The following is an 891,457-nucleotide window of genomic DNA, read 5'->3' on the forward strand; positions in this document are numbered from 1 at the left end:
TGTCCTTGGGTTCCATGTAAGCTTATTCAATGGTTACCATTAAAAACATCAATATAAACCCACAGATACTTCATAAGTAGTAACGGGGATTTGGGACTTCTGTCATAAGTCATATATAAAACAATATCTGAAATTCAGAGATAGCATTGTTTAACTGTTGGAAAAAGATAGATATATATTTTTTTCCTAATGGAAGTCACTGTGTAGGACATCCAAAAAGTTGTCTTCTTCTTATCCATATTTATGAAGGAAATTCTCCATTTTAAAGTTCCTGGTAGAATCCAACCATTTGAGCTAATTTTAATTTCAGAATGGATTAGGCCTGAAAACTCAGCTGGCTATACCAAGAGAACAGACTTCCTTGTATTTCCCCCATACCCCCCCAATTTTGGACGTACTGAACATAAAGCAAGACAGGCAGACAGTCATATTTACTTATAGCAGAGACATTGCCAAGTTTATAGAAACAACCTTTATCAAAAGTTTTTTTGTCCGTTATATTTCTCTTCCAGATACATTTTGAATTTTCATTTCTTTTCATATTCCCTTAGATACTTTGTTGATTTTTCTGTCTTGGCAACATAGTCTATCATTATATCTTGTTTTAAAATGTGTTGAGTGATTAGAGAGGAGTCAGCGCAAAAATAGCAACAGCCGTGACTGCCTGTGCCTGACCGAAAATACCCAACCCTGCGTGCTTTCAGACACATCAAGCTGGTGAGGCCACCCTATGGTAAAGTCCGTTCAAAATTACGCTCACCCAAAAGCTGTATAACAATGATAAGAGAGCATTAGCCAAATTAGGTTTTCTGTCTCTCGTTATTCATTTCTCTTGGGACAAAAAATGTCTATTTACTCACCCTAGGTAAACTACAGGTGACAAGTTCAGGTCTTTCTTCTTTTCTCTTCCTCTAAGCCTCTATTCCCAATTAAAAATAAAATAAAATAGAAAAGCTCTTGTAGCTAACTTTGTCTGTATCATATATATTTCCTTGTGGCATATGTACCTGCCACCCTTCTTCTGGTTTTGTTTTTGATTTTGTCTTTCAGAGCAGAGATGATGCATTTCAGTTTTTCGCAGAATGACCCATCATTTAGAGACTTACTCTCACTCTTAAACCCTCATCACAATAATGAATAAACAGGTAGCAATCTGCACTCCGATGATGCTTTCACAGTTTGAATTGGTTGAAGGCCTTTCCCTTAAAAAAAAAAAAAAAAAAATCACAATTGGGCTTTTCCCACCAAAGCCACTCTGAGGTACAGAGGGCATTATGCACTTCACATGTGCATAAGCTATCAGTCATAACTTTATTCCCATCCTCATGTCCCAAATCTACTACCTTTTCTGCCTTTAAATGTTTTTGCTGATTAAGTTTGGTTTATTCATCATTTTGTGTCCCTTTCTCATAATGAAATTCCTGTCATGGTCTTTCTACAGATTTTCAGGATAAAAGCAAACCAGCTACCATATTTTCTTGTGGATGAATCTTTGTGTCTTGGCCAAAAGCCATTTATAGAAGGAATACATCAGTTGGAGGCCTTCCTCTCCAGTCTAAATGAGAAATTGCTCCTTATGTTGTCTTTCATCTTTTAAATATGTTCCGATCTGATCTGAGCAGCTGTCTATGTTAGATTTATTCCTCTGCTTGTTCACTGATGTTCTCATCTATGCTAATCAGTCTTCCTTTGTACATCTTGAGCATTATCTTCTTAATCAAGTTTATTTTCAGACCCCATTTCTCGGCTTTCATGGTCCAGTTCCTCCATTAATTCTTGTAGATTGAGTTTTTAGACCAGCGTGATATCTGACAATCTGATTTACTTAATTTTTTTTTTAATGCTGGGTGTTCATTTCTCTCATTCTAGACATTCCTTTTACAAAATTGCTAAAGAATATCTGCAAACAGCTTTAAAACAGTAATATCACATCGTTTTATTTCTCTCTCTCTCTCCCTCCTTATAAATACACATACATGCACATATATAAATAATCCTACACAATTTAAACATGTGGTGGATGTTTCACATTACTGTGTGCTTCCTGGAGACACAAAACAGTGTAACATTTTTACGTGCTTAAGCTTTTCAAAGCTCTGACTTTTGAGTTTTTCTCCAGCCGAACAGCTATGTTCATGCAGTTCATGAATGCCATACAGAATAATACTTAGGTCTATACTTGTTCTCCAGTAACTCATTAATCATTTGAGTATTATCCATTACAAAGCACCCAGAACAAAAGCCCATCTGTTTTCATTGTTTAACCAGTCACTACAGCGTGGCAATTTCTGCAGGAATTATCTTTACACGTTTCATTTCTGAAAGGACCCAACCCCACCGAGCTTAACAGCTTCTGGTCGAAGGCATCATTGAAACGGTTTGGAGTCCACCACAACAACTTCCAGCATTAGCGTTTCTTTTTGCTACCTGATTCATTGCTGGTTCTGCTTCATCTTTAAGATTATAGAAAATGTAATGATCACACAAGGAAAGTCATTGACACCAAAAGGACTCCCCAAAGCAGCAGGCAACCACTTCATTCACTCAACTGCAAGGCTGAGGGTGGCTAAATAGCCATTTCTCTTTGAGTCTCATGCAAAGCTGAAAGGACTTCAACCAAAGAATCAAGATGTTGGCTTGTCTTGCTTCATCTTCCTTCCAGCATCATTTTTCCCAGGAGAAATACTCTTCCTCTCGTCTACCTGCTCTTTCTCAGGCAAAATTTCTGTAGGATTTTAGGCAGGGGAGAGGATGGGAAAGCACCAGGGCAGCTAACTCTGCCCTCCCCTCCGCCTCAGCTCCACACCCAGGTTACCTCTTCTTGCAGTGCGATCAAAGATTTTCCTACTAAGGGGATGAAGGTAGCATGGTAAGCTTACACCTTCTTCCTACACTGCTGAATCCCTGTTGCCAAAATTTCCAGTTTCTGAGGACAGGCTTTACCTGCGGAGCAGCTCTGTTGCAGTGCTCTGAGACAGTACAGGCTCACCGAGCAATTCCTCTCAGACCACCATTTACTGCTTTCTCCGTGCTTCTGTCTTCGTTCAGGCACTCTGCCTCTTTCCCCAGATGCTTTAATTCAATGGAAATTGTGAGGGAAATTTGTCTCCATGCCCAGGACCCGCAAAGGTCCCATAAACCATTTCAATTTTATTACCTAATCCTGATTATTGAGTGTTTTGCCACTTACCTATAGTTTGCCAGGGTTTTGGTCCAAACGCAAGGCTTAAATAGTGCATCAGGCCTTGGAATGGAAATGAGCTTCTCCCTTTCATTACTGAAAGGAAAGTCCTGACTGCTGCCACTAATGCCTGTCACTCCCCTGACATAAATGTGCATTTCATCAAAAATTCTCATCTTCTAGCAAAGCACATGCAAGTCACTGCTTTTATAAGAGTACTGAACTACACTGCACTATAACAGAGACCTCCAAAGTATCTTAAAAAAAAAAAAAAAAAAAAAGAACAGGCTTTGTAAAAACCACGTGGCAGCTACAAGCCAAACACAGTGGGTGGCTTTCACCTATCCTGCTCTAATGCCACCACAGGATTTATGGCAGATTCCCTTAGCGGTTGCAGCTCAAGGTGCTGTTCTTCGCTTTCACAGTCTGGGAGCTGCATGCTTTGACATTACCAGCCTGCATTTTCCTTTGATCTGCGATTCAAGATCAGAGAGGTATTCAAATCACGGGGGTGTCTGTCCGAGCAGATTAGCTGAAAGCACACCCAGCACCAGCACTCCGTTTCTTATCTGAACCAACAGCGCGATGCCCAAAGCCTGGTCCATGCCCAAAGCCTGGTCCATGCCCACTCGTTTCCCTCACGGGGAAAGAAGAGTGTAAGAGACATTGATTTAAAAAGGGACTTTGTTTGCCTCCATTGAACAGCATGGGGCAAACAGATGTTAATGCTGAAGTTCCATTGTATTTTATTGTAGGCTTGCCTTGATAGTGTTCAATTACACACACGTGAAAAATAAATAAAACCACATAAGCACATGTCTGTTACAGCTCAGGCCAGTTAGTGTCAGGTCCCTTGTTTATTTTTTTTAATTGAAGATGCTTAGGCATTTAATAGTTTGAGACAGAAAGAGGTCCCTCTGTTGGCTTGTGTTCAGGCTCATTTGTATTCAAATCCACATTTTGGAACAAAGAATCCAAAATGAGCACATATTGAAGTCAAATGATGCATCAGTCGCTGAGCATGGCTCTGGAACATATTGTGCATATAATCTCACAGAACTGGGTTTGTGAAGCACTGTGCTTCAAGGGGGTAAAGTCCCTTGCTAAGTTAGGCTCTGCTCCAGCAGCCGTTTATGCACGTGCTTAATTTTTAGCAAAAAAGCTGTTCTACCAAAGCTGATGGAGCTGTGCATGAATCTGAACAAACCTTCTAGTTTAGTGCATGTTGGATCAGGGCCACTGACTGTTATACTGCAATATGAAGGGGAAAACTTATTGAACAGTGTCTCATTCTTCATCTGCTTTTCCCAAAGTTAACAATCAGACAGATCTGAATTATATTTCCTTATTCAAACATGTTGTTATTTATATACACTTAAAATTTTATGTAGTTGTACAGCTCTCAAGTTGAAAAAAAAAGAACAGGTAGTCAACAAAAAAATAATGTTTGCCATTCTAATAAACATTTTGACATTAAATTAAAAATTACACACTTTTAGTGGAACAGAAACTGTTCATTTTGTTTCATAGTAAAATGTTCAAAGTAATGTTCAAAGTAAACATTTTTGGATTTTACCTTTTTTTTTTTTTTAAGAAAAAAATGTTGAGGTTTTTTTCCCCCAAGGAAAAAAAATTTTCTATGGAACGAAAAAGGTTACAACAAAACCATACTAAAACATTTTGTCCAAAAATGTTGACCACAACTTAATACAACTTAACAGCTACCTGTATTGTTGTACAACTGCCATCACTTATTTCTGTGGCATGCAGTCTTTTCTCAAAATCTATTGTGTCTTTTATCTGTAATGTGCATAAATTATTTTTTAAGAAGTAATGCATTGTGACAACTGCCAAAATATAAGCATGTTTAATATGCCGTGACATTTAAAAAGACTACCACCGTTTTTTAGAGAGGTACTGCAATTGTTTTTCAGAATTAAACAGGAAATAAAAAGCCAAAGTGTACAGTGTATTATACATAATTGGCCAATCATCAAAATGACCAAATAAGTTCAGGACTCAGCCTGTGTGTTAAACACAGCTAAGGAAGTGGCATAAATTAACTAAGCTTCTGTATTTTATTTTCATTTCAAACCATATTACTAGCACTGTAAGAGCTTGGGAAAAAACAGCCTGGCAGTACACACTTCTCTAAGAAGCTCTTCAAGCTGCAGAGCCTCGGGAGAACTTCATTAAAGCCACTCGCTATTGCTTTTACATATGCCTCCGACTTTGGTTCAAGAAATCCTGCCTCTCTGTGCCAAAAACTTAAGCAGGCATTTTAAAACGAACAGTTTAAAACATAATAATTGGAAGTTATATAGCACATCTCATCCCAAAGGATCCTGAAGCACTTTACAAAGCTATCAGACTAACTCCACGATTCTCTCACATCAGCCAAATTTCTCTTACCTTCGACTGCAGATTTCTCTGTGCAAAGGCAGTTAGAATTAGGCCCCACAATCCAGCGGGGAAACATGGAAGTATGAGAAAGTAACTAAACGTGTAGCTGGAGAATGAAACACAGTGCAGTGCTCCCTGCAGAACACCACTGCGTGTCACACACAATTCTGACAGCAGTGGAAAATTTCTCATTGTAGAAATGATACGCAGATACTGATCATCAGCTACCAGACATTTCTCATTTCAAGCGTTATTGAGAAAAGCAATAGAGAGTTGAATTAAAGCATTAGCACCAGTCTCTGTAATTCATCAGCTGGGCGCCTCTCCTCTCTGAATCAGCAGAAGATGTGCGCCTGATTTATCAGCTCTAGATTTTATCTACAAATGTTGCTACTGTTTTTATCCGATTTCCCCAATTCATTGCTTACTGTCTGCAGCACTAGCTGAAATGTGATTAGAAATCCTTCGCTTCTGAATGGGATCAACAATTTAGAGGATTTATTCACTTTTTTTGAGTCTCTTTTTTGGAGAGCTGCAAAGCTCTATTGATATTTTACACTATTTTCAGTGGCCAAAATCTAATATTAGAAAATCAGGGTTAGAGTTCCAAAAATATATAAGTCCTCTAGCAATTTTTCCATGCTTAGTACAATGTTTGTTCCCGAACACAGATTGATTTGTTACTATGAAAAAAATCAAAGGGTGTTTCCCGTAACAGCTAGCTCTCTAAGTGTATATAATTTCTATATACAGTTTATTAAACTATTCTACCTACAACTAAAATATAACCAATTCTGAGGTCAAAGGTTATCAGTGCATCTGACAGTGTATGTTTAAATATTTATAGAAATTGTCACAGAGAATAAGCAGTTACCCAAAATCTTTCTGTACCTTTTAAACTACCCAGACAAGATTTAAATATTCACATCCTTCCTTAACAACCATTAGGATTAAGCCTGTGCAGAACTCCCCCACCTTCTATCCCTTACAGAGCTCCAATATCCATCATAACACATAAGCTCCAAAATTCAATAGAGAAGGGTGTATTCTGCAAAATGCCCTGAAGATTGATCAGCACACTGAGGCTTTTCTAGTAAGAGATGACATTAACAAAAGATTTATAGACACCTGCCTCCTCTCTCTTCAGAGTGAAAAGCGATGCCTTTGCCCATTTTAACTATAAAAGTATGGTGCTGGAAAGTCATTCTCTCATGTGGGAAAGTCCAAAGCTGCTTGGAGCTTTCTAAATCTAAATTAGTGTCTTAAATTCAGTCTGGGAGCTAATACCTGTAGATGAGAAGGCAGCAGGACCTTGTGCTATTACAACATCATCTATTAAGTAGGTGACATCCTTTTTTATCAGTTTACTCTCCTGGAGTTATGGTCTAATCAGAGGTGCAGTGCAGCAGTCTCACCTGGAAGTGGCAAAGGCTCCTAGTCCACATCAGAAGGAAACAGTTGAGCTCTTTGCCAGGCACAAATCTGACCCAAAGAAGAATCCTGACCAAGCATCCTTAAAAAAGGTGGGAAACACCAGACTGGCCACATCATCTCTTTTTTCCCCCCGTTCTACAGCTATACTTTCAGTTATATTAGGAACAGGTTTCAGCCCGTAAAGGTCCCCCTCTGACCTCAGACTTACCCCACACTGAACTAGGCACAAAACGCTGCTGGCTGAATCGGACACGGTGTTGTTTTAAAGCTGGGTGGCATTAGCCAGCTGAAAACCTTTCAGACTATACCTCCTAATTAAGGGCTTCTCTACACTGGGAAATTTACCAGCATAGTTATAGTGGCTTAATTATAACTGTTATAATTGGGGTATAAATGTAACTCTCTATTTGGACATTCATATAAGGACTATGAGTGCTTATCTCTGGTTTAGCTTATGTCACTTTGAAAGCTGTTTAAGGAGAAAAAGATATCTTTATTCCATACTAAATATATCCAAAGGAGGAGTTATACTGGCCAGACTGGTGTAATTACAACTGGTATAATTATAGCAGCATAACCAAGCCAGCGAATGTTGCCCTGCAGACGGTCCTTCCTAGCAGGCTGAGAGAGCGGAAGGAAGCCTGCAGGGTCCCGCCTGACGGTCTCCTCGGGAAGGAAGTGCCCTTCAGCACTCACTGAGGTTGTGCAGCAGGGGATGAAGATTGACAACTGAGATAATATTTAAAATTACAGTGGGTGATGTAGGTAGCACCAGCTACAAATACTTTGACTGGGCAATTATACTTGTGCAAAGAGCCAGCATTCAATAATCAGAATTGATCAAGAACTCTACTCACTTCTTAGTGAAATAGTAGCACTTGTAAGAGCTGACCAACACTGGCCCAGAGCAGGGAAGCATGCCAGCTGCTCAGTGCTGCTTGAGAGACCCTCATGCAAAAATATAAGCTTATATGGTATACTGAGGAAGCAGCTCTAATATTCTAATTCCTCCAGTTGGGAAACATCTACAGTGTGAATCCGGCATCTCTATTATTTGTTTCTTTCACTAATAAGTTCCTGACATGTCAGATTCTTGTGTATAGACATGGCTCTCCATATGCGATTAATGTTGCTCTTTGTATTGACAGAGGTGCACAGAAACTGGAATCATTTTGCGTTCATGGAATATTGAAAAACTTACGAGAATATTCTTTCAAATTTTTAAAGAAATATGTTTAAACTAACATTTCACTGGGCATTATCGATTATTTTTCTCAACAGAAAAGCAATCAGAAATAATTGCAGTAATAGTTCTAAGTGAATTCTGAAGAATACACATTTGTCTTTATAACAAACTGATAAAAACTAGGAATATGCAATACCTTGTAAGCCTTTCACAAGAAAGAAAAAAAAATTAGGATATCATTTGCTGTCAATTAGTTAGACAGCTTTAGCTCTTTGAATGTTTCTTTTTATCCCATTGGACCAAATAGATCTCACCTGGTAGAGAGCTGTCTTCTACAGACAGAAAATTAACTGGACTATGTTTTCTCAGCAGTAGGCTTTCTGAATCACTTTAACAGTTTTGTTCAAAAGCCATTTGCTTATATTTGCATGGTCTCAGTTCCTTTTGATTGCTAAAATTTAAGAACTCCAACCTAAAGCAAATTAATTTCAACCAGGCAGAAACTAATTCCACCTGGAACAGGGATACAGAACCCATGGCATGGGTGAAGATAGAATGACATATTGCTAACTTTGGAAATCCAGGAAATCATCTCCTGAAAACTCAGGAAGATTTACGCCTTTCTAATCCAATCATAATTCACTTCCACAAAACATGGAATGAAATCCACAGAGAATCATCCAAGGAAATTCTTTGAGCAGACATATGGGGAAATTCCTTAGTAGAGGTAAAAGGTCATATATTAACCTGAGACAACCGAATAAAAAAAAGAATAATCATGGTCTCCAATCCTTATAAGAGACTTCTGAGATTTCTGAGTACTGTATAGGTGAAAGAAAAGGGAGAAAACATAGCAGCACCACAGATATAAATAGCATTTCTTCTTGCAATTGTGTTAACCAATAGGTTAAATTCACCACAGTTGAAGGAGTTTGCACAGGAGTGAGCATGAACCAGCAGATCTTAAGAAGAGCCAGGAGGCTAACACATGGTTTAAAACTCTGCTAAGAAAAACAAACTCTAAGTTGCAGAAGCCCAGAAAGAGCGAGGTTCCAGTCACCAGTGGCTACCTCAAACATCCATTGCTTGCAGTGGAATACAGAATAAGGCCCATATATACTTTTTTTTTCCTGCTGAAATTGCTCTAGGTAGATGTCATTGTTCCCTTCCGATACAGCTTCCAGCAAACTCAGTGGAAACAGAAGGAAAAATAGCATTTTGTTACAGTCAAGCCTCGAGACAAATCCAATGTCTTTTCTTTCCCTGAAACTAAAGGAAAGATGAATTGACAGGTAAATCTTAAAGCACTATATATTGCATTTAAGAACGTAATTTTAAAGTGCACCATGGAATTCAATTACCTTTGAACGGTCCTGTCAAGCCACTTCAAGTAGGGCACAAGTGCTAAAAAGCATATTATGTGAACATATAAATAGGGACTGAAGCTAATTCTCTCCAACAAATCCTTGAAAAATAACAAGTGAAAGCAAACAGAACTGAAAAAAATACTGTCATCTGAGGCTTCTCAATTAGATGTTCTTTCCTAATTCCCCTCCCCCAGCCCATACATTAGACACTTTAGAGGCAGTCCATGTAGGGAGGACAGATGGAATGAAGTGTAGGGAGCCTTGTTGTGCAGTGTATGGATAGAGGGAATGCTGCTGCACTCTTCAAATTCATCGGGGAAGGAAAGGAGACAAGGATTTACATTCCCTGTTGAAGACTGCACCAGGAGATTGTGAAAGAGTTATGCTGTCACTTGAGAAGCCAGCTTGAAATATACATGGCCCATAATATTCCATGAATTATTGCACTCCAGTGCATAGGTATAGACTAGGTTAAGAGGGTGTAATCAGAACCAGAAAGTAAGGATGTTCTAGGATGACACGTTGCTTATCAATAACTGCATAAGTAAAATAACGCTCTTTACAACATAACTTTTTTCCAGAACTATAATATATACAAATTTACATGCATATATAGGTATCTATACATGCATATATAGATACACACACAGAGACACATATCCCCTATAGTACTGTGAAACTGATCTTTCTGGTTCTAATGGTAGCAGACTACATGTAAAACTCCAAAAAGATTCATTGAGCTCTTTATCTTCTTCGATCTGATGCTAGGGTTTGGTGGTTTGTTGGGTGTGTTAGGATTTTTTTCAGAACTCATGGAAAAAAAGTAAGTAGGAATAGAAACACAAAATGGAAGAATTTAAAAGGACCTAGAGCCCTATAAGCTATAGCAGAAAAGATCCATCATGATAAAACTATGGAGAAGAAACAGATGTGGAGTACAGCACTCTCTAAAGACTGCAACAAAGAACGATAGGTCAATTTTATATCCATTTGCTTTCTCTTTTCTTCTTCATGAATGCTGTGATTGTGTTTCTTCAGTGATTATTAAAAAAATGCAAAACTTGATCTACTGATATGTTAAAGCGTTGTCTGCTTGATAAGCACCTGTTTTTTCATTTATATGAGATGAAAATACTTCCAGAAGACAGTGCAGGTAATAGAATTTCATGTTTCTAGAAGTTCAGTAACAAATGGGCCAAGCGGCTTGTTGGGAGTATTTTGCAATGCTACAGGGTTACTTAGCTATGTGAAGGTTTTAAGAGCAGTTTAACACACTCTTCTTCCACAAAGTAGAGTTTTTAGGATATTACACTTCAGGTCTTACAAGCACCATTCAAGATTTCTCTCTTTGAGAGAAAATGGGACTTCTAATAAGCATGATAAACATGACATACTTTAAGAACTATTTTTCAAATCAGCTTCTTTATTTATAGCACTGATCTTAAGATAACAGATATTTTAGATGAAGGACTTTATATGCTCCAAGCTAAAGTTCACTAAAGAACCTGCACCTATATCCCTGATATTTCTATTAAAAATGCATAAGACTCTAGTAGCATTTGCAACAGATATGAGATTTTTCTCTTGATTTCTTATTCTTTGTCCATTTAAATGATCAGCCTGCCTTGTCTCAGGACGCTGTAGTTTAATAGGCTGAACACGAAACTGATAGTAAAATTCTCTGGAGCCATATCTTTACATAGCTTGCGCACAACCGACTGAATGATTAGGCTCCTCAATTTTAATTCCTGATTTGATCAATGTAGCATTTCTGGGGCAAAGTATTTACAGCCCAGTCAAGTCAAGCACTAGACCACTTTTACCTCCTGATGGAAATACAAACGCAAAATCTCAAGGGATCCACATCCTGAGCTCTCTGCATTTCTATCTCCCCAACTATAAAATGAGGACAATACGGGAGAAGAATTCAAGAGGAACCCTCTACTGAACCAAGACCAAGCCTAGCTCAGTGGGTAGCTTGTCTTTTTGTTTTTCTATTTTTTAGAATTTACTTAGAGCCAACTTCCCTCCTCTGTTCCCTTGTCTTCAACTGCTTCAGCTTTGAGTCTCTGCTGTTCTTGCTTGTCCATTCTTGGATAGGAAATGAAGCTTCTTGTAAGATGCCTTGCTTGTCACAAATACAAGCATGCACCAAGTTGTCTTTTCTGCAGGTTGGCACTGAGGCACTACCTCTAATAGTATATGGTTGTGTCCTTCTGCATAAAAACTGCTTTATACTAAAGCCATGAAAATGCTGTCTAAATAAAATTTCATTTCGCTCTCTAACACCTAAAAAAGCTGAATCTTATATGCCCTACCTGTTCACAGGTAGTTTTACCAGCAGGTCTACATGAAAGCACGAACATTTCCAAGAACATGGCATGGATATTTCTACTGACTGTTACAACAGGACAGAAGGAAAAATGTGTCATTCTTTCCTTTCAAGAGGCCATAATCTGTCCTTTCTATGTCTGCCATGTTACAAGGGATTTTTCTTCTTGTGTAAGACTGAGGCAAAAGCTGGACAGGCAGGGAAAGCAGTATAAAGCATAGAGGGGGTTTTCCTGTTTGTTTTGCTTATAGAGTATTTCATTTTTTTGCATTGGGGTATCCTCCACTAATCTTAAATCTGTCAGATGCTAATGATGATAGGGTTGCTGTATTTGGAAAGGAATGGGCAGGACAAATTTCCAGGTTTTCTGCCATGAATATCAGAAGGATAAAGCCTTCTTCTCTCAAGTGAAACAGTTAAGAAATTCATGGTTTGTCCTAATCTGAAACAGCATTGCCTAGAGGTCCCAAATGCAGAGCTGAAAATATGTAACAATCTTTGGTGCGTTAGGAGTTGTAGATCATTTACATGCTTGGCAAGGCAGTTTAAGATCATTGTTTACTGTTAAGAAGTTCTCAAGTGTTTATTGAAAAATATGTTAAATGTGAAACTTCTAAGTATCTTCTATTAGAAAAAAATCTTTCAGGATAGACAGATGCAAATACATAATGACTGCCATATGTCAAAAGGATTTCATGGTTAAAAAATGGACTTAAACAATGCCTCTCTAAGTTCTCATAAACCCAAGTTTTTAAAGTTTTTTGCTTTTAAATAAAATCTGGAGGTTTTCTGCCAAGAAAAGTTTTATCAGTGGAAAATAACAATTCTTGACCTTCCTATATCTCACAGAATATTTATCTTCCTACAGAGATCTCTGCTTATATCATTACTAGTGGACCTAAAGCATATTAACTAGATATCCCTTATTGAGTCCATACTTGTATGAATTTAAGTGTATCACATTAACCTCAGGTTTTAAGCTGAATTCAAAATACTCTTTGTTCACCATTTCTCCAGAGGATAGATTTCCTGGGAGTTCTTGAAATTATCTGGCTTTGGACTTTGAAAGACTGAAGAAGAAAAAGTAGGAAGAATGTCTGCTTTAAAAAAAAACGCCTTTCTGAAACCCACAAAGATCTGATGGTGGGAAATCACAAGTCTCCATTAGAGTCTTTATCACTAGGTTTTGTGTCCTGCTTTTTAAAGTCTGGTAGAGATAATGAAATTATAAATTAATTGTGGCTCTGTTTTGGTTTTGATGCTTAGAAACTAGCAATATAAGTAGATTTTTTTTTTCCCTAAATATTTCATTCACATCTGTAGACATGAAACAGATGTACCTAAACAGCTTCATTAACTATAACGGATAATAAAATATTGACAGGAACTTGGGATTCTATCTTAACTATTGCACATATCACAGTAATGTCTCAGAGGCGGTATTAGAAAATCCAGGAATGCAGCTGGCTGCTTACAAATTAATTCTATCTATTTTTTTTCTCCACAAACAACATGGGCAAATGAAAAACAATCTTTCATTTTCCAGCTAAACCCAACTGACCAGTGCCAAAACACTAACAAAGAAATGAAACAAAACAATTCTTTGTTTCCTGTCTCAGGAGCCATCTGCACATTTGCATGTCTGCCAAAAGCATTCTCGATTAGTTCAGCTATCCCAACTAGTCCCAACTAGCTTTCTCTATTAAACATTTAGCACTCTTCCTAAGACAGTTAAATAGCTGATTCAAAACACTTCTTGCTATGAACTGAAATCTGATCTTCCCTTTCTCCTGGAAGTGAAATACCCAGTGTGTTAAAGCTGCAAACTAAATCCTAACATAGTCAAACAAACCCAGCATTAACCACTTGAACTTCTGGTGTTAAGGTTCAAATTTGACTCAGAATTGTCAAGTGTAACCTTTTGTTACAAGGCTGCTTTAAACACATATAAGTGCAGTTCAAGACTGCATCTGGAACAAAAAAGCCAGCTTTCAAGTTTGATCTTACAGAGGCCCTACTAGCTGTCACCTCCTTATAACCTTTTGATAAAAGAATTCAAGTAAGAGATAACCAAACTCTGCACTGCTTGAATGAACTAGAGCTCAACTCCTCAGCAAGCATCTTGGATTCTGCAGCACTCTGACACGACAGACTGGAAATTCAGCCTCAATTCCATTTAACGTAAAGATAACAAAGGACTTTCAATTAATAATGAAAATATCACAGGTAATACAGTAACTTTCACGCCACTTATCTTGATACTGCATTGATTTTTTTGCAATACTATTTTGTCAATTTTGGGCAAATTACCTACAAATCTCTGCATAGACAAGGTGCCCCATATGTTGCCAGAAACTGTTAGCAGCAGAGCAGAAAACAAATGTGGGCTTTTGACACCTGGTGAAGTGTTAGGGGGTAGCTTGACATAAACACAATTACCTGGTTATTTCTGCCGCAATGATGAGCAATCAAATCTGTTAAAACTGTTGAAATGGAAAATGTCGTCTTAAGTTTCAGCATCACATCACTTGGATGGCTGGATCAATTCACAGCTCTACTGGCTACTTTTAAGTAAGGCGACCTTCAGGCTTAGGAGAAAATCATAAAAAAATTTAGTTACCACCCTTTAATCATTTTTTTCTGTCTAATTAAGGGTGCCTTTTTTAAAATTACAGAACTAAAGGAAGCCTCAGTAACTAGATATTTAACATATCCATACATGGGAATGCAATGCTTTCACAGTGAAAGAGCATATCTTGTTTACACTTATTTCAGTTTCAGTTAGATCTAATTCTGCAAGTAAAGTTTCATATTCTTAAAACTGATCATTAAGCAGTCATCTGGCATTTAACAAATGTTATGTAAGGTATAATTTTTGTTTTAAAATGTATTGCATACATTTTGTTAATACTAGTTACTGAAGGGTAATATAGCTTTGTTTTACCATCTTCAACCTGGATCTAACTCAACCATAATGCAAAAGTGCCTCTTGTTCCAACTTTAATCCAATGAAAGTCAATGGGTTCTTCCTAGATTAACAATGTGCTTTGAAATGCTTCAAAGCATCTGCTACGCAGAACTGTGGACTTTTGAAATAATTTGTACTGGAATTGCAAACAATAAAATAACATTTGCTTAATTGACCACAGTTACTATGGGAAGAAGAAGGAGAGAAGGTCTGAAAGAACTGGAACCATATCCTTCCAGTCAGAGCATCACAAGAATACACTATGACTTGGTATATCCAAGTTATAACATCCAGCTCCAAAAGTATTCTTGGGAAGAAACATAGGACTGACTCTTGAAGATGAGATAAATCCTCCCAAGGAGCTATAGCAAGAATATTATTATATTGGAAGAAATATGATCTAAGCCTAATGGCCAAAGGCTAAAGACGAGAGAGAAGAAAATTGCTTTCAGACTGGATTGTGATATACTCCAGTGAGATCTTCTGAAGATGCTGTATATGGGAACCATATCTCTCTCAGTAGATACATGGGAGCTGGACCTGTCAGAGAGAGTACATTGTTGTAAAACACATAAATAGCAAGTCAGCTAAATACATACTTGAAACCTTCAGAACCATGGGGAAGAACTTGGACAAGAAGAAAAAAACATACTAATGGAAGTATCTTGGACAGCTCAGGGAAAAGAATAATCAAGTAGGAAAATTAAATAAACTTAATATTTTCCACAGTCGCAAGATTTTATGCACTTTTCTGCAGAAAACTTTCCAGTTGTGAATGCCTATTTACATTAATGTTGCACAAGTCAGAATTTCTGAGGCACAGAAAGTCCCAAGATGTAAAAGTCCTTGGAGGCCATAAAGGGCTCAGGAGACAAATGGAAATAACTGGTGTCTTCCAGCCGCAAACCTTCTGAGCCAAACTTTTATCTTTCCTTCTGAACCCAAAGGGCTAAACAGGCCAGTGCCTTGTTCTGGGGCTCTTGCTATCAGAAGAAAACTGAAACAGTCTCTTGGAGCCATTTAGGCAATGAAACAATCACTGCTGCTTTTAATATCTTCTTGCCCTAGGCAACCACCTGTTTCGCCTAGCATATATATTGCAGAATTGGCCCTGGCAGCAAAATGCAGTGGGTCAGGCAGTCTCGGAGTCACAAAAACAATGAGAGGAGATAGCACAGCTGCAGAAACCTGCCTGAGGCGCTCTGGCTTACAGGATTTTAAAGGAGTGTTTGCAGCACTGACAGTTATGGGCAGACAGTTTTCCCACACAAAGCCGTTAGAAAATGGTGTGTCTGTGGCCAGTCCTGAGCCCCCAAACAGCTTTTGCTGTATCAAGATTAAAGGAAGACAAGGCAGCTGGGGCTAATAAGTTGAAAATCAATGCCATTAACAAAGAGAGTAAAAAAGAAAAAAAATCCAAGCCCTGCAGAAGCTGAAACTTTCAGCTATGCCTCTTGCTCTGTAGAAACAGATTGTACAGTTGTCCTGGTTCTCCTTGGATTTGACCTCAGATTTAGGAAGATAAAAAATATAGATTATGTCTGAATTTCCTGTTTATTAAAAATGCGTATAGTTTACATATATGCGGCTCTATGTATACATCTGTATACATCTGTGTTTTTTTATTGACTACATTGGGCTTCGGATCAGACCTTGCATGATATTTTTGGGATTTGAGAGGAGTAGCACCTATGATTAGTGAGGTTATGAAATTTAATTACACCTTCTATGACCTGTCACAGGTTATGGTATGACAGCACAGACCTACTTCACGGTATCTTCACACCTTCTCAGTGTTTCAGAGCTAATGATGACATACAGACTGGTAAACTTAACAACAGTCAGGAACACTCCTATGCATTAGAATGAGATCAGCTTTTCTGTAAAACTGTTTCGAATAGCCCTTGGCATGCTTTCAGCCTGTGTCAGCTAGCTCTGTCCCATAAAACTCATAATCATCGTTTCTGTTTGGACACAGGCTGTTCGTATTGCGGCTACTCCGTTTTGGAGACCAAGAGATCTCACCAGCATATACACACGCCACTCTGAGCCAGGTGGCCTCAGCGCCAAGAAATGTTTCCAGACACACTCACTTTACTAGTATAGATGCAGCCAATTAGTTCAAATAAATAGAGATCTCACAGCACTGTCACTGGCCTACTGTTGATCTGTTTCATGCACTCATGATTGATGTTTGAAATTCAGAAAAAGCAACATGAATGTCAACGACTGAACATATGCAATTGCATATGAGAACCTGCATAGGCAAAGATCCAGAAATGTGAACCCAAGGCAATATCTGCACTTCTCCTAAACTACTGGCTTTATGAACCTGAATTCACACTGCATCAGAAAGTTGTAAAGGAATAAATACAAAATTAAAAAGACATCTTCATTAGCAAAGAAATGGCAACACATAAAAAATGTTTTTACACTTAGCAACTTATTTGGATTATTCTGTTTTACATAGTAACTTGTTTGTGCACATCAATACATTCTGCTTTATAATTTTGTCTTAATGTGTGAAAATGAACCATCACATTTCTCTGAGCAATATTAATTTACATACCCATATTTTAATCTTTTTCACAATATTAATTTAGACAGTCATATTTTAATCTCTCGTTACTCCCCAGCTCCTTTCTAATTACAAAACTGTCCACCTCTCTCCAAAATGAACAACAAATTATTATTAGACATTTTCATCTTCGTTCAGTAGAAATAAATTTTCTCCTTTAGTTGTGCTGGGTTTGGCTGGGATAAAGTTAATTTTCTTCACAGTAGCTAGTACGGGGCTGTGTTTTGGATTTGTGCTGGAAACAGCGTTGATAACACAGGGATGTTTCGTCACATGAGCAGTGCTGACACAGAGTCAAGGCCTTTTCTGCTCCTCACCCCACCCCACCAGCGAGCAGGCTGGGGGGCACAAGAAGCTGGGAGGGGACACAGCTGGAACAGCTGACCCCAACTGACCAATGGGATATCCCATACCATGTGACGTCATGTTCAGCATATAAAGCTGGGGGAAGAAGAAGGAAGGGGGGACGTTCAGAGTGATGGCGTTTGTCTTCCCAAGTCACCATTACGCGTGATGGAGCCCTGCTTTCCTGGAGATGGCTGAACACCTGCCTGCCGATGGGAAGCAGTGAATGAATTCCTTGTTTTGCTTTGCTTGTGTGCGTGGCTTTTGCTTTCCCGATGAAACTGCCTTTATCTCAGCCCACAAGTTTTCTCACTTTCACCCTTCTCTCCCCCATCCCACCGGGGGAGAGTGAGTGAGCGGCTGTGTGGGACTGAGTTGCTGGCTGGGGTTAAACCAGCATTTCTTTTCTTTGTAAGATCAATGATGATTTATATATCAGACAGGATAGGCATTTGTATGCAGAGCTTTTCAATGGCTCTAATGAGAAAGATTTTTCTTTTCACTTTCTATTAACAAGGAAAAATCATCCGGACTGTGTTGGTTTATAAACATTTCCCATTTAAGTTGCATTGAGAAAGAACAAGCATCAGACATACAAAAGCATCATGAGGCTGTAGTGTTGTACATTCTGGAAACTCATAAGGAAAATCAGAAACTAAAATACTTTATAAATAAAGTATTGAGATTAATTTTGGAGAGAATGATGGAGGGTAAGGGGGAATGGTGCTCAGAGAAAAACCAAGCAAAGAACTGCAGGATATCTGTGTCAGTCCAAGTGTAGAAAATGCCTTGAATTCCCAATTAGCTTAGTAAACAGAGCATGTCGCTAGGACAACAGATTGACTGAATGTCAGCTGGAAAATTATTCCCATAGTGAGTGATTTTGCGACCAACAAGGAAGGACAGAGAAGTCTGCAGGAAAACACTCCTAACCAAAAAAGGTGAGGAAAAGAAAACTGTGAGTCCAGACAAAGATCTGTATGGTTTCAGAACCAGAGGAAGTACCCGTGCATTTGAACCTGTTAAAGTATTGAAGTGGAAATTTTATTTTACTACTTCTTCCTCTTACAAGCTGGATAGTATTCCTTAAAACAAAGCCCCTCTCAGAGGCTTAGCTCCCTGCTCTCACCTAGGTTACATAGCAAATCTGTTTAGCGTTTATCTAATGCTAAAAGCATACTTTCTCCCAATCAGGAAAGTGCAATCTTCAAGCACCAGATTTAGAACAGTGGCATTTTATTTTGCATCTAATGTATTATATTGTTATAAGGTCACGTTATTCTCTTCACACATTCTGTTCATATAAAACTCCAAAGATAAACTGAGAGATTAACGTACTTCAGAGACCAAGATCTTCAGCAAACATATCCACAACAGGGACGTTACTACCAATTAAAAGAGGAATATACTCATTATACTAGAGGTAGGATAAATATCCCTCTTTGTATAGGGTTTTAAAAGATTAAAAGATCTTATTTTATCTTCTCATTTCCCTTACAAAGAAGCACGTAAGACCTAGAATAAAAAAGTATTGGTCTTGATCTTTGCCCACTGAGGGTAAGCCTCAATAAATTCTCAGTGTAAACCATAATGAGTTCTGTTGACGCAGATGTGTTGCAAGTGAAACTTTCTCTGCTTATGAATTTCCTCATAATGAGCTTCTCCTAGCTCACGTGACGTCTATAGGGCAGAACACTAACAGAACAGTATCATCCTTTTATATAGGTTATTTTACAAATCATCCTACAAATTGTAACAGATGAAAAGTATTTAATTTTGCCATCTGCAACCAAACCAACCAATTCAATCTAAAGCTTGCCCAAGTTAGGGAAAAGGCTTTAATCAGGCTTGGACTCACTTTCTAAATGTGGCTGAGATATTTTATAGCTACTTCCAGAAACTAAACCTTCACTATAAATCAGCACAGCATATTACCTGCTCAGCTTCATACATGCACATGTGTTTCCTTAACTTGTTAATAAAAACTATTCTGCCTTATCATAAAAGCTAACTCCACATTTTCTTCTCTGAATCTTTTCAGAAATAGGCTAAAAGCACAATAAAACATCTTTCACTTATTTTATTTTCTTCCCATCGTTAATTAATGGAACAAATATATTATCATACTTAAAATACAGTCTGAAACTGTGATTTTAATATACTTTATTGAAAAAGTACACAGTTTTAAATTGTTTTCAATGGGACAAAGCAATGGTCACCTCTATCTACCAAGTCCTTTTTTGATGAATCATGACTACCATATGCCAAATTCACATCTGCATGACTTGCAAAGTAAAAAGATAAATCTTTTTTCAACATATCTTTAAGAATTTATATCACCAACAGTTTAAAATCATGAAATGCTGATGCTCTGACTATATTTCATCTCCTCTGTGTTGCACCATTTCCCAAATCACAGTTTATCCATGTATTTGCATGCCAATTGAACACATCAGTCAATGTCACCTTGAGAAAATCGTCAATAGCAGAGGAAGAAGAACAAGAGGAGGTTTAGCACTAAGGCCTGAGACACCACCACATTCTCTTGCATTTTCCTAAAGAAAAAAAAAAACACAAAGGAAAATAAATACAAGCCATTACACTCAATTATGATACATGATTATTTACCAAACTACATATGCAGAAGAGGATTGGTGCAAACAACAAAACCCATGAACTAAATACATGCAGGAAGAAATGCAGGTACACATTTTCATTTGAACAAGTTCAGATTGTAGACTGAAAGTGAGCGTGATCAACAAGCGTTACACAGTCCTCTCATGCCATATTTTAGGTCTCATTCTACATTGCATTACATTATCGAAGGCATGTTACTCCAGAGGAAAACGGATGTCTATGAACATGTGCTGTACAAGCAGCTGTAATCACATCCCGTCTCTATCAGATCTCCTTGGCACTATACAAATAAAATTATTATGCAGAACAGAGAATAGTAAATATGTGTAGTGATCCCTCCCAAGCAATACTATGTGTAAACATAATGACTATAGCACAACAGTCGAGGTACTGAAGCTAGTTACTGAAAAAAACATTAAGAGCACAAAGTTCCCAGGCATCTCTAATGAGGAATCTTGTGGTCAGTGCTTAAGCCAGAGTAAGTTCTCAGATATTCCTGGCTGCCAGTCTGTGCTCACATCTACCACGTTCTCTTATATGATACAAAACAGTCTACAAAAACAGCAAGTCAAGACATTGTCTACAGGAGTACTAAAAAATTTGCAGCACTTACAATGTCACTCACTTCTACTACTGTGTTCCGAGCGTTCAGAATATTTCCTGATGTTCCATCTTAGAAGATAGTTTTCCTATTTATTTTTTTAAAGAAATAAAACACCTACCAGAGTCTAAAAGAAAGGAAAAGTAGGTAGAAACTTACTTCAGGGTGAAATCCATGACAAGATTCTGGGCGTCTTCTTATCTTCTGAGATTTTAAACGTTCACATTTAAGGGATTCATTATGTACAAGGTAGTTAAGGAAAGATCTTTTGAGCATTGCATTTTAATGTCCTGAGCTTACATGAGTGTTTTGAAATGAATATAGTGAAAATCTTTCAGCTCCTTCCTTCCTCTCCATCAGAAACCCAAGGTGATATGTGTGATCAACACAAGAAAAAGAAGGTAATTCTAGTGCTTTCTCCTCAGTGATCCGTGGTTTAGACAGTATCATTTGCACTTACACTGCTAACCTGTCTTTCCATAATAAGTCTGCAATAAAAGCACACTGCAGGCTACTTTTGATAAATTCCAACTTATGTGAGAAAACAAATAAAAAGCGGGGCAACTAAAAATCAAGTGATATATTTACTTTGCTACATTTTTGTATTTTTGGAAAGTAGGATTCTGAAATATTTTCAATACTCCAGTCCAACCCTAAAATAAAAAGATATCTATATTGTAAGGAGTTTTATAAGTTCCAATATCAGCAGCTCCATTCTCATAAGGAAATTACAGGGCCTAATTTGAAAGATGTTCAGCTATCTAAAGATTACCATGGCCTTATGATACTTAAAGATGCACATAAGTATGTTTGCTTAATTTGTATTGGCTGTTCAAGAGAGGGAAAAATAAAAGTGAATTCTCCTTGAAAATAAGTAAGAATGCATTCTCAGCTGGCTTAACTTCAAACAGCGCCAGCACTTTAAAATGGTTAGTGACGCTTTCTTAAGTCACGTAATGCAAGCTTTACATAATAAGAAATTTTTCAGTATTTGCATCCTGAATCTTTTTCTTTGCAAAACTTTGCAAATAAAAGGATATACCTTATTTCTATAGGTGCCATGGTAATTGGTGGGACAGAGTCACAGAAGCATTCGTTATCTACTACCACCATGAAGAGATTGCTGCTTGGGATTTGCTGGATAACAAAAGACCTGCAAATTAAAAAGAAATAACGGTACCTTACCTGTATTTCTGAGCAACAGGTTTTGTTAGGGATTTTTGAACTTGTCAATGACACCCGTATTATAGTCACAAATATCATTGACTTTATATACTTTATATACCGTACTATATCTCCACACCTTGTAAAGTAGAGGGCCTTGGGCAATGCTTCCCTCGGTTCACAGAATATGGTTGTCCATTTTGAGATGTACATGATGCTGAAAGGTACACAGGTGAAGCAGAACGGATAGGCTTATACTGCTGATATGTTAACGTGGAGACTGGGACACAAGTGAATTACCAAGGAGTTTATCATATTTTTCTTTTTCAGATTTCAATACTGAATCTCTGCTTTATTATGAATACCTAGCTATGTATTTATGATCTGGAATTTTTAAGTACACATGAAACCTATCTGCAAAAATAATGAAGATTCTTCTGCAGCCACATAGTGATAACTCACGGTCCCAAACTTTAGCCTCTACAATCTCATTATGGCCTTTATTCACTCTGGGTCTTGCTTGAAGCAACACGAACTGCCGAGAAAGATCTCGGCTTTCCTCTGTCCTCTTGAGAGTCATTTTATTATGGAGCCAACAAAACAGAGATTAAGCCTCAAAATCTTCCTAGGTGAGGAGATTTATTTTAGAAAAATGACCACTATATGGTACAAATATGGTGATAACTCAGCACCACATTCAAATTAAGACAAAGTAGGCAACTCAAAAGGAGAACGAGAAATAAAGACATTGCTTGTAAAAAGGAAAGCACCCAGGGGAGACCAGGGAAGGATCCTGTGGGCACTATTCAATGATCCACATAGTTACAATGAGCTGAACTCTTAAGCACATACCAAAGAGAAAAGGGAGAGGAGGCTCAGCCAAATAGGTGCTGTTTAGCCTTTTATTTGAAACTCAGAACACAATACAAAGAAAGGCTTTAAGGCTCAGACTCAATTCTTGATGAATTTTTAAAACAATCTGTCAGAATTTATATATCGTATCAACAGAATATCTGCTATAACGAATATCATTGAAATCTCGCAATTCCAGAAATAAGGTGTTTTTCAGTGTGGTATGCTGGTAAATGTACAGAATGTTAAGTGAGGGTTTGAGCACCAAGATGATGTGGAGAGAAACATATTTTTCTTCAGACATCTTTATTTAAAATACATATTGTCTTACTAAAATAACTCCCTGCTTTTTCCAAAGATCACAGAAGATGAAATAGCGGAGGGGGCAGGGAATATTCAAACCTAGCTTCAGAAAAAAAAATTTGGAAAACTTACTATAAAAATGTTGCCAACGGAAAGATTAAACACTTTTCAGTATTTTTTAAACTTACTGAACCTCCATTAAAATTACACTTAGAGTGATCTGCAATATGTTAGCTTTATGTTTATACATGAAATATACATTTATGGCATAATGTAAAAGGCTGAACTTTATAAATGTACCTACCAAACAGCTGGAGCATGTAGTGAGACTGACATCATTGTAATGGAGCATCTGTGGCTTTGTGGATTTGTGTGTGGGAGAAATGGGGCCAATAAAAGGAAAGGAGGGAAAATCTTTAACAGACAATAACACCAAAATTGTACTGCATGAATTTCTCAAAACAGTTATGAATAAATCAAACCCTAAAGGACAGAAAAAAAAAAAACTAATTTTATTCTCAGAAATTGGCACAATTTGGATTTTGTGCAGTCTGAAACTTATATTTATTGTACCTTTAAAACTAGCTCAGAAAAGGACCTGAAGGGCATAAAGTGTTGAAACAATTAACTGGACACTAAATGACTCATTCTCTTTTTGATGAGAAGGGAGGAATCATTCTTCTGTTGTACCTACTGTGTGCCTGACACCAAGTTCTTCTGTGATAGCCCCTTTTTGTGGTCCCCAGGTGAATACTGAAGTGTGTGAGAAAGCATGTGCCATGTAGTCAGGCTCAAAGGTGCCATTTCATGAAAGGTGGGCACATTTCCCATTTCATTTCTTCTTTCACCCACTTCTCTGTGGTGGCAAAAGGGCTGTACAGTATAGGCTACTGCTTCCTCAAAGAAGGGGGGGAGGGGGGAAGTAAAAAAAATTTGGGAGCTTTTCCTATCATTTCACCTAGCTAGAATGAAAAAAGAAAGCATTTTAACCCAGAAGAAAGCTTCCACTACAGAGCTATGATTACTATATGGCTTCTCTGACAAAATAGTCAAAAACTACAAAGGTTTGTAGGAATTAAGTGATACAGGCAATTTTGCTAGACCTGGTAATTTGGGGAATGCAGTATATGCATGGCTTGATGGAAATTATGAATTAAAGGAACTGCAAAGAGCAATGTATTAGGTTAACTAAAAAAAACTATTTTACTTTAGGAATTATATGATAGATATCGACTAATTACACTGGTTCAGTTTACCAAACAGTGAATACTCTTACAAATCTACAGTCTGTTTATCTATTACAGATGTTTGTGAAGTGTCTAACCTTATGGTGACTGCCACAGAAAATGTGACTGTCATCTAAAGAGCCATAAAAAGATGAAACTTTTGACTCACTGCAGCATTTTTTTCCATATTGCATAATAATATCTTAACTAATATCTTGCAAAGTGGAACAACTAGCTTCTCATCCACCATACAAGACGTAAATTAAAAAGAAAATGTTATCTTCCACAACCAGTAAATGAATGTTTTCCCTTTCACAATTCTCAAACATAATCTTGAAATGAAGTTGTAAAGCCAAGTGCGTGTCCTCACCAGTCATTGACTTGTGAGGTCACAGCCAAAGGATTAACATATCAACAAGTGAGGACAGAGGATTGAAGACAGAGATTGAGTTGAGCAAATAATTAAGGGCAAAAAAAAATTATGTCCAATTTAGCTTTCTTTTCTATTAATAGAATGTGCATAAGCAAACTATATTTCTTTCAGCTGCTGTAATTTAAGGTCATTTCGCAGTCACGAGTTATTCTTATCCTCACTAGATCAATGGCAAAGAAGTTTCTGCCAGTCATAACCACTGCAGTTGCTCTGTGACTATTCAGATAATTCACATGGCACTGCTTCCATGCCCAAACTGGATAAAGCACACAATCATCCCAGCAGCAGGTCTTCTGTTTGAGTTCAACTTCCAGTTTCCATGGTGACATGCACATGCATCTTTGAAATTCATTTTGAGTGAATGTTCATGCCAGTACATCTCAGGAACCGAACGCTCACAGAAAACAAAAGGTGCATAAACACAGTAGGAACAAAGTCTTTCAAATACTGAAATATTCCACCAACGTGTTTCATTGCGTACGCCAAGATTCAGTTGCAAGGGAGAAAAACCTCTAGCAAAACAGCTTCCATGAGTGCAGTGGGAAGTAAAGAAAGTTGCTGACAAAGTAATGCAAATGGTTTTGTCTTTCAAGTGAGCTCCACTGTGAGTCTCTAAAGTTTATATTACAGCAAGCATTTCTGAGCACCTGCTGGCTTAGGCTGTCATCTGTGTCACTGGCAATATAGGAGCCAACTCTCAGGGACAGAGTAAGGGGTTTTATTGAACTTCATTGCTGGTTTAACAATCAAAAGAAAGTCTATGTTTAATAGCCTGTGTTTAATACTTACGGAGAATGCTTCATGTTTAAAGGGTAAAGCTCTTTTTGTGTTAAGTAATGTAAATCTTTTGATTTGAACCTCTTTCCTTTACACCAGTATCATCACCATCATTTGATAGTGACAGCATGGAAAAAGCCTTGCATATGTCTCCATATATAAAATGGAATAAACTGTTGGGGTTCCTGTTATGTTGAAGCCACACTGAGTCGACAAGAACCTTATTAATGATTTCTCCTCCATCTTTCATCCACTGAGGAACTAGTTTGGTTTATTTGATGTGAAGGTTCAGAGGCTTAAAACAGACCTGAACACAAACTGCTTCTTGACTTTGCAGGGAAGGTGAGGAAGGAAGCAATTTAATACTTGAAAGGGGGAGAGAGAGAAGAAGGAAGAAAATCTAGTCATGCCAAACTATTTTGTTAATGAAGTAAAAATAAGAACAGAGAGTAAATCTGCAAGAAAGTCTGTATTTTGAGTCAGAGCATTACACAACACTTTTCTCATGTTGCACACACTTTATCTGTTTCTTTGTAACCTATTTCTGTATTGGCCCATATAAAAACATCTGCACAAATATCATACAAATTTATCTGGAAAAAAAAACCAGCTTCATGTTTTACTTGGAAATAGTAAATATTTGCTCAAAAATGCAAGTATTTATTAATCTGTTCCTTGAAAATTAATTTTTCATTGTGGAATGAAACAGGAAAAGACTTGGAATTCAAGTACTGCTGCATTCATAACTATATTTGCTGAAGTTGTGCTCATGAAGGCGTGATAAGAAAGCACACTTTTAATGTGTGTCTGGTGGCTAAATGACTCTTCCCAAAGAGAACTAGTTCCTTCTAATTTCTTAAGATAGTCTAGAATTTGGAAAGCATCATAGTAGGACTGTAATACAAATCTTGGAGGGCAGTCACACCAGCTGCCTTTATGCATGTAACTCAGGTTCCCCCATCAGAAGGGTAATCATCTCCAACTCTGAACAGAGTACATGCAGAGACGCAGACTACTCGAGGATAATTCAGAGCAGGAGCTTGGCTTCAGTGATCTGAATCATCCTCTGCAGGAGGGTCTTTCTCTCTCTTTAATGGCTAAATAGTGATCCTGCAGCGAAATGCATCCTGAAGGGGGTGAAATGTGATGCCTAAGGCTAAGTGCAGACTACAACACCTGCTCTAAAAGAGCCAGCACACTACATTCAAACCTGGTTTTTTTCCAATATGAATCTCTTTCTTTTGCTGTATATATAAAAGTTTTCATAAGTTATAGTTATTATTATATTGTTATCATAATAATTTCTTCTACAGACTATGTTTTAAAAAAAAACAACCTAATTTCAAAAATGTCAGCTCTTTTTCTTGTTATAAGAATTACTTTCTCCTGTAAAGAGGAATAATGAGAAGATATACTCAACGCAGTAGAGGAGTAGGGACTGAGCTGACACTACCCTTGCTGCACTGCCCGCTTTCCACACTGTGTGCTTCTTTCTCTTCCTTTCACCTTCCAGCCTCTGAACCTCTGGGGTGGCTAAGTATCGGTAAGGCAACTGGGAGAGGGACCAGACTCCCTGGAAAGGAGGCAGATGTTCCAAGACGGGGGGGAAAGGGCAGGGACGATAGGACAAGCAGTGTCAGTGCCCTGTGGGAACGGGACAGAGGAAAGAAGGTTATTAGTTGCTGCAGCAGGTGGCTTTGTTGTGGAGCCTCTGCAGTCTGTCCCCTTTGGGATTTCAGAGCATCTCCCACATTGATGAAAACAGGCACAGCACTAGCAAGGCAGAGCTAGACCCTTTTTTCCTCCTGGCAGCTGTAGTTATGAGGCTGCTATATCTCCTGAAGTAAGAAGACCAGTTTACTGGCCAACTTGAAGATCACACCCTTCTGTAAGTCACTTATTTCCTTGCTTAATGCAGGTCATTGCTTCACTACAACTACCTGAATCATAAGGTGCAAAATCTGTATGTGGTAGGCTTAACATCTTGTCTCTGAAATGCTGCCACCTTCAACTTTCCTTTCCTAACATAGCTGGCTCCATAACAGGCAAAGCTAAGGGAATTCAATTTCAAACATACAAGAGATGTGTCCTGTCCAGCTAAGCAAACTTAACCTTTAGGTTGTTTGCTCTCTACTATTTGACTATAACATCTGCTATTAAAGGAAATCGATATTACTGTTAAACAGTTTAGCCTCTGTATTTCCATGCAGGAGAGAGAATCCATTTCCTTGTCCACTGATGTTAAGTTTTGCACAGGACATAAACTGAACACAGACCTGAGGTTTCCCTACCAATAAGCAGCGACTTACGTAGCCCCAGACACCCCCAATCTTAAGGAGATGTGTTGAATGCAGCATATTTTGTAGGGGACTGAGGGCGGAGCAGACAGCTGTAGAGAGGACACAGTCATATTAGACTGTTCAGACTGAGGAGCCCAAATACCACCATTTATTGGTCACTTGGACTGAACTATTTTCCTTTTCCTGGCTTACAACCATGCTGCCATTAGCTGGTGGCCAGTGACACCACTACATGACTTGTTTAACAGCAAAGAATGGTAACAAACCTCCTAACAGCATTCAGAAATCTCTGATTTTCAGATCCATTTTCCCCTTCTTTCTTCAGACAGCTGCAAAGGTCGCAAAGTGTTTGAGGGAACAAAACAAATGACAAGCAGCACGGAACTCTGAAGATACTCACAGGATAAGACTACACTTGAGGAACCAAAAATTTAGAGAAAATATCTTCCCATTATCCTGCAGAATGGAAGATATTTCTTTGTAATTTGAGGATGATCTGAGCACAGCACCAACATTAAAAGCAATTCAACTTGTTTAAAAACAATGCTGCGTGTTTCTAGTTAAAACTTAATTCTTGTTTTCTCACAGAAATACTGCATTATTGTGCTTTGTTTTAAAACACACTTGTTCATAAATAAGAATTATTGATCTATATGGTGTATTTTACAAACAATATGCATTTTTTAAATTTTACTAAAACATGCTGCTATTATATCTGTACTCATGACAACAGATGCTATGCCATAGAATATGTGGTCATGATAAATACATGGCTTAGGCAGGATTTTAATCCTATAAACATTTAAATGGCTGTTCAGATCCATCTTTAATTTCATGTTCAAGAGCTTTAACAGCCTGATTCAAGGGGAAAAAAAAAATCCATATGTGTATTTTTCATTTGTTTCTGTAATGACCGTAGAAACACTTTAATACTATTGTTTAATGTTACAGTGATGACTATGGGATTTGCATTCAAATTATGACTAGAATAATATCTCATTCTTGTGTTAGCATATGTCACTCATGTACATACATAATCCTATCAATCATTTTTAGGAGGCAATAGAAAAGATCTTTCAGCTGCCAGTTGTTTTGCCCATGCAAATGAATCCTACAAAGCATGGAAGAATTTCACTGTGTGTAGTTTGAACTGAAATAAACTGAGGGCAATATTTTCAAATTGGCAACCTAAACACATGCACAAAGATGTGAAAAAGTAGTCTGAATTTCCATGGTACTCAACTCCGATAGCCCCTGCTGGGCACTCTGATGCTTGAGCATCTCTGTAAATTCAGCCATACCCCTCCAAGCCATTCAGTGTATTTTTTGAGTGCAAACCTGCATTAATGAAGTTTGAGTATTTTGGATTAAGATTAGTTGTTACTTTGGGATTACATTTCATAACTGTCAAATTTGATCTTTCCTATTTTTTAGAGAAAGAAAAAACATACCAGCACCAGGGTACAGTAAATGGAAAATATTGTGCACTCTGCACTCAAATATGTGTTACTCACATAACTGTTGGTTGCAAACGTTCAACCCTAATGGTCTGGAACAAACTTTAAGCATTCAACTGAAGTGCAGATATCCGCTGTGCTGTTTCCCAACTCCCATCATGTGCTTTCCAGGCTGCTGGCTACGTTTCCAACCCACATTTCTCTCACTTATCACATTTTTTTAAATGAATGAATGAAATGTTTATATCACAGTCAAATTGGGCTACTTGGGTTTTTTTCAAATAAATGATGATAGAGAATGGAATATCTTTAATGCAATTTATAAAAATAACATATATGCCAATAACAACATTTCTGAGAGCTGCAGCAGTTAAAGTATATAAAAAAAAGCAGCTAGTGGTTCCCTCATATAAAAAGAGACAGATAAACTCTCAGCCTCAGGCCTGCAACCTGACCCCATGCTAGCAAAATATTGCTACCACGTATAGCCTGCCTGACTTCAGCACAATTTGGTGTCAGTATAAACATACCTACTCCAAGCAAAGTTTAGAATCAAGGATTTAAACGAACAATATCATCCTCACCGTTCCTGTGTCTGCTGAAGGCTTGCAACCCCGGAGAGCTGTGGCATGGTTGGCAACCACCTTGTTTCAGATAAGAAACCCCAGAAGTGCCATTCCTCTTTCATTATCAATCCGGGGATGCTTTCTCAAATAACTGATGCTCAGATAAGAGTACCTTACCAACAGCGTATTAGAAATTTTACAAACATCGAAAAGCTTTGAGTATATAGAATTTAGTATGAAAAAAGTACTTGGTGTAATGAGGAATTTGACAATGCTCCTAAGCTTTCTAGTCCAGCCGCCCACCCTTATGAGGATGTAAGATAATGGAGAGTTTTAGATCACTAGGTTTAAAATGGACTGCAAAATTTTTGCAAAGAAACCAAGCTCAGAAATCCCACAAACTTTAAATATGAGTCAAGGTTCATACCCCTAAGCAAACCTGAGCTTTAAATAACTCAGGTTATTTAAACTTTAGCAACAATTGAGAAGACCACACCTGAAAGAATTAAGTACACTGTTAAAACTCTATAATATTTTAGGTAATATCTAGATGTTCCCTGCATGGCACTCAAATCTTAAGATTCATGTTGTTTTTCCAAGTTAAAGGCTATTAAATATCTATTAAGATCTCAAATCCTTTATAAAGAGAAGTGCTAAATTTACAGACGCTTAAGTCATGTTTGCATTGTTTTTCATCAGACTATAATATAATATGAATATATTATAAACTGAAATGAATTTCCTAGTGATAGCAACTCTTTACAAGTGTGCCTGGCTTTAAAAATTCACTGCAACGTTTTCCAATTTTAAGAAGTTTTCCTATTCCAAGCCATCTTTGAGATATAGATAGATATAGATATATATTTTACTACTCAGCTCAATACATTATGGCATTCATACAACTTTTTAAATCTCCTGTCATTACAAAGCATCCTTTCCTTGTGTCAGCTACTATCTATCATTTGGTTAATATTTATAACTGCTTGTTTAAAATGTAAAATTATGTTAACTTTTAAGGAGTGGTAATATTTACATTTTATAGCACTACCGAGCTTAACTATGAACAGTGAATGGGTGGAGATCAGCACCTTCCCACACAGTTGTTTTATTTATAAACTTCTCAAGCAATTCAGCTCTAGGCTGATTTGGAAGACATAAGCAGGGAAGTGGGGAGTTAAGAGAGAATGTACATCTCATCCTACTTCTAAGGAAAAAACCTACAGTGAAACTAATGACAACATTAATAGACTGAATTGTTAGGAAGCTGACCTATGTAGCTTCAAGATTTTACTTACAGATGGACCACATGGTCAGTGCTATGAAGTCTCCTAATGAAAAAGTTGCACACATTTGCAAGAAAAGACCACTGTACATTTCCTCATCTTTCTCTTCTTTCTATAGAGTCCCCCTCTTATTCAATATATATTCCTTGCCATTAAAAATGCCCTTTGAAGAAGATTACTATGGTCACAATTTTTTTTACATTAAATATACTATTTCTCCTTTGATCCACAGGGATTCTTTCATTTTTTTATGATGATTTTTTAGCTTTTTTATGACAATTACAATGCCAAGCAAATTGAGAGAGAGAATCTGAATACAGATTTGCATGGTTTTGTCAACTAAGTAAACAAACTCCAAGGTTTTGATTTTTTGGAGAACACTGACATAGAAACTGAGAATAATAAAGACAGACTATTTTCAATGTAAGGTGGCATTCTGTGTATAAGCAGCTACAATACTCCTGAATTCAACAACCACACTAAAAATGTTCTGAAACAAAAAAGTAATATTGAAAATCTTTGTCTATTTAAAAACAAAAAGAAACCAAGCAAACAAAAAAAAACCACCTTGAAAACTGTCCAAAGGATTGTTAAACTAATGACTGGAAGGCACAGACCTGCCTGGTAACTTATATATGTCTTGCCCTATTATTTCATATACCAATTTTCTTAAATGAAAATAGTAATTTACAGTGTTTCCTGAACTGGTCATTCAAAATATACATTATCAAAGGGTAGAGTTAACTTACCCATACAGTGACTTTAAATTGCACCTGCATGACAAACATTATAATCACTGTTGCCTTTGGAGTGAAGAGGAAGTTACTCAGCATACAATTGGAGATGTGTGGCTAACACACAGGATAGGATTTTAAACTAAGTATAAAGACCTTTAATAAACAATTCTAGCAGTTTAAATTGCATAATTTGATACTTTTTACAAGGAAAGAACGGGGGAAAAAAGTCTTTTGGGATCTTCTAGAATTTTGGGGTTTTGGCTACCATAAGTTTCTACCAATACTGCTGTTGCCGCAAATATAAAGACTTTTTGACACTCATAAGTATTCTGCAAGTTTGGAAGATTTGATTTTCAAAACAGAGGTGCAAGATGACTCTGTAGACTAAGATTTTGATTCTTGAGGCTTCAACAATTAACTACCAAGGTATGAAATACACTGAGCTTCCCTTGAAGATACTCCTTGAGTTCCACGCACATCTAAGCAAGCTCTCAGAGGTTAAGATCTTTCAACATTGCCCCGATCAGCAGTGAGCAGTTTGACTATAGCACACCTGTGACTCAACATGGGCATAGGTCAAAACCATTTGTGTGCATGGTATCACGTGTGTACTTGGCATGGTTGCTGAAAAAGCAAGCATGTAAAAACATACAGTCTGAACAAAGTATAGTGAAATATAGAGAACATTTGGTTTTCTTCAGGGTCCTATAAGATGGATACAGTAAAATGAATACAACCCAAAATGTCTTCTAGAAGGCTGACTATAATTTGCTGCCGAAACTACTCCAGGAAATCTACAGGGATATTCTGATGTATAGATAGAGCTCCAAATGAGAAGAAATTGGCCCTTGATGCTTTACTTTTATGTGGCAAGCTGATTTGTTTAGAAGTAAACTAACTACATCTGAAAAGGCAAACGATTATTTATTTCATGGGAAATTGAACTGCGTATTTATTTACACATTTTAAACACGATCAAGTACAGCAGTTTGGCAAGCTTCTACTGAGAAAGAAATGCAGAAATATTTTAGCAAATGGCGGTATGTCTCCAGATTAAGTGGTTTTTTAAAACCATTACCATTTTAATGTCTTCAGATTGCACTATTCCTGACACTAATAAACTCGTGCCTTGAACAATCTGAATCTAATTTGTATTGTTATTTATCTGTTACTGCCAAATAAGCGCGTTCAGTGGACAAGTCTGAAATTTGCCATTTTATATCCACATGAAGTGTTCAGTGTCATCCCGAACTATAATTCCACTGCCATACCTCTTTTTATTGACAATGAACAGCACTCAATGCCCACTCTATAAGAAAGCAAGAGAAGGCATTTGGTTTATTGATGATTTTCCCTGTTAAATAATTGTCTGCTTACTAACACTCCAATGGGCCAAATATATAATACATGGGACAGTGTTTAATCAAGTAAGTAGTTCCTATCAATTTTACAGGCAATTTACATGTGATATACAACAAAGCAAAGGGAACACTTACATTCACCTTGCGCGATTAAAACACACAAGTCTTTCCCAGGGTTAGGATGATTGTAGCTACATACTTCCTTGCTAGTGAAAATATGGCTTTCTCATATTTACTTTTCTCTTTATTTTGTGTCTTAAGACTGTGCACAAAGAATCAACTGGGAACAAAACAGTTTCTTTGGGTTTTTGGTATTGACCTTGTGGACCCACGAATGCTGCTATTAAAAGAGAAGGGGGCTTTGCTCCCTGGGTCACTGGAAGTAAGGCCAGATTTTTGATCTGCATCCAAGTCCAGCATGTCATCACACACAAACAGGAGAGGATAAAAGGGCAGATTTTTAAGCATTTGACTGTGCAACTGCTGCCTGATTTGTATACCCAGAGTTTCTACAGTTGAACATGCAAATTTGGCAACTATGTACTCAAATGGTTCCTTGCAACTTTGAAATTTTAAAATATATGTATATATATTTAATGTACACATAGTCAGATGAGTAAATTGCTGTGCCTACAGAAGATCTATACCCACACTCATATCAGCCTGAATTAATGCTGAAACTAATGGTATTTTCCTAAATGAAGCTAAATGAAAACATCTGAATTTTCATGCAACGAGATTTGCAATTAGAGAAAACTTTTTTTTCTTTGTTCTACAGAGAAATGAGTGGATATACTAAAAAGGTCAGGTAACTTTCTCTGGTCAAATATCATGACAGCCATCATCCTTTCTAATTTATAACAACAACTTTGGCTCTCTAAGGATGCTTTCCTTAGACATTTTTAGTGCTTTTTAAGTATCAGCAATTAAACTTTGCAATGCTGAGATCACCAGAAAGCAAAAACTGGTAATGTAACCAGTGAGAATTGCTGAAGAACTTTGGTTGACATGCTTACTTGTATTAAAAATTGGCTAACACGTTGGGGCAATACCTCATAAAACTGCAAGCAGCATTGAGATGCTTGTTTAGCCAAAGATTTCAAATTTAATGTCTAATCAAAAACACATCTCTGAGCAGCACAACGCCTTTAAAACCCATATCAAGTGCGTTTGGCATTAGTGTAGTTCTGACTCCACAGAAAGAGTGCTAGTCAACACTGATAAAGAAAAAACATTTCTCTTTAGCAATTAACTATTTCCAATACTGAAGCTGCCATAGAACATTCAACAGTCTATCATCTGAGTTTTCAGAAGTAATGCTTTTTTTTTTTTTTTTTTTAAGTTTTTTGCTATAAAAGGAAATAGCTTACTGGAAAATATGAATGCATTTCAGATTTTTTAAAAATCCCAGTTTTTCTGTCTTGTTGACAGTGCTTAGAAAATGTGGGTTGACTTGTTTTTGATTGCTGTTTAAATAACAGATTAATTTAATAATCGTTGGGATATTGAATAACAACAAATTATGGGGTGGGACAGCCAAACCCTGACCCTAATGACATTCTCATGTTAATTCTTATTTTCTCTTAGGCTCCTGCTTTCTTAATAAAACCTATATTTTTGAAAATTGTTTTTAAACATTGCAAATTATCCCAAAGTAGCATTTATTTTTTGCTAGTAAGAGATAAGTTTACATATAGAGAGTGTATTTTATAGGTCTGTATACATTTAGTGCCTGACTCAAAGTCTGCCTAAGTGTATACGTGCCCTTCCATTAATTGAATAAGTTTCAGAGATGGCTGAAAAGGTGAGCCGGCTATTTACAAAGTAATTAACATGTAGTCCTTTCTACTGTGTGATTTATTTGTGAGGATACTTTGATTTAAATCCAAGCACCCATGATTAAAAATTATGATTGAAAATGTTTATAAGAATAAGGCTTAGTTTTCATACCTACGGTTGGTAACTGTTCCCCTGGGTAACTGTGAAGTGCGGAGTATCTCTATAAGATCAGTAATAGCACACCCAGGATGGAATAAGACTGAGCCTCTGACTCTCACTATGTGACCATATTGACTGTGACTTTGTTAGCAATAACACAGTATTTGTGCTCCAAAATATCTTATCTAAGTAACATTATATGGTTTCAATTAACATCAGTCATCATTTTTACTTCTACTAAGAGACTGCTTTTAGTCTCCTTTTTCAGACAAGGGCTCTATAGTAGTGCCTGACACTGTAGGAACAAAAGACAGTGACTTGAATGAGTAACTTGTGACACAAACTTTCTTGCAGCAGAGTGTTTGCACAACTTTTGTTTCCAAACCTGTTCACAATATACTGGTTTTTCAATGTCTTTCAAATAGGTTTGCAATACTAGAGTGGATGTATATTCATCTAAATATTTACAAATATCATCTTCTATTTGTAATCAAGATTTGCAAGTATATATCACAAACAGATTAATCTATAACATGACCCAAGGAGGACACAGAAAATAATCCCACCGACTCAAAGGGATCTGAATCGAGATGCCATGCAGATTAACCATTGAACACAGTGTCCATTCAAGACTCACTGCATATAAGGCTGAACCCTAATTTTGACTGATTGAGCCCATCTTTCCTAAATTACAAGTATTAAGCAATAGCCTTGCTTGTAAAAATATTTATTGGTACTGAGGCCATGAAACAGAAAACTGGGTCAGAAGATGTAGGTCTACAAAGGACTTTGGGTCAAATTCCTTAGCTGTTCTGCGGGAAAGTGTCCTGGGTTATAACAAAAATATTTGGAATCCAATGCAGTCTGCAATCTTAGATGCAATTTGTAGATTGTTAATGACAGTGGGTAAATGGTACAACGAAGAACTTTCCCATGAGAATCTAACAATTCTTCTGGATTATTTCTTTAGGTTTTGCCATTGCTTGTGGAGAAAAATAATGGGTGCCTTGAGATCAGTTTGTAACTTACAGGGTTTTCTTTTATTTTTTTGTTCCACTGTGGAACACAAAATGTTTTTCTATGAAAAAGATCTTAGCGCATTATTTTTGAAATACTATAATTTTCACTAAATTCAGTTTCCAACTCAGTGGTGTCCAAGTATTGCAGAATTGTGTTATTTTTGAAAGTTATTTCCTTTGACCTGAAGTTACCTAGGAAGACAGACTGAAACCTGCATTCCTTTGAGAAAACCTGGTCCTGTTAAATTAATCTTCTTTTCACATAATCATGTCTGTTTGCAATATTTAAACATAAGAGGAGTATGATAACTTGTTGCACAAATTCTCAGTAATCTTCTGCTAAATGATCACAAAATAAGGCTGCTTGAATTCTACAATGCTGGCATGAAGCACTCATAGCATTGTAACATACATTGTGTTTGATATGTCAAGTGGAAAAGTCATGGCTTGATTTTGTTGAGTTTGTACTTTTCAGGCAGTGGGACCTATTGTTACACTTAAAGAGTTCCCTAGGATCGATTTACAAAGCACTTTCATACTTCTATCCCACACAGCCATATAAAAACACTTATTCATACTAGACATTAATAATTTCCTTATAATTAAAAGTTGGTCAGCAGCAAATTAAAAGTGAATATTAGCACTTAAAATATATCTCTATCTATAGTGTAATTACTCCTATTTCCTGTTTTAAAACAATGAAGATATTGAGGAGAAAATTTAGGAGCAAGTCCAGAAACACACCTATTGACTTCAAAGAGAGGAAGTTTTCACCTTTATTTGCTAATTGCATATTGGTTTATTCTGGAAAGGGAGAGTTGTAACAATTTTTGACTTATAAATTCTTCCTGACATTTATATGGATAGATAAATTATTGCTGTAAATACTACTCTCCTTTGTGATGATTACCTCTCAGCATAAAGGAAATCCAATTAAGAGACTTACTGAAGTACAGAAATTTGCATAAACAATACCTATGCAATTCTTCAATTACAATGTACCATAACTACAGTAAAAACGTCACTGCACATAGGCACTAAATGCAGAGAAAAGACATTTTTCAGTATGAAAGAGGAAAGCTAGACTGAAGTCTCTCTCTTTCAACCCTACAAGGGACAACTTTACAGTAGCAATGGTAGAACCCACAAGGTTGCAGCACTGACAGGTGAGATTTGTTACTATTAACTCAGCTTCCCCGCACTGACAGTTTGGAGGATAGATTTAATCCTCTCCCACTCTTTCAGCCTAACAATTCTAAGAAGGAAACACTGTTTGGCATTCAAGTAAAACAACCAGATCTCACTGTACCACAAGGGAACTTCTAACCTATCCAGCAGGGTTTCACTCCTGTATAGGAGAACTAACAGCACTAACCTTTTAGTATCTAAATCTTTACAGACTATGCCCTTAGAACGCTGCCTGTGTCGAGGAAAAGTCTTAAAACATTCGCTATTCTTTGAAATTAGCATAAGTCTCTACTGGTTTTACATTTTTTGGTAGAAAATAATAGGCACTGCTTTAATTTAAGAGTATCAAACTTTTAAATGACCCCTGTAATAAGAGAAATGACACCCTGACAGAGGCCATTATGTAAGATAAAACATAACAGACTTGTACGTTCTTCAACATAACCTTGAATAATTCAGTTTTACTGCTTTGTCACAAACAGTTGTATAAAAAAAAATTGAAAGGGCTTACTTGAAACAGTCATCGCAAGCAATATTCCCCGTGGTCTCCTTTATAGTGCGTTCGGAAACAAAAGCTGGATATTCAGTATCACAGGGCTCTAGGGTTTGTTTCAACCTCTGCGCTATAGGCACAGGAAAAAAGTATCTTGATGTTAACATGGGAAGAACAGCACACAAAATTCTGAACAACATGAGATGCTGCATTACAGAGCTCACAGAGAACGGAAATGTTACTCAGCTTCTGCCACCCTGTGAGATTTCCTAGGCAGTGCATAACGCTATTTTTTCAATTAAAAAAAAAAAAAGTTTACCCATGAAATGTAATTTTGTAAGACATAACTGTTAAAGTAGTTATTCATGGTTTAGCCATTGCCAATCTACTTTACATTTATGCACAAGCATTTATTCTTTTTCTGTAGATCCAAGATGGACTTACTGTCATTCTTATTTCAGTGATGCTGTACATCACTTAGCTATAATGTATGGGGGTTTACATTTATTTGATATCTAAATTGTGGTACATATTACTGAAACCAAAACGCTTTTTTGGGATTATAGCTCGGGAATCTTTGCAGAGTTTCATCAGTTAGGGGTGGGGGGGCAGAACTGATACTTTGCCCAGAACCAATGCTTGTTATCTGCTTCCCCAAATAGTAATAATTAAGACTCCTTAACACTTTTAATCTGAAGCCCTTGCAGTGCAAGGGAAAAGAAAGTGTCACTATTTACATCTTAAAGATCAGGAAATTGAGGTACCAGGAAGCAGTGAGACTGGTTCAAGGTCAAACTACAGGACAGCAGCAAAGTTGGGAACGGAAGGCAGCTCTTCTGACTCTCACACTGATGTATCTGTCAGACAATGTCTCTCCCTCATTCCCTTTCTTTTTCCTCCCCACCCCTTCATTCTTCCTTAACACAAAGATACACTTGCACATCAGCACAAATGTTAAGCCTATCTTAAACTAATTGCTAAGTGAGAAAACAAGACAAGGTATGACAAAAATAGATTACACTAAACAGGCTCTTGGACTCAACAGATCTTCCATTCAAGATAATCTGTTTCAGAGCCAGTGCTGTATCTACTGCACAGTGCCAGGGGAATGACCAAAACTGCACTAGGTCATGCATTTCTGAACTGTTCATAATTTTTGTATATAATAAAAAAAAATATTCCCCCAAATGCACGGATCTCAAGGCAGGTACTAAAGTTGGTCAGAAAAGTGTTGGTATTTCTGATGTTTTCACTATGGTCATGACATATTTAACAATTTAGCATTTTTTAAAAAATTGTCTGACTAGCTCTACTGCACCTTCTCTTCTGTTCTCCTTATCTGTTGCCAAGAATGATTGAAATTTATCACCTGTATTTCGGGTCTACCCTCACTTGTATCACCATATGGCTTATGTAACAAAGAGGCTGCCAAAGATCCATGAGTCTCAGATTTCCAGCACCTCGTTACAGTCCAGAAGATGCTGGGGTTGCCCAAGGTTTAGGGCATCAGTTTCTTCCCTCTCATTTTCAAATGTGATTGAGATTATAAGATCTTGTGCAGCAGTAGTTTTCGTACTAGGGTTTGGTAAATTGGCAGGTGTGTGTGGACCCTCTAGGATCTTCATCATATGTGATGTTCTATTAATGTCACAATTTGAGCAGGAAGCAATCTCCTCATTACAGGAACTGTTTTTTTTTCCCTGAGCTTTGTTAAGCATTGTTAAGTAAAAAAATGTGCAAGTTCATTAGTTTTAATTTCATGAAGTGCAGTCATAATTATTACAACTCTTAGTGATAACGTAGCGGCTACAGAACATACCTAAGCATGTGCTTTTCTCTCCTGTTGACTTCTCTCTTGTGAAATCTCTCTTGCTTTTGCTTTACTAACGTGTTGGTTTCCAAACAACTATCACTTGCTGCCTAACCAAATTCGAACTGGGCAAGCAATACCATAAAAATGATGACATTCCAATGAGCATGATGAGGGGGTATTTTCAATACTCTTACTCATCAAAGAAATGGAGCAAGTGAGCTGTGTAGTTAAAACTTCACTTTCAGCTAAAACATGAATGAAAATCCCTCAATCATGCTTGCCTGTCAAAGTGCTGTAATGATAGTTTTGTCTTTAAGGAAAGAAAGGTTGCAAGTTATTAATGCTTGTCTTCTGTGGTTAGTACATGCTTAAAATACAAAACAGACATTCACTTTCATGAGATGAAGAGGGATGTTGTCTTTAAAGGATATTTTCCCTAACATACAATGCAAGTGCCATTGGATGTTTCATGTCAGGATATATTAAGCCATATTTGTACAGTACACTTGAAAAAACATCCAAAAAAATTACCCGTTCCCTGCACTGGCTGCTTTGCGCTGTTCTGCAAACACCAAGGACTAAGACTGGCATACCTGCCATTCCTCTTCAGATATAAGGAACAGGTTTGCATTTTCTGGGTCTAGCCCTCACAGTCATCAGTGTAAGAATCACTTTTAATCATGGTTAGGGAAATCACTGGAAAGTTAGTCTTGGTTTTTAGAAGACCTGTCTAGGCACTGCTGATTAAAGAAGCAGCCCCAAAAGCAAATAGTGTCTGGCTGGTTCTCATGAAGCTCCATTTGTGTATGTGCATCCAATCTAAATCGGGCTCATTGTTCATGTAACAGAAGAATTGTCTTCAGCGTTGCAATTCAGTATACAGTTTACATCAGTATGGGAAGGGCTATACTAAGTTAATGCACCTGAATTTCCAGAAGGCGCTCATCAAATCTTCACCTCCAGCAGACACCCATCTCAGCCTCCCCTTCTCCCTACACAGCATTTATAACATGTTAGGCAGCAGCCTGACATGTGCTTTGCCATTTGCTGCCATACTTTCCAGTTGCTCCAGGATAGATTTTTCTGCTAGAAGAGCTCCAGCATCTTATTACTACAGGGGATACTGGAATATTCCAGGGCATCAGTATGTTCCATTTTCCCAATACCTTAACTTCAGAAAGGATTATTATTTTGGCATAAAGACAGCCTAGTATCCAGGCAATGCAAATATAAACTGAAGCTTAAAGTAGCAATTTTATCATTATACCAGTAAATGGCATGTAGCCTAATTTGCCTATGAAATAGCCAATTGAAGAGCACTGCGCTTGTAAATTAGCCCTTTACTTTTGAGCAACACGTCTGAAATGCCATAAAAAAGCTGCTAAAATGTAAGAGACAGTTGACATTGAAAAATTCCAATTCTTATGGGAACTGTAAAATTTCATTATTATTTCAAATGAAGCCTCCACATTTTTAAAAATAATTTTGAGTAAATTGAATTTTAATTAATCTAGATTTTATTACTTTAAAATGCCTATTTTGAATGGAATGATAAAACAAAATACAGTTTTAACCAGTCTTGTTTAAAAATAAAAGCATAAAATTTACTATCTTAAGCCTTAAAAGTTATTTTCATATGAAATTATATTGAGACGACCATGTTCGTTGAAATAGCATTTCCCAACACAATAACCCCCCTACATATTACAGCACCTCTAGAAAAAGTGTAGTACAAGCAGAAGGCAGCTAGCATAATTGCTTTATTCACAAAGACTCTTTTGGAATGAAGGAAAACATTTAAAAAAACATATTTAATAATTATCTACTATTTTAACTTTTCCATTATAGTAGTGTACTGTATTCCTAGAGTACACACAAGCACTTCGTGGTTATTCATAGAAGATCTTAATTATCTTGTGTTTTGGGAAACATTAACAAAGAAGAGGATGCTGACATGGGAGACAAACTATTGTTATTAGACATCTATTATTTAATCTAAAACATTTTACACACATCTGAATTTCAAAAATCCAATTTAATCTAGCCATTTCTGTCATTACGGACAGGAAAAAATTACACTTACCTTTTGCTGTTAGATCAGAGTGCCACCAACTGCATAAATTAAATTCCACAAGGAACCTAAAGAAATCATTAGAGTTTTCATATTATCCCACAGAATGTTTTCCAAACACTAAGCTGGCAGTAGTTTGATATCATTAATCCTATTTTAAATAAAAGCTAACACAGAACTGAAATTCATGTTACTAGCATAACTCTGAGATTATCAACTACTGCTAGTCTCATATTTTCACTGGGTTGTTTCTTCCACCGAGAATGTATTCTGAAATTAGCCCCATCAATAAATAATAGATTTACCTATTATTAATTTAAATTATTGATCTTATTTGAAATGTCCATTAAAATTCTCAATGTATGGCACCATACAGTGTTTTTACCGTTGAACATTATTGAACATTATTTCTTCGTTATGCAGGGTATTTTGACTCTCTAGTAAAATGCCATAGGATTACAACTGTCCTGGCTACAATACAGGAGTCACAGAAAATACTTTCTTATATTAATTCTGGAACTAAAATAATAAACCTAATTTATTCCTAGCAGCAGAAAAGGTTGATTAACCAGTGTCTAATCAACTCTAACTAGACGTGTAGAGAATGCATTTTCCCTCTAAAATATACCACAATTTACTTTGATAAATGGACTGAAATGTGTCAGTCTGTTGTAAGTGTAAAGAATGTGAAACCAACATCCAGTTTATCATATGGACATGAAACTACAATACTTATAAACACAGAAAGTTTCTAGAAATTTTTGAAGCTGTTATAGCTAGCATCAAAGTCTCATCTTAACATGACTTCTTTCCCTGATATTTACTTTGAAAGCTGCATTTAAGATCAACCTCTGCCCTCTGGCAACAGCCATTCGGTTAATTCTCCTTAACTCTTATTCCAAACTTTGATGAAAGCTCATATAATTTACAATTAAACCAAAATGACTACAAGAAAAAATTAGTTCTATTTCAATAAAGATAAAATTCACTCAAATCTGCAACTCTGCTCTCTGATAACAGTAATAAAACATATATATATTAATAATACAAGATTTTAAGGCTTCCTCTTCTCCATATGATATTTCTCTGTGATTTCTTAGGCAACCTCTCTTAAAGGCAATGCTCATTATGTATTAGCTTGAAATGTTAGAAGAATTAGGCCAGGTAAAAAAATTCAGCAACATCCAGAGTACAGCTTATCTGGCATATACTGTAAAAGGTCCATCTTACAGGAATTCATGTCATGACAAACAATACAGTGAATCACTATAACAGTTTGCTATATTGACAACAGCCCACCCAAGCAGCATTACAAACAGCCAGACATTTATGTAAAATTTAACAGAAACCACAATAATAAACTTGGGTTGTATATTGCGATCTGCTAGACTTACTAAGCAAAGACATACAGATATAAGTGAAGACCATGAATAATGTAAGAAGTGTAACTGTGTATTCATATAGCTAAAATTTTCTCAGATTTTAACAATGCAAAATTGGAAAGCAAAAAATTAACAAATATTACTATATTTAAAATCATATAATATAAGCAGCACAATGTATGTAAAAGGCAAAAAGTACAAATATTCATGAAGTATTCAAAAGTACAAATATTCATTAATTCATACAAATATTCATTAAGTTCTTGATAAAATTTACTTACAAGACAAGCTCAGTCATAATCCATTTTACTGCAGCAAAGAAGGCATTATAAGGCTGAAGAGAAGCAACTCATTTAATAAAAAGGCACAACATGCAGTATTTATATCTTAACTGAATTCTTCATGTAAAGGCAATGTTATGGATATTCAAATGCATGGGTAGCATGAGATAAAGAACAATAACTTTTTCTTATGAAGAAGCAAATATTATTATATTGAATATTAAAATATATAGTAATGAAATTTCCTTTTAATGTGGTTGGTCATATACATAGATTAGCAGTTGGAAAAGGAAAGTTTTGCAAATGATTCTTAAATATTTAACCTCTAGGGGTTCCTATTTCCCAGGCTATTGCTGGAGGAACAGCTCTGGTAGATAATATGAGCTTTTCTTAGCCTGCAATTCACAGACTTGCCTCTCTATAAGGTAAATCTCTATTCATCACCTTAGTCTAATTAGCCCAGGAAAAGCTTCTGAAGTTTGAATTTACCTAAATGAAGTTATCTGTGCCATATTGAAGGCCCAGTTGTAAGCACTTTAAGTAGCTTTTAAGATTCTTCCCTCCTCCCTCTTTTTTTCTGGATCATAACAAATACAGCAAATACTTTGAAAATCCTGTGTTTACAGTACTTCTACTACATTTTGAATATTTTATTTTTGAAAAGAATATCAATAGAATTATTCTTTTATGAGGGGATCTCAGGCAGAAAAGTCAGTTTCCCGAAATTTGGAAAGGAATCTATCCTTGTCTCACTCATTTGTGTTAGGGTCTCCTAGTTGCATAAAATTTTGCAGATTTGTTAGATTCCATATCAACAGAGTATTTTAGCACATGTAAGAAATCATATTGACTTTAAGAGAATTACTCAGATATCTAAAATCATGCTTAACCATCCTGAATCAGCACCTTACTGAAGCAGTGCCATTTTGCACAGCAGTAACTGGCCATTTAAAGTTTTCAGAGGCCACAAAGAGTATTTCTGCACAGGGCTGATAACTCACAGAGCCAATGAACTAGTGTCAGTCAGTGGCATGAAAGGCTGAGATAGCAAGCCAGCAGAATGCATAATGCCAAAGACAGTAAAGATTTTCACCTATTAAGGGCTGTCTTATAGGAAAAGATAAAAAGCTACAAGTCTTTCCTAGAGATGAAAAGAAAACAAAATTTCAGCCCTGTGGGACACCTTACTTATTTTCATTCCAAATCAGAAAACCTGAAATTTCATACCCAAGTAATTAACTTGGTTGCATACTTTTGTTTTCATAATGCCAAATGATTTAGTGTAAAATAATATATTTATTATTACTTATGAACAATACATATTTAATGTAAAATATACTATGTATTATAAACTATTTTAATATGAGAACTAAAAGAAAATTTAAAAACTCAATATATCTGAAAAACATTTTCAATAATATGAATAGAAAATGAGAACAATAATTTGTTTTGAAATTTTAGTGGAAAAAACATTTCATTACATTGATATAAATGCATTCTCATGAAATGTGATTTTACTAAGATAGCCTTTTCCACTCAAAGACTGTTCCTTCAAAAACTGCAGCAAAAACTGCAGGAGTTTTATTCTCTCTATGTATCCAAACCATCATTGAGAGTCAAAGGAACTGAGCTGGGTGACTCTGTGGCAACAAAGTGGTTCTGTGGAGAGTTATCTAGGACTTCAATAAATTAAAAAAAGAAAATATGCTAAATAACAAAGTATCTGGATATCTTTTAAGAAGTATACTGGTAAAGAAATGGACCAGATGATCTATAAATCTAGTCCATCCCTAATTTATCATTTTAGTCCCACAGTCTAAAAAGCTATGATAGAAAGAGGGGTCCAGCCCTGACACCTGTTTTCCACAATTTTGGCAGAATGTTGTGATAGATCCTTTAGTAGTCATACAGTCTTTGATGCCTATGCTCCACTCGTATGCTGTTTAAAAGATGAACTTTTTAAAGAGTCTCAGTCTTGTCCCTATATCTATTCCTGTATTTGTAAAATCATAATTCTCAAAAGGAAGGATAAACATTTGTGAACAAACACTTTGCTTATGTAGAAACTGTACTGAATACTGCTTAATAACCTGATCTATATGTACAAAACTGGGCATAAAACCAGGAAAAAAATACTTTTGAGGAACCTAGCCCTACCTGTTTTTAATGCAAGTTCTCTTTATATTTTCTCTGTAGCCATGGTTATTAGAAGTGACTAAATCAACAGGAAAATAATAAAATAACCAAAGCTCTGCCCGTCTTTCATGTTGAACATCACAAAAACTCACTTGAAGTTTAAAGAAGAGTTTGGCTATCTTTAAAAAAAAAAATAAAGAACATGCTCGTCATGTCTCAGGGTATCCCACAACAGTTGCAGAATTTTTTCTCCATAAACACAGCTTGGGCAAAAATTGGAATAGTGAGAATCTCTTGGATTAAAGCCCACTTGTAAGACAGAAATACTTCAGCTCTACATGTTGTATGCTTATGCAAACTGAGCTGAAGTCCCAAGCCTTGTTGCTAAGAGTTGTAATATACTTTAAAATTTTTCACAGCATCCCGTTTTATTTCACTGATAATTTAAGTCTCATTGCACAGTCTGGTACTTATTACAGGTACAGAACAGTCTTTTTTCAGGTTCAGGCTTTAGCAGACATCAGACTGATAAGTGCAGTAAATACAAACTTGCAGGTATTTGAAAAACATAGGGTCATGTAAATATGTAAATGGAAACATCCCAAAATGCATATGATTATTAAATGATAGAAGCTATCTATAGATATTTGGAAGTTGCCAGAACCTTGATATTCACTCAACAGTTTAACTATATGTAGGCTTATTTTTTCTAGCTAGATCCCTGTGCATTTAAAAATACTATCAGATAACTTTTGCAGACTGGTAAAATTGCTAGAGTGTTTTGCTGCTGTCCTTACATAAGAATTTTTCATGCTAATACTGTCATATATTTGTTAAAATGGTTCCTTTTTAATATGCAAAAACTATACTTTATGTAACACCTTATCAGTTCTGATAGATTATTAATCAGTAGAACATATACGTGATTATAAAATACCCTTGAGGTTATTACCTAGGTATATGATTTAGCAACAAGGAAGTGTTGCCCTTGCAAGACCCAGCTTGACTCTAATCAGGCCTTGCAGAGGGATCTGATTCCAAGACAAGGGTTTAAATGTGTAAATAATTGTGTAAGTATTTGAACTTGACAATGCTTAACACTTTGCATTTGTTTATAATGAACCATTCCTTGTATGCACTAGGATAAACGCAAAAGCTGTAAGCATTCCAAATCAAAATAACAGGCTTACAATGGCCATGAGATATTCGCAACAATTTTCTTTGATGATTGCATGGAAAGGTGCTCAGAAAATGTACTATACTTACGTCCAGTAAGCTATGGGCACTGTCGCTACTCTCTTTGTTTGTTCTACACATGGCCTGGTAGTCATAAAGTGTAATTCTACAGAGAAGAACAGAAAACTGCTTGACTAAAAGAAGAGAACAGTGGAATAAAAATGATGATATGGAACAGTCTGCCCACAAAGTAGACAGGAAAATAAAAATTGTAACAGCAGCAAGTAAGAGAGGGAAAGGGATCATTAAAATACAGGTCACACAAAGGAGAATAAAGGTAAGAAACACTCTGAAAACTTCGTAAGGATTTTATCAGACTACAGAACAAAGCAAAAGTGTAACTGGGAGAAACCAGGGAACATACACATACAGTGTAACACACAATGATATAAACAATGTGAGGAGGAGGAGAATACACATTCAACATGATGCTTAAACAATTGGTTCTGGACTAAGATCAGCACATTTAGCCCCAGAAAGTGAAAGAACCTATGCATTTGAGGGGCTTCTCACAACAGACCACTCCTGAACTCCAGTAAAGGCAAATAGACACTTCTACAGTTCTCAGTGCACAACTAATTTGTAAAAACATGGTGTTGCTTCCAAAGAAGAGAGAGGTGAAATTTCAGTGTATTCACAGTACAGATAAGTACAGAAGCAGGATGGGTTTACTTTTGCTTCTTTTCATGAGGGCAAAGTATTCCATGTCAAGTACCTGCTGTAATCAACATATGCTAGAAGCCTCCTCAGATGCATAGTAGACAGGGAGATTTCTTTCTGCTTGTGATTTTACTCATCATTGATACACTTCAGAGATCTAAATGTAAAATCCAGAACTCAGAGATAGTATATGGAATTGTGATTATTTCTCTAAATCTGTCTGTCCATAGAATAATTAATTAACTATATCCATTCACATAAAAAGCATTTAACATCTATAGCAGATGTAAAGAATCTTTAGCTGATAAGTTGCAGCAAGTGTAAATATATAAAAGTTACTAGTATTAATGTACATATCCATTTGACTTTTGCATCATCAGAGGGACAAAGAAACACAATTGGACATAGATGGTTTATAGACGTATGAGATGGGACTTCAACATTTTGCAATGTGTGCCTTGCTTCTAAGTGAAGAGGAAAGGAGAGCACACAAATTCAGCTACGGAAAGGATGTCCCAGAAGCTGCCAAAAACAGGTCATGAAATGCACTCAGCATCACCATGAGGCATTCTGCACTGCATGCCATGAAACGTTGCAACCTGTACCAATAAAATGTCATAATCCATTGTGGTAGAAACTGTATATAATTTTTCTTATCTAATTTTGTGACAGCAACCATCACTAAAAGCTTCTTTATTATGCCTATATTTTTTTTTTTCGCTTACAGGCAAAATATCTAATATATTGGATCTCGCAGCTTCAACTAAACATTTAGTACATGGTCATACTGCTTACATTAGCAATTTTGTCTTATATTCAGAATAGAAATGGCTAGGAAGCCATTGTTTTGTGGACTGGCAGAGAGAGGCACATGGTAGACAAACGCATAACTAGAGACCTAAACATGGGTGTAAGTTGAACACTGACCATATTTGGCAGAATCACGCCCACAGCCAGATCCGCGCACACAGATCTGCCAAGACAAACAGAGCAGTACATGGTGTAAGCTGTGCTGCCTGTGTGGCATGCAGTAATACACCACTCTCCCTAGCTTTTTTTTTTTTCCCCCCTTTATTTTTTTCCCCCCTTTAACCATGGTCAGAATCCAGCCCCTGCAAGGTAATCTCTACAGCTCAGCCCTTCCAGTCTTGGTTGGCTTGACTATTTTATTCCTCTAGATCCAAGGACCATGTTGCATGTCCACTTGGACCTCCTAGTGATGGTGGCAAGTGATAAGCGCAGACAAGGGCAGCTTACAGATGTTACTGTGCTCTCTGCAGAGTAGTCAAGGAATTCTATATGGATGAAATGGTCTCATCCTGCTTCATTCAATACCTAGTGTTACAAGTAGAATAGTATTCAGTTTTGTCTTTATTCTTTGTAAATGGTTTCTCAATATAAGAAGTTTGGTGACTGTTTGTTTGGTGTTTGAAAGTGCAATCAATTTCTCAACTTCCAATTTCATACACCAGAACTGCTTGGTCAATCTGTGGACTTCATTATTCTGCTAAGAAGTGTTAATCAAATACTACTATAGTGTGTCATGTGGAACATCTGTTATAATTTGAACTTCACTTTAAATATTGGAAAAAGCCTTTCCCCCCTCAATATTTGTACTCGTATTACATTTCTTACGTAATTATTACATGGTAATAGATGTAATAGTTTCTTTAAATGCTCAAAGATAAAAAGTCATTATAAAGTTTGAAATACGTACTCACACAAATAATCAGAAATATAATTCATATTGCACCCCAACATGTTAGATTATATATTTCATAGATTGTTTTATTTTATCATAGGGAGTACACAACAATCTAAGATTGTATTATAAGCAAGAAGAAAAAAAAATGTTAAAATGTATGTAGTTAAAAAAAAGTTCATTTAACAGGGAAAGAAATACTAAACTTCAGAGTGATGGCAGAGGGGAAGCGTTGTAATCAACAACCTTACTGTGGAACACTGCAACCTTATTGTGGAACACTGCAAAATTGTTGTTTGGAAATGTCTGAATATCATTTGTGGATGATATTATGATGAGTTTAGTTTTAGTAAATATATTTTAAGGTGTTTCCAGTGTGAAGATTCTGGTTTAGGAACAAACTAGAAAACAGATAGTGTATCCAGGTTAAAAAAAAAAAAAAGGAGCAAATCCTTAGAAAGGTACATGGCAGACAGATTTCTTAGCAAAAGCCTGGAATGAGTTCTGTTTTTTGAACAATGTATTCCCATCTCAGTAAATATCAAAGTGGGCAGGTTCAACACCTATCTGAAAGTTTCTAAAGATGATTCAAACAACTATAATGCAGGATGTGCAAAATATACCAGCGAAAGCATTCTTGCCAAACCAAACTATCTTAAAAGACCTGATTCTTCCGCACTAAAAACAAATAGGAATTTTGCAATACACTTCAAAGATCAGTGGATGAAGCCCATAACCATGTTGAAATCTGAACACTGCAACATATTGAATCAATTCTGGACTCTCTGTCTCTATGAATGGTATTAAAGCTCAGTATAAAGGGGTTCCAAGGCATTCACAAATTCAAATCCAGTTTTGTTTTGTTTCTATTCTTGTAAACATAATAGGAAGGTAAAAGCCTTCCAGCCCTATTCCTTATAAAGGGTACTATAGTATTGGTAGTCAAAACAGTGGCCTAAGACACTGTGGTGCTTCTGTGTTCAGGTGTCATTTCCAGAGTGTTTATTGCTAATGTCTTTCTGAGATTTTAGAAAATAAGCTTTCTTCTCACTCAGACAGACTTAACTCACTGTTGCAGAAAGAAAGGCTTCCAGATTACCCTTTTTGAAGTGATTGTATTTCAGTTTTAAATAACTGTTTGCAGCTAACCGTATCCTGTTCAACTGACTACAGTTAGTGAACATAATTGCCTGCTTCCCACGATCTAATTTTAAGTCCATCTAGATGCCCAAGTCCATGCTATGTATTACAGCATCTCACAGGAGAGCTTTGCAGTTACTACGGATAATGTGCTTGAGACTTTCTGACATCACCATGCTGTTAACTGCCCATGTTTCCACACCTGGTCACTGAAGTCTACAGAGCAATTGTTTTCAACATCAGTCGTAGGACAAACACGGACTACGTGCAATCATCTTTAACTAATGGGAAATAACTTACCAAAACCTAAATGTGCACCTCCATTGCATATAACTTCAGGGGCCAAACACATTTTAGTGAAAACCTTTTTATTGTCAATTTCCTGATATAGTAAATTCCAGTCTTGTACTTTGCAATGTACTTACAATTGAGTACGAATCTGGTTCAAGAAAATTAAACTTCTAAGACCTACCAGCAGCACAGGCTGTGTTAACAAATGTACTCTATTGCTTTCAGCTAGATTTTCAGCACACGTATGGTAGTGTAAAATACCATTACTGACAACTATAACAGCTGAAAGATCTTCAACACTTAAAATTTCAAATGTTTTGTCACCAGTTCAACATTTGGGGGTTTTCATATAATGTGTAGGAATAATAAGGTTCTTACCATGGAAGTAAATGTCAAGTCCATTTAAAAAAAAAAAAAAAAAAAAAAAAAAAAGGAAGAAGTGCTCCAAAAAACCAAGCACAGGAAGCCAATAATACAGGAAGCCCTAATTATTGACACTATGCTTTACTCAGTAGTCCACGTAAAAATTAATGGTGACTACAGCTCCCTTCTGGTGGAAAGGTGTTCATTAACTCAGACACAAGATATGCAGCCTGTCTGGCATTCTCACAAAGAGGGGAAGGAGGGACAGTGTTGAATGGTATGAAGAGTAAACTAGTTTCTAAAGTCTAGAGAGGGTCCTTGTGGGGAGGTAGCAGGACACTGAAAGAAATCCCGTACTGTTGCTGCTCTGGCTCTCCCACCTTCATTGACAGACAGATTGTTAGTGTCCAGAAGCTGTCAGACTAATACCTTTCACCACCAAGAAAATCAATGAAAAGCATAAAAATAAATTACAGCATTTTGACAAAACAAGCTTGTCATCACATATCTTTGCCTTTATTGTTCAGCTATTCCCAATTGCCAAGGTGCTCCAAAGCATAATATGCATAAAAAACTACAACTCAACCTGTATTTCCAGCAGACAGGATGACAACTCCTTTACATAGCACACATGCCTGGGTTTCTCCTTAAGTGGGTAAAACGATTCCCATATAGTAATACCCTGCATTAAATTAGTGCTAGTATTTACAGAGATATAAACTCTAACTATGCCCAAACTCAGTTTTAAGACATTAATTTTAGATATCACATGGACAAAATATGAGCAGAAAACATACCACACAGCAGTGCGGGAGTTTCAGAGCACAGGTACCAGATGCACATCTGGTAAATGCAAAAAAAAAAAAAAAAAGAAAAAAAATCAGAACAGGGCTCTTCTTGTTGGTAATGACAAGAGGGAAGTGGCAGATATTATTTGGTTCTTTTATACCTACTTGTAAACCTGTACTAAACAGTCTGCTATATCGTTGCCTTTCTGTCAGCTATTTCTTTGTTGAAAACGGATGTCGTTCTTCAGGGCAGTACAATTACATATTATTCATTTAGAAATTGAAGATTAAGGGTGCAGGCCTCATACATGCTCTGCAGTACACATGACAGCTGATATAGAAGATGATTATTGGAAATAGTCTGCTCATTTTCCTACCTTGAATGTCTTCTGCCTGCCCATACAAAAAATGCCTATTCATCTACCTCACTATTTTTTGTGGTATTTATGCCATAAACATAGGTATATTTTGAGTTTACTTTTTCTTTTACTAAATAAATCATCACTAAAGATAGGGAGATTTTTTTATACTGTAAGAACTGCTACATTGCAGAACTGCTATATCACAGTTGCATTTGTCCAATACCCAATCCACTATCTACAGTTTGAATTGTTCCTTCAGTCTGTCACTGATCTTCTCCAAAGTATACATCTACATTCAGAAACACTGCCAAATTAATAGAAGGTCAAATCAATGATTGTAAAAACCCACAAGAAAATAAACACAATTTTTAAATGTAAGTGTCCATTTAACACCTTCACCAAAAATCCAAGAATATCTTATTAAAATGAATGCTTAAATGAGTGGCCTAAACTAAACAGAAAAATATCCTTCATTTGGAGGCTGTGCTGCCTCAGTGGAAATTAGTATCCTGTTGGTAAGCAACTAGTTACTGTTTTCATTATTTGGCTTTAAGAATGTTCTGGTCTTTGCAAGTAGCTTAGTAAAGAGTTCTGAATTTTTTTATAATCTTATAAGCTGGAGGCAAAACACTTGTGAGGTTTTGCTCATAAAGCAAATCAAGACAGAGAGATGAAAGTCTGCCTTTATGTGCATGCATTTGGAGAACACAGGTGAAGGACTGGGATTCTACTGTGCCGTAAGGGCACAGACAGTATGCGTTATTCACTAAGAAGTATGTGAGTAAACATAAAGGAACAGAGCAAGAAAAATTGAGAAACAAGAGAAGCTCTCAAAGCTACAAGAACTTGTTAGAGTGAGCCTTAGGATCTGGGAAAGTTGGAATTCAGGGGTGCACCCTTTCAGTCATACATCCTGACAACATGATTAAATACCAAAGCATAGATTCTTCTTCAGAGACCGAGATGATGCCTGGTGGAAACAGAACTGTTAAGAGGAAATGATGCTGCTTCCACATTTGTCTTATAGAATTGCTTAGTTTTCCTCCGACTGGAAAGGATGAAAATGCTTTGAAGTCAAGAGATATTTAATTTTCTCTTACAGATTTATTAAGTTCATTTCTTTGGGGATCTCATTGCTCTGATAGCCCTTAATTTTTCTGATGTTAATGTGGTTTTTTTAGATTTTCATGCTTTGAGCAGTTGAATCTATTTTTTCACTGTTTTCATGTAAACAAAGTGCTGAGGAAACTATAAAGAAACTTTTTTTCTAACTTATGTGAAGCAGATACTTTTCCATAAGCACATCCTAATTTATTTAATAATAAATTTAAATTATATTTAAATTATTTAACCGTGTGCAATATTCAGGGTATAAGATAAACATCGTTTTGCTAAATGAAATCATAGAATGTATCACGTTGCTGTGGAGGCACTGATATAATTTTTCTCCCTAAATATAAAACCCATAAACTAGGAAAATATACATATGTACGTATGTACACATTATTCAAAAGAAGTACTGAGTTTAAAGAAATTGAGGAGGGAAGGAGGTATTTAAGTTCACTTTAAAAAATAAACAGCGAACACAAAAATTGAATTTCATCCTGCTTCAGGTTGAAAAGAAATATAGTCAGCAGCAAACAACCCCCTTTTGTTTAACACTTCCAGCTCAATCCTAAAAAGAACTTCTATATCCCTCCAAATTAGTGGTAGTTGAGAGAACACACAAAGGGTTATTTCATTCCTTTTGTGGATGGAGAGCCTGAAAGCTGGCATGAATCAGCGAGGTGGTAGCACATATCTGCACTGCCACTCAGATTATTGGTGCAAAAGGAAGAAAGGACTCCCAGCCCCACGGTTACTGGGGATGTTAGTAAACTCTTCTGCAGTGAAGAGGCACTGTAGAACCTTCTACTTCTAAACTAAATGAAAAAGGAGCAAGACCAAATCAAACAGGGCAAAGCTATAGAATTCACCTGCTGGACAGTAAATGCCATTGCAAATTGCAAGAAAGGATGGCTCTGGATATTATCAGAATAAAAGGCTAAAGAACAGAGCTTGCTCTCTGATTTTGTCTCCGTGGTAAGAGCAGCAATGACAAGTATAATGCATGCAATATCTATATTGTTGTGCTCTCAGGGAAATGATACTGGTAATAGATTTTGCCACTGTATTATTCAGTGCTTTTCTTCTTTACTTCTTATTCCATATAAAATAAATTTTGGAAGAGCAAAACACAACGCCACCCAAACAAATTAGTAATCTTAAAATATGGTAAATGTGTCTGACTATTTTTCATGAGAGCCAGCAAAGATTTCTTCTTCATATTGCTGGAATTAAAGGCCTCATCTAGCAAAGCTCAAAGACAGTTTTCGGGTTTTTTTGTTGCTGCACAGAGCTCTCTGCTGTACAGCAGGAAAAGCAGGTGGCTCATTTAGTGCAATTACACAACTTTGATTCTCTCCCATTTTTAATTGATTGGCAATGGCCAGTTTATTGTGTTTAAATAATCGGCTCATTGTATTTACATTTTCTTTAGCATGCAGGTCAGTTGCACCGAGCTGGTGGCTTCATTATCTGTAACTCCCTCGGAGCTCAAGACCAGGAAAATCATAAGCCAATGATCCATGCCAAATTGGCGCCTACCGTAGTTTAGATGGAATACTCAAGCCATGCAGTCTTTGTTTTCTCAATGGTGGTGCCTACTACCATCGATTTTTAAGTAGATATTCTGTTTGAAATGCTTTGCTAGGCAGGACAAAACAAATTGGGACAAATTAAAGCATTATCCCTTGATTTTGACTGTGTGTTTTTGTTTGCATTAAATAAAATGCCTCATCTCATGGACAAACAGATCGTTTCATTGTAGAACCCAGTCTATAAATATGTATTACTTCACTTCCTTTTACAGCATATGTTAAGAATGTAGTGCTAAACACAAAAAGGTTGCCACCCTTAGAAAACTAGGATTTGGGATGATTCAGTGAGTGCTAGATCTTTCCATTTCAGGTCAGTCATTTACTGGGAGTGGTATTCAGCTATAATGCTCAGAAGCATCACGGAAAGCTTTCTGCCTTTAAGAGAGCTGGTTTACCAAGGAAGCACACAAACCATCTGTTTTGAGAGCCTCTGTATACACCCTCACATGTAATAACTAAATTCAGTGGTTGATGGGATCAGTGATGTGTCTTTTTTTAATACTAAAAATGCACAGGAAAATAAAAGGGAAAAGTGTAATATATATGGTCAGCACTTCTCTCATGCTGTAAGAGGACAAAGGGGTAAGGAACAGTTCTTAGACCACGTGAAAGGCATGAAGACTCCAGTCTTGAGTTACAGGTTAAAGGGAAAAGTTCTTTCTTACTTCCCCAGGATGCATAATTTATTTCAGAGGACAACACATAAAATCACTATTAGCTTTTATTGTCATCATGATAGTAAGACCAGGTCAATAGTCACAACGATGTTCAAAGGTGAGTTAGCATGTGAATGAAAATGAATTACTGGCAGAACACTCCTTCCCTTTAACAGTAGGGCATTTGCACTGCCTAGTTTGAGCGATCTCCAACTTTTTACAGGTCAAAATGTTTAATGCTGCATCAATGGCTTGCTTTAGAGCCATTTAAAACTCTTCAGTAGTAGATATGGCCAAATCCCTTTTCCACTTGAGCACAGTGGGAATAGGAGAGGCACACAGTTTTAGCATCGTAGTCAAATAAACTGTTCTTTCAACAAGAAACTCACTATAGGCTGTCTCCAATACTCTTAATATTCAATGTGCATGGCATCGAGTTACACTCAGATCATATGGAAAAGAGGTATAAATGAGAATCCAGCCACACTGCCAGTCTTGGTCGTCTTTTATATGACTTTGGGTTTGGTTTCTTTCATTTTGTTGTTACAACATTTTTTAAGAGATAGAAAGTGGAGTTAATTCTTACCTCTTAAAGGAGCCCATTGTTAGTAACTTGTTCATCACAGCCCCTTCAACCTCCCCAAAAAAGTAACCAGTCTGTAAGGGGAAAATGCGAGAAATTACCGGCAGTATAGATAAATGCAAAACAACACTGGATGCAATTTAAACTGGCATATTCTAGGATCTGACAAGAGTGGCTTTGACAGTTACATAGATAGGTTTTCAGGACTACTGCTACATAAAAACTGAAGAGGACTTCACAGTCATGGCGAGTGATAGGGATTACGTTATTACCCCTGAGCAGATGTGAGCGCTTAAACAATATATTGAGGTACATTATATAACATCTAATATCAGAAATAAAAGCCATCCAAACCTAAAGCTTATAAAGAAAACACTAATCTGATCACAAACCCTTGTGATTAAAATGTTACTCAAAAAAGATATAAACAGGTTGTGAGAGGATTTCAGAAACAGTCATTAAAAAGCATTGTTTATAATTCCTGCATGACCTGTTTAAGGAGCTGGAACAGTACATTTCATCAATCCTATAAATTTTAACTCCATTCAGAGTCATTTCATACTTAAAACCACTCAGCCTGATGAATTACTCATTTTGTCCTTGTTCAGTAGATGTGGACTAATAAAAATAAATCTCTGTGGAGAAAACTAACATTCATGGTATGAATTTGGTATGTAATATGGAAGTGACTCCATCATCCGCAGCCATTCAGATGACAGTGGAAAATCTTGCATGTACAGCATTTTTCTAGTTTGGGAAGACATTTTTTATTTTAGAGCCTCAACTCCCAGAAGGATTGGGTATGTTCTCTGCATTGTTTAAAGGGAGAAATCCCACAATTTATGGGGGGGAAAGGGCACCACACTCTCAAATTGCATAGATTCCATAGGTTTTGTATGAACTAAACCCCAATTCCATTACAAGGAACTTAACTGACCTCAAGTATGCACCTGGGAGTTCGTAAGCAGAAAAGTTACAGCCCTAGCCAAAAAAAGGCATTCCTCCACCTAAAAAGCAAGTATTGCCTTTTTTTTTTTTAACTCAGGGGAAACTTGGAACATTTTCCAAAACATGCGGGTGTGTAAAGTCTCCTAGAAACAAGAGGAACATTTGTAGCTTATATGACTAAAAATACTAACTTCAATAGCCCTAGCTGACTGATGGAGAAAGATTATCCGAACTGTTGGAGAGGCAGTCAATGTCAAAAAGCCCAAACCATAAATGACTAGTATAACCTTAGATAGTAATAAACCTGATTTATCAAGTTGTGCTTCAGTCTTATAAAGACATTTCAGTGACAGTTCTTTCCACAAATGCTCCATTTGTGAATGCTAGTTCTCCCCTGAAGCAGTAACACCCAGATTATCATTATTTTTTAATAGATTAGTATTCAGTTGCAGTTCAGATGGAGAATTACACTGCCCCTGAACAAGATTCTTAGAGCAATTCAGGTCATTTTTGAAAAGTCCATAAAAAAACAGTGCTGAAGCAACCCCAGACAGGTGAGTAATTGATAATGCGTCATCCCACTTCCCTACCCCTTCTCTATCCACAATAAATATAGAGTGTATACATACATACACATATAAAAATAAACATATACTATTGTAATTATCATAATCTTACTACAGCGTTATGTAAACATAGAGACAACTTTACTGTCCTTCTTAGGCTTAGATCCGTCATAACTAAAAAACTAGGTCAGAACACATTTCTAGCCTAGTTCTGGTCCAACAGTTGCCCACGCTACATTCTTCACAGGAATATGTAATGGCCAGTATCAGGTAACCTACCAAAGGAAAAATCTCTTCCTAATCATATTTATTGGCTGTCGCCAACTATCAACTAGCAAATCAGTTACACAAGTCACAATTAAAAACCTGTGAATAATAACAACAGGGGAAATTATGAGACAAAAATGTTTAAAATGTATCAAGATTATTCTACAATAAGTGTTTTTCTTAGGTCATTGCTCAACTAAGTGAAAAATACAGATTTGATAGATGGATACAAAGGAAAAAACCCCAACAGCTGCTTCTAACATAATGCAGTTAATATTTAAGCAATGTTACATTTTTAGCCATATTATTTTTTGGGTACATGCTAGAATTGTATTCAGAACATGCTTGACATTCTAAATGGATGGAAGCAATAAATTTAATAAAGTAAAACAAAATAATCAATTTTGATGCTCGGTTTGACATAGAAGACATATCATGAGGAATGACTATTGCATGACACAGTACAGCATGCTTAACAGTTAATGCTCTAGTACACACTGGAAGGATAGTTTCAGAAAAATTGTATTTCCCGTGTTTATTATGTGCTAATAGACTTTTCTAAGTCTCAACCAAAATAGAGAAAGGGAGAGAGCGATCACAAGGAAACATGCAATTACTTTTGTGCTATGCGAAGGTGAAAAATATCTGTATCTTTACTTTCAAAAGGTCAGATTTAAGGTTGCAATAATTCAAGCTTTTCATTTAAAAGCAAAATGCTCAGTTTGGCTTCTTTTTTGCCACTCACTTCGAGTTTTTTATCTCCTCTCCAGTCACTCTTCCAATTCCTATTCACAATCCCAACACATAAAAGAAATTCAACTTCAGATAATTCTGGCATAATTGGGGCACCATCATAGCAGTTTTCAGGCAAAAGTTAATGAGAATGGTTGTGGTTCCTTCATAAGGTTTGCAGGATTGAGTGATTATACATTCATTTTTCAATAATTTTCCATGAAGACAAAGCAAATTAATGTTTTGAATGATCTTCTCATTAATCATGATCTCTGTTGCGATGCTGAGTGCTTAGTTTTAATCCTTCAATGACTGTAATCCACTTCAGAAAACAAACTCCTCAGCTAACAGCTCTGTAAAATTTCATTATCTCAAGTTTGAGTGTAAAAGCTCCTGTGTCCCAGCATCCTGCCTCTCTCCCCAACCTTTCCACGTGGCAAAAATGCCACAGAGAATCTTTTTTTCTTGGGATAAAAATGTCTTATGAAAGACAGACACTTCTGCAGCAAAACAGCCCTTTAAGGAAACTTTTATGAGTTTAAGAGCAGACCCTGCCTCAATGGGAGACAGAAACTGAGCTCCTGCGAGAAACAACTTACATTCTTTGTTGAAGGAATTTTTTAAATTTTATGTTACTAATTCCTTAACATTTTAAGATAGTGGCCCATTTAAAAAACAGGGAATTTTATATGAATGTGTTACATGAGCATATTGAATAAAAATCTTTCACTTACCTGTCTATAGTCTTCAGACACTAAAATAAAACCATTGTTATCTATTAGGTAACAGTTGATTGCCTGAAAAATAATAAAATACAATTTTAATTTTTGATTTTAGGATACAGCAATAAGTTAATTACTTTATTCTAATTCCAAGTGACTTCTAAATGGGTAAAGCCTTCAGGCTGTTATAATGGCTTACATAACTTCTAAGTGAATGTAGTCTCAACTTATGGATGTTATCTGATTTAATTTTTATGCATTTGTTTCATGCAAAACAAAACAAAGATGTGTACAGAAAGGGAGGATATAAGATAATTATAAACAAGCATAAAAAGAACAAGGTCAATGTTTTTATAACCTATTCTTAAAAGTTTTCCTTACAACTAATTTTGCAAAGGCATAGAACTTTGTTGCTCCTGATGGCTTCTCCTGTGTTTGGAGAAAAACATCAGCACAATGTCATTACCCTAATGATGTATTAATGAAAACACAGTGTCAGCCTGGAGGACCAACAGGGGACCAGGTAATATTTTTTAATTTGTTCATTGGGGGATGGGACCAGAAACTTCTGTAAAAGAGGCCCCACAGGTCTCCTAAAGCTTTTCAAATTGTGTTTTTAATTGGGAACTGGATTTAGAGGTAGGACTGTTAGCTTTTCGTAGGTCAGACATATAAACCGTATAAAACAAGGTAAATCAGTGCTTCCCTCCATACATACATGCACTATTTTAACCTCAAGTGAATTACTTGCTACAGGCAAAGTTTTAATTACTGTGCTTCAGAGTTTCAACATAAGGTTCAACTCAAACCTTGATATAACTCAGTTTCTCTTCAGTATTGCCAAATACCTACCTCAGCGTTAAATTTTTAATGTGTTTCTATTGTTGGTCTAAATCAGTAAACATTTTATCATTGTTTCTTGAATTTTCTGTGACATTTGTGTAAAAAAAATGTAGGAATTTTTCCAATATAGGAATCACCATGGCTTTGCTTTTAATTCAAAACCTTTCCTGCTGCAAATGGGCTGCACAGAGACATGACAAAATGTGCTTTCTGCTATACTCTGCACATCCAGCAAAATCGCTCTTCCGTTTTAGAGGGGAAAGCAGTTCCATGCAGTAGTAGTTTTGCAGGACATCGTGAAAATGTAGTCTGATTTTTCAAGAGATGCTTAGCTGTGTCTGATTCTCATACTGGCCACATATTAGTGTACTGTTCTGGGAGGCTGAAGAAGAGGAAAGATTTGCAGAAATGCTGGCTTGAAGTTTAGTTTTTAAAAAAGCAAAGAAGCTTTTCTTTTGCTTGCTTTTTAAAAAAGCAAATCAAGCAAAAGTTTGGAATGAACGTCATTCCCTAACGCAAATGCAGGATATTCATTCTAATAGGGGAACCTAAGCTACAGACACCCTCAGTGACAGAAAATCTGTCAAAAAGGAAGTTGAAACAACTCATTTCCAACCTTTGATCTGCTAGAAAGCCAAAAATTGGCAAATGCAATGTGAAAAGCTGATGATGCTGGCAAAGAATCGAGTAGAGCTAATGCATTTAGAAGAGGCAGCTACTTAACCTCAATGGTGTGTGAAGGGTGGAATTTCAGAAGTAGACTGTAACACCAGAACACTGCTCTCCCCAAAGTCAATCATAAACCTCCCACTAACTTTATTAGGAGAGGAGCTAAGTCAACAAAGAGTTCTTTTGAGGATACATATTTGCAGTCCTCATGCATGAAAGATTAATCTAAAGATTAATCTAAGTGCTTTAGAAACAATATTTCTCCACAGTATAGAAAATAAATAAAAGTAGTTATGCTGGACAAGAAAGAGCGTAGGCTTAATTTCATAGCCTATGGATTATACGCAGTTGGGAAAATACTGGCTCAATTCAAGAATTAGTGGCCATGTCTGAAATCTCTAAGCCACAGGCATTCACTAGCATTGTTCAGAATTTAAAAAGATACTAACGTTTTAACATTATTATTGGAAACAGGCATAATGCAGTAAGTGGAATCTGTATCTTTTTGGAAGAATGTGAAGATAACAGGGTTTCTATTTCAATCCATTTTAGAAACAGTAACAAGGGAAAAATATTCATTCAGGACCATTCATTCACCTGCTTGCTAGCAAGATAAATAACTTTCAATATTCAGCATTACATTAAAGAAACAGTTTGTAACTTAAATTTAGCACCGACAAAGGACAGTGGGGTGCATTTACTTGTCCAATACATTAGCAAATCTCAAAGAGAAGATTTCAGATACAAGATTAATGCATGGGATAATAGCATTTGCATAGACTAGAGCTGTATGAAAGAGGTTTAATTCACAATGTTTCACAAGTATTGGAAGTGAACTATGCACAGGTTTGCCCAAAGGTTCAAGTTCAGTGAACTTCAGATTTCAAGGGGAATGTTCCATAGGTGGAGAGTCCTTGAGCTTGTAAAATAGAGCAGGCATGAAGTCCAGAATAAACACAGCAAGAATGTTGACTGAGGTCTGAGAACACATTTGAATTACAGTAACTTTGATCAAGTTCAAGTCCTCGATGTATTTTTCACAGCTCCAATATACAATAACAGTAATGGAATGTAATATGGGTTAAGAAACCAAAAACGAAAAAGAAAGAAAACAGAACATTGAAGTAAAATGTGAGACATCAGGAAAACAAGAAGAAATGAGCAAATTCAAAGCTCTCAAAAAAAGAAAAAAAAAGAAAAAAAGGATTTCTAATTAATTGTGTGTCTGTATTTTAGAATCAAGAGTATCACACAAACTCATCAACTAATTCTCTGTATGACTATTGTGCCACTCTATTTGCATTAATGTCCTAATACTTTTAAATGCTTTAATTTATACCATAACTGTTCAGCAGATATTTTCTTGCCATTGAGAAAAGACAGCTGTGAAAGTTAACAGACTCAACAGAGGAGCTGTGATATTTGATTGAGTCCTATCAACAGTATACTTTGTCATTAAAAAAAAGTTTGGAATCTCTAAATCACCAAGGTTCACACTATTACTGAATTTCTCCATATGCTTACATGGCTCCTGCTGGTGTCAAGTGAAAGTAGCTGAAAAGACTTTAAACCGCTTGTGTTTTCTTTGCATATGGATGTAATAGCAAAAGAAGTTCTGCATGAATATTTAGCAAAGTATATGACTATTCTTATTAACTGCCAATGCGATAAAAAAGAAAAGAGTAGATTGTTTCTGGCTGTGCCCTCTTGGAATCTTTATCAGTGTGTACTTGCTTCTTAGCAAGGACCGAGCAAAAACATTTTTGCAGTACGATAACATGCTTGTTTTGAAGAAGTAGTTGGACACTTTGCAGCAGGAGCACGTTTTACACAAGAAATTATGTAATATTACTATTCTATCACAAAGGCTATCGCAAATGAAGGAAGTAAGCTCTGCCCAGTTTTTAATCCAAAAAGCATGGTGGTTTCGGCTAAACAAGGAGGAGATTTTATACAGCACTCTAACTTTACCCAAACTACCTGCAGTTGTACTTCTCAAGCTGGTTGGCTATGACTGGAAACCCATTGATGAAAATATTTAAAGCTGCTGGAAGCAATTCAAGGTAAAGCTTGCACATTAAGGCTATAGCAAGCTACAATAAAGCAAGGCCACAAAACTTAAGTAATTAACAGTTCTACAGACCTTCTTTTTCAATAGATTCTGGTCACTCAGGAAAATGGGGTAATAAACATTATGAGCTCACCTTAAAATTGGTTAATATTCAAATGATAGCCTGGAATTTGGACAAAGTAAGCACTTCACCCACACTTGGGTGGAACCTGCTTTGTTTTTCATTACTTCGTATTTGGAAAAGTTTACTTAATGATAAAAAAGATACAAGCTTTAAATGGAAGAGTCTGTAAGCTGTTATAGCTAGAAATGCAAAAGATGTGTTGACTCATACGGTCCATTTCATTGCCAAAGATGGCATGATCATCAGGCCTTTGTGTTTTGGCTCACTGCAAATTTTATTTTCTATTATTTATTGCTATCTCTGTCTTCCAACTGTTAGATCCCAGGGTCCTAATAGATGAATTATAGTTTGTTGTAAGTTTTGCTGATTTGGTATGCTGAAGAAGTTAGTGTTCCACTCTTATAACTGCTGATGTTTTAAGTTCTGCCTTTCTCCTTGGAATGTTTTTGTGATCTGAATCTCATATTAAGCAGACATGTATTTTAAAAAAATTTTATCACTGCACCTATGTCCTGGACTCAGTTTTCAATAAAACACATTTCAATGTCACAGTATATGAGGCTGTGAAGTAGTATCCTAGACATGAGATTGCTAGGATTGATGATGTACCTTTTAAACTTTTTATAAATTAATTTACACAAAAGTAATAAAAAAATTAAAATAACATTTTTTGCCTTAAACAGCTAAATATCCAATACAATAACGGCACATGTTAGAAAGCACTCCTCAAACACATTTGTGAACCTTCTTTTACCACGGTTATTTAAAGTTTTGAATTACCTATCCTCAGGAAAACCCAACTCTGCTAACTTTCACTACAGGAAACATCACACAGTACTCTATGTAACCGTTCTTGTTAATTTTTTTATGTCCTGAACAGCCCTGGACAAACGTAGTGCTACACAACACAGAGCACACTCCAAATTAATTAACTATTTTATAGGCAGGCATACAGTCAGGGCAGCAGTTCAGGTGGTGGAAGATGTGGAGATTTCATTGGAAATACATTAACACAGGGCAGGCAGCACCTCCGTGATAAGAAGTGGGAATCTATTTCAAATGCTGGGACAGTCAGAAAGAGACCTGTAAGGTGAGACTGCAAGAAAGATAAGAAGAGACAGCAGAGAAAGAGAAAATAAAGACTTGTGGAATACCACAAATAATATATGTGGCTTCCCATTGTAAAAAGTAGTGACACAAACTTGTGAAAAGTTGAAGATATTCAGAAGAAATGGCTTCAGAGAAAAGAGATGAGAAGGCATTGTTTAAACACCAGAGTTTGCAATGGTGGGGGTAACTGCTCAGTTTTTCACGGTTTGCTGTGAGTACTGTATGTTATCCTTTGTTGAAAAGGGTGTAAAAACTAATGCTGCGCTGACTGCTGACTCTTGACCATACAAACAGCAGCTTTCGTGAAAACAACTAAGCATATACAAAAAACTGAATAAAACCATATAAAAACTTTATAACTGTATTAAAAAATGTTACCCTACTTAAAAAAAGATTGCAAAAACATTGCATTAACATGAATTACAGAGCCAAACAGGCTCTTGCCTTTTATGTATGTTTTGCAATAGTTCTTTCGGCCACTGTAGGAAAAGTATCATACAAATACAGCCCCCAGTTTTTATTTCCAGATGTATGAATTTACATTTTATCATACTTAAATTCATCTAGTTTGTTCAAGCACAGTTTATCAGGTGATCCAGGTCTCCTCACGCCATTCACTCAGTTTAGAGATAACACACGGATGTTATCAGTAACTGCTTTGTTTTCTTCCAAATCACTAACTATACATGATACAATATCTTAAACCCAACTCTGATTTTCTAGAATCTTGTATGCCTAATTCCTCCCCATATATCAATACAGTCTGTGCTTTATTAACCACATTTTAATTCCTTTAACCTGTAATACATTGGTTGCTTAACTGAAACATTATATGGTATGATGTCAAATGCTTTGCAAAAATCTATGCATAAGATATTAAAAATACTATTTTCATCTAACAAATTAAACTACATAAAAAGCTACTTCGGTGAGTTCATTAAGCCAAACTGACTAAGGTTACTTCTTTTTTTATTTCTGAAGAGCTATTAATGTATTGGTTCTGCATAGATTCAGCTCTGAATTCATGTCTAATTCTAGTGTGAAGATCAGAGATTAACTTCTAAGATGAACAATGAAGTAGTAAAAAAAAAGCCTTAGAACAGCTTTAGATTATTTCCAAAACTGGATTCACAAAGAACAAGTTATTGCAATGCATATTTGAGGTATCGGTGTCAACCTTGTAATTAAATGGATGTTTGTAAGCCGTCATAAAAAAAAGTCTCACTATCTAAATAGTATAATATTTAAAAGGTGATTCCAAATTACACCAGGAGATTATAACGTACAGTGAGATGTTCAAACTAAATTAACCATTTTTTTTATGTTCTACTGCAGTAGAGGTATAAATGGAAAAAAAAAATCTGTTAAATACTTACTTCATCATCACAACTTATAGCACATCTGCCATCGAGAGATGCACACTAGAGATGATATGAAAAATCAATATAATATTTTCATTTCTCATTTGATGATTACAAAATATGACATTTTAAAAATCCATATGAGCACAATTATAAAGAAGTTGATATTGATTACATTTTTATCTGACAGCAATTGTTCTAAAAATGACTAGGAAAGTTTTAAATCTGTTCACCAATCCTGTTCTGTTCCTGTCTGCAGAGAAAAGGTGCATTCACACTGTAACAATTCTAACTGTTTTAAACACCATAATCCTCGCCATGTGTTAGAAGCTTGGAGACCATTCATAGACAAGAATACATGATTTTCCAATAGGCGTGGGGTAGGACCTGCATTTTAGGGGTTATTTTCTGAAATAGTAACGTTCCAATCTATTCTCAAAATAGGGATAGCATCTCCTAATCTTTAGAAAATACATGATTATCCTCTTTAATGAGTACAAATTCTATATCCTGAATATTTTAGGTATAGTTTATTAAAGACTATGAACGCCAACCATGTTTCAGTAATCTAGTTTAGTTAATTAATCTATGTGATACTCCAGTTACTGAATGTTAGAAGATAGGTCCTAAGTAAGTGAGAAGGCATAATTCTGCTGTCACTGAAAACAAATAAATATCACAGTTTGGCTTACTGTTCCCACTTTTTCTGAGCGAGAAAATCATCATATGTCAGGCCAACAAAGCAACTCTTTATGTATAGGGGCCTAAACATAATAATCTTTCTTCTTGCTTCCATAAATATGGGATCAAGCAATTGTTTTTGACCACTGAAATCTCTTTTTTGTAATGATGAACTGGAATGTAAATCAGAAGAGCTAGCCATTATATATTCCAAATACACTGTTTCTTTACAACAGTTTTTGCTTGTGACAAAAAAATTGCAGATCATCATCTGCACAGTTAGAAAGCTGTTGTGGATTCAATGACAAAGAAAATTTCAATTTAAAATATACCTGTCTGCTTGCAGTCCAAAATTTCCGCTGGAAAAACTCAAGTTTCATCTGGATACCTACAGCTGGGAAAGACATAAATAATAAATTAAATAAAATAAAACCAGCATGTTTAATTCTTCAAAATGATTATTTAAAATTAATCAGAAGGAAAAACAGTCTTATAATAAAATGGGAAAGTAAGCCCTAAAATAAAAAAACCACAACTAATTAAATTGAAGAGACCACACAGTCGTATTTTAAATCATTTACAGTTTGGTTAAACATGAAGACATTGCTAATATAATGTGAAGAATAGACAAGGCAAACATCATTCAAATTGCATATGTCTCCATAATTAACGTAAAAGAACCACAAGTTGAGCACATTTATGTTCACATCTATCGCAAATTTATATTTTACTGATACCAATGTAACAGCTGTAGGAACACACACTATGCGTTTTGTGCTGAAACACATGAAGACGTGCTGAAACAACATGAAAATGTTGGTTAACCTTTCAAGTGATCATTTGGTTTTGGGTAATTTAATCCACAAATTATCAGTGGAATACAAGAAGCCTATTTCAAACATTAAAAACTTCTTTAAAAAATTGGAATAAAGAGCATTATGTGCAATTCTGTCAAATGAAAGTAATGACAAACATTACTGGTCTTCAATTTTTTTTAAAAAAAGGATACTAACGATCATAGCTTGTAATTTTTTTCATAATGATTCAAGACACTATGGATTTAAATTATATATTTCTCATAACCTCAAGTGGGATTATGTTTTTCCTAATATCAGTGAATCTTTTCTTCCAGCCTAGTCTGATGTTCCTATCAGACCTAGCACTACATTGTTGCTGTTGAACAACAATATAATGCGTTGTGGTTTGCATAAGCTCCAAAGGCAGTTGATTCTTCTGGTTTCACCTGCCTAAACTAAGAGAATGATAACGTATCCATCTACCTGTGCTGAAAATTTCTGAATTAGCTTCCTTTTATTTAAAAAAGTTAATGTGATGAAGAATATGGCAGGAAGACAGGGATGGAGGTGCTAAAGACATCTGCTTTGATTGCTCTTTCCAGCTATTGCTGCATCCCTGGACCATATCTTTTATGCTCTCACTTACTCACAGAGCACACCTTGTGCTAGGCTTTTCTGCAAAAGTGTTTCAGTGCTGGCCCTGTACCAAGTGATATTCTAGTTGTTCAGCACAATTTATGAACAGGTTCTAGTTCAATGCCCTGCAGCTCTTTCATGTCAGCTTAGAGGATATATAATTGCTAGGATAAAAAGAATGAACTGGGCCCTAATGACTAATCTATAACCTTAGTATACTATTTTCTTCACAAAAGCTACGGTTTTTAAAGCCTTCAAAGTCTGAAGACCTAACTTCTAGCAAATTCGTTACTACAATGTTTTGTTTAAAAACAAAGAAAACTTCAAAAAAATTTAGTTGTTTTGGAAAATTGAAGAAAATTTTATTTATTCATTCCTCCTCTAGGATCCACAGCAGGGATCATTTAAAAACATATTTACATTTAGGTTATTGGTACTTGCTTTTGCAAATGCACACATGCTGATGTCATCCATATATTTTATTTTGTGTTAGCAGGTAGGAAAAAGTATGTGAAATGAAATCTGTAATGAGCTGATACAATGGGATGTGAAATTACATAAGGAATTTTCTTATTATAGCAGGTTATAAATAGTTTTCTGCTATCTGTAACTCATTGACATTTTTGCTTAAGAGAGTAAGTAGAGAAATCCAGTTCTCCTTTTGAATAAACTCCAGAGGAGACTCTCTCCAGCTACATTTTATTATCTAGTAATTTATTTTATGGTCAATGAGAAGATGCTATCAGACAGCCATGCAGCACATGTTTTCTTCATCTGTTGTTTGCCTTTAGGTTCATTCCTAGCATGCAGGTGATCTGCACATCCTACCCACTTTTTCTGAAATGGAGGCAAAACACACAGATTTTCAGGAACTTTCCACAAGGAAATCTTACTGCTTCTGGATGCTATATCAGTATTTGAAAAGTCAATCTCATACTACGTTTCTACCAATCCATTTAATCATGTAAGAATTAACGTAAAACCATTTATATGAGTAAAAGTTTCTTGATTTCAGCAATCAAAGTTTATGCCTTGTTTTTTGCATGTGAACATTCTCGTTGAATTCCCCGAAACAAGCCACATGACCAACATTAGATACACAAATAGGTACCTTGCTGAATCAAGGCCTAAATTTAACTCTAGCAAAATCATTTGCTGTGACAACAAAATTGCAGATCATCATCTGCAGTGAGAAAGCTGTTGTGGATTCAATGACAAAGAAAATTTCAATTTAAAATATACCTGTCTGGAGTTTAAGACTCCAACCTGCAAAGAATGTAATCTTTTGTAGACTTCAGGTGGAATCAATAGCTTTCTGATCATGGAGGATCAGACTTCTTTTCCAAAAGATACAGAATGAACAAGCTTTCTGAGCAATAAAACATATCTAAGAGGAAACGGAGTGACAAATGCTTGTTTTTATTATGCATTGGAAAAATGTAAATTCTTAAATCTGTGTTGCAAATCTTTAAATGTTTCTGAGCTCTCAGTTTAAAAGTAACCTGACAGGACCTAGTGGAGTCAACCTCACTTCTCAGCTGGGTCATAGCTGTAAGCCAATAGGCATTTTTCTCTGGGAAACAAACGAATTAAGATATATAGACCCATGGAGCTGCATCTTTCCCGAAGTGATTTTATAACAGCATCTTCTGGCTAATCTGTTTTGAATAGCTGAGTTCCTGAAAAAATGGTTTTTCAAAAGTATTTAGACTTTTAAAGATAGAGATTTTCAGAAGTGTTTACGCAGAGTTGCTATTAACTCCTACTGATTTCTATGGTTCCATAACCAAGCAGGTTCCTAATCTGTTTAACTATTTCTATAAACCCTCCAAAATGCTTGTCTCCACCTCTGGACTCGCAGGTACCTTACAAATTCTGTTCCTCACTCATTCATAATACTAACAACTTCAACCACCTATGCTTACTATAGAGTACCTCTCAACAAAGAATCTCAAAACACTCACTAAATGTGGTTAAGTTTTAATATTCTTATTTTATTGCTGGGAAAAAAATGCATAAAGGAAATGAGTACCAGAGTTCACACAAAGATCTGATACGGAGAGTCACAACAGCAGGGTTTAGGATAAAACACAGATCTGTGCTCTCCAAAGCCTTGTTCTATCAGCTTGAAATTCTGCTGCTCTTAACAGGCACAGATGAGTGGACTGTGGTTAGATATTGTTCATTTAAGGTCCTGATAAGGTCAACTCTTTGGAGCTCACACTCTTATTAGAGACACCACCACCCAGAGCAGAGAAGCAGTTGCCAAAATTAACAGAATTATCAAGTTCATTATCCTGATGATGTAAAAGAACAGAGTTGTTATCAAACATCAGTTTAAGGTTTAAACCTGTAAGAAACATTTATTAAGCTTTAAAGGACAAAGACAAAGATTATTCCACTACGTTAATGGAAGTTCATCTATTTGTGCTTATATATCCACCACATATAGCATTTATCCAAGACCTATAGTATATCTAAACTGCAAAATACCAGTACAGATCAATAACAGTGATATTAGAATACAAAATATTCCATTACATGTCAGTGGTAAGTCTCCGTAATTTAGAGATTATTTGATCTGCCGTGGCTGGCCTGTTTAAAATACCTGGCAAAGCAACTTTTGATTAAATGTCATTTTTGTTCTTGTAAACTACCAATGAAAGTGTAATAAACATTAAGGAACTATTTTTCTCCCATAATGAAGTTGTATGTACATACAAAGTTGAGCAGGACATTGGATTAGACGATCAGGAGATCCCTCCCAACCTAAATTATCTTATGATTCTAAGATTGAAGTGTGAATGTTTTGTAGAGAAGTGCTAAAGATATAGCCTAGAATCTTCCTTAAATAAAAAGAAAGTTAATACGTACTGAAGGTTTTCTAGTGTCCGGTATAAACTACTTACCACATGAGAGAGAATCTGAAACAGTAACAAGATAATTACGACAAAGCTCATCTGTAAAAGTTTCCATGTGCATTTTTTAAGGAGTTGCACAATGGAATGCTGTAGTATAAAGACAACTGAAATACTGGGACTAATTTCTATGAAATGTAGAGCATCCCTCTTCATGAAGATGAGAGGAGGCAGGCAGCTGCAGTTTTGTTTTCATAGTATTAGCTCTATGAATTTTGATGCTTTCTTGGATGGACTGTGAGGGGAAGTAAAAGATAGTGAGAAATACTGGGCTTGCTCCCACTCCAGCAGATTCCCATGATTTCAGCAGTAGTGTAGTTTGTGTAGAAACTGAAGGCCCTGGCATTACCAATTTAGTTACTGTCTTCCTTACTTTTTCAAAAAAGATTCAGTTTATTTCTCTACCTAACTTTTAAAAGAGCTGTATCACTAATCTCCGAGGTACAATACCATTGAAGGAGGTAAACCAGAAATGCATCTTAAACTTAGTCTACTCTGGTCAAGGTAACACAATGTTATAACGGCAACATTTTAAGTATAAAACACAACAGATTACGTATTTCCCTTGTGAAGTATTTCCTCAATTAGAGTTTTTTAATCCTTTTACTTGTTATTAAATAATGAAGTGCTACATGAGAGACTCAATCTACAGTTGGACTTGATGATGTTAAGGGTCTTCTCCAACCTAAATGATTCTATGATCTGGACCTATGTTGCAGGATAGGAGGAGAAAACACAGTTCCCATAAACATGGTGTGGTGAAAGCAGCAATAGACATTTTCTTTGAAGAGGTGTATCTTAATGTGAGATTTTAATCTCACCATTTTAGTTTCTTTACATTTTGTTCCTTGCACAATTCCACATAGGAACTTCCCTGTGACTGAATGAGTAACGTCTAAATATTCTATATCCTATGTAATATATAATAAATGACATTTATGAATGTTTCCTACTATTTAGCTAATAATTATTTGAATGCCTCTAATTCAAAAGAATTAACAGTGTTAGTGTATGGGAAAACAATTTTCTTTTCAACCCCTGAGGTGATACTAAAGCATTTTTGCAGGCTTTTTCTCCCTGAGCTTTTCGTTTCCCCGAGCTTTTTGAGAACATTGTAATAGCATAGGATGTTTTTTGGTCAGGTCATTTAGTGCCTTAAGAACTATTCAAATATACTTCGAAAGGTTTTAGAGCCAATACATTCTTCTGAGCCATCCCTAGTCCTTCAGCATTTCAGAACTTCAGAATGAAATATCTGTGCTCCAAGCTACTTTATATTTAAATCTATGTTTTACAAACTGTGGGGAAAAAGGGAAAAAGGGAAACTTCAGAATTATATCTCCCATGTAACCAATTCCTTGTTTAGCCTCCTGGGTGTAACACCTAGCACAGAGGTTAGAGAAAAAAAGTGTAATTGCACTGAAATTTTTCTAAATATTGTCAGCAAGGTATCCAGATAACACCCACATTTTTAATTAAAAAACAGAACACAAACAACAAAATTGATAATTGATCTTTACATGGAATATGCATTTTAAAGTATTCTTCAACATTTGTAGGCTTGGTTCAATCAAAATGGCCAAGGGATACAAATTATTTTTCTTCAGCCAGGAAAAAAATGAGTAAAGATGAGGAGGAAAGGTTTTGTCTTCACTGCTCTCTTTCCTTTGTAATGTCACTGGGGAGGGCTGGAGCTAGAGGTATACAGGAGATCAACTAATGTGAGCTGACGGAGGGGTATTAAGGCTCTTTCTCCACGTAACACAAAATGTGTAATTTCAAATGAATATTGCAAATCCAATTTTTTGTTTCATTCATATTAGCAAATTTACTTAGGTGATTCCAATAAATACCTTTAATGCTGCCTATGGAAAACAGTTATTAACTCCCTGAGATTTTTTTCCTTTGTTTAATAAAATGGCTGCTATTCTGTAGTGCATACCCTATGAAATAACAGATGGTTGAGAATTACAAAGTTAAATTCTTGGCTCAGTGATAATTATTGTTAAATAAGTAATTTCCTTATGCATTGATTCCATGGCTGAGGGTAATATTTCACCCTTTCAGTGGGATGCTTTAAGGATATAAATATTGGGAAATGCTCAACTGCTACAGAGCTCAGGGCTGCTTAGTATCAAGACAAACACGAAGGAAAACAAATAACTTCTCAGAATAGATCAGGATTGCTTGTGTTAGTTTCAAGATCTCAATGGTTAAGCAAATGGAAAGAAAGGAAAGGCATCTTCAACAAATTACTTCTGTGCACAGAATTACAAGAGGTCTTAGGCTCTAAGTAAAAAGAATCATCTCCTACTTAAAATAAAAGAGGAAAATAGATTAGACTGATTTATTTCAGGCAAGAGAGGAGCTGAATCTCCCTATAAACCTGGCAGAGGGATTCCAAATACATAATTAAGGAAAAAGTAGTAAAACCTAAAAGGATTTCCATTATATGAAATATCTATAGAATATTACACTATATAAAAGCACTAGATCAGTAAGGTTAGAAAAATATCTTAAGGTCTCTATTCCCTTTTCCCACAGAATACAGTATAGACTAAGATTCTTTCTCATACATAAGAGACACTCAACAATTTGAGGACATTTGGGCCTCCTATTTCTGATGGAATTATCTTAAAAGAGGTTTAACTTGGCTTCAAAATAAGAAATCTTGGAGACAGATTTGTAGCAGGATTATTTTTTTAATCTATATCGCCTTTGTGTATTAAGCTTAGACTCCTTAAGATTCCCTTCGTTCTGCCTACTCATATTACTTCTTATTACTATCTTTTAAAGTATCTAATAACTAAATGTGAAATATTCCAGAACACCTTTAACTACTTAAAAAAAGTTGATTGCGCTTCTTTTGTTTATACTCTAAATCTGTTTCAGTTCAAAATCTCTGTCTTCAGTTTTTAGCTCAGCCAAAGAATGAGATGCTGAATATTACACCCCAATGCATAATATTGAGAAATAAACACCATAACTGCCAAAAAGTACCTCTAGTACAGATTAATGGAAGATTCCCACCACCAAAGATGATGTCCATAAAAATACTTACAAAACGTGTGTTATGTATCGTAAGTAAAAAGAAAACATACAGATTTTTTCCCCCTCAATTCCAAGAAGTCTTAGCTAATAAATTAGAGGTATTCCAACAGGCACTCTCTTACAGTAATATAGTTATGCCCCGGTATCATCCAACATAGCTATATTCCCAGTGATAGTCATTCTTTCATCACATGCAGGATATATAAAAAATACGAATAAGCATTCATCAAATATGCACTTCCCAGACTGCTTCTAATCCCAGTTCCAGTTTAGTTGCACAGTAAAATGCAGTTTCACCCTTCCAAACTTCACACTTCATTCAGTTTCCTTATTGATCTCAGTGATCTTTTCCATTCTACCCATACCTTCCTCTTCTCACCCCAGCCCATTTTCTTCAGTTCCTCTCTTCAAACAGACGGTCCCCAGAATTTTCTTTTAACATGAAAAAATATTATTTTTATTATCCAGAATGACTGAACCTGATTCAGACACCCAACGATTTCACCCAAAAAAAATTCAGCCTAACAGTTTAAGTCTGGCTATTTTTTAATATACTGAGCTTATAATTGGAAGTGTTGGGCAACCTCAATACTTGGTGGTGATACCAGCCATCTTCAAAACGAACTGTTATAAGTAGCCTGTGATAAAAGATTAAAACTGATAAAAAGCGGGGCCAAACTATTGAGTATTTGTGCACTTTCTTCTCTTTTTCTTATAATAAAGCATAGCTCCTACCCCAGCAAAAATAAAATATCAGTTATGCATTTGGATAAGACACTACTATTATTCACTAACTGTCCGCTGCAACGTGTTTTGCTGGTTTGGTTTTTTTTTTAATATTACATTATTTAACTCAGTAAAGATTTCTAATGTTCTTTACAACTTTTTTTTGTAGCTTCTCCAACATGAAACCTTCTTTCCCAACCCCTCAATGTGTCTATTACATATTTAGACACCCTTAAATTATTTTAATATTTTACAATTATTTTAATATTAAATCCATTTGAAATCCATGTAAATGTGCACCCACCTTTTCCACCTAAATTTGAGCTACAGTGCCTCATTAACATGTACAGATTGATTTTTCCAAAAACGAGTCTTTCATTAACTAGATACAATGTAAAATATAAAAAATCTCAAAGTGCAAATTATCACATATTTTTGGATTCTAAACAATATTCAGGAAAAAATCCTGTATCATAACGGATATCTTTATCTTTTTTATCATCAAATAAGTGAAATGACATACATTTGTAAGTCCTATATAATTATCAGTTTGTTACAGGAGACCGTTTTCATATGTCGTAATATGTCATAAGATTTTAGCAACACAAAGGATACCTTCTTCATCAGAGCTATCGGGATGCAACATGTAAATGAATGAATTCTTCGTAAATGGACAATGGAAAGCTGAAGTTCTGCCTCTTTACTCATGGATCTCAAACCTGCTATTTTCTTCCAGAAGATTTTTAGAATTAGTGGTGGAAGCAGTTGACTGGATGGAAATTCCCAAGATACAGGGAAGGCAGTGGCAACTGATATTTCCTGGAGGCCAAGCTCAAGCAGAAAGAGAGGAGATATTGGGAACTTGATGTGAAGCCAAGCTGAGAGGGGAGCGGGATGATGATTGCTGGGAGGCCGAAGTTCATCCAAACTCAAACCACCAGGGAAAGCTGAAAGACTTGGTTTGCAGCCAACCCCCGACAAACCGAACTGCGGAGGGCAGTCTGTGAACATCATCATAAACCAGACTCCCTTTGACTCCCTGACACATATCTTCCTTCTGGAGGACTAATGAAGTAGCAGCAGGAGCAGGAGGAAACACAAAGAGGATATAAATTGAGTGAAAACATGAAAAAATATAGATGCTGTTGACTGAAAGTCCATTGCTTTTTCAGGAGGCTTCACTGAGTAACTTGGAGGGAAACAGGTTATCTGTAAATTATCATTCAGACAGTTTTGCTGTATTTCAAACTTTACAAGATAGTAGCTGATGTGCTGCCAACACTCTAACAAAGGGCTCCCACAGAAATCTACTCATTTACCCCGTGATAAACTTTGTGTACCAGGAGCACAGCTCAAGGGAGCTACTGGGGAATCCATTTGTAACTTAAAAAAACAAGACAAAACAAAACAAAACAAAAAACTAACCAAAAAAGAAGAAAAAACCCCCTCTCATAGGCCTGAAGGGAGGTAACCACTTGGCATGCAAAATTACACTAAGTGCACTTTGCTGGAAAGATATATACCTTGTTCCTGAGAAATACAAGGAGTACATTGATAGTATAAAATAGTGGTGTAGACTGCACAATTTGAAGGGGGTGAGGCCGGGCACGGTTAAGCCCTGTCTGGTGTCTGGAGTATCCTCCCTGTGACTTTTGGAAAATACCTGACACCTACTGACACCTGGTTCATTCCATTACCAAAAAAGAAAGACAGAAAGAAAAAAAAAAAAAGTGGGTTGGGTAGTATTATTACCCTCAGGAATGCTTCAGTAGCATGCAGAGAGAAGGCAAGCACCATCATAAAGAAAACTCTGCTGGTGACAGAATTTTTGTAAGGAGTTCCTATGAGTCTTCAGCTTTCTTCCAACATCCCCCTGCGTGGCCAGTAGTCTGACAAACATTTCTGAATTCTGGTGGTACAGGAAGCATGCGAAGACTGAAATCTGACCACAGTAACACTAAAATAATGAAGCGGTGATGGTATTTTAATAACTCCTTAACCATTTTTTAGTTTTATAGGGTTTTCTTGCTCATTTTTTGGAAATATTCAAGTACATCCCATGACTGAAATGAAAATTAAGAACAGTATATATTCGTAAGCTCATTTATAAATCTTAAGGGAGGATCCATGACTTGTCAAGTACTCAAAAAAAGCTTTACTTCTTACAGCTGAGGTCCTAGTTTAGAGTAGCTTAGCCAGCATACCTTTCGCATCTCAGCCAAAAGGCTGTGGTTTCAAGTTTGCAATTAATGAACTCTAAGAGGCTCAAAGTTCAGACAAACATCCAGAAATTAGGATACTGATCTGAACTCTTGGAGACTGTGACCAGATTCTCTTAGGAGATGTCAGGCTTTCTGCTTCCCCTTGTAACTAAAATACAACACGTTCAAACCTTGATAGTATTTTCTTTTTTTCAGACTCGATCCTGGCTACTACCTAATCATGTTGACAAAAAAAATCTGTATCTATGTATCTCAGCATTGTGAGAAAGGCTGATTTCAGAAATGGGCAAAGTTTCTATTGCTCTTATTTCTAAAGAGGTTTATGCCTCCCAAACTGAAATCCTATCATAGCAGAATGGCTACAAGTTGTCCTACTGCCAGGCACAGAATACTTTGGGTGAGACATTAAAGATAAATGTTATGGCATTGGCTGCAAAATGAACTCATGAGGTCTCTGCCCATTTTCTCCCATGTCAGTTCAATGCCTTCTATTCTGCCATGGACCTAGAAGCCAAGACATGGAGATTCTACTGCTACCAATCTTAGCACTGAGGGGAGAGACTTACAGAATTCAACTCTTCCCGCCTAACAACTGCTTGCTCTATCCAGTTATCATCGTGGGTACTTGCATGCATACAAGGTCTGTGAATATATGAAATCTCATTAGTCAAACCAGACCTAGGACACCAAGTGAGAAAACACCAACATTTTATCAAATCACATCATTTGGAAATAAGTCTTGGATCTCTTATTGACCGAGTTATAATAATAATAGTGACATTCTCTACAAACTGTTTGTGCTATACTGTGATTAGCAAATTACTTTGAATTACTAAAAATATGAGTGATGTTATTTGAAGTCAAATAATACATCAGAGATACCTCACCATGAATACAACTCCGCAGCCTTTCAACACCATACCTATTAGATGTTTTACAAGTCAAATACTTACTGTAATGTTCCAGAATAATTTCCATGTTTTTATTTTTCTAAGATCACTACTTTATTTAACCATGTTTTTGCTGTTTAACCATATGGTGGTAATCTATAGTTTTAGAAAGGTATCAAAAAATGTATGTGCCCAAAAGACTCAGTGCGCACATTGTTATGTGTTTGAAATAGACTTGAGTAGTTCCATAGTATTCTGTAGTTGCAAATACAAAGAAAATAGTGCTGGTGGATTTGCAACCCTCCCGATTTATGTTTGTGTCTTTTAGTGAACAATTTTAAAAGACAGTAATAGCAAAAGATACAAACATTATAGTTTTCCATTAACAGTATTAGCTGCAAAAGCAGCTTGCTTTGACTGTTTTTTCATTTTTGGATCAAGAATGCATTTTTATTAAATCTCTGTGTAGAAAAGAACACAGCTGCCTATTTGCTCAACAAAAATAGGAGCTAGTATTTGAGCTATAAATTAGCATTCTTGGAATATTCTGAACTAGAGATTCAAGCCATGTCAGGAACAGAAAGTAATCTTAGATTAATAACACTGAAAGATTTTCCAGTATACTGAAACGTAAATTTTCTTCTTTTTCATATTCTCTTACTTTGTAGTGTAAAAGAAAAGAAATACCATCTGAGGATGTATTCAGTATATTATATATAAACATCTCACTTGAAAGTTTATTCAGTTTCTAAAACCATGGATTAACATTGGCCATAATCTGAACATTTTCACATTTACTTAACTTTATTTCATGAGAACATTTTATTGCCATCATTTTGAAACCCTGTCAAGAAATGTTAATTATACCTTTTAGGAATAAACTATATTGGGGAAAATAATTTATCTTTTGCTTAATCTAACCTGAAGAAGTTCAAGTGTGTGAACTGGAAAGTAGCTAATGTGCATCCAACAGTCAGGCATTGAAGGACAGAATGACAGCTTTCTATTTTACTTGTCTACTTACCACATCTCAGGAAAAGTAACAAATTAACATCTTAAGAATTGCTACATAAGCCTACATACACTTCAGCAGAAATGTCTGCTTAGGTCTGATCTTGTGGATATTCATGAATTGAGAGAGGTCTTCATATTGCTGAAAATTAGCCAAGAGCTTATTTGCTTCATTAGACAAAGTTGAAATGACCTCCTTAATGCCACAAAATACAAAGAACAATCTATTGACTAATTTATGGCCAAATACATAATTAATAAATGTTTTGAATGGATACTCCAAGAAAAAAAAAACAAAGAAAGAAGGCTTTTTAAAAATGTTGAGACTGATAAAATTAAAAGGCACTGACAGATTTTTAAAAATTTCTTAATAAAATGTCATCATTGCCTGAGATCTGTGTGCCAAGTTATGATCATAAGTGAACTTCTCTGGGTGAGTTATTAACTTCTGGAAATAGTGCAAGTGCTGACATGACTTCCACAATAGAAGTACAAATGTACTATACTTACATCACATAAACCATTATCCAGATGCTTCAACAAGTAGTATATTACAACTTATATCCTAAAGATTAGTAGGATTTAGCTGTCAATACAGCAGTAAAGCATATTTTAGAAGTTTAAATTAATAATTTCTGAGGGAAATCAATATCATGGATACCAGGTGTAATCCTCTTTAATGGAATAGCTTTGAAATAAATCAGGAAGGTTTGCTGAAAGGTAGCTGTCTTTGATATTCCATTAAACTAAGGATTTATCATACTAAACAGCTTCTATTTCCACTAAGTTGCAAGGTAGGTGCAAATTCAGCTGGGGCTTCTGCCTGAAAGGTGTTGAGCACTGCTAGCGCTCACTGAAGTCTGTGAGAGTTAATGGAAGCCCAGCATATGATAAGAATACTTAGCACCTTCCAGAATGGAGCTCTGGAGAATGCAAAAAGCCCTCAAATCGCCACTCAAAAAAGGACTTTTGGCAAGAATTTTCAGAAATTATGTTGTCGTATAAAGGCAAACCTATTATTGACTTATAAAGAAAGTTAGCCTTCCAAAGGCCAGACTTTTATAGCTGTTAAGGCATATACCAAAGGTAGACTGATACTGATGGGATTTCCAGAAGCATTTATTTCACACTGCAATTGGTAAATATTAGATCGTTATTCTGAAGTCTCTACTGTATTCCTAGGCACCAAAATAACTTCGAAATACCACTTTCCAAAATGTAGACATTTCTAAATGACAAAGGTTCTCTTGGAAATGTTGCTATAACACATTTTATAAAACATATTTAATTTTCTAATAGGGTTAATTCAATCAACTCTGAGTTTTACTCCTATTTTACAAACAAGGATGACAAAATCTTTTTCAGAATTAATAAATCTTCTCAGCATGTCTATAAGGGAAGCAAAGATTATCTTCTCCATCCTTTCAGAGTACAGAACAGATATGCCCTACCCTAAGGGAAAAGCCCTTCTCCCTTTCATTAAAAAAAGGAAATCAAACACATTAGAGATGCAGTAAGCTATAACCAACTTCAATAAAGTATATTTAAACAGATTTGTTTTAAATTCCAATCTTGATTTTTGTATTAAAAATGGTACAACTGACCACAGAAGGAAAAAGAGAAGGGTACCACATGAATTTCCCTGCTTTATTCCCTGCTTTTACGTGCAGTTAGAAAGCATCTATAAGGATGGAAGACTATGACTGCTGCATGTGTAGAGATGCTTATATACTGTGCTGACTTCATAACTAAGACCTTTTTTCATTTAATTCAATCAGATTAGATTGTGGGTACTGATTATGATCATATCCACAAATCAGCATTTTAACCGAGTTTCCATGGAAACACTATATGCCCCTGTTTTCTTTTTAGACAAGGCTATGCCTGTTTAACAACTTTGCCGAGGACAACATGTTTTGTTTAAGTTACATTAACTGGAGCCAATACTTCCTAATTACATTACCAGAAGAAACATTTACAGCAGTACTTTTACCCTGGGAAACCCTCCACAGTTCAGCCCATCTTAATATCTGAAAAACAGGAAACATCAGCATCGCCATTGCTTAAAATGTGTTAACTGGTCTTATATCTATAAAACAATCTCTTTTATTAAATGACAACATTGGTCTTGTTTCACAATCTTCATGTATAAGGACATTATCCCACGCTATCTGGATTTCTGTGAAACTTCCATCAGAGAACATCTGCCTATGAAGACAGGGTGGTCCAGTGGCTAAAGCACTGAACTGGAGTTAGAAGGCTTAGGGTCTGTTCCTTGCTCTGCTGTTTACCTCTTGTGCAACCGTGACCAAACCACCTTACTTTTCTGTGCTCCATTTCCCCGTTTGTGAAATGGGAGGAAGGATACTTCACATTCTATGAAAAGCAATTTGAATTTTATGAATGAAAGCAATAATAGTTAAGTATTCTTACAATCATACGTTATAGATTAGGGTACAATCCGGAAACAGGCATGCCAACTTGCATGAAGCAATCTTGGGTGAGAAAAGCACGGCAGGACTTGACTTTTAAAACTGTAAGGCAGAATGGGAAACCTTTTATCCAGAAGCAAAGTCACTCTTCAAAAAATACTGGACCTACTGCTTTATAAAAAGTTAGAAAATAAGAATTTTTTCAAAGCATCATATCCTCATCAATTTTTAGTCTACAACTACAAACAGCAGAAATAGCCTGTAGCTTTTTTTTTTTATCTCCCAACTAGCATACTTTCTAAAATCACATGGTGGGTGTATACTAACTCTAATAGAAGGTGATCACAAACAAAAGATGGTGGTTTCTTATTTGTGGTTCCAGAGAAAAGCCTGAAAGTCTGAATCCTAAAAGTCTGAAAAAAGAGACAACACAGCAAATACTTTCTTTTCAGAACTTTATGACTTTAAGTTCCAATTTACAGACTTTACACCTTTGCTCACAACACTGGTAAAAATAAAGTAAGTCTACTCATAAATGTTTTCCTTTTCCTGAAGGCTAACATTGCCTACTTGAGTCTTCTCTCTTGTCTCTTACCTTCAGTAAGTGGAGAAGCAGCATATTGATTTTTTAATTTTTGCCCACCATAATTATTTTTTCATCCTAATTTACCCTAATTATCAATCTTAAAGATACTATATGAATAGCAATAAAAATCAAACAGTTACTCTCTTTTAGAAGTGATTTTTTCTTTTTTTCACGTTTAGCCTCACAAGAACTCTAGAAACGTAGGTCTGACAGGTGCCATCATCTGTCCAAAGAGGTCCAAAAAGTTTTGAATCTTCGAGTGGTCAATTTTGTTCATCCTTTCATACTATTCTTACTCAGAAAAACAGAAAGGTCGTACCATACTCACACTTGCAATTCAAATGGTATGTTGATGAAAGGGTACAAATTACACTTCATCTTATCTCTCCTGAGTTCAGTGAAGGATTTCCCTAAGATTTTAGGAGAAGAACCAGGCCCATGTTCCTAGTTAGGAGTATTTAAAGCTGCAAGACATGCCTTAGCAAAAGAACTGTGACACTACAATGAAGAGGATTGGAGATAAACAGTTTTTTTACTTTTGTAGTGTAAATCTGCACTGTACTATGATGCAACTGAAATATTGTTCTGTATGATTGATTTCAGCCAAGTTCCATTCAGCTGAAGTATTATAGTGAATCAAGCTTTATGCGACTCCTTCAGATAAATTGGCGTCTACTTCTTTCTCAAAACTGTTTTCACATTTTCAATTTTAAAAAGTCTGCAGAACTGTTCTTCTAAAATAGGTATCCCTTAACTCCAAAGCTAAGAAAGCAACAATATGTAAAAGTATGACCAGCTGATGGCATACATTAGAGTAGACAAAGCCTTTAGTTTCCATAGAAAAGCCTGTATTACAGTTCCTTTCAGTTGCACGAAATACAAATGTTCACTTAAGTGCCTATGTTTGGAACATGACATCTCCAAATCATCACAGACTGCAAATTACAGGAGAACTCTCTGCTCTTTCTTCTTTCTAAAGGGTTTATAGAAAGGAAGCTTGTAGCAGTAACTAATGAAAACCTATTTAAGATCTTACTGACACTAAAAACCAGAGGTATGGAAACTATTAGTTCACTAAACTGGGCACATGATGCATAACTTCAACCTCTAAAAGCAGTTAGCCTACTTCCCTCAATGAGTACTTTAAGAAGCAGAGAAGCCAGTAGTACTGTTCTTTGAACTTGTCTATTCTAACTCTGCTAAAACACAGAGATGGAGAGAAAATGGACACCAAGCAATGTACCATCATTTTGAAAAGGGAAAAGGATAAAAAGTCTCAGCCAAAACATAAGTAAGCAAGGTCAGCCCTGCCATTATGTTCCAAAATAACATACTGCAGAAGGGAATGAAAGCAAATAAAGATGATCAAAATACACCCTTTTTGACCAAGACAGCTATAGCTATATGGACAGAGGAAGCTCAACTAAGTTGGGAACTTTTGAGATCATGCCCTAAATTAAATAGTATTAAAATAGAAGTGTCTTTGGATAAAAAGGCATTGTATAAAAGATAATACATATTACCTGTATACTTTAGCATCACTCAGTGGTGATGAAGCAGAAGTCAGATATAAACATTGAAGACAAAAAGATGAGATCAACATTTAAATGTTGCCTGAACTTTAGGGCTCATAATCTACTTTTATACAGTATTTTTTCTTTATACTTGTCCACAGGCATTCCAACTGTTGTTATAAATTTGTTATCCTCTCAACTAATACATGTGCTTGACCCAAAAAGTTCATCCTTCAGCATCTTAGGGAACAGTAAAACAGAAACCACAGTTAAAAGCTTGCAGATAACTTTGGTTAGTACAAACGAAAACTAGGCATAGCTCGGTATTATGACTGTCAGGACTTCATCATTTATGTCAATCTTACTAAAACATTTTCCTTCTTACTTAGCAGACAGCATGTCAGCCATTTGGTATGATCCTCCTAACAGTTGTATTAAAACTCAGTAAACAATTTTCCTTTTTAGTAAGTCAAGAAAAGGCAAATATTATACACCGCAGATACTTTATAAAGTGTAATCAATATTGAAAAAAACGTATTCTATTAATGAGAAAAGAAACCATGGAATGAGGGCCTTTTGTGATTCTCAGCATAAAAATAGGAAATCAAAACACATAGAAGACACATAGTCAAAATAGACAAGGTAATAATGAACAGTTAAAAAAAGTGTAAGAATAGTGAAAACACGATGTTCCTTAAAGATTTCAATCTTTCGTGTCCTTTACTTGCCATTAGGTTATCCCAGTCAAGTTGCGTCATTACTGCTGGTCTAAATTGCACACCTGTATCAACAGGGTTTTATGAAAGCTTTTTTTTATATTTCGTAGCTACAGGTTTGGGGTTTGTTTTTTTGTTTTTGGTTGTTGTTTTTTTTTTTTGCTTTATTTAAATGCCTATTGTTTTTCTCCTGCATAAATTTCCTCCCAGGGTATGTCAAATCCTTAATCATCATCCCAATATTTCTCTCCCACATTACACTTCTAGAATCAAGTTCCATGACTTTTAAGAGTTATGCTTACGTCAGAGGGATCAAGAGGTTTAAATTTCAGTACCTATTAAAGGAATTTAATTATCCAACCAGTTCCATTTGGATACACTGTTACTGTTCTTTGCTAATCTATACCAGATTTTCCAGTATTGTAATTCTCATTAATAAAATGTTCTCTGAAAGAGTTTTTTCTTTTTCTTTTTTTTTTTCCCCAAAGAAAAAAGACCTCTCAGTGGCCTATTTTACAAATTCTGAACAGAAACATCATTATCCTTTATACTAGCTAAGTTTCCCAAGGATTTATCAAGTCTGAAAAGAGCACGACTAGCTAAACTTGAGGGATGAGAAGTCTATCTATATACCTGACATACCCCGTCACGTCATTTAAAACATTCTGTGGAGAATGTTTAAAAACACACTTGGTGTTTAAAACCTGCAGGTTAAAAGTAGGAGAGGGGGAAAAAAAAAAGGATAACAGCATACCATGTGATCTCTAGGATGTTGTCGTATACAGAGGACTTTTGGTGCCTGCTGCTGTAGCAGTTAAAGCAGTAGGGATGACACAGAAACCCAGACAGAACAAAGAAACAAGAAAAGCAGCAAACTGTGTACTGCCTTGTAAAACTTACCTGTTATTGAAATGAAAAACATCAGCAGCAAGTATAGGTACCTGGCTCATTCTTGTTCCTGGGAGTCATATGGAAAAAGTTTACAATATCCTTACTCCACTTGCAAAATGGTCCCGTAAGCAATGAACACTGACGTTCCAGGTTCTATTCACCTATCATATTAAGAGGCCTGCTAGTTACAACTGCTACATACCAGTACTGAAGAGGGTTATAAACTGGCATCATGCATGTTAGAAAGTAGCTGGCAGGTGGTACATCATACTTTACCTGCTGCAAGACAATTAAGATTCTTTCAGGAGTTACGGGCTTCAAGCTTTTCTCTTGTAGAGAAACTCATCAAAGGGAAATACTCCATTAAAGCGTGAATCCAAAGCTACGGTCTTGATCCGATATAATACTTAAGTATATGCCGACGTTTAAATCCACGAAAATTACGTATTTACCTTTTATCAGCTGCATAATTTTAATGTCAGGCTATTTAGTACCTTGCTTAAATTAATGAAAAAAATTCCCATGGCTATTTCCAAAGTGTTGCAAGAATTACAGAAGCTTAATTATTTGACTTTTTACTGCAGCAAATGTCATCCCTGCTTCTGCAAGTTCTCATGTTCAAGTGACTACTAGGGCAAAGAGAAAGAGAGTCCTTCTGAGCCCGTAAATATAGGAGTTCCCAACATTTAACAGTGAGCTTTACTTAACTACTACGATTTGCCTTAAAAGCACAAAAGGAATTAATGAAGTACGAGTTCTATTTTGTAACACAATTGGTGAGCAGCAGTTTAAGAAACATTTACCACACTTTACAATCTTTCTTCATACACTGAGAACATTTCAAACCCTTTTTACAGGAAGTTGTTCAAGAAAAATCCTTCCAATTCTTACAAGAACCAGCCTAGTAAATCAACCATTCAGAATGCACAGGAAATTTATATTTTGTTTGAGTCCAGGGCAAGCTATGACCATGGACAGAAATTCCTATTAAATATAAAAACAAGAAAATGAAAAAAACTAAGTAAAAGCTTAGAAAAGAACTTTGTCTTCAGTGTAGAATGACTAAGCTATCTATAACGACAGTGAGTGATCTCAATTTTAACATGTTTAAGAGAGGACAAAAAGCATCTAAAATGTTGAGATAAAACAAAATGTACACCTATCCTTATTTTTACATGTATTTTTCTAGCTCTTGTTTTTATTCCTTTCGTTCTTGTTAGCTTCATATCAAGAATATATTTTTCAATTTACAATAACAGCAAAATGAATTCATTAATTAACTCTAATCATACTGGAGATACATTTTATCTATCGATGCTCAGCATGTATAACAGCTGGTTGTCATTAGTCAGGAAATGATTGAAAATTGAATCTGCACCCCTCGCCCCGCCCCGCTGCTATTTGCGATGGAACAAATATTCTCCTGACGCATAATCTGCCCCTTGCTGCAACTTCATCTAACTTGCAATTAAGGTAAAGAAGCCCAGCATGTCTATTCCCTGTGCTTCTCCTCATTCTGAAGGCATCCCTTCTAGTACAATTTCTACCTACCGAAGCATACCGTAAGGCTGGTGCTTGAGCATTTTCCACGTAACCCCTTCTCACCTTCATATATTTCTGCTCATTTAGTTACGGGAAAAGGAGTACAAGCCAAACCAACTCCTAACTACATTATATTAGAGTTATGATATCACAACAAATTGCTGACTGATCTACCTAATGGATTGAAAGTCTTGCATCCCTTTAGTGGAGAAAAAAAACTGAAAAAAACTGCAAAGGACTGACCCAAACAGTTGTCTATAGATTACCAGCAAAGACCTGGATATGAATGTTAAAAGAATTTTCCAGTCCAAACTGGAAGAGTGGTCTGGAGATGAACAGAGTTCTGACCTAACCGGAGAAGGTGCTCAGACAGGCAGCCCCAATGATATCACCTGACACAGCAGCGCACACCTCACCAGTCTGCAGCTTGCTGCAACTAGCAGGCTGCAAGTTTGCCCAGCTATCCCTTCCCCCACTGTAAATTTCCGCCTGGAATGCAGTATGTTCCAGTTCATCTAGTCCACTATTACATCTCATACACTGGCCTCTTCTAGAGGTGTCAGAGGAAGGTGTAAAAATTCCCATAAATAATAATTATGGAAAAAAAACATGCCTACAGGGAACGGTTTTTCTCCATAACTTCTGTCATTAGTGGTTGATTAAAGCCCTTAAGAGTGAAAGTTTATATCCCTTCTAAATGATTTTTTGCCCCATGAGGTAACTACGGCTCCAGATTATATATGAATCCTACTAATCTTTTGGCCCAAGGATAACTTCCAACAATGCATTTCATAGATTAATTATGCATTGTATAAACAAGTACCAGATGTATCTAAGTAAGGCAAAACAAGCCACTGAAAAGAAGAAAACTGGGCTCTTCCTCTCCAAGTCAGTGATCCAAAATACAAAATCACAAGTGCTTATCTGTTTCCCCATTTCTAGAGTTATAAAATATTGTTTCTCACCTTAAAGGGATACCACTGAACAATTCATAACAACTGCCAGGGACAGACACAAACAACTTTTTAGACATCATGGTGTCTCCTTATGCTGTGTGATAACCAAGATTCGATGTTACTAAACTCTAGCTGGTATTACTCTCCCCTTATCCTAGGGGATGATGACAAGAAATGCATGCACCCACTCTTCTGGAAAATATGGCCAGCTTTTTAAGGTATAAATCTTCCTCAGGCCAAATTTGGTTTGATCCATTGGCTTATACTTCTCTTGTGAAAGGTAGGTAGAAGTAGGATCGAGGGCCTTCCTCTAATTTTTGTCAACATTTGAAAACCTAGTACCCTGCCAGGCAAAAGTTGAGAGGATCCTGAGCTCTTAGAGTACAAGGACTGCCTTTGTAGAAAGAAAAGCATTACGTCTTGTCATCTTTGTTTGCACAGCATTCTGACTCATAGCTGGGAAAAGATAAGATCTTTCTCCAAGATGCAGTGCTGTATTTTTTTAAGTGCCAGTTAAAGGGGGAGACTTTTAACACAGAGGTATGGGCTGTTTCACTTACAAATATGAATTATTTTTTGTCCTGAACCAAAATGCAGAGGAGTCTGCATTGCCCGGAGTTGCATTTGGGGTCTTCAGCAAGAGCTTAGCTGTTTTACCAATCCGGAGACACATAGTAATAAGGGGAAAGCGCATGCCATTTCCCTGTGAGTGTTGCAGTTTTAATACCTTCCCACTCAAAAGCATAAGGAAAATAAATCTAATAAAGAGAATATGTAGGAATTGTCTGCTGTGGTCTTAGGAAGAATTTTTATATAATCGTGTCTGCCTGGACTCGATATACAATGGAGTGGAATCTGAATGCTGTAGCTTTTAAATATTTGAAATATTTAAATTGTTTCCTTTCTGCTAGAGGTTAATTAACATAATGTTCTTCTGTAAAAGAGATGATTCTTACACATACTACTCCTTTAAAGCAGATGGCAGTAACTGCTGCAACACAGTGTTTGCTGGCAAAGCAAACACTGAACTGCCCCCACCAGTCAACAGGGATAGGGTATTAGTTCCTTGGGCTGTCTTGCTATTTGCAATGGGAAACATATCTTGTTACAACAAGGCACAAGTTAATTTAAGCAGTCACAATAACACAGTTGCTGCACCACATCAGACAACTGAAAAGAATCCTGTTGGTTGTTCAAAAGGCCAGAAGTAGAGTAGAATTCATGGTTATTCTGTTTCTGGCAAATCCCTACCTGTGTCACAACTATAATTTTCACCACATCAGACTTCTCTGTCATAACCAAAGTATTACTACTAATAAATGGGAACAGGACATGGATTATAGGTTGGGGAAACTTCTGTTTACAAAACATGTGCATTCAGAGTTCTCAATATAAGGAAAAAATAGCCACATCTACAGGAAAAGAAAATCGACAGATTTAATCATATGTTTCCAAATCTGAACTCGGCATGAAGATTTAAAAAAAAAAAAGTAGTAACTTCTCATACCACAATTCAGAGTACATAAAACAATCTCTGCATTATTGTTGGAACTGAACCTCCCACAGCGCTTAACTTTCAGTGACCTTGTCCTACGAACATCTCTTTAAAATGGCACGTGCTAAAAATAATACAATTATAGTAGCAAAGACTTACCTAAAATAAGAGAGGCAGTTAAGAGACATTCTTTAAGCCCTCTGTTAAATGACACAAACTGCTGTGGGAGCTTGTAAGCCCACCTGGTCAGCAAACATTAGTTAAGAAGGAAAAACAACTTAAAAAAGAAACACTTTGAATTCATGAGCCAAAATAAAATTTTAGATACCAAAGAGAATTTAGAAGTGTGAAAAGGTCTTACTATATCAGAAAACAATAACGTAATAGCTAGCACCTCCTGCAATATAATCAAAAGTCATGAAAAGGGCTATAATTGACACAAGGGATGATTTATTGCAAGGACAGAGGGATGTCATCTCAAGCAATAAGTACCTGACCTAAATTTATTCTTTGAAAGAGCAAAGCAGAGTACCTGCAGCTAGCAAGGCTACAACTTCTAAGGGCGACGCTATTTTATAATAGCCCTTTTTACATTTAGTTCTGTCTTCATTAAAATGATTCACTGGTACTATTTAAGATAGGTCTGTTTATATGTTTGTGTATGTGTGCACATACATGACTTGTGAAAGGAAATTTGTGCAACAAAGGTTAGAGAAGCTTTTCGCTTTAACCTGACATTCATTTAAAGTACATTACAGCTGATCTTTAAGCTTATCTCCCTCTCCTTTGTAAAGTTGGAGTTATTTAGTATGATTATGGTACCAGGTAATTTACATCTACAGTATTCCTCTAGACTAAATCGCAGACTGTCATCCTGCATCAGAATGATGTGTCATGCATCAAGAGTGTCAAGGACAGTATGGTCTGCCATTCGTAGCAATAATCTCAGTATCCTCGAAATGAACAGTCATGTTTACTTCACGGGATGTCATTTGTTCTACATTCTCCTTCACTGCTCAGCAGTATTCACTGTTCCTTTGGGTATCTTGACTGGTGTCACAAACAATTCAGCAAAGCATACAAAACCAGTTACAGCGCTCTCCTATGGGTGAGGGTGGCAGAGATCTAAACACAGACTTTCAGTAACCAAAAGGTAGCTATGGAGAAGCTGGGGTTACTTTCTTCACAAGGATGCATGGTGACAGGACAAGAGGTTATGGACACAAGTTGCTTCAAGGAAAACTCTGTCTGGATGCAAGACAAAATTATTAACACTGAGAACAGTTACACGTTGGAGTAGGTTGCCCAGAGAAGTGATGGAATCTCCCTTGCTGGAAATATTCAAGTCTCAGCTTGACAGGACCCTGGATAACCTCTTGTAAGATCCTGCTTTCAACACCAGTTTGGACCTGCTGATCTCACTTTCCTGTGATTCCTTTCATAGCATTGCCTATAGCACATAAATTTTGCCCTAGAAAGTGAGCTTTGTGTGATCTTTTCAAAAGCACCTAAAAGCAGAATTTGAACCCAAGAAAGCTATGTTACATATAAGAATAGGTCTGAAGGCTTTTGATTGCACAACTTCCCTCTCCATAGGACCGCTAACAGATGGAGTGATCATCTGGCCTTGAAAGACTCTATTATATACCTGATCTCTCATTCCTTTAAACACCTCTGAGTTCCTTCATAGTCACAAGTCATTAATCCTTTTATTGTTGTAGATGGTACAATATGAATGAGTTATACTGAAGAAGTAACAGAGACAAGTCAAGGCACCATACGAACACACATGAAGTACAATTTTAGTATCATCTGCCATTTCTTTCCAATATCTTTGAAAATAAATAAATTTGTTCAGTATTCTTGGTGAGCATAACAGTATGTATGCCATTTTTATGGAAGAAGCCACCAGTCCTGTGTTCCCATGCAAGAAAATCCTGTCAGCACAACTAATGGATGTCAGATGAATAAGCTTAGAAGAGCAAACAAGTGCACTGTCGAAACCATGTCATCAACCCACAGGCCTATTCGTAGTGATATTATACACTCCACTGCCTCCAGTGACAGCCCAGGATAATCAGAATCCACATTCAGAGTCATCTGATCTTGCAAAATTGACACAGCGTAGCTAATAATCCACCAGAATTCAGAAATTATACTGGATTTAAAAAGGCAGCTTTACTTTCATGCCTTGCATTTGAGGCAGATTAAATAAATCGAACAGGCAAGGCTATCAGGTCATTATTTGTATGTTACAGCTGTCCAGTTAGAGTTGACAGACACTCTTTGCGCGGCCTGTTGACTGATTAAGAGGCAGAGTAAGTCTCTGAGAGTCATAAATGGACAGAGGTGGGGGGAAGTTTGTGATAAAGAAAAAAAATCAAAGGCTGATGGAGTAACTCACGAGAAATAGTTGCACTTCTACACAGGCCACAGATACCATCGGGAAAAAAAAAACACCACAGAGAGGAAACTGGATGGGAGTTTGAAGTGGGAATCAGAACAAAGTGTTACTGTTCTACATCAGAAAACTGGACTGAATCTTCTGCAAGGTGAAGAACAAGCAAAGCAGAATGAAAGGTGAGATACTGAAGCATTCAGATTAATAATGAAATTTTTCTGTTCTCTGAGCATTTCCTTGCCAAGCAGTGTTTATTTTAACTCTATATTGGAAGCTGTGTCTCTGTTTCTGAAGCCAACTGTTGCAGAACAATGTAATGAACTGAAAGTATTATTTTACCTTGCTTGCAAGAATGCTGAATTCTTTCAAGTGAATTCTACAATGTAGTATTCAGTATTGCAGAAGATTATGTATAATTTTAATATAAATACAATTTCATTTTCGAGTGAAAATAAATGAGTAGTTTGTGACTTAAACTGTAGTCTCAAAATAAAACTTTCATTTATACATTTGTCATATTAAATGTTATAATTGTACACTTATTCCTTTAATATAGTATTCCCTGTACTAATTAATGTTTGATCTCTGTAAGTCAATAAACAGTCTGTCCTTTAATTTCCAAAGGTTTCAAGTAGTAACTAACCAAAATGTTTTTCATTTTGAAATACTAAATAGTAAAAAGAATTTGAGGCATCTTAAAAACAATGCTACAAAAGGATTTGTCATTCTGACTTTCTTTGGACAAAGAAAATCTAATTATTCAACAACATCTGATAATTTTTTTTTAATTTCATGCTGTGCATACGAACATAGCTTTAAGTGGCACCTTGTTTTCAAAGTAAGATCATTAGTAAGATATGAAAGGTAAAAACTATTACTTTTTCAGTTAAAACTGACCTGAACATCATAGAGCAGAAGATAATTATAAATACTAAATATTACTAACTACTCCTGTCAACTCATTTATCTTTTTAACAGCTTCCTGACAAATGTTTGCTGATTGTGTAGAAACTTGTATCTATGGGAAGTACAGCTGGTATTGAGATAAGAGAATTAAAGCAATAAGTATAAACATAGATATTTTAAAGAACAAACTTACAGAATCTGGATTGCTGAAAAAGTACTGTTAACTGTTTTTATAGCAATGCCTTTGAAGCTCGTTATTCTTTTGATGGCACGTTAACTTAATTCTTTTTAGGTAGTACAATTAGTAAAAACACAGAAAAATAAAAGTTCTACTTGCAATTCTTCTGACACAAGATGGTTCAAAGTTGTTACTACTACTGAAAGAGAAACATTCCAGTTTAATAATTTTAGAAACTCTGTCTCATTCCTTTCAAACATCACTGCTCTGCTGATGGCAAATCCTGCTGAAAACCATTTGTACTTAAGATAAAGCCATGGGAAGTACTTCATTTTAAGACCATGGAAGCACTAAATTGACTCTGCATTATAAAAGTACTTCAATACTATCCATAATTTAGTAATGTATTGTAAAAGAAAATAACTCTTTTCATGCTATCTACATTAACGTTTATTATGGGGCTGTATATCCTTTGCCCATGTTAATGACTTGTATATTGCCAAAAGACAAACATTTTAAACTAATTTGAAATCTTCTTTCACTTGTGATACAGGTAATTGGCTTTTGGTTTTGAGTGTCGTCTTGTTAATACATGCAGCTCATGGATGTCCCGACAAATGCCTATGCTATACAGCTTCAAAGACTGCAGACTGCAAGAATAGAGGATTCACTGAAATTCCTGCCCGTTTACCTCCTGAAATTCAGATTCTACAGTTGCAGAATAACCGTATTTGGAGAATCAACCAAAATGCATTCACTGGAACACCCTTGCTCAAAATCTTAGACTTGTCTAATAATTCTCTCTCGAGTTTGGCACCAGGTGCTTTCCAAAAATTACGGTATCTACAGGTTCTAAACCTAACCAGAAATTTGATTCATTTTATAGAAAACAAGACTTTCAGTTTCCTCCCACACCTAAAAGAACTGGACTTGTCATCCAACAGCATTATACGTTTGCCTGAGACTTTTGGAAACAGCACAGGGAATATAACGTTGCTGTCTGTGAAGCATAACAAACTTCAGAAAATGGAAAGAGTTCTGCTGGAGTCACTTCCAAACCTGAAGGTGGTTCTTTTCAAAGATAATCCCTGGCAATGTAATTGTAATGTCTTTGGCCTGAAACTGTGGCTGGAGAGCTTTTTATACAGAGGTAAGGAATTCTTCTCATTACATACAACGCACATGAGAACACTTAACCAGCATCCAACTGATCTTCACTACTATGGCTTAACAATTTACCCCACACCTTAGATCATCCCCTCAAATAAGCACACTAAAATATATTCTTATACATAGGTCAGAATATAGGTGCTTTCATAAATAGAGGTGGCAAACTAGAATCATAGAGAAACTTTATATTAGCACAAAGAGAAAGAGAGAAACTATACACACACAATCATATAGTATGTACAGATACATTCTGGAAATACAAGTGTAGTGTGTGTATGCATATATATCCAAATATATATACACACACACATAAACATAACAAGTATACTTGTGCATATACACTTGCTTTAATTCTACCAATATATTTTTGCTAGAAACCAACTTATTGTTTAAAAGGTTTTTACCTGATGCATGAAGGTAAATATCAAGACAGATGTCAATACAGATTTAACTTTAGAGAACTCAGGATTCTAATTCCTCTATAAATTATCACTTAGTAGCTCTTTAATATTTTAAGAATACTTTACCTAAAAATGTATGTTACACCTTGGACAAGTTTACTCCTGCCTAGTATTGCTTCCTAATTTGTTGCTAACCAGAAGAGGTACTAAATTAATTGACAATTTCCTGACAGAAATGTGTAATGCCATCACATGGGGAAAAGTGAATTTTATAAATAAAAGTAGCCTTATATTTTGGTCACACCTGCTTTTAAATATATTCATGAGTTATGCTGTAGAAAAGAGAATACGGTTTAATTTTAAAGGAATTAAGTATTAAAAGAAATTCATTTCTTTCTCCCAGGAGGTATGTTCGGATTCTGAGAATTCAGAACAGCACGGCAATTTGCTTTTCTCTAAATCAGGCTTTGATGCTTGCATGTGATCAAACTACTAATTACCTATCTGTATAAGGAAGTGACATGGAGCATGTTGCAACACAGGCACATGTGAATATGGTCCATGTTGCCTGTGATTGAATGGACTGCCATTTTCAGGCATCAGAACTTTACAGGCCAGCTGGAAAACTGTACTGGCTATGCAGGGACACAGTTAATATAGGAATAGTCTCTGGGTGAGGTAAAGCCACTGCCAGAAGCAACCTTTTAGAAAAGGCAAAAGGCTAAAGTCCTCTCAGGGTTAAAATCTTAATATTTTGGATTGGTAAAATACTACATTATCCCAGGGTTTTACTTGTATTATGCTGGAACCATTCCCCTCAACAAATTTCAATAGGGGTTCTGACTTCTCTGTGCAAAAGAATGTAATGATCCAAGATAAACATATCAGATTATCTTAATTACTCTGCCAGCAGGATAAGCATTGTAATTCATTTCAAAAACCAACGTTGTTTAGAAATTCAGTGATGCCCCTCCATCTTTCCGAACATTGCACAGATTACTTTAATGAAGTGATATGGAAGTTACAAATTCATTTTAGTAACAAGTTTTAAACTAAGCCCAAATACTCTGTTCTCTTCTACGTTTATATTTCCCTAAAATTACTTGTGTGAATCCATGAAGAAAAATTAGTTACATTGCACATTAATCTTTCCCATTACTTATATTGTATACTTATGATAAAATAGTACTGTGGCTCTAGAGATATTTCTTGCAAGTCCTAACAAAACATTGCTAGAGATGGAACATTGTCTGAATTTAAAAGTATTGCCTTTGTGTCCAATATAACTCTAAAAGATTTCAGTATTTTTAGCTGAATCCAGCTCAGGCAATTGACATTTGATGCATACTTGTAAACAATTATAGAGAATGCTTCAGTTCAGGTGGGACTCCAGTCTTCTATTCCAAGCACACATATTTAGTGACTTAAAACCATAGTAGGAACACAGTTGCAGGATTTGGAGTTTTACCTATACCCACATTCAAACTAACACATTGGAGGTGTACGGAACCACGCTTTGGGTTTGGCTATTAAAGACCAAGAGACAAGCTGCTATGTTCATATCTGTCTTGGAATACCGTCAATATTTGTGTAGTAGTCTCCAGATGTCAGTTTGGGTCCATCTGTATTCACTACTTTCTCAGACAAAGTCTTTTCAGGATGAAAATTTCTATGCCTGGTTTTACCTGAAAGGTGGATTATTTTGGATAAAGAAGAGGAAGAAAATTCAGCTGATTTGATTAGTTAATTTTTAAAAATATGTAAACATTGTTTTTGGCCTTATTGACTCCTTGACACACTACACCTCTAAAGCCGTGGTGTATGGACTAATTAGAAACCTGAAGGGTACGCTCGGTGTGTGTTCCTCTACATGCTGAGGAACAACTGCATGATGTACCAGGACTTGGGCTTCCTACTTCACTTCCTGTTATACTAAAAACATCCTTTGGGAAAGAGCAGAAGCTGGCTCTAAGCAATCATGAAATTTACCATTTGAGCAGGGTAATAGATTGATTAATCTTAACTCCTGTAGATCTCCCTATATTTTCTTACCATAAACCTTGCTTCAAAAAATTACTCATGTATACATAAAACTTACTGAACTTGCTCTTTGCTTCGTTACAGTTAGCATATGATGTCAGGACAATGACTATTTCATGGAATATTTCAACTGAGTGGAAAATCTTTATTAAGTATATTGTTTCAATTTCTTTTTATAAAAAGAAGTAATGGTATGAATTTGAATGGAATGAATTTGCTGTTAACAATACCTCTTTGTTTTCATCTGTGACTTAGTTCTTACTTTTATACCACTGTTGTTTTTTACTTTTACATCCATAAAATCATAGATAACTTAATTCCTGATGAATTGCTTCTTGCAAGTACTGTCTTATATGAGTGTTAAAGTGTAATAATCTCACCATTGATCTAACTGGAAAAAAATCTTAAAGATATAGTTAGAAATCTTTAAAAGTATAAAGTCAAAGCTGATGATAAATTTACTTCAGGTTTCTGTTAATTTTACATTAAGATAATTCGGAAACAACCAAATCTTAAGACCATAAATCTGTTTTTTTACAGGAGGAATAAGTGACGGCATTATCTGCTCAACACCAGGGATTCGGAAGGGAAAGGACCTCCTCAAAGTTCCCTACGAGCTGTTTGGGGCGTGCTCTCTAGCGACAGCTCACGTTCACCTGGCTAGCATTCACCACCATAGCTTTGAGCACAGAAGTTCCCTGAAGCATGCCCATTACAATGAACACGGGGAAAACAGCCGTTCAAACTGTGAACCCAAGCCAAAGCCAAGGCCTGTTAGTTTGCGTCATGCAATTGCCACTGTAGTAATAACTGGAGTTGTCTGTGGAATTGTGTGTCTAATGATGTTGGCAGCTGCTGTTTATGGTTGTGCCTATGCTGCAATTACTGCTAAATACCACAGAGAACATTTGGCCCCGGTCAGACAGCATGGGACTCCTGAGGAAAAAGAGCCATTTGATAGTTCCTTGGCTTGAGTTACCTCTGTCTTTGGTTTCTTGAAAATAAAGCCCTCACTTCAGTTAAAAAACCTGGAATCTAAATAGGATTGATTTAATAGTAATTACTACTTTTTTTTTTTTTTGCCTTTTCACATAATTTAAAAAAATGTAAATATATATATTCTTTGGAATATATATTAAGACTTTATGTAGAAGAATGTAAGTTATATTTTGTGTATGTCTATTCTGAAGTCACTATTTAAGGCTGAGTGTTTGAGATCATGAAATCTTGATGTAGCCACTTTAAAGTATTCCACACTCCATTACTAGCTCTTGATGTAATATTAGTACAACCTACAGTCAGTAGCCAACATGAGTGAGCTTTCTGCAAAGAAAAATACAAAATAGCTACAAATGACTGACTATATTTTAAGATCTTAGAGTACCTGGTATGTATACAGAAATACAATTCACAACCAGTTTTAGAACCGGCCAGTCTATACACTGCCACTGATAACTTAAACATGTGTTAAAAACATTTCCAAATACAATTTTTCTACCTTCCAATCTGCCCTAGAAGACAACAATTAAACATTACACCTGTTACCTAATTCAGAAAATAGGAAGTACCTTGTTAACTATCACATATCGTTTTAAAATTACTTAGTAGGGAAGAAGGAAGAGAACTAAGAAAATGCTGAGGAAAGAAGAAATGCTACACTGTTTCAGATACAAGAATGGAAATGAGCACATATTGCATATATGAAGAGACACTACCCGTTATCCTACTGGCATACATGCTTGCTACAGGCATTTCTGAAGCTTCTTATTCCCAAATCCACACACAAGTGTTCCATTTTGCAAATATCATGACTGCAGATGCAGGTCCCGTCACAGTGCTGCCCTTCAGTACAGAGGATAATATGGTTGCATGTTTACACGTTCTCTCTCACAGAGAGAACATTCAGCTGAATTCATTCAAGGGTCCACCCTAACTTTCTGCAGCGCAGTTTTGCCACCAGAGGAAATCAGAGCCAAAACCATTTGAGTAATACAAGTTTAGAACAGAAAGAATATTTTGAATGTGCAGAAGTATTTTTTAAATAATTCTTAGAAATTATTTTAAGGCAACCAACAGAGATCAGCAACTCCATCTACCTTTTCCAAGACCAGATAAAATACACCTAGGCTATTTGTGACAGATGTCTAATGTGTTTTCTGAATCTCTCCAGCGACAGGGTCAAAGACCTGTCTAAGTAGCTAATGCAGAAATCAACTATGCTTATAGTCTAATAGCTTTTCTTAGCATCTATCCTAAACCTTTGGCGAAAATCTTGCCAGTTGATTCCATTGGGCAGAAGACTTGAGGACAATGGCTGAGTAACAGTCTGCAATAAGGGCAAAAGGAAGCTGTGTCATGGCATTCAGAGACCTCCACTCTCCTTCCAACAGATGGATTCCAAGACCAAGTTCTGTAGCTGTTTTAATAACAGCCTCAAATGAATAATGGGCTATATGGCAGGAGTCATGTAGCCCTTGCTCTTATCTACTTAGTAATAATTGCAACCTAAATAGTAAAGTTCATTCCTGCATCTGCAGTTACTTTCATGTCCAGAGAAAATTAAGCATCTCAGTCTTAATCTAAATCTAGCAGACACTGAAAACAATCAATTACTGGCTGTCCTTTTTTTTTTTTTTTTTTTTTTTTTAAACTGCTAAGTACTTTATATTGTTATTAGGCTCTCTTCACTCTTCTCTGTCCTGAACTAAATAAACCAAGCTGTTTCAAAGTTTCCTGTAAGGCCACATTCTCCAAACTTTTTTTCCCCCTGCATTCCCTGGAACCTTTTCAGTTCTTCTACCTTTGTTTAAAGTTTGGTACCCTAGATTGGGCATATTACTTCAGCTGAGACATCATCGGCATAGAATTTTTAGAATATTTATATTCAGGCTCTTTAAATCTGATCTCTTGATGATGTATGTCAGAAGCAAGTTTGCTTTTTTTCCTTTTAAATATTCAGTAAAGCTTAATGAATAATCTATTTTCAGAGCTAAGTCATTTGAGTGTGTAGATCTACATTTTGTACTCTTTTATCCATTTATTGCAATAACATTTTACAAAGCAAGACAGTTTTTCAGATAGAGAAGACTGAAGTAATACAGGATAGGATCTTATTGCCCATGGGCCAAAAAATGAGTTCAGAGCCACGTCAAATCAGTGCTTTTCTACAGTGACAACCTAAAACAAGCACACTTGCACTCAAACTGCAGATCCTAAGATAAAAGCTAATAAACCTCTGACCTCCAGAGAGATTTCACCCACAGTGTTTCTAATAAACTCAGGTATAGCAATGCAGCTTTCATCACAAATAAATTCACACTTCTGATATCTTCAAGCAAAGGAAAAACAAGAACTGACTTGATATTTCCTAGTCAGGAATAACCAGAATATCTTCCTAGTCCTTATAAAACAGTCCTATCAACAAAAACCTTTCAGATTTTCCTTACTGTAAGACTTTTTTTTAAAAAAAAAAAAAAAAGAAAGAAAAGAGGAAAAAGGTGAGGAAGAGGCAATGAAGGGCACAACAACATTTAAAGAAACTCTTTCCAAGTCACATTTAAGATGCTTTGGGGATTTTTATGCACACATAAGGCTGTAAATTGATATGGAGTTCTGCCAGAAAGCAAAGTATTTCATATTTCCATTAGTTCACTCTGCTACGGGATTAGAACAAGCCAATCCATGCAAAATCTGATCTATACTTTCTAACTTGCTGTTTGCTAAAGAAAGAAAAAGAAAAACTACAACAAAAATCCTAACAAAAAATCCCAGAGAAATTTTTCGTTTAAGGTTTATAACACTATATATAATATTTATAAATATGTTTGCAATTAATGAATTCCAGTTATTTATGATGATAAGCTAATAGTAGACATTCAACAGACAAAAGCATTGATTCAATTGCTTAAATTAATAAATGAAAAATTATTTATTTTTCAGTAGAGGAAACAGAATGTTTGACTCCTGAAAAACAGAGATAAAAGGCACAATTTATTGTCCATAACAATTATTGACTACAACAAGTGGAAGACTGCATCTAGCGATTCCCCACAGAACTGCCCTTAATTTGTAAAGCTTAGCAATGGACATCTGCTGCTGAAATAAGTTGTCTGCACAGATTTATTTTTCAGATAGAGGTTCCTGAGAAAGCTTTATTGTTTTTCCAGCAATCTCGTGAGAGGTATTATAGTGAGCACAGTATTTTTTTCTAATCTCTGAAAAACACTCTTCCCCCCAAAGTCAACAAAATATCAGGACACACCACTCTGCAAGGTATTTGCAAAGTCAGAGAAAGTACACATATTGTTGTATTCCTGTCTTTCATATAGAGGCTCACCATATTACTTTGTTTTCAGAAAAAGAGGCTTTCTAAAATTTCAATTTAGAATGGAGATTAAAAACTACAATATGCCAATGTTCTTTAAATGAAAATGCCCTTAGTATCTATACTGAAAGAAACAAAGCTTAAACCGAAACATGTGTCTTTCTATCCAGAGCTTGCAAAAAGTCAATCAAAATTCAGCTTCATTATTTCCTAGTAATACAAAGTCCAAACAAAATCAGGATCCTCTTCTTGAATATCAAAGCAGAACGTTTAGTGACATTACACATAGCTTATCTATCATTAACAACATTAACAAAAAAAAAACTAACTGTTGCCTACTAATAACCATCTATCTTTGCTGGCCAGAAGACAAAGACACACAGGCTTTAGTTAAGCATACAGAAAGTATACCTACTTTTACAACTTTGATCTTTGAACTTGGCTGAAAGTGGCACAGTAATAACAATCATAAGAGTGTCTTGGTACTTCCTGGGTTTATATTACCTGAAATGTGACTGTATGCTCCCCAGAGGAGACAGGCAGCAACATCAATCATCTGGATGTGGCAGTAAGCCACAACAGGGGAGAAGAAGCAGGAATTAGAAAGCCATAAACAAACTAACAACTACATACTTCATAACTATCTCCAATGAAAGCTGCAGTTCCTCTCTCTTACTGATTACAGAGGGATCCCCAATGTTTTAGTGCTATGTACACTATATGTTGAACTTTTTGCATAAGGGTGCCATTCTCATTTCAAGACACAACAAATACATGAGAAAACACTGTTAATAAGTGGAAATGCAGTCTACTGGGGGGAAAATAAATTAGTTAACCCACAGTACCTAAACTGGTATTAATGTATTCATATACTACGTAATTGCAGCTTCATACTTGCGCACCATTATTTGAAGTTTTCAAAAGGACCTGACAGCTTATCTGCTGCCTTGTTCTGCAATCAGGGGTTTCTTTTGCTAGCAGCAGAATTATTTAGCAAAATGCCCCTAGAATCTGATTGCTATTAGATCACAAGGATCTTCCTCCTATCCAAATTACGTAGTACTAAAACCCAACCAACCGAACAAAACATTCCAACAGCAAAGCAGAAGTGCAGAGGCAAAGAGCAGAATGCTCTATGCAATTTACAACACATGTTAATACTATACATGTTGGGATACTGTTCTAATTCATCTGTCAGTGCCCCAGATTCTCTGAGAACAAGTGGTGAGGAAAGCCCAAGAATCAGATAAATAGGGGTTAAATTCTTAAGCCAACACTAGCAGAGAACTATCAAAACGTGTGAATGGTTGTGAATATGCCATCTAACTTCAGATTCCCTGTTCAGTAGTAGAGAGAGGTAGGATTTTACCACATGCTCTGAAGCATTCTGTGGAGGAACTTACCTCTCTCCATGCATTACCTACAAACCATGTTTCCTAAGTCATGGCTCCTAACCTGAGTTGTTTAATGTTAGACTGTACAAATACATATTTCAATTTTCCTGAAACTGAAAACATTTGTCTATAAACTAATATTAGATTTATGAATACAAAGATAATATTCAAAATGAACAAGAAACTCTGGAAAAACATAAACTAGTGGTTTTCCACCAAAGCATGAAAAGCATTTTGAGCGATTCACTAACCACTCCTGCTTAATATAATCTTCTGTGGCTTATAATGTGGAGTAAAGATTAAGCAAATCACTGTCTTGCCTGACAAGGAAAACATCTATTTTAGAATGTTTAAAAAATTTGGTTGATGTGTCATTATGATGACATATTCATTTTCCCTTAGGCCTTCATAATAAAACGCAATTTTATAGATATCATACATTTTAAGGACTATGTATGACAGTGACATTTGCTTGAATGTTTTTAATCATATAGTAATACCAAAACAATACATGTGAGAAAAAAGGAAAAAAAATAAAAGTATAAGCAGTACAGAGCAGATGTATTTACACTATGTGCTGTTGTAACAATAACAGATTTAACTATTTGTGAAACATTTACAGTATCTGCCACTCCTAGAAATATCAGTAGTTCAAACTACTTTTGACTAAATTACTGTGAGTCACTTTTTCAAAGCATGTTCTGGGATCTTCTTCAAACAGAGATGTGCACGCAAACTCCATTTGAATTCACTCAAACACCCCCTGAATGGAGTGTTGAGATTGTGTATATACAATTATTAACACACCAAAAAAAAAAAGGAAAAAAGGGGATGAAGAACAAATTTTTTGTGTTGTAAAGGCATTTATTTTCAGGTACAATATGCACATTTTCCTCCATGAAATTATAAAAGAATCTTCTTACTTAGAGTCTAGATCACCAGAAGCCTCAATTACTGGAAAACTGGTATATTCACAAATTTTCCTTTCAAATCGCTGTTCTGTAGAGGCTGATTCAAACCGGAAGATTAAAAAACTGAAGTGTGACCAGCCTCAATAAGACAGATTTGTATTTTAAAAGTAATATGAGATTTCGGATCTTTCCTGTTTTCAAGGCACAGTTTGAAATATCTTAAACAGCAGGATCATCAGGGTCACTTTCCTCTGGCCAGAATAGAGGCGTTCAAAATTGCATGCCATTTCTAACAAATTAGTGATGAAATGAAACCTTTATCATATCTTCTTCAGCTCATGGATGAGAAACAAAAAGGAGAACCCAAATCTTCAAATTGTGTCATTCAAAGTACCTGAGGGCTTTTAGCATTTTGACTAGGAATACTTAACATGAAATAACTGAATTTATTGTTATACTAATTTTGGTCTTAAAATGATATAAAAAGGAGAATAATGAAGGTGATGGATGAGGACACTTGTAAAAAAATCTCTCTTTAACCAGGGTTTACTGAAAAAAAACCTTGAACTTGTATACGGGCTAGTTACAAAAATAAAGGATCAGCTTTGAAAAGTTAAATACTGGAAAGGGAAAAGATCCTGACTTTACCTGGGACAATTTGTTTGCCAGTATAAAACATAATATTCTGTGTTTGCATAATAAGGATTTTTGGTAAAAGCATTTAAAATCAAACTGTCAATGAACAGAAGAGGGTTAGGCTGCCTTTTCTTCAGATTCAGTAACACCTCCTACATCTGACTACAAAGGCCTGCTTATTACATTTTAAATATGTATTTTAGTGTATATTTAAATATAAATAATATATACATAAACTAAACTTAAGCATGATCTACAATTTTAGCAGAAATCAGTAATACTATTTTAAAAGTGGTTTCTTTTATTCTGCTAAGCCATATGGACATGTTTCTTTCCAACAAATCTCTTACATGAGAAATTATTTCTATTAGTCTCACAGTATTACTGTGTGGCAGAGAACAGGGAGTAACCTAACACTTATCATGCCCTTGCGTTATGGCACCATCTACTATGGAATTAAATGCACCTGCCATGCATTTAAGGGCAGATTCCCTGGAACCTTCTGTGTCACATACCTATATAAAGAGAAGACACTTTAGAAAGATATGAATCATGGGTGGTAGAAAGTATTTCTCATTTTCTTTTCAGCTTTTACTGCTTGGCAGCAGAAAATAATGGCTATAAGAAAAATTTGGCCACCCTTAATCATTCTGAAATTAACAGTAAATCTATTCTCTTGAAAGGGCTACATACAAAGTATAACTATTATTCAACATGTTCATGAATGGCAGAATCTGACCCTTATGAGTCTAGTATTCTCACAAGAGCTATAGACTTTTTGGTAACCTTCGCCACAGGAGATTCTGAGAGTGGCTGATCTTCAGGCCATCTGTACGAGGAACACTTAATACACAGAAGGAAAACAAAAACACCAATCAAGAAGCTTGTAATTGTGAAGAAAAAACAGGGTTGCTTCTGCACTGATTTTTCTCTTCTGTCCAAACAGGAATTACTGCAATCGTTCCTTTTATGTAGCTTCAGCAGAAAAGAATGAGTCAGGGTAGATTCGCAGAGCTATGGCAACGTTTGAATGCACATCCCAGGCAATCATTCTTCTTTGATAGAAAATGACTGTAAAGATGCCTGTACATAAGAACAACATGGATTTCTTTTCTTTCCAGAATTACGCTGAATAAGAGAAATATTCAGATTACTGGACTACTTTTATCTCTCTCTAATTTAGCTACACTGAGCTTCCGTTAATCTACTATTCCAGTTAAGTTGACACAGAACAATGAGGGCTTACTTTCAGAAACTACAGGTCTGACTGTATTGGTAAAGCTTTTTATGTTTTTAAAATGAACAAATTAAAATATTACTTGATTTTGATTGAGAGACCACAGAAAAGTCTATGTGCAGGGAGGACTCATTTAGTGTTTTCTATATCCTCATTTCAACTTTGATAAATACAAAGTCCAATACAAAACTGATCATATATAAAATATTTTGACAGAAAATAAATATAAAACCACTTTAGATATTCCTTCCTTGTACTTTGGTACCATAGAAACAAAACTTCTTTGCAATTCTACATTTTTATCGATAGGTGGCGATAGTAATAAAAAACCACCTGTTTTTCCTATCTAGTTGTTGTATCTAGTTATATCTAATAATTTTAAACCATTTTCTATTGCAACCTTTCCATCATGGAAGAAACATGCTTGATGACATTCAAACTAGGTTTCAGAAGTAGTATCTGTATGCTTATTTTTCAAAGCATCTTTCTGTATGCTTATTTTTCAAATCGATGTACTTAGGTCCTTTGCCACAGACAGCATAGCCATTTGTTAAAATGAAAAGACTGTGATATATAGACACTCAGTAATCTTATTAATCTTTAAGATTACTCATGTTCACATGGTATCATACTGCTGTTCTATGTCCTGCAATACTAGAAATGCAGGCACATTTCATGGTCTTTCTGTGACAAATTTGCATACCTCTTTGCAACATAGACCTGATTTCAGAAGACAGAGAAGACACTTTTTTTTTTTTTTACTGTGAGGGTGGTCAAACCCTGGAAGAGGTTTCCCAGGGAGGGTGCAGCCCCTCCATCTATGGAGACATTCAAGACCTGACTGAACACAGTTCTGGGTAACTTGCTCTAGCTCAAGATTCTGCTCAAGATCTAATACACTGGGATTGGACTAGATGATTGCAAGAGGTCAATTCCAACCTTAACCATTCATGTATATAACTAGTCTGCACAAAAATAAGCACAGAAGACTGAAGGAAAATTTGTACTTAATTTCAGAATTTTTAAGCAGCCTTGTATTAAACAAAAATGGACTATTTCTCCTCATCTCCTTCAAACTCTAAATTTCAAATGACTATGAGACTAAAGACTGTGCCTGTGTATGATTTAATCCTTCATTCTTCCGACTAGGTGTCCAGAGCTTTTTACTAAGCACTGCTATGGACTTTTTCAATTCCAGGTTCTGCTTGTTCTAGGAAGAAAAGTTAAAAGCTCTTGACAATTTTCATCAGACATTTTCTTCAGTGTTCTTTAATAAATTTTTGCCCTAGCAAGATTATGTCAGTTCTGTTATCTTTAATTACACATCCCAAGGGGCTAATTTTCATGTTTTATGTGAAAAGCGATGGTCTCTTTCAACACAAAGGGCTTTTAAGGTCCTATATTGCACTGTAGCTTTTGAGATAAAATGCATCTATATGAAAGTACATATATGAAGGTTCATGCACTCTCTCAACTGTCTCAAAATCTCAAGAGAGAAACTTTTTTCATTTTTTAGAGCCTGCTTTACTCCGTAATGACTTTCATTTGCTTGCTTCTGTCCCCATTTCTTGTCCAGAACTGTCTAGGTAAGCAGTATCCTTAAAAATTTATTTTAAACAAAATCATAATGATGAAACCATCACCTTTCCCCAAAAAGCTGGAAATAAAAAGAAACATGTACATAACATATACAAATGCAACAAAAAATGCTTCTATAGGTACATCGGGGTAAAAGGAAGACTAGGGAAAGTGTGGGCCCTCTCTGGAAGGAAATGGGAGACCTGGTTACCCAGGATATGGAGAAGGCTGAGGTACTCGACAACTTTATTGCCTCAGTCTTCACCAGCAAGTGCTCAAGCCACACCGCCCAAGCCACAGAAGGCAACGGCCGGGACTGGGAGAATGAAGAACCGCCCACTGTAGGAGAAGATCAGGTTCAAGACCATCTAAGGAACCTGAAGGTGCACAAGTCCATGCGACCTGATGAGATGCATCCGTGAGCCCTGAGGGAGCTCAGGCGGATGAAGTTGCTAAGCCACTATCCATCATATTTGAGAAGTCGTGGCAGTCTGGTGAAGTTCCTACTGACTGGAAAAGGGGAAACATAACCCTTATTTTTAAAAAAGGAAAAAAGGAAGACCCAGGGAACTACAGGCAGTCAGTCTCACCTCTGCGCCCGGCAAGGTCATGGAGCAGATCCTCCTGGAAACTATGCTAAGGCACATGGAAAATAAGGAGGTGATTGGTGACAGCCAACATGGCTTTCTCAGGAGTCGGTATTGGGACCAGCGCTGTTTAACATCTTTGTTGGTGACATGGACAGTGGGATTGAGTGCACCCTCAGCAAGTTTACCAACGACACCAAGCTGTGTGGTACGGTCGACACGCTGGAGGGAAGGGATGCCCTCCAGAAGGACCTTGACAGGCTTGAGAGGTGGGCCCATGCAAACCTCATGAAGTTCAACAAGGCCAAGTATAAGGTCCTGCACATGGGTCGGGGCAACCACAAGCACAGATACAGGCTGGGCGGAGAATGGATTGAGAGCAGTCCTGAGGGGAAGGACTTGGAGGTATTGGTTGAGAGCTCAACGTGACCTGGCAATGTGCGCTTGCAGCCCAGAAAGCCAAACGTATCCTGGGCTGCATCAAAAGAAGCATGGCCAGCAGGTCAAGGGAGGTGATTCTCCCCTGTACTCCGCTCTTGTGAGATCCCATCTGAAGTACTGCATTCAGCTCTGGGGCCCTCAATGTAAGAAGGACATGGACCTGTTGGAGTGGGTCCAGAGGAGGGCCATGAAGATGATCAGAAGGCTGGAGCACCTCTCCTATGACGATGGGCTGAGAGAGTTGGGGTTGTTCAGCCTGGAGAAGAGAAGGCTCCGGGGAGACCTTATAGCAGCCTTCCAGTACCCGAAGGGGGCCTACAAGAAAGCTGGAGAGGGACTTTTTACAAGGGCATGTAGTGATAGGACAAGGGGTAATGGCTTTAAGCTGAAAGAGGATAGATATAGATTAGATATAAGGAGGAAATTCTTCTATGACAGTGGTGAGGCACTGGAACAGGTTGTCCAGAGAAGTTGTGGATGCCCCGTCCCTGGAAGCGTTCAAGGCCAGTTGGATGGGTCTTTGAGCAATGTGGTCTAGTGGAAGGTGTCCCTGCCCATGGCAGGGGGGTCGGAACTAAAGGATCTTTAAGGTCCCTTCCAACCCAAACCATTTTATGATTCTATGAAATCCTACGCTGTACTTATCTAGAAGCCCATATATTCACCATTTGGAAGTAGAGATTCAAATAAAGGACCTAAAATGAGTTCACTCATCATGCAGTATCAAGGAATACAAGACTGTAATGCTGAATTCTATCAACAGTTAGCGTGAAATGTACTGCTTTTCACATGAGTATCAGAAGAGATAATTCAGTCTTAATTTGCCTCATTTTTAATAGCTAGATTACTACCTAAATTCAAATATCCTATATTGACTGGCTTCATCTTGGTCACTGAAAGGAATACTGATCTTACATAAATCTCATGGAATTTCAAGACTAGGGTGATTCTACAATTTTTAGATCATGTTGAGAAGAATAAAAAATAAAATTCCACCATCTTTGGAATCCTTCACATTGTAATATGGACAGTCTGAAGAAACTTCAGTGTAAACCTGATATAGGAGACATGGTCATAGAGAACACTAAGACAAAGCAATTTTGAGCATAACTGTGTTTAAATCTAAAAAAAATCTGCATTCAGTACTATTGTCCCTTTCTCTCCTGCAAATAAATTGAACTCTGTATAAACAGTAATAAATATGATGCTACTACACTTATGTATTAAAGACTTACCTCCTTCTTCCACACTTTCTATAGAAATTTGCATTCATTTAAATAAAAAAAAAAAAATCACAATCTCAGTTGAAAGAGGCAGGAGGGATTTTAAAAAACAAATTATGTGTTTTTTGCCAATAAGCAAACACATTCTGACAGTGAACTGGTATTGGAAGGTACAGATGGTGAAACAGCAGCAGCGACACTCAAGTTCCCTGTAGTAACAGTCTGAAGACTCATTGATTTTAGGATTTTCTGCCTATATTAAAGAGCCGAGTCTTCCCTACTTGCAATAAGCCTTAGTGTAGATTTGCATATGAAGTCTGTCATAAGTGATGTTTTTCTACAAAAACAGGATAAAAAAAAAATTACAAAGAAAATAGAAGAGACTGCAGATTTTGTAGTAAGAGTTGGGTTTGTTCCTTTTTTTCCCCTTGTGGGCAGGTCTAACTCAGGTTTCCATTTTATAATAACGTTCTAGTTTCTCTCTGCCAGTTTTAAACTCTTCTAGTGATCTGTAATAAACAACATTCTGGCACAGCTTTATTTTCAGTCAAATCCCTCTAGGGAACAGAGTGATTTTACATGAAATGTGTATCCCATCCTGCTGCTTTCTGTAATCCACTCGACCAAATGGGGTTGAGGAATACTTACTTCACACAGATTAAAATGAGATGTTTTGGCCAAATTTGAACTTCGATGTAGGTATTTGAAAATGTTACCCATAATCCTACTTTAGTCTCCCAAGTCTGGCTAATAAAAACTTCAAACTTCTCTCATTTACCACTGCTCCAGTTTCTGCCTTCAAATCCATTTTGCTTAAAACAGAATATTGTCAACCTTATAATAAAACCTGAAAATTGAAATAGATGCTGGGTACTTTGTTGAAAGTTTTCTGATGGAAAAAGTAGGACTGACAAGTCACATCTATGATCTCTAACTTAAAGAGGACAAGAATAACGCATATACTTGTTCATCTCTGAATAGCTGTAGCTGGCTGAGTGATACTTTCACAGAAAATGGTTTGTACAGGTCCAAAGACCTGTACACCCACCCTCGCCCCCAAAAAACTGAAAGCATGCAACCATACAAGAGGGAAGGGAAAAATTACTCAAAGCAAATTCTTAAAAATGCTTCATGCTAAAACAAAAATTTATTGCACAGTTTCTAAAGTTTACAGAAATAAAAGTGAAAAACCACTGATGTGCTTCAGAATGTAAATACACTGCTCATATTTTTCATGGCATTAGGCATTTACAGATATTATGGAAATGCTTTGGTATTAAAAAGCTTTGAAGACCCTGTCTTTATTTTAGATAGAAAGTATAGGACCCAAGTAATTTTGAATGTTCAATATTAAACATAATTATTGGGGAAATGGAAGAAACATCTGCCTCTCTCTTTTACAATTACTACAAAAAAAAAAACCCAAAGCTTGTTGATATAGTATTGGAGTTGGTTATGTGCGCTACCTCCTCGAAGTCAACACTAATTTGCAAACATTACTGAGGAAAGAATAAATTTTAGGATGCCTGTTAACCCTACACATTTTACAGATGATGGTAAACTGCACGATGAGCCTTTTGCTAACTCCAAATGATGGAGCATTCTAGAAATAACATGTCAACCTTCTTCATTGTACAGTGAAAACTCTTAATTACATCTTCAGCAATTTGCAGATATCTGCATTGACATTAGTTTATAAATGCTGTTTTATGCTTTAACAGGAGTATGAAGTCATAATTATGATTTCCTGTTATATTATGGAAGAGTTCAATAAGTTGTGAAGAATGTATTCACACAAACTGGAGTCAGAAGGGTGCTTTCCTATTGACCTTATAAAATCTATTATTATCAGTGGAGATATTCTGTGTTTGAGGAAACGGATTAGAGATTTCCCAATTATTTAGCATATTCTGGCTCTTTCAGGATTGTATTCACTGTATCTTACTGCATTTTAAATCATATTTTAAATATGAGAAAAATAGGATGGTTCTTGCATTGTGTGGTAGGTACCTAATCTTCCCTGAAATAAGAGAGCTTGGTTTCTGGCATAATAAACCATAAGACTTCTCTAAAATAATTCCTTCTTCAAAGTCAGTAACCACTGGGAACTAGAGAAAACTGTTCAGAAAAGCATCTGAACTTGAGCGAGGAAGGTCCAACGATTTAAAAATTAATTACTCTCATTTTTAAATTTGTATGTTTTATCTCTAATCTGTAGTTGTCAAACTTCACCTTTTAGTCTTTAGGTACTGTTATACTCTTGGCTGATAGACTGTAAAGCTTTGTTATTCAATTTATATGCTCTGATCAAATCTCATCTCTGATAATCTAGATAAAATGACCACTTTGTATCATTTGTTATAGGATACAATAGGACAGGATTTTCAAACCTGAAGACTGGAACCTTTACACATCAGATAGTCCTTTCTATATTTCCTTTTCCTTAACATAATATATTCTGACTTATGATGATATAGAATTATGCCTACTAAAAATACTTCACTGATAGTGGTTATTTCCATTAAGTCAAACTCCATAGTTCGCAGGGAGCTTAGATAGTCAATTAATAAAGGATCAAGTTCTTAGGGAGAGGAGGCATTTTGTGTTCTCTACAGTAAGTCATTCAATTATATTTTATAGGTGCAACTGCATTTTTCCGTCTTCCTCTCTTCTTAAGAGATGATATTCCTACATTAAATTCCTGCTAACCCAAAAGAGAAAGTGAGGAACTTATAAACTGCTTTAAAAAAATGAACAAAACAAATAAATTACAACAACTTTACCTGCAACAACTGGAGATTTTCTGTCATCCAAAAGTTGAATAGCAGTACTGGCTGTCACTACATTGCTTTTGTTTGCGGTTTCTGCAGGGTGTATTAAGAAAAGAAAAAAAATCAAATTGAAACAACATATTGCAGAATGAGGAAATTGAGCTTTTTTCCCCTGGTTTGAAATAACAGTCCGTGTGGATTTAGTGCTCAGAAAATAAGCCAGCCAACATCATGTTCTATGTATATACAGAACATACAGGCACCACCATTTCAAAATTCCCCAGCATCTCAACAACAAGCTTAAAACACTGAAATGAATAATTGATTTTTGCCTTCTCTGATAAAAGTGGCAACAAAGGTGACAACTGATAGGGTTTCTCATTAATGTGGACACTTGCTCTGTTGGACTTGTCTTGCTTAAAATACTAGGCTGTAAGTTCAACCTGTGCAAATATTAAATGAAAACTGTTACACCACATCTTGGGGTTTCACTTGGAGCTCTGTAAAAGATGCATCTGGTCAAAGGACCAGTAAATTAGCTGGAAATTTCAATGCATATTTTAGATTAACATTTGAGATTAGCTACAGAGCCCACTCGATACTGACATACTTGGAATCCTTTCAGCATCATATATGGCTCAGCATTTAGAGAATGACAAAGTTATAGACCTGTACTAAATGGGATTGAATAGACAAAGCTCCCAGGTATTTGCTCAGCAGCTCTTCTGTACCAGAGTGGAAAATGGTCAGCATTAAAAATGTTCTCCTTATCTTCAGCTGTCAGGAAATCTCTTGAGAAAGAAGAGAGAAAGAAAAAACTTGGTTTTTGTTGCATGGCACATGATAGCTTCTAGCTTTGAAAGACAAGAAAAAACAAAATGCAATCTTTCGGGAAAGAAAATGGTTTTGGACAAACTTTCTAATACCATTTGTTCAACAAAAGGGTTAACTTTAGCCCCTAATAATTATTTGTGACACATTTGCAATTGCTTTTGTTGTGGAGGATGGAAAATGTACTAAAAACATAGTGCCTCTAAGTACCACTAAAAACATTTGTACTGATGTGTTCAAATAAAAATGCTTAGTCTAAAAAGCCTTTTTCTCTCAGCACAATGCAAGAACTGTGAACTGTACACAGTGGAAAAGGCACTGGAGATTTGGCAGTTTGTTGCCACTGGCATTCACTCTTAAGTAACGAAAAAAAGTAATTTAACAGCCTACTTTCCAAATAATATGTAAGGGGCAGTAGTGGACAACTACATACTTTATTCTTCAATAATCTCAGGGAATGTTGACAGAGGAAAGTTTGTGTCAGTGAAAAGGGCAAGTATGGTCTCCACGCATTTGTTCTGGTTTGCTGTTTGACAGTAACAAATTGCAGTGCTATTGATTTCACCTGTCAGGCTACTCACACTACAACAATATTTTGTGGTCAGATAAGCACCATATAATTTTATATTCAATAAACTTAGTTTATCATAAACATCAAGTGCAGATTTTCTTTTACATGCAAAATGCATATTGATTTGCCTGACACTATCAAACTGCTGCCTGAAAATGTCATTAATTATGGGACCTTATTTTATAGCTCTCCATTTTAAGAAACCTGTACCTCCACTAGATTACATCTTCTCCAAGCAAAATAAGAAACTCTTGAATGATGAGATCTCCTGATTACTCTTTCACCCAGTCCACTTCTGTCACTTGGCTTTATTTCAACACCAAAAAATTTTCCACAACATTGATGCAAAATCCCTGAAAAAGCCTACACATACTTGTTTTTAGATGGGAGAGTAAAAAAAACAATCATCATCTGCAGATGTAGCATATTCATAATTCTGCTGTGAAGAATAAAGATGTGAGGCTAACTCCAAGGGAGTGGAGGTAAAGTAAATGTATGGGCCACAGGTGTAAAATAGCTCATTGTTCCAAATGTTCCAGTTGAAGAAAGAATCTAAGGGATCCTATAAAATCTTTCTAACTTGTTCTATGTATTTCAGCGCACCAGCATAAAACCCTGGAAGTAACAGTAGATGAGCTTCCTAAAAATAAACATTTTGTTTCTTCTTTTCTCATACGGCTGCCAAGCATAGCTTTGTTACTTACTGATTAGTAAGCTGTTCCGGACCCACAAACAGGTTGATACGAGATAGTCCAGTCCGTGTTCCAAGGAAGGCAACTTCCACTCCCTTGTCAGAGTTTCTGAAATAGAGCAGAACACAAGCAAAGATAATGCTTCCAGACAGCAAACAGATAAAGCTATGTTACTGGTCACAGAAAGTACAAGTGTACACATTTTTGAGAAAGATTATTTTAAGTACAGTTCCCTTATTTATTTATTTTTTAAATGCTGTTTTTTAAGTTAAAGTCATGTGGGTTTTGGAAAACATACAATGTAGAAATGCTATTTAGACCAAGAGTCTCTAAAAAGTCAAAGACAGTAAATTTGGTAGGATTTGTGGGGAGGGATTATATGGAAGCCATAGAATAAAAAGGTGTGGCATAGCTATATACCAACTATTTAATAACCACTGGCACCCAGTGATTCAAGATAGGCAGGAATTCCAGATCTTGCTCCCAGTCCATTCAACACTTCTGCGGTACATCTATGCTTCAAGTCACAGGTGTGACTGTTGCTCAAGCAAGCAAAAACTAAGCTAGATTTGAAACAGCTAGCTCAGAGTCAAACGCAGCTGCCATCAGGATAGGCTTTAGCCTCTAGACCTTAGGAAAAAAATGTGGCAGGTAGCTCAGGCTGAACTCTGTTGCTGCATTATTATCAGTACCAAGCTAGCTACTTTAAAACTAGTTCTCGTATGGCTGCAAGAACTTCAGTCATATTACCACAAAACCAGGGACCACAGTCAGCCATCTTGCTGTCTCATACTTCATTCTTTAATAAATGGCCTGTCTCATTAGTCAGAATATGAAAGGGGATCAAAAGTCTCCTGCTAGTGTCTCTCCACAGCTGTCTTCCTTGTGTTTACTGGATCTGTTACTTCATTGTGTAGGAGGATTCCAAGAAAACTTATGCCTCTGTATAAATTCATCAATGTCTACAGTATATTAGTGTGCAACAATTTCTTATCTTTATCTTCTAAGAGGATACTGGATAATTCTTTAATGAATCAGATCTTATCACATTGATTTTACTCATTCAGTATGAGTATGTCCCTTACAGCATTTCCTCATTCAACTTTTAAAAAATGGCTCAAATTTAGCAATATCTAATCAGGATAATCTCCAGAATTGCCCTTCAAGCACAGTATTTAATGCAAACTGCTAATCTTAACACCTGTTTTCTCTAATATATATAACATCTTGTTACTTAACACTTTAGTACATCATAACATAAATGAATTAAATAAAACATATAAACTCTAAAAAGAACCAGATTCTCTATAACAGGAACCTAGACCCCAGTTAGTTCTGGAAAACAAACAAAACAAAAACAAACAAACAAAAAGAACTAAAGAAATTATTTATTTTACCAGTGCAAGTTTTTCTATTTATAATTTGTTCTGAGACAAATTACCAATTCCATCAACAATTTTGGTAAATTTAGAATTAAATTTTTCAAGTACTCTAAACCGTTTTTTAGAAATACTCAGAACTGTAAGTTGTAGTTAGTATACAATTTCATTAGTTATATTGTGAAAATTGGGTAACCTTACAATTAATCATCGTTATGTACACTGCAACATAAACACTTAACACTGAACTCAAAATTGGTGATATTTAGGATCAAATGGTTAATATAATATTTTCATACATATCAAGATTTGTTAGGTATTCCACCAGCATTCACCAATATAGCTATTAAAAATTCACCCATGACTGACACATAATGACTGACACAAAGCTTGCTTACTCTGATTTATTTAATGCTAGACTGGTCCAATAAGCTTCAATTGGTGCACTCACAACTGCATCAAACAGAACTTCCTGGATCAATTCTTTATCACCTATTACAATATATTAAAATCAGTAAACATATGTGCATACAGAGAGAATTTTTTTAGATGACTAAGCAATTTTTTACACTGTCCTATATTTTATCTATGATATGTGTTCAAACTTTCTGCACTATTAAGCATTCACTGTGCAATATTACATGGTATTTTACAACAATGCAGTTTTTCATATATCATTTCATTGCACTAACAACAATTTTAGATTCAAAACCAAAAAAATATTCTCCACTTCATGTAATACATTCATGTACATATTATCTAGTGCTCACATTTGCACATGACATAAGGTTGAAACGATTAGATCTACGAACAGTCACAAAAGCTCTGCATTTCTGCAAATAGACAAAATACGCACTTACCCGTCTGAATTTTTTTTATTCTGCTTTGCAGTTCAGAAATGCTAATTGCATACACATTCTCCCTAAAATACTCATTAAACATCCAGCATATTCTTTAGAGGTGTGATCCAAGGATTGATTCAGACCAATCCTGTTTAACTTATAAAACCAGATGGAGCAATAATATTGCATAGTATAGCTACACCATCTGAACAGAAGCTCGAATGTTTGGTTCAGGCATATTGTTTACCGTAAAAGTCAGAAATTTGTATTATCAATATCTTTACTGATACCCTGGAAAAAGCTCAAAACCAGATGAAATTCCAAAGTAACATCAGCCAATTCAATCTCAATTTATCACTGGTTAAACTAAGTAGCTTTGCATTTTGTAGAAGGTTCAGTACAACAGTTTTTAGCTGGGGGAAGGCCTACTACATGCATATTTAACGAAATACTTGCATTGGAGCAATGGCTCTTTTCCTGTGAGGTAGCGTTTAATTGCTTCTAACTGAGTCATTTGACGGTGTTCAGGATGTAAGTCAGTGTTGCAATAGGACCTGTGAACACGTTATCAAAACATTAAAAAGTTATGTATAAGCATGATCTCTCTTTACCTTTGAACACAAAGAATTGGGCTCAGCAAGCAGAAACAATATGAAACCAAGAAGGGTAACAGGCACCAATTTCATGCTTTGTTTAAGGCTTACCATTCATCTGCTAAAGATACATCAGGGTGTTCTAAATCATGTAAACCTGTAACAGGAATAATAATGGGTTATTTAGGGGGCAGTCTGGGTAACAGATGGTTATTTACATACACTCCATAACATAAACCCTTCCTTCTTGGAAAGTGCATTATTACTACAATGTAATAAATCACAGTAAACTATGTTCAAATACACTTTAGGGTCTAACAAACTGGCAAAAGCCAACTAAATCAGATCTAAAACTGAAAAGGTAGGAAAAACTTTTTTTGTGCTGATAAGTTGAACTCATACAAATTACTCATATGATATATTTGAAGCTTAGAAGAAAACTTGAGCAAAGAGAAATACAATGGTAAAAGACTCCTATTCGTACTCCCTTGTTCTGTTTGGCTAGCAAAGTTCTTTATGTTAAAATACATACTTCTCATTTCATGAGTTATTCTCTTTCTCTTTTAAGAAAAAAAATTCCTTTAAAAAGAACAACTCCCTCAAAATCGAAGCACACAGCCCATGAACACAAACAGCAATTTACAGGATCGTTCAGAATAGGTTTATTGTACTAACAGGTCACGCAAATGCTTGTAAATAAGAACTATATCATTAGTTATATAGCACAATAAAAATGTACTTTGGCAATTTTAAAAACTCTTAAAACACTTATCAATAGACAATAAGCAAACAGGGTTCAGAAGGCAGGGTCTGGGTTTAAACCCCCTGAGTACATAATAAACAATGACAGAGCTACAGTGATTAAGGAAAGCAGGGAAGTCAAAACTAGAACTATAATTATAGTCCTTGGGGAGGACAGTGAGGTGTCGGTGACAGAGAATCAGTGAAGGTAAGAGTGGGAGAAAAGGAACAGTCAGTTATGGCTATGTTAACAATTCTGGTGATGCATCCAGGAGGAAATATCAGACAGACTGGCTGAGATGTATGGCTGGCTTAAAGAAAATAGGTGAGAGGTATGTTGGGAACAGTTTGGAGAGTAAGCAGCTCCGAGTCTCCTGCTGTGCTCTCTATCTAGACACGTATTTGCTGGGCAAGAGACTCAAACTTTAAAGCATTTCTTTTTACATCTCTCCTGGGTGCAGGAACGTATTCACATCCCAAAATACAGCTGAGGCACAAAGACCTGAAGAAATTAACTATCTTGTTTAACATCACTGACAAAACAAGAAGCAGAATTGGAAATTGAGACTTAAGCATAAAATCAGAAAGCATTCCTTTATTGAAACATTTTTTGCTCAGCAACTGCTAAAACTTCTCAACCCTTTCTTCACTCTTCTGAAATGCTTCTGCTCTTCCTTCATCTTAAGGAACCTTTGTTTTTGATCTTGTTGCCAAACAACTTTATCACCACTCACAGTTGACTCCTCCACTCATTTTAACTGTGGACTTATCAAAAAGTAAAACCATAAGGAAAGAACAGTTCTTCCCCTGGTTATTTCTACTGTTGTTATAAAAATGCAAAATGTAATTCCTTGTAGACAATGCCCAAAGTAGTCACAGCTCTGAAAGATTTCATAATATATAGTCTGTGAATAAAAAAGCCATAGCTATGACAGTGGTCTCAGTGGTTACTTCATTCAGAAAACACCACGAATAATTAACACTGGACCCTGAGTGATTCTCTGGAACATTGAGAGAGGAAGATGGAAGATGATCCCCATCTAAAGAAGATTCACAAACAATCTGACTATGCTTAATATAAATGAGGAAAAAAAACCCATGAAGTAAAAAATCTTCAAAGAAAAAAAAAAAGAAAAAACCAAATCTAATTCCCTTATGGAATCTGCAGACAAACATACAAGCTTTAGGTCTACCAAATCAACAATAAAACTACTGTGTAAGCAACATGAGAAGGTAAGTATCTTACCTTCTTCTACAGTTACATTCCCTCTGAAGAAATATTTTCCATGTCCTCTAGAGAGAGCCACACCTAAACTGTGCAGAGAAATAAAGCAGACCTTGAAATCTGTGAGACAAACAATAACAGACATTCAGACCTATTTTCATTTCTAGCATTTCCAGCTAGTGTACTATGATTAACTTTAAAACTGTTTGTTTCCAAACCCTCACGGATCATATTTATTGTTCAAGTAGCTGCTTCAATGCTGTTTCACTTCCGATGTGCCTGCAACAATCAGCTGTATTTATGTGTGATTAGAGGTGCAGTAAACCATTATTCTCTGGCAAACTCATAAACGAGCCCCTCTAAGCTCACTGTTGTTCACCCAGCATGAGATTTCTTCAGCTGAGCCTTGAACATGCCCATGGCCTTACAATGAAGGAGAGATTTTTTTGTAAATCAGACTAAGCTGTTGAGAAACTACATAAGCGTGGGAATCAATGGAGCTACTGAGAGGAAAAGAATTTCATATGTGACAACACCATCATGACTCCTCTTGGACTAATTTTTCTGTGATTCATATTTTTAGCTAGTTTAGCTTTTTTGCATTGACTTCAGCTTCATAAACTCTGAACAGTAATGTACCCAGTTTTAGTTTGGTTTTTAGTCTACCATTTAAACTACTCAAGTTTAATGAACTGGCTGAAGGATCCCATGCCTCTTCCTATTGCACACATACACAGAATAGCTTCTGGCATTCATTCATTCAAGGGGATTATATCAGGCTAGGAACCTGCCAGTAATCAGTAAGACTGAAAATGCATGGGCTGATACTTTAAGTAGATGTAAAGGCACCAACTCCAAGAGCACACATGCTGCAATCAACAGCTCAATCTGGAAATGGGCTGAACAGTAAACATCTTTGACACTACAGCGTATATTTTAATAAATGTTGCCCCTGCTGTCTTCCTGAATCTATACTCCTACCCATCAAAACTAGATATAGACCATGCTGAAAAAGACAGGACAGTTTTCCTACTATATTTCTGTCCTAAGAATCAGAACTCACACTGCATGTGTATATGTAGCCCTGTATCTGTTTACTAAATAGGGTAAGAATGACAGTGCCACAGAAAAAAAAAAACAACAACAAAAAACCAAAACCCAAACAACAACAAAAACCCACAAGAAAAAAAAAAACCAAACAAACCAAAAAACCCACTGAGTTTTACCACCCATGTGTGAATTTTAACAAGAATAAACACATGCATTAGAGATCAGAGAAATGTGACTATATTTTCCCTATGTGGCAATGTAGCTCAGGTTCTGTGAAATGGTTCCATTGAAGAAAATTTCAGTTGAGTATTGCAACTATCAGCCTCCTGCTTTAAGCGTAAGGTACAGTTAGTATTCTTTTATTAATGGATTATTTCTAATTCAAATATGAGCATTTTTAAAGTGACTTCCTGTCTTTTTTTTTTTCTCCTCGTAAGATGCATGCCAAAATAACATGGCTGACTTACTCAGTTTTAGTTATACAAATACTCTGAAGGTAGTTCAGAGAAACAAAATATCCAAACCTCAAATTGGAAGTGAAATACTATCTCATTTTACATTACATTTTTGTTGTGGAAAAAAAAATCAAAATGGGGCTCAATATGTAGTTACTTAAATGGATTATAGTATTTATAGCTCTCCAAGTACTTGCGAAAGCCTTTCGTTCAATGTAAACCTCAACTGAATATTTTTTTAATGAAACGTAAGCCATGACAAACACCGTGAGTTTGCCTGTGTGAGCTTGCACAAACTTTCCATCCCTGGAAAAGCTGAAAGGAATGCTGGTAGGCTCCTTTTCCTTGCTATTTTCAGCATTGTCCAGGGATACTGAATTGTCAACTTTTGCTGATGAGCTTTTAATGAGTTCACAAGCTCTGTACAAATGCAAATTCAATGATTCTGATGAAATGTCCATTTATTATGGTCGGCTCTACCTGAATGGAGTACCCTTGATGTCTGTATAATAGTAGTCATTTGTCATCACCAATACCCGCTTCTAGATTCAGAACAAGAAAGTCAGAAGGGGAGGGGGAAAGAAGTTAGTTTGCTATAAGAAATGTATAAAAGATCAAGTGGTTAGTCACTGATAAAATTACAAGTAATGTTTACATTCAGTGAGTCAAAAAAAATATACTGCAGTGAATCATATTTATGGCAATCTTAAAAATTGTTAAAAAAATGAACTGTTTGCATTATACTCAGTTGGAATAATATTTTATACATTGTACCCCTTTATCCACTGTCTTCTTCACTTCCATGGAGAATTTCCCTGTTTTCCGATTCACCATTGCATTTCGGAGCTGAAATGAAGGAAATGTGTGTCAATTCCTTTATTTGCATTTTCTGTAATTCCTTCAACTCGGAGCTCTCTGGTACACTCATTTGGCCTAAGCAGTACTTAATTTTCTTCATTTCTTCATTTTTAGTAGTCCTACTACACACTGAATGAACAACCCCCCTACAGGTTTTATTATTAACAGTATAGGCCAAGACTCCCACCGCACAACTTTGGGCAAGTTGCTGAGGTACATAAGATAGGAGCTCTCAGCATCCTTCACAGTAGAACAGCTCTTTGTGTAGTAATCTGGATCTTATGTGGGATAAACAGTGTAACTGACTACTATCCTGCAGTTACTGCGCAGGAAGGTAAGGACTAGGTTCCCAGCTGGATTTAGCTGAAGTTAGACCAGGGCTCAGTGTTTAAATACATCAAAAATTATACATAAAATAACAAAGCAAAAAAGAGAAAACCCCACTTACCCTACATCATTCATTCTGCTTCTGCTTGATACTCTACACAGGGCTGCATCCTAAACTAGCACCAGAAACTGCATCCTAATTGCATCAAAAATTAGAACTAGCAAAAGAATGACAGCCCATTTGATCAGTTACCTGTTTCAATGGGAACACACAGCTGCAGTGCTCTGTGATTCCCTCTGGTTGTCCATTGGGGTCCAGGCGCCCCTTGCAAGGTAATAAATTTTATCTCTGTAATGGAAGCCCTAGGTCAGTCACAGCTTTAAGAATTGGCCTGGACCTCTCCCTCTCAAAGTTGTCCAAAAGACTTTTTAAATCCCCTTCAAAAACAGGTTTCATTACTATACAAACCAAAAACTCAACGCAGCAAGGGAAAACACAACATAAATGATAAAGTGTTTACACACAATGACTTACCTGCTGCTCTGCAAGTTAAATCTGTTACTTTTTAGATTACCACAAACACTGTTTTTCAGTAACTTTATTCTAGCCTCTACATGAGCTGCAGAATCCCAAATCTGTGCTGCAAAGTCCCTTTCCCATCATCTCTAAAAAGCCTTCCCTTAGCACACCTATTTGCTCCCTAGGAAAGAAAAGCCTTCCTCCCAGAGGACACCAGCTGATGCAGCCTCTCTCTTAGGTGAACATGCCATGATGATGAAAAGAAGAGTAAAAAAACCCAACAACTGTCCCCCCAGGTCCATAAGTCAAAATGACCTGTGTGTGCCTAACGATGAGTACACGGTACCCTGGCACAGCTGGTCTGAGAGCACGGTCTCTGGGCTGAAACTGAAGAATAACAAGAAATGGGTTTTGAGAAATCCTCAGCCTTCGTGTTTTGAATTTGCCTATTTATCAGTTCAGGACTTTAGGGAAGAAATAAGAAAGTTACTGTTTAGCAGTTACACCATCCATATATGGAAGTATTTTATTTGAATGCTCTTAGATTTATGAATGGAAGAAGCTATTTCTTTTGCTTATATTTTTAAATGGCACAGATGCAGAAAGTTTAAGGTGGTTGTTTCAGAATATCTTCAATTACAAAGTGAAATTGCTATACTTGTGGGATTTTTTGTGGTAAGAGGCACCTATAAATCTTTTGCAGCTGTAATTTTCATTACAATAGGAAAATTCCACTATCACTAATCAATTCACACTCCCTCTTCAGGGATATTCAAAATGCAGAATAATATTGACAAAATGAGCATTTTTATGTCTCTTCTATTGCTTATCTGTCTGAACACAATTTTGGACATTGTGTTCTTGCTGAATAAATATCTCCTGTTCTGCAGTACCTCATGTCTGACTGGGCAATTCAGTCAGATTTTAACAAAAAATTGTGAAGATAGTAATATCAATGCAGTCTGCAGGCTTTTTGAGTCAATATGGAGTGAAAAGAGAATGCCCAAACTTGCCAGTGAAATATCTGGTTTTATTCTCATGAACAAGTTGAGCATGGCTGACCTATCAAAAACTGCAAACTTTGCAGCTCTTTAAATTTAATTCTGGGGCATCTAGATCTGAATTAACAGTCTTACTCTTCTGTCAGTGAGTGTAAAAGAATAATTTTTAGCTGGAGGCATGTATAAAATAAAGCATATATTTTACTGTAGATTTTTTTTTTTAACAATACATAATAGGCAATTCTGGAAATATTTTCCCATTTTAAGTTTTGTGGTTTTGGACTTGGAGAGCTGGTCTTAATTAACCATCTACTTTCTAACATTTACAGAACAGTTCCATTTATCTTTAACATGGTTTTCATTTTTCTCTTATTGGTGCCTGCAGTTGTCTAAGACCCATTCCTCCCACAAGCCTCAGGCAAGTCATAGATTTACTAAAAGGGCCTCCAAACTCTCAGTAGTGTTTAAGATCAAGTCTGCATGTGGGATTTAGAGTTTTACTTTTCCTCTTTTTTTTTGCTTGCTGTGATTACATTTCTTGGCTTTGTAATCTGGTTTCTCAGCTCTTCTGCATTTTCATCTCCCTCCTCAAATGCATAAAATAAGTACTGCCTCAGCTGGCTTCAAGCCCCAAAACATTCATTCATGGTCTTTTTTTATTTGGAAAAAAGTATTTCATTCAGCTAGAAATTATAATAAAAGAATTTTAAGAAGTGATTTAATGAGAAAAAGGTTTCTGTCCAAATTGAAACTTCTTGTCTTTGGTACTGCGTATTCCCAAACTTTGCTGGAACACACTGTAAGTTTAATAAGCTGATGCTAAGAGTTCTATTTCTACTAAAATGCAGTAACAGCAGATAGCAGGTACTGTTAACCTGCAAAATGAACTGATGAATATATATTTACACCAACTCTATTTCATGTTGGAAAGAATTCTGACCTTAGTTCTGCCACCTTTTCCTTATTGGATGACTAGAGAAAATCTTTTTCTTCACCTCTTCAGAGTCATATGCACTATTAGTCCATCAACTAAATATCTTCCAATCAATTGCTAACAACCCAGTTTCACTGCTATAGTATGAGATCATTCTATATTCTTGGAAAACTATGTAACCATTAAATTAATGTGGTAAAAAGTAAGAAAATGTCTTAATCAGCTTCCACATAAGTGTTTCATGGGAGAAAAATATACCAGTAGTAGTCTATGTTATTAAAAGCAGCTATATGAATACATTAATTCTTTCCCTCTACAGTTGAATAAACAATGCTTTACTACCCAAGCTTGGAAAAAATCAAGAACATCAAATCCAAGGCGTTGGGTGAAGCAAAGCTTCATGTAGCTCTCAAGTCAATAAGTTACTTCACAAAGTTTTAAGTCTCCTACACAATATTTACCTTTTTTTCACTCAAAATTAACAATATTAAGGAATTGCCTATTACAAAAGATCAACGAAAATACACACACTTCTTGGACATTCATTTGGATCCTCACATCAGAAAAGCTGCATAGAGAGATGGATTTCATTACAATAATCTACAGAACTTCCTTCAAATTCCATTCTCATTCTAGCTCTAATGCTAATGATGACTCTGCCTGTCACTCCAGTATTACTTTATTTCATATGTCCTTCTCTTTTATTCTTCTATATGTATTTCTGACCATCAGCCCCTCCAAAAGTCTTAGTAACATGGCATAAACGACTTACATATTATTTCACACAAACACAAAAAACTTGTAATGATATATTTGTTTGACATTGCATTTTTTTCTATCTAGATATTTGCAAGAAGGTCTCCACTTGTGTGTGGCATTGCTGAAGTATTACGACAACATTTGGAATGTTAATACCTTTTTCTCCAATATTTAACCTGCTGTTTTTTCAGATAACACTTGGTCACTAATGATCAAACAGTAGATGTGTAGGCTGTTTTACAAAACCTATCTATTGGGGCATTATTTATCAAAGAATGCTTGCTTATTCAGGCATGCAGTAGTGAATTATTAGCATTGATAGATGGGGATCATTCAAGGAAGTCACTACAACACACCTGTATTATACATGAGTACTGAAAATTGTGTTTACTGCTGCTCCAAAGCTACAATAGAATATTTATTTTTTTTCTATTATGTATTAAATATTTATCAAAATTAATTTCACTTATGATTTATCTTTTTTTTTTACTCTTACATATTGGGCAATGGACCTAGATCTTTTTGCTCAATTTAGTCTATTTGTAATGAAGATTAACTTCTTTTCCCCTTCAAAAGATGAAACAATTGGAAAGGCTGCTTGTTTCTAAGTTACAATTAAAAAATACTTTTTAACAAACTTTTTGTTTAGGTGAAAGGGAAAGAGTCAGATAAAATGTATGTATGTATCTTTCATCAAAATGTGAAATAAAACTTTTTGCAGCCTACGGATAAACAAAATTCGATTTTTGCTAGAAAATTTCAGAAAAAGTGACAGAGCTTAGGGGTCTCAAACAAAGGAAATACTTAGAGTTGAATCTGGACTTTTTGCTTTCATGTGTATTAAGATAGAATCTCAATTATAAATAAAACTTAATTTGCAATGTCATAGAAATAGTTCAATGTTATATTAACAGAACTACTGAATTTCTACTAAGATATGATTAAAAACATGGGATTAAAACTGTAAAAATTAAGCAGAGAAAGTATTGGAAGAAATAAAAAGGAAGGGGAAAAAAAACCCAAACCAAAGAGAAATAATAAGAAAAAAAAATCATGAAGGTTTAAAAGCTTTACTTAACTACAGCAATAACATTTGAAAGGAGAGAGGCAATTTTAAAAGGTCATTTGCAGAGGAACTGGTTGAGTAATACATGATCAAAGATAAGAGAAAAGTCAAGGTATAAATATGAAGTCAATGCGATTGCCAAGATTGCAGAAGGCTGCTACAGTACATGAAAATCTAACGAGGAAACCTTAAATCGTGTATGCATAGAAAAATGCACAAAGCTATACAAGAAACATTAAAAAAAGCTTGAGTGTGCTCTCCAACACAAAACTTTAAATAAGGAAGTAAGATGGCCTCCTATGAGGACAATCTATCACCTGATGAAACAGACATTGCTTAAAACATAAATGAACTGTTTCACTATTCACAACGGGGTGGAGAGAGAGAGGAATGCAAGATACATATTTTGTAAGGGAGAAAGAAAATATAGACTTATGTCAGAACAGGGATCAAGAAATTAGTACATCTGAAGACTGACAAGACTCCAGGGGCAGTTGTACGTGATCTATCCCAGATTTCAGAAGGACGTGACAAAGTAAATATGGGAACCTTCAGTGGATATACTCAAAACCTCTCTGGAAAAGTAGAGGTATGAAGGACTTGAGAGAAGCTAACACAGTACTGATATTTGAGAAGGGATAGAGGAGACATCTATGAAAAATACAGACATGCAGGCGTGACTTTGGCAGTAGGGAACTTATGGGAAAAACTAAATTACAGGACAGAAAGGGGAACACCTGGAAAGTTACGATTTAATTAAGGACAGTCAGCACGGATTCACACAAAAGAATCATGCCTAACAAATCAGATTTATTGAGGAAGTAACAGAAAGACCAGGCAAAGGTTAAGCCATGGACATAAGGAAAGCTTTTGATACAGTACTGCAGAAAAGGCTAAGCCTGCAAGGTAAGAAAGAATAAGATAAAGAGTGAACTACAGAGTAGATGGAGCACTGAAAAATGAGTTTAACGGAAAGGATTGTGTGCATAACAGCTGATAGACATAGAACACATGCTTCTGCAGCTACCCATATGTCTGAAATTAAGTTTGGAGTGAATCTGTGCTCTGAACAGAGGTCAAAGAATCCAATTTTGTTTATTCGTCTGATGTTTTTTGATTTCGTACATTAAGGAAAACAGCTCTCATTACTTCCATTAAGGAAAGAGGGATCTCATGGAGAGAATTTAAACTCATTCCTTCATTTCTGAGTTTCAGCAGTTGTCTGGGCCAGCCCTAAAGAGATATTCTATTCCCTTCTCTAGCACTACATTTGCTATCCAGCAAAAATACACAATGGGATGCACGGAGAATGCAACGGTGAAGTTTTACCAAAGATACAAACAGTCTGTGTTTGTGGTATATGCATATGTAAGGAAGAATCAATACAAACCAGTTACAAAATTCTGAATGAAGTAAAAGGGGCTATTGTCCTTCCCTTCCTGAGAGCAGTCAGGTGGCCTCTCTGATGACTACTTGGAACAGTTTCCAGGTACAGTAGTGGGATGCAACAATGTCTTCTGACAGGGTTTTAAAACACATCACTTACCACATCATCTCTGTCTTCCCACTCGACCTCAGAAAGATCCACACTACTGTAGTTGGGCTTTCTTCGTTTCTTCCCCTCTTCATACTGGCATAAAAAAGATGAAATATTTGGCACATCCTGTTTTATTTGCACAAAGAATTTGTATCAGAAGATTTTAAAAATTTGCTGGATGCTTGCTGATTGTATGCAATACACATAACAGTTGGTAGCTTAATTCATACAAAGTGCACCATATTGCTGCATAAATGTTGTCTGTGAACTAAAAACCTACATCGCACGATTATTTGCATGATCTCTTGCCATGATACAAAGCTTTTGTTGGCGGACACACTGGGAAGTCAAACTCAGCAGTGTACCTTCTTCTCCCCATATGGAAAATACATGAGACCTTGATCTTGTAGTTTATGTTAAATGTCTCAAACTAGCTCTTTCAGCTGTACAGGAAGTTATATTTACTATAATCTTATCAACAAAATGTTTACCCATTTCTCTTTAAACAAGATAAGATGCAAGTCTTGGGAAGTATGGTGTTAACATTTGCTGATACTACATTTTATCTACAACTTCATGGGGGAAGAGTAATATACTAATAATGACAATTTATAGTTTTTTATCAGTCTTCACTGTTACACTGTAAATCGCACATTTAAAATAAACATTCTAGTGACAAATTGATTTGACACCGAGGTGTTTATAATGTAGGAAATTCTGCCCTCTGCTGAACATTCAAAATCAGAGAGCCTACTAGTGTAAGAACAAAAACCTTGCTCGGTGGAAGAAGAAAAAAGTATTTAGGAAGATATGTGAATAAAGAACCTAACTGGTTAAGAAAAATTATAAGAATATATTTGAAAAAAAATAAATTTGGGAGAGGATCAGCATAATGTGAAATCTGATCTCTTATCTTTTATGATGGATATAAGTGGGAAGGAAAACCACAAGCCTTTCTATGAAATATGACGGGAGACATCGGGATGCTGTGAAAAATCCCCAAATTGCTTTTGTGACTCCCCAACAATAGCATCATAGAAGGATAGGAAATATATCTGTAAGGCAGTATATATAGTTGATTCTCCTCCCTCAGGGCAGGACCAACTATACCATAAACCAAACCTGTCAGTGCTTGAGACAGCCAATTCATCACTGGGGTCAGTTTTGCAGGAACTTTCAATCACATTCTGCAGATTACAGAAAGACTAGAGAGGCCAAGGAAAAAAACTTGCTCTCTGAGCATTAAGAAGGTTATTTCCATCCTGACCTTTTCCTCTCTAAATTAAAAGATCCTCATTTGAATCCCTCAGTTGCTTTTGTAGACCACAGTATTTAAAAATAGGCATGACAAAATCTTACTGAAGAACAGCAAACTTTAAAAAATATTGACTACTGGATCATAATCCAAAGAGATTTAGAGATATTGGTAGTAAAGTTTCTTCTGTAAGAAGAAGTAAAGTTTCTTCTTGCACAGGCTTCACTGAGTCTCTTTAATTTTTGCTCAAAATAGTCCAATGGATAGTCCAATTATTTCTACAGATGATTCTTTTGGGAGACTATGTGGGATAAAATCCTGAATCAATTCTCATTCTTCTTTTGAATAACAAAAAATCCTAGCAACTCTGTTGGTGTAAATCTTAGACTAAGTTCTGAGAATTCATGCAGATAAAATTGAAGAGTACTTTCATGTGCTCTCTTGCCCCTCTGCTAGAAGACACCATTTCTTGTAACAACAAGGTTATCTACTTCTGGGCTAATGCTATTCAGATGGGTAGAGAGATGTAAAGAATTTCTGCTTTCAGCACATGCTTATACACTAGACTGTGAATTCACGCAGCTCAGTGCTATGATTAATTCTTGCTATGTGACAACTCTGATAGCAAAAGAGATAACTATACCCAAATACTGAAGTACAAAATTTGCAGCAAATAGAGTTAAATCTCACAAGAGTAAAATATGAGAGAATAACGTCCAGTTCATTAGCAGGGCTTGATTTTTGTAGCTATGTTTTGCAAGCCTTTCGTTATGGCTGCAGCTACATCAATATTATCTTTAATCTTTACAAGAAGTAACTATGTCTACTCTCTGTGGCTGCACCAATTAACCAAGCAAATCTTTGATCTGATTTAGTCATTCTAGTATAGAAATGGTTACAGTCAAGCTCTGAAATACTGAGAGCTGAAAAGTGTTACATAGAAGTTAGTGGGGGTCATTTGAGTAGAGCAAACAGCTCCTGTACTGGTTCCAATGTTTAATTACATCCTTACTCACAGATGTTGAAGAGCTTCTGGGCTATACTGCATTCTCAGACACATATGCAGATCCTTACTTATGACAATAGGAGTTGATCTTGTGCGTCTGACAGCAGAAGCAGGCTTCAAACATACGGCAAACCATTTGCATCATATTGATTATGGGTTTTGTATTTATTTTAATCATATTGATTCCACACCTTGCACTCAAAGAGCAAAAACAAAATCCAAAAGCAGTCAAATGAAGAGCTGCATAAAACATTCAAAGTTCTGCAGCAAAGCCAGAATTGGAAGCATTCATGTCTTAAAAATTCAGATAAGCAGAAACAAAGCCAAAATCCCAATGCTCAAGCAAGGGTTAGGCTCTATAAGCACTTGAAGGAAGTGGAAGTGCAGTTCTTAAACACATTTAGGACAGGAACTAATAAAGTATTGAGATGCCCAACCCCTCATTCAGCTCTTACATTTTAGGGGCTACTGTTTAATTGCCTATACAGGAATTCAATAAGTGAAGAGTAGATTTATGTTATAGTTCAGAAAAGGATGGCAGAGAAAACAAAAACCAACTTCCAGCAAGGACAGGATACCAAAAAATAACAAATATTTGTACATCTGTACAAATAATTAAAAATCTAATCTTCATGAAGATACTACCTTATTCCCAGCAGTAAATTTACATATCTTTATGCTTATGTAACTAGGGTCTAAAACATAAATGCAAGTAGATCAAATATAAAATACTTCACAACACTACTGTTCAATTGGCCATTCTTCTGTAGCTTCTTTCTAGTTTTATCGCTTAACTAATTTCTTAGTAAAAGTTATTCATGGACATAGAAGATATTCACCAGCTTTTAAAAAAGGCATTCATTTATGTATTTTTCTCTGGTAGCAAACCTAATCTAACTTTTTATCTCTGAGACTCCTGGGTGAAGTATAAAATACTGATTGAAGGCTGAAGCCAAACCCATCTGCAAGATTACTATAAAGCATTGAAACAGATTATTAAGGGACCCACTGGGAAAGATAGAAACTAGGAGCTCTACAAATTACTCTGATTTAAGTGCATGAGGAAAAGAGCTATATTTAAACTGTGTGCTGTTAATCTACTTTGGCCAGTATAAAATGTGTGGTGATATTATATAGTAGTTAACCCCTAGGAAAAAAAAAAAAAAGATACTGAAAATTTTTAAATATCTGGACTGCAATATAAGAATCTTTTAGTCTGCTCAAAACTACATGATAGCTCCAACATATTTTTGTTTGTGGAAAGAACACAGGAAATGATTTTGTTTGGTAATCAGAATGAGCTTTATCTTACTCAGTATCTTTTATTTGAGGCTTGGCCAAACTCTTATAGCACTGGATGATTCAAACAACATGTGACGTGTACTGTTTAAAGACTGAATCACATTTTTTCACCACCCCGTATACAACCATTTACATGTGCCATTATTAAACTCTTTGCTTTGATATTTTATTTATTTAATTTTTTTTTAACACGAGCAGTCCCAAACCATCTGCATTGAATATGACCTGCCACGTGTTTATAAAGTCAGAGTGTAGCAATCTGATCATGGAGGGAGCAAGCTACATTTTAACAGCTGCAAGCCTTGGGTCTAAGGTGATTGGAATTTCGCAGACATGCTCCATCTGGATAATGGGGAGGTAGAAGAGAGTAAGTTGTTGTGATAGCAGCCTCAGAAGTGTCAACAGATTTTAGCGAACTTGCTTAGCCACAGTTGTGGAATCATCTGTGAGAAAATATTATAGCAAGAAAGTATCTACTAAACACCAACCAAAAGCTGGAGAGGTAAAATAATTTCAAGGGAAAGCTCTTCCTTGCCAAACTACTATCCTATGTACAAAAGCTAGGAATCACAAACTAAATAAACTCCCCCAATTTTAAATTTAAAATGTAGCATCAATTGATTAAGTTTCATCTTTTTGGATTAGTACTTCAAAATTAGGATAATGTATTATTCTAAACAGGATTTGAGAATGATCCCAATTTTTTTGTTTAGAGGAGACAAACTTGAACATATGCAAATATGTTTTGCTGAGCTCGAATTCTACATAATTAAATACACAATACAATCGCATGTATAACTGTAACTAACATTAAGCCATCCTATAAAGGTATCTTGTCTACAAAGTTTGATAGGAAAGGCTGAATGAGCAAACATCAGAGGAAAAGCATCATTAACTAACATTACACACTTTTCCATATAGTTTTAAATAAACAGACACAGACTGGATACACTGTCATTATTGCAATTCCCTGGTCTATCCAGTTATTCAGCTACCTCCCTTCTCTAAGAGTCTGGACACTAATGTTACCACTTATTTATCGTCTAGCGTAGCTCTGATTGACATAATGCAAAGCCTGCAGCTGTTTGAATGGAAACTGCATTGAACCTGACTTTACATGGTCAATGCAACGGCTGATACCGAGACCTTTACAGCTATCCATCCGAGCATAAATGCTACCGAGTCACACTATTCCTCATTGAGGTGACTGTGCAAGGGGAAAGCTCGGTTTACACCAACTTTAGGAGCAGAATCATCTGTCACCAGTCCTTCAAATGTGTCGTCTTTGCTTTTTGCACAGAGTAAGGCAGGAGCATATTGCTGCTTCCTTTCCTGGCTGCAAAGGGGGTACGTCCCTGAGTGAGGCACTTCTCCAGAAAGAGCCATGTCACTCTGCTATGTAAATGTGCACAGAAAGGAAGGGCAGCGGGCCACTTCCTTACTATTTTTCAGCAAGGATTGTAATAATTCCAAATTGCAAATTCCTTTAAATATGGATTAAATCCTTCAACATTAGTCCATTAATAAAATAATACTTCTATCATAAAATGCTTGGAGTTTAAATACTATGGGACAAAGACAAGATGATGGAAAATACAGTGGAAGGTCGTGAGAAGACAGGGGAAGAGATCACTTCAATAGACTGATTCATACTCTGATATTTAAAAAAAAAAAAACCTACCAAAAAACCAAACAAAAAACCAGTAGTGAAAAATTCCGTTCACTGCTTCACCTCTTTACATAACATCACCCACAGTGACTGAGCCTTCATTCACCATGTGCTACATAGCTCCAGAACATTCTGCCTGGGGATACATGTGAAGCAGCATCCTATCTCAATGTAAATCACTACTGCTTGGCTTTTAAGCTCTTTACTTCGTTTGGATTTTTTTTTTTCTTGCACATATGATTTTGATTTGTCTTTTGTGATACTTTTATTTCATGATTTGCATCTAGCTTGCGGCCTCAAATGATCTTTTATTGATCTGCACTTAATCTTGAATTTGTAGAACACTCATAGGTGTCCACTCAAAACCAAAGTTGCTTTCTATACAAAGCTCCGTATTTTAATATTAAAAAGGTAACATATTGATTTTCTTAGGAAAACAGGAAGAACACTTCCCTTTCCAAAGAGAGACTTTCATGACAAGCCTATTATTTAAGATGTTAATCCAGAAGTTCCTAGGTTATGGTTGGCAGTAAAAACCAGTTGTTTTGGACTGATTTTTCATGCCAGATGGCAGTGAAAAACTGCCACACTATAAAATTTGTAGAAATACTGCAGAGAAAAGCTGACAACAGGAGCCATGTCATTTGCTAGGGAAAAGAGAATAGTGCAATTCTAAGTTTCCAAGCAAAGAAAAAGTAGGAACAATTAGATGTACCATGTACACAGAAGAACCCTCCACCAAAGTAATGGAAGAAAATTCTCATGCCACGTGTATTTAAATTACTCTGTCTACTTACACTTATAACATGTGTTTGCATTACAAATGGTGCAGTAATGTTTAAATTGATGAAACAAAATATGGAAATATACAGGGTAAGGTAAAAGCAAATACAAAAAACAGTTTTAAGTCACACACCTACACACTGGACAAAGAGTACCTCGGCTGAGCTCCCATTTTCAGGTGGATTGCAGTTGATTAGCAATGCGACATGTATGTGATTTACTCCACTGAAAAAAACAACCCCTCTATTTAGGATTTTATTTGCATTCTCAGGACCTTATCATTTGGGATTATGTAAAACTGGCAGCTGCTTGTAATTATTTGGGGTTTGAGTAGAAATAATTAAAAACATCTGCCTTTATCTTAATACTACCAGACTTAAACCCATGAGCTCAGTTATACCTAACTTCAAAGCTGAAAGCAAAGAATAAAAGAAAGCTTCACATATTGCTAACAAATTTTCAGTGATTCATTTATATGTACAACCAGCTATTCAACAGCCTTCAAACCTTTAATTATCTTTTAAATATATGTAATTTTGCACTTCTAATTAGATAGCAATTTAATGCTCTCACAGGGATTCAGATGGGCTGTCTTTTTTGAAATGTAAACTCCAATAGGAATAATCATTGGCATTCAAGTGATTGAATTCTTCAGTTATTTAAATGAACGTGATGCATTTACACTGTTCAAATCATTTAAATATTCTGCTGTCAGCTACAGCTGTAGAGTTTTATGGAGTCGCTGAATACAGCAAGGGTAAGTGTAGGTTATCTTACGTTCCAGGCGGGACTCCCCAGAGAGAAATGAGATTTGCTGCTTATGAAAGGCTAACACTGCTTAAGTGGGGCATTAATGTTTCCCCTGAGACCTGGATTTCTCTGTTTTTCTATATTAGGAGAAACAAATTTTCCCAGAATTTACAGCTACAAAAAACTTAATACCAATCTAGCAATCTTTAAATACTCCAGGTCCTTTAGCTTCCTACGATATATCGTGACAGTCAAGATTCTAAGCTTAAAAAGGTAACTTACTCAGGTAGCTAAACGACCAATATATTTCGGTGAGGGTATTGCGATATATACATGGGCTTTGATTTCTATGTGTAACTTTCCCTATTAAGACTGATCAAATTAAATAAAGATGTGCATCATTTTAAAGAAAGCAATGTATCAATTGAATTGATTTACAGTGATAAAAAGAGCATTCACATATAGCTATTCGAAAAAATCACCATTACTATCCTTCCAGAGCTTATACTGAAAGTATGAATATATGCCTCAATCTTCCCAGGGAGATAGAGGATTTTGATTTAAACTCAGAAATATGACAAAATCCTTAGTCATCATGGATGTTATTAGATTAATTCATAAGTCACATTCTTAATCTTACATTTATCAAAAAAATGGTAGAATCTGAACAAAAGATGCAATTTGATTCCATAACATATGCATTTGTCTTTAAATGCATATTTTATTTAATCAAGAAACTTGAGCTCCTTGTTCAGGAACTTCGAGTATTCTACCCTAAAAGAACCTAGTAACTACTGAAAACAAAATCCCTCTTCACTCCCTGAACAAAAATACAAATTCCATCGCCAACTATGAATCAAAAAATCCACAGACTTCACAAAACCTCCTAGCAATCTTGCTATTATTCGTTGAAAACCACACAAATATTAGGACTGAGAGACAACAGTGCAAACCCCTAACACCAGATAAGATTCACAAAGGTGTCAATCTGCGACTACGGCAGACGCTAATCTTTCAGTGGCATTCCTTAATTTCTCTGTAATCCCACTAAGAAAGCAGTTTTCTCCTGGCACCAACATTTAACAGACTACACAATGACAGAGTAACGAGCGATCAGCCACAATTAATATGGTGGTTGTTTTTAAGTGTATGTAAAAAGTATGTATCACTTCTTTATTACTCTTCCTTTACATTCAGTAAGCTCATTTATTTGGCAAACTGTAACATTATCATAACATATTTTGCATTTTAAAATTTAATGGAGTAACACCTAGTACACTGCCAGTGCTAACAGAATACTGAAAAGCAAGCAATTAAATCTGACATAACTGTTGCTGAGAAAAACTTTGTCCTCATGTACACATTTCAAGCATGTGTAAGGAGCCTCAGAAACCAAGTTACTGCCTTGAAAATCTCAAAACTCACTTTTGCACTCTCAAACAATTCATTTTTTTCTAAAGAGTAAGTCGTGGTTTTAAACTAAATATAAAATTCAAAATTACATCACACAATTTAAAATACTCTCTCGTGGGAAATAGAATATTACTCTGTAAAAATATAGGCTTTTAATCAAAATGCAGCATATAGGAGCATTGTGATACAGCAATGTTAAAAAAAATTGAAATATCATTACCATCAGCTATAGATTCTTGAGTTACCACTGCAGTATTTTTGATAGGAAATGCACCCTAAAAAGCTATAACGTGTAAAAACATTTAAACCGTACTCATCCGCTACGTAACTAAAAAAAAAAGGCTTTGAAATACAGCAGAAAGATGGCGAAGGCATTTTTTCATTTAAATTCCAGCTGAGGCGAGTTTCTGCCGCCGGACCCGCGGCCCGCCCCGCGCTCCCGCCGCCGCGCAGCAGCGCCCCTCCCTCCGGCGGCGCGGCGGGAGCCGCCCCCGCGCCCCGGCGCGCCCTCGGCGGTGCTGGGGCGCCACCGCATGGCGGCTGGCCCGCACCGCAGCCGCGGGCGGCTCCGCCCGCCCCGCCCTCCGCGCCGCCCGGGCCCGCGGGAGCCGGCGGGGGACGCTGCCTGTGCCGGGCCCCGCCGCGAGGGCCCGGCTTCGGGGCCCGCTCCGGGAGCGGTGTCGGCAGCGCCTGGGGAAGGTGACGGACAGGACAGCCGGTCAGCGCCGGGAGAAAGGGACGGCACGGCCGAAGGTGGATGGGGAAGAAAAGGGCAGCGAAAGGAAGGGAGATAAAACCAGAGTTTCTGTGTATGTGAAACATACGGGTAATTTACACTCAGTCATTTAATTGGCGCAGCCTCACAACCTATCCCTGTTTATTCTCCAAAAGGAATTTCCAAGGGGTTCCTTATTCCCCGATTATCCTGATTTGTTGTTTGTCAAGACTCAGGGCTCTAGTAACATCTTTTAAAGAAGAGTGTAACCAAAAGTTCTTTCCGGTCCCTCTATGGCAACAGTCACTCGTGAAAACTTCCAGCCAGCACCAAGCTGGAAGGCTGGGAGCTACTTCAGCAACTGTCATAAACCTCCACAAGTACCTTCGAAGTGTCTAGAAAGTACTTTCCTCCTCTTCCTTCAATTACTCCGACCAGCTGCCTATGAGCACGCAACCAGTCATCCCAACTGAGAGCCAAGTTTATTCAAAAAAAAGCAGAAGAAACAAGAGAGGAAATCTCCAAGAAAAACATTTTTAAACATAAACCCAATAGGATAATCAGCACAAAAATGTAGCCAGCTTAATGATTAAATATACCGGTCAGCATAAGATAAAAATCTGGTGCAACAGGAAGCACTCTTCCTCAGTGGCTGTTTGCTATCCTGCCTGTCTGCTCAGTGTCCCACAAGACAATTCCTTAAAAAGCAGTATGTCAGCTTCAGAACTAACAGATACGGCCGCTGGGGCTAGTAACTCAGGAGTCTAGTAATATTCTAGCTTTACATCACCACAGGAAAATATAATAACAATATAAACCAGCGTGGTTAATACAACCAGCAATTGATGTAACTTGAATGTAAACTCTAACCCATCCAAATAATTTTAGATAATATCTTCGGTGAACTATCTAATTCCAGTCCTACATGCCTATTTTCACATACTTATTGTCACAAATTTCATGGAATGTTTTGCCACTAGTTACAATGGTATCAGGATTCGGCCTGCAATATTAATCTAAGGGCCCAAGCCAGCAATCACTTCACTCTCAAAAACTCCACTGAAGTCAACAGAAGACTCCCATTACGCACTACTGACAGAACCCAGAGGTAAAAATGACTCTTCCAAAAAAATGAAATGAACAGACCATGAATATATCACAATGAGTTCCCTGTAGTTGACAGCTTATGGGCTACTGCCCAACATTTTGATTTTAAAAAGAGAGGCTGTTGTATAAGGTAATGAAGTAAGTGCCTTCAAGATGTACACTGGGACAAGGGATAGTAACAGAAAACCACCTTTTGTCTCATTAAAACATGCCACCACAACAGAAATAAGGAAAGAGGATAACACCCTTTGTCAGTCTAACTTAAAGCTATCCACTGATCCTGGATTTCATTACCTTCTGTTTATTAAAATATCTATTCTGTAATGAATAAATACTAATATTTTTGAAGGAAGTAATTTGCCAGAAGAAAAAGGGACAGTACAGCAAATGCATGTGTTGTCAAACTCTCGCAAAGTAGACAGGGAACTTTCAAATATATATTCCTATGCCTTGTCAGATGTAGCTGTGATACCTCAAGATTTCAAAAGCATTTTTAGGAATCAAGACCAAGTCATAATTTTAGTATTATGAAAATTGGGGAATGCTATAAAAACCAATGCATTTATACCCAATTTAGAATGGGATATTCAAAAAACCACATGGATTTTAACACATACAGAGATAAGAAAAAATATTCTGAAGGTAGTGGCCAATCATGAACTAAGAACAATCCCCTATTACATTTTCCATTGCAACAGCTAAAAATTCTGAAGACAACTTCTCTCCACACTGGCATTTCCCACCAAAAAAAAAAAGTTTAATATAAAAAGTTTACATTAAAGTACAACAGCATTTATTTCAGCATTTTAACCAGAGGTGAATTAACATAACTAGTCTAATATAAATTTTCAAATAGCAAATTGTAGGAAAAGATACAGAATGCTATGACAGTCAAATTGTAGATCTAGTCAGTGTGCTTGTAACTTTGGCTCTTTTAAGCAATTTTTAGGTTATGTCTATGGTGCAGCTGGATGTGAGATAAAAGCAGAATTACACAAATAGTCACTTGACATGGACAAGCTACCTGAGGTAACAAAGCAGTGAAGATGCAGCGGAAGAGACCTGCATTAAAAATCTTTGTATATAATCCAGGTGCTCTAAGGAGGTTTTGTACAGCCCCTATTGCTGCCTCTTCTCTGCTATGGTTACCAAATAAAGCTCAGCGACAACCTCAGTCAGAAAAGGAAAGAACATGGAAGAACGGATAAATAAGAGGTCAGAAAAATACAGAGAACATGAGAACAAAATGCCAAAATGCAGAAAAGTAAGAGTAGAAAAACATTACAGAAGACTGAAAATATTGGTTGTTTATTGTGATTGAGATATCAATGAGATAACACAATCACAAATTATTACACAAAGTAAGAAATGGAAAAGAAAAAAAATAGATCAGGAGCTTCTGCTTTCCATATTCATAATGTAAGACCTACTTCTAACAAAATTTAAAGATCAAATTCAAAATAAAAGCTGTGCATAAAATGGTTACAATATGAAAAATCACTACTATGAGAAGTCAAGCAGCCTGACAAAAATTAATATGTTAGTATGGATAACAGAAGTATCCACTCTAATAATGTTAAAATGTCAGAACCAAATGTTTACGAGCAGAAGCCTATCTGAAACTGTTAAAAGTTATACTGACTGCTGTGAGATTTTCCACATCCTTTTACTCAGTTCTCGCATCTTCCTCAGGAACAAGTGTCATGTTGGACACTGCTGGAAATGGGATTCTGGACTAGACAGGTCTAGGTGTGGTGAATCAATCTCATAAATCCTACACTTACATACTTCTCAAGTATGTAATATCTTGTAGAGACAAAACGCATTTTGACTGAGGGGTGAAATGCTTAGGTATCAATTTAGAGTTTTCTATCTTCCTTAAGATTAAACTGCTTCTACTGAGGCTGGACGTTTTTCACTTCCTAATATTTATATATTTGGGTAGCAGAGGTCCTAATCCCCATAAAACAAGATGATACAAATTCATCATTATGAGAAATCATCTGTGGGGAGTGTAGAGGTGAAAATAAAACGGTCACTGGAGCATGTTAATTTAACTGACTGGGGTCTGAGCTGTCTATACCTGGATATATAGCTTTAGTGACTCACCATTGGAATGGTAAAAAAGCCAATGGGATAATTTGCAAGAGCCATTTCTGAGAATTGTCTTGCTTATTGGTCAGTAATTTGCCAAATTCTCTGCAGGTGTTTTCTTTTCCACAGTTGTGAAAAATTCTACCATCCAGAATCATCGGTGATATTCTCAGAAGAAAAATGAAAACTAAACGATTTATTTTAAAATTCTTTCCAAGATACTATAATGTCTGCTTTGCCATTAGATTGTCTGTCATTTTACAGTGAAGTTACTGAGAATATGTTTTTCCATTCACCCATAGAAGTCCCCCTGTTGAACTTTTGATAAGCTCTACTCCAGTTAAAAAATAAATGGGGAAACAATAAGTGCAAATACAAATGCTAATTAAGTGTGTAATTCCTAGCCCAAATCTTAGAAAGATAAATTCTTCTGCTGAATGAAAACATCAGATATGCTAATGACTTAATAAATCATGCTTTTCAATAATTTTATTTTTATATGAAATTATCCATCCAATTAATATTTCTATTTTCTACTAAAATATTGTTGAAATCGGACATTACTTGAACTGCCTGCATGAGAAATACATATGGCATCCATGTGTATACAGCAATGGAATTATTAATACTAATGCTTTGCTAAGAGTTGATAGTGATGGAACACTTGCAAGTGCTGTTCTAAACAATGATGCAATCAAAAATATACCAGTTCTCTAGGGTGTTAAGTTGATAAACATTTGGGTAACAGGCACTTCTATTTTTCTTGCTGTGATTAATGCAAACAAGATGATACGGGAAACTAAAGGTAAAATTTGCTACTATTTCTCTTTTAGTACAAAAATCCCTTGTGCCCTTATTTTGCTTAAGAATATGCTTTGTTGAAATTTCTGCACATATATTAAATTAGCTTTAACACTTTAACATGACAGATAGGGTTATTACATAGCAATAGAGCATTCCAGCATTCCATTTCAATGTAAGATGAACATAATTATAGCAATTTTTGGCTTTGCCACTTTGCAGTAATGGAGGCGTGCATCTTTTGCAGAAACAACTTGTATATTTATTTTCCTTGATTTTTTTTCATGCTAACCTTTGTTTCCAGAGGTAAATTTACCAAGAATTATAATGTGTTATAAAGCAATATAAAATAACTGGTCTGTTGTATTTAATTTTTTAATGAATATTACATTATTCACACTAAAAAAAAAAACAACAAATGCAACACAGATGGCTAAATAAAATAGATCAGTAAATAGTATTCTTACCAAAGGCCTAAGTTCTGGATGAGTCAAAATATATCCATTGTTTGTAATTGCAAAAGCATATCCATGAATACCTAACTGTAAGAGTAAATGAGAAAGAAATACTAATTAGCATGGTCTCCAGTAAATTCTTAAACAAAAAAATCAGGCAAGAATTTATTTATCCAGGGCTTAAAGCTGGCATTCACAACCCTTATCCACATAGTATTTCATCGTAATATATGCAAAGCTCTGATCCTTGACATTTTGGGAAAATGAGAACCTGTCATCGTGATAAATTCAGCATATAGCACAATTTTAAAATGTCACACACACTTTGCTATCTAGGGCACTTATTTCTAGGTGCTTTAGAGTGAATTAGATATACACGTATATATGGGACACCGTGACATGTGGCATACACCATAGCATGTGCCAAAGCAAAGGGATACTGGAATTTAGTAAATTCACATATTGCCAGGAGTAGCTAGGTTCAGCTTACTTCACTTGTTCAAGAGGTGTTGTAAAAGAATCATTTAAATCAATGGTACTGAATGCACAGTTATAATGAGCAAGCAATGGCCTGTCATATGTGATATTTACATCTGCCAGTCTTAAAGGCAGTTTATCTCTCCGTTAATTCAAGTTCATCTGGAGCCACAGAAGGTGGCATCTTTCTACTAAAGAAACTCCTGTAAGTGTACATATTTGTACCGAGTGGAACTGTGGGAGATCATTTGAGAGCAATGGAATGCTTTATGAGGCCTAACGGTATATGTAATCAAATTTAGCACTGCACTTATTTAAATAACAATACTACTCTTTTAACAATATGCCTATTACACAGTTGATTGCACCCAGTGAATGCAATAAACGTACCTTCAAATCGTTCAGGTGGTCAATCAAACATCCCGTCTTAGCATAAAATTGCTGCTAATGTAGAATCTTTCTGCAGATTCAGTATGCAACTTTTACCATGCAAAGAGTACATCTCACTATACTTTCTCACCCATTTTTTTTCAATCCTGAAATAACGTAATATAACATCCCATTTCATCCCATAACATCCCATCATCTTGATGCACTGAGGTATTAAAAAACAAACAAACCAACCCAAAACTCCAGAACTACCTTGCTTTGGTATTTAATTTACATTTCTCGGTACTAACAACCTTTTTATTTTACTTCAGTACATTCTCAAGTGCTTTGCTGAAGTGGGTCCTTAGGAATTTGTCTGGCATAAAGCAACGTGAGCAAGGTTGACAAGTCAGAATCATTTCTAAGAGGGAAGTAGGACAGCGAGTCTGTTGGCTTCTGTAATTTTCTGGAAATATAAACCAGAGTATGATATTATGGCAAGGTCACAGAGAAAACATACTGGGTAGATTTATACCGTCTCTCTGTGAATGATTGTATATGGTCAACTGTATCTGCCATATAGAAGATTGTTTCATAAATTAGCGGTTTTCCTAAAGCAATAAACTTCAGTGAAAGTAATAGAAGGTGATATGTTCTTGGCATCTCTTCATAAAGGAGGGATAACCAAAATAATAACAGTGGACATATTTTACCTATTATAGTATGACAAGTGAACTAGCTGTTGGCTAAATATCAGATCTCAAGTATAATTTTCTGTGTTGATAACTGTAGAATGACATCCAAGCAATGGAAGTCAGGTAAGGAAACAAATGTGTGTGGTATACTTCACAGGAAAAAATATTTGCCGATTTAAAGCATACCCAGGCTCCGAGGGTAGTATTTTATTGTGTGTTGTGCAATATGTGAAACTGCACACTCTCTGCACTTAAAATGCTTACAGCAGTATTGCCATTTTAAACCTTGAACTCCGTCTCTAAATGACAGATTCAGAAACGAAAAAACTTTTTCTAACTGCTGTAAAATGCCACATGAAAACGAAGTATTACTAAATCCAACCCTACCTCATTCAGGAGAAACTGCCACTGACATCTGGGGAAGTTTAGTCTAGATAATGACTGCTGAAAATACCTTATTGTTATTATTCATCTTCCTCGGCATAAAATCCACCTCATCCAAGCTGAGAGAATTCCAGGTCAGCAGAATTCTATTTCCAACCAATCATTTTATATCCCTGTGTGAATTTTATTTCACATGCTGCCTCTACAGGAATAGGTCCCAGGGGTGATTATGCTCTTGCAATTGCATGGTCTTTTTACTGTTCAGAAATGTTTATGGTATGTGAGACTGGAAGTTATAACTCAAGTGATTTCACTAACCTAACTGTATTGCATGATATTGGTGTCTCCTGTAATAATCCTCTCTTGCATTACATCCTGCAATATAAAATGTACTTTCAAATAAAAAGTCTAATATTCAGAAAGAGGATCGTATTTTACTTCCACAGAAACTAAGTCTTAAAAAATATAATATCAGATGACAAAACCAGAAATTCTAATTTTCCTGCCTGTCTTCTCCCTTTCTGAATCACTCTAACGGTGCTGCAATACCTGTTATTCAGGCCCCACACTCTCTCTAGGTTCTTGTATTCAGTCCAAATCTTACAGATCACTTCTGAATAACATCACTGTGATACGTCCTTTTCTATCCAGCCATGCACAGCCAGGCTGTCATTTCTGCAGTCACCACAACATTGTTCCTCCTTCTCATTCATTACCTATGAAACTTGCTCTACGCATAGCTCCTTAGAAGGCTGCTCCAAAGATTGTTTCCATTGCTCCAAATTTTGCAAAGGAGCAAGTTTTGCTCCTTTCTTTTCTACCTTCTACTGATTCTGTATTTCTGCATACACAAAAGTATAATATAAGTTGCGGTTAACTAACTTTGGTGGTTAGTGTGGTGAGACTGTTCTCTGTTATTCATCCTGACCAGTCTCTGTTCACTATGTTGTGATATCAGTGTGTAGTCATTTGTTGCCTCTTCCCATAGTCTGCAAACTTTTTTCCAGCTGGGACAGCCTTTCTGTTCTGTGTTTGCATGGCATCTAGCCTAGTGGGATCCGGATCCCAGGAAATGACTCCAATACACCTTATCAACATTAGTGCCAGTATTTTATGCATTATTTTTACCAAATTCTCGTTTCATTTAAATGTTCCAGTTACTGCATGTCGATCTACAAAATCATTTGGTAATTGCTAATGTATTCAAATTAGAATTAAAATCAATGGGAGGATTTTTTTTCCTCCTAACTAGAATTATCTACAAAAACATGTAGGAATGTTCAAAGGCACTCACAAGTCAGCTTATTCCTGCACCCTTGAGAAATCGGTAAATGAGAGCATGGCAGCCAATTAAGAGGAAAGTATGACATACAAATTTACGCTCAGTACGGGTATGTGTCAAAATATAGCTTTTCCAATAGCTGGCCTCTAGTAAAGTCTGTCTATGATATTGTGTTATGTGCTTATTTGTCTTGCAAAAAAATTCTGCTAGGAATTAACTGGAAAACATTGATTCAATTTTCATTTGTGAATAAAACAGTATGATAGTAAAGCATTTCAGACATAGAGTAGTAGTGAAATACTAATGTATTGCATCAAATTTAAATGAAAGCCTATTTTTACTGAGTTACAAATGTTTCACAATGGATGAAGTACAACAAATTTTGAAAATTTTTATGATAATTATTTTTTAAGAATTTTATAATAGAGTTGTCTCTGACTTTGGAAAACTAAATAGAGGGAAATATCTAGCAAATACTAGGTAGGAGAGAAGGAACCACTAGTCTGGTTAGGCAGGAACTTGTCCAAGTTCCTGAAATGTGCCACTTGCTTTCATTCAAGGAGATGAATAATCTGGGACATGGAATTGGGACAGGAAGTGCTACACACACTAAAGCCAGGTTAAGGATAGATTTTCATACTGTTTTCATACAAAGTTATGCAAATTTTCATCATGACTTCCTGGTTATTTTGTGTGGTATTCTGGTTATATTGTGTGGTTGAATCATTCATTGATTTTATTACGGACAATACTTTATATTACCTTCTAGAGCACACTGTGATCTGCAAAAATGTGAAGATCAAGCCATATATTAATTTTGGTATTAAAAACTGCACTTGATCTCAGGACCAATGACGTTTAACCATCAGATACTACAGAGTTAAAATTCCTGAGGAAAATGAGGGAAATAATGGAGCTACATCAGTATAAACAATATTAACATGCTAAATAAATTACGTTATATTATAGATAATATATGAGTATAAAGGACATATTATCATTTGTGTATTACCTTGTATTTTGGAATAGTTTTTAAAAGCTCTTTAACTGGAACATCTGTGCCAACTACTCCCAGAAGAATCCCTTTAGATCTCTGAAAAGAACCATAGAAGATGCACTCGGAACCACAATAATAATGAATATTCTTACTACTCATTTCACATTGCAGCTACTCTGCAGAAGTGATAGATAGATAGATAGATAGATAACAGATAAATTATTTTAAAAGTGGGGAAAGCAGATGCAGGTACAACTCATCTGATCAAATAGTCATTTAATGAATAATATTGCTCTTTTCTACTTTATCTGCAATTCACACAGAAAAGGCATGCAAACTTTCGATAGCTATTGAGTCCCTTAACAGAAAACTTCCTCATGCAAAATAGTTTTTGAATTAAAAACTACTGTTAAAAATATATTACTCCCTTCTTTCCCAATTTCTCCTGCCATTTGATAAACAAAAGAGAAAGATTAAGCATTAAGGGGAAAGTACGTGTAATTTTCTTTAATAACCTATTAAATTAGTAAAGATAAACAGATATATACATAATATACCTATGAATAATTAAATTCTGAGTCTATGAAATAGAAGCATATCAGTGCAAAGAAGAAAAGGATATAGATTATTTGCTGTAAAAAGGTAATATAGAAGAAAACCCTAAGACCTAGCGTTATCTGAGATTTTCTCTTAGACGTAGGGTTTCATCATTTTACTGTGGTTTCTAGAGTGTAGTTATTTGAGATTATTTGTTCACATTTTTATGCTAACAAAGGGATACTAACTGCAGACAAAATATGAAGAAGAGAAGAAAAATTTGTAGAGTAGGCTAAAATCTTATTAGGTCCCTGAAAGCAACTTCACTGCAGTCACCCCATTATCACATGACAGAAATAGTCCGAGTACTTACAGTCTCATTTTGCTTACTAAATACTGGCATGGCAACAGTTGTCATCAACACCAATCCCTGATCATCAGCAAGCTATATTTGAAAAAGAAATATTATCTCTAAGAACCAAGGAACAATTACAGATAGGCGATTGTATTTTTCAATTACATTCTCTTCATTTTAAATGAGATAAAGCAATTTAACTAAATGACATTTATGTAGTTAGACTTGCAGTCAGTGCAGCCCAGCCCAGCCCAGCCCAGCCCAGCCCCGGCCCCATCTCAACTCTACCAGCTCTGCCCACCCCACCATCTGCATTGGCAGGGAAGATGCCTCATCTTCATTCCTATTGCAGTCTCCCATGAGAGATACGAAGGGGCTGAAATGTGGATTGTGGAAGCAGCATGTGCAGTAGCAAAGCAGCTGGAGCTCTGTTCTACATCTTTCCCAGTGTCAGCTCTGCCAGCATTGCCTCAGGCTGTTTTCTCCCAGCAAGGAACAAGAGGTCATGAGTTGCATGGACTTTGTTCTGGTCCAGACTGAGATCTCATCAGCTAACACAGCGGCAAAGGATGACAGCCAGTTAGAATCCCAGGAGCATCTTTGCTCCATCCGGTTTCAGTTTGCTGGACAAAGAGGTGGCATGATTCTGCACATCAGGTTTCAACATATTTCTTCAATTTAGGGAGAAAACAGATCTCCTGACCTTGGTTCCATTCAAGAGAAACATGTAGAATGCTTATCATTGGCCACAGGAGAGTGACATTGCTCAGACTATCGTCTCTTCACTCTTCACACCAGACTACATCTTTGCCATAAGGCAAAGGCTAATTGTGATGCTCAAGACAAGCACTGCTCTGTGCGCCTGCAGATCTTCACCACCTACACATGAAAGATAACTCAAGCAGGAAGTTGAGAGTTACTGTTAAACTCTTTCTGCCCCTATAATTTGGGAAGATGTTTAAAGTTGAAGAAGCTTATCCAACATTTAAAAGCATGACATATCCAGTTATAATCACAACTGGAGATTTTGTAGAACACAATTAAAGTCTGCTTTGTTACATCTGTGTTTAGCCAAATGGACAAGGCAATAGAGGCGATCTTCCTGAGAAATACTGCAGGTGACAGTCATGCCGAATTGCAACTATGATATTCTCCTACTACCCCTACATCAGTGTCACATTTTCTGTACTGAGGCAGTATTTCTAATACATTTTTTTGAGAATCGCTGCGATTTTGATTTTTTGTTAACAAAGCTTTTGTTATTAATGAAGCAATAGCTATCAACTCCCCAAATTTTCAGAACAAAAGTCATATATTATGACCAAGATATTTTATGAAGCATGTTTCACATTAACAAATCAGATAAATAAAGTCCAGAACATTACATGTCTTGCAGGTCCCAGTCTGCTTCAGGAGGGTTTCAGTTTCCCAAACAAGTGTATTTCCTGAAGCATGGCACTATCTCATGGTGAGGAGGAATGTTTGCAGACAGCAGACAGGAACACAAATGGGGTTTAGGATCAAGAAGGTTTACATCTGATAAGGAATCAATAGGGACATGAGGTGGAACCAACTTATGATCATGTTTGCTTTTTTTGTTTGTTTTCCTTTTTAATAAGACGAGATCTTTCCAGCCCTGATATAATCCTTGATCTATTAAGCAATAGTAAGTTATTAAACAAAACAAAACAACCAACAAAAAAAACCAAAAACAACAACTCGGCAAAACACTGGGAGTTCAGAGGTTGCACTTGAAAGTCAAATGCAGCTGAACTAATGTAAGAATTTACTCTCCTTGGCCAGAGTAGTACAGTCAAGCACGCTGACGTGATTTGTATGGAGAGGAGCCTTCTGTGGTATGACAGTCAATAGTCCCAAACACACGTACACCAGGAATTGAAAAAGCATTCTGCTGATTATGGGGTGACATCTTGGAGCGTTTAGAGATTTTATATGATTGCCCAGGGTTGTTGTTCTCTGACATTTCGTATTTGTCAAGTATCAGTACGGTATTATTTTACGAGTCCACTCACTCTTGAGAGATTACTAGAAACAATTTATTGGATGGGAAGCCAGCCAAGGGACTGTCAGTAAAGTTTTAGGGTGTTTGAAATCCTTTAAATGGAGAAAAAAAACAGTCTGGAGTTCCTGGGAAATTCTGAGAGAACAGGTCATTAACTCCCAAAACTAACTATGGAAGCATGCAGAGAGTGATTGCCCTGTAATTATGATATTTACAAGTACCACCAAAGGTTGGCTGCTGCAATCTTATAGTCCAGCCTGTTTGGTCTTTTGTTTGTTTGGCAGATGAACAGGTTGTTGGCCACTTCCATAAGTGGAGTCAGCAAATAACTGGATGACAGATGACTCGTATTTGCGATGTTTCACTGAGTTACCAACTCAAGCTGCAGTATTTGCCTCACAAAAATTGTTACACTGTGAGGAATGATCTACTGGGGAGGAGCTCAGCTTTATTCCCTGGGCAATGACATTTCGGCAGAAATACTTTGAAATAGTAGAATGTTAGCCACTGGGTATTTCTGCTAAGACAATTAATGCTAGAATCCATTAATAAATTGCAAAGGAAGCCATGATCTAGGTATTTTGCATTGTTGCTTTGCAAGTCTGACAATTTGTTACATATAGCAGAACTCTGTAACGGCTCATGCAAGTGTGTGAAAAATTTAGTGATTCTGAGGAAAAATAAGCAGTAATATGCTCTCTAATCACTGATAAAACTTCAGCTTATGTTAGTTACATTCAGAACAAAAATGTATCACTGATATCCTCAGGATTGGCTAGGATTTTTTTTTTTAATCATCAGCAAATAATTAGAAGTTAATGCTTAATGAAAAATGTTAAATATCACAAACTCAGAATAACAAAATCAGTATATAATGATAAAGTCTCTGAATGACTGTACTAAATTTAACAGTTCAGGTTATTGTGTAATTAGTAATAAACTCTTTGGTTACTCAATTATTATTTGTTTTTCCCCAAAAGAAAATGTAGACAATCCTTCTGATTCCCAGACTCATCAACTGGACATCACAAAGTCATAGGCTCAGAAAATAATTATGTAGGCATGTAAAAAAGAAAATAGTGTAGTCAAACATTTCTTACAGGAAACATCTTGAAGAATGTTTTTTTTTTTTAATAAGCACAAAATGCATGTTTCTAAGCAGGCAACAAATAACTTGGTTACACATAGAACCAGGGTTCTTTTTAGTGTTATTGGCAAATACAGAGTATGATAATTATCCTAATATAATGCAACAACATCACCAGATGGATGGTTAATAGTTACATACAGTGAAGGGTCCTTGGGAATGACCGAAATGTGAAGCACCATGAATTTAACCTCAATCTTTAAATAGGCTGTACCTTATCCAATTTTGTCCTTCCAGTCTCTTAGGAGTAACTAATATGAGTAACTAATACTAATAGTTACTGCCATTTTTACAAAGGTATGCTTTATGTGGCATAACAATTCCCTTCAGTCTGATGATTCAAAATTGTTTAAAGCTACATGATAAGCTTACTTGGTTCATCCTTACTAACCCCCACATATTCTGGGGGTTGGCAGGGTTCATGGGAAACAAAGAGTAAGGTTTGACAAAAATATATTCACACAATATTATGCTTATTAAATATATAGTTTCTCCTGAAACAAAATGTTGTTGGCAGACCAATTGTGTTCACAAATAAGGATTAATTTGGCATAGTTCACCCAAATGTTGGAACCTCATCTAAATATATATGCAGAGCCACTAATAACTTTCAATTCCTGCAACACTCTGTTTTGAATTCTTGTTCTGTTCTCAGAGAAAACCCTCTATTTCTTTTCTTCCCCTCTACTACTATATTGTTTTTTCCAATGCTTAATAACGTGCCTCTTTACACATCAGTCTAAGTATTAACAAATCAAGCTCCTTTCTATTTCTTCAATCTTTATATCCCTGATAAGTGTCTAAGCTTATTCTTTACCTGCGGCACCATATTAGTTAACACACATAGGCTCTGACTGACATTAAAGTCCTGTCTCTTACCTATTTTGCAGCATACCAATAACTGCATTTTTATTTCCTTCAAGTGGTTACATAATACCAAGAAAAAGGCAAGGAAACCAGAGCTGCTTCATCCCCAACCCTCCAGGAAAATAAAAATTCACTGGCAAGATCCAACACTTGAGGCGACCAACCAATGAGAACTAAGGAAGAGGCATGTGCTTTGAAGTGCCTTTCGAAACATTTTATTGCTCAGTATTTTTTGCTATAAAATTGAACAATATAAGAAGCAGCATTCAAATGCATCTAAACAGTTCCCAGATTCAGTACAACATCCTGCAGGGTATAAGATGGAAACAAATCAAAATTGGTGGAATAGTACAAAAATAGTCTCAAATAATGGTTTTGTTGGATATTGCTGCCATTTCCTAGGGATGAAATTTTCAAAGATGCTTCAGGAAGTTCAGTTTCCAAATACCACTGACCTCTGCCAGGACTTGAGCATCTAATTTCATTAGGCCTCTGAAAATTCTAAACAGCTATTAATTGTTGTTGCCTGTTTAGGAATATTGGCAAAATATAACCATAAAGTAAACACTGAAAAACAGTTTAACCGTTTTAGGCCAGTGATGGTATCTGTGCGCTAATTTAGAATTTTGTTCTATTTAAACGTATCTGCATAGACAAGCTTGTTAAGGTCCCTTGCAATTTTTGAAGAAAGTACTTCCGGGTTTCAGAAGTGGATGTGAATTCCAGTTTCTTCAAATTCTTGGTTTTGCATTACTGGGAACAGAAGGAAACTAAGACAAATAAAAGATAAGAATTCAAGAGCAATGCTTAAGGCATTGTCAGATGCTTCAGTCAGCAAATTAAAATTAGTCAAATGAAAATGAAATGAGAAAATAAATATAAGGATCCAAAAATTTTGGACAGAAAAATAAAAATGGAAAAACATACGATAAATTACTCATGGCTTTTTAAAAAGGTATTACAAGTATCAAAGTCACTTTCTTAGAGAGTAATTTCTTAAAAAATGGGGCCACACCTGTATTACTTATTTATATTTATAGAATAAAAATTTATTTATATTTACATATACTTTCCTATATTTATTTAGATCTGTATTTATAAAAGCACTAACCATCTTAAGTGGCTGACATCAGGAAGCCTCCACTCTTGCAGAGCAAGTAATCTTCATGCTAAACAATACAGAACTCTGATTCTATGCAGTGTGGCACTAAGTGCCTGTCCTTTCAGATTTTCCTTACTCTGTTAGACATTTATTTCCCATTGAATAGCAAGAAGATTCTGCTTTTTCCAAAAGTCAAATTAGCATGTTTACATGAGCTTTATGCATTTCAAAACAAAACCCTGAGTTTACCTTATCACCTTATCAGGAATTCTGCAAAGACGTTTTATTCAAGAAACTGTTTATCCATCTGAATATTGGAATGTTTTATTTCGCAAGCATAGAATGTAATAGGGGGAAATAGGCTGCCCCATAAAACACAGCAGTCACTGTTTAGGGAAAAAAAAAAAAAAAGAAGAAAAAAAAAGAAAAAAAGAAATTACCTAAAGTTTAGTTCAGTTTCTTCTGCTCCAATGCAATTAAGTTGTTCTCCAACTGATTCATTTTGATTAAGGACTGCAGTTGATGAGTGCTGTAATCAGCATCTCCCTTAATGAATCAGGAAGATACCTTCATGAGAGGAAACACAGATTGTCTCTGCCAGTTCACATACGAAGGCATCTTCCTTCATAAACACAATCAGTCTGTGCTTCCTCTCTAAATTCAGTTCTCTCAAACCTCTGTAGTCTTCACTGTTGTACTAGTCAGACTAATCCATTGACCAGTATTAGTCTGCCTATTTCCTCAGACAGGATAGAACCAGTGGATGTGTCTGGGAGTCCCCAACAATGTATGAGACTTGAGTGGCTTCTGCTCTCTACACCAGTGGTTTGATCCTGAATAAATTCTCCACAGTGACGTGAAAGCAATGTGAAGGCTCATTACAGTCCTTCTGGTGGCAAAGGCACACTACATACTGGAACCCCTGAACCCAGGCAAACGATGTATACACAGGCAGAGTTCCTTTGCAGTAAGGCATTTTTTCATATTCAAGTTTCTCGTCTGAAAACTAGAAAAAAGGACTCCTCCCTATGCTGAATGAGCATCTCTTTTTCAGTACTGGCAGTGTACAATTAAGTTTTCATATTGCAGCAGCTGTTGTTCCACCAGCCATTTCAAAAATTCTTCCATTTTCTACCTTTCTGCTGAGCTGTTTATTTCTGATTTAGTTCTACATTTGTATACATTACAAATTTCATCTTCTGCTAAGAATATCAACTCACAATAACATAATTCCCTCTAGGGTTTATTAATAAACCAAAAGCAACAAAACAAACCTCAGTTTAATCTCCTTCTGAGCTTAGCTTCCACTCAAGATCTTCATTAATTCATTTTCTTTCCTTCTTGCCCCTAGCAGAAGGTATTCCCATCTCTTTTACGTCATTAGTGAAACTAGTAGACCTCTTCTGTCTGGTGATTCTGGGAATATTTAAGCAGAACTCTGCCACCATTTAAGCAGAACCACCATCACAAGAAAAATACAAGGCAACTTTAGCTCAAAGAGCTATGAAATGCCAGTGATTTGACAGTGCTTGACTGGATAATGAACATACAAAAATGTCAAATTGGTGCAATAAGAATTCATAGGAATTCGGTTCAGTGAAATATTAAATGTGTGTGGATTCATGCATATGGGTATATCTGCTTATGGGAGACTACTGAACTGTACAGCCCCTCAGATGTTTCTTATTCCTTCAAGTCTGGAAAGATATCCTCACATAAACATAAGTAGTTTAACCGTTATTATTCCTATGGCTCTCTAAAACATGGAATTACAGTGGTAGAGTAAAAATATGTGTATTTCAATGCTTGAGTTCAGTTCATTTGAAGTTTTGATGAATTATGCTATGGAATATTCATTTTTCAACATGTTTATCTAATAGTATTGCAAAAAAAGTAAGTTCTTGTAGTTTCTCCAACTTGTACCAGGATGTTTGGTCTCAGAATTGCTAGGCTACTTTGGATGACATTGGCAAGAAAAACTAAAACTAGACCCCCAAAGAAAAACACAGAGTTTTTAACTAGATCCCAGGATTTTGTAAGTTATCATCTACAGTCTAAAATGATGAATGACAGAGACAGCATTAGTGGTTTGCCCCAGAAAGTTGTTCTATTGAAAAGACCTAGTGGTAACAGTTTTAGGCAGGAATCTATACAAGGGCCATGGACACTCAGTTTGATAAAATGCTTAGCAAACAATAACAAACCTTTACAAATCATCTCAAGAATGAGGAGAAACGCATTCCCAGGCTAAATGACTCTTGGCTGTTTAGAATAAAGAAACAGAACTTACTCTCTGAGAAAGTCACAGATCTGTAATGCCTAGCAGTAATGGTTTTATAATTGGAGAAAAACTCCTTTTAGAAATAGATTTAACTGCTGCAGTTTTCCCTTTAACTCCTTGCTGTACAGGGTTACCCCCTCAGAACAACCCCAAATAAATCTCCAGAAACAACAAATAAATAAGCATCCACTTATTCCTCACATGGAGAATATAAACCAAAGAGAGTTTAGCCTCACATCTAATGCTAACATCCATCTCCCAGGACAAAGATTAAGGCAGGCTCCAGAATTACTGCAGAAACACATATACAGGAAAGAATTTCCATTTCCTTAGGTGTTTCCATTACGGCAATAGGAATTTGAGAAGGATCCCTGAAACATTTTCCTTATGAGTGTATAAAAGAGTTACAGTAGATCGTCCAGAATTTCGGACACAGCAGCGTCCATATCTATTACTGTTCATAAAATGTTATTCTTGTCTACATATATTGTGCAATGATTATAATGAAGCCAGGCTGTGCCAGCAATGGACCAGTGGATGTCTTCTGAGATGGAAGAACAAGTAAGGACAGTAACAAAGTGCGTGTCCTATTCTAGATGCTATTCCTGATTTTTTTCAAAGGCAATATGCAATATTGTTTCACTTTAGCTGGCTATGAAGTGGTATTTTTATATTTTGTTAAATATACACATCCCCTAATTGTTACTGATGAATAAAAAAAACCAAAATAAACAATATACAAATTAATTTAAATAAAAGGCAAATTTGACGGGGCAATTCTACTTGTTGTTGCTAATTTTTGAACTATAATTAGTCACAGAAAGGAAACAAATTTTGAGTTCTAAAACTTGTAGTTTTTCCAGTGTCTTTCAGAGTTTAGACTTTGTATTTTAGACAATCACAACTTGTATCAGGGTTCTAGAATTTTTTCCACCAACTTTCACCACATGAAAAAGATATTAATCCAAGAAAATATTAGCTCTGAAACCTCAAAATATCTTTTTTTTTAATACAGATTTATTATGTCTATAATATATATCAGGAAATAGCAGGACTGTTTAGCTCAGCTCAGAAGTTAATTTCCATAGTGCTAATTCTATCCAGTCTTGATTTCCCAATTTAAACACTGCCTAGTAAAACAAAATAAGAATTTTTTTTTCACTAACTTTTTTGTTGCTTGACATATTCCTCATTTTTGCACTTACATTGGACCGTAATAACTGTATGCATTTCCACAAAACGGGATATCGGTTGCAGCAAACATGTCAAATAAAGTCAGATTCATCTCCCACCAATTCTGATTCATGGAAACTATCAAATAACCACAACAATGCCCAAATTTGCTCATAGACTAATCTCTAGCCCAATAATATACCTTTGATAATAATCTCTCTGGATCTATAGTGTTCCTAGTTGATTTTTCACCATCCCACAACAGGAGCTTTGATTTCCACAATATTTAATTAAATTACCGACAGGTTGAAATGCAGAAAAGGTCCATAGGCCATTATATCTAGAGGACAGAGCTTAAAATTGAAGCTGACATTCTGAATCAAAAAATGAAGGAAGGTTAGGAGATATGATGGGGCTAAACAGAGGGAACTGTTTGAGGAGGGCTGTGCAGCTATGCTGACATAGGAACCTTTGGTTTGTAGACCTGGAAGGAAATAGGACTTAAAGGACTTGAGTGAGGAAATAGGTCAAAGTGAAGGTCTGCTGGCATAGCCTATACAGCCTTGTGAAAAAACGATTGAAAAGTAGAGGAAACACATTGCTATATTCAGAGGGACTGAAAGTGGGGTGAAACTGTGGGACATGGGAACACTGCAAACCCTCTGACAAGGCACCAGAGTTGAAAGTGGTTGCCACAACGCTGCTGCTGAAACTTTACCCACAGCAGACAGCAGTTCTGTAGGAATGTGTTTGAAGTATGAGGTTCATGCTGAAGCTTTTGTTTTTTCTTCAGTACCTTGTTATAACTCTGCCACCTCCCCAAACCACCCCCCTTCTTCCTTTCCCCACTCCGCATAGGCTTGCTTCACGAGGTGGTGTCTTCTCCTGTGACTAATGTACTTTTATGTGCTGAGTAGAGTCATGAGGCAGGCTGGAAGCATCAGAGAATTGGAATTTGACCATTTAATCGTGTTTTATATAGACTACAAGAATAAGGAATAGTTATTATTTTGGCTTAGATTCAAATTATGGCCTGGGACAATATAGGAATCTGTGTGAGTGTATTAAGTTTGAGAGATATTTCCATGTTAGCACAGACAAATGAAACACCAAAAAAACCCTCATATTGTAAAATAGTTAGTTACTTAGAGTTTGCAAAATGCTGACTCAAAAATGTTATTAAAAGTCAACTTGCTTGTTGAGGAGTGAGAGAGAGAAATTTGGAAACTAAATTTAAGATTGCGATTAACATGTAAGTGAAAATTTTAATGCAGTTTTCTGAATGGATCACTCAACTTTATATACATTACGACACTGAAAGACAATAGTCTCTCATCAGCAGGAAACAGATCCAAAGGAATGCTAAATCAGGGCCAAAATGTTTACTTCATGATTATTTTGTACTTCATTAGATTCAATTTAACTCCTATAATTTTATAAAAATGCTAAAATCACTAGTCATGCACTTCAATGAAATAGCAGCTTTGCAAATTTTCTATTTTCTATTCCCAGTGACAGTTAATTCAACACTTCAAAGTATAAGAAGGTAAATGATGCAGGGAATGATAAATGATGCTCCCAAATGGTTGAAAGATGATAGCATCAAGGTAAAAGGAGTGCAAAGCACTACTTACAGAAGTTAAGGGATGACACAGAAAGAGAGAAGAAAGCTGTCAGGAACTTTTGGGCAAAAAATATCATCAAAACATTTCTATATGGAGAAAATATGATTCTGTTCATGAGAGAATCATTAAAAAAAAACTTTCCTAAATGATGTTCCTTAACACAACTACCTACTTCTGATTTGTGTGCCTAATTTATTCAGTTCTACCTCTTCACACAAGCTAAGTAGAACAAAACATCACAGCAGGAGTAGGACAACAGATTTTGAATCCTGCTGTGTTTGCTCAAGAAAGCAAGTAAAGCTTTCCTACTAGGAAACAAAACACCTTTTTGGGCTATTAAGGAAGAATAGCTTTTGCTCATCGATGAATACAAAAGCTGCTTTTCAGAAGTGTTTCAAAGATAAAGGTAATTTTGGAAGCCAAACTGAAAAAGTCTGAAAATTCGGTCTGAAAAAGTCTGGTAAATTTGAGTTATTAGTTTGTTTTATTACTATTTTCACAGCTTTGTGGGATGGTTACCTAAAAACATGCAGAAAAGCAACACAGAGGACATATAAAATTCACATGAATTTGTTCCATTTGTCTGTATAGTGGCTCTTTCTTTTAGATACATTAGCTCTTCCTAGACATATTTTCTTCTGAAAGCTACATAATCATATTAAATCAGCATCTCTGTCACCTGAAATTATGGCGGGATTTTTTTTTGGTTTTGTGGTATTTTCTATTTTAAGTACAGGGTATATCACAAAGATCTTTTCAAGACAAATATCATGGTACAACAGACATTCACCTTAAACTCCTCATACTTCATTTCACCTGCACTCCAATTCTGAATTTGCAATAATTTGATTTAGAGCAGATAGTGTAACAGTAACAGGTTTTAATTGTTATTTAACTGCCATAGACAGTTGAGAACCTATAGGTCTTCAAAGTCAATAGCTAATCACCAGAGAACATTGGCTAAACACTAAGAAGACTGTAGCCAGTGTGTTTCACATAAAAGACATAACGCATTTCATCAAGATGACCAAGTATTTGTAACGGATATAAAATAGTAAAGGTAAACTTGGAAGACCACATTTTTCTTTCAGATCACTCAAAGATTAAAGTGAACATGTTTAGAGAGACATGACTGTTTGAAATGTTTATAGAGAAAACATTTGCAAGACGATACATAGGTTCCAACAAAAATACAGTACAAGTTCAGACACCATATGGCAAAACATGTACACTAGTGACTAAGTAATTCATAAAGGCATCATCAGCCCTGTGCAGCTTCCCTTCACCTTGCAGATAGCAAGAGATTCTCTTGTTTTGTTCATAAGCTATCAGGCCATGCTTATGAAAAGGCTTATTTCTTACCTGAAGTTATCAAAAGCCCTTGTGGATTACTTGTATCTGTCTTCCCTCCCCATCCCATTCCTTCCTTCCCACCCCTCTCCTCTTTCTCTGCATGAAAGTAGTATACAGTCAACTAGACATTATGCATACATATACAAAATAGGTAGCTTAGTTCTGCATTAGTTTGCTCAAGGGGTAAATACACTGAAAATTGGCTTTTTTGACCTTCCATGAAAACTCTGTGCTTTTTCGCTAACCTCGAACTTGAGTAATTTGTACCAGAACATTATTTAATAGCTCAGAACTGCGGACATCAGAACGTATAATACAGCACCTACATGACACAATCTGGTAAACAGCCTGACTGGTTATATCTTTCTGCACCAGCATATTATAACCTCACTCTGTCTCTTCTTCGTGCAGACTGTTAAAAGAAGCATTTGGCATAAACTTTTAGACAAGCAAGTGAACATGAAAAAGCCAAAGTTAGCCAGTCTAGCCAGTCTTTTAGTCCTTCTACTTTTCCAGGAAGCTGTAAACAAAAGATTTCTTTAAACCATCTATTTCCAGAAAAAAAAAAAACCAAAAAACAACAATTTTTGTTACCATGCCACATTTGCTAGGCTCTGCAACTGTCAAAACACAAGAACATACTATGGACATAGTCCAGTGTCACAAAATAGCATATTATTGCAGATTTGAAATAGAATTTTCTGAACTCCACGAAAAAGAAAATTTCAAATATACATAGCATCATAAAAATAAAAGCTCCCATGCTCATATTTCTTGCTTTTTAAACTAAAAAGTGGATGAGATACATTAATTAACCATTTTAAAGTTTTGAGTTCCATGGATGCCCTCACCATTCTGCAAAAGCTATTCACTGAAGATCACTTAACCTACAGCTTTCATTAAAAATTGAACTTTGATCATCATACAAGACTGTTAATAGCAGTGATGTTTAACTGATTAATTGCTATGACATTTCTTATTCTAGCACAATAAGAACAACTTGGATGAGTGAGTATTGCAATTTCTCAGTATATTCCATTCATTTTTTCACTGTAATATTTTTCACCGCAAACCACAAAACAGCATCTAGATTTTCTATTTTCTGGAAGCTTTAATTATATTTGTGAAATATACAAGGATGATGCAACAGGCATCAAGCAATTCTTCGAGTTTGCCACAATCATTGTGCTATCACGATGTGCAGTGGTGACTCTGGTAACATACCATATCGATGCAGAAGTTGTTTAAAGGCAAAGATATATTATATGAAAATTGTATGCAACCTGTTAGAGAAGTCAAATGTTGGATGTATTCAAAGGTGTGTTGATAGATACAGTGGGGAGCAGTGAAAGGATACCAGCTATACCATGGGTTCTGCAGTCTCTACAATGGAGACAAAACGATCCAGAGATGTTTCACATGAAGTAATGGGTGATTTTTTTTAATCCTTACTATTATTTCAAGTTGTTGATAAAATAGCTTCCCTGTTGTTTTAAAGTTGTAGGCTACTATATGCCTATCATGTTAAAATAGCTCATATGTTTGAAGAGCTGCTCTCAGCAAGTACTTTAGCTGGCCTTGATGTCAGCTACCCTTCTTGCTGCTCAACTCCAGAGTCCCCATTACAGTGAACTGTTTCACTGATCGCTACTGTACCATACTCACAACACCATGGAAACATGGACTGGCGACTACTTTGAATGACTAAGATTTGATTAAAATATTTTACCTTTTGAGCCTGAGGGAGCTGGAAAACAATAAAACAGAACAAGCAATCATTATACATTAAATTAATTTGAACAGCTACTTTAGCTGTTGTATTCATAAAATCACAAACATAATACAAACAAAGTATAAAGGAAAGAAACTAGAGAAATTAGGTTTACATTGCCAATTGATTCAACTTATTGAGGGCTTATTAACTTAGTTTATTATTTGACAGCTTCTCTACTAGGTATCACAGAAGCACCATGCAATTTGTTAAATACCATGATACTAAGAGAGGGACTGTTTTCTCATCAGATATGGTATCACACTTGAACTGTGAAGTAGTTCCATCTTCCTGTACACAAATATAATTCAACATAAAGAGAGTTTCAGTTTTAAAACCAACTATTCTTGGTTTGTAAACATCTAAACCTACACTTACTATGAATGAAATTGACATTAAAAGCAGTTTATCATATTAAAGTAGAAGGTTGTATTCTCTATGACAGAGGAAAGAAAAACAAAATGGCAATAGAAAGTTACTGACTGCTTATGCAAACATATCATACATGCATAATACACAACAATACGCATAGAACAATACATTTCTGCACTGTAAACACAAGTATGATTATATGTACATATATGCAAATAAAATGTAAGTGTTTATGCATATATGCATATTTATATCACACAGATGTTCTTAGACAAGATTAGCCATACCTGGTTGTATGCACAGTATTTACTGTAAGCAACAACTCATGTAAAAAGGCGGTAGACTCCATTATATATGAAATACCTTATTTATCAAGAGTTGAAAAATGGGTTCTGTTTTCACTTTAGGAAAAAGAAAACCCATTGTAAGTATCGGAGAGGAACTCAGAAAAATAAACTATTATAGGCACAATACAGTTTTCCCTTTTTCTGAATTCTTCTCGTCTTACATTCATACTCGTAGAGAAATTCACCACACACAGCAGTTTACCCTTGTGCTAAATCCACCTTCTCAGAAAATTTCTTTTTCCAATATCAATTGGTTCTTTACAGGCATCAGCTGAACACAGAAACAGGCAGGTGAATCAATACCAAATGCAAAAAGACCTTCAAGATCTCTAGTGAGCTTCTGACTGACCTTTTGTCCTTGCTCTGAATTAAAACAGATAGAAAAAACAACTTCCATATAGTATGTCCACATTAGCATACGTCATGAAAGAGAATTGTCACATGATCTCTAATTCACAAATACTGAAAGCAACTAGCCACAATTTCTCTGTTTTCACAATATAAAACGCAACAAAATTCACGGCAGGGAGAATTGCTGCAAGTAAAATTCTTTCATCCTAAAACTTGAATAATCCAATAGCAAAATACAACCCATGATCACATTAAAGTATGACCTATATGTGTTTCCTTAAAAGCCTGTTGTTTAAATAATTGATTATATAGAACGATATACAAGGGTTGCTGCAGAAATTGCAGATACCTGATGAACTGTAAATACATGAGCTAAAGCCTGTATAACAGGTTAGATCATTACTTAGAGCAGTTTAAAACTTTTCTGAACGTTTATCTACTTATTAGTCTTCAACTTGGTTACTGGAAGCGTTTTCTTTTTTTCATTCAAACAAAAGGAGAAAGTTGCAATATGATTTTTTTAATTTCCTATTGTAGCACTGAAACTGTTTTTCTCTCTAACACTGTTTTTTTGCTGTTGTTTTTGTTGTTTCTTTTTTTTTTTTTAATGCCACCTTCTTACTAAATACAAGCATCCTTTCTTTGGTATCTTGGATAAAAACAGGTGCAGTAAAGAATGATGTCCAAATTTCCACCTTGGAATAAATACTAAAGAACTCTACAGTTTGGCCCAAGCCCACTACACATAGCAAACTCATATGTTTTTATAATGAGCTAATTTGTATGCCATATTCTACAGAACAGTACTTCAAGTACAGCCAAGGCATCCAAGGCAACATATGCAATGTTAGGTACAGTAGTATCTTTGCAGAAATATTTACTTCCAGATAACACTCAAACTAAATTGGAAAGCTTATAGTCCACATACGGTGGAGATAGGCTCAAGGAAAGGGGGCGGAGGGGTAGGGGAGAACATTAAAAACCTGAACAAACACAAAAACCCAAAACACAAATCCGTGCACACACACAATGCTCTATTGGGACTTCAAATTTAAGTTGAATCCTTATACAAATATTAATACTCTTTGATGTGATTTTTACTACTCATTTGCAGAACTTGAGTTTACTCCTATTTGAGCATATCCCTTCAGATACAAATGGTTTGGTCAAGCTTTGCCATGTGAGGGAATTACAGTCACAGGGAATGCAAGTGGGGACGAACTAGATGCTACACACTTTTGTATATGAAACTATCCCTAGTGCTTTTACTGAGATTATTTTCAAGAGCACATTAGTCAGAGTTCCATATTATCTGTTGCTGAATTCAGTTTGTCAATCCCATTTATAGCCTTTTATATAATCAAGAATATTTCCTTGCTCTCAAATATTAGTAGTCAAAGCCTTGATTAAGGATAATAGGGTCAGCAGATGAGATTTACATTCCGTTATGCTTTTTCCTGGGCTGGCATTCTTGTCACTTTTCACCTAAGCTTCAAAATCCAGGTTCACAGTCTTTTCCTTAAAAAAAAAAATATCTATCTGTCTTCATTACAGCCAGACAAATCTTCATTCTGTTGCCGATTTGAAACTTGGCTGTTACAAGATCCTATATATCAGTAATTCAGTTTAATAGCTGCTACAAATTCCTTTGAAATAAACTATGGAGGTTTGTCTGACATTACCCCTTCTGGGAAGGCCATAGGAAACAAATAATTTTCCTAACGATAACAGTAATAGTCCTCTGGTCTGACCCTTTATTGTATAGTCTAAAAACTGCCTGTCTCTGTGTAAAACCCAGCAGGTACCTCTGATTCCTGTGGTTTGCTTTATACACTGCCAAGAGGCAGTTTTGCAGTAAACTATGTGCTCCTTCCCTGGCCCTCAAAAAGCATTGCAGATCTTTCTATTCTACTTATACCTATGGTAAACTATGCCATTTTGCTGGTTTTATTCAGCTCCAACCATACCAAAGTACCTCCTGTTCCTGTTTGTTTTCCATTAGTGTTTCTTCCTCCCTCTGGTGATCGTCTCTAAAGAAGGTACATGATAGGGCATATATCTTTTTTACTTGCTCCTAGTTTACCATCTGGGTAATACATGTGTTGTTAAAATGACTGTGGCTGAGGTGCAGGGAGGAAGTCTGGCCATTTGCTGTCTCTGTGGTTGCAGGTTGGGTTAGGAGGAGCCCTCCAAAGGGAAGCGTACCTTCCTCCACACAACTGCTTAGTAAGAAGAGGCTGTTGCAGTACTGCCAGGTATAGCAGGGACAGCAGCCTGCAGACCTATAAGCACCAGGGAAAACCCGAGAGGATTTTCTGATGTAGAAAAGCAGACTTAGGGATCTTGATGGAACTCTGTAAATTTTGCTGCAACTGAAAAAATAAATGATAGATTCAAGAGCAAGATTAGAGCATAGGGCCTTGCAAGGACACAGTGAAGAAAAGGGAGGGGGATTTGTTTTCAAACTCTTTTCTTTTAATCTATCTTTCCCAGAAAACCCAAATTTTCTTTACCAAACAAATTTTCTTATTCTATTTTGTATTATAAAAAAATACCCTTCAGAGACTGCAAGCCCCCTGAGGTTCACAGTATGCTTGATTCCAGTAAGACACATTGAGAATTCCATCTCTAAATTCAGGTGAACTTGGGGTCCTGTCACACAATGTGACACAGAATAAATAACTTTAGGAGGTTTTTCAATACTGTTATTGAACACAGTGTCCACATTTGCAAATAATCTAGTATTGTTATGAGCCCTTCATGGAAATGTGTTTAGTATTATCAGAAAAAGAAAAATTACAGACTCTACTAACATGGTAAAACAAACTAAGACAGGCAAAAGAGTCCAACATCAAGGATGTTGCACTATTTCTTGGATTGGATAACTGTGAGGCCAACGTGAGTGAAACAAACAAAACCATAGATAGATCTGAAATACTGTCTTTAGAAGCAGAAGACACATGTTACAGGAGTAGTTCTGCTATGTACTCCATGCCAGACCTCATAAAAGTCTGTCTCCTTTCACCCTTAACAAAAGAAGTTCATAAAGACTGATTTTGTAAATGACTTCATGATAATTCCAAAACAAAAAGGCCATACACTTCTAAAATATTTTATAGCCATTCCAACAATTTATTCAAAACATTATGTAGCTGTATGTCCTAGATTTCCAAGAAACCAAGTCTAGAAGTCATAAAGGAAAACATGCTAGAATTGTTCTGTTGGATCAGAATTCAACCTTATGTTTGTTTGAAGCATAGCAAAAAAAAAAATTCTACGAGATTAAATTATACCCAAAAGTTTCTCGTTATACCAAAAACCTGATTTCTATTATTAGAGAAACAAAAATAATATAAATCACTATGAAATTAATTTTCTATTTTCTATTTTTCTAATAATGATTGCATGAAATTATCTTTCTAAAAAAAATTATACTGTTGCAATGTATTTATGTTAAAACATTCAAAAATACATAACTCTTATTTTACATTCACCGACCTCATTTCCGCAGTCCTATTCTCCTGCCAAGCATTTCAATGTCACCAGTCTCAGAAAAAGACTAACAATCTTACTGACTTGATTGTTCCATAATCAGATACAATACAAATCAATAGAAATTAAGTACAAACATGCCAGTAAATAATCAACAAGTATGAATACAGTTTTGATAGTACAGCCATTTCTGTAAACAGTTTCTGGGCTGCACCAAATTTAACATAGAATCATAGAATCATACAGGTTGGAAAAGACCTCTAAGATCATCGTGTCCAACCGTCAACCCAACACCACCATGCCCACTACACCATGTCTCTAAGGGCCTCATCTACACGTCTTTTAAATACCTCCAGGGATGGTGACTCCACCACTTCCCTGGGCAGCCTGTTCCAAGGCCTGACCACTCTTTCAGTAAAGAAATTTCTCCTAATGTTCAATCTAAACCTCCCTTGGTGCAACTTGAGGCCATTTCCTCTTGTCTTATCGCTAGTTACTTGGCAAAAGAGACCAACACCCACCTCGCTACAACCTCCTTTCAGGTAGTTGTAGAGCGCGATGAGGTCTCCCCTCAGCCTCCTCTTCTCCAGGCTAAACAACCCCAGTTCCCTCAGCCGCTCCTCACAAGACTTGTGCTCCAGGCCCTTCACCAGCTTCGTTGCCCTCCGCTGGACACGCTCCAGCACCTCCATGTCCTTCTTGTAGTGAGGGGCCCAAAACTGAACACAGTATTCGAGGTGCGGCCTCACCAGTGCCGAGTACAGGGGCACGATCACCTCCCTGCTCCTGCTGGCCACACTAGTTCTGATACAGGCCAGGATGCCGTTGGCCTTCTTGGCCACCTGGGCACACTGCCGGCTCATGTTCAGCCGGCTGTCAACCAGCACCCCCAGGTCCTTTTCCTCTGGGCAGCTTTCCAGCCACTCTTCCCCAAGCCTGTAGCGTTGCCTGGGGTTGTTGTGGCCGAAGTGCAGGACCCGGCACTTGGCCTTGTTGAACCTCATACAATTGGCCTCAGCCCATCGATCCAGCCTGTCCAGGTCCCTCTGCAGAGCCTTCCTACCCTCCAGCAGATCAACACTCCCGCCCAACTTGGTGTCGTCTGCAAACTTACTGAGGGAGCACTCGATCCCCTTGTCCAGATCGTTGATAAAGATATTGAACAGGACCGGCCCCAGCACTGAGCCCTGGGGAACACCGCTCGTGACTGGCCGCCAACTGGATTTAACTCCGTTGACCACAACTCTCTGGGCTCGGCCGTCCAGCCAGTTTTTTACCCAGCGAAGAGTGTACTTGTCTAGGCCGTGAGCCGCCAGCTTCTCTAGGAGAATGCTGTGGGAGACAGTGTCAAAGGCCTTACTGAAGTCCAAGTAGACCACATCCACTGCCTTTCCCTCATCCACTAGGCGGGTCACCTGGTCATAGAAGGAGATCAGGTTGGTCAAGCAGGAACATCTATGCATAGCGAAGTTTATGGTCGTTTGCAATGTTCAGACTCATCCTGTACATGTCACATACTGACTCTGAATTTGGCAGTGAATGTATGTATTAGAATTTTTACTTTTTGGAAATACACTTTCAGGAAAGATGTGAAATATTGTGGCAAGCACGTAGTTCCTGTACTTAACACCACAGCATGGAGGAAGATGTCACACATATCAGTGAAGCTCCTCAAAAAAGCATGAGACAAAAAAAGAATAGAATGGTTAGTGCATACATGTGCCAGGTACTTTATAATATAGGTTGTTTGTTTACAGCATCATATAATATAATTAAATGTAGGGGTAGATAATGGTTTATTTATGTGTATAAGGAAAATACCTGCCTGCTAGGCAGGCTTCCACAGCTCTTCCCAAAAATGGCAAAAACTTGGGAGACAATAAAAAGAACATTCAAACTCTCAATTTTTAGCAAAAAATGTAAATTTTCTGCTTTAAAATCTACTTACTCAGTTGCTATAAGATACAGAATTTAATTACAATTTTGCCAATTTTTCTTTCACAATCTATGCACTTATTCTCCACTTCCTAGAACCATGTAAGTACTAGAGGCATCATAGATAATTATATGCATACATGGAGGAAGAAATTAAATTCAGCCTCCTACTGGGATGTTCCTGATGTTAAGATTTCAGTATAAATATTAAAAGAGTGACATTAACCTACAGCTTACTGGGCCAACATCTGTAAGGAAAATGCACTTGATTTTTCAAGGGATTCAATACCAAATCCTTCTTTGTTCACATAATTGTTTTACTGTGCTACCACATATTTTGCAGTAACTACAGCATTTTAGTCAAGGATAGACTGTGCACTGCATGCAAAGTATACCAGTCAGAGGAAATGTAAATGATGCAATGGAGAAGAGTCATAAAATATAGATGAAAACTGCAATTCTAGTTCTCTCTTTAAAAAGAATTCTATAAAGATGACAGAAAGGAAAGAAGTTAGCTCTTGTGAAATATGCAAAAGAGAGGAGCTGCAAAGGTATCAGATTGGAATTAAGAAATAGCAGAGCACTCTAAAAAATTACATATACATTCCAAACATCTTTGTAATAAAATGGCTCCACCTTTGAAGATTTTACACATTTTCTAAATTACATAACTGTTTATTAATGTAAATAACTGAATAATTTCTAATGCACTGTCTAGCAATCTTGTTTTTAAAATGAGAATCATTATCACAGAAAAAAAATCTAAATATGTTCAACTTTTAAAACGGTTAATTAAGTCATGCATCTGCTCTCTGAACTTTGTGTTCAAGTTAACAGAAAAGAAATCCATACTCGTAGGAATATTCTTACATGTTCACTCTAAGAGTGATTGATTAAACGCTGGAGCACACTGCCCAGAGAGTTTGTGGTGGTGTTCAAAACCCAGTTGGATGCAGTCCTGGGCAACCTTGCTCCAGCTAATCCACTTGAGCACAGGGTTGGACTAGATGATCTACAGGAGGTTCCTTCCAGACTCAGTTATTCTGTGAGTCTGTGACTGTGATTCTTTTAATTGCATAAACTAACTGTTCTCTCTTTCTAATGAATACAAAATATTTACAGGAAAGATTGTATTTAAGTTACCCAGAGTGATTACTTTAACTGCAAAGCTTGGTTAGAAACTTAGGCATAAATAATTATTTTTTTAAAGAATTATGCTAATTTTGCAAATAAGCCATATGACTAAAGTTCAAAGTAGCAGAACTGATCCATGAAATCAGACACTCCATGAACATTCTACACACCATGAACAAAAATTTGGCCTCATGCATGTATGTTTAAAGGAAGTGAGTTCTATTTTCATTATTACATCAATAAAGAAAAACTTGTTAGTGCAAAATAGATGTCCATGGTTAATTCTGTTTATATATGCAAACATATATTATGTATAAACATTACTATATTTAGATTTCCCTACCGAAATTATTGATATAACTATTCTCTTATCTATTATATAGTAGGTATTTCCTTCCTAATCAAAAACTGTACAAACATTCATGCATGGAATAAATACAGACAACTCCAAATAAAATAATGGTCGTAAGATACACGTCATGTAATACTAAGTGACAAAATTTACATTATAATCTGCATATTTAGTCTTTTTAGCTCATACAGAAAACACAGAGAATAACAGTTTCTAAAAATGGGATCATCAGTATTAGAGTGCTACCAATAGAATAATTAAGAACAGTCTTTTCAAAATGTTACAGCTATTTGATTGTTGCATTATTAATTTTTGTGTTTTGAGGGTGACCACCTTCAAGTTATGGAGACAACTAGTTCAATTGCACTTCAACTGTAGACAACATGAGCAAGAGAACCAAATGTGCATAGCACATTTTCATTCCACCATAAAGAAATTTAATGCTGTTTTGTGAGACTGTAAATAATTTTTCTCTAAAACTTGTTCTATTGGGAACACATAGACTCACCTTGCATGAAATGGGATAATACTTATTTTAGGGGCTGGTGGTTTTGATAGTCCTTGTTGTGTCTCATGTAGGATCTGTGCACTGACTTCAAATTTCTACAAGTTCCAGCTCTCAAGTTGTTGAAAATATTCTGGGTTACAAACACACAAAGGGTCTAAAGCTAATTAATATCTTCTGTAATATCTCTAAACATGAGCTCTACAATTGACTCTAAGAGGATGGATAAACAGACAAGCACCAGCAGCGAAGAGCTATCCTTCAGCATGATTTCCTATGCTTACTTAGACCTAGTGCCTGTATTTTGCTGGTTACCAACACTTGGACTGCATAGTTATTCTGGCAGTGAATGACTTATTAGTAGGTTTTTTAAATTAATACAGTGCTTGAAATGTTCCCATCTCTGAGCAGAGCTTCAGAACTAATTGCTAGATCTAGAGTCACAGGTCCCTAAATGTTCCTGGCCCTGAAAATTATCAGAAACTTCTAAACTGCTTCAATACATAATACTATAAAATCTGAAGTTGTAATACAACTTAAATGACATGACTGGTGATAATTCCCATATTTCCATTAATATAGTTTATTTAAATTTTAGTGAGATAGTAGGTTTCAGGTTTGTTTTGTTTTGCTTTAATCAACGTTAGTGGTCAGTCAGTCTGTCTCTTTATATTACCAGTACAGAAGTGAACATAGCAATGTAAATCATTTGGAAGTATTATCCTAACTGTTGCTACTGAGAAATGTATAGATATGTGCAGACATGATGTGAAATTTCATTGATGATCATATTTCACACTGCACACTAAGTTAACCTGAAATTAAGAAGAAATGTATATCTTTATTATTGGGGTGTTTTTGTTTTGGTTTCAGGTTTTTTTATTGTTTTCTGGTATAGCAATCATATTTTTACATAGAAAACCATTATGTCTTCTGCTGCCTCCAAAATTATTTTATTTTTTTGATTGTTTGTTTTGAACTACTGTTTCGTTTTGCTTTCATATAAGTAATAGGGATGCAGTATGATTTTAATAAACTATAAAAATTGTCTGTGTCTTGAAGGTGTCCCCTTTTCTTTTACCAGTCTAAGATCAAGATCAATTTAAAACTTACGTTATACCACCAGATCAGAGTTTACTACAAAGGTAAGAATATAAGCTTACCTACAGTGAAGTATCTAATTTAAGTAAAATTTTGAGCATACAAGAAAACAGTATTTTAATATTTTTCTCTTAATTTTGTTAATTTATTTTAAAGTATTTACTATGCAACCTTTTTTACTGTGCTTGCTTTTAGCATTAGTTATTTTGCTAAAGCACCACAAACAGTTTAGAAAGCTCACAATTTAAATCACATGAATTTTTATTCAAAAGGTGAAAAATTATTGGAATCCCTGGATACCTACCTGCCTGTAGGTAAGTGGATTAAGAACTGGATATGGATTGTCAAATGGTAACAGTTCTTTATCCCTTTTGTAGGACCAGAATTTTTTAACTCCAATTTATAAGCAAATTTATCTTGAACATTTAAATAATAGCCCTTCAGAAAGCTTTTAGACATACAAAGAGAATAACCAGGGAAGCCAGAACAGGGTGCAGAAGTGAACTAAGGCAGAAACTGAGAAAGAGCTTCTGATCATACCTCTAAAGTCTGGTAAAAAAAAACCCCTCACGCTACACTCCAGTTAACCATGTACTATTCAACCTTAAGAGCACTGAAGAGGTTTCACATTGTATAAGACAATAATACAATGTCCATTTTGTCTACATACACAAGAGAAATAAAAACAATACACCTATATTCTAGACAACAAACATTTTTTTCAGCCTTGCTCTTACTCATAGTATCAAAAGGAAAATAAATTTCTAAAACTGAACATCAATACACATAACATGACATCCAACATATTTGTAAGATTCTGGTTCTCATCCATGTAAAATGGCATCAAATTATATGGTGAGGCTTTTTCTCCTTATATACCCTTAATACTCTTTAGTATTTATTACCATTTGTACCGCCTTTAGAAGAACAGATAGTGTCATTTTCATGGAAACATGGAATAATTTAGACTGGAAGGGACCTTTAAAGGTCATCTAGTCCAACCCCCCTGCCATGGCAGAGCCCCATCCAACCTGATACGGTTGGCCTTCTGGGCTGTGAGCGCACATTGTCGGCTCACATCCACCTTTTCATCCACCAGTACCCCGAGTGCTTCTCAGCAGGGCTGCTCGCAGTCCCTTCATCCCCCAGCCTGTATTGATACCAGGGGTTGCCCTGTCCCCAACCATTTTAATTACTAATAATTTTTTCTAAATGAAAGAAGGCAATAGATAATAGCATGAGAATCCTTCCCAGAGAAATAGTGAGAGAAAAATAACTCCATTGTAGTAAAACAAGAGCTGGAAAAAAAAAATCATACTTGTATTTCAAAGAAAAAAAAAAAGCAAGGTCTTTGTACTCTAAAGACTTGTTCTGAATTACCAGGAGAGAGACAGAGGGAAGGGAGGAAGAGAAAGAAGGAAAAATAGAATCAACCTCAGAAGATAGGTGCATATATATATACTCATTCATTAATTCATCTATTCTCACATAAATGCCCTTTCACATTTGGAAAAAGGGCCAATTCTTTGACAGTCCTTCTAGAAACAAAAAAATCATTTCTTAATCATAAATCCTCTTAGGACCTAGACACACATCCTCTTTCTCCCACGATAAAATCCACACTAGCCTCAAAGCAAAACCAAACACGAGCCTTACCCAATACCTATTAGAGTCAATGAGAATCTTTCAATGAGTTCAGTGGGGTTTTGATCTTGCTCTATACTAAATCTTATTTGCTCTACCTATCAATGTAAGACCAACAACTAAAGATAACCACTTTCTGAGGAGGGATGAAAGTGTATTTGACTTAATAAATGTGTAAAGCAAGCCAGAATTTCTTCTAAAACTTAGATCTACTAATTGTGTTTGTGAATTTTCAGCACGTTACTGATTGTATTAAATGGGACTTCTAAAACAGATGTGGTTTCTATAGTCTATTTCGTAATCATCCAACATACTCTAAAAAGGGAATGGCTGTAAGAACATGTGTAGTTGAATTATCCCAAACCACTCTTTTTTCCATCTTTTTTCACAGAGTACCATTTCTTCTGTGTGTCCAGAGAGAGCTGCTCTGCCAGAAGTAGAGGAGGGTGTAGCAAGACTCTGCTTCCATTCCCTTACTCTCTGTCCCGCTCCCTTACTCTCACAATCAATCCATGCATTTTAGGGGTACAACTTAGAAATCTGAAAATCCTTTTTCCCTTGCTGTAGTTAGTATTCACAACCTAACAGGAGTGAAGGAATCTACCACGATGAAAGGTTTTTAGGACCTAGCGTCAAAAATTTGTATTAAGCACAATTCACACCAGAGATTCAGTTTAACCTTGTGGAATGTGCATTTAATAAGGAAGAAGAATCTTTTGCTGACATTTACTCTATTACATGTAAACAGCATCATTTCAAGATCAGTACAGTTTGGACAGTGACCACAAAACATGCAATGGAGAAACAGATTGTAAATTACTTGAAGTTTAGCAGTTTCCTGTAGAAATAAACATTTTCTTATTTGCAGGGACACTATTTACAGGTATGAAAGCAAAACTGACCTATTAAAAGGTTTATACATCATTTTGTGTCAAGGACACAGGGTTAATAATAAAAAGATTTGTATTCTGTATAAAAACTGCCCTGACATCAGTGGACTGACAGAACCTATTTACAATATTTAATTCAATATGATTTTGCTTTCCATTACCTTTATTTAAGCTTCTTTTTGTTGCAGTTGTTGATTTTTTACTTTATGATGAAAACAATGAACCTGTAATTGAAAAAGGCAAGCTTTGGCTAATACCAGCACAAAGCAAGGCACTTGCAAAACTGCTGTGGAATGTTTAACACATAAACACAGGGGAAAAAATAGGGAAAGTATGGATTGACTTCAAATGACTGAAGTTCAGCATGCAAGAACAACACCAGAAGAACCAGGCATAGGGAAATCAGCACTGAGAAACGTATCAGTAAGATCGTTACACACAATAAAAATAATCTATCTGCTTTTGATAACTAGAGGACTGAACTGATTTTGTAAGAACATGAATCTGTGATACAAAAGATTCTAGGAATGTCAAAGCGAAGAAAAATGATGCTGGGTTTGGGGGAGGGGAGATTGTAATTAACTGGACTTACTCTTTCTCTTTCTTACTTGCTTAGAAACAAGTCCTTCTAAAAATATTTTGAAATCAACTAGTTGATTCTAGAAGTCTGATGCAAAGACTAGAACCAGTATAGGCCTCTAAGTGCTGGAACCAATTATCTTTTAGAATTAAAATATTGAATTTTTTTATAGAGGGAACAATCTGCTTTGTTAGTTACCTAACATTCACAATAATTATTATATTTTAGTCTTTTTTTCCCATTTATCACTTCTGAATGAGCAAAACTCTTGTACAAATTTTGTATTTAGCTAGCACAAAATACCTTAAAGGTTTTGTCAGTAACCAATGGCCCAGAACTGCTCTGAATGAAGCAGTATGCTGGAGGGCATAATGAGACAGATACCATATGCTCATAAGATGATTTGAGCTGATAAACAATAGGGGATGCATTTTAAAGGAGGAAAGAAGGCACAAAAGTGTTAGCACAATTTCATTCACTGAGAAGAAGAAATCCACAGTTATGATAATAGATCAAGGGCACTAGAAAGCAGTAGGAAGGGCAGCTTATGCACAACTACTAAATGAAAAGCTTCAAACAGTTTTTCAAAGGGAATCACCTTTTCTCTTGTTTATCAATTTGCCTCTGAAAGGGCAACACCGATGGATCCATATCAAGGCACATCTGCAAAAGTTCAGATGAAGCACAAAGAAAAAGAAGGAACAAATTGCATCTAAAAATACTGCATAAACGCTACAGTCAGAAACCCAGGAACTGAGCTCAGATAGATGTGTAAATGTACTATTTTGCTTTGTAAGGGAAGGAGGAATACTCCCTAAACCCAGAAAACAAATCTCTATAAAAATTGTGTCCAGGCTTTGTATAAACATTTGAGAATCAAATGTCCAATGTGTATTTGGAAATAAGCTAACAATATGCTAAAATATTATGCTCTAGTAGCAAGGTGGCCATCATGTGTCTCCAAATTAGAAACGTGTATTTCAGGTTCTCATGCATAAGCAAAGCAACTGACTTTATTAGGTAACAGAGATCATAGAATCATAGAATCATACAGGTTGGAAAAGACCTCTAAGACCATCGTGTCCAACCGTCAACCCAACACACCATGCCCACTAAACCATGTCCCTAAGGGCCTCATCTACACGTCTTTTAAATACCTCCAGGGATGGTGACTCCACCACTTCCCTGGGCAGCCTGTTCCAAGGCCTGACCACTCTTTCAGTAAAGAAATTTCTCCTAATGTCCAAAAATTTCTCCTAATGTCCAAAGATGTACAAGATCAGAGGGCAGGTTTGTCTCTAATTGTTACAAGCATTATTTTAAAAATATATCATAAAACAAAGAATTTAAAAAAAAAATTAGAAAATGCTCCATCATTTAACATTGTGAAATCTCTTAGTTGGATAAACTCCTAATCTACCAATACATTCTTTCTCTTTTCTATAATATTTTTATATCAGTTTGTGGATAGGTTGGTACTACAGATCTGGCTAGTGTCGCCATTATAAATGATAAAATGGCACAATCAATGCTGCTTCTTGTTCATTAGCTCTGTTTTGAGGAACAGGTTCCGTCTTCATACCCTTCTAATAAGTATGTAGCTAATATATCTCACCACTCTAATTTTACACTGAGATTTTATAACTACACTTTATTGAAAAAGCCATGGAGCATTTTATGGACTCTTCACACTGCAAGTTGAATTCATCAGGCTCTATAAAGATTCACTCACTCTGTAGAAAGAGCTACATTTCTCTTGCTTTTTTATTTTGCAAGAAGCTTTCTGTTGTTACTCTGCACAACTTGAAAGTTCAAAGCTTCCTAAAAGCCAATTTGACCTGACGGCAATAGGTAAGACTGTGATTTGTTAGAAGATCACGAATTTGAGAGCATTTTTAAATGATCTAAGTTAATTTCAAATATGCAGTTTCTCATTATTTAACACAATGCTTGTGAAATCTAGTTCAAGGAATGGTTTTGACCTGAGACAAACTTCTTCATCACCTTCTGCTCCTTCCCCTTATTGCATTATCCAGCAGGTCAAGAAAATTTTACACCTACTTCACCCCTTCACTGTAAGCACTCACAAGAAAAGGTCTCAAAATTCTTTCAGCTACCTCAGAGCTAGAACTGTTTGCAGACATTAAGGTCATTTTCAGGTATGCTAGGACCTAAAATGTAATAAATCCCATTATCTTCTAGTTGGCTACACAGCAAAAATTTCGTGAATGTAAAAAACCTGATTATTGGAAAATCAGCTTTCACTGTATCTCCATTTTCTTAAACTGAACTGTAACGCAAAAAGGACAAGGTGAAGGAGGGAAGAAAAATTAAACTTTTCTTTCCTATAAGGGCAACTTGCTGTTCACTGTAACTCCTGAATTTTTGAGGCTTTAAGGCTTTAATCCAAGAAAGAAAATGTTAGAATTGTTCCATCAGTCAATAGAAGTATAATCCAAGCCCCTTAAACTGAGATTTAATACAATGAATCTGTCTTCTGTTTACATCAGTGTAACTCCAGGTACATAAATGGAGATACTACTGATTTAATGCAGAGTAAATTAAAAAAGAATAATCAACAAATGTAACCCATATGGAATGCAAGCATATAGCTGACTTAGGTAGTTTACCTTTTTGTTTTTTTGACAGTTTTCTGGAATAAACCTAACAATAGTGAAAACCGAGGCCTTTATTATTATACAGAGGTCATTGGCTGCAATGGAACAAAAAGACATTATAAAGCTCTGTAAGTTGTATTGTTTCTTAGTATTAGTATACTGTTTCTAATGCGAATTCTCGTGTAGTATTTATGTGCTGCTAATAAACACTATTGTATTGAATGAAGTCCACAAATGGAATGGCCCTGTAGGCTCCTTGTGTCAGCCCTTAGTATAAAGTCCTTAGGGATTTTAATGGCTTACCTAGAACTAGGCAATGTAAACTAATATTTAGCGGGATTACATTTTCCTCCAAAAATCTGATATCAGTGCAGGTGAAAAGGCTCTTATGAATTCCAGAGAAAACACTTATAAGTGTTCTAAGCTTTCTCCTGCTGATACTGATGTTGCTGAAGATCACGCATTTACCAACTGGTTAGACCATCTTTCAACTAATCACTAAGGGAAATGCTTGTTTGGAAAGATCTGATCTGACAAAATACAATGATGTGGACAAAGGTCGAATGCCTTTGTGTCAAGCAGCAAGAACAGCAGTAGGAAACATCCCATTATTCCTTGTAGAATAAAGTGTATCTCTCAATAATTTCTCTAGAAATTACTAACTTCAGAGTAAATGTTAGTCATAATGATAAACATTAACTTTAATGTGTATACTGTATTGTGAATCTCCTGATTACACAAAAAGGAGAGCTATAAATAACTAACAACTTCAATATCTGCAGAACAATAGACAAAAGACAAGATTATTTCCTTTTATTCTCTCTTCTTTTCCTTTTTGCACTGAATTCTGCCACTGCAGCAAAGCTTGAATGGCACCAATAATTTAACAAGTCTGTCTGATTATTTCAGGTTTTTACTGCAGCAGTGCAGAAGAAGTATGTTTTATCTTCACTGCCCTCTTTCTTCCAGAAAGTCAAAGAATGACATATATGAGATCAAAGTATGGGATTTAGTACATTATACTTAATTCATTGCATTCCTACATTATCATTTACCCTAAAAAATCTGTTATGTGAAAACTAAAGACAAAAACAGAGAGAAAAAAGGTAATATATCTGACAAAATAGCTACAATTTCCTTATAATTAACTCAATTTCACTCAGAATGGAGGCAATAAGATCAAAGACAGACAAACAGTTATCAGCTGTGAATGTCTTTAAATAGTTATTTTCATAAGAATAATCATATCCTCCTAAATGTTGGATTCACCATAGCATATAGAGATCTAGAAACAAATTCTCCCTACAGATAGTGACTTGTCACCTTTTGATTTTATCTCTGTGTCACAACAAAACCAGAAAATTCCCCGTGAAACAAGCTGGAAATGAAAAGCATTTTCTGTCTTCTCACCTAAAGGCACTGTATGTCATTGGCAGACCGCAGCTGGAAATGGTCCCAAGCTGCTCTATCTCTAGTGTGCAGGTGTCTGCAAATGAGACCAGTACCCTTTTGGCTTGAATATGCCTGTTAATTAAATTCAACAGCAGAGCAATTCTCTGTAATTTGTGTATAGTAACTGGTGGGAGAACATCCAGCAGGTGAAACCTACAGACATTTGCAATTCTACGAATTCTTTTTCACATACATCCAATCAGTTTTCACGTAAGAAGAAACAGTAATTTGGTGCAAAACAATTGTGTCACAAGACACATCACGTTTACAGCAAAAGCAGCAAAGAAAAGCTTAACGATTCACAACAAAGCCCTAACACAATATCGTTGCGCTTGAGAGCTCTCAAAACAGCAGAACGTGTTCCTTTAACATTCAAACCTTACTGAATTTTCCGATTTCCAAAATTTAATCACAGAACGTATTTTGTGAATGTAACCGCTTTGAAACACTATTAGAGCTGTAAATACTGGATTGCCCGAATACTGCCATGAAATTACTTTTAACCAGAGACAAGCAAGGGCTCCATGATTCTTAAGACCTGGACATAGAACACTTGTGTGGGAACCCTGTAGAAATGGACAATACAATTTGAAAGATTTGAACATGCCTTTGTGCGTGTTTTCACATACTGCCCTTCATACTTGAGATCTCATAAACCGTTAATTGCTTATTGCGTTGATCCATAGTGTCTTACTGTGTCCTTATACTCTCTGCCCTTTCTAAGCAATTGGTGATTCTTACCTATTACTTTGAATGTAAATTATATGAGTAAGGTATCATTATTTAATCCTGTCATCATACATCATCTACGGTAGCAGCACTTTAGTGGTTTATTAAAATTTACAGATCTTGATAATAATATCAGCAATGGTCAGTGACAAAATTGGAGCTTAAGTCAGTGATCTGAAGAAGGGGAAAATCCACATTAAAATGGTCAGTACAACCTAAAAACAAAAGCGACCTTAGAAAACAGTAAAAGATAGTGTGGATAGTCACAGCATTTTGTAGGAAAGGAAATGGAAACAGAACAGCATTACTGAGAATTACATTTTACGAGAACGAGCTGATATAGTTATTGGGAAACTGGGATTATTTTTTGAAAAAAATCATGATCAAATATGACAAAGTCTGTAAAAAAGTAATTTAGTTTAAACATCAGAAGATGTAAGTGAAGAGGTGGGAGAATGTTAGACAGATGTCAAAGCACTTAAACATGGTAAAACTCCCCTGTTCTCATTTGAAACATCATTTAAAATCAAAAAGTAAATCACACTAAAATATTTCTTTATTTATCAAATTCTGAGAATATTTCAAAAAGACGTGAGTTTTTACTCTGTTTAAAGCAATGTTTCTGCAGGAACTACTCTGATTTGAAATTAGATATTTAATCTCTCTGTGCTCCAGTGATGAAAGATGAACAGAGACCAAGGTCAAACCGTAGTTACCCTATCATATAAAATACTAGAAAAGAGAATCAATATATAGCTAAAAGCCAAGATGTAACACTGCTCTGATTTCCCTTTTATGTTTTAACATAATGCTTGTCTTATTTGCACCACACTGGGAGCAGAACCGCTTAAGACCTAGCTTTGCTGTGGCATTACAGCTGCTTGCTGATGTCGCAGGAAGAAGATAAAAATAAGTTCTATATCAAAGCCTCCAAGTGCAAAGAACTGTAAAATGCATTTAAAGAAATCAACCACATAGCTCAAAGTTTGAAAAAGTACAAGTACAATTTGCATTCTGCATTTCTCATGTAAATGTACACTAGGAAAAATAATTATAATAGTAATCCGTTTCAATGGAAATAAAGTACTGTAATATTTATAGTCTGTGCCAGAGTTATAATGACTGTGGGGCGAGAAGTGAAGTGTCTCAGCATGTTCCACATGTTTTTAACACTGTTTCTAAAGGCTCTGGAGGCTATTAAATTTAATGAACCCATCTGCTATGAAATAGAGGTCCAAACATAATCAGTTTTCTCAGTGCCATATAATACAGATGGCATTCCATGTTCCACATCCCCAGCAGGAAATTTTATGTTCCCCTTTAAGTGCAGGACTTTTGTTTTTGTTTTTGTTTTTGATGTTTTAAACATCTTTTTGATGTATCGCATATAGCATTTTATAGTGTAAATACCATATACAGCGATACACGTGAAAAGTGTTAATTCATTAAAATAAATATTGCTATTTCCTTACAACATTTTTTCTAGTGACTCTGACAACTAGCAATTAGCTCTCTGTAGTAATATTCTTTGCTTAATGCAATCACTGAAAATTGCCCTAATAGCGTAAGTTCCAGCACTAGCAGTAGAGTAAAGCAAACATGTAATTTATCAAATGAAGTAGTTTACTTCAAAAGCTGAAAGGTACACATATAACATACATACATACGTGTGCATAGGTGCTATCTATGCTTATGCATGTCCTTATTTGTATATGCTGTGTTTGCACAGAACAATGCACAAATCATTCTTATTTAAAGTATCCATATTCAGTATCCATATTCCCACTAGGTCATTATGGAATTTATTTTCCTTTGCACGTCCCAATTTTCATTTCAGAGGTCTCAGTTTGTGTGTTTTATTGGGACACACTGCACCATGACTCTTGTACTGGTGTGTGAGCAGGGGCTCTAAGCTCAAATTTAAGTGGCACAGCATTCCTTGCACTGATTAGCACCCTGCTGCCTAACATAAGTAAATCAGATGTGCATTTTCTTGCAAAAAAGAACAACATCCATTGTTATTTTGAGCTGCATCTGAAAGATAACGCAAGTGCATTAATTCTATTCAGTTGAGAGATTTATTCATTTACTATCTTGAGCACTCATTATGTTTTGACAGTTGACACATCTTACTGAATTTGAAACAGTTAATGTTGTTAATGGCAATTCATTTATTCTAGATCCAGCAGTAAAACAGATTAGGACTGTTTAGGAGAAAACGAGAATACTTAATTGTGGCAACCGGAAATTTTGGGTCACAAAACTCATAAAAGTCATGGCTCAAAGGTTTTTTTTATTGGACTGTCAATGAAGATTTCCACAGACAGCCCGCTAATCATCAGCATAAAGGGATGTTGCACCTACATATAAATATGTGCATAATCTTTTTTTATTGTGTGTACGAGTAGCTGCATTGATCACCATTGTTAATGTTTCAAGCACTGTCCCAGATCTATAAGATCCCAGTGCAAATATAGCAGACCATAATTGCTGGACCAGATGGTCTGCAACTTCAAACTGCAATCATGCTCTTATAGAAGCTTCAAAAAAGATGAAATGGTCAGAGCTGTTATATTTTTCCAGGAAAATTAATCCAGACGAAGGCACTGATAACAAGGCATTCCCTGGGCTACTTTCTACTTTTTCTACAATATCAGAGTCTTCAAAAGACCACTGCAGATCTGTAGGAGACAAAGCAGAGCTTTGAAGAACCTTATTTTAAGAACAAACCTATCTGATGGAAGGCCTGATATCCACATATGGGATTTTCCTTCCCTAACCCAATTGACTCAAATGTCAAAGCAAAAAAAGGAAATTCTCATGGGAACCTCAGAGTCAGTCAGTGGTGATTGCATTCTCTGATAAAGAGCTGTAAATTATTAGAGATTAACAGATGCTGGACACAAAGGGCGGGTAAGAGCATGTAACCAAGTCCAAAGTGGGACTGGGAAAAAAAGCAACATTTTCTAGTTTTTAAAACATTAAAAAAAAAAAAAATTACTGCCTGTGTGTAAATTTTCTTTTCACTGCTGATTAATGACATTTCCTGACATTCAGTTCTGCAGTGATTACCAATATTTACTTGCTGTAGACATACATGAGCATTCTCAACACTCTCATGCATTTTAATGCATACCAGTACTACAATCTAGAAGCTAGTTTTGAAATAGAGGCCCAGGGAACCTTTTACTGTGATAAAAATGCTAATGACACCCACTTATTATAATAGCACAATTAACTTGTGCCACCAAAAGTATTTGAAGATATCTCTGGGAATAGAAGCTAATGGAAATGGGGTACTATTTTATTTTTACTTCATAAAAGTTCTTCTGTGCATTGAACACAAAGAAAACTGTGTGAATGGAAGAAGCACTAAACAGCATTTTTATACCACAGCAGAAACTCCTGGATGGAAAAAATGCCAGCATAATAGCTTTCAGTCTGTAGGACTTTCTGTTATATCTCTGTATATTATATACAGGACTTCACATATACAGCTTCCCTTGCTTCTCTGGAACTGGCTCAGAATTCATCCTTGGACAAAAAACTGTATCCCAGAATCTAAATTTCCATACTTAAAACATTGGGATTCTGACATGACAGCTATCTGAGAAGCGTGAACTTCCTATAATTCCGACCGAATTTCTGCAAAGAACCTGAACCAGAGTAAAAAGTATGCCTACATAGTACTTGATTTTTTTTTAAGGGTGAAGATGAATAAATTGAAATTGTTTGATCATATATGTAATAATGTAATTGTAACATCCATCAGAAGCATTTCAGAAATATTTAGTCTAGGCTTTAGCTCAGTGGATCTACCTCAGTTTACTGCCCCCATAAGGGGAAATAAGGTTCTTGGACAGGTTGCCTTTCTAGCGCAGTATCAACCTCTTGGTCAGAAAATATTTCCAAAAAAATCCCTACTTCAAAAAAACAAAGAAAAGAGGGATATAGGTTTTTTTTTTTTTACAGCAATGGTAGAATGGAACTAATATCCATAATTTAATGTATGTCTATGAGAAGGTGGGGATAATGAAAATGAAGAATCAACATATAGTACTTTAACACTGAAGAAAAGTATAAAGAGTAAAACCACTCACCATTCATATTATGACGAATCATGACCTGTAATGACTCAGAACTCTTTTTTTTAAATGAACTCTTAAATTTTGAAGCACCGGACACTCATCTCAAAATATTAAATGAAATAATAATTTGCTCCTTTTATGCAAAGGAATCCTCCAATTGGAAACTGAACAGAGCCAACGTGGTAACATATGCCTGAATCTGCTCACAGCTTGAAACTAATAGCCTGAAGGAGATGAACTCAGTGGTGCATTAGATCCAGAGAATATATTCAGGTACACTTATGAGAAACAAATTGCACCAGGAAGAGTCAAGAAAAGTCCAAGTAGGTCAAATTATATGCCCCAATAAACAAATTCTCAATCGCAAGCTTTTAAACAGTGGGAATTCAGGGGCCAGTCCAGTCTTTTTTTCTTTATTTCCTGCAGCAAAAAGTAATGTTTCTCCACATTCCAGATGTTACCATAAGAATGAGTTAAGGGCTTCTGTGCTTTATAGATGATTACCCATAATCCCAAGAGACTACCTCTATGCACTATTTCACTTGAATATCCTGATACCCAGGCAATTTTCCTTTTTCCCCCAATATATTCATTTGTATTAACTTGCTATAGATGCACATATCCTTAAAAGAAGTTATTGACTTCTTAAAAATTTTCCCTCCCTGAAATACTTTCATACCTTTAGAATTCTTTTGCACTCAGAAAGGAGTACCTTTGGAAGCTTTCAGTTAGAAATCCAATTCTGTTTTTAAGCGCCCATTAAGGTATTTTATTTTCTGAAGCATTTCTGAAGCCTACTTATAGGCCTTAGTGATGTTGAAGCAGCGATATAAGATCCAAATATGACCTACTTTTGAGGCAGAGAAGTTGTGTTGAGACTGGTTTGTTGGAGTGCTGTCCAGACCTCCCAGTCTAGGGCCTACTGTACACGTGTCCCATCTGCAGCCGTCCAAGCTAGCCCTTACAGCACCTCTAGGCTACACAGCTGAACACAACCATGTAGCAAGACAATCTCTTCTCCTATTAGACTCCACAATCAAAAACCATCTGCCTGTCCCCTGACTCTTGATAGCCCAGACACCCTTTCCCATAGAATTGCACAGATCCAACAAAGCTTATTCACTTCTTGTGCGTATCAAACTGCTGACTAGAGAAGTACAAATGGAAAAGAGACCAAGCCTAGGGAAAGGTGTGGAATTTGGGATCAGAGGACTCTGAATCAGAAGACTAGACACTGGCTGGCATATATCACATACTTCAATCCCAACATTTTAGCCTAAAGGTATTGGCAGCACTTAAGCTACTAGCCTATTACAGGACTAGCACTCCAACTATTGAGAAATTAACTTTAGAATTAGCCCAAGATAAGCCTGTAAAGACTATTTATCAAGTGAATGACTAAACCAAGTACAATGAGGAATCAGCCCAGTTCTCCACAGACCTAAGTTCAAATGATTTCAGAAATCTGTTAAGTTTCTCTGAGAGTCAGTGACACCGCTAAAGATTACATCACTCCTATGTCAAAAGACCTTTTTTTGAAAGAAATGAGGCTTTGAGTCACTGATAATAATGTTTCCAACATGAAATTCTGGGTTTAAGGGAAGAAACACAAAGAATTTTCTGATGGAGAGTAACTAAAACTGACCCTAGGAGCTGGCTGGTTACCTCTTCAAAAAGGCAGGAAACACTGGGGAGAGAACAAAGTCTAGGGGCAGAAAAAAGGAAGCCAGCTCAGCTGCCTGTGAAGCAAGGAATCACCCAGAGAGGCCTAGTCTCAGTTGCTTTATAATCCCTTCAACTATCAGAGATGTGATCCTGACAGTGTCAAAGGCAACACAGACCTCATATACGTACAGGTTCCTCCATGTTACATTTTCTGCATATGGTATCTTGCCAGGGATTTCCAGTGCTATAAATGCTGTATTTTTCTAACAGTAAGTGAAGCACCTCAGAATGTCAAAGCTAGGCTGAAGAGGCAGCTGTATGAACATTTTGCAGACATCCTCTTACAGGAAAGGTGAACAGACGCAGGAATTAGATGCCTTGTTTTAGTGGCAAAATTCTTCTGGGAATATTCCTAAATGGTATCAAACACTTAAGTGACCTAACTTCTGGTTTTCATAGATGACTTTGTCATGGACAAATATTGTATGAGAACAGGCTGGGGCATCAGGGGAAGTGTTTTGTATCCTAAGACTATTCCTGTCCAGCTTCTTTCTGTCTGGATCCTAGTATGTTCCAGCCTAATGTTACTTGCTCAGAAACAGCACGGCTGGCCAATTAGCTCTGATATTTGGTGAGAAGGGAATGAGGAAGTATACTCCATGCTGTTAGGGCACAGTGACACTGATTACAACCATGTATATATAACCCTGAGAATCTAGCCATGGCTGTCCTGACACAGCTGGATGATAAGAACATTTAAGGTGTCTGTAAATACACTACTATTTCTAACCTGGCAAGGTCCAAGCAGCAGCCATGGAGGAGCAGGGACACAAACTGTCTGTGAAAATCAACAAGTTATGGGATGGAGAAGATTATTTAGATGGCACTTCCAAAGCCAAGACACTAGAAATGGCCAGGGAATCTGTCTCTGAAAATAGCACTCAGGCAGCTTTAGCTGAGGCAGAAGCACATCTGGTTTGTTACAAGGTTCCCTTCATTGCTATTTCCAGAGTTTTGTATATGACTACCCTAATTTATCCTGTTCCTTTGTCTATGAGTTTTTTTGAGGGGAAGAGGATGGAGGAGGGAGGAGAAAGATAGTTTGCAACTAAGCAGATCACGGTATTCTATTTTTAAATCTTTTCTTACAGCATCCAACCCATTAGGCTCCTGAGTGGAGTTTTCAGACACTTAAAAATATGTGTGTGCATGTGAGTATGTATGTAAGTGCGTGTGTATATACATGCGTATACACACACACACATATATAAGTGTGTATAGTGACGTTAATTAGCCTTAGTAAAGAGAGTGAGAAAAGAAGAGAAAGAGAAGAACCTGGAAGTATTTTATTTTAATTGCAGCAAAACAGCTTTTCTTTGGATTTAAACGGTTCCTTTATTCAAGGAGCTCCATTGTTTTTTATTTTCCTGTTTTCTCAAGATTCCTTCTCTACGCTCCCTCTAGTGTTCTTAAATTCACTTGCATTTACTCACCCCTGCTGTATTCACTTACTATTTCACACAACGTTAAGTTGTTCATTTTCCTTAGCCTTTCCATAACCTACCGGAGAATCACTGAAAGTTAGACTAACTTTTCTGAATATTTTTCTCCCTGCAATGATCGCAGAAAAAGAGATTAACAGACAAAAGAGAAGGTAAAGTGTAAAATTAATTCTGAAACAGCATTTTGTACTTTGTTGGTAGGTAAAGAGGAGAACTTGGTGTTGAGAAGGGAGGAAGATTTTGTTTGCAACACTTTTAATGCAAGATTCATAGGCAAAGGACAAGGAGGAGAGTTACACTAAAACACCACTTACACCACTACCTGCTACTCTCTCTAGCAAATGCACAAAGTCCCTTCAACATATACGCACACTGATTACTTCAAGCATATAAAAGAAGGAAGTGAATAAGAACTAGGTTTTTCTAGTCATCTACCCATTTCATGGGATGCCCTGAAGGGACAGCGATAACAGGTAGTTTCTGTTCGTCTCATCCTTATGTTTCAATAAAAGAAAGAGAACAAAGGGGAGACTGGATTAATATGTTCTTTAAAAAAAGGAAACAGAGATAAGTAAATTCCCTCCAAAGCAATATTTCCAAGAATTTTTTTCTTTCTCCTTCATAACTGCAGTTTTAGTATTTATTCTACATTACTCTACCCATGGCCACAACTGAAGAATAGAGAAGACCTAAGCAAATGTGAAAATGAAGCAAAACTCTATATTACCAGGGTGGGTTTTTTTCCCTAGAGTATTTTTGTATTGATTTAAAACTAAACCTTCTAAAAGCATTACAGACTCAAAACAAAACAAACAAAAAAAAAAACCCAAATATCAAAGTGAAACTGATGAGATTCTCCCACCTTGCCCCATCTTAATGAAAGTAAAAATTTAAAACAAAAAGAAAGAAACAGCTTTGCCACTAGTCATCTGTGATCTTCTGTTCATTATTTTGAATACTTGGCATCACGTACTAAATGACAGATATTTGCTACAAACTCTTGTTCTACGGATAATACACAAACCAAAATATTTTAATTGGATCAAAAGAAACGAAATAAGAAAAAGAAAATAGATAAAAAGCTATTTCAGACCAACCCATGAAAATGAACAACCTTTATCTGCAAATCTGATGATTTACCACCAATGACACAGAAGTATCACGAGTGCTCAGTCACTGCATAACAGAAAGTTCTGCTTCGATTCTAATGTTTCACAAGGATGTCAAATTAAAATTGGACATCTATGACAATTTTGCTAGCATATCAGCCATTCAATCCACTTTAGAAGGCAGAATCTTATTATTCTTCTCCAAGACATCACAGTTCTCCCCTAGATGTTGACCCACCTGTATACACTAAAAATACTGATTCTTGTCAGTCTATATATGACTTTTATACTGACATATTCATTGACATGTTTTAAAACATATAGACAAAACGGTTACTCAATCTAATCAATTTCTGTTCAATGCCCATTTTTGATAGGCAAATGAAGGAATGTACATTTGGAGGTCATAAATTTTAAAACTATGCTGTTACTCATGTTTGTTTCATTATTTTCTATGTAATTTACAATGTATAAATATCTGCTAAAGTTCAGTAATCTTGAATTATTTACTTGTAACATAAAGATATCAAGTTCTGATTCTTACACTGCACTGGCACATTCCAGTAACAGAAATCAGATGACAACTAGTATTTCTACCACAACAGTTTTGCTCCTAATTCCTCATTAAATGCACTAACCCTATATTAAATGCTTTATCATGCAGACTTACAGTGCTGTCAACATATGCTTCGGTCCACACTACATCGTGCTCTTGGTCAATAACCTTTGGTCGGCTAAGAACATGGAGATATTCCATGACATTCTCTTGAACATCAGCTAAGGTAGAGATCTGAGTAAAAAACCCTGTGAAAACACACAATTCCAAGTTATAAATCAGACAGAACAAATTAAGGAAGATTGCCACAAGGAGTATGATGCATTTTATGTCTGTCATGTTTTCTGCTTATTTTCAAAGAAGAAATGCAAAAAAGGAGTATTTCCTAAGAAGCAGCCTCAAACAGTAATAATTGGTGAAAACAGAAGTCTGCGAAACCTTTGGCCAATCTTGAAGGACTGGGTTCCCAATATTGCTATGAACCACTGCACTGCCTGTCCTAAACTCTCTATTTCCAGAAAACTTTTTTTGTTTAATGGTAAAGAACTTTGGGTGGGGAGAGAAGGGCGGGGCTAAATGCTGCACACTTTAAAAGTTAGAACTGGTATTAACTTTGTCCAACAACATCTCATCCAGTTTGTCCAGTTTCAAGAAACACTACAGATTAGAACTACAATAACAAACAGTAGTTGCATATGCTCTAAAATCCTCATCCTTATAGAATATGACTAAACATCAGATAATAGCAATATGTTATTTACAAATGGCAGGTCACAGAAAATGTAGACTACAACTACAATTGCTTGGCTTAGCGATCACAGCTTTGTTAATCCTTTAAAACATCTCCTACAACCTGACAGCATTGAGAACAGCAGAGGCCACAGCGATTTGAGCTGTCACCACTTCCTTTTCAGTGCTTAGATGTCAAGTATCTTTATACATCACAAACTTGGCATCTGGAGTCCACATCATGCAAGGGTGACAAAGGACTGACAAATTTCAAGGCTATAGTTTCATCAGGCCTTATTTAAATGCATCACTTCCACTTCATATACTTTCCTTTTCTTTAATGAGAAAATAACAATATGGAATTTTCATGAAGGAGGCCTTGATACAATTTTAGTCTTTTGACAAGATCACAACTTCTGTGGTGCTGGAATATTAAGCTTCAGCAGAAAACATGGCAGCTGCAAATAACTTTTGAGCTGTGTTTATTGTAGACAGGGACAATTTTAGCAAGATTGCAAGGGTGCTCTGTAGTCTGAATGTTAAAACTTTCTGATTCAATACACCTGCCAGTAATTCACACAGTACAAAATTGACATTTCTACATACATTTCATCTATGTATGAATTAAGACACAGTGTAAGAACAGACTTTATGGCAGAGATATATAAAATGAAATGAGTCATAGTAGTAGCTTAATGCATGTTTTCAACTTGATAAGAGAAAGCAGAGGTGGTGGGGGTTTTTTTGCAAAACGAATTTGATTATACTATGATCTCAAATATTCCGAGTATAGTATTCATACTCATAGTATAGTACTCATAGCGTTCAAATGTTCAATAGTCTGCTTAAGGAATTTTATTTATTTGATATTTTATTTTTTTCTATTAAGTCCAGTATTGCGTGAGGATGTTAACTGACTACTACATACACTGTCAAGGTTTAACTCTTGCTTCAAAACAGGGCTATTTTTTGTCTAAGGTTCTGAAAGCTTTTTCAGCCATAGAGTAAAATGATTGACATAAGTTTAACTAGGAAATCTGTACTTGAGAAAGCGGAATTCTATGTATATGGTGAAAAAAAAAGAAGATTATAGTGTACTTTCATGAATTATTGGCTTAGAACGCTTATGGGAAAAAGCAATGTGTACATTACTCTTTCTGAAATGCTGCCTGGTCCAATTTTGGGACTGCTGAGTCTCCCAAGTCAAAGTATGGGTTTCTCCCTCCTGTGAGTAATAAGGGACACTTCCCTATCTGGTCCTTTTAATTTGGTGTAAATGTCAACACGTAGTCAAAATATGATTATTTGCCAATATGAGCTATTCACATAGAGAACTTCATAAATTATATATATACATGTATGTATGTATATATACACACTGTGGTTTATAATGCTTTTAATTAAGCATTCAAAATACTTCAGAACTGTGTGGATCACTCATTTTACAGGTGATGACCTACATTTTCCTAAAGCAGTTCAGAATGCCTGAATTTTGGTATGTCTCATTTCAGAAAGCTTAAAAGAGAACCAATATTCAGAGGCCAGATTCAGCACCGTTCACGTTTCAAGTTACATACTTAAAAGCACAGAAATTCAGATTCACCACTCAGAAATTCAGACAAATTAAACAGAAGCACAAATAGTCTAATCAGCCTTTTGCCTTTCTTCTTCCATCTTAGACTAGCGTACAATGGCTGTAAGTGAGGACTAAGACACTAAAAGCAAAGAGCACACAAAATCTGCTCATTTCTCTGTAGGAAATTTAAAGCAGGGGATGTCCACATATGTTTATCTCTCCTTTTCTCCTTTTACCAAACACATACTTTCAGTTCTCTCCATGGACAAATTTTTAGTTGTCCTTAAAGAGCAGGCTTAGTCACTGTTTTCTTTCAGTGTTTTCTATGTTGGAGCAGAGATCTGCTTGCACGGAGTAGTGTACAGTGAACAACAGGACAACACCTGCACTTAAACACTTAATATATACATGAGCATGTTAAATGATGCCTGAAAAGTCAGAGGAGATTAACTACTTGAAAAAATTTGTATTGTATCTAAGGTGATAGAAAGATCTTTTTTAATCAAGTGGTATTTTCTTACCCATATAGGTTGAAATCACAATTAGTTAACAGTTTTTAATGTCATACTTCATTAAAATCAAAACCTTAAAGACATTTAAAGACTCATTTAAGAAGCTCTTGGATGTCTATGCCTGGAAAATCCTTTAATCACAGCCTATAAATTACCTTAGAGATAAAGAATACCTTGCTGTAAAATGAGCATGCGTTCTGATTGTTTTTATGTCAGTTTTTCTGACATCCTGAAATGTTTTTATGTCAGTTTTTCAAATGAGAAAATTTAGCTGATTACTCAAACAAAAAGAAAGAAAAAAAAAAGAAACAAAAACCAAAACCCAATCTGAAACACTTCAGTGTTGTGCCATACAGGTTTATACGTGTTACAAGACACTGATAAAGCTGAATGTTTTTTTCTTTTCTTTTCTTCTTTTCCTTCATTTAGAAAAGATCCATCTGGACCAAGTACAGCCAACATAAGCAGAGACACCTACTTGAGCACTTATTTGTAACTATTCTTCATATGGATGTGTATTACATTAGGTATTTCTCTTTGTAGTATTTCTGAGAATGCATGCTGTCATATCACAACTTACAAAGAACTCTCCAGGCAGCATGCTACAGACAAAGTATTTATTTCTTGTTGTAGTCTTGCAAACCATATCTCGAAACTGCACAATAGAGAAAACAGTTTTTAGCCTAATTTCCTAAGACAGTGAGTAAGACTGAATCAATTTCATATAAACTTAGCGAAGAAATAAAGATCTCAAAGACAAGTGAAAATTTGAGACTACCCCGAGATTGAAAGAAGTGACATTGAGCATCCTATTTGGAAGCAGCCAGATGGTAAATCAGCACACGTATACTGGCATGCGTGTAGTTGCAGGCTAGCCGTGCGGTGCTTCTTGCCCAGTGAGTATGACAGCTAAAGAAGTCAAGGTTAGCAAGTGGAAGAAAAAGGGATTAGTGTGAAAAAATCCTATTTTTTTAATCATATCTGTGTCTTACAGTTTTATTCATATATCAAGCTGCAACAGATGAAAAGTTGAAAGAAAGTGTGTTAGAGACTTTATTCCTTTTAATCAGGTTGCTTCAAATAACTGAGTTTAGTGAAATGTAAAAATTGCTGCTAAAGATATGTAAAAGACAAGACTTACATGAAGATGGTGTCATAAGACACAACCATATGGATTCTCTCTAGGTTTTTAATAATGTGATCTCAGGGGTGAGTTTCATTTGTAATTTCTGTGAAGAGTTCCTTTCTTGCATTGAAGATTTTGTCTGTTTAATCTCCTTGTAAATATGGTTTGTGCTTTTGTAGCTCACATTAGAAAAATCTACGATGATTTTACAGTTTCCATAACTCATGTAATATGAACAATTACCTATCTTCTGTGAATTTATGGTTCATCTATTTACTTTGTTTCTACAAAAAGTTGTTTTCTTTGTTGTAAAGAAAGCTAAAACTTAAAGTGAAAGGAATTGCAAAAGCTATGTAAATTATATTTCCCATGTTTTTAATGCTTGTTCTAATATTTATTTTTCAATCTTCTCCTAATGGGAAAATTCTACCAAAAGTTACTATATTATAGCTAGGGACAGCATTAGGTAACGTTCTCTTAGTTCATTTTCACTGTATATTTAGACTTTTTGATGATTCATGTATTTGTAGCTATGTGTAATAAATGCCAAACCTCACAAGAATTAGCTTCCTACACTGCTAAATTTCTCTCTCTTATCTAGAGATCAGAGGTACCCCATGGATTTAAAAACCTTACTCTTCCTATACCAAGGTTTAATCATCAGATAAAGACATACTCTGAAGTTCTTGAGCACAGCTGCTGAGGCCTTGTAAGCAATAGCAGCAAACCTGTGCTTAAATTTTTGCATTCTAGCACCTGCTTCTCAGCTCCCTGCTGTGTGAATTATGCCACCTTAGAGCCCCTTACAGTCAGCACTACTTTTTTTTCCTCCCCAGCAGGAAAAAATTCATTAAGGAAATGGGTAAGATTTGGTAATGACAAGTGTGAGGTATGTATAATAATGTGGTTAAAAACAGACACATGCTCTGCAAGTGGGCTGCCTTTCCATATTACACAGTCCTTGCAATGTTTTTGGATGGCTTGTTTTTCTCTAGAATGTCCACTGTTAGACTCATAACTTTTCAATATGCCTCCAATGGATCTTTACATTGAGTGCAGTACTTTTCGTTTTCTGGACACTGTGCGAAATAGATGCAATATTCTTGCAACTAATAAAATACCAGAATTTAAAAATCCACTTTGGGTAGGGATTAAGGAGGGAATTCATTGTTTCACTGCAGCTGTAAAACTCCCATGGAGAATACCCCCCCTGCCCCCCACCTAAGAGGCCTCTCAAGCAGGTGAACAGTATCTGAACTGGCTGCCTGCCACCCCCCCCCAAGAGCCCGCAGTGCACGAGGTGCTGGGATCATGCTAATGACGGGAATGGATGTGACTGGGGCTTCCTGTACGCAACTTGCCTCTGCTAATACAACAGTCTATAAACGGCTACAGCTGGGGCACAATTTGCCTCAGGGCTGATCTGTCCTCTGCCGGCAGTTAGAGAGCAGCTATCAGACCTCTGATATGCAAAGCATTTTTCTCTCCATTGCTTTCTCAGCCTCTGCTCCTTTGTACGGATGAATCCTTTCCTTTGTCCATTTTACAATATGACAACCACAGTGATGATCCGTAATAAAAATTAAAACAAATAATAATAATTAAAACAGAGGCTGTCAAATTACTAATGCAATAGAGAATTTCACTATATGTTTAATCCTGGCTGTTTTGTTAGTAAGTAATGCATTAACTCCCATCTTTATCTTTACAGCTTTCTGCTGGAAGTGACTGCTGAGGGAAAGGTAGTGCCTGCTTACTTAAAAATCTGGCACATGCATGCTAAGCACTAGGTAACTTTTACCTTTGTTGACTTCAGAATCGTAGTAAATCTTTATTCTTTTCCTTTATGTGCACTTGCTTATGATACAGAAGAGTAAATCACTGCAAATTTCACAAACTGCTCTAGAGGGACTTCGGGGTTCTTGAATGTTTTAATGTATTTAAAATGGTTTGGTGTTTTGCTTCATTAAGCCAACTCCCTCTAGATATGCCCTACTTATACATAAAAATCTAACAGAAAAACATGCTTGGGGTTTTTCAAGGTTTCACCACTGGAATCTAGAAGCTGAAGAAGTTCTGCAAGGTGGTACGAATTTCCCTTGTGACCCATTTTGAAGGAAAGGACTGCTGTCCACAGTCCAGTCAACTGGAAACCCTGCAAACAGCCTTCATCTATGTTGTGCTTCCAAGGGGAAAATCACTGCAAGGAAAATTGATTTTAGGGTCATTGACCCTCAGTGACAACAACATATTTGGGCCCACCCATGCAAGTAGTGAACTGCAGTCCAGCCATTCAGCCAATCTTTAGACCAGCTTTACTACACTCATCTGTTGTGCTATAATCCTTCACTTCACTAAAAGAAAATGGACCAGCTGTAGCTGAAAACTGTAAGAAAAAGATCTAAATCCATACTGTCTGACATAATGACTTGTGCTGTTTCCAATTGTCATTTTCAAAGCTATAAAAAAGTATTTAATTACTGATTAGAGGTAGAAGATTTTTGCATTGTAAGCTATCAGAGAGCAGGTATTGTAACTATTAAACCAAGAGAAAAAAAATTATAGAAGAAACAGTCATTAAGCTGTTTAGTTGATTCATATGAGTAAGATCCTGACTCAAAGCAACGTGGCTCGGAAAAGAACAAAGTAGTCCTGAAGAATGACAAAGGTGACCACTTTTCCCCCTTTGGGAATAAGGAAGACGTGGACCAGATGATCTACTAAGGCAGTCTCTGTTGCCTGGTCCTAATTTCTGAGTTGCTGTACTTAGATCTTTATGAATCTGTAGAGCTTGGCTAAAAAGCTAAAAGATTTTGTTGATTAAATTGTCTTCAAAAAGATGCTTCAAAGGATTCTTATACTATTATTTAAACTAAATTATGGTGTAATATTAGCTGATTAAGACAAGACTTCAAACTGAGTAATTTCCATCAGCTGGACATAACAGTAGTTAAAGAAATAATGACTAAATGGATAGCACCTGATGCAATTCATCATAATGTAATGTGGCACAACGGAAAAAAAGAACTTTTTTTCCCAAGAGGAAAGAAAAACCTGAAGATTAATTAGGGCTTTTGTTTTTTTTTCTGAATCATTCTTACTTATATTAGTCAATCCTTCTACTGTAGCATCTCAGCATCTTACACGTTTTAATGCTCCTTCCTTAAAGAATATAAAACGGTTTTTTCAATTACACTGTCAGTTCCTCAAGGGACAGAATGTCTGGTGTTTTACATACCATGCCTAACTCAACAGGACTTATACCCAATGTTCTTAGGAACCAAACTAACTCTGACTGAGTAATAACAGCTACAATAGAACAAATGCTTTGAAATTGAAGTTTGTTCTCTAAACAAAAATTTAAGATCACATGGTTTAAAAGCTTCGTAGAAATTTTAAGAAAAAAATACATTTCAAATTGGTTTTTTTGCTTTTCAAATTGCATGCTACAAGATAAATAAGTCTTTTCCTTTCCTGGAAAAAAACAACCCTTCCTCTCTGATTAGCTGTCAGTGACACCGTATCTGTAGAAGGGTCAGATATGCAGGAAGGCTCAGTAATAGGGTTTTGAAAACAAGGCTTTCACAGTTGAAGGGTAACTAACCTTTGTTAGCACAGGCCATCCACTTCAGGTTATCAGCAAAAGCAGCTTCTCTTCCAATCAGATAGGTAAAAATACGAACCTGGAAGTACAATGCAAAAGATCAATTCAATTAATACTGCATGTAAAGCTTATGCAGTGGAACTTGAAGTATAGAAGTGTAATTCATATGGATAGACCCTTTTTAAGAAAGTATTACTGGTTAAACAGCACAGTAGGTTAAAAAAAAATTCTGCCAATAATGTCTTCATGACAAAATGTGGCTTTTGTTCTATGTAACAGAATGGCTGATCTCTTTGGATGTTTTTGATATCTGACACTTTACTAAAGTTATGGTTAAATGGTTAAAGTGTAAGTGAGAGTAAACTAAAACCATTGGGGCACAAGGCAAAACTGCGTGTTTCAGAAAATCTGTTCTGCACTTATGAATTCAGAAAATTGCTGTGGTGTGGAGGAAGAGGCACTTAATTAGCAAATACTTCTGTAGATAAAAGATCTGAAACACCAGGCAAGCAAATTCCCTTCAGATTTCAAGGTTCATATGACACAGTGTCTTTGTCAACTTAGAGACAGGTACCAACAGGTGGCACTTGTGCTATCAAGTTATAAACAGCAGAATCATGTGCAGAGTTGCCACATTTCCCAGACAGAAATATCTGTGCAAAAAGCTGTGCAGCTGGTCTATGCATGTGCCTGCACACAGTCATACACACAGAGACCTTCGTCCAGAAATCCTAGAAAATTGCCACTTTCCTTAAAATTCTTTCCAGATAAAATTTCTTGGCAGAGAAGAGGGCATACTTTGGAAATGTTGGATGCAGGGTAGGCCTTGATTGATGCTAAATGATAACGCTTGTTTGTGTGGACTTCACAGTTCCATCTTATAATATTTATATCCAAAACTGTGGTTTTAAGCAGCTTCAGGGAGCTGCCATTTAGAAAGCAAAGGAGAATTTCCAGTGAAATATTTCTTTCTTTACTATACCATTTTCTCAGTTCTTTCTTATCAAATAGAGATAGGTTTAGGGTTGCATTATTTTACAAGCCTTGAAAACAACTGCAAATTTGTCCTCACAGTAGACTGATGACAGCATTTTCTACTTCATACCTTCTGCTCTGAACGTATTCTATACATGGGAAACTACAACAAAGATAATTGAGTGGGTTTTAGCTAGATAAACAGGGAATGGGAAAGGACCATGTTGTCCAGAGCTTCCTACCTCACTAATACAAGTTTGCTTGGTATTCGCAGGTCCTCTGTTCAGGTTGGGTCTGTAACCACCCACGTGTGTGTCCTGAGCAAAGAAATCACTGTCTTGAGTCGCGGCACAGTTCCATACTTGGGGGTGTTGATTGACAGCCGGCTGAACATGAGCCAGCAGTGTACCCAGGTGGCCAACGGCATCCTGGCCTGTATCAGAAATAGTGTGGCCAGCAGAAGCAGGGAGGTGATCGTGCCCCTGTACTCGGCACTGGTGAGGCCGCACCTCGAATCCTGTGTTCAGTTTTGGGCCCCTCACTACAAGAAGGACATGGAGGTGCTGGAGCGTGTCCAGAGAAGGGCAACGAAGCTGCTGAAAGGCCTGGAGCACAAGTCTGATGGGGAGCAGCTGAGGGAACTGGGGTTGTTTAGCCTGGAGAAGAGGAGGCTGAGGGGAGACCTCATCGCGCTCTACAACTGCCTGAAAGGAGGTTGTAGCGAGGTGGGTGTTGGTCTTCTGCCAAGTAACAAGCGATAGGACGAGAAGAAATGGCCTCAAGTTGCGCCAGGGGAGGTTTAGATTGGACATTAGGAAAAATTTCTTTACTGAAAGAGTGGTCAGGCCTTGGAACAGGCTGCCCAGGGAAGTGGTTGAGTCACCATCCCTGGAAGCATTGAAAAGACGTGGAAATGAGGCGCTTAGGGACATGGTGTAGTGGGCATGGTGGTGTTGGGTTGACGGTTGGACTCAATGATCTTAGAGGTCTTTTCCAACCTTAATGATTCTATAATTCTATACCATCTTCATCTACCATCTGATATAGATGGGTAAGATGGAGCCTCACTTGGTCTGACCAAGCTCCCAGCAAGAGATTTGGGAATAGCACCTGACAGCTACAGCTAAAGCCCATATTCTGCCCACTGTAGCCCTTGCCATGCTAAGGCTTATACCTCTCATTCCATGTGCCTAAAATTCCACAACCATTTTGCCATTCCCTAATGATTTGTTCAGGCTAAAGAGGCCAAGTGCATAGTAGGCCATATTAGCAAGATGAATACAAGGTGATTATTCCCCTCTATTCCATTGCAAGACCACATCTGGAGTACTGAGCTCAGTTTTGCATTCCCCCATACAAGACAGACACTGACGTACTGCAAAAGACAGACTCTTCTTGAAGGTGGACTCCAAGAGGACAATACAGCAAGGGACAAAAGTCAGAAGAAGGTCCTAAACAATTCTGATTCGATATAAAGAAAAACATTTTTATCATGAGGGTGATAAAATATTAGGAAACATTGCCGAGAGATGCTGCAGAACCTGCATCCTGGGAGATACTCAAAATCTGACCAGACAAGTTCCTGAGTAGCCTGATCTAGCTTCACCTGCTCTGAGCAGGGGGTTGGACAAGATGATCTTCAGAGGTCCATTCCAATCTAAATGATTCTATGAAATTAGCAATACTTTACACAAGAGATTAAAAGTTTGACTGATTTTCTGATGAAATAACTTGTTCTACATTTTGTGGATTTTGAAGATAAAACAAATAGACTAAGTTAGGACTGGAAATTGACAATTTGTAGCTGCAAACATGGTGCTATCATTATGTATGACAAGAAAGAAAATTATGAACTCCATATTGTAACACTAAAAATTGTAATTAAACCCCACATCAGATCCTTTTATCTTTTTATCAGTATGCTTAATAGAATCATCATTATCCAAACCTTTTTACAGAAACTCCGTTATTACCATTAAAAAGCAGTACACAACAAAATATGCTCCAGAACATTTTATTCAATAGCTAATTGGGTCTCACATTCACAAAACAGACATGCTTAAATTATACAGAAAGCTAATTACACAGAAAGAAATGTCATGATGTGAGAAGTTTATGAAGACCTCTAATTTAACTCATTTGCAATTAAAAAAAAAAATTCTTACAGTTTTTTGCAATTAGCACTTTTTTCTCACTCACAGTAAGACAAAAGAAATTATTTGTAGAATATACAAATTTATATTAAGTTCCCATAGGTTTTTTTCACAGAAGAAGTTTTAAAATGTCTTTGAAAGTTTCCCTCTTAACTGTCAGTTGTGATACTATATTCCCTCACTGCCCTTTCGTCCATCTTCTTAATGGCCACATCCTGTTTCTAGGCATACATGGTGTTTTACATTATTATCATGCCTAGAGACCAGATTTCAATCACAAAACTTTTCCTAGTCTTTCAAACAGAAAATGTACATAGAACTCTATCATTATTTATATAGTTTAAAAAATATACATACCGATTGTGTAGTGTTGTTAATTAGTTTGAATCAAACAGTATGCATAATCCCACTCTAGGACTCTAAAGAACACAGCATTAAACAAAAGAATGGTACTTTTATGCTTTGTTAGTGGCTACAAAAAGCATTAATAAAGAAAATCTTTATTCTCTAAACATATGTGAAAGGGCATAGTGAGATTTATACCCTCAAAATACAGCATAAATCACTGTCACAGTTTATCTTCCTGAAAATGATGCTCAAATATAGCCTATGATGAGACTGGATACGTTTGAGAGATTTATATTTAATGATCTGCTTTAATCTATAAAGAATCAAACTACACCGTGTTCCTAATAAAAGGAGACCAGCCTTATCTAAAAGGATGAGCAGTAAGGACGATAATAGGCGTAGCTGCATTAAACCTATAAAAAATAAAACCTCAACAAATCAGTATCATAGATCATCATGAGGAATGGGCTGCCTCTGCGATACCGTTGCAAGGATTTTAATGATTTTTCTCTGAGTACATTTTATACATATAGTTTACATGGTATCTGCAATTTTGCTAGAAAATATTTGAAGCATCATAAAGAGTACTGCTAATTGTTTGGCATCACTTGAAAAAATAAAAATAAAATCTATAAAGTAGAGAGCTAGCACTGAAGATGAGTGATCAGATATTAAGTGCTGCTTTCCTTGCCTATCCCAATGAGTTGTATATTTTTCTCTATGCACTTTTCACTGTGCATGTTATATAAATGATGTTTACCAGTGTCAATATGAGGTATAAAATCTTTTATAAAATGAAATATAAGGTAAATTATAATTTTAAAATACTGCTCATTACTTAATAGAATAACTTATTATTCATTGTAGCTTCATAAGAAAATAACCATGTAAGGTCACAGGAAAGTATTTTACTTAACAATAATGCTGCTGATACATTAAAGTTTTTCTTTTACATTGACCTTAAAGGTACATTAATAGGTATTACGAATATTGTTTAATACTCTGTTCACAATAGTGAGAAAAATCTTCAAAATCAGCTCTGATAGCAAATAATTCTGATTATAGCTCTACTTCTAAAAGTTTCATTTCATCAGTTCATTGAACCCGCCATTGTGAGCTGCAGTGGGAAACACTCATGAGTGCCTAACCATTCACGGTAGGAGTAATTTTACAGAACAAAAGCTTGCCACATTATTTTTTGTTTTCAGAGATCACAGCAATGACTTAGGTAATAAATGATTAGAACTGAAACTTGCCTGAATAAGTCTACATTCTAAATCCCATTTTTCAAAGCAAACTTGGATCTACATACCTTTTATACTAGTTTTACTCTTCTGGATAGGTATTTTATGTAATAATTCTAGATGTGCTGGTACCATCCATGGAATAATACCAATAAACAGGGACAAAGTTACTGTGGTCATATACCTGTTTTCTGCATCTACATAAAAATATAACTGAGTCAATATTATAGAAGTACTACATTAATTTAGCAGGATAAGTTCAAATTACTTCAACTTCTGCACGTAGACAAGACCTATGCAGTGTCCTGCAAAACAGGACACACTGCGCCATAGTTACCACTGAAATTGTCATTGTAAATTGACTAGATATTAGGTTCCAGATTTAATATCCATCCATATTCTTAGATACCATGTAAGATAAATGTTGTTAGGTAAAAACTGTTAATAGTGACCACCAAATTTTCTTCTTTGTCTCTCTGAAGTAACTGAATGGAAAGTGTGTAAGAGCAGTTCTGCTCTGCAAAATGATTGCATGTCTACTTTATTCAAACAATCCAAATATAGTATTGTATAGTCTACTGATAAATATATATAGTACTGAGGCATATGATTGAAATCTCTATAATTTATAATAGATGAGGAAGTATAGTGTGTCTCATTCTGTGGTTTGTATTGGACCTTAAAGAAAATAACACAATAGAAACTATGAGCTTTTATAAGTATACACACTGTATACATACTTATTCACTGATACACCTATATCAGTATCTTACAGTGCAACACTTAATGTTAGGACACTAAAAATTCTTTCGAATCCATATGAAGAGAACATTTCAGTCAAGGCAGATTGAATAAATTCAAAGTTGTTATGGGCCAGTCCCAAAAGATCCAGTAACAACATTTACATAGTCTACATATGCTCTGGCTAACTGAGTATAAAGCCAAATGAGAAAAACACCTTTCAATATCCAAGCACTATGACTGAATCAAGAGACCATTTTCATCTGAGAAGGAATCTGCATCAGAGGGTGTAAGTACCTCTCTGGCAAAAAGCATATGACAGAAAGAGAACCCTTCAGTTCTGGATAATTTTGAAAGCTTTGTAAGATATTTGAGAGAGATACCTGAATCAAAATATTTTCAATGTCTGACCTGTAAAATATGATATCAACTATATTAAGGCTTAACGTGAACTGTTAGCTGTGGAGAAAGGAAGTATTCTCAGGCAGAAGCACTAGTTTTGAATTGTTATATCCTTTCTACAAAACTGAAAATTGTAGATGTTATCAGATTCACTGAATGCAAAGCAAAGCTTACTCCAAAAGCAAAAACTTTAATCTTTGGAACTATACTTGCTATTCTTGCACAGTATGTAGCTCCTACAGATGTCCATAGACTACTATTTTTTTAAGCCAATGTTCACAGAAAATGGAGTGAGAGCTCCACAATAACTTTACAGAAATTGAAAGGACAGTGGAACTAGAATCTTTAATAGAGTTTGTGACTTTCTCACTTCATATTTTTCTACATTTTTCTAAAACAGGTGTTGAATGGCAAAGAATACCATTTGAGATTGATGTATTTTAATTATCTTTAAAACAGCAGCTGTAGAAATCTCCCTTGTTGTTATGTCTCGTTCCTGACCTAGAAGGATCACCTCTGGGAAAGAGCACTCCATTCAGTTACTATTCTTACTAAAAGATTGCTGCATAAGCTCAAATGATTCTGAACTGTAGAATCATATTCATATTAAGCAACAGACTAATTTCAACAGTGCATTTTATGACGGTCAGCTTCTATGTGCAAGATCGTGGATTCTGGTCCAAACCACTAGTCCATAGTGAGCTAGTGAGAAGAAGCACATGTCAACAGTTGTCACAAGTTGTGTTGGTAACTACTGCCATGTACATAGCAGAATTAAATAATATTAAGGCATTGAACCACCAAGCTCAGTAGTTCAGACAAAACTGAACACAAATCTTACACTGAGTAAAATACTTATATCAACAGTAGATATTTAACTGCATATATTATCATTGTTTTTAACTTGCTTTCTCTCTGCTTTTCCAGTCTCTTTGTTTTACACTCTTGTTGCCTTACCTAGGCACAGATCATGGTTTGGATTACACAGGTGGTTTGCTCCCTAGTCTTTGTTGCATCCCCTCAAATTTTGAAAAATAAGAAAGTACTGTTAATAAGTTTCTTGCTTTTACAGCTAGGGAATATTCTGAAGTTTGAACCTTTAAACTGTGGACAGACGGCTTATATAAAATCTCAGAGATGCGTACACTCAACCATTAGTGAGGAAACCTAAGAATGATGATTTAAATGACAGCTATTTCAGTGCTAACCGCTTCATCTGAAATAGCCACTTAACAGTTTCATCCATTATGCATGGACTAATCTGCAGTCCCTGAACTGTCCTCACCTCTGAAACTTCATTTAACTAGCAACATAGAAAAGAGAATAGGGACCTTCTTCTATCTATGTTAAGCAAGATGAGTCAATCTGCAAGATTCTACACACTGGAACTGTGAAGTCATATCTTCATGCCAAACAGCTGGTAAAATAGTATTTCCAGAAACTTAAAATACAGTGTGGGAGGGGAAATGGGACTTCTGCTTGCAGCTGACAGTGCAGACCTCTGTTTGCAGCTGCAAACTATTTCATGGACACTTTCAGCAAAACAGTCTTTCCCTTCTGGCTCAGCAAGAAATAAAAATAGTCCTGTGGCAAGAGCTATGGAATTTAAGTCATAAGTGGGATATAGGGATGAAATTCAAGTTCCCATAGTTATAAGTTATGGCGGTCCAGGAACACCCCAGCTAGTCTCTGCATAGATGAGCAAATGGACTGATTGGGAACAATGGATCAACGTGAGACTAAGTGATTACCTGAACTCCTAAGTAGCATCTCCGCAAAGAATTGGCTTAATTGTTACAGGAGCTCTCAAGGTGGGAATCTGGGACAGTCCTGGAGGTTTTCCCAGGCAACTCATGCTATGGCTAGACCACCTGATAGACACTATTTATATACTTCAAAGTGCTAATTAGCTATTTGGTTGGAGAATCTGGCCATCCCAGAGACTTCTTCAGGCAATTCCTGCTGTAGAATTGACCAAACTGTATAGAGAAAAGATACTTGCATAGTATCATAGTAGAAAGCCTGAGGAACAGTCACATAGGAGAGTCTTTTGAACATACTTTTAAGAGAGTTAGGAAGTGTTTTGTACATAATTTAAGATAATAAATAGCAATGAATCATTCCTGTGCTGGAGTAGTGATATAGAACCACAGGCCAGCTGGAAATAAGGATTCAGCAGAACAGCAATTCAGCGCATCTCACCCAATACAGCTGAAGACACTGTTGCAAGGACCCTTAACATCTAGACAGCATGTGACCATCCTATTGAAGATGCTTGATTCTCCACTTGAGTATTACCCTATCCAACCCCCCCCCCCAAATGGTTTAACATTCTGGTCTTTGCAACAGTCTCAATGGTGCACTGATCAAAGCACTTCGATTTTAATTTTATCAACAGTTAAGAAAATGACAGTAGGAGCAGATGAGACCAGATCTGGTCTGGATTTGATTTACATGCTGTAATTCAAGATTCACAAAAACAATTCTCTAATTGCCTGAATTTTGTAAACCTAATAATGAAAAAGGCTGCCATTTAATTAGGTGTCTTGCACTTGTTAATAGAACTTTTCAAAAAGAAAAAATCACTGGTCTCTCTTACTGTATTTTAACCTGTGCTGCATACTGTCTCTGAAAAGTGAGGATGGGCATTCAGGAAAAAGACAACTCCTTTTTGTAGTGATATTTCTTTGCCTACTCTGCCTAAACATATGCATGTGTTACCTAAAAGGCACTGAACATTTACATAGGTTAGTATATAAAAAAATATTGAAGTGTTTATCTTTGATTAAAAGCAGAGCAGAATGATTAATAATTTTCATTAAGAGCTGGTGCCGCTCCCCTAAAAACAACTCAAGAGCTACATTCTCAAAGTCTGTTGCTGACAAAAACCAAAGTTCTGGTTCACTCTCTTTGAATATGACTAAGAGAGCACATAGGAAGAATACAGGGAAACAGAGCTTAAGGTGAAAAGAAAAATGTTCATTTTGAAATTCTCATGTGCATCCCTTCCAGGCAGATCCATTTTTCTATTCAGAAAAATAGCATTAGGGAGGTTCCCCATTCTTTGACAGTCTACCAAGAGATAAAAAAATAAAATGAAAAAAAAAAAAAGGGCAAAAGTTAACTTTACAAACTGTAATTTTTGGTGGCAGAATTGACAATTACATCACATTCTAATTTGCCAGGGTTAATTTCTGATTCTATTCTTTTGCTATTTCAGTTTTATGGTGTAAATTACTTGTCTCTTCAAACCAGCTTCTCTTTCTGTTGATTATGATTTTTTCATGCTCCATTTCTTCTTACCCTTTATTATAGTGGAAATATTCTTAAAATTAATTACCCAGGACAAACTTATAAACTCTTCATCCTTTAAGCTTCAATAACCGGCTTTTCTTCTTTGGAATCCTGGCTGCTTTATAATTTTCTGATGTCTTTTTTAGGTTCAAACTCTGAAAGTACTTAACCTAAATTTACTTCCAAATTGAGAAAAAGCTTGAGGTTTTATTTACACTTCCACTGCTTCCCTCCCAACATTACACTGTGCCTGTTGCCACTTCAAGATTGGTCTTCAGTATCACTCCTCCTTACATAATCTCATGCTCCTATTCCTCTCTCTCCAGCATCCTATTGTACAGCTCTACCTCAGAAGATACCAATGGGAAAAGGGGAAATTGATGCTGCAGTTGGTTCCTGTGTTAAGGAGATGGCATTACCCCACCACACTTTCCTGTGAGGAACAGTCTGGATGCAGTCATTAAGGTTTTTGAGAGTCATACCGGATCCATTCAAGATCAGTAAGATTCAAAAAATCTGAACAGGTCACAGGTCTTTGCACAAATAATCTTTCCAAATCTGGAAAGGGAAAAATGTTGAGTTTGTAAAATTTATCGATTTTTGAGATGTGTTATAGCTTCTAACTCTAACCTACACACACACAAAGCAATCTGAAAATAATACAAGAATTCCAAGTGTACTCCAGTGTATCTGGTCATTGCAAAGGGCATAACATACAGGGCAATGAACAGGCATGGGAAGAGAGCAGTAGAAATACAAGGTCACTCTAGAAACTTCACCTTATCTCTAAATGTCTTCGTAGATTTTTTAATTTTAGGGTTTTTTTTATTATGAAGTGGTGAAAAAAATGAGTTAAGTATCTATTTGCATTGATAAGTTAGCAGGAAATTCCTTGAAGACAATGCTTTAAATGAGCACACAAAATTCTACTGATGAGGGCTACAAAGCCCTGTGACACAATGCAAGATAGCACTACTGCAATATCTTCTACCCTGTTAGAGACCTTTACCCTGTAAGGTGCTGAAAGACTTAACTTACACTGCACTCAGTGCAAGGAAGCCATGAAATTGAAGCCATTACCTCATGAAATTGAATCCTTAAACATTAAGTTACTCAGTAAAAGGTTCTTCATTGTTAATTTTTATCCTGCAGTATTTAAAATACCTCTTTTGGAAAAGTTTGCATTTATACATTTCCTCATGTTTTCTCCTTCCTGCAATTGCACACTGTACCCAGGCAATTTTATAACAGTGTTTTCTATTATAGTGATATCTGAAACACTGTGCATTGTACCCTAAATTCTGATGGGACAGTTAACGGAAACACACCCCAAATAATTAATAGGTCTATTTAACTGGAAAACAAGATGTTGTAAGCAAAAACAGTAACAAAGAAAAATGCTTAATCTGTCTGGGGATTATCAAGCAGCTGAGCCCTGCTTTCCCAAACATCCGCATCCCCAACAGTTCTTTGTATAGACCTACCTCAGAAAATACGTGCAGGAAAAAAGGAAATTGATGCTGCAGTTAATCCCCTGTGGTCAGGGGACAACATTACTATGTCACACTCGCCTGCAAGGAGCATTTCTAGATCCACCCTTTAGGTCTAGGGCTGCTGAGGGTCACTTTTAGAAAATTCAAACAAGCTACATGTTTTACATGAGCCATCGAGTGAGGATATTTCTTCTAGCACTGCAAATGTGTTGACGTCTTTTGTTGATTTACAGAAAATTATAATGTAACTCAAGATTTATGAAGAATAATTTCCCACTGTCAAAATTCACCCAATACATTAGGAATGTTGTTAGCAGAGGAAGATGAGATTATGCTATTTTACACTGTGAAAGGATAGAGCAGGTGACGAGAAAGTGTCCAACGCCGTATTAGCACAAGGCTATTACTTCCCTAAAAGAGTTTGATGGTTGACATAGTTCTGAAAGGAACAAGACATCTCAGGCCTTTTATATGGGATGCAAGTTCCAGCCGCTTTATACAACCTGAATTATTGGTCACAGAGAACTGAGCAAGATCAGTTCCCTTGCAGGCAGATGAACTTGAAATGGCACAGCAAGAGCTTATCACTAAAGAATTATATGTAAAGATTTGGCAGAGCAAACATGTTGTAAATAACCATTTAAGATTTGACATTAAACAGCAAAACAAAAAAACACAAAATAGCTCTAAGAAGCAACTAATGCTTTCTAGCTTATCTCTCCTGCTTATTGTGCAGCATGTATTAATGATGTTAAATAAGCAACCAATAATGTACAAAGTAATACAACAGTATATATCATGAGTGTACTAAATTCTTCTTAGCAGTTTAACAGTTAATTCAGCAAAGAAAATTTTCACAGATTTTGAGAATATTAAACTTTTGGGCTGAGACCATATCTAGAAAAGGACATCCCAGAGACTCTTTTTCAAAAAGTTATGATTACTTGAAAAAAAACCCATGAGATTACCAAAACCCAACTTGCTACCTTCACTGTAACTTTTACTTTCAGCACAAGCTATAACATTTCTCCCACTTTTACAAATTACTTTGAGACCAATTGGTTAAGTGTATCATAAATATTTCAGCTATATCTATAGAGTGCCAATAAAATCTTTATACAGCACCTTCAAATTTTGTGTATATTCTACACATTTTTACTGAAGAACTATTTTAGAAATATTTTACTGAGTTTTAGAAAATTGTATTCATTCTACTTTTTTTATCCTTCCACTGGTAAAGCCAGCCATGGTACAATGACTTCAACTATATGGGGTATAGAGGGAGAGGAAAATTTTAACTCACACTTCTATAACTTTCAAAAACTACCTGACATCAGTTTTCTATCATAACAATGTTACTATTTCAAAGTAAAATATGATACTATTTATTGGAGCTAGGAACAAGTTCTGTGCTCTCATCTGAAAAGCTAAAGAAAATTTTGTTTCCAGTCCCGATATGCAAGATTCCAGATCAGTCATTACAAACCATTAACAGTCAAGCCTAGATGAACTACTTAAGGATAATTCAACTATACCTTTTATTGTCATTCTTTAAAATGCTGGTGGATTTGCTGAAATGTAGAACAGGTATTTTCTTCCTTAAATGCAAAATAGCAGCCTAAACAAATTAATTTGTCTGAATGGAGAGGAGGGGAAGGGATTAGAGCAGAAACCATGACATAACCAACTTTCTTGGATCTAACTGAAGCTTCTGTGGAAAAAGCAGGCTCATACAATTTCTGCTACCACACTACTTAGCTTTCTTGTATATCAACTAATATTTTTTGCAAGAATCCATGAGAAAAGATCAAAATCAGACTAAATTTTAAGTAACCAAATACTGCCAACGTCTCCACTTCTGTTATTACATAGTTCCAGGATGTAACATAGAACAATGGTAACTCATTTGCAGTATACTTCACTGTGCATGGTGCAGACACAGATTAGAGAATGACATAATGGATAAAGCACTGGCCTTTCACCCTTGGGATTTTGTCCAGCCTGCAGTCCTATCAGATAATGGGTTTGGCAATCTCCACGAGTCTCTTTTGGACACTAATCCCCACTACAGAATCTCTATAATTCATCATATAATTTAATACACCTGGCAACCTTACCACCAGTTCATTCTTTTGTTACGTAATGGCCCAAAGTGAAGTCAAGGGTGGTTAATGCTCTGACAACCAGCTATTATCTCCCATAACAGCTGATTTTGAGGGGATTATTGCAGTCATAAACCATTTTATAAAAATTGGCAACTGGGAAAGCAGTGTAACAAAATAAGGTGATATTTAGAAGTTTTATCACTGATTTTCTACCAATCTGTAATGGAGTTCCTAGCATCCAAAAAATGCTGGAGAGGAAACTTGAGATTAAAGGTACATGTCACGAGCCAAGAATCTGAGGCCTGAACAAGCATATAGCCAGAAAAGTTTGACTATTTTGAGGTTACAGATGCTTTTTTGTCTTTCTTTTTTTTGTCAAATATACAGTATATTTTTCTTCATTTTGTCTCCATTATTAGTTCACCTCTTCCCTTTATCAGCATTCTTCCCTTTTCACTTTGAAGTATTTCACCATTGTTATTACTCCAGTTTTAGATCCACAGCCTTTTTCACAAATGAACAAGGGACTTCATTGCTATCAGGACCAATTGCTGAGGATGTAAGTGAGCCTTCAAGGCAAGACAAAGGGGAGCTGTACTCAGTTTATCATAAGAAATCAGCTCCGTGACACTATGGGAAAGGTTAGGAAGAAGATGAGCAGTTGAGACTCCAGTCTCAATGGCATTAACGAGCAAACAGACAATAGTACCAAGGTAGTCATAGTCGAACAAATTAGCGTGCACAATTCTCACTAGAAATAAGAATCAGTTCTACAAATTTGTAACAAGGCTTTAAAAATTTCACTAGCTAAAATCTAACAGAACGTAATTGTTGTCTGAGTGCTAAATTCTGTTACCAAAGGCAAAACGATTTGGTAGACATCAAACCGTAGAAGGATGATTGAAAAAGATATTAGATGCAAGGTCCTTCTGGGTTCTCTGGTAGGTCCACCCAGCTACATCTCTGCAATATCATTTTATATAATATAGGGTAGTAGCATTAGTTGGATGCTATATATTTAATCAACAAAATTGTTTCATAGAATAAATTTCACACAATGAAAAAAAATTAAAAATCAGTAAAACAAAACCAGAAAAATTTGAACCATAGTCACTCCTGCTCTGACTGAGAGGCATTACTAAAAATGTCCAGTTGAATAAAATGTGATCTGTTTCACGGAAGCTTTACAGAATTGTGTTGAAGTGAGCTTCTGTATTTCATAACTCAGGATATCATCTACTTGTCTTTTTTCATGCAGACTTGAGCAAGCTTTCCTTCACTACAAGGAGGTGTAAATCCCTGCCTGTGCTTTGAACCAACCGTTTTAGGTAAAAGTCAATGTGGTGCTGAGCTCAACTTTGTAAGCCTATGTTTGATTCTGTACAACTGAATTTTATGTTAGTTTTTATACTAACTTCAGTGGCAAAAGGTTCAAGTTCTAGAAATCCAAACAGCAACAGGAAGAGTTTTATAATGTAGCACAGAAAACTGTAGTGAGGTCTACTCACAGAATGCAAAGAATTTTGCAAATTACAAGCATAATAGAAAAAAACTGAAGGCTTTATTTACAAGAACAGGAAAAAAGTTTGCGCATGGAATTTTAAGATTACCTTACTAATTCATTGAACCCAAAAATCAGCAAATGCAAAAGCTGCAAATGCAGATACTGCTTTCATGGAACAGCAGACCCACTGTTTGGCAAACTCCGATAGGAATGTGTGTTTATTGTTGGATTTCCTGTGAATAGAAGCACTGCAATTTCTTTAAGAAAATCTTTCTGAAAATGCTGAGTTAATGGATAGAAAAATAAATGAGATTTTACATAAAAACTGTCTGCTATGCTGAAAAACATTTAATCCTTCAGACACTGTGCACATACACCATGAATTGTTTGAACCATCAAAGTGTTACAGCGAGGACATTAAATAGACATCATATTCCTCTATCTTGACATTTCAACCAACTGAAGGCAATTGCTGCTCAGACTGTCATAGTATAGCAGGCAGTATTAAAATTACTATACAACCTTAAAGTTTATCTTTGATTAAAAATTAAATTTAGCTCTACTTTATCATTTTTGTAGCCCTACAGCATTCATGTGTTCTCACAGTTAAGTCAAGTCAAACTAAATATTTAATACACTGTTCTAATTAGCTACAAACTATTACCTGATTTAAGTCTGTAAATGAATGTGAAAAGACTCTGGAGGCCTAACGTTAACCTTCATCCACTCCAGTTATATGAAAGAAATTACAGGCTCTAATTAGACTCTTTAAATTGCAAAGAAATAGAATTTTCATAACCAGCTTATTAAAAAACGAAGGCCCCCTTGGGACAGGGCAAATTGCTTCTACCCTGATCCGCTTATCCTTGTACAACACCATACAGAAGACTCATGTTGTCTGACTTACACAGCTCATATTTCTCCCAAATTAATGAGCACTCAAATTATTCCAGCTGCCCCCTTGGCACGGGGAAATATTGAAAATCCATGGCTGCCAAGTGACATGTATAACCCAGCTGCTAAATAAAATGTGCTTAAGGGGACACAGCTGTTGAGGTGCCTATTTACATTAAAATAAGTCCATGGATACAGAACAAATGCCTAAAGACAGCAAACAGTGTATAACACTTTGTTTAACCCTTTCATTAAACTAGGTCACAAAAATTTGCAGCATCATTTACAGGCTAGACATAAAAGCATAGCCTTTTCACCTTATGATTTATTTCTTAGAATTTGTCTAATCTTGGAAACTTTCTGATTTTCTTTTGCAGAACTGATAAATTCAGAGGAATCACATTAAATAGTACAGTTCACATGTCAGAAAGGGCAGTTGATTTTTCAAAACAACTCTATTTGGGAAAAATACAGAAAATTTAACTCCATTCCCTGCTCTCCAAACGTGTGCAGTGTGATGATAAGCATTATCTTTGAGAAAGCAGAACTACTGAAAATGATACTTGCAGAAGATTCACACAAACTTGTAAAGTCAGACCAAAAGGAGACTATTACATTTTTGTGCCTTAACCCACACACGCTACCAACACATTTCCACATGAAATTGAGGATACCAGGTATTATCCTTAAAATGCTAAATAGTATAGAACTCTGTTCCATAAGAGTTAACTGTCTTCTAAACAAATTCATGATGCTGTGATTCACAGACCACATTTTTAAAATGTTTTATAAAACATGAAAACATGATTGCAATCCAACTGACTTGAAAATTACCGTGCCAGTTGTGGACCCATTGGAATAATAGGGGCCAATACAATGTTTCTCTTTACTAATCAGGAATACTTGGCCAAAGGACATCTTAGATCTAGCACCAAAATCCAGTTTCAAATTCTCACAGTTGAAAATGTTTGCTTTATTCAGTAAGTATGTATGAGGTCCAAGCCATAAGAAAGTGCGTATGCAAGCTAACTCTTAACAAGAAGTGTACAAAAACCAGCAGATAATAATGTAGAGAAGGTTCAAGTAGTCAATGGTTTATTTGTTTTAGCCTTCACCAGAAAATTTAACTTGAACAGTCACTATGACACAAGTATTTTTAACCATGGGATTAGGAGCTGAGGTCATATTTGGAAAAGAATGGTAGATAAATAAGATCTGTTTAAATCAATGAAGCCTGACAAAATTTCCCATAGAGTATTCAAGGAACTAATCAAATGAATCTTTAAAGCGTTAGTGAATATTTTTGAAGATCTGTGGGCAAAGGAAGTGCCAAGGACAAGAAAAGGGAAACTTATTTTAAAATATTTTTTAATTTTATTTTGAAAACCAAGAAAAAGGAAAAAACCTAGAATTACTTCCTAGATTTTACTACCCAGAAAGACGCTAGCAAAAGGGATTAAACAATCAATTCACAAGCATATACAACATAATAACGTGGAAAGAAATAGCCAACATCAATCTAAGAGCCATTCTGTCAAACCAATCTGATTTCCTTATATGACAAGTATCTTTTGTACTACACAGGAGAAAAGAGGAGGAGAAAGATATCTTCGTTAAATTCTGTAAGTATTTTTAGGAGAAGTATGGCCATCCACACCAATCTAGGGCTCATGGGCAGCATATCATCCATGAGAGCCTCCAATTGGGACTAACAGAAAAATAAGCCACAGCATGTAATCTGCTCAGTGATGTTGTCTACCTCTAAGGACTACTAGCCTAATGAAATGAACATAAGGTGAATGCACTTTTCAGACAGCTGTGCTCTCAAAGTGTATTTATTATTGTCATATTAGGAAAAGAATTTGGTGGAGAGGCAAATGGTCTGGCCTGGACGGAGTGCAATTTAATAATTTGATTCAGGATTTAGATGACTGACTAAAGAGAACACTTAAAAATTTGCAAATTACGTGAAGCTGGAAGTCATTCCAAGCACTTTGGAATACAGAATTAGAATTCAAAACGGTATTTTTGAGCAAGAGAAACAGTCTGAAATGAACAGGATTAAATTCAGTTCAAATGAGTACATAACTAGGAGGGAAAGTTCTAATGCATTGACAAAAGATGAGGAAAATGTTAGTAGAGAACCAGAAAAAGATATAGATTTTAGAAAGAACCACAAATTCATTGTGGATCAACAATGGCAAACTAGTGAAATAAAAGCAAATATCAAACACTTGCCTGTAGCTGAAAGAAATGGCAATACATACTTGACATAAATGCAAGATAAAGGAGGTGGTTATTCAGCTCTGCCTGTGAAAAACGGAAAAAAGCTTTAGCTAGACTTCGTGTTCACTGTTGGGCCTGAGACTGTTAGAAAGGTCTGTGATAAAGTAGGAACCCTGCATGTCCACAACATTTTTTTTTTTTAACTTCTCATTAGCTATCCTAGCTAATTTTATAAGCACTGTAAATTGGAATGTCATCCAACAGTAAGACATATTTCACATAATGGTCTTCCTAGTTAATTAAACATTAAATACAAAACCAGGTTTGCTTCATCATAATTGTTAGTTCTTTTCTGATGGCATCCTGAACAAGTCATTTAATGATTTTACCTGTGGCTGACTCCAGGTACTGTGGTTACTGAGCTAGATATATATGTCTTCCTAGTAACCTTTTTATAATGTTGACAAAACATTGGAGGTTTTTACCTGTCAGTTTGAATTCATTCATGTTCCAACACTTGTTAAATATCAACAACAGCAGTTGAGGTGTTTGGAAAGAACTATTTTGACTATTTTAAACCTGGTACTAGAAAGAATGAAGAATGAGGAGCAGAACTTCTTTGGACACTAAATATGAAAAACAGATTAGGGAGGTCCATCCTTTGTGTTCAGAACTGCAGTGAGGTTTTGGGGGGTTTTTTGGTTGTTTTTTTTTTTTTTTTTTTAACGTGACTCACAAGCTATGCTCTAAGTTCTGTAGTTAATTATAAAAACATGCTCTGTTTGCTCTCTCCATTTTCACTGCTGGTTTTGCATTGTCCAAACCATATAAAAGTATGCAGTGATGTCACCATGTGTATCATGGACAAGAAAAACAGATGACTACTCTATAAACACTCTTCGTTCTTAGAACATGTAGCCTAAACAAAGGGCTTCCTCGTCCTCTTAGAGCAACATCGAAAGAATGAGAACTGGGAAACGAAATGAGGACATCGAGCATCGGCACGCTTACATTTGACTTACATTTGACATTAAGAAATACAGGAAAGTTGTGTTAGTGGTGAAAAATGGGGAACTCCAAAGTTAAGAGATAAAAAGAATTCATTTGCTGAAGGAGTTTTGATACTGAGCAACTGATTTCTTAAAAAACTTCCTGACATGCTACATCACTGTAGGCATTTTTCCTTGTGGCAATCTTTTTCAGAAAATAATTGAACATATTAAAAGAGCACCTTTTCTGGCTTTTTACTGCCTCCATCACTACGCCAATTACAAGATCTAAAATCAGATCAGCAATTCAGAACGCTAGGACATTTTTAATACATAGAGTTGTTTTAAAAATCTAAAAACCTAAACCTTCAGTAATTTTTAATACAGTTGCTTGATGCTGCCTTTGGGGCCCAAACACAAATAAAAAACATTTTACCCACAAGTAGAATGATAATGGCCTGTACAGAGAAAATATTTTCAGAAAGTGACTGTCCCTTCATCACGTAACAATACCCACTACACGAGTAGTAATAAATCTGTATATGAGGGGTGATTTCATAACCCAGCTAGACCAAAAGACAGCCTGAATTCAGGTCTGTGTTTCAAAGAGAGATCAGATGCAGAGGAGGCATGGTACTTTCACGCAATAGCTTCCCTATATGGCTATACATTGCAGGAAATGGCATCCTCTTCGCCAGAGTGCAGAAGGGAAGTAAAATATTACAATTCTCAGGAAACAGTGAGTTGCCATGTATGCTAATATCACTTCTACATTGCAGGGTAACATCAGCTAATGATGGAGGAAATACTACTGAATTTCAAATAAGCTTTCAATACATGAAATGAAAACCCAGGCATATCACATCTTGCACAATTTCCATAATTAAGTGAATTTCAGCTGATCATTACAGATGAGCCAGAACAAACCACCTACAATTCTGTTGTCTCCAGCAAAATCATGAGTGCCTTTTTGGAGAGACAGCTTGTAGATCACAAATTTGTCCCTAGGATCAATTATCTTGAGTTAAGGATAAAATAAGGGCTTAGCATTTAGTATCACTGCAATCATATAAAAAGGATACTTTAGAAATAAAAAAGGAGATAAAAAAATAGAAAAAGAAGAGACTATTAGAGTAGGGAAGTAAAGACAAAAGAACAAAGTAAATGCCCTCAGCGTCAAATAGAAGACAGGAGAAACAAAAATGAAAGACAGTTGGAAGAAAAGACAAAGACAGCATTAAAGAAGAAAATAGCTTACAACAGGAGGAAGACAGCACTTTTGAGAACTGTAAAGGGCAGAGTTTGCTCAGCAGAGCAAAATGAGGAGTTTTCAGAAAACAGGGAGTTTAACAAAGTAACAAACTGCACTGAAAACTAGACACTGAGAGCTCTTAGTATCATGAAATAGAATAAACATCCTTAATGCAATGTCAGGCGACACAGGGAAAAAGTGCCCAAGTAAGACTCAAAGGGAATGTAATAATAATAACGAACATTAGGAAGTCAAGATATGAGCCTAACATTATATCTTATGATCTAGGAAAAGGAAATATACGACTGCATATAAAACGAGAGCAAGACGACAGTAGAAAACACAAAAATACAGAAGAGAGAAGAGAACACGTGCGGGTGCAAGTTCTCTCTGTAAAAAGTATGCCTCAGGAAAGGGAAATCTAATGTGCAACAAATTAAGACAGAGATTTTATTCAACCTTTTAATGAGACAGCCAAAAGAGAAAAAGGGGTTATTCAATTAAAGGTAGAAGTAGGTTAATTAAGCCAGACAACATTTGACACATGGAATTAAATCCGTGCTCCGCTGCGCCTGAGGGCTCAGCAGTCCCACAGGCCCTGCAGTAGGGACAGTTGTCACAGAGGGAGGGTACAGTCCCCAGGACTGATCCTTCACTGTGACCGGGGGAGGCAAGAAATGCAGGTGGGTACCAGAGGAAAAGGAATGGCCAGCTGGGGGCAATGAAACTCCAGGAATCCTGGCTGATGCCAGAGAGCAAGAAAACAAGTGTAGCTCCACTGAAATTGCTTGCCTATCTGTCCATCATCCCCTTCCTATTCTTGTGTCCAACTCCACAATTCCTTTGGGTTAGCCACTGCCTTCTCCTCCACAGGAAAAACATTTGGTGTCTGTACTATTTCCTCTCATCATCATGCACAGCATTTAAGGACTGCTATATTTAAACACTGATCTGAAATAAAGATATGCATGAACTGAAACACAACATCTATTCCTGAATAAATCCATGAGTGGACACTTAATTCAGAGTACAAATGCTGATGTTCTTATCGGTTTAATCTGTTTGGAAGATATGAGGATAAGAATACCTGCATGTGGAGTTCAGAAATACTCATCCAAATTCTTAATAGATATTTCTCAATATTGCCATGCATTGGTTATAATATATGGTGCTCTCTGTGCTACATAGATATGAGATATATTTGTATAATCCCAGATATGTCCACTGGAAGGAAGAGAAGAGGAAGGAAGAGGAGGCCCTGGTCAGAGAAGAACCTTTATTATTTAGCCTTTCCCTTTGTTACATATACTCTGACATCAGCCATATTGTTGAAGTGAAGCACACAATTATGTTACTATTAGAGTCACTGAAATTAGAAAATTAGAATTTGGTTTCCCAGATTTTTCTAGAAAATTCATTTTCATTTACTCAAAGTAAAAAAAAAAAAGTTTTACTTGAAGATTATCCACTTTAATAAAACTTTATATTTCTTTAAACTACATACAAGAGCTCCACCATGCTGAAATCCAATAAATGAGATGCAGATAGGATGCTTTTCTGAATCGTAATACGTATACAGCTAGCTCTCGTTCAGAAATCTCACAGAAGAATAAACACAACTTTCAAATAACATTTGAAGCAAATAGCACAGAGACACTATCATGTCTCGGTTTATAGCTGTCAACTTTGACACTTCAGATTTCATTCTTGGATCAAACCAATGGCCCTATAGATAGCCCTTTAGAATGGACATGAACTAGCCCCCTCCCTATTCATGCAACACCTACTGCAAATACAATCTACACACCAATCTGCAAGCATGTTCCATAACCTTTTTTTCCTGGAAAGCTATTTATGAGCTTTTACTCCCAAATGCCTTCTCCTACAGTGTTCCTGTTCCTACCTCTGAACTTCATCTTTCAAAGATATTTGGTGTATCTTTTATTCTCTGCCAGACATTTTATTTTTTTAAGCTGAGGTATGTTCTTAGAATTATGTAATTTCCCATAATAGCATACTGCCTTAAGTAACCTTTTTCTGAAAGCAGAGTGATAAATTGTACTAGGGTTTTATTTTAAAGCATCACTAGAAATAGATAACATATATAAATATAAAACACAATTCAATACATTCCTTAGACAAGGAGATGTACAGAAGGTCTCTGAACATCCAGAAAAAGTACTTCAGATGTGGGGAGCTGCATATGGACTTCTAAACTGCTCTTTCTTTCATTTGTTCTCACTTATTGTGCATATGGAGCCATTAGTCTCAGACAGCTGTCTCAGTCTCTCTTCATCCAGCCAGTGCTATTTATTATCTGGGCCACTGTCAGAGGGAAATTAGGATAAGGCTGACAGTTAGCTGGCTGATATTGAATCAGGAGAAAACTCAAATGATGCCAGTATACCTGAAGGAAGAAGTCAGCTTATACACTGAAAAGGATATCTTCCCTTTTTATGCAGCATGTATTCCTACCATTTGTTATGCACATTACTAACACAGGAGCTGCACCAGATCCCCCCAGCTGCTCTGGAACCAGCAGCTGAGCCCAAGAAAGCTTTCTACATGGGCAACTAGCCAGGGAATTGCAATCATTTATTTCAGATGTCATCCTTTCTATGATCACTCTTTTTCTCAAAATCAGGTTATGGCAACATATTCCACACAGAAATGTGTCTTGAGTCAATTCAGAAATACAAGACAATACAGAATATAATTTCTATATTAACTTCAAGATGAAGGTTGAATCTATCAATCCCAAATAATTTGAACAATGTCTATTTGAGAGCCTCATCTGGATTACTCTACTTGTACAAGAATTGAAGCTGCCTTGTCCTTAATTTAAAAGAGGATGGCATTAGAGCATTTTCCATTAGAAACTCTTCATTTGGGAACAGGTTCCACCATCTGCCTGAAATCAATGACCTTCATAAAAACATAATACAAGAGCCATCTTTTTACAGAGACTGGAGCAAAGCAAGTCCCTCAACAAACACACATAGACAGGAAAAGAGTTTGTTGTTCTGCTGGTAACTTAATATTGGTTTAGCTATTTTATGCAAGGATGCCCAAGGCATTTTACTATTACCTTTATAATAAAAAAGTAATAACAAATTTATAGAATGCCCAATAATTGGATAGGTGAATTCATTAATATTTTGCCTCAGGAGATACTGGCTGAACTTTTACATCACTCAGGAAACTGACTGTGGCTGCCACGCAGACAATAAGGAATAATGCAGGGATCCAGGATTCAAAGACCTGAAATCTGTTCCTTTCTCTGCCAGTAATGTACATAAAGTGTCTTTACATGCCTGCCTAATATCCTGCAGTCTGATTGCAGTAATTGAAGAGCAAATTTTCCAGTTCAGGACTGTCTTTTCATATGCATACACATCATTACTAACACCACAGAAAAAACAATAATATGAAAAAACAGAATTGGCTTATGTCTACCAGGAAGGTTTGTGACCATCAGAGCAGCGTGTTAGTATCAAAACGAATATACACCAGTTTGACGTTACAAGAGAGAGATGTATGACAAGAAGTAGTTGGTTATTTCTGGCTTATTCCATGCTATCATTGTTCCACTTTCATGCACATTAAATAAAACCAAAATAATAACTAATGAAATTTTTAAATAACTGTTATTTTAAAATTAAGATGTTAAAGTTCTTCATGGAACAATTAAAGAACACAATTTCACTTGAAAGGATTTAAGCAAATGATAATACCCAAGGACAAAAGCACTTCAGAGTTTGAATTTTAGTCTGACAATTTATGTCTAGATACTGTTACAGAATTCAGTACTGACCAGTAGACATATGTGTGAATTTGCTATACAAAAATTCAAATTCTTCTGTATTGTATTACTTTGCCAGCTATTTTAAGTAAACAGTCATGGATTTATGTTACTTTCTTACTGAAATTTGTTACAGTACCAATAATTTATCTCCATAATTATTTCCATTGAATTTAATAGAGCTACTGTAGACTTTAAGCTATCTAATAAAGCAGATTTGAGTCTGATTGTATGCATCTTTGGTATTTTTATTCCAGAGTCTTAAAAAGAAATCCTTAATTCACTCTATTTGTCCCACATTCTTCAACCTTTTGTTTATTTCCGGAATCTCAAAGCAGACTTTTTAATCTCATCCTGCTTATCTCTTTACAACTTTGCCTCTGTCCAGTCCATTCTACATAAACTATTACCTCTAATTTTACCAACAAAGAAGGACTTTACAATTACTGTACTCCTTGATTTGGTTGCTGTTTTTATCAGGACAGACCATTTTCTTCATCTTTCTTTTTGCACTAACTCTATTGTTTCACCTTGCTAAAGCCTTTTTTTTTCACTGAGGTAATTCTTCTCTGTTGGCATTCATGATATTTACATCAATGAGCACTCAGTAGGACTACTTATCTGCTTAAGTGCTTGCAGTGGTGGCCTGGATGGCACAATATAGTACTTCACAAAAATCAGGTTCTAAATAGGAAAATCACAACAGTACAATATGTCTCACACTAGAAAACTGGTCAAATATCCTAAGGTCTTTTAGGAATAAAATTCACAGTCAAAATTACAATTCTCAAAAAATATTTTAGATTCCAAAAGATAACTCAAAGCAAGATTATCAAAAGTTAAACAGTGCTGATAGCATAAAGCAAAACAAGCAATAATTTTTCAAGGGTACATTTTCATGTCAAATTTTACTTTATATCTTCTGGATTAAAAGCATTACTACTATTCCAGACAACCAACTTCTTCCATCTGGTGAACCATGCATTATTTCCATGCTAAAAATATCCCTTGGTCAAAACTTTAACTTACCAACATGCTTTAATTTACTAAGTCCAGAGCCACTTTACAAACAAAATGTGTAACCATTGATTTTTACTCCAGGTTTTACTGTTGATAAAACTACCAAAACATGGGAATTGTTTATCTGTAAGGGCTAGAGAAAATAATGGTAACTACTCTTGTTTTTTCCTTTGTAAGAGTCTTGTCTCTTTCTTTAAATAATAAGCCCTTTTTAACCTTTAATTTTGTTTAGGAGTTTGGGAATCAGAAAGGTAAAATTGTATTTCTAGTTAAGATTACAGTTCAGCCATGACATTTTGGCAGGATTTATTTATTATATTAAAAGGATTCAAAATGTGTTTAAATAAATCAAACTTAAACTGTGTCTGATCTGAAACTGAAAGAAAAGCTACATCACCACATCTCCTTACAGTCTGTAATTAGCAGGGGAGAATGAATTTTAAGTGCTCAACTAATTCAAAAGCTACATGGTTGAAAAGAAATTAATTGCTGAAGACCTAGGAGAGTGTGTTTCAATGTTGACTCCCCATCAATAACTCACTGGGTGGATAAAACTTCAGAATCTCTTGTGATTAAAATGTTTAGGTTATGTCTTAACTTACAAACATGCATTTTAAAGCATCCTGTCCTAAAAGATTTAATTGATCTGTCCCCTGTCCAAACAGCAGTCCCCACTTTCTTGCATACTTTGGCATAGGTTGGGGGTGCTAAAACTGTACCTTTCATGCTCCTCTCCTCAATCAACACATAACCTATTATAAACATCTCAAAGTCCAGCCTGGCAGTTATCCCAAATGCTCCAATCAAAGAGATTTTGTTCAGGTTTATCCATTCAGTGTCAGGTTTATTTTGGGGGTTTTTTTGGTCATTTTTGTCTTTAGTAGCTGTAGAGACCCCAGAATCAAATGGCTCACTAATCTAAACTTTACAGCCAACTATTTATGAATTTCCATATTATATTAAAACTTGTCTGCAAAACTTTGGCTACACCGAAAGAGACTGCATATACCATTTCATTTATAACAGGACAGACCCTCCAGATATTTCCCATTCAAGTGGGTATAAAGCAGTTAAGTAAAACGAACTTATGCAGGCAGAATTGCAAAAAATGTGGAAATTTGGTGGGTTTATTCATCCTCCCATTTAAAAAACCCAAGATATGCAAAAGCTCCAGGGGTCTAAGCAAACTGTTGACCTTAAAACAAGGCAGGAATAGAATTCAGAAGATCTCATTTTTAAGCCATGATCTTCAATGCCTTTTATTTCTTCAAATATACTGTGTTTTAAGCATAGAGCAGTTTTTGTGCATACAGTGTTCGCAAACAGAGATTCACATGTGAAAATCTAGGCTACAATAGACAACACCTGAGTCAAGCCAGAGAGCAGAACACATACAAGTGAATGGTGTTAAGTTTTTAATGAAAAAAGTTCCTCAAAAACTCTCCTGGCAACTTTTACTTGACTTTACAAGGCAGATTACAGTAATGATATATCACAGAGGAACTTTAATGAGAATTCTCTCTAAAAATCTGTGGTTCCTGGGTCCTGAATAAAGTTTATAAAACTAAGTAGATAAATCTCCACAGAATCTTTTGCAGGAAACACAGATTATTAAAACACAAGGTAAGTTGGTAAACTTTCTGAAAAGTAGAAACTCATTTTCTAGTTGGCAACTACATATATTATGTCAAATAATTATTACAAACAACGACCAACAGCACTGCTTGCTTTGGAGACAGTAGGACAACATCTTTATACCTGAATTCATAAACTCAGATCCTGAGGTCTTGCACAGGTACAGGCAAATACTTCATTTTATCTCCTGGAATTTTTCCACTGCCTACAAATACACTATACAAACCCAAATTTGCTACCCAGTCTTCCTACCTGACCATCCAGGAAGTTTTTCAGGCACAGTCTAAGGCCATTGAGTTACCACTTTTTGCAGCAAAAATTCGGGGTGCCCCATGAACTTTTAATGCCAAATGGGTGTTTTCTAGCACTCACTGCCTGATTTGACAATTCTGATCTGTCCTCATGGTCACATTGTGCAGATATCATTAGGCAGACAAGAGTATGGGGTGCCTCATGGACTCTAATACAGATATGGTTGTAAAACCACAATATCAAATTATATCAGAATTATTAGGTACCACCATTGTCACGGTACATGAAATATCAGTTTAGTGCCCTACTATATATGCCTGCTATATACCTGGTTTTTGACCCTCTTTCTAAAAGTTAGACAGAAATATTACATGTTCTTTCTTCCAAAAAGCTGCTATTCTTTAATGATTCCCAGTGAAGAACAAGCAAAAAAAGGACTTAAGCTGGCCTCAGATATTCATAAAATCATAGAAAGGTTTGGGTTGGAAGTTAAAGATGTTAAAGATCCTCTAGTTCCGACCCCCCTGCCATGGGCAGGGACACCTTCCACTAGACCGCATTGCTCAAAGCCCCATCCAACCTGGCCTTGAACGCTTCCAGGGACGGGGCATCCACAACTTCTCTGGGCAACCTGTTCCAGTGTCTCACCACCGTCATAGTGAAGAATCTCCTCTTTATATCTAATCTATATCTACCCTCTTTCAGCTTAAAGCCATTATCCCTTGTCCTATCACTACACGCCCTTGTAAAAAGTCCCTCTCCAGCTTTCTTGTAGGCCCCCTTCGGGTACTGGAAGGCTGCTATAAGGTCTCCCCAGAGCCTTCTCTTTTCCAGGCTGAACAACCCCAACTCCCCCAGCCTGTCTTCATAGGAGAGGTGCTCCATATGCCATATCTGGGCAGCTAGTGAAGCAGAAAAAGATCCCAGATCCTGCATCAATTTCTGATGCAATCCCCATCCTGAGGGGAATACTCTGGAAACAGTTCCCAGTGCCTTCATCCCATCATGAGATCAAAATGCTAGTGAGGGATGGGCTAATGAGAAATTCTTAGTCTCCTGACACACAACTCTTTGTCCAAAAGGTTCATTAATGTCACAATATTATTTTTAAAAATTTATTTAATGTGGAAGATTCAAATGGTTTCACCTACCACTATCCTCCAGTCATGAATATGTGATGCCAGATTTGATTGCTAGGCATTCTGAGCTCATAAAATTTAGGCTGTTCATGAGGGCAGTAAGGTTATAAGGTGTCAGGTCTTAGGGAGATCTGCTTACAGAAGTGGCAAACTCAAATAAAAGTATACAGACAAGGTCACAAATTAAAATGCTTTTCACAGAAGACTCTCTCAGAATATTCCCAGCGCATAAAGATAAGCACATACTTAAGCCTTTTCAGGATCACAGCTGCATCTTGACATAAAACAGAAAGCAATGTCAAAAGATAAGAGAATTAAAAAGAAAGGTGAAACTACAGCAATTGTACTTGGTTTTGCATTTAATATGTGCCTCATAGTGGTTGTTAATAATCATGAGTAATTAACGAACAGTAATTGCATTTCTCTCCAAATTACTTGCTAATTAATTGAATTTACAGTGGACATTAATACCTGAACATTGGGTAATCTTCCACTGACTGCAGCAATGTAGTAGTATCTTTTAAGATATATCTTCACCTCATTTTGGATTATTGAACCGTGATTTTTTTAATAACATCCACTGTAAAGAGTTCTTGACTAATATATTTCTGAATAATGCCTTTAAAGCAAAACACATATGTAAATATTTAATAATTACTTAAGTACAACCAGTAACTAATATGAAGAAAAAAATTTTAAAGACCAAATATGTAAAAGTCACACGAAAGGTAAAGAGCCACCAACTATTTTTACTTTTTTCTTTTTCTGGTAACTCTAGAGAAGAAAGATTTTCAAGTAAGCGATAAAAAAGAAAATTAATTTGGAGGTTGAGAAAAGACTTAGTACCTACCAGCATGAATCCAATCCACAAATGTCCTGCCTTTAAAGTCTACAACTCTTTTCACTACTCTGCAAATCCCCTTCACTTCTTCCTCCCACATTCACAATGTGACAAAATACTATCTGTTCCATAGGCAGATTTACCTGATGACCAATTTACAGACTAAAGAATTAGCAAAACCACTTTGTATCCAATCACAAGAACATTATTTTTTAGAAAATCTCCTGCTAACTGTGTTTTTTATTATCACACAAATCTTCTGTAATTAAAGCTTTTAGACAGAAAGGCTCCTGTTCATTTATTTTAGGGAGCCACTAGAAAAATGCAGTTCTCCCTCCACCCTTTATGAACAAAGTTCCTCTAGGATAAAGCCTCCCATCAATGACTGCTAAGAACTAAACCAGGCACTTCCTTCTGCCCTCTTACTCCTTCAAAATGCCAAACATGTAATCTAAAGCTTGAGCTCTACATTAGTAGTACACCAGTGAAAAATGTTTGAATTTATTATATGTGGTTGGGGGTATTTGCTTTTCCTCTGCCCTGTGTAAGTCTGCATTATTCTCATTCATTATCAAGGGAGCAATGACCCCTATCGATTTTTCACTTATTGTGATAGCATCATTGCCATACACCGTATAAATACTTTCTAGACTACAGACATTTTCAAAGGTTTTCTCCACCGAAAAAGAATAATAAACTGTCCAATGGGGCAGTAGACCATAAAAACCCAATCTGGACTATATACAGTTTTCTAAATGATGACAGAAAAAGAGAAACTGAAAATTATATGGTGCAATATCATAGCACTTACAGTAGCTAGTGGAAACTATCCAATCAATATCTTGACAGTTGGCATGCTCACGGCTGCTCAGGGAACACAGTGTGCTGACTAGAGAGCATTAAAAGGTATTCCTTCATTGATCATCAAATGCATGACAGTCTCCTCTCAAGTCTTGCTTGTTAGAGTTTACACTGTTCACTGACATCAACTCAAATTGGACTGAGGCAATGCATAGGAATGGACTGTAAATCAGTTAGAGAGAACAGTAACAGTAACACCTGGCTGCGGCAGAGAAAACTTTAGGCCTCAGTTTAAATCACTGCCACACTGCATGCAAAAGTAGTGAGACATATGCCCGCGCTGGGATCCCCCACTACTGCTATAAATAAATAAAATACATCAACCCTCAAAACTTAAAAATGAAATAAAAATAAATCAAACTTTGCAGAAAATTCAAATACTGAAAACTGACAGAAATACACTCTTAAAGCCTTTGGGCTCAACCAGATTTACATCTATAGCTGCCCTATGTGTTTTTAACAGAAGTAAACAGAAAATCACCTGCCCCTCTGTCATCTACGTACTATAGCTACCTTCTTCTAAAGTAAAAAGTCAACCTAACAATCAAGAAAGGAAGTAAAACTTTCCCAGAGTATATTTATGCTTCAGGCAGAGTAGAAGGAGTCGCACATTAACATAAATACTCAAGTACTTTTTAATCTAGCAAGGTCAAGGCACAATAATAGCAAAGACACTGGTAGAAGCATGAATGCAGACCAGCTGTGTGAGTCAACCCCAGACTCCCCAAGGGATTTGTACCACCCCACTTAGCTCAACTCTTCAACACCTGCTGCAACACACATGCAGATCTGCCAGGGAAAGGAGGCTTTTAACCTGCCTTTCACTGCCTGTCTGCAGCGTTGCCATTGCTTGCATCCTCACAAAGCACCGCAAGTTCTCTCCTAAACGTCAAAAAAGTCACGGCATGACACAAGGATTTTAAGTGGCATCATTGCCACAACAGGGAAGCAACTGATAAAGTTAAAGCCCCGCCTTGTAGCTGCAGCAGGCAGTGCCACATTCTCTCGGGGGTTAGAGGAGTACTTGGCTTGCTCAGGTAGGACAGCAATTACTTAAGCAGGATTCCTCCATAACCGCAGCTATTACAAGGGAATGGCATACCTCGTGATTATTCTCTCTCCTCTCTATTTTTGTTGTAGCCACCACAGAAACATCTTTGTGCATATATATGCTTAATCACTTAGTACATAAGAGAGATTGCCAGCGTTAATGGGATTTCCATTAGGCTGCAGGGTTCAGCAAGCTGTAAGACGGAAACCACATAAGTACACATAGTTGCAAGATTGCAAGAAGTTACTTATAAGTAATGTGTTTAATTAAACAGCTATACTGTCTTCTGGACAGTTTTCTGTTGTGTATTTACCTGTATTATTCTTGTATAGTCATTACAAATGGAATGTGATCCTGGCTATATTACCAGTTCATGAATTTTGAACAAATTATTCTACCTCTCTGCGATGCAATTTCCCTATCCATAAACCAGGAATAATAAAGTATTTTGAGGACTTCATATACAAAGCATTCCATAAAAGTGAACTGTTATTCATTATCATCACTATCATCTGGTCAACTGTGAAAATTTCAAAAGCAATCAAAACATTTAGAAGATGTATTAGAACACTTAGAAGATGTATTTTATGAAGTTTATCATAAAAGCCTAGAGTGAAAAATGTTTCTAATAACAATGTATAATATGCACAAAACTTCAGTTGTACTCTGAATATAATTTTAATTGATCCATTCCAGTGCTCTTTTAAAAAAGACAATTTTCTATGTGACATTCAGAACTAAAGAATTTCATTTTAGTTTTAATTTTGACATCCCTATTAAACTTTGAAGCATTTGACTTTTACCATTGATATGCCTCTTACAATATGTTTCTCTTTTAATGACTGTATATATGTCAAACAGACAAAATCAGAAACATGACAAAGAATGATGGTGAGCCAAATAAAACATGTGTTGGTCCTGAATATAATTGTAACATTATGAACTAATGAAGAACAAATATGAATTGAAAAATTCTTTGACAGTGAGCAATATTCCAACTGTTGTACAGAAAAGTGGATTATGCATCCAGAGGCAATGAGGAGCCTGTCCCTACAACTTTGAGCACTTACCTCATGAATCTAAACAAATTTAGGCTAATACAGAAACAGCTCCAACGTGAAACTTCAAACCAGGCTACTGACAAGGATATGCTTCTTTTGGCTAGTTGTAAGCCTTGTACCCTTTTGCTGTATACGACAATAAAACAAAATCTACTGCAAGAATTAAAAACATTATTTTAATTTAGGAACACAAAGGTATCAGAGAAACAAGTCAATGCTTTCAGCTACTGTGGAGAGAACTAGAAAAGGTTTGCTTTTACTAAATAAAACATATTTTTAGTATATATATTCAAATTTTTATAAATATAAAAATTACAAGAGTAAAATATACCATTCAGTCTTGTAAATTACAGGATATTATAGAGTTGCAGCCTGATTTACCAGAACAGTATTCCAGTTAAATGCTTGTGTAACGTTGGTGATTTCTAGCCAGTTCCTACTCAGAAAGAATGGACAAGAAATTTTGACAAGCTATGATTTGTCACCTCTCTTGACCATACATGTATTCACTACAGTCTGTTCATTTTAAGTAGGATTTCTAAATTACAAAAAATAAAAAAGTGAATTATTGACTTTATTATTACAACTCTGCATCTGCACTGGTGTAGAAAGATGTCTCTCAATATTCCTTGGTATTTCTCTTTCTGTCAACTACCTCATCTTTTCCCCTCCTTTTCATTCTAAATAATAGGAATTTCCTGTAACTAACATGTTTTCTTTTCTTTAAAAATGTTTCTCATGAGAAGATGCATTGTATTTTTAAATCATGAATTTCCTACAGCTAGTTTAACTTTTGTTTGTGCATGTTCAAAATCTAGGAGAGTGGGGAACATTATCACACTGAACATCAGATTCTTCTAAGCGGAATCCTCAACCTATTACTAGAAGGGTTGGGGATTCTTAACCAACTTTTTACCAGCAAACATAGCAACAAAGTGAGTAGAAAGATTATGACAACAGATACATTTTTCTGCATTCTATTCTTTTTGTACGATAGCCATTCCCTTCAATATCTTCGAAGGCAAGCTGAGTTGTGACTCATCCTTAAATCTACCCCAACCCTCCAGAACTCCTGTGTGTCAAAATTTAAAGTCTCCCTTCATGAATTTGTAATATAAGCTATTGAAAATAATTTAGATATTCCCTCTGGTGCTCCATTTGTTGAGTTTCTGGTACCTTATTGTTTATTTAGCTTATACCTACCCCAGTCTCCAGTGAGGCTAGAATGAACAGATTGATAAATTCTCATTTTCAGTAGATGGCAGATCAAAGTTATAGTAATACATTACGGATGTAACTGTTTCTATAGAAATTAAGCAATGAAACATGACAATGTCAAAGTAAATGTAATACTATAGGTTATAGAATTCTGATTCATTGCTGTAGTAGAGCGTTGCATGGAAAACTATGCTATTAAATCTACAGTATTACATAAATGTTTGCTTACTTTATCAATGAAGAAATATGATTTGCCAACATAGGAAAATGTTTTTCCCCTATTCACTTAAGCTCAATTTTGCCCTACTAAGAAAAATTGCAGTTAAGAATATGAAAATATGCGAATCTACAAGTTTGCTGCTACAGCTTCAGAGCATTTAAGAAAATACCACCCCCACTCCCCTTCTTGTCCTCCAGTGGTAGTTCTGGTATCTTTTAAAACATGTCACTTGAACAAGCTGAGAATAGCTCTCATATATTCAAAATTAATTGGCCCGAACATCTTTGCTCTTAGGAATGCATGAAAAATCAGTAAAGTCTGTGCTATTTCTGTTCTTGAAATCAAGAGTAAACACATGCACGCACACACAAACTATTTTAGGAGGTACTCAAGACAATAGGTCAAAGGCATCTTTTGTGCTGCAAAGCTAGCCATTTTAATTCTATGCCAGGTGACTGTTACTCATCAGTGAAAGCTGGTAATGACAAATGTTCACTCTGATCCTCTACAAAACTTATTTTGCTAATGGACTGAAAATTCTTATTAAATTTTACATGTGGTCACAAAAATAACATCAGAAAAATTCCCCCTTCAACAAAATATATCTAATTGTTTCAAGTCAGCAAATCTGGGAATTTTAAAAAAGTTTTCTATTTTCCTTGGCTTTTCAAATATCAATTTAAATTAGCAGCATAAGATAAGGTACATAGATCTTCAGATGCTGCTGACACACAAACAATGGTGCTTAGGTATGGTTGTGCAAAGGTAGAATTAATCCTTGCTGTTTCTAAAATAAGTCCCGAGACTCAAATCAGTGCCATAAAGGAATAATGTAGACTAGATACGTTCATAAATATATATATATATATGTGTATATGGAAGTAAAAACTTTGCCACTGATGGTTGCAACATAGGATTGTACTGCCTGTATCTTTCCCACATCAACTAAGGTCAGTTTTCTCTGCTATTGCCAAAAAGAAAAAGAAAGCTGTAAGAAAATTTCTTTCAACTCTATGACACACTGACACTCCGGCTAACCATGAGACAAAGGTAGATATGCAAGTAGATTTTCCTAGAAGAACTACAAATTTGTGCTGCTCCATAGAATAAGTCCTTTACACATTATCAATCCTTTACCTGCTCAGAGTTCTTTAAAAATAGCAACTAATTATTAACAAATACTAACGATTACTAACTAGCAATTTCTAACAAATTCCTACACATAGTACCTTGGCAATAGCCAGCTAATGCCATTTTCTTTAAATAATTCTCTAGTTTACAGATAAGAAAAATAGATACTGATGGCTTGCTTTTCTATCAGGACTAAATGAAGTCTGGCCATAGTAAAATGGAGAATAGGCAGAAGGGAGCTATTTTAAGCTGCTGGCACTGATATTACTGTTGCAAAACCTCATGCTTGTTAAGAAGTGTATGAAAAGGAGCTGTACTCTGTCACATCCCTCTCGCCAAACTCTCAAAACTTTACATGGTCTCCTATTTTTTCCGCTCATGCTTTGTTTCACGTGGAAAGTGACAAAAAAGTTATTTTCAAGAACCACTTTTGCACTCCTGGACTCAGTGAAGTGGCAGTCCACAGAGCCCAACCCAGGGGGATACAGTGCACTGATTTTCAGAGACACACGCACATGTCTAAGTAAAAATAAAAGTCCCTTTCTTAATGTATCTTCCTCTAGGTTTCTTGCTTTTTCACTTGTTAATACTGCACAGATGTGACAGCTTGAGTGGAATTCCTTCCTGGATTTCTTGTCGTCAACAAAGCAATGGCTATGTGTTCAATCCTTCTTCCCTTATAGTCATGATGACTCTCTTATTGCCTTTTTTGGATTCTGCACTCCTCTTTTCCCATTTCAACACTTCTCTTTCAACTTTTGTATAGCCACTCCAGTCAAGTTCTAGCATGTCTTATGGCATGCATATATTTACTATTAATTTTAATACCTAGCTTCCTACACAGTAGATTGAGATAAACCCCAAGCCAGACCACAAGTCAAAAAAACTTTGAATATTCAAACACATGTATATAATTAAAACAGCATGTGATGAGGTACAGGATTTTTCTCTATAGTATGATGCTTTTGCAAAAGGAATAGAAATACACTGCTGTCAATTAATACACTATGTTCTAAAAAAATCTAAAGTATGCAGAAATTCTAAAGTTGCAGAAACTCAAAACATTTACAGCTAAAAAAAAAAGTCAGTGTTTTAATCCTATGGTATGAAAAGAAAAATTTTTTTCATTTGACTTACAAGAGAAAGATGCAACAGTGTTAAGACTTTCCACTCTAAATTGAGAACTACTTTTTAAAGGTACCTAGAGGTACACATAGGTGACATTGTGAGTCTCAAAAACAACATCCTGTGTAAAATTCCTGGGAGCTTTTGAAAATGTCACTAAATGCACATTAAAAGACTAATTAGTCACTGTACAGAACTGTGAACATGTTAAGCATCCATAATTCCTAAAGACTGTATTCTCTGCACCAGCATAACTGTTCTGCATAGTACTGCTGGGAAAGACTGTCCACAGGTTAACTAGTCCAGGCAGGTTAGCCCACAGTTCCGACAGGTCAGTGAGGAATACTTCTGTCACTATCACTCTTTTCTGATGCACGAGAGGGAAGTGAACTTAATTAGGAAAAAGGAATAGGGGTAAGTCAACACTGTGTCACAGCCTTAGGTATCAGGCTTCTGATACCTAAATGGACACTGAGATGCCTGAACCGTGTTAAAAATCTGATCGAAACTTAAAGTGGTAAGATGCAGCTGTTAACATCTCCATTATATCACAGTGATATCACAAAGCATTACAGCTTGGAGTGAAGCTTCGTGTACTCAACAAAAAATACACAAAAATTCTATTATTCACTTTCCTTCAAGGCCCTTCTTTGCACATTGGGAACACACTTTATGATTAATTCTCTGCTCTATATTCAAACGCAAAGCACTTGCCAAGCACAACAGAAATCAGTTCAAAATGTAAGATATTGTACACACCAGTGTAAGATACGTACTGACAACCAGCAACCTGTCATCTAATTTCCTAGACTTCCAGATATGTACTGCATAGCAGTGCTCTTACAGAAGTGTGCTCAACAGCCATATTTAAGATTCTCATACTGCACAGTGGCGCTTTAGCATGCTGACATCTATGCGTCTGTTCCCACTTCTGTGTGCATCCTCAGTTCCAAAAATTGAGGAAAATGGAAAGAGTTCGAGGACTTCCCTATTTAGGCAATTCTTCATAAGCCTTACAGATGGAAGATAAAAGATAATGCTCTTATGTGAAGAGATCTAATGTAACTATGATGCTGTATTCATGTGTATTATTTCACAGCCAGTGTACTATATTTGAAACCCCTGGCACTGGTTCCCACTCTGTTTTGGTTTATGACTGCGGCTAGTCCCAATGTTGAATTAAATGTCTGTTTCTCACAGAGGATGTAATCCAAAAGAAATCAGAGCCAAATCACTGATTTATAACAAAAACTGACTAAAGTGCAAGACTTTTTGTGCATAAAACTTTCCCCAAACTTGTATAATATGAGAGGGTACCACTTAAAAAGAGAAGTATCAACAGAATGCTTTGAGGATTGCTCTCTACAATGTGCAATGACTTTACAAACGCTTACCTGAGCTAACAAGAAAAGGAGATGGCAAGTATCCCCCTTCATTTAATATGAAGTAATCCAAAAACGTTTCCAACATATTCTGACGTGGGAGGAGAAATCACAGAACTTGTATATCTGTTGTGACAGATACTTTTACATTCTTGAGAGGACCTGCCTTGGCTCCATCCCTGAGTATTTGCACTTCTGTCCCAAGGGAAACATTACCCATTTAAAGGTCACAAAAAAGAAAAGTTTATACACTAGCATGATGTTTTCATGTACATACTGCCTTATTTATTGCTCAATTTAATTTTTCACTTTAGCATGCATCACTCATGATGATAACAAAGGTCTATAAATGAAAAGCAAACTAAATTCATCTAGAAAAAGAAGTCTGGAACAAAAATGTTGGCTCTGAAAAAACATGCAAGAGAACAGATGTACAAAGGCACACTTTAAAGTATGCACAGTAACACAAAAGTAATTGTACTTCTATTAAATAAAGTTAAACCAATGCTTTAATTAAATAATGGTGAGATGCAGACACAGTCATCTCCTCCAATCAATTAAAAAAAAAAAAGCTTTGTAAGGGTTACCCAATAGAAAATCAAATCAAATATGAACATTAACATCTTAATGTGCATGCTAAGTAATTTATGAAGAGATTAAAATTTTAAAAAGCTGTTCTAATTAGATGCAGCAGTAAGCCCTCTGATATGCTAGCAGTGCATCTGCCTTAGTGTATTAACTACTTCTATTATTGTAATTTGAATATATGCTTTGAACTGGAGATTACCAGCATTGATTCTGCAGAAAGCTTTCTTTCAGGAATATGTTCCTAGCTTCCTATTTTTGTATAATGGTAATTGCCAAATAAGTTTTTCTAGCTGAATACTACAGTACAAGACATGCACCTTCTTCCTTTTTATTCCAGGTGGTTTTGTAGAATTGCTCTGCTGATCAGATAACTTATCCAAGACACTCTTCACCTACCTGAGGTCATATTCAAATGACAACTCAGAGAATATGTGGCTAGTCAGAAACTGGAAATAAAGGACTTGGATGCTTTCAGAAATTTGGTAAAGTAGGGCTGTAGGATCAAAACCTAAAATAGCAGGCCATGCAGAGTATCAAATCTGCTATAACTAGCAAGCATAACACCTAAAACACCTACAGACTGCAGGTGGACCTAATGATGTAAACTTGTCTTAATCACAGGTAAAGATGACTCTTATACCTCTTACCGTTTTGATACCTCATCATGTAGAAACGGTTTTCAGTACTAAGAAGCACTCTGAACAAGATCCTGTAGGGTTGCTTCCCCGAGCTGGAAGTCAGCTTCCATCTGCCGCCCACATCCACTAGCATCTTCACATTGTTTCGGCTGCCAGTCACAGCCCATTTTTTTTTAAAAAACTAAATCAAAGCACACTGCAATTCATTTCAATTCTGCCCCCATCCACACAATTCCATCATCAGTACTTCAAAGAAGGGATAAGAGAGGGGACACACATTGTCTTTGCAATAGGGCACAATCTTTCACCGCAAAAGGGATTCTGCTTTTTTGCCCCATTTTGGAGCCTTTTCTGTCTCCAGTCTGGCATAAAGAAAGCAAAAGGCTCCTACCTGTAATATCTTACTCAGTTGTTGACAAATTATATTACCAAGGGATTTATTTAATCTTCCATGTATTTAGAAATGTTTTCAGCATTTTTTAAAGATTTGTCTTGGGATAAAAGGATTTTTAAAAGTCATAAAACTTCTCTCAAACTCGACAATATATATAAAAGAAATCCAGAAAAATCATGCAGTAAAAAGAGAAAAAAAAATCTAAAACAATCTAAATCACACTTAAGAGAAATGTATAGTAGTAGCATCATATACTAATACCTAATGATTCGGACAGTATTTCCAAAGCCCAAAATTCAATTTACAAATTTAATGGAACATCTATGCATTAAAAGGCTGCCAAATCTACACACATCTCAAGGATTCTGAATGCTTTCAATCAGAGAGCATGTATTAAGAAAAATGAAAGAAACTTTGTATTTGTTCTACCCTAGAAAAAGTAGAGGCAAACAAGTTTAGCTTTTTTGCAAGCAGATACAAGTTATTGAACTGTAAGCGTAGCAAACAATGTAGTTATCATGAGAATTAAACAGGGAAAGGGAGAAATATTTTTACGTTGCCAATATTTCAAATTAATCATCATTTGATCTTAGCTTTATTGCAATTACTGCTTTACTTACTACTAATTTTCCTGCCAGCTAGAAAATACAACTGATTGAAGCTACTGGGTTTTTTTAGATTTCTTAAGTATACCATAATATAAAGGACATCACAAACATATATGAAAAAGAGCTCTTGCCAAGTGTCTGAACACAGAAGGTTCTCCATGATCTAGCATGATTAACCTAATGCCTATAAACCGCATTTAGAACTTGTGTTATACCAATGCATGTTTTAATTGCAATTTTTGACAGGGTATTTGTTGCTAAGTGAATATTGACATTCTGATCTGCTGAAGATGAGTGGAACGGTTTTCCTGCCAGGAGGCACTTTAAATAGGGTATACAAAAATACACTGCTGTTGTCAAAATCTTTGCATACATTTCCAAACATTCTTACAGTGAGAGTTTTGTTAGACATCCACTTTCTAATTTGGAATAAATATCTCTAATAAAGACACATTTAAACCAATGCATATTTGAAACAACTAAAATATTATGACTAACATTTAATAACAGAGATTAGTACAATATAAACCTCTTTCAGAAGGTCATATTGTATAAATCCTACTAATTTAAATGGAAATGTTATCTTTGAACTGAGAAACAATTTGGCTTGTGAAACCAGTATACACTCCAGTTAGTATGTAAATTTAGTATAGCATTTACTACTAATGCTCAGCATATGTTTTGAGGCACGTTACCATATAGATACAGCACAGAAAAATCAGGTTTGAGTGCCTCATTAGCCTAATGTCTGAGAGCACCATACTTGCACACTGACAGTTGTTTCTGAACTCACCTGGGTATGCCTAGGGATATACCACATGTATCTCTTCTAAGGAATACAGATGACTCCTAGTCAGCTGTGGAAAAGCTTGCTTGTCTGCCAGTAGGAATTTTGTAAAGTCACTATATCTGTGGATGATTTAGTATCTAACTTCCCTGAGAAGTTGGCTACCTTCAACCCAGGCTGAATTCACATCCTAAACCAGAAGGTTCTGCATCTCAGTCTAGGAAGAGGGCATGGCCCTGGAACCCAAATGTGCTAAAATCATGATCAATTATATTTGATGTTAATAGGATGGAAATCAGGAATGAAAAGTAGCTAAGGAAGTTACCTGGATGACTATCCTTAGACAAAGACCACTCAGAGGGTAGAAACAGTCAGAGCTGTGGAACTCTACTGGGTTAATATTAAAGGATCATGCTTTCATTTTAATTTTAAAAATATATTTTTTATGACACTGCAAGCTCTGTTCTACTTTTAAGGAAGTAACTTTTAAGTTAAAATAATTTTTACAGGGTATGCGTAAACAGGAGTTAATCAAGATATACGAAGTGCAAGTGCACAATCTGTGGTTAAAACACTTAGGAATGGAACACAAATGGGATTCAAATAAAGCTTTAATGCTTTATAGCATTCTATAGTTTCATGTTTCTATTCCACTCAATTTAGACCAGAGAAATGCAGCTATTCACACGCAAAGTGCACTAATTGATAGACAACTGCAACCTGAGGAGGATGCCTTACTCATTCCTATCAGTACTGTTTCTTCACTTTCTACAAATGATGAAAATATTTCTCGGAGAGCATACATCTTGGTCTCCCACTTTCCAGGTATATGTCATATCATTAAAGTATATCCATGTTCCTTATGTTCCCTCTCTTTTTCTTGCTGTAAACTAATGAATTATTAATTGTATAAAACCAAAACAGCTCTAGCAGGGAAGATTTAGCAAACACTATACTTGTGGGGTGTCTAGTCCGTACTATACCTGGTTTAAATCAGAGACTTTCAGTTTAAAACACCCAGGATAAAAACCAGTCACAAGAATAGTAAATCATCTAAATTAAGTGAGTTTCTCTCCCACACATCACTTTCATGTATTCCTGCAAATAGTTTCAGCTTTGACTGATTTTACTTTAACATTTCTTAATTACTTCATTAGGTAATTCCCAAACAGGTCTTTTAAGGTAGCTGAAAATATATCTCTTGGTATCAAAAAAATGTAAGGATTCTATTTTTACTTTCAGGTCTTACAGCATAAAACATCTTAATGCAACAGACGCACATAACATTTTCTTAAGTGAACATGGACATTATTAACCTTATCAGCAGACAATTTTTCTTTTCAAAACTGTAGACTGCCATGAGTAACAACACATTTAAGCTAAAAAGCATCCCTTATACCTTAAACAGACTCCCAAATTATTATGCATTATTCATACGTGAGACTAAAATGCTCTTCAGCTGCTATTCTTTCTTCAAACTTTTATACCATGTTTTATTTTAAAAATGTGCTCCTTCTTAAAATGCAAGTGTACTAATTAATCCAAGTTTATGAATGCGTAAATTTAGGTCCCAAATGTGACTGCAAAGAAATGTGACTAAAGTCAAGTGAGAGCAAGATCAAGTTAGAATCAATATCACTTCCACTAGAAGAATCTTCACCCAACTAATAGCACCATACAATGACATGGCTTTAATTTTCTTGTTTCAGTGTTGCCAAGCTGTATATTTCCTCACACATGTACTTTATTCAAGAAACTAAAAATAATATAAGTAATCAACACAGAAAGAAGAAAACATGAAAAATACGTGGTAATGAATTAAGTTATTTATACTAAAAGCATTTTGTTTTTTTATTACACAACCTAAAACATGCTGCCCCACCCTCTTTCCTTTTTTTTTTTTTGCTGCTATTCTTTTTCTAAATTAATATCCTTCCTCCTTTAAGTATTATTTTAAAGCAAAAAATCTCAGAAAGTTTCCCCTAAACACTTTTTGGTAATACTGAGTGGAATATATATATTTATCTCTGCATTAGAAAGGGGCTTGCCTATATATCAACAAACACTTTCCAGTGAGCACTACGGCTTTTAACGAGGAAGAATATTACTGTTACTGGTAAAACACACAGCAATAGTTCTACCAGAATGTACAGTAGTTTTTGCTACTGAACAAGAAAACTTTACAATGACCAGGGCTCCCCCCACCTTTTTTTTCCCCGTTTCAGTAGCATCTACCCTAGAAATTCTGCTGACCTGAATCCATTAGTTCAGCTTAGTTTCTCAACAAGGTCTAAGCCAGTGCAACAACTTGGCTGCTACCTTCTGTCTACCTTATACTGACTCTCATTCTCCTCTGACCCCCTCAGTAAGACAAGTTCAGCTCTCTGCAGTACTCGCTTCTTTTTGGTGGATTAATTAGCAGCCTGCTCAGTCATCTGAAGTTGCTCTCTGAGCTGCCAGAGCCAGCTCAGGAGCATGCACTTAAAGGGGGAGCAGGAGGAAGACAAAGGAGGGGATGTCCCTTCAGCAGCAGCAGAAATATCTGCATTAGGACGCACAGGCACCTCTTGTTTGTCATATCACCACTCCCTGCTGATGGTGTCACTGCTTGCCCTGGTCCAGGGACACCTGCAGTTGGTCACAGCTTCACCTGCACTGCTAGAGCAGGACAGAATATGCAAACAAGACAGGGGTGGGAACAGGGATCGAGCCCACTTCCTTTCATTGGCCCTGGCCCCCTCTGCTCCTTCCTGATCCCAAACTCTTTTGGGGTGGAGAATGCTGGGGCTTGAACAGGTGACCACGGGGCTGCAGTGCCACCAATCTGCTCTGGCTGCTAGCATACAGTTCCCCACACTTGCCAACAGGCTGCTTTCTCCTTCCCCAGCACCACCTTGCTCCTTCCCTGCTCTCTGAAGCCCCAGACATCATCAACAGTGTTAAATTTGCTCAGCCAGAAGATTATCACAATAAGCTTAACGCAACTTTAAACCATGGTGCTATGCTCTTATGTTCTTGCCATCAACCATGTGGTTTCATTCACCTTTTGCTTCATCTTTCATCTGATTGATCTGAGTACACATTTTTTTTAGGTAGGTTTTTTTACTGTAGCAGGCACACAAAACACTAGTGACAGTAAAATGGAGATGATATGACCATACAATGGTACTGACCACATTACAGTGAATGTGACTGCAGGTGGTACCACATATTATAGTGGCACCATAGTCTTAGATTGGTTTAAACTGCTAACGAAATAGTAGCTAAAGAGATCTTTCTTTATTACATCTGAGAGAGACATAGGCATATTGGCAAAACTTCTAGCATAGAAACTGCAGAACTCAAATTTATTCTTGCTACGTCATACCAGAGAAAGCAAAATATGTTCACCTCTGATCCAAGAGCAGTGACTTCTAGGAGGAAGATCAGCTGAGTTAAACTATGCTGACTATAAGATACAATATGTGACAAGGAAAAGGATAAAAAGGAGAACTGCTTTGATTTAAAATACTTTTTGGGACACTAACATTTAAAAGCTGTAATTAACAATATGCTCTTTTGCTAAGGCACCAGTGCATAATTTTTCAAAATAAAAGAAACACATTCCTCACTCAGAATTGGAGTCAACAAATGGCAATACTTTGGTGAAAGCCAGAAAAGAGATAAATCAAAGGAATTGACATGATACCAATTTTACTTACTTTCTTTGATCCTTCCTTTCAACTTTGTAACTGAAAGAACTAAGAAGAATAACTGAATTTACATAGAAACTCCATAACCAGCTTATTTCACAGCTGATGAAATAAGCACCACCAATTCTATACATTTCACAAAGGCCAGCACATTATCACTCAACATATAAAAACACGTGAATGTAAGAAAAAGCAGATTCAAGTGATACTGCACTATGAAAGGTAGCTTCTATATCAGCAATCAAAATTGTTGCTGTGACACAAAAACTGTAAAAGGATTTTTCCTTCCCTGCATTTCATGGATGCTGGCACAAAGCTAGTGAAAGTTTGTAGTGACTCCCATCACAAGACAGACAAAATAAAACCCACAGATAAATATCTGTCAAGAGAGCAGTTGAAAAGTATAATCTTTCAACTTGTCAGTGTTCATGTATGGAAAGGAAAAAAAAGGGTAAAACACAAAAAGCATACAAACAGCCTAGAATTTGTACATTTGATTCTTGTTCTTAAAGAGCAAGAAGGTTGCCTGAAGCTTTTCACTGCTTGTATAAATTGGGAAAATTTGTATGCTGCTACTAAAGGAGAACTTCAGCTTAATTTTCCTTCTGTCCTGCAAAAAATTACTTTGCTTTGGAATAAATGTGAATAAATCTGAATACAAATATGATTGTTGGAGGTCTTTGAAAAGGCAAAACAGAAAGAAGAGAGTATTTTGGTGTTGAACTGAATCAGAAAGGACTTCCCAAATAGAGACAGTAGCAAGGGAGACAGGAAAAAAAACATGTAAGAGATTAGGAATCACTGTGCAGTTGTGCTAGGTAGAAACAAGATTCCAACAGAAAGCAGCAAAAAGAGAAGAAATGTAAGCATTGGGGAGTTCAGTGCAGGGGCAGAATGTGATGAGAGGGCAATCAATGAACTGAGCGCAGGACAGAGATGATGAAGGCACAGAAAAGTCTGCAACCAAAGGTGGAAAGGAGCAAGCTCTCCAACACTATTACTGGTGCAGCACCTTATTCAGTGTATAACACTAACTATGCCACCTCTATTATTTTCTTGGAACAGTAGCTCATCTTTTACAAAAGAGATTACTTATTTCACCATCTAGATCAGGAGTTTTACCACATGTAACAAAAGTATTACAGTACTTGCTGTACATAACACTTTCACTCATCAAGTTCATTCACATCTACCTTTACTCTCAATTGAATAAACATATTTTTTCTTTTAAAGTTTCATTTTCTTCTGTAATGAATTTATCACTTCCTCTCTGAACTGTAAATATACACTTAACCTCCTCATTCTTAGATATTACTTTGCATAGATGTTATCCACCTCAATCTCATTGAAATGTACTTCTTCCTTCAACTTCATTATCAATATTCTTCAGCATTAACATTTCCTGGGTTACATTTTCTGTTCAATAGTTTAATTTTTTCTTTTCTTCATCAAAATAGCTCACTGGAATAGCATTTTTTCAAAAAAACAATCAGTAAGAGACTTGCAGTAGCATATAAGTAATCTCCAGGGGCGTTTTACAGCCAAATTTTACAATTTTCTGCTTTAAACTATTTTGTGATAAGCTTTCTACACTGAGCAATTAGCTAGTACTCAGGGTCTTCTCAGTCTCTTTTTCTCATATCTGTTGGTACTGTGATGGATTTGATTTATTTTCTTTTTAGTTTTCTCATCTTTCCACATAGCATAATTCTCTAAGGAACATGGCCTTTTGGTGGCATTTAGTTTCCTCAGCCTGTCTGGTTCAACTACTGCTGAGCTGGCCTATGATTTTGTTGCTGACTAGGCTATTGATCAGAGTGAGGACTAGGCTGAGAGATACCCTCAGCAAAAGCGCTCATAGAAGTAATGAACTTCCTTGTTCCAGCCTGCATTTTAACTATTATATTTTGCTTCCTTATTCAGTAAAATTCATGTGTGCACATTATTGCCTCAACCCCATTACAACTTCTTCATTGTTTTTGGTAAGGCATAAAACTGTGACCTATTAACAATACAATTAATATTAACAGCCAGATGAGTGATAATTTAGTTTTAAAAAAGGAGAGATATCCCAACACTAGCCAAATGAAAAACAAGCTATAAGTGTTTCTTTTAATAGGAAAAAATGACAGTTAATGTCACATTCGGGACTTCTGCTGGTCACTTACTGAGAAAGAAAGGATAACGCATACTCTATCGCTTTTCTTTCAAGCTTTAGTGGCAGCCCATGGGTATCAGTGAGAGACTGGAATGGAGTACAGCAGTACTCCTGACAGGACAAAAAAAAAAACACACTAGAAGGTCTGGCTAGTAGTTTTACTCTTAACCAAACATTAGATTTTCCTCACATCAGATTTATCAGGACCAGCAGGGAATCACTGCTCTCTGCAGCACACCACACTGTCTGTTTCCTAGGATCATTACACACTTTCACCTAACAGTCCTGTGCTACAGCTAAGACTCTAGAATAAAGCTGTCTTCTCTCTCTCTTGCCCTCTTCCTGTGACACACAAGCATTTCAAAGCATTCTGGTATTTCATAGCAAAACTTTGCATTTGTCACAGGATTACGTAGACTGCAAATGTGTGTGGAGGCAGTATCAAAGTACGTGTTGTTGTCAATTCTTCTGACCATCTTTTTGCAGCCAGACCCTCACTGATTGCTCCTTCTCACCATTCCCACACGTCATCTACTCAAAACTGCTCCTTCTGGCTCCTTTCCCTTCCCTATAGCTACCCTTGCCTTTATTGACCAAATCACTCTTTGTACCTTTTCCCTTCCCTTCAGTGGCTCCAGCAGGGTACTCAGTCCAGTAAGCCCAGAAGAATTTTTTCATTTGAGCAGCATTTGACCCAAGCTGTTTCTTCTAGACCTACATTCCTATTTTAGGATCAAATATAGTTTTCATTATGTACTTTTCCATGCTTGCAATTTTGGAAAAAAAAAGGGAATACCACAGATAATAAAAGATACAAAAAACTTTTGTAAGGGTAAAAAAATATAATTTATGAGTACAAATTTGATAGTGTTAGCATGGAGCTTTCCGGTTGTTAATAATACAACAATTATGTAAAATTGTAAAGGTTAGAAAAATAAAACTGAGTCCCTACTTACCTGTGGTTATTACAGAATGCTTGGTACTTCCCACAAGCATGTTACTGTGTCCGTATTCTGGACAAATTTGTACTCTGGCAATCGCATTTTCACTGTGCGACATAACCCTTGTAAAATATCAACTGGAAAAAATAGTTTTTAGACTTTCCCTCTAAAAAACCTGTTGTGTTGTTGACGCAGAATGAATACCTGCATTCCTGAGATGGACAAGTGATCCCTAAATATACAGCCTGCAAAGTACACCTGTACTTTACAGTACAAACTTGTACTGTAGGTGAAGGGAGAATTAGTACAAAGCTTGGCACATATAAATTAACATTAACTTACTTCTTTTCTCCTCTGACAGCTTTTCAATTTCCTGCCGAGTTATGCCTACAGAAACGATAGCATTTCAGAATTAGAAAAAAAAGTCAAGGCAGAATAGTGAATGTATGCACCTACAGACATTTAAAATACGTTGTGCGCAAAACAAAACGCATAGAGCAACGAGTCATGAGGGAGATTTAGGTGACATCTACTTGATGTCACTTGGTGGCGCTGTTAGGAACTTTAGCCAGCCAGGTTTTCTATGCTGTAACAACCTTTTCTTACCATACCATTTTTGCAGGACTAGCATAGTACTGAAAAGGAAGGAAGAGGGCACGAAATAGATGAAAAAAATATAAAATAAAATCAATAAATTAAAGCAGCCCTGAACTCCTCCCCAACAGAAGAAAACCTCTTTTCAATTCTATTGTTTGATGCAGTGTAGAAACCCCAAACTAAGCCAGGAGAAAGTACTTCATCTTACAAAATGAAGAAATCAGACATAATAGTGATATCAAGCAGGAAAAAATCAGAACGGAAGAAATATGAATTAAAATACAGATGCTGTGGTACTGTTGAATGTGGAGCTGCGGAAGTCCAGAATGTGGAAGGTGCTCTGCGAAGGGCCCTGGAAAAAAAATCTTCAAGGATACTTGGTGTGTATCCAAGTTCTGTGCTGCAAGGACTTTATTAACAAGTGAATAGTATAACAACAAAGTCAGACCTAAGAACTGAGGATTTTAGAACAGGTGGAAGGATCACCTGCTCACATACTGCCAAAGGCTAGACAGCAGGCTCAACGGACTCACTGGCCAACCTGAGATGACATATCCTGCATTTCTGCCGTATGTTCCTAAAGCAGAGTGAACTTGTTTTATTTATTTGCTTATAATTAGTGTATAGCATCTTTTGCTAGTTTTTGCTCTTTCAAGGCAGCAAATTTGCAGAAATTTTTTTTTTTAAAAACTACTGTGAGAGACCTTGATAATACTACTTCAATGGCTGATTGAGCTGATTAAATCAATTTCTGTGCAATAACTAACCAACAGCTCTCCAAATAATCTGCAGAAATCAGTTAAGGTAGCTTTTGATGAAAGAGCACAGAGACTTGGTAGAAGGGCGGGGAGAACCTTGGCAGCATAGCTAATAAATGTAATTATAATGATAAAAGTTCACAAATGGCTTCATTCTACACTGTCACTCACAGCACAACCTGCTATCGCTCATTCCTGCTGCACACAATGACCTTTGTCATGCTTGAGAAAACAGCTTCCCACTGTGATTTGACTCTTACTGAGTGGCCAGATGGGGCAGTTTTGCTTCATTATTTGTGTCTGTGAAGTGGAAATGCCAACAGAAAGATTCATTACTGTCAAGATCATCTCTCCAAAGCTCCTCTGATTTATTAGGGCATAAACTGCTGTACTGGCTGTAATGAGACATAAATGTTCTGTAAGGCCTATGAACTCAAGAAGGAAATACACTGCCATCAAGAGGCTATGGGCCTAATTTATTAACAGCTTGTGCCAGTACCATCACAGAAAATCATACAAGCAGCACGGACTGCAGCAGTTGTAGGAAAAAATGTAACAGATTAGCCAATGACATGTTTACATAAAATAATTTCTTTCATTCTTCTGAAATTTGTACAGTGCAGACTGGTGAAATGCAATGGAATTGCTAAATACATTAAAATATTAGTGTCTCTCAGATTCTATTTAATTAATGTTGAGATTATGATCCAGACTGATAAATCATCGGATAAGAAAAATCAAGTCTCAAGTTATCTTGCAGGGAGACAATTCCCTGTCCAATTTCAGAATATTCTAGATTACTTTAAGCCCTACATTTTGTTAGGCAGTCCAGATTTTCTTACATTTTTATCTGTATCATGGGTCTTGCCTACTTTTGTAATTAATGCAGTATAACGCTCCTAAAATATTACAACTGTTCATGATGACAAACAAGTGTCAAAGAATTACTAAAACTGCTTATTTATGTCTGTCATGAAGTATATGCATTATTCAAACATTATACTACATTGACAAAGGGCTTCTAGTGTGGCCACAAAGATGCTAGCAGGCTGCACGTACAGTTTTGATAGCACTGTTCACAGCTTTGGTTGCTAGCATTCAAAATGGTTCAGAGGCTGTGGTTAAGGTTGGACTACAGTCAATAGAGGTGCTGCTTCTGGCATTGTCACTGAGTGACCTTATGCAAAAGTTGCTGGATAACTACTAGAAATGGTATGGCTTTCTTTGGGCAAGTAAGTGCTACAGTCAGGAACATGGTGGCAGTTGCATCAAGCAACAAGATCACACAGACAGTTCCAGTGCAAGATCCACTCCTGACCGTGACTGAAACTATCCCTTACAGCCCAGCCCTTCGGATTCTACATTTCTATCAATCGCTGGTTCCTCAGATAGTTAAAAAAACAACCAACAACAAAAAAAAACCAAACAGCAACAGCAAAAAACCAAAACAACACAAATGAAAATAAAAAAAACCCCCAAAGTTTGCACAGAACAATTTAAAATTGAGTCCAAATCTGCAACCATAGTCAAGTCTCTTCTGCTCTTTCAGAAAGAATGTAACAAATTATGTTTACATTCATTTAACACATTATAAGATAAATGTAAACATCTAACTATAAATTTACACAGTTTACAGAAAGAATTGTACAAAAGTTCCTTACTGAAATCTCATTAATTTTTCATATACCTCTTCCAAAATTTAGAGACATACACACAGAGTATAGGTCAATTTTTTAAAAACTCGTTTCAAAATGTTGTTTCAGAAAAATTCTTACAAGAAGTTATGCCTTGAAAGAAACTTCCCTAGTGGGAAATATATCACAATCTGAGTAGTCATACACAGAAATTAAACCCGCATAGCACTTTTTATTCTTAAAATATCAGCAAATTAATTAAGCAAATTAAAAGTACAAAGATATCTGCTTATGATGGCATGGTAATCTTGCCTATGCTTCTAATTTAATAATCCAGTCTCACTCAGAGGGCAAGTACAGTTTGTACTGACACAGCTCCTGTAAGTAGTTCTGGGTCTTGTAGATACTGTAGTACAAACGAGGCATTTACTCATCTATTTCTCACTAAATGATGGAAAGTTATCTAGATTGTTTTCTGCAAATCTGTATGTTATTTCACAGTTTACTACCTTTTTAAATATGTATCCTATAAAAAAATGATCTTAATATAAAAAATACAGAACATAGTAACATTGAATGCTGAAATAGTTATTAAATTTCCAACTCAACTTTCTGTTCATTTCTAGTGATTTAACAGAGAATATACCTTTTCAAAATGCTTTTTCACTGATACACTGCAACATACATGTTTCTTGGAGAGATAATATGGCATCAACAGTTCAGTGCAAATGCGAGAAAATTACCAATTCATCTTATAAGTAAAAAGAAATGGTTTGTTTTTAAAAGCTAAAAATAACCTTAATCGAGTCTCTTCTCCACAAGGTGAAGTGAAAATTTAGGAATTATCCTTTTAGTTTTTAACTCAGTTTTACATTGCAGTTCAGCCCTATTTTAGTGCCATGGCTTCCCAGAGGGAACACTAGTGAGCCATTTAGCTTCAGATACACCAAAGCTTTCCAGGGCCCCTTGCAGCAGAGAAGGAACAATTGCCATGAAACTCCTCCAAAATTTATAGTCAACTACTCTCCTTCCCAGGATATTCTGGAGTACTGTGCACCTGTATAATTAGAGGTGGAGCAGTTGCTGTATCAATCTTGTGCAGAATTTATACAAAAAGGGCCAATAATACTAGGCTTGTATGAACAGAGTAAAAGATCTCAACCTCACCAGGATGTGAAGCCCATCTGCCATTTTCCTCCTCCTGTCTCCACACAAATATAGTTCAAGCAAGACCATATTGCCACCTTCCACCGTTAACATCTACCAGGCAAACCCCCTCAGAAATAAAACAAACCAACAACAAAACAAAACTTTAAAAATTCATGAAAGATGGCAACATTACCATCCCTTAGAGTTTGAAATCAAGTTCTACTTTTTTCCCCCCCGCCTCCTTGGCAAAAGCAGCTGTGGTTATTTACACAATATGAGCACTTGCCTGCTGTATTCCTCTCCTTTTCCTGAGAGTTGCTCTGGTGCAGAGTGGCACAATACTTAACAGAGTTCCCTAGATGGATTGAGGAGACTGATGGAGGGATTCACATTTTTAAGAAAGGAATTTGCTAATTCCCTTAAAGGTTCAGTATTTGTCAACTGAGAAGTTTGTTCTGGCTGGCAATGATTAATGACTGTCATCTCCTTGCCTGGGAGAAAGGACACCATTCTGAGCAACCTTTGTGAAGGCTGTGAAGGGGCAGGGGGGGAGAAAAGACATTCCCTACATCCTTGCTGCTATGTGACCAAAAATGGACTGACCTCAGTCTAATCGTGTCTACTAACGTGGAGGAAGTATGTGAGGATTTTATTATGAACCAAACTAAGATTTTGAAAATTATGTTTATTATTTCCTATTGCTAATGCAAGCAGAGCACAGTCAAAGACTTCGTTTTGAGTTTCACCTTTGAATACAACTTAGTATTGTATATAACACTATTATAACCATAGGGAAAAACCCACCAATTACATTGATCTAATAGCTTGTTAGATGTCACTCTTGCTGCACACAAATGCCAAGTGCATTTTTCTGGCTGAAATTGCACAAACATGACGTATCACAAAGGCATCCTCAGATGTCTGGCTCATCGCTAGTTTCCATACATGACCTTTTAAGGAGAATTTAGGTCAGCTTAAATAAAACAGTTTGTTTCAAAATGTGGTGCCATATGTCAAAATGTACTTAGTCAGCCAGTATAATTTTTAGCCAAATATTCGGTATTATCAGATACGGTGCTAAAATCTCTGTACTCACAATTTTCTCATGCTGTTTGTGTACACATTTGAATATTTTGCACAAATTTGGTTTTGGTTTGAGTAAATGAATCAAAATATTTAAAAAATACTATCATGGTTATTAGAATCATACTGATATCATTGTTTGTTAAAATCATTAGTAAGTAATATTGCTAAGTTTCCATTATGCTTTTTATGGACTAAGTTCTGTCAACCCTTTTTTTTAAATTCTAAACAGTTCCATAGATATTGTGGGTACTACTCATCATGAAACCGATGATAAGTCAGGGAGATAGTCCCAGAATAGGAGATAACTCCTATTTTGACAGGATTGTACTGAATAACAGACAAGAAGGTGCCATAAACTACCTCTAGCTAAGAAAAGGAAAACTTATTTCAAAAGGCAGCTAACAGGTCCCTTTGTCTTGGCAAATACTCTCCCCTGTGTAGGAGACAGAGAAGGAAACACCTATTGGTCTCTTAAGTAGAGCTATTTTCTAAAGAAATTCTTCTAGCAGAGAGGAACAGACAGTATTGTTATACGGATCAAATCTCAGGCAGCGTGTGCTGCCCACATGCCAGACTTCCAGGGACAGCACGGCTGAGAGCACAGATTTTCTGGTAAAACAAGGTGAACCCAGCTAGGATACTGGATGTTCCAAATATAGACCCAGCAGAGACAGAAACACTGTACTAAAAAAGTCTGAACTCCTCTGATGAGTACTCCCCATCAAAGCTATGAAGAGAGATTTTTAGATCCTCATTAATCCCTACCTGCCACACAATGGCATGATGCTGCCACTGGCTGTGTTCCCAGCACTGCACGGAACAAATGCAAGTAGTACTGACACTATAGCATAGGAACAGGACAAGCGGGTTAATGAGGGGAAAATAACTTGGTCTCATTAAAAATCCATATTAATGTCTGAATGGTGGGCTGATTATGCCTTTTCAACACAATATAAACCATAGGATTGGACTCAAATGCTACGCAAGAAAACAACCAGAATCTCAGACTATCCATACTCCCTAGCCACATTCTGTGGTCCCCACTCAAAATTGCCAGCAATATAACTGCAAAAATGCTACATTGATGGTGCTCCCACAAATTGGTGACTGATGAGGGACTCTTTTTCAATTGCAAGTGACAAGAAATGGGTGGATAGAAAGACAATTAACCATAGCCATTTTTGCACACAGGATGAAATTCATCTTTCATGAATTTTTGTGCCTATAAAACTTGATAGCGTGAATATTTGATGAAAGCTCGCCCCCTAAATGTGATGTAAACTTAGCCAAAGCAAATGTTTACAGTTTTCACCCATTTCTACCACAGATGTTTCAGTATTTAGACAAAACTCTTATTTAATGGAAAATGCAGACATTTCTTTTTGACAGTGAGAACAAAACTAATAAATGTATACTCAGTTAATTTCACTCTTGGAGATTAAGTTAACAGAGTAGATGAACTGCCTAGGGATTTTTCCCTTCATTTGTAAAAGAATTGAAGACAACTGCACACCTGCTGCAGGGCAACTGCAACAGTAATTTCAGGCTGGTAGACGTTTGTAGATACTGCAAAATCTGGGGAAAGTGGGCACCTCAAAAGAGGCAGATTGGAATCTTGAATAAGTGACATGCTGCAACTAACCTATAATCCAGCATTATATGATGAGTACTTCATGTACCTGGGAGCATAAGGCACATTGGAAGGGGAGGTCAGCTGCAGCCCCAAATTTTATAATCCTCTGTTGGAAACCATATTCAGTGGCAACACCAGTCCACAGCTTGGCAACACTCTTCTTCCAGGCTTGCACATACTGGTAATTCACCACTCTCTTTAGCCAATCTTCCATGCAATACCACAGAAGACTTTTTCCCAGAAGGAAAGAAATCTGTGTAAGACAGTCTAAGAAATCCCCTTTTGATACCCATTTCATTTACTTCCTTCCTTCCTTCCCTCTCCTATTCTTTCCATTATCCCTTTTCCTTGTAATTTTGCACATCTTGGAAAGTCTACTAGGCAGATGGATCTAGAAAATAACAGAAGTTAATTTTCAGATGGTCTTCCATAATTTACAATATGTTGCACCTATTCCTTTTTTTGCATGAGTGTGTTTATTATTTGGGGAAGAAAAAGTCTACGAGAACAGGAGTTGAAAACCTGCTCACAGCTTTCTACCTCACATACTGAATATATATTTCAGTTTACTTATTGGAAATGCATATTTATTTAGTAAGAGTTAAAGATTTAGACTGATCCAAAGTGACTGAAATATAAATGATTAATTGAAAGACCAGTATTATTCTATCTTTTGTCTTTACATTTAGAAACATTCTTCATGGGTTTACTAGTATCTTGTATTATTAAATCAAAACCACAGACAGACCATAACTTGTACTACCTTGGACATTATTAAAAACCGAGAAATTCTCGTTCATCAGAGGCTGAAAAACAGAGCCATGTGATAGAAAATTCTTGGAATAACTACTGTATTTCACAATTCCATCATATTTTGTTCTTGCCAAGAGGAATGCCCAGGAGCTTGGATATGTCTGTTGTCTCCATTCATGCACACTTCCAAATTTTCCTTTAGGCTTCTTGACAACAGAGAGCAGACATCTTTCTGAGGGTGTTTGTGGCAATGATTTTCCTCAAAAAAGGATAACCTGTTTCTATTTATTTTTAGAATAGGTGAACATAAAAATGTTACCAGAAGTTGCTGAATATTTCCAGATCCTATTGAAGCATAAGAGATATGGAAGTTGACTGGACAATTTGCAAGACACACAATTTTCCACAAAAACAAACCCTAAATGGCTTATGTCTTGAATTGTCCAGAAAAGCCAGAATTAAAAAACAAATTCCTATTTTGTATCCAGTAGACTTCTCTTTCTCTCTCTCGTTATCTCTCTTTATATACATACATAAAAATACACAAAATTATTGGGTTAAAGAAAGGTATGCTTCTGATATCTCTTCCTCAAAAAAAAAGCCTGTTCCAAGTGTTATTGGCTCTGTAGGTGTTCTATTTTATGAACCCCAATATAACACAAATTTCAAAATGTTTTTTGAGTAAGTATTTATAGCTGCTTCTGTTTTCATAATGACATGCTGAATAGCAGCCATTTGGATATACACCTTACTACTACAATGGATTTTTAAAGCCTTCTTCAATAACAAGTCCAGGATCATTCAAAATCTTACATGTTTTTTCAGGATATGAATGTCTAATGACATAAGATGGCAGAATAAGGACTTCTGTTTTCTGACAGTGCACTAAACTCAGCTTCAATGCTAAAATCCAGCAAAAAGGTTTCAAGAACTCATAAGGGGAAACCTCTGTGACTGAGCTTAAATCTTAACAGAAGTCAGTGCACAAGTGTTATTCCACAGAAACAGAACATATTTATTCAGATGTGCAAATCTCATTCTGTCAGTTTTGCACAGAGACAATTACGGTAGGGATAGTAGAGAGGATTATGAGATGATAGCATTTAGAACCTCATAGAGAATAATAGGTTTTTATCAGTTTTGCAGCAGATGTCTGCACGTGGGAACAGAACACAAAAGTTAAGTCTACAGAGAATGCCATGTTTTTCAGAAGTCTTAGAATGTAGTTAATGCTGTTATGCCAGTTTAGAAAAAGTAGGTATAAATATAGTGAAATAAACAAATAGTGCGCTCTAAATGGGTATTCTATAAAACGTAGAACCACTAACACAGTTAAAGATTCAACCACTCAGAAAGAATCAGCAGACCCACAACAGAGTTCTAAAGATGGGATTGTTTGGATAACTTGTTTAGTTCTTAATTCAGTAAAGCACTTTAATGTATGCCTGAATCCATTGCTTTGGTTAGCAGAGATGTAATAATTCACATATGTAAGCGCTTTGCTGAAATGAATACTAAACTACACATATATGATCCCCTGCATGTAATGAATCTTCCGTACTGTCTTGATATATATGCATGTATTGCGTGATTGTTCTATAGCCAGACACTACGAAGGATAACAGAAGTACTCTGGGAAAATGGTATATATGAATAATAATTTCATATAAACAATGTCTGTTATACTTCCAAACCAGCAGAATTTGGCCTCTCAGAGCAAAATGAGCAAGAAATACCATTTACTATATGTAATGGGATGCCAGCAAGAGAATACTATACCAAACATTTAACTTCCTCCCTTTGTAACATTCCCTTTCCAAACATCTCTTGAGATTTGATATTTAAACATGCAATTTACCAACCTTCTCAACTTAATGTAAATATCCAACAGAAGTTAACTTAAAGCCTCAGTATGTAACAAAACAACACACTATGGCTTATTTTAATTCAGTGAGAGTTATATAAAATACAAGTATATGAAGATGTCATTAAAGGAAAAGTGATACAGGAATGAACTAAGAATAGATCATGCAAACTAGGTAAAAATATAATTCAGTACTCAGATGAAAATGTCTGAAAACAGTTATTCTTTGTGCTGGTCTATAGTTTTCCAGGGTACTTACCAATTACTTACAGGCCACTGGAATTGCCATACCTCATCGGACTAGCAATGAATCTGACCTATTGGTTAGGAAAAGACGCAATAATCCATTTTCCTATTTAAGCCTTACCATTGCACTGTCTCCTCTACTAGTATTATGGCATGTAACTGTGAACATTCTTGTTAGTCATAAAAATATCTTTAATCCTTTTAATGCTTGTCCACTACATAATACTGTGTTTGATTAAAGCTTAACCTTGCATTTAAAAAAAAAATTAGAAAACTGAAATTTTATTGCAGTATATTCTAAAAGCTATAACAGAGGCCTAGAACATCACAAGGACAGCTTTTAAAAACTTACTCCAAAATACATATGAAGTTTTCACTCTTCCCTGTCTGTAGAATCAGTGAAAAGTTTTCTCTTAGTATCTTGTGCGCTACAGAACAGAAAGTACCTATAAAGCAAGCAGGCTTATAGATCTGTTATATCCTTCTTATTTCAGGCTATAGGTAAAGGAAGCAGAGATGACTGAGCACAACCCTAGGTTTGCCTCTTTCACCAATTTATTTTTCACCAAGGCTCTCCTCTGTAATGTAACCTTTAATATAGATTCAGATAATTTCAACTGCTTCCAGAACCCAAACTTCAAACGGGTAATTTTAGGAAGACGTTCAGTCCAACATAATCTTCAGGTTTTTTCCTATCTGTATTTTTTTTTTCATTATTAATCCAAATTAATTGATTGGAATACTGTGTTATCTCTTTATTGTCAAATGCAACCAAATGGGTTTCATATATGCACCTTTTTTTGTTGGTTACTCACAATTAACAATATACATTCTGGATATCTTACAGAGACTGTAGATACTCATCTAAAATAGAATAGCTCTGACAGCCTTCAACATCTCTTTTCTGGCTGTCGTGTTTAAGTAAGAAGATGCATACGTTATAAAGAGAAGTAATTAAAAACAAGCAGACTATGAACTGTACCCTGGCTTTTAGTATAATTGCAGTATTGTTCAGTTTAAACCACACAAACTAAAATACAGTTTTTATCATGCTGTTGAAGAACTTCAAGAAAGAAACGATCTCACTATTTCCTTAAGTGGATGACATAATTCTTCACAAAAAACACTACCTCAAGAATAGACACAGTTCATGGAATGAAATGGGCATATTTGTGCAATTACTATGTCTACTTTAAATGTCTTGCTTCTGGCATAATAACTCCACAGAAATATTTTTTTAAAAAATTAAGATCTTACAGCACTTAAAATATCAGGCCAGGTTTTATTATATTCATTTTGTGGATTAGTAAACAGAATCCATGAGATATCAGGTTCTTATTATGATATTTACTTACCATACTTTGGTCTCTCTCGTTAATAATGGCTTTCAGCCACATATTTCAGTTATATGGAGCTTATGCTAGATACAAATACTGATTACTTGTAGTCATCTAAGCACATTTTATGTACGGATATTTTATTGTAAATTTTTGAACTCTTTATGTCTACATACACTACATAAAAATTAACTTCTTTTTTACAAGCAAAAGTAATGATTTTTGTATTATTGATATTCACGAGTTCCCAAAAAGTACTTTGGACAATCTATTTCAGATTTTGGATTATTCTCCATTTTGACTGTCCATTGTTTATAAGGTACTCTGTATGACTCATAGTTAATTTACTTTTGTATCTATTTCTGATTATATGACAAACATTAACAGGGTAATGGCACTTTGGATATACATTTACATTGTGTATAAATGATCACCCCAACTAAAATTCTTGAAACATTCAGAAAGCATTAGCCACTGTATGATTCTAGCCAACCATATAACTCTGTATATGAGAGGCAGTAATCCTTCCTCTGGCAATCCACATACACGCCGAGGATAAGATTCAATTACCCTTATCTTCACAGAAAACATCTCCCCACTTTTTGGTTTTAAGCCCTGCAGAAAAAGTTTCTTCATGGCAAATTAATTTGGCATTGGCCTAGAAAAGAATTCTTAACTACTTTGAGTGTCATATTAAAGAATAAAAGTAGAAATATTAGTGACCTATTCGTAGACAGCATTCTGGTAGTTCTAATAATTAAAAAAAAAAAAAAAAGAAAAAAAAAAAAGAAAAAAAAAAAAGAAAAAAAAAAAAGAGGCATTCACTGAAACAGAAACCTACCTGCCTCTTTTTCTCTTTAAAAGGGAGAAGTAATAATGCAGAAGAAAAGAATCTTTTTTTAAACTTTTTTTTTTCCTCCAAAAAAAATTGCAGATGGGGCAGGAAACTAGGACTATAGCATTTCTGTGAGGAGTTGTTTCTCTTTATCCCCAAATCAGAACTTTTGTTTGATCTCATACTCCATCTTTCATCATACTGCAGGGGTGCCTAAAAAGATAGCTAATTAACGTAAGTTATGTCATAGCTTGAAAGGCCTATAAAGTGTCTAGACCTTCTTTTGTTCTTGAGATAACAAGTAATAAAGCATATGGTTTGTGTAGCACTAATAACATCCACCTCTAATGTACTTCAGTCTTTTTAGAAAAAAATCAATTTAATAACATCCAGACAACATTGTACACGAGATATTCAATTTGCTGTACTAATGTTCCATGTTGCCAACATCCGCAGGTTCCTAAGCTACAGAGACTTAGTTAAAAATCTACAGAAGGGCTTGTAACCTTGTGGACAGCAGACATGAACAAAAAGATGTTTTGTCACCAATGCAATGCCACAACTCAGCTACCCATTTTCTTGTAGCCTGTTTTCACAGCATCCACTTGATTTCATGTTTGCCTTTAGGATAGTTTTCAGACAAAGGAAACAAAAACGTACCGTGTTTTCATCTTCCTTTGTTAAAGGAGGGTAAGGAAAGCATTTTTTTCCTGTCCTATGGCAGAATCTAGATGTTTGGGGAATTTCACATATACCCAAAGCTCAGACTTTCATATGCAGCAGTTGAAGCCAATAGATTGTTGGCCGTCTTTAAACTCACTAAATAGATTTTTAGTAAAAAAAATAAAATGCAGAATTATTAAAGTTAAATATTTATTTCACAGATCTCTAATATAAATGAGCGGATTGAAATAAAGGTATTTGGTGAGCAAGTGACCATAGTCACCAGTAATGACTAAGTATTTAAGAAAGCATAACACCATAAATTGCTAAATGTACTATAAATATTGATCTGGTAAAAGTATGCATTAAAGTACCACATACCTAAGGAGTTATCAACTGATTGTTATTGTCTGCAAATATCATATATTATTATGAAATCAAATCTAAATCCAGCAAATTTTGAGGTGCTGATCTCTGGATTCAATTATAATTTTAAGTATTGTATATAGAACCAAAGACCTTTGAGACTGTGAAATTTTTCATATAAAGCAGATGCAAAAGCAGGTATAAATACTTAAAAGTCATGGAACTATTTATCTTGTAATTTCAACTGTTCTGTTCAGACATAGGTAGCATTAGCTGTTAGGTCTTTCTGCATCATAATTATTTAGCAGTAGGAATAAAGATCTTATTGCAGTTATTCTTTATATTCATCCTACTTGAAGTCTTAGCATGACAGAAACCATCTTAAATCTCTGCCTTGTTGTAATGGTTCATAAGCAGAAAGAAAATTTTTCTCTCCCATACAAAATGAACTCTCTCCAGAGCCCTCAGAATAATAGGAGACAGACAGATGAAGTTCTATTCCTTGTTACTTGCCCAGTAAGTGAAAGGCTGCAGAATAATGACTAAGGTAACTAAATGCGGGGGTAATTTTAACTCAGATTTTTTAGAAAAAGAAAAAAGAAAAAAAAAAAAGCATGAATTCTAGAGTACATTCATCCTTCCTTCTTATCAACAGAGACAAAATTCAGGAGAGACTTCCAGCCTGTCTAGCTGGATTTGATTCTAGAAAATGAGGAAATTTTAGGTGGGATTTTAGTTTCCATTTCATTTTACTAAGTAGAGAGGGATTATTGCTTCTGTTTTTGCATACATCTACCATAGCATGTAGCTATTTCAGATAATTATGAAAGCAAATGCTTTTCAGGACCAAAGGACAAACCCAAAGGGAAAGATATTGTTCAATTGATTCAATGATTCTTTTGCTTTCTTTTCCAGATTTTGTATGTGGTACAGTATCACCAAGTGAAGAGCTCTCAGGCTGAGGGAGCAGAACATGCATTTCTGGACGTTGCAAGTCACAAATATGGTATCTTCCTTGATCACTTGTAAGTGCTCCATCAACCCATATGAAAAAGGAATACTAGAAGACTGTATCCAAACTGAAATTTCACAAAAATATTTGCTTATATACTTCAATTATGTACCTATTTCCCCTTGATCTCAATGGGATTTTAGACTCCACCCTGAATCATGGTCATGGAAGAAATGCTTTTGGGCTTCTCCAAAACAATGAGGAGATGGGCTTTACAGAAGTATAGAACTTGATAGCCATGTAAAGACAATGGGGAAAAGGAGGAGAGAAAAAGACGCATGCTGCAAAATATGCAGGCACTTGGTCATTTTAGCAAACCTGAAGGGCTATCTTCTCCTGTAGTCATGTCCGTTTGCCCGTCCCACCGCCCCACAACAACAATGTCTTTTCATGATTTTAAATTAGAATAAAGTTTCTAGTGAAATAGGCAAGTGCAGTATCTTGCTTGGTTTCTAATAGTGCATTTGGACATAATAGTAGAAGCATGACTCTCTCTGTTCGAACTTACATCAAAAAGATATTTTGAGACTTAAAGGCTTTCTCCTGAAATAGGACATCTTAAAAAAGAAAAAAGTATTGCAACTATATCATAGTTGTAATTGTAAACAAACACTTTCTTGGTACTATTCTTTTTAAAAAATTATTTCTGCTATGTGGTGAAAACCTGGGCTTTTATATGACAGTGTAGGTGGATTTATTCTTGCAGATTAATTGTTCTTCTTTTGGTACTTCATGTGGCAGAGCTGTCATGAATGAATTACAGAAACTTGAAAATACTGAATGTAAGTTTCATGAATGAGAAAAATTATGTACATAGCACAAACTCATAATGTGTGGGAATCTAGCTCCTTAAGGTGCAAGATTGCATGTATGCACTCATAAAAAAAAAAGGAAATAGACATTAACAACTTAGAGCCTTAGTCATATAAATAAAACATAGTGTACTATAAAAACAGCATCTACTGGATTTACATTTTAAGTAGCGGAAGATATTAGGAAAACATGGGGAAGTGGTTTCTTTGGTGAGCGAGATAGGGACTTACAAAATAAACAGTAAAATGAAAGCGTTCCTTCTTTCAAGGAAACAGTCCGGAAGATAATTTTAAATAGTCTTTTGATGGTCATAATTCTCTAGCTCATACACAAAATCAGCCTGATGTCCCCCAAAAAAACTCAATTACTTAATTTAAGCTACTTTGGGGATTTAATTGGAGCCACGTTATTCCATTTCAAAATTATTGCAACACAATTTTTATTTAATACATTATCAGAAAGAAGCAGCTTTTTAATCAGTTGTCAGGCAGAATACACCTACAACAATACGTAATAAAGTGCTCTTATCCCTGCTTAGTATCTTTTTTTTAAAGAAAACCTCTCTTTTGCAAAGATATAGATGGCTTGGAAAAAAGAAGAAAATATGAGTTGTTATTTACATGGTGACAGTCTGTTTTCACTCTCCATTTTTAGAGATTGTCACCAACAAACTGGCAAAGCCTTCACAGTTATATGAAGAATTTGTTCCTTTCTGTAAGAGAACAAGATGCTTCTGCTGCAACTTGTGGTAGGTTGACCCTGGCTGGATGCCAGGTGCCCACCAAAGCTGCTCTATCACTCCCCTCCTCAGCTGGACAGGAGAGAGAAAATATAACGAAAGGCTCATGGGTCGAGATAAGGACAGGGAGATCACTCAGCAATTACCGTCACAGGCAAAACAGACTCAACTTGGGGAAAATTAATTTAATTTATTACCAACCAAATCAGAGTAGGATAATGAGAAATAAAAACCAAATCTTAAAACACCTTCCCCCCACCCCTCCCTTCTTCCTGCGCTCAACTTTACTCCCTAGTTCTCTATGTCCTCCCCCGCCAGCCACACAGGGGGACGGGTAATGGGGGTTGTGGTCAGTTCATCACACATTGTCTCTGCTGCTCCTTCCTCCTCAGGCGGAGGACTCCTCACACTCTTCCCCTGCTCCAATGTGGGCTTCCTCCCATGGGAGACAGTCCTCCACTAACTTCTCCAACGTGAGTCCTTCCCACAGGCTACAGTTCTTCATGAACTACTCCAGCATGGGTTCCTTCCACAGGGTACAGTCCTTCAGGAACAGACTACTTCAGCGTGGGTCCCTCACAGGGTCACAAGTCCTGCCAGCAAATCTGCTCCAGCATGGGCTCCTCTCTCCACAGATCCACAGGTCCTGCCAGGAGCCTGCTCCAGCATGGGGGTCACAGCCTCCTTCGGGCATCCACCTGCTCCAGTGTGGGGTCCTCTGCAGGCTGCAGGTGGATATCTGCTCCACCGTTAACCTCCATGGGCTGCAGGGGGACAGCCTGCCTCACTATGGTCTGCAGGGGAATCTCTGCTTCGGCACCTGGAGCACCTCTTCGCCCGCCTTCTTCACTGATCCTAGTGTCTGCAGAGTTGTTTCTCTGCGGCTGCAGTTGCTGTTGCGCAGCAACTTTTTCCCCTTCTTAAATATGTTATCACAGAGACTCTACCACCGATGCTGATGGGCTCAGCCTTGGCCAGCGGTGGGTCCGTCTTGGAACCAGCTGGCATTGGCTCTATCAGACATACGGGAAACTTCTAGTAGCTTCTCACAGAAGCCACACCTGGAGCCCCCCTACTACCAAAACTTTGCCACGCAAACTCAATACATGATGACATATTTAATATTATCTAACATTAGATAAAACATAACTGAAACAGGTACTTTGCTGACAGGGTAACTGAAGTAAACAGAAACTTAAGAACTTATCTCAATTAGAGCTATACTTTGTCCATCATTGTCCACCACAGTATCAAAATGGCAGGAAAAACATAAATGATAAGAAAGACAAGGCAACGTAGAGATGAATAGAGAACAAAAAACTCAAGGAAAAAACCTACTAAGCAGTTCAAAGGTGTGATTTATAAATATAAAAAATGGCTTTGAAGAGAACAAAGATCATGTAATGCAAAAGCAGGGGATCTTGAAGTGCAATGCATGCATAAATTTTAGGCACACTGACATTGCAAATATGTAGGATATTGCGTTTTCAATAATTCTTCCTTTCTAGAACAAAAATCCAACAAAGAACATTGAAAGCTCTAATGCATTAAAGCATACATATGGAAATCTTTTACATTTTTCATACTGAAACATTTCAGGCTTAAAAGAGGACAAACTGATTTGATTTTTTTCCTACATATTTTCTAATATACAATTTAGAAGACTGTATAATACATTAAATATTTTATAAGATTTGGGTAGAATATTGCATATTAAGTAAAAGCTACTCACTAAACACCGTGTCCTGGCTAAACAAGGTAGGATTCTTTGTGCTAGGCCTTTGCAGAAGTATAAATAAGGGAAACCTGTCCTGCTGCTTATTGCAACAGCTGTGCTAAGTATTGTTATCTCAGATAAAGCTGTTGATTTGCACATGAAAGATATATAGCACACGGTTTTGTGAAAATACTTAGCTGACTGTTTCAGAGAATTCTTTCCTTACTGATTTCACATGATAGAGAGAGTTTCCCCATGGTCTCTTCCCATTCTTAAGACAGGAACTAACTTCATAGTATAAGAAAATACAAGACATGAGAGGCACATCCTTCTGAGAGATTCTTTAAATCTCCTTAGTCATCATTGTTTGCTAGGTAAAGCAAAATGTTCTCATGGAACACCTGAGGACTTAACAACTTAATTCAGATAATATCCTATTGAATAAGAGAGGAAAGATTGGCCACAAAACTTTTTTTTTTTAAAATTTTTAAGCCTCCTTTCCAGTGGAACAAAATGAGTTATGTTTTCATAAAACAGAGCTAATACCCTACAAAGTCACTCAAACATATCAAAATATAAAATTAGTGAGAGGGGAAATCAGAAATACTGATTAAAATTACAAAGATAATTTAGATTCAGTCATACTCCTCATATCCTCTATTTCATTTGTTTAAATTTAATTTGTTTCAATTTATATATTGCTTAATGAAAATTATTCATACATCATCTGATCATGGAAATTTTGAACCATTACAAGATTTAATTGACTAAAGCATTAAGAGTAAATATTGCAGCCTATAGCTGAAATTAACACTTCTCAGACCATTTTTATAGGGATAAAAGTGTATGCAAACATCTGGGAGTTACTCAAAAAAAGAAGAAAATTTTGTCTGTTGTTTATAAACACTTGTGATCTGAAGAAGCAGCTATTAAAATAATAATTTCACAATCAGATTATAGTTGTCTTGTTTCTCTCAGAAAACATTCGGAAATAAGTGTGAATAGAAAGAAGGATTTAAGTGATATATTGAGACTATATTACTACCAGGCATTTATATGAGCACAACCAGCTGATAAAAGACTTAAGCCATATAATATTAAAGTGTTACACTCATTTACTTAGGAAGACAGACATAACATATGACCTGTCTGATAAAAACAGATTCAATTTTGAATATTTAAATATCTGAAAAACAAGTTCAAGCTACAGTTCAAGTATGTTACTGTTTCCAGAATTATTCAATAATTTCAACAGCCTTATATATTTTATAAAGCCATAACTTTCCAAATGTCTAATTAATCAACAGAAAAAAAATCAATAAAAGCTTTACCCCTGAAGAATCACCCATCTCCAACAGTAAATACAGAATAAGAAAAGGCAGGAGATATTTTCATATAAATAGCAACCACAAATAATCTCAGTGAAAAGCAATGAAGAAAAGTAGGGAGACAAAGATCAAAGGTCACGTATTCTCCTCTGACTTGTAAATAGTTAATCACCACATTTCAAGGAGGTACTTCTTGTATGTCAGAGAGTAGAAACAACTATTTCTATTATATTTCAGCAATATTGCCATTGCCAGTTGAGATGTGACCCAACGAAGTACAATAAATACCAAACTGGACAAATGCTGACATCCAATGGAACTTCTTTCATAATATCTAGTTCTACATCTTAATGTATAAATTAAATATTGAACTTCCTCATCCTTTCCACTACACAAAGGCTAGCACCAATTCACATGAAAAGTATTACAGGTCTCCTCAGAATATGTGCAAATACCCATGCATCCTTGCATTCTTTTAAAGATGACAGACTTCCTGGCATGTCCTGGTAAAATCACAAAAAGTATGAACTTTCTTCTTTTAGAGAATGAAGTTACAGAAAAGGAGTAAGCAAGGTATCTGAAGAGAAAAATAGATCTTCAGATTGCAGTTAGTTATTACCCTACATTCTCTGAATAAAAATCTCTTAACCAACAAAAAGCAGGATAGTTGTATGTCATTTTTACTACATGAAATGACAGTAACTGACATAACATTTTCAGAAGATCAGTAAAAAATCACCAATTTCCCATTTTTTCTTGCTCACTGATGGCTAATACATGAGGTTTAGTTCAAGTAAACAAGAAAAGGGAGACCAGAAAACAAATGTAATTTTATAAATGAGAGAAACATGACTAAAAACTACAAATCCAAACTACTACTTTTTTCTACAGGATACTGAAACCCGACGCAGCACACTCATATTAATCAATTGCTTGCTCAAATTACACTTCGAAGAGTGAGGTTGTTGCTTCCACAGGCATGTAACATGGCAGGTATCTCAGACTACAAAAACTTCCTAAAACAGTACCAAAACTTGCTTTAGCAGAAGATAAAAAGCGTATAAGGCAATTATTTCACATCCAAACACGAGGCCTACTAGAGCCTACTTTCTTATCAGGAAAATACAAGGCATTTCTGCACTACCATATGACATCCATGTGTTATATAACAAGGTAATTTAATTCTGGGCAAATTTCTTTACACAGATCAATAGAACCAAATTAATTTTTAATAAAATCTCACCAATTGCCAACTCCACCCCTCACTTTGCCAAATAACGAAATTAAAAATACTGAGTACTACATCTGTTCCTTCTCCAGTCATAGTAAACTGTACACTGTCCATAGTACATACCCCTCTTTAGCTTCAAAAAGCATCGAATTATTAATGAGTATTTTGGGAGAAAGGAGAGAAAAGCTTTTTCATGTTTAATGATGTCTCACAGGGAAAGCATTACATAATGGTGAAAAATGTACCTTGGGGGGAAATGTTTCCTTAATATCTTATTATCCTAATTTCATTACTACAGTAAAGGCCATCTCTATCCTCCAGCAATATCACATAAGCATCATTTTTGTCGTTACTGAAACATCCAGTTATTCAAAATCATTTTTAGATTATTAGAAAGATTGTTACTGACTTTTCAATAGGCATACACTTTATATTGGATATGAAGCTTTGGGTTTTCCATCAAATAAAGGTGATAACATACTTACTTTTCTGTCTGGCCAATTATATTTTGCAAATATTGTATCGTATGTGTCCACAGCTCCATCAGTAATCAACATTATGGCTTGGCTGCAAATACTTCCTTGTCCTGTGTGATTGAACTGTGAAAGGAAACAATCATTTAGTTACAGCACATTCCTGTTAAATGAAGATAGATAGGATCGCACTGGATAAACATGGATCTTGTCAAATCTCTAGCATGCTTAGAAGTAGGTGAAAAATTCTCAGGTTGAAAACATTTTATCATAGATATTATGTTCTTACTGAATTGTAACTTCAAATTGTGTAACAGAATTGGGATTCATTATATATCCCCATTTTATCAGCTTGAAAAATAAAAAACATACATAAATATAGCACTTCCCCAAATTAAAGCTGTGTTCCCCTGTTTTAGATAGATGATATGTATTGATACATCTACATAGGGTTTCCTTAGATTTAAATATAATTTTAAAAGAACAAGCTACACAAAAAAAAAGGAGAAATGAATGACTGATAATTTTACTGCGAAGTACAGAAGATACACCACTTATAGAGAGACATATGATTATTCATATGGCATTCATATTCACTCAGGATTACATTCCATATGCTATTTTTCATAAAATGTTTATCTGGGAGAACCAAGTTAATATTTATATATTCTCAGATTCTCCTATTACTCAAAATGAATACATATAAGTAATTCAAGCTGCTGAACAGCAGTACTTGAGCACAGGTACTTAGACAGCAATCAACATATCCTTTGGAGTATGCAAAGAAAGTTTAAGCGTTCCACAAACGGGATTTTCTCCTGGTCAAAGAGCAAGTAAATTGGATGGAGTCATAACATAAGCTTTGATCTCTTGATTCTAGAGTTGGTGCCTTAATTTTGAATCCATGTGTCTCCATTTGATCTTATTGCAGAATAGGTTATTATTTGTAGGTGTATTATTTTATATATTCAAGGAACTTAGGTGAAATATCCAGCTTTTAGCAAAAAAATGCAAAGTTGGAAAATTATTTGATTTTTAATTACTCTGTACGAACACTAAAAAAATCTGTGAAAAGATCAATAAACTGGGGCATTACACACAACTCTATAGATTGGGCTAACATTTGAATACATGCTAATAAATGAACAATCTCCTTTTGTTCTCTTCCTATGTAGTTTTCAGGTACATTACCAACTTTGAGGTCAGACAAGGCCTCATCCTACCACCTTTCTCTTGGTACTGAGAAAGCCAAGAAATAATTACCGTGTACCACCTCACCAGCCTATCTGTGATGAAGAGTGCCCAAAAAAGAGTGGTCCCATTTGAGAAGTAGTATTTAAATTTAAAGGTGAATTACCTTGCAGGGACTCTGGCTGCTTCTAGATTCAACAAAATTTGTTCGGAGTATTCTAGTTTGATTTGCGCTAGCAACTACTCTGTCTTTAAGCTTTCTGCAGTCTACTCGCCCTTATATATTTGCTGTTCTTCCCAAAACTCTAAAAACCTTTTCTCTAGAAAAAGTTCTTAACTTCTAAAAATGTTATCTTTGTAGACATGCCTGCAGTAAGAAAGGGAGTAGATGGTGGGTTCCAACAGTGCTCTGTGTTCTTTTCTTCTGCCTTCACATTTCTATATCTGAGTAATCACATCCACAAACATCATTCAACATTTACATCATCTGTAGCTCTCCTCCAGCTCAGTTTCCTTTTGATCGAACAGGAACCTCAGTGAACCATAACAGAAACATGTTACTTAAAGGGAAACTAATGTGGGTTTAGAGAGCTAGCTATTCTGGTCACGGCCTGTGTGAAAACTCTTATCTGTGATACCTGCAAGGCAGTCTATCCTTAAAATTCTTCAGTCATGACAGTCTTAACCAGAACCAGAATTATTAACGTGGGATTCCTTCATTGGTATGATTTTTAGATCCAATATTTTTCAGAAAGATGAAGTTACTTTGTCAAGGGATATATTCTTCATATGGACAACATATTTTGAAAGAGACAAGGTATACTAAAAGGGGAATTAATGAGGGGGGGAATGCCTTCATATATTTATTTTAAAACATCACTCTGTATGCATCTGCATTATTCTACGTAGTTATCTGTTTGAATATTTTGAAGAATGAGATTAAATTCAAATGCTTTGATGAGTAATATCTTCTCATATTTGTCTAGAACTTTAATTCTATTGAATAGCAAGAGTGATGAAAGTGTTTTCCATAATAATAACAATGACAAGGGCCTTATGATGAACTACAATTAACTCAGTGATTCATCAGTTAGGAGCAAAAATTTCAATGCATCCTGACATTTACAGCATTTGGTTGTGATTAACAGTCTTTGAAATGTCACAGAATTTTATTTAATTTGCTATGATTTTTTTAAAGGTAATCACTGCAAAGACCACATTTATCACCAGAAGAGATAATTGCAGTTGTCACATGACATAGTAGGTGCCTAAGTACCGTACCAAGCACTTCTGTATTCTTACACTATATAATGAACACTGCATAAATTGATGATTGGAAAGAATTTGGAAATGGATTTTTAAATGTGCTTTTCAAAGACATCAGTATCAACCATCTTCAAGTCTTAACAACCTAGGCAAATACTGAGAGGTAATTGCAAGGCAAAATTAACTGAGTGTAATTAGTGTAACCCCTGAACCATCCTAAAATCCAACCAGAATCTTAATAGACTATTTGTGTAAAACCAAGCTTTTTCTATTTTTCCTTTGCTTTTCCTCCACCCCCTACTTTTTTTTTTCCTGCCCTGCCATCCTTTTTTTTTTAAATGAAGATGAGACATCCTTAGCTAACCTATAATTCACAAGAATAGATTTCTGGCATATAGAGGTCACATCCTGTAGACAAAGTGGAAAATGGTTAGCTGTACTCTTTTAAGGGGAGATTTAAGTAACTTTTTCTCTGGCCTAGGCTGCTTAGTAGAAGCTCCCAGAGACTTTGCCAATATGCCTGTATATAATGGAAAAGATTTTTATGCTGTCAGTTCTGAAGTATACATGCAAGAAGGCTTGAAGCTATTATACTCCCTTTTATAGTATAAATAGAAACAGTCATTACTCCGCCTTGAATAGATCTGAACATACATGTAGCATGATCCATCATGACCTTACAGATCAAAAGTCTCACTCATTATAGGTACAATTCAGTACATTGGATGTCAGTTCCTTATATTCTCAAAACTATCAGTTTATCTAATTAGATTTTTATACCACATTCATCATTATAACTTCAGTTGCCTCACAGATTTTAAAACAAAACAAACAAATCTCATCTCGGGTCTTTTTGATCACTGTCTGTAATGATTTTTTTCAGTTTACACAAATTTAGAAGACTAGTATAGAACATCTATTGAGGCTGGTTGCTATTTACTGTTGTGTATCTGTTTTCTAAGACTATATTCAATGCCCATAATGGGATTCTTAGTAAACCCTCTACAAACAACCTAGAGTGTTCTTTACTTCATGCAGCTTTTCCCATTGTCATTTTTGGCATGGACCACATGAAGGAATTAGTTCCACACTGTCTGGGTGAACACGGGAGTAGTGGGTGGAGGAAGATCCTCATCTTTTCACCTTAGGATTTTATGCCCAGAAAAGAACTGATCAATATTGTATTTCAAAATTAATACAAAGGAATTGGAAATATTAGTTAATCTACGATCCTACAGTTGGAAGGCAGGCACACTTGTCAAGTCAAACCCTTTGGAGAATATTTTGTTTTGAGGTCTCATTTGCAAGGTACATCCTTCAATCAAAAGACAGTTTGCTACTTATTTTTTTTCCCCAAAAGAAATGACTACACTTAAGGAAAACTTTCAAACATTTTCATTAATATAAGCTTAGTTGAAAAAAGGGAAAACAAGAAGGAGGTGGAAAAGGAAAAGGATCAGAAGGGAAAAAAAAAAAAAGAAAGAAAGAAAAAGAAAAAAATAGGAAAAAAGGAATATGCTGCTTGTATTTGTGACTGAAATATTTCTTTCCAAAACAACCCTGGTAAATGTGAGTGACAATAATGAAGTTTCTAAAAACATCAGTTGGCATAGCTCAATCTTTATTCTATCATCTGTTAATTCATGAGTTGTGACTAGTTTGTATTCTTAAAATCCAATTGACGTTAGTTAGGATGCATATTCATTCTAAAGGTACATGATATTTAAGACATGGGATCTACTAAGGCTAGATGAGCTGAAAAATAGATGGCCTGGGAAACGTTAGGCAAAAAGAGAAACAAAACTGTTTTCATGACATGAAGAAAACTCAAGTCAGAATATGCCTAAATTGCATCTTTATTAAAAGTAAAAATGTACGATAAAAATGTTTTTCCAGCTTTCTTTAGTGATCCTTACTAAGTTTCATTGTAGTATAGCCAGTTTTACTGAATTTAATTTGTGCAACAGGAATTAAGTCCCTGTAACTTTTACACTGAAAGAAATGTATCTTAGTTTAAAGAAGAGAGACTGTAGTTTTTAAAACGGTGCCTCTTTTCAGAGCCATACTTTGACTAGAAAGGAAGGGTGAATTGATTTCTAAGGAATGTATCCCAGTCAACACTCCAAGGCATTGTTCAAACTGAGAATGATAAAGCAAACTAGTTCTGGATCTGAACTACCAAGTAGCGTGATAGGGGGTCTAAATTGTCAGCCCTAAACTTAGGCTCTTCTGTAATACACACCTACAGAACATACTCATAGCAGTTATTTGGAGCCTATAGGCACAGAGTCTATAGATTTCTTGGAAACAGGCTATCATGGAAGGATGTCAGGAGGCCAGTTTGGCTCACTGAGAAGAGATACCCTGAATATGTTACAGGGGTTCAAGTAGTATGAACAAGGCATTGATTTGTTTTATTTTTGAAAGCTTGTCTCTAAACATTGTAAATTTCTTTTTATATTTAAAGCTGATATATATATATACATGCACATAAATATAATTTTACTTTTCTGGATATGAAGTGTGATTCTCTTTCAAGGACAAGCTGTTCTTCGAAAGAAACACAGAGTAGATTTACTTGGAAGTATCCATCACTAACATTAACGTTATACAATATTAACTATCACCAGCTGGACTGCCACCATGATAACCACATCAGAAGAGATTAATTTCTATCTGTAGACAAACTAGAATGCCCAAATACACAAGGAACTACATTCTCATCGTAACAGCATCAGACATTTAGTAGAAGAAGGTGTCAGCAGCATAAATCTGAAAAGCATTAACTTACTTCATTGAGCATGTTGAAAGCTTCATTTAAAGCAATGTCCAGCATTCCAATTCCTTTTGCAAAAAGTTTATCAAGGTGTTCCCTGAAGTGCTGAAACATGAACAAGAAGGTTTTATTTGTCAGTATATTGTTACAACATACATGTTGATATCAATGATTAAGAATTTCTGAATTCTTCTTTAGACCTACTCCTTAAGCTTAAATGACTGCATACACTAATTCATAAACCAAAGTAATTCCTGGTTAATCCTTTTGACTCTTGAAGTCACACTAAACTAAAGATGTGTTAGAACAATAATAATGCGAAGGTATCACAAGATATGTTTTTGGCTAGTTATTCCATCAAATTGTTTTCCTTTGTGGTGGTGTGGGTTTTTTTGTTTTGGTTTCTATTTAGGGTTATCCATATCTTCTTTTCACTTCATACAGTAATTTTTGTATTATTTCTAACTATTCGGCTTCTAGGTTTTCGAGATCTGCTACTTAATAAAAATAATTTTTTCTGAAATTTAGCTTTGAGATTCTATTTTTTGTTATTATCCCTCCCTAAAGGATGGTAGACCCTAATCATTAGGCCATTGCAGTTTAAATGCAGTTTATCAATGTCAATATAACATTTAGATTGATAAAGAACTACTCTACGCAAGAAGAAAGACAGGGCTAACCGCTTGTTAGCTATGTGTAACTATCTTTAGTATTATGTTGCATAGTCACATTTAAATCCAATTTTTGCAGTCTTAAATGTCTCATCAATTATGCACTGCCAAACATGCTGGCCATGAGCTTGGATAAAATTTTATAACAAGCAGTTCTTAGAGGTTAACCGGCCTGAATTCATCCTATATTTTCCTCTTTCTAAACATATGTTACTTCTCCAGATATGTCAGAAGTTTGACAAATTTCAGATTTTGCACTCAACAAAAATACAGGACTACCATATAATATGTACATTAAATTGCAATTTCTTAGAGAAAATGTAAGCTATGAAGTACTAAGTAGCACATTTTCAAAACAATGTTAGCACTACTTTCTGAAAATAAAATGTTCAGAGGAGAAACAAATTCTCTTAGGTTTATAAAAAGGGGCAATATATCATTAAAAACCATGAACCATGCTGTCACATAAAGGGACACTGTATGCAACATCAACAAACAAGTACTTCACTCCCCTGATTTTCTATGATGGAAACTTTTTTTTTTTTAATTTTGTAAAATAAAAAGATACTACAGCAGTATATTGGAAGGCAGAGAACTTCCTATTTCATTATTAAATTTCAGTAAGTTGAAACAGGAAAATTTACATCCTAGCCTCTAGGCAATTCTGAAGCCACAAAAAAGGGCTGCTTTTTCAAAACCCTTAGTTCATAGTGACCTAGTAGACATGGTTCATTGCAGCTCAATACTTTGAACAGCCGAAAGGCACAGTCTTGTTCGTCTAAATGAGCAGGGATAGTATAAATGCCCATACAGCTACACTGCAAAATGGTTCTTTTTTTCCCCTACTTAAGCATAACTAACTAAAGTAAATACTAGTCAGTATCTCCATAGTACTAGTAATTACTGTTTTAACTACATTTTAAAATATAATAATTAATTTGTAAGAAGAAAATGAAGACAGATGTGGTGGGAAATAGCAGGGGAGGCAATGCTTTTGTGAAGCATTATTTCAGTCTCCATAACTAGATAAAAAAAGTTAGTATGAGGAAATCAGTTAGTAAGAGGAAAATTTTTGTTTATCAGTCCATTGGTCTTAAAGCATTCTTATAGGCAAGAAAACCAAATCAAACTAATTATCTTTGTAGAATTAAAATACTACTGTCCCTTGAATTGTGCCTTTCATATTTTTTACAAGTAATAATGAAAATAAGAATGAATACAAAATACCTAAATATTCAATAAATGCATCAACCTCTTGTTATTCTGTATCCAACTTGTCATTTCAAAGTATCTCTCAAATTAAGTCCAAATTGATCAAAAGCCACATCGGCATATTCTTGACTTCAACTAACGTGGCCTGGAAATTGAGAGCGGCAATGCAAAGATGGCAGCTTCCCAGACAAGGGCTACTTCAGCTGTCAGCAGCACAACGCAGTGTGTTTTCCATAGCTATTTCAAAACACAATAATTGACCAGCAGTCAGATTCGGAGACTACTCACTTCAGTACTCAGGGTGACTTTAATACATATGGTCATCAGTCCATATACAAAAGGATTAACTACAGCACAGGACTCTTACAGTCATTAAAGCTTTTCAGAAACTCAGAAAATACAACTGTTTTTCATTAAATATATAAAGTTCATACAAATTTAAAATTGTTCCTTGGAATTCTTCAAAAACTAAAATATATCATGTTTATAAAATTCTCCAGGAAACATCCTAGCAAAACCAGCTTTACATAGAGCCGATATTTTTAAACAGAAAGTGTTATTAACAGTTAAAAAATATGGAAAACAAGCAGTTTATTATTGTTTCATCAATGCCAAAAACAATTTCATGACATCAAAGTTATGTGTTGACCAGATGTTTTCAAGCTGCTGAAGCAGCCCTATGCTCACAGCCTGTCTCTCCCAGATACATGAAACTAAGGTTAGTTTACAGTTACCATAGATGCTTCCCTACTAACACAGGGATTCACCCTGAAACAGAGGAGTTCTCTGAAAATCAATAAAGCCAAATTTTTGTATTGGAAATAAGTTTCTAATCTTACCTTTTCATAAATCTGATATGTTAAAATAAATATTTATTACAAATCATGTTTCTCTTTGGAATACATTACTGCTTCATAATTAAACTAGAATTATTTTGGTATTAAAAACCACAATAGTTTATAAAATCTCTGAACATTTCAGAGACAAGTACTGTGGAATGTTTATTACAATGCATATACATTATCAAGTATGGACATACAGCATAAACAGATTACCAAAAATTACTAGTAAATGGTATAATCTCTAGTGTATAATTCAGTTCACGTGATCTGTCAGGAGAACAAATATTTTCTCTTGCCATAGCTCTCTCTCTCTATATATATACAGGTTCTGAAAAATACACTGTTGATATATGAAGAAATATAATAGTGACATTTGTTTGATACAAAATAGTAAAAATATTAAAAATCAATTTCATGCACTATGAATTTTAACAAATCAACATTTTCTGCCTCCAGGCTTCAGAGTGAACAGATGCTACAAGGTGATTCTGCAAAAGGATTAAATAACTAAAATGCATGTGTCGTTTGGTCTTTGTTTGTCTGGAGGGTTTTTATGGGGTTTTCTGATTTGTGTTTTAAACCAACTCCACTCTCTGTCTTGTCTTTGGCTTTTTGAGAATTTCAGCACTTTGTATGTCCACTGGAAAAATCACACAACAACATGCAAATTAATATTTCTTTGTTTCCCTTTTTATCATACCAGATGCCCTGGATGTGTGGCATTAATTGGATCCATGCCAAAAGAAATCATGTTCCATTTTAAAGGCAGCACAAAGAATAGCTTCCTCAGATTGTTCACTCTACATCTAGCTGAAGCTGTTTATTATTAAACAATCAAAATGTACTGTTGTACTTTCATAGGGACTGGGGTTTTTATCGTCTTAGAGAGTAGTACCTTATTCTGACTTCAAAGGGCATACTATTGACACAACTATTATCTGTCGGGCTGTTGTTTTAAGGAAAATTTATAAGAAAAAAATCCAAATCTCCAAACACTCATTTCTTCCTATTTCACATGTCCAGTCAATACAGCAATGTCCTGCCAGTCATGCTATAGTGCCCCCTTTGTTACTGGAAAAGGCATTTTAAAAAACATTGTATTCTTTGTGTATGAGAAAAACAAAGTTTCAAACTAGTACGCCTCTCAAAATTTCTCTACAACTTGCCCACACATGTCTCCAACTGCCACTCAATAATTTTGTCCCTTACAAAAACACTGCAAAACAGAAAAGTATATTTCAACTCTACTGGTAGTGAAAAAAAGGGCAGGACATTAACCACTGAAACATCAATTTAAAGAAAAAGTGATTTTGGAATGAGGTAACAAACACTTCAATTCCACTTTCAATAACTTTCAGAAATCAAACAGATCCCAAAAAGCAGAAGTCCCCTGCTGTTAATGAGTCAAAAAGCATCTTTTAATCTTTACGTCTTAAATAGCTCTTTTCAGTAATAAACTGCACAAGAAATAATATTGGTTCATCTCAGCTTCTCTTTACTGTCCTGTTGGAGCCCTTCTAGATTAATATCTGAATTTCCTAGAGTTTGAACTGGATTATCTGTCCGTGTGCACATTCACATGCAACTGCATGCCTAATTTCCACGTGCAATTACCAGAATGTGCAATATCTAATTGTGAACTCAAATACCTAATTGACATGGATAATCTTGGTAATTCTGAATGCAAATTAGGCACACAATTATGACAATCAGACTGTGATATCTGATTACACAATCATAGGGCCAGAACTCAACAGGAGAAGTTGTGTCTTATTACAGTGAGGAAGCATAGATATGTTCAGCTGTGGAGGCATCTGTGAACCATTTAGAAATGGCTGAAAAACATGAGCTGAAGAGAGTGAGGATACAAATCCACTTGTGCATGTCAGCCAGGGCAAGGTCTTTGCATATATCTACAAGGGTTCAAACCAGAACATCAGCGATGCATACACTTGGTCTTGTACCCTTACATGTTGCTGATTTTATCTGTTTATAAACACTACCCACTGTCAAAACCAGAAAGTCCCTGTGATCCTAACATCTGATGATAATCCATGTATGCAAATCAAAAAGTTTCTCTCCTTTTCTTTTTAAACTGTGTAAAGTTTGTTAGGACCCTCTAAGTCAGAAACAAACCAACAAATACATTGGATGGACCTAGAATCAGGAAATGGGTTCTTGTCCTAGGTATAGTTACAAATATGCCTATCTGAAGAACAGCGGGGTATGGGGTATGCTGAACAGGATATACTGACACTGTTTTTCCAAAGATGAAAAATAATATTCACATGCCTATTTCTGCTTAAAAATCAGGTGGCCCAACTTGCCTTTGATTATTTCAGAACTTAAATGAGGAGGAACATAGAAAGATTTTAATGGTCTTCATATTCTATGCTTCAAGGTATACAGAATATTAAAATCATACCACTGTTGCATATGCCTTTGGCATAACTGAACAAGAGGATAAATTTATCATGATTGAACTTGGAGTTTCTCTTATAATGAGATTATTGAAAGCATTTTTTTGGTACACTCAGGTGTATTCACCTTTTTTAGCCTCAGAGCTTAATCAACAGTTGTAGGGATTTTGGACCATACTTGGTTAGATGATTACATTAAATTTTCAGACTTCAGGGATTAGGGTAAAATTGTCTGGCAAAATATGATAGCAAGTCGTATTTCTGTTACTTCTTTTTTCAATTTCCTACTTTTTATTTATTAGGGTTTAACAGTTAATATATTTACATAATTCAAGTTAAGTAATTTATTTCAACAAATCTGTGCTTGGGAGATGACACGTATGATTTTGCAAAGATTCAGAGCACTTTTTCATTATTCGGAATATAGAAGAATTTAGGGAGGTAGAGGGGGCTATCTGAATACAGGTGAGAATCTGATGTTCCTTTCCTAATTTCAGGTCATTGAAGGCAATTAAAAAACTCTTCTGAGATGAAGGCCAGAAAACTGTGAAAACTGAATTTTTCCTTCATAGCAGAAGCTCCCAACTTTGTAGCCAAAACGACACACTGGTTTATCTAGCCCATAGTAAAGCTGAAGAATAATTTACTGATCTGGAGGCAATCCTGAAGAAATTCTGAAGCGTCTCTTTTTATTGGTCTCTTATCTTACAGGCTGTTCTAATGGCTTCACAAGGTTTACTCTCTGATATTTTAAAAGCTGACTGGTATCTATAATCACAACAAGATGACAGATTTTTACATTCTGGAAGTGAACAGAACCTGGTCACACACCTAACAAACAAGAAAGAGTCACGTGTCTGCGCAACAGTCAGAGAAATTTTTTGGCCTCCATTACAATAATTTGAGGATATTCCATAACCTTCAAGGTTTTACCCTTTTTAAACAAGAAAAAGAAAAGAGAAGAAAAAAGTACAGCCATCTTCATTCGACATCTGAGGAAACAAACACATCTGACAGCAAGTAATGATACATTAAAGCAGAGAACTGAGTTCCAATTCTCAAACGCCAGGTAAGTGCCGTAACAACCATGCCATCTCAGACACATACAGAAAAGAGCAGACAAGTTGTCAGCTAACACAAGCCCTAATGTTTGGCATTCATGTTTTGATATAGCTTCTTTTTACCGTAGCAAACATTTGCAGAATTTCACTGATGGATTTTTTCCCTTGCATCATGACAAAGCTAGTCACAATAGTGGCGTGCTTGGCTCAAGTTTTAATTGGCACACAGTCTACAAGACTTCACAGGCTGTTTTAATGCATCTTAACATGAGGACACCACCTAAAGCCTTACAAATAGAGATACATCACCCAATAAGTTCAGCTTCCTATGGCTTATAGCAGATCCTTTTTCTGGAAGACTTGAAAACCTGTTTGCCTTTATGTTATATTTCTCTGCCACTGACAAGATGGAAGTGCACTGGTAGCGAGTTTACTGTTGTAAACTTCCAACCAAATCAAGTCCCCATCTCTTATCTTCCTACTTACCTAGCTAAACCAGCCTCTTTTTAGGGCTTCTGAATTAGTTAATTGAGTTATGCCCAACTTCCCATTTATACAGTTTTCAGCATTTTTATTACAACCAGCGAAGTTTTGTTTTCCTTCTTGTTAAGGCAATCTGCTACACAGTAGTCCCAGTACCCTGTACAGATATATTTTATTATAGCTTGCTTGTGATTACCAAAAATAAGGTACCATTTGTGATGAGTAGGAATACCCAAATGAGATGGAGTTACAGGACCATGGATTCCAGTCTAAGCATACACGAATAAAGCATTTTCCACTGATTCCAAAGAGGGAAGTAACAGTTCACAACTGATATATGCAGCAGAGTTTATACAGTTACACTGGAAAACTATGTTATTTGCTATTAATTGTCTGGCAAGGGTGATCTTCCTACAGAAAAGCATTGTTAATGGGGTTCAACATTCCTCCAGATTCCTCTGTCAGTTTTAGCGCAAGTCTTTGCTACTTCTAGTATTAGTTCCCATACTCATCCACGCATGCTGTAACTCCAAATGTTCCTGAGACATACTCGGCAAAGATTTATCAGATTTGTGAAGATGAACTACATCAGCGTATAAACCAGTAAAAAAAAAATCAAAAAACTATCAAGAGGCATATATGTGAGGTGGGAGAGTGACGTTTACTGATACGTTACAGGGAAGTTTACCCACATGTACTAACCAGTTGATAAGTGTGCATTCACATCTGTAAAATGCATTTAAGCATCATCCCATTTAAAATCCATTGCCAGGGCAATTACAGGTTAGCTTGCAGGTGATGATTATCCAACCACTTGTGTTCCCTAGCACATAGTGTTGGTAGACTGGATTTTTTTTAGGAAAACAATCCTGAAAACAATGCTGAACAGAGCTCAAGATTCAAGATACTCAGATTAAAAACAAATTCTTGTTAAGTAAATTAGTTGCCTGGGGCTGCAACAGAAAACTTCAGACCAAATTTCAGTGGTCTGGGGCTAGCTGAAAGTTTTGGAGGTCTATAATTGTTAGCCAGTTTTTAAAAAAAAGTAGATTTCAGTGAAACTTTACTTTTTTTTTTTTTTTTTTTTTTTTAAACAGCTAAGCAATGCAGTCAACAATCTTTTTTGGAGATCTGACAGAGATGGATAGATAAATATACACCTAAATAATTTGCTTAAATAAAATTCAATATGCAAAATTTGTATTTACCAACCTCTTATTGGCAATTTCACTCAGCTTCATTGCTGAATCAGTCTTCTGGTTATTTAATTTCTGGTAATTGCATACAAAAATAAAAGCTCATTGGAAGTTATACACTACATCTGTCTATTTTTGTCATTCTAATTTACGCAGGAGTAAGTTCTTGATTTAGTTTGGAATTACTGTGCCTATCTGTGCATCTAGAAGATGATATATTTCATCTGGAAACGTTTACAGAGAAATGTCCTCAACCCATATATAGTACATTAAAACAACATATAAAAGAGGAATGTATATTGTAATATTGTTACTTTAAATCTGGAGTTACATTAAATCAGATTGTCATCCGATTCCTTTGGGGTAGGTAAATTGTAACATGGAGTTTTTCAAAGATGAAAACCTCTTGGCCCAAGAAAACTAGTATTAAAATAGGCAGTTCCACATGTTTGTAATTTGTGGAGAAAGTGCAGACGGTGACAGAATAGCGTCTGAACTATTTCCCACTCTTTTTTAAATTTGTGTATAGCAAATTGATACACTTCAAGGTAGCAGCTGTTTAATGCTAATGCCAAATTATAAGTTAGTCTGGTAAAATTCAAATATATGTTACATATTTTATATTACTAAACCACATTTAGGATCACAGATTAATTTCAACCTCATTTATGCTACCCAATGTAATTATAGATTTAATCTTTGTGATAAACGAAACTTGAAGAAAGTTTTGCAAATTAGGGATAGCTTACAACTTTCTGAGAATATGTCTCCACATATCTAAACTGAACCTTCAATGTCATTATGTGCCAACACAAAAATTTTATGACAAATGCTAGGCTATGAAAAATTTTAGAAATAAATGGATGCAACTTGATGCTTGCCACATCACCTGAAATTATAATTATTCTTAAAACAAATTACTATAATCTCCTATTGTAAAAATGAAAGCAGAAACACTATATGTTGGAAGAAATCTAGTACTAGGATGGCTACTTTGTATCTTAGTAAAATTGGTGGCACATATATTAACACCCACTCTCTCATATTTGAAGTGGTAAGTTCATCTTTTATAAATACATAAACCAGACTTGGGGTTTCTCAAAAGAAGTAGTTTTCTGAAGTTGTATCTGACAGAAATTCAAGGTGCAATTAGATCCTCACTGCTCTGAAAGCTACACATAACACAAACTTTTGCAGAACCAACAATTTTGCAGAAAAAAAAAATCTGTTTAAATTTCTAAACATATTATACTAGCATCTCTTCCTTGTACGTTGTTGCTAGCAGTAAAAAAAATAAAGTTAAATGAAGATTTACAACTCAAGACTGCATTACTTTGCTGTTCTTGAAGCCAGTAGGGAACAGGTTAGATGCTTAGAATCATCACTTCTTTCAATGTATCATCACTCTTTCTTAAAGAAAAAACATTACTTGATCAACATGCTGGAGATTCAGGGCTGAAAACCTGTTTTCTCCAACCTTCATTCCTTTCCCATAACAAAAATGCGTGAATATGTTAAATGTTTAAATGCTTAATTATATTAAGTTTATTTGATGTCCTTTAAAAACTGTAATGCACCGGACAGATAGTGGTTTAATCAAGGAGTGATCTTGCTCACCCCTACAGGTATGATAAGGCTTGTTCAAAAAAAAAAAAAATTATTGTCTTCACTATGCCAATCACTATGAAATCTGTACCAATCTTCAAAACATGCATTTGTCTAAGTTAAAAGTTGTAAAGGTAAAAGTGCTCATGCTATGTTTTCTTTTCTAACTGTTCTCTTTACTTAACAAAACAATGCAGGATCAAGAATCTTCAGCTAACATGGGCTCCTGTATTAAATAAATTAACAACTAAATCTAACTTGTCACCCCTTACTAATATGGCTGTGAGAAGAGAGACCTAAAATGTTAACTACAGGGGTAGGGAAGTAATAATTTAAGTAAAGATGCAACGAGAACAGAGATTGCACTTTGTAGAGGAAACAAATGCAACTTCATCAATAATAACTGGGTTGTTATTCAAAGAGAAATGCAACTTCCTTGCTCCGTACGCACTTTGTACAGATTTACTCTAGTGTGAGGCCCGCTTTCCTACCTGAAAGGCAAAGAGAGAAAAATGGCGGGGGGGAGAGGGAAATGTGGGCTTTATAATATCTTTCCTGACATTTGGAAGAGAAAGGGAGAGCGTCACCATAGAGTGGATATAAAAGGGTTACAATGCTTTAAATGCTTTTTCATACTTTAATGAGAGTGGATTTTTTCTTTTTTAGGTAAGTAGTTCCCACACTGTGGTCCAGAAAATAATAGTAAGAGGTTTAGAGCCAATGTGTGGAACTAACATTGTGTTTACAATACTGTTTCCCTCCCAAAAAAAGAAGAGACCTTCTGGAGGGGTGGGGGGACGGCGGGGGGGGAGAAGCAAGAGTCACACTGTTTCACTGAGAAAATGTATAAACCAGATGCCAGATAGCCTATTTTTTTTTTCCCCAAGACTAACTGGATTTTCTGAAAGTCTGGTTCTTTGGAAGCCTGTTACATTCCCTGCTCATTATGGAGAAGAATTTCTGCAACCCATCCCTGAATGTGAAAGAGCATGTTCATTTGTTACTCGTAATCCTATTGAATATTCAGCACCAACACCATTAAGAAGCACTCATTTCCCAGGCTGCTATAAGCCCTAAGGCTGAAGCAGTTTCCTGTAGCTTACTAAAAAAAATCCTTATGCTCCATTCCCTGAAGATGCTCCCAGGTTTCCTCTTACCTAGACAGGCTGTGCATGGGAACAGAATAGGCTCTGGCTGTAGCCCAACTGCCTGAGGCAGCAGACCGCTGTGGGTGGCAAACCAAACTTAGACTTATGCCTACACCTTGGAAAGCCAGGCTGGCTGCTACTGCAGCTGTGCAAGAGGTCAGGATGAGCCGGGCAGTGTCCGCGCTGGCAGAAGGGAACCCTCTCAGCAGAAGCAAACACCACGCTCAGCTCTCCCCAAAAAAGAGGACCTGACCTCTCCCTAAGTCCAGCCCTCAGTGTGCAGGTTGGTGGGAGGCAAAGTTAGTATAATTTAACCCTATTTATCTGCTGAGAAGCTGGTTTGCCCTTCAGCTGACTACAAATGAAGTGCAAGTGATAAGGATAGCCTAATCTTCTAGATTTTCTTTTTCTATTTCTTTGTTTTGTTAAAGTTTAGAGATTAAAGAAAACTCGATTCAAAGACAGACATTCAGCATGTTTAAGTGACATCCTCAGGGTAGAAAGATTCCATTTGAAAACATCTGAGCCTTATATAAAGACAGCAAAGTAGTTCTTCAATAAATACTTTAAAGACAAATGTAGACTAGGGTACTGATCCTATGAAATTTTTATTTGGAGTTATTGAAACAGCTGCTTTCCTCATGAGATAAAAAGCTCCAGTCAAACATCTCAAAGTAATTTCTTATCTCTGCTTCTAAGAACTGTGTTTATTTGCTACATGTGATGTCAGATGAACCTAGCAAGATGCAGTTAGCAAGAACTGGGATGTGCGTCTTTGTAAATTGGGGGAGGATTTTTTTTTTAAAGGGTCATTTAATGGGAATTTTTCCTATTGGCACTTGTCTATTATGGTTTGTGTAAAAAAAAAAAAAAAGATGATGATGATGATGAAGAAGAGAAATATACTGCCAAAATGGTAGAAATTAAAATTTACTCAGCATAAATTAATAGCTTGGTAAAACTGGTTTTATGCATGCTTCCAGCAACGAATGCTTCATTAAGAAATACCTGTCCTTAGTAAGGTCAGGTATATATATAGCAATATAAAAGAGTGGTAGAGTGAACTGTTAAAAATTCAGTCCCTGCAATCATCAGCAACATACATCTCCTCTTTCCACATAAGGGAAAACTATAGCAATATGAAATACCATTACAGCAATTTCTAATTGTTTCTGTTTAAAGTTAGCATATGGGAATAGATATTTGCTAGCTAAAGAAAAAATGTTCTAATGTTTTTTAAAATGCTTGTATTTATTTTGATGCTAATGGAGCTTATACTGGTAGTAACAGATGTGGTCATCCTTGCTCCCATTCAATTGAGGAGAATATTTGACATTAAAAGATAAAGAATAGAAATTTCTGGAAGGAATATATAGTTACCTCTTCAGACCTATGTTGGACTTCCAAAAAATCAGGCATATGTATACACATATAAACTGAAACAATAGCATATGTTTTAAAACATTGCCTGTCAATCACCTGCTCTACTTTGCCAATACAGAAACTTATTGTATTATGTTAATAATGGCTGTTTGAAAAAATACATATTACAGTGTTTGTCGTGATATTTTTCTTGTTTCTGTTTTATCATTTAAGAAACAAAAGAAAGAGCTATTCTTACCAGTGAACGTGCAAAGGAGTTTTTACCTTGTAAGACTGATTGAGAAGGTGTAATTTCATCTATTTTCATCTGATATTACAATGGACACTTGGCAATTACATAGAAAAAACTACAGGAGAAGCCTAGTATATCTGTCAGACTCACAGACATGAAAGTAAGAGCCCAAATGATTGAATTCTTATGATGAGTTCCAAAACACAGTTAAATACTCTGATAACTCTTGACCAGTTTTGGAATGTGCATAGTAACAACATTTTAAGACATCTTTTTTCTATGGACCTTACCAAAAGACTATGAATTCAAGAGAAACTTTTCCAGGAAATTCAGTGTGGTTTTGATGAGCCTCCCAGGTAATTTTGTTGTGTCGGTATATTCAAATCGCACAGTATCAGATCTTACAACAATATCAGACAATTCAGAAAGCTGTATGTAACTATGAATTCAGGAGCATGATAACTGAATTACTTGTTTAGGATCAAGTGGTTGTCCATTTCCTTGACAATCTTTACTTTACACTCTGAGCTATACTTGGGACAATGGCACTTCTGTGCCTTCCAGTCTTTAGGCAAATAAATTGTTAACTTCATTACACAAACTAGAAAAATAATAAGAACATATAAATTCACAGAAGTTAAGAAGCAAATGAAGATTGACAAAGCCATAGTATATAAAAATACATGGAACTATTACATGCTACCTATCTCAAAGTTTATTCTCTAGTTCTGGCCTTTCAAGGAAAAAACAATAACGAGCTCACTAATATAAATAACTGCAAAAAAGGTCATATTTAGTTATTCTCCAAAACCTTGGCTGTATTATTCAATTTATAGGCAAAATAAAGGACAAAGTAATTCCAGAAATTTTAAAAAAAAAAAAAAAAATCTAGCTAACTAGAAATTATATTGAAGCTTACTCTGAAGAACAAAACATGAAATTGTACTTAGCTATTTTGAATAATTGAGCACTGTTCATAAAATCTGAGCATCATCTGGGTGGCATAAAAACTTTTTGATCAATTAAATTAAAACAAATCTGACATTAAGTAACATATGGTTGTATGGTAATCTGCATTTTGATCAGTTGCAGAGTGATGGAAAGGTTAACAGTAGGATTAATTCCAGACAGTACATCTGGGCAATATTTGAATCTTTAGTTTTAAGTCTAGTACTTGCACAGCTTTCATGTGACTCATTAGATGCACCCACAATAAAGTGTTCATTTGGAAAACTGCATCATAGTTCACAAATAAGGGTCTTCAACGCTAAATGATTAGAAACAATTTATGTCATTCCACGTAGTAACCAAATGATATTTACATAATGTAAAAATGAACAATGGAGAACATGAACTATATTAAGGAAGCAGCCTATGAAGAATAATTCCTGTAGAATGTAGGTGTATTTGTAGGTAAAATGCAAAGAACTTGTGAATAATACAATGGAGTAAAGTTCAGCATAACGAGATCAAATTCATTTTGTCTTGGTATACGTAAAAAGACCTAACATTGACGCACTTAGAAGTGTGTTTTCAGAGCTATGTTTTCTACTTCCTGTAACATCTCATTGACTTCTTCAGCAAAAATGAACTACCACACTGAATGTTAAGCACAATTCAGTGCTGAGCTGAAACTCTTCTGATTTGCCTTTAGGAAAAAAAGAGAGAGAAGTATTTAAAAAAAGATGCAAGACTGCTGCCCTCTCTAGCCATAAGCAAGTCTCAGTATAGGTAGACAAGTCACTTTAAGAAGAGAGGAAGCTTTAGCAGGGAAGAACACAAGTGGCTTATTTTAACAGTCCTTTCCCTCTACAAGAAACACAGGACTTTTCAACTATATTATTCCATAATTTTACATGGCATAAACAATCTTGTGTTACCCTTCTAAGAAGTGTCATGGAGTCATGCTTGCACAGAGCAACTGCATTTGGATGGCAGGCAATAAACCAAACTTCAAGCTGCAGATTCATACTGCAAACTCCCTTCAAATAAAACTTTCACTGAAATCACTGTAATTTTTTTTTCTGAAAATTGCCAGCAGGATATAATTAATTTGAACACTTTCACAGAACTTTCTTGAATGAATGCATTATTATTTTGACAGAGGTTTGGAATGCTAATGCTTTTTTGTTCACATAGTATTATATTTGGTTTTATTTGTTTTGAGATTTTGTTTCAACTTTAGTGTTAGCTTGACTTAAGAATGCAATCTCTTCCTCAGTAATTTTTGGTAACAGAATGATAGTTCAATTTAAAGCAACTGAAGTATTTTACTTAAAATAATTACTAAACTTTATTAACAGTATATTTTCACTGATTTCTGTATTTTTCCATTAAGTTTATTCAATCAAATTGACTAGGAGGTTATTTCTTTTTCTTCCTACCGAGTCACATAAAACCCCTTTGAAATGGCATAAGGAGAATAATTAATAAATTCTAATAATGGAATGCATTGTACAAGGAAAAGATCATTACAGCACATTGTTAAGCACTGCATCCTATCTCTCTGCTGTTTTGTTACTTTCATTCCTTACCTCTTTGTTGGCTCTATCTGCTTGAACTAATGTTCCGTTCAGACACGGCTCTACATAGTGAAGTTCTTCATTATACTATAGAGAGAAATAAAAAGTATGACGAAAAATTTAATTAAAAGCTTTGAAAGATACAATTTAATTTAATGATTTAGAACTACAGTGAAACATGCACATAAAGCAAGAACAAAAGGATTTGGTTCATTTTTAAAAACTGGTTGTGGTATTTTTTTTCCTTTTACATGATTCTTAATGTTTCAGAGGTTTATACTTTTAAAAAGAAGCATTTAATTGAATGGATGCCAGCACTCAGGTGGAGTTAATGGGTACTATATACAGTAGCTGGCATAAATATCCTTCAAGTTGAAATCTGGATAGTATTAAAAGGTCATGTTTGATACATCACACTCACAACTCCCTATTCTTTGCTACATATAAAAAAAGTCCTGACAAATATTTGAGGCACTGGCTAACATTTTGGAAGGTTAATAGCGGAACAACTACGCAAAAAAGTCTGTAAGCTTGAATCAATCCTGGACATGTCTGACAATAGTCAGAATTTCAATCAAGTAGAGTAGCTTATTATACACTAAGTCACGAAGCTGTGACAGACCTTTAAGGAGTTATCTCCTTATCTTGCAAGGTCTAAGTAAGTTAGATAGCCTAGTCCTATTTTCAGAAGCATCTTAAGCATTAAAGAATCTAAGTCTCATCTGCAGTCAGTAGTTCTTGCAGACTCATGGATGCTTAAGTCACTTGATTGAAAATTGGACTTGATTGTTTAAATCTTTTAAACCTTTCAACACAGGTCAAATTAATACAGAAGTGACTTCAAAAAATCTACCTTATTTATATAGGTAGAGTTTTAAGTTAATTCCTCCTCTCATTAATTTAATCTACTCTAGAAGTTATCACAGATCAAACTATAAGGCCTTTGCATTTATGCTTTAAGCAGTTTCACCCTTTCATAGACATTAATTGAATCAGAACATCCATAGTAAACAACAAAAGACAACACGTTAAGTCAAAAATAATCAGGAAAAACATTTCATTAGATTAATATATGCATTTATTCCCTTCTTCTTCCGCCCCAGTGGGAATAAAAAAAGCCTTACAATGACTCATTACAGAATGCTGCTTAGACAAGGTTCTCTGTCACTGCAAGTTCTCACTGTTTCTGTTTTCCTGTAGCTCTGAATTTGTTCTACGCTCTTCAATTTAACACCACTCCTTTCTCTACACGTATGTCTAATTATAGACCCCTGCAACCTGTTCCACTTTGGACACCTGTCATCATCATTCATTTTAACAGTGCACTAATCACCACACTCATAATTATATAATTACTGTTGCATAGGGAGGAGTGTTTAATTTGAACTGCATCAAGTTATTCTTGAGACATTGTGCTAGACTCGGTCCTCAGCTATAAGTAAATACAAACCCAGAGTAACTCCATTTACTATTGCTGATTATACAGACTATTTACATCAGCATCAACATAGTCATTTATTGATTGTATAGAAACAAACAAAAATGCTCGAAAGATATTTACACAGAATTTCTACAGCAGATTTTGCATGCTTCCCTAACTATTTTATTCCCATCAATGTTATTCCAATATATGAGAGCCTGTGGACATGTCTATTGCTCCAAAGGTAATATGAAAAACAAGGCAAAGACTTCTAGAACACTTTAGAGTCACTGGGAGTGTCCCATGAGCATCTCAGTGTCATAACAGTTTATTGATCTGATAAATGATGTACTTTCCCCTGTAGTTTCTCTCTTCAGGCTGCTTTCCAATCTATCTCCTGACAGTCATTGCAAAATAATAATGCCAAATCTCATATTATAGGCCAAAGTCAAGACCATATTCCATTCTATTGTAAAAAAATATTGAAAATCTGTAACAGACACCAGTACACCAGTCCCTACTCCCAAGTTTTTTCCTGTCTTCACACAGTTTTTTTCAGCATGTTCTTTAATCGGTATACTTTCTGGTTAAGCCTGTTAGCTTGATTTCTGTAGCTGTCATTGGAAACTATATTAACATACATACTTTCCTTTATATGATACCAAGCACAGTGTCTGTAATTGGCCAACATGCAATAAAATACTAAAGTCTACCTGTCTCTCAGTCATGGTCTCAGTTTCAAACATCTGCATGCAAGCAAACTCAGAATTTCCTAATGCTGTAGTGGTACCACAATTTTTTTCCCAGGTTTATCACCACCAGCAAATATATGAAACAACTTCCTACTCTATCAGACCTTGCATCTAAGTAGCATAATTTCAGTCCATTAGATTTCTATAAGATTTATTTTAACTACTATTTTGACTTGTATCATCAGGCTATTCCCACAGACATGTAGCTTGCATGTCTGCTAGCTGCACCATAACCTAGATAGATTCCCAGTAGCTTCCCACTACGCCTTTACTCAGTTGCATAGTATAAAGGATGCCCACACTTTCACAAAGACTATGCTTTAAGCCCCCTAGCAGCCCCATTTTACAGAATCAACCTACTTAAAAAAAGGATGAATAAAAATGTTCATTCTCACATAAACAGCACAATTACATAGATGGCATGTGGACAAAGCACTTTCATTGTCACTATGAACATAAAATGTAGATATTCATCCTTCTGAAACCCAGCCAAATTGTGACACTATTTGCATTTGTGGCATCTAATTCACCCTGAGATTACTATCAAAAATATTTTAAGTAATCTGCTACGTATGGCAGAAGAAACTGGATTATGCCAAGGTGTGTAAATGAGTATTTTATGTAATGGTGTTCTATGGATAACAAACATAACCTGGAAGTGTTCTGTTTGTTAGCAGTTCTTCCTCTACTGTACAGGTACAAATGAAAGCATAGTAAGAAAAACCTTTATATAAAAAGGTACAGCAGCTTCCGATGGTTTGAATTCTTGCATCGGTGCATTTTTATGATCTATTTTATTTTTTATACTCCCTGCTAATTGTATACACTTTCTTTTCCTTTTTAAAAAACTCAAATATGAAGAGATGGAAAAAAATCACTAAACAAAATTATTTCAGTTCCAAAAGAAATTCCCAAAACGGCAAACATCTGCCTCTCCAAGTCCGTGAAAACTGTAGAATTCTGATGCAACATGTGAAAGCATTCAAGCAGTGTTTGCTGCTTAAACTAGCATATCCATCTAATAAGATCTTTAGTACAACTGTCAGCTTCTAGTAAATACCCAGCTTGTGCTATATAGCATATATTCGATTTCTTTGTCCTTGTCATAGGGTGTTTTGCAGTATTATTGGTGATGCTTTTCTTTTCACTGTGCCAAACCTTTAAAGTGCAAAAGGGAAAAAATTTCCCCGCCTTCTCCACCACTTTTATCAGCAATTTGAACTCAGTTCTGCAGCTTTTCTATGACATTTTAAATTTTGTATTTAGTGAAATACCTTCCTGATCTTGAATCAAAAGGCTGATTAGTAACTGCTGACTTTCCCAGCAAAACCCAGTATAGATCTCTTATTAATTTACCTCAGGAAAGCCTGCATTTTGCTTTTCAAGAGTCTTGCATTACACTTTTTCTTATATTTCCTAGTGTTGCATAGTCCTATACCCCTATACTCTGGCATATGACATCTTTGCATGTTATAGCCATGATAGCTGTGATGCAATAGCCGAGAGAGCTAATACCTGTGCAATAGCTGTGAATAGCCCGTGTTTTGCTGAAGGAGGGAGGGAGAGAAGTAAAAACCAATTACCATCCTTTCTGAGTTCCTCTTCTAAAACCTCGGTCTACTTTCATGTCTCTTGTAATTTAAACATTTGATGACTTGATTATTACTATTATTTTATTTACTTAGTTACATTTATCTTAGTTCACATTATTATTAGTTCACATTATTTTGTCACTCTAGTTATTTCTTTGCACAACATAAAATAAAGTGAATGGGCTAAAATCTGAACTAAGAGGAACCATATAGCTAGTTAGAAGCTGCTGACCTACATTGTATAATCGGATACTATTCGTATTCTGAAAATGTGAGACATATATGGTTCTAGCACACTTACATAAGTAGTTTACATTTACCTTAGCATTTTTCACATTCTGTATAACTACAAGGACTCCAAAGAAGTCTACTCCGAAGAAGAGACTACACCGAAACCATTTATAATGGAAAATGCTACAAATTAAAAACAGGGAACTATACTACTGTGCTTTGAATTAACAAATACTTTTATTCTAATCAATTGTGCTAAAATGGTGTGACTAAAGCATTAAAATTAATTTAACATTCTTGACTCAGTTCATATTTTGTTAATTTAATGTAGAGTTTACATTTTTATAAAAGCATTTTAAAAATTTCAGCATTCGGCAAAATTAGTACTCGTTTTATGATAATATTGTTAATTTAATGCATGACTTGGAATTATACTTCAAAGTGAATTGGAAAAATATGCCTTTCTCCTTCTTGTTGCAGGCATCTCTGTTCATGCATCAGTGAACTGACCTTAAATTTTAACATAGGCAGCACAAAATCACTCATGTACTTCAACAATTTTTTCCAATTCAATCATCTAGTCCATCAATTTCAGATAGATTTTGCAACAACCTACCCATAAAAGCTAAAACGATTTTTAACATTATCCTTTTATGTTTATTCTCTGGAAAGACCTGCACTGCATTCTGCTTTCTGCTATACATACACATGAAGTTAAAAGTATATTTAGTGAAAAATCATGGATATGAAACAACCCAGCTAATGTACTGCTAGGTTTTGGGTTTTGTTCTTGGTTGCCTTTTTTTTTTTTTTTTTTGCTATCCTACTGCATATTTAGAAGTGTTAATTGAGTTTTTAACGATGTTAGTATGTAGTGACCATAACTCCCATTACAGTTAATGAGAATCCTAAATGTCTTTTTGTGTATGGAATACTGAAACGTATAACAACAACCTGAAAAGCAAATTGAAAAGCTTTTAAAACTTTTTGTACAGTGAAATATTGTAAAGGAAGAATAAAAAACTACCAGAGTTTATGACCACAAATTTTGCACAAATGCTTTTCAGACTTCACTTTTTCATCTGCTAAGTTCTGTTTCCTCTTCTTTCACTGACATAGATACTGATTTTCTCAGTGCTCAATTCCTTTCCACCCTTGACCCCCACTGTCAACAGTGCCCTGTCTTACGCTAGTCCGGCTTCTCTAACATCATGTTCTCTTTTGGCTAACTTTAAAGCGCTCTTCCTTCTTACTGTATAAAACACAAAAGTTTCTCATCTGCTTGTGTAACCCTTCCATTTGCTTCATTCTGACTGTTGCTCATCTGTAAGTCTCTCATCTTTTATCACTATTTTCCATGCATTTCCTTATTTTGCTTCAAAATGCAGGCATGCTTTAGGGTTCTCCTGTCTTGTGAGAATGAGAGAGAGAGAGAGCGCACACAAGAAAGCGCAAGAGCTCCTCAACCTGTTTGACTCCTAATTCCTGACCCAGTTCTTCACAGAAGTCTTCTGTTACAAGTATTTTTTCCATTAATCACTGTGCATAATAAAGCCATCCTGACAATCACTCAGGCTCAAACCCTTTGCTTCATCTAATAAGTGTATTTTTTGTCCAGCTTTCCCACACATAAAGCTCTTATTCCACCTCAAATTTTGGTCTGGGAAGAGAAAGAGGTACTTGGTCATTTGTCTCGGACTTCCAGGTGTCCAGCAGTCCTCACAGAGCAACAATTTGGACAGACCTTTCAGAAGAACAATTGGTGTGAGCAAGTATCAGCTGTGTGCTATGTGAAGAGTAAGTCTTCAACATTTAGGCACAGCGGATCTATTTTCGCACACACTGAACAGCTGGCCAGTTCTAGATACAGACTTGCTACATATGCATAGATCTATGTTACAAAGGGCATTTCTCATAAGGACATATGTGTATCCTACCTTCAAATGAAACCACTTTCACATCACCAGGTTATGTCTAAATTACAGAGAGTAAAATATAATCTCACTCAAACATTTGTCTATAGATAAAAGCTATACAGGATTTTCAGTGTTTTCACACCAAGAAGCCTCTTGCATGGGCTTTGCTGTCTCATGTTTTGATCACTGAAACATCCTCTCTGGTCTTGACAAAGATTTACCCTGCTGGCACTTATTCAGAGCAGTGCTTCAGAAGTAATTTTTGCTGATCATATAGATCACAGTAACCTGGCTTTGCTGTGTACCCTTGCCATGTCTTCCTCTAACACACCAAATTTTAAAAGGAGTTCATAATCCAGCCCCAGCCTACCTGTGCCATTCCTCATTGAAACATCCACTCCCTTCTCCACCACACTAGTCTCTGTTATTAGTTTGTTACATTTTCAAGCAAAGAAATTTTGTGTTTTCTTTACATTATTTTTTTTTTTGCCTTGTGAGACAGCAAAGATTATATTGTGACACTTAGTCTAAAACAACTCCTTAAGAACTATTCTTCCAAGATACCTTCAACGTGGCAGGACAGCACTTGACCCACTCATTGTCACTCCTGCCATGGTCTCCTTGTTTTCCCCTCCATTTCTGCAGTAGCCCTTTCAATGCAGTGAATAATTTCAGGTTCATATTTGCACAGTAACTAAACCATCAGTGTTCTAATAAAATTAAACAGCTGAGCTGGTAAGAATAAAATCGTATTCTCAGTTCCTATTTCTACTTATTTCAACAAATAAACACATATTCATCCTAAAAGAGGTTATAGAGAGGAAAGAACCTTCAGATGAAAAAATTACCTCAGACGAATGCTATAACTACCACAGTAATTACATATCTTTCTAAATATTAAGAATTTCTTATACTAACCAAACTACGTATTAGGTGTAAGCAGGAGAGGGCTGCAGTGGCAGCCTGTGTGGGAGAGGGCCATGAACTGCCCTGTGCCGGTCACAGCCGGTTCCAGCTGGCACCAACACCGGTTTGAGCAACCTGTGAGGCGCCAAAACTGCAGAGCAAGCCTGAGGAGGCGGCAGCTTCCTCACGCAGGCAGGTGTAAGGAAGAAGCCATCAGGGGCTGGAAACATTTGGAAACACAACTAGAAAAGTGTCATGCTGAAAGGAGTGCAGTTCTGGACACCATGGTCTGCAGGTGACCCACACTGGGGCAGGGACACCCCTGAGGGACTGCGGCCATGGGCGACCCAGGCTGAGGTGGGGACACCCCTGAGGGACTGCGGCCCATGGGTGACCCACACTGAAGGGAAAAGCAAAGGGCAGCAGAGGAAAACCAGTAAGCAGCGAAGAGCGGCAGTAAGAAACTAATAAGCACAGAGCTGCTGACAGAAACCTACACAGGACCTCCACCTCCCGCACCGCCCAGCACCTCACCCAGGAGAGGGGAGGGACTGAAACCGGCAGCGAAGGTAAGGGGTGCTGAGACCAGGGCGCGGGGAGGGGAGGCGTTGGACAGAAGTTGAGCCTGGGCAAGGGGGAGGAAAGGCTCAACTGGGTGCTTCTTTACTTTTCTCAATACCCGAATCAGTGATCAGAAGTTTGTGTTAATTGGCAATAAATTACATAAAAATTCTGTGACTCCATGCTGTTTTACGCACAGCTTAGCTCCTTTTCAATTAAAGTTTAAATTGAAAAATATGACATTTAGGGGTTTTTTTTGAATTATTTACACAGTATTTCTGCTGTATTACTTAGGCAAAATCATTACTTTGGATTCTAGCTACATACATTTTTACATTTTTTTTGTTATAGATGAGCCTTTTGGTTTTCCCAGAGTAAAAAACTTCACTTAAAAAAACACTTCTTTTTTATTTCTACATTATTTACACAGTAACTGTCACAACTACTGATAAACACAGAGATTATACACCGAAAAATAGCTGGTCAAGTATCTTAATGACGACTTAGTTGAAACATTCTTTCAACTTACAAAAGTTATTTAGATTACAGTTAATCACAATTTTTTTGAAGGACAGTAAACCTTTTTTTGATACAGTATGTAATTATGTCTTTCTACTACATAAGTTTCTGCTAATTATGCAATTATCATGCAAGGAGATTAATATGAAAGATATTCTGAACTAACTGCTTGCTGTTAAAAATACAGTAAATGCACATATACTTCAGGCATATATACATCATTCTCCATACAATCTCAATGATTTGCCCTGGTGTCACTGGGGTCATTTATTTTAGTACACAAAGGCCACTTCCCTTGTAGCAAAATAAGGTCAAAATCCTCCTTAACATTCAAAAGTTTGAAGACATTTTTATTGTTTATGCATATGATAAAACCACATATTTGTAAAGTATTAGCAAGGAATATCAGCAAAGGAGAATTTATAAAACCACCAATTCCTCCTCCCTCTCGCCCTCCCCGATCCCCCATAGTTTTGATGTCAGTTTTGGACTTTCTAAAACCATCCTTACCTACATGATTAATCCCATTACTCTTAAACACTGTAAAACTATCCTCTTGTCATAAATTTAAAACATGTACCTGTACCATGGAAGACTAACTACCACACACAAATTACAGGAACTACTGATGATCTAACTTATCACTGTTAGAAAGCACCAGTAATACCTCTGCACGACTTGCACATACATACGTACATTTCAGATTTGCGCTGAGGAAAGCATGAACAATGAGGATCTATGTTGGCATTTTATCATGCCATACAAAAAAAAAAGCAAAAGCTAAGATCTGGTTTTATTAATTCTTACTTATTAACCATTTTGCAATTTGCACTGTACTGAAGAAGTTGTGAGGGGGAAAAAAAGGCAGAGGGAGGGGCGGGGGAGAGGGACACACCCCAAAGTTAAAAATTGAGGTAATGTAGAAAGTTCAGGCAAACTACAAAACAGATTACTATTATTTGCAACTCCCAAACTCAAGACAACTTGTTTAAGGGGTTTCAGATTGCAACTCATAGAAAAACAGTTTGAAAACACTGTCACCTGAAGAAGCTTGCATTAGAAAATTAGTGTCTGTCCAGTTGGTTCAGATGTCATCTTATATCCGTCACCTGCCTGCAACATTTTTCAAGTGTATTGTGTGATGTAAAACATGATAGATAGCAAAAAATGATGGAGGAAAAAAAAAGGAAGAAAAAAACCGAGACACTCACAGCAATTATATTGAAGAAGTCGTCATCTCCAAGGGTATCCAAAATAGATGAAACTGTCTGTTTCGCAATAGTCAAGCGAAGCCCTTTCATACTGCCACTGACATCTACTAAAATTACCACATCTTTTGGAGAAGTTGCTGCCTGGATGTACCTAAGACAAAAGAAAAAACATCTTGTTCTTTTAAATACTGAACTTTTCTTCCTTTCAAATTTCTTAAACACTGGTAGTCATCCATTGCCTACCATTTTCTATTTCTGCAGTCAAATGCAATGACTCCATTCTCATCAGGTTCCCATTTAATTCCTGTTTAAAGAAAGAGATAAAAAGATTAAATTACAACATTTTCATAGTACCTGTTCAAAATGTATCTGTGGTATTGGGGCAAAGTAGCACTCAATGAAGTTTCATACTTTATTCTAATAAGCAATGGTGTTATAACATAGGAAATGCTGGAAAAATAATTTAATAAAATAGGACCACCAGAAACAATATTTGTTTTCTCACTCCTTTTTAGCTTACTGTAAGGTGAAAACCTCTTCAAGCCTACTATGTTCATCATACTATTGTCACTAAAGTATTGTCATACTTGGGTATTGGTGCTGGCAAGCTTTATCACATGCTTGCCAAGTCCCTTTCAAACCTTGAGTGCTTACTACCCATGACTGATCTCAACCAGGTCCTGTTATACTAACTGCTTCACTCGTAGGTCATACACCTGATGTTTTGCTCACAGGAAAGGTAATATGTCCCGGTTGTGGGTCAAAAGAAATATAATAAAAACATCCCCAAGCAAAAAAAATTGACAGGGCAAACCTTCCTGCTTTTTACACTCGTTTTCTAGCACAAAACAACAAACAGCCTTTAAAATAAGGACTAACATTTTTTCTACCTTTGAAATATCACGCAGTTTGAGAACTGAACTATAATCTAAAACTAACACAGATGTAGTAGCCATTACTTTCAGTCACTTTCAGACATACAGGCTTATAGTAAATTTGCTCACATTAAACTCAAGACTTCAGACTTAAAAAAACATGGGTTGCTAAACCATGTCAGCTAAAAGAACAGATCCCACTATGGGCCTGATCCAAAGTTACAAAAACTGAGGATCAGTTTATTTAACTTTTCAGTTTATTTAATATATAGTAACTTTGGTATGTGATTAAGCATAAAACTTAATAGGTAACAATATATATTTTAACCTATTTCTGTAGAAATAATATAAGGGATCTCATTGCATTTTATTACAACTGGTGTGGAAGTAAAACAAGTTTTTGAAATCTTTAAATGTAAAGATGTCAGGTTAAGTGGAAGTCTAAAAACTGAACAATAAATTACAATTAAGTCTTACTGTATGTATTGATAGAGCACACTATTTAAGTTCAGTACTATATGAAGAGTTTAATCCTTTTGCCCTCCTTCTCCACAGTCTGTTTAGAAGTTATTTTTCATATATGTATATCTGAACAGGAATATACATGAGTACATGAGTTATCTTGAGGGCTTCACCTCCAGATGAAAATTGGTAGAAAAAACTCAGAGCATTGTAAATTTTGATTAGAAATATCTTTCTGAAAGCTAGATAAAGTAAAATCAAACATGCAAGTATCTCTGAAAGTCATGATTTGTGACAATACTAGTGGAAATTTGCAGCCATAGCATTCTTTATTCTATTTTAAGTAAGAACTTGTATTCTTCTTACCTGGATATTGTCTGAAAAATCCTTTTGCACTTCCAAAGTACTGCCAGATGAGAGAAGGGTCACGATCAAAATTATCAACAAACACCTTATTTAAAGATTCTGACCAATAAACTCCATTTACAATGGCTGGATCTGGGGGAGGGGGGGGGGAGGAGGAGGAAACAGAGAAAAGTGATTTTCTCTAAATAGAATCTCTTGAACTCTATCATCTTCCACTACCTAAAAATCTAGTGACTGCAAACTACTGCAGAACATCTTTTGGTTTCTTTTGTCAATTAAGTGATTCAAAATAAATGATACACTTAAATAACAAAAGTGTGGTTAAAATACAGAGGAGACACCAGGCACAATTTTTAGATAAGTTAAAATTGCTCGTTAGACCATCTATTTGGAACTACTGTATCACTTGTTCTGGAGAACATGAGTCAATCTAATAATAGATTATTTACTCAATTTACTTTCCTTAAATGCATGGAATGTCTTATGGAAACACTTTATACTTTTTTTTTTTTTTAATCTTCAACTTGGTAATACCATTCTCTCTATATCTAAAAGTTTACATGTGGGAACAGAAAGTGAAATATCTTTTATTTCACACTTGAATGAATTATGATTACATACAAACACAAAACCTCATGACAAATAACACTAATTGTTATTTGGAAAACACTGGACCCAGATTTCACAATTACCTCATTATTTTTTATTCCCATAGAAAGAGAAATTCAAAGCAAATCCTTGATGTTGAAAATAAACTATTTCTGTTTGAAACATCCCCATCTATCAATTCCTAAAAACCCAGGCTGTCCAAGTGTGTTTTTAAGCTGCAGATTTGGTTAGATAGTGGGAAATCAGAAATAAATGAACATATCTTTAAAAGTTACTCATTTCAAACTGTGAATTTTGAAAGATGAGAAACAATAATATATATATATACTATATTCCCAATTCAATCTGTATGTGAAGTCAGCAGTTTAGAAAGGAAAAAATGGAATTAATGTCACAGATGTATTATTCCATTTGTAAAAGTGTGCATACATGAATACACAGTAACATTTGCTCAAGCATTTGAATAATGCTTCCATTAGCTTGCAAAATAATGTCGCTGTACTGATTTCAGAAGACTGCTTAGAATGTGATTTTAATGGAGTGGAAAAAAGGTGAATTGTTATCTTTCCTTACATTCATCAGGAAAAACAGCAGAAAAAGGGAAATGTTTCAGCTACAAATCTTTGAATGTTGCTTTCATCTAAATATTTAGGTTTACATAGATGGACTGCTGAAAAAGCAAGGTCAACAAAACAGGTGTTTTTAAAACACGTCTAGTATAGTTACTTGTTTCACTAAAAGATGAAATAGACATTTAAAATCTGTCCAACCAAACACATATCAAGCAAACCAATGTCACTAGTCCAAAAGTACTACTTCAGTTTTGCCTAGCTAGCAAAATCCATTGTCCGGTTGTTTCTAAGTCTGCAGCTACTCCAATAACAAGCTGTGATTAAGACATCACTAATTAACTGTCAAGACTGCCTATCCTGGGATTTATCATCAGTTTGTAAAAATATCCTCCTATTTCAGCGCCCCAAAATTTTAATCCATTGTTCAGCATTTAGACATTACGTGAGAAATGAAGCACTAAAATGAGAATCCAATTCTCAGTCCACTGGAACTTCCCAGTACTACTTCAAATATTGTTATTCTGGTTCTGCTCCTATACACAAGTTCTGGTGAAGTATCTGAATCACTAAAAAGCACTATTGACTCAGCATTACAATATTGAGATAAGGTGATAAGTTTAAGTCATCTTTGAAAAGAGCAACATAGTTCAGAGGGTTGGTTTTGGATGTGTTTTTTTTTTCTTTTCCCTTGGAATTGTTGCTAGAAAAGCCTCTTTAGAGGAAAAACAAGGAACCTTTCCTCAGCCTCTAGAGAACAATAAGCCCTTCATATATGCTTCAATCATCAGGATTTGTGAAAAGCCAAACCAATCAAACAGAATAATTCTATCTTAATTTATATTTAAAATAAACTGTAGTTTATTTTAGTAGTGGTAGTGGTTCTTAGCAACTCACATTCGGATCTCATTCCAAGACTGCACATTGCACCTTCGTATTGTACAATATCATCAGTTTATCAGATGTCTTCTATCCTAGATTCTTTCAGAGGCTAATTTTTAATGCCCTTTCCTAATTAATCTGTGCTATAGTGCCACTCATCTAAGTAGAACCTTCACTCTGCCTCCCAACCCAATGATAATTTCCTTTAATTTCTATATACACTCCAGCTCCATGAGGTCACGGGACAACTTTAGTCCACCTATTAAGCTCTAAACTGAATGTGCAATCCTTCCAGTGACATTTGAAAAAAATATATTTATATTAAAAAATACATATATAAAGCTACTTTAAAAAAATTCATATTAAAATATCCATGCCACCACAGTAGTGGATTACTTTTTTTAGCCCATCTATGAAAAGCCACTTAACATGTTTATATATCGGTACTACAGATTAGAGAACTCCATGGAAATAGAATCAGGATTTTTTCCTTGAGCCTGATTGGTTGAGTCTATATTCTGCATCAGGTTGACAACACTAATCACTAATCATCCAAATGCTGATCACCATAAACATTAATCCACTCTGAAACTAATAGGAATTTTTTAGCTGAAAGGAGCATTAAGCAGGCATTTTAAATAAGAGGGCACAATTAAAATGTGATCTATGATGACTGGGTTCCTTCAAAATGAAACCCAGTGACAATTCATTCTGTTATGCTGGCTGTTCTTTTTACAATATACCAAGTTACATTTTATGCATCAACCATTTTTATAAAAAAGCAAATAAGGTCACACTCAGTTTAATCCTTAGAATACAAAGAAAAGCGAAGTGGGGAAAAAATGTATTTACAGTTCAAAACTGCAGACCTACAGACTTCATATGGAAATCACGGTTCTTTACTGGCTACTGTATCTTCAGGCAGAAAGATTTCAAACCCAAGCTTCTTGTTCCGAATTTGATAATGACTGTTATGTGGATGCATCTCTGTCCACATGCACCATCCTAAATACAACTGAGTTCCTGACCATATATCCTCATTAAAATTTTACAGCCTCATCTTCTAATAACCTATATTGTTAAGTTTGTAGTTCTGGGCAACTTCCAATTTTAGTAATTACACTAAATTGCTTAAAATGCCTCCACTACTTCATTTAGAAACAGTATTCTTAAGTTTTTGTATTACTGGTGAATGTGATCTTCATGCCCAAAATAGTTATATGTCAGTAGTGGTAAATTAATGCTTGTGAATATTCAGAAATTTGGGGAGGGAGAAAAGGAATAAAAGATAAAGCCTAATATAAACGCAAAAGCATTAACATGATGTTATGGGGCTCAAAGACAATAAGTGTAAATAGCTTCTGCCACAATTCTTGAAACATAATTTCTGCTTTTGCTTCCCAGCAGCAACAGCTAAAATATAATTTAAAAATTCCCTTTCCCTTGCCTTTTAGATGGGCTGGCTTGCAATTATGTGGGATTTTGCTCTACTGCTGTTTGTGTAGCTGTTACCTGTTTTTTAATGATATTTAATATAAAACCAACCCCTAGGCAAACAGGTACACCAACACAAATCTGAAACATAATTGCCAAAGAACAGTACAAACCCATGTAGCAATTAAGTTGCTGTCATAGATACTGCTGACCTGAAGAAATAGGTCTGAAGTCTCAACAAAGGCAACCAAGGTGTGCAGACTGAAAGATGTGCAACAGCATGCCAAAGGTTAGCACTATAATGAAATGTGTTTTAATTCACAGAATCCATTAAAATATCTAGAGTAGAATAAGTCTATGGAACAAAACTAATACTTATACAACACATTTTGCTTTCTAATTATTCCAGCAAGCTTTATAGAAAATAAGGAGACCACTGAGGAATTCAGTGACTATGAAGAAAATGCAGAACACACATCTTTCTTGCCATAATTTCCTTTATTACCAAGAAAAAATGTTACCAATGATCCTTAGTTTTTTTTCCCCTATTATATTACCATTGTAATATAATCATTAATTTCTCCTGGAAAGCTGACAAAGATGCTGGCATCCAAAATGGTGTTCCTTCTTGTAATATCTGACGATCTCGGGGGCAGCCCCTAACATTGCAGAGCAGTACTGTCATGCAACAAAGGAGTACAAACACAGCCTACAGGACCAAGCACTGGAAAAGGAATGCAAAATCCAGCACCCTTTTGGCTCAAAGATAGCAACAATATTAGCTTAGTTTTGATGACACTGACAACATATTTAGTCTGGTCATATTTTAAAGAATAACAAAATCACATACTTTGCTGGGACATACACCAACAATCTAATAATTATACTACTCAACACTAATATGAATGCTTTTCAGGGTGGTCCAACGTATTCAAGAGCTGGGGCTGGATGCCAATTTTGGCAACTGCCTTTGCTTTTATTCTCTCTCTTCCCCTCCCTCTGCCTCCACTGGGTAATGTGGATGCATCAGCTCACAGATCAAAGCATCTGGCCATCTGTAGACACACAAGAAGGTGTTTGTCCATTTTGCTTCATATGCTGAGAACCATTCACCAATGTCAGAAATCACATTCCCTCCTCATAAGTATGTCAGGTGGTAAAGACTTCAAGTGCGTGACTCTATAGAGGCATAGTAGTAGGTATTTAGTTGTTTCAGCTTCCAATGTTGCCCTAATAACATTCGTCTTCTCCTTTGAAGTGGCAGCAGAAGAATTGGAGTATGGCCAGATATGTTTATTTTTATGCTGAGTTTCATGAGTGGGTTTGGGGGTTTTGGGTTGGGTTTTTTTTTTGTGAACAAGGTAGTCTAAGATTCAACTTTAGTTCATTTGAAAGCCAGAATTACAGCTGCGAACTCCTCACTGACACCATTCTGGGATAGAGATTCAGTTCTGACTCTGCTAAGAGCTTGCCATCTAATGAATTATAAAAAATGTCCTGCAGCAAATCAGTGTACCTTTGAGATCACCCATTCATCTACTGACCCGCTTTGACCCTGCTTAACTTATCAGATGTAACAGCTAAAAGCAACCAGTATGTGGGCAGACCTGTGAATCAGTTAGAGCAAAGCTCTGGAAACAGCATAGAAGCAGGATCTATGAACACAGAGCATTACTTTTTTTAAAAATTAAAGGAGGAACTCGGAGCAAAAGTCAAAGGCTTCACTTAATGTCTATCCCAGGAAGAACTAGAAAGATGCTGCCTTAATAGAGCTGTTGTCACAGGAGCCAGGCACATAGGGCAGTTACACCTATCACTACACAGCACAGTCTAACGAAATAGGATTGCCTACCCAGCAATTGTTAAGAGGTCTTCAGCTGAGGAGAACTAAAGTCAAAACCCAATACTCCTGACAGATGATCACTCCATAAATTAATGTGACCGCAGATACCAGGATATTTCTGTATTTTCAGAAAAACACACTCATTTCCACATTTTTGCAGGATATGAATTGAAGACTATGAAACCTGAAAGACTGGTAAGAAAATACCACACCACAGAACTCTAGGATGCCAGGGTGTGACTGAGAGCCAGGGCAAGCAACATGAAAAACCACTGCTAGAAAGAGTTTTCCAAGTAGGAAAGAGAAAACAAATGCTCAGAATATAGGAAGTAACCAAATTGAATAGAGACCCTATATGCACTGCAATTTCATCACAGAAGCAAAATTAGTCTTGAATACTGAAAAAAGAGCCAGTTCTGACACATGGCAAGAAGAAATTTCTGCACAGGCTGATAGAACAGTGACTATCAGCAACCAGGAAATCTAAACCTCTGCAAGTGGCAGGGCAGGTAAAAGTGTCATAACAAACAATACAAGAAGCCAGTGGAACACACAGCGAATTAGAGGAAAAGAAAGCAAACGTGACTGCTGCTAAATGAAGCCAACTGTGCTGTAAAATATTTAACTCACAACATACTAAAAGGGACAATTTATTGCCAAAGCGATATATGAAAAAGGCAAGGCACAGCCTTGGAAATAAAAGTCATCCTTATGGAAATATCTCAAGGACAGACCAGTTCACAAATCTTTACAAAAGCCATTTAAAACACAAGATCATGTCAACCTGTAAACTAACATTTCATGATAAATCTCTAATTCCTATTGCTCAGATATTCAGAGAGAGACATGGAGTTATAAAACAGGCCAACTTAGTTACACGACACAGTCCAGTGAAGACCAACAAACAATGCTTTGAACAGGAGATGTTAAAGACCTAGTTTTATCAACATATCGTGCCTCTTGCATACAACAAATGGAGGCATGAGAACCTTTAGAGAGAAATGTTTTAGCTTGTAAAATGCATTACAGTCGTACTGAGCTATAATAAACTAAACTTTGACTGCTACATTCCTGGGAGTATCAACACAGTATGAATGTGCAAGTATCAGATATGACAGCACACTTATCTATTAGCATGACAAGTCACTGTCTCTCATCCTCTCAAATCAACAGTCTTTTACCGCTGTAGTGCTTTGTAATCCTTGTGTAGCACTTCTTCCTTGCACAAAAGATCGCTTGCACAATTTGAGTAGAATGGAAGTTTTACTCAAACAAAAAATAGTTGGAAAAAGCCTCACAGATATGAAAATGTTCAGCTGGTTCAAAACCTCTGAAGCTAGTATTAAAACATACTGAAAAATTGAGCAGATGCACAAATGCATGTTGGGATGAATACATTACAAAATCAGTTATGAATTCTTAAACACTATTTGCTCCTTCAGGAATGTGCCAAATAAAAGCTGCAAGAAAGACACCTAGATAAACAAAGTACAGTGTAAAAACATCTTTGTAAGTTTTTAGGCAAACAATATTTTGAAACAGTTTATATTCTAGCCAAGCATATTAATACTTGACCAGAAGAGCAAGCCTTCTTTTCTCTTCACACAACACAAATCCAAGAAAAATCACAGAAGGGTCTGTGTTATGTAGCAGGATGGAGAGACAAATTATTACTGTATTCTAAAATAGTAGACAAAATTAATAAAATGTATCTTTAGATAAACTTCTATGATTCTTTGTCAAATGTCAATCTTCTCTGCTCCATACTAAACAAAAGCTAGAATTTTTACATCTGCCATACAACCATTTAATCAAATGTTTTTGCATACTTAGTTCTAAAGGTTTTCAGAAACCCAGAACTATTACGTCGATTACCACTAAGTTTACAGATTAAGAATGCTTTTCCAACATAGTTCATAGAGAACATAAAGTCTTGAAAAATCTTTAAATAAAGCAAAATAAACTGATAAACAAATACAACTCCCCAATGCATTCCTAGCATATAAACCCAGTCCATTAAAAATAATCTTGTATTGAATCGTGAGATTTTTTTCATTAATATATTCCACGCTAAAAGATACCCTGGGTACTTTTCCCTGTTTGTTATTTCAAGAAAATAACCGAACATACCCTGATTCCCCGATTGATTTTTCTCATTAAAATAATGAAATAAACACAACTAATGAAAGTTAGCACTTTAAAAGAGAACAAACCAATTACAATTCATTTTCATTATTTTTTTAAAGGTATAGGACTATGGGAAAAAGAGGGAAACAGTTTGCACACCAGAGGCTAATGATGAGCAAAAGCCTACAAGAAATTCTCCACAGGCACAGATAGAAAATCGAAATAACTTCTCTCAAAGAATAATTAGGCATATAATACTAATAACATGTTTAGTGTATAATACATATATTTACACAGACACCTCCTGTATACAGCTGTAACAATAGAGGTACAGTGGGTTTTTTGTTTGTTGTTGGCTTGGGTTTTTTTAATAGGCTCAAACCTTTCTTCGGGTTACACAGTGATTACACAAAAAGGGAAGAGAGCACCAAGAAAACCTCAAGAAGAATGTTTTTCCAGACTCAAAATGCAGAGAATAAAAGTAAAGAGGAGGACACTTTGTATGTGTAAAGCGACTAAATTTCTTTGCACTTGGTGCAAGACAAAGGCAACTGCTTTTGGGACAGGACAATGATGCCCTAATTGATGTTTTTTAAACCTGCTTGGGTGGAATTTATTCCTATTGCTGCTGAAGGAAGAAGAACCATGAATCTTTTTGCAGACACACACATTAAATAAATAATACCTGGCTTTGGGCACTAACTTCTGTTCCAGGTAGGAAACTGATCCACAAGGTAACAAAAAACCACTTCAGTCTCACAAAAAGAAGGAATTATGTTTATAAATTATTTTTGGAGAAAGTGAATTTCAAACTTTTATTAAATTTTAAAAATGTATGCCTAAATGATAATTCATACCATTCCCTTTTTATCCCGCAATATAACATGTATTTCATCTAAGAACTTTTCACCGTTGCATTCTGGACTGACCTTTCAAACAAGCAACATGTCACCAACACATCTTTAAAAGCCAAATGCAGCTGGATGAGGCTACACTAATTAAGCCAGCCCAACATGTTTAACTGTTTCCTTACTGGTTCTGCAGTTGTGACTGTCTGGGGACAGATTCCATAATGTCAGTGCTGACATGCTTACAGTTTCTTTTTCATTCAGTGATGCTAATTGTAAACAGGTGAGAAGAGAACTTATTTCACCTTAAGGGATGGTTGGGTAAAGTAGGTAATCCCCAGAATAACAAAAAATGAAGCTGAAATAACTTAATCGTACTTCTATTCAGGTAAGCACCCCAAACACAACATGTCTCCAAATCAGAGATGTTGAGAGTATGGACAGTAATCGTTCTTGGGTTAAAACCAGTTAAAAAGTCTCAGTTAACTGTAGATTAAAATGTTCTCTCTTCAAGTTCAGTAAGTTCACTCGGATTCAAAGAAAAGTTGCCATTGCCTTGCTTCTTATTCATATTCTCAGTCTAGCAATACTTTTGCTTTTGTGTTTCATTTACTTCATTCTTGAAAATTTTGTCTTTGTAGTCCACACTCTTCCCCTACTGTTCAAAGGGTTGACATGCCATTTCTCTCATTGGCCATTCCAATATAACATCCCTCAAAGTAATACAGGTGAGTTGCAGCAAGTGGGGACAAAATTCAGTTTGAACATATAAACCTGAGACATTTTCTAGAGAGGTAGTCAGTGGGACCCAATATGAACTTATGCTCATGGAACTTGAGGCAACAAATCTCCCTGTGTTCACACTGAGCCCACTTACACATACACCCAGGTAAGTGCAGTGCAGAACCATACTAAGATACCAAGTCCAGTGCTGGAAGTCACAGAGCTGAACTAGCATGGCAGCAAGCATGAGCTAATGAGGAGCCTTATAGCAGGATTCATTATCTGCAACTCCACATTCTGCAGTAGCCTTTTAACACTCTCAGTTGAGCTCCAATGTGTACTGTGGATATGCCTTTATACAATCCTATATGGGTTACCTAGTACCCAGGCCCAAGTGGACAGCAATAACAGCATTAAAGAGCTGCTGCTTCCAACCCTTCACAATGGGAGCTAAAACGGTGGCTCCACAGCTTCTAATCAGTCATCAGAGAAGTTAATACTCATCAGAGACAATAATACAAAAAAAAAAGGAAAGATAAAAGAGGAGACACAGTAATTTTCTACCATTATAGGCCAATGGTAAATTATTGTCACTTTCTTGCCCCTGGAAGCAACAAGGAAGTAGGGGAGACATCATGATCAACAGAGGTGTCTCAGGTCAAAAAGCCTCTTAATATTATACCTGGAATAGTGTGCATTAACAAACCTTCACTATCTCACATTTGTCAAAAGGCAAAGCCCAACCCCGAGTAACTAAGCAACAGCTGCTGAATAAGGAGTGGTAGAGAATAGGGCTTTTTAGAAGAAAAACTTAAAATGTTACCGTGTAGCCTGTATCTGACATCTAGTTGCCATGGTGATGTGGATGTATTAGAAACATACAGATTAAATCCACAGCCAGAGACAGACAGACTAGGCTACAAGAAAGATAAAGCACAGTACACATCTTGCGTGGTGATGCCAAGATTTCCAAAAGGCTTGCTGTTAAAGACAGAGAATTGAAGGGGGGGGGGAGTAAAAAAAAAAAAAAAAAGAAAAAGAAAAGAAAAAAAAATCTGTGAAGCTAAAGCCCTTTGCAAGAACAAAGCAGCAGCCTGAGTAGACTCTGGGAATCAGATCTGAGGCAGAATTTGAGCAAAACCAGATGGAACAAGTGGAGAAGTCTGTGCATCTTTGTCCAATAGCCAGTAAGAGTTAAAACAAAGAAATATGGGAAGATAGGAAATTCTCTGCAACCTTGACTAAATCAGTTAGACTAAGAAAGTTCCTTTTAAATTAAACAATGACCAAAGTTAGGAAGACAGTGCAAACACTGTCCTAGAGAACTTAAAATGCAAAGACAAACAATTCAGGGGAAGGATTTCAAAATATAAATACAGCAGTCCAGGACAGTATATGGCCATGTCTATATAAATAACAACTCCAGAATGTTGAATTTTCAGAAGCATAGTCCATAAAATCATATACGACAGACAATCATACAGACAAGATTTTATTTCTTAATGTCACACCTTGCAGGGAAAGGGTTTTACATATCTGCTAGCTGTAGATTATAATCTTTCTGCATCACTTGAGAAATGAATTTTTTTGGTTCTAATATTCTAGAAAATAGGTAATCGATTTTGACAGCCACTTGAAAGGCGTTGATAGGAAAGTATGACTGAACGATATTCATAGCTCTTTTTAAGCACCAAATTGAAAAAACCTCACTTAATCAAAAAATGGTTGTGGTTCATCACGTTTCAATATCTTTTAGAGAAGGCTCTATTACATGCAGCAGATTTTTTTTCCCATGCAAGCAAAACTTTTGATTAGAGTCTGCATTTATTGACCTGTAGTGCATAAACACATCTTTTAACATGCAGCGAAAATCATGCAATGGAGATACCATTTGACACAGGTGATATTCTTTACCAGGCTCTAAATTGTTCAAGCAAAACTTAAAGATAATTTGTAAGTCTAAGTCTTCTTTTGCAATGTTCCCAGCATTCAAGAAGTAAACATGGTAAGCAGAAAAGCACAGACTAAACCTGATGCTTTTGTTACTAAAGATACCGAGTTCAGAATTATTCAAAGCTGTAATTGCATTCATACTGTTTGTAAATAATTTCTTAAAACATTAGTAATTATAAAGATAGAAAGATAGGAAGGAAGGAAATAACTACAAGAAAAGAAAGAAAACATCTTGCGATAGGACAAGGGGTAATGGTTTTAAACTAAAAGAGGGTAGATTCAGACTAGATATAAGGAAGAAATTTTTTACAATGAGGGTGGTGAAACACTGGAACAGGTTGCCAAGATTGGTGGTAGATGCCCCATCTCTGGAAACATTCAAGGTCAGGTTGGACGGGGCTCTGAGCAACCTGATCTAGTTGAAGATCTTTCTAATCTTCTAATGAAGATGACCTCTAAGGGTCCCTTCCAACCCAAACTATTCTATGATTCTATGATCTACAATCCAGAAAATAATATGAGAGCACACAAATAATTGATTGCCAACTTTCCATAGTAATAACAGGAATAATCAAAACACAAAGCCTTTAAAAAAAGGTTTAAGTCATATGATAAAATCTGTACTTTCAACAGCCAGTAAAAGATAGGTGACAAGAGAGACAAAGAGAAGCACAAATGCAGTACACATGTGCTACAAATAATCGTGTCATGAGCAAAGCCATAAGGGAAAGAGATAAAGCCTATTTCTGCTGAAGAGTATTGCAAGCTTGTAAAAAAAGACCAAATCTAATATGCTAAGCCATGGAAGAATGCTAAATATGGGCTCTCCACATGGAAAGCAACTGAATTGTGAAAATAATAAGAGCAATAATAAAAAATTGAATTGAAATCCATAGGAAAATATAGGATATTTATAGTCATCTTGTCTCTGAAATGAGTGAAGTCCAAATATACTTCAAGACTTGTAAGATACTTTTTAATCACTTCTTTTATAAATCCGTATTTACTCAGAGCAATCACTGTTACGGAGTCAAAACGGTTGCTAATACTTGAATGTATTTCAAATCCAATGGCGTGGAATTAGTCTCAGTGTGGTATTAATTTAAGGAAAAATGAATTTAGACTATTATTAATAAAGACTTCTTATCTTTTTACAGATTATTGAACTTTTAATTGTATTTTACATTCATGAACCATTTTTTAAAAATGCTGATGACACAGCTTGAGACTCTCAGCAACATATTGTGTGCCTTATGTTTGTTAGTTCAGTTGACATAAACCATATCTCCTGTTGACAGAAATGCTTGAAAATATTCATGGACTTCAGCATTTATCACAGAAAAACTGCAGTTATGGAAAGCACTGATAAAATCCCTTCTTCTATTTCAAAAACATCAGAACAGCAACTATACCACAGTGTGAGGATGGAAAGAACAGACGGAAGACAGTCAGACAGACTTCTCTAAGTTAAAATTGATATTATTGCTTTTATTTTTCAAAGCAGCAGATTAACTCTTGGACTGTATAACACTGATCATCAAATTTTATTTTCTATCTTGGTTCTTCTGCTCTGTCAGTAAAGACACAGCAACGACTTGTGGTCTTGTGCTAAGGCTACTAGTTCATTATCTAAATATACCTGGATAGATATCTGACAATCTGCAATCCAATGTCATCTTTTTCTTTTTTTCCTCTTTCTTTTTTTTTTTTAACACCTCAATCAAAAAAGATTTGGAGAAATTAATTTTTCATCTGCCCACGCCCACACTATTCTCCAGCTTCCTTAAAAAAGATCTTCCCCATAACATACCTATATTTCCTAATTTAACAGAGAATCAGGCTCAATTATGTAAAAAATGTAAAAGTAACTTACTAAGGCACCTGCCAATTTATGATAACAGAGATTTTATAAGCTAACCAGTCTCTGGGCTGCTGATAGGTATTTGCCAAAGACCAGCCAATCTGATAATAAGAAAAAATCCTTCCTAGTGCCAAAACAGCGATTAGCAGAATGCACGTATCACAGTCTAATGTCAGGGGTAGGAAAGAGGGAACTGTTATTAAGAAGAGATTTTTAAAAGTCAATTATGATTATTTGATTTAAACCATATTTTTCATCTGCTCCCCTCTCAAATACATTACAGTAGGGAATGAAGACTTAATTACAAAATTCAGAAAAACATGACTGTGACCCCAAAATGTACTTCCAAATCATGTGGCAGTACTATGAAATATAACTTGCTTGATGTAACAAAGAATGGGAAAATTCAGTCTTTTATACTGGTAGACATTATGAAACGTCAGACAAAGTTGTACGAAAATACTACGAGAAATGTATTCAGTAAAATAATGTCAACATTAGAAAGAAATCCGTGTAAGCACTGTGCTAAAACATCATGTAACTTCCTTATTTAAAACGTAATCATATAAGGAAAACATTGAAACATAGTTCAATAGTATAAGCCCCATTCTCCATTATAAATGAAAGCTGGAAAGTAACTTTCCAGACCCAACATTTTTGAGGAAATTTTATGCTCTATTTTGACATATCATTATCAAAATCAGTAATTGACTCTAACATATTTTCTTCTCCCTGCACAGAGCACACTTCCTCCCTGAAGCAGAGTCCATCACCTTTTAGATGGAGCAGTTATTGATATCAAGTTTCTAAAAAAGGAAAATGCCTTTGAATAGCTATCTGCACATGCCCAGACACTAGTATTTTAATTCAGCTTAAGCAACAAGTAAGAAAGCAGGAAGGTGCTTCAAAATGCCTTCCTGAATCAGAAAGCCACTTATGAAAGATAGTTATTATTGTAGACTTTACTGTATGTAGTCACGTTAATATGCTCCTTTTGTGCATTACCCACTACATCCTGCTTTTCCACATACAAATCATCATTTCACCTTGGGCACTTCAAAGACAGTAATCAATTCTTTTCACAGAGTCTAAGAATTCTTCCAAGCTAGGAGTAGACATTTCCCTGTTTAAACTAATTTGAACAGACATAATTGTAAATCAAACTAGGAAGAAAAATTTCCAAAATTGAGAACAGAACAAGCCTATTCATTTGTACCAGCATGGTGCTTCTGCTTGTGTGCACCTAGAATGATGGGCATTTAAGTATTTATGCTATATTCCCCCCAGGACTTTACTAGGAGTAAAATGCAAAATCCCAAGTTAAAAGATGTAGATGTCAGTTCCACAGAACTTTGAAGCATAGGCTTCAATCTCCCCACACAGAGCAGAGTAGTTCAGCAAGCGTTAAATTTTGAGACAATGAAAATCAGTGGAACATAACTGTTTGTGGGCAGGTGGCATGCACTTGGTGCGGTGCTGAAGAGCACCAGATTGCTGAGCCAGGTCTAAAACTCTCCAATAATCACAGAGTTTAAAGTGAGAAACTGTGCCTTGGAAACAAACTATGGGAAAACAAGCAAGCACTAAGATACTGGCATACAAAAATATCATGTCTCTCAAAAGCTGCTATGTCGTATGCTGTACAAATGGAAGACAGTGCAGAGCTGTGATCTATCTGTCTCTGGATGGGAAGCAAAATAGAGACATTAACCTTGTGCTGCACCTTAATAAATTAAAATTCTTCTGATCTAGGACTTGACAACTTAGTTTCAGAACCATGGCCACAAAACTATCTTGCATCCGTAATATTTCCATGCAATACTCCAATGAATCACGCATATATGCCAACATCCTTTGTGGTAAGAACAGGCTGCACAACTCTCCACCATGTAGCACAGATGTGCCTATATGTCTTTTCCTCCGACATTCACTAGTGATGAAAACAAAAATACATTTAAAATAATCAAAAGCATTTAGAATTTGAAAATCTATTGTTTATCTGGTAGTAAGTTTGGACTCTTTCCTCAATGACTTTTAATAAATACAAAAACCTCAATGGATAACTAAGTCTTGCAAAGCTGTAGAATGTGTTTAATTCCACTGTCAGCTATATTAATAGGATGAAGTTTTATCCTGTAGGAAATATTCCTCCATTATAAAATTCAGCAAGTAAAACAAGATTATATATATAGTAAACTAGAAACGACAACAAAGGAAAAAACTCCCATTAGTTTAAATCAACTTATGTAAGCCTACTTCACTTCTATTGCCAAGAGAAATTATTTTTCTTCTCTCTCCCTCTTTCTTTTTTTTAAGGCAAAATCAGACATGTTGCTCAAACTGCAACTGATCTGATTCCAGTAAAGAGATTATCCTCTTTCCCCAATCTACCTCTATCGACACATGTCTACCTCCTCCACCATCTCTCAGAGACTACTGTCCAGAGCTGGTAGATAAATTCACATACAGTCACGCCCACCCTAGTTCTGTCAAAATGATTCTATTTTCAAACACTCTGCTAGGAAAAAATGCTGATCTGATTCCTTTTACCAAACCAGTTTCAGGAAGAGCTTACAGAACAGCTTATGACAGCTGGTTTGAATGGGACAGTAATACCCAGCAAGTACAAGTGGCAGAGAGCAGTCATTTCTTATCCCCCAACAACCTGCAGCTGACATCATACATCCAAATTGTGCTTTGAGATACTTCACAACTTCTTTATAGGTAATTCATCTCCAAAAAAAGGTACAGAAAGCCTTGTCATAATCATAAGCACAAAGGAGATAAAGCAAGAAGTAGCTTATACAGAAAATGGAGATATAAGTTTAGGATTGAAAGTAGGAGAAAATGTTTTTTTGGTAAGCAGGAAAAAAAATGTAATGACAAAAGGAATACAATGTGCAGTAGTCAAAATGTTAGTACAGGCCTAAATGAGAAATAGTTGGTGCGAGGATAAAACTATGCAAGTTCACCTAAGAGTGAGTTCAAAACTAGGCCTGAATAACCACATTCATTCTTTGTGTCTTCTTGGGGAGACAAAGAAAGGAGATGGAAGTAGCAGATACCCAACTAGGAAAGTAAAACTGACCTCATTCTAAAAGGCATTTTTATTTTTTAAGAGTATTTAGAAAGGTTTTCTTTGTGTGTGTAATATTAATATTAAATAGTCATATTAAATAGTCATATTAATTACTCCAGACCAAATCTGGAGGCAGAGCTACAGTGAAGATGAGACATAAGGTTTTTAGAAATAATTATTTTTACTTGAAAAAGCGCTCAGGCACAGAAGTCTCTCTTTAGATCTAAATTTCTTACAGTGAAGAAATTATTACACTGAGCACTTCTACTCTAAACAAAGATTCAGTAAAGACAGTGTTTTTTTGTATCCAGCTGTTATTAGAACCCATTTAGTTTCGTTATTCTCTTTCTACTGTAAAAGACCTGCATCACTTCACTTTTCATTGTATTAATTTGTATCTAAAGGTCTGAGTGAGATCTTGTTTACCCATGTAAAAAATAAATTATTCAAGGCAATCAAATTATAGAGGTATGTACCTAAGAATCTTACTATCTACCCTTGATTCCCAAACAGAGGCTGTAGACATTAAACTTCTTAAAATCCAAAATTCTAACTACTTATTTGTAACAACAAAAGGCAGTTAAACAAAAGACACTTTTTGAGAAAACATATAGTGCATCAACTGTCCCTATAAATCACTACAATTCTTACACTTTACAGTTATTCTGGAAATGTTCAAGTCCCAGAAATATTCAAGAAATGCTGGAGTAATTCCCCAGAAATGGAAAAGGATTAGAAAATCTTCCAGATGGGCAGATGCCTGCTCTGATGTATCTAAGTAGCTGCCTGTTTGCATTCCTAGGGACGGAAGAGGCAACTACAGTCTAATACTGATTTTGCAACGGTAATGTCATTGGTCTCAAGGAGTCCAACCCTCTAGTTTGCACCAGTACTTGATAAAGGAGAATTTAGTGCCAGCTAAATTAGTTAGTCAATTATGTTAGTTAGTGAATTAGTCTAACTCTTTTTAACAACTAAGAACACTAGGAGAATGAGAGTGTAAAATTTGCAAAGTACAAAAGCCCACAATTCTGAGGACCTAAGGGAAAAACAGAAAGGTACAATAAAAAGATAGTTTAAAAGGCAAGGAGAAGTGCTTGCATCTAGAGATTTCTGAAGTATTGAAAAGAGAACCTGGGCTTTTCCCCTTTCTACAAACTACAAATGTAAAGTTTACCGTATCATATAAACAAAGACTGACTGCAAAAGCTCAAAAACAGGAGTTGTTTTCTGTTGATATTGAGATAATGTATTTATCAGCACCCTCTTGAATTTCCTAGGTTTTATGCCACATTAAATAAGCAGATGAGATCCTGCTGTGTGTCACTTCTGGTACCGTACTGTGCTATACTTCACTTTTCAATGGGTGCCATATTTTAGAACTGTCTGAGTGTATGTCACCAAGACACATTCACCCTCACCCTGACTTTGGTTTTCATCTACATTCTTCTGAAATCCACATTTAGCCAAGCATTCATAAACCTCTTCCAAGAACTTGAAAAAATGTTGAGTGTAAACTCAATAGCAGAAAACATGTCATTACTGTCCACAACTACAGATAAATATGAAGTGTCATAGCCTTAGAAAAATAAAACCGGAAGAGGCTCTTCAGCTCAGATACAGCACATATCTTCTTTGGACAAAGAATGTAGGATTTTAAGTTAAGACTACCTACATTCTCATACTAACGAAACGTAAAATGCTACTCTATTTTTCTTTTACTTTTGTATGCTGTCAACATCTGCTAGACCAGATCTGAGTGTTTTGAAGCCTTCTTTTATCTCCTCATGTAGATAAATCCATTATAGAATCCTACTTTTTCCCAGTAGCAACTGCCAGAAACCATGTTCTCCATGGATGGTTGCCAGAAAGCCTAGCTCACATTCCAACTGCCTACTTTTTAATTATATGTCGCATTCCTAGATTCTTCTAAATAGCATCTCAGAAAGTAATAAAGCAAACGTTGAAACTATGTAAACTTTAAATCACTAATCATTTTTCATTATTATTAATCTCTTCCACAATAGCTGTTTAAAATAGAACAATTGATATGTAGAAAGGAATATCTGAATATCTTTGGAAGGTATACCTATGGAAGTATATATGCAAGATATGTCTGAGACAGAAGCATGTCCCAAATCACTTACATTCTAAAATAATAGGAGAGAGATAAAAAAGAAGAGACATGAAAACTCACTTTGGGGCTGATATATAACCCATAATAAACTTTATTAAAAAGACAACAGCAGCTGCATTAGACAGTGCCTTATACACACTTGTTCTCATACCTGGACTTCTGCCTTGGTACTGCATTGTCCAAACTGGATTCAGATTGCTTCTGTACTTTCCAAAACTAAACTTTGCTTCTAATATGAAAAAAGTAACCTTCTTCCTCCCTTCCGTTTTCAACTATGAATGTACCTATACAATTAATTCACTAAGATCCCTTTTCCCTACTTTCTGTCAGAAATCTGTACACAGTTCATAATTGCCAGGTACCAAATTTGTGGACAGAAGAAAGAGCTATCACTTGCTAACACAGTTATCACTTAGAACTTCTTACTTTACTTTAATTATTTATTCATTGTTTAAAAGGATACTGCTTTGCAAATCTTTGGCTATACGCAATGAATACACTTTGTGCTTAAATAGAGGAAACAGAATGTACTGACAGATTTAGAATCCCAATGTGTGCTTAAACATTTCAAAAGCAAAACATTATCATAAGCAGTCATTTTCAGGAAAAATGAAGGAGGCCAATTCCATCAGAATGTTTTGCAGTTTAAATGGACCGCCAGCCTTGCTGTGAAACAGCCTAGAGCTGAGAGTTCTCTCTGTATTGACAGATAAGCACATTTATCTGTAAAGCACAACCATCCCACTTTTTTTTTCCCTGAATTCCTTCAGCATATGACCATTATAGGAATGCCAAAATAGTGTTTTCTGAGCTTTATATTGCAAAGATCAGTAACTTTTCTATTTTTAACATTAATTGATGTGCACTGTAAGATATGGAGAAACCGAGGGACGAGGGTGTGCAGAAGAGGAGGATGAAAATCATAAAAGCTCATCAATAACCAGACCACCTCTTTATATTTTACAATGATGATCAACAGTACAGTAAATGCAAAACTGTGATTCTTTATTAAATTCACTAATTTACTTTTTCTTCTACATTTATAGTATGCAGTCTGTACTCAAAGATGGCACTAGCATTACACGTATGCTTACAAATTAGGTTGGCAGCCTTTTTTATTGGCTCTCGTTTTCCTTTTCAAAATGTTCCATGTTAAATTTTAATACCATAGTTTTGATATTTATGGTACTTCAGGTTTCTTGATTTCATCATAAATGTAATGAAATTTCCTTTTACTTTTTGTTTTCAGATTCTAAACTTGATGGTTTCCTTAGAATGGGAATTATTTAGTCCTGTTGTTACCATCAATATTTTTAAGCTTTTCTATGCAGAGGCTGAAAGAGCCAGAAGATATATAAAGAATAGCAATGTATTTATGTCCCATGATTTTTAAGCCAATCTCTTTAAAGCCTAGTTAGGGACTGTGAACATTCACTTTAGCAATTCTACAGCTGGGAGGGATCACTATGATCATGCAAGCTGACCAGGCCAAAGTTTCTCCCCAAACTAATTCTAAACTACATATTATTTCAAAAACAAACAGAAAACAATCTGGTCTTGATTAAGGGCTTGGAGGGATAGACATAGGACAACACCCTTCTAATAGACGACTAACATTAAAAAAAAAAACAAAACAAAACAAAACAACAACACCAACACCACAAACAACTCCCCATGTCTTAACTGAGCCCATACTTGTGCAAATTGCAAAATAACAGAACCCTATCTCAGCCATTGGATCTTTTTAAACCTTTGACAACCAGATTATAGAGCCTGGTATTAGTAACTAACTAGAGATCAACTAATTAATCCTTTAGTCATGTCTTGAATAAGCTAAATGGACTGAGCTCCCAGAGTCTTTCAGTCTAAGCACATTTTTCAACCCTTCGATGAGTCCTGTAGCTCTCCTCTGAACCCACTGCAAATTATCAATATCTCTACAACAAAAAAGCCCAAAATAAAAGAAAAACCTTAGAATTAGTTTACAAATAAAAAGTTCATTTTTCTATGCTGACTTGAGAGTCCTGTGTTTAAATATTCAATGATCACACTTGTCTGTTTTCAACTGTGAGTTTGGGCTGTGGTTTTGCCTAGTAATTCAATAAAATAAAACATAACCTGGAAACGAATAACAGGCATTTTCTAGAGAAATGGTGTTGTGCAGACATTTGGTTATAACCTATCAATATCTACTGCCTGTACCCTCAGGTTAGGATTTAATTAACTTGTTATCACCCCTCCGCATTATAGAACTGAAGAAATGGGCAACAAAAAATATAAGTATACAGGCCTCTTCTTGGTAAGAGTAACATTTCCAGACATTGTCAGTCTCCAAGCTGAGACTATTATGTCCATGTGTAAGGAAAATGTCAGCAACAAACCAGATTTCAGCAGTTGGAATACATTTAAATGGTAAAAAAATGTTTTTCTGCAGCTGCATAAAGTGATGATTTTGGCTGGTTTGAATTAGACAAAGTGGAAACAGGAATCATCACAGAGCTCTATCCTCCCCATCTCTACAGGCAGTGCCTGTATTAGCAGCCAAAACAAGATGCAACAAGCCCTTTGACTTTGGCCTTTAACTGTAATTAATCAGCATATAAAAATGTATTCTATACATAGCAGTACTACAGATCATGTAACCGAAGGTCCTTTAGTTCTACTACTCTCACTAACTACTCAGGTTAGTTTGCTTCTCGGGAAAAACATGATTGCTTGACCTCTATATCCCTTTGCAACCATACTTTTTTGTTCCTTTTTTTTTTTCCCCCTTAGCAATTCTGGAATGAATTAATTTATAGACAGGTTCAGTTAAAAAAATATTAGCATTTGCACAACAAAAATGGTTTGCTAATTTTAGAAACTTTAAGGATTTTCTAAATTTTTTCAAAATATCCCGTATTAATAATTTCACAACCTTTCAAATACTCTCTCGGAAGCTTTGTTATTTTGTAATCTCTAATTTAAGACATTACTGTACGATTTTTGGCTTCTCAAGTCTGAATCATAACTTCGAAGAGAAGCTGTCATATCAATTGCTTCTCTTACCAGCCCAACCTATCCAACTTAATTCTCCTTTCATTTGTGATTACACAATATCCTTGCATGAATTACCACAATTGCTAGCCTGGAATGTATTACGAGGAAAGCATTTAATGTATTTTCAGCTGACGTTTAGTATAGTTAAAACAAGGAAGAGGAACCAGATAATGAGATTAGGCAGCTCTCTACAGACCAATGACAAATATACTGTAGACATTGTTCGGAAACTTTGGCGCTTTCTTTAATTCTTCTTTTATTACTGGCTTGAGAAAAATAAATAGATGACTGCTGCACAAGCACAGTAAAATTACAGAATTCTGCTGTCTGATCAAAGGGAAGTGGCAAAAGGAAAATGAGTGTGTACCTGAGTTGTTTGCATTCCCAATTTTTAGACCTAAGTCCATCACTCCTAATGTCTAATGTAGCTATTTGTTAGTGCTATGTGCTATCCAGCACCTATGACAAATAGTCAGGGGAGTAGAAATTTTCATGTAGTTTATTCTTCCTAAATATTATCTGAAAACTCGCAGCAGCTGTGTATACAGTCATATACAGCTAGAATTATTCCCAGAAGCTTGAGAGCATAAATCTAATAAAATATTCCCCTCCCATCTACCCTGTATCTTGCAAAGACAGAATGTGACTTGAAAGTCACAATGTAAGATCTGTTCAACTGATTTGGAGATTCCGGAAAATAATTCACAAGAATAAACATATTCTGCCATATTCTACAGCAGAATTCATGCAAGTCTAATATGCAAATCATTGACCATATTAAATTGATATTTAATATCAATTAGATATTACAAAACTGTCATACGTTAAGCATTCTTCCGCTGAAATTTCAGTTTAATTGCAAACTGGAAAACACACACAATATATAATTAATCAACAGCTTCATTTTAAAAGCAAGGAAGTTCCTATGTTCAGCCAGTGGAATGATGAAATAAAACAGCTCTTTTCTTACCCTTATTGTACATATTGGTTGGTACTTGGACATCACTCAGACTGATGTTCACAGGCAAGTTATTGAAGTGGTCATTTGGCACTAGAATGAACTCCTTCCCCAGCTCCAGATAGTTTCCTTCTTCATCTCGTTCATTTATGAGCACAGCATTGAAGTATTCATACTGCAACAGAAACCCACATTCAGTATTCAGAATTCACATTCAGCATAAAAATATGAGGTTTGAATATTTTAACATATCTATCAATCCATTGATTAACATTTACATGTATCTCCATCTAGAATAGAAGAACAAGATATTTTTATCATCTCTCAGATTCCCTCTATACTCCTAGTACAGGTACATCTCTGAAACCTGATTTATCAATACATCTCAAGAAAACCCCATATTACCTCAGAACTCTGGCTGTACTGAAAATGTTATGGGGAGCCCAACAAACACCCTGAACATAAACAGTGTATGCACTACACTATTTCTAACACAAAGCTCTAGATTTAAATAACTCCCTGGATAATTATTTAACAATGATCTCTGTTTAGCTTATTTCCATCAGTTCAAGAACTGGTATCAGTGCTGAACTTAGGCCTTGACAAACTAAAAATGTTTTTACTTCACAGGAATATCAACAGCTGTTGTTGCTTACCCAACATGTACTGACTGACATTTCCTAAAGAACAATATTTGCTTTACGCTGAATTTTACAAATGCATATCATAGTAGGTTTTGTAAAATTATGCATATTTTAATATGGACATATAAACTTAGCAGTGACCTATTTTGAACAAGAAATAATTGTCTGTCTCTTACAGATTCCTGAAGAGTACTTGGCCTATTTTGTACAGAACTATAACCAGATAAGCAAAAGCAATTTAGATAAAAATATTGATTTCTTTACAACTTAGTTTAACCAGAAATTCTATCAAGCTTTGAAGGCAAGAAACAGTGAAGACTACTTTTTAACGTCTTAAACAACCAAACAACCTTAACCCTCAGCAACAGTTTCCGATGCGTTTCTTAACTGAAAGAGACCAAATTTTAGTGTCTTTGAAGAATCTCATTAATTTAAATGAGTCTCTGTCCTAACTATCCATTTGAGAGTAAATCAATATAAATAATATTTAGACATAAATCTATGCATTCATAGATCATATATATCTATACAAGGATATCCTTGTATATTTATCCTATACAAGGATAAATATATTATACCATTTACAAAGCTAAAACAGACCAGTAAGTACAAAAACTTAAAAGGCTGTTCACAAGCACTCTTTCTCAGCGTGATATGCAACTCGTTCTACTAAACAAGAATTAGTTAAAATCTTACAATCTATACACTTCCATTAAAAGACACGATAATTTAACCAATATCTTAAATGGAGGCTTACTTGGAAAGCAGCTTTCCATATCCTGCTCTTTTAGCTTTTAGTTTTTCAAAATGGCCAACCTGTAGTTTGGATTTTAGATGAAAACAGAATACAAAAGGAGTCACTGTATATTAGCTAGATTTTGAGGACCTTCTGTGTATGACAGAAATATTCAGACAAACTCAGTGTTCCGCATACCATTAATCACATATAACAAAGACTGAGACACATCAGTATTTGAAAATCAATTTAATGGAAATTAATCTGACATAATTAAACATTTGACCTTAATGTTATTTTACTTTAATTGGTTTATACTGAAATGAGCCAAATAATCTGCTGCATACATACCTCATGAATATATATAGCTATTGAATCCTAAAGTTCTGGAAAAAACCATAGTCGTCTTTTTTTTTTTTTTTTTTTTTTACCCTCCAGGAGCCACAGGTAAAGAACAGAGTAGAGATATAATTTGTCTAAAGCTGTAGTTTCATTAATTAATTAATTCCAAAAGTTAATAGAATTATCCAACACCCCCAGAGATGCTACCCTTCTCTATACCATTTGGGGGATTGTCACTGTTATAGATTTGATTCTTCTCATACCAAAACCAAAAGGATGAAGAAACGTGATCATTTCCAAGAAACACCAGTTCTCATTCTATTTGGGAGAAACCTTCTCCATCTCTGCTTATTATCCAGGTTTATCACGGATCATTAACTGCACTGCATGCCTGCCGCCCACATGTGACAGCAGCTTTTTCAGTTTACCCTTTCTGCAAAGGCCAGAGACAGTTGGCAGAAGACTTGAAAGCCCAACTCGTATTTCCCATCTTAGTAAGAAATAGAATATTTCTTCCAACATTAAGCCATGCACTAATGAATGTTGTAAAATGCAATTCTACTCCAATTCCAAGCAAGGAAGAAGTAAGCTTTGTAGCTTTTCCATGATATATTAGAGAGTATCTAAGTCTGGAAGAAAGGCTGATATTCTATCCCCTGGGAGCACAGTGATAAATAAAACTCTATATTTCTCCTCTTGCCAACCACCTCTCTCTTCACACTCCCTGGACAGCTAAGTCCCAGCAGGGTGAGGATGATTGTTTCATCTTGTTTCCAAACCACTTGTTTTCTTGTCCTTAAAGACATGGTTTTGTTTTCGTTTTTCTCTGTTGAACATGACATTGTCTCCACAACTGCTGGAGCTACAGATAAGCCATTATGTTGTTTTCATAATGCTTCTTGGCTTTGTAAGTCTTATCAGGATTGTCACAGAGAAATCAAAGGGGTTTTGGTTTTTTGTTTTCTTATTGAAGACCACCATTGAAAGCATTCACAACACTTAACTCCAAATTTTAACATAAAAGTTGTATTTAAATATTACACTTTAAGCGAAAGGTGAATACATGTGGCGATAAAAGATTCTGTACTAAAATATGTAGCAATATAGTTTTCCTTTAACTGAATTTAAGTTATGTTTCATGGAATAATTTCTACAGTAATTCATATACAGACTTAGTGATTTCAAGGCTGTAAATTTACCTTGCCCATGGGTTTTATAATACTTTGGAAATGGTAGGAAAAATGGACAAATTTCAAACAAGAATGACAGAATATACATGGAAATCACCTCTAAAAGAATATTATTTCCTTTCATTCAGTGGGTTATTTCCTTTTCCAAAGGAGTTAATTAGTAGACATCCTCCTTCATCATGTTCTGTAAGTGGCAAAGCTAGCCAAGTATTAAAATCTGCTATATTCTAAATAAATGAAACCACTCATTTCACAATTAAGGGTATTTAGGACTGATTGTTTCTTTGGCTGATTTAGTATTCACTGATTTATTGGTCTGAGTCTGTATTTTCTCTTTTCAATTCTACAAGTGTATACACAATAATATGATTTATGTAGGGTTTTTTTAAAGCAAATTGTAGCATAAAATAGTCCTTACGGTATTACAGATAATTAATATTTTCCTGGGTTTTTTTTCTGTTTGATTTAGGGGGTTGGGGGATTTGGTTTGTTTGGGGTTTTTTTGCTAGTGAAAAACCTACAAAAATAACATATTTAAGACAGTCCTGCAAGTTCTAAGGATTAAACATCAGGTAATATATACAGGTCAAAAATACCACTGAAAAAGATCAGCATTTAAGCAGAGCTGTTATACAGTGGCTTCTTTTGGGCACTTTTCTTCCAAGGAAATTATTGAGTGTGACAGCTGAAAGGTGATAGAAGGAAAATTAAAAATAAAAATTGGAGGAAAAAAAAATTAAAGTAAATCCATCTGGCATTCTGACACTGCATTTGAGATAATGCCCAAGGGAAAGAGGATAAAGTCCTGTTTGCTGACAACACAAATACTCTACCTGCTGAGCTCTAAGAGAAAATTACTTCAATTTAATCTTGTCAATGGAGGTCAATCTTTGATGTAACCTTAACTAGATGAGTTCTGAGTGCGCACAATATAACATGCCAAAAAGTTATTAGTCTAATAAATAACAAAATAATTATCCAGGTTGGGAGCATAGCCAGGCTTTACCATGACTTGGCCAATGGATGAGTTTACACTAACCTTACATATAGACTTGCATGGTGAGCAATGAACTGGAGAAAAAGCATTCAAAGGAAATCTCAATCATGTAATCTGTTATATGCATCTCAAGAACTAAACATGAACTTTTATACTTTTGTGCATTTAAATTTGCTTAAGTAAACACATTGGGGTTTTTTCTTTGTACATTCCTTAACAGCATCTGCATAATTCAATCATTTCAAAAGCACCCATTGTATCATAATGAAGATGACTTAGAGCAAGGCCATAAAATTTGGGGACAAAGAGGAATCTCAGCTTTCACGTGATATTTTACTCTTGTGAAGAAAGCCTTCCCAATGCAAGCCAATATAAACTGATCAGTAGTGCTCAGTAGAACAAGCACTGGACCATTCTGCCTCAGCAAGAAGCTGACCATATTTGAGACATCCCAAGGAATCATATTGCTAATAATCTGCAGAACCCTGGGCTGCTCTAACATACTGGTATAATCATAGTAGACAGAGACTTATGGGGCTGTTAGGAGACTGATCACAAAATTGTTTTACAGGTTCATTCAGGCTGACTAGCAAAGGCAAGCTTTAACATAGCCTCAGCCACAATACAAAAGTGCGTGTTGTATGATCTCTTACGATGGCTGCCACAGACATATGTTAATGATGATAACAGTTAATTAATTCAAAAAGTATCATAGAAAAATTGTGTGGAAGTGCAAGGTTTGTGGCATGCAAAGACAATCACAGGGGTATGTTACAGGGGCGAACTGATCTGCAAGGCAAGAAGGAAACTTGGAAGCTATCTGTTCCAGTTTAGCCACTTATCTTGGCATAATGTCTCAACTAAACAAGCACCTTGATTACAATAGATACTTTGCTGAGACAAGACATGAGTAATTTAGATATAATACTGAGAAATATTGCGCATGTCTTGCATAATTGTAGTATTGTGCAAACTGTGGTAGATGAGTGGCATTCTCTATTTCCATTTACATTTATCTTATTGTAAACAGATATCTTGTGATGCTTAAATTATTTATCACATATTTGTTAACATTGTAAGCAATATATTTATTTAAATATAAATATTTACATTCTAATGCAAATTGCCTTTATAACTTAAAGAGTACTTGGCACAAAGAGTAAACGTATCAGTTGGTTTCATTGTATTTTAAAATTAAGTATTTTGTTTTAATGGTATGAAACAATGCAAGACAATTTTAGTTTGATTTTTTCTATAGTACAGAAATTAATTTTAGCAAGACAGCATTAAAAAAGTCCCATTTATAGAGCTATGAGGATTGGGAAGGTGTAAGAACACAACTAGGAATTATTTGCACTAATGGGTCAGCACTATAGCAGTATTGGGGTTACACTGGTAATTCTTAACTATGCAAGAACCATTTTCACAGTGTTTCTGCAGCCGTACAGCTTGTCTAAAGACAAAGCTGGATGTCCCTGGAAGACACTAAATCAAGGAAAGTTTATGGCATTTTCATTGAGCCTCAAAATGCCAGAGCATCAGAGAGAAAATGAAAAAGTAGCAAACATAGAAAATGAAGGGGAAAGCAAAACCTAGCATTAAATAGCACAGACAGCTAGAAATGAACAATAATTTGAATATCTATGACAGTTTCAGTAAAATAGCTATTACCATCAGTGAGTTTAAAAAAAAAAAAAAGAGGAAAAGTTTCTTGTCTCTGACAAGTAGGACACATCTCTGAGAGGGCAGAAATGTTCATGATACGTAAAAAACAAAATGAGAAAAGTTATCCACTCTGAGGGAGACTCTCCTATTGCAAAACACATTGACAACAGTCTCCACGCTGGTATTCATGTGTTAACAAAGAGGCAAATGTCTGAATGCATATCAGTTTCTAAGGCCCAAAAAAATCTCTTCTGACAGTTGTCCAGTAAGGAGAATTTCTGTTTTGAAGCATATGATTAAAGCTCTTGTATTCAAGAACTTAGTCTGATGTTTAGCGAGCATATAAAAGGTCATAAAAGCAAACTGCCTCATTCAATAAAAACTGTTCTGAATTTTAAAAAGTTTTTAAATTTGAGAAAACTGGCATGTCATCGTAAGATACGACCTTTATAATTTCTGATTATTCTTTGAAAGTTCTTACTTGCTCCTCTGTAGGAACTTCCAACGCTTTCCTCCCCCTTTTTTCATGTCTCTATTCAACAGCAAGGCTCAGAACACACCTGGGATCTGAAATGTTGTGATCAGTTCCTCCAATTATGGAAGTAGTACAGAAATGTTACTTGCATCCTTGCAAAAACAACTGATCTGTTTTCTACACAATCAGATTAAGATGACCTTTCCCCAGGCTATCCATTCCCTCCCAATATGATTACCCTATTAAAATTGTCTTAAAACAGGATAAATAAATAATACTTTATTATAGTATAAAATCAATTATACCAGCATGTAAATTGATAACACATCAAGGTCTCAGAGGTCTAGGTCTTGTACAGATTAACTGATTCAGTGAAAGTGGCAAGTAGTAAATAATTATGATGGCTATTTTAAATCATCCACTAACTTTAAAAAGAGTCACTTTAGGTTACAAGTTTCAGATGAAGCCTCCTTTTTCTTTACAGATAAGTAACTTCAAAAATATCTGGTTTTACATATCAAAGCTCTCAAGATTCTTTTCTTTGTCACAAGGCTGAACAAAAACTCTTTGGTCACTCAAATTTAGTAAACACAACAAAGAAGGGGAACAGGCTTCCATAACAGGCTTTCAGTTTGACATTTCGGACACCTGTGTGACAAGCCTTACTGGAGATCTAATGTTTTTGCTGGGTCTAGAAATGCAAGTGTTCAGTGTGTTCATTTTCATACACATAAAAGCCACCAGGGAATACTTTCTGCTAAAGAGCGAAACAAATCCCTACTCCACTGGCACCATAATTTCTCCCTTCTCCCAATGGACATATGTTAAAAAGATACCAGTTACATAGACGAGTAAGTTCAGAGCCAGTTATCATACTCCTACAGCGCTGGAGTAAACCATGGAGACAATTTAGTGAAAATTTCTAGAGCAACTTTAATCAAGAATTTCATGACTTAAGTGAATCATCATGTAACCAGAATACAATAATGGTAGAGTCTGTGCGTTTGTGAAGGTTGAGCGTTTCAAAACCACATAATTACTACAAATTCCAGAAAGCTTGCATCTCAGTCAATGAGCTTACACTCTAATACTGTGAAACAATAAAAAGGCAAAAATTCCCCAACCTGGAAAATCTACCAATACAGTAATATGGCCCTTTGATAAGACTTATCATCTCTTGCACATATTGCTGAGCGAGCATGACAGGAATACTTCTGGGGCTGGGGCAGCCCCTTCTCAGCTGCACCCAAAATGCTCCCTCCTGCACTTCCACTCTGACCTTAGCACAGGCAGAGCTCCCATGGCTCTGCGCTTCTGCTGAGGACGCATCTTCCCAACTCGCTCCTGATGGACTCAGTAAAGAACTTTACACTTAACGCTTCCAGTTCAGAAATATACTAATAGAAGAGGCTCGTTCTTCTTGCTAATAAACATGAGAGGTCTGTTGGGCTTTATTTAAACCACACTTTGGAAGAAAAAGCAATTAGCCTAAAACTTTTCACTCCAAAAGCTCAAGCTCTGTGCAAGAGCAAAGAAAACAAGGGAAGACTAATAAGCACTTCTGAACACTTGAGGACGTTAAAACATTTTTGAACACATTTGTATCAAGCTTGCCATTACTTCCATGTTACAGTAGTGTTGATCCTCCCTTTTCAGACTAGGAAAACCGAGATACAACATTGCACAGTAAGCCTTGACTAGATTATATTATTTTCAGAGCATTAAAAACCCTCACTATGCCTCATTTTATTTTTAGATTAGAAGTAGTATCCCACTGATGTGGGTGTGGCCAAAACACAGATGCAAAATACTTATAGCAAAACACATGCCGAAAGGTTGTTAGGATGCCTGGGATGGGAGGGCTATAAAATCTCTGCAGCTTTGTTGGGCAGTTAAGACGCACAGACACACACTGGAGAAGGCTTTCAGCTACTCTTCTCTTTTAAAGTCTAAAGACAGAAACAGAAATGCAGTTTGATACATAACAGAAATAGCACCCTGATTTTAAAACAGCTACTTTTTTTTAAAAAAAACATTTATTTAAAAAAGTGGGGGGCATCATTCTCTTTCAGCAACTGGGAAAAGAAGCAAAAATCAAGCGTGTGATGCTTACGGGATTAATTACTGACTTCTACTGGCCACGCTCTAGGCATAAGATTAGGGACATTTTAAACTTGAAGAGTATTGTGAAGATACTTGTCACATTTAAAAGGTGCACCAAGTGCAATTTAAAGTTTGCTGTATTTAGTCTCACAATCCACTTCTGAAAAAAGTTGTGTGCCTCAAGCCAACAATCAATGGATTTCTTCCCTCAAAAGTCCACTAACTCAAATATTCCCAAAACCAGTTTTATGGGGTTGACCTTTTTAAACAAATTATATCATTTGTGTATCCTTATAAATGCAAAAAAACTGCAAGACTTTGCCTTGTATTTAATAGCATTTTCATTACTAGCTAGAACCACAGGTCTCCTTCATTTCTCTTTAAACCCCTGTAGATCAAATCAAGCTAGCGAACAGGCAGAAACAACAACTTTCATAAAATAATTCTCTACAAGAATATTCTGTAAAAGAAAATAGCAAAATTACAGACTTGCTTCAAAATCAATGCAGCAATATTTTCTACAGTTTTCCATCTTACCAAAAGGTAACCAATGAATGGCGTTCAGTATAGAACATTGAAAAAACTCTCCATACAGTTTAAAATGTGCTATAGAAATAGAAAAGCAAACTATTTCACAAACAGATAAGCTGAAAAGTTTTAAAGTGAAATCAGCGTAGTTCCATGCATGTTCAGCTCATCTGACACATTCAGGTCGATGACAACCTCAAGGCTGCTTCTAATTATCAGTGGAGACATATCTGACTTCTTTGTACCTTTTTACAATCATATGCCCTAAGTGCCTCATTCCTACTTCCAAGCAGGAAGAAAAAAAATATTTTTCAAGCTCTGCATCTTCTCTGTCTCCCATGAGAAGCAACTTTAACCCAGACTCTTCATAGTCTAAGGCATGCATATAATGCTGCTCTGTACTCAGCAAGAGCTGTACTGTCTCCTCAACAAGATATGCTCAGGGACAGTAGACAACCTATATATAGTGTTTTGCTGGGTTGGGGGTTAATAACTATCCCTAATAAAACAGAAAGTAACAGGCAGTTCATATCCAGCAGTCAACAACATTTGAACACTAACTGTGGCTCTGAATGATGAATTAAACATGTACTTTACCAGATTTTTTTTCTTCATACCAATGGGGGATAATCAAAATAATTAAATACTGAAGAACTAGAACAGAACAAAATTTCATGGTGCTCACTGCAATCCAAGGTTTGTTTTGTTACTCCCAACCACCCACCATACACACAGGAGGTTAAATTAATATTATTGACTACACAAAGGAAAGCAAAAGAACACGTGCAGCATTATTGAATTTATTTGGGAGTAAAGTGAGAGATGAGATGTTGAGCAACTGAATGTATACAAATCCTCTCTAAATGATTAATGACTCTCTCATGCAATATAGAAATTTGGTCAGCTAAGCCCACAGTTGAAATAACAAGACCACGATGATGAGTTAATTTAATAAAAGAAACACATGTCTCCAGAGTCACACAGTTCTGGGGGGAAAAAAAAGGACAACAGCATCTATTTTATTCATAAAAGGAATTTGAAGTGTTTAAAAAAATCTCACAAAGAAAAAAATTGGTCATGAGAATAATTATTCTACAAAAAGGGAAAAAAACTTAAGATGATATTTTGCAAACTGTAGTTACGTGCTAATATATTGGAGTATTCTAACTTCCAAGTCACACTATGAGAGAATTCTTCTAACCTGTAGATCATGCTAAGAACAGCATGCCTTCTGATGGGATTATTGCTGAAATGCAAGTATCGTTTCTCTGATTCTTTACAGTGGTGCTTTGCATTGATTGTATGAATAAAGTTTTAAAAAATACACAAAGAAAATACTTTTACATGTCAAAATCTAAGTCTTTTCTTGACTTCATTCAACAAGCATGAGTCCTAGATATAGAAACTCAGAATACGCATAAACCAGCTGAGGCAGATTTGCCTCAAATGCTAGTTTATATTTGGCCTGAGAGCTAGGCTGGGGGCAGGGGTGGAGGGTGGAAAGAGGGGTAGGTTAAGAACTTGGATATTGAAAATATCTACATAGGTAAAATGAACACCTGTATGCTATTCGCTTCCTGAACTTATGTGAATAAGTCAGTGGTACAGTCCAAGAGTTAAGATTATGAAATATAAAAATGGTTTCTTTAAGTTTTCAACTTTTAACCATTTTTCACATCAAGCAAGGACAGACTAACAATGATAAATGTAACAGCAGCAATAAAGGAACATTATATAAACTGAACTTGCCAGAGCAACATCATGAAACTATCTGGAGCCTGTACAATTATTTCTTCACTATATTAAAGTCTTAGATACTCATGCAACAATTTACTAGTATGCTTACTGAGCTGTAGACTGTGTTGCTATTGTACTCCTATACATAACTTCAGAGTTATGGTCAAACCACAGCGTAGTGTAAGGCTCTGTGAAAGCAACTGAAGAAATTATTTAGATTTTCAGAAACATTACCATTTTCCATGTTTCAGCTGTAATTTGTGTGGCACTTTTATCTATTCTGAATTAAAATAGACAAACACTTTCAGAAAAGATGAATAGGCAAATCAAGGCAACCAAAGACATAAAATTCTAGTTTGAAACCCATCTGCGTGATGGGATAATGGGTAGTCTTATCAATCATCTACCCCACAATCCAGCTTGCTTCCCAGCCTTGTTTACAAGCATTAGAAGTGTAGCCTAAAGAGGTGGGAGAGATAACATCTTCCAAAGACTCTGAAGAATCCAAGAAACATTTCTAGGAAAGGCCTTGCGTGAAGCGTCTGCTGAGAATTGAGGAAGTCACCAGCGGACAATGGCAGTCCAGACTGGGTACAGGGTGTCTTTTTGTGTTTCCCTCAGCTCAGCAGGAAAGATCACACACATAGAGGCCTCTCAGCCATCTAAACAAAATAAAAACCATTTTGCAGCTCTCTTTAGTTACTCTCTCTAAACATCCTAATTTCCTATTTCACTGCTCCCTTCCTGTCTCTGGTAAGGAATAAATTGAAAACAACAAGACATGAGAGGGAATACAGTATCATTCAGTCACAAATGAGTCTGAAATGCTCATCTAGTAAAAAACATGAAGAACCTTTCATTCCTACCAGATGTTTATCAAAGATTCTGCTTCTTTTGTTACCAGAACATCATATGAAGAATGACATTTTTAAGGACACACACATAGGGGGTTTTTCCTTAATTGTTATTATCTTCTTAATGGAAAACATGATATACAGATCTATAAATTCCCCTGCATGTGTCTACATTGAAGGAGAAGAGCTGAACATAAAAAGATTGTATAAGGTGTTAATTACGATTTTCAGGAAAACCCTACATTGCCTTTAACCATTTATTGTAGAAACAAAGATTAGTGCAAATATAATGTACTCCCTTATAGAAAAGATTTATCAGTTTTGAATATGTTGGCTCTGAGTTTATTGCCACAGCTAAAAATGCATAAAAATATAATCATACTTAATGTTTTTAAATGGTTATTTTAATGGATATTTACTATATTTAATGTAGCTTACTTCCGTGCTTTCTTCATTTCAAGTCTGTGACAAAAATGACATATAGTGCCAAAAGCCTTTCCTGAAAAATACAGGTCATAAGCCATCTAACCACTGCAATTCAATGTCGTCTTGAACAAAAGGCTTAACCAACAGGAGAAAGTATTTGAAATAATGAAAAATTTGTGAGGCTGTCCCAGAGGTTATTAATTCAGACTTCTTGGACATAAGTTTACGACACAGATGACTTACTATATGTAGATTCCAAGGGAGAAATTACACTAGATACTGTTACACTAGCCTTCAACTGCCAGAAAAAGATTCTCCCTCCTAAATAAGGTGCCATGAAAGCACTTCATTAAGCAACCAGCTTGTCATTAGCTATTTCGCTGAAATAATATATAGAGTGACTAGACCACACAGGGATCTGAACAACAATACATACAACATATCATGAAGAAACCCTGAAATGTAATACACATCTCAGCCATTTACTGATCTGTAGTTTAAACAAACAGAGAGACCTAAACCAGACATAAACTTTAGTGACAAAAAATATTTTCAAAGACAGAAGGGCTTATGCTAATGGATACCATTCAAATGCCTAACGTAACACACATCATCTTAAAACAGAAATATGCCATGAATAATTCCTCAGCAAACATTCAGGTACTTAGCGTACAAATATGAGCTTAGGTTTACCTGAGCTGTATGCTGATGCTGACAATTTGCAGAGTTTGTTTATAGTAAAGCTGATTGGGAATAATGAAATGGCATCCACAAAATCTCTCCAATTCTGAATATTACTGTATTTAGAAAGAGTTTTACAACAGGAAGACTTATTATTAATACAAGATTATTTTCTAATCAGAAGAATGTTTCTACTTATATATATTCTGTACTTTAACTGCTTTACAAGTGACTTGCATATTTGTCAGCATCTTGGGTTCAGTTAGACAGTGACAAGCCCTAAATACTTCAAGGAAATGAGACATATTCACTTAATAAAAGCTTCTCATCTCTGTTACAGCTACGCAGAGACTTTGAACTCAACGTGAATGGTGGTTGCTGCAGCTGAAAACAATAGTTGTCCCTTTATCTTGAAATGTATACATGACTAAGGAGCTAATCCGATATGATACCACCTTTATGTACAGAAAAATTAAGAGGGTTTCCAACTGCACATTTTAATACCCACTCCCCAAATCCTCTCTATAAGTGTGCCCAAGAAGGTGAAATGATTTTGACTTTTACTGCTTCTTTGCAGCAGTAGTTCTTAACAGCTCCCAGGCATTCATACAGTCAGCAGTGGCCAAAGAGCAAATCGCCTTCCTGGACTTCACTAAGGACATTTAGAAAGAGATCAGCAGTGCTGATAGTTCAAGACCCACACATTCAATACATTTTCCTGTGCTCTCAGCTCAAAGTATTAAAGCACAACACTGGCATCTTTCAGACAAAGTTCAAGTGTTAAGTTGGGTTTTCTCCTAGCTGAGCCTCACAGTAATTACTGAAGGCCAGGACTTTGCAGGCAAATATTAACGAATGGGAAAAGAAAAGACAGCCCTCAAAATACAGCCAGCCCTCTACAGTTCTCCATGGAAAGCAGCAAGATTAGCTCACCAACATTTTTCCTGGTTAGCTCCAATATTCATGTTTCTCAAACCTTCAGAGTATTTCCAATGGCAGCATTTGTACATCCCATCATACTTCTGCCCAATGTTTCGGCAGACCTGCTGAAGAACTCTAAGATGATAACAGGTGAAGAGCTTCACCCTTTGTTTTTTTCTTATTCTATTCATTCTTTGTTTCTTTCTATTCTTCCTAAATCTAGTTTATATGAAATGCAGATGAAACTGAAGCAGCAAACATATCTATCACTAGGCTGCTAGAAGTAAAAACTTAAGCAAATCAGATAAAATTAGAAACAACTTACTTTACACCAGCCTCGCTGGAGTCTTACTATTTGAGGCTCTGCTATTAACTACAAATTAGCAGGTTAGTGAAGTTCAAGCAAGAATTGTGAAATTCTAAATGTTGCTTCTGAAACTCAAAAGTTTTCTGTCCCACTTCAGGAAGACAGCAATTTCTTTTACTTCAAATTAGAGAAGTCAAGCATATTGATATATTTCCACAATGATATCTTGCTGAAAATTATTTGATTTTTCAATAGATACTGATCTTTAACTGCTTTGTTAAAAAATGCAGAAAAAAAAACTCAAAACCAACATTTTGTATCTCTCAGGGGAGAGATCAATCTTGATTCCCTAGTTGTAAGACAGGAATTACCACATGTGTCATTCTTGCAGGACTGAAACTGCCTGATGAAAAATGCTTCATAGCATTACTAGCCCTCCAAAGCATTACTGGTACTTCCGTATCAACAGATCCTCTACCCAGTATCTACCACCAACAATAGTACAGAGTGGTACTCCAGATTCCCTACCTGAGCACTTAACAGACCATACTGAAAAAGTCTTGTTCAAACTTGCCATTTCTGAATGCAGCACCTGCACTTTGTGATCACGCTAATTCAACTTCTTAACAAGTTCCCTTTGGACGAAATCTTCACACAGTAATTTGCATAACACTGTCTAATTCTGGGCAAGAGCAACACTAGCAACAGGAAGAATTTAGCTCTCTCAGACTTACCTGCTGAAATAATTTCACCACTGTAGTCAGGCCATGGTTCTATTTTTAGCAGCAACAAAATAACTACCTGCCTGTATCTCAAAGCCTGGAAAAAACTCTTCATTTGACCTAATGTTTACAAGCAAGCTAATCAGGGCATCATTGATTCAGAATGATAAGTAGTAAGACAGCTTCCTAATACGTTGTTAGTATCTATGAATCTGTCTCACTTGTCTGGATGCAGGCCAGAAGACATCCTAGAATAGCTAAAAAAAAAAAAACAACCCCAAAACCAACAAACAAAAACCCAAAAAAAACCCAAAAAACCACCAAACTTACTTTTTACATTTTCTACCAAGCCAATAGCTTAAGCATCACTATGAGTCACAGAGGTTGACTAGCTGGTGACAATCATGTGTTGAAATTATAAACGTCAAAAGGCTGTGATTCACTTCAATCAAGCGCCTGTGTTTAATTTACTTATATTAAGCTTCCACATTTCTGAGACATGGTTTCACCCAACTGCTTCCCTAGGAGTGTAAATCACCATCAAAGTACAGAAGAGTAAATCTGCAGAACATAACTGGGTTTGAATATGACGCACAGCAAACAATTGCAAAAGCACATATACGGATTCATTGTTAAAGCTGATCCAGCCTTGGAAATGTCTTCACATTTTTCCACAGTTTATGCAGGAATTTAGAATGTTGCAAGTATATAATTAGTATTAGATGTGATTAATTCATAGTGTGGGAAAATACAGAAAGAACTGAAATAGAGCTCTGTGGATCTCCTTTCTCTCCACCCAAACTGCAATCAAGCATATGCCTATTTGACTCTCTGAACATACTGCCAGAACTCAATTTTGGGAGCTGGCTTTTTTCTCCTCTGGCTGTAATATTGAATGTTTCATTTTTCAATGTCACACTATTTACCATGCACATATTTTAGTCATATCATTTCACAGTGTGGTTCTGGGGCTGGTTGGCTCACGGCTTCTTTGTACCTATTTTCCTTCATTCTCTTTTTCATTTCTTTCTTACAAGGCTGTTTGCCAAGTCTTATTTGCCTATATTTGTAAAATAAGAACAAACTATTATCAGTCCTTTGAAAGGCACATAAAAAATAGTTCTAGGAAAAAAGCTGCAGGTTTCATCTGCATGGTTTGAGAAGAATCAGTTTTGATTTCTACTCTGGTTTACTCTGGATTTTGCTCTGAGCTGTGTGTCAGGATCAGATCTAAAAATCTTCAAAGTTTACTTGTTGTAATGCTGAAAACGTGAAACCCAAACCTTTTTAGAGTTTGATACAGAACAATAAAGCAGTCCTCAGATTGCTGCAACAGGGCTCAAATTTGCTTGAAGAGTTCTCCGAACCTGAGCACAAATCTCATGGAAATTTAGCTTTTAATGATAGCTGAAGTCCATCAATGCTTGGCATGGTTCCACAAGTTTTAACATAAGGTTTGCAAAGCTTTGGCAAGCACATGCTTTCACTGGTGTTTACTTACCTGCAATAAGCAAGAGTAATACATTCCTATGTATACTCAGTTTCTGAATTTGGTGTGTATTTCACCATGTTAAAATTAAGTGAAAGGAAGACAACAGAGAAAAAAGTGATATAGGGAATAAAGCATGGGAAAAGAAATTAAGACTTTGGTCCTACTCTGCCCAAAATTGCACGTGCCTCCTGAAAAGCTGAGAAATGAAATGGAAAAAAAAATGCCTGAGTGACTTAAATATTTAAGTTTCATTCTCAAATCTTGCGTTTGGCTTAAATTTGGTGCGACCTCTGCTGTGTTTAAGGATAACTATGCTGTACAACACAGCCCAGGGCAGAAACTCCCTTCATAAAAAGTGAGCTGGAAGCTGTATTACCTTGCCTACACAGTACCATGCCCGAGTTAATTAGCATTATTAAGAGAAGACCCTATGACATCAGAGGTAGCCTCATACTACACAGACATTCTGGTTTCAAGACCACAGCTCACGGCTGTGTCATAGCACTGCGTTTGGCCATGTGGATCAACCAGCATCTTACATTGCGTGCATCACAAAGGATGTTGCAGAAAAACTGGACTCAGGTGTTTCTAATCATTTTACCCAACAGCTGGTTTTAAGGCTACCTGTAAACTGCCCTGAGCTGCCATTTTCTTCTGCAGTCTATTGCTGTATGATTCCCTAAAAAGAAGCATTCTGTACATTGGAAACAGAAAACAAAATCAACAAACAAATTATAATATTATAAATGGCATATCATAATGCTAAAAGTTGTTTTATAACGCTAATTCTAATCACAACTTCCTACTCTGATAATAATTGTGTTGATTTTAATATAAAATAATCCCTAATATTTACTATCTAAGTTATTGCTTGTGTTAGCTAAAAAGCGTATAGATCATTGATTATATTCATAAGCTCAAAAATTACCACATTGCTGTCATTCTGTAGTAACCATTTTTAACCAGGTTCAACATATTAAGGGGTGTAAAATCTCTGAAAATAAAATCTGGCAATTAATCATCTTAGTTTGTATTTTGAGCCCATGCTTATCTGGCACTTACTGGCCTCTGAGCTGTATACCTGCACTAACGGGGGAATAAACCTCCTTGACCAAATGTTTTTTTGAGTAAATACTGGGACAAGTACTCTCCCGTCTTCTCTTAAATTCAGTATATTGTACTGTATTTAGCTTTATTTATAAAAGGTTATGCTTATTGCAAATTCTAAGTCTTGGAACAGACTTTATTAGATTAAAATTAATTTCCTTCAAAATGTCTGCCCTTTTACATCTGAGGAGAACATTCTGACTTAATTTGGGGGGGGGGGGGGGGGGCAACTAGTTAATTAGGGCGGAAAACAGGCACACACACACCCCACTTTGACAACAGACATACTTTCACCCTTGTACAGCACAGTCTCCTCCCACCCCAGTGCTCCCTACAAGCTCTGCCCGCGGTTTCCCACGAGGAGCACGCCAGCGCGGGCCCGGCCCCGGCTGCCTCTGCAGGTCCAGGTGCAACACCGCCGAGCAAGCCCTGTGCTGCGAGCACCTCGCTACCTCATTCTGCCTACCAGCCACAGTCTTTACCTTTGCACTTCTCCAGACTGCAAGAAATATCGCAGGGGTTCGTATGCAAGTATAGGATGGAAAACCCCTGTACCAAGGTCTGTCCCCTCTTCCTTTTAGTTGCTACAAAGGTGGCATCAACTAGGTAGTTTGTTGCCAGACTAGAAGTTTCCTGACATGGGCAACTTGCCTATGGTTCAAGATGGGGAGACATTACTCAGAAGATCTCCTTCACCACAGAGAGGAAAACTGTACTGGATGCTCAGATTTCTTTTTTTCTTTTAGTGACAACAGCAGACATAAGAGGTTTTCAAACCGTAGTACACAAACCATTTTGGAGCTGTAAGGAGTTGTTGCAAGCAGAGCAGCAGCGCTCAGTCAGCTGGATGAGGAGCCAAGGCTTCGGCCATCCCTGCCGCACTGTCCGCAGGGACAGCTGGAACCGCTTTACCGCTCCCCAGCACCACCCCACACCCACATGTGCTGCACTTGTGCTCTGGCAGCTGGGAGAGGCGAGGAAGGGTACAGGGGGAGCAGGGCTCAGCTGGGGGACGGATGCTTCTCGGGGAGCATAAGGGGTGAGCTGCTCCTTGCCAGAGCTGGATGGGGTTGTGGTGCGTATGGGATGAGGGTCCTGATGTGGGAAAAGAGAGGGGGTGTGTGCACTGCCCAGGAGTTGCTGCTCCTTCTGCAGATGGTGGCTCTTGAGCAGAACTGGCATCTGCAAACCCTTGACACGCAGCTCTCCAGCCGAGGGCACAGAATTACTCTTGACAAAGAGAACTGCCAGCCATTGCCCCTTGGGGAGAAGCAAACTAAAAGCTTCCTCACATTTGTGTGAGCCAATATAGCTTTGTAAGAGATGTATTTTCACCAGGTACACTACATGAAGACATGCTTTAGAGAAGCTGGTACAAAGACTCTCTTTTCACCACCAGCACTTAAATATTCATCGAAAAGGGAAGTAATGGGGAGATTACTGGGAAGAAATTACTGGGAAGATCTGACAGTCGGGGAGAACAGATCTACAGAGTGACCTTTAATAAATAACTGCTATGGTCCCAAGTGAATTAATAAAATTGCAGACTAATTTAACCACATCCCCTTAACTTGCCCTTCAACAACTGCATGGTCAAGACAATGTATACAAACAGAGAGGTCAGCATTTGCTAATGACCACAAAAAGCTTCCTTGCTGCAATATTGCAGACAGACTGTAGTTACAAGACTTGAGAGCTGAGTCACGGACTATACCCTTCCCTACATGTGTAAGACATTAAGTGTTCATCACAGAAACTTAAATAAATTAAATCATTCCATTGCAAATGACAAAAAGGGAACTTTCAAGTTGCGCAGTTGTTATTCAGAGATATGGAAGCAATAAAGTTAAGGTTCCACATGCATCCTCAGTTCTGCGCTTTGGTCTACATGTAGTGTGGTTGTTAATTCCATAAACCATTAATAGATTTTCTTCCCTAAAAAGAACAGAGTAATACTGTATCGGCATACAGCCTATAAACTCTCTAGAAAGACAGCTCTACTTTTATTTAAATAATCCAATCTCCTCTTTACTGACACATTTTTATGCAGTAAGATATTTTTGCTGTATTTACACATTTTGACGTTCCAACCACATTTCTCTACAGAGCCCCACCGACGATCCTCGCCTCTAAGAATCTAACCAGGGTACAAAGGTCTTTCTCAATGGATGTATCCCTCTGTGTTTCTCTATCAATTCACAGCATTTCACATACGCCAGAAAGTACTCAGATAAATCTAAATCTAACTTAATTGAATGTGCAGGAGGTCTTTATATGCCTATAATTTTTCATCATTACTCAGTCTTGTTATTCACAGGCTGTTGCAGGTTACTTAAAAAATATTCACTGTGTATTTTTCAAGCAAGTGACTTCCATTGACTCTAGCTGGCATACAAGTAGTTTACAGTATGTAGAAGGTATCTTACATATACATTTAAAGCTGCAATAAAAATATTAGATGCTATATGGAAAACAATTAAAATCATATAATTAAAGGCTATATCAAATTCACACAAACAAAAGAGAACAGATTCAGTCTCACCAACAAAAGAGGATATCTTTATCTCTATCGTTGATGTTTTCAACATCTGAGGGCTTATTTGTCCAATGTTACTGACATCATAACAAATTTCTTTTGGTCTTCCTTTTCTTGCGAGACAGGCAAGTTTGTGAGACATTTTCTTATTGAATTTTGAGTGATCATTTTAAAAGAAGTTCCAGAACATTTCTCTGGAAACAAGTGGCCACTACATTCCACATAGTTTGCAAGATGCAGAAAGGATTCTTATACAAATATTCAGAACTCCACTGTATTTTCTTTAGAAGATGTACATGACTTTGGAAGAAAAGCTTAATACTTTAACTGTGTGCCCATTTGGGCTGCAACGCTTCCTTTTATGAGATTAAACAAAGAAATTCAAATGTGCTATATTGAGGCCCAGGTCTACATTATGCCTTGTGCAGATGAAATATTACAATTTTGTTATGTTGAAGATTGCAGGGATTACTTTTTTTTTTTTAAACTTTTCCTGTATTGTCTCAAATAACTTGAGCATTTTTACACTTATTCTTCACCAACTACCTGGCTAAGAAAATCCTGAAAGATGCAAATTGGGGGATAGGCATCTACAGACAGGCAACTCTCATGGAAACATCATGACAACTGTAGTAGAGAGGTTGCCAATGGTAAAATCTGAATATACAAGAACTTCAAGAGCTTTCCACTGTATCTAGTACAGAAAAAATGCAAAGGTTAAGTTCTTTATAGAATTTTAAAAAATAGATTTAGAGCTTCTTGCACCATAAGTGGCTGTGAAATCAATCAGAAACACAGATGAATACACATGCCAGAAGTTTGTGAATTCCACCCAAAGAGAAAAATGAGACATAGCACAACATAGCTATGCAAGAGGCCCGTGACAAAAAAATTGTCTAGGGATAGCTTTGAAATATTTATAAACGAGTGTAACATTACTGAGAGGGAAGGAATACTATAAACAATAGGGTCATATTGTAACTTTAATTAAAAAAAAAAAAAGCAAAATAGCTGAAATACCAAAGGAACATCTTTAAAGGGGCTTTGGGGGTGGGAGGGCATAGTTGGGTTTTTTAAACAATCATAAATACTCTCAGTCTTGTACTGGGATGAGACAAGAGTGGCATCTAGTGGCTCGCAATGTTATGGTACTTATTCCCATTGAACAGCTGGGATATGTTCCAGACCTGCTTTTCTACAGTATTCATTACAGTCGTCTGGGCCGTAATTGAGTATCTGGCGAGTATCTTGCTAGCAAAACTTGGGGCGGGGCGGGGAAGAAAGGTTAACATATCAAGGAATAAGTAAAGAGGTATTATTCTCTGTTTATCTGCGCTTTGTTAGCGACTTAGCTTAGAAGCAAGTAGATGAGAAATTTTTTTTAAATCTGGCAAGAAGAAATTGCACAGGCTTTAAGAAAATATTTAGTATAGCTATAGGAGTAATAGCGATCTATTCTTTATGTATGCACGTTCGGTTACCACTGACTTCCAACTATAAACAATATTAACAGAGCACTTCCATACATCATACACATTTGGTGACATTTTCCAAAATTTACTTAATACTCTTTTATGAGTTGCATATTTTTACTGTGCAAATATTGGAAAGAAGTTCCCCAATTAGGAATTTTGGAAATTCCTTATGAGAGAAGACAGTGCATTTGCAGGAACAGATTTCCTGAGAGTCATTCACATCCCCTGGGGCAAGATCACTTTGTTTGCCGAGGAAAGGGTACGGTATTGTGGTATTAGGGAGACTTGATGAGTTCTTGATCCAGGTTCCATTTTAATTACGTATTATTAATCATTTTGCAGTTGGAAAAATCTAATATTGTCTATGTGTAACTAATTAGGAACTCATGTTTTTTAAATTAAAGAAACATGTAGAGGTTTCTTTTGAAATGTGGGGTTGAGCTGAGAATACATAGCACTAGAGCATAAATCTTACTTCTCAGTTCAAAAATTGTTCTTCTAGAACAGCAAATAAACAGGAAATTAAATTGTGTATTATATTCCAAAATTAGTGTGAGATACTACAGACATTCCTGATTCCTCAAATATCACCACTGAAAAGGCCATTTAAGTAATCTAATCTGCTTTGTTATTTGCATTTCTTATCTTTTTGAAACTGTTCTCTGATAGTAAAAATAATTTCTCTAATAACCCCTGCACACAGTAACCACACAAGCATAAGTACATATTAATTGATATTACTGTTTATGACTAGGATGGCAATGAAAGTGAATGCTACAAATGCTGCTTTTACTTCAGCATGTTCAGAACAGCGTGCAAGGAAGATTTGAATTGCAATCAGTATCACACACAAAGCCATTAAACTAATATTTATATTTAACCTATATTTAACAGAATTGAAGTGTGGAATGTTAATACAGATATAAACAATGAAGTCATTTAAAACATTGAAAAATTTGTGTAACATGGAATAAAATACAAAATCTCTGTGTGTGGTGGTAATTCATTGCTTTACAGTTCAATTTACAAAAGTGTTTATATACTTCAGAAGTGATTCTTTTTATTTTCAGTTTTCAGATTTTAAACTGAAATTTAAAGGTATTTTCAATTTTAAAACTGAAATACAACATTATTGCAGATTTTTAGAAAGTACTTTGATTCTGCCAAACATTTACATTCAGCAAGTCCAAACACCAGGTTTGGGGTTTTTTCCCCCCCCCTAAACTTTTGTTTAAGAAAGCTCACACTGGCTTAATATGGCTGATAATGTGAAAGCTTGAATTTAAGTCCCTGGAAAATAAAGGATTTTGAAAGTGAGGAGAGTGTAGCCCTCACCGATTTTCTATCATTTCAATAATATAGCTGCTGACTTACAATACAACAAATAAGATTTGTTGGCACAATTTGCCAGAATTGTAAGCTTTAAGTACAATCCTATTCTCAGTAAAGAAAGTTTAAAATACAGGCAAACGCAAAGCCTTAGTCAGTACATTATCTGACTATATTGTATACTTCTATCTAGTATTTCTAACATACGTCACCAATTTTATATCACTGTAATGTTCTAGTATTAAAGTTTCCTGTATCTCTCTGTTGAGTATTTAGAAGGCAATAGCTGTATGCCTTTTTGAAACACCCGCAAAACTCAAAATTTAAATTAGCTTTTTAAAATTTATTTCTTTTTCCCACGTAGGCAAGCTACACATACCAGATCACTCATCAGACCTTCCCTGTACCCTTTTGGTTAGGACAGATCATATGTCCAAGAGTTAAAGTACAGCTAAGTGGCAACTGAATTGCACTATTTATTTGTGTAAGTAAAGAGCACGCAGGAGTTTGAGTCACGGAAGAGGACTCGGATGTGCTAACTGCTGTTAGAAATGCACATGCGATCACATGCATGCTTGCAAAGTAATCCCTGCTGTAGAGTTTTCCATCTAAACACAAGCGAAGAGATTTATACAGATAGCAGGGGACATCAGTAAATAATTAGGTAATACCAATCACGAAGATATGCAACACTTTCAGATCATCAACCACCTTATTCGCCATCAATGATTTGGGGGGTGGGGGTAGGAAGGAGAAGCAGAGGATCATTTGTTGAAAAAGCACGATCAAAAAGAAAGAAAAAATGTAATTAAAGTGAAACATTTGAAATGTAAAAACAGCCAACTCCTGCCTGTAATCACCCGTGAAACCCAGAAACAACGATTGCACCGATCTCCAGCTGCGTTGTCTTTTGCCAGCTCCAATAAGCTGAAGGAACTGACCATCTGCAGAGACATGTATGATACCTGCCCCGAATGTGTGAATGACCGCTTTTGTTGAAGACGTGGAGACATGTTTTTAGTTAATGCAAGACAGTTCAACTGGTAAAATGTTACTAAATCAATTGTATATCAATATACATTCTGGTATCGCGGCAGTTACAGTTCAGTGTGTAGGGTAACAATAATGGAAAACAGAACTTGCCATTATGTATCATTAAAGTATAATCAATTACAGGAATCTGTTAGTGCTTTCCTTCAGAGAATCAATCACGAGGAAACACAATCTACTTAAATGTGCAGATAACAAACGGAAATGATTTTTAAAACAAGGTGATTGGGTTGAAAACATTTTTTAAAGATAAACTTTAACAGATTTCCTGACCTCATTTTATTAATGCAAAAGTCAAAATAGACAAAAATGCTGGCTTTATATTCCAAGAATGGAATATGAAAGTTCCTATTAAATCTGGGCCTGGAGCGTGCATTTTCCAGCCAACATCCAAGATTGCATTTGCTGTATTCATCATTATATATATTTGTCTGTATATACAATGATGTCACTGTTTATGGCACTATAAAGTCCAATTCAAAAACCACATTTTTCATACTGTCCTTTTGGAGTTCACTCACACACAGGCTGAGGGGCAACTCACCAAATTCAGAAGTTAATGTCAGGGCTTATCTGGAAACAAGAGCAGAGAGGTGCCTGCACAGGGGTGAGCACGCTCCTGCACGCCAGGAGCTAGGCAAGCAGGGTAAAAGCTCATGAAGCCATCAGACACATCCTCGGTTGTGCCCTGGAGGACTTGTCACTGCAGAAATGCTTTGTCAAAAGTACAGCTGAACTGCAGTCTGAAGAGAAAGGGCAAGACAACAAGCAAAACAGTTTTGTATCCTGTAAATTCTCTCCTTGTGCCTCTGTCCAGATTTACCCTGGCACACCGGGATCACTCGTGGTTTACCCTAGTGCCGTGGGAGTGAGTCACCCGTGTAAGACAAAACTGAATCAGCTGAAACGCTTTGGACTTGACAACAGTCCCGCTTCCCAGTTCTATCTTCTCACACGCAAAGGGAAAACAGGAAGACGAGGTGAAAACCTGCGTTGGGATAGGATGAAGGGAAGGAACAACTCTTGAACCATTAGGGGTGGGAGGGAAAAAAGCTCACCAATGGGTGGAAAAAAAAGTTGCCAAGGCTGAATAGCTTTCACTCCAACCAGTCCCAAGTGCTACTGAAAAGTATTACCTTTTGATTAAAGTGAAAGCAAGCAACATGTAAAACCTGTGTTACCAGGATTGCAAGGGGTCCTTGTTTAAAAGTGCTCTGTCTCCACCTTGCATTGTTCACTGCCTTCTTTCGGCAGAATCTCCCTAAATCGCCATTTCGTTTCTTCAGAAGCCTACCAACCCACTCAAGAGGAACGCTGGTGCTGCCAGTATGGAGAAAGGTCAAAGACTGGGACATTATTTGGAGGAAATATATAGCAAGGTATTTACCAGGAGACCACAAGGAATTAAAAAGAAAAAAAAAAAAATTGTTTATCTACAGGGATAATTGTGGATGCTAATTGGGCTGCTATTTTATGGAATTCAGTGCAGAAGTTGGATCAAAAATGACAAACATTTTGGGATTCAAGTATTTTTATAGTATATACTACACATTCTTATTTTCTGAATTTCAATTGATCTTTAAGAGATTTCCCATTCTATGACCTGTAATAGATCCCAATGAATATAGATCCCATAAAATCTGAAGAAAATTGCAATTCTGAGAGATGGAATGCAGTAGGGAAAGGGAGCAGGTACAGAAATTGAGTAATTTTCCATAACACCACCATCTTATATTTCACCTCCTTACTATGCCTTTTCATATCATTGACATTTTACAGGTAGTTCAAGCCTGGAAATTTGGGTCTTTCTAGGAGAATAATCACTTGACCTCCAGAGAGCTACTTCAATAGCCATTTACCTGTACGGGAATTTCAGTAAAAATGGGGACAATTTTCAAAAGGCAACATAGGATTTACCCCTTCACTGAGAGGTGTGCGCTTAACTTTGAACATCCCTACCTCCATCATTAATCAGTGACACTAACGCAGTGATACTTCCTGGGACTACTAATTTCTTAAGCGTTTTTAGGACACAGCTGGGTCCCCAGCTATTCCACAAATGCACTAGAAGACACGACGCTTGTGTCATGGAAAGATTTATAGGGATCTAAAGAGGTACATGGTCTCATGAAAAATAGCACACAGCTTGCTATGAAAGATCCTCGTGTAAGATATGATCAAGCAACAGCCAGGCACTGTGCCGAATACAGGCAAAAATGTCCAGGGCAGCAGACTGTCTATGTTGCCAATGGCAAGAGAGTGAAGATGAGTTAGGGTAGCACACACTTCCACAGAGCAGATCCCCAACCTGCCTCCACAGCCCTCTGCTGCTGCTGCTGCTTCCATGGGGGCAGAATTTGAAGCAGGAGAGAAGGGAACTGAGGTAGGCACCCTGGTGAAAAATGAAGTGTGACAGAAAGGAGAGGAGACCATGCAGAACAGTTCAGAACTGCGCTAGGACAGCAAGGTCTACTGGTGGGCTGGGGAGAAAGTCTCAGAAAGCCCTTGAAGCCTCCAAGACGTCCCACAGTCTTTCGCAACCTCAGGTGACCTCCTTCCAGACCATTTTACCTCATCACAATTCCATACACCCATTCAAAAAAAAAAAAAAAAAAAAAAAAACAAAAACAAAAAAACCCCACCAAACTAAAACCAAAAAAGCTACCACCAAAAAAACCCAAAAGAAACCACAAACCCAGCATAAGCTCCCACAAGCTCTACAAATTGTACCAGATCTCCTCACCTTGCTGCCAACCAGCTGGCCTTCACCAGCTCTTACCCAAAACCTCCACTGTCCCTTCCAACATAACACACCTCCCCCAGCTCAACCCTTCTTTGCTGCAAAATTCAGTTTTGCGTATGATGCTGAAAGCTCTTGAGCTGACCGTGTCAGCAGGAGCTTCACACAGGCACAGAATATCCATTAAACCTTCCACCAATATCATTGATAGGCACATTTTGGACCTACAGTAGTATTTCTCTGAACACATGCTCCTCATTTCAAAAAGCTAACTGGACGCAGAATAAGATTTCAAGTTCTTTTTTTACATCTAAATTTAATAGTCCGAAAGCTTTAGCTATACAGCTGTTAGTTTAAAACTGAAATATGAAACACATACAATGTAACATTAAATCAAATTACTGTTATTGTAATGTTGCTTTTTTTTTAATGAACCACAAACAAAACACTTATTTAAACTTGGCCTCTAAGATTTTTCAAGAACATACCATCACTTTTTCCAAGCTTTTCCCATAGGCAAGAACATCCTCTATTTTTTATTTCATCTGTTTATCTATTTATCCATTGCATTTTGTTGCAACACCCCTGGGCCTGACCTTAGACACGGGTCACCTCTTTCACCAGAGGAGGTTTTTTGGTTTTTCATTTTTTTTATTGTTTTTTAAGCAGAACATCTCCCATAGCATGACCCACAAAACCAGTGATAAAAATGTGCACAACATGCAATATACATAAGGTTGAAATGCAGAGCTTTGAACAAAATTATTAAAACATAAATACTAAACTATATACGCATATAAATATGCATAATTATTTCATACTATCAGTCATGGTTAAAACTCTACTAGATGTAGAGTACACCTTAGCAGGCTGTACTTCTAAGTCTAAAGCTTTTACACATCATCATAGAATTGTCATATTTTGAAATTTTCAATTTTTATATTAGAAAGACCTGAAAGCCATTAACTGTGGTTCTTGACATTGATCTATCTTTTGTGTTTTGTGCTATTACCTATTATTCATGGAAACATAATTGCTTTCTTTTTCCAAATAATTTTCAAAAAAACTGAGTTTAAAAGTCACCAGTGCCTATTTCACAAGCAGGAGCTTTCAACTAACCATTAAACAAATATGCAAGTGTATTTCTATGATAAAAAATCCAACCCCATAGCTCACTGAATTCAGACAAATCCTGTATATTATGAATCGACCAACCACATGATTGATGAAATGATGCGTGAAAATAGAGGCAGAGGCAAAATAACCTACTTGAACCCAGAAAATTTTCAGATAATAATGATTACCAGCTTTAATTAACTTCAACACAAAAGCAGGGGCTCCTTCTGTTTCAAGTTAATGAAGCTTAACACACAGACACTACAATTAGAGACAAAGCATAAGTCTAAAGCAAGTTTTATCTTAGGATTGAAATAACGAGCTTGGTATTTTATTTTTGTAGTCAGCAATTATGTGAGATTCAAAAACAAAGAAAAAATACATGCAGTTGAAATGTTAAGGTACGAATGTAGCTGGTTTTCACTCAATATCTTTCTTACAAGCCAAAGGCAAGAAAGTAACTTTTTTCCTACAATAAGCAGTATGTACGATACCCTGGAAATATTTCGACTATGATCTTCTAAGATTTACTCACTTTCATACTACACAAGTCAGAACTGTGATCTCATCTAAAGCTATGAACTGCTTAGTGACTTCTATCTTGCCTTTCTCATATATATTCATTAAATCTTTATCTATAATACTGTTATTTCCATTTAAAATTATTGTTGTGTAGCAAAAAAGCTGCTGTCCCACAAAAATGAATAAACCTAGATTACTTCCACCCTTTTCAATAATTTGCCTATTGCTAAATACCAGGATGGAAGAATATATGACCTTTAATTTAATCTCATCACCAAGCACCTCCAAAAAAAAAAAGCACAAAAAGAGAAAAGATGGTCTGCCATTTATTTCTCCCATTTATAGTTTATTAAACCTAAAGATAATAGGAAAAAGGTGGAAAAAAGCAGAGAATGTCTGGGCTGTAGTATCAGATATCACTGCTTATTACTGGCTATCTGCCTAGTAATCATAAATCCATAGGGTAATATTCTAAAATCTTTTGCTTTTCAGGTAGGTGTGAGCCAAAAAGAAAAAAAAGTTTAATTTTCTACGAAGAGCAGAAAACAGCAAGCACAGCACAATTGGGTACCAGGATGCATAAATATTCCTGATTACAAACCCTTTCACATAAAGCAAACAGGAAGAGTTTGAAGCTAACAGTGTGTACATCATGCAAAAGGTATCTCTGTCCCAAAAGATAGATATCACATAGACTATGAATGAACTGCTCCAATAAATTATATTATTCCTCAGAGGGGAAAGGAGAGCAATGTTATAAACAGTGACTTCAGAAAAGTGAGAACAATAGGGCATTGAATTTTGCAAGAGTGAATTAAGGATCTTTTTTTCCTGGAGGAGAGCTCAGTATCATTGACCAATGAGCCTTATAAATGCAAACATTAACTCCAGCACTGCCTGCTCCTAAAAGCACCTTAGCATCTCGTCCTTTCAACATATCAGAAACTAAATGTAGATACAAAATATGTACAAGTACACACAGAATTAAATAGGTGTTTCAAATAGATTCTTTAAAATATACTTTCCAGGCAATTCAGAAAGGATGTGATTCTGGCAAAACGCATATCTCAAACACGCAGCTTTGATGATAGACTGTGCTGTGTATCTTTGGTGTAGAAGTCTTAACAAATGAGAAAACAACAATGTCTGTACATCACCTCTTCCTTGCGCTGTCTGATACGTACTGAATATCCATGGATAAAGGAAAGCTAAGCCAGAGCAGCGTATTTCAAAATGAATCTTGATAGGATCAAAATCCTCAGGACTGTCACTTTCCTTCAGCGTCGCTTAAATCAAGGAGAGTCGTTTTGTTAGAACATTCAACCGAGATCGTGACAGGACTAAAGGAGCGTACATCTGATACCAGTAGGTACTGATTCCCAGTAGGAAGGTGCTCAGTGCTGAGGGTAGGGCTGCTGCTAGCCAGCGAAAAGGCACCGGGCTCAGAGTTCAAGCCGCTGAGTAGCTGGCCTTCTCTGCAGCAGAAAGTTAAAAGCTAACTGGCGTTTTCCAAAGGTGACAAGCCCTCTTTTTTCCTGAGGGAGGGAAGATCACTAATTGCTAGGCCACAAGTCTCAACAAGCAATTCAGCTGCCCACTGTGAAGTGATTTTTAATCCCAAGTTCCTGTTTGCTATCACCAATACAACAAACATTAAGCATTGGCAACTCTAACTTCATCTTGCATGGTCATTTCTCCTTTTTTCTTCAGCTGCTTTCTTGGTTAGTTAGAATTGGAAATTGATAGTCCCAAAAACATCTACTAGAGACAGGTTTTTAAACACATCATCTCTGTCCGCTCTGACAATGATAAGACAAGTTTCTCTGAGGTTTATGGCTATCTCAAGAAGCAAATGTTTTTCAATAACATTGTGATATTTTTCCTCATCTCCTATGCAGCATTCCTCCCTCACTCCCTGCACGTACTTGTTTTGCCAAACTTCTCTGAAACCCATTTTTAAATAGTATTTGAATGTTACCTACTCTTATTCTCTCTGAAGGTTTCTTTTGTTTTATAATGAAGCTTATGTCAGGCAGCTTCTTACTGTTTATATAATTGCCTAACCTGACACAGAAGAGGATGGAAGAAAGAGGTTTTTGCTTTTTTTCTTTTTTTTTTTTTTGGTTTTTTTTTTTTTTTTTTAAGTAGCTGAAAATGGTTTCTCCATTTTAGCCTCACTATAAGCAAAGGTAATGGCTTTAGAGAGACTTGCAAAAAGATTACTGTCAGTACTCTTGAAACACAAAGATATTAACACTTAACTGCTTTGCTTTTACACATTATTTAGTTATTTCTCCTTCTCCAGCCTTCTTTCCTTCACTTTATAGTCTTCTGACACCTAACCTTTTACTGCACTGTTTCTGCTTTCTTCTGCATCCTCCACAGCCTTCCTCTTGCAAACCTCAGTTTCCCCTTGCTTTGTTTGACTTGTGCTGCCTACTCTTCCATCCCTGCCCAGGATCAGCCGATGTGGCATCGAGGAGGCGCTCATCTTCCTAAACAACAGTCTGCTCGGAAATGCAGGGAAAGTCACCAACTTCTCAGTTACAAACTGTGGCATGCCTGGATCACACACCATTTTGGCTGTGTGCAAAGGCAATCACGTTGGCAGAAGCTATTCTGGTTTGGGCATTTTTAGAAGGCATGCTAGGCAGTTTGAGAGGAAATTCTTTTGAAGCCTTAAGTGAAGTTCTTGCAAGTTTACACTAACTCCCAGCTTGATATGACAAATTTCAATATAATTTTAAGGCTGCAGCATTAGGTATTGTTATTGATTTTCTGCTAAAAGTTCATTTCATAGTGTCTCTTTTTTTTTTTCTTCCCCCTCCCGCTTGAAAGTGAACATATATGTTTTCATTTGACTGGTTCCTTCTGGTACATCATTATCCCTTTATCTGAACAATACTAGCTTATTCCTTTATCCGTTCTGTTGGAATAAGTTGAAGAATTGCCTTGCAAAAACAATAAAAGAAAGAACTCTATGTTGCAAACACCGAGTTTTATCACTATTTTAATGAGAACTTCTGTTTTGCTTATAACCTTAACCCGTGAATTTATGTGAATATGCAAGAATCTCAGCTTTTATTTCTTTCAAACATGTCTCTAATTCTTATAAGATGCTTACGAAGAACATAAAAAAGCAACCTGGAAATACTTAATGATTTGAGCATGGGAAAGGAAAAACTGTATATATGTATTATACGTATGTAAATACTTTCTGTTCCATCTTGTTATTGCTGTTAGACCTGACCTGTGACTCTTCTTAGTTTTGGAAAATACATTTCTTTTTTGCAGAATTGCGCCAGAGAGGAAAAGCCTTATACTGCAGTTCAAATCCATCCTCTGAATCAAGCAGAACAGAAACTCAGACTAGGGCTTCTGAGATCCAAAGTGACTGCCCCATCCATCAGGCTTTTCTGAGCTGAGTGTCTCACAAACTCTTCCGCTGCAGTTGTTTCAAATCATATAAATAATTTAATATTCACTAGAGAAGCAACTTGAACAGGCTTCTCATATCCTAACTGAGAGCCCCACCTATTTGATTATGAGTTGTTCTGAAGCAGAGGTTTCTCTTGCTCAGGAAAAGCTTTGGGGTATCTCAATGTTTAATTGAAGAACTTGAAATTTTGAAAACACTCATGGGATGAGAAAGCTATTTCCTTCTCGTTTCTGGTAGCAAGCAAACACAATAGAGGGACAAATAAATACAAAAGGAAAAATCTCAGGAAAACAAAATCATCTGCTCAGTCATACAGTTCTTTGACAATTCTAGGTTTCAGATTTCTGTAATTATTTACAGCAGATATCACCAGGCAAAAAGCAATGTGTCCATATTCGATGGGTAGAACTGAATTTATAGTGTGTTCTTCAGCACACCCTTCACACACTTCAGATAGTGATTGCTATCATAAGAGAGGTAGGCAGGAATAAATCCAGAACTGTCTGAAAGCTACTTCTGGTAGCTCTGTAAGGAGTCTAACCTGTTAAGGGTTCCAAAAGGCTGAGTCCTATAACCGCAGTCAGAAGAACGAATCTTTGGAACTCCATGCCAAACCTTCTCAGAAGCAGAGCACGTTATTTGCAATAGCAAATTCAGACCATAGCTGCCGGTTCCTTTGCTGTCAAGCCCCATGTATTTAGAATAGACAGTCAACTAAGCAGGCAGAGAATTACTGTTCTTTTTTGGTGGCTCCCTTCTATATGGCAAAATGGCACTAAAATGCCAATTATTTACAGCAGAGAAATTACAAATTAGTTGAAAAATCAACTCCTGCATCTCTGCTTCTGAGACAGTTAATCTCCATGCATTTCTGCGCTTAGCTATCAACCTCACTCCTTATCAACAGAAGTTATGAACACACATAAAAATAAAATAGTTCTAGTAATTTACGTTTGATTTGTATGTAGTAAGAGAGCTTACAAATTCTTAGAAAGATACATGTGTGGAAGGGGGAAAAATAAAGAAAGTTAACCACTTCTTATAATTGTTTTAAAAAGCCAAAAATTTCCCTCAATTCTCAAAAAAATTCTACAAAACTCCAAAGTGAAAAAAACTAATGAAGAAGTTAACCTTCATCACTACAAGATGAACTAAAATACTGCTAGCCATTTTTTTTTCTGGCTTCATAAAACCTTGCTCTCTTTTTCTGTTCACTTACCACGGAGGCAGAAAACAGATAATAGCTCAGAGAGTCAAATAACCCAAGAGGCGCACGGCCCCTCTTTCTCTATACACTCTCTTTCTGATACTTAATCCCTGCCATGCATGCAGAGTGAAAGCGATGTGAAAGTCTTCCTCTGAAGGTTACCTTACATGTGCATCAATTCTAGAGAATTCTTAACCAGTAACATCTGAATTCACTGATGTCTCAATAGTTCCACAGTCATTTCAGTTTTCCTCTTCCCGGCCTCAGCAAATAAATAGGAAAGAGAAGACAAGCTGTCCTGGTTAAACCACGACACAAGCTAAAGCGCTCTCCGCTGAAAGGGCTTATCCTCAGAGCTAAAAATCTGGAAGCCAATTTGTCGCAGTCCTGGTATTAGAGCAGTTGAGAAGTCCTTAATTTGGGCTCACAGAAATCAACAAGAATAATACTAAACTGAGAACTGCAAAGCTGAAGCATTTTTTTCTTTCAGAAAAAAGTATGGAAGTATTTTCTGAAAGAAAAAGAAAATTAACAAAGGAAAAACTAAACGAATAAAGACTCTGATGCTTTTATAATTTAAATGTGTCCTGTTGTGCCTTGTAGTTCACTAACTCACTAGACACTCACACTTTTATTCCCTTTTTCCTTCCTCTTAGCCCTCAAACTACAGTGTAAGTTTTAAGAGTTTGGGGCTTTGTTGTTGCTGTTGGTTTTTAATGACATTCCGAATTCTATGCTTACATTCTTTCCTTGATCTCCCTTATCTTTTGATCAGTATTGAAAACTTCGAACTGTTCAGAAAACTCAGTAACAACAAGACTTCTGCAGGTCCTGGCAGCATTTCTACATCATAGCTGCATCCAAATTATGCCTTCAGTTGGAGGCACATCACCATATAGAAGAATCTGTTGCAGTATCACAAGTGTTAGAGGAACACAAAGATGAACCCCTTGAGAGGAGGCCCGGTGTGAGGCACCTCAGGAAAGAGCTCCAGAGGCAGATTTTACAACTGAATAAACTATAGTGTTTCCAGAGTTTCTAGCTACGTCTGCAAGAGTTGCACAGGGCCATGAAAAGTTAACAATTTAGATTGGTGCTAGTTAAGGATCTCTTCCTCATGCCTTCTTACAAGCTACAGGTACATAGTCCATATCCCATTTAAATACAGCTGAGAGCACTTTGGTCTGCAAAATATTTCAAAGTCTAAAAAGGAATTTAGGCTGTCAGATCTCATATTAGACTTCCAGGCTTGGAGTTTAGAAAGATGATTTCTGATTTAGAACGTAAGCAGCTTGGATAAATAACCCACGAAGCACATCAAACTTCAGACGCTCCACTGCTATTTTAAATGCACTTCTCAAAAAGTCATTTCAATGATTGGTTCTGAGTGCTTGAAGTCCAACAGACTTCCCTTGCCGTTGTGGATGTTCAGGACCCTTCAAGAGCTGACTTCAGTCTTGTGGCCATTATTCTAACAGCCAGAAAAATATTAATACTAATAGATTGTAAATCTAGTTATCATGTGCCTCATTCAAAATTAGTGAGAAAATAAATATGCAAACAGACTTTTCTGAAATACTAACATGAAAGTAATGCACGTGTTATAATAAGAGTTTAACAAGATTAGGTAGAATAGCTATTCTCAATTATCTTTTATCCTTGTATTTTCCAGTAACTGATATCAATGTAATTACCATCTATTTGATTAAATTTTAATTAAATACCTAAGCATTTAACAATCCATCATTATAAATTTTTGCACGGTATCATTATACTAAATAAACATTTAGGTCAGAATTTTAAAAAAAGTAGCAGCAATTTAAGTTACGCTTTTATATCTATATTTAAGCTGTATATCTAGCAATTGAATTTCAAAATTACTAAAAGTCACATAGCTCCCCTTGAAAGACAACAATAAACTATCTAATAATATTAACAGTTGAAGGATTAGACCCAGAAGCTATAGAGTTTATGAACAGGACTAATTCTGTTCCCCAGCCTTCTTTTGCTATTTGTGCTTTCTCCTTAAACATTTGAAGTGTCAGCTTTCATAGACTTTTAAAAATGATTAAATGTGTATAAAAAAGTACATCTTTCACCCGTGTAAACCACTGGAAAATCCTTAACTATCCGCCTGCTGATTTCACAAGACTTTTTCTATAGCCAACATATATACTCTAAGAGTAAGGATAAGATTGTCAAGGACATGAAATGCAACTAGGAGCTAACAGCCAGCAAAATCTGGCAGACAGGTACCTAACTCTGGTATAGTTTTGAAAACTTCTTCCTTAAGACTCAGCCATATGTTATAGATCTAACAAAAAATGAATAATGAAAAGCAGCCTTATACCATTATTCCTTTTTTATCCCACTAAATTAACTTTAAGAGTATTCTTAAAAGAAAGTAATCCTTTCCTAAAAACTATTTGATTAATCCTCTTCTAGTCTTGTGACATAAAACTGGAATAAGGTCAACTATCTGAAAGTATTGGCACTTGAACCGCTCCTATCTTACACAGGAAGTGAAACTACAACAATCCAACAAGAAAACATCTAGTAATTCAGGTGACATCAACTAAGCACTAGCCTTGATTCTATTAAAAAGAAATAACCTTTCTTTTTTATTACCACATCATACACACGCAGAGAAAACTCAGCTGGAATATAAGGCGAGTGAACTAATGAACTTAATTAACACACAGAAAATAAAAGAACTACCCTGCAAATGTGTGTGTATAATGAAACCGCTCAGCAAATGAACCACTAGTCATAACGAAGTTTTGTATGACTTCTTCCTGTCACTGGGGTCAGAGGTATGAAAACTGGGTAGGAACCAAGCATTATAAATCTTTCTTGATCCTAAAATTAATTTTTTCTTAAAGTTTGTAAGAAACAAAATGCAAGTTACTTTTACTGCTCCATTGAGAACTCCAGCATCAGTTCCACTGCTGAGCATCCACCTCCTGAGATTATTGAAAACCAGAAATAATACAACACTGTAATAGATCTTACCCTCTGATCTTACTCTGTTCAGATGGTAACAATACTCTATGCATTTCTATCCTAAGAGCTCAGATACAATCACATAAATAGTACGATTTTGTAGAGAACTCAGGTGCCAACAGAGACCACATGATTGCAGTTTAAGCGTGCTTTACCACCTCACTGGTAACTGCCTAAGAAGAGCAGCTGGGTATCACATTGGTGTATTTTTACACAACAAAATCTGTCCAGTTTCTAGTGGTTTGAGGCAATGTGGTGAGAGGAGAAAGCCTCTAAACCTATGTGGTTGTATCGGCTGCATATGCCGATATACGAATTCTCAGGTACACGACAGCTCCAGGGAAGAGTTTTCCACTTCAGAGCCTCTTCCAGGGGTCTGAGCACGAACTCCACCACAGTGGTTCTGCAATTCATGACAAGGCAGTTTATATCTTAGGAAACACATACCCAAGCACAAAGGAAGTAAATGATCAGGAGGTCAAATTTCAGTTAACAACGATTACAAATTATTTGAAATTTCTTTTTAATAGATTGCCCCCTAACAGAAGATGTTACCCTCTTTTTAATCTTTTCCCAAAAATTTTTCTCTGGCAAACAATTAAGTCAAGAAAATTAAAAGATGGTTGTAGAATCACTTCAAAACCTGTAACATCCAATACTCTTGCTGGGTCTGTGCTTGGCAGTTGGACCCTATATTGTTTTTTTTCATCGTGTTAAAGCCACCAAATAAGGAGGAATTACTTCAATTTAAACAGAGGCAAGCACAGCGAGAGTGTCCTGTATAAAGCAAGATGAGCGATCCTTCAAGGCTATAGAAATATTGTGACAAGGCAACTTGCTGTAGCAATACAAATGGTAATTTATCTTATCTCCTCAAATACATTATTAGGCATGATTAAAGATAGTAATTTCACTTAGCAACAATTTGAAAAGAGTCTTTAATAACACAGAATAACTTGAAACCATACCCACCAGGTGAGAATTGGGTTAAAGGTTCAAGTATAAGTAACATTTAGGGGGTCATTTCCTCTAACTTGCTAAAACTGCAGCTCTTGGTTCACATCCTTGACAGAAGAAAGAATCTCCCAAAACCCAAATATTGCAGGGTAAATCTTTAAAGTCAGCTCTCACCGATTCTTAGTTTGGCCATTACTCAAACATGCAATATATAATGCTGATGAGTTAAACATCAAACATTTCACCCATTTTGATTTATTTCTTTCAATTCACTGGGAATTTTATTTATGTTTATAACTACAAGGGCTTTATTGGTGGTGCCAATAGATTCAGTCCAGGGATAGATAGTTTAATGCTTAGACCATTATACAGCATTACAGTATATTGATTAGAATACCTATGGAATTACTAAGGACGAAACTAATAATGTTACTAAGAAAAATGCCCAGAAGGGATCAGGTCTAGCCTAACCAAATAATATAGTTTCAGCATTGCTGAAGAGAATACCAGCAGTCTAGAAGATGAACTCTTCCAGTTATTATTTTCTTTAAATTGGTGTTTTTTCACAGTCAATAAAAATATTAATATAATTTTATTTCTCCCCTATATCATTTTTATGTACTGACACAATATTATCTATACTGTCCTCAAGACATAGAAGGTGACATTGGACCAATAAAAAGCACAAAAGCACTTTCTTTATGTGCTTTCTGAATTTCCAGAATATCTGAGCACAAAGAGCGCAGGCTGGTGCTGTATCACATACCACTAATTCAAAGCATTTAATCCTGTCTTCCACACGTCAGCCAAGGCAATACAAATGCCAAAAAATTCCTCTTTGATAGCAGAATTATATACACTGTATATTATATAAGCCTTCTGTCCCCCTCCACTTGAATGTACACTATCAAATCATTCTGGCCATTATTTTATATTGAGCAGATGGTATTATGAGATTTTTGATAAAGAACAACAATCACCCAGCAAGGGTTGCAAGGAGGTCGCTGAAACCAAGATTAACAATTGATTAGCTTTAATGGACCGTGATAGTAATAAACAACAGAGCTCTGACAAACAAAGATTTGATTGTCCTGTTAATGCTGCTGACATAAATGGCTTTTAACTGGCTTCCTGAAAGTGTTAATATCTTCAAAGCCTCAGCAAAGGAAGGACTTTGTCAAAGTGAGAACTATCCTGCAGTGAAAAAGCACTTATTGTAGACCTCTAAAAAATCTTCTATAAAGTGTGTTTCTGATTTATTCAGACAATAGGTCCTATTTCTCCAAGGCTTACAGTTAAAAAAAAAATAAAATGCAGCACACCTCTGCAAGGCTGGAATGCAACAGAACTCTAAAGCATTTGAATACAGAAGCCAGCATTCACTGAATACAATGATAATATGAATTATCACTTTCAAGGAGCTCATTTTATCCTTACTCCAACATGGGCTGACAGATCTCAGGATCACAGCCTTCTAAACTCAATTTTTTATCCTTTTTATCCTTTATCCTGAAAAGTTCACTCTGTTTCTTTTTTCCTTTCTGCCCAGAAAACAGCAATTTGCATCATATTTTCATTAAAATAAAATGTTTTGTGATTACTGGAAGTAACCATGGTAAAATCTGAAAACAGAACTTATGGATCTGTGTATGTCTTAGATACATGTATGGGAAAAAGTCTACAGAAAGTCTCTGTTTCCCTTAATGCTTAAGCTCACAATTTAAATGGACGTATGGCAAATATTCATAGAAGGTTTTAAAATTAAATCTAGATAGCTAGAGACAAAGTAAACAAAACTCCACCTTACATGACATTCAAGAAACCAAGGATATAGGAATTAATTAAAGGTAAGGAGGTATTTACGCATTTAAGTATTGAGTAACACTTTCTATTAAACTTTCCATTTTAGCTTAGATTACTTGGTTTCTAAATTAACCTGTTTTTTTAATTATGTGTCTTATTTAAGCAAAGGTTTTTCTTTCAAACATTTTTATCTGTGAGCTGCCACAGTGCTTCTCCCTCCCGTGTCTTTCCTAAAGGCAACATTTTGAGACAATAATGGTATGGCTCTAAGGGCTTCTAGGTAGGAGAAAAAATGGTGTCTGCTCTAGAGTCAGATCCAAACGCAAACCATTTGCACAAATCAAGGTCATACTAATCCCATCCCTGTGGGTCCCACCCCTGCTGCAAATTGAACTCCCTACAGAACAATTCCTTGCCAGTACACTGCAACGATGAAACATGCTGCTAATTACTGTGTTTAAAAATCTTGACCTAAGCAGACATGCAGGGAATTTAAATGAAATCTCTAAAAGAGTAAAATCCACCTGCTTGGTCCCCCAACACACAAACAGTAAATGCGTAACCTGCCAAATACTGAGCCACCCTTCATTAATTCTGTTTTCTGTAATCAGCATCCTTCTATTACTCACATGCTTGGCTTTCTACAGCAGTTCTTCAAGCACGCTATTGTATAAACTGTTATAGTATACTCTGATGATAAATATTTAAGAAAATAATTATTAATTACCTGTAAATCAGCATCAAACTCGTGTTTCAGGTAAGCATCTTCTGCAGCTTCAACAAGACGCTGAAAAAAGAAAACAACATGTATTTTTGAAATAATAGATAACAACTTTAAATCCAAGTGTTTCTTCCAGTATAACAACAGGGATTGTTTGAGAATTGTGTAATTCATTGTCACCACAAGATACCTGCTATGATACTTCATAGAACAGAAATAAATGATCCAAATTTAAAAAAAAAAAGACCAAGTTTTTTAAACCCTCAGCATCCATGATTGTTGATACAAAACTCTCAACACAGCTCAACTACTAATAAACAAATTAAAAAAAAAGAAAAAAATTTCACTAGTGCTCAACACCCTGCAGCTCCCATTCCAATACTGATTTTCAAAAGAACACAAAAGTTGCTTTCACACTGGGCCTTATTTTGCACATAGGAGCCTTTTTAAAATCTTTCTTAAAATTAAAATAGGAGGTATTTCCTAATAACGCGCTTGATTACAAGCAACTCAAATAAAAAGGAATTTCTAAATAACACATCAAATAGAAAAGATTAGAAAAATAGAGATTAGGTTTGTTTACTTAGCAGATTTGAAGTGTTGTGCATACTACCTTAACATGGCACATAATCACAAGAAGATTTTTCCGCTATTACAGAAGTAATATTTACTGAATGACAGCAATTCAGTAGTATTTTTTCCTCTTAATAATATTCAGAACTCCCTGTAGTAGTTATTGTTCCTTACAACTATCATCTAAAGGAAAAAAGGAGTTGCACTAAAGCACAGCTACCTGAAAAATTTAATTCATATAGGGGTTTGCTGCAGACATTCTCTTGTGGAAAGACATTATATCCTTTCTAAGGTTTTATTCAGGGTTGTTTATCGTTCTGAATATTTTAACTACAGAAGTAACTCTTTCTAGTTTTTATTTAATCTACCTGAACATTCATATATGTACAACCCAAAATTAATCAAAGAATGTTCTGTCACAGAATATTCAATTTATTACTTTTATTTTCTTTGATCTATCAGACAGTGGTACACATGTATATTTTCAAGTATTTTGTACCATGAAGCAAGTGAGCTACAGGCTCTTATTAACGATACACAGAGTGGACAGCCGTGCACAATTCTGCTTCCCTTTTCAGAACTGTGTGCACTTCCGTATCCAAGTCTTTGGGTATAAATCAAAATGGAAACAGAATTCATATCGATTGCTATACAATTTGAACTATAATGGAAATTGAACCAAGAAAAATATTTCTGGTTGCCAATTCAGAGTAAATGGCTCAACAAAAGCTGACAGTTTAAGGCAGAGCCTCGTTGGTTACAGGGAGCATTTGTGTTCACCGAGCATGTCACAGCCTTTCCTTCCACATCTCTGTCTCGTCGCATCGCTTACCCACGGGTGAGCACAAGCCTCACTAAATCCTCCATCCTCTGCTGGGCTTCTGCATCTTCCCTGCAGACCCCAGTGGGAAGGTTTCTCATACCTTTTTCCTTAGTGCAGCATTACAGATCTCAAAGATTTGATGAAAAACTGGAAACGCTACTGATGCCTAGGATGATACAGAAGACCAAGAGATAGCAGATGAAGTCCACCTTCCCAGAGCCCTGTGCTGTGTGTACAGCCCCGTCATTTGACTGTTTCCATCTTTAAAAATATTGTCCCATGTAAACCCAGCTGGTCTTAGCAAACTCTTTTGACCTAAACTGGAATTGAAATTCCAACCCTGGGCAAGTCAAACCAGAACTGAACTGAAAAATGTACCGGCTCACCTTCCCCCATACACATACGTGGTAAAAGAAGCCAACAACTAACGATGCATCGCAACAGGCTACGTGAGGAGAAGCCATGAAAAATATTTCGCATAAAACAGTGAAGTTCTATGGAATTGTTCCTACTGTTCCTGTACTGTATGAATAGTAGTAAAAACAGACCTTGTGATTTGAAAGGTTGTCAAACATTAATTTGACCTACGATTTTTTTTGCATTTAGAATTTAAAAAGAGAAGTAGCACAAACTAACTATTCTGAGGGGGAAGCCTCACAGCAACTGAAATAGATTCTTAAACACCTGAACGGTCTCAGAAGTCCAGCATGTTAGTGACCTGCTGAAGGTATTTTACAAATCTAGCCCTCATTTTTTAAGTATGGAAAAGACATTTTATATAAAATAACTACTCTAATTCAATGTATTTCTACAGGTGTGTACTCCTTTATATCGAAACCATACTTGCACTACTACTCTGTGCACATCTAATATAAAAGATCATGACTCTGATGAGTCTGAGAGGAAAAAAAGTGAAAGAAGGGTCAAAAAAACTCTTCATGCAGAAATGAATACAGGGAAAAGAGAAACATGTTTTTCTTTCTGTGCAGAAATATTTACTTACTCACCAAAAGAAAAATTATTCTAGTAGTTCATGAGATACCAGTGCCTAGATATTAGCACCTAGTGGGCTAGAAAAATAATTCATGGCTTCTTATATAGTTTGTATTGATCCCAATGTGTTTCAATTACATTTTTGTCTCGGTGAAATAAATTTAAACTAAGATTTATCCCCCCATGTAAGAAATAGTTAGAGAAGCATAAGATGGGTAATAGTAGAAACATCTGGTAAGGAGGGCAGCTCAGAAATTAAAAGTACTGATGGATACTTTATTGATTTATTCATTAAGATTTCAGTTGTTACATTTGTTCTTTAAAAAAAAAAGTTACATACATTTCAGCAACATTCTCTACAGGAAACAGAACAACAAAAAAGCAAACAATTTACCAACACGTATTTTTCCCTGAAGATGTAGACACAAATACGCACGCACACTACGCGCTTCACGCTCATAAATCTAAAAAGAAAATTTAAATTTTGGTATATTGAATGTAGACAACACAAGCATATGCTGCATTTTCTAGGTAATAGTCCTTAACCACAGTTTGCTTTAAATATCTCAATAACATTATGATGGAGACTGTGAGAAATCTGGGAGAGCTACAGAAAAGGTAAGCTAGTAATAAGCCTAAATCCACAAAATGACATATTAGTGGATATATACAGACAACATCAGCATGAAAAAATTGTCTACAAGTGTTTAGGGCTTTTTTTGTTGGGTTTTTTGGGTGGTTTTTTGGTGTTTTTTTTGGTTTGGTTTGGTTTTGGTTTTGTTTTTTTTTTTTTTTTTTTTTTGAAAGAAGTCCCCAAAGGGATGAAGCATGATGGAAGAAATTCCTTAACACTCTGGAGGCAAAAATATAAAAACCACATGTAACACTGCAACATTTTTATATTGAGGTCAAAAATACCTTTTAAAATATTTTAATGACTGAACAGTTATTTAGCAATGATTCTCAATGTTAGCACGATTAGCAATTTTAACTTAATAGTTTATAATGACACTCTTAATATAAATGCCAATATATTTTCGTTTGAGTAAACATGATCTAAATCATTGCTGTAGCAAGTAAATGCTTACCAAGATGTGGTTATCCTGAAGGGAATTGTGAGTTATCTATATGCACTTACATGGAATGAATTATGAACACTGAGTGAGCACTGTTACACTTACACCGTTTAAGGGTCTATATTTTAGCTCTACATATGGAAAGGTGTTTGCATGTGCATGCACAGAGAAGTCAAGGGCAGCATATAATCTTTAGATAAAGAACAATTTTCAGTTCTATGGCACAGTTCAATTGAGGTTCCCCCGGTTAAGGAACTAATCCTTATAACTTTCCCAATACGTGTAAATATGAGAAAGATTAACTGACTTATCCAGCATATCACAATGCAGCATGGATAAAAACAGGGCATGAACCAGGAGAAGGAACAAATATCACACCCCAACCCCAATATAGTCACCAAAACACAATGTCAATGTTTGGTGTTTTTAGTAGTAGTAGTATCACAAATAATGTAGAGAAGGCTGAGAGAAGAAAAAGAAATGTTTACTTCCTCTTAGTAACATTAAAAAAAAAAAACTGAGCTATCTCTCAATAGGATAATTTTCTTGACAAATGGTATTTTAATTTCCGTGAGTTGATATTCCCAGATAAATTCTCATTCAAGTTAGGTTGTTATAGAGACAGCAAAGGAAAGGTGAATGAAACAGAATGGATGAGGGAAAAATAGAATTTAACAGAAAGTAAGGGGAAAATGGAACAGATGGGCAGAAAGGTGAAAATAAATGAAGACGAAAATAACAATTTCAAGGAAAAGCATCATGCAAACATCCAGACCATAGGGTACCCATTTTAGCTTCTGAGATCATCTTTACTCTTTCCATGTGCCTTGTAAGGGTTTCAGTTTACTTTTCAATGATTCTTCTCCATTAGAATCCCATTTTGAAGTTAGATTAAATAAATTCATAAGCATAACAAAGTTTTAAACAGTTTCTGAACTCCTGCACTGCAGAGGGTCACTAACCTTTATCCATAAATGCTGACTGAAGTTATGTTCCTCTCTCCCTTCAGCTATCAAATCTCAGAGAAGCACATTTATATTTCATTGTTTTCTTTCTATTTTTCTTAAGATAAACCAACTGCTACACATAAAACCAGAAATGCTGCTAGAAATTGCTCTTCTCCAAACCAAACTGCTACAAATTTCAAAAAAGGATAGAAGACTGCTCTACCTTAATTATAATAGTATCACCAACTAGGTACTGATATTATCTCAGTCCATAATATTAATAGTTTATATTCCATAAGATCAAGATGATAAAATTTAATTACAAAATAAAAAAAAACCACACAACTATATTGTGATGTACTTAAACAGAAAATGGAAGATCTACCCTCTCAATTGTAGATGCTCCTTTACTCAGTTCCAGGCTCATGCCTCACTGCTACAAAAATAACCAAGCATAGCTTCAGTTCTGTCAGTTAAAAAGTGTGAGCTTGTCAGCAGCCCTTCTACTAATATATTCTTATCAAACTCACGAGACTGCCTTAACATCTCTTTCAGTACATTATGTGAATCTTGCCAGTTTGAGCTGTTACCTCTGTATTGTCCTGCGCAATGCAGAATTATCATTTTAGGCCTATAAGAATTTCATCCAGAGTACGCCCGACAAGGGCCACCAATTCTGACCCTGCTCTGAGCAGTGGGATATCACAGTCATTAAAAATAAATGTAGATAAAACTGTAGGAGGCTCTTATATCCTAGCATCTGAATGCATTCAACCAACAGCAAAAAACAGCCCTGAATCCTAACACAATTTCTCATCGTTCTCCCATGGCATTAGATCTGTTTGAGGTTCACCTCCTATACAAACTTTGTATATGTCTTCATGGTTGATTTGAGATGTGTTTTGGAAATAAAAAATAATTAAAAGCCATTCTTATTAAAAAATGGCAAAAAGTCTAAACCCAAGAAAATCCTATGAACATGCTGCACTGAACATTTGTCAATAAAAACAACAATATGTAGGGAAAAAAAACCAGGAATTTATGTAATTTTGAAAGCCTGTCTCCTGGACTCCTACGTATAGAATTGTAACAGGGATTTCTATCTTAATCAAATATAAACAAACTTTGTCAATAAAGACAGCAGCTAGCAAAACAAAGGAAAACTAATGCCTGTTTTTAAGAGCTTATTTCTTTCATATTTTGTAGCAATTTTTCTGGTACATTACCAAGCAAAAACCAGCAGTATTCTGTATATGGAAAATACTACCAACAGTTACCCTTCTTCAGGTGAAATACTCGGTGAAATTTTAATAACCTTACTATTGATTTGAACATCTAATTTCCAATCAAAATTTATAGTAATTGAGCTGTGAACGTGCCAAAAATATTTCCTAAAGTGCAGCCAGATAACTATTTAAAACATAGTTCAGCAGTTGAGTATATTCCTGGGAGAGAAACCAGAACTTGTGTTTCAATCATCAGAGCAATTTTCTTCACTGGCTTCTTCGTGAGAAGCTTATGCTGTGCATGTGGGAGCACTCAGTAATAGATTACCAAACTTTAAAAACATTGCCCAGGTACCTTCCTATGACTTCCCCATTTTGGGGTTCATTTCAGAAGTGAAAAAGGGATTTCCTTTCCAGGAAACCTCTAAGGCTGCAGGTGCTTTGAAAACTTCTGAAAAGGTTGGGCTGTTTTGGGAAAGAACAAAATTTATTAGCTAATTTATTAGGTAATATCCTGGCATGGGTGGTAATTCTGCTGCAAGTCCCCCTTACTTCCATCAGAGTTCTGGGGTTTGCTTCTTTCACAGTTCATTTAGTGGAGAAGGTAAAGAAGCCAACAGAGAATATTTGTTGTTGTTCATCATTATCCCTATTACTTTCTGTGCTTGAAAACAGTATCACATAACAGGGCAACAAACGCACCGATGTGCAAACAGGCCTCTCAGTCTCACTATTTTATTGCAAATAGATTTGCACGTTTGCCGTAACCAAGGGAGCAGCAGTGTAGATATGGGAGACTGATGCTGACCTTGGAGGAGTATTTGCTACCATCAGAAACACATGAGTTTTTAGACAGGCCAATGACAACAGACTTGCAGTTTGGCTGGTTTTATCCTTGAGATTGGGGGGGGAGAATGGGCAGGGGACATGGACAGTTTTTTCAGAAAGCACAGCAGCATATTTTATTTCCCCCTCTGTTCTCCTCAGCTACGAGATATTTTCTAGGAAATTCTATCACTAAAATTGCTGTTGCTGTGGCTAAGACGCACTGAAAATGATTTAGCTCCTGTTATCTTGATATTAGAGTTCCTAGTGCTTGTAGCGTAAGACAGATATCAATCTTGCAACTAATGCCATACAAAAAAATGACTGCTCTATGACTACTATCAAATTCCACTACAACAACTCACTAGACGATGCTCAGTCACAGTAAGTGCTGCATCAAAGCACAAGTTATAAATAAAAGATAAAAATAAATTAAAAGCCTAGCAATTATTGTAAATAATTCAATTATCCACTTATATTCATTCAAGACTGATAGATTTTCAGGTTGATCGTTATTACAGTGCTAGCTGGTTTTTTTGAAGCAACATAAAGAGTTCAGCTTGGCAAAGGGCTGGACAAACAGAAATGAAACTGTAAATGGATTAAAGTACACAAAACTCGCACGTTGCGTAACAGTGGCTAAGACAATCCTGGAGTAATTAGATGCGTTTCTAACTTAAGTAGGTCAACACTACGTTTAGTTATGGCATCTGGAGATTGCTGTGGAATGGAAAGAAGACTGCAGATGAAGAAGGTAACACGTTTGTCTTGTACTGACTTCTGCTGTGCTCGAGGCTGTGCAAAGCCAATATATCGCATATAAAATATGCAGATTATCAAATCCGCTCCTACCATGTTATTATGTCTACCACAGAGCAGAAAGGAATGATCTGCTAAATAAGGTTTTATACCATACTTTTAATTCCATATGTCCCAGCCATCAAGGAATCGGTTCAACTGCAGACACAACTTAAAGCTCTTTCTATTTAAAATGTGATTTGCCTGCCCGGGGTACAGCAACAACCAGCTCCTCCAGCCACCTCTCCTACCTCAGGGCCAAAGGGAAAGTTCTTCAGCACTTCACACCAATCATGTATTCATCCAAAGCTGGGTAATTCTCTGGAAATACCTTTATCTATCTTTTTAATTCCACTTGCAACATGGCAACACAATTTCTAAAGTTTTGCTTTCGATGAATAATTCACAACTGGTAGGTTGCTCTCTTCCACATAAATTTAAAAATCTGTTTACAATGTTACTTTGTAAAACACCTTCCAAAATCAAGGGAAGCTGGCTTATGTATGCGTCTAAATATCCACCTGTGTACACATACATTTATATATATTTATTCAATACTAACCTGTAAGTATCATTATAATCCTTATTCCTGGCTCCTGTACTGAAATCACTAGATTAAAACATCTGATTTATTAATTTTTTTCACACATTTAAGCTACCACAGGTCACAGTCTTTACCTGGCTGTCACAATGACTGACCTGTTTGGATAATGCCAGACTGTCTTTCTGCATTTGAGTATAGTGAGGACTTACACAATGTCTGAGCAAAAATAGTTTGCCCTCAGCTCTGACAGCTCTCAACATCATTGCTGGATGCTTGGCAGATATTACTGAAGAAAGATTTGGGATAACTGTTTTCATGCAAGTTCATTTAATGCAAAGTTCTCCATTAGTAGGATTTATCTCACCTAACCTCAGCTATTTCAAAAGTTAATCATCTCTCTACACAAGTTAACTAAACATCCTTCATATGTAGAGACAGAAAACTCCAAAGGTGCTGCTTGTCCCATTCTAAAATAGCTCATAAGATATTGGGAAGAACTTTGGAGCTTTTCCTTCACTTTTTTATTCATTAGATGTTTAACTTTGTATGAATGAAGTTAAGGGAGATTAATCCCACGCCATATGTGCAACATAAATGAGCTAGAGAGAAATGGAAATATTCCCATGCTCACTCAATAGGGAAAAGGAGTCTTGAGGCAACACTTTGTCCTGACAGCAGTCCTGGGACTAGTCGAGGTGTTTCTGTTCTGTTTACATTTAGAAGCACCAAGTGAAACCAATCGTCTTTGCTTTGCTCCCTCCCTCAGCTTTTTCCTCACCTCTGCACTAAGGCTCAGTCTCCCAAGTTAATTCAAATTCAGTTTGCAATTTGTGGTCGAGTTCAACAAAATCAGCTATGATATACTGTTCTTCTTCCAGTTTCCAACCAGATTACTATCACACAACAACAGCAAAAAAACCTCAAGATTTATTACTCAAAACAAAGGTCAGTTCCAGAGTTTGCAGGGACTTATTTCCGTTGCCTAGCCCAGCACTCAATCACAAGACACTGAGCCTTGTCTTTGCCTTCAAACCAAGCCATGAAAACTGTAGTATTACTCTTTCTCAAGCAAAGTCAACTGGACTGTTGTTTTTTTACTTCCCATAGAGTCGGGATTTCAATTGCCGATAGACTAAATTAAAGGGAAATTTAAAAAAAAAAAAAAAAAAAAAAAGGAAAATAAAACTCTGAGTTTTCCACTAAAACCTTCCCAACTCCCTATTGCAAGTGGAATTCTCTAAGCTAGATATTGAGGCAAGTAGAGTATTATTGCAAATATGTGAAGACAGACATACTTCATGAAGTAAGGGGGTGGTGTCTCTTCAATACATGGAGCCAGTTTAAAATGGGGATACAGTGAAGATACTGTAGCAACTATTCCATCTCTCACAATAACTGTCCTGAGAATTTAATCAAATCCGTATTAGCATTGTTACATTTCTACAATTTTATAACAAAAATATTGTGCTAAAATGTTCAAACACTGTTATGGATGCAAAGCCAAACTAAGCTAGGAAATGCCAGGATGAAGTTGCCTATAACTTCATAGAATCATAGAATAGTTTGGGTTGGAAGGGACCTTTAAAGGTCATCTATCCAACCCCCCTGCCATGGGCAGGGACATCTTCAACTAGGTCAGGTTGCTCAGAGCCCCGTCCAACCTGACCTTGAATGTTTCCAGGGATGGGGCATCTACCACCTCCCTGGGCAACCTGTTCCAGTGTTTCACCACCCTCATTGTAAAACACTTCTTCCTTATATCTAGTCTGAATCTACCCTCTTTAAGTTTAAAACCATTCCCCCTTGTCCTGTCGCAGCAGGCCCTGCTAAAAAGTTTGCCGCCATCTTTCTATAAGCCCCCTTTAAGTACTGATAGGCTGCAATAAGGTCTCCCTGAAGCCTTCTCTTCTCCACGCTGAATAACCCCAACTCTCTCAGCCTTTCTTCATAAGAGAGGCGTTCCACCCCCTGATCATTTTCATGGCCTCCTCTGGACCTGCTCCAACAGGTCCATGTTTTTCTTGTGCTGAGGGCTCCAGAGCTGGACCAGTACTGCAGGTGGGGCTTCCCCAGTATTATCGTATCATTCTGTCCATACGATTTTGCTTGGTTAGGACACTGAAAAATACCATCTAAGACCTTTGCAGTCCTCACTAACAGAGTGTTGGCAGTTGGTATCCATTTCTATATGTATCGGTAACGGATTTTGCAAGCACTCACCTGAGTCCTAGAAAGCCAGTGTTACATCTCATGTTATACAGGTACAGATTCTTTGGCCCACTTCAATGCTGCAATGTACCAATGCCTTCAAACATAAGCATGGCTTACTCCTGTTCCTTTCCTATCTGACCACAGCCCTAGACCTACTCCTATTTCTTTCCTATCCCTCTCTCCACATCCTGAGATCATTAAACTCATATTGCCTGTCCCAAATTGCAATGCTAAGGTTTTTCATACTACTCTCCACCTATTCTCTAGCATCTACCAATTATTCTTCCTCCTTCGTCACATCAGCCCTGGCACCCACACTGCCAAGCATGTTCATGACCAGTCTTTTCCAGGCCCCTTCCAATACCTCATTCCTCACCCTGCCAACCTATATTTCCAATTTTCCCTATTCCCTGTACAATCTCATTGACCCCACCTAGAATATCTTTTACCATTTATATTTCTAAATCCCAGAACAGTCCAATCCTGTTCCCTTTGTCTCCTTAAACCATTTCATTATTCTCCATTCTCTGTTCTCCTTGTGCCAGTACCTTCCTCAGCCTCCCCGAAACCCACCAACAGACTCCCTTAGCTGCTGACCATTCAATTTTCCAGTGCCCTAACATGAACACAGAGAGAGACGAGACAAGAAATCTCTCTCCTTAAGTCTCTTTAATCTCTCTCCTGGGTCTAGAAGGCACATGGATGCACTGACGGTGCCTCAGGAGAGAAAAACTTTGCTTCCCCTGCCCGCTGCTGGCTTGAGCCATAAGAAACTAATGGTGCAATTGCAGGAAAGTCTTGTTCAACCCTGTACTGAAAAATCACAGTGCAAAGAATTTTCAAAGATTTCACTTACAGACGTGCTCTGATACGTTTCTAGTGGCCATATGCCTCTATGTGCAGAGCTTCCAAATGATAACAACCTGATCCAGCTGGAACAGATTTTCAAAGAAAACCTTGTGTCAAAGCCACATCCCTGCCAATTTCAAGAGTTGGTTCCCAAGCAGAGGAGTGCTATAAAGTCTTAATGAAAAGAACACCAGTATTATTTTTAAGAGTAAATCAATGCATTTTCCCCTAGTTTCTTTCTTGGAAACAGCTGAAGTTCAAAGACAAAATTCCAAGTTTTTTTGGTCTCCTGGACCGTACTTTATCATTCTGAAGACTTGATTACTGTTGAAGATGCTGGAATTAATTACAAAAGCAACTTTCAGACTAAGTGATAATTTAGTCTTTTCATAATTTTGTATATTCTGGCAGGTCTGGTAAGAAGAAAAAAAGGCTTCATTGAAACTCTCTGGTCACATTTATCTAGCTGATTAATCCTGGGATCTTACGTCCACACTTCGTAACTAGACATTGGTTTCATGTGCCTAGAAGGATTTTCTGGTACACTATAAATTAACGCTGAAGTCACAGAATAATATAGGGGCATCACTTTTCCAAAATCATGCTTATATACAGACTTACAAGCCTATCTATAGGTACAGACTCCATCCCATCTATTAATTTATTATTTTTTTAAATAATTTTTTTTGTAATAATAGAGCAAAAAATACTGACTATCTCAAGAACAATATTAAACTGTCCTTGTAATTAAAGGAACATTTGCAAATTCCCAAACCCAAAGGAAAGGCTGCATTGCATAGTCAAAATCTTATCTGCTTTACTTCGTAAAGGTAATGAGTTCAAATCCAGCGGGTGTTTTGGTTTTTTTATTAAGAAAAGCCTTGTAACTTGTATTCTCCTAATAAGTAAAAGATTGCTGTACTTTCACCTCTTAATTAGTTTTTATCAACTGAAATGTTCAGCATTTAATTATCGTATGTAGGTTTATTTGGAAAACGAAGTAAAATATGCAGCACAGCACCTCATTTCCATTAAGTTTGACACACCTCTAGAATTTGCTATGACCTAGGGAACTCATTTCATAGAATACTCCCATTTTTCCTAATAATTTTTCCTTTTGACTCTCAAAGTACTTCTAAAATGCACTTGGGGAGCAGTATCAGTCTTCACATAGCTAACTAACACCTGCAGGTTCAAAAAGTGACAACCGAAGACTGCAACCAAGCTGACAAAAACGAACACCTTGTGTTTGCAGAGGCGGTGAGTAAATTATAACAATAGTTTTCCACTTATTTTGGATTATAGGAGAACAGCGAAGCACCCCATGCTGCTGGCAAGGCTTCCTCTATTGGCTGAACAACTCCCTCGCCCACCATCACAGTCTCTTCAGCCATACATTCATCTACAACCAGCAAGTGTGCTCCAACCTTCAAAGTCCTAAGAAGGACAAAACCACCAAGGTCATTAATGTTGCTACAGGCAGTTTTAACTCCCAGTCAATTCTGAGCCTGAGAAACACATGCAAAACACTTTTTTTCCTAACAAATCATGAAGCCCTAAAGACCTGTAACTGCTGATGCTCTTTACCTTCTCTGTTTTTCCAATCTAAAACCCGCACACTTGTGCACGAGAATCACAAAAATGAGACATGCAAAGGGGAAAGGAAAGATCTAAGCTATCTCTCTGGTTCCATATGGATGTAGATTTTCCTTTGTTAAATCCTTATTGCGTGAAGCTGCCGATTCTTTGCAGGCTGAAGCCTCTGTGAACACCTTGACTTTGTACACTCTAATAAATCTATGGCCAATTTGGCCATAGCATGGCCAAAGCCACATATGAGAATGGGTGACAGCTCCTCCAGCTCAGGGTTTGTGAGGTGACAGCAGGAGACTGCCTTAAGCAAACATGTAGGGCCAGCTTTAGACGTTACCTTTGTGAAACCCCACTGACGCCAGTGAAAGGGGTTTATAATAGACCTGGTGTATTTGTGCAATGTTAGATTCTGAAATTTCTCATCCATTGGTTATTAAATCTGTCGGGTAATCTCTCTCAAAGACTTGGCTTTTAAATAGTGTCTTTCATGCCCTTTTAGCAGTTACAACCCATTCCAGAGGAATAAACTGAATAAAGTAATTTGCAGTATCTGCCATAAAAAATATGTAATATTGAAATGAAGATTAAATGAAATATATTTTCTACAACAAAAACATTATAATTATTGTTTTTACTACACCAGGATACAGGGATGAGTATCAAACATGCTCAGTACTTAGGCTTTCATCATAGACCCTTGAAAAAATAAACACTGAATTAAAATGAAGAACACTTCTGTGTAACACTAAAATGGTTCAGAATGAGTTCTCACCAAACGGATTTTTTCTATTTCTGATACCTGGCACAGTCCATATAAACTATATAAGACCTCAATTATATAAGTAGCAATAAACAGAGCAATGACTTCTTACATCAGAAAATTCCCCAGTGGTCTACTGTACCTATTGGAAGATCTGAAATAAGAATTGACTGAAAAGCCTTAGGAGAAAGATTCAGTGTAATTATAGAAAACGTATACAGAGATAGTGCATATATAATAAACACAAATATTTATAAAAGAAATTACAGCTCAGTTTACACTCTTCTTTCCATGGTTCTGTACAACCTTCAATTGCTTACAAGCAATTTGCCTACCACACTTTTCAATTCAAAGTATTACACTGGTAAGTTCTCCTAAAATTTCTGAGTTAAAAGCGAGGAGAACTAAATAACATAAGGTCATTACCAAATGTTGGCATGTTACTAACTTACCCAAGCTTTCTAGACTACTCAGATATTTCCTGAACTAACTAGAAGAAACCCTTGCTTTAGTACAGGTCTGACAGAGCCCTACCAAAAAGCCCATCCTCTCCGCACAACCTGCTTGCCCAGAGAGCAACCAGGCATCTTTTCAGTATTTCAGTCTCTGTGAGGACGTTCCAGCACAATGTTACCTGAGGATTTTTCCAAGAGTTGCTCTTCTTTGATCAGTTCTTAAAGACACAGGTTTTTTGCATTCAAAGCCCAGCCGTGGTCACTGCGTCACAGCAGGGCTGCTGCAAGTGGCCTGGAAGGAGCAGGGTTTGATGCAGACACTGTGCCACTGGGTGAGGGACAACAGAGCTGACTGGGGCCTCGGTGAGGCACCAAGTGACATAGATACGTGCCCTCAGCTGGGACCGCTACACCAATGCGTACACAGTTGTTTATGATATCACTGCCCTGAACTCTCCCCAAAAATATTCTGCAAGTTTTACCTGTAACCATAAAGACAAAAATAGATTCATATCAAATTTTGGTTACTTTCTAGTCAATGGTTTAATATAGTATTTTAGCCTTTTAAGTGTCTGTATAGATATGAATTAAGGTAGTTAAATATAACTGCAAGGTTGAAGTCTTTCTAAAATTAATAAAATATCTTTGCTTGATACCCTCTCCAATCATTAAAAAAAAAACCTCAAAAGAACTACTATTTAAAATACAAAATATATAGCAAAATTTTTTGCAGGTCTTTAGCAAAGGCTACCATTTATCAGATACTTTTGTTACGCTAATTTGTAAGGAAACAAGCTGTGCTTTGCTGGGATCTACCTGAACACTTGGAAAGGAAAAATCAACTACTATACCATGAATTTTTACGTAAGTGGATTGTTTCTACGCATTTCATCGTGTTGGTTGATGAACACAGCAACCTACTGATCTAATGTGTCAGATCCTAATAACACCTCCAAAACCTGAAATACTTAAAGCACCAACTGAATCTGAAATGTAAGTAGTTCTTGCTCATTAGCAGTCTACTTGTGAAGTGCTCTTTCCCCATCACTGCTTTCGTCCAAGCCTTGTTATTTAAATTCTACTGTCAAAATAAAATATAACTATAGCTATGTCACCCTTAAACTCTCAAATATAGGGGCTTTTCCTTCTATGTCTACTTAACAAGTAATTTTTGTTATCCAGTGTAGCTAGGAATAAATTATGGTTACCGTACATAACATTTTCTAGACAGCACAGAATTTTGGGGACAAAGACTGCCACCTTTTGGCAATAGTCTATAACAGAAAAATGCCTGTTTTCTTATGCTAATTAATACTGTTCTCGTAAACATTTTTATTGCATTATTTTAGCAACTTATATCCAGCAAACAAACTGAAAACAAAAGATAGGGTTCAACTGAAACCAATCTGGAAAAAACCCTACCTTTAGGACTGCTATATACAAGGTTTCTTAGCATAAATCAGAGGAATCAGAGCTAGGGTTTTTTCCTGGAGGACACTATGAGTAGATATCCCTGGCACACAACGTTGACTATTACACAGGAAAACTAATCTGTTTAAAAATAAAAAGATGAAGGCAGGCACATATGAATTCTTTTATGCACAATTTTCTTTTCCAAGCAGCACTAATTTAACCCTTGAGTAGGTCTGCTCTATGCATTAGGTCAGAAGACCTGAAGAAAAAGTTATTAAATAATTAACAATTGTATCGTAATACAAATAATATTTTGCCAACCCTAACTTAGATATTTCCTACATTTTCTGTGCTTGACCTTGGAAACAATTATTTTCATTTGGGTTTTTGAGTGTGTTTTTTTTTTTTTTTTTTTTAATAGGTGAGATTAAAAGGGGTAAAAACAAATTCCATCATACAGCACGACAGTTACACTGCCATGGTTTCAACAGAAAGACCTTTACATCTGGTAATGTATCTGATGGAAAAAATCATCAGGGATGGTTGAGTCACCAATCCCTGGAGATATTTAAAAGACATGTAGACGTGGTGCTTAGGGGCATGGTTTAGAGGTGGACTTGGTAGTGTTAACAGTTGGACTCAATGATCTTAAGGGTTTTTTCCAACCTAAATGATTCTATGATTCTACATCGGTATTTTGCCATAGGAGCAAAGTAACTGTAAGAGCAAAAGACTGGGCCAGCATCAGAAAAGGAAAGGACAAAATGGATTTCTTAGTTTATGGATTTCCTAGTCATTTGCTCATGGCAGAGGAACGATCAGGAGTTACACTGCATTCTCACTAGAATTGTTTCATCATACTTAAAGATGTGCACATGAATGTACAGATGTACCCTGAAATGACATTAGTACCTAGAGGTGCAAAAGAGAGAAGAAATACAGAGGACAAAGGAAGGGCCAAAACAAAACAAGAGAGGGCCTGAGGAAACTTTTAGAAGTTTAAGTCAGCAGAGTGAAAAAAAGAAAATTAACTTTGTTGTTATTTTTATTTTCACAAGATAATGTAAAAGCCAGAACTTGCAGAGAAGGTGAACTAAGATAGTACTAATAAAGCAAGACTAATTTGTAAGGATATCAATATGTGAAGAAATCATACTAATAAGTTAAAGAATGAACACAGAAAAGCAGAAATATTTTTGTTAAAACAAATGCAATTATAGGAAGATCAAAAGAGTATTTTACTGAGCTCCTCAACGCTGAAATTCACAAAAGCAAACAACAATCGGCCTTTTTCCAGACAGCTGAGCCATTTGTAGAAGAATGAAATTGTGAAGAGCTTCAAGAGGCAATTGGAATACTGAGGAGTAACAAAAGCACCAGGTGTGAGTAATCTTGCCACTGCATTATCACGAACAAGAGGGGAAAAAGGGAAAAGGAAGTCAAACACTTTACAGGGCTATTTGGTTGGTTTGAGTTTGGGGAAAATTTTCAAGCATAAAAAAAAAGAGATATATGCTGTATTCCAGTTTTAAAACTTAAAAAAAAATTCTACTCATTTTACATAAAACTAATCTGATATTGGAGAATAGCATTTGGAACCTTTAGCTTAAAATGTTATTTTGAAAATCAGTTACATTATACCAGCATATTAAATATGTATGTATCTTCTACAAATGTGGGAAGATTTTTTGGTTGGTTTTTGTTGTTGGCTGTTGTTTTTAATTGTATTAAACACACATAATCTATTAAAACTGGGAAATTAAATAGAACTCTACTTCTGATTTTAAGAACCTAAATATCTCCACAATTAATAGCTCACCCCCTTTAAAGGCTAGCTGTATTGAAAACAAGTGACGAACCTCATGCCATATGGAATTTCATTGATTTAACAGAATTTTAGCAGTATAATTCTGCTTTTACTAGTGGGAGTTATGAAAGCAGATGAAGGGTAGCAGAGCACAGCTGAGTCTACTACCTGTCTGGCACCATAACCATCCTGTACAGATGGAAGAGGGATATGGTACAGGCTTCCACATCACACAATTCACAGCTCTTCGGAGCAGTATGACAGTACATACTGCTTAAAAAGTATTTTGCTACTGTCAGCAGGACTTCCATATGGGGACTGCTGTGTTCCCAATGCATATATTACACCGCTTGCTGAAGGAATGTGCCATTCACAGTATTTTCAAAATCATGCCCTGGTGGTCAGGCTTAATGTCTTTAATATCCTTCCCTTGATAGTTTTCAGCTGACTGAGGAAGCAAAGAAAAACATCTTTTAGGACTCTCAGATATAAAGGCCAGGCATAGGGGTGTAGAACAGTATCATTATCTTGGCAGCCTCTGAATTTCTATTGGTGTTGAGTTTTTGGGTTTGTTTTTTTTTGGGGGGGGAGGGTTGTTTGGGAGGGTTGTTGTGTTGGGGGTTTGGGGTTTTTTTTGCACATGTTGCTTAGTCTGATTCTCATGAATTATTTAAGCCTCTTTTTTTTCAATGGGTTTTTGGACTGTTTGGAAGATGATATTCAAATAAAAAATATGTATGTAAGATGTTTCCCACGAATCTTTAAGAAGTATGAATGATGGCTAAATCCTAAGCCAATAAAACTTGCAAGGTCAATTTTATTACACAAATGCGTAACAGACCATGTAAATGGTAATTAAATCCTCAATTTTTGGAAGTTGTGATATTGCTTTCTTCTTCAGACATTCAGTAGGGATTTCCAAAAGCAGACATTGAAACCTAGAGATCTCCACTGATATATCTAGGAAAATATTTCAGTTCCTCATTAACACAGTCAAACAGCAAAACAACAAAGGATAAGCCCTTATACAGTAGTATAATAGTACAGTACAAGTACAGTAATGCAACAGTCCCATGTATAAACATGAACATTGATATATTAATTCAGATCACATTTTGAAACAAAGGTTGCACTGATCACCATCACGCTTAACTATCTGATGAGATAAAGTACATGGAAGAATAGCACAATGTCTTAATTATACTTTACATACGTGCGTTGTATATATTAACTTTTAACATCTGCAAAAAACACAGTCACAGGAAATTGCAACTCCAGCCTGTTTGGTCCCTACCCTTGGTTTATGCAGGCATCATACAGAGATCTGCTTGATGGCCTTCAAAGTAAGAGAGTTATTGTCCCATCATATTTTACCAGGCAGGTACTTTATCTTTAATTCTACTTTCTTGTTCTGATAAAGTGAATCAATGCAACAAAACCATCTTAAAGGAATGATTTTGAGGAAGGATAGCTAGGATAGAACCTAATAGAAAGTCCCAATATGATAATTTTGAACATTTTCATTCCCATTCTTATAAGCAGTTTCACAGATACTACTTCCATTTATGCAGACTATACTGGTTTGGGCTAGTTTCCCAAATCATTTACATTGTGAGACAGGTTTGTACTGTTTTTAAAATAATTTTATCTCCATTTTAAAAGACTGCAGAAAAATTAGAGAAAAATTTACCACACTAAGTCAGCCAAAATAGTAACAGTATTGTTTTGTTTATGACTCCTGTATCTATTTTTCTTTATGTTTATGTTTTTTCTGATGCCATGGAAGTATCAAAGAATATGCTAATGATAAGCCATAGTGGCAGTGACAGATAACACCTTAAAGGTGAAATGCATAATTCTCTAATAACCTTGGTAGCATAGTCACCTTCCCTGAAACACACAGTGCAAAGCCAGTCTTTTGCATCACATCACTCAGCCTCAGAAATTAAGAAATAGACCTCAGGTTTTGGTCTTTTTTCTGTTTTAGTTTTAATACATCTAGAGCTAAAACTTATTTAGAAGTGTTGCTGCTTCAAAATGGATGATATTTTGTTCCAGGTTGAACCGTTAAAAGGATAAAAAAGATACCTGCAGCACTGTGAGACAGCTAATTCTTTTCTGCAGGTATGCTGGTAAAGCTGCACAAAAATATCTGTTCAGCCGCCTTAAATTGCAGTATTAAATTCTTGAGTTTTGTGTGGCAATTGTTATATTCAAATATTGTTTATGCATAAAGATCAAACCTTGAAAAATTATGTGGTTTGCTCTACTGAGATGTCTAACTATTTACATCCCCAAAGTAGTTTGGAGTCATTCACTTCTCAGCTCATTGAACAGATTTTACACAGATTTCTTCCACCTCAATTAATATTGCCTAAAACATTACAATTTGTGAAATTCTTTCACATTAAAGAGAAAACAAATATAAGAAACATTTCCAACCAACCTGCATCTAACAACTATCACCTTTACGTTACAACATGAAACACTACAATCTCTTCACATCACTTCACATTTTGCAGCCAGAAAGCATACTTCAGTCTATTTTGTCTCTGCACATTACTGTAGGCAAATGTTTTAAAAAGCTTTTCTCTAAAAATTCAAATGTAGAGGAGCCCTGTGTTTTCAAGACATATATTAATATTATTACAGCACAGATTTTTGAACGACTGCAAGAATGAGAAGTTTACATATACTGACCAATTTGTGTTTAAAAAAAACACTACAAGAGATGTTAATAGGTAAGAAAATAGCTTAATTTCAAATACGAATAGGTTCAAATTGCACTTTTCAAACCTGAATCAGGATATTATACCACCTCTGACACCCTACAGGAGTGTCAGCACGTTGAGTTCCAGCAGTACACTAGCCTCCCCTCCCACTTGTCACAAACACGTCCTTTCCCTCTTCCCAAAAGATGATACATAGGCAACAGTTTCTTTTTAATTTTAGTAATGTTGCTTGGGTTGGTGTTGCCTTTTAGCCGTTAGTTTTCAGCCATTCGTATGCTTTTCTTAACCCGCGCATTAACATTGCGTACAGTGGAGAGAGCAAGGACAAAGGAACATGCTTTGTACTTGGAGTGGACAGAAGGAAAATTTGAGGCTATTTGCCATGCATTCCTGTTAGGGTTCATGCTACTCTTGTGGAACGTAAACCTACCTCCCACCAGCTTTTATTGCGGAAAGTTGCACTGCACCACAGAAATGAAGCTGTTAACGATTCTTTTCATACTGGAATTGCATATTCATTCACATCCATTTGCAAATCTCCAAGAGCAATTTGAAAGCTATTTTTCCAGAGTCCCCCAGTGTGGAATGGTATCTGGCAGAACCCAGATTTCTCCATCCCAGGAGTTTAGAAGGCAAGTAGTAAGCGGTCACTATCAGCTACAATACACGTTCATTCAAAAAGTTCTAATTCGTCAGTTTGGGAACACCAGACAAAACCACCAAGAACCCCACTAGCTCTGAGTTCAAGAGAATGAGTTTTGTTCTCTGAAAATTCAATGTTTCAGTCAAGTTCCCAGAATAAACTCCTTCACATCGTTCACATTGCCTACCAATCAAAAGTCCACTCACGAAAGCCAAACATAAAATCACTTTCTCAAAAATGATTGTGAATCTTTTATTTTTTAAAAGCTCCAAACTTATGTAGGGTTACAGCAAGGGAATTTGCCTGACTCATTAGCAGACAGCTCTCCATCACCAGGGTTGTGCAGCTCCTGGACACAAGGGAGTCAGTCTGAGGATACAGACTGCTGCTAAGTTTTTTGGAGAATTCTGTGTTGTTGGGGTTTTTTTACTTCATTCATTTTGGTTCCCTAAGGAGGTAACAAGTAAATAAATACATAAAGATTTCAGAGTATTTTCTATGAACTACCAGGATAAAATAATCATCTGCACAGATGCTTTAATGGCACTGAGAGGAGCCAGTTCTGTCAGAGACGTGGAAATCATTCCAATTTCAATTTCATGTCAAGTGCTAACGAAGGACTTCAGAGCAGGCATCTGTGACCCAGCCAGCACTGCTCTGGTTTCAGAGCGATTTGCCTTCCCTGGAGGCTCCCTTTCACAGTCACTCGTAGTAAATCTCTTACTCAGAATACAGGTTTGGGGACTTCAAAGCCAATTAATTGTGTCCTTTAGTCTGAAAGAAAAATCACAAAACTTTCTCTACAGCCTGACTATGGATATAGGCAAACAAATCAAAATCAAACAAGCTGTCCCTTCAGGTAGCAGAGAAGATGCACTGTGGAGGGGGAGAGCTATAGGAATACTATGCTTTGCTCATTAAAAAATGTAGGAAGACTAATATCCCAAGTACATCTTCTGTAGCTGTATTCATGGAATTACCAGCAACAGCTAAAGAGCGGGTACAGAGATCTGTAGATCCTTCCCTGGGTACAAGAGGACTAATATCAGCCAGAGGAGAGCTACAGAGATGAACGAGACCACTGCTCACAAGCCTCTCTTCACAGAAGGCAGCTACCTAAAGAAAGCAGCATGGCTATGGGAGGGAATGCTAATTCTGGGCTGGTTTATTATCTCCTTGAAGTAATGAAATGAGCCAAGGTGGCATTTCATCCTTGAAGTTTAAGATTTATTTTCAAATCCAAAGAAAATGAAGCTCAGGGATACTATGAACTCAGACTGACAGATTTCACATAGCTTACCCCAAAATTAATAAATGCCTTAGTGGTATTCCTTCCTTTCTTTTTTAATTAAGTGATTTCCAGATAGAGTAGATTGGAGTATTAAAATTAAAGGATACACCAAATCTCATTACTAGTTTTGCTGTGCTGCAACTCCAGTGAGAATTTTACCATTTCTAGAAGCTCTCTATATTTCTACTTAGTTTTTGTCTTGTTCTGAGGCGAATTTGATGCCAATTCCAGAAGATGGGGAAAGTGCTATACAGAATTAATTTCAGCTGCAATTCCTATTTCAATGTCTTTGAAGGTAGTACATGCAGCAGATTTGATATTCTCAGAACATATGCATCACTGCATATCTACTTTGCCTGACAGTTTAAGTGAGACATTTAAATATTCTCTCGATTGCAGTATTCCACATTTCACCTAAGTCCCACAAAATCTTTTCCTGTCAACATTTCCCTGCTATATCACACGGTACCTATCATGACACATTCTGAATTGTAAGGAACATCCACAGAGCATAAATACTAGGTATGTCCTACGGTGAAAGTCTGATTAATTGCCAAAATGAGAAAAAGATCCAAAACACTGCCTGGGGATCACTTTGCAACAGTATTTCTTGCAATCGCCAAAGACAGGTTTCTGGGGAAAAAACGTCCTTTATGAACCCTTAAAACCATGAGTACAAGAGATGCACATACATCAAAACTACAGAAAAGGAAATAGCCCTCAGGTTTAAAAATAGAACTTGATTTAAAATAAAAAAAAGGCAGAAAGACGACTTTTGTCAAAAATTAAACTTGATTAAAAACTTGTCAGGTTTTTTTGCATGTGCAAGAAGAGAAGGGCATTTCTAGCAAAAATGAGAGAGACATCTGAATACATGACAGCCAGCCAGCGGGGGCTCTCATCCAAAGATCTGTGAAACTGCATTCATATACTTATATTTGGGCATTATGCATTCTAGATTGGAGCTGACCTTAGAAACCACCCTTCCTGCAACAGAAATTGATGAGCTTTGAATTTTTCTTACTTCCTTTTAGTTTAATTAGCATTCTGCATAGAAATCTATCTCCTTGCTAGCAAGCTGCTAGTCTGGGCCGTTCAGGCTGTAACTACTCCAGAGCTAGACTATCCACTCCCCCTCCTACACCTGAGAGCAGGTATGTGCACTCAGATCAGGGAGTCCATCTAGACCAGCATTCAGTCTCAGAAGTGGCCAAAAGAAGAAATTCAAGGAAGCACAAAATGACAATGTAACCATATATGATAATGATCCAGAGTACCCTGCCAAGCAGGGTCCCACGTCTACAGCGCTGGGACTTCACGAGAATTGAGCCCCCCCAAGGCATTGCACTGGAAAACAGAGCAGCTGCTTGCTCTCCAATTCTCCCTACCATTTATGATGCTACTGACTCCTTTTATATACTCCATCCCTCAGTTCTCTTTTTTCCAGAGTGAGGAATCCACATGTATGTAATCCACTTGCAATAGCCATTCAAACCTGCGACTGTCTTTGCTTCCCTTCTCTGAGCTTTTTAAATTCATTATTGCCTTCCTAAGACAGAAAGACCCGAACCACGCACTGCTGGAGGTGCAGCTGTGCTGTAAATTATGGTTTTCCTTAGCAGAGAGCTTACCCAGAAATTAGGGAGTTCAGGCTGGCCTTTATCACACCTGAAAGCATAACGTGAAAAGCCTCAGCATAAACCAGAACATAAACCAGAACACAGCTATCAAATCGCTAGTGAGGCTTTGAGGTCTAAAACATGGTCACATAGACTGATCTGAAGGTTGAAGACTTGAGCCAGCTGGCTGCCCATGCTACATCTCTTGCTAGGACCATAAGACCTTGGCCACCACTAAGTGAAAGCATATGATCTTTTCTGTTACATCACTCTTGCATCCTGATGCCATTCACTACATCACAATACCATTTGCACTCACCTACAAGAAACATATATATATGTTTATATTTAAAAAAAAATAATAAACTGTATTCTAGGATTCCAAATATCTTCCCTGAGTTTCTACTTAAGTGAGAAATTTAAAAACTAAAGTCTGTATACAAATGATTTTTTTTTATTTCATTCCCCCTCCCTGTGAATAAATGTCAAGGCAAAATGAGTTCCTTGTTACTTTGAAGGTGGGATTTTCCCAGTATTTTTAAAAACATATCTAGCTTTCTATTGTCTAACATCTCAGAATCCCACCATTTTTTAAATAAAATAGTTGTTTTCTCTTCTGTGCTACCTATTTTGACATCAATAGGAATTAGATAGAACAGAAATACTGAAAGTGCTGTTTAGCATTAATGGGCAAGGAGGAGAAGCAGCAATGGGGGACAGCACTGTTTAAAACAACTGAAGCACAGAAAAGGAATGGGGAGCGCTCCAGCTCTGCATTAAGATACTGAAAGTTAAGACATAGAATTAAGTTCCTTTTCAGTTGTCACACATTTACTGTGTGATATGGGACATTTTAACTTATTCCAGCTTACAAAAATAAAAATATCATTTCTCTATTCTTTTCTCCTAAAAAATTGAATAGATTGAAAACTCTGAGGTTCACAAGCCTTGAGATCTTTAGTGATGAAGAGATAGAGAACCATGATTTTAGCAGAATGACTGAGGACATTACAAAAGCTGAGAACATCACTTTTATTAACAATGGGATTGTATTACATTTATAAAGTTTAAATCTAACATAACTTTTATTTGACATTTATAGAGCTTTTCCTCAAGACCATAAACATTGGCCACTGCCTGTGGTATGAGGTCTTAGTGAAGCAGAGATTTTTTTGGTTTTGCTTTTGTTTTGTGTTTTTTTAAGAACCACTACATCTTAAGAAAACTGCATCTTATTATGAAATTGCCAATACCTGGGAAAGACCAAGTTTATTTACGCTGGAATTTGACAGGACAATGGAGCACCTACTCAGAGACTGCCAAGTTATGATTCACTAAGCAGAGTCAAGGTTAGACCCAGATGCCAATAAAGATTCATTAAATATGAAATACAATATCAGCAGTGTCTTTGTAACGACCTGAACACTAATTTTGGCTCAGAGTACTCCAATTCCCCAATGAAAGAAAGGCAAAGGGGAACAATTTAACAGCTTTTAACCACAAATGTGATAACATGTAAAACATTTTAAAGATATTGAGACCTATATAAAAGCGAGAGTAGGCAAGTCATATAAAACGTTGCAAGTTAATAGTGTTTACTTAGATTTTTCTTCATTTATTATAGTGCAAATAATGATTCATTTTCCTAATTTTTTAATGTTATTATGATTACTGCACTAAAACAATACATTAAAATTATTTGTATCACTTAATTCATATACGATGCCATACCAGAAAACTAAAACAGTTAGCTAATACAACAGTACCTACAGAAAGGAATAAAATTCATGTATAATTTGTCTATTCTCAACTCTTCATAAATAAATACCATGAGAAATAATTAACTAGTAGAAAAAGAAGGTTGGATTTTCAAAAGAAGAAGAATTGTGTGGGAAGAAATACTGAGGTTGATATGCCTTTTTTAAAGGAAAATGGAAATAAAATAAATAAAACAACAAAAAGAAAGCTTACAAAGTTGGTAGATTAATAGCTTTGTGTTTTTATTAAATTTTATAGTCTGTTTTCATGTCAGTAGGTTATACTTGCTTGTCTCCCAAGAAGCATTATAAGCAACCAATAGTGAAATCAGACTGAATTAAATTTCATCCTGGATAAAATTTTATGTTCTTTTAGTTTAGACTTAAATTAAATTTTCAGCCCACTTTAATTGCTTGTGCAATTAATTTCTGGAGTAACAATCACCATACCACTTTCTCATTTCACTTTTTAAAGCATTAGTGCTTTGTAACACAAATAAGGGAAGCTGAATAACAGACATTTACAATAGATAATGAAGCCTTTTCTCCTCCAAAACACTTTCTTAAATTCAGTCCCATTAGCAATAATTCCAAGTTACCATTGCAGACTGGTCAAAATCCTCTGTGAAATGAGTTGCTGGTCCTAATAATTTCTGACTGGACAAACATCCACATCACAATCAGTATGATCTGGTAAATATTTTAGCTTTGACAGACTGAATGCAGAGGATTAACTAGGCTTTGATACTAAGTTATTCTTGTCACCATACATAAAGATCATAACTAAATCCACTCACGTTTACAGTCTGACAAGATATTTTCCTTGATACTGGCATTAAGGAAAACATGCAAAATATTTTACATGATTTAAAGAAGAAACACTTAAAATCTTTTTTTTTTTTTTTTTAGGGGGCAGATGTTAATACTAATGAGGCCATCTGAATGATAAGTTTTATATATGGCATTACAGGTTTTTCTACACTGGACCTTTAAACCAGCTTTTGCAGGATCGCAATCAATTAATGTCTATGAGTTTATCTTACCTTTTAACTGCCTTGGAAGACTCCAACAAATTAAAATTAACCTGAAGCTTAGAGCTTATGATTTTCATTATCCCATGTACTTTTCACACTGGACATTTATATGCCACGCAAGAAGAAATAAAGTATATTATCTACATCGGTACCCGCAAGGATTCCAGTCTTGTAAGATTTTCATGAACAGCATGGATTTGCCTTGTATGGGAGCAAAACAAACGCAGGGGCATGCTGCACGGAGCTCCTATCACAGGACTGGCACTAAATTCCCCTTAAGAAATGCACAATGTTTATGGCTACTTATAAATTGCATGTCTTTATCTGAATTCTGGAACAACATTGCAGAGTTTATGTTTACACCTGGAATGTTGTGCATCCTCCTGACTCTGTGCTCTACAACATAATCAGAATAATGTAAGATCAACTGTCTTTATGACATGAAGCACTACATTATACCATGATTCTCAACTTTTCTGCTGTGGAATGAAGCTACTTAAGACTGCATTTAATCATGCATAATACATGAAAGGCTTCTAATTCTGACTTAGCTCTGTTATTTTAGATGTAATATTTCACTTATGTCATGCAGAAAACCTAAATCTTGTGTTCACTACATCCTATATCCCTTTAATATAGGGAATCCTCAGCAGGAGCAGCTGGACTTTTATGATTTTGCAACTATGTAAGATAATGTTTCTCCTATACCTGCCACGCATTCTAATGAGATCCTAGCAGTAAAAATGTATATTCCTACAGATTTACACAATAATATGTTACATTAAAATGTTTTAAGAACATGTAATATAGAAGCCATTTTTTATTACTTTACTTTTTAAGCGTTTTAAAAATATGCTCTATTTCTTTGTTGATTTTTTAGTAAAATCATATTCTTTTCTGTGCATTCATCTGATTGTATCATCAGGGATCATGCTGACACAACTACATTTTTTCACCTGTTCCACTCTAGTACTCCCATACATATGCAGAAAGAAGTCTTGCAAGTCAGTCTGCGTTATACCTGCATGATAAATACTGACTTTCAAATCTAGTCATTAGCAAATTAATCTTTAAAAATATTCTAATAAACTCCTCTACTCCTCCTTCAGTTCCTAGGCCATAATAATCCTTAATCTTTTTTTCATAAAAAGCTACTTGTTTCACTAAGACTTTTTAGACATGTGGCAGCACAACTGTTAAGTAATTGATGTTTAAAAACGTGTATCAAATACTCAGAGTACAAAACCAAATTGAGATAACCCAGTTCTAGACACAGGGAGTGGCTGGAACCATTCCCAAATTCATTATGGCTTTCTTAGGGCATAGGCTACTTATAAAAGCTAATTCTACCAGACTAAACCAAACCACTATGCCTTAGTCTTGAGCATTTTGTATAAGAAATACTGAAAATCCAAGTATCTTCAGCTACAATCTATTAGCTTAACTGGTTTCATTTCAATCATCATTTCTAGCATTCTGAAAGGGTAGAAGCCTTCTTTTCAAACCCTTCCGTTCAAAATAAATAGTTCATTTAAACAGAAACATGTCTAATGACTTTTTCGTCTCTTTCATTGTTATTGACAGTTGTAAAGTTCCAGTTGTCTTTATTTCTTCATAGGAAAAGCACCTGTCCTGCAAACTCATGCACTGAAAGCAATGCGCACCATAAGGGCTTACAGCCGTTGCTTCTTTAGCAAACAGTACACTCAGACAAGAAGTATCAAAAGAGAAATGAAATTTATTCCTGGAATTTCACCTCGGGATAATCACAAAATAATCACTTTGTGTTTTCCTTATCTGTTCACAATGAACATAGAATTCTAATAAAATATGTTATAGTCATAAATATAATGTACATCTGAAAGATGAAATAAGAAAAGCAATGCTGATTTCATTAGATTTACAATGGCAAGATAAATAACTGGTTTAATTATGGGAGAAAGGAAAATGTACACCATCAAAGTTTTAAAATATCTAAGGAGCAAGGCAATGGGTAAACAGATTAGAATGTAAGATGAAGCATCACATGATGAGTAACCCAGCAGTGCAAACACTTAAGCACAATTAAGAAAAAATAGTTTAGAGGATTGAAGATGAACAGGGAAGAAAATCAACAAGTAGTCCAAAATTAAAACATCCAATAAAATATTAGAAAAGCAAGAGAAGTTCATTAAAAAGTAGGAAGCATGTTGGCAGGGAAGCAGCCAGACCACAAAGGATCTGAGAAGAAAGTGGCAGACAGCATTGATATAGCATGGAACAAGTGAATTAATTGCCTCAGAGTTCAGTACAAAAGCCACAAAACAGTGATCAGGAATTTGTTTTTTCTTTTTTAATGAGAATCATAGAATCATAGAATCATTAAGGTTGGAAAAGACCTCTAAGATCATCGAGTCCAACCGTCAACCCAACACCACCATGCCCACTACACCATGTCCCTAAGCACCTCATCTACACATCTTTTAAATACTTCCAGGGATGGTGACTCAACCACTTCCCTGGGCAGCCTGTTCCAAGGCCTGACCACTCTTTCAGTAAAGAAATTTCTCCTAATGTCCAAAGAACATACGCTTAAAAAAAGCGAGGGAAGAATCCAGGTAATTAAATCATTTCTATGAAACTCCAAAACCAAGAGTTACAATAGCTGCTGGCTTAAGGAAGTCTATCAAGGCACTGATAAACTCCTTTCGTGCAGGTTGTCACTTGGAATAGCCTAAAATAATTAACTAATCTCCATTCCTACAGCTTCCCAACAACACACACCATCTCCTTAGTCATAAAAACGGCAAGCAATTCTGTGAAGTATTTATGTGATGTATTGCGTTATAGTAATCAGGAGAGAAATGGAGTAATAAAATTATTTCTACCAATTAATTGGGTCCTCAATGGAGAACAGGGTACTGGGGAAAAGTTCAAAAACTGTCACCTGCAGCCAGGAACAGAATGTAAGATACTGCCCGTATTTTCACAGAGATGTAGACCTGGTTGAAAGAAGTGAACAATATTTTATTATAATTACAGTAAAAATATACCTCTTTTTCATCTGCTCATGTCCATCAATATTCATGGTACTATATGTAACAAAGCTGAGTTTCAACGTCCAAAGAAAAGACGGGGAAAAAAAACCCAAAGACCTCAGACTATTTTAAACCATAGGCAGCTCTCTGTTTTTATGTTTGTGTTTTAAACTTTGGGGTTGTGTTGATCTAGTTCTGAGGAACTTCTGCTTCACTCTTATCACGCAATACTCTGAGTTTCTCCTGAACATTGCTTTAGGTTTGCACAAAGAGGCCAGACCAGTGTCATCTGCGTGGTTCACTTCTCTCTCTGGGCAGAAACGTAAAAGCTGAAGAACGAGCACGTGGTTGCGTCTGACACCATATCACACCGATTTGAGCTCAGAAAACAAGACAATGAACGAGAAGACAAAAGCCCGAAACATGCAGCATTTTGTAAAATAAAATATATTTTTTTAGTTAAAGATTATACCAGCTCCCAAAGAACTGTAATGTAAGCTCAGCAACATACTTAGTCTTTCAAAAGCATAGCATTCATCTAATAACTTTTTAAGTTCAGCTCTTCAAGATGTTTACAGAATCACCGCAATGAGTCTATGTTATCACACCATACAACGTCAGCACATAAGAGACATAAGAAAGACAGCTCCAGACCTCTCTCCAGCAGCAGTCAGCAGTGCATGCTGAAGGAAAAAAACTTAAGAAACAGGACAAAAAATTATTTTTTTTTTTAGTAAACCATTCCAGCTTATGGCAATCAGTATTTTACGGGCTTCTTGAGTTAAAGGTTGTCCATCAGTATATTAGCTAGCCACCTATGGACTCATCTTTTATGAATTCATCCAATGCCTTACTGAACTTCAGACAAAAATAAAGATCAAGCGGTTAGTGATTTAATTTATAGATCATGAGCATGGAATTATCTAAAAGCAAAAGGAAAATAACTATTCCCATTTCTGTAATGATTCATAGTGACATTTAAAAGAAATTAAATGAAAATTGCTTAATTCACAAATCAAGGCAGTATTTCCATTTTCATATGTCAAAAATATTTGCATTAAAATAAGATAATTTATTCTTCTTAGACCCATCTCAAAAATAACACTGCAGTAATATTTTTCAAGTGTAAAAAAGTAAAACTACATAAATATCCATAAATGTAACACAATTAAGATAAATGCAAAATTAATGACTCTAGAACTACTAATTTACTGGCACATTTACGAAGTGCTAAATTACCATCTCACCACAAGGTATGGGAAATGAGTGATAAAAATATGGATTTTCCTGACAAAACTCAGTTTTTTTCAATATAATGAAAAATTACAATATAAGCCAATCTATTTTAATTACAGATTTTATTCTAGTCTGCTCAGTGTGTTAAGGAGGACAAAATCCCCTCATTGTGCTAGCCCCAAAGGGTACCAAAACCAAAAACCCCACTGTGAAAGAAAGCGAGGTATAAACTAGCAAATAAAAATGTTTACCAGTGTTCTCCCTTAAAGTGTCCCCTGCTCGTGCCGAAGATTTACCAGTTAAAGTGATTTTAAATACTGTCTTATCCTTACATGTAAGAATTAAAGAATTAACCTCAGATATCCCGCAAATTTTTTCTGACATTTATAGAAAGTTGTCCTGTAATCCTTTTGGGGAGGTTGTAGTGTATAGCCCATGCTATGATAAATCTGGGAAGCGTGATGTGAAGATACATGAAATCTCTAAGTGCAGTCTAAGTGCATCTTTTCTGCAGCATAGCTTGCTTCTCCAATTCCAGCTTGTTTTTAAAACAAGGACAGGTACAGAGCAGTTATTTCCTTTTTTCTTGCATATAATGTTTTTGTTGCATTTTTTGATTGTACTGAAATGACCCATCAGAAATACAGGGCACAAGATTCTTCTATAATGTAGTATTTCTGTAGTGCTTTGTGCCACAATGATTGCTGTAATTTAATGTTTATAATAAAAAACAGATTGATCAATAAAACTTCAATTTATAATATTAGTTTGGAACTGTTTATTTCTTCCACGAAATACCTTTTTTCTTATGATTTACTCAAACTGTTTGTCCTCCTGGAGTACTTGCACAGCACTGCCAGAAGCAATCATCCAAGATATGCTGTGCCAGCTTAAAGGACAGAAATGCGTTTGATCCAAGAATACATAGCTATATCTATTTATAGGGACAGTAAAATAAGTTATAAAGTGTTCTCTATAATTTATTGTTTGTTCCCTTCAGTGTAATTAATTTTAAAACACATACCAAAGTTAACATGGCATAATTACATGATATTGAAGTCAAGATGCTACCTGAAATAAATGACTACACGGTTGTTCTTACTATCGCTACAGCACCAAAGACAAAGCACCAAATGACACAACGCTTAAGAAAGAGACCGAGAAGTTTGAACATGAGCTACACAATATTCTTCCTTCCAAACTTAAAATACCACAAAAACAAAAATCACACTTCTGCTTCCCCGCCCCCAGGGATTTTTAACTTCGTGTCATCTCAAAATAGAAAAGCAATCTCAAGCACACGTGTCACGCTCTGTACCTGCTCTTACACAAGTGCACTGCAGCACTGCTTTACACAGCTGTGGTCCTCAGCTGTTCTTTCCACAAATCCTAATACTGCAACGTAAATGTTTTAAGATCCTTTTGTCTGTGTACATTGAAAGAAGTACCTGGACATTTTCATGAAACCCCACATTCAGAGTCTGTCTTCAGAAGTGATTTGAAATCTGTTACCCTGTTATTTTTAAGCACATTTTAATCAATCAGTAAAATTGATCAACAGCAAGGCTATGTTTTTAGTAGGGTTCTTTCCACCCCTCTTATCACCCCTCAAGCTGGTTGATCTCTAGTGTCGAAGACTGAAGTACCATCAGAATTGGAGCACTACAAGAGTCAGGCTTCAGCGGGTTTATGTAGTTCCTGGGATGTTGCCCTTCTGCCTAGCAAAAGCCTCAAGTCTAACGATTGATACATGCTGTGTGCGAGCCAGTTTGCTTATTCCCTCAAAAAGTGAAAGTTCCAAATCTTGTTTCTTTTTTTCTGAAACTCTAGAGATTCAGGTTGCTAATTTGAAACATTTTTGATCAGACATCTACAGCTTAAGCTAAAGAGCCCAGCTTTCTGCAGCTAACATACATGCGAAATCGATTATCTACAAATGGGTTGGAGGAGGAGGTGCTCACCTGCAACAGTATGGAATGCAACAACAAAAAACATTTAGCACAGTAACACATACAACATCAGACCTGAAGCATCTCATTTACACACAAGTGCTTAGACAATTTCCCTAAACAGCTCAGTCACCACAAAGCTTAAAAAACATCCAAACAAATGGGAAGATGGTTCAATGTGGTTTTAAAGCCATCACTGCCACCTCCACGAGAAAAAATAAAGAAAAAAAAAGGCAAAAAAAAAAAAAGCAGAGTCCATCATATGATCCAACCCATTCCTGTCTCCCATCTCCTTCCTGTGTTTTGCTGTTACAAGTATTTTTCATCTGACGCAGTGAACAAAATCTTAATTAATCTAAGGGAAAGAAAGCCTCTCTTAGGTTTCTGTTTGGGGTTTCTGGCCTGGATAATTCTTCAGTCTTACAATTCTCAGACTTTACCCTGCAGCCACACAAACATTTCCCACAGCACAATGGAGGGAAAGGAAAGGCAATGGAGAAAGGAGAGAGGAGCAAGCACCTGTGCAAGCTGATGGGGAGATTTCTTTTTGAAGAGCCAGTGCCAACTTGCAAGCACATCGAAGTACAGGCTAACAAACAAAACTTGAGCCTTTTTCTTGGTATTCATCAAAATTAAGATTAATTTTAAACATTTGAAGTTCTAGTTACAGCTACATCAAGTCTCATGTTTTATTACAGTTGCATTTCACACTTAAAAAACAGTTCAAAACAAGAACGTTAACTAAATGCTTCAGTCAACTCACTCTCAAAATAACCTCTGCTTTTCCAGGGGAAAAAAGCAGCATCTCACCTCACTTGCAATCTGCTTTTGTCTCCCGAGAGTGTTTAACATAGCACTAGGCCAGTCGTGATAATCCTGTACTCCTGATTTGCTCAAGCAGGAATTGTGACCACCTGAAATTCAATGCTGTTGCAAGAGCTTCTTTACCCCACCCTCACTGGAAGCTGCCTAGAAAGATCAGGGAGCCTGTGCACGTAAGCAGCACTGCTACAGCCCATTTGGTTTTCCAGTCTTAAAGAAACTGTTCAGCTGGGGGAAGGAGCATGATGGGATTATTGTATAAATCTATAAAGGATAAATCTATTCATATAAGGAGATAAAAGTAACTATAGTGTTCAGGGAAAATGAGATGAGGCAGAATAACTTTTGAACCAGTAAGTGTTAAAAATCCAAAAGGTGAAAGAGCAAGTAATTGTGCTGACCAGTGCTGCGTACATTTGGAATACATAATCATCTGTTAGAGATGATATAACAAACGAACTAAGCTGAAAGTATTTTAGATTAAGCAGGCATCTCCCTATCTAATGACACGAAGTCAAACAAACTCAAGAAAGGTGGAAGTGAAGAGGATAAATGGGGTATTTGCCCTCTGTGTAGGAGGCTCTTCTCCCACAACAGTGCTCCAGTGGCAGTTCAGGCTAAGCTAACATTCCTGACCTAACACAATACCTGCTGGAAGCTCTATCACAAATAAAGAGCAGAGTGAAGAGTTAAAGCTCTTAAAAAATATTAATGAATTCTCTTTACAGCTCTTTTCATTGAAATGCTTCTGAGTGCTTTAAGAGCTACTATGGAGGAAGATTTGCAGCAGTTTTAGGTGGACGCAAGACTTAAACTGCAAACAACCGCCAAACTGTTTTTCCACCAGTTTATTTCTAGCTCACCACAGTCACCTTTTGTGCAAATAGTTTGAAATCCAGCGCTTGGGACCTGTTGGAACTCCTGACCCAACTATGGGGTGAGGCAGAACAATTGGCTAGAGAGGCCTGTGCAGGAGGCAAGCAACAAACTGCAAGTGTCTGTAGAAAGTAGTAGCCACCCAGGGCACCCCACAACAAGGCAAGAAGCACACTTCAAAAAATTTGCAGAGTCAGGCCTATACCATTTTGTTCATTTCTCAAAATGAAGAATCACACAGAGACTATAGTCTCTCTCTTACTCAAAATACTGATAAATGACCATTCATCATATCCCTCCAGGAAAGCTATTAACAGGCTCCTCCTTACTACCGCTCCTAGCGTTCCCTCCTGCAACAGAGGAGTTCGGCATCTTTCACGCAATGAGAAACAGCGGCAGCAGCTTGAAACCCGCTCTGTACGAATGCAGGTTATGCCAAATTGAGCATTCTCTTTAAGAAGAGGCCTTTTTTCATTATCTAAGCATTAAACTGAATGTATGCAAGGTTTCAGAAAACAGGCTAATGTTACGTGGACAGCAAGCAAGCTATAGTGCATCTTCTCAAAAGAATATTTAAAGCAGTCAATTAATAATAAGTACCAGTAAACACCCTAAAAGTGAGCTGACTCTGAACTTTTTTCATTAATTTTTCAGTGACATAAAAGTACCATTATTTATAAAATTTGAGAATCATTTTTATCATTCCAAAAATAGATTTAATAATATGTAATTTACAATATGAAATCAGAATTATAATTGAAAAATCAAACAGGTGACAGTTGTGCAAGCCAAATTAAATTTTAATTATAATACATTACTATTTGAAGTGACTAGTTTAAATCACACATTGAACAGCAAATTGGACAATAACTATTTTTGCTAAAATAATTAAAGTTAATGTAAAATATTAAGATATGCTAATACCCTAAAACAGTGATAAGAAAGAAGCATGCATGAGGCTAATTTATCCTATTTCATTCTTCCAAAACGACTTTACTGTTTTCTTCCTGCTGTGTGGAAAGCTATTTCATGTGGTTGATGGCAAAGACTGAATGTTATGTACTTTTGCAATGAAGTCTAATACAAGAATTATTCTGTGAAGGGGCTGGTTTGATTTTTCTCTCTGCCTGTATTTTCAGATAAGTGTTCTATATTTGAATGTGCTATCTTTAAATACTTTTCACTTCTTTTCTGGGCATTGAAGATGAAACCGTCATAATCATCTCCAGCAGCAAATGCTTTTAGGTTTTCTTTACAAGTCTTTATTTTTCCCCTTTTTTTTCTTAAGAGTATTTTTTCTTTTTTCTAAATTTGAACTTCCAAAAGAAATTCACTAAATTTCCTAACACTGGCTAGAATGTGTGGACCTTTTTTTTTAAAAAAAAACATACCAGAGTTTTAAAGACAGAATTCAAAGCATAGTTCAAGTTGCTTATTTTTTGTAGATACTAATTTCAAGCTGTACCCAAGACACTGAAATCTCCAAATTTGCAGAGCCTTAAAAGCGTGCATTTAGGAAGCAGTAGTTCCTAGGTACCGCACGTACCAGGTTATGTATGAAACTCCCTGGAAATCTTGACATACCCCTGAATCTCCTAAACACGATCAATATGAACTACTGCTCCTTCCTCAAAAAATGTACCTAGCAAGTTCATTTTCTGTATTAAAGTTTTCTTTAATACATATTAGTACTCAGAGACCAAAAACAGAAAATTCATTCTAAGCAGAGGAAAGAAAAGGTTGATTTACAAAATTCTTGTGATCAAATTAAAGTCTTTGCAATGTAGGCATTCCTGAACTGTTAAAAAATAGATGATTAAGCAGCACATGAAGAATCTCCCTGAAGTTTTTGCTGTTTTTCTTGTCATTCTGGGGAAGTTAAACACTGAGAAACTCAATGCATGAGAAAAAGCAACTGAGTTTTTCAGGTTTTGCCTCCCCCCTCCTATTTAAAGGATAGCTTTCTGTAGAACTCAGCTAACCTAGCTATTAGGACATAAAAGAGTTAGATAAAGATTTTATCAACGCACATGGGCTCTCTGCTATGGTTCAAAGAGGTCTACAGACAAACCCCTTAACGTCCGTTAAACCTATAAATTCCACTACACAGGTAGTACAGGTATTGTACAGTACACAGGTAGTACAGCGATTGTAGCTTTTCCCTTCATTTCTTTTGTTCACCAGCAAGGTGCCTGAGGACAGTCTGAGCACTCATATTGCAGCTATGTGATGGGAATGAAGGATAAGGATAAGAGAAGCCTACCTACGCCCCAATAAACTTTTTTTTTTTCCCCTTTCAGAATTCATAGCAGTATCTGTTTACAAATATATACATTTCTTGGGAAACTCAAAGAAGTGAAAAGCAAAGAAGCAATATGTGATCTAGCTGACCTGCACTAGAACAGGTTTGGCTAATGCTTCATTTGTCAAAGATCCTAACTTCTACACATTTGGCAAAAGCAACCCTTAAGTCCAATGGCAATAAACAAGAAAAATATTTGCTGTGCCTTTAAATATTCTTCAAACTATGACTATCAACGTTATGTATTACGGTACTGAATACTCCACTGACTGTCAGGGGATTACTAACCATCTTTTCATTTTCCAGTGTAGTCTAATTTGGCAAAAAGTAAATAAAGCTCTTAATACTTTCAGAACAGAAATTCATCACTTACATATGAAGGAGACTAGTAGAACTGTGAGCAAAATTCAAATGATACCAAAAGTAACTAGCAACAATTACAGTTAAAATACTAAATGTGAATACAAAAATATTGCTGAAAACCTTTAATTTGTTGGCAGTAATTAATACAACTGTAGCCATCTCTCCTTTATTCATTATGTCTTTATTCTCTCATTTAAAACTATTTATATGGTTCACCATAATTTCCTTCCACCCACAACCATTTATAATTTTTTCCTCCAGTGATTTTATGAACTTAATGGTATTTTTTTCATTTCCATTTGCTGACAAAAAACAACCTGTCTTACTATTAAAAAAAAAAAAAACACAAAACAAAACCAGGGGTCAGAATAGCATCCATTGAGCAGCACAATTTTAAAGAGTGCATGTTGATATTCGTTTTCCTTCCTTCTAATTCTGCAGATGCAAATTAGCTCAATGAGGGAACAATGTGGATAGTGAAAACGTGTTTATTATACATTTAGAAATTGTGAGCCTAGCAAAGTAATAAGTTTTGACATTGTAGACCTTTCTATCTTCTATTATATTATATGAATATGAACTGTGAATGATTATTTGCTTCTCTTCTCAAGAATACCATTCCCAATCTAGCCTTGATCAAAGTGATAGAAAATCAGAATAAAAATACAGTGTAATAAAATACCCAGTGGGCATTGAAGACAGTGTACATTTAAAACAGTCTCAAAAAAAATCAGTTCAAAATTCACCTGGAATGTTCCTCACTGGTGCCTCAATTTTTCTTTAGGCACTGTGGGAAGCCACTATTTTTCAACTTCCATGTTAACAAAGTACAATCTAAATACGAAACCCCACCATGCAAAAATGTTCTGTCCTCAGTAAATGCTCTTCATTGTCATAATGACACAGCAGTGACAATCTCAACTTCCCTGATTTAATCGGTTTTACAAAAATTCTCCACTATGAAGGAATGTAAACTGGAGATTACGTTCCAACAATTCTTAATTCACATACTATATGAAGAAATAAAAGGTAGAAAATTATGCAGATGGCTGTTATTTTAAAATCCCATTTAAAACCATAGTGGAAGGAATATCAAACAGATTATTTTATACGTTATGATGTCTGCACCAGAGACACCTAGCTGTAAGAAAACATAATACAAAATGGACCTAGGACACTGGCAATATCTTGTACTATGTTACATTTTGATATATTTGATCTTTGATATAAAAGTAAGATAATAATACTGCTGGGAAGTGTACAAAAGATCCAAAGCTTTGCAGATCCTATGAATAATATGGTTACCCTTGATCAGGTAATAACCTACTTAGATAACCCTGCAGATTAGTACTTCCAGTTAAATGCTCCTTCAATGTAATATGTGTTAAATGTACTTCCAGTACAACACATTCATTCAAGCCACATTTCTTTTAAATTTAACAGAGTAAAAATGTTATTTTATCTCATTCAACATATATACTCCCCCTATACTCAGAACTATATCTCCTTTGGTCACAGACACGCACACACAAAACCAAAAAACAGCTCAATGGTAGTAAGAACACAGATCCAAGACTACTGAACAGAAAGGTGCATTTCTTGTTTTTTTCATTGTTTTGTTTTTAATCCTTCATCAGGTTCCCATTTTCCATATAACATTTTATCACAATATTTTTTTGTCTCTATCCCTCATCCATTAAATAAACCTCCCATAATTTATTCAGGTCCCTTCTATACCGCCCCTCATGCCCTTTCACTGCACTATGTTCTCCAGTCCTTTCTTATGACTGCATTTTCTCTGCCTTTCCTCAGTGAGGATACAGACTCTTCCCTGTAACCGTTCCCTGATTCTGATGGCACTTGTAGAGATTTAACTACTGGCAAAAGTGACAATAGGTTCAAATGTAAATAGGGGGGAAAGAAAGCAGTCAATAACCTCAGCTGAAGAACATGACAAAAATTATCCACTCTAAAAAGAAAAGAAGTCCCCAAAATATTATATAAAAACTTCCTTATCAGTGAGAACACATGAAATAATGACACCTTTCTAAAACTTGAGTTTTACTTAGTTTGTTTGCTGTGATTACACTTTTGTATGAGTTCAGTGACACCAACTGGAAGCAGCAATCTTAAAAGTGAATGACTGAAATAACTCCTGGAATGGAAAGGTATTCAACAGTGGGTAAGAAATCAGTCTACTTAAGTGCCTACTTTCAAAATCCAGTTCTAAATGCCACCCTCAACCAATCAGAAAACAAAAACTACTTTCTGTACCAATGTGTCTGATCAAATGGGGAAGAACTTACCGTTCAGTTACACACCAGAAATTAGGTAAATGCCAAATACATCCAAGAAAACAGTAAAGTACTTGTTTGTAAATAAAAGCTACATTCATTGACTACAATATTCAGTATGAATTCTTTACTGAGCTTTCATAAATAAGTCTATTCAGAGCACTGTAAAATATTCCTATGGGGAAAGAAACTTCCTCTGTTTAGGACCTTTCACTCGCTCAATATGCACATGTGTAAAGATATGTACCTGTGCTGGTTTTGGCGGGATAGAGTTAATTTTCTTCACAGTAGCTAGCACGGGGCTGTGTTTTGGATTTGTGCTGGAAACAGCGTTGATAACACAGGGATGTTTTCGTCACTGCTGAGCAGTGCTGACACAGAGTCAAGGCCTTTTCTGCTCCTCACCCCACCCCACCAGCAAGCAGACTGGGGGGGCACAAGAAGCTGGGAGGGGACACAGCTGGGACAGCTGACCCCAACTGACCAAGGGATATCCCATATCATATGACATCATGCTCAGCATATAAAGCTGGGGGAAGAAGAAGGAAGGGGGGCACGTTTGGAGTGATGGCATTTTGTCTTCCCAAGTAACCGTTACGTGTGATGGAGCCCTGCTTTCCTGGAGATGGCTGAACACCTGCCTGCCGATGGGAAGTGGTGAATGAATTCTTTGTTTTCTTTGCTTGTGTGCGCGGCTTTTGCTTTCCCTATTAAACTGTCTTTAACTCAACTCACAAATTTTCTCACTTTCACCCTTCCAATTCTCTCCCCCATCCCACCACGGGGGAGTGAGCGAGTGGCTGTGTGGGGCTGAGTTGCTGGCTGGGGTTAAACCACAACAGTACCCATACGCATATACATCCACACGCTAAAATGTGCAAACACAAACATGTATATGAATAAGGACAAACATTTCAAACACATACATTACACTTTTTTAACTGTGCATAAACAGTATCATCCTATAGTATCTGAAAGCCATTTGAAGACTGGTGTAGAAATCATGGGTGAAATAAAATCCCTTCCTCTTCATTGCAAATGTTTGTTAAATGTAAATGCTGATATTCTACTCCTTGGAAGAACGTTTGTCTGCATGTGGAACTTCATGATAAAAAGCTTTAAAATCCCAGGTTTCTCTAGATAAACCCCACCGGCTTACTGATGCATGAATGCACTGAAATTGAATTACTGTACAACAGCAATTACTTTTCACAGTACAGTTATTATGAGAATCAGCTTCACAATGAACGCCAGGTAGCTACAGTAGGAAAAGTTAATAAAAAGAAATATCTTTTATTTGCATTTTCCGCTGCAGCAATGGTAGTTGCCTTAAAGAAAAATAATCCTTAACACTTGATTTGCCATCTTATAAGTACATCAACAATAATTTTTACAGGATTCTCTTTACTTTCAAAGAAACGCTAATGAAAATAGAAATTTAACTGCATAGCTAAAGTTTTAATAATAGCTTTTTGAATATTCCCTAATAACTTATTTATCTTTCATTTTGCTTTCTTTTTCACTTCCCTCTATCTTCCTTTGATTTTTTTTTTCCTATTACACCATTAACTAGGAAAAGTAAAAGCACCAAATGAATAGTTTTAATTCCACCTCTTTTTCACTATCAAGTTTGTTGCAGTAGACATTTGTTACTGAGCATTATGTCTTCGTGTTCTAGTCTCTTCAGTTTCAAATGAGTGGAGTCACTAAAGTATCACAAAACCTCCTAAAAAAAATTAAAAAAAAAATCACAGCTAACTTTAAATTAAGACTGATCAAGCACATTTCCTATGAGTGAAATCACTAAAAGTCCAGGAAAAGCAACCAAAGCAATACCACAAGTGACAGTGGACTACACAAGGCTCTCAAAGGGATTATTTGGGTTTGGCCCACTGCTGAACAACGCAGGAAACATTTCCACTTATCCCACCTTACGGGCAGTAAGATTTTTCCCAGCTTGGATGTCATGTCTTAAAAATAAATGTATACATCTACATTTGTCACAGCTAGAAAGCAAGCATCAGCGACACTGAATCAAAACCACTCTTCAGTGGTTTTAACTTAAATCATGTCACAAATATTTAAAAATAAAATTTGAAGTTGGCTCTCTGAAATTCAATCAAGTAGGGCAGTATTAGGAAGGAAATGGTTAACAGGAATATCCCAAACTGACATAAATCTAAGATAAATAGTGAAGACTGGGGTGGGGGGGGGGAGTTGCTTGCAAGAGTTTCCATCAGTAAGTAGATGACAAAAGGTTATATAATTGGTTTAGCACTTTCAGTTTTCCATTTATTTTATGTATCTGACAGCACAAAAATAGGACATTCTGTGATAGGATAATTGCATACTGAAGGGTAATTCAAACAGGGGATGAATATGATAAAAATCACACCGAACCAACTAATCACTATGAAAAGCGATGAGACAGAATGATAAAAATTCAACCAGAATATAAAGGGGGAGGAGGGAGGAGAGAGATCAAATGTGATTAGTAGCTTTGAACAAGTTAATGTATTTGAAAGCATAAAGCAAAACAAAAAAACTGAAGGCCTTTCCAAGCCATACTATTTCTATATTTCCAGGTCTTTCTTCTTAGCCTGTTCTACAAATTAAACATTTTATATACTGTGGCTTTCTGAATAGTCATCACAGCTTGCTACATCTGCTAGAACCTGGAAAAGTATGTTGATTTAAATGTTTTATTTAAAAAATATTTTAAATTAAACCATGGATTTTGATGTCTACTTGAAGATAATTCAGTGAGCAGTGTAGGGTAACAATTTGGGGCAATATTGGAACATGTTTTCTGAGCACTTGGATTTGAACCCTTGCAATGGTCGCTCCATTATTTCTAGGGCTGAGAGATATTTTATAAGGTACTCTTCATTTAGTACTTACCCCAATATTACCGCCAGCATATCTAAAATATTACTCCGAATTCTGGGTTTCAGTGCTCTTCGTACAAGCTTCCATCAAAAGCTTATGTCAAAATTTTAGAGGCAAGGTGATGCAGTATTACTTTGTCTCAGCATGGAGCAGAGGTCTTAGGTCCATATGAGCTTTGTAACTCCTATCTCACCTCTCCACTTATGAGGGGAAATGTAGCTATGATGTACCAAAGATGGAACTCGTGCAAAACCTGCACTATACTAAAGGATTTTGTGCTTATGAGGACATAAAAAACTAAGCACTACCTACTACCAGAACATAAAAGGTCACTCACTACACCTCTAGCAACCAAGATGGACCACTTTATGTAATTATGCAAAAAAAGAATAACTTTATTGGAAGGTACACTAAACATATCATTTTTTAAAAGAAGTGACCCTATCCAAACCAAGCTTCTAGCTTCCTTTCCAAAGATGGAAACCTTCCAAAGAAGCCTCTGGATTTCAGCCAGTTTTTCCAGCACTAAAATGCTTTCACACAATACTATATGCATAGTTTAACTTCACAGAATTTGGGCTTATTTTCACTCAGAGCATTGGTGGCCTATATTGGTCCTATATTTTTTTCCTCCTTAGGCAAAAACACCATCTGTATGAAGAGGCCAAACTAGCTCTAAACACTCACAAATGTTAGAAAACATTCAACTACAGAGCTCTAATTGAGAGACAAACTGTTCTTCCCCAAGAGCACTCCACACCGATGGAATAGATCTACACTTTCCTTGTGTATAGCTTGCTGGTCACCTCTCGCTCTAAACCAGTGCTGCTCCAAGAATGTTTTTTTCACATTGTTATGATCTCAGAGCAGCAGTTTTCTCTGCTAAGGAAGAAGGAAAACAATCCCCCCCGAGTCAATATTCTGCAGGCTTCTGGAAGCTGTTGCACACATCTTAAAGTGCAGTTTTTCTCTGAAAAACAGACTGTAAAAATAGCATTGCGGGGTTCCATGTTTATTGTCTTTCTCTGCTTCCCCGCCAAGTGTGCTCAGTTTACAAGCTGAAATATGTTTTACTTTGCTGCCAGCCCAGAAAATTCAATCTTTAAAACATAGCCAAATTCTTTCCTCCCTTTTGCACCATAACAAAAAATAAAAGGCTGAAGGTGAAATTGTATCTACAGTTACACAAATGGAATCCCTGTTCTTGGGTGATGCTTTAAGCTCCACAGTTGACACACAAAGACCTTCAGCTCAATTGAGCAGACAAATCTGGCTGAAAGAGTGGCTGGTGGTAAATGGCATCACCATAATGTCCTGTTAGTCTGTTGATATAGGGGATGTAAGAGGAACTACTGTTACAGACAGTCACCTAAATTTCTAGCAAAGAATAATGCAAAATGAAAACTACAAAAGGAAGACCTGTTATTCTTTAGGACATGCATGTTACATTGAACTCCTATTTGATATAGTAAAACACAGAAGTCAGAACTTTTTCTTTTTTTATGGTAAATCTAATCTAATAGGATGCCAAAGCTACTACAGAAGAAGGATCAAAATGGAGATTAAAAAAATCCACAAACCCCAAAACCTACAGATGCACAGAAAGCTCAATGTAGCTACTTAATGATCATTAATAAGTTGCCTTTAGAGTGATGTAGTACTTACCACAATTAGAGGAATTTTTTATTTAGTCCCCTGTGAGGCATCTGCATCTTCTAGATTTAAACTAAAGGACCATTATTTAACTCAGAAGATTCCCTGCAATACTATTTTTATAATAGTGAGCACTGAAATTAAGTTGCTTTGATTTGATATTTTGAAATCTATCATTTTAATGCACAACCATACATAGTTATATTTTACTGAACACAAGCGATACCTTACAAACTCATAAGGGAAACTGGTAGTCCAAACCTAGTTACACTCTCTTGCATTTATCTATTGATGGTATAAATAATTTATATCTATTCTCCTGAACACTGATCTTAAAATACTTCTGAATGCTTTAGCATTTCCACTTCAGCACCTTCAATAGCATAGCCTTCAGAGCAGAGCCTAAATTATATACTTAGTTTTACATCATAGAATGAAATAGCAGATTGATCTGCTGCTTACCCGTACAGCTTCAGACTTCTTATGAAACATTTCTTCCATATTCTTTGCTAACTTTTTCACAAGCTGAAGGCCATCAATTTCTTCTATTGCAACATCCTTCTCATATTCTTTGTATTTCTGGAAGAAAAAAAAAAAAAAAAGGAAAAATAATTAAGGAAAAGTTATTCACAGTGAACCAGCTGATATTTTGACAACTAATTATTAGTTTCATATTACATTTTGATGACATTCTTCATTTATTTGATGTTTATTTGTGTGACAGAAGTCTGCTTTGTGCCAAGATGCTGTCACAGGGATGGAACAACTGGGTTAGAACCAGAACTCTGTTAAGAAAATATAACACAAATATTTACCTTGTGCACTGTAGGAAAACAATAATTCCCCTTCACAATGTTTAAATTACCTCTCCCTGCAACTGAACAACAGCCAAAAAAAGTAGTAAAAAATCCTCATATCGCATCCAAAAATCATTTCAAACCAGTGATATGCTTGGCAATCCTCTGTGCCTTAGCAACCTAGAATCCTCCTCCTCCTCCTCAGCTGAACTTGTAGACGTCTACTTCACTTACATTACTTGCATTATCAATTCTTATACTACAAGCTTATCTAGATATTCTTAACTTTCCATCCAAAGAAAACCCTAAATAAACCACATAAACATGAGTCTTTATCCAAATGCAAGCCTAAAAGTATCCTTTATACAATATGGATGAGCATTATTTTATGGTCTCTTTTCACAGGGTGAATAACTCTCAGACTGGCTAAGCACTAAAAATACATTCAAAATAATTTTTATCCTCTGTTTTCTGCATATCAACATTTTTTCTTTATCAGTGTTTACAATGAAGCTAGTAAAAAGATATTATACAAAAGGCATAATATTCTTTGAAGTCAATGTTCAAACCATTTAGTACTGAGAACATTCCTCTTTCCTATGTCATTCCATCATAGCCTGTACTCTAAGAAGTGATGGCTTTCAGTCTAGTTACTTGCTTATCTCTATTTAAAACATGTATGAGTTGCGAGGAACTAATCATCACCCATTACCGAACCCTTTACTCGTTCACATAATTGTACCTCCATGTTACTGTGAGGAAGATGAAAAGCATACCTGGCTTCTGCCAGCTTTAGCCCTATGTGCAAAAAATATCTTCCAAACCTCTAAAGCAGACTCTTAGTGCAACCCACAGCACAATATTTGAGTCAATAAAGTGAGCTGGTATTATTAAAAAGATTTATCAATAAAACTTGCCTATAGAATTACAATTATCTCCAAACCTTATTAACTCCAGAGAGAGAAGAAAGAATAACAACATCAAAAACAGTGGCTCAAAGCACCTGCATGAACATTAAAATGATCAAAAAGGTGAATAAATCAGGACCAGTCATGTCCTGGTTAGTGATGGAAGGACGGACTCTATTGTAAGCGAATGCCTGCACATATTGTACCCATTTCTTCTGACAAAACTAATTTTCAAGGCAAAGTGACACTTCGGACTTGCTTTAAATCTTTACACTTCTCTGTAATAACTTGTGTGAATGTTTTGATAGGCAAATAATATTTGATAAAACATCATTTGCAGACAATTTCATAAGTTAAAATATACAAAATTGCCAGTAAATATGTAGGCCACTAAATTTTTTATATACCATAATTTCCCCATTTCAGTAATAATTTCATTTTTTTCCACACTATTTCCAGTTACGAGGCTGTATTCTAGCTGAGATTTTAATATTAATCCAAGTAATCTATGAAACTCAAGCAGACCACCTGCATTTTGCTCCCTGGAGGCAGGAGGGGAGATTTGTTTTTTCCCCTTCTTGGTCTGTATTTAAATGCCATAAGCAGAGTTCTGATTTCAACTCTGCAAGTCCATTTATGCCATTACTAAACTCACTACTCTCCACTCTGAAAAAATTAATTTAGGATAGCACAGTGATTTGTCTAAAATAGAAAAATATTGGGTTTTTTATTTACTGGAGAAAATACAAGAACACAGTAGACACCAGAGAGGTAAATGTTATTGTAACAAATACTAGCTGTGATAAAATGTAGTAAATTAAAAGTAAATTGAAAACATTGACATCATTAATTAACTGGGAAAGTCTGCTCACATCCCACAGGATTTGAAGCTTTGGAGAATTTAAAACAAATGAAACAAAATGCAGTGTCATGAACAACTATCATATTCATTATGTCAATAGATCAAGTACAAATTTGAATCACTTATTTCAAGCGGCACAGATCATGTTCAACATACCAAGTTCTGATAAAAATGGTTTCCTTCAGACTTGACCTTTGAGTTCTTCAAAAGTATTCTAAAATGCATCACTTCAAGAAACTGTTTTCAGGTCATCAGTGAAGTGATGAAAACAAGGAGTTTATTCACTGCCTTTGTCTGAAAACTGAATGGTACAGTTGAAGTCGTCAAATTTTCTAGGCACAGAGAATCATACCATATAGTCCATTAGGCTATTGTGAGAACATATTGAAAAGCCACCCTTCTCAATTTTGAGTAACTGGTGGTTTTGAAAATTAACAATAACTTGCACTCAAAATAGGTGGGAATGATTTATTAACTGATAACTTATTATTTTATAATTATGTTAGTTCATAATACTTAAATTCATTTTTTCCTAATTTAAATGTCGAAGTTCCAACATAAAAAAAATTGGAGGAAATAGAACATATTATTTAAGTTCTGTTTGAAAAGATCACACATCTTGCATGGTGCATCTCTAGTCAATTCTTGGAAACCTTCAAGAACATTTGCAACAAACTTGGAGCATTTACTTGATCTGCAAGACCTTGGCAACCAAGAGATTTACATAATGAGAGGTTTACATAATATGTATTTTACATTCATACATTTCATTGCCATAAAAATACTTCTATTATTTTTTCAGCCATCAGTGGAAGATTACAAAACAGGAAAAATTATGTGGTTGGAAAAAACACCAGCTATTTTTAGTATCCTTGTGCTCTAGTGATTGTGTCTGGAGGGAAGAGGTGCCAGCTTAATCTGTGCGTGTCTGTGCACTTCCTCTTAGTACTCAATGTGCGTGAGGCTGGGAATTTAGATTCACTCTAGAAAGCATTTGATTTTATAATAACTATCAATGCAAGAAACCTGAATCACAGCTGATAGTGAGAAAACAAAACCACACCAAAACTGTAACAAAGGACGTCATTAATAATGGATTGTCCTCCTTTCACTGCAGAGGCTGTCTGACCTCCAGGCTCTCATCATTTCCCTATCACTAGATTTCACATATTAAATTTGTTTTTAATTTAAATAAATTAGCTAAAACTGCAGAGACATAGTTCCTTTAAATTTGAAACAGTTTTAAATGAAATTATTTGTTTTCGTTTAATGTAATCTTGAGAAAACAGCAGTGTGCCACTAGAGTTGCAATTAAGCAAAATGCTATCACAGACAGTGGTGAAAAAAACCTGGCTTCTGGGCCAGGCTGTGTTTTATATTCCAGACGTGCAAACTACCTTATAGTACTGCTACTCTGAATGGCTCTTCCAAGCAATGCCTTAAATAGCCATTGCAATCCACTGTAAAAAATATGAAGTTGATGATAAAGTTTTTGGGGGTTTTTTGTTTGTTTGGTGGTTGTTTTTTTTTTTTTTTAAAAAAAAAAAAAAAAGATGGAACCCTTGATTTTTTTCAATATTCCATAATTTTATTCCAGTAAGAGATACTGAAAAATTCTCATCAACGTTTATAACATACCCAGTAATACATTTGTACTGTTATTAAAAGGAGAGAAAACAGCCTTAACTTTGCTATAAATAATTGACTTGCATAACAAAATGGTATGAAAAGTTAGTCACAGTTGGACATTTTTTTAGATAAGTGGATTTCTAATTGTCTAGAAGATCAAGCAGATAGAAATTCTGATTTGCTGCATTATAAAAAAAAACTTGCAACGCTGATTCTTTCTGCTTACAAAAATCAGCATTTGGTAAGAAATTCTCCAGAGAGACAAGACCATTTATCATTTGAGAAAGCACACAAAAAATACATTATTTCTTCAGTATCTCTTTTGCCAGATCATTTCACATAAGCGCCAGGGAAAGACAGACAGTACTTCACTGTCAGAACTTTAACCTGTTCGTGGATTTAGGCGTGGGGCTTTTTTCTTGCATGGTAAATGATCGTCTAGAAATAACATACCAGAAAGCAATCTATACAAAACTCAGGTCTGAAGCATTTAATGCAATCCAAGTATTTGGCACAAAACACCAACACACACACACAAAAAAAAGACAAGACAAATAAAAATCAAAACCAACAAAAACAAAAAGAAAAAAATTAAAACAAACAAACAAATAAAACCACCACACCAAAAACCATGCAACTTGAGTGACCAAGGCACGAAAAGAAATACCCTCTTGAAGCAAGACAATTTCAGAAAGATGCCATACGTCAGCTACAGTTTCAGTTTTTACTCCTTGTTTTTTCTCCAGAGAAATATCATTTTTGTGTTCCTATTTGTATCTACTTCTATTAATTCTTCTCAAAATCAAGATAATTGCCTTTATGCCTTATGTAAAAGTATTTCAAGTTACGTACAAGTGTGTAAACGGTCCTTAGTATCAGTCTTTCGACAAGTCTGTGGGTGCTTTGTACAAGCACACAACACCACAATCATTTATGATGAAAATTCTTCCCACTCCCCAGGATTTTCAGAGCCAGTAAATACCACTACCATCCTGATCAAAGAAATTTATTTACTCAACAGGAATATTGTAATAAACCTTTAAAAGTAATCTGTCAGTTTGTACTGCATATTAGGAACCATATACGCCTCTGAGGTGTGTTCATAGCTATCGCTTGCATAGTTGTACGTACTTTACAAATGTTGCTATTTGAGAGTGTTTTTGTCACATACATGTTAAATATATATGTGCAGGTATATATTTTTCGTTTTATAATGAAAAAGCAGAACCAGCAGGCAAATGAAAGATCAAATATCCATTCAATCTATCCATTGTTTCCATGAAAAAAAAATGTTTACTCCATGCCATTTGCAAACAAAAAAAAAAAACCACCAAAAAACCCAACACCAAAAACACTTTCAGATGTTCAAGACTCAACATTGCAAATGTAAAGTGAGATTACAGAAACATATACATTTGATTAAATCACCAACTTTTGATTTCAATTAATATCTATTGCCCAGTAGAAAGGCTGTGCTGTGCGTTGCTTGAACTGTTTAAACTTGCTTCAGACCCTCTGCCATGTAAGTCCTAACAGTGACTCCCTTTGGCACAGCACAGAACTGCTGGTTCGAAGTGCCACATGAGTTATTGGCTTATTGGAACTATTTTAATTCTATATTCGAGATGTCCCGACAATCAAATGTAATCAATTAATGAGTCTGCAAGGCTGCAAAAAACTTACAGCTAATACAATTGCTGCTCTTAACGTGGTTTCTCTAGTTATAGAGTCAAAAGCTATATCAGTCCTAAACAGAGTTTTGTCTCAGTTAATTCTTAGGGCTCTAATTAAGCCCTAAACTCGTGGATTTCTTCACTAATGTTGACTTTCCTACTGAAAGTAACCTTAGATTTTTAGGTCAAGTTCTTCTAGAGTGTAGGGATCAGAAGGTTGATAATATACTACATTTTTATGCATCAAGAAAAACTTTTTTTTTCACTAATCTCAATCCTCATCACAATCAAAAAATAAAGTTCACATTGATTTTTTTATGCTCTTCTCATTGTATAATAATTTTTATTTATATGTTATTAACACTACTGCACAAAATTTAAAACAAATGGCATTTATTCAGGGTGCTTTTAAAACACCTACTTTTTACACTTTATGGGGTTTGTTTTTGTTTTCTTTTGGTTTTGTTTTTTGTTTTTGTTTGTTTTTGTTTTGTTTTTTTTTTTTAATTATTAAACCCTAAACCTACAATTTATGTGGAGCAAACTGACAATGTAGTCACATTAGGTGCTGACTTACACCATTAACAGTTCTGCTGAAATTAAAGGAACTATGCACAGTGCAAGGCTTTCCACTATTATCAAAATATGGCTCTGAGCTTTTGAATCAAAACTAAGAATATAAATTACTCTTGATGGGGAAAATCTATCACAGCATTTTATAAGACAATATCACTTTAAAACAATGTCCATGTGCAAATTGATGGGGCACAAACTGTGAAAGTTCAAACCTTATGTGGCTCGAGCTGTTGCAGTGCTCTACCACACCAGCACACATCCCTTCTGCATGTGAGAGATGGTAGAGCAATTCCCAGCAGAAGATTTAGTAATATACAGCACGGCCCCTAAATGCTTCATCAGAAATGAGGGGTCGCTAAGAATATGTGCACTGTTGGAATAAACCTGAATTCGAAGCCAAATAAAAAGCAGTCTCCAGAATTACATGTGCATGTGAGTGGAAATCTGAGCTTTTGCATTGAGCAGAAGGGTACTCAGATGGCGCTACCACAGCAGAGATATCAAATACAGATGGTGCACTACTCTGATAGACTCATCTGTGAATGTCTCCTTAGTGAAAGATTTTGTATTTTCCCATTATTACATTGACCCTATGGTGATGTGGGTTTTTTTAACTAGAGCGCCAGTGTTATGTTGTTATTATCTGGTCCTCCTTACTCTAAAATGCATTCAGTGGAGCAACTTTAAAGCCCTTAACAAAACAAGCAATATTAAGAGTTGTTTTTATTTTGTTGATGATGGCTGGTGAGCATTTACAAACAAAATTATTTTAGTTCAGAGCTGGTATAGAATTTTTCATCCACAGAGCTCCAAAGACTTTATATAAAGAGTATCTATGATAATTTCCATTCTGTACATGAGGATACTGAGATACAGATAAATTCAGCGACATGCCCAGTGTCACAAAACAGTTCATAACTACAAAGAGAACAAGCTCTCTTGGTTACTCTTCCACTGCCCTGCCCAATAGACCACAGATAACTTTGTTAAGTTCAGCTTGATCTGTATGGAAAGATGAGCCACAACGGCATGTTTCTCCTCACCTTGGCATTAGAGAACTCCTTGATAATTGGGAGTTTGTGTTACACCACATTACACACTCCTATTAACCTTTACTGAACCTCTTTGTGGTGATGAAATCCATCAGCAATGACCAGTGTGATGGCACACACATTTTCTTTTCTGCAGAGAAATTTTTATTCACTTCATCAAATGACTCCAAGGAGCTCTACGTTAGCCTGTCACATTTGACTCTTGCCACACACTGGTGTCCGAGGAACTCCTGTTGCCTCAAACTCTCATTTAGTTATTTCATAAAATACACTTTGAAATGCAAAATATTGAAATATTTGTTGCATACTATTTTACTATGATTAGCTACTCAAAGTTGTACCTGGTATATTGTAGCTAAAGATCAGCTATCCTGGGAAATTTGTTATCATCAGCAGACTTGACAAGGATAGTTACTGCTTTCCTTGCAAAATAATTTACACACAATGTAAGTATCTTACAGTCATTGCAGGGGCACTATATCCCCAGCATATTCAATCTTTACAAAGATATTTACTTCTGACCTATTTTTACCTCATTGCTACATGCAAGTGCTACAAAACCAAATCAATTAAAGCGTTAAGCTGAATGGTAATCAAAAACAAACCAACCAACCCAATTCCTGATTTAGCAATATTCCTCTGCCCTGTCTGTGAAAGGTGTCCACACAAGATATTTCCTCAAACCTTTGCACAACTAGCTACGTATAGGTATACCATGTAAACAGCAATAACAGGAAGAGTCTTGAATATATACCTGGTTAAAATAGCTGAGCTAGTGTGGAAAGATACAAGCTACTCTGCAATACAATGAGTATTTCTCATCACAAATAAAATTTAAAAGCATCAGTCACATTGGTGATGCATAAATTATAATATTCTCTAATAAATAAAAAGATAAGGAAACACACTCCAGGAGTTTCAAAGGCTTGCTTTCTCAGACTAATTCAGTATTGCAATTTTTACTTGAAGTAGTTAATAAGCCTCCACCTAAACAACCATCACCAAAAATGGGTGATCCAAATAACAATCTAGTTAGAAGATCTAGTTCTAAGCAGTTACAGGTCAGGAATACACTCCCATCTTTTACAGAGTTGCTTTGGGTCAGGGCTAGCCAGAGTAACAAAACACGTTTGAGAAGGTTTGCCTTGCTGCTGCCTCCCGCGTCCAGTGGCAGAGGCCAAGGCGACTTCAGTCTCTTTTGCAAAAGAGTGCCAGCTCGCCATCTTTCCTGACTATAAACTCAATCATATCGAAATTCATTGAAAAAGCAAATTACTGTCTTGTAAATTCTTTTAGACATCTGAAACACCTTCACAGGCCAGCATGGGTGTTTTAAGAGCCAGTTGACCAAGACTATTAAAAACTGCTTTAGAAATATATTTTACAGAAGCTATCTATGCAATTATACCTACCTTTGCTTCTGTTTTAGAAGAGAACATAAAGAGAACATTTAATCCAAAAAGGAACATTCTGGAACCACCCTGGAGACTCCTTTTTCCATAAGGACGTACTTGATACTCTTGAAAATTCACTACAGTATTTCACATGAACTGCTTTAAACAATGAACAAAAAACCCATAGGTATAAATCTGCAGAATCACAGTATGACCCAGAGGGCAGGTTCATCCAAGGCAAAGCCATCACTATATTTTCAGGTGAAAGCAAGTACCTTACAAGCATACACATCTAATTTGCTCCTCTCAAAAGACTGAAGAAATGTGAGAATGCAGTCCTTTCATTCTGGATAGTTATTCTGAGTCACTGAAGATTCAGAAGTAGGGAACCTGACAACTTACTATTTTCACCAATTTCTCAGCTGGGATGAGATACTACAACATTTTCTTTTGTACACCAAACTGCATTGGTCTTCTCTGAAAGCTGTTATGGTTACTGGAAACAAGGACAACCAAAAGAGACAGCTTGCTTTGTGCTGTAAGGTCACAGGATACATCCATAAACTAATTCTTTCAATTAGATTTTCTTTATAATGCTTTTTTTTCTCATTACACTTCCTGTTATCACTCTGTGTGTGTCTCTGCTCTCCCTTCAATTTCTGCAGACCTATGTCTGCATTCCACCCAGCTGTTGTTCTGGGTTTCAGAATTTCTATATACTTTCATTAGACGATACTTATTTTCCATCTCAGAAAAACTAGACAATTGTCTCCCCAACTTCTATGATTGCCCCTAAATAAGCAATAAAATAAAATGAGCAACAAAGAAAGCTAGAGACAAAGTGGAGGACAGGCACAAAAACTGAAGTACATTCTGAAGACAAACCGTTGCTTAGCAATGCCCATGTCTTGTGACAAGATTTAAAAGCACTGCTCATTTAGAATCGCTAATGGTTATTGTTCCTCAGAAAAAGAAACATGTAAACTCATCTCCTTGGGACACAAACTCTGTTCACAATTTAGTGTTCTCTACAACTAACATTCATCTGCTTGGATAACACTTCCAAACCTTTCTGTATCCACCTGATGAAAGTATTTATATTGATTTAGGGTTTTAGGCAGGTATCAGAACATTATGTATCAAAGTGGACTTGTAATAACAAGAAAAAACATAACATCTGAATATCTGAAATCAGGCACCTAAATTTAAGCTTCCAATTCTTCATTTCATCACTGAATGTGAAAAATGATTTTATTTTCAAAAATCTAAACTCCCCTCAGTCACATCAAAGCCAGCAATGTCGGTATGTTCTCAGCATCTCTGAAAATCAGAGCACCTGCACGTGGTCTGTGTGCAGATGTCTCAAGAAGAATTCAGCAGGCTAACCATAAGAAAAAAAAAAGTTTTGGAAACCAAACTATAGTATTTGGCACTCCTGCAAGTGTGAAAACACATTTGTGTTTTTGCCACACAAGCTAATGCTTTTCACTTTCATGCGTGATTCTCAGTCACTTATAAAACTTCACAAGAAACAGTATAGAATGACTAGTACATGTCATTTCTGTACATGTAGGTAGAGTGGTACATTCACCATGATGTCCTTCAAAGCCTCATAAAACAAACTGGTAAACGCACAAGGAAAAACAAAGGGTTAAAATTTAATTACCAAACCACGTTCAATCCAATATTTAATAACTGCGTTTGAAAGACTGTAATATGATATAAACTAATGCCCTGTACAACAGAACTTGCCCAGATCTTTTTCTCTCTGGATCATTTAGCTATAATGCATATAATCTTAGATGAGGATCTGAAATACTGGCACACTGCTAGCTCCAAATATGTTTTTCCCCCACAACAGAGTTTTTTTCTCTCTCGCACTTTTAAAAATGAAGCTTGAACCCTAGTTAAGAAAAAGCCCTGTGCGTAGAACAACGAACACATCAAAACCACAGCCAGAGCTCTTTGTAGCTCTTGCTTTGTTTTTTTTCTTGGTTTTGGGTTTGGTTTTTTTGGGGAGTTTGGTTGTGGGTTTTTTTTTTTTTTTATGAAAATTGGGTGAATAATCTACAGAATAATAGCTTTTGTATCATATCACACCCATGCTATACCATAAGCAGGGATTCCAAAACATCACTGCAAAGAGTAAATAAACACACTGAGCAATTAAAAATTTTGCAGAGAGGAGGGTGAAGAATATCAGCCTCAATCTCAGTCCATATTTTCCCCTGAAACTGAAAACACAAGACATTTTATTAAAGTGTACATAGCTCCCTAATGATATCACCTTCATCAAAACACATGTCAAAAACTAACCAGATTCGGACCCTCTACTTAGAAATTCCTATAGTCTTGTGCCTGTATAACAGTCTTGTCTTTTTTCCCATCTCACAAAAAAAAAAAAAAAAAAAAGACCAAATAAGAAAATAAGTTAACTACCAAGCTAGGGTAGATTTATTTTCCGTGTACTTACATGTCAGTATTTGATCAGATTGGACACATCTCAACACATCATCAGTTTAGTGCTATTTTTGTAAAATTAAAAAACTTTTGCCCAAATTTAACCAAATTAAATCTGAACCAAAGCTATCTCAAGGTAAAGTGTAGGGTACATTCTTTTTCTGTTATTTACATAGGTTTCTATATGCAGTGAGTTGTACCACACATACACAAACACAGATATGCTTATTAAGCTTTTGTCTGATTCTCAAAGGACTAGAAAGTTTTTGTAATTTAGGAATTCATTACATTACCGACAGAGTTTGTCTCACCAAAAAAAATAAAGCATATTACATATAGCACCACAATAGGTCATCGCCATAGTGTATATGAAAAAGAAGAAACCACTTAACTCAAGAGTCTATAATAGAATGCATAAACTAATACATTTATCAGAAAAAGTACAGAGCTTTTGCGCTAGAAAGGACCCAGCAACAGCTTTGTTTTGCTTCATCAATAAACCACTATTAATGATAATGTATCTATGAATTAAAGATGCATCAATCTGCATAGCAGAGCATAGAAGCCATGAATAATAGCCAAATCAATACTATGAAGTCGTAAAGAATACAGTGTACTCTCCTTCAGGCTGATGGTAATTAATTTACTTTTGCTTTATTCACACATGAGAGGAAGCTAGTAGAAGAACACTTTAATCACATAAAAGTTGTTAATTAGAAAAAGAACACACACTGTTGTCTCCTTACTGTATCTTTTCTGTTCATATGCTTATAGCACTTAAAAAAAATATTACTTCATTTGCACACATCTAGAGAAAATAGCTTGTGTTTTAGGAGTATATCCATATACTGGCTGATATTTTCAAGCACTACAGTTTGAAAGTTTGCTTCTTAAAAGATCTTGTTCTAGTTGGGATGTTTGTTAGTATAAACAGCCGATGTCTAAAATCACATTTCTGCAACACAAATACTCTACTAGGGAATGTATGTATAGAAATATTTTAAGCCTTATGTGGTTCATTATACCATAATGGAAAGCCTTAGCACTTATGTTTGCTTATGTTGAGGCTTAGTTTATTTGATTCAACTCCACTAGTTAATTAAATAATGCCTTTTTTGCAATTAAAAAAAGACCAAGTTTAAGTGATCAGCATCTAATGGAGGCATCCCCTTCTTAGGAAGTAAAAAAGATTTGGTGGTCCTGTTACTTTGAGGGAATGGCCCTAGACCAGCAAGCCTCTAGAAGAAGAAACGAGAGAAAGCTACTGTTCTCTGGTTTTAAAAAGAGTGCCTTTCTGAAGAACAGAATTTTAATATTCATTGTGTTTGAATTCTTTTAAGTACTATTTTTGCACAAAGTAAACTTTAAATTGCTACAATTAACACTACATTTTCACAAAGACATCAACTTTAAGGTTTCCATTTTTAAAATATATTCTTCCTGATAATGTTCAGCAAATTGCCATCAACCGACTGCTACTATTTCATTGCTTAATAAAAGTACACAATTAAGCTAAACCTCAGAACATCAAACAAAGCCGCCTGAATCACAGGTTACCGCTAGTCAATCTATTGATAAATTCCTCTCCACAAAGCAATAACCGTCTTGGTGAACTGCATTCAAGCCTCTAAGAACAGCAGAGTAATTAACATATACTTAAGTTAAAAACGCAAGTGGCTTGAAGCAGGCAGAACAAGTCAGCACTTAAAGCTATCTATGTGTGAATTAGGGTTCCAGTGACCATTTCTGACTCTCAACACATCCTTATGCAGTTTTGCTAAACTCAGTCATCAAGCTCAAAAAAGCCAACTTCCGAGACTGAGCTTGACCTTTGGTTGTTTACCAGCAACTGTGTAAAAGATTCATAATGTAGGGTTGCATCTCCATCTTGTGAGCCTTCTAAAAAAGTTTTGCTGTGAAAGAACATAATGCACATAACCAAGGGCAGAATACTGTCTTAATTTCAAACACCAGATTTTGTCATGTTAACCTACTGAAAAATTATAATAATTATTTAGATTCTTGTCAAACTCTACCCTGCAATATAAACACCCTGAATCTACTTGCATGTTTCCTCCTTTCACAAAATTACAATTTGTCCTTTATTATTACGAATGTACAAAGAACAGTGTACATCAACAAAATATAATTGTGGCAACTGGACATTCTGTTTGCATTTGGAGGTACGGCAGAGCCTGTGCTGCATGCGCAGGACTGCCAGAGGCATACATCTGTTTGTGCAGTTCTAGTTCAGTAGTTTAAGGAATGAAGTATCACCTCATTACAGAGCTGCCATGTATGAGTGAATTTGTGGAGCTTGCCCTCCTCACAGTCAGACAGTTCTAATCTCCTTGCAAACCACAGCGGCAGCACAGAGATGAAGTGTTAAGCTTATCAGGCCTCATCTGTACCATCACCTACTTAGTTAAGCCCAGGCCATCCATTTCTCTGTCATTTCTTTGTTCCTGAGGTGCCTGAATGCATAATAGCCACTAGCGAAAGATACAAGATATCTTTAAGACTTCACAAGAACACCACCTACATTTTTTTTTAAAACGCAAACTGAAAACAATTCACAAGCACCGTTTTAATCATAGGTTGCACTACCTGCATTTTTTCTTACACTAGAATTCTACCTTGTACTAGCACAGCATAACCTTTTACAATAAAACTATTCATTTATTTTAAATTAACTTTCAATGTTTGCATAGAAATTCCCAACTCCGAAAAAGCCTGTATTCTTATTACGGTATAACAGCTGGGAAGGGTTCTGGTAATTGAAAATCTCATGGCGTAATAAAAACAACTTTGCACTCAACCATTCTTTTGGGGCATCACCAAGCTCTCATGCCACACTTCACTAATTCATATCTACAGAACCTGTAAGGCTTCCTGAGCATTATTTATGCTTTAAAAGTACTGATGGTGCCATCTTACATCTCTAGACGTCTCTAGAACACCCTAATCGGGCCTACGTTGAAGGATGCCTTAGTTGAAATGGGAATGTTTTCCAGCCTTTAAAACAAACAAAAAACCACACTGTTCATAATCAGCAATTTGCTTTTGGCTCAATTCTTCAAAATTTTCCTGTTCCAATTGGAGATTAAAAGTCAAACCACAAGAATACTGCCAATCACTTCATCATTAGCTCCTTGCAAGTCAGAAAAATAAAATTATACATTTATAAGAGAGATAGAAAGAGGGAACATTTATTGCAGTAAATTAGATAATTTTACAATAACAGCTTACATTAAAGAATGTTAATTTGATTCCTGTCAGTTTTACAGTTTTCTGTCAATACTGCATTTGAAAATAAGTCAAGGAATGCAAATATTCCAATCACACTCCAGCCCATTTATATCCTTGCTTCAAACGAAGAGTTTTGGTGATAGCTTTAGAAGAGATGTGGGGTTGATGGAAGCTCATTCCCAAAACAATGAATAGAAAATTGCATGAACCCACTTGCTTAAGTGCCACAAGGTGTGAAATAGCATACACTACACAAAAATAGCATACACTACACAAAACGCCACTAGGAGCCCCGACCAGACGACTTTACTAAATAAAACAGTGGAGCAGCAATTGAAGAGGATGCCGGATATCTAAACGTGCTCTTTCTAATCTCTGGTACTCAGTACCAGAAGTGAAAACATGCTTCTAGCAAACTAACCTTTTATCATATGTTCATGCTTTCCAGTAAAAAGTAATGATCGGTTACCAGATTTAGAACTCTTTGATGACCCTGATAGCTGGGAAAATATCCTCCACTATACATCAGGATCTCCTGCCAAAACAGGCTGAGGATACCCAAGTTACCACTAGGCATTTTTGAAGAGTGACTCACTTCACCGTAAACTGTTTAATTTCACAATTAGTGGTTAAAGAAATCACCCATCCTCTATCACTTTTGGTGAACCATTAACATCCCACTAAGAATACCAGCACTAGATTATTTTCTTGTCCCCATCTGGTTCTGCTGACCCAGTGTGTAAGATTACTCCTTGGAAAAGAAAAGCCACAGGGACAGAATGAGGCATGTTTCCGTGAGGCCCTCATAAAAGTCTCTGGTTACTGTGGGATGACAAGAGGAGAAGTGCCAAAGCACACAACCGCACAGCTGACAGGAAAATAATGTCCCAATGCAACTGTTCCTGGATATTTTACTGTTATTGCTTCTGTAATCCTCATCTCTTTGTTCTGTTAATTAGCATGCAGCGGCTATAATCCTGCCCAGCAAAAGTCTTTGTTCCTAGATAATAATTTCACTAACAAGCAGAAACATTTTACAAATTTTATAACAACAAATGAGTCAAGGTCATAATCAGCTGGTCATCTTTGGTTTTCCTTGGAATTCTTTAGTAATCCAATTTCTAAATAATATCAGTTACCTACTAACTATATGAAAGGATCAATAATTCTAGAAAAAATATCCAATTCCATGACTCTTAGAGCTTAACTTCCATATATTCCACAAAAATGTAGTGGTTCCCTTCTCTTCTGGTTTAAGAAGTTGGAGGTGGATTTAAGTGTCATATACGGACAAAAAGAAAGGATAGATAGGTCCTCTTTTTTGCACAGTACACTAAGAGTCAAAACAAAGTTCTTGCTAAATGCCAATTGGGAAGAGAACACAAATCTCCTAAGCACTGCAGCTGTCTTCTGAAGGAATTATTTTAACTTTTCTGTGTCTTCATTTCCTCATTCGTAAAACAAATTAAACTTGTCTTCAGGAAAGTTTGATGCTGAAATTGCTATCATTCTTCAATATCTTTGTATAGAAAGGATGTATAAACATTTCAAATATATTATTCATTCATTCACTAAAATATTTACAAAGATCTTCTGAAGGTGTTTGAACTTAAGATCTTCTGAAATAGATTTAAGAGGACCAGGTATTAGCATATATCACAGAGCAAACCGAGTAAGAATGAATAAATAACCAGAAGTACCATTAAATTTATTTCTACCCCAGTAGGATATCATAACAAACCAGATCTTTGAAGCTGTATCTGAAAATTGAGTTCCCTTGAAAATATTTTGGTAAATAAAAGACTAGCTTTTTTCCTAAAACAGCATACTCACATTAGATATACAATATTTAAGACTTACTTAATATTTTTATTTCTTTCCCAATAATTTGTAGTAAGCATGTTTATACTCCTAATTATTTTTTGTTCTTCTAGTTACTAGTCCTGGCTTGTCACCCTTTATCAGTGCTGAATCGCCGAAAAAAAAAAATCCCACATTAATCCAGGTTTAGTTTCACAAGTTGCATTTGAAGAAATCATCATTTTACTCTATAATAAAATATCTTCTAGACAGGCAGCATATACTCATGCTTCATTTATTTTGTCTTGAGTATGAGAGTTTTAATTCTTCAAAATGAGAGCTACAATAGAAATCAAGTCTGATGTCAACTGTCCCTCTAAAGAGGCTTTAAATTTTAAAAAGCTGAACTGTCACATTATTAGTAATTTCTTCAGAATTCAGCTTTCATTTTACATATAAATATATATTGAGAGAGAGAATAAATATCTCAAAACGATGCTTTGTAGTTCAAATATTGCTAAGATAAACATGATCTGTCTAGTTTCAGGCAATGGCTACAGTAAGTAATAAAATTACTGTAATATTATGGAACAGAGGAAGGGAAATCTTACAGACAGCATAAAAAGTCTTACAATTTAAGCTTAAAAACATTTTGAAAAATCAGTTATTTTACCAATAAATACATCTTAATAATAGTCAAACAGATTTTGCAGAAGCAGTTTGAAACTCCCTTGTTATTTGAGGGCAACTATGGAAAATTTAAATCAAAAGGATTTTGGTTTTGCAGTAAAATTAGCATAAGGGAAATTTGGGGCTATAATGAAGGCTGTATTCTTAGAGGAAGAATGGTCTGGTGGTTGAGATATTAACCTTGGACTTGAAAGAATTGGGCTCAGGTCCCAGCTCTGCCACAGAGTTTTGCATAACCTTGAATTAGTCACTAATTCCTCAATGCTTCTCTTCTCAAGGTATTAAAGAAGGATAATAATATTTCCATAGTCAGCTTCACCTTGCTCTTGGGCTTAGTCTTGCAAATTAGGCAGAAAACAAAATCTGTAAAAGCCCCCAGTAGTCTAGCCCCAAGAACAATTTGTTTCAGGACTGAGAATTAGTTTCTGTTCTGAAGGTTTGACATCAGTCTCAGTTCGCCTGGTGCAATCCCAAACACCATCAAAAATCCTAGGTACTACAGTAATAAAACAGTCAATAATAATAGCATTCCACCAATAATATTTGGATCACATATACTGTATCTGCATAAAAGGCAAAGGCTTATTACATTGATTGCTAAAAAAAAAACCACAGTTAGCTAACTTCAAACCTAATATAAAAAGTCAAAAGACAAATAATTATTTGGTTTTTTAATATATTACTGTATTTTCAGTACACACACTCTGTGTGTGTATGTGTTTAAAAAGGTAAAGAATACAGAATTTTGAGTAAAACTTGAATCTGATGGAATAAAATGTACTTTGCATAATTCATATGCAAGGAAGATATACACAGACTAAGAAGCAACACTCCTTATGTAGCAAGAGTACAAAGTACCTGTCATTCTAAGTACTATGATACATTCAAACAAACATAAAAAATTATCTGTGTGTTTATCTACCATGAAATATTTATGCACATAATCTGTTACTCAGTTTATAAAAATAGTTATCCACTTCTTGAGTAAGTGGATGGTAAATATCTATCACAAAGCATCACAAGGACTTTGTATCACTTAAAAATGAAAACAATTGTTTTCAATATAAATGTCCTATTTTTATTTCCCCCCATTAACAAAGAACTCTTGCAAAATGCATTGCATAAAAATATTTTCCAGCCACTACTTAACTGAAAACTACACAACTCCACAAGAAATAGAGGCTCAAATAATTGCAGTTAGAATACAAAACACTTATTCTCTATTTAGATTCCGTAAAATCATGCACATATCAAGCTAAAAGCTTTTATCAAACACAATGTCAAAGAATTTAAGCTGACTGATGAGCAATCAAACTTTGGATATTTAAAGACAATACTAAAAACATTCCAACTATAGCTGAGATGTTAGTTTGCAGTAGTTTGAAAACTAAAGCTATTACTTTTCCTATCCATAAGCTTGCAGGAAAAAAAACGTGCATGAGAGCACTCACACTGTCATAAGATAGAAAGATGCAGAGAAACACTATTTATAATGGGAAAGGAGGTGAGGTTCATGTGTTGAGCAACAAAAGAAAAATCGCATGAATTTGGAATTATCGATCTTGAACTGGAATTAATTCCTCTTCTGGGCTCCAGTGATGGAGCATCACAAACCACCCGAGCTTCGCATTTTAAGTTTATGTCATCAGCAGAACTCCTCAGTGGAATTATGGGTCTGTAATTCACAGTTGTCACTATTTATTCTATACACTATGGTTGCCTGAATTTCATTTGCACAAAGCATGCACTCACGCACTCATTACCCCTGGACCATCATGTACTTGCATAAATCATCATCTCTTTTCTTCTAAAACATAGTGTGCAATCCATCCCAATGGAGAAACAACAAAACCTAACTGCATAAGCAATTTTCTTGTATGACAGATTTCTCTAGTCCAAAAATAATACAGAGAGAGTTCTACACAAACTATTTGCTTCTCCTACAAGTTCCCACTCAGAAATACAAAATGTCTAGCTATACTCAGTTTCTTGGAAATGATAATAAACAAACCAAATGGGGATAAAAGATTCACATATTCTCCCAAAACAAACCACAATGTTAACAGCTCAAACTTTTTTATTAACAGGTAAAAACAAGGTACAAAGATAAATCTGTTATTAAAACAGCTTCAAAGAAACCATGACTCTACTAACCTGTTTCATAATGCTAACGTGGGGGGAGAGGGGAAGGAACAAGAAAAAATTATATTTAATTAGCCTAAAAAAATTTCTCAGGTAGGAGTAGATTAATCTTTTTTTAGGTTTGTTTTTTTTTTCATAAAGCTGGAGGGAATTGCTTAATGCATTAGATGCAAGTGTTTTAAATCATTTTAAACTCAAAGAAATTTGCATACAGCATATCATACACTTCTGCAAACCCTCCTTCACCTACTTGATCAAACTGACATCAGCGCAGCTCCTACTTGTGCGAATAGTACTCACAGGAGTAGGAACTGCCAGACTGACATCTTAAATTTAACAGCATATATAGACAGCATGAAATAGAGTCCAAAACACTGTAAAAGTAGTATGAAGTATAAGAATCTAGAACTCAAGCAGCAGCAAGAATCAGACTTATATACAATACAAATGCAATATAATATAAAGAGCAAAATACTGCTACAACTAAATAAATTCTGTGAGTGGTCTAACATGAAGTCCCAAAACCTGCAGAGGTACTGCAGCAAAACAGTACTTTATAGCACTTCACAGAGGAATAACAGGAGTATTTGATATTGTTTTTATTTGATAAAAAATATTTATATTTTATATACCCCACTTGAAGTTTTTACTTACTGCAGCTTATGGAAAAGGTGAGAGGTTTCAAAATACAGTTATCCTATAATACCCTATAACCAAGGACAATTCAATATTTCTGCTAAGACAGAAGGTGTACTGAACAGTGCCTTGACATGATTGCTATCATCAATTTCTATTAATCTAAAAATATAGAATTGTAAGAATCCCTCATTGCATTACGTATTTTACATTTGTGTTCTATTTAATCAAAACATTAAAATCAGTTTTATCACTATTTTAAGAGCTCATCCAACAATTACAAATCGCTAGTGAAGAACGTATTCTTTTTCAGGAACTGATACTGTACTTCCCATTCTTACTGTGGCTCCAATACTCTCACCGGCAATTTTGTTTGAGGACTGCAGGTCTGAATGTGTACCAAATCAGTCCTCTCCTTGAAAAACCACTGAAAATACAGATTCATAAAATTCTAGCTTGAAAATTCAGTCATCTGTATACAGACACTCATCTGTATTTACTATATGGAGTATTGATCCAGATCCAAAGCAGTGACTACATTTTACCATGACAATTTGGCAACCATGCCTGCTCAATAAATCTGCCACCAAAATTTTTTTGTTGGAAACAATTTCATGCACAGGCATGATGGCTGCTTTTCAAAACATAACAACCAGGTTCATTTCCACATATAGTTTGTTTATATATTTCCTCAAATTTCCAGCGTAAATTGTCCATATCATGCACTAAGTCGTCTTGTTTTCCACTCCAAAAAAGGAGAAAGAGTGAAGTCTCGGTTTTGAACCATTTCTAAAACTACAGATACAAAATATGTTACTATATTAGAACCTGCTGCACTATTATTTTCAGTTCTGATACCAAGTACATGAAAGAATTAAAAATTTTCAACTTATGTAGCGCAGAACACTAGGCTATACACATTACCTTCAGCTATACACATACAAATCAATTAATCCAGGAATAGTAAACTGGATTAGGAGGGGGGAAAAAAAAAAACCCTCAAGATTTTCTGTGGCACAGAGCTTTTTCATTCTGTCCAGACTCCCACAGCTGCTGACTGGGCTCCACCGTAACTGCATCTGTGCCTGCCTCACAGTAGCTGTTCCACCTGTATGGGTCCATCTCGCACCCAAAGAAAGCGCTGACGGTGCCCCAAGCAGGTCTGCTGGTAAGAACTCGTGGTAGCAGGACAGCTAGGTCCCTCACCCAGACCAAGGTGAGGAGCCCTCACCCCTGGATGGATGTGTGGGGAGCAGTGCACAGTCAGACTGTTCATGCCTGGCCGTTCTGCCCCAGCAGGTGCTAAGTCCCTCCAGCATTTGTGCTACATCTGCTCTCGGCTCCTTTGCTCCTGACACGTTATTACTATCTATTAGCTCTAACTCGGGAAAACAAAACAGGAATTTTCTAGCATAAAGCTGAGGGTGTGTCCTGAATGCCTTTGAGCATTTAGGAAGATGTGAGCACACACAACCTTTGCTGTGACACCTTTGAGGACCTCCTAAGCCAAGGGACTCAGTGTCAGCACAGTACACACAGTATACAGTGCTCCTGGATGGGATCCTACAGCAAACTAGTGCCCACAATTCATCCGGCAGAGAACAAGTTGGTTGCTCTCAAAGACAGCCCCAAAATAAAGTCCTGGAACAAAACAGGGAGCAAAACAATTTCCTAGTGTAGACAGACCAGTGTCCATTAGATTTTATAGTGCTAACATGTTGTGCTGGTTTTGGCTGGGGTAGAGTTAATTTTCTTCACAGTAGCTAGTACAGGGCTGTGTTTTGGATTTGTGCTGGAAACAGCGTTGATAACACAGGGATGTTTCGTCACATGAGCAGTGCTGACACAGAGTCAAGGCCTTTTCTGCTCCTCACCCCACCCCACCAGCGAGCAGGCTGGGGGGGCACAAGAAGCTGGGAGGGGACACAGCTGGAACAGCTGACCCCAACTGACCAAGGGATATCCCATACCATATGACATCATGCTCAGCATATAAAGCTGAGGGAAGAGGAAGGAAGGGGGGACGTTCAGAGTGATGGCATTTGTCTTCCCAAGCCACCGTTACGTGTGATGGAGCCCTGCTTTCCTGGAGGTGGCTGAACACCTGCCTGCCGATGGGAAGCAGTGAATGAATTCCTTGTTTTGCTTTGCTTGTGTGCGCGGCTTTTGCTTTACCTGTTAAACTGTCTTTAACTCAACTCACGAGTTTTCTCACTTTTACCCTTCTTTTACTAGGGGGGAGTGAGCGAGCAGCTATGCGGGGCTTAGTTGCCGACTGGAGTTAAACCACAACACATGTTCAATTACTTCAGCAAGCACTCCAGCTTGTCTGTTTTTCAAAATTAAGTCACTTTAGCTTTACTCCCAAAATGCTCTGAGAATAGAGGTATAGAGAAAGGAAAAAAGTAATTCCTACTTATACACTAAGCTTTAGGCAGACAGGCAATTCTCAGCTGACAGTGAGTATTCTGTGGCCATGTCAGATGAATAACCAGTACCTGTGTGAGACAGATTTATGATGGTTGACTGAAGTGAAAGAAAGCAGAATTTTGATCTATTTTCCTAACAAGTTTTAATCATACAAAGCATTACATGTGCCTATATATATATTATCCAGGATTAAAGCACAAATAGGGAAAGAAACTATTTCTGAAAACTAGCATACATGCACAGGCATGCAAGTTTTTTAGAAAAAGTGTTTGCCAATTCCAAAATAGATAAATATAATCCTCAAATCTGTTAATCCGATCAAAGCAGTTATATACTGAACACTTGCTACTTCAAATATGGCTATTGGGAACGGAAACAAATTTCTGGTTTTAAAGGCAGCATTAAGTTCAGTTTCAGTAACACACTCAAGTTTCATAACTGTACCAGATCCAGAGTGTCAATAGCCACAAAACCCCCTCTGTCCAAGTATTTCCCACCCAGTAGCATTCAGCTGTGCATTTTTCTTTATAGCTGCCTGCCTTCCTTTATTTTTTTAAAGCATCTTGCTCCAAGTAGGCAGTCTGTTACACAAGAAGAGTGAATTTCCACTATGTATCAAAGTGCAAAATGGACATCAGATGTAGTATTACCATATAAGAGAAAAAGAAGCCCAGGTACACCTGGGCAAAGCTCTGGGACAGAGAGACTCTTTTTCCTCCTTTGATTTATCAATTTGCTCTGGACAGTACAGAAATAAAACAAACAACATATCTCACAATTTCCATTTCATGTAATATTTTCATTATGATCATATTTTAAACAGATAAATATGTAGCATTCACTACAGAAGAGTGAATGAAAAGTTAGTAAGTAAAAGCAAGAAATCAATGACTATTTAAGCCTACAAAACATTAGCAGATTTATCACATGAAAATTTACATAAATATTTTCCTGATAGTAATTGCATTAACACTAGCTACAAATGATAACAGAATTTTTACATAGCAAACAGCCAACAAATAAATGGAAGATTTAGTGCTGATTTCAAGCAAAAAAAAAAAATAACCTATGAAGGTAAATAGATTAGCCTGTTGAGGCCCAGAAACTAGCAAGCTCTGTTTTTATCATGTCTAAATTTGTTTGGATTTTCAGTTCTTAAAAAGTCATAGCCAGTTTTTGTTAAAACAATAAATATCAACATTTAGTAGTGAACTAATACAATTTTTTTGTTTTTAAAACAATACTGAAAAACACCAGATGCATACTGCTACACACATGAACAGGCACAAAGCCCTATGTAAAAGAGAAACTTGAAGTAGTAAATTAGCTGTGTGACACTGTTCAAATACAAGACCCACCCAAATGTGAGCATCTCAGAGAATTCCAACAAGAAAACTTATTTGTGCCATTCAGAAATGGAAAGCATTACTTGAAATTCAAGCAGGGTGATGTGTTCTCTGCCCAGAAAATTTTTGTCTCGGGTGAAGCTGTCCAGACAAATAGCTATTATCTATATCTTTGGGGCAACAACAATATACTTCAACATGCTTGGTCCTAGATACCTATTATCCTGCTCTGCAACCCTCCTTCCTTTGATCTCTAAAGGCAAACCATGTACTTTGATTTTCTTTTTCTACTTCGTGTAGCTGATATTTCTTTCCTACAAGAAACTAGAGTTGTAAGACATTTATCAAGCAAGCAAGCTTTTGAATTTCTTCTCCTTACAATTTAATAAAATAAGCTAAAAATCAATACATGTAGAAACAATCTTAGAACTATAAGTGACTGAGGGTGTATTGTATTTGATACCATAGATAAAATAAAACTTGAGTGATCACAGATCACATACCATAATAGCAACAAAGCAGACAGGATTATGGTAATTAAGAAGTAGACAGATCAATAGCATATCTGTTACATTTTAGGAAGTCAGCAAGTAGCAGTTCTTTGAGTTTCTGACCTAGAGAACAGCCTGATACATTTTTTATTGCCCCGGCACAATCTATCTTCAGGAAAGAGCTTTGTTGTGTATTTAGCCTACGGATGAATTAAAGATAAATGTTAGATTTCAGTGAGTTCATTGCAAAACAACAATTTCAAGGAACCAGTCAAAGGTCAACAAAAAATAATGAACTTCAAAAAAAGAAAGAGTTGGGTGTTTGGTGGGGAGGGTGTGTTTTTTTTCTTTTGGGGTTTTTTTTGTTGTTGTTGGTTGGTTTTTTTGTTTATTTGGGGTTTTTCTTCTTTTTAATTCATGGAAGCACACAGAAGTTCATTAATATTTGTGTGTGCTTCTTTAGGAGAAAGCGTGATTTTTGATAGATATATACACCTGAAATTGTATCGCAAAACACAAAAATCAATTTAATTTCAAAAGCTTTGTCTCAAGATATAATTGAAAGAATAAGATCCCTGCTGACTGCTGCAGCACAAGTTCGGGAGAAAAGAGAGCGCAAAGCAAAATATCCCTGACTTTTTTTTAATGTTTGCTAGAGTTGAGCCACAACTGGCCCTGGGCTTACTTTATTTGGTTTTGATTCATGCCTACATCCTGGAAATCCAATTTAAATTTCAGATGGCAGTATAAACTTAAACTGGTTCAGGCAGAAAGCAACCAAAAATCCGAAGAAGTAAAAAAAAAAAAAAATCTTCTCAATTAACACAGAACAAATTTTGAGCCAAATGTTTCATAAAAGATTTGGATTTTGTTTCAGTTATTTCATACAACTCAAAATATTTTTTTCTTTCCACATAGGGAAGTTGATTTAACCAAACCACTTTCTCCAGGGTGTAACACTTCTTAATTCTACTTGATCCTCTGGGCCTGCCAATGCACACTACTAACCTCAGACCTTAGAAGGTGCCTCTAGGCTCACTCACAGCAGTATTATGTTCTATAAATAGTCCCTGAACACTTGTAAAACATTTTTTAAAAATTTTTAGTGAATTTAAAACTAAATGTGGAATAAAGTTTTTAATTAAAAGTACTTTCAATTATTTGCTTTACTTACACATTATTTCAATATTGTATATAATATCCTTGTTATAAAATCATTCTAAAGAAGCTCTTCTGTTAAAAGTGATAAACAGTCAAAAGACAGTGGCAGGAAAATGATGCAAATGAACTCTGTTCACAGATCAGTTAGAAGTTCTGAATTTTTTTTTCCAGATAATCAGTCTTCTGCAAACAAAAGTTCACTCAGTTATACCTATGTAGCAAATTCAATATTTGGCATTAAATTATTTGCCTTTTATTAATTACAAAGATAAAAAAATGTTCAGTAAGACAATGCATGTAATGCAATGCAGCTACGCACAGTGTAAGTCAAGCGGAAGCCTACCCCATATTTGATAGGATAGCTATGCATCCTCAGCCTATTTTTTATTCCTTTCATATTTTCTAACATGAAGTACTATTAATGACTACAAATACCAGCTTTGTCGTTAGACAAGTGTTCCATCAATATTTCGTAAACACTTACTCAGGAAACGCCTTTTCAGCAAAAGCAGAGATTTTCAGTCACAAGCAATACCCATCTTTCCCAGTCATTTTACACTGGATCATTTTCCTTTAATGAATCCTTGTTAACAGAGATGTCTTTAACATCAATGGGAATAGTTGAGAAATGCTAATTTAGAGCATCAGAGGAATAAAAGGCTCCAGATATTACCTAGAAGGTAGGTTTAGACAAGGATCAGAACTACTAGATATGATTTCCTATTATTGAATTTTCCTGAATATTATACAATATTCACAATTATTTCCTCTTTCATTACTTTCAGGCATATACAGTTAAGTTAAAAAAAAAATTCGAAATTCAGCAACATAGCACTACCAATACCACTACATCACCCACTCTTTGCTTAGGGACAGACTCTTTGCTCTTATTTTCATTAGGGGTCCTTCCATTGACATTACAGTCCAAATCTGGAGGCCAGGCCTGAAAACCATCCATAAGCAAACTTCGACCAGTCTCAGTCCAGCAGTTATCTCACAGTGCTCCCAGGAGCACACCGGCTGCAATCTTACCGGTGTCCACCACTGCCTTTCTCCCACTACGCAGCACTGCCCAGCCTAACCTGAGCTACGGGTTTCAAACAGGCAGCAACTCTAACCTCAGCCACTACGAAAGCAACAGAGGCATGCGCACACATGAATGCTTACTGTGAAAGACAAAGAGCAGAGTTGAATGGTACAAGGTGAGGCCAGACTGGATGACATGGTTCAGTGAGATATAGTATCTGTGATATTTGTTGATAGATACTATTGAGACTATCAGTGCCTAATAATTTTGGTACTTAATACGTGTTACTATGCTACTGCTCATACTAAAGCATAAGGCGTGACACAAATGTGGAACACGTGGCACAGGGCATAGAAGAGAAAGAAGAGGACTTACGGGATCGATAAAAGCTGTCAGAGTACAGGTCAAGTCCTTGAAGAGTTTTGTTGGGCAAGAAGCAAAGGTTTGTCTGTTAAGTGATATTCTTGAAAAATAAACTATCTGTGCATCTGCTTAGGGTACACTAAAAACTTGTTGGTAGTTTTCCATCACTGGAATATTCCCTTCGAAGACCAGTATAACCTCCCCACCAGCACCATTTTACACGTGTCTTTAAAGCACTGAAATTACCATCACAAAAAACCCATTGAGGTCAACTAGATAAACAGTATTTTAAAAGATTGACCGTCTCCTGTGCTGATGAGAGAATAGTGGCTTTAAGACAGGACTTCTTTTTCTTTCAATAAGCAGAAGAAACATGAATCTTTATATTTATGAAAATAAATCAGGGACTCTGCTGGGCTCTTTGCATCTGCAAGAAGATTGTTCCCAGCTGTTCACAACAGAAACATTAACATCATCCTCATAAACATTTATGTCCGACACTGGGAGACAGGATGGTAGATTGAGAAATGACCAGTGATTTCCACAGCTATTTCTATATTTTCCATATTCAAACCAGTTTACTCATACCCAGTTATGACTTTATTTTGTTAGATTTTAAACAGATGCAGTAAACTTACACACACAGGCACATGCACACCATGCCAGTTTATAATAAACAAGCCTTGCCTTTCCATCAAGAGAGAAAAGCTCATATAAAAGAGAAGAAAATGACAAAACAGAGTAGGATAAAGTTGAAAACCTTTAAGTTCAAATATTTTAATAGCATGAATATTCTTTAACTAAACCTAAAGCTGAAACACAACATCCTTAAAGTAGAAGCACACAAAGTATTAAGGGGGAAACAATTTTGTGAACTATACTAATAACCATCACTACATTATCACAATAAATGTTGTATTACTTAGCTTCCATTACTCAATAAGCCATTTGTCCAACCAACCATCAACAGACTATAGTGGTATGGCACAGTACATCAATAGTTATGTTTCTAAATATATTCTTTCACTGAATGTAGTCCCTATTTTTCCATGAAGGCAATTTGAAGATAACATTTTCAGTATAAAACATCCATTAAAAAAACAAACTAGCAATGATGCAACATTTCAGATGAAAAAAAAAAAAAAAATCAGCTTCCAAACATTATTACACTATGTATAGTGAATATATATAGAGAGAGTGCGTGTGTGTATATATATATGTGTATATATATAGGGTATACTTTCATATACAAGGATTTGGAATTTTCTTGCCTTAGTGTTGCTCGTATATTTTAAAACCTTTCAATAGCTTAGATTATAAAGCCTATTTTTCTCTGACCAAGATACGCAATTCCTTCCTCAAAAACCTGAAAGGATATGTATTTTGTCAGAGCCCTCGAGTCATTAATTCCTTTGCTTATGCTTAGAAGGGTGAAAGAACTGATCTTGTGGGGAAAAGACAAAGACCAAAAAAGCCACACCTAACATGGCACCGAAGCTGTACTGTTCCCAGGCTACACACAGCAACAAATTACTCTCCCAAAAGAAGAATGCAGGTCTTACATGAAGTGGAACAATTAATTTCACGCTTGTCAGCCCAGTCTCAATAGTGTGTTGATTTGAATCAGATATTTGTGGCGCATTACTGCATGCAGCGGACAGTCTTGATGCCTCCTGAGCAGACATATTGCAATGACGACTATCATTGTAAAACAATCCATCAATAAGAGTAATTACAGTATTGATCAAAAAGGCTCCTTGTTTCGTATCAGAATCAATTCTCAGGAGTTGCCAGAAACAGAAATATCTAATGGACTATTCCATCACTGCAGCAACTGAAACAGCTAATATTCTGGAAAGCTCTTAATAATTACTCATTGACTCTAGATTTCTGCTTCAGTGGTTAACTATACCCTGCTTACTGTTGCTTGAAAGTCAGTCTTTGTGGTTGAAATAAGATTCCAATTCAAATTTATAAAGTGCTAACATCTGCAAAAAAATTCAAAAACACCTTATATAATTTCACTGTGTTCTGCTAATCAGAGAATCTAATTATATTTCTTATTACATTGTTTCTGGGTGAGAAACTGCATTCTGGATGCCAACAGCTCATTTTACAGTGGCTGCTCTTACAGTACTCTACAATAGGCAGGGTGGAATGCATTATGGCTCAGATTGTAAACAATAGAAAGCAGAATACTATTAATGGGATATTTTTGTGTAAGTGTCACTCACTGAATTACAGATGGTGTTGAGATAGCATCAGCTCTTAATGCTGCCCTATAAACCCTAGAAGATATCTTCATAACATGTTCCCGTTTCATTTCAGATTTGTCTGTCCTCACACCTAAACTGTCCTACTAGTGAACTGCACATAATTAAGACTATATTAAAATACATTTGCATGCTGATAGAATCTTAAATTGCCAATAAAAACATATTTAAATTAATAAACTGGCACATTACACAGGCACTGCAAGAGACAGTATTAGAGCATCTCTAATAAAATACTTTCATATAAGACATTAACATTATCATCAATTGGAAATCACTAATATTTTCTCTGATGTTTGCTGAAGTAGCATTAATTATGCTCACTTTCTTTTGGTATTCATGTACCATCAATGTAATTAATTTGGAGTTTACTGAAGTGTGAAATGTTCTGCCTGATAATAGATTTCCCAGAACCTCATACAGCAGTCGACCTTAAGCATTCCAGTTTTGCTATGGCTAAACATAGAGGTTGAGTTCAATACTACAGTATCCTCAATGGTAAAGCAGCAGCATAGGAAATAACAGCCATCTGGCAGCCTTTTTCAAAAATATTTTGCTGATAAGGTTAGCATAAATATTTGGGTATCTCAGCAGACGAGAAGGTAAGATGAAATGTGGAAAGGCACCAATGCTAACAGCATGGTTGGTTCTGACTGCAGGGTGAAAAGAACTAGGATTGCTTCAATTCAGTTTTAATTGCTAAGCATATCTTTTGCAAGTCATTGAAGGTCTTAGGACTGGACTTAATAACATGGAACATTTTGAAGCAAGGATGCTTAGGGCAAAATAAATGAAATTTTGCAAAGTAAGAACAGCAAGGAACAATTATTATATTAAATAACAGCCCCCATTTAGTCTGTCATTGATGGTAATGAGGAAACTCCATAAGCTTATATAGGACCTGTTTCACACCCCACTGAAGTCGAGTGGAATGTTCTTTTTTACCCCCGTGTGTTTAGCATCAGGCCTTATAATATAGAGCTCTCCATAAATACCAACACAGTGAGTACATCAAATATTTAAAGTATTTAGATATCTAAACATTTTTCTCCATATTGTTCTATTTATACCCTCTAAGTTGTGCTCCACTTAATTCTATGTTACTAACATTGCCTTGGTTTTTTTTCCTCAAGGGGATTACATTTCCTCACCAGAAAGTTAATCTACGCTCATCCAAGATGCTTTAATCATTTGCTGCATCTAACAGCTGGCAAAGTCTGTCAAATGCAATATTAAAAAGCCTGGGCATCTTAGTGCATGAGCCACCTGACACTACTACTGTCACAGTTTTGTAAAGTTTAATCAGGAAAGAACTACAATAGTTCAGACACTACCAAACAACTTCTGATAAATACTGACCTTTTAATAAGCACCAATATATTTTTTTAACCCTACAATCGCAAGGATGAATGACCAGTAGTTTGTACTGTTCCCATTCATCTTGCTTCCTTCAGAAAAGGAAAGCTGAGGAAAAGCTTCTCCAAACGGAATGCCTAAAATTTACGAAATTAAGCTTAAAAAAATCTCTCTCAGAAACCCAGAATACAAAACCAGAGAAAACAGATGGCACCTCTTCTTTAAAGAAAAGGTATTTTTCTTCTGTGGTCCCCGTACACACATATTTATTCTGCGCTAAGGGTGCAGACTGTGGCTTAGTGTAGCAGGGCTAGCTTGTACAAGCCCAGACTCTAGATATAGGAATAAAAGCAGCCTAAACAAAAATGTTTATTCTGTAAATGCAAGTAAAATTTTATGACAGTATGCTTTCAAAATAAGACAATAAAGAGTGTTTGTGAGATAGCTATAAATTATAGGACACTTAAAACCTACAGGGAAACTCCCGCAGAGGCAGGTCGTCTCTAAACCGAATGCATGCACCGCACTCAGGATATACATCCTTATGTCTTCATAATTTATATTTTTAATTCATCATAATATTATCTTTTTAAAAACCTTCCTTGAGCAAAAGCTATGCACAGCTGGTGAATGTCATAAAATCCTTGCCCTCTAAAAATAGCTGACAGAGAAAAACAGCTAATGATGCCTGAGGTGTCTGTGTGCTACCGTTAACACAGAATTAGTCCATTCTGTTTCAACAAATCATGCTTTAAAAAAAGTAATTTTAAAATGCCAGTGAGACATTGTTTGCTTGCTGTGCTGTAGGAAAAAAAAGAAAGTACAACTTCCTTCCCTGCGTTGTTTATATCACCATCATTTAAAACTACATATTAAAAAACATAATAAAAATGCTGACAGTGGCATTTATTATTGATAAAGACAGATAATGTTATCAGGCAAGGAGATGTACTTTTAATAATTTGCAATTACCGTAAGATTTCACTATGATCATAAGCCACCTTCACTAAAAAGCAGCAAAGGAATTCAGTTTGTTTCAATAGATTTGAAGCAACTCTTTCTGCCACAGTGTTTCCAGTTTCTGCTCATTTTAAAGGGCCAGAATTCTTTGTAGGTAATTAATGCTTAGAGACAATTTCATAATGTTATTACCTTCCACTAGACTGCATTTTACAAGAGCCAGCTTAGACCAAGGTTTGGTCTTAGACTAAGCAGGTTATAAGCCACCTATTTACATTTTTCTGAACATTTTACCAACAGGTAGCAATCCAAAGCAGCAGAGGCTACAGAGCCCCTTGAAGTCTCCTTTAACACATCAAAGTATATGCTCTGAGAAGCTCCCACCTACAGTCTATGCACAACTATGCAGCATTTGTGACAAGTTATCAGAAAAACATTTAAGAATTATTAGAATTTTTGGACAGATTATGATTCCAATTAATTGTCTTGGTTCTACAGATTTCATATTATAGATTCGGATTCATATTATTGCTTCGGACAAAACAGACATGGTTTAATAACTACAATTTTATCTTCCCACAACATTTTGTTGATTTAACCTTTGTTTAATGACACAGTTCCAGTAGAGACATGCACACTTACGCTGACTGCTGATTTGGATTTAATGCTGACTGAACAGCACCTTACTACATACAGAAGAAAATCCACATCACTGCATGAAAGAAGTTGGTAGAAACTGCTTGCTTCCTTGAGGCTTGAGTCATACAACAAAATTCTGTCTTGTAATAAACTCATCATGTTCTTATAGCGAGACAGCATGTTTGACACGTCTCTGCTCAGCCACGGCGTAAGCAACCTTCAACACTGAGAAACTTCCTGGCACTATAGCTGCGAGCACTGAGACCTGACTGTCCTCTTTGAAAACAACAAGAGCAAAACTAATCTGTTGTAAAATGGGCATAAAATACCACTTATACAAGAACTAAGCTGTGGTAAAAAGTTAAACACTTGGCACAGCGGGTATGACACCATATATCTGAGTAAGAATATCTTCCCTGGCCTTGTTTCATATGTCCACGTATACCGGACAATGACTAGGACGCAAGAGAGAGAAAGTGGATGACCAATACTTCCAAGAAAACAGGAAAGAAAAAAAATTTAATAGTAAAAAAAGAACTTATTATTCAAATATACCCAAATGCTAAAATGCAAAGCCATCATTAAAGTCAGCAAAATATACTGTATATGAACAACAAGATACATGTTTTTACATAAACATTAATTATTGCAACTAGCTTTCTCTCCATCAAAAAGGGTGAGATCAAAGGCATAGCAGTAAACTTATACCAGATTATGGGTACATGCATAGAAACCTACGTATAGTTGCATTTGAAATACAAACCATTGTTTTAGCTCTCTTAACTACTTGCAAGAGCTGAGGTTGCACACCCAATTAGTCAACTATTGGAACTAATGTCAAGTTCTGCAGCATCTTATCATGTTCCTTCCGGTCTGGCTAACACATTTTTGGCAGACTTACCATAGATATTAAAATGAGCATATATTTTTTAAAAGTATATTTATACTAACAAGTGCAAAGCAAGTAATGATGTTAAGAAATACTTGTTCTTGCAGGATTCTTGCTTCATACACATGGAGCAAGACTTGTTGAAAAAATATGCTGAATGTAGGAGATACACAGATTTTATCCCCTCCCCCATATGAAAATTAACTAGAAGCAGGTGCAGTAAATACAGTTGTCAGATATTGCTCAGAGCTACAAAAGACTAAAACCTATTAAAAGTTTTTATGCAGAAAAGTGATTGACTTGTACCATATTTCATCATGCCCTGAAATTTGTTAAATACCATCTTCTAGATTTCCCTGTTTCACTTTATCCTTATAGAATCCCCTACCTTTTTAAAGGATGGCATATAAAACTACAAGAGGAATCTTTTTCTGAAGCAAGAAAGAGTTCCAAGAATTACTTTCATTTTTTTAATACAAGGATCACTATAAAACACATATTTTTCTTTTTCTTCAACTGCCTGCTGGGATGATTTTTTTTCTCATCAGTCAAGCATCTAGTAAAGATGATAGGTTCAAATCATACAATTTCACTAGAACTACTGAAGTATGCATAACGTTTGGGCAGATCTGCCCATTCTATTAATTACTCTCCAGTTATTAAGGCAGCTGTTTGTTTATGAATAAGGGGGTTATAAAATTCAGTCTAAGCAGAAAGATTCTGAAAAATAACTTAAAGTTAGCTCATCTAAGAACAACACGATGCAAACCCATTGCTCCATTTCTAAACGGCAATACAATTTCAATTTGGAACTTTCAGCTCTTCAGTGTACTTGCTATTTCAAAGCTATTTCTACCTTTTCTTCCCAAGGTATATAACCTTTCACTGCTTTTTACAGTGCAATAGCAGTTTCAGAATGAATCAGCTTTTAATGCAAGCATTAAAATTTCTTTTAATGCAAATATAAACCTGTGAATCTAAGCAAAAGTGCAGAATTACTGTTTTGCACTAAAGGGCAACATACTTTTCTCCTCCAATTGTTCTCAAATGCCTCAGCATTTTGAAATTCTTTAAAAATACACAATAGCAAACCCATTGAAGCTAAAATTGAAAATGCCTAAAAGTTTACAGTGCAAGATTTTCATAATCTTCACTCATTTTCTTACCACAATCAGTACAAAAATTTTAGAATTCAGGTTAGTGGTAATTTCTACTCAACCAGTCATAGCCTCATGTTCCATATTTACATTAATGGCTTTTTTATGAAACTTGTGAAAATTGTTTGGAACAAAACAGGTTACTCTCCAAAGCTCCACAACAACATAAGAAATCTCTGTTCATCAAGACCTTGTCCTTTACCATGGTGTACCCAGTTTCCTCCTTTTGGGAAAAAAAAAAGAGACAGATAAGGAACCTGTAGTTTCCTGGAATTCAAACTTCACTGATATCTGCAGTCCCGCTTGCTTTGTGTTACAATGGGTAAAATTACAGTCTTCAGTAGAAATCGTTTGTAGCATTTAATTGCTCTGCTTTTTATCCCTACAGCCACATGAAGTCTTTACAACTTTTAGTCTGAGAGAAGCAAAAATTTTAATTTAAAATACATGTTGTGAATACTTATGTTAATGTCTTACACTTTTCCCTATATGACATTGCAATAAACAAATAATCTACTCATTTTTGTAAAATACTTTTCAATGCTCATTTTCAGGGCACCATAACCTATCTGAACAAATTCAAGGGTTAGTTTGAGGCTGATATATGTTGTGTTAAACTGCTGTAAAAGGGAAGAAATTTAAAAAAAATAATAAAGAATATTCCATTTGTCTTGCTAGTATGCATTTGCCACACAAAATACTTCTTCCTATGTGTATGTTGAATCAAAGAATTTTGAAAGGAAAGAAATTATTATTTCTTAAGTAAGATCGTGTATGCAATTTGCAGACGCATGAGATGGAAGATTTCATGCTTCCAGAAAACTACAAGACTAGCTTATCTAAATGCGTAATCAGACATGCAAGCATACTATTTAAGACATTTTAGTTGGTAAACTACTAAACTAATAGTAATTAAAATAATGTGCTTAAAGTAAAAACTAACAGGAATAGTTAGCAAGTGGCATTTATGTACCTGGTGCTATACTGTGGAAGGACAAGTCTCATTCATCTTCTATACAAAAATTGCCTATGTGGAAGAGAAAACTAATAATTGCTCACAGTGACACATAAGACATGGCTCCTACAATGCATTTAATTGTGATTACATACGGATGTTTGCAGATCGGACAGGGGAAAGACAGAATTAGACTAATTCAGGACTAAATTTAGCCTTCATCTGACACAGACAAATATACTTTTTTCCAAATCAATAGTATAGGACATGGCCAACCTAGGCACCTATAAGCATTGCGCTGCAAACTGTGGCATACCATGCATGACAGCAAAGCTTTGCTTGCAAATATTTTTTCACCTTCCACACCCAGAGCATTACGTTAAATAAGCTGTTCCATTACATTTAAGCCTACCCTTATATAAGAAGTCTCTCCAATTCCAGTTTTTACCATGTGTGTTACTATGAAGCACACATAAATGCAGATTAACTCAGCTAGTTCAAAGAATCTCTCTTCTTCCAAAGACACATAAACAGTTTTGTTTATTGTCATCCTCTTATCTTCGAACTCTCTCAACCACGTTGCCAAGATACATTCTCATGTTATTTCAGCCACTAATAATTTCTCATTTACCTATCTGACAAGTAATCAATTCACTTGTAAGCTTTAGGACAGTAAACCAGAGAAGCTAAACTCATGAATATCTTATCTACTTTAAACTTTGCTTCACGTTGGTGAGACAGCTGGTGTGCTGTGACCACCGCTTATTACACTAATCACAATTATTTCCCTCTTTCCTAGAGCGGCTGTGCTGCTGCAGTGTCCAGCTGTTCTCTCTCACGTTATATGTAGACTGCAGACTTCTGGGGCTAGAATTGTCATTTCATTGCTCATATGTAACTACACACAACTGAACTCCGAGATGCTCCAAAACAAACATCTTAAAATAATTCAATAAAACATACACAGTATGAAAAGTTTATAATTTTCATTCTACCTCAGATTTGTTGCCAGTATTGTTATCCATATTGCAGAAGTTACACAAACAATAGACTTCTCAGTTCAGTGGCTAAATAAATTACTTCAGCTTGGATTAAGATGAGTTATCCCCTTGTTGTCCTTTCATTTTGAAAAGGAAATACAGAAATTTTGAATTTTCAATTTTGAAACAGAAGTGGAGACACAGTTCGAAGGTTGAATTTTTACTTTTCCAAAACATTCCGAAAATGCAAGAATTAAATGCTTTGCATTTTTAAGGACACCATCCCACTACTGAATTAATAATCTTCTGGGTTCAAAGAGGAAACAAAATCCAACTCTGTGTAAGAGGAAAAGACAGCAACCCCTATGTTTAGTTTGCCTAAATAAAAAACTCTTGTGATCTTTCCTATTAGAACTGGTACTGTTTGCTGCAATAGCTGTTGATATTCTCCAAGGATGAGAAAACAAGCTACAGTGTTGTGCTAATTTTCGTTGAGATACTACGTGTTAGTAATATGGGAAGAGCTTCTCCTTTCTCTTGCTTGGATTTGTCAGAAGCATTTTACTTTGTCACCTTGTCAAAGTTAACACTGGAAAATGGAAACTTTAGATTTCTTAGGTAGTGGCTACTAAGATCACTACCAACAGCACTACCACAAAGGGGTTGGAAACACTTGGAAGCAACCAGCTGCAAGAAGGGCAGAGACCCAGTAGAAGCAGCACAGGACCACAGTAGCTTAATGCCCCAGGTGGCATCCCCGTCCATCTGTTTTTCTAGGCTAATCATCTTCTCAAGCCACGGGCCACCACTATCAGTCCTAAAGATTAAGTACTCGCAACCGAAGCAGCCGTTTACATCCACCCATCACAAAGGATGTTTACAACTGGAAACACAAGAATCTGTTTGAGGCTTTATCTTTAACAATGAGCAAACAAAAACCCTCAGGGAAATAACAAATGAACAAGCTACACCAAAAAACAATTTAGCTGACAAACTCAAGCACTTGTAAGCTCACTTTACAGTTGCAAAAGCAAAAGCGTTTGAGCTTGCGTATACAAACACTTTGTGATGTAAGCTTAACTCTGCTTGTCTAACTGTTTCTTCATGACATCACAGTGACTTTCAGTGCACTTTCAGGATGGTCTCACAATCTCACAAACTAAGGTTTCAAATGTGCAATTTTGCAATTGTAATAATGTTTTTTATGCAAAATTATTGTATTTAATTACTATTTTATTTCTATTCAGTTCTAATGTTTTGCATCAAGGAAACATTTCTATGGATGCAGCAACATTTTATAATTCCAGATGTAGATCTGAATCATTAACAGAACCTCTGAAAACCAGACACAGCTGAAAATTACTGTGAATAAAAGCGAAAGCTGCGTCCTATGTACTCCTATAAACCTCAAGAAAATACACCCCTAAAAAGACTTGCCTTTGCATCTTTGATTTGAAAAAGAAATGCTTAGTGTTCTATTTCTACCCACTGAGATCATCTTCCACAATGGAACGTGACATTCACAGAAAGAACCTTCTACAACCTGTATCAAGGTAAATAAGTTGAATCTTCGATTTCAAAAGACAACATGCACAACTAATCTGAGAACATAAAGATGACCAAAAAGCAGCTTTGTGCTCTTCAAATCCAATGCTTAAAGTGCAAACTGATGGTGACCTAGTTTCTGGATGCTGTCTCCCAGTTCTGTGAAATAGCTCTGGTATTGGTAGAACTGCAGAAAATGCAACTTTAAAATTTTGTACTTGTACAGTACCACAGGAAATGTCAACAAAGTTACTTTGGAAAGTATTGATGCTCTCAGGGTACTTTTGTAAAAAAACTAGGGGTTTACAGATTTCCATCCCACTGACAAACTGACAGACAATCAGCTACAGCGATTTTATTATTTAAACTAAAGCAAAAATCTCTGTGTTAATGAGATACATTTGGGAACTTAGGGTCAAACCCTATGATGGTTAACACAGTGAAAAGATATGAAACATCACAAAGCACTTGAGGGGAGTTCCTCACAACATTAATTTTTAGCCTGGCAGAATAATACTCATTATAAGATCCCACAGATGAAAACTAATGTACTGTGAATTTTATACCACTTCATTATAATTCAAATGACTTTTTCTTCCTTCTTACATTTTCATTGTTTGGTATCCTAAAATACCTCTGCTCCTTTTATAAAGCATAGGAATAGTGTCAATATTCATCAAATAACATATTAAATAAGTAATTTTCAACAACTACATATGGCTGAATATTATTGAACTATGTTATGCTACAAAATTGTCATTTCATATCAAAATATGACTTATATAGCAAGGCAAAGAAACACTAAAGAGGCAAGTGTTCTTTTAAGGGGAAGAAAAATCAAACCTTTTATTAGTCATGCACTGTTTTAAAAATTTTTTATGAAAAGAGTTTCAAAGACACCTTCCAACTTTTAGCATTTATTTTCAAACCCTCAAGTTTTACCTACGAAATAAGCACATTCAGTACATTAAGTGACAGCCCAGCTTTTTGTAAGCCACTGGTAAAAATTAGCCTGCTACTCACTACATCTTACACAAATTCACAGACCATCGTACTGGACCAAACACTTCTGGATACCAAATAGTTACTCAGCACCTAGCTTATTTTCATGGTAAAAACTCAGTTTTGCTGCTGTTCAGAAACCACAGAGACACTTTAAGTATTGGTGTCTTTTCTCTCTTGAGACCTTAGTCTTCAGTGTAGGCTGCAGTCTATCACAAAAATATTAACCTAATTACTATAACCATAAAATTAGGTTGACAAACTATTTTCCTATGCTAATTTGCACAATCTCAACAGTTCACTCCCAGTCTTTTGACATTTTATGTGAATAATGTAAAAGGTACTGAGTTTCTTCCACTGCTACTGAAAGAAAAGTGTTTCATTGTGGGCGAAACAATTTCTGTATCATACCACGGAATGGCTATTTTCTTTAATCTCTTAACTTAAAATCCTTCATACTCTATGGCTCCCCACTTTACCATGCTTACTGGAAGCTCCAGGATTTTCTGTACAGAAGCAATGTCTTTCATACCTCTTCAACTGTATACAGCAAATTTTTCCCCTTGCTTTTCAGGAAGTGTTTTTGAGCCATAAATATAAAACAAATTTACAAAGGAAACAAAGTATAATTTATCCCACAACTATGTGTTTGCTTTCACATATATTTTTTAAAGTAGGTCAAAACCTTTTAAATGAGTACTGACAACTCAGACAATTTTCTTCCATCCTTGGAATCCCTCTGTGTGCTTATTCATCGAAGTCCCAGTCTACCCATGAAAATTTGTCTGGGCAAGACAGGATCTGGCCTCACTCTTGGTCAGTAGTACAAGATCCAGCACTTTAAAATAATTTTCAATGTTTCCTCAAAGAGTCTGCAGAGGACAAGAGATTTGCAGTTTAGCACTCCCCTTGCACACTCCGAGTTTGCCTCTAAATTCCAGACTCTCCGACCAACACCCTCCACCCAGCAGTGCATATCAGCATCATTTCCTCGTCAAGGGCCAGTGTTTACCGCTGCGACAGGCAGCGCTGCTTTGAGTAGCCTGGCTCGCAGGCTGTGTCCAATGTTCATTTACAAAAAGAACAGCTGAGTCTGGTGTAACCTGCTAACAGCTGGAAAAGAGTCTGGGGAGGTGAAGGGAGATTGCTCCTTTTCAGAGAGCTGTGGGGTAAGCAGCTCAAGAGATAGCGAGTGGTTGAGTGGAGGCGTGAGATAGTCTCGGCAAAGAGCTGGTGGTCTCCAGCTTAACCAGAGACACTGCTGAGAGGAGGCCACACTTCTTTTGTTCACAAATCCTTTAGCAAAACTCATAAGGGGAAGATTAAGCCATCAGAACACGTCAGAGTCCCATCATAATAATCTAGATAAAAGTATTAAGAATGTCTTGGTGATTTCGGAGCATATCTGACAGACTTGGGAATGTCAGTGTTATAGGGAGCTGGAGGGTCAAAGATTCTTTAGAAGCAGTTGATGCCCCTGTTCTGGCTCACATCTTTGTTTGGGGGAGGAGGGGTTTTTACCTCAGATCACTGGATCAAAATAAGGGGCACGACATGCAATGCAGAGGAAAGGCACTCTGCCAAGGAGCCACTGGGAGTGGAGTAGCAAAGGCAGCTAAAGAGTGGGTGGCTGGGGCAGGAATCATCCAGAAGAAGGAGCTAAAGAAGCCCAGGGCAGAGGAACACACAGAGAGGACAGAGGAAAGCAGAGGGACGAGGCAGTACCAATGCCAGCCAAAACCCTCAGCAGCTGCCTGCCCTGTCTGCCTGCACAGCCTCTCCCACGGACTGCATATACCTTGACCACCTCCACCCAGATGTATCTGTACACCTGAAATGCACTAGCACTTAAAAAAAGTGCATGGTCTGTGCCTTTTACTTAATGGTTCTCTGGCTGTGCAGGATAGAGAAATGACATGTGGAGAAAAAGTTTAAGATTCAATGCCTTGGTGCCAAAATGTCCAGGGGAACAAGTTATATCAGTCTGACAGCACTCGCGCAGACTGCTTTAATGCTTACATTGCTGCAGCTTACAGCCTGAAACAAGCAGTGAATGGGCACTTTTGAAAGTATCATCTTCTACTTAATAAAACTCCTTTTCTCAGAACTTCATTTTCCTGCAAATTCTTGAAAATTGCTTTGTTCCAATGGAAATGTCTGCTAGTGACACACAACCCTTTAAAATACGCTGACCATGTCATGAGCTTCATTTGCATATTAATAGATATCTCTCTCTCTCTTAAGGGATTAATTGCCTTCCCAATAGAATCACACAAGCCCATTTATGGAGGTTTATTCTGGCTCTGGGATGGGGGTGGGGCTGGGCAGTTCGTTGACTGCAATTCTATTGTTTCAGAATTTGGGATTTCTCAGGACTTACCTTTTTACGTTCTTAAACACTGTTCAGTAATCATGGGTAGTATGAAATAGAGATAGACCTTTTAAACCAAGTTTATCCAATTCAACACTGGTTTATATTCTGCAATTATTCAATTTATGATTTTTAAAGAGGATGGCAAATTAAATTATTTGATTATAGAATTCTACAGAGTGGATAAATTGCACATTAAAAAGTAATTGATATACATTATTATAAATGTAAAAAATGAGAAATTTGAGTACAGCAATAATCTAGAACTTCCTTTGCAAAAAGAGAAGTCTATTGAGACAATATGATGCCAGGTTATTCTCTCACACAGGCTATTCTCAACTAACACATGCTTAATGAGGCCACGTTTGTAGTCTCTCCTACAGTCAGTTAGGAGGACATTTTAAAGCACCCTCACAATGTATTGTGACTGAAATTATCTAAATATGCAATAAAATTCATTTGTACCAGAATCCTGGCAACACAATCCTGGAATTCACAGCTTAAACTAAGAAAATATCTAGCATACACAGTGTTCATGTGACAAGAGCTCATTAGTGAACATGACAGAGGCTACAGTGAATTTTTAAGTTATTGCAGTGACCTGCAATACAAGAATCTGCTTGGCGGATTTCAGATTCCAAAAAACCTCTCCCGGCGATAACCTATTTACGTTTCCCCTAAAAGGGATAAATAACGTGAGGGGGATAGACTAGAGCCTTATTTCAGATTAGACACTAAAACCTTTTCTATTTCAATTATAATAACCTTGTATTTATTACAAAATTCTTGGGAAAATATGTATTTGTCTCTCAATCTTTTTTTCAAAGTGTTTTCCCCACTCACGCCTCTGGTTGATCCTTTTTGTAAATTGATTCAATACCAGTTGAAACACTTTTCCAAATGCACAGGAAGAATTTCTAGAATATTGTGCTTGGCACAACTGGGAATACACTGTCTTTAATGACATTCATCCTAGTGCTTTTTGGGCCCAAGGATATGCAGATAATAATAGCAGAAAGTAGTTTTTAAAAAAAACACCACCACTGTAATTACCATACCCTTTTCTCGCATTACTGATGTTTTAAGACCTCTGTCTCTGCTACTTAGGGCACTTCAGAGGAAGCAGAGTCTTAATAAATTCCTCTGCTTTTGCTGTTCTGAAGTCAATGAGCAACTTTGATAGAGTTCATAACAAAACCCTAAGATTTTAATCAGCTAATAATGAAAGTTTGGTTGCGGTGCACTTTATCTCAGAACAGGGTAAAAATATTTAAGGGGATGAGGAGAAATAAGCATACAAAGAGAATGTTATTCAAGATTATAAACGTAACTCGAGCATCCCCCAACACAAAGCTCTACAGAACTTACCATTTAGCTCAAGGGTGTCCTATATGGATGAAGGGCCAAATACACACTCCCAGCATTTCAGGAAAAGAATGCTTATTTTTTCCACATGGGAAAATCGGGTCAAGTCAGGTATCTTAAATATAATCCTCTTTGTGAGCAAAGTAGGTGCAAAATCCTTTCTTTGAACACAGAAAGAGTCAACCAACAATTCAACTCTGGAGTTCAGGGACCACGTGCTTCAGTATCTTGCCTCCAACTACTTCTTACCGTTAGCCTAAATCATCTCAATGAGACTTACGGCAATGGATAGGCTTACAAACTAAGCCATGCTCAGTGTAACTACAGCAACTTGAAATAGGTGAGATGTTGCTAACACCATCTGATAGAATATAGACATTTAGACTTGAAAACTGGACATTCTCAGGGCATCCGCACCACCCTAGGCCTGACTCTTATACATTAACTGGGATCTGTGATTGCCTTAGAAAGATACAAGGCTCATTTTCTCACCAAGCATCTGCAGAGGACTGATCCAAGATTCCAGAAGGATTTTTTTCCCCCCTCCATATTCAGAGAAGCAGAGCATTTGATAGACTATTTTTCCTGCCCATTGCACTCTGTATCAATTGGCACTGCTTCCATGCTTTGTAGGATGTCTCAGGGAAAGAACATAGAAGTAATATTACACTTTAGAAGTAACTTTTAAAATTTACTTGAAATAAAAGAAAAAGCAGAATTTATGTGGTCAAAAGGTATGAAATTTCACGCAATGCTAATATCATGACCTCTAGACTTTCCATGCACTAATTATCTGATTTCTCTTCATGATTGTAATAGGAAGCTTTTCAATCTGATTCTGGTTGAATTTTTCAAATATGTGTTTTAAGAAAAGTTTTAAAAAGCTACTTTCTACCCCAATAAACTTTGTAAAAAGGAGTGCACTGAGGACAAATTATACAACCGGGTGGTTAGGGTACTTTTACCTCATATTGAGAGCACGTTTTTGCTAATACATCTATATTGCTATTGAAAGTTTATGACTGTGATCGAACCTGATGATTAGGACAGATGCATCTATGCCTTCTTTCTAAATTGGTCCAATTGCATCTGCTTTCACTGATAGGAGGAGCCTGGATGCGGTCCAGTCAGCCTGCTTGAAAGGGGACTGTGTGCTCACACCTGATTATGAAGATTAAAATGGAGCTAATTATTAAAGAAAATATTTGGCAAAAGCAGCATATCCTGTTGTGAGGCACCTCTTCATTATGTGTGACACTAATGTAAAATGCTCTGAACAGGACTCAGTTTTGATGTTTTAGCCCTGGAAATGAATTTTAATATACTTATGAATCTCAAAAATGTTATCTTAATCAAAAAACTCTCTAATGAAATAAGACATAAATATATAGAAAATTAGTTAACTATAAACCATTACAAAAGACCACTTCTTTACAAAAAGCATGATCCATACTAGAAGTATTGTGTTGAGATATTTCCCTTGGTAGGAATGTACATAAATTGCATCAAGAGACCGCGAGCCAAATTCATATAACCCTTTTTGGCTTTACTACAACTATAGCTTCAGTGAAGATTCCGAAAGGCTTGAAGCTTCTGATCAAAAAAAGGATTGTAAATCCTATTAAAATGGATTAAGGGAAACACTGCACATTGCTAAAAATATCAAGCATAGTTTAAAAATTCTTCAAATGTTACCATTCCATTACACTGGTAATATTTTAGTAAAAAAAAAAGTTAAAAAAAAATTAAAGAGTTGTTTCAATTTGAACATATATTTTACATGGACTTTATAGCATATCTCATCCATCCTACTGTCTTCCATGCCTCCATGCAGTTAATGTTTTATCACTAGCAGCTTCTTTCTGCAGGTTTCAAACTGTTCTGCAATTACACATCAAAGAGTTGTCTAAGGTTAAAGATACAGGACTACCTACTGGCACAGGCACTGGGATCGGGTTCCGTCTGGCATTACACTGTAACTTCAGGTAGAGCAAATTTCACTCAGGGGGCACTGATCAGTTAGTAAAAGCTGAGCACCCTGGGGAACGCTAGGAAGTCTGAGATAGATCTTTCTAACAAGATCCAGTTTATATACTGGTTTTTCTTTTTCTACATATTTACATAGGAAATACAACACACAATAAAGACTAAAGGCAATTCTGTAATAGGTTCATTTTGTTGAAATCAATTCAAGTAGGAAAAATCTTGTCTCTTGTTATTTTATGTTGCTATTCCTCACGATAGCGCCTGCTATATATGTTTTCCACATATATTCTCATCCATATTGAACTACAGAGCATTTGATGTGTCTTTTCAGAGTGAGCCCTATGTCTATAGTACAATTATTTTTTCGGAGATCTTAGATTTTCGGGTTTAGGTTTTTTCAGGACTTATATTGTAATTGGTTAGGATTCACAGAATACAGATACTTTTATAAGAGCTGACAATGCTTGCCACTAGCTTTTCTGGGACCAAAACCAAAGCTTTATGGTGACTGTAGCCTTACAATTACATAAGTCAGCTCTTAATCAATTTAGTCACTAACCCTTTCAAACATTTCTGCTGGGGCCAATGGGACTGTTTATGTTCAGAAAATTGTGCATTTCCATGACTGTTTAGGGAACAGAATTTAATACATAGCAGTCCCAATTCTCCTCTCATTTAAAGCAGTAATGATTCAGAATATGTCTAAAGATTTGCTTAAACTAGAACTCTAGACACACTAAATGTAGTTAATCAAGATATAGGCAATTATTTCATTGACATACACTTTATATTCTGATATAGCCAAAAACAAGTCAGCCCTTAAAAATAGCCAAAGCCAACCTTTGTTACCCTTCAAAATATACTGAAAGCAGCTAAAAGACAACAGTCATGAAACACTGACTTAGTACAGTTAAAGCCAGGCTACCCTTCAGTTCTGCTGGGTTCTCAGGTTTCTGCAACAGAACAACCTTAAACAGACAGTGCCTCCACACTGTCATCCAAACACAACATTCACTTAGATTGGCGCTACAAATGACTTTAAAGAAGAGAGGATTGAAGTGATTCTTGCTTCCAGCTGTCCACTCAGTACCACCTAAAGGGATGCTGGACAAGACATTTAAATACTCTTCAATGCCACTACTTACAGCTCAGGATTTTAATACAGGCTGTAATTCATCAAGCTGCACAGAGGATATTAGGTGTTACTCCATTTCCTTTCTACCATCTTGCAAAAGCTGCAAATTCTAAGAAAAGCTAAGGGCAGGGGAGCAATGAACATTTAGCAATCTCAGTTTAACCTAGCACTGCATGCAAGGTAACCCTCATAGTCATTAGGAATAGTCTTTCAATTTAATGATAATATTCCAGTGTCTATAATTGCAATTATTTATCTCCTTTAGAATTTCTCCATTATCTATACATTTACTCAGATGAAGAATTAAAGGTAATTTTGGAAAAGAAGATTATAGTCTGCACTCTGTGGGAGAAAGCAGAAGTCTGTTATGTTTTTAACTTACTCATCAGAAAGGGTTATTTGTCCACATTCTTTCAAATATTTCACTACAATCAGAACAGCATGTAACAGGAAAAATATAGCCCCAAATCTTAAAAATCTACATTTTAAAAATGTAAAATATTGGAATTATTTTAATACATAATTGCCAAAAGTAATTACAAAATATTGTTGGTCTCCACTATATTCTCCGCTATAATAATGTTTCAAATTAAAATCCACCAACTAATTGAACAGATGCAAGTTAGAAAAGGATTGAAAATTATGTAAAGATTTTAAGTTTCCTATTTTTCTAACAGTACTGGAATCGTTGCTGAACATAAGTTTCCTCACTGTATATAAAATGCAGGAGAATTAACGTGTTTTTCTTTATAAAGAAACTATTGAAATCAAGAAACTTTGTTACTGAATGTGGCAAGAGCAACTTTATGTGCAATATCAGCATTCAAACCACATGGGGAAGAGATACTTGCCTTTATAAAGCTATCCAATATCTGAGCTTTGGTCACCTGCATAAAACATAGTGAAGATGACTTTGCAGAAAGTGTTAGGTTATGCTACTTGATGCTAGTTACAAACTTTTGCTTGAATACTACTACATCGATATTAGATCTGGAAAATTCAGTACTTGTCAGTATTAAACACACAGTGTCAACTAACCAGTAACACTTGTTTAAAAAGTTGAGGCATGAAGGATTCAAAGTAATAAATAAAAAAATTCAGAACAATTTTTTTCCTGCAACAGATAGCAGAAGCAAATGCCCAGCCAGTATTCAGAAGCAGAACTAGGTGTCTAACTCATCTCCTGCTTAAATACCTTTTCTACTAAATACAGCAAAGGCAGAAGCAGGTCATTTGTTTCCCAAGGAAGGATCCGATCCACCAAAGAAAGGGTTTAGCCGCATGGACTTCAAGTGAAGTAAGAAGTTCATTCCTTTCTTTGGAAATGATGAATGGAGCACCAGGGAAACAAAGAGCCACTGCTGCCTGCCCTTCCAGCAGCCCTCACCATTCTGCCTTTACAGCGGCAGTGGCAACCCCCGCCCGGAGACAGCGGAAAGATACTTGGCATTTTGGTGGCACTGTAGGATATCTGCCTGAGGCAGTCTCCCACCAAGGGTGGAAATCACAATGTTAGAAAAAAATTAAATATATAGTGAAATAATGTAGCTTCTTTCCTAATGTTAGCTTTATGCTGCTCTATAGGCAATATACCCTTGGAAAAGTTTTTTTTTTTTTAAATTAAAAACTTAGTCCTATTCATCTCCTAATCATTTCTGTTCATTGTTACAATAGGATGCCTCTAAAGCCATTGTTTTTCCTGGGATCTGAGGAACACTGAGAACTTAGTCTTATTTCCTACAGTCACCAAGACATAGGGAATATGGGAGTTGGTTAAATTGCGGCTATATTTGGGATGCGGGTGAGACCCACCCCTTGGCTGCAGGAGCACATCACAGCCATCCCCTTAATTCAGCTAAGATTCCTTGAGCAATACGAGTAAACAAACACATCCATGATTATGGCCATGGGAACAAAAAAGGAAAGAGGCTGTTATCGTCTCCAGACAGACTCTTATCAACACTTCCATTAAAGCACAGTAAACTGCTACCAATGATAAAATTACCAGTAAGGAATTTTAAATGCATTATTGATGTACTCTTGGGGGGTGGAAAGAAGTTAACCCTTTGTGGCAAGCATAAGTGTAATACCAAGTGAATAGTATACCACTAAGCTATGGTGATTTTTTCCATTTAAAATACTTTTATTTTCATTGCTAGCCATTAACATGCATGTTTCCAAACACACATCATGCTGGGTGCCTTCAAAATCTTTTTAAGTAAATGAAAGTTGAGTGTAATCAGCATCTCATAATTCATCTTCAGTATCTCACTAACTGCAATTCCTGGGTTTTGGAGGTTTAGGGTGGTTGTTTTTTTGGTTGATTGCTTGGCTTTTGTTTTGTTGTATTTTTTGTTTTCTGGTGTGTGGTTTTGTTTTGGGTTTTTTGTTTTGTTTTGCTTGTTTGTTTTTTGGTGTTTTTTTTAAAAAAAACAGAAAAGCAAGAGACTGAACATATCTCGTGCAGACATTTCTGTTATTTTCAGCCACAAAAATCTCATTTGTCCTATTTCAAACAAACAGCGCATGCATTTATTTTTTGTCTTTGCAACTGGGCTTCTGTTAAAGCACAAATTAACCATGCATGATAAATCACCATTTGTCTGAACCTGTAAATATTGATGGTCGTTTAGTTTACAAACCTTACTGTAATTATTACTTGGTACTGTTTAAATCACCATGCCCCCTGGGACCATTACTTCACCATTTAGTTTTAAAATAATTTTCCAGATAAGGTACCTTCTAAACATTTTAGTTTTCCCCCTAGATAAATCATTACACTAATTGTTTATCAGAAAACTGCAGGCTGCCACTAGATTAGGAGAAAACAGAGGGGCCATATTTAATTCTATTTGATAGAACTCAAAAGGGGAAAAAAAAATTCAAGGTACCTTTTCTTCACAGGATCAAAATTTAAACAGAATAAAATAGGGACACTTTCATTTTCTTGACAAAATACAAATTCTAATACGCAAAGTATGAAATATAACTAATTCCCTTAAATACACTATGGATACAAAACTGACTTATGCTCAGAATATTTAATTTACAACAGAATTTTCCCCCTCCCCCCCCCTGCAGCTAACTGCAGGGTGAAGATCTGGAAATCATTTGAATTCATAGCTTTTATGAAACTATTAATGAAATTATAACCAGAGTGACTTCTACTGATGAGGATGCACAAAACTGTTTTACTTGATTGTTATGATTTCCAAAGGAGAAAGAAAGGCCACAAAATGAGAAAAGTAAACACCCCCAGCCCTTTGTTTTTCTTTTTCCCAGTAAATTAAGGACATCTGACATGAAATTCAGAGGAACTTGTGGCAATGGTATTCTACAGCACTTTTTATACTATAGCAACGTTTTAATACACCTACTTCAAAGGTCATCATTGAAAATTTATAAAGCTAACACCTACTTCACCACTGCCCCCCCGCCAATTACATGTACTTTGAAAAAAGAACTTAACAAATTGCATGATCAGAATGACTGACTAGTTAGGAAAAAGATAACTAGTGTCCTCTAAAGCACTGCTCCGCTTTCCTCTATAATCAAGCTCCAAAAATGGGCTTAAATACAATGCTGTAAAAACTAATGACTGGCACAAAATCTTTATACTTTCATACCTAAACAAGTAGTATAAGTGATGATAAATAGGCCATCACACCATTTGAAACTGAAATCCAGCATATTTTCCGTTACAGTGTATTCATTTTTATGCTAACACTGATTACCACCTCACTACCACCAACTTTTAACCCCGGCTTCCTGAATTTGCTTTTCAGGATTGATACGAAATTTTTTCTATAGTCTAGCAGGTATTTTGTTCTCTATTGTATATTAGTTAAGGTTTCATAACTATTCTTTTTAATCACATCTGAAATTCAAGCCAGCCAAGTTCCCACATTTATGAAAAGTTCACAGGGAATGAAAAAATTTGAATAGGCCAAGTGATGTGAATATGCATGGACAAATCATTATCTGTTCTTCTCTTATTCTCTCGGTAAATGGGTAGAGGAGAAACATAAATCATTGCTCAGCATGTATTCAACTAGCTCCTCTTGACTCAGGGTAATAGAACCCCACTGTCTGAACAAGTCTGCATACAGGAATTAGACTATTACACACCAAACCATACTATAGCTGCTTCATTTAATTTGTCAGTTTCACGGGTAAGAAAACCAGACTTTGGACCTATGCAGAAATTTATCTTAAAATTTAATTAATTTAAATTAAGGCCGTTCTTCTCCATTTTTCCTCGCAGATTTAAGTGCTAAGCAGTTAGTCCTCTATCACTTTAATTGAATAAAATGCATATATTAACATTACTTACAAAAGCTCTCCTGAAATAAATACATAGCTTGGATCTGGACCTGAATTGTGTATCCATCTTTTACAGAACTGAAGAAAAAACTTTCCAGAAAAAACACCAGTTTTCATAATGCTTTATAAATACAGAAAAATAAAACCCTTCCAAAAATACTTGTCAGAGAAAAGATACACAAAAGGGTTTTCAAACATTTGCTTTTTCTTGCTGAATTCAGGAAAGGGAAGGGGGGAAAACAAAGTTAATCAACTGAAAAAAGAAACAGTAACAGCCTTCCAAAATAGCCTAACTGATAAGAAAGTTGTCTTATTCTTAATTTGGCAGGAAAGACTGATCATAAGTATCTGGTGGCAGATGTGTATTATCCCTAAAATTTTCTAACTAAACTTTTTCCACCTTCCACCAATTCTTTTTTTTTCTTCTAGATATCACTTAGAAACATGGTGAATGTGAGCTGGGTGAATATTATGAAATAGTCTTGAATACACGTACAGCATTTCTCCATGCACACCTCTTTTTGCATGCTTTATGAAATACCTTGTTCAACTAAGTGTGGAGAGAATTTTCCTGGAATTAATTCTCCCAAAGCCACATGTCATGTCTGCATCTCAGCTCTGCAATGTTTTACAGCAGATTCAAATGTGATGCCCAAACAACTACAGACAGGTGAACTTTGCTATCCCAACTGAGTGAAAAAAGTAATACAGAAAAAGTATCAAAACAAATGTGAATGGTTACGCGGAGCTTTAAAGATGCTTCAATTTGAATAAATAAGTGAGCATGCTCTTTGTGAAAAATGCAGAATGAGACTTTAACACATAATTGCTAGCACAGCTTTAAAACTGGTGCAGAAGAACTGTCACAGGGAAATATATTTTGCATGCTAAATAAAAACTGACAAAAGATGTATATGCCCACATTGTCAGCATGTTCCTTGCTGCCAAAAGCCAGTCTGCCGTCAAATAGATTATGTTCATTTGGCCTTTGGGAATGGTGGCATCTTAGAATTTCAATTTCAAAATATAATTAGAAAAAGAAAAAAAACCCAAACATTAAAATGGCTGGAGGAGGAATACCTTGTATACAATATTTAATTCAGGATCGGAATTTTTATCTGCTATTTTACTGGAAACCAGTGAGGCAGTTAGAGACTGGAACATACAAAATATTACGCCAGTACTGCACAGACCTGTTTTCCTCAAAAACTGAAGTATTTCAATGGAAATCAGGGCAATCATTGTGCAAGTCAGGGCACAAGCTAAAGTACCAAACTTTAGCCACAAACCCACTCAATGAAGAATAACCATGCATACATGGAAAATATTTCCACTCATATATTATGGAAATATTAGAAAGAAAGTGTGATGATTAAAAAAGAGGAAAAAAAAAAGGTTTTCCCATACAGCACTCTGCTTTTCAGTTTCTCCAGCTAGGTGATAACAGGACTACGAGGAATGTTATCTAATAATGCACTAATTTTTTACCTCAGAAAGCAGAGATAAACGTTGAAATACGTTTTTAAAAACCCAGATGGCTCTAAGTGAATAACAGATTCACTTAACCAAACATTTTATTTCCTGTATCTTGAATAATTAACAAAAAAAGTGTTTACCAACAATTATATAACAGCTTTTATAGTAACACAAGTAGGAGAAAAACGTTTAGCACTGACTCTCATAAATAATTCAAAAGGTCTAATTTACCATAATCATGCCTGGCATTTATCTTCAGTAAATAATGTATTAGGCATATACTGTGCACTATTTCCTACAGTAACTACTAGAGAGCATTAGGAACAAACCCATCTGTGTTTAGCATTCTGTAAATCAGGCCAGCTCTTGCATGCATAAAATGATTACTGATGAAGCCATTTACCTATGCAATGGATAGAAATGACATCTTTTAATGTAAAATTAAATAAAAAATTATAGAAACTGCAACACAAATGAGGTTTTTTGTATACCATAAATATTCATAGCTTCCAAACTGACAAAGCATACCTCAGAAACCATAGGAACCACTCTAGGAAAAGAGTTGGGTCTTCCATATTCACTGTGCCACTGACAGGTTAATTTGCATAAGAGCAAATTAACATCTCAAAAGCCTTGTCTTTGCTAGCATTTTCAAGAAATCACCCACCATTACACTAAAACCTCTGCAGCTACCTTGGCACAACAGAAATGTGAGTTCTAGTGTTGTCCAGACTCAGGGTGCTTTTGTTCATTTGTTTGCTTAAAGCACCACTGTCCCAGCTCCTTCCTTCTACGTTGGCAGTTGCTAATTCCTAATAAATGGAAATAAACCACAACCAGGTTTTAAGGCTTTCCTCTTAGTTTTCGATTATTTCCTATCTTTGCCTGTTAAGTCTGCAACTTACTTAATCCCTTCTGGAACTTACACATTTTCAAATATCAGAGAATTTGAATTTATCACATATACATCTCCCCAGAATTAAGGAATACTCTAATGCAACTACATTCAAACCGATCAGCCACATCTTTAGTTTGTGCCTTACCTATCAGTAAGTATACAGAACACAGTATACAATCTGCACATAAAACAAGGATTACCATTCTGTTAAAAGCTCACTTCCCTGTTTTATTAATTTTTTTTCAACTTTTTGCAATGTGTTTAACAGATATTCAAAATAACATAAGCAGAATCTTCCAAAACTCTTCATATGATTTTGTGCCATACATACCCAGGACTTTGTAATACAATTCTCACATTCCGGAAAATAGGTGCCTAAGTTTTATATTAATGACTCAAGTGAAATCAAGAGCATACTTTCTTACATAAATCGAGGACACGAAGCAGCTAAATTAAGTGGTCTAATGAAATTTCACAGACCTTAACAAGCGCTATCCTTGAGATCTCTGAGAAGCCCACATTAAGCATACATTCAGCAGGATTTTCTGTATTTTTCAAGCACATTTATGTTATTTTTTTTTTAGATTACCTTTATTCCTTATGCATGTATAATAAACATCAATACACACCACAGCCATCTATTTGTCCACTCATCTCCTAGGCTTTTTTTGTCATTAAAAGAAAGATTTTAATTTTAAGAACTAGTTAGAATGTTTCACTTTAATTACAGCATATATTCTTGCATGATCCTTTTGTTGAGACTCATTTTCTGAATAGTAGCACTTTACATATCTCCTATGAAATGAATGAGCGTATGATCATGAATTACATAAAAGGCGTTCCAGAAGATAGAAAATGTAGAACTGTTGTTTCTTTCTCATTATTTTACATGACTAGACCACTGAAATTAGTTTAAAAAGCAAGTACAAGTTGGCAGAATAACTTTTTCTTTTATTTTTATATGTATATTGTGAGACCAGTAAAAAGTGTAATACCTGTGGTTTCCAACCATCTCTTAGTTTCTTCAAAGCTTAGGTGGAAACAGGTCATGTTAACATGACTCAGACTGCAAAGAATAGAGCGCCAGAGTATTGCTCAGCTCACTGCTAATAAAACATACCAGTGACTCAATCGAAGGCAAAGCCTCAATGACAGCTCAGCAGGATGGAGAAGGCCTTCATTACTCAGCCTGTTTGAATTACAAAAAGGATGCATGAAGGAAGATGGCCTGCTAGTTATCCTTACAATCCCACCCTATTTTTTCTGCTGCTCAACATTACTATCTAAATTGTCTTTTTGACTTCAAGGTAGTAAAGTTTTGCAGAACCAAAGCCAGTGTCTCCAGTGGGCTAACACACCAGATCAATGAGAACTGAATTCAAACTAGGTTAAATAAAAACATCAGAATGTTGGCATGTAATAACCACTAAACAGACCTGTGTTGAATGAAGCCTCCCACCTAGAGGGAAACCACTGTTTTAATTGGAAAGAAATTCTAATTACACTTGCTTACTGAAATCTTTAGGTCTCCATAAAGAAATCACAGAAGGATATTTTAAAAAAATGGAAGTAAGTAAGTATCTTCAGCAGTAGAATAAATAGAGCAAATTAGACAAACCTTTTGCCTCTTGTCTGGAATCACACCTGCATTAAATACCACATGGAGAGAGATGCACCCTCATTATGAAAGAAGGGTCCTTGAGAACAGACAGAAACACATAAATACACATGCTCCAAAGACTCAGTCAAAAAGCAAAAAGCATAAAGGTAATTTACAGAGATATTATCAAAGGCAATACAGTTTGGATGACACTATATAATTTAATCACACATAATGCCATAACAAGGCTTCTATCAAAATATTTTTCAGTCATGAATCTGAATCAGCACAAAAATCCCAGTTAGTTCCAAGCAGTTTCTTAACCCTTACTTGTTTAATTTCCCTTTAATTGTCCATGCTGATTGAGAAGCTCCATAGGGAACTCAACTACTAAATATTAACAGTGCAGAAAATACTTCCTGTAATACACATATTTCATCTGAAACTACTATGTATGAACCAAATAAAACCACAAACACATAAATTAATACATGTCAAATAGAATACAAATTGCATTTGTTCATCATGGTGTTTTATAAAGTCAAACTAAGATTTTAAAATATACTAATCAAACTATCTCCAGCTTCAGCCTCCTGATCAAAAAAGGAATCACTTTCACAGTAGAAATGCCTACTGTCAATTTGTCAAGTCCAGATAAAACCTAGTTTCATAAACCATGAAGAAAAGGAAAAACATAGTAGGAATCTAACAACAGAAAATTATACTATCAGGATAAATGTCAGGCACTAAATAAGCGTGTCCATGAAAACTTTATGCTGTAGACTGCTGGTATCTCTGAGCTATTGCCATATTCTCAAACAGAAAGACAGAAGCCAACTATTCTGATGTTTAAACAGACCATAAAGGAATTAGTGATTAAAGGGTCCTTTCACTAATAGGCTTTCCACCACTATGGCATTCTGTCAGTAAGACCCAGCTAGTAAATAAATGGATGCTGAAGCCTCTGAAAACCAGAAACAGTAGGATGTGGCATTGATCATTAATAGCACCATTTAGTGGACAAAAAAATAAAATAAAAGTCAGGCAAGAAATCCACTTGAATAGTCAGTTGTCATCTTTATAGTTGTCTTTAAAATACTTTACTTTTGGACAACAGATGCATGGTAAACAACTCATTTTGTAGTTTTATAATTACAGATTATTTTTAGATTCTTATCGTGGTATTACAACCGACCTTTATCCCTTATCACACAAAGAACATACCTATTCATGCAACACTAAGACACCTCTAAAATATCTTTTGTACCCTCACACTCATAGAAACAGAGCAAATCTAAGATAACCCTCTATATGCCTGCACGAAGAGGCATAAAGACTTGAAGGAGCTCTGATCCCTCCTTCAAATCCTTACAAGGGCAGATCAGTAGAACACTTAGAACTGGAGTCTTCAAAGAGTTTGGGATTTTTTTTCTCCACAACATATAAACCATCAAATTACTTAATAGCTCATCGACACACAGCAGCTGCTTCCTCCAAGTTCCAGATACTTGCTACCTATTTGTCAAATGTATTTGCATCTTCTCTTAGATAGGAACATGGCTCCTGAAATTGTCTCTGCCAGGGTGGTCACCAATACTTATATGGAAGTTACTGGACAGTGAAAATTTATTTTAAAAGAAAATCCAAAACAAAGAAATGCAGGGGTGCCCCCCCAATTCACCTATAATAATATGGTCCATGTCAGGATTAAACCATACAGCTATTATAAAATACAAGTCCACCTATATCATAAAAGACTAAACTCAAACCCAAAATTCCTCATTGTATTTCTTAAACCTTTTTTCCTTTTTAGGGAAAATACTTGTTTGTCTGAATTAAATTTTTAGGAAAAAATTTTTATTTTTAAAATAATTGCAACTCTAATGCAGACTCTTGAGTGAACTCACATAATTTTAAAAAAATATTCCTATTTTACTATTCTGAAAGCTTTTATGTTTAAATATTATTTATAATAAAAAGTACAGTGCAAGAAAAACAAATATATTTCAAAATATAAAAACCAAACAATATCCATTTATGCAAACTACATTAAAGAGAGATGAAGTCACTAATTCAAAAGCTGTGAACACAGTTACAGACATAAGGCAATAGCAACAGAAAACATTTTAAAAAAAAAAAAAATAGCATCCTAAAATCTGTGAGTTGTAAGTTGTATATGTCTGGAAGACTGAAAAAAACCTTCACCTTTCGTTTAATCCTCCTAACTCTCCAAGACATGGATAGCACTGCTGCTTTTCAGCATCATACACATGCCACACATTGCCAAAATGTATTTCACAGCTGTTAACCTCCTTCATCAAGAAACATGCATCTTGAAAACTGAAGTGACATTCAAACAATATTCATATCATCTCTGGACTTCCTTTTCCTAAACTAAGTTCTCCTGCAGCACCATAACTAACTCCTTTATTGTCCCCTGCATATCCTGGGCACCAAGCCACACTTGCCAATCTGTCTTCAGCCACCTTAAAACAAATATTAATATCAGAATTAGAATTGAGACCAAAAAAATGTTCTGTCTGCCAAAATATCAGAGTAATTTGAGTATTCCACTGTAAATAATTACAGCTGGAAAGTAGGAAGTATATTTCATTTTATTAATCCAGAATTGCAAAGCGCTGTACAACTGGATTGAAGCATGAGCTGAAGATTTCTCTCATGGAACATGTACGTGACAAATTACACACACAGATACATACAAACACTTTGAAGAAAATGGAAATGCCCTAAAGGTTTAATCTCAAGTCTATCACATATTCGCCTTCACCTTTTATCAGTTCTCGGTGAGCTACTCACGAAGTTCTGTCTTAGATTACGATCTTGCAATACAAACAGTAAGTGCCAGATAGGAGTAGAAAGAAAATAGTGAGACCATGTGGTCTTTTGCCCCACAATGAATATACTGAGTTTTTAAAACACAAAGTAAACTATAAGAAGTAGGTAGATACTTTTAACTAATAGACTGATAACCTCTCATTTTACCCCTCACATGCAAACCATGCGCACGTATACTTGTGAGGACATGCGAGGAGGGAAATCTGTAGAAATATTATTACTATATTAAACTATTGTTTATTCTTCATCATAATTACCGTTTTCTGACTTCAGCTTAAATTGTGTTAACCATTATATAACAACAGCAGGTCGTAAATAAATGTGGTCTTACACAACTTAGTGTGGAGAGAGAAGTTAACACTTGAATACAAAATGAGTTTTGGAACAAGAAATTATGTTAAAATGTAATTTTAGCAGCTATCATAAATGTATAAGATCACAGCTATAACCCACAATATGCCTCCATGCATCTGCAAAGGTTGCTGAAAATTAAGCGCATTAACAATTCAGTCAGTAAAACACCTTGTTCATGTAACCAGAACTCATCACCATTCAAACAGCTCTGCAGATTGGCACTGCAAAAAAGACTATACATTCTAAATGAGATTGTTTGAGTGCTCTTTTCATTATGAAATCCAATTTTATCTCTTTGTCCTATTTAATAACAAGGTTTTGACAAATATTGTCAACATTTATTGTATGTGTGACATATAAAAAACTGCCTTCTTAGCAAGACAGAGCAGTAAATGAAATTACATAACTGATGCTGCAATTCTTAGTTGATATTTTGAATTAAACGAGAGCCTCACACATTCTGCCTAGTTGTTTTAGGAAAGACAGCATTTAAATCAGACTGTATTAACAAATCTAATAGGTGCAAAAAACCATGCTCAAAATTAATTATGTTAACATAACAAGGGGAGCAAGAAGGATTCAGTAGTGACGTGCTACTAGACATCTTAAAGAGGACAGGTTTTCAAGGAACACAATTTATGAATTAAATGTTTGTGAAATATGCAGACAGATACTTTTTAGTTTGGAACATAACTCTCATTCATTATAAGTTTGATATAGCTAAGTTTTCTGAAATGTTTGATAGTAAATTAGCTTTAATAAATGCTGTGTTGTAACACTGAACTCCTAGAGTTTCCACAGCAGAACAGTATCTGCCAAATTTTCTTATTCATCATCGCAAATCTTAAGCTGTGTGATGTCTTTTTAAGGGGACTGTCTCACAATTTTTGATTGCTTAGGACTGGTAACATTAGGCAAGAAGGACATATTTCCTTATTGCTTGCTTGATAGCCTAGAAATAGATCCAATGGATAGGACAGCAAGACTGGTCACACAAGCAAGGAACTCAAATGCGGCTTTTGCCTTTCTCAGTGTGTATTTTGAAGCTTCAATTCCTCTTGCTGCTTTTTCAAAAACAGTAAATCTTTCTGTCCTGAGTATGTGATCCATGGCAGTTTTCAGAGAGTGCCAATTCTGCCACAACTAGGTTCCAGACAAGCAAAGCCATTAGATAACTGATGAGCAGAGCACATCAGCATCTTCAGTTTGGCATTTACATTCCAGAAGAGAGGGCTCAGCCTACTTACGTACCAATGTTTATGTTATAACTATAAACTGCCCTTCATACACTTTAATTGAATGAAAATAATCCAAATGTAGATTATGAGAATGCAGCAACTGAGAAAATTAGATTTTTGCTATTGGTAGTATTAGTTGTTTCTTCATGCTCTCTTTGTAGATTCAAAAACATTCTACTCCGTTCTATTTCACTTGCTATTTGGAGGTAAACTTACTGTTTCTCATGCATGCATAAAAACAATATTAATTTGTTTGGACTCAGGATGCAGGGAACTTTCATTTTTAAGTTACTGCTTTCTTTTATGATGATTACATAAAAGTAATCTCAATCTTCAGATAACTTATGGTAACACAAGAAAAGAAACCAAACCTAAACACTCCTCAGAATTTAAGTAATAATTCTTCTCCTCCTTTGGCAACTTTAACATCATATGGTGTTTTTAAAATATCTATTTCACTTGAGAATATCCCATTAAATAAACCACTATTTCATTTAGCAATTCATAAAATGGCACAGAAAAGAATATATCCTAGTTTGCACTTTTCCCCCAAAAGCAAGAATAAATGCAGTTGAGGCTGGAACAGATGCTGTGGTCTAGTCTCATTCAGTGCAGCTGTAATTATATAATTTTAGCAATTAATTCTGACTGGGGCTTTGCTCAGCTCTGACTGAATGTTTCGTGGTTGATTGTTCAGCAAGTGGCCTCGTGTGATTCGTTTCCTCTCTACAGCGAAACATTCAGATGGCAACGTTTGCTTTCAGCAGCCTGAAAAAAGGACAAGAAATCCTGAAAACTCTTTAGGATTCAAGTGATAATTTGAAAAGCACAAGCAAAGCAGCAGACAGGGTTCCTACTCAAATCCTGTTAAAAAAAGAGGATGGCAAGTTCAGTTCTGTATATCTCAGGGTAAAATTGATCTTTAGATTTCTGCCACAGCTCAGAGAGTTATCCATGAAAATACTAGAGAAGGATGAAGCAACCAAACTGGAGAAAGTTTAAATCTCACTATTTGGTTTATGGCGTTGGTCATCCAAATAACTATATTTGTGCAATATTCAAAATATCTGAAATTAATGAGAATTAATTCAGAGAGAGAAATTAACACAAGAGAATGGCTTTCAAAAGCTAACGTTGGAGTAAAAGGCATAGGGATAAAATGCATATTATTTTGGAGATAAAATAATTCCATGCAGATCTTTCAAATGGGAATAAGATCTAAACCATTTTGTACAGTTCCTACTCAAGAGGAAAGTCTTTCTTTTCCACAAACATTAATGATCTCACAGCATTTTCTGACAAATCTGCAATTTGCCTGTGAATTATTTTTTGCAAGTCTCAAGTGGAAAGTACACTTTTTATGTTGCACATCATTGCAGTGGTGCTACACAGCAATTAATACTCTGAGATCCATTGCCTCTACTTTTTTTTTTCTTTTGCTTAAAACAAGAGAATCATTTTAAGAATGAATACTAGAAATCTCTTTTTAAAATATAACATTAGAACTCACAGGGAAAACAGCAAGAGACAGTGAATGTCAGTGTGATGCATGTGTTCCCAGAGCATGCATGGCAAGAAAATTTCTCATCTATCATACTTTCCGTTATAAGTGTTTCTAAGTTAACTTGGCAACATTTGCTTCTAGTTGTGATCTCATCAAATGAATGTTTAAGATCACAAAATCGTATATATGAATGTGAACATATGCGCATTTCTTCCGCACAGAAGTTTAAGTTCACAGTCTATGTTAACCGTTGTTATAATGATTAATAGCATCACAATAATTGGTGTCCAGTGTCTATTCATCATAGGGGTTCCATTTCTTCATGGAGTTCCTCTTTATGCAATAAATATGGGACTTTCACATTGTACCTGACAGCTTGATTAACGATGCTACACTTAGCTTCTCACACAATAAGCATGGTGTAAGTATTGTAAGTGTCAGTTGTTCTGCCCAGTTTCAAGTCAATTTACTGCTCTTCACCATTAACAAAGGGTAAAAGAGGGGAAAAACAGGTGTACATATTATAAAGCGTTCTTTTAAAATTAATTTTAGCTGTACCCAGTTCTGCTATTTTAGCTCTAAAGAAAAAACATAAAGTTACTGATATCTAACAGTAAAATGATATGACTTTAAATAGTCTATTTAGAGAAACAGACTACAAACTACATTGACTTTGTATCAAAGATTTACCATGTCAGCTTATATTTCCGATTTTCGTTTTTGTTGTTTTACAAACAAAAAATAATTGCAAGCAATAAATAGTAAGGAACTGGTGGGAAATGACACAAGAAGAAACATTCAGACATGGAACTCAACTCATGATACCTTTCACAGTGCTTCAGCATACATAACTGACAAGTGCAGGTTTCCCATGCAAGTTCATTGTAGATGGAGGCTCTTGCAGATGGAGTTCCAAATCTAACTGCGTAACCAGTTTTGTCAGTGATCAGGCACTTAATGCTGTCTTCAGACAGTTTTTCAGAAGTCAGTTGATTTCTCCGTGGCTAAGTAATTTTATATCAAGAAATTTAAAAGTAATTGAAATAATAAATATAATCCACAATGACAAGGCAAATTACTTGAAGTAGCAGCGGTAAGAAATAGTTTGGTGCAGTTGATAATTGACAGCAAAAAGGCAATAACCTGTATTATTTTCTTCCTTTTATGTGTGTTACAGATGCCACATACAGTTGAAGAGGTAAGCAACACAATAAATCATTCCTCTAGCCAAGCGTGCAGCGGTCAAAGACTACTTACACTAGAAAGTTACCAAAACTTACAATACAACGCTTAAGTCATACACTCAACAAGCTAACACACACACGCAAAACACACTTATGAAAAACAAAACAGTCAAGTTATAAATAAGAGATACACAGATGCACTGTGCATTTGCTTCTGTTCGGACAGGAAGTTAAGCCTAGACTCCTGTATTGCTCATTGCCCTGAAGCAACCACGATTTATGCTGTTACCCATAATTAGCATAAACGAACAAGGTATTCTTTATGTAGGCTATGAATAATCATTATGAACACAAGAATAGTCATACTGGATGAACACAGTATTCACCAATACAGCGTCCAGCAGCAGATACTTAAATAACATGCTACGAAGATGAAAGAAGTATGTGTTAATATTCTGCCATTATATTCTCCTAGGCATCAATAATCTGTGATTTAAGAACTTCAATACAAAACTAGCACCTGCATCCATTTAATTTTTAATGCTCTTTGGTAAACCTTTCCTTTGCGCACTTGTCTAATTGCTTTTTGAACTTACTTATACTTTGGCACTGGTAATATTCCATGACAATGAATTACATAGATTAATTATGTCTAATGGAAACAGCATCTCCTTTACATCAAAACTTTTAACTGAATTTCATATGATGCTCTTCAATGCTTCTGTTAAGAGAAGCTATGAATAATTTCTTCATCACTTCTTTCCTGTCACCAGTGATTTTACACAGCTTTGAAACTATCCTTTCCTTCCATTTCTTTTGCATGCTAGTCTTAATTTCACCCCGCAAAGGTCTCCTGTTCATCTCATCATATTAAAGATTTGCCTCTACCTTTTCTCATTCTACTGTAGCCTTACTGAGATCGAAAATTAGCACTGCATATTTTATTCAAGATTTGAGTCCAACATCGATTAATAGCATAGCATAATAATTTGTTTCGTTCTCTGTTCCATTCCCAGCAATTCTTACTGTCCTCTTTACCACTTTTGATTTCTACTTTGCATAAAGCATGATTCTATAGATCTCAGTTGCACCACCAAACTTGCTCTTTTGCTGCAAGTTCATAGGTAGTTAAGGGAATCAAAGGGACCAAAGAGAGATGAGAAGATAGCACATTCTCCCTTTGTGACATTAGTAGTAGTGTATCCCCTTAAAAGATATAATTTCCCCAGAGACAGAAGTTTTCCTCACCTGAGAGCTAACCGCGTGGAATTTTTATAAAAAGTCAGAGATCAAGACTGACCACGTCATTTGCTGAACTGACCGGTGCTTGTATTACAAAGCCTGCAAGCATCAACTCAATGTTATAAAGCAAACGCTACGATTTAGCAAAACATAACTGTAATGTAGCACGTCACTATTCCGTTTTTTCGTCAAACTCCTAGACTCTGTAAGTCTAAAGAAGTAGTAGATACATGAACTAGGTCATACTGAATATATTAGGATATACTGGTGGATTGCACAATTTCTGTATTATGCTGCGTTCCAACTGTAAGGCATATAACCAACTGCACATTTAAAATTGCTCTTGGTCACATGAATATTATCCTACTTAACCATATTCCTTGAAGGAGTTAGTGCTTTCAGTAATAATCTTAAGCTCATGGAAGAAAACCATCTGCTTTTTAAATCTTTCAAATTTAAGAATATACTAAAATATGCCATCCTAAGGAAGAGTACTGTTTCAATTTAATTTTTAAATATAAAATATGACATATTTCAAAAATTAGAAGGGCCAAAGTAAGATGAAGAGATATTTTTAAGCTTATTTGAAATTCTTTCATCTTTTCATTCACTAACTCGTGCAGCTGATGGAACTCAGTACGCAATAAAACTGAGTATCTAGGACTTATTTCCATTTCTATAGAGGCATATCTTGAATCCAGAAACAAATAGCAAAGGATTTAAAATAGTACATAAAATAAGCATAATTCTTTTTCTGCACATGGTCAACATCTGAATGGATCTCACTTCTAGAACAGACAGTAAAGAAGAAATAAGGACAACAGAAGATAGTAACCCAAGACTGGAACAGGACAAAAGCACTATGATTATGACCAAATATATAATGTCTGATGTGTGCAAGCAGTACTGTATCTCCATGCTACAACTCAGATTCAAGGGCTGATACAAGTCTGAAAACAGACAGCAGTTCTTGGTAAGTGCTGCTTTAAGCTGTATTGGTGTTCCAGGAGCATGTACACTTCCTTGCCTTTTTCCAGAGATTACATGTTAAAATTTAAGAAGCAACCACAGCAACATTAAGTCAAACAATATATACATTTTCTTTTTTAAAGGAAAACAGTTTGGTTTGAGTTTTAAGAAGGGCAAGAACAATGTAACCAGTGATTGTCCTAGGAACTACTGAAATTGTGCTAGACTTCTAAAAGAAGTCTCAAACTGATGACCTAGTAAGAGTCATCAGATTTTCTAGCTGCAACATTTTCCACACATTTAGCATTAAATCTTTAAAAAGCTTTTGCCCTAGCAAAGATTTGTTAATTTTAATCAAGCACTGCAAGCTTTATCAGTTTCTGATACACAAGATGGAGAACAAAAATAGGATAAAATGGCATAAATACATTTTGGAGATGAATGATATTTAGGGGGAAATTACTAATTGATTCAAGATAAGTTTTAGAAAGTCCTACTAAAGAAGAGCCTTAGAAGCTCTTTGAATCATCCTAGAACCATGGAAACGTCATTTTGAGAACTGTTACCCCTGGCAGAGCTATCTGTACCTTACAAAAGGTTATTTCCATTGAAGTTTGCTCAACACGATCTCCAATTATTACAATGCTATCCTCAGATGTCTGAGCTATTTCAGTTGCTATAAAAACTTAGCTCAACTACTGTATCACAGACATTTCTTAGAAATATACAACTATGTATTTTCAGAAAGAATAAAATTCCATTAACAAATGAACACAGACAAATTAAATAATCCAAATGAAAAGTCTGTATTCTGCCCTGCAATTTCAAGTTACATTTCCTATGTTCTGCAACTACCCATCTTCAATGCCAACAGCACAGTCATGTTTCCTTGGGTTCTCCAATACCTGTTAAATGAAAACTGCTTTTCATCCTGTAGCATCTGGGCTCTGATTTCACAGCGAGTACAAATTCTGAAGGGTAAAGTTTTTCTGAGCATTAGTAGTCCCCTCCTTACAATGGAAGCCACCTTACAGCAGACGCATATGCTCACCTGAATGGGGGCAATTATTTTAGAAATCCCAACACTGTGCTGCAAAATCAGTTTTCTTCCCATAATATTCTATATAAGATGTTCTCTAAATTTAGTCCCACTATGTTTCTTGAAAAAACCTCAAAACAGTACCTTAATAGTATTGTACACAACACTAGGCTTGGAGCACACCAAAGTCACTGCCCGTCTCTAATAACCACTAACTTCTTCCTAAAGAGGGCAAAACAGCAATAACTCCCACACAAATTGGGGTGCTTCTCATCCCCCATGCCAGTCAGGCTTTTCAGTGGGGAAAGGTCAGACTGTATTGAGTATCATAAAGAGGAAAAAAAAACCAAACAAACCACCAACCTTTACAGAAATTGAATGGTATCCATTAGAGACAACAGCTTTTCAGAAGAATAACATGTTGTGAGAAGTTGGGTTTTAGTTATTAGTGATAACGGACCCTTCTGTACACTCCAAAATACAAAATACTGTGTCAACTATCTATGGTGAAAGAAAACTTTATGACCTAGTACAAAAGACAGCAAACATATTGCTAAGTCTAGCTTTGCAAATACAATTGATTTGAAAAGCCTCTTCCAAATTTTGAGCCATGTGAAACGAGCTGAAACCCTTTGCTACTTTCTCAGAACTGATCCTAAGAGACTGCTTTTAAGTTTAATCCCTTTCTAAGACTATGGCAGAGAATGTGAGAGGCAGAGGCTGTGCTTTATACTTTTCAAACACCTTCCCTCAATTTTCAGAAAGTACTTTAAAAATATTAATGTGCCCATATCCACAAGACAGATAAGGCAAAAAATTAATAACCCAAAATAAGTAAATTTTGCAAAATCCTTCTAGCTGAAGCTAGTATCCTCTAATTGCAATCATTGCCATAACACCAACCAAGAGATTTTGTTTTTCTGTATCAAGACAGAATACTTCATGACAAGAAGTAGTCAAGATAGTTCATGCCTATGAGGGGATGGAGAAATAGTGGAGGGGGGTAGCACCAGACTATACCTCTTTTGTATGTACCACCTTTCCTCCTCAAAAAAAAAAAAAAAAAAAAAAAGAAAAGAAAACCAAAACAAAAACCCAACCCTTCAAAGCAAACATTACTTTTCTCTCTCATATTGAAAAAATGACTGTAAACTCAGAATTAGAATTTCATTATGCAGTTATTCCAGTACAATAAAACATACCCTACATGTACACAAAAGACATTGTACAATCATGAGTAGCAGAACTCATCAATTGAAATTATGTGAAAGACACTAGTTTGACAGAAATTAAACTGCAAAAAGAGAAAAAGCAAGACCCATTAACTCAAGATTTTCATTTAGAACCAAAAGAATTAAAACTCCAAATTTAATTCTCTTTAAAAAAGCAACTTCTAGATCTAAATAAAAACCTCCAAAAAAAAAGATTTAACTGTAAAATAATTAAAAATATAGTTTGTAAAATACTTTTTTTAATACAAAGCCCATCTTTTTTCAGAAGAGTTCCCTTTTTTAATTATCAGCCATATTAACAAATCAATAATTTTATCAGAATGCCCTCTTCATGTTTTGAATCCATAGGCATATCAGCTGTACATAATCCTAATTTATTCTTTCCTAAGAAAATTTTGAAGGTTGATAATGATGATGCTAAATTCTTCCAGTACCCACAACAAAGCAATACACATAAGAATCAATAATCCTTTTCCTAGTAGCCTGATTAATTCAGTAAGCATTTTAGTTTCTAGAATCCAACATGCAGTACTATGATAAACTAAAGTGAATGGAGGATGCAGGCATGCTGCCCACGTGCTAAACAAACCCTAAAATGTCTTGGTGTGTGTGGTGAACAGGAAAAAAAAGTGGGGAAGACACTCCTTCAAGCTACCAAAGTGTATGATTTTATGATTTACGTCAGTTACTACGTAACAGCTAATCTAAAACAATACTTCAACTGGCATTGTTTACTGAATTTAGCCACTGCATTTTTAATACCTAATTGCTAGACATTCATTTTTATTCACAGGTTTTCAATGTGAACAGCTAGTAACCTACAGTAAGTTAAATTACTTACTTAAGTTTAATAGTATTGAGTGTAGAGTGTAATGACTTAGAGCTGTAATCCTTCGTAGGATATATGGTTGAATGAACAAGGTAAAAGAAACCTGCCAATGGTCCTTGGGACACACAGACACACATGGCACCAAGAAGTGACTTTTTCAACCTTAGGCATAAAAGATGGTCAGTACAGAATATATTCATGCACTTTAGATCACACTAAGTGCACTCTAAGTGCACTCTAGTGCACTTCTGCACTTTAGATCACCTATCTAGTAGTTAACAGCTGTGGACCTTATCCATCCAGAGATGGCAATTCAGTGCTATTACCCTAAACATCACCATTCTTTTTTTTTCTTTTTTTTTTATGACTAGCTGAGCATGCTATTTCAGTAATTCAAATCAAATTACATTTTGATCAAGCAAATTTTGAACTTGACAGAAAATTTAAGAATCTGATGTAAAGTCCAGTGAAGTCACGTGATTTTTACTGACTTCAGTATCCTTGGATTAAGTCCATGAATGATTTAATGGCATCATTAGTATTCTACATCCTCTAAAATCTCATTTGCAAAAAATTTACTATTCACGGAAGTCATTGGTGTGTCTGGATCCTGGTGTAGAAGGAACAGCAAGCGCTAGAACTTGTGCAAAGTATCTCATGTCATGTAACCTACACTACTGCACAGTAATAGCCCACTTTACAGCAGTTCTAATATTGAAAGAAAAAGTAGTGAAACGCATATTCTTTTTCACCTTCTATAAGCATTCTCATACATCAAGTCATATACAACAAAAATTACCAAATGCTGTGTTTGACTGTGAAAGGTTAAACAAAGCTGTACACAAATTACAGACAAAATAAACATAACGTACTTGTATCTAAAACCTGCAGAATGTTAATCCTTCTTTTGATGTTCAGCAATAAAATCCAGCAAGTTTAAACACTTGCTTTGCTTTCAGCTACTCCAGTATATAGAGAACTAGAATTTTATCCTTTTAAAATATTCTTCAAATTTAAATCAAGAATATTTGAATTCCGTATTTCTAAATTTATGAATGTAGTTTCTCTCTTCAATAAGATTACAGAAAAAGAAATCTGGTAAAATAAGGAGATAATCTCAGGTAAACAAAAAGCCAGTCACCAATAAATATCATCATAGATATTATTAAAAACGGAACTCCATTTAAGAATATAAGTATTAGAAGGATCATTCATAGTTCTCAGATCACTTTGTACCAAAGATTTAAATTGCTACTATACATTTCAACACAATATTTTTTGTAGAAATTTGCAAAGCAATTTTGCAGTTTTCACTGTGTGATTTTTCACCTCCAATATTTTTCAATATGAAAAAAATTGGCATAATGATACATTAAATCTGTTTTGCATAAGTTTTTCACACTGTTTCACTAATAATTCTCTTTGAACAGATGATCCCATTTTCTAGTTTGTAACCAGATGTGAATACTCTCTAACATGAAATAATTTTTCATATATTTCAGAAAGAATGTTCAGGACATCCTTAACCGTAGTGCAGAAATCAATGCAACCCTGGAAGACAGATACATACATATCAAAAGAGAATCTCTTATTTGTAGCAGCTAACTGCCCCTGAAAAGACGTGATAGAACTTCTAAGGTATTTCATTTACTTTTTAAGGTTCACCTGAACATAAATTCCACTAGGTATGGAGCTTCATTTTCCCCTGTTCTCCAGGGAGTCAATTTTCATTTTTTTCTTTTAAAAACTAAAAATAAGGGGTAATAGGTAACAAGTACTTTTTACTCATTTCAGCTTTAGGGCTTGTAAAACTATTTGGAGATCACTTAAAGAGCATTCACCAGCTGGTCACAATCTCACCTGTGAACAAGGTGCAATGCCCACCCTCCTCTGCTTTGTCATTTATTCACACTGATAAATTCTCAGCTAATGGTACTGGACTGTTTCTCAGGTTAGGAAACTGCAGGAAGAAATGTATACTCATTTTCATACAGAACTTAGTTTGCAGAGGAAGGAGAGCAGCGGAGACTTTCGGGACTTAAAGGTCAGGGGATCAAAGAACTGGCCTCCCAAACAAGATCTGATCTTACGCACACACACTTTTGCCATCCAACAAACACTACCATGGATTTTAGTCCATGTATATGTCCTCTCTGCATTTGACTTTCTCATTTCTTCCTTCTGAGCCCCCTTTTCCGTGTTGTTTTTTTTTTCATAACTTCCTGCATAAGTCTCTTGCAACTTGCCACTTTATGTCCTTTGTTTGCTTCCTTTTCAGGTTCATAATGAAATATCAGTTCTTAAATCAGCAACAGTAATTTACCTTCATTGGACTGTAGACCAGAAAGAGTCCACTTTTTCTCTCTGAACGAGGCAAAGGAACTCTTTCTCACCTTTTCTATAAGTTAACCTGACTGTAAAATTGTCTGCCTCTGATTTTCTGCTGGAATACTAAATGTCTCCTTATCCTCTAATAACTGTCCCCAAGTAAGCCTTGCTTCTCAATCCTAAGTCTCAAAGCAGAGGAGACACTGTTGTGGTTTCCATACCCCAGTAGCCTAAGCATTTTTAAAAATACATTTGTCCTGGTTTCGGCTGGGATAGGGTTAAATTTCTTTCTAGTGCTGTGTTTTGGATTTAGTATGAGGAGAATGTTGATAACACATCGATGTTTTCAGTTGTTGCTAAGTGCCCTCCTAGTCCAAGGACAGCTCCCATGCCTACTGACTGAGCTAGGTACACGAGATGGGAGGAAACGTAATCAGGACAGCCAGCCCAGCTGGCTAATGGGGTATTCCATACCATGTGATGTCATGCTCAGTATATGAACAGTCGGCGTGATCCAGGAAGTACCGATTGTTACTTGGTTATTGGTCAGCGCAGGTGGTGAGCAATTGCATTGTGCATTACTCATTTTGTATATTCTATCATTATTTATTATTATTATTTTCCCTATTCTGTTCTATTAAACTGTCTTTATCTCAACCCACGAGTTTTTCTCACTCCTACCCTTCCGATTCTCTCCCCGTCCCACTGGGGGGGCGGGGGGAGTGAGTGAGCAGCTGCGTGGTATTTGGTTGCCTGACAGGTTAAACCACAACAACATTCTTTTCCTTTCCATCCCCTTCCCCATCCAGTTCCCACTACTGCAAAATGCTGAATTACTCACACAAATACTTTCCACTGGGGAAAGGGGTATGAAAATTATTTCAAACGTTTTAAGTGACTTTCTTACAGAGGGATCTATTTCTAAAGAGAGCATAGGGTACCTGTTATCTGGGTATTCAGTACACAAGGACATCAGAAAAACAAAACCTCAACATGCCAATGGAGGCAAGTAAAGAAGCAAAGAGCTATAGGCCAAAGCAAGGATAAACCTGGTAGTTACGTCAAAGTTAGAATATTAATTGTTAACCTGGAATAAAGCCTTGTTCTCTATATGTACCAACTAGCAACAGTATGTGTCTTAGACACCACCAACTATAGAGCAGGTATTACAGAATTCATCTCCATTAATTGAAATAAAAATGCTGCACTCCAAGTTCAAAGTCAGTAATTTTCTTCGGAATCATATGGAATGTTTAGAATTACCTATTCTAGTCAAAGTACTTGTGGATGGAAGCTGCCTGGAGCAGACTGTTGAAGACAACATTTGGTAGCTATTTGTTGAAAAGACAAATGCTGTCACAGTTCTATTGCTCTCCCTCACAGTCCACTTTACAGCTCAACATCCCACTTTAAGGAAAAGAACTAAGCAATTCAAGCACTGAGTTTTATAGTTCTCAGCTGATGTGAAAAAAGCAATATTCAGGTGTTTTGCAATACTAATTTGAATTTTTATTTGTAGTCAAAATAGCGAGAAGAAGTTCAATATTCAGCCACCCATAAGTTTATCTTCTCTATTTAATGTATTACTATTTTTAACCTTGTAAATTTAAAGTGCCTTCACGAGTTTGTGCAATAACTAAATTGACTTCACTGAGCCAGAATCACATCAAGGCAAACATTTCCAAAACTCTGCATCATGAATTTCCCCAGTTATCTCTGAAGAGTGAAAAGCTACACAAGCCTAAAGAAGATGCCCGATTAATATTCCACTTAAGTTGATCCTGCTCCATTTTGTAACTGTGATGTATTTAAACTATTCATATCAAGTAGCTCATTCACTAGCATATACATTACCAGCAGATACTTGTTTTCCTTCTTGTTTCATTACTATTTTTTAGTGAGATTACTGGTAGCAGCACACTGATCCTGCCGAGGACTCCCACATGCTCACTGTTCCATACAGTTGCTTCTGTAAAAGACGCAGACTTGCCTAAAATTCAGCTCAGAAAATAAATGTTAACAAGTTGTCATTCTTAGTTCTTGCCTTCAAAGGGGCTCTTAGAACGTGGACTTTGCAGCTCTCTAGTTATGCTCCGTTGAGATCCCTTTATGTAATATCGCTTATTACTGTTAGAACCTTTAACCAAAAATGACAAAATAAGAATAATTTCTCTTTCTTGGGATATTGAAAGAAAATCTTATGCTCATACTTCTTACCAAATATGCAGAAATAACTCTGTAAAAAAAAGAGGCCAATAAGAAGATTTGTGTATGTATTTTTATCATTGCGTAATAAGTTGCACTGTACAAAGCCGTTTTTAGTGAAGGAGCTGGTATAGAATAACTACAGATTCTATAACTCACTCTCTGGTTGATTCCACATTTCTTCACGTAGAAAAGTCTGGAGAATGGCCAAATACTTTTCACTCTATTTCTGCTCATGACAGATTTCACCATCACGGGAAAAGGGACAGCTCCCCAACATAGCCTGTTGAACTGCAATGGTACGATTTGCTAATGGCTGTGATCTACAAGTAAAACTAATGAATGTAATGAAACCACACACATTCTCTACTATTCACCGCATAAGTAATGGAAGTAATTACTTTCAATTTCTGTTCACTGCTAGCACAACATACAGGTCCTTGAAGATTGCAGACTCATTGTTATGCTGCATCAGCCTCACAGAGGAACGTGGCCACATTATCATTTGAAGAGGCCTAACAATGGTTGGGGGATATATTCAACTGCTACTTGTATATCTAATAGGCACATTGTACGGCATCAATAGATGAAATTGTTCACATGTTTTTCTGTGAATACAAATATACTACTAGCAAGAATGTCAAACAAATTAGAGCTGAAATAACGCTCGATACACAGAAAATGAATAGGAAGGACATGAACCACTCACAGAATAAAATGGACAAAGTAATAGAGTTTGTAAATGTAAATCTGCATAGTGAGCAATATAGTTAAAGCCTCTAAAAATTACTGGCAGCTGGGAGCACTACAGAGCAAGTTTGCTTAGATCCCTAGCAGCAGCAGAAAAGCACTATACTGCTGTTTGATGAACTCTCCAATAGACTCAGGACCAGCACCGATGGCATCTAGAGGGATAATGCAGAGCCCTCTTCAGCTGAAGGGGTGTCTTGGTTTGATGCAGGATTGGAGATTATTGTAGAATTCTTTGATGCTTTCAAAAAGGCCCAGCAATTCGCAGAAGGAAAGTAACTAATAAACACCACAGAATTGATCAAAGACATTGTTAGCTTTGTGGTTGATGTAGCTTTATGTGAGAGGATATGACAACTCTAAGTGGTTTATATCAGAATTATCTGCAGGGGCAAATGAAGATCTGATATGAAAGAAGTCTGCAAGGAAAGAGAAATTACATAGTCAAAATCACACTAAGTGATACATTAGCACATGAATCACCCAAAACTCATGGGAAGTCTACACCTTCTATTGACAATGGCCCATAATGACAATTCTTGTTCCTATGAAAAAGAAAAGAAATAGATCTCCATCTATTGCATCACACCATTCTGCTTTTACTGCTAATAGCTATCTGGGAAAACAGTTATTTTGCATAAATAAATAAATACTAGGAACTACACAGAGTTGATTCTTCATATCATGCACCAAAATTCTGCATAATTTTTTTTTTCTTTTTTTTTTTGCTTACAGTAACCCCATTCCAAAGTTATAACAACAGTTTTTGCCCCCAACCCAAAGCAGAAAGGAATAAAAGAAAAAAGTTGGGGTTTTTTGTTTTGTTTTGTTTTTGTTTTTTAAAAGATGCCTCCAAGCTTCTCAGAAAAAGAGGTGGGGAGATCTGCTTCATTCATCTCTGATTAAAAACATCAAGGGAAGGGAAAAGATTGCACAATAAGACAAGTCTGTTTTTCCTATTTGTGGACGTAACACTGAAAATGCTCACTTGCTTAATTGGTAACTGCCACAGCTATTCTGAAAGTTGTATAACTATGATGGCAAATGGTGTTTTTATTTCAGACTGAAATTGCTTCCTGCAGGCACAGATGAACCCAGACCGCACTCTATACCCAAGCCATAAACCTCTATAAGGCATAGCACTGTTCCATGAAGATGCACCCTAGGATCTTTGTATTGAATTTATCTATGGAAGAAGGGAGCAGAATTCAGTCCACAGTGCAGAGAGTTTTCAGGAGGCAGAAGGAAAAGATTTTTCTTCATATCTCTCAAAGTTGGAACAAGTATTGAGAGTCTGAATCTTCAGTTATAAAGCTCCTAAATGTAATGGTCAAGCAGGACACAAAAACAGCAGAGAATATAATTCAGAGGAAACTAAGGCTGTTAAACTTGGACAGTTTAGATTTAAGTAACAGAAGTAAAATCTAGAATTATTAGGTCATGAAGAGAAGGCGGCTTCCCTCCATTTGTATTCTACCTTCTTAAGCCAACAGTTGCAAGAATTAAGGCAATGGGTGGCAAGAAAAGCCGATCCATAATTTTGTATAAATCAGAACATATATGTACATGTTCAAGAACCACTTAATCTAAAAAACAGGTGCTTTTTCAGCTCAGAAGATTTACAGGCTCATGTATATTTTTAGAAATATGGTATATTTTTGAGATACAATCACTGCACCTAACATGGGGAGGTCTAGCAGTAGTAGCTGTCCTGCGCAAACGTGATTTTGTGAGAGCTCTTCCCCAGGACCTGGTTAAACCAATGATCAAATAACTCATTTAAAAAAAGGGTTTGGCCTACAAAGTTCTAAGAGCAGCTAAGCTTCCCCAGAGTCTAGGGATCCAGGCATTTGGTCCAGGTTCAGGTGTATGTTTTATGAAATATGCTCACAAGCCAGAAGTTTGTAAGCCAATAACAAAAGAAAGATTCCCAAATCATATACAAGTGTGGATTCTAATCTGGAAAATAAAAGGCCAATATATAAAAATTAATTACTATTTTAAAAGCCTGAACTGAATGGAAACCTCATATTTCAAATTACTTCATCCCTTCATAATTTACTATTCAGATTATACAACGATGTACAAGCATTAGAAAGTTAGATATTCACAAGTCTTTAGGATGCAAAATTATATCTGACCCCTCCCCTTGAAGAGCAACAAAGCTAACCCTGTACAAATCTTTAAAACATGTCAAAAAGGACTCATCTCTATACCTTCTTAGGGTCTTACTCATGCTGCCATCCTGTGACAAAAAACAGTAAATGCAAGAAAAAAGTTCCACCGAAAAAACCCAGACCACTATCAAAATACTTTTGAAATTCCTTCCTGTTTTTTAAGCTTAGAAGAAAGTCTTGCATTAAACATAAAACTTCATAATACAATGCCTTAAAGGGCTGTGTAATTGCGTTATCATTTTCACAGTGATAAACTGACACTTCTCCTAATCTCTATTACAGAAATTGTCACAAAAGGAAGAAAAACTACTAAATAGATCAAGCTAATAAAAGCGTATTATGGATCCAATGTGATTTTTTTTTGTCTGCTGTAACAGTATAACAGGTAACATTTTCTTGAAATACCTTGCCTTGTGGCAGAGTGTCAGAAGATTAAAATGTTTCTCCTGACTTGGTGAAATAAAGTACCCATAACACATGAAATGAGATGGAACTGGGCTCTAAGGAAAATCTACACATTAGGCTGAGCATTCCTGAGAAGAGAAGCATACAAGCAATTTCTTCAAGTCAAAGTTTAACTGAGTATTCTTAAGGTGTTTTAATTATTCCTAATGGTAATAAATCCTAGAAAGGTAGGAGTTTCATGGGATTTGGATTTTTTTTCTTGTGTTGACAAAGTACCAAGTTTATTATGTGAAACAGGACTTGACAGCAATGCAGGTTACGTTCAAGTATCAGCACTGATACTAACACAGAAGGAAAGGGACAAGTGGCGTAAGAGACTCAAACTGTATATCAGGTTTTGTCTGTACCTACAAAGTCATCAGAATCTTCAATGATTGAAAGGGGATCTGGGCTTGGAGGAAAAAAAAAAAAAAAGATACAGGCAACAATTTTTTGGGGAACATCAGGACAAACTTAATGACAAGCACCTACCTTGTCTTACAGAGGTCACGATGCCAGACACTCACTGAGCATGTTCTCTTGAGAGCTGACAAGCCCTCACACCAGATCTCTAGACAGGCAACCTGAAAACACAGCTGGAGAATGCCTTTGGGACCACAGAGGATGTCACCTGCCTGAGCGTGCCTGGCAGTTCCACGTACAATACAGTTCAGTAGTTTAATATGCTGCCCAGGATTTTCAAACCAGCAGGCTGCAGGCAGTCTGCTTTCCAAAGCAGCCACATGAATGGAAAACAAACAGATCGCAGACCATGCTGTTCTCACAGCCGCTCCTATGGCTGCCTGTCATAAGGCTGTATGGACACAGTCATTGAGTCTATACCTTATCTGAGGAGAAAGATTGGCAGTTAGCCTAGTGGAGTCAAAGCAGACTGAAACTGTAGGTATTTTCACTTCTACTGAAGATAGAAATTGTCAAATTCCACAGCCACTAGCCAGGACTAAAAAAAGAAAGGAAAAAAAAAAAAGCACAGATCATAGATGGAAGATACTCAGGCAACTGCAGAAATGCTGAAGGGTTTATTTTTAAAAGTTGAGACAAGATAAATTAGCTAAAAAGTCTGGCTTGCACATGGCACTGGTTAAGGAGAACCTCTCCTGAAAGGCGGAATCATTTGCCTGAAAATTTGCATCCCCTTAGTAAAAGGAGAAGGACGAGTTATCTTGAGTAATCAAAATAAATTAATAAAATGTTAGAAAATGAAATATTGATCAGTTTGCACAAAAAGATATTTTGCATGTTCGCAAATGTTGTAATTTGCATGTTCATAACTATCTATTGCTTATTACTCCACCCAGGTGAGAAAGGCTCAGTATAGAAACACTTAAGACAATGGAATCTGAATACAGGAACTTTTCAAGCACCTCACCCAGAAAGAAACAGGGCTGAAGTTTTTTTTGTCATGAATTTGATTCCAGGTATGAAGGCTTAGTCTTAATGATGTTCAGGTAAGAATCTGCTCATAGACAAAGTGTGGGCTGGATTGAGAGCTGTACACCAATGATCCATTGCTGAGGCTATTAGTCTTACTGCAGTCAGTGCAACTATGATTCCCAGTGTGGCTTAATACCTTCTGGCACTTCCACAGTTTATCTTTTAGTATCAACTCATTAATGAAAGCCAACTGTTTACAAGAGGAATACCTTTTCCTTTGGAGAGAGGGAAAAGAAGGGACAGAACAATGCCTAGACAAAGAGACAAATGCCTCTTGTTAGAGAAAATTCTCCACACTCCCCACAAAGTTCAAAATTAAAGCCTTAAATTCCTAATGAAAAAAAGCAATTAGAGAGGGGAAAAAAAAACCCTGACAAGTAAAAAGGTGTTTCATACAAAATATACTACTTTTTTATTGAGATGCCTGTATATAAGTAGGTATGGACAAGTATCATTGAGTGGATGGGCTAGCCACAGAAAAGTGTGATTTTCATTTTTAGCAGCAAAAGATCCCTAAATTTCTAAGCCATATATTAGTACAGTATTTTATATTAATCCAGTTTCTCTGAAACTTACATTTACCTGGTTTCACCAGGAACAAAAATGTTTGAAGGCTAAAGATATTATTAATTTTTATTTCTTTTATCTATTCCTCTTGTGGCCATTTCTCTTCAGAATATTTTGATACTGAAAATAAACCTTAGAAGAGGCCTACTGAGATAGGCATGAACAGTCCAGCTACTAACTGATGATTATAATACACACAGGGTCCCTCTTATAGAGATGTAATGTGATGTGAAAGTGAGGGTAGGGGAAAGAAAAACAAAACAAAAAACACACACAAAAAAAGAAGTGACTCTGTGATACAGTTTTTCAGGGTAGGAACAAAATTAACAAGGATGACAAAATTACCTACAACTAGGTCAACTTCAAGAGCTCAGAGTCAAGAACATAAAGTGTCCAAAGGTTTCAGTTTATCTGAAATAATAACCCAAAATAACCCAACACATTGTAGCCTTCAACTAGTCTGGCACTTCCACGAGACAGTCTTTTCCCACAAGGTTTCACTCCAGACTTGTACAGAAATGTGGTAACACCACAGCCTAAAGTCTTACCGTGCTGCCATTCCCAGTTTCAGAACAGGAAAGCTGAGGGAATGAGAAATGAGTACTTAAGCAACACTCTGATCTTTAGAAACACATTTGTCTACACGTCTGACACACAATGGGCAGAATACATAAAAAATATGTGATAAGTCATTAATAATCAGCCTTTGATTAAAACTTTAATCTTAATTTGATCAAAGTTTTAATAAAAAAAAATCGCTTCCCTTTGAGCATTTGCATACATTCTGATTCAACAGCATTTGGGGCAAAAAGACTCCTCAGAAGCAATCTCAGCAGACTTGCTGAGAGAGAGAGACGTGGCCACCCATGATATGCCTGCCTCTACACTTGGCTACAATGCCAGCCTTACAAACTGAAAACTCCTTAGTTTGTAACTGTTTCCTTTTCCAGTACTTTCTCCCTGAGGTCAGCTACACACCAAACCTTAGTAAGAAGACAATTCCACAAGTCAAGTTTTCTTTACAATTTTCTGTTTTAGTTTGAATTTGTTTAAACTGTGTACCAAGCAAAATGAGAACTTTATATACCTATACCCTACAAAAATATACTGGTGAGGGGTAGACAAAGGGAGCACTCTTGCCTGCCTCACATTTTTTAGTATTTTTAGCAATTAGGTTTTTTAGTACTATTTACTCCTGAACATGTGACATAGTAGCAGCTCTAGGCTATGCAGTTCCCTAAACAGTAGCCAAGCACTACTAAAATACCACTTCTACATGGTACTTGATGTACGTGGTTTAAGTACCTAGTTGCTACTATGTTCAATAGCTTAAAAAACTTTGGGGAAAAAACAAACAACAAAAACAACTAAGTGAAGCTAAGATCTCTTTCACAGCATGCTCTGGGGAAATAAATTATCCCAGGTTTTTTGTTTGTTTGTTTCTTTTTTAACTTTTATGATTTAGTATGGTTCATTTTAGTTTTAATTTTCACTAAGTATTTTATACATGACCCACAGCAACTCAGCAGAGAATACAGAATCACATAAATTGGAATGGAACTCTAGAGGTAACCTAGACTACAGCAAGCCCACCATGAAGCTAAACCGTGCTCCAGGCTTATCCCCAAACTGGTCAAGTCATCATTCTGGCTAGGGAGTCAGCACCAGCCAAACGTGGCACTGATCACACTGTTCCTTTACCTACTGTTATCTACATACTGTCAAGAATGCTGGTGTGACAAATCATGCAGGCTTGAGACCTTTCATCAGAAAGCATACAGATTAGAAAAGCATATATAAAGCGTTATAATATTCTTCCACTGTCTCAAGGCAAGAAAAAAGATCAGATGACACTGTATTGATAGCACTACCTCTACAAACCACTGTAAGTCTATCAAACCTCAAAACGCTTCTTTGAGCAACTTTGCTTAGAGAAGTCAGACATTATGGATTTTGTCTTCCCTTCAGCTCAACAAATTTCAAATTCTAGTTTTGAAACCATATTAATGTTGGGTATTTACATTTAAAAAAATGGAAGCCTGGCTCAACACATTTTAAACTAATAGGGCCATTCAAGAAAATAAGGCTAGCTAGCCATTGTTATTAGTTTAAAATAATACATATTAAAACAAATTAACTTTATATCCCAAAAGGAACACCTTGAATGAGCTAAAGGGTAGACTGAGTTCTACATAATGGATTCAATATTTGTCTTTTAAGAGGAAGTCAAAATACTAATATGCAGTTGATTAAAACCTTTTCAGTCTATTTTATTACCTAGAATGTTTCTTGGTTTATGATTTTTTTGGTATCATTCTAGTTTTGCTGAAAAACCTTACAAAATTTCAGTGTCAAGAAACAGACGAAAAAAGAAAATTTTTCCAGATGTATGGAAAACAACTTTTCAAACAGCTTAACTCAAGAATTTTTTTTTTTTTTTTTTTTTAAGATATCTTATAAAAAACAAAAATAAATCCTGCTCTGAGAAGGTCAGACAAGAAGAGTCTTGGCTTGTCTAGTACAATGAACCATGGTATCCAATTTCACTTACTGCCTTTTTCTTTTTCCTTTACTTCTGTGTTTCATAATGGACTACCATTAATACTTCTATAGCACAACAGAGCAATCTTTCTTCAGAATTTCTCCACATTCCAGAAAGCCCAGAGTAAGGGAGATTTTTTTCATGCCTGGATGAACACCACCTGCAATACAACATCTTGCTGCAGTACTTGGGTATTTTTATCCCTGCACAGGTAGAGCAATCTTTGAATGTATAATGGATACATGGGAGAGTGGGGAATCTGTACAAAGGCATTTTTATCAGCTTTTTACTTGTTCTCCAATAACATGGTTATCCAGGCTACAAAAATAAATAAAAATTTGTCCTGTAATCCTTATCCGAAGTTAGAATCATATCACAGTTCTATTATTTGATTTTAAAGGACTATTTAGATGAGGAAACAAAGTATAGACAACACGGTAGACAACACTCATTATTGATAAATTTCATAATCTCAGACAATAAGGTGTTTTAAAAAGGCTCTATAACTTTTTATATCTTCTTTTATCTAACCTCATAATGCTTTATACAGTTACATAATACAGACAATAATACAGTTTGGTTTTATCTTTTTAAGGATGGCATAAGACCACCATATGACATATCCTGTAAAATCTTTCAGTCAGTATAAATGAGAGAAAATTTAAGATGTACACAGGGCAGGTAAATAGTTTTTAAAATGGAATTTTAAACATAGAATGAAAAAGAGAGGCATTAAACTATACAAAAGCTATTCTTAACCCTTTTTAGTACAGTAGTTAGCTCAAGGTCATATAATTTGTTACAGTTGCACAAAGAAACCGATCCAATTACCTGTTTTTTAATGGCAACCATGTTCAATTTAAAGAAAAAGACACTTTTTATAGGGCTTTACAATTGCATGCATCCTCTATTCCCTTTTCCGTGGAATTCTGTGTGTTTCTTACTCTTCCTCAAACACAATAATACTATTTCAAAGCCCAGAAAACTCTTCCAAAAGCACAGCCTAGGTTCTTAACTGATCCTGGAAACCGATATTGTAATGTGACAATCCTATTCTGCTTTTGTTGCATAAGGGTATTTTAATTGTTTTTAACACTCATCCTGAATAAACAATGATGGTTACCCTTTTTCACTTCAAAATTTTATCCAAACACAAGCATAACTATTGCAGATGAGATCCAGAAAAAGAGGTCCGGGGGGGGGGGGGGGGGGGGGGGAGGGGGGGGAGCGGTTTAAAAAAAAAAAAGACATTATAAAATGGGAGCAAAAAAAAAATTTTTTACTAAGAAACCCATCTTTCCTACATACAATGAATTGCTTTATTTAAATCTCCAAAGTCTCACTACTATACATTCAAATACTTCTAAACTTAACCAAGTGTGTGGTCACACAATATGACCTATATGCAGAGAGGGGAGTAAGAATAAAACAAAGCAAGGCCTATAAAGAACTCTTGAGAAAAGAAATTAAATTAGAAAAAGAAAATATATTTTGACCTGGTCTCTGAACTACCTGGAGTAACCTGAAACTAGTGCAGTGTAATTGTGGGTTTTGCAGCAAGTGGCAACAGGTGACAGGAATATTCTGAATGAACCATGCTGGAGGACTGGGCTGCAATCCTCCTGGTAACAGAGCTGTAGCTACAACGGCAAGTCAAGAACAAATTTCAGGTAGCACCTTTGCAATTGTTCAGTAGATGTAGAGTACCAGATAGCTATTAAAACATAAAACTGAGCTAGACTGTCTCAAAGACATTGCTACTAGCCAGAATGTACGAAGGACAGAATCATTTGCTCAAGATCACCCAGCAGCCCTGGTGACACACAGTAACAGAACTTGGGTCTCCAGAGTCCCATTTCCTTATCATCAGATTAAGGAAGCCACCACTAAGAAGTTGGTAGTTAGAGAAACAGTATGAGAAATAAAGAATGTTATGAAAGTTTTCAGAGTTTTCCTTTAATTAATGTTTCTTCTCTTCCTGCTCCCCTCTGCCCACCCTCCTTTGTATCCTGAACAATTCTTCCAGCTTTGGAAAGCTTAGAGAGTGGTAAATGAAAAATGTATTTTCATGTTTTACTACTTTTTCCACAATTTCCTTTGTCTGTACGTATCAGTGGGGCACTAAAGATTACAGAATGAATTTAGGGCAGCAGCACGGAAAAAGATTCACTATGAACAAACAGAGAATCATTCATACTTTGCAAAAGAGATAGCATTCTACAAGGAGTTCTAGATTAAATGTAGTCAAAAGCAAGAGGCATTTAAGAGGTAGAATAAGACTGGTAGAGATAGAGAGGTCTCTGTACATCAAGGTTAGATATTATATTTCTTAAGAGATAGGTATTGGGATATTTCAAAGAGCTGAGACGGTACTAATGGAACAGAACTCATCAATATGGCTTTACCACACATATGTACATCTACATAATTTTTTTTAAGTTAATACATAGGAGTAAACCTGAAAACAGGATTAAGAAAAGCTGTATTCTGAAAAAGCCAATTATCAAATAACACTGGAAATTTGAAGTGAGGACAGAGGATTGGGGGGCAGAGGGGGAGAGGGAAGGAAATGAAAAAGTATCAGAAAGGAGAAGAAAAATAAATTCTTAAGGCAGAAGATATGTTGTATATCAACCCACTCATATTAAAAAGGAAAAAAGCAATTCCTCATGCATGACATAACGAACGAGAAGAGCTAGTGCCGCAGAAGGATTGCCAGCTCCTCCAGAAGGGAATGAACAGAAGAATTAGGGAGTGCGTATGTTGAAATCACTAGGTGAGAGAATCTTATTTTATTGTTCACCTACAGGAAATGGAATTCTATGCCAGCTACTTTTCTTTTTAGGCAATTAAATAAGGAAACAAAAGCCATCTTTCACTTCTAACCTCTACCCACCAAGGAGAAAAAGTAAAAATCAGCAAAGTACATATACTTTTGCAGTTAAAATAAATTACAGCTTGACTTAATGTGGAGCCATCAAGGAGATTTATAGTTACTCTTCGTATTTAAACAGTAACGTTTTTCCAGTCTAAAGAACATTGCACCCTCAAACATTCTACACCTCTTTTCCAATAGAATACAGTCTCATTACAGATAACAGTCTCATTACTGTGTATGATTATTGTGAATATAAAAGAAGACTTCCAGATTGCAGATACAATCCTTTTGCAATTTATACAATAGTCAGCATTCTAAGTACTGGTTTGAAGGCTTGCAAGGCAGCATACAATCGTAGTAGACACAGACCTACTCAGATATCCTAGATATATGGGTAAATTTTTTTTTTTACTTGCATGTACCTTAAGTAGCTGCCAGTCCAGCAGCAATTCTTTTCCTCAGTTTTCTTCTTTATATCATTTCTCATCAGCAGTCATGACTTTAGCCCTAGACAGTCAACACAGAATCAGCTATTCTTTTACAATAGCTAATCAATACTTTATGCAAGTACTTTTCATTAAAAGCATTCATACTGTTACCAAAAATTACCGTATTTCAGGCACAAGATTACTACAAAGGTACGATTCATATCAACAAGCAAAGTAACTCCAATCTGCGTTTGCTTTAATTGCTCCTGAACTGATGTGAATTCGAATGTTGTGGTAATTAGTTTACTCTTAAATAAGATGGAAATAATAATGTTAATCCTGCATGCACCTTCTTTTCATTCAAGTTCCTAAGCCTTTGGAAACAGATGCTATATTATCCAGACTCTAAGACTGTTCTTTTTTGACAGCACTGCTACTATATGGGAAGTTACAGAAAATTGATCTGGTCAGTCACTAGATCAATCATTCATCAATACATACTAATAAGCGATATTTGATGTAATTTTATTAAAACAAAACAATAATTTAAAAAAAAAAAAACCACAAAACCACCCACAACAACAAAACCACAAAACCAAAAACACCACACCAAAAAAACCAACCCCACAAAAGCAACTTTTACACACAAGCTATCATCAAAACTTCTTTTTTAAACTACAGACAGTAAGCAGTAAGCACAACTTTCCACATGTCTCTAAATATGGAATCAGACATATCAGAATTGATTTGCACAAGGTCAATCAACAGGTCAGGGGCAAAACCAGGACTATAGGTTTTTTTGGTGGCTTCTAAAGCAGAAGGAGCATTATTTAATATGATGTAATGATTGCACCACTAGACAACAAACATACTGACATTTCAATCAGTAACTAAGATGTTAAAGGATCATCTCTGCTGAATTACAGAGCTGTCCTATAATATCGAAAACTTTGTTTTAAGTGAGTGAAGTTCAAGCAATACAAGCCACAGTACAGTCTGCCTGGATTTGTTGTCCTTCTAGTCACACCAGAAAGCCATAGGTTTTTATTGGGCTCTTAAGAGGAAGATACCCGATAGGCACAGAGGATTTCTGTGAAGAATGGGAATTTTGTACTTTTCAAGACACTATTTATTAGGTTGTGCATTTTACTGAAGATTTTTGAGAAGAGCTGAGTTAGCAGCTGGTTTTGTCTGACAAATTATGTTCAGAATAATTAGAGTTTTCAATTACACGATTCCTGTATATTTATAAACCAAGATAAATAAACAGCATGTAATCAGATAAATATGGCCATACTTGAATAATTCTATACACTAACATTTGAATTATTCCAACACATAAGTATAGGTCCCAATCCTACATATAATGCCATTTTCTACCACCCTTTTTCAGACAAAATTCCCCAGACATCTTGTAATGGTGAGGAAGTTCTACTGAACAAATATATATTTACATTAATAACATGCTTAAGGTGGACTGGACAGGATTAGTGCCAAGTTATGAATGTAGTTGAACTCTATTCCTATTGCACTGGGGCTGTACAGAATAAAGGACTTCAGCACAGCAAATGTCAAATTTTTAAAAAATGTTAAAGCATTCAAATTTTAAACATCTAGGAAGCCAAATACAAAACTCAGAATTATGTCATTACTAATACTCAGTTTAATTTCAGATGCCTTTCCTGAACTGAAATTTACATTTCTTAGCATATAATTTTCTCTTAATTTTAGTTCTAGGCAAGAGTTTTGAAATCACGTGGTACTCATACATTTCAAAAATAGCAAATTACTTTGACTGTGGCTTATATATTTTTAATACAAAAATTATTCATTTAATAGATTTTTCAAAAATAATCACCAGAATACAGATATTGATGGAATTTCATACAAATGTACTCTCCAATTGTATTAAACTTAAAAAAAAAAAAAAAGAAAAACCACAACACTTTCTTCAGTCATTCTGCTTCTTTGCTCCCAATGCATTCCATTCCTCTTCATCTCTCTACCTCTACACGTCCCTGTTCTTACCCTCAGCTTTTTTTAGACAGACTGCAGTAGCTTCCTGATACTGACTCCTCCCCACAATTTATATTGTCAGAAAGATGCTGTAAACTTGCCTCCCCTGCTATGACAGAAGATTTCCATTTAATTTTGGAGGGAATCCTGTCTCCCTTGCCCCCCCCCTCCCCGAACACGCCATCCAAGGTACAACTAAGTGTATTGGCTGTTACTGGGGAAATAACCTTCTCTTTCCAATAATGTTCACAATGTGTAAGGTGCACCAGTAGATCCTAATGTATTTATTCTTCCTTTTAAAGGTTCAACCATCATAACTTAATGAAAAGATAATTTAAAGATAATAAGAAATTATCTTTAAATAAAGATATTTTATTATCTAATTTAAAATATCTTTTAAATAAAGATATTTAATTAAATAAATTTAATTTACAGTTTAACACTATAACACATTCTTATGTGTTATAGTGTTATTAAGCCATTACTCATTTTACTTCTGCATATTTTTCTCCAGCTGACCAAATCCTCACTGCAGCATTATGATTACATCTGCTCAAGGCAATGAAAAAATACATTAATGTTAAAATTTTCCAGAGGAAAAAAGCAATGGCTACAAACAAATGGGAGCACAGAGAAGGACAGAGTGAGAAAGTACACATAGAAAGTAAATTTCTATGGTAATTGAAATACAGATAGAAATAATCAGCTACCCACAAAAGGATAAAGAAAATTGTTTGATTCCCAATTTAACTGCATTTGACATTTGTGAATTTGACTACGTAACGAGTCTTATTGGCTGGATCTCACTTGGAAGAAAATCAGAAAAGGTCAGTCTGAAGGATCTAGATGAAAAAAATAGTGCAGAACTGTACTTATGTGGGAAATGGATAATAAGAAAGAAGTACTAAGGTGGGGAAAAAAATGTATAAGGGAAAAAAGAAAATGTTTGCAAAATTGAAAATTACTTTCCAATGTCAGCATAGCATATCACTTAGTATTCAAAGCATAGGAAGAATTAATTCTCTGACAAGAAAGGGTTCAATTTCACTTGCCAGCACAATGCCATATGGAGATTTATTGGCAACTACAGATACCAAATATCAACAGCAGAATTAAGAGGATTTCTATCAATTTTGGAGTTATTCAGGACTGTTACAGGAAACCATTTATCTTTTCAGTAGTGAAAGAAGTTTTATATTAAAAGTGTGTTAAAATTAACGCTTTGTAGCTCTCAGAGCTGATGCATTCCATGTACTTTACTTCCATATCCATATGCTAGTGCTGTTCTTCACCACCTGATCCCCTCCATATGCTAAAACACTCTACAAAAAGTGTTGCTCCTGATCCAAACAATTTCAAAGTTTAGAAATTTAAGGAAAAAGGCAGTATTGCTAGGCCCATTTTACATGGAAAAGTTAGGCAAAGATGCCTCCGTTTGGGGGGTTGGGAGCCGGAGGCGAAATCCTGCCTGCAGTTTTAACTTTCAGTTCAAGGCTTCTGGCATTCTGGATGAAATTCTACCACCACCACAACTGCCGGATTTGTATGTGTGACATTACAGGTTAAGTTAATATCATGCTTAAGGGCTTCACCGAATTTTGGCCACCAAGGTTACGTGGTCTGACCATCAAGAAAGTTATCACAGACCTAGGATAAGAAGCCAGATATATCTGAATCTCAGTCTGCTGTCTTGATTTTAATAGGAAAATTAAAATCTGAGTTGGCCAACAGAAATTCTCCAGTTTTCTTTCATATTCCCCCCTTTCCTCCCCCACAATGTTTTTCATTGAAAGTTCCAGGGGATGTCAGAACTCATCTCTACTTTTACTGCAACATTGCATTGCAGTTGGTAATGACAGGTGGAAGTCTGAAGTGTGAAGTGAGTACTCAGATTTTTTTTTGTATCGTGCCATCTATAATATCACCTTTCTTGTTGTACTTTGTTGAAGAAATGGCAGAAGACATTGTAAAAGGCACGATGTGCGTAGGGGGTAATAAATCTGTTGGATGCAGATAGTCAATGGCTGCAAGTCATAACATAAAGCTTTACTCTTAGCCTCCTACCAGTTTTCATTATCAGTGAAAATTTCTATTAATGTAATACGATAGCATCATGTACAAACAGCTCGACAGTCATACATTTTGCACAGCTGTCATAAAGTGATAGTCATTTAGCTTCAAGGTAAAGCTGAAGTTTGAATATTCCTGCTTTTCATCTTTGAAGCTTTCTCACTTTAGAAGATAATTATCTAATTTTGTGACCAATGATGTGTTCCCAACACATCAAATTTTAATATCCATAGTATGTAGATCCTTTTTTTGTGTCTTGAAAATTAGCAAATTAGATAGCTTGACACAAAATCTTGGGAGTATATTGAACAGCCAAACATTAAAATATGACCTAGAGGAACGATAGGAACACTATATGCTATGGCCCTGACCAACGTTTTCATAACGTCTTCCAAATAGCATTTTCACAGTGCTTTTATCTAACAGGCTAGAGATACTATGACTGCATAATTTTGATTCCTGCTTTTTAGGAAAGCAAGTCAAATCCTTGTTTGTGTATAAAAGCATGAAGAAGCTCCTTGCCAGCTACTGTAGAATAATTTGAAGTAAAAACAGATGATAAGACATAAAACCTTCTACCAGCTGACAAATTATTTCTGTACAACACTAAGTTCACTAAAGATACTGTGGCTGATAAAGGTAGTAAAAGAAAATGGCTAGTGAAGCAACTGGGAGCTAAAGCATTTTGGTTTAGCCCTAGATTAGAAGGAAAATTCCTGTGTTACCATGATAAATTAAAAAAAAAAACCAACCTTCTCTAACTCACGCAATCACCTTAGTGGAAATTACTCTTGAGACTTCATAATTAGGAGAATAGTTACACATTCCTATTGTGAGAACAGAAGCGTCTGTGGAAAAAAGCCCACCTGAATATTAAACAGCAGAGAGTTCAGTTTAAGAGCCTGCAATTTTAATGCAAACTATTTTAAAAGAATGGGTCAGAAAAGAAAGCGTTGAAACCCGATGAAGCAACTAAGAGATAGTATAATATTGTCTATGACTGGGGCCAAAGAGAGGCCTGCCATGACAAAGTGTCATGCCTTTCAATACCTACGAGGAGGTTACGAAGAAGATAAACCAAGGCTATTTATGGAGGTGCACAATAGGAAAAATGACAGACAGCAGTCATAAATTGAAATGGGAAGTTCCAGCTTAAGTAAGTAACTTTTCATCCAGAGTAGAGTCAAGCACTGGAACAAAAGAGGTTGTGGTATCCCTGTCCTTGAAGGTTCTGAAGATCAGATTCAACAAAGCCCCAAGAAATCTGCACTGATTTCAACACTGACCTCGCTTTGGTCAGGAAGTTGAGTTAAAAGACCTTCTAAATCTTCTTCCAGAATGAATTATTCTACGACTCCGGAAGTTATTAAAAACAGAGTTCCATAGTGGAAAAGAGTAAGACAGTTGTGCAAAGGGGGAAGATGCAGGTTTTTTTCCAGAACCAGTTTTGCTGAGTCATTAATGCCAAACACAAAAGTCTCAGTTATAAAAGTACAATCAGAATTTTTAAATTCAGTATCACTGTATTCAGAAGAACATTAATCAGCTTGCACATTACAGAGGAGCAATGTTAACATTATATATAATCTGCCACCTGCACAAAATTCAGGGAAGCCTGTCAAGTCCACATTTTGAGTACACCAAACGAAAACATTTCATGAGGCTATTAGAAGCTCAAAAGTAATTTCCACCCTTTCCTAAAAACTAAGAGCAAAGCTTCAATAAGAAAGCTACTAACAGTCATACATATAAGCAAGCTAACTAATGAGCAATCAACAGGATCCACATGTTAAGCCCTGATACACTGAATGAATTATACATATTTACTTCTCAGTTATGAATCTTATGAACTAGATTAGGTCCCCATGTGATTTGTTTTGTTAATGGAGCTGGGAACAACTTCTTCTTGCATCAGTCTTCAGCAGAAAACATTTCTCTCTAGAACATCTGCCCATTTTAAAACAGAAAGATTCAAATACAAGATAAATAAGGTGGTTCAGAAAGAAGAGGGCAGGGGGAGAGAGACAAAGGCAACAATAAAACAAATGTCAAATTAAGGAAGGCAAAAGCAAAACACAGGAGAAGGAACAAGTGCTCTGACAAAGAGAATGCCTTCTAATGTTTCAGAAATTGTTTTGGTCACCATAATGAAATGTATTGGTTTAACTCTTTACGGTTCTTTCAGGAATCTTGACAGATAGAACAAAAGGCTAGAAACAACCACCTGTGAAACACTTTTCTGATTAAGAGTCATTGCCAGAACCTATATGCCTTGATGACTCTATCAAACCAACCAAACAGGCTCTACCTAAAAAAGCAAAAATTCAGCATAAGTAGTGCTTAGGAAAAACTCTTCTCAAGAGTAAGAAGAGTTAAGAACAAACTTTACTAAACACCAACAATTGCTCATAGCAAAGCACTAGAAATGAGGCAGGTACATAAGGAATAAACCAGGAGGTTACACCTAATCAACCATTTCCTTCTCTCTCATTGGAACATCACACTGTCTTACAAGCCCTAGTGAAGCTCTATTACCTCCATAATTCGTAGTTACACCTAACATAAGAACATGTTGAGACATCTTAAGCTAATCCTGCTGAAGTCTTACCATGTGGTTGTTGGACTTCAAGTCAAATAGATGAAGACTCCTCACAAGTTTAAGCTGTTATATTTAATATATTTATCCTTTTACGGGAAAAGGGGGGGAGGGGAAAGGGGGGGGAGGGGAAAGGGGGGGGAGGGGAAAGGGGGGGGAGGGGAAAGGGGGGGGAGGGGAAGCAAGCATTTGGCCAACCTGGCCAACCTGTACAGCAATAATGATCTGCTTCTGCTCTGAAAGTTGAAGGACTCCCCAACTGTGTCTTAAGGAGATAAAGGCATAAAGCTTAAGAGTGCAGGTATAGACATCAAAGAAGAAATACAGTTACTTTCATTGCTTATAGTCCTAAAAAAAAAAAAAAAAAAAAAAAGACTCCAAAAGAAAGGATTATGTAGCTCATCTTCCTAACATAAGGCAGTTCAATGAGATCTACATAATGGCAGGTAACCTGTTCTGAAAAGCCACCCTGCAAGAGTTCCACACTATTCCAATGTTTTCTCTCACAAAAAAAAAAAAGAAAAAAGTTTTTGATATTAGGAAAAACTAATTCTTGTGTTTAAAGTCCAGTTCTTGTTCATCTACCATGGATATAGAGAACACATTTCTTATTCTTCCTGGTTTTCCTCCTGTGAAGGATGTTGCCATATTTCCTTTCAAGTTTTTACTAGTTTTGCTCAGGCACAGTTTGGCCCATGGCACTAAATCACTGTCTAGTGAAACAGACCTAATTATTCTTCCTCTCTTCCCTCTCCCCTGTCCCATTTACATTTCTCCACATTTTCTTCCTCAATACAAAAGGAAATACACATTTTTTTTTAATTTGGGTTTTTTTCCCCCTTCCAGTTTTCTAGCTTATTTGAAGGTTATTGTCTCCTTCACACCGCGTACCTGTCTGCATCGGACATTGAAAGGTTTTTTGGAATTCAGGACTGTTTGTCCCCCCCCATTCATGCGACATAAGTATCTTACCTTTAAGAGTTTCTACAGTTTAGAACAATTCTAGTCTCATAAATATGGATTTGACATATGCTTTATCACACGTGAGGTTCTCAGTCAATTCTCAGCTCTCTACAGAGATTAAAGATAGCCACATCAGCCATCTACCAGAAAATATGGCAGAAATGGGGAGCAGGTAAAATATATCAGATGAATCTTTGAGGGTAAAACATTCCTCATCCCCTCAGTATATTCACAATAGCCACAGATACCAAAAGCAGCAAGAACACCTGGAGTCTGTGATTTCCTTTGCTCACGACTTCTGTAAATCAGTGTCTTGGCACATCCATAATGGGTTGTGATGGGTGAAGTTGACAGGGGAAAAAAGAGTCAACAGAGAGAGGAAAGAGAATAACCCTTGCTTGTAACAAGTGCAAAAGGAATCAGTGTGAAAAGCAATACAAGAGAAAACTAATTTGCACTCCTAGCAAACAGGAAATCTCAAATACAACAGGAAGCTAGTGCAAGAGGTTCAGTCTCTCTAAGGGCATCTATACAAGATTACAAATGTCTACTTACATAAATTAGCCTAGGAGCAGAAGCAACAATTCTGCCCATCTCTGCCTCCAAAACTCTTGTTAAGGTAATCTGCTTGCTCATAGGGTTTTGAAAGAGTCTTCTGGAAGAAAATGCATTTTTCCTGTGTTAGGCATCTTCCAGGAAATGAACTTGAACTTCATGTGCATGAAATGAAAATCATATTCCTATACAAAGCATCCAGCAAAGCATATTAAGTATTTCTGTCTTTCACTACAGCAATCATCTTCGCCTCCTCAACTGCCATCTCCGTCTTGAAAATTGCCTGGTACTGGGTGTTGCTCAGGCATTCCTATTTTGAAGATACATTTAAAATACACACACCCCACCTATAGGCTTGTCCAACATTTGAATCCAGATCATTTCAAATATACAGTTATGCACCTAACACTAATTTAAATTCAAATCTGTTTCTCCTTTCATTCTTAAACAGCACCATTGATGAAACAACTTTATTTTACCTTTGTCTAGCTAAACAAATTCTTTTCTTCTAAACTTGACTTCTGTCAACTCAAGGCTAGCTCGTTAAAGCAATACAAGATGTTCTAGCTACTGCTAAGACCCTGCTAAAGACTGCATGAAGCCAACTCTCTTATGCAGGAGGGATTTATGGCAGCTTAATTCCTGTGCTCTGCATTCTACTGTCTACTATTTTATTTCCAGATTCCCACATTCGATACACTGGTTGTAACATCTGTACACTCCTATGTGAACAAGTCTGCCTCTCTTGACCAATCACGATCTCCTCACATCTTAGATCATCATCCTCAGAAACAGTGTAGTAGTTATCAACTACAAGATGGATAACTCCATCTGTAAAGTCTTAGGAGATCCAACTATGATTAAAAAAAAAAAAAGAGCATTTTTGCACAGGCTTCCTTTTTAAATACAAATCTTGCAATGATTTTTCATTCACTCTAAAAAAGTACTTAAGCTTTACAAAAACTGGGCAGATGCTAAATAGGCTTACAAAAACATCCATGCAATTTTGCAAAAACATTATACATAGAAAAAGCAAAATGGAACCTCATGAGAACAACATACTAACCAAAGTATTTCACGAAGACCTTTTGTTGAAGCTTCAACAGCAACCTAAAATACAGTCTATCCTATCAATATATAATTTGTGTTGTACAATGTGTAACCACTTATTATCAGCAACAAAAAATTGTACCCTACAGAACAGTAATGACATTTGAAAGTGTAGAGTATTGATTAGCAGTTGCTTAAAAGTGAATCACCACTACAATGCGGCATCTATTCATGGCTCTACATACCTTCACTGTCAAGACAATTTGCATGGAGACTGGCTCTTTTAACCTTGAAATGTAAGCATTTTCCAATACAGGATGTGAAAGCGAACAACCATAAATGCATTAAGCAAGGGAATTAGCATCCATTTCCTTTCAAGATCTGATGTTTTCCAGTTGGATTGTCCACTCAATAATTTCCATATTAAAAGACATTATTGAAAGTGTAATGCATGTATCATAAACTTACTGAAGCCATCTCCTATTTCTGTTATGTATTAACAATATATTTACTTTCAATAACACAAGTAAGAGGATCATGCTGTGTTTGCAAAACCCAGAAAGACACAGAAAATACTGCAAAATATAAAGTGCTGATGGCAGAAGAGCATGAATTCACCGTGGCTTAAAACAGGGCTTTCCTTTTAGTTAAAGAGATATATAAAACATAATGATTGATATTCAGGCTGATTTAGACTACATTTTAAAAACATTACCAACACAAAAGAATTATTACTCCTGCCATAACACTCAAACAGGAGATGAGAGTAAGACCATAGATCATTCAAGATGCAGTTCTAACTTCACTGAAGGCAAAGAAAATTTTCCAGTACCTTCCGAGAGGGCAGAACTTCATTACAAGAAAGAAGGAAAGATTATTCTCTGTTATTGAGAAAAAGAGACCACAGTATTGGAAGTTTGATAGCACTGTGATATTTTCCTCTACAGATCAATATGGTACCTGAAAATTAGTATTAGACCCAGCAGGTTTTTCCACCTAATACATTAGTAGCATGTGAATGTGTTTGATTATTATTTTTCTTGAACAAAGAAAAATTGAAATATCTATCCAAAAGAATTTACCTTTATGTCTGCAGACAATAACATTAAATACTTCACCAAACACACTGAAATGCTCCGTAACTAGTTTGGCGCAGAGAATAACCTTGTGATTTATGTAGCCCAAAGATCTGTAAGAATTAAAGGGGATGGAAATTCAAGCGCTGCAAACTCCAAAACATCATTTGAGTTAATCGTCAGAATTAAAGTGATTTAAGATTCCCAGATGCATATTTCTTTTATTTTCTCATGCTTGATTTTAATTCAGTGCTAGGAGACACATTTTACATAACCCAGACTTCAGGAGTTTGAATTATAATGAATTATCTCCGAATAGAGCTTTTAGTAAGCTCTATACCATTTACCTGGCTGGTGTTTTTTTGGAGTTTGGGTTTTGGGTTTTTCAGGGTTTTTTTTTTTTGGTTGGTTGGGGGGAGGAGGGAGGCGGTGTTATTGGTTTGGGGTTTTTGCAGTGGGGGGTGGTGGTGGTATTGGGTTTTTTTTAAATCATAGTCATATGTCTACAGTTTTTTTGATCATTTTTCTCCTATTTTTAATAGGGGAAAAAACAGTATTATTTTTGCAGTTTTAAAATTGCTCAGCTGACAAAAGTTTTAACTGATATCCAAGAAGCCAATCCATGTCTATACCTTAAACTGCACGTCTCAATCTTACTGACCCTTCCTTCAAAGCAGGAGTTGCAGTGTCACGAGCAAAGAAGAAACAGCCTACAAAGACCAAAACCAACATAAGGCCGAATAAAAGAAAAGCAATTAATGTCAAGATGATTGGACTAAACTTCTCTAAGAACTTAAATCACTATTATACGATTTAAAAGTAAAGATAGATGTACTGCATGAATCAGATACACCAGCTGAATGCTAATTGATCTAAATCACCCCATTATATTAGTTTTGCATTTCCATAGTTGTAGGAAACAAACAAGATACAGCACCAAATCTAGTCAGTAAATGCAATTCTGAACCTTTAAAAATAGGAATGCTATACTGATTGAAAAACCTGCTTTGAGAAAACACAGTATTTTGAAAACTCCTAACAAATGAAGAATTTGTTGAAAGGAGTAGGCAGATGCAGACTACAGACTGCTTGAGACCATGGCAGTCAGTGCTTACATAACAGTGAAGACTCAATTAGACAACTTACATAAGAAAAATCTGAGATAGCCTTAAACAAGCTTATTTTCAGTAAGAAACCTTTATGGCAGAACCAATAAAAAAAAGTTTATTTTCAGTTAGAAACCGTTCCTACATTTGCAATAAAATAATATCAACTATTCAGGACCAAAACAAGAATTACCAAAGCTCAGAATATTAAAAAAAAAAAAAAACCAAAAACAAACAACAACAACAACAAACCTCCAAAAGAAATCTGAGAAAGCATAGACCACTAGACCATACTGCATTTTTAGAGAAATCAGACACTTCACTGATATTAGAAAAGCTTTACTGTGTAACAACAATTATTTTTAACATTAACAGAAGACACATTACCTGCATTTTTTGCTTCCATTTTATTACTACTATTATTTTGCAACAGCGTAGAACTGAAAACACATTATTATCACAGACACTGTAATGTGAACAGTAGCATTCCCCAAAGTCTCTTCCTCCAAAATTCTAATCGTAGCAGCTGAAGTGAATATCTTTCTGGTACCTAACCCTTGCTTTGCATCCCATTCTTAAAGTCTGGCTTTGCCAGTGGGCTACACTCTCGCATTTACTACAGTACTCACTAAATGTAATCAGAGTGTTAAAAAAAAAGTTTGAAGCAGCGTCAAGATTCAAATAAGGCAGATGTCTCTTGAAAGTCTAAGGAAAAAAAAATATAAGCACCTAAGAGGCAATTAAAATTTCAATCAATTCTTAGGCCCCAGCAGTATTTGCTAACTAGGTGAAGAGTATGCATGTCTCTACAGCACCAAACCGCTTCTTGTACGCTGCCAAATCTATATGACAACTGTAAAACCTCCATAATTCAGACAGCTTTGGAGTAATATTGTCCTATTTTCTTCTGTACGGTTTTTTTGAACACTGAATGGTCTTCCTTCACTTTGAAAGCAAATAGTAGAACATTAAAATGATACATTTTTAAGTGCTGATTTTGCTTAAAAGCTCATCATAATTTCTGAAATTATTTACTGAACTATTATTATTATTTTCTGAGCTATTTACAGTGTCTGGATTTCATCTAAAGTCAGTTTCAGGAAAACTCATATATCCCATATACTCTTAGGAGGCATAACAACATACTTGGATAAGATTTTCATAATGCAATAAAATAATAACACATTCAATTAAGATAAAGAAAGCAGTGGGGTTTTTAAAAAAATAAGTAGTTTCAAAAATGACAAAAATATTCTTATGCATCTTTTTGAAACTCAAGAGACCAGCAATGCTGGTTACTCATTTGATGTTCACAGTACAGCAAGACTTAAGAATTGTAATAACTAAAGCAATATTCACAGCTATGACCTGGCAAAATTTTGCCAGGATAACTTCATTTGCTCAATGAAATTTTAGTATGGGTCAAATGACTCCTAATGTGTAAAACATTTGGGCAGTAGAGTGTGTCAATCATGCCTTGATTTCCAACACATTCCTTTCAAAGTAGTGCTCACTATATATGCTAACAAAATTAATCAAGTAACCTTTACATTAATTTTTCATTTAGCAAGCCTTTATTAAACTAAATGGCACTACAAAGCAGTTGGTAATTGAGAAATCTATACCGCCCAGATATATAATTATACGCACATTTTATATCTTTATTTTTTAACGATGCTTAATTCATAATCAGAAAATGTGGATTCCTCCAGCAATATTAGAAGTTGCACTGCTTCTAAAAGTGGAATCTCAACTTTAAAAAAACATGGACTCTGATCACCCAGAGCTCACTGTAAACACCAAATGGATTCTTGATGCCTGGCTAGTGGGGAGGGGAGAGGGGCAGGGAAAGGCATTTGCATTTACAGCTCTACTGTGCTATCACTTCCTTAATTGTTACGACAACTTCTGCCACTGACTTTGCATGTTGAAAATACTTGCAAATCTTGAAGTTTTTATTCACAGAAGCTTACAGAATAAATATACTTTTTAAAAATACAAAAACATATATGTTAAAGTTACCTGTCAGCCAGGCTCATTTGCCACCATCAACAGCAAGAAATAGCAAGCTTAAAAGGACAGAGACACTTGGAATTTTAAATAAAAATAAAAAGCATCAGAGGTTTCCTAAAACTACTGTAACCAGAAGGTAAAAAGAAAAAAAGAATAGGGGATGTGACAGAGAAATAAAAATGCTCTGAAATACCTGTCAAATCTGCGTTTTGTGTTTCCTCTTTCATTCTATAATGAAATAGCATAACAAAAGCAAGACACAAAACCAAAATAGCTTGCAAAGAACATATACTGTCCACCTTCAAAAACAGGAGCACAGATTTGTTAGTGAAATAGAAAGGATGCTGATGAAAAGGTAGAATGAATAGCTTCCAATTACCTACAATTATAACAACCAATAGGAATAAATCTTGCTACTTCAGAGGGAAAAAATACATTACAGAAGGGATGACAGCAGTATCTACTACGAGGAAGAGCAGACTGATTAAGGAACTCATACTGATTCTTTGTGGATTTTAGCACGATTGCAAAACACAGTACGTTCCATATTTTTCTAGTAAATGTTGGACTATCTGTATTTGGTAGATTTAATTTTTAAAGCCATCTTAGTGCAAAAATGGCTGCGCATGGAACAGTTCCATGTTTGTTATGGCCCAATAAAAAATTGAAGTCTTTTAATAATACTTGATTAGATACTAATCACAACTGAAAGGTCCATCTGCTTTATAAATTTAAGGAGTTCATACAAAAACATGATTATATAAGACTACACAGACTTTAAAGAATGTGAGCTAGAAGTATAATAAATACCAAATGTCCAGATTTCCAGATTAAAATAAAAGTTTGCCCAATATATTGAAGTGAAGCCATTTAATGGCCTTGAAAAGTAGTAAGAGACCTCAAATATTTTTGTTCTTAATAGCTCTGTATTTTAGCTTAGTGAAGTTCATGTTTTGCAGTCCTGGGTATACAACACTGAAAAGACAGATGCTGCTAGGGAACTCCTATGCCTTTGGTAATCATGAAGTCAGTTGCTTTCATTTTACATGGATAACATAAGCTTTTTATTTGAACTGCTACATGTACTGTCGGTTACATAACTTCACACATATACAACCCTTTCAAAATAAGTACTACAAGCTAAAGTAATAATTTCCTTCATAATCGGACCAAAAAAAAAAATTTAATGTGTTACTTGGAACTAAAAATCACGTCTAAAAAAACAGCAGAAATTTAACATATGGGTTGAATGAGTGTCTCTGTAGTCAGTGAATGTCTCAATGTTTTTCCATTTCCATATTGCATTCTGAAGATCACATATTAAACGCCGCAAAATCGCAGTCTTATAATCTTTAACATATTCCTCTTAATCTCTCATTATATTTTTTCAGCAACTGCTGTAAAAATAAATTGTCTACAATACAGAACTTTACTATAGGTTGCATATTTAAATTAGAGTAGACACAGACCTTGATATATACCTAATACTCAAATCCGCTTTCTCATTACCCTCTGTCCCAATTATGTAGACTTATACCAATTTCTCAAGTTTTTGCAATACTTCACTAGCTTATTACCCAGCTGTGCAGCTGAGCAAGAAGATAACCACATTCATTCCTCTTATCTGTAATGATGTAATACATCCCAGCACTGGGTTGAGATGATTGGGGGAATAATGGGATTGTAAAAACTGCAGAGATGACAAACAACAGTGCAGCCGCCTTCTCCTGATACAGTAAATTGCGTACATACAGCACAGGGTGAAAATAATACAATATGCACTAATTCTGCTCCTTGAATGAAGTTAACATTTTTCATAAGCAGCAGCTGTTTCTACACAGAAACATCATCATCACAATGCAGCAGCCAGATTAAATACCCGCAATCTAGGCTGAAGCCTAGACTTCAAGAAATAGAAGTATTGGGGTTTACTTTCTAATGATAACAAAAAATCATCCAAAAAGAAAAATATCAGTTTAATCAAGGACTCTCCAGATAGTGCAGTGCAATGCAAAAAGTCATCAGGGACTGCTATGCAATACAAAAATAGATCTTGGACCAAAGCACGTACAGCACTGCTTTCCTATTCAATTAAAAAATTAAATCTGCCTCCATTTTCTCTGTTAAAACCTTCCTTATTACAACTGAAGAGATCCTTACCTTCTGCAGGAGCTGGGAACCTGAGTACTTGGCTGCAATAGATTTGATCTCCCCACCAAATGCTGAGGCCCAGAGCTTAACACTGTGAAGAAAAAAAATGAGAGACAGGAAGAAATGTAATACACATGTCATAGCAAGCAACACAGACTGTAACAGCTTCAGCTGCACTCAGAAGGATCCTAGCAATTTTGCATTAAAGCGCTCACTAAGGAACCTAAGCACAGAAAAAGATTAGCAAAGCTGTTCAAGTATAAGCACAAACTAGATGCTATGCTAAGGTAAGGCCTCCGATATGAAACTACCCAACCTGCACTGTTTAAATTTAAAGAATCAACTTGTACAGAAACATGTTTTGGCACAATATAACATACATCCATTGAAAGGAAAGAAGCAGATAAAATGGCAGAATAGTTCCGAAGCATAAATTCTCACATGAGGAGTGAACATAACAGCATCAACTTCAACAAATACAAGCACTTAAGACTCTGTGGCCACATACTCCACCAACATATGCTCCTACAATAAAATTAAAGTAGTGCTGAGCGCGTTAGAGACTACCACTTTAAACACAGCTGACAGAGGAGCAAAGGTGCCTTGAACAGTCAAATCTCTGCAATATAAAAAGATAAGGACTTGAGCAGTCAAGTTCTCATCCTTGAACATTGTCCTGAGAGCAATAGCATGAAAGCACTTACACAGACAAGGGGATCTGCTGCTCCGATCCAACCACATCCACTAAGGCTGTGTTAAAAGCTGTCCAGAAGATAAAGAAAAACCCCCCAAAAGCCCGAAGAAGATTCAGATTCTCTGGCATTGTGCCTTTCTGTGCCTGGAAAGATTTGGGGAAATTCAAGTAAAGCTGAATTCAGCAGCAGTGGGGTTTTTGCTTCTGAAGCCTCTTTCCCCACTCTTACCCCCTCCACTAGAACAACACTGGAAGAAATCACAGCTCCATCCTCATGCCTCCAAAGAATGACCCTTCTCTGTGTAATGGAAGGAGAGGACGAGAAGCGAAGCTCTAATGACTTGAAAACTATTGTGTCCCTGGTAATAGCAAAGCGTTTTCCAGCACTACTGCAGCCACTTGCATGTAGTTCTTTACAACTCCGCAGTCAGCAGTGTGCTGGAGTTACTTCAGTGACCTACTGCTGCTCCAAAGTGCCCTTAGCAGCAAGAAAGCAGACTATTGATTCCAACTGGGGAGGCTGTCTTCTTGCAATTACTGCTCACTTTGCAAAAGGAAAGCTGCCTAGAGTTCTCCTTTCCCTCGCCGGTAACCTCCAGCCTTCATCCCAGATCAAGTCAGCCAGTGCATTGGTTCAGCGGAGCAGGAGCAGCAGCCTTTTAACGGGATAGCGCGGAGACAGAGAGGCAGGCACAGGAGGAGCTGGACCAGAGGGAGGGTGCCTCTGTATGGCAAAAGCAGAGAAAGTCTGGAGGAGCTGAAAGTGTAGTTGAGCCCTTTCAGGAAGGCGAGAAGAGAGCGCTGCACATTGCCGGGGGCTGAGCTAGGGAGGGCTCGGCGGGTCTGGCAGGGGCGGGGGGGTGGGGGGGCCACGCACACCCACCGGAGACCCGGCCAATTCAGGCAGGGCACCGCTGCGTGACAAGCATCTGTCACACAGCCCGGAGAGGCGATGGATGGACGGAGCTCAGCCCTTCGCGCCGAGAGTGCCCAGCATCCCGGCCGCGGAGCCGCACCGAGGAGGGCACCGACAGACGGAGGGAGGAGAGGAGCGATTCCCGCCGAGGTAGCATCGCCGACGAGCGGGAGCAGAGGGTTCCCGGAGCGAGCCCCGGGTTTAGGTCAGGCTCGCACATTTAATTGAGTCATATATAGCACATCCTTGTGCATAAAGGCACATTTGCTGCTTCCTCCCACGCCTGAGCGCTGCAGCGAGTCACTATACGAGAGATCGGGACTAGCAAAGGCTTATGAATGAAAAGAAATGCAGCATAACTAAATCAATGCAGGCTAACTGACTCGAGCCTATGAATAAATTATTAATTTGTGCTCGTACAAGAATCCCCTTGATATAACAAACATAGGATTACAAGCTCCTCCATAGAGAGAGCAGCTGGGGAGCAGGAGGGATTGGTCCAGGTATTTTTGTTGTTGTTCCATTTTAAAATCTACCCTCCCTCCTTTTGCTTTTATTCCTCTCCCTCTGCTTGTTTCTCACCTTCTTCTCCACTAAATGCACAGACTTAAAATAGCAATTGAACTTTGATGTAAATAAGCATGGCAAGACCTGAGCATGGGCTGAGTCATCCTTGCATCATACAATATAGCTCCAGCATCCGCTCCAGAATTCTAGTTTCTTCCCTCTGGAGTTAGAATTAACACCCCAAAATATTCACTCTGTCTTTGTATACTGTTCTTGTCTTGTTTAACATTTTCTGTCTTGAAGCTAGATATGTAGTACCTGTATTTTTTTTCCCTGCATTAACATTTCTAAGAGCACTGAACAGTTTGCTTTAAATATCAAAACCTCTATTCAACACCTGGCTGATAAAAGCTTTCTGCTTTCTCAGAAGAAACTAGAAGTTTAAAGATAGAAAGACTACCTTAGGGAAACTGTATAGAACAGAGTAGCATGGTACACTGCAACTTTCACCACCCACTGGCCATCGCCACCAGGAGCAGTAAATAAATCATATTTCTGTCTGTACTATTACCTTCATATGAAGGCAATAATGGAAGTTTTGTTAAAAGGGACACTTATTTTTGTGTATTAATCAATGATTTTGAAAGTCTTACTATCTGTGCTGTTACTGTGGATTTTCTAAGCAGTGTTTTAAATATGCTGCCATGTCACCAAGTGTTCAGCCTACCTACAGGCAGAATTATAAAAATGCACATGGCTGACTAACCATATATAATTATGTGCCCCTTTGAACATATTATATAAACAATAGTATCTTTTCAAAACTAGGAATGAAACAGGAATGGTGGACTGCCTCACTACTTGTCCTGCTTAGCTTTTTTACATGCTAAACAATGTCAGGATGGAAATTCATAAGGCTAATTTGTGGCACTCAAACTTTGTTTTCACATTATCACAGATCCTTATCTGCTTCAAGTCAACACAGTGCACTGGTGACAAGTAACAGCTAGCTTCATTCTTCAAAGGATTACTGGAAGCCCTAGAAACTTTTTGAAAGCACATACAATGTGCCTGTGTTCAATAGGCCTGAGAAATTTAACATGTATTAAAATCATCACTAATTATTGGCAAGAAAACATGATAAAGTCACTTGTCTAACCTTGACTTTATTTACATTCATTATACATTCAATACGATATCAGATCTACAATTTATGCATTTAGCATGTATAACTGGACACTCACATTTGTTTAATATAGAAATCCTATTTCTACTATCACTAGTCTCAGGGAAAAAAAAAAAATCACTTGAAAAAGAAATATATACTCGACAGCACAAGCATGCCCACCTCCTTTTGTGTTAACAAACATTTGTATACATTTACCATAGAGCGCTTTCAGCATCTTTCATTAATGCACACTGGTTATGTTCATGCAAGTATTTAGTTCCTCTCGATAATTCAGTGAATGGAAAGCAAACCTATACTGTAACAGTGGTTTGACACATACAAGCCATACATATAAACCACTAGAAGTGACAACACTTTCTGTCAAGCTATTGCATCCTGGCCTGACCACTGCTGACTATTCCTGGTATGCAGATCACTGCAGTAAAGACACCAGGTTCAAAATTAATGTTACCATTTCCTCCATGTTGTCCTCATGAGGAGGATACAGAAACTTTCCCTAAGTGGGTTTGCATAAGGACCAAGGAAAATAAATAGAAAAAAGAAGTGGTAAGTTCTGCCAAAAGGTTTGAGTCCTTTATACTGGGGATACAGCAGTGTGCTTCATTATTTGGTACAGCCTTGTGGTGTCCCGGAGCAAAGTCAGAAGAAAGCTAAGTTTCAAAGAAGCATAGTAATGAATTTATATTTTGGAAGTAAGCATTTTTATCATGTCCTTATGCTGTTATAGATAAAGATTCTTCCAGATTTGGCAGTTAAGTGCTGGTCCCACTAGAAAAATGTATCTACAGATACCTGATCAGAGAAGGAAAGTGTTTATGCGCTTAGCAAATTTACATTCTAAAAGCAAAGTGCATCTTAGCAGTAAGTGCAGGTAAGTTACTTATGTGCCAGTGGTCTCAGAAGCAGAGCTCCCCACATAAGTGTATTAAGTTGGATCACTGTGCCCCCAGCCCCCCACTTTTAAGGGATAAAAATGGCATCTAATCTCCTGCTGTGTCTTTGATGATCAAGTAAAATGGCGCATTTTAGCATCTCACAGAAAATGAAAGAAGCTGTTTTCCCCATGAAAGCAGAAATAAAATTTGGACACGTGAATCATCAAGTATTGTAATAGAAAGTCACAGGCACAGTCAGAGAAAGCTGATGAATCCCCAAAGCTTTTGCAGTGGACTACATTCAGGAAAACAACTGAGGGATGGGGGGGGGGGAAACAAAATCAACAAACAAAAAAAACCCAAAAACCCAAACAAACAAAAACAACCCCACAGATCAAGGGCAAAGGGTAATTATGAGATTAGACACAGGGGCTGAAGTAGAGAACACAGACTAAGGGAAAGTCCTGTACATAAAAACATATAGTAACTTTAACTGACAAATTAATCCCATTGTTCTTTCCTCTTGTCTACCTCCAGATATATTTACACTTATAAAAGGGTGCAGAAAGAGGGTCACATTTGCATCAGAGTATACTTTGAGGTCTTTCGTATCTTTCACGTATCAACCCCTAATAAAAATCAAATCGAGAGGCATAGAGAGAAGAGAACATATGGTGCAGGGGAGAAGAGTAGGAGGAAATGATATAATTAACACAAATGTTTATTGTATTTCTTTTTTCAGATGCTTATCTACAATGAGTTCTAAACAGAGAGGAATAAATGCAGAAGGCTAAAGTGCTAAAAGCCTTGCTGAAGATGCAAGCCACCACCACTTGAAATTAAAGGAAATACATCAGTTTATCTATATTCCACATATATTAGAAGGTTCAGATACTGAAAAAATAGACAAGTTCTAACTACACTGTATGATGTGGTGTTAATACTTGCTTTGTAGGATATTCCTCAGCAGTTCTAAATACTAAGATTATAATCCTCAGATGTGTTCTCTACAGTGCATTTTTTTTGTTTGATTTAAGAGATTAAAATATCCCTTCCTTCCCTTTTCCCTTCTCTGAAATACTTCTCTTAAAAAGTAATTCATTAAATAGAGGCAGTGGTAGGGGGAAAAAAGGGAGGAAGTGGAGGGATATAGCCACCTCATGCAATAAACAATTTAATATAACTTCCTGTACTGAAGATCCTTCCAGTCTTTAACAACTGTATGCAACTTTTCCCTTACTTCTCTGCAAGTATAATGTTTCACATACACTTACACATAGAAAATGAAAACAGGAGAAGTAAAGGGATAACAAAAGTCGTCTCAGCTTCACAAAACACTGAGATTGTCAGATGAAAAGCAAAATCTGAACGTTCAGGATTTATTATTTGGAAACAACCCAATGGTGGAAGGATTCATCAAGTAGCGTCTGCATGCTGTGAGAACACAGGCTTACTTGTTTCAAGTGAGCCGTACATCTGAGAAAGAGCAAGAGACTGCACATTAGACTTATTCTTTAGAGACTTAACATATGTACATGTATTCTTCGAATTTTATGAAGGTCCCATGTGTATAAATCTAAGTGTTTCATTGGTACGGGAATACCTAGTTATTGACCGATTCCAACCCATTTACAACAAAGATTGAGGTCAAGTAACATTACTCACTGGATTAAATGAACACAATTGCACATAATGGGCATGAGCTAGTGACTTCTAGAAATAAAAATACTGCAAAAATTCTAAACCATGTCACTATTTTTTATGCAACTTCATAATATTATCATCTTGTTTATGCATACTGTTCAGGTCAAATCAAACGCTAATATTTCAGTTCACGAGAATATTAAGGGTATATGCAATCTATGTTTACATATACTTAAAATCAGTTACACGAGAATAAATACAATCTCTAAAGATTTAAAAAAAATACTAATATACACTCACAATTAATATGTTGCGAGTACAGCATTTTAGGTTACTGTCACGTTATCTTTAGCACAGTCCAACACCAAATAAACCTCACAGTTTGCCATAAACCCCTAAGGAACGCATGGTTAATTTAGCTTCTACAAAGCCTATGTTCAGCTGGCTTTAGCATCTCCACAAGGAGTTAAAATGTAAAAGAGCAAAGCATTATCACATCCCAGCCTATGAGAGCTCATTCTGCATGGTAAGCTAGAATGCTTTAAGCTAATGATGTTTATAGCTAACCAAATCCAATTTCAGCAGTCCACCGTAGCTCTAGTCTCTTAGTGCCATTTTACATAAGCTTCATTTATTTTGAATTTTCAACTATTAAGACAAAGTCCGCATTTGGTTTCTTTCAAGTGTCATGCTAGGAAATGAACTCTTCTCTAAGCAAATAAATTACCTTTTTACTCCCAAGGCTAGTGCTAGGTTGTAAACATTAATGCTTTCAATGCATTCAAAATACTTGAAAACCGAAGATAGGACTTAAAAATGAGAAACTTCAATTGGACAGAATACTATGGAAACAAACCTAGCATTCTTTCTCTGATGATACAAATGAAGACTAAAGGTCACAACATATTTAAGTGCTCATCTATTACTGTCTACACACTAGAATGAAACCCCTAGTCATATCTATAATGGCCTGTGAATGTTCACCCAAACCTTGGCAAATTCCTCAGGGCCACTTTAAGGGACCCTTATCAAAGCCCAAAATACAGACTTCAAAGGTTAGGAAAAGCATTCCTTTTACTTCAGATCTTGGCAGGATTAGTGACACATAACCACTGGGTACCAAAAATTCAAGGGAGGAGAAAGAGGGGAAGTGGTACTGAGCAGACCCTTTCAAAAGAGAGCTCCTTTTGCATCGATAGATGAAGTGTCATCTATTGACCCATTGTCATCAGTGAGGTTAAGTTTCCAACTACTCAGCTGGAAGCAACCTGCAAACTTTAGACTAACATTTAATTATTTTCAAAATACTGTCCTTATCGCAAAGTTGAAAATACAACATAATTTTGATCCAAAAAACAGTGCTATGTCAAGTAATTATGTAAAGCCATTAGGTACTTCAGAGGCCTATAATTCTGTCACTCTCCAATTAATTCCTGCATCACAAGTATGAATTTTGAGGTAGAAATGTGACTTTTCTGAAGTCTTGAGTATCAGATCAAGAAATCGGTAGTTTACTCAACACAGCGCTGCTTATATTCACAGAAAATGAATTTTGTATAATTCTATGGCAGCAGTTGCTAACCTGTGATCTATTTCTGCTCTATCACTTTGGTGAGTCTTGTTCATTTATCGTGAACATTGACTGATCCTGAAAATCAAAGTTATCTCAAAAGGCTATTGGAAATAGCATATATTAAAAAGTAAGCACATTATGGTAATGAATTCCAGTAACTTGTTACATTAAAACAAAACAAAAAAACTCAAAAAACATCAACATAAGAAAAAGTCCTGAAGAGTAAGGATATTAGACTGTCTTAAATATCCGATCACAATTGCAGAGTAAGACCACCAAGGATTACCAAGGCAAATAGGTTTCAAGACGACTAAAACACTAGGAAGCACTAAATACATTCTAAATACATTTCTTAACTTTTCAGAGTTTAAAATTGACTTAACTTCAAAAAGAGTGTAGGCAATTCATTAATTGTCTTAAGGTCACAATAGCAACTTGATAAAACCTATTTAAGACTTGCTGCTTTATGCAAATCAAGTTTTGCTTCTTCAGCAGTGACTGTTACTTTGGGTAAGAACCAAATTTAAGATTGCATTTTTTTCCACCAATGCAAGTGGCTACTTGTTCCAGTGAACATTAGTTCAAATGTTGCTGCCGCTAAGCAGATGAAACAATCTATTATTAGGGCTCTCCCACAATACCCTAAGTCAGTGGAAAAAGTGGATTTGGGCATAATGAATAATTCTGGCATCCCACAGAATGATACCCTATCACAGAAAAAAATACAAGATAGTCTCTCACTCTGGAGTTTCAAATTCTGACTTGTTTATAGTGGTCCGATTTTACTTCTATTTTAATAATACAGCTTGACATCACATACCATGGAAATCTCAGGCTTCACCTGCTGAAGAACAGCCAATTTATCAGGTTGTTGTGGGTTTTTTTAAGTACATTAAAGCACAATTATGCTTAAAAGATGGAAAGTAAAAGCAAAATTGATACCCATAAATATACTAATAAGTGTTAGGTAAAATATTTGCCAGAGCATGCATTTCTATTTTACAGGCTGTTAATCCAGCATAGTGTCACTAACATTGCAAGAGACACACACAGACTGCTATGCTCATTACTTTTTAATGTATCACTCCATTTTAAACAATAAGACTAACAAGTTCAGGCCATAATATAGCCATCCTTCCAATGACTGTTAAAAAAAAAAAACAACAAAACACATCAAAAACAACAAACCACCACAAAAACAACACACACACACACACCCAAATACCAGTTTACACTATGATTCTACTTATAAGCAACCAATATTAGTAGAAAATATAGAAAAAGAAGCAAAGTTCTGAGCCAAACTTCTTGTTATTGGGTGTTATCCCACCCCAATGTTTTCGGTTACTTTTTTTTGTTTGGTTGGTTTTTTGTGTCATGAAAACACTTTTGCTTAATCTTCAATTTGTTAATAAAATGGGGACTAATACACTATATTTAGCTAATGGATTCAATACAATATTTCATCAAAGGCCAGTGACACCACCCCTTAACCCAAAGGTGATGTTTTATTAATAAATAATATATGCCATTTATCAAGGACCTCTCAAATAAGCATAAAAAAAAGGTTTGTGCATTTCTCAGCCCTCCATCTCTCAGACATTACTAGAAATAACTGTCTCCATTTTAATGGAGGATGAACTACTTAACTTTCCCCAAACTGGTATTTTTGGAATTAGCTCAGGGCTGCTGGAAAAAAGCAACAGGACATCTTGTCAATGTTTCACAGAAAAGCTTAAGAACGGTATCAGACCCCAAGAGCTTCTCCTGAGCATTACACAACCTGATACATAATTTGGTCCTTGAAAACTAAGGCTCCCTATTTTTCCTCCAATACATTTATCCTCCCACCATCTTTTTTTTCCTGCAAACCCATTGCTATGTGTCTCTACTTTCAGTTCTCACCTTTGTCTATTGCAAGTCCCACTTTTCCAAGCAACAGAATGGTACTGCCCATTTTCTCACAAAAGCATGCAAAATTCCCTAAACAGTTTTCTGACTTCTTTGATCCCTAAATTCAATACTCCCATCCTTCTTTATAAGTGTAGTAAAGGCTATTTCATCCTACATACCCTTCCGACTCATACAGAGTGCTGCCCATAGTCTTACTGCTGGAGAAGAGAAAGCCATCTAAATCACAGCCTATGCTCAATTCTATCTAAAATTACCATAAATCCAAATTGCAGAAGCTGCTCAGCCTCCAGAACAGGAGGTGTCAGAAATTCATGAAGAGCCTTCCTTATAAGATGCACTGTGCTCATGTGACGCTTGCCTAGTAATCAAGTGTTAAAGCTGCAAGCTCATAAGAACACCTATTATCATCCATCATCCGAGACCACTGACCCACTCATCAGTGCACTGCTAATTCACCTTGGTTTTATTTCTCATCAGGGAATCTCCACCCGAGGTGTCATCTACTTACACTGTTTAAAATTCTCCTCCCAAGCAGCTGTTCTAGGAAACTCCTTACTTTGTTTCAAGCTTTAAGATCTAAAGTCAGGTCTTTTTAGCTGCCAAAGAAAAGCAATACTGTGAGCTTTTTGTTGTTAAAGAAAAGAATTAATAATTATCACTGCAAGACTTCAACAGCACTTCTTGTTAACAGGTTTGTGGTAGCAATCAGACATAGAAGATGGCTACATTTCTGGAGATGCTTCATATTTTCACTTAATGTGTTAACCAATACACATACTTCAGTGCATTTATATTGCAGATACTTTTGGAATCACAGTAATGATTCGATTGTTTATTGCTTCCTAGATTCAGAAAAAAAAAACCTACAAGGAGATTAAAGAAGCACAAGACATCCATGTTCTATACAAGTTTATATAATGGTTGAACATTATAAATCATTGATAAGTCAGCATTCTTGCTGGTGTCTTTTATCAGGATGCTGCATCATGCCCTACAAAGCTGGTGCCATTCTCTCACTTCCAGATAACAAGTTACCAAACTACTCGGTCCCAGTGCAAACACTGCACTCCTAAGACAGCTTCCCCCATCCAAATCGTGCTTCCTACATGTCAGAAAGGGAGTAATAGTTGGAATTACTAGCTCTCCTATTCTTGCACCTACCCTGCCAAGAAGTGACTAAAACTAAGTTTTAGGAAAGGATAGAAATACAGAGAGAGAAAGAGAGCGCGCGAAAGGGAGCGCGAGAGCGAGCTGTCTGTCTATGTATCTGTGTACATACACACAGCACTGAGCGTAAGAGGTTGGGGAGAATAAAGTTATGACTAAATGCCTTTTCTGGACATTTACTTTAGTCCAACACAAGTTATTCACATCAATAAAATCATAACTGGAAATTATGGTATTGCATTTGTTATAAAGCTAGTGGACCTACTCTGGTCTCTATTGCTTAAACAAACTAATTACTCCTAATCAAAGAAAGGTAGCCATAACACACAGCTGAGAAGCTGCAGATCTCTGAAGAGATAAGTTCTCCAAAAATTAAGTAAACAAAAAGCTTCTAAAAGTTTCCTAAGAAAACATTTAAAGTTATTCTGCATATAATTAGTACATGCCCAGCCTTTAACTTACTGATGCATACAGTCAATACAATCCTTTAGCAAAGCTGAACAACTCTTTCATACTACCCTGGGTAACATCTGAGAACACAGTCCTGTTGTCAGGGAAAGGCAGCACTCCACAACAGCAGACACTTCAAGCAGCACTTCTTAGAGCAGCAGTTGCTGCTTCAAGAAATATGTAAGACCAGGGAACTGCAGTAGTTGAAGACAACACATGTCATCTTTCTGGGCATCTTGCCTTAACTGTATTACCAAGAGAACTAGCATTTTATATTTTTAAGAATTGTAGATGAAGTGACTAGGGATTTATTTAGAAAATCTAGTGTCCTAACTGACCTTACTTAGCACAATTGGCACCACCCAGCATACTGCCACCCCCATCCCGAGACTGAAATACAGTAGTGCACGCACGCTTCAAGAATACAAATTGCCAACGGGGAAAAGTAATAATCTCAAGGCTTGCATCATTTCACAGCCGAGTCGTTTGAAGACAGGCTAGCCGTTACATAAAGCAGCTGTGTTATCTGGCTTTTCCTTTCATTCATTTATAGACTTGAGCTGTTTTTCTAAGTCAGTTAGAACTATTTTCCTCATTACAGGTTTTTGTTCAATATGCAAGGAACTTAGCTGTAGCAAAAAGCCACAAAGACTTCCATTCTGTATATGTCAATATTTTAGAGACATTGTTAAATTGGAAGCCTGTTAGGGTTCTCCAGATAGGTTACAGTATTGGCTGGAATTCACCACGACACAACAGAAAGATCTGTCTTTGCAAACTTGTGCAACCTTCCTTTTCACAGAGCTGACTAACATTACTTTGTTGTGCATCTTAGTGTTATCGGACAATGTAAGGAGCAAACACACTATCCTCTATTTGCAAGACAGAATAATCCAACAGTAATGAAAAAGTAAGTTTTCACACATGTAGTTTTTAGTGCCCAGAAACAAGGGGCATGCTACATTATCCAAGTAGAAAAGCTTCATGAAAGCACTGCAATCTGAGGAGTAAGTGTTGCCAGGTTTTTTCATTTGGCTGGGGTTTTTCTGCATGCCAGCATGCAAAATTTAGGCAGAAAGCTGCAGTTAAATATGAGAAGATGGGATTTAAAACCATATTGTCAGACAAAAAAAAAAAATTTTAAAAAAATCTCAGGTTAACAGGGATATCTTTAGTTCTTTAATACTTCATTCTTAATGGTCCTTCACCAACAAAAGACCTGCTCATATTTTTCAAACTGGAATGCACTTCTATTATTATATTGAAATATTTGTTGTTATCTCTGTACCAGTACTAACATATCTACAGATAGGGAAAAGAAATACTTGAAATAAACCCTATAAAGTTTAGGATTTAGGAGGAGGCTTCCTATGTTTTAGACATTTTTCTGGTACTACCACAAACAATTGTGCCTTTAGACCTTAATTTCTCCTCTTCTCCATCACATCCTCTTAACCCTCCTTTCTCTTTCCTTTGTTTAGGGGAGGTACGTTTCTCTTCTTTTTTGAAATGTTTGAATAGTCGGGATTGTTCTCTCCAATTCAAATCAAGCTTGACCAAGTTATAATAAAATGTTCTAAGTTGCAGGGTTAGAAGCCCTCCTTCTGATGGACACCGTTACATTGCTTTAAAAAACAGTATTCTAGTAGGAGAAAAATATTCTGCAAAATCCATTACTACTCCATAAAAGTCTCATACAGAATTATTTACATAATGAACTGCAATTACTTACATTATATTTATCTAGTGAAGAATGAACCTATTGTGTGCAGTGAAACGTATCTGTTCTGCACTAATACGCACACATAGTAAGTTACCTAGTGAAATAACACATCAATCACAGGTTAACACTAAGCCTGCACCCGTATAATGCCATTTCCAGTTCATTAAAGAAAAACAGCTGCAGAATCTGCAGTTGTGCCAGACTGTCAAAGCTCACCAAGAGGTTAGGAAGAGATGTGCAGCGAGCTTGTGAGTTGTTTGTTGTGGGCAGGGAAACTCTTTCTCTTGAAAATGCTGTGACAATGATCATCATAAACTGTAAAGATTATGCACGCATTGTAAATATGCCTCTACTGGAGCAGAGCCCTCAGTTCCTTGCTAATAGGTATTACGATATATAAATAGCATCACAGTGATAGTTAGAGTAGTGATCCACCAATGCAGATATTAAAGTCCTGAATCTGAACCCTGCCAGGAGAAATTATTTTCTTTGCTCACACCACAAACCTGCATATGTGTTTTACAATTTTATGAAAACTTGACAGTGAAAAAGTCTGCTGTTCTTACTCTGTTCACAGTTCACAGGCTAAGTAAGGTTGGGTGAACCTTTTGTTAGTGTGCATGCAACATTCAAAAACCCATACAAAATCTGCCAGCAAGCTGGACCTTTGATTTCTGGATTAGAAGGAATTTGATTAATTTTTGCATACATCTGAACATTGTCAGAGTTAGGTATGCACATTTTTACTCTACTTTGGACTTCTACTAGTACATTCATAAATAAAGTATCATTCACTAGGGAGTGAATTCACATGCAGATCAGATGCAGTTTCCTCTGTACTGCACCTCTGAGTCTTTCTCCTCAAAAGAAAATATTGGAAGACTACGAACCCCCTTCATTTTACTTGTCAGAACGAGACTGCACTTAAGTACTCTGATACAACAATAATCAAGCCACTGTTAGACTGAAAAGCAAGAACCAGGTATGTTTAGACCTTTTGTAGCATTTCTTAATTCTATTCTTTAGTATTAACAAAGTCCATCATTTAGCACTGATTTTCTTCTATGACGGTGTTTTAAAATGACATGATCTTTGCATGGTACCTGTGTGGGTGCAGCAGGTCTCCACACATATAAAGACTTTCACTTGTTAAAGTGAGAGTTTCTCTCCTCACATTTCCTTTAACAACTGTATTCAACTGCTGTTACAGCATTTCACAGCATTAAGGCACAGTCCACTTCCAGAGAGGCATGCTGTGGGATGGAGGAGGGGAGAAGAGGCAGATACAGAAGTTAACCGCATGTTCTAGTCCAAAGCAAAGTGGATTTCAAGCAGTTGTAACCAGGGATCTTTAAACTGAAAAACTTATGCTGTTATTTCTATGCACACATATATCAGCCAAAACCAAAACTAAAATAGAAAAATATTACTAAAACAACCACCTTTCCCCCTTTTGGTGGTCTTTAGTTTCCCTTTCCATGCTCCCCACCACAGCTGAGAAGATTCAGTGGGTTGGGTCTCCTCAGCACGTCCATGTTGAGCAGGTCCTTTCCCCAACAATAGGGGTCTCTGATACCTTCTCATCAGCAAGGGGAGGAACTTTACTTTTAGCTATGCTTTACCCATCTCTTTTTCCTCTGGTTCTGTATCCTCAGCTATCCCAATTTGAGAATTTAAGAGACTGATTAAAATATATTGAAATTACCTTCATAACATCCACTTGAGATTAATAGGAATGTCAGTTTACTGTACCACAGAGCCCATATTGAACTACAATATAAGATTTCAAATCAGTGACATATTTCCTTCCCCAAGAGTCCTAAATTTTCAGTGTGAGAGTTTATCTTCACAGTAAATTTCTGCATTCTGTAAGTATTGTCCAGCAGCAGACATTTAGACAGCAGAGAAGTGGTCAAGCAGAAAAGAGGACGACAATTGGGAACTGGCAAGCAAAAGTCATTCTAATTTTACCTATGGCTTTAAAAAATTAACACGCAGCAGAATCACCTTCTCAAATCCAGGATCTGCAAACACAACAGAAACAGCTTCAAGGTGCTTAAAGGAAATCAAACTAATCAAGTCTTCTCTTCCTTCCCTCAGCCACTCCTCTTTAACGGATTAAGAGATGGTTTTAAAATTTAATTTATAGATAAGTAATTATCTATCGAAATAAAAGTTAATTTTTCATCTTAATACCTTCAGTTTAAAAAAATCCATTTTCCTCAAAAAACAAAGGTAAATTGCAATTCTATCTTGGGGGGAAAAAAAAGTCAAGCTCATGTTGCATTTTTTGTCAACAATATTTTTCACTTTCATAATAAGTACTCAAAGAATACTCTAAAGCAAGTTCAACATCCCTATTAAATAAACTCATCTTCCCATAGGAAGACCAACACAGTGAGAGACTACTGCATTTGACAAAGGGGTTTGTACTGTGCCAGTCAACAAGAGGCTCTAACTCAGTTTTGTACTTTAAACCACAAGATGAGTATTTCTGAGATAAAGCATAAGAAAAGTCAGGAGTCCAAATATTTTTTCTCTTACTGTAAATCAGTGAAAAACCTAACATAGAGCAAGAACAATGAAGGATAATAGAAAAGAATTATATTCTACAAGAACAGAATTTTGTCACAGTTGTAGGAAATAAGAGCTAGGATGCTAAAACAACAAATGCACTGCCACGCAAGAACGAAGCACAATGCCTAAGGGCAGACAAAAGATAACTGTCCCAACATCCACAAGAAGAACCGAGAGAGATGCCAGTTCTTCCCTTATGAGTAAAGGGAAATATGGTTACTTTGGGACATTTGCAACTAAGTCAGAGTGAAAACACAATGAAAAAGAAATAAAATGGATTTGAATAAGGTATATAAACATTAAACTTCTGAAGTATTTTGACAACAGCTATTCGAATCAGATGAGCTAAAGAACAGGGGTCCTATGAGAGGAACAGCAACATACAAATTTAAGAACTACCAATTAAAAGCTTAGTCATAAATAGTAATTACTTAAAAAACCCCACCAAATCCAAGAAGCAGGTCTTGTTTCAGCTACTATGTCCTTAACTATAAAGGTGAAGGATATGATCCTGGCTGAGACAAGCAGATGTGAAAGACAAACAGAATCCCCACCCCTTAAGGGGACAGGTCTGTCAAGCATGAGGATGCGACTGTAGGAGTAAATTAATGGTGCTAATAGCTCAGCTTTTTTTTTTCCCTCCCCTAAAATGGTATTAGTTCCTTTCAGCAGTTTAAGCTCATGCCTGACATGTTCTAGTCTATCACTATTCTCCCTTCCCACCCCCAAAACTACGCCTTTAGTGGAGGCTAATGTGAAAGGCAGGCTTTCAGTAACTTAAAACTTTCAAAGTGTTCCCATTATTCTGTACAGTCTCATTCAGACCCACTTAATTACTGTTTGTCTACAGGTTGATACAATGTAATACGAGGACTTGACTATTTTGGTTGTTTACATCACATCGAACTGTGCAAGCAGAGAAACTCAAACACAAGGTTTAAAACAAAAACGATCCACTGCTAAAACGATCCACTGCTAAATACATCCTAAAAAACAGAAAGGGGAAAAAAGGGTGCAACTGCACTATGTCTTACAATGCTGATGGCAGCCTGCCATCAATCGGTAAAGTTAGGACTACTCCCAGTAAAAAAATTATTTTATTACCCCTGTGATCCCGATTACCAGGGACGTGTTGTACATGAGTCCTCTGCAACAGAGAAAGAAAATGAAATGTTGGGTCCCAAAAATGAAACCGAGTTTAACTGCACTGTGTCACATACAAGTCCAAGAGTTTACATACAAGTTTTCACGCTTACAGACAAAGTAAGTTTTTATGAGACAGTAAGATACAATAAAAAATTCCTTACAGTTTTATGAAGTCTGCAAGTCTTCTGGTTAAGAATGCATGGAACTAGTACACAACAGCGAGAACAAGGACTACGTTGGTTTTTGTTGGGTTTGTTTGTTTTTGACAACTAGAATTACACTTCAAGAATTGGACTACAGCTAGAATGAAGTTACTGCACACTGGAATAAGAGCTGGAACTAATTCATTACTACAGATCTAAAATGACACTAGGACAAAGCATGTGAAATGTTATTCATTGAATGGATACAGGATTGCATATAAAAACTTTGCATAAAACGAAACTGCAGGCAGATATGTACTCTCAGCATCAGCAGGTGGCATTAGCAGAGCATATTTAACATGTTTCTTCTTAACTGAAGCCTTAGGCTACTTTAAAAAAAACTTGGCAACTTTGCGTTAATTAAATTGTAAAATGGCAAACAGTGATACTAGTAATAGTTATATGCCTGCAGGAGGCGAATCAAATGTGTCAGTCTCTAAGGAACAGGCTGGTAAACCCTCAGATTGAGAAAAGCTTATTACTTATTAGTGGGAAATACACAGTACTTTCTAGTTCTGACAGCTGAGTCCCTTCAGGAGGGAATTACTCTAGAATGAGACTATAGCAAACACAGAGTAACCTACTAGTTAAGTGTTACATATGTGAACCAGGATGCTAGAAGGAGTAACAGTGCCAGATCAATACAGAGATAGTTAGGGTAAACGTATTATTGCTTAAGCAGGAGTTCACAGTATCAAGGAAATATTAGTTAAAACTTGCAAGGCTTTGAACCCACCAACTGAAAAGATCTTCACTCTGAAAAACTTGTCATTAGAAGGTACCAAACCAAGCAAAACAGCACATTAAAGAAGTTATCTGATTCTTTTCACTGATTTCAGCTTTTATTTTGTGCCCCATCACTATGTTTGTTCTGTAATGATTACTGAGATATTAGTACAGCCACTCTGGACTTGCCTAGAAAGACAACTTGTTCTTTCCTCACATTATCTGTCTTTTATTTCAAATTCTTTTGAGACTGAAGACTCAAAAGAGAAAGAAAATGCATGCTTTGTAGTAGATGTTTTCACACCTATTCTGGGAGTGGATTAGAAAAAGGAAATGTATATGCAATAGGACAATCCTGTTAAAGAAACAGTGCAATCGCATCTATGTACATAGATCTTCAAGAAAGCACCCATCCTACTGCACAGTAGATCTAGTAATGCATCAAGAGGAACAGCAGCATGCACTCCCTCAGGGAGTCACCACAGCCTAGTCCCTGACCACTGCCCACCCATTGGGGTAGGGGGGAAGAAGAAAAAAAAAAAAAAAAAGAAAAGAAAAGAAAAGAAAGTTATACCTTATGGACCTTTTGAAAGAGGGCATTCAGGCCTCCAGGATATGAATTCACTCTTTAAACCATTTTGCCATTAAACATCATTGCCTCCATGCCAAGTGTCCATCCGTGCTATAGGCTGGTTTGTTTATTTTAAAGCAGGTAGGTGTGGCCTATTTTCGTGGAAGTCTTTCCTGCTGGTGTATACTGGGCAGGTTAAGAAACACTCACTAGACTGGTTCCCCAAACAAAATTCCCACCATTGGGCATGGAAGAGATTCATAGCTCAACCCTTCCACAGCACAATTCCTAGTGTGCAGAGAACAAAACTCTCAATATCAAGGGAATTTTATCGAGACCCAGAACGACAGCAGTTCTGAAGAGTATCAGTATCGAGTATCAACAGCTAAACTTCACTTAAATGTTTTCTGTCAAGTTAAGCCCGTATCTTCTGGCCCAGCGTACTACGCAAGACATGCTCAAAGCCTTGTTTTTAACTAAACCAACTACATGTTCCTATCCCACTTCCCACTTTACAGAACCAGAGTTTTTTTTAACCCCTGGATCCGTCATTGATCTTTTGGCCCAAGATTCTTCTGCACCCTTCCTTCGTGCTACTTAACTTCTTCATCAAATATTCTTTCCCTTACCTCCACCTCTGTTCACCTTTTCTGCTGTACTTACTCCATACCTTTTTCCTTTTTCTGCTTAGATGATGTATGCAGAGAATCCATTTGGAAAATAAAACAGTATTTTGCAAAAGCTTTGATCTATTGTCATTTGCATGCTCCTACCCATTTCAATCTGTTTCAGATCTTTTTTGTTTACTATAGGTACAAAAAAAAACCCCACAAAACACTACACACAGCACACACTGAGTTCCTTACAGAATTTTAAGCTAACAAGCTGTTAGTTTCACATGCCATATTGGGAAAATTCCTCCTAAAATATAAAACACTTACAAAACCTATTACATACTTTTAACATCCGGTAAAGATTATCTCACTCACTATAAGTTTGGACATTCTTGCAAACAGTCTCAATCACAAGCATAAGTCATTACACTTAAAAAAAGACCTTTACAGATCAGCTACATGTAAGCGTAGCTTGTTCATCACATTCTTCCTACATAATGAGCAAGCCAAAGCGGGCAGGGAGGGAGAATACAAGACTGTTCAGAATCAGCTTGTTTTGCTTTTAAGGATATATAGCCAGTTGGGTGTTAAGGGGTTATATACATACATTTTTACATATAGTGTTCATTCCAAAACTTATCATTTTGTGGACTCTAATTTAGCTTCATTAAACTCTTTCATGATGGAAGTTCTACTAAAACCCCGAAGCCAAAACTATAAACTATGTTCTCCATGTTATTACAAGGTGCTGACCAAAGGATACTTGAAAGGACCTGCATCTACTGTATCACATAATCCATTTGTATTTATGAAGCCTGCCTCAACATTCCCCTTGCTTTATTAGTAATAAAGGAAGAAGAAAGCCTTAGTCTCATACTAGATGAGGTAAGCTTTTGTACAAGAAGGTACATATTTATTGAAAACACACTTTTAACAGGACTAAATGACTTTTCCTTTCCCCAGCCTCCCACATTTTCACAGAACCGAAATACAATTTAATCATTAAACTGTCTCCACAGTCAAGTACTCAAGCAAGGCAATGCTTCAAACACCACATAGAAACCCAGAAGAAATTGAAAACAAAAAACAACAAGAATCTGTGCTACTTTTAATAAAGAATCTTTTACAGTTAAGGAAATATCTTCCTAACAGAGTTCTAGATTTATCTTTAAGTCTTGATGGCACAGACCTGTGTGTAATGCAGTCAACTCACCACTTCTGCTAAAGAACAACAGGCTGGCATCTGTCAGCAGTTCAACATTGAAATAAATATCAGCTAAGTAATTTGCCTTATTTTTGCCTACATCTTTTCCACACCACACAAATAACTCTGCTCTAGAGGAAGGCATCAAACTTAGGGCCATGCAATTGTGCATCAGTTTTGCAGGAGTCTTAGGGGAAATAGCAGCTAGGCATACCACTAGAAGTGTGGTTTGATGGTGATGTGGCAAGAGCAGCATAGTGGCAACCAGCTCTTACCAGTCCTGCACTCTCAAGACAAGTTGCACTAATTCAAATCCTGTTCATCTGGAAAAAATAACTTTGAGATTTCTCTGTTCTAGAATCAGTATCAAAAGGTGACTGGTTAGCCTGTACTTGCTAGTCAGAAATCCATTTCATCTGGCTAGCATTGCTGCTAGGCAAGCATGATGCTGTATCAAATTTTGTATTATCATAAAAAAACCCTACTTACCAGGCAGCAAAAATGATGGCTTTTATGTGCAGCATAGTTATAATATATGGGTGGGGAAAAAAAAAGTAGTTGGAGCCATTAAAGTGGCTAAATGAGTTAGAAGGCTGGATTTATGACTAGTCAGACAAAGCATACAATAAGATTTAGCTACAGTGCACATATATGCACCTGGTGACATAACCCAGAATATTTAATTAGCCAAATGTCATCCCTTAGAAGTGAGAGAAATTTAAAACAAACAAACAAAAAAATCACACCCTCCCACAAGCTAACAAGCTATTCTACCAAACGACAGAGAAAATTGAATATTGGGGAGACAGATGGGGAATCTTCAGCTTTGGAGAAAAGAAGCCCATAGACAGAACTGCAGAGCTAGGACTATCCCTGCCTGTTACAGTCCTAGAGGGGATCTAGGGGTATTTGGTATCCTCCAGCAGCAGCAGAGGAAGCTCGGTGCCATGCTAAACCAGGAACCATCCTTTGAGATTGAGATCTTTCACACATATATGTATTTCTGAAGAAAATTGTAGCCTTTTTATATACATTGCAGCATCCATAACAATGTAAATCTGGCTGTTCCGGTTCAGGCTGAGTTGCTGTAATCCCATGGTCTATGTCCAACAGTAGCTACAAACAGACGGTTAGTGAAAAACGATGCCATCCTTTCACTTAACATCAGTTACAGCTTTCAACTCTGAATATGGCATGTTTCATTTAGATTTAGACTTTACAGACTCTTAGACTGATCAAATTCTGTAAAATTTCCTCAATGGAAAACTGTTCAAGTGCTGATGAGAAGCAGCACTACTGTCATGTGACTAGTAGCTTGCAGTATAATCTTCAAAAGTACTCTCTGGTAATATACTTTTCATAGACAATACAATAAACTTATTAAAAAATCTTATTTTATTTAGTACACACAGAAAAACAGGCTAACTGGACAACTCTCTCACCTAGTCACTTCATACATTGCTCCACAATTTCTATTTTCTCCTCACTGTGCTATTTGAAGACTGAGACCTCTCATGTACTGCTCCACACAAGAAACAGACTCTGTCTTTATCAAAAATTTTTCAAAAAAGGGAGAAACATGTAGCAGATAAAGACAATTCTAAGTTATAAAATAAAATAATAGATCTGTGAAAAATCGTAATTATATCACTTCTTTTCTGCTACCATGAACATAATTGTAATTAAGAAGAGTTTCCTTCTTGAAGGCCCAATATGTAAAATAATTATACTTCAAAGCTTGCAAATCCATGCAAGTTTAAAACATTTATTTCTTCAGTCCATCATATCATGGCCTGTGGTGCTAGCAACAGCACATCATAACACTGCAAGTTTTAAGTACATTCTGAGAGACAAGTTAAGGGATATTTCCATGCTCCTATGCCACATTTAAACAAAAAACATACACATAATTATTCTGGATGCCTGCTGCCATGTAAAAATGAGATATGAGAAAGATTTCTCTGTAGTAATTCACCTTGCAAAGTAGATCTTGAATACATTAATAGTACCCTTTAAAGCCTTCAAGGTTGGCTAATTTTTACCACTTTCATGGTAATTTTTAATGACTTCTTTCTCACTTCTATCAGTTTTGTTTCACTGTTAAGCCACTGTTGCCTCCCACCCATTCATAGCCATTAAGAATAAAATTATCAGATGGACTTTATTCCCCATGGGTAAACCACTTACTCTACTAAGAACAAGCAGGCCAGGTGGCAGTACAGTGTCTGAATGGCTAAATTCTATCCCACCATTTCTGTTAAACAGCTTAACAAGTGAATGGTGTAGGGCCAATAAGATGGCAACAGATGCTTAACAGCAGCTCACTTAAAGGCATCAGCCCCCAAAGGATGCCCAATTTATCTGTCTAGTTACATAGATGATTATTTTGTTATTCTCTCAGCAAAAGAGCTTAAAATAAAGAATACTTATTCTAGTACAGACATCACTGAGATCCCAAAGCTTTGAGCCCCCAATGGTCAAGCAAGCAGTAGCTTCAGGATTTTCTCTTAGGTTAGCAAGCTTGCTGCTTCAACCCCACCCCCATGCTTTTTTTAATTTTTTTTTCTGGGGAACAATGGCCAAGGTTGCTTGGCAGGGAGTTCTGGACAGTGTCATCCAGAACATCAATCAACGTCATCATAAAGGTCAGAGTCACCACATGCCAAAGCCCAGAAATTTTCCATTTCACTGATGAGCCTTCTTTCACATCCCAAAAAGGAGTTTGATCCAAAGGAGGCAAAGAGAAGGCATCTGCCAAACCACCATCTCAAATTATGATTTAAGTATCCCCCAGCTATATCCCTTACCACTCTGTGTGTATTTAGAGAAAAAAAACATCCCAGCACCAGAACAACAGAATCTCACAGCAGCCACCTAACCAACTCTTAGTCCTCATCAAATATATCTGATGTCATCTATGGGAATATCAAGTACAGAAGTCATTTTGAGAAACCCTCAACAGGAGAAAGGAGAATAGAGTTAAGTGAAAATGTTTAGGAGGTACATCTTCATCAGCTACAGTTTGAAATACTTATTACTTTATATTTAGATTACATTCTGGATGCTTGATGCTTCTACCCTCATTCCAGAATTTCTATTCCAATCTCTGCAAACCAAAATACAGAGAGTGGACATACCCACTGAAAAAGCCCATCTGATCATGCCCTTTCTGGTACTGGACAAAGAGGACTGGATGATCTATCTGAAGTTTCCAGCAAATTAAGGAAACCTAGATTTAAATGTGTTTTTAAAAATAGGGTATATTCAGAAAGATTTATCTAATTCTTTTTCTTGAAGAAACAAGAATGCAAATAGCCTCACAGAAAGAAGGCTTCTGGAAAGCAATGACAATGGAACAAAATAGCCTGAGGCTTTAAGGTATGTACTCCTACCATGACCAAAACAAAGATCTACTCCTCACTCAAAGAAGGTACACATAGCCTAGACAGGTAATATACAGAAGGAGCAAGAGCTTGTTGATAGTGGTACCAAAGGTAAAAATAAAAGTAAAATCAGAAATCACTTTTACAAGTGTTTGTATCCAAATAATACCATGAAGAAGCACTTTTGTTACTATTTCAGTGAACAGTAAGTTTCTGGTGACATTGCATTGTTTGAAAGTAACATATCCTGCAAGTCTTACAAAACATTCACAGAAAACAAGTTAATAAAACAGGTAATCTATGTACCTGCATTAATTTACCATGAAAATTCTAATGGTATCTTCAGGGGGTTTTTAGCTTTTTCAGACCAGATTCTGAAATGTTGTTCAAGCACCTAAAAATAGAGTTAGACATCTGCTAGAATTTTCAAAAGCATCTAGCACTTCAGATGCCTTACTTGGTGAGAATTGACTACAATTGCTTTCCACTCAAAAACAGCAGCCAGCGTTTCCCACCCGAGTAATAATTCTTATTCAATTCATCTTAAGTCTTACACAAAAACAATAACAGGCTGTAAAGTCAATATCCATTTCCAAAACAATACAAACCACTTTCGTTAATACCAGTGTATATTCAAAACACATTTGAATCGCACTAACCACAAACTGTACTAGCCAACACTAACAGGCATGCATGTCCTGCACATCCTGTACCCACATAACCCAGAAAAATACATTTATTCAGTCTTATGTCTTTTAGACAAGTAACTTTGAGTTAGTGAGCTATCTCCAGAGCACGTAATGACAGAACTATCAGCTTACTTTATGGTAAGTCAAATTCGTACATTAACAGGACCTACCTCTGAGAAAGTGCTGAAGATTTGGTTCTTGATTTTATACTCCAATTTTGTCTGGAAGTTTTACCTATTACAGAATTAGTTAAAATGGTTAAAGTTAGCTGGTTTGTAAAAAGATTATTATAATCCAAGAAGCGTATCTTTTACAAATTCTATTATTTTAATTTTTTAATCAATGTTTTATTGTTTGGCAAGAGAACACATCTTTGCTACTGAACCCTCTAGGGTCTTCATTTGTTTCTTACCACACCATCATATATACTAGAAACGGCCCCCAAATGTGAGAGTTATTCTATATATATTCCCAGTATAGTCTTTTTTTTATCCTGCCTTTTTTTTTTTTTCAAAACAGCTGCCACTGATCACCGTCAGATGCATGTAGTGGAGCAGAAGAACCACTGCTCCGGTCAGAGATGACAGTTTCTAGGTCAGCATTTTCACTAAAGGGAGTAAGTCAAATGAGATCCAAATTCCAGACAGCAGCTGTTTATACATTACATCAACCTGTACAGAAGTAGTGTATCCAAGTTAATTATTTATTACAGGCTTACAATAAAGATGACAAGAAAGCAATTGCGACTAGAGTTGACTAAACATTAAAAGTAGTTTTGCATCTCTGTTTATTTGGATCTTTAAAAGCATTTGCTGCTATTCTATTTTTCCTCCTTTTCTATCCTCTTTACGGAAGACTAAAAGAAGGTTAGAAAAATGAAGTCTCAAAATAGAAAAAGCAGACCTTGAATGCACTAGTATTACTTGGAAAATGGAGTGTTGTATTCTGCTACATGAAGATAGCACTTCAAATTTGAAAGGTCAGCTGCAAAACTTGGCTTCAAAAGCAGCTCACAATCACAACACCAGAGAACAGAAATAACTCTTCCTGGGCCAGAGAACAAGTACAGGATCCTGGAGATGATGGTTTTTAGGCAAAACTGATGACAGAGCCAAATATTTCTTGATGCAATCCTGCCCATCTTTAGTAAGACAGTATAAAGTGCCATTTCCCTGCACACAGCAAGAACTAAGCAACAGGAAGCAGCTTCCCTGCTCATTGCCCATGCTTCTCTCCCGACAGCTCTGTGCATTTGCGCACTCTGCACTGACTCCCCTAACAGTTGCAGGCTTCTAATGCTACCCATCAGAAATGGCTTCCTCTACCAACCAATATATATTGCTGTTCTTTCTACACCCTGTCCTTCCTCAAAGTCCTCAGTTATTTTTATGCACATCATGAATGATAAGTAGAAGATCTAAATCATCAGTCTGAGATGCTTGAGTCCAACCCCTTCCCCTCCATTTGTTCGCAATAAAGCAAAGTTCAAATGTGGAGACAGATATGGCAACGGTAGCTTTTTTTTTTAAAAAAAAGTTCACAGACTGTAGGTCTGTTAAGTTGATTCTTCTCCCTCCCCAGTAAGAGCTACACATAAGAAATTCACAGCATATTTAGGCAAATATGTTTATATTTACCTAATATAATGTTTGTTTATACTGGGAATAAGAATTGCACAGTTGACAGACCTCATTCTTTGCAAAGTAATGCTGAATCCATTGCCACTCACCTAGTAAGTGTTGGTTAGATAACTACTACTGATTTATTAACATTCTACCATGAAAAATTTAATACTAAAAGAATGGGTAGCCCTACAGTGACTGAAAATTCTTGTGTGTTATGATACAGGCTGCTGAAGCCAATAACATCTTCAGTGGTACTTGCACACAGTGTAATATTACTCTGCAAAGCCACACATTTTTCCCCCCTTTTCATGTTGTTCCATTTGATGGAAGGATCAAAGCATCAAGTCATTTTTTCACCCCAATTCAATCAGGCAAGGAACTCTTTGAAGTGATTTTTTTTTTTCTTTCTCTTATTTTTCTTTTTTTTTTCCTCTTCATTAGGAAGAATCTTTCCAAAAACAGTCTGACATTCTGAAGTTTCATAATGCTAATTTTACAACAGGTGTGACACGTCTCTGAAAGCAATGCTCTGATGGTTTATTTATGGGCTTTACTCTTTCTTTCCACTTAAGAAGAGACCTTGAATGTTTTCATATGTCCAACATATATTTAGAAACTCTAAAGGTAGCATCCATTCATCAAAAACATGAAAACTAAAGACAAGAGTTCAAATAAAAAATTTGAAAAGCCATTTGTGGCTACAGCTTAAGGCTGTCATATCAAAATACCTCCATTAATGATTGCCTCGCAAGCACTGCAAAGTTGAAAGCCTGTTACTAAGGTTCTTATCTCTAATGGGAATTCAAACTACTGTGTAAAACAAGGTGAATAAGAAGAGATGCAAAAAATCAAATTCAAAATTATTTAATTTCAGAAGTCAAGAAACATGGCACTTTGTTCAGCAACGCAAAAGAAAAGACACCATAATTTTCTGCTGACCCTTGATAACACAGAGAAAACAAGAATCATCCAAAGCAGCAGGAGCCAGAAAATTCAGTCATTCACTGACAATCTGTACCATTAGAAAAACCTTAGTGAATCGCTATATTGTTAACATGTGCTTGTCACTGAAGATTTTTTAAACATATTTCAACACCCTCATTACAAAGAGCATTGAGAAGAGAGATAAACAAAAATCACTACTTCCCATTTGTATTCTGACCATATTTTGAAACTTTATTTCTTAATTTTAAATAGGTCTATTAAAACAAAAAGCTACTAGAGGACACTAAACTGAGAACTAGTGCATACTGGCCAGGTGACATTCCCATAACAGCCAAGAGCAAATCAAAAGAAGTGAGCAGGGAAAGGCACAGACAGGCAGCAGAAGTCAGAGCCCTTCACACCTAAATAATACCTGAAGTAGCACATGCTTCTAGTTGTTACAGAGAAACTACATAACTGAACAGCCTTCATTTCTCCATCCAAATGGTGGCTTAGTGCCCCTTTCTAGATCAAGGAGAGTTGGTTGAGATTTATCTTGAATTGTTCCCCACAGCTGATACCACTGAAGAAATATCTGAATGAAGAACCACACATTTTGGAACATCAAAATACGCAGCTTCTGCAATCATTCAAAAGGACATTGGACCTGTTGAGTATATAGGTTTTTGAAATAGAAACATTAATCAAAAATACAATCTAATTTATTTTAATAGCACTAATTTACATTCATATAGCACTCGGGGGGGGGGGAAATCTTTAAAATATCATGATTCCCTTAATAGGGCAGAAATTTTTATCATCAGCTTGTAGACCTCCAAACTGAGGTACAGCAATTTCGCACAAAATCAGAAATATAGGTTTTAAGAGGAAGGAACTGAAAACCTCGGAGTGCAAGAAATACAACTAGTGCTGCTCTCTGAAAAAACAAACCCATGCTTGATTTCCTCCCATTTTCACTTATTCACATCTTCAAAAAGACTCTTCAAGTTTGCAGTGGAATGACTAATTTAAGTGCAGTATTACAGAGCAATTACCTTTGAGTTCAAATTAAAGAAAGCCCTGATAAAAATTACCATGTGCGTTCACTTCTGAACAGTACTCATTTTGGAAAGAAGAAAAAGCAAGACCTATTCAAAACTCAGACCCATTTCATCTGGGAAGAATCTCTACAGAGTACAAGACAAAGGCAGGGATAAGAGGAACTAGAACTAGAAACTGCTATTGGAAGAGAAAAACGAGGCAAGCATCCAATTCCCTTGGCTTCATTTTCTGTGTAAGTAATGGACAAAATATATCACTTCAGTAATCTTGGCCCCATAGCTCTTGTACTGTGTTTGGTTATTTTAGATTTCTTTTTAGATTGCCTCCATCAAGATGCAGGAATTTAAAAGCAGTTCTTCAATATCAATGTTTTTCCTCTCTCTCTTTCTTCAGGGCAGATACAGTGCCTCCAAGCTCACAAAGACTGATGCTAATGGTAAATCTATTTCATTTAAACTGTTAATTCAGCTGCATAAGGGAGGTCAGAAGGTCACGGCTCTTGTTTTAATATTGCCTGCACATTTAAGATAATGCATTTCGAGATGTCATCCAGTTTCCCTTAAAGCTCCACTGTATACCTCAAATAAACTGGCAAAGTTTGGAACTGTACCTATTCCAGTCAAAGAACAAACACCTATTTCTAGAACAACAGAAAATTTATATATAACATTTATATATAGAATAGAATATAATAGTACATGCAAAACAGAACATTTATAGATGACATTTGTTCTGTTGTTATTTTTGTGAGTTACAGCAAGTCAAGGACTTGAAAACACAGGCAAGCTTCAAGAAGTCAAATGTGAGCAAGGGATAGCTCCAGAAGATGTTATATCTTATATCAGGCAGTTAAACAAAAAAGCCACCAAACAGAAGACCTGCATGACGCTACTGAAATAAAACACATGAAAATACTTAATGCGAGTCAAGGATTTTCTCATCCCCAGTCACTTAAACACAAATTATACTGTTTAACTGCATTAAAAACAAAAAATAAGAAAAAAAAAATGGTTGGCTGAAAGGACATTCCATCATTTCTTTGTCTTTGTGGTTTTGAGGAACACAAGTTCAAAATACTGACAAATAACATGTGGAACCAAAGGACGGAGTATGTGCAAATTAGAATCTTCTTTCAGAATGACAGTAAGGGGTTTATTGCTCTGTGAAAAAGTTCAAGCAGTATTAATACACTGATATCAATGAAACTGAAAACTTGCACGTACTGCAAGAACTTGAGGACTGTGTATTGTGATACCTCACCATGATACAAATTATGGTTATAATAATTTTTAAAATGCAAGTCAGTTGCACATACCAAGAATAAAAATATGTGTTCATTGTGATAATGCCATAATAGAGAGACATTTTCAGCATCTGCTATTGCATTTGTGTCAAATGAACAGTCCACTTCACACACAGTACTTATGAACTAAAACCTCCTCATGTGTCACTGCATTGCTCAATATTTGTTCTTTCTATTTCAGCACCATCTGCAAACTCTGTTTTCACTGTCATCATTTCCAAGGAGTTGACACAGAATACTACTACATTTGTTGTTTGGAGTTTTTTGTTTATTTGTTTTTTTTTTTTTTTTTATACTGGCCATTTGAAGTTTAGATCTTCTGACTCTATCTTCTTTAATTATCACAGGTCTTGCATAATTCAACTTATTCCAAGTTGGTATAAGATTGTAGTTACCATACATTAACCAATCACATAAATTATGTGGAACTCCAAAAAAAAAAAACAACACCCCCCACAGTTTCTTTTGTGAGGAGACACAGGCCTGTTATTACCTATCACACCATATAGTATGCAAATTATAAATAGGAATATTGAGTAGACTTGATGTTAATAATTTAATGTTGTATACATAACAGAATTTTTGAAAGTTATCAATATCAGCAGCTGTGGGACCTTTGAAATAATGTATTACAATTATTGGTCATTGCTCCCTTCCTTACATTAAAAGTGGCTTCAAGTACACACGTTGCTTAACTAAATGGAAAACATGGCCATGCTGACACTTGCAGGTCCAAGAGCATACAGCTTTACAAAACTACTATTTATTGTATTTGATCTTCACATACCAGTCTTGAGAAATCCCAAGAATGTATTTGAAGGCATACCTTAATCTTTATTCCAACCTTCTTTGTCTTAATTCTTTTTTATGTATCCTTGCTAAGGAATTAAACCCCAATTTTTATTCACAGAATTCTAACAAGCCAAGATTTCTCATGAGTACTGTAGAGCAAAGATGTCTAACCACCAACAAAGCATGTGAATGTGTGTGTATCTCTCCCAGGTCTATTAAAGCTATGCAGGCTACTAGCATTGCAGAGGACTTTCAGGTTTTTTAAAAAATACGCATGTAAATAAAAATCAAGTTATCTATGTGCAGGGTCTCCAAGATGTTAATTATGATACAGGAAAAAAAACCTGCAATACCTAGGCAAATTGATAATGCTGTTTGCCAAACTAAAACATGATTTTCCACATAACTCCCAGTAACAGCTTAGCTTTTATGAGTGACAATAAAAGAGCACATTGTAACCTTTTTAACCTACTTTCTTTTCAAAGAAAATTACAGCCCATAACACTTTTTCCTTCTTGCACTTTAAGGGCGGGGGGGGGGGAACACTCTTATTTTTTCAGGTCTGCTTAGTGTTGGTCCATAGACTTTCACTTATTAAAAAAAGAAAAAAGATTGAAGTGTGTTTTATAGGTAGCACAAAATTGGAAGCAATGGAATAAAACTAGCAAGTCATTTCTGCACCTGGGAAAGCATTATCCTTCTCCACGATATGTGAGGTTTCATGAAAAGGCTAGCTAATGGTTCCACTACTACAGGATTTGCTGTGTTATTTTTAACTACAAAAGGTTCAGCCTGTCAAGTTACAACTCATCATTGATATTTCCTGTTTTCTTTTCAAACAAACAAGCTTTCCTTCAACAAGACAGCTCACCATACTTTCAGCACACATACTATTCAAGCCCTGAAGTAGAACAAAAGTATCTTACTACTTCGTAATTGAAAAGTCAGTGATAACTGTGGTTTACAGATTTCCAGAATCACAAGCACTGGACATCATCCTTAGAAAAAGGGGACTTGATAAATTCACCATTACAATCATCCAAGAAAATCCATAGGTTTGAAGCATATTATTAAATCTAATTCTTGGAATGGCTGGTTGTGCTCCAGATGGGCTTTTATCTACTATTTTAGATATGTACAATGTCACAGTTGATTTCTGGCTAAGCATTTGAACTTTCTTTCCTGAGTAGTGTTTATAAAAAAGGAGATGATATTTCAAAAAAGCATGAAAGATCCTGAAAGCTGATGAGTACTACACATGCATCTGCTGCTCCTACAGACAAGCATCAATCTTTGTGCTTTACTGATCACTGTGAAGAATGTTTTTCTTTTATCAAACTCAATTCTTTTATACTTTATGTTCTTCTGTACTCAATTGGAACCGAGTACAGAATTCCAGTGTAATAGAAATATATCAACAAGTTACATAGAGAATCTAGAAAAACCCAAACACAGCAATAGACAGGAAATCACTTATTTTTAAATGAAGATTGAAACCATTCATCAGTATATTTTCCCAATAGGGAAAAGGAGAATCTACAAGCAGGACAGGAGTCAGTGCACCAAAGAAGAGTTAGTATCATTCAAAATGCATACAGCTTTCAAAGTTAGAACAGAGTCAAAAACAGACTCTAGATTGAAATTAATAGACGTTTTACTACAAGCTATGCTAAACAAAGAAATAACACACTACTGAGTCATTTAAAAGAATAATGAACAAAGCTTTGAGGAATATACAGCCAGATTCGCCAAAGATAAAACTAAGTATTTGAACAGGTATTCTTCTTATCTCATATACACAAAGCTATCAAATCAAGAGAGACACATCCATTTCTCATTTTAGGTGAAAATACTACAGCGATGAAGAAGGGTAGAAATAAAAATGAATAAGCCTTGACTTTCACTATTTAAATATAGTTTATGCATATTTTGACACCACTGAAAGGCTTCTTTAAACAATCCTGTTTTTAAAGGGATCTTTCATTTCTAAGAAATGAAATTTCATCTACACATATTCACTTAAACTATCTTCAATCATTTTGTCTCTACAGTTCGCATAGAAAGCAAAAAAATTAAGGTAAATCAGAAAGGAAACACCAGTGATGTTTCACATAAAAGAAAGCAACCAGATTTGAAGTATACGTATTAAAAGGAGAGGTAAGTAGATACAGAAGCACATTAACTGCAAGGTTTGTTAAGTGTTGGTTTCTAAGTCATGTGGAAATCAGCTTTTCCTTGCTCCGTAAAGCAGTAGATATTCTCTGATTCCAGAAACTTGCACACAATCCTTCAACAACCTTCTACATGGGCATACAGAGTATTGTTATTGCCCCAGAGGTGGTGTCTCAATATTGCTATTATATCAACTGCTTAATGAAGTAGCTATTGAAGCTAGGAAATGACAACACAGTTGCAGAAAATGACCTACTGCTGCTACTATTGTTCTTCATAGAGAGAGTAACTACACCATAGTGTTCCAGGTAGCAGAATATGAATTTGTTACCCCTGCTACATTTAAGGGAGTAAACCTACAGGCTTTAGAGAGAGAGAATCTTAACTGGAATGTTCAAAGTTATCAAAGCAAATCCACAAGTTGTATACATCAAATAACTTGCTCATTTTTGTTTCTATAAATTCTTCATGTACCAGTTTCCTTCTCAGTTTTAGCCAGAACTGGAAGCAACTAAATAAATGGATTAGATAACCTTTAAAGGTCCCTTCCAACCCAAACTATTCTATGATAAATACATACTAGAGTCCCACTGGTAGTTTCACCTTACCACATCTTAGACTAAAGCTTTTTTCCCCAAATTGCTAGCGATATGAAATGATGACATTATGAAAAAGAACAAATTATATGAAATTATATTTTTACTAGCACAGATGTTTATAAGCACTTGTACATAGTAGCTATGAAGTAAAGTTATGTACTTAAGAAGTCTTAAAGATGATTTTTCATCATTAACTTCCTAATTGTTGAACAGAACTGGACAGTTTCATTAGTGAATTAAAAATAGTCATACTTTTAATTCTATTCTTACAGTTTAGTGTATGGTACAGTCTTCCCTGTACCATGCATTACTGCCCTGGCAGAAATGCCAGTACATGGCATTTCCTTTGTTGATGTTAAGACAGTGACATATGTTGGCAACTCCTAAAGTCATTTTCACAACTTAAGAAATCATGATTTTCCTGTTTGCCTCCCCCCCAGCACCCCCCAAGTCATTCTTTCATTTAATAGAAAATAAAGAGATGACAATGCAAGGGAAAACAAGAAAAAAACAGTATCAGTTTGGTTTTTTTTTTTTTTAAATAGACGAATAAAATGCATACATATGCATGTTATCTGACATACTAAAAGCAGATATATGTAAACTCGGTCACCATCAGTATCATCTGCCCACGAATTTTTATTTTAAGATTGCATAAGACATATAGAGCATTAGCATGTCTGCAAACTCACTGCTGTTGGCTTGATGGCCAGTCCCGAGTGCTGCAGGTGACAGCTGCAGCAATCTAACAGTCAGAGTCTGCAGCAAGCAGATTGTGATTTGGTCCCCAAGAGAACTGGGCAAGGGATGCCAAAGGTAAGTCATATTTATCTAAGGACTGGAGTGAAATGCCAAGCATAAGCAAGGTATTATTAGATCATCTTTGTTTTCAAGTCCTTGTCTTTGTCCAGTCTGTATGGCTCAGTAAGCAAATTACAGCTTTGTTCTAAAGAAGCTTTAACTTCTGTTTAATTTCATATTTCCTACATCAACCCAAAGTAAAATTCTTGCAGGTACCAAGGTCACTGGACCACCTGATCACAAGCAAAGACACTAGCAGATGAGACAGGATGATTCAGCAGTACAAGGAGTTAGAGGACAATAATTGAATATAACAATAATGCAGCAATCCAGGCTGAATCGCCACCTCAGTAGGACCCAAACTAGAATAGATCTTTCTAGGAAGAGACATAATTAGCACAGGGGAGGCGGAGAAGAAAGCAGCTTACTGCACCAACTAAATTGGATAGCTTGTGACAAACTGGAAATTAACATTATACCATTGAAATTTTCTGATGCGTGGAATTCAGATAGCCCAGCGGTTACTTCAGTATTTCACAAGCTCATTGTTTCTCGCCCTGCAAGGGGTTCGATCTCACGGGCACCTCTGGACCATTTTTGGCACCCAGTGTGGGGCTCGAAGAGTTCGAGATAGTGACAGATTTGATTAGAATGTGCTAGATCAAATTTATAGCTGTTATTGCTGTTTAGCTATTAATTGGCAGGCTCCTATGCTTGCCATAGGGCTTGCTTGCCTTACTGTATATTAGAGTCTAGTGCTTGTTGGTGGCTGCTTTTTGCTTTCACTGCTTGCTGTACTGCTGATCATCTCACTGTGTTGTGCCTGGGAACATGTTGATAACAGCAATGGCCATGCGCCTGGGCTGGCAGATGGCCAGGGCCTCGCTGCTGTACTGGACTGGCCGGAACTCCAGTGTGAACTTGAGTTGAAGGGACTGTGACCTGTGGATGAGTCCACATGGGCACAGGACACCCCAAAGCATCTGTGGCCGTGGATAAGCCCATGCCAGAGCAGGTACATCTCAAAGCATCTGTGGCTGCGGTTATGTCTGTGCCGCAGCAGATATATCTCTGAAGGGTTTGTGGCCCAAGCAGAAGTCCACACTGGGGAAGGGACACCTCGAAGCATCTGTGGCTCTGGATAAGTCCATGCTGCAGCACCCTTGAAGCATCAGGGTGCGTATGAGGCCATGTTGGAGCAGGTTCACTCCTGAAGGAACTGTGGCTGTGGGTAAGGCCATGTTGGGGCAGGTACATCTCTGAAGGCATTGTGGCCCATGGAGAAGGTCACACTAGAACAGGTACATCTCAAAGCAACTGTGGCTGTGGATAAGTCTATGCTGCAGCAGGTATACCCCTGAAGAGATTGTGGCTCATAGATAAGGCTCCACTTGGAGCAGGTACACCCCTAAGGGACTGCAGTCTACGGATAAGTCCAAGCCCAAGCAGGGGCAATGTTAAACCCTATGGTCTGGTCCAAAGGGACCAGTGGTGGAGACTGCAATGGAAATACCTTTAAATTGGGATCTGAGTTGCGTGTTACGGGAATTACTATAGCAGGAACCCTTTCTTGCTAGCCAGGCTAGAAGCAAGGGGAGGAGTTCATTGCAATGTTAAATTCTATAACCTGGCCCAAAGGGACCAGGGGTGGAGATTGTGATGGGTATACCTTTAAATTGTTGTAACCCATGATTTGAATTGCATGTTATAGGAATTACTATAGCAGGAACCACCTGAACCAATGGAGGAAAAGCCTTACAAGAAGCAGTGCAAGTGCAGCAGTGACCCAACCTGAGCTGGCTTTGGTGCCCAGTAACTCCACACAACACATCACCTCTCCTCACCTCAGTGACCACCATAGCAGATGGAGCCCAAAGTCATGGACTAAATGAACTCAATGGGCATTTTGTGGACATCTGCGGACATTTTAAAAACATTTTATAGGGACGGTCCATAGACTAAGGGAATGATATCTGCGTATTATATCAAAGGATGGGAAGGGGGTGGTGGTTAATGAGAATGTACTGGATAGCATGGGATCTGAGCATGACGTAAATGGTATGGAATAAGTGGTAGAGAATGTGCTCGTTTTGGCTGGGATAGAGTTAATTTTCTTCACAGTAGCTAGTATGGAGCTATGTTTTGGATTTGTGCTGGAAATAGTGTTGATAACACAGGGATGTTTTCATCACTGCTGAGCAGTGCTTACACAGAGTCAAGGTCTTTTCTGCTCCTCACCCCACCCCACCAGCGAGCATGACCAAAGGGATATCCCATACCATATGATGTCATGCTCAGCATATAAAGCTGGGGGAAGAAGAAGGAAGGGGAGGACATTCGGAGCGACGGCGTTCTGTTTTCCCAAGTAACCGTTAAGTGTGATGGAGCCCTGCTTTCCTGGAGATGGCTGAACACCTGCCTGCCGATGGGAAGTGGAGAATGAATTCCTTGGTTTTCTTTGCTTGTGTGCGTGGCTTTTGATTTCCCTATTAAACTGTCTTTATCTCAACCCACGAGTTTTCTCACTTTTACCCTTCTGATTCTCTCCCCCATCCCACCACGGGGGAGTGAGCGAGTGGCTGCGTGGGGCTTGGTTGCTGGCTGGGGTTAAATCACAACACAGACTGTAAACTTAAGAAACATCAACAAAAGTGAGTGAAAAACATTTATCTCCATACTGACACAAGAGAGATTCCTGTAAACAACAGAAGATTTAAGAACTGCAGTTAGACTTAACAGTTATGCATTCCAACAAGATGCCACTGTGCAAAAGTAATTACTACTAATTGCAAGATAAGCTTTTCATAACAGAACTCCAAGCAAGTAACTACATAACCACCTGGATGGGAACTTAGACCTTCAGAGCAAACATACCATATGAAAGCTTTGGAAAGGAAGAAAAAAAGGTCTCACGAGTCATTTTAGAGACCAGAAGGGCATTGACTGCTAAGTCAGAGAATAAGTACTTACATGATTCAGCAGGAAAGTTATAGGCAGGAGAGGAAGGACAAGATAACCCCTAGGGGATTCTGATCTAAGTCAAACAGCTTTTGAGGAATTACAAAGAAACTGTAACAAGGAAGTTCATCCAGGTGCATTATTGTCTAGATCAGTCATTTTCAACTAGACTCCCCATAAGGTAAATACAAGTCTACTGACAGTAGCTACTTTTTCCTCAGTTACCTTTCAATCGCCCTTTAAAGGTAGCCCACAGATTCCCAACATCACTACTCTATACATAATTCTAGTGCTTTATGACATGAGGTATAAGGGGAAACCAGGCAATTAGGTCCAGTTCCCATGCAGTGCCGGTAGACAGAGATATGTGATGTAGATAGGAAATCTAGTACGGTTGATAAAAGATGCAAAAAGTGAGAAGGAGGGTTGTATCACCAGCCTTAATGCTCTTCTAATAACCTTTGAGAAATTCTGATGTGAAGCATATGACCACAGTTAAAGAATAATAAGGCATTGAGTGTAACGTAGAAACTTCTAAGATAGCCCATCCAGACAGGCACAGCATTTATACCAGCATGAGCAACATCTCAACACCAGCCCAAGAGCTAAGAACTGGTTAGCTAAGACCTAGCTCAGCACCAATATGCCTATATTGCTCCCTATAAAAATTTGAATAACAGCAGATTGAGACACTCAGCACCGTACTTCATTCATGCAGCATAGTCCTACTCAGACTGATGGTTTGGAATGAGTGCTTTTCAAATTACAGTTCTCTGCAGGACAAGCACAGGAAAAGTTGAACATGATATCTAGCCACAACCAAAAAATATCTGGGGGAGGGGTGGGAAGAGGAAAAGAAGTCTATGGGGTAACATCTGACTTGTGGCTAAAGTGACAGGTCTCTGTTTCTATGTACTTATGAAATCTCAGAATGTTTTCCCATGCCTGATCTTGTCACCAATTTTACACTTCTCTTCTGCATAAATGCAAAGCATTAGCATTATAAGCAGCACTTAGAAAGGCAATGATGCGTTACCGGAGATTTCTCATAGCACACAATAACATCCAGTCTGCTCAACTTAGAAAGAAGAATTCCTGTACCAGAACAGAAATATTAGGGGACAAAGATTATTAACCTCTCTTCTAACTTGCTCACACTACATTACAACCTTCCTCTACCGTGAGATCACAGGGTTTTTTTGGTTGGGGGAGGGGGGTTGTTGCATGTGGGGGGTTTTTTTGTCAGTTTTTTGTTTGTTTTTTTTTTTTCTTTTGTTTTTTTGGTTTTTTTTGTTTGTTTTTTTTTTTTTTTTTTTTTTTTAAACACTGTTGTGCTTCGACTTTATAGGAACACAAAAAACCCACAGAAAGCATATTTGCTTTTCATAGTATCATACTTATGGGCTAGAAGCAGCACATCTTGAAACATTAGCACTCAATGCCTTAATTACTAAGGCAGTGTTAAGCAGACCCTTAAAACTCAGAGCAATATGAACAGCAGGTGATACTACCATGTGCACCATTATGAGCAGAAACTACTGAGGGCTGCGTGATAACTCAGACAAGTTTTATGAGGCAAATGGACCTCAGACATTTCTGTTATGCATGATAATGGTGTAAGCAAGAAACACTATTTTTTGTACAACTTTGTGGGGAAATGACGGATACGACACATATCTATGCTGTTCCAAAATATATTAGAGATAGTACATCAGGGCACATGTAAGAAAGACAAATAAACCCTAAGAAAAGTTGTTTTACTAGAAAAACTGGTACAGTAGTAGCTACTTCAGAAAAGTATTTTATTTTAAAGAATTATGCTAATAATCCAAATAGCTTTCAGTTCTTGGTAGTATGTCCAAACATGAAAACACAAGCTGGCTACCCAGTTATGCTTATACTGCCAGGATACTGAAGGTTGAGATATGATGTACTAAAAACTTGCCTCCTGACACTGTGGACAGAAGATGATGCAATGGCTTTAAGACCCATAGCACTCAAGTGAAAACATTTGGAAGTCAGCTATATACAATCTTCAACATTCAGTTTAAGCATACCTTGCCCAACAATAACTTAAAGCAACAGTTTAATATACCAAGTTCATCTGAAGCGGCAACTGGAGACTTTATGCAAATATGAAGAAAAGACATACTGTTGTGTTTTTCACTAGTTACCATATGAAAATTTCTTATTTTTACAGCAAAGTTCATTCACTGATTATTGATGTTTAATGAAGCAAAATCAAGATCCCTTGAAGAATGACCAATGGGTCTACCCATTTAGAGTTTAAAATCATAGAATCATTAAGGTTGGAAAAAACCTCTAAGATCATGAGTCCAACCGTCAACCCAACGCCACCATGCGCACTAAACCACGTGCCTAACCGCCCCATCTACACGTCTTTTAAATACTTCCAGGGATAGTCACTCAACCACTCCCCTGGGCAACCTATTAATTATGAGCCCAAAAGATTTGGGAGTTTAAAAAAAAAAAAAGGGGGGAGAGGGGATTAAGGTTATGAAAGCCTGTAGCAGGAGCTTTAAAGGTCTTTTAAGTATTAGAAGAAGAACGCAAGAGAAGTTAGATAATCCAGAGTGAGAACAGAGAAGGAGAGCTTACTGTGAACACTTACAGTTTGTCAGAGAACTCTCTCACAGTATCATCACACATTGTTGTTTCCCCCCCATCCAAGACAGAAAAGTCATAACCACTTATCCTATTGTTTGTTGCAAAACTAGGAGTTCTACATCACCTTACTGCATTTTATTTTTAAATAAAAATAAGTTTTCCAACAAGCAGGCCTAATACTAGAAATACTGCTAACTACATACACACATATTGCAAAGACTACTAAAAGACTGCAAACCACACATACTTAACTTCACATAGTTAGACCCACCAAAACCAGGATGAATAGAACCTGTACTCACCCACGTGCAGGCTCCACATACATCCTCTCCCAAATCACAAGAATACATTCTTCTTAGAGTAAGAAGACTCAACAGGATGAACTTCAACCACCCCTTACTATTACATTCTCTACTCTCTAGCTTTTTCCTCCACTACACCTCTTCCTACAACCAACATCATTTCTTATTGCTTGGGCTGTTGTTTCTAAAGCACCTGAATCTAATGTGTTGATTGGTCCCAACTGGGGAAGATAATGAGGCACTCAATGAGGTCCACATGTGTGTGGTGATGTTTTTTAAAGCAACCACATAGAATTTGTTAAAAGATCTTTACTAGTTTGTGCCTTTCTAGAGTTATTAACTACAAATTTCACCTCTGCAATTCATTCTGTAAGGTGAACTTGAACTTAAATTTAAGTTTCTCCTTATCAAGTGCTATTGTGAATGCTTTAGAAATAACCCATTAACCTTCAGGAATTACTGGATCCATGATCTACAACAATGAAGAATTTTTATTATTGAAAAAACTTTTTATTATGATGTTTTCTTTAGGTGAATATTTTGTTTGTAATAGTAATTTATTTTACTACTCTAGAGAGGTGCAATTTGACTGTCCTGAAGAATTAGAGGATTCCTATTTCTTTACAGGCACAAAAATCTTTACCTCTAACAGAAGAGCCAGGTGAGGTGCTTTGGAGGCAGAGACAGACAAGTGTTACGTGTGATAAAATATCAAAATACATTATCTCTGTCACTATCACTGATTTGTGTTGGAATGTACTGTAACGAACATAAGTAATCTGAGCTCAAGAATGTGGATTACCTCAACATGTGCTGCTGATAATAGGATGTGCTAAAAATGCATAATAGATATAATTTGGGGCCAAATAACTTGAATAAATTAAAAATATTTTTCACCTGCAGGTGTTCTAATTAAAATATCTGAAGCCATTATTTCTGTATGCCAGCATTGAACCCCATGTCTAAACACCTAATACACATATTTTAATATTTCAGCAGTGTTCAGGTCTCTTGACTTGAATAAAAAACCTTGGTGTGCCACATATGCAAATTAAGCAACTTTACAAGTTGCTTAAGTACAAGCTTACACGGGTGTGTGACCCTAAATCTTCCATAAGTCTATTCTTAGTATTACTGCATTAAAACAAGCTTTCCTTATTGTATTAATGAATGCTGGTCTCCTTACAGCACAATGTTTTATTTTGTTCTGAGGCTTACTGTAAAAGAAATGCAGGAGTTAACTAGTTTTAGACCTAGCAAGATGCAGGAAAAAGTCAGAGAACAAGCACCTAACCAAAGCCACTGCTATGACCCTTAAGAAAACAAGGCTCAGCCTCCCATATGCAACTGCCAGAATCATTAAAGCAAGACCCTAAACATCAAAAAGTATTTGCATCGATCAACCTTATGTACTGAAAGATGTCCTTGCCCATGGCAGGCGTCTTGGACTAGATGATCTTTAAAGGTCCCTTCCAACCCAAACCATTCTATGATTCTATTATATACTTGAATATCTCAGCTGGCATCCCCAAGAGGTATTTGGAGTTATTCAAGCCTGAGATTCTTTGCTGCTTCTTCCTTGTTCTCCTTTCATTCCCCCAATCAAGCAAATAAAATTCAAAATTATGTCAACTTTCATAGGAGTAATGGCCATCTTAAAATGAGTATATATTATTGTCTACAGTTTAGTCCTTGGTAAGACCCAGAGTAAAAAGAAATCATATATGTACTCAATACAGTCCCAGAACAAAGATCTCTTTAGTTGTTTTTTAGTTTCACATCACTTAAAATAAGTCCAGAAAAATAATTCCATGGGGCAAACTAAGGAGATAAGGTGGGTTAGTGAGGTTACATGGATATGTAGTCTGAAACCTACCCTTGGAATCTGATCCACATAAGCAGACAATTCTATCTAGAAAAGCCTTAATTGAAGCTATGAAGCTGCTTGGGGAAAAAGGCTGGCATTGCAGTTCAAATGCAGCTAAAGCAAGCCGAGACTCAATGCAGTTGTTATCCCTGGCTATTGTTCATTGCTCTGTGTAATGTGACCGTTTATCCCAATCCGAGTCCTATAGGATGAGTTTTCACATCAAAATCACTATTCCTATCTTTACATTCTCAGTAGAAATCTAATCTAAACTCTAATACCAACTCAGTGTTTCTCCAGGCAGAGACATTTCAAAGAAGAATTTATAGGAAGCTTGCATGAGTATTGGTTATGCATTATCTGCTGGAAGGATTAAAAAAGCTAATGGTCAGTTCAGAACTTTTCAACAAAGCTAAAGTAGCATAAATAAGAAATTAAATAATTCAGCAAACAAATAATTAAACATGCAAAAACAGTAAAAGAGGCTAGAGGAACTTTTATTAATGAAAAGTCAGTTAACCAGAAATGGAACATATCTCTGGATGTCTGGTTTTAGAACAACATATATTTGCTCTAAATATTCTTTGGGGTTTTTTTCAACAATTTTGCTGTGGACTTTACAACAGACCCAAATTTGCACTGAAGTACTTCCAATGCAGTCTAAATATTAAAAATGACTGTGCAAAAATACTGTTAATTTATTGAACAGATCTATAGATGAGACTTTTTGTAAGGTTCTGACTCAAAAAATGAGTTTGTCTACACAATGAAGAGGTTCAATCCAGTCTCTATTTGAATTCAGGACTACTTGTTCTAGCAGCTGCCTTGCTGTCTGCCCAATGCTGTCTAGTCTCCTTCACAGATTAACTTACATCTTCTATTTCTTATTAAGCATTAAAATACTTACCATATATGACACAAATAATTGTAACATATATTTGAGGTAATGGATATTTTTCCATCTTTTTTTAATGTAATTAAAGTAAGAAGTTACTTTCTAAGAGCCTAATCAGCCTTCAGCAATTGAAAAACACCTTTGGAATTTCAGGGATTTAATACCCTTGCAAATTCCTCATTAATCGAGATATTCAGAGGAAAAATTGTAAAACTGTGTCCAATACAAGTGAGTAGATTGGAAGCCACATTGTACCGGTAAAAAGTACATAGTATTGGAAATACAGGAATGAGTTTCATATCTGGAGCAGGATATGAAAGACACAAAGGAATTTGAGGTTACAGTGGCTTTCATGTTTCTCTCAAGATATTCAGGTATGGACACTTTAGCCATTTAGCTGGCTGGGTCCATGATAGCATAAGGAGTCTTTGCTGTAAAGTTTACCACCTTTGACTTACCTTCCTCTTTGCTCAAGTCATGGAACCACTGCTAACATGTTTGACATAAAAACAATACTACCCGTAAACAAACCCACTGAAAACAAATTTTAAATTCATTATTGACACCCTCACCTTTCAAAGGTATTTAGACTTTCATTGTTCTGCTCTTTGATTCTGGCTCTTTTTATGAACAAAGCGTTTGTCTTTTCTAAATGTGTTCATGCATTTAATTCTGCTTTGGTGTTTCAGTTTACGGCTTCTCTATGTGCTTGCAAGGCACAGAGGTGAGAGAGAAAATTAATTTACATCTATAAGATCCAGAAAAGGAAATGGCTATTCAATGCAAAGAAATATTAGTGTTCATTATTATAAGTCAGATAGTTTTAGAAATCTCGCTCTCCCACGTGGTTATAGCTAATGGCAAAATTTTAAGAATCAGAAGGAACTACAAGTATGCTGGTTTAATAGTACTTTAGTGATCCCAAATCAACTCCACTCAACACACTTGTGTGTATTTTTCCCAAATACCTTTACTATATATTGGAACAAGCATTCAGAGGATTATTTATGACATGACCAGAATACAAATCACTAAACTATTCAGCTCCAGTACTGTTTGAATGTGTTCTAGGTTTCCTGCTAAATTCCTCAAGGCAAAAAGAAAAGATGCACAGATGGGAACTATCTCTGTGAAAACTGATGCATTAGGAAAGGAAAATCTGATTAAATCACAGTCAGTCTCACTCACTTCATGAAACACAGGAGACCTATAATATCAGTGGTTGTAACTTAAGCCTATCCTTGGAAAATATTTGTAAAAAGATTATGATATTCAGGTACTTAGATATAAACACTGATAAAAGATTTGACCAAGGCAGAGATAGACACACTCTGAGATGAGTGAGGGATTGATCTGAGCCAGATGAAAGGGGTGCACACGCTACACTAGGTCACTCTCAGTTTCTTACACAAGGTTATGTAGTGTTTGGTTCCTCAAGAGATAACACAGACTGTAGTGTTAGAAGCCTACACCTACCAAATGCCATAGGAGAGAAGGCAGAGACAGAAGCTAATGAAGAAGTAAATGTCCCATGTTGCTTCTCCTCCTTCTCTCCAGTAAATCCTTTTTTTGGGAAGATCCTGGAAATCCTTCATTCTTTTTAAATGAGTTTTAATTCTAGTTTGCCTTCTGCATCTGGCAAGGCATAGCAGCAAGGGCATTTTATTTGTATCCAAAACCTAACTCCTTGAGGAATAAATGATAACATAAATGGGAATGATGTCAACCAGATCTTAAGAGTAATTTCAGCTTTCATTTCATAATTTCTACAAACTCTAGACTCTGAAACTAAGATATGCCAAAGGTACTCCAGATGAGTGACACAGTACAACTGTTAATGTTTGTTAAATATATAATAGAAGTATATTTTATACTCATTTCACTTTTCTTTTTTCACACTTATAACTAAAACCCTGTACTAAAACACAGCTAAATGGACATTGGTATGTTTTACTACTAATCTCCCATGCTGTTGCAAACCAAGATTACATTAGCAAAGTTATAGCGCATTGCCTTCACTGAAGTAATGAATCAAAATAAAATTGCTTAGATGCTCTTGAAGGACCTGGGGACTAGGATGCATTTAGCACAGATGTCTTCAGCTTTTGTAAACATTGTATTGGTAATAGGTGCCAGCTTGGGGAAAGTTTTTTGTACTGTGAGCAAACTAGCATCTCTCTGGCCAGGAGCAAGTGGCAGAGAAATTTCCCTTGGCTCTTGATGACCACAAGTATCATTGTTGTGAGATCCCTAAACTAAAGGAATCCATATGAGGTTTCGGCACTGAGGTATCCAAAGACAAACACCTTCCTCCACCTAGGATACAAAGCCACAAAACCTCTGTTCCGTTACACAGCTTACCTCTGCACAGAAATCCTGAGAGAAAATGCATACACTGCAATTTACCTTTTCTGTACTGTGGTGTCAAGACCTCATTTCAATTTCTTGTCATCAAATTAGGCAAACTAGGGATTTGTATCTACTTACTCACATCACAACTATGCTTTAATCACTGGACTGTTCAAGAGAGACACACATATCCAAAGCATACTCAGAGTAAGCCTATAGGACTGATCCTCAGTGCCAGACAGACAGAGAAACAACTCACAGTCAAAAGTACCATCTAAGGCCTTCTCTCCTAGGTTTTTCAAGCAGCACAGCTCTATTGACATCCTGCAAGTTTATGGGTCTTGATGAAGAGTTCAGATTATTACCTTATTAATGGAAGCTAAACCTTGACTCTGTCCTGCTCTATGAAGAGTTATCAGCCTGTTTGGGGTTCCCTGCATTATACTCCACTGCTCAGTGTAGGCATACCTTTATGTGGATATTAATACATTATTATGAAGTTTCTTGGGAGCAAGATCCTACGACAGTGCAAAATATGTACTATTTTGTGTTTATATTACAGTAAACATACATGCAATAAACAGCATTAAGCTTTTTTTGTACAAGCACAAAGAGAGCAAGAGAATGTCTGACTCAGGAGTGAATACAGGTGGAAGCTATTTGGTAAAAATCTGCATTTAAATGCATGAACACCTGTGACAGAATTCAGTTAAGTGCTGCATCAGTGTATTTCAGGTTCAGTCCAAAACATTTGAAATCATTTGAAAGCATCATTGGAGCTAATCATGCAAAACCAGCTTGGAAACTGCGGACATTTATTGACAAGGTTCCTTTTTATCAAGTCCTTCTAGTACTTACTAGATGTTCCAGCCTTAAAAAGCCATTACTAGGATCTATAGATACTCTTTGAGATGTGCTTTCTCCCACTGATTTATCATCTTCTATTTCACTGTAAAACTTTCACTATAGGACTGAAGTGATTTCAGATTTGCACACAGCTTCACTAAAGTACTTTAGAGATATTTCAAGTAGCATTAAATCCAGGCATTTGACCTTGGCAAATCATTTTATTATAGTTTTGTTAGATGTCTCAGAAAGATTGCCCACCTTTCTTACTGCTAATTTCTCATTTCTAATTTTAGACTTACAAAGCTATTGGACTTCCCCTGGAAACAAAGTATCTGAAGTACTTCCAACACCCAGTCTCTCTCTCCTTTCCCCTTCTTCTCCACTGTCCCTGAGCATTTTGACTAGCATAAGAAAAATATTCCTTATTCAGATTGACCTTCTTCTATTTCATTGAAAATAGCCAAGTTTTATCAGTGTCATTCATTGCTTAGCAGCAGCCAAAAAGATTTCCATCCCTCAAAAGAAAGAAGAGAGGAAAAAAAAGCAAGAAAAGAACACAGGAAACAGCTCCATTGCCATTTTAGGTTTGAACAAAACAGTAAATTAGTTTCTAACCTGTGTAGAACTAAGCTATTTGAAGAGAATTAGACAAAATTCTCTGCCATCTTAAACAGAAGAATGCACTTCAGCTCAAGAGAGCCTTCTAAATTTTTCACTAAAATAAAATACTTAACTTTGCCTAGATCCTTCAATCCCATCTTACTTGAGTCTAATCACATTTTTTTAAGTAACTGATATTACTACTAAAAAAGTGAGCTTGGGTCTATAGCTCCAATGCAATATTGTTGCATCACAGTGAAAGGTAATGAGAACACATAGTCACTCACATGTACTCTCATTAGTATAAAGCTATGTGATATATATTTAGGTAATGGTTCTGCAAAAATATTTTGTGTTAAAACCACAAAAAAATTAAGGCAAATGTTTATATTATATTACATATGACTTTTTGTAACTTGAATTTTCACTACTATGGAACAATTTTTGTGATGATATGTCATAAAATTTAACTTTAAAATTGCTAGGTCTATGTTTTTTAGATTGAAAGTGTGAGTGCAGTTATGCCTGCTGTCTTGCTTCGTATGTCCATATGTAAATGTTGCAAGGCTAATCTTTATATGGTTTTGGGAAACAAAATATTTTGAAATCTGGAAAGTCTCATCATCTCTGTGGAATTAAGTATCTTAGTAAGATCTGCTGCAGCAGCTGAGCTTATATTTATTGGTAGCAGCTAGTCCTTGAATTCATAAACATGTTTGCATAGCAACAGCTTTCCCATTAACTCCCAGTCAAGGGGAGTTGTGAGACTGACTTACTACTCCCATGACAAGACACATTTAAGATTCACAATTTCCGGCTTTCAATCTTCACCACCTAGGCACCTTTATTATTGTCTTTTTGCCTAGAAGCAATAGAATACTACAGTATATGCAAGTGGTTTCCATGTGTATAATACAAGCTTGCAAAAGAAATCACAAGGTGCTCATCGCGGCAAGTCTGCACTCTTGCAAAGCACCATAGCAATTCTTGCGGCTGCTCTACCTTGCAAAGGTGACCGCATTTGTCCTGGCTGCAGTAGAATGAAGTAGGAGCAAATTAGGTTAGTCAAGGGAAAGCAAATCCAGGCAGACTCCATCAAATGACTACGTTAAAGCACTTTCCCAGTAACACCTTCACCTGTCTGACAAGAGATCCTATGAGCTAGTCAGTATATATCTAGTTACAGGCTTCCATGGGATACTGGATGCCATTTATCCTGGACTTTGTCAAAACAGCCATAGACAGAATCCTTTTCACCCCATACAGAACCATATATCTATTGAACTGTAGGTATTTAATCATCCTAGGACTTCAGGAAAATTCATGGTTACCCTGGCAACTTCATGTATTTGCCTATGGATACAAAACACCCACTTAAAATGAAAATGGCTTTATCAATATGACAAATTCATCAGTTGTTTCTAAATCAAATATTCAAGCTAGTCAGAATAAAGTAGCTATACTGTTTGAAAGACCTAATATCTTATTCAGACACATTTCAGATGCCGCCTTGGATGTCTCAGTGTGTACTGTGTGCAGGTGTACATAAACACACACACACTTACTTATATCAATTGCACCTCCAGGAATTCAGAATTCCACGAGTTATTTAAACAATATAGTCTTATGGTAGCTTGAGAAATAATACTAACAGAATATAAGCAACATTGTGATAGCAATTTTCTTTCTTCATTTGGAGTCTTTTGAAAAACTGTGAAATCAATATGAATAAATTATCATGCAAAGAATATCAATGTGAATTGTTTTTAAGCTAGATTTACAATTGATTAGAGGATGAAACTATTAAGCAAAAGTACTTCTTTGAAGTATCTAAGTTTTATTTTCTAAGGTTTCTTATAGTCATCTTTGTATTCCTTGTGTATTAAATAATTACAAAATCAAAAATCCACACCCCTCAAAAAAAAAAAAGTTAAGGGGAAAATTATTTAATCTTCATGATCAGAACATAAATATATTCAGCAGAACCTGCTTCCTTCAGTAGACCATTCAAGTGTGACATTTTGGTTATTTGCATGCAGCCATTCTGTCATTCCTCACTTGTAACTCTAATTCTACATAAGCAGATGTCAGAACTGTAACAAGATTTAACATAACTTATATGTAAGCTTAGAAGTGACCATAAACGCCAAGTAACTGAATGCAAGCCAAAATCCAGCATACATAATCACATTCTGATTCAACTTCCAATACTCTCAACTTTTTACTTTTATGAGGTATTTTGGGAAATCAATAGCTATGTTGATTTCTTCTGTAAATTGTTTCCAATGATTTTGACATACGAGTTAAGTCGATTTGCTTTTCCCAAACTTTTTAATGTTATATGTAAATCCCAGTAGCACTTACATACCAATTAATGTCTTTCCCTACTGTCAATCACTGTATTTCAAACTCGTATTTTGCTTCAGTCTGATATCCACTGCTATCTATTTCCACTCTCAGTATTTATTCTCTGCTTTTGAGTGTATTTCAAATTGTTTGCTTTGCAGACATATTACCTTCCAGAGGCAGAAAGTGCATTATCACTAATGTCAGTTCTCTTTTTAGTTTTCCAGAGTTATTATTCACCACAGCTGCTTCCTGTAATGCTCTTCCCTTAATGCATAAGGGAACAAGGGGCTTCATTTAATTGTTCCAAACTTTCTTCTCTTCTCATTACCTGCCTCTTCACTAGCATGTAGTAAAAGCAAGTGCACTTCATAGGAATAGGCCTCCAAGCACCTTTCACACACTGAAAAATAGTATTGTAGATGAGTCTATGAATGGGTGAATATGAAATGCTTCCTTTTCCTGAGATATCATACATGATAATTTTTATTTCCTTCCTTTTACTTTTTGTTGCTAAGCAAGGGGGACAGAGTACCTCAAATGCCCTATCAACATTTGCTGTTTCTCATCTAGTTTTTAATTAAATCTCTTATGCTGGAAGACATTCAGGCTTCTCATGCCTGAATGAGAAGAAATTCCATTTTGGAAGTCCATCTGATTTTAAAATAAGTCAAAAGGTCTGTGGGTCTTATGTCTGAACTATACTCCTCATATATCCATTTAAGGCAAAACTGGTATCGAGTAGCTACATTTCTCTTCTAGGAAAAAGGATGTTCACAGATATTAAGAAGAAATAACCTGGCTTCCATGGTCAAAATCAGTCAAATTGATTAGGTCAATGAGAGACACAGGATAGACATATTCTGATGAATTTGGATACAAACTAGTGCCACAGAGACCAGAAGCAGTGAAGATAGGAGTTCTGTCATGATCATCAAACAGTGCAGCAAGATGATATTGCAAAAGATTCCATGACCAAAATATTTATAATTACACAGGGACAGAGATTTTATTAACAATGATTTGAATAACAATCCTGAGTTGCACTAAGGCCAAAAATTCATGTAATGCACGCTACTGAAAATTTACCACTGTGGATTCCCGCTGAAACATAGACAGATGAAGAGCTTCATGAATTTACCTTGAGCTGTCTGATACCATTTTTTGCATTTTTTTCTACAGATTGACTTGCTCGTACCAAATACCTTCTCTAAATTATTTCTAATGTTGACTACACAAGATTTACCAAGGAAGTACCACTGAAACTACCAGGGAATTCAATCTCTGAAACTAAATAAATTGTTCTAACATTTTAGTCACCACACAGGGGAATTTAAAAAATCTATCACTTTGCAATTTTCATTGAAGTGTTTGATCTTCGAATGATTGATATAAAGACAAATCAGAGAGGCATTTTCACTGTTTGCATTCATTACTTACACTTTTATATAGCATTTGTGTCTGCAGGCCAACAGACTGGGAGCTACTGTGGCAAGACATATGGGAAGTGTCTTGCCCTGTTGTTAAGACTAGATGCAATGGAAGCTGCAATCAGAACTTGTTATCTGCTGATCTTCACAGAGAAACTTGAAAAAGGACAAGTATCTTATTTTTGGCTGAACATAAAAGCTAGCACAAACAAACATGATGAAAGTATTAATCTCAGAGTTAGGCAATTAGCTTGCTGATGGCACCCTTGATAGAAGAAGACCAGAGGTTGGCCATGCTTCTTCCTCTGTAGGGAAACTGTGGCCTGTTGGATATGAGAGAGTTGTAAATGTGATAGATCTTCATTTATCTAAGATTTTGACACAGTCTCACATAACATTTCATTAGTAAATGAGGGACTTCGATAAAATCCCCTCCCACAGGGCAAACGGTTGAAAAACCAATCTTAAAGAATATTTCTGGAGGCTACACCTAATGTGAGTCCTGCCAGTCTTTCCTTTGTCTGAAGCTTCAGCAATAGAAAAGAATGTTTGGATGACACCCCGCTCACCAGGATTACTCATCATGCATAAAGATATCACTCTGTATGGTTCAAAATAATTTCCTTCTAATATTTCTGTTGTCACAAGTCCTCCAGGTGTTTGCAAATGATGGTGGGAATATTGCAAAGTTGACCTCTCAAGCTAGGGCTCAGACTCACACGTACCAGTCTCTGAAGCCATTAACACAAAAGACTGATATACAGTCTTCAGTCCCTTGTTATAATTAGTTTGACTGTATTTGCTTTTTCACCTCTAAATCCATTCTGGGATGTCATAATTATTTTAGCTGGTGGTTGAGGGCACAAAATTATACTATTACAAAGAAATTTGAGAAGAAAATGCAGAGCACACTTTGCATTCACCTAGGTTTCATTCTTAACATTCTGATAATACATAAACTCTCATGTCTAAGAACATCAGACAACTTTTTGGCTGAAAACTCTGGAATGACTGATTGGCAGACCCTAAGAGTAGTCTTTATGTGACTTACGAATATTATTTGTTGATGATGTGCATACAGTTATCATTAGAGATCTTACATCCCAATTATTTTAAAAATAATCTAATGCTGTTTATTCACTTCAGAAAGCATTTATACATTATACTGAATTAATTAGCTGAGGATTTTATGTCCTCTGAAAATGGTGACTATCTATCACAAGTATAAGATGAACATAAAGAACAAATAGGAAAAGGTCACTCATCTCCCCCTCTCCTGACTCACCACTCCTTTTCTCATGCAGTCAGCCTGTTCTTCCCTAATGTATAAAATGCTGCATCTGCAAATTTTCACCAAGGTATATCAGGTTGCATCACCACAAAAGAATTCATCTTAGATGATCTGAGTATTTTAGGGGAGTGCATTATTTTAAGAGCAATTATTTCTGATCAAAAAAGCTTGCCACAAAAGATGAGTGATAATTACAATAATAGGTTAACTACTGAAAAGGCAAAGAAACATGAATAATACATTGTACGTTTACAGAGGATGTACCCACCAAAAGGAAATTGCCTCTCATACAATTATAATTAATTATATATTCATCTACATATGTTACTTATGTAAAGAACCTCCATTTTCTAACAACTTCCCTATGCTGTTTGGCAAGGTTTCAGTATATGTGGCTGTTTCACAACTGCAAGGATAAAAATGCAGCCATATGCTGAAGAGACGATTAACAGAATATGCATTCAAGTATTTTAAAACTTGTACAGGAAAACATATTTTGGGAAAAAAAAAAGGGGGGGGGAATCTCCATGTGTTGTGCTCACAATATTTTTAAATCTCTTTTTTCCATTATTTCTATTTTCCCATAACCTCCCAAACTTACACAGAGCTGCCTGCATATGCCAAAAAGATACGTCAAATTAGTATACTCCCAGCTCGCACAAATTGCTGAAGAAACTATCAAAGACTAAAACAATAATATCTTTTTCCATTGCTGTGCAGTTACTCATTGAAAAATGTAAGCATTGAAGACAATAAAACTAAACAGTCAACAACAAGAGTAAGGCATTCACAATCTGGTCCTACATAATGGGTCCTCGGTTTCTAAAACTTCCTTGAGTTGTGGCTCAGAAACTCACTATGAATTCTGTAATGATCAGAAACGCAGAGAGAATCTTTCCATAAAAAGATATAATTACCACATCAGTTGTCATCTTTTTAATGGCCATCGTTTTGTGAATACTCACAGAACCTTCAATAACCTCTCAAAGCTTTCTTTCAAGAGCCATTAAACTAACTTAAAATTCAGAGAGTATTTTCTGTGTATCAGTTTTTCTTTGATTCCAAAATGTTGGTTAAAAAATCTAGAAAAGAGTCTAGATGCAAATAGATGGATACAAACTAGTATAACATTATTGTGTTTAATGTTCTGTTACTAAAATATGGAACCACAACAATGATTAACATTTTAACTCTTTGCACAATTACAATAACAATATTAAAGCAGTAAATTATGGAGCCTGAACTATCATTTCACTATTAGATTAAGCACATTACAGCCAAAAGGGCAAGTCCAGTCCTTACTACTATTCACCGCCACATGATTCTACCTCCTTACCTAGTGCAGACATTCGATATTATATGGCCCATGTGACATGTCAGGTCAACTTTCCATTTTCACAAATGCTACCCCTGTGGCAACATGATCATCAGTGCTGATGCAAGGGAGACAGTGGGAACATATAGATCAGGACAAGTCTTGGATCCACTCAGTCTCCACCTCTGTGACAAATCTGACCGATCAGAGGAAAATGGACAACAGCAAAAGCTTTCATTAAACATTCAGACTTAACATGTAGCATTTTCCAACAGAACAGTGTTTTATGAGACAATTCCTGTCCAGGTCTACATCTGTGTTAACTCAAAGTGACATTTATTTCATTTAGTTCAGTTTACATCTGAGATGATCATAAAAAGGGGCACTTACAGAGCACCTGGATTTAAACACCTAGTCATCTGAGTACAAGAATTACAGTTACAAAATTCAAAAATGCATAAGAAGTTCATTAACAACTTTTCATTCACAACATTTTACAAAGCTCAGCAGAAAAATGTAGATGTGCCAAAAAGAAAAAACAGTTATTGTATATATTATAGAATTTAAAGCCAAAAGTCCAAGTGTTCCAAACTCTGACACCTAAAGCCAATCTCTGGTGTCTATACTGTGGGAATAGCTTCCATTGCTTCAGTATGACTGACTGATATCCAGCCTTCTGAAAATCAGACCAGTTATATTTAGGCACCAATCTATGAACTTGGAATCTGATTTCAGACTTCTGAATTGAAAATTTACCTCAATATTCACAGAAATCCACGCAATATTCTTGGCAACTAATAAAATGACTAGAGAAATTTGAAATTTTAGTCTACATATACTTTCAATATCCTAAGGACATATTTTCAACCAAAGGTATAACAAACATGTAGATGCAGATAATAGGACTTTGGCTTCTCTTTTAACATTGACCATACGGATATTTTATTCATTTTTCCACGTTCTTTGAAATATATAGGTTTAGTAATTTTGAAAATAAAGATTATGGTAAGAGATAAAAAATGGGTACAACAAAAGCAAAAGAAAACTAAGCAATAAAGAATGTGTTCTGTCTTCACAGAAACATGCACCTCCACTGAATCATCAAATCATGTTCACGTCACTATAGCTCAAATATGTCTTTCAGAATACAGAATGATAAGAATATTAACGTGGCACAGCTTCCTCAGCAGATTCTGTAAACCTAATAAATCCAAAAATGAAGTTGCACAGAAAGCCAACAGTTCTGTTTTCCACAAGTACACTATTATAAACACAGTAGACTTAGTATAAATGGACTATATGCTTATACATTAATATGTTTAAATATATGATTTTATTACAGTTAGGACCAATCAAATTAAAAGCTAGTCCTGCTGTGCTAGTAATGGTATGTGTCTGGCAATGTATATATGGCATATTGTTGTCAGCATGCAAAAACTATATATGGGGAGTTAATATAACTATCATTCTCTGTACTAACCAGTTCTCCAAAATTGAAGTACCACAGTCTATGAGTATTTGCAGAGAAGGCAGTCATAACTCCCTGGCAGAGACTGAGAACATCATTGAACATACAATTGCTGAGAGTGGTCCACAATTAACTTCCCACAGGTCTGGTCATGGCTTGTAGTTTTTTGCTGTCAGAAAGCTTTGTCAAACCCAAATGAGAGCACAGGTCAAAAAAAAAAAAAACCAATCAAAAAAAAAACTTACAGCACTCTGGATTGTCCTGAGATGCTTCTAAGCAGTGAACACCAAAAGACGCTTGTCTTACAACATACTCTATTTTCTCAGAGGCTCCTGTCTCTTCCTGCTCTGTCTGTGATAGGTGAACTCACCTACACCTCCTCCTGATTTCCATGCATGCTTTTATCCATTTCACTAAATAAGAAGTATCAGGTAGCTAACCTGATAAATTTCTTACAGCAGGGAGGACTTCTCGAAGCAAGGGTTTAGGCATGGGGAGTAATTTGCAGGGGACAGCAAGGCGGACATACTTGCTATCAATTTCACAGTGGGAAAAATCTCTGCTCGCTTCACGGTCATCTGTGCAAAGCAGGTACAAGTCTTCATTAAATATATTATTGGGTCTGAGATATACAAGTCAAGGCAAGAGCTAAAAATTCTCCATGCTCTATTATCTCTTAAAGATTTCAGGTAGACTTCTTTTTTAAATCTACACCATCAACAAGAAAAAGTTATGCTACTTCTGTCCACCTCATGTTAGTCTAGAGAAAGGCTGGTTATACTTCATCTATAAATAAGAAAAGGAGGTAAGAATATATTTGGACTGGAGAGCAGCTGAACTTCCAAGAGAGCTTTTTTCCAAAATAAACTCTTTTATACCAAATATTTTTTATATTATGGGCAGAAGCATTGAAAGAAATTGTAGTGTCATCTCTGATGGCAACCCTGCTTCTCTTGTAAAGAACTCTCCATCTTTAATAGAAGAGTAGTGGAATCATCCACTACATGAAGGAAAATAGCTTAAAAGCTGGAAGAGGAGCAAGAAGAAAGAAAAAAAATGCTACACACTCATGTAGTGATATAAAGCTGTAATAAAGGCTGTCAATAACTTGAGTGAAACAGAAAACCCCCTTCATCATCAGTTCTTCCACTATATCACATTTGCTTTATGTTTCTGATGTGGGAAGGAAGAAAATACTGTTTAAGAAAAATCTTTGCAAATTCTTTGGTATTACTGCAAATCTTTTATTTTTCAAAAAATTTTCCATCCATATAGTTTCATCCAAGACCAATGCAGCATATTATACATACTTACTCCTTTATGATTCATTTCTCTTGAATGTCAAATTCATTTTAGAAGTGACATGCAATGCCTCATCCTGCCATAAAATCCAGATGAAGGATTATATGTATTTTCAAGTCTGGGTTAATTTGGAATTAATTGTAATTACTTGGAATTCACAGCAATACATAATGGACTTGCCCTTAGACATGTCCAGTACAAAGGGCACTAGAAAATATAGGGAACCTGTAATTGCCTGATATTTTGGATGATATAATGATGCTCAGAATTTTACTGATTTTTTATCTCCTTTTTTCAAATTCTAGACTAAAAAAATAAGCTGACATACAGGAAAGTGAATACAAACAAAACTATATGTGGTAAATACATTTTATTAAATAAAAAGGCTCAGTCATAAAGCTTGATAATAAAGCCTAGTGTATTATTCAGCACTGAAATTTCTAAAATTATAATGAGATGGTTCATGAACATTCTCATTATGTTAATCAAGATTCCTTCAGGAACATCCAAGATAAAAGCTGAATCTGACAGAAACCATTTGTGGCTAAGCAACAGTTTCTGCACTCACATATCTGAAGTGCATGTTAGTTCTACAAAAATGCTTTGTTCCTAATCTTTTGAGCTGTTCTTCATTAGACATGCAAAGCTCACTCTTGTATAATTTGACTGAGTTAAAAAGGCAAAACAGAAAAAGTTTATATCCTATACAGGATATACGTAACAGGAAATACGTAACTGAAATTCTATTCAGATGGCCAAGCAAGTGAAGCAATCATTTATTTTTTTGCAAAAATTCTGATACAGTTTTAAATGCACTGTGGTTAGCACATAATGGTTAAACCATCAGCAATAGTAACTTTATTACATGACTTCATGGATGAGGGAATCGAGTGCACCCTCAGTAAATTTGCAGACGACACCAAGTTGGGTGGGTGTGTTGATCAGCTTGAGGGAAGGAAGGCTCTACAGAGGGATTTGGACAGGCTGGATCGATGGGCTGAGGCCAATTCCATGAAGTTCAACAAGGCCAAGTTCTGGGTCCTGCACTTGGGTCACAACCCCATGCAACGCTACAGGAAGAGTGGCTGGAAAGCTGCCCAGAGGAAAAGGACCTGGGGGTGCTGGTTGACAGCCAGCTGAACATGAGCCGGCAGTGTGCCCAGGTGGCCAAGAAGGCCAACGGCATCCTGACCTGTATCAGAACTAGTGTGGCCAGCAGGAGCAGGGAGGTGATCGTGCCCCTGTACTCGGCACTAGTGAGGCCGCACCTCAAATCCTGTGTTCAGTTTTGGGCCCCCTCAGTACAAGAAGGACATGGAGGTGCTGGAGCGTGTCCAGAGAAGGGCAACGAAGCTGGTGAAGGGCCTGGAGCACAAGTCTGATGAGGAGCGGCTGAGGGAACTGGGGTTGTTTAGCCTGGAGAAGAGGAGGCTCAGGGGAGACCTCATCGCTCTCTACAACTGCCTGAAAGGAGGTTGCAGCGAGATGGGGGCCGGTCTCTTCTCCCAAGTAACGAGCGATAGGACAAGAGGAAATGGCCTCAAGTTGCGCCAAGGGAGGTTTAGATTGGACATTAGGAAAAATTTCTTCACCAAGAGGGTTGTCAAGCATTGGAACAGGCTGCCCAGGGAAGTGGTTGAGTCACCATCCCTGGAGGTATTTAGAAGACGTGGCACTTCAGGACATGGTTTAGTGGTAGTGCTAGGTTAACGGTTGGGCTCGATGATCTTCAGGGCCTTTTCCAACCTAAATGATTCTATGATTCTATGATTCTTAGACAAAGTCAACACACATGTATTTTGTCATCCATAGAAACGTGTTTTACTTCAGCAGGAATTTGAAGACATTTCTTTTTGCGATTTTCAAAGGAACAACACTGATACTTATTTTGTAACATATGTTTTACTAATTATTCGAATACTGAGCAAAGAGTTTAAAGAATAATTCTAGTATTACAAAAATTTTCCTTCTTATTGGAACCTCATGGTCCCTAGGCTTGTAGCAAGATTTGCAAACCTTAATTAAAGTTGGCATTAAAAATACCTCTTGTAAGCTGGAAGCAGAGTCTTTCCTTGTGCAGTTAGCAACATTCCAACTTACATACGTAAATATTTCTTAAAACTCTAGCCAACTTTTCTCCCCTCCAGTAAACCCACAAAAGAATGAAAATTTCATGGAACAGTGTATATATACATTTTTAATATCCTGACTAGAAATACAGTGCTTAGCAAACTAAAACACACTTTCATGAAAAAAAAAAATTCCAAGAAAGAATCCATCTTCTGCTCACAGTCAGTGGTATGACACCCTCACTAAAATCGCCACAACCATCAAAAGCTGAACACATATCATACTTTAACTTGACCTCTGATCAATATCATAGTGAAGAGTTTTTAGGAAAAAAGCAGTTACAAAAATAGTAACGGTGTGCAAACCAATGCTGACTCCTCCCCCTACTATTTTTAATTCAGCTACAGTAGTTTATATTAAAATAATTGTAAACATATCAATAGTTACAAGACTACAAATGTTTTCCAATTACTATGTTTATACGGAAAGAATTAGCTATTTTGATGCTTAATATTTGAAATTTCTATGGAATTCTCCATGTATGAAAGTGTTTCAAAGTGTTTATTATTTCTTTTAAATTAATCAGTGCCTTGGGAATATAATTATAAGATATAATCCACTACTTTACTTTTTCAAAAACTGAGAAATATATCATCACCATCATCTATTAAAAAAAGGCATTAACTTCAGATTGAATAACTAATAAAACTAAGTGATAGAGATGAGCCCGGTATGTCTAGGTATTGAAACTATGCAAAATATATCACAGGTTTATGACCAAAATAATTTAGACCAAATTTTTAATAGGCCGTGGCTTTAAATTCAATAAACATTATATTTCATGATAATGATGTAAGTACCTTTCTCAAGAATCATCAATAGATTAGGATCTTATCCTAAAAGATGCTGGGAGAAGATACCAAAGAATGGCTGCAGGTAATGAAAGTAGCTCTTTCCCTAAGAAGGTGCTGAAGGCAGTGCAATCATGAATGTAAAGCATTTTTCAAGATCTGATCCTTTACTTAGGCTGGACTAAAGAATGCAGTTGGGCAAAAATGCTGGATCTTCTGTTGTTCTAGTGAAAAAGAAAGCTCTTCAGTACTTTTACTTAAACTATCCATACCATGTAGAGAGTAAGGAGAAAGCAAACCAGCATGGAAGAGTAGTAAGTGCTAAAGTGAACATAAAGCTGTTTGACTTTCTGTTGTAACAGCCATGTTACTCTCCCTAATTTTCTTACATCTTACATACATTTTCAAGCACTAATGGTTTAGAAATTATGCAATTCTCATAACACATTTTTTACTAATAAGTACACAAAACAGGCATAGTATAAGGTAGGATCAATGCCTGACTATAAAATTATTTTAAGAATATGTAGCTTAGTGACAAGATCTTCTATCATCATCTGGCTCAGGCTCTACATATCTACAGTTTTTTTGCTCTTGCCATACACAGTTCTGCAAACCTGTATTTATTTTGCTGTGCCACACTACCTCTGTGTTTCCTTTGGGTTTAGCTACCACAGTAATCTATCATCTACAATCTGAAGAGCTTAACAGAGCCCTCAGGCATTTATAAATTTAGCCTCATAGTGCCTAAGGAAAGCTAAGTATCAGTATCCCTGTCGGTAGGAGCATACCTGAAGACAGAGAGCAATTGAAGATGAAATGTTCAAATAATAGTGGAAGCTATTATGGCACAAATATGCAAATAATTGAAGTGAAAGGAGATATTACATATATACAAATATATAGGTAAATCTGAAAAATCAGGATCATTGATATGTGAAGAACTTCCTGTTTTTCTTGAAGTGTGCCTGACACGTACCTTACTCAAAACTATTGCATATAAATGATGGGCCACGGCAATTAATATAATGCCAAACTGCCAAATCTGGAGCACAGTTCTCTCAAACCCATTTTGCCTTCTGTTAGAAACTTACATAACTTAGTATTCCCCAGCTATCCAAATAGCACTAGAAATGAAGAATATTTGTCTACCCACCCTGATTATTATTATTTTTTGTCTTACACTAAAGTTGGAACACTGCAACAGTACTCATTATCACATCATGAATAGTGCTTGGACTTAAAAGTAAACATTCTTGCAGAATTGTATCTAACTATGGCTACTCAGTGTAGGTTTGCAAGTAAATGCTTGCAGAAATTCCAGTGCAGAAATAGTACAGTATGCAGCAGCTTATCTTCTAGACAACATTTGGTCATTTCTTATGTTATACTAGCTCCTGATTCAATCCTCAAGTCCTATTCTCCAAAATATGATATAGTCAAAAATTCATAAACACAATTTCAGAAGCATTTGTTCTCATCAACAGCTTCTCAGAGATTATGAAAAAAAAAAAAAAGAAAACCAGCAAAGACCAACATTTACTTTCGCAACTTACTAGCAGTCACAAATAAGAATGCCAACTAAAGATTAAGAGTATCATTTTAGAATCCTGCTAGTATTCAGATTCAGTGACACACATACCTGATCAGTTACAGAGAAAAGCTTCCCTACACAGCTTTGCTGGAAGGGAAGACATAACATGTCTTATCCTTTTCCACAAAAGAACATTCCTGGATCAAGGTAGACATAAATCTTTATTGTTCATGCTAAGCCTTACACTTTTCGATGAGTCACCAGCGAGGGCTCTAAAACTTAAATGTGGAAGCTATTATGACACAAAGCACGGAACATAGGCATCATTTTGCACTGAATAGCTCAAAATTTGTCAAATGTCAATAAGCTTCTGTTTCTGGAATATATTTGAACCAGTGAACTACAAAATTAAGTATAATAAATAATAAATTAATATTAAATAAAGGGTATGAGTTCTTCTCCTTGGAAACAGATAGTTTCCTTTATCTCGTGTTATTCATGACCACTTCATTTTCTTTGCATCCTTTGGTCAACTTTCACTTTGTGTGAGCCAACCCCTTTATCCAAACCAATTTAACTGAATCCATTCAGTAAGTTCTTTAGTATATAGCCGCATGCTTTAAAAACAACTCCTTGTTGTGGCATTTGCAATAGCCTGCAGTTATCAACTATTCACAGTTACAAAGACTGACAGTGCTATTAATTGCAATGTAGTTTTTTTGGTGAAAAATTTCACTTGCCAATTTATGTGGTCAACTAATTCTTTTGAACAGGAAAATAAAATACATTTTGTTATAAACATGATTTACAGTAATGGGATGGATGAGTCCAAATAAAGAATGGATGGGTACATTTGGAACAACTGTAACAAACTGCAGAGGTATGTCTTCAGCCACTGTGATAATTTTTTAAACCAGTCTTAGAACCAAACAATGTTATATCTAGTTCATAGCTCTTAAGATATGGAAAATTAAGACTGTGACAGTAGCTAGCAGTCCTTATTTTTAAATTACAATAACAATATATCATGACATCTTTAAGAAAGTACGAGTCTTCACATCCTTTGTATTTTAATACGCGGGTTTTAAAAGTGAGCATAGTGGGACAGTAAATTAATGTTAACAAAATGCTTAGTCATTTGCTATCTCTGAAGGCAAGTGACATTTCTGATAGTATTTGGTGAGCGTAAATTGAACTGACCTTGGAAGAAACCTTAATGTCCTCATGTGCATAAAACAGTGAGGAGCTATCTATATGCAGTTTCACACCTCATGAACTTTTACACATTATTCATCTAAATCAGAGATCCAAATACAAAATCTGGCACTGGGGACATCGTGGATTTCTGATATTCCTTGGCAAATGTAGGGTCCTGAAATAAATGGCTAGATTTAAATGATTTACAGATGTAGGGGTAGGATAGTGGGGAAGAGGGTTATTTTCATTTTTTATTCCAGATACATACCTAAAGTGTAGATAATCATTGTTCTGCCTAAATGGTGTTTCAAAACACAACATTTGAGAGAGCACTGATGGAAACTGATTATACAAAACGTGAGTGGAGACTGCAGAATTTCCTAGCATCTGGCACACTCGGTTAAATGAAGAGCTTGTCATATGCTGGCTTTTCAACTGTGGCATGTCACCTAAAGTCTGCAATGCTACAGCGTGGGTGAAATGACACAGCTGATGTGCCAGTATGTGACATACCTTTAATTTCACATGCCATGCATAGCTGCATCCCCCACTGTGGAATGTTGCAGGGGCATATTTTTCAGGTGATGTTACATTGTTTTGCTGGACTATTCGCTCCAATTTAAAGTCACAATTAGCATTTGAGATTAGAGGAAAAATGTTAGCCAAGCTGTTACACTTTAACTGGAGACTGTTTTTTATCCTCTCATAATGCTAAACGCCATTGCTACCGTCATTTATTTTATGTCCAGGAGATAAATGTATTTTCTGAATTAGACTATCAAAGGTGGCACGTGGTAAATGCATGATAGAAACCTCTACATAACTATTTTTGACAGAAGTCAAAACCAAAATAAAATGGCAAAATATGCTATATATTCAATATACAGAAATCAACAAAATGTGTTTTAACACATATTATCAAAATTTCCAGTAGTATGTTATGTTTTCATACACAAATGAAAAAACATGCAGAAAAGATTGCTTTAAAAAGCTACAGCAACAGCAGAAATACCAAAGTGATGTAGTGCCATGAATGCAATTACAGAAATAATCTTTCATGTTGTGTCATTCAAATTGTAAAATTGCAAAATATAGTCACAAACACATAGTTGAAACATAGAGTTCTGAAACGAAGTTTTTGATAGGGCTCTTCATAAAATGACAAAGCAAAGATCTACATCACTTTGCTCTGAAACTTTAGATATCATGTTATGCAAATAAAATAGGCTATTCTCAGTCCCCTCTTTATGAACTTGCTTTTTAAAATATGACCTGCATCTCCACTCGTGTCTGCCTTTGCATCGCTTGTTGGAAGAGTACTTCACATCTTTATTTGTGTCGTGGTTTAACCTGGCAGGCAGCCAAATACCACGCAGCCGCTCACTCACTCCCCCCGCCCCCCCAGTGGGACGGGGAGAGAATCGGAAGGGTAGAAGTGAGAAAAACTCATGGGTTGAGATAAAGACAGTTTAATAGAACAGAAGAGGGAAAATAATAATAATAATAATGATAGAATATACAAAATGAGTGATACACAATGCAATTGCTCACCACCCGCGCTGACCGATAACCAAGTAGCGATCGGTACTTCCTGGATCACGCCTACCCTTCATATACTGAGCATGACATCACATGGTATGGAATACCCCATTAGCCAGCTGGGCTGGCTGTCCTGATTATGTTCCCTCCCATCTCGTGTACCTAGCTCAGTCAGTAGGCATGGGAGCTGTCCTTGGACTAGGAGGGCACTTAGCAACAACTGAAAACATCGGTGTGTTATCAACATTCTCCTCATACTAAATCCAAAACACAGCACTAGGAAGAAATTTAACCCTATCCCAGCCGAAACCAGGACAATTTGAGAAGGAATGTAAAATGTAGGGATGTGATCGTGCCCCTGTACTCAGCACTGGTGAGGCCGCACCTCGAATACTGTGTTTGGTTTTGGGCCCCTCACTACAAGAAGGACATGGAGGTGCTGGAGCGTGTCCAGAGGAGGGCAATGAAGCTGGTGGAGGGCCTGGAGCACAAGTCTGATGAGGAGCGGCTGAGGGAACTGGGGTTGTTTAGCCTGGAGGAGGCTCAGGGGAGACCTTATCGCTCTCTACAACTACCTGAGGGGAGGTTGTAGTGAGGTGGGTGTTGGTCTCTTCTCCCAAGTAACAAGCGATAGGACAAGAGGAAATGGCCTCAAGTTGCACCAGGGGAGGTTTAGATTGGACACTAGGAAAAATTTCTTTACTGAAAGAGTGGTCAGGCCTTGGAACAGGCTGCCTGGGGAAGTGGTTGAGTCACGAACCCTGGAAGTATTTAAAAGATGTGTGGATGAGGCGCTTAGGGACATGGTTTAGTGGGCATGGTGGTGTTGGGATGACGGTTGGACTCGATGATCTTAGAGGTCTTTTCCAGTCTTAATGATTCTATGATTCTATGCTGACCACTTGATAATTAGCAAACATTCCAGCTAGGTTATGGCTTTATTTTTATAAACATGCAATATGTAACAATTTTCTTTTTCTCAATAATAAATATGTTTTTTTAAAATATAAACATAATTTAAGTGCTACTAGAAGTACTTTTTGGGTAGCAATGGAAATTTAAAGTTATGTTTGAGAGGATAGGTCCAACATAAGGAAATAGCCATAGAGGCTTTAACACTGACCTGCCAATATGCCTCAGTTATTGTCTGGATGTACCTATCCTAGGGTAACTGTCTCCATGCCTATTTAGTCCTTAGTCTTTTTGTTAAAACGAACATTTTATTGGCCTATTCGAAGAGGGTTTTGGTAATCCAAAGGATTTGATATCTTTGCCACAGTGTGGATCAATACCACCAACTCAGTTATTATGTGACAGTCTGGTGAACCAGTGTCCAACTCAGGCCAAAGTAAAAGCAGTTGAATTAGTGGCAAGCTCTGTATCCTATTGCCACTCCAACAATTCAATTGTCACCATTTTGACACAGTAGTGGGGAAGCTAACAATCCATTCAGTTCTGATACTCCATCTATTCAAACTCTAGGACACATAAAAAGCATGTACATAGCCTTTTCCACATATATGTAGCCCTATTGTTTTTGTACACTTCTAATATAAAACTCACAAAGGGATTCTAAACTACAGTTCCCTTATGATAATGAATATTTTTCAAAATCTAGTGGAGGAATGAGTCAATTATTGCCAGGATCTGAGTCTTAAAAAAGGAAAGAAAGAAAAACAGAAAAAAAAATCATTACTACCTTCTCAGAGAAGAACAAATGGTATTGAATCATCAATAAATGCAGTGTGAGCAGTCTGTAAAATATACACTCAGAACTATCAGAGAAAGTAATTTTGAAATACAGAAAGAGCTTCAAAAACTAGATAAAAGAATGTAAACAAAAGCTATTCTTTTTATTCTGAATTACCCACCTGACTCAGTACCATAATTTCTTAGGTAGGAGGAGGAGAAAGAAAAGAGAAAAGCTTGAATATCCTTTCCCTTTACTCTCTTTCTCAGTGAAGAAATGGCTGAAGAAAACATAAGAATCTGGAAGGGCACATTTTCCATTGTGATTGCAAAAGCTGTGATATACTGTAAAGCCTAGTACCTTTTAGCTGTGTTCAAATTTGTGATGTTATTTTAAAAATGAATAATTTATGAAAAATTATAAAATTAAAATGCTTCCCACAACTCCCCTAACAATTTCATGCAAATATCTTAACTGTTCTTCATCTCCTATTAACCCTTTCCAGTGGAATGAGGAGCTCTCTACACTGGGTTGTATATAACCCTAGGCATGAATAGCCCTGAAGTTAAATTCACAGACTGGGACATTTCTATCACAATGGTAATTATACAGCAAAAAAAACCCAGAAATACATTGAGTAAATTATTTTTCCTAGAATTTTAACTAAAACTATCATGCATTTAACATAGTATAGATTACATATACAATAAAAATGTGAAGCAATCTGTGTACCATGCGTACACTGTAAATACTTCTCCACAAAACTGGCTGAGGAGTGGGCTGGCTGCACATTCATTGGTCTAGTCTTTTCAGATAAATCATAGCTGTCCAAAGTCTAATCGGATTTACACTGGCTGCCAATGTTCCCACAGGCTTCTGCACTAGCCAGCTTGGCAGTTCTATAAGGAAGGCCCAACCACACACTGTACAGCCTCCAGGGAGAATCCTTATGTTAAGCACATCCCTCCATGGCCAATTAAACTGGCTTTAGAGTCACCTTGCACTGTTGGCATGGTGCAAAGAGCCTGCAGTGCAGCTGAGGACTAGGGCCAAGGTGTTGTCAGTTCTGATCCTAAGGTTGGGGAATGCCCTATTAGAGAAATTTTAGAGTTACTTTCACAGCTCATTGCAAAAGAACCACACACATAACCTTCTCATAAAATAAAACCCTTCCCCATGATGAAAGCTGCAAATGAAAGCATTCTCACCTCAACGGAGAGCAGCTCCCATACCCAGCAAAGCAGGACTGGAAAACATTATGGTTATGGCTGTTGACTATGGAAATTTCTCAAAGAAGCCTCAGAAAATATTATGTATATCTTTTGTAGGTATAACAGATGAAAAGATATTTAGAAAGCTCTTTATTTTAGGAAGCATTTTAAGGTTTATGTTGCTTGCAAAAGTTCTACGTTTATTAAATATATATGACATTATTCAGTACAGCATTTTTACTGCCATACTATACAATGACAATCATCTATAAAATGCTGACTAACCAGCAGCAGTTGTTGAAGAACTTGCTGGAGTTGCAAACCAACCTTTCTCAGAAGTTTGAACTACAAGCTAAGGAAGTTGAAATATTAAGGAAAGAGTAAATGGAAACAATGAATAAAAACTGGCAGCTGACTTCACAGTGCTTTCAGAAATTGAAGATTCAAAATCTAACACCACAGTCACCTGTAACCTCAAGAACCTTATAAGAACATTATAAAAATTTGGAAGTACACTAAAAAGACTCAAGGAAGCAGCTGTTTAAAAAGTAGCACAAGCATTTCACATTAATTAATAGTGAAATACAAGCAAGAATTATTTTATGTAGAATTCTTTTTTATTAATATATATGTATATATCCATCTATGTGTATGCAATGTATATATATATTTAAATGCAAAGCCTTTTTGGTAAGGTCATTTTTTGAGCTGAAGCAAAGCTATTTGCACCACAGAGTATAGATGGTTGTATTACATATTTCCTCTGTATGTGCATATATATGGCACTCTCCTTGGCTTTAGTAAGAATGTGCTTGGGCTCTGTGTCGGCTAATCAGCTACAATCAGGAAGTTGTGTGAATGTCTATTATGAATTTAATTAAATCAAATTGCAGAGATTTTCTTTGAAGCATATTTTTAACACATGTTGCACAGCAATGTTTCATGTTGTGGTACACATCTTAATACCAACACATTCCTGTGGACACCAGTCCTTTGAAATGCTAGAACTATACTTTACCAGACATACTCATTTCACAACTGAAGGATCTTTCCTTGCCTCTTATTTTATACTTTCTTTGCATCAAATCATGGCCTGGCTTATATTAAAAATGATTGGTTGTATTTATTAAAACTAAAATTAATTTCTTTAACACACTACATGTTGGTGACATTTTTCTATGCATAATATATATTCATTTTTGGTCATGTACTTACGATAAGAAAAGGCAAAGTCAAAAGCAGAGAATATCAGAAGTGGCCTAATTCAAGAAGCTTAATAGCATCAGGACTGTGGAATTCAAACCCAGATCACCTATTTGCCTTGAGAAGAGAGCAAACACTGAAAGGTAGACAAGTCTGTGTGTGTCCACATTTACTTCTGACAGTGTCCTTTCTTGAATGGAAATGGACAGTATTTCTTTATATAAGTGGACTCCTAGGGATAAATGTCTCAAATCTTAATAACCCAGGCAAGGGGTATATTGACAGAATGATTTATGATTGCATAATACATCTTTCTCGTCGTAATTTCGTGGCACAAAAAAATTAGCAATTTATTCCAAACAAGGAGAGAACTCAATCTTCATATTGTGGATTCAGTAACTTAAACTCATTTGTATTTAGCACAGGGTCCTCTATTAGCAGGAACATTTTCTATTTAAACAAATGTAGGGGAAAATAAAATCTTGATTCCCTTATATTTCAAATAGGGAATGATATGGATCAGTTATGAATACTAAAGTAGGAGCATAAGAGTCCAGACTTCAGGTTATTTCTAGCTATACTCAGCCTTTTTGTGGACTCTGAGTGAACCTTTCTGGTTTTATGCTTCAGCTTTCCTATCTGCAAAGTGGGAATAAAAAATGTTCTTCAGATGTATTTCCACATTTTTAGAAAATACCAGGTATATGAAATACCATAACACACTGTTGGTGAGATAACAAAATTATACACTAAGTTTAATAAATACAGCCTGATTAAAACTCTTAAGTATAACCACTGTAAGAAGGTAGGTTACAACTGACACTTTTTGCATTCAATGTGTCTCGTGGGATACCCAACTGAATATGGGCAGAAAAGCATTTGCAAAAAAATATGCTTCAGTTAATTCCGGTGTAGTTGAATACAAGGGCCAGAAACCATAAGCCAATGATGGTACTAATGGTAAGATTTTGTTTCCTTATTCATGCATTCAGAAGACCACAAATGACAGTCCATCATCTGTAAAAATAAAGTTAGAAGCATGCACCTGTAGAACTGTGTAGAAGCAGGCATGGCGTATCCACTAAATGTTATGCCTTGTAGACCACAACTCACTATAAATCCATCTATCTAGCAATTAGACACTGCAGCCTGAACTTTCTGTTAAAAAGGGCACTGGTACAGATTGTACTGAAACTAGTAATTATCCTCACACATACCAATTCACAGCACGTAGAGAAAAGAATGTCTCAGAACCAATCATTAAAGGCTTCCCAATGGTACACGACAGTACCACCAGTTGTATCTGTCTGTATATTTTTAATGAATGTATTCCATGCTCTCCTGGGGAAAATGAATAACCATGCTTAGTTGAAAACTGCTTTTTCTTACAGGAATATTCATGAAACACAAGAGTAATTGTTTTGGTATGAACACTGCTGAAACACATGGAGAAATGTTTTGATATAAACAAGCATATTTTCTTCCATGTTCTCTCTCTCCTAATCGATAAAGTTTACGAAAGAAAACAACACTGCTTGCTGGCCTGCATGGCAAAAGCAGCAAGAAGGTAACCAAATCAATAGGGAAGTGACTTTGAACTGAGCAAGTGATTTATAAGCTGTATTTTACTATCCCTGCAAAAATATATAATTAAAAACATATGATGTACACTGTTAAAAGACAGAGTTCCACATTTCTTAACACTAACTCTGTTGCAACTTCCATTGACCTGCAGCAATACCTCTATACATTAGGTTTGTACTTGCAATAGAGAGTGGAAAAAGATGGCAGACCCTGAAGGGAAGTTAATAGGCAGTACATTGTCTTTTCATTAGAAAAGAAACTGATGAAAACCGGTCAATGAGGGATGAGGAAAATGCCTACATCAGCAATCCAGTGTTCTTCCTATGTGGGTTCATGTTAGAATCTAGAAATAACATCCGTTTCATTGTAGATTTTTTTTTTTAAATATGAAATTCCAGAGAAAAACTATGAATGAAGAAGCTAATGGTTCCTGCTGAACTGAGAGATTCCTTTGCTCAGCATTAGACGTTCAAAATGTTCAATATTCATTCAAGGGTTTACTAGTTTACCAGCCCTAAGACACACTTCCCTCAGACGTAAAACCAACAGTGCTACCCAACTGTGCCCCTACATCTATGAGCTGCTTAACAGCTAGTTAAATGTATAAAACAAAATTGAAAGATCTACAGAGGCAGTTCAAAAATGTTTCAGTTTACATTAAAAAAAAATGCGAGATTTAATAATTGTTTTAATCTAAAAGATTTTACGGTTTTTTTTTTCTTTACACTGGTCTCATTTGGTTGACCTGTCATGATGTACAATATCACTATCACAGCAATTTATCATTAATATTACTATGAGGTAATAAGATTATGGAACAGCAGATCCCATTCTATATGCTCACCCATGACCCACTTTGGCACATTCAGCTCATCGCAGCAGCGGCCTAGGAAACACTTTGGAATTTTTAACACTTAGGTTTTTCCGTTGTATATTTATAGCAAGTGGGAGTGAAAGCACAGAAACTGTCAGGAACCTGCGTTGTCAAGGACTGAATACGGATTCTTAGACTACCACAAAAATGGTCTTTTACTGTATCACATATCATAGATTTTCATCCAGTTAGCGCTTTAATGAGCTCTAAGTCAAGTATAGCTCAGGCTAAAAAGAAATCCAAAAAAAGCATCCACTACTAACATGAAGACATCAAGACATGGAAAGCTTTACTTCCCTTGGAGATGTTTGTCATAATCTTCTTAGCCGTACTGGTGTCTTGCGTGGGCTCTTTTGCCCAGAAATCATACACAGGTGAGGTTCTCAAGGTGCACTTAGGATTGACATTGCATTAAGAAGCCTTCCAGGATACAGCTTTCCCCTTTAGTCACATGGTTGGAGGGACTCCCAGGTGTAAAGTATTTCACTAACTGTGAAATGCATTATATCAACAGTAAACTAAACGGTATGGCTGATGCTGGAATCAAACCTACCTCAAAGGTAGGTTAGCACAAGAATAGCACAGTGTTTGGCAGCTATGATGAATCATAGAATCATAGAATCATAGAATCATACAGGTTGGAAAAGACCTCTAAGATCATCGTGTCCAACCGTCAACCCAACACCACCATGCCCACATAGAATCATAGAATCATACAGGTTGGAAAAGACCTCTAACAGGTTGGAAAAGACCTCTAAAATGATGGAGAGCGGCTCGGCAAGCTCCTCCGCCAGCTCCCTCAGAACCCTCGGGTGGATCCCATCCGGCCCCATAGACTTGTGAACATCCAGGTGGCATAGCAGGTCATGAACTTCATCCTCTTGAATTATGGGGGGTTTATCCTGCTTGTCGTCCCTGTCTTCCAGCTCAGGGGGCTGAGTACCCTGAGGATAACCATTCTGACTACTAAAGACTGAGGCAAAGAAGGCGTTGAGTACCTCAGCCTTTTCCTCATCCTTGGTGGCAACGTTCCCCCCCGCATCCAATAGAGGATGGAGATTCTCCTTGGCTCTCCTTTTGTCATTAACATACTTATAAAAGCATTTTTTGTTGTCTCTCACGACAGTGGCCAGGTGGAGTTCTAGCTGGGCTTTTGCCTTTCTAATTTCCTCTCTGCACGACCTAACGCGATCCCTGTACTCTTCCTGAGTTGCCTGACCCTTCCTCCACAAGTGATAAACTCTCCTTTTTTCCCTGAGTCCCAGCCAGAGCTCCCCGTTCAGCCAGGCCGGTCGCCTTCCCCGCCCGCACTTCTTGCGGCACATGGGGACAGCCCGCTCCTGCGCCTTTAAGACTTCCTTAATGAAATTATACCTCTTCTGATTGTCAGAATTCTTGATCACCCCAAACATAAACTGGATTACAATGTGTATCCTCTCTGCCATGCAGACACACTTTGTTTCATCACATCTCCAGAAAATGGCAATGCCAACTTTTTGTAATCCCAAACAAAAAGCAAAAGTGGATGGATAACCTGGTAGGTGCTTTTGCACATCTCTGTAGCCAGCACAAGGATGCTGCAAGCCCTGACATGGATGTGGATGCTGAGAGAAAAAAATCAGCACAGAAGAGTCTCTCTGTCATGTGCTCTGGAGAATACTAAAGAGCAATGCGGATACGGCCATTATGACTGCAGTTAAGAGTGTGGCTGAGAACCCACACCTAGGAGAAATGGGCTCCAGGGATTACGTGGTGGTTAGTTAATTTCAAAGCTATCAGTCATTGTCATTACAGTGTGAAACAGGAATGACTGTCTGTAGCCAAAGGTGAAACAAATTTAGAAAGCACTAGCAAATATCTATTTCAAAAGAAAGGTCTGGATCAGAGTTCTGTAACTTATGTACAGAGGATAAAAAAAAAGGAAGACAGCAGGATTTTGGAATTTCTCTTTCCATTGGACACCCATTTCCACTTTAATACTACACTGGGACAGGAATTCCTCAAAGTTAGATCAACATAGAAAGAATAACTTTATCAGCATGCGTTTCTAAACTCTTTGATGAATGGAAGAAAAGTCAGCTGCCACTCAAAGCTTCAGATCTGGAAGATAGGGCATTTAGATATGCCCATTTTCTATAATTTACTGTTGAACTGCATTTCAAAACATGCTTTTTAGTATTCACACATTCCCTCTGCTTTCATGTATTTGCATTAAAAAGAAAGACTGACTGTCCTTCCTATGTAGTGTGGAGACACCCAGTGGAAAAAACAAAGTAGCAAGGATTTAAATGACACTATGGTAACACAAGCTGCTAAGAAAAATCATCTGTATTTCTTATTTATGCTGCGATTCCCAACAATTCGAGTGTTGCCTCTTGGCTATTAACTGTGAGACTAAGAAGTTCTCATTTAAAAATCTTCACAATCAATACCTGAAATAAATGATACTTTTCAATCTTCCCAATAGCAATTTCTTCTTTGAGAATTCTCTTTCTTCTGTGATTTGGAAGAAATAGAAGATTATATAAAACTACAGATGAATTAAACCTCATACTTTTTCTTTTTTAACAATCATAAAAATCTCCACAAAATGTTTTAGTTTTATATTTTGAATAAAGATTTCATTTTTCATTCTATTTTCTGATCCGATTTTATCTTCCTTTCCTTGAAATGTACTGTAATGCTGAAATAGGAAAACAATTTAACAGAAAACATATGCATGCAACTTACTTGGGTGACCCAGAAAGGGCAACTTACTAGCTGCTCTTCTGTGTAGAAATCAATAAATTTCCTATTTTAAAGAAACATTTTGCTTAAAGTAAGAACTCCTTTATTGTACGTCTTGTGACTAATGAGATCCTCACAAATCTTTGTAGATGTAGCAGAAGAAATAGTTTAAAAGACTTAGTTCACATCTCCCTAATACTTTTTAGAATTTTTTTTTTTAATTGGACAATCATTACTCAGAAAAATGGTAGAGTCCAAATTCTTCTTGCATTATGTTATCTCCTACACTCTTCATCTGACCAGTGCAGCAGATGAAAAACAAGGAAATAATTACAGCTCCACAATTCTGCAGGCAAGCCAACACCAACCTAATGTCCTAGCAACACATGTTTTTCATAAGACATTACACATCAGCTGGATTAATGGATCAAAATTTTGTCCCTCTTCTGATGTGAGAGAGGCAGAAGTGTTTCGAGCAGAAGCCAGCTCTGTGTGCTTTATTCCAGCTGAGAGCTTTCTATCAACAGAACAATTCTCTACTGATTAATTACAGCCAGCATCTGGCTCCTTTATATCACCTGAACACTAAAAGATGTCAGATCAGTGTGGAGATATCTGTCCTTTCATGTAGCAGTTAGTGAAACCAATACTACAGGATGTAGTAGTTAATTATTACATACTATCTATGTAATTCTTTGAATAAATTAATGGTATGAATCATAGCATTAAGTGCCACTAGAAATGATTGATAGAAAGGAATAGCAGATTAATATAAAACAAAACAAACAAACAAAAAAGACAATAGAGCTTCACATTTTACTTGCTATTTCCTGTTAATTTTGGATATTTAAGTATCTTAACGTTCTTTGACTAATTTACTTTAAAGGAACAAGACCTTTAAAGGTCAAGGTCAGGTTGGACAGGGCTCTGAGCAACCTGATCTAGTTGAAGATGTTGATGAGGAAATGGCCTCAAGTTGCGCCAAGGGAGGTTTAGACTGGACATTAGGAGAAATTTCTTTACTGAAAGAGTGGTCAGGCCTTGGAACAGGCTGCCCAGGGAAGGGGTTGAGTCACCATCCTTGAAAGTATTTAAAAGACGTGTAGATGAGGCGCTTAGGGACATGGTGTAGTGGGCATGGTGTGTTGGGTTGACAGTTGGACTCGATGATCTTAGAGGTCTTTTGCAACCTTAATGATTCTATGATTCTATGATTGTATGTCCCTGCCCACAGCAGAGGGGTTGGAATAGATGACCTTTAAAAGGTCCCTTCCAATCCAAACTATTCTATGATTCTAAGATGGACATGGGAACACTTTTAATAAAGTCTTTTTCCAAAATGGATTTGTTAAAAAAGCATACATGTTTCATCAAAATTAGTATTTTCTAAAGCCACTTGGAATAATCCAGTGTAAACCTTCAGCTGACATTTTTGGAGAACCATTCAGAATAGTTCAGAGATCTTTTTTTTTCCTGAATAACAATAGCCAGTTTAGAGATTGTTGTGTAGAATTATATTTGGTTTTCTTCTTCATATTACCTGGCACTTTTTGAAAATTTGTTATTATACTACTGCATCATACAGTACTAACAGATCCTTCTCAAACTCTGCAGTCAAATTAAGTTTTCGCTGTTTAAAATAATTGAGGAAACAAAATTTGTTGTTAATACATATTATTTACCCTTTTTGTTAATAATTTATGAATGTATAGAATTATACAGAACAGCACAAGTCTATGGACAGATCCTTGTGGGACTTCCTGAGTAACTTCATCATGAACATGTGTAATTTCTTCCTTATACCTCTTTTCAAAAAAATAGTATTTCAAATACTCTTCTAACCATCATTAAACAGCAGCAATAATTCTTTTTCAATGATCCTTCAAATGTATGTACATTTGGAAAAAGCAGATCTAAATCTTAATGCATATGGTTTTCTCTCTGACAACTTGATAGGGGAAAACACAAAGGTAAGAGTATTATTTAACTACAATTCCATTAAATATAGGTCTTGTCTCTTTCAATAAGCACAGGTAATCACATATTCAGTAAACTTTTTAAATTGCCATTCAATATAAAATCATTTTAAGAGAGATATGCAAAACCTTACTCTATATGACTAAAACTCAACAGATTACACTAGCACTGCAGCTTTACAGCTGGATCTCTAGACACCCATTACATTTTGTGAGCTGTTTGTACTGTAGCTTTTGATATTCTTAAAGGATTGACGGCATCCATTTCCTTTCAAATAAGGTCGTTTTCAATTTAGCAGCATTCAGCAACCTGCAAATCTGAGTCTGCAAGGCACTCTTAAGAATATCACTTTCAGACGATGGATGTTTTCCAGGTGGTTTTGCAGAGAACCATGAAATGCAGCTGCTACAAAACCTTTGATGAGACGTAAGTAGAACAACATCAAAAGTGCACTTCTTTCTGAGCAAATACATGAAAGCGTAAAACTAGCTGACAGTGTCACAACATGGAATTCATTTTAACTTGCAGACAGAAACCAAGAGGAAAGATTATTTCTATGGCCATTGCTTGGAGCATGGCCTACACAGTATAAAAACACAGAAACAGATTTTTAACTCCATCATTATATAATTAGACACAAAGCAAAAATTTAGCCTTTCAAATAGAAATATATACACACACACACATATATATATACGTATGGTATCATAAATCATGATACTAACTTCTCTAAAATTTCTTTTCACTGCAACTAGCAAGGTGCATAAACAAAATTCACAATGCCAACTCTCCTCGCAGCCTCACCCAGCCTCCTAAAAGGTACAGCAGCTGGTATGGACAACAATGCTCAGTAAGCCTAAGGCAAGTACAGTATACTTATACTCATTTATTTAGTTTGTTAAAAACCACATCAGTCTAAGTGTTTCATCAAACATTTATAAAAAACACTGGCTGCTATATAAAAGGTCACTTCTCTAGGCAGAAATAATTGATTCCAACTTTATTATATGTTTAAGTTCCTAGCATATATTTCTTTATATCCTTTATAATTTTGTTCGGAAGATGGAAAGTTTAGATGACAAAGCCACCTTTCTGAATTCCCTATGCACATTTGGACCTGGTAGAGTTGTCTCAGTGATGTATAGAGATGGACCAGATAATCTTATCTGTAATTAAAAATAATTTTTAAAACGTCTGTTCCCAAAGAAAACATAATATAGTAATTATCATTGGAGGTATACTATTGAGAACACATTTCTTCAACTCACAGGACAAGACTCTGTGGGGGAACATATATTTAAAAATGAATGCCTTGACACAGTAAACTTGCCAGTGAATATTTCACCAAATTTGAATGCATCAGGCTTTATTTTGATCAGCATTTGGGACCATTCTGATGTATGAGAGGAATCTGAAACATGTTTACCTGAATTCTTACAGAAATTGATTCCTAATTACAGAAAAACAAAAGAATTTCACTTTTTAATGTATGTGTGGTTTATTGCAAGGAGAAAATTGTTGCTAGTGCAGCCACAAGTGTATGTTCCACACCAAAGACCAGTAAGTTTTAGTTATTTTTTCAATATCTGGGTATTTTGTATATTTTGTTTATTTTCACTTTAACACATATCTTCATTCATATTTGCTCTTCACTATCACTGCAGTTGTAAGTACTTTATTCTATTTTGGTCCACTAAACTCCATCAGTATTTTGCAGTGAAAAAAAACAATTTTATTGGGCTTAGAAAACCAAAAAAAGTTTCATTTCAGTGCCATTATAAAGACATTTCAGATCTGTTATCTTGCAAGAATTTCTTCCAATAAAAACAGAAACTGAACATACTCAGTCATCTACTAAATCACAAAGTCTTGGCAGAGTTTCACGAGCTCTCTCCCTTCTATTGCCACTATCCTCGGGTACTGTTAGATCTCCTGGCAACATCCTTGCCAACACACAGTGGTCTCACAGCCATTCATGAGTTTCTCTTTCTGGTCAAACTCATTCATTTCAGCTTTTTCCTTTCATGGTTCTTACAGAACAGCCACAAGAGCAAAAGAGTCCTCGTCCTAGGCTTGGCACGCATATCCCTTTACTCTCGTCTATATGAACTGGTTTTACTCCTTGTTATCCTACTACCCTATCTGGAATTTCTAAAATATTTTTTGGGTTTGGGCTCTGTTTTTTGTTTTGTCTTATTTTTTAAGAACCTCCATCATAGTGATACTTTAGTTCACAAGACATGTAACCAATTATTGGTATGGTTTAATTGAGTCTTGTATCTGTGACAACTTTTCCATCTGATTAACTTTTCCAAGCTGACCCCACTCACGCGCATATATACAGGGAAATTTGGCTGACACAACAGGATTTCCACCTGCATATCTGCTATCATAACTGTCATTCACAAGGCGCTTGTGAATTTTTGTGCATTTTACACAAACTTTTTTGCAAGCTGAAAAATAAGCGTCCCATTTACAGTGCTAAGCAATGACAAAAGGCAGTGAAGAGGATATAACCTTTAGACCAAAGCTGCAAAGTAGCATAGAAGCACAGCAATGTATTTCAGAATGCTATCCAGAAGGATGACTTTAATATTGTTATTCTATGTCTGTTCGTTATCAGAAAAATGTCTATTGTCAGTATCATAAATGTTCAGCCTGCCTCCGGAAAACTATATACAAAGCACTTCTTGATGAGCACAGAGGGAATTTTTTCCTTGTTGCTATAGGATATTTACACTTTCAAGGATGCCCGGATTGGAAGCAGCACTTAAAATATATCAGCAATATTTCTTTGACATCTGTCACACACATTTCAGCACAGTTCTTTCCAACAACACATTCTCATGAATCATCTACTTAAAATCTACCTCATGTGCCAAAGAGATGGTGATAATGGAAACCTGACAGTTTTTTGGATTTGTTACACTGATGAAACCAGGCGATATGCTGAGACAAGTCCAAGCACCTATAGTGAAGGAGATGGAATGATACAGTTGAATTCCATCTGTGCTACAATTTGGCTTTTCCACATGATAAACTAAATTATTCACATTACTTTCCATTCCACACCAGGTTAGCCACTCAATCACCACTGACCATGTTAAAAAGTGGGGAATGTCAGTTCTAATCAGGTAGACTAAGCTTGTTGGTAGAACCCCAGCAGGTCCAGCAATCAAGGAGAGAGCAACAAAGACATTTAGATTCAAGAAGATACAAACACATTTACCCTCAGTTCAGAGGCTATCACCAACCTCACCTTATCTGCTAAGAAGCACCCAAAACACATTTGAAAAAGACTTTGTTACTAAGTAATTTTAAATTTTCTAGTGAAAATCCTTAAAGTGTTATAAGAACTTAGCATAAGAATCGCTGCATTAAGCCAGCCAGCCAACTCAGTATCCTGCCTCCAAGAGATACCAAGAGTGGATGTAAAGGAAAAAAATTGAAAAATAACTTGGAATGGTAATTCCAAAGTATACTCTCCCAACCTCCACCAGTTTGCAGCTCAGACTTCTTGACCCAGAGGCAATATCTTTGTGCTTCCCCATCCTTTAAGAATTCTTCTTTCACAAATTTGCATAGCCACTTTTTGAATTCACATAAAATCTACAGTATGATAGAAGAGTTCCACAGCCTAACCGTATGGTGAAAACCACACACAGTTTTTTGTAAACCTGCCACTTGCAACTCTTTTGTGCCAAAATGGATGAAACTGACTGGAGTGACTTCGGCAGTGCATGCTGTAATGGAACTATTACAGCATGTAATACACACAAATTATCTATCAGTAATTTAGAGATGATTCTTGCAATGAAAACCTTTTGAACATAACCTTCCAGGATACAGTTAGATAAATGATGCCACAGACGATCTGCACATTTAGTGAATAACTGGATCACTATCCTTGAGATTATGAAATTAACCGCATCTGCACCTGCCAAATCAGTGAATGCATATGCATTAACCACAGACTGAAATAAATAGAGACGTGCAAGCTGCAAATTCTTTTAGCAAAGAGACTGATGAGAGAAGGATAGTGTGAAAGGTCACTTTAGTGAAGATAAAAAAGAGGATATTCATGTTTGAAATGTATATCTAATGAGTCCCTCACATTACATCTAAAATGCTTTCATGAAAGAGCATCATTACAATGGGCGTCTTCAAATAACACTAAGGGCTGACATTTTTACCTTACCTTATTGACTATTCATTCTATAATTTTCTCCGTAATTGTTATTTTACAATACAGCCCACAAGTAGCAAGGTCTTTCATAGATGTACTCTTGAAGTTCAGTATCACTTACATGAATATATGCTCTGCCTTTTAACAGTTGTTGCCAGGTTTTGTTTGCTTGGGTCTTTTGACAATTTTGATATTGCTTCTGCCATTGAGTTTGCAATGATGCAGTGAGAGCATGACAATCAAATTTTGTTGCTCTATAAAATTCTGAAATCCCAAGATGCAAACTGAAGTCCATTATCTGTAATGATACCCTCTGGAAACATATGCTGGGCAAGCCATGCCATGGGAGAAGTTTCCATGACTGCATGAAAAAGATCTATTTATTAATTGGAAAAGCAACAAACTATCACAAGGTATACTTGATTTGTTTCATGCCACCCCACTCTTGCTAATTTGCTGGAAACCTATTGCAGATACTGCATTGGCTTTATTGTTTTTAATGCCTAAAACTATCTGATCTGTAATGAATTTGCTTTGCAAATGAGATTAACTTGCTGGAGAAGGTCAAATATAGATTGTCCATGAGGGCCTGAAAAGTCTCCATTTTTCAGACTTTTTTCCCAAGTTTTTCACAGAAAGGAACAGCACATGCAAAAGTGACCTGGAAAAGAACTTGTGGTTTTCAGATAAGAATAAGTACTAGCATTAAAAAGAGAGGCAGAAACGTAGTTATTTTCTGTACCCAGAACCACCATAATTTTGTATGCATGATGACAGCTATTGATAATTATCTGTTAGTTATCTATACATATACACTGATATTTATACTGTTCTTGCATGTCATTTATCAAATGTAGGTTTTACACAACATGGCCACTAAGCTCCAAACATTCCAATACATTTAGAACCAAAGTCAAAACGCAGTTTAAAGTGCTAGCATTAGCTGTGAACTAAGCAAATTCCCTAAGAAGAGATGGTCTTCACAACCAAGGGGCAATGCACACAATGTAGATTTTATATTTCTTTCATTCATTTTTATGGTACAGTTATTTTATTTTACTTGTTGTTAATTTGAAACATTATGACCACTGTATTCTACTTATAAATTACTCCACCTTAATTTAAATACAGCTGCTTCAAGTCATTCTTTCCAAGAAGCCAATAAAAGCAATTTATAGAAACAAGAACGAAAGCACTATCTGTCACTTAATTTATAAAACTTAGGTTTTCCTTTAGTGTCATATTTTTAATTGGATACATCTGTAATTTATTTATTTTTACCCCAAGAGAAAATGTATCATAAAATGGCTACATATTAATGATGAATACATCATTCAATGCAGAACAGTCTCTTTGACATATGACGCTGATCATAGAGGTTCTTGAAGTTGGTGCAGTGAGTGAAACTAGTGCACCAGTAATGAATTAGCACCAGGATATCAGCCAAGAGATGCCCACAAACTCTTTGCTATGCCATGCTGACCTTAATATTATTAAAACAGTGTTTGTCTGTGAATAAAGTTAACTGTTTTTCCAAATGTCTAGGTTAACAACAGACAGAACTCCCTAGATTCTGTATTATAAACACTGAATGCAACACTAGTAAGAATAATAGTTTAAAAGGCTTCGTCTAGAAAACATAATTTATGCATTTTTTGTATACTCATCTCATTATAATAACCTCTTCTAACCTTGAAATGCACATTTTTTTCAGTTTGCATTATTTCCATCTGAAAGATTTGAAAAATTGATCCTGGGGATAATTTTTCACTAGTCTGGGACCTAAAGTTTCTTATCCTCAGATAGCTCTGTGTGTTCTGAGAAACTAAAGAGTTCATCATATACGAAAAAAAATATATACACAAAATTGGGATACTTTTTTCCTGAACTACAGAAAATAACATCTAAAGGTCTTGGGGTCACTGCATAATCCTTCTTACCTCCCTGAATTTGTTTTATGTGCCACAGATCCTTTGGAATGAAATCAAAGCAGGCTGCTACCACTTTATCTTGGAGGGATACGTCATAAAATCATTCCTCTCTTTTTATCCATAAATTAAGCCCATGGTATCTTCACACAAGTCTGTCTCTTCTTGTCTCAGGTGAGGACTGCATAGGGTCCCTTATTTAGACAAGTATCATCTTCTCACTTCCCACCTGCCCTCTACATTATTCATGACAGACACACGCCATAAAGAAAATTTCAGGGTCCAGCTCATTTTCACAGAAAACACAAGTCCTCTCGGGAACTGTGAGGCATTTCTAACTCCTTTCAGTTCACTGCTACACGGGAAAGCTTTTGCTTCCTTAAGAGACATCATATTGCTTCAGAAAGACTAAAATACTAATTGTCTGAATCAACCAGTTTGCTATGCACCTGAGTCAGTTTTAACACATAAGGTGTCATTTTGACAGTCACCAATGTTGATTGCCCAGCCTGTTATACGGTCAACACTACAGTGAAAGGGGCCAAACATCTGCAGTTCTCATTAAGTTTTGCAGGAGCGATGGACAATTAGAATTTCTGATAAACAAGTGCATATTTTCCCAAGTACCTGGAAAAGGGAATCTCCAAAGAACATTCACTATGTGTTTTCATTTTAAATATAGAAAAATTTGTTAGTATTTGAGGAAGATGCAAAATATAGAAGATCAGATATACCTCCTCTGCCCAAAAATGTATTTTGTGGAGGATTTTGCCCAGAAGAGATCCAATTTTCTCACACGGAAGTAGATTAGCTCATTAAAAGGAAATTTTCTTAAGCATTATATATTCTTGATCCCAATTTTGTAAAGGTTTGGAAATGTCCAAGAAGTAAGAAATTCTCCTCCTTCCCATCCTCCCTCCAAAAACATAAAACACTAAGAGAATCTATTGGGAAGCAATGTCTAGAACTATATGGCTTCTGGATCAAACAAACAGTTGATGGATTGCACACTTTAAAATCACTAACTAATGAAGTGAAGGTCATCACAAATTAAAAACTGAAGCTAAGCTGTACATTAGAAACTAACTATTGCCAAGACTATAGATCAGACTGTGCAATATGGAATCTGTGGAATCCATCTGGCTAGTGCACAAGAAAAACTCCATCTTCTTTGGTACTTATCAAGTCAGATGATTCTACAGAACTGTGAAAGTTCTCTCAGGTTTTTTTCAAGATACAAAGTACTGGAGACATATGCTTTCAAAGGCTGCCTAGACAAAACCCACAATTTTAGAACAGAAGGGCTATTGGAGGTAATTCAGTTTATGGTATGCACCAGGGCTGAAAGTGAAAAAGCTAACCTCTATCCAGAACTACAACCATTTCTCCAGAATGTATTTTAAGGAATGATGCAGCTATGAAAAAGTTAATTAACACAACATGTCTCCTGCTCTACACCAAGGACATAGAATCCGCTATATTTATAACCAGCTCTATAGGAACAGTTTTGTATACATTTCATTCTGACCCTCCAGGTCAAATTGCAAAACATAAGGAATTTTTTTTTGAAAACTATGAGAACTTGAAAAAAAAAGAAAAAACCAAGGAAGAGGTTGAAAGCAAGCATAATTATTGACACGTAGATTTTCATATAGACTAGTACATAAAAACATAACACTGCCTGTTCCAGAAAGAGATCCAATTGTTTAATGCACTTTATAGAAGGTTACACATTTTTTTAAAAAGTATCAAAAATAAAAATAAATGTTTTCACAATCACTTTACACTTCTATGAGAGCCCCTCTCATTGTCTTTAATGTGGTACAAATCTCACCTATTGAGGTCTTACCTTTCTTTAGTAAAACTACCTTAACTACAGTGGCTGTTCCTATGAACACAAGCCCTTAGACATCTATATGCTTTTCTACACATGGAAGAGTACACTATAAGCTAGGGACGACTTTACAGTGCACTCACCAGTCCATCCTACTTACATATTTCCTTTTTCCCTCACAAAGTCGCTATGCATAAATCTCCCTAGGCTGGAAACAATCTGTGCCCCCATATGCTACAAGCTTTGTGTGTCCTTTCCCATATTCCTGTTGACTTCTACTACTCTCTTTTCCTCTCCTCTTCACATTGCAAGAGCGCCCTATAATCTGCATTATAACCTTCTGCGTATCTACTAGACACTATTCTTAATTTCTCTATCTCTTTCAGATGAGACTGGGTTGTTTTTTTTGGTTTTTTTTTTTGAGCTTGCATTCTTGCATCATTTGGTCAAGAACTCCCACCACCTATCTCAGAGCTGTGAATGTATTCTAATCATAGGGGAAATGAGTTCACAGATTAATCTCCACACTAGTTCCTAACAGACTTTTTCACACATCATGGTGGGTAGACCCAACATCCTTGAGATTTTAGTATCTGTCTTTACTTGGGAGAGTTTTAAAAGTAAAGTAACACGAACATTTGAAGATCACATCTGAAATCCACTAGCAGATATATGTGCTTACTCAATGCTTTTCTAGGAATTTCTTCAGATTTGGAGCCACATGAGTATATTTCCTCTTCATCTTAAGTTCAAGTCCAAGGACTTGCTCCTCTAAGATCAAATATATGCAAATTATAACTTTTTTAGACATTTTTCTTGCTCTTGTTCCCACATGTGAAAAATGAGAGCGGTGCCAGACTGATGTTTGTAGTAATGAAAATCAATGCATTCTTTTTTCGTCTTTTCTTACAGTAAGTTTCTAGCACACAGATATTTTTATATGTGATATTAGTTCACTTCCTTGTTTCAAATGTATGAGGTATATTTGATAAAGACTAGAAGCCACCTGCATCAACTGCTACCTGAATAACTGTTTTGGTAGGTTCATAGCTGTGTAACTGACATCAGAGCCTTTCCCCAAGTCTCTGTAGAATGAACTTCAGCTACATGGATCATAAGGATGCTTCTAAACCAGAGTCACTTTTCAAAAAGCAACCAATTTTCTATGCAGTTTTTGCCACTTTTTAAGTTATTTCTAAAAAACATTTCACCCATGTCTAGACCTACTACCCACTGCTGACTCATCTTCAGGTGCCCCTTATAGCTGCCTCCAGCCAGTCCCAATAGTTCTCACTAGAAAATCCAGCATGCCTTGACGTATCTTTTGAATAAAAAGAACTGCTTGAGAATTATCTGATGATTTCTTCTGAACTACCTTGCATCACATCCTCTACAGGACCTACGAACAGCTCTACTAGGCAACTTTGAAGGTAATCTAACAGAACATCCATCGAGATAAAAACCACACACACAGCTGGCTAAACACCAATAGGTTTGCAAATTATGGATCTAGAGACACTTGCTATTATTTCAGTAGGAGTTTCAAGTGGCTAAGGGATATAGGGCTGAATTTTTTTCCCCTATTGGTCCAATACAATTCCTAATACATGAACAGCTTGAGTAATATCTTGAGAACTAGAGAAGCATTAATATATTCTTGATCCAAGTGGATGCTAAGCATTAGTATCTTCCCTAAATAAGGTAAATGCAGTAGGGAGAACATGATGACAGTGTTAAAGTTAACGACCCAGTGCAATAGTATTTAAAATAGATTTGGCGCTAGCTTAATGACATTAATTGCTACATTGGACAAACTGAAGAACAATGAATACATTGTCCCTGAAAGTCCTGAAGCAGCATCTTTTCCATTATCTTAAGGATGCAGTGACATTGATGATCTTCAGGTAACTGGAACTTTGAGTGTACTTTGTTTGTCCTGCTACATCAGCTAACTATGAATTATTAATCTAAGCAGTCCTCAAATTATTTTTTCCATATTCTGTGAAGTATCTTTAACAAGGCAATCTGTCTCTTTCCTTAATCATAGCAATATTGGACAAAGACTATTACTATTTTGGGATAAGATGGTAAGACAGGAGAGAGAGAGAGAGATGTCATCTAGCACTACTGCCCTAAGATGACTGGCATTCAGCTTAAAATATATGTACTCTTCCCTTTTTTAAAAAAATTCATCATGAAGGAACTAGCTTTGTCAGAAAGCACCAGTAGCCATTCCCCCAAAAGTAACCACACATACCTCAGTTCCGCCATGGTCAAGACAGTCTGGGAAGTGTACGGTCTTTTTTAATGTGACGTTTCAAGATGATTTAGAGTAGTTGCACTGTGGTCCTCAAGCACCTATCACTGAGTACCACTGCAGTCTCATGCTACCCATAGCCATCTGAAAAGCCTGTGGTGAGCTGGTTTTGGGTTTTTTTTTCCTTGGTTCTTTTTTTTTTTCCCTACAGTCTCAGGCTAAGTATATCAATAAATACATTGACCCTCAGACATTCCTCCCTCAAGACTATCTAGCTCTCCTGGAAGCTCAAGCAATGCATGAGAGTTCCCGTAATTCCTCCAGAGGCCCAGAAAAAAAGAATGAGTAGACTAAAGAAAAAAAATTATAAATAGCACTGTCTTGCTAACCTCCGTGCAATCACAGGAAAAGACAGACATGGTAGCACTGAACTAAGTCAGAATTCTATAAAACAAAAACGCATCATGGCTGATGGCATATAGATCCGATTTGGTTAACAATAATAAAAAAAGATATGTAAAACAGGATATATGCTAGGAGAGTATGAATCAGACTTCACATAACCTGACTGCTATCACAGCCATCAGATATTTAAAATAGAATCCTTGACAAAAGGAAAAAAGGAAATTATTAGAATAGGATTTCCCATGATACAATTAACATGGTCAGATTAAAATGTCCTATTTTCATTTAAGAGGGTCTAAGGACACATACTCACTAATGAAATAGATAATATAATAAATCAGATAACTTTGTAGAATAAAGACAATACTCATGCCTTTTTAATTAGATAAAGATTTGCATGAAAAATAAAAATAAAACCAAAAACCTTATTTTATTTTCTTCGCTGCATTAGATGGAACAAACAGATATAAAAAAGTAGAAAAATCTGTATTTGCTCAGATCTCAGAAAGCACAATTTTTAATAAAAATTTCTTAGAAAAAAAATCAATATAGTTACCTTTCATGTCAAGTTCCTAGACTCTAGCTCATTTTTCCACTTTCTTCATAAAATCAGTCAAGTTTGTATATAGGACTATCTACACATTGTTTGAGCGACAGAGATAGGAAGTCTTTTAATCACATCCAAGGTCATAGAACTGAAGTGGGGAACAAGTCTTCCAGATTTTTTCTGCTTACACTATCATATTATGTTCTCTTTTTGCAAGCATTATCTCTTAAGGGAAAGAATCTGCTGTCAGCAACTGCAGTATTTTCTGCTAAGTCATTTCACCACCTTGCAAAGACATTTGAAAACATAAAAGTGATTTACAACAACATTTTACAACAAAATGCTGCACTAGTTATATGAGAGATGAGCACAATATATCAATATGCGAAGAGTAGAAAAGCTCCTGCAACAATATTAGCAACAAACTATAGGAGCTCCACAGAGTCACAGCAGGCCTAGGAGCTCAAAGACCTTATGATTCCAAATAGTAATACATTCAGATGAAGCAGTGATCAAGCTTAAGAACTCTGTAAAGACCCTGTGAAGACCCTATCTGAAGAATTACAAATTAGAAAAATTAAACTGCCTTCACAATATAGTTGTGAAAATTGTCTCTATAACACACATGTAGTAACCTCTTCAGCCAATAGAGATTGTCTTGGTTTCAGCTGGGATAGAGTTAATTTTCTTCTTAGTAGTTGGTATAGTGCTGTGTTTTGGATTTAGTATGAGAACAATGTTGATAACACACTGATGTTTTAGTTGTTGCTAAGTAGGGCTTACATAGCCAAGGACTTTTCAGCTTCCCATGCTCTGCCAGGTGCACAAGAAGCTGGGAGGGAGCATAGCCAGGACTGCTAACCCAAACTGGCCAACGGGGTATTCCTCACCATATGACGTCATGCTCAGTATATAAAGCTGGGGAAAGAAGGAAAGGGGGGGACGTTCAGAGTTATGGCGTTTCTCTTCCCAAGTAACCATTACACATGATGGAGCCCTGCTTTCCTGGAGATGGCTGAACACCTGCCTGCCGATGGGAAGTAGTAAATTAATTCCTTGGTTTGCTTTGCTTGCATGCGCAGCTTTTGCTTTCCCTATTAAACTGTCTTTATCTCATCCCATGAGTTTTCTCACTTTTACCCTTCTGATTCTCTCCCCCATCCCACCACGGGGGAGTGAGCAAGCGGCTGCGTGGGGCCGGCTGGGGTTAAACCACAACATAGATATACTTTTTCCTTGTACTAGCCGGTAGAAGCCACAACATAGTCTTAAAGAAACAAATTAGTTACTGATGAAGGCTCAAAGACCCACAAAGACATTTACTTCAAAGGGAGTGTCTGCAGACTTCAGAGGAATAACTCTGAAGATGGCTTGAGTTTTCAGTGCCATCCACACCAGCAAGGAGACATAAGTAGCTGCAGCACACACATAAACAACCACTTGCACAGAAAACACTTTCCTTCTCCCTTGTTTCTATATTTTATTTCTTATTGATATGCTTCCTCTAGTTTCTGCTTGTCCTAACTATTTTGTACTTGCCAGTGGCTAGACACACAGATGCCATAAAATACTGAAGGAATTAACTGCTGAGGTGAGGATAAGTGCATAATTTGCACGGTATCTATTACTACAGATGACATATTGCAAAGGAGATCTACATTTCAGGGGACAGAAGTTTTAGGAAGCTCAGCAAGAGGAGGCGGGAAAAAAAAAAAACAACACAACACCAAAAACAACACCCCCAAAATTACAGAAAGACATAAGGAAGCTCATTTTATGATGAAGTACTGAGGTGATTATGGATCCCCACAATATCATTAATACAAATTCTCTGGGACAAAAATCACACAATAGAAGTAAAGTTCTTTTGTTCTCACAGTTAATACCTATTGAGTCTATTCTGAAGCAGTTACATTTTCAGTGTACCAGCTGCACAGAGGGAAAGTTTATGTGATGAAATGGAAAGGGCTGCAATCCCTGTTCTGTCCCTTTTAATTCTGGATTTTCAAATGACATGAGGAACCCAGGTGGAAAGATATGCTCTGCATGTCTGGCCATGTGGCAGAGAGGAAAATGTAATTGATTATTCTTATTAAGGAAACTGGTTTTGCCAGAAGTATCAAGTTTATTCAGTTTCATCCTTAAAATGAAATATGCAGTGTAGTTAAATATTCTATCTTTATTTTATACACAGCTTGAGCTGAATATAAGTATTTCAATGATAGTAATAATGAAAAATGCAATATTAACTTAATTAGAAAATCAATGGAAAGAGAGGGAAGGATGCTGCGGTCAAAAACTCAGATCTTTAAATGCTGATAATCCATACACTTTCACTGCTTCTGTCTATAAAAATGTTAAGAGTTGCCTCGAGACCATCAAAAAGGAACAATGGCTACAGAAAGACAAATATATTCAACATTAAGAGATTCAAATAATGGCTTCAGAGAGCGAAAGGAACAAGATGTCTTCCAGTTTTTCTTTTGTATCAGTCTAATAATAAATTACACTTCTGTGCTTAATCACTCTTTGCAGAAACATTACTTTGTGGGTACCCAAATACTGTATATATTCAGACACTGGATATGTTATCATTGTAGTATTTGTAAATGTATCAGAATCTGCTGAAGCTAAGGTTCAAGAAAGATACGTAACCATAAGAGCAATTTACCCAATGAAAGAAACCCTCAGATTTTATATTGTTGGTAAGAAAACACTCAGAAGAGACCTCTACATTTGTGTCCCCAAAGGACACATGCTTTTCATTAGTATATCAGGAATCTACTATTTTGCTATGCAAAATAGGTAATTTACTATCAAATTATGCAATTTCCATGCAAAATCATAGATTGCATAAGCTACTATTAAATTTTTTTTTAAAAAAATTTATTAGTGACGTCAGGAGTCATCTGAAAAACTGCTTTAGAAAATAAGCCTTAGGTAAAAAAATGCAAAATCAACACATGATGCTGTCAAGCGATGAAACATATCTGAAATTTGAAGGCAACAGTGTCACTTTTCTATGCACTTTTCTGCTAACCCAAAGTAACAGAAGGAACTTTAAGAAGCTATTAGTGAAGTTTCTGTCTCTTCAGAACAGTGGTAATTGACAAAAGAAAGCAACCTGACAAAATACAGCTCACTGGTTCCAGAACTTAGATTCTGCCTCTCAGCATTAAACAAGTGAAGTCTGATGGGACCAGTCACATTGCAGCAGAAGAGCAAGTGATGGCCAAAACTACTCTCTCTATTGATTTTTTTTTTTTTTTTAAAAACCTGCTCTCAGGAGCATGTTTTGAACAGCTTCAAGAGGAGAATCTGTAAACAAGCACTTTCTAAATTCTATTAGCCTAATAAAGCACTGTAATCTATTGTGAGTTCAATTATTTGGAAGCTTCCCTCATACCATTTTAATTTTCATTTCTCTGATCAGAGATTCAGTGATTCATGTACCTGGCTACCAGGAAAGAAAATGGAAGAGAATCTTGTAACATAAAGGATGGAGAAGACTCTGTGAATGAGTCTTTTTTGAAATTGAGAAACAGGGAGAATAGAGAGCCAAAATGTTCAGGGTGGAAGTATAAGCCCAAAGGACCAATTCTCTTTACCCTTTCTCTCTCCTTTGTAATGACTTAAAATTATGAAAGGTTTAAAGGCTGCAGAAAGGATCTTCAAGTTAAGGAAATACCCAAGAAAATACAGAACTTCATCACTAACTCTCTCCTGCTTACCTTGCTGCCACGCATCTGGAAACTTTCTGCACAGTGAACAAAAGCAGCTGTCTCAAGCCTGGTATCTTTGTCCTTCTTGTTCTCTGGTGGCTATATGAACAGCCAAATACTGATCTCTTCTCCTTTTTTACGTATCAGGGAATGCGAGTGGTGTGTTGGGTCAATAGTAAAGGCTAGCCTACAGGGTCACGTTGTAGGTGGGAAACATTCAGGAGCACCTTCTCCATGTATCATTTAGATAACTTTAATAGATAATGTAGCCTTGCTGCTTTGGCAGCATTTGAAGTTCGACTGAAGTATACGCTTAAAAAGAAAGTTAGCCATGGGAGGACCTTTTTGTTTAAAATGCTTGCATTTTCACGCTGGTGCCTGACTTCACTCTCACAATTAACTTGAACTGATGCTTACTGGTTCTCGGCAAGACCATGTCACACAATGGGACCATGCAGTACATTATTATCTCGCCTTAGAAACAAGTTAGACAAACTCTGCCAAGGCAGCATGTGGAAACTTCTGTTAATGATGAAAAAACTGAAGCTGTAACACAAACAGAACGAGAGAAGCAAATATTCCAGAAGCCTAATGACTGCTTCTAAGATCTACAAGAAAGGCTGCAGATCTGCAGCAGCAAGGTAAGCAGGAGGCAGCAATGATGACTGGAAAGTCTCTAAAAGGAGTTCCAGGCATCATATGCTTTGCTAGAGCTCTTTCCAGTACCTGATGTCAAACACTTCAAAGAGAAGTATGAGAGATACCATATGAGATAAATATGGGAATAAGCTACTTCAGTCAAACATCTCAGTTTAATTCCTACTGCTTGGAGACTCAGACATGATCGTTTATATCCCTGACTTTTTTTTAAAGCATAAATTAAAACTCTTTTCTTAGTCGAAAGCATCCAATTCCTTTTGATTCTCACCAATTATTTTTTTTTGTCCCAGGCCAACAAGAATGAAGGAATCCAATGCCTACAGAAAAAATGTCTTTCTTTAAACTCACCTCTACTTCTTCCAAAAAGAAATTTAACTTTGACAGTAGCCTAGAATGTGAAAATCCTACTATGAAAGCATAAAACCTAAAATGCTTGATTTCCAAAGCCTTTTTAAAGAAAAATAGTCTTACAATGCAGGTTTTGGTGCGTTTTTTGTTTGAAGAAGCACAACCTCCTTCTGCATGGAAATGTCTTTCTCTCAAGAGAGCATAAAGGGCTTCCTGATACCTGTTATCACTCACGAATTTTCATTGACATCAAATGTTTTTGTTACCAAGGAAAATGTAAAACTTTGCACTGCTTAATCCATTTACATTTTTATATATTTCAACTCTTTTATTATTCATCTTCTCAGATACTTAGGTATTACTACATATCTGGTTTTATACCTGACTTTGCTTCTAAAAGAAATCAGCTTTTACTACCATCCTCTGTACTGCTATGTCTTTTTTTTATGATGCAGTAATTAGAACTCAACATACTACTCTATGGAAGAATTTAGCAAGAAATTTTATTGTCTCATTATTTAGTCTGACTTGCATTCTTTTTCTCTACTGTTGAAGCTCAGCTTCATGCTGCCTGGATTGCTGGAGAACCTTAATTTTTACCATAGCTATTGGTGAATTAAATTAGCACTTATGAATTCTTTACAGGCTAGGTTTTTTTCTTCCTTGAGCATGAAACATATGACAATTCAATTGCAATTAACTGTCAAAATAAAGAAGTTACTGGGGATTCTTCCCAATGTCCTGAATTTGTTCCTTCTGAATTTAAAAACTACTTATTTAAGCCAGGCAGAAAAGGCAGAATTTTTAAGGTCATGACAATATGAATGTAGAGAACTGAAAGCATGGTTTTGTCATCCAGGCTGATAGAGATGGACAAAAATATTACAGAAGTTTATATGCAATTATTTCTTAGTAGGTGCTAGCTCTGCTTCTGATAGCACTGAGCCAGTGTATGTTATTTTCTAGATAACACAGTGGATTATCTTAAATGAGAAAAAATGGAAAATGCAATAAATAGGATAATAAAGAATTTCAGCTGCATTTTAAAATCAGATTCTTTGGGTTCCTCTATAATGTGATAATGACAGAAGTAAACGTGATATTCACATAAAAGCTAAACCGGGGATGAGGTATCTGTTCCCAAATCAGATATTACAAAATACTTCTCACATGCACCTAAATTGATTTCATATGGTAACCCAAAACCATTTTTGCAACCCATGAGACACTGTACAGCATGGCATACTAACCTCCTGAAAAATGTGGAATTTTTCTGGGGGTGTGTTGTCCCAGATTACTTCTACAGCTTGTAGGGGATTTTTCCCTACCAAAAGACCACTGTTTTAAATATATCTTTCAGAGGAGGCAATTTGTTTTTGCAATGAATCTTTTGTCATGGCGGTAGCTTCCCTTTTATGTTCAGTAAAACCAAGAATGGCAATATTGCATAGAGAGAAACATCAAAATCAGGAGCAGTAAGAATGGTGTAAGAACGCTGCAACCTGAATGCAATGTGCTTTTAAAACCTCTACAGAATTATCATGTCAGCACCCATTCCAGGCTTCACAGCATCCACATCTTCCCAAACACCCCCTAACAAATCATAACTACGTGCTTTTTAAATATCTACACTGCTTGCACCCATTTAAAGGTTTTTCGATTGCATTAACATATTCCATTAAAGTAATAACTTTTCAGAAGACAAAAATTCATATTAATACTCCAACACAACCATAAGAGCTCTTCAGAACAATGTGTCAATTATCACATCACTGTTTTATTCACCAAATAGATTATGGAATTGGCTTCATCCACCTACTCTGACAAGTACCTTAACTGCTATTTTTATCTTGGCTGTTAAGTCTGAAACAACTAGATCAAGTATCAGAGATACTTCTAGCAACAGTTAGAGCCTTGTTTAATTTGTTACCTTACTTGCATTGCCCTTTCAAATGCAGTAACAAACATTCTCAAAATTTATGTTAATCTTGTCATATACAATTTCCATTGACAGGTCTACCTTGCTGGCCATTATGCTGCAAAGAGGGAAAAAACAAGGTTTCATTTGCTGAAATCTGGTATGATTCCAGGGCTGCATATCCACATTACATCCTTACCAGCAGCAGTCCTCAGTGTGCACAGCATATGAACAGCTGGAGTGCTCCAGCTGCTGTGCAATCTCAGCCTTGGTTCACCAGGAGGGAATCCACTCACAGTACAACAGTAGTATGTTCAAGTGCACACCACAAGACTCCAAATGCAGACACAAAACTCCAAACATACAGTAAAGCAAATATGCATCAAGAAGAAACTTTCCTGCTCACTCACTCATCAGTGTAGACGCATATCCAGCAGAAAACAGCACTGTCTATGTCCTAGCTGCATATATTTTCGGGGACAAGTGCCATTTCTGTTGAGTGTATGAGAAGTAAGAAACAATTAGGTGAGTCTGTCTTTATTCTTTAACAATATTTAACAATTTAGCAATAAAAGTGCTGATTATATTAAAAGGACTAACATAACCGAGAAATATAATTCATGTCTAAACATCTCAGTCCATAAATATTCAGCAAGTCTCCCAAGAGCTACAGCTGGAGATAGTACTGATGTTCAGTAGAACTGGATTAGGCTGTGGGACAGACACTTTCTGATAAAACCAACCACACTAATCCAAGTGTAGGAGCACAACAGAGAGCAGCCTGCTCTCTAACAAAAACAACATGCACACAAATGAGAAAATAAGAACTTGAAAAATATTCGGAGTGATTCATGTTTCTTTTTTTCAGAACCATGTATCCTTCAGCACAGACATTCCCAAAACTCACTCCTACTAAATTAGGATTTAAATAGGATTTAAAAATTAAGAACAGTAATGAAAAAGGATAATCCCTAACTTGAACATTTATTCTTCAAATTTCATTGCATTAAATTTTACTTTTCACTAAACAGAAAACCCATTTTTTTAAATGCGTTCAGAAAAAGAGGAGGAAGAAAAACGTGCAAAAGCAGGCATTGTGTGTGTGCATACATAATCCAGTCTCATCAGGTACACGACAAATCAAATTCTCATGCATTAGCAGAAAGCATAACAAGGCAAAGGATGCTTGCCTTAAACCAAAATACTGAAAGAGTCTAAGATTGCTTTTGTTTCCTCTACTTGACAGATGCAAGCATATCCTCCAGAAATTAACACAAGTATGAGAATAAACAAGTCCGTTCTATTTCAGGCTTTGCCATTAACTTGCTGCAGAGGTTTGAGGATGCAATTTTTATTTTCAGTTGACCTATCTGATCATCATTATTTTTCCTACCTACTATACTTCAGAATGTAATTATTACACTTATTTATGTTCACCTTTTTTCATTTTTACCAAAAAATTGCCAACAGTACCTCTAACAAAATTGGAAGTCTGCTATTCCACAACAGAGTTCTCAGCTTCTCCCCAGACTAACTAACTGTGGCCAAAAAAAAAAAACAAAAAACCAAACACCAACAAAAACCAACCCACAACAACCCCCCCCCCCAATCTTTCCCATTATATAATAATCGTATGTGAACATACAAGCATTTCTCCAACTTTACCCAAGACCCTACCAATATGAGACTTCTAATAAATTCCCAAAACAGTATACCTCTGTGTATTCAACACTGGTCCTTAATCCAGTAAGAACTGCCACTTATGCATTACATAAGTGTCTAGTGGCACTGGACTAAGGATTTTATATAAAGGAGAATCCAAACGTGTTATGACTAACTGGGTAGAAAGTTTGCAGTGTAATTAAACAAAGCAGATAGCGTTATTTCACACTTATGCTGCCACCTGATGGATATTCAAAGTATCACCACTACTCAATAACCACACATGAAACACGGGTATTTCTTCACTGTGATCAGGTAGTCCCACCAATTACTGAACATGCTCTTTTTCTGCCTGAGCAGAAAATTTAGCACACTATTCATCCTGCATAGAAAAGAGTGTGGAAGTCTCCTTCTAGGCTCTCATACAACTTTAAACTGAGGACCAACAATTTCATTCTACTGAGGGCTGAAGTCTTTGTTATTAAGAAGAATACATAACATTTACAGACAGTTATGGCTTTCTGTATATAAAGAATCTTCCTGTTATCTAAAGAAATCTAAAAGCACAAGACAGTCCTTTGGCATTCCTCCAGCATATATTTGCTTTCAAACTGTTAACTGTAGTAATTTTGCACTAAAGCCTCATCATGTTTGTTATTCAGATATCAACAAATGGTATTTAAAAAAAAAAAAACAAAAACAAACTACTTGCAGACAAATTCTGTTACTAGAACATCCATTCTCTGTCCCAGCTAGGGGGAAAAAATAGTTCACAGAATTACGGGCTTATTTTCTTGACCTGATTTCATGCTGAGATCAGAGCTGATGATTTTGCAAAATGTATCTTCCAATTGAAATCTTCAACTCAAACCCCACAGTACATGAGTACATCCTTCTCTGGGGCACCAAAGAATAAAAAAAATTTGGTCTTCAATCAATTATTCAGAAGTGAAGCTTACTTAAACAGGTAAGTTCTGCTTAAAATTCTGACATTCAATCAACATAATTTAGTTCCAAGAATTGAGTTTCAGCTCTTCCAAAAACAGCAAATTATTTTAATTTTTCTTATAAAAGCTGTTAAAAAATAGAATCCTGTGAAATATCCTCTGAATTTTATGTTTATGTTGCAATGAACATTCTACATTTGTAATTTGGAGTTTAGAAGAACTTCTCACTCTAATACATACAGTATTACTTGTGTGTGCGTAAGACAAATACTATATAACAATCAGCTCTTCTATGAATAATTCAAGTCCAAATTAAGTTTTGAATTTAAATTATGTGATAATGCAATATGATAATCACTATGAGAAAAAAACTACAGGCCAGCAAAAAAAAGATGCCTTTTCTCTCTCTGCTGTTCAAATGTGGTCAACAGTTTGCAATTCCTCTTCAGGGCAGGGTCAAGTTTCTCCAGTTTAGCTTTTAATTCAAAATTATTTTCTTTTAAAAAGTTTACCTTCATATTAAAAATGTAGCATAAATTTTAGAGTACAAGCCCTATTCAAGCTGTATCATCACTTCTGTATGCACACAATTTTCTAATTCTCTTGCATCACAACTAAAAGGTCGTCCCTTAGTATATAAAATGCTATAGAAATAGTTGACCTATGGTTTTTCTACTTTTGATGAAAAAATAGAAAAAGTTACTAAAGCACAGTAATATGTTGCTTGGACACCAGTACTTTGGTATTGATATGCATATACACAATTCACAAGGAATAAAACTATACAGATCTACACTTGGAATAGAGCCTAGAAAAACAAGCTACCTAAAAACAGAAGGTATCCCATTGAGAGTTCAGATTGCTTTAAAAAAAATGAAAAGCCCATTTAGTATTGGTCTTTTTCAATTACTTACCTTAATATATGGCCTACACTACTCTTCATGGCACTGTATAAATATTTACTTTGCCTACCATCAAAACAATCACATCTCCCCAGTTTCCAAATGGCATGTACATTAACTTTTAGCTCTTACGCACCAATGACTGCCCGGCTCTATTCCTCATGGTACCCACCTTCAGAAGGGCAACCCAGCTGTTTAGTATTTCTGTTGCTGACTTTCAAAACGCCGCCTTCTACTGGTTTTCACTAAGCACAGCTGCTGTGGTCCCCTGAACTTCCCAGCATCAGGCACACAGACTGAAAGCAAAGGTGTGGGTCACTGAAGGACTCCAGCTAGCAACAGCTAGAGACACCCGCCCAGCCCTTTGTGAAGGAGTAGCTGCTCAGAGTGGGATGCCAGGACTGCGTCGCTGACAGAAATGAGCTCCCACCTGTACCTATGTCCACACCTGCTGTCCCAACTGTACCATAAACTGCAAATGCATGTGAATAACTGTTTTCCTATTCCTCTTCTCTACTCCATTCCAGACCCAAGGACAGGCCGATGGATAACAAGCTTGATAATATAATGCTACCATTGATTTTTAACCACAACTTTTAAATCTCACATTTTCATATCTAAAACTTAAATATGGAAATAAATAAATAAATAATGCATATGTAAGTACTTAAAAAATAGTTATAAATACTAAAATTTTCATGTATCATTTTATGCAATGCTTGGTTTTTTGCCATTGTTAAGTACCTGGACATGCTTTCTTGGAAAAATATAACTATGTTAGGAATACACACACACACGCGCGCGCGCGCGCGTAATCTCAATTTTAAAAGTGTATTTCTTTAATTTCATTCACCAAAAATATATTTCACAGAGAAAGTTTGCACAGTAATTATATAATTTGAGAGCACTGAGACAATACTTACTATTACTTTATTATTAAACGAACGAAGACTATCTCACATATGATTTTACTTTTTCTTGTTGTTTGGTTTTGGGGTTTTTTTTGTCATTTGAAAAACAAAAAATACATTGTTCCTTTCTGCACGATTAACACATTCCCTCTGAAAGAAAATACATTAAAAAAGGAAATTAATTGTTCAAACTCTTATTACATTAATTCATGCAGGACAACATCAACTGCATACAGAGCACGAGTTCAGGTGGAATAATTACCTGCTCGTATTCAGGTTTCCTATTATGTTTCTGTCTAAACTACAGTGAAAAGTTTGGACTACGATGTTTGTTCTTATACTAGCAAGAGTCAGTTTGCTTGTGTTCCCAATACATCACAAAATTTACAATACCTCCTTTATCTCTACTTACAGCCATTATCTTCCCATTGCCATCCTCCCTCTTTTTGTTTTCTTCTTGGTATATGTTGTCTCTGCAACTTGTGTGATAGCTCTTTAAACATAAGATAATTTGCTGTTTTGTCTCAAAGCTCAGTGAAAACAAAGTATATTTATGAAAATTATTTTAAAACAAGACTGTATCATTTTTACGTTAGCATACTAATACAAAGGTATGCATTTGTCATATACTTTCCTTGAGTACTGTTATTTTCCTATTGACAATACCTTTTTTAAAGTAATGTTTTCACTTTCCATATAAAGTTAGTATTTATGTAACAGTATCACCTAACACACGATATCAGATCTACTATGCACTCCACAAATTAAACAGTACACCAATACATCTTTCTTCTAGTTCATTGTTCCATTTATCTGGTTTCACTGAGAATCTAAAAACAATGTTCAAATGACTTATTGACTGAATCTCTGCTTTTCTTCTATACCTATGTAGGCTGTGTTTTGCAATTTGTAAACTGAAACCGATCTGACTACACTTGACTATTATTTGAGAAAATCATCATAAACATAGCTAATTAAGAAAAAGGATAGATGTTGTCCCTGAATAATCTTAACTTACTGCCTTATTTATGCCCCTATGCAATGTGTAGCACCCACTATTTTCTAAACACTTTTGTATTTCCCCATTTATTGAGTGGTAGATTACCTAGCTCTTATATCAATGATAAATATTTATTTTATGTATGTTGTTACAGATACTTTTCTTTCACAATTGCTTTCAGTTGTTAGCAAGAGTTTGTTTCTGGAACATTGAACATTTATAAACATCTGTCAGTTGCAAACAATTTCTTTACTAGGGGACAACTACGTTGTCAGAGACATATTATATTACAGTTTCAACTTGAGACAACACTCTTGTGTTAAGAGGTTTAATAAAAGACTTTACCTCATAGTTACTAGGAAAAGACAGGTCTTGCAAAGGAAGTATTAAAATACTTCTATATTCATTTTTCTTACTGCTGTTTCCCAGCATAATTACACATCCCTTCTCTACTAGTTTAGTTTAAAAAAGAGAGAAGGCATTATATTAAATTTGCCTATATAGCTATAGAGTTACCTCCAATTTTACATGCATGGATTCTCCATGAGAAGAAATGCTAGCCACTATTTGCAGGACAAAGTTTTTATAAAAATAAATGCTCAACTTTGGGCTGAACGTTCCCACCAACATAATGGGAATATGCATAGCCACATATCTGTCATTACATAACAGAAACAAAAGCTCCCTTTGGAGAGAAGTTTTAAATAAATATCTGCATTTGGTCATATTTGTAACATTAGTACAGTGAGCTATCACTTTTCATATTCCATTAGAGAAAACCACAGGGATGCACGGGGCTGTCTTCAACAACTAGAGAATACTGAGGCCGTGATAAAGGACAAAAGCGCTAGCTTTTACTTAAGATCCAGCAGAAGTTAACTACGGAAGACTGCTAAGAACATCCATTTTTATGAAAGCTACCCCAGCATACTACCAACTACGGTTACTGTTTCCCGTTACTGTTGGTAAAACCATACGCTTATCGTGGCCGGCACGGAAGCTCCAGCGGTGTAACTACTAAAATAAATACATTTTAGGAGTGAACGAGAACAGCCCGCTCTGAGGGAGGAGGCCAGGCCGGCCGGCCCCGCAGCAGGGCTGCTGAGGGGGACCCCTCGTTAAGAGGGAGCTGCTGCATGCCGCCACGATTACTGTGGCGAGGGAAGCAGGAAAACAAGCGCCTATCCCTATACCGCCACCGCCACGCCGGCACCGCCCCGCCCCGCCCCACCCAGCGCCGCCGCCGCCGCCACCGCCCCTTCCCTCAACCCCGTCAGCCGGAAGCGCGGAGCCGGCACCACAGCAGGGCACCGCCTTCAGCGGCCGCTTCTGGGCATGCGCCTCCCGCCCGCGCACGCGCAGTGGGGCGGAGGGCAGGTGACGGGGCAGCGCCCGCGGCCCGCCGCCATGGTGTACATCTCCAACGGTGAGGGGCAGCGGTGGCAGGGGGTCGCGCCTTTTCCCCTCAGCGGGTCGGCGGGGGACAGGCTGAGTCTGGGCAGCGAGCGGGGGGCGGCGGGAGGGTATCGGGCCTGCGCTGGGCAGAGCGCTGCCCCCGCGGCCCGGCAGAGCCCGGCGCGCCGCCCTCAGCGAGCGGCACGTCTCGCCCGCTGCCGCTACCAGATCGGCCGCTTCTCTGCGGCCTGGATGTGAGCCCCCCGCGCTTCTAAACGGTTTTTAAGGACTTTGAAAAGTCGAAGCGTGTTCTGCGTACATCGGCAGCGTAACGGAGAAGCAGCTTAACCGCGTACAGGGAAAGGGACTGTGCTGGTGTTTCTGGTAGGTTTACCTGGACCCAGCGTGTGTCTGGTGGTGGTGACCCCATTAGTTCAAGTACTTGGACAGTACCCTGTGGGGAGTGGAACTTGCTGCCGTGGCCCACGAAGTGTAGTTTCTCCATCCTGTTCGCAAATTCTGGACTCAGCAGATGTGTTTTTATGTGATACACTGTACAGTGTCACACACAACGTCACTAGGTGTTTTGTATCTTGATACCTTACAGGACAGGTTTTGGATAACCAGAGTCGGGCACCTTGGCGTTTGTCATCTATAACAGATTTCTTCTGGTCGATAGCAGATTTTGTGGTTCTGTTGTAAGTAGAAATTAATTCTTTTGATGAGCTTTATTTTATATTTGCAATCGGTAGAAGCTACTCAGTGCTGTCAGTCACACAACAATAAAAATACTAGATTTACTCTTTAGCATTCCATATCTACTGTCCCCAAAACGTGTATGAATGCTTTACTATGACTACGTGGCTTTGGTTATTAAGCACTATAATATATTTAATAAAAAGAAAAGTGTGTGAAAAGTGATGATAACTTACTAGCAGTTCAAATGAGTTTTCTTACATTTCTCGCATTTTAATACTGCAAAAAGAAAAAGCATATACTTTTGTTAAACAGCTAATTTCTAATACCTGATAAAATAATTAAGATGATATTTGGAGAATTTCTGCTGGTGACAGTAGATTCTGGCTATGTAAAAATAATCACACAGCAGTAATCACAAATTTATGGCCCCAGATCGAAGCCAGTTAAGAAACAAAAATTTCTTTAGATGCATTCAGCAGTCCTTCATTATTTCAACAAGTTTGTACGTTATGCATTTCTTGCACTTTATTTAGCAGAAAAAATAGATTTTATGATTTGAGCCTTACTGTAATTTGAAATACTTCAGATTTATCTTCATATGTAGGAGAAAAATTACAAAGACTTATTAAACAACAGTAACCTTGAGAAGATACACTGTTCATTCCTGAACACTACTTATTTTCAGCCCATTCCTTATCTTGCAATCCAAAAATTCAGAAACTATATCTAGCAATCAATTCACCTAACTCCTGTTTTATTTTTCAGTTTCCAGAGCATTATTCAACCAGATTTGAGAAGAAGAGGTTACACATCTTCCTCCTATTCAGGATACAATGACGGAAGAGGGTATTTTTTCATATTCTGATCTTTTTTTTTCCCTATCTTAGCAAAATTACATAATATATTCAGACTACAGTTGTGATTTGCATTGAATCGGATCATGTAAGATGACCAAAATGTTGTATATCTGTCTGCGGTATTTTGTCTGAAACTCTTTGATAACAATACATAGCTTTGGATAGCTGTAATCACAGTATAGTCTAACGCTCACTGAAACAATTTTTCAAACCTGCCTAATAGACAATATGCATCTTAGTTGAAATTCTTTTTTTGTTAGACTTGCTTATACTCAGCATTTGATTTACATTAAATCAGTCATTTAATGTATTAGATTACCTACAGAAAAACACTTTGTTACAGGGATACAATTTCTATAAACACCATAGCTACTGTGTTTGTTTGTTCTTAATAGTTTGCCTAACTTTTTTGTAGGACTGCATAAAAGCCTCAGTTAGCTGTAGCTTTCTCTTGTGAGACAGGAGTAATTAGAACAGTTTGCCTAAGAGAATTTTTGTGAAAGTGGGGTTGTATTTGGTTTTTTTTCTTTTAAAAAGCTTTTCACATGAAACCCAAACAACTTTTCCAGAGGTTCTAACTTTCTAATTACTATCATTTAGAGACAGTGTTCTTACATTTCTAGTTTAACAATTTAATGCCGATTGAATAGATGTTGTTTTCCTTGCTTTCTTTTCAGGCCTCCAGCGCATCCTCGCCGAAGGATGGGTCGAATAAATCACTGGGGTGGAGGCCCCAGTCCACCACCAATGGCTGGAGGTGGATGAGGAAGGTAATTTCAAATCTGCTGTATCTTGCTTTGAACTTTTTTTTTTTAAATAACAATGATAATTGAAGGTTAAGGTAGAATGGAGTGTTTTGTCCTCCGTTTGCAAAAGTTACCAACACAGGAAGAGAATCAAAGTTAGATACTTTCAGTAAAGGGGGAAAAAAGGGAGGGGGAGTGTTAAAAGGTTTTGGCTCAGAAATGGTGAGCTTCTACCTTTAATTGCATAGAAGTGGATATACAAAGTATAGCAAAGATTTCTGAACACAGCTGATAAAAAAAACTATTTAGAACTTTTCATCTTTTTTGGCTGCTAATTTAAAGTCCTGTCCAGATCAGTAGTGACTGAAACTTTGCATTTCTAATAGTTATCTTGGGACATGTGAGTTTTTTTTGTTTAAAGTACATACTTGTCAATAGAAAAAAAAGGAAAATTAATAAAGTTGTTGAATGACTATTAGTAAAAATATTTTTTTCTGTTACAGTGATATAGCTATGCAAATCTTGAATTCTAGTACAGCATAAAAATCAGAATTGCTTGGGGGGGGGGAGGGGGGGCAAAAACCATTACAAAAGCCTTTGAATTTCTTACAGCTGCCTGAAGTTTAATTCTGTTTTATTAATTAGTTTGGCTGGTGGGAGTTTCATCTAACACTGAATGTATATATAGTATGGTTTAATTTACTTTAAGACTTAAATAAACAATCTTTTTTCTTTCTCATGAGTCACTCCCCATCGTTACCATAACAAAAGTTACAAGAAAAAAAAACACATGCAGGTGATTAATACCTGTAAATCTTGTAGGAAAAAGTTCATATTCCAAAAAGCACATACACCAGTATTTCAGTTCCCTGGAAAAAGGATAAGCTTCTTCCCATGATTTTTTTCTTCATTTGGATGTTTTTTTCTTTTCAACTAGACATGAGGCCAGCAAAGGCTGTGGGGAGCCTTTTGGGTACTAATGGCAATGTGTAATCTGCTTAGAAATAGAAGTTTGTGAGCCTTTAGCATGTCTCATTTAGCTAAATTAAAAACAATTTTATTTAAAATTGTTACTTACATAATTTTATCTCTGAAAGAAATGCCCTCTTGTCTTCCAGTGTACTTAATTACTTTATTTTTTAGGTAAACGCCTGCTGAAGAGGCAGGCAAAAGAGCATGCACATTTGCAAGAGGAAAGGGAAGAGGAGTTTATTGGCGGACCAAATGAGTTTGAATGTTGTGAATGTGTATGTCTAACTGGAAGCTGTTCTGTGATACAAGCAGATTAATGAAGTTGTACTGGGAACTCCTTCTTCAAGGATCCGGTGTAACTGAACCGCAGTTTTATTAAATACATGTTTACTGTCTAAAGTCTTTGTATAGTTCCTGAACATTTTACTGTAGTTGCAAAGTAATGAGTAAATTATATTTGGCTTGTCAGAAGGTTGACTTTCTCATCATTTTTAGAAAAAAAATTGTCTGAAGTACAGTAAGCCCTTTTCTGTTCAAAAGAGGAAGAATACATATTTTATTTGATACAGAAGGTCCCTCAAGAGTCAAACTTAAAGCAGTGCTTCCTAATAGGTTTTGTATTTACTGTTATTTTTGTCAGTACTAACATTCTGTACCTTGCTGTATTTTTATGATGATACTCTAAAAACACTTTTAAAATGCAAGTTACAAATTACTTTGTTTTATAATCCTTGCCTTTTACAAACTTGCTTCCTTAAGGCCCATAATAGGTTTTATAACATGCCTGTTTTATAAGTACCTCTTGAAACAACTTCCTTCCTCATTATAAACTTACTCAAATGTGTAAGGCTATTTGCTGTACAAATTTTGGTAAGACTTTTCCAATAAAATTAGGCTTTGTTTTTATTACAGGAAGAAAAGGTAGTGAACTCAAATAGAGTGTTAATACAGAAGAGTTATTTTCTGCCAAACAGTAACTACCTTTTAAACTAATTTACTCCATTTCAGGATGGGGGTTTCTTATTGTTGTTCTTGGGTTTTGTGGGGGGTTTGGGTTTTTTTGTTCAGTTGGAGAGGGCTGTGTCTATTTGAGAAAAGATTAGCTGCCAAGAATCCAGATTGAATTATCGTTTACAAGGTGCCACTGCAAATTTTTTACTTGAACCTCTCTAATAGTCTCCTGAGCAGGAAATTATAACATCCAACAATGCCCCTTGGTTAACATAAGCATCCACTAATTAGCTGGCTTTTGGCAGCTAGTTATGGTGAAATCGCCCCCTCCGGTGGCTCCCACTCTTGCTACACGTACTCGGCACAAAGTTTCTGTCTTCTCAACTCGCTGTGTAACAGCAGCCTCCGGTCTAACACACGTACCTTCCTCAGCTCCACTCAAACGTCGCATCTTCATGAAGGAGCTTCCCGCTCACAGATCAGGTGCGTACAGGTAGGCCGGTCATCGTTAGTTCTTCACAGGTGTATCACGCCTGTATCAGCTGTGCTATGATATTTTTACAGACAGTATTTTTAAGTTGATCGGAGGACCGTATTGCCCTTCCTCCAGCCCCACCAGCAGTAACAGCCCAGCTGACAGGGTTTGGCTGCCGCTAGGTCAGACTTCCCGCCGCGGCGGCGGTCTCTCCGTTCTAGTACAGCATAAAAATCAGAATTGCTTAAAAGGGGGGGGGGGGGGGGCGGGGGCAAAAACCATTACAAAAGCCTTTGAATTTCTCCCCAGGCTCTCCGCTCACCGCCTCGCGTCCCCTCAGCGCAGAGGCCGGGCCAGTCCCTCGGCGCAGCCGCTGCCTTCCCGCACCCCGCTGCCAAGCCGAGGCGGCCTCCGCTGAGGGGACGGCCGGGCCGCTGAGCGCCCCCGCGGTACCTGCCTGAGGGGCGGCGCCGGGCGCGGGCCCGCCGCTTCCGCCCCGCGCGAACGCTGGGCTCGGCGCCGCTCGGCCCTCGCAAGAGCGGCTTCCGCCTGGCGGCCGGGCGCCGCTCGCCCGGCGGGGAGCATGACCCAGGCGGAGAAGAGCGAGGCGGAGAACGGGAAGGACAAGGAGCGCGACCGGGAGCGTGAGCAGCGCGGCGTCAAGCGGCCCATCGTCCCCGCCGCCGTGCCCGAGTCCCTGCAGGAGGTGAGGCCCGGCCGGCCGGCGGTCAGGGGCCGCCGCGGCGGCGGCTCCTCAGGGCAGCGCTCCCTTCCTGCTGGCCGAGCGGCTGCGCTGGGCGGTGGGGGCGGGCTCGGCCTTTTAAAGGCCTGGGCGCGGGGAGACGCCGGGGCGGCTCCGGGTGGGCGCGGGGACGCCTGCCCACCCCGTGCGCGTTGTGGTGCTTTCAGCAAATACAGAGCAACTTCATCGTGGTGATCCACCCTGGCTCGACGACCCTGCGGCTCGGGAGGGCCACGGACACGCTGCCCGTGGGCATTCCCCATGTCATCGCGCGGCGGCACAAGCAGCAAGGACAGGCGGCCTACAGAGACAGCTGGCTCCTGAGGGACGGGCTCAATGTAAGCCGGGCCTCGCACTGGTGGCGCGTCCTCCGAACTTGCTAAAATGGATGTTTTAACGATGTATTTCTATTGCATTTTTCAGTTGTGTAATACGTATCTTCTCCTCATGCGTTATGTTTTTCCAGAGAGGAATACGTCTCGAGACAAACTTTTTTTCCCTTTTAATGTGCTGTAGATGCCACCTTACTGAAGTCAGTAGATTTGCACCAGTCTGTGCTAGGGCTTCATTTCATTTGTTCGCAATGAACTAAATCTAGTTTAACCCTATGAACTAATTCATAGGGTGAGGGTTTGTACTCATATTGATTTCTCTGCTGTGTGGTCTGATATCACACACAGTATTTCTGTTTATAGAATGACAACTGTAGAAGTAGAATTGAACTGCTCCATTTGTGAATGCATGGTTACAAGTTGGCTTGTAACTTGGATAATGTAGCCAGTAATTTTAGTCTACCCTGCTCAAAAAAATATATGTAGTGATCTTATTCATACTTTGAATCTGTACAAAAAAATCATTAATCATATTAATCTCTCTAATATTAAACCTCACCTTTACATAAGTGAGATCTATTAAGACATTTTTGCTCCTACTTAATATTTCTGTAGTTAAATAGATAATGTCCTGAGCTCATCACTCTGGAGGTGAAGACCAGCAGCCATTGCAATCAGTTAAAAGATTCAAGTTGACTTAGACAGATAGGTGTTGGGAACTCTAATATAAAAAAGGGCTTCTTTAAAAATAAGTGTATGTATGTTCATTGTAAAATGTGCAAACCTTCTGTCCTTTCTACAGTCTATCAACTACAGTAATGATTTCATTGTTTAGTAATAGCTTCAGTATTACCAGCATACAGACATCTAGTCAGAAAGTAAGTATTTACGTTGCATATTTTTGGGTTTTGTTTAGAAACCTGAAAGTACTGAGCAGAGACAAAATGGCCTTAAAATGGTGGACCAAGCAATATGGTCCAAAAAGATGTCAAATGGTGCAAGGCGTATACCAGTGTCACCTGATCAGGTAACTGATTCTTAAGATCTTGTTAAATTGTTCATTCATGTAGTCATTTGGTGGGATGCTGTATTTTAGTGGAGAAGAATAGATATCCTTTTTACAGCAAATACAGATAATGCTATTGTGTGACCTAACTCTAAGATCTGAGAAAAAGAAGATTTAAAATGGTTCTTCGAGGGGTAGGGTGTTTCTTTTTTCTTCCATGCATAAAAAGTGACTGGTAAAATATTTATCAACTGTATTTGTTTTGATTACATTTCAGGCCAGGTCATACAACAGACAGATGCGGCCAGCTATTTTAGATCACAGCTCTGGGGCCAAGTGGACAAACACATCAAATCATCCTGAATTTTTGGTAGGAGAAGAGGTAAGATTCATTTTCCTGCTGAAATGAGGCTTAGTATTATGTTTTAATGCGGCAATGTAATCAGTAGCAGTTTGCTGTATGTTAGTATGTATTGAAAGGCATATAAATTTAGTCAAGCAATACAAGGAGAAGCTTTACTATGGACTAACTGAATATTTATTATCATTCAGCAAGACCAGACAGTTTCCCCCATTTGCCTAGCAAGTACCTTGATCCTTTGCTGCTATAAATCAGTGTTTCTGCAGGGACGAGGTGAGAACTTTGCCCATGTGGTATAATTCAGAGAAAAGGCAAGAAACTGACAAAAGGATCAGTACATGGAATCACTGCTGAGTAATTAGGTATTCATGAGCTTCAAAGAGTCTTTACATTATTTTAGTTACTAATTTGAGATAATGGAAAAATATACTGTTATGTTCATAGTAGATGACCATGGAGATGAAAACTCAAACAAGTTAAACCATGTACTTAATGTCTTTTTTATTTTCATGCTTTATAATCAAGCCCTGTTAAAAAGAAATCCACTGTATTGCTGTCACATCGGTCTGAGTGCTGCTGTATGTCTTGTATCTGCTTCTGAAATATTTTTCTAGTATTTGTTACTAATCTTTTGGGAAAAACAATGCGTAGAACATTGTCTGTTATTTTTAGGCACTGTATGTTAATCCACTAGATTCTTATAATATACATTGGCCTATTAGAAGAGGGCAGTTGAATCTCCACACAGGACCTGGTGGCTCCCTCACTGCAGTATTAGCAGACCTTGAAGTTATATGGTCACATGCAATACAAAAATATCTGGAAATACCATTGAAAGACTTAAAGGTGAGCTGTGAACACATTAATGTGGGCTGTATCACTTCTGTAAACGTTACTATAAAAGAGAAGCAACCTGCCTCTTACGGGTGGTTTTCTTAAAGAATACATTCTTTCTGCTGATAAGCATGGTTCCTAAGACTTCATTTGGAACTTTGTGCATGTCTTTAATAAAAAAATTGTTAATAGAACTTCTACTAAGGAGGTTTGGAAATCCCGTTGTGGAAAATTCATTCTTAATCTGTTTGGGATTTTTTTGTTGACTCAAAATGAGGCAACTGAGGAATGGGTGCCTAATACTTGCATAATTTAATCTTCTTGCCTAGTAGGTGTTTTTCTCATATCTGATGTACTTTTAAACATTTTAGCAACCTATAAACTTGTAACTTCGTACTTACTCTGAACTCATTTTTTAAATTATTAAAACCCTTCCCCCTTTCCATAATTTTGCCTCTTTTAGTAACTCATATATTACGCTTTCTTCCTTAGCATCAGGTATTCAAGAATGTAAAGAGAAACTTAGTTTGAGAGCTGGCTTTAATTTACTGTTCTTCTCTTCAGTACTACAGATGCATTTTACTAATTCCAGACATCTATAATAAACAACATGTGAAAGAACTGGTAAATATGATCCTAATGAAGATGGGCTTCTCAGGTAAAACCATACATAAGCAAGCACTTAATGATTAATAGTATAAAGATTTTTTTTTTTTCCGTTTAAGGCACATTTTTGCACATCAATCCCAGTTTGGCTGGGACTAGCACCTTTCATCTTTTGCTATTCCCATAACTGTTGTCTGTTTTAATGGGCAAAATGGTTGGCTGGCATTGAAACAAGTTACTTGGTTTGCTATTAGGTATTCCAACCGTGGGCTTCTCACTTCAGCTGAGATAAAAGTAGCAACAGTCTGATTTCTCAAGTATTTCTAAAATGCACAATGTTAACTCCACAGAGTATCAAGACTTCAGAACAAAAGTATATAATGTAAGATGCTGCTACTGTCCTCTCTACAGAATGACATAATAGGAGGTTTCAGAGTTGCTTAAGTGCGTACACTAAATATAGGAAAGCAGTAAGATTTTTAAAAAATAACCAAGTAATTGTTAGCTTCTTCTACATATTTATTTTTAGACTGGAAAGCCCTCTGATGAAAAGGAGTAATGCAGTTTCCTTTCAGTTAAACTGCTGGAAGTTTCTGGCTAGTCTTCTGGAAAGAACTGCTGTAGTCTTAGCCAACCTTCTCTGATTTCCCATTTAGAGAAAACATGGCAAATCGTTACGGAAGGCACAGTAACCCAACCATATGGAGCGTATTTAATTTGAAATAATCAGAGTATTAGTACCTTTGGTGCTGCAAAGTCCTTTATTGTATTAGGTATGCAAGGAAAGAGATTTAAAAAGTGGACAAGAATAGTAAGTTAAATGATAGAGACTAGTCAAACAATAAGTTAATTGTAAGATGTTGGAGATTAATACTGCTGTTGTTTAATTATTAATCAGTACGAAGTGCAAACAGTTCCCAAGTATTTGTCTCAGCAGAATATGTGCTTAGATATTATTGCTTCCCATCCGAAAGAATTAAGTAGGTGGTAAATAAACAGTGCAAAAAGAGAGACTGATCTCCTGAGATCTAAATTTTGCTCACATGTATATATATATTTGATTTGTTTCATTATGTTAAAATGAACAAGCCATATTGGCTGTTAGTTTTAGTTTTTGATCAGAATCATTCTAAATCTTTGTTTGATTCCTCCTCAGTTTTTACGTAGAAGTAATGTGAACAGTACCTAATAATACTACTATGTAAAAATGTACTGGCACTAGGATAGAAGAATTTGCAGTTGAAATGTGTTAGCTTCAGAGGAACAGGAAGAATACGAAGAAAAAAATACAAATCTTCATATTCATCAGATACATGAAAGTGAAAATCAGAAAGTATCATTAATAACTCTTCAGAGTGCCATTTCCTAAATAATAATTTGATGAAGAGCTGAACTAATTATACAGCATAACTAAATTCTCTTAATCTATTTAAAAACATTTGCCTTTAAAACAGTAATTCTACTTAGTTTTTGTCTACAAAGCACAACTCAATTGAGCTATTCTTTTTTGTCAGTGGCTAGAAGGATAGACTGAAGCCTCCAGTGCTTCTTGGGTTTAAGTATGGGCTTGTGATACAAATACAAAGGTACGCTTTTACAGAATTAAAGATGGATTGAAAGGAAAGCAAACAGTGAAATTGGACCTTGTTTTATAACTATTTAAAGAACATATCTAAAATGCTAATGGTAATGGTACTTGATTAAAACTAGAAAAAATTAGGAAAATGCTTCATGTGCATCTTATAACCAAGACCCTGCAATACTGGTTACAAAAACAAGTCTGGAGGCAGTATCTTTAAACTTGCAAAAAATAAGAACATTTGAATATAGGCATCCACCCTGCTCTTAGCTTTAAGGGGATACCCAAGATTTGTAAGTCCCCCCTACCCCATCTTCACTAAATATACAGACTTTCGGTGCAGAGTCAGGCTATTAGTAGATTTTAAAAGACATTAAGATGTCCTTTAAATGTCAGCAATATGGCTCTGGAGCTTGGCATAAATTGAATATAACTTTTTCTCATATTGCTAGGAATTGTTGTACACCAGGAGTCTGTCTGTGCTACTTTTGGAAGCGGTTTAGGCAGCGCATGTATAGTAGATGTGGGAGATCAGAAGACAAGCGTTTGCTGTGTAGAAGATGGTGTTTCCCATCGCAACACCAGGTATCTTTTAATATGCAGATAAGCATGTACTTAGCTGCTTACCAAAGACTTGACTTTGGTAAGAAAACAAATTTCTTTTACAAATAAAAGATTTTTTTACTGTGAGTGTGTGACAGGGTCATCATGTTTCGGTATGAACCTTAAAGAATTCTGACATCTTTAAAAGAAGAAAACAGGCAGAACTGGTACTGTGCTCTGCAAACTACATGGAGGTCATGATCACAGCATGTCTAAAATGTTGCTTGTATTCCTATGTATGCTACTGTAGAAGCCAGTATTTCAGCAAATTCATAAAATAATCTTTTTCTTCTCTGTGCTTTAGGCTGTGTCTTGCATATGGAGGATCTGATGTGTCAAGGTGTTTTTATTGGCTTATGCAACGAGCAGGATTCCCATATAGAGACTGTCAGTTAACTAATAAGTTGGATTGCCTGCTGCTTCAGCATTTAAAGGAGACATTTTGTCATCTAGACCAGGTGAGAAGGGAAAATGGTATATTCTCCAAGTAATTTTTTTTTTTTTCCTTTATAGAATGCTACTCTGGGGAACCCTTTTGCAAGTCTACAATTGCTTGTAAATGGAATAAAATGTAATATTTTACTCAGTAGAATACTGGCAAAAGCTGTAGAAGCTTTAGACTTGAAGTATTTGTAACTTGTTTTATTTTTCTTCTAGTTGAAAGAATCCCAACTCTTGGAAAGGTAGTTTCTTTGTTCTTATTACTGAAAGAAGCTGATAGTAGCTGCAGATTTGCTGTTTTTCAAATTTAGTTTTGAAAGATTTGCCAGCAGGTCTCTTCTTTCTGCACAAACCCTAGAGGCTTAGGCATGTAGAAAGCTGTTTTGGCAGATTGTGCTACAAGGAAAAGACTTTAAAAGGAGTTCAAGAATAGGTAAATGAAATTCACAGTCTGAAGAGTTTTGTTACTTTTTGTTGTTTCCTACAGTTTAAATAGATTATGCAGCTTGATAGAGAGATATAAAAGATACATTGTTTTTGACCTTAGGATATTTCTGGATTGCAAGACCATGAGTTCCAGATTCGTCATCCAGATTCTCCAGCTTTATTATACCAGTTCCGATTAGGAGATGAAAAATTACAGGTGATTTTTTTTTTTTTTTTAAATTACAAGAATTATATTCAGCATTCGGGCTCAGAGCCTCACTTTGTATTGGTCCAGTGCTACTAGCCCACATGATTTATGGATTGTTCTTAACATATGCTTGTTGATAGTTTTAAAATTAATTTCTATATGTATGAATGGGCGTAATGCAGCACTAGTGGATGCACAAGACTTCCTAACTAGCTTTAGCCAGAATGGTTGTAGCTTCAACTAAATATGATGATTTTTATCTTTCAAGGACAAGGAATGAATGTTAATTTTGCACATTTTTCACCTCACCATTGAATTTTCTAATTTTGTAACAAACTGCATTTGAATACTTATTTATCGTACAATGCCAGAATCTGTAAAGAAACCTATATACATGTACAATTGTATGTTTGGGGGTTTTTTTAATTATACAAAGCTGAAGACACTTTAGCCTTTTACAAAACTATTTGAAAAAAATGTGTATTTAATTTTCAATTGTGAGAAAAATAGACAAGCTTTTTCTTTTTTTATAGTAAATACGAAAAAAAAACCACAACTATGTAGTAAAACCATGTCAAATTTCTCATTCTTCAGGCTCCAATGGCTCTGTTTTATCCAGCAACTTTTGGAATTGTTGGACAAAAAATGACAACTTTGCAACACAGGTCACAAGGTGACCCTGAGGATCCTCATGATGAGCATTACCTGCTAGCCACACAAAGTAAGCAGGAGCAGGTGTGTGAATGCTTTTATTTTTCATTAAGCATTATTTAATTGGGGAACAAAATCAGGACTCATTAGCTCATCTCAGAAATCAAAGTTTGTTATCTGGGCCAGAAGCATTAAAAAATAAATTTAGAGTAAGGAATTACAGGTGTCTAGACAAGTCCTTAATTAGAACTGTTTATTTTCAGAGTCTAAGAGGGCTTCATGTTATGGCATTGATATATCTGATAGAGTTCAAAATAAAACCCTTACTTTGAAAGTGAGGATTAAAATGAAATAATACAATGCTTAACCTTTCTGTGCAAAAAGGTGACGAGAAGTACAGTGGTGTTTAGTTAAGTCTTTGTATTGTTCTGTAACCTGCTAAAGATCCTTTTGCATTTTTCATAGTTCAACTTGTTTTCTCATTTTTAAGTCTGCAAAAGCTACAGCTGATAGAAAATCTATGTCGAAGCCTGGTGCATTTGAGGGAGACTTGAGAGGCCAAGCCTCAGACGTTTCAGAGAGGATCTACCCACAAGAAGTGGAACTGGGATCTTCCCAGAGTGATTGTATGATATCTGGAAATGATTCAGAGGAACCTTTAACTGCACACATGTCCAGGAAAACAGCTATTTCTCAGTTTGAAGGCAAAGCCTTAGGCCTTGACAAAGCCATTCTTCATAGTATTGACTGCTGTGGTAAGAATTACACTTGTACAATTCTGTAAAATACGCATGTCAGTTAGTGTGGATTTATGGTAACTCCTATATTTTACCAAAGTAACACGTATGTCCCTAAGTTTTCATCATCTCTAGAGTAGCTACAGTGTTCCTTATACTTGCATCTTTGTTGAGGTTTCTTGAGCTAGACATTTTGAATCTCCAAGGAATAGAAAAAGAATTTTAGAAGCAAACACTTGCTAGTTTCTATCTGGTTTGACTTGCACTAAATTCTTTATGATACAAATACAGGCCGTATTAACTTTAAAAAGCAGATATATTTCTATATATCCATTCATTCCAGCATCTGATGATACAAAAAAGAAGATGTACAGCTCCATATTAGTAGTGGGAGGAGGCCTTATGTTTCATAAAGCTCAAGAGTTTCTTCAACACCGAATTCTCAACAAAATGCCACCTTCTTTTAGAAGAGTCGTTGAAAATGTTGAAGTCATCACAAGACCTAAGGTATACTGTTAACTGATAGCTAAATGGTTAATAAACTATGATTGGTTGAAATCTTCAAAAGATTAAAAAAATTATATATTCTTTCAAAACCACAGATTAGTTGCATATCTGAGGAGATTTAGAAGAGCTTTCAGCTCATGACATAGCACTCTCCAATTATAGGCAGGAAGTTAGAAGTATAGCAAGAGTGTTACTAGTATTGATCACTGAAGTGTTTATTAGCTAAAGGCCATATTCTTAAAAAAGCAGTTAGTACTGGCCCGTGAAGTTAACCTGTCTGCTCAGCAAGAAATTGTATTAGGGTTTTTTATTACTATTAAAGTAAAAGAAAGTATGGCCTTAAAAGGGCAATTTTCATTTGGCATTAATCAGGCAAAATTTGTAAAATCAAAACTTGAGTATTTTTCAGAGCCTCCATTGCTGAGGGCAGAATTTCCATGACATGCCTAGAACGCATCTTAAAAAAAACCAAGTGACTTCTCTAAACACCTTAAATATTCTTTCCATATTTTTATCTCACTAATTTTTCCTGAATAATTTTGGAAAACTTTTCTCCTCCCCTCACCCCCGAGATTCTAAGTGGTGAATACTGTTGGAAAAATTAGGATACAAGTTTTGAGAACTATGCAGATTTACACCAGTGATTGTGTACAATCTGTGTTTTCAATTTAGGATATGGATCCCCGCTTGATCGCATGGAAAGGAGGTGCAGTTTTAGCCTGTCTTGATACAACTCAGGAGCTATGGATCTATCAGCGAGAATGGCAGCGTTTTGGTGTCAGAATGTTACGAGAGCGAGCTGCATTTGTATGGTAATGGGTATGTTTACAGTGGAACATGAATAATTGAGGATTCCTTTCCCCAAATGCCCCCTTTTTCCAGTGGAGATGTACTGATCTTCTGCTGATAGATATTTTTGTATTTTATTGAAACTAACTTCAACTGAGATTTTTCCAAAAGTGGTGCAAAAGTCTTCAGCATTGCTATACTTCATCTTTTGAACTGTAGGCATTGAAGTCTGTGTACAGACTATCACAGTCATTTCCAAATTCACTACATTTATATAGGTTATGTATATTAAAATTGCACAGTGTGGGAATTTGAAGTATAAAATATTGGCGTGGCAGATGTTAAGCCAAGATTCATTCCAGATACAGGTACACAGAAGCAATAGCTGAAGAGTGCAGGCTGTGGGTTTAATGCCTTATTCTGATTCATACTCTAATCAGGAGATAAAGTTGTTAGATAAGCAATTATCATAGAAAAAGTGAAATGGAGAACCCAAACTACAGTTGCTGTTGGTATTTTGCTTATATAATAAATTATATTATTCAGTGGAAAGACTTACGAATTTGAAAGTGGAGTATTTTTTCTTGCCTGTTCTCATTCATCAAAAGCTCTTGCTAGCTTTTCATTATCCATGGTAGTTGTCCACTCTTCTCCCTATTTAAAAAATCCAATATACTACACCTAAAAGAACTAGATGGACTTTTATATAGCCAGCACCAACCTCAATCCTGTGGTACAGGCACATGGGCTTTTTCTCCCGACAAATAATCCTTAGTTACAGAAGTACTATTTGTTGTTTTTTTTCCTTCTGTAATGAAGGCTCCTGCCACCCTCAGATCACACCTCAAATCCATATCTGCAATTATAATCCAGATTAAAACTATTAAAACACTTCTAACAATATAATAAATATCAAAGATCAACGAATGTAGTTTCTACAAAGCACACGAGAAAGAACTGACTTCCTTTTAATCTGCTTTCATTAAAAGTTCTAAAGAGAAAAGATATTTCCACCCAAATTATGCTGTAATCTTACCTGAAAGTATTTTGCTGCTGTGATTACATTCTTGTATTTTATTTAAGATGAGGACCTTTGAGCTCTCTTTTATTGAAGGTAGCATACAATACTTCAAATTTTACTCTGGCAAGATTAGACGTCATTGCTGGATTTGTTTTTTTGAGGGAGAAGGGGGCATTCCCTTCAAGAAGAGAGTCCAGAATTCCTGTTATAGAAGAAATGTATTTTTTTAAGTCGCGTGATTGTGATACAGAAGAGAAAGAACGTATGTACAAAGATCTTGTTTAGATTTGTTGATATACGAACGGTTCTCCACGGCAAACATTTCACAACTTCGTGTCAGTGGGTGCTGACACTTGGAAACACTGAAGGATGAGGTAAATTACTCCACTTTAAAAGCTACATTATTCTTACAACAGCATATCAAACATGCTGTAAATGCACACTGTAACTCAACAAAGTAACAGAATCACAAAACCAGCCTTTAAGTCATGTTGGAAAACCTCTGCTGCTTAACTGCACTTGAGGCTCCCATCAGTTAACTTCACAAACTCTACACAGAGGAGAGCAGTGCTTCTAAATTACTTGATGGTCCATGTTCTGGTATTTACACATCCAATTACTTCTGACTGACAGTTTTATTTGAGCACAAATTTCTTATTTCTTTTCTTATTATGGAAGTCCCTTCTTAGTTTGCTACAACTTAGAAATGTTTTGTTCAGGATTTATTTCAAGTAACTAAGCTTGTATTATGACCCGGTAGCTACAGTGCCCTACTGTTTGTCCAGCTATTGATGCTTTTGTCCCCAGTTTTGTAAGACTAGAGCTCAATATCCAGACACGTGTTAATTTCCTATTTCTTGGCATGCACCTCATTGCATGAAACAGAAAGGTCTCTGCAGGAGTTCTCAATGTCCTTCATAAGACAGTATTTTGGACAGAAGTTCAGAGCACTTGGTAAAGTGTCTTGTGAACTCACCTCATTGAAAGAAACAACCATATATTTTTGTACAGAAGACTGATTTGTCATGTCACTGCAGCAGAGGTTAACTGCAAGAGTGAATATATTTTCCATGTTATTGTTTCTCATGCTTTTACAAGAAACATCACATGCAGCAGTGGTAGGGTTTGAACTGAGGAAAATCACCCCATCTGCTGCTGCTTTTTGAGCAGCAAGCCATTGTACAGGATCTTTTTCAGCAATTCTCCTTTTCTCCACATGTCTAGAATAACATCATTCTGGCAGCCCTCATGCAGGAGTTCAGCAAAAGAAAGGACAGTGTGATGAAAACCCTTCTAGATATATACTTGTCGTTGTACTGGATAAGTACTTGTAGTTGTAGCTGCATCCGTGGAAGAATTGCCTCCTAAATTAATCTGTTAATTAATCTGTAAACAAAAAAGACACCATATGCTCTCTTAAAATGTCAGTATTTCTAGAAACAATGTAAACAAAATTTGAATGGCATTCTAAATTGGTATGGAGGGGTTGATTCTGTGCCTTTTTTTTTTCTAGAAAAAATGAGATACCTTTGTAAGTATGAAAAGCAAAAATAGTGAACTAAAATTAGAATTTAGAGCTCAGATTCCCATCTTCATGACAAAATAGATCCAACTTAGACAACTTATCTGCACTTCATCTCTCCAAGAATGTTGAAAATAATTTAGCAAAACAGTGTTCAGTAGCTAGAGCAGTTTAAGGTCTACTACACCAAGGAAGCAGCCTTGCATTACAGACTGATGAGAAGAGGGTAGCAGAGGCATGGTACTTAATCTGTTAGTCATTCTGCAAAACTAATACTGTGAAAAAAAGTGCTAAGTAAACAAAAATTAAACATCAAAATGCTCACATGACCCCAGGTGCTGTTTGCTAAAGAGGAAAGGGCTAACCAAAAATTGTCCACACTGTAAATAATTCACTGGTTTTACAGGTGTTTGAGAGATTAAATATTTACTCTCCATTTAGGAAAAAAAAACAACGGAAGAAAAAAGACTAGGCCTACATTAGCAGGTAGTGCAGTAGAATGGCAGAGACCACAGAGCGAAACAATTAGGGCTGAGGAACAGATTTTTGCACCGAGTATTTCAGGGTAGTTACTGCAGCCTAGCCCTAGTCCAGTCCTGTGGCCTGCATACCCATTAGTGGTTGGACTATGTTAGATTCATTAGAGCACCTCTTCCAGTTTAATTTCATCTGAGAGGATCAAGGCTGCACTCCACAACCACCCTGCAATATGAACCAACCGTAGTGAAGCCGGTGGGCAATTCCCTTCAAAAGTGCAATACTGATTTAAACTAAAACATTAATGCAGCTACATCTGGAGTTTCCTGAGCAAACTTGAGAGAGTTTCTATTACAATGATACCTAAAAGGTAGTCTCTTTCATATGATCTTATCTCATTTAAAAGGATGCTTGCAGCAAAACTCAAAGAACAGGAATTACAGAAATAATAAAGTTCAAAAATTGAGAACCCTTACCTTGGTCTGTAATAACGCAAGCTACCACAGCAATAATACACACTACTGCAAGTAGAGCAGCGAGGAGAAAACACACAAATCTTCCAACTGGATTGATTGTGAGGGTCTCCTTAAAAGAGAAAGAACAATCACTTTCAGACAAGTCTTGCACAGCTGAAAAAGCTGTCTTCAGTTAATGAATTATTGAAATGAGCATTTCCAACGTCCATACATGGAAGAGAAATTATGCTAAAAGTTAATGCAAAATGGTTAATAATCACATTGAGAACTACAGAGCTGTTGACTAAGTTGTTACTTTATTTTCTTCCCTACTTTGAAAGAAACAAGACACATCAGTCTGAATCTGCTCCCTCCAAGTTCCTCCCATGTTTCTGGAATGTACCTCTGCCTGCAGCCTGACATCTCATCAGTTGTTCTCCTCTCTTCCCTTTTGTTTAGAGTTTTACCAAGAGCAATAGTTACAAAATAACTAATTCCTTAACTGCGACATTACTGTATTAAGCACAAAACCAACTTTTAAGAGGAGGAAGATGAAAGGCAAAATTTGCCAAGGCCAGTGTACATAAAGTCATCTAAGACCAAAGTCATCTGCTTTTTAACAGGATTTTGACATTCAGATATCTGTATAGCAAAAAATTTATTTTCCCAGATTTTTGCAAACATACAGGGGAAAATCTGCGGAATATACATGATACATAATGCAACAGAAAACATTGAGCAGTTTCTGTTTAGTTTGCATTGAATATTGACTCAAGAATGATAAATACTCAACTAGCCATTGGCCTTCATCTGCATGCAGTTTGTTAGGTTTTCTGCAGGCCCTGGGCAGTCGCATCCACACTTAGCAAAGTAAGGAATTATCTGGGGAAAAAAAAAAAGTAGAATCATTCCAATACACAGTTAAATGGGATTTCTGCACAGATTAACTCCTTGCTTATATTTCCTTCTGTACTGTGGTTTGGGCTCCTGACAGGACTACTGTTTTTCCTAAAACTGTTACAGATTTTCTTGAAAGATAGTTTCCTTACAACTGATACAAATAACAAAAATGAAGAGAGATTCATGAGATGAGTAAGAATCTAAGAAAATGCAGTGTAAACATATCAGGTATGTTTGCTGTAAGCTTTATAGCACAGGGACACTCTACAGAACAATATAGACTCAAATTACCACCATGAGAAGAGGCTTGATATCTACCAATTCTTAAGTAAAAAAAAATTTAATAAGAAAAAAAATACAGTGCTATGCTTCTGTCTTGTTTGTTAGTCAGATTTAGTACAACTCTTCACATCAATTAACTATATAAAAGCAAATACTCTTTTCACTGAAAATAAATAAAAAATGTTACTTACCTCTACAAAAATATCATTGCTTTCATCACTCACCGGTATCCTCACAGAAATTCTAGTTTCATTTATCCAATAATGAAATGAAATCACAAAGAAGAGTGTGGGAGGGAGGAAAAATAGTCAAAGACATTTATCACAGAAGGAGTCATTACTAAGTTAAATCACATTTAATATTTAAGTGCATTTCAAATTGCATTTAATAGGCTTTAAAACTATTATATTCTTAACATCAGAATTATAGATAGTGCATATATTTATCTTTAAATCTACTAGTCTAATATAACAAAACAGGGTGAATATCTTAGTAGAAATTACAAGCAAGGTGCATTTCATGTTAGTGAAGACTAACTAGTTACTATATATTTTCTTATGTTTTCATGTTTGTTGATTAATCTTATTCTGAATAAAATAATACTGTTTAAAAACATTCTTAAAAATAAAGAACATCATCTCAAAAAGTAAAATAACATATTGTAACAGTGGAGCAGAGCTCTTCTGGAAGCAACCACAGTTCGTTTAGACCATCTCCTCAGTGTTTTCTGGCCAGCTCTCCTGATTTGACTTCATTGGAAGCATATGCCTCCTGCTCTGCTAATACAGAAGGAGAAATTAGAGAACTATGCTTTCAATTTATTATGGTTTAACAGAAAATTACCTTTGCTTCCATGTTTTTTTCAAGAAGTACTTCATACTTTTGACTCTCATAAAGCAGTATTAAATATTCAAGCCCAAGACCGCTTGTTGTAAAATTCACTTCTAATTCTGTCTCTGTTTTACAAACAGTTATATTTGGATTCTACAAACTTCCTGAGAGTTGAAAAGATTTCAGTTTAAAATTGTTTATAACTATGTAAGTGACGAAATGGATTTCTGCTATAACTGTGCTTGTGATAGGTGCCATACACCCTGCAGATGGCACCTTATGACCTAACAGAGTGTTTGTGCTTTTTAAGGGGCAAGTCAGAAGTGTTAGTTACAACAGGGACCCCCTGCAGTTGTTTGAATTCAGGCACTGTTGCTTCAAAACGTATGTGGTAAAAATATCTAGCCCATTAAACCTCCAAAAGATTTAGAAACAGTACTACTTAGTTTTAAGTAGTAATACTGCATGCTCAAACCTGCATGCTCAAACCTGCAAGGAATTTTAGTCTGCTAAAGGTACTTTTTTTCGTGTTGTAGTGTACCAACCAGTAACTAGACTAAATTCATCATCTCAGAGAAACCAAGAAAACTTCTCAATCCCATATTCACAGATTAAAATATGGCATTGTTATCTAAATTAACCTGTACAGAATTCTTAAAATTCCCATTTTAAGGCCATGAGTATGATACAGGGAAAGATTCAGAAGTAGGTCTTAGACCCTATTCAATATTCAGGCAAAGATGATCATAGAATCATAGAATCATTAAGGTTGGAAAAGACCTCTAAGATCATCGAGTCCAACCGTCAACCCAACACCACCATGTCCACTTAACCATGTCCCTAAGCACCTCATCTCCACGTCTTTTAAATACCTCCAGGGATGGTGACTCTACCACTTCCCTGGGCAGCCTGTTCCAAGGCCTGACCACTCTTTCAGTAAAGAAATTTTTCCTAATGTCCAATCTAAACCTCTCTTGGCGCAACTTGAGGCCATTTCCTCTCGTCCTATCGCTGGTTATGAGCGAGAAGAGACCAACCGCCACCTCGCTACAACCTCCTTTCAGGTAGTTGTAGAGCACAATGATATTGTGAAACACTTTTGAAGAGTCATTTTTCCCCCTTCAGCATGATGTCTATATGTGTACATAGCACTTACCCATTTCAATACAACTTTTGCTGTATTTCATTACATTATCTTTACAGCCTGTGAATTTAAATAGATACTTAAAATTTTATCCAGTTCATGCCATGTTGATCACTCTAAAGCAAAAAACATCCAAGTTATTAAAGCACAAAACATCTAAGTAATACTCTCTGCTTTTCCACTCTCCACTCAGTCACAGATATACTTCCATTGTGTCTTTGTACCCATGTCTGTCCTTGCAGCTCTAATAAAGTGATTTTCTGTCTTCTCATTGCAGACCTGAAAACATCCCACTAAAGGCAGAAAATCCTATATAAAATATCTTATATTCTAACAAGTGTGGTCCCAGATCTGGAACCAGAATTCATAATTCTGCTGGGGAAAAGTGGACTCTGAAGTTTTATAGGATATTATAATTTCTCACCCTCTCCATGTCCACAGGCTACCTTTATGTCCCCTGCACTCCACAAATAACACTTACCTTATCTTTTGTGAGAATATCAGCAAGATACTCTCCTCCCTAGACTCCAAACATTTTTTCCCAGCTTGTATTTAGCTTTGACATCCACTGCTTTTATTTTTAACATAAAGACAGGTTTGATGCCCAAAAGCTTGGCTATTTTTTCTCAACCTTGTACTTTTGCCTACAAGACAAATGTCCTGTCCTGTCCATGGTTCCCAATGGCATAGTATCCTGTGTATTTATGACTGCAACCATGTCATCAGCAAATCAAAAGCTTTACTGAACATGTATTCGCTCCTTAGAGGGGCTGGCTGCATTCACTGCAACGATGCAGCCAGAGCCACAAAGTCAGTTAATATATTGATCAATCCAGGAGAAAATACCTCTATTGATTTGGAAGCATGTAGGCTTATACAAATCAATCCCTTCAGAACAATTATCTATCTTAAGTCTTGATGGTTAAACTGAAAGGCAGTAGGATACCTTTTATTTGCGCATGCCGCATTTCTGGCATTACCTTCTGCAGTTTGTTTTCTTATTCTCCTTAGGATCCCCACAAGCCGCGGTGGCAACAAACTTACCATCTGTGTTGAGGCTCCAACTTATATTCATGAAATAGGACTGAAATAGTGTTTCAACTTCTTTTTCAACCAATACAGCACTGAGATTATGAAGATCTGCCGGTGCAATGCTGTACCACCTTCTCAGCTCAGGAGCAGAACCTTGTGAAGAAATATAGCCAGGAATTAAAATAGGCTGATCATAGCTAACATATCCCCATCTGTCCATCAGTCTCTGGATTGCATGGAGGGGGAGAGGGAATAGGGACGGGGAGGGAAGCGGTAATCACACTTTGAATTTTGAATTTCAGTATCAGTTTATGAATAACAGAGCCATTCTTCTCCCATGCACCCCCAAAAATCTCTCTCTAGAAACCACAGAATGAAGAAACTGATGTTTACTCCCTTTCTTGTTTAGCTAGATGAAAACTATTTGTCTCAAGCTGCAGTGACTGATAAAAATCAAAAGAGATGATATAAGCAGGTAAAGTCATAATACTAGCATAAGTTTGTAGATCACATGTTTGTGGGATAGTTTCTGTACTGGTATATACATATCTCTCTCATTATATGTAAGGTGAAAACATTTTTTGTAAAGGAAACTAAGCCATGCTTTTTAAAAGTATGCAAAATGCATACTTTGCAAAATGCAATAGCCCTGGGTCTCATGAACCAATCCTGTGTCTCTGGCAACATGAGGAGCTGAAACAAACTGTCAGAACTCCAGCGTTCCTTTGGATGAACCAGGAGTTATGCAACGAACGTGGAACTCCTCCTCTCCTGCAGAACTGAGCAATGCCCCTTATCCTAAGAGTTTGTCAGGGAGAGGTTGGGAGGCAACTAGAAATCCACCTGAGAAGGGAGGTAAGTTCCTGGGAGCATTGAGATGCAGAAAGCAAATTTACCTGGAATCTGTTTTATCAGGGAGGCAGCAAGAAAGAGAGAAAATTTAAAGAAGGACGGTGCAACACAAGTTCTAGGTATGTAAAGAAAGTATGCTACTTTAAGTTTATTTCAGCAATCACAGATCGGAAATTGGATTTTTAAAAAACTCTCTATTTGTACGTACCTTTTCCTAAGCCACACATAACAGACTGTAAGAAAGAAAAGTGTTATTTTTTTTAAATTGAGAAGTCATGTCTACATAAAGCTAGTATTCTCTGTGATCTTTAGTATTTTCAAAAACACAAATTTAAAGAAATAACATCCATTTGAAGACAGAAATCACACTTTCCGTTTCCTCCAGTTACAGGTATACTCTTGAGCTATTAAAACATACACGAGAAAATAAATTCTCTTTGTTTTGCACATCTGGTGGGATTTTGTGTTTAATTATCTTTACTATCTTCTTGTATGGCCATTTCCTTCTTGCAGCAAACATGCACATACTAACAGAAAAGAAAAATCCATATTGTTTGATGTTTGGGTTGTTTTGTTGGGGGGAGAAGGGGCTGTTTATGGTGGGGTTTTTTTGCTAAAGGCACAATAACTTAGTTTTCTCTCAGAAAATGGCATTAAGTTATTGTTAAATTAATTTCCAGCAAATTTCTGAGCCAGAAATATATGAGTGTGCTCACAGATTACAAATTACAAATGAACAAGGGGAGAACAAAGTAACAAGATGGCTACAAACAGCGTGACAAGCCATAGTCAGGAGTTACATAGCTTGTGGATAACTTTTTTTTTTTTTTAAATGGTGCTTAGGAGCTTCAGCACAGAACTTCAAAGAAAAAAGGTAGATCTAGCTTCTTATTCAAACCCTTGGGACTGCAAATAAGGTGAACATCTTGGAAAATAGACCATTAATTTATTTTATATTTGTATAGTACTTATCAAAAAACATATCTGCACCATAAGGACAGATCATAAGAAAGGATGAATATATCAAAACTTTTGGACATTTTATGTACTAAGGGATCTTTTCCTGTAATAGGTAGGAGTTATTGCTTTGGCTCTACACTACCATCCTACTCTCCAGAAAAGAGCTGATACCCGTCCTTTCAGAAGATGGATTATCATATTTAAAACACTGATTACTATCAACATTTGAGACTTGTTTATCTTGGAGTCAAACACCATTGAGCGAGAGGCTATCTTGATAATACCAAGTACCGACTTTAAACTCAGCAAGTTTCCTTCTTCACCATAAATCCTTTAGGACAAACGTATTCTTTCTAAGGTGAGTGGCTTCTCCTCACAACAATTTTAATGGAAAGAAAACTGATTAGTAAAGCTCAGCATAGCAGCTATGGATTCAAGCCATTATCCCATACAGGAATAGAAGTCACCCAACTGTAGCCACCATCTATGGCCACATAGCACCCATTTTCCTTCTAGTGCATGAAGAATCAGTTTCCCTTGATGTCTTCAAGTCAGTGTAAGAAAGTGTTCATTTGCTTTTGATGCAGAATAGACAGGAAAAAGAGGAAGGTGGATGATTTCCCCTTCTTATATCTTACCGGTTTAGCTTGTCCCCCGCCACTACAGCTGCTCCGTACCAAATTCGGCAGGGCACAAGCCACCAGACTCATCTCAGTTGATAAAAATGATACAATCTCTTCAGTCTGGGTAGAATTACTTTTTCTTCCCAAAACCAACTTCACTACGAATCATTCATAGCCTAAGCTGTGTGCCAAGACCTTTAATGATCCTTTTTTTTCCTCCCAGGCAATTTATATCTCAGTGCTTCCCCCCACCCACACACCATGCCATCACTCCTGACAGCAAATTTTCAAAGCACCACAAGAAAAACCTAATGCATTTAGGCTGAATGTCAGTAAATATGGAAAGAAATAACTTAAAATATGGAGAGAAACGTACAGTTGACAGCACAACACTGAACCAGACGTCCACTCCCTGATATGCTTAACACCGCTATAACACTCTTTAAACCTTGGTCAACAGGAGATTGGATAGACAAAACGGAATAATTTTTAATTTTTATCCTTTTGCTGCCTTCTCTGAAAGCTGATAGTGCTGATGCAGAAAGCAGTGGAGCACAGCAGGGAATGACAAGTACTCATTTTTAATCCTGACATTTTTTTCAACCTTAATCTATCCCTGTATTAGATGAAAATGATGGGCTGATAATCAGCCTTACTTCCCGGAAGGTCTGATCTTTTATATATATTTCCCTCCCTTTCACAAATGCAGATGTGGAGTTTTTTGTAACTTTGATCTTTAGAATATAGAATCTTTGATTTTTAGAATAGAAGTTAGAATATTGGGTCTGTATACCAGGCAGATGGAGCAATGACAAAACCTTAACAGACAAAATTTAACATCGAGTGGTTGAAAGTCATAGAATCATAGAATCATAGAATTATTAAAGTTGGAAAAGACCTCTAAGATCATCGAGTCCAACCGTCAACGCAACACCACCATGCCCACTAAACCATGTCCCTAAGCGCCTCATCTACACGTCTTTTAAATACTTCCAGGGATGGTGACTCAACCACTTCCCTAAGTCGTCTTAGCCTGATTATGAAAACCTCTGTATTTACCAATATTTTTAACAATGACAACAAATTAATGTTTTGGAGCTAATATTGTTACAGTTTTAGCCCTCTTATTCACTATTTCTTTTTGAACATGTAGATCTTGCATTTAGTCATACCAAAGACTTGCAAAAGATAAGACTTGATATTCCTTACATTTCTTACATAAAGGAAAGAAGAAAAAAAAGAAGAAAAAAATTAAACTGAAGAAAATTCCATCACCAACAAAACAAGCTTTCATGTTAAACTGAAAGGTGACAAGGTCAAGCTGCTGAGCACCATTTCAGAAATGACTGCAAAAAACCTGTAGGTTTAGATATTTACATAAGCTGTAGAACTATGGAACTATATTTTAACTTACTGGTAGTTCCAAAAAAGGAAAAACATACTTTCATTTTGAGCAAGAAATTTTATTCAATTAGAGAATGAATTTAAATGTTGTGTTTAGTTATTTATATTGGTAATTATTATTGTGGTAAGTAACAAAATTGTAAAAACATTTGATAAATGTAAAACAAGGATTCTTTTTAATTTATTATATTGCTTACAATTTCATGAGGCTAACTTTAATTGTAAAGTTTCAGAGGTTTGAATCTGCACTTTTCATTGAAAGACAAACAAAAATTACTCAGCTCCATGGACTACAAAGATATATTATTCAACTTTTGAATAAGTGTACCTTATCTGCACATGAATCTCAACTCTGCAGATGCTGGCTGTCTGAACAGAACGGAAAAACTGCTGCATGATTGTAAGACATTTGGACCAAGAACACATACCGACAAGTTACTGGAAAATAAAAAACTTGAAGAAAACTGAAACCTTGTCCTGGTGACAACTGCTATTCTGTGGCTTTTGGGGATTAGGAAAACTAGCCTAAGGCCATTCTTTGTTAGGTCTTCAAGGACTTCCTTGCTGAATTATGCAAACATTAAAAACCTGCAAAACAATTCCTTAGTCTGACTGTGTATTCAAATTAAAATGAAAGAAGTTTTGCTGTGAGCAAAATTATGTGCAACTAAAACATCAGTCCTCCCTAAATCTCAGGGAATGTTCTCTACTTCTATAAATCCACACAGGAGCCTTATCTGCAGTGAGACTGCTTGACTTGATTTTACTCCACATCAAAAAATTCTGTTGAAGGAGACTTGGGAAGGAAAATGGTGAGATCTGTTTCTTTATGAGGTATTAAAACCCCTTACGGTTTGTTCTTTTCCCGCCCATATTTTTGTTAGATTAACAAGTCTAAACTCTTCCCCCCATTCTCAATGAATTTCTTAGTGAATTAGGAAGCTGTAAAGAAAACATTCTCAGTCCTCATCTGAAGGCATTAGACTCCTTGAATCTTTATCATAGCTTTTACTTCAAGTTTTTTGGTTTGCTCTCTAGGTTTTTGAGCAGAATACAATGTACAATGCAACAAATGCTTCTTTCACCTCACCACTGCTTATACGCTTGGCTTCTGCAACAGTCTTTTTGTCAATGACTCTCTAAAGCAAAACTAGGCCACACATCTATTTGACTAAAACTGAGCAGAAAGACCATCACATCAGCACATCTTATCCTAAATGGTTAGCTTTATTCAATTTTCACGCGCTATTTTTAACATTTTTCTTTTAAGGATTGTTCACCTCACAGTGATCAGATATATTTCTATTAATACAGTTATGGGAACTAAGCACATTTTATATTGTTTTTTTCTGTCACTGACCATAAATAAAGCTTTCCGTTAAGGCTTTCTATTATATCCATCAATATTTTGATTATCATGTTGTTGAAATTAAGTGTTGATTCCACTGAAGTAAACTAAGTTATTCCAGTGTGAAAAAAGATGTAACAGAAAAATCCACACCCTGTCTCCAAAAATGAGAAACATTTATATCTTTCACATGACAGCCCATTGGTTGAATAAGGACAACTCACACAGTTTAATTTACTTTGATGTTGCTTTCAGTTTTACAGCCAGATATTGTGCTAACTCCAAAACCTCTATCTTCCGCTACAACAGTGTAATAAAGTATCCTTCAGAATTCTGAATCTAGCCATTAAAGCAGGAATATGAATGGCTTCCCAGAGAACTAATAGTGCCACTTGTTCAACTCGCTTGATCAGGATATAAACATAAGTAAGTTTATTAACACTTTCTAAACATACCTTTCTGCGTCTAAGTCCCACTCTCTAATAGTTAGGACTAATATTAGCAGGGGCAGCAGCCAGTATTATTGCTTACAAAAATCACCCATCTCTATTACAAAGCATATCTTGAACTGCATGGTGACTGCCAGTGACGCTTGCTTTTACATGCAGCTATTCCTACAAATATTTAGCAAAAATGTGAAACATCAACTTCTGTTCTCAATTGAAATACAAATCCAAGGATGAAAACATACTCCTAAGGGCAAAAGTTATCCATAACACATTTAATGAAATGTGCTAACATGAAATTTTGAGTGTCTCTTTAAAAAGAGATCACATTACAAAATTAAGGTAAGAATACTATTATATTTTATGTCTATATGTACTTTTCATCATAAAGGATTTTAAAGGGCTTTAAAGAAATATTTAGGTACTACAGCCACTTTTGAGGTTTAATAGATGACAAAACCACCCGTTAACAGTACTTTGTGAAAGTGATTATTATCCATTTTGTAAGAATAATAGAGAAAAAAACAGTATTAACTACCGCAGAAATAAAAGGATGTTATTTATTTTGAAGAATCGTTAATTCTATGATTCTAAGTTTACATGGTTACTGCAAAGGTATTGGAGCAGTTTACTAAGAACAGCTTAGGGAACATATTCATTAATATTAAAGTCCCACATACAAACGAAGAACTGAGGGAGAGACATTGAGCAACTTTCTCAAAGGGAGACTTGCTCAAGGTCAAAGAGCTCAAACATATGTAGAAACAAACCCTAAAGCTCAAGTTTTCCACTGTAACCCTATTTGTGCCATTGAGTAGTAGGATATCTATAAACGACAAGTAACATATAGGTCCATGTTATACATGGTCAGTGTACCAAGTGACAAGATTCAAATAATTAGGCACAGAAGCTTAAATTTTGTATGATCAGGTCAACAACACAACACAACAACCACATATAGGCCTTGCATGTACACACATATATCTAATATTTATTTGTAGCTTTCATCATTATACTCATTCCAGTCATGCAAGGGCATTTTTTTTAGCGTGTCTCATGGAAATTTCTTCCAGAATGCCTTATTAAAAATGGATATATTTTTCCTCTACTGTCAATACAGCTGAAGAGAGATGGGTGCCTTTTTGTTGTACACTTACAAGTAGGATTGACTCAACAAGACAGAAGTCCTGCCTCCATGCTAGTTTGGAAGATCCAAACAGGGCAGTTCTAGAAAATGGAAAGTGAAAGGAATAATGAAGACCCTGTTAAAAAAAAATAAAATAAGTCAGTGTGCAGCAGGGCACTGCATGACACAAAATGAGTGATGACAGTACTGGAGAAAAGCAACAGAAGACGACTAAAAAAATTCAGATGATAATGATGGGACAAAGTGATAGAAAAGGTCAGACGTTAGTTCCCTGAGCCAAGGACAGAAGGGGCAATCCTCTGAGTAGCCAAGAATAAGGTAGCATCGCCGATTTGTACAATTGGCAACAAACCCATGAAATACTGGACATCTGCAGGAGGAGCCCTTGCAATGAAATGGGAAACTCCTCCATTTTTTCATGTTCAAAACAGCGAACACAGCCAGAATTTTGTGCTACAGGTCTGTATCTGCTTAACTGCTGAAATTACTTTGCTGCTTCATAAAACTTCTTTTTTTTAAGTTAACATCTCATCAAAAGAGAATTCATTGGGCACCAGGAAGAAGGAACACTGAAGAGCTGGGGGGAAACTCCCAGAGTCCCAGCAGACAATTCCTTCATGAGGGAATGGCTATTTGAGCAGCTGTTTCTAATAACTATTTCTAACTACCCTTACCATAACTGCTGGATACTTCTAATTATATGGTTGGTAGACTGTATAGTGAAACTAAAATAATTTAAACTTTTAAAGTGTTTTGAACACTATAACTGATTTTTAATACTTCTAAATATGATTACTGTGCTACGCTACACAAAAGTTCACCTCAAAGGCTTTTTTTCCTTGCTGTTATCAAGGTGCTGCAAAAATACTCATAACTGTGACAATCACTGTAGTTCACAAACATTTATTGAAAAGACATGAGAAAACACTACACATAGAAAGAATGCATTGCACTTCTAGAATATTCCCTGTTTTCTCTCCAGTTAGGTTTTATAACCTCGGTTATAAAACAGGAAACATGGGATTCAAGTGGAAAAATTAAGATGGGGGGGGGGGTAAAAGACTACCATGAAATCTTGATGTTCACTTCTAAGAGTGCATTGAGGAATTTTCATCTTCATTTGAACAGCCAGGCATCAACAGGCACAACTTTGTGGACTGAAGTTTGGCTTTCCTGACTGAAGTTTTCCCTTGCATACAATAAGAAAAGTTTCAATAAAAAGACAGGCTAGAAAAAAGTGACAGAATTTTTATTACCATTTGCTTAACGTGAGAAGGGAAGAATAAACATTATTATCATGACTTTCAAAAGTGGCTCATGATTTTTTAATTTTTTTTGCTTAAGGTGACAGATTCTGAATTAATCTCTAGAAAACATTCTACTCAGACTGACCTTCCACTAGCTAAACTTAAAAACACAGCGACTGAGAAGCATCAGCCTGAATTCTAACACTTCATTAAGGACTTACATACAACTGCTGCTTTGCACGTTTAAACAGTAACAGATGCTCGTGACACTTGGTGCTCTGCTAAACAGAACAGTAATATTTAAAAATCAATTCTGTTTTCTTTTATAGTCCTCTCAAGTTTTTCGTAGCTGAAGACACTTTCTTGGAGAAGCTAGAGCAGAAATTAGTACAAGTTGTTAGTATTAGCTGCAAAAAAAGAACACGTAGCAAAACTGGAGCAGGTTAAATTATAGAAAATTCTGAATAGTCACTAAGCCTAGTGTATCCATAAAGATAATATAGCAAACTCACTTTTAATTTTTCTTGTCTACTTCAGTCAGAGCTTTTGTAGCTTGTAGCTTAAAAAAGACAATGCCCTGCTTTTGTCTAAGTTTCTGACACTGAAGATAATCCTGATTTATACTAATCTATTTTCAGGAATTAGGATCACAGAATTTTAGCATGTGGACCCATCCATTCCTCTTTAGATGTTTTGGTTCTTTTCTGTTTTTCTATATTGTTTTATTCCTGAGAAATGTGTACTTACTAATTCACTTTTTCCTGTTGTGACTGTATTTACAGTGTCTCTAATAATTAACTTATTGTTTCTATGGCAAAACACAAATGAGAGTTACGCCCTTTATGCAATAATTCATTTTTTCTTTTGTCTTTGAACTATAATCTCAAGCATAGATGTTTCTATGCTTTTTTCCTAGTAAAATATTTCAAATTTCACTGTAGAACATCTTGTCATCAACCTCTAAAAAACAGGTTAATAGAAAGTATGCACCACTGACTGCCCAAACGAGAAGATAAATCTGTAGGGAAGAAACTCTATAATGACACAAAGTTGTTTAATACATCTCCTCTTTCACAATTATTTCAAACTTTGATGAAGATTTTAAAAATTAAGCTGAAAAGAGCTTTTAGAAAATAAATCTTCTACCCATCACATAAGTGGAGTCCTGAGCTGATAGTTCATTTCTATGTGAACGTAACATTATACATACAATACAAGTTAGTACCTTTGATATTCCTGTAATTGATCTACCCAAGCAGTACTGTGTAAACAAATTATGGTCATCCATCCAAACTTAAGGGCTCTGCTTTCCCAAAAACATAACTTAAACATACTGTGACACAAATGATATCGATACTGAAGTTTCCCTAACCTTTGTGTTAATTCATGTATTGGTTTATTGTCTTCCCAAGAGTTTTGATGTGGCATGAATCAACTGTAGTAACGCATATAGCAGAATCCATCCTGCCCTCGCACTTCTCCCTAACAGAAAAACAAAACGCCAGTTGCCATAAGATCCTCATCGTCAGCTCTAGAGACTGGTGCTTGGGAGTCTGTCCCACGCGAGGGTCAGGGTTGCGCACAAGTAATTCAGCCTGCACTTTTAGGTCTTGCTTCAGCCACATCTTATGGGCAGAACAGAATGAAATTGGAAGAATCAACAAAGTAATTTTTTTTTTCTGTAGGAAACAAAAAATAATTATTGATTCTTATATAGTGTCATCAGAGTGCTTAAGAGCTCTAGCAAGGGACCAGGACAAGGAGTCCACTGCAGCTGGTACTGTACAATCAGAGATCAAAACCCCACTATTCACTGAAAAGAAATAGAATAGTTCTTAAATGTATATATTTCATGCATATTTGTATATATTTTTTGTATATTCTTATACACATTGAATGCATATTTTCTACATTTTTTGTTTGCTTGCATTGAACGGGTACGAAATTATTCAAACACTGCAAACACCCATCAGCTTGGTTTCAAGCACTCTTAATCACTACGAAGATTAAAGACCACTTACATCAACTGCACATTTTACTCATAGTTCCACAGAGGACAATTACTCTTTTCCCTTACTGAATAATTATTCAGAGGTTCACGGTTTGGTGCCTAAGAAGGAATAACCAACCACCCAGAGACTGTCCATTATTTTCTGCTTATCTAACTAAGAGCAAAAACATTACAAGCAATTATCCCAGAAAATTATTAATCATCCAATACATTCCAAGCAGAGCTATAAGGAAGGACTTAGGAAAATAATCAGCATCTACAAGCAATATCGAAGATACTGTAGCAGAGACTATTGTCATTACAAAATGTCTGGAGAAAGTGTAAGTCCTCACAACAATTATCTTGATTAGTCTTCATTACATCATCGTTATTCTACCATGAGCATTCTGAATGGGAAAACAAGACTCTTGGGTTCATCCTCCAGCAGCCCAGCAGAGCAGCGGCACTGACTCTTCACGCAATACCCATCCTCGGCCATTTCCCGAGGAATTTTATGGGACCTTCTCCCCACCACTACCTTTTAATGCAGTTCAGCCTCCACTGAACACGCACGGGAACAGGATGTACTGAAGATACTTAGAGGGCCAACAGAAAAGTAAGTTACGTGAGAGTTAAAAAGGCCCTGTAGTATTTTTAGTACTTTTGGCTACCCAATGGGATACTGTTGAGAATTATTGTTGAATGCGTTCTTATCCATGATGACTACTAAAACCAATTAGTCGTCATTGCTGAGGTAATGAGTTAGTTAACGCAGACTGCCGCGGTGGGACAACTCGTTTTACTCTTTGCTCACTTCCAAACCAACGTGTTCTCTTCGAGATACGCGTTACACAGGTAAGGATCACGATTAAAGACTTAATTGCAGATGCCAGCTCGACTTACAAAGGCAGCCCCCGAGCACCGCGCCCACCAGCTGACGCAGCCACCGCCGCCGTGACGGACCGGGGGGCGCGGCGGGGGCAGGGGCGCGGCAGGCGCGGCGCTGCCCGCGCGCGCACAAGGCGGGCGCCCCCTCACGACGCGAGGCTTCCCGCCGCGCCTCGAGCCGCGTTACAGCTCCCAACGCTTCCGTTGGAAAACCGTTTGGCAGCCGAGGCGGCGGCACTGCCGAATACGTTTGCCTCAAGGAAGAAAAATGTTTACCCCGCTTCAGGGCTGGGTGAAAAAGTTAAAGCGCTCCTGGGAAGGGACGGGGAGGTCGCCTCAGCGCCGGGGCTGGGCCTGCCCCGCCGCTTGCCCCCGCCCCGGCCACTGCCGGAGGCCCGCGGGCGGAGCTCGCGGCCGTGTTTCGGCTGGCGCGCGGGAGCGGGGCGCCCAGCCGCCCGGGGACTCCAGCGGAGTGGGAGAGGCGGCGGACTTCGGCCCGCTGCCGCTCTGGCCCGTTTCGAAACAGCACGAAGTGGCTCTGAGACCTTCCACGGCGGCCAAAGGTGCATTCCCGTGCGAAGTTCCACCCGCTCTCCTGCCCTTCGTCCCCCACGGACCTCTCCCCCTTGCCGGGGCCAGTCCCGAGCGCGGGAGCCCCGTCCCCGCCGCCGCGCAGCGCAGCCCGCCCTCCGCTCCGCGCCCTCCCGCCGGCGGCCCCAGCGCCTCGCAGGGACCAGCCCGCCCTCCGCGTCGGGGAGCTGCCTCGGTGAGCGCTGCTGGGGCGTCCCGCGCAGGGCGTGCGAGCCGGTGGGCTGAGGAGGCTCTGAGGGGGAACTCCTGGGAGACGTTAAGGGGAAGGGCCGGGAGAGGGGAGTGAGGCCGCGGCGGGACAGGAGCGAGCGGTGGCTGCTGGCGCTCGGTAGCGCGGCCATCTCTGCTCCACCGCCGGTGGCAGCCCCCCACACAGCGGCTCTGAGGGAGGCACAGGTCTCCCCGGCCGGGAAGGAGAGGGATGCAGCCCGTAGGTGCCCCGTCCGGCGGAAGGACCGGGACCGGCCCGCGGTCGCCCTCCTTCTCGGGGCGGCTGGGCGGGAGCCCGATCCGGCCCTGGGCCTTTGTGAGGAGCCAGAGCCGTTGTAGGCGCCCCAGAGCTGGGTCGCGGGCTGCTGCCCGCAGAGCCGCGGGAGCTTACGGCAGCCTGACGCCCTAGGCCGGCAGATACGTTTGTTCATAAAGGAGGAAATGGTGAGGTAAGTAGGCTTGAACAGTTTCAGGCGCAGAAAACTTACCACAAGGTTTCTGTAAGTGAATGAATTTTTTTACTAGCAGGACTGAAGGGAAAGTTAGTCCAAAACACTCCCACAGCAGCTGAACTTGAACTGCGTACACAGTCTGCAGGGGGGCGGGGGGGAAGCAAGAGCTGCTTTTACCTGAGGAGCTGTTCCTCTTGCGTCTTACACAGACAGGCCTGACAGGATTTGGCAGTGCAGTGCCGTGAAGAGTAAGTGTCCAGCAAAGGTCCCGTTGCTTTGCTGCACTATGTATTGTCCATGCTGTTGGACATCTCTGGGAGAGGGTTGTATTCCGCATCTGCCAGAGAGAATATTATTGTTTTGTCCCTGGCAAAATAGGACAGGGCGTAAAGTTTCAGCCACAGGAACCATCCCCGCTTTGTTTCAGGATCAGTTGAGGAACTGGGGTGGGATAGTGCTTGTGCAGGAGGACCATGCGTAGATGAGAGCGGGTATGGATCAATATGACAAAAAGAATTGTGCATTGAAACTAGTGTTTTCATCCATTCAATCCAACTATGTATATTGGATTTAATTTAAATCAGAATGGCTTGATTTTTGACCTCTGCACTTAAGAACTTAAAAGCACAGAAATTTGTGAATCACCTACACACTGATTCTCAAAGTCACTTGAATATTCATGACCAGGACACGGTTGACTGACTTCACTCCCAACTCACCCTTTGCAAGATAAAAAATTCTCTCAAATGTTACTCTGCTAGTCCTGTTCCATTTGATGTAAAACAACAACAGAAAAAAAAGCAAAGAAAAACATGAAATAACATCTAAGTATAAATCTGGCAAACATATGTGATGGAGTAGATTAAAAAATACTACTTCAGTTACTTAAAAGGAACACTAGATTTAGCTTTCTTGGCTGGTAATTCAGCCTATTCAGCCTTCTAGCCCACACAGTGAGTACCCTAACTGTCTCAGTACATATTTTTGATCACTCTTATTTCAAGTCTTATCAAAGAACGGGACAGCTCTGATTGGTTAGCAGTAATGATGCCCAGTGCCCTGTAACTTTTTTAGATTAACCACTTCATCCACCTACAGAACCATTTAATTACTGTCCATTTTTCAATATATCCCCCCCTACACGTGCAAGATACCTACCCTGTTCTCTTTGTTGTGGACTGTGAGCCCTTTAAATCTGGAGATCTAGGAGTAAGGTCCCTGGGCTGAATTTTAGCACTTTTGCTTAGCTTTCTTATAGAAAGAGCAAGCCAATTTAGTCCTTAGATGCCCTACGCAGCCTCTTGCATATCTTTTCCTCGCCTTTTTGTCTCACCCTTCCTTTTTTAAAAAAAAAAAAAAAAGTAACACATTTTTCACTTTTCACAGCTTCACTGCCCCGTAGAGAAGTCTGTTTTCACATGTGACCCCAAATCAACATCTGTACAGTCGCAATGGTAGGCACCCATGGGTTACATCAGGGTTTATTTCTCATGCAAGCCTGATGCTGCATTCAGAAATGTGTTACAATGATGCAAGGAGCCCCAAACACCTAACTTCAGAACTCCACTACCCACTTCTAGCTACCTGGTGTGCTATTAGATATATTACTAAATTGTAGCAACAGAATTTTCCTGCTGAGATGCTCCTGCTCTCCTCACTCTTGTAAGACCACTGTCTATAGGCCCTGCTCAATAGTAATAATATCTGTAAATACATACTTTTTTAAAATGAGCTCCAGATTTTTGAAGCTCTAGTGCAATACAGTGAATGTATTTTATGTTGCTGCCGAATGCATTTCTGCAGGTCTGTTCACTGATTCCTGAGGAACATCTTACTACCCGTTCATAAAGAGGTCACAGTATGTGAGAATCCAGATAAAGACATGCAGTAATATCCAGTAAGGCCCAAAAGACAACTTTTTGTTGGTGGTAAGTACAGAGCATTCCAGTAGAACCATGTTGTGTAGACCTCCCTATTTCTACATGTTTTGTTTTGACATAGCCACTACAATATTTAATAGAGCTGGCCATAAAACTATAGTTCCCTGCTGGGTAAATTGGGTCAGATTCCCCAGCACATCTCAGAGCCTTGGGTTACTCTACCTGTTAGGATAACAACTTGATTTTTTCCAGTTACTGGAAGCAGCACATTCTTGCTGAAATACAGCTCTTCAGAACACTGCACAGGTTGTAAATGCTCCCTGGCAAAAAAGCCAGATAAAACTAACGGAAAGTTGAGTGCAAAGATGCATTAGGTTACTTTTTGACTGATGTTCTCTTGTTCAAAGAGGGACTCCTGCAAAATTCCACAAGACTTATCTTCTGTAGAACTTGAACTGTGATAAGCCCATGTGTGCTCATAGAACTACATAGATTATTTCAGGGAGAAGTATCATCATGTTCTAATTTCAGGACTTCATGATCTCAGTCCTAGATACCAACCCCTTCAATACAAGGTTGAATTGTTCTATAAGTTTCAAAGCCTGCACATGTGAGAGGCTCTTAACACATCAGCTTTTAAAAGGGTCTAGACTTCAGTATCAGGGTTCTGGCATAAGGCAAGACACAAACACTTAGTCCTGTAAAATCAATGCTGCCTTTGGAGTATCACTTGAGATAATATTTTTGGGAGCTCAGTAGCCACTGCTTATGCTGTAGCAAGCTGTAGAACTACAGCCTCCAGCACTACCAGAATAAGTCAGTCCCTGACTGAACATGATTCCAGGGATCCTGCAGAATCTACCCTCTTTACAACCAACAGCTAGGTAGGTTGTAGGCTTAACAGCCAGCATTGTGGTTAGGAGGCACAGTAATATTTGATGGCATTATAATTGGCATTTGATGCCAAAATAAGCCAGCCAGTACTTGTTCCAGAGTCTGTGAGCCATACCCATCTAAATAATAAGTGTTAACCATCTGTAGGACCAAAACCTGAGGGTTTACTCCCTCAGGAGTAAGGTTGATCACTTCACCTCATCATGGTGAATCTCCACCAGAAAAAAAGAAACAACTCACATTATAAAGGACAAAGTATCTTTCCCAGATTATCAGGGCTCAGGCCCCTATTCTGCCAACCCCATCAGACATCTGCTGTTCCTGTGACCCACCAGTTCTGCAGGTTAAACACAAGTGCTTCAGAATTGTAGCCCTCTTCACCACAAACAAATCAAAGCAAAACAAGTAAAAACCTCTCTACCTTTGCATCCTCCTCTGCTGCATCACAGGAAATTACCAAACCTTGCCAAGACAGAATCCTTTAATATTCCCCACCTGTAAAAGTCAACCCCCACCTTCAGCTGGGATAAATTTTGAATTAGCCATGTGAGAATCAGCTGTGTGAACTCTGAGCTCAGACCTACCCCCTGCATCCCTTTTTTTTTTTTTTTTTTAACAGAGCAAACTGTTCTCCATGGTTGGTTGTTCATTTTCCGGAAGTTTGAGGGTTTATACAGCCTATTACAAGTTTTCCTAGAGAAGAGTAAGAGATGTATGTTTATTCCCATTCTTTCCCCGAGAGGAAAAAAAAATACTTTTGCATATGAGATTGTACATCAAATTGTAAATAAATAAAGATGTATGTTGAAAACTTTTAACATTTATCAGGAACCTGCACCTCATTTTGTTACAGAGTTGGGCCTTAAGAGGTCATGTGTGCTCTCACAAATTGTACATTGTAGAGTTTCACCCAAGAAAATTAGTACAATTTTGTTCCACCTTTTAGTAAGAAAAAGCTGATTATTTCAACGATTCATTAAGATGTGTTTTCTTTTAGTGAAAAAATCCAGACATTTTACAGAAATACAGGGCTTATATTACAAAATATTGGATAACTGTGAAACTTGAATGTATGAAAATCAACGTTAACAACTTAATTAATTTCTGAAAAATTAGATTTCACAAACATAATACAGTATTCAGTGTATTTCCAGGAGGAAGCTCGCTTATCTCTTTCAGATGGGCAGTGCATTACAGTGTAACAGCCTCTGGATACGTTGTTGTCTCTAGAATCCAACGCAACCACTTAGACAGAAGCCATGGGCCAAGGAGAAATAGTTTTTACAGCCCAAGGATATCCATTTTCACAAATTGTTTATACCAAGGGAAATGGTTTCAAGGAGAGAGAGCAAGAGAAACACACTTCAGACTGGCCAGCAGCATCGGTACCTATGACACTTAGACGGGCTGTGAAAATTTTGCATTTAGTCCCTGTACCTGAACCTGTGCAACACAGAGCTAAACCTGTGTTGCTTGCAAGGCTCACAGGCTTCTCTGAAGGTAAAAAAATTGCCATTCCTCCTCAGCCTAAGGATCTGGTGGTATTAGATTGTAACTGTCCTCAGAGCACTCCTGCAGGATCTGGTTTTAGTAATAAGGTAGAAAGCCACAGATGAATAGATTTTGCCTTTGCCTATATTAGGAGACATACCTCAAAACCCAGCAGTTTTTCACCTTAGGGATAGCTGAAAATGAGTTTCGCTGTTACACGTGTTTTGCAGAGACGTTGTCCTAGATTTGGTCTGGCAGAAGCTACAGTGGGCATACTCATCATTTCCGTTGTTGTGACTTGGCTATGACTATGCCAATATCATTGACTGCCACAAACTTACAGAGAAGTTTATGAAATTGTTGTTTTCCTTAAATTCTTACCTACTAGAGGCAGATGAAGAGACACTACAAGGTAAGCAAAGGTTTCCATCCTTCATGGTTGTGGCAAATACTTGAAAATCTGCTTCATGTATCTATCTCAGGAACCAGAAGCAAATCAAAATCAGACTGCATATAATACAAAATTACATATGCCATTTGACTGGTGCATAGACTGCATTAAAATAAGACAGCAAGTTTCAGAGTAAATGTTTATTGTTTTATTGGCATTGTTGCTAACCTTTCAGATAGTGAGAATGGGTAAAGTATACCAGTTTTACCTGAAAATGACTGACATTTTAAAGGTCATACATTGTATTAATGCTTACATCTTAATTAGGATTTTTGTTTGTTTGTTTTTCTAGGGTAATACACTGGATTTTTGTTAGAAATTCTGCAGGAGTTCTACAATCAGTCAAGATGTCATACTTAATGACAAGAGTTAAATGTTGCAGTCCTGTGAACCAGATGCACAAAGTAACAGGAACTCTGTTTAAAGCACACGTATTAAAGAACATATTGGGCATCAATGAACAACAATTCAAAATCTCACGTACATCATCTCAACTTAGTTCTGAAAAGGCAAACTCTTATAATTATGTCATTGTTGGAGCTGGATCAGCAGGGTGTGTATTAGCCAACAGGTTGACTGAAGACCCTCTCAGTACTGTACTACTTTTGGAAGCAGGCCCCAAAGATACCCTTCTAGGTAGTAAAAGACTGATGTGGAAGATTCATATGCCTGCTGCATTAACATACAACCTCTGTGATGAGAAATATAACTGGTATTACCACACAACATCACAAAAGCATATGGATAACCGAATTATGTACTGGCCCCGTGGAAGAGTGTGGGGTGGCTCCTCTTCTCTCAATGCTATGGTATACATTCGTGGGCATGCAGAAGATTATAATCGATGGAGCAGGGAAGGGGCTATAGGATGGGACTATGAACATTGCTTGCCCTATTTTAAGAAGGCACAGACACATGAACTGGGGCCAGATCAGTACAGAGGTGGAAATGGACCCCTGTATGTGTCAAGAGGGAAAACAAATCATCCTCTCCATCATGCATTCCTGGAGGCAACCCAGCAAGCTGGGTACCCCTTCACAGATGATATGAATGGCTATCAGCAAGAAGGATTTGGCTGGATGGACATGACTATACACCAAGGTAAATCATAAAGGGGTCCTTAAGTAACTTGTATTTCTGACCCACCAGTAGTACTTCTGAAACCATTTTGGAATATGGACATATAATCTGCACTGAATGCCATTTGGTTGTTTAGATTACTGAACAGCTATGGCACTCTGTATTTACACCCTGTTCATTTTACAGCAGCTTGCTATCAGTCTAGGGTGTATTTCATTGAAATTGCATTGGCATACAAGTCGATTCATAGTCAAATTTGGGAAGGAGAGTAGGTTTTCAGAATGTCATTGTGAAATTTGTTATGTTAAATGAAATCTTTAGTTATTATATCAAGTCACATTTGCTTTGAACTCTATAAACTCTATGAAGGCTTTCCCTCTGTAAACATCCTGATGGTAATTGGCCAAAATCTTGAAGAATACTGAGCATGACTATTTTGATGTTTAATGTAAATATATATTGTAGGTCAAAGGTGGAGCACAGCTAGTGCTTATCTTCACCCAGCCATATCACGCCCAAATTTGTCAGTTGCAGTGAAGACACTTGTAACAAAAATCTTGTTTCAAGGAACAAAATCCATTGGTGTTGAGTATGTGAAAAATGGGCAAAGGAAAAAGGTAAGAGATTTTTATTTTCCTGTATGAAAGGTATGAGTCAAAGTAAAAATAAAAAATTTTTTTAAAACAAACTGTTATTAAAAGTGGGACCTTACTACGCAAAATGTCTGCTTTTCAGGTGCTATGTTATCTCTTCCAGTATATGATTCCTTGTCAGTTATTTTACAGTAGGTAATATTTCAGCTGTATCGATTTAGAGATTAACATCTCCGTTATACTTCCATCTCTCAGTACAGAGGGGACAAGCCATGACTTGACGTTACGCAAGACTGTTGTGTAAGGTTTCTGGCTGGAACCTATGGTGCAATCATGCACTGTCTCAGCGTATTGACTAGTGTGCTGAAATGCTGATGTTTCTGCAAAACAATTCTGAAAATGCTGTTCTGGCATAGGAAGATCTGTAAAAGCTAGATGCTGAAATCTGAATGGCTCAAGGGATAAATAATGAGTCATTCACTTCTACTTTGCCATTATGTATTAAGTTTTGGGATAGTAATGATGAAACATAATGATGAAGCGTGCCTTATGGTTGTTTATGGAATGAATATTTTTCAGTCTCAGTCCAACTTCCACTGAACATGTGATCATGTGGAAGGAAGCTTGAACTGCCATTACAACTTAACTCTGTGGATAAACAGTTCATTTTATGCAGCTTTCAATTCATTGGCTTCTATAAGACCTAAAACATTCTCATTCCCCTTAACTCATTACTATTACAGCTGATTATGGAGTATGTAACTAGGAAATTGCCTAAAAGGGATTTGTATGTTAATAACTTAAGATATTTAGTCACAAACAAGTATAAAACAATTTAAAAGTGTAATAGTAATATCCTAAAGAGAAGAGAGTACAAATTTTGATGGTTTGAGTTCAGTAAGGCTTACAAGACTCAACAGACAAGTGTTCTGTGACTTAACACCTGCTAAAAGTTAAAATGCAATATAAATAAACAGTTCTTTCATTTTCTAATGCACAGAACAAATCTGTTGTTTTCTAAATGGATTGGTAATGATAATCATTTTAACAATGTAAAACAAAAGTTGCAGAAAATGTAATTGATTTCATGAGCTATTAAGTGTCTGCAAAAACAGTGTCTCTACTTGCTGTTCTTGTGCCATTATCAAGATTAATTTTGTTGAAGAAAGTCTTGGAAAGCTAATTACGTGTGATCAAAGACTTTCTGAATACTGGACCACTTTAATTGCAAAATTCTTTAATTGCTATGAATTTTCATACATATTAATACATCTATGAATTATACATAATGAATGATACATATTTGTAGCATCTATCATAAAAAGTACACCCTCAAAATATTTCCCTTCCTTTCCCCCCCCCCCAACATCAAAATTGCAGGACTTGTCTGCTTTTCCTTTCTGGAAAATTTTATACCTGTCAGGATAGAAGAGCTAATAATTTTATTACATTATGAACATCAAGATGAAACACTTGATTACATTAAAGCGTTTTTGTTTTTACAGTCTATTTTAGGTAGGATCTCTTTTACGTCAGTCATCAGTAAAGTTAAAAGATCATCAAAATCTGATTCAAGCATGATTCAAAACCTATTCATCAAGCCAGTGACTTAACTGTTATTTCAGTAGACATTGGGGTCCCGGAGAGCTCCCAGGACTCCGGTAAGCCCTCTGACAAAAGTAGGGAAGGTAGACTGAACATTCCTGGAGCTTCCGAGTTCAGAATCAAGCAGAAAAGTGTATTTAAAGGGGAAAAATGTTTTTAATGTATCATAGATTAAATAACCCATACAAAAATGTTTCAGAGTCAGTTTTTCCTCTTTGCATGTTAGCTTTAATGACAATGAAAGACTGTATATGAGCTAGGAGTAACTACAGTGCTGACTTTGCAGTGAACGTAGACCGAATGAGCATCATTTGAACACTACCTGGAACAAACTGGCGCCAGTTCTGTGTGTACCAGAAAAAATATAAATAAGTCACATTTGAATAAGATGCAAAATAGGTATTGATTCAGCAGTCACTGATACGCTGTGTATTAGTCTTAACATACTAATGATTGCCCGGAGCAAAACAACAATGAACAAAAAATATCAGCACTGGCTATCTGTTGGCAATATCAGATAAATAGTGTGGAAACAATTTATCAAAATTTATCTTCTTACTACACTTTGATCTTATTACTAGCAACAACCTCATTCACCATCGTTCTGTATAGCTGAGGTGTCATTCAAAAAGGACAGGATTACTACAAGTTAATACGCACTCCATGCTAATCTGTTAGCAGTTCACCATACTACAGAAAAAAATAGCACTTTTTAATGTTGCTTTAGAAGCTAAATGTCTCATCTAAAATAAAAACAAGCAGTTACTCATGATAGCACCTTACATTCTACGAAAGTGGAGAATGCAGATGAGCAATACCAGATATGTTTTCTTGAACGCTTGTGGGGTTTGCTTGCTAATGAGAGGAATTTCAGGGGTATAGTTGTGTGCCTCATCTATTTTTTCCTCATTGTGGCCACACTGATATATTAGAATTCACAGATAAATATTATGGTATTACTTTTCCAAACGTGTATTTCTTTAAAACACTGGACTAGCTTAGGTAGCATTAGAATTTGCATTAAATGTAAATTGTTGCTTACTTTTTGTTTCTTCTGTGGTGCAGTTGTTCTTTCGTAAGGACAGGTGTGCCTTGAATCTTTTTTTTCTAACATGCAAGAGTTACTATTCAGTTTGTACTCAACTACTTAACTCAGTGTGCATATAAAGGATATCTTATATTTCAATAGGCAACATACATGCAACTAGGGAGGATGGAGTGCATCCAATGTGTGTGTGTTCATGAGCCATCTCATTGGAATAGAATGGGATAGTTTGAACAAGGTTGGGTTCACCCACACCATCCTCTTTCAAACAGTAAAGGGAAAAGAAGGAGGGTATCAATATTTTCTTACTCCACACAGTTTTCCCTTTTAACGGTGAAAAGCACTAAGGGGAGTAGTTCTGATCCTAAATTTAAGAGATGTAGCAACAGGGAAGAGGTAGCTCCCTGACACAAATGACAGAGAAGGATTTTGGTATTGCTAAATGAGAATATTTTGGGGCAGAATTCCTTGCAAAGAAGATTGCCAAAAATACTTGCAGAGAAGGTTCTAGAAAAAAGAACCATCCAGCACAGAAAACCGAGTCAAAGGCAGAGGAATAGTTTAGCAGCTTATATGATGACCAGCTCAGGGCTCAGACTCAAACTGTTTGATGAAGTCTGTCAGCAAAACAGAATTATATATATGCTTGCAGTCAGAGTTTTCTCAGTAGTGCTGTAGTGGTTGAGGGGCTTCTGAGGACTACAATGAGCTAGGAAACCAAACATTAGTCTTGGTTGAATTAAGAAAATAAGCTCTTCAGTATTTTTGAGCTAGCATGTCTCTGAATTCAAAATCTTCCTTAGGAGTTTCAGTTTTAATTTACCAACTATTACTGAAAATGGAAGGGACGCTTAGCTGACTGCGAGTGTCATCCAAGTGCTTTTCCTGGCAAGTAGCACAGGAGTTTATTGGCAGCCATGGTACTGGCTGAGCTGAATGTTTGTGTGCCGTACAGTTTGAACGGATTGTAAACATGGGAATAAATACAGAAATTATCAAAGTAAAAGCTTGATCATTTCTCCCTGCAGAAACTTCTGGCAAGATAGGAATACATTTGGAATGGGAAAAATGTGAGGGAAGGATCAGAATAGCATATCTGAACAGAAGCTCTTGACATGCTGTTTGCATTCAGATCAGGCTTAATAATGTTAGGACTTTTGTGCTCATTTCCTTTTAGGCTTTTGCCAGTAAAGAAGTTATTTTAAGTGGAGGTGCCATAAATTCTCCACAGCTGCTTATGTTGTCTGGGATTGGCAATGCGGATGATCTAAAAAAATTGGGGATCCCTGTTGTTTGCCATCTTCCTGGTAATTTTATTATTTCTTTTAACCTTACATCTTCCTATGGATGCAATTCAAAGACCATTAAATTAAATGAATCCATGAAATTCAGTTATCTTTATGTCAGGTTGTGTGGACTGAAATGTAAGTGTTACAAATCAGTGGAAACATGCATTGATTTTAGAACTGAGCAATAAACTCCTACACTTTCTTCACTACATTTGATAGTGGAAAATGCCTTTCTGAAAAATGCCACTGAGTACTTTTAAAGTAAAGCAGCATACTTATCATTTAGAATTTTGAATGAGTTTTGATCCACAGCAGATTGTATAAACTCCCACTGTCAAGTATATTCAAAGATAGAAGGAATAACACAAACTTTTCCTTAAACTAGAAAAGCTAGTACTGTATTTAGAAGTCATATCTGGCAATTTTAGAACAAGTGATATATCTGCCATTTAACTTTATTTTCATTCTAGTTATGCTATGTTTATGTAAAACCTTATTCTGACATGAGCAGAAGTCTGATAGGACTCATGGTCTTGGTCTTAGTCATCACTGCTCTTGTAAGAGGTTAGTTTAGTTCCCATTTATGCTGTTTTCTGGTTGCAAATGTGCATAATTGTTCTGTGTGAAATAACTTTTTTTTTCCCTTTCTTCTCCCTCCTCCCCCTTTCCACTCCCCCCAGGAGTAGGTCAGAACCTTCAAGATCATTTAGAAGTGTATGTCCAGCAAAAGTGCATCAAACCTATTACTCTATATAACGCACAAAAGCCAGTTAACATGGTGAGGATTGGTCTAGAATGGCTTTGGAAGTTTACAGGTATGAAACAAAGTATGCAATCACTCTACCATTGATTGATTTAGAATTATTACCACCTTTTATCCATGAATTTAAAAGTCTGTGAGCCTTCACATGTGATTTTTTTCATGTTCTGGGAAATAACTCGAGTTTGCAAATGGACTTGAACTATTCCTTTTTTTTCTAAATCAGAATATTTTAAAACAGTTATTATACCTTAGGTAACAAGGGAGGGTTTTTTACACTGTTTTTTAACATTTTTATATCTCTCTCATTTTTAAGAAAAATTCTGCATTTAAAAATCTTGGTGCTACTGCAAACAGTTGTAAAAAATGAAGAAAAAATTCTATTTGAAATAGATATCGTGTCAATAAAAATATATTGTTGAACTGAATTAAGTTGCCCCAAAAGAATTAGTTTATTGCTCTGATCAGAACCCTTTAGACTTGCATGTAAATCAGAAGTGACTTTCGTTAAAATGACACACTCATTTTACAGTAACCCAACTGTAAGTTGTACCTTAAAAAGAATCTGTTAAAGTAATCCTTGAAATCAGTAAAATAGTTTGGCCAAAGTTGAGGTCTTCATCGCTTGCTGAATTATTATGTTAGTATTTGACAACTTACGCTGGGTATATGTGGCTTTTTATCATGCAAGTAAATATTGAGGGCTAACTCATGGTTTTAAATGGATGTGAAAATAACATCATATGGGGAGCATTGCAGGCCCTTCATCTTTCCCCTTCAGGGTAGGTACTGTGGACGGCTCTGCCTGTTACATGTGACTGATGGGATAACTATACCTCGTGTCATGGAGCGTGCAGCGCAGTAATATCAGGATGCTGCAGTCGGTTCTCTCCACACCGGTTAGAATCCTGGGACCAAATCTGCCTCTGGAGTTAGACCCTAGGCCTGACAGTTACAGTGAGATAACTGCAACATCCCACTCTCGAATAAGTGGGATTTCCAAAGTTAGGCATATTTACATTTATCTAGTGATTAAAAAGCAGATGAAAGTGATGCATATTGCTTAAATTACAAGCTGTTCATAATGGATTTGCGTTCCTTGCAATTGCCACTGTATATATAAATTATTCATAGTAGTGAAACCAAGGGTTAAGAGGAAGTGGATTTCTTGCTTTTCTGAGGTCTTTTAATGGCATTTTCTCTCTCATTTATACTCTCTAGGTGAGGGAGCGACTGCCCACTTAGAATCTGGTGGTTTTATCCGAAGTGAACCAGGGGTTCCTCACCCCGATATTCAGTTCCACTTTCTTCCTTCTCAGGTGATTGATCATGGTCGGGTTGCTTCCACAATGGAAGCTTACCAGGTGAGTTGTTGAAGAACATATTCCACATTCTGTAGTAATTAGCAAGGAGGCTTACACTCTGTTGTAAATATTGATAATTCGGCTATATACTGAAAAATACTTTGTTCAGTATAATACAAAAGAGCTGGCTTAACCTCCTACATTGGGGAAAAAACATGAGCTTGTTATTTGCTATTGCTACCAAAATTATGTTACTTTTTCCCTCTGGGAAACTAGGCAAGTATTGAACTGCTGTTTAAGTATTTGCACTACTGAAGTGACATAGCACTATTGATTAGGATACCACTGTGCTAGATGCTGTATAAAACTGAAACAAGATGTTCCCTGTTCCACAGCAGTTCAGACAGAGGTTTAAGCGAGAATGTATGAGGCCACGCATTTATTCATTGGCACAGATCCAAGCCCCATTTTAGACTATGATCTTGATCCAAAAGCCTGTGCTAATGCTGGGGAACTGTCACTGAATATACATGTTTCTTCTTACTAATCTCTTTTCTTCAGTGATGATAGTAATTTGGTCTGATTGCTGATTGTATTAGAATGCTCTGCTACTGCTAAATTGGAATGGTTGTATTTTAAATTAAAAGAACAGCTGTGAGTTGATAAAACAGGTATATTCCCTTCCCTATGGAATATCATATTTACAACAAACGTATATAAAATGGAAAAATGTTCAATGACATTTTCCATTCTCTTCCCTTAACGTTTACATTTGCTTAATTTGTAAAGACTGTCCAAATTGCAAAAAAAACTTCATACTTGAATTTGGAACTACGTCTGGTGGGATTGTGTCGTGAGTATAGCGTGGGTGTTGCAGGTCCATGTGGGACCCATGAGGAGCAGGAGTGTGGGCTGGCTAAAGCTGAAGAGTACAGACCCAAATGACCACCCTATCATTGAGCCTAACTACTTGTCAACAGGTAAATGCAGCCTTTCCTTGCTCTGCTGTCAACTTACTTCCTGCCTGTTTCAGTAGCAGATTTTCGTATCTACTCAACACCAGTTCAGAAGTGCTGGTTGGTGCACTGCTATTTATTTCTCATTTATAAAAGTCAGTTAGTATCAAAAGAGGCCATTGTGCAAAGCACTGTATAAACCAAAAAGAATTCCCTGTTGGGGACGCAGCTAGGGTTCTTGGTGTTTGCTGCATCATGCTGTTCATTTCATCCCCTCCTCTGCTTGTAAAGGAATGGATCGCGCTTGCTTCTTTGAGCTGAGACTAGTGTCCTTGGCTAGACAGTGGGTATAGCGAAATAAAAAGCAATTCTTCATAGCTCACCTATTCCCTTTTAGGATTGTGCAATATAAGTGACAGTTTTGTTCACAGTGAATGTAAATATCTGTGACTTTGAAAAATATCTTACTTTATTTTGGCTTTCAGCAATAAGTGAGAGACTTTCCCTCCAGTTTTTTTATTTGATGCTTTTTTTTTCTGTTATGCTTTCTGTATGCATTACTAAATTAAAGGTGTGCTTACAGTTTTCTTATTTTCTCTCCATACAGAAAGAGATATTTGGGAATTCCGCCAGTGTGTCAAGTTGACCAGAGAGATCTTTGCTCAGAAAGCTTTTGAAAAATTTTGCGGGCCTGAAATTCAACCAGGAAACCATGTTCAGTCTGACAAAGAAATAGATGCTTTCATAAGGCAGAAGGCTGATAGTGCTTATCATCCTTCCTGCACCTGTAAAATGGGTCAGCTTTCAGATAGCACTGCTGTAGTTGATCCCCAAACAAAAGTAATTGGTGTTGAAAACTTGAGAGTAGTAGATGCTTCAATAATGCCCAGCGTCGTCAGTGGAAATTTGAATGCCCCAACTATTATGATAGCAGAGAAAGCTGCAGATATAATTAAGGGCCTCCCATCACTTCAGGAGAAAAATGTTCCTATATATAAGCCCAAGACCTTGGAAACACAGAGATGAACAAATGTTCTCATCCTTTCACATCTTTTGCTACTTAGGCTTTCATCAGCATGTTGGTATCTCATACTGAACATGCCAACAAAATAAATACCATGCAAAACAACATATCCTATTAAAATAACGATTAATTTGAATCATTCTCTTATATTAGACTACCTATTCATTTTTTTAATCAGTTGGCTTAAGCTGCTTATTTTAGTCAAACATGACCTTTTGTGATACAATTCAAATTTTTTCTTGAAGAGAAGCTATTTCTAAATGACTACAGTTGTGCACATCAGCCAGAAATACTGTGCAATTGCATGAAGAATGGAAGAGATTAATGTGTGCTATTTTGAAAATCATTATGGTATGCCGTGTTATTTAAAGGATTTCAACTGCTGTGAGAGTGTTACCCGGGATAACAGCTAGTCAGTATCCCAACATCCTGCAAAGAATGGTTAAGTAAATGTAAGCATTTATGCAGTTTCGAATTCACAGGCCAAAGTAGTTCGTATCAGAATTCATAGGACAGAGAGGAACCTGCATTCAGAAAGAAGACATATGTTGTATTTATCAGAAACTTGTTTTTCTAAAAAAATGCAGAACAGGAGCTGATATTTATAAAAATATACTGGAAAATTGGAATTTCTCCTTGCTTTTTTCGCAAGAGCTTAGTAGAATTCCGTTCACAATTTAAGCTGATTTATTTGTACCACTTTATCATTTAGCACAGTAAGAGGGCTGCACTTCCTATAACATTCTTAAAGTTACTGGCCTTTGCTCAAAAATGAGTGTTTGCAAAAGATATTTCTCAGCAAATATTCTGAATGGTGCCTTACTATCACACAAATTTTATTAAAAAAATTACAGCCAAGCTAGATTTAAAATGAAAGGTTACTCAAAATAACTGCATAAGGTCAGATATTGATGATATGGGATTAGAATTTTTAAAATTAGAAGGCAAGGAACTTAGTGAACCAATGCTATATTTTAGTTAGGACTTAAATCTTTGTTTTACTATTTTCAAATGTGTAAAGCGACATACATGATCTTTCATGGCTGTTTTCTGTGTCAATCTAACTTTAAGGTATTGATTTTTAAAAAAAGAAACAAACCTAAAGAAACTGTACTCGTTGAATGAAATTGAATCCATTGAATTGTTTGAATTTATTAGGTATTCCAAAATAACTTCTGACTAAGCAGCTATCAAATTATAAAGTAAAAGCTTCTGTAGCCTAAGATTGCTCAGGACTTGTGGTAAACAGAATAAACTTTTTTTGCAGAAAAAAATGGAATTTTACACCATTTGAGCAGATTGTAAAAAAACTTGCTGACTCAGATGTTGGCTAGAGGGACAACTGCAGATGTTTAAGGCAGATACTTCTACCTGGTGCTGCTTGCGGTAAGGCAGTGGTTGGAAGCCCTGCTGCTAACTAAGGGAAAGGACTTAATTCATTAGAGTATCTGCACAAAGACAAACAAAAATACTGAAGATGGAAGATGATAGCAGTGAACTCTGCTCCAAAAGGAGACAGGTAAACCCTTTCTGTGTGTGATGCATTCTTTTGGAATGAGGGGAAGAGCAGGAATATTCTAAGTCATAGGTGATTGATTAGCTGTGTTAATAAGACAATTCATCTGATGCAACTGTGCGTTTGAGGAAAGCACGAACGTGCATGGTGTACGTTTTTATGGCAAATAATTTGTATTCAGCACCTGTGCTTTTGAGATTTTAATTTAAAGGTATTCAGTAGGTATCTTGGTGTCATTTGGAATACAAAGTATTAGGATACTCAGAGTAATATATACTGGTGAGACTTACCACAGTCCTGTGCAGTTGAGAAGGGAAGCAATTTGGAAGGACGGAATACTGAAGTTCCTGCATCTGCAGATTTACAACATGGGTTTCCACGGTAGGCATGCAAGATGGGAATTGTTATTATGCAACTGCAGAGGATTAACTTGCCACCGTCTTACATAACTTATTACTGAACGTGCACAGAGCTATCCTCTGCCATTATGTCAAGCTCTAAAAAGATAAGGAAATAGCAAGGTTAGATATACATGACAAACTGCATGTGTGTCTTATGTTCAGGTACACATTGCTGCACCGTGCAATCAGGTAATCGGGCATTTCTTCTGAATCATCATCATCTTGCAGTTCTAAACATACATAGGCACCTTGCAGATTCTTCCCCTTCTAAACACTTAAATATTTTTATTGCTGTGAACCGCAGTTGCTTTATTAATTTAGGTCTCACTGCTATAGCATGTTGAGGCTCTTTCATGACATTCCTTTGATGTGATGCTAAAGAAATGGCTCAGGTATTTGAAAGTTTTGTTGCCCTGGGGAAATCTTTAGGTAGCATCAAGTTTTTTCTGCATTGTATCTGGTTGCTGATACTGAATTCCTGTTAAAATCGTTCTTACTTCTAGCAGAGTCAAGTCTGCTCAGAAATACTTAGAACAGGTACAAGATATTCTAACATACTCTGTGGAGCACTGGCAGTCTGATAGCTGCAATTAACCATCTTTTACACCTTACTGGATTGCAGAACACAGGCTGATAATTCCAGACTTTTACTTATTTAACAAAATAATACAGTGTATAATTGAACATTATTCCCAGTTCTACCCAGATGCATTTCCGTGGTAATAGCTTGCTGCAGATGCTTCAGATGCAGTTGGAGATCTCTGGCTGGGGACAATGAGATTAAGAAAGAAAAATGACCAAAAATGTTTCTTTTGTACACATAGTTCAGTTCAAGTTGCTTTAGTAGGAGAAGTACTTTTAAAAGCAGCAGAAAAAAATGGAAAAAAAATTGAAGAAAATGTGAAGAAAATTGGTAAAACTGCATTATATTTATGTAAGGCCACTCAAGGTTTTGTACACCAGAACTTTTGATGTTTCTGCAGCTTAAAATCCTTTCCAAGTGTTGATTTCAATTAGCCTGCAACCAAATGAGACAGCTATATAAACACTGGAAAACTGAAAAGTGGGCTTGGAATGTGCATTTTCTATAGAATAAACATAGAAACATATTTTGAGGAATAATAAAAGCATTATGCATTTTTTTTAAACTATAGTTAAAATGAAGAGTTATTGTAGGGAGAACACAAGCATATCTTATTACAGTATTATAATTTTTAGTCTCTATTCTTCTGTCATCCAAGCTCCAAAAAAAGACACTGTTCAAATATGAATAGATTTTCTATATTAACTTTTTCAGTGAATTTACTTCACTGTAAAAGTCTTAGCAATGTTTAATTCTTTACTAATGTTTTCTATCATTATATACATATATAAACAAATCTGGGAAGTCATGAAATATGCTTTAATTGTTGAGATAACTTCTAGTTTTTCTGTATTGAGTAATTACTATGATTGGCAGTATTTTAAGTGTGCCAATTACCATGTAATTGTGCATATACTGATTACTTTTTCCATATACTTCTGTAATGAAATTGAACAGGTATTCTATGTACCCATACATATATGTTCTCCCTTAAGCCATTAACTATATAGAACATGGTTTGTAACTAAATTTCCTTCATTATTTTTGTAAGGACTGCTTTCTCATAAAATAGCATATCTGCCCTAAAAAGTCTGTCATCAGACTATTGAGAGCTAAGGACTAACCATACTAGCAAGAAAATACAGTGAAGTCAGCATATTGTTTCCTGTCTCCTTAGACAAATGATTAATTAAAAAAATTGTCATTCAGCTCAATCTGCCAAATTTGATGTGCTATCAAAAGTCCATGCAGTTAAGTAACCTGTCTGGGATTTTTCCTCCTTTTTTTTTTGATGTTCAATTTCAGTTGCCTTAAAGGCAGTTTTCAGAAGCAGGCATACCACAGTGGGTGGAACTTTGAAGATTACTTACACACTGGTATCACAGTGATACCAGATCCAGAAGCTCCATTTTGGTCTCCTAAAGTTTTTTCCTGTAAGCTGGGAAAGTGTAACAAAGTGACTACTGCTGGGTAACGTAAGTACCCGAGTGTTTCCTGGCAGACAGCATGGAAGATTTGTTTTGACGTTTTAGGGGATTTTAGTAATTAGATTCAGATTTTCCTAATTGTTTCCATAGATCTGTATCTAGGGAAGTAATAATCCCCTAGATAGTAGGGGAGTAATAGTACACTTTTTCATATGAATACTCTAATCACTTTATTTCTTTCTGGTTAACAGCAATCATTCATAAAAGATTTAGCAATCATTCATAAAAGACTTGCATACTATGATAGTGTAGACTGATGACTATATTCCACACACATTCCCTTCCATTCTTCAAACAGTACAAACAGAATTTACTTTTTGGAGCTTCTTGGCGAAAAACTGTTAGTAAAAGGACTCCCAAGTATAATAAAATTATTACACAGTTTTATTTTGAAGAACATTTTGCATTTGTTTTAATACAAAATGATGTAGGTCAAGAAATAATTTACAAACCTTTAAGTTCTTATCCTGGCATTTGAAATAAGAATGATTTCAGAGGAAGTCTGTAAGCTATTCATAGGAAACTGTCATTATGTACAAAATGTTTATTGACATGTTTTAAACATCACATTTGTAAAAATGTGAACTGGATTGCTATCTAGCATATGAACTACAGGTAAAACCTGATAAGATAACTTGTTAGACAAGTCATTGTTATCCATTGCTAACAAAATAGACAGTAGCTTTTCAGTGTTTTTTGATTTTCCTCCAAGGTTGTATTAGCCTCAAAGTCATTTCAGGATTTTACTGCATTGTGAACAATATCTAAGCCCTCTCTTGATTGCATAAAAATAAATCTTTGAAATAGTACACACAGAACAACAGAAGGGTAGAGGCAATAAAATAGTATACTTCTTATATGAAAGTTTTTGGTTCTGTGAAGAATCGTTTTATCATATTTCTTTTCTTTCCAAGCAGAGTAAGTAGTACTGAAGTAAAGCATTTTCATTTACCTGTGAAATATTTTCTGCCCAAGATGCTTCCTATCGAAGTAGGGTATGTAGGTAATATGCGTTGTCAAAACTAATTGTCTCATGACCAGTAATACCTTGGCATGAACTTGCCAATTTTTAAATTCTTTTAATATTTATTTTTAGCATGGGATTAATACAAAAATAAAATTAGAGCTTATTTTTCAATCAAAAAAGTTAAAATAACTTTAAATCTTTTACCTTTCCAAGTATAAGACTGTAAATAGTCAACTGTGCATCCCTTATGCAGAGAGATTCATTTGACTCAATTATTTTAAAAAAAAAAACCAACCTGTTCTGTTGCCAAGTTCAAACTTGACACTTTATCCCAGAAGAGGTTTACACTGAGAGGTGGCTCTATTTAAATATTTATGCTATAGATCTATATATTCCAAGTAAAAATACTTCTATCTAGAATTCTGTGGAGAGTTACAATAATTAGGGTCCATAAATATTGCTGCAGTTCAATTACGGTACAATAATTACAAAATATAGAACATCTCTTTACAAATACAAATCATTGTATATTACAATTCATTTACAATAATTTCTACTATATAATTTTTAGCAAACTATCTTATCTAATTCTACTATAACCTGGTTGCAAGTGCATTAGTAAGAATGCAATTATTCCAGTATATTTTGCCCTTAATGTGATAGTCATAAAACAGACTATCTGAATGATATTTTCCTATGTAAACTGGTGTTACATATGACAGATTATTCTTTATATAACTTCTTTTTCCAGGTAGAGCATAACAAACTGTATTTTAGAAGAGCATTAAGAAAAGAAATCAGGAGGCAAGTTTGAAAACAATGTTAGAATGGATATGCAATGGGCAGCTGATATGCAATTGAGTACTGAGGTAATGACATTATTGGTTGTCATCACTCATCTCATGTTGCTATTTCCCACACAATTTTGTGCCAGACTTATACCGACATTTTCACTGACAAAATCCTGCTCTACTATGAAGGACAGCAGCACAAGGTTGAAAGACAGGCAAGATATTACACCTCAGAATCCCGCTCTAGCCCTCAAAAAACTGATTGTCACAGTCTGCTTGGTTTCAAAATAACCTTATTCCTACAGAGGAACTGAAGATTCTGTGGGAGGAGACTTGACGTACTCTGATCACATTTCGGCAACCTGGAGATAATCAATTTATTAGTTATGGCTTCCTTGAGGTGTGACATCACTCGTACAAAACTTGATAGTTGTTCACTCCAGCTAGTGCCTAGCATCTTTAAACTATGAGGCACTTTTTCTGTTATTAGAATCATTTTCCTTGCTAAATACTATAAGCTTGTAATGCATATCATTTCATCAGCTAAGTCTTCTTCATATCGTCCCGTTTCCGGTTCTTCATCACTGTAGCCAGGACCAAAATCTTGAAGTTCATAATCTTGTCTGCTTAAAATTGGAAACATATCCCCATTAGTCCCATTGCTGATATTTCCATTGAGAAGGTTACTTGCTGCACTTTCCATCTCATCAATAGTCATGTCACATGCATCAGCAATCTCATGTTTTGTAGCTGAAACAAATTTAGGGTCCTTTGCATACCTTCCTAGGCCTTCAGATATAAGTACCTGGCAGATGGAGGGGAGAGAATGAGATATACAGTGGAAATACAGAAGAACAGACAGGTCATAACAACATTTCTCATTTGTGGAAAATACTAGAAACCCCATGCTACAGCAACCCACAGCAAAACTGTATGTGTAAAGAACAATCAAATCAACAATCAAATGGCTCCAAACCACACTGTATCAGTTATGTGGTAATGTAACTGATGATGCCATACATCTGACTTTTCTCTTTAGAAATTTGGGAGTAGTCTTTGAGAAACATCAATCATCAGGCCGATATACTAAAGACAACAGTTAATATATTGCAGATGGTGCAATTAGAACAACTGCCTGAAACATAGAATTCTAGATACGGTCTCGGTACTTTAGAGTACATGAAAGATGCTGAAGTCCCATTTGCAAATAAAATTTAACAAAGTATATTGTTTAGCTCATAGCAATGGAAAGGAAGTGATAGATGGAAGCAAGAACAGTAATTATGATTCAGAAATACTATACATACTCTCTATCTTCGAATCTTTTTTTAATATAAAAGGGAATTCTTAACATTCCACTTTTGGGCTTTGAAACTGAAAATACCACATTTTCAGAGAGATAATGTAGACTGAATGATATGCTTTTTAAAGTTAACACAAAAACTGGACAGGACAGACACTCTTGGCTACTTCAGAGGTTTCTGTAATACTTACCGCTTCTACCAAACTGTCTGCACTCCTCTGTTTGTCACTATGTTTATACCTAAAGTCATTAGGTACAGTTAAATTGGCTGGTGTAAATGTTTGGTAGGAAGTATCAGTGTCATCTGTGTACCAGGAGCTCCTATGCAAGGAAGGCAGGCTACCATTCATATGTTCTGTAGATTCAGCCCTATCAACCTGGATTAGAGGTGTGTAATAGGGAGTGCGGTCCCTGTTGGGAGGGGTTGCAGGTGGGGTAGCCCAGGAACGCGTTGAACGAGTTGGTGAATGTTTATGAGCTTTGCTGGAATCCAGACCCGCAACAGCCATGACCTGGTAAGGGGAAGAATTTTAGAAGTTAGTGATTTCAAATGCTCAGCCATACTCATTTCTCATTTCAGTAGTTAGTTCAAACCAATTGTTCAGGCAGCAACTACGCAAAGTTAACATTTTCTGGCATTTAGTAGTCATGTAAAGGAGGAACAGGACTGAAATTGGTAAATTCACAGGATAAAATGGTATTTTTCCTATATTATTACTTGGATCAAGATTACTAAATCTTGGTATTAGCATTAATAAAGGAAAATAATTGCCTATACAATATATTAAACAAAAAAAGCAAAGTGTAAAAACATTCCTTCTGTCCTGCAGGGATAGGGTAGGAAGCTGTCAGCATTTTCCAAGCATTCTGGATGGTGTCTCTAGGCAAGGGAAATTACCACCTTCTCAGGGCCACGTCAGAGCTGGGCATTGAGCCTCAGAAGATGTGTATGTTGTACGTGCAAGCTCTCACAAATGGAGCTGGGTAACTGCCTAGGCAAAGATTAACAGCCAGCTGCCGTATTATGTAGTCCTGGTCAAAATTCCTTAGGGCATCCTGACTCTTTGTGGACACTTAAAGAGTCATAGGGGCAAACTACTCATCTTCAACGTTTTGTAAGGTTGATGTTTGAGAAGCCTCGTGTCTAGCAACTACAAGCCTACACTTGGCCTAGAAGTCGTGCGCAGGCAAACTACATAATACACTAGTACTGTTTCAAACAACAATGAAAGTCAGAGGTACAATATAGAAGCTGGAGAAATGTAATTTATTATTAGTTAAATAAGATTTTGTGTTTACCTGCTGTTGCATTAAGTGAAGTGGTAAAGCAGTGCGATGGTGGAAATTAGGAGAGAGTGGTATGTCATCTTGACTACTTTGTCGGCGGAGGCATTCGAAGTTGAAGGAAGATCGTCTATTTGCTACAGGCAAACCATAATTCATTAGGAAAATAAAGTACTTTTCCTCAAAGTCTATTATTTCCAGAATTCCAGTGAATGATTATTCCAGAATCCTCCAACAAGAAATAAGTTGTGCTACCAGAAGTAAGCAGCTGGTTATAAGATAAAGGATAGATTCATCATATGAGCAAATGCAGTCCTAGGCAGAAATCATACGAGCAGCCTAACATGACAGAATTTGAAGCAGCTGTGTTTCACAAAGCAAGCTTGTGTTAGGCAGCAGACTGGTTCAGACACTTAACTTCAGTTTTGCTGTAAACTGCTGTGAATAGTTCCAAAGAGGAGTTTCTTTTCCTCTTCCCCATGGTTTTACACTCCTCATTCTAATCAACCAGACTTCCCAAAGGAAATACCAAATCCCAAGTTCCTTGGAAGCAATGTGTAATGTGAAAAACCATATGCAAGTCAAAGTTGACTCATGTTATTAATTCCTGATATTTATTCTGTTACTTATGACATGATAAGCCATGGTCTCTGCTGTTAGGTATGCTGTTATTATTCATGTAAGTGCTAGAAAGGAAAAAAATCTAAACTGGATCAAGATGTTTGGCTGATGTGGAAATGTTTCAGCTGGTCTTGGTGAAATGGAATGATGGGAATGCAGCACATGGGTACCATTCCTCTGTGTTAGCTTCAGGGTGAAGAAAACCTGGGTGCTGAACAGCAGCTGGAATCCAGATATGTCCTCACAGTTGTGAGTGTCGTAGTAGAGAACTGGAAGGAGCCTGCCTGTACAAAGCACTGATACAAAACTGTGCTCTCTTGCAACTTACTGAAACTATTCTTGGTATCTTTTTTTTCCAACACCAAGATTTTTGTGAACAGTATTGAAGAGTTAAGTGCTCTTAGACTTAGGATTCCTCATAGTTATCACCAGGCACTTAGCACTCAGTACTAACAATCGAGGTTTCTTAAAGAGCCATTGGACTAAAATAGGCACCTCCAGGAGGTGATTTGATTCAGTCCACTTAATGAAAACTTGTGTCTCTTCCCGCTGTCTCTATTGTAAATCCAAATACAGGAACGTAAGCCTTAGCTCCTGATCCTAACGAATGCTAAATGTCCCAATACCAAAATTAATAAAAAACAAACCAAAAAGTCCCCTCATCCAAAACAAGACACTGCTTTGCACATGCTTCTCCCCAGGAGTCTGAAAGAACATTTTAATAATTTCCCAGTACACTTCTGGAAGTTGCTCAAATACTGTGGTGATGGGTTTAGTATAAAAACCTCTAGAAAGCTTGACACAGAGGTCAATTTACTAACTACAGTACTCAGCCAAGGCACTATATGTTACCTTAACTGGGACTGAATCCAGATGCTAGCAGAAACTGTTTAGTGCAAGGTTGCAGGTTCTTTTTATTTTTTTCTTTCTCTTTTTTCTTTCTTTACATGAGAACATCAAGGCTTCCTCCCCAGGCCAAGCAACCATACACTAGTTACAAACAATAGGTTTGAGCTTCTTTTAAAATCTGCTGAGATACCGAGCCTCTAAAATTTCTCAACTAGGTTCTTGAACATTAAGTATATGGTTATGGCAGGAGACCTGACTATGCTCTTGTGACATTATACTGTCAAAGGACTTTACTTCCTACATTACCCTTATGCAACTTCGATCAGAACTAGGTCCTCTTATCCTAGGATGTCAACTACCCTCTTATCTATTACATTTCCTCTAAAGAAATGTCTGCTTAATACTGTCATCAAAACTTTATCAGAAAACTTAAATGAAGCCCAAAGGCTGCAGTCACAGGAAGCCTTCAACCCTCCCCTCTCAACACTTCCATGGGAAGACCCCAGAGGAATTTTATAAGAAGGTGGTTCTCCTGCAATATATGGAAAGGATATATAAAGCATCCATTTCTTTCTTTGGCTTAAGATTCCTCTGCTATCAGAAAAGCTTGTAGAAAGATGTACAGGAGTCTGATGTCTTTTCCTTCTGCTACTGGAAGAGAGCTAGCAGCTTTCTGTACACTTTGAATTGAAGAAGAGGATGATAAAAAGTTAATGTGATCTATTTGTAGCTTGGCAACCTGGGTAAGATAAATGCTGTGGTAAGCACGCTGAACAGTAGGGCAGGACGTTGCAACCTTGGTGCAAGCGAGAATTGTATAGATAACAGAAACTTTTGGTACAGAAACCAGGAACTCTGTTGTCAACAAGAAAGTCATCTGGCTGGGACCGGTTTTGCGGTTTGGAACTCAGCCAACTCAGCATTCTAGGCCAAAGGTGGAAAGTACATGGTGAAGACGACTGTGAGCCTTCATCCAAAAGACCACAACAGATGACCACCCGATGGCAGTACGCAGGCGCCAGAAGGAGGAGATTTATGATAATGAGTTCCTGAGGATGACATAATGGTTACGCCCAGTAATTGTAATAACCCAACCTATAGTAATGAATATGCATGTCTTTGTGTAATAAATGGACGCTTGTTTTATAACCTGGTGTGCAAGTTAGGAGGAGCGATCCCCCTTGCACCCGGCGCCGTAATAAACATACCTGCTTTATAACTCTTCGTGAGTTGTAAGGTTTGTTTCCGCGCATCACACTTCACTATCATTTATTCATCTGAGTTATTTACCCTCTATAGTGCAAGACTTGTATTCTTTCTGCTTTTCCATCTGTGCCCCTTAAGGTCAGAAAGCCAAACAGCAGAGAGCATTACAAGACTGGTCGTAAGGAGCTGAGTGCCAAAAGTGAGGATCCAGCACTGACAGTATTGCTGAAGAATGTTTCCTTTATTATATAATAATATATTTTGCTGCTGCCCTTTACTACAGCTTTCTGTAGCTTTAAACAGTCTGAGACTGTACTTCAGGCACTGTATAATGATCCCATAACGCCTGTCTCTGAAACACTTTTATTTTTTAAATCTATGCCTGCATTTGCTTTAGGGTGCCTGAGACAGGAAAGGTCTGAAACGCATTTTCCTACCCACAGGGTCCTTACAGTCATACTTCTGCAGATAAATGGACTGTGGCTCTGGCTGCTATCATCAGCATGAATGAAAGACAACTCTGGTTTTGCTAGAAAGCCAATCCACCTTAGAGCAGACAAAACGTGGAGACTCTTCTAGAAACGATCCTGTATTGTCTTGTCTGGACGGCAGTGGTTAGGTGGCATCATCCAAAGGCATATGCAACAGACCTGGCTGTGCTGACCACACCACGCGTAAGAGCACCCTTAGGGACACTATGGGGTTGCATGGAGCCGAGTGTTTTTTCTTGTGCACCAACCCAGTCTCTTTATTTTAGCCTTGGAAAGCGGTTTATTTTACACTGCACAACCCCAAGCGCTTCCTCTCTGTGAAGTGTCAGAGGTCAAAGACCAAAACCAAGAGCTTTGAGTCTGTGCCTAGTTTCACCAGAGGATTAGCACTGCTAATCTCTGCAGTATGGCCTGGAACAAAATTACAAGATAAGAAGCATGAGAGCTTTTAGAAATGCAGATAAAGCAATATTGTGCTTGAGATAAGGGGAAACCAAGGGAAAGATCTAAGGAGGAAAATAAATAAAAATTAAAGAAACAGGTAAAAAAATCAGTTGACAATACTAATTCTCCCTCAGAAGAAACACAGAATATTAAGCATTTGTTCCTGAGATGGCAGAATAAAGTACCAATGTGAATCTGAAATAAGATGCTTAGCCCAGGATAACACTTCTATTTTTCACAGGGATTTGAGAAACTCACGTTAAAAAGCTAAAGGCACTTCAAAAGTAAGGGAAAAAACCAAACCCAAAGCAGCATTAAGCTCGTTCTTGGTTCTCTCAGACTCTAGTGTTTACTAAAACAGTTCAAGGTAAAGAAGTAAATGGAACTGATTACAATGTCATTAAAGCGGCATGTCTTGAGAGACAGGGGAAGTGCCAGCAGGTGAGTCACTAGGGAGACAAGGGCACTGACTGATGGCAACATCGCACATCTGCGGGTGTGAATAAAGGGCACACAGATTGAAACCCTCTGATCAAAGTTTCAGAGCAAACTACTGCTGCGTTCTACCTTGCATTTCTTAATTTATCAAATCAAGTTAAAACTGGCAATTAAATTGGTTATTTTTATATTATTGGATGAGTGAGGCAAGAGAGACTAGAAAGACTGACTTGTAAGCTAGGATCCATAGATTCTCTGAGCCATCTCTCAGATGGATAGATATTTCTGCCATATGCAATAATCCACTAGCAACAGTAATCAAGAAATGTCATGTTTGAAATCCAAGTTAAAAAGAAGCCTTTTTAAACTGGAACATGTCTGAATGCATTTAAATAATTCTGGATTTGCAAACAAATTGTTCTTAATGTACTTACGTGTTGGTGTTGGAGGTAGCAGGCGTCTCCTAGGAGATCTTTTTGTATCATAACAGATCTGTGAATCATCTTCCTCAAAAAAACCATGTGGGTGATGGTAGCCTTTCGGTCTCTCAAAATCTGAGTCATGGCAGTGATATCTACAGTGGTAATCATATATATGCCTGCGTTTAAAATACAATAAAGAAAATGTTATTTCAGTCAGTTTCTGTAAATTGACATATTAGATTTTTTCTAGAAGATTTTCAAATCTACTCTTTCTCCAGCAAGAAAACCAAACAGTACATTATATAATTACACGACTCAATTTTAAAATCCAGTTTCTGTATGCAAACCAATCTTGAGCTAGTGAGCATACACTTTTGTACTAGTATAGTTACATAGTAAGTTTTCAGGTAAAATTTTTACCAAATTATATTTTCAATGAAGTTATTCTTACCAGTACAGGCTAAAATGTAGGACCTCAGTTGTACAATGCTTAAAAAAAAACAAAACAAAAACCCAACTCTGTTCTACTCCTGCCATGCTCTCTTGTGAATCCTGGTTAACGTGTGGAGCACACAAACTCAGAGAATGGAATTAAGCCTTTTACATTCTGGATACTTCTCTGTCGAAAATCAAATCTTGTAAGGGTGTTATTTGACTGTAATTATCATATAAAAAAATTAGTGACCTGAAAATTCTGTAAAATTTAGCTTTCATGCAAATCTTAGCTTTTATGCAAACCAACAAGATGCAGATTAGGGTGCCAATCATGCCAGAATTCAGATGGCAAAGAAAGGCAGTACAGGAGGAGGAGAAGGAGGCAGAGAATTAAGCATGTCTGGCACGTCTGCATATGCACTTATGGATCTAAGATAAAATGGCAATAAATTCCTCTACTTCTGGGCTGGACTTCAAAATAAAAATTTATTGACAGAAGTGGAGGATATTTTTGAGAAGTTACTGAATTTATTCAGCAGAAGGGAAACGTAGCTATCGTAAGGAAGATGAACACACTCTACTCAAGATCTTGTACATGCATATGTCTTTCTACATCATAATGAGAAGGTGAATATTACGGAATTAAAAAAATCACAAGATATTTGGGAAAAAGGTGCATTTAATTTTTTTTAAATAGGAAGCTTTTCAGAATTACCAAATACAGGTTCTGTTCCATGGCAGGTTGATACTCAGAAAACACTGGAACAATCTCATGTTTTAAAGACTAAATCAGGAATATCAGGACTTCCTCCTAAAGTAGCACCCAATCATTGCCTAAACAACTCGAAACCTATTATTTATGTACAGGAGTGGTCCCAATGCAAAGTTAGGACCTGCCCTGTTGCTGAAGCCATCACTGCCTGAAGCCAACGGCATGGTGCTCAAATCAAACTAATTTGGTAATGCTCAAAGCTGAACTAACTTGGGAGCCACTGTTCTAAAGTTAGAAAAACCCACCCCAGTCCATTCCTGAAGAAATTGTGAAATAAAGTTTCAGAGAAAAGCTTAAATTGACCAAAATTAAATGACAGTGTTTTCTTCTCAAATCTGAAATTAAGATATTGAATGCAAAGATCACGGGTGTTAAATACACAGGATCAGGCAAGAGTTGTTAAAAAACACTACTGGACCTTGGAAAAACCCTACTGGACAGAAATACTATAATTAACTAGGATACTACTCCAAGTTTTGGCCAGAGAAAACAGAAATGAGTTAGAAAACTGAGAGGTAACAGGTTACAAAACTAGAACTCTGCAGTTACAGTAAGAAGCCTTAGATTAATACAAATTTGGACATATGCAGTTACACAAATTTGTGAGAAATGCTAGTTGTTCACTAAAATTCAATTGATGGCATTTCCATAAAGCTTATGAATAAAACTTTAAAAACATCTATTCCAAACATATAAAGGCCAGGACAACTATGACAATGTTAAGTGTTTGTACTAAGGAGACAAAAGTGGTGCCAAGAGGAGGATTATTAATAAAGAAGTATAATGAGAATTTTCAAAAGGAAGTCATCCAATTCTTCATTGGTCCAGCTTATGGTACTACCTTATGATCTCAGTCCCTAGTTTACCAGTTTCACCTTTCTTTTTAAGTTAAATTAAAAAAAGAAAACCATTTCTAAAAGTTCCTCTATCTGAGCTTGATCCTTCTCCCATTGAACATGAACTTTTATTTAAAATGAAACGTTTCTTTCGTTGTGCACTATCTAGTTTATACTCAGTTCAAAGGAACTTTGTGCTTTCCTTTGAATTTGGAACAGAAGTTTTGCTGGAGTCAGCACATGATGCCAAATACAAAAGATCTTTGGTACACACACTATTCCTATTCACCATTTCCCTTGCCAGCCGTTGTGGAGTATTAACTTCATTAGAGAATTTTCAGTGTAAGTGTGCTTAGTGAAGCCTTTACAGATACGTACCTAATTTATTGAAATATTTTTCCCAGTTTAACGAATATCCTCACCTGCTTCCTGACAACATACTGGCTTCCTCATAATATTCTTCTCCACTAAAATATTCCTGCTCTCCCAAATAATGATCATCATTGCAATAGTCTTGAACTTCACATTCTTCGCGGCGAATAGTAGGTCGACGCTCATCACCAGAGTCAGATCTGTAAGTAGCAAACAAATACTTTTTTTTTTATATATATTTTATTTATATAAATTATCTATTGTGTATTTTATACACAGGTCTTCTAATGTGCTTCCAAGAAAAAAAAAAAAAAGACAAGCATTAACAACTCTCTGGTTGTCAGAATGTGGTGTTACAGTAAATTGCGTAGAGCTGCAGTTCAGAACATGACTATTTTATCTGTTTCTTAAAGATGACCTCTCTTTTTTTCCTTATGGTACAAATAGGAAAATAATTAATATGGGGATGCTCAGTGAAGTCAAATACATTTAAGACATTTTTACAAAACATAAATTCAGAGTACTTTGAAGAAACACAGCCTCTCTCAAATGTCTGAAGTTTGCCAAATGGCTCAAATATTAAGGAGCATTCACTGAGGTATTCCAAGAAAAACCTGAAACGGATGTGCAAATCTAGACATTAAAAACTAGCACTGAATGTACATCTAGCAATGCACTTCAAATAACACAATATATCCTATTTTTAAAAGTTGTCTTAGAAAATGTTCAGACATAAGACCAGGAAAGATTTTAGGTCCCCTATAAATGGAACTGTACACATTAATATTTATCAAAGCTAAATCCAGTGGTTTTTCCAGTCTTTGCAAGTTAATTTTAAACAAGGGCTACCATCAGATGTGATCTTCTGCCTGTTGAAAACTGCACAAACCTGCCTGGACTTTTAAAAGGGCTTGAATAATTTTGAACTTTACCAGAAGTTTATCCTTTTAGAACAGGCAGTGGAAAATTTGACATAGAAATCATCACTTAAGTTATTCAGCATATGCATTATCATACAGTCAATTTTGAAAATTTTACTGAAGGAAAAGGAAAAGGAAAACTAATTTGTCCTCTTCAGTTATTCAGAACATATCGACTCACCTAATACATGTTTCATAGTAACGGGTTCTATCCAGTTAAGCCATGAAAACAAGGAGAAAAATATTTTAAAATCAGGTAGTTTAGACAAATTCATTGGTGATTATAACGTCTGTGCAATCAGGTACTTTAGAGAAATTCATTGGTGATTACAATGTCTGTGCTGTAACTAATAATTTCACTTTAAAGAAAACTACTACTTTCAAACCTTATTAAAGTTATATACATTTCCCATACATCAGAGCTATATTTTAAATGTTTCATACATCACTAGGCAACAGAAATGAAGCTAAATATAGAAATTAGTTTCACGTAGCATAAGTTTTCTTATAGTGTATTTATAATATATAAATTTATTTAAAAGCAAATACATATTTGTAAGATTACCTCCTACTGCTTGGCCTTCTACGCTTCTCACGATCAGTTCTGGAGTACGAATGGTAACCGTTTTCAGATCTATGCTCATAATTTCCAAAATTTGTGTGTTTTCCATGAACAACTTTGGACACGTTGGCATTATTGAGATTGGCATTTGTTGAGTTTGGAACTTGCTTTCCTACTGAGTTGTGATTATGATGATTGTGGTATACAGAATTTCCCGCCTGAGGATACATATTTTTCTCGGTATCACTTGCAGATGGAATTGAAGGCCGCTGAACATGTAAGGGACGGTGTGTGGTGTTGATCTGTTGAAATGAATCTCGTCTGTCACTGCTAATATGGTTTATATGGTTGCCAAAAAGGGCACCATTCCTCTGTGTTTTAGGGGAAGAGAAAGAAAAAATTACATCAGACACCTTAACAGAACATATTTTTGACAGTGATAACTTACTTTTCTCTCCTACATGCATACAAAAAGTAGCAATTCAAATAATCTGTGATTTTTCTTTCTAATTTTATGATGCTTCAGATGGGATCTCCTGAAGTGCTAGAGATGTGATTGTGATAATGACAATATTTGTATTTCAGAGTCAAATCAACATTATGCTGTGATCATTATTCTTTTTTCATACAACTAAATGTGACATCCAGATTTCTCCACATTTTATTACACAGGAGAAACCTAGATTCCCGTACATGAACATGCACCAACTTCCTCAGAAAGGGACGCGTCTGCTTAATTTTTGAGAACGCTTTGGTGGAATTCTCTCCTATTCTCCCAGAGCATCAGTTTGCAACAGGCGTCACTCAGACAGGATGGAGTGCCATGCAACAGCTTGCAAGCATATCTCAAGTAGGTAACATGAAGCTTCAGTGCTTCCATTCTTTCTTCTTGCAGAGGTACAAGAAAGAGTAGCAACTCTTTATCAGCTCTGAAGAGTGTAATGGATGGTGAAAGAGAGAATGAAGTGCTAAGTTATGACTATGACATGCAGCTCTCTTTTACATCTGACCCAGATTATGTGGCCTCCCTGTCTAGCCAGGTGTGGGTCTTGGATGACAGCAGTCTGTCTTGAAGCTCAATCTAGGGAAGACAGGAGGTAATGATGGTTGGCAGAGAAATGCATCTACTGATGGTAGCCGCGGCACTGTCTCCAGTGCCACATCCTCCTTTTTTGCAAAGGTCAACAGCAAGCTATGGGGCTTCTGACATAGTTACTGCAGAGGCATGCTTTTACACCTGCTGCTTCTGAAATGCTTGTGAAAAATTAAGTTTTCTTGCTGGCTGACAAATGGTTTGCAGATCGCTTCTAATTATAACAACAACTTTATGTGTTCACCATTAGACTGACTATCTATAGCGTAAAAGAGGAAAATTAATCTTTTCTTCTGATTGGTTCTTACTGATATCCCTCACAGGAAATTGGAAATGGCATTTATATTTAGTTGACTTCTGTGTAATTCCAGGCATTCATTTTAAAATATGCAGCTCTGTGTCTGTTGTGGTTTGGCTGCATAGAATTTCATTCTCTTCTTCCTCTCTACCACTGCAGAAGTTAAGACACTTCCAGTTTAACCTCGCCACTATCAAAATTTGAAATGACAAGGTTCATACCTTCTCTTAGAGTTTGCTTAAGAAAAAAATAAGAATTAATGAGAAGGAATTAGAGGCAGGAAAATCAGCCTGCAGGAACTGCTTCCTAAATTTATGATGAGATGTAAGTGTCCTGGTAATACCATTTTGATATATATAAAAAATACACTTATTTATAGAATATTTATATTGTTCTGGTTTGAGGGGGGGTTTAATTATCATTATTATTATTCCGTATAAAGGGATAAGCTCATTCTTTAATCTCATATTGTATGATAAAACAATTCACGTAGCTGTGTTCTGACATTACTTTATAAACATCTTCCTCCTCCTCTGGATTGTTTTCCTCTGGTTCATCATCTTGCAAGTCACAGGATATAGCTCGGCGTATTTCAGGGCCAATATCATGAAGTGTCCTTAGTCCTGCCTAAATCAATGACAATATCATAATGCATTAGGAAAGCAAATTCTGTTTCGTTATTTAATTACAGGTGTGTAAATTTATTTTAAAGGACAATTAACAAGTTTTTTTATCCTGACATCCATAGAGGATGCATCCTACTATACCTCTCTTTACTGTTATTAATAAAAGACTTGTATTCCAGTACAAGCCTGCCGAGGTGATCATGTCTTTATTATCACAGTGTAGATCCTGACTAAAAGACCACTGATGTTTATGGAACCCTATGGAAATAAAATTCATCTTATAATAAAGTATAAGTAATCAGCAAGAACTATAATAAAATGCATTTCAATGAGATGTATATTTAATGTTAAAAACATGTTTGCAGTCTGTGTCCACAAAGGAAACACAAGGAAATCTTTGCTATAGCAACAGCAGTTTTAGCAGAGCTCAGATGGAAAAGAAAGCAGTGAAATAATTCCAGCTCATCTGCACTGCACTGTAATACACAGATATTTGATTTAAAGCTTTAGTTCAGGATAGAAAAGCATCTAGCTACAGTAGTATGGACCTCAGTGTGGATCGGTTCATATTCCTCTTAAGCCTGCTACCACAAGCAACCTTTAGGAAAAGGGATAATGCTGAAACTGCCAAGGACAGATGTGAACATTAGAGAGGAAACAGACATCATACTCAAGGCCAAAAATTCAGTGCCTTTGTATAGGTCTTACTTACTTCAAAAAGGAGATATTTTTCCTGTTTTAACTCTGGCTGTCATGGTCCAAAGCAAAAAACACAATCTTGTTCTTCCCAACGCTCTTTCTAATCTCCTCAGGTTCAGAAGAAATCAAAGATTTGTTTGTTTAGCCCTTTACTAACACTACACTTACACTACTAATAATCAAGCACAGCACTTGGCTCAATTCTTGGTTATGATCTAAAGCCTGATTTATTACTTTTCTGCATTTTTTGATGCAGTTGAGGGCTGTCCCAGCCCATCAGAGCTGTACTTCTATGGCATGACATTACATGTTACTCGCCCTGGGATGGCGTGAAGATGTGTAGAGAATTTTGCATATTTCACAGCTCCAGAAGGAGTTGAAGGACCTTGGAGGGCACCAAACATGGCCTGGTCCCATTCTCGCTGCCTATCACGCAAGTTCCCTGGAGTACACCGCAGCGTCGCAGTCAGGTTTCAGCTCAAGACGGAAATAGTTGGTTTGCTGGGGAGCAAAATGGCATTTATGCAGTGTGGGCATAACCAGAACCCGGAAAGGGATGAACCAAAAAGCTTTGTAACTAACAGCGTAGATTTACTATAGGCTCCTCTTCAGGTTTCACTCATAGCAGTATTTGGCTTCCTGAAAACAGCGCTTGACTAATCATATTAGTTACATGTATTTGGCAATTATATTTTCTTCCTCAGGGATGAACTTTGAAAGTCATGCTATAGTTGAACAAGGCTCTAAAAATAATTTACTAGAGAGTTAATATACAATATACATTTTATGAATACATTGTGCTTTCTCCCACTTCTTATGCTAATTGCATAGTCAAGACCTTAGCAAGGTTGCTAATGTCATCATTTTGCAAGGTGCTAAAGGGAAATAAAATTAACACTTCAAGGTACAGATGTTGAAGTAGAAGACCAAAGGCTTCTACCTATTTAGCAAAGGCAAAGGCAGTATTTATTTAGCAGAGGATTACTATTATATTTTGGTTATTCAATCATCAGCAAGAACAGTCACTTGCATTGCACGCTCACTACCTGCTTATTTAATAGCAAAGAAAACGAAAAAGAACAAAAAACTCCAAAGCTACACTGACACTTTAACATAAAAATAAACTGAGGTTAGTATGAACAGAATACAATGCAAGAACTACTAAAATAAGAAAATAAGCATGCAGAAAAATTGCTGAATAGACCTACGCTATAGCAGTGAACGTAAGAGACATAGTAGTCAAGTCTTGTTTCCCCAGTGTTATTCATCTTCATAGAGCCCATCTTCTAACGCTGAAGCTGAGTGCACTGCTCTACAACTACACAAAAGCTCCATGCTTTCAGTCAAACCCAGACTCCCTTCAGGCTAAGCCCTTCTGTGAACACAACATTCTCAGATAGCAGTATTATAAATTTTAACACCGGCAAAAACTACTAGCTTATATTCCTGTCTTCCAAATTGTGACAAAGTCCCACAAATATATGCCTAAAAGCTGAGAAAAGCCATGCATTTGGCAGCAACATATTCAATAGTAATTTCATTTTGATTACATTTCCAACTGCCTTCTGGTTTACTTCTTGGTCAATTACTCCTTCTTTACTCAAAAGAAAGCAGGCAGCTTTTATCATCTCATCTCTCTTCAAAATACTCATTTTCATGTAACAATGCAAGGTAACTCTTGCAATGACACAGTCAACAATGGAAGACTAAAACCTGGATCACCATATGTAAAAGTATATGTTAGTTTCACTCACAGTCAGTATAGAAACCATAGGTTCTAGAAGGAACATCTGCCTGCAGAATTAAAATATTCCTCAGTTTATTTGCTCTAACAGAAATACCTACCACAATTTTGTGAACTCCATCATTAAAATGACTACTCCCACGTACTGCCTCATTTTACCTGGTGTAATTTAAAAGTATTCTAAGAACAATTTTTATGACAGGAGAGCGCTGCACAGGGAGACAAATTCTCATGCTGAGCTCTTACTGATAAGACAACCCTTCATTGGATCAGTCAGCTACCACTGGGGCTGAAAATGCAGGAATCAGTACTTATATGTCAGTAGGAAAATCTCTCCTCTGAACCACATTTAATGTCTTCCATGAAGATCGTAGAGGTAGCACGGACTGATAAAACATTTGACTTTACCTTCAAGCACTTCAGAACCTAATCAAAGATCTCTTAAATAAAAGAACACACACAAAAATCAAACCAACCTTCCCCACATCTCTCCAATAGTTTACAGGGAAGAAGGGTCCTTCTGATACACATTTCCCTATATAACATTGCCCATTTTAGTCTACCCAGCAAGAACCCTAGAGACACTTTAATGCACAAGAGGGCAATGGGAGTATACGTTGTTTTCCATTTGTGAAGTTCTAAAAACTGCTACATTTAAATTTGAGATAATTTCTTTTCTTAGAAAAAAAACTGAGTAGATCATAGAATCATTAAGGTCGGAAAAGACCTCTAAGATCATCGAGTCCAATCGTCAACCCAACACCACCATGCCCACTACACCATGTCCCTAAGCGCCTCATCTCCACGTCTTTTAAATACTTCCAGGGATGGTGACTCAACCACTTCCCTGGGCAGCCTGTTCCAAGGCCTGACCACTCTTTCGGTGAAGAAATTTTTCCTAATGTCCAATCTAAACCTCCCTTGGCGCAACTTGAGGCCATTTCCTCTCGTCCTATCGCTAGTTACTTGGGAGAAGAGTCTTCTCTAGTCCTATTGCTAGTTACTGGGCAGATGGGTCTTCAAAAAGAGAGCCTGGATAGTGATTTGTCTACCTCTGCCAGAAGTGTGCTTGTTTCTTTCTCACTATGACTGCTTAAGTTCTTAGGACGCAATTATTTCCCTAAGTAGAACTTTATAAGACTTTTTGTTGTTATTACATATAATGATTCAAGACTAGCCACATTCCTGAAGCATCATGCTATAATGACTTTAAAAAAAAAAAAGGTCAAATTTGAGTGTTATACAGAAATTACTTCCTCACAGGCTTTGAGCATGGCTTATCAGAGCTGCAGAGGAAAGGAAATCACAGCTAAGTCCTCTTTACTTTCCCCAAATGGAACAAGTAGACACTAAAGACCGACATAAGAACTTTCATAACATTTCCTTTGGTTGGTGAAGATTACTGGAAGGGTCACACTCTCTCTAGTCTCCCTTATATCCTTGTTTTTTATGGCAGATTCTCAATTCCTGAAGATTTTCTCATGTCCAGAGAAGTCTCACCTTTCCTTAAAGGAAACTTCAAGATTATTTTATGCCATTTCAGCAGTAAAAACCACCTTTAAAATTTTTCCCTAAATAAGTGGAAATGTAAATAATAAATATTGATTTATTTCCTATTTTTTGAGGACCAAAATAAGAGGCAAGGAGCCAGTTCTGCCACCATATATACACCTAATATCCATCTCAGCTCACCAGATTGAAAACTTGCCTGGTTTGCAAGGCTGTTAAATCAGTCAGGTGGATCACATTTCTAAGAAAATGTGTTTAATAATCCCAGTATATTGCAGAACATAAAATTGTTCAGTTCTGTTCATCTCTAACGTTCCAACACAGAGTATTATTATTTGCTATACACAAATGTCTTTGCCTAATGTACCTGTAAAAAAATACATATTTTTTTCTCACATGGGTGTTAATATTTGTGTGCATTTACCCTATACCTTTTAGCAAATTTTGTTTTCATCAAAGACATTGGAAGATGAAAGGGTCTGACAGAACAGATAAAACATGCAAGAGATGTTTAGGCACCAGTTATATACGGACAACATTGATCAAAACTGCATCATTGAATTATTCATGCTGTTCTGCAGGAGAACATCTGTTGTTTCCACTCAGGTTTTTCTATTTTGTTGTTGTTTGTTTGAAGCAGAGGAAGAAAAGAGATTAATGCTACTGTGTGTGTTTGCCTCTAATTCTATTCTAGAGATTTCACTAGAAGTTTGCAAAAGAAGTTATTTCTTATTCAGTCACTTTCTTGCCAAAATTTAATTTTTAATGCCTTCCTTGCTTAGTTTTTTCCTTGTAGGAAAGATGAGACGTATCAATAGTTAGTTAGCAAACCAATGACACACAGTGCGCTGAACAACATAATTACATAATAAACCCAAGCATGTCTTTAAATAGGCTTTCCTGTAAATGCACAAAATGACTTTGAATTAACACGATAATTCTGTGCAGCTGTGCTTTATGAGGCATAATAGCACCTGCAATGTTTTCAAGATGGCATGAAGCACTAATACCCCAGTGCTGTGTCCTAAATAGCATCTCAAGAGACAATTAATGATGCCCCTGTCTCTGACACAGCATTGAGATGACACACATGTGCTTTCAAATGCTGAAATAATAGAGCTGTAGGAGTCCCTCAGTGAGAAAAAATGTCATATGACTAATAACTGTATTTCTGAATTAGTCATTTAGAGAGAGATAAGCTTAAAGATGCTTGAAAAACACCTCATGCCAAAACATCAAAACATTTAAAAGTTAAGTTAAACATTAAAACATTAAACAGTTAAACATTTTAAAAAGACTACTTTTAACAAATGCCAAGTAGATTTAAAATCAATTTTCCACATCTATAGTATGCATAAAACAGTAACCATTTAGATATATGTCTCATATTAAGAAATTTGTGTATAATGCAAGACTCCAGAGTCATGACTTTATGAAAACATTTAAATGCTTATAAATACTGGAACTACAAAAAGATAATTTTCCCTTTATCTAAACTCAGCCCACATCCATTTTAAGGTATGGTGCAACCTACATATAGATGCAGCTTAAGCTTGGTTTAAGAAGTGCAAGCACAATACCCTTATTTAAATAATAAGAAATACTATCACCTACGCTATTTCTAGTCACATAAAATACACAATGCTCCCTCTTTTGAGGCATCGTATAGTGATACGAGGAAATGGAAGAGACATTTGTAAGCTTTGCTTCATGGATTTTAGAAGAATGATGGATATTTAAGTATATTGCTATATAAACACACTGGGTCTGAAATAAAGCATAAAACATAAATTCTAAATACCTAGGTCTTCCAAGCTTCAGAATACGGAAAGCCTATGGCTCTGAAAATGTTCACATAAACCATTACATTTGTAGATGATGAATGTTTTTACTACCTGCTTATTTTAGAGCAAAGAAAACGAAAAAGAACAAAAAACTCCAAAGCTACACTGACACTTTAACATAAAAATAAACTGAGGTTAGTATGAACAGAATACAATGCAAGAACTACTAAAATAAGAAAATAAGCATGCAGAAAAATTGCTGAATAGACCTACGCTATAGCAGTGAACGTAAGAGACATAGTAGTCAAGTCTTGTTTCCCCAGTGTTATTCATCTTCATAGAGCCCATCTTCTAACGCTGAAGCTGAGTGCACTGCTCTACAACTACACAAAAGCTCCGTGCTTTCAGTCAAACCCAGACTCCCTTCAAGCTAAGCCTTTCTGTGAACACAACATGAACATGGAAGCACAATTAAATTGAACTTGAGCAACATATTAACCCCTCAGCTGATGCCTACTAGAGGGTTTTTTCTTTTTTCTTTTACTGTTTACTGCAGGGTTGATATTACTTATAAAATTTGCAGGCAGAAAAAAGCATAATTAGTTTAATCTGAAACACATTCCCAAAATCATGTTCAGCTCAATAAATCAGTGCTTTTGTGTACCTGTGATGTGAAGGGAAATATCCCTTATCTTTTATTTGTATGTATTAACAAAGAAGGTTACATGTAAAGAAATGTGAAATATAGATGCAAACTTTACATAGTTTACAGTAAGTATTTTCCCTAGGAAAAATAGCGTAGAATTAATTCATTCACTCTAAGTACTAGATGAAAGTAATTAAACTTGTTCATGCATCACTTAACATTTATTTTACTAGAATGTGACTACTGTTTGGCTCAATACAAATTTCCATCACTACAAAAATACATCTCCTAAACTACTGCTGCAAGTATAATTTTGTTCTGATTTTACCCAGAAAATATATTTCTTTTCACTGCTTAGGTATCCGTCAATAGCATAAGAAAGGCTATTGTGAACCCTAAGGAATTTTTCTTCTCGTGTCCTAGGAGCACATCTAACACCACAAAAACAATGGTGGGTAGCTAAGATGAACTGATCACCTATCATTTCAGAACCACTTGCTTTTCTTCCCTTCATAAGGAGTGAAAGCCCCTGGGTCTGCAGAAGACAGACTGTTGTCATTCCAAGGAATTGTTATTTCATTTCTGAAGATGTTTTTGGTGACGTTTAGACAAACTGCTGTTGGTTATAATTTGAAGTGTCCTTTTCTGAGTGAGGAGGAATTTGAAACTTCATGGCAAAAAGTCTTTACTGAATAGCCGAGCAGATAATCTCCTGAGACCCACTGCACTTTCTAGAATGCTTCCTCTTCTCTACATGTACCCAAACAGCAGCCTGTGTTAGGCTAACAGCAAATGCTGCATACTTGAAGAAAAACTGAGCCATACAGAATAAAAATCACCCTGAATGCAATTATTGTGGCGTAAGAAGGGGCATTCCTGCCTGCTGCATGCTCTGGCATTCACAAAGCAAATCTAGTTTTGCAGGGAGCTCTGTTCTAATCTCCTAACTCAGCCCAAATTTTTACTGTTTCTTCCCCCCCCCCCCCCCCCCCCCCCCCGCAACATTTCTCAACCCCAATATCAGAAGAAGTTGTTTTCTTTATTCCAGTTGGGTCAAGGTTCTGGCCCCAAAATGGTGAGAATGCCAGTGACATTCTCTTGACACAGTACGCAAGTTTTGGTCTCATGCAACCAAATAAAATTCAGGCAAAGGATGAGATTTTCACAGTTTCATGTGTTAAAACTCCTAAAGTCATAATGACGAAAAAAAGTATTCTGTACTTATTCTAGTGTTAATTCAGAAGCTGCTGATTTTACAGCTTCTACACTGTTCCCTGGGAGGCAGACACAGCCACTCCTCACACTACAGTGCCTGGAAGAGTCTGATCAAATGCTGGTCATGGTTGAATAAAATCTCTTACAAAAGTAAATGTCTACCCACCCAACACTATCAGTTTTCCTTTTCTTTCTCTAGTTTAGCTTGTTACACTACCATTACCACTGCGAAAGAGTCACCTACATAGTGAAGAGGCATTTCTAAGAAATATTTTATCAAATTAAGGACCAAGTATCACTACCTTGCAGTGAGAGAAATTCAAGTGGGCTAAAGAGAAATGGAAGGGGAAGAAAAAAATAATCTTTACAACAGGTGTTTTTAAAGCTCTGTTAGTTTTCCTATTAGAGAATTCAATATCAATTTCAAATGTGTTCAGTCTTGTTAAATACTGAACAAGTACTGATCAAGATCAACTATAACATCCTCTTACTTAACAGTTTCAAAAGGACAGAGGCAGCAGTTTTAACAGCGCTGCATGAAAAGTGCAGTTCATTTCAAAGTGAAAGCAGAATCAAGTGCAACCCCTCTGATTTTGTTGGCAGAAAGGCAGGGTAACTCTCCATTACCTATAAAACTCTCAGAACCTTGGAGGGGAAAAAACGCACCTTATTTTCTCATTTCTTTTTCTTGATGTTTTGCATCTCTTGACGTCTTTGACATCAGAGAAACAGCAGCCAAGAGGATACCCTTAGTGTGATTCCCTGTTTGTGCACATCTTTATCACTGATGTCAGATACATAAATATCATCAGGGCTAGGTAGTTAATTCACACTGCAAGTTATGAATATTTTTGTTTTGTTTTATAAAGCTATATAGTAAAGGAAGAACCTAAAGCAACAGAAAACCTTTTTCACTAGTTTGAATTTTTCAAACATTATCTGAAATTAAATTTGAGAGTGTTAGCATTGTAACTTTAACTAGAAGTAATTAAGGATGCAAGAGGTGTGTATGTAAGAAAGCAGGGTTAAGTAAAACAGTTCATTCAGAAAGCCTAAGAACTCTATCAATTATTTCCTTAAGCCATTGAATCTCCTGTAACTCAAAACTGCTTTTCAATAACCATGTGACTATACATAACAAAACATTCTTTAGAAGTAAGAAAAAAGTACATCCCTTGCATTCTTCAAAAGTCAAAGGATGATAAATGTTTCTTGAAATGTAAGAGTATTTTACTGACAAATATACACTAATAACTGGTTCAAGTGGGATAAGAGGCTTGATAAAGTAAATTTTGCTGTAATAATTTGGCTGTGAAGTGCTGGAAAAACATTTTGATGCCAATATAACTGCACACATAGAATGTTTTTATCTAGTGAATTGCGAATGACAGAAAAGACATTTGGGAGAAGGGTAAAATTAAGGTGCCATTGATTTTAGTTATTACATCTACTGCCAAAACTTCTTGATCTAACAAAAAAAAAAAGTATCTTTTTACTTAACCTTGAAATTAAATCCTTTTTGTATTTCTCTAAAGATAACACCGTATAAGAACAGTATTTTTACACACGCTCCTTCGTCAGTCTGCCTTCCTGGGTCCACAGATTGAATCTTCAGCTGAATAATATGGCTTCCAAGGGAAGATTTATTCCCACACTTGCTGAAACAGGACTTATTAACATGACTAATGTAGACTACCAGAAAACCTCATTGGACTTTCCTGAGCTCCCAGAATTTTGTCCTGTGTTATGCAATTCTCTTCAACTAACTAAAGATGGTGTAGATGATGCCTTATCTTTTATACTAGATTTTTTTAAAATGCTTTTCTTGCTGAAAACATTACTTTTTATAACCTTGAATTCTAGTTGTAATACTGTGAAGATTTTGCTTTGCAGTTCTACAAAACTTTTTATCTTGCATGTCAAAGTTATTAAATTATTGCGCATCATTTTTCTGCCTACGTTAACATAAGTCATTCCATCAGAAACAGCAGCATGAGAAGTAAATGTTTTAAACAGTTTTAGCTAAAAGCAAGGCATCCAACTTAATATCCTAGAATATAACTAAAGGACTAGTTACAAAAAAAAAAAGTAGGCATAGCTCTCTTGGAAAAAGCAGTGCCTTAGGCCTTTTGACAGTTACATGGTTTTCCCTTCAGTATTTTCAAATGTACTAAATAAATCTATCATAAAAACAAACAAAAAAACCCCAAAACCCCAACAAAATACCACTGAGAACATGAGGAATAAAGAAAGGCAAAGAAGAGTGATCTATGTTAAAAAAAAACTGTTACATTCTCATAAAACAGGGAAAATGGCAACATCCATTAATTTCTTGCCTCAACAGTTGTCCTGAGAATTAAAACACAGAATGGGTTTCGTCACAAGGAACATACATCTTCTCTCTCAAAGTGGATGTTTACTCCCTGAAGCCAGGAAGAGAGTGACATGGCCAACTACAGGAATCAGCAGGATTATAAAACTGTAACTCACCTCTTGCTTCATTCAACAGTTAAGAATGGATTCTAAAGTTTGATAACATGTTGTTTTGTCCCTTTCTTGCAGGAGAAAGCAGATAAGGAAGGCCAGGCTAGATAATACAGCAATTGCAGGGTTTATGAGATCCTTAGGAAGCATGTTCTTAACTAATTCACTAGTTCTGCAGGTAATTCCAACTACCGCAAGAGAAAGTTACAGATGTCAGCAAAAGTACAAGAGCATTTATTGCTCATATAGCTTTTGACACAAACTGGAACAGGTGACATTGCTTTTTATCTGCTGGATTGCTTAAGGATTTTGCAACATGACAACTGATCTGCAGTAGGGTGAGATGTTGACAAGAATATGAAAATATGGTTGGTCTTGTTCTTTACAAATAGAAGAATCGGATGGCTGGAAAGCCTTTTCTTATTGTAGCCTGATAAAAGTATTTTCCTCATTTAAAGCTTTAAGAAAACAATTCCTAGTATAGGAAGGTTTTGGATGACAGAGCTTGAAAAACTAAAGACAGACTTAGCCCAGCTTCTGCTGCTCTCATCTCTTCTAGCAGTCCAGAAAGCAGAAGCTGTTTGCACTGATATTATCATGAGTACTAGACACTGTGAAATCTTAGCTAGTTTAAAGGAGAAACTAAAGAAAAGCTACTGCTGAAGTCACATCCCTGCCCTGGTTACAGGAAGTTTCTAACTTCAAAAAGAAAATCCTCAAACAATGAAAAGATAAGATACATACAGCCAAGTATAAAAATAAAGGTCCCATATTTACTGGCAGATTTCAGTGACAGGAACTCAGGTGTAGCTGAGGATATTTTTCCCCTCCAGAGAGGAGAGAAGGCTGACTAACTTAGTACTTTTTTTTGTTCACAATCTGTTCCACCCATACCTTAGCAAGCAAAGTCAGGTGCTGCAATAATGTATGTGCAGTTTGTATGATTAGTTTACGTGGAGATATATAAATAAACAGTAAATTTATCTGGATGAACTGGGTAATAAAGACTTAAGTCCACTGTGATTGCTATATGAAGTTCCTTCAGTGTCTACAATGGAAGTGTGGCGTGTATTGACATAATAGTCATCACAATTTCCCTAAGAAACTGGAAGAGAGACAGAGTGATATTGAATGTTTCTGCTTTTCTTAGTCTATTGTTTACCAGACAGAACTGCAAACACTAGTTTACTTAGAGTACTTGAGAGAATAAGTGGGAAAAAAGCTACTATTAGCTCTCCAAGAACTGAAGTAACATCTTCATAGTCACAAGCCTTTCATAGATCATTCAACAAAACTTCTGTAGTTGAAAAACAAGTTTGATCGTATACCCATAAATTATGCTACCAAAAATAGTTGTTAAGAACATAGGTTTTTGAAAACCTATAAATTTTTTTTTTTTTAAAAAACCTTATGAGTTTTATAAGCATTTAAGCTTTGGACAAAGCAAGTCTGGAATGAAGAGGCTGAAAATGGAGAGACATCAGATTTTTATACATTATAAAGCCAAAAGGATCCTCTGTGATCATTTATACTAACTTCCCTATAATGCATCCCACAGGACTGTTCTCAGGGGCATTGATCAGAAGAAATCAATTCCTTGTTGAAGTAGAATATCTCTTTTAGAAAGATATCCAGGTCTGTTTTAAATCTGTATCCTCATATAATTAATTATTCTAACAAATATGGCATTTTGACTTTGAATTTGACTTGCTGTAGCTTTCAGTATTGAATTATATTATTCCTTTATATGCTGGACTGAAAACCCCGTAAGTCTGCGCTTTTTCCCAACCATAGGTTTCAGGTTTCTTTGAAACAGCATTTCCACTTTTATTTGGTAAATCGAGTTGCTATTGGTTTGTTAGAAAGACAAAAGCAGAAGAGAGGAAAATGGGGAGAAAGAAAGAAATAACCTTCCCATCTACCAGCCTGGCTCATTTTATTACCATAGGAGCATTGTTTTAATCAGCAAAAAACTAAGTGCCGTGCCTCAAATCCCATAAGCCTTTGCAAATTCCTAGAAGAGATTCATGGTCTTTTTTTTTAGCTCTTCTGAATTGAAAAATATTTGTCTAAAGACAGAGGAAGAGCTAATTCTTTCTGGTTTCATCTTGCCCTCCGTCTTTGTTATTTAACAGGAAGCGTGATCTGATAATAAACAACAGAGCACACTCACATTTGGAAACTCAGTGTTTGTTTCTATATTGTTATGTGTGCAACTTCAAAAACACAAGTGCAAAACCATAATACTGTGGCTTAAAACTAACTTTGAGCTCCTTATGCTCAAATACTTCTGAAATGAAAAAGTCTGCAAAGTCCTTCCTAAAAATCCGGTGTCTTTCACTTCCCTCTCAACTGTTTCCAGTCTTTTTCTTTTTATCTCTTCCATTCCCCGTAATTTTCTCTTCTCTCATGATATGCAAATATAGTTCATACTGTCCTGGCAAGCCATGTGCTCACATATCAATAGCAAGAATCGTGTTGAATCTTTCTCTGCCTGTTGCATCTCATGCTTACAGTGACTTGGAACAGAATGTGTGTCAGAGCTGCCAGCAAAGACATTCTTAGGAAATAGGAATGTAACAAATTACCCACTTCAGACAGCAAAGATCATTCTGCTAGATTAAAGTACAAACCAGCAGGATTTTTAACAAAGAAAACAGTATCTGAATCAGGTTAACACATTCCTCCCCTTTTAGAAAGGGATTTTCACAACATATTCCTAAATTTTGGCATCAAAATAAAAAAAGCTATCAGAAACGTTAAGTATCTTCATAGTTTGTAGGAATCTACTCAGCATTAACTGAAATTCAGAAAGTCCCAATCCAATAAAAAAGGTGCAGTGTATGATGTCTGGAATTATTTGAGGACAGCCTTCCATTTGCCTGTTTCAAAGTTCATAATACAAAGGGTATCACTGGACAGAAATGTTCAGAATATACTCTTTAGTTAACATATACTCTGTGGACTGCTTGCTGCAGGCCTGTTGAGAGACAGATGGCCAAATCTATTGTCCTGGTTTCCATTTGATAGCTTGTTTTAAGAGACAGACAGAAGTACATGACATTAATGTAGTATGGTAATATTACTTCCTATAAAAGAAATTGATTAATGTGAAGTTCAAAATTTGCAAATATTAAAAAATACTGAGAAGAAGGTATTTCACCAGTAATCATAAATGGAAAAGAAAAAGAACAATGAGAATTAAGAAGAAAAATGATACCATATAAAAACCTCTTTATTATAAGGTAATGCATATTTGGACGTTTTCCAAGAACTGGCTTATTGCATTATAGGAACACAAGAAATTAAAGAGTTAAAGCAAAACAAAGAATGGAAATGATAGCTCAGACTTCATTTATCTGATTTTACATCAGCAACTTCAGACTGATGTATCAACTAGACTTGCTAAGAAATTTTATAACTGTTGCTACTGTTTGAGTAATCCACAGAGAATAACTTTTAGCACTTACCTTGTTATAGACAGAATAGCAGGATTATGTTTTACTTTTCTGACGAATAAGGGCCAAAAGTGTCCCAGCTAAATAAAATCCTTGCAGCACTGCACAATCATCAATATTCATCTACCTGCTATTTCAAGTAAGCTCACAAAATGGTTAGTTAAAAATGTAAAAACAAAATCACCTGCAGAGCAATCGTGGTATTCTTCGCAGGATATTTCCCCACCAGTCCTTGTTCTTTGCGTTTCTTGAATTTCCTAAAGTAGTCCTGTATCAGGAAGGTGGCATAGAACTTCCCCACGGTTACCTCATCATCTAAATGAACAGACCAGACAGATCTCTCCCAAGTCAGCACATTTATCAATAGCCTGTACACTCATATCTGATTTGGGGGGAAAAATGTGATGGGTGCAATAGGTACTATGCTTTCAGCTTACAACAATGGAACCTGTAACTAACTTAAAAGCAATGTTTTAGCAAGCAGTCTAGGCTCAGTCAGTTAAGTGAACTCATCCTTTATCAAGAAGAAAATACAATACTTTACCAAGTCTCACGTACTTCTAAGTAAGTTCATGTAAGTTTCTAGCAAAACCATAAACACGTTTGTGTATGCGTAGAAGCTGAAAGACTGGCTTTAGTTACTTGGAATAAATGGATGAAAATAAAAGCTACTATGACTTACATACACATAGGTTTATGAAAGGCAGGTCCTGCTTGACTAACCTGATCTCCTTCTATGACAAGATGACCCACTCAATGGATGAGGGAAAGGCTGTGGATGTGGTCTACCTAGACTTTAGTAAAGCCTTTGACATGGTTTCCCACAGCATTCTCTTGGAGAAACCGGCTGCTTATGGCTTGGACAGGTGTACTCTTTGCTGGGTAAAAACTGGCTGGATGTCCAGGCCCAAAATGTTGTGGTGAATGGAGTTAAACCCAGTTCACGGCCAGTCACAATTGGTGTTCCCCAGGGTTCAGTACTGGGGCCAGTTCTGTTCAATATCTTCATCAACGATCTGGATGAGGGGATCAAGTGCTCCCTCAGTAAGGCAGCAGACAACACCAAGCTGGGCGGCAGTGTTGATCTGCTCGAGGGTAGGAAGGCTCTGCAGAGGGACCTGGACAGGCTGGATCGATGGGCCGAGGCCAACTCCATGAGGTTCAACAAGGCCAAGTGCCGGGTCCTGCACTTGGGTCACAACAACCCCAGGCAACGCTACAGGCTTGGGGAAGAGTGGCTGGAAAGCTGCCCAGAGGAAAAGGACCTGGGGGTGCTGGTCGACAGTCGGCTGAACATGAGCCGGCAGTGTGCCCAGGTGGCCAAGAAGGCCAACGGCATCCTGGCCTGCATCAGAACTAGTGTGGCCAGCAGGAGCAGGGAGGTGATCGTGCCCCTGTACTCGGCACTGGTGAGGCCGCACCTCGAATCCTGTGTTCGGTTTTGGGCCCCTCAGTACAAGAAGGACATGGAGGTGCTGGAGCGTGTCCAGGGAGGGCAACGAAGCTGGTGAAGGGCCTGGAGCACAAGTCTGATGGGGAGCGGCTGAGGGAACTGGGGTTGTTTAGCCTGGAGAAGAGGAGGCTGAGGGGAGACCTCATCGCGCTCTACAACTGCCTGAAAGGAGGTTGGAGCGAGGTGGGGGTTGGTCTCTTCTCCCAAGTAAATGGCCTCAAGTTGTGCCAGGGGAGGTTTAGATTGGACATTAGGAAAAATTTCTTTACTGAAAGGGTTGTCAGGCCTTGGAACAGGCTGCCCAGGGAAGTGGTTGAGTCACGAACCCTGGAAGTAGTTAAAAAATGTGTAGATGTGGCGCTTAGGGACATGGTTTAGTGGTGGACTTGGCAGTGCTAGGTTAACGGTTGGACTTGATGATCTTAAAGGTCTTTTCCAACCTAAACGATTCTATGATTCTATGTTCATAAGAGTGACTCTATAAAAAAAAAAAAGTCCTGCTTACAATATCTTTTTTTTTTTCACTGCTGAACCAAATTTGCTTAGTCAGTGTATCTATATAGCATTGTTCTGATTGCATAAGGCCTTAGACATCTTTACAGCCTGCTTTGCTATGCACATTTTTTTACTGGTGTCATGCCCTCACTGTAATACCCGGGCATCTTCCAGTTTGAATTTTATTTGTGTCCCAGATGCTCATGTTGGGCTGTATCTTCTGCTATCTTACTGTCACCCAATAAGACAGATTCTAGACTCTGAGGAAATCCCACAGAGGTTACAATTTCACATATTTTCTACGAGGCTCTTGCTTAAGTGAAGATGTGGTTCTTAGCCATCTTCTAGATAGGTGATGATGATAATAGTAAATATGAAACAACATGACACTTTCCCACATTATTGTATTGTGTCAGCTCTGCAATGCTGATAGAAATGAAAATAACTTCCATCAGTTAATTTAGTACAATTCAAAAGATACGCAAACAGCAAGTGCAGTAAAACCTAGCATTTTTACAGAGTCACTGTTGTGAACAAAATCCAAATTTCAAAGTTTTCAAAGTTCAAAGGCAGGTACCTTATAAGGATATCGAAATCATCTGGTTCATAGCATGTTAAGAATGTATGTGCCTGTTTTATGAGTCCCATTGAATCATTTAGCTGTGCAGGTTTGGTCTCTTGATGAGTAATGCTTGCCAGCAAACTAGGAATAGTTTTCTATTCAAAAACATTGCTTTTGTTTTCACACACTTTTTTCTCCTAGAGTTATCTGGCACGAAGTTAGCTATTCCCTTTCTGCTGTGCTGCCTCATCTCCTGATTTTTTTCAGTATCTTGAGATAGCTATTTGCAACACGGTTGCTAGTTGGCTACTGCCATACATAAAGGAGGGCTGGTGTGTTTTAGGCATCAAATTTCTCTCCAGTGTTAGGACCCACATCCTGATGGGCAGTGAGCTCCTCTCATTCCACTTGCCCTTGCTGGGACAGACAGGTGCTTAACACATCTCAGGATCTGGGTTACTCTGTACAGTTGTGACATGACTAAACACGGAAAATCTAACATGCCCAGGCACATTTTAACACCTTTGTTAGAAAGTATAGGGTTTTTTTAGTTTTATGTCATTTGTTTTCTCCATATTTTAACTCTCTAATGGAGCTTTAGGATAGACTTGAGTTTAGTTTTTCATTTTGTTTTGTGGGTTTTTTTTTTTACATACGAACATATTCTGTTAAGCAAGCCTTTTTCTCTAATTGTCAAGCAAATCCAATCATCATATGCTGTAATGTCATACATTAACATTTGATTAAAACAGAGTCTCCTTGTGTCTTAGTTTTATCAATAATAATATGTCCCGATGTATCTCACTAATGATAGTATTTCTAATAGTATTTTTACCTGTAATATGACAGCTTTTGCTAATTTAAATTTAATTAACTTTCTTCTTTTCATGACTTGCTTTCACATCAATAAAAAGGATGAGAAATCCAATCCATGTACAATACTGTTTAAACTCATTTTTATCTCTGTGACAAAATTTGTCTCAAAATGAATCCCCTACCATTCAAAATAAGCTCATCTCATTATAATGCCTGAAATGGGCTGTATGCATGTGAGAAAGTATGACAGGCTTTAACTTCAGTAAAAATGTACCAGGGATGTATTCTCCCAGCATTTTATTTGTCTTTAAAGGTATCAAAGCAAAAATGATTATAATAATTGCTTTAAAATATCAGTCTGTTGCAGGAAAAATCTTAGCTCATTCAAGAGCCTGCTCTGCCAAATACTGACATCTCTTCAAAGGTCTGAGTCCCCCCAGCTCCCACTAGGAAATAGCAGGAACTCCATAGCTCACAAGAAAAGCTCACCAGTCTACAGATTCAGTCTCAGCAGTAAAAAGCCTTTTAATTGACTCCTCAAATGTAATTTCTAAACTTTTTGTGAGTATTTGCTTTGATGTTCATCTGTAATCTCTCTTGGCAGCTCCTCAGGAGACTAACAGTGTTTTGTATTAGGAAGAGATCCCTCATAAAGCATCTAATCTAAACTTGCCTTCCTTAGTTTAGCTGAATCCATTGATCTGCAACGTAGCCTTGGTCAAACTCCCCAGATAAGTCTTTCCCCTCCTTTATACTATTTTGTTTCAAATATTTGAACAGAACTTTTAAGGAAGTGATCTAGCAAATGGCTCCTAGAAAGAACAAGCACATAGAAGTGACAGACTTGATATAACATATACTACTATGGGTTGCACTTAGAGCATGTCTCAAGTCAGGCTATGACATTGCACGACTACTGACTGTACCTGAGATGACAATACCTGCAAAGTCTCAGTATGCAGAAATGAAGGGCCCTTACTGATCACTCTGGACATGCACCAACTTTTTATAAGCGTATTAGGTGAATGCATTACCAGTTTGCTGAATTGTGCATGCCACAGTCTGTATGTACAAACAAGATGCATGTGTACTTCACAGGCACAGTCAGTTGTACTGCAGACACGTGCACACAAGAACTGAAGCCTGGCCAAGGGGAGCCATCCTTGACTTTGTTTTTTGAGTAACACACATATAGCCAGATATGGACAGGTATAGGGAAGCAGCTAAGCGTAACTGACCACAGAATAGACACCTCTATAATTACAATTAGTGACAGCAAAAGGAATCATTTCAGTAGGAAGTTTTTGGAAGAGGGCAAAAAGTATTAGGCAGGATTAAATGGGTTTGCAGGTGGAGACTGGGGAGTTTAGAGAATACAGGTGAATCTTTAGTGAGTTGTGTGTATTTCTCTTACTCTCTAGTCTCCTAAGAATGTTAACTCATTCATACATTCAGGCATTTGACAGACATTCTATGTTTTTGCAAAGCAGTTTCATTTTTCTGCATTGAAAATGTGTTGTTAACTATTAACAGTTTACTTAAGTTATAGTAATGAGTTATTTAACCAGTACTAATAATTAACTAACTGTTCATTTCTAGTGCACCTATTTATAATTCAGGAAAAAAATGCTACACTGATTATTTTCATTCTGCTCTGCAAATAGTTGTTCTGTTTGTGTTACAGAGGCATGGTCACGAGCACACGAAGGATCTAGCATTCAGTAATACCAGCAAAAGTAATATTGGAGAAAAACATTATAAACTAGACCGCTCAATACTTTTAAGTGCAAGTGATTTTAGCATATTGAATTTGGATGCTTTGTTGATTTATATTGAAGAGAATTTTCTGTCTCCTAGCAGATTGTTATTATCAGCTGTCACTGGTGTTATTGTCATATACAATTTTCTACTGAATATTAAGCATCAATAGAAACTAATTTCTACTGTACACTAAGCTATTTTACACTCCTATGGCAAATGAATGTAAAATAGCTATATTCCTCTTTTTTTCTAGGTGGGTTACAATAGTTTCAATTTTCAGGTAAGTCACAAAGGTCCACAGAGAAACAAACCAAACTGAAACAAAAAAATTCATAAATCTTAAGGACTTCCCAACATGTTCTTATTTATACTGGGTTGTAGAAGCCATACTGTTTCCTATCAATTGAGCAGTGATCCAGGTTTTCAGCTTTCTAGCTACACTCAAAAGCTACATTTGCAGAATAAATATTAGCAATGAATTTTAGTACAGCTGAAAATAAATATACAGCTTATATTCAGCAATGAAATGAAGCTGAAGTTAACAGTGAGTTACTATGTAAGATTAGTTCTAGGAATGTAATCTTTACAGATTCTTTGTCAGATTGATTTAAGCAGGCACAGCTCGCTATTCTGAAGCATGCATCTCTATTTCAATAAAAAAAAGTAGGGGAATAAAGTTGGCAAGAGGCAACACTAATTCCATGCCACCACCCTAAAACAGAATTGCTTCAGAATATTCGGAAAGACTCATAGTTGAAAGGAACAGAGGCTGCAGAAAAAGCTCAAGCACATAGTTACAACAATAACAAAGCAATTCATCTATGCCATGCAAGCACTTAGGTGTAAGGCTAAAAACAACAGAGTAGAACACAAAAAGTTGTTTTAAATGTGCAGTATCAGTTCCCCTTTGGATAGTCAAATTTGCTAGATTTTTGCCTTCATCCCCACTATTATCTGGCAGCCACCACACCGATAGCAAGTGGCTCCCTCCAGCGACAAAGCTAATGCTGCTTCTTGGGTCATGCTGAACAGCAGTGCAGCCAGCATGCTCTTCCTCCCCTAGAGACTGGGAGCATCACCTTCAGAAAGGGATCAGCCTCCACCACCACCGGGCCTGGGATCTTGAGTCTGCTTCCAAACCTGAGTCTGATCAGTCTTGAAAGCTGCCGTAACGCTATAAAAGTACAATAAACTACAAGAAATACCAGATGATTACAACGGATCTGTGTATTGGATGTCTAGAAAAATACATCCTGGGTGTGCGTGACAGTGCAACAGATCCTGCACCTTTAAAACTCGAAAAAGCAGGTAAAAAACAGTCACCTGAACCTACACTACAGCATATTAATAAAAATGTATATATTGAAAAACGCTAAATATATATATTAAAATATATATATTTAAAGAGAGAGATATAACAAATATTTGACATTTTACAGCACATAGGAACACCTAATATACGTGCCTTGTAGTTCTTGCAAACGTATTGTTGTCATTAGAATTTAGATATCTCTTTACATGGGCCATATTCATATCTCAGTCATACTGGCATAAATCTGAACCGTTTCCATTATCTGTTGACTATGGAACTGCTCTGGTTTAAACTAGCGTAACTGAGATAATTTAGCCTCTTGCTTTATCAGTTTAGCAACAAAATTATTTTTAAGCTGGCAATTAAAAATTTTCAGTTTTCTCCCAAAAGTATTCAACATATACAAGGATATAAGCTATAATGTAGTGTACATTGTCAAGCTTAATTAGCACAACACATGTTATTTTGCTCAATGCATTGCAATCAAACTAAGTTTCGTTTATTTTCCTGAATGACTTGAAATCAAGACTAGATTTAGGTCTAATAAGGTATTTTTTTCAAGCAAGAAAATAAGCATAAGATTTTCCTCTCTTTCTTTTTGATCTAAGGAAGTTGTACTTATCAGTCCTATATGTATTATCTAGTGTAACAGGATATAATTCTCTCTATATTTATTTAGTTATTATTGTTTGTTGTCCTTTAATGACATTATAATTGCAAAACTTAGTAATTTTATTTCTTTGGTTCCTAACAATCTAGAAAGACCAAAATACACAGAGAATAGCATATTGCAAAGTTTATCAGACTGACCGCCAGCTGGAGGGACAACTTGGTCAAGTAATTTCATGCTCGTTTTCTTCCATATTTTCTTTATAACTGCTCTAAGTTCTTCATTTGCTTGTTCTAGGTTACCTGTGGCAATGAAATAGAAAAATGGAGGATGCCAATTATGTTTCAACTAGCTGCAATGAATGATCCTTTGGCTATTAATTAGCTGTATACACATAAAGACTGTGATAAGGAGGCTTTGCAGCAAGCCTAAGCTACCAGAAGCAGCAGATAACAATACTACAACAACTAAAGAGAAGAAAGGGTATAAGACAGCGAGCTCCTGGGGCTTTCAAATCAGTCTCTGGAGTACTGCAGAGGTCAACCACAATTTCCAGATCTTGGCTTTACTCTGTCACTGCTTAATGCCTTCCGCTTAAATTGTGCAGAAAGTGATGTCTTGCTCTTTACAAGCCACTTCTGTCTTGATCCAAAGCTGATCCTTTATTTGTTTAATCATACTAATTAGTCAGTTGTACAGGCTTGAAAGTTCAGGCAACTGACTACTGAGCAGTTTTTCATCTCTTGCAGTGCTCACCTAAACCACAGCGATGCTGGAGGGGGCTTAATCTAATCAGTTTGTTATTGGCAGTGGAACTCAAATTCTGCTGAGAATAGCAGAAGACACAGAACAGAAACTAGTAAAAGATGGTAAAATAATGAAAAAATGTATGAAAATAGAAAGAAAATTCTTTGAAACATGCCACTATTTTTTAAAACTTTTCCCTCTTTGATGCAAATGACAGAAATCCATTCAACCCAGTCACAACTGGCCTCAACCAAACTGGGGATGTTGCTTTCAAGTGTGCAAAAGTTGAAGTTGCACCAATGCGGCATCCAAGGCACCATGTTAAAGATGAGTGAGAACGGAGCATCTTGGTTGGACAGAAAGGGGAACTCATTCATTCCTTGCAGTAGAACTCCTGTTATGCCTCTGCTACATGTTTTTATCTGACCAGATAAAAGCATATAATAACTTCTGAGATTTCTGAGACCTCTGGCCTCACTATCCCTTTCCTTTCATTTTCTAAGAAATCATTCCTAGCAACAGTGAATACAACCCATGATCCAAAAGCAAACCAAATCCAGTGAGACGAAGGCAGCCTTACTCATGTCCATCAAAATGAATAAAGTAAATTGTAACTTTTCCTCATTGTACCTTCTGACAAGTGCAGTAAAGGCTTTACAGCTAAGAACCTTACCTTCTGTTTTTATCTTTAGAGCAGTCCTAACCAAAGCAAACAAAGTAGCATTGAACATGACGGTTCCATCACTGTTTAGTGGCATATTCATGGCTACTAACCTCTGTAAATGAGAAAAGGAAAACAAATTTTGATGCGGCTTTTTTTGAAAAAAACCTCCTGTAATGTTCACTTCTGAAAAGCTGATGCATTCAAAGAATAATATTCACTGAGAGACATAAAAATTATATGTGTTCAAAAAAAAAAAAAGTTGTCTTCCATCCTAGCTGCGTATAATAACCACGCAATATCGCCTCTTTCTGATATTAATCATATGCATGCTTATACAAAAGCTAAAACTGTCCAGTAGTTTTCATGAGCTATTTATTGAGTTAATTTGCAAACATTGAAGCCCAGCCCTTGGCCATGACTATAAGTCACACTATGCAAGTATTAAGGACAAATGCAGTTATATAAGAGCATGCACTCCAGTTGCAGTCATGTTCCAGGTTTCCCATGGGTTTCTCCAGCCTCATGCTCCATGAAGAACCACAGCAGCAGGTCTGTCTTGTATAAGCTGATTCATCTCTCAGGTAACTCTCCAGTGATTCTGTGCATCTCTTATGGTATCTATACTGAATTAGTGTGAAAGGGGCCTTCCTCTTTGGATTAGTCCCTCTCTGCATTGGTGTTCATCTTTTAGAGCAGTATCGCTGTGACCCTGTCTGTCAGAAGAACACTATTTAATCTATCAAAATCTTTTCCTAATATCTGACTCGGATTTTCTTCTATTGTAGTTTAAAACCATGAGTCAATTGGATAATTTATCTTAACATATAGATATAGGTTTGCTTTAAGTATGCCTTGTGGCATTCCATTTGAATGCAGTGTTTTATAAGTCAATGTACCTATTTATAAAACAGATATAAAAGAAATCCAAATGACAGTGGTGTTGTAACAATCCTTTAATTAAAAGGCTTGATGTTATTCCTACTGAAATTGCTAAAAACACAATATCCATAGTTATGAATTCCTCAAATAACATAATAATTATTCATCTCTTTTGTGTTGCTTTTCAACTTTTATATTAAAATTGAATTAATCCTCATCTAAATTACACATCGTGCCTGACATTCTACATCATTTTAAATTCCCTTTAATTTTCAGTCTTCTCACTCACTGCTACATATTGTATTGCACACCATTATTCACTTCAGCTTGGTTTATCATCTTGCAGTCCCCACCCTTCAATCTCATTTCACAGAATCATAGAACAGTTTGGATTGGAAGGGACCTTTAAAGGTCATCTAGTCCAACCCCCCTGCCGTGGGCAGGGACATCTTCAACTAGGCCAGGTTGCTCAGAGCAACATTTCTATGTTTCATGTGCAGCAAACTTCTCATGAATGCGACTGTAAAAGTACTGTATCAAAACTTAATTGTCAGTTAAAGTAAACTACTACCCTCTTTTCCCTGGGACTGAAGAGAAATCAGAAATGTCACTGGCTTGAAGTAGTCTTATATGTGACACTGGGTCACCAAAATGCTGGGATGAGGTAGTTCATATACGTGACAATAATAGGCTAATGATAGATTTACAGACTGACTCCTTTCATTTTCATGCTCTGTGAAGAATTTTACATTGGTGGTAACTATTCAAATGAGTAGACTGAAAGAAATTACACTAATTTTGATGGTTTAAGTTAAGCCTCCCAAAAAAATGGGAAAACTTGAGAGTGAAGGAAACCTTGTGAACAGACAGGATTACTGTGCATACATGACATATATTGGGCAGAACTGAATGACTGAATGAACTGTGAGAGAAACCCTGAAAGAAATTAGGGTAAAACCTACCTTGCAGGCCACTCGGTGAGGGCATAGTTTGCCAAAACCAAGTGGTGGCTGAATGCGTCTCAGTAATGTAACCACATCAAGATGCTTTATCCTTCCCCTAGAATCAACACACATCAGTTACTAAACATACACCCATTCCCAAAGAATATACTATGCTCTGATTTTATTGTTTTTACCAGATAAATCTTATCAGAGAAATGATCTAACTTACTTTGCTTCAGGGTCATATTCTGACCATATCCTTTTGAACTCATCCAAATGATGGGGACCCAGAATAGACCAGTCACGTGTCAAATAATCAAAATTATCCATAATGACAGCCACAAATAAGTTTATAATCTAAAAAAGTAATTAAGAACAATCTGCCTTAATTATTTTGAAATTTATAAAAACAATCAATAAATAAAATAATTTTATAAGGTATCAGGTTAAGAATTCAAACAAATAGATTGATCTCATAAACAATTATTTTTGGCAAGTATCATCAAATACCGCAGAAAATACTGGCTAACCATTTAACTGACTAACTGGAACTCTATCAAGTAATGATATGACAAGAGTGTGATTCTATCTTAGAGTATTCAGTCTTTGACATAGGCTGTAACATGGTTTTGTTTCTCTTCCTTGATTTGCCAGATCCCACTACATCAAATTAATGAATGGATCCAATACATGTCTTTGACACAGTGTAGATCTTGGGAAACAGCTTTTGTATTAATAGGATTCAATGTCATGACAATAAGACTTCTGCATACGTTTTGTTAACACAGAAGATGATACAGAACAGCAGAACGTATATGTTTACATTAGTTCACAGAATTCTGTTCAACCACCTTCCTTTTGCAAGGAACAGTAGTGTGATTAGAACAAATCAACCAGCTTAGAACAGACACCTGCAACGGGGAAAAACATATTTCAAAGATTATTTTAGAGCAAATAATCCATTATGCCATGGATTAGGAAGAAAAGTTACTGTTCACATCTCATGTGCCATGGTTTGAGCACACTTGCAGAGACATGAATCCAAATTCTGCTAAGTTTAAATAATAAAAATAGCATTACTAATACATCAAAGGAATTGCAGCTTTATTATTAATAAATATTTAATGATACTATTGAGAAATGCATGAAATAATAGCCGATTAAAAGATTGTTAACTTAGCTTTCAAACGTGCAACCACCCACTCCTGCACATGTGTAGTCAGAAGAACACCTTGCACATGGGTATTTAGAATCATAGAATCATAACTAGGTTAGAAGGGACCTTCAAAGATCATCCAGTCAAACCCCTCTGCAGCGAGCAGGGACATCTTCAAATAGATCAGGTTGCTCAGAGCCCCGTCCCACCTGACCTTGAATGTTTCCAGGGATAAGGAATCTACCACCTCTCTGGGCAACTTGTGCCAGTGTTTCACCACCCTCACTGTAAAAATCAGTATAAAATACAGGATTTAGGATTGTGTATGGAAAAATGTAACCTTGCAAAAATATTTTAGATATGGGATTTTCAATCATTCTCTGAACCCACTACTCCCTTAGTTCAGAAGAAAGTCAAAATGCCAAAGCTCATTTTTGTTAATAAGCACAAGCTAGACTCACCAAAAATGCACACAGCATGTAAAAACTGATAAAATAAATGATGGCAAAATTGCTTCCACATGTGTATTCTTCCCCTGGATTATAATCGGATTCTGGGTCACAGCGTTTTCCAGGCAAACATGCCAGCATGATTTCCTGCCAGGCTTCTCCAGTTGCACACCTTTATAAGGTCACAAAGATAAATTAAGCATTATTTGATCAAATTGGATTAAAGATGTATTAATTTATTAAGTTCTGACAAAATGCTTGGAGCTGTATAAGCACAAATGTGAAGACAGATCGTGAACTTTTCAGAGCAGGAACTAATTAAAAAAATACAGATCATGTTTCAAAAATGACAAGCATGGATCTGACATTGCAGACATGTTTTATAAGGTTTATAATGCATCATAAAGGCTTGCATGTAAAAATTTAAACCCCAAACTCTGATGTACAAGTTAAATACTTATTGCAGTAGACCTGCTGTGTATGAAAGCAGTGTTGTGTATGAAAACCTATCACAAAAGTTGAAAGTATCTACTTGTAAAATATTAATTGCCTTTTCCTCAGCATGGTTGAAGAAATGCTTGTCTCTAACTTCTGTTATTGCATTTTTTGCATAGATGTGTAATGCCTGTGTACAGACCCATGATTTCAAATATTTAAGAGACAACTACATATTTATGACATTTTTGGCTGTGTTCAGTACCTAGTTTCAAAGACGAAAGTCTTTACATGCTTAAAGTGACTTAGATCTCATTGAGTGATGCCCTTGGTCTCAAATAAGGAATGACCTGCCAGTTTTGCCAACCACGTTAGTAACAATGCATAGGAGCCAAGTGGAGTTACAGGATCACAGGAGAGAGAGCTCTCAAGGTTGTCACATTTAGAGGCAGTCCTGTTCCATGTCATTCCCTCTCCTTGCTCCAGGAGATTTTGAAGCACTCCTGGCAATTGTTTACCCTCTTCTTAAGCTCTCTAATGATGGGAGATCCTATAATTCCCCTACATCAAGATTTAGCTACCTTTGCCATCAGAAAGTTTTGCCTACTGCTTATCTGATATTTCCCTTCTGCAAGTTAGACCCTCTATTTCTTGTCATCTCTTCAGCAAATGTAAAGAAGAGTTTATTTCTTTATGTTTGCAACAACCTTTCATTTTTTCAAACTGTCATGCTAGCTGTGCTTCTAAAGCATACAGTAAGGGCACAGTCTTTTTCATCTTTCCCAACACCCACACAGTGATATCAGGGCTGACTACGTTTGGGCTCTACCTGAAGACAATTACTCCATAAATGAGATGTTTCACAATAGCTGTAATGAACTTAGGTCTGTATCACTTGATTAGAACCCTGCTGTGCCAATGGACACTCAGCATACAGCCACAGAGAGTATGTGCTTGTTATGCTAAATTGGTTCTCACTTGCAAACACATTTTGAACAAATCCATGGCACAAGAGCTACAGATGTTTTTCATAGATCAATGAAATGGGATGCATTAAGTAAGAGTCAAGGTTTACTCACCTGAAGAGAAGAAGCACAGCTTGGGGGAAAGTCTGAAAATTGTTGTTTCTGTTTATTTGATTGTTGTCCCTCATGGCCACTTTTCCAAACACCTACAATAAAACAGGATTTTGACTTTCATCCTAGTGACCTGTACTGTCAGAAGCTGTAGGCCTTGCAGTCTAAACTTGCTTCAGTATGTATGAAAAACACTTTCACAAATACACTTTCTTTACTCTCCTTAGTTTTTCCTGATAATGATATAAATGCAGTAAATTTAACACATGTACAAGATAATTCTTAATCATTTAATTTAGCATCAATAAACCATTATAATACTAATACATGTTCCTGTATTTCAGGTGAGAAAATATTATTTGTTTCAAACCAGCACCTAGAGTCCTTTATTGATATTAAAGCTCTACTGCGCTAAATATTGTACATACTTGTAGTAAGAAATAATTGCTGTCCTGAAAACCTCGAATCTAAATAGAGAGAGAGATGCAAAGATGGAAACCAAAGCACAGAGAGTCTGAGCATCCTGTCTCAGCCAGAGATGGAAATGAGTTCTGTTCCTCGAAATTAAACTGCAATTCCTTGGCCACAAGACCATTCTTTTTCCCCAATATAACACATTTACATCCTCTTACAATTCACAGTGAAGGCTGTTACTTAATTTAGAGAGATTAACACTATTATGCTCTGTATACATGCTGCTGGACTGTAAGGACATTAAGTTGCTTTTGGATAAGTGATGACGAGGAAGAATCTGGAAACAAAACCACTCTCCATAGCATATTTCTTCTATTCATCTCATTTAATTAGGACCTCCCTTTGTGTTGACTTGAAGAACCTTACAACTTTAAAAACAAAAGAAAACATCTGTAAAGTTTTACGGAATGCAGGGCTATCTCCTAAGGCCTTATGACGGGGCTGGGGGGAAGAAAACTGTAGCCCCAATTCAGGATACCTAACAGGAACTTCTGCCGAAGTGTTGATGGCCACCCAGCCATGCTCCTCAGGCACCTCCTTAGGCAAGCACCAGATCTCACGTCTGGCACAGAGACTGCCATGCAGCTCAAACTGCAATTCTGATCACAGCTCCACGCTCAGTGCCTTTATCTGCTGCTTTCCTGCAGTCCCCTCTCAAACGGCTATCCCATCCTCACGCTAGTAACAGCCCAGTAGTAGGAATTTTAGGAACAGTTTCCTGACAGGTTTCTCCTATCTAGCTATCTCCGGTTACTAAGACTGGAGAACCTGTTCTGCCCTCACAGCACTGCTGCTGGTGTGAGGAATGGTACCTTCATCCCAACAGCACATTTTTACATTTTAAGTTACCAAAATCCTTTCTGTGCTTGTACATCTTGTACATATATCCTACTCTTGATTAACCACAGGCTCAGCTGTGCCTACATCTTTAGCCAGATTCTTTTCCTAGTTCTATTCTTTTCATATGGGAAAGATTTTTTTTTTTAAAAAAAAGCTGGAGTTTTAATGCCTGATTCCCAAAATAAGTCTATAGTAAAAAAAAGCCATGCATTCTTTCATATATTCATGCATAGGAATAAACTTCACAGTACATGGAAGAGGAGTGGCTCCTTTCAGCAAACCAAGATACTATAAGCTCACACCAGGCTCTTATCTTGCATCTTTTTGGATTTTCTGACTACCAAAATCAGAGCCAAAAAAAGATTTTTACGTTACTCTGAAAGCTCTGCCTTATATATAGCACCACTATCAAAGGAATGTTTCAATAAGCACCTTAGTAAACAAGTCTCAGAGTAGCCAACGCTGTACTTTTGTTCAATGCTAAAAAAATTCTATAATTACCTGCATTCCAATGACAGCATAGATGAAGAACAGCATGGCTATCAGAAGGGCAACGTAAGGCAGAGCCTAGAAACGGGACAGGTGCATTGTTTTTTAATAATTTCACACCATAATTTCAATTTCCATTTACAAAAATAAATTCTCTGTACCACACAGGCTTTTCCAAGGTTTTTCATCCTATGCAAGTGCTTAAAATGTTATTACCTGTCACTCTTAATATTCTGCCGCATACAATGAACACAAGCTTCATTATTTTTTAAATTATTTCTCCCAGCAGTTCAGGGGGAAGAATCATCTTTAGCAGTTTTTAATTTTATTTTCATTACTGATTCTGACAGCACAAAGATACTTCCTGCTATACAGTTAAGAGAGTTCCATTAACTTCACATTCATCAGAGTTTTCAGTAGCAAGGATTCAAATATCTATTTTTTACACTTATGAAATCAGTTTTATATAAAAAAATAGATTAAATTCCTCTTTTGTAGTCATCTAATAAAATGTGTGGAAGTATGAGACCTGAGTGTGTCAAACCTATCCTATCCCTTTTAGATATAACAAATATTTTTTTATGAAGCATCATAGAAATCTCATGGTAACGATAAAGAATGACCCTTGGACTCAAAGTAACTGGTGAAGTTTATTTTGGCATTAGTATGCAAATATATTTAAATATGTCATTATTGATAGCATGAATTTGAAAAGAAATGTTTTTTGCACACTACAGGGTATTGCTTCATAAAATTTGGTGTATAAATGGTTGTAATTATAAAGCAAATGCAAATAAATTTTGCTAACCTGAAATGACTTAATAAATGTCCACAGTAAAGTTCTGATTCCTTCTCCTCTGCTAAGCAGCTTCACCAACCTCATCACCCGGAAGAGACGGAAAAAAGTGATGGAGATTCTAGCGCTGTCTTCAGAATTCTGAAGAGCATCATGGAGAAGTCAAACCAAATACAAACTCAAACATGCAACACTTCCAGAAAAACAACATCAAATGCAAAGGTGGAAGAGGTAAGATTTGAAAATGTATCTTGAGGGTCTTTTCACCTTGATAAGCATGATATGAAAGGAAAAATTACATGCTAAAAACACAGGACCTGTAGAAATGCTTCACACATCACATGCATTTCCAAATTTTCTTGTTTGTTAATAAGGATCATATTGGGTTTGTTTGTAGTAGACTTCCATAGTACATTGACAATGAATGCAAACCACTGCATAACATCTTTGTAGTAAGACAGTTATGAAAAATACAGAAAAAATCGGTGGAAAATAGACATGGTAAAAAAAATAAACTCAAGTAGAGGTAAAACCACTGGGGTCAGTTTACTAATCTTACCCCAGACTCATCAGTTGTGACTGTTTCAGTTGGCTTTGGCTTTAAGAAATTAAGAACATTAAATATTAAAATCAAATAAAAGATCAAAAAAATCATCTTAACCATAAGCAGAAGGAAGGACATTTTTCATTTTTAAATGTAAATTAACATCTTTCAACTCAATATACTTCCTGAACAAAACATTAATATCCTTATTAAAACCTTCCTTTTAGCATTCCATGTTGGCTGACTCATATTAAAACATCGTTGGCTGACTCATACTAAAATGTGCTAGTATAAAACATGCTTAAAAGACTCAATGGAAAGTAAATACAAAATAAAATATCTGCTCCTATGTAAGCCAAACAAGATTAGCCATCGACTTCCACAGATTGTATGAAATTGTAGCAGTAAGCCTAAGTAAAACTCAAGAACAAAGCTTTGGGGTCAAACTAGCCTTTCAAGGTCCCTTTTCTGTTGTGCTCTTCTTGAAGATTAATTACTCCATCACTGGAATCTAACCATATTCAAGTAATTGTGTTTTACATCACATCAGGAGCTCCCTTAAAGCAAAGTAATTCACTTGAGTTAACTCACTCAGTGATGAACGTTGGGTTTTGCAGTGCTTAACAAGGACAGATTTTCGCTCTGCCAAAGTGACAAACAAACATTTTTAGCACAATGACACAACGGCTAACCCTCCCATAGAGGTGCAAGTGAGAAGGCAACACTTGTACTCTCTCACCATCCACAAAGTACTCATATACCTGAGCTGACGTAACAGCATCAGGCATGGAGAAAGGGCTTCAGGATTTGACTGACCCTTTTGGAACAGATCTGTACAACCCTCAGGAGCTACAGGGAGGAGAGGGGCACGCACCAACTTCTGGTTCACAGAGCCAAACCCTATGTTCTGTGAAGAAGAAACTCACTTCTCTCTTTACAATGTCTCTGTCTGTCTGTCTTTGGAGAAACTGTCTTGACATCCTAAATGGTCAGACACTTATCAAAAGCAGTTAGCAAAGCTTAAAGGATCAACTGTCTATGCTTGCCTGTGCGCTGACAGATTCACAGCAGCTTCTTCCAAAATGGAATGGAAACGTCTTTAAAAACTTTATAGCACTAGAACAAATGGGATTCTGGATGTTAGATCCTAGTGATGGGTCTTACTCTCTTACCTAAAATATCCTCCTTTTAAAGGGGCACCTTTCAACAATTATTGTCACATACAGGGGCAATAACCATGATGCCTCCTTAGTGCTGCTTCCAACATATTGTGGATGCATCAGACACACTCTCAATACCATGCTTCACTGAGTAAAATCTCAAGTATTGCTGTTACCTAAGATAAAACTTGGGGAGAAGGAAAGGAAAAGAGAGGAGCTGATTCGGCTGAAAATAGTGGCAGTGTATTATACAAACATACTACGGTAAAAAAAAACAAAAATAGGTAGCCCTTTGTTAAAGTTAGATTATTAGCAGTATTTATTAAAATACTAATTGTTTTGTCTATTATTTTTTTGCAAAACATACATAATATAAAGGTATCACAAGGGGAAAATGAGGTAAAAATAACTGTTTGTTCAACTACATGCTATCTACATATGTATACATTACTGCCCTGCCAGGATATCACTACTTTCTGAAACAAAGAGTTTTAAAACTGTTTAAGGGATTATTACTAAATTGATGCATTAATATTAACCAAAAAGCAGATCTCCTCATTAGACTTCAGTAAGCACAGTATTTGTAAAATCAGCTGTAACATCTAAGCTTTGTAAGCACCTACATAAAATACAAAAAAAATATGCTGCCAATGACAGACAGTCGCTGCATTAGAAATTCCCTGTGTATTTCAAAAATTTAAAGTAAAACCACCAAAATATAGATTAAGGAGAAATTCATAATCACAAACATCATAAATGCCAAAATATCACAAAACATGGAAACAATCTTGCAAAGCTGTCTGCCTACATCAATGACAAACCTGTACCAGTGTACACAGACCCACATTGCTACTGACTTTTTGGTGCAGAAAAAAAAATGCCTTTTTAGCTGAAACTTTTAAAGAAATTGCAGATGAAGCCTGAAATTTCGTATTAATCTCTGGTGACTGACTCATGCTGAGCTTGATACTGTCTTAATCAGTAAGCGAACTACTTAATTATTATTCAATATTTTGTATCATCAAAAATAAAATGAAGTATTTGACAGATACAGAAGAGATTAAATTACAGTATCATCACAAATTGACACTAAAAAAAAAAAAAAGAAGTAAAAAGCTGGCTTTTGCATTTGGGAGTTTTTCCCATCAACTTTTATAAGAGAAGGACTGGGCCCCAAATAAGCCAGGAACAGTATTAGGATAGCAATATGTAATGGGATAGATAAGAACAGAACAAGGATACTTTAGTCCTACACATTTTTATTTAATTACCTTCCAAAAGAAAAAATAATGAGTATGCATTATGATTTGGTTACGAAAAAACCCTAACAAAAGGAAAAGTCAGTAAAAACCCCCTTTTTCTACATATAACTACCTTAATGATTACTTAATTCTCACTCTTGAAAATGCAGCCAGAGATCAGATTACCAAAACTATGTGAACAGTTCTACTGCAGTAGAACAGTTCCTGCTCAGGAACGATGAGTGCAAAATCCCTCGACTTTTTTTTTTGTCTGAAGGGCACGGAATGTATTTGTATATGCACATTTGTGTATGCCCAGGACTGTGTAACGCACACTCCTCTCATAAATCACTCTTTCTCAGCTGCTTTGTACTAAAGAGTCCCTAATTGCCTGTTTGTGATGGCTGATCTGCTGCTGTTGGGAAGTATTAGGATGTCATATGCAAGATACCATAAATTATGGACACTGGAAAGAGCAGGCCAGGAACAAAAAAGGAAAGCACCCTGTTCACAAAAAGTAAATTGTACAAAAATACCAGGGTGGAGATTGATGCTAGAAACAAACAACGAAAATGAACTCCTGATACCAAAGGATTTTTTTTCTACTGGAGCTGAAAATATCCGATTTCTGCCCATCATTGGCCAAGTGTTTTGGGTACGGACATTTTAAAGTGAGTGTATCTAATTTTTTACTCTTTCTGGCATTTCTCTCTGATAATACAGCAGCTTGGTTTATATTATGCATAATAATTGTAATGAAGCTAATATACTGATATACCACAAAGAAACCATTATTTATACTTTTTTATAAAGGAAATGCTCATCTAAGAGACAAAGTTAGTTAACATTTATATGTGTCCATCCAGCATGAAGTAATACAAAGATATGGGAAACTAAGATGAAGGTAGCACGATCTTCAGTAACAAGAACAGACAGACTGACAATAACAGAGAACATTTGCTTCCTACAGATAAGGAAAAAACGTACACTACCCAAACATATAATCTTATTTGCAACTTCAGTAATATTACTTGACACGTACACACATAAGTGGGTGGCACATTATGTGTATGTAGGGAAAGTATTAGAATAGACTTGAGACTGAGAAGGGGGCAGGTTGAGCAGAGAGTGTCTCTTTGGATGATAGTTGTTGACAAGAATGCAAATAAAAATATTTCCTGTGGTCAGGCAATCTACCTACAACCTCCTCTTTCCCCTCATCTTCCACCAATCATTCCAATACTACTTGTGTCCCAAACGTTGGGGACTGGCTGGTCATTATTATGATTTTTTGTCCCCCGTGGGACTACGTGATTCCTAAGACGACAGATGTGCTTTCTGGGATCACTGCTAGAAGTCTGGTAACAGCACAGCTAGAATAAATGAACAGCTGCTGCTTTCACTGCTGGGCTAACAGATGCACTGCAATGAGGGAAATGAGGACAGAGACTGGCTTAATTGCTCTACCTTTTCTGTCAGCCACGTGCCAGCTACACTGAGAGCCTAGTTCAGCAAAGCACTTCATAACTACATAATTATAAGCCAATTCTTAAATACTTCAAATAGGCAGTAACATAAGATTTTTTTTTTCCTTAATCAAAGTTCAACACAGCAGCTTTCTTCCCCAAACAATCCCAACCCTCAAAAAAGATTAGTCAACGACCAACCTAAATTTCTGACTCACTGATTAAAATGTTTGCAACCTGCTACCAATTTCGGTCAAGTATTTATTGCTGCTTATGAAAAATTTAGCACATTTCCTAAACAGTAACTCCTCATTACACTCTTCATATTGCAACAAAAGTTCCAAATAAACATCCTAACTGAAAAAAGCTTCAATGTCAAAACCGTGAACAGTGTGAAACAGATTGCATCATGCATTGGAAGCAAACTGTAGCTCTGTGTTTAAGAAAAAATAAACATGGTAAAAACCAGTGGATATTAGTATACGGTGTTGGTCAAATGCTTCTTTTTTACAGATTGTGCCAAAGGGTATGAGAGCATGCCAAAACAAATGAACACATAATGATGACGTAATCATCATTACAAATATAGAAGGAAACATCTGAATGACAAATACATACGATGACAATAACATATATAGGAAAGCATTCAGGTTGCCAAAATATCTTCCGAAATGTGTAGTGTATGTGTGTCTGTGTGCATGTATGTGTATATATATATGACTTGTTCAGAGAATAATTACTGGAATTCAGATGTGCTAGCAAGTAATAATTTTCATAGTCTTATCAGTGCTCTCTATATTCCCTGTTCAACATGAACCAAAAGCCCATATACATAATTTAGTAAAAATTTTGACTCAATGTGAAGAACCCCAGAGTAGATAAAAAAAAGTATCATTTCCCTTGTAAAAGATGTATTTAAAACTCTAAGTTCATAACTAACGTGTTGATGGCATAGGGTATTATTATGATCACTAATAAATATTCAGTTGTGCAATACAGTAATTAAACTATTAGTATTAACACCTTCATGAAAGCAGCTCAGAAATTTACTTCTATTTCCAAATTAAATATTGCAAGACAGTATAGATTTCATATTGCAGTAAGACTTCATACTACCAAAAGCAAAGCCATATAAGAATGCATGTTTCTGACCTATCCTTACGCCTAAAGAGACACATTTGCAAAAGTATTAACAGTATTCAAAAATATCAATTATTGGCAACAAAACATGAGTTCTAACATGAGATACTGATGCATAAAGTGGGATTTAAACTGAATTGCAGTGGTTTGTTCAAAATTGGAATCCAGAATCTCTTACAGGAGGTAGATACGAGGTTTTTAATCCACTCCTCCGCACAAGCAAGATCAGCTGTCCCACCAGTTACTAGGTGAGTGGGCAGCTATACCAGCCCCCCAGCACACGCTCCACTAGCAGTCTAGCAAACGAAAAGAGCATCCCACTGCTCTCAAGTCAACATTAGGCACTGCATAGTGCTGAAATGGTAATGGTGGTGCTCCTTCTTGCCAAATGGCAGAATATCTAATTCTGGTTTTGCGAGAGACTTTTCTGATGTATGGCATTGCTACTAACCACTGTTAGTTGCCACAGTAGTGTTAAGCACTGAATAAGCCTCATGTGTTTACAGTGGTGATTCAAAACCACTGCAATAGGTTTTCCTGAGGGGCTCAGGAGGAAGATATCAATGCTGGTCCTTTAAGCCCTATTTCAGCAAAGAACTTGAATTTTACTTAACTTCAAGCATAAAATTAGTCCCATATTTGTACAAAAGAAGAGGAAAGTGAACTCTCCATTATTTTCTTGACATTTTGGCAGCACATGAATGGTAAAAGAAACTTAAATTAAAAATGTGAATTAAAACCTTTGTAACTACTACTGTGACAATGTGAGATCATGCCTGTAAGTCATCCAGTGCTGGTCATCCAAATGGTTTCTGAGCTGACAAATAAGATAATTTCTATACAGTCAGGCCAGATTGAAACTTGTCTGTTATTTCCATTTAAGAACATACTCATTTATTCAGAATTTATTTCCAATTTATTTACCTCTCATTTTCTTAAGTTATATATGTCCATCTCCCAGAATGGACTGACCACATTGTGTGTCTCACAATCACTACTCTGCTTTATTAATTGAAAAAGAACCATTTTTATGACCACACAAGATCTTGCATGTCATGTGAAACTTTTTGAAAACAAGAGGTTACAAAATCCAAAAGTAATTATATAGGTTTTAGTAGTGTTTTTAAATTTTTTTATTGCTATACCATATATATATTTATTTGTATATACTTGCCTCTAAAAATTTCTAAAAATAAAATGAACATGAAAACCAATTAGGTTCATAAAGGAAGAACTGGTTAAAGGAAGGGATATTAAATGACAGAGTAAATTAAAAAAACAATCATAGAAAATAGTGTATTGCCAAAATATATGTTGCTCTGAGGTGGTTCATTTCCGGAGTTGGTCACTGACCCAGTCCTTGAGGATGCTGAGCAGCCCTGTAAATTGCTGAACACATTAAACACTGATTTCCACGGGCACCAAAAATATTCAAAACACACTAATGTGAACGGGAGGTTACTGGATCAGAAGAATCAGCCTCAGGGCACCATATACATTATTACAAAACATTAAAAAAATAAGAAAAGGAACAACAAAATAAAGAGATGACATTCAATTTCCAGAATTTAATACTGAAATCAAGGTGATATGTAACTAGAAAGTCCAACCCACTCTCTTGAAAAAAATGGGTCAGATACAAACATGTTATATACTAGAAGAACTTTCTGGCCTTTGGAATTATTCTAAATGTACACAGCTAGACTATCAGAATGATGCTGAGTTGTTTCCAGCATGAGGCAATTATATATGCAAATGTATAAGAATGTTTAGTTCATCTTCAGTACATTATTTTAGGTATTCACATTCTTTCAAGTTGTCTTTTACATTGATCAATTAAGATGGCTGTACTCGTGCAGTTACAACTGCAACAAGACCTGATTTTACATCAATGCTAGCAATTTACACTGTTTCAGATCACCCCTCAAACAAGGCTGAGCTTCCTCAGTTTAAGAAGTTTCTATAGTGGGAATTTTCACAGGTGCCATTTCAATCGTGCTTGAAATCCCATTGAAAACAGTCTTGTTAGCAACTTAGCAGAGCTGTAGATTTCCCAGGATCACTGTCAGTGTTAGATAAGAAGTACAGGTTGGAATGGCACAATTCAGAATGCCGAAAAAATATTAAGAAAAAGATTCTAAAATACTGAATTTGGATTATAGAAATTTACACGAAACTAATAAAGTAGGAATAATTCAGTAGAATCAAAAGAATAAAAGTAATAAAAATTTAAGAAATTTCCCTGGACAGTCTGCAGTATTCACTGTTTCATGTTGAAAATGGGAAATCAAGCCCAGAAATATATTGCAACTGTAATACATTAATGACTTGCACAAACAAAGCACAAACAAGTGGAAAAGACCAGAAACAGACAATGCTTAGTACACAAACAGTCTGCTGTGCAGTACTAGAAGACATCAAAGATGAGCCTTTTTTCGCTAGTGAGTATAGCATGAAAAACTAAGAAATGACAGTGGTGCATACTTTTCCTGAAGATCTCTACTTGATCTCCAGAATATTTTCAAGACAACTGTGTGAATTACTAAAATGACAGTGTTCTTCACAGCTGAAAGCTCAGCAGTGATCAGTTACAAGTAATGCTGTCAAATTAACACTGTCCATACAGTGTTAAATACAGGGTTAAATACAGGGACATCTTCTATGGACACGGAAGTACATTTGAGCTATTTTTCAACCTCTTCACAATCAAGTACATTTTACAGTTATTAGGGAAAACTATTCTAAATGATTGGTCTTTTTACGCTTCTCAGATACTATGCTCATCTACACCAGTACTATTGTGAATGGAAATAGTGGGTAAATTGTAAATACTTGAACTGAAAGTCTAAATCCAAACTTTTCTGGAAAAAAAACCCAAACAAAACCAAACAAACATAAAATTAGAGGCAGCTTTTAAAAATCTGCTCCATGAACTGTAATTATACTTTGAGAAATGTCTCAATTGGACAATGCTCTTCTGTGCTGACTGACCCTCCCTGTCAGCTCAGGTTCCTTCAGTTCACAGACAGAAAGATCCATTGCCTGCTGAGAACTGAGCAAAATCAGTCTGAAATCTAAGGGTCAGGCTAAGGTCCTTCTGCTCCCACGTTATCACATCACTCCTCTATTGTTCTTTCCAGTAATGCAGTCAGTCGTGAGATTCTCATAGTTTAACATAAAATCAGGAATGAATTTTAAGGTGAATCAGCCTTAAAATTATTTGGATTGTGTTTACTCTTTGAGATGGCAGTGTAGAATTTGCAGCTTTGTAAAGAAATTTGCAGTCTTTAATGAGGGCTAATAGACTCTGTATGCTTGAAGATATTCTGCCATCTTAAAAAAAAAAAGATAAAAGAATACATTTGTTTTCTATATTTGGTTGAAATGCATTTATAATAGGTATTTCTATGCTTACCAAATAGACTAGAATCAAAGAAAATTAAAAACCATGTACATCACTGTTTCTCAACAGCAGCTACTGCCACTAATTGATGTTGTCTGTGCCAATGCTAATATGCTCTGAAGGGAGACCTGTACGGGCACAGTGTGAGAAGTATTTCCTTTGGCAGCAGCCTTATCCACTCATTTCTGCCCTACCATGGCCCACACTTTTGCCAATACTTGCCTCATCCAGCCAACTGTGAAGTCCTCAAACTCTTGTGGAAGCACAGCTCACATAGCTATGGGGGTAAGAAGGGCTGTGGGCGAAGGCTGCTTAAGCTCATGGAGAAATCCTTATCAAACCATGGCCTCAATCAAGACCAGCCTGACAAATCCAAGCTCCTAGTAGATGGTCTGCTGATCTGAACAATGCACTGAAAGCCAAAAACTGTCTGCTAGACAGATCTTACTTGAGAATTACGCATTTTCCTTTTTTTTTTTTTAGCTCATCCTGGAATGCCTGGAACAAATCACAGGTTTTTTTCAAATACAATTTCTATTCCATTTTCCTGGGCAACTTTAATTATTGTGGTATTCACAGTTCCAAAATCAAGGTACTGTCTAAACAGAGTAAAGGTTATCATTTCTGCTATTGATTGGAGGAATATGATCCTAAGAATTGGGTTCCTGACATGAACCACTTTGGAAAATAAGTTTTAAAATGTGTTTTCTCTGAAAAACTGTTTCAATTAAATGGCAACGATTGCCACAGGATGGATTTGCTTCCCCAAAATATGATAGAGATATTGCAATTTAAATATTCAGCATTGAAGAGTATTTATTCAAATTTAGAAGTATTTTGAAAGATGATGCATATTAAATATCCCTACTGAAAAGAAACCATTTGGGTAAGTAATAAAATCCACTGGGGTAAAAAAAGATGTCTAGCAAGTAGCTTACTAAAACAAATTTAAAAGAAAAGGAACATTATTAGCCAGCTCATAAACTGTGACTACTGTAGAAAAACATGCATGCTAAAGAATAACAAGCAACTGTTTATATCTACAGCTTTCTCCGATTAATCTGTTCTTTGATACAGGGAAAATACGTGAATGCTGAGGATCTCCTGCATCATGGGTATTTCTGAGTAACTTAGTTCTCAGGATGATAAACAGGTAAGATCTTCAGCGAGTGGAATATGCTAACCTCCCCTACTGAGCCTGTGTACTCCCTGAGCAGTTTCAGTGGCTGGGTTGGATCCAAGTCTCACCTTCTTCAGTCTCCCTTTTTGAGGTCTCAAGAAGCACTAGCGGGAAGAGGCACTTTCCTCTGAAATTTTATTTTGACTAGTTAAACAAAGAAACATGTAAGTATGGGAAGTACTTGCACATCTACAAGATGCTACAGAACTGGTATGTATTTTGTTATCCTTCATTTATCATTTTTGTGATACAGCTTTCCTTGCTAAAACCAGCAAGTCAGATAGAAAACAGGCAAAAATCAGTATTTCCCTATTTTTTTCTTGGAAAGGAATCTTTCTGTTGTCCAAACACCTATATGTGTAATGGCCATCAGTCAAAATTTCAGTGAAAAGATGGAGTTTCCCAAGTACTTTAAGAGTAATTCAAATTTCAAAACATTTACTGCAGGATGGGAAAAGCAAAAGGAATAGGAAAAAATAAACGTTCTATTTTCCACAGCATGGAAAGCCTTACTTTCTCTATGTACCCTTCTTCTGCTACCTCATGAGATATGAATGCTAACATCACTCTCAAAACCAAACCTCCCACAGGAAAAAAAAATCATTATTTGTTAAACTGAGCTACTGAAACACCTTACAGAATCTTGAATTATCTTGGTCAAGCTATCTACAAAAATCACTGGGCTTCAAGTAAAATAGTAACAGAGCCTTAATTCCTTTTTTTATACATAAAATGTCTTAAATATTTTCTGTACATATATAGAAAAATAAAATTCTCATTGTCTCACTACACTGTGTGCATGTGCAACTATACGGGTATATAGATTTATAATAACAGCTTGTACAAACATCTATATCAATGTTTTGGTCTTTGATTCCAGGATAAAACATACTTTTCTAAAAAAGGATTTTGGGGGATAAAGTTTACATTTTCTGTATTTCTTGATGACAGCAATTACTTTTTAGTGCATGAACAGTTGCTACTTACATTAACTTCTGTTATAGCAATATCAACGACGCTACCAACAACAATTAAGGCATCAAAAGTGTTCCATGCATCAGTGAAATAGTGCTGTTAGGACAAGCATTCAGCAGAAAGAGAGCAAGAGAAAAACACAAACAGAAAAAGAGAAGAAAAGGACAGTGTTATAACACAGAAACACTCTAGGCTTCCCTGATGTACCACTATACAATCTAATCTTTCCCTTTCATAGCTAAAAAAAATTGGTAGAAAAAAAAGGCTATTTATTTCCCATATCAACATAATTGACCTATGACTGGTCTGTACTCAAACTTTAGAAACATCAGATCAAAATCTGTGACTTGTCCAGATGATGGAAATAGTGGGGAGACAGAGAAAGAGAAGTAGGGACTGGGGAAAGTAAGCTGGGGTATACTCACATCAGCTTCACTGAGAACGACGTCTACTATGCTGCCAATAACGATGAGGGAGTCAAACGTATTCCAGGCATCACTAAAATAGCCCTGAACAGAGCAGGCAGGGTGCAAACGTTTGTGATTACACATGAAATGTCAAATATTTGCATACTTCTGTTTAGTTTTGCATAAACAGAAATTAGTTAAACAAAACCTGTGGTCTAATGAGAAAACAAAACAAAACAAACAATATTGCCTACTGAAGGAAAAGCAACATATATGTGCGTGTGTGTATATATATACTTTATATATATACATGTACAGACACACACACAGACACACACACGCGCACACACACACGCAGCACACATGCATAATACACCATCGTATAAGCACAATGTTGACAAGCAAGCCATCATCCAAAACTGGTTTTGGACTTCTAGCAAGGCTGAAAAATTCTAACATATATACCCTAACAAGCATGACAAAAGCCCGTTATAATATTTCTACAAGACCAAGCCAATTGAAACCTCCTTAACGTTAATGGCTTTCTGATAGTCCTATCTAAGTGACTGGTAAAAATATTCAAAGGGTCAAAGCTCATCACTAGTTAATCACGCACAATTACTAATGTGCAACTGTGCATAAATATTAGAGAACTGACTTAAACTGCTATTCATAAACTAGGTTTAATATAGGAACTCCCACTACATTTGCAGTCAGGGCCTGATTCTGACCACTGAAGTGAGTGCTAGGAACCATAGCAACTTAAACAATTTCTTAATGTTTTTAATGCAGCCAGTCCAATGCCTGAAAATTCATTTTAATGAATTGCTTAGTCTGACATTTTATGGCTTTAAATATATTCCCTACGTGTATGTTACTGGCACGCTGCTGCAAATGGTTATAAAGTGCTATCATGCAATTAGCTGTCTATTGGCATCAAAACCGCCTGTTTGAGCAAAAAGATATTTCAGAAGAAACCCTGAGGTAGGTTCCAGAATCAATTTGTCACTGGGAACAAATCAAGATGTATTACTCTGTTGAAGGCAACTCTACAGAGACAAGATATGTAGGTTTTCTGCAATATGTGGATTTTGCCTAGTTATTACAGAAATTCAGAATTGCAAAAATTACTGAACTTGCCCTTTTTCTCATTCAGATACATTAATTTATCAGCCAGCCATGACTAAGGAATGTGCATTACATGACAAAGGCTGAAATGTACATTTTGTACGTGTACATTCTGCTTTCCTGGTAATTAATTAAAAAAACCCCTAACTTGTCAGCCACTACTGAAGCTCTAAAAAATAAATTTAGCAAAAAGTTTAAAATTACAAGTGTGCTAATCTAATGTCTAGTTACACTTATTATTACACTGTTTACTATAAGAATGTTTTAGCCGAGTAGTTTAAGTCGTTACATCTGTTGTTAGCACAGAAAAGCAAAATCAGCTACAAAATTTTTTAGAATTGGACAATATTTTTCTCAAGATTTTAAACTGTTAGAATTACTATTTGAAAAAAAGCTAATTTCATGTGGAAATTTGCTCTTGGAGACTACGAGAGAGCTGCTACAGAAGAAGACAGCTCCACAGCATATTCTAGGAGAGTAAGCACTGAGGAGAGTCAGGAAAGCCTCGTTATGTTTCTAATGCTACTCTCTTTTAAAACACAAATTACTATAATCATTCCCTCATTCAAGGAAGGGGCTCTAAGGGGAAAATAAATCAGAGTATGATTATCACTACAGCACTTTGTGCCACATGCTTTGGTTCTCTGGGATTAATCATCAATCCCAGTCTCGGGGCAAAAGCCAATGTTCATGGATTTGGCCTCCTGAACAAACGCACCCACTTCTGAGAGCTCCTGCACAATTCCCTATTACTCCTTCCTTACTCATCCCGCTTCACAAGAACAAGCCATTCCCAAAGTTTCTACTGAACCACCTCAATGACACTGAAATTTATAATCCTAAAGAGATTAGCAGCTGCCAACTAAAGAAGGGGAGCTACTGTCATAATATTCTTCCTGATCATTCATATTCCTTATTTCTCTTATTTAAAAGAAGTATCTTTCTTGATTTTAAAATAGCGATATTTTTATATATACATAAAATAAGAGACTATTGGCAAACAGATAATCAGCACAATCCCGAGGAGTGCTATCCATCTTCCTCTACAACAATGGGAACCAAAAAAGGTCCTCCAAATAAAGGTTAATTTCAGCTATAGAAAAAGTGACTTTACTAGACATGCTACAATATAAGGCACTGAAATAACAAATCCACATTTTGATTCAATACAACTAAAATACTTTACACATTTATTTATTTTATGAAACCTTTTCCATCAGTATAGACAAATATTGTTCAAAGTAATATGTAAAGCAAAAGCATACAAATAAACAAAAAAACTAAGAGAAAATAAAGATGGTTTTGGAAAAGGGAGGAATGGACAAGTCACAGCAAATAAACATCATGCAAATAAGTTGTTTTCACCACTGCAATGACCCAAGATCAATTCACTTACTAGCCATCTTTCCTTTTTTCTTACAAAAATCTGATGTAAAACGACATGGAAAATCATTACAAGTTTAAGTAATAGCTAGCTATCATGAAGCTGTACATACGGCATGTGTTGATGTATTATTTTAGATTCCACTGCTGTATTTTTTTTGTACTGTACTAAAGCACGCTAAGTAACAGATTTTAGCAAATGTGAAGAACAATGTGAAGAAAAAATGCCTGCTCTTTTAACTTACATTATGAAAAATTTGCTCAATAAGAAATGCTGAAGGATAAAATCACAGATCCTGGGGAATATGTAGGCATAGAGAATTAACACCAAAATATGTTTCTATAGGTCTACCACATAAATATTTTAGTCCATTTAGTACCCTGTTGAAAAGTTTAGGGCCTCATTCTGCAAAATACTGTGTGTTCCAATCTCCCAGTCAAGAAGTGTGCCAGATACTCAGCATCACCTTAAATATCTATCATTTATCCAAGTTTTATATATTTCAGAGCTGGAAGGCAGTCTGCAAGTACCTTAGTTTTAAACAACACATATCACAGTAAAAGTATTGATAATTTATAGTTGCCTTAAGTTTGCGTGACCAGCGAAACCAAAAGATCACCGTTTTCACAGGACTTTTGTCAACGTATTAAGGGGACACTGTCAAGCAGATGAGATAAAAACTAACATGTTTTTATCTATTCTTATTTTTACAGAGTGAGTAATGGAGTTTTATTTGACGCTTTGAGCATCTTTGAAATAATTTTTTAAATGCACAAAATTAATAAATAAAACTGTCCATTCTGCCAGACTAGACTAAGAAACCCACCAGTGACGCAAACATAGAGGAAATGAATCAGTCTTTCCTCACGGACCCTAAAGCAAAACATTAAGTTGGGTTTCAGATTGTTCCTACTATTATTAAATCTTAATATGAGCTAAAGCAATTCATTGTGGTTTTAAGCATGTATCTAGTTTAAAATTTAGATTACTAAAAGACATTCACGGACTGCTTAAGACCACTAGCTGATTTGCAATTATTAATGAACTACGTAATATATGTTGCCAATAGGTGTATCTGACAATTTAAAAAGTTACAGTCTTCAAAGAAAAACAGGAACAACCTTAGAGATATTGAACTCCCTTCCCTTCCTGCTAATTAATCTCTGCCAAAAGTCTGATTAATATCATGGCCTTTTAACCTTGTCCTGCTAATTAACAAGTTTAAGGTGTTCTGCATCTATGAGGGAATGAAATTCAGGAAATAAGGACCTTTCACTGACAGTGTCTGTCCTTCAAACTCTCAGGGTTCAGATCCAGGGATCTCTCACAGTAAAAGCATCCAATCAGATAGAAAGCATGTTGCAATAGAGTTAAAACCCAAATTGTACAAAGTCTTAGAGACCAGTATTAAGACATTGCATTTGGTAATGAGTAGAAAGTCCATAATACAAATGGAGCACTGTGATTTATACACTCATGATCAGACCACTATATTTTGCATTTGCTGCTATTTCTGACTACAGTCACAAGTGCATGGAGAACCATACAAGGATTCACAATCTTCTTTCAAAGAGCAGATGATAAAATGCATCAAAGTCTTCTGAAACTTCAGTGTGAAACACAGATATAGAACAGGAAATACAAATCAGGAAACACAATCAGCATACTCATGACACCGCGGTCCACATATCTGAGCTATCTCCTCTGGGGCCTCATATTGTGTTATTTTTAATGTGAAATCCTTAGCATTTAAATAAGATAGGTGACACAAAAATACAAATAAATTCATTAGAAATGTACAATGGACTGGACAGCGCAGAGCGAGACTACGGGAGAGTGGGTAAGCATTCACCCAGAACTCCACACTTGACATCTCAACACCAGATCTCAAGTGATGTATAATTTGTTTACTTCTGCAGGCAAATACCAGCTAGCTTTAAAACAAGTAGCTCAGGCTCCACAGCTGAGCTCATAACTAAATGCAAGCTGAATAAATAGTTTTGAAAAGGTGGAAAGTACATCTACTCCATGCTGAGCTCTGGGCAGCCATGGCTATGTTACTGTAATATCAGAGCTAGCTTGTTTAAAGGAAGATTGCCCACACAGCCTACAGTCATCCAGTTGGCTTCTTAACAGCAAGAAAGGGCACAGTTCACAGCCAATTACAGATGAAGATATCCTGACTACTTTAAAAGAAGGGCAATGGAAAATGAAAAATACCAGCCTTAGATGGTGAGATCAGTAAACTTCAAATGGCGTGACTGGCTTTTTCAAATTCCATGTAGAGCGCGTGACCACACTTTACTTATTTACATAGATATAAGCCCAGAACAAACATTGATTTCATTGTACTGAAAACAAAATTTAGTTTAGTTTTTCGTTATTAACTTTTGCACTATCATAAATGCAGTATGAGAACTGAATAAAAAGACTGCATTAACTGTCACAGTCTGATTTTCATCTTTTTCTACAATTAGTAAATTATAGTTATCAGTTTCTCTTGCAAATCTACTTTTGAAAATGTGTCTGCATTATTCATTTTGACAGTGTCCCTTTAAGGCACAGAATCAACTCTCACTGTGGGGCCCTCTACCAAATATTGTGTATGTATAACTGAAAACATAAAAATCTAAAAAGGCTATTGAATATGCAAATTATTTATGTGTATGTTTGTAGTACTTGATTATATTTTATAAAGTAAAGAAATAATTTTGCATTTTAGAATAGGAAATATAACATAACATACATGTAGATTAACTTAGTATAAAGTTATGAATGTAGTACCATGAATAGAAGAAGCGGTAATGCTTGTAACAGGAAATGATTTATCTGATTTACAAAGGGACATTTTCATTACCTCAAAATATTCCAGATCTCATCAACCACCTTGTAATATTTTTTCTGATATTTGCATTTCATTTCCTGGAGTTACGTATACACATATTATCAGATTAACATTTCTGTTATGATTTCACTAACATATAAAGGTGGGAAACATAGATTCTTTTTGTTTGAATAATAGCTAGTGTGAAACTTACGTTATACTTAATTCCTGTGGTGATGACCTAATTAAATCATATCTAAAACTTACCTTGGGTTTGAATGCAATCAGTTTCAAAACCATTTCAACAGTGAACACTCCTGTGAAAACCATATTCATAATGTCCATTGCATCATTAAAGAGCTTAGACTGTCCATAGTGCTGTGAATGAAAAATACAATACTTTTAAAAGTAAAGGCTTTAAAATATTAAGTGAAAGCAAGGCAGCCCAAGACAAAGTTGGCAAAAATGCAGCACAGGAAAGTATTTTCTAGTAGTATTTATAATGCACACCTATATACATACAAGACTAGTTGAATACCTCTGGTCAAGAATGGAGTTGTTTAAATCTATTCTGTTTAGGCACTAAGTGGAACAAAACTGTCATTCCTCTACATCCTAAGAGAATCTCCAGAGAGATGGTTTTGAAAAGAAAACTGTTCCCTCAAAAAAGAAGTATTAAACAACAGCAATTTCCCAAGTTTTATATGCTAGGTTTTAAAATTACATAACCTTGTGTCACACCTGCTTAGAAAGCCTGCAGTATGTTAGTCACAGAATAACATATATTGTGTAGGAGTGATATTTTTAAGAGGAAACAGTGCATGCAAGTTTACTGAAAAAGTAGAATGGTGTTGTAAACTGAATTCGAACCATTCTTTTTCTTATCAAAATCTGAAGTACTAGGGAAAAGAAAAAGACAGCTCAGAAAAGCAGATAAGAGAAGTAGGTGTCAAAGAACTGCATGCATAATGTAGAAAAATACACACAGGTATATATAGATACACAGCTAATATATGAAAACATGTTTGTGTGAGGTTTGGATTAACACACAAAACTAGAGTTGCTCCATATATTAAGTTTTTAAACTTCTGAAAAAGATACAGACACAGATGATAGAAATATCATAGAATGGTTTGGGTTTGAAGGGACCTTTAAAAGTCCAACCCAACCAAATATGGAGTAGTACATACACAAAATGAACACAGAACAAATACAGAAACTACACAGAGGTGAAGTAATGCTTAAAGGCACTGCATAAAAGAATATACTAGATAAAAGAATCTAAGGTGTTGAGAGAAACGTTCGCTAACAAAATTAGACTTTTCTCTTCAGATTTTCTTGCACATGGATAATCTTGGGAATACACACATATAATATAAATTAAATTACACTGCAGGTACAAAATAAAGCTCAAAGAGCTTGATTAGGTTAGGAAGACCTTTATCAACATCAAGCTGTTTTAAACAATTTTACTACAGAGAACTGATGAACAGACTAGAACATGTCACAGAAGAGTACTATGATCAGAGGTGCTTTTTTTTAAATTTCACTTCATAAAAAAATACAGGTTGCCATAAATTAAAGGCATTATATCACCCATATCCTTCCCTTCAATCCATGCCAACAACGTCAAAAGAGCTTCTGGTTTTCGTACCTGCATAGCCAAGCAAAGTGTGTTCAGCATGATGAGGACAAACATGATGTATTCAAATCCAGTAGAATTCACCACATACCAGAACTTGTACTGGTAAGGATTTTTTGGAATATATCTACGAAGAGGACGTGCCTTCAAGGCATATTCTACACACTGACGCTGTAAAAGCAAATACATAAAAAACTGTCAGACTATACCTAACAGTTAATCAACTGATAATATAATTAATAAGTGCAAATTGTTAAATATAAGTCTTAAAACAGGTAGTCTATCTATTTGATGTACGGGTTTTTATTATTAAGTGTTAATGAAGTAATCAAGTAGCTTACCAATCCTCACTTGGTTATTTACAACTGTATCTAATCATATACACTACTCAGCCACATACAAAGAATCAAATAAAGATCATGGAAATTCTGCAGTGTTTCATCTTTATACAGTATAGTATAGTATAGTAGTATACAGCAGTATACCTTAGACTATATGTATATGTACGGTATATAGCATGACTATTAATAGCATGACTATTAATTCATCTGTAAGTCATGCTTTGTCTTTACTAAGTTTTCAACCACCAATGTAACTGCATAGCATAAAACCCTAGAGTCAGCAAAATAAATACCGAGGAAGTGTTATTCCTAATAATTCAGTTAAATTGCCCAGCAAAATCATGTTACATACATAGGAACATCATGGATTCATCTCCTACTCTATTAGTGCCTGAAATCTTCATGTAGGCTGGGCTTTCCACTTGGCTTTTGAAGGATGCTTATAAAAGCTGACTGATGGGGCACAAAATGCTGAATGAATGCTGGCTAAAGTTCCATGCTTAACTTTGTTCAAATGAAGTGTGTTACAGTCGGAAAAGAGTACCTGAAAAATCATGACTGGTGACTGATGAGATTCTCAGTCAAAGGTTCAAACACTAAAAGGGGACAGACTTTTTTTATTTGAATCTGAATATTCCCTGTGAATTTCTAAATAAATGGGGAGGGGGAGAGAAAGAGCAGAACATTTTGAACACCTTCAGCCTATTCAGAACACAAAATTTATTTTCCTGTTCTTATTGAAAAACCTACCTCTGCTGGCAAGTGCTGTTCTTATTGAAAAACCTACCTCAAGCTGGCAAGTGCTGTATTCTTCTTAATGTGACACCAGTAAGTGAGACACTAAGAAGCTAACAAGCTTAATGTAACACCTTTCATAACAAAAAGACTGGTATCTTGAGCTTACAGAAAGAGGAACATACAATGACCTGAATAGCAGTTGATAGTATGTACTAATTCCGTTTTTTTTTACTAAGATATGTGTTTGGTGCCCTCTTCTGACCCAAAGCAGAAAGGAAGCTCTTCATGCATAAATAAAAAATAATACTTCCAAAAGTTAAGAGTTCATTATTTATTTTAACCTGATTTTTGTCCAGCTCACAGTTCTTATACTCTTGTTCTCCCTGTTCTTGGAATGTAACAATCACAAAACCAACAAATATGTTCATCATAAAGAAAGCAATAATGATGATATAGATGATGAAAAAAATTGAGATCTCCACTCTATAGTTGTATACAGGTCCTACATTCTCGCCATTTGAATCAATGGCTTTGTATAGCAGCCTGAAAAACAAAAAAAATTTTATCTTTATTAGCATTAAAATGACAAAAGAGAGTAAAATACGCAGACTCAGAGGACAGATTTCAGAAATGGTCTGCTGTTTACTGTTATCTTTTTCTAGTTACTGATAGCACTTACAAGCATATCGAAACCAGAAGCATCACACCACACAATGTTATATGCTTTTTTCCAAAAGAATCAAGGTAATGACCAGATGGTTGCATTTTTTTTTCCCCCCAATGTAAAGCTGACCTCTAGACTTTTCTCATTTAGGGAAATAGTGAGTGGTAGTTTGCTCTTCCTGGGCCTCTCTATGTAGTGTACTAATTTCTGATTTTGTAGTAGAAGTTTTACTCAAAGGCCTAAAATTTTCATATGGCATTGATGGATAAACATCTAAAAGGATTACTTCCATTAGAGCTAAAGAATAGCTCATTATAGCAAAAGTAGCTGAAAGATTAGGAATCAAACAATATAGAAAAAGTTTGCCCTTTATAGATAAAGATGAATGAAGAAATACAGGAAAAGTGCAGAGAGAGTAGGTTTTTTCCTTCTTCCATTAATAAGTTTTTTTTAAAAAAACATCACTTAAGACTGCTTTTTTGCCCAAAAATGCCTGGTAAATGATAAAGAACTATTCTGGAAAATGTAACCATCTTAACAATGCTGTGAAAACATGGAGAATTCACTCACGCTGGCCAGCCTTCAAAAGTGGATACGGTAAAAAGGGCCATCATAGCAGACAGAACGTTATCAAAGTTGAAATCGCTATTTTGCCAGACCCTCTCTTTGACCATTGGATTATCAACATCTCCATCTTTATAAACAATGTATATCCCTCTGTGGGAAAGAAACAAACTGTCATTACTGAAATATTAAATTAGCCTCAGAGTTACTCAATGCTCTATTCAAAACAGTTTATTTTACTCCCTCCCTAAGCTTGTTTTATTTCCTCGCTAAGCTGGTGTTTTCTGGTGGATTTAAAATGATAATTCCAATTTACAAAAACCTAAATGGCCTGACAGGTGCCTGCCACAGTTTAAATTATTCAAAATATAATGTGTCATTCTTAGATAAAAGGTGTTCTCACCGGCATTCCTCGGGATTCTGTTTTGCCTCATCGGTGCACCTGTAGAACTTTCCCTACATATAAAACAAAAAGCAAAGACAAAATGTAGAATATGCAAAACAAACACATTTATACTATGATTGGTTCAAAATGGGACCAACCCAGTTCCAGCAGCAAGCCACCAAGAATTCAACTCAGCTTTGCTTTTCTTGAAGCAGTGTAAATTTTGAGCGTGTCTACGTACCTTGAACAGCTGCACTCCAATACAAGCAAACATGAACTGCAGCAGCGTTGTAACAATCATGATATTACCAATAGTTCTAATAGCCACAAAGACACATTGAACAACATGCTGGAAAGAAAGAAAAAAAAGAAATTTTAATACAACTTGTTACCTCGTATGACAGAAAACAAACCGTAAAAGTCTATTTTATCACATTCAGATTTTTTTTTAAAACTACTGTTTTTGTGTTGTCATTATTATACCTACTACCATAATTAAACTTGTTTCCTAAATTTGTCTGTAAGTCTGTTGACATAGACCCATCAACATTAACTGACTAAAAATTACATAAGCATTATGGAAAAACAATTAAAATATTGCTCTGGCATGTTGGTTCACAGCAAATATTATGGTCAAAATCTGCTCTCCATGGCACTGGTGTTCCTCCACATATAAACTGCTGTAACCGTGGGCAGAACCTGGCCTCATATGTTTAAGAATCAGGAACCGATTTATGTCCTAGCCCTGTGAACTCCTCTAAGCAATTTTTCTTGCGCAAGAATTTTTAACCTGAGGCAGGACTGAAGAATCAGGCCAACAGAAATACAACTTAAAAATAAAAATAAACACCTTAAGTCCTTTTGCTCTGTTTATTGCCCTTAGAGGCCTCAAGACTCTTAAAACTCTGAGGATCTTCACAACTGAGATAGCACTTGATCTAGGGGGAAAAAAAAAGTTATTCTGTTACTTTTAAGGTAAGTGATTTTATTATTAAGAATAACAATCTTCTTGCAACTTCCTTATACATGAAATTTCAAAAAAGTCTCAAGATATATACACAAGATTTTTTAAAGTATTTCTTTATTGATCCTTTATTAATACTAGAAAATAGTATCAATCTCATAAATACCATAAGAATTATTTTGATTTCTGGAGCAACTTGGGAATTAACAGCTCAGCAGCTTGTCTGACACTGTAATGTGGTTAAGTTTGGTCAGCAGCGTAATAGTCCCCAAAGTATTCTTCAGTTTTTACAAGCTCTTTTGAGACTGTGTAAGTCCTGTAAATCAATGAATACCTTAATTTCCAACCAGCTGGAGATGAAAAGATCTCAAATGACTCACATTCTCTTTGTTTAAGTAGCTAGGAACTGCATTTTGAGGAAATAACAGCGGACAGCCTTTCAAAGAACATATTGTGAAACTGAAAGCTTGTGTAACAGGTATTCTAGTACAAGCAGAATACAAAGTGGGAAGCAGTTGACTGACACCCAGCACTTGCCCTTTTCTAAGTCACTAAGGGTTTCACAGATAACTTTAAATGAGGCACAACTGCTCAGTGAATGAATAAGCACCTTCAGACTCTTTTATTATGTTTAGCCTGATCCAAACAAAGCACAAAAATCTCTTCACTACCACTTACAGTCCTGATTAAGGTACAACTCTCCCCTTCAAATACTGCTGAGTTACATACTCCAGTAGGTCAATGCTGAAAGAGCAAGCTCACAGAACTAGATTGTAGATGTGGCAATAGCACAAAAGAGGGTATATAAACCTCCTGAAGCTCCAGGAATTACTTGCTATACAATACAGTGTCATGGTGCTCTTTCTTGTTCTCTTGGTAATAGCGGGAAGTAGTAATTTGTTTCCAACCCGTATTAGTCATGAGTTACAACCATATAAAGCACTACACCTCTTGCCAGTCCCAACCCTGAACACTGATACATGCCCACACACATGGGGGAACAAAAGGAGCTGAAACACTGATTTCAGTATAAAACCCCAAAGCAAAAATAAATCATCACATTATAAGTATAGTACTTACTGAATACCAAATGATACCAGAGAAACACCCACAACCAGCAAATCCAGCAAATTAAAATAATTCCTGCAGAAGGACCCTTTATGAAGGAATGCTCCAAAAGCTGTCATCTAAAAGTAGAATTGTCACATGTTTAGTCTATATTTCAGTTTATTCAAATTCACATTTAGGCTGTTTACAAGACACTTGCCTAGAGTGTGAATGCATACAATACTATCTCACTTTCTAAAAGCAATTGAGATATAAACCAATCCCAGTATGTACATTAAATCCTTCATTTAAATCATAAAAATTCTGCTCAAGCAACACCAGCACGTGTTAATTGTTTCTGATGTCAACAAATGTTATATTTTGTGTAAGAACTGATTAGGCTGAGGTGATTACACTGAATTGATTTGGCCTTTGTTAGAAAAATGACTACAAGAACCATAAAATTTCCATGCTTAATAAACTGTAAGGTCCAGATTCTGACTCCTAATCATTCATACTAACTTGAGAATTGAAGGAGCTGAAAATGTATTGTAAAAACCTGAGAGTCAAATCTGGTACAGAACTAGCACAAGGCTGTCATAAGGCAGCATTACACTGCTATTTGCCTTTAGCTCACAGGAGACATGTTAAGATCATGAGTGGGTATCTTGGAATAACCTGGAACAACGCATAGATTGTTTTGTATTATATGTGGACAAGGGTCCCCAAGTTTTGCTGGTCTGTGGGGAAAAATCAAACATTGCTCTCCCTATTGGAGTTTCTCTTCATTTTTTTTTCTCTGCCTAGATTAAGATGAAAGAAGCACATAATGGGTATCTTCTGAAGGAACCTGCATGCATCATTTGCAGGTTTCATTAGGAGCCAGTGATAGAGGCTCTACTAATTATAGCTGCAGACAGAATCTGGGCAGATGTTCTCAGGTACCGCGAAGCTGAATTTGGCTCCTAAATCTATGAATTAGACCCTTACCACAACTGTGAGTAAGTACCAGTTAAAAAATGCACAGAGGAATCCAGTTAAGTCATTAGAAGCACAGAATCTGCACTTGAGTAGAATTTTGCATGGGTTTTTCCACAGTTATGGATTAAGACTGAAACACTGAAACTAAAAACTTGAAATTAAAATAATACCTTTGAAAAATACCTAGTAGTCAGTTCAGGCACAGGGATTCTAATTTCTTCAGCCTTAAGGTCCTCTTAAAAAGATCTGAGTACTCTCAGCTACTCATTGTTTTCCACAGGTAAGAAAACTCAGTGCCAGCCAGAGAACATCTGATATTGACTGTGCATTTTAAACCCATTACTTTCTATTCTGTTCTGTTCCTTAAGATGGAGCAAAAAGATTTTATTTGCTTTCCTCTTGCAGCAGACTATGACAGCTTTCAAGAGTGTTCCACAATGTAGAACAGAGCTACCATCAATGGGCATCTCAGTCTACTGTGTCACTACTCGTGTGCACAAACTTGCAGGCCTTTTGTATGAAAAACCACTAGCGTCAGTGAAAGCTATGTATCTGCAAAGGAATACAAACTACAAAAGATGGATTTTTCTTGGAAGTCCTTCTCTCCTTATTCTCATGTTAAATTTGCTTTTGTTGTGATCAAAATACTAAATGTTCCTCAAAACTAGAAGAATAAAAATCCTAAAGCCTTAACCTCTGCCATGACATGAGAGAGGTAATATAATTATATTATAAAATTTCCAATAAAGTCCTAGCTCTTTTCACTTACAACAGTACAGAGTATGGCTAAACTCATTAAAATCAGTGGGAGTTGAACACTAAAATAACGTTGAATATCAAACCTACATCTATCTACAAATACTCATTTACACTGTAGTATGTTACCAGTTAGCAGCACACAAAGTTTCATGTAAAGACTCCCACAAAAGTAAAGCTATATTGACCTAAAAATACAGGTGGAGTACGTATCTCCCCATCTTTATATGGAGATTCATATTCCAATCGCTACAAGTCCCAACAGATGCATTTGACTAAAACTCTCTATAGCAAATCATTCTATCCTTCACACAGACCAAGACCCACAAAGCCCACAGCGGATTTGAGGTGGTGAACACTGTCACACAGCCTGCGGCAGAGCAGACGCTGCAGGACACTCACTGAGCTGAGCGCCTGGGGCACCGCTCCTGCTGCTCTTCTCCTCCTGCCTGTAATTCCAGTGGGGAATGGTTTAAATGGTGTGGGATTAGCACAGCTGGGGTAAGGTTAAAAGCACAAGGCCCTAACCTGACCTTTGCTGTGATGTTTTCATGTTTCCCAAGTACTGCAAACAGGATGGCCAGCTGGATTTCAACGCCATGTGGGGATTACATAAGAGAATGATTAAATGCTTTAAACTGATGTTGCAGCTTTTCTGTTATTCATATCCTCATTCATATACTCAATATCATATAATGTGGAAATTCTCATGTCTGCATAGCAGTCAGTAAGATAGAGCACAGGGAGACTCTCCACATGCTGAGAGTTATTCTGTTTTAATGCTTGTTTTTTGGACATTTACAAGTTTCTTCGCTACATCTGATGATATTGCGTCTGGTTATCTTAATTTTTTTTTTTGCCTGGAAATTAAAGAATGCTATTGTTACTGCAGGTCTAGCCTTGAATTTACTCCTTGCAGAACACGCGCAGCTTCTGCACGACTTAGATACTGTGGAAAGCACAGCGCAAAACCCAGCACGGAAGACATGGAGGACTCCAGCCACAAGCAAGCAAAGCCAGTGTCTGAGACATGTTAGCAAAGCAGGCACTGTATATGTATGTGTGTCATGTTCTGGTTGTCCATTATATTTTTTATGGTACAATTTATTTTCCTTTATAAATACATGTGACTGCACTGCAGGGCAGAGCTTCCTGGAGAAAGTGAAGTGAGGAGCACCAACATTTTTGGCTATGATGGGGTTTCTTTGTAATATTTTACAATGCCAGATTTCAGCAGCCCAAACTCTAGAGCTTCCTACTTCCCTTGGATAACTCCTGAGTCGCTCAGTGTCAGAATCTTTTACCATTAGTAGGAACGTTGCTTTTCTTAACACATCCAGTTATGTGTTTTTATGCCATGCTTTATAACTCCGTCTCCTAGAGAAACACAATTGGAACTACAGGAGCTGTACAGCCTGCTGCTCAGAGCATGTGGAAGTTTACTGACTCTCTTCTGCCACAGAAATGGTGGTAACATTTTGTATGGCTTCTCAAATTCAGAGTTGGGAACTAGTTTGATCTAATGATACAGTTCTTATCAGTGCTTCGTTCTTTCCTTTAGTTTGGCCTTTCTCTAGCAGCAAAAAAAATGGATATTTATTTTAGAATGTGTCCTGGTTTCAGCTGGGTTCATTTTCTTCCGAGTAGCTGGTATAGTGCTGTGTTTTGGATTTAGTATGAGAATAATGTTGAAAACACACTGATGTTTCAGTTGTTGCTAAGTAGGGCTTACACTAAGTCGAGGACTTTTCAGCTTCTCGCACTCTATCGACTGAGAAGGCTGGAGATACAGAAGAAGCTGGGAGGGGGCACAGCCAAACTGGCCAAAAGGGATATTCCATACTACATGACATCACGCTCAGTGTATAAACTAGGGAAAAGCTGGCCGGGGGGCTGCTGCTTGGGAACTGGCCGGGCATCGGTCAGCGGGTGGTGAGCAATTGAATTGTGCATCGTTTATTTTGTATATTCTTTTATCTTTATTATGATTATCTTCCCTTCCTTTTCTGTCCTGTTAAACTCTCTTTATCCTAACCCAGGACTCTTACTCCCCCATTCTCTCCCCCATCCCACTGTGAGGGGGAGTGAGTGAACGGCTGTGTGGTGTTTACCTGCCTGCCAGGTTAAACCACAACAGAATGCTACAAATTTTATAGGATTAATCGGTTTTATAGCAAGCTCCTCACTGCTGAAAATGAGAAATAAGGGGATAAATGTAAGTCTGGGAGAATATTCGCAAGCATAAAAATAGTCTACTACTTACAGTACAGCTTATCTTGTAAACAGCCCAAATATTGCATCAATTAGTATTAATCAAATCACATTGTGAAGAGTACGCACAGCAATATGAGCAAAAGCTGGGAGAAGAGATTTTGTTAAGCTTAGTCCTCAACTGGAAATGCAAAGTTTATGTACAGATTCTTAGTGTACCAGAAATTTTTAAGTGTATAGATCAGGGTTACTCAACCAAAAACTCATGGTGAATATGCACAGCATGAAACTTGTAGGAATCATGCGTAAATCTCTGAAAAAATATTTCGCAAAAATTTTTTTTGTTCAACATTTTTTTACATGTGAACCTAATCCTCAGTTATATGGCTTCTTTGCCAGAGTAAGCCTCATACATCTAAAAAATGAGTAAGCCCAATGGATGTTCTTAATAATCAGTACACAAACTATACATTAAAATGCCAATTTTTGACTCATGCATGGGTAATACATTTAAGCAAGCATATTTATGCCTTTCTGTGTATTTAAATGTATGCCCAAGATAAATGCAAAGTCTCTTAGTATATAGAGAGATAAGTACAAGATATCTTGCAAGTCCTATTGCAAGAAAATAGTTATCTACTATTTTAGCTCTGAGAATATAGTTCAGCAAAAGAAATGAGAAATTACATGCTCTCTCCTTAAAAGACTGATTATCTCTTTTGGAAATGCCAGAGCAAGGAGAAGGAAAAGCTCATGCGCAGTGAATTATTTTTCCTTTTTCTGACAACTGTAAGTTTAAAAAGGGTAAAAAATGAATTATTAAATTGATGTAATGATAAAAAATCAGCTTCTTCATGCACCCAATGGTAAAAAATAACCAATCAAAACTATGAGGAACTGTCAAATAAAAAAAAATCCTCTGGTTTAAAAAAAGTTTAGCTTTGATCGCTTAGAGAAAAGGCGAAGAACACTTCAAGTGCCTTTTCTTGGCAGATGACACACAAGGAAAATCCTTTTAAACAAACTTCCTTTAAAAACCTGTTACCTTCAAAATGATCTCAAATGTAAACATACTAGTGAAGACATAATCTGCATACCCTAGGATCTGGAAGGTAAACAAAAAGTTACAAACATTATTGCTAAAGCTGCATTTGAGCTAACAAGGATCAGTTAACAATGCATTACCTTTAACAGGATTTCAACAGTAAAGATGGCTGTGAAAGCATAGTCAAAGTAACCAAGTATCTGCAAGGTATAATATGTGCCACAGTAAGAAATCCATCTATTAATAAATTTTTACAATTTAGACCACATGCACAACAACACCTGAATTAATCTAAGTAGGTAGATGGGGAATTTAGACAAAGTAGTTTAAAATTCCAGCTATTGAGCAACCATTTTTATTTACTTAAAAATTTAACAGATGCCACTGTGCTTAGATATTAGGTTTCACCCCTAAAGAGTTACCAGGACCCAATAAGCAACACTTTCTTTCAATTCAGACTTTTCTCTATCAGCTTTCACAGGTACTTTCTTCAGCCTTTAGCAGAGATACAGAATCTTATGCAAAGAATAAATACTTATTATTAATAACTTTTTTTTTTACTGAAGTATTGCATCAAAAAATAAAACTTCAAAGGATGCTTCTAGATTGCACATCATTCTACATTCTGCCACATTATATTGTTCCTGTATAGGCTGGGCTAGAGCGTCACAAAGCAAATTAACCAGTAACTAATTTACTTAAAATCAGCACTACAACTCTTTTTTCTTGAACTTGGAAGATACAGCAGTGATTTATCTATAGGAAATTTAAAAGAACTCACAACAGTTGCACAGTGATATGCAAACTTTCAAAAAGATTGTGGATGCGATATTGACCTCACTGCTGTCGACAGGAACACTGCCATATATTTCACTACAACCAAGTTTTCACCCTTTCAAGGTGGCCATATCACTAGCACCTAATTTAGCGATTGGCGTGCACTGCAGTAGGGTACTAGTTTAGTTTCAAGGATTCAGCAATCCAACTAGCAAACAGTTGTGCACAGAAACATGTTGCCTGTGGCTCAGCAACTAATAACATGGGAAGGAGAAATAAAGAGACAACACACAAAGACAGTATTCCTATTAGATCATATAAAAGGAAATAATTTTTTTGCTCATGTTCAGTTGAAGATCATATCCTTCTGTCCCTTGCTGTGGCTGAAAAAATAGGCAAATATTAAAGCCATTCAACAAAGATTAATCAGTAAGGAATTCATTCTAGAGTTAAAAGAAAATATTTAAAGGCATTTCAGTTTGTAAGCTTTCATTCCCTTGCCGAGCTGGCTTGTTGAAGGAACATGATCATTCAAGGTAGTAACAAGAAAAATATGCAGGTCTGGTGCATTTGTGAATATTTACAAGAGGGCAATGCCATCTTGAAATCACTCACACGTTTTAACTGTGTCCCAAATAGGAATAATCCTTTCAGTTACCACCACTCTGCAGTTACATTTTCCTAGTACTCCTCTAGTTACAAAAACAGCCCTTCAAGCCATTTCTACAATAACAAGTTCAGTATTGCCCACCAGTTCTCTTCTTCTTATCCATTAGTGTGATTTATTCGTAAGATTGCACTTGTCCAGTTTTATAGATATGGGAAGCACACAGTTCTACTGAATAGTACATGAAGAGTGTCTTTGTGCTTTGACCTCTTTTTACCTTTGAAGAAAGTTTTAACTTTTTGGTTTTTACTAATGTTACTGAAAAAACGTTCAGAGAATGTCAACAGCCAAAAGAGGACTTTCAAAAGCTGCATCTACACTAGCAAGAACTAGAGGTTTACAACATTTACTGACCTTGCTGTAAGAGGTGGAAGAGTTTCTCTAACTCCATGGGAATCTCTACAGATCAATTTATACCTAAGACAGGAGAGGCCTGGAAGTTCTGTCAAAGTAACCCAAAAGTCCCCACAGAAACCCTATTTCATACCTAATCTAAGTGTGCACAACTCACAATAACATGAGAGGCTTGCTTCACCACTAATACAAGCGCAACAAGTGTAAGACAAACATTAGTGGTCACGAGAGTGAATTTATTTTTGTCTAATAATTGTGCATTTGAGTAACAGGCAAGTCTTCTACTATATTAAGAACTTAAAATGCGGGATTCAGGCATTTCTTTTAGAAGAACACAGATGTTTACTTACCACATAAACTACACTTTTATTGAATAGTAGAGACATTTCTGAAATTAATATTCTTACAAATATTTTGTTTCTACAAGTATATATAAAAAAGGATGCAGGAAAGGAAAACACTTCCAAAAAGGAAACACTTCCAAATTTTCAGGTTTGTATATAGGCTGAAATGGCATTTGACTCTGAATCAAGGCAAGAGCTGGGCATGCTCTGATCCTCGTCTTACATGTGAGTTTAGAAAAAAGTAAAACCTGTTTAGTTGCTGATTTGGCCACTCAGGAATCCAAGGATCTTCAGGTCCGATGTGGTGTGGCCACACAAAATCATTAGTGCGGCCACATTATCTTCTTTGAAAGAAGAGGTAATATCCTTACGAATGCATACACTCACTAACAGAGTGATGATCTGAGTTCCCCAAGACCATATAATAGAGCCAATGAAGGAGAAGAGAGGACAGGTCAGAGTTTATTCCCAACATGTTATAAACAATGATAATTTTAACTGCCATTTTTAAATCAGTGTCAAACACTGAGAGGCACTAAGAATGATTCAAGAAATGCACATCAGGTACACCAGCTGAAAATTATGAAAAAATATGAAAATTATAAAGATTATGCTCAGCTTGAGTATATTTTAGTCTGATATATTAATAGCCAACAAAGGAAAAACATTATGTACATAATAAATGGTTCTAATACCTATCATGTTCCTTCAGTAAAGTTACTTGTCTTTAAAGATTCATGTTTTTTAATGCCAAAAAAAAAAAAAGCATGACTTGAAAAAGCAAAAAGAAAGGTACTTAACCTGAAAATTAAAAACCAGGCACTAGTCCCAAAGGATTGTTATCCCGTGAGGATATATTTATCTTCAGACATAAAAATTGAGGGCTTACATTATTTCGAAAAGAGTGGCTGCGAATTGGATCTTCTGCTGCTAGGGAAACACTGCTCAGCATGATGAAGACAAGGATGAGATTGGTAAAGATGTGGTGATTGATGAGTCTGTGGCATCCCACTCGAATTCTGAAGAAGAGATACAAAAATATACCATGTGCGCAAATAGAATTCAGCAGATGGCTAACTACAACATGTTTAATGACTGACAACAATGACAGAACACAGCAACCATCAGCAGCTAAAAGCAGTGCAAATGCTGAAGTTATAGCTCTGATTTCTAAAAGTGTAAATAAATTTAAAATCCAATCCACCTGTAGTGAAGATGCACTTATCAAAGGAATCTGAGAGAGGATTTCCCAGCTCCTGTTGGTTTTCAATGGGTTATGAATGCCACTACTAGTTGCAGTGTTTGTACCACTGTGTACATACAGAGGCCAATGTCAAAAGGACCAACACCAGATAAGTCATTTCAGATCCCCAGTTTGATTTGATTCCTATTAAAGCTGTCAAAAATACTCATCAGGTGAGATGTGGCTTAGGCTGCAGATCTCATTGTGCTACTTAGAGACTCAACCCAAATCAGAATCTCCTGTGAAGATTTTCTTGCAGAATTATAGGACAAGTGGGTGTTGAAGATAACAGAGCCGCTAAGTTTCAGCCACATAACATAAAGTGAAACTGTACATATGCTTAGAGTCACTGAGCCCAAGGTTATTACAGATGCTGTTGAGCACCTTGGTAGAGTAGGTCCGGGATTAAATTGTCAAAAATGCAGGATCAGGTTCGTAACTGACCAACACTGAAGTTGTCTAAATTCTGCTGATGAAACAGAAAGTTCTTGGGGAAAATTTGTTCTTCTGTTACTAAGTAGATGATTTGAGTATAGCATATCTTAGCGTCCTGGTTTTGGCTGGGATAGAGTTAATTTTCTTCACAGTAGCTAGCATGGGGCTGTGTTTTGGATTTGTGCTGGAAACAGTGTTGATAACACAGGGATGTTTTCGTCACTGCTGAGCAGTGCTGACACAGAGTCAAGGCCTTTTCTGCTCCTCACCCCACCCCACCAGCGAGCAGGCGGGGGGGCACAAGAAGTTGGGAGGGGACACAGCTGGGACAGCTGACCCCAACTGACCAAAGGGATATCCCATACCATAAGACGCCACGCTCAGCATATAAAGCTGGGGGAAGAAGAAGGAAGGGGGGCACATTTCGCAGTGATGGCGTTTGTCTTCCCAAGTAACCGTTACGTGTGATGGTTTTCCTGGAGATGGCTGAACACCTGCCTGCCGATGAGAAGGAGTGAATGAATTCCTTGGTTTGTTTTGCTTGTGTGTGTGGCTTTTGCTTTCCCTATTAAACTGTCTTTATCTCAACCCACGAGTTTTCTCACTTTCACTCTTCTGATTCTCTCCCCCATCCCACCAGGTGTGAGTGAGCGAACGGCAGTGTGGTGCTTAGCTGCCTGCCAGGTTAAACCACAACACGTAGTCAAGTAAGATGACCATTTTGGCCTGAAAATATGTAGCATTAGTTGAGGCCAAAAGCAATTTGACGTGTTCAACAAATCTAATGTTTTTGCATTTAGCATACGTGTTCTTAAAATTAGTAGTTTAAATAGCTGTCTTTCCAGTTTGTTTGAAAATTCTGAAGAGTTTTTAGACAACCCATGCAATGAATAAGATACAAGCCCAAAACATTGTATCTTGACACCATCTTCTAAACTTAATTGTGATGAGCTCTACCACTGAGAAGACAGCATTCTCCTGTGCCAAATAACTCTTAAGCTCCCTTCTAAGACCGCTCATGAAATTGCTATATATAAATGTAACAGCTATGTTCAGTCTGTAGAAACTGAATTTAGTTCACTTGTTCACTTCCATCCAACGATCAGTAACGACATTTACTGACTACTGAAGCTTGCTTTCTTCATCAGTGTAGAACTTCAAATGCTCTGGGGCTAGACTGAGCGATGAAAGATTCCAATTCCCCCCAAAATCCAACTACTATTGCTCTTGATTTTTGAAATCATTTGTCTTTATCTTCAGTGTTTGCTGGAATGTGGGAAAATGCTGTTATCCCAGGAGGAATATATACATCCTTTCTTCTTCTTTTCTCTTTTTCGCTCTTATTTTCTCTTCTCCTTCCTCACCTGTATTGCTCCGCAAAGGTTCCTAGGGTTCTAGGAATCCTATCTCATGTAGAAGATGCTCAGATCTTACGTCACACCTTTTATATCCAGTGACTAACATATTAAATACCTAACATACATTAAAGGGTACTGTTCAGACATGTAGTACAGCTATTATCTTCAACAGTGGGAAGCAAATTAATATATTTGTCAAATCCTTTCCATTTACCAAGTCATTCAGAAAATTTTAGGAGAGAAGCCAATCTCTCTCTTGTTGAAGATATTGGAGTTCTATTCCTAACTTCACTGGAAGGAGGCCTGTTCCTTCTCTGCTAAACCTTGATGGACTAAACCAGTATTTTTCAAAATTATATTTACGGATTGGTGCTGCTGAAGATGAAGAAGGCGCTCCCTTCAGGGATTGGTGTAATCTTCTCCTTCATATTTAGTTCCGATATTCTACGGGGACGTGGGCCTGCTGGTACCTCTGGTTCATCCTCCTCATCTTCTTCATCTTCACCTACTTTAAATTAAACACTTTTTTACTATAAAATAAAAAACATTGCGGTTTTGTTCATAACAATATAAAAGCATGGCTTGTATTAAAATATAATATGGCTTATAGGAAATATATATTCACAGCATGGCTTTAAAAATCTATGAATCAATATATGAACATCCATATAGTTGTCATGAGGTTATATACATATTTATGTACATGTATGGGTGTGTGCATAAGTGCCCTGAGTGCACTAATAGGCTTTACTGGCCCTGACCAGCCTCATCTGGGGTCCCCACTCACACTCCCTGCATATGGGCTCTGGAGCCCCACTTAAGCTCAGCGCCTGACGGTCAGCCCATGCTTGAGCTATGTTGCAGGGGTGCTGAGCTCTGTGCTCTGGCTGGGCACTGAGTGCTCAAAAGGCAGGGCAGATTTCTGTAATAGGCATCCAGACAGAACTGATTTCTAGATAAGTACGTTCACTGGACTGGAAGAAGCTAAGACAAAAGTGATTGAACATCATCAGCCCTGGAATGTCCTTTTTTGCCAAACATTTCAGAAAAGTTTAGAATTTGCTCTCACATCCAGATAGTATTACCACAGGAGTCTTCAGGCTCACAGTATTAACTCTCGTATGCTGTTTGTACTGTCTAGGAAGCTGCAGAAAAAGATAATACTTAGCAGCTTACAGGCCCATTTATCCACTGATAACAGAGCACAACTTCACTGAGTTCAAAGGAATTGATTCAGTCTTCAGCAAGAGCAAGTTTAGGATATTTTAGCAAACAAACTTAAATGTGTTTGTCTTCTGGCTGATATTCACATACCTGGTACATCACAGGGTGGATAGGGATCTTTATCCTCATCCTCTCCTTCTCCATATTCAGCAATTGTCACCTACAGCAATGAAAGGGATGCACAAGAAGAAAAATAAATTTAAATATAGTGTGAAGTATAAAGTTCAACAGAAAGCAAACCAAATAAGCCTCTGAAGTAAGGGAAGTGATCTCTATGCTTAGTCTGAGTTTTCTGAAACAGGGTAACTCTGAGAACAGAGGAGAGCTAACAGTTTAATACATATTTTTAAAATATTATTTTTCTATAGTACCCGCATTCTTCTGGCTGTGTAGATCACAATGAGAATATAACCAACAGACTTTGGTAAAAATTAGCAAGGATGTTTGAACATTCTACTAAGAGTTTATTATTCACTAATCTCTTCCACCGGATTTATCAGGCAAAATACCTATAGGGATCCTAAAATAACATCAAATTTTTCTAACGTTAACTATTTCATGCTCTAAGAGCTTCCCTTCTCAGGATATCCTGAAACCAAAAGGATTTTCTGGATTAAGAGATTCTGCGAGGATGCAAAGCATCAGAACTAAGTTTCCTTTGCCTGGAAAAAACGTAGGGATGATGGGTTCATAAAAGAAATTGTACAATGCAGAGTAGTCTTGAAAAGTACTCCCTAGCAAAATTAGTAAAACTGCTTCTTAGAAAAGACACAATTTTTAGAATAAACACCTTACTATCCTTGGGCTTCTTTTGGTCACCTTCTGACTTCTCACTTTTTTTATTTTCCAGACTCTCTTTTCTACAAAACAATACAATGACAATTACAAAGCACATAATGTAAAGACAGAAGATTTTAAGTGAACTATACCCATCCTATGAAAAGTTAAGAGAGCATACCTAAAAACCATAGTAAAATATTTAAAATTATTTGCACAGCTGCAGGTGTCAGAGCAATAAAATCTATTGCATTTGAATGCAATGATCCATTTAAAAGTTTATCATTTTGAATACAATTCCAGAAGCTAATCCCCAAAAAATTAAATGCATGATCATTACTCCTTTCTAGAGGGATAAACTGTGCCCTTGGACTCATACAAACAACTTGCATTGACTTCAATAGGCCTGCACTGATTTCAAAGGAAGGTTTTCTTCTTGTCTATATAAGGCTTAGAGAACTGATTCCACAGGGAGTTGTGCACTGGCAACAACAGATACATTCTTGTTCTAGTTGTGCAATAAATCCTACCGTTGCAATGTTTAATATCAGTTGGCTTATCATTATGTCCCTAATTCACCCCATTTTCCCAATTACTACCCAACTTTTATCTAAAATCATACTAATTGGGTCTTATTTTACTGTGTAGGTAAACTCTTTCATTTTTTTCCTGACTCCAATAAATTTTGAAGATGGTAAAGACATGTATATAAAGCAAAGAAAATCCTTATGAAAGAATTCAGTACCCTCCTCCTTCCCTCTCCTGCTTGTTCAACGTGCCCATACTATTTTACCTTGCATTCTTTTTCCTTTCCTTTTCTTCAGCTTCTTCTTTCTGAGCTGTATTTAGACTTTCAGCATCTGCCAAGTTATCCACAGCAATGGCCAAGAAGACATTTAGCAAGATATCTATTTCAAATCATTTTAAGGACATTATGCGTTACTATACTTGTTTGGTTTATTATCAGCATAAACACTGACAATGTGAGAGATATAAAACACATGTTCCCAACTACAGCATAGAGGTTTGGGATGCTGGAGTGTAGTGCAAATAACACTCATTTAATGGAGTAGATTAATATTGGGTGTAAAATGAGCAGAGATCCATTAGGGTCACTGATTTTAAAATAGCAGAACACTTGATGTATTTTTTAAATAAATGACATTCAACTTTATGCTAGCCTGAGCAAGTTTCAAATATGAAACATGGTCTATTAAAAGTGAAGACTGTTCAGGCATTTTGAAAAATTCATTTTTATAATGCATTATCTTCTGCGTCTACAACAACCTGTATCAAATTCTGTACTTCCGTCCATATCAGTTAAGTACAAATACTGATACAAGTGCCTTATAGCACAGAAGATAGAATGTTTTTGCCCTTTTATCACCTCCTGATCTTTTAAGAACTTCTGAGAATGACACTAGTTTCTGTTTCTATGTGGGGCCAAGGAAGTATTTCCAGTACACTGAAGGCAGGGAAGGGGAATGCTTCAGCAGACTTAATCCTAACTAACTCAACACTTCCCCACGCAGATTTCTCTCATCTGGCCCCTGCGCTATACGGTGGTTCACTGGCTCCACTGTCAGTGTGTGTCAGAATTAACAGGGCTATACCAAGCGTCAAAAGGATGAACGGGAAATTACTGCCATAGAGATCAGACTACATCCATGCATTTTCAGACGGAGAGTTGTCAAATAGAGACAAGCAGGTAGAATACGGCTGTTTTCCCACTGAAGGAAGAAAGAAAAAATACTCTGGTTTCTGCCACTGTGGTGGCAGGAGATAGACTTGGAGATCACTGGAGTCTCATTCATTAGGGAACAGGTATACAAAAAAATGTCTATTTAAAGGACTTAACACATGCAGAAAGCATTTGCATGTCCATTACAATTTACTCCCTCCTAGAGAAATTTTGCATATGTCCCTGGCACACAGCCCCATTTGGAGATGCTTCCAGTGAGTGCAAAGGATACAGTTACCACAGATGAAGAGGATAATGAAATATATACAGACTATCATGCCTGACGATGATGGGCCACCGTATGCCATTATGCCATCATACATAACAGCATTCCAGTCTTCACCTGTTAGAATCTAAGAAGCAGATATATTATTAGTAACTCAACATCAAAAAGAGCAATAGAGAAACACGTTTCCTCTGACCACAATACACAAGGCTAACCTTCATATACATAAAGCAATACCATAATCTTTTCATGCATTGTTTTAAAATTTCCATTTAAATAAGCATCTCCTGAAAGCTTGGGTTTAACTCTACTAACTTTTATTTTATGCTATGCATTTACATCACTGAACTTCAAAGGCAAAAATAATAAAAATAGAAGCCTATAATTTTATTGATTTTGGCATGCAAAAGTTAAGAGCTCTGATTTTCAGTAATGCCACATATGTAGTAATGCCCGCACATGTTCATCACTCTTGAAAATCAAGCTAGTATATGTTTTAAGGGTCTCTTTTTTTGAAATAGTGGCCACAAATCTTTTCTAGTGTATGCCATTTGTTAGTCCTGCAAATTGGTCTACCCAATTTCAGTTTTAACGGGGATGGGCCACCTTATCATAAATTACATAATACACCTACCACACACATACACTACTGCTATACTGCTTTGGAAATGGTAGCTATTTTAAACTGAATGGAGCTCAATGGTGTGGGAGAATTACATGATTTTCTTATTGGCTATTGTTTCACATAATTTCACAAAATTCTAAAAGAATTTTACAGAAATCTGTTGATTAGTTAAAAGGATCGTTTACAATGAGGCAACTCCACTTTTTCTGTACTACGACAAAAATTCTGAGTATTACAATGCAGGTTATAGGGGCACTTTATATATTTCTAAGTAACTTCTTAAAAATTATCAGTTCTATCCTGAGAAAACATGCAATACTGACTCTTCTTCCAAGTAATTAAGTGGTTGTTCAAGAAAATTATATGCATGACAATTTCTGAAATTCATTTTTGGAGAGCTAAACTTATCAAGCTGATTTTCATAGTTGTTGAGCACCCAACAGGTTGGTTGCTCGTGAGTGTATTCTGAAACTGAAGGAAGCCTCATTCCTTTGAAAATGAGGCAGCCTAAAATCTGAATAAAATCCAACTCAGCTGAGTTTGAAAGTACAGCCTTAATTTTTTTTAAAGGGGCAATGTCAGGTCAAATGCGAATACTTTTCCTCTAAAGGAAATTTCTCATTAAGATTTCCTTACGTTAAAATTACACAGAAAGATTTTTTGCTTGCTCTGGGCAGCCACCAGATGAAAATTCTACCAAAGAGATAGGAAGTTGACACAAAGTTGAGTCTTGCAGGGTCAGCTTTAAACACTCACCTACAATGTCTGAAACCAAACATTGTGATGATGTGCAAAGCTGAATGTGAAAATGGCTAGAAAGATGAAACCAATTAGCCTGATTCCAGTATCCAAATTGGGAAAAATAAAAAAAAGGATCATAAAATAGCGAAAAGTAGACTGTAAGTATGGCCCTATCTTTTCACAGGTAACAAACAAGTTGCTTTAAAATTTTAATAAACCTGACAGTGTCTCTTTAAAGAATTTCATATTTATTTTTATATTATGGTAAGTGATATGACCCATATGCAAATATGCACTCTTACAATGCTTATCATTTTTTCCTGCTTGGGAATAGCTGAACTTTTACATAGCTAATGAAGTTAAGAAAACAATCTGATTAAAATAAAAATAACATTCCACCTCTTTTACTAGTCATGTATTTGATGGACAAAGGAGATTTAATTTTGTGAAGTAATATGACAGTTATGTTGCAGAGATAGATCAAATAAGACATGAAACAAATGGTACAAATGGTGCAGTTACTAGAGTACTGAATTTAATGAGCAGAATGCTACTTAAAGTAAATTGAATAAATAGTATTTGTGATTTTATTTTCAGGCAACATGATCGATTAAACAGTTTTGTTGATCATCAAAGGTAAATGTTTCATACAGGATGAAAGAAAGTTACCTGGAATACAGTTAAAAGAGCTTGTGGAAAATTATCGAAGGTGCTCCGTTTTGTTTGAGTTTCATCAAAATTAAATTTGCCTCCGAACAGCTGCATTCCAAGCAACGAGAAGATTATGATGAAGAGGAAAAGCAGAAGCAACAGTGAAGCAATGGACTTCATTGAGTTTAACAAGGATGCTACCAAGTTGCTCAGGGATGCCCAGTGCCTATAAATTAAAATGCGTGTGTTAACACACACCAAAAAAAACCCAAACAAAACAGTAAAAGAGCAGCGCATGATGAAGTATTACAAAAGAATTGCTGATCACCCTTCAGCTATCCCTAAAGTTAGCAGCATTAGTTAATCTTACCTTGTTACTTTAAAAATACGCAGGAGACGAACACAGCGAAACACTGAAATTCCAAGGGGTGACATAATTTCCAACTCCACCAAAATGGTTTCAACAATGCCACCACAAACAACGAAGCAATCAAAGCGGTTAAAAAGAGAAACAAAATAAGCCTGTAGACCCAAGCTGTACATCTTTACTAACATTTCACAGGTGAATAATGCCAGAAGAACTTTATTTGCGATATCTGGAAAAAAAAATTAAAAAAAAAAAAAAAAAGACATTCCTGAATTGTCTTATATGATTCCATTTTTATTTTAACATATTAGTACTATACTTTCTATACTAGTTCACAGCCTTTTACTTAAGAAGGAAGGAAGTACTGGTTTTTTTATGTTGGACTGTATTTGATGCCTAAGTGGCAAAAGTTACACAAGGATGTAAAGCTTCCTGTGACTTATGAACTATTCATCTTTCCAATCCAGGGCGCAGTTCATGGCTGCTCAACTCATAGCTTGAGTCCACACTGTAACTGAAGCAACACAGCCCACGGCATGTTCTGCTGTGCCAGTTACCATTTTCTTTCTCATCTTTCAAGCATGGTTTAACAATAAAAGTACAGGTATTTACAATTTAGTGTTGTCAGGTTTTTGCTGGTATGCCATTAAGCTGTGTTACAGCTGTGGAAATCAAACACATTCAGTCATTTCTTGTATCTCCCTTTGGCTGGGCTGAATGTCCTACAGGACAACAAACAACAACAAAATGCCAAAGTACAAAAGTAGGCACTTGATAGAATGCAAGTATCCATAGTCAAAAACAGGATAAATAATTTCTGATTGTACCTTGGATCTGGGTCAGCCAGTCAGGTTGATTATAATGCTCTGATGAGATAGTTAATGTGTTCAGAAAGACCAAGACAATAACAAGCCAATAAAATGTGACAGATTTTACTGCAGCTCTACATTTTCTTCGATTAAATCGATTCCAACGACGCCAGCGTCGACTGAAAGTTCAAATAAAAACAAATTTATTATTATACAGAAAACACATATGAACTTAAGGAGGGTTTCTTCTGTATAGAAAACATAGTGCAAGTATGTATGTGTGAGCAGGTGTATTTACATAAATACGTGCACAACACTTCAGATAGTTGTGTAAGTTATTACCAGTTGCAGATTAGGGAGTGCTAATTTGTTATTCCTTTTTTAGATTTCATTATAGATTTTTAAATGTAGACCACAACTTTTGGAGACTCTAATTGCCTGTAACATAATCAGATTAAGCTGTATTTAACATTTCATTGAGTAACAAGATATATCTGTCTTTCCAGGACCCAGACACTTAATAGCAGTAAAGAAAAGCCAATAAAGCAACTTAGAATTCAGATTACATTTAGTCTAAAAATGTAGCCTTTGAGTTAAACCACGGGCACAATTCTGGCAGGATTAAACAAGGCAGGAATGTTGAGGTCAACTTTTAGAAATCTACCTTATAATGTTAGAAATCTCAGTCAGCGACTCCTAGAGATTTCCACTGATGTGCCTTGAAATTGTGTCAGTGGGCAAATGTTTGTGAAATGAATAAGAGTGACAATCAAGGACAAGTAAACAGGCCCTACTTAGATATGAGCTGGACTCACAAGTGAGGGTATTAGCTCAGCTTTGGACTCATAAAACGAGATTTAATTTCTCCGCTTCACTTCTGGGAACTTTAGTAAACCAATTAGTCTTCTTGAGTTGCATTTCCATTTGTGAAACAGGAAGAAAATATATTGCTGGGTCATAGGAAAAGAAGGATTAAGAAGCACTTGATATTACCTAAAAAGGAGGCATATAAAATTCACACAGCCAGAACTACAGCCGTGGGCTCAGATAATAAATTTTAGGTACTGACAACTGCTTCATCCAAAATTCAAGGGACAGAGCAGGCACAGACTCCAATGGAAGCTTGACCTAGCCTTAAAACAGCAAAGAACTGAGAAGAGTGTGCCTGTATAAGATTCTTCTTCTATAGCTTCACTATCAGGCCAGTCTAGCGTAAATCCGTTGTGATGGGAAGGGGTGGTCTGCTCTCCTTGTTCTGCCCTCTCCTTTCCCTTTTGCCAAAACTAGCCCTAGTGAAGTGAGCCAGACCCGAGAACTGACTGGTGGAAACCAATTTCTTTTTTTCTGGGTTGGTTTTAGCTGGTCAGTTGTCTGATCCAATTCATTGGATTGCCACATCACAGAAAGAGCAGGAAGAATGAGTGGCTGAGACAGGGGAAAGGCACTGCAGCCCTTTTGGCAGTACCAAAACATGGAACTATGGTTGTTGAAAATTGTTACAATAACTAGGTGAATTTCTTAATACTTTTAGTGTCTGAATTAGCAGGTATTGTATTTAGTATGCATAAAATCAAAAATGCTTTAAATCTGCCTCAGAAAATAGAACCAATATGCAATAACACCACCATAAAAATAACTGAGTTTGGCATTGCATTCAAGCATTAACTGAGTTTTCCTTACGCACCTTAAATTTGTACTTGTGGTAATGGAAATTAATACTGGTTTCAGATATCAGTACAAAGATGTTTCAAGTCTTTGCAGTATTCTAACCATATAAAGGAAAAATATCCTGACCTAAAGCAACATGGTATTCAAGAACATTCTTATCTTGCCAGTCCCCTGCTAAACAGCACTATGTCCATGGCCATCATCAGGATGGCTCACTCCCTGGGTAGGTAAAACAGCCTTTTTTGATGCTTACACAACATCCTATCATTGAAGTCAATGAGACAAGGATAATGTTGTTTGGATATCTCTACTCATAGGAGACAAAAGCAGTCTCAAAGCGTGTAACTCATAGCTCTCTGAAGCCAATGGGGCTTTTTTTTCCCCAAAAGGTCTGTGGAATCAGTGACAAAACAGTATAGCTAAGTGGTGCACATATGAAAATGCTGCCAAAGGGTGTGCAATGGCACTCACATGTAGAAGTGTGTCAACGATACAAGCATATGTAAAAAGCCTTCAGAAATAAAGCAAAAATTCAGAAAGGAGTGCAGGAGTAATTTTCTACCTTCATTATATTGGTAGAAGTAAAGAAATAAACAGTAAATAGAAGACTGAAGTAGATGGCCTGTTGTACCAGGAAAACCTGTGGCTATATAAAATAGGAAAACAAATTACACTATTTTCACTCAACAGTTTTCTATTTTTTAGTAACCGCCCCTCCTAGTTTTAACCAAATAGCATTTTTTTTTCCTAGAAGAATGAAATGTCCCCTTATATTTTGAAGAGAAATTCCATTTTCATAAATTTGCAATTATATAATATTGCTTTCATGAAATTATCAAGCACTTTTCACAAAATATAGCAGTTTAATAAATATTAAAATCATAGAGGATGCTTATAGTTGACATAGTTTGTTACAACAAACCAAATTATTCACTGCTTTTGTTCTCGTTAAATACTTTCTGATTTTTTCTTCATAACTATTTATGAGCAAATCATTATTATTACAAATGTGTTCCCAATTTCACTTTCATTCACTCAGGTATTCATGTTTAGGTGGTCGTTTAGGCCCTGGTCTTAAATTTTAATCCAGAGATGGGAAATCCAGCCTTGCATTGAGTCTGAGTGAACTCAGTGTCAGTCAGTCATGCAGAATCTATGAAGTTTAGTTTGTTTACTTGCTATTCATGTGTGTTTGTGTATTGCTACTAGACCTATGCAAAGGTAGGAACATTCATTTTCAGATTATTTTGTATCAGCAGCCTTTCATTACAACATGGTATTTTTCTAAGCTGGACTTTCTGTTTAGAACCACATGCATAATCCCTGTACCTGCGAAACTGGTGTGCCTCATATTTTCGCTAGTAAGCTCACAGAGTAGTAAATATTAATGCCCAAGATGAATTCTTCTGTAATTGTGGGTGCTAACATCTGTGCAGAGATTAGACTCCACTACTCTTATTTATAAAATATGGGACAGAAGAATTGCACCAGAGTGCTCACTCATGAAAAAATAGAAACCTTTGAGATTATTTTTCTGTTCCTCATTTTTGTAGTTACGAGATTCAGGGCATACTACCAGCTTTTTAGCATGATTTGAAGGTTAATGTGATCATATAATCATACTGACAAATGAGGAAGCAAATTCTTAAAAAGAGGGATCTTCACAGACAACAATGTGCACAAATCTCTTCAACTAGGAGATCCCCATCTTCCTCTAATCATTGTTCTAGTATCAAAACATTTCAAATTCCACCTGAAAGATTACAAACATGCAGCACAGATCATATTTACCCATGTATATCCTAGCATAATATGTGGCTGATATACACTTTCACTTAATAAACTGGCAGATAATTGCTATCTCTTGACCAAGTAGCCATCTGACTGTATAGAAACATATTTCGAAGGATTAACTTCTATTTTTGCTTTTGGTACAGCAGGTAGGCTCGCTTGCAAAAAAAACCATTTTCTATTTTGATCCAAAGGCAAAGACATTTATGGTCAAACCAATATCCTTGATAAGCTATGTCCTGATTTACTTTGCCCTGAAACACAGGGTACTGCCGTTGCAGAATAACATTCCTGAAGCTGGAGCGAGGATCAGGCCAGAAGAGTGAGAATTAGACCAAGATTTAGCATTTGGTTTAGTATGTGCTAGGACATCCCTGACAGCTGAACACATAATCTAGGGCTTTGCTGCAGAACTGAGAGTTTCTGTATTTGAAGTAAACAGAGCTTTTTAGAAACTAGTGATTCCAGTGAAAACTGCCAAAATTACATTCTTCCGATATATCAGAAAAATGGATTTGGCAAATATGAGATGTTAGGTATCCAGAAGCAATGGGATGAGAACCATGAGTCTGCAGATCCTTGTAGAGGTAGAAGAGCAGACATACTCTGTTCTTAGTGGCATTGCAAAGCCAGCAGCTCTTCAAAGTGCTTTTTCTCTCTGATAACAGATGTTGTCATCTGGGATCTGGGACATGGTGCAAGCCACATCTGTTTTGAAGACAAACTACAATTTTGAGCTCTGTTGCCTCAAAACTACTCCTCACACGGATTCATTAAATTAAAAGGGATAGATCTTTCTCCAATACAAGTAAAGACCCATTACCAAATTCAGCTTAAAAAGTTTAAGTATGGTTGAAGACCTCAAGCAGCTGCAGACCCCTGCAGCACTTCCAAATGAAAAACACCAACATCCCTTTGCCGATTGCCACAACAACAGATGCAGCAATACATGTATGAATGAACTTCTGTGTGACTTGTGTTTTTTAATGCCACAAGAACAGATTCTAATCAAAGAGCTCATGCAAAAGACATTTAGGACAGTGGCAGAATCCAGACAGCTGGAGATACTTCGGTGACTTTCTGGCTTACAAGTAAGTTTTCTTTCAAGTTGATTATGAACAATGATTTAGAGATGGATAGCACTGACTGCTTCTTACTCACTGCTTGGACTATTAAAAACATCAGGTTTGGGTAGAAATTTTCCTTTCTCAAAGATGACGTAGCAGCTTTCATTTAACAGAGCTTCTGGAGTTCTCTTTTTCCTTAAAATATGAATAATGGGCATGGTTCAGAATGTAGGCATTACTTTGCTTTCTCTGTAATGCTTCTATGAGTCCCCACTATGCAAATAGACCAAACTTGAAGAAGGTAGTGTAACGGCAGTCTATTGCACTGCCTGGTATTTGAAGTTTCATGCGACCACTTCATATTCGCGTTTCTTCTTTAAAACCAGCATGAGTAGGCTTCATAGCAATAAATAGTATGCTATAAGGTTGATTGGAGACAATCTCATGATTCAAAATAATCATGCTTGTTTGGGATTCTCAGCTAATGAAATACTAAAGAAATTGTTCCACTTGTTCTACTGTTATGGTAACTGGAAGCAATGGCAAGAGAAATTTCAGACCATTAGCACACTGAATCGCTTCTCTTTATTAAGCTAAAAGCAGTCTCATCTCTCATAATTCTCATGAAGGGTTAAGCTCAAAGGTCCACATGGACATAACTGGTCCATTCAGCTGGTGTAGCTAAGGCCAGTTTCTGTAGCAGAAGGCATACAAGAAATTATACAGCTTTTATAACTAACGATGAAACTTCTAAAAAGTTAGTTGTGTGTTCACTACCGTCCTAAATGGCCAGATCTCCATTGGGCACAGTCTTCAGCAGAGTGAGGCACATTTATACACTGTCACCAGTTTGCTGGCTGAAAGGGATGACAAAATAAAGCTTGATCACAGCGTCACATGAAAAACCTCTCAGTGTAGAAAAGCACCAGTTAACTGTTGCCTGCGAGCTCTTCTTCAAAAAAATAAAAGAAGACTATTCAGAAGGAACACAAGTCCACTCCAACTGCTTGCAACTGGTCAGCGCTGGTAGGTCATTAGAGCTAGTAAGGCTAGTAGAATAAACCTGGGTATGCTATTCCTCTTCATTGCTGCAAGGAGAATACACTGCTGTTACCAATGAATTACTTGCTATACATCCAACACTGAAATCAGTTTTACTAGGGTTAAAAAATTGGAATGATTCCAGATGTTGTCAAAACTGCTGATGCCAGATGTTGCCAAATCTTCTTGATTGTCCCTTTTTTTCACTGAAAATTTCTGTGAAAAATATTTATTCTGTGGGTTGCCTGCAACTGTAGGAGTGTCTTTGTCCTTCGTGATTCCCTAAGTCTACCACTTGATTACTTACCTGAAATCACATAGCTTTTTTTTTTTTGTTCCTTCATGGAGTAACCTAACCGTTTTAAACAGAAAGAGGTATCTCTTCTGCGTTTGCAATTATCCTTTTTAATTACTAAATATATGTCCTATAAGACTGGATAATAAAATCAAAATAAAGAAACCTATTGGTTTTGTACTGGCACATCCAGTGTCTGCAATATCAGGACTATTAATTCTTTATTTTGCTTATATCACTTCCCTTCTGCAATCATACTTCAAAATAGAAGCTCATATTTCCAAATGCTCCTGGTAAGTGAAAAGAGAGCCACAAATATCAGCAAAGCAAATCAGAGAGTTTGATTTCCAAGAGTATTCATGGATACTTTACTTTTGTATTCACCAGAAACTGTTACGAAGACTTTTCACACAGTAAAATTTAAAGTATAGTAAATAAAGAATAATTATATGAGATCATCATGATGTGTAAATAGTCACAAGGAAAAAAGGTGATGAAGAGAGAGGAAAATACTGACCTGAACTTGGATTTTGAGATGGTTTGACTACAAGAAAAGGAAAACACATTTTTAAGAATGTGGAAAAAATAATTAACACGAATTCGTTCTCTTTAGAATTTTGCAAATCAATATTACATATACATAAAAACAAGCTTTTAACAAAATGCATCATGAATGCTGAAATTCTATTGTATGTTATTTATTTTCTAAAATACCATTCCTAAAGCTTTACAAATTTTCTAAGTGAAAGAAAGGAAATGTCCTTTAAAACTAAGTAAACAAACTGCTCATGTAGAAGGTGCCTGGAAGTCATGAAAATCTGAGCAAATTACTAGTGAACACCATGGGATACAGAAATACTCCCATACGTTAAGTTATTGCCTAAAAAATATATATTCTCCAGATCATGCACAATTTAACAGAAAACATTTCTTTGTACATGTCACAGGGGACTTCCATTCTTTTCTTATTATTTTGGACAATAATTATATTTTATAAAAGCTTTCAGGAAAACATGACTGCACTGGAAGTTTAGTTGAATTGTTTTGTATCTTCTTAACTGCGGAATTTTAGGGGTGCTTTAACGCTGTAATAATTGGTCTAATATTAAACTACTGAAAGGCAAAAAAACCATCAAGTGCCATATGAAGCTTGACTATTTCAAAGCAGTTTTGGCTAAATAAACAACAGGGAACTAATGATTCCTTTAAATTTTGAGATGATGAGGGTGGGTACTTGAAAACAGTCCGTGTACTCACCATAAACTCCCACAGCATGCTAGGTTCTCTCCTTCTCCACTCACATTCTCTGTGTTCACTGATTCAGTTTCACTGGTGGGCATGCTTGCTGTTAGGAAACAGAAATTGCTTTAGATTGAAAGCCAAGCAAGGCATTACACAGAATGTGATCTCCTGTTCTATTGCAAGAATGCCTCCACTTGTTGCAGGTCTAATGAGAGCTTGGAAGATCTGAGGAATAGCAGATGAAGTTAGATACTTCATCAGTCCTCTTATAACAAAAGAAAGCACATTGGAATTCCAGAGTGTATCGTAGCTTTTTTTGTTTCTTTTCAATGATTCAACATAACTGTTGAAAATGCACTACAGAATACAACATAGAGGAGTTTTGTAACAAAGAGCATGCTACCCCTAGTAATGAAATCAACCTGAGCTAGATTTTGTGACCTTTCATTTTAAGAAGTGTTCTGTTAACACTTTGGAGGTTCTTATCAGTTTAAGTGTTGCTACCATGCTCACTAATTCCAAGAAACGTCACCGAAGTTCTTCTGAAAATAGGAACTATCACACTCTGATCATACCGATCACTCTATGCTTTTACTTCCATTATGAATTATCAAGGCAAGATGCTAGAAAGTAATTGTGCCTGCAAACACTACATGAGCAGACAGGAAGGAGCACTGGGAATGGCAGAATGGGTACTACAAAGGATGATGAGAATTACTCCTAATAAAAAGGGAACTATTGCATTTGTTACACAGTGAATCACTGTACATATATAGCAGATCATTAGTAAACAGTTAGCAATTGTAGCTAATGGTTTTTTAGACAAAACTCATTTGCAAATTGGTCATCACCATTTATCTTCAAAACAACTGAAATATAGAGGGAGGAAAACATACGTCAAAAGGTATTAGGAAATGATGAACAGCCAAAGTTCTCAGTACTTCCTAGGGGAGAACACTACTTCCATGTCTGCAAAGCAAGCATGAAAGGAAAACTTCAGGAACAAGAAAAGTGTAAAATTTATGTTGCTGTTTTATACAGTAGAAATACCATATAAAGTAGGAAAAAATGAGAGGTGGAAGATGCACTGAAATTACTGTAGAACAGCAAGAACAAAAGAAAAACAGACTATCTTAAGGGTATTCTGTTTTTCTTTTTTTCTTGCTGTTCTACAGTAATTTCAGTACCTTCTGCTGTTTTGATGGTTTGCTTGTTTGGTTTTTTGTTCATTTGTTTTGTTGGGGAGGTTTTAAGCCAATGTCTGTGGACTGAGAGTACTGAAGATAGAAGGGCTACAGTGCCTATTTCTGTTAGGGATGTCTCACTATTTTGGTAGCTTAAAGGAGGTTTAAAGCAGGCTGAATTACACACATCTTAATATAAGTGAGACTCGAGAATCAGGCCCTGAATTTTCCGATTTGTCTACAGATCAGGTACAAAATGAGAACTGTTAGTAACAGTTTCTCTGCACAGCACTCTACGCTGCTTCAACACTGACATAGAGATACATGGAAGTGGTAAAGGGTAGTTTGGTTTCAATCAATTCCATCCAAGTAGAATGTGACAGGTCTATGCAGACTAGATGCTCAGCTACTATTTGCAACAGCTGAGAATCTGTCCCCATAAATTTAAGTCACCACTACATGAAATGTTAAACACAGAGTTGGCATAACAAAGAAAGATCCAAAATGTCCATGCAGGTGTTTGAACAAAACTTCAGGCACTTCAGGCAGTAAGCACAGCAAAACCTTCTTTCACACGGTTCTTCTGTTTCGATGATTCTTTTAAAATATTACTGTAATTGCTTTATATATGAAAAATCCCTGGTTAGCACCTGCAAGTACCTCAATTCTAATATCATGCTTTGCTTTATAAATCAGTTTTAAAAAATGAATATTGCTAGTCTTGTGTGAACTTCACAGCTTACAGTCAGAGTTCAAAACGAATTTCATTCAAAAGTAAAGCAAACAAACTTTGATGATATCCAAAAGTATTAAAATTTTAAACGTTTTAAGAGAAAAAAGAATTACAAAACTATTTCAGACACTGTCTCAGATCTTCAGAACAGTTTTTATTTAAAAATGCCAGGGTCTTTTGCAATAAATGCAAGGAGTTTCCCTGTCTGGTTAATAACTGAAATGGTTGTCTTGTGCTGGGTGACTTGCATGCTGTTTGGAAACACAACGTTATAGCCACCTAATGATGAACATTTGAGCACTTGGGATGGGCAACTGCAAAATATGAGTGCAGAAGTCTTGTTTCATACACTGTTACTAAGAGCTGCCATGAAAACAGAGCTGGGCCCACTTTTGCAAGTATTACGTGTGCAAAGTGTCTCTCACACTTGTGTTTCAAATTTATTAACCCTTCCCTCTTCTAAAAGCAGTACCTAGAATCCAATTCCTCATAAAGGCTCACTCAGTGTCATACAAATGCTGTTTGTTTTAATACATGCCAAATAATTTTTAAAATAGTAAGTGTAAAGTAATATAATTTTAATTCAAGTCTACCCAGACTTATGCGTTAACCCACAGTAAGAAATACCAGGCCTTTTTCAACACGATTGCATGAAGAAAAACAAAATACCAAAGAAAAAAAAATCTTTGTCCCTATTGAAGCCAATGTCAGTTCTGCTAATAACTAAAACCAGCCAGAATGTTACTCTCTATTTTAGACAGGGCTATTGCTCTAGCTCTATTAGTGACTTGCAGGTGCTGTGTTACAAAAATGGAAGAGGAAAAAAAGAACCATAGATAGTTCAGTTTACATTAGGAACTCAGCTATCATTATACTGTAATTTATACGCCAAAAGAAAAACTTGACAAAAGTACTGAGAAAGGCACCATGTCGAAGTCCAGCTCCAGCAATGCTAGCAAGTCATTACATCTTTAGCCAGAAGAAAACAGCAACAGCACTGCATGACCACATCCACTCTCACTAATGCAAGCAACCTGGCAAGTTTTGAAAAGATTCAACTTCATGACCACAGCCTCTTCCAGGGCGGTATTCATTGGACAAAGCACAGCACACAGAATGAACTTTTGAAAGACCGTCTGATCTCAGTGAGGCCAGCTTTGAGATCTTTAAACTGGTACTCCAGTATTCAAAGGAAGATACCAAATTTTCTCTATTGTTTATTCACCTTTTGCCCTTATTTTACTGGCATTCTTCTGGAAAGATTATCTAGATTTCTAGATAGTATCAGCTCTCTTCAATTATGGTAACTGGTTTCAAATGAAAGAATCTTGCATTAGGCAATATAAACAACCCATATAGCATGTAGCTTAATACTTTCCTGAGTATACAGAAAATAGGTCAAATATATCAACTACTACATTTTATTTCTGTGGATAAGAAAATAGATTGGTTTTCTCATGTTGTATTTACCCTAAACAGTTTTCAGATTTTGGAGCAGGGATTTCAAATTTCACTGCAGGACATAACATAACTAATGCATAGCTAAGAGCAAGTCAATGCCCATCAGCATTGATATGTCCTAGCCAGCTGGAGTCGGAAGAAATAACTTCCATAATCCTGCTCTATGACAATTTTGTGTCACTGTAGAATCCAGAAGCAGGCTAAATTACACCCTGAATTATTGAACTGTGGTGGCAAGTATTATTGTTGGAAATATTTTGCTCTAGAAAGTATATCATTAACATTTTAATCTGGTTCAACTTCAGCTATGCATTTTTGATCCATAGGCTGATCTCATTTCCACACTGATGCACCTTGGGTAGCTTTCTGGTTACACATGCTGAAAGAGCTGCAGAAGTGCATTGATCTGCAGAGCTAGTCAGATAATCAGTAATAGCTACTGGAGAGAACCTTAGAATTATTAAAAAAGGTACTATACTGGCAAAATTTTAGATCAACCTTGCAAAATGGTCATCTTCTGTCTGCTACTAACATCCAACCAATCCCATGAGCTCCAAAATTATCCTAATTCTTTCTCAAATCAGTACATGGATTTTCTGAATCCTTTACACCAAATCTTTGAGGTAGTCCAACAGGAGAACAGAACAAAACAAACAAACAAACAAAAAAAATCACAGAAGAGGCAACATTATCATTGCAAATTCATCACAAGTTTTCCTAAGTCTGCTGCATGCCCAGAAAACACATCAGAAAGAAGTGGTACTATCCACTCTGACTGTGAAGCTCTTCAGGGTAAATTCAGTTTAAGGAAGGACTGCCTTCCTGTTATACTGTAGCAAGGTATCTGTTTTCATAGTGCAGATTTAATGTCAATATTATCAACAATCATTCTTATAGGCTCTCTCTTTTTATAGGCAGCCCATGGAAACTCAAGATAAGGTTGAATGGCTGCATAGCAGTGGAAGGAGAGCAAAATAATCAGTCTTCATTACAAAAGCATCACTGAACCCACCACTTCGAGCCTGAAGGATGATACTATGAATCTTGGGAATGTTGTATACTCTCACAGATTCAGTGCTTTTAATAGAAATAGAGGTACAGGTAATACAAAGAAAAATATTTAGGGTGGGATTTCTAATCCAGTGGTAGTCTAAGTTTGAGCTGTTCAGATCAGCATAATGGTTTCACAAATACAGAAAGAAATAGACTTAGTCCACCAATTTGTACTTTGGAAAAATCCTACTCATAAAAGGTATGCCTGCCCTGCAAGACACAGATGAAACTGTAAGTCAGTGCACACACGCTTCAGAATGCTTTTGACTAGCAAGGTCAGGTACTAGTACCAAGACAGCATTTTGTCTGGTAGACGACAGCAAGTTTTCAGCCGGTTCCATGCTGCTTCATGTCTGACATCAGAACCTGAACCTGCTAGTTTAAAGGCTATGTTGAAACACATATCCAAAGTAAGATTGCAACCACTGCCTTTTAGCAATTTTTATGGAAAAATTATTCCAGCCTGTAAGGCTGTGCGAGCTATTAGACAATATATGTAACAGTTACACAAATAACTTAAAGCAAACTCAGTATTTGTAGAAAATGAGTCTATCAGGTCCTAGCAATTTCTGACTTAATATTCTGCATTCTCTAAAGTAACTGGGTCAGACTTGTCAGCCTCGGTCTGAGCCACAATAGTGATTCTTAGGACAGCAAGGAAGTCAGTTGCTCCGAAGACTTTGTTGTAATTAGGATTAAAACTACATCTCCTAATTACTACAATTGTGATTATGTCAAATGAATACATTTGCCATTATTAAAAGAGTGCAGATCTGAAAATAATTATCATACTGTAAAACCCCTGTCCATCTCCATTGTGGGTGGGAAAGAAATTGAATAAAACACAAATTACAGAAACAAAACTATTGATAACAAGAGGAGATACAGTAAAAGTTTGTTATGTTTTATTAGATTCTAAATTAATAGTATTATAAATAAATAGTCAATATTATCATCATACTGTTCTAAGCTTACACTATGATCCATTATAAAGCTTGCAAAATACTTCGATTAATTTCTTCACACCTGAATTTAAAATACATTTTTTATCTGGTTTACCTGACTTTTGAAAAAGAAAACCTGTGCTTCAATAAGAACATAAGTCATAGACAAAGACACTTCAGTGGAAATCTAAATGGATTAAAGACTATGCTTTAGGAAGGTAGAGCACTGCAGCACCAGTCTATTTCAGACATGCACTTAAAACAGCAGAACTCCATGCATGAGTGTCTACATGCTAAAGATGTATATGCCTTTGTTATATAGAAACAGCATACAATATGAGCTTTCAAAAGCTAACACATCAAACGCAGTATTGGCACAAAAGAAAGTTCAACTGCAAATCAGAACATGTTTTACCATGTTTATTGGAAGAACGGCCAAAGCAACTAAGCCTGCTTTTCTTCTTTTCTTCCATTAAGTCAGCCAATGTAACCCCTTCGAGTTAAGTACACGTAATCCCAGCATTTACACAGCAGATGGCAGCAGCGGCAACGCAAAAAATAAAAATGTATCCATACATACAACACAAGCACTGTTAGGCAAAACAAACTGAAATTACCGGCAGCGTAACTAATCAGAGCTAAATCCCTCACCTCTCACCGATTTTTGCGTTTTGAGCCAAATTCGCAATACTTTGAAGTCTACAATTCTAGTAGTTAAAAGGTATTCCATTACTCAACAGCATTGAATACCTGCCCACTATCAGCACAGGGATGTGCATATATAAATGACTTGACTTACTGACTTCTCTGGTTAGAAATTTTAAAATGCTGGGGTTGCAGGAACCTAAACTGTATTTTTAAAGGATTATGTGAGAAGCTATTAATCACTGATTTAACTGCCTTTGAAATATGTACCTTTTCCTGCCATAGAGAGAAGAGATCTTCTGTATCCTAAACCCAGAGCTCTTCCACATCGTTGAAGAGCATTATGGTGAACCTCCAGCACCATAAATCAGCAGTAATCTTGATAATCCAGAGGTTTGGGTATTCAAAGTAGGGACACAGCTACCTAGAAGCCTGCGAATTATTATTCTGCCTATTTTGGGACCCAGCCTTACCTCATGCTTCAAAGACAGTTCTAGAAACACATCACCAGTATATTTGGACTAAACTTATTACCTAAGCTTACGACTCAAGATTATTAAGCGGGTAATAACTAGATAAATTTCACCTGACTCTCAAACAGGTAGCTCATTATCATAACTATGCTCCTAACCCAAAAGCTTCCCATGGAGTGACTGGATAGATAGCTCGTGCTGTCTCTCATCATACCTCCCCATGCAATGTGATATGCAGCAGAGCATGTCTTCAATGCAAGGAGGTGGAGCAATTCAGCAAGCCTTCCTCCTTTACAGCCTGTGGCAGCTGATATTAAAAACAAAATTCCAAGCCACACATTTAAGCACATGTGCACAAACCCAGAGGAGTGCTAGGAGATTGCCTATTCGCTGGACAGTTCCACTCAAAATACATATGCATGCCTGAAATTAAATTCTTGGGATTTGTTTTAAAGTTCTTTTTAATTACTTTCCTTCTCCTATTTTTACTCTGAAAGTCTCCTCCAACTCTTAACTTACCCTAAAATTATGTCTAAGGTAACAGTGGAGAGCCAAAAGCTCTCTCAAACTCAACAACTATGCAGACAAGTATTTTTGATTTATGGAAGACCTAGAAACTGTTTAAGGAATGCTGAAGCAAATGGTTCTTTTGCAGTTAACAAACGTCCAATTTGAACAGGATGCAAAAAGTTCCTGGGATTTCACCTGCAGTCTTGCAAACCAAGTCCACCAGCACCATAGCTGACAGCATGGTTGTCCAACCCTCTGTGCAAATTTGGCATCACCTACAATTCTGCACGGCAGTCTCGTACAAAGCGTATTTACTCCATTTTACTTCTCAGTCTTCGTGTTTTATACTGGTACTCAAACCCACAGTTTACGTATTCCTTCCACACAACATTAGTAGCAATAACCAAGTATAGTGAACACTCTGGCTTTTTTTGCTCTGCTGTAGATAAAAACTCTGTTTGTGCTCAGATTTTCATATAGACATAAATTATTCCTTTCTGGGTGATGGTGGCATCAACATCAACCCACAAGTTGCTTTCCAGCCTCTCATAAAATCATCTTGTTTTCTTCCAGTCAGTAACACAGATTCATACCCTGCTTTTATTGTGAACTAAAGGACTAATAAAATTCTGAAACTCAAAAATATAAAGATTTTAAAAACTTAACTACATGCAATACAGAGATAACTTTAAAAACAGATACCTCAATATCAAACCACATAATTTTCACTATTTTACTACTTCTGAAAAGTACTATGGTTTAAAAGAACAGTTCACAATAAATTAGCAGCACTAGAAGGAAAAGAACAATAATAATGTATTATTTCAACACTGAAAATAATATTCTGAGTTGCCTTTGACAAATCACTTGTAGATGCATTTTCATATATATATATATACACTCAATGGTATCTAAATGAATAAATATCATGACTTTCTGAAGTATCACATGAATAATAAGGTGCTATTTAGTGTTAGTATGTGTACTGATATTTGGACTTTAAGCTTATGTTTAGTATTAAATCATAAACCACATCCTGAATCCATGTTCTCATTTATGTACGGCATTAAAAGTTCTCATGAAAATTTTAACTGCTACTATGTAAACATGGCTAAGAGGCTAAAATAACCTCCACTAAATTATGACATTAAAATACTGCTGTTACTCGAAGTTTCTGACATAGAGAAATCGATTATAATTTTTACAGTTGTTGCAATATCATGAAACTAACTTGTTCCTTTACGTTAGGACTCAGGTCAGAAGCACTAGAGGGCCACTACAGCATAAATTAACTTTCCCATAATACACTCTACACTACTGTCGAATAAATACATTTTAAGTGATAATTATATTTCTTAGCGTCGAACAAAAATCCCACAAGATTTAATTTATTTCACAGTCAGTTAATATATCTAGTAAAAAAGATTTTATATAGCTTTCTTAAATATCGGAAAGAAAGATCCAGAATGCCACTTCCCCACTTCAAAACTCCAAAAAATCCTTCCTATTAGCACAAGGTTATTTCCTGACTGTAGTTTTGGCCATATTTTTTAAGCTTTTTGTATTATTATTTCTTTTGCATGCATCTACAGGCAAACACATATTCTTTTGACTAAGGATTTACGATGATTCTTAGTGGCACGTAGCTTATATGCACTAACTTTTTACAGAACACAAATAAAGCAAAGATTTAAGTCTCAGTGTGATTGAGTGCAGACAATGATTGGTACATGGACAGCTCAGAGCAGAATTTTGTTGTAAGATTTAGAATTATCTTCCATGACTAAGTATCAATATATTAATGGACATGATTGCTCTGCTAACGAACACTTTTGTAAACTGGAAATCAGAAAGCAACATCAGATAGGCTACATTCACCCCAGCGTAAGGCCCTTAAAAGCAGTTCAACTGTCCCACACAGAAATAGTACAGAATAAAGAACACGTACTGTTCCGCTTGCCTTCTTCATCAACCTCTTCATCATTCTCAGGGTCAATGTCTTCTGCCTGTGTAATCCAGTCTAAATATCCCTTCAGATCTTCTTCAAGCTGCTGTTTTTCACGTAGTTTCTGAAAGTCCCCTCGGGCCTTGGCTTTTTCTCTTTCCTTGGAAAATTCTCTATCAAATTCAGATAAAGCAGAAAAAAATACTGACTGTCAAACTCCCAGGCATTTTGATCTAGGTCTTGACATTGCAGAATAACATACTGACATAGAAAATGAACTGAATAAACTACACCGAAGATTTGAGAGCTTCTTTGAAAACAAGACAGTGGTGCAAAGAAGTCATGGCAAATCCCTATCACATTACATCGAAACTTTCAGAGCTTTTATGATTTAATTGAAAATTAAGCAGTATTCTTGACTCTTCCCATATCAGAAGAGTCCCCCCCATTTAATTATGTGCTCTTCTACACAGATTTTAAAATCAGTTTTATCTAATAGCTATGAAGAGAACTTGATTGAAGTCATTTCAGACAGGTAAGTATTAGTTTCAGTGAAAAGGAAATTCTGACAGCCAGTTCTAAAACCCTTCCTCTTCCAGCCTCGGTTTATTGGCCATGTCCAACCATACTTATTTCAGTGCATGGTTCACAGAATTCCACTAATAATCTCTCTTAATTACATCATGCACAGACACCTGTGCTGTTTGAGATCTGGATGTTTTGCCCTTTTGCTCTCTGTAACAGAACCTAGAAATCCTGTTCTCACAGATCAGAAATGCATCCTTTTACACAAATTGAATCCTCTGTCTCGTTACCCCAGTCTCAAGACAATGTATTTGACAGTCTGTCTAGTTTAGCTTTGTGATTTGGGTCAATCTTTACATTATCATGGAATGATAATTGAAATAATTAAGTCATTCTCTTTGAGAAGGAGGTCCAACCTGAATTACCTCATGAATCTGATTCCCTTAATGATGTATGACTCAAGGCAATTATCAAGTAAATTCTTGCACTGCGACATTTCATATGCCGACATTCTTACAACATTTGATGTGATACTCCAAACACTTAACTCCCTTCACTAGAAGGATCAAACATTTTCCGATTTATCTGAGTATCAATATGTATGATTAGGGGTAGGCAAGTGTCTTTTAACTGTATTATAACTATGTACTGATTCAGTATTTAAAATTAAGCTTGTTCTGACTAACTTGTTAATCTTACAATAGGGCTGAAATTAAACCTAAAAATGGCTATAGTAACTTCATTTATTATGAATTTGCAAACTCTTTATTTATTGTGAACTTTCACTTGAAAATATTCCCTAATTAATACACTCTCAAGGGGAAATTTATTAAAGCACTCTAATATCCTTTTTCAGGTGGAAAAATATTAGGAAATTAGTGTAAGACTTGCAAAATATTTTAACAAGGTGAACACAATTATCAATATGATGTTGCTCTGCTAAAAAACTATAGGAGAATAATAGAACATCTCAATTTTTCAACATAGTATTTCAGTTCGGTGGCAGACATTACTTATTTGGAATTGCAAAGATTAAAAAAAACTGGAGAGATATTTTTATTGTTTTATTTGCAGTCTTCAAACACATCTTCTAAACACTAAATTTGACATTAGTAAATTTAAGAGTTAAGCTCTTTTATATGCAACCATATAGATTTTGCTTTTTTTTTTTTAACGTTATGTTGCAGAAGCTAAAAAGCTTTCTGTTGCAAAAGCTAAGAGGCAGGCATTACACCTTTTAGAGTTGAGGACTTAATTCAACAAAATTTTGGTTTGGCATGTGGAGATCATCCTGTCCCATCTGATGGCACTGTAATGAAGTTGAAGAATGTCAGTGCTTGCTTTGCACTTGCCATCCTTCACCTAGCATCCACGGACGAGGTCCTTCAAAAGGCCATCTCTTCAGAAGAATGCTCCTGAGAGAAAGAGCTCAGCAGATCTCTCTGAAGGATAATTGCTTTATTTAAAAAAAAAAAAAAAAAAAACAAACCAAAAAGATTTCTTTGTTTTGGCAGAAGATGTCACAAACCTATAAGAAATTGTTTGGTTTATGGAATGCTGGGTTTAAGCTTCTTTTAAGAGAAGAGACCATCCTCATTCCACAGGCAGTATCTTTGAAAAAAGAGCTATCATGGCATATTCTGAAATCAGAAGTAACAAGCCTTGCTAGCTTTTACTAAGTATTGGTGTTTTGTTCAGTTAACTCCTTTGGGTGTGTTTCATTAGGGTGAAGAATATGTGATCTCTGTGGGTAAAGTAAAATGAAAGCTGCTGTTAAATCATTTCTTTCACTTCGCTCCATATGAAAATGACACAGGTGGCAAGGCTGATACTTTCAAGAGCACTTCACCCATGACTGAACTACCTTTTAACTTTGACTTTACATTAAAATGGCTGCATGCAGAGAATTAAACAGTTTATATACGCAGCTAACTATGACCTTTCCCTTTAATATAGCATAGAAGTCAGACATTGTCTTGTTAAATGCTGCTGCAGTTTATCAGTAGGGGGAGATGCAATGGTGCTTAATTTCCTTGATATTTAAAAGTTTTATTTTTATTTTTAAGATCTGACTGTAAGGAAGTATAACATCTGAGAAGACTGCATTTTCTTTAGGGGAGGGAGGAATCTGGCTCTATGGGGGTTTTTTTCTATTACAGTCACAATGAAGTGACATCCCTCAAACACACATACGTACATACTCCTTTTACTGAAATACCATGAATAAGAAAGCGGAATTAAATGGAATTGGAATGTAGTAAGTTTCCAGTTAGCAGAACAAAAGCATTTTTTCCAAGAAACAAGAAGTTATTTGAAAAAGATGATGGGGGTGAGATGAGGGAGAGATGTTGGCTCTTCAAAGCTTCTAACAAAGACATTTAGACAGCAAGATATTTGAATATTTAGACAAAGATATGTAGACATTGGCTGATCTCCTGGAAGGAGGAATAAGACAGCTGCTTGTGCAGTATTTCATGGCTATGGAGAGCACAGGCTGGGTCCAGGGCAGAAAGAAAAAGCTTCTGGCTATGTAGGCAGCATAGGTATTGACATGGTTAGACTAATGGCCTGAACTGGCCTCCCTGACTGTCACCAACCCAGTACTCAGTCCGGAAGCCTATGAAGTTGACAGGCTTAGGAAGTGGCACATTAATTGTGGTAAGAGGACTTAGGCTCTGTAAATATTTGGTTTCACAAATGCCTGTGCTAAGAGCTTCAAAATACATATTGCATTCTGGTTTGATAAAATGACCTGGATCTGGCATTTGAAAGTGTGTATTGGGGGGGGGTGTGTTTCACTGACTAAACTGACAAAAGTCATATTCAAAGGGCTGTTGTGACTATCCTAGCATTCATAAGGGTCTCTCCGCTAAAATGTCATTTAAATCAGGCTCCACCCAAGTTGCAAACTGAAAAATCCCGAGGAGCTACTCTGATTTGACACAAGCATATGTGAAATGAAAATCAGGCCTATTGCCTGTAAAATTTCAGCTTAAAAATAAAAGGGATTTTAAGTAGTTTTCATAAAGCATAGGACTCAATGAACATTTTTGTCCTAATTTCAACAACTAGAAAAAGCCAAGCTTACTACTGTCTCATACTTTAAAGGATAATATGCTTCAAAATTAAGACTTTAGGCTAGTAGGGCTAGAAAGAGCTTTTTGCAAGTCCTGCATAACTTGTATAACCACACCTTGTATAATTACCTGTTTGCCTTTAAAAATATCTCTTCTTCAAAACTGCTACCTAGATGGAGGCAATTCAGTTTTTGATTTCACTGCAAATGCAAATAAATCAGACAACCCAACCTACTTTTGATCTACTTAAATATGACTAAAAATTGCAGCATATGACAATATCCTGTAAACTGAGTAAAGCTTTAAATTGCAGCCATAGTGTAAATAACTCAGTCAATTGCACCTACATCACTTGCAAAATAAAGCATTATATGGAGACTCACCTACATAATCTAACTTCTTTTTAGTGATAACTAAGTTACCATATAAAATGCAAGTTTTATTTCTATTGCTCAAAAATTCCTTGTCTCCTTGCAGAAAGATGATCTCACTTCTCTGTTTAGGCACAATACCATCATCATCAATGGTTGTTGAGGCAGAAGCATATAAAATGCAGGTTTTGAGTTCATGCTTCAATAGTCTGGGGCAATCATTTTCATGCCAGGTTTTTCTTTCTTTAACAGAGTGAAATAACTCCTGCTGGTATGCATCAGCTCGGAATGGCTTGATGCAACAGGGTGGAGGCAGCAACAGGGACTGGGACTCAATTACACCTACTGGGACCCAACTACAGCTCTCTGGTTCTCAGACCTTAATTTGAGGCAGGGTCTTATTAACCAAAAATCCCAAGATGACGATTTGCTTAAATTTGAGTACCTGGTATACTCTCCCTTCTCTCTGTAATTCACAGACATAATAGCTAAGGAGACATCTATACTGGCCTCCTATCAGATGAAAGTTATTCCATGCTAAAAGCTAGACGCTTTTCGTAAGGGGGCTTGCGCAGCAACATGAGTGTTGCTGTATCTCCTGTGCATCACCAGGCATTGACAATAGGAAATAAACAATTGCCTTCTATGTTTAAGCATAAGCCAGGACACTAATTCTTCACTGGCCATATTACTGCCCTTCTGTGTCACTGCAAACGCAGTGAGAGAGAGAATTCATCTACTGCAGTATGCAACTTACTGCACACAGGGTCTGGTACGTGGAAAATGTTATGCTAATGCTATATGTAGAACTGGCACCCAGACATCCTAGATTCTCGTTTATTCACAGAGAACAGTCACATAATAACAAAAATGTACTCACAGGAGTACAGTGTTGGCCACCAGACTCGCAGAAGTAGTCTCACACAGTGGTAACCATACCAACCAACAAATTTGCAGAATCAAATCAGAGAACTCAAACTGCTTAAACTGTACAGATAAGCATGGACAACAGCTCACAGCTGGGTGTAATGTGTAACAGATGTAGAGACATAAAAAAGGTTAAGTAACATCACACTTTAATTACTGGAGATTTGTGTACATCATTTTTACCCCTTCTTTTAGAAATAATAACAACTCATAGGCTGGACACTGTAGAATTATTTCTGCAGCAAAAAAAATTCTAGCAGGAATTTTTCCTGAGCAAGGAGTATTGTGTTCTTGATGGGGAAATGCAAAGTGGTATTACCTACCCACAGTTATTTCTATATAGTTCATTAGCAATTGACAAAATGTATATTCAATGGCTCCAGCACAACCTCTGTGTAGCAGGGGGCCTGTACAGCACTATTGTGCCAGAGTGCACATGAATGCAATGGGATCATCTGTGGGAACAGCAAGATAGGGAACAATTTGATCAAGCAACAAAACTGAGATCTGATGTTTCAGACTGCAATTATATCCTCATATTAAGATGTGCTTAATCCTGAGCAGACCTGTTTGGCTCAGCACACTGGATTTCTTAGAGGAAGAACTGGCAGTACTGACAGAGGGTAGGACCCAGAGTGTATTCACCCCACCATCATGACATGCGCTGTCAACAGAGTTTTTGAAACTGATGTGGTTTGTTAACTGCCAGAAGCTCATCAGCAAGCATCTCCCAGGACTAATCCCTAAGAAGTCTTAGTGTGACAAGTTCAAACAGGACTGAAATAAAATCAGTTCCCTTCAAGCCCTTAATCAAGAGTACTGAACTACTCCCATTGACTTTAGTGGTCTCTGTTTAAAGCAGTTGGTTAGTTACTGCTCTATACAGCTGAAAGTATTTCCTGATTATTTATTGTTAGTATATTCGATTGATCAATCAAGGATAATATTTCCTTTTTTTTTTATCTATTTGTGTTTGAGTTTTATTTTTACCAGCCACACAGCAATCAAAAGAACCTGCTTTAGCTCATAACCTGCTGAGATCTAAAGCTGAAGTCCCTCTCCTCTTTTTGAATGTATATTCTGTTTATCTATGTAAGAAAGTTAAAAATTTTTATCCGTAACAGTTGGGGTTTTTTTTCTAATAAGCCTTCCCTCTGCTGTGAAAAGGAACACTGTCAAACCCAGTTCATTTCCCTTTTGCCGAAAGACTATGGATGACAGTTCACTGCCTTTTTCTATTTGGTGTATGATTATTCAAATATCTTTTTCTAAGATTTTTTCCATATATACTGTAGACAACAGTTCTTAGTTGTATAAGCTTATCTGTGCCAACCTATTTTATATGACATTAATTGACAGACATTGCTGTGAGATTAGCATGGATGAGTACATACCCTTAGCTTTTAGAATCATTATGTACATACATTGCAAATAATGTGGGAAAGAAATTCTCTTGGTAACCTGCAAGACTTGCATGTAGGAGGATCTATGTAAGGACATATCAAAGCTTATGCTTTGGTGTCCTTTAGCAAGGCAACAATTGAACTTACAGATATTTATTAACGTGTGTTTGAAAGGTCTCATTTGTTCCCATGGCTACCCAAAGAAATACTAATACCTTGAGCAGAAAATGCCATCAGCGGAAACCATCCCATAACGATAAGGATTATCTTGAGGAATAGATTATCATGCATCATTAAAAGCCATGCCTCTTGATAAATATGTTATGAAGTTTGATAATTTATTATTTTCCCTCTTCATAGTAAAACAGTTTAATGCATGCTGAACTACTGGCATATTTATTTTAACTTTCAACACACTTTTAAAAGTACTTTCAGGGTGGATGAGCATCTCTCAATTCCTTTACTTTTTTAAGTTTTAGCTTTATCTGTTAACTCTCTAATAACCTTAAGTTTATAATTTCTAACTTTCTAATTTCACCTCACTGTCTTTTGCACCAATAGTCACAATATGCTCTGGTCTTTTATACTGGAATATTTGAAGGAGGCCTGTCCTCAGCTCCCAATTTCTGTGCCTGGTATTTCATGACTTGGGAGAACACAGGTCCAGTTTATGCCTGTTACACACACTGTGTGTAACCAAAGCTACATGTAAAAGCAAGCTCCTGAGGCAGTCCACTACCCTTCACAGAGGCAGAATCGCTGGGCACCTCCTCAGTGGCAATTTCTGTGCCATTCCATCAAGTGTGAAGTTGCCCCAAAGATGCACTGCCTAATCCCTCCATCATTACCAGAGGAATTTTTACAAAGGAAAAAAGGTGCTCTGGTATCTCTCACAGACTGAACCCACTCCCTGCTGCTGGCTCAAAAGACGTTGCAATCAAAATAGAGTGTGACCAAATCATGATCACGCCGCGATTTCTGGGAGCTAAAACGATTATTCGGAGGCACATACAGCTTTAAATTTATAACGTGAATGAGCAAAATGCAGACCAGACCAAGATAATGAAAATGCAAAGATATCTGAATACATCTATAGCAGCTTTCCAGAGCGGCAAGCATTTTGCTCTGTATTTCCAAATATTGAAAGAATTCAAAAATGCAGTCTTATTGTGAAAGATCAGCTGACAGTTCCAGGTGTCAGGCTAGATTCCTAAGAAATTCACTGTGCTGACAAAAATTACCAACATGCACATGTTTTGAACCACAGTTCCAAATACATTTCCAGATACATTACTGGAGCTGCATCTAGAGCCAATTTTTTTCTAATACGTTTAGGGAGGAGCTGTTTGTCAAGTCTGTTCTCAGGCCAGAGCTACAGCCTTCTTCAGAGCCCTCTGTTGAAGTTGGACCAAGAGCCATCATTAGAGCCCTTTCCTAGAGCCACGCCTATAGTTGGCTGTAGAGCCATTTTAGACCACTTTCCAGAAATAGATCTTAGGCCAATTTTAGAGCCCTTTCCCAGAGTGGGACTAGAGCCGTTTCTTGAGATCTTTTGCAGAGCTGGATCTAGGTTCAATTGCCCAGCCATTTATTGGAGACGGATTTAGAGCATGTTCTGGAGCCCCTTCCCATAGACCTTTCTAGAGCTCTTTGTAGAGGTCTTTACTGGAGCCGCTCTAGAGGTGTTTCTCTCACAATCCCTTTCTAGAGCTGACTCTAGAGAGCATTTCTGGAGAGTATCTCTAGAGTTGGGTCTAGGACAATTTGTACAGGTCATTGCTGCAGCTGGAACCATTTCTGGTGTCTTTTTTAAAGCTGGCTCTGTAATTTCTGAGATTGAACTAGAGCCTGAGCTGGATCTGGAGCCATTTCTAAAACCTGACCTGGAGTTTTTTTCTAGAATGCCTTTTCCTGTAGAGTCCTGCAATAGCTTTTCAACTGAGAATTCACTTCGAGAATGTGAATACTACTACTGTCTAATACAGAGTAAAAAATAGAGTTATTAGTTATTTTGAAGAAGCTGAATTACCTCAAGCGTATGAATTCCCTCCAACCTTGTTATTCAAGGGAATATTTAGAAAAAAAAATCTCCACAGTCAGCTTCCATGCAGAAGTTAAAATATTTACCACATGCAGATTCTACACACACGCTTTATTTCTATTAATTTACACATCTGCTATTAAAAATATGAACTCTATTTTTAAGAATGTCACCTTTAGCAGGCAAAACTGAGATGGATCACCAGGAAATACTCACCTTCAGAAGTGGCTAGATGTAAAACAAAAGATCTCCCAAATCATCATTCTCATCCATTTGTACAGTATCTAAATACATCAAACATGCAGTGCACAAGAGGCATTACAGAAATACAAAGGGGCAGATGGTCACAGAGTAACAAAGGAGTGCAAAGAGAATGAATGAATATTTTAAAACCGCAAACAGATCAAAACAGCAGACAGATTTAAATGTACACAGCATAACTTGGTATTACAGGAAGTAACACTTTCATACAGAAAAGGTGTATTAGGCATTCAGATTCCACTTCCAAAATCTGTATGCAAAGCCATGCTTTCCAAGTAAGTTGGCATAATTTTTGCATTCTTGAAGTTTGATTGGTTTAGTAAAATTTAACTTTCTTTGTAGATTTATCATAAACCAAGTTTCATGCTATGGTTTGAAGAGCATAAAACATAAAAGCTAAAAATTCTTAAATAAAAAACAAAGAATGCATGTGTTACATATTCAATGCCTGGCTCAGAATGGAAAATATTAGCATTCTACTAAGGAATACAAACACATCCATAGGATTTTACTCATTTTTTACCCATAAAAATGGGTACATCGTTTTTACCCATAAAATTTAGACAGGTGGGTCTAAATAGAAAATATGTGAAAAATATTTATTATTTATATACGAATGGCATTTAGTGATCAAAATAAATCACTATAACAGTATTGCACACTGGCCCTTGTCAGAGTTTCAAACAAGTATGCCAGGACATTTTCTTCACTTATGTACCAAACATTAGTTGGGTATGATAGGTATCTTTTAGGAATACTCTCTTTTCCTTTCTCCTTCCGCTCTCAATGTCAATCATTGGTGATATTCATGTATCACATGTCTCAGTTCACTAGTATAATTTTCTTCAGCATAGAAAACAAAACTGGAGTGTTAGGAAGGCTCTTTCACGTATTTAGGGCAAACGTGGATTCAAACAATTCATCAAGCACCCTGAGCACTGAAGTGACACTGCGGTTAGGTGACACTATGGCAGAAAATAAATTTAGGAATGAATGAATTTATGGATTTAAGGAGAGTTCACATCACACTTGACACGGCCATTTCTGTTCACTGGAAGTCGAAGGCAAGCCAGCAAGGGATCTGAAGAGCATTAAAGCTCTACGGATCAAGCAATACCTAGAAATCAGTGGTGATTTCTTGTCTGCAGAACGGAAACCAAGGACAAGGGGACACCTCTTTCCCTGTATTGTAACAGCAGCTAAAGAACAACTCCATATTCCAACAAATATCATATGTATCATAACACTGCAAACCTTAAAAAGTATTTTAAATGTATTAAATCAAAGGTAAAGCTTAGCTGTGAGGGTCTCTCTAAATTTCCAAGGCTTCAATAGAAGAAATGAACATATGCAACAAAATACCAAATACAGCATTACTTTCCCCACAACTTATTTTTAAATACATAAAAATCTGAAACCAATAACAATTCAATTCATGCAAGGGAAAAGGGGAATATTTAGTTAACTGTTACCTCAGGACACCTTCACACAACAGGAAGAAAACTAATTGCTACTCATGACCTTCTTAAGGGCCAGGGAAAGGAACTGTGAAAACCTAATTCTCTAATGACTTCAGTGGGAAGTCCAGTCACACAGCAACGTTAGGTAACAGTATCAAAAGAAGAAATAAATTATACCGCAACTACCCTCATTTAGCTGTCCTTCTCTTTCTTAATTTTGTTTGTCCAGTGTGGCTGTGACATTAGTTTTGCAACAATTTACACACTTGTCCCTGAATAAAACAAAGCCAATACAACTGTATAAATCAGACTTTACAGGGTAGGTCTTGGAAGGAAGAGATTAAATCTAAAAATCAGCAATGTGTTTTTAGCTGTATCTCTTTGCTTTTAAACATCTGCTTTGTAAAGTGATTCTGACAGTAAGGTAAAACTATGCTTTCCCTAGTTTCCTGTGTGCAACAGCAATCTATCACAGATAAATTACTTACGATTTACAACACATTGTAAAACCACTCATCAGATAAAAACGCTTTTATAACATAGTTATCATATCAGCAACTGGAAATTTTGTTTGATTGCCAGGGATATAATAATGCATTATAATTCCTTTCAAATCTAATGTACAACATGGCAAAGTTGTGAATAGGGCTGCGCACACAATCAGCAGTCTGATGACACCATCAACCACGGCGACAGGCTGCTTTCTATGCAAGAGAAATTTTTCTGTTGGCTAACAAAGATGGCACAGCTTGCCTAAGATTGCCAGAACAATATCGTTTGTTGTATAAGTAAAAGCTAATACATTCAATTATAATAATTTTCTTTTAGTATTCAAATGCTAGCAGGATCTTTTATTTGTTTATCAGAAAATATCTTTATCATAAACTGGAGCTTCCCAAGCTCAAGTGTGTTAGAAACCAGGAAATGGCAAAGGAAGTGGAGTTGTAACCTTAGTAAGGGAGCTTTGTAAGAAGAAAACCTTGCAAACTGTTCCCTTAAACTACAGTTTTAAACCACATTATACAGCTACAACTGACACCACTTTATTTTTTGGCTGGAGTCTAGAGTACACAAACCAAAAAATGCTGTGACAACCTCCCACTGACAAGTATACTAAATTGATACTTGATTATTGATAAATATATCAGCTTGCTGGTGCAGGTTGTCACAGCAGTACACAACTCTACAATGCAGGAAGCACTAAACTTTGTGTCAAGGTAACCTAGTCATACTCTTTCTGTAAGACAGATCTTGAAGCACCCATTAAAAATATTTTGCAATGTGACTGGTAAACACAAATAACACTTCAATTACTTTATGGATATTTGAACAAAAGCAAAAGTTGGGCTTTCAGAAAAGGACACTTGTCTATATAGGGGAGAATATTTGTACAGGTGCACCACCCACCTCTGTGTGCAAAATAATGTTTCTCCCTGCTGGTATATTATAGAATAAAGAGATTAGTGCCTCATTTAATGAATATTTTTGGCAAGCATGGTGAACGTGATGTCAGACAGATACAGGCACTAGAATCACACAGTTCAGTCAAAAGAGCAAACACTGGTAGGACGACATAAGAATCTCAAATGCATGCAAAAAAGCCATCACTTAGAAGCTTGAGTAAATGCAGAGGCCATCTTACAAGTAGCAGTAGCATACACAATGTTAACTCAACTGCTTACCCACTAAGTACACCAAGAACCAGGTTAAGTACGAAAAATGAGCCAAGGATGATAAGACTAACAAAATAGATCCATGGCCATTCACATCCTATTGCATCATTTACCTGTAAAATGTAAGGAAATAAGTTATGATTCAGTCATTCATTAAACAGCAGAGTCCTTTTTGCAGCTGCCAGATCACGTAGGTTTCAATACTGAAAGTTTATGGCTTATTCAGTTCTTTAAAAAAAAAATAAAATCCATGAACATTTAATTTCTTTACTTACCCAAATTATGTTGTAGATGTGATGCCTTAGAAGATGAATTAAAATAACATTTAAATAAGTGCAGGAAAATTATTAATCCTTTTTACAATTTTGCCACAAGTATAGACATGAGGAATATATACTGGTATGTCTAAATTCTGATTTTGGTATTTGTATGGTTTTTATATGATAGCTACAGAAAACAGTTTCTGTTCTAATTAGAAGAGGAAGAAATAGAGGTTTATTAAAACATGTGATCACAACTGAAGTCTCACCTGTATAAGATAACCTGTGTGTTCATGGCAACTGAATTCAGGACTCTGCCTTCATGATGAAAAAGGCGTATGCTTACCCGCTCAACACACCAAGAACAAGATTTAGTACGAAAAATGACCCAAAGATGACGAGACTGACAAAATACACCCATGGCAATTCAAATCCCATAGCATCATTCATCTGCAAGAAATAAGATGATCTTATAGAGTAGATCACTATAGTAACAGCAATGAAGAGTCAGAGAAAAAGAATCTAATCATTCAGGTGAGATAGCGTTCTATGTATTCCTTCAGTATTCAAAGAAGAACAATACAAGAAAGAAGCCACTGGCCACATTCACTTTGCATTTCTAATACATACTCTAAAACAAAACACTGAGTGAACCTAGTGTTCAGATCAAAAATATTATCAAACATAAATGGAGCAGTGCAACAGTTCTGTTCTTCAACACCTAGAACATGAACTAAATTTCAGATCTCACTAATTGAAATTATGCTTACAAAGTATATTGAAATATTAGGATTTTTAGCTAATATATATCCTAGCTACGTGAATGATCTTTTGAGAAAAGAAATATGTAATATGTATCTCAACAGTATAAGCAATATTATTTTTTTCTGTAACATAGAATTTCAATATTTTTCTCCTGAAATACTACAGTTGGATGCAGTCAGATATTTTAAATTAATTCAAAAAGAAATAAATTAGAATGAATTTGTGTAAGAACATGAACACAATTTTAGGAAAATGAAAAACTGAAATAAAATTTTAGAAACATAGTGGAAACATGGAAATATTCCAGAAACACTTCTGAACAAAAATTGTATAAAGATCAAGGTTAAATGAAGTTTAAAGAGTTGTTACTTTTTTTTTTTAAACTAAGGTTGAAGTAACTGAGCTTTAAATACACTCAGACTCACACAAGCTTTTCTATAAAAACCTTTTCCACTGTCTATTCTTAGCAAGCTCATTATACCTATCAGAAGGTGGACTCAAACATAACCATGGAAATCCAAAAAGGCCTATTCAGAAAAGCAGGTATTTTAAAACACAGGGAAATTGTTTTTGTGTGTAGCATTCAGGTGCAAAAAGACATTTTGATAAGTTACAAAAATAATTCTGACTTGGAACTTCTTGGAAATGTCTCTTGTGGAAGAGAAATTATTCTGGTTTTTTTGTTTATACTGACAAGTTTGCATTAGATTCTTCTTCAGATGCTTTTTAGCCATGAAAATTCAGCAGACAATAAAAATTGCATGCGCATTTGAGACTGGATATGGTATTGTAGAACAATCTTTGGGCAAACCTTTTTCCTTTTCTGTGAATGCTGTTGTGTTTGTTGTATGTGAAATTTGTGATTAGGCTTTGAGCTCTATTGATAGTCAAGTTTGACTCGGGTCCTTAACATCTCTGTTGGAATAGACATAGTAAACATGGGAACAAATGTTTTTCAAACTGTACTGCTTATTTTATTTTTTCCTCTATCTTTTGAAAATGCATCATAATCTCAGTTTCTGCAAGGTGTCCCTATGGATGGTTAGATATAAGCACACGCATTAAGTCTTTGCAGGTTAAGGCCCATAAGCACTTGTCGTCAATGGTGATATAATGCCACTTTATACTAACTAAAGTAAACAAACTAGCTAAGTAACCAAAGAAGATTATTTTACACAATTTCTTCATGCATCCTTTAAAATAATCTCTCTATGTATCACCTTTTAAAATGCTTTAGTAATTGAACTGAGGTACTGACAAGTAACTTAAAATTACTTAGACTTGCTAGGAAAAAAAAAAGAAAACTTCAAAATATATATTTGATTTGGATTTTTTCCTTTTAATTTCAATAAAACTGTATTTTGGAGAAATTAAAACGGAGAAGAGTTACAGCCGTTTAGAAAGTCTGGGATCATTACCTTCAATTTTAAAAGATCCCAACTTTCCGTAGTCCAATTCTGCAACAGCATATTCATATGGAGAATAAAGTCTGTCATAATGCTGCCATTATACTGGCCTACTTAGTCTCCTGTGCAATACTTTTAGCAATACTTAGCATTTCAGGTGCCTATGCTAAGGAGATCAATTGTGGGTTGGTTTTTGGGGTTTTTTTTTGTTTGGCTTGTTTTTTTTTTTTTTTTTTTTTTAATCATCCATGCCCATTCCCTCAGAGCAAGTCCCCTACATTTGAGAAGTCTTAACAATGAAGAGGCTCAGGTATTTAGTAAAATACCCTATTGCCTAGACTGAATTTCTGCTTTGTCCCAGTGTATGTTGCCCTTTGCATCTTCTTTCAATTGTAGGCATCTGGCCTTAAGGTTTAGGAATAAAATTTACTCAATGTTTTTTTAAAATGCATATTCATAATTATTTTATTACTTTAGAATTGAATTTGCTTCATAGAAATGATTCATATGATACAAAGTGTTTTTCTAATAGCTGATGAGAGTGAACATTTTGATTAAATTTTAAATACACATGAACGCATTTTGCATCTAACTGAACTATACCACTAGCAAACAGTTGTTTGCAAATCACCAGAGTTCAGAGTGAATGCATAAATTCATCTGGTGTTGATGCCAACATTTTCCTGCTATAAATCTTTTTGAAAAACCTGAGATTAATATTTGCAATTTTACTTTGAGAAAAAAGAGCTCTGGGAATCACTGCAATCCAACTTGATACACTCCTTTTGCTCACAAAGAGACCATATTCAAGCAGCCAGGCATTGTGCTAACTTGGTAACCCAGGAGGAGCAAAGCTGAAAGTTCCATGCTCTGTCATAAAGGCTTTATTAGCATAGGCAACTGTGATTTGCATTTCCTTCATTCACTTTATAGTGCGTAACGTATGAAAAAAATTCCTTCTCATTTATGCAGTTTGATTTTCAGCCCAGTGTTTTAGGCTAACCTATCTAGGACTAATGACCTGTAATATAAAAATTGGAAACTGCAGCTAACCAGTGCTAGAAGAACTTCTTTGGTTTGGGCAGATGCTCAACTAATTCAAAAGCATTCCTAACTCAGGAACCCTAAATCTAGTAGAACACCTTGGCACTATAGAAGATCGAATTCCTAAAAGCAACAGCCTGAAATTGCATCTACTCAAGAATTTTACCATTTAATTCTAGAAACAATTAAACCCTATTCAAGTAACACATTGTAATTTCTATTCATGAAGTAATATTTCTGATTGCATTAATACCAGAGATGAAAATATAAAAAGAAGTTCTTTCCTTTTGGAAAACTTCACTGCTCATTTCATGCATGTCAAGTGGCATTTTCCATAACTTTCAATTAAAGAAAGATTAAAGGAGTCAATTTGCCTTCTGATTAAAAATTGAGGCAGAGCTTGGTTAATACATGAGCACAGGAAAATCTCCATCTCAGAAACAAGGTATTTTCAGTTGAAAGGATTAATGCTGACTTCTCACCCAAAGTGCAGAATAAGGAGTTAAAAAGACACAAATTCCATATGCATTGGAAGTCACAACTAAGAAACATAAACAATAAAAGCCCCTGAATTATGGTAAATCTAGGAGACATCACATCTCAAATACTCAGCAAAAATTCTTGCAAGACTCCCACCCTCTGTGGCTCAGGGATGTACTGTACTAGAGAAAGTGTCATATTTAATGGTTCTCAATGGACTTGTTCCAGCTCTTTTTGATAAGCTTTTAGCATCCATAACACCTATTGCAAAGACACCCCCAAGTACCATCCTTCTTGTGTTTCTTCGTGCCTTTTTCCAGATCTAGTCTTACTGTTCGAATTTCAGTTCTAATTAGTTTGTCCGTCACGTCAACCAGAGGATGGATGAGATGATGGATGATATGAAGGACAAAGTATTTTCCATATCACTTAATTCTGTTTCACCATAACGGTAGATGTGTACTACTCAGATGAGTGTTTAAAAACGCTTATTTTCCAGAGATGCCACTTTTGGCTATGCTTTGGCATTTCAACTCCTTTCATACAGATGTTAAATTAGATTTGTATGTTTAAACAGGTTTGAAAAGAATTTTGAACTCAACTCTGAAGCCCTTCCTGTCCCTTTCGTGAGTGACACAGTAACTAATAGTTCAAAAACCCTTGTAAAAGGGCCTATTTATTGATGCTACCAGATCTGGCGACAAGTTACTCTATGCAAGTTAAATTGGTGGAGAATAATTAATTTTTATTGTATATTTGGCACTTTATATTTACATGTCTGTATTTGTCAGTATATGTCTGCAAAATCTTGAAGAATTATCTTGAGCTGATAGGACAAACTTGGTACAGTCCGAAACGGCCTCACTGGCATTTGGAGTGAATTATCTTGTTAGCCGTGCTGTAGTTGGAGTCAACTATCATTACAATACAGTGTAGGTGATCAGAGACCAAGACTCTGAAGTGAAACAGGGAGAAAGCCAAATTTACAGCAGACATAACCACTAGTATTACACAGCAGCAGATGGCACACTCCAATCTAAAACATCAATAAGAAATCATTAAAATGTCTCATTTTTCCCTATCTGTGGTAATTGTGAGTGAAATCCCCATATGCAATTGCATGCAGATCAAGGTCTTAGTTTTCTGTACACCTGGTACTGTTTTACTGAAAATTGTTGCAAGCTCTTTGTACGTATCGATTAATCTAAGCCCTAACTGGGGATAACGATAAAGCAATGCAGTAACACCTCTAATTCTGCATTTGTACTATTATAGATATAATGTGCTGATGCATGAACCTATTTTGAATTGTTTTTTATAATGTTTCAAACTTGCTTAATTTCTTAAGTTTCTTAGTTTCCTTAGGTTTCAATTTTACCTTCCCCCTTTTGTAACATTCCAGTAGACACATAACTGATGGGTTTATTTATTGGTTATCTATAATCTACCTAATCATCTTAAAAATGATTAAGACTGACAAACAGTCTCTTGACAGGTGTAAAAATCCTTCAGAAATCAGTATTTTGTGAAATGGGACTAATCCTGCATTCTTCAAAGCATACAATGTAGGTTCACACAACCTCAGATCACAGGCTATTCATTCTACTCATTTTAGAGCATACCAGACAGCTTTTCAAAGCCTTCTAGCTTCAAAGGCTGTGTCCTGGCATATTTTGGCTGAAGTGGAGTTAACTTAAAGCTGACTTAAAACAGGCTGTGCTTGAAGCGTAGCAGCCTCCAGGATGGTTTGTAAAAGCATGTAATTTTATATTCAATCTTATCTGGGTTATGGAGTTAAAGTACAGATTTCCCGGACATTCTCCTGGTTTGCCAGACTCAACTTTGTTTTACTGCCAACACAGAAACGAGCCGAGAGATACACTGGTGCGATGTGAACTCAGAGACCACTGCTTTGTTAAGCATTTCAGCTCAGCAACAACTGGAAAATCAGAATTCCATGGCTCAGACATTAAGGTAGGCCTAAAGAGAAATATGTCCCTTGGAGAAGAGAAAAATTGTTACAGTACCTAGAGAGCCTCATAATTACTTAATCATCTCTAAGTTTGGCCCCCGTATTCTGTAAGTAAACCATCCTATAAAGTTGCATACAGGACATATATAAGTGACCCTCTCAAGTTAAACCTCAACTTGTAAGACGCTGCTTCAGTTTTGTTAATTTGCTTTGATGTATCTGAACAGACCTCAATTTCTACTTTCTGTTATTTTTATCCATTGTTAGCTAATGAAGTATATCATTTAGTATATAATAAAGCATTTATTCTTCAAAAGCTGATTGCTTATAATTTTTTTTTCTGATATTGATCAGAAATAAGTTTAGGTGCAGGTCTTTTTTTTTTCATTCAGATACTTCATTTTGCATCTAATGCTATTTTAGCTAATTACTGTTGGTGGCATTTCATTAATCAGCTTACTGTCTTGGGGGGGGGGGGCGCGGGGAACATTAAATAATTGTTCCAAGGAAACCCTAGATGTTAAATGTGACTGCTAAGAAATTATTTTTCTTTTTCAGGTGGCTATCCCAGGTTGAATCTGCAGGGCAGATGGACACTACCATAACAAAATGAAGAGTACTGCCTCTACAAAACAGTAACCCAGAGAAGGTTTTCTGTCAGATTGTAGGAGGACACTACCAGGTTTAACAAAAACTATATTCCAGGTACAACAAAATAGAAGTGTTTGATTCCTTCATTGGTTGCAGCATGTTAATTTAGGATTAACAATTTTTTAGTGCTTCTACCTATTAATCTATATTGACCAAACTAATTTCACATAAGAAATTTCTAAAACCTCTGTACTGATTTGGTTTGTTAAATCTAAGGGTTCAAAGAACTATTGAAATGAGTTAACTAATGTGATGAACAATGTGTTTATTTTTAAATATTTAGCTACAATATGTTAAAGGGAACAGAGTAATAGTATCCACTTTGGTGATATGTACTAAATACCTTTTTTCTTTTCATGTCTGCTATGCCACCTATATACATACCATACAACATTATATAATAATTGGATGTATTAATATTTCCCATATGCTGGATACAAAAAAATGCAAGCAGAATAGCATGTACTATTTGGATTGATGATGTAAAATTCTTACCTTAGTTTATATAGAAACAATAAAAAAAATCCCAATACTCAAGATAGACCTGAATTTATCTACTAAACTGTTATCCTGGGACAGTCTGGCAACTAGAATGGTTTTAAAAGGATTGATCGCTTCTTGTGGCAAAGTTTTTGGAAGAAACTCTAGCTATTCAACTAGTGGAGCTCTTAGCACTACCTAGAGTTTAGCCTACTTCTAATCCAGTTTTTATGCATTTTATTTAAACTTTCTGGGGAGAAACAGTATGTTCTTTCGAGTATTTGCAATGATCTATGACAAGAAATTAGTTCCATGCTTTGACTGCAGTACAGGTCAGCAGTCAGCTAAGACTGAGATACTAGATATCTTGTCAAAGTAAATCAAGTTCATTTCATGGGAAAGATATTTCCCTGTGAGGTAGTTTAAAATCCTTCTCAGGTGGGGTCTTTGTGTTAAGATGCTCATTTGAAAAAAATTATATTATATGATCATCCCTTTTAATGCTAATTCAAACTTTTAGTATGTATATTCCTTGGCTTGGTAGCTCTGTTTGCATGTCTGAATTTGATCATTCCTTTTTCTCTCTTTCTGACGTTTCTAATGTATTGGCAATTTAAGTCTTGTCACTTTGCAATCTAAAATTGTTTGATTTGGAGCTTTTTATATCTAAAGAACATTAAAAAGTAATTAGTCCAAATTATTACCTAAAAGGTGGGGGGTTAAGCTAGATTTTAACATGAAATTGGATTCAAGTAATTCACACGCAAATTCAAAAAAATCCTGCTTGCAATCCCTGGCTCTTACATGTGATTTATGCAGTATATTAATACTGTCATCCAAAATTTCTATCACACTTTCTCCAGCTGGATATCACATGTTAAATTTCTGGCTATGTAGTCATCAAAGGCTGGGAGCACTGTGCATACAGCACATCAATGCCTCTGGGGATGAGCTGCCTTGTTTCACTGAAGGGTCTCCCTTAGATGACCTGTGAGTGGTGTTAAGTAATGCTAAGAAAATAGCATTAAGCTATCCTTAGTACGTAACAGACAAAAGGCAGAAAAAAATATTTTCTAAGATTTTTCTAACATATTTCCTCACAATTTTTAACATTTTTTGCTCGTATTTGCAACTGATTTACAAAGGGGAAGAAAAGCTGTCAAGCATTCTCTGACTTCTCTCAGACTGTAAACTGAAATTCTTTGCTGGCAAGTATTGTTTGGATGCAATAACATGCCTTCCATTTCTGCAGCTGTAATGGGACTAATATGACTTAAATCACCCAAAGCAGTTGTTTCCCATTGGTTTATTAAATCATTCAATTAAAAGTTCTAGAGTATTATTGCTCATTTGACTGTCAGTCACATTTTTTGAAAGATATTTTTTAGAGATTCCTGCTCAGTACCTCTGATGACAGTTTTAGTAATACCTCAAACATACTTTGCAACTTTTTGTTTATGGACTAATAATAAATTTTGTGCTTGAGTCAAGGGGTTTTCTTGTGAGATATATTTGCAAACTATTTGCTTGTGTTTAGGAAAAATCTTTGGCTGCACATCAGCTGGTTTCAAGTACATTATATCCCTTTATAATACTTCAGAGTAGGCTGTCTAAGATTCTTGAACTAGGAACTTCATGTGTAAAAAGTGACACGATTAGAAGATTGTCTGAGTTCCTGATCATCTGATTGACATTCTGAAAAATCAATAGACTGCTTTGTTTTATTATTGTAATTATTTTCTTTTCTACGCACAGGTTTATGTGGGAGTTACAATCATTTTTTAAAATTCTCATCCAGTTAGAAAACAAACATATAGTGATTTTCTACCTTTTAGTTTATGCACAATAAAGAAAGTCATCTTGTACTATTGGAAAGCTAGTAAGGAAGCCACAGCTCTTGTACTTGGTTATGGAAATCCATTTAAAGAAATACTGATACAGTCTTTTCTATCTTGATATGTTACTTCCAGTAACATTAATGCAATGGCTGTGTAGACACTTGCATACTAGACATACGCAAAAGTGCAGTGCAGCCTAAACAGACCGTGTTACAGAAATGATTGATTTTCTTCAAATTTTCTAGGATGCTTCAAGGAGTATATTGGGACATACAAAGCTTAATTTCTAAAGCAAGAAACGGATTTCTAAGTGCACATTTCTTTTTGTTATAAAAGCAGAGGAATTATGAATGAAATATTTCTTTGACGATAACATGTTACTATCAAACAGGACGTAATTTTAAGAAGTTGACATGTTAGTAAAGGGTATATTAAAAAAACTGACACCCCTTTCCTTAAACCTTATGCAAGTTTTAGATACAGTTTAGACTAGACCTTAGACATTTAGGTTTAGATTGCTTAGACATTTCAGGTAATGAATTGTGTATTTTAAACATGAATCCTTGAGAGAATATCTTGTTAGCATATGAATAGGTATATTAATAGGCAAAACTATATAAGACATCAATGTACCGTTATTCAGCAATTTCAGCTTGAGTGCTTCAATTCCAAAAATCTCCAGATCAATCTGCATAGTGCTGGCTAGGTGTCAGAGAACCGAGGAGCTGTTAAAATTTGAGCTAGTAATGCAATGTCTGTCCATAAAATTGACTTAGTAAAATTCAGTAGCCACTAATACAGTTGCTCCATCATTGAATCAACTGCGCTGGCAACCCATCACATAAAGCAGTTTGTTTCACAGAGGCCCTGGCCATCTCTCATTCACGTTACAGTAGTGTCAGTGTGTCAGATTATTCAAGTGTAGTAACTCAAGATAACTTCACTATGGTGAAAACAAGAAAAATTAAATGTGATAATTTTGGTATTCATGGGAAAATTGGGGGTTTTACTGGCAAGTACCACTGCTCATTATGTGTGTTCCTACGTATCAAGTGAAATAGCTAAAAATAAAAAGCAATTCACAAAATACATGTTTGCCATTAATAGACTATAAATCTAGATGTTTGAAAGACATGGAAAAAAATCTAGAGGCAGATATGCAAATGCAGACTCAGATTTTGTAATTCTTGAGTGCTTGCTAGCATAAACTGAAAATGAGGCAAAGAATACTATGCTCTCAGCTTTAGAATGCGAGCCAGAGCATTAAAAACTTGGGCACACAGAGGCTGCCACTTTGCCAATAACAAGGACTGCATGGGGATCCAAAACTAATAGCATAAGCCTTCAGCTAGGGCTAGAGAGCAAACAGAAAGGACTGTGACTGGGAATAAACACAGTTCTGATATAAATGGAGAAGATGTACAGATGTGCAGCCACAAACATATTCTATGGTTTGGGAACACATATGTTGCACTGATTGGTGAAAACAAGGACACTACCCCTTAACCTCTGTAGTTAAGTCTAGCATTTGGCACTCAGGAGTCGCATTTTTTGTGAATGAAACATGTAATACATGCTATCCAGTGAGATACACGCAAGTTAGAGAGTTTTCTCTTAGTAGCCAGATGAAGACACTTCAAAAAATAATACGACATATGGGATTCAGATGCAAACTGGTGAGCAGCAGAATATCCATGTGAGTCACCAGGATCTGAAGGGTGCCTAGCAGTAGCAGGATCAAGCCCTCAATCTATAATAGATATGCATAAGAGAAAAACCATTATTGATGTTTGGAGAATTTTTAAGCAGAGTTTACTGTTGTTAACCAGGTGATAACAAGCTGTGCTAGTGAGTCTTATCGGAAGCTGTCATTTTCAGCTGTCATTCTTGCTAACAGAATGCCACATAACATGATGCAAAATATTGCACATATTTCACCCACTCAGATTACACCTGCTAGTGAGATAAGCCTACGTAGTTAATTTTACTGTTCACACAGTGACCAAATGGAAATCAGAATTTTGTGCAGTTTCTAATATTTGTGGGTTTGGTTTTATTTGTTCATGTTTCATATAAAATTCATTCAGTCTGTGTATCATCAACAGATTTCTAAATAAAAAGCAACCCACAAAACCCATGCACCTCTAGCTAAAATGGCTTCCTTAGATTCTTTGGACATTTTTATTGCAATCTGGTATACCCCTAATGTTTTCACAATTTGCAATTCAAACAAAATATTTTCCAATTTTTAGCTAGCAATAGCTAAATCTATCTCAGCTTAGTCCAGAGGTAAAATATAAATTGTCATTTCTCTTGTCCTCAGCAAGTAATTTCAACTTGACAATGGGCAATTTGTTGATATACAGATACAAAGAATCCAGATCTATTATTTAATTATATAAACGTCAGTTAAGAGAGATTCCAAAGCTACCTGAATATCTGACTTTGATTATATTTCACTAGGTCAATAAATATTTGCTTCTCTGTCTAATAATCCCAGTATCATTTGTAATAAAATGAAAACTGACACCTGTGTACCTGTAAGTATCTTCTACATCAGGAACTCGTTACAGAGAAATAAATAAAATAACTCATGTGTGCAGTTTTGAATTTTTTGATTTTTTTTTAATTCTCTTATGCCTTGCATTTTGTCCGATCATGACAATATTCAGCAGCATCCTATTTTAATGGTTTTATTTTTTGTGCTGTCAGTGGAGACTCTACAAAGATTTCTTAAGATGCATCAGATCCATTAGCTCATTAATTCTTAGGGGAAAAAAATGTTTAACGCTAAGCCACTCAGCTTAAATTGTTTCTATATCTTTTGTAACAATCATATTCTAAATACAGTAATTCCCCAAAGTTTTTACATTAATTTTCTTTGACAAAATTGGTGACAGTTGGAGGAATTATCAGGTATTGAAATGTTGGCATACTTTTGCCTTGAAATATGTTAAATATGTATTTTTTTCTAGAGAATCATGGCAAACCTTCCCTTTTCTTTCAGGAGGGATAAAAATAACTGTCATCATCACGAACACAAACCCTATAAAGCACATACTAATTCTACATTCACACAGTCTCTTTCAGAAAATTAGGAAGAGTTGGTGAGCAAAACCCAAAGAATTGATAAACCTACACTATGAGAAACAATACATTAGCCTACATGTAGCTATGCATTATTGTTAGACTCTTTAGTATTGAAGGTTTGCATGTTTATAGCCAATTTTGTATCTCTGATAACGGAAAGGGGAAGCAGAGATTCATATTTTGCCAAATTTTTTTGTCTTTCAATCCTAAAAGAATGCCAGTTTACCATCTTAATTATCTTTAAGTGACATTATCTTAAAAACATCTCCATATTCTATATTCTAGTATCACAGATTTTATCTGAGACTACACTCTGGTGTTACAGGTTTTTTAGCAACAGCATATTTCACCTTGATTTGCAACAAACGACCACATAAAATTAACTGTTCACACACTGGGTAATACTACATCCTTAACTGCATCCAATACTCCACAACACATGTGCTGTTAGTAGATAGTCCCACTTGGCCAGACAAACTTACAGGAAATAAAATGTGAGCTGTGAGCAACACAAAATAGAGTATAGTTCTGGTAAGATACATCTTGAGATAGCTCATCCATTCTTAACAGCTTGCTAATAGTGATCCTTACTCATAATCAGTTTTCTTCTTTCATAAATATTGTCCAATATTTGAACTGTTAGAATTCTATTTGTTGTAAGGCCCTAATTGCTGCAAAGACTTACTGCTGAGTACCGAGTAGTACAGAATATTCTCATTGATTTTCAGCACCTATGGTAGGTAGGTTCTGTCACAGACTTCTTGAATGACCTTGGACAAATCACTCACATCAGATATTAGGTGCTTAAAGATTCACAAAAAAAAATGTAATGTCCTTAGATTGGAAGGGGGTTAGGCAGAGAAATATCTACCAGTACATTTAGGTGACCCTAGTCCTTTAAAAATCTGTGTGTTCTTTTTCCTCCATTCTCATTTGTAAAATCAGGACTAAATATATCTTCAGTTTCCCAGTTTGTGCCCAGTTGTTGTATGTTGTCTGTTTATGTTGTAAGATTGTGGAGGTTCCATACCTGATGTTAAAGTAGCATTTAAAGGTGGGGACTTATACAGTTAGGTTTTCTAATACCTTTTGCTGCTTCTACAGAGACAATGTCAGGCTCACAGGTCTTGTGATTTGTTGTTTCTGAATGGTTAACAAACGGTTTGCAGTCCCCATGGCAAGCAACGACAGCTGAGAGCTTGCTTTGTTCTAGTTTATGTTAATGTTGTGTATACTTAAAAACCATAGGCTTGCACGAAAAAATGCTAGTCCAAAAGACATAAATGTAATATTACATTTATCCAAATGGAATAGGCAAAATCCCCTCAAATAAGCAACGAATAAATTTCTTTCTAAAATGTCGTCTTAGCCTGAGGATTCCAGCAAGATGCTGTGACTGGAAAACGTATGCAGCTGAGCTCATCTCCTGCAAAACTCACCAAGATTTCCTGCTGACAGTATTGTAAGATACAGCTTATTTCTCACTTGAACATTGTTTAAAAGTAAACAAAGCTCAGTGATTTATGAACTTACCCAGTATAACACATCAGTCCATCCTTCCATGGTTATACACTGGAACACAGTCAACATCGCAAATGCAAAATTATCGAAGTTGGTTATGCCTCCATTTGGTCCAACCCATCCACCCTTACATTCAGTGCCATTCATGACACACTGACGTCCATTCCCTGAGAATGCACAAGGTGCTGGATCTTCTTCAACTAGTATATCTGAAAATTGACCAAAAAAATCAGAACTTTCAGTTCTCAAATTTTTGTGAGTTAACTCTTTGCATGAAGAAGTATCAATCCTGTTGGAAGGTAAATCCAGATATCAACCTGAGAAATGTCAGAAAGGCAACCTGTGGAAACTTCGGAGCTTTTAGTGTCTCTCACATCTGGGCCTTACAGCCCTAAAATAGGCTAATCAAAACTGAATGTATAAAAGAGCTCGAGTAATTACGCCATGGAAAGAAGCATGTAATAATACAACTTATCTTTTTAGAATCTCCCCATGCTAATCTTTTTTTTCTCTTCATTGCTGTTTCTTCACTTCATGCCACTTCATACTAACATACAGACCACCAAAGAAACAGGTCTGGACCCATTCCTACATACAGTCTACTTCATTACTTAGCTGATAGAAATGTACCCTTAGCCATCAGATACTCCATCATGATGGAGTATCACTCCTTCAAAATTCTCCCATAACACACACTTTCATTTCATTGTTTCACGTGGATGGATGAACACTTTTCTTTCGTTGCTCATTTCAGAACTGAACTTCTTACCACACTGCGACAATCTTGAAGGAGAGACACTGCCAGATTGTGAATTCAGGAAAGTATCTTCCCTGGAATAGGACTAGCTAGCTCTTCAGTAATCGGACATTGGAAAAAACTATTGTCCCCTTGTAGATAGTCACCCTTACTATTTTTACTACTGACATTTCAGTTACACATTTCAGAAACGAAAACTATTCAGAGCATGTTCTAGTCTCTAACTAGTTTGCATTGTTGTTGTTTTTTAAGTTTAATGCACTCTTCCTAAAATTATGAACCACAGTGAAAACTGGAGTTACAACAGTTTCAGTGCTTTGGCCCCTGTTCCATTTCAAAGTGAAATGCCACAGACTTGAAAAATGAAATTAATCCCTTATTTTAGTCAACAGTTTCATGACTTACCTGAATCAATAAGAAAACAAGATTTGTGCATTTTTCCAATAAAAAGTTCCAATCCTATAATAGCATAGATTATGATTACAAACAATACCAAAAGGGCAATATGGAGGAGGGGGACCATGGCTTTTATAATGGAGTTCAGGACAACTTGTAAACCTAAAAGAAAAAAAGAGGATACAAGATATGAACCAGACTTCTATGTCTTGCCTTACCAAATTTTCTATAATTGTACGTTATTAGAAATTGATGATACAGGCATGCAGAGTGCATCAGTTTTAAAAAAAATTTCTACTGTCTAGAGCCACAAAATATTCCTGTAACATAAAATAACTTCATAAGAATCTAAAACTTTGTGCTAAAGTTTAATTATTTCCTCTGTTAATAAGGTCATGCCATAGAAGTCAATGCTTGAAACGTGTCACAAGAATTTATGGTTTTTTAGAAAGAAAGGGCATGTAGTTAGTGTGTGGCTGTAGATCATTTTATATGACCTTTAAAAAGTTCTGGGCTACAACCACAACGTTGTGGCAAGTCCTGAGAAAACGTACGCTCAGCCAATCGCAGAACTGTATTTTTGGTCTGAAGAGATAAATAGAGTATAGTTACCTAGGAAAACACATTTTTTCTCTGAACAAACTTACTTTTTCATCATTTATCCCTCACATCACTTTCAGAACTACTTCTTTTTTATTTTCTTTTCTCCTTAATTAAAATATTTAGCCAAATTTTGGTCTTACCAAAAGAAGCAAATCCCAGACTAATGAAGCTGCCATGTACCAATAAGAACTAAATATAGCTCATTTTAATTTTAATAGACTTCCTTTCTGACATTTTGTAAGACTGCTTCTTTCTTCACTGAAGTTCTTTTGCTAAATATATACCATCACAATCATTTCCATGTAACAGACTATGATATAATAAACACAGCATTAGGATTCTTCTTTTGAATGTCTTTAAAAGAGCTGAATTGTAAGCCACGAACCTCTTATTCAGCCCAAATAGCTTCAGTAATTAATAGTGTATTAAAAGAAAACAGGAAAGATAATCAGAAAATTCAATTGCTTTCTTTAAATAATATTGTTCTACTTTTTAGGTTCCCTAATTTATCCGTTAGCTCTACTGAGATAAACAGAAGGCATTCATGTGCATTGGAGGAGGCAGGAAATATGAAATGTGTAATGTGCTTTGGCATACACTTACCAATATATAAACTATTTTAGGACCACCTACACTTTCAGATCTGCAGGGTTTTAGAATAAAAAAAATCTGATTTATTTTTTTCTGGTGTATTTGCATTTTAACATGTAATTTACTTTTATATGAAGCTTCTAAAAAGGAAGTGTATTCCCCTGTCTGCTTATTGAACGATGTAAGAAGATCATACACTGAATGAATTCACAATCCTTTGTTCAACTTGAAATAGGGTATCATTCATCTTGAAACTCACTTTATATACATAACCAGCTAACAAAAATCAACTTTATATTATCTCATTTCTGTTAGTGTCTGGAACAAGAAAGTAAAATAATCAGATCAGTTACAGTATTCATTCCAAAGGAATTAAATAGAAAAGAGCTTACTGGGCACTCCTGATACAAGCCGGAGAGGTCGCAATACACGAAAGGCTCTTAGGGCTTTGACATCAAAGCCACCAGGTTTGCCACCTGAGTGGCTGCCACCTTCTGTTTCTTTGGTTAATTGTTCCAATATTACACTAAATAATCTAGAAAATGAGATGAAGGGTAAGGTCATCATCATCCATTTACCATGCAATCAAAGATACTATGAAATTACTTGAACTGCAGATAATTCTGAAAAGCTGTTCAGCTGTCAAAATGAGAGGTATATTTACACATTAAATCATGACAGGAAGAGTTATGAAGTGCAAGAATTTCTAATCCCTCCAGAGAGCGATGATCACACAGTATCCAATAAATTAGCATTCTGCTTGTATACACCATCTGCTATTTTTAAATAAATGAAGCTACTTTGCCACTTCTTTGTTCAGATGTTTTAGCTGTAAGGTTTGGAGAATTAGTCTTCTCTTTAGAACATGAAATAGATAATCACAAGAAACCATCTGTTTTAATTTTGGTGGAATATATGAACTCCAAGTGACACTGCAGTTCAATATTCTAAATACAGTCAGCAAAAACTGAATATATGAAAAATAATTAGAGTCCACAACATTTAATAATACTAAAAGGATTTGTTTCTTACACATAATATCTTTGAGGATAAAAATATTCCCAGATGACTCATTTATTATATTGTATTTCTTCACTGCAGAAATGAGCTAGTCATTCATTAGAACAGTTTGGAGGACAGGAGTTTTATTTTTCTTTCCCACTTCTAGCAGCAGTTCAAAGTGATGCAAGTGGTTGAAGTGCAAAGTAATCTTAGGTTTATTTTAGTCTGGACCTGCATTTCAGACACATGGTTTTCTAGACTATGGCTAGACCATGCAAACCATATTAGCCTTTGCACAGAGTCTGTAGTTCAGTAGTTGCAAAACTGAACTTCTCCTGAAAGGATTATCAAGTCAATAGAGTTGTAATCCTGAAAAACGTTTCACACTTGTAAAGGACTCCTGAAACATGCAGGTTTTTGGCTTTGTCAAGAAAAGTTTTCACAACTCAGATTCAACTCCGTCATGCTGGATAGTTGTTAGAAATAATCCAATATTTAACAGGTTGCCCCAACTTGAACATTGAAGGCCTTCTTCTCTTCTCCCAGTAAGCAATTGACCTGTATCAGTCAATACCCATCCCTATTCTGCTTCATTCTCCTCCAAAGTGAAACCCAGCCACGAAGACTACAGATCTTAGAATGAACACCAGCAACCTACATACTGCTATAACCATAGAAATCCAGACATTTAATATTTCAGGTCCTGATTCAGCCCTGTAATTTAATAGAAGCATAATTCTAAGAAAATGAGCCATCTCAATGATTTCAGAGCAACTATTCATGCTCTAAAGGTAGACATGATTAAACAGACTTCTGAATCAAGTCCCAAATTAAGAGAAGCTGTTTTCAGCCTATCAGTCCATACATCATTCAGAAAATTTAAGGGCTACAGGCATAGGAAGGTGCTATGAAAGCTTTCTCTACCAGGACCTTCTCTCACAGAAGTCAATGGAAATTACGTGGCATAGCATGCAGGCAAGTAGTAGACTGCTCTGAAACTAATTCATACTCTCAATGGTTTCAGAGAGAAGTGAGAAAGACAGGAGGAAACACCATATTCACAGCTATGTCTACAGCTCTGTCATTTTATGTCTATCCTATAAAGCCATTTAGGTATAAAACCATTGATCTCCTTTATTACTTTTAAAATTGACATTTTTTTCCCCATAAAGTTTACCAAGGTTTAAATGCCAAATTTGATTTTGTGGGGAAAAAAGTCTCTATACATGCTTCCCTTTTGCTATTAGAGCTTTCTTTTGGTATAATTAAGATTCAAGCATTTGGACTGCTACAGTTTCTGCTGAGAAAGCACGTGAAGCAAATTTCATCTAATACATCCAATATAGGACATCACGGCAGCTCTTTCAAAGCTATTAAAATATTAATGAAATTTCACAATCAAACTAGTCAAATAAAATCAGGTCCAGAAGTGATTCCATACCCACCTTGGGTTATATATGAAAATCAATTTTTCACTGGGCTTTTAAGTATTAATTAAATAAATGGACTCATGCTTGCTTATTTGCTTATGTGGATTGTATTCTTAAAAAGAATTGTATTCTTAAAAGAAGAAACAAAAATACTGCTCACAGTTTTGTCAGTGCGTGACATGTTATGAAGGGTCCACCTTGTCTTCCAGGTAGACTGATGACAACCTACACAATAGTTTATATTCCAAAACTTTTGGTTTTGAGGTAGGATTTAAATCTTTGTGTGATATTTTAGGTATTTGATAAGATGTAGTGCTTTTTTCTTCGTATTTTCCTTGGATTCAGTGTGAGCATTTGACCTAACTACATTTAGCCTCCAATAATGAGTGTTTTATGAGTTAATGGAAAATTTTTTAGTTATCATGTATTTAGGACACAGCCAAAGATAGAGGTCATGTTAATTAGACTGCTCCAGGGTTACTGTAACTCCATGGTCACTTGACAAGAGGGAAGAGGTCTATTCAAGTGACTGCCTGGCAAGAGAATAGAGCTCTTATGTGTGATAGTCTCCACACCTGCCCACCAAGCTTCCCCTTCAGGCACAGAGGCCAATCTGTTGAGAATGACCTGACCTGATGAAGGATCTATTTATATACAAATTTTAGTGCTGGACCAAAACTGCCCGAATGCCAAGCAACTGGCCCAAATACAATCTTCTCAACAACATTTACTATCTCAGAATCAAATAGTTATAAATTGGGTATTCATACATTCACAATACTTGCCCAAATTTAATAATGCTTTACCACAAATTCCTTTACATTAAGGGAAAAGAAAAAGATGCAAAGTAATGACGTGACTTAAGAGCAGCACACACACTAATTTCTGGTCTTTTCAATTACAGACAACACTTGATATAGTTTGAACTTAAAAATGAAATTAGAATTGATAAGGTCTTCTTTGTAAGCCAGCCACAACATACAAAGTTATATGTGGATAATGTTCTCCATGTGCTATTACCAGTAAATGTTTCCAGTAAACAAGATTTACAGTACTGGAAATTCCTTCTTTTTTCTTTCCCCTCAATATAATCTCCTCCATATTTAGGGTTTTGGGGAATGTATGCCTCAAGATTAATTCCCTAGATAGCCAAAGGTAGGATCTTCTAAGGAACTAGCACAACCATTGACACAAAGTGCTGACAAAAAAGCCAGATGCGTTATTCATTATAAGCAGGTGCATAATGTAAATGTGGGACATTCCACTCCAATGTAACCTGCATAAGGCCCAAGCAGTCCCTCCCTCCCTCCTCTGAGGAGCAGAACAAACTCTCCAGGGTTTCCTAGTACAGCAAGGCACACAGGGTAAAAAAAAAAAAAGGCATTTTTAGCATACATTCTCCCCCAGGCATGGCGGCCGGTCACGAGCACTGTTCCCCAGGGCTCAGTTTTGGGGCCGGTCCTGTTCAGTATCTTTATCAACGATCTGGACAAGGGGATCAAGTGCTCCCTCAGTAAGTTTGCAGATGACACCAAGTTGGGCGGGAGTGTTGATCTGTAGAGGGTAGGAAGGCTCTGCAGAGGGACCTGGACAGGCTGGATCGATGGGCCGAGGCCAACTCCATGAGGTTCAACAAGGCCAAGTGCCGGGTCCTGCACTTCGGCCACAACAACCCCAGGCAACGCTACAGGCTTGGGGAAGAGTGGCTGGAAAGCTGCCCAGAGGAAAAGGACCTGGGGGTGCTGGTTAACAGGCGGCTGAACATGAGCCGGCAGTGTGCCCAGGTGGCCAAGAAGGCCAACGGCATCCTGGCCTGTATCAGAACTAGTGTGGCCAGCAGGAGCAGGGAGGTGATCGTGCCCCTGTACTCGGCACTGGTGAGGCCGCACCTCGAATCCTGTGTTCAGTTTTGGGCCCCTCACTACAAGAAGGACATGGAGGTGCTGGAGCGTGTCCAGAGAGGGCAACGAAGCTGGTGAAGGGCCTGGAGCACAAGTCTGATGGGGAGCGGCTGAGGGAACTGGGGTTGTTTAGCCTGGAGAAGAGGAGGCTGAGGGGAGACCTCATCGCGCTCTACAACTACCTGAAAGGAGGTTGGAGCGAGGTGGGGGTTGGTCTCTTCTCCCAAGTAACAAGTGATAGGACGAGAGGAAATGGCCTCAAGTTGCGCCAAGGGAGGTTTAGATTGGACATTAGGAAAAATTTCTTTACTGAAAGAGTGGTCAGGCCTTGGAACAGGCTGCCCAGGGAAGTGGTTGAGTCACCATCCCTGGAAGTATTTAAAAGACGTGGAGATGAGGCGCTTAGGGACATGGTGTAGTGGGCATGGTGGTGTTGGGTTGACAGTTGGACTCGATGATCTTAGAGGTCTTTTCCAACCTTAATGATTCTATGATTCTATGCCAAAAATCACATATATATGGGGCCCGATGTGCAGCACCCGAAAAGAAAGTACTGAAGCGTCAAATTTTCCTCAGATTTCACTCAGTTAACTCTGTCTCCCCTGACCACTCTCCGCCACTTTGAAACACGTGGGTTCTCCCAGAGGTCTTTGTAGGACAGATGAACTCCACATAAGCACAGTATACACATAAATGAAAAAATGACATAACATATGGATCTAAACAGATCAACCTTTATCACATGGGAAGACACCCAGAGTTCACCTTGGAAAAAATCAGACGGAAAAGATTCTGCAAGACAACAGCCAAGGAAATTTTTTGGCAGAACTCATAATTCCCTGGGAACTTTTACTATAAAGCTGATTGTGCAACACAGCCTGCAGCCACAGATAGCATTGAAAACTCTTAGGACTTTGTTTCGAATTTTTCACCCATACCAGTTCATTCTTTTACTCCAAAAGAATAGAAATCAAGCATAGGCCATTACTCACAGCCAAACAGACCTACATTTACCTCACTGTAAAGAAAATTTCAAATTTTTGTATAATGAAGGATAAAGTTACTTACCCTACTACTACTATTACAAAATCCAATAAATTCCATCCATTTCTAACATACGCATTGGGGTGTAATAATAATCCATATGCTATAATCTTCAAAAATGTTTCAACTGTAAAAATTATCAGGAAGGCATATTCTACTTTTTCCTGTAAAAGACAAAAAAAGCACAATGAAAGACAGCATAACTTAACAGCTCTTTTACCAGTTAGAATTTGCAGTAAGTGGGTAAGTTGTATTGATCAGGACTAAGGAGATACAATATGTCATGACAGTTTATTTTACAGGTTTTAATTGCAGACCACTTTATGATAGCTGTACTGACAAGGTTATTATTACATAACTGAATGAGATTTTCCTGTTTTGACATTCTGTGAGAGAAAAAGACTGTTTCTGCAAACATGGAAGTATACTGTACCTTTGCTTAAACAAATAGTCCCATCCAGGTCAATAGGATTCTTTGCATTCATTAAAACCAGAAAATGCTGTATAACAGGGCCCTGGATATATCTTTAAAAGGTACACAGTGGTATACTTTCACTATTCATTACATCAGCCTTTATTTAATTAGGACCCACAGAGTTCTACCTAATAAGGGAGTTTGAGAGAGTGTTATCCCATACTAAGGAGATTCAAAAAGTTATAAGCTATTTAAGAGGGTTTTCGTTTAATTTTACAGTCTTGCAACTTTTTAATTTTGATGTGGAAGTTTACATTGACTTACTCTTCCTTCCACATCACCAGATTTTCTTTAAATCACCCTAATACGCTTGAAGAAATTTTAAGTTAATATATCACCACCTTGTATCATTGAAGCTCCAACTTCAGATTAGTTTCAATGCTTTTTTTTAAACATTATCAGTTCCTTCATTTTACCAAAATTCTTACTTTAAACAGAGTTATACACTGAATCTCTTTTCCTAGCTAATTGGATAATATATTTTTTGTGGCTTCTTCTTTCTATAGTAATAGCATATTTGATTTGGATAAATTGTAAAAGTCACTATCAAAACAGATCAGTTAACACATTTGTTCTTTTTACCTTCAAAAATCATCATTTCATCACTTTGTATAAAACTTTTAGTTATCTGTTGCTTTGCAAATATTAAAGCCAATAATAAAAGACACAAAGAAAATTATTCATTTTTTTAAACTTATTCAGGAACACATGATGTTACTCACTTATCATACACAGCTTTAATTATATGGACTATAACTGCTCAGTAAGGATTACAACCTCCTACTATCATATACTCAAAAACAGCACAGACATTACACACAAAACTATTTATTTGCTATTTGTTACACAGCTTGGCACTTTCGCATACAACCAAACAAAAAACAAGCCTTGACTGTTTGCAATTTAAACAAAGATGTTTATATTCTCATGTGCAAAGTCTTTAATTTGGGAGGCTAGATTTCTTTTCCTCGTGAAAAGGCCATTTAGGGTTGGTTATGTATAGGATGAGATGTATCCATTTATAAATCTGACACCGGTGTCTTAATAAATGTAGAGGCTTATCAATAAACTACATACTCCTCTCCAGGTCCTCATCTCCAACAAGCAGCACCCCGGGATCACTATGAGAGGTAAGGCTTTCTCCTAGTGCAAAGCAAGGATTCCTGGATCTCATTCTCTACTCAGCTCAGTCCCATACTCCTGCCTTTTTCCTCTGCTTTGAGTACACTTCATAAACACTGTCAATCTTCACCCAAGGCATCTTCTCCTCAGCTGCGTTATATTTTGCATGAGATCCTCTGGCCCAGTGAAACTGATGGACATCCTCCTTCTCCTCACTCCCTTCTCCAGATTTTTTTCCTAACACATACTTCAAAATTGTCCCCTCCACTTAATTTATCACCAATAAACTGGAACAATTACTGGATAACAAGAGTGAAGTGGCCTCACAGAAGAAATGTGAATGGTTTGTGCACCAAAAGCCATCAGATTTCTTTGGCTAGAGAGCACCACAGAGGTTACAAAAAATATGAATTGTCAGCATTCCTGAGAAACATACCGAAAAAATGCTTAAATTCAAGCAAATCCTACCATGTACATATTTCACAATAACAGCTATTTCTGTCTCCCTGCATACAACTAAGTCTGCAGCTTGGACATATAAAGATAAATAATGTAAGACAACATAAGGAAGATAAAAATATTGTGGTTGGCATTTGCTATGGGCAAAATATATATCAAAATCATAGTAAAGAAAAGGTCAGACAAAAGAGAGAGAAAGTTTTAAATATGCAAAATTTCAACAGCTTCTTTATGTAAAGGGAGCATAGGACACAGGATGGGACCTTCTGGGCCAAAATGAACTTTTGGGTCATCGTCTCCACTGTCCTGTTATTACAGGCAAATATGTAACTTAATTCTACCCATCAACCTACCAGATTCCATCCTAAAAAGCATCTTTGCCCTTCACTGCTCCCCTTCAAAGAATGTTCTAATGCTCTTCTGCTATTTGGGCTAGGCACCTGTCCTAGTCCCAGTGTAACCTGCTTAATGGTCACATACCCTTGCAGTTCATTTTAATGTGACAGTTCAAATCTAACAACTCTATCCTACCACTTAGCATTCACCTTTCAAAATAATATTTGTCTTGTTTCTGTTAATTTTATTTCCCTTTTATGGAAGCAGGACTGTTTCTTATTTCCTAAGCAGTATTGCAAACCTTCTATTCAAACAATATGGGATGTAAGACAAGCTCTTTTTTTAAATCCTATGGTGGGCTTAAGGTCAGTGTGTGTCACTTAGCAGATGGACCGTAAGAACCCTTGACATCTAGACCAACAGGAGCCACATGAATCTCAGCAAGGATAAAGGTGAAGTTCTGCACCTCCAGTTAAATAATCCCACATCAATATGGGATGAGAAAGGACCTGAAACTCACAGTGGGCACCAAGTTAAATATGCACTCAATGTTAATCAGACAAATTCCGTATTGGGCTATATTAGGAACAGCATGGTGACCAGATAGAGGGAAATTATTATCCACCTCTACTCAGTGCTGTGAGGCTGCAACACTACTATAGATGCAGGTCTCTTAGTTCAAAAAGGTATTGAGAAAGTGCAGACTCCAGTGAAGGAAAGATCTCGTCTCCAGCAAGGAGGACCTCCTCTCCATCAAAGAGGCGGCTAAGCAGAGGTCTAACAGTAGACTACAACTACTTGAAGGGGGATTAAAAAGATTATGAAGCCAAACGCTAAGTAGCAGCACATGGTAAAATAAGGGGAAACAGCCACAAGCTGCAGGTTTGAAGGTTCACAGGATGGTAAGAACAACTTTATCAGAAGGATAATGCAGAATGGGAACACGCAGCTTCAAAGCAGGAAATTTTGAAGATGCAGCTAGGCAAAGGTACAGCTGACCTGATCTAGTGCTGGCAACAGTCCTGCTAGGAGCTGAAGGACTAGGTAACCTCCAGAGGTTATCTCTCTCCCAGTTAACAGTTCTGTAATTTCTATTATTCTGATATGATTCTGATAATTCTTACATGATCATAAGGAAAAGTACAGATAGATTCAGGGCATGCAAAACTACCTACACCCACTACACATTCAACATGTAAAAGCCCCTCCATTCTATATAATGTTGAACACTGGGAAAGTTTTCCTTCCTTTCTGTGGAAGAATGGACGTGTTTCCTTCCATCCTTGTTCCCTGCTGTAAAGCATATATATGCCTGGTTCCAGAATTCGCCCCTAGAAACATATATTCATAATGGATACAAGATAGAATCAAGGATGCTATTAACAGGGCCAACGGCACAAGGGAAAGATGCTTTATAACAATAGCCACTGGGCAATCCAAGAGCCACGATCTCTTGAAAACCTTGAGAAAAGGAACACAGATATTTTTATACATCTACAACCAAAAAGGCCTATTATTTTCCAGTGTTTCATTTTTCCTCCCTTACTCCTTTCCTTCCTTTCTTTTTCTTTCATGCTCTCGCACACTCACTTTTTTTTTTTAAATCACAACTTGTGTGTTCCACAGAGACCAGATGAATGACTTGGCCCAGTAGTTAACTATATTCAAAGTACAGGCTGTGCTTTCTTTACAGACTGTTTTTTTTTTAATAAGTAGGCAGCCAGCAGATGTTCTAACACAAACTGCAAAGTTAACAACCTGCTCACCCTCAGGAATGTACTGGCCGTCCCTTCTCACACTTCTGTAACTTCTTCCCAGTCACTATGGTCATCAATTTTTGCCTCTGCAACCAAGATACATCTGTAGGCCATAAGTCACCTAGTATGTCCAGAACTTAACCAACCATTACTCAAGAGTAAGTAAAGTTTAATCTATCACACCATTTTCAGTATTATTGGAAGAGTTGCAGAGATAGGGTTGCTATGTAAAAATAAATCTAAAGCAGCGCAGGATAATTTAAAAATACAGACTGAAGACTGCATTTCTAACAGTTTGATGCGCACATTTAATTGCTTTCTTTCTCTAGAGTGGAGAAAACCATCCCTGCACATCTTAGATTGTTCAGAGATCTTTAAGTGAACACTTTACTTCATTAAAAATGGAAGTAGGAACACTAAGAAATAAGACAACCAAACAAAAAAAATAAGGAAATACATAAGACTGAGTGACTGCCTGAAAAACAAAATTTGTATTAAAGGAAACTTAGAAAACAATTTTGGTTTTAAGAAATTGTAGAGATTAAATTAGAAATTGTACATAATTTCAAATATCTATTATTGCATTTAGTTCTATATTGAATCACAAAAGTAGCAGAGAAAAAAATTACAGCTGTAAATCTAAAGAAGATAGGAAGCACAAAAATATGTCTGTATTAACTAAGGATCTAATCCTATGGCTGTATAGATTAATAGTAATTTGTTCACTGATTTGATACCACACAGAGCTAGTTCATCTCTCTTTACAGGGGGCTGATTCCTGCAAGGCTGTCTAACACTTTTGTTAATGTTGCTCAAAATCTTCAAGTCTCAGCAATTTTCTTCTGAATATATGATGCAACAACATGGCTGATAAGATACATTGCTTTTCTGATAGAGATCAATGAGCTCCACTTTGATATTGATCATGGAGTATAAAACAAAGACTGAATCCTTATCCACTGAATTTCAGTGAAGTCATTAGAACTTCATTTTCTCAGCAAAAAATGCATTTGCTTTCTTATTTTAAGTAAATCAGCTTAGCAGAAACCCTGTTGCTCAGGAAGAAATCTTTTTTTTTCCCCACTCTAGCCAGATGGTGTACATTAGTCATCATTTATTATCTTCATATTTTCAAAATCTCTGAAAGAAATATGCAAAGCTACTGTTACATGTTGTAATGTGATGCACCAAAACTCTGCATTTAACTTAAGATGTCTCACAAGATAATTGTTTCAAAATAAAAAGTCATTAATTTGCAAAACCTTAATCTATCATGCTACGTAATTAAGTCTTCTCATATTAATTTCTACTCCCTGGGCATCAGAGATCAGAACTATTTCTTAACTGGGGAGATACATTTTTGCATAATGTACTGATACATACATGTATCAGTAAAAACTGCTTAGCAGATTAAGTGACTCAATTTAAGCGAAGTAACCAAACTGATCAACTTTCTCCAGTTTAGACACACACAAAACCAGATACTTTGACATTCTTGATTTGGAGACTACTAATCAATCACGTGCTATTAAGTAAGATGTGTGACTAATGCCTTGAAAACATACAAAGTCATTTATCGTTTTGGCAAACAGCCATTCTTTCAAATCCTGCCACTGGGAAAACACAACATTTGTAAGATAGAAAAGTAACTGAGTTTTGAATTTCAAAACATAGTAATTTAATTTTTCACTTCACATACCTGTATTCCCTGAAAACCATTTGTGAGCTGCACCACAATAATACTAAAAAAAGGAAAGTAAACCTATTTATTCCTACATGTGGAAAATGTTATAGCAGTTTTCCCAATATAGAAAATGAAATAAACATGAAATCCATATACCTGGCAACAAGAAAACAGCACTAAAGCTTTACTTTGTTTCTGCTTTTAAAGCTGATGAAATAATTTACTTCCTAGATTAGACATGGAAATTATTCTCCCTTTATTATAAGAATGAGAATTATTTAACACTCAAGAATTCAGTGATAACTATTGGGTTAACTATGTCTTTAGATACATAATAGCAAACAAGGGAGAGAGAGTTTGAAAAACAATGTTTTAAGGATTTGTGTTCGAGCAATCCAATTAAATTATGTTGCATCTTCCTGATCAGTCCTGATCCACCTGAGGAAATACAACTACTGCTCTCAATTATGTCAGATGTCTGCATTAGTGTTCTTGTAAGTGCAGCTTTGCTTTTTGACAGAGGAGCTCTGCAGCAACTTTAGAAAACATAACTACATACCCATAATTATACTTTAATACAGACATGGGCCAATAGACATAGTTTCCATACTTCAAGTGCACATGATGTTCCATGTACACAAGACCATTTTATGTTTGACCAACAATGTCCCCTAACCTTAAATTGCTTCCAGGACACCCTCATCCCCACATCTGAGTACGAAGAGTTGGACAGACCTCCGAATTCCTGAAGACTAGGATTCCAGTGTGGAAAAGGAGACAGCTTGTGTAGACATTGTATTTTAAAGAATCATTTAACTGCTCATACGGATTCCACTTTTGGTGCCTAAATTACCTCTATGTTTTTAGTCAAGTAGTAGCATTCCTCCTTAAACAGTAAGCGCTCAACAACTCTATCAAAAAGGCACCCCATCAAGATATATATGCTAAAGAAAAATGGTTTACAAAGGTGTGGACAAAGATCTGAGTAGTTCTTTCCAGAATTCAGAAATTCAGAAGGGATTAGTGGGAAAAGTACTGATGTGGCTAAGCCACTTTCATATATTAACTTATAATATGTCTTTATGCATTCAGAAGCCCGTTTTGGGAAACTCTGAAAATACGTTTCCTAACCCTGGTGATACTATCCAGCAGTCAGAGTCCAAGCACGTTCTTGAACTGACAAAAGTAACTACCGCAAAAAGTGTAAGAAATTTAGCTTTAGTTGTGAAAGTCTGGAATAATAAAACTGAAATGAATACATTGGCTCACATGTAAAATCCATGGCAACTCTGGGCAGGAATTTGGCGTTAGGCCCAGAAATATTTCCAATCTTCTGAGGCTCTTTATAGGACATCATCATACTACCACAGATCCAGATGCTTTGGCAGTAAGCACTGGTTCATCTGATAGCAAGGTTGATACTTAAGTCAATACCAAATGCAAACTCCATATTTAGGAACAGAACTAAGTAGGTGCTACACACCATAAACATTCTTTAACCAGTTTTATACAAAACTGAAGGGATTTCACATTCCTAGTACCACTGCCAAGCAATGAATCTCACCCACAGAATTTTCACTGTTTCCAAAGAGGACACAGAATCTTTTCATCTCATTTGAACTGTGAATTCACAATCACTTGGTATAGCCCCAATTAACAGCTCCAACCTCAAGATCTCAAGCAGGCATTTATGCTTGCAAGAAAAGAATGTGCAATAGGACATCTCAAATACTGAGCATAGCAAATGAACAAAATGGATGTGCAAGCTATACACTGAAGTGTAATTAAGATTAAGCATAATTAAGTTTCTTAAAGTCCTCTTTTTATCAATGTAGTCTCTGAATAATTTACATCACTGAAATAGTATCTCAACCTTCAAAGAGAGTTTTAGGTAGCCTATAGTAATGCCTATACTTTCATCTGACAGATTCTGGCAGAGATAGATGAATAAGCAGATCATGTTTAACACTTTCATTACTTTTTTTCATTATTTCCTATAATCGTTTCTTCTAAATGCACTGTAGACGTGCATTTCATCTTTGAGTGTGATTGCTTCTCATATTTTCATCATGTTTTTTCCACTTTACCTTGTAAATAACACAATAATGGAGATACAATTAAACACCTCAGTTCTGTAAACAAGCATTCGTACAGACAGGAAAATGTTGCATCCAAATGACAAATTTTCATACTGATTACAGGCATCTGTGTGGATCCGTGCTGGTTTTGTTCATGTAAAAGTTCTATTTAGTACATATGCTAAATACATATTTTCTATTCGTAACATTAAATAGGAAAAATCCAAGTTCTTTGTCTACTTTTTTCCTATGCTATATTTAGGGGGAACTCACTCTGCTCTCTGATAGGTAATACAGAGCTTTGCTGAATAACAGCTAGGTGGAAACAACAGATATATCTATTCTGTATGTACATTATTAAATACACTATTCACACTCTCTTACATACTCTTATAGAGGCACAGACTATCTTTCTGTTTCATATTGTTCTGAAGGAACAAGGTAAATGGCACAGTTTTGGAAGTTTGCTCATAAATTACTAAAACTGTAACAGACCCCCATAAATTTACCATCTACTGAAAAATTATCAACAAAGGAACAATGAACCAATCACTTTGCATTGACTGTATACTTGCAAGGTGTGAAAGGCATGTTTTAGAAATGCTAATAGGCAGCGACACGTGAGTTTCAATCCTAAATCCATACAACTCCTACTGAAGATTGAGCACAGTATGCCAAAGAATCTGAATTGCACAACAGAGAGCAGGCTAAGTAAGCAATAAAGAATATAACTGGAATAGAATCCAAATTACTTGGGTATCTTTCTGCCACCCTCTAATTGATGATATTCAGGAACATAAGGTCAGCAAAATAAGGAAAGTAGAAAAGACAATATTTATGTATACTGTCACATTGTCACATAATTTTACCTTACATAGTTGACCAGAGCCAGCATCAAGTGATGAATTAAACCTGCATCTAGTCATGCAGTCAAAACAGCATTAAAGTAATGATAAATATATTTTGTTACTTGCTAGCAGTTTTATTTATTTGTAAGAGAACTAGAAACTGAGGGGCGAGAATGTTACTAGGTGTCAGATACTTCAGTGAACATTTTCAAATTCTCTGAGAATTTATAAACTAAGAGAATTTTCTAATCCCTATAAATTTACCTCTGACCATGCAGAAACCCACGAGTAGAAAACAGACAGGAGCACTGATAGCAGAAAATCCTTTACTGAATTTTTTTTTATATATATATATGTTGGAACTTGGAAAACTTTCAAATATTACAAGACTAGTAACAAGCCCACTTTTTGTGTTCAACAAGTGTTTCTTAGATACGGACTTCCTAGAACATTCAAAGAGAAACTAAAATACAAGGGCAAGGTGGGTAAAGAAAAATCTCCAAAATCCAAAATAAATTATTTTTCCTTCAAAGAGAAAAATTAAAGACCAAAATCTCACCAATTAAATCAAACTGTAATGCATTTCAGCATTTCAATATGAAATATGGAAGAAAAAAAATCTGCTATAAAAATACTCCTATGTGCGCTTTCCCCCCCAGTTTTCAGTGGGCACATATGCATCTTCTTGCTAACCGTACTCAAAAAAAACTATATTGATACTATATACATTTCTTAAAAAACTCTCATAAAACTGTAGTGTCCTGGTTTCAGCTGAGATAGAGTTAATTTTCTTCCTAGTAGCTGGTACAGTGCTGTGTTTTGGATTTAGTATGAGAATAATACTGGTAGCACACTGATGTTTTAGTTATTGCTAAGCAGTGCTTACACTAAGTGGAGGACTTCTCAGCTTCTCATGCTCAGCCAGATGCACAGGAAGCTGGGAGGGAGCATAGCCAGGGCTGTTAACCCAACTGGCCAACAGGGTATTCCATACGACGTCGTTCTCAGTATATAAAATGGAGGGAGTTGGCCAGGGGGCAGCGATTGCTGCTCGGGAACAGGCTGAGCATCGGTCAGTGGGTGGTGAGCAATTGCATTGTGCACTTGTTTGGTATATTCTTTCATCATTATTATTATTTTCTCTTCCTTTGCTGTCCTATTAAACTGTCTTTAGCTCAACTCACAGGTTTTACTTTTTTTTTTTTTTGATTCTCTCCCCCATCCCACCAGGGGGAGGGGGAAGGGTGAGTAAGCAGCTGTGTGGTAGTTAGTTGCCACCTGGGGTTAAACCACAACACATAGCCAACCTGTTCAGGTGATACTTTAATAGGCTGGATTTAAGCCTATCCACTTTTTCCTATGTCCATTTTCTGATTGCTTCATAGTTTTCCAATCTGTTTATTTTGTTGACTAATACAGTTCTGAAATGTACAAAAGAGTCATTCTCGTATGTCGGTTAATGGTCACTTTGTGCTCAGCTTTTATGTAGGTGACGTTGCCAAATCAAAAGTCTATCCCAACAGCCAGATTATTTTCCAGGAGATACTTCATGCAAGCTTTCTTCAAGTCGCTCTGAAGGAATGTGGCATACCAAATGAAAAGTGGGAAGACAAAAAAGGTAACATTTTTGTGGGTTAACTATTCATTGACAGCTCTATAATGTTCCAGTGCTGTGTTTTAAGAATGCCAATGACTTTCTGTAAAAAAAGATTAAAAAACAACATGGAGAACAGATTGGTTTTGTAGTTATGTTCTGCACTGATAATGTCAGCTGGGAAACAGAACAATGACATTCATCGAGTAGGTGGTTTTTGTCCTAGATTTATCCATCTGATTGCAAATCTAATTTCTACTTTGATTACAAAACAACTGGGTAAAACCGATAGAATAGTTTCATTACAGTAATTTACTCATTCTGTCAGATATATGACTACAGTAGCTCTTTGCCTTTGTCAGTTTAAAAACTACAGAATGATTTATTAAAAACCTACCCAATGGGACAGTCTGTTCTTCTAAATACCTTTTATCTAAATACCTTTAGCAGGATAAAAACTTTCATTATGGAAGGCTAAATAATTCAGTGTTAGTTTGGTTTTGGCGGGGGGGGGGGGTGTTTTGGTTTGTTTGGGTTTTTTACTACGGTGTAGAAGGTTGAAGAAATCCCAATGAATAAGGCTTTCAAAAACTCAAACACACACACAAGATCTGTATCTACCATATGAAAGGAGGACATAGTTAGGTCTATTTATTGTAATTTTTCTAATCATCCTTCTCAAGTTTCAAATGGCAGACTCCTAGATCAGTTGTCAACTAGGGAGCTATGTCCTACACCTGCGGAGTACTATTGCCTCCCACAAGCCAGCAAGATCAAGAAAAGAACACTTTCTTCAAATCCTCTGCTTTTGTAGAGCAGTCAACTTCCATGACCAGGATTGGGTCTTCTGTAGCAGAACAGGCTACAGAATTAAAGTATTACAAAAAAATCAACAAGGGCTTTAAAAAACTACTACATGATGTGACTCCCTTATATTGGGATAACAATACTAAGAAATTTGATCAGAGAAATATGTATTTAGTTCTTAGTTTCTTGTTTAATATTTCCTAACATCAGGAGAAAATATGATTGTAAATAACAAGTTCCACTGTGAAAGATCTAATGCCTTTCTGGTAATGACATGCTACATGCTCTATCATCTCTTTGGAATTTTTTTCTTCTAGGAAGAATTTGTTAACTACTTGGATACACATTAATTTACTTTATATTTGTTAGTAGATAACATGCAGTACTGCACTACAAAAGATAACACTCAAATAAGTCTAGGAAGACTGCATTACTCATGAGCGGACAACCTGCCAGAGCATTAGAAGTCAAACCATAAAAATGTCAACAGCAATGATGTTAATGCAATTATTTTCAACTGTAGGAGAGGGCAGGATGGAATACTCCTTGTAGACTGTTCAGAACAACAATGTGGAGAACAAAAAAATGCATTTATCTAAACTGACAGGAGAATGATCTGCAATATCCACCAAAATGCTAAAGCACAACTTTATCCTCAATTGTCTCAGTTTGCTGAAGAAGTTCTTCCTAGTACTTTTCTTCTCCTGTGGTTGTTTTTGAACCAAATGGTTGAAGTATCTTTTTAATAAAAATTTTATTCTGCAATCATCAAAAATCAAAGCTTTTCCACTGATAAAAGACTTTGTTATGAAATAATATCGTGTAGTAAACTCCAGATATGCAAAATTTAATTTGGCTGCAGAAACTGGCATTTCCCCGCAGCAATAAAATGCAGGGAGATTCCCATTTTGTGTTCCCAGTAAGTATTTGGATAACTATGAAAGGGAAGACCTCTGTAATTCTTTCAACTCAAACAGAAGGCTCAATGAACATGAGAACATTTTCATTATGCAACTGAGGGTCAGATTGCTCTGGCCATTCTATAACCAAGAAAATGCAGATCTGTAGAGAAAATAAGAGTTGCAAGGAGAAACATACTCTTCTGCCATGGTAGTGTTCAATGGAAGCCCTTTGCTCCCTAAAGTAAATGGACAGTAGCCTGGACATACATTGCAAACAGAGCACAAGGAGAATAAATATTAAGAGGTGGAATGGCTCCCTATAAATATAAAGGAGCTCCAAAAAAAATTCAAAAAATAGCACAGCTGAAACACCAAGTTTAGTGATAAACAAGTCCACAAACAAGATCAGTGATATACCTGTTTTGATTTCAGTTGTGCTCAGGTACAATACCGGTCCACTCTTCTGGAAATTCATTAAAAAATGAAAACATATTTAGCTTGGCTCTAGTAAAAGCACCATCATAAAGCCTTACTCTTTTTTTCATTCTAACCATGATAGAAAAGTGTTCAACAGAAGTAACAATAAATGTACTAATTTTGAAAGAAATAAAGACATGGAATACTACTGATAGTCATTGCTAAAGTATCAGGAAAACTTGCCACAGTAAAAACAAACCTGAAATAACTGAATAAATTTGAAAAAATATTTTTTGTTCACTTCCTGTGATCTACAGATCAAACCTTACTGATAAAAATGTTCAGCTTCCGATAGAAAGGAAAATATGAGTCTGCCTGCCCTGAAGCCAAATTTCTTTCTTCTCTATGGATGAATCAGTTTTCCTTCTATCTCACGGAATGTTACTAACATTAGTTAGTGCCCCTCCAATGGCTGCTAAAATTACAGCTCCAGATTCTGCAAATGACTATGCATGGTTTTTTTATCACCTAACCAGCCATAATATCTAAGGCAGTAAGCAAAAGTCTCAAACACTTCTAAGTGCATCCTTGTAATTTTAAAATTACAACGCAAAATAATTTTATTCCTTTCATTCCTACACCATTTGGCAGCACAGGAGATGTATTTAGGTTTTGATTTTCTTATTTCATTTTCCACACAAAACGCTATTTATCAGCAAGATTATTTTGTTATTCTTATTATTCCCATCTGAACTGCATCTAAGCCTTTTTTTCTATATTCCCCTATCTGGAATATCAGTTTTGATTTCCAGAGAATTCACTGTCCACAACAATATATTCATAAGTGCTCTGTCACTGTTTCAAGTTCACTTCCATTACCACTATAAGACAGTTTGAGTATACCAACACCTGCTTTTTCTCCACCTATAAAACTGCTCACTAGCTGATGTAAAATGTCACAGTCCCTGTGACTTTCTCCCACCTATTCAGTGAGATAGCCCCTAAAGCATATTTACAAATTGTGTTCTTGAAAGTAATTACATAGAACAAGAGTTATTACTTCCCTTTTGGAAAAATTAGGCTTTTTCCCCTAGAGAATTGGAGTCTCTACTACTTCCAAGTAGGCAAGAAAAAACTATTATTTTGATCAGATACAAATCGCTGAGAGACCAAGAGCCAAAAACAAAAAAAAGTTTTTTCTCTTTCAGTTATATGCACAGAATTTCAAAAACACGCATTTGCTGAAGATGTTCATGTGTGGTCAGCCCTGTATTTTTCCAGCTTTCATGTACTTCAATACTTGTAAACATGAAACAGCAATCATTAGGAATTCCCCAAAAGCTAGGCTAATTTAATCTCATGTGCATTCTATACAAATGTGTTCATGAATTCATTTTAGATATTCTGATGCTTTTTTATATATATACACAACAGAACTTAATGATTCTACTAACAACCCTCAGCCTACCTGGCACACATAGACAGTCCGTCCAGATTTTCCCATTTTGTTGAGGAAAGAGGAAGAGTTGTTAGGTGGCATGCAAAGCCAAAAAGTCAAATTCTATGTATTGCAACTAAAAACAGTCAGGTACCACTAGTACATTTAAGTGAGGACTTAAATGCACGAACAGCAGAAAAGAAATTCCATTGAGTTAGTTGTGAAGCTTCTCTTTGGTTTGATGGCATGAAACACCATCATTTGTTAAAAATACATAAAGAAAATTACTGACATAGTAGCAGACATCACCTCCAGAAGCAGGAGAAAAATTGTTATCAAACCTAAGGTGTTATCTTTTGTCCATGCAGGTAGGCTATAAGGATTAGGCCACAAACTCCTTTTTTATTTGACCTATTCTAAACCATTTATGTTATCTCTCTGGTATCAGACTTACTGCTTACAACAATGGAGATACTCAGATTAGCCCCTAAATGTTCCCTGTTGCACAAACAAACAAAAAAAAGACAACTCTTCGTCAAATCTAGGGAATCTGATTGCCTAAGTGAGAACATTTCACAGCCAGAATAGCTGAATTGAAAATGCTATTAGACTCCCACTGTTTCAGTGATTTGAAGAAAGCTCTAAAAATTTTATGATACTATTTTACATTTTAATAAGTATAACAACTAAAATACAAGTCTTTGTACCTTTATGGCCTGGAAGTTGCTGACAAATGGAAATAAGTTTATACTGCATATTGTTTTTTAAAATAGCTATTGAAAAATTTACAAATATTTTCACAATCCACTACTACACCATCAAATGGCCAGTTAAAATATTGGAAAAACTGAGGTTTGAAAATTAGCCCTTACCATGGGATGAAGACTAGAAGGAATTTACCCTACACAGCCTTAATTCAGAATCACTTTGGAATAAGCAACCATCATTTTTTGTTCTCTTTTGATAACTGGCAATTTTACCCTTGCAAGCTTTCTAGTGTGATTCCACAATACCAATCCCTTGAATTTGAAAAGAGGGTCTTCATCTTTGCAGAAAAAATGCCCAATACTCTGCAAAGTCCTCAAAGAGAAACAAAATGCTTTAATTAAAGCTATCTTTTGCTTAGTGCTATTTCTAACTTACGATTTGCCCAAGGCACTGTTTTACTCGTGTTTCAATGGAATACTTAGCACAGCATGAAATAGATGGCATCTCCTCTGTAGCAAAAGTGAAAGGTTGACTTCTGCCCTGGGCATCTTTTATTCTATGTGAAAGCTTAGAGGTAGAAACTGAAGCATGATAATTGAACCTTGAAGGAAAAAGTAGTGACATTATAACAACTGCTTTTGTCAAGTGATAAATATCCTGTTTTGTGATATATTTAATTTGTAAAAATAAACTGATAGCTGATAGTGTTAATAAACATTAAAGGGAGTTACACCATACCGAATGGGACATGCTGATAGCTAGTAAACCCCACTTATCATAGTTCCAAGGTGCAGGTTACTATCTGACAAAAGAAATGGATAATTCATCTAATCTTTTTTTTAAAAAAAAAAAAAAAAAATCAGCATTTACATTTATTATACATGGCATATTAAAAAGGTGGTTTTCATATTCTCCAGTGCCGAAGGCATAAACCTGAAGGTGCCAGTGGAAATAACAAATGATGTAATAGAAGTGTGTAAAACCTGAGGCAATAATATGTCATAGTCAGAATCCAATGGTTTTGCCCAAGTGACACATTTGCACTCAAAAGTTTTGCCTTTTTTCCTTTGGTTAAAGCTATCAAAGCAGCAGTCTCCTAGTGAGGTGTGTCAGAACTAATGTAGCTGAATGTAGTTCACCGTAATTGAAAGTAATTCATGCTGTCACATTTACTGTAATGAGACGTCACATCTCGAGGGCCATAAATGTTGTTCACATTAATCGTAACTGACACCTTCCTCCTCCTTCAGGGAAATTCAGCCATATTACATGGCTTAGTTCACATCCTTTTTAAGCATCTGAACTTCTTTATCTTTGGAGGTTTTTATTTGTTTTGGGTTTGTTTGGGTTTGTTTTTTTTTTTTTAGGAAAATAGGCAAAAATACCAGCAACAAATTCTGCCTTGTACATTATAATAAAGTCATCTCACAGAAAAGTACGCAATAATAATTACAATTACACTGATCTCCAAAAATCCCACAGATAAATAAAAATTATGACCCAAGATCTGCCTATTCTGGAAGCAGAAACAGTCCTTAAATTGTATATACATATAGGCCATATTCAAAAGCAGTAATTAAGAATACAACATACTACGTAACGACCAACTGGACTGCATGCATTAATTTTTTACTAGTACTTAAATATATGATGATTTAGGAATCATAAGGTCACATAGTAAACAATGTCTTTATTTGGAACATTAAAATCTTTACTGACCATGCCAGGGAATGAACCTCTACTCTCAACATGATCATATATTTCAAACCTAATAGTTAAACTATGATACCATCTCCTCTTTAAATATTAACTAGTCATTTCGGTTTTTTACAGCATATAAGACTAAACCATTTTTTTCCCCCTATTTGACAGAGCTACACACTTGAAGAAAGCTCTTCAAAGCACTGAATACATGTGTACTCCATGTATAATTAATAGAGTTTACAGAAAATGATGAGCTCTTAATCTGCATGCTTAGTTTATCCTGGAAATATAGTTAAAAGATAAAAGATGCTAAAGAAGAAAAAGTGGCATGCAAAAATACACTGGAGGGAGTATGATGTGCTTGTTGACCAGAGAATAACCTTAATTTCTTATTTTTATTTTTGTTGGGTTGACCAATAATCTGGCTTTTCTCCTTGAAAAGTTAAGTACCTGAGCCACAATTAACAAGTAGCATCTTAGCTCAGATTTGAAAGCCTATGTTTTTTTCTAACAGCTATTTATGGGAATGCAAAATACCAATTTTTGTTTAATCACAGCAACAAATTATAATATTTATGATATGAAGATTCACTGATTACTCTCAGAATTGAGTATTATACCACTGAAGAAGACAAAAACAGGAACACAAAGACAGCTTCAACTCTACAATAGGTTAGAATAATTTGTTATTTTTTGAAAGGCAGATTAGCCTTGAAGTTACGATTCTTCAAAATGGAATTTTAAGTCAGTTCCCTGATTCTCCTCTAGCATAAACCGGTAGTAATGCCACTGAAATCAGATAAATTAGATAAGTATATGAATTTTAGAAGAATCAACAGTGAAAGACTCCAGACTCACTGTCTATCACAGAACACAACTCTTCAGGCATAAACAGAAGTGATTCTTTTAAAGACCTATTTTTCTGTTGTCTGACAATATCATTTAGTTTTGGTGAGGCACCCAGCAATTGTGTAATTTCCTACAGTAGTATTTGGTGTAGAGCTACATAAAACATTCCTATGATCCCTGCCGCAAAAGTGTGCTGAAAGACCCAATCCTAGTCTTCAACAGAAAGAAAACATCAAAAACAAAAAATGCATTATTTCACTGAAATAAAAAGGCCATATTACGTTTATTCCTCTTTTTTATGATTAACCTTAACTATTGTTACATTTTTAACAACACTCAACACTTTTCAGAAATAAATCTAGGTTTTGCTTCAAAACACATATGCGCTTCACTTCACATTTTACTGTTTCCACACTATTACATAATATTTGTCCTGTGTCAGTACCTACGATACTCTTGATGGTTCTTGTTGTACCGAACATGCAATCAACAAGAATGAAAACATGACTTACATTTAAAATAGTTCTCCATCTTTAGTCTTATCCACATTATAATTCCATCAGTTTCTTCCTCTGTATGAGACATCTCAGCATTTCTGCCCAAGTACCTCATTTATTCCTAATTTCACAGGTTATCATTAAACTAAACATTTCCAATATATTATCACTTAGAAAAGGAGCTCAAAAATCATAGTGAAACTGTATTCCAATAAATCATCATTGCTATTAATCCCTCATCATTACAAAAAGTATATATAATTAAATACCTACAGGCCTTTAACTAAGGAAGTGACTTGTGCTTTACAAATACTATCTTTCTTGCTCTATCAAGAATAAGCCAGAAAGTAAAAATACATTTAGATAATAAAACATGCACTACTGTTGAATCCTAAGAGACTATAGCTATTTGAAGCAGGTGAGTAATTGCTCAGGACTCTCAATGTACTTCAATAACCCATCAATCACTAATTTCAAAGTTTTTGGTGAGAAGCAGCAGCAGCACCAACTAACTGTTCTGAATAAACTCTAGGTATTTCATGTTTTTGCAGATATTCTAAAGCTTATCTTTGTACAATAATTTCACAAAAAATATACAGTCTAGCACTTTATTAGGTTTGGGGCTAGATCAAGAGACGTTTTATTAATATGTCAGTAAATTCAGATTTTCATCTTTTTCCTATTTTATTTCTTGATTCTTTGTTGCACTCTTTTCCAGCAGACTGACAGCACTTAGATAATATGTGAAGTTGGGGGGCCCAATCCTGCAAAAATGAATGTCCTGTTCACTTCTACTGGAAGTCCGTTCCCGTATCTCATCGAATCATAGAATAGTTTGGGTTGGAAGGGACCTTTAAAGGTCATCTAGTCCAACCCCTGCCATGGGCAGGGACATCTTCAACTAGACCAGGTTGCTCAGAGCCCTGTCTAACCTGACCTTGAATGTTTCCAGGGATGGAGCATCCACCACCTCTCTGGGCAACCTGTTCCAATGTTTCACCACCCCCATTGTAAGAAATGTCTTCCTTATATCTAGTCTGAATCTACCCTCTTTTAGTTTAAAACCATTCCCCCTTGTCCTGTTGCAACAGGCCCTGCTAAAAACTCTGTCCCCATCTTTCTTATAAGCCCCTTTTAAGTACAAATAGGGTGTACAAATAGCCTTCTCTTCTCCAGGCTGAATAACCCCAACTCTCTCAGCCTTTCTTCATAGGAGAGGCGTTCCACCCCCCTGATCATTTTTGTGGCCCTCCTCTGAATCCGCTCCAACAGGTCCATCATCTCACTCCTCTGGTGTTTAGAAAGCTCTTCTAATCCGAGGTAACTTTACTCACAGCTAGTTGATACCCAATTGTTCTTCTGCCAACACTATCCTTTAGCTTAAGCAGCTTTTCTCTCCCCCTCATGTTCCCCCAATGAGATTCTCTCTTGTTTTTCAATTTTCCTAGCTGAAAAATGTCATGTTGTTACAGTTCTCTCTTATGAAGTTTTCTTTACACAGTCATCCTATTATCCTTATTCTGCACCTATTTATTTGAATTGATCCAAATGAGGATGATTAATTTACCCTCTGTCAGAAAGCAATTTCCACAGTGTGACAAAGTATGCACATAAATCTGTTATGTAATTTAAAAATATGCATTTCTTATATGTCTCTGTTTCAGTGAATGTCTCAACCCCCTACCTTTAAATCCTTACTTCAGGGTCAAAATTGTCACCACTTGAATTCCACCAAGAATCAACACTGCATTTACCAATCACATTTGATCAAAATTTCTTACACTAGTTTGTGAAGTGCCCCATTTCAGTAGGGCGCCTTAGCCACTTATCCTTTCTATATAAACATATAGAGCTTCATAACATTTCACACTTGGGGAGTCCTTTCTGTGGGGATCCTTAAAACGTACATGAATTTTCTTAGAAAAGAAAAGGATTATTTTGGTTTTTTTGCATAAAGTTTTTTTTCCCATGTTACATAAGCCTTGATGATGTCTGCACTGTCATGTATTTATCATGTCTAGAGTTAAACAATATTCTCTTTTAAGTCAAAAGGAGCAGGACTGAATCCAGAATTTGGAAGGTATCCAGCGATACTTTGTTGTAGTAATGTTTTCTTTGGATGAAAGATGTTGGACAATTGCAAAGCTTTTTTACTATTGTTACAAAATATGGTTAGATTAGGTCTTCAGGCAATATACTTGTCATTTAGATTCTGTGACAGCAATAAGCAATGAGAAGAGCAGAGAGAAGTTAGCCAGGCAATCAGCCCTTGAGATTATTGAAAAAATCCCACATTTCTGTAAAAAATAGTTCGTATTACAAGGAAAAACAATTTTTTTTACCTTTATTTGCAATCTTCCAGAAGGAATTATCAGGGACTATGCTATGTAGCTGTTTATTTTCATATGTTTTCTATAGCATGTACTGATAAAGATCATTTAAAATGCTGTCATTTGTTCTTTGTCTCTCTCGAATGAGTGTACCCTTTCACATTAACTTGCTTTCCCAAAAGCTAACAAAAAGACTTCAGGTGGCACCATTCTGATACTACTTAGCCAAGCTGAAAGAAGATAATTTGGAAGTTAGACTATCGATTATTGCAACTATTATTCCATCTGACAAAGATTACTGAGTACTAATGATGTTTTATGCCTCAGTTAGGTTTTGGATCATTACATAAGAAAGGGCAGTACAGATGTGTTATGAAATAAGATTAAATTACAGGGCACGTTTTAATTTCTGAAGAATTACGTGGTGAAATGCTATCCATTCTCCCCTCTTGAAAAGCATAAAAGGTCTCAAGAAAAGGCCAAGATAACTTAGTTCAGCTGCTGGGTGATCCAGGGTATTTTCCAGACCAAAACCTCCAGCTGCTGGCCATGTAGAACACTGCTTCCTTGGAGGGCCTGAGACACTACAAGTCAGGTAAAGTCTGAAGTCAGGCAGCAAAATATTACCACAGTGATGGGACAATAAAATTCCTTTGATATGCTGAAGATAAAACTGAAGACAGAAACTGGTATCAAGCTTCTTTAACACCCTAGTTTCCCTTTACCTCCAAGTTTCACCAAATTCCACAAAAATTCATGCAAAACATGTTTGCAAAGAGGAAAGAAAAAATACACCGTATTTGCCTATTTTATTGCATTCTCCTGCCTTTCTCACATTACTGAGTATGTCTGCTCCAAGCTAGAGAAAAATACTTTGCATTCACCTTGTGTCATTACTTTAGATTGTCTATCACAACAGATATTTTACTTCTAAACCACTGCTAAGCTTTGATCATATTTGTTCAATTTGTTTAACTGAGTCAAAAGTAATTAATACACATATATACTGTAAACTTGATTGTATCAAGGACAGATGCATGAAGATGTATTTATCTTATTAATAAATATATATTTTACCTATAGTGCTAACAGCAAAGTGACCACAGCATAAATAGGTAGACTAGTGTCAACTGAATCTAGATGAGTACTAATAGCCTTAAAGTTGTAGCAGCAAGACATCAGCACAGGTTAGTAACCTGCAGTCTGCAACGTGAAGTCACTGACACTGCAGTTGCACTGATTTTCAAGCCCAAGCTAGCTAGCTTTAAATCTACCCTATGTATTCTGTAATTAAACCTCTGACTGCAGTGTATACCAGCTAGACATAGCAGTTTGATAGCACCATAAAACCTGGTATTGGCTGGCAAATAAAGTAGTCTGATAAATTACAGCATTCTGGCTGTCTAGGGTCTCTATTCCAGCATCTAAGAATCATATGCAGAAATACACACTCTCCATCTACCACTAGCATATATGGCAGTGAGGAAACCAGGCACTGCAAATTGAGACCGGGAATCTGGTCCAAAACCCCTCTGCTGGAGTTGGGACAGCTAAAAGACTGCTATGTACAAATTCTACATGCATCTCATTTTTTTAAATATTTTAATGGTAGATTAGATAAATACACAGACTGCAGTCTGTGTATTTGTAATATACAGCCTGTATATTACAGACTATATACACACACAGACTACAGTCTGTATATTGTAATATAGTCTGTATATATGTAATACACAAACTATTGGTACAGCAGAGAATGGAAAGTGTAACACTTCTCAGATGATGTAACTGGTACTGATTCCTTGTAGTAGCATGTTCTGAAAAGTGGGGAGAAAGTGAGGAGATTTCAAATCAATCCCCTCTTTCTGGGTTTATTCCGAAATGCATCTAAAGGACAGAACAAGGATAGAAAAGTATTCTCCCGCCCTTCAGAAATAAAGTAGGTCGGTATGACCTGGTTGTATTTCCTGACATTTTTATGCTGGCCAATTATTGCAGACTGCAAGGGAGAAAATTAAAATATATATCCATCAGAAGCTTTTCCATATGTTTGCCATACCGTTACATATAGAGCCAGAGGAAGCAAGCAGAGGTAAGAAACTGAAAATGTAAATGCAGAGCTTTTATTTATTTATATCTAAATTATCCCTGCCCCAATCCTAATGTAGAGAACTTCTCCTTGCCACACCAATATAATGCAGATTAATGTTTCTTTAAAAAAATAAAATTGTAATTCCTTAATTTTTGCTTCCTCCTATATTGAATATCTTTGCTCTTTAAAAGGAAAAGGCAAAAATATAAGCCTTTTTTTCCCCTTAGGTGAGATGGCAACTTCCATACGCTATTAATATTAAAACTACGTCACTGACAATCTTTTCATAAAGATTTGCACGAAGTTTTGTTTTTCAGCAGGAAAATGAGATTAGGGCAAAAATTCTGAAAACCCTGTGTGTGTTCATCTTAGGATGAACACAAATACAGAAAGTTCATGTAAGAAAAGATTCAGCAGAGGACTAAAACTTTAAAACATAGCTGAAGAGTAGGATATAAATCCTTTCACTCATTTGTTTAAACTTAATTTAGGTGTGTAATGGTTGAAATCAGATTGTTTGAATGTTCTTCTGTAGCCTACAGTATAATCAACTAGTATGCTCACAGCAAATCCTACGACGTGTGTGTCCACATAAAAAATAGCTGGACAATCTGTTTGGCAGAAACCACAAAAAAGCTAACACCCTCTAACTTCACCATTGACTGTGGATGAAGTTATTTTCTGGTTAGTAAATATTACTAAAATTTAAATATTATAATATACACAAATTAGAAACTGTATTTAGCTGTGCAAAGATTCAGTTTGTCACAACTTGAGGCCAATATTCAGTAGAGATAAAAGACTCAATTTACCTCTAATGTAAATGAAGGATCACACATACGTTTACAGGAGGAAATAACTTTGTAAATCATAACTGTTCTTCTATGAAGCATGAAAACAGAAGAATTCAAGGAAAGAGCTGAATCATTTTGATATGCTGAGGGAAACCTGCCCTGAGTTACAGATTACATGGCACGACCATTGTAATCCTTACATTGTGCCTACTTGAAAAATGTCAATATATCAATTTAATAAAGTTTAAGTCGAGTTCTTCAGAATCCATTCTAATATCTGTCTTCAATCACTTGCCCAGCCAGACCAAGTTCTAAGTAGATAACAGTAACTACAGTACTTGGGGCTCACAATGAAGCATCTGACAACTTTCATGAAGACTGTCTGGATAGTATCTTTTTGTAGATAAAGAAGTTCAGTTTGCTTCAAGCAATAAATTCACTTTCCATAAAGAATGCAGATGGTTAGATATCAATATGATGAATGCCGTTCAAGCCTTACAAGAAAGATGTAAGCAAACAGTTATTCTATTCATCAGTTATGGAAGAAAGTAAATTCTTTTGGCATTTAAAGTTAATTTGCAAGAGAATATTTATTAATATGGCATCACATACCTACATATGACAAATATTTTACTGTGCTAGTATGTTTGTATGTTACCTTACCTCAATTTATCAGAAAAAGAGCATTAAAAATAATCAATCACGAAACCATGCCAACATTTAAAAACATAATTTAAGACTTTCCATCCCTGAACTGTACAACTTATACTGAGACTATGTCCTTAACTTTCTGTAAAATGGATGTCATTACATTCATTCTAAAAATCACACAACACCAAAAAAAAAAATCTGTTAAACTGGTATCCTTTTACCTCAACATTTTCGTAACTACCTTTCAGTAAAGCATTACAAATGCCTAAATACTGTATACTCTGCAGCTAATTTGTATAGTTGTTAGCATACTTTGGGTCACTTGACAACTGCACATAATATTTGTACTTCTTCCAGTGTCTGAAGCAACCATGACAAGGTACTTCTAATCAAACTGCCAACACCACAATCCGTTCCAAATGGAACCTCACTAGCCTACAAGGCTTAAAGACACAGAGGAGAAAACAGGATTCAGAAATGTTCTTTAAAATATCATGTCTCAACAGAATTACTTTTACTGTAGTCTTGGGGAATATTTTTGCAATTATTTCACATATGTTCACTCAAACTTCAGAAATCCACAGCTGGAAGGTCTGAGCCCACAAGTCCCAGTGGTTTGCTAAAAACTTTCAGCCTTTCAGTACTTAAAGTAGGCTTATAAGAAAGATGAGGACAGAGTTTTTAGCAGGGCCTGTTGCAACAGGACAAGGGGGAATGGTTTTAAACTAAAAGAGGGTAGATTCAGACTAGATATAAAGAAAACATTTCTTACAATGAGGGAGGTGAAACATTGGAACAGGTTGCCCAGAGAGGTGGTGGACGCTCCATCCCTGGAAACATTCAAGGTCAGGTTAGACAGGGCTCTGAGCAACCTGGTCCAGTTGAAGATGTCCCTCCTATGGCAGGGGGGTCGGACTAGATGACTTTTAAAGGTTCCTTCCAATCATATTCTATGATTCTATGAAAATGTGTTCTTCCCTTGAAATTCTGCTCAGAGAATTCAAAACTGAAACAAGTCTGGAGGCTGAGGGCCGAGGCTGTAAATTCACAGCATATCCATATCAGCCCACCCAGTAGTAAAAATTTTGATCCACATCAGACATGGCCCATGATCCTGTATCTCTTCAATTATTCACAGCATGTAATATGGAGCTTATAGAAGTTTTGACAGCTATAGTAGGTCAGATGATCCCTAAACCAGAAAAAAACTAGCAGGCCAAAGAGACAACACCTGCACTGCATGAAGTGTCAATGAAAAGTTTACCTACTGCAAAAATATTTAGCAAATTTGAAACAGCTACATGAATTTATATGAATTCAGAATGCTACACCATTTGCATATGGCATTTCTGGTTTAGTACTTACAGCCTCTAAACCAAACTGTATTTTACTAGACTTTGACTTAAAGGCTAGGTTTTCCACAGTTCCTCATTTTACAGTAGTTCTACGTACAATGAAATACCTATGGTTTTAGGTCCAGTCTGCTACAGGGTAAGAAATGCAGGGAAGGAGACTGACAAGCCTTTTTTTTCCAGCAGCGGTACTGGATTAAACTGAGCATTTTTCCTTCTTTCCATCTTGTCACTCCTCACAAAGGCAACATCATTTCAACTACGTAAGAACAGCTACTGGACATATGTTGATCCAGTTAATTAAAAAAAGTTTATGAAAAATTGTGGGGAGGGGCCATTTTAACACAAATTCTTTCATTGATCTGTCTCACAACACAGCTGTACAAGGAGTTACACCAGCACAATCGACACAACAGAAACATGCACTGGAGGATGGAGGCAATGCTCAAGCAAACAGTGAAACTGAAAACAGTTCATCAAGCTAATATCTTAGATGTTCTATCTTTGGGGGGAAAAAAAGCAGTTTTCAGAAGATGGAGAGTCCATATAAAAAAAAAAAAGACACAGGAAACCATAACTGAAGACATATCATCTAGCATGGGAATTGCTGAAGAAGTATCAAGAGCTGGATCCTTTAAGTAACTTCAGCACAAGGAGAAAAAGAAAGCAAAACTAGCTTGATATCAGATTTCATTTTCCAAGAATTTGAAGATGGAACCACAGAAGTTACCAGTAACATCAACAGAGCTATAAAACCAAGCAGAAATCATCACTATCTGATCTCCCATATGACAAAAGCCTAGACTGGTTTTGCCTCTGGCCAGCCTGAAACAATGACTGCCACAGCAACCCAGGGAAATGTTTTTTAATCAGATTTGACTTTATAGCTACAAAAACAAGAGAGTAATTCAGCTCAATGAATAAAAGCTTCTCCCCTCCTTCATGCCAAAAAGCAGTGCCCTTCAATCAACCTACAGGAAAGAAATTAATCTATGAATAAAGAAGTGTCCTTTAAGTTTAGTAACTCCATTTTGCCCTCAAAACATACCTCTGACCTCCTCTGCTCTTTGTCGGCTGAGACCCTATGTAAACTTGTCAGAAGAAAAGCACAACACAAGAAACCGTGTTTAAGTATTAGAAGTGAATACTCAATCCTTATGTCATTCACTAGAGAGCTGGGTCAAAAGCTCTGACAGGTCCCTAAACAAACCTTGTGTACAATTCCAAAAATATAAATGTGCTTCTGCCCTCTTGGAGCAGCAAGCCAGTCAGCAAAGAGCATCCCATCTGGATTTTCAGAATGGCCAGATGCATGTGGGGCATCTACTACAACCACTGTCAAACCGTTGTAGCATTATTTATACCACTTGTTCAAAATTTTCACATTACATTTCAGAGTTTGTATAGCTTCAGCTTCCAGCATTGAGACGTTTAGGATCACCATATCTGAGATGTTTAGGCTTTGCATGGAAAAAAATGTAATACAGTCCAAGTGTTTCATGGCCTATCCAGAACTCTTTCAGTCCTATTATATGTAGGCATTGACATATCTTGAGAAAATGTCCTTAGGTACTCTAAATCAGATTACTCTGAAAATGAATAACAATACACAATAACCTATCTAAAACACATGGAATTAATTACAAGATTAGCAAAGAGTTGCATGTTAAAATGAGGGGTGATGCAATTAAGGTTAAAGAGAACACAAATATCTCTAGCTAGACTAGCAAGAAAAAAATCTGATTAGCAAAAAATTTAAAGAACGAACACAGTTAACAGTAGTCACAACTAAGTCAGCCTACACAAAACTAAGTTCGGAAAAACTGAGCAAGTCTACCATAATTTAACAGAGAGTAATTTGTACTAGGGAAAGTCATGTGATCTAATGCATAATGCTAACAAACTGGATTAGCACCAATTGCATAGCAATGAAATGCAGGAATACTTAATGGTAGAAAAAGACATGCAAATTGCTTTCATAGATTATTATTTTCTTTGGGACTACAGAGATTAACCCAGCTTGTTTCGGTAACTGAAGGGGAAATGAATTACCAATAGTTTTAAATAAAAGAATCTATTTTCGATGGAGGAGACTGAGGAGTATTTTTTAGGAAGCCTTTTAACTGTACATTTAAGAGAACATGATGGGAAAGATTTTTACAATTCAGTTAGAAAGCAAAAATTAGATTAAATAAAATTTTGACCAAATCATTTTTTTCTTCAAATTGTCTTTCCTTTTTCCCCCCCAGAACTCCTTCGGGTTCTCTTTGCTCCTACAGGTACATCTGTAGCTTATGGAGGTAACTTTGTTCAATCTTCTGATCTCACGAGGTAGAGCTAACCAAAAGTTCCACTTTACCTAAACACAGAGTTCTTTGCTTCATATTCACTATATTCAGTAAAATCGCACTAATAACAAAAAAAACAAGACAGTGGCATGTGCTGCATGATCTCACTCCAAACAAATTTCTCACTGGAGTATTTTGCTGTAACAAGTTTCTTCGAATGCTTGATGAAATAATCATACATTTTTAGTTCACTGAGAATTAACCTGCAGCTTGGTTATACGTTACTGAAATTTTTTTAAACCTGGCAAAAACTGTGTTAAAAAAGTCGCTACATTCATGCTAAGGAGACTGGAAAGAGGAGTTTAAGAATGCAAAGCCAAATTAATTTTAACTGCTTATACTAATGCATCAATATTTATGTCAAATGGCCTGAAGAAAGTATAGCTTATTTTGTTCAATAGTTAGTATTATTTAAACCACCAGAGGTGCTTTTCTTTGTGGATTAAATTTTATTAATCTTTACTACAGTTTAATGATGTTCTTCTAGCTACATCGTTTTTTTAAAAACTCTTAATGCAGTTATTTTTAGTAAAACAGGTGACTCCCTATCAAGGACCCAAAAACACAAATGTAAAATTCAAAATTCATCAGAATGAATTTCAGTCATATCTCCACACCATTAAAATATTACGTTTCTAATGCTGTTTCTTCTTGCTATCTGAATTCCCAAGTACAAATAACCACAAAGATCTGCTCCCATATATAATCAGAACACCTTCCTGGTAGTTTGGTGTGATAAAAAAAATAAGTGTCTCTGGACCCTTTGCCTAACAGCAAAGTCTGCAGAAAAATATGGAAATTACCTGTCCCCAGAAATTATTTGTGTCATTTTTTAAAGCTTTTTGCTTTAAAAATAGCAGGCTAACAGAGCCTCCTCGGGAAAAGCACGGTACACGTAAACCTCCTTCTGCTCCCAGAGTCCTCTATTCTCATGCATCAGGATTCTTAATACCCTCCTTACAGCCATAGAATAACTTTCTAACTAGAATTCTGGCAGGACTTTAGAAGGTCATCAGCCTCAAACTATTTCTTGTTGACTACAGACGCATTGCTCAAAGAAAAGTAACACATTCTCCACTGTGATCACAGTCCCTTCTAAGGAAATGATTGAGAACATGATGGAATCCTAAAATATTTAACCAGGATGTATTTTAGAAGCTGCTGCTGACAACTTTACTATTTCTGTGAGTATGTTTTACAGCATGACTTTCTTCCAAATTTGAAATAATACTACCTTATTTGGGAATACTGAGATCAAAATCTTACACAGGAGAAAAGCTCATAAATTGTACAGAACGGAATGTAGGTAAATGCTGAATATTCTTTCATTACCTGTTACGATATGATCTTTAATTTATAGCATGATGACAGACTAAGATAAAGTAAAAGCTTCAATGTTCTGAAGAACATCAGCACAAGTTAGTGCAACACCAAACTGAGAAAAAGCACCCAAAAGCCTGTGCTTTCAGGACAATGGCAGTGCAGAGAAATCTACTCCTACCAACCCAGTGGAAGCAAAACAATGTTCCTGTTAAGCAAGTATTCATTGAACGATATCAATATTCAAAAAAAACCCAAAACTTTGCATATTCAACAAAGGAGCTCCATCTCAGTATTACTATATTTTTCACCCTCTGATTTGGTCTTATATTTCTGCACATATGTATAAAGTATCCCTCAAAACTACTGACATGCTCAAGGACACTGGCAGTGGCCATATTAAGTATAGAAAATGAGTATGTACCTGAAACCAGACAGTGATCTGAAATTTCTTTGAATTTCATTTCTAATGTCCAACTCTTACATCCTTGTTCACATTCAGTAATAATGTGGTCTAGAAAATCTTAATTTCATAGGAGCCAGTCATGGGATAAAACCTGCTATTTAATCTACACCTTAGAACACCTCCAGAGTAGGGACTTACTCCTTCCTCTGAAAACATACGGGGGTCCATTTCCTTTCAGTACTATGTGAGAATATAAATATTTACTAAAAATAGTTCAGCATGAGGATGAGTCACAACATCATGTCCTTGGAGGCTAATTAGAAGTGGAGTCATTCTGATCAAGTGTTACAATAACCATCTAATAACCAAAACAAATAAAATTACACCTTGAGTAAGTACTATTTAATCCAAGAACAGCTGAATCATACCCTAAGTTTTAAAAGGTCCCGTTGTGTGCATAAATAATTTCACTACTTACAAGGGGTTACACATGATAACAAGGTTTAAAATATTGGTTCTCACTTTTGGAAGTAAGTTAGTATGTGTGTGGGACATGAACTTAATGAAATTTTGCTGAAGAACCCACTCATCACCAGTCATTTGCTATATATTACAAACTGAAAAAACTGGCAGAAGTAGGCACTGCTCCATTTGGCAAGCACACCAATCAAAGGCCAGTTGGGAGGAGAAATGTTTTTGACCTTGGCTTACACAAGTCCATAGGATAGTGTGGCTGGTATTTTGTGTGTAAGGTTAGTGAATAAACATGCCAAATCATAAACCTCTCCAGTTAATACCATGTCCCCCTAAAGAGTGGTTAGAACCTGTCTATTGGAGGCAAAGAGTGATTGAAACTGGACACCTCCCTTAAAGGATCAATTTTTTTTTTTAAAACTGCCAGATTAACCTGAATCATAAGACCAATCAATAATTTCTGGGAACCATGAGGGCAAATACAGAATAATATTAAACAAGTGGTTCTGCCTTTTACTCCTACACAAGCCTGGAAGGCAGATGTTTTTCTCTTTTTTTTTTTTTAAGCTCAGTGCAACAAATCTGATCTTTAATTAATAACATTTCTATTTCCAAGTGAATATTCAAAAGAATATAGGGAATTTGAAGTGCCTCAATTTCAGACACTTAAAATCAGCCACCACCTTCAAAAAGAAAAATACGTTCTTTGCAGGAACACTGCTCACAGTATTTAATGAACAATTCACTGATACCTTAAGAAACACATTCCTAGAGAAAAATGTAATTTGAGAATTCTGCATTAAGACTTCTTAACGAGTCCACACAACTAGCCATAACTAAGTGTCCAACAGACCAGCATGCTTTCAACAAGCTCCTCTATCACAACTGCCATGCTGAGGAAAAAAACAGATAATGAAAGTCTCCCCGATATTTCCAAGAGGGAATCAAATTGTGCATTCCTCAATATACATAATCAATTTTTTTTTTAAATCAGTTTCTTCAAATGAATCAACATTTCCTCATTTGGAAAAAAACAGACACATGGAATATTCACCTTGTGCTCAATAGATTTATAAATGTTTTCTTGGACATTTTCTGATATTCACAATACTTCAAACAAAAAAAATGAGCAAAAGAAAAATGTCTGAGGAACAACTAAAAAAGATAAGACTGTCAAAAATTTTGAATGTAGTAAATAATTTGTTTTAAAAAGTGATAGACAAGCTTAGTTTTGTAGTATCCATACCACAAGAGATTTTTAAATCATTAATGAAAATGAAAAAACAGTCAGGATCCAGTTATGCTGTTGTGAACTCTCTATGAGAAACAGTTAATGTTGTTTCTCCAGATCATAATTTTTTTGTTATTCATGTCAAAAGTTTTCAGCAACCCCAATGAAGATTCAGAGTAAACAGGAGAAAAATAGACGGTTGTACAATTGGCTAGTCATTGACTAAGGTTGTGGGCTATGTGCTCATTAGCTTCAAAGAAGCTCCGCACCACTAAAACTGAGTATTTAGAATAAAACTAGCTGAACTTCATTCTCATGCCAATGTGTACTCATAGACTGTACTTTTGTACTCATTTACATTTGAACACCCATTCTAATACTATAGGAAATTCCTATAGAAGCTATTTCATTAAATAAAAGCAGTTCTAATAATTCTGAGTATTTGTTATTCTACGTATGCAACTTATGGTACAGGTCATAAAAAAGTCATGATATAACCTGGGACAATGTTTCTCTACCAGTTCAACCTGACAGATACCGCAGATAAGAGAGTTAATATTTAAACTTCTCCTCTAGCAAGAATAGTTATACTCTTTCTTTAGCTGTTTTTATGCAAGTAAAAAAGCCAGAGATATGGTACTAAAAATTGCCAATCCAGGCACAGAATTTTGTTGGTTGAACTATTGCAAAGATACCTATACTGCTGCCTACAAAATAAAGTGTTAAGCAGTTAAGTGAGGGTAAATGAGCATGCTTAAGCACTGAAATGAAAAATTAGTTTTGTGCTTGCAAAAGATCTCAACTTGGTTAACACAAAGCTTGAGAGAATATTAGATGGGTGTTGCCTTTTGCTGACCATTTCTCCTCTGAATTTAAATTAATACAGTAACAGTAAATGAACCTAGTTAACTGTAACTTAACAAACTATTCTGAATCAATAAAGAGCAAATAAAAATAAATTTGCCATTACATATGGATTATATTATTACTAAATTGGTAAGGACTATTAAAATATATCTCACAGTTAAACACAATCCATGTATTTACCCTTTCCACATAATTCTTCTTTACTTTAAAAAGTTTAATGATTTGTTCAGATGTTCTACTCATTTGACTACAATCCAAACATTTTATACAAGTGGAAGCGTAAAAGTAGTTTTGAAAAACTAAGGGATAGTAAGCAGATCAATTCAAAGATTTCTCCTACTCTGGGCTGGATCAAAAAATAAACAATGAGATTTTACATGATAAAAGTAATTCTGCTGCTAGAAGGGACAGTCATAGCTGACTGCTGCTAGGAAAAAAAAATGTTAGCTATTTTTGGCAAAGATGATTTAGAGTTCTTAAGCATATTACTAAATGTAATGTCACTTCAAGAGCAGTCATCTGTAACAAAGTAACATTTAGAAATTGCATCTAAAGCAACTCCCATTACATAATTAATATAGGCCTATTTCCTAGATTAGTACCTTCACAAAGGAAGTTTTCTTTATATGAAGCTCTGATTACAAGATTGCAGAAAAGCTAACGAGTTCCCAAGGCATGTGACTTTGGCATTCATTGTCTTTTACTCCTCCACTGAGGAGGAAAACTACTGAAGGAGAAATGCAATGTAATTCAGACCACAATATATTTCAACTATCTTTGAGTTCCCATATCAGCAGACAAAACAACTTTAATCATAAAGCTCTAAGAGACTTTTTTTTTTTTAAAAAGACCTAGATAACATTCCTGCAATTTCTTAGCTATCCTTTTTAAAACATACAGAAACACTAAGCTGAAAATGTTCCAAAACATGGCTTTTCAAGTGCACATACAAACCAGAAAACAATTCTGTCCCATAACAAGAAACATGCACATGTTATGAATAATCTTTCTTCTAGGTTAGCAGCCTATCATCCTCTTTCTCTCAGATTAACTATTATTAATAGTTGACACTTGTATTGCACTTTCCTTATCAGAACCTTAGGTAAGGCCTTAAAGCCTATAAGGTACTATATGGAATTATTGTTTCTGTTTAAGATATAAAGTGTCTTCTCCCCTAACTATATGCTTGGAACAGAATTCCAAAATTTGTAATTTCAGACATGAATACAGCCAACAGGCTCATGCTTTATACTCTTCCAGTACATCTTAAAAGAATCCAATCCAAAATATTACGTAATTAAAAGTTATTGCAGAAGGGATGACTATTTCAAACATTTTTGTGACCTGCACAGCCAACACCTTTCCCAGAAAGGTCTTAGGTAGTCACTTGTGCTACTACATATTTTTATTGACCAAAACCGTGAAGGTTTTCCTGCAAAATCAGGTCTTTGCCAATGAGCCAGATCAGTTTGGCTTTCAATTTACACTAGTCTGTGATTAAAACAGGATCATGTAATTGAGCTCCTGGTAACTAGCTGGCAAAACCATACACAAAAAATACCAGTAAAAATAGTACATTCCATTGAGAGCAATCTAAAGTGCTGCAACAGTTGCTATCTTTGAACTGCTCAAATTTCCCATAGAAATGCTTATGTGCTGTGTAGAAATGCAACCATTTCCTTAGTGCTTTTTTTTTTTTAAATGACAGGGAGAAGTTAAAAGAAAAAAGAAGCCATAATTCTTCATGCTTTGGACCTCTACATCAGAATTTTAAAAGTATCATTAGGTGAACAGATAGACCTGGCCAAAATCAGAACATAGAAATGGATCAATTGTTTTTCAAGTTGCAATGGTGACTTGTTTGGTTTTTTTCAATTCATAGCTATACATCAGAAAAAAAATGTCACAAGATTTGGAAAAATATGTTAATTGTAACATGTTCATATACAAGGTTAGTGTCTTAAAGAAGGGAACTTCAGTTTTGTGGGGTTTTGTGATCTTACATGAGGTGCAATTCACCTCCTTAGAAAGTTAGCCTGACCAAAAAGTTAAAAAAGAAGAAATTAGTGTTCAGGAAAAAAGTGTTCTGCCAGTGAATCTCCATGCCAGCCTGATAGGACGTTCTTTCCATCCTCAATCTTACTTGAAAACGATTTTTGTAACTGTACAGAACTTTATAAGTAGACTCTATACCTAGTACTCAAAACCACTATCTCTTCCCGTCTCCTGAGAAGATACAGCATGTGAGAATACATAAACCATGACCCCTTTAACATAACTATCTTTGTACACAGTCAGCAAAAATTGTATGGATCATGTTACCTGAACATGTTATTAATGATGATTCATTCTTCTTCTGACACAGAAATTCCAATAGCAGACTTCTAAATATAGGTCTCCAGTACTTTCTAAGTAATTTTGGAATACATTAAAAATCAAACTAGACCTACCGGCGTAACTAGGCCTAGCATATTTATTTGGGGATAATCAGTATTGTTTATAATCTACATTTATTGATTTGTACCTTTGCTCCAGCTGAACACAAGAATGACTTGGTTTGTTTTTCATTAAAAAAATTAAATAGGCATTTAAGAGACACCTAAAGAGAGTGTTGCTGATTAATTGCATTCTTTAAAAATATGAAGAATTCATCTATTTAGTTATAATGAAAAATATATACTGTCTGTTACACAATTCTTCAGCAGTATGAAGCACAGTCAATGAGTGTACTTATTAGCTTTCCACCAGTCTTAAAACTTTTCCATATTTTTTCCCCTCAGTTACTCCAATATCAGGTAAATCTTCTATGGAGGTGAATTACATCTTTGGTAAGATCGTAAAAGACAAATGCGTGAAGTTCTTTAGGGCACTAACCTTGTGTATGAATGTTATATCTTATAATTTTATTCAAGCTGTGCAATTTTTCCAGTGTCAGTTATTCCAAGACTCATTCATCAGTCTGCAGTCATGTGCACACACATATTTATGTGTATGTATACATACACATATTTCTTCTACTTACTTCTTGCATACTTTTAGAGTTTCCCCATTTCTGTGCTCTTGTTTAGTTAATTTGGTACAGTAAGGAGGGCTTTTATTAATGATCAGTTTTGCCACTATTCTTGCCAGAGAAAATACACTATTTTTGAGAACGAACTTAGGAAGCAATCTATTCCAAAGCTGACAAATTCCTCTTTTATTCTCTGTAAGACTGAAACAAAACTGAGTTCAGAGAAGAACCACTCCTAATTCAAGGAGTAGCTGGATAAGGAACAGGGCTAGATACACTACTTCCTTGAAGAAAAAAAAAATCCTGTAACTTCATTCCTTTTATATACACAGTGTAAGGGCTACATTGTGTACAACACATTCAATAAGGACACAAACACATGATTTGATCCTGCAAATAAGCATGAGGGCAGTCAACGGGTGAGAGGACAATACTGTTACTTCGTTTCGGTTTTAGTTCTTCTCCTTCATGTGTACATCCAAGTTTTTGAGCATGTTAAGAAAAAACAGAAATAAACAAGAGAATCTGATAAATAAAATGTAACTGCACATAAGAACTGTGGTTTCTTTCTCATCTTAATTTCTTGTACTTCAACTTTTGTCAGAGAACATCTGAAAATTAATCCTGCGTGAGCAATAGACACTGAAATTGCCTTTTCCTCTCATTTTATGTGCATTTTAGTTGCTTTTTAAAATGAACAGACAATCTGTTTAGTTTATTATCATCACATGAAACAATTATGACTGTTCCAAATTTTAATTTAGAAAACTATCACAGCAACACTGGAAAGCTATGGAGTTGCTCAAGAATGATGTTGCTGCTTTGAAATTAACTCTATGTTAAAGTAAGGAATTTGAGATAATCTAAGACTAAACTGAGTGTTATATTAATCTCAGGATTTCTCTGAAGGAAAAAAATCAAGGTTATTGCCTTAAAACTACCATGACAGATACCTGCACCTGTTAGCCATCAAGTAAGTATTACCTCTCTACTCTAAAAAACTATATTGAAAGTGAGAACAGGTAGGGTGGACATGTAAGGTTTCACTAGTTTAGCAGTTTGTTCCTAGTTAATATTTAAATAGGTTAGTTAACTAGAAAGGAGTTTTATCATTGCATTTGCACTGCAGTGGTTGAAAATACCTCCCTCGGAGATGGCTCTAATAGCATGAATTATGCCATGAGGATATGCCTGCAAATCTGAGGCAACAGGACACAGGAAGAGAACAAGTGATGGCATTATCTTGTGCAAGCTACACTTGCTGAGGGCCATTTCCTATTCAACTTTCATATGCAGACACTCCTATATTACCATAGCATCTGTGTGTCAGTATAAGGCACTGATCCTTTTTCCCCATGTAGTTAACTGTCCCCAAAGTGGGGACAGTATTATAGTTTGCAAAGTCCCACAGCATACCTTGGAGCAACAGTTATGATCTTAATGGATTGGTTCTCAACTTTTCTTTGCAGTTCACATACATGCATTGTATTTCTAACATAAACTCTCTTTGACTTAGAGTTATACATGATATAAATGTTATAGAATGTTACACATTTGTAAACCCAGTAATTTCTACAAGTATCTGTAAGTATGTGCTCCTCAAAGCATGCATGGCCCCTCACCAGTCCCAAACTGTTTCTGACAAATGAGAGTTTTGGGAACGCACCTGCTGCCAAAATAATTTACACAGCTTCCTCATAACCACCGCTTTAGAGGGACATCTCAGCAGCAGCACTGGTTTACATCCAAAAAATTAAAAGATTAATTAATTACTCTTGTGATTGCAATCCATTCTGATGTACCAACTTTTCAGGATTACTTTGACCTCTTCTCTGTCACATCGCAGAGACAAACTGTAGCCCTGTAAATACAACATTGCCAATGATAGGGGACAGACTCCGTACTCAGTGTGCTGGGTCTCAGAACCAAGGCTCATCAGGCAGACTTTGTCTGAACTTGTCTCAACCACCTGAAGCTTTCTTTTCACTTGGTTTAGCTGTAACAGCAATTCTTTCTAACAGCCAGGTAGCTATGCCTGATTTGGTTTACTTTTGCTTATTTTCATATAGCATAAACATAGCTGTGTATAGACAGCAGTAACAAGTCATTATTTTGGATAGAATGAAACATTTATGATTCATGTGGAGGAATACTGTCCTGGTATGATAGCAGAGACCTTGAAAAGTGGAAAGACAAGCTGCAGCATAGAGGTGTATGGGCATGGGATGAGAGCACGAGCATAGGTTGACAGCAGAGGCTACAAACAAATTGCCAATGGTGGTTTGAAGAAATGCAGACTTGGAGTGAAGCAAACCAATTTGGGGGTCACAAAGAGAACAAAGACGTACGTAACCTGTGTAAAACACACCATATACTAAATTTTGACATAACTTGCAGACCACTGAAGAAAGAGCAAAATGTAAAAGTATAAGGAAATATATAAAAATGATCCCCAAGCAGATCCTAGAATGAGAAAGAAGAAACCATCAAACAGCCCCCAGGTCACACGTGCAACACTATATAAGCTTTAACTCTGCAGTCATAGAAGAGAACTGCCCCTGCACTGCCAGTCAGCGAAAGCTTCAGGAGTATAAACACAAAGGCAGGTGCCTAAAGCCAGACTTCCACACTACGTCAGTATCTGTGTTTCAAACGTACTAAAATATTTACCTAGCACAGAGGGACAGGAAGAGTAATCAGTAAGATCCAATTATACAACATACTTAAGAGATCCCTGGTAACACATTCCAACTTTGAGCACCTTGCTTACACATCTAAGCAAGACTAAAACCACATTGTGTGAACACTCCTGGCACTGCTGTACCACACCAGCAAAATTAATAGCTCTCCATACCAGGGAAGAGGTTGTGTGCCCAGATAAAGCTTGCAGGACCACAAATGTATAATTTTGGCAGTCTTTCAGAGAAGTTGTACTTTACTTCCTAATGAAGGGCATTCATATTAAGTTTAAAAACAAACTCTGTACCTAAGATATATTACTGACCAGAGAGTAATGTGCTATACTGGAGCTGCTTTTGATCACCAAAACCACTCGTACAAGAAATGTTAATGCTACTATACCATTTCGAAGTGAGATCTGACAAGAAACAGATTATTACAGACTAATTTAAGGTCCTATGTGCCTTCTGTAATTATAATTAGCATTTTAATTAAAAACAAAGATCGTGTCCTATTTTTTCCCAAACCTATTTAATGAAATACCCCAGGACAATGAAGAAGCTCTTCTGGTTTGCTGTTGAACCACTTAGAAATTTGTTAGGCCAAAACAGACTCTAGTGACAATTTCATATTGCGGGAGGGCAGAATTCAGTTTCTTATGCTTTTTGTAAAAGATACATAGCACATTCATTTCTGGTAGACTATTACTAACAATGCTTTCACTGGTACAGGAACACCTTTTAGGTGCCTTTTCCTCCAGAAGCATCAGCAAAACATGCCCAGGAAAGTACATTTTTGCTGTATGATTTGCTATGGCCACAGCTTTGCTGCATCAGCAGAACGTCACTAAAACAATTCAGTAACAGCAACTGTTGATCACATATCCTTTTCTGCTGCATCTGGTGACACAAGGGGCTGTATTCAGACCACCTACATTATACCTCAGTTTCCAACCCGTTATCCTTAGTAGCTCTCTCGGATGCCAACTAAGCCCTCATAATCGCTCTTCAGCAATACCCAACACTGTCAGCTTTGGTGTGATATAATCTTTCTGACCACAGACCTCTCTTTCCAAGACCCAAGTTTCAGAAGCTACAGAGATGAGAATATTATCCTGATGATCAAAGTTAAATTCATCAGAAGTTTGCCTGACACCATCTTTTATATTTTATAATCAGATTGGAGTACTAGCAGCTTTCACATCTGAGAGCACAGTAAAATCAACATGCAAATACATGTAAGGAAACTAGAAACAGTACTGTTTTTTAGAATCAGACACATCAATGATAGTGGTGGAGGCAAACACAACTTGCAAAACATGCTAGAAACAGAAAAGCTTTACCCTGCTCTTTGCTAAGTGTACAGTAGACCATAATGCCATTACTGACCTCAACCTCTGACAATGTCAACAGAGAGCAGATGCTCTGTTACTGGCAAAGCACACTGTTCCTTAAGATAATGGCAGCTTGACACAACATGCTTTAAATTATATCCACACTTTTCACATGTAAGTATGTACACTGTTATAGGCATTTGTCAGCTTACCTTACAAAATATGAAAATAAAGCAGCTGCTCCTTACTGAAAACTGTACGTATTTAATAATGCAGAAATCAAGAAAAATAATTAAACTCCCAAGAGTAGACTTCAGCTCACTTCATTGTATGTATGAATCACAAGAGAGCTTCTCACTAAGGATAAGCTAAATGCAATAATTAAATCATCTGTTTGCCTTGGTACCTGAAAAAAGCACTAATTATTTTTCAGATACTATGTTTGGTTTTTTTCCTCCCAAAGCCAGGACTAAAATCAGATATCATTCTAGAACTGCAGAATTATAGTCAACATCAGTATAACTAAAAGAAGAACTTGGCAACATGTCTCTTTATGCCATGTATAGCATTAAAGATACCATCTGTGCACTTAAATTGATAATAATGTCTCATTACCAAATCTTGCATGCTCATGTATATATTAAAGCTTCTACACTGCATATGCATTGAAACACAAAAAAAGACATTAATTCTGAATTACCTGAACTAGTACGATTAACATCTTAGCCATGCGCTAATGTAAGTACCATTTATCCGCAAAACAGAAACAGTCCACAGAGGGCAAAACCAAAACAAACAAAAAACCCCAGGTTTCCATTCCCAGAATTTCAGTTCTTTTTCTTCACCAATGCTGAAATTGCATCCCTCCACAAACGAAGGAAGCCTCACACAGCATTCAAATGCTGCTGTAAATTGGTTGAAAGAAAAGACTATAGACTGTAATCCATCATATGCAATTTCTTGCAAGCCTCTCACTCAAGCCCTTCTGCCTGCTTTGGTCCAATCCTTGCTGCTGTGTAGTAACAGAAAGCTCTCAACCTCTGTCACCTCCTGCACTTCCAATACAAGGAGGGAGATTCTGCTTGCAGAATCCCTCACAGAGGGGAAACCTTGTCAATGAAAGATTATGTCAAACTTGCAAATGAAAGTATGGGCAAACATCTTCTAGCTTTAGAGCAGAAAGAACCCCATTTGGTCTATTCTTAGCTGCTTATCACTGCTTAGCTTGGAAAAAAGTGAGGCTTATTTTTTAAACTGTTTTAGTTAACTCATTTTGAAACGTTAGGATAGGGGACAACCACAGCAACAGTTTGGCTGGCAGATATGAGACAATGGTTTCCTTCCACAGAGAGGAAGAGACAGGAGCTAGTGACCAATCTGGATTTTAATACGTTCCAATATATTTTTAAAACTACTCATAACATCTTTTATAATTGAACTTGACTTCAAATTTTATCATCAGTCTTAACATAGTATTTAACAGGTTTCTAAAACCTGTCCACGTAAGTTTATACAAAATACATTTATCCCACCTTTGTCAATGTGTTCTACCTTTCAGGCTAAAGGTCATGTTACATTTTGGATTTAAGAAAAAAAGTAAGGCTCTTCATAAGACAGGTCTTCTGAATATACAATCATAAATACAAATATACAATCATAAATACAAATGTCTTTGTACTTATAATATTCATGATGCAAATAAGTCCTATCTAATCTTTTTGACAATTCTGAATGTTTTGGAAATACTTATAACTTTCTAAAATTTAATAGTTCTCTTCTTTTTCTCTCTCTTTCCCTCCTTCTTTCTCAGCCCCACAAAAATAATTGAATCAAGATATGGTCATTTAGCTTGTCAAAATCAAAATTGGAAGCCAGGAATTGAATAACTAGTCCATGCTGAGAAAATCCTTTTCCACTTCTCTGGTTTCTCATTACTTCATTTTATAAACACAATTTACCTAAAAAGCTAGATTTCTCCACAAAGATTTTGTACTTTTTTCATCATTTACCTTTTAATCAACATATTATATTAGAAAAATCAGCATGTAAAAAAGATTTGTATAGTCTTAACACACACCATAAGCAAACTTTTAGCCTCCTTCCAGCTTGAAAATAGCTTGACACAAATGTAAAGAAACCTATTCCTCTGAAAATAATTTTTGAGTTTGCTTTTTCTGAAAAGTACCTAACCCTTTCATTCCATCAGAGAACACTACCAGGCATTCTAGCAGGAAAAAAGACTAAAGCTGGCATCCCAGACTACAAAACATCATTCATCTATGTAATTCTTACTAAACCAAGGAACTCCTGTTAAGCCATCAATTTCTGCTTAGGTAAATCAGACTTCAAAGAACATTTTGATGGTAACAATTGCTCATCAGGTACTGGTAAAATAAAGGGGACCAAGATATAAAATTCTGATATTCAACAGCACTATATCCCATTATAAGAAGATACCCTGTCTCAGCTTTTAGATACAAAGCGTTATACATGCAAAAGAAACATTACAACTATGAAACTCTTCAGACTGCATTCCTGAATCATCCATGTATGGAAACTTGAATGGTATAGAATATCCATTTACTCTCCTGAAGGGTTACCACCCTCCTTGTCATTAAAGTAACTAACTTCACATCAACAAATGAGGTCAGAAGACTTACTGCACCGTCATCATAAATGCCTAATAGCTCAAATGCGATATTTATACAAAATAATCCAACTCCCATGCTAGTATATATGGACATTTTAAATTGAATTACAATGGTTTTTAATGCCAGTAACACCAAGGACTTAGTTTAGACAACTGGAAAATATTTTTGTATGTGTACACCTTAGAAATAAATTCCTAGTTTACATGACTAAAAAATGGAATGAATCCAGTTCTTTTAACTTTGAAGGAAACAACCTTTTGTCATATCAAAGTAACAAAGTTTACATAAGAACAGTACTTCCCACTACATGCCATTTTCCTGGTTAATACTTAAATGCCATCAATATTAAGGCCTCTGCTGTGGCTTTCAACACTACTCATTCTAAACACTTCCTCATTTCAACAGCATCATAAACTGGGACATTGCCCAGTATCTGAACAAAATATTCAGGTTTATTAAATACTTTGCTTTCAAACAAGAATATTGAACACAAACAATTCTCACCAAATATCCTGGCACAAATTTAGTTTTAGTATGAAAATTAGGTCTGAAGTAATACATTCTGTTTGCTCTGAATTCACTCCCAAATAACTGTATTAGCTTCGCCCCTACTATCACCCCTAATTTCCTTATCATCCATTTATAGGCTCTAATCTCTGTTCTGCAAGGAAACTTAATGTGGAGCATTTTTAACTATAATATATGTCCTTGAGCCTCTGTACGTTAGATTCCCCAGACGTATAGGTAGAGTTCTGGTGCTGGTCCTTCTTAATCCCAGCCTCCAAACACTGTCAGAAGTGTTAGCCTCTCTCCAGAGCCATACGAATGGGCTCCTATTCTTACATCTTTGGTCTATTAGCAAGAGACCTGACAAATTCAGTTAAGCAGTCATTACTAGTTTCAAGTCCTAAGAGAGAAGTACCATAATTAGTATAAATAATACCAACCAGAAAGAAAAACAAGTATCAGACAATCCACCAAGTGTCAGATAGTTAGGAAATGCTGGTGAGCTGTATCAAGAATTTTCCTTCAGCATAATGTAAAACAAGGAAATACTAAATGTCTTCTACATACATACTGGTAGAAGGCATATTTTTCCTTAAATGTGCTCTACACAGCTCAAGCAGTCACACTACTTGGGATAAAAAACGTTTTCGGAGTTCATGGGCAACCAAACTCCAACAAGTCAGTCCCATACCCACCAGTTAAGACATGGCAATTTCAGTTCAAAAAGCACAAAAGAAAAATAGAAGTGGAAATAGAAAGGAAGAGGGTAAGAAAAACAGGGAAATAAGAAGACAAACCAAACATTTATGAATAAGGAGTTAGATAAAAGAACAACAATGTCAGGGATAAACTCAAGTATCTGTTCATTTAATCCCTTTTAAATGGAGTCCAGTGTTAAATAAGCAATACAGGAAAGTACATAACTTACATCTTCAAGTTACTGATTTTTAATTGTTTAACATCTTGAAAGATTAGCATCCCTTAAATTATACTGCTAACAGTTACTGAAATAAATACGCTCACTGAAACCAATAGGATAAATCAGCTAAATGCTTGTACATTCATAACCAGGCCTCTTGTTCAATAGGCAATAAACTCTCCTAACAGGCTGGAAAGCTAGCACAGATCATATATTCAGGCAACAGGGAAGAATTTGCTAAGATTTTGGCTAGTAGAATTCAAGTATATTGCCCAAGTCTCACAATGAATGGATAGGAAGTAAACTGGCAATTTCACTCTCCTAAATTCCACTGTTTATCCAAGGCATTGAGGAAACTAAATGGGAAGCTGACACTTAAGAGGAGGAATTAAAATGAACGAAATGTTTTAGTGGGCATCAACCACACTGAACAAAAATGATTTTTGAAAGTTCCTATTTACCTTTGTGGGGTTTTTCTGCCATTTCAGCTATTCATTCTTACAATTCTTAACATTTAGTTCTTTTTCTTGAAATTTCATAATGAATAACCTACTCCAAAAAAAAGAAATCCTAAAAGTGACAAAATCTCATAACAAGAAAATTTCTCAGAAGACTACTTAGGTTCCACCATAATACATGTGGTATGCTCTTTGAGAAATCAGAACAGATACTATGAATAAAGTCTGGGATTTTCAAGAAACATTAAAATGAGTTTAACATTAGTTTGATTTCAGATATGCCAAAGCCTTATTTTTAAAGAAGAAAAACTTGGTGCTACAATAAAGACAGTTCACCACGCACAGTTGTCTATAATATCCAAAACTTCTTAGTATGGTTTCTATTCTTGGAAGGTTTGGGGGGTTCCCCTCCGCCCAAAATGAAGCCTGTAACTTCCTTATATATGCAAGTTTATTGGTAGTAAAAGCGAATTGGTAAATAGAGTAATTATAAAGCAAATATAGTATAAGACTGTTTGTCATTTTAAAAAATGATAGGCATTTCTAAGTAAAACAGGCACTGAGGACCACAACTCACGTGCATATAAATTCACATTACATGGTACAGTTTGACACCTGAAATCTAAAGAATTACATGATCTTGAAATCCTCAAAAAAATTCCAAAAGCAAGTTCAACAGTATAATTAGAAAGCAACCACACCTCAATTCTGAATTAAAGACAGATAAAATGATACAGCACCATTCCTGTACATTGCCTATGCTGTCAATCAAAGTACCCACATTCCAATATCATCCTATCCCCTCCTCCACCATAATTGCAGGCTCAGGTAAACCACTGAAAAACTTGTAGATCTTCGATACTTCAACTGTTAAAAGGTGATGGACCATGCTCTTATCACAGCTAGAGATCTGAAATCAGCTTGCAAACTGAAGACTATAATGCTAGGACACGAATGAATATTTCAGATATGCATTTACTAGTGACCTTCTTAATCCTCAGTCACGTAATTCATTTTAGAATAAAGACTAAAATACAAAAGCACTTGCTTTATGACCTTCCAGTCATGAACTCCCCTTTGCTAACTGCTAAACCTTGTATTAAATGAAACATATTATTGCCTTATTTTTCTATATGCTGTCACTGTTTAAAATATGAAAAATATATTATAATTTCAGCATATCACAGTACATTTTTGCCTAAAAATGTTCCATAAAGCAACTGATGAAGCAGTTGTAATACTAGTGTTAATTAAATGTGATATTAGGCATCTCATTTTAGAAAAAGACCCAAAGACAGAATCACAGATTACACGTAAGCCTCTTGACTTTGTATAACCTGGCATTTAATAGGTTTTGACACTGCAGAACAGACATCTGACTATAGAAACTTGACATTTCTTTACTAGCTATCCAGAAAATCTCCATATGGGCCAAAGTTCTGACACAAACTAGAATTTTTAAAGTGTTCTGGTCCAAAGCAAAAAGCTTCTACACTATAATTTCAAATAACTGAATTTTATATTCACTGCATTTCTTACTGCATATGACCTTGATACTAATTCCATGCAAAGTGTCCTGTAAGGACTTTGCTATTTCTTCCCCCCTCCACCCCCCAAACAAAACTGGATTAACGCACAGAGTTTGAGTTGCAAGATGTGTAAGATGCTGTTTGCAAGGGATGCTGATGACGGATAAAACAACATTATGATAGCTGAGAATAAAGCTAAAAAACTGCAGTCTTATTCTTCTAGAGGTAGTTGGCAGATTTGTAACAGATAACATTAATACTAATGAGACATACAAAATCATCTACATTTTCATGGAAGGATAGATAACAAAGCAGGATTTTTCCTCAGCATGAAAGAGTCTTCTCTTTAATGATTTTTGAAATATTTATCAGCAATGAAAGCAACCCAGAGCATTCCTCTCCCAGCTGTTGTCTACATCTGAAGATAAAAATGAAAGTTACAGCTGACTGATGAGCTAAATGAAAAGGCTCTTCTCTAAGTACAAGAACTTTTACAGACATCAGCCTTCAGCACAGAATAACTTTCTACTTTTAAAAAAAATGGCAAGTTGTACAATATAAAAATTATGGTAACAACTTCAAAAGATGCACTAACCTGCATTTTGGGGGATGACAGAAAAGACAAAAACACAGAATACAAGTCTAAAAGTACTATAATACACACTAATTTATAAAGACTGGAAAAATGTGTGTTCCAGAACGTATTTCCCCATTTTCTAGTAACTTCATAGTTTCTGTTCCAGATGAGATACCATCATTAATAGTACATCCTGCTGCATAAGGCATGTTGGTTATTTTGCAAAATTTTTGTTGTTCTCAGGAACTACATCATCATTGTAGACTGCCAGCACAAATGTAGCAAGACAGTGGCTAGAGTTCCCTTAGGCCCCATTTAGCACCTCAGCCCAACTTTGTGTCCTGGTTTTGGCTGGATAGAGTTAAATTTCTTCCCCGTGCTGTGTTTTGGATTTAGTCTGAGAAGAATGTTGGTAACACACTGGTGTTTTCAGTTGTTGCTAAGTACCCTGCTAGTCAAGGACATTCAGCTTAAGAAAAGAAAACCAAAACAAGTGTTGGGAGGGAGCACAGCCAGGACAGCTGGCCCAGCTGGCCAACAGGGTATTCCATACCATGTGACATCATGCTCAGTATATGAATGGGAGGCGTGTTCCAGGAAGTAGCAATCGCTACTTGGTTATCGGTCAGCGCGAGTGGTGAGCAATTGCATTGTGCATCACTCATTTTGTATATTCTATCATTATTATTTTCCCTTTTCTGTTCTATTAAACTGTCTTTATCTCAACCCATGAGTTTTTCTCATTCTTACCCTTCTGATTCTCTCCCCGTCCCACTGGGGGGGAGAGGGGGGCGAAGAAGTGAGCGAGCAACTGCATGGTATTTGGCTACCTGCCAGGTTAAACCACGACACTTGGTCTTATCCCTGCATCATGAGGACAGAAGACAGTGCTGATGGACGAGAAGAACATGCTATCAGGCTCTCACTTCCTCATCCCACTCCAAGTGCATGCCTGTGGCCAGTGTAGAAGGATGAGGATGGGAAGACAGTGAGCAGCTACTCCATGTGCCCTGTGGGCAGGTCAGCTTTCCTAGATAGACCCCCAACAGGGTATGCAGCAAGGGCAACTGAAGTTCGTAGGCATCCTGCACGGAAACTTTCTTTTAAACTGTGGCATGCCAATATAAAGTTACCAAAGTCCTTTATCCACATAGTATGGGTACACCAAACAGACCCAGTTAGCTCATTGATTCCTGTCTAGTCTTCTAACAGATGTAAATTTACAGACAAAGGCACAAAGCTCAGCTGAGATGAATAATCTGCAAGATTCCTCACTGAGTCTGCTGACCTTCGACAAGCAATGTAGTTGTTTGTGAGATAGCTCCTTACTTAGTAATCTGTACCACTTAGAGACAGTCTCCTTTAAGAACTCATAGAAGCTATTATCAGTGATCCAGATGCATCTTAATGGAAAAAGGAATTTCTGTAACATAGTTTCATCATTACTGTACTGATTACTACATACTTCAGTTCAGCAGTAGCTGCTAAAGAGAGAGCTCTTCTCAAGCAAGTAGAACAATCTCCCAATTAAAATTTGAGTTACATTCAACAATCAAGGCAAGGGAAAGAATTGCAGGGGGGAGCGGGGGGAGAGAAAGAAATTCTGGTTATTCTACCAGCAGGTCTACCAGCCCAAAAAGAAATTAGGACGACAAGTGACCATTTCAACTCGTCTAGTTGTGTTAAAAAATTTCCACAGATCAACTGCTCTGTTTTCTCATACAGAGGAATCACTCTGGACTGATGTGGTATCATATGTATATTCTTAGAAACTTACAGTATATACATATATTTATGTGCATGCACGCACACACACAGATACTCTACTGAAACAATATCAACTTCAATGATAACAATTTCCTGAATAAGAGTGGCAAACTTCCAAAGCAGTGGTTCTGAAGATCTTATCCACTGAGGACTTTCTACAGTGTACATTAAATTACAAACCAGTAAACACAAAACAGGATCCATTTATTTTATCTGCAAGCAACCAGAGATGCTCCTGACAAATAAGGAATTTAGAAGTGTTAGGAGTTTTTCTTTACCATTCCTATAAAACAAAGGAAAGGGATGTTTCTAAGCTTGTTTACCTGGCTTCTCATCTTCATTTCTTACTTTTATGCAGTATTAAGACTTACCATTTTCCCTAAACTACAATGCAACATCCCTATGTAAATGGAAAACATTTACTTTATTCTAGAGACTTTCTGATTTGGTTTATGGTAGTTAAAAGTCAGAGAATCTTCCATAATCTAGGGAATTTTAAAATGCTATTTAAATGTGTTTCATTGATGAAACAATGGACAGAAAAAAGTGGCAGAGAAAGAGGTGTAGGCATAATTTTTGGGTAACAGCCAGTCGTGAAGCCTGTACACCAACTGCCAAACAAAATCCCACGTTTTTAACTTTTAGAGTTTGGAAGACTTTGAAGTTAACAATTTTACAGATGAGGCGTGTTCTCTGGGATTACTATCCTTTGCTTGTTATTCATCTTCTCTGCTTTACTGTAGCTACCCTTCTCAATAAGGTAATTAAAAGATTCTGCATAATAGAGAAATCTCAGGAGAAATAAATATGCAGTCCACTCCTCCTTAATGCCTAGTTTAATGAAGGCCAGGATAGCTGAAGGATAACACCAACTGCTTGACAAGCTAGGAAAAGAAAAGTGTGAGTGGAATGGTATGTATTCACTAAAAGGGCAATGCTGGGCATTCATTTATTAGAACCACTGCAATACTGAAGACTGACAACACTTGGTCTGTAGGCCAAAAGAAGGACCTGATAATGAAGGTTGCTCCCCAGCATTCCCATTTTTCCTTCCTGAAGAGTGTCTCTAGTAGCAAATTTAACATCACAGTCATGAAAAGCATGTCTGAACAGGATCCCAAAGCTCTTCCAATGAATAATTAGGAAGCTTCTATCGATCTGGGCCTCATACAGAGACTTTGGTCAATCTCACTGGAAAACAACGAAGTGATGGGAGTGCCATCATCATCTCTTACAGGACTGGGAAAAAACAGGTTCATAAATCAGGGTTGGAGTACTGTCCCCATCAGGCCTTCAACACTTCTACAAAGACTCTTATTTTTAGGAAGAAAAGAGGGAGGATAGATTTCTAAACAAAACAGAAACAAACATAGTTTGGCACAATTTAATTCTAACTGAACTTCTGTTTTCTACTGTTTAACTACAATGTCTTATTTTCTCCTAGATGCTTTCAAACTGACTACTTGATTAACTAATTCACTATTCATCAGGTAATGAAGATAGTGTAAGTGGGCTGAAAACAGAACAGTCGATTTTCTTTTAACAGCTGCTGCCTATTGTTGTCCAATTTCAGTCCAACTGTGTTTTCCTCCTCCTACTTCAGCTGGAATCACCAGCTTCTTTCATTATCTTTTAAGACTAAGAATATGCTATTGGCTTATTGTATACACATGTTAATTTGGTAATCTGGTAATAGAAAATTGTTTTTAAGAAAACTACACAATAATCAGTAACATACAATACCAAATTAGACTAAAATCTTGGGACAAAAAATAAAGCAAGAGATAGTTGTTAAGTCCTACCCACCACACATTTCAATTCACAGACAAATGTTTCGATATTCTGTAGCTTAACCTCATCACTACTGGCTGCCTTCTTTACAAAAACCACCAGAGAATATGAACAAATTTATGGTGGCATGATACAGAATACGCTTCTTTTTACTAACAAGTAAGCTAGGAAGATATTTCATAATACAACAATATACTTTTATGAGAAATACTGCAAGCACGGTATACTCAGGAACAGTGTTCTGAGCCATCGTTATATGTAGGTATATGTAATGCAATATCATTACCAATAATGTGCAGAAACTATATTTAAATACCTTGAGATAATCTGATTTAGCTAGAATCATTACTAGATTTTGTCCACGACCTACTGGCTTTACCTTCTATCAATAAAATTACTCGAAAGTGCTACAGTGAAACAATACAATTAAAATGAGAAACTTGTGAGAGCATGAAATCAGCTGAAATGCATAGCTGATACAGCCCTAAATGACGTACTAAGTTCCACATGCACATGCTGTTTACTTGTGGGATAGAAGCAGATATATTAAGATCACAGCTGCTACTTTCTCAAAACGCACTTTTCATGCTATGCCTTCCATTACACAAGAAATACTGCTACAATTCAGAATCTCAGAAACACAGAAAGTCAGATGTTGGGGGGTAGTTGCAGTATGCAAAAACTAACTCTTAAATTGCAGGGGCAGCTGAGTGGGGAAATCAGACCAATATTGGTATCAACTTTGCTGTTGGATTCTGTTTGACATCTGACAAAGAAAATACTTCGACTACTTTTGAAATTCAAGCTTTATGCTTGCCAAAATAAGCATCAGATTAATAACAACAGACAAGATACTATTAAGTGCAGTTTTTAGAAGACATCTGCTTTATTTTAACAGAAAATATTTTTATTCCTCCATAAATAGTATCTGTTACTGAATAAATAGTATCTATCTATTGCATGCTGAACAAGACCAGAAAGCCTTCAAAAGGCAAGAAAAAACAAAACCAGAATATTCTAATAACCCAGATCACTACTTGGTAAATACTGGGTCAGAATCAATCTGATATAATACTGAATTACGACACGCTATACAAGACTGCATCTCAGATCATCTTTCCAATTGAAATGTCATAATGTCATGAACAGTTCTGATTCAAAACATTATTTCTGAAGAATACCTCTGCAGCAACAATCACTGCATTCTTAAATTTTACTTCCTTACAGGTGCAGAAAGAAAAAGCAAAAGTATCTACTACAATGACATAAAAGAATAAAATAGCTTGTTAAATGAGCAATGGAAAGAGTAACAAAAAAGTTGCACGTGAGTGGGAAATTGCTCCATAATGGAAGTTTTTTTTATGGGGGAGATGTTAGAAAATTTGTCTCAGCTGGAACATCTTTAGAAAAAAAATTGAGAACAATTAACAAGAAACCACAATGACCAGATGATGTTACCTCAAAACATTTAAAGAAAGTATGGCATGAAACTACTGAATTAACTGTGATGTGTGTCTCATTTAAAACCATTAAATACAAAGACCTTACCTCTGCCTCAGAAAGTTCTTGAGATGAGGACTGCTGGATCCAGTACTATGCATTTATTTCATTCCCTATACATCCCCTCTTGGTCAGTGTTAGAGCTAGGATTGGGGGCTTGATGCTGTAACCCAGTACAGCTGCTACAATTTGCTGTTTCTACATTAAGGAAAATCTTGCTAAAAAACAGAGTTGCTTCTAGCATGACCAAGTCAATTTTGGGGCACATCCAAACTGAAAGAAAAATCTCAACATTTAACTTCCAACTAATTACGATGCTTAAATTATTGATAAAAATAACCTCTAGTCCTTTTTAGAGGCATGAATGCTTGTCAAATTTACAAAAAAACAATGTATGCAGACTAGAATTCCATAGCTCAGAACAAACACATTGCTCTATTTTACGCTTATATTTATACAGTATTGTAAAATAAAAACTAAACTGAGAACTTGGTTCTGCCTTTTGGAAGATCTGTTGTCTGTCCAAACTGAAAAGGTCTCCAATCACTATGCACGATTAGGACAGCAGAATACAGCCCAGATTTAGCCCTCCAAACAAAGAATTTCTAAGCATATCTTTGACTTTTTTTTTTCTTAGTTATTCCCAGCAACGAAGGTCAATGCAAACCACATAGCGCACATTTTACTGCTTGTTACCACTTATACAAAATCATAGCTAGCAACTATAAGCTAAAATATGTTATATTTTTCTTAATTCATGCAGAACATGCTTGAATAGATATAGTATCAAATTATCAAGTAATCATTGCATGTATTAGTGGAAAATACAGCAGCATCCAACTATTACTGAAGTTGAGACAAATCATTCACCAATTTTAATATATTTTGATGTGTTATCGTTTTTGTCATTGAAATCTCACTATTTATAGAAATTTATTAGTATGGGAAGAAAAACTGTATTAGGAAAAGCTATAGAATAAAATGCGCCAGAACTGTTTTGGTAGAGTGAATATACATTTAACACATGAATAACTTACAATCAATTCTCATAAATTTTTATCAACCTAACAGTTACTGACAGAGTAAATTCCACGATGAAGCCATGATATTTATCAAAAATTAATCCACTCTGATTTTTCCCTCTGATTTTTTTGAAAATTTTGTTCTAACATGGACTTATCGATAGGTTTTCAAAGGTGAGTGAATTCTTCAATCTTCTGGGGAGCACAGCCTTTGATATTTAGCCTTCCGCCTTAGGAAAGAGTTAACTAGATGCAGCAAAGTATCCATAATAGGGTTAATACTACAAATGGCAAAATATAAACTTAAACTTAGATAAGGTTCTTCTGATTTGAAAACAGGTACAGTAATTGAATTATGAAGCTAGTTATTTAGAAAGGCAAGTTCTATGTACAATACCTACACTCCAGGCTTCGCTTAAAAAAGTACAATCCCTAGAGACTGTATATCCTACTCAGAGTTATAGGAATTCTAACATTTAATTAATTACAATCTGAAAACTTGTCTGCTCAAGTCAGGTATTTTCATGTGATCATACAACCACAGCAGTTTACCACTCATTAGCTAAGTTATTAGTTTTCATGTTAAACATGTCTCAACTGTAAGTAAAATGTATTAATTTAAAACATGAGCAGCCATCAAAAAGGTGGCATAAGGTGATTCACTCTGCAACTGGGGTTGTCCAAGAGCAGGACGCAATAATTTCTAATCAAGTCAATACACAAACAGAAACAAAGACTGATTCATATTTAGTTTAAGGATAAACAATGATTTCAAAATAAAAGTTTCAGTCTCAGTTTTATCTTCTAGATAGAATGATAATATCCTTCAATGTTTTAATACACTTCATGAAATTTCTTTTTTCACCTACAAACCAAAGCTATAAAATCCACTTCTAGTGAAGCATCTACCACCATTACTGCTAAGCTGTCAGATTGTTAAACTGCAGAAGAGACTCAAATCTTCAAGCAATGCAGCTTCATCTGTAACACGCACAGAAGTCCAGAACCTTTGACTTCTTCAAAAGAGAATTACATCCCAAAACAGAATAAGCCCTTTTAACTTCCCTTTCTAGTCAACAAAAACGCCTATAGTTACCCCTTTTTCATTTTTAGAGAAACAAATATTCCACCACAAACTTAAAAAATTAATATAGTAACATTTAAATTCAAGGATTCAACTTCAAGGATTGTCTCTCATTCCAGTAGGGCTTTAACACACACTAGTCATGACTGGAGTAACAGCAACTAAAAGTGAGGAAGTGTTTGCAGTTTTGCAAGTCTTTGCTAAAATACATGATCACAGCTTTGTAGGGTGCATCCTGAAACGCCCCTGCATACAGTAAACCCATGGACTTTAAACTCATGGACTTTTTACTCATGGTTACTCCTCCAAAGCTTTAGAGGAGAAAGGATAGGAAAACTTGTGCTCTTATACCCCAAGATTTCCGTGTCTTGCCTTCACATACTGAGAAGGGGTTACAAATTGTATAATGCAGAAACAGCTGATGTTTCACGGTCACCTTACATGCTGAGTGCTGACCCTGTGTTGGAGCATCTGGCACACTGAATGCTGCTTGTCCGTTGAGGAAATGCCTCCTCCAGACAAATGTGAGCCCACATATCTGTCCCTTGCCCAGGAAACTGAAGTATTTCTGTTCTCAGTGACCGCCCTAACAGTTTAGTGAAGAGCAGGCATAAGCACTATACTCTATAATTACGCAGACTGTGAGTGTGCAAACGACGACTATGAAGAAACGTCCAAATCCTGTAAGTTCATTGATAGTTGATTAGGTTATTTATGAGTTCATATCCTTCAAAATTTAGTGCACAGAAGAACAGATTAGCTTCCTCTACCTGCCAAGATGGAAAGTACATTATTAATGGTGGAAATATCAGCTTGGAGCCTCCATTACCAGCTTTCTACTCATGAAGAATGAAAAATGAAATGAATAAACAACTAAGTGGAAGAGAGCCTGAACACCTGGACCTCTAGCACCCTAATTTGTCTTCACATTTGCCAGGGACTTAATTTGAGATTATTGGCTAATAATAGAACAGGCTATATATCTCACATACAAACTCTTCGAAATGCCATACTGGAACCAAGAGCCTGATAAAAAAAAATATTAGAGTTTTGTGGTATAAAATGGCCACACTTACTTGCATTTTTAATAGTTTGAAGAAGATTTAAAGAAGATTTTTGTGGGTTTAAACTTCTTCCACATTTAGAAAAAAATGTGGTTTACACATTTGGTAGAAAAGTTTGATGATCTTTTCTAGACACTAAATCCTCTTCACACAATTTATATCTTCTGGCATGCATTTGGGCACATAGGTTTGTTTCTTTCTTTTCCCTGACTTATAAGCAAAATTAAAAGTGCAAACATTTATCTTACAAAAATAAATAAATTCTGCACTCCAAAGATCCCAAATCCAAATATTGAACTATCTACATGTAAAATTTGTTCTTTATTAGACATGAAACTTTTGAGTAAGAATGTTAAAAGTATTGTACTTCTGTAAAAGCAAATTCAGAAGTATTTTATGGTTTCAGTAGTATTTCAAAAAGTAACATATCAAAGAAAATAACATTGCTGTTTATGCCCCCTCCCTGGAAGTGTTCAAGGCCAGGTTGGATAAGGCTTTGAGCAACCTGATCTAGTGGAAGGTGTCCCTGCCCATGGCAGGGGGGTTGGAACTAGAGGATCTTTAAGGTCCCTTCCAACCCAAACCATTCTATGATTCTATCTTTTTATACTAAGTGATGGAATACAGAATTTAAACTAACACTTCTGAACACAGAATCTTGCTATCCAAAAAGACTGCATTGGTCTTGCAACTTGAAGCTGACACATGGGCCAACTAAGCCTTTTTCAGCATCACCACCTCAACTTCAAGATACTCTCTAGCCACAAAATAACACATCTACTTTTCTTATGTGTGTAACCATATTCTTTAGAAATACATTTATATTGATAAATGTTGTATGAAGGATATGGATGCATCCTTGGCAATTTAACACTTCTCTAACCGTTAGAAAACAGCTGTTGTACTTGAGCCCTTAAGCACAGAGTTTTAATCTATCTCTTTAAATACTTCCAGTATCCTCAGCCAAGAAATCTATAGTTTTCTTAACTCAGTCATTGTGATCAATTTGCCTGAAGGTTATCTGCTAACACATTTGTATTTTGTTACCTCTACACTTGTTTAAAGGCAAGAAAAAGACAATTCTAATGTGCTTACAGTCCATGTTACTTAACCCTTCACTGGAAACCCTCCATTCACCGACCACCCGCTCGTGTCAAGGCCTCAAAATCATCTGTAAATCTTTACCCTATTTTCACAGGAACAGAACAAAGCATGTGCAAGACAATCTAGCATAGCCTTATCTTTGTTCAAAGAATGGATCAAGCTCATTCAGATTATTTATTAAAACGTGCTATCTCATACCACACTAAAATATACTGTCTTTGTGCAGTTGCTCTTTTAAATTCACTTTCTTTCCATTAGCCTTTCCTGTTGTTGCTTTTCTTCTGATACTTTCTGAAGCAGTCTCATTCACAAACATGGACAAAGGGGACTGCAGGGACCCCTGCACAGAGTCCCTGTGTGGACACTAATTCCAATAGTCAGTGCTCTTCACTCCTGCCCCCTTGCTATGCAACACTATCTAATCCATGCTTTAACTGATTAGCTAACTTTCCTGGAAGCTTCAATGTTAAAAAGTCTCCAGAATTCTGTTTCTCCCACAACTTTTGTCTGAAATTCATTTCCTACCCTGCACTTAATGCCCTATTATTCCTACTTTATACTTCTTTATTTCAAACAATTACTATTACAAAAATGAAACTTTTATCCACCTAGTTATTTCCTTAGTCCGCAAGCTAAAGTCCTTACGTGATTCCAGAATTTGCACTGACCAGTACATAAACAGAGAGGTACAGACATCATCATGCAACACCTCAGCCCTAGCACTCTGAGTAAAACAAGTACTAAGGTCCTGTATTTGAGCTTTCATACATACATTTAAAATAACTATTTGGGGCTAAGAAGTATGTAATATTCGGAGCAATACATTGCTGCTGACAATACCCTTGTCATCCATGTGTCACGTGGTCATGCTAAAAACACCTTCAGTGGAACCATTCCCACCAGTTCACATAAGCATATTTGTGAACACTCAAAATATCATGCTTTCTTTTGCTATGTGCAATTTCTGAATGGGATGTTGCCTGCCTTGGTTTCATTCACAGATCACCTGTTCAAGGAAGTCACTGAACTTCCCACCAAAAAAAACATTGAGGGGTGCTTGTGCTAATATAACAAATAGAAGCTTAACATTAGCATTTTCAGATACACATGAAACACCGTATGGAAGCTTACTGTATCTTCTGAGACATCTAACATTAACTCCCCCAAACTTCCTTTCCTACTGCAGTGACATTTAGGTAAACAGCTTTTGCTGTATCACTATGGGAACGGTGGCTGTTCCTTCTGTTGCTATATTGCCACTACCAATCACTTTTTCTTCGCCAAAATTTGCTGCCAAAACATTCTACGTTCTCAAACTTAAAATACAGCCTCTGATAACAAAATTCATGAGAAAGTGTTCACCAGGAAGTCAGCCAAACCATTTCCAAATAAAGACAAAATAAGAAATTGTTTTAAAAGAACTCCCTAGATATTATTCTGCTGTTCATATGAACCCTATCACCATATCTGAACGTTTCACAGCCTCAAACTTACTTTTCCTTTTGATACCCTTTTAGAGCAGAAAACTATTTTATGGGTGGGAGACTAAAATACTAAAAAGATAAATATCCTGTCCAAGAACACACAAGAAGATAGAGGCAAACTGAAACATTCAGTGCTCATTTCTGAAGTTTTTGGCTAGCATCTTACCTACCTTCTCTCACCCTTTCCTCTATGGCAAGAAACCATTTTATTTCCTTAACCCGCATAATTCAGTGTTCCTCTTAGAGGAGACAAGCAGTTCTGTAAGCATGAAAATTAATAAAGCCTCATCCCTACAGCCTGGCATTGTTTGATGAGTTTTGGTATGACATGTGGGCTCCTGCTAGCCTGCCTTTGGGGGAAAGAGGGAACAAAAAGTTTCTCTCTTCCTGTCCTCAAAAAACATATGAAAATAACTTCGAAATCTTTGTTTCTGCTGTATTTGGTTGAAATCAGATGCTCTCAGAAGTTACAGAGCTCAGAGATATATGCATAGCATGTGACTGCAAAAGCTTTTTTTTTTTGCCCTCCCCCCCGCCCCCCCTTAATAGGAAGCTCCTGGAAGAACAACCTTAGCTACATCACAACTTGTGGCCCATGTATTTTTCATGCACATTAATAAGTGCTCTCAGCCATACTGTGCTTTATGGCACAGTCATATCTCACATGTATGCTTCTCACGTAAGTGTGAGAAGCAGCTGATGATCTTCTACTACAGGAGACAAAGTCCTTTAAAAAAGTCACAGATCTAACCTATGCTGACAGACTAGGTCTGTGCATGCTCAGTCTACCTATGCTCTATCTGCATTAACTGTGGGTGTTAAGCTTGCAAAGCCTCCAGCGAGTTTCACAGTTCAGGGTAAGGTCTTCTTATTGTATTAAGAATACAGACGGCAGGCATGTCTCATCTTAAGATGGGCTTACACCAACACACCCATGACAATGCAAATATAAAACTGAATCATAAGCCAGTAAAATAACACGGCCTCTGCTGAAACCATGTTTTAGGGAATTTCAATTAAATATGGTAGTTTCATTATATTCACGACAAAATACAAAAATTTTTAAGTACCATTCAATTTGGTACTAGAATGTAAAGAAACTTTCCGTTCTATACTATGCCTCGAGAATTATGGCAGCTGAGGCACGTCAACAAGAGACAGAGCTAGCTGCCTCGCACTGCTAATGCAGGCCAGTCAGAGACTTTGTACCTGGAAGTATTCATCTTTGCTCTAGCAGTCAGAGCACAAACTGTAGTAAGCATCATTTAATACCATGAGGCTTTTAGGAACAGTTGGATTAAACATTGTTCCTTTTCATTACTGAATTTTTTAAGTTTAGTTTTTCTGAAGTCAGTGGTGTCAAGAGATTTTGAGACCTTATTTTAATAAATGTACAAAATCTATATAATTTGGTAGGTTGCTTTCTTTCGGCTTCTTCCTTTGCTAGAGCAAGAAATAAATTATTGAATAATAAAAGCTACCTGAACTCAGAACTAGTAAGTCTTCTTGGGATGAAGATAAGCATATAATTACTTAAATATCATTTCATGATGAATGACTGACTTATGCCACACATCATTGGTATGCGTTTTAAAGGATTCTGGATGAGCATTTGAAAAAAATAAGTAATGGCATCATAATAAATCCATCAGAGTGAAAACTGCACTAACAAAATGTCTGATAAACATAATACAGCTTTGGGGTATTTGCTACTCAGTACCTTGGAAGGACTGCATTTTTCTGATTAGCTGAGTGGCGTAAGATGCAATCTTGCTGGAGGCTGCTGCACTGCTGCAGTCACCATCAGGCAACCCAGAAAAGTGTAATTATTAAACTATTGAACCTTATTAATGAATATTTCTGATGTTTATGTTCTTACATTGCAAAGAGCTTTTGTCACAAATGAGTGGTTTTGAGGCCGCTTAAAGAATCACCGGCAAAGGTATCAGCAAAAAGTGATTTTAATAGGAATTTATAAAAGCATGACTTAACAGCATTCGATGGCAAGGTTTACTCTGTTACTCATTACATGGATTATGCACCACCACAGCTTTCCAGCCTTTATGCCATACAAATGTAACTGGCTCTGTATGCTCATTTGTGCCACTGCATGTCCTGTAAAATTTTATTCAAATACAACCTGGTAGCTCAGTACAACATATCTAAGCTGTCAAGTGTGATTAAATTCAACATACCACCTGTTTGGTATCATATGGGTGATGGTGTAAGCCCAGTTGGCAACTAAGCACCACACAGCTACTCGCTCACCCGCCCCCCTCCTCCCCCCCCGGTGGGATGGGGGAGAGAATTGGAAGGGTAGAAGTAAGAAGACTCATGGGTTGAGATAAGAACTTGAAATAAAATAAAATAATAATAACAACCACAAAAAATTGTAATGAAGAGGAAAACAACAAGAGAGAGGAACAAAACAGGAAAAAACACGTGATGCAACCACTCACCACACATTGACCAATGCCCAGCCCAGCCCCAAACAGCAATCATTGCAGCCTGGCCAACTCCCCCCAGCTGTCCTGGCTGTGCCCCCTTCCAGCTTCCTGTGAACCTGGCGGAGCATGGGAAGCTGAAAAGTCCTTGACTTAGTATAAGCACTACTTAGCAACAACTAAAACATCAGTGTGCTATCAGCATTATTCTCATACTAAATCCAAAATACAGCACCAGCTACTAGGAAGAAAATTATCCCAGCCAAAACTAGGAAAATATGAAAAGAGGACAACATGAAAAGAGGACAACTAAAACAATTGGCCAAATGAATCTTCAGGCTGAACTACTTTCCTCAATTAAGATACATCAAATATTAGTTTCTTAGAAAATATGCAATAAAAATAAATTTGAAGATTAAATTCTGATCTTCCGCAAGTTCTTTGTCTAGCATCATCCCTTCTGCTATACTGACCAACACTGATCACAGTTTGTATTATGTGATTTACCACAGTAACAAGTAGCAAGATTCAGATCCTTAATAATGACATTATCAAAAGGTGTAATTCTACAAGCTTTCGAACTTGTAAGCAGCTGTCTACCCACGTGAACAGTGACCACTGTGAAAACCATCATGTAATGGCAACAGAGGAGTTAGACACTGCCCAAACTTTTAGCTATGCAACAAAACTGAAAATGTACATGCATAATACCTTTTAGTATTAAATAAGAGGAAAAAAATCTTGGTCCATAACTATAGAAATAAATCCATACAAATCAATCTGCTCATCATTTCAAAGTTTTATATTACTATCAATCACTACAGTATTATTCTAGAATAATACTCCCTACTAACATTGAACAGGCAAATGATGTATCCTGGTCAGTTGTGTGGATTTCATTGAAAGATGTTATTTTCTTAGTTAAATTTTGAGCATAAATCTCAAATCTTTATTTAAAGTTTGGTTTCAAATGCTGAAGTCAAGCACCTAAATTTCTGATAAGAATCACACTCTGTTTAATCAAGGCATTCTTCAAGAAGAATGGAACTCTAAAAGCACTTTTCTTCATAAAAATGACTATGAAAAAGCACGAACAACAGTAGACTGCTAACTGGTGCTACCAAGTGAATTTTATACAAGCAGGAACAAAGGGCATGCCCGCAATCTCCTCTGAAGGGGAAGGGGAGGATGATACTGTATTTGCAATTCATTAAATGAAAATTTTATTGCAAAGGATTACGCAATAACCAAAAAACCTAACATTGAAAAGCAAATCCATGCTAATTAACATTCCCCCACTATCACTATATATTCATTTAACCTTTCTTCATGGCCCTTCATGGTCCTTCCAGATGGCCCAGAAAAAGAAAGGTTTCGGTGCATGACAGCAGGATAAACAAATTTGAATTCTTGCAAAATGCATGGTAAGCCAAACCACACATTCAATTAACCATCACTGAAAACAGTTTGTCATGAAAGCTCACCAGATTAGAAAATACATTTTAGTTGACCTTAACAGCTACATGAGTCTTTTGAAGTACCCAGGGACTGGCTTTTCGAAAGCACCCAGAACTTCTCCATTTCTGCTCAAATTAAGCAAGCAAGCCTTGAACAGTACTTTCAAAAGCCATGGATCCCAACTCTGTGGTATTTCAAGACACAGCACACACACACAGAGACTGTTCTCAATGCATAATATGCTTCTTATATGAAACATGTTTTTAAAAGAAAGTAAACACCCATATTCTGCCTAACCTAGAGTTAAGATGGGTTTTATACAGCAAATCCAAGTAATATTTGTGGCAATCTGCTTCTGGTGTGGCACTGATACATGGCAACATGTAAAGATTCTCAATTTTATGTGTTCATTTTTTGAGTAAAAACTTCAGAAACAACTTTCAGGGTTTCCTTTAGCATAGCAGCTATTGACATAGAATAAAACTGTAGATTTGTATTTTGTTAAATTTACATGCTCAATATTGGAGGAAATTAGTAATTCACATGGTTTACATAGTCAGTAAACTGGTTTTATTACCTAGGTTTGTTCATGTTTTTTTCAGAGCATTTAAAAATCAACTTTTACTCTATTCCAATAGTTTGTATGAAAAGTACAAACTTCTCACACTCATCTTAAATGCTCACTCTAGATTTGAATTACAACAATTTTAATGTGAAATCTAACTACTTTCCCACCAGCTGTTCAACTGATATAGTAACTAATAAGATTATTATGTGTATTTGGAAGTACACAGATTTACTTTCATTGTGATCAATCTATAAAGTTTTTTTTTTTGCAGGCATACCTTTATCAAGCAGGCAGTAAGGGAAAAGAAGGGCAGAGGGTAGGGAATCACTGCTCTTCACAGCACAATTATACCAGGGAAAAAAAAGCTTTCTACCAGTGCAGCACTATTCTGTTTGGGAGACTGACTTTAGGCTATAATAGAAAAAGAACTCTTCCTGGTGTATGCTGTATCTCCCCAGGCAGTTTGCCAGTGAAGCACTACCAGCAAACCTTTTTAAGGAGAGACAAGCCCTTAGTAGGAATTCCCCACAGGAACAAGCTTGAAACTTTGAACACGGAAAAAACACTTCCTTTCAAATAGGAATGATTAAGTACATCTTTTTGTAAGGCCTTCTGGTTTGGATAACTGAGAAGCTATCTCCGGCATTAAAAAAAAAAAGAGAAATTATTTTTGCAGTGTCATTAACGGAAATCTGTAGAACTAAGTTGCAGACCTTCTTCGCATACTCTTGCACTCCAAACAGCCATTTTCATCTGTGCTGAAGTAGCTAGTTCCTAATTTTGTATTGGGGCACAGAAAATAAAGAAGACCAAGAACTAATCGATGTTATTCCCAAACCTCTACAAACCCAAGTGACCCTCCTACCAGTTGGAAATTGCCAGTCACCTTGGCCATGTCTTCCTTTCAGGAATGCCCCTTTTCCTAAAAATTTCTGTTTCATTCACCACTAGAGATGGACTTGACACATGCAATTATGTTTACCAAAAAATTCAAGAGCTATTTCATGCTACTGGTATAGTGCAGAACAGACAGAATAGGCCTAGGAATTGGCTGCAGGACAAAGTGGGTGTAAAACACTGCCAACTCAGAATTTTCATCTAGTTTGTGTTGTCATGCACACCTAAACATATGATCTGCACTGGTAGAAGACAAAGCAATCCATAATCATTAGCAAATGTGTACTACTGGAAGTTTGGGGCTGCCAGTAGTATAAGAAAATGGAAATATGAAGATAGGGCTGACTACAGAATTATAGTATTTTTTAATAATACCCTTGCAGAAATCTCATGTATTAAGAAATCCTTGCAGTTGTGCAAAGGTTACTTACATGCATACTGTCTGACCTAATAACCATCAAACAGCTTTACTAGTAATTTTCAGAAAGGTAAGTCAGGCTGCTCCAGTAGTTAAATAGTTACTTCATGGTTTTTTTGAATAAGAAAATAGATGCCAGGGTAATCGATGTACATTAAAAATAGCAGAAAAAATATATCAAAACTATCCCTCAGAGCATTTACATATGCATATAAACACAAAAACTGATGAGGAGAGAATTCAAGCCTCTTCATTTTTAAGCCTGCGTGAAAAGAAAAAGGACAGCTCCTACCATTTGTTTTTTTCAAAATTAAACTACTGACTTTCTCTCAGGCCCTCCTGACTACTCATACACAGAGCTATAAACACATTTCACTGACTTGAATCAACATGCAACATAAAATTCCTGTGGTATATCAGTTACAATTAGATCCAATATTTTTGAATCTTTTTTCAAATTAAACTTAATGACATTTTCCCTTACAAAGAATTAATCTAGTGTCTTTAGTACCAGTAGTTAGGTGCTTGGCTAAATATACACAAAACTTTGTAATGTCTCCATCATGTTTTCCCGTATGCAAAATGAAGTATTTTCAGTAGAGTCCAAATTATCTTGCTTCTTTCCTGAAAAGTTTACTTGGGTGATTTTTATACTAGCTAGCAGAGACATTAGGAGAGAGCATTAGCTAAGAATCCAAAAGTAGAAAAAAAATCAGAAACACAGTGACAAAGAATTATTTAAATTGGAAGATGTTCTAAGTGAGGAGAGAGACACACAGGCCTCAAAGACCCCTGAACTGAAAAAGTAAACACAGCAAAGACAGTAGATATATGTAGCAGTCTTTCTAAAATACATCACAGAACATTTAGCAATTAAACAAAAATCTTAAATAATTCTAAATGTGGTTAAAATTAATAACATTCTACAACAATATTTTTATAAGCTATATGTAGAGGATAACTGGGTGCAAGGTAAAAACCAAAAACCTTTTCAATGGATGGATTAATTAGTCATGTGGCTTTAGAACTGAATGAGTCATGGGGTTGCTAATGAGATAAGGATAGGAAGCCTGACACCTCTAAGTCAAAAGTTCAACCAGTTCTTCTCAGAGTACTTTCCTGCTGTGCCCTAGATTGAAGGCACAACTAACAGTTCAGGGACAACACTGGCTTTTCCTATTGCTGGAGGCACTGAAAGATCCACCTAAATCTACTTACAGAGAAAATCTTTGCCTGAAAGATAGGACACAAACAGTTATCTTTCTGTAGCAGTGTCCTCTCACTATGGCGCTCCCAGTCCCAATTGCCTGGGAGAAAGAAGAGGTGTCCAGGACCATCGCCTGACCTGTTCTGTAAGCACAGGCTGGCGAGACCTTCTTTTAATGCAGAACCTCACTCTTTGAGAGGGTGGCAATGACTATCACTGGCAATGGTAGTCAGAAACAAGGCTGAAGCATCCTGCTATCAGGGGCACAGAGTCTTTAATTACCATTAGGTTCCAGCCCTTTATGCATTAGGGTCAAGCCCTTTACTCACATGACTTTGCACTTGCCAATTTGCTGGAATTCATGCAAGTAAGTCTCCCAAAATGCACAGGCTGTCAATCCCTTCTTAAGTAGAAAAGTATCACCAGTGAAAGCCTTCAGGGTCTAGTCACAAGAGATGCAGTACACCCAAAGCAGACTCAACTCAAACTTCAGGGTCTAGTTTTCACAGACTCAGATGAAGATGCCTCCTTACTGTTCACATTTACTTATTTTTTTTAAAAAAAAAGGAAAGAAAAAGAATCACAAAAAATGTCTTAATCGCGGCCAAAATCCAGACTTGTATTGTGCCAGTCTGCTTCACATTGTAAAAAAGCCCAGTGCTAGTCAGACCAATGGGAAAGTCAGTAGGAGGCAAAGCACAGGAGAACAGAACATGGTACAGCAAGATGATACAAGAAAGAAAAACTGAGGTGGGAGAGTGAGATAGAGCAAAGCATGCTGCAGAAGAGGACAAACAGAAGAGTAAACACAGAGGGAAGCCAGAGGGCAGAGACAAAAGATAACAAGAAAGAAAGAAATGAGTGGGAAGTTAACAAAGACAAAAGACATGAAGGGAAATAACATAACACAGATGGGAAAAAAAAAATGGAAGAGACAAACAGAAGAAAGTTATATACAGGAAACCCATCCTGCCAGAAACTGCTTCTTATCAAGCTCAGACAAGAAACACTGCCAAAAGAAGAGCTGAATCAAGCATGGAAAGTTCAGATCACCTGAAACTTCTGAAGACAGATGAAATAAACTACATTAAAATATGAATGAAGTAGCTTATGAGGATTTCATCCCAGAGTACACTGGCCCTGTTCTGCTGTAAGGAAAAAAAAAACCACCCAAAACATTTTAGTTCAATAATAGTTTCACCCACCTACTTGCAGAAGAACTGGGCCCACTTGTGAAAGAATGTTAACTGATTAGGGACTAACTATTAAGTAGAATTCAGGATCAACTTCAATAACTGTTTTTAAAGTTCATTAGTCTGTATTGCACTCTATGCAATACAGAAATACTGAGAACTGCTCCATTCAAAGTACAGAAGAGAAGATGCCTTCCTCCTGCTCTCCCAGCACACACCAGAGACACACATGAAGGTGTTTTAGAAAAAGGATTAGATGAACTTTCCCACAGAACACAGGACTGTAACACTGGCAAGTGGTCAAGCACAGTCCAGTCTGAATTTAACTGCACTTCTGCTTTGTTTGAAATGCATTGTTTTGTATCACCCAGTACTAACACATCATTCTTGAGAGAGATTAAGGATGACCATGAATCCACTGTGGAAGAAGATAGCTATAGCACACCCTCTACTCTCAGAGAATGGCAACAAGGCAAAACAGAAGTCTAAGCTTGTCTATTCAGAAGATGAAAAGACAGATAAAAAACCTAATAATGAAAGAGACTCCTATCCTACAACATCAGTGATTATAATCTGCTTAACTTAGGCACCAATATCATGAAGAAACCCATTCTTGCTTCCTTAAGTTACCATAAGTATCTCATATCTCATAGCATGCTGCTGGCTATCACAAAAACTTCAATAATCACAACTTGCATCTCAGCAAAAATGAATGACCGACACAGAAACACACAATTATCCCCATCCTTACACTTAGCTTGTACTGTCAATTTTCTATAACTGTCTACTGTTCCAAAAACAAGGGTGTAGAACCTTCTCACAGACACCTATCTTAAGATATTTAAGATTAAAAATTGACTCAGATTCAAGAATAACAGATACCCAAGATACATCTTATTTTTAAAAAAGATACATAAATATACATACAATTGACTTACTATTTCTCTTAAGACATATCTACCTGTTTCTCAAAGTGTTTGTTATATTTTTGGTTAATTTGTGCTAAAATTTCTTTTGCCATTACTACTGCAACGTATAACTGACTGTGTTGATTAGATACCACATGTTGAATTCATGAGAAAGTAAGAAAAGGGCTCGCTCACAGCTCAACCGTGGTTAGGTGGTTGACATGGCCAATTGTTTCACTGGCTCAGTCACAGGTGAAGACAGACTCAGAAACTGTATCTCAGGTTTCTCTTACAAGTCTTGGAAATCCCATCATACAGAAGCTGTCTTCTAACATCCTATCACAAATGGGAATGAATACTGTCCACCCTTGGATTGAGGTTGCCATTCCAGGCTTCCTGAAGTCATAAAGAATGAACACTTTGACTGCTCAACTTCTCATATATGCAATCTTCTCCCTAGCCCAAGCAAAACCAGAAGAGTTTCCATTTCTAGTTCCCACTTACCAGTGTTCCACTGGTTTTTGCTCTCTTGTACCATTGCTTCCTCTTTCCATGGCTGATGACAAATTATGTATATTTTGTATTTGCAAAAAAAATCCACATGCATAAATATTTAATTTTTCTGTTTACAAATTAAAAAAAATATGAGCCAGTTCAGCTAGCTGATGGAAAGCAATTAATCTATTCAACTCAATGATGCAACATTGATTTACTCCCTAAGAACCAAGCCCCAGATATAAAATCCATATGCAAAGTAAAATATATAAAGCTGAACTTTTGGGTTTTACATAATAAGGAAGTGAAGGCAGTGGAGGCAGAGCATGTTCCTGTTCCTCACTCTGGTCTCTCCCCGCAAAGGCATGAAGTGACAGAAGTGCTGCAACCTGTACAGTGTCAATGGGTGCCTGTGTCCAGAGAGAGGACAGTGGGGAGAAGAAGCTGTGGGGTTGATAGCACCAAACACCTGGGCTGGAAGGAGAGAGGAGATTATCTTATTCTCCTCAACTTTTGAATTTGAATTAAAGCCAGAGTGGGGTACAGTCTCCTAGCAAGCGTAGGGCTCATGGAAGACAAACATAGAATCATTATAGAATCATAGAATCATTAAGGTTGGAAAAGACCTCTAAGATCAAGTCCAACCGTCAAACATGTCTACATGCAGGGGGCTAAAATCCTACCAAACCTATTCATAAGATTTAATACTGATTTTTAAGATTTGGTCTGGTTGTTAGACCAGTATCACAAAAGATCTGAACATTATTCAACAGAATAATTTCTACTTCCACTCTAAGACAACTGACAGCCCTCTCTCTCAAATATGTATCTATACATACACTTCAAGCACCAGGAAACGCATGCTCAGGCAGGTTCCCAAGCAACCCTGAAGATTTCTAACTCAGCTCTTCTACGATATTCCCTCACAGTATGCTTGAATCCACACTAAGAGTTCAACAAAGGAAGTGGGTCTACACTAGGAAAAATGTCAGTGAAATACCAGAGGAAGATACGTGAACTCAGATCACTGGTTAGTGTATCTCATTATATAGAACCTTAGTTGTAAGAAAAGCCAACGCTGCTCATTACAAAACTATTTATTTTATTAGATCAGGTACACAGGATGTGCCTGTGTGTTCCCTTATCCTGCTTAAATCTGTCCTAGCACCTGAAAGTACATTGTCAGGATAAATTCTGTTCTCTGAGCAAACTTAGTGGAATTACTCAACATCAGTATAAACAGGATGCAAATTTAAATGGGAATTTGAGAGAATTTAAATGGCCAAGAAAACTTTTCATACATATAATTGGGGGTGTTCAAGATTCTTTCTACTGAAAATGGATAAGGATCTTTTACTAAAAAAAAAATGTAATTTATTTTTGCTTAGACTAACCTGGCCACATTAGATAAAAAAAGAAAAACCATCAGGGATGAAAAAGTCCATTTCTTTCTAAATACTAGCACACTGTAGAATTAGGTCAGAAATACCAGACGTTAGCCTAACAAAACTAATGCTAAAAACATTTCTTTCAGAATGATTAGCCTCTGACACAAATAACCGCTTTACCCTTTTCATGTAACACTTTATGAAATTGGTTATTAGTGGATCTCCTGATGGATTGTTAGCTATGGAGATTTGTGCCCTGAATTTCTCAGGGGAAAAAAAAAAAACAAAGGAGAGGTAAAGACTGATGGTTGGATAGATACACAGCTGCATAAATCGTTCTTTATATTGACCTGAATTATTCTGCCTCTCGCCAGCATTTTTTATTGTCCATCTTTGCTTAATCTTGATAAACAAAAAATAGATCATATGCACAGAATAATTACTTTTAGGAAAATAAACAAGCTTACACGCCACAAATTACACAAACATGTTCATAAATAGAAGACCTCATATCAACCTAAATTTTCCATGTAAAATAATCCAAAATTACCTACTTACTGGTATCCAATTCTTTATTTCGTGAACAAACCTCCCCTCTCCCCCCCCCTCCCCACAAAAAAAAAAGGAAGTCACATGCAGATTTTGAGTGCACAGGACCATTGAACTCCACTATTTCAAGATGGTGTTTAGTATAAACAATGAAATAATTGCAATGTAATTCAATATTACCCTTGAGTGTGGTAGACTTTATAAGTTTTAATAAAATAGAGAATTAAGACAAAATTAGTTTTCATTATATGTTTTCAAGCACAACGCTAATATGCTGTTTTCAATTGAAATACATCTCTACACACTACTTATTGCAGTACCATCCCTTTTTGAAAGGCCACTTATACCAGCAGTGACTGCTTTTAAAATTCACATTGATGTTCCTATCACTTTACAATGTATTAATGTAAAATTTCCCACCATCCTCTCATTAAAAACTAAAATATCTAGTAAAATATAGAGCTAAATAACACCATTAAAAATTGAAAACAGACTATACAAGTATACTAGGAAAGGCAGTAAAACTTCAGAAGGACTGAAACAAGTGTCAGAAACACAGTAAAAGCTAGTAAATATATTTAATCAATATAATAGAAATTCAAATTAAAGTTTTTATACTACACAAATATATATGTACATGCAGCATAATATTAATGTACATTCCCCTCCAAAGAATATCACTGGTGAAAAATCTTAAACACATGACATAAGGGAGCGCATATTAAAACTGGGAAAAAACCCAAAGCAATTCCATATACATTTTATTTTAAAGTATCACTATATATCAATTTTTTTTTTAACTAAAATTATCTATACTTAATACAGTCTCAAATACTAGCAGCTAATTGTGACCATCAACTTAAAAGTACAGCAAACAAATATAAAATAAAAACTCGAGAGTACTTACCAAATTATGATTAGTTGAATTAGAATCATCTTCTGGGAATGGGATGTAAACAGCTAAGGCCACACAATTGGCAAAAATAGACAGTAGTATAAATATGTCAAATGGTCTGGAAAATTTTGTTAAGGAATTCATGAATTATGAGTATCTACAAACTTTTAAGTCTAGTTCTCCTTTCAGCATCAACACTTGTAAAACAAGTCTTACTTTTAAGGCAATCAGTTGACTGATAACTGTGACAAACACTTCATCACCTTTTGTTACATCATTATACCATATTATTTTCCATCACAATGATCTTTCAACATCCTCTTCTTTTTGAAAAAAAGATAAGACTATTACTCTTGCTGCCACAGAGCACTTCATATTAAATTCCAGAGATGAATATAATTATACACTCTTAAATCAATATGTGGGTCACCATGATGGGTAAGGAATACTTACTGAGCTCTTCTGTCCTCATGTGCTCCCATAAGTCTCATTAATGTTAACAGAAATGTGTTTGTCCAAAGCGGGAAAATCATTTGGGATCTAGTTCATAGTAGGATATGAGAAAGAGTTGCAGCAAATCACAACTGTTCTCCTGTATGAGAGCTGGAAAGCTGTACAATGGACACAGGAAAATTCTGAACCCCTCTTCAAGTCCCTGACAGCTCGACTTCTGAACAATTTTGCTATGGCCAGGACAGATGAATGTTTGGGTGAGTAGACTGGGGAATAGAATATCATTACCTGCTTGGCAGCCATGCATACTGAGAGGCTATAGGCTTTCGCACTGACAATAGCATGAATTGCAGCTGCACTTTTTATACTATATCTGGATGACAGCAGTTGAAACCTGGAGATACCTTTTGTCTTCCAGAAAGAAAAATACTTCTTAAAATTCATGCCTATGAAGTTCATCCTTCAGTTTATCACTAATTTGCCTTTCCCCTAAAGTATCTCATTATTTTCTTGTAACTACAAACACAGAGGTACCCAGATGAACCTATTCAGGGAAGTTTGAAAGGGAGTATTTTGGGCTTTAGCTATGATTTTTGACATCCTTTCCTCAATTGAATGCACAACTTCCTGATATGTGTCCATAAGAGTTCCATAAAAGACTGAGGGAAGAGTATTGAATATACTCAGAAGCATATTTTTGTCAGTTTAAAATATTTTTCCTGGGGGAAAAAAAAACCCTCCTACAAAGCCCATGTGTCCCTTAAGATCTGTTAAATTTTGTGGACCTACAAAAAGTTTGTCACCTCAAGGGCTGAGTTTATGTTCACAAAGCCTATCAACATCAGTAAGTGCTGTGTTGTGTACAAAATAAAGTTACAACACACATCTTAACATGCAGCATTCTCCAGACTGAAATGAACAAATGATACCAGCGCAAGATTGACAACCTTGTTTTATGATAGTGCTACTGGGACAAATTCTGCCCTGAGTTATTCCACTCTAGATCCATAATAATTTCATTTAACTGACCTTAGCCAAGGAGAGGCCAATTTACTGAAATTAGTTGGACTTCTACCAGTTTAAATGAAAGCAGAATCTTTAATTTGCAATTGAATTATGTTCAAAGAATTGAAAAAAAACAAGCCCTAAAAATGACTAACAGTTCCTATTGCCAGGTTGGCTGTTCTGCTTAAAGTAACAAAATGAGTTTTACTTCAGTAATCTACTCTCTTGAACAGCTGTTTCCTATTACAGGGATGTTGCCATGGCTAATAGGCAAACATTTCTCTCCTCATACCTCAACAAAACTATTCTCTATTTCAAACCTTTTCTTGAGAATTAAATAATATACCAAATCAACATGCTATCCGTTCTTGCCAAAGAAATCCACATACTTCCACATCACAATGAACTAAAGATAAAGCAATCCTTCCCAGCATACAGGTCATCATGAAGACAGGCCAGTATATCTGATCTCTTATCTACCGATTTACATGCTTCCAAATATGTTTGGTGGTAGGCATATGTTGTAAAAGTTCGTAAGATTAATATATTTCAGACACTTGTATGTACTTAGAGCGAGTCCTGGGCTTAACTAAGAAATCTTCCCTACTTTTAGTACTTGGAAAAATAATCTTTTTAAAAAGATTTCTACATCTGACTCATTTGCCCTGATGGCAATACACCAAATTGCAATATGGAAGATACAGGTTTGACATCTTAGGTCATCTCCCAATTAACACTGCTACAGGCACTCCTATCCATTCAACCTTATCTGGAAGGACAACAAATGCAATACAGAGATTTGCTGGAATATAATGTAAGCTTGTAACTTTAAAAAGCTCTGAAAATGTTCCCCTATCTCCTCCAAGAAAAAAGGAACAGCTATGAGCTCTTCTCCGACTTCGAACTACTTCAGTAAAATGATATTCTATGTCATTATGACACAAATTAAGAGGATATCTTTAACAGCACTTTAAGCAAAATTAACGACCATCAACATTAATGACAGTTACCCACACGTGCAAGCAAACTAATGTGTTAGCTGTGATGCTATAAGAGATGCTGTAAAACAATCCCCTTGATACATTCAGAAAACGCAAGGAACAGATGGTAAAAATGAAACTGCATCAAAGGATACTTCCATTCTACTAGACTAATGCAGGCTCTTCGTATTGGGTTGTTGAGGGATAAACAGAAAAGGGCACGGGGTGGCCGACTATTAGACGTATTACCCTGTTTTTTGCTCTTGGCATATTGCTGGCGTTTTCTTTGGGACAGAGATCCTACAGGCTGAGTTGTGGTGGTACTCATATTTTGGGCAGCCTTTGCTTGTCTAGCAGCATCAATTGCAGCTTGCCAAGATAGAACAGTTTGCTTGGATGGTGCTGAACTGTTTGCCTGAATAGCTGGTCCGTCACCAGGGAGAGGAATTCTGGTGCTACTTGCATAGTTCGCCTCTGTGGGACAAAAGAAAAAAGTACTCGGTTATAATCTTTTATGCTAAAATATGTCACAATATTTCTGACAAAGATTATTTTAAGACCTCTGGGCAGTGTGATGCTTCTATTACATATACTACAGAGCACAATTGTATGCATATACATGTGTGATTGAACAGTAGTAAAAAATGCTCAGGAATCAGTATTATAACTTCAAGTTTAATCCAAGCGTCAAGACAAGTGCTACACAAACATCTCACATTTTGATTCTTCCACTTACTGCGTTTTTTCCTAACTGGATGGCAGCTTTTCTGTCACCACATTTATCCAATAAAACATAGCTACTCCTTAAGATCAACTTTGCTGTAGTACCTTAGCATTTACTATTTTCTCACTTCATTTTGGTCAAAAAAGTAGTTGTTTAAAATACTTTGTTCAATATACATTGTTCAACTAAGAATAGTCAACACTATGGGGGGAGGGGGAAGTCCTGTAAGCAAGTTAAATCTTGCCCTGATCTGCATTTTCAAAGAAAAAATGCGTGGATGCCTCCCACAAGTGAAAAATCCAGTATTGTCTGCTGATAAACATGTTCATAAAGCACTGGTAACTTTCACATTAGAAATTACAACCATGAAACCACTGTAAAGGGATGGGGTTTGTTTTTGCTTTTTCACAAGGATTTACAAAATAAACTGCACCTTCCAAATAATAATAAAGTCTTCGACCCAGATGACAGCAAAGAAGGCAAAACACCACCTCCTCGCAAGGATCTTTCCTCGCGAGCTCTTTGACTAGAGCAGCAGAGTCTACTCCTACATGCACCTGTAGGAAGGAGAGACTCCTAAGTGAAATTCAAAACTTGGAGATGTCTGGGTGGGAAAAAAAATGGAGGAACGGCACCATATACGTGCTGGGAATTAGGGCTGGCAGGCGGGATGACTGTGAAACCGATCTACCCGGGCAGGAGAGAAAAATAGCTCCCCAGCGATCGCTACTCGGCAAACAGGGGAGACCCACAAGAAGCACCCCCCTCTTTTTCTAGACGGGGGGAAAACAGACAACGAGAAGGACGCGAGGGCCACGAACATGCGTGGATGCGGACGAGCCCGGCCTCAGCCGCCGCTTCCCGCCGCCCCGCTCCGCTCGCGCCCCTGCCTGCGTGAGGGGCGGCAGCGCGCGCCGGGGGCGAGGGGACGCGGGCGCACTAAGATGGCTCCCTGGGATGGCGGCGCGGGCGGGGGGTCACTCCGGGGCTCGCGCTCGTCGCCCACGGAGGCGGCCGAGCTGCCGCGGGGACCCGGCACCAGCGCGGCGAGCGCTGGCCAGCGGCGAGCGGGCGGCGCATCAACAGCTGGGTGACAGGGGAGGCAGTGCCGCCTCCGGGGCGGGCTGACACCGGGGCAAAGGTGGGAATTTTATCTCCAACATTTTTCCAAAGCACCCCTGCTCCCCCCCCTCCGCCTTTTTTTTTTTTTTTTTTAATAAGAAAAGCATTGGCGCAGCCATCTCCCCCGCCTTCCGCCTGCCCTTTGGGATGCCATGAAACGTGGCTCGGCGCAAATAAACCACCCACCCAGCCATCTATCTATCCATCGTCTTTTTAAATCAATACTTGAAAGGGAAACAAAACCCGGGTGCCTGCGTTCCCCGGGGGAGCCCCTGGCCCCCCGCAGGGGCAAAACCACAAACTTACTGCTAATTGAGGAGAGGGGAATCATTTAAAAACAACAGTGGGGATGTGACAGCGCAGGAGCCCGTCAGCGGAGGGGGTTAGCGCTGAGGAGCGCCGCGTCCCGCCCCCGTGCGCCCCGGCAGGGCAGGGGGCCGAGCACATCGCACCCACCGCCCTGCCCTAACCCCTCGCTGCCCTCCCGCTCCGGCGCGGGGAACCGCATCTCCGGGCAGGTTTATCCACAATTACACAAATAAGAGGGAAACGTAGCCCAAGCCGTGTCCTTCCCCAGCGCAGCCAGCTGACATCAATGGCCTCGGGGCAACAGACAGACACGCATCAAACCGCTCCCGTGTTGGTCACACGGCGAGGGCAGCACCTTATCTCGCCTTTACCTTATCCCCTGCCCTTCCCGAACCGAGCCGCTCATCCCCATCCCAAACCTACCCCATCCTCAACCCCTTCCCTAATCCCCCCCAATCCCCGACTCCCAAATCCCTCATAAATCCTCCCCCGCTCCCCCCTCCCTCCCCTCAGCTCCGGCTCTTACCTTCTGGGTGCTGCTCCGGCTGCTGCTGGTGGTGCATTATTCTCACTTTCTCCAGTGTGTGAGAGGAAAATGAAAAAAACAAAAAAGGGCAGAGACGCCCCGCACCCCACCCCGAGCCAGGTGTGCGCTGCCCCCTGCGCTCCCGCTACCCGACCCCCATGGTAGTGACTAGCGACGCGCGAGGGGCTGCTGCTCCTCCTCCTCCTCCTGCTGATGCTTCGCCGCTGCCAAATCCCTCAGAGTTTGGGCCAACATGACACTCACATCCGGGTGACACGGGATCTCTCCATCCCTAGCAACCCGACTGCTGCTGCTGCCGCCTGCTCCTTAGTCCCCCTCCTGCTGCTGCCTGCTCCTCGATCCCCCTCCCCCTGCTGCTGCTGCCTGCTCCTCGGTCCCCCTCCTCCTGCTGCTGCTGCCGCCGCCTGCTCCTCAGTCCCCCTCCTCCTGCTGCTGCCGCCTGCTCCTCAGTCCCCCTCCTCCTGCTGCTGCTTGCCGCCGCCACAGGGTTAACTCCCTCGCTGCTGCCACCGCCACCTGCTGCTGCCGCGCTCCCGCGGCCGGGCCGGGCGGGGGCGCGGAGCCGCTCTCTAATCGCCCGGAGCTCCGGCAGCCACAAATAGAGCTGCCGCCGCCGCCGCCTTAACCCCTCTACTGTCGCCTTAACCCCTTCGCCGCCGCGCAGCCGCTCCCGCCGGCCGGGCTCCCGCCCCACACGCCGCCTCACCTGCTTCCCGCCCCTTAGCGCTCCCTCAGGTACCGCTGCCCCTCAGCCGCGCCTCCCCGCCACCGCTAGCCCCTGCCCCCCGGTCGCCACGTCCCGGCCGAGGCCCCGTTCCCTCAGGCCGTCCGGGTCCGCGCAGCGTCCCGCGCACCCCGCCCGCCCTCAGCGCCTTCCCCTCCCGTCCGACTCGCGCTGCCCCACAGGGCAGGTGCCGGTGTAACGCCGGGGACACCACCGAGACGTGAGCGGCTTTAGCGTCTCCCTCTCCACGCGCTCCGGCGACCGTGTCCCTCGCTATTGACAACTCGAGGCTTACCGGCCCGGTACGACCTCCCCCGTCCACCCCTGCCCGCACCATTCCCCCCGAGCGCCCGGCCCGCCCGGGGCTCCGCGCCGCTCCTCACCCCGGGGCCTCCGCTCAGCCCCTGCCTTCAGCCCCAGGGAGAACCCAGCAGGTTATTCCGACCTTGAGCTCTCCGCTTGCCACACTAACCTGTTGAAATGCCGTCATTCTCGCTCCAAGCTAACCCTGGGATTTTCAGAGTTTATCCAAATAAATAATCTGAATAGATTTGGCTTTTGGAAAAAAAAAAATTTTAGCGTTACCTTTCACTGCAGAACCCCGAAACTTTCATTTAGGTTTTGGGTTTGTTTCATTGGTCTTTAACTACCACAGAAGTCCTTTGTACCGATACAGGAGGCGTACTGCAGAGGAGAAAACTCAGGACAGCTGCCTTCAATTAATGCAAGGCAGCATTTCAATCACTACAAAAAGTAATTAACAAAATAAAGTGAGGATTCTAGACAAATTCAAAACAGACTTGATTCTTCAAAATTAAAGTTTGTTTTCTCTGCAATGAATGTTTTTCCGATTTTTTTTTGAGAGCATTTTAGGATTTTTTTTTGAACAAGCCACGATCAAACCTGATGGTTTTGAATCTTTGTCTTTGACAAAGGTGGTATTTTGTGAAGAAAACATTTCAGTGACACTACTTCTACTACCCCTTTCCTCTACCACTTCCTTATTCGTGCTCCTGCCCGCTCTTTTAGCCATCCTTCATCCGCAACTATCTTCATCTAATTAATAATAAATAACAACTACAGACACTAATTAGAAGAAGAGCAATAAAACCTTAATACTGCTGATAGTCTCCAGGGACCTGGTGAAGAATGCCCATCCTCCAGCTTTATAAGAAGTTCTCAGCTAGGTGGAGCCTACCCCTCTTGGCGTTACCTTTGTAAGTTAAAGGATAAAAAAACATTAGCAGCAAGGCTGATCTAGAGAGAAGTCTTTTAAAGAGAGAAAACCCCAATGCCACTTCTTGACCTTGGTTTCAGCACTTCGGTTTTTATAATCTTCTGACCTGATGGCTTCAGCTGTTGCAGTCATGAGTCCATCTGTTGGTTTGGTTTAATTGGGAAGGTACCACACCTACTTGACAGGTTTCTATCATTACAGTGCATGTTTTTCCAGATTAAAAGAGTCTACTACGTATTTAGGTACTTGCCTTAAATGTCCATGAAAATCACCAGAACTTCTTTTCTCGACAGTCATATATTTAGGTGTCAAAAATGCTTGGTACACTTTCAAAAGTATCTAAATCAAGACTAGTTGCCTAACAACCACTGCAGGCACTGGAAGCAGGCACCTAGCGTGCTTAGCAGGAGCTAGTGCCTAACCTGTTTAGGCACTTAGTACCTTTACAAATCTAGACTCAGGTATCTAAATCATTTTTTTTAAATGAGGCTTATGAAGTTAAGCACTGAGGCACTATTGAGAAATTCCTAACTAATAAGGCCCGGTACTAACATAAGCAAAAAGCATCCCATAGAAAAGGGCTGCCTCCCTTGCAAATGTTTTCATGAGATTCCTGGATTCTGGCCTTGCCAATGCCTATTTTCTAACCCCCGTCCTTATAAAGGACCATAGCAATATGTACTGGGAGCTACCAAATACTCCTCAAAACCAAATTTCGTAAGCCTCCCAATAAAACCATGAAACAAATTAGTTACTATATTTTCAAAATTAAAATTATAGTTAAGAAAGAAATGCAAGTCCTTTTAGAAAGTTTTGAGGAAGTATTCAAGAACACTGATACCGTTTAGTCACAAAGGTGCTAATTACTGAAGCCATCGATTCTTCTCTAAACAGCTTTTCCCTTCTTCTAGAAACTTGTGCCTAATTATTTCACTAAGATTGCTTCACTTTTATGTCATTTTGATATGAGTTACTCATTCCTCAATGAAATGGCCAGCATTATATGGATGTTTTAGAATGTGTACCAGCTACCGTAATAAGTGATGACATTTGGAATGGAAACAGCCATTGTTCAGAGAAAGAAATACGGATGTTGTCATCTGTCATACACTCTTGCCATACCATATTCAGTGTACTTTCTGTATATGTCAAAGAATGGTAGAGCACCGAACAAATACATTTAATATTATCATACACTTATTGCAGATTTGCAACTAAATTACTATCATTTCCCCCTCAATAACATTTATTGCTTGTCAGGGGTTTATTCTCTGTAAGGGGGCGGCCAAAGAAGCAGCCTCTTATGGCCATCATAGGAGTGAAATCCCATTAAGAATTTAGGAGCGTTGTGCAGAAGGATGAACCTACTTAACCGAAACTTCAGCAACTATGAACTTGTGGAGCGGTGCACAGCAATACTGTGCAGCAGTTCATTGCAGGAAGAAAGAACAAATCCAATTGCAACGCATGTGGGAGGAACTTACGTAACAAATACGTAATTTTATAAAAAATGGGAAGCAACAGAACTAGCCTAGTCCTTAACAAGGCAGGGATTCTCACTCATGCGGGTTAATCCATTATTAATTCTAATAGTCCAGCTGAAGTTATTAGTATGCTAATATATACTAAACTATTACTATCCTTATACATGGGAGGAATATTTTAATGGCTATGTTGCAAACAAGGACTTGCAGGATTCATTCTCGCACATGTTTTGTATTTCCTTTTAATTTTGCATATATTTTCAGGTGCATCCTCTTTTTCTTTTTGCCTTCTATTTTCATTCTTCTCATCTGAATTATGGTAGAGCTACAGTTTGAGTTTGAAGATGTTTGAATTTTTATCTAAAAAAGACCATGAGGAAATTTAAATATGTCCGTATATTGTTTATGTCAGATCAGTGAATATCATCTTTCTGATGTCAGTACAAGTAATGGTGACTCTCTAAAGAACTTAAAATAGCACTTTGTTATTAAGAATGTAGTTTATACGGACAACTATAAAAAGTGCATACTTCTGAAAACCCATTAACTAGGATCTCAAAAATAGATAAAAATATGCATAAATGGATTTTAAAATACATTAATCCACTATAGAATAAAGGTGATGAGAGGGAGCTTAATTGTCCATGTTATTGACTTTATCCACGCTCAAGATTTAATAGGTAAAAAAACTTCCTAGAGGATATAACACTGAATTTTTATTTGCCCTCTGCAGAATAGTCTTTTATGGTTTTGCATATTTTTTTTTTACTAATTTCGAGAGCAAAGTATCCTAATGCTAAGCGTAATTTTGATTTTCTTCTCTCCGACTTAGTGTTTGACAAAAACATTCAAGATACAAGAAACCTACCACACTGAGGTCTTACCATGTAATCGTTTGCATATAAGCTCACCAAAAATAAAAATTTTTGAAAGCTAAATGTAAATGAAGTGAGTAACACTACTTCAGACTAGCTGGAGATCTAGCTGTACATTTTGTGAAAAAAATTTCATTGTGAAAACTTGTACAGAATCAGGGAGGGAGAGAGGGAGTGAGGGAGGGCGAAGGAGGGAGAGACGGAGGGAAGGCAGCGGAGTGTGCAGACAATGCTCTTCTCATTTTTTTTGGCTGAGCCATAGCTTCAAATATGTCTCAGATTGCCTGTGGATTAAAGAAATGGGTGATGGTCTCCAGTAATGCTTACCAACTCAACAAAAGTCCTAATTCATTTTTTCCATCCTCTCAGCAGAACTTTATATAAGGGTACCCAGATAGTAAGGGACAACTGCAAACACGATTTCAAATTAAACGCTTTCTTGTATATGTCTCTGAAACTGAATTTTTCATTTTTTCTATATGCAAGTATAAACAGTGTAATCTGCTCTGAACATACTGAAAATCTGTTAAATTTAAAATCCAGTTGGATTTTTTCAAAACAAATTACTAAGAATGTAACAAAATGTGTTTTCCTGACTAATTAGATTCTTTGGCTTTCTGTGGCTTCAATTAGGATTCTATTACTCAGCAACACAGTTTATATACTTCCAGCAGTTCCCTCTCCTAGCTATAGTTCTTCACTATTTTCAGTGTTTACCATATCTATTCACTAACTTGCTTTGATTATTTGACTGAAAATACAGCCACTTAGAGATTATTCTATTGTGCTTCACCTCAAAGCTTCATTTCCTAGTAGTCGTCTTTTCCATCTTCTCCCTGTTCCCCTCTGATGGACAGTCATGGATTGTCTTCACATTTTTCTCCAGTGGTCCGCCGTTATTAGTAAGTACTTTCCACCCTGTGTGCTACCCACCTTCCAGAACTCCTACATGCCTAAGCCAGTCCTAGTCATCTGAGGCCCAAGTGAATTGGCTTTGGTGGGCACCAGGCTGGGTTCCTAGACAGAAATTACTTCCAACTATATCACTGTGCTAGCAAGGTGAACTGAAGTGGTGACAGCAGGACTACATCACCTTATATTTAGAGTATCCATATTTAGGATAGAAAATATTTAAACTGTTGACTGCAGGAACACATTTCAAACTGTCATTTAAGTAGATTCAAAATTTTCTCTGAAGAGTTTCATCTCTATTTTTAGTACTCAGTAGAATGATGATTTCACAGATGGGCAACATAGCCAGCTACCAAAAAAATTCCACTACACATAATTGTGCTTGAAAATGTCACAGTAAAACGGACGGATGACTCACAGTATCAGCACATGTGCCTCATGCAAACAAATAACCTTTATAAATACACGCCACGCTCCAGCTTCTGCAGGGTACTCTGACGGTGGCTTGTGATGGAGTTTCAAAACCCCGCACCGGAGGCTGGAAGACTACTAAAAACTGCACAGATTTTAGACAGAAGCAAACACGTTTGTGTGTGGGCTCTCCCACGGTGACTGCAGGAGGCAACAGCCAGGCAGCACCAGCCCTCGGCGGGCGCCATGGGAGCCAGCAGGAGAGGGGGCGGCCGGGTCCAGCAGCGTCAAGTGGGAATTCCAGCCCCAGGAGCTTCTCCCACCGCATCCCGTGGGAGCCACCCGAGGCGCTGCCCAAGCGCTGTTCCCGAGTGGAGCCCAGCCCAAGTGAAAATATGTTTTCGGGCAAGAGTCCTTGCTCTTCCTACGAAGCCCTTTGATTTCTCCTATGAAAGCACAGATGTATCCTTTCAAATGTAAACTTACTTTGCACTTTTAAACCAACTTGTTCTGCTGTGGTATCTGGAAGTATTTTTGCCAGAACAAGTAAAATTCATTAGCTCTGTATTAAATATTAAGAAACTGCACTGACCGAGATTAGGAAATAAGTAAAAGTTCATGTTTTTAACATACAGCAGAGTAGAGAGTGAAATAAAATTCTCAAGTTTTTCTGCCTCTGCTCCAGTTACTAAACACAACACATTACCTGGGGTTCAAAAAATGTTTCTCGCTTGACAGATACAGGAAACACGAATTTAGCAAATTTCTCTGCAGAATCTTTTTAAATAGATTTTAAAATAGATTTTTAAAATCACTTTGAGAGACATTCCTTGTCAAAGGTAGCTCTTGAAGAAGACTACAGCTGCATGGTTGAGCACACCAAGGTCAAGAAATGTCCTACTTCATTCTGGGGCTGCATCATGACACAGTTTCACATGATCCTTTCTTCCTTTTCCAGGAATACACACTACGTAGTGTGCGAGACAGCCTACACTTACAGCAAGAAACTGACAGTAAATATTTCTATTTATCTTTTCATCCGATTAATTAATTTATGTATTCAGCAATGGATACGACACAAAATGTATTCCAAACTTATTTTGCTGGAAGGCAAAATTCTATTGCAGCAAAGGCACGCAGGATCTGCCTGTACCTGTTTCACAATAAGTAGGGCTAGCAGCAAGCACAAACAAGTTTTAGAGCGAATAGGAGCTAACAACAACTGTAAAAAGAAAGCTTTCTATCTGTGCTAATTGGCATCTACTGGAGAAAATACACTCATGTCTCTTTGCTGGTGTCGGCACTCCACACTGAAACAGGAACCACAGAGAGTAAGAAAATCACAGGCCTATAGAATGAGGGAGGAGTCGCAGTAACTGCATTAGAGAATGGGGAGAAAAGTATAAAATGCTACTGAAGTAAAATGCAAGTCTGAGTTTTCAGGTCTGGAGCAAGCTTTTAAAGCCTTTTTTCTTTAAAATTTGACATTCTTACAAGTAGATCCAATGAGCTGCATTACTCACAGAAGTAAAGGATTACAGTTATTAAACATCTTAGAAATTGTGGTATAATCTCAACAGTAGATGATATGACAATAATTTTTAAAGTGCCTCACTAGGTAGAACAGAGATTGTCATGCAAAGATCCCATCTTTGGCTTTAACGTGAACATCTTGTATATATGTTCAGTCTTTGTTTTTAGGGATACATAAACACATCTATGAGTTGCATATTGTTCAAAAATTCCTTTCCCTGTCTCTCGGAACGCTGTAGGATATCAAGATTGCTATCCTACCAAAAATTTTTCTTCCTGGCTTTATGGTGACATTCAACAAAACACAGAACCATGTTAGGTCAAATGTCTGACAACTGTGCTTTCACTGCAGTTCAAAGAGTTTCAAAGGACAAAAGCATAAATATGGAAGCAAAGTAAATATCCTTTCATATCATAAGACTTCACTGTGTAGCTCTTGACAACACAAAGACCAGCTTAATAGACTAGGGAAACAAATCCCTATTGAAAAGCGCTGAGGGATCATGCTAATAGTAGACAAGGCAACAGAGGAGCTTTCAATCAGTAATAGAGGCTGCAAATAACCAAATTTCTTTAGGACACAATGGACTCTGTCTTTACGTTTTTCAGCTAGCAGGTGCAATTATCAAAAGGTGTTTGTGGGGTACGGTTTGTTACTTAGAGGGTTTGGGGATTGTTTTGTTTTCATCAGAGACACCACTGCCCAAGCATGGCAGATGAGGATGTGCTATGATGTGTTTAATTTAATGTTAATTAATTTAGAAATATTAATATTTCTAAAACAACTAACAAATTCTGTCACACTTTTGCTTTCTTCTGCATGCCCTTGAAACTAATTGAAAATCAGCGAGTGCAGCCAAATCTCGATATTCTATAATCACCTGCCTCACACAGTTGGCTTGTTGATGCAGTTCACTTACAGATTTGAACTTAGGCGTAAAGCTCCTTTCAATGACCGTGGAACTGGCATCTCAAAGTAGGGTGCCATTTCCCAATGAAGGGGGTGTATCCCATGATGGATATCTGCTTGAGATAGCTGACAGACCTGTCAACATACTCTGCAATTTCAAACACAATCAAGCCTATTATGCATGCAAAATAAAACTTAGGCTCAGGTGGATTATGTCTTGGGGCTTTTCCAGTTTGTTATTGTAGAGCAATTCTCCAAGCGTTTCTGTATGCAGAAACCTAGCTATGAAAACATTGGACACTAATATCTTCAGTCATTTAATATGCATGCTGCTTTTTTTTTTTGCCTGGGGTCTTTATTTGCTGTCAAATAAAAGGATTATTCATGAAAATGACTCTCACTAGACTCGGCAAGATTTTTATCCATTTCTGCATCTGAAAGGTTTGTATCATCAAACAAGAAACTAGAGATTATGGCTATGAAAATATGTGAATAAAAGCAAAGGGACAGATGCCGAAGCCATAAAAATTACTAAGGCATAATCTGTGTTTGCTGTTCCATATAAATACACAGTTAAAAAAAAACCCCAGACAACAACATAGAGTACCATCTCAAAATTTATTTTCAGCTTCTAGCCGATTTAGTATATGGGGTTTTTTTTTGTTTTGTTCTGTACAAAGGCGAGTGATTGAGCTTATTTGTGGGCATATTTTAATTCTCTAAAGACACAGATTGCTTCCTCTTGTCTCATACTGAGTTTAGAAAATTGTAAACAAACCAAATGGTGAATTTCACTTCGAAGTTCAATTTAGATTAAGTTGATTTAGGTTTAAGGGCTCTGCTTAGCTGTACCACATTTTGACCTACTTTGTGTACTATACAGTGGGTAAAACAACACTTGATGAGAAAGAAATGATGTTTAGCATGCCCCCCGAAAACTAATATAGCTAATATAGGTACCTAGCAATATAAAACACATTTGAGTGCCCTCCACATACAGAATCATATTCTAAAGTCACACAACGTGGGCATGTTACAGCTGTACTTTGTATGTTACACAACCTCTCATAAACTCCAGCACAATTTTGATAAAAAATTCAAGGTTTAAAAAAAGTTGAAAGAGACCAACACAATTCTTTAAAAAATCCTAGCAAAGACTTTTTCTTGACCATCACTATTTTTGAAGTTTTGATGTCTTAGAGGAACCTCAGAACTGCTTTAGCCCTTAGTACTTGGTGTTCTCAATGGAAATACAAATGATTGTGACCTTTGCCAAGGAGATCCCTGGCTAACAATACAGTTTCTTAGCATCTTGCAGTCAGGCATATACTTGAAAAGTCTCCAAGGTAAATTAATGTATGTCAGATATTAGACTAGCCCCTAGATGTAGTCCTGGATTGCCAGAATGTAAAGATATCTGCAAAGTACCTCTTTCCATCAGTGCCATCTCTCCACAGAGCAGTTCTAATTGAAGAACAAATTGTAGTTGAATGTTTTCTTTCAGAATGGAAAAGAGAAAAAAGAGCTCAAATATTTCAGGCAGTTTTGACAACAAGAAGAAAAAAAAAAGACTGCAGATCTTTTATTACTTTTAGTACCTGACACAAGAAAAGAAGGCTAATGCTGACTTTCCTGCTGCCCGTATTCTTGAACAGTAGATCTCCCCTGGAAACGCACTGCAGGCAGGTACTGAGGTACACACAACATATATATGCCCACACATGAACACTCACTCTAGTTAGGGAGTAACTTATTATAATGAGGCATTAAAATGTTCCTCATTGATGGCAGTGAGGCATGGTGCCGAGATGCCTGGGAGGTACAGCTTCAGAACTATGAAGAGAGCAAGTGTAACAGGGACTTCAAAAACGGGTTGTTGTGAACCTATTTTTTAGAATAATAAGCTGTTAAACTACTTAGAAAACATGGGGAATCAAGCTATATAAAAATAGACAGGAATGCTTCTTCACTAGGCTGGATTTTTGTCAAATAGTCTACACTGTAAACCCATGTGAAGTATTCTTTTTCTCCATCCTTCAGTTCTGTTTTCAGATACAATATTTCAATGTTATAACTTCATTAGAAACACTACTTAAATTATATTCAAATATGAAGGTTTGGGGCTAGAGTATGTGTATAGAAAAGAGATTTGTTCTTGCCTCTGATGCACAGGTGCCCATCGTAAAACCAATGCCATCTATGCATAGTGCATTAGCTGATATACTCTACAGAAGGACTTTTTTTGGCTTCCTAGAAACTCAGCACATTATCTGACAAACGCAGCAATTGAAGTTTATTTTTTACCTCTGCCTAAGCATCCTGCTTACATACAGATTTACCTTTCGGCAAGCAAAATCTGTGTCTATTCAGTCTGTGCCTGTTGCATCACCAAGCACCATCTTCTCTGCTGTTCAAACGAGCCAGCAGTGCGGCAGTGGCCTGGAGGCAAAGGCTGACTCAGAACCACTGAAGCTAAACATCAATGCTTCCCCTAAATAGGCAGACACTTCAATATCATTGACTTCCATGAGCTCTGGTATTTCTTTCAATCCAGCCACATTCAGTGCTAAGTAATGGACAAAACAGGAGTTGGGGCAAGGGAGGGAGGTCGAGGGATTGTAAGAGCATGAGCAAGATTGGCTATTCTAGGCATAAAAGAAGGATAAGACTGATGTGCATGACTAAGAATGTCAGAAGAGCTCTTGGGGAAAAATAGAGAGTATATGACATATATAAGAACATGAAATCTGAAGCGGATTAAGAGAATTATGAACTGAAACTGAAAGGCTGTAAAAAAAACCCAAACCCAACAACAGCGCTGTTTAAGGTTGCCAGAATTGACAAAGTGAGAAGATGGCTCAGAAAGAGAAGAAAAACAATAAAGGATCTCAAAATATTTAAGTGATGTGAAGATCAACAAGGAATTAGCTACTGAGCTGTTAACAGAACCTGTCGATGAGAGGACTTAACCAAATGACAAGATAAAGCTAGAAATGTAAATGCACATTTCTATTCAATATCCATGCAGTAAAGAAAAGTGAAATGCCAGAAAAGAGAACACAAATTCCAGAGGAGGATACTGTAAAAATAAGATTTTAAGAGCAATAAAATAAGAACTAACCTTTGTACCATCTAGAATAACCAATAACACAGAGAAGCTGTGAGGCTAGATTATTTGTGACAAATATACTTGAAAGAAAATTTCAAACAACAGTGACCCTTTAACAGTGATTTTGCAGAAAGAGCTCAAGATAAACACAGAAATCAGTGAATGTTACTCCAGCCTTCAGAAACCAAATCTGAAAGAGCTAGGAAAGCAGAGATGACTCATTATAACCTGAGTGGCCAGAGTGATCCTACCCACATTAAAGCACGAGATCAGTAACCATGTATAGCATTAGGAAGAAATAAAAAGCATTCCATAGCAATCCGCATTGGGACAACCTTTGCAAATGTGGTATGTTTGCAACTTCATTTTCCATTACTTTGAAGTGAAGTCAATCTAAGACAATAATCTGCAACCTTCCCGCAGTTTCTGTCCTTGTTTTTTCGCAGAAACCAGTGTCTCTCTACTTCGGCTCCATTGGGGAGCGGCAGCACCCATATTCACAATGTCGGGGAAACCTTAAGATTGATTCTGTTAAAATCTGATGGCAGATCTGAAAGAACGGGTATTTCAGGATCAGTCATGAGCCCTTTTTCAGCACTGTAAAATAACCCCAAAGCTGGAAGACCTTCACACCAGGGTATTTACCTTATATTCTACCAGCTCTTTGTATAAAAGGTCAACAGGCCCATCCTGCATCAAATCACTGGCCCTAGATTTAGCAGCATGAAGGAAGGAACTCACTGACCCTCTTAGATTCAAAAGATATTATCAGGCAAAATTAAAGAACGTAATATTTTGTTGTAACCTAAAGTTAGTTTAATTAAACCTTTTGTATCAAGTAATATAGTCAACCACAGAAAAAGAGAGAAGCTAGTGTCTTCTTGGCTTCTCTGCACCCGAATATGCAGTAACACTATTTACTTTCCTTGATTAATTAACACGTTTTCTGCCGTTAAGAGGTTATTGAACTGATGTCTGAAGCCTAAGAACTGCCAAAATAGGCTGCAAAGTACATTTTATCCAACTATTCTCTTCACCAGATTCAGAACACTTCTGCCCAGATTTTGCACACTAAATAAACTCCTCACTATGCAATTTACATATCCTTTTCTCTGTAGATACCTGTCTTTCTAAATGCACATTCAAACAACCTTGTGGGTTTTTCACCTTTGTGTCATTGAATGCTGCTTAATTTAAAAGTCTGTGGATATGCTTCTTACCTACTTACTGACCTTTCCCTAATAGCCTACACTATCCTGTGTTTCAGGCTGTACTGAAGCAACTATGGATGCTCTATTTGATGACATTACATTAAAGAGATTCATGCCAAAACTCTTTGGCCACCACCATCATTGCTGATGTCAGCATCGCTTTAAGAACAAGGCTAGTTAGCTAATTGCTTTACAGAGCAATCACAGGCAACGCAGAACTTGGAGCCAAGTGTTTTGCTGGAGGAAGCAGGCAAAACGCCATTGAAGACATCTCTTCCATCAGGCCAAAATTCACCCTTGCAATGACAGCCAGCGCAAAGGTTTATGTATGTGCTTATGAAACCAAAGAATAAGGTTTCAGTAGGCTTGCATCCCGCGTAAGCACAACACTAATTGTCTGTATTAAATTTTTATTACAAAAGTATTTTATTACAAAATTTTTATTACAATCAATCTTATTATCTGTGGGCACCCCAAAACAGTAGCCTTCATTGCTTTATATTGATTTTATCGACATCAGGAAAGGTTATGTGTTTAGGATAAAATCATGGAGTTACTGAAACCAGAGGGAGCTCTTGATTTCAGTAGCGTTAAGACTTAGCTTTTTGCTGCAGAAACTATTCCAGCAATGTCATGAAGATCAAATGGAAGAAAACTCACTGATGTTAGATAGCAAGCCAGTGACAATGCAATCAAATCACTGTACAAGCAGGCAGAATTCAGATCCATATTTTTAATAGTCTTATTTATATGAAAGAATCTGTTGCATAAGATTTGTCACAATAGATTCTACACACTGTAAAATATACATTGATCCCATGGTTTGCAATAGAATCACTACTAAAACTAGTTGTAAATAAAAATAAAATTTATTATCTAAAGAGATTAAAATGCATATTTTAATATTAAGTGCTCTTTCATGGAAAAGGAGAAGGAAAAAGTTAAATACCTCTATAATAGAGTAAAATTGTGAAAAATTATGTAATACTATTGAAATAACTTACAATAATTTAAAGCCATTAAAATGTACACTGAAATAAAATGGATATATAGAGAATCAAATTTGTAAAGATAAACCAACAAGTCTTCAGGAAAGTACATTGTATTGAATAGCGTAATACTTTTTAATGGCAAAACAGCCTTCAAATCCTGGTATTTTGGCAATGAAGTTGCAGCCAGGAGAAACATTACAGCTTAGTTTTAATCATCATCTACTATTTAGTATGGGATGTAAAGTATTAAAATAGTAAATTTCTGGAAGTCTAAAGAGAAATCTCAGAGACTAGCATATTAATTTTTTAAAGTTTCCTGAACAATTTTTTTCCTTTTTGTTTTACAGAGCTTTAGTAATGTAAAGCCTTTGTTCCATGATGACATAGTTACTTTAAGCACTACTAAAAACTAACATTTGATTTTGTTTGTGTGTCTGCGACAAAGAAAAAATGAATGTGGCCATTCCAGAAAAGGTCTCAAGTGTCTTTTACTTCTTTGATATTTAAAAATGTAATGCAGTACTTTGGTAAACAGGAATGCTCTCCTGAAGGACCATTCTGAATTCATAATCAACCCATGATGATCTTGCCTTCTCCTGAAGATTAATTTGCTCTTGCTCTTACTTAATAACTAGCGACATGGTCCTTCTCTGTTTTAACTTGTCATCATTAGACTTCTAAATAAACTATTACAAATCTTTAAGTAGTAATACAACATATCATCCCAACTTGCGCTTCCGTGTGCAGAAATTCCAGCACTGCAAAGTCATCCTATGCTCCGTGACCACTGAATTAAACACTTCAGGAAAATAAGTACTCAAATTCTTACTCCAGCAAAGTTAATTCTTAAAAAAAAAGGTACCATATTTTAAGTTGTCCTCCACTGCTACAAGTGTTGGGTTTTTTTAGATATAAACCTTAATTATTTAGAAAACAGTTTTATATCTCAATGACATATGCTGGTGGTCTCATGATGTGAACAATACAGTGTCAGTTATTATTTTTAAAAATTCCAAGGACAATTTCCTAGCTTGGAAGGAGAATTCAATACTAAAGTTCAGCTTGACAGAAAAAAAGTTAAATTGTGCCAAATTTGAACAGAGTAAATGGAAAGACCAGGGTAATTATAGGTCTGTCAGCCTGACAGCGATCCTGGGCAGAATAATAGAAAAGCCAGCACTGGAATTTTTAAGTAACAAAAAATTAAAGGAAGGTAATATAATTCATGCAAGTCAATATAGGGCAATGGAAAATAAATCTTTCAGACCACCTTGCCACTTTTTTTCCTTTTGAGATTGAGATGTTTTGATAAAATAACTTCATTAATGTGTTATATTCAGACTTCTCTATGGTATTGGACCTGTCCGTTTGATTACTAAAACAGGATGATAACAGCAGTGTGGCATACAATATATTAAAAATTGTCTGATGTACCTTATGAAGACAGTGTATACTGCGGGCCTGCAAAGGATTTTGCATCACTGAAAATCTTTAAATCAAAGTTGGATATTTTTCTAAAAGCTCAGTTCTCTTTCAGTTGTAGCTGTTGGATGTGACAGAATGATTCATTCATAAAATTACATAAATTGAAACAGACAGTCACAGTGGTCTCTTACGGTTTTAAAATCTACAGCTCTATACTTTATATACTGTCATGTAGAACCACTGTTAAGTGAAGATCATTCTTTCAAAATCTTTCCAAGGCACAAATTAATGGTTCATATATCTCCACACATTCAAAAGCTATTACTGAAAACAGGAAAGGCTGTTAGTGGGTAGGTGGGATTGTGGCATTTTTCTAAAAGACACTGAAATTTCTTCTTCATACTGAACATGAATTCCTCTGATTTGTGTTTTGAGTTTCAAAAAAAAAATAAACTCAGTAATGTCATGAATTCAAGCAGGAAAATGAGAATTTTTTTTTTGATAGATCAGTATAGGAGTCTAATAGACATATAGACCTTCCTTTGCGTTATATTAATGCATAAGTATCTCAACAGAAACCTTATGTTTCATTACAAGCAGAGATATTTATCTTTCAGAAAGCACAAATCCTTGATTTTATAAGATTTTACAGAAAGTATTCAAATATTTCTAGGGAAACAAGGAAGTCAACTCTTGACCAGAGCTCCTTCTAGAAAGATGCAATAAAATTTTTCACCTTTACATTTAATCATTTCATTTCAGCTAAGCAATCAAGTATTTGTCCCGGTCTGTGAAACTTTGGTATAACAACAGTTACCCATTAAGAAAGCCAAGCATATAAGACAGCTTAAAAAACTATTCAAAGTAATGTGAACATGTATGTTGAAGCACACAGTGCGAGGAGCCACAGGAAGCACAGGTCTTAGACAGACATCGTTTCATTCAGCTAAGCTAGCAGAAAGTAGAGCAGCTACAAAGCACCAGAGGCAAGAAGCAAAAGAATTAGCAGTGTTAGCACAAATCAACCTGACTGCGAATGACAAAATACATGTATCTGCCTGCCCTGTTAGGTTAAAGTAACTTTACATTTGTGAAAAGATAATAAGAGCTTTGCTGTGAGATGGTGTTTCTCTCACATTGAATTGCCATTGTTGGAGAAGTGTCCATCCAGAAGGCATAGACCTTCTTCAGAGCTTTCTCTCTGATTCTTCAGGTGGGTAAGCTTTCCTTGCTGGTAGGCTGGCAGCCTGTTACAAAACCCTATTTGACATTGGTAGGTTTGCAATTTTGTACTTTAGTCATGCATGATTTATTTATAGAGTATCTATACTGCATTGTACTTTATTTACTCTTTGTCTCCTTTTTTTAAAAATATTATCTCTAAAGTTCTTCTAAATTTACTATGATGATTGCCTAATTCATTTGGGGCAGGTGCCTCAGAAGTAATTTGTTCCCGGCTCTGGAAGTCAGGATATGAATGGGATTTTTGCAGGTGCCTGCAGCTAAAGATATGGCTAATGGTTTTGCTGGAGACTGCCTGCATCACTGATTCAGAGGCAGCAGGATTTACAATTAAAAAAAGCATTGAAAGAGAGGGAAAGATATCATATGGCTGTGGGCTGGGAGGTTCTACCATCATGTGCTTAAATTGGCCACTTCGCTCACGATGCTGAAGATACAAACTAATAGATCTGTGCACATTCACGCTGAGCTAAGTTAAATTGATTTTTAAAAGATCACACAATATGTATTACACATATTATATTTTTCTTAAAATAATTTTCAAACATAATTTTTACCAAAATTATGACCACACATTGAGTGCAAAACCGACTAGAAACAGCTTCTTCATTTATAACTATGAGATGCCTTGAATTCCCTTTACTCCTGAAACGACAACAGCCAGAAGAATATAGTGATTAGACTTCCAAAAAGTAGTGATTGTCGCTTTGTGATCACATCTCTTTCCAGTTCCCAAAACAGCAGTAATGGTACCTCATCTGCTACTGCCTACTCTCATTTCCAAACTCACATTTTAGTGGTCATAGCAATATACATTTGCAGAGAAAATAAAAGACATTTCCCTGAAGGCATCTTTTAGAAAAAGCTTTTCCCTGCACAAATCCATTAAAAATCTGGAAAAAGAAGCCACTATTGAACTTCCCATCATTTCTTCATAAATATTATTTAGTACTGAAAAACTGAAGTAATAAAACCTTAGAAATAGGCTTAGACAGAAAGCAGTTAAATATGTACAGGAAGAATAAAATTTAAACTATTCCTTTAGTTCCTTAGGAGTCTCTCTCTGGCAATTTTACACACAATGAACACTCCTTTCTCCAAAACATAGTTTCATTTATGTTAGGGAGTTGATCAGTGTGAATAGGGTTATGAAGTGGATGCCGAAATAGGGCTGATCAGTCCACTATCCCTTCAATTTCTGAATTGTTGTGGCTGCATTTTTCACTTTTTTCAAACACAAGAATGTCCCACCAAGCAATCTCTGTAATCTGGATACATCATCAGTTGTTTCCCATTGACTACAGTTCTTTAAATCTGGGAATTAACTCAAAATTGCAGGGTTTAAATTCTCCATCAGCTGTTAATTAGTATCTACCATGAGTATCTAATAATTTTAGAGTTTTGTTAAAATAGATGCTGTCTATGTTTTCCCTCCTCTTTTTCTACCCTTTCTCACAGTAAATAAGATTCTCATTCAGTTTACGTGTATTTGACATTACTGAGTGTAAAGGACAATGAGGGAGATAATAATCCAGATTATGGTGTAGCCAAATCTCAACAGAAAAATGTCTTCCACCTAAAGGCACATAGATGAATGAACTTTTGTTAGCAATTAAATGGTTTCAGAAATGTTAATTAACTATTTCTCTATTTTTCCTGCCCCTCCACTCCTCTCTAGTCATTGTGGCTCTTTGTTAAGCCGTTCCTCAAATCGCATTCACAACAGCAGGTACAATTTGCATTTCAGTGTGTGAGCGTGTGATTTTGATGCTTAGTTATCACAAGAAAAACATTTCTTCCATTTGGTTCTGTGAACATTGCTTCAGGCCCATAAAGAGAAGGCTTTATTGAAGAAACTAAATGTCCTTGCTTAGTACAGACCCTACCAGGTTTTGTCTCAACGAGGAGTTCATGCAGAAACTTACAATTAGCTCCAACATCAGTGAAGCCAGTTCCAGAATTGGCCGTTTTCATTTATCCCCATTCTGAAGTGGGCTAAGAACTAAGCTTAAAATCCCAGTGGACATTTGACTTCGGGCTCACCCTGCCCGAAAGTCTAGTCTGAAACGGAAATACAATGTGCAAAGCTGTGCAGCAGTCAGAAGAATGAAACTTTTCTTAACTGCCTTAGAGGAATGTCCCAAAATGCTCCCTGAGATGTTTTTTGAGCTCAGCTGATGAAATTATTGCCTGACCTGAGTAAAGCTGTTGTTCGTAATCAAGAAAATGCTCAACTCTTAAAGTATCTTCCAGGAGACTAGCTGAATGACCACAACCCATCACTATAAACAATGACACTGAAAGGTCCACTGGGTGTAAGAAATAAATGTATAAAATAATCTTTTTTGTCACTGGCTACGTACAGAATATATTTCTATATCCACCCATGAACACACAATAGTAAAGCAAAGTTCCACAGAAAAATGAAACAGATATTTGTCAACAGATATTTGTAAGTTGGCTAGAGGTATAGCTTGACTGGCATTGCCAAAACACGTTTTCACTCTTACGGCCCAGGAGTGTAAGAATGACTTGAAAGGTGAACCATCACGTTCTGTGAGGTTTTCGGTCGGTTTACTACAAAATGGGTGTAAAATATGTAACCAGAGTTTAAGCTTTTACATTTTCTCAAACATTAAGCACTAAGCCTTTTATATTAAAGTATGGCAGCATTAGGAAAATGATGTGGGTTTATTCCTTTAAACTTGAGCCAAAAATTACATACCATTTTTGTGAACACAAACACAGCGTTCCAAGCTCTTTTGCACACTGCGTACAGTGCATAGTAGAACAGTGGATCTGATAGTTGTAAGAGCAGACAAGGTCAACAAATAATTTATTAAATGACCTTCTAAACACAAAAACTAGAGGGATTATATTTCAGAAGACAAATAGTTGTGTGAAGATTTACCTCTATAAAATTACTAAATTACCTTCCTCTGACTACATCATCTGGGAAGGGTATGTGTCTGTAAATACACTAGCTGTCACAATGTCGCAAGGCTTTGTGCAAAAAAAAAAGTGTAAGCAAGGTTGGGTTTAAAACCAAAGAAAACAGAATTTGATTCTCATAAACCAGAAAAAGATCCTGAAAACAAAATTTGCCATATAACTGTATTTAACTTTAGAACATATGGGATAACATTTATGTATTTCATTTCAAGATATACAGAACAAATATACAGCTTTTTTCTCACATATCAAATATATATTTGTCAAAATTAAATGCTCTGAACAATAGGAATCCTTCTTCTGTCCTTCTGCACTGAAATTTGTGGGGAAAAGGACAGGATGGCTCTTCCTTGGAAGAAATACTTCTAAACAGAAGGATACCAGGTCTTCACTGGAGAGATAGAAGAGTCTCAAACGCTTCAGAGAGAGAATAAGCATCCCAGTGGTGGTTGCCCCAGTTTCCACCTATGCCACCAGAATAATCCAGAAACTCATGCCACGGGTTTCCCCCACTCCTTCACAAGCACATCTTCCTTGCTTCGCTCCTTTGCTCCCGGTCCGCACGCCTGGATTTGTATTAGCGGAGAGGCATATGTAGACTCCAGGTATCGTAAACAATCTCGTACTGACCGGTGAGGAAATGGAGTGGGCTGACCTACAAGATCTTTCCCTCGCTAAAGTTTGTAATTCTGTGCTCTCTGTAATGATGATGAGAGCGCTAATTTATGAATGGCTGGGTCACAAGAGAGTTAATGTACCACAGCAATGGAGCGTGATATGCAGATCGGAGAGGGAGGAAGAATGTGGAGCTCAGCATATCACTTCTTTCTCATATAAGCTGATGCTCAGCTTAGGGAGGAAAACCATACTAATGGTGCAGCTGATGTCTTGTTAGAAAACATCTGAACTGTGACCAATTTTTCTTGACAAGAATTTTTATTCTGTATAAAAATGAGATGCTTAGTCATTTGGAAAATAAAGACTAAATCAGTGATGTAATTTCATTCAATGATGGAATTTCAAAGAGGTTTTTTTTTTCCTTTATTATAAAGAAAATCTTTTAACAAGTCTATTGAATCAGCCCCTTAATAAGCCTCTTTCCCATCAGTATCAAAAGAGAAGTGAGAGCACAGTGCCTAGAGGATAAACAAGGATATAAAACTTTTTCTTACTGTTTTAAAATTCAAAGTTCCATGTCTCTGCATAAGGCTGTATGTGTATGTTCATGCACAAATAAGAGTGACAAGCAACAAATATCCTTGACAATTTTTAGCCTTTTGCTGTACACGAATGAAGGGCAAATATAGAAGAAAATGTAATGTGTCAGACATCTACATACTTTTTTCTCCCCGCAAGATAAATGCTAGTTGTCCATAGGGAAATCTGCAGGAAAGTAATTCTTAGAATAGAATGCAGCTTGCTGATGATGTAATACATACGTTTCAGTGGGGAAGAGGGAAACAAGCTAAACTAGTTAGGACAAGTTTCAGCAGCACTTAATCAAAGTTGGTGAGCGAGTCCCAAGACAGGGAGGCCGCTGAAGGGACTGTTGTCTCCCTTAGGTCTCTGCCATAGTCCCTCTGAAAATTAAATTCTAGTTTTCTCTTAGCATCCAGGGAAAAGAGGCTGCCAGAAAAAGGTCACTGGGCAGAGGTGGCTGAGAGCACACCCACATACCTGCCCGTCTCTTTGCAGGGCATTTCTTTCCATGGCTGTCTGGCTAAGCCACATACACAGTGTCAGTATGAACCAACATGGGTTTACATGTGGCCAAATATACCAGAATGTCCTAGTGTCAAATATTGCCTCTGTATTCAGGGATGAAAAATTGTGTGGCTTCTTGGGCAGAATATATATAATTGGTTTTCTAAAGCTCTCCTCTTGACTGGACACATTGGACCTCCCATAAGCTATTTGGAAAAGTGGTACAAAGGACAAAAAGTCTAGAATTTATTACACTTACAGCTATGCCAGAGTTTTTGGGAGTTTTCTCAAAGTTTATTAGACACTCAACAAATCAGTATTTTCTATACTTCAGCTCATATCTGTGTGTGAAAGAGCAATCATAATGAAATCAGAATAACGCTTAACACTCAGGTCTTACTAATCATTGCATAACTTTGGCTGTACACTCAAGAAAATATGTGTATCTGTCTCCTGTACCTATATTCCCAACTCAGGAGTTACTGAGATCATCATGTATCTGTTCTGGAGGTGCTGTATAACTGCATTTGCTGCCAAGGTTTCTGTATGAACTCTTTATGTCACACTGCAAAACAAGAGTCCAAAAAAGCATTCACAAAAAACGTATCTGGATTTTAATCCGATTGTTACCCAGGACAGCAGGCTCCTGACCAGCAAAATTTTGGACTCGCATGTCGTCTTCTAAATATTTCAAAATACTTTACAAAGATGATTGGATTAAGCTTCTAATCCTCCTCTTCAATATAAATAAAAAATCTGCATTTTACGTGCAGGTAAGATGAGGCAATGAGAGATGAAACAAGTTTGTTGCAATTACAGGTCTGGGGTAAGAATAAAACCCCAAAAGTTCTGACTTTCCTTCATCTGCTGTGATCTGCTCTAGAGTACAATGATGGTAAAGCAAAATAAAGTAATGCTTTATGACCAGCAGAATGTTGTCAATGAAGATCACAGAAATAAAACTGTTCTAGCTGAAGAGTCAGACATAATCCAAAGAAGGCTGCTATCACCTATTTTGCAATTCTGATTCTCAGAAGCTGCTTCTGATGATTTTTTACCTTCTTTAATGAAACCTGACTCAGAGAAGCATATCACCCCCACTGCTGCTGTTCTCACTCTTATATGTAATGTCTCTCAAAAGACTATTAATGAATAACTGGTGGTAGTTGTCAGCTGAAGAAACCAAGTGTTACACCCAGTTGTATAGGCAGTGTGTCTGCGTGCCTTCTTTTGGTAGTGAAATCTTGAAAGACCAAGGGGATTTAAGGAGAGACAATGATCTGAAGAATTTGTGCTGTTTCTTATGGAAAGCAGCTTGCAGCAGTGTTCCCTGGGGCAGCCACATCTGCGCAACACGCTTGCAGGAACTCTCCAAATCATACCCCAGAGAACCTGAGAAGTGGGTGCAAGGCCTGTGATATAATGCTGTCAACGTGAAAAGCAGAACAGAAAATGAGAGCAAAGGCAGGTATGATGCACGGTAATTTCTTCTCCGTGAATCCACACAATTTCCATACAGTCAAGCAAAGGAAAAGTGGGATGATTTCAGACAAAGCAGGTGAATTCTCGAGGCATGAGCATTTTGATTTGATATTCATAATAAAGAATGAGAGAAATACACATCTCCTAGTGACAGGGAAGCACAGGAGATCAAATCAAAGTTTGTACCCTAACTTTGCTGACAGCAATGAGCTAATCTGTTGCTGGTATAACACACTAAAAGGGTCTTCCTTCAGTGATCCTGCCAGAGCTATTGATCTCTCTCTAGGCAGGTCTAAGCACCCACTGGTTCAGTAGTTCAGTCAGATTCACAACACAAAGGACAGTGATTTCACCACTAATCTTTCTTTTAATAGATTAGATTCATAGAACGATATCAGCTGGAAAGGATCTCTGAAGGTCACCTGGTCCAATCCCCTGCTCAGCGCAGGACCGACTTGGAGCAGGTTGCTCATGGCCTTGCCTGGTCAAGTTTTCTCCATGTCCAAAGATGAGGATTTCATTTCTCCAATGGGGAAATGGGGCTGAGCTTCATGAGGCTCATGTCAGTCGATGTCCATAGGCTGTTAACATCCCTCTGCACATACATCTTTTTTTATCTTTTGTAATATATGCACACTATATTTATTTTGTTCAAATTAATACAGTGTTAATCTGTATCACCGTGACGGAGCTAAAGGGATTATAGTTCCCCTCTTCTTTAGCATTACCTGGTCACATGGTACAGCAAGAGCCATACATCCACCCCCACACTAATTGCATCCAACTCAAATCAGGCAGATACTGTCCAGATGCAATTCTCAGAGCCAAATCCTTGTCTAGTATAAAATGGTAGCGCATATTCCAGATGAAAGGACTTCTGCCATTTTAGAAAAGCTAGAGATCTAACGCAAAAGGTCTCTTGAAAATTTGTTTCTGCTTTCACTGAAATCAATGAGAAACTCCACCGGATCATGACTTCCACGGCTGCCATGTCAGGTACGTGCAGACAGAGAGTGGGCACTGCAGTACGGATTCCTATCTAGTCCATGCATTATTTGTGCTGTGGTAGTGTCAGAAATGTTTTGGACAGCACCCATACACACAGGAATGCAGACATCCTGCTTCAAATGACTTGCAGTCTAAAATATTAATGCCTACATCATCAACTAATACTTCTTTAATATGAGCTAAATTTTCTCACTTTTAAGGCTTCACTCTTTTCCCCTTTACAATACAAAATGCCCTGTTTCTTCCACCTTAGAGGACACTGACCTTACCGCAGTCAGAGGTATATAAAATAAGGTGTCATTAGTGAGTGGTCACAGGGGGCAAAGTGGATGGCAGTGCTGGAATGGGAATGCAGTATCGAACACTTGCTAACAGTGTTTTTCCTCCTCAAACCTTAAACTTTTCCACACCTCTAAAATGAAGAAGGTAGCCCCCAGAGAGGAGTCCTTCCACCCCACTGAACAACTCACTTAACTGCACAACTTCTAAGCCATAAACCACTTGAGTAATCCCACTGCTCGACACAGGATAAAAGGAGAAAATAGCATTAAAGATTTAAAGTAAAGAACACAGCAAACTCAAATGATAGCTGCGCCATTCACGTCATTAGAGCTAAGGGTTTGTCAGCACTTTCATTATAATGCTCATTTCTCTGCTGTCACTCCAGGCTAAAATTTGGCAGAGCATAAAACTTAAAGCACAGACAGACACAATACGAACACGGTGAAAAGGAAAGCAAAGGCTTCAAGGACAGCATCCTAAGATACCTTCACACGTCAGGAACAAACAATATCTTACAAAGCATGATGCAAGAAGTTAAGCTAGGAGAACTATCCCTTCTCTCATTAAGACGGTGTGATAGAGGGGGAATTGCACTGAAAGCTCGGTGAGATATCTTGTTACGAAACTACTATGAATGGCTTAAAAGATCCAGAAGGCTAAGTATTAATATGGTAATTTAAGTTAAATTTATGCCGCAGTACAAAAATAAATAAGCTAGAAAGAAGAGGCAGACCACACACAAATACTACATCTGAACAGTTGATATCAGACTTCACTTAGGGAATGTATGAAAATATGTCTGCTTGGACTGGTTTGGGGAGTGGAAAGTGCCACTAACATCAGAGATTTCTCTCAAGCAGTGTAGAGTGCCTTCCTGCCTTCCTCCTTTCAAAGTTGAGGCTGTTGCTCCAACAAATGTCCAAATACAAGAAGAAAGCAGGAGTGAGCATAGCATCAAAATATCTCTTATACTCCAACAGTAAGCCTTACATTGTAGGGTAGCATGAATTAGTACTGCCATTGAAAGAAGTGATCTTGCCCCTCTGTTTCATCCCCTCAGCAACTTTGCCAGCCTAAATACTGGTACCCATATGGATGCAGAATGTCCCAGAGTAAGGAACTGAGTTAGATTAAAACTAAGTTATGATGGTGGGTCAGTTTTAACTTGGACAAAGCCCTGAGCAACCTGGTCTGAGATCAGTACTGAGCCTGCTTTGAGCAGGAGGCTGGACTGGGTTACCCCCCCAAGGCCCCTTCCAACCTGTGAGAATCTCTGTTCCTATGGATCAGCTTGTGGACAAGGTCAGAGAGGTTTAGGACCACTTCTTGCAGTAACAGAGCTAGCTAATGCTCGGTTAAAGTGTGTGTAGAACCACAGTATTAGTTTTGTTTGGGTTTTGGTTTTTTTTTTTTAAGTTTTTAACAGGTTTGATTACTTTCATAGAAAACGGTAAGAACGACAAAGATGCAGTTATTGTTACACTGACTTGGTGCATTGGATGGTTTACTCACTCCCCATTTTTTTCAGTAGGTGCTATGGGACTTAGCACAAGCCATTTAATTTTGTTTCAGCATCAGTGAAGATGCTTCTTATCTTTAAAAAGCACAGTATGAACAGTACTATCTATGCAACGTATGATTACTATTATTAACTCAGTAAAATTTTATGAGGATTTGAAGAATGCCAGTAAGTCAAAAAAGAAGGTGCTTAGTTCCCGTGTTCAGAATTAGTTATAACAAAGACCTTAAGATCGCAATTATATAGGTCACCTAATCCCATTGACTTTGTTAGGGTAGCATCTTCCTTGACTTCATAAATGAGTGCAGGTTTGGACTGTGATATTCTTTCAGCAGCTCTTGAAGAACGGCAGCTGTGCATAATATATGTTCAAGTGTTTGAGAAAGTCTAGTGCATCATTCCTAAAGCAGTGCAACTGCTGAACATGGAAAAATTACATTGTGCTCATCATATGAGAGCTCTGATGGTTGCAAGAAACAGGGAATTAAAGGCAATATTAAAACGAACACAGGTCCACGCAACATAAGTTTAATTTGGTAGCAAAGGAATTATTTTCACTGTAGTAATTAACAATGCTGTTGCTTAAGAACTACAGTTCTGTCATAAGTTTATCAGGACATGCATGCATGTTATAATATAAAATTTACTGTCATTTATCACAGAGAAGAGGTGGAACTCCATTCCCCTGCTTGCCGCCTTCTCAGGGAAGGGCATGCTGTTTGCATATGATGCAGGTCACACATTCAAAACTATTTCCCTGGCACGCTCAGTCTGCTTCCTTTGTGCAAAATGCTGATGCTTTTGTGATGCAATGAGTTAGCGTGTCACTGCGCTAGCGTAACAGATGGCACAGGAGCGTAGAATGAGTGAACAATGAACGAGGGACCACGTTTCACTTTTGTCAGTGTGCGATCTTTCAGCGGTTCTAATGCAAGGCATCTATTATTCACTTTTTTTAGATCAATCTGCTCCCTTTGTTTAACACTACCCAGTTAGCAGTGAGATACATTTTTGGAAAAACTGGGTAAAAAGTCAGTGCAGTATGCAGAATTAACAAGAGAAGAGTCTGGTCTTTTTAAACCTGAGGTCCTCATTTCCTTCTAATGGGACCCCAGAATGATGAGTATTGTCTTTGTCATTTTGTATCTGAACATACAGCTCCCTGAACCAAAACCAAGTGTTTCCCAGTCCTCTGCCTCCAGACCTCCTCTGCAAAGCCTAGCACAGCCTTTCTGTGTCACGGAAGCCCCAGATAACACCTGAAGCAAGGTTTTTAAGTGGGATTAAGCATTCTTGGGCAAGGTCCTTAGACTTTGCACTGACTCTTTATACAAGGATAAAGCTACACAAGGATAAAGCTTATAAGGAGTAAGAAAAAGAGAAAATAAGTTGAAAGTCTTCAAGGCAGCATTCAGATGGGTGGCCGTGTTTATCCACTCACTAGGCATGAGAAGCAAAGACTGGATTAAAAAGAACTGTGCTTACCCACAGGTAAACAGGAAATAGCGGCAAGATAAAATGCAAAGAATAACTTCTCCTCTGGTACCAGTTAAGGATCACTGAGGCTCAGCAACATTCTTACGTTTTGTCAGACCTCAGGCAGCTGTTTCACATATGTCAATGAGTACAGAAAGGACAGAGTGATACTCTTAAATACCAGTGTATATGTTAACATGGGAAGAGGTTATATCAGGGGGAAAATAAATTATAAGCTCTTCAAGTATAAGTATTAAAACATCAAGCTATGAAAAGCACTCAGCGTTCTATAGTAACAGTCCAAACATTACAGCCTAAAAATGTTACAGAAATGTTTACATAACCGGATCTAAGGACCTAATCCAATGCTCATGGACTTCAGTGAGACTAAAAATCTTGATGCAACTTCTTTTTTTTCTTTAAATAATCCCTTGGAACTGTAAAAACTGTTCTGTGCTATGTATTTGGAGACCAAGGGCTTTCCACTGATAAAAATCCTGGAAAAGCCATTATTGTCTGAAGTTATTGCTGTCTCTGAAGGCTAATTAACATTTGTTTGATTTAGTGTTAAGGTGAAAAGAAACATGATTTTTTTGGTCTTAATTTCCTTTGATTTTAAACAATGTGTTACTGATACACAATTCTTATGTGCTGCCCATTTCTTCTCATCTGACAGCTCTCGTGCTTTAGTAGTCAAGACTGCAAGAGGAAGCACACTGCTTTGTGTAATAAGGATACAGATCCTACGTTAGGGAGCTCTGTGGCAAAAACCCTTTTAGTTAGAGTAATAAATTGTCTATCCTTTGGGAAATCCAGGCATTTCAAAATTTATTTTCAAAGTGGGTAAAAAATATTGAAAAAATATATTTCTAAGTGGGTAAAAAATACTGAAACCCCAAAATGCTTAGTAAAATGTGGATTCCACCGTCTTTTAATTTGGAAATATCAACCACGCCCTGTTGAAATATTTTTACAGTAATATTGAAATATTATAGTCTGTACATCTAAAAGTTTGAACATGAAAAAAGATCCAAATGAAAAATGGAAATGTTGAAATGGAGTATTCAACTTTATTTTTAAAATGTTTTGAATGTTTTCCATATCAAGTTCTTCCATTTTACAAGAATGGAATTTTGAATTAGGTATTTTCCAACAGTAAAAATTCTTTTGTCTACAGCTTATTGGAAATTTTTAATTTTATCAGCTTTCAAAGAAACAGTACAATTAAAAAGAACTACCTGGAGCTGCCCTGACTTTTAGGAATGTGTCTGCACTTGCACACATTTTATAAATTGTACATCCTGCGTCTGTGACCCATATTCAGGGAGGGAGCAAAAGAAAGAGACTAGAAGCAGCTGCTACTAATTTAATGCCTATACCAAATTCAGAGACTATGAAGTTTAAAGGTGTTTAAAAGCTAATGCACTGGGCATTTTCTTCAGTCAATATTTTATATTAACAGAAAAAGGAATTATAGTATCACTCTTGAAAAGATATGAACAAATACTTTTTTTTTTTACAAGTTTCATCCTCATGAACTGCTAAAGAGATCTAAAAGTTGCTTTGATCCCAAACACAGCTTCCACATCACCTTTTTTTACATAGTTAGTTTCAAAGCCTTAAATGACCTACCAGCCAGTCAGAAATGTGTGTCAAATTATTCAGTACCTGTTACCGTATTATTCTCCAAACCCAAACCCCAGATTTTCTATTGGAATTCTGAGTGCTAGAAGACTTTCAAGCATGACGTCTGGGCAAGGTCCAGAATGCTCTGCCCAGGCTGGAAATGATGTGGGAACTTCCACATGGTTGGTCTCGGTGCAGTTTCGAAATGGTGCGAAAGGCAGAAAGGGGTCGGAGGGGAGCAAGGCCACGGAGGACACTCCTCCATGGCTCTGCAAGGTGGGAACTCTCACGTTGAGAGGCAATATTAGCTTTTCCTGCAATGCATCCAAACTTGTATCATGGAAAGCCTGATAGATATCGGGATACGTAACAGCAGCGAAATGACCTCATGGCGGATGCTTCATCCGCTATTTAGTTCCTGTCCAAACACACTCGTGGCGAGAGGAAAAGGGGCCAATTTCACGCAGAATGCAGGAACAGACCCACTGCACCTGCTCCAACACAGAGGGTGACAGAGCAGAGGAACTGCCCCTGACTCAGAGTGAAATAAAAATACTGGTCCACAAATGGATGAGTCAGAAAAGAAATTTTTTGCAATTGTTTCGCAATTGTTTTCCCAGTAGAAAGTTATATTAATTACTTCCTAAAGGCCATTAGATTTTAGATCTGAGTGTAAGATCCATGAAGCAGATAGGAATTATAGTGAAAAACCAGCAGCCAGAACAATCCTTTGCTAATATATACTTGGAGAAGGTTAAAGACAGTTTAACCTCTGCCATCAGAAAGGAGGTTGTGTAGTTGTAAAACCTCTCACATCTAACCCTCTAGCACATGCTAAACCAACACCATCTTACGGCTGATCTGTCAGCTGGGGAAACAGGCTAGTTTAAAGGCACCTTTAATCCCTCTCCCTGCCACATAGAAAGATCTTGTTGCAAAAAAAAAAATAGATATGGGGCAGGACTTTGAAGATAATCACTTCACTGGAGAAAAAAAAAAAGCCTCCTAAGCTTTGGCAGGTCTTTGTCATACATATGGAATGTCTGTGCATCATAAAATGTGAGTAAGATCGGTCAGCATGTCATTATTAATGAATAATGGGAAATACAAAGGAAAAGTCAAAGCCTGAGTACAATGGACAATGACAGCTTCGATGACTTTTTTATCTCACAAGTTACAGGTGTGCTTTCTAAAATATCAGAAATCAAACTGAGCTACAGAGTCCACAATGCAAGATGCAAGTCTTATGTGACACCAAATATAAGGAATCGATGGAAATTGCTTCTCTCAAAGTAATGATCTTCACACATGCTGCTGAAACACTTGAAAGTGTGCATCAAGTCAGGGTAAACAAACCAGGACGAAATAAAACTTCAGATGATAGTTCTGCAAAAACAAAAGACAGCAGCTCCAGCTGTCAGTGATATACAACTGCTGCAATAGTAACCACTCTGATGGCAATCCTTCAGATCTTCATAAAGAGCAAACTGGCACCACCAGCTGAAAGTTTTCTGAATTCAGTGTAATTCTTTACCTAATTCCACTTAACCATTTAATTAAAACAGAAACATTCTAAACAGCCTTTAATAATATTTCAGTAAGGAGAGATTTTTTTTTAAATAAAAAAGGAATCATTATTGTTTTAAAGGATCATTACTAACCCCTTTTGCCTTGAAAACTAACTACTCCTTTAAATTAAAAAAAAAATGTATTTAGAGGACCATGAGGTCCTGCTTCTCCTTTACCTGTAAGACTAGTTCAGTTTTGCTATTCATATGAAAAATGTTCTGAGCTGACTCAAGGACAAGCCCGCCAAAGCCCAAAGATGAGCTGGTCTGTGTTGCCCATACCCATCATTTCTGATCTGCAACAAGAGGATAGTGCAATGTTTCAGCCTTGTTCTTTAACACATTAACTCACTGGTGTGAGTTAGTTGCCTCCATTATACAAAAATTTCTTTTCTGTGCTATTTACTGCTTTAATATTCTAAAATTGTGGGATGAAACAACAGCAAAACTGCCCTACCACAAACACCTCTCACGAATGGGCAGGTGTTTACTCAAGGAAGAACTAACAGACATCAAAACTTATTATTTAGGTCTCTGCCTATTATATATTAATATCTAAAATGATAGTTTCTTTCTTTGTACCATACACATTTCATTAAAATCAAAGCTTCATGATTTAATTTAACACAAATTCAAAATGTGGCAGAAAAGTTCTAGATAAAACTAAAATTTAAATTATTTTAACAAATAGACTACAGGTTTTTTTCAATTTTTTTATATGACCATACCATGAAGTACAGTCATACACATTTAAACTAGAGTTACCAAGCCAGGTCCCTGATTTTATTACATTTGCTTGTCTACTTACTACTTTGCAAAAAGGGCTCTCTTCAAATTAATCTTCTGCAGCACATTAAATTATTCAGTATACTAAGATATGGACTTAATCTTTGTTTTCCCTGCAGAAAGGCTGCAACAGATGAACTACAATGCTGTGTAGAATAATGTTTTAACACACGTGTGTTCAGTTTTGCACGAACAATGTATTGGAAAGGAGACCTGAAAAACTGGAGTGCGCTTCCTCCCCAGTTAGCATATCCCAGCATTAAAACTGCCCATTGGTATCACTCATTAAGTAATACCTAGAAATACCTGGGTATACCTTTTGTGTACTAAGATACCTTAGATATGCTGCAAAGATTGGTCCTAAAAGAACAAGGTTAGACCTAACCATCGAATCTACTGACCTTCCATTTTCACAATTTATACAGCAGTATATTATATATTTTTAAAAATTACAATATTATATTATATTTATATTAATATTATATTATAGAAATGTATATTACAATATATTAACAGCAAATCATCTGATAAGGCATTAGAGTAACAGAGAATTTGTGCTTTTTTCAAATTGCTGAGAAGAATGACTATGATACATAGCCTCTCTTTTCAAAATAACAGCTGTCTCTACCTCGCAGGAAAGAGAAGAAAAGAACTTGGGCTTTTGGACTCCGGGGGGGGTTCAGCAAAAGAGATAAAGAGCTGGCAAATTTCAAAATGCTGCCTTAACACATACCTGCTCGCACTCACCAGTAGATTTTCTGTTTGTAAAACAACAACAAAAATTATTAACTGGGGGGGAGGGAAGGACTGTGGTGGTGTGACTTGAACTGACAAAACGAGGTGTTGATCCCAGACCGTATGAACTGAATTCTCCCCCAGAAACCGAAAGACAGTCACCGAGTCCAGCTGGTCCCCGTGCCGCAGAATAAAACCTCCTTTGCTCACAGCACTCGGTGCAGCACATGTGTGCATTTAACTTCACCTTCCTGTGATTATCTTGGTACATTCCCCAGAAAGCTTGTCTTATCCGCTTGACAGCTCCCAAGTGATCTGGGCAGACCCCAGCGCTCTCGCTGAGCCAGTGGCATGTTAATGGACAGCCACACCACCGAAGATGTGACGGGGGAGCTGAGCAAAAGTTTATCATGCATTTCCTCCGTACGTTTCCCAAGCCACACAAGCATCAGCACTTAGTGGGGCTGATTCTCCCTATCTGAGCAGCCTTGCTAAGGCTGTGAGAGTGATTCCTGTTTGAAATGTTCTGCTGCATTCCCAAGCAGCCCAAAATTGCATTAACCGTGGAAGAAAGGATAGTCTATAACTCCTCCGAAATTATGCTGCATCCTCACTTGAAGAACAACTGGATCTAATTCACTGAGCTCTGTGAACCCATAGAAAGGTGTGACAGAAAGGTTCGTAGCAATTGAGAAAGCATGCCCTGTATTTCCTTACATCCCTTTTTGCCATTAAATATACCAAGTAATGAGTGCTTTGTTATAAAATACTATTGGGGCTTCCTGAATAGTCTTGTAGTTATTTAATAAATTACTTGGCAAAGGAGTAAATTTAGCCGGGTGTCCACTGGTGAGAAGACTGCTAATTAACTGATATCCAGGCAGGCAGCAATTACCCTTCTCCTCCCAGACGAAAAGAATATCTCTATTCCAAATACATGTCCAGAAAGAATTAAGAGCTCTGAAATGTACGTCTCTTCCAGTAGGAAGTGATTTGGAATGGAGTAGCAGTCAACCCAAAGATCTCAAATCATTTGAACTAAATACCAAACAAGATAAACTAAAGAATCTGTGCTTTATGAAGGGAGTGAACTGGCTTCAGAAATAAGTTTCCAGCTGGGACCAGATTGCAAATGCCTTTATTCACTCTGCAGGAGTAGTTATTCACATGAACAGCCCCTGTAAAGCCAGGGAAACAAACTCAGGTGAGCATGTAGTCACGACTGTGAACGTGAAGCTTGCCATCTGACCTTCAAAACTGACAGAATTTTGTGGTGCTTTTACTGAAAATACTGTAGGGAAGTTGGGGGTTGTTTTTATTTTCCTTAATATGATTTTGCTGTCATTTCGTATCAAATGTCTTCGGAGGAAATCAACTGATTGCTTTTTAATTTATGGAGAGTTTTTCATTCTACCACATTTGCTCAAACAAGCCAATTTGCAGGTTGGTGTCTCAGCAGCAGATTTCTAGCAAACAGGATGCTGGGATTTATCAGGCTTGCACTGGTTTTGTTTTTTGGAACGTCCAGCCATAACGCAGACTTCCCGTGGCCACCCGGGGCTGAGGCTCTGCTGAGGGGCACCCACTCACCTGCACGGAGGCCAGGAGCCACCCTAACAGAGAAGTGTGAGCACAAAGGCAACCAAGTGACCACCCACGTTGAGTAGGAATCGAGGATTCCTGGAGGAGTGTCCAAACAGCTCTGCATCCTCAGTTTAATGACCCATGAGAGAAAGGATGCATTTAGAATTGAGCAACATAGAGCTGTTCTGATTACAAGAGTTTTGACTCATTTACATAAAGGCTGAAAAAAGAAATGTAAGAAGTACAATGAGTGACCTAAGGGGAAAATTTCAAAAGCACAAATAAGATTTAAGTGCCAAGCTGCAATAAGCAGTTAGAACTAATATCTGAAACCAGAATCCAAGCGTAGGACAAGAAGCAATCTGGCGCCCAAAGACCAGCAATCAGGCGAAATACCAAAGGTCAAGAGCCTGAGTCAGAAAACAAGATACAAGCCGAAGGTTAGGACTGAAGTAGGTCCTGGATGCAAACCGAGGGTCACAAAGCGAGCATTTTCAAATAGCCATACACCTCAGCTACTGACCAGTCAGTGAATAAATTTAGATGCTCCCTTAAATAGCACTGATATTAGCACCAGTGAGCACTCACAGGGGTGACCAGAGTCATCATGACTGTGGACTTGCTGAAAGGGTCAGCCCAGCCAGCAGTCCTTAACAGCCCACCACGGAGGTCAGTCTGGGTCATTCAGATCCAGAGTAAGGCTGATAACAGCTCCCCATGATTACATAGATGAGAGAAGCCCCTTATTGCCACACATATGCTTGCAAGGTTTCCCATCGGAAAAATAAGTTATGGAGACTTGCAAAGTTCCTCTCTTCCATAAGCTCGGTGGAAGTGCAAAAAAAGGCTATTCCAGCTGAAATATGAGAAAAACCTGGGCCCCACAGAGACTGTAGAAGCCTCAGAAATCCATGAACTAAGAAAGATCTTGCTACAGATCTACGTCTTAGTTGCCTTTTTCCTCTATTACCATTTTGCTGATTCTAATAGAAGTATATATACAAGCCCTGCTGCTACTCTATTCCTTTGGCTACATACAAATAAGCAAGATACTCTCTTTTGATAATCTTACAGGGTAAACATTTTCTAGTGTTAGATTATTTTCAATGAGACACAGGTAACAAAAGTATCAAAAATAATCTTTTTATGTATAAATTAAAATAATAAATTCATCTTGATGTCCCATTACATGCCTCATCAGCACATCCTCTGGAGAACGCTTGATGGCTTTGGGAGCCTTTCAAGAACCACTACAATATTGTTTAGTTAATTGAAAACTACTATTAAGAGATATCTTAAATAATAATCTCAGTGAATAGTTTGCAAATAGCCCATAAACCAGAATGTTTTTGCAAATTAATAATTAAATTCTAACTAGAGATACAAATGAAAAATCAACTTAAATAGATAGACAATTTTTTTATCTTGCGCTCTGATTTTTTGTCAAGGTTATGAAGAACTAATGGGGATTGGAGTAAGTTTAATAAATCTCTCTGTCTGCTCTGCTGACATGATGGTAATAAACAAAATACATTTGTACAATTACCTTAATTATTATACATTTGTTTTTCTCTTTCTTGACGTATTTGACAAAGTGCACTTATACTGGCAGCCATGCTCACATGGTAAAGTCCGTGTTTCAGTTACTAGCTTTCACGTGCAGTGGATTTTACTCAGTAGGTCTCTCATTGTTTAAAAACAAACAAATAGTCACGACCCCTCAAGCCTCTCGGCAGTTGGCATGGTGCCACTAAGCCATGGAGAGCACTTTGCAGAAAGAAGTGTGACCACTAAACAAGCACCATGAAGTAGATTAGGGCCTAAAAAAGGAATATCTGAAGTTGAATAAATGTAAACCCCCCGATATTACACAGTAGTACTTTGGGGATTTTCTAAAGGAGCAAGAATAATAGATTATTATAATAGATTATGGCTCCTTTAACTTAAGCATTCCCCACAGCTGTTTGTAAGCCAACAGCATTGCCCAGCCCTTGTGTCACAGAACCTTGTGAAGCGCATGGTGGCCCTGAAGTGCTAAATCTCAAAAGTTTACACAGCCTACTTGGCCAGCTCCCCGTTACAGCTGGAATTTATGACTGAGCCCAAAAAAACCACGAAAAATAACCAAAACAAACTAGAATGGGAGGATCTTACAAAAAATACATGCCCATGACATTACCAAAGTCAAACAGTCCCCTTCCTACACAAATACATTGCAAAGACACGGGCCGTCTTTGCCTGCTAAGACCCTCCTTCAGCCTGAGCTCCCCTGCCGCTCCTGTGCGGACACCGAGAGCTAACGCAAAGAGCGGGAGGGTCAGCCTGCCTGACCCCTCGGCTGGTCCCACGCTTCCCCTCCACGCACCGCAGGTACACCGACGGCTCTCCCTCCGTATTCAGCTTACCTCCTAGGCATAACCACTCCTGAATTATCCAGGTGACAGGTCTGTCATGAAAAGGGAGCTGATCAGAATTTTTCTTAATCCAAAAAAGGCAAAAATACTGCATGCCAGTTTTACCCCAGAGTAAAAATGTTTTACAGAGGTAATTTTTTGGTAACTGGTTTAGAATTATTTTCCGTTAGGGTAAATAGTGGACTCTGGTCATTTCTGCCCTGGAGGACAATTCATTGCTTCTGGAACTCAGTTCTCTTGGTTGGCAGGTCTCTTTTGTCATGGAAGCGCCAGCCCTCCTAAAAATGCCCCGTCTCTGTCTGACCGAGGCCAGGTGCGCACATGCACACAGGTGTAGGGGAAAAGCAAACGTGGCAGGTTTGACCTGCCCATCGCCGATGCCTGTGCCAGCTCTCGTCAGCCAGAGATTGCACTCACAGGTGGAGGGGGAGCTGGGCAGCGGGGCAGGCGCTGGCTCTAGACCTCCAGGACCGCAGAGCCCGGCGGAACTGGCCAGCTCTGGAAGGCATCACGTCAGAAGGAAAAAGCAAGGGGAGATGCAGTCCTTCAGCTGGTTTTGCATATGTGCATTGTTTACACTGCAGCTCTCCAAGTCTGTTAAATTTAATTGTTTTGAAAGTCACATAACTTATACAGACTTTAGAAGAGGTAGTAATTTTGAAGATGAGAAATAGTCGTCGTATTGACTATGAGAGTTTTGAAGGAATCTGTTAGAGCCTGTCATGTAAACGGGTACTCAATAATTATTTGTGATTATTACAATCTATTGGAGACATGCTCATCAGCTCTTCAATCCTTAGCTGACAAAATGTATCACCCCTACACAAGCTCTTTGGATTCATCATTTCAGTACGCTAATTCCACATGTAAAAGTAATTTTATCGTGAAATACCATTGGGGAAAAATTACTGTATGAATGCAGCGGATAGTTTCAACACACAACACATTCGTTAGTTCTTTTTCCTTTGAAAACATGCCAAAGTAAGCAATCTAATTTGTAGATTACTCTCCAAAGTTACATTCATTTTCAGAATGAAAATTCAGTAAATCTGTACACAGAATTTTGTAGAAAATATTTTACTAGTTTACTGCCATTTTGCTTTACGCACATAACTGCACACAACCCATTTGAAATTAACTGAATAAGATGTTACTGCTTTTGTTCTTGAACAATTCACTACTATCAGATCATTTATTTTCTAACACCAGAGTCAAGCGACATGAGGTCCCAAAATTAAAGGCTGCAATTGCACTTCCATCACAGCCCTTAAGGCCTGCCTGAACCACAGCAGTTTCTTACGCTAAGCTCTGTGCTAGTTTGGTTGCAAATTTCCACAGCATTCTGTGTTAATGCCTTCCCCTTGAAACGCCCTTCCTATGCCATTCCTCGCACATCTGAACCACAGGGCTCCCCGGAGGATCTTCAGCAGACAGCTTTATGGCTCTCTTCTGAGCGACTACAACACAGGAATTCTCCATCAGCCAGAACTTCACTTTGGTGAAAAGAAGCCAAATAAGAGGTTAGGATCTCATCCAGTTTATTTACTTAGTCATGATGTGATTGAGCTTCCCTTTTCGCCAGTATGGTGACTCCTTCCCACTTTTCTTAGCCTGCCTTCCTTACTCCCTTACTTCCCCACTCCCAAACTGGGGGGGTCTGCCTCAGAGTTTCAGTTCAAAGCAGAAACACGTTACGGATTCTTGACTGCAACTGTTAGGGGCAGAATTTAGCCCACAACACACATTAAATCCACGTGGTTATGTCACTGACTACTCTTGGACACGACACATCCCGGAGAAAGCTGACAAAGCAAAGAGCAAGAGATACATGTGCTTACCCTAAGAATTAACCGGCGCTGTGCCTTAGGCATCTTTCAGTTTGCAGCCCAACCCCGGCGGGCAGATGAGCACCCAGAGAGGGTGTTAGGTGGCGGCGAGGGGCCAGAGCACAGCGGTGCTCCTGAACCTCTCCTTTGTCACGACTGCAGCATTAGGATGACAGCAGTCAATGCAGCTGCTGACCTCGCCTTCCAACAAGGTCTGGTGATAGATCAGCAATCCACCAGCCCTTCCCCGGTGAGTGAGATAGCGTCATAATGCCTACTGTTTATATTACTCTTCAAAAAAGTATTTCAATGAAATTGATAATGATGAGTAAATACATTGTACTCATTTTCTGTCTGGGAAAACAAAGGTACAGAGAGGTGAAGTGGTTTAATAACCTATGAAATGAATGCAGGTTTACTGATTCCCATTCCTCTGACACTGGACAACCTAAGAAGCATCAAAAGCAGCCAAAATCACCCAGCTGTTTTACATTATATTTGTTCCCAGTCACGTCTGAAAAGCTCTAGAAGCTATTTACTCTCAGAATTGTGTTGCATCTTCTTTATTAGTACTGTACCGCATCAAGAAAAGCCTATTGAAAAATACATATTTGATCATAAAAAATTTATCTAACCTATTTAAAAGATGATTGCTCTGACATGTGCATATTTTGCAAGAGGACCAGCTAAAGATATTAAAAAGGAATTCTGACTTGCTGTTTTACAGCAAGGCTTCAGAGATAAAGAAGCATATAAACCCACATTTTAAAATTTATGTAATAGTCTCAATATTTAAAGGGGTAGATACATAGAGGCATCAAAAGTGGCTGAGGAACATTAAAGGATACAAAAGGATGCTTACAAGAAAACAAAAATATAAGCATACAATAATGCCATAAAAATGACACAGTATATTTAAGGTAGATAATAATTAAAAATTGGCCGAGTTAAAAACTGACATAGTTCTACTAAAGAAGCTTTCTCAAGGCTCAAGGTATTTACTATTATGCACAATTATTCCTGATGTATTTCTCAATTCTGTACAGAGCAGAACCTTGCTAATCTAATTGTCATTTTTTTGATCTGTGCAGTCTACAATCTGTACAAGAAGGCTTAGGAGAACAGGCTACTCTGCCTTGTGATTGTAATTGCATATTGTTTTTCGTAATGTTATTATACCAATAAAACAGAAACTACATGTAAAATGAAATAAGCAATAGAGAATCTCTGATGGTGCACCTTTGCTACTGCAATATTTTGTCCAATTGCTAATCTGCCACAATGGAGATTTGCAATAGAGTTCATTTTCAGTAATGAAATTAGTACAGTTCTAATATATTCAGCAGCAGGCCTTGTATCTACTGTTGGATAAAATATGACAAAACTGGCTAAAGATGTATGTTCAAAGCCCGATATATTATGTTAAGTATATAAAACAATAAAAGTCAGACTTATACCTACGTTTAATGTACTTATAGAGGCTGCAATCACTGAAAGGTTTGTATTCAAAAATAAGTTGTCTTTAAATTTTTGGACAAATTTAGTCAGGAGGAACACATTACTGGATATTTATGCAAAATGCAGAGTCCCAGGAATAATGTTTTCTCTCTAGTTCTGATTTATGTCAATGATAAATTTCTCCCTTTACTCTGTTCAGTGACAGATTATAACTAAGGTTGTGTCTTGGTTTAACCCCAGCCGACAACCAAGCCCCACGCAGCCACTCGCTCACTCCCCCTCAGTGGGATGGGGGAGAGAATCGGAAGGGTGAAAGTGAGAAAACTCGTGGGTTGAGATAAAGATACAGTTTAATAGGGAAAGCAAAAGCCGCACAAGCAAGCAAAGCAAAACAAGGAATTCATTCACTTCTTCCCATCTTCAGCCATCTCCAGGAAAACCATCACACGTAACGGTTACTTGGGAAGACAAACGCCATCACTCCAAATGTCCCTCCCTTCCTTCTTCTTCCCCCAGCTTTATATGCTGAGCATGACATCATACGGTATGGGATATCCCTTGGTCAGTTGGGGTCAGCTGTCCCAGCTGTGTCCCCTCCCAACTTCTTGTGCCCCCCCAGCCTGCTCGCTGGTGGGGTGGGGTGAGGAGCAGAAAAGGCCTTGACTCTGTGTCAGCACTGCTCAGCAGTGACAAAAACATCCCTGTGTTATCAACGCTGTTTCCAGCACAAATCCAAAACACAGCCCTGTACTAGCTACTGTGAAGAAAATTAACTCTACCCCAGCCAAAACCAGCACAGGCTGAATAATTTCTGAGCCAAACCTCTGTGCTCTAGTTAAAAAAAGTTACGTTTTACCTGTCTAATTTCACCACCTACCTTCATCAGAGAAGAGCTGTCATATTTTGATGTAAATTCCAGCAATTTACATGTTTCAAGCTGGCAGGCAATGTCTTCCTAGAAAAAATTGCCACCCTTCCACAATCCCCTGTGAAACGGCAAACCAGGTTAGAAAGATAGAGGAGATTGGATTACCCGTCTGCGCCAGATCATTGTTTCTAGGAGATAATCCATAAATGATTAATCCTTCTAATGTTCTTGAGCAATGTAAGGAGGGCTGCCTGTGACCTATTTCAACCCGCACTGTAGTTACGGGAACAGCTTTACCGTATAAATCTAATTGAGTATTTTCATTCTCTTGATTTTATTGACTTGTAAGTGTAATTTAACACCTTTTCTTTGTTCCATGTTTTTTAGCGTCTCTTAGAAGGACCATAACTGTTGGTAATACTCATGTCCAAAATGGCGGTGATGGCTAAATGGTTTTTTTATGTCATTTTCCTTGTACGTCATTAAATTACATTATTTCAGTAATTCAGTGTTGGTTTTAATTCTTCCTGCTTCACATTTTCTAGAACATTTTGCCAGTTGTACACGGACAAAAAAAAAAAAGAAAAAAGAAAGAAGTCATCCATTCCTGTTACAGAGTCATGACTGCAACTATTACATGAAAAAATGAGACCAAAGTAATTTATAGTTAAATTCAGATTTCACTATTGCAACATCTGAAAAACTCAGATACTCTACAGAGCAGTTATGTATTATCTCTATTTTAGGTACAGCACAGAAACAGGAAAAAATCCCATACCTACAGCTGGGTAAGTCAGCAGTCCCAGAACTATTTTCCTATACCTTGTCACTTCAATGTGATGATCCTCCAAAACCAGGAGTCACTTTAACACCAACCTATCCCATGGATTTTAATTGCTTAGATTACCACTGCCCTGTATCCATCCGGACTGTATTTGCAGATATAATCACACACTCAAAAAAAACCAAACCCCTGTTGACAAGACCTGGGCCAGAAACTGTTACCTTTGGTGTGAAGAACTGTAGAAACACATGGTTGGCGTATTTCATAATTCTGACTTAAACAATTGACTTGGCAGAAGTGAAGGGGTACTGCTCTCTTGAGAAAGGTGGGAGAGAAATGATACAATAGCAAAATGGAGTAATTACCTTAACTAAAAGGCTCTGCACAGAGGTAAGAACAAGTATGTAAAGATCATCCCTGACAGATCTTGTATCATTTGATCCTAAAAAACGACGGTGAAGGAGACACCATAACATCCTTCAGTAACTTGTTATATTACTTAAAAATTCCTACTGATCAGGATTTTTAGGACCCAGCCTAATTATTTTTGCTGTACATTAACCTGATTTCATTTTGTCCTTTTGCCAGTAAGTGTGGAGAACTGATTTCTGTAACAACCTTTTACACATCAAATATGTAAACTGCCATTTTTAATTTTCTCTTTCTTTTGACCCAGCAACATAATAATTTCTTTTGTTTTCTCTTGCAAGGCATGCGCTCTAATTCTTTTGCCACTCCGCTAGCTTTTTCCCCGGAGTCTCCTCAGTTTGTCTGCAATTCCTACTTAGCGTATCACTCAAGCAGGACATTATGAATTCACAAATTTATCATGGAATTAATTACTAAAAATCCAAGGAAAGGATATTAGTTGTACATCTGCTGGTATTTTATCCTGATGACAACCAGCGAGTGTTTTAACAAGTCTAGTTTTGTAGCCAGGGGAAGAAGGATAAAAGGAAACTGATTTTGTGACCAACAGATACTGCAGAGTATCCAAGTTTTAAAAACTCTCAGGTAAAAAGGAAAAATTTTGCTGCCGTATAGCCCTATAGTAACGTGTAACAATTCAGAAAACTTTCCTCTAAAGGTGGAAAAAGATTTTTCACAGCTAAAAATATCTGTCACCACGAATATGCAATAAGGTACCTGTGGATGCAGCATTAGTGCAGAAGGAGCATACTGCAAGGTAGAAGACCTATGAAAGGCTTGTGATACACTCAGCACTACTAAAGATCAGAATAATTGCCAGGAAAGATAACTTTTCTTTATGTAAATAATTATGGTATAAACTGCTGTTGAGTAGCGTGCAAGGCCATTTCTGTGCTAATCATCAAAAGGTGAGATTTTTACAAATGTCGTTTACAAAGAGATGGGTCATCATCTCCAACTGTAGCCGTCTTCAGTTATCCTCTATCAGCTTGGAGAATCACCACAGGTAGAACTACTTGTACAGTGAGGTATAGTAAGGAGACTGAATATCAGGAACTGTCAGCCTCACCAATAGCAAAGATCAAATGTGCATTCACAGTAGAGCAAAGAATACAACTGAAGTAAACACTGTAATAAATAATAAGCAAATAAAAATGCTCAAATAATACCTCCTGTGAAATAAAATGGCAACCCTTGCAAAATTCTAGCATCCCTGCCTTGTTGTTTTAAACACGTTAAAATAACAGAAATTTGTGTGTCTGATAAAAAAGACAGGCTAAACATCTGCAGGCTTGCTCAGGGAATTAAAATGCAAAATGAAAGTTCATTAAATTATTGATTAAGGAAGTTATCATTAGGACAATTTGCCCTAGCTAGGACTAAGCCCAAATAAACAGTCTGTAGAATTACATTATCACTGAAGTTTGAGATAACAATGCAATCACTAATCAATAGCCCAAGAATTGCCCGCTATTACAATTGAAGGAAAAACATCTGTGAGCAAACCAATAAAAATTGTCATTTGCAAAACACCTCATGAAACCAGAAACTTCTGACAATTGATTCAAGTGGGAAACAGCAAAGATAGAATATGAGCTCTATGAGTCACTCAGATTTGCTGGACTCCACTGGACCCTAATTCAACTTTTAGTAATAACAGAAAATGCACTGACTGGGAATGATTACTGCACTCCTCCATCATCTTAACAGCAGCAATATATTCTTTCCTGATGATATTCAGCTAACAAGGGAGAAACAAAGGGACTGCAGACTGCAGAAGGCTTTTTCTGTATGAAGTCTGGAAGGAGTGACTGCAGCCCAAATAAGCTTTGTGTGAAAAACAGGGGCCAGAAAAAGTGTTTGTATAACATAACTGCAAACAGCAGAGCAGCCGTCAATGAAGAGACCCAGCCATGCTGTCAGCCAGCAACTGAAGGTGTAAAAGAGGGTCTTTATTATTTCACCTACCCTTAATATGAACATATACCAAGTAGATAATAGTACTTAAGGTAATAAATCATCATATCCTGTCCTATAAAAACTCAGCTGAAAAACTGAAATATAGAACATAATGTTCTCTTCACTTGTTGAAACACAAATGGAATCTGTCCCACTCAC

The 891,457-nt window shown here is 36.5% G+C and overlaps 6 protein-coding genes across 9 annotated transcripts; 4 read left to right on the plus strand and 2 right to left on the minus strand.

Annotated features, from left to right (window-relative positions):
• Positions 1-19,961: 19,961 nt before the first annotated feature.
• On the minus strand, positions 19,962-491,815 carry CACNA2D3 (calcium voltage-gated channel auxiliary subunit alpha2delta 3). The gene is made up of 38 exons (XM_075159074.1): positions 491,697-491,815; positions 491,002-491,083; positions 394,042-394,158; positions 350,216-350,275; positions 311,397-311,559; positions 289,323-289,454; positions 287,863-287,923; positions 287,620-287,770; positions 278,524-278,598; positions 263,752-263,841; positions 258,516-258,629; positions 192,106-192,184; positions 184,673-184,806; positions 158,095-158,112; positions 144,813-144,884; positions 143,918-143,998; positions 139,711-139,785; positions 126,358-126,441; positions 120,121-120,192; positions 119,827-119,888; positions 117,863-117,930; positions 115,987-116,032; positions 115,739-115,836; positions 114,839-114,932; positions 113,074-113,169; positions 111,637-111,758; positions 110,980-111,060; positions 66,719-66,780; positions 65,721-65,765; positions 59,540-59,602; positions 56,296-56,366; positions 47,079-47,154; positions 43,677-43,729; positions 42,026-42,081; positions 38,148-38,259; positions 22,073-22,185; positions 21,192-21,274; positions 19,962-20,349 (listed from the first exon to the last, which is right to left on the minus strand). Exons 1-38 carry the CDS (start codon positions 491,813-491,815, stop codon positions 20,257-20,259), a joined length of 3,273 nt encoding a protein of 1,090 aa, XP_075015175.1. The 3' UTR covers positions 19,962-20,256.
• Positions 87,476-99,323, plus strand: LRTM1 (leucine rich repeat transmembrane protein 1). The gene is made up of 3 exons (XM_075158436.1): positions 87,476-87,554; positions 92,808-93,404; positions 96,406-99,323. The coding sequence occupies exons 1-3, from the start codon at positions 87,476-87,478 to the stop codon at positions 96,837-96,839; spliced, it is 1,110 nt and encodes a 369-aa protein (XP_075014537.1). The 3' UTR covers positions 96,840-99,323.
• A 96,821-nt stretch (positions 491,816-588,636) lies between the features above and the next one.
• SELENOK (selenoprotein K) lies at positions 588,637-592,459 on the plus strand. Of its 2 annotated transcripts, XM_075159078.1 has the most exons (5): positions 588,637-588,745; positions 589,322-589,412; positions 590,179-590,259; positions 590,948-591,040; positions 592,160-592,459. In XM_075159078.1, the coding sequence occupies exons 1-5, from the start codon at positions 588,655-588,657 to the stop codon at positions 592,161-592,163; spliced, it is 360 nt and encodes a 119-aa protein (XP_075015179.1). In that variant the 5' UTR covers positions 588,637-588,654; the 3' UTR covers positions 592,164-592,459. The 2 variants fall into 2 exon arrangements, with proteins under 2 accessions (XP_075015179.1, XP_075015180.1); XM_075159079.1 differs by lacking the exon at positions 592,160-592,459 and having other exon boundaries at positions 588,638-588,745; positions 590,948-591,044.
• Positions 592,460-593,754: 1,295 nt separating this feature from the next.
• ACTR8 (actin related protein 8) lies at positions 593,755-605,636 on the plus strand. 3 transcript variants are annotated; one of them, XM_075159075.1, is made up of 13 exons: positions 593,755-594,120; positions 594,324-594,494; positions 595,405-595,515; positions 595,772-595,876; positions 596,528-596,701; positions 597,254-597,347; positions 599,327-599,459; positions 599,782-599,935; positions 600,466-600,561; positions 601,147-601,287; positions 601,694-601,958; positions 602,284-602,447; positions 603,120-605,636. In XM_075159075.1, exons 1-13 carry the CDS (start codon positions 593,998-594,000, stop codon positions 603,261-603,263), a joined length of 1,875 nt encoding a protein of 624 aa, XP_075015176.1. In that variant the 5' UTR covers positions 593,755-593,997; the 3' UTR covers positions 603,264-605,636. The 3 variants fall into 3 exon arrangements, with proteins under 3 accessions (XP_075015176.1, XP_075015177.1, XP_075015178.1); XM_075159076.1 differs by lacking the exon at positions 595,405-595,515 and having other exon boundaries at positions 593,811-594,120; XM_075159077.1 differs by lacking the exon at positions 594,324-594,494 and having other exon boundaries at positions 593,897-594,120.
• A 16,581-nt stretch (positions 605,637-622,217) lies between these two features.
• CHDH (choline dehydrogenase) lies at positions 622,218-638,697 on the plus strand. The gene is made up of 10 exons (XM_075159080.1): positions 622,218-622,571; positions 624,862-624,986; positions 627,554-627,735; positions 628,067-628,875; positions 629,320-629,471; positions 633,275-633,404; positions 634,067-634,201; positions 635,368-635,510; positions 636,328-636,430; positions 637,014-638,697. Exons 4-10 carry the CDS (start codon positions 628,122-628,124, stop codon positions 637,430-637,432), a joined length of 1,836 nt encoding a protein of 611 aa, XP_075015181.1. The 5' UTR covers positions 622,218-622,571; positions 624,862-624,986; positions 627,554-627,735; positions 628,067-628,121; the 3' UTR covers positions 637,433-638,697.
• Positions 638,698-641,785: 3,088 nt separating this feature from the next.
• Positions 641,786-846,973, minus strand: CACNA1D (calcium voltage-gated channel subunit alpha1 D). Its single transcript, XM_075158487.1, has 47 exons — positions 846,958-846,973; positions 846,227-846,545; positions 843,646-843,751; positions 775,219-775,358; positions 770,210-770,352; positions 768,633-768,785; positions 767,483-767,679; positions 753,973-754,076; positions 742,229-742,398; positions 733,293-733,380; positions 732,553-732,579; positions 726,192-726,352; positions 725,368-725,593; positions 725,016-725,223; positions 722,987-723,107; positions 721,807-721,921; positions 721,027-721,096; positions 720,327-720,396; positions 719,376-719,520; positions 716,866-716,995; positions 713,975-714,034; positions 708,875-708,981; positions 707,681-707,768; positions 707,072-707,179; positions 706,849-706,901; positions 706,452-706,598; positions 705,559-705,760; positions 704,151-704,309; positions 702,764-702,874; positions 696,766-696,849; positions 685,657-685,785; positions 684,861-684,926; positions 683,049-683,140; positions 681,547-681,706; positions 680,159-680,286; positions 679,948-680,044; positions 678,116-678,218; positions 676,896-676,997; positions 669,871-670,001; positions 656,032-656,148; positions 654,134-654,501; positions 653,750-653,776; positions 652,699-652,848; positions 650,246-650,409; positions 645,778-645,899; positions 644,670-644,990; positions 641,786-643,980 (listed from the first exon to the last, which is right to left on the minus strand). Exons 1-47 carry the CDS (start codon positions 846,971-846,973, stop codon positions 643,687-643,689), a joined length of 6,399 nt encoding a protein of 2,132 aa, XP_075014588.1. The 3' UTR covers positions 641,786-643,686.
• Positions 846,974-891,457: the final 44,484 nt, after the last annotated feature.

Source organism: Calonectris borealis, chromosome 10 (assembly GCF_964195595.1).
Source record: "Calonectris borealis chromosome 10, bCalBor7.hap1.2, whole genome shotgun sequence".
In the NCBI taxonomy this organism is placed as follows: Eukaryota; Metazoa; Chordata; class Aves; order Procellariiformes; family Procellariidae; genus Calonectris; species Calonectris borealis.

Coding starts and splice junctions, on each gene's coding strand:
- ACTR8 (XM_075159075.1), top strand. CDS start 593,998: ATGACCCAGGCGGAGAAGAGCGAGGCGGAGAACGGGAAGGACAAGGAG. Junction 594,121..594,323: donor TGCCCGAGTCCCTGCAGGAG/GTGAGGCCCGGC, acceptor TGGTGCTTTCAG/CAAATACAGAGCAACTTCAT. Junction 599,460..599,781: donor GTTTCCCATCGCAACACCAG/GTATCTTTTAAT, acceptor TCTGTGCTTTAG/GCTGTGTCTTGCATATGGAG.
- CACNA1D (XM_075158487.1), bottom strand. Junction 723,108..725,015: donor CTCTTTTAACTGTATTCCAG/GTAACTTTCTTT, acceptor TCTGCTTCTTAG/ATTCTAACAGGTGAAGACTG. Junction 684,927..685,656: donor CATTTATTAAGTCATTTCAG/GTTAGCAAAATT, acceptor TCCCGTTTCTAG/GCTCTGCCTTACGTTGCCCT.
- LRTM1 (XM_075158436.1), top strand. CDS start 87,476: ATGGCCAGCTTTTTAAGGTATAAATCTTCCTCAGGCCAAATTTGGTTT. Junction 87,555..92,807: donor TTATACTTCTCTTGTGAAAG/GTAGGTAGAAGT, acceptor CTTGTGATACAG/GTAATTGGCTTTTGGTTTTG. Junction 93,405..96,405: donor GGAGAGCTTTTTATACAGAG/GTAAGGAATTCT, acceptor GTTTTTTTACAG/GAGGAATAAGTGACGGCATT.
- CACNA2D3 (XM_075159074.1), bottom strand. CDS start 491,815: ATGCCAGAGAATCTGAATCTTCTTCGGGCTTTTGGGGGGTTTTTCTTT. Junction 192,185..258,515: donor ATAATTGGCCAGACAGAAAA/GTAAGTATGTTA, acceptor TTGTACTTCCAG/GTTCGTATTTTTACCTATCT. Junction 20,350..21,191: donor GTCATGGATTTCACCCTGAA/GTAAGTTTCTAC, acceptor TTTTTTCTTTAG/GAAAATGCAAGAGAATGTGG.
- CHDH (XM_075159080.1), top strand. CDS start 628,122: ATGTCATACTTAATGACAAGAGTTAAATGTTGCAGTCCTGTGAACCAG. Junction 628,876..629,319: donor GGACATGACTATACACCAAG/GTAAATCATAAA, acceptor TATATATTGTAG/GTCAAAGGTGGAGCACAGCT. Junction 636,431..637,013: donor GCCTAACTACTTGTCAACAG/GTAAATGCAGCC, acceptor CTCTCCATACAG/AAAGAGATATTTGGGAATTC.